General features: G+C 38.7%; 11 protein-coding genes across 31 annotated transcripts; 6 read left to right on the top strand and 5 right to left on the bottom strand.

Moving 5' to 3' along the window:
- The first annotated feature begins 15,529 nt into the window (after positions 1-15,529).
- SNX31 (sorting nexin 31) lies at positions 15,530-48,251 on the top strand. 4 transcript variants are annotated; one of them, XM_081951031.1, is made up of 14 exons: positions 15,530-15,660; positions 17,293-17,367; positions 19,188-19,302; positions 19,989-20,053; positions 32,079-32,189; positions 32,981-33,071; positions 34,096-34,183; positions 34,917-34,986; positions 35,171-35,263; positions 39,208-39,411; positions 42,690-42,788; positions 43,621-43,698; positions 46,028-46,081; positions 47,152-48,251. In XM_081951031.1, exons 1-14 carry the CDS (start codon positions 15,595-15,597, stop codon positions 47,248-47,250), a joined length of 1,308 nt encoding a protein of 435 aa, XP_081807157.1. In that variant the 5' UTR covers positions 15,530-15,594; the 3' UTR covers positions 47,251-48,251. The 4 variants fall into 4 exon arrangements, with proteins under 4 accessions (XP_081807157.1, XP_081807156.1, XP_081807159.1 ...); XM_081951030.1 differs by having other exon boundaries at positions 46,025-46,081; XM_081951033.1 differs by lacking the exon at positions 15,530-15,660 and adding an exon at positions 15,737-15,913 and having other exon boundaries at positions 46,025-46,081.
- Positions 48,252-53,594: 5,343 nt separating this feature from the next.
- On the top strand, positions 53,595-75,202 carry ANKRD46 (ankyrin repeat domain 46). 4 transcript variants are annotated; one of them, XM_081950157.1, is made up of 7 exons: positions 53,788-53,815; positions 58,202-58,272; positions 59,911-60,035; positions 61,112-61,452; positions 64,982-65,140; positions 65,282-65,380; positions 73,309-75,202. In XM_081950157.1, exons 4-7 carry the CDS (start codon positions 61,142-61,144, stop codon positions 73,523-73,525), a joined length of 786 nt encoding a protein of 261 aa, XP_081806283.1. In that variant the 5' UTR covers positions 53,788-53,815; positions 58,202-58,272; positions 59,911-60,035; positions 61,112-61,141; the 3' UTR covers positions 73,526-75,202. The 4 variants fall into 4 exon arrangements, with proteins under 4 accessions (XP_081806284.1, XP_081806282.1, XP_081806281.1 ...); XM_081950158.1 differs by lacking the exon at positions 59,911-60,035 and having other exon boundaries at positions 53,595-53,815; XM_081950155.1 differs by lacking the exon at positions 59,911-60,035 and having other exon boundaries at positions 53,667-53,912.
- Positions 75,203-135,900: 60,698 nt separating this feature from the next.
- Positions 135,901-176,818, top strand: RNF19A (ring finger protein 19A, RBR E3 ubiquitin protein ligase). 3 transcript variants are annotated; one of them, XM_081949851.1, is made up of 12 exons: positions 135,901-138,157; positions 138,765-138,863; positions 141,804-141,938; positions 159,047-159,827; positions 162,577-162,785; positions 164,311-164,455; positions 166,090-166,252; positions 168,136-168,250; positions 171,773-171,934; positions 173,011-173,221; positions 173,969-174,112; positions 174,693-176,818. In XM_081949851.1, the coding sequence occupies exons 4-12, from the start codon at positions 159,229-159,231 to the stop codon at positions 175,381-175,383; spliced, it is 2,439 nt and encodes an 812-aa protein (XP_081805977.1). In that variant the 5' UTR covers positions 135,901-138,157; positions 138,765-138,863; positions 141,804-141,938; positions 159,047-159,228; the 3' UTR covers positions 175,384-176,818. The 3 variants fall into 3 exon arrangements, with proteins under 3 accessions (XP_081805977.1, XP_081805976.1, XP_081805978.1); XM_081949850.1 differs by lacking the exon at positions 138,765-138,863; XM_081949852.1 differs by lacking the exons at positions 138,765-138,863; positions 141,804-141,938.
- A 12,023-nt stretch (positions 176,819-188,841) lies between these two features.
- SPAG1 (sperm associated antigen 1) lies at positions 188,842-220,361 on the bottom strand. Its single transcript, XM_081952581.1, has 19 exons — positions 220,196-220,361; positions 216,884-217,025; positions 216,184-216,343; positions 215,530-215,655; positions 214,919-214,983; positions 214,505-214,614; positions 213,702-213,807; positions 212,235-212,365; positions 210,071-210,177; positions 205,083-205,236; positions 203,530-203,949; positions 203,008-203,107; positions 200,474-200,626; positions 195,709-195,884; positions 194,935-195,076; positions 194,235-194,361; positions 192,807-192,971; positions 190,403-190,771; positions 188,842-190,298 (listed from the first exon to the last, which is right to left on the bottom strand). Exons 2-19 carry the CDS (start codon positions 217,006-217,008, stop codon positions 190,167-190,169), a joined length of 2,868 nt encoding a protein of 955 aa, XP_081808707.1. The 5' UTR covers positions 217,009-217,025; positions 220,196-220,361; the 3' UTR covers positions 188,842-190,166.
- Positions 220,362-222,188: 1,827 nt separating this feature from the next.
- POLR2K (RNA polymerase II, I and III subunit K) lies at positions 222,189-227,204 on the bottom strand. 5 transcript variants are annotated; one of them, XM_081951198.1, is made up of 4 exons: positions 227,123-227,204; positions 224,402-224,465; positions 223,824-223,916; positions 222,189-222,321 (listed from the first exon to the last, which is right to left on the bottom strand). In XM_081951198.1, the coding sequence occupies exons 2-4, from the start codon at positions 224,460-224,462 to the stop codon at positions 222,299-222,301; spliced, it is 177 nt and encodes a 58-aa protein (XP_081807324.1). In that variant the 5' UTR covers positions 224,463-224,465; positions 227,123-227,204; the 3' UTR covers positions 222,189-222,298. The 5 variants fall into 5 exon arrangements, with proteins under 5 accessions (XP_081807324.1, XP_081807323.1, XP_081807321.1 ...); XM_081951197.1 differs by lacking the exon at positions 227,123-227,204 and adding an exon at positions 226,936-227,039; XM_081951195.1 differs by lacking the exon at positions 227,123-227,204 and adding an exon at positions 226,231-226,924.
- On the top strand, positions 226,973-235,450 carry FBXO43 (F-box protein 43). Of its 3 annotated transcripts, XM_081951183.1 has the most exons (6): positions 226,973-227,104; positions 228,144-228,213; positions 230,855-232,350; positions 233,183-233,285; positions 234,375-234,560; positions 234,932-235,450. In XM_081951183.1, the coding sequence occupies exons 3-6, from the start codon at positions 230,879-230,881 to the stop codon at positions 235,178-235,180; spliced, it is 2,010 nt and encodes a 669-aa protein (XP_081807309.1). In that variant the 5' UTR covers positions 226,973-227,104; positions 228,144-228,213; positions 230,855-230,878; the 3' UTR covers positions 235,181-235,450. The 3 variants fall into 3 exon arrangements, with proteins under 3 accessions (XP_081807309.1, XP_081807308.1, XP_081807310.1); XM_081951182.1 differs by lacking the exon at positions 228,144-228,213 and having other exon boundaries at positions 226,975-227,104; XM_081951184.1 differs by lacking the exons at positions 226,973-227,104; positions 228,144-228,213 and adding an exon at positions 228,543-228,646.
- Positions 235,451-242,685: 7,235 nt separating this feature from the next.
- Positions 242,686-362,144, top strand: RGS22 (regulator of G protein signaling 22). Its single transcript, XM_081952679.1, has 28 exons — positions 242,686-242,733; positions 244,898-244,926; positions 256,774-256,836; positions 260,252-260,479; positions 262,737-262,822; positions 266,507-266,672; positions 268,442-268,586; positions 270,506-270,577; positions 274,102-274,795; positions 275,822-275,983; positions 277,212-277,392; positions 280,768-280,928; positions 296,697-296,802; positions 298,618-298,743; positions 304,265-304,366; positions 325,851-326,045; positions 329,701-329,793; positions 332,568-332,734; positions 337,422-337,584; positions 340,837-340,992; positions 342,058-342,126; positions 346,407-346,565; positions 354,560-354,739; positions 356,944-357,087; positions 359,397-359,507; positions 360,393-360,501; positions 360,823-360,945; positions 361,801-362,144. Exons 1-28 carry the CDS (start codon positions 242,709-242,711, stop codon positions 361,803-361,805), a joined length of 4,020 nt encoding a protein of 1,339 aa, XP_081808805.1. The 5' UTR covers positions 242,686-242,708; the 3' UTR covers positions 361,806-362,144.
- Positions 362,145-376,482: 14,338 nt separating this feature from the next.
- VPS13B (vacuolar protein sorting 13 homolog B) lies at positions 376,483-768,347 on the bottom strand. Of its 5 annotated transcripts, none has more exons than XM_081951024.1 (62): positions 768,326-768,347; positions 706,216-706,383; positions 704,698-704,841; positions 691,069-691,186; positions 689,785-689,952; positions 688,551-688,732; positions 687,181-687,355; positions 681,443-681,687; positions 677,643-677,738; positions 676,976-677,098; positions 674,960-675,097; positions 672,975-673,062; positions 669,794-669,985; positions 668,077-668,246; positions 667,657-667,851; positions 667,210-667,334; positions 663,482-663,663; positions 638,567-638,701; positions 637,319-637,492; positions 603,721-603,830; positions 586,632-586,773; positions 584,980-585,110; positions 580,542-580,776; positions 575,832-576,052; positions 572,312-572,518; positions 568,087-568,258; positions 567,207-567,321; positions 559,879-560,020; positions 555,689-556,097; positions 554,452-554,560; positions 532,345-532,548; positions 527,442-527,568; positions 525,450-525,593; positions 499,132-499,822; positions 494,769-494,906; positions 485,667-486,074; positions 462,724-462,926; positions 461,036-461,243; positions 460,629-460,813; positions 445,884-446,080; positions 444,729-444,910; positions 442,173-442,522; positions 436,273-436,434; positions 423,795-423,950; positions 421,623-421,886; positions 419,397-419,480; positions 419,064-419,239; positions 418,351-418,521; positions 414,730-414,931; positions 413,006-413,194; positions 412,126-412,272; positions 410,932-411,215; positions 407,000-407,127; positions 406,504-406,703; positions 399,407-399,522; positions 397,350-398,173; positions 392,807-392,983; positions 391,100-391,270; positions 383,341-383,517; positions 379,857-379,959; positions 379,021-379,270; positions 376,483-378,911 (listed from the first exon to the last, which is right to left on the bottom strand). In XM_081951024.1, the coding sequence occupies exons 2-62, from the start codon at positions 706,360-706,362 to the stop codon at positions 378,663-378,665; spliced, it is 12,057 nt and encodes a 4,018-aa protein (XP_081807150.1). In that variant the 5' UTR covers positions 706,363-706,383; positions 768,326-768,347; the 3' UTR covers positions 376,483-378,662. The 5 variants fall into 5 exon arrangements, with proteins under 5 accessions (XP_081807150.1, XP_081807152.1, XP_081807151.1 ...); XM_081951026.1 differs by lacking the exons at positions 559,879-560,020; positions 768,326-768,347 and adding exons at positions 560,574-560,640; positions 707,401-708,007; XM_081951025.1 differs by lacking the exon at positions 768,326-768,347 and adding an exon at positions 707,401-708,007 and having other exon boundaries at positions 414,730-414,928.
- Positions 768,348-771,676: 3,329 nt separating this feature from the next.
- Positions 771,677-782,784, bottom strand: OSR2 (odd-skipped related transciption factor 2). Of its 3 annotated transcripts, none has more exons than XM_081953103.1 (4): positions 782,402-782,784; positions 775,187-775,980; positions 773,819-773,918; positions 771,677-772,151 (listed from the first exon to the last, which is right to left on the bottom strand). In XM_081953103.1, exons 2-4 carry the CDS (start codon positions 775,900-775,902, stop codon positions 772,077-772,079), a joined length of 891 nt encoding a protein of 296 aa, XP_081809229.1. In that variant the 5' UTR covers positions 775,903-775,980; positions 782,402-782,784; the 3' UTR covers positions 771,677-772,076. The 3 variants fall into 3 exon arrangements, with proteins under 3 accessions (XP_081809229.1, XP_081809227.1, XP_081809228.1); XM_081953101.1 differs by having other exon boundaries at positions 771,677-772,233; positions 782,402-782,777; XM_081953102.1 differs by lacking the exon at positions 782,402-782,784 and adding an exon at positions 776,554-776,910 and having other exon boundaries at positions 771,677-772,233.
- Positions 782,785-806,142: 23,358 nt separating this feature from the next.
- STK3 (serine/threonine kinase 3) lies at positions 806,143-930,304 on the top strand. Its single transcript, XM_081950331.1, has 11 exons — positions 806,143-806,380; positions 813,367-813,447; positions 815,471-815,599; positions 824,636-824,750; positions 826,872-827,036; positions 828,207-828,374; positions 864,110-864,247; positions 866,110-866,235; positions 878,610-878,808; positions 882,164-882,339; positions 926,393-930,304. Exons 1-11 carry the CDS (start codon positions 806,358-806,360, stop codon positions 926,549-926,551), a joined length of 1,479 nt encoding a protein of 492 aa, XP_081806457.1. The 5' UTR covers positions 806,143-806,357; the 3' UTR covers positions 926,552-930,304.
- An 18,923-nt stretch (positions 930,305-949,227) lies between these two features.
- On the bottom strand, positions 949,228-953,487 carry KCNS2 (potassium voltage-gated channel modifier subfamily S member 2). The gene is made up of 2 exons (XM_081952637.1): positions 953,355-953,487; positions 949,228-952,598 (listed from the first exon to the last, which is right to left on the bottom strand). Exon 2 carries the CDS (start codon positions 952,559-952,561, stop codon positions 951,128-951,130), a length of 1,434 nt encoding a protein of 477 aa, XP_081808763.1. The 5' UTR covers positions 952,562-952,598; positions 953,355-953,487; the 3' UTR covers positions 949,228-951,127.
- Between the last annotated feature and the right edge of the window lie 916 nt (positions 953,488-954,403).

The following is a 954,403-nucleotide window of genomic DNA, read 5'->3' as shown; positions in this document are numbered from 1 at the left end:
CTTTTTTTCCCGTTGCCATAATTAATAATTCTTACAGCCGCCTCTAGCTGTCACCATTCAATTAACTTTCGTTTTCCTTAGGTATTCAGCTGTAAATTAATACTTGCAAATGTTTCTTTCTAAGTTGCTCGAAATTAAAACTTTGACATTTAAGTAGTTCAGGTTATGTAAACTGGCTTAAAGATTGTTAAATATTGCAGTGTTCTTGAGGCTGTTTGGTGTCTGGTATAAGGTAACATTTTCATAAAACAAAATTAGCGCTGATGTTGTTACCTACTTTGGTAATTACTGTCTGCAAGAAAGCAAGCAAGCTCAGACAACACCAAGGACCCCACAGGGAAAACTTTCTCAAGCTATTTAGGAAGATCAGAAACTGGAAAATACAAGGATTTACAGGTATTATGTAAAAGATGGAAGCAAAAAGGCTACTGAACAGCCCTACTTTGATCGCTTTCTGAGTTGCGATACAGTTTAAGTTACCTCAATGGATTGCATCTTACTTAGAATCTTAACTCACATATGGAGCATATTATACTGTAAGTAGGAATAGGTCTATATCAATGTTTTAAGCCTCTTCACTTTTCCCTACAAGACTTTTCAACAATCAAAAATCACTAATAAAGTTGTCAAATGTTATTTGCAAACTGTTCTGAGTTTACTAAAATGTTTTTTTTAACGCTATAACAGTAATACCTGGTCCATAGAAGATCCACCTGTTCTAAAGCCTGCTCATTTCTCAGCCAGAAGCCTCCAGCCAATCCTGAGGTTTCCAACACAGCTACCTAGCATCTCATTTACATACAGTGATCAGGAGTTTACTGGTTGGTAATTCACTAAATGAAGCAGGATAATAGGCCCACCTACTAGGAATGTCTTGGTTGGGTGGAAGTAGTAAGCTTTATGATCTATTGTAAGAGCAAAAAACTAGGCAAAACCTTCCTGAGTCCACTCCTTTAACTGTGTTATTTATTAAATACCACCATCTGACTCAGTTAGTGACCAATATCTTCCATATAAGAAATGTGGTGGCGCAGTGATTAGAGTGTAGTAGTGTAGCTAATTCTGCTGACTGCCGGCTGCCAGCAGGTTGAGTCTCACTGGCTCAAGGTTGACTCAAGCCTTCCATCCTTCTGAGGTGGGTACAAACACAGATTTTGGGGGGCAATATGCTGATTCTGTAAACCACTTAGAGAGGGCTGGAAAGCACTGTGAAGCGGTATATAAGTCTAAGGGCTATTGCTATTGCTATATGAGCAAGAAGTTGAACTTACTAATTTTAAAAGTGAAAGAAAATTTACCCACCCAACAATGCTCCATGAAATCAGAAAGAAATCTCATATGCTCTCTGAATGTCAATCCACTTTCTTCCTTTCCTGGGTATTTCTATAGAACTCAAAAATTGTTGCCTTTTACTCCACCTCAATAGCCCTTCAAGGTTGTCCAGACAAGCATATCAATGAATACTACTACTTTGTTTTATTGTAAATCACATTAATAGAATCTTGCAAGTTGGAAAGTATTCCTCTGCTTTCCTTTTACTCTGAAAAACTAGAGAAGGTCCCTTATGAAGGGCTTCCTATATTTCCTTTGGACTGAAGATACCTTTGTAATAGTGGCAAATACCTAAGATACCTTGTGCATTATGGTTTGTGGCTGTTGTATCCAAGTTCATTCCCACATAGTATTGCATTTTTTTTTCTTCAAAGGTTTATCTTTCAATCATTACAGCTTCTTCCCATAGAAGATTGTACAGTTTTCCCCCTATAATTGCTTTCAAAGTGGTTCTTCAAAGGACATTAGAAACTTTATCTTCTGTTCTTACTTCTGGCTACTTCTTAGAGCATTCTTTTACTTTTATGTTAAAGTATTTGAACCATTAACTGCAATTGATCTTTCCTTGTTGAAAATGTGTTTTTGATTAGTAACTTCTGATGAATTAGTGAATCTTTTTGAAGATCCGCCATACATTGTGTTCCTCTGGGATAAAATAGTGCTTTTATCTCACTTCCAGTTTCTTCCTAAAAATTTCCTTCTTTTAATATAAATCAGGAAAGTTGCTTTTTTTTCCTATTGAGTCATTCTCAAAAAATCCTTCACACTCCCTACAAAAATAGCAAGCTTTGGCTCTTTTTCCTGGCAGAGCTTTTTCTTTGTAATAAATGTCTCCTGATTTGTTATGGGCACTTGAAGATTGGTTTGGTCATCTTACACAATTGATAGCATGCTTGATTATTACTACTGTCTTCTTGACTGGCCTTTTTGACAAGCTTCTACCATTTTAAGTGTTGGGGCTCAATGAGTAGGATCCTCAGTGATTTATGCTGTAGCATTTTAGGATGTAGCACTTTTGAGATCTCTTGTGCTGCAACTTGATCACAGATTCTGACCTCCATAAGACACTATCTTCTGGAAACTGGCTTTTTGTCAGGCTTTCTTTTAAACATCTGAGACAAGAAACAATTCAAGGAACAATTCTGACAAAAAATGGTTGTCAGAAAAATGGTTGTTCTTAGAAGGAGGGATATGGTTATAAGGCAATTCCAGAGTGCTTTACTTTCTAATGAGATGTGTGTGTATGCATACAGTACACTTATTCATAAAAAATATAAATATAAAGGTTCCCTTCACACGTATGTGCTAGTCGTTACTGACTCTAGGGGGCAGTGCTCATCTCTGTTTCAAAGCCAAAGAGCCAGAGCTGTCCAAAGACATCTCAGTGGTCATGTGGTTGGCATGACTAAGCGTCAAAGGTGCATGGAATGCTGTTACCTTCCCACCAAAGGTGGTTCCTATTTTTCTACTTGCATTTTACATGCTTTCAAACTGCTAGGTGGGCAGAAGCTGGGACGAGTAACAGGAGCTCACTCCGTTATGCGACGCTAGGGATTCGAACTGCTAAACTGTCGACCTTTCTGATCAACAAGCTCAGCATCTTAGCCACACACAATTATGATGACAAAATCCTTGACATTTTCTAGTGGTGTTATGGTGGCTAGAAAGGAGAGGACACATGTTGCTTTTATAAGGAAAGGCAGCCTGACAATCTGCTTTTTGCTTTGATGATTGTCAGTTTCTTTGTCAGTCTGCAAGCTGATGTTTACACTAGATTTGGGCTGGCAGCGCTGTCATCGTTAATCTACTTGTTCTACCTCCAGTAATTACAGCTTGTTCTTCACCTATACATGAGAGGTACATAGATCACAGGCAGAGAACAAGATGCCATAACTGGTTCTTCAAGTGGTCATTTGTTAATTCACACACACACCTCCCATTTGCTAGTTTCTCTGTTGGTCTTAAGAAACTGAGGAAGATCACTGAGGGAGCTTGGGGCCAGCTAAGGATCATCCTATGCCAGAAGCTAGAAATTTCAAAGCAAATCACCAAGCTATCGTCAGTCTGCAATGATAAACCATAATATTATAATCTAATACCTATCCCTGATTTAAGATGCAAATGTAAGAGATTGAAAGAAAGGTAGATGTTAGACAAAACAACTAAGACATATTGGATAAGAATAAAACATGATACTTGGGAGAGTTTTGCATTGTCTTATACATGCAGTTGGATTTATTTGGTAAGAAACTAAGTTCTTACATAAGATTTTTTTGCTGTTCAGTTTTATGTCAGTCAAACGTTTTAATAGTAGAAGAAAAGGAAATGACATTTTATTTTTATCCTCCATGACCCACCATCCTTGTTCTACGCAATTCAGCTAATGATATATGAATATGAGCAGCAGTTTAATTCCCCTTCATTTGCTAGTTTACCTCATTTTTTTAAAGTAGCCACTTATTAGACTACTGCTTTAAAAGCAATTCCTCAGAGTTGGGTAATTTCCAATCCAGGCCAGTTTCCAATTTTCCATGGTTGGGCAAGAAAATGGACAAGGTGGCCAGCTTCATACTGTCATAAATAATTAGATTATGTAGATCATAAATGTCAAATCTTTTGGCTTGCTTAGATCTGTTTTTCAAACTTCAAGCTGTGTGAACTTCAGCTCCCTAGCTAGCATGTTCAACGGGGAATTGTAGGATTTGGAATTCTGATATCTTAAACTTGCCAAGTTTGAAAACACTGTCCCAGTTTTTCTGCAGCTTACGGTATTACTGTCCAAGGATCTTTTCTGCAGTGCTTGGCAGGTTTCACAACTGGGGGCCCTTTTTTGCAATTCTTTATGTTGGGATGGTTCTAGATGGAGATGGTGTGGCTAGCAACTCTGCCACAAAGTGGGACCTGTTATAGGAAGTCTCTCAAGGCACTATTTTGCCCCTGATGTTTTTAACGTACACAGAAAACTCTTGCAAGAGCATCAGGCAATAGGTTTATGGCATTCACATCTTTTTCTTTGTGACAGTGTCATCAGGTGACATTAAAGTTCCTTGAATACCTATAGACAGCACTGGATTGGATGAAAGAAAATAAATCAAAATAAGATGGAAACCCTTGATGTGAAAAGATAAATCAAGGTCTATGGTAGATCTGTCTATTATGAATGAGGTCATACACATCTTTCCTTTGTCTTTTAATCTCTCTTGTGAAAGATCTATGCTGCAAACCGTCCTGCTGCTCTTTACGTTGTGCTCAAAAGCAAATACCAGCATTTGTTTTCAGGCTATTAAGCCACTTACATTGTGATTCTGGTTCGTTTTCGCTCTGTACTTCCAGACAACTGAATTATATTTGCTTTTCTGGTGTTCTTGCATTATCTTGTAGATTGTGCATAAACAGACATCAGCTAAGGTGAAAGTCCAGAATATAATTCTAGCTACTGTTAGTTCTCTGTGTGGCCTCCACTGCCATCCATCATGTTATCCTTAAAGCCCCATTTTGAGAACTGAGAGCCAAAGGCCCTCTTCTGCATAGTAGTTCTAATCTTTCCTGAGTAGAGAGTACTCACTGTAGAACTGCTGCTGCTGCTCAAGAGACATCAGAGGATTCACCATCTCTATTATTAAATATGACCAATGAAGCCCCCCCCCGGAAGTCATTTGTCAGTTTGGGATACCACATCATCAGTATATTAGGGACACTCAATAATACCTCACCACTCTGGACTGGTCTGTAGTTAAAAGTCCTGACTCAAGATCTCGAGGCTATTCCAGAATTGGAATGGGAAGAAACAAGCTGGGATTGAATCTTGCAAGGGTGTGGCTTATTCGGAAAATATCTGGCAATTATTCTGCTCCAGTCATGTCTCCATATGGGGAGGCAGTTTTCCCAAAGAAGCAGGTTTGCAACTCAGCGTTCCTCCTGAACAGACTTTTGAGGCTATGGTTAGGGAGATTTCCCCCCCCCCCAGGGCATTTGGCATTCTTGTTGTAGTCCCTTCTGAAGCACTTTGCCAGGGCAAAGATTATTTATTATGCCCTCACTATCCTCCACATCAGCTACTGCAGTGCGCTTTACCTGGGTCTGCTTTAAAGAATACCCTGAAACTGGCACTGATGGAGAATGCAGCAGCTCGTCAGCTGGCAGGCAAAAGTTACTCCTTTTATATAAAGCCAGTGTTGCAGATGCTATCTTGGGTTTCAGTAGTTTCTGTCTAGTATTCAAGAGTGCTGCTTTTGACCTATGAAATTCTCTTTAGGTGTCCTTAAAGAGAGCCTTTGATACTACAACGACACGCTATCGCTTAACCCAAAGCCAGGATACTACTATACATTGTCTTTCATTGGCACAAAATCACCACTGGCATTATTGTGGGTGAGGCAAGCTTTCGAATAAAATCTGAGATTTTATTTTTTTTAAATATTTTTTTTAATTTTTTGAATAAACACAAACAGACAAAACACACAAAAAATCCCACAAAACCATCTTCCATTACAAATTGTAGAAAGTGTGTCGATTGGTTACAAAGACGTCCATGCATCCCTTCCACAGTCATCATCCACAATTCATATCAAATCATATCTTTTAAATCAAGTATATTTATATATATTGCTATCGTCATATCTCAACCTTCATTTGACTATAATTGTTTTTACGTCCTTTTATATAAAATATTCCAAATTTAAAGCAAAACCACATAATGGCATTCCATTAGCTCTTCCCAATATCATCCAGTAACATTACATCTTTATAACACGTTCTATATTAAAATTGGTTATATTTAATAACAGTTTCTAAACCCCCTTTCATAGTCACCATTTGCAATTTATATCAAATTTCCTCATATCAAACCATTATGCATTATTATCATTATCAATCAATTATTTAACTGTATCCATTATCACTTCATTTTATACATAATGCTTTAAATTTAACTAAATGTGACTTAATTACATTACATCTTTATAACATGTTCTAATTAAAAATTGGTTATATTTAATAACAGAGTTTCTAAACCTCCTTTCGTAGTCACCATTTGCAATTTATATCAAATTTCCTCATATCAAACCATTATGCATTATTATCATCAATCAATTATTTAACTGTATCCATTATCACTTCATTTTATACATAATGCTTTAAATTTAACTAAATGTGACTTAATTACATTACATCTTTATAACATGTTCTAATTAAAAATTGGTTATATTTAATAACAGAGTTTCTAAACCTCCTTTCGTAGTCACCATTTGCAATTTATATCTGCGAATGTCCGGTGGGCTTCTCATGGGGGGCCGGATCATGAAAGAGGCAGAGGCTGCTTTCTCGGGATGAGAGCCCAGATCTGACTCCATGGCTCTCTTTTATTGGTTTCAATAGGGTGGGTGGATACACATTCATGAACAAGAAAACTACGTAATGAAAAGATACAATTTCATGTGTGGAAAACTTCACATGTACATATATCATTGATTAGACAGTCAGAGATATCACCGTGACAGTAAGGGATGGAATGTTTATCTATGAGCCCCTTTTTTATGGGGGCCATAAATAAAAATGTTGTTTCGAGAAATTCCTTAGTGCCCTTGTTTACATCACACTCAGAAGTGTTAGACTTCATGGCACCAAATAAACAATTAATCCCACATAAATCAGAAGATCTGCAACATCACCTCTGTTTTTGTTTTTTTTTAAGATGGTCAAAATTCCTCTAAAGCTATGACATCCCCAGTGGATCCCCCCTCCGGGAGAGCCCTTAGGGAGCCAATACACCTTTCCAAAGGAATGCTTTCTGATTCGGAGTCCTCATCAGCCTCAGAGGCAAATTCTAAAAGAGGTTTTTTACATTCGTTTTCAACAGTGTGCTTCAGCAAGAGGACATCATCTCCAATACTGTTTAGTTGCTGTTTCAAAAATGCCAAAAGTCTCCCCATGACGCATGGGACAATTATACATGCAAGGAGCAATAAAATCAAAGGACCGGCTAGGGCCGAAAGGAGAGTAGTCAACCAGGGGGAGAGATTAAACATTCCTTGATACCATGTGTGAGATTGGGAGCGTTCTCTCTCTCTGTCTTTCAATCGGGTATTTAATTCTGCCATAGAGTCAAGCACGATGCCCGAACTGTCGGTATAAAAACAACATTCCTCTTTCAAAGCTACACACAGACCGCCCTGTTTTAAGAGTAGCAAATCCAAACCCCTTCTATTCTGTAAAACAACTTCAGATAGTGAAGTAAGAGAATTCTGGAGAGCAATCATAGATTGTTCAATGCGTTCGAGATCGGCATCAATTTCAACACTGAGCCTGCGGATGTTTTGGTCAGCCACAACCATTCCTGCGATGCCTGTTGCCGCACCGGTGGCTCCTAGGCCCAGGAGAAGGGTCAGAGTCATAGTAGTAACCATTTCACGTTTTGTTCGTAAGAGGTATTGGGGTGTTTCCATACGAGAAAGGAACTCATTATTAGAAAAAACAGACATTTTAGGGAGAAGATAAATCTGAATACAAAAAGCTTTTTGTGTATATAAAATGTCTCCACTGACACATGCAGTAGCGCCAGTGGAGCAGGCCCAAATAGAGCCATTGGAGGGGACAAAAAATTGACCTTTGTACCGACGGGAGAGATCGGCTGTGGGAAGGAGGGTGTGCATAGTAGTCCATCCACCTGTGGGAAGCCCTAGTCTTGCACCAGGCAACCACAATTGGCAAAGGTGATAAGCATCAGAAGAAGCATTAATACAAAAGTGAGAAAAGTTAGAGGGTACATACCCAAGGCAACAACCTTGACCTTCAATTGAGGACACTGTTATAGAAGAATTAGACCACCGGCAAGTGGTATCTGAGGTACTATTGGCAAAAGGTAAGGCAGAACCTATGGCTTCATAAAAAGGGGGTTGGGAAGACATACACAACCAACACCTAGTATCATTGCGAGGAAAAGTACGGGCTGCCTCGAGGGCATCACGCGCAGAGGAAACCAAAGTCACCAATGGATTATTGTTTTTTGTCAAGGGCTGTAAAAAGGGCGAACTAAGTTGCAGGTTTGGGCCTACAGGTGGAGATGTTTCTAAAGACATGGTAAGACGAATTGTGAAGATATTACCTGGGTGACTGTTTTTGGAGTTATCATTTGACCTTCCCCCCCATTTTTTCCCTGCAAACCATTCAGTAATTGGAAGATTCCTGCCATATGATGTAAAGGTAACAGTCATGGGGTTAAGGCGAACACCGCAGCAGGCCCAATTGGTACAGGAATTCCAAGGCAAATTGTTATCAGGGCCTAGTACTGCTTTGATATAGTCCAAGGTATAGGGAGCCGTTCACCAAATCTTTCCGGTTGACACACATTGCCAGGACTTACAATACCAATCAGGGGTGGTTCCACATTTATCCAGGTGGGAGAGTTCTGTAAGATGTCCTGGGCAAATATACAGGCCTGGGCCAGTGTTCCAGACCTGTCGAGGGGAAGGGTCACATTTAGTCTTATGTTTAAATCCATGAGCACCAACCAGCATTTCAGCAAAGTCAAAGGAAAGCACAGGAAACCAAGGCCACAGAGTTCGATTAGAAATGGAATAAAGGATGTTTCCTTGAAAGTCCAAAATAGTCCAGGTATAGTTTACGGGACGGTGCTGATTCCGTTGTGCATCAGACAAGGAGCGCCGCAAACGGGGAGCTGCAGGAGCAAAAACATGGGAAGAGGGCAAGGAGCGAAATACGCCAGGGGAAAAATGGATAGCGGAAAGAAGGGAAACTTTCATGACAAAAGATCTTTTTTGCTTTAGGAAGAACAGGGAACACACATAAGTGCCATAGTCCTCAGAGGAAACGTTAAGAATTAACAAGGAAGTAGAACAAGGAGAAGATATTATATAAGTGTTGTTAGAGGGATGGATCGGATCTCCATCCCTTAGCCATGTCCACTGAGCTGGATGCAGCAAGGGGTGGCGTTGTCTACAAATAAGCTCCGCACGACCCCCGGAAGGGGTTTGTACTCGACAATGTGGAACTCTAATGTAGGCACTCAAACGTTCAAAAAGTGTACATTTAGGGAGTGAGACACGTAGATCAGGAGGAATAGGAGACGCAGAGGAAAAAAGGTTAGAGACAGAAGAGACAAGAGAGATCAAAGACAGAATCAACAAAAGGATCATGTTGCTTTTTTAATTGGTCGAGATGGCAAGGACGAACGCAGCGAGCTGGAACCCACAGAACTCGATCTTGTAATTGTACTGCTGCGTAGCCTTTTCCCCAAGTGATCAATTGAACAGGACCTCTCCAAGCTGGATCAGGAAGGTGCCTATAATAAACAAGAGGACGAGAAGAGGGGAGGGGAGGAGTGGAGAAATGTCTAGAGGCGGCAGTAGAGGCTGGGGATCCGGTTAAATTAAGAAAATTCAAAGAATACAAACAAACATTTAATACATTTTGTAACGCCGGGAGTGACGGGGGGCTTACGCCTTTGGACCCCAAATGTCTGTCCAGGGCTTGTTTGAGGGTCGAATTTGCCCTTTCCACAATAGCCTGTCCCTGGCTATTGAATGGAATGCCAAATTAGCCAAATTGGGGTACACCATATTGTTAGGTACCCAAAATCCCTCCTTTTTTATTTGTTTGAGAAAACAGTCCTTAAAGGACAAATTAACACGTTCCACAATGGCTTAACCTGTGGAATTATAAGGAAAAAAAAAACCAAAAATTAAAACAATGTTCCAATTAATACAAAATTATAAAAAGCCAATAAAAAATAGGCCAGGCCATTATCAGTCTTTAAAAAGAAAAGATTGCCCAAGGCAGTAAAAGCTGAAAAAAGAAAAAAATAAATCAAATAAAGAACTTTAAGTAAACTGGCAGACGCAGACGGATGAACCCAGACAAAGGTTCCCCAATAGCTGCCATAAATTAATTAGCAAAATACCTCCGTGTGCATTTAAACAAAGAAAAAGTTGGAGCAAAAAAAATTGTAACATTTCATGCAGTTATTTTTACTGGAACAATCTGCAATTCATACAATACAATACAATACAATAACAGAGTTGGAAGGGACCCTGAAGGTCCTCCAGTCCAACCCCCTGCCTAGGCAGGAAACCTATACCGTTTCAGACAAATAACCATTCAACATCCTCTCAAAGACCTCCAGTGTTGGGCCATTCACAACCCCTGGAGGCAAGCCGTTCCATTGACCAACTGCTCATAGAGGCATTCACAGGTATCACTGGGGCGTTTCATACACACACTCATGGTAAAAATGAGCAGACACTCATTCTCCCAGCTTTTCCTGCTTCCCTCTAAAGAATGACCCAGAAGGAAGAGTGGGGGGGGGGAGGGGGAAATTCACACAGGCAATCACGTGGATCTCTGGATCCATTCACTTATCACTCCCTGGGGCATGGGGGACACATACTCACATTCATACTGCAATCAGACCTTCATGCTTGCTCATGCCAAACAATCATAGGTATTTCAGGAAGCCTTTTTTTTTTTCACAAGCCACCAAGCTTCATTTTCTTTTATTAGAGGATCTCACCCTCCCTTCAGGTTTGGAAATGATAACACACATGCATATATGTTCTATTTCCTTAAGCACTAGATTGTTAATACCTGTCTCTGCCCTGGGGTGTTCGTTTCTAATTTGGACCTGCCAGCTGTGCTGGCTAATTTTTAAAGATCCAAATTCTATCTTGATATCCCAGCACGCGCTGGCATTTTTAAATATCAAGATGTATAGAAACAATGTACAGAGATGTTTGTCCACACATTGTTTGCATTCAGCCAGGGTTCTAGGTTGGCGCTCCCAGCACATGCTGGCATATTTTTAAAGATCCAAACCCTATCTTGATCTCCCAGCAATTTCTGGCATAGTTTTAAAGACCAAGATGTATGGAGACTTTCATTAACACATCGTTTGCATCTGGGTGGGGCCCTTGATTCATTAGATGGTGGCCAGAAATCAGCAAATTTGTTGACAAAATCTAAATCAAAACTGCCTTCTGGAGGCCAGGTTTTTACTTTAGGACTAATAGAGTAGGTTGGTCAGAAAAATGCACAGAGGGTTTTTACTCAGGGTGAAGGCAAGCCTTTAGTAGGAATTTCCTTCATTTCATACATGCACACACAAGGCAACACCCTCCTCCTCCCCCCAAAAGGGAAAAACAAATCTATACTCACCTGAAGAGTACAATCTTCTAGGGCTGAAACACATGAGAACAAGGTTCCCTCCCCCACAGAAAAGGCATTGTTGGAGGATTAGAGGTAAGGGAGGGGCGTGGGGGGGGGATAGATAGCTTGCAGGCAGAGTTTGAAAAATAAAACCATTAGTTACTAAGCAGATAAACAGATAAACATTATGGGGATATCACAGATGAGAAATGGAGTCTGGATTCACATGCTTCAGGAAAGAAATGAACAGGTAAAATCATTTAGACACACAATAAATGCAAGGATGAAACTTTTCTTGCAAAGCAGGGTAAGGGAGGATAGAAAAAAAGCAATCCTTTAAACTAATTACTTCATGATCTTGTGGAATCAATTTAGGTGGAGAGGCAGAAAACATATGTTTATTCCCCTCCTCTGTTGCTAATTGTTCCTCTAATCGTGGAGAAGCAGAAAAATTAACAACTCCATGAGGAGTTAAGAGACCAATTGAAGATGATTTTGGAGAAAGAATTTTTAAGATAACACTTTTGCAGGGGTTCTTTGTGTCTTGTGGAAATAAATTCCCAATCTTTTCCACATAGACATTTTTACAGAGCCCTTTTCCGGATTTCCAAATATAAAAAGGCCAAATTAAATTTGCTTGGTTTTTGTAAATTTTTTCCATTATTCTTTTTAAAATAATAATTTAAACCTTGATTGGTTTACCAAGTTTTTGCAGGTCGCACCTGCTTCTTGGTTAACCTTCTTTCTTATACTCACGAGGGGATCCGTAGTCTTGCTTCAGACGGGATGTTATGCATAGCCTCTTCCAGGCAGTGAGCAAAGAAAGTTCAAGAGACGTACAGCCTAAGCCATCACGTCGGGGGACGTATAGTCTCAGAACTATCACGTCGGGGTCACCAGTTGCGAATGTCCGGTGGGCTTCTCATGGGGGGCCGGATCATGAAAGAGGCAGAGGCTGCTTTCTCGGGATGAGAGTCCAGATCTGACTCCGTGGCTCTCTTTTATTGGTTTCAATAGGGTGGGTGGATACACATTCATGAACAAGAAAACTACGTAATAAAAAGATACAATTTCATGTATGGAAAACTTCACATGTACATATATCATTGATTAGACAGTCAGAGATATCACCGTGACAGTAAGGGATGGAATGTTTATCTATGAGCCCCTTTTTTATGGGGGCCATAAATAAAAATGTTGTTTCGAGAAATTCCTTAGTGCCCTTGTTTACATCACACTCAGAAGTGTTAGACTTCATGGCACCAAATAAACAATTAATCCCACATAAATCAGAAGATCTGCAACAATATCAAATTTCCTCTTATCAATCCAATATATATATGCATTATTATCATTATCAATCAATTATTTAACTGTATCCATTATCACTTCATTTTATACATAATGCTCTAAATTTAACTAAATGCCATTTGTGGCATTAGTATTCTGGTTATTTCCTTAGTAAGTTTTGTATGGACTTCGCTTCACAACTTATTGCTTATTGCATATCTTGTATAAGCTCGCAACCCTCTATCTGCTTCTTCGATCACCTTATCTTTGGTTATCACTAGTGTTTCTGACAAAATTTCTCTCCTTAGTTCCATCAATTCTTCTCTCTTTTCTTCTTCTATACTTTGAGATCTGCGGTAGAGCTCCAGTCCATCTATCTCCCCTTTCCATATTCTACTCTTTTCATTTCCAACCACACTCAGTTCACTGTCAGTATCAACAATTTTCTTGTCTCTTTGTTTATTTTTTCCTTCAGTTTTTAGAACTCTGACCTCCATTTTCTTCATTTGATGAACATCCTCAATTTTCCATCAAATTTGGCTGTTCTAGGATCTATGTTCTCCAATATCTTCTCAATTCTCTCTGTTACTTTTAATAATTTTTGAATTTCAAACATAATCTTTTGCAATGTTAAGGTTTCTTTTTCATGTTGCGCCATTCTTTCAACTTGTAAACACTGCCACTCTGGCATTCAAAACTTTTTATTAAATTTAAAGCAAGTTCATTTATAATCTTTCAAGACAAGGCTTTGTTTTCACTCCACTCCAGCTGCCAATGAAGCTTCCGAAAAGCACCTGTATAAACATCCCATGCTCTTCTCACTGTCACTCTCTGTAAACAAGCTGAGGAACATTGAAATGCAAAGTCAAATGATCAAAGAGAAAAAAGAATAGACAATATTTCCATGCTTTCCAAGCCTCCAGCCTCCAAGTGGCAGTGTTACTTCCTTTCCCTCTGTTATTACAGCCTTCTTTGTATTCCTTTTATATCTTCTTTATATTCCAGGCTTAAAGAAAATAAAATTCTTAAATGGAGCAAAAAAAAAACCCAAAACCATCAAATCCAGCATTATAAAAATAAGGGAAAAGATTTTAATCCATAGGTATAAAAAAAAGAATATAAAAAGTAGCAGAAGAAAAACTGATCTGTTCAATTTAAAGAATAGGAAACATTAGCAAAAGTTCCATCCGTAAAAGAAAATTTTAAAAAAAGGATAAGACACTGTCTAATGTCAGTTTCACCGCTTATTCTCTTCTGTTTTCAAATTTAATTTAGCTTTAATTTTTTTTGGGTAGTCTTTTTTATAATAATAAGATTTCCTCACCAGATGGACACACTTTCTCTTTCTGTTTTCCTCCCATTCCAGAGCTGTCCCAACTTCAACAGCTTCAATAGCTGCACTTCTGTCGTGGGCAAAAAGAGATTCTCCTGGATCAATCAGGGACTTTGCAGTGTCCCTAAGATCAGCAGGACGTACTCTTCCCTATCACCATCTCTTCGGAATGGTTTAAGTCCAAAAGGACAGTCCAGCAGCAAAAGTATCGACTGCGATCTTGGAGCTCCAAGATCGCACGTCGTCTCATTGTGATGTCAGCTCCTCCTCTCATTCAAAATCTGAGATTTTATGAACTGAATGAAAGGTGGCCCTGGGTAACTACTGATTCTTTCATTGTATTATAATTTGTTAAAATATTCATGACTGGGAGAGACATGGGAACAAGGTCAGCCAATGAATAGGCATAGCAACTAAGTCAGCCAATGGCAGCTTAAACAGATCTGAGTCTGTGCAAAGAATTGAAACAGAAACTTAAGAAAGCAGTCTGCTGCTCTGAGAAGTAAACTAGCAGTCTGTCTGGGCTTGTCTGCTGATATGAAACTACCCGTAACTGCTTGTGTTTGCCTGTAACTATCCTGTCTTGTGTTTACTTGGAAGAACCACCTGTTGGTATTGTACATTTATTCATCTATTCTTATGTACATAAAGAAGTTAATCAATCCTGCTGCATCAGTTATATGTGTGTGTGCTCCTGAATTCGAATTCATGCAACAAACTCTGACATAATTCATTATTTTAGGAAACACAGGTTTTTGCAAGAGCAGAACCTGGAGCCACCATAAACACAGGAGTGTTGTTCAAGCAGCTGCCCTTAAAAATAATAATAGGACAAGAGTTGGAAGGGATCTTGTAGGTCATCTAGTCCAACCCCCCCCTCCCTGAAGCAGGAGACCCTGGCCTATACCATTTCTGACAGATGGCAGTCCAGTCTCTTCTTGAAAGCTTCCAGTAATGAAGCTCCCACAACTTCTGAGGGAAAGCTGTTCCATTGGTTGATTGCTCTCCCTGTCAGAAAATTTCTCCTTGTTTCTAGGTTGAATCTCTCCTTGTTGAGTTTCCATCGTTATTCCTTGTCTGGCCTTCGGGTGCTTTGGAAAATAGCTTGATCCCCCTTCCTTTCTGTGGCAGCCCCTCAAATATTGGAAGATTGTTATAATAATGGAATGCAAAGCGATTTCTCTTTATGTGACCCGTTAGCTTACTCGGGGCTCCGTCGCGGCTCCCCCCACCCCCTCTTCCCAAGGTAGCGCCTTAAGCGAGGCAACCCCGCTCTCCTCAGAGCCACCTCCACCTGCCGCCGCTCCGCCTCGCTCCTCGCCCGCCTCGCGCGCGCGCGCGTGGGGTGGGGGTGGGAGGCAACCGCGCCCCTCCTCCGTCACGTGGAGCAAACAAATCCTCCCGCGGCTGCCCTGCTCCACTTCCTCGGCCCGGGCCAGACGGCTCCATCGGCTCCCCTCTCCGGGCGGCCGGCAAGCGCCATGAAGATGCACTTCAGCATCCCTCTCTCCGAAGAGCTGCTGGAGAAGTTTGGCGGCCGCTACGTGGTGGAGTAGCTTCCCTTAAAGGGGAGGGAAGGAGGGGTGGATCCCCGACACGAGGGGAGGCGGGAAGGGCGAACTAGCCCGGCGGTGCCAGACCTTGCCAGGTTGCTCCAGCGAGAGCCAGGCATTGCTCCTCGGGCGCCCTGGCGATCTCCTCCGCGGGAGAACCGTGCCCTTCTGGCCCCCGGTTGCTTCATCCCGGCGAGACCCTTGTCGGGGGGTGGGGGCAAGGCGGAGGGAAGCGTAGTGCGGCGAGGTGGGGAGGCGCGGAGCGAAGAAGGGGGGCGGGGTTGGCATCCAGGCAGGTGGATTTGATGGCCGACGATCCCCGTTTAAAGGGGGTGGATAGGTGGGGGTCGGAGGATCAACAGTTGGGCAGCGGCGGGCGGCCTGGGTGGGATGAAAATTGGCGGCGATCCGGAGAGCCAGCGCGCCCCACCCATTCCTGTTACAACCCCGAAAGGAAAAGAAGAAAGGAGAGCAAAGATGGTTCTGTGAGGGGGGCGCGCGGGTGGGTTGGTGGGGGAGTGTCGCTAGTGCCCGTGGGCGAAGCGTGGGCTGGGGCGGCGTAGGAGTGTGGATGCCGAGGGTAAAGACTTCTCGGAGCGGGAGAGCGAGGCTCTCGGTCAAGGGCCAGTTGGCCTTGGATGCGCGTTTTTGCGCCAGAGGAGAGGAGAAGCGCCTGATGAGGGGCTTGAGATGAAGAAAAAAAAGGGGGGGGATCAGAAGGAGCTTCCGAGAGAGAACGGGGGGGGGGACGAGGCGAAGAAGGGGGAGGAAAAATGCTTTTGATTTGATTTGACTTGAAACTTCACCGACTTGGCCAGCGCTCAAAGCTGCTTGAGGAAATGACACCTATAAGCAAGTTTATGACAGAAATGGGAACGAGGCGCTCAAATAGGTACTAAAAATCGCAAGGGAAGTGTGGGAACAAAAAGAGAGAAAAGGCAAGTGTGCTGTTTGTTACTTGTAACGCTCCTTTCAGGTGATCTGTGAAAATTGGCAAGCTTCCTTTTCATTTGTTTTGGCAGGGTGGGATACGTTTTTAACGTTTATTTCTTTAAAATGTTCCAGACTGAAGGAATAGGTATCTTTTCTAGAATGGAACAGTCCAGTGTTTCCCTTGGCAACTTAAAACACTGGGTGGGGAATTGTGGGAATCGAAGTCCACCTGCCTGAAAGTCATTGAAGTTGAGAAGGTCTGACCTAGTCTCAAGGGCCAGTCCTCCTCAATAAAAAGATAGTCAAGCTGTACCAAATCTGTGTGCAAGGGTATTCATGGTGTGTGTGTGTGTGTGTGTGTGTGTGTGTGTGTGTGTGTGTGTGAGAGAGAGAGAGAGAGAGAGAGAGAGAGAGAGAGAGAGAGAGAGAGAGAGAGAGAGAGAGAGAGAGAGAGAGAGAGAGAGAGAGAGAGGGAGAGGAGTCAAGATGGTGGCCACAATGATGCAACCAAAGCTCCACCCTTTTATACACACCTTATACACACCTTGTGGCTTCCACTATGACTTTAAGACTCTTAGGAATGAGTTTCCCCTTTCTTGGCCAGTAGGAATGCAAGGTTGAACACAACTGATAGGAAGTGGTGAGTTCTTTTAACAATCCTGAAATGATTTATTTGGAGACTGTGTATTTCAGCTGTATTCTGTATATTTGGAGGGCTTCCTTTTCTGCAAGTTACGTTACAGTCAGTTGCACCGCTGGAATGAACAGGTAAGATGAAGACTTTGTTCCCTTTATTTTTTTCTCTCTCATCCAACCACTATTCTTGGGGGCGGGGGGTGGAGGTTTCACTGTCAAAGAGCCACAAAATGTTCTTCACAGCGGAATGGTGCTTGCATAAAATCGATAATTGGTTTCTTTGCATAGGGTCATTGGCACAGTTCAGACTTAAGTTTTGCAGCATGTCTCTAGCTTTGTACATAAAAGAAATGTTTACACATGAATAGTTTATTGTTGCATGAAACTTTGTATGTGTGCAGAGACATATACACATCAGTAGAGACACTCCCCTTTGCCTTTGGATAATAATCTCTCAGCATATTTTCAGACCTGGGGTTTCCCATGAAGTAAAGTGAGGACCATACATATCAAAGCTATGTTCAGAAAACAGGTCTTCAGTGAAAATAATATCAATGTCATTGAAGCTTTAATTATTCTAATGAAACTATGGAAGTAAGAATATAAGCTTTGTCCCTCTACCAAATTGTGTATCTATGAAGGAGATCAAAAAAGTCAAAATTGTAGTTGTGGGAATGCAACGAAAGACTCACTTTCTTTTCATAAATAAGCTACATGTAAAAGGGAGCCAGACTGTTGTATAGTGGTGGCCAATTTCTTGACTTCCTTGAACTTCCCCACCAAAGAAAATCTCTTAAAATTGAACAGTTGTGCAAGGGAAAGAGAGAGAGAATACAATTATATTATTCAGTGAGTGCACATAATACTTTATAGAGAATAACAAGAGAATAACAGAGTTGGAAGAGACTTTGGAGATCTCATAATCCAACACCCTGCTCAAGCAGGAAACTCTAAACCATTTGAGATACTGGCTATCCAGTCTCTTCTTAAAAGCTTCCAGTGGGATGGAACACCCACAACCTCTGGAAGCAAGTAGTTCCACTGGTTAATTGCTCTCATTGTTAGAAAATGTCTCTCAATTCTAACTTGCTTCTCTCCTTGATTAGTTTTCATTCATTGTTTTTTGTCTTGCCTTTTGGTACTTTGGGAAATAAGTTGACTCCCTCTTCTTTGGGGCAAGTCCCTGAAATATGAAAACACTACTTACACCACTACATGCATATAAGGACTATAGCAATATGGGTTTGCTCCAAAATTATTATTTTTCTAATAAAAAATAGTTTTACCTTTTCGTTTTATCTTTTTGTAAATTTTAATTGCTGTATCACACCTGATAGTATCCGTGACTCTTTTTATAAACTGAGACTTTTCTTAAATCTTGCACTCAGTTGATTTTATTCTGTTAACTCTATATACAGTACATTTTTAGGTTACATAGCCTATGTATGGTGTCACAAATAACATCTGTGCTTTTTCTTTTATGAACTACTAATTTATTTGCTACCAGAATGCATTCTGTCCCGCAATCAACATCCAGAGAATTAAAGGCAGGGATTGATGCGAGACAAACAATCTATCAGAAAAGAACACCCTAATCAAGGAATTAACAAGAAGAAAGCCATGCCCACACCACATCAGAGCAAGCTACTGCATATAACCATGGATCAAATTCCACACTCAGTAGCACTGATATTGTTACCTAGTTGGGTATTGAAATGTCTGCAAGCAAGCAACCTAGTTCAGAGAGTACCAAGGACTGCACAATTCAACACTGAGTTGCATATATTCTCTTCTATTGGTAACATAAGAGCAGTCCAATTCAGATCTCTTATGGATGCCAACATGCTTAAAGGAAGTAATCTTTGGGAATTTATTAATGAATATCTTCAAGTAATAAATATTTGATATTTGGTAACAGATTAGTACCATTTAAAGATTATTTATCTTTTCAGCTAAGACGAGTCTTTGGAAAAGGAATGCCTTCGTTTCCTCCAAAATATTTCCTTGCAATGACAAAGTCAATGGCTGATGAAAGGAGAACGCAGCTAGAACAGTATCTACAGAATGGTATACTGAATGCTACACTGGCAACTGACTTGTTAATGAGCTTTCAAGCAAATATTGAATTTGTGCATGCTATGATTTCATAGACCAGAAAGGGTTGAAAGGAATTGTGCAGAAAAAGATATTTTAGGTGACTGGGACTTTAAAGGAAGTTTATCATCAGATATAGCGGGGTGTTCTTAGTGCAGTTCTTAAGGAATTCTGCACCATAGCCTTCCTACTGGAGCTCACTGAGTTTTTTAAACAATATTTCATGAGGTTTTGGGACTCTTTCAAAATGCTGTGATAGAATGGGAAATCCAGTGATGTCTGGAGTAGACTTTCAATCTGCAGTATAGAAAAAAAAGAGCAGAGAACTCACCTCAAACAAGTATTCTAAACTGAATCTGATTTCTTGAGATTAAGCATTAATCTAAACATTTCATTTATGAAAATCGTAAACTTCCTTTGAGTTATATGCCTTTATCAGAAATTCAATTATTTCATTATTATGTGCCATTGTCATTTTCCACTCGTAGCCATCACATAGATTTTTCTCCATGATCATCAAGATTTTAGGATGTAGGCTATTTTTTTCTGATTCAATTTGATTAATAAATTGTGCATATTTTTTTTCTTGGTGTCTCTTGACCGTCTGTGGAATATTTTAAGATATATTTTATATTCTATTGCAATTTCTTCTATTGCAGTTTCCGTTGATCCAAGTGTTACAAACAGTGATGTCTTTATTAGTTTCTTTAGGAAATTACAGCAGGTAAGGTTTTTGTTTGTTTCAAAGTAAGATGTTAAGAGAAGGACAATTATCTGTGCTCCTGTCCTTATAGACTAAAAGCTGGTTTGCTGTTACTAAGAACTACAATAAAAAACCATGCTTTTCAAATTTTTACTGGATTATGACATCTTCAGCATAGACCCTAAGCCCCGACGACGAACTCTTTTAACACTCTATGTATTTAAGGTCAGACCTGATCCTACTGCGAGAGTCCCCCCTCTCGCAGGTGTGGCCCTCCGCCCTTTCGAGGGCCCACCTTGATGACGGATTTATTAATCCCGAGAGGTGGAGGAAGCGGAGACTTAGGGGGTTTTTAGTTAGTTGTTTTTTAAAAATTTGTAGGGGTGGGGGCTCAGGGGTTGTGGGGTGGGTGGGTCAGATCAGGAGCGATGTGAGAGCCGGGCCTCCAGGTGTGGTCGCGAGCAGAAGGAGCGGAAGGGAGGAGGAGGGGGAGGATATCATTCCTATACAGGGCTCTTTAATTCCAACGGTCGCAGGGAGGGGCAGATACGAGGACAGATTAAGAACTTACAGTCGGTTGGGAGACCGTGGTTGCTGGTTACACCCGGTCGCTTGTACCAACCCCTGCGTTCTAGGTGGTCAAGAGTTACAGACCCAAGGCCTGAGGCTGTTGTTATGCAATGCGAGGTCTGTTATTAACAAGGCCCCCCTCATTCACGATCTAATTTTAGAGGGGGAGCCGGACCTCGCGGGAATAACGGAGACCTGGTTGGGCCACGAGGGAGGTCTTCCCCTCGTAGAAATGTGCCCACCAGGCTACCGAGCATTTCACCAGCCCCGGGCCCAGGGAAGGGGCGGTGGGGTGGCAGTAATTATTCGGGAGGACTTAGAGCCGAGGGAGTCTACTGTGCCACAGACGTCCGGATGTGAATCCCTTGTTGTGAAATGGGGCCCTGGGAGACAGTTGGGCCTGCTGATACATGGCTCCTCGCTATACATCAGCGGCCCTGCCCGAACTCCTCGAGCTGATCGCATCGGTGACGGTTGAGACCCCCAAACTTTTAGTGATGGGGGATTTTAACCTGCCATCGATGGGAGAAGCATCAGAGGGGGTTCGGGAGTTCATGGCTTCCATGACAGCCATGGACCTGACTCAAATGATTCAGGGCCCGACACATGAGGGAGGACACACTCTGGACCTTGTTTTTGTCTCTGGCCAGTGGCTGAGTGATCTGGGAGGAGGGGACTTAACCATCACTCCCCTGTCATGGTCAGATCACTCACTCCTTCGTCTTGACTTCCCTGGTGCTACCTCCCGCTGCGGGGAGGCGGAACCGGAAAGTACCAGATGGTTCCGCCCCAGGCGCCTGATGGAACCTGATAGATTCCAGATGGAGCTTGGGCCACCTCCTGTAACCTTGACCCGCCCCCGGGTAGAGGACTTGGTGGTCGCGTGGAATAATGCGACTACCGGGGCCTTGAACCGGGTGGCGCCTTTGCGGCCTCTCCGGCGGCAACGATCCACCCTGGCCCCTTGGTTTACCGAGGAACTAAGGGTGATGAAATGCCACAAGAGACGTCTAGAGAGTCGTTGGAGATCCTCTCGCTCCGAATTTGATCGAACACAGGCACGAGCCCATTTAAGGACGTACCTTGTGGCATTGAGAGTGGCCAAACGCCAATATTGTGCCACTCTCATTGCATCCGCGGAGAACCGCCCTGCCGCCCTGTTTCGGGTGTCCCGCTCCCTCTTGTTTCAGAGGCCGCGGGGGGCCCCTCTACAGGGCAGGGCAGAGGAATTTGGTAAATATCTGCAGGATAAAATCGCTCAAATCCGGAGGGATTGGGTCCCTGTCAGTGGTCCAATGGAGACGTCCATGGCGAGTCTTGAGGAATCGATCTGGGAGGAGTTTGACTTGGTCGCCATCGAGGATTTGGACAGAATGCGTGGACGACTGCGACCCACCACATGTTTATTGGACCCGTGCCCCTCCTGGCTTGTACTGGCATCCTGGGAGGTTACACGAGACTGGCTCCTGGGCCTAGTGAATGCTTCGTTGAGCGAGGGGTCTCTCCCGGCCGCCTTGAAAGAGGCGGTGGTGAGACCCTTGCTCAAGAAGCCTTCCCTGGACCCTTTGGAGCTGGCCAATTATCGTCCTGTCTCCAACCTTCCCTTTTTGGCGAAGGTTGTAGAGAGTGTGGTGGCCTACCAGTTTCCACGTCATCTGGAGGAAAATGATTATCTAGACCCGCGCCAGTCTGGCTTCCGCCCCGGTCACAGCACGGAGACGGCCTTGGTCGCGTTGGTGGATGATCTCTGGAGGGCCAGAGATAGAGGTTGTTCCTCTATCCTGGTCCTATTAGACCTCTCGGCGGCTTTTGATACCATCGACCATGGTATCCTGCTGCGCCGGCTGGAGGGGTTGGGGGTCCGGGGCACTGTTTTGCGGTGGTTCGGCTCCTACCTTTCTGGCCGGACGCAGCGTGTGTTGGCAGGAGAAGAGAGGTCGACCCTACGCCCCCTTACTTGTGGGGTGCCACAGGGGTCGGTCCTCTCGCCACTCCTGTTCAACACATATATGAAGCCGCTGGGTGAGATCATCCGTGGTTTCGGGGTGGGATACCACCTGTACGCTGATGATACTCAACTGTACTTTTCCACCCCGAACCACCCCAACGAGGCCATCGAAGTGATGTCCCGGTGTATGGAAGCCGTACGGATCTGGATGGATGACAACCGACTCAAGCTCAACCCCTCCAAGACGGAGTGGCTGTGGGTACCAGCTCCCCGGTTCAGCCAATTAACTCCATCATTGGCCATTGGGGGCATTCAACTTGCCCCCGTTGAGCGGGCGCGCAATTTGGGCGTCCTCCTGGATGCCCGGCTGTCCATGGATGACCATGTGACAGCCGTGGCAAGGGGGGCGTTCCACCAGGTTCGCCTGGTGCGCCAATTGCGCCCCCTACTGGACCGGGACACCTTACGCACAGTCACTCATGCGCTGGTGACGTCTCGCTTGGACTACTGTAACGCTCTCTACATGGGGCTTCCCTTGAAATGCACCCGGAGGCTACAGTTGGTCCAGAACGCAGCCGCGCGGGTAATTATGGGGAGTACTAGGTACTCCCATGTGACACCGTTCCTGCGCGAGCTGCACTGGCTTCCTGTGGTCTATCGGGTGCGTTTCAAGGTTTTGATAACAATCTTTAAAGCGCTCCATGGCTCAGGACCTAGTTACTTGCGGGATCGTATTCTGCCCCATACATCCCTGCGACCAATCCGCTCGCACAGAGAGGGCCTCCTCCAGGTGCCGTCCACTAGACAGTGTCGGGGGGCGGCGCCTAGGAGTAGAGCCTTCTCTGTGGCGGGCCCAGCCCTGTGGAATGACCTCCCTCCGGATATTAGGAATACCTCTGACCTCCGCTCCTTTCGTATTAAGCTTAAGACCCACCTATTCCAAGTAGCTGGCCTGGCTCAACTTTGATCTAACCATATCGCTCCTGACGGGTTTTTAATTGGGTATTTTAATTATATTTAATTATTTAGGGGTTTTTTAATCACTGTATTCTAATTGTTTTTTATTCATCAGCCGACCTCCTCCTTGTGTATGTCTCTGTATATGTCTCTGTTATATGTTTGTTTTGTCCACATATTTATTTCATATGTTTCATTGTACGCCACCCCGAGTCCTTCGGGAGAGGGTGCGGCTAAGAAATAAATATTTATTTATTTATTATTTATTTATTTATAAAATATTTAAATATAGAGTACTGGCGTTCAGGATAGCAGGCAATCATTTTCTATTCCTCTGTTCTTTTTGCCCAACCTTTGGTCTCCATCCACAGCAACAATCAGCCAGCTTTTTGTGTGTATGTAGTCCTTAATTTATGACTGTAATTGATCCTGGAATTACAGTAATAAATCATGCTAATAAATAGTAATAAATTGTTAAGTGGGTCATCATCTGACCAATTTGATTTTGCCACATTTTTTGTAGTGGTCATTAAATGAATCACCAGGGTCATCTGTGGTTGCTAAGTGAATCCATTATTCACAGTGGATCTTGTTTTGCAAAAAAACAAAAATAAATTCTGGTTTCTAGCAAAAAATAATTAAGAGGTTGTGACCATGTTACTACAAGACACTGCAGATGGACGTAATCAGAGGTGGTATTCAGCCGTTTCGGGCCGGTTTGGGCAAACCAGTTGTGGCAACCTGTGGGCCTGTCCCCACCCACCTGCCACGGCTCTGTGCTGTCCTATTTAGCCATGTTTTCTAATCCCCATGCATGTGTGCAAGCCATGTGTGCAAGCATTTGCAGAAGGCCACATGGTCATGAAGTGAGTGGGCGCACGCGGGGCAAACCAGTGGTAAACATATGTGAACCCCACCTATGGTCGTAATTGTGGAACGGTTACTGAGTGCTCAAGATGTGATCACTTGACGGGGAGCTGGGGGAATGGAAACTTTTAACCTGTCATAAGTATCTTTTTGGAGTCTGTCATAGCTTCAAACAGTTGCTAAGTGACCAGTCGTAACTCAAGGACCACCCGTATGTTCAGCTGTGAGCTGTTCTTAATTACTTTCTTCTACGTACATGCCAGCTGTTGAGTTCAAACCGCTTTGTCTTTTGGAATTATTCTAGAAATTAACCATTTTAATCTTGTACCAAGCTAAAAATAGAATTATACATTCAATGGTGAATTGTTACTTTAAAAGCAACTCAAACACGGGGATTTTAAAAATAAACACTAACACGTGAGCTTTTCAGTTTAATAATGTTCTTTATTAGAATGTACCATGTTTTTTTCCTTGCATTCAGTTGACCGGAGGAAGGTTTTCCTCTAAAAGCCCTGATATCTTTTTGGTCCTTACAGGTTTCTCAGGAAACATTTTGAAAGGTTCATTAAAGTATGATAAGCCTCTTGAGATCCGGCATTAAGTAAATATTTTGGATTTGTGGCAGGACAAGAGGTGAGAGGTGTGTTGACATAAAAATGTCAACGTCCCCTTTATGTTACAAGAGTGGTGACACTTATCACTTGATGCATACTTGAAGGCATTGTTGTAGCATTTTTGTTTCTGAACTCTCCGTGGCTGAGAAGTTGAAAGAAGGGTGTCAACCTCTTTATGGGACATTCAGTAGTTTCCTTTCTGAGTTACAGAATTTGATGGAGGCCCCTCCTATGTAAAACAATACCCTGCTGGATTGGCCCCCTTTAGTCCAACACTCTGTTCTCAGAGTCACCAAAAACTGCACAAGAAAGTCTCCTACTGGTTGATCTTCAGAGGCCGTCATACCACCATCAAGGCTAATCACCAGTACTTCCAAGAATTACTCCAAATCTTTTAGTCCAAGTAGTCCAAGTCTACTCTGGTAATCAGTAGCACAACTAATAAATTCTAACACACACACACAGTCTATCCATTGTAGGATGAAGGCCTCTTCTGCATGTTTCCAACCTATATGGTTGTTATCAGAGTTTGCAGCAGCAATCACATCCAGAAAGCACACATAGGTAACTGATTCAACAGGATTCATTAACTTCTCTGTATATATAATAAAACACATGAAATAAGTATACAACAGTGGTCGGCAAGCCGCGGCTCGCAAGCCACATGCGGCTCTTTACACATTTTAATGCGGCTCTTCTGTGTGCCGGGCACCCCTCCCCTCCCTCCTCTCGGGCACTTCAAAACAAGTGCCCCTTTCCCTTTTTTCTTTTCGACCCACAATGATTAGGGAGGAAACTGAAGTCGGGTGGGGACGAGAAGCGAGGAGGCAGAAAAAGAAACGGAGGCAAAGGAGCTTCCCCCCGCCCCCTCCCAGCAAAAATCTAACCGGGGAGCCGGGTGGGCAGTAGCAAATTAGCCGATCACGCCGCGTGATCGGCTAATTTGCTACTGCCCACGCCGCGTGATCGGCTAATTTGCTACTGCCCGCCTGGCTCCCCGGTTAGATTTTTGCTGGGAGGGGGCGGGGGGAAAGCTCCTTGGCCTCCGTCTCTTTTTCTCCCTCCTTGCTTCTTGGGGCTCCACCAATGGGGGAGCAAGGCCCGCCCAGCGCCAGGCTTTGGGCTAACACAGAGGTCTGCAAAGTTTGCTGTTTTAAGACTGGTGGACTTCAATTCTCAGAATTCTGGGAGTTGAAGTCCACCAGTCTTAAGAGCCAATTTTGCAGATTCCTGGGCTAATATGATTGATGCCCTTGGTGGACTTCAATTCTCAGAATTCTGGGAGTTGAAGTCCACAAGTCTTAAAGCTGTCAGGTTTGAAGACCCCTGGGGTTTTTTTTCTAAAGGGTTAGGGGTGCAAGGGTCTTGTAACTTGACAGCTTTAAGACTTGCATGCTTCAATGCCAGAGTTTCTGAGCCAACATGACTGGAGGAGGAATTCTGGGAGTTGAAGTCCACAAGTCTTAAAGCTGTCAGGTTTGAAGACCCCTGGGGTTTTTTTTTCTAAAGGGTTAGGGATGCAAGGATCTTGTAACTTGACAGCTTTAAGACTTGCATGCTTCAATGCCAGAGTTCCTGAGCCAACATGACTGGAGGAGGAATTCTGGGAGTTGAAGTCCACAAGTCTTAAAGCTGTCAGGTTTGAAGACCCCTGGGTTTTTTTTTCTAAAGGGTTAGGGGTGCAAGGGTCTTGTAACTTGACAGCTTTAAGACTTGCATGCTTCAATGCCAGAGTTCCTGAGCCAACATGACTGGAGGAGGAATTCTGGGAGTTGAAGTCCACAAGTCTTAAAGCTGTCAGGTTTGAAGACCCCTAGGGTTTTTTTTTCTAAAGGGTTAGGGGTGCAAGGGTCTTGTAACTTGACAGCTTTAAGACTTGCATGCTTCAATGCCAGAGTTTCTGAGCCAACATGACTGGAGGAGGAATTCTGGGAGTTGAAGTCCACAAGTCTTAAAGCTGTCAGGTTTGAACACCCCTGGGGGTTTTTTCCTAAAGGGTTAGGGATGCAAGGATCTTGTAACTTGACAGCTTTAAGACTTGCGTGCTTCAAATGCCAGAGTTTATTGAAACTAAAAACAGTGTACCATCCTATGTATTTTCGGTTTTAAAAATGTGGCTCTCAAAATAAATTTCAATCGTGGTTTTGGCGAGATTTGGCTCAGTTGAAAAAAAAGGTTGCCCACCACTGAGCTAAGCCATGCCCAGGCTCTTTGCTGTCTCCTTGTTGCTTACACAGCAAATACTGTTTCAGTTTCCAAACAGCCCTCATTGGCTGACCCAGTTGCCATGTCTCTTCATTGGCTGACCTTGTTGCCATGTCTCTTCCAGTCATGAACTCTCAATACACCGACAGTCCCGACCTTTCTTTTCCCAATTGGTGTGTCTCTCTGTGTGTGTGTGTCAGTTAAAATATATACAAAATAATATATTAAAAAAATATAACCAACATAACTATATCAGGGCAAAAGGATATATATATACAGTGTATATCGGGGATATGCATCTGATGCATCATTGGAAATCCCAGTATCTTTGCTAGTTTCATCTGGATGGTTTGCCAGTTTGCCCACTAAAAAGATATGATTCAAATGGGACAATGATTCTGCCAGTACAGAAAAAACACATCTGCTCTTCTTGTGTATAAATCACATCCCATCCATAGCGAATCTTTAGAGTAAAGTTAATAGTGAAAATTTTTAAAAGGTCTTCTGCCAGTGAGCACTAGTTCATGCTTCTCTATCAGAGCCATAAAAGCATAATATTGCCAATGTCTTTTCCTACACTACCGATGTAGGGACTCAACCATTCAAAATTATGACGCACCTCTCCAGACCTACTTACAACCTGGTTTGCAAGTTCTGACAGACGCTTCTCCCTGCCTTGGTCACCTTTTGAGTGCTTAGCAACCAACCCACATGTACAACTCTTTGCAACATCTTGTCATGTGATCACAATTTACAATATGTATGTATGTATGTATGTATGTATGTATGTATGTATGTATGTATGTATGTATGTATGTATGTATTTATTTATTTGTGTTACAACCCCTCGTATGCCCAAATATGGGAGGGAGCTCACTACTCCCCCTTTCTGTCCTTCGGCTCATCACAGAGGACCATGCAGGCAGAAAACCATATTTTTATTTTTAATGTTGCCTTTTTATATTTGTGTTGTATTTGTGCTGATAAATAAATAAAGGGAGACTAGTATAGATCTATTTCAAGCTATTTAGCTCTCATCAATTACATTGGCCTAATATGCAATACAGCCCTTGTTCAATTCCCAGTAAGGGTATGGCTAGCTGATGAGAGCTAAATAGCTTGAAATAGATCTATACTAGTCTCCCTTTATTTATATATCAGCACAAATACAACACTATATATATATAGCCACAAACTGGCTTTTACTTCCAATTGGCTAAAATGCATTCACTTAACAACCATGATGTTTGCTTAGCGGTCCCTGCAAAAAAAAGGTCATCTAATTGGGCATGGTCACATCAAGTGACCTGCTTAACAAGTAGTATGATTGATGATTCTCATTTTGGGCTGAATGTCTATATCTGCCTGTATGGCTATCCATATTATGCATGCATACAAAAACTGTATACAGCCCATTTTCCTTCTCCCCCAATGAAGGTGTAGGTACCCTCTCTTGTGGCTGCTTATAGCGGAAACTCTTCATTTGTCAGAATAATCTCCTCCTTTTGTGCTTTCAAGGAGAGCTTCCTGCATTTTCTGTTGATTCTCTGTCGATTTCTTCCTAAGGAAATATTTATGTGCTCTGGTTTGCAGTGATTTCTCTTTCCTGTCTTCTGTGTTGTGTGCTCATTCCATCTGAGTTGAGAAGCATAAAAGGACTGCCTGTACATTTATAACCTGTACATCTATTGCCTGCCACGTGGGCATGTGGTTGGCATATCACTGGCATAATCTCTGATTAATAAGGTCTGGCTATCTTTTCTAGGGATATCGTCTTGCCACTTTCACCTCCTTTTAAACTGTTTCCCTTTAAAGCAGGGGTCTCCAACCTTGGCAAGTTTAAGACTTGTGGACTTCAACTCCCAGAATGCTGGTTGAGGAATTCTGGGAGTTGAGGTCCACAAATCTTAAACCCTGCTTTAAAGTCTTGATACATTTATAAATAATATAAGGAGTCTTCCAATAATTTAATGGAAGCCTCTCTTTCTCTTTTCCCCCAGAGCTCTGCATCATACTGTTGCTCTATAAAATAAGCATAGTAAGCATTCCTGATGCTGTAATTAGCCGACAGAACAATCAAATCGCTGGGATATCATGAATATGGAAAACAAATATTCTTATTCTATTGCAGTCTAAACAAATAAAATTAAACTATATATTTTGCCCTGGGAACTGGTCTGCAAATCATATAGTCTTCAACAATGCTAACTTTTAATTAAGCAGTTGGTGAATAGCCCAAGTATTGTTTTTAATTGTCAAATGCATTTGCTACTTTATCTCCCAAAAGCTTGGGCCTAGACTTGTCATTTAACATTTGCATATTTTCTTCTTGTGTATTGGTGAAATTGCGTGCTCAACCAGCATATTCTTTACAATATGTCTCTTGGCTAATTGAGACTGATGTGGACGTGCTACAGGTTGTTACTATGATTATGATTAGTCACACAGCCAGTCAGATATTTAGACCAGATTTGGGATTTGTGTCTGTCTATCAAGTCCTTCCGAAGGACCTGGGATAGGGAGATATTCTTTTGGACGGTGTTAAAGGTATCGTTGCAGAATATAAGCTGTTCCAAGTAAAGCTGCCTTTTACAATTGGCTAATGATGATTTTGGCATTTAATGGCATTCGAGTGATGTTCCGGATGTTTTATTTAGTTTTATTGCACCCAAGAGACCTAATACTATGGGTACTATTTTTGTTTTCTTTTGCCACTGTTTGTAGTTCTTAGTATTTTGTGGTTTTCTCCACAGTTCCTTTTCTTCTATTCTGCTTTTTCCAGGTACATCTATATCCACTATGCAGACTTTTTGTTGTCTTTCTTATCAACAGTTGTTAGCCTGAAATGTTTGGCAGGTGCTTGTTTGTTTGAACTCCAAAATCCTAGAGCAGTGATGGTGAACCTTTTTTGCCTCGCGTGCCATAAGTGGGGGGAGCGCAGGGGGGTCGTGTGCAGGCGTGCCATACCCATAATGCAATGCGTGACACACACACCCTGTGCACATGCGTGCACTACAGGCGCAACACCCTCATTTTTGCATGCTTTTTTCGCCCTCTCCAGGCTCCAGAGGCTTTATAGGAGCATGGGGAGGGTGAAAATAGCCTCCCCTGCCCCCCCCGGGAAGCCCTCCGGAGCTTCAGGGACCTTCAGGAGGCTTCCCTGAAGCCTCCGAAGCAGTCAAAACGACCCTCCGAGCAAACCGGAAGTCACTTCCAGTTTGCTCGGAGGTTCGTTTAAGTGCTCCGAAGGCTTCAGGGACCTTCTAGAGGCTTCCCTGAAGCCTTCGAAGCGCTCAAAACGACCCTCCGAGCAAACCGGAAGTACATTCCCGAACTTCCGGTTTGCCCGTAGGGCCGACTTTTTGCGCTCCGGAGGCTTCAGGGAAGCTCATGAAGCCTCCTGAGGGCCTCCAGGGGGCGGGGGGGGGGCTCTTTTCGCCCTCGAAAAATGGCTTTAAAAAGGGTGAACTCAGCTGGCCAGCGTGCGCATGCGCACTGGCCAGCTAACAGGGCAGCGCCTCGCGTGCCCTGACAAATGGCTCCGCGTGCCATCTGTGGCACGCGTGCCATAGGTTCCCCATCACTGTCCTAGAGCACTTTAGCTTCTTTGTTTCCCGTTACTAAGTCTATTTTGAGGTTTCTCCTTCCCACCCACCCCCACTAGTTCTTGCTTGCAGTCAAATGGTATTTAGGCTGTTGGCTTGAGCTCAGAGCTTGGCAATGTGGTTGCAAATGGGTTCATCACCTTTTGAGGAGACATCGTCAGTGTGTTTTGAGTAGTTAAAACGCACTGACGATGTCTCCTCAAATGGTGACGAAACGTTTGCAACCACATTGCCAACCTCGGAGCTCAAATCAACAGCCTAAATACCAACCTGAGCTGTTAATATTCAAACACATTGCAGTCAAATGGTATTTTCTGCAGATCTCCCAATGCATCACTGTTGCTAGTTTATCATTGTCACTCTGCTGTTTCTAGTCAGTCTCTGCAATCTTCTTGCAGCAGCTAACCTGGTGGTCCAATGTTTCTTTGTTATAGATTTGATTTGCATGGCTGCCCAATGCCCATGGCCACACATCTCACTCTGGGAAGCTCACCACAGGTTAAAAACAAACCAATTAAACCAATTTTTTTAAAAATCAATATACAGACATAAAAACTGTCCATAATCAATTTCAAAACAGAAAATCATGATCAGCAACAGCAACTCCATCCACACCAGCTCAGTGCAGCCATTGTAAAAGCTTCCTATGATGGCTGCATCCCCAGTTCCTGCAACAGAGTCTTATTTTTCAGGGCCTTTCTAAACATTGGGAGGGTCAGAGTCAATTTTGGGGGAAGCGGCTGACATTTCATAAGGCAGATGCACAGGATAAAAGATTATCTTCCCATAGATTTCTGCATATCATTTTTTCAATAGGAAAGCTGATTTATGGGAACAATGACAAATTTTATGAAAGCACAATTGCCATTTATGTACAGCAATCCACTGAAGGCCATTTAGTCCAATCTAATTACTTTGACATAGATAATATATGATAATATAATAATTATCAAATGAATGTAGTGGAAATGTTCTGACATCCCGGTATATTCTTTTATAAGGTATTTTATAGATTGTCTTGGAATTTTATGAGCAATAAATTGATGAACAAATTTATTACACCTTTTGCTCCCCTCTGTAAAATATCTCGTTTTTGCCAGAACATTATAACTTCAGAAAAATGTTTGGTTTCTTGAAAAAGGTGATATAACCTTAATGATTCCTTTACCTTCTCCCTAGTTTAGCACTAAAATACTTTTTCTTGAAATAAAACCGTGTTTTCAGCATACCGATGAGACCACCCATTAATGCCTTCAACCTTAAGCTTTCATGTTTTGCAGGAAACATTTAAAATCCAAACCCAACAAGCTTTTTTGGATGTTTATCTTCCCGATGGAAGGTATCTCAGGATTGATATTCAGACATCAGATACTGCTGAAAGAGTGCTAGAGGCAAGTAATATATACACATCGATCTGGCAGCATCTCATACGAAGTGTGTCCAAGCATAATTAGCAGCCTTCCCATTTTTGAAGTTTATTGTTACAGATGCCCCATAAAACAGCAAATGGGCTTGCACATCACACAAAGTGAGGGTTGCTTAATTGTGGTTTATTGGTTTATTGAGTAAGCCATACATCTTAAAACCCAGCCACGATGGTTTGCGCACTTGCGCAGCAAACTGTGGAATTGCTGTTCACAGCTATCTGCAGGGTATGGTTTAAAAAAATAATACAAAAACGGGTGGAGCTTCAGTGGCATTGTTGTGGCTGCCATCTTGTCTTTATAGACCATGCCCTGCAGACACCTTTGTTAATGTACACACCATAGTGATGGAGTGCTAAGACACAAGCCAATCCAGACTGGTCTAGGATTCAACTTATTTTTCTCATGTGTATTGTGAGATAAGCCAGGCAGCAAAGTGCTTATTTGTCATAACAATACTTGGGGTTTCATCAGAGAGCCCTTGGGAAGCGTTTTTTTTTTTAAAGAAAATATTTCATTTACTTAAAATATTTTATCTCACTTTTCTATCTGAAAAAGACTTGGGAGAGAGAAAAAAAGTTTTGTATTCATATTTCCTGTAGGACAGAATTTGCAAAGACACCTACACTCAGTCAGCAGAGGGGCAGGCAAGAGTTTCTATTTTTTTAAAACAAAATAGCTATGGGACTTAAAATAGTTAATTTGATAACTTCAACTCAACAGTTTAAGGAGAAAATGCATCTTTTGTTTTCCTCCAGGTGATAGCATACAAGATTGAACTTTCTAGGGAGCTAATACAATACTTTGGCTTATTTCTTAGTCAAGATCACAACAATGGACAAATATCTGGTAAGAAATCTTTTGTGCAGCACACATTACAGACCAGTGGTAGGTTTCAATTTATTTTACTTTTGGTTCGCTTGTGCGCTGCACATGAGCAGAAGCGTCCGGCTGGGTGGGCGGAGCCTCCCCTCTCCATCACTACAGGTTTACCCGATCCAGGGTGAATTTACAGAAACCCACCTCTGATACAGACAGTCCTTACTTAATAGCTGGTCAGTTAGCAATCTTTCAAAGTTACACAGACACCCCCCAAAAGGTACTTACAATCCAGATTCAACATTCCAATATCCCCCCCCCCCCCCCCCGTGGTCATGTCATTGCATTTGAGGCATTTGGTAACCAACTTGCATTTAGGGTAATTTGCAGTGTCTTGCCATCACAGGATCACAATTTACAATTTTTTAAAGTGGCATATTTAGTTACCAAAGACTAAACTATGTAAGTAAATACCTAATTCTACAAAAGACACAGCAAAACATCCATTTTTCAGAGAGTGGCAAATCGATTATGCTTAAGCCGGCTCAACCTGCAGAAAATTCATCTAGCATCTTTCAACCTACATATAGTGCAAGAGACAACCCAAATACATTCATTTTCCCCAATCCCACCACCCTGGAACAACAGACAAATAGGGAGTATGAAAAAATTTCAAGCTCCCTAATTCCAGTGCAACACCTATTGCTAACACTTATGGCTATGAAGACACATTTGAAAGTAAATGGGAAAAGTCTGCTAATATCTTAGAAGCTAGACGGGATAAGTGAATAAACACGAAATAAATGAATATACGAGTAAGTGAAAACCGTATTTAAATTGCTCCTTATTTCTTCTTCCTGTGATCATCACGTTTCATAATTTATAAAAGTCACAAAGTCAGCAACTTATGGCACATACGCAGTATACTTAGCACCTCCAATCGTGTGCTTAATTAGCACTACATTTAGATATAAATGAATCTCTTTTTAATAGAATTTTTAAAAATCAATATGTCTTCTTCCCCCGTTCTTCTTACCTGTCGTCCCCCTTTCAGTGTTGAAAAAACTAGCAGAATTTGAACTTCCTTATGTGAGTCTTCGGAGTGCAAAAGAATCGGCTTGTAAGATTGGGATCAGAAAATGGTGAGTGGGAAGCAGAAGTGAGATGAGCAAGAAATATTTAAAAAATACCAATGCGCTGGAGGGGAAAAGTCATAATATCAGTTCCATGTATGTTAAACTTGTGGGACAATCACCCATTTTTTTAATCTGGCACTTTCCAAATGCATTGGAAGCAGTACATTCAGAATTCCCAAAAATTCAGAGTGTTGTCACATCAGTCAATGTATTGGAAATATTATTGGACAGCATGTCTGAAGTAGAAATCAAATCCAAATTGTCCATTAGCATCTAATTTCCACCCTATGTTTGGATTTTCCATTAAAGTCCATTGTTGAAAAATCTAGTAAAGCCTTTTTTCATTGGAATTAACATTTAAGGATATGTGGCCAGTTACATTGTTTTCTCCAGAACCTTCCCCCTCCCCCCCTTATTCTGTAATCATAATATCATAATTGAATATAGAATAGATTCATCAGTCTGCTGAATAAAAACAAGAACAAAATAAGCTTGTTCTTTCCCATCTGTGGGGCTTTGGGCACATACATAAAGCCAAGAATACAAAATGATTTTAAGGAATATATCATACATGATATAGTTGTAGTATCAAGCATGATCATAAATAGCAATAAAAATGTGAACTAATTGCTTTAATTCAGTTTATGTTTTTTTTTAACCTACAATATTTTGGTAATATTTCTCTTTGCATGTATGTCTTGGGTTAATGGCTTCTCTTTCCTTGTACATTTCTGGGCAGGTATATGGATCCTTCTCTAGATAAAGTGTTGATGGACTGTAGAACTTCGGTGAACTTACTTTATATGCAGGTATGCTTAAAAAGAAGTGTGGTCTTTTAAACATTGTCAGGCAAATTTTGAGATGAATTAACCTATGATTTATTTAATTTTGTGAATTAACAAAGTTTCTCAACTCTATCCTGCTACTACCAGTAGTCTACAGAAAGTAAACATATGTATTCTAGTCTTGTTTTGCTTTGTTTTTCCAAAAAAGGTTGTACAGGAGCTAGAGATGAATTGGGTCAAACCTACTGAAGAACAGAGGCAGAAGCTTCTAATGCTGCAAAAAGCACCAAATAAATTGAAGGTAATGTGATTTTTAAATTATGATGGTCCTTTTCAGAATATATGTTATCACGTGAAGATACCAGATAATGGATCCTTCTTTAAAGGCCGGTCTTTTTGTTCAGTTTTATTTGAGGAATAATATCAACCTCCTGTCCGTGTGAGTTTTTCAGATTTTTAAAGTTCAAATTTAGCCATTTTGAACTGACAGTCAATATCACCATGTCTAAAATTCAGAAAATGCTTAACTTGACTCTGCTGGCATGACACACACACAACCCTGCTTGAACAAAAGCAAAACAATTCACAGTCTTCCCCACATCTGCCCTGCAGATTGTACCCTCTCCAGGCCTTGACCTCAGCCCTCTAGGGTCCCCATTGCCACTCAAAAAGGCCACTTTGTATCATTCCCCAAGGCTCATCAACCTTTCCTTAATTTGTTCCCATACCATGGCCCATGCAAGCTTTATGGAGAGGAAGCAGCCATTGAGAGCGGTGGTTATTTGCACCAAATCATCAGTGGCAGGTTTGAGCATGATGCTGATGATATTTATGGCTGTGTTTACTACATTTCTAGGTCACCTCATTCTTGATCTCCCTACTGAGACATTTGTTCAATAGAGTGAAACACTATCGTACAACAGCAGTTAGGATACTCATTGTAATGTATAGCCATCCGTGTTTTTGAAAGTGGATGCATAGCGATTTGGTTCACAGAAGCTGTGTATTTCTAGAATGTTACAGATAAAATTGCCATTCTATCCAAATTATTTAACTATTCTCAATTTAATGTTTTGTGTGTACAAGATTTAGCCAAGTTAAATGCATCTAATAAATATCACAATGAAGTTTACTAAGAAGAATGTTTCCATTGCATTTGTCAAGTTAGCCGTAACATTATCAAGTGCCCTTCTCTTATGGCAGAGAGATTTCCCCTTAATATCCCTACCCTCATATCCTGAATCCCCCACCATAGTTTCAGTGAAGTGGAGTGACTCGATCTTCTGTTATTGAAGCCCCCCACCAGATTTTCCCCCTCTCTTTCAGAAGTAATTAAACTGAAGACTTGTAAAAGATACTCAGCATGCAAATGCTTTTCCGTGAAGCTTCCTCACATTGCAAATGATCTGAAAACTGAAAAGAAGGCTATTTAAGAAAACACACACGTCCTTTGGGGTTGGAATAATTAGAGTATATTTGGAATAATTGGATTCATGTTTGGAAGCCGAGTTTTGTTTTCTTCTTGCAACTGGAATTTATATATTCATGCAGGGGTCTGGGCCAGAACTGCATTTAATTATATTGAAAGGATAGCTAGACTTTCATCCATCTTTACATCAGTGCCTTGATGTTCATAATTTATTTATAATTCATTCCCCCACTCAAATAAGCAAACATATACACTGAAATTTATGAGCATCTCTTTCCATTTTTTTTCTAATCAAAAGAAAGGGGAAATTGTAACTTACAAGAAATAAATTAGAGTGCAGAATGTATTCAAGCCATTCCTTTTTGATGTCTGTTAATTTTTATAAAATATCTAAGCCAGCGATGGTGAACCTTTTTTGGTGCATGTGCCATAAGGGGGGGAGCGCAGGGGGGTCATGTGCGGGCGTACCGCACCCATAATGCAACGTGCGACCATCTGAGTGTGCATGAGCGCATGAGAGGTGCTGCCCCCCATTTTCTGCATGCTTTTTTCACCCTCCCCAGGCTCCAGAGGATTTATAGGAACCTGGGGAGGGCGAAAACAGCCTCCACCCCCCGCCGCAGGCCCTCCGGAGGCTTCAGGGACCTTCAGGAGGCTTTCTTGAAGCCTCCAGAGGACTAAAAACGACCCTACGAGCAAACCGGAAATCACTTCCGGCTTGCTCCTAGGGCCGGTTTAAGCCCTCTTTGAGGAGGCTCTTTTCGCCCTCCCCAGGCTCCTATAAAGCCTCTGGATCCTGGGGAGGGCGAAAAATGGCTTTAAAAAAGGCTGAACTCAGATGGCCAATGCGTGCCTGCGCGCTTGCTAGCTGACAGGGCAACGCCTCACGTGCCCTGACAAATGGCTCCGTGTGCCACCTGTGGCAGGCGTGCCATAGGTTCGCCATGCCGGGCTTAGGCTAATAGTCAAAATGATAAATTATTCTATTAAAAATGGAAATCGATTCCAATAGATCTATTAGAAGCATTGCATTTTGGTCGTTGCTTGTATGGCAGCACCAGCTGGATTGTCTTTGTGTGTCATTATCCTGCCCTTGTTTTTGGAAGAGATGCAAAGTTCTATGTGCATACAAAGAGGCAGAGGAAAACAAGGTTGCTGGATGGGGGGATGGCTCCTGTGGAAAGATTGGAGTTTTCCCTTATGTAGTCTTGTATCAAACATGTGAATCCAGCCTTCTGATCAGCTTCCGTTCCCTATTTATGAATAGTGGTAGCCTCCCAATCCATTTCCTAGTACAGTGATGGCGAACCTATGGCACCCCTGCCAAAGGTGGCACACAGAACCCTCTCTATGGGCACGTGTGCCATCGCCAGCTGCTCTTCTGGGTTCCAGCACACGCATGCGTATCAGCTAGCCGGTCCGGCGCGCATGAGCACGGCAGCTGGCTGCAGTCCTCTGCGTTCCGGCACGCACATGTGCATCAGCCAGCTGGCCTTCCCAAAGACCAGCCAGCCGGCACGCATGCACATGATGGAACCCAGAAGAGAGCAGCTGGCCGGTGTGAATGCATGCTGGACCAGCTGGCTGGCGCACATGTGTGCGATAGAACCTGGAAGTGCAGTTGGCTGCTGTGTGCATGTGCACTGGCCAGCTGCTCTTCCAGGTTCTGGTGCTCCAGTGCGTGCATTCGCACATGTGCACACACGCTCCAGTTTCAGCACTTCATCACTGTCCTAGTATATACTCAAAAAACTCTCAAATGCTATAAAATAGGGAAGAGAAGCAGAATTTAGGTACTAGCTCAAGCAAAACTGGGAGTACACTTTTGGAAGGCATGGAATGTATCCAGCAAGGTTATAAATTGCAAATCATGTATTATAAGAAAATAAGATTTATTTTTTCAGACCTTTATAGAATATGTGGGTGAATTTCAGACATTTGGAACTGTTCCCCATGCTAACTATCGCTTTCTATAAACTGTAATATGTAAACAGTCAATGAGAATCCTTAACATCTGAAGATGTAGAAAGGAATGTCTGATGCGAGTTACCTACCCAGAGAATTAAGTATATATTGGTGGGCTGTTTCTGGAATGCACATTTTTCTCATCAATTAAACATTCCCATATAGCTTTTGGCATTTGTATTTTCATTAAATCACTGTATTGAATCCCGTCCCCTTCAGTTAGCTGGCACTTGGTCACGTGGTGTTATAACAAAGGGCTTTGGAGCCATCTGGACCAGCGGTGGGATTCAGCCAGTTTAACAACCGGTTCGTTGAACGCGTACTTCACGCACGCACCTGTTCTATGTGTACCCGCGCCTGACTCACACTCTGTTCGTGTGTGCAGTTTTAACAGGACTTACCTTCCATGTTACTTTTGGGGAGTAACACCGCTGAGGCCTGGCAATCCACTCTGCTGCGCGAATCAGCTGAGAGGATATAGATAAGTAAAGTGCAGGGGCTGGCAGGCAGGCCTAGCTGATCTTTGGAACTACCAGTTCACCCAAACCAGTCCGAACCAGCAGAATCCCACCCCTAATCTGGACTCTTGTGCACTGGTGGGATTAATTTACCTTTGCTACCAGTTCGCAAATGTGAGCATGCTTGCTATGCTCAGGTGCGCAGAAGGGTGTGCATTTTATCGGGGTGGGTGGTTGGGCAGAGCCTCCAGCAGCTGCCACTACTGGTTCGCCTGAACCAGTAAGAATCGGCAGAATACCACCACTCCACCACTTGTGGAGTTGGTTGTGTTGCACACCTTTACAGAAGTTATGTGTAACCGACTACTCTCCTCTCGTTGCCGTTTCTCTCAGTTTTTAGAGCTGGTGCGAGAGATCCAGCATTATGGATATATACAACTTGCTCCTTGTTCCTGTGACTATCCTGAAGTTGGTTGTACAGCTACTATTCATGTGGGAAATAATGAGATCAGCTGCTGCATAAAGTTGCCTAGCAATCAGATCAAAGAGGTCAATTTCAAAATCAACAGGATAAGGTGCTGGCAGGTCACATTTCTTGTAAGTACCTTTTGTATAAATTTTGTATCTGTCAAGTACTTCTTTTAAGGGTTATTTTATGAGGGGGTTGATTGTTGCTGCTGCTGCTGCTGTACCTCCTCCAGAAGTCCTCTTATGTGCACTAATATTCTTGCTTTATATAAATGAGACTGTGAGCAATAACACATAGCCAGTGGTGGGAGTCAAAGTGTTTTACTACCGGTTCTGTGGGCGTGGTTTTGTGGGCGTGGCAGGGGAAGGATACTGCAAAATCCCCATTCCCTCCCCACTCTCAAAATTTCCACTACCGGTTCTCCACAACCTGTCAGAACTGACTTAATACCACCTCTGCACATAGCCCATACATAGATTATGTGTCTGTATTTGCTGAACATCTGGTAAGAAGCTATTTCTGCAATCATTGCATGCCATCATTGACATTGACCTGATGTTAGGACAATCTGCATTGACCATATCTTAGGACAAAACTGATATTCTCCATGGGTGTTGAAATTGTAACTCTCCAAAAGCTTGGAAATTTGGCATTGTATTTCAAACACATTGAGACTACCAAGTTGGGAAAGACTATTAGGAAATGCCCTTTATAACCCAGCCCCCCAACCTGACCCCCCATGAGACTAATGCAACCTTTGAGCTACCTGTTGGCACTGGCTAGACTCCCTCTCATTAAAAAAAAATCTATTATTTCTCCCCCGTCCAAAAAATAAATAAATGGAAAACTGGCAAATGACTATCCTCAAGCATCTTTATTTCCAAGAATGCAGATAAGCCCTGTATAAACTGCCTAGGCATTCTTGGAAATAAAAGTCAGAAGGGATGCAATTTAGTGCTTGCTTTGGAAACACCCACAGCGGCCCTGAAAAGATGGAGGTAAGCTGAGGTACTAGAGGTTAGAGGATTCGGTGGGAAACCACTTCATCAGCTTGTTTTCAGGAGGCAGCCATTTTGTAACCTATTCTCAAAATACCAACATATTCATTGGTGCCAAAATGTTTTGAATCCCTGTTGTATGGGCTGCATGATAAGGGAACAAAAATATACAAGCATTTCAGTAGTTATTCCTGCTTCTAAATTAGAAGAATAAGATGGAAATGGGAGATTGAGATGTTTCTCCCAAGTGTTTTTTTTCTCTTCTGTTATGATTTCTGATACTCACATGGAGTAACAAGAGCTGGTATTGCTTGAAACATATAAACATCTCAGTGGCAGACATGAAGCTGTGCAGGTATCCTCAACTTATAGTCATTTGTTTAATGACCATTCGAAGTTACAATGGCAGGGAAAAAAGTGACTTACAATTGGTCACGCAACCATTGCAACATCCCTATGGTCACGTGATCAAAAATTGGGCTCTTGGCAACCAACACATTTTTTAACAAAAGGTCATGTGATCATATTTGCAACTTTCCCATCCACCTCCCAACCAACAAAGTCAACGGGGAAAGCTGGATTTGCTTAACAATTGCATAATTCACTGAACTGCAGTAATTTATTTAACAACAATGGCAAAAAAAGAGATCACAAAATCAGGTATGATTCACTTCATAACCATCTTTCTCCTCCTCCTCCTCCTCCTCTTCCTTCTCCTTCTCCTTCTCCTTCTCCTGCCATATCCATCATCAGACGTTGGCGATCATGTTGGCAATCCTGTTTTTGTCAACAGCTGCATGAAAACGTGCTGCTGAGTTTTGTCCCTTAGATTTTGAAGCCATGATGTTCTTCTTCTGCCTGGACCTCATTTGCCTTCAATTTTTCACTGGAGGATTAAGTGACGTATGCCATATTTTTCTGGGTGTCGCATCACATGTCCAAAATATTCTAACTTTCACCTTTTTAATGGCTTTGATGATTTTCCTTTGCTTTCCCAGGTGGCTTATCACCTCCTCATTTCTGATTTTGTCAACTCAACTTATACGTAACAGCCGCCTGTAAATCCACATTTCAAATGCTTCTAGTCTTTTCAAATGGTTTTCTGTCAGAGACCAACTCTCTACTCGTAGAGCAGGATAGAAAAGATGTAACATCTGACAAGCCTGATTTTCAGACTTAGGCTTATGTCGTGACTGCAGAAGACCTTTTTCATTTTGAAGAATGCTGTTGGAGCTTTCTCTATCCTTGCTTAGCAATCGATGTTCCATCTTGCTTAGCAATTGAAATTCTGGTCCCAATCGTGGTCATAAGTTGAGAACTACCTATATTCCAAAAAAGCTAGAGCCAGTGTGGTGAAATCTCCAGCCCACAAACCAGGTCTCCATCTGGCTCATGAATGCTTCCAAGGAATCTCCTTCCCTTCCTCAAAATTCCACTTCCAGGGCAGCAGAAAATCAGTCCCTCCAGGTCTCTGCAGAAGGAACTCCCCGAGGACAAGCCAGGGTGATTGGCCCCCGCCTTTTTTTATTACAGAAAGAAAAAGACTCCCAGGCAAGCATTAACAGTCTATTGTTGGTGACTGGCAGAATCTGATCCTTATCTTGCCCTTATCTTTTCATTAATCATTATTTTTTAATTGTTGGCTATAAATGCATGTCTATATATTTTATAAAAGGGTCTGAAAAAGGACATCGGTTTTTCAAAATTTTGCAGTTTATCTGCATTCTTTAAAATGTGTGCAAGATGGGAGTTATTGATAGAAACTTGTAGTATCACAAGCCTCTGAGCCAGGAAGACATTTTCTGTATTTGATATTTTATTCATACTTGGAGCTGCCTGGGGGTGGAAGGTAAATCTGAACCCTTCAAAATGGGAACATGGTCCTTCCAGTCCGTTTCTTCCAAAATATCCCTGTTAAATTCAAGAAAGGGCATTTTTCAGGATCACAATGCCCAGGTTTTAAACAGTCAGGAGCTGTTTTTTTATTGTTACGTTTTCCATTTTCTATCTGATACCTTATTATATACAGTATCTCTGTTGTACACAGCCTATGCAAGCCAGGTTCTTATTCTGTTTGCCTGCCTTAGCAGAAGTGATTTTCCCCTCTAAAAAGAAGTACGCAGTCTGGATGGAAGAATTTAGGACAGGGGTGTCCAAACTTGGGAACTTTAAGACTTGTGGACTTCAACTCCCAGAATTCCCCAGCCAGCCATGCTGGCTGGGGAATTCTGGGAGTTGAAGTCCACAAGTCTTAAAGTTCCCAAGTTTGGACACCATGCTGGCTGGGGAATTCTGGGAGTTGAAGTCCACAAGTCTTAAAGTTCCCAAGTTTGGACACCCCTGATTTAGGATATACTGTTATATGGCTTTTGTTGTTGTTGATATTCTTTTCCATTTTGACCATTTAGGGATCAGTTTTAGGCCACGGACTTGATCAATTCTTGGAACTGAGAATTGAGTACAATGAATCTGATAAGTGGAGATGGATTGTCTTCAATACAAAACAGGTTTGTTTGGGTTCATATCAAACATTATTATATGGTTCCATAAATATCAGGGTTACCAATCTTTTCCAGCCCAGGTACACATTCCTGTTAATATTGATACAAATAAGGTTTCAGCAGATCCTCTTTCCTAATTAACCAAATATTTTATACATAAAAATATGATTTGTCTCCGAGTTAGTTCTCTTCCCCCTTTTCCTAACTGGTTTTCCTAACAGGGTTCACTTCAGGATGAGTTTGGTAGGGTTCAGTTCATATGGTAGTTTAATGAATTGGGAGAGGAAAAAAAACACCATACTGTGTCATATTTAGCGGCCAATCCAGAACACATCAGTTGGGTTTTTTTTTAATAAGCAAATTACCTGTGGATTGAAATGATTCATATTACTGATGAACTGGAGGAGTAAGACATCCATTCATTGAAAAGAGAACTATGTGGAAAACAGGTGAATATGCAGTGTGTTTATTTGGGAAGAGATGCTTGCCCAGTGAATTTAAGAATATCATCTAAATAGGCTTTCATTTCTTTTCTTCTTTCCTGTATTTAATTTCCTGGCAAATCTACACTCTCTCTCTCCTGTGTTTTTGGATTTGGGCTTTTTTTGTGCTGCATAGGTAGGAAGGAAGAAAGATTGATTTTACCTGTAATTGGAAACTCTTGGTTCACAAGTTAGAAAGCTGGTTTTGTACCTTTTCTACAATGTTTATCATTTGGGGAGGTGTGTTTTCAATTCATTGCCACCTTCAGGTAAATCATAGGCTAAGACTAATATAAACCATAAAAGGGAATTCGTTAAGAAAGACTTTTAATGAAAACTTAATTCCATTTTTGTAGGCATTCCTTCTGAGCAGTTGCTTAAAAAAGATAATATCAGAGCAGCTGATGACAACAACCAAGAATGATCAAGAGATGGTGAGCAAAGTTGATAACCTTATTTCACCGAACATGGATGTTAAGTTGCTAGCAGTATCATTGTAATGCAGAGGGATGACCTACTGTGTGCATATTCGTGATTTTCTTGTGGCTTTCTTGCTATAGTATTCTGTTTCTAAGATGCAAGGTGGAGTAAAAAGAGGCATCCCCACATGTGGATTTTGAGCTTGTTCCAAATCTGCTGTGTACTTGTGTGATTATATAGGGCTGGATACTTTCAAGTGCTGAGATGATATTTTCCTGGCTCTGGGTTGGTTATTTGATATCAGAGCAAAACCGGCATTTTCTCTGCAGTGCTATGGCTTCCGGTTGGCTCTGTTCCCATGAACAGGATCCCATCACCTCTTTTCTCCTCATTCTCCCACCAGAATTAGAGGATTGCAAAATCATCAAGTTCTCCCTTTGTCCTCTGTTGTCTCAAATCCATTTGAGTGCTCAGCTCTCTTTGTGGTGAAATGAGGAAACAGGGCAGAGGTGGGTTGCTCCTGGTTTGGCCCAGATCGGACAAACAGGTAGTAGCAGCGGCGGGAGGCTCTGCCCACCTGCCCGGACGCTTCTATGTATGCGCGTGTGCCCCCAAACCAGTAGCAAAAAAATTGGCAACCCACCACTGAAATAGGGGAGAAGTAACACAGAAGTTTACTAAATCCTGGATATGGGGAGCAAGCAGGATGGGAGAGCAGTCAGTCTTCTTTTACAAGCCCCATGGTTCATATTGTCATATCAGGTACAGTGTGCCAGTCACTGAAGGCTCCTTTCTTCAGCGTGTAGGCCAGGAGTCTCCAACCTTGGCAACTTTAAGCCTGGAGGACTTCAATTCCCAGAATTCTTGGTGTTGAAGTTCTACAGGCTTAAAGTTGCCGAGTTTGGAATGGAGACCCTTGGTCTACGCTCAGTGTCTGAATCTTCTGGTGTTGCACCGGGGTGGTTTTTCGGGCTGACATCCAACCCGTCCCCATCCCCCCCAATTTGATGACGCTGTTTTTCTCAGTCCAGCGTTGACTGACTACAAGGAGAAAACAGTTGCTGTGTTAGAAGGGGAAAACATGGCGAGTCATAATAACTGCATTTTATTAATTTATTTGGCCTGATACTGTGAGTTTCTTTATTCTGCTCAACCCTTTTTAAAATGTGGTCCTAATATGATTGTGAAGCCCCCCCACCCCCAAAATATTTCATGGTATAAAGAATGTTGCATATTCTTGTGTAAGAATTTTTTAACTCAAAATAATTTTAGTCTTCTCTCTGACCCCCAGCAACCACTATCTTCTATCTGGTGGTAATAAAATGAAAGCAACATTTTAAAAAATGATTACATACACTTTTCATTAATTGCTACATGAATGCTGTTGCCGTAAGAAGTTCTTATAGCAATGATAGTTGTTATCAGTATAAAAGCAACCTTTATAGTTACTTCTTAAATCTCATTCAGTTAAAGGTAGCATATATCTCTCCGGATAATCCATGCACTATAGATTACTTCAGAACAGTGCTTTTGAACTTTTTTTTCCCTCCATATGGCCCCCTTCCAAGTTCATTTCTGTCCTGCTCTCCTCTCCCCTCTTGGTCTCGATCCCATTACCAGTAAAAAAGATTAGCATTTAACCATTTGGCCTGAAAATAGAATACATGTCTATTCTATTCTGACAGTATTTGCCATATAATACATTTTGCTTTTTGGTGATCCCCTTGGCACAGTCCATGGCCCTGTTACATTATTTATGCCTATGCTCCCCTTGAAATATCCAAAGCTCCCAGGTAGCCATATGGCCCTCAGCTAAAAACTGCTACTCTAGAGTAATGTATCACAACCTCAGCATATTTAAGATGTGTGGACTTTTCAATTCCTAGCCAGCGTCCACTCATTTTAAAGTTCCTGATCCCGAAGAACAGTATTTTAAAAAGGACGTATAATAGACCTTGATCTTCTCTATATAGTATCTTTTCAAATATCTCTCATTGGTAGAGGATCAAAATGCAACAAAACTTCAATTTAATGTATGCCGATTAGTGTACAATTAAAGTGACAATAAAGTTATTCTAAGTTGATCTGTTTTTATTTTTTCCCCTCAAAAACATTCTCAGCTCCTTCATTTCTGATCAGAGACTAAAACAAAGTCCTTTGGTCATTTTCATTCCCCTACTCAGACCCCGTTTTAATGTAATGATGCAGAGAACAGTACACAATGTGGAGTCAAAGTAAGAACTCCGCTCAAGGAAATAAATTGATTTAGCATTCTGGCTTCCCTGTGTTTCCTTTTTGTATAACTTTTTTCTTTCTTTTTCATTTAACCTATCTATTTAGCAGATTGAGCATCCAGAATTAGACACAGCTAAGAAAGTAAGCATCCGTCCAAGTCAGGTGTGTAAATTAAATTACATAATTTGGGTGGAAAAGACTGGGTTGAGTAGGGGGGATCTGAGATGACAATTATGCTTGGAAGTTTGAAGCTATTAGTGAACCTCATCATCTAATGCTATAAATTGCATCAACCCATGGCTAATTTTGATCATAGTTAGCTTAATAAATTACAGTTGCTGAGTTCATACATTATGCTAAGTCACAAACCAGAGTCCGTATAAACTAGCTGATGACAATGACTTAAAGCAAATATGGATATCCCAAGTTTATCAGTGGTTAGCTGGGCAAACCTCAATATTCCTGTTGGGCAGACTATGAACCATGGGCAAACCATGGAGAACAAGTCACAATTTTTCAATCTTGGTAACGCTTGCTGGTTGAGAATAGCAAGAGAGTTCTTTCCCATGGCTATTAGCAGTGGTGATATCTTCCCAAGAGTCAGTGGGGATAATGCAACAAAGAGGGAATATATTTAGTTGAAGTATCTAGTTGAAATATTTAGTATTTAGTTGAAGACTGAGGGAATGGGAACATTCAAAAATAGCCTACTGCAGATCATAATCCACTGGGCAGTCACAAAGGTTCTGTGGACACCAGTGCAATCCCCAAACTTAAAATATTTGCCTTTCAGGACTGCTGCAAATGGTCTGTGAGATTTCATTGGTAATGAATTTATTAGGGCGATTACTGATTCAAATCAAACAATTGCTACAAACATCTGGTAGCATGCTGAATTTTTGTTCCTCATCTACAATTCTTTCTTCTTTAGCTCTTAAATGCCCAAAGGGGATACTTGAAACACAACAACAAACAACACACTGTATATGGATATTGTTATCTTTTTTTTTAGTATGATATTGTTTGCCATGCTTAAAATCACTTGCTACAGTGATAGCCATACAGAATTTGCTGGATCAGACCCCTGAAAAATCTTTTTTCTTTGTTAGTTTAAACCTAAGCCCAATATGAATTTTTTTCTCTTAATCCTAAATTTGGTAGCACATTTTTCTCCTCCCCTCCCCCCAATGCTTTTATTTTGGTTAATGGCTCGTATTTTTTATTCTCTACAGATATTTCATTCCGGTTTTAAGTCAAGAAAATGGCTCCACAGTAGTAGATCGAATGAGGACGATTGTGTATTTGAGAAGATAAGCGAAGAAGATTTGTGATTAACACAGATGCAAAGAATATTCATTCTTGCTGCTTTTAAAATATCACTTAGCCAGGATCCTTACTGGCAAGTTGCATCATTTAGGGTCCCAGCCATTACAGGTAGTCCTTGACTTACGACCACAATTGAGCCCAGGATTTATATTGCTGTGAGACATTTGTTAAGTGAATTTTGCCCCATTTTATGACCTTTCTTGCCACAGTTGTTATGTGAATCACTGCAGTTGTTTAGTAACATGGTTGTTAAGTGAATCTGGCTTCCCCATTGACTGACTGTCAGAAATCCCACAAACTGTGACCCCCGCCCCAGGACACTGCATACGTCATAAAAATGAGTCAGTTGACATGCGTTTGAATTTTGATCATGTGACCATAGGGATGTTGCAACGGTCATAAGTGTGAAAAATGGTCAGAAGTCACTTTTTTCAGTGGCATGGTCACTTTGAACTGTTGTAAGTTGAGCCCTACCTGTACTACATCAAAATTACAAGAGGACAGGTTTTATATTGTTTTAATAACAGCCGATGCAAGAGAAGATGCAACAATCCTCAAGCACTGGAGATCCTGCTGTAGACAATTTGCTACAGTTAGGAGATTTGTAAATATTTTACCCACATGTTTGTTTTTGTATTTTTTTAAAAAAAAAGACCTTAAAATGAGAAATAGATCTTCGATCAAAATAACACCTATCATTCCCTGATATCGTGAGACAAAATATATTAAAATGTTTGGGCAATCAAATCCCCATCACTGTTCTTTTGAGATACAAACTTTCCCAGATGCTTTACTCAGATGATAAATTATGCAATGCACTGAATGATAGCAAGAATTTCCTATGCAGAAAGTGTAGTGTCTCAAAATCTCCTATTTCATCTAGGAATTCTTCACTGAAAAATCTACGTTGTTTTGATTACTCTTCCCCCTTTTCCTTCTTTGTACTGATAAGTGAAATAAACTGCCGTTTGGACTATTGGAATTATTCCAATGCATTAAATATTATCTAAGGAAGTATTTTCGTGAAGCGTTTTCAAATAGCAATGTTATATGGGAGGTACACTGTGATAACTATTCTGAAAATGTAAAATGTATTTTTTAAAAGAAGCACATTTCTAATATGCTGAATGCCTTCAAAATGGTCCAGAAATCACATTGTGTCTTAAGAAAATTGTGTTGTCTTAGAACAGCAGTCCCCAATCTTTCTGGCTTGGTGGACTGGCGGGGTGGAGTGGGGGGAGAGGGAATGATTCTGTGTCAGTGGTATGCGCATGCATCAGCACACACAACTCCATTTGCACAAGCAGCGGGCGTGCACACCCACCGCTCATGCAAATTGAGCTTCATGCACGAGTACGTGTGCTCACCACTCGAAGAAATGGAGCTGCGCACACACGCTTGGCCACCACTTTCATAGCTTGGTTCTGAATGGGCTGCGGCCCAGTAGTGTGTCCTGGCCCAGGGGTTGGGGACCCCTTCCTTAAAAGTTACATGAAATACTTCCAAGAGTATATATGGATTATAATAGATGTTTGCAGAGCATAGATTGCAATCATTCAAGTAAAGGGTTTTGTTCTGCTCTAGGTTTCCCCAAACCATGAAGCAGACTCTTATGTCGTGAAAAAAAACCACATTTTATTAAATTACTGTGAATTCCTCTCATTCACATCCAGCAAAGTCTTTCAAGGGTGAATTTACAGTCACAGACCTTATCTGGCTTGGAGAGCTGCCAGGCCGACATCTGCAAAATGTGGCAAGGAGTCTCGAAGAATCATGAAACAGTTAAGCAAACTAATTCTCTCCTGCAAACTCCACTCCCCTTTCGCTCCTCTTTTATTCCCTATGGGAGCGGCCATTCGCCGTCCACCTGTGGCTTTACTCCCAAGTCAACCCTTGTTCCTTAGCTATTCCCTTCACCTGGCAACTCTGCACATGCGCACACTGGGAACAGGCTCCAGCTGTTAGTCTGCCTCACTGATGTCTGACTTCAAAGGTAGCCGATAACTATCAGATGGCCCTGGCCCCATCTCTGCCTCCCACGCAGAGCCCTCATCAGAGCCTTCTCCAGACTCCAGGACTGGCCCATGTTCCTCCCCAACCTCCTCACTGTCCGAATCTGCTGCCAGCTCTGCTGGGCCACAACAGGTTCTACAGGGCAGGGAGAAACTGACCAAACGTGCTGCAATACAACCCTCTCTCACTCACTCTCTCATAGTCACTCCAAGCCCCACCATGCTTGCCCCATGGCTCCCCTGCCACTTGCGCACCTCTTTGTTCCCCCCCTCATCTGATACAACCATTTATTCCCTGCTTTGGTTGTTAAAATTGGCACTTTACAACCATGATCCTTGTTTAATGAGAGCAATGGGACTGCAGATATTGCGGTCATTAAACAATGTGATCGTGTTGCGCTTTGTAACTGCATAGCTTAGTGACAGAAACTCCAGTTCCAGTTGTCTTAAGGAACTCAAGGAATACTTTTTCCTGAGTCGCTCATGTAAGTAATTAAGCTCCCCGTTGGGAGAGTGAGTATGCAGAGAAGCGTAATGAGAGTGATATGGAATAACACGCACAAACCAGCATACAGAGACACTGAATAGTATAAAAATGTAGTTTACTATGTAGAAATATAGAGGTATTCAGAGTCCAGTTAACAGTCCACATCATACACGATTCAGTTATTAAAATAGTAACGCACAAAGTATAGCTAAACAGTAGTAAACCACAATACCTCAAAATACACCGATCAACGTCTAACAAAACAGAGAGCTAACAGCCATTCTGGCTCCCTCTTATGGCTGCTTGAGGTAATAAACCAATTACATCTCTTAAGCATTTAAAGTAACAGTACAGTAATCATAGCTTATATACATTGCCAAGCCAAGCCTAGGGCTACATCCCTAACAGCTCATCTGATAACTCTAGAGTTATCGTGTAACTGAACACACAAAGGAAGATACATGTCAGGGTTCCAAATAGCATCCTCCATAAAATAAAAGCCCAAGGCTAGAGGTTCCTCAAAATTCCAATTTATTAGAAGAGCCATGTTGGCACATCTGGGAAAACCCGAATCTGAAAGCTTCCAGGTTTTCCCCACCCAGTTGAAAGTTCAAGCCCTTGCTCCAGCACCCACATGTCCATCACAGGGTCCAATCAGTCACTGTCCCACAAAGAGATTCCTCCCAGCCACGCCCCTCCAGGTGCCAAGACAAAATGACCTTGACTTTCTGAGAAAGAATGTTATTTTGACTACACAGCTCTCATGCTCCATGCAATCCCCCCTCCCAGTTTCCCACACTAGAATATGTGACAGGCTTGGGGCCTACTGTAAAAGATGGCTTCCAAGCCTGACAAGACAGACAATCGGAAAGGAGGACAAATGGGGAGAAAAGAAGGATATGCTTGGCATTCACAACAACAAAAAAATACAGCAAAATCACTGCCAAAAAGGTGCTTCTTCAAGAGGCAACTGGACTTTCTGTTTTTCTTTGAAGATGTTTCGCTTCTCATCCAAGAAGCTTCTTCAGCTCTTCAGAAGCTGAGCAAGTTCTTGGATGAGAAGCGAAATGCCTTCAAAGAAAAAACAGAAAGTCCAGTTGCCTCTTGAAAAAGGACCTTTGGGACAACCATGACCTGGATGACCGAGAATCTCCATAGACATTTGCCAAAAGCATACTTAGGTCTACATGTACAGTATATGCATTTTTTTCAACATCCGAAAGACTTTTTTCCAGTCGCTTTTCAGTATTTTTCCTCAAAAAAAACCCTTTAATTTCAAGAACATATGCTAAGGTAACATAGAGACAAGATTTACACCATAGACTTTTAGGACAAGTGATTGATCCACCAACTCCAGTGGTAATAGATTTGAAGGGCTAAAATGAAGCTGACTGCTGGAATCAGGAAATAAATACAGCAACGTAAATCTCAGGTTTCAAGACTGTCAGCAGACATGGGAAAGCAGCAGTCACGCTATATAGAAGTCAATGTATAGAACAAAATGACAATTATTGTGTTGGAAGAGACACCCTTCTGGATTCAGTTCCAAGTGGGCCAAAAGACACTGGAAACATGGAGGCTGCTTGGAAAGATGGTTTAATGGCAGACAGGATTTCCTGGCTTGAGTTCCTGAACAGAAAAGGGGGATCACATGCTTCCAGATGTTGGGTGAAGAAGAGAGTAAAATGCTGAAAGTTCCTGGTTATGCCCTCTCTGGCCTTTGTCAGACTCCCACGGGGCCATGCAGGGGCAGCTCACTAGGCTGTGAGTCCACATTTGGTTGAGCATTGCTTCTGCCCAGGTGCCCTGTGGTGAGATGGGTAAAGGGCTAATACTATCATGCCTTAATCCCATTACCCTGGAGTAGAAGGGGGAGATCTTTGTTATGTAGAATAGACTGTCTCGGGCATTTTTAGTGGCCCATTGACAAAGGTGGGCGTTATTAAGAGTGAGTCTGTTTCCTACCTAAAAACATGTTTCGCCATTTCTGATCCAGGGAAATATAATATTCTGCCTTTTCAATATTTCCCAGGATATTTCATTCTTCTAGGAGAGGGGTGGGTGTTAAACTTCCTTCAACCTCATCACACACAAACATGCAAATACTGCAGGCTGTTCGTGCCATTTGTGTGCAGATGGATGCATGAAATATGGATGTCCCCACGGGGAATCCCCCACGGATTCATATGCCAAGGGGGCAAGGACCTGATACTTTAAAATCAGATTCCTTCCCAAGAGCTTCTTCCTTTGAGAACATCCAGGAGGCATTCAGATGTACATTCAAGTCACTTTATAGCCTAGCCTCCATCTTCGATTTGGGTTTTACAGCGTAGGAAGTCTTATTTAAAACGCCACCGGGCTCGTGGCTTCTCTGCCATCTAACGGCAGCAATTTCTTGCTTTAGTGCAGAATCTCGGTAGGTTCCCGTATCAAGCGACCTGCAGGTGGCGCCACTTGCATCGCCTCTTCGCTGCCTGGATAGAGCGCCGCAGAAGCCCAAAGGGGTTGAGGAGTGAGTGTTGGGAGGCACAGCAACGGTCCCTTGACGAAGCTCCATCAAGCCTTCGCTATTAAATGCCCAAGACTTGCCAGCGGGAGGGGAGGGGGAGCAAAAAAAAAAATAGTGGCTGAGAAATAAGCTGCTTTTTTCGGGGTTGCCTCTCTTTATAATAAGTCTTTTTCAAACATACAAACAAAAAAGAAAAGCAAATCTGGACCAAAAGAAGTCAATCCCACACCTCTTTTGGGGAGGCTGGGGTGGGAGCCTTTTTTTACACTTACTTTTTTACACACAGAATCCAGAGTTCTCAATTGAGCTCCCCAATAATCACCAGGCTCAAACGATCCTACTTCAGGCCCCTTATGTAAAGACCCAGCTATTTGGGGGAGGGGGGAGGCTCTAATGCTGGGAAAAACGTAGAAAGGAAGGAAACGGGATGATGATCAGCAGCAAGGTGGATGGACTCCTGGTGGAGATGAGTGCTCTTAGGGAAGACCATCACGGAGACAATCTCGTCTACTGCATGTGGTCGCCAGGAGTCGAAAACGGCTTGATGGCACACAAAGTCAACGCAATCAAAGTGTCAACACCGACGTGGAGTGGAGTGGAGTGGAGTGGAGTGGAGTGGAGTAGAGTAGAGTAGAGTAGGGTAGGGTAGGGTAGGGTAGGGTAGGGTAGGGTAGGGTAGGGTAGGGTAGGGGGGAGGGGAGGGGAGGAGTGGAGTGGAGTGGAGTGGAGTGGAGTGGAGTGGAGTGGAGTGGAGTAGAGTAGAGTAGAGTAGAGTAGAGTAGAGTAGAGTAGAATAGAATAGAATAGAATAGAATAATAGAATTCTTTATTAGCCAAGTGTGATTGGACAGACAAGGAATTTGTCTTTGGTGCAGATGCTCTCAGGGTGCATAAAAAGGCAAGATACATTCGTCAGGAATCATAAGGTACAACACTTAATGATAGCCATAGGGTACAAGTAAGCAATCAGGAAACAATATCAATATAGATCGTAAGGATACAAGCAACAAAGTTACAGTCCTGCAGTCATGAGTGGGAGGAGACGGGTGAGAGGAACGGTGAGAAGGTTAATAGTAACAGCAGTGCAGCCTTAGTGAATGGTTTGACGGTGGTGAGAGAATCATTTGTTTAGCAAAGTGATGGCGTTCGGTGTGGCGTTACGTCGGTGGCACCCAATCCGTTCATTATTGAATGTCCCTGCCATGAAACCTCTCGGCCCGTGATAGCTTCTTCAACAAGCCACGCAAACCACTACCCCATTTCCTTTCCCGCAACGAATCCGTGCGTTCCGACGCCCAGTTCCACGCTCTCCCGCCACTCACGCGCATGAAGGCTGCGACCAGGAACCGGAAGTGCCGGGTCGGGAGGTGCGGGGAAGCTTCGCATAGTCTGGCTTGGCTCTAAAGCGGGGCCTGGTTTTTCGGGAGCGCCGAAGCGACCGTCGCTGAGGAAAGTGGGGAGAGGCGCCGCGGAATCGCCTTCGTGGGGGGAAACAAGCCTTTGTCCGGTTTGGGGACTCGAGTTGGGCGACACGAGTCTTCCCCCTCCGCTGCGTTTGCCCGGTTAGATGCGGGTTTGCTCTGAGGAGGCGGACGGGGAAGAGGGAGTTCTTGGAGAGGGAGCCGGTGCTGGTGGTTTAGCGAGGCATGGGAACGCCAGGTAGAAAAACTCAGCCGCCATTTGGTTTCACAGCCTGCGAGACTGCCTGGATACGTTTTTCTGACAAGCGAGGGTCGTGCTTAGAACGAAATAATAATAATAATAATATCCTGCTTGCAGGTTGGAAATACTAATACTCCTTTCAGAAATGTTCTCGGCGACTCCCTCGCTCTTTTAACACCAAGAAATATATAAATATCAATATCGAACCGGGTTTAGCAATTGGTTACATTTCACTGGTTGGGGAGCTTCATGACCTTTCAATCAACGCCGAACTACAAATCCCAGCCTCGACCACCCACGCCCAAGTTGGCTGAGGCTGCTGGGAGTTGTAGTTCGGCAAGCTGTTTATAAAAATCCTCCCCCCCCCCCCCTTCATCATGAGCTTCAGGCGATCTTGTAAATAATCTCAGCTGGAGTTAGTAGATTCAAATGCATAATAATATTGCCGTCATAAAGACCCTGTTGATGAGAAATTGCTACAACTTACTTATTTTTGCTCATTCATTTAAAAAAGGATTCTCAGGAAAACTTCAGGGTGTGTGTGTGTGTTAAATGTGTTTGTTTACAAATGTGTTTGTATTTTTTTCTGTCTGCTTCAATTCGTATTTCACTGCTGTTATGTTTGATTATACTTTAAATAACTGCTCATTCAAACACAGGAATGTAGAAACTAAAGATAGATGTATATTTTCATTACTTTTACTGTGGATACCAATATTTATTGGGTTTCGTTTTACAACAATTGAACCCAAGTCCCAGTTAATACAACCTCCAGATGTATTAACATGGATTCCTCAAAATTCCCCTGTTAATTTGGGAAGTCTACAAAACTCGTTCTTATCTTACCAGAAGTTTTGTTAATCACTACATTTCTCTTGTTTATAAGTTCTCTAAAATATGTGACTTCTGCAACATTGAGTTATACAATCATAAATATCACTCAAGCAATATAAAGCCTCCATGCATTCAGGTAGAAATGACAAGAAAACTATAAATTTCTAATGTTCAAAACTGTGAAATCATCTAGAATATTTGGAGGTAGTAATTTTACTCTATTTGCACTTTCCCTAGCAACCATATTGGTTGAGTTAGGGTTATATTTAAATATACTATGCTAACATAGTAAAAGAGGCAAATAATTATTTTATTGACCATAAGCTCATCAGAGGAATATTTGTTGTGAACATAGAATATTCATTTGGATGGTTTGCAATATATCTTCTATATCCACCATAACGTCTTCCATTCTTCAGTAGCAATCCCTTCATTCATTGGGAGCTACATCTTATAATAACAACACAATGTTATGTTGAAATATGTAGAAATCATCAGCTATTTTGGTTAATGAATGTTTGATCTTTTTGAGTTCTGGGAGGGAGGAATGTGATGCACAGTAGAAGTAATAGTAAAATGGATTCACAAAATAAATACTAAACATACACCAGAAATCTTTCTTATTAGAGCTTTTTCTAAAACATCAGACAGGACAGCTAATTCTACTTTTGTCTTTAATCATTCTTATTTAAAATATTTTAGAACTACACAATTAATATTAATGTATTATTGAGACTTCAGTGGGAGAAGTAGGGACGTTCTCATGGAAATTTGCCCACTCAGGTTCTGGTGGGCGGGGGAAGAGGAGGCTAGCTGTTGGCAACCACAAAACTCTGTTGCTTTCTAGAGAGGCAAGACCAGAAATAGCCTGATTTGAGGTCTTATTTGTGCGGCTGGGCAAGTTGGGTGTTCTAGTTTATTGCTGCCTCAGACAGCAAGATGGGTGGCATATATATCTAATAAATAAGTAAATCATCCTGTTACACATGGCAGCCCTGCCAAGACTGTTTAACCTGATTGCCTAGTAGCAATGGCGTTTCCCAACTTATTAGTCCTGGAAGAATTCTACATGATTCGCCTTGACGAGGAGTTTGGAGCAACTCAGTTCACAGCAGCCATGACAATCATGGAGCAGATCCAACTTATTGTGAGCTCAGTGCATATGAAAATCACACACCAGATCTGTGTTTTGTGGAAGACAAGGTGTGATCTGAAAGTGGAGGATTGTATATTGTAATCTGCTTGTCCTGGACAGATTATTCTGATTGCTGTGGAATTTGGCATAGCACCCTACTCCACAGTAAGGGGGACCTAGTAAATTGGCCTCTCTCAAGTTTCTAATAGATTTAATGGGTTTTCAGAGATCTCTTGGCAGGACATTTGGCTGAATTTGTGGTTTGGAATAATTGGATATCCAAGGTTTTGGACTGGATTGCACTGGAGTGGCCTCCCTGTGTACTGATCTGCTCTAGTTAATGAAGTGGCGGAGAAAATGATTAGAGTACTGCTGGACAAAGATTAGTCTTGAGCCTGATTGGTATGAAGTCATCCTCAAGCTTACGTAATGGAGATTTGGGTTACAAAAAAAAAATGTTTTTTTGCTTATTATGTTGGCTGAATGCCACCCAGCAGCCCTATTTAAGGCAACCCTTTCCCTTTTAGCAAAGAGTAATCAGGATTATCTAAAGATCGCTGTGAGAAATTTTCACGATGTTAGTGGACAAAGCCGCTTACAATTGGTCAGAGTTAGACTCTAGTTAGAGAGTATCCATGAATTGGTTTTCTCTTGGGATATCATATGGGATTATTTTCAGTCTGTGAGACCTGAGGAAGTGGATAGGGTCCACTCTCCACTTATTTTTAACACTTATTTTATTTTTACATAAAATTCTGGGAGAGGTAATTTGTCAGTAAACAGTCTAATACCATCAATGTGTAGGGATGACATTCAGCAATGTGTCTCAGTGCTAAACGAGGGATGCAGTGGAACTGCTGATCCAGGGTATGGAGGATTATCAAGATCTGGAGATCTCACCCTTTTGGGCAGATCAAGGAACATCAAAGGTGACCTCTTTGCTTTGAAAGTTTTGTTAATTGCCAGTGAGTTTCCTGGTATAATTCAAGGTGCTGGCTATCACCTTTTAAGGCCCTACATGGCTCTGGTCCTGGTTACCTGAGAGAATACCTCTTCTCTGGCATTTACCTACCTCTCCAACCTACCTGTCATTGGGTCAATTCTCCCAAATCCCATCCCTGTGGGATTATTATCTGATGGGAACTTGGAGTTGTGTTTTTTCTACCACTGTCCTCATTTTTGAATTGCCTTGTCTTATCACTTCAGTTTGCTTCATCCTTCATGTGCTTTAGGAAACTTGAAAAATCTTTTTTCTTCCATCTTGCACAGAGGGAGGGTGTTTTTATATAATATGCAGGTGGGATCTGCAGCACATATGACTTATTTATAATTTTGTTTTTATATGTATTTGAAGGAAAGGGTTAAATTGTTTATTATAAGCCATCTACAGCTTTGGACAGCAGGCAGCATATAGATATTGAAAGTAAGTAAACAAATAAGCTTGTACCATCATGCAGAATTGTGCATTTGAAGCTTGCGAACCCAAAATGTCACCCAGACAAACACTCCCATTGTAATAGCTAGAAACCAAGATTGGCTATCAAGTAAGTGTAATGGGCAGATGTAGGGGAATAATGTTGAGTCCCTTCAATAAAATAATAATAAATATACCAGACAACTTGTGACTTATCAGTTAGCAGTTTATCTTATCTGACCTCCAGTTTCCAAAGGAGGGGCCTGTCTATCTGGCCCAGCAAACAATCTTGGATGCTTCAGTCTCCTTGTTATGTCTGGTCCTATGTAAATTGTTGTTCCATTTGGTTTTGAGCTGCAAATTACCCACAGGAGCTCTTTCCCACTGCTTCACCTTTTGAGGAAAGGTTAACAAGAACAGAGCAGCAAGAATAGAGAAATCACTTTCACAAGGCAGTGAAGTTAAAGAAAATAGAAGGAATCTAGATCCATCCATATGCTATTGCATTGAAACATGTGCTATTTATATTACAAGGGTGGCATTTGAAAGCATTGTATGATGAGAAAGGTGAATCGAAAATTGATTTGATCTTAGAATAATTTGAGCTTCTCCATTTTATTTATTTATTTAGCAAATGAATTATAGCTATCCATGTCAAACTAAATGATTAGTTCCTTATTACAAGTGGAATACTGCACTGATTGCAAGCTTCACAGTATTGCTTATGCAGACTTTACATAAGTAAAGTGAAAACTGATTTTTTTAGTTGATTGGTGACATACTGCTGCAAGCAACCTGGTTGAAGGGAATGAAAAAGTTGGTTGGTTTTTTAGTTAATTTAATACATTGCAATAGTATCAGAAAACTGAATATATTTAACAAGATTTTTCTTTTCTGTTATAGATGTGCACTGGACTGTAAAGTGGGTCAGAGCAGATTTAACAGTTTTTGACCATATTTTGCACCTGCTGAAGGCAAGATTTTAACATTTTTTACTGCAACCTGTAGCTTAATAAAGATTTTCCTACTTGACAATGGTTTTAAAGTGGTGATTTTAAAGTGATTAACAATTGTTGTTGTTTTTTGCAACCAGTGTGGATTTGTGAGCTCTGAAAGAGTGGCTGTTCCTCTTTAGATAATAGAAGCATTTGAAAGTTTAGTTTATAGTGGCTAGAAAAGCTGGGGTGACTTTTTCAGCTGTAACATATTGATGAGGATGATGAAAGAAGCCCAAGTTTCTTCCACTGAGATATTAGGTAACTCTACAGTTCACCAAAATTCCATAGTGGAAATTGGAAATTAAGGCAGTCTTTATTACCTTTTTATTGTTCTCTCATATTATATTAGTAGATGGAATTGACATGACAGCAATAAAGGCCTCTAGAGGGAGCTCAAGCTCTATAAATTTCTTAGGTCCTGTTAGTGCTACTTAACTTCTGTTAATGCTGTTAAAAAGAAGGTAGTTACATTAGATAAGGAATTGTTTCCAAATACAAATAGCAAAAATGAAAGTTGTGACGTATTTCAATTAATATATTCTAAAAATGTACTCACAGTTCTTCTTAGTTTAATGTCCTATGCAAAGTAGCTAATTCAAAAAGGTTGAGTTTATGTTGGTTTATGTTGGTACAAGATATGAAATGCAGAGCTCTGTGAAATTTTAAAAAGCTGGAATAGTGTTTAATCCAGAGGTGGGATTCAGCAGGTTATGACCAGTTTTAGAGAACCGGTAGTGGAAATTTTGAGTAGTTCAGAGAACCGGTAAATACCTATTCTGACTGCCCCCCCCCCCCTCTATTCTCTGCCTCCCAAGTCCCAGCTGATCGGGAGGAAATGGAAATTTTGAAGTAACTTTCCCCTGGAGTGGGGTGGGAATGGAGATTTTACATTATCCTTCCCCTGCCACGCTCACCAAGCCATGCCACACCCACCAAACCATGCCACGCCTACCAAGCCATGCCATGCCCACCAAGCCATGCCTACAGAACAGGTAGTTAAAAAATTTGAATCCCAACCACTGGTTTAATCGCTTTATTCTAATGTTAAGAAAAGTCATTTCTTCGCTTCAGTGGTAAGGTGCAGACAGAAAAGTTTTGAGTAGAGAAATGATATTCACTTAATGAATCAGGGTCACCAAATACTTTTAATTCTTATATAAATGGCAGCTTTTCTGCAAATTGCAGCTGTTTCTCCTGGTTGAAGAAATCATATTTTAAAGCTTCCCTAGACCAAGGTGTTGAAGCTTTTCCCCTTTTATCTGGCTGACCTAGAAAACCAGAACAATTAACATATATAGTTAAAAATCCTGGCAGGATTTTGCAGTTTTTGGCATCATTTTCAAACCAAGCCATAAATTATAGTAACTCCTTCATCCTCCAGCCCTTCTCCAAATAGCAGAAAAGATAGGCAAGGCATATCTTGGCGTTAGCTTTTGCTAGGCAAGGATAAAGACAAAGCTTTTATATCCAGCCACAACTAGGAAAAAAAAAAAAACCTCTTCAGGAAAAAGAAGCAGCATATTGACCTTAATCAGCATTCTCAGCACGGTCCTGGGCTTTCTGCTAGGCAACAACTAAATAAATACTCCGACCACGGTTTATTACCTCTCATAGGAATGAAAGATAACAATATGCAGGGTTCACTCTGATGATGGCGAAAGGCAAACAGCCATCCAATAATAGCACGAAATCTCCAAGAAAACTTGGGAACTTTATTGTGAAGCTCATAAACTCAGACGGTGGGTGTCCTTATCACACTGTAGTGCCAGGTTTCCTTTTACTTTAAACCGTATCTTCCTCAGCTGCTGTTTGCTTAAGAGAGATCATAAGTGCATCCTGCCAACCACAGCTGTTGCTAGTTTCTGCAGATTGTCACATAAGCTCCTTTTGAAAATGAAAGAGGAGGTGTAAATCAAATCTTAGATTTTTGCTTTTGTTTTCCTGATCACTCATTGGTTTTTTTAGTTGAATGAAATTATTTATGTAAATAAAAAATGTTCAATGGAAAATGCAGCAGCAGTTATTTTGGCAAGTCTGATGAGATGCATACCAAGACGACTTATCTTTTTAGCACCTGCTAATCAACTCCACTGCCTGAATTAACGATTTCTGATGTAAATAAGAAGCAATTCCCTGAGGTATTAATCCCATTAAGAATTGTGTTATTAATAGCAAATACACGCATTTCTCATTTGTATTATCATTAAGTTAACTTGAAACAGCCTGGTACAATGGTGCTTAAAAATTTGTGAACCCTTTTGAATTTTTAGTTATTCTGCATAACTATGACCTTAAGTATGATCTGTTCTTCACACAATTCCTAAAATTATATAAAAACCCAATTAAACATATAGATTAAAATTGTATATTTATTGAGGAAAATGATTAAAGAATTGTGCAGAAACATTGAACATTCAAAAGGGTTCACAAAATTTTGAGCACTGTACATAGTCTAATGTTTTTTGACAATTGAAGAAAAGTATATTTCTTCTCTCTTTTTTCAGGAATCTGTATATTATTTATAGTGTAAGCCTGGGGCTCAAAGTACAATATTCTGGAGAATGCCTTGCAATCATCACTATAGTGGCCAAAATTAAATTCCCAAAAATGAGAGAATCACAAATGTAATACCATCAAAAGTACAAAAAATATTTTCTGTTCCGAAAATAATGCGGAGCATCATATGTATACTATTCAACTTTTGGATCTTGCATTTAAACAATAGCTTTTCTTATTTTTTAAAAAAACAATTGTTTAAAACTTTGACATTATTCTTATTAACAAAAGCTCGCAATTTCTTCCATTTCATTTTCAGCTGCAGGTTGGCTACATTTCCCATTCAGTCATGTCTTACGTGTTTGTAAATGATTCTTCCCAAACAAATGTGCCTCTGCTACAAGCTTGCATTGATGGAGATTTTAACTATTCAAAAAGGCTATTGGAGAGCGGCTTTGACCCAAACATCCGGGACAACCGTGGCCGAACAGGTCTTCACTTAGCAGCAGCTCGAGGAAACGTTGATATTGCTCAGTTGTTGCACAAATTTGGGGGTGATCTTTTGGCCACAGATTACCAAGGTAACACAGCACTTCATCTGTGTGGACATGTTGATACCATTCAATTCCTCGTCTCCAATGGACTCAAGATAGATATTTGGTAAGGTTATCTCTCTACCGTATGCCTAAAAATCAGTCTTGTCTATTAACACTTTAAATCGCTCCTGAGAATATATTTCAGCTTTCTTAATCCTTATTCATCAAAGATTCAGGATTGTGGAAGCTTTTGACAAAAGCATCTTTGACCCACTCTACATGCTACTTTTACTATGAATAGAAAGACAAAATACGTTTGATGACTTTTCTGTTGTATTTTTGGGGTAGCACTTAACCACTATGATTCCTTCAGGTCGGGCGGGATACTGTCAGCATAGAAATTATTTGTAACTCTTCTTGAAAGTGTGTTCTTGTGACAAACATTCTATAAAAAAATGAGTTTATATCATGTTACACTGGAGCTATGAAAAAACCAGCAAGCAGTGAACATTTCCAGCACTATCCAGGCTGCTTCAATTACAGTATAGCTGCCAAACATTTAATCTTTTCAGTTTTATCCAGCATGGCCAATAGTGATGAGGATTGATGTTGCAGTCCAGCAACGTTTTGAGGACACTTGCGTTGGTTCCTCCAAAGCGAGTGCGTACATGACATTGTTCTGATGCCAACCCCTGACATGGAGATACCTCAAAATAATTGACCTCTTTTAATAACTTGAAATAAATGTGTATTTATTCCAGTTGTAAACAGAACTGGTTCAAGACGTCCTTTCTGTTTCATTATTTTTCAGTCCTCACCCAACCAGCTCTCAGAATGTATGAATCAATCTTTCTCTGAAATGTTGTATATTCACTCTACCAGGCTCCTAGCATCTGTCATATGCAGTTGTCCAGACAAAAGCACTTAGTGTACTGGATAAATAGCTGTTTGACAAACACAATTAACAATGATACCAGAATTGTTTGTTCTTTGACCTCTCTGTTCATATATCCTAGTGGTTTGAAACTTAACCATTGTTCTTAAATGATTGACGCTAAGCCTCTGTTCTTTATTTTTATATTTGAGTTACAGTATTTTGCTTGGAGGTGATGACTAAGTTGTGTCAAAAGAAGAGAAACTTATGAGATAGCATATGCTTATCTGAATTTTGCAATGGTTGTCATAATTAACTTGGGAATGACTTCTTGATAATGGAGCAGAAGTTTCAAAGAGGAATCAATGCTGCAACTGTTATCGCCATATGAAAAAAAAAATCCTGCTGGGACTGCCTTGTTTACCATCTAAATAGCAAATAAACATTGAAGAAGGTGGAAAGTACAAATGTTAAAGCTTGAATGTGATTTTACACTTGAATTTAAAATAAACCGATTACCGATTTTATTTAAGTGTAAATAAAGCCAGCCAATTTAGCTCTGAATAGTGCTTTCTTAAAAGTTGCTTTTATTTCCCCCTTTTCTTTCTGTTGTCTCAAATTCAAAAGAACAAAAATGCTTCAATAAGGAATGAAACTAAAAAGCCAACTATGCATCTTAATTATTCACTATAGTACAGGTAGTCTTCAGTTAAGAGTTGCAGCATCACTTGGTTGCCATTTGCAGCCTCTTGCTGACTTCCTTACTGAGTTGGCTTGTTGGAAGCCAACAAAGAAGATTGCAAATGGCGACCATTTGACTGCAGGAAGTGGCAGTGTTGTAATTGCGAGCCGGGTGCTGAGCACCTGGATCGTGACCACAGAGACACTGCAATGACTGGAACTCCAAGGACTGATCAAAAGTACCATTGGTTCAGCGCCAGGGCAAATTCAAACAGTTGGTGAGAGCGGTTATTAACCGAAGACTGCCTGTAGTGCTTTGTATATGTAAAAAAAAGCCTTAGCATTTCTATTTTAGAAACAAGCACCAAAGTTTTAAGAAAGAGTAGAAAGTTTAGTGACTACTTTGTAGAGTGACCATTTGCAGTTACGATGGTGATAAAAAATTTATGAGCCATGGTGGCGCAGTGGTTAGAATGCAGTATTGCAGGCTAATTCTGCCAACTGCCAGCAGTTCAGTTCTCACTGGCTCAAGTTTGACTCAGCCTTCCATCCTTCCGAGGTCAGTAAAATGAGGAGCCAGATTGTTCAGGGCAACACATTGACTCTGTAAACTGCTTAGAGAGAGCTGGAAAGCCCTGTGAAGTGTATTATAAGTCTTAGTGTTACTGCTATTTACAACCAATCCTTGTATTTAGGATCTTTGCAGATCGTAAAGCAAATTAAAGCTGAAGTAAATACAGTTCAGAGGTGGTATTCCGCTGGTTTGGACCGGTTCGCCTGAACCGTTAGCAGAAATTGTGTGTGGCCTCGCCCACCCGCCCTGGCTCTAAGGCATCTTATTTAGGCACATTTTTAGCCAAAGCACATGCACAGAAGGCTGAGCGCATGGGTGGTCACATTTGCGAACCGGTAAGGAAGGTAAGTGAATGCCACTTCTGGTACAGTTGTGTCTCAGGTATGGTTGCTAAGTCAAGACAGCCTATAATGGCAGAAGACTGACTTTAAAACTGCAATAATAGGTGGAACCTTAGTAGGCTGTCAAAGTGGCTTCCCTGTAGCAACTGTAACATAACATTGGCTTTTTCCTGCTTCAGTGAACAAGAATGGAAGTTATGCTAATATTGTAAAGGATTGTAAACAGAGCTATTTGGTTAATTATAATTTAAGGATCATGTTAAAAGAAATTATAGTTTTGGAATACCTGTAGGGTTTTTTAAAAAAGAAATAGCTATTTATAATGTCGATTCTGAGATTTCAGGGAAAATAGGGTGTGTTGACTGTTGACTGCCTTGACTTATTTGTAAAAATAATTAGACGTGATCAAATAAGGCAATATCTTCCAAATATCTGCTGTTTTTGAATTCTTAAACCATAATATAGAGAAAATAAAGTTCTAATTTCAGTTTCACAAGTTCTCTTTTGACCAATTCATGTACAAAGAATTAAGAAATTTCAGAAGTAAATTATATCATTCCAAATATTGTTGTATTTCTGGGTAGAGATTACCTGTTACTGTAATATAATAATCTACAAAATCTAATCATTTTACACATACTCTTGCCCTTTAAATCTGATGCAATTGAAACATATGTAAGATTCAGGTATTTCTACCTCTAGTTAATCAATTCTGCTTAATAGAATAGCTAGATTTATTTACATGTTTGTATTATTACTAGAGATCTTCAGCTTTTCATTGAAAGAAAGCAACTTCTATCAATTTGTGGGAGAGATCCAGCAATTTATCAGCAGCTTTCTTTTCAAAGGACTCTTAATTAAATTACCTTTTGTTTTAAAATCCAGAAGAATATAACATCCTTGTAACACAGGAAGTAAAGTCAGAGTAACTGTTAGATCAAAGTGCTTGACTTCAGGTATAATGCAATTTAATGCAAATTCAACCAGATTATTATCATGCTGTTATTGTCTGCAATTACGCCCCTATTACTTCAAGCACTTTCAGAGTTGTGGATGAAAAGTAATGAGGTACGGTTTCCAATAAACTAAGATAAACATTTCCCCCCCATACAATTGATATGCATATGTTTTTCAGATAGAAACTGTTCTGTTACTATTTTTTTCCTTTTTCCACTTTACATAGCAATCATCAAGGGGCAACACCTCTTGTCCTGGCAAAACGAAGAGGAGTAAATAAAGATGTGATTCGATTGCTTGAATCTTTGGAAGAGCAGGAAGTGAAAGGATTCAACCGAGGAGCACACTCAAAGCTGGAAACAATGCAGACCGCTGAAAGTGAAAGGTTTGCCCTCCCTCCCCCCATTGTTTTGTTTCTGTTTTACTGGCTAAACATCATTGGAAAAATTGTCTTATGTGGAGCTTATTCTGCATAGTGGAAAAGGTCAGGGCTTATTATGTGACATTTTTCTCCCAAATTTTGTAGTTGGAGATGTTTAGACTCTTCATTGGAAAGAGTTCTAAAGAAGTTGGACTGTCACATGGCCAATGAACTTCAGGACTCAGCTCAAATTGCATATTTGGAGTAAGTCATTGTCTTTGACTTGAAATATGACTCGACAGTCCTTTGTACAATTAATAAGTACTTACACATAGAAAACTCAACGCTGGAGGGAAGGTTCTAGTTTTTCTTTCTCCTTGAGATTATTTGAAATTGTAGATTGTTTGAAAAGAGAAGCCACTGAGCTCCAGTCTGCTTTCTGAAGTGCTCTAGCTCAAAATGCAACTTGGGGGCTAGTTTTTTCATACAAAAGCTATGGGTTTCCCAGAGTACATCACATGACTCATAAAAATCCTCTGCTATTTTAAAGGAAGCTATGCCTCTGCAAATACACTGTGAGACCTTGAGGAGTAGGTAGAAGTTGTACTTACAGCTTTCTGACAGCTGCATGCTATGTAGTTAAGCATTCTTAGATAGATAGCAAAGAAAAGAGCTGTTGCTTCTGGCACTTGAACTGAAAGTTCACAGCCCCATCTCCCTTGCTTTGGACATAGGTAGATATACCTATCTTAATGATTCCTATTTAAACAAAACAAGTTGGAACATACAAATGGTTGGATCTTCATTCTGAAAAAGATAAGACAGGGTGAAAACAAGGGCAAGATTGTTTTCAGTTTCTTTTCTCTTTCAGTATTGTTATTTTGGGAAGTTGGGGGACCTGGTTCAAGTTTACAAGTCTGTAGTTTCATTATTTTAGAATTTAGCATTATCCTATTATGAAACTTTTTTTTCTTTTTGCCTGGAAGGTTACCTCTTATTTTCTGTCTGAATTCTTGGGTGGCCAAGGCCTAGAGCAGTGTTTCTCAAACTTGGCGACTTTAAGTCCTGTGGACTTCAACTCCCAGAATTCCCCAGCCAGCTATGCTGGCTGGGGGATTCTGGGAGTTGAAGTCCACAGGACTTAAGTCCACAGGACTTAAAGTCGCCAAGTTTGAGAAACACTGGCCTAGAGTAATAAAAGACGGAAAATGTTTGTGGGTAGGATCAACATTTTCAAGGTCCCCTCCCCCTAGATTTTCAGGATTTTTTTTTAGGAGGGCTAAGCCTATATCAAAGCTTAAATTAATTCATTTTCTTTTCCACTAGAAATGGGAGGAAATTGCATGACTGTTTCTTGAATGTTTTGATGTTGAAATTCTGTAGGACTGCATGCAGGGACCTAGGAACCACAGCCTGTAGACTGCCCACCCTTGTAGTATACTAAGCGTTGTATTGCCAAATAAAATATTCAGGCAGATGATAAATCAAGATTGGTTTGGATGAATTCATTTTTTTGCATTAAGAATTAACTGTGATAAAACTACTGTCTTTGTAAATTTCTTTCTGTGTGGCTTAACCAGTCAGCATTTGTACTTACTTACAATTCCAGTTTGGGAGTTGATTCTGAGGGTTATAAATGTAACAAATAAATGCATACATATGTATATTTTTATTAAGCTTTTTTCTTTCTCTATTTGTCACTTCATTACAAGAAATGTTATGTTGCTTTGTGGAATGAGACAGTATTTTTAAGTCATTATTTAAGTCTTAGCCATTTCAATAAAACACAACCCGTTTCTTTTATTCTATAAAATAGCAACAGAGAATTATTGATGGGGTTTTCTTTTTCCTTAAGTTTTTTTCGTAAATCTTTTTTCAAAATTCTCTCAACTAGAAACTGAATGTAATTTCTTTTTCCCACACAAATAGTCTTCAACATATGACCGGTCATTCAATGACATTTGAAAGTACAATAGTTCTGAATGAAGGGATGTGTGCCCAAAGTTACAGCTGTGGTAGACTCTGTGTTCACAAGATTGTGATCTGGGCACTTGGCAATCTATTTGCACTTATGACTGGTTGCCAAGTGCCCCACGGTCATATGATTGCCATTTGCTTTCTTCCCTGCTGGCTTCCCCAGCAAGCTAATAGGGAAGCCAGCAGGGAAGATTGCGAGCTGCTGCTGCCTGCCAAAAAGACTTTAGACTTTAGTCTTTCTGGGGGCTGGCTAAAAAGACCCTTGCCAAAAACCAAACAGGGTTTTCAGTCACAAAGGATTTTCAACTTCAGAACACAGAGACTTGTGTCTCTTCTGAGAGGCTGAAAATCCTGCAGAAATGCCAGAATTCAGGAAGCGCAGAAAGACAGCCGGGTAAGGTAAGGGAGACCTAAGGGGTGTTATAGTCTCTGTGCTCTGAAGCTGAAAATTCACTCAAGGATTTTCAGCCCTTGAGTGGCAGAGAGATTTGTCCACAGCCCCTCCTCCAACTCGCAGGGGGAGACCCAAGGACTCTCTCACCCCCTTAAGTCATCCTACATTCTTTACCTGGATTTCTGTCCATTCGACGATTCATAAATACTGCAATTGGGAGTGCGGGGATTGCAGTTGTTGAGCAATCTCATGACGCCTCAATAAGTCACTTTATTCAACAACTGAGATTCTGGTCCCAATTGTGGTTGCAATTCTAATTGAATGTTTGCTTGTAAGTGGTGGTGCGGTAGTTAGAATACAGCATTGCAGGCTAGTTCTGCTGATTGCCGATTGCCAGCAGTTCGAATCTCAACCGGCTCAAGGTTGACTCAGCCTTCCATCCTTCCAAAGTCAGTAAAATGAGGACCTAGATTGTTGGGGGAAATCTGCTGACTCTGTAAACCACTTAGAGACAGCTATAAAACACTGTGAAGCGGTATATAAGTCTAAGTGCTACTGCTACTGCTAATAACATGTACCTAATGAAAGGCAAGCTCCCATTACCTGTCCCAGCTCCTGCCCACTTAGCAGTTCAAAAGCACACCCATGCGAGTAGATAAAAAGGTACCACTGGGAAAGGTTCCCACAGGTGGGAAAGATAAAAAGAGTTCTGTGTGCCTTGGCGTATAGTCCTGCTGGCCACATGATCATGAAAAATGTCTTCAGGCAATTCTGGCTCCCTCAGCTAAGAAATGGAGACGAGCACCATCCTCTAGAGCAGGGCTGTCAAACTGGCGGCTCATGGGCCAGACCGTCCCAGGCATGCCATGCCCACCCCAGCTCCTTGAAAGGAAAACATTGTGATACATCACGTGACAGCAATGTGATGCCGCGAGATTGACACCTGTGTCCTAGAGTCAGATTCAACTGGAGATGGGAAACCTTTACCTAATGAAAGTGTATTTTTTTTAAAAAAAATTGCCTGTAAAACTAAGCTTAGGTTTGCTATGTAACTTACCAGTGGAAAAATATCTTATTCTGCTGAAGGAATCTAAACAATAATGGTTTCCAATTTCCCTATAAATCAGGTTAAAGTATTTTAAGTATCTTTTTCTATAGAACCTTGTCAGTCAGCAGTTCTTGTATCTAAGAATCAGACAAATTTGTATGCTTCAGTTGAAGTTGTAATAAAAACAAATTCTTACAGGAGACCTTCTTTGCCTGATACTATTTTCCTCCCTATTTTTTTCTTCCTCCATCAAATTAAGTCCCTTTATTTCTCTAATTCAAATAATAGCTGTTGAAGCTTTGTGCCCAGTTGTTATTCTTGAAGATAGTTATATTTCAACCCTGAAGATGTTTTCTGCTTTTGTACATATCCTTGGAGAGGTCTGCAACTAAAAACAACATCTATGTTGGTAACATTAAAAAAAGAGGTTTTTCTTACCAGCAGAAAGACTATTAGAAATGTTTAGCCACTTCCATATGTTTTCAAAGTAGCTGATATTCCAGTCCTATTCCCTCCAAATAGTATTTGGAGGTCACTTCGGTTGCAACAATAATACAAGTAGTTTCTGCAACTCAGTTTTCCTTTTTTTTTTAAAAAAAAAAAAGAGCCCACTTTGTTTTCAACAGCCACATAACCTTTCCGCTTAGATTATATTATACCTTCATTTAACCTCTATAGTGGTTATAGATTAACTGTCTGAGTCTTAACCATTTTTTCTGTCATGCACCAATGGATACTTCTCTATTTTATATAAAAAAGCTCCCTCCTTATTTCTGTTCTCACAAGAATGAACAATGGGTTCTGCAGTTACAAACAGCTTTATAGGGAAGAAAATACTGTATTAAAAACTAAAGTAAGAAGTTTGGGAAATGGCATGTACTTTATGCATATTATCTCTGGTGATAACGCCTTCCAATTTATTTATTTTTAAAGCCTGCCTTTTATTTTTTTTTATAAATAACTCAAGGCAATTAATATACCTGCTATCCTTCCTCCTATTTTCCCCACAACAATAGTCCTATGAGAAGGGTTGGGATGAGTGGGAGTGACTTGCTCAAGGTCAGCTTTCACACTGGAGGTGGGAGTAGAATTTATTATGCTCTGCTGCAGACCCATTGCTGCATTCTCAGTTAATTTTTTGGGATCCTTCCCTAATGTTCAGGTGTCCTTTTAATTTTTTAAAAATAAATATTATTTAAATAAAAGACACAAAAGTAGCACTCTGCCAAATTGTTTAACAAGCAATAAATATATTCCTACACACCCACCCACCCACCCACCCACGCTGTATATCTCTGTCACAAAAAGTGACTCTTGCTGGCGTACATCCAAAATAAGAATTAAAACCATATTGCAATATAAATACATCAAACATAAATAACAACAAAGATAAAAGCATACGGAATAAAAGAGTAAAAACTTAAAAAGAACCTCAGAATGACCACCATCATTTAGTCTTATTGAAGTCTGAATGATGGTCATTCTGGGGTTCTTTTATATTTTTATTCATATAAAAACCAGGCCTGGGCAGATAATTCCCATTCAAATACAGAATTTTCAAGAGGCAGTGATTCCTGTCAGAACTAACAGAATAACAGAATTGGAAGGGACCTTGGAGGTCTTCTAGTCCAACCCCCTGCTGAAGCAGAAAACCCTATACCATTTCAGACAAACGTTTCTCCAGTCTCTTAAAAATCTCCAGTGTTGGAGCACCTACAACTTTTGGAGGCAAGTCGTTATCTGTACCTTTAAAAGTGGCTAATGAGGAAAGAGGTGATGCTTGTTGATCTTAGAAATGCAGAGATATGTACTGGTGGAGAACTAATCAAATTTGGGCAGTCTATTCTTAGGAAAGATTCTGGAGAGCATGAGAGAATGTTCAATCCATATCATTTTGGAAATTATTGATTATTGGAGAAACACCTTCCCTAGCTTTTAGCTTGGGAGCAGGATAGCTTTGTTAGGGATAACGTGGCCTCTCCTGATGGGCAATTTGCAGTAGCCTTTGATATTGATTATAGCAATGTTGATCTCACTGGATTGGGACTAAAAACACTACTAGCATTCATTGGGGTCATTTCTGGTCAGAAAAACTTAGTACAGATAACTTAGTGTTAGTTCAGGATTTGGGGGGTGACATTAGGGGTAGGCTGCTACGGGTTCGCCTGGGTTCAGGAGACTAACGTTATGGCCGGTTCAGTCCCACCCCTGGCTGGCCCCGCTCACCCAGCAACCGGGCAGAGAACCCATTGCTGAAATTTTTGAAGCCCACCCCTGGATGGCATATTTTGCCCCTGGACTATTTAACCTCTAGAATGCTGTTGCTAAAGAACCCTGAAGACAATGAATATATAAATGGTTCACAATTCTTGTTTTTGCCAAAGATCACAAATGTTTGGAGACAGTTTTAGAGTAGATGAAGATTAATTAATTGAAACTTAATCCAAATAAGACAAATTGATTAACTATTTGGTGGTGTACCGTCAACTTTGAATGGAGTTCCACTTTCCAATTTGTAACTTGGGGATAAGCCTGGACTTGATGCTGTTGGGAAAGCTACAGTAACAAGACTACCTTTTCTCAGTCTAGGGCAGTTGTGAGTCAATCTACGGATGAAAGATTTTACTTTAGTTGCTGTGCCTTGGAAACACTCAGGCTAGAGAATTATAATACATTCCATATGGATTTAATTTGAAAAAATGTTTGGACGTTTCTTGCTTTGCAAATTGTAGCTATCCAGATGCTTGCGGTAGCTTAGCATTCCTAACATGTCAATCCAATATTATATTAAATGAGCTGTGTGCCTTCTACAACCGAGCCCAGTTCAAAGTGCTCGTTTTGATCATTAAAGCCTAAAGTTGGATTATTTGATGGATTACTTCTGTTTACATATAGGGAGCTGTCAAAGCCCTATGCCAGTGATGGCGAACCTTTTCGTCACCAAGTGCCGAAAAGGGAGTGCATACGCGCATGCTCATCTGGGCAGCGACCAGGAAGAGGAGCTGCCCAGGGGGTATACACGCACCAGAAAAGGTACTTCCAGTTACTGCCACGCATGTTCACGCACCAATCAGCTGGCCGGCACGCATGCTTGCACCAGAAAACAGAAGACCAGCTCTTCTGGTTTCCGGCACTGCCCCATGCATAAAGGCCAGCTGATTGTCGCATATGCATGCGCAACAGAAACCCGGGAGAGGAACGGGCGACGCCACACATGCCAGGCGACAGGGCTCCACGTGCCACTTCAGGCATGCATGCCATAGGTTCACCATCACGGCCCTATGCGCAATTGGAGTGTGGCAGATACAATTTTATGGTCGGCAGTACAAGATATGGCTTGTTCAGTGGTGGCTCATTTATAGACATCAGTTCTACGCATACATGTTTTGTTCACATATATTTCTATTTTCTTTTACCTAGACCTGAAGACCCTTCCCCTCTTTTCTTTTTATGCATTAAAAGAGTATTAAGAATTGGGATGTTCCTTCATTTTGGAATTATTTTTTAATGGATTTGGGACTATAGCACTGGCTTTTTTCTGTTTTGTAGTTATTTTAGCTGTACAAACAGCCCAGAAACTTTTAAAATATATTAGTTATGTCTCCCTCCTAAGAGGCCAGTAAAGTACATTAGCCAGCTGGGGAATTCTGGGAGTTAACATGCACCTATTTTAAAGTTGCTAAGGTTGAAACACACTGGTCTATGTGATAGAGCAAAAAAACTGGGTATATGTTTGGGGTTTGTGGCATGGTGCAATTTGGAGTAGTCCAAATAACACCGTATTTTTTGGAGTATAAGATGCTCCGGAGTATAAGATGCTCCGAAGTATAAGACACACCTAGCTTTTGGGGAGGAAAACAAGGGGGAAAATCTGCTTCTGCCCCCCAGCAATTTGCCTCCTTGCAACAAACAGCAAACAGTACAGACAATATACACTGTTTGTAGTGTTACATTTCGGACTATAATTGTAGAAATGCTGTTAAAATTGATGTGCTTTCTGGAAGTATACTTATTCTCTGCTATTTAAAAGAAGATACAATAGCACTGGGCCTCTTCGGATCAAGCATTTATTTTAAAAAGCTTATTCATTTTGTTAAGCTGTCTAGATCATAACAAAGAAGTCTTTAAAAATAAGTCTAATAATTGAACATTCTATAGGCATTTATAGACTTACCTTCTTGCAGCAAACAGCCTGATTAGCACAAGAAAAAAAAATCTGCCTCTGTCTCCCAGCAATTTGCCTCTTGGAGCAAACAGCAAGTTTCACTTTCAGTTTAAGCCTCCTCCCGATCATCAGCTGTTTCAGGCTGCAGGGATTGCTATAGCCTATTGCAGCCTCCTCAAGCCCCATTTTCCCCGTTTGCTGCAAGGAGGTAAATTACTAGGAGGCAGAGGCCAAAGGGTGGGTGGGGTTACATTCAGTGTATAAGACACACCCAAATTCTCACCCTCTTTTAGGGGGGAAAAAGGTGTGTCTTATACTCTGAAAAAAACGGTAATGTATTTCTAGTTAAATAAACTGAATTCTTGTATAACATGCTTTACTGCTGGAAATAGCATTGAAACTTTTATAATGCTGGCAAAACACAGAAAAAAAGAGTTTTGAGGAAGCCTAGGTGTTCTAATCTTAATGGTAGCTCTATTATTTTCTTCTATTAGTATATAATGGTAGCCCTATTATCTTCTTCCTCTGTTTCTGCTATAAGTAGGTCAGGGTTAATGTTTGGTGTCCGAATTCTGCCTTCAGGGATCTTTTTACTTCTATTTTCACAGTGCCATGGAAAGCCACTCTCTCCTCAACCCCAACCTGCAACAAGGGGAAGGTGTTTTGTCCAGCTTCCGAACAACCTGGCAAGAATTCGTAGAGGACCTGGGCTTTTGGCGAGTGCTGCTTTTGCTTGTTGTCATTGCTTTGCTGTCTCTTGGAATTGCATACTATGTTAGTGGAGTGCTCCCTTTTGTGGAAAACCAGCCTGAGTTGCTGCATTAAAGGCAGTGTAAATTAATAGTGTCTTACTACTATTTGCAATGTCTTACTTTGTTCTCTGTGGGGCATACATTGGTAGCTGCATGCAAGGTTTAGACACATAATGCCGCCGCACCCCCCCCACCCCCCTCATTGTGAAGAACCCCTTACAAAAATAAGGATGCACTAGTCGTAGCTACATTACTGAGTTAAAGTACTCATCAACTGCATCTAACATTTCTTGGATTATCATTAGTTGTAGTCTCTGCTGATAAAATATGGCAATATAAAGAAGTGATTGAAAGCTTTTCCTTGATACGCAGATGTTTATGATCAGGAGACCAATTTGTTAGACTGTCTCTAAAAATTGTTATAAAATCAGGACTTACACTGTGGGTCTTTAAAAGTGGCCGTTTTCTATAATTACAAGGAATTTCCTGCAGAAAAAATAAACTAATTTATATTTCTTTGGTAAAGAAAGCATATATCATACTTTTCAAGAAGCAGCACTTGAGGATTTTTACACTTCCATAATTTCCACTTGAAATATTAAGAGTTTGTCATTTCTTTGGAACAAGACCAATATTTAGTTAATCCAAATGAATTGGGAAATATCAATACTTACAGTTTTAATAACTAAATAAAACATTTTAGGAATTTTTCTTTTGTTTGGGGAGAATTCTTTTCTTTAGAAGTAAGCAAAAATGATCTTAATGACTTGAAAATTTAAATAGAGGTATTGTGTAAACTTGTGGCATGATCATGGAAAGGTTTATTTTGCCCTGTTTATAAACCTATAAGCTAATTTTCCAAGTAATTGAATTGCAATGAATTCAGTGTCCTAATCTCTTAACATATGTATTGTTGTATATGTAAAATGAGACCTAACTTAAAACTCTACTTTGAAGTAAATTAATAATATACCTAAATATAGGATCTCGTTAATAACCTCGCTAAGATTATCTAACTAAGATTGATGGTTCAGGCACTTAGTGGTGCAGGAAGTAATGTCTGGTTTTTTGCTGAACTGAAAATTCTGAAAATGGATCCAGATGTGCTGGAGCATACACTGTCTCATCGAGTTCTATTTATATCCAAGCAAGAGAGAAAATGATTGCTGACCTCTCTTCTTATATATCCAAATAAGTAATTAATAAACCATGTTTAAAATTTAGAAATTGAAGCAAGGGATTGATTTGTTTATCTCACACTAAGTTCTTCATCCTCATTCTAATGAAATATAATTTTGTGGTAAGGTGTAGTCTTCTATGTAAAATGTTTTGTAATATATTTTGTAGTTCACTTAACATTGGAGGAAACATTGGAAATAGACTATTTGTACCCCAGTTTTAGAATCTTTTTTAATGTTAACAAAATATCCTAAACACAATCAAGCCAAAGTTTTAACTTTTTAAGGACATGTGGATTTTCAATTTAGCATTTCTTTTTTTGAAGTTCATAGGATTTTGTTTAAAATAATAAACAGCAAATTCAAGACTACAAACAAGAACAAATGAACTACTCAGAAGTGAATGCAGCAGAAATAAGATATAAACTATTAGAAGAATTATAGCCTTGGGGTGTCTTTTTGTAAAAAGTAAACTTTCATGTTATGTTATTTCTTTTCTATTTTACACTGCATAATTATTAATTGTATTCCAAGCATGCCAAGGTATTCCAAATAAACTTGTATAAACTACATGTATGTTTCTATTTATGATACAGTTTTAAATCAAGAAAACTCAAGAAAGCAAATAATAAAATCTAGTTCTTCATGGCCCCTTTTTTGTACAGATCCATTACAGATTTCTTATCTCTCAACATCAAATAACAGTAATTATGATTGCTTATTACGATTCATTTTAAGAAAACATAATTAAATATTAATATAGCCAGTTTCATTCAGAAGGAATGCATAGTAATTTCTCAATAATATTAATTTAACTTATTTGGTCCATATTATAAGCAAAACAAGACATAAAACAAAGATACCAGCAAATTCTAGGATTGCAGCTGATTTTTCCAATGAACCTGTTTTGGATATTTACAATGTATTTGAAAGAATTTGCTATAAAAGGATTATTCCTTTTGTATTTTGTTTACATTTTGGAGAGTTAGGCAGTCTTCCAGCATAAGGCAAATATTAGCCAAGAGTTGGAAGTAAATGCACAGAGGCATTTACTGTCTGCTAAGGAACTAGTTACTGAGCTGGTAACTATGTGGCTGGTGAAGTTTTCTGTTGCATCAGTTGCAGAGATGATTGCTTTCATTAGGCAGCAAGGCAAGTCCAAACATTTAGAGCAGGATTTCTTAAGTTGACCTCACTAGATACCACAAATCAGTTGGAGGACAAAGCAGGGGGAAGTCAAAAATCAAATATTTATAGTATCTTTAAGGATGTTTGTCACTTCTTTTTTGTTTTTCTTTCTAAATATTTATAAACAGTAACGTAGAGATTTTGTCATAATGTTCAAAAAAATCATTTATTTTTAGTATTACAAAAACAATTTGATGTACTTTGTTTTGTACTTTGAGCATCAGTTCTACCATCATAATTCCCTCTATAGAGTTTATAGTGTTTGTCTTTTTTGAAAATATATTTCTGCTTTAAGTAAAAAAAAAAGTTTCTCAATTAGGTAATGAAATCAAAAGGCTAAAGCTGAGCCATGATAGCAAGAGTATTCATGAGTAATCTGGACATGTTAAATTATCCCCTTTATGAAAAGAATCAGGGGAAAAGAAGGTGAGGGAATGACTTAAGGAAACATGAATTTAAAGCAATTTCTTCATTCTAAAACAAATAGCATACTAAACAATTTTCCTGTTATCGTAGAGACAGCAACCAGACTGGGTATGCTCCATACATTAACCAATCGGACTGAGTCTACACTTATGATGTCATTGGGCCCTTGTGGCTCATCCCCAGTTTCAGACTCAGTCCAACCTGAACTGACTGTGAGAATTGATCTCTCCTCCAAATTATTTAATTATATCTTTAATTGGTGATTTTTTCCCCAAAATTTTTTTTGTTCCTTTAAATTGATTCCTTAAATAATCCTTTATTCTACAAATTGGAGGGAAATTCGAAACTGATCTCTGGCTGCCTCTCCTTAGCCGTCTGATTGCCTGTGGCCACGAGTTCGCTCAGGAAGCCTGCCTTGCCATCAGATTGGCCAGCTCACGAGCTACGACTCCACCGCTGTTTCCCTGTGGCGCGCCTTGATTCTGGGCACTCAGAGGGACGCACGACCGGCCATTTCACACGCAGCTGTTCCAGGCGAGTCCGGTGGCCATTCTGCAGATCGCCTGACCACATTTAGTATTGGCGGCCATTTTGCAGTTTGGAAAAGCTCACGAAAATAGCGGTGGCCATTTTGAGGCTCGGAAAAGTTGGCCATTTTGGACACTTTAACTCTACAGCAGCCATTTGGAGTGCCCAGTGATGCAGGATCACTCCAGGTGGACTGGATCAGGAGCGCCTGGCCAGCAAACGGGTGAGACCGTTGCCTATCTTATTGGGGTATTGATTTATGTTTGGGGAAATGGCTGATCCAGCTATGGATACGAATGCAGGATTAGAGGAGGCAGGGCCATCAGGGGCAAAGAGCAGCAGGAAGAGGCAAACCAAAGTGGCCCCTTCCTCAGGAGTAAACCCTAAGGTCTTTAAAACGACTACTAGAGCAGAAGAGCGCAGGCAGAAGGCCCTTGAGAAAGAATGTCAGAGGGCCCAAAAACAACAACATATTCTAACTGCCCAGCCCTCTCTCCCTCCGAGGATCACCAAGTGGCGTCCCCAGCTCCATCTGTCTTGCCTCCCATGGGTCCTGACACCGCCCCCCCCCCCCGGCCTATTCAGAAGGTGAATTGTCTTCTTCGGAGTCCTTGTCTTCGATGGAACCTGACAACAGAGGCAATTTCTTTGATGTCCCTCTCAATAGGAAGCGCACCTTTGAGCAGGCTTCCCTCCCGGTTACACATGGTTTTGGGGCCTCCCAACCCATGTACACCTCTCCTGCTGATATGGCAACCATCATTACTGAAACCATTAAACAGGTCATGGCTGCTGGCCTACAACAGCACCCCCAACCTGCTCCATCACATGGCCATAAGCATAAATCTTCTGCTGAGGCGCAGCAACCTGATCCCTTTGCCTCTATTTCTCAGGCCTCAATTGGCGGGGAGCAAGATAACCTGCAGGACTCAGACCTGTCTGATGACGAGGTGGTCACCCCAGATACCCCTGCCTTTACCAGATTATTCAAAACTGATTGATTTAAGTCCCTTCTACTTAAGGCCATTAAAGCTGCTAACTTACCATCTTCTGCTTCAGCTTCTACCTCACAGGATAAACCGACAGAACCGGCTTCAACTGAGGGTCCCAGTACCCCATTCACCGAACCCACAGTGGAAAAAGAGGTGATCCCTGTTCCCAAGATATTCCTGAACATCATCCAGAAACTGTGGGAGTCTCCAGGCATGGGCCCACAGCCGACCAACCTTGACAAACGTCTCTGCAACATTGCACCGGACCTCATCAAGTTCTTCGAGACTCCCCCAGTGGATGCACCGGTTGCAGCCCTGTCTTTCCCTATTGGGGTCTCTGGAGCCCCTGAGGTGGTTCTCAAGCCTGAGGAGAAAAGGTCAGATCAAACCTTAGTCAAAAACTATCAGGCTGGGGCCTGGACTGTTAGGGCCTCTACGGCCACTTCTTTTTTCTCCAGGGTGGCCCTGGTTTGGTTTGAGCAGCTTCAGGAGTGCATCGCTCCTACTGACACTAGATCACATAGGGATTTCAACAAGATCAGGGCAGCGGTTGAATTTGTGGCTGATTCTTCTCTTAATGCTGCTAGATTCGCTTCTAAAGCCATGGCCTCTTCGGTCACAGCCAGGCGTCTGCTTTGGGTCAAGCCATGGCAGGCGGATGTCCATACCAAGTGGCGCCTAGCAGCCTCCCCATTCAGTGGCACCCAATTATTTGGTAATCCCTTAGACCCGTACCTCATGGAATCTAAAGACAAACGCAAGGTCCTTTCATCCAGCTACTAGAAACAGGACAGTCGGCCCGCTCCCTTCTATAGGAGGTTGCTCTTTCGACCGGCGGACAGAGGAACTTCCTTCTCCCGTCCACAATGCCAATCCTACACTCCCAGACAGGGATCTCACCAGGACAGGTCCAATAGAAACACACGGCGTTTCCCCTCCAAGAAATCTTACCGTGGAGGAGGCAACCACCATTTTTCACATAGGAAATGACTATCTGGACTCTTCTGATCGGAGGCCACCTGCCGTTCTTTGCCCACTGCTGGGAGGAGACCACAACAGACAATTGGGTACTCAAAACTGTCAAATTTGGTCTCTTGCTAGAATTCCTTTCCATCCCCCAGGAACACTTCATGCCATGCCCGGTCTCTCAGTGTCCTCACAAGAGGGCACTGATGGAACTGGCCATTCAGCACCTTTTGGAGATCCAGGCCATCCAACCTGTTCCTCCCCATCAGGAAGGGCAGGGTTTTTATTCCCGCCTGTTTGTAGTACCGAAGAAATCCGGGGGATGGAGAGCAATTTTAGATCTAAAAACATTGAATCACCACATTATCTATCGGCAGTTCAAAATGCATTCTCTGCACACCATCCTCCAGGCAGTCAGGAAAGGCGACTTCTTCACGTCGGTAGACTTGACCGAAGCTTACCTTCATATCCCCATCTTCATAGACCACCGAAAATATCTCCGCTTCTCCTATGGGGGGAGGCACTTCCAGTACCGAGCTCTTCAATTCGGTGTATCCTCTGCCCCCATGGTATTCACAAAGGTACTGGCAGCACTAGCTGCCCACATTAGGTCATCCCCAGTTCGGATTCTCTGTTAGCTGGACGACATCCTCTTGTTGTCCAGGTCTCCGGTTCAGACAGAAAGAGATCTCGCCCTCACCATTCACACCTTGTGGAATCACAGGTTCGGGGTGAATCTCAAAAAGAGTCACCTCATTCCCAGCACTCACCTTCTCCACCTCGGGGTCTTGATAGACACCATGGCGAGAGGGTGTTCCTATCCAACGACGGCATTCTCAGTCTGAGGAAACTTGTCAGGAAGGTGCTACATCTACGCAAGGCATCCCTTCTTCTCTCCCAAGTCTCGGGCAAGATGGTATCCTGCTTCAGGATTGTACCTTGGGCCAGGTTTCACAGCAGGAGACTTCAATGGTTCATGCTTTCACATCAAAAGGCCGACAGGAGCAGCTCTCCTCTCAGGGTCCCCCTTCCCAGACAGGTATTACACTCTCTCAGATGGTGGCAGTCCTCGGCAATTTTGCAAGGGACCTTGTTCAGAGAGCCGTGCCGTCTCACACTTATGACGGACGCAAGTCTGACAGGATGGGGGGCACACATGCAGGACCTAGTTGCTCAGGGTCAGTGGTCCCTCGAAGAGAGCCAAAACAGCATAAATTGGCTAGAATTGTGGGCAGTTCGCCTCGCCTTCAGACACTTCCACCACAGAGTTTAGGCCCGACACATATTAGTCTTCACGGACAATACCACGACCAAGGCACACATAAATTAGACAGGGGGAAACAAGTTCCTGGTCCCTGATGCAGGAGTCCAATCTGTTGTGCCAGTGGGTGGAATCTCACCTGTCATCTCTCAGGGAAGAACACATCTCGGGTCTCCAACGTCCAAGCAGACTGGCTGAGCTGGACAACGATAGATCAGGTGGAGTGGAGCATCCACCCGAACCTCTTCCATCGACTGACACTACGGTTCGGCCTCCCAGTCCTAGACCTGTTCTCAATGACAGACAACAACCAGGTACCCAGGTATTACTTGAGGTTCATGGACCCCATGGCAGAAGGAGTAGATGCTCTTAGTGGCCCAGGGGTCTCCTGTACACATTTCCTCCCCTTCCCCTCATTTAGAGGGTAATTCAAAAAATGCTGGAGCAGGAGGCAGAACAGTTGCTGCTAGCGCCGAATTGACCACGCCGGCCTTGGTATGCCAACCTAGTGACTCTGTCAATCTCCACCTCATGGCACATCCCACGGTCTCTCCTGTCTCTACACCAAGACTCAATTTGTCATCCTGACCCCCAGTGGCTGCAATTAACCGCATGGCGATTGAGCAGCAAGCCTTAACAGCCGATAACATCTCCCTCAACGTCATTACTACCATTCAGGCATCACGCAGAAGCTCTACTAACCACATTTATGATGCCATGTGGCGGACTTTTGCTCTGTGGTGTTCCAACCAGACTGTTGACCCACTTAGGGCATCCATTCTGCAGATATTGGACTTCCTGCAGAGGGGGCTTGATCAGGGGCTTACCCCTAACACGCTACGCCGATAGGTGGCCGCTCTGGCCTCTGTTCTGGACAGCCTGGCATCCAAACATCTACCTTCTCACCCCTTGATCCGGAGATTTCTCCGTGGAGCGTCCAACCTGCGTCCCCCTGCCATACATAGATATCCGATTTGGCACTTACCTCGTGTCCTAGAGGCTTTAACTTCCGTGTCCTTTGAACCTATGAGTTCTGCTTCTTTGAAACTGTTGTCCTTTAAAACGCTGTTTTTGGTGGCTGTAACCTCAGCCAGACGTATTTCTGATTTGGCTGCTCTTTCAGTCAGGCATGACTTGTGCGTGTTCCATCCAGACAGAGTTGTCTTAAGCCTGGACCCAACATTCATACCGAAGGTCAATAGCTGTTTCCACTGAGGTCAGGAGTTACCTTACCTGATTTCTGTCCGTCTCCCCGTCAGGAGAGGGAGCACAAGTGGCACACTCTTGACATATGTCGTGCCCTCAAGATCTACATCAACCGCACCGCCTCGTTCCGCCACTCTGAAGCTCTCTTCATCTCCTTTCGCCAGGCCTCCTTGGGTACCAAGGCTTCATCGTCTAGTCTAGGGTGCTGGGTAAGAGCCTGTATTAAACTGTCTTATGAACTTCAATCCATACAGGTCCCTGCAAACATTACAGCTCACTCTCCACACAGCGCTGCGACATCTGCGGCTTGGTCCACTCAAGCCACCTTGGAAGAAGTCTGCTGGGCGGCCACCTGGTCATCTCCCACAGTCTTCATACGTCATTACAAGTTGGACAAGTATGTGTTAGCTGACGCAGCTTTTGGCGCAGGTTGCTATAACAAGTGCTTGTGCCCTAACGAACCTTTTTTACAATTTCCCACCCTAGTGGACAGCCCAGTCTTTGGTACGTCCCAGTCTGGCTGCTGTCTCTATGATAACAGGAAAATGGGTGTTGGTTCTTACTTGATACGCTCATTTTCTGGTAGAGTAGAGACAGCAGCCAGCCCCGCCCTGGTATGGGTCACGCGAGGGAAGTCCTTGTGCGGAGGAGAGAGATACAGTGACTATAGACTCTCATCTTTTGCTCACAATTCTCACTTGAGTCTACAGTTTTCCTTCATCTGAAACTGGGGAGGAGCCACAAGGTCCCGATGACATCATAAGTGTAGACTCAGTCCAAATGGTTAATGGACGGAGCATACCTAGTCTGACTGCTGTCTCTACTCTACCAGAAAATGAGCGTATCAGATAAGAACCAACGCCCATTTTAACATCTGACTGAAAAGTAAAGTTTTTATCTCAACTAGCATATAGCATAGTAAAAGGATATAATTTCAAAGATTAAAATGTCTTTATCATCTGCTTTTCCAGAGTGAATTATGCCCTTAATCCACATCACATTTTCAAAATACTGTCCCAGCAGGAGGACGTTTCACAATAAATTAAACAAGAGGAAGACAAAATATCAGTATGCCTGATTTGTTATCTGACCCGCATAATTCTTAGAAGGGAAAAGCTAATGACAAACCTTTATAGTTAGTGACCATAATTCTGTTTGAAACTAAGATCGGACTTTCAGAAGAAGGATTTCCCGTAGGTTATAGTTTCCAGGGACCTCCTTCATTTCTCGTGCAAGAATTCAAGTCCAGCTATGTGCAAACCAATGTCACTATAATTGCATGACACCTGTGTTACAATCAGTGTAGTTGCCAGTAAATTTCCAGATACAATTCAAATGCTAGTTCTGACTTGTGAAGCCTCATATGATTGATGCTCAACTACTTACAAGATCACCTCTGCATAAAGGTGATCTGTCCAATTAATCCAGGGTGAATCTCTCACCATCACATTTTAATGAACTTGCAGGTGGGGACACTTGCTAACAATCTTGGTTGTGGACTCCATATTATGGGACATTCTCCCTCTTGAGATTAGATTGGCACCTTCGTTGCTTCTGGGAGCACATAAAATTGACTTGCTTTAGTTCCATTGGAGATTAAATTGTGACCATCACTGTTTTATGGTTAGTTTTTTATTGGCTTTTATATTTCTACATTGAAACTTGCCAGGAAGTATTTCTTGTTGAATCTGGGAATATATGAACACAAAGAATCAAAATATATAAAGACAGTACAGGCATCAGTTACATTAATTGTCACATGTATGACTTGCCACAAATCAAGTTGCTTGTTTAGCTTTTGCTTGGTGTTTAAGCAATTGAATTCTTGTTTTTAAACTATCATTTAATCCTATGTCAAAACTAGCTTACCACAATATGTAACCCCAGTTTTGCATTAACAGTCTTAGTACACTTCTAGTTCTGTTTTACTGCTATATGAAATCTCAACTAGAAGAAACTAGCTGCCAGGAATGCTAAAATTTAGCCGCTACTGTATATCTCATCTTCATAGCTATGTTTTAATCATTTCAATTAAGGTATTAAATGAGTATTTGTTACTATGGTAACCAAGGAATTAAATAGCCCAGTGATATATTAGGCTTTCATTTTTCCATTGAAGTAACAAACAGATCTATTAGTTTCAGCTGTAATTAAAAGGTGACTTTGCTTCATCCTTCACAGTTTTTATTATGCTGCTTCTTTTTCCTTGGATATTGTTGCCTGGCCTTTTGGCTTTGCAACCCCATTTTTGGATTCCTGAGCAATACATTTAATTCTTTGTTTATTGCACAACAATTTCCAAAGAAATTAGGATATAGCTACTTGCGGTGGGAAGTGACTTAAATTGAGAAAATAAGCAAGAGCTATTTGAGTCAGAAAAAAAAACATTGTTTCAACATCAATGGGTATTAAAGGACAAATTTCCAAAGGAAAAAAAATGCACACTATTTTTTACATTTTACTTGGAAGTGAACTATAATACAATATTTCCTGGTTAGTCTTACACAAAATGTGAGCACATCACATCTTAACCCTTCCTGCTCTGATTTATGAACTTCCTGATACCTCTTCCTGTATTCCAAACATCTATATGTCATATGAAATTATAGTGATGAGTGTTTTACTTCCAGTGTTATCATAACATTCATTCACGTTTCTAGCCTCCATTCTCTAAATGAATGTTTTTCAGTCTCAGCAATTTTAAGATGTGTAGGCTATTGGCTGGGGAATAATGAGAGTTGAAGTCCGCACATCTTAAAGTCATTGAGGCTGAAAGACACTGCCCTAAATCATAAAAGCACTGCCCTAAATCCAAAAATTTCCAGGAAGGTATTGACAAACTTTCAATTGTTTGAATTAAGAAAAGGTGAATCATGCAATTTTAAGCAATATTTGGGGAGGAGATACTGTAGGTCTAATTCATTCAAATAAATCATTTAAAAAGCTGGAGTTAATTCCGGAGGACTTTGTCCATGTAATTTTCTTTATAACAGTAGGAAAGTATTTTCCCTTGCCTTTTATCAGGATTTTTAAACGTCCCAGTGTAGCCTCACCAATGGAGTTTTGTGGTTTCTGTTCAAGTACCAGCCAGGTTAGTACTTAAGCTACCTACCTACAACCAGTTACTGTATGTACAAATGTATTCATTGAGAAAGATTTACTTGGAATTCAATCTCATTAAGCTCACTGAGACTTTATTCTGATAGAGCTAGAAAAACGACGTTTAGATTAGTTTAACCATTTAGTTCCACTAACACGTCTAAATTTTCTTTTGGAATCAGTTAAATAAATTAGTATAATATAATACAGGTGTAAGAACATAAAACATATTGTTGAATATGCATGTTTATTCAGGAGCAACTTTGTCTGCATCCAAAGCGGTTTGTTCTATAAATATATAATTGATTACAGTGTTATTTTAACATTGTTTGAAGACTACCGTGTTTCCCCAAAAATAAGACAGGGTCTTATTTTTTTTTTTACCCACAAAATATGGCTTGGGCCTTATTATGAGGGGAGGGTTTATTGTTTTGGGATTGCCGGGCGGCTGCTCACTTCTGAGCGGGCTCCCAAAGAGCCAGGCACAGCCTCAGGGGCGAACGGCTGTGTTGCGCTGTCGCAGCAGCGCAACACAGGAGCCATGAAACGACCAGGCTCACGAGCAGCCACCCGGCAAACCCCCTTTCTAGCTGGGCACAGCGCCATTCACTGACCTAGGGGTATCGCCAAGCCACGCGATCACCTTTGCCTCCCCCCTCCCCCGTTCCTGCAGCTTGGCACCTTCGGGGTACCGCTAGGTTGGTGAGCGGTGCTCTGCCTGCCTGTAGGTGGGGGGGTTGTCCAGCGGGCTTATTTGCGGGGGAGGGCTTATATTTTTGCCCACCAGAAAAATGTGGCATGGCCTTATTATCAGGACATGTCGTATTTTCGGGGAAACACGGTAGTATTTTTAATGTTCTAAATTAAAAATTAAATAGAATTGAGTAGCTCTAATTCATATTGTCAGAAAATATATGCTAGATATACGCTATATTATAGACCATTATAAAATCTTGAATTTAACCATTCCAATCATGAGATTCTTCACTTATGAAAGAAGACTTTATATAGAGATGTGCACAGAATCGGTAAATCAGAAACTTGAAACAAAACATTGCATTCTGGAAGATCTGTTTTCACATCTTAGGATGGCTTAGCAGAAACAAAACTAAATATTTGCCTGTACTATACGTAATTGTGGTGCATAAAAACCCCAAACAGTTTTAGATATTTTGACTACCAGAGATAATAGGGTTCAGAACAAGCCTCTTTGGACACAAAGATCTGAATGACCATTAGAAAGCAACCATAAGCTATAGAAAACTCTAGCTCTTCATTATCATCCTTTGGTCATTCAGATTTTTGCAGCTCCCATCTGGAACCTTAGTGCTTGCATTCTTTAAACATGCAGCAAACCGTTGTCATTGGTCTAAAGCTACAATATTCCATCCGAAAGGTATGTGAAAAGAGGCAGGCTGACTTCTCTGTCTGAAATCTTGTCTTTTGATCTCATACAAGACCCAGCCTATTCAGTCATACTCCAGGGCAGTATGGCCCAAAACATTACATTAATTCTAGTCATATCATTATGGGTTATTTTAAAAAGTATTTTTAAATTAACCTTTTCAAATTCTATATTGTCTACATATAACCTTAACCTTGCTGGCAAGCATGGATTGTGTCCCTCCACTCTAGAATTTGAACTGATTGTACCTCGTTCAAATATTGTACTAAGCCAACATTTACAGAACAAGCTACAATTGGCAGGGCTTTCATTTCAAGCTAAAGTAAATTCATACAATTGCAAAAAGTGCTTTCACACAAGCTCAGTGGTGGGATTCAAATTTTTTTACTACCTTGTTTGCCCGAAAATATTACCTGTCCTGAAACTAAAGCCCTGCCACATATTTCGGGTCGGCAAAAATATTAACCCCCCCCCTGAAAATAAGCCCCCTGGACAATCTCCTCCCCCTCCGGCCAGGCAGAGCACCGCTTGCCGATATAGCGGTATCCTGCCAAGCCGCGGGAACGAGGTGGGGGCAAAGGTGCTCGCGTTGCTTGGTGCTTTCGGGGTACCGCTAGGTCGGTCAGCGGACAACCATAGAGCGTACTCCCAGAGCGGTATTCTACCTCTGTGCTTTGGAAGCCACAACGGAGGACAGATGCCGCTCTGGGAGTACGCTCTATGGTTGTACGCTCTGCAGCCCACAACCATAGAGTGTACTCCCAGAGCGGCATCCGTCCTCCGTGCTTTGAAAGCCGTAAAAAAAAAAACAAGCAGCGGGCAGCACCAGCAGTGGAGATGCCCTGGCTCTGCAGGTACTGTAAAGTTAACCAAGGGCATCGTGAGCCTGCGAGTCGCATGAGCAGGGAGCGGAAGAGCCGCTCGCGCAACCTCCCTCTCCAGCCATTCAGAGCCCCATTCACTCACCTAGGGGCATTCCGAAGACGGCGAGCCGCGGGGGGCGGAGGGTGGCGAAAAGGCGCCCGCATTGCTTGGTGCCTTCCGGGTATCGCTAGATCGGTCAGCGGCGCTGTGCCCGGCTGGAAAGGGGGTTGCCGAGCAGCTGCTAGCGAGCATGGTCACCTCATGGCTGCTGTGTTGCTGCTGCGACAGCTCAACACAGCCATTCGACTCTGAGGCTGTGCCCGGCTCTTCGGGAGCCCGGTTGCAAGAGAGCAGCCGCCCAGCAACCCCAAAACAATAAGCCGTCCCCTTTAATAAGGCCAAGGCCATATTTTGTGGATCAAAAATATATAAGACCCTGTCGTATTTTCAGGGAAACATGGTACCGTTTCTATCGGCGTGGCTTGGTGGGCGTGGCAGGGGAAGGTTACTGTAAAATCTCCATCCCCCGCCCCTCCAGGGGAAGGTTACTGCAAAATCTCATTCCCTCCTGATCAGCTGGGCCTCGGGAGGCAGAGAATAGATGGGCCAGTCAGAGGTAGTATTTACCAGTTCTCCGAACTACTCAAAATTTCCCCTACCAGTTCTCCAGAACTGGTCATAATCTGCTGAATACCACCTCTGGTTAAACCACGAAAACTAACTATGCTTATAAATGTCTATATCCCATGTAAGAAGCGCTTCCTAGTCACCACTGTTCATTGCTCTGTGCTTCGGAAGGTTAATTGCTCTAATATTTTACAGCAGAGACTAAACTGTTTAAGGCAATAGTTCTCAAATTGCCAAAGTTGAGAAACACTGCTTTAAAAATGGTGTCACAAGATGTTGTTCTCTTAAGAGTTATTTCAACTCAAAAAGGCAGGAACAAAATGTCTGGATGGCTTTTGCGCAGTCAGTTTGCTATCCTCAGTGTGATATATTAATCATGGCTCTGTTTGCTAGTTATCACTGTCAGGTATTTTCAGAAGACAGACAAGGTGAGCGGAGACACAAATCTACACGTGCAAGCCCGTTGCTGGGTGCAGAGGGGGGGAAAAGAGAAAGCTTTTTTACACTATCCTAGAATGGGAAAAGACAAGGGAGAGAAACAGTTGGGCCACATTTTTTTGTTTGGGCCAGTTATCTTGCCAATCTCATTTCCCGTAGAGCTTTCTAAACCTTCTTCCATTTATGGTGTTTGGTATGAAGAAGCAGATGGGTGGCTGCATTTTTCAAAGGCTCCTTCATCTGGGTGAGGTTTTCTTTTTGAGCAAGAAGAAATATATACAGCTGGAACCCAAGGTTTATAAGGATACTTTTTAGATTTCATCCTCAAAATCTTTCAGAATGGTAGATGCCCACATTTTTATTTTAAAAATGTACCTTTAAAAACAGTCTGACTACTATTTATTTATTTACTCACTGGAGAAGAGCAGCGGTGGGTTGCCAATATTTTTACTACCGGTTTGGGCATGCTTCCGCGCACATGTGACACTTCTGTGATTGGAGCTTCCCACCACCACTACTACAGGTTCGGCCAAACCGGGAGCGACCCACCTCTGGAGAAGACCATAATGCTGGGAAAGATTGAGGGCAAAAGAAGAAGGGTACTGCTGTGGTCCACCAGCAGCCGGCGGAGCTGGCAGCAGAGTTGGACAGTGAGGAAGTTGGGGAGGAACATGGGCCAGTCTTGGAGTCTGGGGAAGGCTCGGATGAGGGCTCTACATCGGAGGCAGAGAGGGGGCCGATGCAATCTGGTAGTGATGTGCTGCCTCCGGAGCCTCTGGAGTCTGACATCAGCGAGGCAGAAGAACAGTGGGAGTCTGTTCCCAGTGTGCTCATACGCAGAGCTGCTAGAAGGCAAGAACAGTTAAGACAAAAAAGGCGACTCAGGGGTAAGGCTTGGAGATAATTGGCCCCTCCCATAAAACATAAAAGAGGAGCAAACGGACGTGAGTCTTCGCAATTAGTTCATCTAGTCGGCTCAAGCTCTGACTCTGACTGTTTGACTCTGTGCTACGTTTGGTCTTGCAAAACTTGGCTTTTCCTCTGTGTAATTAAGGAAAAAATTAGGTGAGGCCAGTTTTAGAGAGTTATTTGATATTTCTATTAACCCCAGATTTATTTTTTTAAAATGTTTTTACATCAACGTTTTACATATAAAATGCATGTATATAAAGAGTGGAGATCCTATTGTGATATGGCTGTGTTTCGTGGTTTTAATGAAAACTTCATTTGCTGTGGATATCCGACCATGAAAGCATCTTCTCTACCACTGAATTTTGCTTTTTCTCCATGCGTCAATTCAATACATTCTGTGTGATGCGGTTGTACAGAGCAGATGTCAAAGGTCCAGAGAGAAGGAGAGGTTAAGGAACAGCAGTCTCAGAACTGACCTTAATGCCATATGGCTGCTGGCCCCTTTCCTTCACCCCTGTCAAGCATGCAGCTGTGTTTTTGAGCACCAAAACAAAATTCAGGAAATAGGAATCAGGACCTGGTAAAAAATAGCAGAGCCTGCTTCTTCGGTTAGCATGACAAAAAGAGAAGCAAGATGGAGATATAAAGGGACTTTTGGTCAGATAGATACTAAAACGTGGATAGACAGATTACATTTCCCAGGCAACTAAACTCTGCTATCTAATAAGAATCCTAGTGCAGAAGATCAAAAGTTAGGATTAAAACAGGTGCATGTCACTGATAAGGCATTTTTCTTCATTTAGATTCATAGGTCACATTGAGCCATAAGTTAGTTTGTTTTATTTAGACCAGGGGTGTCAAACTCAAGGCCTGAAGGCCAGGATCCAGCCCATGGGGTGCTTAGATCTGCGGGGCTGCCCTAGAAACAGCAAAGGACCAGTCTGCAATGTCTCTGTCCCTGAGCTCCATTTTTGCTAGCAGAGGTTTGCAGGATGCCATCGCAGCCGAAAACTGAGCTCGCGAGGACCACAGGTGGCCCTCCTGAGCTCCATTTTTGCTTGTAGAAGGTTGCAGGAAGCTGTCGCAGTCGAAAACGGAGTTTGGGAGCCTGTTTTCACTGGCAGAGCTCTCGGGCCATCACAGGGCCCCCCAACATGGGTGATGTCAAGCTGGCCATGCCCGGCCTGGCCAAACCCACCCTAGACCCCATCAGGCCCTCAATGAAATCGAGTTTGACACCCCTGATTTAGACCAAGTATATTGTGCTAACTCAACTAATTTGTCTTATAAAGGTTTTTTCCTAGCACATGGTGCAAACTCAACCACTTTTAAGAGTAGGCATCTAATATACCTTAAGATCTAGGATGCCATGGCATCTTTGTGCAAAGAATCTGAATTATGTAACATGTACCTTAATTGATGTGAAGTACTTAGTTTACACCATTTGCATGACCATATGTGTCAACATCATACACATATATTTCTTGCCTTGTACAGAATTCCATGAGCTTGGTATTTTTTACCTTGTTTGAGCTGTACAAAGTACTTGAGCTTTACTTTGTTTGATGTCTGGTTCCTTTTGTAGGAAATCTCTCTTAAGGCCTCAATCAATAGATCTTTCAGGAAGGGATGTACAGTATAACTCCATTTAACATTCTTTCAACATTATCAACACGTGTGTGCAGTTAGAATGCCTCTGTTTTTGAGATGCAGTGCCAGTTTGTTTCTGGGCAAGATTCAAGGTGCCGGTCACTGCCATAAAGTCTCCAAGGCATAGAGCCTAGTTGCTTGATGGGCACCTGTCTCCCAAAGTGTCTGCCTGGTCAGTTTGATCTAGCAGGGCTGACAAACTCTGGGTTATATTGAAGCAATGCCATCTGTCTGGACCCTGGTAGGGCACATTCTCTGTAGCACCCCCTGCCCTCTGGAATGAGATTCTATCCTACTAGTATTTTGAAAGACTTTAAGGACTTGGAGAGGACATCTGATGCCTCTTCCTTCTCTTCTGTTCCCTGGATTTTTTTTACATTTTATTTTGGTCATCTTTTTTTGTGTGTCTTCTTTGTTTTAAAATATTTTAATAGTCATAAGCCACGCAGAATTTCTTGAGTCAGATGGCATATAAATTTAATAAAATTAACTAAATCAGAGGCAACATATCAGCCATCTTCAGGCATAGCCAGAGGTTCATTTGCAAGCTTTTTGTATCCAAGTAACAATAGTAACATTACAACAAAGCACTTTTCACTCGGTAAGACATTTTAAGCTTAACTTGAAAAAAATGTTCTCAAGGCAGCTTTGCATTAAAAGCCTGGATACATTTCATTTCTTTTTAATCATATAAATAATGCAACATTATAAACCAATTGAGATTTTCAGAAAGAACTCTTAAAGTCTAGGAACATTATGGTGAAACCTGAGCCACTTTGGAAGCTAACCAAAGACTCACATGGAGGGAGATATTAATAAAGCTCCCTTAGTTATATGCATCTATTTATTTCTTGCTAATATATGGGAAATTAAATGCATAACTTACCAGCAGTAGGGTGCAAGCATTACAACCTATTATGAGTTACTAGCACAAAGCATTCTTTGTGGAACAGAATATGAGGCTTTAATATTTTAGCAGTCTCCAGAATCAACTTGTATGATATTATAGCCACATATCTGGGATGGAAAGTGATCTGAAGAAACATTTTGAAAACCAGTTTGGCTCAGACAAATACAAGACTTTTTAAATATGATAGTGGTATCAGGGGAAGGAGATAAAAATAATCTGAACTGTGTTATAGGCGGACAGCAGAAGAAATGGCAGGAAATGATGGGCGAATGAAGGCAACTATTCACTGAAGAAGAAGAAGAATATTGTATGGTATGAAATATTGCTGGTATAGTGTAGTGTTCTTCCCTACCTGAATAAAACCTGCATTTTCCATACTTCCTGGGAAATTTGGAAACTATAATGTCAAAAACTGAGAGTATAGGATGAACGTGCGATAAAATGTTTAAGAAATTGGATTATATATTCCCTGAAGTTCTTCTTAACCTTTATCCATCAGTTAAGGGAATGCCATTGTACATAAAATAATAAAAAATGAATATATTAAATTATATTAATATGCATTAAATTATATTCCCTGCTAGCTAGGGAATTCTGAGAATAGAAGGTCACACATCTTAAAGTTGCTAAGTTGCAGAGATCCCCCAATCCCTGGTCCGTGGACCAGAACTGGGCCATGGAATGCCAGACACCCGGCCGTGCAAAGAAGCAAAGCCCCATCCACAAGATGCAGGCAGCACACGAAACCACGCCCTCTCTGATCCACAGGAAAAACTGTCTCTACAGAACCGGTCCCTGGTGTCCAAAAAGTTGGAGGCCACTGTATTAGGGTTAACCATTATTGGCTTTGTTTATAGAACTGTTATAGCAATTATAATTTGATAACATATCTGATATCCACAAAGAAGAGGGGGTCAAATTATTCTCCAAAGCACCAGAGGGCAGGACAAGAAACAATGGTTGGAAACTAACCAAAGAGAGAAGCAACCTGGAATTAAGGACAAATTTCCAAACAGTGAGTACAATTAATCAGTGAAAGAGCTTGCCTTCAGAAATCGTGGGCGCTCCATAACTGGATGTTTTTAAGAAGAATCTAGACAGTCACTTATCTGAAATAGTATAGGTCCGGGATGGCGAACCTATGGCACACGTGCCACAGGTGGCATGCGGAGCCATTTGTCAGGGCACGCGAGGCGGTTGTGACTTCCGGTTTGCTCGTAGGGTCGTTTTTCGTCTTCCGGAGCCTTCAGGGAAGCCTCTGGAAGGCCCCTGAAGGCTCTGGAGGGCTTAAACCAGCCCTACGAGCAAACCGGAAGTCCGGTCCCAAACTTCCGGTTTGCTCGTAGGCCCGTTTTTTTGTGCTCTGGAGGCTTCAGAGAAGCTCCTGAAGCCTCCGGAGGGCCTCTGGGGGGACGGGGGAGGCTGTTTTTGCCCTCCACAGGCTCCTAGAAAGTCTCTGGAGCCTGGGAAGGGCGAAAAAAGCATGCAAAAAATGGGGGGAGTGCCTGTCATGCGCGCATGCATGCTGGGGGGTCGTGTATTGCATTATGGGTGCGGCACGTCCGTGCATGACCCCCCTGCGCTCCCCCCGCTTATGGCACATGAGCCAAAAAAGGTTCACCATCACTGGTATGGGTTCTCCTGCTTGATCAGGAGCCTGGACTAGAAGACCTCAAGGTGCCTTCCAGCTCATTCATTCTACGTATATCCTTGAAATGACTGCATAAGTATAAACATTGTTTTTGATGATGTTGTGTAAAGATTTTCCCATGCTTAGATTTGTGATCAGTTGCCGAAACGTAAATCCCCTTGGCAACAGGATAATGCTTCCAAAATAGGTTTTTTTACTCCTGAAATGTGACGTGTCCTATGAAGAAGTACTCAGTAGAACTTCCTGTTTGGTAGACAGAAGATCTCCTGTCAAACAAGAAAGCGCAAATCCATTTGACTTGAGAGATACAATTTATATTTGGTGGTATGAATCGTATTTTATGAATTTGATGGTCATGTTTTATTAAGACTATAAGATAAGAACAAAAACAGCATATGATGTATTTGAATATAAATAAAATAAATAAGACAAAATTTGTACAGAATAGTTATGTAATTATATTAAAGAAAAACATATGAATGCCTGCTATTTACCGTATGTATTAAAGGTTACAATTCAGTAGAAACTCTTATAGGGACATATCAATGGTGGGATTCAATTTTTTTTTACTACCGGTTCTGTGGGCGTGGCATGGTGGGTATGTCATGGCTTGGTGGGCGTGGCAGGGGAAAGACACTGCAAAATCTCCACTCCAGGGGAAGGATACTGCAAAATCCCCATTTCTTCCCGATCAGCTGAGACTCGGGAGGCAGAGAATAGATGGGGGTGGGGCCAGCCAGAGGTGATATTTACCAGTTCTCCAAACTACTCAAACTTTCCGCTACCTGTTTTCCAGAGCTGGTCAGAACCTGCTGAAAAACCAATCAAAACTAGCTTTCCTACTAATTAATAATCATATTAATTACATCAATCACAGCTGGGCATATTCCAGGCCTGATTGTGATAGCAACCAGATGTTGAAATGTTCCAGGTTGTGACCACAGCAAAATAATAATAATTTTCTTTAGAAGAGAAAACATGATTGCAAAGTTGAAATAGCTAGGACAAGATAAACCTACCTCAGCTGGCAATGAGATGAAGGTAGCCCCATGAGGACATAATATAAAAAATGGTTATGGATCAGTGGTGGGATTCAAATTTTTTTGCTACCTGTTCTATGGGCGTGGCTTGGTGGGCGTGGCAGGGGAAGGGTACTGCAAAATCCCCATTTCCTCCCAATCAGCTGGGACTCGGGAGGCAGAGAATAGATGGGGGTGGGGCCAGTCAGAGGTGGTAGTTACTGGTTCTCCGAACTACTCAAAATTTCCATTACCAATTCTCCAGAACTGGTCAGAACCTGCTGAATACCGACTCTGGGACATATGCAGCCAAGGCTATAAGACATCTCCATATTTTGACAGTTTGATCCAAAAATTATACATAACTGAATATTCATTTATACACAAATTTCTGCTATCAGTACAATTTGCTAATTTGTTGCCTACTTTTATATATTTCTTAATAAAGTTGTCATCAGACAAATGAGGCATGGACACAAAATAAACAGATTTCATCTCTGTGTTTTGCATTTGATTTGCAAAAATCTTTCACTTACAATAGCTAAACAAAATAGTCTTGTAATACTATCCAGTCTGAATTACATCATGCCGAAATAAAGAAAATGTGGGGAACTGAAGTAATGTCTGTTCAGTTCTTATTTGCACAACACATTGGGTGACTCACAATATATGTTATGGACAGATTCTGACTGATGAATATCATTGTTCTACTGAAAAATCAGTGCAGATTCCTGGAGTCTGGCTGCCATTTAATTATTCTTTAGTTCCTTTAAATCAAAAGCAAGAGAGGACTGAGGGACCTTTGATAGCTCAATTTTATTTAGGTTTCTTGGGAGGGAAGCTCTTTGTTCAGTGGGATTTAGGTCAATATGCAAAGGCTTCAGAAATCTCAAATGAAGTAAAAGGACCATATCTGTCTTATTCATCAACATTCTAAGAAAAGGACAAATAAATTCCCACTCTCAGATGTTGGGTGGGAGTGGGAGACAGGTTTCACAGGCTTAGAACAATGTGAAATAGACTTGTCTCCAAGCTATGTTTTAAATAATAGAAGTAGGTCATCCAACAATAATTTGTGTTTGCTTCAAATTTACTTCTAATTTCCAAATATTTTTAGATGAAAACTTCCATTCTTTGGGCATGATGGCTTGCCTTTTCAAGCTATTCTCGTCCCTGAATGGAACAGCAATGTCAGATCAATACTATTTTCTGATTTCACAAAGCAGTGCTTATATCATGATAGAAACTACTGCAGTTTTCACTTCCAATAATCTGTCCTTATTACGTACTCAAACCCTACATACAGGGGTGAAATCCAGCAGGTTCTGACAGGTTCTGGAGAACTGGTAGCGAAAATTTTGGGTTGTTTGTAGAACCGGTAGCGGAAATTTTGAGTAGTTTGGAGAACCAGCAAATGCCACCTTTGGCTGGCCCAGAGTTGGGTGGGAATGAAGATTTTGCAGTATTTTCCCCCTGCCACGCCCACCAAGCCACACCACTCCTACCAAGCCATGCCCACAGAACTGGTAGTAAAAAAATTGAATTTCACCACTGCCTACATATCTAGCAAGATCAAGGAAGCAGGAGCCTCCTTGATCTTAGTAAAGCATTTTTAGTGCTAAGTTTGGTATAGATACAGCACAGAATCTTAGAAACTTCCCTTACAACAGTAATGCAGTCTGCCAATTACAATCATAAGTTGTGATAGTCATAAACCAGGCCATCTTGTGATTTTTTTTTTTGCAGTGGTCATTTATTGAATATTATCATCATTAAGCAAACAATCGTTCAATAGAGGCTTTGTTGCAAACTGAAAGCAAATGCTGGTTTTTGACGAAAATGTTATAAATCACAATAATGTGACTATGGGATGCTACAAACAGCTATTGGTTAAAGCTTGATTTAGAGTTGTCCATAACTGCATATGGGCATCACTGTGAAGTGGTTGATGGGTAAGCATAGGTTGCAGATGATTGCAGTTGGGCTAATGGGCACACCTCCCAAAGTCCAACTGTGCATTGTGAGGAGGTGTGCATCCTGTGTGCGGATTGGTTGAGCTGACTTCCTGTTCTGTGCTTTGCTGTTTAGCCAGAATGTTACATTTGCAGAAATATAAATGGAACACCTATGCAAACGTCCCTGAATCACAGATGCATATGTTCCCTGATGTACAGAAATGGAGGTATCTGTTCAACCCTTAAATTGGGTATTAATTGTTAAAAATACAGAAGGCAATGGCAAACCACTTCTATGTGATTGTCAAGAAAGCTACATGGAGATTTCTGTGAACCATCAGTACTTCAATTATATGCTGAAAACACGTTATTCTGTACTGAAGTACTTCATGAGAAAATGAATCTATTACCTTGCATGTTCTACTACAGTATTTGGAGGAAAAATAAAAATCAATTTTCTGTTGACAGCCTTTATGCATAGAGACGACAAGATCTAGGGAAAGAAGCTACCTCCACGGTGCCTACATGAAGATGCAGTATATGAAGTCAACAGGGGTGGATTCCGGCAGCTGCTACTGCCGCTTTGCTCTTGATCATGCTGTGCGCGTGCTTGCTTGATGCGCACTGTGCGTGCATATGCAGTACTATAAAAATGCTTCTGCCTTTTTGCAGAAGCCAAAAACAAGATGGTGGCGCCTACAGCATCCCTGGGAGAACCAGTTCGGGGGCGTAGCAGGCCTGGGTCGCTACCTGTTCCAGCGACCCAGACTGCCAAACCATTACCGGTTCAAGCGAACTGAGCCGAATCAGTAGGAACTCACCACTGGAAGACAACCTTCTTCAAACTAGAAATAAAATCGGGATGAGCTATTGGCTCACTCACAGCATATCTTGCTTGGATAAGGAAGTATGGGAAATGGGAAATATATGTAAGAGCAGCTTGGTTACTTCTAACTATTATATGCTAAAAAACAGAAACAGAAGAGGCGCCTAGTTTTTAGTAGTGTTTTCCTTCCATTGTTTCCTGAGACTGTACCAGACCTTAAAAGAGAGTCAAATTCCTTTCCTTTTCCATTGATTCACCTGGCTCCATGCCTGGGATAAGAGCAAATTCTGCTTGCTGAGTCATGCTTGTTTTGTCTTAAGAGACTCTGGGGAAAGGCTCAAATAGCTTATTTCTTGACCAAGAAAGCATTTTCTTTTCCTATCTAAAAATGCCAGGCTTCTCTGTTAATGCAAATGGAGTGTGACTAGTGTAACATAGCTGAACTGAAGCAAATGGTTTTTTTTAGGACACGCACACCTCACTGAATTTGAGGGATAACATTGGCAATCGAAGCTATTATTGGATGATGCCTTGACCAAGATGCCAGCTTGTGGCTAATTCTGAACACGAACTGTACCTCCAAAATGACATAAAACTGGTTTTTGAGCCAGTCTTCTCTGTGTCAATAGACTTTCCTTTGGGCTTAGGGAAAGATGATGGATAAAATGCTCTAGAATCTTCCAGAAACCTTATCACCCATTTTATAACAGGATTTGGCCAGGAGATGGATGGATGGATAGAAAAATAATACAATACAATACAATAGCAGAGTTGGAAGGGACCTTGGAGGTCTTCTAATCCAACCCCCTGCCTAGGCAGGAAACCCTATACTGTTTCAGACAAATGGCTATCCAACATCTTCTTAAAGACTTCCAGTGTTGGATAGCCATTTGTCTGAAATGGTATAGGGTTTCCTGCCTAGGCAGGGGGTTGGACTAGAAGACCTCCAAGGTCCCTTCAACCTTGAGCCTGGTAAGATTTGAACTGCCAAATTGCAGTCAGCAGAAGGAACCTGCAGTACTGCACTCTAACCACTGCACCACCGTGGCACAGTGGCATATCCCCTACCTTTGATTTGAAACAAGAAGGGACTGAATTTGTGAGGTGTGTTTAAGTACTGCATTCAGGATCAGAGTAGCTGAGATTTGCCAATAGCTGTTACTCATCATCATTGTCATCTAAAGTCTTGAGAATTTTCCTGGATTCTCATTTCCTTTAGATCAGTGTTTCTCAAACTTGGCGACTTTAAGTCCTGTGGACTTCAACTCCCAGAATTCTGGGAGTTGAAGTCCACAGGACTTAAAGTCGCCAAGTTTGAGAAACACTGCTCTAGATGCATCCATTGAATACAGTGGGGTACATTTTTCTACATCAGCTACAGTGTAACTGACTGAAGAAGCATTTAACCATGTGTCCTCCAGATATTTTCTGAAAAAGTTAAGTTTAAATATATATATAACATTTAATTTAATATTATCTTCCGGCTTTTGATTTTAATATTTTTATTTAACCATTTAGTATTTAATACCTGTAGCATAGCATATACAACTGCATTTTATATTTGATCACATGCCACATTTCATTCTTGAAGAATATCATTATGATATATTTACTAGTTTACATGCATTTAGAACATAATCTAAATTTGGCAGGTGTCCAAACCAAACTCATGTTGGACATCCGCTAAAGTGAAGCAATGTTTGGAAGCCCAAGGGACCTCAATCTGAAACGCATAGATACAAATTCACAATGTGAAGGTCAGGATTCTACTAACTTGAAAATATATGAAAGCATGGAATCTGCTTTGATAGATCCAGGGACAAAGACTTTTCACGCTGCTCACCATCACTTATGTTTTGCTACCTCCCAAGAGGACAACTATAACATGCTCTAGAGGAGGCTACCCTCAAAAGATCACTCAGGAGTTACAACTGGCCCAAAATGTACTGATGTAGCCAGTTATGGGCACACTTTGCTCTCCTCATATTACATACTTGGTTTGTGTACTGCCTTGGCTCCCAGTGGATTTCCAGGTCTAGTTGAAGGTCACCAGTAAATCCTTCCATAGTATGAGGTTATTAAGGGGACCTCCTCTTTCCACTCGTTTCTGCCCATCCCACTGGATCCAGTCCCATCTATTAAGCACTGCCATCTGGCAGGACCCAAGAAGTGTGCACCGTCTCTGTTGCAGCACCTTTCCTCTGGAGGCGCAATTCTGCTAGCATTTTGGAACTTCTGGAAGACTTAGACGTTCACTTGCTCACGGAGTCTGGAATGGATGGTGAGCCTATCATTGATAGTTTGTCTTTTAAGACTGAAGTTGAGTTGGGCCATCATTATTTTTCTTACCGTATTTTATTTTCTTTAACCTACGGGCACCACCCAGAGTTGCAATTGTGAGAAGAGTGACTATATAAATCAATTAAATAAATATTGTGCAATATCCAATAACAGTGGAACCAATTACTCTTAAGAAATGGTGAGGTTCTCTTTCAATGTGCCCATAAAAACTAAATAGCCATCTGTTCAAGATGCATTAATTTGAATTTCTGCTTGAGTAGGAAATTGGTCTTCATTGTTCTGTTCCATCTCTATGATTCTGTTCTTCTCATCATAAACCACAATCATCTGAGTTTGACCAATACACAACCATAAATCATGCTGTACAGTACAGACTACTATATTGAATTTACATACATTGTAAAGCAATACCAAACTACGGCATAATATACTGGACCACAGCCTGAAAGATGGACCAAGCTTTAGCATTAAGGTGCAAGCTTTCTTTGTTCATTATTTAATACAATACAATAGCAGAGTTGGAAGGGACCTTGGAGGTCTTCTAGTCCAACCCCCTGCCTAGGCAGGAAACCCTATCCATTTCAGACAAATGGTTATCCAATGTCTTCTTAAAGACTTCCAGTGTTTGGGGCATTCACAACTTCTGGAGGCAAGCTGTTCCACTGATTAATTGCTCTATTCTATTGAATCTTATTCCTAGAAAGCCATTTCACTCCTCCATTTTTTTGCTCCCTGGAACTGAAATTAATGGTAGCATTTTTATTTTCAGTGACTGAAATCTTTTCTCTCTGATAAATGTAACTGACACCATCCAGAGCTAGAAAAAAATATTTAGTGTAACTTGAGCTTTAATTCAATATAACTACATTTCAATTTTCCCCCCTATTCTATTTATTTTCATTTGGTTTTCTTCATGAACTTTCAGGATACAGCACATTCATTTTCAGTTCTAGTTTCTTTCACAGTTTGAACTATTGTTCCATAATGGGAGAGAATGATAAAGTTTGATTCTGTTTGGAAAGACTTAAGACATTTATTCTTCTTTTGTACATTCCAGGAAATGTCGAAGTACTTTTTTTTCCCAGCTAGGAAAAGAAGACGGTATCTGTCATGTTGATTGAAGAGGGAGTTAAAGAACTCAGCTCGGGAATTCCCTACATAGCTCTGCTGAAAACGTCTCTTTGGACTTTGAGTTGTGTGTTATTTAGCCCATTGTGTTCAGGAATGCTTTATAATTAAGTTTGTCTCCCCAAGGATAGTACGTTAAACTGCTTTCACTTGAGAATAAGAAGCACAGGAAAAAAATGTAAACACCCATTTCATGCCCTCTGAATCTGTTTCATAAGCATCTATTTATTCAAGTCCTGTCTTAAGAGTAAAAGAAGCATCGTGTTCTTCAATAGTGCTTATCTGTTCCAGTTGAATGGGTCAGTTGCAGAGTCTAAAAAATGAAATCTGCACTCTCGGCTCTGTTTCTATTTATCTTTGAGCCAAAACTGAGCCTCTAGTGCATTTTAAATAAACAAATGGGATTATTTCTCAAGCATTAACTTCTGAGAATATAAAGACCAAATAAAACACGTTTGTGGTTTCAATTCTAGGGGAAGCAGTCTTACCACATATGAAAGAGCAATTTTGTCAAATCCCAGAAATGCACTCTAAAAAGTCTTGGTCTCTGTGATGTTGTACATTATAAAAGGAAAGAATCCATTTGCTGCAAACTGCTTCTCAAATGAAACACTGCAGTGAAGTAATTTAGCCATAGCTGTAATAGAGGCAGAAATTACAGAATGCTTGCCCCACTCTGCTGAGGGGATATTGCCAAAAATAGCATCACTTTGGCAAGATCTCTATTCCCTACATTATAGCCTATCACAAAGCGGTGTGAAGCCATTCTTTTCCCCCAACTAAGGCCCTCAAAACATCCATGTGCTTTACTGCTTCTCTTGTCTCTGATGGGAAAGAAATGCAGGCCTGCTGCAACAAACCCACCATCCCCTCTGTTGATCGTGAAGTTGGAGGTAAGGGCGAAGAAACTCATGTGTCAATTGATCCACCACAGCTTCGTGGGAGATTCAAAATAGCCTAGCTTGGAACGTTTGCCATCATAGCTTCTCCTTTCCATGAGAAGAATCTTCCCAACATCTGGTCAAAATCTTCTCTATGGCCAGATCCGGTGGTGAGGAGTTGGCTTTCCTTGATGATTGACTGATTGATTGATTGAATTGACTGATAGATTGAATTTATATCTTGCTTCAGCACTACAATTTTCAATGGTTTATACAATATGCAGAGAGAAGAATTAAAATATCCACAACATGATAAACCAAATCATTGATTTACAATACAATAGCAGAGTTGGAAGGGACCTTGGAGATCTTCTAGTCCACCCCCCTGCCTAGGTAGGAAACCCTATATCGTTTCAGACAAATGGCTATCCAAGTTCTTAAAGACTTCCAGTGTTGGGGCATTCACAACTTCTGGAGGTAAGCTGTTCCACTGATTAATTGTTCTAACTGTCAGGAAGTTTCTCCTCAGTTCTAAGTTGCTTCTCTCCTTGATTAGTTTCCACCCATTGCTTCTTGTTCTACCCTCAGGTGCTTTGGAGAATAGTTTGACTCCCCCTTCTTTGTGGCAACCCCTGAGATATTGGAATACTGCTATCATGTCTCCCCTAGTCCTTCTTTCTCTTAAGCTAAACATACCCAGTTCCTGCAACCGTTCTTCATATGTTTTAGTCTCCAGTCCCCTAATCATCTTTGTTGCTCTTCTCTGCACTCTTTCTAGAGTCTCCACATCTTTTCTACATCGTGGCGACCAAAACTGAATGCAGAATTCCAAGTGTGGCCTTACCAAGGCATTATAATGTGGTATTAACACTTCACGTGATCTTGATTCTATCCCTCTGTTTATGCAGCCTAGAACTGTGTTGGCTTTTTTGGCAGCTGCTGCACACTGCTGGCTCATATTTAAATGGTTGTCCACTAGGATTCCAAGATCCCTCTCACAGTTACTACTATTAAGCAAGGTACCACCTATAATGTGCCTGTGCATTTCGTTTTTGTTGCCTAATTGTAGAACCTTACTTTTTTCACCATTGAATTTCATTTTGTTAGATAGTGCCCAATGTTCAAGTTTGTCAAGATCCTTCTGTATCTTAAGCCTATCTTCTGGAGTGTTGGCTATTCCTGTCAGCTTGGTGTCATCTGCAAATCTGATGAGTTCCCCATTTATTCCCTCTTTCAAATCATTGATGAAGATGTTGAAGAGTACTGGGCCTAAAACAGAGCCTTGGGGTACTCCACTGCATTCCTCCCTCCATGTAGATGCAGTTCCATTGAGGACTATACGTTGAGTGTGGCTGGTCAGCCAGTTACGAATCCATCTGGTGGTGATGCTGTCTAACCCACATTTTTCTACTTTATCTAGTAGTAGGCTATGGTCTACTTTATCAAATGCCTTGCTGAAGTCCAAGTAAATTATATTGACGGCATTCTTCTGGTCCACTAATTTTATCACTGTCAAAGAATGCAATAAGATTAGTCTGGCATGATCTGTTTTTGACAAACCCATGTTGGCTTTTGGCTATTACTTTGTTTACTTCTAGGTGTTCGCTAATTCGTTTCTTGATTATCTTTTCCAGAATCTTCCCTGGTATTGAGGTCAGGCTGATAGGTCTGTAGTTACCTGGATCTATTTTTTTTTCCTTTTTGAAGATGGGAACCATATCAGCTCTTTTTCAGTCCTCTGGCAATTCCCCGGTGCTCCAGGATCTCTGAAAGATATAGTTCAGTGGTTCTGAGATCTCATCTGCCAGTTCCTTCAGAACCCTGGTGTGTAATTCATCCGGTTCTGGTGATTTGAACTAGTCTAGGGTAGACAGGTGCTCACTTACCATTTTCTTCCCTATTTCAACTTGTGTTCCTAATCTGATTTTTGAGTTGCTATTTTTGGTAGATTGGACTGTTTTTTCCCTTTGTGTAAAGACAGATGCAAAAAATGAGTTAAATAGTTCTGCTTTCCCCCTGTTGCTTGTCATCTTCTTGCCATTTTCTCCCAGCAATGGACCAATTGTTTCCTTAACTTTTTTTCTTTTTTTTAACATGTTGGAAGAAGCTTTTAAAAAAAACTTTTGTGGCAAGCCTTTCTTCATTGTGAGCCTTAGCTTTCTTCACTTCATCTTTACAGTTTTGGGCTATTTGCTAATATTCTGCCTTAGTTATGCCCCCCTCTTTTCACTTTTTATATTTATCCTTTTTGTCTTTCAATTTGTCAGAGAGGTCTTTATGCAGCCATGCTGGTTTCTTTTGGGAGCTGTTATTTTTCTTCTTCATTGGTATTGTGCTAGACTGGGCTTTTATAATCTTATTTTTCAAAATTTCCCAAGCTTCTTGAGTTGTTTTTCCTTTGAGGATTCTCATCTATGGAATCCTTCCCAGGCTCTCTCCAAGTTTATTGAAATTAGCTCTCTTAAAATCCAAGACTCTAGTTTGACTTTTTTCTACTACTTGTGTTTGCATAATGTTGAATTCCAGTATTGCATGATCGCTTGCCCCCAAGGTTCCTGTAGCTTCAACACCTTCTATCATTTCCTTTCAGTTAGTGAGAATTAAGTTCAATATGGCCGATCCCCTTGTTCCCTTCTCTACCTTTTGGGAAACAAAATTGTCTGCTAGGTTTGTTACGAACCTGTTGGATCTTCCACTTGGTGTAGAGTTTGTTTCCCAGTTGATGTCAGGGTAGGTAAAATCCCCCATTATTATTGTGGTGTGCTTCCTACATACCTTAGTTAGCTGACTAGCAAAACGTTAATCTACTTCCTCTGCTTGGTTGGGTGGCCTGTAGTGTAGACCTATGGCATTGCCGTTCCCCTCCCCTTAATATTGACCCAAATGCATTCAAGATAGTTCTCATCATTGTTGTGCTCTATTTCTGTAGAGATGTAGTTATTTCTTATACATAGTGCAACTCCACCTCCTCTTTATTTGGTCTAGGGAGGGAGGGAAGGTCTGGAGTTACTAAACAGACAACCAAGCTAAGTGCCTGAAAGACCCCAGCCCATCAGCAAGCGCGAGTAATTGCTTCAGCAGGCCGTATCCGGTGCAGGGGCTGTAGTTTGAGGATCCCTGATTTAGTGCAATATTAAAAATGCAAAGATTTTTCTGCAGACCACCAACATTTTCTCACGGACCACCAGTTGGTGACAGCTGACCTAGACCAGCGCCTCTTACCTTTAGCTCCTTCCTAGAAGTCAGGAATAATGAGGGCTTTCTTCTTAATGCTCTAGTTAGGTCAGGCCAATACAGGTTGGAAGAGGCAGTATTTCAAGTACCAGAGGCCAAGCCATAAAGGGTTTTATAGGTTATGTAAATTGTACCCAGAATAGGGTTGGCAACATGCAAGGTGAACAGTATCAGTATAACAAGCCTTAAGTATCAGGAGCCATTAACACCCAGGATGCTATATTCTGGACCAGTTGTCGTCATTTCTGAGTAGTTTTTAAAGTCAGTAAAATGGATTGGAGTGGTCTATCCAAGTGATAATGAAGGCTGAGTTACTATAGTCAGGTTCTCCTGCTCTATGTAAGAGGGTCAGTGGTGCACCATCTTAAGCTGAACAAAGAGGCTTTCTCAAATTCCTGCTATCCAAACAGAGGGTGTGAGTCCAGAAGCCCTCCCTACAAAATAATAATAATTTTTAAAAACTCTGCATTTTCTCAGCATTTGCCCACTCTGAGATAACACTGGTCTTACAAGAGAACCTGATGTACAAACAGCAACTAAACAGAAGGTAAAATGTCAGCCTATTGTCTTCTATCTGTTCCCTTACAACCTCTTGGCACCAAGTCAGAATATTGACAGCATCTCCCCTACAACCAGGGGTGATCACGAATAGGAACTCATTAGCAATGGTGGGATTCAATTTTTTTTAGTACCGGTTCTGTGGGTGTGGCTTGGTGGGCATGGCATGGCTTGGTGGGCATAGCTTGGTGGGCATGGTAGGGGAAGGATACTGTAAATTCTCCATTCCCTCTACACCCCAGGGGAAGGTTACTGCAAAATCCCCATTTCCTCCCAATCAGCTAGGCCTCGAGAGGCAGAGAATAGATGGGGGAGGGACCAGTCATAGGTGGTGTTTACCGATTCTCTGAACTACTCAAAATTTCTGCTACTGCAGTGGTTCTCAACCTGTGGGTCGGGACCCCTTTGGGGGTCGAACGACCGTTTCACAGAGGTTGCCTAAGACCATCGGAAAATACATATTTTCGATGGTCTTAGGAACCGAGACACCAATTTTATGGTTGGGGGTCACCACAACATGAGGAACTGTATTAAAGGGTCGCGGCATTGGAAAGGTTGAGAACCACTGCGCTTCTGGTTCTCCAGATTGGTCAGAACCTGCTGAATATCACCTCTGGCTGTCCCCAGGAGTGGGGAGGGAATGGGTTTTTTTGCAGTATCCTTCCCCTGCCATGCCCACCAAGCCACACCCATAGAACCAGTAGTAAAAAAAATTGAATTTCACCACTGCTCTGGTCATTAGTATAATAATAATACTGCACCCCAAACTATTAGCTGACTTCATCTAATGGTTTCATACAGATGTTAACAAGTGAAAGAGGACCAAGCTGACTTCTAATTCACCACCATAGACTGGAACCAAGAACTGAGAAAGGAGCAAAACTACTATGCTTTCTATTCACAACCTCCATAGGAAGTCCAGCAAAATACCACAGCTGATTGTTTCAAAAGCTGTTAAAAGTATCATCAGATCAGCTATCGCCATCTTTAAATCCCAATAAATTGAAGTAATTCAGCAGTGCCAAGAACCATCCCAATCCTATACCTGGGTCTGAACCCTGATTGGAAAGGGTTCAAATATCATTAATTGTGTTTAGATGGTCTGTGTTTAGATCAAGGTCTGTGATCTAATCTGAATGCAATTTAAACCCAAGGATCTGGTTGCCTACAATCTTCTTCGGTGAAGACGTCTATCTATGATTTCTATCTCTATGTGGATAGAAGGGAAGACAGTGGATCCCAAACCTTGAGGAATCTCTACTCCCCAGTGTGTGAACATACACACAATTGCAGCTTCTGTTCAGTGGATGAAGACTTAGCTTTCTTCAGAAGAGGCTGGAGTTTATGACTCATCTTGTACCCAATGTCCAAATGCAACTCCCCTAGTGAGAGGGAAAGCAAGGCTTTGTCTAGAAGAATTAATTATTTACTTTTTAAAAAAGTGTTAATATCCTGCCACTCATCACAGCTTTCAATATATAATATATACTGGAACACACACATCCATATTACAAGTAGTCCTCACTTAACCATTGCTTGCTTGGCAACTGTTGAAAATTACAAAAGGCCCCCAAAAGATATCTAAGAACCCAATTTGAAGTTCCCCATTCCTGTGGTTGTATGATTCCAATTTGGGCGTTCAGCAGAAGTATTCAGCAGCTTTTGACCAGTTCTGGAAAACCGGTAGTGGAACTTTTGCTGGCCCCACCCCTATCTATTCTCTGCCTCCCGAGTCCCAGCTGATTGGGAGGGATTGGAGATTTTACAGTATCCTTCCCCTGCCATGCCCACCAAGCCACGCCCACCAAGCCATGCCACACTCACCAAGCCATGGCCACAGAACTGGTAGTAAAAAAAATTGAATCCCACCACTGGTGTTCAGCAACCAGCCCTCCTTTAGGGCCATTTGCAGCATCTCACAGTTCTATGACTGATATTCATGATTTCCAGCAAAAAACACTCCATGCAGACAATGGCTTTGCTTAATGACTTAATGCTCACTTAACGACTGCTACAAACGTTGTAAAATCAGGTAAGGCATGTAAATAACCTGTTTAAGGACCGGCATGATTTACAACCATAATTTCAAGTTTAATTATGGTTGTACGTCAATTATTATCTGTAGATAGAGTTGAAATATATTTAAGAACAAAGGCTCATTCCATTAACTTTACTCAGGCAAAGGAAAATTGACATTTGAAGCCTAAATGCTTTAAAAGTGTGCCATTGCTGTTCAAACATTCTCTTGTACCATATCATTTGTTCTATATTTGCTTTTCCCTAAACAAACCATCTTACTGAGTAAGAGTTTTCTACACTTTATTTTGCACATGCTATTATGCATGAGTACTTGAAAGGAGTTTTCTTCAATCAGCCCTATTTTATTTCTCTCTGATTATCAGTATTTTTGAAAATATCAAGCAAAAATCTCTAGTCTCAAGAAATATTTCAAGAAATAAATGGAATTTAACCAGGTGTATAGTGTATTTCAAAATAAATAATCATAATAGAGTATAGCAGAAATTAGGCTGTGGGATAAGCTGGCAGCCATCTCTTCCTGCAGGAGGCATGTTAAAATAGTTGTTTTATTTCTAATGCTAGGGATGAAATCAGATCCTGATTCTGCACTTCAGGCCTATGGCCAGAAACAAAAGGCTTCTAAAAAAGACTTTCCCAACTACAATTTGGCCAAGATCATATGGATTTAATGTCTTAGACTGAATGTCTCTTAGACTGAATGTAACTCAGACTTAAAGTAAAGCTGAACCAGTGGTGGGTTTCAAATTTTTTAGAACCTCTTCTGTAGATGTGGCCTGCTTTGTGGGAGTGGCTTGCTGGCCATGTGACCGGGTGGGAGTGGCTTGCCGGCCATGTGACTGGGTGGGAGAGGCTTGCCATCCATGTGACTGAGTGGGAGGGGCTTGGCAGCCATGTGAAGGGTGGCCGTGGCCAACTTGTAAAATGTGGTGAAACTCACTTAACAACGCTCTTGCTTAGCAACCAAAATGTTGGCTCAGAAACTCTGGCATTTGAAGCACGCAAGTCTTAAAGCTGTCAAGTTACAAGACCCTGGCACCCCTAACCCTTTAGAAAAAAACCCAGGGGTGTTCAAACTTAACAGCTTTAAGACTTGTGGACTTCAACTCCCAGAATTCCTCCTCCAGTCATGTTGGCTCAGGAACTCTGGCATTGAAGTGTGCAAGTCTATAAAGCTGTCAAGTTACAAGACCCTTGCACCCCTAACCCTTTAGGAAAAAAAACCAGGGGTGTTCAAACTTGACAGCTTTAAGACTTGTGGACTTCAACTCCTCTCGCTCTTCATCTTGATGATGTGCGGGCGGGCGGGGGGAGGCAGCTGGAACCGGTTCTAAACGGGACTGTAGATTTGTGGAACCTCTTCTATAGAAGAGGTTGGAACTGGCAGGGACCCACCCCTGAGCTGAACCCTAATCTCACAACTCCCCTTGCCAAATGCAATACACCTAATAGTGACACTGGCAAGGAATCCCACTTCTTTTTAATTTGGAGCCCCAAATTAAAACCAGAGAACGATCGATGGGGGGATTTGAAACAGGAGCAGACCCATTATTAATACTAGTGGGAACACAGTAGACCTCCAGATCCAATGTTCCCCAGCAACTCACACACATGCACCTTTTTTTTAAATCCAGGAAGGGAAAGCATGCAAAAAAAAAACAGCTTCTGGAACTCGTCTTACACCTCTTTTAACACTGGAAACAGGAGCCGTATGCATGTTCTTCTCTATAGTAACAAGTTGCATCAATACCGTTGTACGCATACTACTGCATACAGGTATGCAAATGTCATCTCTCTAAAGACTAATGGGGGGTGTTCATCCATATTGCTAATTAGAATGGGTACATAGGTGTGGTGCCTTGTACATGTGTTCCTGTGCTTCTCTCATGTTGCTTGGTGATGTGAATGTGTACACTGGAAAGGACAAAGCTGGATGCATGTTCTCTGCTAGGAGTCATGTGACTAGAATGGAGGCGGCTGAGTATGGAGAAATCAACAATTCTGAGCAATTATCCATCTGCCTCTCTCACAGGGATGGAGTGGGAGATTTATTTCTGATTACGGCATTTTCCCCCTCAGAAGTCCTCTGCCTCTTTTTAAGTTTTGTTTTCCCATTGTTTCCTCCTCCTCCTCTTCTTCTTCCTCCTCCTCCTCTTCCTCCTCCTCTTCCCCTTTATGTAATTTCTTTCCAGTGTTCTGCAATCCATTTGCTACTCCCCAGAAGGTCTAGTCTATTTTTCAACTGTATTTTTGCCTTGTTTTTAGCTGGCTTTGCTTGCCACTTTGAATCTTCTCCTATTCTGTGCTTTTCTTGGCGAGTTATCATGCTGACCGATTGACATGGATGGATAGACTGACAAAGTCCTGAGCCCTTGGGCATTTTTTGTTTCAAATTCTGTCCAGTTGTAAAGAATAAAACAGGATACCTGAATTAGAATGCATACAGTTTCAGATGCTCTGCATTACAAGTACTTCAGAATATATCAATATTTTCTGCAATAAAATGAAAATTATTCCTAAGCAAAATGTATAACTGTCTAGAGACTATTTGAATGTATTATCAAGCCTGCCAGCAATGTTGGTTGCCAATGTTTTTGGTATTAAAGCTCCATGTTTTTCTCATTTATTAATTATATTTATATATTGCCTTTTCATCCACAGGGGCCAAAGATAGCATATATAGCAGCACCTTCATTCATCTTCCATTTTACTTCATTAACAATCCTGCAAGATAAGCCAAACTAGGAAGGAGTGACTGATCCAGTTTTCTCTATGGCCGATTAAATCTGAATTGTCCTAGAGCCAGCCAACTCTTTAACCAACAGGCATTTGTGTTTTTCCTTGAAAGCTACACAATGCTTCATTAAAGTCCATTCTTTCAAATTGGTTGCAGAGGCTCAGATCCTTATTTCTAACTCATATCTAGATATGTACAGTGAATAATCTGAAAACAAATTGGATTTATCTGTCACCAGCCAGAAAGGAGTAGGCTTTAAAAAAAAAACCTAAACCACGGACAAAGACTGTCCTCCTATTTAGAAGCATCAGAAATGTAGCAGGTCAAAGAAAATATTGGTTTGGTGAATTCTCCTCCGTATAATGAACTGCTTTACAGTTGATAAAAGCTTAAGGAATGGCTATTTTTAATTAACACAATTCATCGTAACAGTACTCTATCCAGTTTACTTTCAGAGAATGGGAATTTAGGAAACGTCCCTGGAGAGAGGACTTAAAGTAGAGAGTGATTTAAGTTTCCAGAGAAAAGATTCCTATTGACGGAATAGCATAGTAGCAAAATACTACAGATGAAAATAATGTTCTATTAGGAAAAGAAAGAAACGAACAACAGACTCCAAGGTTGAAATGAGTGATGGACAAAACAATGCCCAAATTAAATCCACAACACAGTTTGCTTTAGCAAAGTTGTCTTGTTTCCTGTAAACGGTTTTCTCTTTGCTGATAAATTGACTATTCATCATAGACACACTTGAGTTGCTGGAACAGATGGCCATTGGAATAAGCAACCACAGAAGTTTGGGCCTGAAACAAAACGGCAAGCTTTATTTGAGGCCCCTTAAACAGGCATGGTATTATTAAGGAGGTTTACAACTGAATCACAGTCTTCTAGGAAACTCTATGCTGGCTCTTACACACCAATTACATGAGAGTGCTGGTGATTTAAGGTCTGAGTACAGAGACTGTGAATCCCGATGATCTGGCTGTGATGAATCCAATGCTTTAGCAGACTTCCTAAAAAGACTGTAATCCAATGGCAGTCTACCAAACAGCACAATTTTAGCTACCGTGGTTGCTGAGTCTCTATACAACAATACCTCCCACAAAAATGGACTTCAAACCAGAGGTGGTATTCAGCCGGTTTGGACCGGTTCACCTGAACCAGTAGCGGAAATGGGCCCACCCACCCCACCCACCTCGGCTGTATGCCATCCTATTTAGGCATGTTTTTGAGGGCGGGTGCATGCACGGAAGATGTGTGCCCGTGCGTGCGAGCAAAGCTCATGCACGGAAGGCTGGGCAGGTGCGCACGGGAAAAACCAGTGGTAACAAAATATGAAACCCACCGCTGCTTCAAACCATTAGGAATGTAATCACCATATTGAGTGTGACTGTATTCTCTGTTACTGTTAACGTTAACAAGAACATACATATGTGGTTGAGCAATTTATAAGGCACAGTACATATCTGAGGAACTAACTACAGCCCTGCATTCTACCACAAGCTGAGCCAGTTTCTCCAAGACACGGAACCTGTTCTACAACAATAAAGAGGATATTTACAATTAACTCTATAATATCTTGGCATCTTGTTGGAATAAATGGATGGGACACATGTTTTAATGTCATGATAAGAATTTTCATCTATAGTTAGAGGACATCACATTGAGAAAGGCTGGTCAACACTAAATCATATATTTAAGCCGTGATTTGTTTAGCTATGATTTGCTGAGTAACCTACAATCAGATGGGGTTACAAAACATGTTATGGCCTTTCCCGATATCACCTCTTCCATTATTATGGCCTATCACAACAATGACAGGAATGTCATCTTTTCACCTTCCCCTTCTCTATGGACATATTTCTGCTACTGATATTAACTAACACCAAGACATCAGTCATTGGAAAACAAAAGTGGCATGAAATCTGCAGTGATGGCTAACCTTTTTGGTGCCAATGCACAAAGCGTGCGCATGCACAAAGCGTGCACATGCACGCGTGCAACTCAAAGTGCAATGTGAGCGCCCCCCGCATGCGCCCCAAGCCCTGCATGTACCCCATCCCCTTGCATGTGTGTGTGCCCCTCATGCATGCGCCCCTCCCCCTTCACCCATTTTTGGCTTCCAGGTTGTTGCAGGAGGCTTTCCAGGCCCAAAATGGAGTGCGGGGTGTGCGCACGCATGCAAATCCCAAAAATGCAATGCGAGTGCCCCCGCACATGTGCCCTGCCCCCCTGTGCATGGATGCATGTGTCACCTACTTGCGCCCCACCCTATGCATATGCGGCAGAGACCAAAAGATCAGCTGGCCGGCAGAAGCATGCGCACTGGAGCTGGGCTGGGATGACGGCTGGTGTGCCCACAGAGAGGGCTCTGCGTGCCACCTGTGGCACGCGTGCCATAGGTTTGCCATCATGGGTCTAGAGACTCTGTTGTCAGGTATTAACAGATCCCTAAACTTCTAAGATTAGGTGATAAAACCAAACATATTATGCATATTTTGAGACAAGTCTTTGACTATGTCAGAATAAGATGGAAACATTTTAACATGGAAACAGTTAATTATGATAGCAGGCTGTCCTTCTCTTAGGTTGGGGATGAAGTGAAGGCAACTTCATGGAGACATGGCAGAAAAAAGATATTGCCATGATACAGTATATTGGGCCATGATGAGATGCAAGCATGGATAGGATGTTTCTTTAACCAAGCTTTTCTTAAGATCAGCAATTCATTTGCTCATTTGTGCCATTTATATGATTGGGAGAGCACAGAAGGAAGGAAGACAGATGTGCTACTGATTAATGGACCAATATCCAATGCGTACTCAGTGAGGTCAAAAGAGGCAAGATCTGACAGGAGAAGCTTTTTTTCAGTTCTCTGCAAAAGGCCCAAAAGGCGTTTTGAGTTTGCTGGTCAAAAATGACTGCTCAAAGCCGTGCTGAGCTCCAGGCTGGATTTACTTGCTGGATTGCTATGCTCTTTTTGGTTCGCCTAGTTGCCTTCCAATCCTACCTTCGTTCCAGTGTTAGATCAGATAATGGAAAGGCACACTCAGGCTTAGGCAGCAACAGTTCTTTATTGTAACAGAACAAGTACGTACAATCCAGCGAAGGTTCAGTCTGACAGCAGCCCTTTTATAGGGAGCTGCCAGACCCTTCGACCAATGAGATTGAATCTCTGTTCCCGTAGGAACAGAGGACCTTGGTGGAAACCACTATAACAGTTGCTAATATCTAACAGAAATAATAGTGAACTGTTTTTTTTTCCAACCAAACAAAAACAATAGCAGGAATTTTGACTGTTGGCCAGTTATTCATTCATTCATTCATTCATTCATTCATTCATTCATTCCATCCATCCATCCATCCATCCATCCATCCATCCATCTATCTCAACAGATCAGACAAGTGTATTTATGACTTTTCCCTTTTAGATACATTAAAAAGTGTTTACTTTATGTTAATATCTCTTCACCATATCTGTGTGTTTCCTTATGGATTTGTAATATCAACATCTGTTGCAGCACAATTATGTTTAAAGACTCAGCTGGGCTATAAAATCTGATTTAATGACTCCTTTATACCAGAATAGCCTGAATCCTTTTAAGTTGCTAAGTTCTTTTACCTAGATTGCCAGTTACAACTCTGACAACTGTGCACAATTCCCTTTCTCTTGAATTTTGCTTCCTTCTGCCCAATTTTTGCATTATGCTACCTCTACATCTTGGTAATTGTCACTGCTGGGTATAAAATATGTGAATTCACTTTGCAGTCTATTTTGAAACAAAACTCCCAACTCTCCTCGTCCTGTTATTTTCTACAAAATACTAGTATTTCACATAAGCTCTTGTCTTCAAAGGAGATATAGGCAAAATATTGCAAAATATTCCTTTTCTGTAGGCCACACATTAATGAGTTGTACCTAGTTTTGGTTTCAAGATATTTCACATACAGTAATTTCTCTTTGAGCAACAAAATAGCTTGGCAGAAGAGGAAGCTTTGAGTTTTGAACAGGAAGTAAAGTCAAAGATGGAGTTTCAAGAATGGGTATGGACACACACAAACAGACACGAAGGGTGGGATTCAGCCGTTTCGGACCAGTTCAGGCAAACCGGATGTTAATTTTAATCTAGTTTGCTCAACCTGTAGTTGAAAGGACTGGTTGATCTTGTCCACCCCTCCCCTCCCAGGAGTGTCTACGCAGCCCATTTTGGATGCCAGGTAAGTGCAGGACCTGCATGGAGGCTCTGGGACAGCGAAAAATGGGCCTCCGGAGGGTGTCCAGAGCCCGGGGGAGGCCATTTTGATCAGAATGGATGATTTCATTTAGTATTTGTTTAACTCTTTCCTAAATTATTGTAACAAAATTTTGATATAGTTTATAGGGCAGAAAACTGGTTGCTAAAATTTTTCAATCCCAATCTTGCACGCAAACGCCCTGACATGAATAATTCAATTGAATATGATTCATCGGACAATATCAGCTAAATACCCGAATCACTCTTTGCATTTGGCTCTTTTGTTTCCTTGTGAGGTAGTCCTTGACCTACAACAGTTCATTTAGTGACCGTTCAAAGTTACAATGGCACTGAAAAAAAGTGACATGATCGATTTTCACACTTACCACGGTTGCAACACCCCCCTGGTCACATGATCAAAATTCAGCCTCTTGGCATCTGGTTCATATTTATGATGGTTTCATGTGATCTCCTTTTGCAACCTTCGGACAAGCCAAGTCTACGGGGATGCCAGGTTCACTTTACACCTACGTTACTAACTTAACAATTGCAGTGATTCACTGAACAACTGTGGCAAGAAAAGTTGTATAATGGGGCAAACTCGCTTTACAAATGTTTAGCAATAAATTATGGGCTGAATTGTGATCGTAAATTGAGGACTACCTGTAGTAATCTTTGAAGGGTAGCTGAGAACTTTTTTTTAAGCATAGAACCAGTGGTGGGTTACGACCGGTATGCCCTGGTACGGACGTACAGGTGTCTGCCGGGAACATTGTGTACCGTTCTGGTACGGTGCTTGGGAGGGCCCACCCGCCTGCCCGCGCTCCTTACCAGTATTTGAGCTCTTCGGAGCTTCCGCTCACGGAGCATACGGTGCTTGCGCGATGCTCCCCTGAGCAGCTGGAGCATCGGGGAGCGTTGCAGGAGGTAAGGACGTCTGCGTTTGCTGCACGTGTGTGCGTGCGTGCTGCACGCATTCATGGGTGGACACCGGGTCCCGTTGCACCGTACCAGTTGCACCGGGATCTGGAACCCATTACTGCAGAGAACCCAGGGTATCAGATTCCATCAGGTTTCTTTCTGTCCCCAATTCTGAAGCTACAGGTGATTTCCTATCTCAGTGTTTTCTTCTTGCTTCAGAACCCAGTAAGACACAGGCAAATAATACAACAAAGCATGCTTATGAGGCAGAGAGATAATGAACAGTAATTTGTGGCTTGGGTATATAGCATATTGTCAGCATATTATTCTCCCCATTTTCATTTGTAGAATGACCAAAGGTAAGTGACTGCTGCTGGCTACATGATTTTGTTTATAGGTGCTTCTGCTGTGATTAATTAACATTATTATTCATTCATTTGGGACAAATTATGCAAGGAATAGCACGTGATCAGACAAACCTGCATTTTCATAGCTACCTTTTCCATGTTAGAACGGTTTCGATACACGGTCAAAGCCACTGTTAGTCTTTATTTTCATTTTTTCAAAATTCTAGGGATAGATTGATTTCAGCTGTGCCACATTTAATCTGCATTTTTATTTGCGCACCAGAATTTGATACCTAGAGCCAAGTGCAAAAGGCATCCGTAGAGGATTCTGTCCCACTCCAGAAGTGCATCAATTTGTCACCTTCTGCGTATCTACATGAAGCAGAAGGACTTTAAGAACTCAATAACAGTTGACCTTGTAAATGCTATAAAGTAAGAGGCTTAGTTTTCAAACCAGAGGAAAATGTGTGATACAGTTTGCAACACTTATGGAGGGGAGGGGGGAGGCTTCCCATTCCCAGGATCTCACACCTTTTTCTGTTTCTATAGTTTTCCTCTTCCTTCTCCCCCTTTTGGTTTCATTTTCCATAGCCTATCATTTTCCACCAAACGGAATGGAATGGAATAGAATTCTTTATTGGCCAAGTGTGATTGGACACACAGGAATTTGTCTCCAGTGCATAAGCTCTTAGTGTACATACAAGCAACTAGTTTGTTTGTTTGTTTGTTTGTTTGTTTGTATTTATATGCCGCCCTTCTCCAAAAGGACTCAGGGCGGCATACAACATTAAAAAAACACACATCCCAAAAGTTAAAAAAAAAATTAAATCCATATCCAAAAAAAAAAAAAAAAACCCCGAATTTAAAAGACAATACATTTAAAATAAGTTAAAATTAACAGGCCAGGCCGGCTTGCTGGAAAAGCCAACTTTTTAGGGCACGTCGGAAGGATCGGAGGTCAGGGATTATGCGAAGCTCCGGGGGCAGCTCATTCCAGAGGGAAGGCGCTCCCACAGAGAAGGCTCTCCCCCTGGGGATCACCAGCCGACACTGTCTGGCCGACAGCACCCTGAGAAGGCCAACTCTGTGGGATCGTACTGGATGGTGGGAGGCTACTGGTGGCAGTAGGTGGTCTCGCAGGTACCCTGGGCCTAAGCTATGGAGCGCTTTAAAGATCATAATTAATACCTTGAATTGCACCCGGAAAACAACCGGCAACCAGTGCAGGCCGCCTAAAAGGGGTGTAGCATGGGAGCACCTAGGTACCCCCATGACAACCCACGCGGCCGCATTCTGGACCAGCTGAAGCCTCCGGGTGCTCTTCAAGGGCAGCCCCATGTAGAGAGCATTGCAGTAGTCCAGGCGAGAACTAGTGATAAATCATGATCATAATCATCATAAAGAATTGATGATGATTTCATACTGTTGAGGGACGTAATATTCTTTCCTTCATGAAAAAGACCAGGTATAGGTATAGAGGCCACTCTTTATTTTTCATGCCCCACCCCCCTGTGAACCTGAACAGATTGAACCAGATTGAGGAGAAGAAGGTAAGGATGCCTGCCAAGTCCAATTCGCCAGTGAGAAATTGTGGCTTATCATTAAAATGGCAAAGCATCTTGGCAGCTACATGGAAGGTACCTCAATGTGTTTTCATATAGTACAGGTGAAACTCGAAAAATTAGAATATTGTGCAAAAGTTCATTTATTTCAGTAATGCAACTTAAAAGGTGAAACTAATATATGAGATAAGACTCATTACATGCAAAGCAAGATTTGTCATAATTGTGATGATTATGGCGTACAGTTCATGAAAACCCCAAATCCACCATCTCAGAAAATTAGAATATTACATGCAATCAATAAAACAAGGATTGTACATAGAACAATATCGGACCTCTGAAAAGTATAAGCATGCATATGTAGTCAGTACTTGGTTTGGGCCCGTTTTGCAGCAATTACTGCCTCAATGTGGCGTGGCATGGAAGCTATCAGCCTGTGGCACTGCTGAGGTGTTATGGAAGACCAGGATGCTTCAATAGCGGCCTTCAGCTCTTCTGCATTGTTTAGTCTCATGTCTCTCATCTTTCTCTTGGCAATGCCCCATGGATTCTCTATGGGGTTCAGGTCAGGTGAGTTTGCTGGCCAATCAAGCACAGTAATCCCAAGGTCATTGAACCAGGTTTTGGTGCTTTTGGCAGTGTGGGCAGCTGGAAAATGAAGTCAGCATCCCCATAAATCTCATCTGCAGAAGGAAGCATGAAGTGCTCCAAAATCTCCTGATAGACGGCTATGTTGATCCTGATCTTAATGAAGCACCGTGGTCCAAAGTCCTGCTGCTCAGTGGTCCAAAATCCTCTTTTCTGATGAGAGCAACTTTTGCATCTCATTTGGAAACCAAGGACCCAGAGTATGGAGGAAGAATGAAGAGGCCAATCAAGCACAGTAATCCCACGGTCATTGAACCAGTTTTTGGTGCTTTTGGCAGTGTGGGCAGCTGGAAAATGAAGTCAGCATCCCCATAAAGCTCCAAACCAAGTACTGAGTACATATGCATGCTTATACTTTTCAGAGGTCCGATATTGTTCTATGTACAATAATTTTTTTATTGATTGCATGTAATATTCTAATTTTTTGAGATGGTGGATTTGGGGTTTTCATGAGCTGTATGCCATAATCATCACAATTATGACAAATCACACCTTGAACTATCTTGCTTTGCATGTAATGAGTCTATCTCATAAATTACTTTCACCTTTAACTGAAATAAATGAACTTTTGCACAATATTCTAATTTTTCAAGTTTCACCTAAGACACGGTGGGAGCTAACTTTGAGTAAGTTAGATGGTCACCACGTTTTGGTTTTCTTTTAACATTTGCATTCCTTTTTTAAAAATACGCTGCAATTTGTAGTCAATGCAATTTTTTTGTGTGATTTATGATTCATCTCCTAGATATCTAAAGAGAGAAAGGTGGGAGGGTAGACTAGCCACAAAAATGTCTTATAAAGCAGGAATATTTTACCATTTTGGACAAGTCACTGCCCAATCTCTTCTTGAAAACCTCCAGTGATGAAGCACCCAGAACTTCTGAAGGCAACTTGTTCCATTGGTTAATTGTCCTCACTGTTAGGAAGTTTCTCCCCAGGTTGCTTCTCTCCTTGATTAGTTTCCGTCCATTGTTTCTTGTCCTGCCCTCTGCTGCTTTGGAAAATAAATGAACCCCCTTCTCTTTGTGGCAGTCTCTCAAATACTAGAATACTGTTGTTATGTCCACACTAGCCCTTCTTTTCTCTAGAGTAGAGTCTCGCCTTTCCCTGTGAACTGTTTTTAAATAGTGTACATTCCTGAAGTTGCTTTGATCTCCTCTTGAGTTTATTACAGGAAAAGATTATTAAACAGACAGTTTGTGAGCCTTTAGAAAAGAATGCATTCTTTGGCAGAAGCTAGCCTAACGTTAGGAAGAATAAATTTCCCCATAGAAGAGAATATATGTGACTCAGGCTTGAACGCTGGAGTTCCTCGATGCTCTCTGAGCTTGGTTGTTTCTTAGTTGTATATAAACAGAGAGCAAACCTCACACTCAGTAGAACTGGGGATATTACCTACTTGGGTAATGAAATGCATACAAGCAAACAACCAAACTTAGAGAACTTCCAAGACTCCACAAAATAAATCATGAGGAACTAGTTTTCTTCCTTAATAGAGCAATGACTTTCACCCACCACAGGAATGTGGTGGATGTAAACATCAGCAAAAGATTCAATCAAATCTTATATTAATTTTTGGTAGGAAAAATGGTAAGATAGAGGTTAGACTCTGCTACCACCATGAAAAGAGAACTATTGAAAAAATATATTCAATTAATTTATGTTGGTGGCTTTGTGTTAAACTGGAAGCAAAGGCTGAATGGTATACCACTCTCCATTCAGTGTTTTGTGCAGTTTAACACATTTATAATTGACTTTCCTGATAGATTAGAACAGGGGTCAGCGACCTGCAGCTCTGGAGCTGCATATGGCCCTTTCATCCCTCTGCTGCAGCTCCCTGTCACTGGTCAGCTCCACAATTGATAGGTCTTTTGGTTAGGACAAGTAGAAGAAAAAGGACGCCTCGCTACGAGGAGACTCTAAGGGGAGACTCTATGAGTTCAGCTCCAGAATTGAAGGGGGGGGGGCTTTGAGTGTTTAAGGTTGTCGACCCCTAGATTAGAAAATATAACATCACATTTGCAGATAACATAAACACAAAGGGGATAACAAACATCTCAGTGTGTCAAGATTTAAGAGTATCTTGACAAGCTCAGCAGAAACCAGTAAATGTAATGCAAAATCCTACATTTAGATTTAAAAAATTAATATAGGATTCTTCTCTAGATTGAATGCAGAAGCCAATGGTATGAAGCAGCTTCTGAAAACAAAATGCAATTTTAGGCTTCATCAGCAATTGTTGGAAGAAATGTCTTTCTGGTTCGGCTCCAAGTGGGGAAAAAGACACTGGAGACATGGAGGCTGCTTGGAAAGATGGTTTTAATGGTGGACAGGACCACATGGCTTGAGTCCTGAACAGAAAAGGTGATCACATGCTTCAATGTTGGTGGAGAAGAGAAGAGAAGGGAAGAGAAGGGAAGAGAAGAGAGGCTTGCAGGGCTTTTTATAATCTGTTCGGCCCCACCTATCTGTTTCCTGTTCCTGTGTAAGAAATGTATTCTGATTGGTTGTCAGACTCACATGGGCCCATGCAGAGGCAACTCTCTAGGCTGAGTTTTGAATCCAGGTTTGGTTGAGTTCAGATGCCATGTGGTCAGTTGAGTAAAGTGCCAATATTATCATGCCTTAATCCCATCCCCCTGGGGCTGAAGGGGATAACTCTTTATTATGTAAAGTGGACTAGCTTGGCCTTCTTAATGGCCCATTGACAAAGTGGGGATGGGCAGGAAGCTGCAGCAATTTACTTTGTGTTTAAAATGTGTTTCTCCCGTTCACAAACGACCACAGAAGCATTGCAACATTCACCCTGCCTATTACACCCCACTACCACCACTGGGTCTCTACAGGCACTAAGCCTGTGGTTACTCACCTTGCAAAGATGTTGTTACATCCTCAAACCACCAAAACATTAATGTTAAACTGTCTACCGTGGAGCTCACCCCATTCCGAAGAGGTCTGTAAGGGGGCGTGCATAAGTGCACCAGTATGCCTACCACCCCTGTCCCACTGTTTCCATTTATTTGTTCTCATTTCTTATGTATATACTTATTCCTGCTTATACTTATATGTTTATATGTAGTATTCATACTTGTACTTGTTTTCTCATACATGCTTGACAAACCAAATAAAATAAAATAAATAAAAATAAAATTTTAAAAATGTGTTTCTTCCTTTTTCACATCCAGGAAAATATAATATTCTGCCTTTTCAATATTTCGTAGGATATTTCATTTTTCTGGGAGAGGGCTAGGTGATAACTTCCTACAATCAGCAGAAGTGTACTGTCAAACTGAGAATAAGACATTGCTCCTCTATGTTCTACAACAGTCAAATGACAAATATTACAGGCAGTTGTAGGCACTGTGTTCAAGGGAAAACATCAAGAAACTCAAGAATGCCTGGAAGATATCAGTCAAGATGAGAAGAAAAAAGGAATGGTTGGAGGCACAGGCACTGGGTTTGTTTACCCTTGAGAAGATAAAACTGTGGGGAGGCAATAGCTGTCACCAAATATCTGAAGGACTGTCAGGCAGTAGATAAGGCATAACTATCCAGAAACTGTTTCAGGAGGCAGGACAAGGAATCATGGGTTTAAAGTTTAAGAAAATGGATTTTTGTTGGATATCAGGAAAAAAGTTCCTAATGGTAATGGTTGTTCAGTAATGGAACAAAGTGCCTTGGAAAGCGATGGACTTTTTTTTTCTTAAGAAGTTGCCGTCTGTTGAGTATGCGTTATTATAGGATTCCTACATTGACTGTTTTATTGGATGATCTTTAAAGTTCCTTCCAGCTGCAACATTTTAGGGTTTGATGATTCTGTGAATTACTAAGTTGTCTTCTCTAATTCTGTGCAGATCAATCATCCAGGTGAAATAAACAAGAGTTCTGTTTTTCTTGTTACCCCAAGTGAAGGAGATGTGGACGGGCCCGCAGGCAGCTGTCTACCCCAAACCCTGTTCCATCACACATTAAGGCATATAATTGGGGCAGTTTTTCCTACCAGTGTGACACTTGTTGGGTGGGGAAATACAGTTGGGGAATCCACTAATTACTTTCTTTAACTTATTCCATATGAAACTGCATGGACAGAACCACTTGCTGTTTTGTTATTGAGACAAGCAGTGCTTAGCATGCGGCTTCAAATCTTTGGAAAGTAATTCATGTATGCTGAATGGGTCCTGTGTATATGGCAGCCTTTCCCAAGTAACTTGGACTTCAATTACATATTGCAAAATATATGATTGAATAATTGACCTTGTAGATTCCACTTCACAAAGTAGTACTTGGATGAGGGAATAAATGGGGAACTCATCAGATTTGCAGATGACACCAAGCTGGCAGGAATAGCCAACACTCCAGAAGATAGGCTAAAGATACAGAAGGATCTTGACAAACTTGAACATTGGGCTCTATCTAACAAAATGAAATTCAATGGTGAAAAGAGTAAGGTTCTACATTTAGGCAACAAAAATGGAATGCACAGGTACAGTATAGGTCCGTGATGGCGAACCTATGGCACGCGTGCCACAAGTGGCACGCGGAGCCATTTGTCAGGGCACGCGAGGCGCTGCCCTGTCAGCTAGCCAGCGCGCATGCGCGCGCTGGCCAGCTGAGTTCACCTTTTTAAAAGCTATTTTTCGCCTTCCCCAGGCTCCAGAGGCTTTATAGGAGCCTGGGGAGGGCGAAAAGACCCTCCCCCGCCCCCTCCGGAGGCTTCAGGGAACGTCCGGAGGCTTCCCTGAAGCCTTCGGAACACTTAAAACCACCCTCCGAGCAACCTGGAAGTGACTTCCGGGTTGCTCGGATGGTCGTTTTAAGCGCTCTGAAGGCTTCAGGGAAGCCTCGGGACGGCCCCTGAACAGGCACGAGACGTGCGTCTCCATCGCCCGGGCCCGGATCGCCTCCGCCGTGCGGTGCCTCAGACTCGGCGTCCTTGCACCCGGCCTTCACATCGCTGCTGCCGCCGCTACCACCGCCGCTAGGACGGGCTCGGCCGAAGGGAAGTCCGTCAGGCCTCGGCCGCGCCGCCCTCGCCTCCTCCTCCTCCTCCTCCTCTAGCCGCGCCATCGGAAGGATTAAGGCGAAAGGGGGGGGACGGGGAAAGCGAAGAGGGCTTTGCATGATTTTTTCGCCTTCTCCAGGCTCCAGAGGCTTTATAGGAGCCTGGGGAGGGCGAAAAGAGCCTCCCCCGCCCCCCCCGAGGCTTCATGGAACGTCCGGAGGCTTCCCTTACTACATCGCAAGGATTAAGGCGAAAGGGGGTGGACGGGGAAAGCGAAGAGGGCTTTGCATGATTTTTTCGCCTTCCCCAGGCTCCAGAGGCTTTATAGGAGCCTGGGGAGGGCGAAAAGAGACTCCCCCGCCCCCCCCCGAGGCTTCATGGAACGTCCGGAGGCTTCCCTTACTACATCGCCTGCGGAGGGCGAAAAGAGCCTCCCCCGCCCCCCCGGAGGCTTCATGGAACGTCCGGAGGCTTCCCTTACTACATCGCAAGGATTAAGGCGAAACGGGGGGGACGGGGAAAGCGAAGGGGGCTTTGTTGTCCTCCTTCTCCTCCTTTCCCCCTCCAGCCCGAACGCGGCGCCGGCAGGCAGCGAACGAGTCGGAGCCTGCCGACTGGAGGAAGAGGGTGAGAGGCGGGTCCTGTGAACGGTGGCAGCAGCGGCGGCAAAAGTCGTAACTCGGCGGCGGGCCGCCCCGGCTGGGAGACAAAGGAGGGGAAAGGCGGCAGGCAGCCGAGTTGCGACTATTGTCGCCGCTGCTGCCGCCGTTCACAGGACCCGACTCTCACCCTCTTCCTCCAGTCGGCAGGCTCCGACTCGTTCGCTGCCTGCCGGGCCCCGGCGCCACGTTCGAGCCGGAGGGGGAAAGGAGGAGAAGGAGGACAACAACCCCCCCTTCGCTTTCCCCGTCCTCCCCCTTTCGCCTTAATCCTTGCGATGGCGCGGCTAGAGGAGGAGGAGGAGGAGGTGAGGGCGGCGCGGCCGAACCCTGACGGACTTCCCTTCGGCCGAGCCCGTCCTAGCGGCGGTGGCGGCGGCAGCGATGTGAAGCCTGAGGCGCCGCGCAGCGGAGGCAATCCGGGCCCGGGCGATGGAGACGCACGTCTCGTGCCTGTTCAGGGGCCGTCCCGAGGCTTCCCTGAAGCCTTCAGAGCGCTTAAAACGACCATCCGAGCAACCCGGAAGTCACTTCCGGGTTGCTCGGAGGGTGGTTTTAAGTGTTCCGAAGGCTTCAGGGAAGCCTCCGGATGTTCCCTGAAGCCTCCGGAGGGGGCGGAGGGGGCTCTTTTCGCCCTCCCCAGGCTCCTATAAAGCCTCTGGAGCCTGGGGAAGGCGAAAAAATCATGCAAAAATGGGCGCGTTGTGCGCGCATGCGCACTGGGGGCGCGTTGCATTATGGGTGCGGCACGCCCGCACACGACCCCCCCGCGCTCCCCCCACTTGTGGCACGCGAGCCAAAAAAGGTTCGCCATCGCTGGTATAGGTGGTACCTTCCTAGGCTTAAGATACAGAAGGATCTTGACAAACTTGAACATTGGGTACTATCTAACAAAATGAAATTCAATGGTGAAAAAAGTAAGGTTCTACAATTAGGCAAGAAAAACAAAATGCACAGGTACATTATAGGTGGTACCTTGCTTAAGAGTAGTAACTGTGAAAGGGATCTTGGAGTCCTAGTGGACAACCATTTAAATATGAGCCAGCAGTGTGCAGCAGCTGCCAAAAAAGCCAACACAGTTCTAGGCTGCATCAACAGAGGGATAGAATCAAGATCACGTGAAGTGTTAATACCACTTTATAATGCTTTGATAAGGCCACACTTGGAATTCTGCATTCAGTTTTGGTCACCACGATGTAGAAAAGATGTGGAGACTCTAGAAAGAGTGCAGAGAAGAGCAACAAAGATGATTAGGGGACTGGAGACTAAAATATATGAAGAACGGTTGCAGGAACTGGGTATGTTTAGCTTAAGAGAAAGAAGGACTAGGGGAGACATGATAGCAGTGTTCCAATATCTCAGGGGTTGCCACAAAGAAGAGGGAGTCAAACTATTCTCCAAGGCACCTGAGGATAGAACAAGAAGCAATGGGTGGAAACTAATCAAGGAGAGAAGCAACTTAGAACTGAGGAGAAATATCCTGACAGTTAGAACAATTAATCAGTGGAACAGCTTGCCTCCAGAAATTGTGAATGCCCCAACACTGGAAGTCTTTAAGAAGATGTTGGATAGCCATTTGTCTGAAACGGTATAGGGTTTCCTGCCTAGGCAGGGGGTTGGACTAGAAGACCTCCAAGGTCCATTCCAACTCTGCTATTGTGTTGTATTGTACTGTAAGAACTAAAAGCAACAATAATGTTTGTTGGAAGACAGGGTGAAATCCTACTGGTTCAGGCCGATTCACCCGAAATGGTAGTAAAAAATGCTTAACAAAGTAAAAAAAGTTCCAATGATCAGCTGTGCTGCGGGATGGTAGGAACTTTTTAAAAACTTTTTTTTAAGCATTTGGGATCCGTTTTTGCTCCCAGCAGGCTTCCCTGAGGCCTGCTAGGCCAAAAGGGGGGGGGTTGCTGTGAATGAAAAAAAGAAAGAAAGAAAGAAAAAGGAAGGAATGAAGGAGGGAAGGAGGGAAAAAGGCAAGGGAGGAAAGACCGCAAACCTGGCACTAGACGCAGCTTCAGAGGATACCTTAAAAGAGCACAGCAATCCAGGGCTGGAAGGAACCTGGAGGTCATCTAGTCAAACCCCCTGTTCCAGCAGGACATTGTTAACATTAGTTTCTGTCTTTTGACCCCCTCAGTCACATGACCCTTCCCCAAGTCACTCCCACAGAACCGATAGGAATTTTTTTTTACATTTAATCACTGGAAGAGAATTAAAACCTAGAGTCCCCCCCCCCCCCAATCCAGCAATCTATTGGAATAATTATTCTCCTTGAATGTTATATTCTGGCTGATGATAAACTCCCTCAAATTTTTCAGCTGCTGTGTGAAGGTTTAGCAGAATGGAGAAGGAATACATGTCTTTCAGGTAGAAAAAAGCAATAATGAAAACAGCTGTGAAAGTAGATTACAGAATACAGGTGCGTGTGTTCACACGTTCAAGACACACATACAGAATAACATAGTTTTTGTCTGCCTAAGTCTTTGCCCTTGATGAATGTTCCTTATAATTAAAGTTTTATTTTATTTACTATTATTTGCAAAATTTGAATCTCTTATTTTTGATGTTGGTCTGGCAGGTTGGGGGAAGAGAACTAGAAAAGCTCCTTTTTCTCTAATTTGCACTTGCTTTTAAATTAATTTTCAATGTTAACAGAGTTTATTGTACTGCATCATTTTAGAGCATTTGTTATTTTTATAAAGGAAATTCTTAGAGAATTGTATTGAAAACTTGCCAAATAGTGATGGGCCTCAGGTGTTCTTTTGAACTTTCTGAATCTGAAAGAAATAGCATGGATAAATGTTTTGTGACAGAAAAGTGAGGTAGAGTGGAAGATGAAATATATGTTGGATTAATATATTTCTTTACCCAGTTAACCTTTTCCTTAGATTTTTTTCATACCACTATTAACTTTCCAACAGTCACTATCAATTTCATTTTCCAAAGCTTGAATGCTTCCCAATGAAAAGTTAGTAAAATGCCTGGGGTTTTTTGCTCCAAATATTAAAACACTTACTACATTTGCCACTCTGATCTTCCAAGAAGCAGAACTGCATAAAAATAATAAAGTCTCTCTCTAACTTCTGATTACTGCATCTATTCAGTTTTCTTGGCATGCATATAGAACTGGGTTGCCACTGACTTTTTCTGGGGATTTCATTTTGACTTCCTAATCTGTCCTAGATCCTGAGATCTCAGGGTGATTCTCCATCCAAACACTAAGTTTGCTTGTCCCAAAGGTGCTTTTTCGGGAGGCAACTGAACTTTCTTGTTTTTTCTTTGAAGACGTTTCGCTTATCATCCAAGAAGCTTCTTCGGCTCTTACAGGATAGTGGGAAATTGGTTATTCCTATATTCTGGATGTAGACTTCCCTCAAGCTGCTGTTAGATCACTGCAGGAATCAGAAGCAGGATTAGATGGATTTAGTACTTGATCCAGTAAGGGTTCTCCCATGATCATGTGATCAAACTTCAGATGCTGGGCAATTATTTCATACTTATGACAGTTGTAGTGTCCCAGGGTCATGTGATTTCCTTTAGTGACCTTTTGACAAGCAAAGTCAATAGGGAAGCCATGGAGGGAAGATGTAATAGTACTACATCTACATGAAGGGAAGTAAGCAGTGGGGTACCACAAGGTTCTGTCCTAGGCCCGGTATTCTTCAATATCTTCATAAATGACTTAGATGAGGGAATAGAAGGGGAACAACAAATTTGCGGATGATACTAAACTGGCAGGAATAGCTAACCGGATGATAGGCTTCTGTAAATTGCATACTACAGGAACCAAGAGCATTACCCATGTGACTCTGAGGACACAGTCAATCCTCCAAGTGCTTCAACAACACTCTAAAAGGTTGCAAATGACCAGCTGTCTGCAAGGAATACAAAGCCTTCCTTCTCTCCTATTGCTATTCCATATCATGCCTTTGAAAGAAAGCAAAAACTACCAGTTTTTGTTTATTTATTTAATATCCCACGATCGTCCATTGAGAGGTGTACGTGTGTGTGTGTTTGTGTGTTTAAAAGTCCCTGCCATTCTAACTTCTGGGTACCTGTGGGATGGAAGTGCCCTTAATTGATGATGTACCCTAATGGTAGACAAAGAGCAGTAAATCTGGGAATTCCTTTGAATGCTCTCCATCAATTATTCCATCATTTTAAGTTGGTCTTGCACAACTTATTCTTGGAATCATTTGGGTGGCTTGGTTCTTCCCGAAACTCGGAATATGATGATAACTTCTAAAAGCTCCTCGATCTTGCCCACTTCTGAGAATTGTACTTTCAACATAGCTTGAGGCTTCCATGTAGGAGAAGGCTGAACTCCTTTCCCACACTAGGATTACAGTAGGCTTGCATATGGTTTGTTTCTTTTTGATTTAATATGAAGCAAACCATTGTGGATTGAAAGCCATCCTTTCTGACACCTGACCTAAAACCTATCTGCCACTTTGAGAAGTCTCGAAGGTTCCCACAAAATTTTAACTTTTAACGTGACAGAAGAAAAAAAAACATTAAAATGTGTATAATCTGCATTTAATACTTCAAACTGTATTTACACATACATGTAAATTAAATTAAATTGAATTTAGTTTTTTTACTTTATCCTTCCCACTTCTTTAGCATACCCTCATTTAATTTTTGGAATGTTGTCAGCTGCATATCGTTCAAAGATCAATTGCCTGCCATTCAGAGTTCCATGCGCTATATATATATCCATGCACTATGGATAAACAGGACACTGTGACAAGATTTTCACATAACACAATGCTATTTAAAATAAATTGCTTGCATTCATACATCACACTGAGACAAATATTGCTGATTAGTTTAACGTTTTGTTTTCAATTATTTGTATCAGCATGGGTTGGGCCCGAGCTTAGCTTAGATTTAGAAGGGCAGGAACAACTATATATGACAGGGGTGTCCAAACTTGGCAACTTTAAGACTTGTGGACTTCAACTCCAGAATTCCCCAGCCAGCGCTGGCTGGGGAATTCTGGGAATTGAAGACCACAAGTCTTAAAGTTGCCAAGTTTGGACACCCCTGATATATGATTATAGCTTTGCTCTTCAGACAATTTTTTTAAAATTATATGCCTTTTTGTTTGAGGCCATTTGATACATTTTGGGTCCTATTTTGAGTAGAGGACTCTGAGCCAAGACTCTTTTGGCTTATTATTTATTTACTGCACTTTGTTACATGTATATCTCTTGGCAAAAGCTAACATGGCACTTCCAGAAAACTTCCTGAAATCAGTGGTGCACTTAGTATGTAAGCAATGACAGCCAGGCCTCCCCAACACCTCTCAGAGGGCCAGAAGTGATTAGAACTCTGGAGTGATATGAACATGTTGGTGTTTTTAGGACATTTGCCTCAGAATCTTTCTTATTTATTTCTTTGTTTTGGTCAGAGACCAGCATAAAACTACTGTTATAACATTCACTGTGCAACAGAAGTAAAACAAAACAAAACCCCACATAGTTCAAATAAAATAAAAATAAAACTCTTAACACAGGGGTGTCCAAACTTGGGAACTTTAAGACTTGTGGACTTCAACTCCCAGAATTCCCCAGCCTGGCTGGGGAATTCTGGGAGTTGAAGTCCACAAGTCTTAAAGTTCCCAAGTTTGGACACCTCTGTCTTAACACAAAAATTACAAGGCACAGGGATAAAAAGGGGATTGTCAGATGCTACATCTTTTCTATCCTGCTCTACGGAGTGGAGTATTGGTCTCTGACAGAAAGCCACTTTGAAGAGACTAGAAGTATTTGAAATGTGGATTTACAGTCGGCCGTTGGGTTGACAAACCAGAAATGAGGGGGTGAGAAGCCACCTGGGAAAGCCAAGGGAAATCATCAAAACCATAAAAAAGTGAAAGTTAGAATATTTTGCACATATGATGTGGCACCTGGAAAAATACAGCGTACTTCACTTAATCCTCCAAGGAAAAATTGAAGGCAAATGAGGTCCAGGCAGAACAACATGGCTTCAAAATCGAAGGGACTGGTTTGGACAAAACTCAACAGCACTTTCTTGTGCGGCTGTTAATAAAAATAGGATTGTCACCATGATTGTCAACTTCCTATGACAGACATGGCACAAGAAGAAGAAGGGATTAAACCCTGTGAGAGATGTATAAAATTAAAATCAATAGTCTGAATGCTACCGATAACTGATAATTATAAAGCCATAGAAGTACTAGGATTTATAAAATACTATGACGATGTGAAGCTCTGCTAACTGACATTGAATCTAAAACTTGCTAAAGGCCTACTTTCTTATTTTAAAAGACACATTATAGCTATGAATTGACCTATTACTACATATAATGCATTTTATTGCTATTAGTTTTTTTAATGATTTTCTTCAAAACAAAGTGCTAATTTCCACTAAAATATGACTATTTAAATGAGGAATCTTTTTAGACTACCAAGAATTATTCATCAATACTGCTAACTGAGCCCTGCTCATACAATGCCCGTACATCTCTGACCTCGGTGACTGTTTCTCTCTCATCTATTTTCTCCTTGCCCATAATCATTTCCTTACTCATTCAGACCATGTATCTCTGAAGGGCTTATCTTTGGCCATCGTTAGACTCAATGCTGCCTGAACTCATTGTAAAGGAGACGATGCATGTAACCATCTATGTTCTACCATGGTTATCATACCTATGAATCAATCATCAGTTTTCCTATCACTTTAAACTGGGATTTGTTCAATCATATCATGATTGTCGTTATTCATCTCATGGGATGCCTTCTCTTTTATTATATCTGTCCTTTGGAGCAGCAGCATCCTGAAGTCCATATGTCATGATGGCAATGGTGGGATTCAATATTTTTTACTAACGGTTCTGTGGGTGTGGCTTGGTGGGCATGGCTTGGCGGGTGTGGCAGGGGAAGGATACTGTACAATCTTCATTCCCATCCCACTCCAGGAGAAGGTTACTGCAAAATCCCCATTCCCTCCCAATCAGCTGGGACTCGGGAGGCAGAGAACAGATGAGGGCAGAGCCAGTCAGAGGTGGTATTTACCGGTTCTCCGAACTACTCAAGATTTCCGCTACTCGTTCTCCAGAACCTGCTGAATATCACCTCTGCATGGTGGCCTTCAAGAGACCCTTAGAGACCTGACTGTTTCCACTGGCACTCAGCTGGAATGATCTGCCATTTAAGACTGCATCTATTTCTCCCTATGGCTCTTTTTAAAAAACAAACAAACCAACCGCTCATTGTTCTTATTTTATTTTTATTAATGTTTGCCTTCTGCAAGCCTCCTAGTGTCATAGGTGACATAACTGATATCATAAATAAATAAATAAATAAATAAATAAATAAATAAATAAATAAATGCTATTTTATTTATTAGTACACCTATATACTGCCTCTTTGAAAGACTCTAGTGGCTAGCACTAAAACATTAAACCACGAGAACATTCAAACATTCTCAAACAAAACACACTGACCTCTAAACGAAATGTAAAATGAGACTTCCTAGATGCATTTTCTTCCAGTGGTGTTTTTTTTTAAAAATTCTCCATCTCAAAGTCCCATTGGAACAGCATGGTCTTAACTGCTCTCTAAAATGTCAATAAGGAAAGGTCTGCTACTGAGCATGGTGTTTCTGCGTTCCCTCTCCCTTCAAATCTTGTGTGAGGGAATTCTCAGTCTTGCCCTCTTACCCAGCAAGGGCAGGAAGAATTTACTTGGGCCAGATGGTCCTGAAGATAACAAAGAATCTAAGTCATAAAGAGGTTTACTGTACTGTGTAATGATTAGCACTTTGAATTTGACATGGAGGTTTACCAGCATTCATTGTGGCCCCCATAATTGGGGTTATTCTGTGGTACTGGAATGATTGATCAGCCAGTGGGCAGCTCTATTTTGAATCATTTGTAGCTTCTGAGTTGACTTTAAAGACAACTCTGTTACATTTCAGCTGACTGCGTTCACACATAATGCTAATCCATAAATCAGTTTCTGAAACATCCCTTCCCTCGAATAATTAGGTAAATTCAACGTGTTAAGCCAAAACTAGCAGCAAAACCCAGAACATTTTTTTTGTAATATAATGTGTGTGGATCAAATTATGATATTTTTGCTGGCTGACAAGATTGTGGGCATCCTCCTCACACCCTGGGCTTTGGTGTCATGCATGCAGTAATAATCACATCAGTCTGGGATCAACTTGCCCATCACCACATATCCACTGCATAATTGTCTCATGATTTGGTGCAGAATATGGGGGCTGGCTCAGAGCTGGCTTTGAACTAGTACTTAACAGTGCCAACGTTTCAAAGCGGGTGCAGACACAGTATGATAGCACTAATCCATGTTACCCACAGCAAGTGTTACTGTGGAAAACAATCAAACCTGTCAGCAATCTCCCCCCACAACCCCCCTCATTTCCTGCAGAATTTTCTTCCCACACAAAGGACTTTATCCCTTTTCACTCTTAATTATAGCCCTCTAGCTAAATTTACGGATACATTTCTGGTTTCCTTCCCCCTCCTCCCCTTTACAAAACTATGTGCTTTATCTTTTCTAATGAGATTTGTTTTGGCATATTCTCATAATACTAGTGTACTGCTGGGTGTAAATATAAAAGCACAATTGATTTGATTGTTTATAGTGAAAGTGAGAGAATTAGTGCGAGATGTAAGGTTCTAAATATGGGGACAGGCCATTTTTTTGTTAGTGTCAAGAGAGGGTCTTAGCAGAAATAACTGGGATATGGAATAAGGGGGCAATTAAAAAAAAGAATAAAAATAAAATTTCTGGAGAAAAAGAAAGTACAAATCCTATGTGAAAATCCAGTAGAAGACAGATTAACCACCCAGTGGAATTAATGGAAAGTGGTCATAAAAAAAACTTCTTAAAGAATTGTGTTAGGGAATGCCATAGAAGTATGCAGATTTATATTAATGGAAAATATGAAAAAGGATGCTGTGTGGAATGAGAATTAAAGAGTGGCAATGAGAAAAAAAAATGCTGTAAGAGAGAGATTATTGCAAAATATGAGGATAAAAGGGAAAATATTGCATAAATTGTAGAGGAAGAGTTGCAAAGAATGAAATCAGTAAGAGCAAGAGACTTTTATTATTTTAAAAGGCAGTACAGAACAGTTTTGACTGAAATAAAAAAGTGTTTTTGTAAGTGGATAAACATGCCTTAATAAGGAGCTTCCAGCAACTCAAATGGAATTGAAAGTAAAAGAGATTAAATTATTTATGACGAAATTGAATGAACAAATGCTGGCGAAGTATTTTAGAAATTATAAGGGAATGATTGTGATATGTGAAAAGGTTGAAATTAATGCTAGAAATGTTGTCCAAAAATGGATGAAAAGAAAATTATAAATAATGATATAAGCTTAATTAGAAGATATTTGACAGAATTCTGATTGAAAAGGTACAAGAGTTAACAATCAGCCAATGTTAGAAAGTGCAACATGTATAGCAGGAGTACAGACCAGGTTTTTACTTTTCAAGCCACTGAGAAAGCTATGAATGTAAGATAGATTACTATTTGGTGATTTGCAGAAAAAACATAATGAAATGAGTAGGCAAGAAACATGATGGTTGTAATAGAATTATTTCCCAAAATAGCTCATAGCAACAAAGATTAACTTAGTTAATCATAGCAACAAAGATTAACCTAGTCCAGCAGTTGAACAGTCTTATGACTTTCACAGTGTAAAACCAACAATCCTTGTTATAGTTTAGTATGATATATGACTAAGCGAACTGTCTTTTGCACATTCGCAAACTAAACATGCTTTCAAAATTCATGGATAAATTTCATTCCTTTTGTTGGATATGTGAATGAATCACCCTTAGATTATTCCTCATGCCTTCTTTTTAATCACCACTAAGGCATATGAATGAATCTAAAAAATAAGCCACTTATTTTAGTTGTTTTGATATCTCGGGCAAAGAATATTCAAAAAGATGGACTTCAGGATAATGGATGACTTCACCTGCACATTCTATGGATTTATTTAAATTTTTGTTTATTACAAACTGCAATATAAACTTACGAGTCTGAATGGCAGAAATGATGTATTTTTTAAAAAATAAAGCACAAGACTTGATTGAAGTGAAATAAATGAGATCTTAGTTAACTGATGCAATGTTTTGAGACAATAGCAGTGGACCTTAAAATTAATTGTTTTTTTAAAATCAGATCATCATAGATACATATTTGTGTGTGATTATGGATAACCCACATGTAACCTGGAAGTTTGTTCTTACACAAGATTTGGCATGTAATTAGCTTTACTATCTTTTAGTTTTGAACAAACATTATGTGTCATCAACTCATTTTTGACTCCTAGTGACCAGATAGATATTTGAATAAGTGTTTCAATTTTTGGCTTTTACCCAAAGCAGAAGTGAATAAGTTTGTCCTTTATATACTGTATTTCTATTAATATTTGATTAATTTATACAATGGCCAATGCAATGTATTCACAAGTTAATGACAAGTTGAAGGATTTCCTGTGCCCTACCCATTTTTAATTAAATGCCTTACATTGGGCTTTTTCATGTATAATTTCCTCTTATTATATTGCTATGGAAAGGTGAATTCCAAGAAGATACATCTTGGAAAGGATATCTTTCCTTTTTCTAGATTCCTGCTAACATTTTTTCCTGTGAAATTACTCCAATTTAAGTAGTGTCTCACAGTAAAAACACAACACATGGTGCCTTATCCTTACTCTTATTTAGCTGCTGTGGAGGAATCAAGGGTTTATACTGTGGCAACTGAAACAAGGTGTTTTCCTTTTAAGGTTTTACATGTTTGTATGATATATTGAGTCATACTTTAATTGAGTCAGGAGAAAATGTCTTGCCCACTGCTGCCAGGGCTCCTAGGTTTGTTAGAATGAAATTATGTTAGTTGCTTTAAAGTCCCACTAATTTTGTAATAGCACTTTGGCTCACAATCCCCCCTCCCCACTTTTTTATTTTAATATTTTAAAAAATTATATAAAACTTATAAATGGTTTACTTCAGCAAATCTTACTTATTTGGTTATTGAAAAATGACCCATAAAAATGTTGTTCCAGCTATATCTTAATCTTTGCCAATAGCCTAAATGGTCAAGAAGTGATGGATGTGTGGGTAAAATCTGGCTGAACATGGAAACATGATTGTGATATAAACTCCTGTTAATATCATAACCCTAATAATACAACATAACGGCAATATTGTTCAAAATGTTATGTATTCGTCTTTTCTCTTTTAGCACTCAACTTTTTTTCCTTTTAACTAATTTGCAAAAATACTGAAATATTATGAATCCAACAAATTACTTCAATTGTGTAAGAAACCTATCACATTTTTCATTAAATCCTTGATTACTATGGCAGTCTTCTATTGTCTAAAATAGTGGATCTAACCAATGCCACTTTGTTCTCAATTGTTCCTATTACTTTTGGTTTGATGATACATAAGTATTTGCCAACTATGGCAATTTCTTTCCATGTAGCTCATAATGTACTTACTTGTTAAAAAAAACTTTTTGAAAATTATGAGATTACAATGGTTTTTATAATAAACTTTCTTGGACTTAATAACTGCTACTTTTGAGTAGACATATGGTAAAATTGCACTGCCACCATGCAGTCCTGTTATCCAGAAATAAGTTATATAATGGATGCTTGGTATTGCAAACAAATCTGTGAGGGCCTGTGTATTTTCATAAAACATGCCAATCTGATTACAAACATGAGTGAATGTTTACTTATTTTGCTATGTTTTATTTGTTTCTTTACAGCTTTTCTGCAATGCAGTTTAGGATTTTACTTTTTTCTTTCTCTTTAGAATGTTTTTTTTAAATGAATTTATATTGTTCTTGAGTTTCTAAAATATTGTTTGGCTTGTAATATCCTGTCTTTACACTATTGATTTGTCTTGATGATATTATTTGGGATTTCTTCTAAACCTTCTTTCATTCTTTACAAATACAAATTTGACTAACTGCTGATTTCTATTTCAAAGTGTGATCATGTATTCTGGATGATTTTTATATTATTTACTCAAAAGTCTCTTATCTTGCTATTTTCCCCTTCATGTACATCATCAGCTCTAAAACAGTACATATGGATGGAATCAGTTAATTCCTAGGCTTAACAACTCCTTTTAAGATACTTGCAATGAATCGAAAATTAAAATCCAACCATAATACATTAGTCCTGTAGTATTTTTCCCCATGTGTATGATTTTTCATGTATTAAGGAAAATAGTTCTCAATAGCATTTATTGAGAAATCTGATTTTTTTAAAATATTTGTTTGTTTGTTATTAAATCTGATTCTGTGGCCCAAGTAAAATCCTAAAAAAACAAACTTTCAGAACAATTCTGAAATATGTTTTGCTTATTTATGGAATAAAATTCAGAAGAATAAAAAGTGACTTATGACATGCAATCAAAAATTTAAAAATAGGGTTGGATAGTGTTGCAAGTAATTCAACTAACTTTTCTATATTTGTTTCTGCCCTCTGATGGTTGTCTGGATTAATGCAATCAGATGGAGGTGCCCTGAGTAAGAAATGTATTGCCTCACTGAAGTGCATCAATAATCAAGCCTACATTTCAGAGGACACACAGAGCCCATAGTCTCTGGTAATGTTGTGTTTTACAAAGAAGCTACATATGCAACATTTCTCAAAATCTACCAAAACAGCAGAAGGAGGGGTAAGGCACAATGGAGGAAAAGTTCCCTTTATTTTTAAATAGTTTGAAACAAGCTAGTATAGTAAGAACGAAAATACAGCCTTTGAGTTTTATATATTAATTCTAAGCTGGCTACACAAGATAGTTAGCCATCTTTAGAATCTCCTAAACTGCCTTTGCTGTTCTAGTGAAAGAAATATCTAATTACCTATATCATTTTATTCCATAAAAACAGCACCGACAACTAAATTTTGGGGGATTATCCAGATGACTCATTCACAATTACCGTAACTTTGAGCTTAATCACCATTTTAATTGAACTAGAGCCAAAATAGAAATTGCTTTGCCAAAGAAGAGGAAATTGGTTACCAAAAAAAGACACATATGTCCACATAGTTTGCAAATGTTTATTGTGTATAGATGCAAACTGAGAAATAAATATAACTTACATTTAATACATCTCACCGTTGTGGAGGGAGACAGTGACTGGATGATCTTGGTGCTTCCTTAGTCTTCTGCCTATGCTTTTAAATAGACTTCAGACAGGCCTCAAAATAGAAAATGCTGTCAAATAAAGAACAGTTCTCTAAAGACTCCTCTCAAGCAGAGGTGTGCCTTTAGGAAAGTAGAACATATGGCTGCCTCTGGAATGGTTGAAGGGCCAAGGCAATGAAAAATGAACAAAGGAATCTTGTAACTCCATCCTTTTCAGTAGGAATAAAAACAGAAAATTTGGCAGATAATTCTGCAAATCCTATTTGTTATGCAACAGATAGTTGAGGCAATATTAGAGTTGCTGGATATCAGATAAGAAACTGCTGATGTGCTACTTATGTTATTTTAATTAATTTATATGAAGAAATTTGATGCTACCCTCCCAATACAGAATTTGATAGGTTGGTTTACAAATTGGTCTACAAAGTCAGCACAAATCCTACTGAGACTTTATTTCCAGATAAAGAATCAGATGTTCACCCTATAAGGTCCTTTGTATAGTTGATTATTCATAAATCAGAGGATCCAAATGTGTTTTCAAATCTTCAGTTCCCAGTATTGGGAATTTAGACTTGAATAGTATTCATACTTTTGTTTTGAAAATTTCTATAACATGTCCCAAAATGGATGAATTACTAGTGTAACAGTATAGCTGATAATTAAATAAAATACAGCTATTTCAAGTGTTGAAGAGGTGGTTTATGGATTATAAGTAGATCATTTTTTTCTTGTTCTTGGGCGAGAACAATGATAAATAAAATCATTCAAGCTACAAGTGTTAACAAGTGATGAATAAAATAATCCATTCAAGCTGACTTGAAAGATAAGAAAGAAAAGATAATTATTTCAACTTTTAAGTTTTTACTAAGAGGCAAGATAGTCCTTGGTATTCAGGATATCCAATCACTATGTTAACTTGCAATTGTAAAGACACTGCAGGATTTGTTTATTTGTGAATACAATTATACAGGATCATACTATAAATATATTAACGTAATACAGATCAAGGCCAAAGTTGTGAGGGTATAAAGTGTGTGTGTGTGTGTGTGTGTGTGTAAATTAAAAAGATGAACAAATTCCAATGTAGGATAAGCAGACAGATATATTAGACTTCATCTCTACTTGCATTTCACCAGAAACTGGCCTGTCAAACTATTTTTCTGTCATTTCCCCATCATCTTGCCTTCCTCTGGTCCCAACCCATGAATTAAAGCAGTATCAGTTGAATTCTGGGACTTGAAGTCCGTCTATCTTAAAGTTGCTAGGGTTGAGAAACCCTGGATTAAAAGTAATATTTCCCACAGATGCCATCTATAAGGGCTGCCCTATGCTGCCTAACATCTTTTAGGTTTTGTCATTCCTTGGAAGAGCATCAGGCTACTACCAGCCCTTCCTGGGATCCAAGGAAATCAAAAAGGAAGCGCAAAGGGCCCAGCAAATTTCACGCTGCCAGGCGGTTCTTCCACCCTGGAGCAAATGTTACCACAACTTACTAGAGGGAAACGATCCCAAGGCCTCCGCTTCAGGGCCACCTGTTCCTTTGCGGCCCCTCTTCCTTTCCTGGGCCAAAGATTAAACGCACAAAACCTCTTTAGGCGTATTTATGGGAGCGGAGACAAGACCAGCCTCGGCCACTGGAAGGCATTTTCTTCCCTGGTCTTCGCAAGGGCGGCTTTGCTCTTGTCCAGCGGGACCCTCAGCCGATCGGGCAGCCAGAAGGCAAATGCAACCCGGCCGTCTTCTGCGAGGGAGTCTCTCTCCCCGAGTCCCCTTCCTCCGGGGGAGCAAAGCGGGCTGCCTGGATCCCGAAGTCCTCCCGAGAAGCCAAACTTTAAGAGAAAATGCCGCCCGCGCTGCCTCCCCTGCGCACCAGGCCTCCTCCTCCTCTTTCCTCCTCGCCGCCGGACAGACACCGGGTTCAACCCCCAGGCGGCCCCGCCTCGTCTGTGAGCTCAGCGGGGGAGCGAGGCGGAAATCTCCCTCTCTGCGGGCCAAGCCCAGCCCTTCCTTGCCTGGGGCCTGGCAGCCTCTCCTTTCCCCTCCTCTTCCTCCCCCTTCCCCGCCGCTCTAGTGGCTCGCTTTCTTCTCCCCCTCAGAGGCGCTTCCTGCGCGGCGCGGGTCGGCCGAGGAGGGCCCAGCCGCTTTGGGGTTTGCCTCCGCCGGAGTTCAAGGTACCGGGAAGGGCGGCGGGAGGGACTGTGGCGACGGCTTGGGGGGGGGAAGGGAAAGGGGGGGGACTCCAGCCGCCCGTGTCCGGGGCTGGCGGTGAAGGGAGGGGAGGGCGAGGAGTCCCGCGGAAGCCGCCTGGCAGGCAGCGAAGGCGGGAGGCTTGCTCGAGCCAACGGGCGGCGGCGGCTGGAAAGAAGGGACGTTTCGCTTTCGGGACTCCCGCTCGGCTCGGCTCCCGGGCGCGGAGAGGGCATAGGCGGTGGTGGTGGCGGCGGCGGCTCCTCACATTGCTGGGGAGTGAAGTCATCGTGGCCATTGTCTCCCCTGAGCTGCCCGCTGGGCGGCCAGAGGGGGGACCAGCCGCGAACCGTGGGGCCCGCCTTGTTCGCCGGGCAGATTCCGCCCCCCGCCCGACCGTCCCGACGTGGTTGGTTCCTCAGGCTGTGCCCCGACCCTCCCCCCAGAGCATGCGAGGGGTCTCTTCGGGGAAAGCCAGTAGTCCCCGCGTATCGCAGGAGCACCCCGATAAGTTTTCCGGGAAAAGAACTTCTCAGCAATCGACGCCCTCTTTCCCGGCCGAGTCTCTGAGGCACCTCTCGCTTGCAGGAGGAGGAGGAGGAGGAGGAGGGCGGCGTAAAGCAGCGCCACCTTAAACCGAAGCCTCTGAATAACTGGGAAAGAAAGCCGCGCTTCCTACAAAACAGAAAGGTAACCCAGGCCAAAGAAGGAAGTCCATTCCCAAGTGACAGGGGGAATGTTTTCCACATTCAGCCTCAATTGTTAATTGGGGGGAGCGGCGAGATACAATGATCATTTATGTTTAGAAAGGCCGCTTCTCTTCCTTCCCCTAAAAATATACAATTACTTGAAAGGAATTCAGAATTGGGGAAAAAAAAAACAACCGATGTATAACCGTCGTTGTAGTTCCTTTGGAAAACTAACCTGTCAGGGTCATGCTTAAGTAACAATATTTTCCTGGAATTGTACAGTCACGCTCTAATTGATAGTAAAGGAATACCAAATATTTAATTGGAAATATTTGGTATTCAAAAGACAGATTAGACCAACTCTTGAAATAGTTGACATTTTACCATGCTATTTGAATATTTTTTAAGAGGTTTGGGTGGTAACAGTGGTTTCAAATTGCCTTACAAGAGACAGGCTAGCAGTCTAGCATAAGTTGAAAAGGCAAAAGAGAGATATAAGTGGAAGCAATGTGGGAATTTTAATGCTACTATTTACACCTAATGTAAATGCTTTTTTAAAGCTTAGGTCAAATAAAAAAAGCTATTTCTGAAGTACACAGGATGTCAGCATAAAATAAGGTGGAATTTCCCTTTCCTTTTCATTAGTCAACAGCTGTTGACTGTTCTTAATGGAATTAGTGGTAGCTTCTGTGTTAGAAACCTAAGTTTAAGGAAGTACCTTCAATGATCTAGTTAGAATACTGCTGCTGTAGAAGCAAGAGTAAGTGAGAATATCCACATAATAGTATTGTATAGTATAATAACCTATTGTTGGCAGATCAGCATTACCACCTTAAAATGTAAGTTTTGGTCTATTACGTCAATTCCTCAACCCAGGTCATGCTGATAGTCACTGAGAAGACAGTAAAAAAGTGAGTAAAAAAGTCAAAGGTGGTTGTTCAGGACTAGCAGCATAGGAGTGATGGTTAATCTTAAATAGTTTTGTTTCTGTCGTTCTTTTTAAAACTGACATAAAGCATTGTTGAAAAAAAGAAATAGAAAGCCTGGCTCAAACCGATTTACTAATATGAATAGTTGATTGGGAAACTTGTGGTTGGTTTGGAGACAATCTTGCAATAATGATTGTTGCAAGATTGCTATACTAGAACTGAAGCCAAGTGCACCTCATTTCTTTATTCCAGTTCCCTGTAGAATTCATATGCTTATATAGTTTAAGAATACCCAGGAGTAAACATTCTATCATGCATAATTTCTGTCTCAAACTACAAACTAGTTATTTACACTTGTCCTAATATGACAATACAGTAATTAAATCAGATTTAGCATATTCATAGTATCAATTCTACATCTCAGAATCTGTGTTATTAGTGGCATGCATAGTTAGATGGATTTTTTAAAAACTATGTAAAAGAGGGGATACGTTGTTGACACAAATACCCTTGAAACTTATAAGAACAAAATGTTAACATTCTTGGGAAATTGGCTTTTTGTTCTTATGACAGTGATATTGATAGTGAGATTTAAGAAATAAAAGGTGGAGAAACACTGCCTTAAATACTTGGGATTTGTACCTAAGTCATTGTGGTCAGAATTCCGTACATAGCCTGGAAGGAAATGTAAGCAAGAAATTCTTAAGGTGGATGTTTCTGTGCTTTGTCTTTGAAACTACATTATCAAGAACTACAATACAAAACACTTCTGAAAAGAAATTAAAATATTGAAACTGTGATTGTTTAAGTTACATGTGCACTTACCTGAGCACATGTTATCTCTTTTTGGGGACATATCCATTTTATTTTAAATATGTATTATCTTCTACTTGCACAATAAATCTGCTTGCACATTTATTAATTTAAAGACTTTTCCTTTAAATTAGTGGTTATGGCTAACTGTGCAACATGACTGCCACTCCTTTAATGCTTATCTAAAAGACATGACAAAGTTAAATGAATGGGAAAGAAGGAGGGGGAAAAAAATGAAGCTCAGACACCAGTGTTTTTTCTGTCCACATATGGAAATAGTAGGTAGCTTGTTAGAATTACTGTCCATAGATAATAGCTTGTGGAGAACCAAAGCTGGCTGTTTGCAATATGGAGATGATGGATAGTCTTTCTCTTTTCCTTCATTTTGCAGCCTAATCAGGTGATTGGCAAATGTGAGAGGAAGTGCAGAAAGATACAGCACGTTTTCTTATCTTTTTCTGATGTGACACGTGATTGTACTGTTCACATCTGTGTATGACCTTCTTTCTCTGAATTGTTTAGCTTTCCATGGTTGTTTACAGGTATTTGCTTGGCTGGAGGAATATGGCCAACTTTGCAGAAAGTTAAAGATTATTTTTAGGCCTCATTTTCAAACTTCCATTCTTCAAAATATTGTGAGCACAATTGGTATTTTTATTAAATACCAAGAAAAAAAAAGAAAAGTTTTACTTAGTGTTTATTTGAATACCAGTCATTACTTTTCCATATTTCCAGTGTGCACTTGTCACCTTGTTTTTACTATATTGTCTGATAGAGAATTATTCAAAACTTGAATGCGTGAATGCCATTCAGTAAGCTTGAACTGGACTAATAAAGATCTTCAGTATTGCTTGGATTTTTTTCCTCATCTGAGTAGATATTTTCATTTTTTGTGCAACTTGTAGTCTGGGATTGGAAAATTAATAAGGTATATAATTAAAAAACCAAAATCTTGACAGATCCAGTAACTTGACAGTTTTTAATGTCTTAAAGCAGGGGTGTCCAACACATTATCAGGGCAGCGTCACGTGACGTATTGTGACTTTCCCCCCCTTTGCTAAACTGAGTGTGGGCGTGGCCAGCACGTGATGCATCCGGCCTGTAGGCTATGAGTTTGACAGCCCTGTCTTAAAGCAATCCAAACACTTTTGCATAATAATAGAGGGGAACTTCGTTTTATTTCTTTGTCTTCATTTCAGATTCAAGATTTGTTTTCATGTTAACTGGATAAGATATAGCCAACTAATTTATTACATGGATGCACTACAAATTTGAGCATGATCTTTGAGATTCTATTGCTGGCTGGCACATGGAGGATTATTTCATTCATTAAGGTAATGCCTTGATTTAATCATATTAATTACTCTTCATTTTCATGAATTTAGGAATCTGATACTTTCTGTTTTGAAATAAAGGATATATGTCAGGAGTGTCAAACTGGTGGCCCATGGACCGGATCTGTCATGCGTAGGCCATGCCCATCCCAGTTCCACGAAGGGAAAAAATATTGTGATACATCACGTGATGGCAACATGACACAGCGAGTTTGACACCCCTGATATGTTGAATAAACAAATTATATTTAACATGTAATTTTTCTAAAATGTGACACATTCTTGTTTAAAATCTCTGTGAAAGTTTTTTCTTCTGTTATTTTTAATTTTTCAAGGTCTTTTATAATTTACTAATTTATTATTATAGAATGGTATATAGGTTCTCCTGCTTGAGCAGGGGGTTGGACTAGAAGCCAAGTTCCCTTCCAGCTCTATTCCGATTGACTTATACATCTCTTGCAAATCCTATGCGGGCAGTTCTTGATTTGGGACTAGTTGTTTAACAATTGTTCAAAATTACAATGGCCACTGAAACAGATTGTGTAAAATGTTGTTCCACCAGCCTGCTATGACATGACATTTTGGGCACTTGGCAACTGGTTCATATCTGCAACCAATTCCCCAAAAATCCCACTTGCAATCATTTGATCACCATTTGCAATCTTCTCTGTTGGCTTTCCCAGAAAGTCAGTGGAGGGAACCTGAAATCTTTCTACAAGCTACAAAATGAGTTGAAATCTTGCATGAAGGGGAAATTCTTTGGTGGGCTGCAGGATCAAAGTTGAAGTTCTGAAGATTTCAGCTCGTTCCTGCAGCCCCAAGAAGGATTTACCCTCTGTGCAGAGTTGCAGGAACATTTCATGATGAAACCCTGTGACAGGCAGCAGTTTCCTGCCATCTTCTTCCCTGTCCAGGAGTCCTGGGATTGTGGTGGTTGAGCAAAGCAATGATGCTTAATGACTGTTTTGCTCAATGACTTAGATGCTGATCCCAATTATGTTGTTAAACAAGAACTACCTGTAATGCTATAACCAGGCTTGTTAAGATGTTGGTAGGACTGAAAACAGAAAACAGTAGATTGTCTTAACAGGTCTACTTCTTGGCTATAAATATGCTAAAACTGTTTCGCTTTGTGCTATAGATAGAATGCATGAAATGACCAAGCATGATTCTTGTGGGATATAAAGGAAAGTTTGAGTACAGGACTTCAGAATTAGAAGGGTGCTTGCTCAAAGCACCAGAGTTGCTTCTTAATCATTTAGCCTGTGAGTTGGAAATCTCCATTATGGTTCTACACAGAGTTTATGAGAACAATAAGTGGTTGGTAAAATTTTGTTAACAATTTTATTCTCTAAATTGTGTTAGATTTATTTCAAGTAGGTGGCTGTCCAGTCTTTTCTTAAAAACCTCCAGTAATGAAACACCTATAACCGTGATGGCGAACCTATGGCACATATGCCCAAAGTAGCATACAAGCTATGTTGTCTGGCATGCACGGTGTCACCTATTCCTCTTCTGCATTTCTGGCACGCATGCGCACTTGACGATCAGCTGGCATTTGTGTGTGCAGCAGTGCCAGAAACTGGAAGAGCTGGTCTTCTGTTTTCCAGTGTAAACATGCGCACCGGCCAGTTGATTGTCACATGTGTATGCATGCCAGTAACCCGAGCGTGGCCGAAACTGGAAGTTCATTTTACAGCACACGCATGTCCCCTCTTCCAAGTTGCGGTTCAGACATGCAATTCCCAAAAAGGTTTGCCATCACTTACCTATAACTTCTGAAAGCAAGCTGTTCCATTGGTTATTTGTTCTCACAGTTAGGAAGTTTCTTCTTAATTCCAGGTTGCTTCCCTCCTTGATTAGTTTCTGTTCATTGTTTCTTGTCTTGTCTTCTGACGCTTTAGAAAATAAGTTGACCCTTTCTTCTTCGTGGCAGCCCCTCAGATACTGGCATACTGCTATCATGTTACCACTAGTCCTTCTTTTCTATAGACTGGCAATATCGAATTCCTACTACCATTCTTCATATTTTTTGTCTTCAGGTCTTTAATAATCTTAGTTACTCTTTGCATTTTTTCCAAAGTCTCAACATCTTTTTTTGTAATGTGACCAAAACTGGATGCAAGTTTCCAGGTGTGCTCTTACTAAGGATTTATAAAGTGGTACTAATACTTCACGTGATTTTGATTCTGTGCCTTTATTTATACAATCAAGCATTGTGCTAGTTTTTTTTTGTTGCTGTTGCACACTGCTGGCTCATGTTTATGTGATCGTCCACCAGGACTCCCTCTCACAGTTACTGATTTTGAGCCAAGGTTCACCTAATCTATACTTGTACCTTTGGTTTTTCCTGCCTAGGTGTAAACATTGCTTTTCTCCACATTAAATTTCATTTTGTTGGGCAGAACCCATTGTTTAAGTCTGTCCAGATCTTTTTGGATCCTGAGCCTGTCTTCTGGGGTGTTGGCCATTCCTGCCAGCTTAGTTATCATCTGCAAGTTTGATGAGTTTCCCTTCTAAATCTCTCATCTAAATCATTTATGAAGATGCTGAAGAGTATTGGGCCTAAGATAGAATCTTGTGGTACAGCTCCCCCCCTTCTTCTTCCCTCCATGTTGATGTTGTACCATTAAAAACGACTCATTGAGTACGATAACAGCATCAGCATACTCAGTAATTTAGAAAGAAGGTAAAGCATATATTCTTATTTTTTTATATAAAATTAAGCCAGGGTTCAAATCCATCATAAAAGTAATAATATTCAACATTAAATAGTTTGGATTTTGTTAGAAATATTTTATTATTGCATATTTTATCAGTTGAATTCAGGCAGTCAACATTTTCTTTATATGTTGCTTTCCCGCAATTGTGCCCAAAGCAGGACAATCTATTACAATATTTAAATATTTGTATTGCAACAGCAGCTTAGCAAAAGTTAAGGCTGGGAGACCTACAAGTTGATCATAACACTACATTTTGATATAAATTTATAGTTTTACAACTAGAAATACTAATGACTGGGGTTGAATAGCCTTATAGTACCATCACTTTTGGAATAGTGGAGGGTAGGATAGTTTTAAATAAGAAATACTGACATTTTAATCTTTGCATTAGGAAACCATACAAATATAATAGATTAGGTTTTATTATTTTTAAAAAGGGATAAAAAAATGCAGAGAGTATCTTCTCAAAAATGGAATCTCTTAATAATGCTGGATAGGGATCCCAAAATTATTAAGAATTAAGCTTCTTAAGCATATTTCTTTAACTTTGTTATTGAAGGCTATAAGATAAAGACATTGTTGTAAAATAAGTTAAACGCTTAATCATTGATTTATTGTGGAAATTTGTAAACTGCCTACTCAACAAACAAATTAACCCATAGTTCTGATTTTTTTAAAATTTTGTTTTATAAATTTATAAGCCTGCCCATCTCTATAACTCTGGGCAGCACAATAATGAAAATAAATATGTGGCATAGTTAAAAAACACAAATGCCAGAAAGAGGGGAAAAACATTAAAACTAATCCAAGGCCTGCCATCCACTTTAACCCAAGGCCTTTGGAGAGAACCAGGTTTTCAGAGCTCTTTTGAACTTGGCCAAATAGGGGCCGGATGTATCTTGGAGGGAATGATGTTCTGAAGGACAGGTCCTTTAACAGAGAAGGCATCCTTCCTAGGCCCCTTAGGTGTTTCTGCTTAATGACTGGCACCTGAAGCATATTCATTCTGTCCATATAGAAAATGTAATAAAACAATTCCATATAAAATATTGTACTATCCAAATATCTTCCCCTACTGCTAGCAACTGAGAACCTTACATTCTAAAGCCCTAAAAAAGAACTGTTCTTGTCACATCTAAATGAAGTTAGCAGATACCTTGGCTTTAATGGGCAGACTGTGTGAGCATGAGCAGTAGAGATAATGAGAAAGCTGTCCTTTAGGTTCTTGTTTCCTTCATGTTTTGGGTAAGTACCCACAATCCCTTTTCTGGCTTAGACCATGTCAAGTTCACAGATTCCACTGATATGACATCTTTCAAAAAGGTAACAAAAACCCTAGTAATGTAAACCTGTATAGGTACCCTTTCCCCCGAAAATAAGACCTTCCCGGATAATAAGCCCATTCGAGTTTTTGAGTGTATGCACTAAAATAATCCCTCCCTGAAAATAGTAGCAGCCATGAGGTGTCCACGCTCACCGCCTCCTGCACCTCAAAAATAATAAGACCTCCCCCCAAATAAGCCCAAGCTCTTATTTCAGGGGTCAAAAGAAAATAAGGCCCTGTCTTATTTTCGTGGAAACACGGTAGCCAGCAACACCTTGAATAGGCTTTTTGGCGCAGTGGTTAGAATGCAGTATTGCAGCCTAAAACTACTTAGGGCTGTAAATCACTATGAAGCTGTATATAAATCTTAAAAGCTAGTGCTACTATGCTCCCTCCAAAGCAAGGATTATTCTACTGAATTGATTAATGCAAGCCAGTAGGTGAGTAGCTGCATTTTGTGCCATTTGCAATTTTTGGGTTATCTTCAAGGGCAGTCCCATATTGAATGAATTGCATTTATCTAGCTGACCCAATGGCATGAGTCACTGTCTGTTTCATGACAAGGAACTGAGTCACTGTCTCTGTCATCTTCTGCTCCAGGACAGATTTGAAATGGCTGAGCAACTGAAGCTGGTTTCCCTAGTTTCAGAACAATCCAAATGGAGCCATGATAGATAGTATCACATGCTGTTGAGAGATTTAGCAAATCTGCATGAGTTAGGGGTTCCCATCCAAGTTCTGCCCCTTAATCCATAAATATAACCAGTGTCTTTTCTATCTCATGTCTCAATCTATACCCTGAATAAAAAGGATGTAGATGGCCATCCAGGGCCTCTTCAGTTATTTAGGTTTATATCTAAAGTAGGTTCTCATCTACTATAGTCTGCTATTAACACCAGGTGTGATTACTACATAAAGGAAAGAGCAAGCTACAAATTCTGCATATACATCATAACAAAAGCTATTGAACTTGAGGCTGCCAGAGAAGTAAAAAAACTTCTGAAGTGTAATAATACTAACAAAGAAATAGGCATCTCAGAGGTTAAAAGAATACTTCAATGACAAAGATCAGGCTTCTCTGCTCCCATCTACTTTATTCTAGTTTTCAGATTATTCGTTTGTACTTCTAGTGAATCCCATTTTAAGCAACATTTCAAAATTGAAAGACAAAACAATCATTAGAAATTCTGTTCACAATTAACAGCGCTATATTATTTGTAAGGTATTTAAAAATGGCTGACCAGCCAGTTTCTACTCCTGGCAGCATAACAGCAGAAAAACAGGAAATGGCTCAGACTATAAACCTAAAACACATGGATTGGAAAGCATGTGATTCAGACATAAAAGGAAATTACTTTTATAAGGAAAGTGTTCATTATTAAAAAGAATATGGACAACTGATCTATGAGTTATTTACAGTCAAATGATGCTAAATCAATAATTAGAATATTTTCAAATAGCACTATAGATTTGTTTCAGTTTTGTCTTTAAACGCCTGCTCTAGAATTCTGCAGTGGGATTTTTTTTTAATTTCAGGTAAAAAGTGAGCAAGTTAGTGAAAGAACAATCTACCTCACCTTTGCAAATCCAATCAAATTCGTCACAGAAAAATAACATTCTCATCTAAGACAGAAGGTTATTGGTACCATTTCAGCTTCGTCAGCCCAAGCAACCTTTGTAGCATATATAGACGAAGGAGACTCACATATTTTATGATCAAACGAAAAATAAATGTGTTGTTGAAAGAAATGTCCTTCTGAGTTCAGTTCCAAATGGGAGGAAAGACACTGGAAACATGGCGGCTATTTGGAAAGATGGTTTTTAATGGTGGACAGGACCACATGGTTTGAGGTCCTAGGGGGAAAAAGGGAAGAGATGCTAAGAGTGCCCTGGTTTTATGCCCTCTCTGGGCTCCACCCCAGAGCTTCTCGTTCCTGTGCAAGAAATGCACTCTGATTGGTGGTCAGACTCTCGGGGCGGGGGTCTTAGCTAACTTTGTAGGCTGTCTGTCTTTTGCGTCCCAAGCTTGGTTGAGCTGTTGCTGGGGGATGATGTACTGAAAAGGCTTTAGAATTCCTATAATGGCTCTGCCTGAAGTAGGTAGATCTTTGTTATGCAGAATAGACTTGCTCAGGCCTTAATGGTCCATTGACAAGGGGGGGGGGCAGGGAGCTGCAGGGAGCTGCTTTGTCTTTAAAACATGCTTCTCCTTTTCTCATCCAAAGAAATATAATATTCTTTCTTTTTTTGAAAATGTTTATTTTTGCATAAACACAAACAAACACAACACAAAGAATCCTCTTTCTTTACACACTATAGAAAGTGTGTCAATTGGTTACAAAAAGCTTTTGTGCATCTCTTCCACAGTCATCACCTATAATACATATCAAATCATATATTTTAAATCAAATATATTTATAGATATTACTATCATCATACCTCAATTTTCATTTGACTATAATTGTTTTAACGTCCTTTTGCATAGAATATTCCAAAGTTTAAAACATAACCACATAATGGCATTTCATTAGCTATTTCCAATATCATCTAATAACATTAAATCCTTATGACCTATTCTAAATAAAAATCAATAATATTTAGTAACCAAGTTCCTAGTCCTCCTTTCCAAATCACTTTACAATTTATATCCAATTTCCTTTTATTAAGCCAATACATATGTATACTTTATTATCATTATCATTATCAATCATTTATTTGACTTATGTCCATTATCATAACATTTTTTGACCTAATATTCAAAGTTTAACTAGATTTAATTTAATTTTTTATTATTAGCTTTTATGTCAGAACAAAATTTCTAATCTTCCTTTCATAGTCACCATTTACCATTCATATCAAATTAATTCTTATCAAACCACTACATATGTATACATTATTATCACTGTCAATTATTTATTTAACCATATCCATTATCACTTCATTTTTTACATAATGCTCTAAATTTAACTAATTTTTTGTTATAAACTTTCATATATCAACCTGTGTCTTTCCAGTAATAATGCAATCTTATGTCTTTTGCCATTTGTGGAATTAATCTTCTGATTATTTCCTTGATAATATTTGTGCGGACTTCTCTTCGCAGCTCATTGCTTATTGCATCTCTTATATAATCTCGATACCCTCCATCTGTTTCTTTAATCAGCATCTTTGGTCATCAACAGTGCTTCTGGTAAGATTTCTCTCCTTAAATCCATCAATTCTTCTCTTTTTTCTTCTTCTATACCTTGCCATCTGGGGTAGAGTTCTTGCCCTTTCCATATTCCACTCTCTCCATTTCTAACCACACTCCATTCACCGTAGATGTCAACAAATTTCTTGTCTTTGTGCTTGTTTTTTTCTTCCATTTTTAGGACTCTAGCCTCCACTTTTTCCAATTGAAATTCTCCATCATATTTTGCTGTTATATGCTCTATGTTTTCCAGTTTCTCCTCAATTCTCTCTGATACTTCTAGTAATTTTTGAATTCCAAACATTATCTCTTGCAATATTAAAGTTTCTTTTTGATGTTAATATTGTGCCATTCTTTCAACTGGTAAACACTGCCACTCTGGCTTTCAAAGCTTTTTATTAGATTAACCACAAATTCATTTACAATCTCTCACAATAAGACCTTGTTTTCACTTTTCTCCAGCTGGCAATAAGATTCAAAAGAACACCTGCATAAACACTCCGTGCTCTTCTTATCACTCTCTGTAAACAAGCTGCAAGGTGTTAAAGCACAAAATTGAAATGATCAAAGAGAGAAGTGAAAGTACAATGTTTCCAAGACTCAAACCTCCCGCCTCCAAGTGGCAGTGTTGCTTCCTTTCCCCCTAATGTTACAAGCCTCTTTGTACTCCTTTTGTGTCTTTTTTGTATTCCAGGTTTAAAAGAAGTGAAATTCTTCAATGAGGCAAAATAGAAAAAAGGAAAAAAACTCATATAGAAATGAAAAAAAGAGTTTCAATCCATAGGTTACAAAAATAAAAAAAGTAGAAGAAAAACTAATCAGTTCACTTTAAAAAGCTTTGCGCAAATTCCATCCATAAAATAGCATTTAAAAAGAAAGATAACACACTGTCCAATGCAATCCAATGTAGCTTAATTTCGCCACTTATTTATTCTGTTCTCAAATTTAATTTAGCTTTAAGGTATTTTGGGGTGGGGGGCAGTCTCTTTTAAAACAGTAAAATTTCCTCACCAGCTGTACACACTTTCTCTTTCCGTTTCCTTCCGTTCCGGAGCTGTCCCAACTTCATCAGCTTGTGGCTGCACTTTTGTTGCCGGCTAGAAGAACTTCTCTTGGATCAATCAGGGACTTTGCAGGGTACCTGAGATCAGCAAGACGTATTCTTCCTGATCACCATCTCTGTGGGATGGTTTAGGTCCATATGGACCATCCAGCGGCAAAAGTATCGACTGCGATCTTGGGACTTGGAGATTGCAGGTCGTGTCGTTGCGACATCAGCTCCTCCTCTCCCCAATATTCTGCCTTTTTAATATTTCCTAAAATAATTCATTTTTCTAGGAATGGGGTGGATGCTAACTTCCTACATAGTGTAATCCCAATAATTTCTCACGATTGTCATACAATTAAAATGAATTCCTGTCAGTGGAGAAATGGTGGCTGTTGAGGCAGTCAATGGTAGTGTGGGTTCTATAAATAAATGTTGATAGCATAGCTGAAAATACAAGGCAGAAACCTTTATATTTAAACTTCCCTGGTCAAACTGTATGTTTCGATGAATCCCCAAGTAGCAGAAGTTGACACAACTTCTTCAGAGGTGGTAGCTGACCTGGGCCAGCTCTACAGAGCTTCCAGTGTTTTCAAAACAGAATATGCATCCCCCTACATATATAGAAAGGCAGAAGATTAGGCAGCCTCAAACAGGTAGCAAGCTTTTAGCACACAGATGTGCTGGGGAGGTTACAAGAAGACCATGTATAGCTTTTGCAAGAAGAATCCCATCAGATGGCATCAAATCAGTGTAGATCTAAATGAAGTGTGAAAGAAAGCCTAAACATGGGGATTTGAAGAACATACAAGGTCCTTGAAATTTATCAGAGCTTTCAGGACATGGGAGTGGCCCTCTAATGCTAAGTACCCTAGACTCATCATTAAGAAAACAGCAGGTACAGAGATAGAAACAACAGCCGGATGTAGGGCCTCCTAAGGATGTATTAAGACAAGTTCCAACAGTGAAACTAGGCAGCAGATCCCAACCAGATCTATTAACACAAGAGACTTCCACTAACAGAGGGAAGAATCATCCATTTCAAAGGACTAAAATCAAGTCTATTTATTTATTTATCAAATTAAGAGACCACTGATATCACTTACAGAGCAATTCAATTCCAAATCCACTGTGAAGTTAAAACAGCCGCTTAGCCTCACCTTCCATTTCTACCTCTAAATTTATTTATGATAATATAGTATTACAGGTTTCCTTAGTTCTAAATTTTAGGTTTGTAATATTCTACAAAGTATTTTATTTCCCACTTAGAGTCCCACTTTCTTTCTCTCCATTAACTGGTTATGGAAACAGCAGGTGTGGCATGTATCATTGACATTTGGATGAGGATGGAAAGGTTCCTCTCCCTAAAATCTTCATGGCAGGATTTCAGATAGATCATCATTCTCAACACCAAGGCAGGTGAGGAGAATGATATCTTGTAATGGGATCTTCGGCTCAGGAAATTAACCAGATATGAGATCTTATACATGCATGAAAATGGGTATTGTTGGTATCTCTTTCCTCCTTGGCAAACTCCCTTCCCAAGCTCCTCAACCCTAAAAGTTCAACTTGCCCTGATATTATTGGGATTAAAACCTGGCTACTTTAACAAGCCTTGAGGGAGATTATAACACAGTGATTTCTTTTATTTAAGAATGTATGTTTATACACAGTTGTTATTCCTCAGCATATACAATATATTACCTACATTGCTTATAGTTAAACATTTATTTTGATGCTTTTGTTTATGTATGATAGGACTGCAAACTGCTGAAATCAGTTGAATATTGAATGGGATACAATTGGGATATAATCTTAGAAAAATGGTGGTGGTGGTGGTGGTGATCATCATCATCATCATCAGGTTGGTAGTAGATTCCCACAGGCTTTGATTCTGGGGTATTTTGACCTTCCTATGCTGGGGATAGGATCTGATGTAGTGCAGGAATTTATAGCCACCGCGGGTTTCTCCTATTTGCAGCACAGGTATGATTCATAAAGAACACACAGATAACATCTTGTCTTTGCTTTAGAATAATTAGAAGGTTTAACTGATGCTGGAGCATTTTAATATTAGCCCTTTATCATAGTCTGATCATCCTAAATTTCATAGCCTCCACCAACCTTTATAAAGGGATGGATCAATTAAGAAGGCATGCTCCAGGCACATGGATAGAGAAAATGACAAATGCAAATTTGAAAAAGAGGGTTGATATTGTCAGTCTTGAAGGAGGTATACAGCTGTTCAGGAAATGATAAATCCCGCTATACTAAACAATTTTCAAATAGTTTTTAAAATAAAGTTTTTGAGGAACTCTTTGGATTATGCTTCTGAAAAATGCTCAGATTTTGGGGCAGTCAGGTGGCTTATAAATCATATAATTAACAACAACAGAAACCTAAATAACTGAAGAGGCCCTGGATGGCCATCTACATCCTTTTTATTCAGGGTATAGATTGAGGCATGAGATAGAAACGACACTGGTTATATTTATGGATTAAGGGGCAGAACTTGGATGGGAACCCCTAACTCTTGCAGATTTGCTAAATCTCTCAACAGCATGTGATACTATCTATCATGGCTCCATTTAGATTGTTCTGAAACTAGGGACTGGGGCAATATTCTGCTCTTTCTTGAGCTAATAGTTCCAATGGGAATTTATAAGAGAATTAAGCTCTTGGGCACTTCAGTGTGGAATCCCCAAGGGTGGAGATTTCTCCTTTATTCTATCTAACCTCTACATGAAGTTTCTGGGCGAGTTCATCTATTGTTTTGAGTTAGGTATTATCAATCTGTAAATAATGCAAGTAGTCCTTGTTTAGTGACTGCCTACAACAACCCTTTATAGTTACAGGAGTGATGAAAAATAAACTTTGTGACCAATGCCCACATGTACAACCTTCATAGGTCTCTAAAGTGAAGGAAAGCTGAATTAAAATCATAAGCACAGCTGTGGATTCACTTAGTGACTACTTTGCTTAACAACCAAGTTCCGGTCCCAATTGTGGTTGCTAAACAAGGATTATCTGTACTAGTATTACAACTCAATCTCAGTCTGAGCAAAAAATGCAATAGAAATCTTAAACCAGTGCCCTGGAAATTGTGAGGAACTGGCGGGTGGAATAGAATCATACAGAATTTCAGCAAAATAGATACGTTATTAAGAGAAAAGCCACCCAGCTGCATGGAAGTTCCATTTATTACTGTTAATAGGGCTGCACTCCTCTCGAAGAGAACATGACCATCTTCCACCTATTCTTTTTTATGCACAGAAAAGGTAAAAATATACTTTTACAGCAGTAACCTGTGTCATATAATAATTGAGCTACATTATTATTAATAAATCAGCAATTTCACAAGAACTAACAAATCAATACAAAAAGCATAAATAAAAACAAAACATTATTTAAACAAGCCAGAATAATAGCATCATGAAAAAGTAGGTTCTTTGACTATACAAGCCAGTGGAAGAGGCTATAGGTCAGTGATGGCTAATCTTTTTTGGCTCGCGTGCCATAAGGGGGGGGAGCGCTTCCCCCCATTTTTCCATGCTTTTTTTGCCCTTCCCAGGCTCCAGAGGATTCATAGGAGCCTGGGGAGGGCGAAAAGAGCCTCCCCCATCCCCCCCCCCCCGACGCCCTCCGGAGGCTTCAGGGACCTTCAGGAAGCTTCCCTGAAGCCTCCGGAGGACTAAATAGGACCCTACAAGCAAACTGGAAGTGACTCGGAGGGTGGTTTTTAGTCTTCTGGAGGCTTCAGGGAAGCTTCCTGAAGGTCCCTGAAGCCTCCGGAGGGCTTAAACCGACCTTACGAGCAAACCGGAAGTCAGTTCCTGAACTTCCTGTTTGCCCATAGGACCGGTTTTTGGGCTCCGGAGGCTTCAGGGAAGCTCCTGAAGCCTCTGGAGGGCCTCGGGGTGGGTGGGTGGGTGAGGCTCTTTTCGCCCTCCCCAGGCTCCTATAAAGCCTCTGGACCCTGGGGAGGGCGAAAAATGGTTTTTAAAAAGGCTGAACTCAGCTGGCCAGCTAACAAGACACCTCACGTGCCCTGACAAATGGCTCCACGTGCCACAGGTTTGCCATCCCGGCTATAGGGGAAAGTTCACTAGAGGTCTTCGAACAAGTTGGATGATAATCTCTCAGAGATGCTTAGTGTCTTATTCTCCAATCATGGGGTTAGATTAGATAGCCTCTAAGGAACATTCTAATTCTATAATTCTGTAAGACTAATATTATAATCAAAGATAGAATCAAGTTAGTAGGAATAGAGCAGCCCTGATTTCCCACACAAGAAAATTTCATAAATGAAATATTGCTTCATTCTTTAAAAAAAACTTGTTGCTTTGTAATAGGTGTGTGTTGAGGGTTTCTTAAATTGCAATTTAATAATCCAAATTTCTTTTTTTTAAATTAATACCTGGTAGAAGAGCTTGCAAAAGCATTCTAAATTTCTATGTTTTGTAATTCAAGGGTATTCCAATATCAAATAACTTGAGTTCATATTAGCCAAAGGATTATCACGTACTACTGAAATATGCTTAGCCTGAGAACTGTGTTTCTTTGGTCTATACCAGTGATGGCGAACCTTTTTTGGCTCACTTGCCAAAAGTGGGGGCAGTGCAGGGAGGTCATATGCAGGCGTGCCACACCCATAATGCAATGTGCACAACCCCAGCATGCATGTATGCATGACCAGCGCTTTCCCCCATTTTTGGCATGCTTTTTTTCGCTCTCCTCAGGCTCCATAGGCTTTATAGGAGCCTAGGGAGGGCGAAAACAGCCCCCCCCTTCCCCCCCGGAGGCGCTCCGGAGGCTTCAGGAGCTTCCCTGAAACCTTTGGAGTGCAAAAACCCGCCCTAGGGGCAAACCGGAAGTTCAGGAACAAAACGGCAGTTTTAGCCCTCTGGAGGCTTCCCTGAAGGCTCCGGAGGGCAAAAAAATGGCCCTATGAGCAAACCGGAAGTCCTTTCCCAAACGTCCGGTTTGCCCGTAGGGCCCGGGGTTTTGTGCTCCGGAGGCTTCAGGGAAGCTCCTGAAGCCCCCGAAGGGCCTCCGGGGGGCGGGGTGAGGAAGGCTGTTTTCACCCTCCCCAGGCTCCTATAAAGCCTCCAATCATTTAAAAGAATCTGCGGTATGTAAAAAATTTAAATATTCAAAGAGTTGCACAGAGTATAATTGTCTTAGAGTTTTAAGAGAAGGGATACCACAATTTTAAATTTTAAAATCACTTTAGCAAATATACTGAAGTAGAATATTGTAAAAAAGAATCATAGGTTAATTGCATTCTGTAAATCATACCCCCTGGCTGCAATTCAAAACATATTCTCAGTTTGGAACAAATTTGGATGATTTGGCAGGAGAGTAGGAAATTCTATTTGTGTGACGTTTGATTTGCCCACCATTTTGAAAGATAAACCTTTAGTTTGAGAAGAGTATTACATTGTATTATCTGTTTGAACTCAATAAATAGACGCATAATATCCAATTATTTTCTGCTTAATTTTTTTTCCTAAGGAAAAAAATTTTTTTTCTTAAAAAGAATATATGACATCACAGGGACATTATATTTCATAAGCTACAATCCATTGAACATAATTCTTATTGAACAGTTTTTATTAATGAACAAGCAGAGGTGGTATTCTGCCAGTTTGCATCAGTTTGGGCAAACCGGTAGTGGTGGTGGTATGAGGCTCCGCCTACACACCCAGATGTTATCATGGACCTTCTGTGCGCGCACTCCCGCTACCGAACCGTTATTGAAGAAAAGAGGATAACATTCCTGTGTTCAAGCATTTGTGTTATTTTAGTATCCACTGTTTTTGTGATTGTTGACCTTTTTATTTTTAAACTGAGTTGTATAATAGTTTGGAATCTTGTCATCTGTTCTTTTGCCTGTACTAATTTCTTAATATTTACATTGGTTTGAATTTATAGTCTCCTAACTGAAATAGGGACTCACTTATATTGACAAGATTCATGTTTTGTAACACTATTTAAAAATAAATATCTTAAAATTGTATCTGTCTTTTCTTTTTAGCGGTCCTAAGGTTTTGCTCTGATTCAGGCTTGTTTGTATTTATACAGTAAAATTATTCATATTTAATCACTGTATAAAATAGCAATAATAAACCTGCAGCAGATTCATTAACCCATCTTAACTATTTTAGCTCCTAAACTATTTTAGAAGTTTTTCTGCCAAAAAAAGCAGAATAACATTTTTTAAGTAAATAGACCTGGTTAATGTTTATCCTTTTTGCTTAGTATAGATACTAAATATCTTAACTATAGTTTAGAGGTTCCTATACCTCTCTTGCTTAAATTCTTCCACTTTCAATACAATTATTCTTTTTTCACAACAATAGTTTCATATCCCAGTTTAATTCTAGTTATTGTTTAGTTATTTGCGACTATAACATTATAATTAGCAGTAGAATAGAAGTAAACATGTTTGATTTTGACTTAATCTGATGTATTAACTGAGTTGTTGTGGTTTCTAAAGCTATTACTTAGTAATTGTTACAAATTACTGATTTTGAACAGTGCAGCTTCTGCTGCATTGAATGTGAACAGGAACATTAAAATGCAGATTCTTCTTAAAATTACACTTTGCATATTAAGAATCAGAATAATTCTGTCATCCCATTTCTTTGGAAACCTTTCTGATTTTGTTTCAAGGATTCTAAAATGCTGCATGTTAAGATATTAGTAATTAAATGTCAATATTAAATGCATTGTGTATGAAGGGATATTTTTAAATGCAATTTTGAATGGGGGGAAAATGGGGGAGGAAAAGTGCAATTTATTCCTGAAAATACAGGTGGTCCTTGACTTACGACCACAATTCAGTCCAAGATTTATGTTGCTAAACGAGACAGTTGTTAAGTGTGTTTTGCCCCATTTTAGGACCTTTCTTACCACAGTTAAGTGAATCACTAAAGTTGTTGAATTAGCAACATGGTTGTTAAGTGGAACCGGTTTCCCATTGACCTTGCTTGTCTGATGGTTGCAAAGGGGGATCACATGACCCGGGACACTACAACTGTCATTAATATGAGTCAGTTGCCAACTGTCTGAATTTTGATCACGTGACTATGAGGATGCTGCAGTGGTCACAAGTGTGAAAAATGGTCATATGTCACTTTTTCCGGTTACGTCATAACTTTGGATGGTCACTAAATGAACTGTTGTAAGTCAAAGACTACCTGTATAATAAGCCTCATGGCTTCCAGGCTTAAAATAAATGACCAATAGTCTTGTCTGTAATGGACATATTCTCGCATGTTGAATCTGGTTCCTTAATTAATTAACTGCACAATATATGATTGATCTACTATTACTTTTTTTCTTGGCTATAGTATAACTTACGAAGGATGTATTATGATAGTCTCTTCCCTTTATTTCTGAACTTCAATTACTACTACTGTAACAAATGACCTATTTGGAAATGTGACTTTCTTTAAGGAATTTATTAGTGTAGGGAAACATTTTCTGTCATTTTTAGTTGTAAGAAATAAAGGTTAATTACTGTTTTAGATTAGAAGCATATTGTGTCTTTCTCAGAATTTCTAAATTACTTTCCTTCCTCCATATGTAGACAATTAAACTAAGTGTTTATTCCTCACAAATTCATAGCTGTACATTTTTGGTTTTGTTTTGTTTTGGAAGGAGTAATAGAAGAAATCAGTAATTTAATTTTTTTCTCTATATGATAGACATTTTAGATGTCACTATTAAGTTGATTTCCTGTTCATCTCTTTTTCCTATATATAATATAAGTTGATTTCCTGTTCATCTCTTTTTCCTATATATATATATATATAATATAATTATAGCTTTGACCTGAAAAGCCACAAGCAGAAACTAAAAATGTACATATTAGTGTGTGTAAGTTTGTGGAAAATCTTTCAAGAAAGCAGCACCTAACATTATTATACTGTCAAAAAAACTACTCAGTTTAGGGCACAATTTCTGAATTCTTTCCATCCTCTTTATCAAATACACCTGCATTTTATTCTGTTACTGTGTTTGTGTCTCCATGTTTGTTTCTGGCTTCCTTTTGCATTGCAAGTGTTTGCTTATATGTGGGTACTGGTAAATGGAAGATAGGCTACGCTCTGCTTTTGCCCAAGTGATGGGTTAGGCAGGTTGTAGAGGGTTTCAATTGAAACAGCCACTAGTCTTCTGGTCCATTGTTCAACCCCCTGTCACATAACAACACGTAGGATTCTCCCCCCCCCCCCCCCCCAAAATCTTCATTTTCTGGCTTGCACCAAGCTTGGTCCCATTGTATTCAGTTTTGGAGAGAAAGCTGTGGCAATCCACTTTCATACTATTATCAAGAATAATGCATTGGTGCAGTTGCTCAGAACTGAAATCTTGAAAGGTATCTTTAACTTTAGACATATAACCAGAACACTAGATTTTTATTTTTTTATTTTAATTGATGCTGCAAATATTTCCCATTAGTAAAGTTTAAGAAACGTCTGTTTGGATTTTTTTTCTTTTGATAGTATCAATTTTAGGATTGGCAATTTACTGGTAAAAAATCTTGAAAAGGTGAGAACAGCCGTTTCTTGCAAAATAGAATAGCATCCACATATGTTGCCCCATGACGACGTTTTTTTTTTTCTTTTTAAATGACAACTGGGAATCTGGAAATTTCATTTACTTGCTCTCTTGCTAATTGACAGAAATGCAACAGGTGGATGAAGCAAACAAGGTGGGGTGGAGAATTAGGTAATTATAAAATGAATAAGCAGTCTAATACCAGCCCTTTGCAAATAACAATGGATCTCATTTTTTATGTCTTTCTTCTCTCTCTTCCAGAATTGCTGAGGAGCATTTTGGGGTGGATTATATATTGTGAAGAATTTGCTGAATGAACAAGATCTGATCATGCATAACAAGACTTAAGCTATCTTTCCTTCTGTGACTTAAATATGCTGCTTTTCAATAGTGCTTTGTCTTTAAAATGGTCATAGCTGCATATATTCTTTGATCCATTTCTGATGAATGTTGCAGCCATGAGTTTACATCGGCAAATGGGATCTGATAGGGACCTGCAATCTACTGCCTCCTCTGTAAGCTTGCCTTCCATTAAAAAGGCACCAAAGAAAAGAGGAATTTCACTGGGATCTCTTTTTAGAAGGAAAAGGGATACGAAACATAAAGCCAAGGATGTAAATGGTGGCGTCGATGGGATTGCAAGTATTGAAACTATACACTCAGAAATATGCCCAGACAAGAACTCTATTTTATCTGCCTATATGTCATCAGACAGTGGAACGGCCATCTGTAGTAGTAAGCAGACGGGAGACTTCATAGAATGTCCCTTGTGTCTTTTGCGGCACTCTAAGGAGAGGTTTCCGGAAATAATGACTTGTCACCATAGATCTTGTGTGGATTGCTTGCGTCAGTATCTCCGGATTGAAATCTCAGAGAGCAGAGTTAATATCAGCTGTCCAGAATGCTCTGAGCGATTTAATCCTCATGACATTCGATTAATTTTGAATGATGACATCTTGATGGAAAAATATGAAGAGTTTATGCTTAGACGGTGGCTTGTTGCAGACCCTGATTGTAGGTGGTGCCCTGCTCCAGACTGTGGGTAAGTGATGTGTTTTTGTATCCAGAGCTATATTTTATCCTTTCTTGCTTGTTAAATTGCTTGTATATAATGTTTTGTTTACCAGAATGTTTTTATTTTGTACTGTATTTCAGGTTTTTGTTTCTTCCTTTTGATATTCAAAAATAATTTGCTATTACTTTAATAGCAGAAAGATTAGAGAAATGAGAAACAGATTCCACTTCTCCTATCTTCTCAAATGCTAGCACTTCACGCTGTAGAATATTAAAGGGGTTGTCAAGTTTAATGCAGCCTCCAAAGTAGCTAGCTTTCCCCACAGATTATTAACTTGCTGCGTTCTGGAAGAAGGTCTTTGTACGTTAAGCACATAGATAGAGATTTCCCTCTCTTGTACTTCATATCCTGAGTAGGTGGCCCCACTCTTCTGTACCAACCAACCCTCTCATCTGCGTGGAATTGTAGCTTACCCTTAGTGCCTAAACATTTTTAACTTCATATTATTTTCTTTTTTAATAGCAAAGTTAAGAGTTTTGTGAAGATTTTTGTGAATGGTTGTGAGTTTTGTGAAAGTTGGTATAATTATAATTGGCAACAAAAAATTTCATATTACAAGAGCCAACTGTTAGATCGGAGTAAAATTTAAGAGAGCAAAATCCACTTTTTGCTTAATGTCAGAGGAATGTTTTTAAATATTAAACAAGTTTACATATTGTTGTAACTCTTTTAAATACTAAATGGCAAAGAAAATAATAAACAGTACATTTTGAGACTGAATTGGGCAATTAAATTTGGAAGTCTTTATGCATTCATATCCATGCTGCTTGTATTTTGTATAATACGTTTCTCTTCATATAATCTTATTTGTTTCAAAAAATAGCAGATAACTGCAATTACTTGTTTTTATCATTTATGTGTGGTTCTAAAACCACATGTGAATTTATTAATTCATAGAATTTCATTCACATGCACACAACTATAAAAGAACTTGTTAATTTGTTCTAAATATTGTGGTTCTTTAATACTTTAAAGTTCAAACAATAATACCAATTATGCCTGTGGGAGAGAGACAGCAAATTTATTTCTGAATTATCACTTTTTTATTTTATTTAGCATATGGCATCTACAAGAGGTCATGCAATCACTAATATACAAATATACTGGATTGTCAGTGACAAGGCTGAAGTTGATTGCAGACAGTCCTTGATTTATAATTGGATTTATAACTGCAACTGGAATCTGTTGCTTAGCAATCCATAAAATATGACCACATTGCTTAGCGATAACCATTCCTGAAGTCCTGGTTGCAGTTTTTCCCTGAATCCCCTGGTTATTAGATGAGGCAACTTCCAGCCAGCTTCCCACAATAATAACGAGGAAACCGGCAGCAAGTCCCAGGCCCACCAGTGGACAAATGGTGGCTGCTGAGTGAGGGAAGGAGCCTAGGGATGCAAGGAGCTGCACAAGTGAGGCAGCGCAATCAGGGAGGGGGTGAAAAGTGAGAGGAAGGGTCAGGGTGGTTGCGATGGGTACACAAGAGGTGCAGCTTGAGTTGGTAACCAGTGAGATGTGCAAGAGGCATGAGTCAATAAGGATATAAGTGGGTGAATGAGAGGTACCACGTGAGTTGGAGAAGGTGAATGCTTGTACGCAAAAGGCATGCATTGGTGAGAGGGTATGAGAAGCGCCACGTGAGTTGGTGAAGATGTGAGGAGTATGCAAGAGGTGCTGTGTAGGCCAGAGTGGGTGCAAGGGAGGTGCAGTGAGCATCAGAAGGGGTGTATGAAGGAGTGCTTGGCTAGGACAAGCAGAAGAGCTATGGGAGGGTATGTGGATGGTGAAGATTGTCCCAGTAACTTTATGGGGAAACCAGCAGATTGCTATCATAAGATTACAAAGCCCTTGTCAACTTGTCAACTGGTCAATTTGTCAACTGGTCACAAGTGCAAACAGATTATCAAGCACCCAGATTACAATCACGTGACTGGAAGGGTGTTTGGGGGTTGAAACTCCAAGGACTGATCGTGGCCACCATTCATTCACTACTTGTATCTTGGAATGGTGTTGACCATGGGTGTGTAACTTCAAGAACAGGTTGTAAGTTTTTTGGTGGCCCATCATAACTTTCAGTCGTTAAGCAAAGGCTATCTGTATTTCAATTTATTTTATTTGAAACAATTTCAGTCTTGCAGAACAGCACAATGATGTCGAAGTTTGCTGAATTCTACTATAGAGTCCAGATCTAAAATAGCAATAATAATAGCTCTTAGACTTATATACTGCTTCACAGTCCTTTACAGCCCTCCGCAAGCTGTTTACAGTGTCAGCATATTGCCCCCAACAATCTGGGACCCCAAAAATATATCCTATGAGATTAACTAGAGCTCGATAAATGTTATTGTGTTTCTACTTTTATAAAGGATGATGTTTCTTAATAGCAACTCAGCTATTTAAATTGACACTATGTAGAACTGAGAAAGTCGCAGCATATGACAGTACTTGATTGACAGGCTGTTTTCAGTAAAGTTAAAAAGAAAAAAAAGTTATTATTTTGATAAGAGACTACAAAAAAATTTTCGGGCTTACAGAAAACTAGGAATTTGGGGTGAGGTTGGGGGAATCTTAGAAGAAGGCAATCCCTGACTTTTTCTACATTGTTGCCAAGAAAACATGGATCTATCCACATAATTGCCAGATGTCTAAAATAATTTGAGGGAGGCTTTATCTTAGGACAGAGAATAAATGCTCTTCCATCTATTTTTGAATATTTAAGGTATGCAGTCATTGCTTTTGGCTGCGCAAGCTGTCCAAAACTTATGTGTGGGCGTGAAGGCTGTGGAACTGAATTTTGCTACCACTGTAAGCAGATTTGGCATCCTAACCAGACTTGTGATGCAGCTCGTCAGGAAAGAGCGCAAAGTCTACGTTTACGAACAATTCGTTCTTCATCCATTAGCTATAGTCAGGAATCTGGAGCTGCAGGTATTTATTGTTTCAAGCTAAATATTAGAAATATTTTTATATTACATCTTGTGTTGCTAGATTACTCATCAGTTACTGATACCGAAAAAGGGAAGATACGAATATTTTCTTCAGTATATTGATATTAGTGCAAAATTGTACAGTTGTGTAGAATGTATTGAAACAATGTGCTGCTTGTATTTGGCATGGTAGATATAATTAGCTTATGCAATCAATGAAAAGATCTGACTACTGATAGAACCTTTGGTGTGAAATGTCTAGTAACAGACCACACACTGGCTGAGTTCAGGTGTTAGGATAGAACATGTGTTTGCTTAGTTTTGACTCATCATGTTGCGTAGATCCAGCATGAAGGTTTATAAAACACACTTTCTGATTCGGAACAAGATTGCAAAGTTTATGTTGGCTCCCAAGCACTCCTAAATTTTGCACAGCATATTAGTAATCCTATTCAGAAGATGGGGCAAAGACAAAGATTCTACTTGAGAGAAGGTTTTGAGCCTTAAAATGTGTGCCTTAAATTTCTGGAAGGCTTAAGGCTTTGTCCTTCAAACTCTGCCAGAAGCTGAAAAGAAAGCTACTTTATAATGGAGGGATATGGATATCAGACCATTCTTTTTGCACTCTTCATTTATTATGTCATGTGAATCTAGAAAATTATGATTATCTTAATGTCCAAACTTAGGCTTTTGTTATGGGGGCATGAGTTGTTTAAACTACAAGAATATTGATTTAACTGGAATTTGAAGAGATAGAGTCTCTTATAGCTGAGATAGGGAACCACTGACATGCAGGCTTTTAATCTAGGCCCTTGATCTGTTTATAGTCCCACCTCTTGGAACATGAAAAGAGGGAGTAGTTACTTTGTATATAACTCAGCAAAAGTTCCTTATGAAGAAAAAGGAAATAAGCCATTGAGAGGATCTTTTGCTCTTTTCCCTATGAAGAAAATAAGTACTCTGAAAGATGAGTAATAACCTCAACTGAAAAGAATGCTCTTCCTTCTAAAATCACTATTAATTGATATCATATGGCCTGATTAAATATAGAATGGGAAGCCTTTTTAAAAATTGTTTTTAAAGAAGTTTTTTTTATCCTTGCACTATCATTTTGCAACTTGAACTATATTATCTATGACAGTGTTTCTCAACCTTGTCAACTTGAAGATGTCTGGACTTCAACTCCCAGAATTCCCCAGCCAGCATTTGCTGGCTGGGGAATTCTGGGAGTTGAAGTCCAGACATCTTCAAGTTGACAAGGTTGAGAAACACTGATCTATGATAGTATGCATTTTATATTTTTACTTTGGATATTGAAAAAAATCGCATTAGATTAATTTTGGATTAAATGATTGAGTATAATTTGAAAGCAGAATAATGTGTAAAGTTCTGTGTAATGTTTACATTAGAGTTTTACTTAATTATCTTTCTGTATAGGGTGTTTGTTGAATTTCAGATGTGATATACTTTTAATTTTTATTTTCCTTGGGAGCAATATTGCTATTGTACTTCTTTATTTTAAACAGCTGATGACATAAAGCCATGCCCCCGCTGTGCTGCTTATATCATAAAGATGAACGATGGAAGTTGCAATCACATGACATGTGCTGTCTGTGGTTGTGAATTCTGTTGGTTGTGTATGAAGGAGATCTCAGACTTGCATTACTTAAGGTATGTACGGGAAATTGTAGGAAATAAAAATATTTTTTTCCTTGTAACAGAAGTTTAACATGCTTTTTATTCCAATTTATAATAGAAGCCATGCTAGGCTAGTTCAAAAGTGCTATTTTTCTGAAGTTAGATCAAGCATTTATTTAGAAAACTCTTATGGCTCTCCATTTTAATACATAACTCCAGACAGCTAGCAATCAATTTATAGCTTCCCTCCCTGAGCAACCTGATTACTAAGGTTAAAATAATTCAATACCGAAGGAAAAAAAATAGAGGCAACACATTTATTTAAAACATTTGTATAGTTGTCTGTCTTAGATTGACAGAAAGATACATGTATATTGGGATCTTCTACTATCCTCTCCCTAATGCCTGGAGGGAAAAGCCAGGTTTTAACAGCCTACAGGAAAGTGCAAAAGGGCAGGGCCCTCTCAATCTCTTAATCTGTTTTGCATGGGCATTTAGTAAAATGAAACATGGTGGTTTTGAGGATTTTGTGTGTGTTGAAGGGCTGTATAGTATGATGAGCAAATGCAGAAAGACCCGTCTATTTATAGCAGAACATACGCAAACAACTTCCTGCAGGGGAATACTGTATGTCACAATACTTTCCCTTTGAATTCCTGTTCTGCATGTTCAGATAAATCTTTTGCAAATTAGTCATTTTTCTTGTTAACAGTCTATAGCAGGGGTAGTCAACCTTTTTATACCTACCGCCCACTTTTGTATCTCTTGTTAGTAGTAAAATTTTCTAACTGCCCACCGGTTCCACAGTAATGGTGACTTATAAAGTAGGGAAGTAACTTTATAAAATGTATATAGCAAGAGTTACAGCAAACCCCTACTGCCCACCATGAAAGCTGGAACGCCCACTAGTGGGCGGTAGGGACCAGGTTGACTATCACTAGTCTATAGCAATGCTGAGATCGTGGGGTACAGCCAGTTTGGTCTAGTGGCTGAGGCAGGGGAATAGAAGATGTGAGGATATGACCTATGTTTTTATCTTAGGCACAAAGCCAGCTGGATGACCTTGAGCCAGTCATTCATTCTCAACCCTAAGGAGAAGGCAATGACAAACCACTTCCAGAAATTGTACCTAAAAAACTGCAAGAACTAGTCCAGGCGACAGCCGGGAATAAACACTGACCCAGGGCCCTTTTCCTCACCCTAACTCATCCCCCAACAAGCAGTATTAGAAATCTTGAGGATTAGTTGAGAACATGCCACTTTGTTTAATTGGTTAACTTTTATTTAAAATATTTTTTTTTCTAAGAGTCAAATCTCAACGAAGTGTCCAGGTTTAAAGAGATTTTTATTTAGTTAGATTGGAAACCAGCCTGCCTAATATTGGGCAAGAGTGTTGTAAATTATAATCCCTGTGTCTTTGTGCACCAAATAGACGAAAGCTGATGAGACTAAGAAATGTATCTTTGGGCTGAATTTTGGAACTGGTGTACCTGACAAAAAGATATGATATGATGTCCCTATTTTAAAATGCTGTTTGCTGAGGCTGTATATATCAAGATGATATTGGATATTCACATGGTAGCATATATGTTAGTAATAGTCTAAGTTAAAGGATTTGTTTACTGAAGATTGTTCACTGGTTAATCTTATATATGGAAAATTTTCAGTCCATCAGGCTGTACATTCTGGGGGAAAAAACCATGGAGTCGGAAGAAGAAAATTCTTTGGCAACTTGGGACACTTGTAGGTGCACCTGTAGGAATTGCCTTAATAGCAGGCATTGCTATTCCAGCAATGATTATTGGAATTCCTGTATATGTGGGACGTAAGGTAAGATAACTGAATTGCTTTTGAAATTTACATATTTTTCAATGGGACTTGCTTGTTATTCCGCTATAGCATACTCTGTTTATTAAAGTATTTTTTTCAAATCAGTTCTTACTTGTTCTTCCTCTTCTTTTTTAAATATATCTTTCCTCTGGAGTATCAACCTGCTGGGGTTATAGCAGACGTTGAAGCAATACAAGGATGAGAGTTATTAACAATTCTAGCCAATTATTCTATAGCTGTCAATTCAATTTCCATGTCCAATTGAACGTTCTGATTTTGACTTTTGAAAATAAAAAAATAGTGATACAGTATTTTATTTTTTAAAAAAAACATTCATCCATTTATTCTATCTACTCAGTCTATCACTGAGATGGCAAATCTATGGCATGTGTGCCATAAATGGCACGTGGAGTCATATTTGCCAACACAGCAGCCCTCATGAGTTTCGTCCTTCAGGAAAGCCTCCGGAGACTGGGGAGGGTGAAAATTCCTCCCCTCTGCACGCAGGGGTCACTCATGCATGTGCTGTGGGGAGTCACTCATGGATGCGCAGGTGGGAAGGTCGCTCACGCACGTGGGTGGGTACTCACACACAGTTTTGGCACACCTTAGAAAAAGATAAGCCATCACTGGTCTATCATATCCAGATGAAATTTTATTGAGGCTCCCAACATTATGAAATATGAAAGGTACTTATCATGGATGAATTCTTTTTCAGTAGTGGTTCCAAACCTTGCTGTTACTTATCTAGGGAGGCTTATCATACCATCTCGTTGCCGTTCTGATAACATGCATTTTTTTATTTTATTTTAATGGGATTCACGTTATGACGATGCTGCAGTGGTGAGTTCCGGATTCCGTTCCAACTGGTACGGTTGGAACGGCCCCGGCATCACCCACGTGGAGCGCACATGCGTCATATTTGCCTATGACACTTCCGCAAGCCTCCGCGACGCTCCAGCTGCTCGGCGGAGCGTCACGCAGGTGCCGTATGCGCCATGCACGTGTGTGGAAGCATCAAAAGCTTAAAGATCAGGTAAGGAGTGTGGGTGGGCCCTCCGGAACACCGTACCGGAACGGTATCCGGTACTCCGGGCAGGATCCAGTACGCCCATACCGGGGCGTACCACCTGCAACCCGCCACTGCTAGGCTGTGACATAACTCCATAGCTTAGCATTAAAAAAAAGAGAAAAAATTATTGCAGTAAAAACTGTAAAATTCTTAACAATTGCAAACTTATCAATTTTCCTGGAAGACCAAGTGACTTCCTTAGCTGTAATTATAAAATGATTCCCATAAAGTTCTCTCTGGTTACAAAATGTTTTTAATCAGGGTATTCCTAGTCCTTTTCCCACAAAGAAAAGTGATTTCCCGAGAAATTAGTGATACAAATGGGATTTGAACCCAGATACCAACCATATAGTTGAACATGCAGGACATAGTGTTTCATAACTAAAATCAAAGAGGACCATTTACATCTATGAATTCAAATTTCTGGCTTGGGACAGGAATCCATATTAAAGGAATTTACCATCCATTTCTGACCAGTGATTCTAGTATTGTTGGGAAACTGCCAGCAGGCAAAGAGGAGAGATCAAGCAGGGAATGAGCCTTGAGTCAAGAGACCTAGAGAGAAGAGCCTGAAAGCCAAGATAGCAAAGGTTTAAACAGGAAAGGAAAAGAAATCCAAAACTTTTTTTTTACATTGCTTTGTTTACTCATCTTGTTTGATTATGCCAATGGAATCTTTAAATGCATTAATTTAAAATGGGAAGTAAATAGATAAAGATAATTTTGATCACTCCTGTATATAATTTCTTCTACCAGTTATTAAATGGAATTTTCTCTAAAATATCTTAATTTTTCTTCTTTTTTTATAAAGATTCATAATCGCTATGAAGGCAAAGACATGTCAAAGCATAAGAGGAACTTAGCCATTGCAGGTGGTGTAACCTTATCTGTAATTGTTTCACCAGTTGTAGCTGCTGTCACTGTGGGTAAGTATAGTTTATAGACAAAAACTAGGAATATTTTTTTTCTTGAGTACATTACATTTACATTAAAGCCATTATATTTTACTAAAAATTTACTAAAACAATATTATGGATGAGTAGTTCAGGACTAACAGTGAGACTATTTTTTAAAGTTTGGGTTGAATAGTTTGAAAAATGGAATTCTTCCTGCAAAGTTTGCTTGCTTATTTAATGGCATTTGCCAATCACCACTATCAGCAGACACTTTGAGTGGCTAAGAAACCAGCAATAAATACCAGCGTAAAAGCAGCATCCTAGCTATGGTCACTCATCATTAATAAGAAGAAAAGACACAGTAGAATAAAATGGTTCCTTGCAAAATGAAAGGGGTGAAGAACCCAATTATGGCTCTGCAGGAGGAAGATGTTCCAAAATTGTGGGGAATTCCAAAAAGGGTCCACATGGTTAATAGGCACTTAACAAGTTCTCCCCAGAAGTTCAGACCAGACAAGCAGAATTCATTTTAGGAAGATAATGTCTAATTGTATCCCAGTGCTCTGCTAAAAGTTACCCCATAATAGCAGGGTTGTTTTACTAGCATTCTGGTTTCTATAATAATATGCACTTCTAAAGGTAGCTTTCGTAATCTACCTGAATGGTGATTGGATATGAATTACCATTGCCAAGTCTTCTTGCTTTAGGTAGGGATGTAACTATTATGCCATCCAGAACAGGGCATCCGCTAAGCAATGCGGGCGGGTGGTGCCCAGGAGTAGGGCCTTCTCTGTGATGGGCCCAACCCTCTGGAACGACCTCCCCCCCGATATTAGAACTACTGTTGATCTCCGCTCCTTCTGTAAGAAACTCAAGACCCACTTGTTCAAATTAGCTGGCCTGGCCCAATTGTAATTGTAATCAGAAATATAGTATAATTTAATCCTGACCTTCCTGGATGGCATTTTAAATTTTTAAATTTTGGGTTTTTTAAATTGGTTTTAATTGGAACTATTTTTAACTATCGTTAGTTTGGTTATTGTACGGACTGTGTGTTTAAGTTGGTTTGTCTGGGTTTTGTGTTTTGCCCTGTTGTTCTATTGTATATTTATTGTCGGTACACCGCCCCGAGTCCCTTCGGGGAGAGGGGGCGGTTTATAAATTAAATAAAAAAAAAAAAAGTCCCTCTTGGCCACAGCGTCCATCTACATTTTAAGCAGTAGCTGCAAGTCCAAGAAAACTCAGATATGAATTATTTCTTTCAAGGAAATCATTAATCTTTCAAGAATAACTGCCAGTACCAAAGTTTTCAGGTGACCCACAGGAACTCCACCTTACCTCATCCTAACAGCTTCTAATTATTGATTTAGGATTTCTGTGGCATCTCCATCTGCATACTGACTATGCCTCACCCAAAATCGATGATCTGTTTTAGTACTTTCATACAGATATAAATAATTTAGGGTAGAACATATAATACCCCATACTTGATTGTTCAAGAACATTCTCCCCCATGACTGCCATTTGAAACTGTCCACATTGATAGGAGTGGAACCACTAAAAAATAGTACTCCACTCTTACAGGTGATCTGGAAGGAAACTAAATAGTGCTGAATGTTGCTGAAGAATCTGTTAGTAACATGGAGGAAGAGAGCATCCCTCATCAAGGTCCTAACAGAGATATTCTAATGTGACTGATACAATTTCTGTCTCATGCCTGGACTTGGACCTGGACCTGCGTGGAATAAATCTGTTTCCCCTAGAATCTTTTGTAATTGATTCCCCACCAGCTTGTCAAAAACCTTCCCTCAAAAGGAAAGTCTGGAGACAATGCAAGGCCTTCTCCAAGAGACAGTGCTACCAGGTAGTATATAGTATCTAAGTAGCACTAACTACCTCCTAAATCCAAAAAATCCAGAATTTTCTTGAGGGAGACGGTCAGTCACGAAAGCTTTAACAAACGAAGCTTTAACAGACCCTGCTTGGCCGCTTGAAGAAGCCAGGAGGGCCATAGATATTTCAGGACCCATTCTACAGGAAACTCTTCCACTTAATCATGTTCCACAAGATCAAATCCTAAGGAATTACTTTGCTCATCTTAGAGGACTCTGCCCAATGGGATCAAAACCAGAGAGGGTATAAGCTACTTCATCTGCAAGGAAATCTGTAAATTAATCTCAGGAGTCTTCAGGCATTTTGCTCCACCCATCCTTCCCAAAAAAGATCTGGGTAATTATGAATAAAATTGCTATGCAAGAATTTATGGCCATAATAAATATAGAAAAGAATCAATGCTTACCTCTGTCATCCCTGTCTAGGCTTGAATGTGAGTTCTTACCAGTACTTACCTGCTTGCACTTTAGATTGTGTTCAGTTGTTCTATCTAGTCAATCACTTTATTTCCCTCAGCAAATCATTAAAGTAAGGAACTGCTTAAAGTGGAAAATTGAACATATAAGTTCAATGTCATCTAGCAATGTGGGTGTCTATATTCCAGAAATTACCAGGCATGAGATAGAACTCCCCACTAAATTGTTAGGGAGATAATAAGTGTCCTTTGGAAACTTTCTAGATCCATTAATTGCCTGTGTTGGACCATTCTCATAAACCCATTGCCTTTGTTATGATTGACCAAGATGTCATCTGGCCATGGTAAAGGACATATTTTCAGTGTCCTTCATCTTTCCTGCTCTAACGTAAAAACAAATCAAGCACACACACACTTTTCCCATGTATGTTGGAACCATAAGCATTCATGACAAGGATATAGAAGCTATGAATTCACAAACTGCCCGAGGTTCTCATATTTAAGTCACCTAAGCCCGGGGAGCTCCAACGTCAGTCCCAGATGGCATGCCTATGTTATCTCTGCAGCATCGTTATTTATAACCAGTCACAATACTCCACCTAGAATTCACTGGAGGTGGGCGGCCACAATAAGTTTGAATAAAATAGAATCTTCCTCAACCTCAGCATTGTGACTGAGACCCAGAAGAGCACATGGTTGGGTAAACTGTGGCCAACCAGTTCTCACTATCACACACTAAGTCTGCATTTGATGGTCTCCATAGCATGGGGGCATGAGATGATTTTTTGCATAGATTTTATCAACAGCAGTCTAAGACCTAAGAGCCCATCTGTTTCTGCCACCAGAGCAGATGGTTTGGGGTAACTGGTCTAGAAGGAGGGTATACAAGTTTGGCAGAATCCTCTTTGGAAAACTAGAGTCTTGTAGTGTTTAAAATCTAAATATGTATCATTAATGTAATCCCAGAAGCCATGATAAAAGGTTGTGCATGCAGACCTTATTGCTCTTCAAATGAATACAGAACCAGAAGACCTCAGTGTAAAGATGAATTCTTGGGATAAATTTGTAGAATTTTGTTGACTGTCTTTTGTAGCCATGATGGAAATTATATATCTGTAATAAGAATTACCTTTTTGTTGTATTGTTCTATCTTTACTAAATGGTAGAGTTAAGAAATAGATAGTGATCACTAAAAAAAAAAGACAGGTGTGCTAATCTCAGTATTATACTTTGTTTCCCTATAGGTATTGGAGTCCCTATTATGCTGGCCTATGTGTATGGAGTAGTTCCCATTTCTCTCTGTCGAAGTGGAGGTTGTGGAGTGTCAGCTGGCAATGGGAAGGGTGTCAGAATAGAATTTGATGATGAAAACGATATAACTGTGAGTGGAACAAATGCAGCAGCAGGTAAGAAAGAAGACCTTTATTTAGTTATCATATTTGCCTGGCTACCTGTCTACAAAAGCATTTTGCAGAAGTGTAGAGGCCTTTTTGGAGAGATATAGGAAACATTTTGAATTGGAAATATTTCAATCTTAAAATAGATTTTTGATATCATAGGAAATATTCTTCTGCTGTTCTTATCCTAGCAAAAGTGAGCACACCTTGAAATGATGACTTTTAAATTTGAATATTTTGCATATTTCTGCTTTTGATAGATGCTGCCCTAGGATTAGCCAGTAACAAGTGTCTATCATAATCCACAGATAGCCAAGTTGTTTCATATATACATACACAGTTCAGAATATATTTGAATGAAGTAATATTAACTATTGGTCAAATATATTCAATATCCAGACATGTTTTTTATTTGCAGTGTGTGCTATGTTCTATAGTGATTTGCATAATCCCACACTTTCCAGAAAAAAATCAATTAGTAGCAGCCTTAAAGAATACCTTCCTTTATTGATGATATCTTAAACTCAAATTAAATTTATTAATTTATCAGTTAATAGATAAAATCATTTTTAGATACTGTTTCTTCTCTCAATGTTCTAATGCCATTGATTCAATATTAGTGTCACTTGCCATGCTGTGATTTTGATTTGGTAACTTTTGATTGAAAATGGGGGATAAAATAATGTTAACTAGTGAAATGTTACTTTCCTGACAGAAAATAGAATTGATCCATACTGTTATCTGGTTTTAGAGAACAACTTTATTATTTCCCAGTACCAATTCTGGAATAACAATCGAATTAGAAAATATTAAGGATCATTACGTTGTAGTTGGTGCTCTTCTTTTTCAAGAGAAAATCCGATTCTGTTTAGGAAATTATTTTATACAATTTCCTCATTACACTAGCCTAGGCCTGCAATCAAAAGATGACAGCATTTTCTCTTACTATCATAATTGTATCAATCTAAGACATCATCATCAGTTCTTGAAGAATTGAAAAAAAAACTACAGTTTTTATTACTGGAGCTTCCATAAAAGAAAAGCCTTCTATAATACAAAACTTTATATTCCCTTTTCCATTTTAGATACTACATCAGTAGCAGAGGCACGTCACAATCCTAGTATAGGGGAAGAAAGTGTTGGATTGACTGGAAGCTTAAGTGCAAGTGGCAGCCATATGGACAGAATAGGGGCCATTCGAGACAATCTGAGTGAGACAGCCAGCACCATGGCCTTGGCTGGAGCTAGCATAACAGGAAGTCTGTCAGGAAGTGCAATGGTCAACTGCTTCAACCGGTAAGATAAAGCATTCCAAGTGTTAAACTCTAATTGACTATTTGTTATATAAACTATAATAAGCAATGAAATAATACGTTTAAGCTGATTGTTGTAAATTCTAATATCTATCTTTTGAATACTTATGGACACATTCTGAAAACAGTGATTATATTTAGTTGGATTACAGAACAGCTCCAATTCCAATGATGGCAATATGTATGGAGAGATAGGAATTCTAGCATATATGGCTTTTATATTTAGTATTGGATTATGGTTTAAGGCAGAGTTCCCTAACCTTTTCAGCTTTGTGGACGGGCAGGGGATGGTTCCATGTGCGCAGTGGGCACACAAACCTACCGCGCATACATATTCTTGTTTGCTGCTTGCACATGTGTGCTTACCCGCCCCTTTGGTCCTGTCCTGAAAGGCTCAAGGCCTGGTAGCTGGCTGCGGCCTGGAGATCCCTGTTTTAGGGAAAACACTCTTGCATGAAAATGAGATTGTTGTAAATGGAAAAACTTGTGATATGTTACCACACTAGAAATTAACTGCTTATATTATTTGAAAGGAAACAATTTAATTCTGACTATTTCTTATATCTAATTTTTTTTAAAGATTTACTACTGTAATTTATTAAGGGATATTTTACTTAATTTGCTGTGAGAATTCTTCACTAGGTGGCTGGTAAACATTTAAAAGATTTCAATATGTATCACATTGAAAAATGCAAGTTACTTATTGAGCTAATACTGAATTTTCACTCAGGTTGGAAGTCCAAGCAGATGTACAGAAGGAGAGATGCAGTTTGAGTGGTGAATCTGGCACTGTTAGCTTAGGAACAGTGAGTGACAATGCTAGCACCAAAGCAATGGCTGGGTCCATTATAAATTCCTATGTTCCATTGGACAGGTGAGTTTGAACTATATTGGTAAAATCAGCATTTATATGCTGTGCAAGAAATCTCTGGCATGATTATTAATTGATTATGTGCTATCAAGTTGATGTTGACTCTTGGTGACCACAGATATATTGTTGTGATAAAAGTTATAAACACCTATGTCAAGTCCAGAGTATATTTTGTTTTTTAAAATTTAATTTAATTGATGAGCTTCTGGCATGTTTATATCTAGGTAGGCATTTTGCCTACTCTAATAGCATGCAGAAGTTTAGGTATCTCAGATGATATTGTATGCAGATTTCAATTGTGTCAACTTCTGAAGCCAAAGCATGATTTGAAAGTCAAAACTTCTCCTAGTTTTGCCTTGGTCTGATCAGATCTATAATATAGAATCCACATAGTTTCTGTAAAAGAAGTATTAAAAGTAATATTGATGAATCATCCTCTTAGCAAGATAGGACATCTTCTTTCAAACTTTGAATTAATTGTTGCATATGCGTTTTAAAATGCTGTTTATAATCGAATTTAACCTGGATGAGTTTGCAGATGCTCTACCGTAAAACAGAACTGTTATCCTTTTTTCTTACTTAGAGATGGTAGCAGCATGGAGGTACAAGTAGACATTGAATCGAAGCCTGCAAAATTCAGACACAACAGTGGGAGCAGCAGCGTGGATGATGGCTGTGCTGCAGGCCGCAGTAACGCCCTTAGTTCTTCCGCTTGTTTGTCTGATAACAAATCAAGTGTTCCCAAGTGGTCCAAAGAATCATCAGCAGGGAAGAAATGCAAAGGTAAACTCAGAAAAAAGAATAGCACGAAGATAAATGAAACCAGAGAGGACATGGATGCTCAGTTGTTGGAGCAGCAAAGCACCAACTCCAGTGAATTTGACTCTCCCTCTCTCAGTGATAGTGTCCCGTCCGTAGCTGACTCCCACTCAAGTCATTTTTCTGAGTTTAGTTGTTCTGATCTGGAGAGTATGAAAACTTCGTGCAGCCATGGTTCCAGTGATTATCACACCCGCTTTAATACTGTGAGCATTCTGCCAGAGGTCGAAAATGACCGCTTAGAAAACTCTCCTCACCAGGGGAGCAGTTTGCTGTTTACGCCAATTGTTCCAAACTCAGAGGTTCCCCAGCTGAGTTTCATTGCTGAAGAATGCACCTGCAAGGGGACTTCCAATAGTGCAAGTGTGAATATTGGTGAAACACTGAAAGAAAGAAACAACAACCATTCACCCCAGGTTACGGAGTTAAGCACTTCACTTCAGACGGAGATTTAAACCTGTTATGTGCTGCAGAAATGTATTTACCACTAAAGAGCCTTGCCAGGCTCCTTTAAGAAGCAAGGCTCCAATGCAATTTACCTTTGGATATATGTCTCTATTAAGGCTTGCGTGGAACTATGTGAAGTGACATGAAGATTATAACAAGTGCATTACAATAAAACATTATATTGATGTTTTGTATTTTTGCCATAACTTTGCTGAAAGTCTGTATTTGGTGAACTTGAATGGGGAAAATTGGCCACTTGTAGGCTTCATATAAAAACCTCAGTATGGATTTCAGGTGTACAGCAGAAAAACCAACCTCTGGTCAAAATGAGTTGCTGTAACCATACCAAAAAATAAGTTCTGATAATTTTATGTTGAAGAAGAATATCATTATGTTAAGTGATGTTGAAACACATTCTTTAAGCAAGGTTATGACATATAGCATAACTTTAAATTAAAAAGAAATTGGTACTTGATATACAATAAGTAGCAAAGTGACGTCTCCTTATCAGAAAGTGGGGGTAATTTAATTATATTTGCAATTGACAGCAAAATAGAAGGTTTACTATAAAAAGGTGTATAAAGTTTTTGTACAATGTAAGAGCAATTAATTTGTTATAGTAGAGAACCTGATACAGTCACCTTCACCAGGGGACTTCAGTTATGCTGTTTAATTCTTGGTGCCTTTGGAAAAGACTGGGTTTATAAGTGCCTGGTCTGATGATTTCACTGTTACGTTTTCCAGAATGTTGCCAGTTGCCACCTTCTTGGAATCTAGAGGAAAACAGCAGCGAATCAACTAACTGTGGTAGATTAATAGGATTCATAATACTGAAGTATTAGCCTACCAAAGATTCACTCAGGCTTTTAGCAGATAACTTTTCTGACATCATTTTGCAAATCACATGCACAGGAAAAAAAAAAAAAAAGCACAGTGCAGAGCTTGCACGTCTTTGAAAATGGGCTCTAAAAATGGCTGGCTTGCAGGGAGGGGTGTGTCACATATCCTGCTTACGGTTCAGCTGAACACGAGTTGCAGCCAACTCGCTTAAGCGCCTGCACTGTTAAATGTTTGCCGCACAAGTCATAATGAGGTCTGCTCTCTGCCCCTCCTACAAGAGGGAGAGAGAGAGAAAAAGAGATAAATTTGGATTTTGGCATAGAAGCCTTCAGTAATTTGGTTTTGTGTGTGTATGTGTGAATGAGGCATTTTTTTTTGGTAAGTATTGCCATTATGGTGCTACTGAAAATACATGAGAAGAAGGTTGTTATGGGCCGCAGCCATCTTCTCTGGCCTCCTTGATTATTTTCTTTAATCAGCTTATAACACTAGTGTCAGATACATTATTTGGTAATGCTTGTTATGATATTTGTATATTTGCTATTTTTTGTTTGCTCAATGGAGTGTGTAAACTACATACCTGAAATAAATGTCTCAGTACTATTTCACTGTCTTCTGTCCTTAGAACAAAGGGCTTTTTACAATGCATGGAACACTATTCGTTGCATTATTCTGAATGACATTCTCTCCTCCAGAGGTCTTTCACATCTGCTTTATTGGTTTTGGAGAAGCAGAACTTCTCTACAAGAACCGGGTTTCATACTGGGGAAGGACTGTACATCATACATAAGCTTTATAAAGTGAAAGAGTGCCAGATTCCAGTTCTTTCCAGTTAAAATTGGCCAGTGTTAATGATGTGAAGATGCCTTCTTAGATGTAATCTCTGCTCTGTTTGCCAAACTGAGTTGATCAATGCATCTACTTGTTATAAAGTATCTTCCTACGTGACTCTAAGAGGTGGAAATAATTGAATGTAGACTTGCCATTTTATGTACATCACCAGCCTTTTTTCCAGGGCGCTGCTCTGGAGAGTCCAAAGAAGGGTTAAACACAGCCAATCTGCCCAGAACTGAATTGAAAACTTTAAGCCACGCCTCTGGTGCCGACTCTCCTCAGATTTTTTCAATTCAGCTAGCCCAGTAGACGCGCTTTAAGATTTCTCCAGTTCTAAGATTGATTCCTTGGACTCTCCAGAGGAAGAATAATTTTTTAAAACAGCATATTTAAGGATTTTTAGAGCAGGCTGGTGAGTTTAAATTTAAGTTTGTTTTTTTCCCTTTTTAATTGGGTTTTTCTCACCCTTTCGGCTCTCCTGGAGTCCGGGGCTTTGCTCTGGCTCCTAGAAGCCACAGGCAGCTGTTGGGGGAAGCGCGTGGGTCGGAGTGCCGACGCCAGCGCTGTTGGGGCACCCCTACTGGGGGCCGATTCCCACTGGAAGCCCTCCGTTGCAATTTGTGCTTCTAGCAAGTCAAATTGCTGCGTGGGCTTCCAGGGCAGCCATTTTGGCTTCTTCCCTCTTTAAATTTGGCGCGCAAAAGCTCCGGTGAGTTCTGGCCGCCATTTTGGATTGCGCAGTCTTCCGGCTTTACTTTTAAAAGTTTTTGCCGCAGCTGCCTGGTGCCTGGCTCTTTGCAGGAGCCGTGTGGAGTCAGACTTGCCCGGTGTGACCGGCGACCTGGGCCCCAATCCAAGCAAGTGATAGCGGCGTGGGATCGTGGCCTGCTGGGTCGCCTCCTTTACTCTCCTGCAGGCGCTGGGAGCGAATTCTGCTCGCGCCTAAGAAATTCCAAGCTACTTCAGGCCTTGCAGTTTCTCTGTCTCCTCAGGAGCATCGTGCTGCGGTGGGCTTTCTGGAGGTGGTGAGTGGTGGTTTTCCCATCCCCCTACTGCCCCAACCAGTGATTGTTACCATGGCAGATCAGGCCCCTGAGACTTCTGAGGGTGTCTCTTCCAGAGCCCCTGTAAGACAGGCCGGGAAAGCTGCCAGGGAGGCCACTAGAGGGAGTAAGCCTTACTCCAGGCATGGCCCCAAGCAGGGCTCAGGCCTAGACAAAGATGCATTAAGGCGACAGAAGGCCTTAGAAAAACAGGTTTCCAAAGCCCAACAGCAGGCCCAATCTTCCCTTTCGGTGTCTCCTGGGGAGCCCTCCAGGGAAATTCCTCCAGCCCAGGGAGGCCCCATTTCTGATAGTGAAGAGGAAGGGGATTCCTTGGCCATGGCAACTTCTCCAGGCCATTCCATGGCTGATCAGGCTGATCTCTTTGCCTGTCCCTCTGATATGGATGAGGGACCAGCTCCAATGGGGCCCTTAGCCCCTCAACAGCCGATCCCCGGGCCCACTCAAAGGGTTCGCCCCATTGAGGACCAAGGGCCTAACCTATCCACTGAAATGCAGGAAATAATTAACGGCCATTTCCCAGGGCATTGAGGCAGGCATGCGAAAAGGTGGCAAGCGCACTCGCAAGACCCACCATTTGCAACCCCAGGAGGATTCCAGAGAGATGACTCCTAGCCTTCCACCTCCGTCCCTGCATTCTTCAGTGGCCTCCGATGAGTCAGACTGGGAGGAAGAAGAGGAATTTCTTCCTAGGCAGGAAGCTGAATTCTCTGGGGATGAGGCAAGCCCCGCCAAAAAGCCGGCCTTTTCAGGCTTATTTAATTTGGATAATTTCAAAACCATTTTAGATAAGGCTAAGATCTCAACTCACATGGGGTCCACCCCCCCAGCTCAGGTGGTTGTAGACCCTGATGATCTATCTGGGGATCTCTTTGAGGAACCCATTTCGGTCCAGGAAATAGTTCCTGTACCCAAGATGTTCCTCAATTTAGTTCAAAGACAGTGGGCGCAGCCAGCTACCATGGCTACCCCCAGCAGCCATGACAAGAAGCTATATACGGTGGATGCCAGCCTGGAGGAGCTGCTCAAGCTCCCTCCTATCGATCCCCCTGTAGCGGCTCTTACCTCCTCTTCTGTGCTCCCTCCTGACCTGTTGGAGGGGCTCAAGGCTGAGGACAAGAGAACCGAAACTGCTTGTCACAAGACCCATCAGGCAGCTGCATGGGCCATTAAGTCCTCCGCTTCAGCCTCATTTTTCTCCAGGGCGGCTCTCCTGTGGCTGAGGCAGTTGTTGAGGAAGATACCTGCCAAGGACGTTAAAGTCAGGCAGGATATCAATAAAATCATGGCAGCCACAGAGTACACTGCTGATGCCACTCTGAATGCTGCTAAGTTTGCCTCGCGTGCCCTAGCGTCTAATGTTACTTCCAGACGCCTCCTGTGGCTTAGGCACTGGAATGTGGATATGCGCTCCAAATGGAAGCTTGTTACTGCCCCCTTTAAAGGGGACAAGCTGTTTGGTGAGGTCCTTGATCCAGTCCTTGTGGAAAACAAGGACAAAAAGAAAGTGATGCCATCAGTCACCAAAAAGCCTGATCGTAAAGGTCCTGGCTCTTACAGGAGGCAGGCCTTTCGGAACAATGAGCCCTCCACCAGCTCCGCCCCCTATCATCGGGCGTATCCCCAGCAGGGTGAGCGGTCTCAGGACTGTCAGTCCTTTCGAGACAGAGGTCGCCAGCAGCCCTTCTCCAAGCGGCCATTTCGGGGGGGGGGCTCCGGCTCCCGACCCTTTAGGAGGTATAAATGACCATCACAGGTCAGCTCCCATAGGAGGGCGGTTGCAGTTGTTCCACGCCAAATGGGAGCAGACCACGTCGGACCAGTGGGTTCTTCAAACGGTCCGCATGGGTCTCACTTTAGAATTCTGGTCCCCCCCTCCCCGCCACTTCATCCGGTGTCCAGTTCCCTCAGGGTTAGTCAAAAGATCCCTCATGGAACAGGAGATAAGGCACCTCAAGGAGATCAGGGCCATAGAACCTGTCCCAGCAGGCCAGGAAGGAAGAGGGTTTTACTCCATCCTGTTTCTGGTCCCCAAAAACTCAGGAGGGTGGAGGGGGATATTAGATCTAAAGAGGTTCAATCACCACGTGACATATCGCAGGTTCAAGATGCAGTCCCTCCAGTCCATCTTGGGGTGCATCAGGCCAGGCGATATACTAACGTCCATAGACCTCAAAGAGGCCTACCTCCACCTCCCTATCCGCAAAGCCCACCGCAAGTTCCTGAGGTTCTCTTACGCGGGCCTCCATTACCAGTACCGGGCAATGCCATTCGGCCTGTCATTGGCGCCCAGGACATTCACAAAGGTTCTCGCAGCCGTGGCGGCTTTTCTACGGTCACGTCCGGTCAGACTCCACTGTTACCTAGACGATGTTCTCATTCTGTCATCATCGCATCAACAAGCTGTCAGCGACCTAGAACACACCATGCAGGCGCTCCGGGACCACGGGTTCACCATCAACCTGGAAAAAAGTCATCTCGTTCCCACGACCAGACTGAAGCATCTAGGGGCCATCATCGACACCACCTCGTGCACGGTATCCCTGTCCCCGGAAAGGGTGGCCAGCCTTCGGGAGATGGTCGTTCAGGTGCAGCAGTCACGTCTAGTCAAGGTGGTTCAGCTCTCACAGCTCCTCGGCAAGATGATCTCGTGCCTGTCAATCGTGCCTTGGGCGAGACTTCACTCCCGTCCCCTACAGTGGCTCCTGCTTCCATATCAAAGAACAAACGAAAGCAGCTCAACAAGACTGATTCCAGTTCCAGCAGAGGTACGTCGCTCTCTAAAGTGGTGGTTGTCTCCGGCCCTGTTAAAGGGGTCGCCATTCAAGGAGCCAGTCAGGCTCACCATCACAACGGATGCCAGCCTGTTCGGTTGGGGGGCCCACTGCCACAACCAGCTCGCACAGGGCAGGTGGTCCCCTTCCGAAGCCGCTCACAGCATCAACTGGCTGGAGCTGAGGGCAGTCAGGCTTGCGCTGAAGCGCTTCCAGAGCACCGTTCAGGGCCACCACGTGCGCATCATGACAGACAATGTCGCCACCATGGCGCACATCAATCGACGGGGGAACGCGCTCCAGATCCCTGATGAAGGAGGCGGAGCTCTTGGGTCGATGGGCGGAGAGGTATCTCCTTTCTCTTCAGGCGGAGCACATCTCGGGCACGAGCAACACCCAGGCGGACTGGCTGAGCAGATCCACAGTCGACCACTCGGAGTGGCGTCTACATCCGCTGCTGTTCCAGCAACTGTCCCAGAGGTTCGGCCTCCCGCTGGTGGACCTGTTCGCCACTGCGGCCAACGCGCATCTTCCGTGGTTCTTCACAAGGTTCCACGACCCGAGGGCGGAAAGAGTCAACGCGCTGCACAGCCCATGGCCGAAAGTTCTGCTTTACGCTTTTCCCCCGCTACCTCTTCTTCCCAGAGTCATCAGGAAGATCCTAGCAGAGGAGGCGGAGGTGCTGCTGGTAGCACCGTACTGGCCCAGGAGAACCTGGTTTGCAGACTTGGTGAGTCTTTCAATCACACCACCGTGGCGGATTCCTCCACAGGACATCTCTCTCAGCCAGGGGGCCCTTCAACATCCAGAACCCCAGTGGCTGCAGCTGGCCGTCTGGCACTTGAGAGGGATCTCCTAAGCAGAGGCAAGTTGTCAGACAAGGTGATTGGCACCATCCAAGCGTCACGACGGCAGTCCACGACGCGCATCTACGACGCCACTTGGAAATCCTTCGCCAGCTGGTGCACGGCTCATGGTACGTCTGCGCCCCTTGCTTCGGTTCCTGTCATCCTGGACTTCCTGCAGGAAGGTTTGGACAAGGGCCTGGCACCTAACACCCTGAGGCGCCAGGCGGCAGCCCTGTCAACCATCCTCTCAGTTGAGGGCTACGCATCTCTTGGCCGGAATCCGACCATCCGCAGTTTCCTCAGGGGAGCGACCAACCTGAGACCCCCAGTGGTCCACAGATACCCATCTTGGGATCTCAATGTAGTGTTGCGGTCCCTCATCGGGCCCCCGTTTGAGCCCATTAAGACGGCCAGTCTCAGATACCTCACATTCAAGACGGTTTTTCTGGTCGCTATCACGTCTGCTCGTCGCATATCGGAACTGGCTGCCTTGTCAGTCAGAGAGGACTTGTGTCTCATTCGTAACGACAGAGTAATCCTGAGGCTGGACCCTTCCTTCATTCCGAAGGTCAATTCCTGGTTTCATCGGGCGCAGGAGGTGGTCCTTCCGGATTTTTGCCCGCATCCTTGGCACCCGAGGGAAAAGCGCTGGCACATGCTGGATGTGCACAGGACTATTCGCAGATACATCAAGCGCACGGCCAGTTTTCGGAAATCTGAATCTCTATTCGTCTCCTTTCAGCCAGCTTCTCAAGGCAAGAAGGTCTCTTCATCTACCATCGGCGGATGGCTGCGAGCCTGCATTGCGCTTGCCCACGTTTTACAGTCCATTCCTGTGCCTCGCAATATCACAGCACATTCGACTAGAAGCGCCGCCACCACAGCTGCCTGGTCTACACAGGCACCGATTGAAGAGATCTGCAAGGCGGCCACCTGGACTTCTCTGTCTCCATTTGTCCGAAATTACAAACTGGACAGTTTTGCATCGGCGGAAGGGGCCTTTGGGAGACGTGTTCTTCAGGGCATCCATACCAGCGGAGCGACCCTGATGGCTGAGCCTTCCCGCCCTAGTGACAGTTAGCTTGGGCATGTCCCTTCTTTGGACTCTCCAGAGCAGCGCCCTGGAAAATGACCATTGTCTTACCTGAAGGGTCCTTTTCAGGGCGCTGCAACGGAGAGTCCACCCCGCCCTGGGGTCTATTCTCCGCTGGTGTTTGTGAAGTCACAGTGTTGTTTGTTGTTTCTGTTATTGTTGTTGGACTATTTTTGACTTGTTCCATATTAGACTTCCAGTTGAAGTTTCAGCGCGCAACTGTTCCACGTCTTCATTGAATAAATCTGAGGAGAGTCGGCACCAGAGGCGTGGCTTAAAGTTTTCAATTCAGTTCTGGGCAGATTGGCTGTGTTTAACCCTTCTTTGGACTCTCCGTTGCAGCGCCCTGAAAAGGACCCTTCAGGTAAGACAATGGTCATTCTTTATGTAATTGAATTGAAAATTGGGTGCAGGGAAGAGACGATCTTCACTAATTGACCATATTTCCAGATCCACTCTGTTGTAAAAAGTCCACTAGCCTTATTTTATGGCTTATATTTGGTTGTCTTGATTTGGACAGTAATATTTTTCAGAAGTTTCTTTGCTGTGATGAAAAGTTATCAGTCATATAATTTAATAGTATAAAATGATAAGTTTAACTTTTTAAATATCCTACTTAAATAAATTTCTGAAACATAACATTCATTTGAAAGAACACTATATTTTGCATCTCAAAATACTAGGCTGTTATTTTATGTTACATGTTATTTTATGCAGGTTTCATTTAGAATTCAGGCTTAATTATTATTTCTCTGTAACATCTCCCATATCCGAAGAAATAACTGAATCGAGTATTGAGAATTAAGAGCTATTTCAACAAGAAAACAAAGTAAGTTCCAGCTGTATATTTAATATCCTTTAATTTGCATATGGAAGTAATTTACTCCATGCAACTAATTTAAATCAAATTAAGAAACTGCAAAAGAAAGTACCATTGGAATCACTAGAGGATGGACAAAAGGGCATTATTTATCTCTCTACCTGGAAGGCAGGTATTCAAAATCCTTCGTATTCTAAGAAGGAAATCCCTTCCTTATATTCATGGGTACTGAGTTAAGCTAGGATAGATAGTCAAGATAGTCCTCGTTTAGTGAATCCCAATTGTGATTGGAACCTTAGTTGTTAAAGGAAGTGGGAGCTAAGTGAAACTGCATTTGTGCTTATGAACTTACTTCAGCTTTACAGATCTGCAAAGGATGTAAACGTGAGTGATCGCAAAATTACTTTTTCCTCAGTTTGTAACCAAATAGTTGCTAAATGAGGCAGTTGCTCAATGAAGATTACCCGTTGTTTAATTTTATTGTAAAAAATAACCAGAAAAAAAGCATCAGAAAAATAGGACGACAATATATAAAAATAATAAAACAGAAAGGATGAATAATGTGGATTTTTAATGTCTGCACTGATGAATTCTCTCTCCTTCTGCAGGATCAGACTGATAAGTATCATTGAGTGACCAGAATGGTATATCCTGGTAAGTTCTACTACTGTTTTCAATCACCAAAGATGGAATTGTCAGGAAAGGAATATTCTGCAATAGCACCCCTAGAGAGAGTCAGTATAGATTAATGATGCATCTCTAGTAGACTCGAAGGCATAAAACTTTCTTAGGAATCTTACACTAAAAAGGCTGATTTGCCTGCTTGCAAATTTCTAGGGAAATCAAGAAGCTCCAGCTGAATATATGACTCTCCTAATGCATCTAATTGGCTCCCAATCCAAATCTGAGATTTTATACAAGAAAATACAATTGCATCTTGCCATACCGCTGTGTAGTCCCTACTTCTATTATGGCTGTGGACAGCTCTGCACCAAGCCTCTCAGTTGATTTAATACAGATTTATAAATTATTTGGATGGAGGATTAAAAAATATAACACTTGCAGATGACACAAAAATAAAGATTCCAAACTTTCCTTAAAGAAACTCAAGATTCAAAAGAACTTTGACAAGCTGGAACAATGGGTAGAATCCAGCAAGATGAATTTCAAAAGGCAAAAAATATATATTTTGTGTTTGGAGAGAAAAAAAAGACAAGAATATGGAATGGCCGAAACCATACCAGGCAGCAGTATATAGTACGTAACAAGGGATCTCGATTTCCTGGTGGATCACAGGCTGAACATGAACTAATTGAGCGATGCAGTTTCCAAAAAGGGAAATGAAATCCAAACTTACCTCTTAGTGAAGTATAATATAAAGATCCAGAAAAGCCATTGTTCTTTTCAATTTGTGATACTCCCTGATTATAATAGTGAGGTGTTTAGAACACTGAAATTTAGAATGCTCATTAACAAACTAGAACATGTTCGAATTACAAGCAAACATATTTTGTATGGACATAAGGTTTTCTTTATGGATGATGGAATGGACTTTCTGGAAAGTGGTAGGTTGTTTCACTGGAAGCATTGAATGGAAGATGGATGATCTTATCTCTTCGACACATTGTAGTAGTGGATTCCTACCCAAGGAAGGACTTTGCACTCAATAATTATCTCCAAGATTCCTTCCAAACATTCTAGCATTAGTACAGTGATTGACGTAAAGGTACAGGTTGTGTGATCATCCTCTGTAAATGGATTTTTCTCTTAGTGTAAGCTTCATGAGGATTAGGTGTCTCTTGTGATTCCTTCCTTTTTTCCTCATTAAATACAAAGGCCGAGAGTGAAAAAGATTGCAGGTAGGCAAAGGTAGCAAAAGGGCAGGATTCACTTGAGTTTCTGGATATGACTTCCTTGCCTTTCTTCCTATGTGCTCTGGACATTCTTCCTATGTTCCCTGTTAAGTGGCTTAATATTGAGTATACTACTACTCTTGAAACTGAAGGTGAAATTTCCATGCTTTGTGTGAGTAGATGTGCCCAACAAGAACTTATTCGATGGAAGCCATCAAGGTGGATTGTATCTATATTCCAAAGGGGTCTCCCCAGCCCTGAGCAATTCTCATATTGCCATTCTGGTGGAGAGGAAGAAGCAGAATCCATCTCACAAACTTGCTATCCTATGCTGTTTTGTTAACCTCTGCAAAGAATCCTGTTGTCAGATGGCAGGCATTATTGATTTGACTCAATGTTAACCTGGTTGTTTGAGGGTCACCTCTATTGATGTTGCCCAGTTTCATACAGGTTGCTGGAAAGTCACTGCAGTTGATGCCAGCTGGTACCTTGACCGTTTTGCTTTTGTGTCCAGAAGCAGTTGCTGGAATGGTCAACTGGGGCTGTTCTGTTTTGGTTCATCTTGTATGCCACTTGCAACACCATTCAGGTGCTTGTGATTGACAGAGTCTGCATTCCTGGGCCTTCTGTAGTGCTGGTTCTTTGGCATTTACAGTATGTTTCTGCACATCTCCCACACATTTTACAAGTTGCCTGGGCTTCTGCAATTTTTCTGACTGCCCCAGTCAGTTATCTCCAGGAGATATCTATCTCCTGGATATGTACTTAAAATATATCCTGCTCCTTGGCCGCAGATTCCCCACCCCCACCCCCCCTCCTCAAATGCATGGCCAGGAAGAAAACTGTTGCTCCTTTTAGGAGGCAGAAATGGATATGCGGTAGAAAATAGGTATTTAATGCACAATCCAGCTTAAAAAGATGCCATTAATGCTTTCCCATTGGCTTCTTTTGGTGACCAAGAATTATTTGGTTACTAAGGCTTAGCGTGTAATTAGACACATCTTGCTTTGCACAGTGCCTCCTTGTGTTCAAGTAATATCCTGTCCTGATTGTGTAGGTTTACTTCATGGCAAACCTAAGAAGCCACAATTATTTGTGAACCAGAAGCAGGCAATATCTAATCTCTAGGAACACTCCCTCAAGATTGTAGTTAATTTAGCATCTATGGACTATAGATTCATGTTTGTGCTAAATGACTATTGTCACCCAGTTATACACTTCAAATGTTACTGTTAAGTACTGCTAAGGGAATTGATACGTAAACTTTTCATGCTTCATATAGCACATTCTTATCATTTTAAAAGTATTTAATATTTCTATGTGACAATCTGATATAATTTGAGAAAGCCTTTTAGGTACTAAGAAGAAAGTCTTATTTTGAATATATTGCAGATTGAAACTGGCCAATTGTATTACTTCCTTACCTTTCACCCAATTTCAACAAAATTCCTTCCTCAGAGATGTTCTACAACTTCCCTCTTCAATACCATACAAATACCTAGTCTTTTTTTAATCAGATAAGAAAGTCAATGCATCATTTGCAAAGTTTGGAAAACAGCCATGAATATTGGTAAAGAACTGGCTTCCTTTTGACAAATTTTGGCCCATTTGGTATTTATTAGGCTATTATTTATTCCTGGTTTTTGATCTCCAACTTGATATCATTAAATGTACATACCTTTATTTTTATTGAAACAAGCTTATACTTTTATGTGACTGCAGGATCCAAGCTAGGAAAGAAGCTGCTGCCATAATTGGAAAAAGCTTGTTCTTTGTTCTTACTCTACCTCTGATGAAATGGAAGGACACGTGACTTTCTCTAGAAAGCATTGATCCTGAACTTGTAGCTCTTGATGTGGATGTTTTACGCAGTTATTTCCATCCTATGCTTTTCAAAGCTATACATTAAAATTGCTGTTCTGAAAATATCTTGGAATGGTAAAGTCATGTTTTAGAACAAGTACAGGTTTGGCTGATAAACTTACTCTTGCTTCAATGCTGTATTTGAGCAGCCAGTATTTATATTTTATATTATCTAAAGAATCTTTAGTTTGGTTTGTGGTTGGGGTGTGCATTCTTTGAAAACAATTGGGAGGAGGGATCTCATGTGAGCACAGCAACATTCTGTGATTGATTAACAGAGTCCCTCTACTTTCCAGCTTCGGCAGCTATTTTGAGGAGTCACATCAACTGTAATGAATCAACTCCTTGAAGCACTGTTTCTCAACTTCAAGATGCAGGGAATCCAACTCAGAATTTGTCACCTAGCATACTGGGGAGAGTTCTGGGAGCTCGAATCCATGCAGCTTTGAAATGGTTGAGAAATACTGCATTTTTTTAAAATGTGAAATGCTAACATTTGGATATTCTGATATGTAAATGAGATGATTTGTACTGTAAACTCTACGGAAAATATTATTCTCTCCCCCCTTCTCTGGCATTCACAGAAAACAAGAACAGAGTTCTGTTCCAACCTATTAAAAATGCTATGATCATGTACCCAAAATAGTCCAGTAAATCAAGGAATGAGTAAAGAATTACATTGGATATTATTACTGCTAGCTGTTTCCAAAACCATTTTTCTCTGGGTTTTTGATACTCCACTGAACTCTGCCTGAAAGATTTAGAGATGCTGTTAAGGACAGAAACATTATTTTTCAAAGCAAATCAGGACTTGTTCAGTGAAATCTCTCCATGAAGAGTGGAGATGACAGCTGCAGCAAAGGCCAAAGAACCAGTGAGTAGACTGGTTTTTTGGAACCTCTCTGGATAAGGAAAATGAGATCGCCCAGATGTGCTCCTCCTCCCAGGAAACCTCAGGGCAGAGGTTTTCCATAGATTTGACCACCAGATGTTGGGGTCTTTGAAAGGATACTAAGTTTCTAACTTTGCTACTAATAAAAATTGCCTATTTAACTATCTTAACACCGTTATGCATCTTTGGAAAGAAAAGTTTCACAAGCCACAATGTTTAAATGTATGGAACATCAAAGATGCATTGATTTAGGAGAGGCTACTATAGCCAAGGCCAAGTTTGAATCTATCTTAATAGTCCATATTGTGTTTTTATACTAGATTATGATGGTTCCCCTAAAACGGAGGTGGGGAGCTATGGCCCCTTTATGATTTGTGGACTTCAACTCCCAGAAGTCCTGAGCCAGCATGACTGGGTCAAGAATTCTGGGAGTTGAAGTTCACAAATCCTAAAAGGGCCATAGCTCCCCATCCCTGCCCTAAAAGATAAACTCCAAATTGAACTGGTACTATCAAATTAAATTGAACACAGTTTTGTGAAGCAAAGTTATATTTTAATCCTTAAACACCAAAACCAGTTTCTATGTTAGAGACCAAATGTTCACCTCAGGAACTGAATAACCAGTATCCTATAAAAATATTTTGGGGCACTCTGGAAAACCAAGCTGTTAACAAATAATAAAAATATGCCCAATATCTTTCTTTTAAAATATTTATTCATTACAAGTATTTTTATATCAATCAGCTCAATACCTTATTACAAAAACTCTTCAAGGGAAACAATTCAAGTGGATAATCTCTTAACATTTTTTTTACAGTTTCTAATCCAAGAAAACATTTAATTCAAAATAGCAGAAATAGTACTTATGTACTATTTCCTGTAATATAATTTGGATTGCATACTATTAATAAATTAGTTTCCAGTTTAAAATATAATAACTCTATTGCTTCAAAACATTTTTACACATTTTGCTTCATCTTTGCTGTCCTGTACTAAATCACTAGCTCAGAGAAATCTCCCTTTGTATATTCAATGGAAGCAATTCAGAGGAGATTCAAACATCTCCTGTTGCAACCAGCTGCTAAAAGGTTCACACACCTGTACACATTCAGAACCCTCCAGCATGTTAATTCTGTAAGAGTAAGGCAAGAAATGACTTGGGGTTTTCTTAAAAGCCATACTCAACGTAAGCCAGATGAATTTGGAGCACCAAGTGAAAGCAAAACTGAAGTTGAAATATACTGTAGCTTGGTATGCATAGTGTCCATACTTTTCCCAGCTGCAAAAACAAAGTGCTATCATTGGGTTATACTTTCATAGTCTTTCAACACATGCCCACTTAAAATAAGACTCACAATTCCTTATTTAATGGGGCTTATTCAAAGACATTTTCATTGCAGTGTCAATCACCATTTTTGAACAGTGGTTTTTCTTTAGAAAAACCCCCTACGCTAGAAGAAAACGAAATAAAAACAGCTGCATATAACCATTTGAACACTTTCCATATAAGCATTATTTGTTTAACATCCCTTCATAAAAGGAACATTTTAGACTATTTCCTTAGCCTTCTGGGATTGCGTCCTTGTGGCTCACGGTTCTCTTCCTTAAGGAAATACAGAGCATTTTTCATTCTTTTTCTTTCCTATCTAAATGAGTCGTTCAAGCCCCAGTTCTCCTCCTAATCTATTTGTTGATATAAGTGCAGGTGCCAAAGAGTAGGGAACATTCCCATAAATAAAATAATTGTAGAATAAAACATATACAAGGTGAGGGAGCTGATTATCAAAGTGTATGTAAAATATGCAGCATATTAAATAATCCAGCTAAAACTATTTGTTCTGACTTCCCTTGGTGTAAGATGGACATACACACTATGCATATTTGCATGGAGTACTTAAAAAAGAAACTATTTACAGTTCAAAGGTTTTCTTAAGATTCTCAAGATCATTCGAAGAAAATGGTTGGTCTTGCACGTTGGAAAGAGAAGCCAGTAGCTGCTGAACCTGTTCTATTTCATTCTTACCAAGAAGTGTCTGCACCACCTGAGCAAAAACAAGTATGTGCACTTAATTAGTACTTAAAATGACATTTACCTAAATACCAGTGTTATTTGAAAAATAATTTAGCCTGAAGACAATCTGCTCACCTTAAATCTTTCAGCTTTACTTAGGTAGAAAAGATGTTGGTATACCAGATTAGGGTTTTGACTGAACACATCTGACTGCAGAGCTTGAATAATGATGAGGAAAATATCTCCTTCTAATTTGTTGCTTAGTAGTACTGGCAAATCTTTTGGCTCAATCATTGCTAAGAGCTCTGCACAAGCAGCAATGTCCTTACTGGCATTCACGATGTTGATTATCTGCCCAAATTCATAGGCATTTGATGGCTTAGAAATGGTTAGCTTTTCTGAGCTATTCAATGGCATGGTTGTTCCAAGCTCTTCTTTAGCATTGCAAGGGTTTATTGCTGTATTTGAAGAACACGTCTCTGTATCGTCCTCTTGTTCATTTACCTTCACAAAAAAATAATCATGCATTTGGTCAGCCTTAATAAATACACACAAAGTTAAAAAAAATCATAATTACAAAAACCAGGAGTCAAGCCATAAGAACTTTTGCAACCACTTAAAAGACATTTAAATGTGTCTTTGGAGAAGTTTATTCATAACGATCATATTTTCATTTACTCCTTTCTAGATTATCTTCCAAAATGTTCCTGCTCATATATATAAAACTTGCAGCTGATCACAGAGAGGCTGATTGAGTTGTTCTCTAGTGCCCAATTCTCAGGGGATTGCTAATTTCATGGGAAAGTTTCCTATGATTTGTCCAAAGTGATTTGATTAGTAATCCATTATTTATAGTTCACTTTTCTCCAAAAATGTCAATCAAGGGGGCTAACAGTAATAACAATAAAAATACACAAATTAATTGAAAGCACAACTAAACTTTAAATATATATTATAGCATCCATAAAATACCAAACCAGAAAATCAGCTCAGCAGTTTTGTTGCAAAGTCCTGCTCAGAGGAATAGACAGCATTAGCAGAGATCAAAGTCTGGGTGAAATCATCAGAGGCCATCTATTGTTTTTCTCTGAAATAGTTTCTGTAAGGAACAAAATAAAAACCCCACCCATTTCTAAGATGTGAAATCTTGGGCAGATTGGCAAGTTAGAATATGATATTTCCAAAGGTCAGGCTCCCAATTCATAAAAAGCACCATCAGCTTTGAATCATGCCAGATCAGAAACAAACTAGTGGCTATTTTCATCACAGAGTATAAGCTGTTAATAATTGGCTCTAGTTAGGAGTTGAGCCTGCATTATATATAAACTGAAGTTTCCCAAGGTCTTGCATGCAGTATGTTAAAATAGTACAACTGGGATGTAAGCAGAATCTCTATATTGTGACTGAATCTTACATGCTCAGGAACAAACACACTAGTTTTAGTGGTGGGTGGTGGTGGTGTCCTGAACCACATTAAAAATTGGGTGCCTGGCAGTGGTGGGTTTCGACTCCTGTTGCAACCGGTATGCTGCAACGGGAGCCAGGCATGTACCATGGGCACGCGCACTGCACACGCATTTGCACACACTGCCTGCGATGCTCCAGCTGCTCGGTGGAGCATCGCGCAGGCACCGTATGCTGCGCGTGTGTGCGCAGATGGCCCATTTCCTTCAAATACAGGTAAGGAACAAGGGAGGGTGGGTGGGCCCTCCAAAACACCGTTCCGGTACGGTGGCTGCTGCTTCCAGCAGGCACCAATACGCGCGTATCGGGGCATACCGCCTGCAACCCACCACTGGTGCCCAAATCACAGACTCCCTAAGTAGGAAAGAGGTTTCAAGAGAAATACAACTTCCTCCAATAGAGGTAGAATCCTTCATGACCAGCTACACACAAATTGCAGTCCTCTTGTCCATTATTAATCTCAGCTATTGCAGTAAAATTTAGAATAGCCTCATTAATGTCAGGAAAAAAACATGGAGGTGGTTGTTGCCTTCATATGGGGCATAGCAAATCCAAAATTTATCAGTTTAAATATACATTAAACAATATCAGGGAAACAAAAGCAATGTATTATCCTGAGAGACTTCAAAGACCAATGCCTAATGTATTGAAGCGATATCTTCCAGCTCCACTTTTCTGAAATCAACTTGAAGGAGGGCAGTTTCTAACTTACATCTTAACAAGGTCATGCGTCAATGATTAGTGTTTCCATCCAGGGATGCCTTCCAGCTCTGTCCAGCTTTCTATCACTGACAATTTATTTTGGGGTTATTTCTCTATTGAAAAGTTGTATATCCCTCGTGGGAACTTTATTTTGCAGTGGACAATTTTAATCTGGCGTGTGACCAAAGTGGGGAAGATTAAACTATAAAAGTGGAGTTCAAACTGACTTCTATATTTCATACTGCCTATGCCTACAAAAAATCTCCAAACTGCCAAATGTATTTGGAGAATGTATCAGCTACAAATAAAGCTACAAATAAAATCTAGCAATTTAATCTAAAGCTTTTAAGCCTCTGTGGTTTTTCTTAAATACCTCTTGGATTTCAATTTTTTTCCTTTGCTTTGGCTGATTGTTGGCTGTAAATTCACGTCTAATTTTAAATAGTTGAGTTGCTTCATCCAATTCCTTCTGTGCTTCACCAATACTGGAATCAATTAGAAGAACTTTATTCAGATCTTCAATACTAGCTTCATAGTTCTGAAAGTTAGAAAAAACAAGCATTGGCTTAAATAAGAAATTGTTGGAAAAGTTATAATATTTACTTATAGTCAGAAAAATAACCTGGATTCTTACTTTCATGTTTTCTATTTTTCCCCAACATTTTCTAAATGTTACTATATTTATAGCTATTTGCTGGACTAATCTTTAATCCAGCAGGGATATTCTTATGTTCTTAAGGAATCCATTACTGTGGTGAGTGATATAAGCTTTTGGTCATCAAGGAGGAAGCTATGTTATCTTTGTTACCAAGACATCATGTAATTTACAAAAACATATATCAGCAAATATATAAAAAAGATTCATTTTATTTAAGATAAGGTCTTAACAATCATTCCAAAAGCAATATAGTCCTTCACTTATGACTATTCACTTAACAATGGTTTGAATTAACAGAAGTCTGCAAGGAAAAAAAAGTCATTTATGAACTGAACTCAAACTTATGGCTGTTGCCCTGCCCCCTTGGTGACAATTGCAATTTGGGCACTTGGCAACTGGTATGCATTTATCACTGATTATAGCATCCTACTGTCATGTGATTATGATTTGCTTTTTTTTTTTTTTTTTGCTAGTTTTGCCAGGAAAAAGTGCCATTAGCTAAGCTGGATTTGTATTTACAACCACGTGACTCAACATACAACCATAACAACTTATAACACAAATTCCATTCCCAGTTGTAGTCATAAGTTGAGAACTACATGTAGAGCAACACCTAAACATGTGAAATTATAAACAATTATTTCTCCAACTATCCCGTCACTATGCTCTCTTTCTTTGGCTTTTACATCCTGAGAATTATTATCTAGCATGCCTCTGTTTACACTCTAGTAGTTTCCTATGAATTCCAGGTGCTACAGTTGCAGGAGTTCTTCATTTATAAATCAGCTAAATGTATCTACTGCATTTTAGTTTCTACTGAACTCTAGCAGTTGCACCTATAATGGCTGTGCCCTCTTAAATCTGCCCTGCCAATGAAAGGGCAAGTCCTGGAGGTATTCGATGTTACCGGCTTTCCAATACTTCCTTAAAAATGTCTGCCATCTGGTTTATATTAAAATGTTTTTTATTATTTGGTTTACTCCAATTCAGCATTTTTCATTTTGACATCCTTAAGCCTTCAAGTTATGTCTACTTATTATATAATAATGTATATTTCATGCATCATTTGTATTTTCGTAGCCATTACACACATCTGATGGGTAATAGCTACAGGTTAATAGATACAATAGTCTTTGATCTTACCTCTAAACCTTTGTATGCTAGAGCTCTTCTATATAAAGCCTTGATATTAGAGCCATCAATCTGAAGAACATAATCACAATCCTTCTTGGCTTCTTCATACTTAAGTAGTTTCAAGAAACAAAGAGCCCTAGAACAGTACAATCAGAGACAAGAAAGCGTAAGATCATGTTGCAACACTCAAAACAGTTTGGTGCTTATGTTCCTTTTTTTTAATAGTCATTTGCCCAGCTGTGTAGAGCAGGGGCCTCCAACCTTGGCAACTTTAAGACTTGTGGACTTCAAAGTTGGCTGAGGAACACTTGGAGACCCCTGCTGTAGAGTATCTCCAGCTGAACAATTGATGGACCCAAATGCCATAGTGGTATCAATATACAGAGCTATAGTAATATGAATATACACTATTGCAACAGTGCAATATAACAGTGTATTATGTGGAGAATGAAGTCCATTCAATGGCTTTGGGCTAATTATTATCTCTTACTTCACTGACCTTATAAGGGATATTAAAATGGTAAAATGAATATTACTTGGAGCTCTTGCAGGAAATATAAATACAGTATCTACAACATGGGAATTATATTTCATTTACAAAAATGTTGATTACTACAAACAGTTTTTCTCCACTAAAACTAATGATAACTGCCTAACAAACTGAACAAAGCTGGCTAGGATTTGGATGCTGTATTAGATATCTTGTTACCTGTTAGTGTAGATAGCCTTTTCCTGTGAATTTAGCTTTATGCACTCGTTGTATTTCATTAACGCTTCTTCATATTTACCCTTTTTCACAAATTCATTTCCTTGATTCTTAAATAGCTTGAACTTCTCTTCTGCATTGTCACCTATTTGTCAATAAAGATAGATGCCCATTCATTGCCAGAAGAATATACCTATTCAGAAAGCAAGTTCAAATACTCACAGAACATTCTTTTAGTTATTAATTAAGAGAGTTTCCACATGCTCTTATCAGTGTGGCTAACATGATCTCACAAGACTTCTTTGCCACAAAAAAGTCAAAACTAAGCACCACACTTTTAAGATATATAAAACAGATGCACATAGCCACTTGTCCCAATGCTGCATGAGGAATGTAAAACAAGATATGAACTGAAGAATAGTGTATGGTCAATCCTTGAGGACTGCAGTAGTAAAACATTTATTTCCAATGAAGGAGATATGAAGGTGATCCCGAAAAACTCTAAATGTTGTTGCATTCACCAGCTTGCTTAATGTCTACTTCTAACTACTACAGCACTGGATTTTGTCGGCTCCAGGACATAGTCTTATTTTCTGAGATGCTCTTTTGTAGCATGAGAAGTTGTAGGGAAAGGAAAGGCTTAGGAATCCCTTAGCATAAACAATGAAATACTGCATAAACATCTCAGTGGATATGGAACCAATATCTCAAATATAATGTTTCCCCGTAATAGTTCACTAATGATTCTACTGGTATACTAAAACAATATGCACATACTAGGAGTCTGTGACAGTTGATTTCTGCAAGTATTTGCAGTTTTCCTTTGTTTTGACTCTGAAGTAAAGCTTTCTCCATCCCACCAGTGCAACTGAGCAGAACCTGGGACAACAGGTATTGGTGGTAACTTCTCCCTCCAATTTGGGCCATCCAGATCTATTAAGGTTCTCGTTATCCTAAAATAAAACAAGTTTGATTATATATAACAATATTTTTATTTAAAATACTCACAGCACTCAGTGCTACCTCAGATCTATGCATGTACACATTTTTATTGTCCAACCTTTATTTTGTTCAGATCAGTATTGGCCACTATCCTTAAGACGCTTAGTGTCTTATTTCTCACTAGGTGTGAAAATGTTAATAGTAATCTTTAAGAAACTCTAAAAACATCATAGGGCACCAATTAAAAAATCAACACATTAAACATATTGAGATATCTAGGCCACTTCAATTTAATTTAATTCTGTTTAATAAAGTCCAGAAACAAATACTTAGCAAGCTGAAAAAAAGAATTACCAGCAGGAGGAAGAGGAAGAGAAGGAAGCAGCTGAAATAAGGAGATGGGTTGCCAGGAAGAAAAGAGTGATAAGCAGTGAAGGGAAAAGTATAAATAGGATCTAGAAAGGGGGGAAAAGTCATTGGGTTAAGTATGACAGACAGAAACATTTTTAAATAACAAGCCAGAAACCAGAAGTACACCCATTCTTCATTTAGCAACCACTATTTGTAAATATGACAGCAATGTAAAAAAAAAATCATTTTCTGACCAATGCAGATTATTTACAACAAATTTTGTGTGCCCGACAACACCACACACCAAAATGAGAATAACACTGGTGTAGTTGTAGGAAAATATCTGAATGATTTAGAGCAACCAATGATCTTCAGAGGGCATCTATTTATCACATGTTCACATAGCCACCATTTTGTTTAATAACCTGGTTGTTGGAATGGAACTCAGTCAATAAACGAGTAGTTAGGCTATTCTGGACAATTCTGAAAGCATGTATATTGAAATGTAAAAATGAAAAAACTTGGAAATTGTAATTCATGTTTTTCACATTGTTCAGGTTGTATCATAATGCTAGGAGGTCTTACAGTAAATACTAAATTAAGCATTTTCTCAGTTTAAAGTTCAGTCTGAAATATTTTCAAAAGGTGATAATGTAGTAGCTCTCTCTTCCTGTATGTAGTCAATCATCAATTGTTTCATCATATTTAAGTCAAATGGTGATTTTAGTTGTGCATCTCAAGGCACAAGAGGTTGTACTCACTGAACAACCAGAACTAAGCCCAGAATCTAAAGTTATTTCAATGTAAATTAATTATTGGTGTTTGGAAATGCTGACTGGCATATTTCTTTATCTACCTAATCCTTAATAGCAAGGTGTAGATATTTTAAGTTAAAAAAGACAGAAAGATATATATTGATCATGGAAACAGTGGAAGCCACGTTCTAGTCAATTAAATCCCAAACATTCAATATGTGGAAATAAGGAAAAAACAATAATGTTCTGGATTTGCTTATAAAAATTTATTTTAATTTTTGGGGATGTGATATAATTGTCAACTCTGAAGCGAACCTGGTTGAATCCATCTTGTGCTGCCTCATAGTTGCCACCAAGCCTGAGAGGGGGAAGGGAGGGGGGAAGTAGCCAGCCCGGCTACAATCATAATAAAAAGTTTTCTTGTGAGAACCAAGGTCATTGTAACAGGTGGCTGTTGAAGGAGGAGAAGAACCTGTCATCCATCTTCATTGGGCAATGGGACTGGTGACACCTGGGAGGGGGGATTTTTACTGTTTTAATTAGAGGAAAACCACAGGAGTTGGTTTTCACTGGCTGTGCCGATATGATGTATCCAATAAACATGTTCTTTGAGGAATCTACCTGCCTCGGAGTTCTGCTTTCAATGGGTGTCTTACTCGGAACGCTGACAATAATATCGATACAACTTCGTTGATTCGTGTATGGCAAAAAAAAAGTAATCTTCTATCTAGTGTGGCAAATGTAAATCCTTTAAATATGACTACTCACATTGAAATAATAATATATAATATCAATGTATTGATTATTTATGTTCTGCACATTATGCTAAAGGACAGGAATACTAATTCAACAAATAGAAAATTTACATATCAGTTAAATATGTAATAAATACATCAAATATAACTTGCCAGGCCATTCTTTTGCTTTGCTTCTCCTACCAAATAGCCATGCAAAAATAGTCTGCACACATCCCTTCCTCTCCTCCACCCAATATCACTTTGCATCTGTTATGAGTTATTCACATTGCCTTTAGGAGGAAAAATAGGGAATTGAGATCAGATGCCATAGGATAGCAAATATGATACTTCCCCCCCCCCTTGGTCTAAAAAGCAGATTGATGTTTGTTTGTAACAACAGAAAGCAAAACAAAAATCCAAGCGCTATCTGTCCACTTATTGTGGCCCAAGATTCAAAGGCTGGGAACCCAGGTGAGAAAAGCTTTCCACTCTACTAAGCAATAGTATCAGAATCACATGAATCCTGTTACAAAAAAAAATCAAATGTAAAAGTACTTTCACCCACATTTACATTACTAAGACAGCAAAAATAACACACCTAAAACATGAATTCAGGGGAAAAAAATCAGAATTCTGACTATTCACCAACTGATGTTTTCAAAAACCCCAGCAAAGGAGGTTACAATAATTCAATTGGATGTGATTAGCATTTGTCTAACACTGGATACACCCACATATTCCAGAAAGACTGGCTGGCACATCTACCTGAGCTGTTAAACATTTTAGCTGCAAGCACCTTGAGATATTTAAGAGTAATGCTGAGGAGCACTTCCCGGCTGTTTACAGGTTTGCTGAGAGAAGTGCCACCTCACACAAAGCAGGCATTTCATTACAGATTAGTTTTTCTACAGCTAGTATTCATTATCTTGTTTGGATTACGTTGCTACCAAATGGCAACAGATCAGGACTACTATAGTCTCTGCAGGTCCCTTATACGAATATGGAGAATGGATATCATTGGGATTTTGTGACACGCAGATCCAATTTGCTGGATGATTACTTCAGGCTGTTCTATAGTGATACTAAGTAAAATGGAGAATAACTTCATTAACCAATAATTGTGAAGCTGAAAAGCAGGCTACTGATACTATCTGCAGAATCTGTTTCAAGTGTTACTACACAATTGTTTTCCCATCCTATCTCAGCTAGACAGAACAATGTGATCATCAATAGTATCAAAAGTCACCTAGAGACTCCATAGAATCACTGGAGCCATGATCCCCTCTAGTTCCTAATGTAAGTCATCCACCAGGGAAAAGTAGACTATCTCTGACTCAGAATCAGACTGGAAATTAAAAGACTGAGATTATTTTATTTGATACTTAAGTCCTTAATAATACCGATTATCTGTATCACCCAGGAATACCTGGGTAATATATTCTTATATCAAACCTTTACTATTTGTGGTAAACTCACTTTAAGCCAAAAATGGTCCAAATTGGTAGTCTACAGATGGCCTTTAAGTAAAGTCTCAACGTAGTATTATGCTTTTCTACTTACTTTTTGATATATCTAACAAGCTTTTACACTTCTAGTTCTCTGAATTGGGAAGGACGGAAAAGACTGCCTTATATCTCTACATACTTTCTTAAACTGACATGAACTAAAAAAAATCTCAAGATATAAAGAGAATGATTCAGAAATTTCTGTAATTACAACATAATCCATCGAGGGTTTTATAAAACTACTATATTTTCATCTGCTTTTCCGAGTCAGAATGCTAGAATTCTCATCAGTTACAATAGCTCTACAGGTCAATACTACCATTGAGAAGACTGTGGTATAATGTGTTGCCATCCCAATCACTATAGACTATTACCATAAAAATGCTTCTCTGTCATATTATAGAATCTGTTTCATGAGAATATATAGCAATAGCACTTAGACTTACATAGCACTTCACAGTGCTTTACATCCTTCTCTACACGGTTTACAGAGTCAGCCTATTGCCCCTAACAATTGGGTCCTCATTTTATCCACCTTGGAAGGATGGAAAGCTGAGTCAACCTTGAGTCTGGTGAGATTTGAACTGCCAAATTGCAGGCAGCAGAAGTAGCTTGCAATACTACATTCCAACCACTGCGCCATCAAGGCTCTTACACTTAAGAGTCAAGATTACTGGTAGACATGGAATTTGATAAATAGCATCAGAGGCTACTGCAATTCTGATTGTCTATTCCCGAATACTAGATTACTATTGATGCCAAAGAGGATATTATAGCACACAAAATAAGATGCTAAATAACAAAAGCAATGTTCTCCCACTGGCTTGATGATACACAAATGTATATACATCACGATTATACAATATTTACTGATTCAACTGGCTACAACATTTCTCTTTTTATTACCAGATGTTCAGAAACTGCAAGTAATGCTCCTTGGCTAACCTTTTGCAGATCAAGATGCATTAATATGTCAGTATATAGATGGATAGGCATTCCCAGTTTTGTGTAAAATCAATTGCTAAGTACTTGAATAACAACATCTAATAGTATCATTGCCCAAGGTCACAGTATTTGAGTAGGCACCCTTATAAATTTCAAAAAAAAATGTAAAAGCAAAATATGTCAGGACAGCTATATTAAAAAGAAAGAAACCATATCATTATAGTGAGAGTAATTATTTTAAAAATGTGTGTATATAACATAGTCTAAAGTGCTCTGTACTGTTCTTTTAAATGTCATAAATATTTACCTGTTAACACTGTCATTTGCAACCTGGATTCCACTATCTATTTGCAATAAAGTTTTATAATCCACATATGCCTGTTGGTATCGTTCCATTGACTCATAGGCCATTGCTCGACGTAGAAGAGGCTTAATAGAATATGGATGAAGTTCCAAAGCACTAAAGAACAAATGTTGAAATTATTACATGCAAGGATAAAAAATAAAACATTTTGGAAAGATGCAGTTTAAACTTTTTTTAAACATTAATTTCATCTTAATGAAAAGATTCTAATGAAATAAATTTTAGGAGGGAGGATGGATAAACATAATGATTTACCAGTTTGTGTTATTACCATTTCACACTATATTCTTATTGAAATTTGTTGTGCTCTATTCACAAGACAAAAACTGTTCTATGCAGAACTGCCTATGCTCGTTTCAGTTATTAAAGTTCTGCAGCAACGATTTCTTCTTAAAATTAAAATTACCAATCAAGTCCATTAAAAAAGTTTGAAGAATGGGCTGTCTGTAGAAAGAAACAGCTTCAATATTGTAATAAACATCTTACAGAAAGTAAAGCTTAGGAATTCGAAGCAGATGAATTAACTCAAACCTCTATAGGATAAATGTTCTTTTAAAAGTATTTTGGCCAAGTCATTTAGATTTTCTAAAGTTAAATTCTTTATGATTATCACGTGACATGAAAATTATACTAATTGAAATTCTAGTCTGTGTTGGAAAGCACATAAAGAAGCTAACACCTTTGGTTGGAAATGCCCCTTTCTGGCCCCATTCTGGCTAAAAGTTAGAAAGACTGGACAATAGATGTTCAGCTTGTTAATGCTAATCTAGCTTTATTTCCTAGGACTTATTAAATGATACAACACAGGAAATTAATTCTTTATTGCTTGCTTCCAGAGTTTCTTATAATGATACATTGGAAAATTAAAGTAGGAAATTGCATGGCTGAAAAATTCACACTGCAGCAAAGAGCCTTTAAGAATCCTTTAATTAAAGATTTTGGATTCACACCTGTTTTTTCCTGTTTTAGTTACATCAGCAAAGTTGTTCTTAATAGATTACTTCACCTTTTTGGATATAACATGCCAAATATCTAAACTTACAAATATAACAAGATTACAAAAGTACTCTTTCCCAAATTATATTTTTCTTTTTCTTTTGTTTATTTTCCATCTTTTATATTTTCTTTTTTTTTTTGTTTCTTTATTTTCAACATTTTCTTAATTGCTGAATGATTAAATTAAATGTCCAATATATCCATAAGGGCATTAGCATATATTTTAAAATAAAGCATATGATCGGGATAACATTACTGTGACTGCATTTGCACAGCACAAACAAGAATTCACATATTCTAGTTCTATTACTCGGCTCTGTTTATGAATGATATAACAAAGCACTAAAAGTTTTCATCTTAGCAGGCCTGTTGCCCTTAATAATATATGATAGAGTGTATGTAGATGCATTACTAGGTATAAAAATATATTAGATCTAGACTTAGGCTTACTAAAGGAAAACTTATAGAAATGACTGGAATATAAATTATAGCCCCTTATTTGCAACTAACTGCAATGGATCCACTCTAAGAATGACTAAATTGGGATCCAATTTATAAAATGTTGCAATCTGCTTTAAAAAATTGATATATGGAACTCTGACATGACAAATCTGTTTTCAAATGATTTTTTTCTCTAAAGATCAGCCCAAACAGTTCAGCATCCAAATAATTATTTGTTTTGTTCCATGTAGAATTTTTGGGATCATATTGTAGCACAGTAAATCAGTATTAATCCCAAAACAATATCCTACCTTACATATTTTACTTTACTATATAATATTACTACATTACATTATCAGTTTCTTTATAGAATACCATAGTATTCTGTATGTAGTTTGTTGATTATACATCTTTTAAGTATGTATAACAATATTACACATTTGCCATCTAGTATTTTTGTAGCTAATCAAAAAACTGAATATTTTTGTCTTTTTTATGTATGTCTACCTCCTAGATCTGATTCATTAGGCAACAATTAAGAACACAAAAACGGAAGACTTTTTAAAAATAGCAGGAACATTGCAGGATATTCGACATAGAGGAAATGTTAATGGCAATATCTTTCAAAAACAGACTTCATGGTTGCGTTAGTGTGTCAAGAAACATTTCTACATAATTTGCAACTGTGTTGTAATTATGATACAACTCTTTGTAGATGCCCCGTACATGATTGCAGGTTTAAATATGAAACAGGAAATTCATGCATAAATACCCATCCAAATTCTATAATGAACTTCCTTTAACACTAAAACCTTTCAGGCATTGTGATGCAATTTGGAAGAAATATTAACTAGCTTATTCATCATCTTCTTTCCTTTGCCTTACAAAAAGTTAGATGCAATAAATTCCAATGGAATGTGTGATAGCATTAATCCAGGCTACACCTTTCAATTTATTAAAAAAATTATCAGAGTAAAAATCTAGTTCAAGTATGTTGTAATCGCAAGGTTTATTTTTCCCTGTTAACAACTGTTATTTACCTGTTACAATCCTGAATACAGTCAGCGCAATTCCCTTCTTTTAGGTAACACGCAGCTCTGTTTGAATACAAAATACTTAAATCCTCTGGAGCTTGGATCCCTAGAATTACAATTATACAGAAAATTAGTTACTGAAATGCAGCTGCTGTTACCATAAAAATATGCTTCATTAGGTTCCCAAGTTTCACTGCAGTAATACAGTTGTGCTGAAAATGCACAATTGCAGTAATTCAGTTGCTTCAAGGAAATGTATGTTTTATGCAGTTAATTTTAAATATGCAACCCTTAATTCAGCTTCTAGGAAATATACATTACAAAAGTTCAGTTATCTATTGAATTTAAATTCAGTTTTATAATTGGCTGTTACTGCAAAGGAACCTTTTAATCTGCTAGTTCCTGGAACAAAACAAAAAGAGGGAAAGATCGAAAAGCTTAGTGGCATTTTAAAATCATCTTTTGAAAAACGTTAATCATGGCATACAATATCTATATCTATATCTATATCTAAAATACATATTTCACCTGAACTGAGTACATTTTCAATTGCTCTGGAGTATTTCAGCATAGCTTCTCCAAATTGTCCATTCTTAAATAATTCATTTCCTTCAGTTTTCAGTTTTGCAGCATTAGCAGGTAGCAGAGTAGAATTGCTTTTTCCAGCTGCTGAGGATTCGACATCCTTTGGTTTTCCTTCCCCAATTTCATTTCCATTTATACAGTTGCTCAGGTGGCCATTGATTTCCTTTTTGTCATCTTGCAAAGATTCCCGTATCGTTTCTTCCAATCTGCCTTTCTTAACATTATTCTCTGAAGGGTCTCTGGGCTTCTGGGCTTCTTTATGGTCTGGTTTCCAGGCACCTCCTCGACTACTGAATTTCTTTTGTACATTGCCCATGTCGGCTGGCTCGCTTGTGCTCTCCCTTCCCACCAGCACTGCAGTTTCTACAAGGAAGTGAATCAGCTGGGTTAGAGTGTGCATCATCGGAAGGAACAATTGTCAGAACAAAGCAGGGGTGGACTGAAACGTTCATCAGAAAGTTCACAGGATATTTAGCTTGCTGAAAAGAACTGACCCCAAGATTTGTGTATCTTGTAAGTGATTATAAAAATCCACACAACTGCTATTGAAAGACATTTAAAACTGTCAAGTCTGCTGCTATTTCAAGACTAGTGGGACCCTGTTTTTGAATGACACACAGTTCAGCTGGAATTAACTATCTAAATCAGTGTTTCTCAAACTTGGCGACTTTAAGTCCTGTGGACTTCAACTCCCAGAATCCCCCAGCCAGCATAGCTGGCTGGGGAATTCTGGGAGTTGAAGTCCACAGGACTTAAAGTCGCCAAGTTTGAGAAACACTGATCTAAATACTGGGTATTCAGTGAAAAAACCCTCAGTAAATTATATGGAATTGGCAGTCATAACTATGTTAATAAACAGATTTACTGGGTGTCATTACTGAAATATATTAGATAGAAAAGACTATTTTAAAACATGTACTATTTTGTAAAATGAAGTTGTTTTTATTTCTATTGAAGAAAGTACCACTATGAATAAGTTGCTTGCTTTTAAAAGCTTTATAAAGGAAAAACATTTTAAATTTCTGAAGTATCACCTTCAAACATTATTTTGCAGAATACAATAAACTTGAATATATCAATATCATTGCTTTAAATTCTACATTTTTAGCTATTATTTAAATATGGCATTGTGAACAGAATACTTTGCCTTTAGCTTTAATTTATTTCCCACTTGGAAACTGTTACACATTAATTCCAAAGGTTATTCAGGCTTTTAATGTGAACAGCATAAAAGGAAAACTATTGATATCGAAACTGTAAAGAATTCAAAGAGATAACAGGCTGAAACTTAGTAAAGTAACAGAATAATATTTCACACATAGAAACATTCAGATTCAAGTCCCTGATATCATTAGGTAGGGTTTAAAGAAATTTTCTAAATCTTGGAGAGTTTTTAGTCTTTGTAAAAATCCTAAATTTGATTAACTGTCAGTGTTTTTAAAAAAACACAATGCAATCTACTCACTGTTTCTGAAATGAAACATTCAATAACTTACTTCTATCTCCAGAACCATTTACAAATTTTCCTTCATTTCCCTCTTGTTCGTCTGATTCTTCGATTTCTTCAATGAATATTCTTTTTCCCTTGCTTTGGGTCTGAGATATAGGTTCTGATTCTTTCAGATTCTTATCAATATCTAGTAGCTTTTTCTGTAGAATAATAGTAATGTTTTAGTTAAACAGTGTAAAATATTACAATTTGTATTTTCAACTGTACAAATCTCATTATGGACTGGATTTAAACTTAGTTATGCTTATAAACCCAGAGAAATCCAGGAGTTTGCATGAGTTGATATTAAAATACATCAATTTCTATTAATGGAGTTTCTTTAATCATAATTTAGATCCGGATCCAACTCTATGTCATTTAATCATGAAAGAATTGTTAGTACTCCTAACTAGTTTTTCAATTTCTACAGGGCACCTGTCCAACAATTCCTGTTTCTGTATAATCAATTTTGAATTCTCGTTTCACTTTGTCTGTCAGTCTCACGAGTTGAAGTGAGCTCTCTTTCACATTCACAAAGTTTATTTTGCAACCCAAAACCAATGCTTTGCCATCAGGAAAAGCGGTTGTCAGAGTAATTATCCAATGGAAATCAATGGAAGTGGGTATTAGCATTTATTTTTATTTATTTTTTACTTCTTGGTGGAGCAAAGGATGGAAAAGATTTTTTGTTACTCTACCATCTTATTAGTCAAAAATATCAAGAAGAAAATAAATAGAAAAATAAATAGAAAAACATCAAATTGAACTATGTCCTATAATGTTTAGCTACACCAGTGGTGGGCAACCTTTTTTTTCAACTGAGCCAAATCTCGCCAAAACCACAATTGAAATTTATTTTGAGAGCCACATTTTTAAAACCGAAAATACATAGGATGGTACACTGTTTTTAGTTTCAATAAACTCTGGCATTTGAAGCACGCAAGTCTTAAAGCTGTCAAGTTACAAGATCCTTGCATCCCTAACCCTTTAGGGAAAAAACCCCAAGGGGTCTTCAAACCTGACAGCTTGAAGACTTGTGGACTTCAACTCCCAGAATTCCTTCTCCAGTCATGTTGGCTCAGGAACTCTGGCATTGAAGCATGCAAGTCTTAAAGCTGTCAAGTTGCAAGACCCTTGCACCCCTAACCCTTTAGAAAAAAAAAACCCAGGGACTTCAAACCTGACAGCTTGAAGACTTGTGGACTTCAACTCCCAGAATTCTGAGAGTTGAAGTCCACCAAGGGCATCAATCATATTAGCCCAGGCAGGGATCTGCAAAATTGGCTCTTAAGACTGATGGACTTCAACTCCCAGAATTCTGAGAATTGAAGTCCACCAGTCTTAAAACAGCCAACTTTGCAGACCTCTGTGTTAGCCCAAAGCCTGGCGCTGGGCGGGCCTTGCTCCCCCATTGCTGGAGCCCCAAGAAGCGAGGAGGGAGAAAAAGAGACAGAGGCCAAGGAGCTTCTCCCCCCCCCCCGCAAAAATCTTATCAGGGAACCGGCGGGCAGTAGCAAATTAGCTGATCACGCGGCATACACGGAAAGCGAGGTTTGACCGGGTGGGGCAATGAAACTCCAGGGCTAATTCCCCATGAGAACTGTTGCCTCTGAAGCAATATTTTGCCCCAATATTTTGAAACTTTAAGCGCCCCTTTCCCTTTTTTCTTTTCAACCCACAATGATTAGGGAGGATCCTGAAGTCGGGCAGGGCTGAGAAGCGAGGAGGCAGAAAAAGAAACAGAGGCCAAGGAGCTTCCCCCCCGCCCCCTCCCAGCAAAAATCTAACCGGGGAGCCGGGCGAGCAGTAGCAAATTAGCCGATCACGCCGCGTGGGCAGTAGCAAATTAACTGATCATGATTTTTGCTGGGAGGGGGCGGGGGGGAAGCTCCTTAGCCTCCGTTTCTTTTTCTGCCTCCTTTCCCTTTTTTCTTTTCAAGCGCCCCTTTCCCTTTTTTCTTTTCGACCCACAATGATTAGGGAGGATCCTGAAGCGAGGAGGGAGAAAAAGAAACGGAGGCTAAGGAGCTTCCCTCCCGCCTCCTCCCAGCAAAAATCTAACCGGGGAGCCGGGCGGGCAGTAGCAAATTAGCCGATCACGCCGCGTGATCAGCCACATTAAAGTGTGTAAAGAGCTGCATGTGGCTCGCGAGCCGCGGCTTGCCGACCACTGAGCTACACGTACTCTGCCTAATAAGATATCATAGTTCCATTAATTGCTAGTATTTTACAAGAAAATATGGAGTTTCTATAATTTTTCTTACAGTATATAGCCATTTATTTCCTCCATAAATATTTTATAATTTGATTTAGTTTGCTTTGCCTCTTTCAAAAATTTTTAAAGTTTGTAACATATCCATAATAATAACACCCATTATTTATACAAAGCAAGATGTGCTTTGTACTTTTTGTCTTAAACCCATCATTCCCATTTAATTTAGGCAAAATTGCATTTGAAGGTTCCAAATGTTGTTGAAGTACAATTGTCAACATTAACTGGCAATGCTAGTAAGCATAAATCATCAATATCTGGAAGCCAGATACTGTTTTAATTAAATGACCAAATGGAGATCCAAATGACTTACGTTACTTTCTCCCAGTCTTTTTTCCAAATAAAAAAAAGTTGGAATATTGTCCTTTGTGGCAGTTTCTACCAGGTTACCACAGGGACAAATCTCATTGCTTTCTTATTTATTATATTTTACCTACCGTGTTTCCCCGAAAATACGACATGTCCTGAAACTAAGGCCATGCCAGATTTTCGCGGTGGGCAAAAATATAAACCCTCCCCCTAAAATAAGCCCTAGTGAAGGGGTGGGTTTAGCCAGTTAATTTGCTACTGCCCACGCGGCGTGATCGGCTAATTTGCTACTGCTCGCCCGGCTCCCCGGTTAGATTTTTGCTGGGAGGGGGCGGGGGGGGAAGCTCCTTGGCCTCTGTTTCTTTTTCTGCCTCCTCGCTTCTCAGCCCCGCCCGACTTCAGGATCCTCCCTAATCATTGTGGGTTGAAAAGAAAAAAGGGAAAGGGGCGCTTAAAGTTTCAAAATATTGGAGCAAAATATTGCTTCAGAGGCAACAGTTCTCATGGGGAATTAGCCCTGGAGTTTCATTGCCCCACCCGGTCAAACCTCGCTTTCCGTTTATGCCGCGTGATCAGCTAATTTGCTACTGCCCGCCGGTTCCCTGATAAGATTTTTGCGGGGGGGGGGAGAAGCTCCTTGGCCTCTGTCTCTTTTTCTCCCTCCTCGCTTCTTGGGGCTCCAGCAATGGGGGAGCAAGGCCCGCCCAGCGCCAGGCTTTGGGCTAACACAGAGGTCTGCAAACTTGGCTGTTTTAAGACTGGTGGACTTCAATTCTCAGAATTCTGGGAGTTGAAGTCCACCAGTCTTAAGAGCCAATTTTGCAGATCCCTGGAGAGCCCGGTCACATGACATGACATCATGCTTTGTGACCACATTTCTGACTAATAAAAATTCCAGTCCCACCCACGTTGTAATGTTAAATCATTTGGAGCAAATTAAAATCACTACTTTATAAACAAAAGGAAGGTGTTTTTTTTCCTCTTATTTGTTATGGTAGAGCCATTTTAACAATCTATTTAATTTGCAAGTAGTATGGAGTTTAGAAATTTTTTAGAATTAAAATCTTAACTACAATATAAGTACTTTAAAGTCATCCACACAGTTCACTTATTGAAACTTATTGAAACTAAAAACAGTGTACCATCCTATGTATTTTCGGTTTTAAAAATGTGGCTCTCAAAATAAATTTCAATCGTGGTTTTGGCAAGATTTGGCTCAGTTGAAAAAAAAGGTTGCCCACCACTGCCCTAGGCAATTTCATAAACTAAGTATTATTGTAGTTATTGGACCAATAGGCAAAAAAAGAAAAGAAAAGAAAAGTCTGCTTTTGTTCAAGGAACATTTAAAATATACTTATCTTCAAGAATTGAGATGAGTGGTGGAGAAAGTAAGAAAAAGGAAAAGAGAACTAATCACTGCCTATAGTTCGCAGCTAGATACAGAAGATAAACAAATGGCTAATCAGAAGATGAGGAAAATAATCTGGATTCCAAAGTTGAAATTAATCACAATAGCAAATACAGGTAGTCTTCTAGCCTCCAAAGAAGACATATTCTTGGATTTATGTGAGGTAGCTCAAGAAAAACATAATAGGGAACTTATTTGCTCATTCTATATCCTCAAGATAGGCTTTCTTAGATTATATCTCTTATGGCAAATTTGAGAAACTTCACAATCATTGGCTAAGTATTATAGATATAAGAAAAGGAGAGCAACAGGTGTTCCCAGTATCTAGCTGATAACCTTAAGTCAAGACCAACATTTAACATATTATTGCTATTATTAAGAGAAGGTACCTTCTCTTCACTGAAATTCCTATTACATCATTTAAAGCTGAAACTAACTTTCTAAATATATGGCTTTGACCAGAAGAGATTATGAGACTTTATTTAAGAAACAACAGAAGGGACAACAGATTTTATAAGATTTCTAACTGTGAGTTTCTATTCTTAGACACATCCAAACAAGTTCTTATAGCATTGACAATTATTTTGGTGTCCTTATATCACTGCTATATCACTAAAAAGACAAACATTACATATTTATCAATATGAGGCTGTCACCTTGAGGAAAAATGTGGCAGTATCTTCTCAGATGCCATTTCTATAATCAATTATGTGAAGAGAGTCGCCAGTTTTCCTTTCCAACGGAATCCTCAATTAAACAGTTATCAGGCTAATAGAATTTCAAGGAGTCCTTGGAATACACTTGTCCCTGTCTAACACATCTTGATCAGAAATCCCAGGTTCCACATTACAACAGAATTCTGTCAAATGCCACAGCCACTAAGTTAGCAGAATTCAAATAAAGGTTAGCACACTTGCTATGATCCTATGTCCAACTACAAACAACTGCAACACAAGTACCATTACATATTAATGCTACAATTCTCAAAATAAGTATTAATACTTACTTCAGCTATGGCATTTTTGGGATCAATATGTAATACTTTCCTCAAGCCTTCAGCAGCCATTTCAAAATTCTGTAGATTACTATAAACAGTGGAACGACGCATAAGAGCTACAGATTAATTAACAAATATAGTTATCACTTTCTTCTGAGTAACAAGATTGTAGTGCTGCATATATACTATAAATGTAAAGCAATTATGTAGTCATTACATATAATCAGCCTCATAACAAATGTTTTTTTAAAAAATCGCATTTGACATAATATTATGCGTAATCTGCAGACTATTCAGATTTCATTAAAATGACTGGGGTTTCCTTGTATTTAGGTTTGGAGAAAAGAGACTTGGGGATAAGTATATCACGACTACATCTCATCTACTAATGAGGATATCAGATAATAGATTTTTTTAAAAAAATTGCAATGACACATTTGAATTAAAGAAGTATGAAGGCTAATTTGCAATCTCACTATTAAATATTGGCATAAAGCTAAAGAAACCCATATTTCAATCTGGCCTCAATTACTGGATGACTTAAAAAAACTTTCTATACAGATAACCAAAATGAATTTCTGATGTACCATGTGAGTATTTCTTTTCCTTCCCTAGTTAGTATTGTTTCAGATCAGGCATAAAATAAACTTTTGAAGTGAACATAGAATAATGATAGGAAAATACTCAATATTTTATGCTTTCCCTGCTTTTCCTCATCAAATAAGTATGTGCAGATTATGCAACATCTTTGTAAATGCTTAAAATAATTTTCATTTAAAACTGTCTATAAATCTCATCTATTAAACAATTTTTTATTAATTCTAAATAAGAAGGCATGTAAGTTTTCTACTCTACACATTTATGTAATAAATTATTGGAATTAAAAATGTATTTTATTTGATTATAGGATTGTGCATATTCTAGATTGGAATGCAAAAGGTAATGTGGATCATTTGAGGAAGAGGCATGTAACAACTGTTGCACAATTACCGTATTTTTCAGAGTATAAGACGCACCAAGGTTTTGAAGAGGCATTTTTTTTAAAAGGTAGGTAGATAGAGGGATAGACAGAGAGAGAAAGAGAGAGAAATACAGTAGGTAGGTAGGGAGAGAGAGAGTAGCTAGGTAGTAGATAAAGGGAGAGAGAGAGAGATAGAGTGTAGGTAGAGGGATAGAGAGAAATAGAAAGAGATACGAGAGAAATACAGTAGATAGGTAGGGAGAGAGAGAGAGTAGGTAGGTTGGTAGGTAGAGGGATAGAGAGAGAGAGAAAAATAGAGATAAATACAGTAGGTAGGTAGGTAGATAAAGGGATAGAGAGAGAGAGAAATAGAGATAAATACAGTAGGTAGGTTGGTAGAGGGATAGAGAGAGAGAAATAGAGATAGAGAGAAATACAGTACATAGATAGGTGCTGGCACAGCACTTGATCTGCTGGCACAGCACTTGATCAATGTAATTCTCATCAATCAGTTAAAGAGCTTTTCAAAAGGAAAAAAAAAGTTTTTGCACTCTGCTAACCTCCCCAAAACGGCCCATTTTTCACGAAAACGGGCCCATTTTTTTTTAAAAAAAGGCATGGATAGCCTTGGGGGGGGCTTGCAGAGTGCTCCTGCGGGGGTGGGGAGTGGGCAAAAGCAAGCAAAAAACAGCCTGTTTTTCACAAAAACAGTCCCCTTTTTTTGTCAAAAAAAATGCATGCATAGCCTTATGGAGGCTTATAGAGTGCTGCTGGGGACTGGGTGGGGGGGCAATAAACGGCCCGTTTTTTCCTCATTTCTGCCCTCCCCAGCTCCCAGGAGTTCTCTGAAAGCCTCCATAAGGGTATGCACAGCCATTTTGGTGTAGGGGCGGGGCTTCAGGAGGCAAAAAATCTTGTATTCATTGTATAAGATGCACCCAGATTTTCAGCCCCCTTTTTTGAGGAAAAAAGGTACGTCTTATACTCAGAAAAATACGGTACATGAAAATGCATCTTTTTTTGAAAAATCACCTGATAGACCCAGTGTGGTTGCCCTTACCTTCCCAAATCTATTGGTAAAGGCTCAAAGAGAGACAATTCAAAAACAGTTTACACTTTGTTTAAAATTGCCACATATACTGCACTAGCCATATTTATAAGGCATTTGTTTCAGCACTTTAATGTGTTTAGAAATATATTAAATAATTCTACCTTTTATATTTTCTGGTTCCATTTTTAATACAGCCTCACAATCTTGAAGCGCATTGTGCCAGTTTTGGAGTTTGATTTCTGTCTGAGCTCTGTTATTGTATGCGGCCACAGTAGGGAGTGCAGATATGCTTCTTCAAAAAGCAAAATATATCAATCAGTCCAGACAATCAATCCAGACACTTCAATAAATAGTTATTAGCAACTTAATGCTTGATAATTCCTTTGTTGTGTCAAATGTTATGGCCAAAACTGAGTTTAGTAGATGTAAGCAACATTATTTAGAGTTTACAAATACTTACTTGAATTAGTAAGAATTAGATGAGTTGAAAAGAACTGTTACTGCATTCCAATATAGTTTAGAAATGCAAAAGAAAGGTTTAAGCATATTGCTTTGCCTAGCAATTCAAGGGCAAGATATAGTAGGAAAGAAACTAATGACACAATCAGAGCAGATGCAACCAACTCTTAAAAAATTGTAAGTATAATCTTTATTGTCATTGTACCTAAATACAACGAAATTGGTTAATAGGAAAAAGCAAACTGAAAAGGGAACAAAAAATCTGAAGATAGAAATGACTTTCTCTTGTGATAGTGACATCTCCAATACTGGGATTTTGAATAGAATAGAATTATTTATTGGCCAAGTGTGATTGGACCAGTGGTGGGTTGCAGGTGGTACACCCCGATACGGGCGTACTGGTGCCTGCCCGGAGCACCGGGTACCGTTCCGGTATGGTGCTCCGGAAGGCCCACCCGCCTGCCAGACCTCCTTAGCTGTATTTGAGCTCTTTGGCGCTTCCGCACACGGAGCGCACAGCTCCTGTGCGACGCTCCGCCGAGCAGCTGGAGTGTAGCGGAGCCTCGCGGAGGCGTCACAAGAGGTAACGACACATGCTCATGCTGTGCGCATTCATGTAGTGGAACCCATCACTGGATTGGACACTTGGTCTATCACAATTGGAAGGAATTTGTCTTTGGTACATATTCTCTCAGTGTACATAAAGAAAAATAAAATACATTCATCAAGAATCATAAGATACAACACTTATTGAAAGTCATAGGTTACTAATAAGCAATCAAATCATTCTAGGAAACAAAACAATATAAACTGTAAAGATACAAGCAACATGGCTATAGTCATAAGTGGGAAGAGATAAGAGATAATTGACTAGGCTTCATTGTTGTGTCCAACTTCAAGAGGAAAGCTGCTGCTGCTGCCACCTATTTTTGCACTTGGCACTTAGGAAAAAAAATACTGCCCTTTATTGAAACAATTCCCAAATCTCCCCTTAAACTTTACAGTGATTCTACCTATATATTGTGGTGTCTGTAGCCTTTATGGAACATACGAACTCTCATCTGTGAAACTGATTATTTTTAAAGCAAATTAAGGTTCCTGCCTTGTTCAAAGACAAAATAAAATTATTTTAATAAATCAGAAAGAAAATTCAAAGAACAGTAACTTACCGACTGTAGTAGGCAATCGCTTCTTTATAGTCACCTATGACAAATGCTTCATTACCTTTTTCTTTTTCACGATGAGCAGCAAATGTCTTTTCTTTTGTAGTCATCCCTAGAATAATTCTTATTGTAAATGAAAGGAATAACATTTGCAGGCAAAAACGCGTATATAAAAGTATTTTAACTTTCATAGCTATGGGTATCTTATAAAAAGTGCACTGATCTGGCAAACAGTAATCCTGCATTTCAATTACCCTATAGATTTCATATAGATTTCGATATAGATTTGCATTGGGGGGGGGGGGGAGTTCATAGATTTAATTCTCAGGATCCTCCAGTTAAAAGTAGCAAAGGTGGAACATATTTGTGCCTGAGACATTAGAGAACAGTGTTAACCAATGAACAACTGCAGATTAGAAGCCTATGAGCTCATTCAGTATATAAGGTTTGAGCCAATCAACTCTGCCTGGACTGAAATGTCAAGATTTGATGTTGTTCTTTGTAACCTTTTATTTATTTTTTTATCTATATAATTTGCTACATGGTAAAGATAATTTTTAAAATTTCATTTTCAAAATACCTGCCTTCTACTAGTAGTTTAATTACTTCAGTAGTAAAGATATACAATCAGAAACAACCTTTTCGTTTTGTTTTACAGAGGCAAAGCTGTATCTTCACAAAGCATAATAAAGTGGTAGGAACCTGTTTCAGAGAATGGGAATTTAAGCATCTGATATGTACAGTTGCCATTAAGATATACAATTAACCAAAGTTTCCCAAAAACTATACATTCCTTAGAGATTACTTACCTGTTGTGTCTATCTCTGCTTTTGGCAATTTTATATTATTGTTAATGCTGGTTTTAGAGTAGTCGTTTTCCTGGTCCTCAATTTTGGAACATTCTTTGTCAACATCAAACCTTAAATTCAAAATGATTTAGTGTATGTTTCGATTGCAGTAAGTTTTCATTACAATATGATTTAAGTGCAAAACAACATCCTTTACTTGAAAGCCAGTGTTCTATCACAACCCATGTTGTCAATCAATTAAAGCAATGATCCTCACAATCCTAGGCAGCTGTCTTTCCCAATGCAGATATTAGAAACTCTTATACCAGCAACATCAGGGATTGAATCTGGGCCTTAAAGTGAGTTTACAGTTATATCCAGATGAATAAAAGCATCTCTCCATGCCAAGTAATGAGTAAAAGGTATCCAACATACTTATCCCATTCTTTGTAGTCTCTTGGTATATTTTTCTTTTTTTGCTTTATTTTTACAGTTTCATTCTGTAACAGACATTATAAAAACATATTTTTTAAATTTATTTTTACTATTGTTCAGCACATCCACTCAACTTGAGCTCAACTCTCCTACTACATGGCCATGCTACCTTACACCTGTCAGTAATTCTTGATCCAAATTAACTTGCTTTAGTGTTTAGTGTATTGGTTGAACACTGGGTAAACACTGATTCAAGTTTACTCTCCCTTGGAAATCTTACTGAATAACTTTAAGTTAGTTGTTATCTCTTAGTTGTTAAGAAAAAAATTGGGAAGGATCCAGTGCCATATATCTTGCCTTGAACTTGTAAAGGAAAAGTAGAATATAAATCTAACCTAAATAAGCAAATATATTCAAGATACAATTCTGGGGAATCAATGAATTTGTTTTAACACTACTACTTAATACACATGTACCAAAGATACAATTTAAGAGTTTTTTTTTTAAAAAAAATTAGAAGTATATCACATATTCTAATGAAGAATGGCACTTTTACTCTTTCTCCCCTTTGCCCCAAGCAGTATAAAATTCACATATGGATATTGCATAACCTGACTTAGGGAAAGATGGTTCTCTGAACTACGAATTGGCGGTAAATTTTCCACATTTTCCTTGAAAACTTCAGTTGTAGCATATCGCGTTTTATACTCATCTTCTTTCATTTCTGTAATCCAGCTCTAAAACAAACAGATAACTTTGATTTGCTATAGGTAAGAACTGCAGCCTAAAAACTCTAGGTAACAGTACATTTTCACAGATTCATTAATGACTAATATTTTTACTGCAGTTTCAGCAAAAGAGAAAGTAAAAACGCAAACCAAGTCAATACTGTCCTTGTGTGCGCGCGTATATATAGTTGATATTCTCTATACACTTTTTATCTATTCTAGACTACAATTCTAATTACCCCCTGGCTAATATAGAATTTGCAATGTAAAACAGCTGGAGAGCTAATAAAAGAACATGCAACTTATTGCTATATCTCATAAGAAGCAGGATCTCAGACAAAGTGCTTTGTTTGACAATCTTAAAATTTAACATCAAGAATTATTTAAAATTGTGTAATTCACTAAGGGGATGAATTTAGTCTTTGGAAGGTAGCCAGCTAAGGAAAAGAAGGTGTGTGTGTGTGGGGGGATTCAACAGTGGACGAAATGAAACCCTAAATTAAAATTCTCACATTACAGATTGAAATTATGAATTACCGTCAAGTCATAATTAATTTTTTCCCATTCTTCAGTAGTAAAATCAGAAGCATTAGCTACCGGTTTTTCTTTTCGAAGAACTCTGCTATTTGGAGCCAAAGACTCAATGCGGTTTTCACAAAATAAAATAAGTTCAGGGAAAAACCCTTCTTCGCCTGACCTTAAGATAAACAGGATATTAGATAACCAACCGAACATATTATTATTCCAAGAATTAAAGCATAAATACCAATACCAGCATGAAATACTTATCCTTCCCTCCCAATCATTAATAAAAACCCTAAATTTGGAGAGTTTCTGTAACATCACCAGTCTTAACACACACAAACCTATCTAGTCAATTATGATTTGATTTATTATAATACATATTGCCAATTACTTTTGCTATAGTTCTTGTTTTGTACATTGTCTTTTACTTTTTTAACTTAATCATACTTCGAGCTTCCACCTACACTACATAAAAATAAGGCTTGTAGAAACCTAAATATTCTTACTACCACAAATGAGTTTAGCAAAAAATCTATGATTTTAGTGGCAAATACAAGTTTAATTATAAATTGTTATATCATTATATGTATGTATATAAACTGCAAAAATAAATAATGGTCTTTTAAAGGTAAAGTGTTCATTGCAAAGATCATCATTCATTTTATTCATCTATTTTTACTATGATAAAAATAAACATCATTTAAATGCTTACCTTAATATCTTGAGAATCTTTTCTAAATACTTAACATCAGTGCATTTTTCAATGTATTTGTAGTCCAGATGATCAATAGGAATTTGATATGTTTTTGTCGTTTCATGGCTCAACCAGGATGACATTTGACCAGCACTTATAGCTACAAAGATAAAATTTAATTATCTCCAATATAGTTTCTCAAAATTATCTATGAAACTGCCCAAGTTATAAAATAAAATGCTATAAACATAGTCAGATTTTTTTGGAAACTATTTTCAAATATAGAAGAAAGATGTATGTCTCAACCTTAATTTGGATCTGGATCAATTTACAACACTTGTATAATAACCCTTGGCATATGTAATTTCATCTAAATTTGAGACCATATTCTTGATTGTTTCGCTGCTATATAGATGTGATTAATAATCAATAACCATTTACCCAGTCAAGGAAAACAGGTGATACTGCCCCATAATCCATTCTAAATATTTTCTACTACTCCCAAATTATTCCCAGCTTTTGTTCTGGGCATGCTGCCAAGCAAAACTGCATATTTTATTCAAATATTTTCAAAGAAGACTATGTGGCTCTTAATGATACTGTAATAAACAGAATGCCAATTCCAGGTTCTTTTGCTTCATAGTACATTTTCTCATTTCTTTTTAATTAAAACAAAATTTAAATAAAATAACATGAGCAGGAAAAGAGAACACAGAGACACAAGACAAAATACTTTCAGATTTTCCTCATGGACCTCTTTTATACATGCTTTTATTTGAAGTCACTCATATGGAACCATTTCTGTTACTAGAGCTATATTGATTCATGTTCAGCACTTAATAGAAAGAATTCACACACAAACAAAACCAAGTAGAATGATAGATTATTTCTTACCAACTTGCCTCACTATTTCAAATAAGCCAGAATTAAATCAGGATATACTGTACTCTATTAAGGTAATATATGAAAATATTCTATGTTGATGCTAATAATCCGACTCTGATAGAATTAAACATAGCATGTTAGATTTTATTCAACAGAGACAATTAAACTATTGCTGATATTGAAGGGTTCTTTTTCCCGAATCTCCTAAATCTGATCTGAAGGGTCACTAATCTTCTTGAGTAGATTTATGAATGATCAGAAAAGAAATCTGTTCTATTGGCAACATCATACCTTTTCCAGATCATATTATACATGCTGTACAGATTTCATCTTATATAATGACATATATTTAGTAATTTTATCAATTATTTTTACTATTCTGCCTTAAGCTAAGCCCAAGAGACATTATCAAAGAAAAAACTGAAAGTGAAAAATGGCCTTTTAAAATAATTTTTGCTATTTACAGGTAAGTAGAGTAGCTATTATAATGAACAACATGTTGAATTTTAGGAGCTATGTAGATTATTTTAATGTTATTATTCTGCAAAACGTAGAGTGTTAAAAAGATCCAGTTGCTCTTTGGAATTTTGTCTTTGACTGAATGTAAGTTATTCATGCTTCTCTCTTTGCCTGAAGAAAAAAAATATTTTCCCTTCGCCCAAAGAAAAAAATCTTTGCAGAGATTTTTTACCCATAAGATAATTGCTCAGGTTTAATGGTGCACAAGAAATAAATTGTTTTAGGTTTTTATTATTTAAAGAAATGAAAAGGAAAGAAGTATGTGTATAGTTCTCATATAGCAAATACATTATGTTGAATGTATCATCAGTGTTCATGTTTCTAATTTTAATTGCATTGAGTAAAATGGTATAATGAGAAGTCTTTTTTCTTTGCCTACAAAGCTGATTTAATTAAAAGGAGTACTAATTCCTAGACTACATCTTTGTATATAATCCTATATATTTTGTAGCAGAACATCATGTTATAGTAGTTTTTGCCATATTAGGCAAACATGCTTATTCCTCTGTAAATAAGTATTTTCTGCTACAAATTTTTAAGTTTTGTAAATGGCTACCTTGGAAATTATTTTTGGTTTTCTTTGGAATTACAGTAAAACAGATGATAAAGTACAGATATATATATATATATACTGGCCCAAAACATACCCTTCACTCAGAAAGCAGCTAGATTGTTTCATTACAAATGACACAATAAAGAATTAATTGGAAACCAGTGAGATCTCCTCTTTGGAATCAACCAATTTTAAAATTCAGATTTCATGGATCTTGCTGGAATTCATTCTTCTATACAATAATTTACTCTATTTTATTTTTTTGTGCATGAACTCTAAAGACACACAAAGAAAACAGGAGAAATGTATGAAGAATAGGAGCAAAGCACCATTTTTTGTTAAGAAGGCAGTTCTTGTAAATGCCCTCTGTCGTTCAAAAATAATACAGCATCCTTTTTTCAAACGATTAGCAACTGTTGCTATGTACTAAACTGAAAAATATGGCTTCCTAGGATTTTGCAGCTTCAGTGTATCCGTAAACCTACTCCACTATTTCATAAAACGTGGATCTAAGATGCTTAGGGGTTCATCAAGACTGTGAAATTGAAATGTTTTTTCCAGAATTTAAATCCTATGAAACTACTATATTAAAACCCCATCAAATGATGTCAATTTTAATATGATATTGATAACATAACCCACATAAGCAGAAGTTTGTTGGAGGCCCTTTATCATTTTTGAAGTGGGAAAGTTCTGAGTAAACAAAAGATTAAGTAATGCTGATCTAACTTGTCAAAGCTGCACTAAGCTCTTTTGTCAAAGGAATTCTTTATTTGAGAGTGAATTCAGAAAATAAACTGATTTGGTACCCTATGCACAACAGGAGAATCACTTTTCTCCTGTGAAAGCCAGACTAAAATGTGTAGGAATCTGTCTAAAGCTGTGTCTTTTTAAATTGGGCAACTTTAAAATGGATGGACTTCAACTCCCAGAATTCCCCAGCTAGCACTGCATTGAATTATGCTGGCTGGAGAATTCTGGGAAATGAAGTCCACCCATTTCAAAGTTGCTGAGTTTGAAAACACTGCTGTATGGTTCTTTAAGATGAAGCCTCTTTGTTCCCCCCTCAATTACCACTCCCAACAATATCAAGAGATGCCGGGAGTTTTTTCAACTTACATCTTGGATCCAAGACACTGAAGAAATGTAGATGGAAATGAATGGACGGGTATTGCCACTCAGCCTTTCCCCACCTACCCTGCTCATTCCCAAACCAAACCCGTGTTTACTGCGTTCACGGGAAGCCCGTCCCCACGCCGGGCTATCCTCTAATTGTTCCCATTGATGTCCCCACCCCACCCCGAATCTTTCCCGCTCTCCCCAATACCTCTGCATCCCACCCCTTTTTCCTTTCTCGCTCCTTGGACGGTTACCTGTTTCAATGAAAGCGGAGCGCCTCCTCCGCTTCCCTCCACAGCTCCCCAACAGTCCCGTCCCACACAAGGGATGCTGCGAGGGTCCACCCGCCGTCAGTAGCCAACTAACGCAAGCGCTCGCACCTGGCAGAAGCGCTGCCGGTTACTCTGCTCGATTCCCTCGAGGCGCGTGAGATTCAGTACCTGAGGGAGCATGCGTGGAAACCCCCCGTCCCAGCCAGGAAACTCTCCATAGGAAGAGTGGGGAGTGGCGTCGTTGTACGGTCCCCATGGCGACACTGGGAAAGACGCCGCGTGGGAGAGAACCCGCTCCCCCCCATTTAAAACCACTGGAAGGGCATGATATCCGATACAGAAGGAATCGATTGAATATTTTACTGAGCTTGCATATTCTTTTCCGTTTCTCCTTCCACGCAAAGCAGCTTAGCAAAGGAACGGAACAAGAAAAAAATGGGCTCACCAGCAAATTGCGTGGTTCAGCACAACAGAACATAGCTTGGAATGGCCTTGTTATCCTTAGTAGATCCAAGAAAGATAACCAGGTTTCATATAAATGTAAAGCGGGTGGAAAATTAGATTCAGAATTCTTCCATCTCCTTAATGAAAAAGTATGATATAGTATCAGACCCAATTTCTTTCAACAAGTATTCTCTATGTCATCTCTTCACTTAGAACCGTAAGACTGATTGTCCATTTGAAACTAAAGTATGCAAATATTTCAAGCTTCAATAAAGTTAAACATAAGGGAAGAGGCTCTTTTATTGTAATTTTAAAAAAAAACATAAAAATCAAGCCAAATGTCTGCAAAGGAGTTTTCACTTATAAAATTCTTGTCATTTTAGCCTTCATTTTCCAAGAAATCAAAGATTTGGAATGTACACATATTAAACTGATATATTACTTTTTCTGTACTTTGCATATTGTTTTCCCAACACTGGAACATGGGGGGCAGGGAGTATTTGGCATATATTGTTATATTTTTAACTAGTCAGCGAGATAAAGCTAAAAGTAAATGATTGGGCATTTATTAGTGAGCTTAATGCTTAAAGCTAGAAGAGTGAACCATTGTTGTTTTTTTAAACAAAGTTTTATTGGTTTTTTAAAAATTAATAGGGAAAAAGGTAGAGGAATGGTTACAAATTTTGGCAGTTGCGAAGTGCGGTAGGTGCCCCCTCCCTCCATACTCATAAAATACATTTACACAAAATTCATTGCTAAATAGTAATATATAGTCAGCATATGAATTCAATTAATTTCGAACCATTTATGTCAAACAGATTTTCTTATTCATTTTTGTGATCTGAGTTTTCTTGGTATTGCCCCATCTCTCCCCCCCCCCGCCAGAGCTCCGGCCCCTCCCGTGTCCTGTATGTCTATTGTAGAATCATCTGGTTTTTCTAGGAGAGCTTTATTTTTTTCCATAAAGGCCTGCGTCTCTATGGGTGTATTAATTCTAACTCTAGTGTCCTCCCAGAATATTAGCATACCTTCAGGCATTAGCCATCTGAACCAGACCCCCTTCTGGTATAGTTTCTTCGCCAATTGCGAATAGCTTTTTCTTTTCTCCCTCACTTTCTTGGGGATCTGTTTCAGGATGGTTATTTCCCTATCTTGGTATTTCAAAGCTTGCCCCCTTTGTGCACTCAGAATTTCATCACTTGTACTTTTTCTGAGGAATTTAATGTGTACTTCCCTGGGTACGTTGTGTGTTCTAGCATAAGCTGAGTTCAAAGAGTGAACCATTGTTAAATAGGGAAGGTTTGGAGGAATGAAGTAGTTCGGGATTGGATCATTAACAAGAGTGAACCATTGTTAATGATCCAATCCCGAACTACTTCATTCCTCCAAACCTTCCCTATTTCATTCCAAACCAAAAATAATATGGTAATTTTAATTAGATAGAATAATTTACATTAAATAGTACAACAATCCTCTAACATGTAGGTTTAACTCTAATCAAATGTTGCTTCTATAAACAGAGTCAACAAAGTGCTTGAAATAAAATTTTATTGCAAGAACCAAAATTGGAGTATTTGCTTAAATAAAATCAACACAGAATGGACATGAATTCAGATCAATTAGATGCATCTTCTGTTCTCTTCATCGGGCATCAAATACAACTACTGTGACACAGTTAAGGAAACAATTGACTGGAAAATATGAAAAATGACAACTGTAATAAAAATTAGACAAATAATTTTATAATTTGCATTGTATAAATAAGAGTAGTTATCCTTAGCTGATCTTCTGTCACATATATATTTTCTCATAGTTCACAAACTTATTCCTAATGGAGGCCTACTCATGCATTCTTACTTATAATCCTTCCTATTGCTCTTTTTCACTAAGGGATAAAGCTGGCAAATAATCAAGTATTTTCTAAATCAGATCTAAAAACTATCAGTTTAGATTCTGCCCATGCAACCTATCTCAAAAAAGTTTCTGAAAGTTTCCATTACATGAGAAATACATAGGGCTTGGATGAGACAGTGGCCCAATGCTGTGAATTTGATTCCCCTGAAAGTATAAGTAGAAATTTCCTTCCTTGCATTCTGCAAAATAGTTAAAATAATTTTATTCTATTGTATTTTTGAACAAAGCAATTGTTGAGATCTATTGTGTATGTATTTATTAAGTTGTTTTAATCTGTAGTTTCTATTTTCTACAAGAATCTCACAACTATGCTATCTACAATTATTATGAATAAATAAAAGCCCAAGTCAACATCTATTAGAATTTTCAGGCACTGTAAGGAAAAATGGGTGTCCTGCGTGTAAAAACTCCCTGACCAGACTGTTTTGAATGTACTCCTCTCTTAGGTGGCTGGAAGCCTGAAGAGAAATGGATTTAAAAATGTTTTGAAAGGAAACATTAAATTGGGACAGCAAATGCTGGCACAATTAAGTGTGACAGATGCTGCTTTCACTAGTCACACTTACAATGTCACTTGAGAAAATAGGTTACGAAGTATGTTATATACTTTAAGCTGTGGCAAGCCTGCTTTAAAGTATTTCTAAATCAGATCAAATATCTGCATATCTAATAGTGTAATAGTAAATTCTGGGATTTCATTTTATAGATCATCTTAAGGAGCTTTTAATACTATCCCAATTTTATGCTTCATCTAACTAATATACAGGTAACCCTTGACTTACAGCAGTTTAATTAGTGACTGTTTAAAGTTACAGCAGCACTGAAAAAAGTGATTTATGATTGTTTTTTACACTAATGGCCCCTGCAGCAATCCATGATCAAAGAATCAGAATTTGGATTCTTGGCAGCTTACTTATATTTATGATGGTTGCACTGTCCCATGTTACCATCTTTTGTAAATTTCTGTGAAGCAAAGTCAAGGGGGAAGCCAGACACTAACCCTAACAACTGTGTTACTAAGTTAGCAATTACAGTGAACTGTGGCAAGTAAGGTCATAAAATGGTGCAAAACTCATTTAACAACTTTTAGCAACATAAATTTTGGGCACAATTATGGACTACCTGTATGGTACACCAGTATGAAATAAAACAGGCTCGTTGGCAAATCACTGTGTAAGTATAAAATGACATCACTGAATGAGATACTAGAAGAGATAAAAACACAAATTAAGATGCTCAACTATAAGGATACATCTTTTTGTTCTTTTCTTATACATTATTCTGTAACCACACTCTCTGCATCTGATAGGATCTCTTGCTTTTATCTCATTTTCTTTGTGACAATCTGAAAACAATGACAATCAATAAGAGGTAAAATAAGTGATAAAATAAAAAATTAAATTAAGCATTAGGACATAAACAAAACCACAGATTTTATTGGAAATAAATAAATTTTGCTAACTAACTTTTTGACTACTCTTCAGTGATATACATAAGAACTTCTCTCCCTAGTAAAAAAAATTATACTAGATTATCTCATATTCTTTTTCACAGAATAATTACAGGGAAGAAGCAAACCCATAGTAGCTATAACATCTAGTTTCTTTCCTCCTTCTTCAGAATGAAGAAGTTTAACTAGTGATTTTTAACTAACACACATTCTATTTAAATCTATAGCACTGTTCAGGGTCATGCTTTAAAAAAAACTTAGGACTCAAATCAATAGGAAAAATAACCGTAACATTTTTAATATGAAAGTCTTGTTAACAACCCCACCGCAACCCTATCCCTTTAACAGCTTTATTCTCTGTGTGCTATGACTTTACTTGCCTCCACAGATGTATACCATAGGTTGCTGCTTTGGAGGGGGAGCATCTTCTTCAGTTTCCATATCCTGTTGTAAAAGAAAGCCAGCACGTTGAGGTTACATAATTTCCCTCCATAAATCAATCTCAGTTGAGCTAAATTTAAAAGAAAATGATACAAAAGAGCTCGTTAAGGTATTGGAAACAACGCAAATGCAAATTACCCCATCCCACGACTTACCGGTCGTGGCTTGATCTATGAGGTTTTACTCGGAGCGTCAAAAGGAAATGTGAATTGAGGAAAAATATTGGTAAGGAATAAAAAAAATGGGGCTAGACTTGCTCAAGCGAAGCGGTTTCTTCAAAATAAACCTATGACGGCCTCTTCTCCTTACAGGATATATCTCTCACGCACGACTCTGTGGCGCACGTTGATGACGTAATTAAACCTCCGTCGCCTTTGTGAGAAAGCGATCTAGAGCTATAATGCAGGGGATTTCAGTTACATAAATTGAGTTATTCTTGATGTCATTGTATAATGTTTTATGAATTTACATATATTACTAGTCTAGTTTAATAAACGAGGGCGGGGAGAGATTTCTCTTTTTCAATATACAATGAAAACAAAATGTTTAAGGAGGTCCTGAAAGGACTTTAGGGAGCTGGAAGGTTCAGAATATATTTAGAACAGCTTCTAATGCCAACACCCATATCTGAATAGTATTTATTATAGCTACATGTTGGTTTCAAAAGAAAGGATCTGAAGATCTACAAAATGCTTTTCCTCACTGCTAAATAAAAAATATAGTATGGACAAGTCTCATCAAGTCACAGCACTGGACTGAGAGCACATTCATTGAACGCAATGGGACAAACTCATAAGTTTGAGTAGCCATATTTGAAAATACTGTGATTAAATTCACATATTAAAAACTCTTTGTTTAACCAAAGTTTATTTAAAAAATAGTTGGCCACAGTTTACAAGCCACAATGACTAGGTTCACATTATTTAACCTAAACCAAATTGTGTAACATGGAAGTTGTGCCTCCCTTGTTATAAGGAAAATTCTTTTTCTTTCTTTCAGTTTAATATATAATCCTTCCGAATGCTGTACAAGCTCCGAAGAATACCACAAACGTGTTTAGTAAATATCTGTAGTCCTGGGCTTCATAATGGCTAAATCCAACCACCATTCAGAGTAATAAGCATTCTATTCATAGAGGAAGGTGTTCTTACAGGTGTTTTTACATGACTTATTGAACTTTAGCTAACTACATTTTAGCCTAATAGGTTAGCAAACATACCCTTGTTCATTTATGATTCAATATGTCCTTGGCATTCAGAAAAGTGGGTGAATACACCATGAGTCAAGGGACTATAGTTAAGCATGTATTACGCATGCTAACGCACGCTACCTTTACAACCAGTCTGTACAATTAATCAATATAAATATTGATTCCCAGCGGGAGAAGGGAGACCGCATGGGACTTATCTTAAGTGTCTTAAATAAAAGCCGTGTGACAAGACCTTTCATTCTCGTATCAATTTCACACATTGCGAATTCTTTTGGAACATTGTGAAACGAGACCTTTTCCATACAGAGTGAATGAGAATTCCAATCGACTTCAGCGTGAATTGCGATGGCGAGGAGCAGGGACTCCGCTTCCCTACTTAAACATAAACAGATTTTTATACAGAGTTTAAAAAACAAACATACAAACAAAACACAGGAAGCGTCCTAACGGGAGCGGCTAAATAATGCATCCAGCAAAGCCCGGAGCAGAATTACGGTAGAGATGGACTTGGGCGGAGATGGAGAGAGAAGGGATGAAACCTGTCCAAAGGAAGCCAACCTTCATGCTGGTTTAACCGCCTTTCGCAAAAAGCCTCCCGCCGCAGCAGCTGCCTTGTTTTGCCCAGCCACTCAATCAGCCTTGTGCAGAAATAGTATATAGGGTTTCCTGCTTGTGCAGGGGTTGGACTAGAAGACCTCCAAGGTCCCTTCCAAGTCTGTCATTCTGTTTAAAGCTGCAGCGTCGCGCCCGCTCTTCCGCCTCCCTTTCGCCGAACCGCGACGCTCGTGCGCCTGAGGGTTATCCGAGCCTCCCTCCTTGGGAGCTGGCGGGGGGGAGCTACAACAGTTGGGAAAGGCGGGTAGTTCAAACCGAAGCGAGGGAAACCTCAGCTGATGCACGCGAGCAGCCGGCGGCTCCTTCCTCGGCGGTCTCAGGCAGAGAGAGAGAGAGGCAGACAGACAAGAGACACAGCTGACCCGGCTCTGAGCTGCCAAAGAGCGCTCCTCTAAATCTCCGGGGCGGCGCTCGCATTGCTTCCCCCAGTCTCCCTGGCTCTCCGTTGGTCATAGTCCGCTCCTCCTGCTTTCCTCGCCCACCTTGGCCGAAGGAGGATTGGGGGGGCTCTCTTTGCCCCTCACTCTCCGGGGAATAAATCCCGCGTCTCTTTCTGTCCCAGAGAAAATGGCAAGAGTGTAACCCCCCACCTGCAAAAGGTGGGGTGCAAAGTGGTAGGTTGAGCAGACCTGGACGTGAATTAGTTACCTGCCATTGAGGGCTTTAAGCATATTGCTGAGGGATACACTGGGGAAAAGGGTAGGGATTTCTCCTCCTCCCCCCTTGCCTTTCATCTCTCCTCCTCCTCCTCCTCCATTCCGAATTAAATATGCAGAAAACTTCACCTGAAGGAACTTTTGCCTTTCAGACTGACTAGGTAAGTGAGGTCTGTTACCTGGTCTGGTGGAGGAAATTTCAAACGGCCAACACCCAAGACATGAAATTGGGAATGAAATTGACTTTATACACTGGGAGGAGAGATGTTTGGAGTAATTTAGGATTGAGGTGCTCTACACACTAATCTGGAACTTGAGGGGAAAATAAGGGTGTTACATCTGAGTAGACATGCTTAAGATGGCTGCTGTTAATGTATCTGAGGTAAAATGTTGCAGGTGAACATAGATGCATCTGTATTAGAAATGTTCCTTATTCCACAGCTTATGCAAACATCCAGTGCAGGCAACATATATTAAATTAATTATTAATATTTAACTTGCCTTAAATATATTCCACAACTTCTACCAAGGGTTGTAGGGGACGATATGTTTTCAGTAGTGTATGCCATTCCCTGCTAAACTTTATTACTGATAGCTGTTCATTTCAAACTAGAACCAAGTAGAATATTAATTCTCGCCATTTTCTAAGCAATTGCAAAAAGATCAAAGATGTTACAGTCCTCCCTTCGTGATGATCATTTGTTGGGTTCTAATAGGAGACAGGTAGTCCTGAACCTATGATCACAATTGAACCTAAAATGTTATTTTGTGCAGTAAGACAGTTAAGTGAATTTTGCCCCGCTCTACGACCTTTCTTGTTGCAGTTGTTAAGTGAATCATGCAGGTGTTAAGTTAGTAATATGGTTGTTAAGTGAATCTGGCTTCCTCCATTGACTTTGCCTGTCTACTGTCAGAAGGTTGCAAAATGTCAGAAGGTTGCACAGTGATCACATGACTCCAGGACACGGTAACCATCATAAATATGAACCAGTTGCCAAGCATCTGAATTTTGATCATGTGACCATGGGGATGCTGCAATGGTCATAAGTGAAAACCGGTCTTAAGTCACTTTTTTCAGTGCTGTAACTTTGAATAGTCACTAAATGAACAGTTGTAAGTCGAGGCCTACCTGTATATGCTGCTGAAGTACTGAAATATCTTTGTTATATTTTGTAAATGTAAAATGTTTCTGTTCCTCAGCATCTTGGGTAATGCCTGCACAATTGTGGAATTTTTGTGTTACCCGCAGTCGCCTTGTGAATCCACCAGAGTAAGTACCGAATTTTTGAAGATCCATATGGATCTCCCTCCATGCAGACAATGTCCAGAAACTAAACTCTTTGGTGATTCTGTCTGAATGCTGTATTACAAACCACTTTTAAAACTGAGTAGATTTTGAACTGTCATGTTAGTCATCTGTTTAAATAAACAATTCTATTAGATATGCCGACATTTGAGAGACTGAAAATCTTGTTGATTTAAAATCAACAGCTTACATAAACCAATTGCTAAATGAAGTTTTCTGTTTTGAATGTACTATATTTATTTCCGAAAACAAAAACATGGATTTATAATTAAATAGTCCTCTCTTAGAATGGATGGATGGACTGAGAGAAAGAAAGAGAATGAGTTATGCTACAGAGTTATCATAGAATCTGAGAATTTGGAAGGGACCTCAAAGATAATCCAACCCTCTTTTTGGGGTAGGCCTACCTATCAAGCCTTTGTTTGAAGACTACCTTTCAAAGCAACGTATCACTTGAGGCAACTTATTTCACTGGCTGACAGCTCCTGTTGTTAAGCAATGCCTCTTAATAAATCTAATTCTTCTTTTCTATAATTGGTTTTAGCTCTGTTCTCCTCTGTCCTCCATTGTCTCTTTATATAACCATTGTATAACCATCTGAAGACTGCTATCAATTTTATTTCTGTCAATCTTGTCTTCTGCAGGCTAAATAAACATAGTTATTTTAACTGTTCCTCACAGGACTTGGTACCTATCACCATCTTGACAATCCTTCTCTCAACTCATTGTAGCTTGTCAATGTCCTTTTAAAAATAAAACTAGGCACAGTATTGAATGTCAGCCCTGACCAAGACAGAATGGGGCAGTTTTTTTTTTCTATACTCAGGACTCTAAGCTTCTGTTATATCAGTTCTTCAGGATAGACTAGATCTCGAAACACACTCTACATAAAGACTAGTATTATACTTTATTTAAATACAAACGAAGGCAAATATATATGTCTCAGGGTGTTGCATGATCCTATGTGTGTCAGTCACCAGTACCAGAAGTTTAGTCTTCTGAGCTTTTGGACTCATGCTGGAGTCCATCTTCAGGGAACTTCTCTCTCACCAGACTGTGTTTATTGAGATAGGCTATAATACAGGTAGTCTTTGAATTACAACCATTTGTTTAGTGACCAATTGAAAACAGCAACTTATTACCATTTTTCACACAACTGTTGTAGCATCCCCGTGATCACATGATCAAAAGTTGGATGCTTGGCAACTGGCATGCATTTATGACAGTTGCAATGTCCCGGGTTCATGCGGTCACCTTTTGTGACTTTTTGACAAGCAAAGACAATGGGGAAGTCAGATTCATTTAACAAGCATATCATTAACTAAAAACTGCAGTGATTCACTTAACAACTGTGGCAAGAAAGGTTGTAAAATTGGCCAAACAACTGTCTTGCTTATCAATGAAAATTTTGGGCTTAATTTTGTTCATAAATCAAGGACTACCTGCATCTCCCAGAACTTAAGGAATGTTTCTGTTTCTTTACCTATTAAGTTTCATCCTGTTCATTTCGCTCCAATGTTCAAGCTTGTCTGAATATTTTTGAATCTTCTCTTTATCCTCTGAGTTAGCTTCTTACAATTTTGTGTCAAAATAACTTTCCTTTCAGAAGAAACTAAAGATGCAATGTGTTAGAAAAGTTATAAGTACTCATAATTCAGTAACCAAGCAGGCTATAAATTACAACATTTTGGAATGTATAAATATGAATGGACCAGATTAATATAGTATATGAACCTGAGAATATTTAGAATCAAAGCTTCTTTGATACTTTAATAAAAACATTAAGTACAATATTATATTATTTTAAAAGCCAATGAAGGACAGTAGGGGATGATGGCAAGAAAGCCAACACTATTGAATCTACTGACAATAGAGTTCATTTGATGATTTGGACATAACACCTGGGAGAGCCCGTATGCTCCATCTTAAACTTCTAAAGAAAAAAGGGAAGAAAATGAAATTATAGCAACTTTATTTTAAAAAATACAAAAATATCCTTCAACATGTTACGTATAGCTTCTTTTACATAGAAATGCAACATTTAACTCAAGCATTTTAAAGTTATTTTTAATTAAAACGTTACTATGCGAATTTTACATATGGTAAGCTATTCCAAGGAATAAAACAAAACTGTTAAGATCTAATTTTGCTAAAGTTTGATCTTCACTTTTTATCAGCTTCCAATTTATTCATGGATACAAATCAGAAATTACCAAGTTATTCCAGAGTTATTAAGGATAGAAAACTGGATAGAAATTAATAAACAAAACATAGCATGGTGCTTTTTCAAATAATAACTGATAATACCAAATACAGAACACAAATATCTTAATATAATATAAAGCTGACACAAAGTGTGATGACTGAGTTCTTTGGTTAATGTATTTCCATGAATATACCAAAGAATATTAAATTCTTAAATAACAGAATAACAGAGATGGAAGGGACCTTGCAGGTCTTCTAGTCCAACCCTCTGCACAAGCAGGAAATTTTGTACCATTACAGACAAAAAGCCTCTTTTTAAAAGCCTTAAAAGATACATAAAATTATAAATAAAAATATGCTATTGATTTCTGATGTAAAATACTATTTTTTTATTTTGCAGAGGATAATCAGTTCCAAACACAAGATGTCAGAAACCCATTCAATTCTATCTAATATTTTTAAAAGGGGTAGACTGACCTCTCCTGGAAATAGTGCAAGATACTGCAGTTTTAAAGATGCATGCTCTCCTTCCATATTTCATGACAGTGGATACAATGAATCAATCAAGGACCCAAGTTTTTACTATGCTGATGCAGAATGCAAAGGAGAACAAAATGAAACAGAATATTCTAAATATTTGCATTCTAGTAGCTTGTGCACTTCAGTTTTGTCTCCCATTAAACATAATGCTATTTTATCAGAAGGAAAGGATGCTAATATACCTAGGAACTATTGTGAAACACCCAAAGTTGCTAAAAAAGACTCAACACTTCGCAGAAGGTTACTTGTGTCAAAAGCAGCATCTGTTGGTACATTGGGATGTTCTGAAAACCAACTATCATCTTCAGCGAATAATAACCAAAAAACATGTTTATCTCATTTCCTTAGTTTTGATGAAAGGATATCAAAGCATGCTTTGGATTCTCCAAAAGAGAAAAGCTATAAGCCTTTGGCTACTAGCACACTAAAAATTGAAGAATCTAATTCTGACTGTCAGAAACTGAGGTTTATATTCTCCCAGCAAAGGACTTCTACAATAGATGATTCAAAACCTAAAGGCAGCTTGTCAGAACCAGGTGGTTTATCACCAATCCAGTCCAAATCCTTTACAATCACTCCTAATGTTTTAACTGACAGTATGCATATATATATTAGTAATCAGAGTTCGGGGTTAATAAGAACTTCTCAACCTTCATTATCTACTGTAAGTGATGACAAATTTATCACACCCATCAACAATCTTGTTGAAAGATTTAACCTTAGTACATCTGAAACAAATACACCATCTGTTAAAGAAATAAGCGACTTGAGTTTGCTAACTCCTGATACCAGTAGCTATAATTCACTTGGGTCTAATAAATCAGAAGATTCCTTTTCAGATCATGAGGGATCCTTCCAAGAATTACTTCAAAATCATAATGAATCTTCCAGGAATCTAAATTCTAAAAGAAAGGTAAAAAAACTACAGCGCTCAAGAAGATTATCCACTCTTTCAGAACGTGGGTCACAATCAGAAAAAGAGGAAGATTACAATACCAACGCTAATTCAAACCCCACACAAAAATATGATTTTATCAATGAAGACAATGAATTGGTTTTTAAAGAAGATGAAAGTAAATGTGTGGCTCCAAATTTTGGAAATCTCTCAAATACCCCAGCTTTGCAAGTCATTCATGAGATCTTTACACAAACCAGAAATAAAAGAACAGACAAAAAAGATCTACTGAAGAAACTTGATGGTGATAATTTATCTGTGTTAAAATATATTGTTGCTCAACTAATTGGCAAGAAAATGGGAATAGAAAAATTAGATATCTTAACAGAATTAAAAGACAGAGACTTAAAACATATTCTTGCTACTGTTTTAGACATCTTGACTGTGGAAAGCTTATGCAGGTAAGAAATATATATTTGCAAAATTATAAACATTGGATGAATGTCCCCAATACGGTTTACTTTCTTATATAAACATAGCTACATTGAAATCACATAGACTAATAATAAACCTAGCTCTCTGAGTGCCTATGCTCATGTAGCCTAATTGCAGTATACAAAATAAATGTGCCCTGATTTGAAAATCTGCAAAATTTGTAGAAGCTAATAGCACCAACAAAACATTTAGAAAAAAAATTACAAAAATCAAATTTGAAGACATAGCTTGGTGTGGAATATTTGCTGCTATTGATTAAAAAACAGGTAGGTGTTCCACTATGGTAAATGGAAACCTGGATAAGAACACTCCACTTTTCAACATCTTGTGGTAGTTTTCACTTGTATTCCAACTTTTCTTTTTGCTTTGTGTTATGTAATTTCTGACATGGTAGTACTTTCATTAAATAAGTTTTGGAATTGGACAATTATGTATGGAAAAGTATTTTCCATGTGTTTCATGTTAGGCTGAGGAATGAAGAATGTCAATATCATATGTATTAATTGCACATATTAGGAATTGAATATTTAATACTAGCATTTGTTTCTCCATAGTAAATGGTGTGAATTGTTGCAAATGATTAAGCTATAAATATTTCAATAATTTGATGAACATATATTGTCTTGATTCAGTTTGTTCTTAATGATAACCTCCAGTGTAGTTCTGTCACTTGTCAGTATATTAGGAACAGTGTATACCTGAATTATACACTTATGCCTACAGTGTATTAGGAATGAAGCAATTCATTCAATTGTTGCATAATGTTGAAATGCTACTGATAACAAATCTTTCTTTCAGTATGTGGAAAGTAAGCAAAAACTGGCGGGAAATTGTTGTACATGATAAGCATGCAAATCGGAGGCGTAAGTTGTATATAAAACAGCTAAGAGCAGATGCTAAGGTAACTTACAAATTACACAGGAAAGTGAATTGAAAAGACATGGTTTGAACTTGAAGAAAAATTATAACATAACAAATATATATCAAGTGCATGTCAGTACATTGCTGAACCTCTGAGTTAGTGGGATGTTGGTAACAATAAACCAGTTTGGAAGCTTATATTAGAAATTGTAGTTTGAACAGAACAATATTAGTATTGGAATAAGTGGATTTTGGCTGCATCATCTGTTGCATACTGGCCAGTATTGTTCTTGTTGTTAGCATGTGGCATAAGTATGACTAAAAAAGGTAACCTAGTTTACCCCTTCTCTATTTTACTAAAAAGTGTTATATGAAGGCCTTGATTGCTATATGTATAAATTATGTCTACGGTTATGCCTAGTGTCAACCATATGATTTGATCATATGATTATATCTGTTTTGTTAGATATAATCTAACAAAATTAATCTTAAAATACATACATTTGGTATGATTAAACTCTAAACATCTAAGAAACATCTTTTTAAAAAATTATTAAGATGAACATTTCTATATTTTTCTGATCATAAAATTGTAAAATATTTTGATAAATGTATGCATTTCTAATTTATTTCTCTGTTGGAAGTGATTTTAAAAAAATTGCATTTAAACTGCACCCAGACATAGAATGCTACCATAGAAGATAACCTATCTGTTACACATAGGTTGAATGTGTTGAATTTGCTTTAGATTATGCCCCTATCTGAACTGGAAGATTGAACAGATAGACATTAACATAGGCCAATGTGAAGATCCAAAGGTCTCTTCCTCTATCAACTCTATAATCTAGAACAAACTTCTAAATGGTTGCCATCATGCTGAAATGCAAGGACAAATAATAAACATTTGGGCATGGAAAGTATTCAGTTCGGATATTAAATTTAAAGATCCCTACAGTATTGAAACTGAATGAATTAGAAAGTTTTTCATATAATTCTTACCTTATTATAACTTATCAGACAAACAACATACAGGATATTTAAATGCATGATTGACATAAAATGGTAAATTGCTAATTAATTTTGGTTTTTGTAAAAATAAATGATTTGTAGTATTGGGTCACTTTTAAAGGTTTGCCTATTGGACACAGAAAATGTTGCTAGTAAATTTATGGTGACTAGATTTGCACTACGACCAGTCCAGGCTCAAGCAAAATCTGTGGTATTACAAATGCACTCATCATGCAATGAATCTTTGACACCAATACGGTATAGCCCTAATCTTCAATCAAGGAGCAAGCGAGAAACATATATAAAGGTAGGTAACTGTAATTATCTACTTTAGAATAAAACGCAAACCAATCTCCACAATATAATTTGACATGGTCTCTGCTGAATTATGCAAGCAAAGATAAAAATATTTGTGGGTGTTGGAGAACATTAAGTGATGAACATTATTATTTAATGAACTTGAGACTATTGTTAAATATTACTGAAAAGGTAATAACTAGTTAATGCCATTAACTATGTCTCTTGCCCTAATATCTTTTCAAGTATAATGAAGTGTTTTTACTTTTTGTTTCGAAATATATTGAGCATTCTGCTCCTAAAATATATAATGTGGGAATAAATTAGTGGCTCTATGAAAATGCATGCATACAATACCTAAACTTTGTTTTCCTGATGTAGGTTGCGCAAACTCTTTTCAGCGATGAAGCTTTAAAACCCTGTCCAAGATGTCAGTGTCCTGCTAAATATCAGTCCTTAAAAAAACGTGGACTCTGTAGCCGGGAAGATTGTGCATTTGATTTTTGTGTTTTATGTCTATGTGCCTTCCATGGGTCTAGAGATTGTAGCAGTTTATCTTCTATGCGGCAAAGTAAAAAAGATGCTCTTCCGGGAAGTGCAAAAAGCAAGAGAAATTTAAAACGACTCTAAGTTTCTTGGAGTGAAGTGTGTCATCCCCTACCCCTAAATTTTCTATTTTATATATAGGTAACACTTTTTAATAATTATGTATTTTGAAAGTATTACTTTGACCATGAATCAAGTCAATAATTTAAATCTTTGTATCAATATTCTAAATATAAATTTTGATACATTTTTGGAAAAAAGATGTGAAAAAATTTTAAACTCTTGTATTGGTGTTTGCTACTTTGCCAGACACACTCATGAGATTTCAATAAAGTACTTTCAACATAATTTGAATACGTCTTGCAATCTTGCTTTGGAATTTTAAATTTAACTCTTGTCATTATAAAAAAAGAATTACTATCCTGATGTGTGTTATATTTTACATTTTAATAGCTATTTCTAAATATATTACAATGATAATACAACATTTAAGTCATAGCAAGTAGTAACTGATTAATTGAGACAACTAAGATGGATTGGACATTACATGCATGAGAGACCCCAGGAATTACAAGGACTGTACGCTACACTAAGGAGTTGAAAAAAAAAAAAAACCTTCTAAAAGAAAACAGTAGGTTTGCTATAGATATGTGGAATCAAGCTTCTATAGTAGTGATGGTTAACCTTTTTGTAGCTACGGGCCAAAGCGTGTGTGCATCCATAATGCAATGCACGTGCAACACCCCCCTGCCCCATGCATTCACGTGTGACTCCCATGTGCGCCCCGTGCACCCCGTGATCCCTGCACATATGTGCACAACCACCTGTGCTCCCACTGTGCATGTGAGTGCATCTACTGCATGCAGCGCCCAGCATGCATACCCAACAGAGACCCGAAAATCAGCTGGCCAGCAGGAGGAGTGCACGCATGCGCAGTGGAGCTGAGTTAGGGTGACAGCTTGCGTGCCTGCAGAGAGGCCTCTATGTGCCAACTGTGGCACACGTGCCATAGGTTCACCATCACAGTTCTATAGTATAGAAGTCGTATATTTTCAAACATTATATTCATTCCAAATATTATTATTTACTTTTATGGTATCTAATATTTTAAATGTGATACACAGCAATTGAAAAATAAGTTTATGTTTAGCAGACAGGATACAAAAATAAAAGGCAGAATAAAAAGAAAAAAAAGGAATTTCAGATACTAGAACCTGAAGTTACACACTCTTGCCAATCGTCTGAACTGAACAGGTGAGCCTCTCTGCCTTTGAGTATGTAAATAACTCAGCAGCCTTTAGTCCTCTGGCTGATGGATGAGGCCAGAGCATAACCTCTTTCATTTTGTAGTTTCAGGGCAACTGGAGCCAAGTGATCGAATCTCAGCAAATCAAACCCAAGGCAATCTGGAGAACATGCTAATATATTTCAAGATAATCACATAGAATAAACAAAATAATTCTTACCACTTTTTTCCCAATCTATGTTAATAACAAATGGCTCTTATAATAAGGAACAGAATTGTATATATCTCCTTTTTATTTTTATGGGTTCTAAAATATTGTGTTCTGTATATGAAAGATCCTGAGCAGAAAAATATATGGCAGCATGTAATAGATTTTGACTTCAAACATCATGTTTGGAAATACGGTAACTTGCATTGTATGCTGCTTAAATTCATAATTGAACATCTCCAATAGTTGAGATTGAGATCCTATATAGATTATATTTTCCATTTCTCTTCCTCTTACAGGGCCAGCTTAATTGTTTATTAAACAAATTTATGTAGCTGCCCAATTCACAAATAGGTGTCTCTGGGCAGCCTACAGTTGGAATTGTCCTTCCATGATAAGAGCCTTCTCTCACTCAATACTGCAAATGGAAAGAAACCATCGGCAGAACTCTGCTAAAGGTTTTATGTATATTTAATATATACAGTGTTTCAAATGCATGAGGAAACTTCAAAAACTTATATAGTGGTACCTTGGTACTCACTGTTAATTGGTTCCAAAGACACAATGAGTACCAAACAATTTTTCCCCACAAGGAACAATGTAGTGAGTCATAAGGCAGCTGATACCAACAACTTCTGGCTTGTGCATCGAGCACCAAACAAATGATGATATTGGGACAGAATTTCCACATTATTACTTTTCTTTTGAGTACCAAATTTGATGAGTTTCAAAGCAACTGAGTATCAAGGTACCACTGTATTTCTTATTACAAAAAAATTACCCCCAAAAGTAAGCATTCTAATTTTTCCTCAGGAATGGAGCATATAAACTGGATTAATATAGCAATTTCTTGGCTGCTTTATGATCCATGGTAATAGTTCTATTCAGGGACCATACATTATGTATTTTAATTGTTTTTAATTTTTGTTTTATGATGTACAGTACGCTGCCCCGAGTCACTTATTGAGATCCTATCAGACTGTACTAAAATAGTTTGTCATTGAATGTTTTACAATTATTGTCTTAACATGTGAATATTAAACCAAAATATGTTTTGATAGAATAGAAATTTAAAAATTAACTAAGTATATTACTTGGTTTATCATGTGATTGCACAAAAAACAGCAATTTGGGAGCAATTTGGAGCTAAAGCTGTTTATAGTGATAATACCTTCTCTGTGATTGCTGGAGCAGCAGCAAAATCTTAAGCCTCACAACAGGAGGCTTTCCTTATGATTTTGTCAGACCAATGTTCCAACATAAATTGCTCAGTAACGAATGCGTAGTATTTATCTTTGCATAGTCACGGGGCAGGGATGCAGTTTGAATTATTGAGGGCATGGTAATGAATGTTACAAGGCTTCTGTTTTTAAATGGGTTCTTCTGGCAACACCAACATGTCAAGTGAACTGTAAAATGTGATCTAATTTGTGGGGATGATTTGCCAGGCTTACATTTGGGTAATGGCCGGCATGTGCCAATGATGTTTTTGTAATGCTATCTGCCTTTTTCAAGCAGTGGAGGGACAGATGCTTGTGTTGTAAATATGTAACATCTCATGGGCTCAGCCAACTTTTACTAGATTCCAACTATATGCTTTTTTATGCCAGATAAGCATTCCAAGGGATATATGTAGAAAACATGATTGGCTTGGTTCAGATTTGTTGTTGTTGCATTATGTGTTCTACATGCCCCAAATCAACTCAGCATATTGTTCAAGCTAAACCATAAACATATGTTAGTAATTTTTAATGAAACTTCTGAATATAAATGTGACCCCAGTCTATTTCCTTAATGCTAACTTGCCCAATTGTTGTGTCTATAAAGTCGTCGTATTACAATTGACAGTATGCACTACATAGCCCTAACAAAACAAAGCACAGTATTTAATGTGCTAGTTGTATTTTTACCCATGTGCAACCGCTTCATCTTCTAGATCAAGCTAAGAATCTCGTAAACCATACGCTGTATGGATGTACATGTACCCATGACTTAGTGATAGGGCATTGCATGCTGAAGTTGCTAGTTTTAATTTGAATGACAACTCAGTTGTTAAGTAAAAGGGTTGCTAAATGAAAAATCCCATAACCATGTTTACGATTTTACCCAGGATAGTGTGTATTAACTGTCTGTGATGGCGAAAATGTGGCTGAGAGAGAGATGCTGTGAAGTTTGTAAATGTGGGCACTGGTCACAAAGCTATTTTTTCATCACTGTTATAACTGGGATTGGTTGGTAAATGATACAGTTGCTACCCTACCTTTGATTTATATCAACAATCGGATTGCAATATTCTAGATTAGTTGCACCTTGGATAGTTTAAGTGGCCCATGAAGAGCAGAAATGGTCCATTCCATATACAACTAAGCTCTGCTTCATCAAGACCCTTCATCAAGACCTTTTTCCAACTGGAAATCCACCAAAATGGCTCCATTTGGCATATTGAGCTGAGATATACAAATTCATCCCAGGCCATAGCTCAAATCTCAGCATTCAGGTTGAGGACAATCCAGGAGGACACCTAGAATGCATATCTGAATCTTGAAAGCTGAATCTTGAATTCCTAATCTGCCTGATTGACAAGTGGAGGATCTCTGTTTTATCTATGATTAAGCTTCAATTTGTTCACCCTCCTATAAGCAGGCTGGATACATGCAACAATCAAATTAATAATGAATAACATAAATATGGGATAAAAAGAACAAGCCAAATAAAGAATCCCTTCCAAAAAGGTTTTGTCACAGCATGGAAATATCTTGGTTCCAGTTGCTTGTGCTTTTCCATGACTAGAATGAAATTAATTATAACTGAATCCATGCCATGTGAATTCAAGTGATATAAACCAGACAACAAAACACCCACACTCTCCCTCCGAGTACTTTAAGCTGCTGCCAGAAGATTTTGTGAGAAACCGAGGGCATTTTATCATTGTTGAATTTGGATCTTCAGGGAAGTCTGTGCTGAGAGGCATGTAGGAGGGTTTGCAATAAATAGGCTCAGAGAACCAAATCTTTTACTCCCCTGATGTTTGATATCTGACACTACAGCACAGCCTTGTGAGTTTCTCTTTTGAGATACAGTATGCTGGATTTCACCAGTAGGGGACATCAAAGATTCATTTTCAGAAATATACCTATTTTTAATCTCCTAGTAAGGTCTATTCATGGCAATTGTAAACTCAGCATCATAGATTCATATTCCAGTTCTTCCTGCCAACTATATTCAGTGTGTATTTAATATTTAAAATATGTTTTCTTTGGCTATCAGTTACAACTTACTGCTCAGAGAAGTCTTGGTTTATTTCAATGAGATCATGTAAAGACCTGAAAGCAAGAGGATGGAAATTGGATGTTTAGGACTAGAATGACCTTGGTCTCTGTAACTGCCAAACATCTGTCTGAAACAAAAGGACCAGCATATATAGAAGGGCATTTGTTAGATATAAAAATATTCAACCAGGACTATGTTCTTGGCTTGTTTATGTTATGATCCTGGGAAGACTAGAATGGCTTGATCAGGGGTATTCCTACTTTAGTTTCCAGAACTCCATGAATCATATTCCCGAATTAGTAGCTGTTCTTCTCCAAGTAGTTCTCTATCTACCTACCTACCTACTTACCTACCTATCTGGAGAAGAAGAACCACTAATTCAGGGATATATATATATATATAATTAAATGTTACAATTATGTTACAATGCAGATGAAAACCAATAAAAGAAAAAAAGTGCTAAAAGAATAGAAAAAATAAAAAAGAAACAATAATGATATAGTAAAGAAAAAGAAAAGAAATATATAAAGAAGTAACTTCCCCTTCCTCACAATTATAAGCAATTGTAGTAATTTATTGCCTTCTCCTAAAATACAACACGTTTTCTTTTCCCCATAACTTATCTCTTTATCCATAAACAAAGCTGTAAAACATTATTATTTCAATCAGCAGAAGCCTATTAAGGTTTAGCAGAGGTAGCAACACATCTTTTTTAAACATGATCAAATAAAACAACTTTATAGTCCTTTACTTTTAACAATCTTAGTCTTTAATCCCTTCAAATGATGTCCAAGAACTTGATTTCTTTTCCTGTTTTTTCTTTGTCACTTCCTACAAATCAGTTTTTAGTTTACTTTTAACAAAACTAAATCAATATAGTCACTTTTCTGGCTTGTTATTTATGTTTTTTACAGGTAATTATTAAGACGTCTGCAGGTTTCATTTGTATATTCAATATATCCTCTTTTCCCAGATCATTCTTTTAGCCTGTGATTTGTAAATCCACATTCAAATCAATTTCAGTCTGGTAAAACCTCTTCCTCTTACACAACATCATTTATACACAGTCTATATTGGCAGACATTTTTAAAATTAATTTTTGAGTCTATTGTTCATAAATATCTTTCAATATGTCCAATGTAAAATATTGTGCTCCATTCTATGTTAGCAAATTGCGTTTAAGTACTTCTTTAATTATAATCTTCAGTTTCTTCCTGTTTCCTCTGATGTCCAACTTTGAAAATCTTATCCTATCATATTTCTCAGAATTCAAAACATCAGCCATTTGGAAGGAATCTTACAAATAATTTCAAAATCTTCTTTCAAATTGATATGGATCCTCAGGCAATTTCTAACTTTCTCAAAACAACACTATGCTCATCCTTTTTCGATTTATTCCCCGCAAAAAGATTTTTCTAAGTCCTTAAAATCTTACTTACAACTTTTTTGTCCCACCAATGTCTATATATGTACGCAACATATGATATATATTTCACAATATATAATTATATAAGTATATCCTACTCATTTTCCTTACTAACTGATGAGAAGCACAACCTCTCTACTACTGAAGGTAATGCATTGCATGACTAGCAATCATTTCTAGTTTTTTCTACCCGAATTGGTCTCATATTCTTTTAAAGCTACCAAAATCTGCCACTATGACTTCATTTCTCATTCTGTCATCATTGTCCGCCAAAAATCGCTGTAGAGGTCAGATGATATTTCCTGCAACTTAAATAATCATGCATACAGGAATCTCTCACAATGAAAAATCTGAAACTTCTAACTTGATGTTTGGAAAAAATGTCTATGTAGGTGTCCACTCCGTGTGTGTGTGTGTGTGTGTGTGTGTGTGTGTGTGTGTGTAAAACATACCAGTTGTATAGAACTTTAAATGGGAAATAATGAAAATAACAGAAGTGAAACAATTCATTCATAGAATAGAAGTGTATGACTGGCCCAAAGGTAGCCATTCATCTGAATCCCCTGGACTAACCTAAAAGGTTGTTGTTAAACATTGGTAGGAGGGAACCTTGCCAGATAAACGCAGGTTAAGAATTCCACCCAGTATAATTGTCACCAAGGTAGCTGCCTTAGCTATTGCCAAATGCATCACAATAGAAATGGCCTATGTTGAAAATAAGATTCATAGATTTCATTTCATCTTTGATCCGACTATCCAAATTGCACCTGGTGGGAACTACAAACACGTCGTTCAGTACTTCATGACTATCCGAGCTTCCGGAGAAACGAGGGGGCAGGGAAGGGCTACGCAAACTGTTAAAAGTGAATCGGTGCCTGGCCAATGTGGAGGAAGAAAGAGAGAGAGGGCATCAGCTTTGGCCGGCAGGGCGAAAGCAACTTTACTCGCCCGAGAACGCCGGAAGGGAAGGCGAGCATAAACCGCACCTTCCGTCCATTCTTAGCTTCTTGGAAAAACTACCAGCGGGGAGAAGTTCTCCTGATTGTTTCAAGTTGGCGATTGTCGCTTCTCTCCGCCTCGTTTCATCCGGCTGGTAGCGTGGTGGAAAAAAGCCTCTGCTCTGTCCCGCTAACGACCAATGGTCGTGTCCTTGGGGTCAACGACTGCCCTCGTCTCCCTCCCGCATTGTCACCCGCAGCTCCATAGCAACCTAGCTAACTTCGCTGTGAGACCGCACAAACCAGGCTGAGGGCCAAAGCGCAAACTCTTGGCAAGCCCTTTGCGCTCAAAATTCGGCTTGGAAGTTCGCCGCAGGCAGCCTCTTCAGCGGCCTCAGCGGAGGAGTGTTGTTCTTTCCCCTTTTCCCCCCGCGTCTGCCGGAGAAGAATGAGGCTTTAACTCGACCCGGGGGCGGGGGGAACAACAGGGCTTCTGCAGAAGAACCCGAGCGCGCGCCCGCACCATGCGAGAGAAGAAGCTCACTACTGGTAGGTGCCAGAACTGAGAAGCTGCCCGGGACTTGCTCATCGTGATCCAGAGAGGGTGGGAAAGAAGCGGACTCTGGAAAATGCCAGTTCTCTCTCCCCCCCGTTCCCCCCAGCGTTGTCCCACTGTTCTAAGGAAAGGCACGATCAGAAAGGAGAGTAGTCAGAAATATTTTCTGGACAACACCTATCATTTGTGAAGAGTGAAAACACAGAAGTCCTGATTTGCTCTTCCAAAAACACCGCTCAGATTAATCGGGGTTTCTTTCCACCTTTGCAATTCGTGTATAAAATTAAAAGTGACCCCTCCCTCCCCCTCAAATCATTCCTCTTTTCATGAATAATATTCAATTATTGCCAAATGGTAAGATCTCCAAATTAGGTGTGCTTGACCGAGCAGTTTTCTCAGCAGCTGTAAGGTTTGCCATTGGCTTTTTGCAAGAAGATTTTCCCCCCAAGATTTTTTCTCCCCAAGCCTATCAGCCTTGGGATCTTGTGTTGGTCTTCTGCTGAAGTAGTAACCCTGCTCAGCTTTGTCAGGGTCAGTTAAGATTGGCTACCGTGTTACCGTCTTATTTTCTTTTGACCCCCGAAATAAGCACTTGGCTTATTTTTGGGGAGGTCTTATTGTTTTTGAGGTACAGGAGGAAGTGAGCATGGTCACCTCATGGCTGCTGCTGTGTTGCAATATTTTCAGGGAGGGCTTATTTTCAGGGGAGGGCTTATTTTAGTGCATGCACTCAAAAGCCTGATTGGGCTTATTATCCGGAGAGATCTTATTTTCCGGGAAACAGGGTACTTGATGACCCAATGTTGGCAAATGGTTGTATAAATGCAGAATTGGGTTCTCAGCAAAAGATCCTAAGGAAACAAAAGAACACAATCTAACTAAGAATGAAGTAGCTCTCATTGAAATAAACGGAAGCTGAACTCTGGTTAATTTTCAGTTGGGCTGTTGCACCCAGATTATCTACTTTTTAACATGAATATGCCATTTTTATAAATGGGATTTGGTTTCCATTCTATATATATGGATCACTGAGCCATGACACAGGTCCCCATATTGACATAGGGATAAAAGTGAGGAATCTGCTTTCTTTCATTCCTGCTTTCTTCACATTAGCGATGTGATTATAAAGAATTATTATTCAGCAACCTATAGAAAACAGCAGATAATATCTCGTCACCAACCAAAGGTTTCTAGATCCAAGTTTGTTGTTTTTCTCTTCCGAATCATTTAATTCTCAGAAGTACTTCTGATATTTGCTTAGAAATTTAACTGAATGACCTAAAAATCTATTACTTTCAATGAAAGCTAATTCAGCAAGCCACGAGTCCCTTCGTGGAGAGGGAGCGGCTAACAAATCTAATAAATCTAATCTAAACCTCTATAATGAATGTTCATGGACACTTCATTCTGAAACACCAATTTAGTCTAACACAGTAGTAATTTCTCTGACATTTGTCTTACAAAACTAGAATTTAGAAAATGAGATATTTTTAAAATATTAAAACCTAATTATAGAATTGCCAGCAGACTCAGAGAAATAATCAGAATAGTTCTTGTTCTTCTTTCTACATATGTTAAGGCTTCTTATCATAATCTTTAAAATATGTAGAAATTGGTAGATGAAATGTTTTATTAACCCTGTAATAACTTGCTAAGAACTGCCCAACAAGCTTTTTTATGCAGGAAAGGAACCATTTAAAAATTGGCTTTCTTCTTGCTTAATGGCAAACATACACATTCTAAACATGTTGAAAATATCCTATATGTTGGCGTGAATATTTTAAAATGAATGGACCCCATAAAGAGATCTGTCTCCCAAAATTCTTCACTATTCTACTTGCTTGCATTTAAGCAAGTAAAATAGTGTTTTTACAAGGAAGGAACTATCTGCGTGTATGATTTATTTGGTTATTGCTGTTTCTAGTTGTGTGAACAGGAACTTATGATCGGTGTATTGATCTTGGGGGTGGGGGCTTACGATTTCTGTACAGCTTTTCTGCTTTTATTGATAACTGATTTTGCCATAACTGATAATTGGCTACTAATAAAACAACCAAGAATTTGTTTTTCTGAATAACTTTAATAACTTCATAATTGGTCCAGAGAACTTTCATTATTGGATCTACATTATTAATACTATTTTTGTTTATGTTTCAGTGCCTCCCTCCATAAGAGAGAATGAATTTGTAAGTAAACTGTTTTCCGTGTCTCATTGCAAATTGTTGAACATAGTAATTTAATTCTCTAGTATTTGACACATTTTCAGATAGAGCAGCTATGCTGATAATGTGTTTTCCCCAAAAATAAGACAGGATCTTATTTTCTTTTGACCACAAAAATAAGCACTTGGCCTTATTTTCGGGGAGGTCTTATTATTTTTGAGGTGTAGGAAGTGATGGGCTTGGTCACCTCATGGCTGCTGCTGTGTTGCAATATTTTCAGAGAGGGCTTATTTTCAGGGGAGAGCTTATTTTTTAGGGCATGCACTCAAAAGCCCGATTGGGCTTATTATCCAGGGAGATCCAAAGGAAACAGGGTAGAGTATAACTGACATTTAAATCTCCCCTGCCCTCTATTTATGTTTACCTAGTCATTTACAACAACCAATTCTTAGTATCTTACATGCATTTTTTTGCAGAGAGAAGAGTCTTAAATGTGATATGATCTTGATTCTATCTCTTTATTTATGCAACCATGTTATTATGCAACCATGTTATTGATGGCAGAACATTAAATATTTTGAATCAGAAATAAGTTCCATCGAATCAAATGCTTTTCATTCCACAGTAACTGTGAATATTATCGAAGACAGACATACGTAATAATTTGAAAAGGAATGCAATGGGAGCATTAATTTAGAAAGTTTAGCGCCCTCCCTCCAAAATCTTTCCTCTTACTTCAAACGTCCTTTGCAGGAGGAATGAGATACATGGAGCATTGATTCTCAATCTTGGCAACTTTAAGATGTGTTGACGTCAACCCTCAGAAGTCCCAATCCAGCAGGCTGGCTGGAGAATTCTGGGAAGTGGTCCACACATGTTAAAGATGTCAAGATTGAGAAACATTGATATGCCACCTCTTCTTCCATTGGTACGTTGCAGGACAAGGCATCATCTTCCTGCCTGAATGGCCATTTTCCATTTGCACCTTTCCAATTCTTTCACAGGTTCTGATAGAGGAAGAATAGGGAGGGCCAAGTTGGGCCTTTAAAGAAAGGAATAGCTTCAGAGAGGAACGTGGCTTTCCTTCCCTAAAGGTCTTGTCCTTTCCATAATTCAGCCTGCCAGATGCTCTAAAACCTCTGTTTAGAAGTCAAATTAAACAGGAAGTTATAAACAAAACAGGAAAGAATTAAGTGCATTGATATCTCAGGCCCTTTCCCCATTAAGCAGTGGATAGTGCTCTTTGCCCACTGTTGGGTCAATAAAAAGCTATACAATTGCTGATCCATAAACTTGTACTGCCTCTGTCACTTGTGTTCCTGGTCCCTGCCAGTCACCAGATTGGCCTTCACGGTACAAAGCCTAAAAGGTGTGACACAATTTGAGGCTACTCTCCGAATAGGAGGAAAAGCTCTGTTTTAATAACAGTACAGCTTAGGCCAGTGATGGTGAATCTTTTTGGCACTGAGTGCCAAAAAGGGAGTGTGCACCCCAGAAGAGAAGCTACCTAGTGGGCATGCGTGCACCGGGAAATGAACTTCCAATATCTGGTGCACGCATGCGCATTGGCAAGCTTGTCTTCTGGTTACTGGTGCACATGCATGCGAGCTGATCAACTGCCGGATGCTCATGTGCACAACGGAAACTGGAAGACCAGCTCTTCGGGTTTCTGGCATTGCCGAACACCCAAAAACAGCTGATTGTCGTGTGCACACGCGTGCCAGAAACCCGGAAGAGGAACGGGCGACACCACACGTGCCAGCCAACATGGCTCAACGTGCCACTTTGGGCATGCGTGCCATAGGTTTGCTCTCTCGGGCATAGGCCAACGTGAACTCAGCTCACTTTAAGGACAGAGAAAGGCAATGTCATAGGGCAGTGATGGCGAACCTATGGCACGCGTGCCACAGGTGGCACGGAGAGCCATTTGTCAGGGCACGCGAGGCGCTGCCCTGTCAGCTGAGTTCACCCTTTTTAAAAGGCTTTTTTCGCCCTCCCCAGGCTCTAGAGGCTTTATAGGAGCCTGGGGAGGGTGAAAAGAGCCTCCCTGCTCCTCTTGAGGCCCTCCGGAGGCTTCATGAGCTTCCGTGAAGCCTCCGGAGCGCAAAAAAACGCCCCTACGGGCAAACAGGAAGTTCGGGAATGGACTTCTGGTTTGCTCGGAGGGTCATTTTGACTGCTCCGGAAGCTTCAGGGAAGCATCCTGAAGCCTTCGGAATGCTTAAAACGACCCTCCGAGCAAACCGGAGACTTCCGGTTTGCTCAGAGGGTCATTTTGAGCACTCCAAAGGCATCAGAGAAGCCTCCTGACGGTCCCTGAAGCCTCCGGAGGGCGTCCGGGGGTCGGGGGTGGCTGTTTTTGCCCTCCCCAGGCCCCTATAAAGACTCTGGAGCCTGGGACGGGCGAAAAAAGCATGTAAAAATGGGGGGGTCGTGCCTGTAGTCCGCACATGTGCACTGTGGGGTTGCGCATTGCATTATGGGTGTGGCACGCCCGCACACGACCCCCCTGCACTTCCCCCACTTATGGCACGGGAGCCAAAAAAGGTTCACCATTGCTGTCATAGGGACACAGCAGAAAGACAGAGATGGTTTGATGCAGATGGGGATATTATTGTGGTGAAGCCAAAAGTGCCTTTTCAGAACTGAAGTATGGTCAGAGCTGAAGAAGCTTCTTGGATGAGAAGTCAAATGTCTTCAAAGAAAAAACAAAGTCCAGTTGCCTGTTGAAAAGGCACTTTTGGGACAACCACGGCCTGGATGACTAAGAATCTCCATTATATTTTGGTGAAACGCACCAATTGAAACTTCACTGCCTGCCCTATCATCTCATCCCCATCCAAGAATCTGCTTCTTTTTGCTCTGACAAAGTATACATTATATACTGTAGGACCAAATAATTTGACTCTATTTCTAGAACAATTTTAGTTCAGTTTGGCTCTGCCTAAGTGAGTCAATCTGGAATTGAAGAAAAAATGTGCTGAGTTGTCAAAGTAGGTGAATTACTTGATGATAAATCAGCACACAACTTTCTGGCAGAGATTTGTTTTCTAGCTGGCAGCCAAGTTAAGATTTATACATGATCATCAGGATACTAAGGGCGAGAAAATCAATTTTGTGGAATAACATATATTTGTTACTGTACAATATCATCCATCCCTTACAAGGAGTTAAGAACAAGAAAAGGCTGAATATATTTTACATCTAATTTTAAACATAAAAGTGGAAGGTTTTAGGCAGTAGTATTGCTGTAGTATCATATGGTCACCAAAAATATTGTTTTAATTATCTGAAGTTAAAATATACTCCTTTTATCTGTTCCAGTAAGTTAAAAATATATCAACAATTTTACTTAAACCAATAGTGCATCTTCTAAGAGCAGCTAGATTGCTATATACAAAATAGTAGGGAAACAGAAATAGTAAATAAGTGTTTCTCTGAATATTTGGGACAACAAACAGCTCTGCTAAATCTAATAATGTTCAAGAAAGCACAAGAATATTGAAAAACTGAGAAGTCTAATTGTAGTGCAACATACAGCCACATAAACAGATTATAGCCTAAGATTTATATGCACAAATAGATTACAGATAGTCCTTGATTTATGTCACAATTGGGTCCAAAATTTCTCTTGCTAAGCAAGACAATTGTTTAATGAGTTTGCCCCACATTACAACATTTCTTGCAACAGTTGTTAAGTGAATTAAGTGAATACAGTTCTTAATTTAGTAACATGGTTGTTAAGTGAATCTGGCTTCCCCATTGACTTCACTTGTCAGAAGTTTGCGAAAGCTGGTCATGTGACCCCAGGACACTGCAACCATTATAAATATATGCCAGTTGCCAAGCGTCTGAATTTTGATCATGTGGCTATGGCAATTGGGATGCGGTGGCTCAGTGGCTAAGACACTGAGCTTGTCGATCAGAAAGGTTATATATAATATAATATATATATATATATATATAAATTTGAATTTATTAGCCGCTCCCTTTCCAGGCAGGACTCGGGGCGGCGTACACTAGGACATATATAAACATACATATATACAAAGACATACATGCACGGAGGAGGTAATAGATTACAACATTTAGACAATTAAAACCATTAACATACCCCAATGATAAAAACCCAATATACAATAAAAGTTTAAAATTTAAAAAAGACAGTCAGGAGGATTATGAAAAATTACGGTTGAGCCAGGCCAGATAATTGAAACTGTACACGGAAGGAGCGAAGATCGGAAATAATCCTGATGTCACGGGGGAGGTCATTCCACAGGGCTGGGCCCATCACAGAGCAGGCTCTGCTCCTGGGTGTCGCCCCCCGACACTGTTTGGCGGACGGCACCCGGAGAAGTCCCTCTCTGTGTGAGCGAATTGGTCGTAGGGATGTGTGGGGCAGGATGCGATCCTGCATGTAACTAGGTCCTGTGCCATGAAGCGCTTTAAAGATCATAATCAAAACCTTGAAACGCACTCGGTAGACCACAGGAAGCCAGTGCAGCTCGCGCAGGAGAGGTGTTACAGGGGAGTATCTAGTCCTCCCCATAATCACCCGCGCGGCCGCGTTCTGGACCAACTGTAGTCTCCGAGTGCATCTCAAGGGAAGCCCCATGTAGAGAGCATTGCAGTAGTCCAGGCGAGACGTCACTAGCGCATGGGTGACTGTGCGTAGGGCATCCCGGTCCAATAAGGGGCGCAATTGGCGCATCAGGCGGACCTGATGGAACGCCCCCCTTGCCACGGCTGTTACATGGTCATCCATGGACAGCCGGGCATCTAGGAGGACGCCCAAATTGCGCACCTGTTCCATGGGGGCTAGTTGCACGCCCCCGATGGCCAGAGATGGAAACACCTGGTTGAACCGGGGGGCCGGAAGCCACAGCCACTCCGTCTTGGAAGGGTTGAGTTTTAGTCGGTTGCCATCCATCCAGACCCGTACGGCCTCCAAACACCGGGACATCATTTTGATGGCCTCATTGGGGTGGTTCGGGGTGGAAATGTATAGCTGAGTATCATCAGCATACAGATGATATCCCACCCCAAAACCACGGATGATCTCGCCCAGCGGTTTCATGTATGTGTTGAACAGGAGAGGCGAGAGCACCGATCCCTGTGGCACTCCACATGTGAGTGACCTCCGGGTCGAACTCTGCTCCCCTGCCAACACACGTTGCGTCCGGTCAGAGAGGTAGGAGCCAAACCACCGTAAGACGGTGCCCCTGACTCCCAGCCCCTCTAGCCGGTGCAACAAGATACCATGGTCGATGGTATCGAACGCCGCCGAGAGATCTAATAGGACCAGGATAGAGGAACAACCCCTATCTCTGGCCCTCCAGAGATCATCAACCAATGCGACCAAGGCCGTCTCCGTGCTGTGCCCGGGTCGGAAGCCGGACTGGCGCGGGTCTAGATAATCATTTTCCTCCAGGTGACGTGGGAACTGCTGTACCACCACACTCTCTACAACCTTCGCTAAAAAAGGAAGGTTGGAGACAGGACGATAATTGACTAGGTCCGTTGGGTCCAGGGAAGGCTTCTTGAGCAGGGGCCTCACCACCGCCTCTTTCAAGGCGGCCAGTAGAGACCCCTCACCCAACGAGGTGTTCACTAGGCCCAGGAGCCAGTCGCGCGTAACCTCCCAGGATGCCAGTACAAGCCAGGAGGGACACGGGTCCAATAAACATGTGGTGGGTCGCAGACGTCCACGCAACCTGTCCAAATCCTCGATGGCAACCGAGTCAAACTCCTCCCAAAGCGGTCCCTCAAGACTCGCCACGGGCGTCTCTACTGGACCACTGAAAGGGGCCCATCCCATCCGGATTTGAGCGACTTTGTCCTGTAGATATTTCCCAAACTCCTCTGCTCTGCCCTGTAAAGGGGCTTCCCGCGGTCTCTCAAACAAGAGGGAGCGAGTCACCCGAAACAGGGCGGCAGGGCGGTTATCTGCGGACGCAATAAGAGCGGCACAATGTTGACGTTTGGCCGCTCTTAATGCCACAAGGTACGTCCTCAAATAGGCTCGTGCCTGTGCTCGGTCAAATTCGGAACGGGAGGATCTCCAACGACTCTCTAGGCGTCTCTTGTGGCGTTTCATCACCCTTAGCTCCTCAGTAAACCAAGGGGCCAGGTTGGTTCGTCGCCGCAGGAGAGGCCGCAAAGGCGCCACCCGGTCTAGGGCCCCGGTAGTTGCACTATTCCATGCGTCAACCAGGTCCTCTACTCGGGGGCGGGTCAGATCCACAGGAGGTGGCCCAAGCTCCGTCTGGAACCTATCTGGTTCCATCAGGCGCTTGGGGCGGAACCATCTAATGCCTTCCGGTTCCGCCTCCTCGCGGCAGGGGGTAGCTCCAGGGAAGTCAAGCCGGAGAAGTGAGTGATCCGACCATGACAGGGGAATAATGGCTAGATCCCCTATTCCCAGATCACTTGTCCACTGGCCAGAGACAAAGACAAGGTCCAGCGTGTGGCCTCCCTCGTGAGTAGGGCCCTGAATTAACTGGGTCAGGTCCATGGCTGTCATGGAAGCCATGAACTCCCGAACCCCCTCAGACGCTTCTCCCATCGACGGCAGATTAAAATCCCCCATCACTAACAGTTTGGGGGTCTCAATCGCCACCGATGAGATCAGCTCGAGGAGTTCAGGCAGGGCCCCTGACGTATAGCGAGGAGCCAGGTATACTATCAGCAGGCCCAACTGCCTCCCTGGGCCCCATCTCACGACAAGGGACTCACACCCGGATGTCTGCGGCACAGTGAACTCTCTCGGTTCTAAGTCTTCCCGGATAATCACTGCTACCCCACCGCCCCTTCCCTGGGCCCGAGGCTGGTGAAATGCTCGATAACCTGGCGGGCACATTTCCACGAGGGGTAAACCACCCTCGTGGCCCAACCAGGTCTCGGTTATTCCTGCGAGGTCCGGCTCCCCCTCCAAAATTAGATCGTGGATGAGGGGGGCCTTATTGACAACGGACCTCGCGTTGCATAACATCAGTCTCAGGCCTTGGGTCTGTAGATCCTGACCACCTAGTATGCAGGGGTTGGTACAAACGACCGGGAATGACCAAAAACCCCGGTCTCCCAACCGACTACGCGCTCTTGATCTGTCCTCGCACCTGCCCCTCCCCACGACCGTTGGTATCAAGGAGCCCTGCACAGGAATGCTATCTTCCCTCTCCTCCCCCACTCCGCTCCCTCCTCCTTCGACCACACCTAGGTGCCTGGCTCTCCCGTCCCTCCTGACCTGATTCCCCCCCCCATCCCTGGAACCCCTTACAACTTTTAAAAAACAATTAATTAAAAAACCCCTCAGTGTGCGCTTCCTCCACCTCTCTGGGTTAATGAACCCGTCCTCGAGGTGGGCCCTTGAGAGGGCAGGAGGCCATAGCTGCGAGAGGGGGGACTCCCGCATTAAAATAAGGTCAGACCTCGTATACATAATAAATGATAAAAATAAATACATAAATACACCGGGCTTAAGATGGATACTGGGTGCTAAAGGTGTTAAATAAGTCTACCCGTTAAAAATCATGACAGAACGGCAACCAAGATTACAAGATGAGAGAGATGGATAAAGAAATAGGTAGAAGTGGTTAAAAAATAAGTAGGGCCTATAATCTACAATTCTCAATAGTAGGGGGTTAGGCAGTTCTTAAAAACCGTAAGAGAGTGAGCAGATAATCCATAGCGGGCGGGGGGGGGCTCAACAGCTCCCCACAATCCTTCCATGCCCCAGATGATAAGGGGTTGAGCCGTCCTCAAAGTTTGTACAAAGACAAGCGGATAATCCATAATGGGAGGGAGGTGGTGTCGGCGGCTCCCCGTGAGCCTTTCAAGCCCCAGCGTCGCCTAAGCGTCATTTCAGGCGGCCTCTGTTGTTCAATCCACACCTTCTGCCGGCCTCCGGCGCCCTCCAACAACTCCGGCGATTCCGATGTTTCAATGTTTCAATGTTACAATGTTTCAAGCCCAGCTCAAACCTCCCACGACCTCCACTGGGCTTCTGGTAGGCTCGGGCTCCCAGCAAGTCCAGCGGGTCGGGGACTGATGTTTAGAGCCCCCGATGATCTTCCGGGCCGCCTCTGCCACCAACACCTCCCTCCGCCTTCTCTCGAGTGAGGACGCCATCGTGTCCCCGTCGCTAGCCGCTCAGGGCGCTCAGGGCGCTCAGGGCGTCGCTGGTCTCACCTCAGGCTGTCGTAGCTGCCGTGGCTTGCAGTTAGCAGTTCAGTGGTTCGAATCCCTAGTGCTGCGTAACAGAGTGGGCTCCCATTACTTGTCCCAGCTTCTGCCAACCTAGCAGTTCGAAAGCACGGAAGTAGAAAAATAGGGACAATCTTTGGTGGGAAGGTAACAGCTTCCCATGCGCTTTCGCCGTTTAGTCATGCCGGCCACATGACCACGGAGATGTCTTTGGACAGCACCGGCTCTTCGGCTTTAAAATGGAGATGAGCACCACCCATTAGAGTTGGGAACGCCCAGCACATATGTGCGAGAGGAACCTTTACCTCTACCTATCGCAATACTGCAAAGGTTGTAAGTCTGAAAAGCGGTCATAAGTCACTTTTTTCAGTGCTGTTGTAACTTCAAGCAGTCACTCAATGAATAGTTGTTAAGTCAAGGACTGCCTGCAATTTAAATAATATTCTAGGTTGGATCCAAAGGACCACATGTATACGCATCTTTGTATTAACTGGGCATTAATGAAACAGAATACTTCCACAGCCAGCTTTGAAAACAAATTAGGGTTTTAAAAGATTTAAAACTAGAAGAGTTGACTATGAAATATGTCTCACACACTGGTTAAATAGGTATCTCCAGGATGCTGGTTGCAGAATTCTGGGAATTGAAGTCCACACAACCTACAGTTGCCAAGGTTGAGAACTATTGCCTAGTGGAATATGTCTTATAAGCAAGAAATATCTTTTCATAATCAAAAACTGTAGAGTGGAATCAATGCTTAGGTTGTGCTAATGTCTTACTTTAGATGTAAGTATGAAGAATACATAGGCTTTTTCCCTGAAGAGGAAAACTAAAGGACCTTGGGGTAGGTCCAGCAATGAAAATCATCTGCTCCTTGATTGCATTGAGTTCTCTACATGTATAATTGCTAAAGGGCCCCACATCTTTTTTCAGATTTCCCTCTCTTCACACATTCATACTGTCTGAACAACAGGATTTCTTTCTTTAATGGAAAAGGTATCTAACTCACCAAAACTGCTGTTGACACTACAACACATATGCATAGCACCAATAGGGACAGTTTGCACAGTCAGTAAAGCTGGGGAAGATCTCCTGCTGCAAAAATCCAAACATCCACTAGATGGCAGGAACTGGTTTATAATTTCTGTTTACCGCCATCTATTGATTATCTATGTTTTTGAAGCTCAGATCCCTATGTAATAAGTCTCCATTTTAAACAACATTCATTTTTCAGTGAATGTTGAATAGTCAATTATTATTCAATCAGGATTTTCATAAAGTTTAAAATGTTAAGAATAAATATTTGGTTGTTAGACATCTGTGGAGATTGTCAGTCATCCAGGTCATGATTGTCCCAAAGCTGCTTTTTCAAACAGGCAACTGGACTTTCTGATTTTTCATTTGAAGCAGTTTCGCTTCTCATCCAAGAAGCTTCTTCAGCTCAAGAGAAGCGAAACGTCTGGAAAGGAAAAATCAGAAAATCCAGTTGCCTCTTGAAAAAAGCACCTATGGGACATTTGGCTGCTCACTCATTGTGTTAAGTATGACATGTAGATGTTTTTTTCTGTCTTGAGATTTATCCTAACCCTTGAGATTTGCTTTCCTAAAATTTACATTATTCTGACGCTAGCACTATTACAAAGGGAATAATAAAAGTAAATATTAAATATTAAAATGGGAATGCGAATATAATTCTTGTAGAAATTATAAAGGTTTTTAAAAGATTAAAAATAAAATTACAAACCCCTTCTGAAAAAAATCTTGCCAAGAAAACTTCAGGAATTTTTCCAGGCACTTACCAGGAGTTAGTATTGACTCAAAGGCACATGCACACCCACACAGTTTTGAAAGTCATATGAATAATGTCATAAAATTGAAAAGGTTCACAGTTGGTATTTTCAATAACATCTGCATATTTTCTCCCACTTCAAATTCCCTAACTAATAAGGGATTTGTTTTCTATGGGTTTCTTGGGCCAGTAAAGCCATTAACATTCTTTTTTGTCATATCCCGTCATTTACACTGCTGTCACCAGCCCACTGTGACTGATGAAATGTGAAATAGGCTATAGGACACAGTAATCTGTTTTTAATAACATTTTTCACACAAAGTCTTCAAAACACTAAGTCAGTGGGAGGTTTCTAATTCATTTAAAGGGTGCTGCTGTACCCTCCCCATTAATTTGGGAGGTTTGCTAAGATTTGCCTTCTTCCACATCACTACCTAATGCAAAAGGACTTGATTTGCATTGGAGACGTTAGAGTCACGTTGAGGAAGGGTAGCTGTTGTATCTAAATCTAATCTTAAGTGTCCTTCAATTGATTACCAAATTGAAAATGGAAACCTGAACAGGTAGAGTTCATAAAGTTACAAAACCAATGTATCCCAAAACATAAAACTTATGGGGAATGTAGCTGAAGCTGCCAATAAAGGAGATGAATCCAAATATATTACCACTCCAGATGTTTTGATGTTCAGCTCCCTTCATTCCCCAGCCAACATAGTCAACCTGGGGGCACAGCTGGATATAATATAATGGAATAGAATCTTGCTATGACAAAGATTCCAATATCTTTAACTGGAAGAGTAATGATTTACTTTCACTGGAATTAGGCTGAAGGGTCTGGCTTGAGAATGATTCTTCTGCTTGTCCATTGGGAAACTACAATTGGTTTTGGTCACCACGATGTAGAAAAGATGTGGAGACTCTAGAAGGAGTGCAGAGAAGAGCAACAAAGATGATTAGGGGACTGGAGACTAAAACATATGAAGAACGGTTGCAGGAACTGGGTATGTCTAGTTTAATAGAAAGATGGACTAGGGGAGACATGATAGCAGTGTTCCAATATCTTAAGGGTTGCCACAAAGAAGAGGGAGTCAAAAGGAGAAAAGCAACTTAGAACTGAGGAGAAATTTCCTGACAGTTAGAACAGTTAATCAATGGAACAGCTTGCCTCCAGAAGTTGTGAATGCCCCAACACTGGAAGTCTTTAAGAAGATGTTGGATAGCCATTTGTCCGAAACGGTATAGGGTTTCCTGCCTAGGCAGGGGGTTGGACTAGAAGGCCTCCAAGGTCCCTTCCAATTCTGCTATTGTATTGTATTGTATTGTATTGTATTGTATTGTATTGTATTGTATTGTATTGGTTAGCGATGGTTATTTGTAAATGGATCAGGCAACAAATGATAGAGAAGACTTTGGCCTGAGGCTCCAGTCAGCTGAAGAATCTACCAATTTAGCTTGTATTATTAATTAGTCTGGTAATGCTCATATAGGTAGACCATAATCTGACCTGATATGGACCAGAATCTGACATGATGTGGACCAGAATCTGAGCCACGGTGGTACAGTAGTTAGAGTGCAATACTGCCTGCTACTTCTGCTGACTGCTGGCTGCCTGCAATTTGGCAGTTCAAATCTCACCAGACTCAAATTTGACTCAGCCTTCCATCCTTCCGAGGTGGGTAAAATGAGGACCCAAATTGTTGGAGGAAATATGCTGACTCTGTAAACTGCTTAGAGAGGGCTGTAAAGCACTGTAAAGCGGTATATAAGTCATATTGCCATTCTGCAGGAATGCTGGAAATTCTTAATCACTTCTATAATAAGAATAATTGTCCTTATTCTACCACATCACATTCCCCCCCCCCCTTTCTCTGTTCTCACAGGAAGATTATTTAGCAACTGACAATATACTTGTAGACTTCTTCAATGAATTTTTGGGTCTCCCAGTAAGTATGACACATATTGCTCCAACATTCCTTATAGTTAACCCAATAAAATTGATTGACTAGATTGTTACTATATAGACTTATACTGTATATACAATATATGACTCATGCAAGATATTCTGGCTTACTTACCCAATCCCTCTTGCTTCATCGCAAATCCTAAACTGTGTGTTCCCAAAGTAGTACATATATTTGAAGCTTTACAGAAAACTCCCTCAGGAGAATGTTGTAATTATCTCATGCTGGAAACCTCAGCAAATGTCTTAGTTAAGGCAACAGTGGTGCAATGAATGGAAAGGCCAAAAGAGAAAGAAACTGTTGTTCTTTTAAGAATATCTGCTGAGAATTCTTGACCTGTTCATCACTAGCTTTTCTCAGTTTGTTCTATTCAATTTTGTTATGGAGTGTCTGATATGTTCAGTTTTATTTTACTGCAGCTCTTCATAGAAATTATTCAGGGTAATGCTAATGGAAACCTGATTACAGTTTGGTTCTCAGACATAAAAAAATGGTATATGGGTAAATGGTTAAAGTAAACAAATATATGATGCTATTAATTGTTCACTTTACTACAAGAAAATATTTCAATAAAAGAAATGTTTTAAATGTATTACAACGTTGGAAATCATCTTGCCAATTGGCACTTTTGTTTCATGCAGCCAACCAATGGATGGTCTACTACTAAACTACAGAAGTAGCCCTTAAATAGTTCTTCGTTCTGAATTATAGCAAATGGATATAATGACTTGGATTCTTTTTTGAGAACTCCAATACAAACTGACCAAATCCACATATTTTTGGCTAATGTGCTGATTGGAACCATTACCACTGAGATTTCTCCACTCAAAAGTTATCATTTTCATTTTAATATATCCCCCATTCATTTTGGAAATGTGAATTTTGTCTGTGTGTGTCTGTGTCTGTGTGTATACATCTTAAATTATAAATATATATTTTAATATATGCATATAATTAGCAATAAAATGTCTTGATTACATGCTTCTTTAAAACGTGATGCAGATTAGTCCAGGCACTATATGGAAAGAAACATGGGTAAAACTGATGAGACAGAACAAACCTAATATAAATCATTTTGTGGTTGGATCAGATCACCATGTAAATAGCAGAGAGTAGATCTTTTCAGGGACTACACAATGATTCTATAATACAATACAAGTCTCTCTCCCCACCCCACCCCCGACAAAAAAAAAATATCTGGCCACCATGCTGTCTCAAAGAAGAATGGAATGTCCACTTGCTGATTTTCTAGTTCTTATCGAAATCAGAATTATTGGTCCTGTTCTTGATGGTTTTGTCCTTTTGTGTATCTCTCTGACCTCTCTCAAGAAGAAGAGCAGCATTGAAATAAATTAATGAATAGATAAATAGATAAGTAATATGAAATAATACCATAGCATGCTTTCTTCAGTCTACTGCCCTTCAGATGCCTAGGAATCTCACTTCCACAATCCATGATCATTGATCATTAGCTGCATTTAGTTGGGACTTCTTGTCAAAGCAATTGCAGGGACCCAAATTTGAAGAATGATCTTAGCATACCTCCAAGTGGGTTTAAAATGATTTTGCATTGCTATTTGATTAAATGTAATTTGACTCCTCATACACAGATTAGCGATAGAGGGGTCATTGCTCAAATAATGTACCCTAATTTTTAACTGCACCTCAGTAATTTTGTCGTTTTTGCACACTTTGCTTCTGCTTCTTAACAATCTTATTATTTACAAGTGGAATGAATCTGAATGAATCCTAATCACGACACATGTTGTGGTAGAGCTTTCAATATGTGTTCTAGCAAATATGTGCTGGGATCATGTTTGACTGAATCAGAAGACAGTTGGTAATTCATGATTTTGTATAGACGTTTATAATATATTGCTTATTTTATCCACTTGCATGAGGTACCACATGATTTTTTAAAATCATACTATAAGAGGTCTGTATATATAAGGAGTGGGTTTTACCAACAAAGATTTCCCTGCATCTTCCTATGGTGATTGCAGGTGATTGCAGTTTGCCTCCACTGTATTGAAGGGGAAGAACTGGATTTGACTGGTCAGCATATGTTCAGTGCTCTGAGATGTCAAATGTGACACCTCCCATGCTCCCAGCTTCTTTGAATATGTAGGATCCAGTTCAGAAAAGTGAAGTCACTTGTTGGATTGAGACATGTGCCTTTGATTAACTTAGTAGTTTGGCCTAAGCTTATTGGCGGAGACTATTAATTCTTTCATTCCATCCTCTTATATACATTATAATTGATTGGTAGTCAAGCATCCAAGATGACAATACAGTTTATATTTAAAACATTGTTACTGGCATCTGTTTTATTACATTAGAAGATCCAGATGTTTTCAATTTAATTAATTGGACTGCATTTTGGAAAATGGGTCTTTGGGCTCCATTGCCAGAGTTGAAATTAAAAATAGATACAAGTGATTAATTAATGTTATCCTTGGTTAGTTTTCTATATAAATAACACATAACTAAAATTATCTAGCATCTGTTAAAATAGTTCCAGATTGTAGAATTTACATGCTTTGTTCACATATTCTCATAAACTAGCATATCTCCAATGATTTGGAATTAAAAGTTTATTCTTTTTGTTATTTTAATTTGTATTCCCTCCAAATTAAATAAAAACAGAAACTTTGGCCTGTGTTAGTACATTGCATATCCCCCCCCCCAAGAAATGTTAGCAATCACAAATTTATGATACTTATGAATAATAACTTTGTTATCTCAAGGCCAATTCAACAAAGAAAGAAGGAGCTACTTCAGGCAGCTAATTTAAGCACTCAGGAAAAGGCAGGAAATTGATAGTTACTTCTTATCACTGTTTTATTTTCTTGCCAAGAAGAATCCATGAGCTTTTTTCTCTATCAGACAGCACAATGTTGTCGGTTAGCCTTGAATGCTCAGAGGATAGTGGTAAATTCTACCGGTTGGGGAAGTTTCATCAGTTTTTAAAATATACTTATAGGCACATTTTCTGTAAGCTCCAGGAATGCTAAAAGGTTACAGTCATATTTCCTCTTTTTATGAAAGAACACATCAATTACTGCAGAATGGGTTAAGTGGTAGGAGGTTGAATGGTCGTAAACTGTAAATATGCATTAATTTCTCTGTGCCTCTAATTCAGTACTGAATTAACTGATATGTTAATTTTTTTTATAGGCAGAAGTCGCTGTTCTAGAAAGTTAGAAAAACAAAGCCCTGGGCTATAAAAGTATAATCAAGAGGGGGGAACCCTCTAAAATTAAACTATCAGATAGTTTAAGAGGAATACAAGCAGAATTAGGGGCCATCAGTTTATTTATACAATGCATGGTTAGATTATATTCCTTCAGTGTTATGCTAATTCTGAATCCTAATCTTTCACTTTTCACGTTTATAGACATTTGCAGAACCGGTTCAATATAATCCTGATTTTGGAATATTTGAAGTTGCTAGTGATGTCCCACAGTGCATGGAAAACCAGCTAAAACAGATGCTTCGGGATCAGAAACCTCGAAATCCCATTTATGATGTTACAAGGCAGACAAAGATACAAACCCCTTTTTCTAAAGATAGTAACACTCGCCCTTCCCCGCCCTTCAGTTTTAATCTAAATTATTCAACCATGGTAAGAATAAATTGGTGTTATTATTGTGCCTTTAAGAAGCATTCGTGGAAATATGATATACAACCAACTCTGAAATCTTGTATGAATTGGGGTTCCACATTTAATCAATCAGATTAAATGTTAAAACCTTTTGATCCTGCAAGGATTCCTCTGGTTATACCAGGTGTTTAAAAAGTTGCTGAGTTTCAAAGGCATTGACTTTCCTAGAAGTATAGCTCCTTCAAAAGGAGTAATTAAAAGTTAATCCACATTCATAGTCACCCTGAGAAGAAAGTTGAATGGAATATCAGTGAATAAGGATCCATTTCCGTTTCCATCCCCACTTCTGTGAGTAAATCTGAAAGTCTGAGTTTATATGTGTGCCCTTAACATCTGATATAAACGTGATGATGTCATGTATTGTGATATTCTTGATGCAGATTATATATTTTGGGTAATTTGCACTATCCTGTTGTCGAATATGTGACATTGTCTGGTCCTATCTATCTATCTATCTATCTATCTATCTATCTATCTATCTATCTATCATCTATCTAATTGTATATTGTTTTTAAAGATCCCGTCATCCTTAGAATCTGCACTCATGTGGAGACACAGCCATTAATAAATGGTGTGCACAAAGTTAAATTCAACCATTTGGAATTCTAGCTTCAATTACTTTTAAAATATTTAGGGAAATATGTACGTGTGACATGAGCCATTTCAGACTCCAAATGGGACAGAGGTGGGTTGCTATTTTTTTTACTACCGGTTCGGGCATGCTTCTGCGAATGTTTGTGTGCAGGTGTGACTACTACTGGTTCACCCAATCTGGGCCAAACTGGCAGCAACCCACCTCTGAAATGGGATGGTGTGAAGACTGAAAACTGAAACCAAAACTTTTGTACATCATTGCCAAAAGACTATGTGTGGGGGTTGCGGGTGGGGTGGGGTTGTTCATGTGTGGAAGTAGAAAATAAATCCACTTATCATGACTTTCCTTCCCTCCGTTCAAACCTTCACACCTATATGAATTTCACTATCTAAACAAGAGTGGACTTCAACTCCCAGAATTTGCAGCCTGCAATACTGGCTGGGGAATTCTGCTAGTTGAAATCTACACTTCTGAAAGACCCCAATATTGAGCAACACTGAGCTAAATAATTATCACTGCCTTTTTTAGCTTTCGATGTCTTGGATCTGCAGTTCCCAGCATTCTCAGCTAATCTCGTCAAATCATTGCTAGACATTTTGAAAACTGTAGTTGCAATACATTTGACAACACAGATTTGGGAAGAGTGAACTATAACAGCAAAAATATTTATAGTGCAATCCTAAATGAAGAGTGACGAATACAATATAGGATTCCTTTAAAAAATTGACATCTTGGAAACTGTTTCCACTAATATGAGAAATATGACTTTGGCCTGTCTTATTTTCTCATGGATACGGAGACAAAAGCATGGAATTTGTTTTGAGCATAAATAATTACAAATTTATTTGATTACATCCAGAAATACTGGCTAAAGTAAAGAAGTCTTTCCAGAAACCATTATCAGTAAGCCACAAAAGGAGAGGCAACTTCTACCAAGAAAGGAACAATTTTATGCTACTCTATCAAAATGCATTTTATGGCAGTAGCAGAATGTGTATGTCACTGGATGCCAGAGGATATCATTCTAGTACAATTCCATAAAAACAAATTGTAAGAAATAGGTCTTTTTTTCTGATTTCATCCTTTCCTCAGGGAGCAGTATTTTGCTCAGGGAATGAATCCTGACAAGCAATCTTTCTTTCTGTGGGATTCTTGATGCTCTCTGACCTTGGTTATTTTCTTGCAGACATTTCATTACCCAACTAAGGAACATCATCAGTGCTAGATGGTTTTCCTTAATTGGGAAACTTCAGCAAGAAGAGGGCACCAAGCACCCCTGAGCTACAAATTTTCTCTTCTATAGGCACGTACATGGCTATCAAATGCTTCAGACAGCATACAAATGGGATGAATTTGCATTTAGGCAAGCTTCAGTCAAAGTATAAGTATTTTTTTCTGCAGGAATGCCTACCGCTGCACGCTCTGTCCACCAGTTTCAGAGACAAACCTCCAATAAACACAGCTTGATAAAAGTAGCACGGATGATGTTACGTAGTTGGGTAATGAAATACCTTGTGTGTATGTTTCTAGGATTCACTGAGCTCCTATAAAGTGTTTGGAAATTGTTGGATTATACAATTAATACAGCAAATAAAATTTAAAGAATATATTTTATTTTGTTAGAGTCTGAACCGAGAACAAGCTATTGAATGGATAAAAAAGAATAGATTTCCAGCATTTTTAGAGAGTGATTGCTACTTTGAATACAGGTAATTTGACTTCTAATTAGTTTATCTCAAAAACATCAACAAAAACTGGATTGCTTTGGCCGCACAATTTTTTTTTACCTAATTTGGTAAATGTATCAATCTTTCTGCTATTCTTAAAAGTGCAAATATTGGCAGCCTTTAAGGAAGACATAATATAATCCTTCTCTTACAGAAAAAACGTTATTGGCACCTTTGTGTCCCGTCCCCCACCCTGCACCAAAGATGCAATTTAGTGGTGAGAAAAAAAAGATCCTGCACTTAAGCAGGAAAAACCAAATGCATAGTTACAGAATAGGTGGTACTTGGCTCAATAGCAGTAACTGCGAGAGGGATCTGGGGTGTTCTTAAGTGAAGCACCATTTAATATGAACCAGCAGTGTACTGCAGCTACCCCCCCCAAAAAAAAAAACCCAGGGCAGTCATAGGCTGCATCAACCGAGGGATAACATCAAGAACACGAGAAATGATAATGCTACTTTATATCTCACTAGTGCAGTGATGCCGAACCTTTTTCGTCTCGGGTGCCCAAAGTATGTGTGTGCACACTAGCGTGCTGGCTCGCTAGTGCATGCGCTCACATGCCCACCCCCATAATTTAATGCCCCCCCGTGCTGTGCCTCCTCTGCATGTGTGCATGACCCCCCCCCCCCGCTGCTTGTGTATGCGCACATGGCTGTCTAGAATCCTGGGGAGGGTGAAAACGGCCTCCCTCATCCCCTCAAGGCCCTCTGGAAGCTGGAAACAGCCCATTTTCCGACTTCCGGTGGGCTCAGTAGGTCCGTTTTTTGCCCTCCCCAGGCACCAGAGACTTTCTAGGAGCCTGGGGAGGGCAAAAAATGGCCCAACATGCAAACTGGAAGCATCGCACTGGAGCTGATAGGACAACGCCTCGTGTGCCCTCAGGAACTTCTCCGCGTGCCACCTGTGGCATGTGTGCCATAGGTTCGCCGTCACAGCAGTAGTGAGACCACACATGGAATACTGCATATAGTTTTGGTCACCATGAAACAGAAAAAATGCTAAGATCCTAGAAAGTATGCAGAGAAAAGCAACAATGAAGATAAAGGCTCCAGAGACTAAATTGTATAATGAACAGTTGAGGGAGCAAGGTATGTCTAGCCAATCAAAGAGAGGGATTAGGGGACATAACTGTCTTCCAATACTTGAGAGATTATACAGAGAAGAGAGACTGTCTTATTCTCCAAAGCACCAGAGGGCAGGATAAGAAGTAATGGGTGGAAGCTTGATAAGGAGTCTATATTCTAGGGTTAGTCTTTATCGTGTTTAATTAAAGCAGTTGAAAATGAGAATCAGAGGAGTGGGTTAGCTTCAAATCCAAATTTTTCATACTATTGAAGACTTAGCATTATTAACTTTAGTCCTGGTTAAGGCAAGGAAGGTTAAAGTTAGAGATTTTGTACAAGAAATAAAAACAATAGGAAGCATTTTGCTCACAAGGTCATGTTTTGGTTAATAAGGGATTGAAAAATTCATAACTGGATAAATTTTAAGAATGTTTACATATCTGTTTGTTAAATTGTTTCATAACTCAAATTAGGATACAAGAAATAGGAAGCAATGCCCTGAAGCTAGGGAATTATCCATTGCCCTAAAACCCGCAGCCCACGGTGTTTCATGCTGGCCACGCCTATGTCCGGTTTAGCGAAGGGGGGAAAAGTCCCAATATTTCACATGATGTCACCGTGATGAAAATGAGTTCGACATCCCTGCCCCAAAGCTGTTCCTTTAGCCATCAGAAACAATGTTATGGGGCACTTTCACCTCTGGAAAAAACAAATGTTTTTCTGCTGACATAATTGAAAATCCAAAATAGTGAAAAATGGAACTAAATGTAAGGAGATAAGGTAACCAAGTAAAAGATATCATTTTTTAAAAAATGAGTGATTCAGCTGTGACACCATGTGAGGTTCAGAAGAACTAAGAACCGTAACTTCTTTTACATCAATTAAATGTAGTGTAGTGCACCCTAGCAATTCTGACCCTAGCAGTATAGACTAGCTTTAAGGGGTGAAGCTGATTAGGATCCAGTGTAGCTCAGGGCAGACAGAGAGACAGAGAGAGAGAGAGACAGAGAGAGAAAAAGAAAATATTTTGAGCAAGTGCACTACAATTTGACAAGGTCTGAAAAAGAATGGCAAAGAATACATTAATATGAAAAAGGAACAGGCTTAAGACTTAAACCTTGGACCTGAATGTATACTGTACTGGTAGTTCTCAATGTACAAGCTTTCTTTTAGTGACTATTCAGAGTTACAACAGTACTGAAATAAGTGACTTATGACTGTTTTTCAATACAATGCAATGCAATAGCAGAGTTGGAAGGGACCTTGGAGGTCTTCTAGTCCAACCCCCTGCCTAGGCAGGAAACTCTATACTGTTTCAGACAAATGGCTATCCAATATCTTCTTAAGGACTTCCAGTGTTGGGGCATTCAAAACTTCTGGAGGCAAGCTGTTCCACTGATTAATTGTTCTAACTGTCAGGAAATTTCTCCTCAGTTCTAAGTTGCTTCTCTCCTTGATTAGTTTCCACCCATTGCTTCTTGTTCTACCCTCAGGTGCTTTGGAGAATAGTTTGACTCCCTCTTCTTTGTGGCAACCCCTGAGATATTGGAACACTGCTATCATGTCTCCCCTAGTTCTTTTTTCTCTTAAGCTAAACATACCCAGTTCCTGCAACCGTTCTTCATATGTTTTAGTCTCCAGTCCCCTAATCATCTTTGTTGCTCTTCTCTGAACTCTTTCTAGAGTCTCCACATCTTTTCTACATTGTGGTGACCAAAACTGAATGCAGTATTCCAAGCGTGGCCTTACCAAGGCATTATAAAGTGGTATTAACACTTCACGTGATCTTGATTCTATCCCTCTGTTGATGCAGCCTAGAACTGTGTTGGCTTTTTTGGCAGCTGCTGCACACTGCTGGCTCATATTTAAATGGTTGTCCACTAGAACTCCAAGATCCCTCTCACAGTTACTACTACACAGTCACACTCGGTCCATATCCCCATGGTCACAGGATCCTGTGATCAAAATTCAGATGTTTGGCAATTGGTTCATATTTATAACAGTTATAGTGTACCAGGGTTTGTGATCATCTTTTGTGACCTTCTGACACGCAAAGTCAATGAGGAAGCCAGATTCACTTAACAACCGTGTTATTAATTTAACAACTGCAGCAATTAATAACTGTGGCAAGAAAGGTGGTAAAATGGAGCAAAGTTCATTTAACAAATGTCTCGCTTAGCAACAGAAACTTTGGGCTTGTAAGTTAAGGACCACCTGTATATAAGTTGGAATAGATTTCTATGTTCTGTGCCAGACTGATCTTATGAGTATAAATATAGGAAATCTATCTTGTCTGCATTAAAACAAATTATCTAAGAGTGCTTAAAACTGTCCCTAAGACTCTTGAAATTTCTACTGCTAGTTCCTAAATGCAGGAGTGACAGTCTTGACAGATTTCTAGATGAACTTGATCTGAAGTCTGCTGATACTCTTCAAACATTTAAAACTCTGAATATGATTAAATTATTATATTATATTATAATGAATTAAGATAATGTCTTTGAGCTTTTGGTTTCTTTAAAAGAACAGTAGTTTTGTTGATGTTAATATTATCTGGGTAACCTTACATTACTTTGTGCTATTTGTCCCTTCTCTGTAGATTAGCTAAACTTGTTTCACAGGTGGAATGGAGCAAAACTGGGATCAGTTTTGTTATAGACAAAACCTATTATCCTTGGTTCTCAAAAATTCCACCCATCATAGAAAGCCCTGAGGAAAATGAAGATGATTTGATTATGAAAAAGTTCTACGTTTCTCTTGGCCAGGTAAAATACAGTGAGTGTTGTAAATAAGAGTATTGTGTGGAGAATAAAATAAAAGTGGGAGGGTTTTTTACCTCTGGTTCAAGTTGATGTGTTACCCATCAGGATGACAACTAGAAGATATTACAGTCTCCCATATGAAAATCATACCTACATGTTCAAATCAGAGATGGCATTCTGCCAGTAGTGGTGGCGGTGGGAGGCTCCGCCCACCCGCCCAGATATCATCACGGACACTTTGCGCATGCAGAGCCAAACCGGTAGCAAAGATAAGAGGAAACCATTACTGGTTCAAACACAGTGGTTGATTCTGTTTTTCATGTCTTACTAAAACACCCACTTTCATCCACATTCATTATCAGAATTTATAACCCCAAATTATTCGTAACTTTAATTTCCCTCATCATTGAGGAGATCAGCATTTTCTTTTAAGTGACTAACGTTTGGATGTTCCAAGGGCGGGGGCAAACGTTCCTTCTTCTTGGATTTGGCTGACTTGGTTTTATGTCCTTTTTAATTTCATTGCTGTGTATGTTTTAATGTATGTTGCTTTGGTCTCAGATTGCAGAGCAGTAAATAAAATATTTTTAAGATAAAAGATTAAATGTAAAGGGGCATGGAATATTCCCATTTTCTCACTCGAATATTCCCATTTTCTCACTAGTTGATGGCTGCTGTTTATTTTATTTATGTTACCACCCTGAAGATGATAAGGAATGACTGACCTACCTTTACCTGGGGATTTCCTAGCTGAGTAGTGTTTTGCATGCAGCTTTCCTCAGTCTAGCACACTACTAAAGTAGAAAACTTAGAGGAACTACAAGTGTACTGCAGCCTGCCTTCCTCAACATATGACAAACTTTGAAAAAAAGTCTTAAGTTAATTTCTCATGACAGAAGGGTATTATAAGGAAGGCAGTTGGGGATCCAAGGATGGCCTTCTTTTCCTTAGCTGTCTTCTTCTTCTTCTTTACTTCCTGTTTTACCATTTTGGCCCTGGGCCATTCCCCTGCGGTGTCAACTGTTATTGCAAAAACTGAACCTCTTTTCTAACTTCAACACATCTAGAAGAAGAGAGGGAGAAAAAGGGGAGATGTGCAAAAGTGAGAAGGGGAGGCACAAAGAATGTGATGGATCAGCACAACTGTAGCCCGGTCCCTTTTGTCCTATTCACTAAAAACTATAGGTTCTCCAACCATGGAATATAGATACCATCCAGAAAGGACCATGTTCTTCAATTAAAAATAATTCATTCCTGCAATAACTCCAAAGTCAACTGGGTTTTACACTGTTAGAAAACACAGTTGCTCTTTTTCCTTTTGCTTGGACCCTGGACATTTCAATAACTACACAAAAAGAACATTTACCAATTAGATCAGATAGTTCTGGAGAAAAAAAAAGTATCAGCCTTCTTTCTGACTACAGTAAAGCTTTTGGGTTGAATATCAGTTTATGGTGTGCATAACAAGTGAGATAAAATTAATAAAAACATTTATACTGATAATAAACAATAGATGTATCAGTTTTTGCCTGATAGAAACCATGTCATAAATAGTATTAATTGGTAACTCTTTATTGTATTTATTTTTATTTGACTAGATTGGGATATAGTGTGCTTAAATGATTTCCTTACCTTATGTCACATATTCCTTTGGATTTTTGTATTGGGACATCTCAGATGTACAGACTTAACATTTCTCCTTTCAAATCTACCACTTGTCTTCTCCGCTTAATTTATAAGTAACTTAAACCACCAAATGTTTTATTTAATAGGCTACTGTTACTCAGACACAGGATTGGTTTACTCTAGCCAAACAAAGTCAGAACATGATCATTACTGATTCTATTACCCGTCCTGTGACATCGTCTCATGTTCGATTTTTATCTGATTCTTCAAAGTCATGGCCTACATATCAAGGTAATATTAATCATTGGAAATTATATGTGAGGGTAGTAGACATGGATGAGCAATTGGGCAGCCTTACAAACAAAATCAATCAACCAGTCTGTTAATGTTGTTTTTTCCCAACTTGTTCTATTTCATCTTTTTATAAAAACTTACATTATTTTTCTTCTGAGTCCTTCAACGTATTCCCTTTCTCCTTTTCACTACTTTGCAAAAAAAATTGTGTTGATCGCCTTTCATGAATTTTTACAGCAAGTGGGAAAAATACTGCTTAATCACAGCTATTATTTCTCTGGACCTCAAGGTTACTTAATGGAGAACCTTAATATAGGAAGAAGGCCATAATGTAGTAATTGCTTATATACTAAATGATGCAGTTGTTGTGTATAATTTACTGATCTTATTTGAGAAACCTCCATGGAAACAAGCCAGTAGGGATACAATGAGGACAGGATGAGATGAGTATGCAGATAGCATCAGGGAAATGTGATGTAACATCAGGTTTTGTTTTGTTTTTTAGTTTTATCATGGTTTGTTTTATGAGTGTGTGTGTGTGTGTGTGTGTGTGTGTGTGTGTGTGTAGTTTTGTTGGCTGTAAGCCACCCACTGTTGGTTTTAAGATAAGTGACTATACAAATGTTTTAAATAAATGAATAGATAAAACTAATAATTTTATAAATATAGAGATAAAGTCTTTTTTGAAATGAGTTTGTGCTAATGATTTCAACTTCACAGACTCTTTTATGTAATTTGGAGGTAGCAATATGGAAGTAATTTAGAAAATATAGTTTATTGCAACAATGGTCTATTTATTTAATTTATTTATTGGCTTTCTATGCCGTCCATCTCACTAAAACATGACATTGGGCAGCTTACAATATAATAAGGATTAAAAAGTGTGAAAAACTATTAAAATAGAATTAAAAAAATTAAAATTAAAAAGCAAAGATGATGGCCAGCCATCCCCAATGTAGTGTGTCCTTGTTTGGGTCCCAGGCCAAACAGCAGAGCCAAATGTTTAGGATCTTCCAAAAGGCCAGGAATGTGGGATCAGATCTCACCTCTGGTGGGAGAGCATTCCATAGTACGGAGGCCACAGCAGAAAATGCTCTTCTCCTTGACCCCACCAGCTGAAATTCTTTGACTGATGGGATCCAAAGTAGGCCCTTTCCACTGAAATGAGTGAGGTGGATTTATCCCAACAGGGTAAGGTGGTTCCTCAGACACCCTAGGCACATGCCATGAAGGGCTAAAGGCAACAATCACCTGAAAGTAGATCTGAAAACAAACTGGCAACCAGTACAGCTTGCATCTCAGTGGTGTCATATGTCTACAAAATTGTCTGTGCTGCTGTGTTCTGTACCAGTTGTAGCTGATGGATATTCTACAAGAGTAGCCCCATGCAGAGGGTGTTGCAGTAATCCAACTGGGAGATGACCAGGGCATGAGTGAATATGCACAGGGACTCATGAAAGGAACATAATACGGAGTTGCTCAAAAGCTCTCTTAGCCATGGCTGCCATCTGCTCCAAGCAGGATTTGTGAGTCCAGGAGAACCCCCAGATTGTATACTGAATCTGTCTGGGGTACTGCAACCCCATCCAGAATTAAGGATGATGAACAAATCCTGAAGCCGCTTGAACTCACAGCCCCTCCATCTCACCAGGGTTTAGCCAAAGCCTGTTGTCCCCCATCCAAATCCCTCCAGCCCCCAGGCATCATAAGAGGGAAGATACAGCATTAATTGGATCACAAGGGATGGAGATGTAAAGTTGGATATATTCGGCATGATAACACCTCATCCCATGGTTTTGGATGATCTTATCCAGCCCTTCCCCCCTGTAATGGACCTATTTCCTTCTCCCACCCAGCTTTTGTCCTCTTCTTCCCAATTCTTTCCTAACAATGTTATATTGTACATTTATCTGCAGATATAATGGCTCAAGAACTTTGCAAAACTACTTCATCCATTATTAGTGTTACTACTCGCAGTGATCACTTAGGTAAGTAGTATTTGTGGGCAAGTTGCATTTATAGCAGGAACGAACAAAATGTAAGGCATCAAGGAAAAAATTAGACTTGCAAAGGACCACACCAAGCATATCACTGAGAAGACAGAACCAACTGATTTTGCCCTTTTTTTGGTTATTAATTACACCTTAAAACTGCAAATGGAAACAAGATATTTCTAGAGACAATTTGCCAGCTTTAAATCCTCTCCTATGGAGCAACAAACGTTACTGAGATCACAATTGGGGAGAGGGAATTTTGGGCTGGGTTGATAGCAGTGGTGGGATTCAAATTTTTTACTACCGGTTCTGTGGACGTGGCGTGGCTTGGTGGTGGGGCTTGGTGGGCGTGGCAGGGGAAGGATACTGCAAAATTCCCATTTCCTCCCTATCAGCTGGGACTTGGGAGGCAGAGAATAGATGGGGGCGGGGCCAGTCAGAGGTGGTATTTACCGGTTCTCAAAATTTCCGCTCAAAATTTCCGTTACCGGTTCTCCAGAACTGGTGAGAACCTGCTGAATCCCACCTCTGGTTGAGCAGTGGTTGAGCACTGCACAAGAGCAGTGGTTTGCTTCTCAGAGGACACTACTTCCAGAGGTGGGTTCCTGCTAGTTTGGACTGTAGTGCTGCCTTCAAACTGAGACCAAACTGATTCTCTGTTTTTTTTAAAAAGTGGGCCTGCCCACCTGCCCCTGGGTTATACTTACCTTACCGAAGCCCAGCTGATCCAGGGCAGTATCTTGAATTGCCGTTCCTCAGCTGTTTTCCTTTTTTTCTGATTAATTTTTGTTCGATTGTGCATGCATGCGCAGCACTTGCTAAGCGAACCAGTAGTAAACCGGTTAGGAATCCACCACTGACGTGTTCCCATTTTTGAATGACAAAAAATAACCCAAAAAATGAAATAAAATTGTGCTGACCACAGTCATTTTGAAGTTGGAGGAGGTTGGGACTGGAACCAGGAGACTTCAGGGAGGAAAAACACCTTTCCCATTCTTAGTCCCAGTTTTTGAATTTTAAAAAGTTAAGAAATAGTGCCACCAAAATTTATCTATTTTGCAACCGTATTTAAATAGTATCATTTGGAATGGTGGGCAGCTGCAATAATGCTGGCTTCATTATTCCTGGTTTATAAATTCATGGCAGAAAAACTCTGCTTTTTATTGTACTTTCTCAAAAACAAATTAGGGTATTAGAAATGATATTTTTGCATTCTTGTATTCATGAGCTAAGGTGGCGCAGTGGTTAGAGTGCAGTACTGCAGGCTACTTCTGCTGCCTGCTGGTTGCCTGCAATTTAGCAGTTCCAATGTCACCAGGCTCAAGGTTGACTCAGCCTTCCATCAGAGGTGGATTGCTCCCGGTTCGGCCCAGATCGGGAGAACCAGTAGTAGCGGTGCTGGGAGGCTCCACCACCCGTCCGGACACTTCTGCTCATGCACAGAAAAATCACATGCACGAGCGAGCGCTTACGCATCCATGAGCGAACCAGTAGTAAAAAAAATTGGAAACCCACCACTGCCTTCCATCCTTCCAAGGTGGGTAAAATGAGGACCCAAATTGTTTGGGGCAATAGGCTGGCTCTGCAAACCACTTAGAGAGATCTGTAAAGCACTGTAAAGCAGTATATAAGTCTAAGTGCTATTGCTATTGCTTACAAAGTAGCCGAGCACTTCCATTTTAATGCCCTGGCTTTCCTTACATGTGTTTTTTAATTAAACACTAAGGAACATATATCCCAAAGGCCCTTTCATTGCGTTTATTCAGGAGCAGTATAATAATGTGAAGGGAAAACCTTGCAACTCTAATATAAGTACAGAATTGAAAAAAACCAAGTGCAAGAGGCTTAAAATGGAGGGGTTTTTTAAAAATATTTTTTCCTTTGAGAAGATATACAATGTTACAAATGTAAGACATTTATTTATTTTTATGGGCCACATGATTTTTGGTAAATATACAAGAGGAGCATAAAGTAAATAAGATGACACCTTGTCTCAACACAGAAGCACTGGCTTCAAACTAACATAATATGTCACATTTGGGTATTTTGGTCCCTATGGGTGCAAAATAGTACTTTTCCCTGTGCACAGAATGAAAAGGGACTGTTATGTTCCAGGCAAAATTTTATGCAGGATAAGTTATAACAAACCTAAGGATATTAGCAGAGGAGGGAGAAAGAGGGGAGGTATTGGGGATATTGGTTGGTTGGTTGGTTAGTTGGTAGAATATGCCAGGCTTTGAGATCAAAAGCAGCTGAGAAGTATGTGGGTGGGAAACTGCTGGAAATATTGTGGGAAAGAGCCCCTGTATGAAGGAAATGGGCAGTGGTGGGATTCAGCCGGTTCGCACCACTTTGGGAGAACCGGTTGTTAACTTTCTGAGCAGTTTGGTGAACTGGTTGTTGGAAGAAATCATTAGGACAGAGAACCGATTGTTAAACTATTTGAATCCACCACTGGAAATGGGCAAGAGGTGGTCTGCACATAATTTAACAACCGGTTTGCCTAGTGCAGAACTGAAAATGTGTGAGCCCACATGCATGCACGCTTTGCCCCTGCATGCACCTTCCGTGCTTGCGCACAGCTTCAAACACATGGCGATTTTATACGTGTGCCTTCCAGCACACTTCTCGGGCAGCCGCAGTGAGTAGAGCGGGCGAGGCACGGAAATCAGCTGCCCTGCATGGACAGGGCGAGCGAGACAGAGAGTGAGATATATAGGACCTGATAGCGCGGGGACGGGTCGGTGGGCTACCGGAACTACTGGTTCGCCTGAACCGGTCTGAACTGGCAGCAGCCCACCTCTGAAATGGGCAGTTAAGAGGTTTTGTATAAATAAATATAAATATAAATAAATAAAACTGTGAGCAGGAAGTATTACCGGTTTATTGTGGTGGACTTGCTTGGAGAATAGTGGAAACAACTGAACCCATCTAGACTTTGTTTTGTCTAAATAGTATATCAATAAAAGTGGTCCAGATTTTGACTCAGCTGAATTGCCTGGCCCAGAACTGTTTTGCAGAAACTCTGGACTATAATCATTTCTTCTGGGAGAAAATATTTCTAGGAGCCTGGGGAGGGCAAAAACGGCCTTCCCCACCCCCCAGAGGCCCACTGGAGGCTGAAAACAGTCTGTTTACCAAATTCTGGTGGGCCCAGAAGGCCCGAAAATCAGCTGGCCAGTGCACGCATGCGCGTCGGAGCTGAGCTCGCGTGCCCACTGACATGGCTCGCCATTACAGCCCTAGACACTCTTTTGTTTCATATTCAGGCTGAAAAATAAATTCAGACATACTGTATGTGACAGGAGACAAATGATGGTGACTTGGGGCAGTTCTTAGCTTTTTTTGGTAAAATAATATTAATTCAGCTACTCGAAGTTAGGTTCTGACTTACAGAAATGTCTGAGGAAAGAAGCCATTCCTGGAGAGTGAGATAGAACAATTTTTACATACTCGAATTCATGATTATGTTAGCATGTTGGTGGTCTTTGGACGATTAATGTGTGATTTTCATGCAGGTTATGAATCCAGAATTAAGAAGAAGCAGCCCGATTTAACTGATGTCCCATTTCTTCCAAAGCCAGAAGCCAGAAGAAGCATAGATGAAGGTTGTTCTTTGTCACTTCCTGATACTCCTTCAGGGACATTATTAAGAGCATATTTAGGACAAGACTGGGATCTTACTCCTAAGGAGGGAAAGAGTGAAAGTGTGAAAGATATTTTCCAATACCAAGAATTGGCATCTTTTCACACTATGGATGAGTTTTCTTTTGCCTTTGTTCAATACGTACTAAAAAATTCTGTTGCAGTAGTCACTGGCCATCCACCTGAACCCAGTCCTTATGACATCAATTTCAGTAAGACAACTAGAGTTTTTATATATGAGTTAGCAGGCAATGAAAAATCCATAGAGTCCCTCTTTGAAAAGTTGTCTTTTGCTGACGGAGCGGTTGATGGAGCGGTTGACAGAGCGGTTGATGGAGCGGTTGACAGAACGGATGTGAAGAGTGAAATTTCTGCAAAATCAGAAAAGGATAACACCGAAACCAGAGCTGCTTGGTGTGTTAGCCACAAGACGTATGACATTGGTAGCAGGCACGAATTTGAAAGATTTAAAAAATTCATCAAAGGAACTTTGGGAGAAAAATACTGGTGGCTTTGGATAGATATCGAACGGCTGAAGGTCATGAAGACTTTTAAAAGGCGGAAAAGGTATTTCCAGATTTTAATATAAAATGAGCCTTTGGCAATGAAGATATTGAATGAGTTTAGTTGCTGTTTTCATTTTGTTTTATGTTTATTTGTCAGATCTTCCTTCCGACAAGTTCATTTCCCATAACCACAGCAAATTAGTTTCCCATATTTGTGACAAAAAAGCTGGTAAAATCAGGCACAATTCAATTCACTTTATTGCCTTGCTTAGCAATGGAATTTCTGGTCCCAATTATAATCATAATTTAAGGACTACCTAGAAGCAGAAAAAGCAGGAGAAATATGAAGACTTAAGATATTCTTAAGTGTCAAGCTGGTTATAAATTATACAAGATTTCTCCCAGAATATATCTTATTTGATATTTTAGTAACTAAGGAGTAAGGTAGCATCCCCCAAACTAGTGAACCTGAAATATATTGGACCTACTTTCCTCTTTTTATGTTGGATATACAGATAGTTCTCGACTTATGACCACAATCGAGCCCAAAATTTCTGTTGTTAAGTGAGACTTTTTTTTTTGAGTTTTGCCCAATTTTACAACCTTCTTGCCACAGTTGTTAAGTGACCCATTGCAGTTGGTAATTGGTAACCCAGCTGTTAAGTAAATCTGGCTTCCCCATTGACTTTGCTTGTGAAAAGTGATCACATGACCTTGGGACAAAGCAACGGTCATGAATATGAACCAGCGTCTCGAATTTTGATCACATGAGCATGGAGATACTGCAAAGATGGTAACTCTGAAAAACGGTTCATAAATCACATTTTTCAGTGCCGTTGTAATTTTGAACGGTCACTAAGTGAACTATTGTAAGTCGAGGACTACGTGTCGTTGATCATTCCAACTCAGCTTTTTGGAAAGCACCGGGAGGAGAAGGTTATTGTGGCTAAATGTTCTAAATCCTGGCCTTTATTTTGTGAAGAAAGATGGAATTCCATTTAAAATGCAAAAGAGCTTTAGAGTTGAATGTCTTTTTCAGAATTATTTCCCTGTGCATATATTATGTTAATATTTTCCTTGATTCAAGACAGCTTGATCGGATGAAAAAATTATACCTGGCAAGCAATGGAGATTATTACCTGACTTTTGAAGTTCTGTTCAAACTCAACCTGGTGGATGGCGATCAATGGAATGTGTATAATTTAAAGGGCATCCAGTCTGAAGTAGTGAAACCTTTGCTTCTTTACTGGTAAAAGGATGAAATATTGGTACATTTAATTAAACCTGATTGCCTTTTCTGAACACTGGAGCTGTTGTGATTGGATGGAGGAGGAGTTGAAATTATACTCTGCAACCATTTTTCCTAAATGGACCCCTTAATCTGGGCAGAAAAGGATAATACCTTATGATGAGATAAAGAATCTATTCATGATAGTGGAGGCTTAACTGATACAGGCAAAGGAAAATGATTCAGGCAAAATCAATTAAGAGCAGGGGTAATTTAATTAAACATTCCTAAAGACAATGTTTATAGGATCACATAAAAACCATCTTTATTAAAAGAAATTTGTATCAGTGGTGGATTGCCATTTTTTTATTACTGGTTTGGGTGTGCTCGTGCGTGATGCTTCTATGTTTGCACAGAAGCGGGTGGGCGGAGTCTCCCGCCACTGCTACTACCGGTCGCCCGATCCAGGCCGAACTAGGAGCAACCTACCTCTGTTTTATATGATTTTTATGATCACATAAATGCAACCAAACAAGACAGATACAGACTTCAATGGATAATTAGAACTCAGAAAAACAATTGCTACCAACCTGCCTTCCATTGAGAACCTGTATATTGCTCAAGTCAAAAAGAGGGCTGTGAAAATATCTACAGACCCCTCGCATCCTGGACATAAATAGTTTCAACTTCTACCCCCAACACGACGCTTATAGGGCACTGCACACCAGAAGAACTAGACACAAGGACAGTTTTTCCCCGAATGCCATCACTTAGCAACTAATTCCCACAATCCTGTCAATAATTTACCAAGAATGTATTACTATTATTCTTCTCTTCCTTCCTAGTACCTATCTACAATTTTTATTGTTTTTATTGTTTCCTAGTCTGATTTGATAGCTTATTAGTAACATTGACTACCACTAAGTGTTGTATCTTTTTATTCTTGATGAATGTAATTTTATTCTCCTTATATACACTGAGAGCTTATGCACCAAAGACAAATTCCTTGTGTGTCCAATCACTCTTGGCCAATAAAGAATTCTATTCTATTCCTATACTATTCTATGCTGTTCTATTCTATGCTATTCTATTCTATGCTATTCTATGCTATGTTATACTATTCTATTCTATTCTTTTCTATGCTACTCTATTCTATTCTATTCTATTCTCTAGGGATCTGAATAAGAGAACAGAATAATAGCATAAATAAAGTTCAAGATCTAGCCATAACCAGTCTTTTTCTCCTCAGGGGTCCCCGGTTTTGTGTAACTCATAAAGCTGCCATTCAGGCCACAGTTGCCAAGCTGAAAATCTGGCACACTCGGCAACAGAAACCACGCATTGACGTGGATCCTTTCCCACAGATGGTGTCCCTGCTACCACTCAGGCCGAAATCTTGCATGCCAAAAATAGAAGTTCCATGTTATCAGGTATTGCTTGTTACATTAAACCTTGGCAAAAGTACTTTGGGTCTGTCTTACCACTGTAGAAGCATTGAAGGAAAGACTGTATGATAGGAAGGCTGGGCTTGCGGCTAAGAGTCATAATCAATGTAATCTGCTTAGCTATATAATTTTATCCGTGGGCTGTCAGACTCCTGAATGCGAAATAACATCATAACTGCGTAGTAAGATGGATTTGCAGGGCCGGCGCAACGTGTAACATGTTCACACTGGTGCAATAGGACTGGGTGTTTTTTAATATGATTTATTGGGTTAGGGAGTTTCTGTCTTCATTGTGAGTTCTATTGTGTTGGGGGGGGGTGCACTGAGGGAGCTCAATCAATCTCATTGTACATATGTTGTGCACTGATAAATAATAATTAAATTAAAGTAGTCTTGGAATACAGTCCTCGACCTATGCCCATAACTGAAACCACCATTTTGGTTGTAAGTCATGGGGGTCATTAAGTGGGCCACCATATGACCATGTCTGATTTTACAGCCTTTGTTGTGATGGTTGTTAATAGAACGCCAGAGTCATTAAGTGAACTCATTGTTCTCTATGGGGTATTTTTTTGCCAGAACCAGGAAGTAATCCTGAAAAAAAAATGACATAAACTGTGGTCATGTGACTGAGGGAACAGCTGTAAGTTCAAGCCAGTTACTTGGTGCCCAAAACGAAGTCATGAGACTATGGGGGAGGAGCTAGCCATCAGAACTTTGAATCTCTTTCAACTTTAAACGGTTGCTAGGTGATTGGTCATAAGTCAAGGACTACCTGTACCCATATCTAGACTGCAAAAATATGGATGACCACTAGGCATCACTATTTCCCTTTACAAGGGCACTGAAAAAAGTGACTTATGACCATTTTTCAGCCCTGTGACCATTACAATATTTCCTCCAAGTCATGTGATCAAAATTGGCAACTGGTTCAAACTTTTGACGGGATCACGTTATCGGTTTTCATGACCTTCTGAAAAGCAAAGTCAATAGGGAAACCAGATTCACTTAACAACCATATTACTAACTTAAGAACTGCAATGATTCATTTAACAACTGTGGCAAGAAAGGTCATAAAACGGGACAGAACTTGCTTAACAAATGTTTCACTTAGCAACATAAATTTTTGGCTCAATTGTGGTTGTAATTTGAGGACTATCTGTATATAGGTGAGGGTTTTTTTTGCTTCTGCATCCTGCATTCTATTAGAGGGTAACAAAAAGCATCTAAAGGACTTGAAATAAATCTTCAAGGGGAGAGAGAGAGAGAGCCCTTGTCTGTAATTTCATATAGCTGGTATTTCAAGGCAAACTGCTTCTGCAGATGGAAAAGCCACATCTCTGTCTTAACCATACCTATGCCGGCTTGCATATCTTTGTTGTTATACTTTGACTTTCCTCAAGGAATTCAAGGCAACCCGCATTGCACTCTCTCCTACAATTTTGTTCCCGGAACAATGAATGGGTAGAATAGTCAGAGTTACAGTGATTGACCCCAATGGTAAACTTCATGGCATAGCAATAGCACTTAGACTTATATACAGCTTCACAGTGCTTTACAGCCCTCTCTAAGCGGTTTTCAGAGTCAGCATATTACCCTCAACAATCTGGGTCCTCATTTTACCAACCATGGATAGATGGAAGGCTGAGTCAACTTTGAGCCTGGTGAGGTTCGATCTGCCAAATTGCAGTCAGCTGGCTGTCAGCAGAAGTAGCTTGCAGTGCTGCATTCTAACCACTGCGACACTGTGGCTCTTGAACATAGATTGTTCTTGAACATGGGCTTCAGAGGTGGTATTCAGCAGCTTCTGACCAGTTCTGTAGAACCGGTAGTGGAAATTTTGAGTAGTTTGGAGAACCAGTAAATACCACTGACTAGCCCGGTCCCCATCTATTCTCTGCTTCCCGAGTCCCAGCTGATGGGAAGGAAATGGGGATTTTGCAGTATCCTTCCCCTGGTGTGGAGAGGGAATGGAGATTTTTCAGTATTCTTCCCCTGACATGCCCACCAAGCCACACCCACCAAGCCATGCCCACGAAGCCACGCCACGCCACGCCACGCCCACAGAACCGGTAGTAAAAAAAATTGAATCCCACCACTGATGGGCTTCTGTTGTTTTAGTCCAACCTACACTTTTTAAAATGTAAATTCACCTGAGCTGGAAAAACACATTTTTTTTATTTTGGAATAACACTAAAATTACTCTTTAAATAAGTTTCTAAACCTCTGATTGGGCCGTTGGGCCATTTTTCGCCCTCCCCAGGCTTCAGGGAAACCTCCGTAGCCTAGAGAGGGTGAAAAACAGGATCAATGGGTCAGTGGTGGGATTCAAATAATTTAAGAACCGGTTCTCTGTCCTAATGACCAGGTGGGTAGGCGGGGCTTGGTGGTCATGTGACCGTGTGGGCGTGGCCAACTCAACATCACTCAGGTCGATGGGCGCTTTGCCTTAGCTGCTACAATGTAGTAAGGGTTAACCGGAGAGGCAGTTTCTGTAAGTAGGGCAATAAAGATTAAGCTAGAAACAACACCAGAATGTTTCCTTCCTGCCTTCCTTACAGGATTAGCCTTGTAAAGTGGAAAAAAACCAAAAGAAGATTTCTTCCAACAACTGGTTCTCCGAACCTCTTAAAAAGTTAAGAACCGGTTCTCCCGAATAGGTGCGAACTGGCTGAATCCCACCACTGCAATGGGTCAACCGGAAGTATGAACTTCTAATTGGCCCATTGGGCCTGTTTTTCGCCCTCCCCAGGCTCCAGAGGCTTTCCTGAGGCCTAGGGAGGGTGAAAACGGCCTCCCCCGGCCCCCTGGAGGCCTCCGGAGAGCTGTGGGAGGCTGTTTTTGCCCTCCCCAGGCTTCAGGAAAGCCTCCGGAGCCTAGAGAGGGCAAAAAACAGGATCAATGGGTCAACCGGAAGTATGAACTTCCAATAGGCCCATTGGGACTGTTTTTCACCCTCCCCAGGCTCCAGAGGCTTTTCTGAGGCCTAGGGAGAGTGAAAACGGCCTTCCCTGCCCCCCTGGAGGCCTCTGGAGAACTGTGAGAGGCCATTTTCGCCCTCCCCAAGCTTCAGGAAAGCCTCCGGAGTCTGAGGAGGCGAAAAGTCCCCCCCACATGGGGGTTGCTCACCCATGGCCAGTGGGGGTCACTCATGCATGCACAGGTCGGGGGGTCTCTCGTGCAGGTGGGTGGGCACACGCACATGTGCGATAGCGGGCACGCACACAGTTTTGGTACACCTTTAGAAAAAGGTTAGCTATCATTGATGTATATGATACAGAAGATATCAAATAAAAATAGACATGAAGAAGCAAGAATTATTTCTCAGATGCTTTCACTCCTTTCCATCCCTTTTATTAGAGAGGAGAAACTGGACTAACCCCAACTTTTTCAAAAGGAGCGGTGACGGATATCTGTCCCCAAAGGTCTATCAGGCTGTTATCTGCAATTCCACCTCAAGGTCAAACTGCTGTTCAGGAAGATCCTCATGACTTAATTAGGTTAGAAGATATTAGGAGAAGGTAAGTACTGAAATGTATCACACTACCTGCTAAGAGAAGGAGAGCATTCTTCTATGAACAGATTACAGATTAACAGAATTGGAAGGGACCTTGGAGGTCTTGTAGTCCAACCCCCCGCTCAGGCTGGAGACCCTACCCCATTTCTGACAAATGGCAGTCCAATCTCTTCTTGAAAACCTCCAGTGATGAAGCTCCCACAACTTCTGAAGGCAAGCTGATCCATTGGTTGATTATTCTCATTGACAGAAAATTTCTCCTTATTTCTAGGTTGAATCACTCCATGATCAGTTTCCATCCAGTATTCCTTATCTGGCCTTCAGGTGCTTTGGAAAATAGCTTGATCTCTTCCTCTCTGTGGCAACCCCTCATGTATTGGAGCACTGCTGGCATGTCTCCCCTGGTCCTTCTCCTAGACAGTTCCTGTAACCGTTCTTCATATGTTTTAGTTTCCAGTCCTCTAATCATCCTGGTTATACAATACAATACAATAATAGAGTTGGAAGGGACCTTGGAGCCCTTCTAGTCGAACCCCCTGCCTAGGCAGGAAACCCTATACCATTTCAGGCAAATGGCTATCCAACATCTTCTTAAAGACTTCCAGTGTTGGGGCATTCACAACTTCTGGAGGCAAGCTGTTCCACTGATTAATTGTTCTAACTGTCAGGAAATTTCTCCTCAGTTCTAAATTGCTTCTTTCCTTGATTAGTTTCCACCCATTGCTTCTTGTTCTACCCTCAGGTGCCTTGGAAAATAGTTTGACTCCCTCTTCTTTGTGGCAACCCCTGAGATATTGGAACACTGCTATCATCTCTCCCCTAGTCCTTCTTTCTATTAAACTAGACATACCCAGTTCCTGTAACCGTTCCTCATATGTTTTAGTCTCCAGTCCCCTAATCATCTTTGTTGCTCTTCTCTGCACTCTTTCCAGAGTCTCCACTTCTTTTTTACATCGTGGCGACCAGAACTGAATGCAGTATTCGAAGTGTGGCCTCACCAAGGCATTATAAAGCGGCATCAACACTTCACGTGATCTTGATTCTATCCCTCAGTTGATGCAGCCTAGGACTGCGTTGGCTTTTTTGGCAGCTGCTGCACACTGCTGGCTCATATTTAAATGGTTGTCCACTAGGACTCCAAGATCCCTTTCACAGTTACTACTACTGAGCAAGGTACCACCTATACTGTACCAGTGCATTCCATTTTTGTTGCCTAAATGTAGAACCTTACTCTTTTCACCATTGAATTTCATTTTATTAGATAGTGCCCAATGTTGCTCTTCTCTGCACTTTTTCTAGAATCTCAACATCTTTTTATAGTGTGGTAACCAAAACTGGATGCAGTAGTCTCCTAGATGATCCCGTGGGAGGAATCATTGATGGGATATTCTCAGACCCCATTTGCCTTGAGACTGAGGTTAAATTGAGGCCACTTCCCTCTGCCTCACTTCCTGGCTCCCAGTTAATCTCAGTCTTTCGGCCTAATAGGATACTTTTTTCTTGGCTCTTGACTTTATTCAATTTGGTGTGAGAATTTTCCATCCTTGCCTTCCCCACCTCCTCCCTTGTCTTCCCTGAGTAATTGTGGCTGCGTTGGGCAATAGCTGGGCTTTGCTGGAGCGCCTCAGGCTCCAAGACTGCTTGCAGTCTCTGGGGAGTCTCCGAAGCTGGCCTCCAGGAGATCAGAAAAGGAACTGCATTTCCACCCCATCGGTGGCTGCTGGAGCTCCTCCAGGCCTCTGGGTAGCGCTGTTGAGGCAGAGCTCCTGGAGGAATCAGGCTGCATGGTTGGCGGCCGCCATCTTGGATCTCTGCCAGCTTCCAGGAAGACGCACGTGGTCAGGGCAGCTATTAGAGCTCTGCAGAGGCCACGTGCAGAGGCACTCTCCCCGTGAATCGGGGAATCACCTCCAGTTGCTCCTTCCAGCGTTCCACGATTGAGCCACGGATCGGTGGCATGGGGCTACGTACACGGAGGCATGGGGCCCTTCAGAATCGCTGGCAGCATTTTTTTTCTTCTGTAAGGAGCGGAGGAGGCTACAGAGAGACTGGTGAGCCATTTGAGGAGCTATGAGTACCTGAGGCTTTTGGGGAAGCTGTTCTTAATGGAAGATGCCGCGAGGCGACCAGGGGAGGCAGCACTGGATTTCCCTGTGGATCCTGAGCCTGGTGAGGGGACCTCCAGAGGCCCCTCCACATCCAGAGAGAGGGCCTTGGGCAAGAGGCCCACATCTGCCACAGCAGGGGGCTCTCACAGGGGGCATGAGGAAGTTGCCACCAGGGCTTCCTCTCGAAGAGCCAGGGACTGCATTAGTCCTTCCCCCTCCAGGTCCCGTTCTCCCCTTGGGCTCATGCCTGTGGCTGTCCCGGGGATCTTCCAGGGGGGATTTTTCCATCCCCCCCTATCAATCACCCATGAGCACCCTGGGGCCCAGAGAGAGGATCCTTTCAGCAGACCTGTTGCTGGGCTGGGCAGACCTAGGCTAGCTCCTCAATCTGTTGAGGCAGAGCCGGTTTTGGGGCCTCCCACTCTTTCCCCAGCATTTCCTGAGCTTCCAGAGAGGTTTCAGCAGATTATTGCCCAGGTAATTTTTGAAGGTATTGCCACAGGCATGCAGAAAAAATCTAGATCCTCTAGGAGGAGTTCTTCTCGTGGGACACCGGGAAGTCATCCTCCCCCTCTACAGCTAGTGAGGATTCTGTGTTAGATGAAGAGGGTCAGAAGGAGGTTAGTTTCTCTGATGATGAAGAACCTGTTCCGGAGGCTTCTGTGTTCACTGGTTTAATCCCACCCCTTCCAATTTGGTGCCCTTCTGCGCAAGGCTAAGGCCATTGTGGATTTGGAGGTGGCTTCCACTGCTGGGGGCACTCTGACTACCCCGGCTCCAGGCACAAAAAAGGGGCCATTCCACAAGCCCCCAGTAGAAAAGGAGGAGATCCCTACTCCCCCTATGTTCATGGAGGTTCTCAAGTCCCAGTGGGCGAAGCCCATGGCCTTTCCTACCCCAGGTGGCAACGATCACCGGTTTTATAACCTTGATCCTAGTTTCTCTCAGGCTTTACAGATTCCAACAGTGGATCCACCTGTGGCGGCTTTGGCGTCCTCCTCTCTGGTGGCTGGCGACATCGCCAACAACCTTAAGGCGGAAGATAGGAGAGCTGAGCTGACTCTGCTCAAGAACCTCCAGGCGGCCATGTGGGCAATTAAAGCAACATCTGCGGTCTCCTCTTCAATTGGTCTACCCTTCTCTGGCTGACCCAGATGCAGGAGAGGGTTTCGGCTACGGAGGTGCGCCTCTTGCAGGACATCGCAAAGCTCACTGCTGCTGCCCAGTTCTCAGCGGATGCCACACTTGATACGGTCAAGTACGCATCCAAAGCGCTCGCCACGTTGGTGGCGTCCAGGAGACTGCTTTGGCTCCATAGTTGGCAGGTGGAGGCCCGGTCCAAGTAGACCTTAGCGACAGCAGAGTATTCCGGCGACAGGCTATCTGGACACACTGCTGGTGGAGGACAAGAACAAGTGTAAGATCCTTCCTTCTTCTTCCAAGCGGGCAGAACAAAGGTCTATGCCCTACCAGAGGAGGCCTGCATATCGGCCTCCAGATCAGGACTATCAGCAGCAACAGAGGTACCCTCCCCCTAAGTACCCTCACCAAGGGGATAGGCAATATTATAGAGATAGGAATCGATACCAACAGCCCAACAAGCAGCTTTTTCGAGGGGGGGGCACCGTTTCTACCACAGGAATAAATGATCCTGGCTTGGATCTTCCTATTGGCGGTCGCCTCGCTCACTTTGCAGACCGCTGGGACCTCATCAACTCTCATGAATGGGTCCTCCACACTGTTCGTTGTGGGTTGCATTTGGAGTTTTGTTCTCACCCCCCTTTTCATTTCTGGATCTCCTCCTCCTCTCGGAACCCAGTGAAGCACGAGCTTATGCGCAAGACCATCCAACACCTGCTGGACATTCATGCCGTGGAACTGGTTCCGGAGGAACAGAGAGGTTCTGGTTTCTATTCCAACCTTTTTGTAGTTCTGAAGAGTTCAGGGGGCTGGAGAGCCATCCTAGTTCTAAAGTTACTTAACTCCAGGCTGGTTTACCAGAAGTTTAAAATGGCTTCCTTGAAGTCTATCCTCGAAGGGACCTGGATTAGGGATTCCTGGCCTCCATCGATCTTACGGAGGCCTATCTCCATATCCTGATTGCACCGGACCATAGGAAGTTCCTTAGTTTTTCATATGGGGTTCCATTATCAGTACAGGACTCTTCCCTTTGGTCTGGCTTCGGACCCCAGGACCTTCACTAAGGTGCTGGCGGTGGTCACAGATTATCTCAGGTCTGTCCCAATTCGAATTCAAATTTTTTTTTCCAGAAAATTTTATTGGTTTTTTAAAACATTTATAAGGAAAAGGGTAGGTGGAATGGTATACAAATTTTGGCAGTTGCAAGTATGGCAGACGCCCCCTCCCTCCAAACTCATAAGATACATCTATGTATAAAACATTAATGCAAAATTGTATAAAATCAGCATATTAATTCTATAAAAAAAATTCAATCAGCTTATATATTATGATATACAGTCTAGATATAATTTCATTATTACTTTCGGTCTGTTTATAACAATGTGATTTTCTTATTCATTTTTGTGATCTGAGCTTTCTTAGTGTTGCCCCTTCTCCCCCCGCTGGCAGAGCTCCGGCCCCTCCCGTGTCCTGTGTGACCGTTGTAGAGTCTTCTGTTTTTTCTAGGTTCGCTTTATTTTTTTCCATAAAGGCCTGAGCCTCTATGGGTGTATTGATTCTGATTCTTGTCTCCTCCCAGAATATCAGCATCCCTTCAGGCATCAACCATCTAAACCACACCCCTTTCTGGTATAATTTATTCGCCAATTGCGAATAATTTTTCCTTTTCTCCCTAATTTTTTGGGGGATCTGCTTCAAGATGGTTATCTCCCTGTCGTGATATGTCAATGCTTGCCCCCTTTGTACACCCAGAATTATGTCTCTTGTGCTTTTCCTAAGAAATTTGATATGGACCTCCCTGGGTACATTGTGTGTTCTGGCATATGCTGAGTTCACTCTATAGACCAGGTCTATCTCCCATTCCATCTGTTGTTTATCTTTGTGTATATATTCAGCTAAAATATTAGTCATGATGTCCCTTATGTTTTCCCCATCTGCTTCTATAACATTTTGAAATCTAAGATAAAAGGACATTCTCTCAAATTCTGTTTTCATTTGTTGTATATCAAGTTCTTTGTTACCCTTCTGCAAAGCTTCTACCCCTCCCCCTCGCCTCCGCCACCCCACCCTCCACAAGGTCCAGTCTCTGTGAGTTCTTATAAATTTGGACTTGATTCTCTTTAATTTCTTCCTTCATTTCCTTTAATTGTTTCTTAATTTCTTCCTGGCCCTGTATGAGTTGCTGAAGCATTTGTTGCAAATCCATCTCTGTACTCTTAGGTTGCATCAGTTCTGTAATCTTTGACTGTGTGGCAGGACTGGATGTTGCAGATGTCGGTGCAGAGGTAGCAAAGCCAGGTTTTCCAGGTGGTGGTCTTTTTGGAGACATAGTTTATAAAGCAGAGAGATCAGTCAGTGTAGAGACTGGACAGGTGAAGAGGTAGAGCAGGCAGATGAGTTCAGGAGGCAGAAGATCCAAGCAGCTGGGAGTTTCTTTGGTCAGTCTAGCAATAGAGGAAAATTTTCTCTCCAGAGGGTTCAGGAAATAGCAATCCACAAGAGATTCTTCTGGGTGACACGGAGACAAAGACCGGAAGCCTGAATTTTAAAGGTGGAGTCAGGTTTCACAGTTCATGAAGACAACGGAAGTGTGCCATCTTGCCCTGCCAGCTTTGGGCTCAGAGGCATAATAAAATTTTAAAAGTTCAGAAAATTCTCAGTTCACCCATAAGTTCTGGAACTAAATCCAATGAAAGTCACTTTTACAGGGGTGAGGCATCATTAGTTGGCTCTCCCCCCTCCTCCTTCCCCTGGGGGCGAAAGCAAAATCTTCTCAAGCCGCTTGTCCAAGGGGGGGGAAATCCCCCTCCCTCTAGCCGCACCTCCAGCAAGAATCCGAAAGTTTAACTTTTTAAAAACGCTGAAAAGTCCATTATTTCAAAAGGAAGGGAATGAAGAAAGGAAGCCTCTCACCATACCGCTGCTGCTTCCTTCAGAAGTACGTTGTCCGCTCGGCATGGAGCGAGACGCATGCGCGCCCTCCAAAACTGCTCCCCGGTGCCTAGAGTGAAGCGGAGAAGCCCCCACCAGCCGCCGCCGATGCAGGGGCTCTCCGCGAGCCGCTCCCTCGGCAGGACGCCTCTTTGGGGTGTCCTGTGCCCCCCCAGAAGCGGGGGAAGCCCACCGGGAGAGCGGGAGCAGGCAAAGGCTTGCCTGTCGCCGTAGCCGCCGGAACCGGAAGTTGGAATTCAAATTTATTTAGATGATGACCTAGTTCAGGTGTGCAGTCCTGGGACTTCAAAGAAGGACCTTCAGTTCACCATTAGGACCTTGCAGTCTTTGGGCTTCTCCGTAATTTTCGAGAAGAGCCATTTACAGCCCTCTACACTCTTGTAACACTTGGGGGTGGTCATTGACACGGTAGAGAGTAGGGTGTACCTCTCACAAGATCGTAATAATAATAATAATAATAATTTTATTTGATTAGCCGCAACCCTCTCCCGAAGGACTCGGGGCGGCGTACAATCAAAACAGATAAAATACAGATAAAGATAAACATACATACATAAAGAACAAAGACATATACATGTGCATGGAGGAGGTAGACTCATAAGTGAAAGACAATTAAAAAACACAATTTAAAATCCCATTAAATAAAATTACTGAATTAAAAAACCCATCAGGAGCGTTATGAAGTTATGATTGAGCCAGGCCGGCTATTTGGAATAGGTGGGTCTTGAGCTTTACACGGAAGGAGTGGAGGTCAGTAGTGGTCCTAATATCCGGGGGGACGTCATTCCACAGGGCTGGGCCCGCCACAGAGAAGGCTCTGCTCCTAGGCGCCGCCCCATGGCACTGTCTGGTGGACGGCACCTGGAGAAGTCCCTCTCTGTGCGATCGGATGGGTCGTAGGGATGTATGGGGCAGAATACGATCCCGCAGGTAACTAGGTCCTGAGCCATGGAGCGCTTTAAAGATCGTAATCAAGACCTTGAAACGCACCCGATAGACCACAGGAAGCCAGTGCAGCTCGCGCAGGAGAGGTGTCACATTGGAGTACTTAGTACTCCCCATAATCACCCGCGCGGCCGCATTCTGGACCAACTGCAGTCTCCGAGTGCATTTCAAGGGAAGCCCCATGTAGAGAGCGTTACAGTAGTCCAGGCGAGACGTCACCAGCGCATGGGTGACTGTGCGTAGGGCGTCCCGGTCCAATAGGGGGCGCAATTGGCGCACCAGGCGAACCTGGTGGAACGCCCCCCTGGCCATAGCTGTCACATGGTCATCCATGGACAGCCTGGCATCCAGGAGGACGCCCAAATTGCGCGCCCGCTCCACGGGGGCGAGTTGAATGCCCCCAATGGCCAGAAATGGGATTAACTGGTTGAACCAGGGGGGCGGAACCCACAGCCACTCCGTCTTGGAAGGGTTGAGCTTGAGTCGGTTGTCATCCATCCAGACCCGTACGGCTTCCACACACCGGGACATCACTTCGACGGCCTCGTTGGGGTGGTTCGGGGTGGAAATGTACAGCTGAGTATCATCAGCGTACAGATGATATCCCACCCCAAAACCACGGATGATCTCACCCAGCGGCTTCATGTATGTGTTGAACAGGAGTGGCGAGAGGACCGACCCTTGTGGCACCCCACAAGTAAGGGGGCTTAGGGTCGACCTCTGCTCCCCTGCCAACACACGTTGTGTCCGGCCAGAGAGGTAGGAGCCGAACCACCACAAAACGGTGCCCCGGACCCCCAACCCCTCCAGTCGGTGCAACAGGATACCATGGTCGATGGTATCAAAAGCCGCCGAGAGGTCTAATAGGACCAGGATAGAGGAACAACCCCTATCTCTGGCCCTCCAGAGATCATCCACCAACGCGACCAAGGCCGTCTCTGTACTGTGCCCGGGGCGAAAGCCGGACTGGCGTGGGTCTAGATAATCATTCTCCTCCAGATGTCGTGGGAACTGAGAAGCCACCACACTCTCTACAACCTTCGCCAAAAAGGGAAGGTTGGAGACAGGACGATAATTGGCCAGCTCCGTAGGGTCCAGGGAAGGCTTCTTGAGCAAGGGTCTCACCACCGCCTCTTTCAAGGCGGCCGGAAGAGACCCCTCACCCAATGAAGCGTTCACTAGGCCCAGGAGCCAGTCGCGTGTAACCTCCCAGGATGCCAGTACAAGCCGGGAGGGACACGGGTCCAGTAAACATGTGGTAGGTCGCAGTCGTGCACGCAATCTGTCCAAATCCTTGATGACAACCAAGTCAAACTCCTCCCAGAAAGGTTTCTCAAGACTCGCCACTGGCGTCTCGACTGGGCCACTGAAGGGGACCCAATCCTTCCGGATTTGAGCGACTTTATCCTGCAGATATTTCCCAAATTCCTCTGCCCTACCCTGTAAAGGGGCCTCCCGCGGCCTCTGAAACAGAAGGGAGCGGGACACCCGAAACAGGGCGGCAGGGTGGTTCTCTGCGGATGCAATGAGAGCGGCACAATATTGGCGTTTGGCCGTTCTCAATGCCACTAGGTACGTCCTTAAATGGGCTCGTACCTGTGCTCGGTCAAATTCGGATCGGGAGGATCTCCAACGACTCTCTAGGCATCTCTTGCGGCGCTTCATCACCCTTAGCTCCTCGGTAAACCAAGGAGCCAGGGTGCATCGTTGCCGCCGGAGAGGCCGCAAAGGCGCCACCCGGTTCAAGGCCCCGGTAGTCGCATTATTCCACGCGGCCACCAGGTCCTCTACCCGAGGGCGGGTCAGGGCTGCAGGAGGTGGCCCAAGCTCCGTCTGGAACCTATCTGGTTCCATCAGGCGCCTGGGGCGGAACCATCTAGTGTTTTCCGGTTCCGCCTCCCCACAGCGAGGGGTAGCACCAGGGAAGTCAAGTCGGAGGAGTGAGTGATCTGACCATGACAGAGGAGTGATGGTTAAATTCACTCCTCCCAGATCACTCAACCACTGGCCAGAGACAAAAACAAGGTCCAAGGTGTGACCTCCCTCATGTGTCGGGCCCTGAATCATTTGAGTCAGGTCCATGGCTATCATGGAAGCCATGAACTCCCGAACCTCCTCTGATGCTTCTCCCACCTATGGCAGGTTAAAATCCCCCATCACTAGAAGTTTGGGGGTCTCAACCGCCACCGATGCAATCAGCTCGAGGAGCTCAGGCAGGGTCGCTGATGTATGGCGGGGAGCCAGGTATACTATCAGCAGGCCCAACTGCCTCCCAGGGCCCCATTTCACAACAAGGGATTCACATCCGGACGTCTGTGGCACAGTGGACTCCCTCGGCTCTAAGTCCTCCCGGATAATCACTGCTACCCCACCGCCCCTTCCCCGGGCCCGGGGCTGGAGAAATGCTTGGTAACCTGGTGGGCACATTTCCACGAGGGGTAAACCTCCCTCGTGGCCCAACCAGGTTTCCGTTATTCCCGCGAGGTCCGGCTCCCCCTCCAAAATTAGATCATGAATGAGGGGGGCCTTATTGACAATGGACCTCGCATTGCATAACAACAGCCTCAGGCCCTGGGCCTGCAGATCCTGACCACCTAGAACGCGGGGGTTGGTACAAGCGACCGGGTGTAACCAGCACCCACGGTCTCCCAACCGACTGCGAGTAGTTAATCTGTCCTCGTATCTGCCCCTCCCTACGACTGTTGGAATCAAAGAGCCCTGTATAGGAATGATATCCTCTCCCCCCTCCTCCTCTCCGCTCCTTCTGCTCGTGACCCCACCTGGTGACCTGGCTCTGTCATCGCTCCTGATCTGATCCACCCACCCCCCAACCCCTAAACCCCTAAAAGATTTTAAAAAACATTTAACTAAAACCCCCTGAGCCTCCGTTTCTTCCACCTTTCGGGGTCTATAAACCCGTCATCAAGGCGGGCCCTTGCAAGCGTCAAGGGCCATGCCTGCGAGAGGGGGGTCTCCCGCAGGCGGAGCAGGTCAAACCTCGAATAAATAATCTTAATCTTAGAATCTTAAAAAAAACACGATGGGGTCAGAATGTTATAGATGGTAAGTGGTCAGTCATAGAAAAAAAAAGGGGGGGAAGAGTTCTTAGATGACCAAATGGTGGTCTGGGTGGAGGAGAGATGGTCTAGGGTATAATCCAAATAGTCCCAATGTCCTAGTGATGTTACTGGCATCCATGACAGCTCTTTCAGCGGCTGCTGTTGAAACCAGCCTCTCACCTTCCAGTGTCCTTCCAACTCCTTCTTTTTCCTCTCTCTCCATTTTCCTCGGTTTCCTTCCAGTCTCTCCTTCTCTCCTTCCAAACCTCTCAGCTCACCAGCTCGCTCCTTCCAATCCTCTCGGTTCACCCATTCACCAGTCTCTTTCCTTCCAACCTCACATTCCTCCTTCCAGCCGTTCTCATCTTCTTCCTTCCTGTCGCTCTCTGCAAGACGTTCCAAAACGCTCCAAAAGGCTGTCACAAACGTCGCCATTTCCAGCTCACAACCTCTTTCCTCACCAGCGGGACAGCCTCTTCCCTTCCAGCCTCACGTTCCAAAACGCTCCAGCCTCCAGCCTCACGTTCCAAAACGCTCCAGCCTCCAGCCTCCAGCCTCACGTTCCAAAACGCTCCAGCCTCCAGCCTCACGTTTAGCCTCTTCCCTTCAAGCCTCACGTTCCAAAACACTCCAAAACGCAGTCACAAACGTCCAGCTCACCAGCCTCTTTCCAGCCTCAGCCTCTTTCCTTCCAGCCTCTCCTCACAATTCCTCTTTCTAAGCACTCTCTCCAAAACGCTCCACAACGCTCCAAAACGCTCCGAACGTTGCCATTTCCACTCACGCCGCCATTTCCGATGCCGGTCTCTCTCCCCCATTCCACAGATTGTTCGCTCTTTGTCCTTCCCTCCAGTCTTCTGATTCACCCTAGCGGACCCAAATGGGTCGAAAATGGGCCAGGGTGGTCATGCTAACTGACTTCCAACCCTCAGATGGAAATGAGGGTCGGAAATAACCTTTTCGCCCATCGCTGAGCTCCGTGGTATTCTGGAGCTTCAGGAGGCGACTGCCATCGCCGGAAGCTCCTCCTCCTCCTCAGGAGGGACAGTATCTGCCAACTGGTCCAGCAGATCCTCTGTCCCCATAGTGTTGCTCTCGCATCTGCTGGGGAAGTGCATCTCCTGCATAGCGATTGTCCCGTGGGCTTGACTTCATTCCAGAGAGCTGCAATGGTTCCTGCTTCCGTACCAGAGGGATGGTGCCAGTGACGCAAAGTTCCAGATTCCCGTTCCGCTCCAAGTCCGGCTGTCTCTGTGTTGGTGGATGTCTCCCGCCATGGACAAAGGGGCTCTATTCAGAGAGCCAGACAGGTTGGTGTTGATGACCGATGTGAGTCTCTCTGGTTGGGGGGCGCATCTCGACTCCCAGCTGGCCCAGAGACGTTGGTCGGCCTCTGACTTGCGTCAAAACATCAACTGGCTGGAGCACGTGATCCACCTAGCTTCCGTCATTTCAAGGAGAAGGTCAAGGGGAAGCATCTGCTGGTGCTGACAGACAACATCGCCGTGAAAGCGCATGTCAACAAGCAGGGGGGCATCCACTCAAAGGCCCTTCAGAACGAGGCTGCGAAGTTGAGGAATTGGGCAGAACATCATCTCCTGTCCCTGAGGGCACAGCATATCTCGGGGATGGACAACCTGCAAGCCAACTGGCTCAGCCGAGCAAAAGTGGACCACAGAGAATGGCAACTGCTTCCCAAGGTCTTCAACAGGATTTGCCAGAGGTTTGGCAGACCAGCTATGGATCTGTTCATCACGCCAGCCAACTCGCAGGTCCAGAGGTTCATCTCCCGGTACCCAGCTCGGGGTGCAGAGGATGTGGATGCCCTGTGGTGTCGTTGGCCGGAGGGCCTCCTGTATGCCTTTCCCCCTCTTCCCCTTATTCTCGGGGTCCTCAGGAAGTTGGTAGTGGAGGGGGCGGAGGTCATTCTAATGGCCTCTTATTGGCCCTGTCAGCCGTGGATTGTGGACCTGAGAGATCTGTCCGTGTCCCCCCACTGGAGGATTCCCTGGGAGGAGGTGGCTCTACGCCAGGGGACTCTGCATCATCCGGAGCCTCAGTGGCTCCAGTTGACCGTTTGGCACTTGAGAGGGAACAGTTGAGGGTGGCCCAGTTTTGAGCCAGTCATTACGACCATCGAGGCCTCCAGAAGAAAATCCTCTACCCACATCTACGACGCCACTTGGACTGCTTTTGTGTCTTGGTGCCGTTCCACACAGGTAAATCCAGCGCAAGCCTTGATACCTCAGGTGCTGGAGTTCCTGCAGGATGGGTTGGACAAGGGGCTTTCCCATAACACCCTCAAGAGGCAGGTTACAGCATTGGCAAGGTTCTTGGGGAGTTGGGTTCCCGTTCCCTAGCACAGGATCTGATCATTCTCTGGGGGGCGGCCAACCTTAGGACAAAGGGTGATGCATCGTTTCCCCATTTGGGATCTTCCAACAGTCCTGCAGGCGCTGACGGGGGCTCCCTTCGAGCCATTAAGGACGATGGACCTGCAGTTCTTCACCCTGAAGGTAGTGTTCTTGGTGGCCATCACGTCCGCCAGGCGCATTTCTGAGATCAATGCACTGTCCTCCAGGGAGGATCCGTGCACATTCCATGAGAACAGGGTGGTCCTCAGACTGGACCCTCAGACATTCTTCCCAAGGTCAATTCCCTGTTCCACAGGCACAGGAGATAGTCCTGGCGGATTTCTGTCCGGCACCATCCAGAAAGAGGGAACGCTTCAACTAGATGTGAGGAGGGCGTTGCGCATCTACCTTAAACGTATCTCTCCCCTCTGGAGGTCAGAGGCATTGTTTGTCTTCTTCGCCTTCCACCCTTGGGGCTAGGGTATACTCAGCTATCATTGGTAGAAGGATCAGGTCGGCTATTACTAGAGCCTACGAGGCTCACAGCTTTACGGTGCCGGCTGGAATTATGGCCCACTCCACCAGGAGCGTGGCCATGTTGGCAGCCTGGTCAACCCAGGCACCCATAGCGGATATTTTCAGGGCAGCAGCCTGGGCTTCCTCTTTGCCTTTCATCAGACATTACCGGGTGGACACTTACAGTTCGGCGGAGGCTTCATTCGGTAGGCGGGTTCTGCAGAGAGTATTTGCACCTCAAGAGGCTCAAGCTTCCGATTCCCTCCCTGGGACATCGAGTGTTGGTATGTCCCATCAATGATTCCTCCCATGGGATCACCTAGGAAACTGTCAGTTGGTCTTACCTGAACTGCGATCTCTAGGTTCCCACGGGAGGAGCACTTTCCATCCCAATTGGGCGCTGATGCAGGAAGTACCTGAGCGTTCTTGTTGTATTAGGTCGGTTCGGTTCTTGACTGGTTTGGTTGTTGTTCTTGTGTTCCGTTTGCTGTTCCTTACCATTCCTACCAGATTCCTCTTATACCGTTGACCTTCGATTAAACTGGGAGCCAGGAAGTGAGGCAGAGGAGAGTGGCCTCAATTTAACCTCAGTCTCAAGGCAAATGGGGTCTGAGAATATCCCACCAATGACTCCTCCCACGGGAACCTAGAGACCTGCAGTTCAGGTACGATCAACTGACATTCTAGGTGTGGTCTTACTAAGGCTTTATAGAGTGGTATTAATACCTCACTTGATCTTGATTGTATCCCTATGTTAATGTAACTTAGGATAGCATTTGCTTTTTTGGCTGCCGTTGCAAACTGCTGCCTCATATTTATGTAACTGGTTGTCCACTAAGACTTGAAGATCCCTCTCTCACAGCTGCTGCTAGTGTACTTCATCCTTAGCTAGACCAAGCAATGGCTTTGATGGGGCAGCATGCTTAACAAGGTCATGGGATATGGGAGAGGTTGTCAGGAACCGTGGTGTCACAAGGATCAGAAGGCAATATTGCAGGCTAACAGCTTCCAGGAGTTCAAGATAACCACTGCTACCTCTGTTGCATACCAAGGCTTGAACCCTTTCTGGTAGGAGATCAAATAATCTGCTTCTTTCAGGGTGCTGCAGTTTTAGTCCATCACCATTGTCTCAACAACCTTCCCCATAAAGGAGAGGTTGGAGATCAAATTATAGTAACTTAAATCAGTTGGATCCAGAAATGGCCTCCTCAGAAGGAATATACCATATTTTTGGCATATAAGACACACCTTTTCCCCCCCACAAAAACAGGGTGAAAATCTGTGTGGATCTTATACACTGAATGCTGCATTTTTGGCCTCCCGAACCCCTGCCACCTTCGCAAAAATGGAGGTGAAGAGGGTTTCGGAGGATTGAAAAGTGTTCTTGGGGGCTGGGGAGGGCAAAAATGAGCAAAAAACAGGCTATTTTTTGTGCATTTTTGCCCCCCCGAGCCCCAGGAGCACTCTACAAGCTTCCCAAAGCCTATGCATGCCCTGTTGTTTTTGGGAAAAACAGGCCTGTTTTCGTGAAAAATGGGGCATTTTTTTCTCATTTTTGACCCTCCAGCCCATTTGCAGGCCTCTCAAACTCTCTGCATGCCCCATTTTCCACAAAAAGTGAGGCATGCAGGGGGTTTGGGAGGCCTGCAGAGTGCAAAAAATGTTTTTAAATTTATCTCTTCAAAATCTTGGTGCGTCTTATACTCCGGTGCGTCTTATAGTCCAAAAAATATGGTACCTAGCTCTACAGAAGACTGCTAGTACATCTTCTTGCACAGAGAAGTATTCATAATCTCCTAGATTAGAGGTGTCAAACTGATGACCCATGGGCCAGATGCATCATATGCAGGCTATGCCCACCCCAGCTCTGTGAAGGGTAAGAATGTCATGAAACATCATGTGATGGCAACGTGATGCTTCGAGTTTGACACCCGTGTCCTAGAACCTAGCAGTTACCTGTCTACCTACAAGAGCCAGAATGTGCAGTGTTCCAAAGAACAAGTAGCAGGGAACACCTAGCGCCGTTACCTTTTTAGGCCAAAAGAACTGCTAGATAATACAGGTAGTCTTCAGCATATACAGTAACTAATAGCTTTGCAATTGTTTGTAGTTACAATAGAGCCTCCCCCCGCAAAAAGTACTCATGATCTGGTTCCAAAGTTCCAACAGCCAGCCCCCTTCCAGAGCCACATGACTGCTGAGCATCCAGCCTCCATTTATGGCCTTTTGCCATGTCCTAAAACACTCCATAGCAAATAATGGATTTGCTTACTGATTGCATTAGATTTATTTAACAGCGACTGTTGCAAGAAAAGATTGCAAAATGGAATTATGAATTCACTACACCTTCCTACTATTGGATAAGCTGCTGCGCTACTAATGCATATACATTATTATTTCCTAGTACTCAGCTTGCAAAAATCCATGCATAGGCAGATGCTGGTGTTATTTTCTATCCATTAAAAATAGAATAGTTTCTTCATTCATGAGACGCAGCCTCTCATCACAAAGAGGAGGCATACAAAAGGTTTAAGAACAAAAAAAGGAACTAAATCTTAATATATTTTCTTATTACCTTGAAGCAGTTAAAAGTGATGGTACTGATTATTTAGGTGTAAAATCAACAACACCAACCATGATTTAATTTCTCTGACTACCCTCAAGGTCCTTGTGTGCCTGTTTGTTTTTCATTGTGTAGGCCGGCAACAGCGTGCAGCACTGTGTCTCATATGACACTTAATGATAGAATGGATTACCTGAAACCACAACTCGATCGAAAATACACCTATGCAGAAATGATCCCTGTGAGTACCATTTGAGTACCAAGAACTGTGGCATTAAATCTCTTCTCTCTGAAGAGGCGGAATGTTTGTTTCTTTTTTTTAATTGTGGATGTCTAAATGAGAACTATTTTAGGTGATGGAGAACTGAATAGCCATTCTTCTGGGAAAACTCATGAACGTCAAGAGTTTACAGTTTCAAAAGGGCATATGAAAACTAATATGTTTATATATTTGGGGCAGCATCAAATAAAAACAAATGCAAAACTTATAGACGCTATGCAGGTGCACCTTCTTTATTCTTGTAGGTTCAAATCTCGTTAAAAGAATTAAATATAGAATGTGTAGTATGGAATACACCTACTGTATATTCCAAGAGTACCAATAAAAATGAAATTAGTTATTGGTTGATTTTAAACATTTATATATAATTGCCACATCTTATACTAAATTCTGGGAAACTCCCAATCAAGAATTAAAACAATATAAAAAATATGTAGTGCCTCCTACTGGTGTGCAGCTAATATAATAGCTAACTGCAAAATTTCTTGCCTTTTTATAAAAATGGCATAACAATGCTGAAATAATATTGCAATGGAGCATATTTGTGTGTATTCGTTAATCCTTTCCTTTTTCGATGAAGTAATCTTTTCCTGACAGATTTTTTTCTCAATTCATCTATGTTTGTGTCCAAAAGCTGAAAAAAAAATTGCCTTCAAGTTGAATATTGCTATCTAAAATTTAGTACCATGTCTCTGGTCTGAATCTGTCATCAGACTCAAATCTGGGATGAAAATTTGATTAAAATTTAGCAGGTCTATTAAGAACCAGCAGATATCAGAAATGCACCTAACTATCTATGGTTAGTTAACTGTTGCAGCTAAAACTACAATCAAGATATGTCCACTTGACATACGTCAAGAATGGTTAAAGAACAAGCGACACAAAATGAATCCCACGGCCAATTTTTGTTTGTATTTTTAAATGAGACTCAGCTGCTACCAGTCCCTTTTATCAAAACAGCAAACCTGATAAATTACAGAGACTTCCAGGGTCCCTTCATTATTAATTATTGCAAAGAAGTGAAAAAGATCAACAACTGTAACCATAGCACCAGTAGGATGTAAAAACTGCCATCACCTACATGGCGTTTTGTAGCCATTGAAAGGGGAAAATTGTTACTAAGAAGAAAACAGGGAGAAAGGAAGTGGGAGGCAGACAAATTTAACACCATATATAAGAAATTGAGGGCGGCCAGGGGGGGCTTCAAAAATTTAGCAAGGGGTTCTCTGCCCATTGCTAGGTGGGCATGGCCATGATGGACATGGCCTAGTCGGCCTCCTTCACTATGGCAGGAGGACGTTTTTGCCCATCCTGTGCTCTGGAAGCTTTCCTCAAGCCTCCAGGAGGGCAAAAACGGCCTCCCCAGGTTCTGGAGGCCCTCTGGAGGCTGGAAACAGCCTTATTTCCGGCCTTCCCAAACTTCCGGTAGGCCCGTTTTTCACCCTCCCCGAGTCTCCACTTGGATGTGTGGGGACTCCTGGGAGCGGCAGGGCGGGGTAGGCGGGGCCAGCCAGGAGTGGGATTTGAGGGTTCTCCGAACTGCACAGAATCTTAGCTAGAGGTTCTCCCGAACCCCTACGAACCCCCAGCAGCCCACCTCTGGGGGTGGGGGGAGGAGAAACCTATGAAGTTTGTAATAAAAACAGCAAAGCAAATTAGATATCTGATTGTGCTTTCTCTCTCTCTCAAATAAAAATAACAGCAGTTACAACGACAGTTTCACCCAAGACACAATGAAACTGCATTATCTTGATGAATTGTTGCTCTGTTATTCAGGGTAAAATCGCCCCAGATTTTTCCGAACTTGGAAGTTTTAAAATGGAAAGAATGCTGCAATCTCTTTTCTTGGAGAACAGAGCAGGCTACGTCTTCACTGACTTCTGTGAGAAATCAGACTGTATGGTAAGAAGAATTTCTTATTGGTGGATTTCTTGGTTGGATTTTCCCTGATAACTTGGGGTCTTCCCCACAGCTTTAAGGAGGAAAAGAGGCTTGTAAAAATCAAAAGAGTGTCTGGCCAAGGATCAGCAGTTTAGCTTGAAATTGAAGACTGATTTCAAAATCTACAGTTCTGCACATTTAGGCTAATTACATCTGAACATTAGTGTTTTTAATAAATATGCTGGCTGAAGTGGTTTTAGTCTAGCAAGTACAGTGTTAGTTTTCCATTGTGGGAATTTAAACATTTGAATAAGTGGAGCTGTCTTGCATTGGTTTAGTATCATCTCAGCTTCACTTGACTCTGGATGATCTGTTGCAGTCAACATATTTAATTCTTCCAAACAAAACTATTCTCTATTTCAAGAAAAGTTCTATTCGCAGTAGGTCATTGTACATTCATAGAGTTAAAGGTGGCTATTGTGGAATCACTTTTCTTCTTGAAAACTATGTAGTAAATTCTGTCTTAAGTGTGAACATATCTATTCAATTTTCACTAAAAATGGAAGAAAAATGTGTCACTGAAAAATCAAGATACATCAATCAATCAATCAATCAATCAATCTTGGAGTTCCGGTTCCGGCGGCGTCGGCGGCGGGCAGCTCTTTGCCCGCTCCGGCTCCCCGGTGGGCTTCCCCACTCCTTGGGGGGCACAGGACACCCCGCAGAGGGGTCCTGCCGGAGGGGCGGCATCGCAGGGGTCTCCTGCAGCGGCGGCGGCCGACGGGAGGTCTCTTGCGCGCCCAAGGCACCGGGGAGCAAGATCGGAGGGCGCTTCGCGTTTCTGCGCCTCGTGCCTCGCTAAAGCCGACCGGAGAATGCAACAATAGAAGGACGCAGCTGCGGTGCGGTGAGGTTGCTTCTCTCTTCACTCCCTATTCTGCACGAAGGATTATTCAGCTTTCTTTAAAACAACTTTCGGAGCAAGTTGGAGGCGCGGCTGGAGGGAGGGGGGTTTCCCCCCCCCTTGGACAAGCGGTGAGGAACAATTTTGCTCTCAGCCCCCGGGGGAGGAGGAGGGGGGAGAGCCAACGAATGAAGCCTCACCCAGGTTGAGATGATTTTCTTTTCAATTTAATTTTATATATTACTGTGATTTGAGGACTTCTGGAACTTTTTTAAAAACTTTGTTATGCCTCTGTGCCCAAAACTGGCAGGGCAAGATGGCACACTTCCGTTGTCTTTATGAACTGTGAAACCTGACTCCACCTTTAAAATTCAGGCTTCCGGTCTTTGTCTCCGTGTCTCCCAGAGGAAACTCTTGTGGATTGGTATTTTTTGATCTTTCTAGGGGAAACTTTTCATCTATTGCCAGACTTATTAGAGAGATTCTCTTCTGCCTGGTTCTCCTGCTCCCGGAATTCACCTGGCTACCCTTCTTTTCTAACTGTTTATCTTATATATGGACTGAACTTTTAACGTTATAAAGGATGGCATCCAAAAGACCACCTCCTGGAAAACCTGGCTTTGCCACGTCTGCTCCAACATCTGCAACATCCAGTCCAGCCACACAGTCAAAGATAACAGAACTGATGCAACCCAAGACTACAGAGATGGACTTTCAACAAATGCTTCAACAAATTTTACAGGGCCAGGAGGAAATCAAGAAACAGCTAAGGGAAATGAAAGATGAAATTAAAGAAAATCAAGCCCAAATTTATAAGAACTCACAAAGACTGAACCTTGTGGAAGGGGGGGTGGAGGAGGTGAAGGGGGTGGTAGAAGCTGTGCAGAAAGGGAACAAAGATCTTGACATCCAACAGATGAAATTAGAATTTGAGAGAATGTCCTATTATCTTAGATTTCAAAATGTTATAGAAGAAGATGGGGAAAACATAAGGGACATCATGACAAACATCCTGGCTGACTACACACACAAAGAAAAACAACAGATGGGGTGGGATATAGACCTGGTTTATAGAGTGAACTCAGCTTATGCTAGAACACACAATGTACCCAGGGAGGTTCACATTAAATTTCTTAGAAAAAGCACAAGAGATGAAATTCTAGGTGTACAAAGGGGGCAAGCATTGACATATCATGATATGGAGATAACCATTCTGAAGCAGATCCCTAAGAAGATTAGAGAAAAAAGGAAGAATTATTCGCAATTAGCGAATAAATTATACCAGAAAGGGGTGTGGTTTAGATGGTTGATGCCTGAAGGTATGCTGATATTCTGGGAGGAGACAAGAATCAGAATCAATTCACCCATAGAGGCGCAGGCCTTTATGGAAAAAAATAAAACACTCCTAGAGAAAACACCAGACATTACAACGGACACGCAGGACACGGGAGGGGCCAGAGCTCTGCCAGTGGAGGGAGATGGGGCAATAGCAAGAAGACTCAGATCACAAAAATAAACAAGAAAATCATATTATTATAAATTGACCGAAAGTGATAATGGAATTATACTTGGATTTTATACTGTAATGTTTAATCTGATTGAATTTAGTAATAGAACTAATATGCTGATTGTAATCAATTATATACCAATGCATTATATATAAATGTATACTATGGGTATGGAGGGAGGGGCGCCTTTCACATTTTGCAACTGCCAAAATTTGTAGACCTGTCCATTTACCCTTTTCCCTATAAATGTTGAAAACCCAATAAAATTTTATTATAAAAAAAAATCAATCAATCAATCTTTATTGATTAGCCCTTGGGCCATATCAAAGTACTAAGTTCCAGAGACAAAAACTCCAGTTTAAAATGAGATTGAAATAAACCACAATTTAAAATGTAAATGGAATAAAATTCAATTTAAAATATAAACAGAATAGAGTGCAATAATTTAAATTACAAATTAAATATGCTTAAAATTATATTACAATGTCACCCCTACATCTACCCCGTCAAGTGGTCTTTCCTACAATGTACCACGTTCTGCTGCACCAACTTTGTCCTTGTTTCCATCAACTTTACAGTAAATTTGACAATCCATTTCACCAACTGCAAATTAGCACCTAACAAACAATGTTGCAAAAAGCGCTCTTTGGATTTAGGAGTACTGGTATAAAAGATCCTACCCAACTGGTGTTCCCTCAAAGCTGAGTACAGTGGGCAATCAAAAATTACGTGGGACATTACGTCCCACATAAACAGACTCTTTCACTTGCAGGGATCCCCTTATACCTGCCCCAAAGCATGTTTGTTTGAAGTTGGTCCAATCTCAGTTTGGAAAAAAATCTTCTTATGATGGGAGATAAAGGTGAAGTTAAATATTTTTCTGTTTTAAAAATTTGTTTATTTACTGATAGCCAGGGGCAAACTTTTGCTGCTGTCACTTGTGCAATGTCTGATTGTGCACTTATGTCCATAAATCTCTGCAATCCAAGATCTGATCTGCCTAACATCGTACTGCTGCCAGTTTAAAGAAACACCAAAGCTTGATACCTGCTTCAAAATTCTTGATAACCAATTATTTTTATTACTTGAGCTAATCTGCTCCATTAGCGCTATCTTTACTAACCTCCCTTCCTCCATCTCGATTATTCTTAGCCAGTAATAAACAGTCTTGGCCTGTTTATTACTGCAAAATGTGAACATGGCCCTTGTGCCAATCACATGTACTCCCAATTCTGCCCTCACTACGCAAGATACATAAATGGATGTGCTTGTGCCTCAGAGGTGGGTTCTACTGGTTCGGCCCGGTTTGGCCGAATAGGTAGTAACTCAGCGGCCACACCCCCGAACCGGTTCTATCAGCAGCGCTCTATGTGTCGCCATTTTGTTTTTTGCTTCTGCGCATGCACAGAAGCATTTTTAACCTACTGTGAATGCGCACATGAAGTGTGCGCCTGAAGCACGTCCCTGAGCGAATTGACAGTAGAGGAAGCCAGAACCCACCCCTGCTGTGCCTTCAGATGAAAGATGCTTCAAGAAATATCAGTGTTTCTTTAGCAATTTCTGTTTGGGACTGCTGTCTATTTTAAAGTAGAGCCCATACTATTTCAATTCTAAACATAATTACTTGAAAGTGTAATTTCACTGGATCTTATTTCCAACAAAATATCTAGAAAATGTCAGTGATGCTTAACTTATCTATAGGTTCTCTTATCTATAGGTGTCATCAAATGATACCTATTGAAAATTATGGGACATTTACAGGTAAAAGATTTGTAATGATTTAACTCTGAGTATGCTTACTTGGAAACATAATTCATTAAAGCTGAATGTATTTCTCGCATACAAACGTAGTCCATACGTTTGTATACAAGAGGACAGAAGGTTTTAAATATAAAATTATATACTTTTAAAGCGATTAAGTACGTTTATTATTTGGAAGGCGCTGGCTGTTTGGCTTTGAAACGGAGATGAGCACCGCCCCCTAGAGTCGGGAACGACTAGCACATATGTGCGAGGGGAACCTTTACCTTACTGTATGCAAAGCGTACATTAAAATATACAGAATGTGTTTCAGTTACTATATACATTGCTGTCATTCTGCCAGGATCAAAAATACTACTCAAACTGTGCTGAATTAAATATGATTTATAATTGATCTCAAGGAACTGAATGTCCCTTGGTATTCTACCAGATCTCCTACTCTTTTGCTCTCAACCATCTGAATTTACTTTAAAACCCATCCAAGACTGATTTGGGTTCTTTGTTTAACTCTATCAGATTGGGTTTGGAGATCAGGACACAGTGAGAGACTGTGCATGGTTACTAGACAATAGAACTCCAATGAAGCTTGCCTCCAGCTACCCCTTCAAACTTATATATAAGCCAATGTTCATTTCCCATCTTCACAAAAAAAGACAGAGAATAAATTGCTAATGTTCTCTTATGATTCTGCACTCGTTCTAGTAGCAAATTTTCAATGCTTTCCCACCTTCTAATGATGCTGTTCTAGGTATTCAGCATTTGAGCTTCTTTTGCTTTACCAAGCCAACATGCTACTATGCACTGAAAGAAACATTCCCCTGCAATTTGCCTTCCCTCCTGGTCTTTTAAGCAGTTCACCATTTGTGAAGTGTTTCTGAAGCAAAATTTACTGCCTTAAAATATCAGACCCATCCATGGATACAATATAATTGGCAAGGATTCTATCCAAATTTTACTGGGGGTGGGTGGGGAGGAGAGAAATCATCACTGTGTTCTTTTGCCTAGAACAGGGGTGTCCAAACTTGACAACTTTAAGACTTGTGGACTTCAACTCCCAGAATTCCCCAGCCAGCAGAGCAGAGCTGGCTGGGGAATTCTGGGAGTTGAAGTCCACAAGTCTTAAAGTTGTCAAGTTTGGACACCCCTGGCCTAGAAGAACTCTTGAAAGTTAGGACACTAACCTAATGTTTCTTAACCTTGGCAACTTTAAGACATGTGGACTCCAACTCCCAGAATTCCCTGGCAGCCCTGGGTGGGGATGTCTGGGAGTTGAAGTTCATACATCTTAAAGTTGCCAAATTGAGCAAGACTGCACTAAGCAATAATAACTTGGTACTAATATCTTTCCTCCCATCTCTTCCATCTGTAGCTGTGGAAGAACAGCGCATATTTTTGGTTTGACCTACAGGATTATCATCAGCTTTTCTATCAAGAAACCCTCCATCCTTTGAAACTATGCAAGCAAGCACAAGTAAGTCATAACACAAGAGTTTTTCATAGATTCTCTCTACCCCCAAGGAAAATAGTTTGGGATCATAATTAACAAAATATGTATAAATGGGAGTAACCGAGTTTATCTAAACATCAACCAGGCATGGTTTTTGTTCAGAAATATCTCCCAGTTCCAAGCATTTCATGGATATATAATTCCTATGCAATTATTCTGTTTTCTGTCCAGCTAGTGTTTGGAATTTCTTTCTTTCTTTTGTTCTTTCTTCCTTCCTTTCTTTCTTCCCTCCCTTCTCTCCCGCCCTCTTTTCTTTCTTTCTTTCTTTCTTTCTTTCTTTCTTTCTTTCTTTCTTTCTTTCTTTCCTTCCTTCCTTCCTTCCTTCCTTCCTTCCTTCCTTCCTTCCTTCCTTCCTTCCTTCCTTCCTCCTTCCCTCCCACCTTCCCTCCCCCTCCCTCCCTCCCTCCTTTCTTCCTTCCTTCCTTCCTTCCTTCCTTCCTTCCTTCCTTCCTTCCTTCCTTCCTTCCTTCCTTCCTGATGGAGTGAATTGCTATTAAGTATGTACTATAGAAGTTTTGGAACTATTTGGAAATATTTGTGGGATGCTAAAATGAAAGAATCACTATGTATCCATCAACTGAAAATTCATTTTTGGGCATCTTGTTTACATAGACTTTATGTAAACCCTCCTAATTTAGCTCCTTTTTTGTATTTTGGATGCATAACAGGAAAGAAAATTTATTTCTGTCATAAATACAAACTTTCTGGCAATTAGTTTTGGAGGAGATTAAGCTGATGATTAGGGTGTTATCCAGTTCCTTGGTTATTATTTTTAGCTCGGCCCATGTTTGCTTTCCATCTTCTTACTTGTTTTCTTACTTGTCCGTCCACCTCATAACCTATCTAAATTTAGATAGCACATTGCTCGGGCAGGGACAATATGTGTCTCAGTCACAGATTTCAAGACTGAATAGTGAACAGCATTTATTTTCCATGCATATAACTGTGTAGTTCAGATTGTGAATGTGGGAAAACCCGGCATCTCTATGCACATGAGGAATCTATTCAGATTTTTGTTTTTCTGTTATATCCATCCATTCAGCCATTCTTCTGCTTTGTTCTATGTTCTCCTTGCTGAATTTTCTGTAACCATCAAAATTGCTTGTCCATTCATTCGTTCATTCATTCATGTCTATCTTGCTTATATATGCTTCCTAAATGCTTAGTCCATATTACATAACTTTTTCTCTACCAGAAAATGATTAAGAGCTAAATCCTGCAGGGGTATTTGAGAGCTCTTTTGTTTTTTACAATCAGGAACATTCAGGTTTTTTTTTAATCAGCCAAGACCACTACTTTGCCCTTGAATTGGGTGCAAGGAACTTCATTCTACAATATTGGTGCTGACTGAGCAAAAACCAAATTTGATTTCACTTATATTTAATTAATGAATGGGTAAATAAAATAAATGGCATTAATATTATTCTTCATGAATTTAATCATTTCCTAATCTGTAGTTTTTTGAGAGATTAAAAACTACATAATTCCTGATCCTACTTATTCCCTTCATCTACATCTGTGATGGCGAAACTATGGCACATGTGCCTGAAGTGGCATGCAGAGTCATGTCACCTGACATGCATGGTGTCGCCTGTTTCTCTTCCGGGTTTCTGGTGCACATACGCACACGACGATCAGCTGGCCTTTGTGTGTGTGGCAGTGCTGGAAACTGGAAGAGCTGATCTTCCATTTTCTGTTGTGAGCATGTGCACTGGCTCATGTGTGCATGTGTGGCAGTAAACAGAAGACTTTCTGGCTGGCGCATATGTGTGCGCCAGAAACCAGAAGTTCATTTTCTGCCACGTGCATGCCCCCTGGGCAGCTCCTCTTCCTGGTCGTGGCCCATACGAGCGCACGTAAAGTGTTCCCTTTTTGGCACTTGGTGCCACGCCCCCGCGCACGCTCCCTTTTCAGCCCTCAATGCTGAAAAGGTTCACCATCACTGATCTACATGAAAGAGTGGAAACTATTTTTTCTATTCAGAGCTATATTTTCTCAGAAATATTTTTTCAGGAGCAATGTTCTGCTGGTGAAAAAAACATGAAGCTATTTTTTTCTGTTTTCCTTCTACATTACTACAGTTCACTGTTATCAAAATTACATGTCTTTCTGGAGGAGCTTTGAAATAGGTTTTAGGTCAAAAGCATTCCTTTAGTGTTTGTGTATCACATTTTCATTTTTATAACATTTTAAAGAGCCAAAAACATTAATATATTAACAACGGTCCTCTGTGTTTTCTTACATGAATCCTGTTTCTGTGGAAATAAACATACCGGTAGTTAGCAAGAATTACTAGTTCATTGGTCGTTACTTCTTGAATTCATACTCTATCATGCTTCCAATCTAACTCTGCTTTGAGGGCATATCAAATTAAAATAGTTAAATATATCACTGAGCCATTTGTTATTCTTAAAAAAATCACAAGAACAAGAAATATATGAGAATAATATAAGCACAGCTGACTAACATGTATGTTTTAAAAGATTGGGAAAATATGTATTCATTGATAAGGAGAATAACATGGGGGGAGGGCAAAATAGATATATGCCACAGGACTACCATTATTTCTGGCTTCTTTGCATGTCCAGTATCCAAAACATATTTGCAAATTTATTTTTTATTTTCTATATGATTGGCATGGTGACCTAATGGTGAAGACACTTGCCTCCCACTCAGCAGGTTGAGAGTTCAAACCTAAGTAGCAGCAGAAATTTTCTTCTAGGGCTCAAAGAAACAATATCAGGAAAGTAAGGTTCTACATTTAGGCAAGAAAAACGAAATGCACAGGTGCAGTATAGGTGGTACCTTGCTCAATAGTAGTAACTGTGAGAGGGATCTTGGAGTCCTAGTGGACAACCATTTAAATATGAGCCAGCAGTGTGCAGCAGCTGCCAAAAAAGCCAACACAGTTCTAGGCTGCATAAACAGAGGGATAGAATCAAGATCACGTGAAGTGTTAATACCACTTTATAATGCCTTGGTAAGGCCACACTTGGAATACTGCATTCAGTTTTGGTCGCCACGATGTAGAAAAGATGTGGAGACTCTAGAAAGAGTGCAGAGAAGAGCAACAAAGATGATTAGGGGACTGGAGACTAAAACATATGAAGAATGGTTGCAGGAACTGGGTATGTTTAGCTTAAGAGAAAGAAGGACTAGGGGAGACATGATAGCATTGTTCCAATATCTCAGGGGTTGCCACAAAGAAGAGGGAGTCAAACTATTCTCCAAAGCACCTGAGGGTAGAACAAGAAGCAATGGGTGGAAACTAATGAAGGAGAGAAGCAACTTAGAACTGAGGAGAAATTTCCTGACAGTTAGAACAATTAATCAGTGGAACAGATTGCCTCCAGAAGTTGTGAATGCCCCAACACTGGAAGTCTTTAAGAAGATGTTGGATAGCCATTTGTCTGAAACGGTATAGGGTTTCCTGCCTAGGCAGGGGTTTGGACTAGAAGACCTCCAAGGTCCCTTCCAACTCTGCTATTGTAACAATATCTGCTCCGAATGTGGGTGATGTCAGGAAGGGCATTTGGCCAGTAAACACTCAGCTCCATCTAGTCCCCCCTGACTCTACCCCAAATAATTAAGGGATTGCAGGGTCATAAAAAGGGAGTTTATTTTTTTCTTTTTATATGTCGTACATTCACCGTAGCAGAACTGAAGTTACACAGGGATCTGTCCATGGACAGTATGAACCACTGTATGTATTTCTGGCTTTACGTGAATGAAGTCATAAAATTAAGAATGATATTAGTAGCTGGATCTCATCACTGTTCAGTAAACAATGGCAGAAAACGTGTTATTGTTATGCTAGATAACCATTGTTACCAAGGGGTTGGAAATCAATAGATGGAAAATTTCATCTTGTGAGTTGTAATTTAATTAGAGATTAAATTCTTTCAAATATACTATCGCTGCATTGTGAATGGTAGATTCTGAATCCACAATCCTAATTCAATTATATCATTGCATTATATTTCATATGATATGACTCTTTTTTTCTTTTATTTTTTTAAAAATATTTTAGAATAGAATTCTTGTGATTGGACACACAAGGAATTTGTCTCAGGTGCATAAACTCTGAGAGTACAGACAATCAACAAATGATAAATCATGATCATAATTGTAAATACAATCATCATGAATCATAAGATTCAACACTGAATGTCAGTCATAAGATGCCAAATAAAAACAATTATCATAAATCATAAGGCACAAACAATGAAGTGATAATCATAACTTGCTAAAGGAATAGGTGATAGGAAAGATGAGAAAGATAATTTTACATCTGTATATGCCTATTTTTCTCCCTGTCTCAGCATCCTTCTTACCAAGATGTACAGGTGAAACTCGAAAAATCAGAATATCATGCAAAAGTTCATTTATTTCAGTAACGCAACTTAAAAGGTGAAACTAATATATGAGATAGACTCATTACATGCAAAGCAAGATAGTTCAAGCCATGATGTGTCGTAATTGTAATGATTATGGCTTACAGCTCATGAAAACCCCAAATCCACAATCTCCGAAAATTAGAACATTGTGAAAAGGTGCAATATTTTAGGCTCAAAGTGTCCCACTCTAATCAGCTAATTAAGCCATAACACATGCAAAGGCTTCCTGAGCCTTTCAATGGTCTCTCAGTCTGGTTCAGTAGGAATCACAATCATGGGAAAGACTGCTGACCTGACAGTTGTGCAGAAAACCATCATTGACACCTCAAGGAGGGAAAGCCTCAAAAGGTAATTGCAAAAGAAGTTGGATGTTCCCAAAGTGCTTTATCAAAGCACATTAATAGAAGGTTATGTGGAAGGGGAAAGTGTGGAAGAAAAAGGTGCAAAAGCTAAGACACTGAGCTTGTCAATCAGAAAGGTTGGCAGTTCAGCAGTTCGAATCCTTAGTGCCATGTAACAGAATGAGTTCCCATTATTTGTTCCAGCTTCTGCTATCCTAGCAGTTCGAAAGCACATAAAAATACAATTTAAAAAGTAGGAGCCACCTTTGGTGGGAAGATAACAGCATTCCGTGCGCTTTTAGCATTTAGTTATGTCGACCAAATGACCACGGAGAAGTCTTTGGACAGCGCTGGATCTTCGGCTTTGAAACGGAGATGAGCATCGCCCCCTAGAGTTGGGAATGACTAGCACATATGTGCGAGGGGAACCTTTACCTTTAAAGCTGCAATGCAAACCAGTCAGAGGCTTGGATTTGGCTGGGTACTGAGCATATAGAACTGTTGAAGCAGTGTGTGGACACTAACTCCTATTTTCCAGGATCTGGCTGGGTCAGCTTAACTCTTCCAGTGAGATAAGTATTCCAGTCTGCCTCTTATGTGCCCAAAACCCAAATATGATCCATCTCAAAGTATTACTTTCCCCACATCAATATGGATGGTGCTGCTGGTAAGGTGGTAGGGTGGTAAGAAGTACAGGGGCATCTTAGGACAGGAAGAAATTGAAGAAAATCACATTTATCTTTAATCTAATTGGAAGCTACCACAGAGTGATACAACAGAGCTACAAGTCCATGATCAGTCCATGTACTAGGAAAAGTCTTAGATGCACGAGATCTGGCTTCTTTAGATAATCGTGTACGAGGAAGTCTGTTTTAGAAATGGTGAGGTCAGTAGTTTCCTGGCAATGTTGATCAGCAGTTTTTGGTTTTTTTTTCGTAGGAAACCTTGGCAGGTTCCAGGAATCATTATGCTGCCTGGAGAAAGTGATGTGAATGGTAGCAGCATATAAGGCTTGAAATTATGATATGTATGAGTAATAGAATAAACTGACTTATTATAGCTGCTCAGGCCAATTTTCTTCCTGGCAGTTTAGTATATAAGACCATCCCGTTCCCATTTCTATAGGAAAATTCAGAGAAGATGCCAAATAAACTTGGTTGCAGATGGTGAGCAGAAGAACATCTGTGCATTCAGAAATTGGCCTTGATTATAAGAATTTGCCATCTATGGTTGCCCTTCAAGGATACAAGGCTGATTTGCGTTCAGCATGAGATTATTTTGATGCCAAAATCTATTTGGATCTAAAGATGTATTGCAGAGCAAGACTAAATTTGAAGAATAGCAGAGAGGATGAAATCATGGAGCTCATCTTCAAAGATCTGAATCCTGTTTAATATTCTGATTTCTCCACCTGAGACCCAGACCTATGAGGAGGGCATTGAATCATATCCTGACAAATGATTTCAGGAGTGCTTGAATGCTCTGTGACAAACTGTCTCCCTTGTCTAGAAGTAAAACCCTTAAATTGCTATCTCATACAGGGGAAGCTTAGCAGGACAAGCTTAATCAAATTCTCCACAATATAGATACAGTTTTTATGGGGAGTAAAGATTGCACCTTAATCCTGACAAGACTAGGAGGGGGGGCAGTGGTTCAAAAAAAATCAATTTTTTTACTACCAGTTCTGTGGATGTGGCTTACAATAATACAATACAATAGTAGAGTTGGAAGGGACCTTGGAGGTCTTCTAGTCCAACCCCCTGCCTAGGCAGGAAACCCTATACCGTTTCAGACAAATAGCTATCCAACATCTTCTTAAAGACTTCCAGTGTTGGGGCATTCACAACTTCTGGAGGCAAGCTGTTCCACTGATTAATTGTTCTCACTGTCAGGAAATTTCTCCTCAGTTCTAAGTTGCTTCTCTCCTTGATTAGTTTCCACCCATTGCTTGATGGACATGGTGTGCCTTGGTGGCCGTGGCTTGGTGGGCGCGGCAGGGGAAGGATACTGCAAAATCTCCATTCCCACCCCACTCTGGGGCCAGCCAGAGGTGCATTTGTCAGTTCTCCAAATTTCCGCTACCGGTTCGCCGAACTACTCAAAATTTCTGCTACTGGTTCTCCAGAACCTGTCAGAACCTGCTGGATTTCACCCCTGGGGGTGGGGTATGAATTTCTGAATAGTCTGGAGTAGTGAGTCTTGATGGGGCAGTATAAACCCCAGACAAAACTGGTGTATAATCACCTGCTTGAAGAGCAGTTGGCAGCCATGGTCAGGAGGCTCTTTTGTGGATTTGTCTCATGTGCCACATGCATTCTGGACTGGAATGGCCGACTGGCTCGCAGTCACTCATACTTTAGTCATTTCCTAATTGGATTATTCCAATGCCCTCAATATGTGGGGGTGTCTTTGAAGCACACTCAGAAACATCAATTGGTTCAGAATGCAGAGTTTTGGGGGCGCCAAAAGTCACCATGCAACATTACTACTGTGTTTGCTGCATTGGCTTCTGGTATGCTTCCAGATACAATCCGAGGCGTTGGTTATCATCTTTAAAACTATATATGGCATGGGACTATCTAACTCCCAGGATTTCCACCTGTTTTACCAGATACAACAGCTGGGCATGCCCCAGATGCCTTCTCTCAAACAGTGCCACTTTTTACAACCAAGGAGGTATGCCTTCTCTGCCACACTGTCTGTCCTATGAAACATTGCCAGCCCCCCCCCCCCCCAATGTTCCTGGCCTTCTGGAAACTGTTAAAACCTGGCTTTCCCCCCTAATGTTAGGGCCAGAATATTAAGGCAGCCAGCTATATGTTTGTTTGTTGTATATTGTCATGCAGTTTGTTTGTTGTATATTGTTTGTTTGTTTGTTGTATATTGTCATGCAGTGCTCTGGATGCTTTTTTTAAATTATTATTATCTTGATACAATTGCCAGATCTCATTTGGCTGCCAACCCTTTGGATGGTTCATCAGTTTTCAACTTTGACAGAAAATTAGTTCTTTTGGTCTATTTGGTTTCAGAAAAGGAATCACTTTTTTTCAGTAACTCTGGTCAAAAAGCCAATTATAAATATATGCACAGGAACCATCTATGAAATAATATCCCATAATTAAAGAGGAGCATGGTTTTCATTAACAGGTGGTTGATAAATGCTGGGCTCATCATAGTTGTCAGACAAGGAGGAAAGGGACCATCACTGGAGAACAATATATTTTCTTAAAATCTATCTATCTATCTATCTATCTATCTATCTATCTATCTATCTATCTATCTATCTATCTATCTATCTATCTATCTATCTATCTATCCCATCTATCCATCCATCCATCCATCCATCCATCCATCCATCCATCCATCCATCCATCCATCTCTATCTATCTATCTATCTATCTATCTATCTATCTATCTATCTATCTATCTATCATGTATGTATGTATGTATGTATGTATGTATGTATGTATGTATGTATGTATGTGTGTGTGTGTGTTACAACCCCTGGTATGCCCAAATTTGGGAGGGAGCTCACTACTCCCCCTTTCTGTCCTTCGGCTCATTACAGAAGACCATCCAGGCAGAAAACCATATTTTTATTTTTAATGTTGCCTTTGCTATGTTTGTGTTGTATTTGTGCTGATAAATAAATAAAGGGGTAAGGGTATGGCTAGCTGATGAGAGCTAAATAGCTTGAAATAGATCTATACTAGTCTCCCTTTATTTATTTATCAGCACAAATACCACACACACACACACACACACACACACATATGGCTCTGTGTGTGTGTGTATTGTCCAGCATATCTCTGGAAGACCTTGAGCAATTTCAACCAAACTTGGTACACAGATGACTTACTCTCTGGAAAAAAATACTGTGGGGGTGAGACACCCCTAAGACCCCTTGGTGTGTATGTTCCGTTAGGATATGGCCTGTTGTGCCTTAAAATGGCTTCCATGTACGGCACACTGGAGTTCCCATGGTAACGGCTTCACAGTACTCCACAAGGAGGCTCCCTCTGGTAAGGGGGAAAATCTAACATTAGAAATTACATTTGGTCTGGACATTTTCAACAACATCAGGCTTTTCCTGTCTAATACAGGATTGGGATAAATAAATACCCGGGCAACGCCGGGTTATCAACTAGTAAAATAATAAAAGTAATTGTGACTATCATTTTCCATCTATCAAGGACTTGGAATAGGCAGATGTGGATGTTTTGTGGTGTTAGAGGTGTTGCTTCAGGATGTAAGCTGTTTCTGAGTAAAGATGCTTTTTGCAATTGACTGATGGTGAATTTATCAAAGCCAGTGGTGTACAAGTGGTGTTCCTGTTGTTTTTTGGGATTGTACCCAAGGTGCCTATGACTATTAGTATTTCTGATTCTAGATGTTGTTCTTTCCAGAACTAGTGCATTTGTTTCAAATATCCTCTTCTTGTTGGGTTATTTCTTTCTTTCAAATCAAGGTATATTTGCAACAGGTAAAACACCTTACCTTCCAGTAGTTCTGCGGCTGCTGGCTGTGGTTTCTCAGCCAATAATCCTGAGCCTTGTAGCCCATTTTTCAGTAGATATCTAGGAACTCCAACACATAGCATGGTTCTTGTTGACCTGGGCAACTACTGAGTTGGTACGAGTTTCATTTAACTTGAATAGAAAGCAGCATTGAAGTGGTCAGCAGGATACATTCTGGCATGTACACGTTGAGCTAAGGAATTTGATGCCAGGGTCAACTGGTCAATCTGGACCCCTTCTTGACTGTGATGCAGACCCAAGGTTCTCGGTTTTTTTTCCTGACTACATATTGTAATGGACTGAAGATCACTATTTTTTCTACAGGAGGAAACAATTGATGCTATGCTTTATTACTGCAATGCAACATTTTGGTCTCAGGCCCTTTACTTGTGACAGTCTACTCTCTCTAGAAGAGAGTCCTTTCGTCCAAACGTTTTTCCAATTAGTTTTTGTGCCTGAAAACTATGGACAAATTTACATTCTGGTAATTTTGCACGTGGTGGCTCAGTGGCTAAGATGCTGAGCTTGTCGATCAGAAAGGTCGGCAGTTCAGTGGTTCGAATCCCTAGTGCTGCGTAACAGAGGGAGCTCCTGTTACTTGTCCCAGCTTCTGCCAACCTAGCAATTTGAAAGCGTGTAAAAATGCAAGTAGAAAAATTAGCAACCAGCTTTGGAGGGAAGGTAACAGCGTTCTGTGCGCTTTTGGCATGACCACGGAGACATCTTTGGACAGCGCTGGCTCTTCGGCTTTGAAATGGAGGTGAGCACTGCCCCCTAGAGTCAGGAGCGACTAGCACATATGCATGAGGGGAACCTTTACCTTTTACCTTAATTTTTCTAATGCTTTTAAAAGGCAACACAAGTCTGATTTATCTATTTTGATGCGGAAGAAGAATTTAAGCACTGATTAGAGTCTGAACAATTAGGTTATTTTCAGGAAAAGAATGATTATTTTCTTCCTTTGGATGTCTCTCATGAATTTTATAAGGTTATGTGTTCATATCTGACTGGTGAAATGAAAGATTCATAATCAATGCTTGGAGTTTATGTAGGGATGACAATGTTTCTGCTAAGCACTACTCCCTGCCATTTATCTGTACCTTTTAAGCACAATGGGCTTATTATTTTTTCTCCATTTAATTTTATTTCCAGTCTGGCCTGGTGGTGACAGTAGAACATAGCATAAAGAGAATAACTAAAACATTGTGGAAAGCTAAATCCACATGATCATTACAAGCAAATTCATCAAAGCGCGATATCTGAAATTCTTCCACTAGCATAACTAACAGCTCAAATGTAATATAACAAATCAACACATGTGAGGCAGTTTTTGATAGTGCTCTTGAGCTTGCTTTTATGGTTTTGTTTTTTTAAATTCATTGTAACCCAGATGAGATTCAAGCTGTATTCAATCAAGACCAGAGTCAGCATATTGTGATTCTGTTCTTTCAAATTCTGTCCATCTTGTCGGTCGAGCAAAAAAATTGAAGTAGAATCCTAGAATCAATGTCTAAGGCAGCGGTGTCAAACTCAAGGCAGGCAGCCTGGATCCAGCCTGCAGGTTGCTTAGATCTAGCCCACGGGACCACCCTGGAAACAGCAAAGGACCGGCCTGCGGTGCTTCTGCTAGCGAAAACAGAGCTCAGAAGGGCTGTGTGCACCCCGCCACCCCCCCGGCTCTATTTTCGCTTGTAGAGGGTTAGCAAACAAACTGAAAACAAAACAAAAGGAGAAATGTTTTCCCTTTTGCATTTGTGCATGCAAGAAGGGACAGGAAAGGAGAAAGGCAAAGAGGAAAGGCAAAGAAAAAGAAAGGAAGACGGGAAGAGAGCAAGGAAGAAAAAAAGGAAAGAGGGGAAGGAAGAAGAAAGGAGAATGAAGAGGGAAAGAAAAAGAAGAAAACAAGGGAAGGAAGGAGATTATAATGGCAGTGAGGGAGGGTCTGAGGGACGTCCTGCCTCAGCACTTGGCCACCACAGGTGCCCCCGACACAAGTGATGTTGAGTTGGCCACGCCCACCCTGGCCACACCTCCAGTCCCTCCGCCCGAGGTCAAACATAACCCTGATGTAGCCCTCAATGAAATCGAGTTTGACACCCGTGGTCTAAGGCATATATCAAAATTTCCTGGGATTGCAAGCTTTCCTCAGAATTCTATTTGATCACCAGGAGACTAACCTCAGTCTAAAACAAGAACTGTATCTTGTCTAATTACCCCTGTTTTGTTTTAGATTCGAGTGTGTACATTCAGTCGCGGTAGCATGGCAGTTCATCTGTAAAAGTTTTTTTTTTTAAACCAGCAACTAGGGTTGTCCCGTCATTTCATAATTCCTGAAAAATAAGAGAAGGAGAATAATTCACACTGAGTGGGTGAATGTGAGAATGTGAATGTGAGAATGAAAATTAAAGAAATTAACACAAACCTCTCCTGCTGTCTAACACACACATCTACCACACACACACCCCCCAAATAAATTGTAAACAAACCATTTCAGAGGTGGTATTCAGCAGATTCTGACCAGTTCTGGAGAACAGGAAGTGGAAATTTTGAGTAGTTCGGAGAACCGGTAAATACCACCTCTGACTGGCACCACCCCCATCTATTCTCTGCCTCCTGAGTCCCAGCTGATCAGGGGGGGGAATGGGCATTTTGCAGTAACCTTCCCCTGCCACACCCACCAAGCCATGCCACGCCCACCAAGTTAGGCCCACAGAACCAGTAGTAAATTTTTTTGAATCCCATCACCGAACCATTTGCATTACCTTTGCTGAAGACCATAGACTGGAAACTATGAAATGCTACTTTACAAATGAATGTTCATTAAAGTCATCTCAATTTTGCTCTCTCTGTGACTAGGACTGTTCAAATAATATCACTGTATAGTGTAGACCAGGGGTGTCCAAACTTGGGAACTTTTAAGACTTGTGGACTTCAACTCCCAGCATGCCTTAAGTCTTAAAGTTCCCAAGTTTGGACACCCCTGGTGTAGACTGACTAAGAAATGGAATGCTCATTTTGTGGCAGAGATCCATATAAGTAGGACATTAGTTCAATTAGTATGTGTAGAAGAAACACTTTACTGAGCCATCAATCAATGGTAATGCTAAATATCTCTTGTTGAGTAGAAATTCCAGCATTGCAAGAGTTAGAATTTTAGGATAAAAATTAGATAGCTTGCTCCATCCTTACCTAATTAGGACAATCAGCTTCCTTATTTTCTCATTTCTTCGGCCATTCTGTTTTTCCATAAATCTCTTTTAAAAAGTTGAAATAACTGCATAATATTTTTGTTGATTAACTCTAAGAGCTATTTGAGTAGAAACATTCAGTGTCACTACAAGTTTTATACTCTTGAGTTTGTAATGGCTGATCTTCTGTTTTAATGCTGGTTTATTTTTGTTTGGCAGAAAGAGGATGTTTTTGCAAAGGGTAATTATTGAGTCTAATTTAATTATTTTATAATTTTTACCTCCCATTATCCAACTGGGGCATTTTACTTGGACAATTTCAGATATAAATATTTTTGAATGAAGGAATCAAAATGTTAAAAAGTAATGTTAAGGAAATCATTGGTGAGAGGCTACACAATAAATATTTCATCTTAATAATAACCATCATATAGAGAGAGATAAGGCAGCTCTTTTGTATTAGTGATGTAGTTTTTATGATGATTTTTCTGGATTTTACACTATATCGAATCAGTGCATACCAAAGCCAATACAAATGCTACATATAAATAAGCATGCATTTGTTCTGAAAGCTATCATGACTAGGGGAGACATGATAGCAGTGTTCCAATATCTCAGGGGCTGCCACAAAGAAGAGGGAGTCAAACTATTCTCCAAAGCACCGGCGGGCAGGATAAGAAGCAATCGGTGGAAACTAATCAAAGAAAGAAGCAACCTGGATCTAAGGAGAAATTTCCTGACAGTTCGAACAATTAATCAATGGAACAATTAATCAATGGAACAACTTGCCTCCAGAAGTTGTGAATGCTCCAACCCTGGAAGTTTATAAAAAGATGTTAGATAACCATTTCTCTGAAGTGGGGTAGGGTTTTCTGCCTAAGCAGAGGGTTGGACTAGAAGACCTCCAAGGGCCCTTCCACCTCTAGTTCTATTCTATTCTGTTCTTCCTTATTGTTAAGGCTGTAAAAAGCCCTCTTAACCCTCCATGAAAAAAAAATTGCATTCACTTTCTTTTGGAGTTGACTTATGTGGCTAGGATTGAGTTTCTAACAGATTCTCCATTTCTTCAATTTTTATATGAATGATTTATGTAACTTTCCTTGAACTCTGAGCATGGAGTGAATTTATTGTTTAAGTAATCAACACATATTCATAACAAGAAGAAATGACAATGGAATCCAGAGAGACCCCTGGGATATATGTGTCATAGAAATAAATAAGTGGGATATGCAAAACAATGGTCTAAATGTTTACACTATAAATCTTTTTGTTTAAACTTCCAGTCGTTAAGTCCAGTCATCTTCTATTGTATTCTCTTTCCATATTTTCCTTTTCACTCTTCCTAAACAAGAAGTTCCGTTTTCTTTAGCCAATGAAATCTTGATTTCACTATTTTGTGATTTTCCTCTGATATTTTTCTTCTAAAGCATTTTTCTATTTCTGTGAACTTGGGTTTATCAAGATTTCCAATTTCTGTTTCTTGTAATGTGGATGCTACAGCTTTGATTACATAAGAATAATTATTTGGAGAACTAATTTGTTATTGCTGTTTATAGGACTAGTACTTTAAATTGAGATAATCATTAAAATCTCTTTTGAGCCAAATTTGATTCTTGATGTCTTCAAGGAGAAATCCATGCTTTTTTTTTTTGACAACGGTATGGAGGTGGTTTGCTGTGAATGAATCGATAGAAGGATGGATGGATGGAGAGATAGACTGACTGAGTGATTTCCCAATGCAGCCTATATTCTTGGAATTCCTTGGTGGCGCTGAATCCAAATATTAACTAGGACCAATTCTGTTTGGCTTCTGAGCCAAAGTCAATCAAAAGCTACTACCTACTGAGGTTTTTCAGGGAGTTCTTCACATCACACAGACATTTCCAGATAAATTGTTCCCTGATATTTTTTTAAAATAGCTTTTTTGTATTTAGAGTAGTAATGTCACTTAAAACAAGTACTTAATTTGATTTCTATTAAGCCTTTTCATTTCTTTAATTTATATCTGTCTTAACATTGTGATATATTAAAGAAAAGACAATATATTCCAGAGAGAGAACCACTGTATGTATAATGAAAGGAATGCATGCGGTTATTTTGCTATAAGTACGTATAGTAAATTGCAAACTGAATTGGAAAAGGAAAACAACAAACATATGTGGGAATTGGCCCTGGGAAAAATGTTTAGAGGTAGAAAAATGAAAGACAGTTACGAGACATATAGCAAAGAGAGTTTATATAAAAACTATAATGCATTGTTCTGTAGATAGAAATTAAGCTGCCAGAAAATAATAAAGGTATTCTGAATTGTGTTTGAGTAGGATAGATCTAACTTTTTGACATTGTATGGCTCATCATATAGCTAAGCTCCTTATTTAACTCAAGAAGGATTAATGCTTGATTTGATTATAAAGTTCGAGTTTAAAAATTGAAACTTGAAGAAAAGTTATTATTTTATTAAATGAGTTAATCTATATCTACTTTCCTAGATTCAGGATTTTAAAAGCCTAAATGCTGCTCTGATTTTTTTGGGGGGTGGGGTGGGATGGGGAAGGGAGTGTGAGGAAGGGGCGTGGGGAAGGGGGAGCCGGATTTATTGTCTCCAGATTTTGCTCTTATAAATTACATAAAGATGCAAAACCCGAGCAGAATCCACATCTGGAATTTGCTTTAGGCCCATTTCTTAATACATTTTATATTATAGAGAAATATATAGAGGCAATATAGAATAAAACATTCTTCTTTTTCTGAAGTAAAAAAGAAATCACCAAATAAACGAAGCCTGATATTCTATCATATATACTGTGACTTTTGTATGAACTTTTCAAGCATTTATAGGCAACCATTTAAAACATACTTTTCATGTAATGGACTGTATCATACAATAATTGTTGGGAGTATTATCCTATACAAAGGCCATTTGAAAGTTTTAGTGTTCCAGAAAAAAAAAAAACCTGGAAAGCATAAAAAGAATGGAAATTGAACTTATAATAGAGGGCTCTCACAATTAAGAAAAGGAAAAAGTGCATTAAATGTTTTAGCACTCAGTCAACTAATGGCAAATAATGTGCTTTTTCATTGAGTTGCAATTGATCAGACCAAGTCCATCTCATCCAGCATTACTGTTCTATTAGACCTCTAAAATCAGTGAAGAGCTCTAAGCTTTAGGATCTGTCCTGAGTGACAAGTGACATCACAAGGTTCATAGTATCATTGCACAAATGTCACGAATGGTATAATTTATGTCAGATGCTAGAGCTCGCAAGATTACTCTATAAGTCGTTCGGTGATTACAATTGGCCTCAAAGAACTTCCCTCAACATGGGGCTCTTTAGATGTAGGCTTTTCCTACCGTTCTCGTAATTCTTAGTTTGCCAACCTTTGTCCATGCTGCCTTAGAATTCTGCACATTGCAACCGCACAGATTCAGAAGACACCATCTTGGAGAAGAATTTAAATTTCTCTTTGATCTGCAGTTTCAGCCTAGGGATAAGCTAAACCAGATAGCAATACAGCAGTGGAAAACCTTCCTGTCCTAGAAGTGATCAATTACACCTCCTAAAGTTTATACCACAAAAATATTTCTGAATTTCCTTTCTTCCTTGTTCCGCTAAATGCCACGGTCTGGATTTTACTTGTACAAGTGCTCAGTTCCCAATTTGCTCCTCGAAACACACAGTTATAATAAAGCAAATGTTACAGTTCCTTCACAGATATAAACGGCATATTTTCTTACAACTTTCCCAGATGGAGCGCAAAGGGTTTTTTGGCTACTATCTGCAGCCACACAAATTGTTAGACGCAGCTTCTGGAGCCTCTTAAAATAGTGGCCAAATTGTAATTTTTGGTACAACAGCACAGGACAATTATTAGATGCATAGGAGTAATTCTATTAGCTGCACTTAGTTAATTTAACTTACATGAAATGACACAGAAGAGAAATCAAATGTAAGTATTGCTCTGGTCGTGTCTACCTCACTGTCCTGCTAGCAAAAGATGCGCCTCTCAGAGATTCTGTATACACTGCTTGGCCCCAACAATTTCTACCAAAGAACTGACCCTCCAGGAGAAAATGACGTGATTCGTATGCTTGGTCATTCCTTTCCTTTGTGAAAGGTTCTTGATGCTGAGCTTGCTGTCTTGTTTGATTTTCCCAGATCAATCTTTGCATTGCTTTTTCTAGTTAATACAATAGCAGAGTTGGAAGGGACCTTGGAGGCCTTCTAGTCCAACCCCCTCCCTAGGCAGGAAACCTTATACCATTTCAGACAAATGGCTATGCAACATCTTCTTAAAGACTTCCAGTGTTGGGGCATTCACAACTTCTGGAGGCAAGCTGTTCCACTGATTAATTGTTCTAACTGTCAGGAAATTTCTCCTCAGTTCTAAGTTGCTTCTCTCCTTGATTAGTTTCCACCCATTGCTTTTTGTTCTACCCTCAGGTGCGTTGGAGAATATTTTGACTCCCTCTTCTTTGTGGCAGCACCTGAGATATTGGAACACTGCTATCATGTCTCCCCTAGTCCTTCTTTTCATTAAACTAGACATACCCAGTTCCTGCAACTGTTCTTCATATGTTTTAGTCTCCAGTCCCCTAATCATCTTTGATGCTTCAAAGCTTGTCTTGATTTTGGGAAGCAGATACGTATGAGCCGTGCTAGGTATATTGAGCTTAAAGAAGGGAAGGCTCAGGGGAAACATGATAACAGTCTTTATTTATTTATTTATTTGGTTTGGTTTGGTTTGGTTTGGTTTGGTTTGGTTTGTCAAACATGTACAAGATAACAGGTGTAAGTATAAACATGGGCATGAACCAGTGGTGGGTTCTAGATCCCGATGCAACCTACCTTCCAGCGGCGCCTCCTGCAACGCTCCAGCTGCTCAGCGGAGTGTCACGCAAGCGCTGTACGCACCATGCACAGAAGCGCTGAAGAGTTTAAATACAGGTAAGGACGACGGGTGGGCGGTTGGGCCCTCCAGAGCAGAATGGTACCCGGTGCTCCGGGCAGGCACCGGTATGCCTGTACCGGGGCGTACTGCCTGCAACCCACCACTGACATGAACAAAGGAAAGGAGTACAAATAAATGGGGACAGTAGGACAGGGACAGAAGGCATGCTGGTGCACTTATGCATGCCCACTTTACGGACCTCTTAGGAATGAGGTGAGGTCCACGGTAGACAGTTTGAGGTTGAAGCTGTGGGGTTTAGAGGATGTAACAACGGAGTCAGATAGAGCATTCCAGGCATTGACCACTCTGTTGCTGAAGTCGTATATTCTGCAATCGAGTTTGGAGCGGTTTACCTTGAGTTTGTATCTATTGTATTATTGAGGTTGAAGCTGAAGAAGTTGTTGACAGGCAGGACGTTGCAGCAGACAATTTTGTGTACTATGCTTAGGTCTTCTAATACTTTAAAGGGCTATGGCAAGGGGAAAAAATGCACACCTATACTCCGTAGTGCCCCAGGATAGGATAAGAACCAACAGATGGAAACTTTATAGAGAGAGATACAAACTCAAAATAAGAAGGAACTTCCTGACTGGGAGAGCTGTTAAGTAGAGAACACAACCTACTTCCTGGAATCACGGGTGCTTCATCACTGGAGATTTTCAAACAGATGTTGATCAGCCATTTGACTGGGGTCGACCTAGGATTCCTCCCTTGTACAGGAGTTAGAGTAGAAGACATCCAAGTTCCCTTTCAACCCTCCATTGCTATGGTTCTGTAATTCTATGCTTCCGAGGAACAGAATAAAGGCAATTTTTCAACATTTCCTCTGGAACCGTAGAATGATTTGGTGGGAAATCAAGTCTTGTCTATTAACTTCGGGAATTCTTCCAGCCTCCTTTAGGCAAGGCGTAATGGCCTCTTTTTAATATGCCTCCATCCTTCATTCCAAGGGGTAGTTTTGTATTTCCCCTCATGTTGCTGCTGCTATTGTTTTAGTCCCTTCCTCCCCCCCCCCCCCCGAACAAGAGCAAATATAGCAAGAGAAAAAAAGCAGTGGAAGAGTGCCAGCTACTCCCCCTCTTTGCATCTTCCCATTGGCCAGCTGGAAGAAATCCTGGCTGGGATACCAGTGCAACAACCCAAGATTAGTGCCAGGATTGTGACTGTGAGGAGGTTTTTCTTAATCTCTGTTTTAGAGTCCTGGGACAGTTAGTGGGAAATAGTTTGGATTGCTTGTTAAAAATCTGTTTGCTCCAAATTTAATATGTCTGTTCCCAAGAGCGCTATTATTCTGGACCCCGTCTAAGTCAGAAGAGTATTCACTAATTTAAAAAAGAGGGCTTCCTAATGATTGCACCCATATTATGGAACATCTTGACCCACAAAGTTAGCTGGTGTCCTGCGTGGCTGTTTTTTCATGTTGCTGGATATGAATATTGTTTATTCAAACAAGCATTTGTTATATCTGGTAGAAAATATTTGTTATGTTTTGGTTTTAAATATTGACTCTGCGTGCTGTTCTTGGTTGTTTTGTTAAAATTGTTTTTATGTAATTGTAAACAGGCCTCTGGGGTGTTTTTATTCAAAAGGATATAGATGCCTTGTTAAATAATGGTGCTGTGTAATGTTTCAGATCCAATTCTGCAAAATGCTTTGTAGCTGACAGGAGCATAACTGTTGCGCTGGGCTGCATCTCCACATTAAAGAAACTCCACGGCCTTAATAAATACAATACTGTAAAATCACCATATTTTTATTCCTCACTATATGTAGCCCCTGAAAGTATTCACATTTTGATATTGTGGTAATTTTAAAAAAAGTAACATAGCATTCCCTCTCTTTTTTAAAGTTCCATTGATTTCACATGAAAATAAAATAAAATAATTTCCACCAGGGACATGTGAAGTTTGATGTGGGAAATCAATTCAGACAATTCTTTGAAATTGACAGATTACATTGTTCAATAATCATAGCGCTAAATCAGTTATTCCAATTGGATCAGAACTAATCTATGCACCTTTAGTTCCTATCCAAACTAAATTAAATTTGACTTTCCCAGGCTTTAGAACATTTACTGTTATGCTCCAAGCATATTATATAGTCATGATGGCGAACCTATGGTACATGTGCCACAGGTGGCACGCAGAACCCTCTCTGCGGGCACGCAAGCTGTCACCCCAGCTCAGCTCCACCGTGCAGGCGCTCAGGCCTCCCACCAGCCCGCTGGTTTTTGGATCTTTGTTGTGAATGCATGGGGGACAGGGCACATGCAAGGGGTCACATGTGCATGCATAGGGGGAGCGTGGGGGGTCATGTGTGCATGCACAGGAGGGCGGGGGAAGAATGGGGGTTCCCATGCACATGCGTGGGGGGTCACACATGCATGTGTGGCAGGCAGGGTGCGCAGGGAGGGGCTTGTGTGCATTTTTGGCATGCGACAACAAAAGGGTTAGCCATCACTGTTATAGAGAGTAAGGGACAAAAATTAATTTCAGCATGCTGACTAAAACCAACTTTTATGTACCGATTTGTTCAAATCAGTCACTTTCATTGACCACTTCTTTTTTTAAACAAAAACCACCTGCAGCCTGGTAATTTCAATGTACTCTTCAAAGTTGCATGACATTTTTTCACGCTTATAACTCACAGAAGTTGAACTACATTGGGTCATCATTTGCGATTGAGTTCTCAAATGTTGTTTCACAGGGATGACGTGGGGGGAAAAATAATTGATTCAGGAATGTTGCCCACCGGTGTCTAAACAGTCTTGGTAATGTTGCTGAAGATCTTATTAGGGAAATGACTGATGGGGTTTTTCATCTGTTAGGCAATTGCTTGCTAAGAGTGATGTTGTTTTAGATAATGTGTACATGGAAAGAGAAATTACAGACTTGAGGAGGACAAGCTAAGAACATTTTGTGGTGCAGGTTGTTTTCTCTGATGTAGCAGCCCTGCGCTCGACCTGGATAGCTATAAATAAATGTCAGTATTTTTAAAACATTGGTAGGACTGATCTTCTTCCAAAGGAAACAAGACCAGCATAACTTTACCCTGGAACTTCTTACCAATCAAAAAATAAGTATAATAAGGTACATTGATGACTTATAGTTGCGGTCTAGATGGTCTGAAGGTGCTGCAGGATGAAATGGCAGAGAACTATGACGTTAAAGTGGATTTTACTACTAGACCACACACAGTGGCATTTTTCTAAAACCGCTTCTGTGTTTTTTTAAAACAGAAACTTTCCATGTAACTATAATATCTGACTGATTGTAATCTATCCTGCCCTATGCTACTGCTCCTTCTTTATACAAGACTTTGTTATATTCATTCAATTCAGAACAGTATAACTAAGACCTACTACTGCAGGATTTTGCTTTATGTATAGAGTATATAATGTGTCAAAGTGTCCTTGTTTAAAAAGCACTGTGTCCACAACAATATGTAGCATGTACTTATCTGGATCTCGTTCACAAATGCCCATAAAGCTATGAAAGATTGTGCATGAACCAGTCTTAGGATCAAGGAAAAATATATAGTTTTTGTTTGAGAGGAAAACAATATGGCTCAGTGGCTAAGACTGAGCTTGTTGATCAGAAAGGTCAGCAGTTTGGTGGTTCAAATCCCTAGTGCTGCGTAACGGAGTGAGGTCCCGTTACTTGTCCCAGCTTCTGCCAACCTAGCAGTTCGAAAGATGTAAATAGTAGAAAAATAGGGACCAGCTTTGGTGGGAAGGTAACAGCATTCCTTGCATCTTTGTGGTTTCGTCATGCTGCCCACATGACCACGGAGACATCTTCGGACAGTGCTGACTCTTCGGCTTTGAAACGGAGATGAGCACCGCCCCCTAGAGTCGGGAACGACCAGCATGCATGTACAAGGGGAACCTTTACCTTTAAATTTTGCAGTTATTAGTTACAGTACACAATTTAAAAAAAATTAAAGTAATTCAAATAACATTACAACAATGTTTTTGATCTTCATTTTAACAGAACTTTATTGTACTGGATAATTGTTGAGCAATTTACCTCTTTTTTTTTAAAAATCTAACACAGCTCCTTTATGCCAATTATATTGCTCCTTCTGCTGCTATGGATATTGGAATAGAACAGCCTACAAAAAATGAAATTTACAAAAGAATTGATCCGCCATTTGAAGATCTTTTTGACCCAGCAGAAGAATATATCCTCACCCTTCTTTTGGTTCCATGGATGAAGATGATAGAGGAAGACCGAGAAACATATGGGAAGGTAATCTATGAACATATACATGAACAGTGTGGCATCCGGGTATTGTTAGTTTTGATGCATAATAATAGTGGCAATCAGGGACGTGCGGTCAGGGGAGGGGGGGAGGCAGAGCCTCACCCCTCTCATCATGAAAAGAAAAAAAAAGGGAAAAGGGAAAAGGCAAACGTGGTCCGATTCCCTGCCTTCCTGAGTCAACATGAAGGGGACCGCGGAGTGCGCTCCGCTGGCTCGCGCTCCGCGGTCCCCTTCATGTTGACTCAGGAAGACGGGGAATGGGACCATGTGTGCAGGAGGAGCGCGCTCCGCGGTCCCGCGGTTCACATTCTGCGGTCCCCTTCATGTTGACTCAGGAAGGCAGGGAATGGGACCACGTGTGCAGGAGGCTGAGGCTGCCTCAGCCTCCTGCACACGTGGTCCCATTCCCCGCCTTCCTGATGACGTCACCAGCCTCACCAGCGATAAATCTCACCGCATGTCACTGGTGGCAATATTGATAATATTAGTTACATTAATAATACTCACATAATTATAATAATACTATAAATATTACCGTAAAACTGAAGTTATTAACATGTTAGTATTTGCTCCAACAGGTATATAATCCTTCCATATGAAGCCTGTCTTGATCTTCCTAACTATGACCTAACTTCCCTTTCAGCATCTCCTTTGTTTGACTTTACTCCATTCAGAGGTGGCATTCAGCCGGTTTGGACCGGTTTGCCTGAACTGGTAGTGGAAACTGCAGGTTGCCCGGCCCACCCGCCCCAGCTCTATGCTGTCCTATTTAGGCACATTTTCAAGCCAAAGTGCATGCGTGGAAGATCTAGTGCAGTGTTTCTCAAACTTGGCGACTTAAAGTCGCCAAGTTTGAGAAACACTGATCTAGTGCATGCATGGACGGAAGGGGCATGTGCATTCACATTTGCGAACCGGTAGGGAAAGTAAGCGAACCCCCCCACCCCACCCCCCCGATTCCATACCTCCCATCAGTCTGCATTTTTCATTCTCCCATATTCATGCCAAATCCTTTGCTCAAATATAAAAAGACTGCCCTTGGCAATTTTTAACTGAAGGCTTATTGCTATGCCAATTAAACAAAACCAAGTGATACAAGGTAATTTGTAGGCACATAGTTCTGCAAAACAAATCAATATTACCAGCTATCTGTATACTTTTCAGCTTGTACTTCGAATCAAGTATTTAGGATGCTTTTCCCCAGCAGCATTTCAAAGGAGGTGATATTAGCAATTACTTCTTCCTTTTTGCTGGCAAGAATAGCAGTTTCAATGAAAAAAATATTTTTCAATTGCTTAATTGCAACCCCTTGAACGTTAAGTTTTGGTAAATGTTGCAGAGTGTTCCTGTTTAGAGATCAGTCAGCCTTTCTGTCCAAGTTAGTAATCCATTCTTCTGTTTTCTTTTTCAATTCCATGACTGTTGAGCATAGTGCAAGTTTAAAAATTTTTTCTCCTTATGTTTTCAGTTTTAGTTAAGTTTCCCCTCCTTAAGCTTTTAGGATTTCCTTTGTAATTGAACAGACCTTAGCATTCTCTCTAACATGCTGATACCTATGCTATATTTTGGTGCTCCTGTTTTATTTGTTTATTATTTATCAACATTATTTGCAATTCAAATTTCTGGATTCAAATCCTGCCAAGGTAGCTTACAAATAATCTCAAAACTTGTTAATGTTTCAGTAAAGATTATTTGCCTGTAGTCCCAATAATCACTACCTATTCACCACTGGTGGGTTCCTCTCCCCGTCATTACCGGTACGCTGCGCACAGGGCCAGGAGTCCTGGTCGTGCATGCTTGTTGCACATGCATGCACACTCCACTGCCCCTGCGACACCCAGCTGTTTGTTGAAGGTTGCGCAGGTGGCGCACACTGTGTGCGCGTGCGAAATTGGCCGGTTGCCTTAAAAACAGGTATAGAACGCGGGCAGGTGAGTGAGCCAAATGAGCCACCATGCCAGTATGGTGGCCGCTGCTCCCAGCTATTACCAGTATGCCCGTACCAAGCCGTACCGGCCAGAACCCACCACTGCTATTCACTATCGGAAGTAGCAGTGTTCTTTTTAGTGCTTTTAGCATCTTTTTTATAACAAACAAATAAATAAATGCACTTGTTAGTCCATATTAAATAAACTGGTGAATTTATGTTAAATTTTGTTTTTCGTGCAAAACAAAAAATAAAACAAAACGTATCAATTAGTATGCAGACACCGCTAGTGACTTTGTCAGTTTTCTTTGAAAATGAGAGGATATTTCTCCCTACCTGAGATTCTGTGGTGGAATGTAGTCTGGATTCCCAGGAGGGAGGGAGGGGCTGCATTCCAGAGGGCATACTATGGAAGGTCTTAACAACTTCTAAAGTATATCTACAGTGATGCAACTAGTTTGGCAAGATTTCCGTCTATACCGTGTTTCCCCCCCCCAAAAAAAATACGACCTACGCCTAAAACAAGTTGTAGACCGATTTTTACTCCTGTGCCTAATATAAGTCCTACCCCAAAAATAAGCCCCAGTTAAGCCCCCCCCCCCATCTGGTTGTACAAGGTACATGTGTAAAAAATCAAGCTAGGGTGTTGGTGTGGGAGCTGAGCTGCCCCATGTGCCCCGCACCTGCTTACCTTCAGACCACCTCAGCCAGGCTGCCAATGTCCCAACACTTCTTGTGCAGCTGGCCAACTTCTGCTCCTGCTTGTGGCCACTCATGGCTGAACACCACATGATGCATTGTACCAGTGCTCCGCCCGTGGCAGGATGCTGTGTGATACGTTGCACTAGTGCTGCCCTTGCAGAAGAAATCAGGCAGCAGCGCGACAGGTGTCGGGGCGTGGGAGGCCTGGCTGCGGTGATACTAAGATAAGCAGATAAGACATGCCTCCAAAATAAGACTTGGTTCTTATTTTGGGGCCCAAAAGAAAATAAAACTGGGTTTTATTTTCAGGGAAACACAGTGTCAGCCCTGGAGCCATTTTCCCCCTTGGCACTTCAGGGCTGCCACAGCAAAGAAAGTTGAGCTGTGAAGTGGTGAGGAAGAGATAACTAGGGAATTTTACTTGTAATAAAATTCTTTCTCCTGAGAACCAAGAGTTTTCCCACCAGGTGCAAGGAGTTGGGGTCAGAGATAGTGACCGGTGGATTGTGACCTGATTGGACCATGTGGTGGACTGCCTGGTCAGGGGAGGGAAAACTACTTTGAATTAGGGGGAAACCCAAGGGAGGTTCAGAGTCGGGTTTCCCCAGATGTGCCAATATGACGTGCCTAATAAATCTATTTTTTTAAGGAACTTTCCTGCCTTGGAGTTTTGATTCTGTTGGGCCCTACTTGGAACCCTGACACATGGTAGATAAGGAACAATAAAGGAAACTACTCAGAAGCAACTCCACAAGTCTTCCTTGATTCTGGAGGGGCCAAATGGATGCACACAATATTTGTTGCTTTAGCTGTTTCGGCAAATATTCTCCTTGAATCATCTGGTCTGAAGGAAATGCAACATGCAGAGATATGTCTCCTAAACATTTGTCTTGTTCTTGGCAAGTGTGGTTCTTTGCTACCCACTGTCATTGGCAGCTTTCCTCTCCTACCCCTTCATCTTTCATTCTATGATGTGTGCAGGGTTGATGACAGAAATTATTATTTTATTAGGTGGAGCTGGTGGAAGAAATTCGACAGCTGGACTCCGTGTACTTTAAAAAGCTGAAGGCTTTGCATGCAGAGGGCATTTCCAAGAAGGATGAGGTAAAGGCAAGCACCTATTAACAAAAACAACACCCTTATTCTTGCCTCATACTGAGCGCTTAACCCTATGTGCTTCTCTGGGGCAGCAAATCTGTCTCTTGAGACATCGACGTTTTTACATGGTGCAGTTCTACATTATAAACATTCAATCTCCAACCATTTACTCCCTACCAACCAATTGCTGCGTGGCTTCAAAATTATAGGGTGTCATGAGAAAAGGCTTGCCATGCAAACCAACAATATTCATCCTATTTCTATTAATACTACTAATGCTACTACTACTATTTGATAGAGGGAAGAATATGAGACAATAAACTCCAATACAGGGGGAACTTTATCTGATTATTAAATGCAAACGAGTATTGTTTTCCTTCTATGAGCTTGGGGGAATTAATATTAATTATAAGCAGTTGATGACTCACGACAAAAGGAAAATCCTCCAGCTTTATATTAAAAGTACTATGAGAAATGAATTGTAGATCTCACTAGATTTTATTGTCATTTTAGTTGTATAGCCAAAATGCTACATTCATTGCTCTTTCTCACATATATACCGATATAGCAGTGATGGCAAACCTTTTCAGCACCGAGTGCCCAAATGAAAACATGTGTGCATGCGTGTGCATGTGCACTCACCAGTGTGCCGGAGACCTGAAGACCAGCTGGCCGGCACTCAACTGCCTGTTATTTGGCCATTTTTTGGCTGTTTTCAGGCTGTTTTGGGGGGCTGTTTTCAGGCCGTTTTTCAGACCATTTTTGCCCCCCCCCAAAAAATGGTCTGAAAATCGCCCAGAAAACTGCCCCCGAATGGTCTGTTTTTTGGTTGTTTTTCCGGCCATTTTCTGGCGCTCTGACACCCGCGAAAACCAGCTGGCGACGGTGCGTGTGCCCACAGAGAGTGCTCTACATGCCACCTCTGGCATGTGTGCCATAGTTTTGTCATCATAGTGATATAGCATCAACCAGTTAACAATATTTCATACAATAGATAGGTGATGTTGAACCTTTTCGGCATGAGTGCCCAAAGCGGAAGCCCCGTGCACATGTGAGTGTGCGCGTGCCGGAACACTGGAAATTGGAAGACCAGCTGGCCAATGCGTGCATGCCTGTTTATTTGGCCGTTTTTTGGGCCATTCTCAGGTAGTTTTTCAGGCCGTTTCCAGGTGGTTTTCCAGGCTGTTTTTAGGTCATTTTTGGCCTGAAAAATGGCCTGGAAATGACCTGGAAATGGCCAGGGAAACAGTCTGTTTGTTGGCCGTTTTTCAGGCCATTTTTCGGTGCTCTGATGCCTGCGAAGACCAGCTGGCCGGAAACCAGAAGAGCCCCTGCGATGGCACGCTTGCCCACAGAGAGGGCTCCGCATGCCACCTCTGACACACGTGCCATAGGTTCGCCATCACGACAATAGACCATAAAACACATGCTAGGCATATTCCTGAATAGTAGTATAGTATAATAGTATTTTTACCATAAAAAACCCATAGCTTTCTCCTTGCTCTAGCAATAAGGAAATAGTTATACTGTTAAATCATATCCTAAGGCAGACTTCTGGAAATTCTCAATGTGTTGAACTTCAACCTTCATAATTCCCAGCAAATGTAACCAAAGAAGCCCACTGCAGGAAGGACAGTGGAACAGAACATACCAGTTTCCTTTAAGAAAAGTGCTTTGAAAGCATGATGTTACAAAATGGCCCATTTTCAAAGCAACAATTTGGCTCTGACATAGTGCTATAGACAACATATGTGCAATATGCAGATCACCTTCTAGAAGTCATGTTCCCATTTTCTGGCTATAACTGCTATGGTGACCTAGATTCATATCTTGTGTTGAGAGAAACAATACATTATCTTCCATTGAGGACCTGTATACTGCATGAGTCAAAAAGAAGGCAGTGAAAATATTTACAGACCTCTCATATCCTGGACATAAATTGTTTCAACTCCTACCCTCAAAATGACGCTGTAGAGCACTGCAGACCAAGACAATTAGACACAAGAACAGATTTTCCCCAAACGCCATCACTCTGCTAAACAAATAATTTCCTTAACACTGTCAAGCTATTTACTAAGTCTGCATTACTATTAATCTTCTGTTCATCGTTCCTCAAACCCATCTCCTCCCACTTATGACTGTATAACTGTAACTTTGTTGCTTATATCCTTACGATTTATGTTGATTGTTTCCTAGTATGATTTGATTGCTTATTTGTACCCTATGACTATCATTAAGTGTTGTACCTTATGATTCATGATGAATGTATCTTGCCTTTTTACGTGCATATGCACCAAAGACAAATTCCTTGTCTGTCCAATCACACTTGGCCAATAAAGAATTCTATTCTATTCTATTCTATTCTATTCTATTCTATTCTATTCTATTCTATTCTATTCTATTCTATTCTATTCTATTGAGCCAAGGGACTACATACCTTTAAAATGCCAGCAATTGTCATGGTGCCAATGCTATATTAGATTGATGATACAAAAAAGGAATAATGACCTTTTTGTTTTTTTTTCTTATATTATACACAACTCTAGTTTTTGTAGTCAGCTGTCACTCCTACATAAAGCCATTAATTAGTGACAAGAGATGATATAGATATTATCTTTAATCAAATGCACCCAGTCACAGATCTGGATGAGCAGAGGTGTCGTTTAATCTTTGATTCTGAAATACAATGAAACTATATGAAACAAAAAAGAAATACATATATCTTTGTGGGCTAAGAAATCAGGAAATATGAGTATTATCTTGTACAAATTTTTCCTCAGGCTTTGGCAGTTGAAGAAGTTCTCCAGAGGTCTGAGTCTATTCGACTTGTAGACTCCATTGAACAAGACTATCTTGAAGGTTTCAAATCATACTCCATTACGCAATTGCTTAACAACAGGACAGATCTGGAACAATTCCGTATCTTTCTTGAGGAGCGATCAGCAAGGTATTTCTCCTGTTATTGCGTAGCTCTGTTGTGAACTCCCATTTCCCTAGTAATGTTTATAATTTCTATATCTTGCTTCATTGATATGACAATGAAATAACAAGACTCTTCACAGCTAACATCTTTAAAGAATGAGATGTGTATGAATGCCGTAATTCGTATATCCTGCACTCCAAATTCCATCTTTAAAAAAATGTTTTGGCTCCAGGCACATTTTAACCTACATTATATTCCAGCTTCCGTTCTTGTCATTTCCATCCACTGATTAAGGATATGATATCCATATCTGAAGATATACTTTCTTCTAGTTCCGTGATGGCGAACCTATGGCTTGCGTGCCACAGGTGACACATGGAGCCCTCTCTGCAGGCATGCCAGCCGTTGCCCCAGGCCAGCTCCACCATGCCTGCGCGCCTGTCTTTCACCGGCCAGCTAGTCTTCGAGTCTCTGCTGTGCATGCGTGGGGGACAGGACACATGCTGGGGACATGCGCACACTTGCATGGGGGGGAACATGCACGGGGGTGCTCGCATTGCATTTTGGGGTCTTGTGCAACGCGCCATTTTGATTTCCAGATTGGTGCAGGAGGCCTTCCAGGCCCAAAATGGGCTGCGGGGGCACTGTGCAAGGGCGGGGTGGGGTGGGGCGCATGTGTGGGGACAGTGGGGGTGGTCGCAGGGGGGGTTGCATGCACAGGGGCAGGGTGCACAGGGAGTGTCACGTGCACATTGAATTATGGGTGCGGGTAAGCACTTTCGGCATGGGACAACAAAAAGGTTAACCATCACTGTTCTAGTTCATTTGTCCAGGACCAAAGAATAAAGAGGAATATAAAACAAGTTAGATTAATGGAAGAAATTTTGTAATCTCACACATGCAGCATTCAGTGCAAAGCATCTCTCTTTTATTGAGATTTTACAAGAATTCTGGAAAGGTGTCATTTAGCGTGCTACAGGTGCAAAGCCTACATAAGCCAGGAGGGTTCCTATAGCAATCTAGGTCAGTGTTTCTCAACCGTGTTTTGTTTTGAAGGGCCCCTGCAATCAGACCAATCTAGCAGTGATGTTTATTAGGGTGTGGAAATTGATTCTTGCTCAGTTTGAATTTGTGATTCACTTAAATGTACCAATTTGATTCAATTTAAAAATTCAAATCAGTTTGGAAAAACTCCCAATTAAATGTAACATTTCAATTTATAGCATTGTTTTCAACTTGGTTTTCTCAAGCCTTTCTCTTCAAATCTGACCATTTGATTCCATTTTCTAAAGCAGTAGGAAAGATGCCTCAATTTAGAGATATGCTGAACCGAATCTGTGAATCAAAGTTTCACAAAGCTGTAACATGTGTGCAATTAAGGCACATGACTTTTTATAGATTAGATAAAGAGTTTCCAAGCTTAACTTAGTTGGGTTGAAGTAAAGAGTTGTAAAACCTGAATTCAGTTGGAATAGTAAATGGAGCATGTAAATGAGCCAATTACTTTGAAAGAAAGAAATCCCTGCTCTTTGTACTATGTAAGAAATACGTCCTCTCTACAGTATGCCGTGTAGAAACATAAAGGAAGGAAGACTTTTGGGTCTTATGGGCAATTGTAGTCTAGTGTACTTACTGTAGTTGTAGAGGCTACAAGCAGTCTGTTTCCATTTAAAGGTTTTGATTTTGTTATTTTTTTTTCCCTTTGTACTTTCTACTTCTCGTTGGTCATAATTGCTCGAAATATATTAATTGGAACAAACTTGCATACAGCCAAATTCGGGTATGTTTCCCTCCTGCTTTTCCAAGTTCTGGTTTATGGCAGTTGGTTAATTAAAATTTCCCACACAGGCAAGATTAGGTTATCAGTTGTCAGTAAGGAGATGGTACTTTTTTCTTGATCTTTCTCCCTTGTTGCATTCCAGCTCTCATTAATTGGAATTGCTTAAGATACGTTAATTAAAAGGCACTCAGACGAAGCAAATCTTCATGCTCCTAGACTCCTTTAAAAACAGAATCTTTTCAAGTCCAAAACCAAATTTAGAGTTTGTGTTTAAGTGGGTTTGTCACTTCTCTTCTTTCTTCTTTCTGTCCAAATTATTTCAAGCAAATGGCTCTCTTTGGGGCTAAGTGATTCAACCCTCCATTTTCCACTTCTTTCTTTTTGCAAAAATCCCGATCTGTCCATCAATATTATTTATGCTCTCAAGTTTCTTTGCCTTTTCCAAATTCTGATTTATTACTGTGAGTTAATAGATCTTACCAGGCTTTCATTTTGCCTCTGCATGCTCCTCTTCAGCTGCTTTGGCCTGGAGCCAGCTTTTTGTGCAGCCATGTTGCCATGCTGCCGCCACGGCTCCGAGTCAGAGGGCAAATCTCTGACCTACGAGGGACCTGTTGCACTCCCTCTGGGTCTGATGAGACACTTCCCCTTCTTCAACCCCCACAGGGGGGTTCTGATCCAAAAATGGATCTCAGAGACAAAGTTTGTCAGACAGGGTTCATGTGAGACTCTTCAGAGCTCACATCCCCCACGTCTGTCCAGCTGGAGAACTTCAGGTCGACTCCTGTTTCCATTTAAAGGTAAAGGTTCCCCTTGCACATATGTGCTAGTCGTCCCTACTCTATGAGGCAGTGCTCATCTCAGTTTCAAAGCCAAAGAGCCAGCGTTGTCCGAAGACACCGTCATGGTCATGTGGCCGGCATGACTAGATGCCAAAGGTGCACGGAAAGTTGTTACCTTCCCACCAAAGATGGTCCCTATTTTTCTACTTGCATTTTTACGTGCTTTCGAACTGCTAGGTTGGCAGAAGCTGGGACAAGTAACGGGAGCTCACCCCATTACGTGGCACTAGGGATTCGACCCGCTGAACTGCCAATCTTTCTAATCAAGAAGCTCAGCATCTTAGCCACTGAGCCACTACATCCCTTTCAATTTAGTTTCCATTTAGGAAGCTATTAATATATCCTTCTCTAACGTGGCACCTTCAAGATGTGTTTGGCCATGCAAGTTAGGAAATTCTTAGATCTGGAATACAATACATGAAGATTACAAGGTGGAAAGGTTGCTTTAATAAGACAACAGCTATTAAACAATATCAAAAGCTTTGTTAATTGCCATAGTAATAATTTTACATTTGTTGTTGCAATTAAATCAGTATCAACTCCATTACTTTTATTGCCCACAATATACAAGTGATTTGCTATTGGCTTCCTGCAGGACATTTTGCAATCCCCCAGTCTAACCTATGGTCCTCCTGGGTTTTCCTCATGGTCACCATCCAAGAATCAGCTACCCTCTTCCTACATTTTTATGAGTTCAGCAAAAATCAGGAAAATGCTGTCCCTGTTGTTTTTCATTCTCCTATAACTCCACTCCCTCAATATGTGGCAACAAACCAGCCTGTGGCAGACCTTGCAGAGGTTTGGAAGCTAAAGGGGAATCCCAGGTTAAATAATTGGATCAGAGAGTTGAAAATTGTCCCCGTAGAAGGTATGACAAATTCTTCCACATTATTGCCAAGGATACATAAATACATCCACAGTCAGTAGAGGTCAACTTCTGTTTTATTTTTTATTTTATTTATTTATTAGCTTGGTAAGTCCACCTTCCTCTAAGAATTCCAGGTAGCTTACATGGGGATTTCCTTTCATTTTATATAATACCATAAATTTGAATAAGTGGACAAGTTCATAGAAGCTGCTGACATCATCAATGATCTATTAGACAGCTTGTGGAGATTGCCAATTCACCTTTGTCAATCTTCATGGCTCCTGTAAGTATGTGGAAGAATTGCTTGCTCGGAGTGGCAAAGTGCCTGCTGCATACAACAATTGTTGTTGTTGGTTGTGAAGTTGTGTCTGACCCATTGCGACCTCATGGACAACATTCCTTCAGGCCTTCCTGTCTTCTACCATCCTCTGGAGTCCATTTAAGCTCACGCCTACTGCTTCCGTGGCTCCATCCAGCCACCTCATTCTCCATCGTCCCCTACTACTTTTGCCCTCAATCTTTCCCAACATTAGGCTCTTCTCCAGTGAGTCCTTCTCATTAGGTGGCCAAAATATTTGAGTTTCATCTTCAGGAACTGGCCTTCTAAAGAGCAGTCAGGGTTGATCTCTTCTAGGACTGACAAGTTCAATCGTCTTGTAGTCCAAGAGACTCGCAGGAGTCTTCTCCAGCACCATCGTTCAAAGGCCTCAATTCTTTGGCGCTCAGCCTTTCTTATGGTCCAACTTTCACAGCCATACATTGCAACTGGGGAAACCATAGCCTTGACTATACACACTTTTCTTGGCAGGGTGATGCCTCTGCTTTTTAGCATGCTATCTAGATTTGCCATAGCTTTCCTCCCCAGAAGCAAGCAATAACAACAATTACTCAGTACCATTCTATCCATGTTAATTTAGATTATAGAATTTCATTTGGATGTATGCCTGAAGAATTATGAATAAGGATATAACCCACTTAGGAGCATGGTGATTTCAGAGGATGGGGTAATTTAAGGTGAGGATAAGAACCATTCATTTGCTTGAGGCCTCCTGTACTGTTTCATCCTAAAACAGTAAAAAAAAAAAAGGGGGGGGGGTGGAATCTGCCCTTTCCGGTTATGTCAGTAGGTGTAGATAGTGACCATCTTCTCCAATCTTGCCCATCCTTGGCGTGAAGTGATATTGATGATACTGTGACAAAAACATACTGTTTATTTTGTAGCGTGGACCTCCTGTGCTGGATAGACATTGAGCAGTTCAGAAGAATGTTACACAAAAATAAAGTACAACGAGATGAAAAATCTAAGGACATTAAAAATAAATATCTAAACAAGAAATATTTCTTTGGACCGGACAGCCCAGCCACAAAAGAAGAACAAGAGCAGGTAATTGGCAGCATTTAAAATGTTAGCAGAAGTTGGTGCTGGTTCTGTTAGTTCTCACAACGTACGTTTGCCGAGTTGTGTGATTAGTGCTAAGCTATATTTTTCCTGGTGGTCAATATGCATTGTGTTTTCATTTGATCTGATGCCCTTTAAATAATACCAGGCTTCTATGTAGATTCTATTCTATTTCAAAATGCAGCAGCACAGAAGCAGGGAATAACACTCTTACAGATTAAGTAGATTGCAAAAGAACATACTGTTCCATATAAATGAATGTTTCCCTAAAGGTAAAGGTTCCCCTTTCACATATGTGCTAGTCCTTCCTGACTCTAGGGGGCGATGCTCATCTCTGTTTTAAAGCCGAAGAGCCAGCGCTGTCCAAAGACGTCTCCGTGGTCATAGGGCCTGTTTCCTCAGGATAAAACTAACATAATTTGGGCTGCAAAATCCAGATGACCACTAGATGGCAGCAGAATGAGTATTTGACTATAATGGCAATTTCAGCTATTGTGTCATCAAGTTGTTGTCGACTCATAGCAACCATATAGATACCGGTCTCCTAATCATTTTTGTTGCTCTTCTCTGCGCTCTTTCTAGAGTCTCCACATCTTTTCTACATTGTGGCGACAAAAACTAAACGCAGTATTCCAAGTGTGGCCTTACCAAGGCATTATAAAGTGGTATTAACACTTCACGTGATCTTGATTCTATCCCTCTGTTGATGCAGCCTAGAACTGTGTTGGCTTTTTTTTGGCAGCTGCTGCACACTGCTGGCTCATATTTAAATGGTTGTCCACTAGGACTCCAAGATCCCTCTCACAGTTACTACTGTTGAGCAAGGTACCACCTATACTGTACCTGTGCATTTCATTTTTCTTGCCTAAATGTAGAAACTTACTCTTTTCACCATTGAATTTCATTTTATTAGATAGTGCCCAATGTTTTCAAGTTTGTCAAGATCCTTCTGTATCTTAAGCCTATCTTCTGGAGTGTTGGCTATTCCTGCCAGCTTGGTGTCATCTGCAAATTTAATGAGTTCCCCATTTATTCCCTCATCCAAATCATTGATGAAGATGTTGAAGAGTACTGGGCCTAAAAGAGAGCCTTGGGGTACTCCACTGCATCCTTCCCTCCATGTGGAATGCAGTTCCATTGAGGACTACACGTTGAGTGTGGTTGGTCAGCCAGTTACGAATCCATCTGATGGTGATGCTGTCCAACCCACATTCTTCTACTTTATCTAGTAGTATGTTATGGTCTACCTTATCAAATGCCTTACTGAAGTCCAAGTAAACTATATCGACGGCATTCCTCTGGTTCACTAATTTTGTCACTTTGTCAAAGAATGCAATAAGATTAGGCTGGCATGATCTGTTTTTGACAAACCCATGTTGGCTTTTGGCTATTACTTTGTTTACTTCTAGGTGTTTGCTAATCCGTTGCTTGATTATCTTTTCCAGAATCTTTCCTGATATTGAGGTCAGGCTGATAGGTCTGTAGTTTCCTGGATCTATTTTTTTCCTTTTTTGAAGATGGGAACCACCTCAGCTCCTTTCCAGTCCTCTGGCAATTCCCCAGTGCTCCAGAATGTCTGAAAGATATAGTTCAGTGGTTCTGAGATCTCGTCTGCCAGTTCCTTCAGAACCCTGGGATATAATCCATCCGGTCCTGGTGATTTGAATTAGTCTAGGGTAGACAGGTGCTCACTTACTATTTTCTTCCCTATTTCAACTTAGCTTTCCTCACTTCATCTTTACAGGCTCGGGCTATTTGCTGACATTCTGCCTTAGTTATGTTCCCCTCTTTCCACTTTTTATACTTATCTTTTTTGTCTTTCAATGTGTCAGAGAGTTCTTTATGTAGCCATGCTGGTTTCTTTTGGGAGCTGTTATTTTTCTTCTTCATTGGTATTGTGCTAGACTGGGCTTTTGTAATCTGATTAAATGTATTAAATGTGTTTAATATTAGCTAGTATGTGGGCCAGGAGTTATATATGCTTATGTTTTGGAAATACAGGAAATGTGCATAAATGAATTGGTTTATTAAAATTATCTCACAGTACTTTGGCTTTGGGAGTCATTAGGAACTCGGTGGCATATAAACTTAATAAGTTACTATTATTGTTTTGGAAGAAATCAGGCCTCATAATGTATTTTAGAATCAGAGATCACTAACAATAAAGAAGATCTGAGGGGGGGGGGGGCTGCCAAAATATTATAGGATAGTAACCAAAGTTCAAATATCTCAGACATATAAAGTGTAATTCCTGCCCAAGTTTACCTTTTGAGTATCTTCTTATACATAATATTAACAAAAAATTCTTTTAGATGACCATTGATAGGCACCTGTGCATTTTATCAACGTAGGTTATGTTCATTTTAGTTGTAGGACGAAATAGCTGTTTTCCACCTAGTGGAAACTATGCTTCTATCATCTTTCCTACACTGAGTTGGATTACGCCCTCCATCATTTACATTCAGCATGGTTTAGGTGTGCCTGACATGATGGCTGGGGTAGACCAATTTATAAGGAAGACAACAAATGCAAATGTTGCCCTAGATTTGACAGATTACCTAGTAAGGAGTTCACGTTCCTTTATCTGCATATAATAGAAAGTAATTAAGGGATTATATGAAGAGTCTATTACAGTGGAAATTCTTTCCCTTAAAAAGCTGAAGTTGATTTATAGACACAGTAGCTCTGAAGAAGGACTTCTTTAATTCAAAACACCCTGGGCTATAAAATAAAGACATATGATGGATAAAATCATGTATAGTTTAGGACCGAGCTATTTACAGGACTGCCGCTCCTAAACATCCCCGTTATACTTCTGGATCATCTATGAGACAAGTTTGGTAGGTCCCGACAGAGATTTATTGAGCATCTCTGATTAATTTTGCTTTCTGCCTGAAAAGGGGAATGTCTCCCATTATTCCTGAAGCAATTCCCCTTTTCGTTACAATTTAGGAAGGAGCTCAACAAATATTTGTTTATCTAAGTTCCCTAAGTGTATCTGTTTTATTATTTAGCTGTTTTAAAAATAAGTGCTTTATTGTTTTAATGATCTATCTTTTACTTTCATTGGAATTTTTAATTTTTTCCCCTGAAAGCCACCCTGCGAAGGCAGCGCACAGCAAGCCTCAAATATCAATCAATCAATTTTAAATGAATTTTGGATTTTCCTCACTTGTTTTGCCTTGGCTCTGCTTCACTCTCGAACATTTTGTGGTTCCCCCTGGATGTCTTTACTAGGTTATGAAGTCACGTGGAGGCTGGGGGCAAGTACTTCATGAATTAGTTTCTCCCGTGATCTTGTTAGACGTTCAAAAGTATGCCCAGAGGAGATTAGAGACTAAGTGGTTGCCGCAGTTTTATGCCCGTCAAGACATGGAGACGAAACCATCAAAGGTAACATTTGAATAATTTATATGGCAGTCTAGTGACATGTAGTTTGAATTGTGATACCTCTAAGTACTTGATTATCTGAAAATCAATGATCGTAAGAAGATAGTACAGATGACTTGGTAGACAATTTTGCTTCTAATGGATTCCTTAGTAGGTATTCCTGTAAGCCACTGAAAATAAAAGTGACTCTTGAGGCTAGGCCTCTACATCTGGCAAGCATTCCAGAGTTTGCTGGCGGGAGGTAGAAACCTTGATCATTGCAAGATTCTTTCCATCATCCACAATCCCTCCCTCACTGAGACACAAATGCAATTCAGTCCATGTGGAAGCTCACAGAATAATGCCCGTTCTGAAGACAGCAGGCTGGCTCCTTCATGCTCAGGCTGTCTTTTTCTCACACTCCAGCTGTTGCTCATCTTCCCACCTAGGGCACTGCCTTCTATCAAGAACAGTATTGATCCTTTCTTCTGCACGATAGTAAAATAGATGGGAGTCCTTGCCTGGCTATCAGCCAGGCCTTTCATTGAGTGTAAGAAAGAATTATTGGCTCTACGGTGCAATGAATCTACTGGATAAGAAGGGGCTTTTAACTTGGTACCCCTCCAAAGAGGAAAACTGTTGAATCGGCAGAGTCCTCACTTCACTGATTTTATGGGTGTAGAGTTGGGAGATTAAGCCTGGCTTTGTTTTCTGTTCTTTTTCATTTCTTCAAAGTTTGTTCAGTGTATCAGATTGCTTTCCTGACTAGGGGAAATAATAGTTTTGGGGGGGGGGGGTATTAGTATATCTAAGGGCAGCTGTTCTTTTTCAGCAGTGGTCTATTTAGGCTCATGTCATTTCAGGAAGCAATCTGGATGCCTTTTCCTCATTAGCTTCAAATTTTAAGATAGCTAATGCGTTTGATTTTTGACCATCCAGATTGAAGAAAATATAACCTCGTTCTTTAAAGGAAGCTTAATCAATCTTGACCAGAGTTAGGATATCCTTCAAGGAATGAGGATACCCTCAACATCGGTATTAATATTTGTGCAAGTAATCAATATGCTGTTTTGTCATGTTTGCTTTCAGCTACATATGGGAGAGGCCGCAGAAGACATTTTAATTCAGGGACAGGAAAAGAAACAAGCACCATGGAAGGCAAGCTGTGTTTCTTTCTACTTGGGTCTTTGTGTAACGTGAACTTATCATCCTCTAAACCAGGGGTGTCAAACTCAAAGCCAGGGGTCCAGATCTGGCCCACGGAGTGCTTAGATCTGGCCGCATGGCTGCCCTGGAAACAGGGAAGGACTGGCTCATAGTGCCTCTGACAGCAAAAACGGAGCTCGGGAGGCCGCGTGCAGTACTCCCGAGCTCCGTTTTCACTGGCGGAGGGTTGCAGGAGGCTGTCGCAGACAAAAACTGAGCTTGGGAGCCCTGTTTTCTCTGGCAGAGCGCTCGGGCCACCACAGACACCGCCGACACGAGTGACGTTAAGCCACACCCACCCTGCCTCCCGAGGTCAAACACAACCCTGATGCTGCCCTCAATGAAATCCAGTTTGACACCACTGCTCTAAACTATGCAGTCTTTACATAAACAGGAGAGTAAGCCCAGCTGGTGTTAGGTAAGAGCAGTCATTTCAGTATTGCATTCATGATGCTACATCGGTAGTTTTGGCTCATGTTGTCGAATTAAAAAAATTAAGTTAATGCAAATGCCGCAGACGCTTTTAATGTTGGAATTGGTGCAATTGGAGTCTGAAACAAAAAAAAAATCTAAATGGAATTTTTTTTAAGGTTTGTTTTTTTATTTCTGTGGCTACAAGTGCAATTAACAAATGTATGAACAATACCTGAATCAAGATGCAAACCTTTGATATTTTACTTTTAATTGCTTGCCATGGCTTTACACTTTAATTTAATGTAGAAAATGCGTTTTCTTTATCCAGGAAACTGGAACAAAATATTGTTTTTTAAACATCTGGAAGATAATTTATTATTGAGAGTGATTAAATGCACTCATTAAAAAAGTATGAAATATGCAACGAAGTGAGCAGGATTAATCATATTGCATGGAGTCTGTTTCACTTTCAGCTATGTTTTCACATTATGATTGTATTGATTGTTAAATGTCTTAAAGCCTTGTGACATGACATATATCAGACCAGGCCTTTTCCTTTTTTTTTCTATCTCAAAGAACAGCAAACTCTATCTCTATCTCTATCTCTATCATCTCTATCTCTATCTCTATCTATCTCTACCTACCTACCTACCTACCTGCCTGCCTGCCTGCCTGCCTGCCTGCCTGCCTGCCTGCCTGCCTGCCTACCTACCTACATCTATCTATCTATCTATCTATCTATCTATCTATCTATCTATCTATCTATCTCTATCTATCTATCTATCTATCTATCTATCTATCTATCTATCTATCTATCTATCTATCTAGTGATTTGTCAAAGCACCTGGTATGCCCAAATATGGGAGGGAGCATACTGCTTCCCTTTTGCCTTTCAGCCCCACTCCAAGAGACTTCCAGGCAGAAAAACCATTTGTGTTGCATTTTTGCTGATAACTAAATGAAAGGAGACTAGTATAGATCTATTTCAAGCTATTTAGCTCTCATCAGCTAGCCATAAAAGGGGAGCAGTATGCCGCCTCCCATATTTGGGCATACCAGGTGCTTTGACAAAACACTTAAATCATTCCCCTGGCTTAGCTGATAAGGGAGGAGAGCTTGTGGCTTAGAGGTTAATATAAATGCCTAATATGTAAAAACAGCGCAAGTTCGAATCCCAGCAAGGGTATGGCTAGCTGAGGAGAGCTAAATAGCTTGCTCTATACACACACACACACACACACACACACCACTGAAAAAGTGACTTATGGTCATTATTCACACTTATCATCGTTGTAGCATCCCCATGTGATCAAAATTCAGATAGTTGGCAACTGATTCACATTTATGATGGTTGCAGTGTCCTGTGATCATCTTTTGTGATCGTCTGACAAGCAAAATCAATGGCTAAACCAATTCACTTAACATATAACTCACTTAACAACTGTGGCAAGAAAGGTTGTAAAAGGGGGGCAAACTCACTCAACAAATGTCTCATTTAGCAACATAAATTTTGGGCTCAATTGTGAATTTTGTCCCATTTTATGACCTTTCTTGCCTCAGTTGTTAAGTGAATCCCTGCAGTTGTCAGTAAGACAGTTGTTAAGTGAATCTGGCTTCCCCGTTGACTTTGCTTGTCAGAAGGTTGCAAAAGGTGATCACATAATTCTGGGATTCTGCATCTGTCATAAATATGAGTCAGTTGCCAGGCGTCTGAATTTTGATCATATGACCAACGGGGATGCTTGAATGGTTGTAAGTGTAAAAAATGGTCAGAGGTCCCTTTTTTCAGTACTGCGGCAATTTTGAACAATCACTAAATGAACGGTTGGAAGTTGAGGATTTACCTGCACTGATGACATTATATAGTTTGGTAATGAAATGTCTCCAAGGGAAACAACCAAGCTCAGAGACAGCAAGCACCTGGCACTAATGTTTTGGTTTTGCTTTTTCTCCCTGTAGTTCAGGGGTGCGATCCTACCGGTTTAGCAACCAGTTCACTGAGCGCACGCTTTGCGTCAGGCCCAACGTTCCTGACGCGCACTTTGCGCAGTTCACAGGAAAACAGCTGGGCTATTAGCTGGGCTAAAAAAAAAGGAAATAAGGTGAGTATAGCCGGGCAGCCAGGCGCCCAGGCCCACCTGAAAGTCACAGCAAACTGGTTCGGTCTCAGCTGATCTTCAGAGTGAAGCGGGCTGAACTGGTAGAATCCCAGCTCTGCTGTGGGATAGGGAGAGGTTAAGTAGGAAGGCAAGACTGAGTGCAGGAGGGGCATCTTGTATGCAGGGAATCTCTTCAAGAGTCCCCCCCCCTACTCCTAATGGTATCTTTCCTTTTCAAAGATGTCTCTCAAAAATCTTGGGAGAAGATAAGAGAAATGTATGAGATGTCATGTTTCAAATTTGTTTTCCCAAATGATTTCCTGATCTCTTGTGTCATTTAAAAACGACTCCTTCAACTGTGCTGGTTGGATCTGCAGCGGTACTTACATTTCCCCCCCCATTTCCTTTGATTTATTTCAGTTTCTTTTTAGTTTGCCTGTTCTTCCGTACTTAGTTTCCATGCTCCCCTATTTATTTATTTATTTAATTTATTTTATTGTAATTTGTCAACAAGCGCAAGGAAACAAGTAGGAAAAACAGGTGAAAAAAAATGGCACAAATAAATGGATAAAAACAAGCAAAATGTAGCCATAAACACATAAAAAGAGTACATCTAAATGGGACAGTAGGACAGGGACGGTAGGCATGCTGGTGTGCTTATGCACGCCCCTTTAGGGACCTCTTAAGAAACGTGTAAGGTCCCCGGGAGACACCTTAAGGCAGGGGTGTCCAAACTTGGCAACTTTAAGACTTGTGGACTTCAACTCCCAGAATTCCCCAGCCAGCTCTGCTGGCTGGGGAATTCTTGGAGTTGAAGTCCACAAGTCTTAAAGTTGCCAAGTTTGGACATCCCTGCCTTAAGGTAAAAGGTATGGGGCTTACAGGAACTAACAACAGGATCGAGTAAGGTGTTCCACACATTTACTACTCTATTGCTGAAATCATTTTTCCTGCAATCAAGATTAGAACCGATTACATTTAGGTTGTATCTATTGATAGCCCTTGTGTTATTGCAGCTGAAGTAAAAGTAGTCATTGACAGGTAGGACATTATGGCAGATTATCTCGTGCACTAAGCTCAGATCGGAATGTAGACGGTGCACTTTAAGGTTATCCAGGCCTAAAATTTCAAGCCTTGGTGGTATACGGAATTTTATTACGAGCAGAGGAGTTGAGTACTCTTCTTGGAAAATACCTCTGGACCCTCTCTAATGTTTTAATGTCTAAAATGCATTCTTGATGTGAAGGGTCACAAATGCCTTGGTGGCATTAATTCCAGAAACAACAAACTTTCAGTGTCTGTCTGTGTCCATGACAATTGATTGAAATGGCTTTTGTCCACGAGATGTCAAGGGCAGAGCAAGTTTTAAACTTGCACCTTCCACGATCTGTGATTACTCTTGCATGTTTCTAAACAATTTCAAACTTTTCCCCTTTCTATTCACAACTCATACCTTACAGCAGAGTCATATGTTCTAAATCATTATTAGTCACTTCCTTCCCCCCCCCCCGGTTGTCCCTTCCCAAAAAACTTTGCCCAAATCAAACAGAAGAGTGGGAGAGAGAGAGACAGTGGCTGCCAAATTCTACTGGCTCTATGCAGTGAACTACTGAACGTTGGGGTCAATGCAGAGATAAGCATCAGACAGCCTGCCTTAGTCTTGCTTGTTATTGCGTTGTAAAATGTGTGCTTTCTTTTCTCCATCCCTCCTTTCAACAGCATAAGAAGAATTGGGTGCTTTCGTCTAAGGAAATCATTACTTTCCGTAAAGCTCTGATGAATCCTATCACATCTCTTCATTTTCAACACTTTGTGTCCCTGAAAGGAGATTTATTGGGGAATGGAGTGATTTTCTGGCAGGAGGTACAGAAATACAAGGTACAGCACTTAAGGAATGGAAATAATGCAGTTACTCAGCAACCAGGAAATTTAATTCTAGCGCTATGGCCGTCATGGCGGACCTATGGCACGCCTGCTACAGGTGGCACGCGAAGCCATTTCTGAGGGCACGCGAGGCATTGCCCTGTCAGCTCCAGCACACATCCATGCGCTGGCCAGCTGATTTTCAGCCTTGATTTTCGGCTGTTTTTCGCCCTCCGCAGGCTTCACTGAAGCCTCTAGAGGGCGAAAACTGCCCAATGCGCAAACCGGAAGTTCCGGTTTGCGCGTTGGGCTGTTTTTCTCCCCCTGGAGGCTTCATGAGGCTTTCCTGAAGCCTGCAGAGGGCAAAAAATGGCTCAACGCGCCTCCCAGAAGCTTCAGTGAGGCCTGCACGTGGGGAGGGGGTTGTGCACGCATGCACAGGAGGGAGGGCATTGCATTATGGGTGTGGGCACACACACGACCCTCCCCCGCTCCCTCCGTTTTTGGCATGCCTCGACAAAAAGGTTAGCCATCACTGCACTATGGTATTACTTGGGAACTATTTCAGAATAGGCGATCTAAAAATACTGACTCCTGGACTCTTTGAGACTTCTCCTATTACTCAGCTAAATACTGAAATACAAACTTTGATGACCAAATACCTTCCCTTAGTCTACTTTTATACCTCTGGAATTTCTTGTTAGTCCTTCATAATCAGGTCTGATTCTGCTGCCCAATTTAGAAAGCAGTCTTTAGGCTACTTAACCATACTGTGGTTGTCATATTCAATCCAGGATAGGATATGGTGACTTTTACCAAATAAGATCAACAGTCTTGCAAGGAATCCTGATTCTGTAGCTCTAGGCCATAGTTGTGTGAATAGAGTAGAATAGAATAACAGAGTTGGAAGGGACTTTGGAGGTCTTCTAGTCCAACCCCCTACTTAGGCAGGAAGCCTACATCACTTCAGATCAATGTTATCCAACATCTTCTTAAAAACTTCCAGTGTTGGAGCATTCACAACTTCTGGAGGCAAATTGTTCCACCGATTAATTACAATATAATAGCAGAGTTGGAAGGGACCTTGGAGGTCTTCTAGTCCAACCCCCTGCCTAGGCAGGAAACCCTATACCATATCAGACAAATGGCTATCCAACATCTTCTTAAAGACTTCCAGTGTTGGGGCATTCACAACTTCCAGAGGCAAGCTGTTCCACTAATTAATTGTTCTAACTGTCAGGATATTTCTCCTCAGTTCTAAGTTGCTTCTCTCCTTGATTAGTTTCCACCCATTGCTTCTTTTCTACCCTCAGGTGCCTTGGAGAATATTTTGACTCCCTCTTCTTTGTGGCAATCCCTGAGATATTGGAACACTGCTATCATGTCTTCCCTACTTCTTTTCATTAAACTAGACATACCCAGTTCCTGCAATCGTTCTTCATATGCTTTAGTCTCTAGTCCCCTAATCATCTTTGTTGCTCTTCTCTGCACTCTTTCTAGAGTCTCCACATCTTTTCTACATCGTGGCGATCAAAACTGAATGCAGTATTCCAAGTGTGGCCTTACCAAGGCATTATAAAGTAGTATTAACACTTCACGTGATCTTGATTCTATCCCTCTGTTTATGCAGCCTAGAACTGTGTTGGCTTTTTTGGCAGCTGCTGCACACTGCTGGCTCATATTTAAATGGTTGTCCACTAGGACTCCAAGATCCCTCTCACAGTTACTACTATTGAGCAAGGTACCACCTATACTGTACCTGTGCATTTCGATTTTCTTGCCTAAATGTGGAACCTTACTCTTTTCACCACTGAATTTCATTTTATTAGATAGTGCCCAATGTTCAAGTTTGTCAAGATCCTTCTGTATCTTAAGCCTATCTTCTGGAGTGTTGGTTATTCCTGCCAGCTTGGTGTCATCTGCAAATTTGATGAGTTCCCCCATTTATTCCCTCATCCAAATCATTGATGAAGATGTTGAAGAGTACTGGGCCTAAAACAGAGCCTTGGGGTACTCCACTGCATACTTCCCTCCATGTAGATGCAGTTCCATTGAGGACTACACGTTGAGTGCGGTTGGTCAGCCAGTTACGAATCCATCTGGTAGTGATGCTGTCCAACCCACATTCTTCTACTTTATCTAGTAGTAGGTTATGGTCTACCTTATCAAATGCCTTACTGAAGTCCAAGTAAACTATATCGACGGCATTCCTCTGGTCCACTAATTTTGTCACTTTGTCAAAGAATGCAATAAGATTAGACTGGCATGATCTGTTTTTGACAAACCCATGTTGGCTTTTGGCTATTACTTTGTTTACTTTGTAATTGTTTTAAGTAATATCCAAACTGCAATTCCCAACGGTGGCTAGAAGATTTGGAATATACCTTCACCTGATCTCTCCTTCCTATGCTTTGAACTCCTCTTCCATCCAGGATTTGCTTTAACCTTGATATCATTTTATTAAAAGCATCTACATTGTGATGGCAAACTATGATAAAGCCTTGAACAAGAACTGATCTGAAATGGTTGCTAAGCATAAAATGAAATATTGGTTTCTTCTCTGCTGTTTGCTGTGCTCTTGACCTTCTACTCCACTGCATACCAACATACCTTCCAACTGCCCGCTTTGTTTATGCAGACTGTATGGCAATGTATAAACTTTCCATCTGGCATCTTCTGTGCTTAGTTAACATTTCGGTATGCTATGCAAGCTCAGAAAATTGAGTTAATTGTTCATTGTTAAGTTATCCATTAGTTAGTGAATCTTATGCACACATTCAAATCGTTTATTATGGAACATGGCTGCTATTAACATTTGGGATGTTGAAGTTGGCTAAAAGCAAGGAGTATATACACAATGCATGATGCAGTATGACAACAGTTCCAATTATCTGTATTTGCAGAGTTTTTATTCTCTGTCTGAAACACTAGAAAGAAAAGTGTGCTTCTCCCTCCCTTCTTCCCTCATTCATTCATTCAGTACAGATGCTACCTGAATTCAGATTGACTCTTGTAGTTCATCATGCAAGTTAATATAAAAATAACTATTTACCTAAAACTGCAAACAGATGGTGAATCTGGTCAACATCCAAAATAGATGCTATATGCCCCTCAGGGGGTCCATCCACCCTAGCCCAAAGCCTGGGAGAAGACCTAAGTCTTTAAGGTCCTTTGGAATGCCCTTAGGCAACACCCCCCCCCCCCATTTCAATGGGGAACTTTATTCTAGAGGGCATGGGCCATGTCAGAGAAGATATGTTTCCAGTCCTAAAAGCTGACACTGTTTAATTGAGTGTGCTCCCTCTATTGGTCCAAAGTGGTCAATCAGACACCACTGGAGACAATCAATCCATCAAATAACCGTCCCTATAACATGCACAGCTTTATTGATCTTCAAGGTAGTAATTGAGCTCTGCAGTGAGTACAGCATGAGTGAATGAAGGACCTGTCAATCTAGGAAAGACTCCAGTGGCATACCAGCTGAACATGTGCAAAGGCCCTTGTGGCCATAGCTGCTGAATCCCAACCTGAAATCTGACAGAAACGGGTTCTAGATAATCAGTTTCTGCAGGATTTTCATCAGCTGCTGTCTGACCATCTTTAGGTCCAGAACTTTGGTAGTAGGAAAAAAAACATATCTAAAATGGTTATGCTGCAAGATGGCTGCTTGAGGAGATGGCCCACCATCGCCTCCTTTACGAGTGGAGGAACAAATCATTCCTTCCCTCAAAGGGGTGAACACCATGGCATGGATCCAACTGGGAGGGACCCAGCCCAGTACATATGGTAGATGGCCAAACTAATAACACTGAGAAACCTGCTCACTTCCTCAAGAGTCACCAGTTCAAAATCATCCTGGTTCTAAAGTTTATAGCAAGGTTGGGTCTAAACTAGGAGGATCAATAGTCTTGTCAGAAGAACTGCATAGTAAATAATAAAAAGTATGACAATAATAATAATTATTATTATTAATAATTATTATTAATAATATAATAACAATAATAATATCTAATTGAGAATACAACAACAGATAACAAATGCCTCATTTGCAGTGAAGCTGAAGAAACAATAGATCACTTGATTAACTGCTGCAAAAAATATATATCATATAGTCTGACAACAAGTAGCAGCGTAGCAAAGTAGCAGCTATGGTACAATGGGATGTCTGCAAGAAATTCCACTTGCCTGATAGGACCATAAAGCAGGTGATAACAAAGACAAATAAGTCTGGATAGTGGACATGGCAGTACCTGGAGACAGCAGACTAGAAGAGAAAGAGCTGAACAAAATAACAAAATGCATTGACCTATAAATAGAAATAGAACGATTGTGGCAAAAGAAAACAAAGGTAGCGCCAACAATAATAGGCGCCTTGGGGGCAAAACCAAAACAACTGGAGCACCACTTGAACACCCTGAACACCATTGGCATTGACAAAATCACCATCAGTCAATTGCAAAAGGCTGCTTTACTTGGAGCAGCTTACATCCTGAGACAATACCTTTAATACCATCAAAAGACAGCATCTGTCTATCCCAGTTCCTTGGGAAGGACTTGATGAGCCAAATCGGGTGTAAATAGCTGGCTGAATGTCCGATGATTAAGGACTGAACCCCCAATTCCACCCAATTTTCAGTGAGGTAACTGGGACTGGTCTTCCTGATCGTAGGTGATATGGGGTGGGAGGGCAAAGAATAGCTGGGAATCCATCGACTGGTGCCCTGAAATTTCCCTATATTAAAATGTATGATTGCCAAGCTTCACTGCTAAGGCCAAATAATAGGAAGCCAAAGAGACAGTGCAATTTATGTTACTATGTTTTCAAGGATGAGAGAAAAGTAGACCAATGTAAGTACCATGCAGCAGAACCCAAAAATGGGTAGATAAAGAGTATGAATTCATCATGTTAGAGATGTCTTGATACTATTAAGTGTAACATTCAAACAGTTCATTAGTCGTGTACTGGAGTGGTGGCAAATTCACGTATCTATCACACACAGTTTGCAATATTTGTTATCATTTAACACAAGAACATGCTTGGCATAGAATCAAAATATATACGTAGTTAATGGTACAGTATGGCTAAATAATATGAAATGAGTAGACCAAAAAAAAACCCTCATTGGATGTTACTGAAGTACACATTGCCATCATCCTCATGGCTGATCATCTTTATTAGGACTGAGAGTTATAATTCATATAACATCTTAAAGGTCACCTATTGGCCATTGGCACCCTAAAAGGTCTTCTGAGAGTTAGATTTTTCTCTCTGTCCTTAACAATTATAGTTGCAGAGCCAGTCTAAAAGGAGTGAGATCTTCCCTTCTAAAATGAGCTTTTACAGAGGAGGGGCCGAAGTCGCGACGACACGACGTGCGATCTCAATGCTCTGAGATCGCAGTCAACACTTTTGCCACTGGGTGGTCCAAATGGACCTAAACTGTACGGCAGAGACAGTGAACAGGAAGAATACGTCTTGCTGATCCTAGGGACATCGCAAAGTCCCTGATCGATCCAAGAGAAAGTCTTCAAGCCGGTGACAAAAAATCCAGCCATTTGGCTGACGAAGTCAGGGCAGCTCCAAAACGGAAGGATATGGAAAGAGAAAGTGTTTCCAGCTGGTGAGGAATTTTTACCGTTTTAAAAGTGACTGCCTATAAAAAACTGAAAATAAATTCAAATTGGAGAACACAAGAAATAAGCAGCTGAATTAAATTTGGAATGGTTTTTGACAGTGGGTTATCCTTTTTTTTAAATGCTATCTTCACGGATGGAATTTATGTAAGACTTCTAAAACGAATGGATTAAGCCTTCTATTTTTCTTTTTTTTTCATTACTCTTTGTAACCTATGGTCTAAAATTCTCCTCTTTCATTACTGTGGGTGTTCTTCTAACTCATTTAAGAATTGGACTTTCTTTTCAAGTTGAAATACAAAAAATATATTTTAAAAAATGCAACATTGTAACAATAATACTGCTACTTTGGAGGCTAGAGTTTTGTGTATTGGAAATGAAACACTTTATTTTCTTTCACTGATTATCTTGACTTGGCACTTCAAAGTCTTACTGCTTATTTATGGAGAGTGATAAGAAGCACACAGATGTTCCTTTGAAGTATTTCTAACTAGAGAAAGGTGAAAATGAAATGATTGTTGTGAATCGATGCTTAATCTTTGTTAAAACCCTCTAAACTGGAATAGCAGTGCTTATTAGTTGAAGATAATGGCGCAATTTCAACAGGAGAAAGAAGTTTTAAGTCTGCAAAAGATATTCTCAGAAATACAAAAATTATCAAATACACGTGAGAGGATAGAGAAGAAGTTGGTGACTTAGTGCATTTAATAGCAAAATATGATGGAGAAGTTGAAGATGTTCATCAAATGGATAAAGTGGCGGTTAAAATCCAAAAAATTGAAGAGGAAAATGAATATAAATAAATTAAAATTGCTGATATTTATGGTGATTGGTTTGTCTCTGAAAATGGAAAGAGTGGAATACTGAAAGAGGAATTAAATGGAGGGGAAACCTACCCCAGATGGCAAGATACAGAAGAAGAAAAAATAAAAGAATTTATGGATTTAAAGAGAGAAATCTTATTAGCAATAGTTTTGATAACACCACCGACAATCAAAGATAAACTGATTAAGGAAACAGAAGAAGGGCATCATAATCACATGAGAGATTTTATAAGCAAAGAGTTGCTAAGAGGAGTCCATACAAAGTTGATTAAAGAGAAGATTAGAGGACTGATACTACAAATAGCAGAAGATATGAGACTGTTTTGCTACTGGAAAGACACAGGTTGATAGATGGAAGAGTATAATTTAAAACTAGTTAAACTTAGTGAAATTTAGTGATAACAGATATAGTTAAACAAATAATTGATAATGATAATAATGTATATAATGTGTAGTGTCATGATAAGCAATAATGGGATATGAATTTAAATGGTACCCATGAAAGGAAGATTAGAAATTCTTTTGGATTATATATAAAGATTAATAAAAAAAGAACTAAGTTAGATATAGTTAAATTTTAAATATTAGGGGGGAAATGTTATGATGCAGGATATAGTTAAATAAAGGAGGGATAATGATAATAACATATATGTAGGTATGGGTACAACATAAGGAAATTGGATGTAAATTGCAAATAACGATTTGGAAAGAAGGATTAGAAAATTTTGTTATTGAATATTATGGATGTTTAGCTAGAATAGCATATAAAGATTCAGTGCTATTGGGGGATTTTAGAAATAGTAAATGAAATGCCAGTATGTGGTTATGTATTAAATCTTGGTATATTCTATGATGAAGGATGTTTAAACAATTATAGTCAAATGAAAATGGAGGTATGATGATGGTAACATGTATAAATATCTGAGTTAAAATACTTGAGTTAATATGAAGTAATGTTTGTTCACTGCGGAAGAGATGCACGGAGGTTTTTTTGTAACAACTGATACACTTTCTACAGTATGTAAAGGAGGATATGTTGTGTTTGTCTTGAAAACAAAAAATAAAAAAAAACTTTTTATTAAAAAAATAAAATAAAATGAGCTTTTACCTCATTCCTTAAGAAACTTTGAACTTACTGAGATCTTTTTCTGAGAACTTCTTTAGGTTCTTGCCAAACTGAGGTAGGTGCTGATGACCAAAGAAGATTTTCACATACTGAAGCTCTGATTCTACATGGTTCCCGGGGAAATTTTTGTAACGCGAGTTGGCCTGAGAAATAGAACCTGAAGAGCAGCTAGGGAATTCTATTTTAGACATAAATCAAGCTAACTATCTAAATAATTTGCATCAGCTTTCTTTGACCTGTTGCTTTCCAGATATGTTGAGATGGCAGTTCCCAGAATTTCCCGCCAGCTGCTGGCCATAGAGATAGGGAATTATGATAGTTGCAATCCTAACACATCTGGAACTCATCAGGTTGAGGAGAACTGATTTACATGTTGACTATGTAATTGCATATATACTCTGAATGTTTCGTTTCTTCTTTTTCAGGACCTGTGCCATTCTCACTGCGATGAGTCAATTATCCAGAATAAGATCACAACCATTATCAACTGCTTTATCAATTCTGCCATTCCACCTGCTCTTCAGATCGACATACCTTACGAACAAGCCCAAAAGATCATTGAACACAGGAAAGAGCTAGGCCCCTATATATTTAGGGAAGCACAGGTACATGAATAAGCCGTGTGCGTAGTCATGTGTTTTGTGTAGTTTGATCATTGTTTCTATGAATGAACATGATGGGCACAAACCTGTCTCTATTATGGAATCTGGATTGGCATAGTTTGATATTAGGGCATGGAAAATAAAAATGAAAAATAAGATCCAAGATATGCATGGAGATTCCATCTGTGTGCAAGTTGTCCTCAAGGCCGGGCGCATAGTCGAACTGGTGGTAACAAAATGTGAAGCCCACCACTGCATGCAAAGTGTGATGGCTCTCATTGTATCCCCTCAGTTTGATCCTGGTGGGCAGGAGAGAGTTGTGTATTACATTTTTTTAAACAGCAACGGACAGGGATGCTAGGCAAGTAAAAAAGGAGAAAGATACCAGTAAACATACAAATCTCCTATATTTATCTTGTGTTAAAATTTTCCGGAAATCCATGCTGCGAATTTTTGAATCTCTGATTTTACAGGTAGTCCACAACTTGCAACTGTTCATTTAGTGGGTATTCAAAGTTACAATAGCACTGAAAAAAAGTAATTTATAACCAGTTCTTGCACTTATGACCATCACAGCCTTCCCATGTAATCAAAATTCAGGGGCTCCTCAATCTGCATTTATTTATGATGGTTGCAGCATCTCAGGGATCATTATTTGCAATCATCCAAGGGGGAAGCTGGATTCATTTAACAATCATGTGATTTACTTAATTGCAGCAATTTGCTTAGCAACCATGGCAAAAACAGTCCTAACATTGGGCACAACTCACTTAACAAGTGCCTTTCTTAGCAATGGAAATTCTTGTCCTGATTGGGTTCGTAAGTCCAGCACAGGGCTGTCAAACCCGTGGTCCATAGGCCAGATGCATCATGTGCTGGCCGTGCCCATGTCCGGTTTAACAAAGGGGGGGGAGTCACGATACATCATGTGACGATGCGAGTTTGACACCCCCTGGTCCAGCACGATCTGTACTTTCATATCTCTTTTGTGTCTGTAATGTAAAGGAAATAATCTCTCTTGCAAGGAGATTGTATCATTTCAAAAAACCTTACCAGCTCTGCAATGTTGTTTTAGAATTTTTCTAGAGGAAAAAAAACTTAACGTATTTTTCAGAGTATAAGACGCCCCAAAGTATAAGACGCCCCTAGATTTTGGGGAAGAAAACAAGGGAAAAATATCTCCTTCCAGCAATTTGCCTCCTTGCAACAAACAGTACAGACAATATACACTGTTTGTAGTGTTATATTTCAGACTATACTTGTACAGATGCTGTTAAAATTGATGTGCTTTCTGGAAGTATAGTTATTCTCTGCTATTTAAAAGAATAGCACTTTTTAAAACAATAGCATCGGGCCTCTTCAGATCAAGTATTTATTTTAAAAAGCTTCTTCACTTTGTTAAGTTGTCTAGAACAATAATAAAGCAGTCTTTAAAAAATAAGTCTAATAATTTGAACATTCTATAGGCATTTATAGTTGTTGACTTACCTCCTTGCAGCAAACAGCCTGATTAGCACAAGAAAAAAAAAATCTGCCTCCCAGCAATTTGCCATGTGGAGCAAACAGCAAGTTTCACTTTCTCCCGATCATCAGCTGTTAGAGGCTGCAGGGATTGCTATAGCTTATTGAAGCCTCTGCAAGCCCCGTTTGCTGCAAAGAGGTAAATTGCTGGGAGGCAGAGGCCAAAGGGTCGGGGCCAGTGGGTGGGGCTACATTCGGTGTATAAGACGCACCCAAATTTTCACCCTCTTTTAGGGGGGGGGGGAAAGGTACGTCTTATACGATAAATACGGTAAGTAAAGTTTCAAAAGAGGCACATGCATCTGTCAAAGTTGAATATTCTGGACAACAATTTGGATTTAAAAGTAGTTCTGATGTAATTTGTTTGGTTGGTTCTAGAAACCTCATATTAAAAACACAAACAATTCACCAGTTAATGTTTTTATTAATGCAAGACATTATAATTTTTTTAAGGAAAGACTTTGAAACTGTAGCTTAAGAAATTTTTCATCAGCCATAAACACATTTTGATGGGAAGCATGTGCCTGTCTGGAGTAAAATATTAAATGGCAATATGTACAATGCTGGGAGTTTATGCTATGCATTAGAAGTATTTATCATTGGCAAATATTCTAATTGTCTGTAGTAGTGTTTGTTTCTGTGGAGTATTGCATTTTAAGACATCCTTTTCTATTCCCCTCCTTCAGATGACTATTTTTGCACTTCTCTTTAAATTTTGGCCAATGTTTTGTGAATTTCGAGGTAATTTGATGGATGAGGCTATTTTGCCTTGCTTGGAAAGAGAAAAGAAGATGCAGAAATTAAAAAAAGCAAAAGAATTAGAAGTGAAGGTGAGAAGTCCAGATTAACAGCACACAATAATGTGAATCACTCAAAATAAGATAAATTCTTACCCAAAATAGCACAGCTATTTTGTATCTGATCCAAATCCCGCAGAAGTGAAATGAAAAAAAAATATGCCCACATTACAAATGAAATTTTCCCTATTTAGGACTGCTCGTTTATTATATTTGATTTCTGGTGCTGTAGGAGTTTAAGACAGAAAGCAATATTTTATAATGAAACATACTTTGAAAGTTTGCTGAACTATAACACTAATGAACTAATGAAAACATGCCTTTTGATGCCAGCTCTCCATAAATCTGATTTCTCTAAATGTGTGCCTTTCAGATGTGTGGGAATACAATTCACATCATATACGATGTTGTAATTCAGTCCGCACTGGGGAAAGCTGCTTTAGGAATCCTCATTTTTGTGAATTCTCCTAAGAATGTAATTCTATATTTGCAGAGAGTTGCTAAATACTCAGTGGTGGGATTCAGCCAGTTCGCATCACTTCAAGAGAACTGGTTGTTAACTTTCTGAGCAGTTTGGTGAACTGGTTGTTGGAAGAAATCATTAGGACAGAGAACCGGTTGTTAAATTATTTGAATCCCATCACTGTATTCTGTATACGTATGATCCATTAATCAAAATACTGCTAAAATATTATTAGCCAAGTAATCCCACTTCAAATGTTAGGAGGCGGCAGAGATAGGTAGAGGGCAGAGATAGGTAGATCACGGCCCAGAAAAATTATAAAACCTCTATTCATAATGGAAGGGAAGCCGGAAGAGAACAGTGCTTCGTATCGTATGTTGTGAAGTAACACTCCAAATGGAACATTTCCATCCCAACAAGCTTCTGCCTACTCATCTAACAAGCCTATTTGGGTTAGGTGAGGAATGAAACCATCCTGAAGGACATATATGGGGACCCCCAAGTAAATTGCTCAGACTGAAGAAGCTACTGAGATGAGCGAAATGTTTCTAACCAGCAGGAAAAGAAAATGAGTCCAATAACATGACTCAACTTCCAGAGACACCCTAATAAAAATTTTAACTTCCACCCTTGTGGGAAAATACTGAAGTGGGGAGGTGAAGAAACTCACTTTCCTCCACAACACTCAACAGAAAGCAGTATTTAAAGTAGGTGCAGCTATCAACCATGAACAAGGGGGAGAGTGTTAAATGATGATGGAACTGAATGTTGCTTGTTTCCCACAACCAACCTGACAAGCAACATCTCACCTATTTTGGATATTGCAAGCCAAATCTTCTCTTCTGTAAGAGAAACAATCTTTCATTTAAAACTCTGTTACTGAGCTCCGTGTTTCTCCTCATGGTCTTGGAGGACAAGGCTGAGGGTCATCACCTGAGGAGAAAGGAAAAAAGAACCTCAGTATAGGTAGTCCTTACCTACTGACCGCTGGTTCAGTGACCATTTGAACTTTTCACAATAATGAAAATAGAGACTTAGAAGCAGTCCTCGAAGTTGTAACTGTCACAGTGCCCCTGGGGTCATGTGATTACAACTGGCACAGATTTATGACAATTGCAGCATCCTGTGGTCACCATTTTAGACCTTCTCTGCCAGCTTTTGACAAGCAAAGTCAATGGGGAAGCTGGCAGGAAGTCATAAATTGTGGTCACAGTGCTTAATGCTATGCATGATTTGCTTAATGGCAATAACCTGAACCGGAGGTGAGTTTCTGTTGGTTTGGCCCGGATCGGGTGAACTGGTAGTTGCAGCGGTGGGAGGCTCCGCCCACTCACCCGGATGCTTCTGTGCATGCGCTTGATAGTAAAAAAAAATGGAAACCCACCACTGACCTGAACTGATGTTGCAAATTGGTATGGTCACACTTAATCACTGGCATCGCCTAGCGACAAAGTTGCCAGTCCCTATGGCAGTTGGTAAGTGAGGACTACCTTTAGATCTTGCTCGGATCAGGTTGAGAGGAACTGAGAGAAAGAGGTCTGAGATCCTATAGAAATCCCCTGTGGAACTGAGCAACTGGAAGAATCCATGAGAGTCCCACTGCAAGCCAAGTCTACAACCTCAGAGGTGTCTTGCTTGGCTTCCTTGATAATCTTTCTAACTACATCCCAAAATGCTTCCTTTATTTGTAATTATTTTGGAAATCTTTCTCAACAGGAGTCTCCTTATAAGAGAAAGCATTTATTCAAGAGAAGTCTGATTCCAAATCTCAAAACAAAAACAAAAAGGATATAAAGTAGATTCTTAAAAATATTCTGAAATATACTGCCCAGTAATTTATTTTACTTCAGAAATAATAGAACATTTATTTCATTGCTAGGGACAAAGGAAGAAAAGTTCTATTCCTGGGAAAACAGGTTCAGCGATTGATTCAAAACTGAGTATAGCTGAATTTTCGCCATCGGCAAGCTATTCTGGATTGGACCGAGAGGTAATTGAATCACGTTCTGTCAATCCTTCCTGAAGCACAGTGTGGTGATCTGGGATGATCCAGTGGATTTAGGAAACCGATTGAAAGCTGTTTCTGATGTGCTATCAGTTTCATTTTAAAGAAATTGCTATTGTTTAATTATGGGCAAATGAATTTGCTAGCATTCATTTGGATCCCTTCCCTTTAAAAAAAACAAACAACAACAGCAGGACACATCTGAAATTCATATCAATTTCACTTTGCATTAGTGTCCCTCATGACAGGGGCTGCATGTTGCTAAATGAGAATGGAAGCTTTTTTAAAAACAAAAAATGTAATTTAAAATGTTGAATGAACATGTTGAAGTTATTTTTATTAATCTAAAACAAGCCTTTCTTAAAATTGCAAAATGAATTAAGGAAATACCGGTTGTCTCTTAAAATAATGTGAAAATACTTATGAGAAGAGTCAAATAGCTCTGGCAAATATCTGAGCGTAGGTTTGATGCTGGCATAGTTAAGCTGTAAATGCAGATTAATTCAGTATCTTACCCACTACAGGCAGGATATAAATCCAAATAATTAAAGTACTGATTTGATATGAAATTCAGATATTTCACAACTGCCTTGGAGGAAATTGGCTCTTCAACCTCTTCAAATGTCTGTATTGAAAATTCTCTTCCTTATTACAAGTGACATTAGGAAACCACATGAATGATTACGTTGCCCCATGGATAAATAATGCCATACTAACTTCATTCTCTTTTATTAAAATTGCAGTTTTCTGAAAGCAAGAACTACTAACATTATCTTAGGATGTAAAAAAGGATTGCCCATTTATGGGCCCACTATCACATCCACCTAACTTGTTTGCTTGTTTGTTTGTTTTTAAATCTCCTTGTTGCAGTTTTTCTGGTCTTATTCAAAATACATAGAAGCTCTTGAACAAGAAAGGATTCTCCTACAGGTTCAAGAAGATTTAGAGAAAAAAGCAGTTGCAGCATCTGCTTATTCAGGTCAGCTTTTCATTAATGAGAAAGGTTTTTGTGAGCCCATTTAACATTCATTTCCTTACTAACTATGTGAAGCAGAACAATAGTATGTTCTCTAAGACAATGAGATTTATTATGGTTTTGATTTCTTTCTTTCTTTCTTTCTTTCTTTCTTTCTTTCTTTCTTTCTTCTTTCTTTCTCCTTCTTTCTTTCATTCTTTCTTTCATTCTCTCTCTCTCTGTCTGTCTCTCCCTCCCTCCCCTCTCTTTCTTTCTCTTTCTTTCTTTCCTCCCTCCTCCTCTCCCTCTCTTCCTCTTTAATTTCTTTCTTTTCCACCCCCCCAGGTCTCTCATCTTTCCTCGCTCTGAAAAGTGATATGGCCATAAGCTCCGAAAAATCTATTGCCCCAGCAAACTTCAACACAGCTTTTGTCAAGCAACGTTCATTCCTATCTAAAGATAATGCAAGTATGTCTCTAGAAACTCAATTAATTTTCCATGTTGATAACAGATATCATTTCATCAGATGCTCAGTTTGTATAATAATATAAAAATGAAATGTCTTGTGGATTCAGTCCAGGAGGAGTAGGCAAGTATAAGGAGCCCATCCTCCTAGATGTGCAAGTAATTTTTTTTTCAGCACTTCCTACTTGCCGTTTCTTTCCCTACATAGGCGATTTGCCCTCCCAAGCTGGCAGGGAAAGCTTTTCATCAGCTTGCCTAAAAATATTCTTGTTCTTTCCATCATCCCTGCCCTTTTGACTTCATCCTGTTGTCATTCTACCTGCAGTGGGCAAATGTTCCTCCTGCAGTAATTGCTTCCTCTTCTCCTTAGTCCATTTTCAAAAGAATGGTTGACACTGATATTTTTAGCTTAATTTATAGTTCACCATCTGCAGAGTGATGTCATATAAATAGTGCAAGATTCTAGTTCACAAATATTAGTATTCTTGCATCCTTCAGAGTTGTTCAACCAAATGTTAACTGTTTCAGGCCCCAGTTTTGGTGGGAAATAGTTAATCCTGTTCTTAATATGTTTATGGATTTTTTTTAAAGACATGATCTATTATGCCCCTAACTGTAACTAAATCACAGCAAACACAGAGGGATGGATATTGAACAATGGTACACTTAATTGTAATGGTGACGTAGAGGATCAGGCATATATGGGAAGCTGGTTTGTTTGTTTTTTTTAAGTACCAAAGGTTTTACAAAGAAGCGGATGTTATTTTTCTTTGAGCTACCCACATATGTGGGAATTAATCATTCACATTCCTATCGTTTACACATAATGATGGGACATATGAACATTCTTTATTCCAGATTAACTCCACAACCTCAGCACAATCTTTGGCGTTGAACCGTGCTTCTGATTTGAAAATGCACAGAAGCGCAACCACACCACCCGCCTGCAACTCTTTAAAGCCACTGCTGTCGTGCCTCTGTTCTTGAGATCACATGGCCAGTTTTGAAGGCAGGAAATGTTTCTGATAAACTCAGAGTTGGCTATGTAAACCCATGCTTCAGTTACCTCCAGATTGAATTTCTGCAACGTAAATTTCTTGGGGCTATCTTCAAAAAGAACCGTAGCCCCCAACCTTTGCGGTTTGGTGGCCTGGCTGGGAAGGGGGAGAGAGGAACTGGGCCACGTGAGCAGCGGGCCAGTGCACGCGCACACACAAGCATAGCTCAAGTTGAGTTATGTGCATGCAAATGTATGTCAGCCTGCCATTTGCGCAGCCCAGTTCTGCCAGCCTGCCATTCAGCCCAGGCATTAGGGACCTGTGATCTAGGAGGTATCTCTAAGAATAAGAATAATCAGATTCAGTGTACAGGTAGTCCTTGATTTACAACAGTTCATTTAGTGATTGTTCGAAGTTACAATGGCTCTGAAAAAAGTGGCATATGACCATTTTTCACACTTACTACTGTTGTAGCAGCTCCATAGTCACGTGATCAAAATTCAGATGCTTGGCAACTGACTCATATTTATGATGATTGCAGCATTCTAGGGTCATGTGATCACCTTTTGTGCCCTTCTAACAAGCGGAGTCAATGGAGAAGTCAGATTCACTTAACAACCGTGTTACTAACTTAGTAACTGCAGTGATTCACTTAACAACTGTCTTGATTAGCAATATAAATTTTGGGCTCAATTGTGTTTATACGTTGGGGACTACCTGTACAACAGTCCTACAAGGTCTGTGTTGATAGTTTGTTTCTTAGCACAATTCAGAGTGTTAGCTATTATTTTTAAAAATTTAAAGGGTTTTGATTCAGGATGTCTTGGCGGGGTGTCAGCCCATCCTTCATTGCTGTCTAATCTACTAGATCAGGGGTGTCCAAACTTGGCAACTTTAAGACTTGTGGACTTCAACTCCCAGAACTCCCAGCTCTGCTGGCTGGGGAATTCTGGGAGTTGAAGTCCACAAATCTTAAAGTTGCCAAGTTTGGACACCCCTGTACTAGATCTTATGGAAAAGCTCTTTTCTGTGACAGAGACATTTTTGACTGAGACAAGAGAAAATATTCTTTAATTAAGCTTTTGGAATCCAGTTTGGAAGGCTCTCTTGGCTTATTATTTGCTGGTATTTCACCAATAGGCCAAGAATTTTAGAAAATCTCTTGTCTCTTCTCTAATGGTTACCTTTCTGCATTTGCCTTTGTTAATACTTTTAGTTTTATCTTTGAGGTTATTTCTATTTAATATTTTCTACTTAAATTTATTACTGTTTTTAAATGGTATAAACTGTTCAGAGAGATAACGCATGTAACTAGAGAGGGATAGAAAATTTTATATTAAATAAATTGAACAATATATTCACAAATTTAGACGCAACTGTCAGCTGTTTTACCTATGAAAAGGCAAAATAACTTATTCCCCTAGATTTTTCTTTGGAACTGTAAGAATTGTGTTCATTTTCTATCTTATAATATTAATGCTTTGTGTATTTCCCTCCCAACTAGAACGATCAAAATTTTAAGGAAGCTGGTGAAGAAATTATGGGCTTGCATTCACAGTGGGACCACAATTTATCAGAAATAAATGAACGTTGCTCACTGGTTTGCCCTATTTTCAGAGATAAGTAATCAAGAGAAGAAACTAATTCTGGTGCATTCAGTGCCAGTGGGACTTTTTTGTTATATACTGTAGTATTATATCCTCCTACAATTTAACAGCTATGTTAGAATACAATTCCTATCATCTGGAGACAACAACTTTTCAGTGTCAGATTGGGAATCCTGTGCTATTATATTCTTGTTTTTAATGAAGGAAGAATTGTTGATTAATTTACTTACAAAATATTTGAGAGGTTTTCAGCTCATTGACAAGCCCATATACCATATTTTTCGGAGTATAAGATGCATCTTTTTCCCTCAAAGGAGGCTGAAAATCTGGGTGCATTGTCTACACTGAATACAGCATTTTTGCCTCCCAAACCCCTGCCCCCTTCACCAAAATGGCCGTGCGTAGCCTTTAGAAGGCTTCCAGAGTGCTCCTGGGGGTTGGGGAGGGAAGAATTTTTTGCTCAATTTTGTTCCCCTAACTCCCAGGGGCACTTTATAAGCTTCCTGAAGGCTATGCATGTCCTTTTTTTTAAACAAAAAATGAGGCTGTTTTTGCGAAAAACACCATTTTTTGCTTGTTTTTGCCCCCCACCCTCCAGGAGCACTCTACAAGCCTCCTAAAGCCTGTTCATGCCCTTTTTTTGAAAAAGAAATGGGCCCGTTTTCACGAAAAACCAGCCATTTTTGGGAGGTCTGCGGAGTGCTAAAACGTTTTTTTAAAATGTGCCTCTTCAAAATCTTGGTGCATCTTATACTCCGAAAAATACGGTACTTCACCAGGATTCTGAAATGCAACAGGTACGTCTTGGGGCTAACTCCAGGGCAGTTCCTCTTGACTTCTTCATTATAAAGAAGTCTCAGGAACAGGTGTAGAAAACAGTCCTGAGAATATCAGGGCTGGTGAACTGATAGAGCAATTTGTAGGACTTTGAAACAGCAATATCTGTGACACTCTATCTGCCATATTATTTCACAGCCACATCTGATTCGCACTATAAATTACAGTGGGAGCTTGAGCTGAGTTGTGGATGATTGCTGCTGAAGGATTCAAATACATTAGCTCTTTCTTCCTTTTGCAATGTTCATGTTAAACGATGAAGTATGTATCGAGAGGGGAAATATCTGTGGCCCATATGTGGTCTTTTTTTTTTTGATGGTTTCAACATTCTCCAAGAACATGTCATTCCAAAAGGGAAACATTGGGACCAAATCCTGCCCCTGGTCCCTCTGGGCATCAAAGAGGAGGAGGAGAAATAGGAGGAACCACAAGAAAAACAACAAATGAAGTCCTTCTGCAAAATGATTGCCTTCACCTGTTACAGATTATTTGCTTTAGATTCATGATACATCATTTTTTGGCCTTGTGTTGAAGTTCAGATTCACCATGCTAGAAATTTGTTTTCTTTGCCACATGTCAAACAACTGCACTCTGGATTGTTTCTTTTCTATAACAAGTATTTATGTCATATATTAAAAAGAAACTCCCATTTAGGTATTTAATTTTTTCTCCAGCCAAGTATAATATGAAACCAACAATGTGCCCATGTTTTAGATTTGGACTCTATTTGTATCCAATCCAAACATCAGCCCATTAATCCTTTATATGTCCCCCATGATACCTTCAAACACTTGATAACCAAACAACTTGTTTTCCCCTTCAGTAGCTCCATTCTGAATCAAATTTAGCAGACTTATTCTATAAAGGATATAATCCAGGCATATGTCAGGGAGAATAAACTTTGCTTGATTGATACTTGGTTTTGCAGAATTGTTTCCAGCCACTCAGCAAAACAATGGTTCCCTTGTGATTTTGATAGAAGTGGTGTAAAGTAGATGTCTTATTTGTCTGTCATAAGAAATATCATTGCTTGATAATCACACAGAATTTTGCATGACTGGCTATAATTCATCCCTTGAATTACCATCCCTCCATTTTCCAGAGTAGTTCACGATTTTATCCAATTTACACTCAGTCTTTCAAATCTTAACTGAAAGAGGGAAGAATATACATAGGACCTTCTTTGCAGTCTACTTTATTTTAAGGAGAGAGTGAAACACATATTCACATATTTTTATTTGAAAATCAGTGGTACTTAAAAAAAATTTTAAACTTTGGAGTGTGATGGTTTGCAGCGTCTAAAGATTAGCAGATTTATTGTGGTTTTCTAAAGAAAAGATATTACATTTTCAACATCATCTAATATAGTTGTAATTTAGGTATATTTAAAAGCATATTTAATCATAGCATATGTGTGAATTAGATTACCAAAACAAGGTTAATTGATATGCCCAGCAACAATTTTGCAGATGGCAACGTTTAATAAATATTATGTTTGGATTGTGACACTTTTAAGGCTCGCACAATTACAAAGGAATAATTTTTTCATAGTTTGACATCCATTTGATCAAATACAATAAAATTATCTTGAGATACATAATACAATACAGGATACATAGAAATGATTGCAGAAAAACAATTGTAAAGAATGAGGTTAGAAAAAGCGAAAAAAACAAAACAGTAAATACATGAAGTCATTCACTAATTTGTGGCTTTGTTGACAGCAAGTCATTTTTCACTGTTTTGTAACATTGTGGTTAATCTTAATAAACGTGTTAATAAAAGCAGTTTATAACTTTTCTCCCTGAATTGTTTTTGGTTTTTTCTCGTCATTTCTCCAGAGATGATTAATATGAAGCCAATCCCCAAATTATAATAGTTTATGAATAAGGACATTGCTAAATGATATTTTTCATTAATGGATATTGCATTTCTGGATAATTCAGTGTAGATGTTTAAAAAATCACATTGACAAGAATGTACATAATTTTAAAAACTTCATCTGGTTTAGATCCTGTATGAACAAAATATACACTTCAAACTATCTATTAAGCTGTTGTTAGCCTGCTATGGCATTGGGATAATTTGTCAAAGTAATCAATACATCCAGGAAACTATATTCCCTTTCCCACAAAAATCCTCTTAGAATGTATTGATAGTACCTCAATCACCACTATTTAAATGTTCACCTGTAAACATTCATAGAGAGGATGTCTGAGCCGACAGTAAATAGATTTCTAACATTCAGAAAATAGATTTTCACTTACAAAATTGGATTATCATCCCTTTTCACTGCCTGAGCTATGTGTCCTCCAACCTACGTTAAAATGTTCTTTTCTATTTTATGCACTTTTCATATTTTTTATTCTTTTAAATATATTTAGTTTGCATTAGTTTTTGCTGTTGTAAATTGTAATCTTTAATAAAATTACTATAAAAACAAAGGAAGACTAAAAGGATAGATCATGATGAAGAAATATCTATGTGGTTGCTAGACATTAGAAACAACATGATGGAATACAATGAATGAATCAATCAATCATATTTTAAAATATTTGAATGCTTCTCATATCAGGAAAATTTGTCATTTGATAAATAGGATCCAGACGGCAAGCTCAATTTCCCAGAAAAGAGTGTATGTGAACATTAGGAAGAATTTCCTGAGAATTTGATAATAATACAATTATAATCTAGACACAAAACAATGAGTCAGATCTAATCCAGAAACCAAAATTTGGTTGAAGTCAGCTCTCTATAAAGAACATCCAATCTTCACATTGTACCTTGTTTGACAACCAAAACTTCGTAATATACTGGCAAATGGAGGAAACGGCTTTTTTCTTGAAGAGATGACTTTCTGGAATAAATTGAGGTGTCAAAAGGATCACAAATTTGGCATAACTTCTGATAACAGGCAGATACTCAATACACAAACTAGAAAACAAAAAATAAGATTCCCAGAGATAGAATATTTTAAGCTGCAGCCTAATGACCAATGTTGGAACGTTTCCTACATTGACAGATGGCTTCAATAATATTTTGATCCCTTCCAATTCTGTGCTTTATTGGTTTATACATAGAATAGTGCTTAGTCCAGTTTCCTGAATCTAGATGTCCAAATGTGTGGTCATAAACTCCTAGCAATAGCCATGTTAACTGTAGAATTTTGAGAGTTGCAAATATCTGGAGAATGCTTAAGTAACACTTTGTATTTAAAGACCAGGTATGAGAAATTCACTTTTATTTATAGAATAAGAAAGTCTTGCTTTATCTTAAAAGGACTAAACGATTCTTTCAAAATTAGTTTTTATAGATTGCAGTCTATTTTTTCAGTTGAAACAAACTAATCATTGTTGGTCAAGCTCTCAAATAGTCTTGTTTATTTGGGCAACCCATTCTATGAAGTTTGGTACTTTTTGTCATTTTTTTAAAAGCAAAGGAAGGGAGCATTTGAAATTTCTCTTTTCTCCTCACCCTCAAAGCTTTTGCAAGCCAGTGATTAAAAATCCAACCTAATGACTAATGCTTTCAATAGTTGTGGCAATTACTGGTAACCATCAACATGTTGCTTCATCTTCATATGGTCCAAAAGTTAGAAAAACCATTCCTGCTTATTTGTTCTTTGCATTCATCATTGTAACATTACTCCAAAATAAAAGCATGCAGTACTTGAAAGAACTTCAAAAGCCGAATTTGCAGTTCCACTGGTTGAGCCTTTTTATTAGTTCATGTTTTCCATTTGCCTTCAACATCTTGCTTTGCTGATACCCTTCTAGAATTTCATTAAGTTCCAGTTCCAGTTGGCAAGTACTTAATTAATACCGGGATGGCAAATATGGGTTGAGATAAGTTCATACCTCCTGGTCAGAGGCAGGAAGTGGTAAAGAATGCCATTTTTTTAAATGGATATACTACATACTCTACATTCTACAGAGGAATTATTGAGTCTGTCATCTGCACCTCCATAACTGTCTGGTTTGGTTCTGTAATCCAACAAGACAGACGTAGACTTCAGAGGATAATTAGAACTGCAGAAAAAACAATAGCTACCAACCTTTCTTCCATTGAGGACCTGTACACTGCACATTAAAAAAAAGAGCTGTGAAAATATTTACAGAGCCCTCACATCCTGGATATAAATTGTTTCAACTCCTACCCTCAGAATGATGCTATAGTGCACTGCGCATCAGAACAACTAGACACAAGGACAGTTTCCCCATGAACACCATCACTCTGCTAAACAAATAAGTCCCTCAACACTATCAAACTATTCACTAAGTCTGCATTACTATTAATCTTCTCATCATTCCTATCACCCATTTCCTCCCACTTATGACTGTGTGACTGTAACTTTGTTGCTTGTATCCTTATGGTTTATGTTGATTGTATCCTTGTAATCAAATCCTATGATTTGATTGCTTATTTGTATCCTATGACTATTATTTAGTGTTGTACCTTATGATTCTTGATGAATGTATCTTTTCTTTTTATGTACACTGAGAGTATATGCACCAAAGACAAATTCCTTGTGTGTCCAATCACATTTGGTCAATAAAGATTTCCATTCCATTCTGTTCTATTTATACCACACAGAAGGTGCCCAAGTGTGCCATAGGAAAATAAATAAAAATCAATTTAATCTAAATATATACAAATTAGATTATTTAGGCCATCATGTAGCTCAGATATGTTAATATAATAAAACATGGGTTGCACTTTTTAATATAAGGTTATTTTCTAAGAAAAAATGTAGAAATAGCTAATTTTGCATTAAAAATAGTGCCAAGCCCAAACAGATGTAACTGAAACAGAAAATGGGAAGCCTACAATTTTACATATCACTCTGCAATAAACATTCTACAATTGCACTTAGAATTATCTAACGGCAAAAATTACATCACAAATATTCTTGAAGCTATATAACAGAAATTTAGTATACAGTAACTCATATCAGCAGAAAACAAAACTTGTCACAATATGGCAAAAATGATGTGTGATCAATTGGTCCCAATTTAATTTATACCACAGCAAAATGATTGTGCTGTGCCCAACCCAGCACAACAAATCCAAATAAAATGTCTGAAATTCTGATGTCTGTTTTAAATAACATCCACTTTAAAATACTAATTTTTAAACAATGCTATAATATATTTGGCATCCTGTCAGTTCTGAATCAACTGTTTGCCATGAATTCATTCCTGGCCCAGAAAAAAAGAGCAAATCTGATTTTGATTGTGGCACAAAAGACTTGTTTTTGCATTCGGTGTTCAACAATGCCAATTATATCTGACAGGCCAGCTGTTAGTCCAGTTTTCAGAAGTAACTCCAGCCCAGAACCACAAAAATGATGTCGATGGTGGTATCTGGCTAACCTTGCCTGGCCTCCAAAACTGCACAGCATCAGGTCCAGCTGGTACCTGGGCAGGAGGACCAGCAATGACTGGATGGGAATGCCACCCCACTCCCAGCCCCCAGGGCAGATGGCAAACCACATTTAGAATGATAGCCCTGAAATTGCAGGGGTTTGTCTGACCTGAACCCAGTTTGGTGGCGTTCTTATCTCCAGATGTTCTTGCAGGGCTTCTTCTGGGGTGGGAGAGAGAGAGGGGGAGAGAGAGAGAGAGAGAGTATAGAGCTCCTCATTGACAATCTGGAGTTGCAAGGAATTTGGAATTTAGCAATGCAAATCATAGGAATGGCCATGAACGCTCCATTAAAAGCTAGACGAAAATTAACCGTCCCGAACTTTAAGGAGCTGCCACAAAGAAGAGGGGGTCAAGCTATTCTCCAAGGGTAGGACAAGAAGCAATGGGTGGAAACGAATCAAGGAGAGAAGCAACTTAGAACTGAGGAGAAGTATCCTGACAGTTAGAACAATTAATCAGTGGAACAGCTTGCCTCCGACACTGGAAGTCTTTAAGAAGATGTTGGATAGCCATTTGTCTGAAGAGGTGTAGTTTTTAAGAAGGGATTGGACAACCATTCGTCTAAAATGATATATAGGGTCTCCTGCTTGAGCAGGGGGTTGGACTAGAAGATCTCTAAGGTCCAACTCTGTTTCTCTCTTATTCTGCTAACTTAACCCTGGCAGGCTCTGGGAGTCCCACCGCGGACATTCACGATTAGCGCATTGCTAATCAACTTTCAGCCCCGCCCCTCGCCTGGCAAAAGCCAGCCACCTTCGGCGCTGCCCTCCCCCCCCCACGCCACGCTCTCCGAGAAGCAGCTGCCGCGATGCAAGTTTGGCCTGAGTGCTTGCCGTAGTTACATCCCCGCGAGGCGCATGCGCAGGTCGGAGCCGTTAAGGACGGCCTTGGCTCCGTAGGGGTCAGAGAAGGAACTTCCTCCTGCTTTGGCGTCGGCCGTGAGTATCTGCGGGCGGCCTCCTGCGCGGTTCTCTCCTTCCCTGCCCTTTGGGGGGACGCCGGGCTTAGCTCGACACTGAGACGGTCCAGAAAGAACAGTCTAGGGACACCCCGGGGGAGGGGGGAGGCGGTGCAGTTGGGCGGGGGTGGGAGGAGGAGGAGGCTGGGTGCGTCCGTCTGTTTTGGGGTCCCCGCCAGATGCAGCAGAATCGCTCGGTGGGAGCTTGGACCGAAAGGATGAGATGATTTTTGGCTCGCGACTTGCTTTCCTCTCTCCGTTGCGGTCATTTGGACGTGAATTAGCGGCCCCAGGCGAAACCTGCAGAGGGCAGATGATTTGTAGACTGTGATTAAGGAAGCTGTGGGTTGTGTTGCGGGGAAGCGGGGAGAGACCATTTGCTGCATTTCGGATGAGTAGCGGAATGAAAATAATGCCAGCAGGTTGACACTGTACCTTGTCACGCTGGCAGTGAACATTAGATTCCCAAAGTGGAAGATTGAAATGCCATCAGCAGGTGTGGAAAGGAAGGATACCTTGTGCAGCATCCATATTAGGAGTTTGCAAAGCTTTGGAATCAGGCTTTTAAAAATGCAATCTATTAACCAATTATCACATTTTTAAATAGAGTTGCATTTGTGCCATAGAAACTGCTTTCATCTGTTTCTGCTGCATGCATGCATATAACAGAAAGGCAGCATTTTTATAGAACTCATTCTTTGGAAATTGTTTTATTTGTTAGAAATACATAATGTGTGATATAACTTAGGGCTCTATAAAGGTTTTGATGCATGTATGCATATAGCTTCTGGAACCTTGGACCTTAATTGTTTTAATTTGAAAAGTGACACTTTGTGGGCTTTGTCCTGGCTATCACTGAAAATCTCTTTTCAAAACCTTTATAGCGTCCTAGGTTATACCACACACAATGTATTTCTAACAAATAAAACAATTTCCAAATAATTAGTTCTATAAAAATGCTGCCTTTCTGTTATAGGGAATACTTTGTGGTTCAATTTTTGTTGTTCATATTGTGATCATAATAGCAAAGCCTTAATTTCCCTTTCTGTTTTAGGAGAAAGCTTCAACATGTCTTCTAATCTGTTGCCCAAGCCACGAATGAGAGATCTCCTGGGAAGATTTGCAAGACAGAATTTTCTGATAGGAGTTACTTTAGTAACAGGAAGCTTTTTTCTCTTGGAGGTGAGGATTTCTTGTGTTAAAACTCAGTGTAAACCAGATTTTTTTTATTCTTAATTCTTAAATATTTGCGCAAGTCCTGAAAAATTACAAATAACCCTTGTTTAATGACCATTTGCTCAGTGTCTGTTTGCAGTGATAATGCTGAACAAATGATAGTTACAGCTAGCACTTGTCTTGAAGCTATGGCTGTTGCAGTGCTCTCATGTCACATGATCAAAATTTGGGTGCTTAGCAGGCTGCCCAAACTTACAATTGTAGGGTGTGCTTCAACTCCCCCCACTGTCTTCCTCCCCACTCGCTGCTCTTCTGCTCGCTTCTCCTGCTGCTTCCAGGGTGACCTTTGTTATGCTCCTCGGTCAGGGGTGTGTGTGGTATCAGTAGAATTCACTGCTTCCTACTGGTTGCTAGCCATGGTAAAGGTATTGTAAAGCAACTACTTGCTCCAAGGGAGTAGGGCACCTCCCAGGAATCAAATGAGAACAAGGTGAACATAAAAGCTGTTGTATCTCAGAGCTTGAGGATCAGGTCCTTGCCGTGACCCTTCCGGAGGGTACCAAAACAGAGCTTTGATCTTCATGATTTAAGCCTTATTATCAGCCAGCAGCTCTTTCAGTCAGCCCTCAGAGATGAGAGGGAATCTTCGGCAAGTGGCAGCAGCCTGTAACCTTCCCTGCTGGCTTCCTCTTTGACTATCTGGGGAAACTGGCAGAGGAGATTGCAAATGGCAATACCATGATTGTAGGGCACCTGATGACCGATTGTATGTGTTAACAGGGATCCAGGTGCCCAACATGCATTTATGTGACTACAGAAGTTGGGGATGGTGATGTTTGATGTCAGTTGGAAGTTATTTATGGGTTATATAAATCACTTCTGTGGTGGCGCAGTGGTTAGAGTGCAGTACTGCAAGCTACTTCTGCTGACTGCCGGCTGCCAGAAGTTTAGCAATTCGAGTCTCACTGGTTGAAGGTTGACTCGGCCTCCTATCCTTCCGAGGTCGGTAAAATAAGCACCCAGATTGTTGGGGGCAAGATGCTGACTCTGTAAACTGCTTAGAGAAGCACTGTGAAGCAGTATATAAGTCTAAGGGCTATACAGCACCCTTTCTGAGGCCATAAGTATAAATGGTAAAAAGTCGACTAGCTGAACCAGAACTTCCATTTCTAAGCAGTGGTGTCAGGTGTTTCGTTTAAAGAGTGCTCCATTTAGCAAGGTGAATTCTGTTCCCAATTAGGGTCATTAAGCAAGTCCCAGGTAAATAGGTACAGGATTGTAGTGTTAACAGTGTACACCTTTTTCATCATTGCATCACTGTTTTCTCAACATTTTGTAAACAATTTAAGCTGCCCAGGAGCTGAGTGTTTTCATAGACATTGCTCTCATTTAAAAAAAAAATTGTTCAGTATTTAATCAAGTTGCGTGTGTTAAAGTCTTGTAATGGTAATTTTTTTCCTCCTTAGTATTATTTCATTCAAGCAAAGCAAAATAAGTACAGAGATTTCTATAAAACATTTGATTTTGCGAAAGACTTTGAGGACAAGAGAAAAGCAGGAGTGTTTCACAGTGTGAAGCCCTAATGACATCTGCTAATCAAGTAAGCAATCGTTCAACTTCTGCTTTAATAATTCAAGGGAATATTTCTTTTAAGCTAGCTTGGATAGTGTAGCATAGCAATTAAAGTGCTGACATTAAGTGTGAAGCCCGGGTTCGAGTTCTCCCTTATTAGAAGCCAGCTGGGTGATCTCGGGCCACACATTTTTTCTCCACCCTGACCCAGGAAATCAAAACGCTTTCCAGGAGAAGCCAATAGCAGACAACAGAATTGCTTTGTGGGTTGGGTGGCATAAATAAGACTGATTAAATCACTTTCACATTGCTAGCAAAGAAATGGCACAGATCTGGTACTGGTGCATATTGAAATACAGAATAAAAGTTAGTAATTCACTTAGAGCAAAGTAAAATAAAATAAAATGATTCATTTATTTTGTTTTAACTGAAGTCACTCCTATGATTTTTTTCCCCATTGATGATGTACTTTCTTAATTCTAATATTCATGTGCTTTCTTGGAAAAAATGTAGCCGGTTTCATTGCTGCTAATTTTTAGCAGTTTTCAAATCATCCTGTTAGAAGCTTTACTATTAAGTTGCTAATTATGTTTGCAGTGGCATTTCATCATATCATGAACTTGTTTTAGGATTATAACTGTTAGAGTCTTTGGGCTTCATAAAACAAATATTTTATAAACAGCTTACATAAAATGATGTTTTGCACATCTTTTTCAAAATGGGAGAATAAATTCCAGGTTCTTAATAACTTACTTTTTTTTGTTTTTCAGAGCTTCCTTTTGGAGATGAAATAATCGAATATTATTGTGATCAATAACGATCACCTTCAATGCTGGTACTGCTGTATTGTGTTCATTAAATGAAATCTATCTTGGAATGTGTCTTGGATTCTTTCAGTTGGTAGCAAGCAAAGCTCATGGAAAGCACTGCAGTATTTAATCTTCATCATCATCATAGTTGGAAAGGGACCTTGGATGTCTTCTAGCCCAACCCCCTGCTCCTTGGACAATGTGCCAGGCTGAAATATCCCTAGTAGCAGAAATCTTTTACGTTTTCTTTCTAAAATAAAACACTGAGAGGAGAGGGTATGTCAAGTTTAAGGGACAACAGGAAAAATCTTGATATTATCCATGGATCTTTTTAGCTTCCTTTTAGCAGCAGTTATGTGGCAGTTGGAAGCAATTTTTCTCTCTCCTTTTATAGCTTCTGCTTCACAGAGAAGTAGGCAAAAAGGAGAAATGAAGACATGGCTGTTTTCAGTGACCATCTGAAGGTGAAGTGTAGGGTATCCACATTTTACCTTTACCTTTATAATTTTTTCTCAGAACATTGAGTATCTTGCAGGTAGCACACTGTTGCGCAACAAACAGATTTTTTTTCTTTTGTGATAATATAAACGTAGTTATAAAAATTGCTGTTATTCACAAGAGTTCACTTTGTAACAGGTATTGTGGAAACGTGCCGCATAGCTGTGGGCAGGCAGATGCAAATGGCTGTTTTTGGCTTTTAAGAGCTGTACTGCAGTAGGATAGCAGCTTATCTAAGTTAGCATTAGTTCTACCGTGGTCCAGCTAAAAATTTAGGAACACACAGGTTTATTGATGAGATTAATGGCACCTTGCCCCTTCTTGGACGTTTCAAAGTTAGTAAAATGATGATGTTCAATTAATTGGTCACTAGGTTCCTGATTCAAAATCTGTTATTAGATATTGATGGATTTTTTTTCACCAAGTCTTTCATTTTTCAGTAGTTGTCTGCTGTTACTCTCCAATCTGCTAAAATTTTGGATTGCTCTTAGCAATATGCTGTCCCTTTAAGAGATTTTGCTGGCCATAAGAGGGAAAGAAAAAACTAGCAAGCAAGTGAACTTGTGACCAAAAAGGCTATGTTGATAATGCATCCAGGTAATTCTGTCAGACATCCACCTGGCTCAGAACTCTTGCTTTCTGACAAAATTATTAAGCATTTTATGACACATCAGATGTTATTAAAAAATTCCTGAGTTGAACATGGCTGCTTTAAGGCAGTTACATCTCTGAATCCTCACTGAATTTTAAAGAACATTTCAAGCACATTAGAAGTCTGCTATTGTTGAAGACATTGAGGAATCTGATAAGGATATACAGTATCTGAACTGGTGACCGAGTAGCACATGAGTTATCTAGTCCTTATGTAAACATTTGATTGAGCTGGGAACCTCTGGCCCCAGTCTGCTCTCCCTGACCAGCAAGGCCCTCTTAAGGACCATTTATGGTGGTGAACATTATATAGTGCGCAAAAATAGTGTAGAATCTAAGAATTATTTCATGCTTTCAGTGTTCAGACATCTACATTATTAGTTGCAATCCTTAGACTACTTTATAGTTAAATATAACTTCATATACTATATGTTAACTACAGTGGGAGGACTATAGATTGACAGTTGAGTTACCCAACAATGCAATATGTTTATGATTGAAGCACAATTTGTGTCTCAGGTTTCCTAACCCACAGCATAGTGCTTTTAGTGATGCCATAGGGATTCTAGTAGTCACCATCCCATGCATACCCTGCTATGAGCTGCATGGCATGGGATGGTCTCTAAAGATGCTCTTGCTTTTTGAGGTATTGCAGGTCAAGGACATTCTGTTTTGCTCCCAAGTCATACTATACTCTCAGTGTATACTCGACTTCCATTCTTCCTGCTTTGGTGACAAGATATTTTTCTTTAGCCAAGTGCTTGAATTAATTGAAATTGTTAACATTTTCAGATTGTAAATAATATTTTTTTAAATTGTTAGCTGCCCAAAATGTGTTCTGGGCAGGAAACTGGAATTTAATTCTTATAAATAAATATTCAAATATTATGATTAGCCATGCAATTTTATCTATAATCTATCCTGTTTGTCCTAGTTTATTATTTTGCCACTTTATTAATGCATTTCTTTTGAATCAAATTGCTACAACAGTACTGTGAACAGACAAAGTGGCAATATAACTCTTTATTTCTCATGAAAGATTCATATATAAAATACAATATTTTAAAGCAGTGTAAGTAAACAATGACTAACAAACAACTTAACCAACATTTAACAAAGGGTGTATCTAGTTTATACTTAGGATAAGCCCAGTTTTCAAAGGCTGAATATTTTAAAAATGGAACACATGGGATATGTGACAAAATCAAAAGAGCTTTCAAAATCTCTGCCAGAAATGTACTGGAAACAGCGACAACTGGCTGAAACAGTTTAAATTCAATACCTAGCTTCCACATAGTTTTGTAATGCAGATTGGCCTTGTACAGATTAATGTTGAGTTCTTGCCTTAAAAAGCTGAGCAGGGTATTAGAGTGGGGAGGAAAAGAGAAAAAGAAATGTTTAGGACCAAAAGTGTTAAATAAAAATAAATAGCTAAGAGCCCAGAGCAAACACACCTTTTGAAACTATAGCTTGCTGATCACAGTTCAATTTATATAAATCTAATAGCTATTTTATGCCGGTGATTCTTCTACAATTTGAAGTTGAAAACAGATGTTGAAAAATCTATGGAAAAAGTACATTTAAAAACATCCACTATTAACATACTAGAGGTCTCTGAAAAATTAGATTTACACAGGAAATGAGAAATCTGATAACTGATCCAGTAACACAGCTGAATGGTCTAAAATGATTTGGCCATACATCCATGAATTTTACTTTTTCTGGGTTGATGGTTTAGTGTAGAGTTCTATGTCACAAGTATATACTTTTTTAAAAAAAAGAATGTGCCATTTAACCTTCTGGTGCAAGTGTAATTACTGAATATTACAGCAGTAATGAAACCAGGCACTAGTTTATGGTTTACTGGGTCCTTTCCAGTGGATATAAGGGTTTAACTTCGGATGACAGTGGGTAATAGGGCTATATGAGAGCTGATGCTCTGGCTACTCACTTGTTCAGTTAAAAATTCAAATGCTTTTAGAGGAAACTACATCTCATAGTATTAAATAGCATTTTCAGTGATACACTGAATCTCTTATTTTATAGAAAACTGAGACAAATATGAGTTCGAGTTATGTCTATTTCTTGAACATGGCTATATAGGCTTCAAGTCAATCATTCATTTAGATGAGCTTTCCCTATGCTGGCACCTACCCAGAATTGCTGCAATTACCACTGCATGACTTGGAATTATGGAACCCAAATTGTGTTTGCTATGGTGCTCTAGTATGGATATGTTGATCAAAATGAAAATCTGTTAAAACAACCAATGTAGCAATTGTTATGTTGCTTGGATGTAACTTAATGGAACATACTTTGAGTAATGCATCTTGGATCAGCCGATGATTTAAATTATCTTCTCATTTTTGGTATCCTTGGCTAAACAAAAGTTGTAAAGCTTTATATAATGCAAGTTACTGGTCCCTCGTTAATAGTCCATGAGAACTCTTGCATAATTATACATTGTTAAAGAATTGCAATAGCACATACATTCAACAATCTTCAGAAAACATTGCTATCTTTTCTGGTAGACAAATATCTCATAAATTAGTGTTGTCACCAACTAGTTCTTCAAACTAAATAAAGGCACTAATTATATTAAGGACTGAAATTTGGCAAAATCTCAGTCAATGAAAATTAACAGAATGGTCCGGAACCCTAGATTATCACAGTTCACTTAGCACACCTACGTACTTCCAAACTGAATAGAAAGAATAATTTTGCTATAGGTTGGGCCAGTTGCAGTATAAATTTCAGCCCTGAGCAAGTCTTTAAAGCTAAGTTCTAAACCTTGCTTATATTACCTGGCACCTCTTTAGAAAATGAAGAGAAAGACAAGAACATTATAATGTTCTTTCTGTGCATTCTGTCAATCTTTTCATATTAGACTTCCAATTAAAAAGAAAATAAAAGATTTTCATTGTCATCTTATTAGGTTGCCAATTTCTGTTTACTGACAGCTTATTTTACAACATACATACAATATTTTGTCTCATAAAGCAGACTACAGAATTCATCTCAAATGTACTGAGTGCAAAATAGACTCTTCTTTTTAATGTGCTTGTTCAATATCCCAGCACACCTAAGTTTAAACTTATCTGTTTTCATGTGATGTGAAATGTAAAAGTTCTTATTAGGCAACTGCATAGATAGTACTTTAAATCTGGAAACATTTCAGCAGAGTGTTTTCAGTTAAATCCTCTACTCAAAGCTTTATTTTTTACCATTGTAAATTTGCTGATGAATACATGAGCAAAAATGGGATTAACCAGGTATTGATAAGTCTTTACTGTTGCTGGAACTGGTTCTGCAGCTATGAGAGGTGCTGTGTTTTGTACAGACACAGGGACAGTAACCAAGTGGTAGGATGCTTTTGTAATGTAGTCAACAAGTCTGTTGTACTGCTGTTCGGACAGTCTCTCTCGGTTTCCATCTGCCTGAAATCAGAGAACACAGATTTATGGAAATGGGCAGTGCATTGCTAATAAAGTTGAAAAAAAAAGCATGTTTTTAAAGACTACAAATAAAATAAATCTGGAGCTTTACCTCTTGATCACAAGACACTCCCTGCTGTTTGAGCTGCATCTTCAACAGATTGCTTTGTTCACCCTCTAGCAGGCATTCAATTTCTGTCACTGGGAATGCCTGTTGCTGTGTGTCTTCATCAATGCTAACCACAAAGAGCACTTCTGAAGTAAGGAGTAAACATCCTTCGTGTTCTTGGCCTGATCCACTCACAATTATCACATCCAGGGCCATGTAGACCTCTGGTCTCCCCAGTGACTGAAGCATTTTCCTATTTTAAAAAAAAAGGTTCAAGATGAAGAACATGCATTCACCTGATAGTCAAAATTTCTCAGCAAAAGTTCCTTTTCTCTCTCTAAAGAAGCGGTAGCATTAAACAGAAACTTTTTTTTTTGCAAAACTTGCTATGATTTTAAATCCCAAAGAGGCCTTGTTTATTTTGTAACACTCTCAAACCTCCATCTTCTGCAGCCAAGCTGACCTAATTGATGGTCAGAATCACATCTCTCTTGTCCAATTCATTTCTTCTTCCAGCCCTGAATCCACTCTAAGGGATTGGAACTGGAAACTGGAACCAAACTGAGAAGAAACTACTGTAGCAGTTATTTCTGGAGATGTCCAATATTTGGGCAAAGGCCACCGAGTAATATCTTTCATAAACAAAGACAGGCTCGCATCAATTTCCAAAGCTCAAAGGACAGCTGGCTTTCCGAAAGGGCCTCTGCTGAACTTTTATGTTTAGCATTCCTATATATTCTGCTGTAAGTCAGCCTTTTGCTCTGTTAGCTTGACCAGAAGCCAGAATCTATTAATCAACACTTGGGGCATAGAAATGATTCAGTATCCAGATAATTTACCAGACGTATTTGACGTGGCTGTTTGGTGCCTGATCAGCATGTTGATCGCTCGGAGGACAACGCTGTTTAGGATGCTGGGAAAGTCCAGCTCCATGCAAAATACCTGCGGTGATAAAAGTTAGGCTGTTTTGGGTTTTGTTTTTACAGGGTGGGAAAACAGAAACATGTTGCGATGATGTCATGTTCTTAAACAGTCCATAAAATTGTGCAGATCCAAAGTGATGTCACATCTTTGGACGCTCTAGTGGAGATAATTCATTCAATATTAGAACACAATAATCATGCACTTAACCATAATGGATTTTAGCATTAGCTTGAAATAAAAGACGGATCATCAGTCACATACTAGCAATTAGGGAAAATTAAATGCTCTTGAGGGCCATAGATTTAGAAAAGGGATTGGACAAGTTAGGTAAGAATGTAGGCATAGCAATTCAAGACCATGCTTAACTTTCTTGCTTAATATTCACATTCTTTCATGAGTATCTCACAATTAGCACACACCCGCAGGTAAATTTGCCCTAGATACTGCATTTCAAGGTAAATTACTTAATGCATCTGTTAAATATGAAACCCAAATGTTTATGAATTCTCTTGGGGCATCTGAAATTAGAAAGGTGTCTTCTTACACTACAGCAGAACTCTGTAAAGGTACTTCTCTTCCTGTCTGCCCTGATCAAGAGAAGGGGGTGTCTTAGCATGTTGCTTTCTGATGGCTGGTACAGGGCATGGCCCTTAAGCTGGGAAAGGACAGAGAGTCAATAACTGGATGGTTTACTTAAAACAGGGATGTCAAACACAAGGCCCAGGGGCCGGATTCGGCCTGTGGGATACTTAGATCTGGCCCAAGGGGCTGCCCTGGAAACAGCGAAGGACAGGCCTGCGGTGCTTCTGCCAGTGAAAATGGAGCTTGAGACGGCCGCATGTGGCCCATCCAAGCTCTATTTTCACCGGCAGAGAGTTGCAGGAGGCCATGGCAGTCAACAACGGAGCTCAGGAATTATGTCAAACTGGCCATACCCCTTCCCCTTCCCAAGGTTCAACACAATCCTGATGTGGTCCTCAATGAAATCGAGTTTAACACCCCTGACTTAAAAGATGTTTTATAACTGGGACTGAAACGGGTGTATCTTAGAGATTGGCAGAGTTTCTGGATAGGGAGAGAGCTGAGCATCAAACATTTCTCCATAGGGTAAAAATGTATAAAACAAATACCAAATTAAATAATGCACTGGTGTTGTTCAGAAATAATTCACTTTAATATTGAACATACACCAACTCCTGGTAATGCTCAAAAGATACATTCCAATTGTAATAATTAGCTGATTGAAATTTTTCAGCGTTATTGCGAATGAGATAGTCATTGGCAGATGGAAAAGTAGAACATGTGATTACTTCTGTGTGGTCTTGTTCCCCCCATAAGTCAGAAGCCCATTCGCCCATTAGTCACAAGCAAGATACTGCTCCATGCACTTCCATTTATTATGGAAAAGATTCAGTTCTCTCAGCCAATGGATACAAAAAAATAAAAATACAGCAGTCAGAATCTAGCAGACTCTGTCATTAATTATTTGCACTCAAATAATTGCATTGCAAACCCCTTTTCAAATGGAGGAAAAAAGAGAGTTGCAAAAGAACTTGACACATTTTTTTGGGGGGGGGAAGAGATTGTTATTCAACGAGCAACAACAACAACACAAACTGTCTTCTGAGTTCTGCAAAGTTGGTTCTGCTAAAGTTGCTCTCTGGTTTGAAGCCACTGTTTGCAGTAAAGTGCATCTTTCCATTATTTTGGGTCACATCAATTGCCAACATTTTTTAAAAATCTAAAATCTATGTAACATGGAACATCTCTTCCACCAACTTCCAACTTTTTTTTTCTCTAGTTTTCCTAGAATCGAAGTTTTATGTACAACAAACTTCCAATTGCTCAACAGGCTAAAAAACTGTACACATCTGACACACATGTTGGGTAAATAATTATGTGAGAAAGCCACACACAAGAGTTTCATCTTGTCCCTCAAAAACCTCTCCAGAGAATTAGGAAATTCTTGGAAAATCTTGGATATAGACTAGGAAGGGGGCCTATGTTGAATTTGAACAATTGTAGCTGGCTTTTTTTTTTTTGCTTCTTTTTATGCTTCTGAAGCTGATGAAGAATTTGGGGAAAACCTGTGAGAGGAACTTTTGGATGACGCCCCATTTCTTCAAAGGGTCTGCTTGAAACTTAGGCCTCTAATTTTATCATTTGTCCAAATAGGAGCTTTAGTTCCAAGGTATTTTGAAAAGCATGAAGGAGCAAACAGAGTGGTTACACTCTTCATTCTTTTGGGTGCAAAATAATGCCTCAACGTTTAGTTAATGGAAATAAAAAAAGCTGGCCAGTGTAAGCGGTTAGTGACTCATCTCAAGGAGGGAAATACTGAGCCAGTTAAAGAAAGATGCTACATGAGTAATCACATTATAGCAATGATATCTACAATGTTTGCAATTCTTGGATACAATCTAATATACCATTAGCGGAATATTGACACATCTGTGCCTGGCTTTGAGAAAGTGAGCATACTTTATACAGTGGTGTCATATGACCTGGTGGAAAAATTCAGAACACATCTTATTTTTTTTCCCAAGCAGTAAGCCGGGAAGCAGAAATAACAGCTGGCAACAGATTTGTATTATGGTTATCAAGACAAGAGGGTGATCTTGGTGTAAATAGGCACTTAGCTTCCATTAGTCGATAGCAAACTGTGTGAGATCACCTGAGCTTCGTAGAATTTCCTCACTGACTTAGGTAACAATTATGATTTATCAGGAATTTATGGCTTAAATTGGCTGTTTATATTTTAAGATGATTTTATCTGAAATAAATTCCTTTACTGAATTTGCTAGTTTTGCAATGCAAAATAAATACACAGACACAGACACACACAAACACACACACGGATGTGGTGGCTCAGTGGCTAAGACATTCAGCTTGTCAATCAGAAAGGTCGGCAGTTTGAATCTCTAGCGCTGCATAACAGATTGAGCTCCTGTTACTCGTCCCAGCTTCAGCCAACCTAGCAGTTCGAAAGCTTGTAAAAATGCAGGTAGAAAAATAGGAACCACCATTGGTGGGAAGGTAACAGCGTTCTTTGTGCCTTTGACGTTTAGTTATGCTGGCCACATGACCACGGAGATGTCTTCGGATAGCGCTGGCTCTTTGGCTTTGAAATGGAGATGAGCACCGCCCCCTAGTTGGGAACAACTAGCACATATGTGTGAGGGGAACCTTTATCTTACTTTTATATATGGCTAACATGGGCCAAGTATTTGAAATAGGAAAACAGTGTAATCTCATTTAAAAAAATGTGATGGTAGGAGGGAAATATATATTTTAAATAATATTTTAGTACTGTAGTATTATGTGTTACAATTAAAATAATACATGAAAAGTATCAATGAACATGCAACATGCTGAATTCATACATTCGCTCAAACCTACCATAGCCAGTCTGGGAGACTAACTCAGCTGCTCCTCCAATAGGCTTAGCAAAAACTCCCATGATTCCTTTTCCCACACCAGAGATCACACCTTTGGCTTTGTGTCCTGCTGAAGCCTGGGCTTCCGATGTTTTCTGGAAGTTCTGCATTGGCTGATCTACAATCCCAGCAATTGCACCTGTAATGAGTTTTCAAGTATGACAGTATGATTTAATCTCAGAGCCAGATGAAATGTTGATTTGTGAACACTTTTGCTTCATTTCATTTGAATATTATGCCTTTGTCTAACACAGCAATAAGGAACTATTGAGTCCCTTTAATTCAGGATAAGAAAATTTCTGCTAGTCCCATCTTCTATTTCACTTAAGAGAGCCCAACTTTTTGAGCTGCTTCACAGATTTGGATTACTGAGAGGATGTTATGGACCCTCACCCAAATTATTGCAATGATGGACGTACCCAATTACTAAACAGTTTACCAGAAAGAAAAAAACAGGAGTCCCAGGAACCATTCTAATGGTTCTGAATATCCCATATATCAACTCTTATTTCTGTCTTCTTTCTAGGTAGGTTGAACATACTTACAAAGAAATCCCTGAGCTGCTATGATATCTGCTGAGATTTCTACGGAATTTAAAACATGATTGTAAAGCTTACAAAGCTTGTTAAGCTTTGCAACATGCTGACTTCACATTTACTTCTTTACAAATATATAAAAAATATAAAACCAAATTAAGTGAGGCATAGGATGTGGAGCCTAAGAAGCCCCAAGGTAGATGTGTGTTGACCTTTTGGTTTACATTGGTACCATATTGTGGATTAGTAGATACACATTAAAACTTGGCTTCATTAGGTATCTTTTAAACTGCCACCATTTTTCTAACTTAAAGTTGTTGGATGGTAAAATTGAATATATATTGTATATATTTTCATTCTGGATTTTGTTCGTGAGAGGGGAAAAATGAAATTTTGACTTTTTGCTGATTTTGCTGATGAAATAGGGTTGTTGTTATAATAATGGCTAGTACACATTAGCAAGTAAAAGTAAAAAGTTATGAGTACAATGTTAGTACTTTATTTTACTGCGCTAAAAAGAGTCGGCAAAGTTTTTTCTTTCTTCCTTTCCCTTTTTCTTGCCCTATGCTTTTCCTCTTCCCCTTTTCCTCCCTTATTTTCATTTTCTTTTGCATTTTATATCCTGATAAAACTTAATAATTTATTTTTAAAAATAATATACTGTATATACAAGCATTTTTGATGAAGAGCAAATTTCTGCTAATATAGTGAGATTTTAGACCACTACTTAAAGTAAATCTCACAAACCCTTAAACTTTTCCCATGTCCACTACATCATTTTAACATGCCCTTATATTATAAAAATGTTCATAAACCAATACAATCTCTAATATATTACTAAGTTTAGTAGAATTAGGCCTGGATACTTTTCTTCCTGTTTTTGTGAATACAATCATATTTTATTTTAATGTGTACAGGTCAAACTTTTACAAGTGCCTTAATGACCCTCCAGCTTTTCATATCAACAGAGAACAGCAGTTTAAATCTTCCTAAATGTAAACAGGTATGTCAGGTGGGATCTTCCTTTGATCTTGAGTTTATTCAAGCCATGTACCTAGAGATGCCTCTAGCTGTTGTAACTTTGATGGATAATTTATTTGGATCTCACTAAAAGGAGAATGATTGAACAAGATGACAAGATGTTATATTAGGAATCTGAAGTGTTTATGCTGAAGGTCATCATTCAGTACAGAAAAGGCTGGCTGAAGCTTTCAGAACTCTTTGTAAGCCCTCCAAATATGGACAAGAGAATTTTTTTTCAGCCCATATGGGCAGCAATAACTATATTAGGGCCAATTGCTATTCATTTTGTGCACATAAACAACAACAACAATAAAAACCCGAATATTTTTGCATAAAACCATTAGGTGCTTTTGGAGACAACAAAAATAATTGATAAACAGAATTTTTAACCTCCATAAGACTCACAAAGTAGCCATTGCTCTCCGGTGGTTTCAGATTGTTCTTTGCATCCATTTTACAATCCACCCATGAGTCCAGAGATGAGATGGAAATGTTCAACTCACCCTTCAACTCCTGTATGACGTGCACCAGGCCTCCTAGGACAACCCCAATGGCCCTGAGGCATGCCACATTCTTTATCTGGCACTCTGTCCACTTAATGATTGCTTAAAGACCACAATCAGGAGTGCCAGGATTGCAGTCGTTGAGTGAAACCATCACATGACATTTCACTTAATGACTGCTTTGCTCAATGATCAAGATTCTGGTCCCAAAAGGTTTCAGAAGTCAAGCACTACCTATAGCTTATTGACATTTTAAAACTTTGCTAGGGTTAGAATTAATACAAGGTTTCTGGCAAATCACACTTAAACAATGTACTATGTACCTATGTATTTCAGATCCTTTGTAACTGCTACCAATTTCTGGACAAAAGAGTTTAGATAAAATCAGTGGTGGGATTCAAATAATTTAACAACCGGTTCTCTGCCCTAATGATTTCTTCCAACAACCAGTTCACCAAACTGCTCAGAAAGTTAACAACCAGTTCTCCCGAAGTGGTGCAAACTGGCTGAATCCCACCACTGAATAAAATGGGTGTGCCAATGCAACATGGCACCTGGGAAACAGATATGGTAGCATCTTATGCTTCTCCCCTACTCCATTTGAGTAAGGCTCTTCAAGGGTTCCTCTCCTTCAGTAACAGCTGAAAAAAATATTGTATTACCAAATTCAACATGTTTTATTTCTTCCCATCTATCACGATATTAGATAGAAAGAGATTTTAGAGATCCTAAAATTGCCTTGGTTTAAGAAATAACTCCAACAAACCTTACAATATGTAACTAGAACTTTTCAAGGCTATCGGACAAACTCATTTATGACATGGCAAAACCAATGAAATCTGGAAAGAGCCATGGAAAATACATTATTTGAAATCTCATACACCAGAGGAGACAGGTGAAAACAGAGATTACAAGGAGATATCAAATATTGATGGACACATTGTTTACAGAATTCAGAACTCAGGCTGGGTTTGTGTGGAATGCTATACTTTAAAATACTAACAGATGATACAGCGTGGTGCTCCTGAAAATATCTGCTTGTGTATTCATTACTCCTAGAACACAATTTAGAATCTTCAGATACTTATGTCACAAAGTGCTTGTAATTTATTTGGATAGTTAATTTTTCTTAGACTAAGAGTAGTGGGGATTATTTCAGCAACAAAGAATTTGTAAACAGAATCTCAACGCCAGTTTAAGTCTTTCATTCTGATTAAGCAAAACAGTGCAGGCAACACAGCCTAAGCCAAATTGTAAACTCGTCTATATCTTGAGTAAAGGCAGCAATTAAGAGCAAGAAGTAATCAGTTTGAGTGAAATACAACAGATTTCCATCGCAGTGTCTAAATCCCTGGAAGATCAAGAAGATTCTGTTGGTCCAGTCACAATTATTCATGTAATAACGAGAGCTTTCTAGAAAATCTTCACAGCTTGATAAATTCAACCAATCTTCTCTGTAGCTAATCAAAGAACCAAGAAGGTGGTGTGACTGCTGCAACTTTCACTATATTGAAGAACCTCAATAATTGACTGATCTGAAGAGCTTTTCTACAGAATTCTTCAGTAATTATGGCCTGGAGTACAGAGGCATAAGTAAACGGCGAACATGCTGGTATGTATTAATCATGCACTACAAATTTTCTTTTGGGGTGATTGCCCATGGCTGTCATAGCTAAAATACAAAATGTTTTTTTTAATATTCCTAGGACAGTAGTTTGTACGTGATGCTTTTACCAAGGATTCTGCTTATTAAGATTTCAAAGTGTAATGAAATAGTCTTTGTAGACATTTTCTTTTAAGATATATCTTTCTTGGCAGATAGGTTCTCTCTCTCTCTGTATACACACACATCTATATATCAGTGGTGGGTTCCAGATCCCATTGCAACTGGTATACTGCAATGGGGCCGGGCACCCACCATGTACATGTGCACAGCACATGCGCAGTGCACGCATGCGTCCCTATTGCCCATGATGCTCCAGCTGCTCGGCAGAGCGTTGCGCAGGTTCCGTATGCTCCGTGCGCAAATACCCCGATCGACTCAAATAGCGGTAAGGACAGCGGTCGGTCGTGTGGGCCCTCCGGAGCACCGTACCAGAATAGTACCTGGTGCTCCCAGCAGGCACCGGTATGCCCGTACTGGCGTACTGGTCATATCCCACCACTGCCATATATCTAACTATACACAAACACACATATGTACAAGCTTGCTGTAGGTTCTGTCATGCCATAACATAATTTTCTATAGTTTTTCTAACATTTGAAAAATTGAAAATTTCATGGACAAATTATTTCTAGGTAAGGTATATTGCTCTATTTCATATATGATGATCCAGAATTTTAACAATTGCATGCTTTGTTGAGTAAATTATATTAATCTTGTTCATAAATAAAACCCATTGAAAAATAACTAACCACAACATGATTTAATGTTATCTATGGACTATGCTACGAATTGCATTTACACATCAAGTATAGTTTATTTTGCTGAACTGAGAGCAAGTAAGCTGGTCTTTCTATTGAATAAAATTATGTTCGCTTATTTGAACAATTCCTGATTTATTTTCCTACTTATTTTAGTGGCTCTTAATTTGCACACTTTGAAGGCTAATTAGTATGAGACATGGGGAGAGCATAAAAATAAAACAAGCATAAGCTAATAAGGTACAAATTCTTATTTAAAAAATTGTTGTGTTCCATTTACACATCATTCTATATGAAGAAACAAATCATATTATGACATTGTCATGTGTTTAACAGGGGTGTTAAACTCAATTTCAAACACAAACTTAAGATTTAAAAAAAGGTGAAGTACCTCTACTGGACCCCTTCCTTATAATGTTAGTGCAATGTAAATAATATATAATATCATAAAAATGTCCTTCTAACTGCAGGGTAAAAGAAGAAGCCATGAAATTGTCCATCTTATGAAACAAGCCCCACCCTCCACCCCAGAAGTCAGATTATGTCCCTGTTGATATTCAGGAAGTCACGGCAGACCTGGTTATGTCACTAGGCTTGGGGTTCCCAAGGAATTGGCAACATTTTAAGGTAGCTCCCTTATTACGGATGATACATACTTGCAATATTTACTCTCTCTACTTGTGGTTTACGTACTTTACTTTTTAAGAAATATTTTAACTTTTAATAATGATTGCCGATTTTTACAATGATTGTTTTTATATTATTTATTTTATTTGATTGTTGAATGCTGCCCTGAGTCACTTTGGGTGATATGGACAGCTACATAAATTTAGTAAATTATTATAATCTAATCTAATCTAATCTAATCAATACACTACAGTTATATTATATTATATTATATTATATTATATTATTATATTTATTATATTATATTATATTATATTATATTATATTATATTATATTATATTATATTATATTATATTATATTATATTATATTATATTATATTATATTATATTATATTATATTATATTATATTATATTATATTATTATATTATATTATATTATTATTATAATATAATATTATTATTACAAGGGAAGGATTTTTTTAAGAAAGAGAAAAAATCTTTTCAAACAAGATTCTTCTGAACTTTTATGTTTGCTTATTTTTAGTCACTTTGATCTCACAGGGTGATAGTCTGGTCTCATAATCCCATGAAAGCATTTGACAAGCAATACATATTTGTGATTTTTTTGGCTAGTAAAAAATGTCTGTGTACATTCTTCTTTCACAATTCTAAATCCTACTTTCCTTTTAGAAATGTCTATATAGTGGTTAATTAAGTTGGCACAAATGTGTCATCCTCTTCTGAAGAAATATTTTTCATCCATGTTTATATGATATTTGAACTAGTGGTTTTCAAACAAAAACAAGCATCTAAGTTAACCTTCCGCAACTTGGTGCCCCCAGATGTTTTATAATCAAGCAAACTGAAGCACTGTGAAGCAATGGGAACATCAGAAAACAACACTATTACTTTTCGGTGAAAGAGAAAAAATATGGAACTCACGTGTCTTTGTACTATTTACAAGATATTAAGGGAAAGTAAGTTGCTTTGCATGAATGCACATGGCAAGACAGCCAGGAATGGTTCCCACAGCTGCTGCATATGTCCCCTACATCCCATCCCCACCCCCACCAACTCCTTTTAATGATTCAGATACAGGTGCTTTGGGCATGCTCTCAAGTGTTGCAAAGTCTTCTTTCGCGTGATTAAAAGATCCAAAAGATCTTGTCCACCAGCCTACTGCATAACACATGCAATTAAAACAATATAATGCAGGTTTAAGTATTACTCTTCTATAGCCTTTAGTTTGGGGCAGGTAGTTTCTGGTGGCTTTTGATGTTGATTTTTAAATGGGCATTCATCTCCGTTCACCATCAGTGGATTGTGTTAATAAACTTGCTTTGTTGCAGTGATACTGAACAGAGCATTCCTTGCCCAGGACAAGCTGTTTTGCTGGTTAACTAAGCAAGAGGCTCTAGTATGATCTACTCAGTCCATACGGGGAGCAACATGGGGGAGTAGTAACATGTTAAAGCCAGAGGCTGAACAAAATCCATTTCTATATAAACTCTCCAAAATTTGGAGTCTTGGCCTCTAGCAGTCATTGTTGTGAACCTGCTTTCCTTCTGAATTAGATTACTCTGTGATTCCCCCTTAAATAATCTGTTCCCCAAGTGCGTATAATTCACATGCCATTGCTGCTTACATATACAGCTCTGTGAAACGGAGCCTTCCTCTAGCATCGGTCTTACCAGATGGCTAAAACATCCTGTCTCTGCTCCCCTCCAAGGTTATAGAAACTCATAATTACAAGAAACCAGAGCTTTTTCTGAGCCCTCTTTTTTCTCAGATTAGATTAGGATGACGAGAAAGGGGGGGTGGGCAGTCATTCCTGCAAGTCCGATATGATTCAGGGAGAATTCCTTGCCAGGAATAATCAGCCTATCCAGGGCCTGGCTAGGGAAAGGAAATCAAATAATACAGGAAAATAATGTATGTGCTTCCTCCCATCCCAAAGCACACTCTGGGTCCCCCCCGGGAGGATCCCATCACAGTTGAGAACATAACTTACTGCTGTCCAAGGCAACAGCCTTACTTTCTAACTGCTTTGCTTGCCCAGCCTCGGTTCCTTCCACTTGGCAGTGGCTACCTCTGACACAAGCGCTCATTTCAAATGAATTTTCTTATCCCCACCGAGGTGGGAATATATAACTCGCTTTTGGTTAAATGGAAAAACTAGAGGAATTGAGAATAGTGGAGGAACTGTATTCTGCCAAGCCAAGATAGCACTGTCTACACCAGGGGTGTCCAAAGTTAGCAACTTTAAGACTTGTGGACTTCAACTCCCAGAATTCCCCAGCCAGCAGAGCTGGCTGGGGAATTCTGGGAATTGAAGTCCACAAGTCTTAAAGTTGCCAACTTTGGACACCCCTGGTCTACACTATGGGGCACACAGATCTTGCTTCTGCCAGTGATCCTCTCGTGCCCTACTTTTTTTGCCCTCACTTAAGGAAGAATCTGAAATTGGAAACTACACTCAAAAAAGTTTTACTCAAGTTGGCAAAAGGAAAAGACCCCAAAAAAACATATCCTCCACCCTGCAGATATTTCCAGATCCCATTTTCCCAAATGCTGAACACAGTGAAGACCAAAGAGGGCGTCTTACCCAAAAGGCTGATGCCCAACCGGGAAAGTCCTTGTCTTAGTCCTTCTCCCAGATTTTCTGGCAGCTGCCTTCTCCATTCTTCTTGCCGATTGTAATGCTCTTCGTCCAGGGAAAGCCTATCCATATTTCGTGCCAGGCTTGTTGCTAGGTTGGTAATGGATATTAGTGTACCTGAAGGCAAACGGATGAGTAAATGCCCAGTTAATTGGAAAGGGCAAGAGATGTTGTTGCAGGTAGTCCTTGACTTACAACAGTTCATTTAGTGTCCATTCAAAGTTACAAGGGCAGTGAAAAAAGTGATTTAAGAGTTTTTCACACTTACGACCATTGTGGCATCCCTATAGTCATGTGTTCAAAATTCGAATGCTTGGCAACTGACTCATATTTATGACGGTTGTGGTGTCCCAGGGTCACGTGGTCAGCTTTTGAGACCTTCTGACAAGCAAAGGCAATGGGGAAGCCAAATTCACTTAATAACCATATTACTAACTTAACAACTTCAGTGTTCACTTAACAACTGTGGCAAGATAGGTTGTAAAGCGGGGCAAAATTCATTTATCAAACGTCTCAGCATCAGAAATTTGGGGCCAACTGTGGTCACAAGTCAAGGAGTACCTGTACTTTGTTTAAAAATAATGGAAACTACTGCAATCAAGATCCGTAACGCATAAAAGTGGTATGTCACACTAATAGTAAATACTACGGTATTAATAAACATTACCAATAATAAATGTCCCCAATTCTTAATCCATTCAGTAGCTTTTATTATGAAGTCTGCTGTAAACTATGATACAATAAAACTTAAACTGGGATTGGCAACGTGGCGATCTCTAATGGATTCCAGCAGTGGTGAGATTTAGCCGGTTTGCACCACTTTGGGAGAACCGGTTGTTAACTTTCGGAGGAGTTTGGTGAGCTGGTTTTTGGGAGAAATAATTAGGGCAGAGAACCGGTTGTTAAATTATTTGAATCCCACCACTGGACTCCAGGGAACTAAGTAAAGTTCTTAGCTCCACCCCATCCCCCCGGTTTTCAAAAGAGAGAATTTCTATTTTCAAACATTTTTCCACATCCAGGCCATAGCAGGAATAAGCATGATTTTGTCAGGCTATGAAAAGGTTGCTTAAACTGCATCCTAAACCAAGAAGCAACCAGCTAGCGAAAGTTCAGCAAACAATAGTAGGACATGGAGATAATCTGACGGTGCTTTGAACTGCTGGCAAAGTAGCCGTTTTCCCGTCTTTGAATCTTTTTCTGTTTTCCAGCTGGCCCAAGGAAGCCACAAGATGGCGCTATGCCTGTACACAAATCCAGGGGAAGCCAGATGTGTGCTTGCTTTTACAAATGTGCTCAGCAATATTTAATAACGGTGTCTATTATTATCTTTTCAACTACATATGATGAGGCAATGTGGTGTAAGATTTCTGAAGCACTGCAGAACTTCTTGAACGTTTCTGCTCAGTTACTGCATTACAAAATGGTCATGTGGGAAAGCTTAAGTCACTAGTAGAAACAATAGCAGAATAGAAAAAGTTTGCCCCCCCCCGACACACACACACACACACACAGAGCAACCTATGCCTTTCATTGAGACGCAAGGAGCTTAAAGGAAGCTGAGGGTGAGTAGCAAGTTCATCTGAAAAGTTTGATGCCTTGATGACCCTCTGCTAATGAGAATGCATGGAATTAGAAGGAAAAGATAGATACCTTTGGATATGTGCTTTACAAATGATGTGGTCCCTCTGGAAACCCCACTAACGAAGGCGCCTGGGCCACGGGTGAGACCTTCATAAGGAAGCCTGAAGAAGTCTGCAATCCCATTTCCCACACTTCTCACCAAACTGGCAGGGCTGCCGAGAATTTCCAGAGATCCAACAACCCATCCTGCAAAAGAACGACGCACGGTTAAAAAAAGAAATAAAGTGTCGAGGCTCACACGAAATTCACAGAAGTTGCATTTAAGTAAAAAGAACAGGATGAAGGGGGAATAGAACCCCTAACTCTCGTCCCCTTGCCTCCTCCCCACTCTTTTTTTCTAACACTGAAAATTTATCACATCATAAACTTCCTTTGAGAAAAACACGGGAAATAGCTCACCCACTACAGATTCAGTCATGGCAATCTTTCATGCTTTCCAAATCAAAGAACTCTCTTTGGCAAAAACACAAATAACTTTCAAATGACTTCCTTCCATAAGCCTCCCGTATTTCTGCTAAAGCTACGTGCGGAGAGATGGGTACTGCAGTTAAGAGGACCGGGAGTAATAGGACCAGGGGCTTATTTTGCTTTGGAGGCTTTACATCTCCCAAAGCAACTTTGTTATTTCACGTCCACGCAGCAGAAGAGTCGTGACAGCTAGTTTATAGTGATACACTGTCCCGCCTTGGGGGGAGCGTGAAGGTCAGCTGCTTGATGGGGTGTTGGGAAAGGGAATGCAGGTTTTTGACAAGCACAGGGAATTATTTTAATCCACCCAACAGCTCTGTGCTGATCACTTTCCTGTGGAGTCTAGTTATGGCCAGATAAATGACTTCTTGCTCAACATCACTGTGTAAACAGAAATGGCATTTGCATGCTGATTAAATTACTCAGAGGGAGGATCCTTATAAGTTCCCCACAAGAGCTTGAGGGTGGAGGAATTTCCAAGATTTAGTTTCTTACACAAAGTTACGGTTGCTGGCAGGGAGCCTGACTGAGCACGTTCCAGCAATGTTAGCTCTGAAGGCAGGAGGACCAGAAGGCCACCAAGCCTAGGAGCCTTTCTGTGGCCAGGGCATTGCAGAGAGACTCCTGTCAAATTAGAAGAGCCTAAGTTTGTACCTGCCTGAAGGCATGGCTAGCTGTCCAGGCTTGTTATGATAAGCTAAGCAGCCACAATGGATGGACAATTTCTCAGGACAATTTCTCGTGCCATTTCTTTCAATTAATGCAACTTACGATAGAAAAACATTCCAGAGTGAGAGAGCAGGCTTTATCATACTGATCAACTTACAAGGTTATAGAAAAGTCTAGTAATTTGATATACCAGTTGACTTTCACGCCAATAAGGAAAAAAAAGTGTTTCGACTTTATGATTTTTCATTCTGTTATTTTTAATATAACTTAAAAATACTAATGATCACATAAGCTACAATAGTTAAGAGTCCAGTCTGACAAAAGCTGTTCCTTTGATTCTGCAGTAAGTGCTATGAAAGTAATTGTTTTGCATTTCCTCTCCTTTTCCAGTTCCTGATACATCAAGTGTGCTTCTTCCTGAAACTTTTCAGTGAGTCTCAATAATTGAATAAACCTATCCACAAAAGCATTGTTGTTAGTTGCGAAGTGTCCGACCCATTGCGACCCCATGGACAACGTTCTACCAGGCCTTCCTATCCTCTACCATCTTCTGGAGTCCATTCAAGCTCACTCCTACTGCTTTGGTGACTCCAGATAGCCACCTCATTCTCTGTCGTCCCCTTCTTCTTTTGCCCTCAATCTTTCCAAGCATGAGACTCTTCTCCAGGGAGTCCTTCCTTCTCATTAGGTGGCCAAAGTACTTGAGTTTCATCTTCAGGATCTGTCCTTCTAAAGAGCAGTCAGGGTTGATCTCCTCTAGGACTGACCGATTTGATTGCCTTGCAGTCCAAGGGACTTGCAGGAGTCTTCTCCAGCACCATAGTTCAAAGGCCTCAATTTTTTGGCACTCAGCCTTTCTTATAGTCCAACTTTCACAGCCATACAAAACGTTACACAAATAAAAAAGATAACTCGTTTGACCACCTTAGGGTGGTCCTGCATATTCCACTTCAATTATTTGCCCGTATCCAACAAGAAACAACCTCACAGTGTATCACGCCAGCAAAGTAAACACTTATTTAAACAATACTCCTAACCTTAACTTATTGCAAATACCCTCAGAATTCCAAATAAGCTATTGGGCTATCAATTATTATTCCAAATGGCTGTTTGCTACCAGGATATTATTTTCAGAAAATACATTGGATGTCTGTTCATACTCAAATTTGGATGGATATCAAACCACCTAACCCAGGGTCCTCCTTTCAGATCATTTCATTAATCATATTTCCATGCTGGCTCATTAAGTCAGACAGTACCTGCGTAGAATCTGAGGCTTTTATGGAACAGTACTATAGGCCAGGGACGATACATTCGTCCGGCCGCGCCCGGGAGCTGAGGAGGCAGAAATGTTGTCGGCGCTGCCGGATGACGTCATCTGGCAGTGCCGACATTTCTGCCTCCGCCCTCCGCAGCTCCCGGGCGCGGCCGGACGGAAGTAGCCAGAATGGCGCCGAGGCAGTCCAGCGGGCGAGTGAGCGCGTGGTCCCATTCCCCGCCTTCCTGATGACGTCACCAGCCTCACCAGCCATAACCCTCACCACACGTCACTGCTATAGACACTTATGCCGGGAGTGAGTATAACATTTTCAATGTTTTAAATGCTTATGTACTCGAGATAGCTTATACTGTTAGCTCACATTTGAGTGATGGTGTTGTCGCAAGGGAAGATTTCCCAAGGGATGGCAGAGCTGAATGAATTAACAGCTCTTTTGCCAAAAAAAACCTGCAGCAACACGTCCAGGCAGTCTAAGAATTGGACACAATTGAAAGGAAGAAAAATATCCATAGATTATTTGTTTATTTCTTTTCTTCAGTTCAACCACTGTCCTTCTGACTGGCATTTCAAGACCTCAGACAATCGACTTTCCCCACTCCTGCTGTCAATTCCTTCTGAACTAGAAATAATTCTGGGAGTCTATGCTTGCAAGACAGGTGTGAACAATGGGTCATTTCTATGGTTTGTTTGTCTACCAATTCAAAGAGAAAAATGTATGAGTTCATCTGTTCTTATAAACAGATAAACCTGTCACCAATAAAGGAGAGTATCTGGTACTCTCTATGCTTGGTTGTTTTCTTGCAGACATGTTATTACCCAAACTAGATATCCTAGTTTGGGTAACGAAATGTCTGCAAGAAAACAACCAAGCTCATAGAACACCAAGGACTCCTCAGAACAATCTGTATGTGTTCTGCAGCATTTACAGGGCCTTTGAATATGAAATTAGCTCTTCCATTGAAATCCATTCACATAGTGGTTGACAGGAGCACCCATTAGAATGATCTAAGCCATAACAATTGGAATGGAGAAAAGTAATTGTTTCAATGCATTGTATATTACTTGTATATAAAAATGCGCTGCAGGGATTGAGTCATTTTGTGAATGTGCAGGTATGGAAGCAAGACAAGCTATCCATTCATCTAAAAGATTGTTCATTACAGATCTTGGATGGCAAAGAATCAGCAAAACAAACCCACTCCTCAGATCAAAGGACAATAAACATCTGCATGCCAGTCTAGTGTGAGGATTCTGTGAAGAAAGACAGATTGCTAATCATAAACGGCAGCCAAAGAGAAACTGAACAAGAACACAAGTTTTCAATGGCCCAATGTGCTTCAAATGTAGAGAGATGAATTGGATAATGCCACGAAAGAAACTCCTTTTGTGAGATTGTGTTAAGAAATGGTTTGGAATTTAGAGTTGAGGGGCTGGCTAGCCCAGCAAAGAGACAATCAGAAGGTAGAATCATCCCTCTCTTTGTCTCAAGGTTTGTGACTATATCCCATAAAAGTCCAAATCATTTTTGCTGTTTAATATTACTAAATTTTCTTCTCATTTTCACATGAGGTTTTAAAGACAATAGTCTTTGAGACAGCATTGTTACTTTGCAGCTGCGGAGCAATAGCTATGCTGCCTACAATAAAAAGTAAAGTTTCCCAACTGAATATTATCTGAATAGATAATCCATTTTTTCTTAGCAACAACACAGAAAGTTTGATTGCCTCCCCCTTATTCCAGGATGTTTTCAATCTAGTCCACCTAATATTCAAAATAACATTTCCATGAGTAAGAATGGAAGTTAATTCTAAGTACTTTGTAGCCATAACTACACTCTCAGGAACCTCATAATGATGAAGCTATGGTCATTCCTCAGCTTATCTTGCATTTGGTGAAATGAGCTGCAGCTCATAAAAGCTTATGCCTTTGAATAAAACTTGCTAGTCGGAAAAGGTTCTGCCAGACTGATTCTTTCTCTGTTTCAAAGAAACAGGCATCGCTAAAAGACAACCTCATGGTTTTTGGTCATCAGTGCAGGGCAAAGCATAATGTCTACTGGGGTCTTTCAGAAATGCAGCCATACATTGTAAACCTAATCTAAAAAAAATGCGTACAACTATTAAAAAGACAACATACCTGCTCGAAATAATGCTCCTGCAGCATAATGCATGGCCAGGGCATGAATAAGCTGCCTGGCAGTTGTAAAAAGGGGTCCTCGTTCGAACACAGAAAAGGAGAGAGGAGTGTGATCTGAAGCAATATATATCTTCAGTGAAGCATGGATGCTCACCAAGACGTTTACTGGCTGGATGGCCAGCTTCCTTAACTTCACTGGGTTGACTAAAGCATCCGTGTGCTGCCTCACCTGTTCTGGCAGTGCCTGGCTAACAGTTAATGCTTTTGCGGAATGACAGACGCTTTTGCCGTCTGGAAGATAGGTCTCAAATAAAGTCTTAATGTAATACACAAACGTGTCTTCCACATACAACCTGGCTGGTTTCAGTTCAAAATTGAGGTCATTCGCATGAAATAATAAACTCTGCTCTTTTGACAAAGTGACACAAAGTTTTACAAATGCATTCTGGTTCCATTCTTCCAGGTCTTTACTGGGAAGTGTAAGGTTATGGGCTTTAGCCCACTGAATGTTTTCGTTTTTTTCTCCTTGGCACAACACCACTGGAAAATGAAAATTGGACTTGTTGTAAAGCTGATTGTCCAGCTGAAAGTCTCCACAGTAGATCTGGAGAGTATAAAACTGCTGAAGGTCACTTTTGGTCTCTTCTTGAAATTTGTGAAAGAGAGGTCTAAGGTAGCTAGCAACTGGAACCATATTAAGATAAATGTAGTCTATTGTGAATCTCAGAAGTTCTGATGATACTTTAGGGTTCGTGACGTCATCATATATGGTGAGGCTCAGCTGGTTAATAAGCAACTTAAAGACAAGGCTTTGCTCCTGGCTTCTGTATAAGAGAAAATAGCATCGTAAAGATTCCTCCAGTTTCAAGTAAAAAATAAAATGTATATCCAATTGTTATGAAGTGAACATGAGGATCTGGTTAACTCATGCAAACAGATATAATTATATGTGTCAAGCTATACCTTTCCTACCCATTTAATATAAATGAATATTTGAATTCTTAATGTAATGTTAGATTTAAACTTCCTTGCAACATTTTATGCACAGTAATTTTCAGCTGTATTTGTAATGTAGTGGCAAGTAAATCAATCAGTCGAAAATATCCCCACATCTTGTTATATCTTGGACTGTTTGATAAACTCCCAATCTACTAGGTATTTTCTTTTTGTTTTAGCTTTGTCTTTAGAGTTTTTAAAATAATTATTACATAACAGCTTTATGATTGTTTTATATATCTACTGTTTTATTGAATTGTTGTACACCATCCAGAGTCACTTTCCATGAAATGGGCAACCATATAAATTCGATTAATAAATCATAAATAAATATGGATAGTTTCTGTTATGGATCATTAATGTCACGTTATGGAAGCAGCATTTTCTCCTGTTAAATCACCATGGCTATTTTAAACTGATGATACGCTGGCTTGATTCATAGTCTTAGCTAATCTTTTGCCAAGCTTAACTGCAAGTGAGCCAGTAAATACTGATACTTCATGGTGATTCCTAATTATAGGATCCTTTAAAACTTCGCAAACCAAGCCTGAAATAACATTTCTGTGCTCTCTTGATGCTAAATAATAGAGCCAGCATGTTGGCAGATATAAATAGGTGATATTATAAACCTCACAACAGAGATTTTGGAGTTTGGGGGCACCAAGGCAGTGTAATAAAGATGATCAACTATAAAGTCTGTATTGGATCATTCTTCTGTCCTGCGTTGTGAATGAGAACTCCCACAGATCTCAATGGGAGTTATGTGCAAGAAAGGTTTGCTGATCTGGCCAATAAACTTGAAATGTGTGAGTCTTCCATGAGTTTTGTTTATTATAACAGGCACTTCATGTTTATCCTTTGGTGACATGACCTCAGATGTTAAATTGTCATGCCTTACAATGATATACAAAATGTTAACATGTGGTCTAAACATACGCCACACATATGCTGTGTGACACCAGACAAAACAAATAGTTGTGCTAGTTTTAGTAAGTCACTTCACACCTAGAGGGCTAAACAGCTACCCAGAACAATTTTCTTTCCGAACAGTTTTAACATACCTGATCAAACTGTCTTGGTGTCCTGGTTTTCCTTCAGGTGCTAAAGTGATTATTACTGTCCCGCACTGATGAGCAATGTCCACATAAAGGTAGCCAAACCCAGTTAAAAATACATTCTGCAAAAAATAAATAGTACTTAGAAATATAATAAAAGTGGTTCTGCCTTGATTCATTAAAAATCGACGATGTTTGGAATTATTTACTCCAGAGTGACATCTATACAACTATAATAGAAACCTTTCTCCAAAGTATAAAAGCATACGGTGTGCATGTTTTTTCCACAAAGAAGGGGAGTTTATATCTCTATTCCCCATTAACAAAAATATTACCAATTATCCCCGATGAGCACAACTCCTTGCTTGCATGCAGGCAATAACGGTGCTTCGTTCAGATGTATCTTCATTCATCATAGTCATTGACACATTTTTGTTTCATTTGCCCACAAAACACCACACTGAAAGAACATTTATTCCCTCAGGAATGTTCTGGCCGAGACAGCAAAAGGTAGTCCTCAACTTATGATAGTACCAAGAATGAAGGTCATAAGTCTGCCAATTGTGAATATAAATGTGCCTGATTTTATGACATTGTTATGGTGGTTATTAAATGAATATTATTAATTATTATTATTATCATCATCATCATCATCATCATCATCATCATCATCATCATCATTATTTATTTTTCCCAATACAACTCATGCAAAGGGTCATCCACAACTACATTACATTTTCCACACTCATATTTGTGATTCCTTATAACTTCTTTAAACTAAACATTTTTAGTACAAATCAACGCATTGACATATATATCACTAATGCAGTTTCCTATCTCTTCCATTGACATAATTAACACCTTATGTATTGAATACAAGTATATCAAGTATAGGTTAAACATGAATTGAATAACATCTAATTCAAATGTATAAGCTGTGAATTTATTATATAATCACAGACAAACATTGCACTTATGCCTAAGTCCTCTACCCACGCACATTATAAGACAGATAAAACTATCTTAGCTGGCTGTTGTAAATATTACTCTGCTAATTCAACAAGAAATGCTACTGCATGAATTCTTAACGCAGAACACAACTAAAAGTGATTTTAGCAATTTTCTTTCCAAGTTAATTGAAAATGTATATCCAAATGTTCCTCTTATTTTTTTCCCCAAGCACTAGGGAGGATTATATTCAAAACCAGACACTTTTGCTGTGTGTGTGTGTGTGTGTGTGTTTTCTTGCTTCTGGTCTCCAGAGTCAGAAGGGCCGGTTGGGACCCCCAGAGGTCATCTAGTCCCACCCCAGACAGCGCCTCCCCGCCCCACATTCCCCAGCCCCACCTCCTCTGGGAAGGCTCCGGTGGGAGGGGAATGCAGAGCCCCTGCAGAGAGCCCCTGCTGCTCTCCCTCACCCTTCACTCTTACTTCCTCCTTCTCTTCGCAGGCCGAGCGGCCGCAGCGTTACTGGGACGGTGATCATGGATGTGCTGTCGCCCCGGGGAGGGGAGGTCTGGCCGCCAGCAAAGGGCTTCCGCTGAGGCACCCCATGCAGGCAAAATAGCGAGCGAGCGAAGGAGGATCAGGCAGGGCACCGAGGCCCCTTCGCCTCCCACTTTGTCTTGATGAGGTCGCTGCAGCTGCGGACGGACGGAGGTAGCCAGAGTGGTGGGGAAGCCCAGGGGGCGGGCGAGCAATGTCGGATCAGGCAGCTCTCTCGCTCACTCGCTCGCCCGCCCCCCCAGGCTTCCCCACCACTCTGGCTACCTCCATCCGTCCGCGCCCGCAGCTGCAGCAACCTCATCAAGACAAAGTGGGAGCGAAAGGAGGCGAAATGGCCTCCCTTTGATTACTCGCTCCCCCCGCCTGTCCACACTATGCTAGCCCTGCGCTCACTGATTGGCTGGCTCACCAATCGTCCCGCCCACCTCTAAGAGCCCTATCTATAGAAAGCCAAGCAGAAAAAATGTTAACTGGGTTTAGATAGGGCTCTTAGAGGCGGGCGGGGCGATTGATAAGCAGCCAATCAGTGAGTGGGCAGGGCTAGCATAGTGCAGATGGGCGGGGGAAGCGAGCGATCGAGCAGCTTCTGGGTGGGCGGGGGTGAGTGAGCAAACTTGTTCTGAATAGCTCGCTAGAGGAGGCCACCTCCAGCACTCCTTTGCCGCCCCCCTTGCCTCTTACCGCCCCCCTGCCGCCCCCCTGACCTCTTACCGCCCCCCTAAGCCATCTCACCGCCCCCCAGGAGGCGGTAGCGCCCACTTTGGGAACCACTGCTTTAGGGGATCCATCGTAATTTTTATGTGATTGCTAAGCAACCGATGTAAGTCAAGGACTAACTATGTTAAAAGTTATGTATCTTACATCATAAAGAGAAAAAGTTCACTTGAACATTATTTATTTATTTGATTTTTATCCTATCTTTATTACTTTATAAGCAAATCAAGGTGGCAAAATACCTTCCTCCTCCTACTTTCCACACAACAACAACAACAACAATACTGAACGCACGTTGGGCTGAGAGAAAATAACTGGCCTAAAGTCACCCAGCTGGCTTTCATGCCTAAGGCGAGACTAGAACTCACAGTCTCCTAGTTTCTAGGGCAGCACCTTAACCAGTAGGACAAACTGGTTGTTCCATAGGCCAATTAATTAATACTTAATATTAATAAGTGTTAATCTTTCTTAAAAGGCTTCTTTCCTCAAAATGCTTGCTGACATGGCATATAATCTCCTGCAGGAGGGCATAACTTCTCTGAGTTGGAAGCATCCTGAGGGACATCCCTGGTTGAAAGATTCTTCTAGCTCTACTTGTTGGGAGTATCTGCCCCTCATTGCTCAGCTATGCAGCTCCTTACAACTCTGGCTGCTGACACATCATTACATTTGATTCCTCCCCACAGCAGGCCACCTTCTCCAATCCCACAAAATGAACATTGCTTCAGGTTATCAGATGTTCAAGTTTAGAATATGATCTAAAAATCTAAAAACATCTACAGAAGGAAGACAAAAAATAAAACCAAAAGAGATATCAAATGGGAGAATCCTATGTAACCACTTTAGTAAAAAAAAGAATACCGAGGAAGTGCTTTCTGAAATAGAAGAGACAATGATTGTTTCTAAGAAAATATGAATAACAGTTAGAGTTAATACAATAATACAATAGTAGAGTTGGAAGGGACCTTGGAGGTCTTCTAGTCCAACCCCCTGCCTAGGCAGGAAACCCTATACCGTTTCAGACAAATAGCTATCCAACATCTTCTTAAAGACTTCCAGTGTTGGGGCATTCACAACTTCTGGAGGCAAGCTGTTCCACTGATTAATTGTTCTCACTGTCAGGAAATTTCTCCTCGGTTCTAAGTTGCTTCTCTCCTTGATTAGTTTCCACCCATTGCTTCTTGTTCTACCCTCAGGTGCTTTGGAGAATAGTTTGACTCCCTCTTCTTTGTGGCAACCTCTGAGATATTGGAATAATGCTATCATGTCTCCCCTAGTCCTTCTTTCTCTTAAGCTAAACATACCCAGTTCCTGCAACCGTTCTTCATATGTTTTAGTCTCCAGTCCCCATAGGGTTCATAGGGTTCATCTTCCCTCCATAAGAATAATGGTGTACATTGGCTTTTTACTTCCAGCAAAGGCAGGGAATTTAGCTAAACATTTGCATGAAAGTATACTCAGCCATATTGAAAGACATGGTTCTATAGCCACTTGTAAGAATTGGAACACTGTGCCACCTAATGATCTGATACTATAATGTGTATAATATTATAATTTATTTCTTTCTCTGGTTCCAGAAGTTTTCCAGTTCAAATAATTCCAGTATGGATGCACAAGAATTTACCCAACTCAACAAAAAATATCATCCTTTGCTTTTTGAAAATTATATTATTAATTTTTAAATTCATAGATTTATGAAAATAAACATATCATTACATATATAAACTGAAAAGTGCTGATCTTAATTTGTCAAGAGCAAGGTCTGTGCTACTTATTTAACTATATCACCAAGCCTCTGGTCTATGCAGATATCTATAGTTCCACCAGTGTAGTTGTGAGATTCAATTTTTTTTTACTACTGTGTCTGTGGTTGTGGCTTTGTGGGTGTGGTGTGGCTTTGTGGGCATGGTGTGGCTTTGTGGGCATGGCTTTGTGGCCATGGCAGGGCAAAGATACTGCAAAATCTCCATTCCCTCCCCACTCCTGGGGGAAAGTTACTGCAAAATCCCCATTCCCCCCTCCCCCCGCCCACTAACCTGCTTTCCAGCTCCGTTCTCCTGTTCAGGGCAACAAAAGATCATCAGCTGGGAGGCAGCCGGGGCAGGGCCAGCCTATTTGCTGGTTCTCTGAACTACTCAAAATTTCCGGTACCGGTTCTCTAAAACCTGTCAGAACTGGCTGAATACCACCTCTGCACCAGTGACAAAACCTCATTGCTTCTGAGGCAGGTAAAAACCATGAAATGTGCTAACCTAACCAGGGGAAAGGGAAGCTTTTCTCAAATGTAGCCATGTTATTAAAAGCTTGATAAATTACTATTTTTGTTTCTAGGTTACACTTATCTTGGCTTACCAATGTTATTAGTGGACACAGCACTCTTCTGAAACATGAAATAACATCTTGCTGAATTATTTCTTTGAAGATTTCCTGATGGCAATTAATTCCTCAGGTCAAATAAACATAGCAGAGGAAGCCATACTATTTAGTTTCTTAGATTTACAGACATTTGTGTTCATTAAGTATGCTTTTAAACTTGCATTGTGAAAAGTTTTTTGGGCTTTTTTTTTTTTTTTTGCCCTTGCAACTCCTGCCTGTTTCTGAACGCTTTGGAATCTGAGCCAAAGTTGGCTTTGATAGCAAATGGCAGATGGGAATTTCAGTTAGTATCTTACTGAGTTTTCTTACAAGAAGAAAGAGCACTTAAATTAATGGCTCAACTGAAAGAGCAAACAGCTTGTGATCCTATGATATCGGAGTTGCTTTCATTTTTGTGCCAATATTGCAACCAGAACGAACCAATTCTAATGCAAAGGAATTGTAAGTTCTGCGTTTCTGAGAAATGATTATATACTTGATAGCACATTTTTTCGATATGCTGATTTTAAGATAGAGTTCCATTTGGCGAATAAGTTTTTAACTAATGTAACCAAAAACTCTTTGAACTTTAATACTTAACCAAGAAAATGAAACCTGCAGAAAAAGCAATGGGAGCCGATGCTCTCAGGATAAAAGCATCTACATCATAAAAAATGTGAACTTTCACTGGGGAAACCCAGACATAGACTGAAAGTGGCATCATCTCCCTGACTACAGGTTGCCATTGAGAAAATCCATTTCCCATCCAATCCCACACCACAATCCCAGGCAACGTGGAAGAAGACCAAGGGAAGAGATAATATTTGTTCTTTTGGTAGCAATTCTAAGATCCAAATGTTCTTGTACACTGACTTGTAAACTGCACAAATCAAAAAGAGAGACGTGAAAATATTTACAGACCTTTCGCATCCTGGACATAAATTGTTTCAACTCCTACCCTCAAAGCGACAATACAATATAAAGCACTGCACACCAAGACAATTAGACACAAGAACAGTTTTTTCCCCAAACGCCATCACTCTGCTAAACAAATAATTCCCTCAACACTGTCAAACTATTCACTAAGGCTGCATTACAACTGCTATTAGTCTTCTCTTTGTTCCTATAACCTATCTCCTCCCACTCACGACTGCATGATTATAACTTTGTTGCTTGTATCATTACGATTTATACTGATATTGATTGTTTCCTGATTGCTCATTTGTACCCTATGGCTATCATTAAGTGTTGTACCTTATGAATCTTGATGAATGAATCTTGTCTTTTTATGTACACTAAGAGCATATGCACCAAAGACAAATTCCTTATGTGTCCAATCACACTTGGTCAATAAAAAAATCTATTCTATTCTATTCTATTCTATTCTATTCTATTCTATTCTTTCAGCAATAAACAGTATTTGCTTATTGATTTTTATTTTTTAGCTTAACCTGGGGAAAATATAGCATTTGCTGGTAATAATCCCTGGTTAGAGTGGTGTTTATCATTCCTCTCACCTCCCTTTGAGTTTTCCTTATTATACTTTCTCATTCCTTTTATCTGTTCACTAGCAACATTTGGTTTGGAAAACCCTTGGCCAGGATTCCTTTCCTCTTTAAATCTATTGCTCTATAAACTTCATATATATTCATGGTGCAAGTCAATAATACAAGGTTTCAGCAAAGCAAGCTCTGCCACTGTTAAATGTTTAAAATGAAAGTAATCGCCAATGTGGGAGCTAATGTTTGCTCTTAAAAAGTTAAAATGATACTCTTATCCAGCCTTTATCTCTCCCCGACAGACTTTGGGTAGGAACATTGATTTGAGGCAGAAAAATGATACCATTCCACAATCTTTTGCTGTTTCTATTTTAAATATGGTTAAAAGGCACCAAAAAGCATGCATTTTTAATTGTTACAAAACAATCCCCAAAACAAAAAAACATTTCTGAACAATGGAAAGCACATGTTAATGGAAGAAATTGAAAAATGAAATGAAGAATAAAATGTAAAAAAAAATATTGAGTTTTTAAAAGCCAGAAAAATGTTGTAGTTTTATCCTTACAATGATAACACAACTGCCCACAAATCAATAATGTATAACAAAGTGATTCTGCTTTATCTTTGAAACTGAAGAAATATTTACATATATGATTCTGCTAAGATCGGGAATCACTAAACACAATAGAAAAAACAATTATTTAAGAAAGGATCATTTAGAATCTCTTGGGAGGATCAAAACATTACTCTCTCTCTTTTTCATAGTAGATATTTTTTGCTTTTTAAAAGTAAAGTAGAAGAATGTCACACAAAAGTAGCACACCTCTCTAGACTGAGCAAAAAAAGAACTTCCTGCTACATGGAAATGCATTCAGTTCCTTTATTTCTAGTTAACTCCTGTTTTTAACTTGTAAATGTTACTTGTTATTATTATGGATTTATAATCTGCTCTATGCAAATGTTATCTTTTATTGTTAAAATACTTCATGCTGCAATACAGTCAATTTAAAAGCCAACCAAACCACTAACCTGTGTTCCTTGGTTATTAATATCAACAGGATCACTCCATTCATTTGCCTGTTCCTCCAATGATACAACTTTTAAAAGAATGCTGGGGACCAATTCCTTGGTTTTGCAATCTGGATAGCTGGCAATCTGATGATAAAGCTCGTGATGTACTGCACTTTCAGCTGGAATAGGCTTGCAGTAAATAGCAAACTTTGGTGTATCTAGAATTTAAAGAAATATCAAACAGGCACTTTGAAGAATGTTCTCTGAATTTATGGTGTAATTCTATAATACCTCAATATGCACATTCAACTCTAGCTTGTAGAGTACTCTACCTGGCAGAGTATCAGTACGTACATTTATCCTCTTTACTTCCGTGCTTACGCATTCTAATGTTTGACTTAAATATGTTTCATTATGAATAAGTATACGGAAACAAAGAGTGAAGGGAAAAACAAGCACAAGCCTCTTCATTAAAACACTGAAGCATTACCCTGTAGCAACAAAAGTGACATACCTTTGATGTTTTCTTTCAAAAGCAGTGAGACAGGACACCTGTTGTGGATAATTATGCGAGGGCTAGGATCTTCTGATAGAGTTAAGTATGTCACCCCAAGATGTTCCTGGTAAGTCAGTGCTATAGCTCTAAACAAGAATGTAAATTACACAGTTCTTTTTTTAAAAAGTTCATCTGTAGTTAAAAATTGTACCTTCTTAGTAAGATACTAAAGAATAAATATTTGAAGTTTGTATACCTAAAATCAAAATCCTCCTATCTTACAAAAATATAATATCACCCTCATAAAAAACGTAAGAAAGAAAAACAAGACGGGAAGTTAGTTATAATACAAAAATGTTTTAGGTGAGAAAATATAATCATATGTACAAGATTTCGCCTAAAGATGTCCTTCATTTAAAAGGACAATTCTGTAATACGAATATAAATAATAAATGAAATCAGATTCTTATAATTTATATATAGAATATACAGATAAACATATTAATCAAATAGAATGATTTGAATGTTAATACTTACAGCCATGAATTTAAAACTTCCCTTCATATATTTTCACAACAATAGCAAATGAAGCAAACCAACTGGTTATATTATTATTTAAAAGAACCTCATAGTTGCTCAAGCAATGCTTTATCAGAGATTCCTTTCAGCAAAGTGTCTAAACAACTTTTTTCTGGAGTAACATAGAGTAGCAAAATGTAATATTATTCGTTTTTAGTACCCACATAAACAAAGTAATTGAAATATGAGATTATTGGCATAAATCTCATCCAGATAACAAAAACTAAAACTATAAGGTTTTGCTTAATCCCAGATAATTTGTTTTGGACTCAATTTAAGAATGTACACTTACACTTTTAACAACATTCCTTTTTATTAAATAATTTGTTGAACATTTCAAAAATATTTATTAGTATCCTATGAATATATTGAATGCCTGATTTTAAGTTCTGAATAGTTTTAAAAAGATCTAGTAAAAGAAAAACTTGGCCACAATTTTTGAACTTGAACCAAACAAATTGGTTTCTTTTTCTCTACTATAAATAATGTTTGACCTAACGTTGATCAAGAATGTTAGTCTCATTAAAAATACAATGATTTTATTCATTGTCATAGAAATTGATAATATTCTTCAACATGTAGATAAACTATCAAAGCAAATTTTAAAAATTATTTAGAATGTTTCTTGAACCAAATTCTTGTGGCATGCTGAAATCTTCTTACATATTTTCAGTGCTGGAAAAGTCAACTATTTTCTCTGCATGCTTTCCATGAATAAAATCCAAGGTTACTCTGGAAAAGCAAGCAGTAAAGAAAATGACCTGATGCAGTATTTGTCAAGCCTGGAAGTGGAAGCCATAGTTTGCATTGAGACTTCAGACCTGCCATATTTAATGCTATGGAAATTGGGAGAGGAGATAATATGGAGTGTGATAGATATAGTCAAAATAACATTATTTTCTCAGTGAGTCAAGGGCATCTTGCCCTGCACCTGGAGTGGTCTGACTGGGAGGCATCTCCAGTTGGGACAGAGCCTAATTGGACACCATGTGATGGACATGTGGGTGGTGGGTGGGGACTTGAACTTTTGTTTGGGTGGGGAAAACCTGGAAACGTTCAGATTTGGGTTTTCCCAGATGTGCCAATATGACATCTCTAATAAAATGGAACATTGAGGAACCTCAAGCCTCCAAGTCTTCTTTCGTTAGGGGTGTTACTTGGAACCTGACAGTATTATCAATTTCCTATGTTAATTTAACGGCCAGCTGTTTGAAACAATTAGCCAATATTATACTAGAACAACTATCCAGGATCTGTTTATATAATTGAGATCATTTTTAAAGCAAACTACATGCAAACACATATGAACACAGAAAAAAATGAAAATAGTGTTCAGTATGCAACTAGAAAAAAAGAAGACAATCTGTCTATTATTTAAGGAGAAATGAGCAAATAACAGAGCTCTCGTGTCTATCGAGCATATCTAGTATACACAGGCTTTTTATTGCAAAGCAGAGAATAAACTTAAGTGAATAAAAAATATATCAAGTTTGGAGCCGGGAATTTTTACTTTTTTTAGAACTTTGCTAGTGTGTCCTGCTGATGTCTGGTAGGATTACTGTGTTTTGTCAGCAGATTTTTTTTTCTAAGGTCTATTTTGGAATCTCTTGAAGCTCAGCCACACTATCCATAAATCATCCAGAGAAGTCACTGCTGAGTGATTGAAATGATATAAGGTATTCCCCTCCTCAGTGCTTGGGGATTGAAACTCATTGTCTTCAAAGCATCTCCCACATAGCTCACTCTAAAGGCAATACCATATGGTTGATTCTGATCTTACATTATATATCTTCTTATTTATATCTACAGCATATTCTAAGAACAAAATCAGTTTTGGGACAGGAAATAGAAATCAAGTTTTCTAATCAGCAATGGAATTTTTACTGTAAGGAGTGGCTCAGTTTCAAAGGGGAAGGCAACTTTGGATATAGGCTGCCTTTAAAACTTGGACACGTTCCTTCTATAGTCTCCAGATCATCACTTCCCTCATTAATTTCCTTCCATATTGTTCTAATTTGTCCTTTTTTCAAATAAACTGTGCAATAGCTGCAAATGGCTGTAAACAGCTCTTCAACTACTGCATCAGAAGAGATCAACCTCATCCAGTGGAAGAGGCTGGTAATGAAAATCTCACATAAATTCTCAAAATACCTGAAGCTTTGAGAACAAAATTATTTGCATCATTGATTGCTGTCATGTATAAGAAGTGAAAAGCAGAAATATGAAAGAAACAAAAGAGGACTCTTTCACGTAACAAGTACTTTACTACATTTCCCCACTATTCAACAGCAATTCCTCCATTCCTGCTGTTAATAGTTGCATCTCCTATGTGGCATGAGACTGCACATATCATAGGACTATATCATTTTTCGACGGAATTTACATCCAATTCTGACTGGCCCACACCAGAATTCCTAGTGCTCTCTCGGGTTACTAAGGCACTGACTTAAGTAAATCTCTGAAGAGAAAGCAAATTTTATAACTGAATGGTAGTTGGTAATGATAGTAATCAAGAATAACTTTCATTTTCTGAATAAGGTATTCTGATAGAAGTGTCCCATTTCTATGGTTTCAGACGATTTCATGAGGTTATGGATAAAATTTTTATTCATTTGATTAATTTGTATGCTGCCCAAATTCCAACATGTAGGAAGAGATATGTATTATGTCTATGGTGGCAAAGAATCAGAAGGAATCTGGAGATGTCTTTTCCAATTAACACATTTTATTAAAAGGCATCAACTTTTGTGAGCAGCAGCGCACTTCATCAGATATATAAGAAATCTCTAATCTGAGTTGTGGTATATTTTTGTATCAATTTCTTGACACTGTATTTTATTACTTCAGATTGGGCCTAATTAGAAGCACAGAAAAATAACATAGCTACCGTAGAGCTGCTTCTGCTACTTTCCTCCCTGATATATTTGTATACATGAAACAGCTTTTTGTTTTGCTCAGTGATTGAAAGAACTAAAATAAATAGCAAGATGGTCTGTGAGCTGCATCATAGGCCATAGTGGTGACAATGTAGCCTGCCAAAAGCTGAACTCCATGACATCCTAAGAGTGCCATGGACAGGTGTAGGACACTTGCATGTGTAACCACAAAGAAGAACATTCTTGTTTTGCAGAATTGTGGCATTCTCTGGTTCACATTAACATGTCAGAAAAGATCTGTCCAGTAAAATATTATACATTTCCTTTTTCCCTTTTCCTTTTCTTATTGGAAACACACAGTGAGCACATACTTGAGAAAAAATATATCTTTACTTTTTTCTAATAGTGTGAATATATGAAAAGCACAACTGAATTTATAATATCAAACACTGTTTCTGCTTAAATGAAAGCTTCATTCTCATACACTCTACATACCTGGTACGGAATCCCTTTTCATCGCTATTACCAACAGGTACAGCTATGCTCTGCCTTGGGAATTCCTGTCTAATGACAGCTGGTAAACTCCAGCATGGAGTATCAGGACCATTTGTGTTGTGTTGGAAGCTTAGCAACATGTACTTCTGAATGGGAAGCTCCTCAGAAACGAATTGGCTCATCTCAGGCATCAAGTCCCAGTAAAGCACAGAACAAGCTTTGGCAGCATCTGACTCTGTAGCAGAACCAACACTAAATATTCTGCTGTCTGGAGATGGTATAAACTAGGAAACAAAAGGTCAAGAAAAAATAAAATAAAAGGCGAAATAGCATATGTAACTGTTATTTGTTGGAATATTTGACAAATTGGGATTGCAAACTTCTGAAGAATTTGCTATTCTATGTGTAATAAAGACTTTGTCCTGATCCTTCAATATTCAAATGTCATTATTCTAATGAATAGAGAACTTGAGAGGGAAAGCAGAGCAATCACAATTTTCAGCAGTGGTTTGAGGCTCACAGAATGGTTTCATTGAAAAATATTATTTTGAATGAAATTGGGAGATGCACACCTTTATTTTTTGGTAAAAGAAAAGAACGGATATGTTCTGCACAATGGTACACTAGCAGGTGCTTCAACTTCAGTAAAAATCAAGACAAGTCGTATAAAGTACACCGAGGACTGCCACATGTTATTTGTTTGATTTCAAGGAGGATATTTAGGAAAGAGTGGCATTCTGCATCTTTAAGTGTATTTTGTGCACATGTTTTGTATTTAGAGCTTGGGAAATGCTGATAAAGTAACAGTTGCATTGAGGTGCTGCACACAGTTTCAAGCTGTCAGCAGATGTACCCATCTTATAATGAAATTGCTGTAACGTAATTCTGAGAACTGTTCAATGGTTTTTCCACACTCTGCTACTCCTGTTTCAGCACCTTAAAGTATCTAAAGAGAACCAGGTAGAACTAATACTATGACCTGGCAAACAATCATTTTCCATTTCCATGACTGACTGTATTGTGGCATCTACCTTTTAACTGGAATAACTTAAAGTGCCTACTTTTCTTATCCACTGATTTTTCTTCAGTTGAGAAAAATATTACTTCAGACTCAGATTCATCCAGCTGTAAATTCTTCCTGTTTAGAGAAACAGCTTGAATGTATATTTAAAAAATGTGCAATCAAAGTTGTACCTCTTCCCTGAGCTGGGAATTCAAAGCGGAGAACAGCGGCCAGCAACTGATTTGGAATGGGGTGTTATTGACAATTATACTCTTGTCTTCAATCTGCAGGATTTGAATACCACGTCGAACAATGGAAGAAATGCAGAACTGACACAACTGCAGAATAAAGTAATAGAAGGTTAAGCATATACAATGAATAATTTGTCTTCATGCTAGAAAGAAAGTAGAAAAACAGATTGTCTTGGAGAAAGATAGATAAAAATGCCCCTTTCTTCTAACACATAGATTTCTTCTGAAGTCTATTGAGCCCCCCCTTTTTAAGGCCTTCACTTCATTAAGTTCAGAGAAACAGACATGGGAGGTTTCCCTGACAGGAAGTTCTCCATCTCTATAACACAGGACTTCGCTGACAGTTCTCTATTTCTTCTTTACCTTCCACCACTTCATTTATTGTCCCTAAGCAGGAACATCTTTGCTTAGCCACAAGAAGGGGGAAAAAGTAGTAGTTCTCAAAACCATCCTTTGGGTCCGTTGCTCCCTATACAGAGAAGATAATGATAAAAGGTGGAGTTTTTGATACTGTCCTGTTTGCCCGATTAGTTGAGAAATGGGATCCAATCTGCAGACAGAATTATGTTCTCCATTTCCTGGCTGTACTAAATGGCAAAACTGAAATCCAAATTGTTTTCTTCTAAGTAATAGGCACAGGAGCAACAGTAATGGCTTCCAATTCAAGTGTAAAACCAGCTATTGCTTAATTACATAATATTTGGAATACATTTAATTAGCTATTTTTGAATGAGGGTATTTAAAAAAAAACTTAATGCTAGATACGTTTTTTTCTGTTTATTGCTTTTAAAGATTAGGATATAATTCTAATAGAACTAACCTTTTGATGACCTGGAAAAGCTCCAAGTCTGATCTCTGCTTCCACAAACCCTTCTTCATCCAAAGTTACCACCTCCTCATTGTCACCATCCTTCCATTTTGGAGATGTCATGTTGTGAACTAGCTTAATAGCGACTGACTTGTGCACAGTATTACTGTTTTCCCAATATATTCCAATTTGAAAAGCTTCCTGAAATAAAAATATTTGATTATCCTCAACACTTCCATTTCTCAATACTTCCACTTGATATATAGGCAGAGGGAGTTTCCAGACTTATATAATCCCAAATAAACTTTGGAACCTTTTTTTTACAGGACAGTATGTGAAGTTAAATATTTTATTTCTCCAGTCTTGCCTTTACTAGGCTAATCATACCCAACTCCTCTAACCATTCCTCATTAAGTTTTTATTTTAGGCCACTTAATTTGACCTTCTTTGGATATGATCTGATTTAATTTCCTAAATGCAATTGCAAAATGAAAGCAGTATTTCAGATATGTTCTTACCAACGCAGAATAGAAAGGAATGACGATTCTGACACTTACACTTTGTTCATGCAATTTATTTTGCTGCTTCCTTGTTGCCTCTTGTTCAGCTTCTGATCTACTAAGGTGCCCAGATCCCTTTCATGTTTACCACTATTTCCCTCCAATACTATTCACAGGGCTTTGATTTTCTTTCAGCCTTGATGGACTTTGTGAATTCCTATCAACATTCATACATCTGGTTTTGAAACCCAGAATGATATTGCTTTCAGAACTTCATTTTTTTTACCACACTATACAAAGCTTTGTACAATGATACCTTAGTACAATAAACACACCAATCTGTTTATATGTTGTAGGAGAGACATTCAAATAACCTCTACATCTCCTATTTAGATAACTGCATGATTCCAAGACTAATTCTGTACATCCAAATTTATGGCTTAAAATTCTAAATAGAGAAAGCATCAGAGAGCCATGCATTGAAAGTTACATGGAAGTATTTTAGATCAACAAATCAATCTGGCCTACACACATAGTTAGAGATAGTTAAGTTATATTAAAGGGTTTTAACCCTGTTTATTTAATGACCATAAAGGAATAAATATAAAAAATGTGCACACTTCAGAAATGATTCCTCAGAAAGACTTTGGAATTTGCCCAAATGCAGCACTTTTCTGGTACTAAAAAGTGTGAGGAAAAAGATTTTCTGTGAAAAATAGGGGGAGGGGAAGGGGGGGGGACATTATAACTCCTAATACTTTAAAAGTTACATTAACATTTATGAGGGAATTTATTGAACACAACACCTGGAAAAACTGGGCTACTCTGATAAAAACAGGAATGTGCCATGCTTATGTGAAGTTTGAAACAATTGTGAAACACTTTCAAAGCATTTACTAGCCAACGTAGTAGCCCTGTTGCTCAACTTCAAAACTCCCATAAAAACCCCTCACCTACACCTCAAATAATGGAACCTCTCGTTGATCTTAAGAAGAGACTTCTCACTGTTTGTCTCACATTATGAACAGAATTAACTGGATAGGTAGGCCAATTTTCAGCTGGAGAGTGGGCAGACAAATGTCTCCCAAGTGTTACATGATTCTCTAAGATGCATTGTGCCCTATGTCGTGGCTCAGCAAAACCTTGACTCCTGAGTTGTCTCATTTACATAAAATGAAAAGAAGTCAGAAACTTTTTCAAGAAAACAACACATATGTATTTCAATGGAAAGCCTGCCTGGAAGTTTGGCGGTATCATTGTTTTCCCAGTGGGGATCTGCAGAATAATCCTTTCTCCTTCAAATAGCCAAAGATCCCACTTGGACTGATTGATCAGCAGAGCCCATGGCAGGAGTTCTATCAGCAACGTTTTCACACATGGCTTCCACACCGAGAGCTTCACGCGCATTGGGCTATCCCACTGAGTGAGCTGTTCACTGCTGTTCCAAGGAACATATCAAAGGAGAGATAAAAGAAAATGGTTAATTCATTAGTAAGATTTGCAGTTTATCATCCTAGCCATTCATAAAGCTTTGGTTACACTGTGCCACTTCTGACAACAGGTATGATTCTGAAAGACAATCAAGGCAAATCTGCCCCTGATTTAGCTTCTCTGCTTTGATTGAAATAGACCTTTATTCAAGGATCAAAAAGCAACCGAGATTTGTAAGTAAGTGAATTAAAGTTTTTCCTGGGCAACACCTGGCAATGAGACTCTTGGCCAGTTTCTTATTCTTGAAATGGCGGTACATATGCTTTCTGCATATATGACTGTCATATTAAAAAAATAAATTTTAACCCTCATCTGTCTCCTGCTCCTATGTTGCCATGAGAAAAAATTACCCTCTGTCCTGGAATGCAGTTTAGGTGGGAAGTTGCAAAAGGAAAAAATTAGGGTCTCCTAGAGAAATAATATGCATGGGTTCAAGTAAGTCTTCTTGATGTTCCAGCTATTTATTTATATCATTAATACAGAGCTGAGTACATTTACATAGAGCCTAATGGCAAATCTCTCTATCCTCATTTACTTATTTTTTAAAAGAAAGACCTGGCTACAGTTATGCAACTCTCCTAATCATCTCTGAAAACTGTAGGTCTTAAAGAAGTATGCAGGTAGGGCATGTGTTTGTCATAAGGTGTGCCATAAAGGGGTTGTGGCATCGGCATTCTCCCTTTGTACCTCAAAATTATATTGCAACACTGACAAAAGGGAAGGAATTTGACTGATGGCACAACTGACATCTTGCCTTTTTAGGCTTCCCTCAGGCTGTCAGGCTTGGAAGCCATCATTGTATAGGGCCTCAAGCCTGCCACATATTCAAACATATTCTACTGTGGGAAACTGGGAGGGGGATTGTATGGAGCATGGGAGATATGTAGCCACAATAACATTCCTTCTCGGAAAATCAAGGTCACCTTGTCCCTGCACCTGGATGGATGTGGATGGGAGGAAGCTTCCTTCATAGCAATGGCTGATTGGGCCATGTGATAGACTTGTGGGTGTTAGGGCAGGGACTTGAACTTCCAACTGGGTGGGAAAACCTGGAAGCTTTCAGATTTGGGTTGTCCCAGATGTGCCAACATGGCTCTTTTAATAAATTGGAACTTTGAGGAATTTCTAGCCTCGGATTGTTATTTATTTGAGGATGCTATTTGGAACCCTGACACAGGCACTGCTGATGATAGACTGTGTTGAACATTTTTTTTAAAAAATAAACAAACATAAACAACAACTTAAACTAAACCAAATGCCCATTTAGGCAAATATTAAGTTTACAAGCACCTTTTGTCTGATTTAACTTTATTTTTGATTTCTCCTGATGTGTAGAGGTTTTTATATATTCATTCATGATTTCTGGTTATTATTACTACATTCGTACAATGATAATTGATGAATTGGTACCAAAATAACCTGCTCACTATTATTTGCTGAATTAGGACTCTGAAGCAAATATGCTAGTAAAAATACTGCATTCCGTTTCTGGTCTGGTCTACACTTAGGCCTTAAGGCTATCTTTCTTATCTTAGAATTAAATTATATATTCATATAATATATGCCTTTTTGGAACAATAGCAGTTACTTTGAAGAAGCAAGGGGGAGAGAATAGTCTGGATTGTAAAAGAGAGATTCTAGTATTTTGGAAAGAGAGCTTTCAAAACAACGCTATAGGGCACTGCACACCAGAACAACTAGACACAAGGACAGTTTTTCCCTGAATGCCATCACTTTGCTAAACAACTAATTCCCACAACACTGTCAATTCCTTCCTAGTATCTATGTCTCCCCACTTATGACTATAACCATGGTGCCTGTATCTTTCAATTAAATTGTTTTTGTTTCCTAGTATGATTTGATAGCTTATTAGTAACCTTGACTATCACTAAATGTTGTATCGTATTATTCTTGATCAGGGGTGGCGAACACGCGGCTCGCGAGCCGCATGCGGCTCCCGGCCAAAATAAATGAGGCTCTTTGCCTCTTGTCATTATTTACTATACTGTGGCTCGGATCGCGCGCTCCCTTTCGGAAGCTGGGGAGGTCCTTTGCAGGCAGCTAGAACGGGCCGCCTGCAAAGGACTTCCCCAGACTTGCTTTGAGGAGCACGGGGCGACTGAGGCTAGTTGTGAAGCCCCAAAGCCCCCACTGCCACCGGAAGAACTGCTGCCACCTCCTCCTCATCCTCCTCTAACAGGCAGCACTGCCGGATTTGCCGCCCGGCGCTGCGGCTGAGATGAAGCCGCCAAAGCTCCAGCATCTCCGCGCGTGGCAGCGGCGCCTCCCCTCCGCTCGGAGCAGCTGAGCTCAGTCAGCGCTGGGTTACCCCTGCCCCCTCCTCCTCCTCCGCCGTGCTTTTGAGGAGCCAGTAGGAAGGCGGGGGGGGAGCAGGGGAAAAAAAGCCTCATGGCTCATCAAAAGCACGGAGGAGGGGGAGGGGGCAGAGGTAACCCAGCGCTGAGCTCAGGAGCAAATCTGGTGATTCTGTTGGAGGAGGAGGAGGTAGCAGCAGTTATTCTGGTGGCAACTCGTACTCGTCGGCATCTTCAGCAGAAGCCCTGCCCACAATGAAGAAAGCAAAGATGGAGCAGATCCACGCAGATGACGTCGCTGCAACATGACTGGAGGAGGAATTCTGGGAGTTGAAGTCCACAAGTGTTAAAGCTGTCAGGTTTGAAGACCCCTGGGGGTTTTTTTCCCTAAAGGGTTAGGGGTGCAAGGGTCTTGTAACTTGACAGCTTTAAGAGTTGCGTGCTTCAAATGCCAGAGTTTCTGAGCCAACATTTTGGTTGCTAAGCAGGAGCATTGTTAAGTGATACTGATATTATATAACACTTTGAATTAAGCGGGTACCTTGAAGAAACATAACTTTGAGTTTCAAATAATACTGATTTCGTTGTTGACTTAGGTGACATCTGTGAAAAAAATTCGGGTGCTCAGGCATGAAAATGTGCCGCTCAAACACTATACTTTTCTGCTCACATCGAAAAAAAATTAGAGGGAACATTGCTTCCGGGTCTGTTTTGGCAGGTCACTGCGTGGTGTGGCTCTCTGACTCTCACAGTTTAAAATTTTGGCTCTTTTTGTCGAACTTGTTCGCCACCCCTGTTCTTGATGAATGTATTTTATTCTCCTTATGTACACTGAGACCATATGCACCAAAGGCAAATTCCTTGTGTGTCCAATCACATTTGGCCAATAAAGAATTCTATTCTCAACTCTGCCCTGGATATGCTAGTGAGAGAGAATGGGACATTTGACATCCAAGGCACATTTGTCCCCTTCTCTTATTTAGGAAAGAAAGCTAACCTGAAATATATAAAGTAGAATAACCCCAAAGAGAAATAATGAAAAGAATAATACCTGGCAAAATCCTTCTTTGTGTAAGGCCAGACAGATTGAGGCAAACTGCTGCACCCATAAAAATCATCAAGTATTTCATGTATGGTGCCATTTGTATTCGATTTGGTGGCTATCTGTTTAATAAGTGCTGTTGAGATAGGCACTGCACATTCTGAGGGATTATCTTCTTCCCTGCCATATGGATAAAAAAATACAAAAGGTGTGGCATTCATTGCATGAATTAATTAAGAAAGCAACTGTCAAACCTTTGGCAGTTACCTGAGTTCAAAACGATTCTTCCAAGTATGCCAAGGGTGCTCCTTAACAAATTTATTAAGATAAACATAGTAGTGTCGTTATTATAATTACTTATCTAGCACTTTATTCAGTGTCTGCAAAAAAAAATACAGGACTTTGGGGAGCACACTGATATTTGATTAGATTTGGTGATCTGTGTAAAATTCTGGGCATTACATCCTTCTAAATTAATTATTTTTATTTAATTTTAAAGTCCTGTGGGTGCGAGTTGGCAGGTATGGTACTATCAACTTTTAATTTATGTTAGGGTCTGAAAAGTTTCCAATAACAATTTGGTGTTCCTTATAAAGCAAGCATTTGGGAATTATTGATCTAAATTTCTATTTTTTATATGAAATTGGGAGAGTGCTGATGAAATTTTGTACGGACACAAAAGCAACCTTTAAATCTAACATATTTAGGAAAATATTTTTTACCTGGCTTGGAAAGTTAAGTGATGGATTAGATCTGGTTCTATATTTTGCAGAGTTTTTTCTTGTCCTTTTCCAGGAATTATCTGCATTTCACTCAGACCCAGGTTTCTTTTCTCTAAATGTATGATGATGGGATCTGGAAGATGGCTCCTTACGATAAAAAGAGGGCTGAAAACAATCTACAAAAGTAAAAGAGCAGAGCAATGTTGGATGCAGTGTTCCAGCTCAGCCTTCCAATTATAACAAACTGTCAATAAATCTCTGTTTTAGGGTCAAACTGACCGTATTCAGAACAGGAAGAGTAAGATCAATTTGCACAAGGGGGAAAGTACTTACAATTCGTTGCTGGACTTGTGACTGCGCCTCCAATGTCAAAACCATGCACCAGACATAAATAATAGAACTATTTGATGATGGCACCTGCAGTGAAGAAAAATATATTTATAGAGGTTAATATAGCCTCATGGAAGTAAGTAACCACAATCAAGCAGACTGCAGAGCAGAAAGATCATTTTCAGCAGAGATACAAATTGTTATTTGCAAATAATGCCTGTTTAGAGTCCAACTAACATTAGAGAAATGGAAGAGGCCATTTAGGCCTTCAACTGCAAGTTGAGTTCAGGAATCTAGACTAAAACATCTGTGGCTGATATCTCTTGAGCTTTGCTTCCAACACATCTGTTAGAGCAGGACCTTTCTTTCTTTCTTCAGTTGCAATGCATTGACAACTCATATTTAATTTATACAATAGTAGAGTTGGAAGGGACCTTGGAGGTCTTCTAGTCCAACCCCCTGCCTAGGCAGGAAACCCTATACTGTTTCAGACAAATGGCTATCCAACATCTTCCTAAAGACTTCCAGTGTTGGGGCAGTGTTGGGGCATTATAAACAATTATTATTTATAATCAATTATTGCTTTATTTTTTTTCTGTTACCAAGCCAAATATTTCCCATTCTATATCCAGATATTTAATTTCTGTTAACCCTAACCCTAAACGAATAAACCTATATTGGTTTGTTACAATTGTTCATTTTTGTCAGGTCATTTGACTACCGTATTTTTCAGAGTATAAGAAGCACCCACTTTTTTCAGCCTCAAAAAAGAGGCTGAAAATCTGGGTGCGTCTTATACACTGAATACAGCATTTTTTTTTGCCTCCTGAAACCCTGCCCCTTCACCAAAATGGCCGTGTATAGCCTTTAGGAGGCTTTCAGAGTGTTCTTGGGGGCTGGGAAGGGCAGAAATGAGAGAAAAATGGGCTGTTTTTTTGCTCAATTTTGCTCCCCCAGCAGCATTCTATAAGCCTCCTAAAGGCTAGTCATGCCCTTTAAAAAAAAAACGGACCCGTTTTCGCAAAAAGCAGGCCATTTTGGGGAGGTCTGCAGAGTGCAAAAACTTTTTTTCTTAATTTGCCTCTTCAAAATCTTGGTGCATCTTATATTCTGAAAAATATGGTAGCTTAAAAATTGTTTAAACCTTTTCTCTGTCTTTTAAGATATATCCCACCCAATTTTTTGTCTTTGAAAATTTGACAAATTTCTTCACCCCTTTATCCAAGTCAGTAATAAAATGTTGAATTGGATTTGAATCTTGTGCTGTATCATGCTCTACCTCATTCCCACTGGATAATGAATTGCTGATTATGTTTCTGGAGCAAAATATTTAAGCTGTTTATGTAGCACTTAATTGTCCTGCCATTCAGTGCACATCTTGCTAATAAAAATGTGCAGTCCTTTTCCAAATATGTAATCATAGTATATGATGTTTATATATTACCACAATATACTAAGACATTATCCTATGAAAAAAGAGATGGTAAGTCTTTTGAAGATTTGTTCTTGATAGGCCACGCTCCACTTTTTTTCCAAATTCCTTTTCTGTTGTATAATCTTTCCAGGTATAAACATCACCAATGGATTAGTTCATAATTCTTTGGATCTTTTCCCACCCTTTTTGATAATAGGGTTAGGATACTTGATCGTTTTTAATGCAAGAATAACATAATTCTTCCAATTATGTGGCGTTTCAATGGCTCTTCAGGATTTCTCAAAGACAATTCATTAAAAAGTTGCCAAATATCATCCTTTCAATTCAGGGTGGAATTCATCTGGCTCTGAAAATTTAAATTCACTGAAAGTAGGATGTTCCTTGACAAAATTTCTATCAATCTCAAGTTTCAGTCTAGTGTCTTTAATTCACAATTGTCTGAGGTAAAACAACCACTAGTTGGAAAAGACTAATCAACAAGAAGAGTTAATTTTCTCTGACTTTCCTCTGTTGCATTTTATTTTTTTCACTGAGAAAAAGAATTATTTTGTCTTTATTTTCGACGTAATAAAGGTTTTAATTGGCTTTCTTGAGGCAATCTCTACTTTTGTTCAGACCGAAAATGGCACCATGTACAAGTGAATAAGATTAAAAAAAACATATATAGGAATTAACCCATTTGGACTAGGATATTTATAGGTTTATATTTATAGGAGAGAAAGAAGGAAACATTAAGCAATTTGATTCTCAATTTGACTCTTTCAACCAACTCCTCCCCCCATTTGTTTCCATACCTGGATGACTGTGCTATAATCTGTCAGTTTTGACTCAAGTGATACATCTCTTGACCACTCTTCATCCCCTTTAGCTTTTACACTCAATTCTGTCAACTCATTATTTTCTAGAACATATGATGGTAGTTTCTGCTTGGGTTCCAGGCAATCGACGTGTTCTTTCACAACAGCCTGTCCATCATGCCCAATATAATGTTGAACAACTTTCAATTCAATGCTTTCAGATAGGTAACTACATACAATTTGTCTTCCACAAATAATTATCTAGATTAAAAACATAGAACAGTGTTACATATGAATCAGTTACAGACTGAAAGCTAAAATGCACCTTTGCACATACATTTTACATTAGAGCAGAGTTCCCCAACCTTTCCAGCTTTGCAGACCGATGGAGGGAGGGAGGGGATGGTTCCTTGTGAGCGAAGGGCAAGCGTGTGCAGTGCCATTTGTCCAAAGGGCAGGCAAGGGCGCTCGTCACTTGCACAAATGGAGCTGTGTGCATATGTGCCACATCCACGGTCTGGGTGTGAACGGGCTGTGGCCTGGTACTGAGCCACAGCTTGGAGGTTGGGGACCCATGCATTATAGAAAGATAGTTGTAGAAGACAAGAATACTCAGATGTGACTATCTTGGCCAGTAAACCAACGTTTATTACCCTGTACTGAAATCAGGCCTTTTATCCACTTCTTCTGATTGGATTTGAATTTTTCTTTTCCATGTTGAGCTTTGAGAAATACATAACATTTTCTTAAATAAGTTTCCTGTGTTATCCGCATTGGGATACTCTGTTTTAAGTATTGACTTTAAAATCAGGGTAAGTGAATACAGTTATCAGTGTAAAATTTAAAAAAAAGTACAGACTTGTTTTTAACAGTTCAAAACTGAAAAGAAAAGTCATGTAAAAGTAAACCAGCTTCTCTCCAGGCTGGCAATGGTTACTCATGCCTTGATTTCATCTTGTCTAGAATACTGCAATGTGCTCAGAAACGTGCTGCCCATAAAGGCTACCTATAGGTTTTAATCAATGCAAGTTGCTACCTGTGATGATATCATACAATGAAATTCCTACACTGGTTGGTCTGAATAGAAGCTGTTAGCCTTAATCTTCTAAACCATAAATTGCCTAGGCTATTACTATCAGAGAGGCTACTTACCATGTTATGAATTTGTTTTATATGCTCAGCAGGCACACAGTATGCAGACACTCATGCGCTGTTGCTGTGTTTTACTCAAAAGGAGGCTGGTGGTTTCCCTTCACCACACAATTTTACTAATGACTGTATTATATTTTAAACTAGCTGATATCCCGGTGCTGCCTGGGTATTCATTTCATCCCAACCCTCCTTCCATGAACATCGCCGCATTTCTAATGTTGGATTTTCCCCCTTACCAGAGGGAGTCCCCTTGTGGAGTACTGTGAAGCTGTTACCATGGCAACTCCACAGCGCTGTACAGTAGAAGCCATTTTAAGGTACAACAGTCTGTATCTTAACAGAACACATACGCCGAGGGGTGTTAAGGGTGACTTACCCCCACAGTATTTGCTTCCAGAGAGTAAGTAATCTGTGTACTAAGCTTGGTTGAAATTGCTCAAGGCATTCCAGAGTTATGCTGGAACACACACACACATCCATCTATATATGGATATGAATCAAAATTCAGATGCTTGGCAACTAATTTACATTTATGACAGTTGCATTATCTCGGGGTGATGTGATCACCTTTTGCAACCTTCTGACAAGCAAAGTCAATGGGGAATCCAGATTCACTTAGCAACTATGTTACTAACTTAACTGCAATAATTCACTTAACAAATGTCTCATTTAACAACAGAAATTTGGGGTTCAATTATGGTTGTAAGTCAAGAACTACCAGTAGTCATAATGTATAAAACTGAACTTGCCACAACTGATAGGTTTCCTATTGTTTAACAATGATTCTTGTTTTCAGAATTAATGCCTCTATTAGACCATCTACAGAAAAAGGAAAAGGCGTGGCAAGAGGGAAAGATGCTTTATGATTACGTCTGAACTGAAAGCATCAAAGCATCTGCTGCTATTGTGCTACTACTAAGCATAATTATGGCTAACAGCATCCCTAGATGATATGATGGGGGGAAAAATCCTATTTAGAAATGCTCACGCATGCAAACTTTTTTTTTTTTTACTTACTTGTTTTTGTATTCCACTGAGCTGTTGAATCTTGATAATAAGCGAGGCTGTCCTTCCCTTATACTGAATAGTTCTGATAAATGTTCCTGCATTATCTACACTAAATGGCTCAGACCACCGCCAGTTTCCCCAACCTTCAATACAAATATGTAGCAGCTGAAAAGAATAAAAAACAAACAAAGCAGAAATAAACAATAAACATGTTAACTGATGACCCATAATAACCAGTTAACTTTATGGCAAGAAACCAGTTTTATTGCTGAAAAGGTTCTCATTAAGAGAACTGAAAATGTCTATTACCTTTCATTGGAAAAATAAACAAGCTGCATGACCCATGTAATCTACCATTTGAGGACATCATAAGTTTTGATAATCATGTGTTTTATATTCCAGAAAGTAAATAAACTTCCAGTTTTGAAAAGAGAATTTCTAAGCATGTTAGCCTATTTTATCAGAGGCTAACTTTTACATGAGGGAAGCAGTCTGCCATATGGTTATTTATGATGATACCCCTTTCTCTAGCCCAAAGAAGGTTACCAAGCTGATGTGTTGTGAATACCAAAACCACAAATAAAACCAAGGCCCCAGAAGGAGATAACAACCCCTCTACTTGCAGACTGAGGGCAATGAATCAAGGCTAATGGAGCGAACATTTTGAAATTATGCTTTCCATCCAGTGAAGGATGACACTGACCTTTAAAAAGGAGGCACAATAGAAAATGTCTAAACGTTGCAACCCAGTAACTTGCTGGCAAATTTTAGTCCTTTCAGCACAAAACTGAACATAAAATAAACACGTCCAGTACGGTGGGTGGCTTTTGAATGACAAACGCTAGACCTTGATTACTAACACAAATATGCAAGATAATAAGTACCCTGAAGGTAAAAACAAAAACACCATTCTTGAAACAACTTTGATATTTAAATCTTAGAACCAAACAGAGAAATAGAATTGCTGTGGCCAAAACCAAAATAACGTATAAATAAAGTACAAGGAATAAGAGTTTGGAGAGAGAAAAGGTAGCTAGAAAAACAAAACAAAGTATGATCTATAAAAACTAATCTCAGTTATGGTGCAAATAAAATAAAAAAATAAAATGTTCTGAACTAAAATATATTGTTATCACAGGCATTGAGCTAAAATAGTTGGTGCCCCTTAAGTGTAGGGCATGTATAACACATTGACCAGTTTCTGCCATCTTGTTACTCTCACTGTTGTGTGCTTTATGTAGTTTTGTGTTTTATTTTTGTGCTGAGAACTTCCCAGAGGGCATTGCAATTGCATTGGCGTCCAATGCAATGCAATGCAATACAGTGCAGAATATACCTAGCCTGAATGTAGACGATTTGTGTCAGAGAATCCTTCCCACCTTGCATAAACAACTTTATATTTTTCAATTTTCATCAAAACGTTGCTATCTTTTCTAACTTTATGTGACAAAAATTATTTGCATCTGGCTTTCCATGAAAGTTGCAGTTGTGGCTTTGCATTGGAAAGAGTACTCAAATGAAGTGACACGGTCCTTGACAATGTTGAAATCTATGACAGATTAAGATGAAACTAATGGGGTTTGCTAAGATGTCTTCCATTAATTGTAAAAGTTAAAAGAAGCCCAGAGGTTAGTGAAAAAGTAGATGGTTTGAAATTAGGAAAGTTCAAGAAATTCATGAAAAAGGAATTTACTTTGAAAATGAAATGTATCAGTGGACAATGGAAAAAATAACTTGGTTAAAAAAAGAAGGCAGACGGACAGCTCTAGTAGATACACCAAGCAGAATGATAGACACAGCCAAAGAATAAAAAATTCAGATTAGTGCATCATTACAAATACTCTGCTCAATATTGTTGTGAATCTCAATTTCAACGGTCATGAAATTCTTCCTTGCATTAATTCTTTCAACCTAAACTGGAAGAGGCAATCCAATTACATCACAATTCGATAATCAGGAAAAACTTTATAATTGATGTATTTTCTCTTTAAAAGAGGATTGCTGTTTAGCTGCAAAATCTGAGATATGTAGCCCAAATCTCCAAACATTTGGATTCCATAGTACCATTATCTTTGGTCCTTTGCAACTTTAGCAAAGAAGAGTGGGAAACGTAATGGAGATAATTCCCAGAACAGCTTAAATGGTTGTCAGACTGCCATCCACTACATGAAAAAATAACCTTTTTAGATTGGATCACTAACTATTATGCTCATGCAATGTCAAGGAGTCCTTATTTTTGCTGTGCAGGTAAAAAAAAATCTGGTGGAAATATTTACAATAAACTTGCCAAATTGGGAGACATGTCACAAACAAATTCTACTTGTACTTTATTTTTGGCCTCTGTTATATAAAGAACTACAGTTTACCCCTATTAATTTAATTTGAATGATCTTTGAGGTTTCTATTCTAAACTACAAAATTGTTTATGGACTATTAGGAATCAAATATACTATTAACGGGAGCTAATTTTTCAATACAGAAAGAATGCAACTAAGGAACAGGGAGCAATTTGAAATGTTTCAAAAAAGGAGGCAAACTAATAGCACCAAATTAGGAATCCAGGGCATATATGTTAGGGTTAGGGTAAAATAAAGCATGATAATAAAAAGACATTCAGGATTCCATAGAATAGAAAAAATGAATAGGAAATATATAAAGCTAATAGTAATTTAATCAATACTGTGTTTAAAAAAAAGAGAACCTTAATAAAAGCAACCAATTTAGTATTGCTTAAACGTTTATGAATGCATTTAAATTTGTATTGTTTCCACACCCCCAAACAATGAACAAGTATAATGTTTTGAATTCATTTATTTAATCGGATTCCATTTATCTAGTTTTAAGACTTGTGTGGGGAACACATTATTATTATTCATGCTTCTAGACCGCCCCCTCTCCCAAAAGGGACTCGGGGCGGTGTACAGTCCATGCAAAATATATCAAAATACAATAAAAATTGAATATGTACAGTTGGAATGGAGGAGGTTAAAAATGGAATTAAAAGAACTGTACAAAGCAATATATATAAATATAGGATTTTGAACCCCTAAAACACACACAATAAGTTAAAAACAATACCCCTAAAATAACCAGTTAATACATTTGCCAGGAGGGACAGTTGTAATTATGCCAGGCCTGCTAATCGGAACAGGTGAGTCTTCAATTTTTGCCGGAAGGAGCGGAGGTCAGTAGTGGTTCTAATGTCGGGGGGGAGGTCATTCCAGAGGGTTGGGCCCATCACAGAGAAGGCCCTACTCCTTGGTGTCGCCCGTTGGCATTGCCTAGTGGACGGCACCAGGAGAAGTCCCTCTCTGTGTGAGCGAATTGGCCACAGGGATGTATGTGGGAGGATGCGATCCCGCAAGTAACTAGGTCCCGTGCCATGGAGCGCTTTAAAGATGGTAATCAGCACCTTGAAACGCACCCGAAAAACCACAGGTAGCCAGTGCAGCTCGCGCAGGAGAGGTGTTACGTGGGAGTACCTCGTACTCCCCATCACAGCCCGCGCGGCTGCGTTCTGAACTAACTGCAGTCTCCGGGCGCGTCCCAAGGGCAGCCCCATGTAGAGAGCGTTGCAGTAATCCAGGCGGGACGTCACCAACGCGTGAGTGACCGTGCGTAGGGCATCCCGGTCCAGTAGGGGGCGCAATTGGCGCACCAGGCGAACCTGGTGGAACGCCCCCCTCGCCACGGCTGCCACATGGTCATCCATTGACAGCCGGGCATCAAGGAGGACGCCCAAATTGCGCGCCCGTTCCACAGGGGGCAATTGTTCGCCCCCTATGGCCAGCGATGGAATCAGCTGGCTGAACCGAGGTGCCGGTAGCCACAGCCACTCAGTCTTGGAGGGGTTGAGTTTAAGTCTGTTGTCCCCCATCCAGACCCCGACGGCTTCCAAACACCGGGACATCACTTCGACAGCCTCGTTGGGGTGGTTTGGGGTTGAAATATACAGCTGGGTATCATCAGCGTAGAAGTGACACTCAACCCCAAAACCACGGATGATCTCACCCAGCGGCTTCACATATGTGTTGAACAGGAGAGGCGAGAGGACCGACCCCTGTGGCACTCCACAAGTGAGTGGCCTCGGGGTCGACCTCTGTCCCCCTGTCAACACACATTGCTTCCGGTCGGAGAGGTAGGAGCCGAACCACCGCAGAACGGTACCTCCGACTCCTATCCCCTCCAACCGGCGCAATAGGATACCATGGTCGATGGTATCAAAAGCCGCCGAGAGGTCTAATAGGACCAGGATAGAGGAACAACCTCTATCTCTGGCCCTCCAGAGATCATCGACCAACGCGACCAAGGCTGTCTCTGTGCTGTGCCCGGGTCGGAAGCCGGACTGGCGTGAGTCTAGATACTCGGATTCGTCAAGGTGTTGTGGAAACTGCTGCGCCACCACATTCTCGACAACCTTCGCTAAAAACGGAAGGTTGGAGACTGGACGATAGTTAGCTAGCTCCATTGGGTCGAGTGCAGGCCTCTTAAGTAAGGGTCTCACCACCGCCTCCTTCAAGGCGGCTGGTAAGGATCCCTCACCCAATGAGGCATTCACCAGGCCCAGAAGCCAGCCTCGGGTCACCTCCCAAGATGCCAGTACCAACCAGGAGGGACACGGGTCCATTAAACATGTGGTGGGTCGTAGCCATCCACGCAACCTATCCAAATCCTCGGGGGCAACAGAATCAAACTCCTCCCAGGATGGTTTCACAAGACTCGCTGTTGGCGGCCCGTCTGGTCCACTGAGGGGGGCCCATCCGCTCCGGATCTGAGCGACTTTATCCTGCAGATATTCCCCAAACTCCTCTGCTCTGCCCTGCAAGGGTGCCCCCTGCGTCCTCTGTGACAAGAGGGAGCGGGTCACCCTAAACAGGGCGGCAGGGCGGTTATCCGCGGACGCAATAAGAGCAGCGCAATATCTACGTTTGGCCGCCCTTAATGCCACAAGGTAGGTCCGTAAATAGGCTCTTACCTGTGTTCGATCAGATTCGGAGCGTGAGGACCTCCACCTGCTCTCTAGACGTCTCCTATGGCGCTTCATCACCCTCAGCTCCTCGGTATACCAAGGAGCCCGGGTGGGTCGCTGCCGCAGGAGAGGTCGCAAAGGCGCAACCCGGTCCAAGGCCCCAGCCGCCGCTCTATTCCAGGCGGCCGCTAGGTCCTCCGACCGAGCGCGGGTCAGGGCTACAGGTAATGGCCCAAGCTCCGTCTGGAACCTATCCGGCTCCATCAGGTGCTTGGGGCGGTACCAGCTTGGACCATCTGGTCCCGCCTCCTCGCGGTGGGGGGTAGCGCCAGGGAAGTCCAGCCGGAGACATGAGTGATCCGACCATGACAGGGGTGTAACAACAAAGTCCCCTATACCCAGATCACTCGTCCACTGCTCAGATACAAAAACAAGGTCCAATGTGTGGCCACCTTCGTGTGTGGGGCCCTGAATTAACTGGGTCAGGCCCATGGCTGTCATGGAAGCCATGAACTCCCGAGCCACCTCAGATGCTGCTCCCGTCGACGGCAGGTTGAAATCCCCCATAACCACAAGCCTGGGGATCTCAACCGCCGTCTCCGAGATCAGCTCGAGGAGCTCGGGCAGGGCCGCTGATGTATAGCGAGGAGCCAAGTATACAATCAGCAAACCCAACTGCCTCCCTGGGCCCCATTTCACACCAAGGGACTCACACCCGGATATCTGAGGAACAGTGAACTCCCTCGGCTCTAGACCTTCCCGTATAACTACCGCCACCCCACCACCCTTACCCAGGGCCCGAGGCTGATGGAATGCGCGGAAACCTGGTGGGCACATTTCCACGAGGGGTAAACCACCCTCGTGGCCCAACCAGGTCTCCGTTATCCCTGCAAGGTCCAGCTCCCCCTCAGAGATCAGCTCATTAATGAGGGGGGGCTTGTTGGTTACGGACCTTGCATTGCAAAGCATCAGCCGTAGGCCCGGGCTCTGTAGTTCCTGGCCACCTAGATTGCGGGGGTTGGTACAAACGACCGGGCGTAGCCAACAGCCACGGTCTCCCAACCGACCTTGTAATCTTCTTTTGTCCTCGCATCCCCCCCTCCCCGCGACCGTTGTAATCAAACAACCCTCTATTGGAATTACTTGTTCCCTCTCCCCCCCCACTCCGCTCACTTCCCTCCTGGACTCACCTGTTCGTCTGGCACTGGCTTCCCTCCTGGCCTGGTTATCCCCCCCTCCCTTCCCAGAACCCCCTAAAAACAATATAAAACATTTAGCTAAAAAGCCCCTCAGCTTCCTCTTCTTCCACCTCTCGGGGTTCACAAACATCACATTTTAGGTCATATTTATGCAGAAATATTGAAAATTTAAAAACGTTCACAAACTTTAAAGAACTGTATTTTTCGCACTATAAGACCCTCCAGAACATAAGATGCACCTAGCTTTTGGGGAGGGGAAAAAATCTGCCTCTGCCTCACAGCTATTTGCCTCCTTGCAACAAACAACAAACAGCCTGGTTAGCTTCAGTACAGCCTGATTTAGCACGAGCAGCTGATTGGTGGTTGAATTGGCCTTCTGGAATACTGCCTATTAGCTGTTCTAGGTTGCAGGGATTGCCGCTGCCCATCGCTACCTCTGCACGCCTCATTTTGGGCCTCCACACGTCCCATTTTGGGTCTCCATTCGGCAGCGATGGGTGGCGGCAGCAATCCGATGCCTGGAACAGGCCAAAAATGGGATGTGTGTAGGCTGAAAATGGGGTGTGCAGAGGCAGCTACGATCCCCGCAGCCTGGAACAGCTGATTGGTGGTATTCTGGAAGGCCAATCAAACAGCCAATCAGCTGCTCATGCTAAATCAGGCTGTTGAAGCTGACCAGACTGTTTGTGGTTTACTGCAAGGAGGCAAATTGCTGGGAGGCAGAGGCTGAAGGGTGGAGTAGGTGGAGCTTCAGCAACATTAGCTCTATAAGGCGCAAAGACATTTCCACCCACTTTTTTTTTGGGGGGGGGGAAGTGCATCTTATAGACAAAAAAATATGGTAATATTAATTGCTATAAAACTAGGAAGAAAAAGGGTTCAGAATAGTACCTGTTCCAATAAAACAGAGGCATACCTAAGAGAATTTCTGCAGAGGTCCATACCCCAAAGTTACTGACTATATCAAATAATTCAAAGTCTGCTTTCTGAAGCCTCCAGATGTATAGGATTTCAAACCCAGAATTCCCAGCCAATAATGGGCCCAATGATGTGGAATTTTGGGTGGGTGTAATTGGTGTATAATGTTTTGGAGGCTATTAGGATAGAAAAGTTGGTGGCATGCTTACATGCTGCCCATGAGCCATAGTGGCACAGTAATTCAAATATAGTATTGCTGGCTAACTCTGCCGACAGTTAAGAGTTTGATTCTGACCAGCTCAAGATTGACTCAGACTTCCATCCTTCCGAAGTCAATAAAATGGGATCCAAATTGTTGGGGCAACATGCTGACATTTGTAAACTGCTGAGAGAGTGCTGTAAAGCTCTATGGAGTAGTATATAAGTCTAAGTACTGTTGTTATTGCTCTTAACAGAATTACAATTTCCAGAGGCAAGAAGGCAGAATACGTTATAGTTTTATGCACCAGTTCCTAAGTATGAAGGTGAATAGAATCATGTACAGGTACTCCTCAACTTACAACTGTAATGAAGTCTAACCATTATAGTTATAAGTTGCGATAATAGTAAAACAGATAATCACACACCCTGCCCAGTTTTATGACCTTTTGTTTGCAGTGGCTGTTAACTGAGGTCATTGTTCACTTAACAGTGCAAGAAATCAGGAACCAGAGTTATTCAAGGAAGTACAAGTTTTTTCCATGATACCTCTAAACAAGAATCTGAACTACTAACAACTAAGGCAAACTGGTGGTAGATAAGAGTAAATGAAATTCAAGCTGGTCTGGTCTTAGATCTCTTGTGGGCATGAAAGGACTCCACACTGATGATTTGCTTGACCCCTTCCTTGGGCTCAACCTGGTCATCTCCTACAGTGCTTTTGCCAAACACCAGAAGTAAACTTTTTCCAGAAAATTTTTTGCAAATCAAAGTCATACGTCCATGGAGCACTATAAAGAGTTATAATTGTGGGCTGGTTGCTGAGTACCCAAAATGTGGTGATGTGACCATGGGGGGTGGATGGGGCTATTGGAACTGGGATGAAGGGGTCTGTCATAACTTTAAATGGTCACTAAGCAACTAGTCATAAGTCGAGGACTACCTAGACTCAAGCAACATCTTGAATATCAAGGACATCAGAACACGTGAGATGTCCACATGAACATGTCCACATTAACGCATGAAAGAAGTGTGGTAGATATATTATCTGCTAGAGAAGTACAGTTTGAATAAAAAGCAGTGAGATGTTTATAAGATAAGCATAAAAAGAATAAAGAATAAAGGCAAAACAATAATTCTGAGAATTATCTTTTTAACCATATGTACTCAATAAGATGTGCAGCTGTTTTCCAAAATATGGGAATGTAAAATTCTATCTTCTATTTATTGCTGTTTTAAGTAGCTATTAAATAAAGGGTTTACTTCCAAATCCCATAATTTGATTCTTTTACCAAATTTACATCTGAAACAAATATGTCTTGAGGTTTTAGCTGTATACCACTGAGGCAAAACCAAAGGAATTTTAAGCCTCTTTTTATTTATTTTTATTATGTACTTTAAATGGGCAATTACAATATTTCTTCTCAACTATAATCAGCAAAATAACAATTAAGTCTCTAAATGATGCAAATGTTAATGAAATCCAACTCTTTGAAAACTATTCATTTTCATTAAAAGAACTTCTTTGCCATACTTTAAAAAAACATTTTTGCAAGGTTAAATAAAATATTTTATGGCAATCGCGGCTGCTTAGTGCCTCTGTAACAAGAAACATGAGACACAGGTTTTCCTTCCCAATAAGGGAGTGTGGTATTTGAGACCTGATCCTAACTCATTTTATTCCCAAGTGTGAGTTGAACAAGTCAAATATGAACTAATGCCTAGAGGAACTTTTCTGACTCCAAAATATGGATTATTTCATATTTCACATTTATCTTAAAATCTGCTCCCAGAGTTCTTAAAATTCACTAACTTGGCAAGATGAGAATTATCATGAGGAATGAAAAAGCTTCAGAATGATGAAGTCATCTCACATTCCATTAAACTGACACTTGCATGGTTTGTCCACATTTGGGCACTATTCTGACCTCCAGAGAATACCGTATTTTTCGGAGTATAAGACACACTTTTTCTCTCAAAAATGAAGGTGAAAATCTGGGTGCATCTTATACACTGAATACAGCATTTTTGGCCTCCCAAAACCCCACCCCCTTTGCAAAAATGGCCGTGCATAGCCTTTAGGAGGCTTCCAGAGTGCTCCTGGGGGGTGGGGAGGGCAAGAACGAGTGAAAAATGGACCTACAAGCCTCCTATAGGCTACGCATGCCCCCCCCTTTTTTTTTTTTTACAAAAAACGGGCCCGTTTTTGCAAAACGTTTTTGGGAGGTCTCCAGAGTGCAAAAACTTTTTAAAAAAATTTGCCTCTTCAAAATCTTGGTGCACCTTATACTCCAGTGCGTCTTATACTCAGTAAGAAATACAGAAATACAGTAAGTTCCTCAAGAAGTCGACAGCAAGAGAGTTTGGAACATGCCACAATATAACATGCCCACGCCAAAGTCCCAATTAATTTGTATTAATCCTGGATACTTACAAACGAATGCTGTTGAAATATTAAGGCAGATTAAAAATTAAAGCAAGAACATTGCTCTTCTGGTCAAAATAGCCACACAAATTACATGATACAGGTGTAGCTTTAGAAGAAAAGAGAGGACCGTATTGAACCAAATTCCTATGTTTCCCAGTGGACCACTTCCACTTCTCAATTTTGGTGTGAAGGGAGAAGTAATAAAATATCAATAGAATTATAATAATATGGAATATTATAAAGCTCATTAATTTAATAATTACCAGAATATTGGGTTTTAGACAGCCAAGAATTTAGTGCTATTGATGATAGATAATGCTTCGCTGTTGTTTTGCTTTTCTTCCCTTTTGGCCTCAACAAAATATGTGCTACGAAAGAGTCCATGGGAGCCTCCCAAGGAAGAAATGCTCCCCAGAAAGAAGTTATATAAGGGGCTCTTACAATTTCCAGCTGGACCCCCCCACCCCGTTTTGTCCCTGTTCACTTTGCCTAGAAGAGAAAGGTAAGTGTATAGATACAGGAAGAGGAAAATCCATTTCAAAGTTATGAATGCCCTCTGGAGAACAGTACAGTTTCTCCCCTGCAATTATGTTATTTGTTTAGCAAGAAGTTTTCAACAAATTGGTCTTGTTTAGAGTACTTTAAAATACCCTCCGTCCTTTTCTTTTTGCCTCTGAAATCTTCTATTGTTTCATTTTATATCACCAACTTGTGCAGTTAACTTCTATTAGTGAGAAGTGGGCATCTCATAGTCACACAGGTAATAACAGCAATAAAACTCTAAAATAATATGCTATAATCCCTGAATACTCAGTGATGCTTCCAGACAAGGATACTTTAACTATGCCCAATCAGGGCTGTTCGTATTTCATTGCTTGTGGAAGACTTCAACTGTCCTTCCAGGTTTTTAACAAGCCAAATAACATTCTGCAGTTATCTGGGCAGTCTTTCTTCCTTTCTAAATGTTGGCAGAAAGACAAATGGAAAAAGTATGATTTTCACTATGTTGAGATAAAAAGGTTAAAAAGTCCTGATCATGATTGGCTCAGTTTTGCTGCAGTTTAAAAAGAGTCAGAAACAGCTATTTTAAAAAATGCTATTTCAAAGGGAAAAGATTAATGTGAAAACACTACTTCCACATAAGAAAAAAGTGTAGAGAAAAATAGAGATTTATCAATTATACTGGTCATAACTTGCCGATCATCTCCTCCCCCCCTCTTAAATTGTTTTCTGCAATGGATAAGCTATAGCAGAGTAAATTTTAAAGCTGCTCTTCTTTTGCTTTTTTAAAAAAATGTATGAACTCAGCATGGTTATTCTACAGTAAATACATACTAAGTCCAGTTTTCTGTGATTGACTTTAGCCACTCAATTAACCTGCACTCAATTTACAGATCATAGAGATCATTTTCTCTATGGTATGTTACATATCTTCTTGCTAAGGAAGACCTTTTCCTAAGGATGAGGAAGAAACTACAGATAATGGTTTCCCCAAAATTATTGTATTTTCTCACAAATTTTCCCCCCAAGTACAAGTACAACATATGGCGCTACCAAGTCTTCTTTCAAGAGTGCCCAGCCCAGATTATTCTGGAATATCAGCATGATCAACAGCAGTCAAGCAATATATGAAATTGTCCTTCAATCACCAGGCTGCTACTTTTCAGCTATGCCCTCAGCATTTTACAGTCAGAATCTAATTTTCCACAGTCCAATCCCTTTCTTGCTTATGTTCAACAACAAACAGCACACTGCAGGGATCTTCCTATTGATACATTTGCTATTTTTGCCTAAAGCATGTACACAAAAATAAATGATAGAAATGTTTGACATTTTTTAGAATCTCTTTTTATTACGGTTCTCACTGTAAAATCTAAAAAGCTTTTATGAAGAAACTAATCATGAAAAACATGATGGCTGTTTTCTCTGTTGAAACAACACGAGGTTCTTCACTGCATTCTGCAATTCTGTGCCTATATGCACTATGCATGTACCCCAATTCTGGGAAAGCATACACAGTTTAAGCATATATATATGTAGAGAGGAAAATTTCTCATCACAATTAGACGCTGATGATTATGGATGTCTATGAATTCCCTAAGAGTGGTGAAGTTGAGATTTTAATGTCAGTATGTTTGAGTATGCAACCAGCGGTTATCATCAAGGAGATCCTTCGCCAAGATCCATATTTCTGGTTCATTGCTCAGCTTTTGGACTGTCATTTTCAAATTGTCTTATTGTATTGTACTGTCAGTTGTATTGTCTTATGTCAACAGAAGGTTTGTGCTCACATTGTTAGGATTAACATCCCCAAAGCTGAAGACATTTGTTTTCTCTCAAGCCCAATGAATTATTTATATGCTCACATACAGAAGCCTGAAGTTCTTTTTAAAAAAAGAAAAGAAATTGGACTGTGTGTGTGAGTGCAGAGCAGTGTTACTCAGTCTTGGCAATGTTAAAATGTGTGGACCTTTAACTCACAGAATGCTGGCTGGGGAATTCTGGGAGTTGAAGTTTACACATCTTCAAGTTGCCAAGATTGAGAAACACTGCTGTACAGCTCCAAACCCGAATGAAATATAAACATTTCTGGGTTTGCTCATCCTTTTTGTTTATCTCTTCTGTCTTGCAGTTTAAGCATGGACCTTTGGCTGAAATCTGAAAAATTAAAGACAGGAGAATGCATGAATTTCCCCCCCCCTCCAAAAACTTAAATTGAATTATTTCAACACTTTCCATTTTTAACAACTATCGCAACTTGTATGGCATACATACCTGTGGGGACTTGTGAGAGCGCCAGCTATACTGGTGACTATGAAGACTCTCCAGCAAAACATTTTCATCTGTGTCTACCTGGCCAAACCGCAGTGTGTCCTGTGTGTCATTACAGATTACAAAGTGGCTAAAGACTATCTCTTCTGCCTCAGGGCATTGATTCTGAAAGAAAGAGAATAGAAAACCAAACAAGCTTCAGAATAATTCCAGGATGTTTGGCAACTATCTGCTCCATGGTGAAAATGTTTGTGTCTTCGCTAGCATAAGCTTTCCTGTAAAGCATTCTTTCCTCATAACAAAAATACCAGAATCAATGATGGATCCCAAAATGTATATCCATTTATATATCTTCAATTGCTAACATAGGCAAATAACAAAACAAGGGAACTGCAATTTTAAAAATATTTAATATATGTTATAGGCATGTGAACAAATGTTATTTTCATTCCATAGTTATACCAATACTGCCAATATTAGTGAAGATCCTATCAGGGATTTTAATATCTTAGGAAAAATACATCTTAGGTAATATTTTAAACTAATCAACCTTTCTCAACTGGTTTTAAACATTATTGTAGTATCCATTCAGAATTTTCGGAATGCTCAAACAATTCAGTTTTGTTTTGTACCAGGCTGTGTACACATTGGAAATAAAAGGACATTAACTTTTTATTGATAATAAAGTAGTTGCCATTCTCAAACTTATATAAGGGCTGGTTGACATTCTCTTCCATTGCAAGGCTACTATATTGCCAAATACTTTTTTTTGGGGGGGGGGTCATTATTTTCCTTTTAAAATACTAAATGTAGTATTTAATTGCATGAACAACTGTCGAAGAGTGAAGTCTGCCTTTATGCTTGAGGATAAATATATGAATGTTCAGTTACGGTACTTAGAAATGCTTCTGTACCTGGGAACATTCTTCTCCTCAAAATGCACGATATACTGCAGGTCACGAGGGTAATGTACTAATGCATAACATAAATTTCTGACATTCAAATTAGAGAAATTTGTTTCTTGTCTGTCTTCAATCAATTGTATTTGGCCTTGCTTCTGCTTTTAAAAGATTAGACTAGAACAACAGATATATTGGACATCTTTCCACACAATATGAACCATTGCCTTATTTGACAATGCATAAATTTTCAATTTCTCAAGGGTTTATTAATCCCTATAGTACACTATGTTACAAGAATGGTTTGAATGCAGAAGAGTAAGTGGCAATGCTACAAAGAGATCTTCAAGGCATTCTTCCTTTACATTTTGATCTTTACATTTTCTCACTCCATCAATCTGAAGCTGATTGCCAATTCTCAGTATTCTTCATTCAATAAGTAATATACAGTATTATGTTGTCCACTTCTTCTACTGGAGCCTACAGGACCACAATGGATTTCCTATTTTCAGTTCCATTTTCCTTATTATATTTCCATTATCTTTAGTTATATTGTTATGCTGATTATCAGTTTTACAGCTGGAATTATATCTGGGTGATTTTTTTTCTTCTTCTTCCGTAGAATCTTCTGCCATACCAGTGGGTAAATTCTTCCCTTGTTGCTTAGTTACTCATGGTTCTGTCAGTAATATCATGAAAGAATATAAAAGCGAGGAAGATATCCAGATTTCTCAACCAGCCAAGTCTTTCTTGGCCATCAGATTTCTAAAGAATGCACTTTAGAAAATGTAGTTGTCAACACTTCATTTAGACCAAAAACTTCTTTCTTAGGTGCACAAAGTATGTAACCCGTTATATTTGAAAGTTATGTAAAATCACCCATGATGATGTATGTACCTGTTCTTTGCAGAAATTGGTTTCTATGGTGACCACCGGCTTTAATGTGTATGCTTCATTTTACTGAATCTGTTTAAAAAATTCTTATATTCACCTAACATCTCTTCTTGGCAGGATTGAATTTCTGCATCCTTTCCACGGAGGCCATTTATATAATCCCTGCTTATTTCCTCTCCCCTTTTAAATGTATATGTAGATACCTATCCACTCTTAACTCCATTCAATTGTAGAAGTCAGAAAGAGGGCTCAAAATAATGGGGGCAGAGGCAACAAGGTCAAAAGGATTTGATATTACAGATTTAATGTTATATAGTTTATAATGTTATTAATTAGAAGCACTATAATTTAATTAAAATTTTAATAACAATTGAAGAAAACAATACTGTCATTCCTGGTGCTACATAAGAACATATTTTGTTTTGACATTCTTTAATGATACATCTCTGATTACCATTAGTCACAGACATGGATTTGCTTATTACCAGTTTATAAAGAGGTTTTCCTTAAAGAACGTTTTTTTAAAATCTGAAAATTGTGTGTTGGCCTCTGTAATATCTAATATTATACATGCTACATAAATGTATAGAGTGAAAAATTTTACTGGGCCAACATTTTGTTGGCAAAATAATCCAAACCTTGAATTTTTACCATAAATGATGGTAAATATATCATTTATATATCTTATTGTATTCAAATATAAGGAAAAATCTATCACACTTACTAATCTACATTAAGCATTTAGAATTACTGGATTATGTCCCTTAAATTTCCAGAACATTTTTTCCACTTAAATTATGGAATCCTATAGAAACTCAGATAAGTATTCTTATTAAGTTGAATAAAACGTGCTCCCAATTAAATTTTCAAGGCCCTGTAAACTTAAAAATTATAAAAGCAGTTGCTTTTAAAAGGAAAAAAAAAAGTTCTATCATCTTGGCATTTGAACAGATGACCTGGGACCATAAAAGCACACAGCCTGATGATGCCTCTAATGCCTTATTTCTATTGTTAAAACTTCCTTCATTATTTAAGAATAAAATTAGTTCACCTTTTGGTGAAAACAAATTCCAACAGAGGCTTCCGTTTATCTTGAACTCTTGACCTAAAGGTATAAGGCCAAATTACTTTATGCTTTCTATGTCAGCTCTTATCTGCAATGTGCATAAAATTAGTTGTTTCGGATACTTGGTTAGAAAATGTGAGGAATTCAATTAATGGTGGTGGCCTGGCAGGACACGGTGTCAGTTGTGAGCACTGAACATGACAAAATACTTACCAGTGGGAAGTTAATTTTCAGTATGTGGTAGAAGAGAACCCACTGAAGAAACATGTTGTTACCAATTAACATTAATATGTAGTTCAGAGCCCACCTCAATAACTAATGCAGCCTAATGTAAAAATAGGATGAGTTTTTAATCAAGGACACTCTCGGCTAGAGACTCACCCACCACATCAGAAGCTGGTGGCAAAAACGTCCGAAATGAGAGGAAACAAGGAAATTGCAACAACAATTACAGAGGCATATCCTCTGTGGGTCATTTGAGCATTGCCACCCTGCATATAAATCAGGTCTAACTATTCATAGAATGTACCTGCCTGGTACATCTTACAAGGCAACATATGGCTCTACTTATACAATCCTGTTGTTTCCAACTTAGGGTATTTCTTTAAAGGCTCCCTATAGATTAAGTCGGTCAATCATTTTCTGATGTGGTCTTACACATTTAAATATTTACACAATGCATTTTATTTGTACATATGTGATACCAGGGAGACTTTTTTCTCTGCACAAAGTAACGAAGGCCATTTTGCAGTAGTTACTCCTTCACCAGCTCATCCAAACAGTCCTCCTTCAAAATTGTTTGCTTGTTTTCTGTTAAGCACATTGCTCAAAATATGACAAAAAGCAGAAATTGGAGCTACAAAGACTCTTTTTTCACAGTGATATTTGAACCAGATGTAAAGATTTAAATCACACTAGCTCTTATTTTATGAATGTCCTTTTACAATAAGAAAATCCTGGAATGCCTTGAAAAAAGAAACCCTGATGTAAAACAGATGTTTTATCTTTTTTAGCTTTGCTATTGTAGTTTTGTGATGGGTAATTAATGCAGAAAACTTTGTATAGGTATGGAAATTGGTATAGAAAAATCCTGGGATGAGATTATTTGGATAATTGCCGAAAATATTATTTGGATATAATTTTATTAATTTGATCCATCAGTTTTATATGTATAGAACATCTTAACAGTCATAGCAAAAACCTTCATTAGAGTAACAGGGAAAATACGTGCCAGATATCAAATGTAATAGAATTCTTCTTTTTTTTTTCATTCAACAGGATAAACAAGAAATTAGGGAACAGTCTAATTTTAAACCATATCATTTGGAGGATTGGGTGAATATTCTATGTTCCCTGGTTATGCCTTTTATCTGAACTAAAAGAAAAGAATATTTTTCTATGCTATATGTAGATTTGGGTCTTAGTAGGTTGTTACTGCTTACTTGGTTATTATTATGTGAGAAATATTGACATTACAATTATTCAACAAATTATATTCCAATCTCATTTACCCAAAGTTAAATCCATCCAAATTAGTCCATGAAATCTTGATGTCTTTTCAATGGTACAGTCGTAAGAATTTTAGCGTAAAATACCCTTTCCTGCTATAATTGTTTAATTTATTATTGCCAAGATGGATAATAAAACTAACAGGATATACTTGCTGCAGCTTCTGCCAAGTACTTCTCAGAGGTTTTGGTCTGCCTAAGATAGGTGCTCTCTGTCAGGGCAAAACTCATTATTACAGCCCCTGCATCAATTATTCTGTGAATCAGCTTAGATACTGTATATCCTATTACGATAACTGCCAGAAAATAGTTGAGCCAGGGTATCTTCTGGCTCATTCAGACTTTAATTGAATTCAAAGAGGAAAAGAGAACTTTTGTTCTCAAGTGTTTTCCCACTGACAATTGACTATATCCCTGGCATTTGCTACATCTTATGTTCAGTTTGCATCCTTCCAGAGTCACTCAGTGACTTGCACACTCTGAAAATCGGCTCTCTTAATACGAACTCGTACATCTTTTCCTTATCTTTCCTCTCCTTGAATATGTACCTTCCATTTCAGTTAATTACTTCATGATGAGTACAAAATTGCATTACAAGGTTGGATCTGAACCTTCAAATTATGATTTTTGCTTCTGCTCCAACTGGAGAAGCCACATTCAGATCACTGCTTGGATTTCAAACCTAAACAAACCCCTAGTTATTGGCCTGGGTATAATGGCAAAACCCACATAATCTCTGGTGTCTGCTAAATGGGAAATAAGACTCCATCCATCGTGTCATAACATTCCTTTGGGGGAATATGTAAAAAACCAGACAAATAGATAATGCAAAATTTAATTTATGCAAACACCAATCAATGCACCGTATTTTTCGGAGTATAAGATGCACCTTCCCCCCACCCCCAAAAAAGTGGGTGAAAATTTAGGTGTGTCTGATGAATATGGGTGTTTTTCGCCAAAAATGGGCTCATTTTTGGGCTCCAAGCCCTCTGTGCGTTGCATTTTCACCCTCTCAGGCCCACAGAAGCATTCTGCAGGCCCAAAACAGGCCAGTTTTTGGTGAAAACGGGGTGTGTGGAGCAATGTAGAGTGCTTCTGGGGGCTGGGGAGAACAAAACCTGTTTTTTTCTTGTTTTCCTCCTGTAAATTTAGCTGTGTCTTATAGTCCGTTGCATCTTACAGTCTGAAAAATACGGTAACTCTTCATACCTTTCTATCTTTGCAAACCAGTCTTGTTTGTACTATATTTTTATATGAATTCATACATTTCCTTTTGTTCCTTAAACTTCTCTCTTTCTATTTGAGGACCTCATCAGCTCCATCTAACTACAAGTACTACTTCTAATCTTTCCTCCCAACCCATTCACGTTTCTTCATATATATCTTTTGCATCACACAACAAAAAGGACCTGAGGCTAGTTTACCATTCCAATTTCAATCCCTTCACCCTATAAAGCTTTTGATACTTCTTTGCTTTTAGGAATCCTGAGTTATGATATCTGGTTTAACCTTTTCATTTCAGGCCTATGTGCTTACCTCTTGCCAAGCCTGAAGCGTTTTATGCAGAGAGTGGATGGTATGTTGGCCAAAGCTGATGAATACAGGATCCAGTACCATACTTCCATCCAAAATCTTTTCCACGGAATTTCCAGAAACAGAAAGCTGCCCCAATACACCAAATGGTTTAGCAACAGTTTGCTTAGTTAGATTTCTACATTCCAAAAGTTTGCAGTCAATTCTAGTGGACAATTGCATGTCTCTGAAGACGGATCCATCACTCCATTGCCTGAAATAGGTATGAGGTTCTTCAAAAGAGATGATTGAATATTCTAATTCAGATGGCACATTTTTATCAGAGATAAATGGATATAGGAACTTCGGTGGCTCTGTAGAACAAAAGGTAAAATTAAATCACGAATACTTAATATAAAACTAGGAGTGAACATATGCAGAATAAAAATATGCACAGAATGACCAAGCTATATTTTTCTAGATCAAATCAATTTATTTTAAACAAAAATTCTAGATATTATTTGACCATAGTTAAGTAGTCACAGACATGAAATGTAAAATATTATAAAGCAATATTTTCTCCACTGAAAGTTTACTGCCATCAGCAACATTTTTACTTTAAAAAAATGTGCTTATATCCAAGTTCTGTAATCATACAATAAAACTTTAGGACTTTTTTTCATTCTAAGTTACAATAAGTAACCATTGCATGTGTCTTTTTTGCAAGGTTAACTGATCTCTATTTTCAAAAGCTTTCCCTGACCACTTGAGAGCCACTGAGATGCATGGGTTCAGTCCTAAGCAATTTGGACATTACTAAAAATTCTGAGAGTCCCTATTTGTGAAAGGTAAGGTTAGCTTTTGAAGTCCCAAGATAACACCTACAGTCATAAGAAAGAGCAGTCTTATAATATATAACCTGACCTTTCGTCAGATTTTGGATGAAAGAGAGACCCTTTCTGTGTCTCTTTGTGTTTACAAGTATGACATCAATAAATAAAAGATGTGGTCAGTGGTGAGATTCAAACAACGGGGTCTCTGTCCTAATGATTTCTTCCAACAACCAGTTCATCAAACTGCTCAGGAAGTTAACAACCGGTTGTCTTGAAGTGGTGTGAATTGGCTGAATTCTACCACTGGATGTGGTGTGTTGTGGAAAAGTTAATACGCTAAGGCCTATATTAAGTAGTATAAGGAATATAGTAGGAAGCATGGTAATCTCCAGACATAGGGTGTCATCTTTGCCCTCCAGTCACATGACCAGCAGCACTGGCTGGTATATTACAAGACTCTGGAAAGCATTAATTTGCCTGCCACTTCAGTGCACTAACCAGTAACTATAAGTTGCTATTGTGAGGTTGATATTGAGAGCAATAGCAATGCTAATAAAAAAAGTGAAACAATAAACAACCAGAGCTACCAAGAACTAAACAGCAAACATTCTTCAAATCAGAAAAGAAATCAAAATTGTCAAACACATTGGGAGAACATAGAGGATACTCATTCAGGACTGTATGTTCAGATACAGTGCTGATATGTAAGTTAAAATAAATGTAATTATTGATATGGGTAGAGATCAGCATCTGATAAACCCAAAAGTATTGAATTGAAAATATAGTCAATTATTAAAAAGATATAAAGAGCTATCAGAAGCATACATATAATCCTCTTGCAGATGTTTTTTTTAAAGGATACAGACAAATTTTAAAAGGATAATTACAGAATATATTACTTTGAATTTGCAGAAAATAATTATCCCAGAAAACAATTCGTGACATAGTCCATCTACAATAGTCCCAGTTGCATACATTTAATTGTTCCACTATGAATACGTTAGTAAAGAAAATAGCAATTAAGAATAATAGCTTAGTTTAAAAAAAAGATTCTAAAAAAGGAAAATAAATAAATCTTTTTAAGGACCTCTGCCCGATTCAGGCTTCTTTTGTTCTTTTCACTGTCATTTGAAGTGCTAAAAATGTTAATTAGTAATGGGAAAACTTAGAAATATTGAAGAAAATGTTAGTCATTCACCACTTTCAAAACCATCATTTAAGCAAGATGTCATGCTTTAGAAATTGCGGAGATATTTGCTCATTTCTCATGGAGAATATTATTTGAAATTACACAATATAATAATATGTATTGGAAATAAAACTGACAATAATGCAAGCACACATTACTGAATGAAACCAGGTGGATTGCATCTCTATTCCCAGTTTCCTTTTAAAACAGCAACTGAGTTTTGAGCCCTTGCTACTTCCTTTGGAATCTTTTTGTTCAACGGCACATATAAAGCGGGGCAGGTTTGCTGGCAAAAGTGAAAAGCAAAATTTATCCCATTAGCCTCACAACAAAGTGAAAGGAAAGGGGGAATTTGGGCCCACTACTGAAGCTTAAAAAATGAAGCACCTTCTGCAATTACTCCCTTCAAATACATCTGCTTTTTACACATTCCTGCTACTGATAAGTAGGTGTAAGCTATCTGAGCATATGGTCCAGTGGACAAAAGAACTGCAAATGTAAAGCAGGTAGGATGATGAGTAGATGGAAAAAGCAATAGCTACAATTTAAGATACATACCTCTGCCCAGCTGATCCAGATGGTGGCAAAGATGAAGTTCGGCATGAGCAAACTGAATTGAAACCCCCAGGGCAGGCACGTACCAGGGAGTGAAGCATGAATCTACCCTCATGCAGGCTGCTAGGGCAGTGGGAGTCACAAACTGATCAGAGGCACTCTGGGAACCCGATTCACTTTCTGAACTGGGGAAGGGACGTGAGAAAAAGAACAAAATAATGTTCTGCATTAAATTGTTTTCTAAAGGAGCAGCACCTTTGAGGATCAGAGCCGCAATAATGTGGTCATTATTAAACACTATTAATTTGGAATAATTATTTCAATAACAGCACCATAATAAGAATATATTGTATTCCATTTAAGTAAAATAAACTCTTATTAGACAATATTCTCCAAACCTGTGCCTGAATTGTTTTCTAACGCATAACACTAGTTATCTAATTTAAAAAGGTGAGAGGGTAAGGTATTCTTAAAAGATTGAACCAGAAAGGAAGGATTCTATTCTCACTTAGCCATGAAGTTTTTACAGATGAACTTGGATGAACCTGAATCAATTATTGTCTGCTTGATTGAATTAACTTTGTCAGATTGCTGAGGGGACACAATGAAACAGAAACAAATTCCTCACTTCGAACACAAACATAAATTTACAAAGATTCACTGCTATTTTATTATTTCAATTTGATATATTGTAGTCAATCTTGTTCATTCCTTTGAAACATGGCCAAGTAAATACAGTGAGCTATGTACTAGACTTAGCTCAACAAAACAGTTAAATATAACTGTCGTTTTGGATTCAGAGGTAATATTGTGATTTTTTTTTAAAAAAAGCTTTCAATCTCTTTGTGATCATGCCAGAGAAAGACAGGTGAGGACTTCTTGGATCCATGATTTACCTAGACTTCTTTATATCATGACCAACCAAGTTACCCGTGGAAGGCTTAGATAATCTTAGCACTCTTCCAGATCTAAAAATCTAGATCTGTGTAATGCGGTGTTTCAGTTATCTATTTCAGTGAGATTTCTTCCAGCAAATAATGAAATGTTTGACGAGTCATGTGTTTTTGTCTGTTTCAGTGTTTTAGCTTCTGGTTTAAAAAATAGCACGATCTGTCTCAGTGAACTAAATTACTGTTTCATAATCAATACTGTATTTACCTTTGGTCATCTCCTGAATTCTGGTTGCTGTTCAAAACAATTCTCCAAAGATCTGAAGCTACAAACTCTTTCAGATCAGTTATTAAGTTGATGCTTGGCAGGGTCAACTCACAAACTTTGCTTTCCGATAAGCTGAACTCTCTGAAAGCAACAAATGATTTCTGGAGCTCATCCCAGTATTCCAAACTGCAGGGGATCTGTAACAATTGCAAATCTTAGTTGTTTGGCATTTCTTGACAAAGTCAAAGACATTTATTTTCAGTATAATATACAATTGTGCTATTTGTCTGTTCCTCCCCATCAAGAGAGACAGAGATTTCTTCTGTCTATGCATGCATTGATAAATACATGCATACATAATGTCTATGTCAGTCTGTCCATCGATCCCACTGAAATCCCAAAGGACTCTTGGCAATTCACAGAAATAATGATAATAAGAAATAAACATAATAAATAAAGATACAATGACACAATCCGTAATCAAATTAAAATTGAAATATATGTTTCAGGATGTATAAACACAAGTCCCAACAAGAATCAGTCTATAAATCTTAGCCAAGATGACATCACAATCTAAATACCCTCTGGAAGAATTTTATTTTGAGCTGTTTCTGGAAAGCAATAAAGATGAAAGTCAACCATATCTCCATTGGGATGCCATTCCAAAGGACCGATGCTGCCATTCAGAAGCGGTACTTTGTCAGTTATCTTAATATATTTTAAAAGGTTTAATATTAATACAATTGATACCGATATTTATCTCACTGGGATTAGAGAATATTTCTTACCACACAAAGGGAATATTAACTACCATACAATGTATACACATTTCTCTAAATTATGCAAAGATATTACTATAATTATCAAAACAACAACAACCAAGAGAATGAATTATGTGTTTATATTTAGAGTACATTTACTTAGATTTTGATTAATTGGCTTTTTTAAAATGCCATGTTTACATATACCAAAAGCTAAGACAGAAATCAGTATTTCCCAGGGCACATCTGTAATAGATCAGGAAATATTTGGGAGAACAATTATCTTCTTGGAAGCTTTTCATGCAGGGTGTGACTCAGTTCAGGATAGGATATCCACCTCATCTCAGTCATAAGAAAAACCAACCATAAAAAAAAGGTTCTTATCTAGATCAGCTTGTTAACCCTTTATCCTCCAATTGCTGTATTTAGGTGGCAGGTCTGAATTGTCACTGCTGCTCCTTAAACTCCTGATAAAGAGAAATGATGTGTGACTCATACCACTGACAAAACTATGTGAAGAGACAAGTTTGGTTTTGCCTCCAGTTTTACACAACAATCTCCTAATCTGATGGAAAATATCTCCCAATATGGGATTTCAACCCAACTCTGAATATAGGTAGACTTTGAGGTACGACCACAATTGAACCCAACATTTATGTTGCTAACTGAAACATTTGTTAAGTAAGTTCCACCCCATTTTATGACTGTTCTCAGCAGGGTTGTTAAGTGAATCATTGCATTTGTTAAGTTAGTCACACAGTTGTTAAGTGAATCTGGCTTCCCCATTGACTTTGCTTGTCAGAAGGTCTCAAAAGGGAAGTGTGTAATCCCAGAACACTGTAACCATCATAAATATGAACCAATTGCCAAGCATATGAACCATGTCTTCAGGTCCCCTTGAAAAAGTATGAAGCTGGGGGCCTTCTTTCCATATATATATAGTATATATGTGCCCCAACAGAATCATTGTGTGCTAGAAATGATTTACCATAAGTGATTTCATTTGTAGGCAATGTCGTGATTTGGAATACCCTCTTAATCTCTTAAAGCCATTTTATTACGCACCAGGAACTGGCTATGTAATCACTGGCAAGTTTGAGTGAACTATTTAAAGATGCTTGTTTTTACATTAGTTAATAACAAGCTAGATAGCAAAAGAAAACAGGGTTTTTAGCTATAATCCTTCATTTTAATATATGCAATACCGAAAAGCCTGTTAATATCAACAAGCACACAGAATGCAGGAAAAACAGAATTCGTGTTAAAAAATACATACTGTTATGTTTATCACTGAGTAACTGCTTACAAAATGCTAGGTCTTGGTAAGCAAAAAAAATTAAGCTACCTAATATGAAATATTAAAAAGAAAATAATAATCCAGTACACAAATGCCTAGGAAGGGAGAAAGTCTTACCAAAATGCACAGGTTTATAGCAACAGAGGTCTTTATGAATTGAATTTGGGAATTTAAACTGATTTACATTATGTATTTCTATGGATACCACATTATTTATTATTTTGGGTGGATAGGTTATGACTAGTGGCCCAGCTTGATAATTTTAAAGGAAGACAAATGCTTTATGCAGTAGCAGCTGCCAAAAATAATAAGTCGAAAACTTGAATATCAAGTATATTATACAAAATGACTCACGGGCAGGGGAAGTGAGATTATTAGGTGCCATTGAGAGTCCCATAAAAAAATAAAATTGTATTCCTTTTGTCTTGAAAAATAAGATTAATAGTCTTCCTACATGACAAATAATACTTATTCCAGAAATATTGCTGCTGTTATTTCTGCAACATGAACATTGGTTTCAATTTTGCTGAAACTTCAAAAGAAGTCGTAACACAGCAGCTTTCTTCATTTGAATACCATGAGAATTGACTTGTTTGTTTATCCATATTTATTATTTTTTACAAATAACTTATGACAGCAAACATATCCATACACCTTTCTTCTCCTATTTTTCCCACAACAATCTGTAAAGTGGCTGAGAGAGAGTGTGACTGGACCAAGATCACCCATGCGGCTTTCATGGCTACAGCAGGATTAGAACTCACAGTCTCTCAGGCCTTCTAGCTTGGTGCCTTAACCACTAGACCAAACTGACTGTCTTCCAAGGGTGGCACAAGCTGAAAGTGACACAGGTTGAAGGGCAACTGTGGTAATAATTTGGACTTTATCTCAAGCAAACTAAATAATCATCCAACAGCATCAAAATATATATTTTCCAATTCTCCAACCCAGGAAACCTACACGAGAAATCCTTGATTTGCCCCAAGATAAGAGTTCTGATTAGAAAAATAGATTAGTTGTGGAGCATTCCCATCCCTTACAAAAACACAATGTTCAGAATAACATTTGGCTACCACAATAATTTTCAATGATCTGCTTTTTTTAAAAAAATCATATACCGGTAATTCCAACTCTCCCTGTAGTTTCTTTTTACAGTACTATTCTACTTTATCATAGTCTATGTTACCATCATCACTGTTGTCCACTCATTCTCTTCACCTCAACAATAAATATCATTATTTCACATAAGATTGATCCAAGGTGGCTCTTGGTTTGTCATGATTTTATGTAGCAATATTTGTACCCAATTTTAGCTTCTGCCAACTCAGCTGGAATGCTCACTTTTTTCTTTACCCCATTTCCTTCCTGGCTGTTCAGATATGCAGTTTACTATACCTGATAAAGCATCCACTGAACCCAAAATTTAGTTCTTTGTTGTATAAATCTGCCAATTCTTAATGCATTCCTTTTGGTGCTTTTTGGAATGTTCTTGGCTATCAAGCAAGGAGCTCGTAACTGGTGAGATACGATTCCATTTTTGCAATGAACACTGTTAGGAAACTTTAAATAAAGAGGAATTTCTGGACTGGGAAAGCTATTTAAAAAATGGAACAGTCTGCTTCCTGAGGTCATAGTTCTCCATCATTTTAAGTTTTCAAAAAAAAATTGGACAGTTATTTGTCTGGATGGTATGAAGTTACTGCAGCGGGCAAGGAGTTGATTAGATGACCTCTAAGGTCCCTGTTATTCTGTGTTGTACCTTTTATAAGTAAAATAATACATAGAAGTCATTTACCCAATTTATTTTGTTTACGTTTAGGGGTCCTTCATCCAGAATAAAAAGAAAATTACCACCTGGTCGTTCATTCAGGTCCTTGAGAGTATATCTGAGGATATTCTGATTATTTTTTGCAATGCTTTTGTAACCCTGCAGCATTTGACATTTCAGAGGACAACCTGAAGGTACTTACAATTTCAATTCCCTACAGACAATTGGAATTTTGTTTCTTCTTCATTTATTTCTTTTGTTCCTTTCAAGGTTTATCAATCTTTTCACATGTTCAACTCTCTCACTTTTCATCTGCAATAAAGTTTTCCTTGATCTGCATAGCTGACAAACCATGACATTTACCTTTTATGCTGCCATTGCAATTATTTTTTATTTTTCTGGTAAAATATTCAGAATTAAAATGTCCCCAAGGGATTATATAATTTAGTTGCTTTCTCTCTTTTTTTTAATTAAAATTTTCAATAAGTTTTACAATTATCACCCCTTCCCTCTTCCCGCCCTCCCTCCCCCCCCCCCCCGACCTCCCAGAGCAAAGTACAGGGTATAAACATTTAAAGTTGCTTTCTCTTTTGTACTCTGACCGATAAACTTACTTTTCAGAGGGGAATATTTTAATAGTTCTCCTTGGAAGCATACCCCCCCCTTTTGAAAAAAACATACTGTTTCTCCATGATTGCATTCTATGAACATCACAAGTTCAACAAGATATGAGTAATTCAAGGCAAAGCAGAACATATTTCAGACAGTAATTAATTTGTGAAACAAGAGGTGTTGGGTGCATGACTGCATGGAAATTAGCCCTTTAATTTGAAAGTTTTATACGGTAACCTTTAATATGTATGCTTCCAGGTTTGAAAAAAGGAGAAAGAAAAACCTGTACTTAATATATGAAAAATTCTCTTTCTAGGTCCTGATGGTAAATAGCTGGAAAAATGCTGGAATCCAATATAGGAACCACATGTAAAACTTGGCACTAACATGGATTATTTTGCTTTGGTTATAAAATGAATCCGTCCAATAAATGACATGGTTTAATTTTGCAGACTAGAGATATTTTGAATAAAGGCTGTACAGAGAATTACCTTGCTCAATGGCAGGTCATTTCAATACTTTATAATGGTATTTTAGTTTACCTTGACATTGAGACACAGCCTCAGTTAATTTTCAGAAGCCTTGGATAACTTCTCTATCTACTAGTGGGGGAACATGAATCAAGGTCTGGAAGCTTTTTATATTTTTATAGACTTACGAGAATGACATGCAGTAGACGGATGTAGAGGATTTTTATAGAAAGGCAATTTTGGGTAATTTTATAAATTCTTTATTATAAGTATTATGTTGTCACAAAGAGGAGGGGGGTCAACTTATTTTCCAAAGCACTATAGAGGACAGGACAAGAAACAATGGATGGAAACTAATCAAGGAGAGAAGCAACTTGGATTTAAGGAGAAATTAACCAGTGGAACAGCTTGCTGCCAGAAGTTGTGGGTGTTTCATCACTGGAGTTTTTTTTTAAAGAAGAGATTAGACAGTTACTTATATGAAATGGTATAGGGTCTCCTGCTTGAGCAGGGGGTTGGACCAGAAGACCACCAAGGTCTAGCTCTATTCTGATTGATGTGTGACTTTTTTTTATTTATAAATTCAGCTTTTCAGCTTCAAAAACTTTAGGGGCATCCACGTTTCATATGAGACCCTGTTTTCTGAATTAATGACTAAAACGCCGACCTGGAATATTAAAAATTAAGAGGCACTAGGTTTCGTATACTGGCTGAGGTAACAGGGTAGAAACCAAGAGATGATGAGATCTATTCCCACCCTAGGTATGAAAACCAACTGGGTGACTTTGGGTCAGTCACTCTCTTTCAGCCCAATTCACTTCACAGATAGTTGTTGTGGAGGGAAAATAGGTGGAGGAAGGAGTGAAACATACCTCCATTTGGAAGACACAGATTGTTTCTAATCTGACTCACTATGGGGGTCTCACCCTGTGTTAATTTATGCTGAATCCAGAAAAAGAAAGTATTTGATATGGATTGATGAAATGACAGATGTCAACTCTCCCATTATCATTATGGAGACATCAACACCAGTTTTAATGCCATCATTAAATTTTTCTGCTCTACGTAGAAGGAGGTTTACTTTGCCAAGTTTTTATACACTGTTCTCCAAGATACTGGAGGGGAGATTCAACAGCATTATCAGGAATCTTGATGTGTGTCTTCAGAATGAGTGACTGAAACTGTTACCTGTATTCTATTGTGTGGTCTTCTGTACCATGTCTGACAATTAAAGACAATCCCCCCCGCCCCCGCCGCCAACTATTAGGTGCTTGGCTGTAATTACAGATTATGTGTTACTTATTAAGAGATAAAAGTTCTATGAAAACCATGAAATGTCAAGCAGTCTAATTGCTCATTATCAGTCCTATCTTTTGTTAAATTGCTTTAATGTGGTCTGTGTTGGTTTTTATGTGGGTTTTCTTTTTGGCCTGCAACTGTAACATGTCCTTGGTGAAGGACCACTCATTCATGACTCTCCAAACTTGCATCAGGGCTGAATAAGTGGTACTTGGGGCTGGTCCTCAGAATTCCACTTGTCATGGTGTCCCTGCGATCCCAGGATCACAATCTGGGCATTTGGAGCCCAGTTTGCAATCACAACATTGCAGCTTCATCTGGTCACATGTTTGTCATTTGCAACTTTCTTTACCAGTTACTGACAAGCCAAGGTCAATAGGAAAGCTGGCAGGAGGCCAAATGGTGATCATATGACATGCTCACTTAATGATCCATTAAGATGATTTGCTTAATGGTGGTTACAGGGAGTATGGAAATTGCTCTTTCTAAACAGCACAATCACATGTCCTCATACTTTATTACCGTTGTGGTTAGTGATGGTGATTCTGGAGCCAACTGCTGTTGTTAACTGAAGCCCTCCATTATAACAAATAAATGAAATACATAAATTTCCAGAAAAATGTATGGAAGAAAAGATGGAAGAGCTGTAGTAAAAATAAATGGTCAAATTATGTGATTTTGTCAAGGGGAATGTAAAACGTAAATTTTACATTTGGAAGATTTGATGACAGAATGGTACCAAAATGTCATGGTTTACTTACCAGAAAGATTTAAGGTAGGTAAAAGATTTTTTAAAAACGGTTTACTATTCAGATGGAACAATGAGAGAATATGTAGTTGAAAGGGCTGAAATTTATATTATGTTATAATTTTAAGATAAATTTTATAAAATTAAATATTGTTGGCATATTTTACCAGAGAGCTGTCTAGAATGTAAAAGGTTATTCAAATTTATGTCGGAAATGGAAACAACAAGAAGGGACTTTTTACTGTGCTTGGGAGATGTGTAAAAAGTTTTGGATTCAAATACATACATTAATTCAGAAGATTTTAAGGATTAATATATACAGTTTAAACCAGAGGCTTTTTCTTTTGGGGCTGATTGATAAATAATTGGAAAAATATAATGGAATTTTGTTTTTATACATAGTAACTGTAGTGAAATTTTATATGCACAGAGGTGGAAAATCTGACATTACCCACAATGGAGAAATGGATGGTGTTGATGGAACTGAGATGACCAAATTGGCACTTTGGATTAGAGAAAAGATATTATCTAAGTTTGGTTGACCGGAGACACTTTGTGGAATTTTTGCATGAAACAGAAAAAGACAACTGTATGTGCTATGGTTTTGATGATTAAAAGAAAAACCAGAAGCTATTTCTTATAATTCCTTTTTTTTTGCTTTTCTTTAATTTCGACTTCGTTCCCTCTTTTTCTTCTCTTTTCTTTTTTGCTTACTCCCTACATTAGTTTCTTTTAATTTTTTTCTGTAACTCTTTTTAATAATATTATATAGAAAAGAAAGATGAAAAAACTGTGTAAAGCCTGTTGAATAAGAGCCTTTCATTTAAAGTACCCAAGTAAAGACGAGATTGATTCCGGTTATGAAAATTTACAAGAGGTTAGCCTATCTGGACTGATATCAGCCACCCACTGAACAGATCGTAGTGATGACAGATAGCTGGTAGTCCTTAAGCCATGTTGGAAGGTCTTACTGCTACTGCAACCAATATAGATAGGAAGAAAGGCTTTTTCATAAATTCCTTCTGCATCTCTCATATGATCATTGTTTGTGGAAGCAAAACACAATGTCCTTGGTTACAAGCTTTAGCTGAAAATTCCGAAGTATTTCTCTCCCCACATAAGAATCTGGAGACATTATGAATAAATAAATTATTTACTTCTTGGCAAACTTCTGTAACTTTACCACATATCTTGCAAAACTTTTTCTTTAGGCATTATACCAATTATAAATATTCAGAATACATACCTTTTAAAACAGTAAACTGAGACAAAAAAATAACCAACACCAGAAGTAATATACTCTCCATAGAGTTAGAGACACTGAAACTATAGGTAGTCTGACTTATAACCACAATGGAGCTCAACATTTCTCTTGCTAAGCAAGACAGTTGTTAAGTGAGTTGTGCATGATTTTATTATCTTTTTGCTGAGTTGTTAAGTAAATCATTGCAGTTGTTAAGGGAATCAAGCAGTCATTAAATTAATTTGGTTTCCCCCATTGACTATGATTGTCAGAAGCCAGCTAAGGAGATTACATATGGTGATCACATGACCCCAGGACAGTGCAACTGTCATAAATACATGCAAGTTGTCAAGCATCCAATGTTGATCATGATAAGTCATAAGTGTGAAAACCAATTATAAGGCACTTTTTTTCCAGTAGCACTGTAACTTTGAACAGTCCCTAAGTTAAGGACCACTTGTAACAGGATCAGTATCCATAGAACAAGTCCATTGGGCAACTCATAAGGTACACTAAAATACTAATACAACCACATACCTATTTGTTCAGCAGTTGAATAACACAAGTCTTTCACTAAATAATCACTAATCATTTCTGGGCCCAATCTAAAATTCTATTTCTGATTGCCAAAGCCCAATATGGCCTAGATGCTGCCTCTCTTAACAAATGGCTCCTCCTATTCTCCATTACATTATCAGCTGAAAAAGCTCTTTTCAAAGTGCCTCTACAATGGGAAATCACAGGCAGCCTTAATATTAGGGAAATGAAACAACTATTTGGCTCACCAGTCACACCTACAAGTCTAGTCTCAAAGCTGGAAGCAAGATAAGTAAATAATATTATAAACATTATTTGTATTTAATGTATTTATTGTGTCAATTTACCTATATGGCTACCTATCTTAAATCAAATCAAATCACATCACATTGGGCTGACAAACATAAAACAGGTAAATACAGAAAACAAGTAAATACAGAAAAAATGCAAACAGATGCCTGGCCAAAAAAGAACCTCAACCAACCAACCAATCAATCAATCAATCAATCAATCAGGAAACATAACATAGCACATTATCTTTATAAATTGTTAACCCATCTCTGCATTGTGGCATGTACTCAGTCAAAATTACTTTTCAGCATTGGTAACATCAGTGATTATTATTGCATCTCTATGCAGCTTGGTGTAATAAAGTAATTACCTCAAACTTTATTTGTGAAAGTAACTAGAGGGGTCTCTTCCAACCTGAGGATGTTATTAACTGATAACCAAAGTTGTTCCAACATTTCAGACATATCCATACAATTTTATGGGAAAGTCCAGCAGCTAATATATAGTATACACAGTTTACCAATACTTATACAGATATGATTTTTATTAAATAAAACCTATGGAATGCTCAGTTATATAGCCAAAATGTCAAGAAAATCCAAGTTTGCTTGAAAAAGAGCTTTTTTTTTTAAACGTATCTCTCTGCCTTTTAGATTACTTAAGAATGAGGCTCCTATACATCTTCAACTAATAGAAGCCATAAAAAAGCATTTGTAATATTGGAAGCAGTTGAGAAACCACAAGTATTCAAATGCAGGAAATCATGATTTTATAACATTTTAATGTGATCTCCTCTTGGGAAACAAAGTTAGCCAAGCCTTATTTCTGTACAGGAAATATTCACTGTATATTTGTGGTATGGGGCACAGCTGCACGTTTTTCACCTGTAATGCCCACTGGTATTGTGGCTTTATTGCATTGCATCAAGATTGCCTTCCTGTCCGGAAAGCCCTCTAAGTACAAACAAGATTCTGAGCTGAGGTTTTAGTTTCCCTTGGTATCAGAATATGGTAATCCAAGAGCCATGAGAAATAATGTTAACCTTTAGGAAGAAATACATAACATTCCTTTATTTTTAGAGAAAGCATGTGGCCAGCTTATCTTATCAATTCATCAAGCTACTAGGTTTAGAGCAAATGCAGGTGTGCTGAATAGATCTGTGAATTTAAAAATGTGCCACAAAACCTGCATCAAGTCTCAATAAAAGGGGGAAGGAAACTAAATGAGCAGCTAAACATACATTTAAAAGCAGTCTCACGAAACACGGAATCAAAGGGAAAAGAAAAATGCATTACACATAAAGTGCGTACATATATATGGAAATAAAGTCATATAAAACCAGTATCATTAGGAGAAAAGCCATTAGGTTTTGTGTTTTTTTTAAACTATGTGTGTCTATCCACAAGCTATCTTAAAACTTCAACAGCAACAACAGGGAAACAAGGAATACTTTCAAGAATTCTGGCTCTAATATTTATCTGGCTTTGCATTTTATTGCAGTAAAGCCACTATACCACTGTATACCAAACTACCCATGTGAATCAGAACATCAAGACATCTAGACCAATAGTTACCATTTTAATTCCCCACATTACTACCTGAGATTTATAATGGAGATGTGTACATGTCAACTACACACTTGACACTTGCAACTCAGTGAGCTTTAATTGTTGAGTTTTTCATTAAAAGAAAATTCAGTAACAACCAAAGATACTGAAAAGGTAAGTCCTCTGTGTGTGTGTGTGTGTGTGTGTGTGTGTGTGTGTGTGCGTCTGTGTGTAGAGAAAATATTCTGTCAATCACAAATTACCGTAGTGTGTGTGTGGGAGGGAGGGGAATCAAAACTTGTATCTTGACTACTCTTGTTTTTATATACACAGCCCACTTCCATTTTGTGGTTTCCTCTAGATGGCTTTAAAATATAAATATACAATCAAATCTTAGTAAAAAGAAATATTTTATTCCATACTTTATATTAAACAAGGAAGAGGCCACCCTTAATTTCAATGGGCAAATTGATTGACAGTTTAGCTTCCCTCACTGAAAAAGCAGAATTAGCCATTGATATATATATCTATGGTAGGATATTCAAAAGATACTCCAGGGAAGGTCAAAGAACATACGGTATCTTGGATATGTGAAGGTGATCCTTCATGTAGCCAAGTAATATAGACCCAAGCTTTGTAAGAACAAAACTAGAACCTTGATTTGAACCCAGAAAGAAGCATTTGCTGGAAATACCATTCATCTCCTCTACTACCACATTCTTAGCCAAGTGCAAATTTAGGACTGTCTTTAATTAATCAATCTGCTCAATTTCTCATGACTCAAGCCTGTCTCCACAAGCTACTATACAAAAAGGAAATGGCTAACAATCCAATTTTGAGCGTTCAAGTGTCACCACCACTACGTCTTCTACAGGAATAAGTGTACCTGGTTCATTGGGAGAAACTAATAACCCCCCCCCCCCAAAGGTATAGCATTAAGACTGACCTGATAATGAGGATAAAGTACGGGTTATATTTCCTTTATAATCTCACAGTTGTCACTCTTAACAGATATTAAAATAAAACATTTAAAAAATCAGGGGCATCCAGGGGTGGGCTGCAACTGGTTTAACAACCTGTTCAATGATTGTGCGCTTTGTGCGCATACTCGTGCTTTACATGCGTGCACAGCATTCAAAAACCGCCTATTTTAAGCTCTAAAACTTACCTTCTACTGCAGATTGGTGAGTAAAACAGCTGTGGCATGGCACTCTGTTGTGCCACATAAATCAGCTGAGCTGAAAACAGAGAAATATAGGACAGGATAGGGCAGGGCCAGGTGGGCGGGGCCAACTGCTCACTGGAACTACTGGTTCGCCTGAACCAGTCCAAACCGACGGAAGCCCACCACTGGTGGCATCTCTTTTTAATAAAACAAAATAAATCTCTACCTCCAATTATTATTATTTCCAGACAATTAGAACAAAATCATTGGAACAACTTGTCTCCATAAATTATCAATGTTTCAACACTGGAAGTTTTTAAAAAGAGATTAGGCAACCATTTGTTTGAAATAGTATAGGGTTTCCTGCCTGAGCAGGGGGTTGGACTAGAAAACCTCCAAGGTTCCTTCCAACTCGGTTATTCTGTATTTCTACATTATAGAATGATCCCCCAATTTAGCATTATTTTGCATGCATTGGAATTCTAGCATTCAATTGCTTCCTTATTTGTTTCTAAGCCAATTGTTCAGATAAACATTCAAACCTTGAATTTTTGTAGGAAACGTTTAGGGTCTACAGAACTTATTGCTAAATCCAGTGCAAAAGAATAAAAAGCTGTACTAATTCTAGTTCCCAATTAAAGTCAATGAGATTGGTTAAAAACTGAAGACTTTTAAACCAGGGAAGAATTCCTTCCTGATAACTGTGGTAGAATTTTTATGGTTTTCTTTGTTAATACCAAGAACTTAAATCATTGCATGTCATACACAAATTATTTGAATTTCCAAAATACTTGCTTCTGAAATGTGAGAAATGACTCAAACATCAGTAAAATGTGTGGTTTTCCAAAAAGCTCTTTTCCCAGGCTCTCAACTGCCAGCTCAACACTGTATTCTCAATGGGAAATGTAAAACAAAAAGTCACAAGTGAGCACAAAATGAAGTATTTTCTTTGAAAAGAAAAAAAAATATGAATGCCTCAGATGCGCTTCATAATTGTTTCCTCATGGATTGCGATGTCAAATCTTTCTTAAAGTTATGACTTGTGATTAATTTCAAGACGATTGCCCCAAAGCCTGTCTTTTATTTAGGCACTATTTTAGGGAGTGCTACAGAAAGCAGCAGTATATGTATATATATATTTTTGGGGAAAAATCTATTTATAGTTGAACATGGTGCTAGAAATAAATATCTAGCTCATATATTTTAGTTCAGAAATGTTTATTAGAAGTTAGAGACAAATCATGTAACTAGACAATACACACATATTATTTCCTTTTTTCATTTTCGTGACCATTGCACATTCATTTTCTAAACAAATGTAAAATATATTATATTGGCCTTAGAGCTATGGTGGTGCTTGCAAAAGATATGCAAGTGTACAAGGAGGTGTGACAATGATCTATAAGGGTGCATGGGGACGCATGAACGGACAGTGCATGAGTGAAGAAAAACAGGAGAAGGCTGCACTGATGGGGGAGACTTACCTCAGCAACTTGCAACCTTCCCTATTGGCTTCCCTATTTCTAGAGAAGCCAGCAGAGAAGGTCACAAACGGTCATCAGAGGATAGTGGGGTCCTGCAACTATTCATAAGTGCAAATTGGTTGCTAAGCACTCAGATTGCAATTGTGTGACTAGAAGGGCGCTGAGACAGCTTGAACTCTGATGACCAGTCATAAGCACCATTTATTCAGTGCTGTTGTTAACTTTAAATGGTTGATAAATGAATTGTCATAAGTTGAGTACCATCTATTATATTGTCCCCAAATCACATAAAGTACTGATTTTTGCAGAGATCCCAAAAGGGAAAAAAAAGTAGTAGCAAATACTTACTACTAGATATATTGTAAACAGGGAGGGAATAGAGTTTATAGATCATATATCGGAGTATTAAAAGTCTAAAAGAGTACAACTCCACAGACTTTTTAATGGGTTATCTGTTCATGCAACATCCAACATTGCAAAACATCTTTTTTCTCAAAAGGAACACCCTTCGGTATTTCCCTCTTTATTTCATCATGACGTATTTGAACAATCCAGGCCTTCTTCACTTGAAAACAAAACAGAATCATTCAGCTATTCTGACTAGTCATCTGAGAGCATAAAACAAATCAATTAAATGAGTGATTTCTGCACATGAAGCCTACAGTGGCTATTTGAACAAAGTTGAATTAAATAGGTAAAAACAAAATCAGAGTCTATTTCTATATGAGTAAAAATATGCAAATAATACATTTCATTGTATTATTTGTAATATATTTCATAAATTACAGGTGCTCCTCCCTTAATTCCAGTAATTCAAACCAGCAACCCTTTCACACTCGCTTACAATGGCAGTTGCAGCAGTTCCAGTGGCTGTTGTTAGACAAACCCCACATGGTCGCAGTGTCCTGTGATCACGGAAATGCCATTTGTGATTTCCTGCCAGCTTCCCCATTAACTTTGCTTGTTGGAAACCAGTAGTGAAAAACGCAAAAGGCAATTGTGACCACGGGATGCTGCAACCATCGTGATTGTGAATTGGCTGCCAAGCAACCAAATCAGGATGACATGTCTGTGAGAATGCTGCAACAGCCACGGTTTCAAGGAACAGTTGTTAAGTCCCCTTATTCAGCGCTGTCATAAACAGTGACTGCTGAATAGGGACTACCTGTAATTAGTTATTTCTGAGATTTCAATGTGGTTCCATTCCAGGTTAGCTCTAAATTACTTACAAGACAAAGCAACGCACTGCAAATATTACAAAAATATAGAAAAAAACAATATTATATTAAATAGTCATCGTCTTTCTAATATTACATACATTACATATATATATAAAGATTTACTGGAACCAAAGATTGGAAATTATTTGAAGTCTGGTGACATACAAATTTAATAAATAAACTCTAACTCATGAAGAGCCACTGTTTGTCTTTTATAATTCAGGGTTGTATTTCTATTTTTTAAACTAATTTCCCATTGGCATCCTGAAAGTTGTTTTCCAAATTAATAAAGATGCTACCAACCTGAAGTACATCTCCAAGATCTGCAGTGCTAATATCTGGATCTTCAGTGGTGTTAAAAGGAACTGGGGTGATTCTCACAAGGGTGAGTACTCTGGGCTCTGGATATCTCCATAACATCATTCCTGGATCATCTTCAGTTTCATTGTAAAACACAACTTCATAAACACCTGGTAGTTTTTGTGTATCTATGAAATGGAGGAAGAAGAATATTTTACACAAATAATGTCTATGAGAACAATCAAGTTAAAATAAATTAAAAGAAGAAAAAATAAAGTGAAATCCAAATTTTAAAAGCACCCACAAATTAAAAAAACAGAGTTTTTTTATCTGTTAAAACTTATCTAAATAAAAGTAATATTCAGTACTCCAGATTAGTACAAAATTATTCCATAACTGCTGTATAATACCTGTATCTTGTATATACTGAAATAGGCCTGTTCGTAGATCATCTGAAGTATGTTCCGTTTTAGAAATCTGGTTCTTCTCCATTGAAAACTGTACTGGATATATCTGACTGGCCATTTGTCCTTCTATCTTGTCGTCTTGAACAAGGTATGTTTGCAGAAGTTCATTAAGAAAAACTAAGCAGTTCAAATGTTCCTGTCCCCAAAAAACCTTGTAATGAGAAAAATCATAGTGAGCAACTTGAAAAAAATTAAATACCTTATATGCAATTCTTTCCGGTAACTTAATTGTTAGAAAGTTTATTCTAGGACCTTTTTAGATTTATCAGAGAAACGGGTTCATGCATCAAGAAGGCAGAACGTATTTATAGTAGGAAAAAAAAACCCTGCAAAAATCTTGAAGCAAGATTTATTTTAAATATAGTTAAAAAGTATAAGAGCTCTTAATAGAAATCTGTTTTTGTCTTTCCTTTCAATAAATAAATGATCAAGTATATTTTGACTCATTTGTTTAATTGTGTTCTCTTTATCTAGTTTTAGGATTTGTTTTAAATCATATTGATCAGAAATACTGAAAATTCAAGAGTTCAAAAACTTTAATGTACTACTGTAGATGATTAATTTTATGTCACCTATGTACTTCAGTATGTTCTTTCCCATCTTTCCCAAATAATATGTTTTCTACATATTATTTCAATTTCAACTCAGGTATCTCCATTCAGTCTAGGGATTTGACTGGAAGATTATGGGATTATGTACACTGTTAACAAAATTATGCATCTATTTCAAAAAGCAAACTAGGAAAGGAAAACATTGGAACTATCTATCAGAAAAACAAAATCGCCTAACAACAGTTCGTTTCCTCAAGTCTTCATTTCTCTCCCAAGACAGACTTCTCAAGTCATATGGCACAGAGTGTTTACATACAGCTATAGTTAAGTAATCCAATGGGTTTATATCTTTCAAATCAGCTAACCCCTGTCATTCTGCAGATAATTTTAGAGGAAGGAGCTGCAGACTGAATGTGTAATGAAATGTCAAAACCAGGTTCTGCTCTTCAGTGGAAAGGACCTTCTAGTAGGGTGGCACATTTACCAATAGTCGGTTTTGGAATTTGTAGAGAGAGAGAGAAAAATCTGGAATTGTGACTACAACATCAAACAGCAGTAGTAAGTATCTGCATTTACATTTAATATGTTCTTTTTTGTGCACTCCAATTGCAAACAATTTTAGGACTCCATCTTGGCTAAAAGTAGAATATAAACAGTCAACAGTAGAATATGCTACCAGTGTTGGTCATCTGCCATTTAACAATTTTCTGGTTTTATTTTCAAATGATCTGACGTTATTACGTATAAGGAATATAAAATTATATATAATAAGTAATACTGTGAAGTCATTTCCTTTGAATCTTTTCAAAACAGTTGAAATTCAGATTATAAGACTGAAATTTACTTAGAGCTGTAAGAAAAAAAATGATAGACATAATATAGTCTGCTCAGAAAAGGATCTTGTTAATAAGCCATAGAATATTTCTAAGCACATAGAAATCTATATGTCATTTCCACATATTAAGATAAAATACACCCGGTCTAAGATTTCCTTAAGAAGAATTTTCTTTAACTCAGCTAAACTTTCTATAGTCCACACTCATTCTGTCCACAATTTCAAATGATTTTCTACATACAGACCTGGATCAGTCCGCCTCTTATATCAATACAGACTTTTGGAGTAACCAGTTCGGGACCAGGATTCCCGCTATGTTTACACCATTTAGCTTCTATGGTGACAGAGCAGCACATAGGTCCAACCAGAGTCCTGCTTTTCTCCTGAAGACTCGTCTTTATAAGGAAATCACTGATGTCAAGGGTAAGTGATGATTTATTAATTATACCTAAGAAATAAAATATTTAGTTTTAAAGGAATAACTTACATAAGTATGTACAAATCATATATATTTAATGCCTTTACAACTAAAGTAAACTTTTGCCAGGCAATTATAATTTTTTTCACATAAGCATTAACTCGCGTATTAATATGTAAAAAGAAAGTGTTTTTAATAAATTCTATTTTTATACCAAAGAGATGTTCAAAGAATATAGCAAACAATTTGACAAAATGTGAATTAGTATTGTAATTAATAAATGAATTTAAATTGCCATATTGTCTATTAAGTTGTTACCATGTTAAACATAATTATTATCTGAGAAAATGAAAGTATCAACAATGAAATATGAAAAGGCAAATAAGAGGGAAGAAAGTAAAAGAATGAGAGATCACAAACACAGAAGAACAAAAAACACATTTTCTAATAATACTTAAATGTTTGAATGAGCTATGTTTGTTAAGAGAATTAACAGCAAGAATCCTATCTCCTTTTAGAATATTTAGTTTTCCAGAAAAAAAGAATAATATTGAACAGCAGAATACAAACATGGAGTCCTGGAGCTATTTGAGTAGAATAATTCAAAAGACTGACCAGATTAGAAGAAAATCAACAAGAAATGCCTTGATGAAACTAAGATAAAGGTATTTATTTATTTATTAAATGGGTTTTTAATGCCACTACAATCAGAATGATTCTTGTCACCTTATAACAAGGCAGAAGTCTTTCTTACTGAGAATAATATTGATTCTCATTCAAGCTTGCAAAAATCACTAGATTATCTTTCTAAAGAAATGTGTAGATGAGTCAAAAGTGGAAGTTTTCTCCTTCTAATTTCTTTTAGAAATTAGGGGAAATGGTCTGTTTCTTTATTGTAAATTTTGAAAAGTAGCTATTATGCCAAGAATAATTATTATAACAAATTGAATTAATGCTCTTTAAAAATAAGCTTTCTGTAACATAATGTGACAGCAAATTTTCCCAAGGTAGAAAGCAACAAGCCTAATAATTGATTAGTCAATTGCCAAAAACAAGAAATTGTTCAAACTATATCACCCATCCAAAAGGGGATAATTTATAGTCTTCGGCATTCTGAGTATGAGAAAAAGAAATATCAATATTTGAGTTCATTATAGAATCCACATTAAATATACCGCATATGCTGTATGTCTATAATATACAAAATAAATGTTATAGAATATAAAATGTCAATAAACAATGTAAAATTGCATAATGTCTTCATAATTATCAGCTTAAAAAGGAAACTGCTGTGTTTTAAAGCAATTGAACCAGCTATATAAATGAATAATTATATGAATTTGATAGACAATTTTATTTACCACTAAAGTATAATCTTATGTTTTTGTGCAAATAGGAAAAAATTGTGTCCTATGATCTCCACTGTACTGATATTTTAAGCTTTGTTATTATTAGCAAATGAACGTCTAACATTTTCAATAACAGTAATTATATTCTGGATCCTAATATTTAACACTGCTAAGGGACTTGGTTTAACTGTGATATATTTATTCTATAGCTCTGTACTACTTGCAGTTTCAAAGAGGAAGATTTAAAGATGGGATGTGGTGCGTGCAAAGATCAATTCCAGTTGTTTGTGTAGCATTTAATTACAGATAAACGTTTGCTCTAAAATGGGCAATTGTCTATCTTCCATTTGCTAGGTATACTTTGTGACTTCAACAATTTCTTCAGTCAACTGATTTATGTATCATACACTTACAGTAAAAAAAAAGAAATCCTTTTATAATTTATTTACAGTTTAAAACATTATGAACTTCACTGCTAGATTTGGTGGAAAATATTTATTTTGCGAAAAGTATTGTTTTAAAATTACAGACTCATAGTCCAGTTCGAAGTCTTTAAAAAAATCTTTAATTTCCTCTCTTATACTTACGACAATAAATTGAAATGAACTGGACTTCTCAGCCAGGGGTACTCCCCCCTATTCTAACTATGGTGCTCATATTTGGAATTGTCATTGTGAATATTGAATTTCACTATGCTTAATTTGCAATGCCTATGGTTTATTTTTCTAAAGAAATTTAATATTTATAAAAATGAACTAAAAAATACGTCCAGGGTCTACAATAGGCAGCTGTTTCATAGAACAGGATCTCCAAACCTGTGATTCAACTGCCCCAACTCCCCAATCCCTCTATACGTCAGAGCCCTATCCCGTGTGTGTAACATAAAAGAATTTGCATCAACTGTGTTGAGGGAGAAAAGCAGGAAGATTTACTTATTAATTTCTTTTAGAAATTATGGAAAATGGCCTGCTTCCTTATTGTAAATTAGCTATTATGCCAAGAATAATTTTTATAACAAATTGAATTAATGCTCTTTAAAAATAAGCTTTCTGTAACATAATAATGTTTATGAGTTCACAGAACAAATACTTGCTCAGTTCTTTCACTGAATTTGATAATAGTGGAAAAGTTTCAGAACTCAAGACAAGTGTTACCCAGATCCTGCTGTCAACTCAAAGCAACACATGTGCCCAAAAAACACATAGAAACTACTTCATAAACTATTGTGCACAACTAATCCAAACCTTAGAAAAGATATTTGTCAGTGGGGAAGAGTTTCCAAGTACACCAGAAGAAGGCACCTTATGTAAAGGTGGATTAATTTATAGCCTATTCTAAGTAGGTACCCAGACCGTTTGTCAGTGTCCCACCCGTTGCTTGTTTAAGTAATCAATCCCACTCTGCAAAGGTGAGGGAATGGAGAAAAGGAAAACATAGCCATGGTCATGTGATTTCTCATCTAGCAACCACCTTGCTTAACAACAAAGCTACTGGTTTCAACTGTGGTTGCTAAACAAGGTTCATGGAATAACTGCCTCTTTACACCCAATGGCCTCAAGGACTTCACTAGGCACATGATGTATTATACAATACAATACAATAGCAGAGTTGGAAGGGACCTTGGAGGTCTTCTAGTCCAATCCCCTGCCTAGGCAGAAAACCCTATACCGTTTCAGATAAATGGCTATCCAAAACCTTCTTAAAGACTTCCAGTGTTGGAGCATTCACAACTTCTGGAGGCAAGCTGTTCCACTGATTAATTGTTCTAACTGTCAGGAAATTTCTCCTCAATTCTAAGTTGCTTCTCTCCTTGATTAGTTTCCACCCATTGCTTCTTGTTCTACCCTCAGGTGCCTTGGAGAATAGTTTGGCTCCCTCTTCTTTGTGGCAACCCCTGAGATATTGGAACACTGCTATCATGTCTCCCCTAGTCCTTCTAAGGTTCTAAGGTTCTATCATGTCTCCCCTAGTCCTTCTAAGGTTCTAAGTTCTAAGGTTGTAAGGTTCTACATTTAGGCAACAAAAACGGAATGCACAGGTACAGTATAGGTCAGCGATGGCGAACCTTTTTTGGCTCGCGTGCCACAAGTGGGGGGAGCGCAGGGGGGGTCGTGTGCGGGTGTGCCGCACCCATAATGCAATGTGCGACCCCCCCAGTGCGCATGCGCGCACAACGCGCGACACCCCATTTTTACATGCTTTTTTCACCCTCCCCAGGCTCCAGAAGCTTTATAGGAGCCTGGGGAGGGCGAAAAGAGCCCCCCCGCCCCCCCCGGAGGCCCTCCGGAGGCTTCAGGGACCGTCCGGAGGCTTCCCTGAAGCCTTCGAAACGCTTAAAACCACCCTCCGAGCAAACCAGAAGTCACTTCCGGTTTGCTTGGAGGGTGGTTTTAAGCGTTCCGAAGGCTTCAGGGAAGCCTCCGGACGGTCCCTGAAGCCTCCGGGGGGGGGGGAGGCTCTTTTTGCCCTCCCCAGGCTCCTATAAAGCCTCTGGAGCCTGGGGAAGGCGAAAAATAGTTTTAAAAAGGTGAACTCAGCTGGCCAGCGTGCGCATGTGCGCTGGCCAGCTGACAGGGCAGCGCCTCGCGTGCCCTGACAAATGGCTCCGCGTGCCACTTGTGGCACGTGTGCCATAGATTCGCCATCACTGGTATAGGTGGTACCGTGGTCAATAGTAGTAACTGTGAGAGGGATCTTGGAGTTCTAGTGGACAACCATTTAAATATGAGCCAGCAGTGTGCAGCAGCTGCCAAAAAAGCCAACACAGTTCTAGGCTGCATAAACAGAGGGGTAGAATCAAGATCACGTGAAGTGTTAATACCACTTTATAATGCCTTGGTAAGGCCACACTTGGAATACTGCATTCAGTTCTGGTTGCCATGATGTAAAAAAGATGTGGAGACTCTAGAAAGAGTGCAGAGAAGAGCAACAAAGATGATTAGGGGACTGGAGACTAAAACATGTGAAGAACCGTTGCAGGAACTAGGTATGTCTAGCTTAAGAGAAAGAAGGACTAGAGGAGACATGATAGCAGTGTTCCAATATCTCAGGGGTTGCCACAAAGAAGAGGGAGTCAAGCTATTCTCCAAGGCACCTGTGGACAGAACAAGAAGCAATGGGTGGAAACTAATCAAGGAGAGAAGCAACTTAGAACTGAGGAGAAACTTCCTGACAATTAGAACAATTAATCAGTGGAACAGCTTGCCTCCAGAAGTTGTGAATGCCCCAACACTGGAAGTCTTTAAGAAGATGTTGGATAGCCATTTGTCTGGAACGGTATAGGGTTTCCTGCCTAGGCAGGGGGTTGGACTAGAAGACCTCCAAGGTCCCTTCCAACTCTACTATTGCATTGTATTATTGTATTCTTTCTATTAAACTAGACATACCCAGTTCTTGCAACCGTTCTTCATATCTTTTAGTCTTCAGTCCCCTAATCATCTTTGTTGCTCTTCTCTGCACTCTTTCTAGAGTCTCCATATCTTTTCTACATCGTGGCAACCAAAAACTGAATGCAGAATTCCAAGTGTGGTCTTACCAATGCATTATAAAGTGGTATTAACACTTCATGTGATCTTGATTCTATCCCTCTGTTTATGTAGCCTAGAACTGTGTTGGCTTTTTTGGCAGCTGCTGCACACTGCTGGCTCATATTTAAATGGTTGTCCACTAGGACTCTAAGATCCCTCTCACAGTTACTACTATTGAGCAAAGTACCACCTACACTGTACCTGTGCATTTCGTTTTTCTTGCATTTTGTGCTTTTTGTTTTCATTATATCCAATGAAATTTATTTTATTATATCCAATAACCAATTTTGTGGTCATGTGATCACATTTTGCAACAAAAGCCTTTTGAACAAACAAAGTCAATGGGCAAGCCCATTTCACTTAACAACCAGGTTTCTAACTTATCAGCTGCAGTGATTCACTTAACAATTGTGGCAAAAAAGGTCATAAAATGGGGAAAAACTCACTTAACAAATGTCTCACTTAATAACAGAAATTTTGGGCTCAATTGTGGTTGTAAGTCAAGGACTACCTGTATACCAAAGATGCACAATTTAAAAAGTATATTTTAATATTACTAAGAACCAAAATTCTTCAAGGCCATTATAGCTTTATTTTTCAGCTGTTCTGTTTTGCCTTTAGGATGAAACTTTGCCGTAGAAATCACATTGCACCTAATGAAAGGATTGGAAGTTGGACAGGGGCTGAGATGCATAGAAAACATGGCTTTACACACTACAGGAAATGGTGCTGAAACATGAATGGAAACTATCACCATACCCCAGAGGATAACTGTAGGATCTCTACACAACTGCATGAACTACACTGTACAAGACGAATTCCCATGGTTATTGTTAGCTAGAAAAAGTGAAAAAAAGTTTAAAGACATTTCCTTTCTCCCTACCAATATATAAAGCTTTGACACAGCTCTCCAAGGATACTCTGAGAAAAATGTATCGTAGAATATTAGTTTCTTTTGAAGCAATCTAATCATTTCTGTCATTGCCGTGCTAGCTCATAGAATCTATTTATTTATTCCCAAATCTGTTGCTATCCAATGCTTACAATTTTCTTCATGGATACCATGCAAGTCAACGTGTTGTTTTGCTGAGCAGTTGCATTTTGTTTTTTCAAGAGAAGAACAATTTGGTCAACTATTCTACAATAAAAAAAAAAACCCACCAGTCCTTCAGGAGACTAATAAAAATGGTTAGAGGAGGTTTATAAAATATTGCCAGCCCTTGCATTGTGAAGGTCTGCTTTGATCCTTTATAGAGCTTGGATGTATCAATGTGTTGATGGAGAAAAGGCAATCAGACTCCTTTAAAATGGGGCTTCTGTATGTCATTATAAAGTATGGGATGCCATATGCTAGAAAGAAATAAGTAGGTAGTCTTTATACAGCTGGAAGTGATCTAGGAATGCTTGACAAATGTGAAGGCATGTGATTGATACTAACCAGAAGCTGATTTGCATAGCAATTACTTGAAGCCAGAACTATTAACTTTTATAAACCACTATATAACTTATTTTGCTCAAAACATAATAGTGAAAGATATAGCACAATGACAATTGACAAGAGCAAATAAGTAAAGACAACTGTAAAAAAAATTCCCTCATTTCTGAGCAGCAAAATTCTAATGGTCCATATATTTTATGTTTTCCCCCAGGCTTTCTGAAGTGCTCCTGCAAGAAGAAAATCATTTTAAGCAGTCTTCTCCTTCCCATTTAGCTCTATTCTCTTAAATAATTATTTATAGCTGTATCCTGCTTCTTGGTTTATCTCCAACAGCTTCTTCTCTTGGACCAAAATGATATGTCAGCTTCGTTCTTCTGCCAATAGCTCCTTCTTTCTTGGAAACCTAGGAGTTGTTCTGTACAATTTCCAGCCAAACAGATCCAGTGTACTTATACATGTGTGGTTTGTGAATGAATGAACATGTGCATTTGCATTACCTTTAAGTAATTTGAATCAAAGTACATGAAGAAGCAAGAAAGCAAGATTACAGAAATTAATATAAGAACATCTTCCCACAATATTATCTTTTCTCATCCTCGGGTTAGTTTAAAAACCCATTAGTTATAAATGGAGAACTCTGGGTCATAATATTAAATATTTTAAATAGCAGATGTTTCTTCCATTGGGAATCACTGACAACTATTTAGTAAGTTATAATAAAATCTGAAAAATCGTATGTAAATCTGGTCATACAGTTCTTTCAAAAGCAAAACCCATTTTAGTTTCGTTAACTGAAGCAAGACAGATATTTTGGGTGCAACATTTAGGCAAATCTATTATAATTTCTATATTTGTTATTCTACCCTTTTGCCTCCATCCTCCAAACACCCAATTGAAAACTTAGTTGTCAGAAATCTTACTGGTTTAAGTTAAGACGCTTGAAGCTTAGGTGAGAATGACTGATTTAAACTTACACAACTAATGTTTTTAATATAGCTCTAGCATGATCTTATGGGTGTGTTTATATATATGCAAGAGGAAAGAGACAGAGAAAACTACCATGTGTATGAAAGAATTGTTTCCTCTGTTTTTTTTAACATTGTCTCTCCTGAAAACTCCTTGAAATCCTGTGTTTCTATTGAGATTTAATTGAAGGAGGTTTAATAGAGGTGAAGATCTCATGAGGGAATGTTTTACAATGGCGTTTTTTGGGGGGCAGTGGTTCTTTGTCATCGATGAAAGGATTGTTGCTTAAGAGAAATTTTGAGAAATTGTTCATCGAATTTCTTTTTCTGGTAATTTGACAGAGAATTTTAAAAGGCCATTTTGGCTCAGGTCTAATCAGAGTGAGATTAAAAAGGAACATCGTACATCTTTGGTGAGCTTCCTCTTGGACTTTTATTGGATTGTTATTATCCATCTGGTAATTACCATTCTCAGCCAGTTTTCTCATCTCCTGCTTCTACTGGCAATACTGAAGGTTGAGGAGGGATGAAAGAAGAATCGGTGTCAAAACAGCAGGGCTAATGAAAGAATCCTGATGTGTAGCCCACCACTGCTAATTTCCTTCGATTGCAAACTGCACAATTGAAACTAATTAGCATTGTCACAAAAGAAGATCACAAAGATCTACTTAATAAGATATTAAAGGAGCTTAAAGGATGGCATTTTTGGTAATAGCTGAAATGACCAGATTTACACCATCAGCAACAAAACAATCAGGTTATATGTAAAAATTAGTAGTGATCAAACACAATAGATTAGACTACTGGATTTCTCATTTGTGTGAAATCGAGTTTGGGGAGAATGAACGGTCACTAGAGTACCATACTTCAACACTGTCAATTAACCAATCTTCACTGAGACTTTTTAGCATTATATATGGCCTCATATGGGCTCTGTAAAAATACAAGATGTGTTATCAGTGATAAACAGATATTAATGACCTTGAACATATCAAATCCTTGAATGTATCCTTAATGTATGTTCCTCCTGCATTACAGCAGCCTTGGCAGTCTGAACATATATTTTGTTTGAGTTACATCAAACACTAAACATTCAGGGACTTATATTACTTTAATCCAGTGCAGGCAGTGCTTCATTTAATTTTATTGGCTGTGCTGGAGGTAGTGGATCTATTTGGGGGGCGGTGGGGTGGGGAACAAAGCTATTTTACGTATCTTTTCAAAAGGGCTTAATTATATTTTATAGTCTGGGCCAAGAGCCCTGCTTGTTTTCTGTCTAACAAGGTTCAAATGGAGTTCAGACAAGCGATGAATCAGAAGCAAAGTCAGAGATGGTTATCTTTATGAAATGAGCTCATCTCCATTTAGGAAAGGAGCAGGTACATCACAGTCAGTGCTAAACGTTAAATAATCTGGAAATCAGATGGTGATCCGATAGTTTTTGGTTAATTGTTTTGTATCTTCATTCAGAGCAAATATATCTAACCTAATTTTAAATAATATATTGTCTTTTTGATTAATTGCAGCTTTATGCTTAGAATACTTAGACAAATATTTAACCCTGTACCTTACCTGTAAAAATAGTTTATTAGTACTCCAAAACAAAGTAAAGAAGCAATTCAGAACTGTTAAGTTATTGTGTGAACCTAACATTTAAAACATTCTACTATGTTTAATGTGCAATAATCACGGAGTGTATTCCATTATTACTGTATCAATTGCATTTATGCAGAACATTGGGTAGGTCATTCCATCTGAATATAATCTTTGCTCACATTTCCCTGAATTAACTGGCAAATGAAATCCTGATTATAATGGAGTTTTATATTTGGGGCATTGTCTTTATCAAAATCAGCATGCTATATGATTAATTGTATTAGCGGGGAGATGATGGAAGAAGCCAGTTTATCAATAGCAACAATGAATTCTATTATGAAGTAACATTAGGACATCTGACCAGGATTAATAGTGATACTCAGTCCTGGGATTAGGTAGTATCTTATTTCAGGGATTTTAGGCCATCTGTTCCTCCCTCCTACATTTAGGTCTGCAAAACTATAAAAGCAGCTCTACCTTAGGGACTATAGGAAAGAATTAGGATTGTTCTGCTTTTCATTATCACAAGATTCAGTAACTCATTTCATTGTCAGGATAATCCTCTTTTACTCTTTCTTTTGCGCTTGCAGAGTATGCCAAAATGACAAATAAAATCCCAGATGTTACAGAGCTGATGAGGTCGCCACCTTTCCTTGAGTGTTGTGTTTAAGCTACTTGGGACACAGCATCAAAAGTGACAGGACCTTGATGCCCACACCCAATATTCATTATGATTCGTTAGTGATTTCGATAGATGTCTGCCAGCTGAACTTCCACTTCAACCCTCAGCGGCCATGAAAATGTTTTGCTTTTTCTCTAGCTTTTACTGACAAGGAATTAATTTCCTATTGTTTAAGCACTGGGATGGTTTATGATTATGATTTTTTTTAAAAAAAGTCTTATAGTACTTCTAAGAAGATTGTTACTCTGGCTTATTATTTTAAGTAGTCAGAATTAACTTTATGCTATATTTTTCCCAAGGTAAGTATTTTTAAGCATCAAAAGACATGACAACATTTTGGCAGACTTTTCCAATTAGATGCATGAATTTTGAAAACAAAATTATCAACTGTATTGGTTTCTGTAAAATCCTTTGTATTTGAGAGAATACAATGCATTGTATTTTGAAGCTTTTACCACTTCTAATTTTTATTTGTAGATGGTTTCTTTTAGCCAAATAATTTCAATGTAATAAAAAGAAATAATTTCTGAATACATAAAAAAGAACAAAGGAATATACTGATTATAGATCTATAGTTCACTGTGTTTCATTCTTCAGCTCAAAACTTGAAAAAATGATTTCTATTCTTCCCTCCAAAATTTATCTTTTCCCTACTACTCCATTCTGTTTTAGCTGTGAGATACAATAATACACTAGCAGAGTTGGAAGGGACCTTGGAGGTCTTCTAGTCCAACCCCCTGCATAGGCAGAAAACCCTATACTGTTTCAGACAAATGGCTATCCAATATCTTCTTAAAGACTTCCAGTGTTGGGGCATTCACATTAATTCCACTGATTAATTGAGATACCACAATCAGAATTACTGGACAAATTGCAAAAGTAACCTATATAAAATATGATTAGTAAGTTATTTTATGTAAAAACAAAATCCAACTTTACTGAAAATAACTACGAATGTCTTAATTCATTTTCTTCTACTATTCAAACTACTGTCCTAGGTTACTTCAGTGAATCGCAAACTGTGCTTGTAATAAACTCTGTGACCACTTAAAAATAAGAGAACACTGATTACTCTTGCAGACGAAATGATGATTTTATAATAGTAGATTTTATTTGTTCTTTTGTGTAACAGCAGCAAATACAGATCCAGCCAATTGATTTTACTCAAAGTTGTAAAATACAACCGATATGATCATCTTCTTCTGCTGGCCAGCATGATCTGGGAATACTTTGGAATATATTGGCTCTCAGAATTATTTCAGATGCACTGTACAAATAAAAACTGACTCTAAAAAAAATCTCACAATTTAGGCAATGCTGAATTGATGAATGCTGAACTGATTAACCAACAGGGACATTATAGTGAAGAAATACTTGGTTATTCTTGGAATACTTGGGGTTGTACAACTTAAATAAGGTGCCTTGCTTTTTCATTTAAAAGTTGCAATGAGCAATTGTACTAGAACTGATTATACAAATGCTTTAGTTCAAGGATCAAACATTAATCAGATGTACCGAGACCTGTCTCTCTTGCTCTGGATCCTGCTGGACTGAATGGCAAGACCTGAACAGTAATGGATGGAAGGAAGTCAGAACTGCCTTGAAGAAACACTACTTTATCAAGTTTCCTGACCATGTAGGGTTCCTCTCCTATTCAAGCTAAAACCCTTCACATCTTCCTGCTCAATATAAGGGTGTTTTGCCTGTGGTTGAAAACACTGCATCGTGCAACCCTACATTTGGGAACAGACTATAACTAACAGGGATATCACCCCATCACCTATCCAAAAGATCACATACTACTTGAGTCGCGGTGGCGCAGTGATTAGAGTGCAGTACCGCAGACTACTTCTGCTACCTGCAAATTGGCAGTTCAAATCTCACCAGGCTCAAGGTTGACTCAGCCTTGCATCCTTCCGAGGTGGGTAAAATGAGGACCCAAATTGTTGGAGGTAATATGCTGACTTTGTAAACTGCTTAGAGAGTGCTGTAAAGCACTGTGAAGCAGTATATAAGTCTAAGTGCTAGTGCTAAGTGCTACATGCATTATCACTGTAGAAGGTATAACTGAAAAGGCTGTTAAACAGCATTCAATCACTGACATTTCTGTCAAGTTTTTATAATTTTATGTCTGGAAAAAAAAAACACAAATGAGAACATCAGGATTTCAGAATAAACATAAACATTAAATAGAGCCATTTTGGAATAGTGTTTTTTTCCAGATGTTCCAAGAAGCTTGAATTATGATTAGTTTGTTGATTTATAAATTATGATGGACTACTTTTTAATTTTTTCCTCCAATGTACCAGAAAATTTGTGAAGTCTAATTACATCCCTCTGCTAATGTCCACTTTAAGAAAAGGAGAAAGGAGTAAAAGGATGAAGGAGAATCATAGTCACTAAAACACATGTTCAGAACCAGATGGCAGTACAGCTGGGTAAGGCAGGGTATTATTCTTAAATTCAGAGGCATTTCTAAATAGATGATCCCATACATGTGAAAAAAAGAAGTCAGATTATCTTATGTGCCTAGCAGATACCATTAAAGCTGGGGTTTTTTTTAACTAAGGAAATTAGTATTGTTTGACTATGATTTGTGTGTATAGTATTATATATTTTGTAAACTTTGTGTGCGTTACATTAAATCTTAATGTTTACATCTTAAGTTGTACATTTTAAAATGTGAGGACTATATTCCTTGTTTACTTGAGTTTCAATGTATGCGATTGTATATATTTATATTAAGCTTTTAAATACTAAAAGTATTTGTACACTAAAAGTAAAGATCATGTTGCACGTATTGTTTGTTACGCCCTGCTGAAAGATTGCTAAATATAGAAATGTGCATTAGGTTTGGGCACTAGAAGAAAGAAAACCCTCAAGTGAAGAGGTGAAAAGTACATTTTTATGCTGCAGAAATAATTCATTGGCTATGTTAAAGTAAACCGCACAGTATATTGTATACTGGCCTCTCAGGTTGTTTGTGTACTGAGATTGGATGAAACATTTAAATGATTGCTCTCAATATTTTCTACAGGAATTTTGAAATATTATCTCATAGTTTGGCTTTAGTTTGGCATGGATCACCATCCCACTTATTTTTGTGACTCAAAGAGTGAAAAAACAGGAGCTTGTATGAGTTCCTATTGTTTCCTACGGCAGAATACTCAAAATGTTTTCAGTTTTGTCTGTATAGATCAGGGGTGTCCAAACTTGGGAACTTTAAGACTTGTGGACTTCAACTCCCAGAATTCCCCAGCATGCTGGCTGGGGAATTCTGGGAGTTGGAGTCCACAAGTCTTAAAGTTCCCAAGTTTGGACACCCCTGGTATAGATCATGGAAGATTTGAAGCATTTGGAGTGTTATACTGTTGGCCATTTTGTGCTTAATGCAAAACAAAATCCTTTTTTTTTCTTTTATATATGCCCATACTAGTAAACTATAGAATGTCTGCTCCCATTCCCTTTAATCAAATCTGATTGTGCTGGATTATATGTTTTATGGTAGTTGATTTTTTTGTACATATATAAGAGAGAATAGAATACACTGTATAAGAAAAGAAATCTATATTGTAAGTTAGAATCTCATAATATTCACATTATATTAAAGTGGGGGATGGATGGATAACTAAGTGGCTGTTTTCTTTTTGGTTTGGAATCTTTAGATGTAAGTGAGGATTAGGAATAAGGATTAGGGGTGCTGCACTGAATTGAAACGAGAGGAAGAAGGAAGAGAAAGGACAAACAGGGGTGGGAATCAAACCAAGGAAAGAGCTGGACAGACCAAGACAGCTGGAGAACTGTAATGGTTGTGAATGCTGGGAGCAAACATAAAATGATGTATCAGGAGATAATCAGTGATTATACCAACAGAGACTGCAAATTACATGAAAGAATCTAGGACTCCTAGGACCTGAGCCCAGGGAAGAAAGCATCAGTGACTGGACAAGTCTATGCGGATAGAGGAATTGCAGGAAAAAAGAGCAAGCAAAACGTCCTTCATCATAATAGCCAACAGGCAAACAACCACAGTTAGAGATGAAAAATATAAAATATTAGAACAAAGATGTTTGTTCTAATATAATAAATTAGGTGAAGTGTAATTGTCTACCAGACAGGGAGTGGTAGGTAGTGTGGATTGGTTGTGATGCTGGAGACTGGATTGTGAAGAATGAATAATTAATGTAGATCATCCTTTGGGTGAGAGAAAAGGTGACAAAGGACTGTATGAATACAACTATTGGTATGGGCCATTCTCTGGTGGAGTGTCTATCAGTAGCAAGAATCCTAAGGAGCCTATTCCTGAGCAGAATGTTGGTCAACCCAAACAGATAAAAATATAGCTTGGGGAAAGAAGTGAAACATGGGTTAAAGGGAGTGCAAGATAATGTGTGGGATATGGGTAATTACAGTGAAAGTGGTGGAATGAAAGAGCAGCTATGGACTAAAGGCAAAAAGTGTGGTGGAAAGGAAGTTGGGACAAGAGAGGTGGGTGGGTGAGTTAATTGCCTTTAAGTCATCTGGTGGGAGAATGGAAAGGAACAATAAGGAGGAGGGAGCATCAACAGGAAAGTATAGTGGAAAATGGGAAGCTAGATGTGGTCTGCCCTCTCAGAAGAGGACTTGAAAGCTCAAGCCAATCCCCACTTTAATATTTCCACAACGTCATCTCATGTGTTGGGGCTTTAGAATACCCTGAATACTAGCTCATCTTGTGGAATATAGTTTTGCATGTAATAAATATTTCTTTATCCATGATTTGATCATGGATTATAGGGTAGACCTATATCAATGATACCTAGTTGAATGAGCAGGGGAGGTTCCTCTCTCAAAACCCAGTTGACTTTCAAGTGTTGCATCAGCAAAACTCAAAGTAGGGGAGCAGGTTTGGTGATTGTCATTTGGGAGATTTTGCAAATGACCAGAACATTGTTGTACAGCATGTAAAGTTCACATAAGAGGTTGGTCTTGAAGGACAAGTGGTTATTTTACTGTTCTCTGGCCTCCATGTCCATGTTACATACTTTGATCCCTGCTTGAATTTACCACAATTTATTTCTTGAAGAAGAAGAAACTGCTTGGTCATCATGTAGGGAATCAGGGAGAGGCTTGAGTCTTTTCCAAATACTATTTCATTTCCTGGGACTTAAGCAATGTTTCAGCTCTCTTTGCTTATATTACACTTTTTGCCTATTTTCCTCAACACCATCTTTAGTACAGTATAGCCTTTACTGTCATTGCACATCATGTATAGACTGAAATTTGTTAAAACATCTTCCTGATTCTCTATACCATGAGATTGTCCTGAGTGATCATGCGTTTGACCAGCATAATATCCATGTTAGATCTGGGTTTTTTTCCTCTAGAAATACTGAGAAGGATCGAGGAGGTATCATACTATGATCATTTCTAATTTCAATGATGTTAACTGGTGACACAAACATATGCAGGGAGAAGTGAGTGATCTCGCTGCCAATCTCTGATGGACAGTTTAGATTCAAAAAAGAGTGTGAGAAAGTAAGCTGCTCAAAGATAATGCTAGGCTCAAGAGACATCTAAGGCTGACATAACAGGAGACAAAAATTGGCCAGTGGCTGCATCTAGAACCTACACCCAGAGCTGGGTCCATAGCAAAACAGAAATCTACATGGCTCCTTGTATGGTTTCCACTATTGACTGTGCTTGGTGCAAACTCCCTGTAAGAGCCACCGCTGCCTAGCTGTTCTCTATTGGGAACAACATCTCAGCTTGCCAGTACTCTGCAAACCTGCTGTCTAAAAAATCTCTGCTTCTTGGAACTGTATGGCTGACAGTCCAACACTGCACTGATCTCCTGGATCTTGGACTGTGACCTTATAATGATCTCACATACTGCTTTGGAAATCATGCAAACAAGCTTACACCTTTTTCCCTACTGTACACACATCCTGGCTGCCACTGTCTGTATTATTTAAACTTTAGAATAAGACCTCTTAACAGTGTGTGAGAGTATTTGGCCTGGAAGAGGAGAAAGAGAACCTACATGTTTCCAAGAATGCCTGGGGAGTTTCCAAAGGCAGGCAGTTCTGTTGTGCGCTTTGTTCACCACTGGAATGAGAGGTTAGCAGTGGTGCTTGACAGGGTTGCTCCTAAACACCCAGTCCCTGAACTGCTGAGCCAACAGAACTCCTTGGTTTACTAAGGAGCTCTAAGAGATGAAGCTACGGAAGAGATGCCTGAGGCAATACTGGCATGCAGTGAAGAAGAACAAATGTAATCATACTGTGCTAGTAAGAGCAGTGAAGTGTGATTATCCTACTTTTATTGCATATGCAGATAGCCACACAGCAGCATTATTTAGAGTTACATATTCCCTGTTGGGGAAATCGGGGCTGGAAAAAGGACTGCTGGATCATTGCAAAGTATTCACTCAGCATCTGAAGGATAGAGTTTCTCACATTTTTCTCAAAGTTGAATGCTACTTGGCTAAATTCTTGTGAGATGATCTGGGATTAATTTGAGCCTGAGGATCCTGAGGAAGTGTCCAATGTTATCTGTGCTGTCAGCTGAGTATAGTGCAGAAATGGTTGCTGTTGCTTTCGCTGATAAACTCTGGCAAGATCAAAATAATAAGAGGAGAATAAATCTCCTGTTCCCAATGGATCTCTTAGCTGCATTCAATACTATTGACTACGGAATCATTTTTGGAGTGGTTGAAAAAGCTGGTGGTTTGAGCAATGTTTTTCAATGATTCTCCTCTTTCCTGAATGATTCATCCAATTTGGTTACGAGAGAGGTCATGTCCTCTGTTGTGGAGCATGGCAGGGCTGGTCCTTTTCTCTGTTTAGGCTCTACTTGAAGTCTTTGGGAAAGGTAATCCATCACCTAGGGTGAGGTATCATCAATCTGTGGATGATACTCAACTGCATGTCTTTGCCACAGGCTGAGAAGGAATTGTAATGTAGGTCCCGACCTAACACCTGGAGGCTATTAGGATTGGATGCAGAAGAAGAGACTTAAGCCAAATCCTAGCAAGATGGAGTAGCCAAATCCCAGCAAGATGGAGTAGCTGACTAATTCCAGAGATATTTCATCCTTAGTTCTGGATAAAGCTGGCCCATAATTTGAGTGTTCTCCTGAACTCACAGTTCCTGCTTCAACACAAAGTCGAAACTGTGGCCAGGACAGCCTTTGCACAATTATGCCTTATGTGTCAATTGAGGCCATTTCCAAAGCAGCAGTCTTTTGTTCATAGTACTTGGGCTCTCTCACTTTGCATCTACATTATTGGAATCACTGTAATATAGAGATACCCTTGAAAGCTATTAGGAGACTTCAGCTGGCTTTAGCATGAAGCAGCCTAGGACTTTATGGGAATACCAAGGTAACATTATTTGTAATTCGGGCTCCTGGATATCCCTGAGAACAGTCACCCACCAATCCACACAAACTAACAAATGCATTGCTCTGATAATTTTGATTACTGTTAAAAGCAATAATTCTGGGTAGAATTGTTTTTTTCCCCCAGCATTCAAAGTCAACTTTGGTCTCAATTCACATGCCAAAGAGCCGGTAATAAGAATATATTCTGTCTTACATTAAGATATAATATATTAGCTTGCCACACTACATCACTATTGTGTGCGTTTTCACAAAGGGAACAACATATCTCTGTTTATGTTTACCAATCCATATGAAACCTTGTTCATTTTCAGTGATATTCTGCATGTATTTCTATGCAAAGAAGCCAACAAGATCCCACAAAGCATTTATCAAACAGGGCCGAAGATTGCTCAATAGAAAAGAGGCAAGTGCAAGTAACAAACTCAAAATATGCATTTTTGATATTTCCTAAAATAGGAAGGAAACTAGCTATAAAAATTCCTGATGAATAATATCTGGAAAACATAATTTACTGTAAGGCTATCAGTTAATGAAGCCTGCTTTAAAATCATTAGGCACGGCCATAAGCTTTTTGTTTTGCTTCCATGAGGGAGAAAACATGCTTTTCACACATTCCCAACCGAAGCTTTTAAAAAATGGTTCTCAGCGCAAGAGGATTCCTCTTACATTACAAACCAACTTCCATCTCTTACACAAAGGCTCATCTGGAAAAGAGGCCGTTTACACTGTTTATAAAATACTGTCACATAAAATTTGTAAGGAAAAAAAAAAGCCATTCACTAAAAATAGCTTGCGTAAGTAAGGGATTAGAGTAGTTTCTGCTGCTATAATTGCTCCTTTGTAGTTTTTTTTTTTCCATGATGTTTCTGAACAGCGCCTTTTGACTATGTTTATTAAAGTCAGCACATCAAAAAGGATCAAAGCCACTGCTAGTGAGAACTTAAAAAAAGCCCCAAGTGTGTTGTGTTGTCTCATGGGAGAATTATGCAGATTCAAGTAAACAAGTGCAAATTGTTGAGGTTTTAATGAAAATTTTCTACAATTATTGAATCTGAAGTCATTGGTTATTGTAACATCTGTACAACAGATGGCCATTTTGTATAAAAGGCGAGCAAAGCTATTTTGTCTGTTTTAACAAGTACATCTGAGAGGACGGGTTTTTTTTTTTTTGTCATTGTATGCCATTTGCTTCAGCAAATAATTCGTAAAATGCAGCTGGTGCAGCTGGTCACCATGGTTATGTGATTGTAAAAAACTGGAAACACTGTGAAGTATTTACATATTAGTTTCATATGCCAAAATCAGCTTTATTCAGCTCAAAAACACTGCCATAAAATTGTTGAATATAAAAAGAGATTGGCTCTTACATAGACTTGAGCTTCTATGTTCATTTGAAATGAAGTTACTGCAATTCATCTTCAACTATGCTTAATTTGGGCTTAGAAATAAAATAGCCTCCTTTAGAATAAGCAATGATCTATTAAATGGAATGGAATGAAACTGTACTACTGATTTACCAGGATGTTTAAAAGAAGTTATTTAAAAAATAAATAAATAAATTTCCTGTCTAAATTATTGCATATGAGTTATCCTTGATTAACATATTCCTTTTACTATTGCTCTCGCTTCCCAAAGTTGATCTATCTGCCTCTATGCACCTGCATGTTTCCAAAAGACAAAACTAAGGAAGCAAAAGTGTGACATTAATTTGCTTTGCCTTTTGCATTCTCCATAGGAACTTTTTTCTTTTTAACAAATACTTTTCACATTCATGCATTTCATTGAAATAAATTATTGTACACCTGATCAAAAGGTATTTTCAAGAATACAGTTTTCATTTTTTAAAAAAAATAATGCATAGCCTTTTCATCTTAATGTCATGCAAAGGTAGAGGTTTTCACTCATTTCCCTTTACAGGGCTATCTCGCAAATAAAAATATGGCTTAAAAAGATATATATAAGGAAACATTTAAATCACATTTAATACAAAAATCATAAAAATATATAATATTTGCCTAATGAAATATTAGATAATAACACACTAAACCAATCGTAAGTGGAAATAATGCATTTTCAACATTTTTTAAAAAAATTGAGCAGATTGAGCAATTTAAATTTCTTGGAATGAGGAGTTTTAAAAATGGGGTTACCACAGAATAGGCCAAACCTCTCATATACAGCTGTTTATTCTTTATACTTGGACAAGAAACCTGCCTCAAATGTTGATGCAGAAGTGTAGCTGAACTTATAAGGTTGCAGTGGGCTTTTTAGATAACCTGATCTCAAATCATTTATGAATTTATTGGCTCTTATCTGTTATTCACTAAATTAAACTCTACGTAGACATAAATTAAAGCATAACACTAAGCCATAGGTAACATTGTGAGACTGAATCTCAGGAATATGTTTCCCCTGCTTCCTTGAGGGAAGTGAAAAGGTTAAGTGTGACCGACCGTGGGAGATGGGGGGAAGTAGAGAGAAAGGATGCTGCCTAAGGAATGATCAGATAAGAGAGGGTATGGCCTAAAACTGCATAATGGGCAGAGAAAGAGACTCAGAAAAAAATCTTCCCTAACTTCTCAGGCTGTAAAAAAAATGGAACAGACTTGCAAGATTCTGTAACGTAGCCTTAAATAATACAGTAGAATTAGCTCACATGGCATGTTTCCTTTCAGGTCTGCCTGGGAAAGTGGACAGGAAATAATAAGGCTCTTACTTTAGGGTCTGAATAAACCAGTTTCCAATCATTCATAAACTTGGAAAACGTGTTTATTCTAATGATAGTTCATTCAAACAAATCTGCATCTGCAACCACTTTTACATGGTTTGAACTGGTTAGTTTGTTTAAAATAACACAATATAATAGTTTCCAAATTTGGAAACATCAAAGGAAACCATAGGTTTTTTTCTCCACCAATGAAAGTGGAAGCTTTCAATTTGAAGGCTCAATATCACATACAGTATATTCAGATATGGGTTTCTTTTTCTTCATTCCCTATTTCTTCTTTTTCTTCTTCTTTCATTTATTTATTTTACTTACATAGTGGCTTTCCACAAATATTACCAATAGGGTGAACTATTTAAAATTAAGTAATTAGCAATCAAATATTAAAACATTAAAACCACTTTAAAACAATTTCTAGCATTTTAAAATCTAAAAATAATGAGATATATCTTAAATGTCAAGAAAATAGGAGCCAGGTTAAGCTTGGAAGGGAAACCATTTCACAATTTTGAGTGTAATTCTGGAGAACATGTTCTTCTATGCTTGACTAATGCAACTGAGGGTATAAGAGTATTTCCTGCAAATTTTAATTGGGAAGAGGGATAGAATCAAGATCACGTGAAGTGTTAATACCACTTTATAATGCCTTGGTAAGGCCACACTTGGAATACTGCATTCAGTTTTGGTCACCAAGATGTAGAAAAGATGTGGAGACTCTAGAAAGAGTGCAGAGAAGAGCAACAAAGATGATTAGGGGACTGGAGACTAAAACATATGAAGAACGGTTGCAGGAACTAGGTATGTCTAGCTTAAGAGAAAGAAGGACTAGGGGAGACATGATAGCAGTGTTCCAATATCTCAGGGGTTGCCACAAAGAAGAGGGAGTCAAACTATTCTCCAAGGCACCTGACGGTAGAAAAAGAAGCCATGGGTGGAAACTAATCAAGGAGAGAAGCAACTTAGAACTGAGGAGAAACTTCCTGACAGTTCTAACAATTAATCAGTGGAACAGCTTGCCTCCAGAAGTTGTGAATGCCCCAACACTGGAAGTCTTTAAGAAGATGTTGGATAGCCATTTGTCTGAAACAGTATAGGGTTTCCTGCCTATGCAGGGGTTTGGACTAGAAGACCTCCAAGGTCCCTTCCAACTCTGCTATTGTATTGTATTGTATTGTATTGTATTGTATTGTAATGGGCCAATATAATATCTGGATTCAAACCATTTCAAGTTTTCACATTAAGCCAAACCATTGACCTGGCTAGAAAAAAAAACACATTGGCAACCAATCCAGAGCAACAGGAAAAAATATGATTGTGACAAAACAGTTTGCTTTTTTGCTTACTGTTCCATTTTTAGAAGTGTATACAATATGTTGGGGACATAGTAACAAAATAGATGTGATGAAACCAAGGCTTGTGTAATTAATGCAACAAACAGATTTGGACAGTCATACCAAATGCACAAAAAATAGTTGGAAGGCCTACTGTACTTCTTATAATAGGTCCCTGAAGATATGATCAAAAATAGTGTAAGATCAAAGAGCACTCCTGTTCTTTCAAGATGAAAAGCAAACGCTTCTAGAGCATGATTGAATTGTATTCTCTAAATCAGGTATTCTAATTTTCTGGATTAGCCCATTCTAAACTGAAGCAATATTCAAAATGTTTCATTGATTATTTAGTTTTAGAAAACAAAGTGCTGTAGATCTTTGTGTCATGTGTGTATTGGTGGTTCCTTGCTCTAAAGCTCTGGAGCCATCCACATGTTTTTTTTTTTTTGGTATGTTCACTATTATACAGGCAAATTAAATTTTGTGGGGCACCATAGCTAATAGCTGTGACGCCAAACTATAATTTTTAAATACTAATTTTTGAACTCAAACCAACAGAAAAATGTTGGTTTAGTGCCTGCAAAAGTGCAACCCACCATGTCCAGAAGAAATAGGATCCAAAAGTGATGAGATTACCAAGTGAACAATAAAACATAATAGAAGCCATAGCCAAACCAAGACAAAAATATTGTTCCTCACATGCTTTGGGGAAACAAGTATGCTTCTTCATCAATATAATTTGTATTTGTCTCTGAAACTCCAAAGATATTTGCAGATCAACTCATTAAGACTTATCTAAAGGAAAAATTAGTCCAGCATACTCTACCTGCTTGAGAAGTACGACAGCCTAGAGTAGAGTCACATGAGCTTTCAAAAACCAGTGAGCATATTATTTGATAGATACATCTCAAAACACATAAAAAAATATCTTTGTTCAAAATAAAAAGGTCCTGTCTCCTTCTCCTCAGTTTCAGAAATATTTTTTCCCAATCAGGAGTCTCTCTAGATCAGGGGTGTCCAAACTTGGGAACTTTAAGACTTGTGGACTTCAACTCCCAGAATTCCCCAGCCAGCATTGGACACCCCTGATCTAGATATATAGCTTTCAATTTTCAGTACTGCTCTGTCAATATGTTTACTGCTAAAACTTGGGGGCATGTCCCAAACTTGGCGCCTTCCAGATGTAGGGACTTCTATTGTCATATATCTGGAGGACACCAATGTTTTTAAAAGTTCATTTTGGTTACTTCCATATGTTGAATGAAAACCTGAATGAAGTGGTCCCGAAGTAAAGCTATGTATCCATTCTTTAGGTTTATTAGTCATGTTATAACAATATGCTATATGTAAGGTTAATTATATATTAGTACAGATAGTCTTCAACTTACGATCATTCATTTAATGAACATTCGGATTTACAATGGTAACCTGTCCTTACACAACTGTTGCAGCATGTGATCAACATGTGGATGCTTGGCAACTGACTCGTATTTATTACAGCTGCAGTATCCAAGGGTCATGTCATCCCATTTGCAACCTTTCCAAGGGGCTTCCAACAAGCAAAGTCAATAAGAAAGCCATCTTTTCCTAATGACTGTAATGTTTCGTTTAATGACTATGGCAAAAACAATTGTAAAATCAGGCACAACTCACTTAATGACAACTTTACAAAGTGATGGAAGTTCCAATCCCATTTGTGGTTGTAAGTCGAGGACTACCTGTACTGTTGTCAGGATTCCATTTTCATAAGCAAAAATAACTTCAAAGTTCTTACCTTTAGTCTTACAGTTGACTTTGACATTCAAATTTCCATTGAGGTTGGATAAAGATACCAACAGGCGAGGTTTAAAGGGATTTGGGCAAGTTTCCACAGAAACCATAATCTGAGTGGTATGGATAGAAAATTGCTGACAACAGGAAATGCTCATCCATAGGTTTTCTTGTGGTGAAGCTTTTTCCCCTCCATAACTATGATCTTCAGAGTTGGAAATCTTATTTTTGCAACACTGGGATGTATATGTATCGTCCTGCTTTGGGATACCATCAGTTGCTGAAACATTTTCCTCCTGGGCCTCATAACCATTCCTTTGCCTTAGCTTTTTCAGAAATTGTTTTATTTGATCTAACTTGACAAAACTGATATTGGCTTTCAGAGGCTTTGATATATCCACATTTATGCTGGCTGCGGGAAAGAGAAAGAAAGAGAGAATACAGGTTTTTGCTTGTAAAAATAATCTAATCTCAAAAAGCTATGATGGTAATGTGAATGTTAATTTACAGATTTGTTAGGTAATTTATAACTGAGGTCTGTACTTTAGAGCACTGTAATTAGACATTTAAAAGTAAATACTTTTTATACTAATGCATAATTATTAATTATTAAAAAGCACAAGCCAACCACACACACAAAGAAGAGCTGGATGAAGACACATATTCCGCTTCATGAAGACCCTATGAGCCATAACACATTGCAACATATGGAATTACAGAAAACAGAAATAAATTCAAAGTGTATTTCAATGCAAGCAATATTTATATAATTTCATCAAAAAGTGCACTACAACCCACCAATATCCTTAAAAAAATACATGTATACTATTATAGGCAAGTCACCATGCTGGCTGGGGAATTCTGGGAGTTGAAGTCCACAAATCTTAAAAGTTTGAGTTTTGGAGACCCCTGCATTGTTACATCATAGGCATGTGTTTTTTTCCTTTGTATTTTACACTTTGATAAACTAATAAAAATGTTTTAATTTGGAAATAAACATGGAACACAAACCAACAAAATATACTAAGGAACCCCAAAAGCCAGGACCAAAGGAAGATAATACAGGACTAATTTACAAACAAAAATGCAATAAAGTATTAATAATATTATGAACACCACTCTGTAGAACAAACAGGCAGAAGACCAGCAAAACATATCCATGAACAAGCTGTCAGAAGACACAACACAACTTCACTAATCTCCTTGCATATAGATAATCTTCAGAAGAATTTCAACTGGAAAACAATGACAAACTTTAGAAAAAGTCAAATTGTAAAATACAAGCAAATTCTTAGAAGCATTATACTCTGACCGAATAGGGATTAATAAGAATATTGATTCAAATCCTGTTTTATGAAGATGTCAAAATATGTAATGAAAAATTCAGCATTACAAATCCAATCCGGTGATCAGCAAAGCAAACAACATTCCCCAACCACACAGCAATCAATCAACCCGTACATAAACTGGAACCATTTCATTATGAACCAAATAACCCAAACTGAACCACAATTCAACAAGCACTGCACAAAAAGAATACATCCCCCCACAACAAGCTATCCTAACATATAGTATTTTCCCTGATTACACAAGAAGCAGTCAACACACAGGTAAGACAGAATAATCACCTTATCAGACAAATAATCAAATAAGACCTCAATCTCTTATAAAATATCTGTCTACAGTTTACCATATTCAAGTGTGCGCAAAGCAGTAAAAACGAACAAATATATAATCCCATTTAATCACTGAACATCACTTCTCCAAAACTTACGTATTGGTAACATTCTCCAATAAACTAATGGAACATCTGCAATCCAAGAAGCACAAGGAACTCCAATAATGCATCAGACTGAGAAAAAACTCTTATTTGACCTACATTTCTAAAAGGTGGAGGGAGCAAAGCTTCAAGTCATTTACCTCTAATCAAATTGTCAGAGAAGGACTGCAAAAGTAAGGTGACCAACCGTCCTCCTTTAGGGAGGACAGTCCTTCTTTTGTAAGTTCTGTCCTCCCTCGAAAAGTGTCCTCCTACATGTCCTCCTTTTTGATATTTGAAGGCTAATCTGTTGCGCTTTATGTGACGTATTTTATTAAACAGTTTTTAATGGTGTTTTTTTTACTTCATCACAAGTATATTGAACAGATATTGAATCTTGTGTTGAATTTTTATCTAAAGAAATGCTAGACATTAAAATAGATGACAATTGTCTCTTTGAAGAAATTAGAAGAGTGAATGTATATTTAAATTCTGAAAAATTAATACAATCGGAAAATCAACATGGTGAAATTGATAAAAGATGGGTGGATATTTTCAGCCATTTCAAAAATGAACATATTCCATGTGAACATTTATTTATACTTGTTCAATTTACGTTGTGCTGCCCTGGAACTAATGCAGCAGTTTAAAGAGTTCTTTTCAATTGCCAATGATTTTTCTACAAGTGAGAAATCGAGATTGAATGTTGATACTCTAGCTGCAGCACTTGCCGTAAAATTCAATATGAAGGATATTTCTTGTTCAGATATTTCCAATATATTGTTAGAAGATGATACATTGACAAAAAATATTAATTCAATGGAAAAGTACTCATTTAAATAATAATTAACAGGCATGTAAGCATAATTACAATATAAAATGTTGCAAATGTTTTTATTATGCATATATCATATTTTAGTGTATTATTGTTGCAATGAATAAAATATTTCTTTTATTTACGATATATTTTTTCCAATTTATTTGTCCTCCTTTTCATTGTAAAAAAGTTGGTCACCTTAGCAAAAGGAATAAGACCCCCTGGCAGTTGTGGACAAAAAAAGGGCCAAACTTTTTATGGAAGTAAATTAACACATTTCTAAATGACTAACCATGAACAGAACATCATATTTGTTCATTTCTTTACTGTATTTATGTCCTGCCACAATCCAGGGCCTGATGCTGCCAGGGTTCTGGAAGAGTCTCCCAGAATCAGCCTAGATCTTTCCTCCTTCTTAAGTTTTCATGAAGATGGTAAAAAGAAAATGACTTTGGAGAGCATTAATGTTCATGCACTGCAACATCTTTTATTCCATTTTACTTTATTTTATTTTATGATGTATAGAGTCTTTTGGACTGGGGATTTATAGCTGTTATTTTATTAGTTTTATTGCATTAATCATACTGTAGATATAAGATTTATTTTTATATTAAATATGTGAGTGGATCTTGGATTAAATATTCTCTTCATGGTTAATCATTTGGAAATGTGCTAATTTACCTCCATAAATAGTTCAGCCTTCTCTTTGTCCACAAATAGCACTGTGTTCAGAGGATCTCACTCCCTCTGTAATCCTTGCCTGACAGTTTGATTAGAGGCAAATGCACACATTGATCCTACATCCATTTTGACATGTTAACATTTACCCTCCCCAATGACACAATTTACAAAATTGTATTTTCATTCTCTCTCCAATTTATTTATTTGTTTATATTTCTTCAATATTAGGGCTGTGCAAGTCCTTTGTAAAAGTTTACTGAAATCAATGGGAATAGATGAGAAGCAGCTCCCATTAAAGCAGCTGCATCTTTTCCTAGGCTTTTTGTGAGGTATTTTCAACTATCTCTTTAGTGATTTGATGTATAGTCGTTTTTCATTTTCCCCAATAAAATATAATCATTCCTAAGAATTGTGTTTAAAACCATTTTTTCTTTCCTCCTTTTAGCTAATGGAAATCCCTCACCACAAAGAATCAGATAACTTATAGAACTCTGAATTTACTTTGGAAAGTAGGATTAATTGTTATTTTCTTTAATTAGCAAAACATTTGGTTAATGGATAATGGATACCCCAAAGTCTTGTGCCAATTAGCCTGTCATATCTGTTAATATTATCAAACGCTTCCCTCTAGTAAGCTGATATTTAGCCTGCATCAAAAATATTCCAAGCATTCTTATTATGTGGGTCTTCTCATCAACACACCAAATGGTTTCTAAGCATTAGCAAGAAAAGTCTGAAAGTCTGGTAAAAGCTTAGTGTGTTCAATTTCCTTGTTGAATTGCATTGTTCTAGTTTAACTATTAACTTTAAAATCTCACATTTTTGTTATCATCTGGGGTACATACACTGAGAAGTGTAATTGATGGCAACAGAACTTGCTTCCAAATAAGATTTTTTTCAGGAGAAATTCTGCTTCTTCAGCTGATGTTGTCTGATAGAGGTGTTCCTTAATGACATTTTTAGATTTTTGCAATAGGAAAAGTTTTGTTAATTTCTCCTTTTCTTCTTGGCCCAAATGCGAAGGCTGAAGACCTTGCTAAATCTCTCCCTTCTTCTGGAAGTGCTTTTATAAAAGGAAGAATGTCAAGGTGTTTGGGAAGTTGGCAAGTAAAGACAGCTTATTTCCAGAGAACCAATTTGTTTTGGGCTTTCAAAAAAAATGGTTTCATCCTGCCTATGTCAGTATATATTACATGCATTTTCTAACTGGGAGTAAAACTAGACTTTGATTGAGTGTATAGTATCCAAATGTTTATGAATACTGTCCTTATCATTAATAGGGAATGCTACATGAGGTAGTGACTTAGTAAACCAGCCAAAGGACTAAACCATGATAGGCAGATGCCATATCTATGGGCTATTGACAAAATTATGGCATATGAAATATGTATGATTTGAATGTAAGAAGACTAAGTGGTAAAAAGCAAGAATGAGCTACTGACATGAAAGTAAGAGAAAACAAGATACAGATGCCAGGTCCATGAAACCAACAGAAGAAGGGAGATAGAGTTGAGCATCATTTAAAACCCACAATTCAGCAACATTTTTTCTAATATAAATAAAAAATAATTACAGATGGATAGGACTGAATATGAAAATAATATGAAATGCAAAAACAATATTATGTATTATAAACACCTTAGACTGATGAAAAAACATTCCCATTTGAAGCCCCAAAGATGCTGTTCCAAAAAGCAACTGGACTTCCTTGGGGTTTTTTTCCTTGAAAATGTTTCACTTCTCATTCAAGGAGCTTCTTCAGTTCTGACCGAAGAAGTCAGAACTGAAGAAGCTTCTCAGGTGAGAAGTGAAAAGTTTTCAAGGAAATATCAAGAAAGACAGTCTAGTTGCCTTTTGGAAAAGCACCTTTAGAACAACCATGACCCAAAAGGTTGAGAATCTCCATAGACATTCCCACCTGCAGATTTTCCTAGAACTGTCTTTTGCAATCAACTAAACCATATTTATTTGAATGAATATTTGCTCTTTGGCATAATTCACTTCCTCTAACAAAAGAATTCAGCTTTATAACTAGACAGTATCACTATCTCAAAAGATATTTCTAAAAAAAAGTAATGAAAAAATAACCATACCCAAGTACTGAAATGCTTTTGCAAATGACCCTAAGTTAATCAGAAAAGTATGTACTTCAGTCAGTTCCCTTCTCATATATTATCTCTCATTAAATTATATTTAAAAAAACTCATTTCAAAGTTAAGCAACACCATGGTTAACAAAACTGTTAAACTGGGATCAAATGAGCACATTCCTACATTTATATATGATGTCATATTAGACAGCCTATAATTGAACTCTCTGAGAAATACGCTTTTTCAAAAGAGTAACTATCTGATCTCATGCTACTTTTTCGCCCATAGACTGACTGTGATTGAAACAGGTGCTCCTGCTTTCAATTACAGAGGGCTAGCATGCCAGTGTGAGGCCTGGATTAGTTCACCTTCTCACAGGGAATTTGTCTCAGTTGGGAATGGATTTATTATGGCTTCACACATGGAACGGAGCTCATGTCAACTGAGGGCAATGACACATCGTATGATTCAAATTAACCTGCTGTGGACTGTTCTGCAGGGCTGAGATTGTATATTAAAATGACGACATTTTAAAGCAGTTTGAAAGAAACCAGGATTGTCCAAGTGCAATGGTTCCAATTTGTTCCAACTAATCTATCACCTGCTGGAGATATTATTGTATTGGGACATACTGGTAGCTGCTCCTTTCCAGTTTTCTCCAAACCACTGACCTTGCTAATGGGTACAATTGTTTCCTTTAGAGTAAAGAGGACAGAATCTGTACAAAGTGCTTTTTTATGGATGGCTGGATGTATGTTATTCATCACAAAATGCAAACAACAGAAGGGAGAGAAGGGAAACCCTAGACATGCAGAGCTCACTCAGCAACCTTTCAATTCTCATTCTTAATATATTTCTCAATTTGAACTGGCTAAAGGTCTATAGCAAATCACTTTAGACCCTTGAAATCCTAACTTTCAAGAAGCTTCATAATTTAATATATGAAAAACTTTCCCAGAAAATAACATGAACAAACAACTCTGGGACAGAACAGCTTGAAATTTTTTGGGACTTGTGATTAGATGTTAAATTTTATGAATTACTGACAGTTTTTGTAATATATTATGTCAAAAACTGTGATAAAGTGTGTTGAAAATTTCAATACTTCCTTATTCCATATATTATTCTATTGTATACTTAGAAATAGTACAAAAGTGTTAGTGATGGTTCACCAAAATTAAATGACCATTTGAATTTAATCAAAATTCATACTTAGTTGCAAATGATTCACCAGTATTACATAAAATATTCAGAAATTGCTAAGATAAATTAACTAATTGATTCGTATTCTAAAAAATAACGGGGTATTGAAGAAGTAATGCAGTTTGATTGATGACAGAAGTTTTCCTCATTTTCCCATAAAAAGCATTCTCTTACGTGAAGTGTTAATACCACTTTATAATGCCTTGGTAAGGCCACACTTGGAATACTGCATTCAGTTTTGGTCGCCACAATGTAAAAAAGATGTGGCACTCTGGAAAGAATGCAGAGAAGAGCAACAAAGATGATTAGGGGACTGCTAAAACATATGAAGAACTGTTGCAGGAACTGGGCATGGTTAGTTTAATGAAAAGAAGGACTAGGGGTGTCATGATAGCAGTGTTCCACTATTTTAGGGGCTGCCACAAAGAAGAGGGAGTCAAGCTATTCTCCAAAGCACCTGAGGGTAGGACAAGAACAAGCAACTGTGGAAATTAATCAAGGAGAGAAGCAACTTAGAACTGAGGAGAAATTTCCTGACAGCTAAAACAATTAATCAGTGGAACAACTTGCCTCTAGAAGTTGTGAATGCTCCAACACTGGAAGTTTTTAAGAAGTTGGATAACCATTTGTCTGAAATGGGATAGAGTTTACTGTCTAGGCAGGAGGTTGGACTAGAAGACCTCCAAGGTCCCTTCCAACTCTGTTATTCTGTTCTATTCCTACACTTGGCCTAACCATGAAATAAACTGCCAGTCTCAAATAGCAATGCCTCCTTTCCGCAGAGATGGGATTACTCAACCAACAGCATGCTGAATATAGATTAAGGGTTACATGTTCAAATAATCCAGGAGTTTGGCTATAGAGCCAGGATGTCTAGGAGAGAACTGAAGAATTGTGTCTGGTAAATCACCAATACGCAATGGGGAGTCATCAATGAAACAACTGTCACACATCTACTGGATCTACCACCACATCAAAATGATGAAAGTAGCATTGTTCCGTAAGTTCCACACCAAGCAACAATCTTGCCTTGCATGGGTACAATGGTGTTTTTATCATTTGCCCCTCTTCATGTAGACACTGTTGAAAGCTTGAGAGAACACACAATATGTGCACACACTATTTAGTATAACTTCAAGCAGGCAATGCAAAATTTCTATTTGCTTAGTTCACTTATTGTTGACTGTGGAGTACATGTCTCTTTAATGGCTAGTGCTTATTCATGTTTAAAGTTTTTGGTTTGAGCTATTAGAAGCATTCTCAAATATTGAAGTAATTATGCCCCATTTAAGACATATAATCTGGCCTTCCCATCTACAGAGATTTTGATACTGTGCTTTTGTCAAGAGTATCAATAAATGAAATAGCTGATATAATTACAGTACGCTATTCTCTGTATAAATAGCAAGGTATCATAATTGGAAGGAATGTTATAAAATATATGAGCTAACTAAAGTTTCTGAATTTGGGCAGAATACAATGGAGTACAGATAGTTCTTGGTTAACAACCACTCATTCAGCAACTGTTCAAAGTTATGATAATGCTGTACGAGTGGTACTTATGACTTTCTGGTCAGTATACCACTCTTGCAATCATATAGATGATCTGGGCACTTGGCAACTGCCTCACACTTATGATAGTTGCAGCAACTCATGGTCACATTATCACCATTAGTAAATCTTCTCTGCAGGCTTCCCACAAGTAAAGTTAGTGGCAAAGCCTATGGGTAATGTTGCAAGTCATTCCTGCCACTTTTTCACCCAAGGGACCTTGCATTCTGTGTCACATTCACATTGCACCACCCCCTTTGCAGCCCATATGCACTCACACAGCATCACAGCACCCTATCTGCATGCACTCATGCAGTGCTGCAGCAACCTCTCCTCAACTCTCATGTGGTATTACAGCAACATCTTCATAGTCCACACGCATACGAGTACCGCAACTCTTATCCCCAACTGCATCAATCCCTCTCCAGCTTTATGTGATCATATAACTCTTCAGCATTGCCTCCCCAGCCCACATATACTTGCCATAGCACATAGTTGTAAACACATCAGATTCTTGCTTTAAGGATCTGGAAATTTTGATTAAAGATGGCAATGAGAACTGCCAGGATTGCCCTTGCCATAAGTGATGCATCACATCAGTGGTGGGTTGCCATTTTTTTTTTACTACTGGTTCACTTGTGTGGGTGGGCGGAGCCTTCCACTGCCATTACTACTGGTTCGCCTGATCCGGGCCGAACCAGGAGCAATCCACCTCTGCATCACGTGATGTTATGCTTTACGACCACATTGTGTAACAATGGAAATTCCTGTCCCAATTACCATCGTTAAGCAACTACAGCCTGTAAATAAATTGAAGACGTCTTCATTCAGTGAATATCAACTGTTAACTCAAGTTTGTAAGTTGAGTTACTGTACATTATTTTTTTAAAATGATAATAATGGAGAAAAGAATCTCTACACTTATGATCTGTGCCTGTTGCTGCAAGAAACCTAATTAATAGGTTAAATTTAGAATATCAGTTGACAATTGTTGGTCATTCTTACCTGGGCCATTGAGGAAGTCTTTTATCTTCAATGTTAAGAGAGGAGGTGGAATACCACTTTTAGCATCTATTTCCCCTGCTACTGTCTGCAACCAGGTCTTACAGTAGTCAAGTGTTTCTGGGAGAGTTTTTCCAGGATCTACAAATGATAAGATGACCGTTTATGATATATTGTTGATTAAATCACTAGCAGTATTAAAATAAGCCAAACTTTATTCTGTACATAATACTGTATCTATTTCAGGGCAAATATAAATGCTGCATTGTGTTAATTACACATTATTAAAAAGTATTGATTGCCAAATATTATCAATGCCAAATGTTAAAGCCATCAGGAATGGACAAATAAGCTTAGTATATCTGAAATACCTCTAGTAATTGTGCATCTAATAAGGTCTATAATCTAAATTTTGTTTCTTCTAGCAATACATTTATATTTTCTTCAGATGTCTTTAAAAATGATTTGCCCCAAAATAAAAGAAACTATAGAGATCAGAAAGCCACATGGTTCGAGATGCAATAGAGTGCTTTTACTTATGGGTTATTTGATACAGTTTATAGTTTCACTGACACTTCAATCCCTTTTTACAGCCATACTTTTGAAGTTGACTTCAGTAGCTTTTCCTCTTAGTTCTCTTTAATGGGACCTCTTTGCTGAATTCTTAATATTCCCAATAGTGACTAAAAGTTCACATTTGGTACCTCTCAGCTCTATGCCTTTCTTCATGTACAGGACACCATATATGAGAAATCAAAACTGCATAAAAAACATTTATGAGGTTTTGGCTGCTCATTTCCTTTCCTTTGCTTTGTTTGTTTGTTTTTGTAAAGTTGATTAGAGCTGAACAATAAAAGAATATAAGTAAATCTCAGTTAGGACATATCAACTTCATGACACTTATTCCTCTTCTGTTAAATAATGGTGTTTACCCAAAAAAAATTTAAAAACCCTAACTGCGCTTTAGATAATTTAAGGATTTTGCCAACCTGGGTTATTCATCTTAACAGACTGTTCTTTTTTTAAGCACACAAGCTTCAAACTTTAGTACAACAGCTTCATAATTATAGCCAGCATATGGTAACACAGTATGAGTTTTAGCACATCAAGTCTCTCTTGGAATGTATTATTTAGTGTAATCATGGTTCAGAAAAGCTGGCAGGAATTGTTTTACATGAATGACAAAGGAATTTACGGATTTTCAGTCCTATCAGCAAAAGGAGAAATGGAATTTATTGTCTGGCAAATGAATGCACTCAATTTGACAATATAATTTTTTAAATTTTGGGTGAGTATTTCAGTGTGTAAAAGCAATCTAATGTGATCTACGCAGATTAATGCCACAGAATTAAAAAAAAAAAACCAAGTCCCAGTTTAATCAGAACCATTGTGAAAAACTAAAATTAATGGCTATGTAGAACATGGTGTTCTGAAAAATTGGAAATGCCTTCTGCTAAGCAAATTTTTGCTGAATCATTTTTTTTAAATGGGAGAGTTGGTATCAATGGAAATTGTCCATCCATAAAAAATGATCCTCCATAGCCAGTTAGTCAGAGACATTACTGATAAAGTATGTTTAAACAAAACTAGGCTTTTGCTTCTGTCTTTTGCAATTAAAGGAAATGGCAGCTTTGGGCAACTAGTAATTAATAGCTGCTTCTGGACACACTTGTTATTGAGAGGCGAGAACTTCACAGGTTCTGTTAACTGATTCTTAATATTGGAAATAATCGATCAATAGACTATTTGATCAGGTTTAGATAAGAGCATCCTTTAGGGGGGGGGAAATGAAATAATAACCTTCCCCCCATAACACTGGGAGAGGGAAAATAGTTAAGTGACTGTCCACATGGTAAAAAATCTAGGTTCAGTTTGGCATCTTCATTATGTGGGCAGCATTCAGCATCTTAACTATTATTTTTGCATCTTACACCTTAAAAAGAAAATGTCATTTATGGAAAGGAGAGAATTTCAGCATAATAGAATTTAGATAAGTTAAATGAATTCAAGTGTTCAAGGCCAGATCAAGCATGTTGCAAGGTACTGAAAGAATCTGAAAATGTGACCATAGAACCATTAACTACCAATCTCCGCTCTTTTCGCAAGAAACTTAAGACCCACCTGTTCCAATTAGCTGGCCTGGCCCAACCGTAGTTTTAATCTTCAATCCCTCTGGCCAGTATTTTAAATTTTGGGGGGTAGACCTTTTAAGCTGTTTTTTAATTTTTATTATTACTGTACAGGCTTTATATTTAATCTGTTTTTAAGGGGTATTTAATATTTTTTACTGTGTATATGGTTTTTTAACTGCTGTCTGTACACTGCCACGAGTCCCTTCGGGGAGAGGGGGCGGTCTATAAATACAATAAAATAAATAAAATAAATAAATTATCAATAAGTTTTGAAGATTAGTCAGATCCTTGAATACTGAATGAGAACAAATGTCATCCCCGTCTTCAGAAAGGGGAAGGAAGAAGACATAAGCAAGAACAATGCTGCAAATCTGGCATCTTTACTAGGTAAGGTTCTTGAACAGATTATGAAGCAGCATGTTTCTGAGCCCATGGATAGACATTTTACATTTAATCGGATCTAGGAGGGGTATATCATAAATAAATCATGCCATGCTAGCTCTGCAGTATCTCTTTCCTTCATAGAATTACTTGGTTAGTGGGCCAGGAATGCACAGATACATTATCACTGGTCTTCAGCAAACTATTCAACAGAGTACCTTCTGATACTCTTCATAAAATGGTAAAATATGGACCAAATGATGCTCCTGTTTTATGAAATTACAATCAGCTTAATTACCATACCCAAAGATAATCAATGTTTCTAACCTGAATGAAAGCATAATGTGAAGTCGAACAGACCTGTTTTGGGCCCTATGTTGTTCAACATTTTTTTTACCAATGACTGGGGTGAGAGAGTTGGAGAGACACTTAAAAAGTTTGTAGATGAGGCAAAACGAATCTTTTAGATGAACGATAGATCAAAAAGATCTAGGCAGGCTTGAGCAGTGGGCTGAAATGTATAGGATGGGATTTAATTAAAATGTGAAGTTCTGTATTTGTGTAGGAAAAAATAAAAGGCACAATTATAAAACAGAAGAGAGTTGGCTTGGCATCACCACAGTCACATGATCAAAATTCAGATGTTTGGCAACTGACTCAGTCATTTCTCAGATATGCCGTATAGAACCTACACTGAGCGGAGGATAAAACTAAATGACTTTCCAAATCTATAGCTCCATGAAATCAACATCAGATGGGCACCTCTAACTTGAATGGATAAGACTAGATAAGGGAAGCACAGGAAAAAGCTCTTAGAAACAGTACTTGAACAAACTCTCTGCTATCCTTTCCCAACTTATTCTGGCTGTTCATCATTTCAGAAGAGAAATGACTCCTTCAATATGCCAGTCACAGAACCTATGAATTTTTGCATACTAAATCATTTATAGCTTTTAAAAACATATATGATATTGTATACTTGTAAGTATATAAGTAATTAATATGAAAATTTAAGTAGAAATGAAAATTAACATTGCCTGTCTTATGAAGCTAAAGAGCTTTTGCCATACATTGCAAATTATGTTGCAAACCGCCCCCAAAAAAGTCAACCAATCTGCTTTGGAATTCCAACATATTCTGACTGATTTAACACATGAAACTACAGAAAACTTTTCAGAATGACAGGAATAATTCACTGAAAATTTCCAAAATTTGGTTTGGGTCACGAACAAATTGGTTTGCAACCAAAGTTATGGAACGAATTATGGTCATGACCAGAGGTTCTACTGTATACCCAATCCAAAACACACTCTGATTTACAAGAGTGTGTGTAATATTCAGCATAACTTTTCCAAGATCTTAACCAATTCCAGTACCTGAATAGGGCAACAAGAGAAAAAATACCAGACTTATTTTTCTTTGAATATTTTGAGTTGAACATAAAGGTTCTTCTTGTGTTTAAAAGCACCTGAAGCGGTCTAATTCCTTACAACAAGTAGAATTATAATAGTACACAGCCACAAATAGTGGAGTAATTCAGATGGTTAAAAGGTAACTTATCTTACCATGTATGAGCTAGTATTTGTGTGTAAGAGATTAGGGGAAGGGACAGGATACCAACAAGAAAATGTTAGAAGATTTTGAAAAACTGTAGAACAACTGTATTGTGTTGCCTTCTGGGTGTTTTTATGTTAGTGAATCCAATTAGGCAGCCAATAAAACCAGTTCAAACTACTGAATAAATTAGCTCACATTTATCTAGAATAAACTTTTCCCCCCCTTTTTGTTCACACCTGAACAAAAAAAAAAATAGGCAGTGAATCTATGACCTTAAGGATAGTAAATAATCTTACCTGTGCACTTGTAATCTGATGCGACACCTTTGAGGACAGCATCAAACACAGATATTTCCACTCTTTGTTTTCTATGATGACAGCTTAAGATAAAAGATGGTTGGGATACAACCAGGTGCAAAAATGGCTCTAACCGCAAGTCTCCAGTTCCTCTGCGACCAGGCTGCCGGACAATAGTTACTCCCAAGGCTTGTCTAGCAGATGATCTTGTAGAAGCATGAAGACTTTCCAGAGATATAAGACCTGATTTTTTCCCAGAGGGCAATGAATTGTTGCAGTTTAGAAGATCATCAGCTGTTACTGATGAAAAACCTGCTTTGTCAGATTTCTTGCAATCATCAACTGCTTCTGGAAGGTTTAATGAACTTTTGACGGTTTTTTCACCCTCTTTTTGATCTTCCTGTGATTTTGATTTAAGTAAAGTAGTACATGAATAAGTCATGAAGGAGAATCGGCTGGCAGTAATAAAAATGTCAAATGGAATAAAGTTCAGATTCTTCACTATGGAAGACTGTCGGGAAGGTTGGGCAATGCGATGTTGGCTGGTGCCACTATGTTGTTCTATTTGGACTATTCTGATTTTAACACTGTCACTGCCAATGCCACTGTCCTGCGCTCCACTATAACGTGAAGATGTTTCAGCTGTAACGCCATCAGATGTATCCATCCTCTTCTGTTCCTGTTTGAAAATCTGGAGAGGAAAACACTGTATCATAAAATTGCTCCTCCTCCCATTCCTACATTAAACAATTGCTATATAAACAACAACAAAAATCAAGTCAGATAAAGTTATGTAAAAAAAGAAAAGTTAAGTGCTAAGTTAACTTTTAAAACAGAAAATCACTGATGAAAACTTATCAAGTGTCTAGTCCAGAGAGAATGATGACTTATAATGACATGCTGGGAGAAAGATGTAGCATGAAGAAAATATTTCCAAGTTCAAATGATTTTTATTCAGATGCTATAAAGATACAATGTCAGACAACGTCCACGATAAAGTATTGAAAATCAAGTAACTGAAGAAATTAAACTGTTTTAAGCATTTAGAGTTAAATAAAACTAAAATGTTGCTATTGTATTTTCTTGCAATATTGAAAAAGGGCACAATATCAATTTCATAAGCCAAAGCTGGCACGATTTATTAGAAGGGAATATAAACCTCATAATTGTTTTCTGTTTCATTATTGTATTAGATACACAATAATTTATTTTTAAAATAAATCTGAACTTACAGATTTTGCGTTTGTGGAATAGAATCCTTTGCTAGAAACTCAAGGTCCTCTAACTAGATCCATATGCAAATGTATCTTTGTGAGGTGGAACATTGCAGATAGGTAACCCTTAAAAGTAGCCAGCATAGCTACAAAAAAAGAGTCTGTCCAATGAAAACAATTAATATAATATTTTTCAGGTCAGATACATTTAGACTAGAAGATAAAGAATTAGCACAGTGCTAGCCACTGTGCTACTTTAATGTTTGAAAACAGTTTTAAGTTCCTTAACATCTATGAATAACCTAATACAGTGATGGCGAACCTATGGCACGCGTACCACAGGTGGCACGCAGAGCCATTTGTCAGGGCATGAGAGGCGCTGAGTCAGCTGAGTTCACCGTTTTTAAAAGCCATTTTTCGCCCTCCCCAGGCTCCAGCGGCTTTATAGGAGCCTGGGGAGGGCGAAAAGAGCCCCCCGCCCCCCCGAAGGCCCTCCGGAGGCTTCAGGGACCGTCCGGAGGCTTCAGGGACTGTCCGGAGCTTCCGGTTTGCTTGGAGGGTCGTTTGAAGCGCTCCGAAGGCGCAAGGGAGGGCGAAAAAAGCATGTAAAAATGGGGGTCGTGCCTGTTGTGCGCGCATGCGCACTGGGGGGGTCGCGCATTGCATTACGGGTGCGGCACGCCCACACACGACCCCCCTGCACTTCCCCGACTTGTGGCATGCGAGCCAAAAAAGGTTCGCCATCGCTGACCTAATATTTGCTGAAAACCTAATTTTTAAAAATTAAATGCTGGATGATGGGTTGCTCTGCAGCAGAGGTGTCAAAGTCACATTGTCACGATGGTGTCACATGAGTATCAGGACTTTCCCCCTCCCCTTTGCTAAACTGGGCATGGATGTGGCCAGCGTGTGACTCATTGACAACCTTGCTCTATAGAAATCCCCATTAACATTCAATCTATCTAATTACATCAAATTTAAGCCTAAAAGTATAAATAGACAATTATGTACTATAAACTAATCAAGCTTCTTCACCAAGTACCATGTTTCCCCGAAAATATGACATGTCCTGATAATAAGGCCATGCCACATTTCTGGTGGGCAAAAATATAAGCCCTCCCCTGCAAATAAGCCCCCTGGAGAACCCCCCCTCCAGCCAGGCAGAGCGCCACTCACCAACCTAGCGGTATCCCAAAGGTGCCAAGCCACAGAAACTGGGGGGAGGGGACAAAGGTGATCACATTGCTTGGCGCCTTCGGGATACTGCTAGGTTGGTGAGCGGCACTATGCCCAGCTGGAGAGTGGGGTTGTCGGGTGGCTGCTCTCTTGCGAGCGGGCTCCCAAAAGCACGGTTTGCCGGGTGGCTGCTCGTGAGCGTGGTCGCTTCATGGCTGCTATGATGCGCTGCTGCGACAGCGCAACCTAGCCGTTCGCCCCTGAAGCTGTGCCCAGTTCTTTAGGAGCCCGCTCGCAAGAGAGCAGCCGCCCGGCAACCCCAAAACAATAAGTCCTCCCCTGATAATAAGGCCCGAACCATATTTTGTGAGTCAAAAGAAAATAAGACCCTGTCTTATTTTCAGGGAAATAGAGTAATCTAATAAGATTCTAGCTATAAAATAAGCCAGTTTCCGACTCAAATATTCAACCTTACATCAATACATAATCCTGCATCACATTTTTACAAAAATATGCTCAATATGCCCACCATTGTCTTCATCAATCTGAAAACAGCATCTGATACAATTGTAATTTAAATGTTTTACAGGAAATCAGCAGCAACCAAATCTTGCTTGAGTGATTATATTATTCTGTGATAATTTTTATTCTAATAAAATAGAACAATGCAATTTATATCTTATTCTTTGTTTCAATTAGGCGAGACTTTCAACAAAAAAAGGTTACAATTAATTATTCAAAAAGAAGGTGAACTATGAACATAAATGGTATCCATATGGAACAAGCCAAGTCATTTAAATAATGGTCCTTTAGTTGAAAGCAACACATTTGAGAACTTTCATCTTACAAACAGAGGCTTCAAATGTGCTTATTAGATGTGATAATCAATCAGGCTTCTGTTTCAGCAGTAGTTGAATTTCAGACCTAAGGCAATTTTACTTTTATTCAAGAGTGCATAAGTCTGTCTTTATCTCTCTATATAAAAGCCAAATACACTCACTCATCACAAAATCTCCACAACCGTAAAGACTACAAACTTGAAATTTGGCACGTATGTTCCTCTTGGCTTTTAGGTGCTTGCTAAGAAAGGATTTTTCTAAATGACCATCAGATCATTAGTATAGATCAGTGGTACCCAAAGTGGGCGGTGCTTAGGGCGGCAGTAAGAGGCAAGAGGGGCGGCAGAGGAGTGCTGGAGGTGGCCTCCTCTAACGAGCCATTCAGAACCAGTTTGTTCACCCCCGCGCATCCAGAAGCTGCTCGATCACTCGCTCCCCCCGCCCATCTGCACTATGCTAGCCCTGCCCACCACTCACTGATTGGCTGGCTCACCAATCACCCCGCCCGCCTCTAAGAGCCCTATCTAAACGCAGTTACCTTTTTTTCTGCTTGGCTTTCTATAGATAGGGCTCTTAGAGGCAGGCGGGATGATTGGTGAGCCAGCCAATCAGTGAGCGGTGGGCAGGGCTAGCATAGTGCGGATGGGCGAGGGGAGCGAGTGATCAAAGGGAGGCCACTTCACTTCCCTTCGCTCCCACTTTGTCTTGATAAAGTCACTGCAGCTGCCGAGCGTGGACGGACGGAGGTGGCCAGAGCAGCGGGGAAGCCCGGGTAGGAGGGCGGGTGAGCAAGCAAGAGAGCTGCCTGATCTTCCATTGCTTGCCCGCTTGCCCTCCTGGGCTGCTCTGGCTACCTCCGTCTGTCCGCGCCCGGCAGCTGCAGCGACCTCATCAAGACAAAGTGGGAGGCGAAGGGGCCTCGGTGCCCTGCCTGATCCTCCTTCACTCGCTCGGTATTTTGCCTGCATGGGGTGCTTCGGCGGAAGCCCTTTGCTGGCAACCAGACCTCCCCTCCCCGGGGTGACGGCACGTCCATGCTCACCGCCGAGGCCACCCGGCCTGCGAAGAGAGGGAGGGAGTAAGAGTGAAGAGTGGGGAAGAGCAGCAGAAGGGGTGGGGGCTCCACATTCCCCCCCACCAGAGCCTTCCCAGAGGAGGTGGGGCTGGGGAATGTGTGGCGGGGGGCGCTGTCTGGGGTGGGACTAGATGACCTCTGGGGCTCCCAACTGGCCCCTCTGACTCTGGAGATCAGAAGCAAGCAAGCAAAGACACACACACACACACACACACACACACACAGCAAAAGTGTCTGGTTTTGAATATAATCCTCCCTAGTGCTTGGAGAAAAAAAAATAAGAGGAACATTTGGATATACATTTTGAATTAACTTGGGAAGAAAATTGCTAAAATCACTTTTAGCTGTGTTCTGTATTAAGAATTCATGCAGTAGCATTTCCTGTTGAATTGGCAGAGTAATATTTACAACAGCCAGCTAAGATAGTTTTATCTGTCTTATAATATGCATGGGTCGAGGATTTAGACATAAGTGCAATGTTTGCCTGTGATTATATAATAAATTCACAGCTTATACATTTGAATTAGATGTTTTTCAATTCATGTTTAACCTATACTTGATATACTTGTATTCAATACATAAGGTGTTAATTATGTCAATGGAAGAGATAGGAAATTGCATTAGTGATATATATGTCAATGCGTTGATTTGTACTAAAAAAATTTAGTTTAAAGAAGTTATAAGGAATCACAAATATGACTGTGGAAAATGTAATGTAGTTGCGGATGACCCTTTGCGTGAGTTGTATTGGGAAATAATAATGATAATGATAATAATGATAATGATAAAGATAATAATAATAATAATAATAATAATAATAATAATAATAATAATAATAATAATAATAATAATTTTAAAAATGATTCCCCAAAGAGGTAAAAGGCTACATTTTGCTAGAGTTATTCTTTGCTTCCAAACTGTTGAGAAAGGGGATTGAACTCCATTGTCTATATTTCCCTTTCCATCCTCATGGTTCTTTAGTGAAAATTATAATCCAAGAACATATAGATCTGTTAAAATGTTCCCATTCTCACTTTCCATATTGGGAATCCCTAGGTACCATGCAATAATCTCATCAAATAATTCAAGCAAATATTGGTGACATTGAGCTGAAGCCAAAGTTCCAGAAATCGTACCAAGAGTTTTGGTTACAGAAAGAAATTTCTGATCGCTATCCTGCACTATGGACAGTGGTTTAAAAGCTCCTTGTTGCATTTCCAACATCATATTTGGTGGAACGTAGCTTCAGTGTGGTCATCCAACTTCTTTCCAAGCAAAGAAAATGACTCCAGATTACTGAATGTGGTGATTTAAGACTTCTGCTAAGTGACTTAAAACCAGACATTGGGAAACTGGTATCACTTCATCAAGCCCATCCATCACATTAAGAATTTATTGAACAGTGAAGTAGTTACTAAATTTTACTAAGTTTACTAAGTTTCTAGTTACTAAGGTTCTTGATAAATGACTATCAGGCTTTGAAAACCTGGTATCACTGGATCATGTTCAACAATTTTGTTGAATTAACTAACTACAAAGGTTTTTAAATTGGATTTTGAATAAATGTGCAATTAATTGTTACAGTTTTGAATTTTACTGTTACTATCTTTATTCCGTCATGCAAACCGCCCAGTCACATGGCTCCCCCAGCCACGCCCATCCAGCCATGCCCACAGAACCGGTCGTAAAAAAAATTGAATTCCACCACTGGGTGGGGGGCCCTGAGGATCAGTTTGTAGCACCAAGGGGTGGTGGACTGAAAAAGTTTGGGAACCACTGGTATAGATCTTATACTGTATGTATGTATGTATGTGTGTGTGTGTGTGTGTGTGCGTGTGTGTGTTCACACACACACACACACACACACACACTGATGCTAAGGAGTTAGACATTCTGCAGGCTGGGAGTTTAGACATTCTACTCCCCCTCCCCATCTGAAAAACACTGTGATGCTAAGGAGTTAGACTGAGGGAAAGAAGGGGATAAGACATTAGAGGCTTCTGTGAGGCAAGCCTGAGGGAGAGAAGGGTATAGGAGAGGATCACTGGGGCTAGCCTGAGGGAGAGAAGGCGAGAGGAGAGGAGAGGCCAATTGTAACTACTCATTAATTTTCAAGCTGTGTCAATTATCAAGCCTGATCACATAGTTTCATAGCAGAGCATGGGTATCCAGACAGTAAAGACATATTATCCTTCAATACAGTTCAATACAGATTCCCCAAACTTCTGAATTATCCCTAATGTCCCAAGACTATAAGGATCTTCTTCTCTAGCATATTATATCGTGTGAAAATCTGTCACCTGAGATTATGGCCCAATTCATCCTTGTAGACAAATTATTTAAGAAAAAAGTTACAACTAATGGTCTCCCCTGCTATAGTCTGTCAGCTTAAGTGCTAAAAGCAAAGGTTCTGAAAGATCTAAGCTTTAAGTTATGCCTTAGGGAGCTTTTATTGTAATTATTTCCTCATTTAAATGATTTTTTAAAGATTTCTCCCCCCCACCCTGTAAAACAAAAAGGTGTTCACACTAATGCTTTTTAATGGCCTACCCTCAAAGTAAGCCAAGAAGTAGTTTAATAACATCTCTTATTCAGTTCTTCATTACATAACATCAAAAGTAACCATCAAAAACAATAGCCACTGTCCGGTGGCATTGTCTAATATATCAAGTCTGGCAATCAACATTGATAGATCCGCTTCTTATTAAGGATAAGTTTGACTGAGACAAAGATTAAATAGGACCAACTAGCTGAAATGCCTATGAGGCTTTTGTCCAAATAAATAAAATAATTAAATAAATTTTGGTCCCTATAATTCAAATTATATTTAATATTGCTAGATTTCAAAAACTTAGCTGATTTTTTAAAAAATTAGACAGAAATCTATCAAGCAATACTAGTAGCTTCCTGATTTAATAGCCATAGCACTTAAGACTTATATACCACTTCATGCTTTATAGCACTCTCTAAGCGATTGTTACCCCCAATAATCTGTGACCTCATTTTACCAACATCAGAAGGATGTAAGGCTGAGTCAACCTTGAACTAGTCAGGATTGAACTCCTGGCTGTGTGGGCAGAGCAAGCCTGCAACACTGGATTCTAGCCATTGTATCACCACAGCTCCTTTAAATCGCATTAATAACCACCCAGGAAAATAAAATATGTTATACATTTTAACTCTCTTAAGAGTTAACTGTGAGTCACAACACTGAAAAACTCAGAGGACTTTGATCAACCCAATGAAAGATGAAAACCGTAGACTGGTCTTATAGAAGCAGAACTACAGAATGATTAGCTAGGCAATGTCTCACAAGATTTTAAAATTAGGGTAATATTTGTGAATAGCAACTCTCCAGCACTTTGTTGAATGTGGAAATTCTAGGAACTGTAATCCCAACACATCTGAAGGGCATCAATTTTGAAAAGACAGACATAAAAGGCACCAAAACCAAAAACGAAATAATCACCCCACCAGAATCCTTTTCCATTGTTGCTTTCAAGGAATCATAAGAAACAAATGATATTTCCAGAGAAGAATGCTTTTACTGAAGCACATCTAGGACAAAGATACATTTCAGAAATTATTTTAGTGATTTTTTTAAAAAAAAACATTTTCCAATTTGAATTTTATAGCTTCTAGAACTAATACACATTTAAAGCAACACAGTCAAAAAATTGGTTAGGTTCTGTAAAATCACTTAATAAAGAGATAACTGTTTTTGGCTCCAATGGCTATCTTCTATTTATACATTATTAAGATTTTAAAAATATTACTTAAATGCTGTAGTAATTTGATTAGCAGCTAATTCAGAAAGTCAGGTTGATTAAAAAAAACAGAATTTATAAACTCAAATATGAAAACATTAAGATCAATATAGAGATGCAACTGAAAAAACAACTTGGTAGAATTATTAGCCTAGACTAAAATTTTCCAAGACAACCAAACTTCAATGGGTTCCTAACAGGAAAATGTCCGATGGCTAAAACAACATTAACAATTTTCCTCTTGATGGTCTATCTTGGCACATAAAGGGTTTTTATTTTGCAAAGAATCTTCAGTAGATCATGGCGTCTATGGAAAGACACAGAGACCTTGAGACTTGCCATCAATGTTTCTTGGAGGATGTGCAACCATACACATTCCTCGAGATTTGAAGCTATTAATTTTAAAAAGCCAGCTTGATAATAAATCCAGAAATCAAGTGAATATCCTTTTACATTAGTGAACAATTCCAAATGTAAAAACTTTTAAAAACATCTCTTGCTTTGTTACAAAAGAAATGGCCCAATACTTTAAAGATGTCAAAAACACCAATATCGGCTTCCTGATAGCAAATGTAATGGTAACATTTATCATTGAACTGCATTTATATCAGTTCACTCACTCTTTACATAACCCATTTAAAATGAACAATAAACGTTTTCTTTAATTAGCTACTGGTGTGCATTAACATGATCATGATTAAACCATAAAAACCAACTGTACATTACTCAGGTCCGCTATCACATGTGTTTCAAATTATTTTAGCTGAAAATGTACTTTGAGTCTCTTTTAAAAGTTCAACCTTCTGCTTTCAGAGAATTAAATGCATATTACTGCAGTGGAGAAGATAATGTTTCAGACCTCCAGGCATATATGAAACACACTGGCAGCACATTAGACAAAATGCTTTACTTATTAGATACTTCCTATTCTAAACAGTGTCATCAAAGGCTAAAAACAAAATCCATATAAAAGCTGCACAATGCTTCCACACAGAACCTGTGCCAAAATCCCTGTACTTTCCAACTAATGAGGAAAGGATGTGCACTCTTAACATATGAATGTAAGATTTTCCAAGCATTTACTTTAGGAAACAGTACTATTGATTCCATATGGCTTATGTTAAATGAAACTGTATTGGTAAAATAACCTTTAAGATATCTGGCATGATAACCATAATTAAACAGTATTCAAAGGAGTAAAACAAAGGAGAATTTAGTTTCACAATGGCTAATTAAAATAAAATGAAAAAACACAGCATGTCCACTATCAAGATAAAATGGTTTTTTTATAAAAAAAAGTACTTAAAATACTGTTAAAATATACTTTAAAGATAAAATCTAAAATGCGGAGGGAAATATTCGTACTTTGGCGAAGAAAAATAGCATATGAGTTGGATTTTTTTTACTGGAAATAATAGTTTTAAATGTTTGAACAATAACCAGATGGGTCTTAAATCAGAGGAATTCTACAGTTTCTCTGTCAGAAGGAATTGCAATGTGAAAAAGTTTTCAACTGCTGAAAAATGTCAAGTTGATAGTTTACTTCTTAGATGGCTTCAGTGCGTTTTCCCCATTCTTTCACATCACAGTAGCCCAACAGAGAAGGCGATGAAAGCTATGCTGGTAGCTAGGGAATTCTAGCAAATTCCTCCTTGTCATGTGTTGAGATAAGTGACTTTATAGCTTAACCCCTTGAATTCAATAGCATTTAAAGAAGATAAAGAGATAAGGGCTATAATCTATATCCTCCTTTAGCACCCTAAAACATCAGTTCCAATAATTTCAAATAAAATGTTTTAAATAATTACTCCAGTCAAGATAGGATATTAATCATCCTTTCAGTTTAGGAGGACATGTTGCTCTAATTGGAATATTTTTGTTCAGATGTATGAATAGTATCTCATAAAAATAATTACGTTTTTCCAGATCTTAGAAAAAGAAAGGCATAGGCAGCCACTTAACACTATCACTTTACACCAGCAAATACATTTTTCGAAAGAGGAAAATTATACTACATTTAAATATGTTGTATAATGCTAAATTTACAAACAAGAAACGGAGGAAAGCTGCATACCCAGAAGGTATAATAGTGAAACTAAGAGGTATACAATTGTATATGATTTCTGTTAGTTCTTTAGTAAATTCATTCAGAAACATTTGGAGATTGCAGTATTTATATAAATTACAAAACTGTATCTCCTAATTAGATTTCATTTTCCTATGAGATCCTGCTTGTAACATACTGTATATTTTAAGAATTCAATAATTTTTAAGTGTTTTTTTCTTTGCGGAAATGACAGCTAATTTCAGATCTCCTAACATTTTATCACTTGGCTTTCAGCTTAATTAGAATCTATATAGCAGATAAGAACGAAGCTACACACAGTAGTTAATTGCCAACTATTAGTGCCAAGTTGAAAAAAGATCCCTAGATTAATGGTTTTTTGGCCCACTGCTTGGTGACTTTGAAGTAAAGCAGTTATGTTTATGCATTGGTCATCTCTGGTCTGGAAATCAATGATGTCTGCTTTGTTATTTTGCAATAGATTCTGTGAACAATTTAAAATGAATTCAGTATCTCAGAAATATAATTTAAATTGTATTTTAAATACAAGATGAGCACCTAAGAGGTCCGTAAAGTGGGCATGCATAAGCGCACCATCGTGTCTACCGTCCCTGTCCTACTGTCCCCATTTAGTTGCACTCATTTCCTTTGTTCATGTTCAAGTTTATATTTATATCTGTTATCTTGTACGTTTGACAAAACAAACAAACAAACATACAAACAAACAAACTGTTCTGAAAATACTGGCAAACTGGACCTTCACCACTATAATATCTCCATCTTGATGGAATGTAATCTGGATCCAATAGTCAATCATAAGAACTTGGAACAATGTATATAATTCCAGTTCAGAATCTGCCACAATGTGAAAAAGAAAGTATTCACTTTCTTGCAGCTGAAGCAGCAATGAACACAGCCAAAGAAAACTCTATCTTTGCAAATATTTCATTATAGCAGCCAAAAGGTTCTTCTCCATTGATGAGTTGAAGTACTATTCATTCATACGTTTAGCAGCAGAAAATGATAGTGGTAAAATCTTCTGTTAATTTCTTAATTAGTACCATTGTCAATTTCTAACTTGCCTGTTGCATGTGAATTGACACAATCCCTACTCATGCTCTTACAGGGTGCATTATGCAAACAAACTGGTTTAAACCACTAGTTTTTATATCCCTTCCCTCAGGAATGGCCACCTCCTCCCACCCCAAAATAACAGTGGTACAGAGTTTGAAATCTTTGAAATTCTTTGCCTTTCCTCTTGATAAATAATGAGGAGTGATTGGGAGAACAAAGAGAGCTAGTTATGCATGGAGACATCTTTATTTTTAACCTTAAAGTTTAGCAAAAAGACCATTTGATCACGCAACGCTCTTAAACTTAATAATACAAATCTAAATGACAAATAAACACTTTGCCACATAATGAGAAGGAAGGACTCACTGGAGAAGAGCCTAATGCTGGGAAAGATTGAGGGCAAAAGAAGAAGGAGACGACAGAGAATGAGATGGCTGGATGGAGTCATTGAAGCAGTAGGCGTGAGCTTAAATGGACTCCAGAGGATGGTAGAGGGCAGGAAGGCCTGAAGGAGCATTGTCCATGGGGTCACGATGGGTCAGACACAACAACAAATGATTGCAGTTTTCTTAGTTGAGCTTCACAAGATGAGAATCTTTGTTTTCTTTGATAGGGGACCCTACCACTTGGATGAGTAATTGTTCCAAATTGCCATATGTATTCTATCTTAAACATTCTATAACACCTTTCTACTAGTCAGTAACTAATCGAAACAGGTACTTGAGATACATAGCTCTCAGTGATTTGTCCTTTCCATGGGTGAAATGATCTTAATCACATAAATGTTTCTAATGTTTTGAGTCTATAAAAAGCAAGAATAATGGTGTATTCCTTAATAAGAGTATTAGTTTTTCAAATGATAAATAATAGTTAATTGCAATATTGGGCCAGAGTATTTTTTTTGCTGTTTATAAATATTATTGAAATATCTTAAAATATTATTATTTTAAGATTTGAATAAGATTTACTTTAAGGTTGTGAGAATGGAAAAAAGACAAGGCAAAAAATAAATCAGCTCTGAAATGTGGGATACTTCATACAATGCAGTTTCTTATTGCATTTTATTATGTTTCTGTAAGCCTCACTGGAAACATTGGCTGGCCTGCCAATTAATTAAACTACTAAGAGTGTGATGGTAATGAAGGAGGAGGAAAAGGGGGAGGTAATAGTTTTCTAGTTAAAAGAACATTTTCCTTGAAAATCTGAAATAGCACAAAAGTCCTATATACTGAAACATAAGCCATAAGAGAGGTGCTCTCTGAGTATGGTTGTGGGTTTGCAGACATTTCATTACCCAAACTAGTTAATATTATCATTGCTAGTGCTAACATCGCAAGGACTAGTACTAGGGTAATGAAACATCTGCAAGAAAACAGTCAGGCTCAGGGAGCACCAAGGACCCCTCATTTCAACCCAGAGTTACAAATATTTTCCTTTATTGGTACAAGCCACAAGGCCCTAACTAAAGAGGACATGCTGATGATTAAATAAAGAGAGAATTTGGGGCCATACCACTGCAATAGTTTGTACAGAAATCTTCCATTGGTACGATAAGAAGCAGTCCCAAGTTCTAATAATATGTGTAGAAGGGAAAATGAAGAAGGTGGTGTCTGTTTATGTGTATGTGCGCATGAGGTTGACAGCTGTACAGGTCAACAATTATACAAGCGGACATTAGCAGGTTTTTTTTAAATTTGATTCACCAAATCTTTTAAGTGCTGCATATCTATTTGGAGCTACCCATCAGCATAGTGGAAATATAACATACAACACTACTTTAAGATATAATGAAAACAGTATTTTGTCATTTCATGCAATTTAGAGAGGAACATCAACTTAAAAAAATAATTACACGTATATCCTATGTGGGAAAGTCACATTACCATCAAGTTTAAAAAAAACCCTAAATGTCAAACTCTCATTTCTTGTTCCAGACTATTGTTTTCAGTGAAACAAGACTGCAGAAACAACTAACTTTCTAGATTTGAAATGAAAGCATTTTAGTTGGATGATTTATTATGGGAAATATACAACTCTAAAGGTATTGACAGATTGTCGTAATTCCAAATCAAATGACATTCTAGAGGGAATACAGAATTTTATTTATTTATTTATATGTGTCTTCTCAGTCTTCTCAATTATCCTTCAGTCATACTCTTCAATAGAAATTGCTAGTCAAGCAATATGGTTCAACAAAAAAGTGAAAGTTATGGCTATGAATAAAAACCCATTATGTTGCAAGAAGCTATAATCATAAACATTTAGATTCCTTTAGCAGCTGGAAATTCTAAGTTCTGCATATATTTAAGACTTTAAACTAGAAGTTTCTGATTTTCCGTACTGTAAAATTTATTAAAACAAATAGTAGTTTTCAGATACTAGGCTTTAAACTCTTTCAGGTAACAACAAAAATCTGACAATTTTATAGATATCCAAGTTTTAATAATGACATTTCTCACCTTTCAAGATTTATTTCATGTATTAAGAGTTTGAAATTTATTCTCAGGTATTCAACTGTGGAATCATTCCCATCACTGCAGAAACAGATGCTTGAGAATCCTGGGATACATGTCTCTGCAGTTTATTCATTTCTTATTGGCTTATGTTTTCCTTCTGTTGTGATAAGGTTTCCCACCCATCCAAATAGGATATGTTTCTATATTATCCATTAAGCTTTTATTCAGTGTAACTTTAACTATCCAACAGCTGAACCAGATTAGTTCTTTGAATATAGTTTTATGTACATTGTTGTAGATGTTACACAAGCAGCAGTCCCTAGAAAGCCAAATAAAAAACAATTATAACTATGTTCGTCCATGGCGGGGTGGGTGGGGAGAGAAAGTGGGAAAGGAAGGGGGAAAGATGCCCCCAATTGAATTGGTCCAACCAATTTGATCTTGCCAGGAAAAGGGAAAGCAGCTGGACGCTCTCCACTCTAAGGAGGTGCAGGGCTCTGATTTATACAATACAATACAATTTCCTGTCCCCTGGAATGACTCCCACTGAATCTTATTTGCTCTACAGGATGTTTGGGACTTGACACCTGGATTTCAGTCTTTTTAGTATGTCTTTAAACTTTCATTATTGTTTTAGTAATAACGTCTATGAATGTTTTAGTACTTGCATATTCTTGCAAAACAATTGAGAGTCCAGGAGGATTGTGGAAGATAAAAAGACTTAGTATGAAGAAATATTCCTATCCTTGTGGACTATGGACGGTATAAAAATATTGAAAACAAACCTACAAACACCATGTAAATAACACCAAAGGCTAACCAGTCTTTTATCCACAAGGCTTCATCAAGGAAGATATAACAAAAAACAAGGGACTGAGAAGAAATCATTTCAAAAATTAAGATAGATGCTTTGCAACATTGGATGTATTGTAGAGCTCAACTCTCATCTCATCCTTGTTGCAATCCTGCAAAGATTTCACCTCTGAAGCTGCTATTTACAAGCCAAAAGAAAATGTTCTTAACTGCCAAAAGAAGCTTTGTTTGAAAGGCTGAGCAATGTCAGAAAGGCGACTTTATTGGAATGGTGACAAGGTCAGGTCAAGGTAAACTCCCAATTTCCATTCCTGAAGGTCTCAGCACTTTCTCATATTATCAGTATTCTGACACGTAGTAGATGTTACTATTTTCTCTACGAATAACATTGTATTTATTTATTTATCATTTGTAGGGCCACCCATCTCACAACAATGACTCTGGGTGGTGTATAAGAGAACTACTAAAACATCTGCATATAACCCATGACGTCCAAGGTTAAAGCAAAACAAAACAAAAACCAATCAGAAAAACCACATCAACAGCAGAGTTTGCCTTACCATCTGGCCCCAAAGCCTCAGGAAACAGTCTTCAAAGCCTTGAAAAAGGCTAACAGGGTTGAGGTTGTTTGGATTTCCTAGAGGAATGCTTATTCCACAGGGCTGCACTACCACAGATAAGACACAACTTCTGGGTCCAAGAAGATGATATTGTTTAATGGTAAGACTCAGAATATACTCTCCTAAATATGTAGATCTGGAGGTTGAGCAGTCAGTCCCAAGCTGTACATGGCAAAGGATGGGGTTATTTGTAGCGCTGCCTTCCCCCACAAACATCTGCCACCCCACAGAGTCTCAGAGGGAGGACGTGCTCCAGGTTTCCTATTTTAAATTTTGCCACCTCATGAGATTGAGGACACGTGCCTTTTTGGTGGTTACCCTTGAAATGCTCTGGAATGTTCTTCCCCGGAACATACAACAGCCCCCAACTCTGCTTTAGGAAAGCTTTTAAGACTTGGCATTTTCCCTAGGAATTTGGGTCAAGTTGAATGGATCTACTTTTTATTCTTTTACTTATTGGACTCAGTTGCCATTTTATATTTATATAATCTATTTCTTTATAGGATTTGGGTTTTTTCCTCCCAGTTTCTGGTTTGTTTTTCTGTTGCATGCTGCCTAGTGTCACAATGTTTGAGTTGGGTGGCTTTTTACATTTATTAAATTCTGGGTCAATTGCAGCTTCCAAATGTCTTTCAATGGTCACCCCAAGTACAGTGCATTACGGTAATTCAAACAAGAGATGGCTAAGGCTTGAATCACTATGAGAAAAGCTTCACTACGCAGGAACAGGCACAAGTGACTCACAAGACAAACCTGTACAAAAACCCTCTTAACCACAGCTGCCACCTGTTTTTTGAGCAAGACCTGCGAGTGCCAAAGCTAGCATCATGTCCACTTCATTTTGAGTGAGCAATTAAAGTTAATTAAGTGAGTGCTTGCCACTAAAAAATGTAGGCCAGGTTTGCTCACCATGGATTCATTTGATTTCATTTGTAAAACTCGTGATTTGCAATTGTTAGAACTCAACTCAATTTACAACTCAGGGCAGTGTACATAATACTTCAACCTCCTCTTTTTCCAACAACAGCTTGTGGCTGAAGGAGAGTGACTGAGTCAGTCATCCAACTGGCTTGTCTAAGAGAAGACTAGAATTTACAATGTTTAGACCAGCAATGTAACTCCTACAGCAAATGCGCTTTCTCATCAATAGCATATATCACTGACACTAGAGAATAATCTAAAACATGAAGACAAATTAAAATGTCATTTCTTCATTTTTTTTAAAAAAATGTATGTCTAATATTTTAGTATAAATACTGGCTACTTCCTTCTGTATATATTGTGCTTGACCAGTTTTCTAAATATATTATTTTTTTAACCTACCTTGCAGTAGGACAGGCAAGGGACATATCTAGACAGCTGCAAATCTTCTAGAGCTGGGTAAAGTAACTGCATTCTATGGAGGCAGCAAAACCTTTTAAAATTTTAATTTGTGAGATGCATTGCTTGCATTTGCTGCCATACACAATATCTACAATTTTAATACTAGTAATCATTTTCCTAAATCTAAAAATTACAATTTGAAGAGTTAAAGTAGATTACAAAATCCAGCTACTAAACTAGTCTTTTGAATTTTACAAACCTCTGCCACATTTTATGCAATAATCTGATAGACTTTGAAAGACACTGAGCAGAATGTTAGGCTACTATATTAAAGTTAGAGACAAAAGAAATACTATCCCCACAACAAAGAGCTGATTTCAGATAATCAAACAAAATCTGGACTGAGCCCAATCGTGCACTTAACACTCAGGTTAAAACTGCTTGATCCATATGGGCTAATTCTCAAACACATTGGAAAAATAAATAAAATAATTAGATTAAGTTTTTTAAAAAGCTAGAAAAATGTACTTTGGCTGAAGTACTTTATTTATCTTTTTAGATTTTTCATTACCTGGGTTTCCAACATTTTTCTAAGGGAAAATCATCCCCTTGGGGCAATTACTATCTTGGTCAGGAGCCAGTATGTGAGATTTTACAACCAAAAAGAGTAAATGTTAAGTCTTTATCAACAAAGAATTACATAACTTCTAGAAACAAATGATTATCTTGTGAAATAACATAAAAATGCAAGTTCACTCTGTGTGTGTGTGTGTGTGTGTGTGTGTGTGTGTGTGTGTGAGAGAGAGATTACATCTGAAAACTGTGAGCTAAGGATTTAGAGGCACTTTTGATTTTTACAAGAAAAAAGATAAAAACAGACTACCTTAAATTCCAGGGCTCACTCTGCCAACTAATAAGTGCTTAAAATGCTATCTGCTAGATATTTAAGAGAATAGAGATGGTTAGCTTACAAACCACTGAAGGCACCTCTATATTTTGATGGTGCTTCACGATTCCAGCTAATAAAGCTAACATCCATTCCTGTACTTTGGAGCCTCGACTGAGAAGGCTGTTCACCATGAAAAGACCCATTGTATGAATTACTGAATTTTTTTTTTGGGGGGGGGGACTTGGAATTTGGGGTTCCTCTCAAACTCAGATTTTGTCAGCCTTTCCAAGTAGGCTGGCTGAGAAACAAAACCAGATGAGCTAGTTCTACTTTATTGTAAGGCTACAATCTTGCAAGTGTGACAGTAAAAATCCCCAGCTTTTACAGCCTGACAAGTTAAGACGGTTAGTTTCTCAGTTTCTTTCTCTGCCTATGATGTAGCTGCAGAATGATTAACTTTGCCATCAACTATGCGTGTTACTTTATTCATATTCAACACAGAAATCAATGACAAATGCTTGTAAGCAGAGGTGGGTTGCTGCTGGTTCGGCCCGGATTGGCTATACCAGTAGTAGCGGAGGCAAGAGGCTCCGCCCACCCGCACGCTTCTGTGCATGCACAGAAGTGTTGAGTGTGCGCACAAGCGCACACAGGAGCGCACCCAAACCAGTAGTAAAGAAATTGACAACCCACCTCTGCTTGTAAGTGTCCTAAAGATTTCATATGTGACTGTATTGCTTGTCTTTCCTTGTCTAATGGAATAGTGCTTAGGCCTTAACAAGCTAAAGATGAACGCTCAATATACTGTCTCTCCTGGTTCAAGGATGGGCATTCAATACATCTCAAGTAAAAAAAAATTAACACTTGAAACACAGAACTGTATAGGAGAAGCTCCTACAGAATTACAGTATTTTATGACATCACATTCAATAACATCATGTTTGGTTTCACACTAAAACAACTTCTTCAGAGAGTGAGATGGTGGGAGACAATGATTCCAGCACGGGGTTGACTGGTGAAATTGCGCCAGTCATTCTCTCATAATTCAACCCAACTCACAGGTTGCTGCTGTGGGGAAAAAGGGAGGGAGCATTAGGTACGTCACCTGGAGTTGTATTAAAAAAAGGCAGGATATAAAAGAAAAAAAAATGTAAACAGTGAAGCAATGGTGTTATACAATACAATACAATAGTAGAGTTGGAAGGGACCTTGGAGGGCTTCTAGTCCAACCCCCTGCCTAGGCAGGAAACCCTATACCGTTCCAGACAAATGGCTATCCAACATCTTCTTAAATGAACATCTTCTTAAGTGTTAAATGAATAAGCAAGCAAGCCAGCCTGCTGTTGCATTTTAAAAACTAAGTGCTGCTTTCTCACCACATGGTTATTTCATGGGGGCTGCTTTTGTATGTGGTTATAACACATGATGGAGTGTTTCTGTGGACTGCTTCTCATGATATAGATTTTTCAAGTGGCTTCTTAAAACTGCTTCCACGGAACAGCACTTTGTGTGCATGCCAGCTTCTCATGAGAATGCGACCTTGCCACATGCTTTGCTATCCCCTCCCCAAAATGTTCTGTCTTTGAACTGATTCTGTATGCCAGCTGTTTCCCAGAGCAAACCATCTCATAATGGTTTGCTATGTAAGGCAATTATCAAGTAAAGACAATTTCAAACAGAGTTTTTGTGGTGACTCCAGCAGGTATGCTGAATATGATACTACATATGATGAGTAGTGACCCACAGCAGCCCCTCACCATGTTGTTTTTGTGCATGCAGTTTAAAGCAGCTTGTGACAATATGCAGACAAAACTAGGAAAGTTTGCTGCATAAAATGACTGCTTGTATATTATTTTCCTTCTGTTCAATCGTATCAGATTCTCAGAGACTGTCTGGACAAGTCTCGGCAAAATCTACATCAATAATGCAGAGAGAAAATTGCTAAGGCTCTGACTTCAAGAATTCAGAATAACTTTATGATATATCTATAATAAAGACCATAAGAAATCTGTATCTAGTCAATGAAAAATTTAAAGAACTACAAAAGATACCAAAACAGGGAACTCTACAGTATTATAGGTTTATTTTGGAATTGCGATATTACTTTCTTTTGCTCTGCAGAAATCATTGTCAAATAACTCAATCATTCTTGAACCTTGACTCAATAATATTTAAAATGAATTTGTCCACTTGTACTTATATTTCAGCAAATCTAGCTTTCTTGCATAAAGCCACAATCAGATGAGTGAGAAGGTACATTCACAAATCTGATTTTATATTGCTTTTTCATAGGGTTACAATTATGCTTTAATTGCATAACATCCATCACCATGGGAGCCATTGAAAGTGGGTATAAATTATTTAAGATTACTGAATTCTGGGAATGTAATCTAAACTGGAATATATTTATTTAATTTTATGGAGAAATGATAAGAAATATAATATATAACAATGTTCTTAGGAACAAATGTATATAGTTTATCCAGGAATAAGATTACTTGGCATTAAGTAATAATGATCTGAATATGTAATAGAGCCATGAGCCATCATAGATCAGTGACCAAAGAACACTCGTATCACTTAAAATCTATTTATCAATTCAGGTAGTTCACACATTTAGCACAAATTATAAACTACTACATCAAGGTTCCAACTAACAAACCCAAGCAAATTAGAATTCTGAGACTGGCATCTTCAGCAAAGGACTTCTTTATTGGGTACATCATATGGGCATGATTAAATGTACCCAATAAATAAGTTCCTTAAGGAAGATTCCAGCCTCAGAGATCTGATTTGCTTGGATTCGTTAGTCGGAACCTTGACATACTAGCTGATACACTTTTTATACTTTTTAATACCAGTGTTTAAAAAACTACACAGATTTGTACAAAATCCCAGTGAAACTAGCACAAAACCATTCTCTAACAATTTCTGAAACTCCTTAATTAAAAAAAAAATCTGTCATAAATCAAAGAAATGTCACTTTATAGGAGTCAAAAGAATTTATCAAAGAAACTTCCTTATATAAAAATAAGTCAGGAGCCCACTGAGTCTATGGAGCTCAAAGTGGCTTAAATTTCATACATGAATTTAGTAATATAATATACAGAAATTATAGTCTATAAGTTTTTTGTCAACTCGCAAAGCATTCCTAGCCTGCTCTTGAGTTGCCATAGGCAAGGGGATGGGCATCGGAAGGAACCCTACATTTACATGTTGCCCATCTTACTATCTAAAATAAATTACATCCATGTAATCTATAGTATCTACAATCTACAATGGAAATATTAGATTTCCAAGATCTTAAGTACAATTTACTTTAATCAACAAAATATGACTAGTCCTGATTATTTATCTATTTAACAATACGGAACTTGAATGGATCACTTGGGGTCAAGTGACATATAAATGTAATAATACTTTTTATTATGTCTATAACATTGTTGTACTTCAGAACAGCTTCCTAGACACTAGTTACAAACAGGCTAAGTAACTGATGCAAATTGGAGGAAGGAGGGAAGACATATAGGCAACCTTATCAAGGAACCCATTCTTAATCCTTCTAGTCAAATTTCACAATGGCCAGATAAATTTCCCCATCTTATTGCAACTAAATTTTGCCTTAACTCTCTCTCATTATTCTCCCCAATTCAAAAGACACAGAGAATCTATACTGCAACCAACAAGCATTATTTGAGTCAATTCTTGAACTCTTTTTTTAGTGAGCTAGAGGAAGAGTTGCTTTGCATATGGTTTTCTCCAACTGTTTTCAAGATTGCACAAATGAAGACAATCAAAGTTCAGTTTTTAAGTTAGGTAGTGGTATTTGCTAGATTAGTAGTTTTTACAAAGAGTACAAACTGCCACATGGAAATATTCTGTGATGAATATGAAAGCATTTGTAATGAGTAAAATATAAGCATTCACCATCCCTTAGCATACTGCTGTTGCTCTTAGCAAAACCACATACGCTTCCCAATTTATGGGAACTTTTGTTCAGATTAAAAAAAATGAGACTTTGGATTTGCAAACAAACGAATGGAAAAAATTCCCCCAAGGAGGTGTCAATTCTTGTATTCCAATAAACGTGCCTCCTGTAATAAAGCCCACTGACTCTCCCCCGAATGCAGAAGAGAAAAGGGACAGGAGAAGCTTATCTAGTGAGATCTGCATTTGGTTATAAATTAGTGTGTGGTCTCCTTTGTACTTGCAGACGGCTAGTGGTTCTACACCTGCTCCTCACAGAAGATATTGTAGAAATCTGATATTTGTGGATCATTATAGAACCAAGAAACGCCTGGTGTTATCAACTGCCCCTCTGTCTACTTCTGGAATAGGACACTGTTGCAACTGGTATATCATAGCTTCTGATCACAGCTGTTATATGCAATACAAAATTTAGAACAGTCTTCCTTCCTTTCTTCAGAACTTCAGCTTTAAACTTCCAGAAACTCAAACTCACATTCAGAAACTACAAACTTCAAGGACATGCTGCCAGTAGATATATTTGCTGTCATAACTGTTCAAAAAATCATCCTGCTACAAAACACAGAAATGTATACATATACGCTTCCATTTTAAAATTTAAGAGTTTTCTCCCAACTCTTAAATTACCATGCTTTTACCCATTATTTTTCCAGCCTTGATTCCCTGTCTGAGAAGAGCTATTTCCCAGCTCGCTAGTTTCAGTACTTACAAAATACAGCCTTTGCATAACTTTTTAGCATTTTATTTTGCTCTTAAATAAAAATTACAATAAAATATATGGATGAAAATTCATGGCTTTGCTTCTGAAAGTCAGCTGCAAGATTTGAGGATGCTACAGCAGCAGACAAAATCAGGCTTAGATTACAGGACCCATAAACCGGTGTTTTTCAACGCTGGCAACTTTAAAGATGTGTGGGCCTCAAATCCCAGAATTCCCCAGCCAGCCTGTCATAGACCATAAATTATTCACAAAAAATAGCTCATAATTTTTTATTCTGAATTGTTCTGAGAATTTGTAATTCTTTTACTGAATTATATTAACTTGCAATCTTTACGAACATTCTAACTTATCCTGAGATCTACTGATACGGTATTTTTAATAGGAATAAAGATAAAATAATAAGTAAACAGACAGTATAAAAGGGATTCATGGGTATGTCAAAATTAAGAAGAAACATGGCTATTATTCACTTGAGATTGTTTCTTTAACATGAAATGGAATATAGTCCCTGATCTATTAAAATAGGTAGAATACAGAACATAAATACATTTGCAAAAGCCTAGTAGCTGTACTACTACTGCCCTTGGTCTTCAATGCAATCCAGGATTCTTTCAGACAAGGTACAGCCAAATATAATGAAAGTTGCTCAACATTCCACTACTACTTTTTCAATTACAAAACCTTATACAATATTTTTGACTTGATAAAACTATTCTGATGAGCTTGTATACTTCAGTATAGGTACATACAGGAAGACCCAACAGCAAGAGAAAAGGATGATTGCTACAAAAGTGATTTATTTTCACCCACTAAATAAAAATGTACCATTCTGGAATTATAAATTTGTACCTTCAATAATGTACAAATATTTTTTCCCCAGAAGCTAGTATACAAAAATGTTTAACTCAATCCTGTATTACTTGCTTATGCATAAGTTAATGTTCGCATTTTAGCATAACAAAATTAAAATCTTTGCTATGTTAACTGAAACTAAACGATCCCACAGAAGTCTCTCGTTCTGCTTAAATACTTTAATCTCAATGACAGATAAACAAGCAAAAATAAACTCTAAAGGAATGACAATGTTAGAAAAGTAAGTCCAATCAAAATAAGACAACTGTACTAGAATAAAGATCTGAGAAATGTAATAGGAAGTACTGGAAAATTCAGAAATTTACATTTACATAAAATAACATTTGTCCTTTAGCACCTACATAGATCAAAGAAGAGCCATTTTTGGCCTTAATTATGTGGTTACTCTCTAACGTTCTACACAATATGTTTTTTATTTTGGTAAAATATAAACATTTAATTTACTCTATAACACTGGTTTAAAACGTATACATATACTATTTCTTACATATGGTCCTTTTGGAAGTGGGTTTAATATGATGATTACTGGATATTTGTGAACAAAGTAATTACTACTTCCAGATCAGTTAGCCAACTTTTAAAAACAAACTTGTTATTCAATTACTGTAATGTAGCTTCAGTCTTCAACTTTTATCCTTTTGTAATGTGTTGTACCACAAAATTTCTAAGTGATGTTTGAAATTCAGGTATGCAACATTATGTAGGATAATTAGTGATAAGGTTTGAGTTACTACAAACAACTGAACAGGAGTTGAGAAATAATTTGTAATTCAAACCATTAACTCCATCTGAAGAGTTCTTGGTCCCTGCACTATTTTACTTTGAATAGTAGTATCTGATTTCTAGTAATGATCTCTTACAAAGTCTCTTACAAAGTCCTAAAATGTCCCTTTTTTTGCTGATGTTTACATCATGGTGTTACATTTGCAGATTTATGTCCTCTTTTAGACTCTGCATTTCTTAGTCAAACTATATATATATATATATGATCATAAATCAGCCCAGTCCTCTGAGTAATTTTGTTGCTTTTCTTTGAACTTAGGATTGTAGAGGTCTCAGAAGACTATGTGTTGGAGGATATGTTTGCAGATGATAGAAGATGGTCTTCCTTTGCTGGAAAAGAAATGTGAAGGAGCTCCTAATGGGAGTTGAGAAATATATAGCAAAGGAAATATAATGTTGGCTTTATTTCTTTTCCTTCTTGATACTCATCGTTCAGAGAGTGTCTAAGTGGGGGAGTGAAAATGAAACAAAGGTTCTTTGCCATAAAATAAGTTATAATGGCTCAAGATAGGAGGAATTGCATGAATAGGCTCTATCGTAAAATGGAACTTGAAGAGCAGTTTTAGGTTACTTATATATTAAAACCATTAAAAGGGATAATCTTAAAAACTGCCAATGAGCAGAAATTATTTTGCTTCTTCCTTGCTGGGCTATAGTCACTGTAATCATTTCTAGTAAGAGAATGTTTTTGTGGAGTAGCATTGTTCACAGGCAATGATAGACTATTTTAGAAGTCCTGCTTATCAGAAATAAAGAAATAAGCCAGCAAATGTAATTATTTCTACTTATCGTTTATTCCCAGCAAGAAATGAAGGAGCCCCCAGCTGATTTGGTATAGCTTGCTGTTCCAAATATGATTATGGAAATATTGCCAATCCCTCTAGATCCCCAAGAAACTTTATGGTATCCAGTTTCCTTTTATTTTTATTTTTGCCTGAGCCGTTGGGCACACATTGAAATAATACTCTGGGCCAGTAACCATTTAAATGTTTCTAAGAGTGCTTTGGGATGCAGAGTCAAGCAAACACAAAGAGCCCTATGTATGTTTTGTTTAGCGTAATTTTAAGCACTAGGATACCTCGCCGGAACCTCTACAAACAAGCCTAAGTAGTAATGAAAAGGAAATTCAAGATTATGATTCTGGCTTATTTGAAAGGGGAAAAAGTAGATGGAATTTAGGATATTATTGTATAGAAATGTTCATTCTTAAAGTAATTTCTTAGGTTTGGATTTACAAGAGGAAAGAAAACTATGTTTAGAACACGATTAATCAGTTTGGCCTAGTGGAGTTTGACCTACTAGGAGATTGTGAATACTAGTTCCACCTTAGCCATGAAAGCTGGTTGGGTGATTTTGGGCCAGCCACTGTGTCTCAGCCCAACTCATCACACAGTGTTGTTTTTTGAGGGGGGAAATAGGATTTGGATTGATAGATATAAACCTCAACTCAACTATATTAAGTAGTGTTCTGAATTTGTTCCACAGAGCCTGGCTTTCTCTGATATCCCAATGAATGCTACAGAATTTATGCAGCTAATCATGACTATTCTGTATGTGATACACCTGAGACTAATGCTCCTTTTCAGGGCTTGTGCCATAGTTAGAATAGGAAAACAATTTCTGGTAACGCAATTCTATTGCTTCAATTGAGCCTCAGCTTGGAGAAAGGTTTAACTGTAGTTTAAACTACTAACTACTTGCTTGTTCCTCAATTGTACAAATGCACAGGTCAATTGGAATAATTTTACTATGGCCAATAGCTGAACAGAATGAAACCAAACTCTTCCTTTCCTATGATCAGGTAAACAAAATGTAGCCAAGAAAATACATTCAGAAGACAGGGTTCCTACATTGGTAGTCCTTAACTTACAACTGTTCGCTTAGCGACCGTTCAAAGTTACAACAGCATTGAAAAAAGTGACATGACCATTTTTCACACTTATGACCATGGGTTGCATTGTCCCAGGGCAATGTGATAATCTTTTGTGACCTTCTGACCAGCAAAGTAATCAGGAAAGCCAAATTTGTTACTAATTTAACAACTGCAGTTCACTTAATATCTGTGGCAAAAAAAAGTCGTAAAATAGGGCAAAACTCATTTAACAAATTTCTTACTTAGCAACATAAATTTTGGGCTCAATTGTGGCCAAGGACTACCTGTATATCCCAGTGGTGGATTCCGGATCCCGTTCCAACCGGTAGGGTTGGAACGTGCCCGGCAGCGTCCACATGGCGTGCGCAGTACACGCATGCGTCTTAGCACCTCCGTGAGCCTCTGTGACGCTCCATCTGCTTCACGGAGTGTCACACAGGTGCTGTATGTGCCATGCACGTGCACAGAAGCGTGGAAGCCTTAAAAGACAGGAAAGTAGCTCGGGCGGGCAAGTGGGCCCTCCGGAGCACCATACCAGAAAGGTATCCAGTGCTCCGGGCAGGCTCCGGTACGCCCGTACCGGGGCGTACCGCCTGCAACCCACCACTGGTACATCCCAAAGGGGATCACTATACTGAAGTACTTTCAGACATAATCATGATATGTGTTACACATATTTAGGAAGCATATACTATCAATAATAAAAATGTTAGAAATTGGATGATGAAGCATATAGTTGCTTCCAAAAGTCAACCGATAATGGAAGTTACCTCTGCAGCTTTATTGGAAGGCTCCAATCCAGACATATTATCCTGCAATAATTGTTGTAGGAGCTGTAATTGAGCAACACTGAGGAAGAAATCCAGACCTGTTGTCATATTCACTTCCAAAGAATGGCCACATACTAAAATTTCCTATGAAAGAAACAAGTTTGCAAAACAAATTCCATTGGTTAGCATCTTATTCTTGGCATTTATATAATTTTATTTTTAAGAAAGACAATATAAACTGTTTATATTCTCTAAATTGTTTATTAACATTTTCTCTATCTCTTTCAGCAGGAAAGCACAATGCCCCATCTGTAAAATAAAATCAAGTGGAGGAGTGATGGAACGTCGTACAGCTAAGGCTCCAGCAGGATATTTAACGATTAAGTTGCTTTCTCTTTGTTTCATGTATTTCATGTGTGAGGTCCTGTTTCTTTGTTGTATTAAATTCTGGGCTGTCAAGAGACCTTATTCATTTTCTTGGCAGAAAATTGTAATTCTCCTTTCTCACAGAGATGTATTTGAGTCTACCAGCACATCCTAGTTTATAATGAAACTGTATTTTGCAGTTCACAGATAGCTGGTTCAATTAATTTGTAGCTGTCTGCTAACATTTGGAGCATAGATAAATGACCATTGTCCCCTGGCTATTATAACCCCCACACAAAGAAAACAATCATGACCATGTTTTAGAAATTAATGAAAGGAGAAAATAAACAGATTTGCTTACTAAGCAGGAAGTCATATCTTCTTGTTATAAAAAAAATATGTGCATATTCATCCTTAGTAACCTGTGGTAGATCTCTCCCTTTCTTACTGAATATCCAAGGGAGTAGATTCAAGAAAAATTAAAACAGCTAAAGCATTTACATTCCTGAACAACAGGAACAGAAAAATAAATCTGTTACTATATACTATATGCTTTCCCTGTTCATCTAATTTTTTTTTCAAACTCTTTTTTTCAGCAGATATGCAACAACAGTGGAGATTGGGGCCAGGGGCAGCGGAATAAGGCAGGCTTCATATAGAGCCAGTGGTGGGATTGAATATTTTTTACTACAGGTTCTGTGGGCATGGTTTGGTGCCGTGGCATGTCTTGGTGGGTGTGGCTTGGTGACCGTGGCAGGGAAAGGATACTGTAAAATCTCTATTCCCTCCCCACTCCAGGGGAAGGTTATTGCAAAATCCCCATCCCTCCCGATCAGCTGGGACTCAGGAGGCAGAGAATAGATTGGGGTGGGGCCAGTCAAAGGTTCTCCAAACTACTCAAATTTTCCACTACCGGTTCTCCAGAACTGGTCAGAACCTGCTGAATACCACCTCTGTATAGAGCCCTTCAGTTCTATTCCTGGCCATCCCCAGATAGAAAATCAAGTACCACAGCTACAATCCTTTTCCAGAAAGGATGAGAGCCCCAAACCTCTGTGCAAAGTTTGAAATGAACTGACGGGAACTAAGGGGAACAAGCAGCTGGATGCCAAAAAGATAAGATCTCTTGATGAAAGTTTGAAAAAAAATTAAAGGGAAAATAATCTGCCTTGAAATTGTATTTCCCTTGGGTGATGTAAAATTACGCCTTAGCTTTCTTTTTTATAAAATAAATTATCATTTGGGGTCCTAAATGATCTGCTTTCCCAATGTTGACATTTAAGGATTCTTAGATTGATCTTCAGAAAAGATGCTCAGAAGCCTGATTTAAACACAATTTTGACCATGGAAAATAATATGGCATTCCTTGCGGTTGGCATCTCAACTTAAATCCAGTCAACTTTCAGTATGTGCTTCATTTAAAAGCAGAATTTATTATCCATTAGAGATCTAATGGATAATGACAATGTTGAAGGATTCAACAAACAATTCTGCCTGGACTTTTTGTTCTGGTCCAACAGGTGCATACTACACAGTATTTTTAACACAATTTCATGTATCATTTTAATAATTAACAAACGTGCAGATATAAAGCTCAGTGATAAACATCTCATATCCAGTACTGACCTCTGTGTGTAAATTCTCTGGAGAAATTACTTTTGTGAAAATGATGGCAGGAGCTGCAGTTACCCGTACAGTAAAGTCTGTTAAAATTGGAGTTAAAATAGCTCTTCGTTCTTGATGATGTTTTATGCTAAAAAATGAAATGAAATAAATGTGCACTAAATGATAAACTCTTATGGTTAGAAGATTGTTGCTTCATATCTGTAAATATTAATTTCTTAACCTAGCAACATTACAGAAAAATGTCTGCTGTGAACTATCAGAAATTAATACAATACTGTTACAATAATGGTCAGAGAACACACACACACACAACTGAACTGAGAAAATGCTCTAAGATTACTTTTTAATGCTATCAATGTCCAACATAAACATATAAATGCTATTCCATTAGAAAATATGTAATAAGTATATTTATAAACATGTATTTTAAATACTGTATACAATTTTAAATAGTTATGTTGACTGGTACAGTATCCAGAGAAAGAGCACTATTCAACATTCATTGCCTATTGGGGTCCTATTTCTGAATCAGCAAAATTAGCTTTGCAGGATATTTAAATGTTTCTCTGAGAAAAGAGGCTAAAGCAGGGATTGGAATTAATGCAACTGTTAAAATAAACTGAAGTTAAGACACTATCTTCAGATCTGAAGGTTTTTTCCAGTGGTTCTAAAGAGATAACAAGAAATAAACCCATGCTTTCTCTACTAATTTTCCTACATGGTACCACTCTTTAATGTTCCATTAATTTGATCATGTGAGTATCATCAGTGGGGAATGGTATAATGTAGTATGATCATCTAGGCACCTGTTACATGTTTATCTTTGAAACAGAAGGAACATTTCAGAAATATTAAAGTATATGACTCTTTTTTTATACATTCAGCTTTGAAAAAACATGTGTTTCAAGTATAGTACTGAGAAAACAAGTAAATAAATGCTTCAGAATATGTACCCACAAAATAAGTATTAGAGATACAAGTGACCATGTAAACCTTATAACAGAAAAGGAATAAAATGGTTCTTTCCCTTGTATTCTTGAGGGAAATACCAATTAAGTTATTAGGAGTCATGAATGAAATTAATGCTTTTCTGGCCTTAAAAAAAATAATCCATTTTTCTTTGTAGCTTATATCCATGCCCCTCTGCTAAATCAACAAAGCCTTGTACAATTAAACACACAGGTAAATTTTGCCAGAAATCTCAAGGCACAGAAATTGATAATATCTTTTTATCAGATCTCTCCTAGGATTTTCCAGCCATTTTATGTTGTTTCTACATGCTGCATATTCACAGTGGTTAAAAAAAGGGAGAAAAATATTCTGGAAACAGCTGCCTTAGAGGAATATTTAGACAGCTTCATTAGACATTTGGAATATTTCAGAATAAAGCCTTAATGTTACATGTATACTTTGACCCAAACCTCAAGCACATTTTATCCCAAATTTGCAAGGGCAGCAAGGATCAAGTCAAATCAAAAGAACAAAACATGAAAATACTAATCCACAGAAAAATACACTATTATTTTATTTTCTTATTACAATCGTCTTGATGATGTTTAAATGTTTATGTAGATTACTCACACATAACAATAATAATAAACCGTAATGATACATTTAATACCGTTGAATAACAATAGGGGTTCTGCACTTTTGGAAGGACTTTAGATGGATAAAAATGCCAAATAGAACCTAACCATCTGGTTGACTGTGTGACCAACCATAATAACAACAGCAGCTGAAATGCATTCTAGGTCATTTAAAATACTATCATTAGTCTATTCAAATCTAGATACCAAAGACTTTATACTACTGTGTTTCCCCGAAAATATGATATGTCCTGATAATAAGGCCATGCCACATTTTTCTGGTGGGCAAAAATATAAGCCCTCCCCCGCAAATAAGCCCCCTGGACAACCTTTCACCTCCGGCCAGGCAGAGCGCCACTCTCCAACCTAGCGGTATCCCGAAGGTGCCAAGCCACAGGAACTGGGGGGGGGGAAGGCAAAGGTGATCGCGTTGCTTGGCGCTTTCGGGATACCGCTAGGTTGGTGAGCAGCACTGTGCCCAGCTGAAAAGGGGGGTTGCTGGGTGGCTACTCTCTTGCAAGCGGGCTCCTAAAGAGCCGGGCACAGCCTCATGGGTGAATGGCTGTGTTGCACTGTCGCAGCAGCGCAATACAACAGCCATGAAGCGACCATGCTCACGAGCAGCCACCCGGCAAACCCCCTTTCCAGCCAGGCACAGTGCCATTCCTGACCTAGGGGTATCGCCAAGCCATGTGAGCACCTGTTCGCCGCTGCCCAGCTTCCGCGGCTTGGCGCCTTCGAAATGCCAGTGAAAGGCGCTCTGCACGGCTGGAGAGGGAGGTTGCTCGCGCACCTCCCAGCCTTATGATGCCCTGGCCCAGCTCTCCCCGCAGAGGCAGAGTACCTCCGCTGCCACTGCATGGCTTTTTCGGCGGCTTCCAAACCAAGTCTTCTGGCAGTGGCCGCTCTGGACGTACGCTCTATGGTTGTGGGCCAGCTGCCGGCCAAGCATACAACCATAGAATGTACGCCCAGAACGGCCACTGCCAGAAGATTCAATTTGGAAGCTGCCGAAAAAGCCATGCAGCGGTGGCAGCGGAGGTACTCTGCCTCTGCAGGGAGAGCTGGGCCAGGGCATTGTGAGACTGGGAAGCGCGCGAGCGGGAGCAGAACAGCCGCTCATACAACCCCCCTCTCCAGCCATGCAGAGTGCCTTTCACTGTTATTTTGAAGGTGCCAAGCCGTGGGACCTGGGCGGTGGCGAACAGGCGCTCACGTGGCTTAGCGATACCCCTAGGTCAGTGAATGGCACTGTGCCCAGCGGGAAAGGGGGTTTGCAGAGTGGCTCCTTGTGAGCGTGATTGCTTCATGGCTGTTGTGTTGCGCTGCTGTGACAGCGCAACACAGCCATTCGCCCATGAGACTGTGTCCAGCTCTTTGGAAGTCCACTTGCAAGAGAGCAGCTGCCTGGCAACCCCAAAACAATAAACCCTCCCTCATAATAAGGCCCAAGCCATATTATGTGGGTAAAAAGAAAATAAGACCCTGTCTTATTTTCGGGGAAACATGGTATATGTTTAATATGAAGAATTTCATATAGGAATATCAATATATTTCACTTCATCTAATTAATAAGTACAGTGAAGACTTTGCGAAACTTTTAAGACCATACACTTTTTGGGTTTTGATTCTTTTAAATCAGCATAAAAGTTAAAGGGACCGTGTGATCACAAGTAAAATACTATTATGCCACTTCCATTAAAAACAATTGATTTACAAATGGGCCTTAAATTGCTATTTATATGGATCGTATTTGGGAAGTGATGCTGAAACTAAAACTACAGCAGTGTTGAAACTAAAAAAAAATGTACGATAGATATATTTTACCAAAAAACCTGCTGTGGATGATTTTGCCTTTGCTGTGTTTGTAAACTTAACTGCACACAAAAAAGCTACATGAATAAAAAGAACCCTTTAGCAAAACCCGCCATGTGTATGCATATGTGTAACAAAATCCCACCAAACTCAACTTCTTGGAAAGTTATGGTGAACTCCGCATCTGTGAATTGAAAATAGCCTCGACTACAGCAAAGGCCAAAGAACTGATGAATAGGTTTCCTTGGAATCTCTTTGGATAAGGAGAGGATGGGACATTGCCCACATGTGCTCTGGATGACTGCTCCTCATGGGGAAACTCCAGGCTTGCATGCCGGGAGGCAAAGAGATTAGCAAACTTGTCCGGAACGGTGATAAGAGACTTTTAAAAGACACTAATTTCACAAACCTCACTTTCTAATCATAACTACCTCTAAGCTATTAGAGATCTTCAGAACAACCACTGAATAAACTGCATGAGTTTTCCTCCGTTCCTGAACAAAAGAAAATTTTAATCATAAACTTTAAAAAAATTTAAGAATCTGAATTAAATTGCAAAAAGCTAAATAACATTTTGATCTTAGAAAGTTTTTTTAAATATTAAGGGTGTTTTAAGGTTTTAGAGATGCTATATTAAGTTATTCTAAATGCAGCAAATAAACAACAAGAAACATGGAAAAAATGTACCCACTTGATTTGAAACCTTAGAAAAATGCTTTATGCTCCTGAACCGTAGCCTTTGCAGGTAATGTTTGGCTCCCCCCCCCCCTTTTACAATTATAAAATATTGCAGAACTGCATTGATACAGATTCTTTTCAACTTGCATTATTTTAATTGTGTCTTTTGCATTCACCGAAATGCATATGCTGGGTAGCATACCTTTAAAGGACTGTTGTGACCCTTGACTGAAAACAAAATCAAAGTCTATTGTAGCAATGTAATCAAAATGGAGAACTAAAAATGGAAGATATCAATGTAATATTTCTAACTAGATTTGAGTTGGAAGCCCTCTTTTGCATATCACAAATCAACAGAAATTTGTCATTTCAGAAACAGCAGCTGTTTTCATTTACAGAAGCACAGAAACTGGTTTCAGGCCAATTGGGGGAAAACATTTTTGTCATCTGTTGGCTTTAAAATGTCTAAACTAGTTCTGTTCAAACTTTTACAAAAGTACAAAAGGGATAATAATTCTGCTTTTCTAGACTAGTAATGGGAATGCCAGGTTTTGGCCCATGTTAAACTTTATGGCTATAATAAGCTATTACAAAAATATAGACATAACTGTATCTGTAGGATTATTGTACAACGATTCTATAAACAGTTTGAAATGCACTGTTCAGAATCCTAGCTCATGGAAAACGTGTTTGCAACGGAATGCAAACATAAACTTCTATGTATAAATAAATAAAAAAACCAATTAACTCAAATCTATGAGATGCTGTTACCATTATGCTTTTGCTTAGAATCCACAAAGCACCACTTCCAAGCAGATTCTTACCTACTGGCCATATTCCATTCAAGTGCTGGATTCTGAGAATTCCTTTCATTCTCTGGCACAGCCCTGCTTTTACCATTTTCCTTCTCTGGCTTTAGCTGCTCCCACTGAGCAGTACCAATGTTGATGGACTGGAGGTCTATTTGGTACTGTCTGTCTTCAACCTCTGAACCAGGATCTCGAAGAACTCCCAAATTCAGTGCTCTCCTAAGATGGGAGAAATCAAACAATGTCATTATTTTCTTCAAATCCAAAGCTAACTCAACAGTTTTAAGATAACAATAACATTAATTTAAAGTTATTATGAGATCCGATGCAGTCACTTACCCATTTATTCTGTTGGGAGACTAATATTTGAACAGTTTTTCATACAGCACCTGAATTTTCTGTAGTGATTCTATTTTCATTCTAATTTGTTTCCTTTCTTTTATTTCTTTTTCTACTATATCCAATCCCCCACTCCCAATTATTCTTCTTGGTACCAAATAATGGTCTATCTCATGTCATACCTTCGCACTGTTACATATTCTTAATTAATTTTCTTAAATTATAATTATAAAATAAACCACAATTTTAGATTTGTATCATTCTTTTGTTATGTGAACATATTAAAATACATATTCAAAAGAAACAGAACTTTTTTCTAAGTAGGTAATTCATTTTTCCATCATTTTTGGATCTCCAAATGGAGCAGAGTAGGTGAATTACACACAAAGAAATGAACGCTAGATCTATTTTATCCATCCCGTTTCTCTAACTTTCACATATTTATTTTATTTCATTTCATTTGTTAATTCGCATGTTTTACCATTTATGCTTCTTATACTCCAAGTCATAATCTTCCTTATGCTGTGGTCATTATCATCAAATGGACCCATAACTATTGATCTCTTAGGCACATATCAATTAAGAATTTCACTTGTAAACTAGAAGAAGCATAGACTAGTTTATCATTCTTAAATGGCAAGATTTAAGTTGGATAAAATGAATTATAAATTTGAAAAGCATAATACTGAATTTGATGTAAAGCTCTGTACTAATGATGATCGTATTATTGCTAAGATCTATAAACTTTATTGAAAAGGAAACAGGACAATAAAGTTAAAGATTGTTATAATAAAACAGGCAAAAAAATCAGATGTAATCTATAGTCGGGCCAATGGGAGAGTATATAGAAGAAAGGATTAAAATTTACATTGAATTATATAATGTTAAAGAGAATTTTCATAAAATGATGTATAGTTAGTACAACACCAGATAAATTGTTAAAAATTATTTTAAAAATTCAAATACTTGTTGGATATCTAATCAATCAAGGGAGCATTTTTTCATCTTTGGTGAACATGTAAATTAGATGGAAAATGTCAAGCATCTAATGCACCTAATCCATACATTTAGCATCAATAACTAAAATGTATCAAGATTGATGGCACAGAGGTCAGAGTGTGGCAATCAAGCTAGAGTAATTCCTTATATATAACCAATTTCGTTGTATTTAAGTACAATGACAATAAAGATTATACTTGTCACGATGTTAAAAGGTTTGCTAGGCCTGAACTGCCTAAACTGACACTCAAGAGTTAAACTAAGAAAGCTTTATTGCGCAGGTCATAAAACAAAAAAAGGTTCTTATCTGAAAGTGATTTATTGCGCACGCGTTACACATTCCAAAATTCCTCTCTTCTTTGTTCGGCAGCCAACTTTGGCAAAACGTAGCTTTCATTATCAAAATGTAACCAATTAGTTATTTCTGTTTCATCTACTTTTATTATTTTATTATTAAAGTTTGTTTATTAATTAGAATATTTTCTTAAAGACTATTTCTTTTCTAAATATCTCAAAAGATATGCAGAAGGGAATCAGCCACGGTTCATCGATCTCTAACAGGGTGTTTTTTTTTTTCCTTGTCAACTTGGTAGCAGAGGTTTGGCTGACAACTTGGTAGCAGAGTTTTTGGCTTTTGATGATACCAGCTGAGATGGTTACAATTTATGGCTGTATTTTCCCTTCATGCTATCTAAAGATAACCGACTAAGCCTAATTAGCAATGTCGGAGAAAAAGAAAAAAAAGAAAAAGAAAGATGGGGCGAACACAGATGAATCAGCTTCCTCTGACAAAGAGGCTCCCTCGGACACAGAGAAGCAAGATCAAAACGTATTCCAGGAGCAACAAGGTGCTGAGCCAGAAATGGGGGAAGGAGTTACAGAAGGCAAGATCTACGGACTGAGGTCAGTAAATGTCCCTCATTATCAAGATACAATTAATGAACGGCAAAAGTCTAAACGGCAACTGCCGGCAGAGGAAAATTCCTCCCACGCAGAAAGCAGATTTTATGAAATTCCCCCAGATGGTGAGCAAGAAATGCAAAGCTATCTATATCAAATAGAACGTTTAGAAAGATATGTTAAGGAGGCGAGAGTGTGTTTTGAGGAGATAAGGCGAAGTAGAAGAAGCTCCCCCACTCCCAAAATGTCTGAGGACGCCATCTTGTCTTCTTCAAAACAACAGCCTAAGACACACCCCACAGAGTTCATTGGTCAATTAGAACAAAGAGACATGTACACGTCACCGAGGTCACGTGGTCCCTTTGAGTCAACCGAGCTTCCGCATACGTATAAAAAGGAGAGGCAGCCAAAAAGTGAAGCTGCACTGCCATCTGCTGGCGGAGAAAAATTATTACAGCAAAAGATTAAGCAATTGGACCAGATTTTCAGAGATATGTCTATGAGTCCTTTAGAAGCCAAAACTTTGTCTCCAGAGGTTAAGTCTTCAACACCTCCTGGCGGTGTTGAATCCTCCCTAGATGGAAAAAGGCAAAGCCAAAGGCGAATTCGAGGAAGCCAATTTGATGTTGCCACGCAAAGGCCAATGATGCAACCCCAGCATCCCCTGGTTCAACAACCAGCTTTGCAACCAGAGCAACAAATTGTTCCTCAGCAGGTATTCACAGTCACCCCCTTGACTGGTGAGTCCAAATTAAAGGAGTCAGGAGAGAATTATAAAGCCTGGGTCAGTGAAATTGCGCTCTTGCTTCGAAGAGAAGGCACACATTCCATGGTTTTTAATCCTCCCCGTCAACCCTGGACACCTGCAATAAGAAACCTTGAAAACAGAGCTATCACGACTTTACTCATGTCAATGGAAATTGAAATCCAAGGTATCTTTCCACCTGATGCAACTGCCCAAGAAATATGGGCTATTTTGGAAGATTGCTACAGGCCCGTTTCAATTGAATCCTCATGTTTGCTCATGTCTGAGTTCCATGGTTCGAAGTTGAAACCTGGTGAACGAATTGGTGGACATTTGACCAAACTGAAAAGAATGAGAAGTGAATTGAGACAAAATGGCCATGTAATCGATGATATCCAAATGATTAGCATCATCATTAACTCATTGAATTATGAATGGAAAGATGCTGTTGCAAAGATTAACTACGTGCCTATTGCTCAACGCACAGTTAACCACGTTTGCAGACTTTTAGTGGAAGACGAAGCTATCAGGTTAGCTACCCCACATCTGCAACGACCTCCAACGTCAAAGGCTCCAGCCAGACGTCCCTTCCGAGGAAGAGGCTACGCTCCAAGGATGCCAAAATGCTACACCTGCAACCGTGTGGGACATGACACCCGGGATTGTCCCCAACGAGTTCCAGCTCCCGCCACGTACCAGCCCAGAGGAACAGATTCCAGAGGCAGAGGTAGAGGCGGAAGACAAGGTCGTCGTGGTCCAAGGCGTGATCCACAAGCTCCGCTTGCAACACTGGCCATAACCAACGTTCCACAACCTGATCCAAAGTTCGACAGACGTCTTTTGTGGACTTTAGATAGTGGAGCAGCTGTGCACGTTACCCACAGAAGGGAACTTTTCACAGAGATGGGCGAACCAGAGCCCGAGTATCGAGAACTGTATTCCTTCACCAACCACACTTGCAAGGTTATGGGAAAAGGAACTGTTTACATTGAAGAGCTCGATACACACATCCCTGATGTTTATTACATACCTTCAGCAACCAGTAATTTGCTTAGTCAAAGTCACTTGTCTAGAGAGTTAAAGTTCCAGGTTCACCACCTCGAAAAAGCAAGTTACTTAGTTAAAGATGGTGATATTGTTGCTGAAACCATGCTGATTGGTGGTGTTTATTACTTAAAGCCAAAGCCTAAAGGGCAAGCACAGGCAAGTATGCAAACTCCAAAAAGGCACAACGCAGACCCAGAGAGAGTTGTCCCAGAGAGAGAAAGCGTTACTGTGCCAAAGGCTCCTAAAGCCAACAAACAAAGAAAACAGAAACAGATTGCTCAAAGCAAGCCTGAGGGTCCTCATGAAACTGTTAATGTTGAGAATTCACTAACTGGTAAACCTTTGCATTCCAGGTGTATTCACAAGTGGCACAGAAGATTGGGGCATGCCAGTTTCCGTGTTCTTAGAAAGATGCCGGAGTTCGCAAAAGGTTTGGATCTAAAGGGGTGTAAGGTGTTTTTGGATTGTGCGGTTTGCAAAAAGGCTAAATCCAAGGCGGCTGCAATTCCCAAACACGCTACACGCCGGTCAACACGCATTTTTGATTTGGTACACACTGACATAGTGGGTCCTTTCCCACCAACACTTGGTGGCAGAAAGTATTTTTTAACAATTGTAGATAATCATTCTAGATATGGATTTGTATATCCTATGAGAGAGAAATCTGAGACCTTTCAGATCTTTAAAGACTTTGCAGCATTTGTTTCTACACAATACCAAGTTCGCATCGCCAGAATCCAGAGTGACCGTGGTGCAGAATTCATGTCTCAGCGTTTCCAGGACTGGATGCGTAAGAATGGAATTCTTCATCAGACATCTGCTCCATATACACCGGCTCATAACGGAGTCGTAGAAAGAAGACAAGGGGTTCTACAAACCATGATGCGTTGTCTTCTAGAAGATGCCAATCTCAGTAACGCATACTGGGGTGAAGCAATCAAATATGCAAATTACATTGTCAACCGTACTTGGAGCAGTGTAATCAATCAAACTCCTTTCTACATGCTATATGGCTACAAGCCTAATCTCAAGAACCTCCATATTTTTGGTTCATATGCTATGGTGAACACTCCCTTAAGTCAAAGAAGAAAGGGAGGTGCAGTAGCAAAGAGACTGAGATTTATGGGTATTGATGATAATTCAAAATGGTACAAATTCATTGATACTAAACATGTGATTGTCATTTCACAATCTGCTAATTTTGAGGAAGACATTGACTGGTCCAGGATTCATTCCAATGATCCTGAAGTTTATTTTCCTAGAGATGGTGTTCCAGATGCCACGCAGCCTGATGACAATTCGCAGGCAGATATTCCTTCTACCAGTTCTTCACAACCTGATGTTCCGTCTTCTCAAGCCGCGGATGCTGATGCTAGCGACGAACGTGAGGACGAGGATGATGATGATGAAGAAGAAGAAGACTGGTCTGTTGTTCCTAGACACTCCAAGAGGGCCGCAAAAGGAATCCCTCCACAACGTTATTCATGGCAACTGACAAAATCACCAGTACCTTTGATTTGCAACGTTACTCTTCCTCCAGAGACATTCACACAAATCAAACAGCTTCCTGATTCAGAACAAGACAAATGGTATGATGCAATGCAGGATGAAATGGACAGTTTAAAGAAACTTAATGTATTCACACCTGCAAAACCTCCAGCAAACAAGAAAGTCATTGGCACCCGATGGGTCTACAGAATCAAGAAGAAACCGAATGGTGAGTCTTTATACAAAGCCAGACTTGTAGCTCAGGGTTTCGCTCAACGTTATCCTGAGGACTACACAAACACTTACTCACCAACAGTCAGAACTGAAAGTGTAAAAATTGCTTTAACCACTGCAACTATTCTTGGTTTAGAAGTTTTTCAATTTGATGTGGACACAGCTTATCTACATGCAGACCTAGATGAAGAGATCTACGTGAGAAGCCCTCCAGGATTCCGAAAGCAAGAAGGGGATACCTGGTTCCTGAACAAAAGTCTTTATGGTCTGAAACAGTCAGGTTTAATGTGGTATTTATGTCTTACTGACAAACTAAATTCAATGGGCTTTATTAAGTCCGAAACTGATGAATGCGTGTTCACAAAAAGATCTAACAATGCATATGAGATAATTCTTGTTTATGTTGATGATATTGTTTATATTGGTCCAAATAAGAAAATGAGTGAGATTTTTGCCAAAAGTTTGCAGAGATACTTCACACTAAAATCTTTAGGACACATTAGCACTTATTTAGGTGTTCAAATTGAAAAGACACAGAAGGGGTTTAGTCTTTCACAAGAGGAGAAAATTGACCACATTCTACATCATTGCAACATGAAAGATGCTAGCACAACAAAGACACCCATGCAAACAGATTTTCACAACTTAACACATGAACCAAGTCCTGAGTTCGAGGATCAAACACTTTATCGTTCAGTCATTGGTTCACTATTATACATTAGTAGTTGGACCAGACCTGACATCGCACTTAGTGTTAATCTTTTATCACGACACGTAGGTAAGGCAACACAATTTCATTGGTCATGCATTAAGAAGTTGTTGAAATACCTAAAACACACTAAGCACATGAAGTTATTGCTAGAACCAACACACACTGATCAACCAAAGTTGATTTGTTTTGCCGACGCCGACTGGGCGAGCGACAAGAAGTCACGCAAAAGCACTTCTGGTTACATGATGTTCCTAAATGGTTGTCCTGTTTACTGGCAAGTGAGAAAACAGAGTTTTGTTTCATGTTCATCTACTGAAGCTGAATATGCTTGTGTTTCAGATGCTTGTAATTCTCTAACGTGGTTTGATGCTTTGATCACAGATATCTGGACACGTCCGATTCGACCAATCACCGTGATGGAAGATAATGTATCTGTTGTTTATATTTCTGAGTCACATTTTACAGGTTCTAGGTCCAGACACATTGACATTCGTTATCAAAACACAAAGCAATTAGTTAAGCAAGGTTTTGTTAAATTGCAATATGTTTCTACACATGATCAGATTGCAGACATGCTTAACAAACCACTTGCCGCAAATCAACACGAGTATCTGCGAAAGAAGATGTGCCTTAATTGATGATTTGATGACGTCAGCCCAGACTAGCAAAAGAAGGGGTGTCACGATGTTAAAAGGTTTGCTAGGCCTGAACTGCCTAAACTGACACTCAAGAGTTAAACTAAGAAAGCTTTATTGCGCAGGTCATAAAACAAAAAAAGGTTCTTATCTGAAAGTGATTTATTGCGCACGCGTTACACATTCCAAAATTCCTCTCTTCTTTGTTCGGCAGCCAACTTTGGCAAAACGTAGCTTTCATTATCAAAATGTAACCAATTAGTTATTTCTGTTTCATCTACTTTTATTATTTTATTATTAAAGTTTGTTTATTAATTAGAATATTTTCTTAAAGACTATTTCTTTTCTAAATATCTCAAAAGATATGCAGAAGGGAATCAGCCACGGTTCATCGATCTCTAACAGGGTGTTTTTTTTTCCCCTGACAATACTTATAGAATTCTCACCATTCAAATCAAACATTCTTACTTGGGCAGAACATAAATCCTATACAGACTTAGAGTAGTAGAAAATAAACATGTTTTAAATTTGGTTTCAGTGATGGGTTATACCAAATTCGTCACAGGTCAATAGTTGTTTTCTTACACCATTACTTTCGTTGCATCATATACCTTAATTCCAAAGAAAATCACAAAGCACTTATTATACTGGAAAATATACTGAGTAGCTGGGAAATAATGTGTCAAGTGAATTTAGCTAATTTCCAGGATATCACTCAGACTTCAGCAGAATTTCAGTTATGTCACAGATATCATTCAGTTTTAAAGCTATCCAGTTTCATCAGTCTTTGGAACACATATTTTAGTGACTGACCAAACACTCAGTATTGGAATATGTATTAGCACTATCATGTTTATTGCTATAAAGAAGGATCCAGTTTTTATCTCTTAGTATTTCCAGCTAGTAGTGGGTAAGACTGATACCACGGAGAACTGCAAGCAATCAGAGGTTGTCTCCTCTTGTGGAAATTGATCACTTAACAACTAGGTCAAAAATTATGCTTATATTTTATTTATTAAGGGACAGGTATAGAAGTTTCCTTATTTATTACCTTCCTTATAACAATCCTTTGTTTAATATCTTGGCACTTCACTAAACTTTAATGTCAGAGCCTAAAACAATCAGCTAAACTTTCAAACTTTAGCGAATTGCATTTTTGCATTAATATATAGTAACCGGTCAATAAATAAAATTTCTCTAAACTCTTTTTTTTTTTTGCCATCCTATAAGATCTCTGTCCTCTTCTTTGCAGGTGGCATCAAAGGATAAATTGGAAGTCTACTATAGTTGGTAAATAATACAGTAATGTAATACAGTCAAAGAAGACCTTAAGCATGTAACCGGAAACATAACTTTAATGTTTTCCTTTTTAAATTGATTTAGTCTGGGTCAGGCATTTTGTATGTTTATACAAGAAACAGCTCATGTTGAATCAGTTACTATTCATTGCTGAATAGGCAAAATTCAGAGGCTTATTGCAAGAAATTCAACATGTATTCTCTTACAGTCCACTGGAGAATTATAAAAGGCCATAGAAAGCAGGTAGAAAAAGCTCCCAAACAAAAATATTTTTAAATGTTATAAGTAATAGTACTATATGATATAATCGTATTTAATATAAAAACTTTTACACCTTTATCTACTTTACAAAACTAGATATTATATAGATGGTTATAACATTTAGCTCTCAGTATTATGCTTTGAAGTTTACATCTAGGGAAACAGTTTTTCTTGGCTTAACATGCTTTTTAAAGGTTTTTATAAAGATAAAATATCAACGTACTGTAAACTGCTCTTAACAAAGGATCCAAAGAGCAGGTGTTCACTTTCTGTGTGTTGAAGTATTTTGTGTGTTCATCTAGTCAAGGTATTAGGTGTAAGAAGTGTTCAAAAACAAAAAGCTTTTGGCATACATATTTTTCTTCCCATTTTCTCTTTCAGGTTTTATGTATAAGAGCCAAAACATTACTTCAACCTAGAGCACCTCTAAAAACGTATTTTGGCCTTTTAAAAATAACCTAGTTTAAGAAATATGGGAAAGACCACAAAACAATAAATAATTTTCTCTCCAACAAAGTAATGGATTCTGCCCTACGCAGATTTGTAATAATAGTAAGTTAAAGAGCAAGAGAAATTCATGGCTGGTCATGTCACCTAAAATATAAAATATGTCACATATTTTTAGGTGACATGACCAGTTGTGAATTTCTCGATTTGAATTGAGATCATTGTACTGCCAAGGGATTTTTAACTTCTCTTATTTTTTCCTTAATTAGTAATATTTATGTACATGTACATGTATGTATGTATGTATGTATGTGTATGTGTGTTTGTGTGTTTGTGTGTGTGTGTGTGTGTGTGTAGCTTTAAACTACTGTCCATTTAAGCAAAAGGTACAAATACCTAAATTTTATTCTTATGAAAAAATAATATATCACATAAGATGTGAAACAGAAAAAGTAAGGTACCCAAAGTTAATATGCCAAGAGACATACAACCCTTCATGTCCAATAGGATCCTTTATACAAAGCTAATTAATAAAAATGAGAACAGACATGGCTGTATGCAAAGTATAAGTCTCAAGCATTTCTATCCATAATCTTTCTTATAAAAAAATAATAAAAATAAAATCTAAAGAATCTCTTTAAAACATGTTTATTTGACTAGAAAAATCATTAAAGAAAACTGGAACTGCCTTGCATTGTTGAGGGTAGAAATGGTAACAGGTAGCAATGCAGTAGATATTTTGAAAGCACTTCTATCCTCATTGACAACCAACTTTATGAATTTGCACGCTTCCCCAAACAGCTGTTTTGCAAAGAACCCATAAAATACCCAACTTTTTAGTTTCCCCCACAACCCTAAATATCTGGACTCCCCAATCTAGAGATTAGACAATATGACAATGGGGAGCCTCAAATATTTTAATTATTAACAACTGAATTTAAACAAAAGAAAACAAGTCTACATGATATTTGTCACAGCTTATTAACATAAAAGGCAAATAGTTTACAAAATATAGGAAAACCCCATATGAAATCCAATACTGTCCTGTGATATGGTTGCCATAGACACCACAATCCATATTCTTCTACCAGTTGTTCAGGGATTTTTGCCACCAGTTGATTAATCTCTTTCATTTACGTTTCCAAGACACCATCATACCTTTTATATGACTATCTGTTAAATCAATATTATGAGTAAGCTTAGCCCACAAATCATTGCTAATAGTTGTAGTTGTTAAGGATAGTTTTTTGTTGTTCATTTTATTAATTATGTTTATTAATTAATTATTGAAATAAAGTTCTGTGTGTTTGTCAGACATGTGGATATTTTTAAGACGTAACACATTCAGTTTATAATAAGATAAAACTCATATTCTAAGCATTTATTGATGATACAGTTTTGGCCTGGAAATCACATGAAAAGCTCCACATAAAAACTAATTAATTCATTCATTAGCTAAGCAAATTCATGTCACCAATTAACTGAATCTTACAGTGGAAACCAATATGCATAATTGGTTAATATGTATAAAATGCCTAAAAACATGTAACAACCATCATACGTTGTTTCAAAAACTGATAAGTGGCAATTTTGCTCTGAAATAGCGTGAAAATAGCATAAAGATTCTTAATGCACAAAGAATCTTGGGAAAGTCTATCTTAAAATATTAAAATATGGTACTTTTAAGAATAATTCCAAACTTTTGCAAGTCATGTAAATACTAGCTACAGTGTCTAATTTAAATTATCAGATACTTCTAGTATTCCCTCCCAAAAATGAAATTATCTTTAAAAAACAAAGGAAACCTTCCCATAAAATTTAATAAAGCAATCAGCTTAAGGGCAAGACGATAGCCCTGTCATTATAACAGTGGCAGCTTAATACCACTTATAATGTTTGTTTTCCATTTAAGAGGGTCAGCATAATGAAATGGACCACAGCCTGGTCAAAACTGACTGTAGGAGATGGATCCTATGAAAGCCACTGAACACATGAAAGGAATTACAGTAGACCACACATCAAACGTTTGGGCCTTGGTGCTTCCTTCCTCTTATCCTAGTGGCAGGAAATGCACTACATATCCCGTGAGGTGACCAGACATTTAAAAGTAGTGCCTTGTTCCAAAAAGCTCTGTGTACAATAATTTACCACAAATAAGCAGAAGACTGTTTTCCACTGCAGTTGTCTTCTAGACTTGTAACTGGAGCACAATAGTGGGAACAAAGGTAAAGTACATTAACTATGCAATGTATTTTTAATCTATCTGAGGGGGAAATAAGAAAACCCTGTTTCTGAAAAGTTGTAGGTTTTTATTATGTGAATGTATATAACTTATCTGTTATTATTTGTAAAAGTGGCCTATGTCTTCTTTAAATACCTCAGTTAAAAGACTGGCATATTGTGTTATGTGTATTATTATTATTATTTTAAAGATTCTATGACAAAAAGTTTGATTTGCTTTTAAGCCTATTCTTACATGCATAACGTAATCTAAATCATTCTGTAAATGAGGAAGTGAATAATTCTAAATGCATGCAAAATGTTTGGATGACCAGCCAGGAATATAACTTTTCTAAACAGACTCAGAAACATGGACAGAGGAAATAGAGGTTAGCAGTTGTAACAGATTGTGCCAAAATAAAATGTAATGAAGTAATGCATTCTTTATGGATTTGCATTCTGTGTGAAAAATTTAGTTCAGAACACAACATTGCTTGCCAGTAATAGGAGACCAGGGTTTGGCTTTCCCAAACTTCATACAAACATTTGGCTTAGTGCAAAATTGAGTAAACAGACGCCTTCTGATTCTCTATTAATGTTAATCTGGTCATATGTGGTAGTCACAGGGTTGCTTCAGGTTGTTTGTTTAGTGGTACAATACCTCAGCCTTATCAGGTGCTGTATATATATTCACCTGGAAGTTCTGAGGTTAAGTTTCACTGAACATGAGCTTCGTGTTTACTGAGTAGTAATTATTTTTATATAGGATAAGACAGAACTTTCACAGTGTGTTTGATAAGTTGACATGGGACAGGAATTCTTTTTCATTGTTGTGTCAATTTGTCAAACCATATGTGGATATCAATCAAATCCTCTATTAAGCACAATTAATTAATTTCAAAAGCTAAAGAACATCTCATACGATAACTAGGATGCTCTCCACTTACATTAAATACACCATGTTGCTCTATTTTATTGCTGCATTGCTCAAATATTATATATTTAAATATTATAGAAGAAAAAAATCTCAGGTGGTTATTATTCAGCAGCTGCCTCCTGAAATGACAAAATTGCTGCTCCATTTAATAGATTTTTTAATGGAAGAAAATGTGGTGTATTTCATAAGCTATTTATTTAAATACATATTTGACAGCAATATACCTTAGAAATTGCATATTTCTACTATATATATAATATCTAACTATTAAAATAAGAGGATGTTTCATGTTTCATATTGATATATATATATAGTGTTACTTTGTGATAATAAAACAGGTTTTCTAAAAATGAATATAAAAAATATCTGTCCCACAGTATTCCTGTAAGTGTTTATCTTTATTTTTCACCCTATCACGAGAAACCTGTGGGGTCCTCACCTACAACAATCAAGTATTCTTGCCAAAGCTGAAATTCAAGACTGTTTTATTAATAGAATCAACATTTGATCTTTGTTTAAAGACAAGGTTCAACTAATGCTTATTCTACCGAATCAGTGAAATATTAACCAAGAACAACTATACTCAACACATTAATGGTAAATAAATGCTTTATTCTTACTTGCTTTAAAATATAAAGACTTTCTGTATTTATATGCTGGTCTTCTTTCCTAAGTTTGTATTCTGAGTATTTTAGATGTAAAGAGATTATCTAAACCAAAGTCCCAGCTTGAGGTCTTTCTCAAGTAAAATATTTGAGGAATACAAAGTGAATGTCTGCATTGATCCCTAACACTGGTTGCTCAGTTGAAATTTAATAGAATGAAGAGTTGATTATTTCCGACAGGTAAAGGCATCTGTAAAAATGGTAATTTATCTAAAGATGCTACTTAGATGTCAATGTCTATAAACTCATAACTGTTTCAGAAAAGTAAACTCTGTGTTTCTCACTGTTATATTTATTCTCTTTGATAATAAAATAAAAGTGCTATGAATTCATAGACAAAAGTCCTTTAAACAAAACTGGACATTGGAGACAAGAAATCTCCAGCTCAGATAAAAATAATTAAGTTAGTATAAAATAAAAGGGAAGGAAAAGGAAAGAACTAGAAATCAAGCATTAGGAAAAATGAATAATCAATTTTTTCTATATTTAACTGATAAAAAACTGTAGGGAACAAATCTTTGAATAAATTTTCTCTTACTTTTTTTTCTGTTCCACTAAATTCTGTAAGCTATTAAGAAATGAAAACATAGCAATAATTTCCTAGGGCCACATGGAAATTGATACTTTAAAAAAATTATATACTATTGTTTATATAAACCATTTGATCTTGATCTTTTTTAAAAAAGCATTATCATTCTAATGTTTCAGATATGGTCCATGGTTTCAAAGGGGAAATTATTTAAGCTAAATAAAAAAGCAAGAGTAATAACTGCTTTCAATTATTTAATGAGATCAGGCTAAGGTCTGTTAATATGTTTATTGTGTAAGGCAGAACTGTATCACTGAGAAAATTCATTGGAAAAATAATTTTCAAATTCATGCATATCTTTTAAAAAGTCCTATTAATTGAGCAATAGCTGTTTAAGAATTAAAAACATCATACGCACACATAAAAACAGGTATTAATTGGTGTGATTTTTAAAGAAAAACAACATTTCTATTCTTTCTCAGACGAAAAATCCTAAATCAGAATTGGTCAACCTGAAGCTCATGGGATGCATAAGTTCTCCATTTGCTGTTCCCAAGATCACATGTCCCAACATTGGGACTGAACATTTAGCCTCACCCACTCTGCTGATGTGGTTTTTCTGCTGATGTCATAAAATCAAAGGACATGTAACCCTCTCCCTAGGAGATCACCCTCCTCAACTGCTTAGAGGAGAATATTTGTCCAAAATTTGCTACCAAGAAAAAGACATACATACACATATATGTAACAAAAGAGTGGTTATGAGAGTCAGTATAAACCTGCTGATTCCAATTCATCAAAATAGGCCCTAAAACACAAGCTGCACCAAACTTGAGGCAACATTCTGAAAACAAGAACTCTTTGGCTGGCCAGAAAAATGAGCACCTTATCACTTTTCTTTTTATTTAGCAAAACCTCTGATGATGATTGGGGAATTTCTAGTACTGGACAGAACAATGTAGTTTGGGGGTGCTTCCAGAATTATTATTCTCATTGTAATTCTAACGTGGAACTAGTGATTTCTATATTACCTCTTTTTGCTGATATGTCAATTATGCCCTTTTTAACTACCGCAGTAGCCTGCAGGTATCACAGCAATGGATCCTTACCGTTGTAAGTTGTGACAGTTGTAAAGTGGGTCATCACATGACAATTTGATTTTGGACACTTTATTGCACTGGTAATTAAGCAAACACTGCAGTCATTAAGCAAAAGCTGTAGTCATTAAGCAAACCCATTTTTGGCTATGCAAAAAGTAAGTAAACACCACTTCCTGGTAAAAAAAAAAAAAACCAAACAAACACAGTAAACCACAGTCACATGATCATGGGATGCTGCAAATAAATGCAGGCTGGTTCACAAGAGCCCAAAATGCTGTCATGTGACTGGAAGGGTCACCAGAACTTTGAAACAGGGTCATAAATATCTTCTGGGTGTTCCATTGCAACGTGGCGGTCATAACACGATGGGCTACACTTGCTCTTGGTACAAATGTTGCAACAATCTATGACCCAAATATATGAGAGACTGCTGTTGATTGAAGATTATACTGCATATATTAAGATATGCAAGGTGTTACCTTCCTTTCATTTGTAGATAGGACTTTTTTATGGTAATGTTTCCACTCTAGCATATTCTGCCTTCCGAAATTTATGAAGAGCTTACTATAACTCCTGTTAAACACCTATTGAAAACTTACATTTTCATCTACATATTTTTCAAAGAAATACTGCATGATTTCTGTTTCATTCTTAGTCTCTCCTGCCCACATTGTAAAACAATTGTGCTATTTTATATTGTGTTCATACTACTGCTTGTTTTGTTTTTTAATTATTGCCTTGTAAATGGTTTTGAATGCACAATAAATAATTATTTATTTAATTACAGTGATAGCTGTTTATGGCCCTTTTTCCCCCTCAAATAAATGCATTGAGATCCCTAGCTGCACTTTGCAACAGGTATAGTTTAAGCAGAATTATGAAAATTGGCATTTTTATGGTTTTTCCTACACTAAAATACTTCCTTTATAAACCATTTATAATGTCTGAAATGTCTCCTAAAGAGATTAATTGAAATTACAATATAAAGTGACATATTTTAAATGAAGGTTATTACAGTCCACAAAAACATTGCACAACTCTGCTTTTCTCCCATCTTCTCTTACAATGAAGCAAGAAGCTAAGAATGAAGCTAATAACAGTCCCAGCCACAAGCCTGAATTTTCCATATGAAACTATCTAGGTCTTCTATAAATCAAACTAGCTATGTCACTTGCAAGTAACCCTATCAAACCCCATCACAATACAATTTTCTTCTTACAACTTTTCTCAATTGTGAAGATCCAGGTTGAACCCACCTGAAATGTATGTTCATTTCAGAACTCAATTGAGAATTTTTTCCGATACTTTTGTTTTTAGCTGTTGTCATATAATATCTTAATATCCTGGCTTGTAACACACTATTTTATGGATTTAACACAACGTGTTCTGCTGAAACAAATGCACCAATGGGCTTTCTATTAATTCCATGCAGATCTAAATCAGCCTGCATAAATGACAGAAAAAAAAAATTTGGGTAACTATCTGACTGCAATCACTGTCCCAGTCTTATTTTACTTGTTATTATTGTGTCCATTTAATACATTCCTTGCTAGAATTATCATTTCATTTTTGCCTTACAGGATCAGTCACAAGCTAAAAAAAAATCATACCTAAATCACAAAAAAATTTAACGTTTGTTTTTCTTGTTTACAAATAGTAACTGCAGTGATTAAAACACTGGATATGCTGTGAAGAATCTTGAGTAAATGTATCTATTATATTTTGTACATAGTAACACACACACACACACACACACACACAAACACACTAAAGAGATTATTGAAAAGACAATAAAGAATCCTCTTCTCCCTGATATTCATTAGGCAATATTTAGATAAGTTCAAACATGTGTGATTTCAGATTAATTCAAATTAATCTGTCTGCAGTGCAAATTGTATAATAATATTTGTAGCATATTTTAATAGCACAAGCCAAACTATAATGTATCCTAAGGTAATATAATATCCCAAAATAAAAGCACATCTGTCAGCTGAAAACCCCATGGAGAAAAATACATATACACATATGCATATATTAGCTGGCCAGAAAAGAACTTCACTGGAAAACTTTAGATTTATTGATATGTTTTATAGTCTAAAATATATACTGTAGTTGACTGAAATTTGGGGACAATTACATGGATGAATGGATTAAAATATATTTATTCTGTGTAAAAATAGATCTTATGTAGATACTAATTCATGAATATAGTTGAATAAAGAGAAAGATTTTCAATTTGATGGAATCAACAATGGGATACTACATTAATTAATAATCTACTTGTAGTAAGGTAAAAATAGTGAAGACAAAGAAACCCTAGAATGTGCAAAGATTTTAGAAAAAATGGGGAAGGAAGGAAGGGAGGGAGGGAGGGAGGGAGGGAGGGAGGGAGGGAGGAAGGAAGGAAGGAAGGAAGGAAGGAAGGAAGGAAGGAAGGAAGGATCATTCTTCCAGAGCATTTCAAGAGCTATAGTAAAAAAAAAAATCTCACAGATAAAACCCAATAGAGGTCATCAGAGAGCCCACAAGTATTGTTGGAATGAACCATAAGCTGTATATCTTCACATTATATTAAATTAAAAGTCTACCATAATTAAAAGAAATAAAATGTTTTAAACATTACTGTGAAATACTTTTTGAAATTTTTCTCGAACCAATATATTGCATAATTTGCAATTAAGTCATAAGATGCAGAGTTAAAAAAGGGAAACTAATTTTTCTGAAAGAATTCTTTTTCTAGTAATAGTATCTACTACAATTATTATTTTTAAATATTGTTTTTAAACATATGCATGTGAGCAAGATATCCTTTGAATGAAATGTTTAAAAGGGTATTTTTAAAATCAGCAAGAAATTTAAGAACCATTTAGTAGAAAGCCATCTAAATGTAAAGAATCTAATCTAAAGGAACAAATGTAAAGTTGTGCCATAATGGGATAAATTGGATACCAAATATACAATTTGATTGTGTGTGTGTGTGTGTGTGTGTGTGTGTGTGTGTGTGTGTGTACACGTACATATACATACCAATATAATATATTGTATGAGAAGATACTTCATTTTAAAAGACAGTCAAAGAAACATATGCTACATTTCCACACTGGATATATAGACAAAATACAAGAAATCATAATAGAGCCTACAAAAAAGGTAGGTCATTCAACAAAAAAAAGCATAATATAGATAAACACATATTTTTATAAGCACAGGAGTAGGTTAAAAGTTTTAATATTTAATTAATTAGTAAATGTAATTAATTAGTAAATGTACTATGTTGTTTCATGCTAAAAGAAACTCTTATTTCAGATAGAGCCTCTTTTTTGAAAGCACTTTTTTTTCTTTGTGTATCACAGCAACATCCAGTACTGGTTTCAACTGAATCTACACAATCTGCCCCAAGAGAGATAACTGCTTTAGTTCAGTTACATAATTATTGATTTATATAATTTTAAATGTATTTATTATGAAAGTCCTGAAATACAAGAAATTTGTAAAAAGCAAACATTGGGATACAAAGAAAGTAGATAAAAAAGGAGGAGGGGAACAAGTTAATGCCAAAAAAAGAAAAACCGTTAAATTTAAAAAAAAACATAATGAAAAATGGATTTCATCCTTTCCTTTCCTTCCATTTATATCTTCAGCCACAGCCATAGTTTATATATGTTAACTTTATAGCAAATATTGATATAAAGCAACAATTGTTAGTTTTTATTTTAAGTCCTAAAACCTGTATTTCAGATACTGAACTCTGTTTTGTGACTTACTGTATTCAAAGGAATGTTTCTTGAACTTAATTAAACCTCTCTAATGGATGTATACTATCAATTTTGCCATTGTGTTCTCCAATTTTAATCTCCCAGTTGTGATATTGCAGGCAAAACAAACTTTGATGCAAACGCATACTAAACAAAACTGTTCAGTTATTTGAATAAGGCAATATTCCAAGAACATATATTTTTGCCTTGTTCAATTAGATGTATTTATGATGTGAATCATGAATGTGAAGGTGAATGTATTTATGATGTGAAATTCACTATCTAACAAATTTCCAGTAATCCAATGAAACAATGACGTAATTTAAGGTTAAAGGACATAATTCTGCTTCCCAAACGCATCTGACTCACAGGATATTCTCCAAACCTAAAGGCAATTCCTGCCAACATACACATACACATCATTTTAGACATCACAGCCACATTATCTCAATATGACATCAAAACAGGGCAAAGCAAAAGATTATTCTTTTGTATTTTCTGTTAGTCGAATGTTGAAAGGTTGTTTCAAAGACAACATTTAGATTAACGTCAGGGTACATGTTAACTTAATTAATTTAAAATAATAAAACTGACTCCCAAACTCTTTCTAACCCAATTCAAGGTATTATACTGCGTAGTATCATCAAGGTTATGGTTCTATGTAATTGAAAGTCCCTTTCCCTTCAAATTAATTTAAATAAGAACATCCAGCCTGGGGGCTATTTCAAGGGGCTGGTGAAATCTTGAATTGACCCTTGATGATATAATTGCTTGTGTGTTTTATACTTTTTAATTTGACTCCTTTTGACATGTTTATTGTTTTTTATATATATTGCTGTACACCGCACAGAATCACTTCTTGTGAGATAGGCAGACATAGAAGTTTAACATACAAACAAACAAACCAATCTTCCTGGGAGAGTTTAACCCAACTCCTTCTGTCTTTGAAAAATAAGGTATGGATAAAGTGAAACCAACTGATTTTCCTTTGACACACATACCCCAATTCTGGAGTGCTTCCTTAGGGAGACTGCCACATCTCAAGGGCATTTTTGGAGCATAGATTAAGGGTAACCCAGTGGGGGAAAATATAGTAGTTCTGAACAAAACATTAGCATACATTAGCTGATTATAATATCAAAGGGAAAAATGTATGAATCCAGAATAGAATTAAATGTACTTTATGTTTACAATAGATTTTTTAAACGTAAAAAATGCTGTTGGCCCAAATGGAACAGCAATTCCTGCTTATTGAGATTTTATAAATATACTGTCATTCTAAAACTTACAACTGCCATCCATGTAAGCAATGTACTCTTCCACTCTTTCAACAAATTTGGCATAACAAACTAATAATCCCCACAAGAATCTATCAATACAGAGACATGAAAATTTGTTTTGAAAACTTCTGCAAATTGAAACACAATTCCTTCTTTTTTGGCAACATTTTTTCTTAACCTCTAGGATAACTTTCTCAAACATATTATGCCAGTAGTTGAACTGAAGCTCTACAGTTAATTCTTCCTATTTAATAAGGAATTTAGCGTTATCAGGGAGCCATTCTATATTATCATTCTACTTTATTTATTTGAGAAGAAAGCATTGTTTTTTTCAATATGTTTACTTGCTTGAGAAAAATGTTCCTGATTTAAATGGGACTCTGATTGGTGCATTTCAATTGCAGAGGATATGTGAGTATGAGACTAAGACCAACCCATCTTAAAGTGCATTCTGGGAAAGTCCCCCATCCCTACTTCTCAGATAAAAGATCAAAAGTTGTAAAGAATCTGTACAACGTAAGCCATTAGAATGTCTGAGCAAAAGTAGTATCTGTCATTTTTAAGGCTGTAAAATGTTTTACTGTTGGAGAAAGATTTTGAAGGTTCTGACTTACTTCTATTGAAGTGTACTTTTCAAACATATGCACACAGAAAAACATACACCACATCTGAGAAACAGACCAACAGGAAGCATAAGACACTTGTTCATCTGTATTTCTGTGACTTTTCTCACTTGGTATTATTTGCAACTATACTTTCATGTTTTCCAGCAATGCCAAATCTAGTAAAGATCATATATTATTTTATCAGGTTGATTACATATGTTCTCCAGTTTTTCTGCTTACTTATGATTAGTGTGGTTTTCACAAAGGCAGTGACATAATCCAGAGCAAGATATTCACACACAAAAATGTGTTTACTGTGAAACTTTGCCTTAGAACTTTGCTTTCTTTCACAGCTTTGATCCACATGACATCAATGGTCCAGCATTTTGCAAGTCTGCGAACCATTTAACATTATGAAAATCACTTTCACACTATTCAGCTACTGAAACAGATAGTATTTGCAAAAATATCTTTTGTGTAAGTGAACAATTTTCTGGGGATGAGGGAAAGCTTTTTCAAAGCTCAAAGTACTTTATTTTGATCATTGATTAGCCTGCTTTTTCACTTGTGTTCTTAGCCTGGTTTGCTTCCCAATGCACAAAAGTCCAATTATGTAGTTTTCTGAAGTGTTGAACTGAATTATTAAAGCATGCATAAAAAGTAACAATGAATATGGAAAATTTCATTACAAAGTAAATGCTCTAATAAGTACATTGTTTAGTTCCCCAGTATTATCACACAGTTACAATGTATGACTGTGAAAGTTGGACCGTAAGAAAGGCTGAGTGCCAAAGAATTGAGGCCTTTGAAGTATGGTGCTTGAGAAGACTCCTTTGAGTCCCTTGGACTGCAAGGTGATCAAACCGGTCAGTCCTAGAGGAGATCAACACTGACTGTTCTTTAGAAGCCAGATCCTGAAGATGAAACTCAAATATTTTGGCCACCTAATGAGAAGGAAGGGCTCACTGGAGAAGAGCCTAATGCTGGGAAAGATGAGGGCAAAAGAAGAAGGGGACAACAGACAATGAGGTGGCTGGATGGAGTCACTGAAGCAGTAGGCGTGAGCTTACATGGACTCCAGAGGATGGTAGAGGACAGGAAGGTCTGGAGGAACGTTGTCCCTGGGGTCATGATGGATTGGACACAACTTTGCAACTAACAACAACATTATCACATAGAGGCATCCATGAGCTATTATATGCTAATGACCCTGTTGTTCTTTACTTCTCCCAGGAAGGTTTCCAAACAAGCCTATAAGCACCAGCTAAGTCCTGTCACTTAAAAAACACTATAATTAACTCCAAGTGACAACAAAAATGGCAAAGTAACATGTTCCAATAAAGCAAACTATTTAAAGATTTTAAATAGTTTAAAAGTAGAATCTACCCTCTACTTTTTGTCTCCCTGAAATTAATATATCCATAGTCTCATGCACAGAAGATCACAAATGAGATAATTGGAGCTGTAAGTCATAAAGGTTACAATTTTGTTCCTCTGGCTATTAAAACTATTAAGAACCAAGATGATTCCACTTTGGCTCTATGGCAAGCTTTACACATTAGGAAAAGGGAGATAAGATTGCAAGAAATGCAGATTATTCCATGGCTTTTCTTTTAATTTTAGCTACATCACTTCAAAAATGACCCTGAAGGAATGGAGTAACAACAGTGATATGAACCAAATTTAGGCTGACTAATCCATATCTTTTTCCGATCACTTCTATGTTAGATGACTGAATACTGTTTAGGTGGAGACAAGAAGTACAATGATTTGCCCTCCAAGCATCCCATTGAAACCCTTTGTTGTTTCAATTTACTATATGCAAATAGACCCTCTATACAAGAATCAAAGTGCACTGGTATTACACCACTTTTGTGATATGCCTTGTACGCTTTGAGCTATATGAGTTAACTTTTAATACTTACTGATAAATGTCTTTCCTCAACACAACTCTACTAAGAGGATTGTCAGCCTGAGGAACCATTGATACAGAACCAATTTTCAGTACCAAAGTATCTTCCGTGTTTGTCTTATCTGCAATAGAAATGGAAGATAATCACCACACGTTATAAAAGTCAGCCATTAACAAAAGAACTTGGAGTGGATAAATATGATTTGAGGTCACTTTTGAACAACTAAGTTGTGAAATCATTACTAACAAAATAATACATTATTTATTGATACTAATTCACACAGAAAGGCAGTTTTCACAGCAAGTGCATGCATTGCATTAAGCCATAATAGGCTCTGGTTGGTTTTGGCTTAAATCAAAATCTCAATCCATCCACTGGGTTTTGTAACCACATATTATAATTCAGTATAGCTGTTTGCAATCTAAGGCTTGCACTCTCTGCGCTGCATTATACTGGAAGAAATGCTGCATCAGTCTAATATATAAAGAACTGACGTGTTTTAGTACAGCAATCAATCTACACACTACATTTGGGTAACTTTTTTTAAGCCTGTGAAGGATTTTATTATATTTTAGAAGCTGATATTGACATCTGATATATACATAAAGGCAAACCCAGTATTCTCCATGAGTCTATGTTTTGAGGATGGATGTAAGCTTTCAATTTCTCCATCTGTGGCCACCCAGTGAGTTATCCCAGGCTTGTTTTGAAAGTTTGAAAATTAAACTTTTAGCTACAAATGTTAAGTGTGGTGAGTGCTAAGTATTTCACTAAATAACATATTGCTTGATGTGGAAAGAACAAGCAAACTTCACATGCAGTTCAGAAGAATCAAGTGTGTGTGTGTGTGTGTGTGTGTGTGTGTGTAAGTAAACTGATTTAGGTATGCCACAGAAATGCACTAATGAATCACACAACCAGAGGCCATAATTAGCAATATGGACACACACATTAATGCAAAAGTCATGGCTCAAGCAAATCTATCAAATATTTATTTCACAAAAAGCTACCCTTTTTAAAAAAAAATCTTATTTTCAGAAAAAGATATTGTACCATAAATTAGTACAGTGGTTTCCCCCTTTAATTACTGAAATACACTAAAAATAATTAAAGAAAAACTGCATTAAAGACATGATACAATAAATCATTTGAGAAAACAAGATCCAAAGAATATTCATTATAGGCTCCCCAGAGGCTGGCGGGAGCAAAGTATGTGTTTTCTCAATAAGTACACAAACTTTAAAAATACCTTCTGTGTTACATGGTCCTTTCTCCATTTGGGGGAAGAAGATTCTGATTACCCCAGTATTGACATAAATAAGTGGCAAGTTGCGAGATGTGAGAATATGGGACCTCATAGGCTGGCCTGGAGATTTTATTTTCTCTTTTTGACTCTTTGGAAGATTTGTTTGGAAAATACTTGCAATTGCGTTGAGGAAAGGAAAACAAAAAACAACATCAAATGCCTGGGCTGAAAGGAGAATCTCATGAAGAAAATGAGGAGAACTATCTGTAAAACTTTCAGATAATTTCTGCAAAGTTCTTCGTTCATTTCTTGAGATCAATTTGTGACGGACATTTTTTGTGACTGCTTTTGTGTAAGTCAAAGAGAGAAATCCATGCTGTTGATGAGAACCATCCAAAAGTTTTGCAGTTGCCTGTGCCGAGAAACAGAAATATCCAGACGTAAGAAATCTGCATGCATTACGTAACGGTTATAAAACTGTTTCTGAGTCAATATTTTATTTTTTATTTCAAGTTATCCACTTTCTTGGCAGAAGAAAGTATTTCTGGGAATTAATGAAAAATAATAAATGCCCTGTCTCTTTGCAGAACTGACTGAAATTTGTTCATCTATAGAGGTGTTTTAAAATAGTGTTTCTCAACCTTGACAACTTTAAGCCATGTAAATGTAAACTCCCAGAATTCTGGGAGTTGAAGTCTACACATCTTAAAGTTGCCAAAGTTGAGAAACATGATTTAGCTTCAGATATAGAGTATGCTGATTGGTTCAGAGAAACAGAGGATAAGCCATAGCAAACTTCAGGCTCCTGATCGCTTCTTTATTTGATTCACATTTGCATACAAATGCAGGTAATATCTTTTCATTGTTAACTTTGATTAAACTGCAACTTCAACTTAATCAAAAGGTAAGAAACAGGGATTAATTGTAATCGTTTATCATTATCAAATCAGGATTTGAAACTATGGCCAGCCAGAGTCACCTTGTAGGGGTGATGGGTGGCACAACAATTTTATCAATCAATAAATTATAATACAGTTCTTAAGTTTGTTAATTGTGAACAGTTTTTGTTTCACCAATTAACTGAAAATCAACCCTGGATGCTTTAGATTCCATCCATCTGCATACTCTATGCATGTAAAGGATGCCAAGCCACAATTTTGCATCACATCCAAATGAGACCAATCCAGATGCATGTTGTGTGTGTATGTAGCCATATTTAGATGTGTTTCAAAACTATGGCTTATATGGGTAGTCCTCACTTAATGGCTCTCCTATTAAGCAACCATTCGAAGTTACAACGGTGCTGAAAAATTAACTCTATGACCAGTCTTCACATTTACAACTGTCATAGCATCCCCATGGTCACATGACTGAGATTGTGTGCTTTGCGACCAGTAGATATTTATGAAAATCACAGTGTTCCATGGTCACTTCCAACAAAGACAATGGAGGAGCCAGCAGTAAAATCGTAGGACAGTCAGATGTAATGTCTTATCTAATGATTGCCAATGATTTGTTTAATAATCACAGCAGGTCATAAGTCCATTGTGGTCATCTGATGCCTCACTTAAGAACTGTGTTGCTTAATAATGGAGTTGCCAGTCCCAATTGTGATCATTAAGTGAGGACTACCTGTTATTTGCTACTTCTATATTTGGAGAAATCCCTACATACCTCCCTCCCTCCTTCCCTTCCTTCTTTCCTTCCTTCTTACCAGGCTTACCTTGTTGTGAATAATATCTGAAATGTGGCTAAGATAGGAGTTCTGTACGTGAGGTGTACGTTGTAGTTTTTGTACATATACTGTATTGAACATTTTCTTTCTAATACTAACAAATTATTTTAAAAATTAATTATATTTCACTTTACATAATCTGAACAAGTATTTTTGCATGGTGAAAATGGACTATGGCAAATAGTAAATATTAGTAAATTAGCTTAATTCATGTTAGAACAAAATGATTGGACTAGATATAAACAATAATTTTGCATGAACAATAATTGTGTGTATTCCTGATAGGATAATAATTTAAAAAAACAGAACTTCCAGTAACACATTTTAAAGAATAAATTTATCTTATTGAATATATTAACTAACACTGACTATTCATTCATTACTGCCCATAGACAAAATCTCAACATGGTGAATCTCACTTTCTTCTCAGAGCAGAAAAAAAACAATGTGGGATTGAGACTACACTGTGCTTTTCTTATTGAGAAGTGTTCTGTTGCACATTAAAAACAAATGTACTCTAATAGAATCTTCTGCTGATCTTCTGTTAAACCTGATTTTATTTATCAGGTTTATAAAGTTATCCATCAACACTCTGGGTGGCTACAAGAATAATAAAAATAATAACCAAATAGATAGAATGATGGATATCCAGGAGAGCAACAAAGTTTCCAAACCTAACATATACAGCCCCATAAAAAGCCTGCCACCCATTTCGCCCAAGGACTGGGGTACATATTTAAAAGACTGTTTTCAAAAAGCCCCGATAGATTCTCTGGAGGATCCTGTTCAAAAGATGAGAATAAGATAAAAAGTCCATTTATTGGGTACTGGTGATACTGTTTAATTAATGAGACACGGAGCATGTTTCTGTCCAGTTGAAGAAACTGCCAGAGACAGATGATTACACCAGTGGTGAAAAATGTTCTATCATATGTATGTATGCATGTATGTATGAATGAATATATGTATGTAAATGACTGTTTGTGTTTGTGTTTGTGTTTGTGTCTGTGTCTGTGAGTGACTGTGTGTGTTCCAGCATAACCCCGGAACGCCTGGGCGCTGAAATGAAAAGGACTGAATTATATCTATAGTGTCAAGTCATAGTACTTTTGACAGTGATAGTGTGCATCTTGGATTCAAGTTCTGTTAAGATACAGCCTGTTGTGTCTTAAAATGGATTCAACTGTACAGCACAATGGAGTTGGCATAGTAACAGCTCCGCAGTATTCCACAAGAGGGCTCCCTCTAATACATTGGGATAAATACATACCAGGTTTATCAGCTAGTATGCAATAAAATCAATCTCTTGATTAATTCTCATGCAGTTACATCACAATCAAAATAGATCTTGGGTACCTACATACAAACTAAATAATATTCTGTTCATTAGATGAAGTGGGCTGATCAAGTTCTTTTAAAATTATTTTTTGTTGCAATAGACTTAAAGAATTACTCCTTGGGAAATTATACAAATTTTCAGTAGTGTGTTAGGAACATGAAAATAAAGAAAATTAGGTAATTGAATTTGTTATTCTTTTCCATGCTCAAAAAATAAAAAATCTATATGTAGAAGATGGGGTGTATATGTGTGTGTCCTAGAATGCATGAGATTTCTCCATGGAAAGTAACAAATGAATATATAAGGCAGTCTTAAAAATATTAATTTTGCCAAGTATAAAAAAGATGGTGTATACAAAGAGCAGCTAGTATAACAAAACAACAGTAAAGTTGATTTTAAAAAAGTATTCTAGCAGTCACTAAAATATATTTATAACAATTTAGAATATATATGAGATAGAGAAAAACAAATGGCAATTTTAGGATCCCTATATTGGCAAATATCTTTTTTTGAGTTTTATCCTGGAGAGGCTTTCATTTCCCCCTATATCTATATATTTCCATTTCTTCCATTGGTAACCCATTAAGCCTTGAATTCTAAAGCGTGTTAAAACTTGATCTCACTCACAAATCTTGGAAGTTTTTAGTTACTTTGAACAAAAATTAGCATTATCCTACTGTGGCTTTTGGGTTTTGGCAATGAGTTTGCTTTAAGTTTGCAAAAAATTATCTCAAATATTTTAATAGGCACTCAGTAATTTTGCTAACAGCCGTGGAGCAGCAAAACACTTGAACTTATCCTATAACTATTAACTTGTACAGCTGTAGCTTCTTAAACGGCCAAATATATGCATCATTCTTCACATAATTAAATTCAAATCCATAAGTTGTGAAGATAAATATTCTTCCTTTGCTACTCTAGCCAACTTACTTTGCATGTGAAAACACTAGCCAGAATACAACTGGGAAACAGAACATATTTTTTAAACATTAAAAAACAAAAATATGACTTTGACTAATGGATTCTTCGATGAACAGCTTTCTGCCTTCACCATCACCTCTCTGAAATACTGTTTGTTAGTGGAAGTTCTGTAACATACATATTGCACTGATTTCTTACAGAAGGAAAGAAGCCAGAGAAGTTACTGAAAGGGTCCTGCTTGCTGACCGGTCGAACCAGTAATGTACGTCTGTTCAGCTTGTCAGTACAGGAGAGGAAGACACCTCCACATTTCCCCAGAGACCAAGAATCTTCCCCAAAGCTTGAGGTGATATCGATAAAAAAAAAGCAGAAAAACAAACACTGAGCCTTAAGGGGGGGAAAAACTCACAGGCATTAAGAAAAATTAAGTCACATTCTGACATCTGGGTTCTCCTTGTGAGTCCTTCACTTCCAAAATCACAGATCAAATGATTTTAACAAAAAGAGAAATCACAAAATTGAAAAAGATGTCACTGTTTCATTATTTGGAAGCAACAGCTCAGCAGAACAGCAGCAGCAGCAACAACAAAAAGCAGGGCTCAAAGTAGAACATGGCTATTCAGGGATAATGTCACTCGATTTGCTTTTCAATTATGAACGAAAGAAGTTTCATTAAAATGGAAGGAGATGGATTAAAAGAGCTACAGAACTTGGACAGAAAACAAAACTCAACAGATTTTTCCCATCCACCTCTGCAAGAGCAAATTAACGACGTGATGACTTACATCATAATTGTTGCAATCATTCTTCTTGTAATGAAAATAAAGTCATATATTTAGATTTTAGGGTAATTATTTGGTTAAATGTATTATTCCACTACATAAAAAGCTCACCACAAGCTTTTCTTTGCATTGTAGAAATATCCCTTCAAAATGTCCAGATTGCCAGCCTTCTCCTGGTCTGGAAAACATAATGTTCACCTTATCTATTCTAAGTAGCTGTTCAGAATCCAAACATTTCAACTACATAAAAACATATACATTTTAGCGGTATTTAGTCATTGATTGATTGATTGATTGATTCAATTTCTATAGCCACCCATCTTGCTCAAACAATTCCAGGCATTAATCAGGAGGGCAGGGTGGGCGGGGTGGTGGGCTTCAACATAATCATAAATAACAATGCAAAACAAAAATGAAAATAAATAAATTTTAAAGTACATGCAGCTGTCATTCAATTTTACAAGCTAGCCTATCTGTACAGGTAGTCCTCAACTTACAACCACAATTGAGCCCAACATTTCTGTTGATAAGCAAGACAGTTGTTAAGTGACTTTTGCCCCATTTTAGAATATTTCTGGCCACAGTTGTTAAGTGAATCACTGCAGTTGTTAATAACATAGTTGTTAAGTGAATCTGGCTTCCTTATTGACTTTGCTTGTGAGAAGGTGATCACATGACCCTGGGACATTGCAACTGACATAAATATGAACCAGTGGTCAGGTATCTGAATTTTAATCATGTGACCATAGGATGCTGCAACAGTATGAAAAACAGTCATCAGTCACTTTTTTTCAATGATGTTGTAACTTTGAATGTCACTAAATGAATAGTTGAGGACTACCTGTATAACTGCACTAATATTAAAACATGTGTATAAGGTTAATTTCAATATTAGTTGTTTGTTTGTTTCAATAAACTGTTTCAATTCAAATGTTATAGGTGATATATAAAACAAGTCAAAATTACAGAAAAAATATTTTGGAGAAAAAAAATGAAGCAATAAAACAGCAATATTTGGTGCAACTTATTCTAGCTGTTTACTTCTAAAGATCTTCCAAAAAAGCCAGATGTTAACAGATCTCCAGAAGTTTGTGTGAACAGGCCATTCTTAAAAGGCCTATCTTTGTATCCCCTCTTTTAGTTCTGCATGACAGGAAAGAGTCATTAGTAGATATTATTTACATAGTTCAGGCAAGCAAAAGTTAATTCGGATAGGTGGTCACTAAACTAGTCAGTAAACTTCATTGTAATATTCATGCAATGAGTACTGGTGATGACCAGCACCTTGAATTACATTTGGAACAAGCTAACAATTATTGCCGCTCTCACAACAATATGATGGTTATTCTGTGGGCAAAGGGCAGGTATTATCTTCCACCAGCATAAGTTTTCAGGTTGACTTCAAGTGCAACTTCAGATAGAACACATTTCAGAAAGCTAATCAAGATTTGCATAGCTTGACCGTCCAGTGGCAAAAGTGTCAACGGCGGTCTCGGAGTATCAAGACCGCACGTTGTGTCATCACGATGTTGGCTCCTACTGGAAATATATAATGCCAAGGCATGCGAATATTATATGCAGAAATGAATGGAGGTATGCTAGCTGTTAAATAACGATAATACAATCAATTCTGAGGAACATGTGTAAAGAGTAGTCAAGCAGCAGACTAAATTTTGGGAAACTTGGGGAGCAGAAAAGGCAAGGTTCAGAAACTGCAGCACAGGGAGGGAACAACAGACATTGTTTCCAGGATCTGTATTCTGCCTAAAAGGTTTATGCAGAGATTATTTTAAAAATCCACTCATAATCAGACTCTGCTTTCTGTTTTTTAAAATAAAATAATCTAATCTACTGAGGAGAAATGGCAAACTCCTAAATAAGATGTTATTGAATTTAGCCTTGTAATCTCGAATTAGCTTTGTAATCTCCTATTGGCAGTAATCTCCCATTGTCTTCTGGGCAAGGGTATCTTCAGTGTCAGGTATCTAAATCCTGCCCAATAAACAATGTTCAGATCTAATATTTCAAGTCAGAGATCACATATAGATTTTTATTCTCATCAGTTCCTGGGATTAATTGGGATTCTCAATATGCCTGTAAACCAAAAAATAATAATTTTTGCACTGATAAATGCTTCAAAGGAAATCAATCTTGAAATTTTGAGTAAAGTCAACACTGTTTTCTCCCATTGGCATATTTTGTAGTAATAATTTACTTGCTCAGCTACCCAAGAGTAGGTCCTCTATTGACTGCTCTACTGTTAATGCTGGAAGATAGAGAATGTAATTTTGTAAAAATATATAATAAGTGCCTTTCATAATTGCATAGAACAAGGTAGAAGCATAGAGATTGGTTATGCGTTATTTTGTAGCAAATCAAGCAAATCAGCCTTTTTAATAGCCATATATTGATAGAGTTGATACACATATAAGATACACATATAAGATAGAGTTGATACACTCTGTCAATCAGGTTGAGAATGTCAAAAGTGTTTAGGAATTTAGCCGCATTCCCAAAACCTTGGGATGGTTTTTCCAGAACGGTGAACTGAAGTGATCATACATTCAAGCAATCCATGAAGTCTGAAGCCATTTCAAGAAGAGTTGCTTGATTTTATTAATGGCAATGGAATAAGCAATTCACAATAATGCATAGCCAAGGACAAAATGTGATAAGTTGAAGAATGCTATTATATTAGTGTGTCTTTGAGTGTTTGGAAGGTCTGTAATTAAATCCATATAAATTGCTTTTCTCAGATGCTTGGCTGGGTCCAGGCATGGGAAGATTCAAGGATTTCTCAGCCTTTCCTCACATTGGGCACGTCTCAATGTTGTCCTTAATTTCAATCAAAACCCAAGACCACTAGAAATCATGGGAAAGGTGGGAGTATTTTGCATAACCCAGGATGTTCTTCTGCTTGATGATTAGTAGACAATGTATTTTGTTCATGGTGTATGTATTTTATTTACGTCTTGTCTTTTTCCAGGAGCGTAAGTCCACTTACATGAGGATTTCCTTTCCTTTTATCAACACCTGATGATATGGAAAGCTAAATGAAACCCCAGTGCAGATGGTTTTTTTCCTAAAAATTGTGTGACATGTCTAACTCCAGTTCAAATAAGGTACAGAGTCAGAAAGATAGAATCTGTAGCCTGGAATTAAATGAATAGTATAGTCATAGATGGTGTACAGGCAGCTGGTTTGTTTCTTCTTCATGAAAACCAACATAACTCAGGTTCTTCTGATGTTGCAACAGCAGCACTATGCTCCAACAGCTGCAAATACCCTTGATATTTACTGGAGAAATATTCTGTTTTTCTGCAGAAACATTGCATTTCATAGAATCTTTCATAGTGAACTTAATGCTACAGGAAACAGGGATATTAGGTACTACATTTATCCCAATTATTGTAAACAACCATAGAAACAGAAGGAATATCAGCTGTATGCATCCAGACAAAAATGAATTTTCCAAGGCAATTCCATATTTGGGAAACACAAAATTCACAAAACTACTAGAAGAAATGTAATCGTGGCAAGGTCTCACTGGGATATTTAGGAGCACGATGAGTCACCCCTTCAAACTGATTACCTTTTTGGCCCTAGAGCAATTTGTTCCCATTTGCAAAGCATCTTTTTTTCAAAGATATTCATAGTAAATGTCCAGCCTGGTTTTATTTCCAGAAAGCTATGGTATAGTATAGCCCTTTCTGCTATGAAAATGCCATAGCAGCTGAGTACACTGGACTCATGGCACTTCAATATTTGTTATGCTGATGTTGACTGTATTAAGCTTCCAGTCATCCACTGATCTTAAACATATGCCAGGAGGCAATAATATATTCCAACACATCCAAATCTTTTCTGACAGTAATTCTGGATATTGGTATATCAGGCAGCCTATTCCAGGTAAAGTCTTATGCAGTAAACCAGAAGTTGCTGGACTAGGCAGCTAAATGTCTCTACTTTTTAATTCCCTTAAATATCTCCTACAAACAACAAAGTAGTGGGATTTACTACAACAGATGCAAACCTACCAATTAATCAAAAGGCCTGTCAGAGAATTGATTAAAAAATATACTTGCATATAGCATCCTGCAGCTGCATACCTAGTACAGCGAGCTGGAATTGGCTGAATTTTGCTAATTATTGCTCTACTGTTTGTATAATTCACCGCAATATTTTTTAATATATATATTTTCTCCACTGGTTATCTATTTTAGTTAAAATACTCTATTGCAGGGGTGTCGAACTCAATTTCATTGAGGGCCACATCAGGATTGTGTTTGACCTAGGGGCTGGGGTGGGCATGGTTGGGGTGGGGTGCACGTGGCCCCATTTTCAGCCGGGACTCCCTGAGCTCCATTTTCGCTGGCAGGGGGCTGCAGGAGATCATCCCGGCTGAAAACAGAAGCTCCATTTTTGCTAGCAGAGGCACCACAGGCCAGTCCTTTGCTGTTTTTAGGACAGCCCGTGGGCCAGATCTAAACATCCCGCAGCCCAGTTCTGGTCCCCGGGCCTCAAGTTTGACACCCCTGCTCTATTGATTGATTATTTATACATATGCATTATGCTTCTTTTTACTTTTATTAAGTACTGATTCATATTTTTATTATGTATGTGTAATTACTGTTAGATTCAGAGTTTAAGACTGGTGAAAGCATAATAATTCAAAACCTAATCAAGAATTAAGAATATTTAAGGTAGTGTCTAAGAATATAGGCAGTTCCAAGCAGGGTGGTGTTAAAATTAGGTGTTCAGATCTGATAATTCAATATTTCCAGATATCAAGGAAGTCCTTTAGCTATTGCTCTGAGAATTCCAATCATGATTAGTATAAGAACAGATTTCTTTGTCCATAAGCATTCAACTTTGATCTACAAGTCCAGGTATTTCATAAAGTTTTCCAATGGTTTTTCCTCAATTTGGAATAGTAGCATCAGTGAACCAGACTTTCTTCTTCTCAATAACTGTTACATCAGCCATGTTATGAATAAGATTGTTTTATCATCAATTCCCAGACCCATCTTTAATTGATGTAGATAACTAGATACTGTAATTGTTTTTTTTTACTCTTTAGACTTTAAATAATAACAATTCTTTTATATTCAGGAAATCCTCGAACTACATTCAGAATTGGGACTGGAACTTCCATTGGTAATTGATGAAGTCATTAAGTGAGTCACGCCTAATATTGCGACCTTCCTGTCATTATAACTAAGTAAATGACTGTGATTGTTAAGTGAACTGGGCTTCCACCTTTAACTTTGCCTGTCAGAAGCCCCCAGGGAAAATCACAAATTGCAATCACGTGATCCGGGGGCACTGCATCATAAATACATGCTGGTTGCTAAGCACCTGAATTTTGATCATTGGACCATGGGATGCTGCGATGGTTGTAACCACGAGGACCAGTTACACATTACTTTTTTCAGCACATTCATAATTTTAAATGAGGTTAATCCAAATGGCAATTCATATATTTTCATATTGCTGATTAGAAACCTTTAATTTTACTGAACTACTGTAATTGCTATTTCTTATGTATAAAATACATTTCAGCAACATATCACTATTACTCTCTGACACTTTTAATCTGAGCAACAAATTATTAGAACATAAGAGTTTTTTAATGGAACATAATGTTATGAATATTATACCACTATGGTATCAACTTTCTATAATTTCAGTTCATACAAATCATACACAAAAGGAAGGATATCTTTCTTTTCTATGGCGAGATTAAATTTTAATTTCATTTTTTATGATAAATTAACTATCTTAGTTAAGAATGTGACAGAACTTTTAATAAAGAAGAAAAAATGAAAGGAAGGAAAAGTATATAGTTAGCGCCAGAGATTATGATAGAAAAAGATAGATAAACAGTTTAGTAAGGAATGTATCTGCCTAACAGGTCAGTCCGCCGCCTTTGTAACCAATACTATCACAAAAATATGTCATGGCTTCTTCTATAACTTCCAGTCAAGGGGGAGCATTTCAAGTTAAATGTGAAGTACAGGGAAGTCATTGCTTAGCGACTACAATTCAGACCAGCAATTCAATCACTAAAACTGTGCTTACTAAGTGAAAAATCACATGAGTATCATGTGACCATGACTTGAAATTTCACTTCTGTGTTTTCCATTAATTCTGCCTGTTGGAAACTGATTGTGAAATTCATAAATGGCAATCATGTGACCATGGGATGCTGCAATGGCTGTTAGTGCAAGATTTTGTTGCAAAGCCTTTTTCCCCACCCAAACTGTTGTAACTTTGAATGGTCACTAAATGAGGCAGTCGGTAAGTAAGGACTACCTGTACAAGAAGCTGTTTCCTAGCTGTACTCCTTGATGAGGAGGAAGGCTTGTTCTAGGCTAAGCATTTAGCGTGGCTTAACATAGGACTAAGAGCTGTAAACAGTGAAACTCTAGATAGAATATGCTAACTCTCTGGTGCCAACTAACCGCCATCTGGGTTTTTACAACAAAGATTTGACTTACGTGGTGGTGAAATTTGTCATGTCAACAACTTCATTTAAAATGTTAGTGAGGAGGCATATTTGGACACAAATTAGATGAACTTCCAATTACAACCAAGAATGTAATATTGATATGTAAAATTATGACATAGCAATATAATTTCAAATATGTAACCTCAGTCCTTCAGATCAATAACTATTACCATTTAAACAATATAGTATGTTTCTATATGAATACTAATATAAAATAAACATAAAATTCTTACCTATTTCTGTAGTGGTCAATGTTGAAACTTTCTATTTTACACTTTACTTTAGTGTAGACATCTTGTACATCTACTGAGGCACTGAGATCTTCTAACTCACCAACCACACATATCTCTGCAGTATCCAACAAAATTAGCCAGTTCATCAATAAGTCACATGATTATTTTGTAGAAATGGAGAAGAAAATAGTTTGCCTTAATTTCAAACCAATATTATTAAGACAAATCTTAAACAACTAATAGTTCCCCCAGAAATGTGAACGGAAAGCTCGCATACAATTTGGTTTCTCCTACTCTTAATCTTATCTACCAATGGGCTTAGTATACAGATATTGTATTCATAAAGGAGAGAAACAGGGGTTAGATTCTGTTCCACAAACAAAGCCATGGACCTGACTAACGCTATATGCACATCTAGTTATATAATTTATAACTGCTATTATACAACCTATGCCTTTTAAAAGATAGATCAATCCTAAAGCAGCCATTAAAATCAGTACACAGTGCACATAATCACTTGCTCTATAGCCATACTTAAGATTCTGCTGACTGGGATGGGATGGCTGGAAGAACATCAATTGCAGCCTCAGTATTGATAAGGGATAATTGTTCTATTTATCCTACTACCTAACCTAAGGCTGGCAAACCGTTGGCTGTGGTCTCATGCAGCATGCATTTTATAGTCCTCAGACCCAACCAGAAATGTCACTCAAGTTTAGTGTCAAAACAGAGACAATGAACGAAGTGATTTGGTCTGTCTTCTTCCCTCAAACATGGAAACAGGATATGCTAAGCCTCCATTAGGACAGTGTATTTGAGCAAATATATAAGACGAATTCTGTTCCATGATGCATTTGCTTTTTAAAATTAAATGCAATACCTGTGCCTTTGCTTTCTGGATCTGGTGCAAATAACTTTACAGTAAGCTTCGGCAACATCCACTGCATCCATAAACTCACACGTCCGCTTGAGATGCCAATATTGCTTGTTGTTTGCTCTAAGGTAACAGAGTCTGAGAATGGAGAATCATCACAACCTTGGAGGGATTCACCCTGAGAGAGGGGGGGGAGGGAGGGAGGGAGAGAGAAAATAAAAAACAAATGTAAAAAAAATCTAAATTTAAAATATCAATCACTCCTACTCATGTTAATAAAAAATTTATATTTGAAAAAGAAATCCCAACATAGAAATTGTACAAGTAAATAAAATACTTTATAAGCTATGGCTTATTAAGTAAGCTCTATAATGTGAGAAAAGAGTCTGATGTACGTTGTTATGAACAATTTCTGCTCCTCTCTGAAAAATGTGCTGTTTCTAAACTGGTACCATTCTACAAGGATACAGGAAAATAGGACATAAAACACTCTTATCCATTTTTACATCTTTCACATATGCTGAGGATCCTTCTGCTGAGAATACTCTGATATATACAGTACATACATACATACACCCAACCCATTCATTTCTGATATCCACAGATTTACTAATTAAGTAATTAAGGAAAGCTGGAATATAATAGAAAACCATGGCAGATATTTTCATATACATCTAAATTCCTTACAGTGGTGCCTCCTATTTCTGTAATGTTGCCTTCTCCATCATAATCCACAGAGAATCAACTAGAAAATGTATTTTCTGCATAACTGAACCCCTGCCAATGCAATGTAAGTAGAAGTCAAAGAAAAAAGAAAGCCCTATTTAATTAAAATCAAAATATTCTCAGTGTTGATTAGAAGTGAAGTTCAAGAAAGTTTGTATTTCTCTGAATAGCTGAACATTTTATAAAAGAATTATTTTCTATGTACTTGAAAGCAGGATGCATCTTATTACACCATCTTAGCTGAATATGCCAAATTGTAATCAATAGACTACACATGAGAACACAGAGAAGTTGTGCCCTTCTCTCCATACAAATATATTGGTCTGTACTAATTTAATTAAATAAATGATTTTTCATGATAACAAATCTAACCTAACAATAATAAACAAAGATATCAACTGCATACAAAAATAACATATATGTCATGGGAAGATTCTTTAAAATGGCTTGCACTCAAGTGTTTTGATACTTAATCTAAACGCAAAATGTTCTTTCATAAAAATATGTTTGAGTTTAACATTTGGAAGCTACAAATACCAGTGTAATGTATGGTTTAAAATAATTATTGTGGGAAAATGCCCAAATTGAAATATTCTAAATACATTGATGATCAATTATGTTCTCTTTGTTAATTAAAAAAAGCAACAGCTTTTTCTATGAAAGCATTCGTTTAAATCCATCACGATTGCACTTAAAAAATGTCCTTATAATAGAGGAACAATGCATTTAACAGCGTATCACAGTTAATTTCAAAGGCTAAAATCTGTATCCTAATAAAGGCAGCACTCAATCTCATAGCAGTTCCAAGATCTCAGATGGTATGAGGTAAACACTGCATTTTATAATGAACTACTAAAATAGAGATAGGCAACTTTGACTTTAGGGCTTCACTTGGCTTTTGAATGGCAGGCCAAGGGCCACATCATAAAAAGGGGATGAACAAATGACAGCAATCAAGATAGAAATGAAATGAAATTTAATTTAATTTTAAAAACATTTGAAATAAATCTGAGAACTTCATGAAGGTTTGGAAGGGGAAACAGCTGTATACTTCTGTATCAGTGAGGTTGTCATAGATGAAATACAATATTTATCCACGTGGTATAAGCACAGATGTACTTTGTTGGTAACTGATAATTCAAATGATCTTTGAATTGTTCTTAAATTCAGGAGAATTTCCTTCACAAACGTAAGAGGAATTTAGGTTGGCAAGAACACAACAATGATTGCTACCATGATTATAATTTGCAGATGTTTCCCAAGAGCAGCTATTCTTTTTTGGAAGATGTGGCTTTTTCCTTTCACTTCACTATGGAGTCAAATATTCTTATGAAATAACAGGTTATAATAGGAATGTTTGATTATCAGTAGGTAAGTAGGTTGAAAATAATGCTAAACGTCTTGTAATTAAAAAAGCTAAATACGTAAGAATGTAGTCTACTTTATAAAACATAGCTGAATTTTAGTAGGGCAATTTATCCTTTTTGGTAGTTTCCATTTATTTTAATCATAATCTTGTACATTATTGCACCTTATTTTTCAGTGCTCCACTTTTCTCTAAAAATGAATACTTTATCATAATATTTCATTTTAAGTTTTATTTAAAAATGACTTATGCATTACTTTTCTATTTGTATTTAAATCCATAAAATAAAGCCAGAATAAAAGTAAACTATTTTTCCACCCTCCTCATACCAAGCTCTAAAATACACAAATTCACTCTTTGCCAATTCTTGCAAAATGAACCAAAATATCAAGTGTATTTTTCTTAGGAGAATTTATCTTTATTCATCTGGCAAAGCCAAACATATAAGGCCTTCATCCTTGATCTGCATTAAAGCTCAGGGATGATATAAGTCTGGAGCAAATTACTGTTCCCCAAGGACTAAACACTTCCTCAACTGTTTGTACTTAAGTAAACAGTAACAAGTGGCCAGTTGTAGTCTGTACTACCTTTACTCAAATGCAGAGGATGTTAAAAATGATTAAGTGTTTCTAAACTTTGGTTCTTAAGCCTCTTACTCAAGTTTTCATCTTCAGATTTATCCAGTTTGTAATTCAGGAATCCTAACAGTTTTAACTATATGGTGTAGCAGCACTCCTTATCAATCCGTCAAAATGAAAAGAATTATTCACAGCTGGATAATATAAATAAATACTTCATATGCTATTTAATATAAACAATTTTTGGAGTGAGCCATACCTCCTCACCTTTCCTCCACCGGTTCATTTATAGGAAGTCTTTTATTTGAAAGAGCTAAAGACACTTTCCAAATAATCATTCTGACCTCATGGAGAAGTATACTTTAACTGTGAAAAGTATGCAATTTTGAAGAAATGTACTTAGCGCACAGCATATTTCTTTTATAATATTCAAGTTTTTAAGTGTAAGGGATGTATAAACAAATTAAAGGGAAAAAGTCAAAGTGGCTCCTTGACAAATCTTTAATATGGATCTTTAATATGTTCAAATACTAAGTCTTAAACATAATCATAGATGTTATATTTTGATGCTGCTTCCTCATTCTAGTGGATCAGAATATATTCAAGGAAAATAGCAAATCCAAGGCAGGTTATCTCCACAAAAAAAGGATAAAATTGACAAATCGGATATTTCTATGACAAGATCATGATAATGGTTTTAGCAGCTGTAGTAGTTTTTACTGCAGCCTCTTCAGCAACCTGCAGTGACACAAAATGATGACTTGTACATGATCTTGTAAAATAATGATCATGATCATTTAGCAAACTTATAGGGCCACCCATAATCATCAGGATCATTTGCTCTTCTTTCTTTGGACTAACCAACTCACAAATGCAAACTGTGAGCCACTCAATTCACAAGTTTAACTGAGTTAAAAAAATAAAAAAGATACATGCATTCATATATTTGAATGACTTATTCTTTCATTACCATTTTAATTCCTTGTTCTAGCAGATAGAATAACAGAGTTGGAAGGGACCTTAGAGGTCTTCTATTCCAACCCCCTGCTTAGGCAGGAAACCCTACATCTCTTCAGACAAATGGTTATTTAATCTCTTCTTCCAGTGTTGGAGTATTTACAACTTCTGATGTTGGAGTATTTACAGTGTTGGAGTATTTACAACTTCCAGTGTTGGAGTATTTACAACTTCCAGTGTTGGAGTATTTACAACTTCTGGAGACAAGTTGTTCCATTGATTAATTGTTCTAACTCTCAGGAAATGTCTCCTTAGTTGTAAGTTGCTTCTCTCCTTGATTAGTTTCCACCCATTGCTTCTTGTCCTGCCCTCAGGTGCTTTGGAGAATAGCTTGACTCCCTCTTCTTTGTGGCAATCCCTGAGATACTGGAAAACTGTTATCATGTCACCCCTAGTCCTTCTTTTCATAAGATTAGACATATCCAGTAACTGTTCTTTAGATGTTTTATCCTCTAGTCCCCTAATCATCTTTGTTGCTTTTCTCTGCACTCTTTCTAGAGTCTCCACATCTTTTTTACATCGTGGCAATCACTTATTTCAGTACCTCTGTAGTTGTCCCAATGTCAGCTGATGGACTACATGTACTGGCATCCAGTGGAGCAGTCCCGATACTACTTTTAACAGGTGAAACAGGTGGCACAGGTCCTGAAACAGATTCTGTATGTGCCAGAGACTGATGGAAAATTCCCTTCTTATGAATCTTATTCCAAACTTTCTCCATCAAATCTGTTAGTTCATATAGCAGTTGCACCTGAAATAAATAAATACATAAACAAATATGTCAACATTTTCCACAAATATAACTTCATACAATATAAAAAGAATACGTTTGTGATGGCCTTATTGCAGCAGTATTTTCATTTGACACATATGGGAAAAATCTGCACAGAAAAAAAATCAAATAACAGTAGGTACGGCTGTAAGTTCTACATCACCATTTGTACAACTTAAGGTGTGGTTTTAATGAATGAACAGTTAATTTAGTTTCTGAATTATTTCATAGACTTTCATAGAAGCTGCTACTTCAAGTACAACTAAAACATCAGCAGCTCCAAAAACCAAATTTTATAGAATACAGAAGAATTCAACTTCTGTAGTAGGTGTGAAAATAGTCTCTAACCACAGAAAAAAAGAATCAGACTTTTTCAGAGCTATCTCCTGGGATATCACATCTATCTATTCAGAAAACATTCTGCATAATTTACTTACTGTATTGTTCAACTCAGATCTAAAGTATTTATGCAAAATGCTTCATAAATAAGCAATAATCATTTAACGTGCTATTTAGTATATTAAAAAATCCCATGGAAGTTGCACAATATATAACCATATCCACAGCTGGATGCCATACCCACTTGCCACTGTGGAAAAAAAATATTTTTTTCATATTTAATGAAGAGGTTTCAGCCTCAGGACACATCCAAAGAATGACGTTGGCTTCTAATGTGGGCAAAACAGATGCAGGGAAACATTGCTGTCTGTCTAGTTTTGATATAAAGCAGGACTTGATTTGTGGATATGAGAACATAATTTATCCTTACAGATCTTCCTTAGCTGCTTTTGTATTGATAGAGCATTGAAGAATTTCCTTACACTCTGCAAAATGTGCGTTAATATTTAAATGTTTTAATTTAATACTATCATTCATTCATTCATTCAATCATTCAATTTATGACTACCCATCTCAGACTAGGCTCCAGACTAGGGTATGGAAGAGCATTAGGAGGATGCAGAGATTCCATGCCAGGAGTGAATGGGCAAGAGGAGGAGAAGCCAAGTATATTGGAGACTGGCAGAGGAACAACCAGACAAACATCTGGCTGAAGAGGAGAAAGAAGAGACTGCTGCCTAGAAATGCAGATGACCAGAAGCACAGAGCGGAGAAGCGGTGTAGCTGCAGTCAGTCAGCAGAGATAAAGAGGAATTGCCTCCCTCAATGGATCTCAAGGTGCGTAGAACCAAGCGGAGGGAGGCGCAACAGAAGTCAGTGAGGTTACTCACAAGGCATCCTCACCCCTCCTAATGAGCGACACCAGGCACCTACTTAGCCCCAGGCATGGAGCAAAGCAGCGTTGGAAAAAACTAGTCACTTTTCTGTTGAATGTGTGTCCTGACTTTGTGTTTCCTTGATTCCGGACCTCTGCCTTATTTTCTGACCATGTGATTGGATCTTGGATTTTGTGCTTGGATTCTGGACTTGGACCTTGGCATTGGTTATTGTGCTTGGATTTTTGACTCGTACCTGGACTTTGGATTTCGTGTGTGGATTTGAAAACTTATGCCTTGGACTTTGTGTTGCCTATGACTTTGTGCCTCGGCTGTGTAGACTCAAACTCATTGGGCCCATGTGTTTAATGTAACTGGGCTCTGGGGAATAAAATTAGCGGTTTGCAGTGCCTCAATAAAGTATCTTAAACTCATTGATATGTGCGTGTGTGGACTGGGACAGGACAAAAGTATTTTTTTTATATTGGAAGTTTACTAACTAAGGTCCATCAAGGTCCACTAAAGAGTTAGAATGTTTTTCCTGGGTCTCTCCTTACTTTGATAATCTGAATATCAATAATCCAAGTGCAAAACAATGCAATGGCCATTCAAAGTTATGATGGACCTCCTGGGATTACTTACAACCTGCTTCCCAAATTATGTCCTCTCCTGTGATTACATCATGCCAAGTTCAACACTCAGCAACCAGCCCATGTGTACAGCCATTTGCAGCATCCCAATGGTTACATGACCACATTTTACTACAGTTTCACTGAAAACCGGCATTTACTTCCCGTTTCATAATATAGTAAAAAAACAGCCACCTATTGTTGTGAGGAAATATCTGAAAGGCCAGATGAGAGACAGAATGTCATGGAGAAATCTATGTGTTCATTAAAAATCAATTCTGACTTGATGACACATAATGAATAATCAATTAAAAAACCATATGAAATATCTTTTATTCCTAATTTCAACACTACAATTTAAATACTGTTAGCTTTATTAATTTATCATATAGCCTTGAGACTAGCAATGCAAAGATAGCCTCTATCCTAGTCAAATTTCATAGATTCCTTATGAATTGCACAAGTATTTGTTGCTGTAAATAAAATACAAATTCAGTAAAACTTCTCCAAGGGCCTGAAGAAATATATATTAACAAGTCATGACATCTTGCAACCCTATCAGTGTACCAAGTATACATCCATTGAATCAAGTTTCTGTAATATCTTTTTAAAAATCATTCAGAATTTGTTATAATATGTCTCACTTTTTCATTTTGAGGAATATTTCTCGCTTTTTCTTTGGGAATAATTACTACCTGAAGATATGGCAAATTTCAAGATTCAACAAATATTTTACAAAGGGAAATGATCCACAGAAAGCTAACATCATATGATAGTATTTATTCCTCTGTAATATTCAGCTGGCTGCCTGCTCCTTACCCTTTCAGATTCTGTGATCTCCGTGCTTTTAAATTGATTGATCTTGTATTTTGTCCTTATTTAAGGGACTGTTTCTACTTTTGCGCCATTTCTTTTTGTAATTACTAAGTGGCACTGATGTTTTATTTCTGTATATTCTATGCATTTTAAACTTGCTTTTATATTTGATTCATGGCTAACCACTTTGAGTGACTGCTTGGTTGGAAAAGAAGAAAGAAAATATTTATATAAATAAAGTCATGTTCTATTACCCTCATAAAGGGTTTCTTTACTTTAGTTGAAATAATTTGATGCTTAATGAGATCAGGTATGTGTGTTAATTTCTCCAAAGTGTACATTAATTCATTTCAACAAATGTATCCACTTTGACAGCAAAGCAGGGCCTCAACATTTAACAATACATCTGCAAGTGATTTCATTTCATCAAACCCAAGATGCACTTATGTGCTATAGCTATTACAGATGAATCTAAATTACAAAACATGAAAGAGCTTCAAAGCAAATCTTAATCTAAGTATCCTGATCTTGATGACTTGGTTTTTATAGGAAAGATACTTAAAAGGGGAAAAAAACATTTCTTATAGAATCCAGAACAATACTTAGATTAAGCAATAAATTAAATGCACGAACCTGAGGATTTGAGCATTTTACTTCAAGTGATTCAAGGTCAACATGAAGACATACAACAAATGAGTGCCTGGATTCTGATCCTGCAGTGGGCAACACTTGTGAAGTAACTGCCAGAGTAGAAGTGCAGCCAACAGGTTCTATGATATTTAGAGTCAACTGCTGCCCCAGAAGCGTATAGATGCTGAAATAATTAAGACTGATTGTCCAAGGAAAAGCATCTCCTGGTTAATCAAAAGGAAAGCAAAAACAAAAGTAAAATAGGTATATAAAGGAATCATTCCATTAGTTTTATTTTAAAACTAAAATATATCTGTATTATTCTTTTACAAAACTAATAAAAGTCTAGTTCTAGTACTTAGTGATACTATTTAAGAGCACATTCTGTTATGTAACACAGAGGTGCTACATTTTAATTTCTTTCTCAGTTATAATATATATCATACAATGCACACATCATAAATATGCACAATTATATTCTTTGCATCTAACTACACTGTATTGTTGGGTTTAATATTGCCAAAACTGAGCAATTTTAAATTATTTTTTCACTGGGAGACTTAAACCAATCTATGTAAAAGATTTAATATTAATTTGGCTTTTCTTGATCATGCCCTTTGATGTTTATTTTTTGCTAGAAGAGACAATGTTAATTACTGGGATTCAGAAACAGATAAAAATGTCTTAAATGAGTAATACTCATGTTGAGCAATATTTACTAAGGTAACAGTGTAGTCCATAGGTGGGTTTCAAATCCCAGCACTACCGCTCATGTTTGTATGCACGCTTGCGCTCGATTGTGCCTCTATTGCGCCTGCCCAGAAGCATCCAGGCAGGTGGGCGGAGCCTCCTGCCACCGCCAATACCGGTTTGGCCGATCTGGGAGCAACCCACCTCTGGAGTAGTCACCAACTTTCATGTAAAAGAAATAAAAGAAAATAATCTTCCATTTTCCTAATGCTCTTTTGTTTAACTATGGGAGGTGTTTACATAGGTGTATTTTAAGGACAGCAATTATATTCATAACACTCTAACAGGAAGCATGATATTCTGGGAGAAGGATAATTCAATTCTGATACAGGAGAGCCCTGATATGATGACTCTTGGTTGTATAAGTGGGAGCAAAAGATGCTTAGATAAAAGATGCTTTAAAAATGCATTTGGTTTTGAATACATTTCCCAGTTAGGAAATTGATGCAAATACAATAAACAAAACACTATGATTGTTATTATTGCTGTATCTCTATTACTAAATAAATTAATGAATGAAGCAGAACTAAATTCCTTTTCTGAATACTGAATACTGAAATTCTATATAGTAGAGATATCAATATCGAAGACACTTTCCATATTTACAAGAAGAACTAGTAATAGAAGTTGACATCAGAACAGCACTCCACTCATTACCAAATTGAAAAGTTACAGAAAATAATGGAGCATCTACAAAAATAAGGCAAGTAACAAAAAAATAATCAGTAAAGATAAATGTTTTTAACTGTCATGTTGGAGGAACACCATGGATGGTCAAAAAAATGAACAAATGGTTCATCACACAAACCCAGAGTTCTCAATGACTAGGCTTAAATTATCCTAATTTATATACATTTTGTGAAAACATAACTCTTCAAAGAAGACTATGAGGAAAGTAGGTGTCTATGAAGGAAAGATAGAAAAGGGGAAAGACAACTATTAGGCCCATAAAGTAGATAGGCTCAATTATAATATATATATGGATATGATGCTGGAAGATCTGAAAAACCAAATTGGGGGCAGATTGCCTGGGAGAAAATGCAGAGATGGTATTCAGCAGGTTCTGAGCAGTTCTGGAGAACCGGTAGTGGAAATTTTGAATAGCTTGGAGAACCGGTAAATACCACCTCTGACTGGCCCTTCCCCCATCTAGTCTTTGCCTCCTGAGTCACAGCTGATCGGGAAGAAATGGGGATTTTGCAATAACCTTCCCCTGGAGTGGGGAGGAAATGGAGATTTTACAGTATCCTTCCCCTGCCATGCCCATATAGCCATGCCACGCCCACCAAGCCACACCCACAAAACCGGTAGTAAACAATTTTGAATCCCACCACTGAAATGTATGTATGTGTTTGCTAAGAATTAAACTATCTGATGGCACATAATCCATAAATAGGGTCTTTAAACCTACTACTGAGAGTTAATTTACAGAGGTTTACAAGATTAGAACTTCTAAGACACAGGTGGGTACCAAAATTGTCGGTTTAGTATTTATTTAGCACAACAGCCCAACACAAACATGGCTAGGCAATATACTTTTTAAATTCAAACTGTAAATACAAATATAACAACAGTGGATAAACTCCTCTAAAATTAAGATTTAGTATTATAGAAAAATAGTTGTGAAAGGAATTGGACAAGACTTAGAATGCACCTGAAATAATATCAAAATCTTTAATAAGTCTAATTACTTAGTGATCCCAGAAATCTGAATGTGAAATTTCCTGAATCCTGGGGAATTATCACTTCATATAATCTGACATAATCTGTTTTCTCTTCTTTTCTCTAGGAAGTCTCTATGAGAATCAGTCTTAAAGGGCTGGTAAGTTAACCTCAGAAGGAGAAGGAAATTGTCTTTACATAATAATACAGGCGAATATTATTCTTTGGTTTCCTTACTAGAGGTAAAAGTATTAAGTTACATTTAACTAGGTATGCGTGGTTTTTAATCCCATGGGGATCACTGGGGTTTAGCTGGAGATGAAAACATTTGTTGCTCACAAATATAGTCAAATATGATCCATTCATAAAATATTAGGCTTAAAACTATGACTAGGAAAAAATACCATGTTGATGTCATAATGGTCACAGAGACTTACTCGTTTAATTACTAGGAATATTTCGTCTGAAATTCAGTCAGTGGCAAACACAGTTATTTTCCAACTGTTTTGTTATTTATTTATTGGATTTATAGCCCATCTTTCTTCTCAAGCAAATATTCAACATGGTTGATGACATTTTAAAAAGATATATTAGGACATGTTATGTGATATATTTTTGAATTTATAAAATGAGAAATTTGATTTTCTTCAACAACAATCCAACATATCAATCAGACTGAAAGGAATGCTTTCATTTGAATTTTCCTATGCAGGAATGGTTGGTGAAGATGATAGAACTTGATGGAATGGACAAATTAATTGATTATAGAAAAGACAGTATGCTTACTGCTGACTGGAAACCCCCTATGAACTTTTTGCATAAAACGGGGAAAATTGAACTTATGCTTTTAATGTTTTTTAGGATTGATTACAGAAAGAAGATACATTTTAAGATAAAGGTAAATTAAAATTATAACCGCTTTAAAGAAGAGTGGAAGCCACGTCTTTATATTGTTTCCTTTCTTTTCTACCTTTCCTACCTTTTCTCTTTTTGTACATTAGCTTCCTCTTTTATTTCTTCTTTTCAATTTTTTCCTTATTCTAGTTTGCATCCATTTTACTCTTGTTTTAAACTTTCAATAAAATTGCATTTTTAAAAAGAATACGTTAGAATATGTGATGTGATATGTTCAAGTGTATCCCAAAATTTTAAATTTACAAAATGAGGCACTATTAACAGTGTTTAGTCTAACCTCATTCACTGTAATATGGTCTTCCAAAACATTTCTGTAATGTAGTAATGTATCGTTAACACAATTTAGTTTCTGAGCAGAGTGGGTGAGTATGAAAAATATGAAATGTTTGGAATACTGCATTCAGTTCTGGTCGCCACGATGTAAAAAAGATGTGGAGACTCTAGAAAGAGTGCAGAGAAGAGCAACAAAGATGATTAGGGGACTGGAGGCTAAAACATATGAAGAATGGTTGCAGGAACTAGGTATGTCTAGCTTAAGAGAAAGAAGGACTAGGGGAGACATGATAGCAGTGTTCCAATATCTCAGGGGTTGCCACAAAGAAGAGGGAGTCAAGCTATTCTCCAAGGCACCTGAGGACAGAATAAGAAGCAATGGGTGGAAACTAATCAAGGAGAGAAGCAACTTAGAACTGAGGAGAAACTTCCTGACAGTTAGAACAATTAATCAGTGGAACAGCTTGCCTCCAGAAGTTGTGAATGCCCCAACACTGGAAGTCTTTAAGAAGATGTTGGATAGCCATTTGTCTGGAACGGTATAGGGTTTCCTGCCTAGGCAGGGGGTTGGACTAGAAGACCTCCAAGGTCCCTTCCAACTCTACTATTGTATTGTATTGTAAATATGCTAGTCAAAGTTCACCTCTGGTATAGTGCTACTGCAAGCGCATTAAAAGGAAGGCATTGATTGCATGGAGATATCTGGGTTTAATTCTTGGTGTGTATGGAGGGGGCGAGTTCCTTAGTGCACTCTGAGCATGGTTGTTTTCTTAGATGTTTCATTACCAAAGTGCTGAACACTGATGATGTTACCTAGTTTGGGTAATGAAACATCTGCAAGAAAACAACCAAGCTCAGAGAACACACATTTCAACCCCACGCTACAAATATTCTCTTTTATTTAATTCTTGTGTCACGCAAAGAGCATTATAAAAAATAAAAACAAAAATTGTTTAAAAAGCAAGCAATAAAAAAATAGTTGATCAAGCATTTAAAAAGAATGAAGCATTTTGAAAAGAGGAAAGAAGAATGTTGATATCAAGCTACATGATTCATCTTAGAAAATAGCACCTCTTTATAATACCCCTTCTCTTGGAATTTGTTATCTCTTACCTTCTTCAAGTATTGGTCTTGGCACAACAAAGGGAATCTCTTGGAGGGGTTCCATGTACTTGTGCCCTGCGCTCATAATCTTTAGAAGGGGTAAGCAAATGACAAGAGTTCCAGGCATGCTAGTCTGCCCATGATACCAACTACGGACAGTGCCAGGAATATCACCAGACACGATGGTACTGGGAGATGGCAGGCTGTCATTGGGAATGAACACGCAACATGACTGCACTTCCATCTGAAAGACAAAAACAGCCGTTTTTTAAAACAAAAATTCATAAGGATGAAAGGCAATATATTTACTGTGGTCCTAGATCTAAGCTTCATAGGAAAACAAGCATCAAAATTGGTTACTTGATTTTTTTAATGCTTAAATAAATAAATAAAGATAATAACACCATGTGATCTATATTTTGGTGTGTGTGTGTGTGTGTGTGTGTGTGTGTGTGTGTGTGTGTGATGGTGTGTGAGTCAATACCTAAGAAAAATCCTACTTTATTCAGGAAACTAGCAGAAAAACATGCTGCCTTTTCACACATTTTTTCCAAGTAAGATGATTAACTTGTAAAGTATATTCACAGAAAATATGACCAAAAAATCCATTTGTAGTTTATTAACTTCTGATAGCATAAACTGAGACTTCAGAACTGACTTTAATCTTGGTCAACTCTTGCTTCTTTTAGTGACAATGTTTCCATTTCTTTGAAGTTCACAGAGAATGACGTGTTTTATGAAGACTGCATCATTCTCAAGAAATGCAGCTGAAATACCACCTTTGTTACACTGCCAAATATTCTCATTATTGCCAAAACCACATACAGCTAGCACTGTTTGTATTCTGTAGCTATGTGCACATGGAATGTGATAACCAACATAATCTCCTGGGCAATTTAGCCTCATGTTTAGATTTAAAAAAAACAACACCCCCTAAAACCAGAAAGCTTCCAGCTTTCCTCTTAACAGAAGAAAGAACTGAAAGTATCTAGGAAATCAAACTTCAGAGAAGAAAATGTGCATGCCATCTTTAAAAATAATATTTCCATTCAGGAATTGACATTTCAACACATGTAGAATTCAAACAAAGTACCTGCTACAGACTTAACAATTGTTGATGAGATAGACAAAATTCATAAAGAGTAAGTTACAACACACTCCTCAAAACCTTCTCTTGTCCTCATAAAGCTGATATCCAAATATAAAGGGCTGAGCACGAAATAATTTAAGTATTTGATAAATATGATCTAGATAATTCTATTTCAGGTTTGTTTCTCAGGTTAATATATTACAGATAAGTAAAAATTGAATAAAGAATTATAGATAATTTATATTAATATTTTTAAAAAGAAAAGCTGGTAGTATTTTGAATAAGAGAGCTGTAAGTGAGACAGACCAAATTTTTTATCTTGACCCAAGTGCAAGGATTGATCTAGGGAATCGGAGGTGGTCAAAATCCATACTAGGCTTGACAAGGGGAATTTGTGGATACCTGATCTATAGCCAAAGTGTTCATAGTTTTTTAAAAGGAGCCTCCCTATTAAGTGGGTAATTTGGTTAGAAGCAAAAAAAAAATCCAATTCAACTGAGAATCCCCCACCCCTTAATTTTCTATATTAAGTTCTCTATAATTTTTAGCAATAAGGTTGCTTTGTTAGCTTTTCCTCAAGTGTACATACCAAAAACTGGGAGGTTTTATATATGACATAATAAGTTGGAATTTAAGATTAAATTGCATTAGATTGTGACATTTTTAGTAACACAAGTTCAGCTATAGCTAATGGATACTGCTCACTTCCTCCGATTTTACTTTTGTACATCCTAGCAACTTTGTAATTCTAATGTACGAAAATGCAGATGTTATGTCTTCACCCTCTTTTCCATTATATCATTAATATTGTTAGCCATACAGTAAGGAAAAATAATGGAGACATACTGAAATTCCCCCCAGTGCTGGGTGGGGAACTTGGTTTCCTTCAATAACCATCTATCAAATCAGTCACATTAAAAAAAAAGGATGTTTTCCTATGTTGCCACTGGCTGGAACTGACACCTGCATATGTTTGGGTTTTGTTATACTTCTCCAAGTAGAAAAGTTATAGAAATGTATTAGCTATGCTATCTGCATTTCCTTTAGTTATCCATAGGCTGCCATGGTCACAAACTCTATTTGCCTTATAAGAGAAGAAATAATTCTGAGCCAGATGGATTATGAGCTGCTCCTGTATAGCAATTCTTGCATTCACATTATTCCCTTTTCTTTGGACGTGGAGATAGGGATGAGGGTATTCCTGTTCTTCTTCTCAGGGTCTAATTCTATTTCTTATCTGAAAACAACTCAAGAGGAAACCATGAAAAGTAGGTATATATGTTCAGAAGACAACTATCCATAAAGCTGCTCACCTTGAGTATGTTTTAAATCCTTTGGTTAACTTAGATAAAAGTTTAAAATAAGAATAGTATTTCAACTAGATTTTACTTCTATATTCTTATGAAATTACTGTCTAAAGATGAACTAGTTGCATATGCAATCATCTAAAAGCATGAATATATACAATATTTATTGAGGTCACATATGATCCATTTTTTATGTACAGGACAATAACTTTGCTTACATATCTGCATGCGTGTATAAAAATGTACACAAAACTTTCCTTTTACCATCACCGAATGCAGGTGAACTTAGTTTTTGGCATATAATAGTAGCAGGGAGAAAAAATGCAACTAAAAATCTTATAAGTTGTTGCATTAAATAATGAGAAGGTGCCACTGATCTCTTAATTGATAGGTATAATGTTAAAAGATCTTCACATTCCTGTATCCTTAGACTTAAATTAATGTGGCATATGATATATTGTATTATTTTTACACTTTGAAACCCACTATTAAACTACATCTTTCATACTGTAAATTTAAGGTAGAATGTGACTATTATTTATATAACAATATAAATCTACAACAGTAATTCTTACATTAATGTAAAGAACTGACAAATAAAAGGAGAGAAAATGAAATAATTTCCCAGTAAGAAATCCTCAAGATGAAGGTCAGATCCTGTTCAAGGAAACCATCTGGTTGAGATCCTCTAAGCCATACCATATACAAATGATTTTTTTAAAAAAACTTCTATTCATTAATGTATCACAGCTGCACTAAGTGTTACTTTATTTTTCCATGGTAACATCTTTTCTGTTTCAAGGATTGAATTTCAGTTTTGGTAGCAACCTGTACTTTTGCCAATACTGAATATAATTCCTTGTTTTTAACATACAAGTGTTACAATTTCTTGAAATAGATTCTTCCCCTGTTTTGATTATGTAAAGATCATGCTCGCTATGCAACAATCTATAATGCAAGCCCAATAAATGAAAGCAAAATTTATCACAAAATGAAGGTAAAACATCTTTTATTTTGTCTTCTCATCAATAAGCACACTTCCTTAAAATTGCACCAACGGTGACATCAACAAAATTTTCTAAAAGAAAGAGCATTTGTAGCAGGGACGTGCGGTCAGGGGAGGCAGGGGAGGCAGAGCCTCACCGCTCTCATTATGAAAAGAAAAAAAGTGAAAAGGCACACGTGGTCCCATTCCCCGCCTTCCTGATGCCGTCACCAGCCTCACCAGCCATAAACCTCACCGCACGTCACTGATTTGTAGTAATAAGTAGACTACACTGACCTTGGAAACTGTAGTGTTAAGTTATATTATAGCTGGTTTGGAGAAGTTGTCAACCCTTGACTTAAGGAGAAAATTAGCAGTCCCTTGTATTTCCATGATCTTTAGGGCATCATAAGATTTTGAACTATACTTGGAAACTTATAGGCAGTCAACTACACAAACTAAAGTTCTCAAATGCTCTTCAAGGTAGCCCCAAATAACCTGCATTGCAGTGAATTAAATACAGTCTAATTGTGACTAATACAGGCTACTTCTGCTGACTTGGCTGCCCTGCAATTTGGCAGTTCAAATCTCACCAATCTCAAGGTTGACTCAGCCTTCCATCCTTCCAAGGTGGGTAAAATGAGGACTCAGGTTGTTGGGGACAATATGCTGCCTCCATAAACCGCTTAGAGAGGTAGAGAGGGCTGTAAAGCACTCTGAAGTGGTATATAAGTCTAAATGCTATTTATATTCTTCCATTAAACCAGACAAACTGCTAGATAATTTTAAAAGCTTTATTAAGGAAAGCTTGTACTCTAGCATTGTTTTTGTTACACCTGATTATATACAACAGAATACATAGGTATCTAACCATATGCTTACTTACCATGAAAAGCTTTATTAATTTGACTTCATCATTCTATGACAGTCTAATGAAATTTGGTTTCATTATTCCTCACATAAACTTAAAATGGAGATTTATTTCATAGAAATTTTAAATAATGGAAGATTCTAAAAGTACATCAACATATTCCTTTCTTTCATCTCCTATCCACAATTTCTTACCTGAAGGGTAAGGCACTTAACTGCATTCCATACCACACTAATAAATTCTTTCATTCTTTCTTCAGGACTTTGGCTGCACATTTCAGCTGAACTAAGCATGGCTTTTACAGGTACTGATAATGGTCGCGATTCTTTAAGAAAGAAGAAGAAAGAAAAACCAAATAACTTGCTAAATGGAGTACATGTTACTAGATACCTAAAAATCCCAGTAAAACCAAAATTAGTCCTAACTGAATCCTAGTTTTAGAGTTCGCCAGCACTAATAAGCTCCTTTGTGCTCCAAATTTAGAGCTTATAAATGTCCTTAAGTTCTAAAACTCTGTTCTCTTACTGATCTTTTGATCATGATTTGCTTGGCTCACAGCCCATTCCTCATAAACTTACTTCATGAATGGAACTTCTAAAAGGATATCTTTTTCTAGCCTCTAGAAGAAAAATAGACCGACAGCAGCAATTAAGACACAAAGGAAAAGAAAGGAAAATAGTTTACCTATCACTATTTAGATTTGTGGTTATCCCTGGAAAAGTCATTTCTTTAAGAAATAAAATTTAAAAAATGAAATTCATAAGTATTTCTTCCACACATTGTGTCTTATAATGCTGAGGTCTTTGTAGGTCTTAAGGAAGCAGAACTCCATTGTCCTTTACCAAAATTATTTTTCTGGTTATATCAAGGGAAGCTAGTACTGCATAGTTGAAATACATTATCATTTTAAAGAGTGCTTACTTCCTAATTATCTTCAATTTTGGATAGGTTGAACCCTGACAAAGATGTCAGGTAGACCAAACTAAGAAAACAGGCACTTTGAAGATATAAGCTACTTTTATTGGAACAACTAATAAATGCTAGCCAATAATAATGGAATCCTGCTACCTTTCCTCCCTCTCATCTGAGATCTTTTTGCTAATTATTTTCTTGGGCTCAAGTTCTGTTTATCTGATCATTGCCTTGATCATTATCTTTCCTCTGTCCTTCAAGGCAATCCTTTTTATCCATTATAAACTGTGATCTTCTCTAATGTTCCCTTGCCTTTTTCTATGGAGTTATTTTCCAGTAAGGATCTAGCAACATGTGTCATGTGCGAAGAAAAATATAACAGACAGTCTAAGGGAGGAAGCATGAGAAAAAGACTCAAAGCAACTCTGGCTTCTTTACATTAGATATACATTGAGTGAGAGAACTGCTTTGAGAGGCCTTCAAAGTTGATTGCAAGGCTGCCTATCTCAAGAAATCAGAACCACTTGGATTTTTAGAAAGATATTCATTATTGGTAGAATACAGGAGCAGAATTTTAAAAACCCATCAAAGCAATTTTCCAGATTAGTTTATATCTAGCTTAATTAAGATGGACTTGCTCTTAGTCTCTTTCACGTGCTTCTCTCCCTGGACTGAGGTATCACTTCAGCACTACCAACTTGATGTAACAATTAATGTATGTATTTTTTAAAAAGCTTAACTGATTAAAAAACTGGATGGTAATTAGAAAAAAACAGAAGTAATCTTCTAGTAAATTTAACCTGGACTGGTTGGAGCCAAGCAAATCATGATCAAAAGATCAGTAAGAGAAATTCTTATAATTTAAATCATAAAATTATATACAAAATCATAAAAATTATATACACAATTCCAAACTGAATTAAAGCAGACACACCTGTTACGGTTTTTGTTTTTATAGGGCTACTGGCATATTCAGAAGCCTGATTGGACTGATGCTTGATCAATGGTGTGCTCCCAACTGACATCTCATCATCTTTTTTCCTTGTGACGGGTGTCCCAAGAGAGACAGGTGCAGCCTATCAGAATTTTTTTTAAAAAGGAAAGAAAAAGAAACACAATGAGTAATTCAGAACTCAAAATCAGCATATAGGAAATGTGTTTTCATGTTACAGAAAGTAGTTAATTTATTATTATTTTTATTAATAAATGAGTAATAAAATTGTTTAATTATAAAAACTAAAAAAGCGTGCCAATCAATACATTATGCACTAGACCAATGCAGCACTAAACATATACGTACATTTTAGTATGTAATTGTTTCATTTTTTTTCTTGACTGAAACTGAAACGTTACTTAAAAATAAAAAGCAATAAAGTTTAAACCTTTAAAAAAAGGATTTGTGTTAGTTTTTCAGTATAATTGCAGTGCAAGCAAAATTAAATGAGCCCCCTCTTCCTCTTTTCACAGGGTTCATTGATAAATTACTAATGTTCCAATAATTTCCCATGCCTGGGAATTGGATCAAAAAAATGGAATGGGGCGTTAGTTCTTACTTGATACACCCCTTCTCTAGAAAGGTGGAGACAGCAGCCATGCATGGGTTAACTCAGCCAGAACCAATAGGACTGAGTCTGCTAAATTGATGTCATTGTCTCTGAGGTCTGTCCTCCTGCTTTCTTGACGAGGAGATAGATAGACTGCTGTGCGATAGTCGACTGTTCTCATCCCTCTATGTTCAGGTGAACCCCCAACAGTCCCTCCATGACCTAGGCCAGTCCCCAGAAGAGGGGGATGGCTGCTGTCTCCACTTGCCTAGAGAAGGGGCATATCAGGTAAGAAGCAACGCCCCATTCTCCAAAGTTGGTGGAGACAGCAGCCATGTGTGGGACGTACCAAAGCTGTGCCTGTCCCCGGGTGGGAATGTGAGTGGCCTAGGTGCTTGAGGAGGGGAGCACTTGCTGAAGCACACATCGTCTGAAGGCTGCATCAGCTGATGCGTATCTATCCACCTTGTAGTGGCGGATAAAGGGCGTCGGAGTAGTCCAAGTGGCCGTCCCGCAGATTTCCTCCACCGAGGCCTGCGTAGACCATACAGCCGACGTTGCAGCGCTGCACGTGGAATGTGCGGTAAAGTTGTCCGGAGGCATGAGATGATGTGTCAGATAAGCATGTGATATGGCTGACCTAATCCAGCACCCAACCATTGATGAATGTGTCTTAAGGCCTTTATTAGTAGGATGGAAAGAGACAAAAAGGGCCTCGGTGCATCTGAAACCGGCAGTCTTGTCCACATAGATTTTAAGGGCACGACGCACGTCTAGTGTGAGCCACTTGCATTCGAAGGCATGAGTTGGCCTGGGACAAAAATTTGGAAGGGTCAGATCTTGAGACCGATGGAAAGCCGAATTTACCTTGGGGATAAAGGTAGGGTCAATTTGAAGGACTACTCGGTCTGGATGGAACATGCACAAATCAGATCTGAGGGAAAGGACTGCCAATTCCGAAACTCTGCGAGCCAACGTGATGGCTACCAGAAAAACTGTCTTCAGTGTGAGATGGAGCAACGAGGCAGATCGGAGCAGTTCAAATGGTGGTTCTGTGAGAAATTCAAGGACTTTGGACAGATCCCACGAAGGGAAGCGATGGGTGACAGAGGTCTGAGATTAGATGCTCCTTTAATGAAGCGTCTGACATGAGGATGCAAGGAAAGAGGTTCCTCGCGATGTAGAGATAGAACTGAGGAAAGGGCCACCACCTGCCTCCGTAGGGTGTTAGGTGAAAGACCCTGTTGAGACCCTGCTGCAAGAACTCCAGGACTTGGGAGACCGAGGCCTCAAGACGGTAATAGTTCGAGAGAGGCACCAGGTTGCGAACGTTTGCCACGTTGACTCATAAATTCTATTACTGGACGGGCGCCGAGACGCCTGAATAGTCCGAATCGCCTTGTCAGAAAGGTTAGTCACGTTCAAAGCCGCCCGCTCAGCCTCCATGCGGTTAGGTGGAGCCATTGGAGGTCGGGATGATGAATGGAGCCTTGATGGAGAAGGGACTTGATCATAGGTAGCCACCAGGAGGGAGCCACTGAGAGATTGACTAGGTCCGCATATCAGGGTCGGCGAGGCCAATGAGGGGCGATTAGAATGATCTCCTCCTCCTCCTCTAGCATCTTGCGGATCACCCTCTGTATCAGGGGGAAAGGAGGGAACGCGTGCAGGAGACCGTGAGGCCACCTGCACCTTAGAGCGTCCGTCCCTTCCGCACCTGGTGTCGTGTAGCGAGAAAGGTACCTGAGCAGTTGCTTGTTGACTCCCGTTGTGAAGAGATCTAGAAGTAGAGTCCCATACCTCATGGACAACTGTCTGAAGATGCGGCGGTCGAGGCTCCATTCCGCTGATTCAATTGTTGTGCAGCTCAGCCAATCTGCCCAGGTGTTGTCAATGCCCAAAATGTGTTCGGCGTGAAGAGAGAGAAGGTGGGCCTCCGCCCAGGTTCCTAGGTGAAAGGCAGATTCCATGAGTGACACGGCCTTCGCCCTCCCTTGGCAGTTGACATGCGCCTTGGCCATCATGTTGTCCATTCGAATCAGCACATGGGAATTGCTTACCGGTGACTGGAAATGAAGGAGGGCCAGATAATTGCCCTCAATTCCAGTCAATTCATCCTGTGAGCAAGGTCAGAGTCGGACCACAGGCCCTGAGCCACCTGATCCTCCAGGTGAGCCCCCCACCCTGTCAGATTCGCGTCCATAGTGACTATGAGCTGTGGAGGTTCCCTGAATAGGGGCCCCTAAGAGATGGCCGGGAAGACCCACCAGTCCAGAGATTGGATCATGTCTGGTCAGCCTGACATTCACTAGGGAACAACTGCTGTTGGTCTTCTAGTACGGCAATAGAAACCACTGGAGGCAGCGGCTGTGAAGCTGTGCCCAGAGAATGATGGAGAAGCATGAGACCATTTTCCCCAGCAGCTGGGACAGTTGGAAAAGTGGAACCAGATGTTTCCTGCGCATTTCGTTGGCTAAATCCCTGAGGCTGACCTGATGCTCCTGAGACAGAAAGACCATCCCCTGAGAGGAATCTATGAGAGCTCCTAGGTGAACTAACCGGCGAGTGGGAACTAAGTGGCTCTTCTTGTGATTTATCGAGAAGCCCTGTTCCTGAAGCACCCGCAGGGTGGTCTGAAGATTCTGGAGAGCCTGACTGTGCGACCTGGACAGCAAGAGGATGCCGTCCAGGTAGCACAATATCCAAATGGGTCTGTCTCGAAGGTGGGCTGCTACCATAGCAAGCAGTTTGGTAAAAACCCTTGGGGCTGATGACAGCCCGAAGGGGAGGGCCCGATATTGGAAGTGACTGCCTGCATAGACGAACCTCAGGAAACGTCTGTGATGTTTGTGAATGGGGATGTGGAGCTAGGCCTCTGTGAGGTCCACCAAGGTGAGAAGATTGTCTGTGCGCACACTCTCTAGAATGGATAGGAGAGAGTGCATTTTGAATCTCTGGTATTTTATGAACCGGTTGAGAAATTTGAGATCAAGGATTGCTCTCCAGCCCCCCGAAGACTTTGGCATGATAAAGAGATGAGAATAAAACCCCTGCCCCACCTGGCCTGGAGGCACAGGTTGAATGGCCCGAATGTGAAGCAGATGATGAATGGCCTGTTCTACCAGGAGGATCCCTGGAGTTCAGGCACTTGACAAAGTGGTTCGGAGGGTTGGAGCGCAAGTCCAAGGTTAGGCCGAATCTGATGATGGACCTGACCCATGCGTCGTTGGTGATGTTGTCCCAACAATCCATGAAGGCCGCAAGATGTCCCCCGATAGGGAGATCATTCAGGCAGTCACTTCTGCCTCTTGAAGGACATTGGAAGAGTCCCTAAATGATTTCCTGGGGGTGAACCTCTGGTTATTTCTGTTGGATCGGTTGGAGAATGAGGGATCCTGTCTGGGAGGGGCCTGATGTTGCAGATGGGAGTTGGAGAAACCCCCGTCCTGTCCCCAAAAGGGCTGCCCACCGTAGAAGGAGTGTCCATGCCCCTCCTGCTTCTTAGTGGCAGCCTGGAGGACCTTCTGTTTATCCTTGGATTCCACTAAGAGGGGCTCTAGTGGGCGACCAAAGACGAGGGCAGAAGAATAGGCTGAGGAGGCAAGCCTCCACTTTGCACGGTCTTCCACCTGCCATTGCCTGAGCCAGAGAAGACGGCGAGACGAGACAGAGGAAGCAATGGATTTCGAAGCGAAACAGGCAGCATCTAAAGATGCATCCGCAGTGTATTCCAGGGCCGACTTAAGTTTGTTAATGTCTCTGTGAGCCCTGGAATCCCTGGGGGGGAATTCTCTCTTAAAGCTGTCTAAGCCATAGGAGGGCAGAGCAGCTAAAGAAGGAGGATGAAGTTGCAGCACGAACTGCCCAAGCTGCGGCCTGGTGTCCCTTAACAAGAGTCTGTTCAAGCCTTTTGTCCTCCGGGTGAAAAGCCTGCTCAGGAGCAGCTGAGGCCGCATTAGGCGAGGAAAAGGTCAAAACAGGCAAATCAATGGATGGTACCTCAAGAGCCTTGATGAAATCAGGACCAACATTGTACAGGCGCTTGTCCAAGATGGAAGGGAGAGGGCCTGTACCTGGAGACACCCACTGGTTCTGGACCATGTCTATGAAGAGTCTGGGTGAGGGAATCACCTCCTTTTCCACCTTGGGCTGGATGAAGAGGGGATCAGTGGTGTCCGTCTTGTCCGCCTCCGTGCCCTGAGAAGTCTTGGGTGGAGGGATGCCAGCAATCTTCTTCGCCTTAAAGAGGAGAGACCGGAAGATAGCAGGTTTAAACAGACCAATAAATGTAGGTGGATCTGGAGGGAACCCTCGTCCTCAGAAAGATCCGAGTCCCGGGCAGGATGTTCCTCCTCCCCAAAGACAGAAGGTTGGCTGGAGGTACCAGGGAGATCACGCGAGGAAGAAGCCAAAAGGTCACCATTCCTGCATCTGGAACTCGAAGAAGAAAAGGACCTGCGTGGGGTGGAATGTTTAGAGGACCTGTGTTTAAGACAGGTGTGCCCTCTCAATTGTATCAGATATGACATCAGCCATGTCAGGTGCGTAAGGTAAAGGCCTGAATGGAGGAGAGGCAGACCTGGTCGCCTATGGCCCTGGCCTCCTGCGGCTGCATAATAGAAGCTGCAGGGGATAAATGATCCTTTGAATCCGATGATAAGTCGGGAGGAGGACTGGGCTCCACAGGCCTTTGGGCCTGGAAAGGATGGGGCTCTATGTGCTTGGTTTTACTCCTGGCCTTCCTAGGAGGAGCTTGCATGGCATTATCCCCTCCGTCTGATGGGGCAGTAGAAGTAATAATAATAATAATAATAATAATGATAATAATAATAATAATAATAATAATAATAATAATAATAATAATAATAATAATAATAATAATAATAATAATAATAATAATAATTTATTTTTTAGCCACACCCTCTCCCGAAGGACTCGGGGCGGCGTACAATAAAACACATAAAAAACAATATGGACAGTACACACACAAAATAAACGAATACGTGTACATGGAGGAGGTGGGAAGATGAATAAAGACAGTTAAAACACAATTTAAAATCCCCTAATAAAATTCCAAAAGTCACAAAATTAAAAAACCCGTCAGGAGCAGTGTGAACGAACTATGGTTGAGCCAGGCCAGCTACTTGAAATAGGTGGGTCTTGAGCTTTATCCGGAAGGCGCGGAGGTCAGAGGTAGTCCTAATATCCGGGGGAAGGTCATTCCACAGGGCTGGGCCCGCAACAGAGAGGGCTCTACTCCTAGACGCCGCCCCCCGACATTGTCTGGTGGACGGCACCTGGAGGAGTCCCTCTCTGTGCGAGCGAATTGGTCGCAGGGATGTATGGGGCAGGATACGATCCCGCAAGTAGCTAGGTCCTGAGCCATGGAGCGCTTTAAAGATCATAATCAAGACCTTGAAACGCACCCGGTAGACCACAGGGAGCCAGTGCAGCTCGCGCAGGAGAGGTGTCACATGGGAGTACCTTGTACTCCCCATAATTACCCGCGCGCCCGCGTTCTGGACCAACTGTAGTCTACGAGTGCATTTCAAGGGAAGCCCCATGTAGAGAGCGTTACAGTAGTCCAGGCGAGACGTCACCAGCGCATGAGTGACTGTCACAAGTAGCCCTGTGAGTAGGCCTGGGAACCTTAGCAGCGGGCTCATTGAAGGAGCCATTGGGGTAGGCCGGCGCCTATGCGCAGCGGAAGCAGCAGCCCCAGTTGGAGGATTCTGGGCCTGGACAGGTGGAAGAACCTGCGGATCTTGAGCTGGAGAAGACGCCATAGCAGTACTTACAACCTTGCTGACAGAGGAGAAATCAAAATGGTCACTGGGAGGATTCGCGCCTAAACAAAATCGCCACTGAGGCTATGGGCCAGGCACCACGAGGCTGAGGAGACCACGGTGTTGAGGGGGAGCGATAACCGGTCCTTGGGAGGCTTCAGCGGCGCTTTCTGAGGTGGTGGTGGTGCTTGGGGTTTCGGTGGAAGTTGGCGGCAGTGTTTGTGGCGGTGGCAGCCCTTGGCAGCAATCGGCGGTGATGAAAGGAGCCCTCGCAATGGTGGCACAGGAAACTAGGTTGCTGGGGCAGCCGCGAATCCTCACAGTGTCTGCCCAAAAGCGGGGCCTCCAATGGCTTTTGCCAGGCAGCGCCAAGAGGAAGGAGCCTCTGAGTAGCAGCAGTGGAAAGCAAGGAGACTGCGAACCTCGGAAAGAGCTCTCGTGGCCGCACCTTCCGTTAGAGCCCTGAAGGGCTGTTTGAAAGCTTTCGTTCCCTGAGAAGCCATCCTTGACGATACCTGTCTGTTCTTTCTTTCTTTCTTTCTTTCTTTCTTTCTTTCTTTCTTTCTTTCTTTCTTTCTTTTTTTTTCTTTTTTGTAATTTTGTTTGAAAAAGGCAAATTAGAATAGTTTAAAAAGGGAATTTAGAGTAGTAAGTTGAGGAGAGAGCAGTTAGCACAGCCAGTCCTGATCGAACTGAGTCTAAAAAAGCAGGAGGACACTCCTCAGAGATGATGACATCAATGTAATAGACTCGGTCCTATTGGTTCTGGCTGAGTTAACCCACACATGGCTGCTGTCTCCACCAACTTTGGAGAAATGAGTATTTACTCAGCAAAATATTTCTATCAGCAGTACTCTTATCTGGTCAGATATTGCACCAAACCCACTTTTTCATACATGCAAAAACAGATCAAGACATAAAACAAATTAACATGGAAAAAGAAATTAATTTTTTCCTTAAAAAAATGAAGTATAGAATCAGATATAGCTTACAACAAAATGTTGCAGACATTTACTTACGCACTGTTCCAGTAAGTAAGTAATCTAGTGATAGCCTTCCAGACACTCCATTAAATTCATTATTGATTTATTTATTAAACTTGTATGCCCCCATCTCGCCACATTTTGGCTTTGAATTCTTCCCTTGGTTTCCTTTTTAAATTTATAGGTTTCAACCATAACCCATGTTAGATTTTGATTCATTTTTCCTCCAGTCTCATACATACATTCACTAAGGAGTAGTTTGTTTTACCAAATGTTAATCTGATTTTGAATTACCTTAGTCTTATATTCTAATTTAGCTCTTTTGTGTTACTTCAGGAGGCTTTCCTTGTGAAGTTCCATAAACACAGTCTATTTTCTTTTCCAGACGTAATCATTCAGACTATATTTTTCTTATTCCATAGTTTGTTTTACTTGCAATAGTCCTCTACCACATCTAATTCTGAATACATATAATCTATGAATGTCACTTCTTAGGTGAAGTGCATGATTTATGATCATTAATTTTGTTGTTTTACTGATCAAGATTGTCCAATTTGGCTTGGATCCAATCAATTACTCCTGCAGTATATTTAATTACAGTGACTGCCCAAGCGTTTATTGTTTTAGCAATATTTCCACAGTTTAGTTTAGTTTTTGTTAAAAAAATACTCAAATTGTTTGAAATAACTTAAACTATCTGTGTTTTAACTTGGCTGAGCAATTAATCAGAAGCTTCCATTAATTCCAAATATTTGTATCCTTCTTCAGGTGCCTGGTGTCTAATGACATTTCCATTCATTAGGTGCAACCCATTTTCTCCTACAATCTTACCTCCTTTCATTGCCAAATTGCACATTTATCCTGTCCAAACTTCGTTCTTGTACCTTTATTAAATATACAGACTATATCTAAGAGACTTAATTTTAGATTCTGATTCAATATAGTTTTAGGTAATCTCTATAAAGAAAATGGCTTATTTGGGGAGCTTTGTTTGTGAATTGTTTTTTACAATTGATTTTGTTCAGGATACTTGTAAGTAGAATCACTGCTTGCATAAAGAGCAATGATGACAATATGTTACTTTGAAATGGGCCTGGTTTTATTTTTGCTTCTCCCAAATTTCTCTCATATTCTGTAAGGATGCTTTCCAATGAAGCAAATTACATCCAAAAATCCTTTAATATTTCAGTTTATTCCAAGCATTTCCAAGTGTTTTTAAATCCAACTATGGGAAATGATTTATAAGCCTTTGTATAAAATATTTAGGCCATAAAAATTTTTTAAAAGCTTTTAATGATCATATTTTCATTAAGAAGCTGATCTTATGCCATGTGAATTTAGCAAGTCCCTTTTTGTTCTGCTGAAAAAAAATCATTTTTTTTCAAATTAGCACATATTACTCTTACTATAACTCCAGAAAACAACTTTAATGTTGTAGTAATCCTATGTGTTAGAGGTCCATAGTTCTCAGTTTCCCTTGTTTTTCCATAGTAAAAATATTCTTCAAGATGTCATCCAATATTACTATATTATATCATATATTAATAATAGTAACATTTTATATTATTATTATATAAACAAAAATGTGAAAGCTCTGTAGCGAAGGTTAGGCTTCATACGCATTCCGCTCTTCCTGAAAACCAAACGTATCGTAATCTATCAGGGTAGTAAGATGGAAACTTTTTCAATGTACAGATTTTGTAAAAGGCGCCTAAGAGTTTTTGGTATGGCACCCAGTATGGCAAAAAATATTGGAGCTACCATAACTGGTTTATTCCACAATATTTCAATTTTCAGATCTTGATCTTGACTTTGAGACAATTCTTTGTTTCTATTGTACTATGCCCTAGTATTGCCACATCAATAATTTACATTTTCTTCTTTTCAACCACAGTTAAATATGGTGCATTATGAGCCAAGACTTTTATGAGTTTATATTCGGAAATCCTACAATATTTTAACATACTCATTCTCAACTTTTTTTTCAATTCTATGTTCCCATAAAAAGTGAGAGTGTTATGTCATCGATTATTATCAGTTTGTGAAATCTTCTTAATTTTAATGGTGTAGTATTTTTTTCTACTTCTTTGACACAAGCTGCACTCTGAATCATTTGATGATTTTTCAATTATTATTATTATTTGAGGAATATCTGGATTAGAGGCAAAAGAGGGACTTTATCAACAAACAATTAGAAACTGATAGCTCTGTCTGTGCAAATGTACAAAATGCTACAGCAATTTAAATATAAAATACACTAAAATACAAATTCATCCTCTTCTTTTTATTTTCTTCCTAAATGCAGAATCCTTCTCAAATGCAGAATCCAGACCCCAGATGCCCCATCTGTTCTCAAGCAATCATTCATATTTTAAAAATGGTATTTTCATGATTCTGGAAGAGAAAGTGATCATGTTTCCAGAATCACAAAAGGAGAGGAAACTCAAGTCTCATTTTACATGTAATATTCCTTCATGCAATGATTGGAAAGAGATTTTGTGTCAAAAAGATTTCTCCCTGAAAAAGAAAATGTATAAATATAGAACACTCCTCTTATTTTAAAGAACAATATTATCATGACAGAGGCCAGATGGTTACAGTACATTAAATGCAGGCATACTATTTGTTTTTCCCTCCTTGTGTACAGTCCCAAAATTGTATAGAACACATAAAATGACACAGCTTTTGACCAAACCTTTTAAATGCATTACTACAAAAAACATAGAAAGCATTACGGAATATATTTCCAAACACTAGGAAAGAGCATTTATGTTTCCAGAAGTCAATGTTATTTATGTGGTTGCAATCTGATCAGCTTTTGGAAACATTAACTAATGTAGTAAATATTAAATTTAACCACCTCCGCTCATCAGATGATATGCAGTTAAGGGCTCCCATTTTGCCATTACCCACTGAAAAACATCAGTAGCTATTCTTAATCTTTAATTTTAAATGATTTCAATCTAAAATAATTAAAGATGTCCAATTATGTTTTAAAGAACACACGTTCATGTCACAGTAGCTTAACACAAGGCAAGCATACGGTGAATCAATTTAGGAATTAGAAAATCAGCACAGGATAATTCAGGATAAGATAACTCAAATACATAAGTCGCTTGATCACTTGGACAGCAGTTCTTAAACAAAGAAGTAATTTGGGAAAATCCTGGGAATAAGCAATTTCTCTCTCTCTCTCTCTCTCTCTCTCTCTCTCTCTCTCTCTCTCTCTCTCTCTCTCTCTCTCTTTCTCTCTCCCCTCTCCCTCCCTCTCCCACCCTCTCAAAATGTAATAAACCATATAATTTTTAAAGTTAAAGTGAATTGTATGCAGAGTTAGACATACACATATCAGATTAAAAGACCAAACTAATATTTTTAGTCATCTTAGAGATGAAACAGTCTAGATAAACAAAATATTAAAGGGAATATATATTTATTATTATTTATTTATTTATTTGTGCTTCTAGACCGCCCCCTCTCCCAGAAGGGACTCGGGGCGGTGTACAGTCCATAGAGAATATCACAAAATACAATAAAAAATTAAATAATTAAATATGTACAGTTTGGAGGAGGTTAAAATGCAATTAAAAGAACTGTACAAAGCTAAATAAATATAATTTTTTTAAAATCCCTAAAACAGACACAACAGATTAAAAAACCCTAAGATAACCAGATAATAATACATTTGCCAGGAGGGACAGTTGTAATTATGCCAGGCCTGCTAATCGGAACAGGTGAGTCTTCAATTTTTGCCGGAAGGAGCGGAGGTCAGAAGTGGTTCTAATGTCGGGGGGGAGGTCATTCCAGAGGGTTGGGCCCATCACAGAGAAGGCCCTACTCCTTGGTGTCGCCCATTGGCATTGCCTAGTGGACGGCACCAGGAGAAGTCCCTCCCTGTGTGAGCGAATTGGCCGCAGGGATGTATGTGGAAGGATGCGATCCCGCAAGTAACTAGGTCCCGTGCCATGGAGCGCTTTAAAGATGGTAATCAGCACCTTGAAACGCACCCGAAAAACCACAGGTAGCCAGTGCAGCTCGCGCAGGAGAGGTGTTACGTGGGAGTACCTCGTAAATATGCATCACTGACTTCTTTGGGGAAAAAGTGTCTGATATAAATTAAGTAAATATTTATTTATCATTTTTCATAATTTATTGTGTGGGTTGAGGGTCATTCCATGTCAAGTGGTCTGGGACTCCCTGCGCGACTATCACGGATTTCAATGAAATTTGGTATGAACATGCACACATGTCCCCAATTAACATTGGTAAAGTGTTATGTTTGCAGATGCAATACTTGCAGAGATATAGAATACTGTATAAGAACCTCCAAAACACAAAGAAAACAGGCAGGAAAAATGAAAGAAGTATCAGAGACTGATAGGAAATAGGTTAAGATGTAAAATATTCTCATTTGCTCCTTTTTTATGCTATCTTACTACAAAATAAATCTACTCTGAGGATTCAGTAGACCACCTATGAGATGGGAATGTCCCTGTGAAGCAGGGACCAAAAAAACCCTAACCCTCATTTTCCAAGTATCTACAATGAATTGATCAAGGCGCAACATCCAATATGTTCCTAAATCCCTTCCAGTTTTTCTAAAACAGCATATATATATTTTGTATTATCAAAGAAGCTTTCACTTACATTCCATATTTGCATTAGTTTTGCCAGTATTACTATGTAAGTCTCAAATTACATTTTCAAAACCTGGCTCTGCCGATTGGTTTGGGCAAGAGGTGGGTTCCTACCGGTTCAGACCGGTTCAGACGAGTAGGTAGTAACTCAGCTGGCCATGCCCCTAAACCGGTTCTATCGGCGGCACCATAGGTGCATGCATGCATCAAGCACATCAAGCGCACAGATGCGCCCAAAGTGCACACGTGCCTGAAATGCGCCCTGAGCGAACTGGCAGTAACAGAAGCCGAAACCCACCCCTGGTCTGGACCTTGATTGGGGTGTTCCACACTGGAGGTGGTTAGTGGACTAGGAATAGGATCCCAACTCCACTTCTTTAGTTCCTAGTTTATTTAATTTTTGTTAACTTTTAATATTTAAAGTTTTAATGACTGTAAAACTTGTATTTTTACTTTTATGATGATGTAAGCCATCCAGAGTCACCTGATCATTTATTAATTTATATGAGCAGCATATAAATTAATAAATATTTATCAGTAATCCTCTATAATTCTGAACAATAGAGCTTCTTTTAATAGCACCAGAGAAGGTTCAGTTTCTTATTGCAATAACATGATAAGAAGTACCATGTTCTCCGTTACCCAGCATTAATTATAGGATCTTAAACGATCCCATTTATTTTCATGATGAGAGATCATCTAAACGGCTTTCTCTACAGAAATGCCTTCCACATGATTCTTTGAAGAAAAGGGCATTGCTAATCTGTGAATAAATAAATAAAGAGTAACTAGGCCATTATACCACTATTTGTAGATTAGTATTATATATAACTCTAAGTTTCAGGATACTTTCTTAAAAAGGAAATAAATACCATATTTTACCACTACCCAACAAAGAGGGTCAGAAGACATTATGTAAATTTATGCAGGCATTCAAAAGTCTTGCCATGGGTTTTACATTGTTTTTCAGTGAATGTCAACATTGTTCACCATTCGAAATAAAAAGAAATGTTTAGACATATGCAGAAGCCAATTGCAAATATAAGAAAACATCCTCTTTTGCCCCTATAGCATTAACCACATAGTCACAACAGGAACTACATAGGTCTTTACTCAAATAAGTAACAGCCGCCATAACCCACCCTGGATTTTCTGTGTAGTGGGAAAAGCACAAATGCAGTGCATTAGGCTATGTTTTTAAAATCCATTTTAAATTCCCATTACATTAAAAATGCATAGCCAGACTTCTCCTTCAGAATTCCATATTTATTAACAAGCTTTGAGTAGGAGAAAAGCACTGCTATCTTTAACTTTACCAAATCTGTAAGAGTAAAGACATAGTTTAATAATATTATTTAAAACTTTAAATCTTATTGATAAAGAAAATAGCTATAACAGTAGTAGCAATTTTTAATTTATAAATGATCAAAAGTCCAACCCAAAATTATATATGCTATAATTCTCTTCCATAACTTTATAAGAATGTTTCTGGCAAATCTACCATAGACATGGAACATTTAAAGTACACGATACAGAAGGTAACTTTACTTTAAGCAATAAAAAATCTGATATTTTTAGAACTATTTTCAGGCAACTACGGTACCTACTTAACAGTTTGTTCCATGGATTTATTTTGGAACTACTTAAAGAAAATGCATCATCACAACCATATTCCACGAAATATATCTAACATACTAAAATTGAGAGTATTCTAGCCAGTTTTACAGGATTTACAAGCTTTTTACCATTTTCACCATTTTTGTACAGTATTATTTTCCAAACTTTCAGAGTTAAAAGGCTCTTGAGATATTTTACTAAAAAAAAGTAAGGTCTAGTTATTTGCTTCTATCTTCAATTATGGTTATCTTTCAATCAAAGACTATTATTCAAGTTATGTCTACTTATAACCAGCAAGTCAGTTCCCTACTTTTTAATACTATTGATGCTGACAAATCTGATGCTAGAATATATAAATCTGCTAGTTACGTAATTACTTAATAACTGAACCATTTTAGGAGCTCTGTATTTTAGATTTCTGGATTTTATCAATTTGATTATACTGTATATAATATCTCGATGCCAAAACTGAGATGATATTGGGAGGTTTCAGATGTCATTGCTTTTGGTTTCCTCTCATGTATACTTTCACTCATGTCTATTTCTCTCATCTATATATACTTCATGTATAAATGTTAATTGCCTTGGCATTGAGATATAAAGATATAAAAATATATCTTAGAAAGAACTCAAAAACACCAACTTTCAATATTATTTTATCATATATTTACAAAGCCTTACATTTGATTAACAGTTAATGCACTAAATTTAATTAATCTAAGAAACTCAAGAAGGATATAATGTTTTCACTTTCTCTATATTTTACTGCATTATATTTCATTGAATTATAGAAGCAAGCTTTGACAGCTGGCTACAAGAACCTTTCTCTAAAAAATCAATCTCTATTGTTTTAGAAATAACTATATCCCAAAGATAGAGAATACTGTGATCCATTTTGGGTTGTAGTTTTCTAACCAAAATATTCAAACATTTGTTGTTTCATTCACCTCTTCTTTGGGAATTCTTTTAATAGAAAATGGAATATCTATCTATCTATCATCTATCTATCTATCATCTATCTATCTATCTATCTATCATCTATCTATCTATCTATCTATCTATCTATCTATCTATCTATCATCTATCTATCTATCTATCTATCTATCTATCTATCATCTATCATCTATCTAATCTAATCTAAATATAGATGAGACAACGATCGGTCTCATACTTTTCTGAAACTATGCTTAAGGAAACACTGTGGCCATATGTATTCAAAAATATCAATATATAAATAATTTATTTTATAATATATCTGGTTGTTACACAAGCAATACAACCAGTATGTAGGTGTGTAAAATATGGCATAGAAACATAATAAATCAAGAACAAATAAACAAAAAGCACTCAGAACTCTTTTCCAGTATCTTAAGTAGACCAGTTTCTCTTCTCTTCTCTCGTTTGCCATTGTGAAGCACAATCAGAATTATTCTGTAGACCACTCAATACTCTGACCTGAATCCCATTCCACCCAGCCATTTACCGTATTTTTCAGAGTATAAGACGCACCCAGGTTTTGAAAAGGCATTTTTTTTTAAAAAAGTAGGTAGGTAGACAGAGGGATAGAGAGGGAGAGAAAAAGAGAGAAATACAGTAGGTAGGTAGGGAGAGAGTAGTTAGGTAGGTAGGTAGATAAAGGGATAGAGAGAGAGAGAAATAGAGAGAGAGAGAAATACAGTAGGTAGGTAGGGAGAGAGAGAGTGTGTGTGTGACCTGTAGCACCTAAAACTTTGTTTCTGCTGGCACAGCACTTGACCAATGTAATTCTAATCAATCCCTCTAACTAAACAGCTTTCTGAAAAGGAAAAAAAGTTTTTTCACTCTGCAAACCTCCCCCAAATGGCCCATTTTTCGTGAAAAAGGGCCCGGTTTTCCCCCCCAAAAAAGGCATGAAAAGCCTTGGGGGGGGGGGGGCTTGTAGAGTGCTCCTGGGGAGGTGAAGGGGCAAAAACAAGCAAAAAAAGGCCCGTTTTTTACGAAAACGGGCCATTTTTTGTCAAAAAAATTGCATGCATAGCCTTATAGAGGCTTATAGAGTGCTGCTGGGGGCTGGGGGGAGGGGGAAAGCGGGCTGTTTTTCGCTAATTTCTCCCCAGCCCCCAGGAGCACTCTGAAACCTTCCATAATGCTATGCATTGGTGAAGGGGGCGGGGCTTCAGGAAGCAAAAAATGCTGCATTAGGTGTATAAGACGCGCCCTGTTTTTCAGCCTCTTTTTAGAGGAAAAAAGGTGTGTCTTATACTCCGAAAAATACGGTATTTTCTGATAGAACTGTGTTCCATAGTGGAAAAGAGCTTCTAAAGTAGTTTTGCAAAGAAGACAAACTTAAATTGAGACAAAAATTATTTGTGATAACCTTTTCTCCAAAAGTATCAAAGATATACCTGTCTATTCTATTCCTTTTTTACCCATGCTTATAGCTAAGATTAAATTATAGGCAATGTTTCTAAACTTCTCCTTTTTTTAAAAAAATGTTTTTGTTAGCATCTTATTTGAAATCTCATATTCATTTAAGATTCAAGCAATATTACTTGTAAAATAAGTTGATTTAAATACTATCTTAAAGACTCCTAAAAACAATTAACAAGAAATTACAAAACAAATTCATTGTCAGATTAGATAAAACAGGAACAGGTTTTCAGAAAATATTATGTGTGTGTGTGTGTGTGTGTGTGTGTGTGTGTACCTACATATGCATGCACACATGCACACACACTTTATTGGAGAGATATGGGGGTTAGAGTAATTTATTTTCTTTCCATGTAAATGTTGTCAAATCGAACCTTTAAAAATTATATTGAAAAGGACATTACAAAAATAGACCGAATCCCTCTGCCTTTGCTCCTACAATTCAACCTATGAAATTATTTTACCTTCTTACAAAGTTTATGCAATGTGTCATATGAACATTATCTTCCAACTATGGAATGGACCTATTCCATTCGTTAGCTGGACCTATTAGCTTTACAGGTAATTCTCGACTTGTGATCAAAATTGCAGTTAGAATTTTGGATGTTAAGCGATATGGTCATTAAGTAAGTCATCACATGAGGGGGTCCTATTTTGACACCATTTTTGAATTATACACTTGTTAAGTAAATCTGTAAATGCTGGAAGCAGGTTGGGAAGGTCACAAATCGGCAAACATAAATGCGAGTCAGCGGGCAGGTGCCTGAATTATGATCACATGATCATTTCAATGGTGCGACAGGTACAATTTCAAGGATGGGTAATAAGATACTTTTTCCCATGCCAGCAGAACTTCAAACCATTATTAAATGAATGTCATACTTATGACAGAAATCAAATGCTTTCTACAATACGTTAAAGAAAAAGTGACAATGTGAGCATCTAATTTCTCTTAATCTATCTGATTTTTAATGTTTCAATACTGTGCCTCGCCTTTGTATTGCATGTTGCCTTGGCACCATAAATAAATATGAAGAGATCTCCTACCTGCTGCATCAATCTGCTGCTCCGTTTTGGAGGTTGGTACATGAGCCAAGTATATAAAACTGGATCAATATTAATGGTTAATCCCTGCATGCTGGCCAAAAGCACTGCTCCTACATAAGAACAAGTACAAAACAAAAGCAATGAGATTAACACAGCAATGCTGAAAACATTTGGAATATCTAATGTTATGTTTAGAGGTCCAGCCCAAACACAGCTACCTCTTTTGAATGCAGCCTGGTTGCGTAGGAAACTATATTACATGCTCTCAAGACAATCAGGCCTACACAATATCTGAAGTGATTGTTTATGTTTTCAAAATACATTAATGTATCTAGAAAAAAAGTGCTTCATAGAAATATAATATGAATCTAGAGCAGGGGTCACCAACCTTTCGGACCTCAGAGACCAATACATTAATAATTTTAAATCCCGTGGACCACTAATATGAATTTTTAAAAAAGATAAATAGTATTTAGTGCAATATAAAAAATGCAAATAATTTGTCTGCGGACCACCAAAATTTTCTCGCGGACCACCAGTTGGTGACCACTGATCTAGAGGGGAGGGGAGAGAAGGGAAGGGAATGCTACCCAAAGGTTTTACAAATGTATAAGCTGTTTCTGTTAGGTAATATTCAAACATAATAAAATAACAAACGGGATTAAGATCATCCTATTATTTTTTCAGCATTTACTTTCCTGTATTTTTAATTGTTGATATTGAAGTTCCATGATGGAGGGGCTGGCACATTTTAATTTATTTTAAGTTTTCAAAAAAGAGTATTTTAAACTTATTTTGACTTTTTGAAACTTTAACTTTTTTAAAATCTTAACCATTGCCCTATTTTTAAAGTTTTTGAATATTTTGCAAGAATAAAATGGAAATAAAAACATTAAGAATAAGAATTACATAAATAGGAATGATTTTAAAGTTTATTTCAGCACTTCTCAAAGCTGAAATGAAAAGCCAAGGTTTGGCACATCTCAACAGCGAAGACTACTCTAGAGACTCCTTCAGAACACCAAAGCCACTTCATTGCTTTCATCCATGAGTTATATAAAGTTTCTTTACTTAGCAACCTCTGTGTTTCAAAATCCAAACAAATCCAAGAGCTATCATCTCTGTAATGCTGCACAGTGACCTGGGGAGTATCCAATCCTATGGAGACTTCTGCAATGCCCTTTGATTGAACTAGATCTCTGCCAATCACAGTGAGCAGCAATACTCGGTTTGGTAGAATATATTAAGGTACAATAGATAATAAATTTCATTTTTATATTTTCGTAACTTTTTCAGAATTACGCCTTTTTCAGAAAATCCTTTTACAGCTTGAAAGAGAGATCCCTTTTTAAAACCGGTGATAGGATATAAATTCAGAATAGAATAATTGAGTTTAAACCATAGACGTTGTTTCCAACATTGCTAAATTAGCAAATTTCTTTTACTTAATCCTAGCTTCCAAAATATATAGTAAGGGCTCTCAGAAATGTTCATGTATATCAAAAGAGAAAAATATAAGTTCTAGATTTTAGTGACATGGTAGCAGAAGTGGTATACAGCAGGTTCTGACCAGTTCTAGAGAACTGGTAGCGGAAATTTTGAGTAGTTCGGAGAACCGGTAAATACCACCTCTGACTGGCCCCACCCCCATCTATTCTCTGCCTCCTGAATCCCAGCTGATTTTATAGCATCCTTTCCCTGGAATGGGATGGGAATGGAGATTTTACAGTATCCTTCCCCTACCACACCCACCATGTCACGCCCACCAAGCCACACCCACAGAACCTGTAGTAAAAAAAATTGAATCCCACCACTGCATAGTAGGTATAAGTGTTTATATTTTCTACTGCCATTGTTGTTTTGAGCAACAATATTTGTTAAGACCTTGGGATTTTTTTAAATGCAGATAAGTGGTTTTGTGAACATCTCTATTCATAGTTTCACATTCTTTCATATTGATATGATCCAGAAGAGGATAAAATACTAATCACATTGCCAGGCTTTCTAATCAAGAAAGCAAATTCCCAACACAAAGCAACATTTTAAAAGGTCTATGCTGGAAGAGAAAAGGCAGACAACACCAAAACTCATCTACCATATATCTTAAAACTTGCTTGTTGATACCGATACGGAAGTATAAAGCTAACGGATGATACCTTTTTTGGCACCATGTATTTTACAAACTCTGAGTTGTAAGCAACTTCATAAATTAGATGAACTCTGGAGACTCAAATAAATTATCACCTTGAGTTTAATGATTTTGCAATCTCACAATAAAATATTGTGGGATTTCTGATTCAAACTGATGAAGTCTTGGCTCATAACACACCAGATTTAACTGTGATTGAAAAGAAGAAAAAGTGGATAATTGATGGGGCAATACCAGGTGATAATAGAATCAGAGAAGACCACAATTGGCCACAGTAGACCTCATGGTTACCAGCACACTGAGTGCCTACCAAAAAATCTTGGATGCCACTTAGAAAATCTGTGCATTGACAAAAATTTCCATTGTGAACTAGAAATGGCCACACTAGTTGGATTCTCACATTACAACATCCTGGGTTCTTGGAAAGAACTTGATGCAGATGAAGGCCAATACCAGCTAAAGAAGTGATCACCAACCAGTAGTCCACGGAAAAATAATTTGCATTTTTATATTGCACTAAATACTATTTATCTTTTTTAAAAAATCATATTAGTGGTCCACAGGATTTAAAATTATGAATTTAGTAGTCCCGGAGGTCCGAAAGGTTGGTGAACTGGTAGCTGTGATTCCACATTTTTTTATATATAATAATTTATAGCTTTACTTACCTGTAGTTAACATTCTGCAACAATGCCTCTAATATTATTAAACAATAACTTCTGCCTATCCTAGGTCCTTGGGAAATATTCAATAGGATAAAAAATACCAAAGCCAATCTAAACATCTGACTAACTGAAAATTAAAAGTTGACTGGTATTTAATTATATTTAATTAAAAGTAAGGCACATGCAATAATGAACACATGTGTTCATTTTTTCTAGTACTAACATAACCATGCAACATCCTATGAAAAGTACTTTTTTTCTTACATGATACTATTGAAACAAATTTGTTCTACATTTAAGCATCCTGGTATCTAATGTATTTACTATCAGACGTTGAACTGAGAAACATTCAACCTTGTCTCATTTTCCTTTTTACAATAAAAGAAAGGACATTGTTTTGATTTTTTATCATCAAAATTTATTCTATTGATATATTATTAAGTTATCAAAGTATATTGTGATCATTTTCAGTTATAGCTTTAGCTGAATATACAAAATATTGATACAATGGCCCAAAATAACACCCATGGATCTTTTCCACCTTGAAAAAATTATATCAAAACTGGTTCTCCAGGTTCAAATTTCTGTTTCCATACATGCTAATATTTAATTACTGCACTCATATCTTACATTTAACTGTTGCAACTCATGGAACAACATACGTATGAGTTGTTCAAATGCATACGCATATGCCATTTTGTATTGCTGTCAGAAGAATATAGATGCAGCAATTATATTTTTTTAATATATGAAACAAGTTTATGTTAAACCTCAGCAGGGAGCAGATTCACCTTATAGCACCTGCCTAAATCCAATGAAGAAGTGTTTTTTCTTTCCTGCTCTGAGGGAAACAAACTGTTGCATTATTGTAACAGAATAGCCTATTTCCTTATATTGCTGTTAATTTTCCTCCAAAGATTACTCTCAAAGATTTCCTTGCAGAGGTGATAGTATCCCATATGTTTTAAATAAATACATGGATAAATTGCAAGCTTCGCTGCTCTTGGTGCTGGAGATAGCATTGGAAGCTGCAGTTCCTCTTGGAAGCAGAAAAGACACTGCTCCCTGCAGGAGGTTAACAGCTGAATAAAACAAATTATTTTTACTTGGGGGCTGCAAAGGAAAGAAAAAGTTCCAAACCCTGATGGAAAGATTGGGGTTTACACACTTAAGCAGTTCAGGATCAACAACAGGAATAAACATTCAACTTTCAGCAGATTCATATTTTGTTTAAAATACATTTTGGCAGGGTAAGTGAGTGAATAATAACATCAACAAAATATAGACTTTTAGGCTTCAGATAAAATACAAAAATTAAAGACGTGCCCAAGTTTCAACACCACAGAATATATGCATGCATAACAAACTTTTTTTTTCTGCTGAAGTGACCTGCAGCTGACATGATTTAGAGAACAGAGATGGAAAGAAGAAACAGGAGCATAATATTTTTGCAGAATCTATATGGATCAGACAATATAAAAATAAATATTACTGAAAAGTCACTAATAGACATGAATGGGAATTTCTCTCCTCACATGAAGAATACTATTCGCAATAGTTATTTGGAGATATACTAGAAGACACAATATATTTATTGCCTATAATACTAAGAAGGGAAACAGAGCAATAACTCAGATGTGTGTCTTCATATTACTCTTACGTTATCCTGAAATCTTCTAAACTTTACACCACACCAATAATCAGCAAATATTTAAATCTATTTTGTATTTTGAGAACCTAACTTTTAAAAAAAGCTTTCCTTACACTGTTGTATTCGGGTCTTTTCCCGTGTAAGGTTGAGATTGTCTTTGCAACGTTTCGGCAGGATCACACCTGCCATCTTCAAGCTGTGGGCTTAAAATGGGAACGGAGCTGCCGTCTTTCTGTAAGTCTTGGTGGGAGGGGATGGGGTGGTGGCTTTGTTTCAGTAAGTGGAATGATTGGTTGTGTGGTTGTATCATGATTGGTAGATTGGTGCTGATTGGTGCAGGTTGTGTGTGCATTGTTGTTTTGTATTTTAACGGCTTGGGTGGTGGGTGGTGTTCGTTTGTTGGCTAGGGCTGGTTTCCAGATGTTTGGTAGGCGGGAGGTATCATCACGTTTGTTCATGCTGTGGGGGTGTTTCTCTATTTCGATGGCTTCCATGATTATTCTCTTGTGGAGGTGTTCTGTTTTGGAGATTAACCTGGCTCCTTCAAAGTTGATTTCGTGTCCTGTAGCTTTAAGGTGCTGGAAAAGGGAAGAAGTTTTTTCTTTTTTTCTTACTGCATTTTTGTGTTCTGTGATGCGTGCATTTATTCTCCTGTTTGTTTGTCCTATGTATATTGCTGGGCAGATTTTGCATGGTATTTCGTAGACTCCTTGGTTTTCTAGCTGGATTTTGTCTTTGGGGTTTCTTAAGATGTTGGCTATTTTTTGGTCAGTGGTGAAGGCTGTCCTGATATTGTGCTTGTGGAGAATTTTGCTGATTTTATCTGTGGTGCCTTTGATGTAAGGGAGGAGGGCGATGCCATTTTCCTGTTCTGTATCTTGGTTTTTTGGGGGAGTCTCCTTTTGGATTAGGTTGGTGATTGTTTTTCTTTGGAATCCATTGGAGATTAATACATTTGTGAGTTTGTGTAATTCAGTTTTCAGGTGGTCTTTGTCGGCTAGGCGTTTGGTTCTGGAGATGAGGGTCTTGGCTACAGAACCAAACGCCTAGCCGACAAAGACCACCTGAAAACTGAATTACACAAACTCACAAATGTATTAATCTCCAATGGATTCCAAAGAAAAACAATCACCAACCTAATCCAAAAGGAGACTCCCCCAAAAAACCAAGATACAGAACAGGAAAATGGCATCGCCCTCCTCCCTTACATCAAAGGCACCACAGATAAAATCAGCAAAATTCTCCACAAGCACAATATCAGGACAGCCTTCACCACTGACCAAAAAATAGCCAACATCTTAAGAAACCCCAAAGACAAAATCCAGCTAGAAAACCAAGGAGTCTACGAAATACCATGCAAAATCTGCCCAGCAATATACATAGGACAAACAAACAGGAGAATAAATGCACGCATCACAGAACACAAAAATGCAGTAAGAAAAAAAGAAAAAACTTCTTCCCTTTTCCAGCATCTTAAAGCTACAGGACACGAAATCAACTTTGAAGGAGCCAGGTTAATCTCCAAAACAGAACACCTCCACAAGAGAATAATCATGGAAGCCATCGAAATAGAGAAACACCCCCACAGCATGAACAAACGTGATGATACCTCCCGCCTACCAAACATCTGGAAACCAGCCCTAGCCAACAAACGAACACCACCCACCACCCAAGCCGTTAAAATACAAAACAACAATGCATACACAACCTGCACCAATCAGCACCAATCTACCAATCATGATACAACCACACAACCAATCATTCCACTTACTGAAACAAAGCCACCACCCCATCCCCTCCCACCAAGACTTACAGAAAGACGGCAGCTCCGTTCACATTTTAAGCCCACAGCTTGAAGATGGCAGGTGTGATCCTGCCGAAACGTTGCAAAGACAATCTCAACCTTACACGGGAAAAGACCCGAATACAACAAAACCAGCATACCTACACCCGTGAAAATCTACGAAAACAAATATATATATATATTTATATATTATATATATATATATAAAATTCTTTATTGGTCAAGTGTGATTGGACACACAAGGGATTTGCCTCCAATGCATAAGCTCTAGTGTACATAGAAACAACGAAGTGATAAATCATAAGAATCAATCATAAAACACAAGATACAAACAGCAAAGTGATAAATCATAACATACCAATAGGAGAAGGTAATAAGAAAGATGAGAATGGTAATAGTAATACAGCACTATTACATGGGTAAAAGGGTAAATATTGCCCTACTATATGGGCAAATATAGCTCTACTACATAGGCAAATAGGTACCTGTTACGTGGGTAAATATCCTTAGGCATAAGACAGTGCTGTGGGAATTAGGTGTTTAGCAAAGTGATGGAATGGGGGAAAATCTATCTTTGTGTCTAGTTGTTTTAGCATGTCTATAGAGGCACTCTGAGGGGAGGAGTTGAAACAGTTTATGGAAGGGTTATGGAAATCGAAGTTATTACAGTGAGTCTACGCTGAATCAAAATTGTTAATATCTTAAACATTACTGAACATATTTTCTCTCTTGGATTTCCACTGTTTTAGTATTTAGCTATGGCCAATGTGATTTTGGGAATTTCGTTCTCATCACACCTGCAGAACACTGGATTCTCAAAAACCGACTAAAGCAAACCCAGATTATCTCAAGATGAATTGTGTAATTCAGTTGACAGAACTAAGGAAAGTGACAAAATGTGCCTAACATACACCCTGAATGGGAAGGCAAAACTTCATAGGCTTATAACCCTCTTTTAGGACAAGAAATCAATTTCCCAAATCAAATCTACTAGATGTGTCAGTTAGCTGACAGAAAGCACTTCTCAGAAAATAGAATTTAAAGTGTGGCATACGTGTTCTTAGAATCATATCAGTATTTGGACTATGTATTGCTTAGAATGCAAAGGCGAAAAAAGTGCTCTTAAACATGTAGGGGAACGTGCGTAGCTCTTCTATGTAACTCTTTAATCCAAGTGTGCTTTTTCCTAGGATTATAGAGCAGCTGGGTGATACTAGGAAAAGGAACAGCTGCTTTGCGGAGTGGCCAACAGGAGCTATGTTTGTGTCCCTACATACTCCATACTCCAAAGCACTATTTTGCTTTTGAATCCAAAGTGCTGGAGAACCCTAGTAATGTATACATGTCAGTGCATTTTATATAAAAACTGGAGGATAAGCAGATGTCCAAACAATGGAACAATTTTTGAACAGCAAAAATCCATCACCATTGAGGATCGTAAATGTAGAAACTGAATACAAACTATTCTTCAAGTTAAGGAAAGTGGATGTTAAAGATTATAGGTCTGATATATTGCGCATACAATTAAGAAGGGAGATTTTGCTCGGGAGAGAAAATGTGTATGTGTGTGGGGGGGGGTGTTCGTATGTATGTGTATGTATGTGTGTGTGTACACATACACACACACACACACATACACGCAGTTTCATTTTGTTAAGGCCATAGTGCTGTTTCTATGTTTGCGCCTGACTACAAAGACAAGTTGCAGATTAACAGACTTCAAAATACATTGTGCTTTTCCCCATTGAGACGGCATTTAGGAAGATGAAAGCAGCAAACTACTTGTCCTTATGAAACGAACTAGAGTTGAGAAGGCACAGTGTGTATAACTCTGCACTTATACTTGTAAACATCCTTTCCACACACTGCCCTCTGGGACAATCAGATAATTCAGTGAATTAACTACTTGGAATGAATAAAGAATGCCATTAACATCTTCTAACTGGTTAAAACTAAATGAAAGCTTTTCTTCCCATTCCCGTTTTTAAAATGCAGCAGCATATACTGTATGTCATTAATATTTTTATTTCTTACAATGTACATTCTATTTAAAGCCCATCCAATTTAAGCCTACAAATCAATCCAGTGAATTCCAAGAAATACTGGAAACTGTTCAACTTATGTTTCTTGTTCAGATAATTTCAATAGCCATCAGCACTTTTCTTCCCTAGAGGCAGCTTCAAATATTTCTGAATATAAGAATAGTGGGATTTTAGGATTGCAAAAGTTTAAAAAGCCATAATTAAATTAGCTTCAGATATCAGGAAAATAATACTGAATCTGTTGGATGACAAAGCTACATAAATATTATATTTAAATTTGTTTTTGAAAATACACCTTGACCCCAAGGTTTACTAAACTTCTCAGAAAAGAAAGATGACAAGACTGTTCAAGGGGATAAAGGAAGCAATTTCCAGGGACCAATTTTACCAGATTAAATTTGATTATGCTTTTCAAAATACATGCACATACACACGCTGAAGAAAACAAGCATGTTTTTAAATAGCCATAATTATTGTATATTATGTGGGAGGTTCAGTTTTAAGTATTATTTGATTCAATTATGTCTTGGTTGTGCAGCTATACTATGTCACTCTACTGTATTGCAGGCTCAAAAAAATTTGGTCTATGGTCCACTCTGCACAGATACCATGGATAGAGGAAGGTAACAGGATTTATAATTCCAAAATATCTGGAGAGTGTCTGAGAAGGGCTGCTATACAACAAGAATCTTTTGCTGTTCAAAATCCAGGCAAGGTTTATAAAATTATTTAACTTTAAAAATTGTTGCAAATGTTTGATTTTCAAGAGGTTTTCTTTAGACAAATGTATGGGGGGGGGGGGGAGGTAGATGCCCTATCAGATAATAGAGTAATCTTCAATTGTGAGAAAGGTTTTCCCAAATCCTTTTGGAAATAGAAAACAAATAGTTTGGACTTTCCCTTTTTTAGAAATTCCAGACTTGAAATCAAAATGGTTTTCATCCCAAGCAAAATAAACAATTTTAGAATATTCCTCATTGTGTCCATATGGGGGCAATACAGTTTAAGAAAAATAGTATACTACACAACAGTGGCCTTAATTATTTGTTCAAAAGGTCTTGCTTGGATATTTTGAATGAATAAAACATATACAGTTATTAATCAGAAATAAACAAATGTAAAACCTTCAGGTTATAGCTTTCTGAACAGCCCTCTTTTAAAATGCAACTGAAGAGTCATATTTAAGACCACCCGGTGTTCAGTTATGTTTCTGGAATATATAGAATTTTCCTCTCTATATTGGCAGTTTTAAATCACAGTTTCTAAGACTCAAGTTTTCTTTCAGTCTCGATAATATCCTTATGTTCCTGCTTTCCCCCCCACATTTCTCATTAAGCAATTCACAACTTCTAAAAACAACCCACCTAAAAGCAACAAGAACATTAAAGCATGTTTTTAAAAGTTCAACGTTTTTCTTATCTTCAATGTAACCAAAATTGGTCATGGAAATCTCACATGTCCATGTCTTATCTAAATATTATTTTGAGCAACAATATACTTATATACTGGACCCCAGTATATCAAAACCGATGGAGTGAATATAGCTCTCAATCAAAACAATCCAATCAATGTTTCAAATCAGGCTGACCAGATGTCGGTTAACAAGTAGAACAGAGACAACTCTGCAATGGTAGAATGAAGTCTGCAAAATTATTTTGCACTGATACACACACGCACACACACACACAGGTTTGGCAATCAGAATATGGGTATAAAAGAAGGAAAGATAAACTTGAAACATGCTAAAGCTACATTACATAATCCTGTAATCCTGAACATGCTGAAGCCACACTAACATAAATATGATGGCACTTCTTGGGATAAAAATATCCAATGATCAAATTTATTTGAGCCCAGAAAATTCAAATTTCTTCACTCTCAAGGGAAGAAGTAAAGAACTAGAACTCATCCACACAAATTGGCAAAAAAAACAGTTGGGCCAAAAATCTTGGCTTCTTTACAAGAAAAAAAAAAGAAACGATTTTTGCTCTGATTCACAGAAGCATACTGTGATGAAATCACCACCTCGCTTGGCCAAAGTTGGCATGGATTTCTAGGACAGAGAAAGAAAGGGCCTTTCTATGCCAGGTTGTTAGCTCAAAGAACATACACAGAGACGAGGAGGGTTAAATCTATGGAGCATATCTGTTGATTAAGCTGGTAGCTATCACACCAGCTGACTACCAGAAGGAACTGTAGCGTTCACTGCAGATGGAAGTAGATTAAAGACTGAAAAGAGATCAGTTTTCCTCATAATTTGGAACTAATAAGGAGTTTCCTCTATGGCAGATGGATTTTCTCTGCCTAGTGGAGTAGGACCTTAACAGTTGCAGTTAAATACCTGTTATAATCACAGAAAGAGAAAGCTGACAATTACCACAACTGCAACCGTGATACAACGTACTTAGAACAAAACAGCTAAGACAAATAACTCGAACATTTCCACTTCAAAGCAATTAGAAACTATTATTGTGAACATTTATTTAATTTGTTTACAATTATAAGTTGCATAAATTCAGTATAAATATATTTACCTATATATCATAATTCTTTTATATATCATATGCCTCCCATTTTCAAGGAGACAAAAGTGAAGCATAAATTTGTATGTTTATTCTTAAGTAAGATGTTTTACGGGGGGGAGGGGGGGACTCTTGAACTGAAGTGATGATTCAGTTTTTGTATTTATTGATAATAGTCCTGGGAGTAACTTTTTCTTCCTTTCTGAAAATTTCCACTGCCCTGTTCAACCGCTATGCCTTACAAATTTTTAGCTGTGTAAGAAAAAAAGCTGAGCCACAGCTGCTGCTCTACCCAGCTACCCTTGCTTAACTTTAAAACTGCAAGAAGACCTCCCTTACTGACTGCCTTGTTTAGCAACCATTCAAGATTATGATGGTTTCAAAAAACAACTTAATGACGAATTCTTGTATTTAAGACTGTTGCAGTGTCCCATGTTCATGCGATTGTCATTCAGGAGTTTTGCAACTGGCTTGTGACGAACAGACAATAGAGAACATGAAAGTAAAATCATAAATTATAGTCACATGATATTCTGCTTAACAACTGAAGCAGAAATGGGGTTGTAAGTTTGTCTTGGTCACATGATTTTCCACTTAACAACTGTGATGCTTAGTGATGGAGTTGCCAGTTCCAATTTTAATCACAAAACAAGGGCTAGTAAGAGACACTTTTCCTGTACAGAACCCTAAGACACTTGAAAAGTACAAATCCAATTAAGAAATAAAATTATTTGCTCAGAAATGAAAATGGATCTCTGCATTTTATATATAGTTGCGCTCTATTAATAATACAATGCCTTTTTACTCAAACATTCCATTAAGTTAAATTAAACTCATTGCTAAGTAAGGAAATTGAGGATTTTTTTCTTTTTAAAAACTATTTCCAAGAAGAGGTTCTTTAAAGTTTTATACCAAGGAAACATTATTAACAAGTTCAAGTCACTGTCTGTAAATCTAACGGAATTTCCTCTTGAAATATGCAAAGTTACATTGGTTACTGGATGTAATACTAATATGATTAAGTTTCTTAAGAAATTCTAATCTCCAGATGTATCATTACTCATAAATGATCAGGGCTGTGCTTTTGAACTTCAAGAGATTTTAAGGAAACAAAGATATCACTCAAAGATCTTCATAAATGGAGCACCAAGACACTCCTTTGATGTTATTACTTAAGTGAAATACATAGACAGTAAAAATGTTTATATATTGTTACATACACATGAATTAAAGGTTTAATTAAAATATATTTTTAATTAGTCCATAAAATCAATTAAATATTGCTAAAGCATCTTATTTCATTGATAGTTGCTTGCTTCACAAAAAAACTCTCCCTCCAAGCCAAAACCACTTGATTTTACAATTTTCAATATCCACAGCCCTATGGTATTTCAGAGGTTGGGCAACAGCCAAAGAACATACTTCCCACTGCTTTCTCTGCAGCTTCTGTGTAAACATGTTCCTCTTCTAATATGACCTTTTGTCTCTTCACCCAACCACAATTCACTACTAACTCTATTCAGCATCTATGCAAAACATCCTTGGCTGGTTTTGTGAGGCTCAACCACAAACATTTCCTTTATTTATTGTATCAAAGGCAGATGGTAAGTCAATAAATGCTGCATAATAAGCATTTTGTGGGTCTGTTCATTGATTTGTGAATAAGATATTGTAAAGTGAAACACTGATCTATAGTACTGTGTCCCTTTCTGATGCCTGCCTGCTCTTTTGCTATAATCTGCCTAGTGTCGGCCCAATCAATCAATCCTTTTAAAAGACACCTTATATGTAGCTTATACACTATGTCAATGGGACCTACTGGGAAACGTTAGTGGGGATTGTGGAGTTTCCCTTTTTTAAATATTGGAATTGCTACACTGTCTTTCCAAGCTACAATTTGTCTAGTGGCATTGATGTAATTCAACAAAGAGGCAAGCACAGGAGCCTGTCAATCAGGAAATGCCTTTAAAATGTCTGGTGATTACATATTCCTCTCCTGAGGCTTTGCCAGCTATCTGTTGTGAAATTATTCTTTTCACTTCTACAACAGTTAGTGAGGGTCCTTTCAGTCATTAATATTTTAATAAATCTGTACCCATTCTAAAATCATCAAATTTATTTTAAAAAATAAGCTATCCAAACTCCGGGTGAAATCTGTGCTTGTATTATTACTTTTATTTCTCTCTGGTCTTGGGAAATCCAGTTCCCAGAATTTTGTATCTTTATTTTGCAAACATGACAGTTTTCATTCTTGCCACTGACTTTTATAATAATCTTTTTACTCTTCCTTATCAGTGCTAGATATTTTCAGAATTTATCCTTCATTACATTTGCCCTGTCAAATGATTTTTCCTTCTTCATTTATCTGACTAGACCAGGCAGTGCATTTCTTTCATGTCTACATTTGTGATTAAAGCATAAAATTTTAGTTTCATTTATTTTCCTTTGCATGGTTTGCACATCAGAGGTTTAAGATTGCCAACCACATCTGCATATATAATATCTGAATTTTTTTTTTGAATAAGTGTAATCCTCTGCTGTAACATTGTTAGACTTCACAGCACAGATCTTACAGCTTTAGCCAAAGGGGAGATCCCTCCCACATACAATACTACTATATACTACAAAGATTCAATTCTGCTCTATGGTCATCCTGATTATTTTCTGGACCACACTAAGTTTTGTTGGAGAAAACTAAATCAAAATAAGAATTATTCTTTATTATTGTTAACATTTTGTAATATTGAAGGACCATTTGGTATAATGAACAATTTTGCTTCCTTTTATTTGAAACACATTTGAAGATCCATTTTTACCACAACTCACCATTCTTAGCATCCTTTAACAATCTCAGCTTAGTCTGAACTGTAACCTTTTTCACATCATCCATATAATCTTGTTCCTTGGCGATCTGTTTTCCTTACCATCTTCTACATATGTCATTTTGAAATTATCTCTTTTCAGGTCTTCACTAAGCTTTAAATGGAGTTACATTAGATTTATTCTCCTTGCAATGTTTACTTTTCATATTGCCTTTTTTATTTTAGGAACATCTATTTATGCCAAGGTGGCACAGTGAGTGCAGTACTGCAGGCTACTTCTGCTTACTGCTGGCTGGCTACAGTTTGGCAGTTCAAATCTTATTGGCTCAAGGTTGACTCAGCTTTCCATCCTTCCGAGGTGGGTAAAATGAGGACCCAGATTGTTGGGGACAATATGCTGACTCTGTAAACCGCTTGGAGAGGACTGTAAAAGCCCTATAAAGCGGTATATAAGTCTAAGTGTTATTGCTATGCGTGTTTCCTTTTTCCACTATATTCTTCTGCTATGGAATCCTACTTATCATTGATCTGATTTACTGAAATCTGCTTTATTAAAAGATATGCATGATAGAATATATGTATCAACTACATTCAGTTTCCATCAATATCAAAAATTCCAGCTTTACAGTGCATCTCTCCTAAAGTTACTGCTACTTCATCAACAAATCTCTTTGGATTAGTACCAAGTGAAGGATAGCTGATTCTCCAGTGTCCTCTTCCATCCACTGAAAGAAATAGTTGTCACTAAGCCAAATCAGCTGAGGCAGCAGCACAAAGCACCCTTCTGGCACAGGGAAGTAAATGTCTCAGCGTAGAGCTCAGAATTATTGATGGAGTAGAATAGAAGTTTAAGCCATGACGAATTCATATCAGATTGAGCTGGAAAACTACACTTCATATTTTTGCTGTTACAGATTTGTCTACAATCTGCCAATACATATTGTCTGTAAGGCAGTATAAATTATGTGTTATTAACTATAAGTAACCAGAAGACTATATATTATGGAGTTTAAGGCATTTAAGTGCTGTCAGAAAAACACTCAGACTAGCGAGTCCCAAGTTTCTCAGAAGATCAAAGGTAATCCATATTGTATTTAATCCATATTGTATTTAAACCAGATCCAGATTCACACTTTCGATTAGGTATTTGTGACGATCTCATGACTACTGCTCTTCCAGAGTAAAAATGCTTTGTTACTAATATTTGTTTAATTAGGATAATTAATTACAGCTTAACTGAAGATTTTTTTCATACTACAGACCTCACACAGATTTCAAAGCCAATGCTGTAAGTTAATCTTTTAAAATAAAAAATAAAAAAAAAACTGGCTTTAAGATGAAGTCAATAAATTTTCAATTAAAAACATGCTTACTTTGATGGCTGTTCAGTAATTCACTTTCTTACTAGTTCATAAATTTCTTTGTTCAACTTCTGGAATTTTGAGAAGAGTACTTTTGCCATGGGAAAATTTATCCTAAATCTGCTCTGCTGCCAATAAACCAGAAGAGCTAACTGGCTGATAATCCTCCCACACTACAATGTTTAGGTATCTGCAGTCAACCAGTGAAAGTTTAATTTGTTCCGCTAATGGCACAGAAAACTATTCAGAAAACTATTCACTATACGTCTAACTTCAGCTCCTTTCTATCATATGTACAAACTTTAAATCATTCTGAGCTTGTTAACTCAAGCTGTTTTATCTTTCTTTTTGATCCAAAGCATAACAATATAACAAGAGCTAAAGATAATCTGGATAGAATTGCATCTATGAGCAAGAAAAAAAACCCCAATAAAATATGCAAAACCCATAGGACAAAAATAATATTTATTTCGACCCTTAACATTCTTTATGTTTTTCATAGATTATTTTTAAATGTTGATCTTGAGCCAAACAAAATGTTAGCCATATCTTATAAGATCTAGGCATATTTAAATAAATGTGGATGGCAAGATTAAGAGTAAATTAAGCATATACTTTGAATGTGATTCTTACCATATCATCCAGTACAATCACTATATAATCATTGCTTCAACATTTTTACATGTCCAATTCACATTTTAAGGTTATTTCCTGTTGTTATTTATGTAATTTACCACTGGAAGTAACATTTGAAGAGATATAAATGATTCTTTTTTTTTAAAAAAAAAAGTCATATAGTTCATTTTTAAAGTAGTGCTGGCAATAAAAACACTAAATTTTTTAGCAAAGTTTGAACCACATATTGATTTGAAGCTGGTTATTTTCCTTGTGGAAAGCCAGCAAGCTTAATTAATAAACACATCAAAACCAAATTCACTTTTAGCATATGGATAATCCAGATGGCAGAATGAAAACTTTACCTTATGTGAGTCATCATTTGATTCTAGTTAAAGTAGAATGGGATTAATATAACTGATATATAAAACAACATATAAAATGAACATTAAAACATTAAATTTAAATTTTTTAGAATTTAAGATTACAATATTTAAAAATTTCAGAAAGAAAGAAAATTCAAAGATGGCCACTCTTGCAAGGTTACAGAGCCATGTTTTGACTCCTTTTCGGCAGGCCAGGAAAGTGGGGGCCCATCAGACCTCTGAGGACGGGATGTTCCATAATGTGGGGGCAGCAACAGTAAAGGTTCTTTTCCAAGAACGCGCCAGCTGAAATTCTTTGATAGATGGGTCTGCAACCTCCCCTGCTTGATTGAGTGGGAGGGGCTGATGGGACAGGGCAAACCCTGTTCCATAGGTAGCCTGGCCCCATGCAATGTAGGGTTTTATATTTTATTTTATTTATTTATTTTATTAAATTTATAGACCGCCCCCTCTCGCCAAAGGGACTCGGGGCAGTGTACAGACACCACATTAAAACCTAATATAAAATAGATACACTTAAAAACCAATTAAACTATAAGGCTGTACAGGGTAATAAAAGTTAAAAATTAGCTTAAAACAACCCCAAAAATTTAAAAGTACAGAATTGAGGGACTAGATCGGGATTAGGCCAGGCCCGCTAAACTAAACAGGTGGGTCTTGAGCATCTTACGGAAGGAGCAGAGATCGGTGATTGTTCTGATGTCACGGGGGAGGTCATTCCAGAGGGTCGGGCCCATCACAGAGAAGGCCCTACTCCTGGGCGTCGCCCGCTGGCACTGCCTCGTGGACGGCACCCGGAGGAGCCCCTCCCTGTGAGAGCGGATCGGTCGAAGGGATGTATGGGGCAGGATATGATCCCGCAAGTACCTTGGTCCTGTGCCATGGAGTGCTTTAAAGATGATAACCAGTACCTTGAAACGCACCCGAAAAGCCACAGGTAGCCAGTGTAGCCCGCGCAGGAGAGGTGTTACGTGGGAGTACCTCGAGACTCCCGCAACAACCCACGCGGCCGCATTCTGAACTAGCTGCAGCCTTCGAGTGCATCTCAGGGGGAGCCCCATGTAGAGAGCATTACAGTAGTCCAGCCGAGACGTCACAAGTGCATGGGTGACTGTGTGGAGGGCATCCCGGTCCAGTAGGGGACGCAATTGGCGCACCAGGCGAACCTGGTGAAACGCCCCCCTTGCCACTTATTATAGGTGATAAGTGACATATTGCTTTGGATCTGAAAGCAAACTGGCTTTCAGTCCAGTTCATGGAGAAGGGGCATTATATGTGCTCTTCTTTGGGCACCCAATATGGCTTACATGGCCACAGCTTTTCCCCATTGGATTGCTTTTTTTACTATATCCACAAGCAACCTATGAAAGTTTTCTTCTTTGCACCTATAAAATCTATGAAGCAACAATATACTTATTCTATTAGGCCAGAGAAGGTGAGTTGAATTTGACAGGGTCTTTGTAACAATTTCATTAACATCAAAGATAGTTTTAGCTCAAATTGGCACACATCTATTGGATTGCAGAATTGCACTTTTCTGACATACATGAAATTGCTCAAATGATTTGAATTTTTTAATTGGGGATTTTATTAATGTTGAGCATATTTTCCTCCCATATAAAATTATACACACCTCCTGAATATATGTATTAACAGCTGCACTGTCCTTCAATAGAACAGTGTAGTTCGTTTGCAACACATGTCTGCTGGGAGAGATGAGATCATACAAAACGCAAATTGAAAAAGGAAATAATAATGTTCGATATTAAACCAAACATCACAAAATGTCATAATTCTGACATTTTAATTCATGTCCAGGATTTAGTTTGTTTTCTTTGTTGTTTTCATTATAAGAGTAATCCAATGAAATATTGTAATGTTATTTTTCTAACAATACAAAAGTACCTAGAGAAAGATTTTAAAACTAAACTCAGTCACTATTTGGATAACTTCTATGGAATATTTTTCCTGGTTCTGGTTTTTCATTAGTACAGACTATGTTAACAGTATCTCTTGATGTCAAATGAAATTACACTGAGATTCTTGCTTAAATATTATTTGAATATTAATTATATTGTTTTGGTTAAATGAATTTATTTGCCAAATAATCTGAGAAGCTCATTGTTGCATTCATATTTAATTTTCTGTCCAAATGTGTTGTTCTGGGTATTATTCCGCATACATTTATCAAAAGTGACATCTGTCAGATTCATCTATAATTAGGTTCAAGTTAGTGAAGGAGTCACTTATACTTTTAGATAGTCACAAAGAAAGGGCAATGAAATTCACACATTGGAAATAATGAATTTAGTAAGTAATTAATCTGAGCACATCTTCCTGATGTTGAAAACTGCAGGCAACAGCTAGTAGCTGACTACCCACTGGAACATTTTCCAGCTGTTTCAAGCAAAGACTTTCAAAATGCATGCATACATCCTATTTTCCCAGGATTTCAAAGTCCACATGCAGGCTGCTGCTCAGCTATTATAAATGAGTAATTCAAGTAGGGCATGACTGTGTCTTGCATTAACTTGATAAAGATGTTTCACTCCAAATGCATCAACGTTTCTGCTACGCTAACCCTTTTGAAGAGGGCAATTGCCTCTCGTTATATTTTACTAATAGCTAAAAATTGTAGAGCAGTATTGACTGAAACTCCATTGTATACATTTTAGACATAAGATGTAAAGCTAATTCAGACTGTTTCTTGAATGAACTTTTAATGTTTCTAAGAAACCTGAATTTCTTTTGAAAGTGTTCAATTTTCTAAATATCAAATATTATTATTGTATGTATTAAGGCTCAGCTATTTTTAAAAACAAATTTGCATTTCATTCTAAAACATATATTTAACAAACGTTAACTATTAATAAGATATTAGCTTTGCATTAATTTTACAATATTTTAATGTGTTTTATATTTTTAATGATCACTATTTTTATATATTGTTTTACTCAATTGTTGTATGTCACACAAAATCACTTCTTGTGAAATAGGAGTACATATACATTTGATAGATAAATAAATATTAAGCAAATTATGTGTTTGTATATTAAAATATTTACTGGCTTTTAGATACACAGAACAGTTTCACATTTCCTTTCATTCATCCACTACCAAATGTTTAGAGCGAACGCATATACATTTTTTATCATTCCAACAGTTAGGCCAGAAAATTCCCTTGTTTTCTCTACAGAAATAATCAGGTATCTACCGTGTTTCTCCGAAAACACCCACCCCAATAATAAGCCCAACCCTAATTTTTTGGGGTGGTCCTAATATTACCCCTACCCTGAAAATAAGCCCGGGGGGATTGGCATGGCCAACACGAGTTGCGATATGGGCATGGTATGTGTGTGTGTAACCTGTCTGGCTGCGCGGCCCCTTGGGGCAGCGCAAATACCACTTCTCTTTCTGGATGCAGCAATTCTGGTTGTTGGGCTGCTTCCCCAAAGCCGGCAGCTCCGCAGCCAACTGTTTTGCTTTTTCCCTCTTTTTGGGAGGCTCGCAGGAGGGTTTTTTGTGAACTGGAGGAAAATGGGAAGCGGGATTTTCATGCCTATCATCCATTCCTCAAGTTCAGCACAGACTGAGGGAAGGATGACAAGCAGGAAAATCCCCCTCTCCTTTTCCTCCCATTTGCCAGGTTTGGAATGGAGGCAACGGTGCATCCATGGCGCATCCAGCTCACCGAGTCTGGCCTGCTGCACCTCAAAAAAAGTAAGACCGCCTTGAAAATAAGCCTAAGTGCTTATTTTCAATTCTAAAAGAAAATAAGACTCCGTCTTATTTTCCTTGAAACACGGTATCATTCTGTAACAGCTGGAAACCAAATAATAGCTGATACAACTCTTACTAAAACTGCTTAGATACCATTGTATGTATAAACATATACTAAACAGCAGTAGTACCCTTATTTTCTAACGATTATTATCAAGCAAAACGAGACCAGGGAATTTGATAGCAATTTCCTCAACCATCTTTCAAAAGTTTTTCTCTTGTGTATATTTTACTACACAGCCTTCTGAAGAGCTTAGAATAGAGCTGTCAAAATTGGTTGCAACTGGACTATGACTCATCACTACTGGCAAGATCCTGAAAGACTTTTTGCAACAGGATATCAGTTTTTTCTCAACCTTGGCAACTTTAAGATGGGTGGACTTCCACTCCCAGAATTCCCCGGCCAGCATGTTGGTTGCAAATAAAATGAATGTTAAAGATAATAATAAAATCAAGATAAAATAATTTCCGTTTTGAAAATACAGAGTTGAATTTGAGGCTCTACTCCATTTGAAGGAAGGGATGTGATCTATAAAGTTCTGTTTTCTTTTGCCCAGAGAAGTGGTCTTATCACACCCCTTAACCAAGGGATATTATACAGCATTTTGTTGTGCATAGCAAAGGATGGGGGAAGAATTCCAAGCCACACTGTTATCAGTTCCAGGACTGTACAACCCAGACATGATAAAACCATACCTCTCTAGAAAAAAGGTTTATTTTTTAATGTTGTTTTTCTTGTGCAATATCCGTCATTGGACATTGCACATGTCCAATGTCGGGCAATCATGTTAGTGATCCTATTTTTACTAACAGCCGCACAAAAAAGTGCTGCTGAGTTTTGTCCAAACCAGTCCCTTAGATTTTGAAGCCATGATGTTCTTCTTCTGCCTGGAGTTCATTTGCCTTCAATCTTTCCCTGTAGGATTAAGTGAATGTCCAAAATATTCTAACTTTTGCTTTTTAATGGTTTTGATGATTTCCCTTGGCTTTCCAAGGCAGCTTATCACCTTCTCATGTCTGATTTTGTCAACCCAGCTTACGTAACAGCCGTCTGTAAATCCATATTTCAAATGCTTCTGGTCTCTTCAAGTGGCTTTCTGTCAGAGTCCAACTTTGTACTCTGTAGAGCAGGACAGAAAAGATACAACATATGACAAGCCTGATTTTCAATCTTAGGCTTATGCAGAAGACCTTTTTCATTTTGAAGAATGCTGTTTGAGCCTATTCTTTCCTTGTCTTTACTTCAGTGGTCATGTCCTAGCTTTCTTGTAAATTAGAACCGAGGTACGTGATCCTTTCGATTTTTTCTAGTGGTATTCCTTCCGAATTTATTGGTGATAAATTAATGGGTTGTTTGCTGACAACCATGATCTTGGTTTTTGAGGTGTTACGCTTCAAGACGTATTTTTCAGATATTTCTGAGACTCTGTTGATGAAGAGTTGAAGGTCTTCATGCTTAATGGCAAGCAGAACTGTATCATCAACATATTTTAAATTGTTGATCCAAACATTGTTTACTTTGAGGCCAGTATCAAAGTTTTCCAGTGCTTCATTGAAAATTGACTCAGAGTAGATGTTTAATGTTACAATACAAAAATAGACTTTCTTCTGCAGTAAGCATTGGTTTCATATATTTTTTCTCCTATACATTTATTTTTTTAGTCTTATCTTACCTCTGTATCAACTTTTAACTGTTCCTGTTTTTAACCCTTAATCTAGCCTTTTCCCTTATACAATTATATTGATTCTATTATCTTTCCTTAGTTTTCTCCTACGTCAAAGACCCCCTCAAAAAATTTATTGCACTCTCTTTCATACTGAATGTGTCTTGTCTCTGTTTAATTCTAGCCTTCTCTCCCTCTCAATGCTGGCCCAAGCTCTAAAGACGTGGCCCTCTGACTTTGCTCCCTTGGCACATCAGAGCTCACAATCTTTGCTGCCAACAATCTCCAGGCATTTTTTGGCTCAAAAGGGAGTTAGGAGCTTCGATGATCCAAGTATACAAAAGTTATTTCTACCTTAGATGTACATTCCAGGAAGGATTGACCACTTTATTGGCATTATCAATGAAAAGAAAATATCTTTTCTCAAGCCTGTTATTTATGCTATGGAAAACTGTCCATAGCACTGCCGCAGCCTGATGGGCTATGTTCCAATGTCTCTGCACCTGGGCCATCTCATCATTTGTTTTCTCATGAAATAGCCTCTCTTCTCCAATATCAAGATTCTCAATTTAAAGGCTTGGATTTTTACTGAGATCCAACGAACATAACTACCATATTTTTCAGAGTAGAAGACTTACCTTTTCCTCCCAAAAAAGAAGGTGAAAATCTGGGTGCGTCTTATACACTGAACGCAGCATTTTTTTTTGCCTCCCAAAACCCCACCCCGTGCATCCCCTTTTTCACAAAAATGGACACACAGAGGGTTTGGGAGGTCTGCAAAGTGCTCCTGGAGGCTGGGGAGGCAAAAACGAGCAAAAAACAAGGGTGTTTTTGCCCTCCCCAGCCCCCAGGAGTACTCTGCAGGCCTTCCAAACTCTCTCCATACCCCATTTTTTGTCCTCCCCAGACCCCAGGAGCATTGTACAGGCCTCCCAAACTTTCTGCATGCCCCATTTTTCACAAAAAACAGGGCTGCAGAGAATTTCGGAGGCCTGCCGAGTGCTCCTGGGGGCCAATGAGGGCAAAAACTTTTTTTTAAATTTACCTCTTCAAAATCTTGGTGCATCTTATACTCTGGTGCGTCTTATAGTCCAAAAAATACGGTAATAGGCAACACAAATCTATCTCCTTGCCATGATTCTAGAGGCACAGTTGACACAGTACTACTTCTTGTTTGAATCTGGCTAATTCTAGTTCAATATAATTCTTGAAATGTCAGAGTTTTACAAATTTGTCCTATAGAAATCTCATATATTCCATATATAATTTCAGTTATAAACTTAACTAATTTAGGCAGCATCTCTTTCCTTTTTCTTTTTTTTAATTTTTTTTAAAATTTTTAAACAAGCACAAACGGACAGAACCAAAAACAAAAAACATTAAAACCATCTTCCATTACAAATTGTAGAAAGTGTCAGTTACAAAATTTCTATGCATCCCTTCCATAGTCATCACTTTCAATTCATATCAAATCGCATATTTTCAAATCAAATATATTTTTATATATTACTATTATTGTACCTCAACCTTCATTTGACTATGATTGTTTTTACATCCTTTTATAAGAAATATTCTAGATTTAAAGTAAAACTGTATAATGGCATTCCATTAAATCCTCCTAAAATCATCCAATAACATTACATCTTTATAACATATTATAAATAAAAATTGGTTATATTTATTATTAAAACTTTGTATGTATTTGTGTTACAACCCCTGGTATGCCTAAATATGGGAGGAAGGTCACTACTCCCTCTTTCTGTCCTTCGGCTCATCACAGAAGACCATGCAGGCAGAAAACCATATTTTTATTTTTAATGTTGCCTTTTTATATTTGTGTTGTATTTGTACTGATAAATAAATAAAGGGAGACTAGTATAGATCTATTTCGAGCTAATTAGCTCTCATCAGCTAGCCATACCCTTACTGGGATTTTAACCTGGGCTGTATTATATCTTAGGCAGGAGTCTTAGCCACTAAGGCACACCAGGGGTTGTAACACAAATACATACCTATTTCCCTGGCTCAACTGATATATATATATATATATATATATATATATATATATATATATATATATATATATATATATATATATATATATATATATATATATATATATATGTATTTATGTTACTTTAATTATTTATCAGTACAATTACAACACACACACACACACACACACACATATATATATGTGCATTGTTATCATTATTAATCATTTATTTGACTATAACTATTATCACTTCATATCATTTCAGTTTAACTTAATTTTTGTTATACGCTTTCATTACATCAGCCTGTATCGTTCCCAGTAATAGTGCAGTCTTATGTCTCTTGCCATTTGTAGCATTAATATTCTGATAACTTTCTTGGTAAGTCTTGTATGGACTTCTCTTCACAACTTGTTCATTTTGTATCTTATGAAAACTCGAAACCCTCCATCTGCTCCTTCTATCAGCTTGTCTTTGCTTATCACTGGTGCTTCTGTCAAGATTTCTCTCCTTACCTCCATCAATTTTTCTCTCTTTTCTTCTATACTTTGAAATCTGGGTTAGAATTCCAGTCCTCCTATCTCCCCTTTCCATTTTCCGTTCTTGCCAATTCCAACCACGCTCAGTTTGTTGTCAGGATCCACAATTTTCTTATCTCTTTGATCATTTTTTTCATCAATTTTTAGAACTCTGTCCTCCACTTTCTTCATTTGATAAACATCCTCAATTTTTCCATCAAATTTTTCTGTTTTGTGTTCTATATTCTCCAATCTCTTCTCAATTTTCTCTGTTACCTCTAATAATTTTTGAATTTCAAACATAATCATTTGCAATGTTAAAATTTCTTTTTCCTGTTGCTCCACTCTTCCAACTTGTAAACCCTGCCACTATAGCATTCAAGGCTTTTTGTTAGATTTCAAGCAAGTTCATTATAATCTTTCAAGTCAAGACTTTGTCTTCCCTCTAATCCAGCTGCTGATAAAACTCCCAAAGAACACCTGTGTAAACAACCTGTGTTCTTCCTATTATCACTCCCAGTAAACAAGCTGAAAAGCCTCGAAGTGTCAAATGATCAAAGAAAAGAAAGAAAAAACAATGTTTCCAAGCCTCCAGCCTCTAAGTGGCAGTGTTACTTCTTTTCCCTCTGTTGTTACAGCCCTCTTTGTATTCCTCTTTATATCTTCTTTATGTTCCAAACTTATAGAAAAAAGATTCTTAAATGGAGAGAAAAAACAATCTAATGAAGCATTATTTTTTAAAAAATTAATTAATTAATGGTAATGATGCCAAGCATCCAAATTAAAATTATGTGATTGATGATAGAAACTTCCAAGACCAGTTTTAAGTACCACTCATTCTACGCCAGGGGGGGGGGTCAAACTTGATTTCATTGAGGGCCGCATCAGGGTTGTGTTTGATCTGTGGTAACTAGGATAGGCATGGCCAGCTCGACACTTGTGTCGGGGGGCCCTGTGGCCCGAGTGCTCCGCCAGCAAAAATGGGCTTGCCAAGCTCTGTTTTCGGCTACAATGGTCTCCTGCAACTCTCTGCCAATGAAAACAGAGCTTGCAAGGGCCACATGTGGCCCTCCCAAGCTCTGTTTTCTCTAGCAGAGGCACTGTGGGCCGGTCCTTTGCTGCTTCCAAGGTGGCCCCGTGGGCCAGATCTAACCACCCTATGGGCCAGATCTGGCTCCCGGGCCTTGAGTTTGATACCCCCGTTCTACACCATCATCGCTTCCAATGGCAGCTGAATGAATGATTATTAACCAAGGTCTATTGAAACCTAGAACTTGTTCCTCCAATATACCATCCGATATCCTCTGAAAGGTATATTCCAACTTCCCAATCGACAGTGGCTTCATCAGGGAAGGAGAATGATATTGAAATTTCATAATCTTATCCAACAGACAAATGGAAGAGGAAGGACTAAATGCCAGTTCTTCTTGCAACTGGTCAGATTTGATGGGCAGATGTGATTTTGATGTAAAGAACCTGAGACTCTTGTTGAACTAAACACAAAATGTATTTGACTATAAAAATGGCTCTAGACAATGTGGCAATTAGGAGTCATAAAGGGGCACTGTTTTTGGAACAGACAATTCTAAAAAGAGGATCATTCATAATAGAATAACTACTAAATGCTGTTTATGATGGTGGGTAGGATGGAGAGCAATTACTACTTGTTCAGTCTCAAACATTATGAAAGACAAAGAGGATTGAATACTGCAAGCAACCTAATCTAGTTGCATCTGGATCGAGCCCAGGAGATTTAATATCCATATTCTGAACAGCAAGAGAGGATTTTTTTTTTGAGTGGAGTCCAATAGATTACTCCATGATATCCCCTTCTGAGGCAGTTATAAAGGTTTGGAAAGGTTAGTTAAAATCTATTATAAATCCTGTCCCACTAGAATTATCGGAAATATCTTTTTTGTTAGTAGGGTATCATAACAGACTCTTGAAAGCCTGCCAAAATAATTCTCTAGCTCAACTTATACTTAGGGTAATTAAATATAAGTGGAGTTACTATGGGTCTCTTTCTCATGTTTCCCCGCCTTCCCTAGCATCTGTAACATCTTGACATTTCTAGTGTCAAGGCTATTGAAATTGAGAATTGTTTAATGTTTGATTATATTAAGGCCAGTGCCAACTTAACTATTGTCATTTTCTGTAAGCCATTTCCAGAGTAAGGCTCTAAGGTGGGAAGATAAATTGTAGTCTGCTTGCTTTATAAAATCTGATGGTGCTGACATGGGTCACTAAATGATACGTATACAAACATTAGAGGCCAGTAGGCTGTTTGAGAGTGGAGGTTTATTGCTGCATTTGACACCTTTTCAAAAGGAGGTCTACAGAGCCGAGGGAGGAGGGGGTGGAGTAGCTTTCCACAGGGAATTTGCTTTTTTTTTAGATAGCAAAACAACCAAGAAAAAAAAAACTTCCCTAATAATAAAATCAATCTCATGAAGAAAACAAAAAACTAAGACTACCTAAATTACAAAAAGTTATAAATTATGTTTTACAATCCAAAACAGCTGGATTCATATATGATAAGCCAACAAACCACAATGTAGCTTACCCTAATATGTAAACCCAGTATAGGCATTAATCATGGGTTTAAATGATGTACTTAAGCGTGTCTCAATTATAGGAAATGAAACAGAAAATTCCAGCTCTGTGCCTCTACTTGCAGCTTTGGAAAGAAAAACACACAAGAATTTTGGACGCAACCTTACAATAGTATTTATTTGCACCTCAAATTAATATCTGCATGAAATGTGCAGGTGTGTTGCTTCCTGCGTCTTCTTTTTTTACTAAAGTTGCCCAATTTAACTAGATTCTATATGGACTAGTACTGTGGAAATTCAGAATAAGAACTCTGAATCTTGTACAAGCACAACTCTCTGTGATTCAGGGAAGACACCCTTACTTTCTACTTAAACCTGAAAATGTACAACCAACTTAGGAAGTCAAGTCACTAATGTGACTCACACTAAAGCAATGAACCATCGAAATCAGTGGTGAGTTGCAGGCGGTACGCCCCAGTACAGGCGTATTGGAGCCTGCCTGGAGCACCGGATACCGTTCTGGTACGGTGCTCCAGAGGGCCCACCCACCCAAGCTCCTTACCGGTCTTTTAAGTCTTCGGTGCTTCCGCGCATGTGCAGGGCACGTACAGCGCCTGCACGGTGCTCTTCTGAGCAGCTGGAGCGTCACGGAGGCTTACAGAGGTGCTAAGACACATGCACGTGCTGCACGTGCTACGTGCGTCCATGTGAATGCCGCCAAGCCCATTCCAACCGTATCGGTTGAAACAGGATCTGGAACCCACCACTGATCGAAATGCAAACAATACAAAACTGAAACAAGAAGGAACATACTACTTCAGACAAATGCTACATATCATAGGATTTTTAAAAAGTAGGGTCATTTTTCGTCCTTCGGAGCCTTCAGGAAAGCCTCCGGAAGGCCCCTGAAGGCTCCAGAGGGCTTAAACCGGCCCTACGAGCAAGCCGGAAGTCTGTTCCTAAGCTTCCGGTTTGCCTGTAGGGCCAGGTTTTTTGGGCTCCAGAGGCTTCAGGGAAGCTCCTGAAGCCTCCGGAGGGCCTCCGGAGGGGGAGGCTGTTTTCACCCTCCCCAGGCTCCTATAAAGCCTCTATGAAGCCTGGGGAGGGTGAAAAATGGCCTCAAAAAAAGGCTGACATTAGGTGGCCAGCGTGCGCATGCAAGCTGGCCAGCTAACAGGGCAACGCCTTGCGTGCCCTGACAAATGGCTCTGCGTGCCACCTGTGGCACGCGTGTCATAGGTTCGCCATCCCAGCTCTTGCTCCCTGGAGATCTATACTGCTCCGCCTTCACTGTATTTTTAAAATAATTTTTAACAACTTGATTGTTATCACAGATCTTGAGTTAAGATAATGATTGAGCTCCTTGGTTTGGGATCTTTTTTGGGGGTCTTCCTCTGTTATAGGGTCAATCTTGCTATTAACTGTATTCCCTTTCTTTGATACATGTTGTTTCTTTTTCACTCTCTTTAATTAATTAAGTCCTTATGGAACTAGCTTCAAAATTGAAACATTAAATTTAAATTAAAATCCAATTCCCTATTTGTATCTTTGAAAGAAGTCCATGTTATACAGACGTCTATATATAATATATTCTTATGAGTACAGAACACCAGAATAATGTATGCAGCACAGGAAAGGAATTGCTTTCTACTTGCTACAGGTACCTGCAAAACAATTCTAAAATAGTTATGGGATTTTCAAACCATGGAAATACAGGAGTCTGTCTATAATTGGCGGGAGAGTATTTACAGAAGCATCCAAAGCCCATTTACACAGTAGCAAAAAATTAATACCTCTAAAAACAACTACAAGAATATAAGAATTCCTTACATAAACCTTTTGAACAGTTATAATAGAAATCTTAAGTATGCTACTCTTTCTACGCTGGCAAGATTTTGTTTTTAAAGTATTGTACTAAATTTGGTCTCATTACTTCTGATACCCCAATTTAATCCTTATAAACTTAAAATGCTTAATCTGCTAAGCCACCATTTCCATAAGACAAAATATTGCATCATAAATATAGAGCTATGACTTCACCCATAAGATCTGGCAAGAGGAGAACCTGCACATAATAAAAGACACAGTTTCTTCTCCCTATAAACGTCTCTAATAGCAACTCCAAAATATACAGCCTAATTCAGTAACGTACCATGTCAGAACACATACATAATAATCCAAAAATAACAGTTTGAATGTTTTTGCTTAGAATTTTATGTTAAGAGATTTCAGGAATGTTTTCCTTTAAAAATTATAATTAAGCCCTGTCATCAGGAGTTGGTACCACATTATAGTTTAGAAAATTACTTCCCGAGCCAATTGAGGTAATAGTAAGGCATTTTTCCTCCAGAGTGTGACTAATTTTTTATATGCACATGTGTGAAAGTAACAAAATAATGGGTGCTCTTCCTAGTAGGAAGAAGATTCTTCAGGAAATATTATTACTGAGATATTGTAATTAACTCCTATTCATTACATCAGATCTCTGTATACAGTTAATGCTGTCATTACTATTTTTAAAGCTTTAGCATATTCACTTTGCATTATTACTAGAGTATTTGAGTATCAACTAGCTCTAGGAAATGCTTTATCAAAATCTTTTCACACCCTGACATTTGAATCAGTTTATAAACCTTCCTGAGATAGAAAAATAATTTAGAAGCTCACACTTTATTCCTGCAGAAGAATGACAATATACTCATCATATTATTATTATAACTAGCAGATTTTAATAATAATAATTTCAATGAATTTTAAATTTCCCTTCACATTGAAAAAATATATTAAACCCAGGTGATTTGGGGGCCAGGGAACAGATGAATCTGCTTGACTATTTAAATTTGATGGATCTTAAACATTTTTAATTTAGCATTTGACCATGTTCCTGGATAAATACAATTCAATATACGACAACATACAAAGTGCCAGATTATCCTTATTCTTTGATACCAGGCACTCAAAAATAAAATGATGTGAATAAGAAAGCGTTAGAATTATGGTATGCCATAATATAAGTATCATGATATCCATGTTTTGAAAGATATCATAATCCTTATAAAATTATCGATTAAGATTAAAGAGAACTTGGCTCCTCTATTCCCACAACTAGCTCATATGGAAAAGAGATCAACCTCCAACTTGTATATGTAACATCTTTAACATTTGCTCTCTTTCTGTGCTTGTGATTAAATGTAACATTTTAAAATCCCAAAGTTCTAAGAAAAGCATAAATCCTTGTCTCACAGCTGCTGTTTGACTCTGGAAGCTTAGGCAAGCCTTAACCATCAAGAAATCCCAACTGACTGAGCTGGAGAACACCTGTATCTCTTCATTTAGCTCCAATAACAAAGCATAAACGTCAGCATTACAAAAATAGAAGCCATGTTCAGCTGCAGCTACATTTTGCTCCTAATTCCCGTGAACAAAAATGCTAAGAGCATGAAATCATTGAAGCAAGTTCTGTCATCAGAGGGATAAGAATTTTTTTCTTTCTTTTTTGGGGGAGAAATCCAGTGGGAACATGATAGAAAACCAGCAACAATTACACATAAAGTATGAAGTGAAATCCTCAGGGAGAGAAGAGGAAGTGTAACAGGATAGATGAGTATAATTTCTATGCTTTATGCCCAAACCATAAATGTGAATTGTCTTTAAAAATTCTTCAAGATAAACTATTTTTAAAATTGCATGTGTGTTTGCTTGCGTATGCGTTATGTACTAGTGATATAAAATCATTCTTTTGCTGACCAAACTCTATTTGAATTAATTACATCTTTGACCAAAAGTTGAATAGAAAAAAATGACAATTTTATCCAAACTTCAATACTAAGGGAGAAAAAATTGAGGCAACCATCCTGAATTGTATGCCCATCTCTTCCTTTCCAATTAACCCCACTGAACAAAATTAACCTCTGCAACATATGGAGGTATCAAATAACATTGTTGCTGTTGTAATTTATGTTTCAGCAGATTTCAGTAAGAGTTGTCCTTTACTGGGTATAATGAAGGAAATATATAGTACTGTTCTTAAATCTATAATACTATAGATTTCACCCTATAGTCACTATTTTTATATATTCTATGCAATTTTATAGAGGTGCAAACAAATTTATATGACCCACGGATTAAAAAAAACATATAACCTTCATCATGAAAGAAGAATAAAATCATTTTTATAACAAGACCTCCTACTAGAATAGGCATCTTGTAATGTTCTAAATTTTACTTCTAAGCACACCTCAGCATTGGTCATGGTTGCTGGGGCGGCTGCCAGCAACATTTTGTTCCCTACAGCTGTCCTGGGCAGATTGGAGGGGGGGTTCTTTTTGAGGGATGAAAAATGGGATTGAGACGTTATAAAATGAGTCAGTAAGAAAAAAGGACATTCTTTGTAAAGTTTTCAATTTGTTTTTTTCTAATTGACTTATGCCTTTATTATAAAATTCTTTCTGGAGATGAAACATTTTTAAAAAATTTGTAGAATTTTGTTTATATCTTTTCTGGTTTTGAAAGAACAGAGGTCAAGCCAATTTTGAAATATGAATTATATAGGCAGTCCTTGAGTTATGACTTTGTTTAATGAAGGTCTAGAATTACAATGGCCTCAGCAAGGATGCTTTGTTGCCCATAAACATTTCCCACTGTCACAAAATAGTGCATCACACCACTGCAGTCACATGATCGTAACCTGGGTACTTGGCAACCTGTGGGCACTTACAAAGTCAATGGGGAAACAAGCAGGGAAGATTGCAAGCTGTTACCGCCTGCAGAGGGACTGTAACTTTGTTGCTTATATCCTTTATTTATACTGATATTGTTTCCTGATTGCTTATTTGTACCCTATGACTATCGTTAAGTGTTGAACCTTATAATTCTTGACGAATGTATCTTGTATTTTTAGGTACACTGAGAGCATATGCGCCAAAGACAAATTCCTTGTGTGTCCAATCACACTTGGCCAATAAAGAATTCTGTTCTGTTCTGTTCTATTCTCTGGGGACTAGCTGAGAGGACTGTCTCATGAGGAAAGCTAAACACAACCTGAACACCTTTGATAGGTAGTTATTTCAACCAGCCCCCACAAAGAACCGGAAGCGAAATCTAAGCAGAGAGCCAGCTCAGTAAGGTATAGAGTGCAGGGAGCCTTAATGGGTGGAGAAGGCCTTGCTAGGCCTGGTGCAGGTGGGCACATATGTGTCTCTTCGCTCAGAGGCTAAAAATCTTGCTTGGATTTTGGCAGAGAGGATTTTCAGCTCTTGACCAGATCCTTCCAGGGTCTCTCCCACCACTGAAGCATCCCATACTCCTTACCTGGGGATACATCCCCTTAAGAACTCTGGTGGTACAGTGGTTAGAATGCAGTATTGCAAGCAGAGGTGGTATTCAGCAGGTTCTGACTAGTACTGGGGCGGAAATTTTGAGTAGTTCGGAGAACCGGTAAATACCACCTCTGACTGGCCCCATCCCTATCTATTATCTGCTTCCCGAGTCCCAGCTGATTAGGAGTAATTGGAGATTTTACAGTATCCTTCCCCTGCCACGCCATGTCCACCAAGCCACGGCCACAGAACCGGTAGTAAAAAAATTTGAATCCCACCGATTGCAAGCCCACTCTGCTTATAGCCTGTAGTTAGATCCTGATGGGCCTTAAGGTTGACTCAACCTTCCACTCTTGTGAGGTCAGTAAAATGAGGACCCGGATTGTTGAGGGCAATATGCTGACATTATAAACTACCAAGAGAGTGTTGTAAAGCACTATGGAATGGTTAATGCTATAAGACTAAGTGCTATTGCTATTGATAACCCACATAATCACTTAGTGACAAATGGGAGTGAAGGATTACGGACACTGAGTGAAGCCCTCACATGTCTTGCTTAATGACTTCTTCATTCAGTGACCAGTATTCCAGTCCCAATTGTGTCATAAATCAAGGATTACCTGTAGAAGCATGTGGAATAAGTGTAAATGTCTTTAAACCACACCTGATGTTTAAATGAATTGACAAGAACCCAAATCTTTTTCTTGTATTTCTTCCCTGAACTGATAAATTGTTCCCTACAAAAATAGTGGAAACAGCTTTCAATATCCAATATTTGACAACATAACGAACTACAAACAAAATACATGTGGCCGTAGTTATCTGTGGTCCCATTACCCACTGTTTTGTGAGTTGGTGGTTAGTATATACAGAGCAGATCATTATCTATGGTAAAGGGTTTTGAATATCCATGAATTTTGGTGTAAGGTTCTGTTTGGAGGAGAATTTTTAAAATGTTTTTATATATTTTGCACACGAGCAAAATGGCAAACAGACCTTTGCATTATTTATGAAGTATATCTTTTCAACATCCCATTATCTATGGTTTCATTATCCATGATTGTTCAACTTTAACAAAACCCCAGCAAATAAGGAAAGCCACCTATATAATGAACATGAAACTTAGCTAAATTCTGATTTATTCCAGCAAACTAAAATTCTTATATTCCATCCATCATATTCTGCATTAGTTCAGTTCCAATATGAGTATTCTATGGCATTTTCTCTTTATGATATCATAAGGGAAAGGAGTCATCTGTTTCTTTAAATTCCCAATTTCTTAAAGTTTATGTCACCATAGTAACAGAGTGAGCAATCTTTTTCAAAATTTGTTCATCATTCTGAACATTCCAAAGAATATTTAATTCCTTTAAATCAGTGTTTTTCAAACTTGGCAACTCTTAAGATTTAATCAGCCAGCTGATTTAAGTTAACAAATTTTATGAAAACCAATTAAGTTTACATATCAGCCAACATATCATAAAGGGATACTTATTTCTGGTATATTCCATAGCAAAAATAATAATAGCAATAACAATCTATCATGGACTTAATAAATAAAGTAGCAGTGTTAGAAAGATGGATGCAATATCCACATGAAAATGTCTAAGTTGGTCAAATGAAAATAAACCCTCAACTTTTCCATTGAGATTGTAATGGATTTCGGTTTCTGAAAGACATCTGTTTTTCTTGAAGCGCTCTTACATGCTCAGAAAATTCTTCCATCTCCATTTTTTCCAAGAATTTGACACTTACCAGAACTGTAGCTGTAATCCTTACACTGAGGGATCTGAATGGTGAAAGCTAACCAATCTGGAGCAAAGAGTGACTCTGGCTTTCTGCTTTCCTTGAGCCATTTGCTGTTGTGTAGGTCTCTGGTATCGGATGGACCTTGTATTAAAGGGATACGTTTCTCCTTTCCACCTTCCCCTGGATAGATGTTTTAACAAATATTAGAGATGCATTAGAGATGCAAAGAAGAGATGTTGAACAGAATATAATAGCATCATGTATTACAATGTTAAAAATCAGATAGCATAACTTTTTTCTACTAGTAATACCGAAATAAAGCATTTGACATAAGAATTTGTTATGTGTTAAACATCTATGAAGATTCTCAGTCATCCAAGTCATGGTTGTCCCAAAGCTGCTTTTTCAAGAGGCAACAGGACTTTCTAGTTTTTCTTTGAAGACATTTCACTTCTCATCCAAGAAGGTTCTTCAGCTCTGACTGGATGGTGGCAAATGGAAGGATTTATACTCCTTGCAGACAGGTGGGCATTTGCATTATTTTAGAGAGTCATTGAGGCCACCTGGAGGTTTATCTGTGACATCAGGGTCACCTGAGTAGAGCAAATGGATGTGGAGCTTTCTTGGAACTGTTGAGAAGACCGTGTTTGTAGACTGGAGATAGATGAGGTCATATTCCTCCCCCTCTGTTGAGAGAGGACTGTTCAATTTTGACATAGCTGGCTTCTTTGATTCCTTTTTCAAGCCAGCGGTCCTCTCTGCCCAAAATGTATACTTTGTTATCTTCAAAAGAGTGGTCTTTGTCTTTTAAATGCTGAATAAGTATAATCTTTATTGTCATTGTACTTAAATACAACGAAAATGGTTTTGTCCTGATGGACTGCTGAATCGTGTCTTGATGGGTTTGGTCTTCTATGTTGTGCCATGTGTTTATGAAGTGGTTGTTTTGTTTCCCCAACTGAACTTGCAGCTGAAAGTAAGTTCATTGTAGATGTAATTTTATTTTTTTATGCTTAACTTTTGCACACTAAAAGTTTGTGTAACCACCGAGGTATAATTCATTAGCAGTGATAGAAGTATTCTGATTGCAATGCTTCATCATCCAAATTTATTTTCAAAAATAGAAATTAAGAAATAGATTTGATTCATAGGAAAAAAATACCACATTCTTGTTTCAATAATCCTCCTTGTGAAAAGCAAGACAAACTCTTCTAAATGGGGCCAACAACTTTTATATGGTCCAGCTGCACATACCTGGGGCTTTGGCACAAAGTTTTATTGATCCGATGGTTCCAGAGGCACATTTGACCAGGAATGTGCTGCAGTACTTCAATTCAACATTTTGGATTGAACCCTCAAGACTCGGCTGAGGATTCTTAGTTTTCACACCTAATAAAAAAGAAAAATGTAAATGTACTAACCTGTGAATTCAACGTATTTATATTTTTCATCAAGACACTTAAATATTACAATTGTTTGCTTTCAATACACTCAGTTAACACAATAAAATTCAAAACGTAGCACGGTAAGTTAGCTGGATACATATACTTGCAGTTAACTTTGCGCTAAGGTTAGAATTCTGTAAAGATTTGTTTCTATAGCTACATATGTGTATAATTTCCCAGAGTTAAATCAATTAAAATAATAGATTACTCCTTGAAACCATTCAAATCAGTTACAAAATATAAATTAAATGTATGCAGCTGGGTAGCACAGCATGTAACAGAAGTTGTCATCCTTTTACGAAAACAATGTTGAAATTACTTGAGGTCAAAAGTGAAAATAGGTTTGGTGGTCTCTTTTTTTCCTCCCTGCACGTCCAAGAAGCCATTTGCCACAAGTTTAAAACTTACTGGCAGCTATTCCTGAAGAGAGACCTGAACTGTAACAGTGGGAGGTGTAACAGGTCAGAAGCATGGAACTCTGGCACAGTTGTACAAGGAAAGATCCGTAAACACCCACCCACATTACATTGGGCTGTGGCCATTAGTATTATTTTATCTTTTCTATGTTCAAAATGACCCTTATTCACTGTTTTTGCAAAAAATAGTTTCAGCACCTGTTTTTAAAAAGTAAATAAATGTAAAAATAAATTAATGGACCCCAATTCTTAATTGGAAGGAAGATTTTTTTAAAGAAACGGTCAACTTTGAAACAGAACTTTCTTTGTTGCGTCTCATAGTTACAGTTGGTTCAGCAGTCTTCGGTATAAAATGCAGTTCCGCAAAGAAAAAAAAAGCCTAACCTTGTCATAATTATTATTCTAAGTAATTTTTATGATTCTTAGGATTCTCATGTTACTTTATTCAGTCTCACACAAGCATTTTTTTTAAATTTTCAGAAAATATATATTCCAAATAAAATTGGGAAGAAAAAAATTGCATTTACATACCTATATCTTCACTTATTCTTAAACATTGATAAAATTCATAAGAGTGCAATCTTATTTTCAAAGGTATGAATAAACATGAAAATTCTTTTTAAAACACTACTTTTCATGTTCTCTATATAAAACAGTTTTTTGCGTAACATTACTTTGAAAAAATAAGGGGACTTTCACATCTCAATGATACAATGAACTATACCAGTTTTTCTCCGCCTCCAACAACTTTAAGAAATATAAACTTCAACTCCCAGAATTCCCCAGCTGACATAGACAAGTACTTAGACTAAACACAATATGCTGAAGAAAATGGCACCCCACTCAAATATTCTGCCAAGCAAATAAATAGCCATTTACAACCAGAACAATGTCAACTTGATATTGGAAGATGAGCTCCTCCAGTTGGAAGAGGAAGAACAAAGGGTAAGAACGAACAGCATTTAGCTTTCTGCTGTGACTCAGGCAGGATGAGCATGCTTCAGATCCTGTTAGCAAAAAAATGCCATCCGAAGGGGCTTAGAAGACTTTGTTTATTGTTTGTTTGTTTGTTTATTTGGATTTATATGCCGCCCTTCTCCAAAAGGACTCAGGGCGGCGTACAACATTAAAAAACACACATCCCAAAAGTTTTTAAAAAATTAAATCCATATCCAAAAAAACAAACCGAATTTAAAGACAATACATTTAAAATAAGTTAAAATTAACAGGCCAGGCCGGCTTGCTGGAAAAGCCAACTTTTTAGGGCGCGTTGGAAGGACCGGAGGTCAGGGATTATGCGAAGCTCCGGGGGCAGCTCATTCCAGAGGGAAGGCACTCCCACAGAGAAGGCTCTCCCCCTGGGGGTCACCAGCCGACACTGTCTGGCCGACGGCACCCTGATGAGGCCAACTTTCTGCCATAACGCCCGCCTTCTGGAACATTCTCCCATGGGAGATCAGGATGGCACCAATCCTACTGGCTTTCATAAAGAGCTGGTTCTTTGCCTGGACCCAAGTAGGTGCAGGATACAGTTTAGCTGTTAATTTAGTCATTATGGTGGGTGCTTTATTCTCAGCTGCTGTGTATTTTAATGGTTCTATTATTTTAATTGTTTTATTTTTTTAAAAAAATGTTCACTGCCCAGAATTATTTTGTTGAGATGGGTGGACATAGAAATTAAATAAATAAATAAATCCCCCCCCCCAATTAAATAAATTGTTCTCATTTGTAAATAAACAAATAAATTGTTCCCAGCATCAGGAAGCAGTTAAGATATTCTGAACTAATTTTGGTGTAGTCTTTAAAGGTAGCTCCACATAAATTATTCTGCAGCAGTCTATGCAGGTGGTGGTGAGAGCATGAGTTACTATCCTAGGTTCTCTTGTAGCAGGTAAGATACAATTGATGCACCAGTTTGGGGTAGAGTATAGTCTCTAGATAGCATCCTATAAACCTTTGCGGAGTTCACAGGCCAAAAAGAATCCTAGATAATACAGCTAGATGATTCTCTGATGACCACTATAGACTCTATAGACCACTATAGAATCCAAGCAGAGTCAAGCTTGCAGAGAATTTACTTTTGAAAAACGACAATCTCTCCTAAAACAAATAGCATTAATTTTTAGTTCACAAAATAGCAGATGCCATGAGTACCTTTAAAAAAAATCTGGCATCTTCTTGATTCACCAATATCAATTAAATTATTTCATTAGTTAATTATCTCATTTTCTCTACAATTCTAGACAATGTATTAGTCATTGGGAACACAGTATGTTCTACTATCACCATAAGTATAAATAATTAATATGATACAATTCACTTCATGGAATTCCTTTTTCATTTTTTTACAAAAACTACTTAGTTTGGCTTTTAAATTTTCAGCTCCAATTACTATTGATAAAATATATAATAAAAGTCCTTCCAGATTAAAGATGTAATATGAGGCTCAAATGTATTTGTTCTATTTGTAAAAAAAAAAAAAACCTGAAGTTTTACTATACTACAAAATACTGCATAACAGATGTGGCTAGGAAGAATCACTTTATAACTTAACAAAACTATACTACTGCCAACTACATTTTAAACAAAAGGATGTACACTACCGATCTCTTTCCTTTCATCTTACCACCTGTTTCTGTAAATTTATTACATTCATTGTTTCCTATTTTAGCAAACCACATAATAGCACAAAGGAAAATATGTCAACCTTGGAATTATTTGCAGTTTTTCTGTCTAGCTCATGCAAGACCTGCAGTATGTTAAAAATACAGACTGGGTCTTTTTTGTCTGACAATCACCAAACTGCACAAATTACTCTCTTCCTATTCACCTGTTTGCAGCTGAATTGCCAAGCTGGAGCTGACTTCAGCAAGTCCTACAGGATTGATGACATATGCTGCTAATAAACCAAACAATATGAAGATATTACAGGCCAACATCTTTGAAAGATCTATGTGCCAGAGCCAAATTTCAACTATATACTGTAGGGGCGGTATGTAGAAAGTGTAACATGTTTGAAATGAAAAATCTTTCAGAAGTGCTAAATTTATCATTAAATAAATGACAGGCTGTAGCATAACTTCACAAAGGAGATCCAAACTTCTGTATAAATCAGGTATTTGAAAACTGTAAAGGCTCTTGGTCAAAAAAAAATAATGCTAAATAAATTTTAGCATCATTTTCTTACTTGATTTTATTTTAAAGGTAATCCTCAGTTACCAACTACTTTGTTCAGCAACTGTTATGATAATGTTGAAAAAAGAAATTTACAACCGGTCTTTGAACTTGTTTGTGGTTGTTGTAGCATACCTGCGGTCACTATTGTGATTTGGGTGTTTAGCAATCAATGTGCATCTATAACAGTGGTCACATGATCACCATTTACGACCTTTGCGGTCAATTTCCAACAAGCAAAGTCAATACAAAAGCTGGCAGGAGGTCATAAGTTGTAGTAGTTGATGTTTCACTAAAGGACCATGTATGATTCTCTTAACAACTGCAGCTGGAATTGATGTTGTAAGTCTGCTGCAGTCAAATCATGCTTTTCTTTAAGATCAAGTCACTTAGCAACAGAGTTGCCAGTACAAATTTGTGTTCAATAAGTGAGGCCTACCTCCACAAAATGTTGTGCATACTTGTGAAAAATTACCATGCATACACAACTGCAGACATTGTTGGAACGTATGCCAATTAATTGATACACAAGTCTGAGGGTAGAAGTAATGGGTGGAAACTAATCAAGGAGAGAAGCAACTTAGAACTGAGGAGAAACTTCCTGACAGTTAGAACAATTAATCAGTGGAACAGCTTGCCTCCAGAAGTTGTGAATGCCCCAACACTGGAAGTCTTTAAGAAGATGTTGGATAGCCATCTGTCTGAAACGGTATAGGGTTTCCTGCCTAGGCAGGGGGTTGGACTAGAAGACCTCTAAGGTCCCTTCCAACTCTACTATTGTATTGTATTGTAAGTCCAATAACACCAGAGTTGGGAAAACCTTTCAAAATTGTCATGACATTTCAGTAAGAAAGACTGAAAGAAATACTATACATAAGCATTAGCAGGTTACATAATATACCTATCCAAAGTTCTTTTTTATGAATATATCAATCTAATAATCATGTTCTGATTATGTCATGAAAATATGCATCCTTCAAAGCCCCACACTGAAATAAAATGTAAAGAATAAGAGCTCAGGAGTTGGAACAAGCATTAAACCACCTCAAATTTAATAAGTCGGCACATTTAATGTAGCAGAACACATTTTATTTCCCCCTTTTTATAGCTCATAAAATGAATTCAGCAAAGGATGCCGACTATAAGAAAAAGGTTGTATAAATAAAGTAAATAGGAAAAAAGCTATATACAAAAATAAATCCTTAAAATATTATTCACTTAATATATTAAAATATATTCATTAAAATATTTACTGTTCTCATTCAATATTTTTAAACTGATGTTTATTTTAAAAGATTTTAGTCATGAGAACTCTATAATTCCATAATGAGAACTTCATAATTCTGACAACAAGGATGTATACAAGATTTTCTTTTTATTTGGTATGAAGTCAGTTGGCAGTTTTACATCCATGCAATGCCACATAAACTCCAGCTGGCATCTCATGCTCTCAGAGATACAAACTTCAAACCTAGAAACATCCTTATTTGCAGCATTGCCAGGATAATTTTGTCTACCATTCACACCACTATTATTGTCAGGCAGTCTCTGCAGGTGTGCATGTACATAAATATACAGCTGTAACCAAGCAAGCCAAGTGAAATGCATAATGAAAACCTCAGCAGCTGTTTAAAATCCAGAGAAAACAATATGAGTTTTTGGAAAAGCAAGGATGGCAAATTTATGATTATCCTAGCCTTCCAAAATAGCTTCTGGGTTGTGTCATTTTTATGTCATGTCTATTTATTTAAAAAAAATCACACTTTTGAATACTAGGAAAATAGTGAATGTTTTGTAACACAAAAGTAGCTTCATATGTAAAATAAGTTTTATTACATGCAAAATGCTAAAGATTATTTCATGCTGGAGCAGATCATTATTTATCAAATTTATTGGCTGCCCCTCTTACCACAAGTAATTCATTAAGTGTACTGATTATAGCACCACAAATTATACATTGTTATCAAGCTTTGCTATGTTCATTGTAACATTTTTCTCTTTTCTGTATAGCTTCAAGTCAGCTACCTTAAACAACAAATTTGCACATTTTTGGTATAAATATGTAAAACCAAGACTTACAAATGGCAACTTTGCTTTCATAGCAGAAAGGCAAGAATTACCCTGAAATCTCCTATTTAATAATGCTAATTCCACTGGGACATATTCTCAATAGTCTGTGTTGGTTTCTTTTTTAATTGTGTTTTCAATTTTTCTAGGAAAGGTTTTTTTTTAAGGAATAGTATTTTTTCACCCTGTCAGCAGTAGGAATGAAGTCACCTACAAATAAATCCTAATTAAGAAGATCCAGCAAACAAATATGTACAAGGCTGACAGCCTTCCATTCCTCAGAAGGATGGAAGGCTGAGTCAACCTTAAACCTATCAGGATCAAACTCCAGACTGTGGGCAGAATTAGTCTGCAACACCGTATTCTAACCACTATGCCACCAGGGCTCATAAATCTAAATATGTAAATCTGCTTTCCTTATCTTAAAGGATCACAGTCCAATCAGACAACAAAGATACAATACAATTCCCTTCAGAGAGAATAGTAAGCCCACTGTATACTACACAACAGAGGTGGGTTGCTCCTGGTTCGGCCCGGATCGGGCGAACCAGTAGGGGCGGTGGCGGGCGGTTCTGCCCATCCACCCAGATGCTTCTACGCATGCCCAGAAGTGTCACGCACTTAGTAAAAAAAATGGAAACCTACCACTGCTACACACTATTTTATATCTTCCTATAACAGCACATCATCCTTCACCACCTAAGGGAGCTAGGCTGGTGTTGGGGTGCAGAATATCTAGACCTTTCTTTCAACAAAAGAAATGACAAGAGTTAAGATAAAAACTTATCTTTTTCTGGCCAGGATTCTATGATTAAGGCAACCGCTTTGTTCTGCCTAGTGTTCGGAAAAACTCATGTAGTATCACTCACACTTTTTTTTTTTACTTTCTTAAACATTTCCAAGGCAGAGTGCATATTCCAGCACATGCTATTTTATTTACTCAATTATGAAGTGACTGGATTTTCCCAACTCTCAGTTAAAGGCATTTTGTGCATAGCAGCAGTAGTTGGTGCAACCAACGTTCCTCTGGGTTGTCCAAGTATTACACTGCATTATACAATTCCACAGCAAAGTCAAAGTCAATTCAATCAAAACAACATTTTTAGTACTGTAGTAGAGCCATGCTACCACCAGCCACTTCTCACAAAACTGCCAAAGAGCAGCTGCCTAATTGACCACAGCCATGGATGTTTCTTTTCGTTTCTTTCCTAATACTTCTCATTAAAGGATATAACTATGACAAGGACATGATTGTTCATTGCCAATGTTGGTATCCATGTCTCATACCTTACTCTACTTTGGCATAGAGGCCTCAGGATAGAACTCTATGAGAGAAACACACATAGGTTGTCAGAGCTGGGGTTTCCTGCCTTTCTTCCATTTTTTGCCCCATCAGGTTCAGTAGGCTAGTACTGGGTAGATTTCCCTTGGAGAAACCAGATAGAGATGGTTGGACCATGTATTGAACAAAACTGTGTTCAAATAAGGATGTCCTTTTGAGGAAACTATTTGGAAGTTGATCAGATAGAGTGTCAGGGAAAAGGAAGTCAAAAGGATCAGATGGCTCTTGGAGACACTTAAATACATACTCTTGCAGTACTCCCATGCATTGGATAAGGAAGCATATTCCAACTGTGAAAGCCCCTAACACTTTTTGTGCAGAGGGCAAGGGAGAAATGAGCTGAGTTCCATTGACTGAGCCATTCTTCTACAATACTAATCACTACAATGTAAGTGGCTCTTCAGTATGAGATTTTCATTACAGCAAGTGGTGAATATCAAATAAATATCAAAGCTGCCCAGAGTGAGTGGTATCAAATGGAATATAAATTAAGTAAATAAATACTCCACAGTTTCTACTTCACATTTAATAGTCAAGTAGTTCAGTATAGTGCGGGTTCGTACAGTTTTCATATTTCTATTTCTTTGACATTATTTATTTATTTATTTGACACCCATTCTGCTGCAAAACTCATAGGATTTCAGTTGTTACGTGAACCACTTGACAACTGTCAGGTAAGAAAACTTGGTGGATGTTGCATCCAGTTTTTCGAGCTAAACAGACAAAACAACAGGCCTAGAAGATGAAAGGCAATAGTAATTGAGCATATCTATTTTACCCTCTAATAATGGTGCAGAGAAAAAGTGGAATCACTTTAAAGTTAACTCTTGCACTTATTCTTTTAGTTGAACGGTCTGGGAAACATTATAATTAAATCTCTCTCTCTAGTCACCATATCTATAATGACTATAAACAAAGTTCAAATGAAATCTTAAGCTTTAGAGGTTTGCAAACTAAAAACTAATGTTCATCAAGACAGCTGCAGAAGCAATCTCAAAAGTTAAGAAAGCCAGACCTCTTTCAGGCTTCACATATAATGTGCATGGCTGCTTCTGTTTCTATCATAACCTATTTTCATTCTGGGGGTCCCCCCCCCCTTAGTCATACTGAGCAATCATTTTATAGAGTCATTATAATAGTACGCCGTAATATTGCTGACTGTTGTGACAAACAGGCCCTTTTAATTCAGCTGCTTTGTACTTTAAGAAATGCATGTTAAAAAATTACTTCATAGAAACATAACATTTTCTAAACATGAAGCAATAAAATCAGGATTTTGGAAATTCTACAGTATTAACTTAATTACATCGGCAAGTGCATTACATGCTAGATTTTTCATTAGAGCAAAAAACATTTAAAGTCTATTTTCCAGACTTAGTGAATGTTGCTATGACACATTTGGTCAATAGAAATGGATGAAAAACAGCAAAGCTTTGAAGCAATAGCCCAAAAATACCACTGTGGTTTACCAAGAGTAGGATGCACAAAATATTAGACCACAGTTAATGAAATTAAGCCAATGTCTTAAGTTAGCAAAATGTGTGCTCTGTTACTTGTTTGGAACTTACACAACTAACTAATCTTTGAAAACTCCTTTGCCGCCAGAAAATACTATCTTCTGCATCTCTTTATAATTAAATCAGGGGACTACCACTGCTTTGAGTTTGCATTATTTTAATGCAAAGGAACAGTAAAAAAATGTAAACCTTTTTTGTTTCTACAGACTTATGTTACACATTCACGAATTTCCTTGAATGAATTCATGGGTATGGAGAAAAGGGCAACATGATAAAAATGAGATAAAGCAAATAATTTTATTAAGGTGGAAACAACAGAAACTAGTATTCGGCTTTATTTCACAGTTTGTTCTTTCAATGCATATTGCATTTGAATTTGCTTTCATTACTTTATTGAAAGTTGGCTAATGTCTGATGTCACTGAAAATGTTATCTTATATGCTACCTATATACAGATTCTCATGTATATATTCTGAATCATTAAAGATTAAACAGAACTATTTCAAACATTCTTACTTTTAAGATTTGCTAAATTAAAATGGTCTTTATGATTACGACCATAAAAGATAAACTTGCTGAAATCTAAAATTTGATTTAAACCATGCACACCTGTGCTTTCAAACATTCTAATGTATTATGAAAGAAGTAAAAGCTGAATATTTCATTCTTATTACAACCTTTGCAACTTCTTAGAAACCATTGAAAGTACTCAGATGACAACCGACTCAAGCTCAACCCCTCCAAGACGGAGTGGCTGTGGGTACCAGCTCCCCGGTTCAGCCAATTAATTCCATCATTAGCCATTGGGGGCATTCAACTTGCCCCCGTAGAGCGGGCGCGCAATTTGGGCGTCCTCCTGGATGCCCGGCTGTCCATGGATGACCATGTGACGGCCGTGGCAAGGGGGGCGTTCCACCAGGTTTGCCTGGTGCGCCAATTGCGCCCCCTACTGGACCGGGACGCCTTACGCACAGTCACTCATGCGCTGGTGACGTCTCGCTTGGACTACTGTAACACTCTCTACATGGGGCTTCCCTTGAAATGCACCCGGAGGCTACAGTTGGTCCAGAACGCAGCCGCGCGGGTAATTATGGGGAGTACTAGGTACTCCCATGTGACACCGTTCCTGCACGAGCTGCACTGGCTTCCTGTGGTCTATCGGGTGCGTTTCAAGGTTTTGATAACTATCTTTAAAGCGCTCCATGGCTTAGGACCTAGTTACTTGCGGGATCGTATTCTGCCCCATACATCCCTGCGACCAATTGGCTCGCACAGAGAGGGCCTCCTCCAGGTGCCGTCCACTAGACAGTATCGTGGGGCGGCGCCTAGGAGTAGAGCCTTCTCTGTGGCGGGCCCAGCCCTGTGGAATGACCTCCCTCCGGATATTAGGAATACTTCTGACCTCCGCTCCTTTCGTATTAAGCTGGCTCAACTTTGATCTAACCATATCGCTCCTGACGGGTTTTTAACTGGGTATTTTAATTATATTTAATTATCTAGGGGTTTTTAAATACTGTATTTTAATTGTTTTTATTTATCAGCCGACCTCCTCCTTGTGTGTGTCTCAGTATATGTCTCTGTTATATGTTTGTTTTGTCCACATATTTATTTCATATGTTTCATTGTACGCCGCCCCAAGTCCTTCGGGAGAGGGTGCGGCTAAGAAATAAATATATTATTATATTATTATTATTCAGCTTAGACTTTTAATTGGGGAGAATTGCACATACAAAATTAACATAATTATTGTCTTTCTTTAATCTTTTGGGAAGATGTTGTATCCATACTACTACATAGTACCCACCAGATATTAATAAAAAAGTGTTCTTGATCCAACAGAAGTTTAAGTACCAATAGAAAAATTAGGCTTTCTTCTTATATTCTATTGGACTTGCTGATCTGCAGAACTCTGCATAATATTTCCAATTTTTTTTGTTTAATATTATTATTTTTATCCCATCTTTTATTGTTTTATAAGTAACTCAAGGTGGAAAATATACATAATTCTTTTTTTTTCCCTATTTATTTTGCAATAAGAGGTAGGTTTGGCTCAGAATCAGTCACTGGTCCAAGATCACCTAACCAGTTTTCATGCCTACGGCAGTATTAGAACTCACGGTCTCCTGGTTTTTAGGACACTAACCACTATACCAAACTGGCTCAAGTAATTTGTTGTCATCATACTTCTTCCTATCTTGAACATACTACATAGCTGATTCTTACTTATTACTGCATTTCCAAACTGCAGATTCCTTTGATTTGTTCCTGGAGATAATGAGTTGGCACGTAAAGGGTATTTTTTCTTTTGCCTGATCTAATCAAGGGACATGAGCTGAACTGCTCAACTCAAGCAATGACACTTCATGAACATCTTGCTAGAAGTTGCTATTTAGAGCATAAAGAATCCATTCCACAGCTGCACACAAGAAAATTAACCTAATGTATTCTAGGCCATTTCATAAACATTTATAAAACCCAACCAAATTACATTCTAATGTGCCATAATGAAACACTATTTTAATTCAGTCTGGTCTATTTAGTCCATCCAAACAAAACAACAAAACGTTATGAACTTGATTTACACAATGATATTTTTAGCAGGCTTCTGAGAGAGAACTAGAGCTTCTATGAGGCATAACATTTAAAATATCTCGTCTTGCAAGAAAGAAACATCAGTACTCATTTCAAAGGAACGCCTGACATGACATATTTCAAAGGGAAAGAAAATTGAATCCATTTTATTCTTGCTACAAGCAAAGAAAAAAAAATTAAAGGAAGTGTGTCAAAATCAATCAACAATGGAACCTTCAATGCAATTTATTTCAAACTATATAGGGCAATATCCTGCTCAATAAAAACAAGAAAATATGTAACGATGGAAGAGATCATTACCCTTAAAACAAAACATTAATATCTCTATTAGCAGAGGTGTTGAATTACATGGGTCTTTAACAGAAGCTGTATTACATTCCAACTGAAAATACAGCTCAGAGCCCATACCCTTATTTCCATAATCATTTTCATATGCCAAGCATACATTAATGCAGTATTATCTTCAGAACAAGAAACAGACATTCCTTTAGAAATTAATTCAATATTGAAATGCATCACATTCAGTTTTTTTTTACCCACATTTCTCTTAGGAACACTTGCAATGCAACCACTACATAGAAAACTTGTAATATTCTTTCCAAGGACTCCATTATGTCTGACAGAAAACGTCCAAAGTATAAACTTACCATTACAAAAGCATGCAAGTTTGTCCTATTACAAAATTATTTCTGTGAGCAGAGCCTTTAATTAATTTAAACAATTAAACTAAAATAAAAATAAAATAAAAACAAGCAGCTATGCTTCAAAAACCTCATTAACTAATTCATTAGCTCTCATATTCAAGTTCATTATAGTCATCTTAGCAATGTTGGTAATGAAAAAATCAGTATACATAAGAATTTATGAGGGAAGAAACTAGCTGCATAAACCCATAGTCCAGTATTGCTCTCTAAGCCTTGCCCTGGTTTAAGTCTCAATACAGTGTTATTTAGGAAGCAGGCTATGGCAAACCAGTTCTTAAAACCTTCCCATGGAAAATGCTGGGACTTGTCCAGGTAGTCATTAGAAGTCAAGACTGACTCAAAAGCTCCAAAACAAAATGAATAGGAATCTGTTTATTAACAGAAAAGTGATTTCAACGTGAATACAAAAATACCAACCGATACAACTGTCTCAATATTACCCTTATGTGCTACTACTGTGCATGTTTATTACCCTTATGTGCTACTTATATTATATAAATAGCATATTATATAATATACTATAAGTATATTATATAATACTTATACTATACTACTTTACTATACTATACTTATACTTATACTTATACTATACTATAGTACAATACAATACAATACAATAGTAGAGTTGGAAGGGACCTTGGAGGTCTTCTAGTCCAACCCCCTGCCTAGGCAGGAAACCCTATACCGTTTCAGACAAATAGCTATCCAACATCTTCTTAAAGACTTCCAGTGTTGGGGCATTCACAACTTCTGGAGGCAAGCTGTTCCACTGATTAATTGTTCTCACTGTCAGGAAATTTCTCCTCAGTTCTAAGTTGCTTCTCTCCTTGATTAGTTTCCACCCATTGCTTCTTGTTCTACCCTCAGGTGCTATTCTCCAAAGCACCTGAGGGTAGAACAAGAAGCAATGGGTGGAAACTAATCAAGGAGAGAAGCAACTTAGAACTGAGGAACTATAGTATATTATAATATTACCCTTATGTGCTACTACTGTGCACAGCTACTACTGTGCATGTTTTCCCATTTAGAGAGGTGATGCTAGTATTATTAAAATAGCAAAGCAAAACAGGATTTTATTTTTGTACGAAGCATTATGAATTAGAGATATATTTATACTTTGAAAGCCAAAAATTTCTTCCAAGTGCATATGGGTGAGAAGGTAACATCTTCAACAAATTCTTAAAGCTGCAACATTTTGCCACAACATTACACATCTCTATTTTACAGCGGCCACACAACACTAAGATGCATACAGTCCTAGTGGACATTTATTTTTCTGGTGCCCAATTTTCATTCTATGCAATTAATGCAGAGGCCATGAAATTTACAGCTTGATCTAAATACCACTAAACAAGTGACAATAAATTGAGTATGATTTTTGAAAAACTAAATATTTATTCCTAACTCTTATTCTTTAGGATAGATATTTATAAAATGAACCTACAATTCTTTCAGTTTTTCAATTCCACTAATGTCAGTAATTCTATTAAATGATTCTTTTTTGCATAAAATGGCAATATAGGTGCTTTTTATATAACACATTGTTCCAAGCTATACAATCTAAATAAATTACTACATAAATTATCCACTGATCTATTTTAAAACACATGTGTTATCTATCCTTCCAAAGAAAAGGATTTAGAAGGAGATGATAAAAACAATGAGAAACCAGTTGCTCCTATTCCTTCTAGTGGACAAGAATCTCTGGGAACTAGGTAGCACATATATTTAATTAATTGTGGTTGGTTGCATAGTCCGCCAGATATTTAGATCTGATTTGGCATTTTTATCAACCTATCAAGTTCTTTCCAAAGATCTTGAATGGGCAGAGGTTGTTGGACGGTGTTAAAGTTATTGCCACAAAATGCAACCTGTTCCAAATAAAGTTGCCTTTTGCAATTGACTGATGGTGATATTGTCAATACCGATGATGTTCAAGTAGTGCTCTAGATGTTTTGGGGATTGCACAAAAAGGGCTTGTTGTTTTCAGCACTATTTTTGCTTTTTCTTTGTGACAGTCATTCTATATCTATTTGCAGGTCTTTTTATTTTTTGATTTTCTCTTATCATTACAACAATGTAAAACCACAGCTGCTAGTTCTTTAGCTGGTGTTGGCCTTGACATGCATTGAGCTCTTCCCAAGGATCTAGTATGTAGTATATGTGCAGATCCAAGCAATGTAGCCTTGGGTAATTGACAAGTGGAAATGTTGTCAATGCAGAGATTTTCTAAGTGGTTTCCAAGACTTTTTTAGTATGGCACCCAAAGTGCTGTTAACCAAAGTGAACCACCACGGCCAGTTTATGCCAAAATCTTTCAACTTTAATTTTCAGATCTTGATCATCTGTGATCTTCTCCAATACTTTGTCTTCTATTCTGCTATCCCCTGGTATTGCCACATCAATTATCCATACTTTCTTCTTTTCAAGCACAATTAAATCTGGTATACTATGATAAGTCAAGGCTTTATCAGCTTGTATTTGGAAAACCAATAATATTTTAATCTGCTCATTTTTTACTACTTTTTCCAACACTATATTTAACTGACACTTAAATACAGCCATATAAGACAATCCCCTGAAACAAGCTTGTAAAAAGCCACTATAATGGAAGTTTGTAGATGGCAAGAAACATCTCGACACACATAAATATTTGTAAATTGGATGATAATTTGTTCTCCTTTCCATTCTGGGCTTTCATGCATCAAACAGAAGCTACTCTGGCCAAGATTGTCTGATAAAAGTTTTTTATGTGAAAAAAATATGGAACATGCAAAATTATATACTAGATTCAGAATACAATAAATTGCTTCCATTTACTATCAAAGAAATAATTATCCATCTTTTATTTCTTCTGACAGGACAGCAGTTTTCTGCAGGTTTGAGTGCTGGGAAACAACTCTGGATTAACTCTGTTGCTTGCAACTGCAGACACTTTTAAAAGACACTAAATTCACAAACCTCATTTTCTAATCACAAAATTGCTGATTAACTACTTTTAAGCTATTCAAGAACTTTTTTCATGAATTGTTCATTAACTATTTCTAAGCTATTAGAGATCTTCAGAAGAAGATGTTTCAAAGCACCAGGTGAATCGGCTTTCAATTCAATCCTGAATAAAGAAAACTTTAATCATAAACTTAAGAATTTAAAGAATTTGAAATAAACAGTAAAAAGCTAAATAACATTTTGATTTTTAGAAAGTTATAAAAGGTACAGACAAAATTGGAATATATAACTATTTACAATAAGATTTTGGAATTAACTATAAATAACAGTTTGTTGTGGGAAATATTCTTTTTTGCATTTTTCAAGATAAGCAATTTCATCATTTCAAAAACTGGACACTAGAAGGGACTAAAGTGTTTGGGTACAGAAAAGCCTGTAAAATGTTACAAAGAATTATAACTAGATTTTTGAAAGCATAGAATCAGAAAATAGTAGCCACAATATCAACAATGTTTATAATGATGTCTGGAATCAATATCATTCTTCCAAACAGGAAATCAAATGATAAATTTTCCATAAAAGATTTATAGAATCCTGGTAGCCATTAACATGTACAATGGCAATTTGGTATATTCAGTGAAATTTACATATACATAAATGTTAACAAGATTACAGCACTCAAAAGAATCCTGCACATTGTCCAAAATGCCTATGCAGAAAAGTTTAACTAGGGTCAAGCATAGTCATTCCACCACATCATGACTCTTGACCTTAGCAGTAGACACACTGCTGCTATGCATTATAGCCAGAACATTTCTCTGTTCAAGTTATTAACCTTGCAACATTCAATGACTCTCTTATTCCACAAATGTCCAGATTACTAATTCTTTCTAGGCAAGTAAAATGTGTAAAGTAGAAAGGGTTTTGGAAATAGCAGATGTGGTACTTTTCATATCCATCCAATCCTTGTACTCTTTTTTTTCAACCTTTCATACAATTTAGGGAAGTTAAAACTTCATCCACCAGTGAGGCAGAATATTAAGCTTTAACAGGGGACTTTGTCTCAAATCACAGATATCAGAAGGGACAGTTAACCCTCAGGTAAATAGTTTGCTTGGCATGGGGAATGTTACTTTAGCCCCAAACAAACACAGTTTAAGGTTTAAATCTACCCCCTCGGGGTTAATTGGATGGATTAATTAGTTCAGGTTTGATGTTTGTGTGACATTATGACAATGTCTTGCCAGAATAGGAGCACAAAGTACACCACAATTCACTGTTAGAAGTTGGTAGCCTTTTCTTTGTGGAGGAAAAAGGCTCTAGATTTGCTTTACAGGACACCCAGACAAGAAAACTCTTGGCAATTTACCGGTAAACATAAAGCAATGATGCTAATGTTTGGTATTGTCTCCTTTTTTCTTTCAGCGTGATGCATTATACAATTAAACCTAAGTAACACAAAATAATCACTTGGCTTTTCATTGAAAAAGGTGACAGGTAATGAAAGCATGGGATTAAGAGTGGGGGCAACTTTTTTTCAAGAAGGGAGGGAGGACAACAGGCTGAGCCAGTTTACTTTAAAACTCAACTGCCAATATTTGCCACACCGCTCTTTGAAACTCTTTCAGCTGTCATCATACATCTGGGCTCAAGACTGCAGTGTTCATTTCTTGCACAGATTTGCATGAAAATTACTAGGCTGTTGAGGGGTTTTCAACTGATTAACTATATTATTTACATTTGACTTTCCTGAGACTTTTCTCTAGTCCTAGGTGTACAGATCCAATGACTAAAGTAGCTAATTTTCACTGGCAAGGGTCTAGAACCAAAGAAAGGCAATCAGATCTAAAGCTTACTGCTTTCAGACACAATTGAATTATCTATCAAGTTAACTAATGTACTCATGGCACAGCAACAGGTAAGAACAGCACTGAACTCATTAGTCCCTGAAATGATACATTCAACAATACTGCATGTAGTTTAAAACCTAACTCAGGGTGCTCAGAATAAGTGTCAGTTTTGGACATATCACGTGGAACACACATTTTCAACCCAGCAGATTGGAAGGAAATGATTAAAGCTCAACAACCTGCATTACGATTCAGTTCAGAAATGTGTCTGATGGGGAGGTTGGGGGGGGGGGGGAGAGAAAGAAAAGGATGGCGGAAGAACAGATTTCAGAGGCATTAAAACAGCAATTGCCTGTCTTTCCAATCTTCCTCTTAACTGGCTAAAGGCCTATGTAGCAAATCCAAAACTCTTTTTATATGCACACCTGGGAAGAATTCTGAGTTCTGTTACTTTCCTCAACATTACCCTGATGTGGTTTTGACCAGATGTTTAAATGTTACAACATGTACTTTTCTTCTTTTCTTCCAAGGAAAAAGGAAAATAAGAGGAATATTTGACTTCACTCCACAGGAGACCTATTTAATAGTTTGGTGGTTATGCAAGTAAAGGTAGCTTGGCTAAGTCAGTGTTGACGACACATAGAACGACATGATCCTAATGAGTTGGAAAATATTGGCTCTCCTGAGATTTAACCAGATGCTACTGCACTGAGAAAGCTACTGTATTATTGAATTTCATTTTTGTGAGGTAAAATTTATTATTCAACCATTACAGTATTCCACATGAAGTCTTCCATAAAATAGTTTTGCAGTTACTTTCTGGAAAATAGGTTTTATTCTCCTGTGCGCTGCTTGGACAGTCCAAGCATGGGTTAACACAGTCTAACTGCCCTAGGACTGAGTGAGATTTTTATTGTTGACCACGCCTCCCTTTGCCTCTGCAATTCAGTTTTAAAAACTCAGTCCGCCCGTTTGGACTGTTGCAGGGGAGTTCCTCAGTCTTATGACAGTTATACTGTACTCCCCAAAATTAATTAACGAGAAATCAAATAATAGAATAAATTCCTTTAAGGTTGACACACCAGGAGAATTTTAAAAAAGAAATCCAACAGCCGGAGTGACCGTCAGGAAACATTAGTAAGGAGCGCGGGGCTCTGTGAGCTGCCTGGCGGCTGCCGGCACTCAAGCTGTGGGGTGAAACTTCCCCATCGATCAGCTTGCCCCTTTTCGCGTTTCTGGGCTACCTGGGTGGAGCGCTGAGGCTCTCCAGTGTAGCGAAGGAATTTCCTTGACAAGTGGCTGCGGCGGCTACCTTAAGGGGTTCGCGCGCTTTTCGCCGCCTCCCCAACTAGCGCCGGCCATTTTAAGGCTTTCGCGCGCTTTCTTGCAGCTTGCCTGATTCAAAGCTTGCATTTGCAAGGTTTCGCGCACTTTTGGCCGCAAACCAGGCAATTTCAGGGCCGAATGCTGCGCGCGCAGCGGCGGCCATTTTCTTAGTGAAACGGCACTCCGAGGAGAACGGACACAACGACAAGACGTGTTTTCACCTCAGTGACGGATTCCAACAGCTTGAAGGCCGCGTCTGGGATTCCAGCTCGGCATACCTCATCTGGCTACAGGTTCCCGCCTAATCTACAGGCGGCACCGACAGGTTAGAGGGTATTGTCCCTCGGGCTTCCCTCCTAACTTTCTGTAAATCAATAGGCGTTCTCAGGCCAGCTGGCCACGCCTTGAGCCCTTCTCCACCTCCATCCCAGCCATCTCACCCTGCCTTGCCGCCTCCTACCATGGCAGACAAAGGGTCAGGGGAAATGCAGGCTGGGCCTTCCTCAAAGAGGAGCAAATTAGATCTAGCTCCTAGTGGGGGCAAAGGGGGCAGGAACGGTACCAGAAGGGCATCCCCAGATCCCCAGGGCTGTGGGGACAAGGGCAAAGAAAGCAGTCGTAAGAATAAGGCCCCTCAACCTCCTAGGCCTGATAGGTCTCCAAACCGAATGGAGCCTTCACCAGACCGATCCCCAAGACAAATTAGGGAGGAAAGACCTGCGTCCCCCCCAGGGGTCAGGTCACCCCCCTCCTCAGGGGAAATATCTAGGGACTCCTCTCCAGATGCTTCCTGGGGGTATCCCGACTCTCCCAGCTCCTCCATCAGAGAGGAATTGGGGCCAAGTCAGGCATTCCACACTGAAGGGGATTTTCACAATACCAGAAGGGGCAGGAAGCGTCCCGCTCCTACACCAGTCCGTCCCAGGGAGGACAAAGGGTCCCATCTGTCTGCTGAAATGAGAGAAATAATCTCTCAGGCCATCTCCCAAGGCATTGCTGAGGGCCTACAGCAGAGGGAAGCTCCCACTTCTAGTGGAGCCAAACCAAAAACCCCAGCAAGTCACAATAGGGAGGATAACCCCCCGTCTCCTGGCACCTCAGTGGCTACTGAGGAGTCAGGATGGGAAGAAGGTGAAATCGATGATTTTGAATTATCCGCAGATGAGGATCTTCCCCCTGATAAGCCAGCTTTCACAGGGTTGTTCAAACCCTCCTTGTTCAAATCCATCCTGCATAAAGCAAAGGCTGCAACTGAATTGGGGACTGCTCCAAAGAGTACCACCACTTCCTCTTCATCCTCTAAGGACCATAAAGAGGGACTATTTAACGAGCCAGCTCCCACTGTAGATGAAATCCCTGTGCCAGATCTATTTCTAGACGTGGTTCAGAGGCAGTGGATTCAACCAGGCACCCTCACTAATCCCAGCGGAGGTGACAAATCACTTTACGCTGTAGAGTCTAAGATGGAAGAGGTCTTAAAGTTACCTGAGGTAGATGCCCCGGTCATATCCCTGACCTCATCCCAAAATCTTCCAGCTGACTTGCTAGAGGGCCTCAAAGCAGAAGACAAGCACTCTGAAAAGGCATGTCATAAGACTCACCAGGCGGCTGCCTGGGCCATCAGAGCATCCACCTCTGCTTCCTTTTTTATCAGATCCTCTCTTCTCTGGCTCCGCCAGCTGAGATCCAGACCCCCTTCTGGGGGATCTCGCTGGAAACACGACATCAATAAAATCATCACGGCAGTAGAGTATTCTGCGGATGCCTCCTTGAACGCAGCAAAATTTGCGTCCAGGGCCTTGGCGTCCAATGTTACCTCCAGGTGCCTCCTGTGGCTTTGCCACTGGCAGGCGGACATGAAGGCGAAGTGGAAGCTCGCTTCCGCCCCCTTCAAAGGGGGACAACTCTTTGGGGAGGCTCTGGATAAGTTTACCATTGAGACCAAAGACAAACGGAAAATACTACCAGCCACCCTTAAGAAACATGACCGCAAGGGACCTGGTTCCTTCAGGAAACAGACCTTTAGATCTCAGGAGAATAACCAACCTTCCACTTCAGGCACCTACCAGAGAAACTTCTCTCAGACGGGGGATAGGGGTCAGGATAGGAACTCCTACAGCACCAGGGGCAGGCAACACCAGTCGCAGTCCTTTCGGAAGCCCTTTCGTGGCGGCTCCAACTCCCGCCAGTTTCGTAGAGGGAAATGACCACCAAGGGACACCTCCCATAGGGGGTCGGCTCCAGAGGTACGCCGACAGGTGGGAGGAGATCACATCAGACTCCTGGGTCCTGAGCACAATCAGGAAGGGCCTAGTACTAGAGTTCCTATCATTCCCACAACGGAAGTTCATCCGTTGCCCAATCCCCAAAAATCCCCAGAAAAGGATTCTCATGCAGATGGAAATCGACCATCTGCTCACAATAAAAGCCATAGAACCAGTTCCAAGGGATCAGGAGAGGCGGGGATTCTACTCCATCCTCTTCCTGGTTCCAAAGAACTCGGGGGGATGGAGGGCCATCTTGGATCTAAAGTGTCTAAATCAACACTTAGCATACAGAAGGTTCAAGATGCAGTCCCTCCAATCCATCTTAGAATGCACAAGGCAGGGAGATCTACTCACGTCAATAGATTTGAGGGAGGCTTACCCGCATGTCCCAATTCATTTGGCACACAGAAGGTTCCTGAGGTTCCACTACGACGGGAGGCATTATCAGTACAGGGCCCTGCCCTTCGGCCTCTCGTCTGCCCCCAGGACCTTCACAAAGATACTGGCAGTACTGGCAGCCCACCTCAGGAACAGACCGATTCGTCTAGAATGCTACCTAGACGACATCATTATCCACTCGTCCAGTCCTGCTCAGGCGCGGAGAGACCTTCAGACAACCATCCAGACGCTGGAGAAACACGGCTTCTCGGTGAACAGGGAGAAAAGCCATCTGGTGCCGACGACCCGCATCCAACATCTCGGCGCCGTCATAGACTCCAAGACGTGCCAGGTATTTCTGTCGCCAGACAGGATGAAGAACCTCCAAAACAAACTCTTGCTGTGCAAAAGGAAAAGGTCAGTGCCGATCTTGCATCTATCCCAGCTTCTGGGAATCATGATTTCGTGCATACAAGTGGTTCCCTGGGCCAGACTTCATGCCAGGGAATTGCAGTGGTTCCTCCTGCCAATGCAGAGGGCCAAAACCAGCAACTCACTACGAAAAGTAATCCTGCCACCCAAGGTGATCCGCTCCATTGCCTGGTGGAGAACAGCAACAGTGCAAAAAGGGTCTCCTTTCAAGGAACCCGAAAGGCTAGTAGTGACAACCGATGCAAGCCTGTTGGGCTGGGGAGCACATTGTCAGGGCCAACTTGCTCAGGGAACATGGACACTGAGGGAGGCGGGCCACAGCATAAACTGGCTAGAACTGAGAGCGGCCCGCCTTGCACTCCGTCAGTTTGCTCCTCACATTGTGGGCCATCATGTACTGTTACTAACAGACAATGTTGCTACAAAGGCTCACATCAATAAGCAAGGCGGCACTCACTCCAGAAGCCTCATGCGAGAGGCAGAGGCACTGGGCAGATGGGCGGAGAGGCATCTGTCGTCCATCAGATCGGACCACATAGCGGGAACGAGCAATCGGGAAGCGGATTGGCTGAGTCGGCAGACGATCGATCACTCCGAATGGCGACTGCATCCGGACATCTTCAATCAGATCGTGGAGAAATTCGGCGAACCGCAAGTAGACCTCTTTGCCACACACAACAACACACACCTACCCCGATTCTTCTCCCGCTATTACACTCCTCTAGCAGAGGGAACGGACGCCCTGAGGAGCCGTTGGCCCCCGGGCCTTCTGTATGCCTTTCCGCCGTTGCCTCTCATTCCACACGTAGTGTCAAAGCTGTTGACGGAAAAGGCAGAACTCCTGCTTGTGGCGCCTCACTGGCCCAGGAGACCCTGGTACGCCGACCTTGTCAGTCTCTCCATTCGCAACCCATGGAGAATACCTCAGGAGCAAATCTCCCTCAGCCAGGGACACATCAGTCATCCGGACCCCCAGTGGCTACAACTAGCCGTCTGGCACTTGAGGGGGATCTCCTGAGGAAACAAGACTTCTCTGACAAGGTCATCCAAACTATCCAGGCATCCAGGCGACCTTCCACCAACAGAATATATGAGGCTACGTGGAACGCATTTTCGGCCTGGTGCGGCAAGAATGGTGTTCAGGACGCTTCAGCTTCAATTCCTAACCTTCTCGATTTTCTGCAGGAAGGGTTGGACAAGGGCTTAGCGCCTAACACGCTCAGAAGGCAGGTGGCAGCTCTGTCCACCATCCTGTCATGTCATTCACGTTGGCCCTTGAGCCAACATCCTCAAGTGAAAAGTTTTCTGAAAGGTGCGGTGAACATCTGCCCTCAGGTGGTTCATCGTTACCCTTCCTGGAGTTTGCCCCTAGTATTAAAAGCACTTACCGGGGCTCCATTTGAACCGTTACGTAAGACTAGTCTCCGTCATTTGTCACTCAAGACGGTTTTTCTCATAGCCATCACGTCCGCACGCAGAATATCTGAACTGGCTGCGTTGTCAGTAAGGGAGGACCTTTGTATTGTTCATACAGACAGGGTCATTCTAAGGATTGATCCCACTTTCATTCCAAAGATGAATACGCACTTTCACAGATCACAAGAGGTGATCCTTCCCAATTTCTGCCCTAAAGCAGTTCATCCGACAGAAAAACTTTGGCATAAATTGGACGTGCGGAGGGCAGTGCGCATTTACATTAAAAGGACCAAGGAATTTCGCCATTCCGAATCCTTTTTTATTTCCTTCCTGCCTGGGTCGCTCGGTCGTAAGGTGTCTTCACACACGATTGGACGCTGGTTGAGGGCCTGCATCAAACTTGCCTATGAAGACCAAGGCAAGGCATCCCCTCGCAACGTGACAGCGCACTCAACAAGGAGCGCAGCGACTTCGGCGGCATGGGCGACCCAGGCTTCCATCCTTGATATCTGCAGAGCGGCCACGTGGGCTTCTCCCACAGCATTCATAAAAAACTATAAAATAGACACCTTTGCCTCGGCTGAAGCCTCCTTTGGACGAAGAGTCTTACAGAAGGTGGTTGAGGCTTCAGACTCGTTGGAATCTACCCGCCCTGGGACACAATAGCTTGGGTATGTCCCATGCTTGGACTGTCCAAGCAGCGCACAGGAGAAAGACCGTTGTCTTACCTGAACGGTCGTTCTCTGGGCGCTGCGGGACAGTCCAACCCCACCCAGGGTTGGTGCTGAAGACTGACATTGAGGAGCTACAGGCAACAGGTCTACGTTCCAAGTCTTCGTTTTTAAAACTGAATTGCAGAGGCAAAGGGAGGCGTGGTCAACAATAAAAATCTCACTCAGTCCTAGGGCAGTTAGACTGTGTTAACCCATGCTTGGACTGTCCCGCAGCGCCCAGAGAACGACCGTTCAGGTAAGACAACGGTCTTTTTCACTTTAATACATCATTTACATGAGGGTTCCAAATGCCTATTTGATCATTTTAAGCAGATAAATTAGAGGTCTGCAAGCAATTTTGTTTAAAACCCCCACACAGAGATTAATAGAATTGGACTGTCAACAAAATTACAAATTACTTAAATGCAGCAGGAAAAATGCACTCTCAAGGTTCAGTTTCTACATAAAATAAAACTATATGCAATGGCATTAATATTTTCCTGGCAACGCATCAGAATCCAAACTTCAAACTTACTACAAAGAATTACATTAGGAAAACTCTCAAAAAGGAGATAAACACAGCCTTCCATCAGTTTAGAAACAGATGGCGTCTAAATGGAATAAATTAATTAAATGAACATTATTACTGTAATTCTTCAATTACAGACTGGGATAGTATTGTCTCTTACTAACTTGAATTCTTGAACTGTATACTTCAGAAAAAAGGAGGGTATGATAAACAAAGATCTTTAAGCGTTTAAAGATCTTTGTTTATCACACCCTCCTTTTTTCTGAAGTATACAGTTCAAGAATTCAAGTTAGTAAGAGACAATACTATCCCATTTTAAATAATACGTTATTTATTTAGGTAAATGAGTGCATTCGGTTTTTTCAAATATATACAATACTTTTTATTGTACAGTTGAACAACTATAAAAGCAAGCTGTAGTTGGCTATGATAATGTCTTGTTGGAAAACCATAGGGGTTTTTTTGCTGACCAATATGTAAAGCAAGTTTTAAACTGATTCTATCCCAAGGCAGTAACTATATTGGATTCTATGGTATAGTGTAATATTAATGCAATGTAGGGTTTTCAATTTCAATTATATAACATGTGAAGGATGTGTGTTTGTGTTTTAATTTTTATAGTTATAGTGTATACTGAAGATGGCATTTAATTTTGTTATACGGTGTGCAATGACTATGAAATAAACTAAACTATTAGTTAAGATTTATTTTCAAGAACCTAAATGTCAATTTTGTAAATTATGACACAAGCACATTTATTAATGCCAATCAAAATACAATGGCTTGCCTGGAGGATTCTTCAGTTAATTTGTTTAAATAATACGTTATTTATTTAGGTAAATGAGTGCATTCGGTTTTTTCAAATATATACAATACTTTTTATTGTACAGTTTTTACATGTACAAACTTACTTAGATCACATCAGAATTTTTTAAAAAAACTATTTCAACTTTAAATATATGAATGAATGAATAAATGAATGAATGAATGAATGAATGAATGAATGAATGAATGAATGAATGACACACGATGCATACAAATGTTGTCATTACCTGATATTTGGAAGACTTCGTTCATTAAACTTTCATTCACTAATGATGAATTGGAATTTCCAATATAGGCCCAACTCTGCCAAATAGTTTGCATTAGAAAGTTCTGAGCTCTTGTAGCCTGAATTGTCAAATTTGGAAGTTCAAATATAAATTCGTTCACTGCAGTATTAGATCGCTTAGACCTAGGAAGTAAAAAAGGATGGGAGAAATATATATATACTATATACATAGTATTATTATTGGAACATATACACATACATACATAGGTACGTACATACATATATATACATACAGGTGTACATATACATACCGTATTTAGCAGAGTATAAGATGCACCTTTTTTCCTCAAAAAAGAGGCTGAAAATCTGGGTGCGTCTTATACATCGAATACAGCATTTTTTGCCATTCCTTTAAAATCAACAACCCTTCATGATTTAAAGAACATAGCAGTGAACAGCTGGCTGCACAGGATTATAGAATATCCCATAATGTAAGACTGGAATCTGCCAAGAATTTCGTAAAATTATTTTTATTACTCATATCCTGCATAGTAAAATAAGTTCATTTTTCCCAACATAAGACTAGTGGACCTGTTATTAGAAACTTGTGATTAAAAAATAGCTGGGGGAATCAGGCAGGGGGTCTATTTAAAACATCTAAAGAAAAGGCTAGATATAATCAAATTGGCTGTCATGCACTTCAACATGTTAATCTTAAAAAGAGAAATACTTGTCATATATTCATAGCATTGTCAATTATTGCAACTACTTAATTTAAGCAAATGATTAAAAGACACGAGATCCAAATAATCCAAATCGATCTGAATATGGTCACTTCCCAAAATTTTTGGAACTTCTGTTCATTATCATATTTAAACTAGCACAAATTAATTCCCAAAAGAATGCATATAAAACTATGTGTAAGCACATGCACATAAATGTTAACTGTATACTTTATGTTGTTACATGGAAATACAATAATTCTTCAACTCCCGTTGACAAATATAAATTATGAACTTTAAGACACAAAATATCTGTAGCAAAAAATTATAATTCAAATAAAAAATAAATGTTTTAGAAATAAAACCAATGAACAAGCTTGCTCACTGATAAGGGGGTGAATGAGAGATCACCCAAACCAGAGCTCCTGAAGATGGTCTTGGTAATAGCTATGAGTATATAAGAAAGGCCATTCCTTCAAATACAGTCATAACAAGCCCTGAAGAATGTTGTAGATCAGGGGTGTAAAACTCTATTTCATTGAGGGCCACATTAGGGTTGTGTTTGATCTTGGAGGGTGGGCGTGGCCATGGTGGGTGTGACACAGGATTTGTGTCAGAGGCACCTGTGGTGGCCAAGTAGTAAGGTAGGCTTTCCCTGACAACCACCCTCCCCCTCCTTTCCTTCCTTCCTTCCCTTCCATTCTTCTTTTTCCTTCCCTCTTCATTCTCCTTTCTTTTTTCTTCTTCTGTTTGCTTATTTTTCCTTCTTGCTCTCTTCGCATCTTCCCTTCTTTGCCTTTCTCCTTTCCTGTCCCTTCTTGCATGCTCCAAAGCAAAAGGGAAACCCCCTTTTGCATTTGAGCATGCAAGAAGAATAAAACAGGGTGCAGGGGGTCGCACACGGCTCTGTTGTTGTTGGCAGAGGCACCATGGGCCAGTCCTTTGCTGTTTCCAGAGTGGCCTCGTGGGCCAGATCTGAGCACCCCATGAGCCGGATCTTGCCCGCGAGCCTTGAGTTTGACACCCCTGTTGTACATCAATTCCAACATTCATACTACAGTTCCTCTATTTTCCATTTTGATTTGAAACAAATTAGAGTTTACTGCAGACCTATCTTAACTTTGTTTTAAAGTTGTACAAGTATGGCTTGTTCTAGGTACATTCGTTTTGTTCTTAAAACATATTTATTTCCTCAGAAGGATATATATGTATAAACCCAAACTAAAGGTACTGCATCAGGGAAAGAATAGGCATCATGGTCTTTCTCTACTTTCTCCCAACAAGCGAGCCAGATTTAAAGCATGCCTCAGAGTCACTACTATCTCACAGACCACACATGAGTACCACATCTATTTTTGTCATCTGAAGGGTTAAACAGGCTTAATGGATACTTCTGATGCAACACCAGAAACCTGGTATCATTTGCATACAACTGCACTGAACTCGCAGCCACCAGGCAAAATCAATATGTTGGAGTTTATTGACTTTCCACAAAGTCATGATTAAAACAATAAAGTAAAATAATAACACTTCTAATGCCCTTCCTAAGCATTACAATTTAAAGTTAACACTTTCTAAGTATTAAAATGTTAGTTGTAATGCTCTAATTAGAAAATATAAGATATAAGGCCAAGAAATAAGTAAACAAGTTACATATTTTGTTAAAATGGTTTCAAGCGGCAGTAACTTTAGAATTTTACCACACAATTTAATACAGATGTCCATGTATTACCCAGAATCCTCTGCTCTAGTCATGTAGCATCACAACCAACCAACCAAAAGTAGCATGCCTAGTAATAACCTTTTTGGCTACTAATTCCAAATAGGTTGTTTAATAGTGACAAATATTTTTAAAGGTGTTATTTCATCCAGGCAATGAAATATTCTAGTGCAACTGTTACAGTAATAATATATACTGCTACATAATGTTTCAAAATATTTTTAAATAAAAACAAAGAAAGCTACATTGCAGGTTTATCCAAGAAATAAAATTGAGATTTTCAATCATTATTCAAAAAAACATACAAGGGGAATTCTATAATCTTCATAAAATAGCTTTGTTTTTAAAAAATGATGGTCTGTTGGATATGTAGAACATGTGTATCATCCAATGTGTATACTTTAAGCAACACTGATGTGTAAAATCTCAAAACCCAGATAAAGCAGGTGGTATAATTTAAAAAAAACAAAGTGCACATGCAAGTTTAATCACATTACCAGGTTATTCTTCAGGACTAGTTACCATTCACTAAATGACTTTAATGAAGCTCTCAGTCTGCAGGCTGATTTGGATAAATCAGTTCAAATACCATTTGATGTATTTCATCTGGAGTTCTATTCATTGTAGACTACATTTAGCAATCTGGTTGTAATATTCATTTATTCCCACTCCATTACCACAGCTAGTCCTCAACAACCTTGTAAGCCATGGCCTGAAGTTAATTCAACCATGTGAATGGAAGTAATTTTCCAGCCTTTTTTACAGAGGTCATTAAGCAAATGCGGATGCTGCATTCATTAAGGGAATGCTGCAATTGCTAAGGAAACCCATTCATTTAAATGGACGTCTTTTGCCACTAACTGGCAAAAAAAAAGCAGAAATAAAACAAAATACACAATGAATCATGGTCACATGAGCATGGTGTACCACAACAAGTTGTAAAAGCTGACCTGTGTAACATGCAGTCCTTTGACACCAAGGATCAGAAGAATGCAAACATTTAGGATGGCCAGGGGAGCTTTAGGGACCATAAAGCACCTGTTTCGTGACAGGTTGTTAAGCAAGGACTACTTGTATCCTCTAATTTTTTTGCCGTAGTTTAAATTAATGTTGTTATTAAAATGGAAAAAAAAATGTTGAAAATTTAATCTAGCCAAATCATAGCCGGAGGCTGAAAAATACAGATTGATGTAAGGAATTTATTTAATAAATGTCCATGATCACAAAATTATGAATCCTGATTGACAGATTGCATTTATACATATACACACATTCTGAAATGCTTACCAGTATTTAGGTAGCTTAAGCATTTTGCCATATACAGCTGTGCTGAATGAAGGAACTATTGGAATTGGTAAACTATAAGATCCATTAATATCCAATGATGTCAATCCCGCCTGAAAACCAAATATCTTTAAAAAGAAATAACATAGTCAATAACAAAATATAAACATTGGGGGTTTTTTCATTCACATTTTTTTTCATTTCAATGCCATGAGATTCTTGCTTTTCTACATATTTTAGAAAGTCTAAGTAGAAAAATCATGCAAGGAAGACAGCATGATTTACTATATCTTGGAACCAATAGCCCATAATATCATAAAATTTACTATATCTTGGAACCAATGGCCCATAATATCATAAAACAGTTATATGTCCCTGTTGCATTACTAAGAAGATACCAGTGGGATGTCCTACATTATTTACTGAACAGAAAAAAAGAATAAAACAAACCTTAAGATAGCAGTGCGTATAGCAATAGTGAAGTAAATTATCAGATGGTTGATTGAGGCTGCTGACATATTGCACAAGTTGATCGGCATACATTGGTACTGAATGTTCCAGGATCATTTTATCTACTAATATTCGAAGACAAGGCAGAGGCCGTAGCAACTGAAGATTTGTTGTAGTTAAGAAGCTGCTTGAACTCTTCAGGATATAGGACGCAAAATACATGGATAAAGTTATATTTAAAACTTGGAAGTTTTAAACTATGTAATTCCAAAGATAGTTTATATATAACTCAAGCTCATCTACTTTATTATAAATTTAGCATGTGTACAAATGCACACAAATTATGTTAAGAGTACATGAAAATAATATCTACCCTAAAGCACAGATATTAGTTATAAATAGTTCGTAAATTTGTAGCACCTTTTGACCCATGATGACAGGCAATAAATGGGCAAGCAGGTTGAATTCAGCCTTAGGAATAGTGACAGTGCATTTCAAAATGGTAAAGGTTGTGATCCGAGTTGGAATATATTCCTCTAAGGCAGCAGCTTCTTCTGTGTTTGGCAAAACTTTGGCTCCTTCTATAAAATCTATAATAATAAGACTTGGTTAAATTTAACATAATGACCAAAATAAATGTCTATAGCAGGGGTTGTCAAATTTGTGGCCCATGGACCAGATGCGTCATGCACTGGCCCTGCCCACCCCCATTTTAGAGAAGGGGGAAGTCACAATATGTTGCGTGATGATGTGACAACACAAGTTTGACACCCCTGATCTATAGTATCACCAATATTTCATTTTATCAATTTGTCTTAATTTAGACGTAACAAGTCAGATCATGATTTAGCTTGCTTTGGACTCTTGAATCCTTGTAAAATAGCAGATGAAAGAGATGGTGCTCCAATTAACCAGGATAACAACAGGCAACAGGTACACAATCTAATAATCATGTATTTAGACTGCTAGAACACACACTATGTGGGGCTACTTTTACAACTAGTAAAAAACACACCAAGTAGAATGCAGATAAGGTTATACAGCTAGTACAGAATGAATAACCCCTGCTTTGAATCTTGGCACTGGTTATCAGTATGCTTCCTGGCCCAATTGAAAGTGCTGTCCCTCACCTTTAAAGCTGTTAATGGCAGAATGCTGGGATATATCAGGGAATACATTGCCAAAATAGAATCTGCCTGTTGGATGACAAACATCTGGGGAAAGTATTTGAGGGTAACCACCACCACCATTACCACCAGTACCACCACCAGATCCAGAAAAGCAATTAAAATAGTACCATTTCAGCAAGCTATCAACTTGTAGCCCTCAGTCACAAGAGCCAGGATAGAGTTCAAAAGTATTGGGAGTTATGCAGCCTGTACAAGAATCTGATCTACTAACAGTCAAGGTAAATTGGTAAGAGATAATATTCAATGGAGTTCAAGGAGGGGTAGGCTTAGGTCTCTTGGGGGGCAGAGGGGCTCCATCCAAAATACTGATGATGCATTTGACCCTGTTCTCAAGCTCAGACTGGTTATCACAGTAGCTCTGTTTGGACAATCATATTTATTATTTTGTTTATAATTGTATCATACGCTGAACTACTCTATAGGGATTCATGTACCTGTATTGTTAAATAAATCAATAAATAATGCATGCCATGAACAGAAAAATGTTCATATATCTGCTTGAAAGACTTATAGCTTAAACATACCATCATTATGATTTCAGCAATACTGTGAGCATATTCTTCCCTTGTTTTTCTTCTCTCCTTACTAAATCAATTTTATTCTTTGTAAAGTGACATGCTTTTACTTAAACAATAATTTTGAAGATATGCCTGAGTGGACATGTTTCCTATTATGCGGGATCTTTAAAAAAATTACCATTTTAAAGTATACTTTAAAGTAATATATAGTGTATTACAATATATCACAATACTTTTCAATTCTCAAAAGGCTCAGCAAATCAATTCCTTCAGCAGATAATAAAATGGACTAACTGTAGGACAACAGTAGGAAACACTCAGCTGAAATCTCACAGAAGTTAGTTTTCCACATGCATGTTTATCCTTAATATTTTTTCAGTGAAAACTCAGCTACCTTGTTTTTAAAAGTTCAAAATTCACAAAACATACCTAATTTAGACTTGCTATAAGGTTCGTATTCATGTTCCAGAGCACAAACAATCATTTTAATAATTCTGTGCACTGCACTGCTATCAAGTCGAAGACTGAGAGGTCCTAAAATAAGACTTTTTGTAGACATCTCCTGAACACCACTCAAGTCTTCAATCTTCACAGAAGTCACATCTGGCTGATTTCCAGACCCTGAAATATATGTTGGTCGGTTTTAGAGCGTTAATATATAATAAGAAAATGTAAGTGAAGGTATTTTATTAGACAACAAATATCATAGGTTAGCATTTGCACCAATGTATGGACACATGGCATATAACATACCAAAGCACTTCTTTTCTCTTTAAAGATCCAGTTATGCAAAGATAAGGAAGCTGCTGTCCCAAAATTTTGAAGTTTGGAAATAGTCAATTTATATAAACAATAATGGCACGATGAGGTAATTAAACATTTCTCTATATCGTTTTACAAAATACTGTGTGCCTCCGTAGCTTCTTTCAAACTTTATCAGAAAACAAGAAAAGAACAGCATGTAAATCAAATTTACAGGGCGTTTAAGTTTGCTTCTCCCACTGTTAGCCCAAGGAAACTGGCCAGTTCAAAATTAAATTCAGCTAAAGAAGTAGTATTTTAGACAGATTTAATTAGGTATGTTTATCTCAAAGAATAAATTTTACTGCATCTATAATTCACAGGGAATCCCAATTTCCTTATACCAATATAACTCTGGTAACAGTTATGAGAAAGGGGTGGATAAATGGTAATATAAAGGAGATATCTGATTCTAGGAAGCAATTCATTTCCATCCTCCCCTCAAAAAAAGGGGCCCCCAAAGAATACAGCCAAAATTCACAATACATGTACTGCGTCCACAGTGAAACTACATTCTCCAGAGATCCAATTCAATTCTATTTGCTTTATTTCAATCCCACTACAGCTATGACTTCTGTTCTTTTCTCTGAAAACACCAGGAATGACGCAAATTAAATCTAAAGTGTGAAAAGGAATTATGTTGCTGACAGAGATGTAAAAAACTAATTAGTTTAATGTAGACATAAATAGATCTAAAACTGGTTTATTTCATCCAATAAGACATTTTCAAGTTCAGATAATGCACTAAATGAGAGACAAATGATAATGAAGCAAAAGCTTCTAACTTTCTTAAAGTCACACCAGCCTCTAATCAAAAAGCAATGAGGCATGAAGCCACAACTAGCATTAAAACTCACCAGTGTAGCAGAAAATATTAATGTTGTATTCCACACTGTAAGGGTGAACAATGCGAACAATGTCTAATTGAAATGCAAACAATGTTGAACTTTCAAACAAATGAAATATCCCACACCAAGGCATGATTCTTTTAATACCTTTGGAAACTTCATTTTAGAAAAATTATTAAACTTAAATCCTTCTCCACCCAGGAGATTACTCCCAGGGCGCAAGGAAAGGAGTCTGTAACCCCAATGACCCTGACAGTAATGATGATGGATGGATGAGCTTCTGGAAATGGCATCCTGATTGATAAGATGAAAAAGGAATAGGGGGTTGGTATCAGACCTTCAAGTTAGTGCAGGCCCAGAACCAGACAAACAGGGATTCCTTTATTACTTATTCTTACGGTTTTTATTGTTATAGGGCAAAATAGCTAAATTTGGAAGCCGGACTAGGTTTCTGTCAATCCCATCCTAGATCAAATAAAATCAAGATGGAGTTATTTTGAGTTTTCAGGGTCCTTGATGCTCTCTGAGCTTGACTTTTTGCTTGCAGACCTTCCATTATCCAACTAGGCAACATCATCAGTGCAAGTGAGTGTGGGGTTTGCTCCCTGTTTATATCAAGTAGCTTGCCCTGCCAGTGTTGGTAAGTTGTTTTTTCTCTTAGGATTGAGTAATTTTTTTGGTGAAAATGCCCCCTTAACAGTCACCCCATCCTTTTCTGTTTCCAAGGCCAGGTCCACATTTCTTACAGTGGGGAAGGTGAAAGTGGTGAGGGCAGATGGGGTTTGCAGGTTTAAAGGTAGCCATCACCACTAGGAGAAGGTTTAGAAATCCAAGAAATAAATAAAATAAAATCAATCTTGAAAGAAGGGCTAATAGTAAGTCAGTTGTTCAAAAAAAATACCCCAAAACAACAAGAAAAAACTACAGACATGCAGCCTTTTAGTTACTGATGAAACATATATTTATTTATAACAAGATCAGAAGAATGTGACATCACCAGACCAAAGCTACAAAGACTAAAGCCACAATTTATAAAAGGATGTCATAAGGTTAAGAACTATTATTTATATGACATTGATACATTACTGTTACCAGTCAGTTTTTTATTATATATCACAATGAATTAAATATTTAGATAATGCTTGTAACTATTAATATTAAAATTGTTGCTCTGTGGAGAATAAACAGAGTTGTTTATTAATGTGTTGATTATACAGTCAGGGAGATGTTTTGACTGAGTTTCCCATTTTTATCTCTTTATTGAGTTCTAAAAGACCTGGGATAGGTAGAAATTGTTTGATTGTGTTAAAGGTATTGTTGTAGGTAGTAAGCTGTTCCTAGTAAAACTGCCTTTTATAACTGATTGATGGTGATTTCATCAATGCCAATGGGCAATAAGGAGTGGCCTCATTCATTCAACACAATCTGACGCAACTAACCCGGGAATAAGAACCACTGAAAAAAAAATTTTCTTCCAAAGGGCTCAAAACTACCAAGAAAATCAGATTTGATTAAACTGGAAAGTGCATCAGAAAGCACTTCCTAATGCATAGTTTCCTGAAACAAATTGCCTCAATGTTTGATGGATTCTTCTTTTTAGAAGCTTTTACCCATGCTGAATTACATCTTTTAAGTAAATAATAATTGGTTTTTCACTTCCCCTTTGCCTCTGGAAGCTATTCTTGTAACTCAGCATTCCTCAAAGTGGAGATCTGAACCCAGGTTTCCTCAGTCTAAATTAAGATATCACTATATTTTTATGCACATTATTTTATTCTGAAATCTCTGAACAAAAAACAAGGGTGGGTGATAGACAAACAGGCATTAAAGAAATTAGGCCAGATTTAAGTTAGGCTTTAAAAAGGTAAACCTAAGGACAGTCGGTCAAGGACTGTCAGGTGCCTCTGAATAAGCTTTTGTTTCTGTTATTCAAAGAGAAAGCAAACAAAGAAATTAAGTACCTTTGCCACTGGTGCTCTCCATTGTGTACAGATAATCCATGTAGAAAGCCCCAAACCTCTGCATTCCTGTTATCTCTGTGTACATCTCCTACCAACAAAGCAAAGTACATACAACTAATGTTCTCTTAAGAAAGAATCTTGAGATTATAACCCAATGGTATCAGAGCCATATAGAAGTACTAAAGATATATTCTTGTTTGGGTTTGTGCATGAATACATGGTAAAGCTTATCAACACAAAGGACAGAGGTTAGTCAAAGAATTCATCCTTCAAACAGCTAATGCAACTTCCATACCAGGCTACACAAAAGGGCATCTATAAGCCTCCTGGATCTTTTGTTCAGTTTTACCAACAGAAGCTAGTTAATTAGTATCTTAAATTGAGTGAATTATCTCAATCTGACCTCTCACTTCCTAGTAAACCAGGTGACTAAAAATCTAACATTTGCAATTTACAAAACATTTAGGAAATGTATGTAGTCTGAATCAATTAGGTTTATTTGAACTCAGTAGGAATTGTTTGTTCATTGTCTAGAGGAAGCAATGAACCTTAAATAACATTCTAATCATGTCATTAGACTTGAAGGTGATATTAGCTAAGGAAAAGCTATATACTACTAATAAAGGAATACTTTAAGCTTTAGCAAAGTAAGTTTATCAGTCAGATCAGACTGAGAATTGACAGAAAGTTCACCATATAAACTAAGACTTCTCAGGAAAAAAGGAAGGAAGGAAGCAAAGAGCCTTCCAAGAATCATACATCTATGGTTACTTTTTAAGATGTTTATAAATGGTTTGAAGTGAGTAGTAAACAATAAGTAAAGATAAAAACAAAATGGATTGAGAAAAGCTCCAAAGAGTTCTACACTGTATGAAAAAAAATGAAAAATGCAATTCAACGTAAGTTTCTATTTTCACACCTTACTGAAAATAATTGAAACATGGGGGGGGGGATGAATAATGAAATTATATGTATAATACAGTGGTACCTTGGTATAAATTGCTTCAAACTTTATAGAATTTGATACTCGACGCTTTTTCATACAAAAGTTTCATCCCTGTACTCGTACTTTTTCCTAATACTTGACATGCAAGGTAGGACTTGATGGCATCAGCTGCCTTGTGACTCGCTACTCCTAAAGGGTCATGTGGTAGATATTTGTTTGTTTTTAGTACTCATTGCACCTCACAGAAAGAATCCCGGACAAGTGTCGAGGTACCACTGTATTGCAATTAACCTCTAAAGATGCTGACTCAAAAATGTTATCAAGTTTCTTCCACTTCTCTATCCCAACTTTAGTTGTCATGCATTGCACTGTACTCTAATTAGGCAATCTCAAAAATTCTTCGGAAAAAAACAAAATCCTGGACACTTCAATTCAGACTGTATTGCTTTAAAGAATCCGAATGTGAATATTGTTAGAAAATTAGCCTACCACTTATGAATATTGCGGTGGCAACTTTTGCCTTTTAAGAATTGTAATTGAGTACCAAAAGTTAACAAGTTTAATGGATATACTAACTTTCATTTCTCACATTTACTTTTGACAGTCTTTGGCCTCGCTTAAGGGAACATATTACGTTTATCTTATTTTAATAAGCACAAAATCTTTTTAAGGTTATGCTGCAAGATAGTAGCCTACCCACAACTAATTAATAATTTCATTACATAAAGGGGTTTAAACTGAATCTCTTTCTAATCCCTACTGAAAATTCTATCCAATTAAAAAGGGCTAATTTATTCTTTTACACCACTAGAAGTAACACACTTGGTCACCTCATGTTGATTTTAGCCTCTGAATGGTAAAGAAAAATATGTATTCCAAGAATTAGTGGATATAACACTCATGTACCTTTCTTAGCACAAAAATTAAGGCCAGCAAAGTAATACAATATTTTAAGAAATTGCATAACACAAATTTTATAAAGTGCATAAAGGCAGAAAATCTGACCATTAAGCAAACTCAAATTAGGGATGAAAAAGACCTTATGGGCAGCTGCATCCAAAATAAATTCCGCACGGACACCATTGTTTTCGGGACTTCTATAATCAAATAGTGAATTGGTAAGATATGTCATTCCTTTTGTACTGAGATTTTCTCCACAGTGGAAAAAGCATGCTTCCTGGTATAAAAAGGGGAAAAATTAAAATATGTAAAAATATAAAGAAATTGCAGCGTAGAACTTAAATAAACCTATTTTTCACAAATGCAGATTGCTTCCAATACTGTACATAATAACTGGTGTGAGTGGCTCACTCTAACCCTAATTCAGGGGTGTCCAAACTTGGGAACTTTAAGACTTGTGGACTTCAACTCCCAGAATTCCCCAGCCAGCATAGCATAGCTGGCTGGGGAATTCTGGGAATTGAAGTCCACAAGTCTTAAAGTTCCCAAGTTTGGACACCCCTGCCCTAATTCAACAGACATAATGTCTTTACAGGTAATCTTTGACTTATGACCATTTCTTTAATGACCATTCAAAGTTGCAATGAACTTTAAAAAGCTACTTATGATCCATTCTCAAAGTTCTGACTGCTACTCCCCCTGTGATCACATGATCACATTTTAGGAGTTGGCAAGTGGTTCACATTTACATTTGGCTGTAGTATTCAGCAAACATGTGTAGCAGATTGCTACATTTTTTGCCAGTTGCTGGCAAAAAAAATCCAGCATTCAAGAGAATGGCTTTGTTTAATAACTACGTGACTAATTTAACAACTATGTGATTCAGTGATTTGCTTTCGTAAAAATGATCCTAATCAAGTATGGTCATGTGCTATCTCGACATATGACAGCAACAACTCATGGCCAAAATTCTGGGCTCCATTGTGGTCGTAAGTGGAGGAGTACCTGTATTTTCTTTTAAATTTCATAAAATATCTCACTAGGATCACCACAAAATACCATGCAGCAAGTAAGATTTGGATGTGACCCTCATTATTTGCAAATTAAACCAACTCTGCCCTAAATTTTGTATAAATATATAGTTGCTTCATTATACTGTATATGCTACCTCATCTATGTCAGGCATAAACAACAAGACCCACACCTCAAGAGTTCAACTAGCTGGTTTTTTGTTCATAGGAATCTTTTCAGACTGATGGTGCAGCAGGGTGAGACTAAATAAACTTTAATGGCATTCAGGGAAGGTCAGTCTTTAACTTCTTGCGCCCATATAGGGACACCAGACTTATTCCATGTTTGACTCCTCCCTCTGGTCAGCCAATCCATCTCCTACATTAGATCACACTCAGCTAGAGCTTTTACTTTAATAGCATTTATTAATTATATAATTTCAGTATTTTGATCACAGTTATCAAGACCCAATCATTGTGGTATGTGTATATACACAGGCTATATCTAATATTTATATATATCTATATTTATATATATCTATATTTATACCTATATCTATCAATCTATATTCTTCCCCCCTCTCTATCTCTCTTTACACACACACACACACACATACCAGAATGGCACTTTTTATCCCACCTCCAGAGGTGGTATTCAGCAGGTTATCTCCGGTTTGAGCGAACCGGTAGCGGCGGCTGCAGAAAGTTCCACTCACCTGCCTCAGCGTAATGCGCAAGCACTGTGCATGCTCAGAAGGCGGTGTGCATGCGCAGATGATGTGTGTGCGAGTGAAGCGAACATGCATGTGCGCGCGCACTCACATTTGAAAACCAGTAGAGAAGGTAAGTTTTATCCCACCGCTGGTCCTACCCATTTCTTTTTTTAACCTGGGACCTAAAAAAGTACTTCAGATGTGTTCATGAGCTGAACATATATACAATATTGGGATTTTTGTTCTCACTAATACTTAAATCACTAAGGCACTAATTTTAAAAAGATTTTAAATTACTTTCTATTACTTAAAAAGCACTACTTAAATTCTCTTTTGACTTTCAGAATAAGACGTGGCACTCTGGATCTAAGTCAGGATCTTTTACAAATTTCTAAAACTGTTTCCAGGCTATAAAATATAAATTATACTCACTGATTCACTTCTATTCTTGTTGTCTTCAAAATCTTTAACTCCCATGATTCCTTTAAGGCAAAAAGCTTGGCAACCAACAAATCCTATCTGGCAATTGAAGAAAGGTTCTCCTCTCATAAGGGCCTGGGGAAAAAAATTAATGTGGTATAAAAACAATGGGCAATGGTTAATATTCAAACTACAGTGGGATCCTGCACCTAGGTATGCATACATAAATAAAACAAGAAAATAAAGACACACAAAGAGTTCAACTTCTGGTGAAAATTAGGCAAAATTATTCAGTTTTCTTGAAAGCAGAATATACATGATTTGCCATTGCATTTTTCTGGAATGTTTTTGACTTCCAGTTAATTTACAGTCCTGGATACTACAGTGAAATTAATAGCTCTATGGATTATCTTATACATAGGCTCATCATATTTAATTTAAAAAAAAATAAATCAAATAAAAGAATACTTGTAATGGAAAGACATGAAAATACTTATTTCTGGAGTATAGCTATAATCTTAAAAATGGATTTCTTTCAATAATTACAACTGTCCAATAAGAGAGAAATATAAAAACAATACTGTAACTGCCAGCTGAAAATAATAATACTGATGAAAAACTACTGTTGCCAAGATTTCTACTATAAATTAACACTATACAAAAATAGTGGAAAAATTACCTCAACTGTAGTTCCTTCTTGTTGCCAGCAAATTATTTCTTTGGATTTTACTTTCTGTGGACTGTAATAACTACTTTCAGCTTGCATTTCAGTGAGCTATGTAGCAATATGAGGAAATTTACCATTAGTCAACATTAGAATTAAATACATGCAAGATCTCATTATTCTATGAGAAAAAATGACGACAGAGTTTAGTTTTGATGAATATGATAATGCAGGAAACAGGTACACTAAAACAGCTATAATGCATTGTCCACACAGAAAATAACTTGGACATAAATACACTAGTTTAACCTACATACTGCTACAAATGAAAAAAAAAATTGAAATACTTTTACTTTCTCCAGTCATAAAAAATGAAGAAAATAAATAAATTATCCTCTGTGCAGGTGTAACATGGTCTATGAATAAAACCAAATGTTATGAAGCAGACTGCAATAACACGGGAAGTAATTTAAAAGATGGAAGCATTCAGTTGACCCTTATGAACTTTAAATCATAAGAAAATACTTCAACTTTACACACACACACACACACACGTTAAAAAGTTTAGCATTATTCACTAAAATGGGTAGATTAATATTTTGCTTGTTCCCAGCACTCTATTCATCTTTAACTGCCAAAATAATTTCTTTAAATTTTCTCATAAAACAAAATTTCTAGATGTTCTCATTTACTTTGTCATTTCCGACTGGGTAATACACATGGTTGACATTTTGAAGCACAGTTGCAAACATTCAAGTAAAACAGGAAAAAATCTTCAGCTGTATGCAATTATTGCAGAGGAAAAGCAATTAATTGATTAAAAGAACTCAAACATTGCCAGAACAATTTCTGACATTATTAGGAAAATGCTACATTTAATTTGGTATGATTTTTTTTTAGCTGGAATAGTATCAGCTACTCAGAATGCTAATGCAGAAACCTGACCTTATTTTTGACCAAAATATGAACCACAAATTAATTCCATACATTTTTAGCATTCAAGCAGAACAATAGATTCTAATGTTTGCCTTCTAAATGCCATCATAATACCTTTATATATTCCAATTTATAATGTAGAAATGTAATATTAACAATTTTGCAATATTGTTAAATTATTTTAATGCAGGGAAATGTACAAGAATAGCTAAAACGGTCAATCTTAAGGAGTTGTAGTTGACTTATTATCATTCGTTCACTAGCTGTTTGAAGTCAAAGCAACACTGAATAAAGGACTTGCACCCAGTTCCCAAAGATACATCATTGCAGCACCCACATGGTTACAAGAATTCAGATTCTTTGCAATCCGCCCATATTTACTACTGCTGGAGCACTCCCCCCCCCCACATACACACATCCCCTCATATCTGCCTTTCTGAGTGCCCTGCACTCTACCACATACTATATCCCTGATATCCCCTTGCTACAGCTGCCTCCAGTTGACCTTCACCCGATTTTGGCCCAGGATCCAGGCAGTTGGAGGGTGCAGCACTGAGATGTATACAGTGAACAGTGGATGATGGAGCTTTACCTGATGGAGCTTGCCACGCCCAGCTGGGGAGTAGCTAGCAGGACAGTGAGGCACAATGCTGTGTGAAGTAGGGGAGAGTGGCAGTTCGTGAGATAAAGGTGGAAGTTGTTGGGAGACACCATCTGGGGTGGTGGCAGAACTGGAAGAAGTGTAAGGAGTTGCAAGGACTGTAGGCTTCAGCACATTGGAAGCTGCTGGCCATTTATGAGGCTTTGCAGGAGGAAAGCTGGGCTGAGAGCAAGTAGAGGACCTGTGGGTAAGTTCTGTCAGAGCTGGGCTCACCTCTACTCCTTGCTGAAGCCCCGCTGATCAGTTCTCCTGGTATACTTCTGACACACACTATGAAGTGTATGTTGGAAGCTGCTGGCCATTTGTGAGCCTTTGCAAGAAGACTGGGGAAAAAGCAAGCAGAGGACCAATGGGTAGGCATTTTTATTTGTTTGTAAAAATGTACTGGCTGCCCATCTTACCACAGATGAACTGTTAGTGCTGAGCTCGCCTCTACTCCTTGCTGAAACCTCTGGTTTTCCAGGAGTGTTCCAACACGAGCTGCATAGTGCACACTGCATATCTGAGAAGCCTGCATCACTATGCTTCTTCCAGTTCTGCTGCTATTCCAAAGAGCACCTCCCACACAGTCTCCACCTTCACCCTGGGTGAAGGTGGAGACTGTGGCACCTGCTCTGCCAATGTTTCATAGATAATATCATCCATGCTCACTTATGATGGATGATACCTGGGCCCTGATAATTTTAGGCACTGATGATGTTATCTAGTTGGCAAGTGAAATGCTTGCAAGTAAACAACTAAGCTCAGAGATCACTAAGTACTCCATGACTTTTATTTCGTAACAGAGAAAATAATTGATAACATAGATGTTATAGATCCGTGATGGCGAGCCTATGCCACGTGGGCCACAGCTTGCATGCAGAGCCCTCTCTGTGGGCAAGTGAGTCATCGCCCCAGCTTAGCTCCACTGTGCATGTGCGCGCGGCTCCTGCCGGCCAGCTGGTTTTTGGGTCTCTGCTGCACAAGTGCAGGGGGTGGGGCACATGTGGGAGACACACATGCATGCATGGGATGCACATGTGCAAGGGCCATGTGTGCATGCATGGGGGTGGGGCACGTGCGGGGAGTCGTGCATGCATTTGAGGGGTGGGGCACATGCGGGGGTGGGGAAGCACAGGGGGATCGCGTGTGCATGCGGGGGGGTTCACACAGGGGGTCTCACACACACATTGCATTCAGCACACAGCAACAAATAGGTTAGCCATCACTCTTACAGATCAGATGTAGTAATAACAATTTTGCGCCAACAAATCCTAGGTTCAGATCTTCATTTAGCACTGTGATTTAATAGATAATTTGCGGCTATTTGACTAATTCTGTCAGAGGATTACTAACAGAGAAAACAAAGAAGCATGTGTAATGTCATAAATGTTCAGGAAGCAATAAATAACTAACTAAAACTACAGAAAATTAAAGCTCTCCCTGCCTCCCAAAGTGCTTACATTCCTTTCTTCATTTATTATATCTCAGTTGTTTGATCCTGTTTTGGGGTCTTTGTCATAGGTTAGTGCAATGAACCTTATCAATTTTTATAGGGTGGACACTTGTTGCACACCTCCCTATCCTGTTGCCTCCTCCTCGGCTAGCCTGGCAAGCTCCTTTTGGCAGGTGAGGCTCTGCAACCCCGTCATACTCATTGCACATTGCACACTTCCCAGGGCCGCATCGTCACCCAGCACCTGTATACTAGGCCAGCACCAGAAGGAAAAAGATGGTGAAGGTCATTTATGGATAGTAGAGGGCAGCAGGGTAGTCAGCAAAATGCAGCACACTAAAAGAGCAGAGATGGGAGGAGATAGACAGGTTGGGAGAGATGAAGAGGGCAGAACTGTGACTTCCCCACCTGATGACAGTGTGATGGGCTAACAACTACAACAACCAAATTTAGAGAGCATCAATAACCCCCCCAGTTCAACCCTAAGCTACATAAACTCTCTTCAATTGAAATAAAAATCAAATACCATGTATTCAGCACTATTTTCTTACACAGGAGTACCTCTCCCTGAATTTTATGGAGTTAAATTTGAATGGATGCATACAGGTTGCATGCTACATACACTACAGAAGGATTGCTATAGTATTCATCTAAAAATACATTTTATATACATTTTATACCAGTATTAGAATTTGTGTGATATTGTTTGTATTTACTGTGCTTGATTCATCACTCAATTAAATACAATTGAAAATATACTTGTATTAAAAATGAAATACTTGCTTTGAAAGTGATTGTTGCCTTTGTGCAATAAAACCCTATGGAAACAATGGGATCCTTAATGATTGGACTTTTCTGTTGGTTCATCGTTCCATCATCCTCTCCAACATCATCTCTATCTTCATCATCAGTGCCCACAATAGCTGGTACAAACGACCAGGCCCAGGACACCCACCCTTGCTGTTCATCATCATCTTGTGGGATATAAAATTCTGGAGAAATGTCTTTGCCTATTTCATCTTCTGCACCTTAAAGCAAAAAGAAACAAAGCTAGCTAACAATGCAATTTTAGCCAATTTGTATTTATCTCTAGAAGAAAAGACATTTTTTCTTGCCTGAATATATTAAACGTCTTGTCATAATTAACATGAAGAGAAGATTTAATTTTATTGTTTGCTGAACATACTCATAAAATCTCCATTTCCAAATGCATTGTACAATTAAGGATTGCAGTTTATGGATTTTATATAATTAAAATATATATTCATATATATTTAAAATGGCTTTTGTTGTTCATATATAACACTTTTGTTATATATGAGCAACATCAATTTAAATTTAAAAAGCTATCTATAAAAACTGTTTAAAGATAAGAATTTGAATGGGCATGAAGATTAGATGGAACCAATCTACTTATTTAAACCCGGAATAGTGAGTTTGCAGATAGTAATACTAATATTGCTATCATGAACTGGCAATTTGGGCCCTGATTAGTTTGAAAAAGAAATGCCTCCCCCTCCTAAAAAAAAAACCTCTCACTTTTTTTTCAAACTTACTTCCTAACTTCAAGGAAATATGTAACACTTGTATTGTTAAACAGCTGAAAACATTATCCTAAAGTAGATGCTATTTTAAAACTGCATTGCAATGGAAAGGTTTCTTAAGGAGACTCAAATTAGGAATTTTCCTTTACTAGGAATTTACAACTTTCCAACTTCCTAAAACAATAATAATCTCATTTTCAGTATTATCATTTTATATGCCATAAATTGTAACTATTTGAAAGTCCCCTTAGCAAATGAGGTGCTTTGTTGCCACATTCACACCTATATCCCCAATGTCCTTGGATAGAGTTAAAGCAATATACCACTTAAGTTACAATACTTACATTATAAGCATCTGAACATGTGTCTGTAGATTGCATTTAACTCCTAATTTGTATGATGTTGACTGGCTAAGAAAATAAGACTTTAGTTCAGATGTTTTACATAAGGTGGATTGCATAGAGTAAAATAAGACTGGTTGTCTTTGGGTATATTGGCCCAATCTGTCCTGCACTATCTTTACTAAAAGCAAGAAATGTGTCTAAGACACGTTTAAGGCCACTCAGACAACTTCCATTTTAATTTCTCTAAAGCCATGAAGACAGCAGATATCAGTTTTAGAGGCATGGTGGCTCAGTGGCTTAATACGCTGGAAATGGTCTCTGCTCCAGCAGTTCAAGTCCTAGAACTGCCTGGCAGAGTGAGCTCCTGTCACTTGTCTCAGCTTCTATCCACATAACAGTTTGAAAGCATGTTACATGTAGGTAGATAAATAGGTACTACTTCGGTAGGAAGGAGAGCTGGTGCTCCGTGCAGACAGTCAGATTTCTGCCAGCTCTGAACCTTCCCAGTTGCAACGCCCATTCGTGAGGTGGCTCTGGGGAGGGAGGGAGCTTTGGATGCTGCTGCTGGAAGAGCCGCTCATCTTTCTTTCTGATGCAACGCCAGCTCACCCTCCTGTGGCACACCTTGGGAAGCATACAAGTGTTTCCTACAATATAACTGGCAAATTGGCAGCCGAGCTACTGTTCTGCAATAGCATTGTGGTCTCCTGGTAACAATGCCATGCACTACCAACAACAGCAGCAACAATACCAGGTAATAGTTATCTATGGGCCCACATGGTGTCTTCTATGAGGTATTAAAAAGCAGGACTTGAGTTATAGATTACAAAAAGGACATGTGGTTGTCTAGGTTGTATGGATAGGTATGGATATGACTGAATAGATTTTTTGAAACGATGAAATAATTTGAGATGAAATTGAAGTGAGGAGTTATTGGAAGATATATTTTAAAGATTGATATGGGAATGATAATATCATCTCTAGAACGTCTTCTCCTCAGGCGGCCACAGGACTACCCTGCTTGCATTTAGAAAACAAGTACAGTATTGTTTGAGTAGGTCTTGGGTTCTGGTTTATTATTGTTTGCTATAATTACATAATTGTTTCTTTTATTTTTCTTGGCTGTATATAATTTATTTGTAAGCATGCCCAGAGTAATTGTAGATTTGGGTGAATCATAAATATTGTAAATAAAATTAAATATAATTCAAAGTGGAATTGAAACAAATGCTATGAATGTTAGCATTTATTTGAGGAAACATGATGAAAAGGAATGCCTAAATATTGCCAGAATGTTCAAAAACGGTAGGGCTGCATGTAGAGATAGCATAATTGGAGAAATGTTATAATCTGAATTGAGTTTATTTACAAAATGGTCATGAGAATTGTTTAACATGGCATAAAGATTGACTCTGGGCTAGACAATTTTAAGAATAGCAACAATATTTTCCTATACAAACGAAGAGTAAAAAGAGTAAGTGCAAAATTAGTTTTGAATTAGTTTGTTAAATATATCTAGGAAGATACTTGACAGAACTGAAGTGACAATGGGCAAAATATGAAAAGCACACTTCAACTTTTTGCTTCAGGGGAGATATGCAAACTAGATTTTTGCTCTTTAGCAAATCACTGAGAAATGAATGAAAGTGAGAAAGTGATGGTACATTACTTAATTCATAGAAATCCTATCACAAAGCGAATACTTGAATTACAGAATGTTTGGGTGAATATGAAGCTGGTTGTTAAATGTGATGGGTTCTTGGAGTTTTTAGCACATTTTTATGGATTGCTGAGCCACCTAGATTCATTATGTGAGACAGGCAGCCATATTTGTCCTGTGAGTGAGTGAATCAATCAGTCAGTCAGTCAGTCAATCAATCAATCTACGTGATGAAAATAAAATACATATGAAAATAAATGAGCCACTTTATTTATTTAGCATGCACTTTGGTCATTTAATGTACACTATATTGCCAAAAGTATTCGCCCACAACTGAGTCTGATTATGTGGATGGGTGAGTGAATACTTTTGGCAATATACTGTATTTACAGATAAACCTCTCTTGTAAGGAATGAGTTCTTTTCCATCAGATGTCAAAATCGGTGTGTTCTTCTACTGACTGACTGACTGTCTGTCTATTTATCTATCTTTGTGTACTGCCATATTCTCAAAACTCCCAGTTTACTACATAGGAAATAACAATACAGAATCATAAAATATTAAAACTCCCAATGTCTTTGGCTCTCATTACAAGTACAATATGCTGTGGGTGAGGAATGCTTGATAATACACAAGTATTCCCGGTCACTGCATGCTGCACCTACTGCAGTTTCTGGATATCTTCAAAAGCAGCCTTACATAAGAGAAACATAAAAGCTAAATGTAGTAGTCATAGAGTACTGAAGTAGTACATGTGAAAAAGAAGAGAAGGGTCAAGAACAAATATATATGAATACGAACTGAATACAAAATGAATGATCAGTAAGGAAAAGTAAACAATTTCTATAGAGAGAATTAATGTTTTGGGATAAAGGAAGGGTAAATGGATTTTATATTTGATCAAGCCCATTTTATAACCTCATGTTTAATTGTGCTAACTACTACTCTATATTAATAGAATCAGGCAAGAATATGTAACTACAATCCTTCAAAGTCAGTGCTCCACGCTCTGTTTTTCCAAGGATGAGAAGTTCATTATAAAGTGTAATAACACAAAGAGCTCAATGAGAAAGTTTTGTATCTGTGTGTGTGTTATTATAATAAACTTCCTTATTAAAGAGATGTTTAATTTATGTTTAATTTTTCATTTAAATAATAGAAGAAACAACGAATAGCTTTGTAGGTGGTATGTTCTGAGGCTGTCATATAAATCCAATAAAAATAATGGAAACAAATCCACATGGACCCAACACAGAGTTTATCATTCTTTTCGTCCAAATCACTACAATAAAAGCTCTGCTTCCTACAGTAATCTAATGAAAGCCACACAACAGCTAAAGTGGTTAAACTTGGCTACTCAATGAAATAAGTTTCACTTTCCCTGTAAATAGGCTCAGATGTTTGCATAAAAGTACGCAATTACTTTTAAGGGGCAGAAATGACATAACTTTGACACCTATTCTCAATTTATACTGCACTGCACTCTAAAATGCTCTTTAATGATTATTACCTATCTACAGTTATATTTTAAAAAATCAAAAGTTAAAAAAAATAAGATCATTAAACTCAGACATCAGTAACTTTGCTACACAGATACTTCAACAGCATTTCTCAGATATACTTGCCAGTTTCATTATATTGTCTCTTTTCAACCCACATCCATTTTAATGTTATTTCGATGTTATCTAACCTAAAAAAAACCTTCTTTCTCTAATCTCAAATAAATCCAACATTTACTAATTGTTTTGTAATATAGGTACACATACTGTACCTGAATTAAATTGTAAATGTCTTTTTCTACATCTATCACAGATGCAATAAAGGAGAATATCTGTAGCTCAGAGTTGAAATGCGGAGTTCCTTGGCGCTCTCTGAGTTTGTTTGTTTTCTTGCAGATGTTTCAATATTCAAACTAGGTAACATCATCAGTGCTAAGGTACCGGGTACTGAAACATCTGCAAGAAAACAAGCAAGCTCAGGGAGCACTAAGGGCTCTTAGAGATGGCTAGTTAAAGCAAGTTATTAATGTTAGTATGCTTTCACATCGCCTTTTGTATCATTACACATGATTGAGAAATAAAGTAAATAATCTAAAGTGTATTCAGATTAAGAAGGAAATTCTATTAATGCTAACATACATTAAATAAAGCTACCAAATATAGTAGTAAATATAGTTTAAGGTAATTTCTTCTCAATTGATTATTACTGAATTATATAATAAGAGAATCTAAATCACCTGAATAGATTTATTCTACACATACTCTTTTTGTATCTTATTATAAAATATTAATGTGACTCTTTAAACCAGCCTAAGATCTGTGGAAGACTCAATAAGGTAGCGATCAGTTTTAAATATACTTTCATTGCCTCAGTAAGGTTTCCTGAAAAGATGCATATCTCATAGAAAATGCATTTCCACTAATTGCTTTTAGAAGATAAAATTGCTTTTAATAAAAATGTTTCTGTGCAAGATTTCATGAAACAGATTTTGCTGTAAATCAAGTCAAGTTATTGCTTAATATTTAAATCCTAATAAATAAAGGTAAATGTGAAGGTTCCCCTCGCGCATATGTGCTAGTCATTCCCGACAGTAGGCGGTGGTGCTCATCTCCGTTTCAAAGCCGAAGAGCCAGGGCTGTCCAAAGACATCTCCGTAGTGATGTGGCCAGCATGACTAAACAACGAAGGTGCACGGAACGCTGTTTCCTTCCCACCAAAGGTGGTTCCTATTTTTTCTAATTGCATTTTTTACATGCTTTAGAACTGCTAGGTTGGCAGAAGCTGGGACAAGTAACGGGAGCTCACTCCATTACTAGAGCATTAGGGATTCGAATTGCCAAACTGCCGACCTTTCTGATCGACAAGTTCAGCATCTTAGCCACTGCTTATGGAACAGTCCACCTTAAAAATAGGCTCTTTGGAGTTTTATAGAAGTGAACACTCTGTTTTCAAAGTCAGATTCTTTCTTATTACCTGAGATATTACCCAAGATGTCCTTGGTGTGACAAACAGGGTCTTCACTTTCTCCATCTTTAAAGTTACCAATTTCTCCATAGTACAGTGAAATTACAAGCTGCATTATACGGATAAACATAGGAAGCTGTTGATCAGTAATAGAAAGCTTCAGACTTTCAACTAAAGTATGAACCTGCAAGTACAGAGAAGAGCACATAATAAAACTGATCAGATTCTAACACTCATGCTTAAGAAGCATCTGAAGACTGACAGACATAGATAGCATAGGAGAGAAAAATTAAAGATACAGTGGGGTTGTCTTGGGTAAGTCTCTATCTTCTCATACAAAACAACTTTGGAACCAAACGAACATAAACTTTTATTTTTAGTAAAATAGACATAACCAATTCAATTATGAAAGAAAATACTTTATCTTTAATAGTTCTAACAAAAAATTATTAAAGTTAGCACTAGTTCAAAAAATTAAAGTCCATGATCTAACCAATACCTTTAATACTCTGTTCTGAAACATTTTGGATAATAAAGTACACATTCTAAATTGGAAAAGCTACTTTGAGAGAATAAAGCTCAGAATTCCATAGGAAATGGCCACTACCTAAAAAATAATAATTTGTTGATAGTGATCCAATATTTCTGAATATTAATCTTCAGTTCTGGAGTCAAGCCTGTTTGAAATTTGTTATAGCTAATAAATTGAAGTTACACTGAACAGCTTTAAATGTCCTTTATGTTGAATTGGTAGCCTGCATTAGACTGAGTTTCAAGACTGAAACCACATGCTACTGGATAAATTATGCACAAAACAACTGCTTATTACAGCATGTGGCATCAATAATACTAGTAAAATTAACTGCACATAGGGATAGATGAATTACAAAACACAAGTCCACATCTGGAAACAACTTCAATATAGATAAAGTTACGGAGCTTCCTCAGTTTTATGTCAGAAATAGGATAAATTTCCAAACATATATGGTGCTATTGACTCTTGGATTTAGCTGATGATACTGGTCCCAAGATACATATTAAGATATGTCACCTTGACATAAGATTAAAATAAAATACTTCAGAAAAATATTCTGAACTGCAAACTATGTGATTTTCCCCCTTTAGTTATATTTTTTCTATTAACCATAGTCATGCCAATATCAAGAAAGAAATAAAGCGTCCAGAATTTCATAGAGTAACATCATTGTACAACATGGATAAAGTTAATACTTAATACAGAAATTACTGAAACTTAAGTTCTAGTCATGGATCAGAACACAATTCTCTTTTTTTTTTTTGTTTCAGCATAAAAAAAACTTCAATTATCTGTTTTGAGATTTTCAAGAATATATGACTCAATTATCAGGAAATCTACTTACTTTAATAATGGATGGCATTTTAGAATTAAGATTATCATAAGTGAAGTGCAAGCGAGTTCTAAACGAACACTTGTATAGCAGAGGATCTTGATAAAATTCAATTTTGCCACTAGCATTCCTCTTGTCTAGACAAACTGTACAATCAGAAAAGTTTATCACTTTCCTTAGTACCAAATCAGTTGCTATGAAAAGAAAGAAAAATATTGTTCCATTTTAATAGCAAGACAAAACAAATATTGTATGATTATTTATATTCTGCTTAGTAGGGAAAGAACCATACATGGCAAGACTGAATACGCTTTTTTGAAAATAACACCCAACCGTTGATTGGGACATTGGAAATAATGCTTCAAAACGGGAGGGGCATGGGACAAAAAACACACAATGGATAGTACCAGTATGAAAACTACACTTGCATTATCTTTCTTTTAAAATAAATGTGCAAATACTCTTGATGTATGAAATAACTCTCCTCTTTTCACATTAAAAATAACAACACACATTCACTTTTGGAAAGGTAACAGCAACCACACAGATTATGTATGCTTCTTTGATATATAACAGAATAACAGAGTTGGAAGGGACCTTGGAGGTCTTCTAGTCTAACCCCCTGCTCACGCAGGAAACCCTATACCATTTCAGACAAATGGTTGTCCAATCTCTTTGTAAAAACTTCAAGTGTTGGCGCATCCACAACTTCCGGAGGCAAGTCTTTCCACTGATTAATTGTTCTGTTAGGTGTGGCAGCCCTTAGATATTGGAGCACTGCTATCATGCCACCCCTTGTCCTTTTTTTCACTAGACTAGACAAACCCAATTCCAGCAACAGTTCCTTATATCCCAGAATTTGTTTAACATACATATAAAAAATAACACCGGGGAGACTAAACTTATGATGAGTTCCCAACTACACCCTGCTGCTTGGTATCCATTTCAATAAGTAACTGTAGAATCTGGAAGGCTCAGCTCCCCTACTCCCTCAAAAAGCTGTGTTTCTTGTTCTAAGGACAAAATAAGGAAACACAAAAGGTTATCTTATCCACAAAACTAGCTGGTCTGATGTTTCCTATGTCCAGTCAGGACTAATCATCTCTCTGCTAAGTTTCACAGAGCCCACTTACCTGTCATGGTTCCCTTATTAGTCAATAGAACAAACATTCCCCAGTGTCCTTAATTGAAGACTGTGAGCTGTTTTTTTTTTAAGTCTGGCAGAAAGTTATGACTTACAGATTACCTGATATATCCATAAAGGCTCGATCCCAAAATTCATCTACTGTGTAACATTCCGCAGAAGTAATATTAACAGAAAGAACAATGTCATCCTCCACATATTTGAGTATGAGGTTGTTAATGACGATGTTGACGTTGTTTATAACCCGCCAAATCAAACTTTGTACATAACCTAAGAAGGAAACATGAAGGCGGTCAGTTTTTTTTTAAATTTGGGAACTCCATCGGCGAGCTGCTTAAAACAAAATAACTTTGTTTAAATTTGACAATCCAAAGAAAAGCTTTTAAATAAAAGAAATGCTGTCAACTTTTCTCCTCTTTAATCTTCAGCAATTATAAATATCAAATAAAATGGGCATTCCCCCCAAATCAGTAGATAATTGTTATCTAGTGAAAGTTAGTTTAAATATCACAAATGAATGCATAAGGGGCAAGAACTGGTCTACTGATGTTTTACATAAGAAAAAACATAGACCTGCATGTCAATCTCCATTTCCAAGAAATACTTCTTACATACATCTTCCTCTGTGCACCCCAACTCATGCACCCTCTAATGCTACAGAAAGAATGTTGAGACACTGCGCTAGTGCCTTATTAGCGATTTATAGCAATTACTGCATTATCAAAGTACAATTGTGCCAATATAACAATGAGGATAGGCTTTATATTGCTACAACAATGGCTCAGTAATTTGTAGGAGATGCTACAAAACTCTAGTGAGGAAGTGGGCCTAGATTGCCATTTAGACAATTAACACCCTAAAAAACTGAGAGTTTTTTTAAAAACAAGTCTTTGCAATAGGTTGATGCCTTAAAATGGCTTCATAAGTCCTCATTTAACAACTGCTTTGTTTAGTGACCATTCACAATTACAACGGGGATAGAAAAGCCGTTTTACAACCAATCCTGGCACTTGCAACCTTCACAGGCCTGCAAAACAAAACAAAAAGCTGAAGTAAGATCATAAGTGCAGTTGCAGTTTCACCGCTTTGCTGAGTAACAGAGTTGCAAGTTCCAATTGTGGTTGTGAAACAAGGGCTACTTGTACTATTTGTAGTCAATGCCCAACAAAAATAGATCAACCACTGATTTTTCAAGTTTATTTCTACTTAATTTTAATAACAAAGCAGAAATTCCAAGGCAGTGACAAATGTCCCCACAAAAACTTTCTATTCAAATTTGGGAAGCGGTGTGGTAACTCAAAAGGCCTACTACAAACCTTATATCTCCTACCTTTTTTCCCCAATAGTTATTAAGTGCCCAAATACAATATTTATATGGCAAATCACCTGGTGGCAAATCAGGGTCAGGAGAAGTGTGTTGAATTTTTCTTGGTTTCACTGTCATTTTTGAACCTTCTGTAGTACTACGATTTGTTGAACTGGAACCACAACTTTCATGGTCATCCTAAAATATTTGTTAAATTATTTGTTAAAAATCAGCAAAGTAGGTGTAAACATTAGGTCATTTTTGTATCTTTTTAAATTGGAATTAGTGATTTATTTGATTTAAATCTCAGCTTTCAACTCAATGAGTACTTAAGACAGATTAATACAGAATAAGCTTAAAAATAAATCAATACTAAAATACATTAACATTTAAAACCTGGCAAAGGAAAAATACCTGGTCTACTCTTCTAAATGCAAAGAAAGTAGGAACTAAATGAACTCCAAACCCAGCATCCCGCAGAATAGAAATGATGCAGGGAGAGGTCTCCAAACAAATGCCAGAAAATAAATCTATGACAGTTGGGACATCTTCAAAAGGTCTTCTGCTTGGAGAGCACAACTGGCAGTTAGGTTCATAAAACTAAGCAGTTCTTGAAATAGGTTGGACTCTAAAACAGTGTTTCTCAACCTTGGCAACATTAAGTTGTATGGACTGAAAATTCTGGGAGTTGAAGCCACATCTTAGAGTTGCCAAGGTTGAAAAACATTGGTCTAAACCAGTGTTTCTCAAACTTGGCGACTTTAAGTCCTGTGGACTTCAACTCCCAGAATCCCCCAGCCAGCATAGCTGGCTGGGGAATTCTGGGAGTTGAAGTCCACAGGACTTAAAGTCGCCAAGTTTGAGAAACACTGGTCTAAACCATTTAGGCTCAGGCCAACATTAAATTGTGTTCAGTAAGCAATGGGCAACTGACGCACAGTTCAGTTCAGGCAGTAGTTAACAGCCCAGATGGCATACAGTATTTTGTAACAATTGCAACTTCCAAATATTTTCAAGTGTAGTCCCTTAACGTAATCAAAACTAGATGAAACCGAAGTATGGACAAATTTGACTGACTTAAGAATTATTGCACTGGTAACTTTAAATGTATTTCTTGCCTGAACATCCTCTGTAAACGTATTGATAGCTGAAGAACAAGAAACACTTTTAGATCATGACTTATCAATTAAAAGTAGCATAAAATCATGTAAAATAATGTAGAAATAAACTTGAGGAAAGAATGGACAAGCTCTTAAGGGAAAGATACAGTAACTCACTCCTGAAAAATGTGAAAAACACACCCAAAATAACCTCTCACATCTGGTTGATATAGGTGAGGATATAAAGAACTCTGCAGCCTTTCAAGATTCTGTTGCTATATTCAAAACAGTAAAATAGAATTGCTGTAATCCTTGTGATGTCTCTTTCCTAACTTGGCCTACCTCCAAACCAGGGGTGTCAAACTCATGTCATCATCACGTAACGTATCAGGACTCCCCTCCCCTTTGCTAAAATGGGCACGACGCATCCAGCCTGCGGCCCGGGAATTTGACAGCCCTGCTCTAAATCAACCCAAATTGGCTGAACCTAAATCCCAACTAGTTTCCTACTGACAGCAGCACCTCTGTTTCTGCTCTTTGTAATCTGGTCCATTAACAAATCTAAGTAATACTTGGTAGTAGTGACTACTCCCTTACAATTTGATCCAAAGAGCAGTTAAACCTTTGTCATCCACATATAAATAACATCCGATTCTAAAGGCTCACATGACTTCCTCAGCAATTTCCTATAGATGCTGAACAGCACAGGTGCTGTAAAAGTTGGTTCCCAGACTGATAAAGTTTCAAGAGACAGTTACGTGAACAACCAGCTGCTAATTTCCCCAATACCACTGAAGAAACCTGACTGTTTACTAGTTTGTGGAAAAGCTGCATAGAGGAATCAAGACAATTTTCACCTAAATATACACGGAGCTGTAGTGGTACCAAACTGAGAACTGTTCAACTGTTGAAATTCTTATTTTCCTATTCCTTGCACTTTAATAAATCTTGCTAAAGAAAACTCAATGAGAATCATGTTTGAAAAAGAAATAAGCTAAAGATACAGAAAGAATTATCTGCCAAAGCCCAAAGTTAACTATAGCTGATGTTTTTACCTTAAGTTACCTTGAGAACAGAGGGTTTTAAATACAAATGATAGAATTTGAAATGTTTATACAGGACCAAGACTGACATATCTGCAAATTACTATTAAATACTATTTAATCTAATTACTATTAAAATAATAGCAAACTAAAAGAAGTAAAAGGTTTTATGATAAAGTAGATGCAGATTTTTAAAGAAATGATTACTATACATTACAATAATGGAAAGACATGGGGAAAAATCAATACAATTTACCCCAGCCTATAATTTAAGAAAATTGATAGAAAATGTTTACATATGATAGTTCTTTCGCCTTCCATTTAATCATGTCTAATTCTTGGATATTGCCTGAAAAAGTCCCTGCAGTTTTCTTGCCAAGGATTTTCAAAAATGGTTTGCCATTGCTGCCTTCCTAGAGCGGAGAAAAAGTGACTGGACCACAGTCATCTAGCTGGCTTTCTGCCTAAGGTAAGACTAGAACTCATGGTGTTCCAGTTTCTAGCCTGATGCTTAACCACTATCCCATACTGGTACAAATCTCAAAAATTGATAAATCATAGAATAATACATGTTGGAAACATTACAATACCAAAGCAACCTGTTATTCTATGTGGTAGTCGTTAAAAACATTCAAAAGTACTGTAAAGGAATACACAGCATTATTCAAAGAAATTTAAAAATAAAATTGAAACCTCCGTTTTTCTCTCTAGGAATCTTTCCAGAACAAATCATGTTTTTTTAAAAAAATCACAATTTATCAAGGTATGTGTTGACAGCTACAAAGAGTAGTTTGAGCCAACTTGGGGGGAAGGAGGGCTTGGGACAAGAACAGGTGGGCTAAGGAAAGAAGGTACAGAGAGCATGCATCTGTGCAGGCAAGAAAGTGCCAGGCACACGCGAGCATGCAATGTGTGCAAGTAGGAAGGAGAATGCGGGTGTAGGTGAACACAGGGGGGAAAGAGGTGTGGTGCGTGCTAGTGAAGAAATGTCAGGATAAGTGGGGGATATTACTTGCAACTTTCCCTGCAGGCTTTCCCATTGACTTTGCTAGCAAGAAAGATCACAAATGGTAATCACATGACTATGGATTGCTGCAACTGGTCATATGTTTGAGCTGGTTGCTAACTGGTCAAATTGTGTTCATGTGAGCACTGCAAAAACCCAAAGGCAAACCCTTTAAGGACCGGTCATTGCTTGGTCATCACCATTGTAACTTTGAATGATTGCTGAACAAATGAAAGATAGTAAGTTGAGGACTATCTATAAGTCACTGACAGCCAGTTTGGTGCCATGGCTAAGGGATTAGAAAGGCTTAGAAACCAGACAACCATGAGTTTAGTCCTGCCTTGGACACAAAACAAACGCTCACCTTAGGAAGAAGGCAATGACAAAATTCTTCTGAAAAATGTTGCCATGGACTTTTACCAAAATTGACTCAACAGCAACAAACAAAATCCTAATGGTGGTTACTTAGGAAGGTGATTCTGTAAAAAAAAAATGATGATGTAACTAATGTTCTTGGTTTAGTGATAAACTCATATTGCAGGGAGAAAAGAAAATTATTTGAGAAAAATCCTGAAGCGACTTGTGCTATTGAGCATTATTTTTAAGTCTTGGAATATTACCTTCTTGGCCAAGATTCTCAAATAAAAGATGGAACCCAAGGATTAAGAATGGTTATTCTAAAAAGAACATACATCTTATAACTGAAGGCATAAAAATATTGTAAGGTATTTACATTGATCCTTCCATTTGAGTAAGCTATTCCATTTCCTAAAATAGTTGACACTACACTTAAATCTATAATGACTAAAATGGTCCTAAGTTAATTCTATTGTATTGAGTGCGGTTTTTTACAGAGAAAATACATTTTTGATTATAACTTGAAATCTGATTTTAAAACCGTAAGATTTCAAATCTAAATAGTTTTAACAATGTAGTTTGTTTTATTCTGTAGAAATATTTCTTCCTAAAAAGTAAAGCCTACCTAGATTTTAGCTCAGGTCCTAGTGGCCTCAAAGACTATCCATGTGGTTTTCTTGGCAACACTACATAAGCTGTTTGCCAATGACTTCTGGGATGTTTTTTCAACTTCCCAGACTACAGCTCTGACACTGCTTTGAGGTCCCCTATCCAAATTCTAATTAGAACCAATCTAGTTTAGCTTCCAAGCCTAGCCAAGGTCAGCCAGGTGCTGCCACCTGCTGTTACATGTTTACTTTATTTCAATTATTTAACTAAGATTAGGCTGCTTTCCAGTTACAGTTAGAAACTGATCCTGTTAGTGCTGAGACTGAGCATATTTTACTAGAATCCTTATTTAGCAAAGTTGATCATAAATGTATTGCCCTATGCTGTACTTTAATATGTCTGTTACACAAAAAAATTACACACACTAATTAGGATCCAATACATCTGTAACTACATCCCCATGACCCAACAAGACAGCTGCACCCTTGTGGGACAACGACATTTAGGAATTCCTGACAAATGCATGAGATCCGGAGCTAAAGCATTATGGGTTGAGGGGATCTAGCTACAGAATGTGCTCCCTCAGGAATGCAAGTGCCTGGAATTCAAGCAATGTTAAGACATATGGCAAAATCTACCTCTTTTATAAATTTTTCTCCATCAAGAGAAACAAATTTAAATTTGCAAAAATCTTTTACATCCTTTTCCAAAAGTGACTTCTTAAAATCAACAAAAGGCAACATGGACAAAACCTGTCATGTAAGTAAATATGTAGAAAAGAAAATGACAGTTTTCTCTACAAAGAACTGTGTGAAATTATAGTTGAATACGTTGGGAGAAAACTAAGTCATCAAATCAAGGACAGTTTACTTGCCATTCTTTTTTTAAATAGCCTTGGTATTTTTCAACTGCACATTGGGCCATACACTAATCTATACAGATAAGCAAAACATTTGATTTTGCAATGAAAATTCATTTAAAAAATAATTTATTTGGGAATTCCTAGTATTCTGATGTTTACATTACATCAGCATGATCTATGGCCCAGCAAAAATGATGTTGGGATTAAGAATTGCATACTAATTATTCCCCAAAACACTAGAATTATCCAACTAAGGAGACATGCATTAAATGCAACACCATTAGGGCTTCCTTATCAAAAGGGAAATAAAGAAAATATATTTCATTACACAGTGAAGACACTGGTGGAATACAGTCTGCTTCCATTACTTCTCTTCTGAAGCATGAATTTCCTTCCCACCAGCTTTAATCAGTTAACTGTTAAGTCAGCAGCATTAAGCTTGCTTAGCTATAATTCAGCAATATGAATTGCTAAGATGGACCAGGATCCTTTTTGTGATTCTGCTTTAAAAATGGTTTTAGATTCAGCATTCAGTGAAAGCCTAAAATGTAGCTTACCTTTTTAAAATACAGAAATGAAAGCAGTGACAGATTTTATTTTCTTGGGTTCCAAGATCACTGCAGATGGCGACTGCAGCCATGAAATTAAAAAAGCCACTTGCTCCTTGGAAGGAAAGCTATGGCAAACCTAGACAGCGTATTAAAAAGTAAATACATCATCTTGCCAACAAAGGTCTGTATTGTTAAAGCTACGGTTTTCCCAACAGTAAAGTATGGCTGTGAGAGTTGAACTATGCGCAAGGCTAAGCACAGAAGAATTGAATTGCTTTCAAACTGTTGTTGGAGAATATTCTTGAGAGTCCTTGGACTGCAAGGAGATCAAATCAGTCAATCCTAAAGGAAATCAATCCTGACTGTCCTTTGGAAGGACAGATACTGAAGCTAAAAGTCAAAAAGTTTTGGCCACCAAATGAGAAGACAGAAGTCACTGGAAAAGACCTTGATGCTGGGAAGATCGAAGGCAAAAGAAGAAGGGGACAGCAGAGGATAAGATGGTTAGATAGTGTCATCGATGCAGTGGGTGTAGATTTGGGCAGATTTCCATAGACAGTGGATGACGGGGGGGCTGGCATGCTATGGGGTCACAGAGAGTTGGACACGACTTAGCGACTGAACAACAAATGGCAAATCACTAGTGAGATTAGCAGCTCAAATATAATTATCAAAATATTTAAAAGCAATTCAAATAATTTTAGATAATGAGATTAACATTTCTGGAGTTTAGAGGCCATTAATTACTTGGCTGCTTACATTCATTATTGAACGAAAGCCTACATTTTAGTTAGCATTTACTGAAAGTAAAATTCAGTTTTTTTCCCTATCCAAATACATGGACCCCTGAAATCTATTCATAGACTCCAGGTTAAGAAGCCCTGCTATAAATGATGCTCCTGACAGTAAGGAATAGAGAAACTTTATTGAGCCACTTGTTGTTGGATCATGGATGAGCAATCTTCAGAATTTTAATGAGCCAAAACAAAGGGAAGCAAAGAAACAACACACAATTCACCACAGGGGAACTAATTATATGCCTACAATACTAAAATTGTATTTTAGTTCACCATATTTTTAACCTAATAAAAAGATAAAAACAGAATAATTGGCTTTGAAATTCCTCTTGTGATTGCCACATTTAAAAGGAAGATATTTACAGTATATGCATGACTACGTTTCCATTAGTACAGGTATCACAGCAGTATAATCTTTGTTTACTAGGCTAAACAAGTAATTTAAATCAGATCATACCAAATATGATAAGGCATAAGACTTGTTTAAAAATTAACATAACCAAAATATATTGTTCCAAGAGTCCAGAAGACTTTCTTTTATCTGCTTTCACACTGCTCTTAAGATATGTAATTTCCTCACTTTTAAAAGTGAAGTCATATTCCTGCAAAATTTAATTTTCACATGTGTTTCAAATTTTGTTTCTAGAGACCTAAGCATATAATTATACTTTGAATTGGTTTTTTTTCCCTTTTTCCTCCTTTAATTTTGTTTGGTTTCTGCTGCTGATTTTGTTTGTTTTCTTTTCTTGGATCATATTTTATGCCATTTTTAGTTGTCTACTGTAAATCTACTCTAAAAGACAATCTTTTTCTTCTATAGAATGTTCTGCACATTCTTAATACGTATCTGAGTAATCCTTTTCTTTCATCAGAAAACATTATCCAACTATAATGTTTGGATCATTGTTATCTTCAAAATTCAATTTTACTGGCTTACAGGTTCTGTGAATACCTAGAAATGGACAACATATGTACAGTTTTTCCTGCTTTTTAAATGTTTTTAGAAAAATTAATGTTTTATATAACTCTGTCATTCATTCAGAAAATTTTGGTTATTGGACAGAGTAGAGTAAATTAATATCACTAAATAATTCTCACAATAATGGAAATACTGGAGACATATATAGGGCCTTGTAAAATACTAAAAGACCCAGTGGCAGAAAAGACTTTCTTTCTGTGTCCCACCAGGTGGCATTCTCTATATTATTCATTCTTACATTTATCCATATTTTTTTGCCATCAAAGTACACAATCAGGAAACTACGATAAGCTTCTAACCAAAAGATGCATCAAATTAATTTTGGATTACAAAATAATTTAAAATATTTTTATTTTATTTTAAAGATTTGTTTCAATTCTTCAATATTCTTTTCTGAAACACACATTTCAAAATGAAAATAGTTAAAATGTTTTTATTTGTGACAGTATATATTGTTATTCTGTCTCAAAGCAATTCCTTTTAAGGTGTTTGTATTTTTTTTAGATATATGTCCTCTTAGTAACAGAAATTAGTGCATATAGGAGGATGGGCCTTTTTTTTCTACAGTACACTACAAAAACTACTTGATTATTATTTTTATTGGATTTAAAGTGGAGGCTTTTTTCCTTTTATTCTTTAATAATTTCCTATTATAAAATTGTCACATTGTATAATGAAAAACTATACATGTAGAAAAAATTTATAAATATATTCATCCTACTTTTGCAACATCTACTTATTATTTTTAACTTGTTTCTCAATGCAATACTTCTAACCAAGATAAAATACAAGAATTAAAAAATGTAAGAGTTTATAGATTAAAAAAAACCCTAATCAGATATATAATCCACAATAACTAACATCAGTACAGATTTGATCAGATGGCAAATTCTCTCAGGGCAAGGAGCTATACATCATCTAAATGCACAAATTACTTTAAAATGTATAATCTACAGTATTAATAGGATTTTTTTTTTTAAAAAAGGCTCTTAAGGATATATATGGAGCATTTTAGAGGGAAAGGTTGGAAGCTAATTACCTAAATTCCTTAAGCTTCTAAATATAGGCATAGAAAAGGGAAAAAAAACGATTGCAAAAAATATAAATGAAAGAAGCAAAGATATCATTGGCACAAGTCCAAATGTTACTCTCCAAAAGTCCACATGCTATGGAATAATTTGTCCAAATGTCAGTTGTAATTTTCAAAATGCCTTTCTCGCCATAGATTCTTAAACATCTGTAACAAATACTTGTTTTGAGAGTGCTTTACATTTGTGACATTTGACCTTTTGCTATATGCCCCACAAAATTCAAGTTTCAAATACCACGCAAGCAGGAAACCTGATCATTCCAGCAGTAGCCATCTGCATGGTCCAATATCAAATATTAGTTCTGGGTTGCACAATGTCATGTGTTACAAATCTGTTTCTGCAGCTTCCATAATTAGTTGTAATTTGCTGCTTCTAAAATGTGTTTCTTATGGGACATCTGGCCTCAAAGCTTCTACCTTAGCACTGAAAAAAAAATACTTAAGAGTTCTGGACTTTTTATTTTTTTTAAAATATAAAGCAGTACATGGGTGGCATAACTAGGACCGGGCTTTTTTAAAAAATATATCAACGTTCTCATTATAGTATATATTTTTAAAATGCAAATATTAAAAACAATCAATATCATATTAAGAAGAGCAACGCTGCACTTCTGCATGTTTTACCTTGAGAAAATCCTTATTTTTCAATCAACATAGATCATACTGCAAAGCATTCTATGCAGAGATTCGGTTTCTCTTGTACATTTTACAAGATGATCGTAGAAATGCAACAAGCATGATTACTGAAGGAAAATAAATAGGCTTAAAATATGGGTTATCACTCTCAGGAGCCAATGCTTAAATAACCCCTACAAGTGACAAATAAACATAAACCATCTAAAAGAGAAAGAACAAACTACATTTGTAAAAACTAGATACATATATGTCAATCACTCTATTCTCTTTGGGTATATGTTTTGCTTCCATCACTTCATTCCCCACTTCATATATTGCCTGTCATTATTTAATCTTCTTAAATCTTGTTCCAGCTGTATTTTTCTCAATATTCCCTTTCTTCTCAACCTTTCATTATAGTAGAATAATTCAAACCTCATTTATTGTCTCTATATGACCAAATCATGTCAACCTACTCCTTTCTTATTGATCAGTCAACTGTATTCAATTCATGTTTATTCCACACCGATTCTTTCTTGACTTTTAACTATTCTTGTTGTACTACACACAATTTTTAGTAACTTATTCCCATTGAATTCAATTTACTTTTACATTTCTTCTGTCATCTCCAACCATTGCTCCCATATAACAAGATGCCAATTATCACCTATAAACTTGTCCATGGCCAGGGCCAAGTTACTTGTAGGATAAGTATACCTCCAAGAGATATTATCATTGCATGACACTGTTATCTGATGGCACTTCAAAGGTGTGTTTTCTCTGTCGTAACATTCATGCTTTGGAACAGCATTAATTACCCAACAAGATTCAGATGGCCCCAATCTCCAGTAAGACCTTGGCTTTTCCCAAGCAATGATCCAAGCTACTGTAAAGACTGGAAACTGAATGACTGTGACTTGTTTGTATTATTATTTTCTTTATGTTGTCTTTATATTTTTGATTTAGGGGCTTTGGTTTTAATCCTGCTTAACCACCAGAGTTACAATGTGCAAGTTGTGTAGTCAAATAAATAACCAACAGTACAGAAGCATATTCTTATGCTTCTCCTTAGTATTATTTCTTCACACTACTCTCCTATCTGCATTTGTAGATGTTACGTCTGTATTCATTTTCTTACATTTAGAGAATATTCCACCAAGGCATACAAAATCTACTTCCTCCAGTTTTGTGCTATTTAGGTATAATTTGCAATCCTTCTTCTCTATTGAACACAACCATTTCCCTCTTTAAAATATTAATTTTCAGACCCATTCATTGCATCCTACAATCTGTTTAACATTTATTAGAAATCATGGGTCCTTAGCCAAGCCAAGATTCACCTGCATATGAAAGTACACATGCATTCATAATTAGCAACTTCTCATTAGTCAAAACTTATTAGTTGACACAAGCCAATTAACAAAACTCATTGTCAATACAAGCTTGCTTTATATATTAAATATAAATATATTAAATAACCAAGGGAAATATTAAGATTGGATAGTAGTTCTCTCTTTTTTTAACATGATAACAGAGATCCCTGAGGTACACATATCAGGCATAGACGAGAGCAACAAAATAATTTCCAAATCAGAAAATGCTGTTGGCAAAAAACTAATACATCAGTAGTGGGTTCCTACCGATTTGGACCAGTTCAGCCGAACTGGTAGTGGTTTGGCGGCCTGGGTCACTGGAACCGGCAGCGACCCAGACTTGCTACTCCCCTGAACCGGTTGTCCATCCTGTTTTTTGCTTCTGTGCATGCACGGAACAATTTTTATTGCACTGTGCATGCACACACAGGGCGCACCCACGAGCGAACCGGCAGTAGTGCCTGACAGAACCTACTCCTGCAATGCTTTAGAGAAACCCTAGAGTTTTGATGAGAGAGATATTAAGATGGCCTTCCACAAAGAGGGTTCATATATACATAATACCTTACCTGTACTTATACTACATACAGACACCAGGTTCCTCTGGTTAAAGGAAACAGAAAAAAATCTAACACATTCTCTTGTGATGCCCCTCTTCGCTCACAACCATGTAAAATCAGAGGAAACTATCTGTTTTCTTCTAGCTGACTGATCACCAAATATCTCCAGTAAAGTCACTAAATGTGATGAAAATGCTACTGCTAATAGATTTTCAGTTATCTAATATACTTAATAATCTGTCCATGCTCAAGTTGATTTACATCCTATGTATATTCTACTTATTCGTTTTTACTGTTTTAATGTGTGTGCTTCTTTTGGTTGGGCTTTTGACCTGTTGTTATTGTTGCAATACTACTATTTTAACAACAATATTGTTAAAATTGTTATACTTCCTCAGTACAATTAAAGTCTGTGTTATGCTTTTAACAGATTTCTTGTATACTTTTATAACTGTCCCACAGCTCCCGTCCTTTCATTAGTAGAATTTGTCCATTAAACAGCCATGGAAATGTCTACTCTACAATCCACCTAACAATAGTAATAATAACAATTTTTTTCAATTGATCGCTATTGAAATTCTTGCTCTAACCATCTTTGCCATCTTATGTTTTACTGTTTTATATCAATGTCTACTATCTACACAGAATTCCCTTATAATGGAGGAAACCCCTTCTTTCTAAACATTAATTTTGTTATTTTTTTCTTGAGAATACACTACATGAAGAGGGGGGGAAAAGATCTAACAAATTAGTAATTAAAAGAAAAGTATATGTGATAGAGAGGAATGATAATCCAGAGTTCAATTGTTGATTTAGAATATTACAAAATATGTAGCAGGATAGAACAAGGTCAAACTTGGATGAAGTTTTTTTCTCTCCCCAATAGTGGCCAGGGACTGGATCACAACAAAGCATGAAAGTTATGGCTTTTTTAGCCCAGCATCTGGATTTAAGTTTTATACTGCACTGAAACATCTTGCTCAAATGTGAAAACAAAGAACTGACTCTTTGTCCAGCAAGCTGCAGAGGCAAACCAGTAATAGAAGTATCATCGATAGATTAAACAAAATTCTTATAAAAGCAGTTTGCCTTTAGTAAATTTTGCAGCAATGCAGTAAATTCCATTTAGTTAGTTGCACATTTTTCATTAATTTACTCCCTTCAGTTTCTGCAAATATGATGGGTGTGGGCAGGGAACCAGAAGATTATTCAGAATATGCTCTTAAAATAAATGTTGGACCAGGAATGGCAAATCTGGAAAATTAAGTGCTGGTAGTCCTTGACCTGTGACTGGTCACTTAGCCACATCCCCCCACCTCATGGTCACATGATCCCATTTGGGGCATTCAGCAACCTGCCCACATTTATGACAGTTTGCACCATCCCGTGGTCCTATGACAATTTATAATGATCTTTGTCAGAAACCAGTGTTTACATCCAGTTCTTGCAAACAAACAAAACGGCCATTGGCTAAAAAGGGTTCTCTTAACAACCATTGCATTCACTTAATGGCCATTGCATAAAAGGTCATAAAATTAGGCACAGTCAAATGATGACCCAGTTAACAACCAGCACAATTTACAACCATAATTCTGGATGCAATTATGGTTGTAATTCAAGGATTACCTGTAATGTATTTGACATTTAGGCCCCATTTCACCATTTATTCAATTTGGGTAAATGAGGCTTCCTTTTTTTTAGAACCTGGTTCTTAATTATAGTAAATTAGGTACATACATTAATAAATTTCAAATACATTAATGCTAATGTATATATTTACCTCCTTAGTATGATAAACCTGGAAGAGTCATCTACATTTACTACTGGAAATAATTCATAACTGCAAAATTCCATTATTTCACAGGTGTAAAGACAAATTCTTACAATGTCAAAAACAAGCAATTTAAACCCAGACTAGTCCATTAGGCACAAAAGGCAAGTGGCAAGTCACACTCTCTCAACTCACAGGGTTATTGTTGTGTTGTTTATAAAAATAATAAAAGCAGGATAATATAAAATAATAAATAAGGGACATGCAGAGACTATCCCTCCCACCAGAAGAAAGTAGATTAAAACAGATTGCATCACAAAAGCAGGAAAAAAATGGTTCAGGAATTTGAAACGCTATTTCACTATAAGTAGAGCTTAATCTGATCTATGGCAATTGCTGAAATTCTTTCATAATGAATTCAGTTTTGCAATAAATTTATCAGCAATTGAATCTTTAAATCTCTGCATGTGGCATTTCCAATTGTGATGTTAGCCAAGAAAACCTTGACAACTCAAGTTTCATATGCTTCCCAACCACTGAGTATGTTCAACCTCAAATCAGAATATCCAGTTACTAGACTATAAAGATAAAATCCAAGTCAAGAAGATTTGCATGGAATTCAAGCAATGGTACAGAAGGATCAAATGATATTAAGTCAAAGATGCTACTTCTATATCTGTTCCTAACAAATAGAGAGATCCAGAGCACTAGCTGGTTGAAAAAGAAAAAAGAAAACTGAAGGAATTTGACTGCTTATATCATTCTCAATCCCAAATCTATCGCCAGTTCAGCAAAAAAGCAGTACCAACTGCTTTGAGGGAAAACATAATTTCCCTAAACTTTCAATCATAATTTCACAAAAATTATAAAGCGTTTTCCGAAATTCTACACATAACATTATTAACACAAAATACTTTTAATAATAACTAACAATGTTAAGATGTCGTATGACTCAGTTCACATTGTCTTATTTTATTTAGGCTTGCCAGTTGTTACCTGGAGTCCATCCTTTAACTTCAAGATGCATTCCATTGTATTGATCGTAATCACAACTGGTTCCGAACCAAGTTTTGTCCATGGTACATGAATACGCAATTCGTGAATGTGTCCACTTAAAAAGGTAAACGGCAATTTCAGCTCCTGGAAAGTAAAGTACATGAAATGACTGAGTTAGCTATTAAAACCTAATTTAAATGAAATGAGTTGCCTCAACACCTACTTACCATTATTAAAACTTAGTTCAGCTTATTTCTTTTTTTAATAGCTAACAATATTCGCACACGAACAATAATTTGCTGGAACATGTTTTCCTATTCAAAATAACTGGATTTCAGAGAATTCACAATTCCACGAATTATTTGGATTTTATAACTGATACTTGAAGATTCGACAGTAAAAATGCATAGCTTACAAAATATGAAATATATTAACCATGTAAAGCCATGATTTCTGCCGATGAATGGTTTCTAAAATACTGCTTACAGCATCTTTCAGGAAACAATCCCATTTAATGTAACCGTTCAAGAAGTTATATAAGCTAGACCTTCTATATGGGCACAAGAAACTACAAATCACAACTTATGTCTCAATATATGAAATTTGCTCTAAAGCAGAAATTCACTTGAATCATATATCTATGGATCTGCATTATTTGCTGGACTGAGAGACTAAATAAACAAGACATAGGAAAGCACAATGTCTGTCTTATTGATACCGTCCCTATGAGAAATGAGATTTCTACATGAGAGCTAAACTTTTAGAAGTATAATATATACTTATAAAGCAAAGTGGTGGGTGAATGTATATGTCAAAGAAGAGAATACAGTTACTAAAATAACTGAAGAAAAAACTACCATCTCTCAGTATTAATAATAATTAAACATGAAATAGTAACTATAATGGAGCACTTAAAGCTGACAACCCAGACAATAACAGTATATTTGTAATTGCAATTTTAATCTACAATTATGTGAGATGTTTATGCTCTTTTTGCTGACTTATGAGAACTTCTTAATATCAATTGCTTGATAATCGCCATTGATTCAAATGTAAGCTTTAACAATAACCAGTTCACATGTCAACAATGAAAAATAAATATTGATAGCTATAAGTACTTTACACTATAGCTTTAAGACTTCAATGTACAAAATGTTAATTTAGAACATTTTAACAGAATTAGATTTTTTAAAATGTTCTTGCTACATAGTATCTGTTATTAAGTATCAAAGAAAACTTATTTATTCATATAATAGAAACCATAGGCCTATTTCAATATTTTGATAATTGCTTAATTTAATTGAAATCCTTCCAAAATTATTACATATATTATATATAAGTGTTTAGACACATACAGTATTTATCAACATAACAAGGACACATGACATATTAATCAATTATATCATATAATTATAATATATAATACATATTGTAATATACTATTCTCAGTTATCATTAAGAATAACTTTAGGATAAAGTTTTATTTAAGATTTAATCAAAATAATTACAATAACATACCTGTTCAAGAACATCGAGTTTTAGCTCAAGTTTGCTGAGAACTACATCTCCTCCCCAGAGTGACAACTGTAAATCAGAGGGCTTCAAATTCTTGATGTAACGATTCACATAACTCATTAGAATAGGAGTTACATAGGATTCCAGCATTGTGCCTCTATTCACAAGAGCCTTTTAAGAAAACATATTGTAACTTTAGTATACATAATAATTTAGGATTACCTGTGGTTCACAAGTATTAAACAAAAACTCATGGATTTAAAATGCTATACTGTATTCTAACACTTTCGATCAATGTATATTTACTTGAAAATTTAATGCAATATATAAGTAGGTATTAAAAAGTAGAAGTAAATCCAGTGGAATCTGTGGCTTTTATTATCAGCTAAATGATAGTAAAGATATTGCTATTATAAGTATATATCCAGCAAACTAAATTTAGTACAACAAAACCTCCTTCCCTTTGGAAACCCCACCACCACCACCGTCCATTACATGCATGTCTGTTTGTTTATGTATACATACACAATCATATCCATCAAACAATGACTTTTATGAAATGAGCCTGCAATTAACAGGATTGCAACCCACATGACGTCTTCTTCCAAACATCATGCTAAGCCAAAACTAAATTTCTGCATTTGGGCTTCATGTTTTTTAACTCATTCAATGATTTAACTCTATAATCTTACATTGGACTGAAACCTACAGCAAATTAAATGTTCGTATATTCTGTAACCGATTTGCTCTTAGGCAATAATAAGTGTTCTTTAAGTGCAAAATACAATTAGGGCATTAATACTGATGTACGGTACTTTGAATAAATGTGTGTTCTACCCATACATGATCTTCTTGTCTGAATTCAAGCAAGCAAATTTTAAATGTTAAAAAATACTGTAAAATATCTAACTTTACCACATAACACTACTGCCCCAGTTGTGTCTCTCAAAAAAAAAAAAAGTTTCCACTATGTGCATCGTCTATTTCACTTGTCGCAATGTCATAACATGACTTAGCATACTTTTCAACTCAGTTAACCGCAGCTTCTTAAGAAACCTCCTACTCACACTTCATCGCCCATAATTTATATTTTTACGGTCCACGACAACAGAACATTCCTCATTAAAGCGGCACTATATACTCAAAAGTTCCCAGGGCACAGAAGAAAACATGCAAACCACCATGTACCTTTCAAGGACGGGCTTTCCACGCGAACCCCGAAATTCGGCGTCGCCCCCCGAAGCAGGTCCCAGAGGCTGCAGCTTCGTGCCTCTGGTGCTGAGCCCCCTCCCTTCTTTCCCGTTGAATCCCCCACCCTCCGCTGCCTTCGAGCCTGACACGCGTCCAGATGCGTGTTCCCGCTTGCCGTCTTCGCATCTGTCTCCTGAGTAAGTCTCTGGCCAAGCAGCCTCCGGCTCTTCTCCTGCCCGCCAAGTCCGTTTTCGCATCAGACCCCCCCCCCCAACCTAAGGTCAAAAGCCGCTCTTCCCAGGCGCCGCCTCACAAACCGCGGAGCTCCGGCCCACCCGCCGCCGCCGCCGGCGGGACCCTCATTTTCAGGGTCAGCCCAACAGAAAGGGACCGCCGAGGGTCAAAGGGGCTGCGCTCTTCACGCCCGCCGGGACACTTCCGGGTTCCACGACAACTGGTGTTCCCCTTAAAACCGCCCCTCGCGGTCTCGGAGACAGGTTTCGCGGTGACACCATCCGGCGGAAGGCATCGCGGAGGGCGAAAAGAGGGAAAGTGGTACGGGGGTTGATTGCGCGCGTAGTTCCAGAGCCTCGCGGGGAGCCCCTCGCTTTCTATTTTTGCAGCGACTTCAGACGACACTACGGACTTTGGAGCCTCCGGTCATTTTTGGAGCAGAATTTCCCTGGGAAGTAACAGGCCAATTTTTTTCTTCCCTTGCGGTGGTTCTGACCCCGGCGTTCTTCGTGAAGGTTGCAGCGGAGCAGGAGAGTCCAAGTCCGGGAGGGAGGGAGAGGTTTGGACCGGGATCCAGGGAAAGGGATCTCTCCTGGTGACCTGCATTTTAAAGCACCTCCGGCTCAATAACTGAATGCGTGTTCCACGTGTTGTGAGGACGCAAAGGATTGGGGTCAGTGACGACGTGGATGCTGGTCTGGGCAGCATGGACCCAACCACAGCTTCGCTTCTATGTTTGACGTGGAGAGATGGAAGAAGACTAAGGATTTCTCTGCTGCTGAAGTGCTACTGTCTTCACCTCTCCTTCACCTGGCATGAAATATAATACCTACCTGGACAATTTAGCTTGCTTTTGTTTTGACTCATTCCTGAAGGGGGTCCCAAAAGTGCTTTTTTTTTTTCAGGAGGCAACTGGACTTCCTTGTTTTTTTCTTTTGAAGACGTTTTACTTCTCATCCAAGAAGCTTCTTTAGCTCTGGCAGGATAGTGGGGAATGGAAGGATTTGTATTTCTTGCAGGCAGCTGGTCATTTGCATCCTTTTACAGCAGTGATGACTAGCCTTTTTTGTCACCGCATGCCAACCTGCGCGCCGGAAATTCACGCAAAACCATCCCGCAAGGAACGTGCAAGTCTTGCAGGTGTTCACGCAGGCGGGAGAGTCAAAACCTGGAAGACCACGTCTGAACTTCTGGTTTCCGGCATGGGTGCATGCCAGACAAACAGCTAGCTGTCAGGCATGCACGCAACAGAAACAAGGAAGTTTGCGTTCCAATGCATGCATGCGCGCCAGAATGCTGGTCTTCCAGGTTTTGGCGCTCCCGCACATGCGAAGGCCAACTGCCCAGCACATGTGTGTGCACAGAAATGTGGAAGAGGAGCCAGCAAGGCCGTGCATCCCACGTGGGATGTCTCTCTGTGCCGTTTCCGGCACGTGTGCCATAGGTTCGCCACCACATTTTAGAGGGTAGTTAAAGCAGCTGTCTACAAGGAATATGAATCCTTCCATTCCCGCTGTCCTGTCAGAGCTGAAGAAGCTTCTTCGATGAGAAGCGAAACATCTTCAAAAGAAAAAACAAGAAAGTCCAATTGCCTCCTGAAAAATGCACCTTTGGAACAACCAGGACCTGGATGACTAAGAATATCTACAGACTTGGCTGAAGGGTGCTGTCCTGATTCTGTAGGGCAGCCAGTATAGTTGGTTAATTCCAGCACCTGATAGTTCCTCTTTGGGTACATCATTACTTAGCAAAAGAAACAGTCCCCAGTCTCATTACATCCTGCAGAAGGAATGGGCTAGGTCTGACTGTAGGATTCCCTTGCCATTTCTTAAGACTCCATCCTGTTGTAACCTACAGTCAAATAAAGCTTAAAAGAACCAAAGTCACAAAGGAGAATGAGTCACAAGCACTACTTTTATTTAGAATTGTCCATTTAGAAACTGGGCAAAGTTGGCAATATATGCTGATTGGGGAATTCTGGAAGTTGAAGTCCACATATCTTAAAAGTTGCATAATAAAAAAAACACACTGATTTAGAATTTTTTTCCATTCTTGCACTTGCAACTTGTACTGCTTTCAAGATTCCTCAGTTTTCTTTGAGAGAAGCTGGAAGTGGTAGATCCTGCCCTTTCATCAAGTTTTGCCATTAGACATCTTCAGTCTATTTCAAGCCCCAGTGACTATTGTTGTTGCCACTTTGTCCAGTTTTAGAAAGAATGAAAGCAAGGAAGGCTGACTTGAAAATAAGGGGGGAAATAAAGCATATAATGAAATGTGTATCATGATAGAAATCTTGCAACATACTTACTTGCATCAGACATTGGGATGCAATGCAAGTATGTATTTGGCAGTATGATACCTCTGAACGGATGTTACTTTTGCGTCACTGTGGCTTTCTGTGGGCACAGCCACAATTGAATGGACATAGGTAATGGGGGAGGAGTGGAGGCGGTGAAAATACCATAATTTCAAATGTAAGGATTGGTTCATATAATATGGTAAACCAAAATGTAGTATCTTTGGTTTTGGCTTGCCATATTATGCAAACCAAGTCATGGCTTGGCTATATTGTATGAATGCAGCCTAAATATTTGTTAAAATGTTACTTTTACCATATTTTATACAACATTGCAGTATGAAATGGTACTTCATACTGCAATGTTGTATAAAATATGGTTTTCTGTGACCGTGTAAATATTTCAGATGCAAACAGCCAAGGTCTAAAAAATCTTGTTGCAAAAAAGAAAACACTTTCTAAAGGCATTTCCAATGAATAGAGAAAAATTATATTAATTTGACAAAACTCCCAGAAGAAGTTTTCTAACAATAAATATGAAGAACTTCCTGACTTCTAAATTTTAAATCTTTAAGTTTAGATGTCTCAGCCTCAGCAATTTTAAGATGTACGGACGTTAACTCCCATGCTATCTGGGGATTTCTGGGAGTTGAAGTCCACACATCTTAAAGTTGATGAGGCCGAGAAAAATAGGTTAGACTAAAGCATATTTACTTACCAGAGCAAAATATACTAGAAGGAATTATAATAAATTAGTATCAAGCAAGAATTTAAATCTGTTTTCCCAGTATAAATTTATTTATATTTTATATTTCTAAACCGTCCATCTGCTTCAAAGAGGGGCTCTGGACAGTGATAGCTTACTCTTATTTCTTTACCTTAATAGTAAGCATTTAGAAAATGTTGCTTAGATTAAGTGGTTTTATTCATTGATATATTTTTTCTACATTTTTATAATTCAGGACAACAATTGGTTATTGTTATCATAGAACCAAGAGCATCACAGCCTAAAAATCTCCAAAATGACTTGCATTTGAGATCCTAATCTATTTTGCTATTTTTCATGGTAAAGTCTATTTCAGAACGTAACTTCAGAAAAACATAATTATCCTTCAACAGACATTTTGTGGCATATTATTAGTGGAATTCAAAAATCATTTGTCTTATTCAATAATTTATAAATCGACTGACTTCTCACATACCCCATGAAAAAGTTATAATGGTTGGGTTCACACAACATCCTAAATAATAAATCAGGAATAGGCAATATAGTATCTGGAATCCTGGATGAGAATTTTGGAATCTCATCTTGTCCAAAATTCTATGTCATATTCATAATTTGATTCTCCATAAATCTCACTTGTCCCTTTTTAAAACCATTGAAGTTGTCTGCTATGAGCAAAATCTGACTGTCAGTTCTATAATTTTCTCTATATAAAGCCTATTCGTCATTCTCTAAATCCTGAATATCCTGAATTAATTTCATAAGAGTATCTGAGGTTCTTTTATTGCAAGAAAGGCAGAAATTATTTTCTATCTAATTGATTAATTTATTGGACTTGCAGCCTCAAAACCCTTGGTGGTTTATAGTAATCATTCTGTTCTATGCAAAACTAAAATAGTCCTCAATTTATGACATTAATTCAGCCTGGAATTATGGTCATAAATTGTGCCAGATGTTAAACAGATCATTTATATGACTGACCCGATTTTACAACATTTCCCCCCAGCAGTTATATATGCTGTAGTTGTTAAGGAAACATTGCAGTCATTAATCAAATGCTGAGATTGTTAAGCAAACCTTCTGTTCTGGCACTTTCTACCAAAAACTCAAAGTAAATGCTGGTTTTTGACAATACACAATCACATGACCAAGAAAGATTACAAATAACTGTAAATGCAAACCAGTTGCCGAGCATTTAAACTGAAATTATGTGACCGCAGGGAAGGGGCAGCTATCAAAACTTCAAATCCAAGTCTTTAGTACCTTTTGGGGGGGGGGGGGGCTTCCTGTGGTAACTTCAAACAGTCACTAAGCAACTGATTGTTAAGTAAGAACTACCTGTAATGCTATCTCATTACTCCTTTGTTCCAGAGCCTCAACAGCTGCAGTTTTTCATGAGCACTACGGAATAAGCAGGTAACCTTCCATTCTGGGAAGATAAAATGGTTTAGTCTCAGAAACACTGATTTTCGGTAACAACCTCTGTCTTGTGAAATAATAGCTATGTTAAAACTAGGAACAGTGTTCCATACGCCTTCAGCATTTAGTCATGCCGGCCACATGTCCACGGAGACGTCTTTGGACAATGCTGACTCTTCGGCTTTAAAACGGAGATGAGCACCGCCCCCTAGAGTTGGGGACAACTAGCATATATGTGCAAGGGGAATCTATGACTATACCTATATAAAACTAGGTTTATATTTATCCTGATAGCTTGCCAGAAATTGATTAAAAGTGACTTTTTGTTGGGAAATATTGGAAAATTATGGAGCTTGGTGCCATCTATAGTTGTTGTAAGTTGATTGTTGTCTATAGTATGTTTTACTGTGGATAATTTACTATGATTATTACTTCCATCCTTGTATACCATGTCTCTATTACATTGATGTACCAGTGAATTCACTGTATTTTGTTCTTTATAAAGTCTGTCTCATTAAACATTCCTCTTCTTTATATACACTCTTTTTAAATTGCAGTTTCTATAAATGTCCTTTATAACTTCTTCAACTATTTTATGTTTTGCTATTTTGGGAATATAAGACATGAAATTAGCTGATTATGCTCCAGCAAGAAATATTATGCTTCTCATAATTATCTATATATCATTCAACTTTCAGAGCTTCATTAATCGCAATCTACTACGAATATTTTGAGTCCGAAAGGCTAGCTGTAACTGAACCCAAAGGACCAATGTAATCTGAGTTTACATATGCACCATGAAGTTATTTGGCTTTCTGCCCAACCTCCCCCGAACAAGTGGAGCAATAAGAATGCAACCTATTGACCAGTCAGCATCTTCCAAAACATCCTGTCAATAGCCTTGGAGATTTCTTTTCCAGGAGCACAGATGAGCCTTCATAACATTCCATGGAAAATTTTGAAAATTTAAATGTTAAGCCGAGGAAGTCAAGATCAAGTGGGCAATGATTCATGAAGGGCCACATGGGACAGAACTTGAAGGCAATCCTTCCAGAAAGCAAAGGCCACATGTGAACCAACAGAGAGAATGAAATTTCTTTCTGCGGAACTCAGAAGTCGGCTTTATAGTGGATTCAAGAATCACCCTTGAATACCCAAAAGGTCTTTGAATAAAATGCACTCTGTAAACCAGCCTGAAAGCAAAAGACAGAGAGAGGCTGGGACTGAAATCAAAACATTCTAGAGTGAATCTTCAGAGAATGAGTACACTCAAATTGACCTCCCTGTGGCCAGCTGCAATGAGAAATTAGATCTGTGTGTTTCCAGACGTTGCAAGAACGGAGAATAGAGAACAGATGTGCTTTCTTTTTCCTCTTTCAATGGACTTCAGATACTAGCAGTTTGCTCACTCCTTAGTAGGGGAGGAACTTTTAATTTTGTTACAATACAGATCTCTAAGAAGGATGCATTTAATTGAGTGATTTGCGTTCACACATCAAGCTAAGCCTTAAGGTGGTTATTAGATTTAGCTGTTTAGATAGGTGTTACTTCAGTTGAAAACACGTGTTATGTAGAACACAGACAAACATGTGAAAAATATTTTAGCAATAATACAAAATTATGCAGAGCATGGATCTAGACCAATTCTAAAAAGCCCCAAGTTGGGTACACTTTGAAAGTAGCTCGAAACATTTCATTTATATATTTATCAAGATTTATAAGGAAGCCTGGTTCTGGGCATAAATACACAACATAAATATACAACAATAATTTTTAAAACTAACAACTGATAACAGATACAAAAGCTAATAGCCACAATGTAAAATGCAACCAAATACAGAACAAAACAAACTTCAGAGGGGAAGCCCCACTCAAAACATGTAAAATATACAGATAAATACTTCACTGTCTGGTCATAAATTCTCAATAGTTGAGATTTATCATTTTGTACCCCTTTACTAGGGACGCGATGGCTCAGTAGCTAAGACGCTGAGCTTGTCGATCAGAAAGGTCGGCAGTTCAGCGGTTCGAATCCATAGCACCGCATAACGGAGTGAGCACCTGTTACTTGTCCCAGCTTTTGCCAACCTAGCAGTTCGAATGCATGTAAAAATGCAAGTAGAAAAATGAGAACCACCTTTGGTAGGAAGGTAACAGCGTTCCATGCGCCTTCAGCGTTTAGTCATGCTGGCCACCTGACCATGGAGACATCTTCGGACAGCACTGGCTCTTCGGCTTTGAAATGGAGATGAGCACCGCCCCCTAGAGCCCCAAACGACTAGCACATATGTGCAAGGGGAACCTTTATCTTTTTACCTCTTTACTAGTATAAATTAAGTTTGGGAGGGGGAATTTAAAATACACTAATAAACTGTACTACTACACTTGTCTTCGAACAATTGTTTTTGAGCTTTCGGTTTCTGAACTAAGAATCTCAAAACACTACAGAGACATGAACATTAAAATGTCCTTATGAAATGAAACAATATAGGTAAAAGACCAATTGTAAAAACCATTTTGGGTCAATTGTTGCAAAGATACATGCCAACCAGAAGAGGGAGCATAAGCCAGTTTAGAGTTCTGCTGCTGATAAATTCAGCCATTTTGTTCAAAGAGAAAGTTGGAGAAGATTAGCCTTCTAAGCTAAAATAATTTAAGCAAAACACTCATATTTCTGAGATACAGCATAATTGCAAGACTCTGGACCTAACACAAACAGATTCTGACACTTTGGATACAAAATTGCTTCCATACATGGATGAAATGTTGGATTCTAAACCCCAGCTCTAGATTTTATACCTAAAAGATTCCTCTCCTCTCAGGTTAATAGTTTCTCTGCAAAATTCTGGGTTAAGAAATTATGTGATAGGAGGCCAGGTTTTTTATTTTTTTAATGTGCTTAGTTTTATGTTGTTTTTACTTTGATTGCTCGGAATTTGTTATAAGACGGGCAGCTATATCAATGTCTTAAATAAATAAAACATTGTGGCCTTTTGTTCTTATGTGTGAGGTGTGCATTCCTGAGGACTATCTGAGATTACCAATTTTCTAATCTACCTATCAGTTAATCACTTCAATTAAGACAAAGAAGGATTTCATTTATTTGTTCTTTAAATGTACATATTCAGCTTAAAATTCATTGGGAGTACAAGCTTGTTCAACGTTCCCTTAAAAAATAAAACTGGAAATTTTAATCTTCTGAATTATTTTGTAAGTGAGAATAGCATAGTAAAAGCATTGAGCGTTACGAATGCCTACACTGGAAAAACATTTAACTTTTCATCAGTTTTATAGCATGTGCCATTTGACACTTACCAACTATGCTTATTGGGGATAGAAAAAATAGAATGCATTTTCCACACAGCAAACCCTTTTTCACCATGTCTGAATTTCTTTAAATCTGACGGGAAGAATTCATATTGCAAGACGGTTCTTCTCATTTTGTCTTTTTATAGTCCAATACTGATACTGAATTCTAACATCTATTTAAACCTTATCATTTCTGAAGGTTGTTTTCATGTACTGTATGAGTTTATATTATTTCTCACTTTCAGTGTGCCCTTTAATAAACAATAAAACACAAGTACTTTGCTTTAGAAATTTATATATCGTAGGCAGCCTAATGAAAAACAAAACTGAGAAAGCTTTCACTATTTATTTTAAAAGATTTGTATAGTTGCCCATGTTAAAAACCACTTTGGGCGGCTTGTTATAATTGTTTCTGGAAAGACCTAAAAGAATATAAATTATACCTAGTTCTCTTGCAGACATCTGCTGGAAAACAACCAAACAACCTAGCTCAAAGAGTACCAAGGACACCTCAATTAACTCTCTATGTTAGAACAAGAAAAGTTAAGTTACATCTACTAGTATAATATTTGCTTACTTTCTTTTGCTCTTTCTCTTTTTTCATTCTCTTGTCCCTCTTATTCTGTCTCAGAATGCCTCCCTTCAATCAAATCAACTTTCTAAAATAGATTTATCTTGAGCAAAGCACAGAGCCAATGATGACTGACATCTCTGAGGTGTACTTTGTAACTTATTGGTTTAGTGTCAGTTATTGACAGCTCCAGTTGGGAAAAATTCTAATCGTATCAGCATCAAAAGCAATTCAATTTTATATAGCTCCTTTCACATCAAAACCTATCATAAACTGCACTGCCATCAGTTTGTTGATAAAAGAAGAGGTCATGCCTGAAGATGAGAAGGAGGGTGTGTATGAGAAATTGATGCCTTAAAATAGAAAGTTCTTCTGAAGAAAATGTCCCTTTATGCAGCCATATGAAATCACGTAACATTTTGTAAATTAGTAAGGCACCTATTCTCACATCTTTTAAATTTCTGCGAGGTATCATTCTCTTCATCCAAACATTCCCTGTATGAATTCAGTAGGGATGGGTCTTGTTTCACTTTTTGTTTTTCTTCTGCCAGCTACTTTTTATTTCCTTTTAAAGTTTCAATTTACCTTATTTCATCATTGTATTCTTAAATTATTCCAGTTTTATTTACTGTATATAGATAAGGGCATACAGCAAGAAGAGGAAAATAAATTCTTCCTTTTTGCTGTTTGAGATTTGCTAAAACACCAGTATAACTTCGCCTCACTTTAGATCTTATGAAAACAAAGCTGCTGTTGGTCTAATACCACATTAGTCATATTACATCGGAGGCCGAAGTTCTCGTTCTGTACCGCACACAAAGAGTAAATAAAGGTAACGAATGCTCCCTCTGAAGTGGGAAGAATATAAAAAATGCATTCATTTGCGTGAGATATAAAAATGTATGTTCACACTTCTGAAATGTATGGCTGCTCCGTTCACACTTTGAGCCAAAGGCAAACAAGCATAATTCTAATTGGCAGCTGGGTGACATTCCAAACAGGCACCACAATAATTTACTCACTCCAGTCAGATTTCCCATGCAACCTGCACAGCACGCAGCCAGGAAATCTGACGATAAATCCTGTGTCTCCGTACAAAATAAACTCCAAAAATCCCTATACAATGAAGTGTGGCAGCCAGGGAATTACTCTTGTTTAACACTAGTAGCAAGTAAGATTCTTGCTTGCTTTCATTCACTGCTTCTGTTTGAGATCTGAAGCACATTTCTGATCATAAGGAAAATGTTTTCCGGTTTATTTTTCTTCATTGTGTGGAGAAGGAAACTCAGTGAAAAGAGTCTCTTTTGTTGTAATGCTTGGAACAGTTTTGCCTGTCATTATTGACTTCTGATTATCTGAGCGTAAGATTAAGATAGATTTATGGCAGACCAGGAAGAGAAATGGGGTCAAGACAGAGGCAAACATCACTAGGGGAGAATTCTCTCAAACCAAACTTCAACTTTCCTTCCAGTGAGTTGATAGCAGCAGCAGAAGCAAGAACCCTGAAAGGCGATCTTCATATGGGAATTTCTTTTACATGAGAATGAATGGGGCCACTCCAAGTGGAAAAAACAATGTTTTTCCAATTCCTGAATTAGCAGCTGAATGTATCTATGTATCTCCTGGACTGAGTTGACCTGTAATGACATGCTTCTGGTAGGACTGCTGATCTTGGGGAAACGTACATACAGCACTACATCTGAACTGTTTCATTTACTTTGCTGTGTTTCTAAGACTCGTTTCTTTGATAGTTTTTTCTAATTTGGCACCTTCCCTTATATGCTGGGACTCCAATCTCAAGCGTTCGCTTTCTAACAAAGTTACTTCTGTTTAAAAGAAATTTCTAGCCGTGGAAGGACCATTAATAATTTTGCCTGATTTGTACTGGCTGTTTAACTATTACAAGTTTCGCGATAGTGATAATTCAGTCACTATCAGGGGCAATCAACAGATTAATTTAGTGGATATTCATTTATGAATATACTTAAAGAAAAGGTTAGAATTAAAGAATTTCTTTATTCTTTTCTTAATCTATATTTATTCCTAATTTATTCAAATATGACCTTTTTTTTAGAAAAGGCTACATATTTTTACACTTCCACTTCTTTATATATTGATGTAATTCTCTTCATGTTGCTTTTACTGCAGATTACAATTTTTGAATTTGTGGGAAACTGTGTTTTCTCAATCATCTTTTTATTTGTGAGAAATAGATGCACTTCAAATTCAAATAGGACAGCATTGTTGCTGTTCTCAGGATATGAAGAACTTGTGAGTATTATATTTGGCGTATTGTGCAACAAAGTATCAGATTAAAACAATATAAAGATCCATGAGATAAAAGGCATTTGTCCTTCTAGGAAAATTATATAATTGATCTGTAAATTTATAAATATATTTTGAAGCGACGAGGGCTTACTGTAAAGTTGTATACAACTTAAAGTTCTTTTTCCCTTATACATTAAATGCACATTACCAGTACTGCAGCAACAACCTTATGAGCTTGGGTAATTAATCTTATTGTAGGCAAAAACTGAACCAGCATGAAATAACCTCCTATATTGGGCCAGAATTTGCTTTTCACATTTTTTTTTTATTTTTGGCATACTGGTTAAAATTACCAATCTCTTGCTTTTGATGGCAGGACATGGATATTTACATGAAATTATGTTCTGATCCATTACGTAAACGATATTATTTTCAGATTTATGTCATCTTCAGAATTAATATCCCATTATACTAAAGCCAAATGAGGAAAGAGCAATAAAATAGCTTGTTTTGCTTAAGCATTATTGCATTGGTAGCACAAGAACTACAAGTGCAGTGCTGGAAGAAGGTCAGAAGGGAGAAGTTGCATGTACTTTAACACAGTAAATTAGGAATTCTTACTAGAATTGAAGCCTTCAACACTCAGCACTCAAAACTCTGTATCCCACTTCTGAACAGCTGCCTCTGCCTGTTCTGAATCCCCAAAGGCAATAATGATGGAATCATTGCACACTCTAGCTTAGTTAGCATGACAGAAATACTGTTTTCCTTCTATTTCATTCCCATCATCATTTGAAACATTTCTCTGTTAAATCAATGTGTTCTCAGCTGCTTACATTGCATTCAGAAATGCAGTCAGGACTAGCATGTTCCAAAGGGACTAACCAGCTCAGCACAGATCAATATCAATGTTTTTCTTCTATAGAAGTCATATTCCATCAGGAATTGTAAATGTTTAACAATTGCACTGAGATTTAGAGGGCTTTTACAAGAACTCTGAAGGAGGGGAGCAGCTCTCTGGCACGCAATTCTTATTACAAAATCCATGTACAGTGTGGAAACACAAAAAGGAATGGCATGCTTCCCAATTCCCAAGGGATTTTATATTCATGCACATTTCCTCTGCCTTGGGATACTTGGATTGTAAAGAAAATGAAGTGAACTTGTGGGGCAGGGGCAGTTCACAGAATCCACAGAAAAACAAGTGAAAAACAAGGAGGAATCTGGTAGCAGGTTTTCTGACCAAGATTCATTAAAAGCTCACCAAAACTTTTGCCTTTTAATAAAAGGTGCAGATTCCTCCTGATTGTGTACTATCATAAACTAACAAGGCACTCTTATGATGTCCAGAATTGGGATAACCCTTCTCTTCAACTATTATAAAAAACAGATTTAACCATTTTACTGAGAGATAATAGGATTCCCAAAGTGGATGATTAGGACATTTTTTGCCTTCAAATTTAGATTTTAATTTTAATGCACCCAGAGTTCAGGAGAATGTTTTAATGAAAAATATTAATACATACAATTCTCTGAATCCTGAAGGGGTGTAATATCAAGCCAGTCTTTACCCTTTTGTTCTACTAATTGTGCATGAGTTTCATATATATATATACAATAATTTTGACATAATATTAAATGTTCTGTTGTTATTGCCAGTGCTCATAGGAATAAAAACATCATACTTCCAAAGATTAACTAAACTAAGTGACAAATGAATAAAACTAAAAAAGGAAAAAAGTAATTTCAGACATTTTCCCAATTACCAGTAATAGGGTATTTTTCTCCAAGCACTGACACTGAAAATAATTTTTAAAATGAAAAAATCATAATATTTATATTTAGAAGAGACATCTGCTCCAGAAGAAAGTCTGCCTCATCTCATGAATTTGCACCAAAAATTTAAAACAAAGTAATTGTTAGTCCATACTTGAAATTTTTGGAAAAGAAACTTGTTCTCAATTTCCAGCTTACTATAAACTGATGATGCTTCCACTGAAACTGTTCGATTGACAGATTTGCCAGAGCATTTGGGGTTAAGCCCATCTATGCAATTAAGATGGCAGCTATCATGGCACGATTTCATTTCATAGAATAAAAATGGGCTGATCGAGATTGGAATGTGATAAATAACTATGATATATTGGATGCTATTTACCTACTGTTATAAAACAATTAATACAAGCAAAGATTAAGCTTAGACTCCAACCCTAGCTTCTCAGCAGTAGTAGTTTACTCAGTAGTATTTTAAGTATGACTTAAATACTTCTGAAATTACCAGTTTGGGAAATGATCTTCTTATGCAAACAGAACACTGAAGTGTGCTATATTCATGAAATAGTGTAAAGATCCGCTGTAGATTTTCAAAAGAAATTATCTCATCTCAGTGTTAGAATTTACAATAAGGGGAGTTGAAAGACATTATACAAGTGTGTACTATAAACTTAGCAAGTTAAATTATTACATTGGTGTTTATTCCCAAATAGATTAGCACAAAATTTTGAGACAGTGTTCAAGTTGAATAATACGAATAAGAATATATTCACTTACTGAGAGTATATCTTATTGTATGCTACATGATTTACTTCCAAGTAGACATACATGTTACATTTTTAGGCAAGAATCAGAAGCCACTTAAGTAAAGTTATATGGTGAAACATAATTTGTCAAAGGATCCCTTGGTCATATTACTCTGTTTACATGTTTGAAGTTCACAGAATAAAGGATAGAAACTTAGGCCCTTTGCATAGCCAAAGTTTTGCCATATGTAGCTGTAACCTGCCATGCATTTAAACATTTCTCATCAGCAAAGTGGAAACAGACTTTTCTTAACTAAGTGCTTTCAGTTAAATCTAAAAATACTATCTTTGTCAAAGGTTAAACTGTTGCTTGATTTACTCTTGTAAGCATTTTAAGCAAGCTGCTTTATATAGCATAAATATGAACTACAGGAGAAAAAGAAAACATGAACTCAAAATATACAAAAGAAAATGAGGGAAAAATGTGAAAGGCACGATTTGCTATGTGCTTGAACTAGTTTCAAATTAATGCCGCAGGTGGTTGGCAAATAACCTAGAATAATGCATAATGCATTCTGTTTACATTAAACCTGTGAAAATGTATTTTATATGTACACTTAAAAGGCCAAAATTCTATTTATAGAACATACTTAAACAAGATGACCTGACACCTGAGAAGCCAGTGTAGAGACTGAAATTTCATTAGTATTAAAACCTGAAACTGCTGTGTATCAATAAATAATTATATGTAAATAACTGTGTTATGGTTAACAGCTGAATAATCCGGTACTGGCATCCTTCAAGGCATCTATATGATCTTGAAATGTATCCAGCAATTCAATTTTCTCTCTTTGCAGGATTCTTAGAAGCTTGTCCAGTCTCCAGAGGGTTGAAGAAAACACTCTAGTGCTTATTGTCAGTTTTGCTGAGAAAAGTTAAATTGAGAAGTCGTTTAGAAAGGAAAAACCTTGCACAGAAGCTTTACAAGCCAATTAAAATCTGTTATATTATTATTTTAGTGGTAAAAGGGAACAGGCTGCCAAAGAGCACAGCAGCTGGACACCATCAAAGCTGACACCAGCCAGAGCATAGAAAAATCAAAGAAGTAATGCAAGATTGGAAAATGTGGGGAGACCTAGCCCATAGAATCACCAAGAGTCGGACACACCTGAATGGATAATATCATCATCATTATCATCATTTCATTATCCCTTTTGTTTATGTTTATATTGGTGATGTTCACGTAGTATATGAAGTTATAATTGGCTGAGTTCCTATAAGGTTATAATAGATTGGATTAATGCAGCACACTAAGCCAGAAATCAGAGATGTCCCAAGACCACAGGTACCCCTTAAAAAACTTGGGTGCAGTCATAAAGACTTACAACAGTCTGTAGTTGTTCCAAACAGAAACAATTAATTTGACTTAAAAATAATTATTAAATATATGTCTGAAGAGTAATCATATCAACTTTCTTTCATCTTAATTGCATACTAAACCATTAATGAAATCAGATTTAGTTTTTTGCTAGACTTAGCATTATTCTTTGGATTGTGGATCCCTGCATGGCCACAGTTGATACTTAGCCTGTAAGAATGTGTATCTTTGAGCATAAACAATTATTTACATATCACTCTATTGAGTTCTTATAATACTAAGCATTGCATTTGTTCTAACATATTGTTTATTCTTAGCCATTGAATTACTGAAAGTATCTTGTTTTACAGAAGAATGATAGGCAGCATATCTAACATCACCTAAAGCCTCTGGAAAAACAAAAATGACAAATAAGTGGCAGCGTTGTTTTGTCATTCAATTCATTCAAACAGGAAAAAATAGGGCTGCCTAATAAATATGTGTGTAGTGGGAAGAAGAAATATGAATAGGTGGGTGACTGATGAGGTGGGTCCTATCTTAAGTAGGGAGAAAGTAAGGAAATTGGATGTAAGGAAATTGGATGAGTGAAGGTTACAATGGAATTAGGAAGGTGAGAATGGAGTACCATAACATACATGCAAGATTCTTGCCCCTTCATTTAGCAGTGCCACAAACTTCTCATTGTCATGTGTCTTTAGAATTTAGAAAAACTACAGTTATGAAAAAATGGGATAAATAGAATCATCTTTTACAGTATCAGTCATAAGCAGAACAGTTCTAGGAATGTAGCACAGTGTTAATATGTCTTCAGTTAGAATTCCAAGAGGTACCCCATCATGGAGCTCATAATATTCCCATATGTGTTTGACTTTGCATGTAGACAGACAGACTTTGGAATAAAGAGTCTTTTTTATTTTATTTATTAAATTTATGTGCTACTATCTCACTATCCAAAGTGACTCTGGGAATCTTTTCACCATATACATAGTAGACTTGTACACAGTGCTTTCATAGGTAGGGAATAATTAGCGGGATATACCATATTTTTCGGACTATAAAACACTCCGGAGTATAAGACGTGCCTTAATTTTTTGGGGGGAAAATAGGGGAGGGAATTCTGCCTCTGCCTACCAGGTATTCATCTGGCTAGTGTCCTTAGCTTGGTCAGCTTCAGCACATTAGTTTGCTGGTTGTGAGTGAGTGTGCGCACCTTGTTGGGGCTGATAAACATGCTTCTAAAGCACAGCTGATTGTCACAGGGAGCTCCGGTTAGTAAATCAGGCGAAGTACGGAAGCGGTAAGACAAGGAAGCAGCTGTTCTGGGTGGCCATTTTGGGTTCCATGCCTTGCGTTTTCAGCCTCCAAATACTCTGTTTGAGGCCCATTCAAAGCTGCGGGGATTACCAAAGTGGAGGCATGGAGCCCACAACCGCAAGCCATTGTCTGTGGCAATCTCTGCAGCCAGGAAGAAGATGCGCGGAGACCGAAGGGTAGGGGCCAGTAGGTGGGCGGAGTTACATTCAGAGTATAAGACAAACACAAATGTTCAGGCTCTTTTAGGGGGGGGAGTGTGTCTTATATTCTAAAAACATTGTAATTATCTCAAGACATCAAAGTCAACATTGTAAACTTCCTTTTAACATGTAGACACACATACACACAAATGCCTAAAACCTATTCCTCAGCAAGTTGTTTCTACTAACCCTAATTTGAGTCACCATTAACATTTCTCAAATAAGAAATGGAAGGTGACACACTGGAAGTGACAGTCAAAGTATGGCTTCATTCAAAACAACTGATGGAAGTGGTACGGTGGAAAGTAGATAAAAAGATTAATGGAGGGGGAAAAATATACATGCAAGTGAGATAAAGAAAACAGAGGAATGGAGAGGGGAGGCATAAAAGAAATAAGGGAGGGATAAAAAATAATTTCACCAGAGTTTTATTATCTTTGTCTCCAAAGGATAGAGGACAGGCTCAGCTGTAGCAAAAATGAAGCCTAACTAGCACTTCTTTTTCTCCAGATGGGAAAAAATCTTCTTTCAAAATGCACAAAATAAACTGGTGCCATTTTTGCTTTGCCTCCCCCCCCCCTTTTTTTTCTTTCAAAGCTAGAACGTTGCACATTCTCACAGCAGCACTGGACTTCTTTCAGAAGTTCATTCTCTTTTATAATATTTTTGGAATAATTGTGTAGCCATTTATCAGTTGTAATAGAAGATGCAATTTCCAAAAGATGCAAAAAAGAAACAATTTCTCAGGAATGCCTGATATTCTGTAAATGCTTATGCCATTTGTGCTATGAAAAGAAGGAAAAGCTGAGAATCGTGGCCATTTTGTACATTTTCCAAAATAAACTCCTTCTACTACAAGCTGACCAGAGAAAATAAACAAAAATCTGTCCTGTAGAGCAGAAAATAAAATAGTTTGTATTTACATCCACTTCTTCAATTCTAATGCATCACAGTGTATTTTTACCCCATCCTTAGCGAAATATAAAATTGCTTGGGCATGACCTGGATGATATATTAAAGCCGGCTTGCAGTACAAAATGAATAAACGTAGACTCTGGTGATAAATTCACACAGTGTATACTGTACACTTTGTTATGTGTCATGGTAAAAATATCTAGTTGGAACCTGAAGGTTTTATGATTGACTGGTGAATATTCTACTGAAGAAGATCTAAGTGAAGATAACATTTTTCAAAGAGGTGAGATTGTTGGACCTTGAGTAGTAAGAAGAAAGATAATGAGATTCTGTAAAAGACATATTTGCATTCACGTCAATCAACTAAATTGGTGCTTGAAACATCACTATTTGTATAAAATATTGTCCCGTTCTATCAGCACTTCTAAATGGACCATATTTACTTTGAATCAACTTGTAAAACATACACATAACCTAAAAGTCACTTCTTTTTTTTTTTTTTGCTAAGCATGCACAATGAATGTTGTGCAACAATCAAGCTGAGAGAACATAGACTTACATGCAGCTAAAGTTGACATGTTTGGGATTGCTCAATTATTAATGTTTTCTTCCTGATGACAAACATAGTCCTTGAGCTATGTTTAACAAAAAAAAAAAAACCAAAAATCATAATACTCTTTTTAAAGTGAATTACATTTGGCTAGCCATCAATAATAACAATTAGGTTCTTTCCATTTTAGGATTTACTTTTCCAAAGAGTTATGTCTGTGTGATACAATACATTATAAAGTACTGTAGTCAACATTAAAGCCTTTCATATGGCACTGTGCTTTTATAAGTTTACAGATTTTAGAGCTTCTGTTATTTTGGATTAGTTGCTAATGACATTGAATACCTTTGAAAAAAGTTACATTGCAATTTGTCTTGAAGTTATATACACAACAATGAAGTCAGAATTCTGAAAGCTGGATAAAGCCTTCCCTAGGCATTTATGTATGTCTTGAATGGGTTAGGAGACAGATTATGGATCTGCCCTTATTCATCCCAATCAATGAATTGTTGTGTTGATCGATGATACTTGAGGCTAGAAAAGCAAATTTGAACTTTGGTCTGGGATTTCAACCCTCGTGCCCATCCCATCATAAATATCTGTTTTGAGAGACATCAAAAATGTATCTAACTAGGAAATCCAAATTGCTACTTTCACAACGGAGCCATTTTTTAAATTCTGCAACTCTGCAATCTGTGTAAAAATTATTTAATTCTTATCTTTGTTCATGGGTATTATTCATAACCCAAGTAACTGCTCAAAACTTCACAAAGTTAAAAATACGTTTAAAATATCTAAAATAAAAGTCTTGAAAAGTCTGTGAGATCTTGAAAAGTCTGTGAGATCTTGAAAGATTATGGTGACATATGAAATATCACAATATATTAAAACACTAAAGTCTGATGCAAAATCTCTTTCAATTTCAGTATTAGGGTTTTGAAAAACTAGCTTTAGCCTCAAGCCTGGGACTGATGTTTATTCAGTGGCCCCTGTTTTATTCTGTTGGTTTTGTTGTTTATTAGATTATTTTAGTCTGGGTTGTCTATTTGATCTAATATTGTTCCCTATTGTTATGTTTTTTCTAGTTTAGTATCCTGCATAGAGCCACTGAAATTGGCCTGCCAATAAATTTAAATGAATACATAAATAAAATATCCTAATAATGTAAAGATCAGATCTCTAAAATCTCATGAGATCTCATGAAATTAGGGGCAAGTGGTTGGAAACAGATTGCCATAGTGATGCTTACCGTTGAAAAAAGTTTTTCTTTATATTATTGATAATATGAATAATGATGATAAAATGAGACGGAAGGAAAACAAGGAAAAAAGGAAGGAACTTGAATATGTAAAAACACATTCCTTCTCTTCTTGTCACTCAGCTTCCTTTCAGATATTTTGAGAATGATGAGATGACCTATCTCCATGATGCCGAACCTATGTGGAGCAATATCTGCTGGCATGCAAGGCATCAGCTCCAGCGCATACCGGCCAGCTGATTTTCGGCCTTCCGGCGGCCTGGGGAAGATCATTTTTGCCCGCCTAGTTTTCAGGAAAGCCTCTGGAGCCTGGGAAGGGTGAAAAATGGGCCCAACGGGCCTACCGGAAATTCAGAAACAAATCTATATTGTATCTTGATACTCTACCTATGTTTTATCCAGAGGTGGGTGTCACATACTATACCAACCAGTTCGCCCAGAACGCGAGAATGTGAGCTTGTGCATGCGCCTTCCCCACATGCGCGTGGCAGCAAACACACAGCAATTATATAGGACAGGATAGCGCTGGGGCAGGTGGGCAGGCCCAGCCACTGGTCGGAACTACCAGTTCACTTTGAACCAATCCGAACTGGCATCAGCCCACCTCTGGTTTTGCCTGATATTCATGATATTGATGATTACAGGCACAACAAGGGAAATGATGGGACTTGTGACTTTTTTGTTTTGCTTTTTTTCAAAGTACCATAGCAGAGATAAAAATAGTCTCAAGGTCATAGTTGAAATTCCACAAGATACCTCAATGCGTAATATGGTATGTAAACTTTATTCTAGTCATTGATCGATTCAAAAAAACCAAACAAACAAAAAATACAAACTGTGAGTCAGCAAGCAAAAACCACAATAAAATCCAAACTAGTGTAGCCAGAGTATGGAGTATTTCCAAATAGAAAACAAAATTTAGCCATGTTCCTGAAAATAAAAATAAAATTTTCAGAGACATTTCATAACACAGGGGTTATTAGAAACCTGGAATAAATTCAAGAGGAAAATGTACAGCAAGGTTCCGATTTGGCTATCAACATTAGAAGCGGTAGTGCACCCAAATGTTATCAACCAGGGAAAACAGCTTACCTATAAAGATATAATAGACAAAGAAGGGAGATTAAGATCGAGGAAAGAGCTAAAAGAGCAAGGGATAGAGTTGGAATGGTGGTTCTATCTTCAAATCCAATCATGTTACTCGAAAGATATGAAAGAGTGGGGCATTAATAGGGAGTTGTTGGCAATAGATAAGATCCTTTTGGGGACAAGTGATAAATTGGTAAAGAAGATTTACAAAATTTTATTGGTATATAAGATGGAAGAAGAGCAGGTTAAGGAGACACTGGTAGCATGGGCAATAAACTTTGGCTATAATATACATCTGGATAAATGGCAAGGACTATGCGAAAGGAATAGGAAAATAACATTGCCAATACCGTATAAAGAAAACATATATAAAATGTTTTATAGGTGGCATCTCCCACCCATGGTAATAGCCAAAAATTTAAGATATTTAGCACCAAATTGTTGGAAATGTGATCCTGAATCAGACACCATATGTGGTGTTTGTGCCAAAAAACAAAAGAATATTGGCGGAAAATTCAAAGGTGGCTGATAGAGATAACCGAAGAGGAAATACAATTTACACCAGAACTATTTCTTTTGGGAATCATAAACAATAAATATAACAAGAGGATAATTTACTTAACAATACATATTATTGCGGCAGCAAGAATGGTTTTTGCCCCAAACTGGAAAAAACAGGGAAATTCCACAAGAAGAGGAAGTAATTAGGAAAATTCTGACTTGTGCTGAAATGGATAATTGACATGGGAATTGAAGAATAAAGACGAATTAGAATAGTATAAGATCTGGGACAAATTTTATTGATGGTGGAACAAAAAAGAAAAGACCCAAAATAAGCAATGACTAAGATTTATAGAATGGACATTAGAATTATGTATTATGAAACTATAACAGTGAAAATGTATAAGATAAAAAAAAGGAAACATGGTTTGAATTACGATATTTTTATATTTGTAAATACTGAATAGTCCAAATGTAAATAAGCATGTTGGTTATAATTTTATAACTTTATATCTTAGTATGTATGGCAAAGATTTTGCCAGGACAGTTACACTGTGTCCAATGTTTTAATTTGTGTTCAATAAAAAACTTTATTAAAAAAAAAAGAAAATTACACTGATTAGTTACAACTCTAAATAAAATGACTCCAGGTAAATTTGGGCTTTGACTAGATGTGGAATTTATTCATTTATTAAATTTATAAATAAATAAATACAGCTGTTCAGATAATGATTAGTTGTCCCATTGTTATATGGGAACAGTATACCAAAACACAGCTTAATGTTTCAGAAACCCCCAAGGGGCAAAGTCTTTGTTCAAATGGGATGCCCTGTAATTTTCTGTTGAAAGGGCATTAAATCCTGCGAGGACTCTTCTGATAACTACCATGTTACCAGGTCTTATTTTCTTTTGACCCCCGAAATAAGCACTTGGCCTTATTTTCGGGAAGATCTTATTATTTTTGAGCGGTAGGAGGCGGCGAGTGTGGTCACCTCATGGTTGTTGCTGTGTTGCAATATTTTGGGGGAGCGCTTATTTTTTTGGGAGGGATTATTTTAGCGCATGTGCTCAAAAGCCCATTGGGCTTATTATCCAGGGAGGTCTTATTTTGGGGAAAACAGGGTAGTATTTCACTTTGATATCTAACCTAAGAGCCGCGATGACGCAGTGGTTAGAGTGTAGTACTGCAAGCTACTTCTGCTGATCACTGGCTGCCAGCAGTTTGGCAGATTGAATCTCACAGGCTCAAGGTTGACTCAGCCTTTACCCTTCCGAAGTGGGTAAAATGAGGACCCAGATTGTTGGGGGCAATATGCTGACTCTATAAACTGCCTAGAGAGGGCTGTAAAGCACTATGAAGTCTATCCAAGAACACATATTTGGATATAACAGCCAGGTCAGATTGGGCTTCCAGATTTTTTGGCATAATTATTGATTCCATAAGTCAAATTCTGAACTATTTTCAGGGAGGTGCATTCTCCAGACAAAGTGAGTATGGATATATAAAATTTGAATATTCTAATATAGATTTTAAAAATAATTATTATTTTGCTAGTTAGGTTTTTATCCCTCTCTGTTTCCTCCAAGAGATCATAATGGCATAAACTGTATTCTCTATTCTAATTTGATTCAGTGATGGAAATTGGGCTGAAAGAATAGGACTATGAAGTTACCCAATGGCTTCCAAGATCAAATATGGATTTGAATGCTGGTCCAATTCCTCCAATATTGCATCACAACATCTGTATAAGATGCAACAAATCTCACTGTATTAGAGAAAACAGTGACCTGCTCAGTCCAGGAGCTTCTGAAGGACTAAGACTCCACCCTTCTCCTCAGGGGATTTTTGATGTTTGAACTGAACTTGGGCTGTTTAGTCCTTAAACATACATAAAAGAAAAGGTCACATAGCTTGCTTCTCCTCTTTTTATGATGCTAAATCAACTAAAATACATAGTGAATGTGTAATAATATGAATGTAATAATCGTAAACTATTACTACTTATGTCAGTGTTTGTCTGCAACACCAAATTCTTTTGTAGGGAAGGGAATTGTGTATTTGAAAAGTGTGTGTTTGGGTAGTGGTTCAGAATGCATTTATAGCTGACAGGAATGCTGTTGTATGGTATAAATAGAAAGGTTTTCATTACCTTACAGAGAAGGGTAAAAATAATGTCTTGTTTTCAAACAGTTTCAATCCAATTGCCTCATTCATTTCCCTTTTTTGTCTATGTGTTCTTTTAAAGCATCGGTTCGATGCTTTAAAAGAACACATAGACAAAAAAGGGAAATGAATGAGGCAATTGGATTCTACAAAGACGAATATCTGTGACAGGTTATGATTTATAACAGCTTTACAATTATGCCGATAGCATAGGAGTATTATGTATTTCTACAATAAAAGAGATGACTAATACACTATTGGATCTTAAATACTGTTGTGAAGTGATGAAAAGCTGAGGGAAAGGGATTCATGAGAAGTGTAAATACAAGTATGGAATGGTTAGCTTGATTTATGAGACAAGTTGAATGATTGATGAGGTATTATTTGAATTAAGAAAAAATGATGACTAAAAAAGAAAAGAAATATCTAATATCATGCTATGCCAAGTTTAATAATGCATCTTGAGAGGGTTGTGCAAGCATCATTAATTCATTTTGCTCCCCAGTTTCCACTGAACAAACCAGGAAAAACAAACAAAAGCAGAGTTTGTGTTTTAAAGGCAGAACATGAAAGATCAGGTCTAACTTTTGCAGGCTACCTGAGGGTTACGGGAATTGAAATCTAATATACCTGGAAACTCCAGATTGGAAATGTCTGTCAGACTTCACCAAGCATGACAATAGATTCAACCCAAATATAATAACAAGAGAAGCTCTATTGCCATGACTAAGTACATTGCTCTATTTTGGCAAAAAAGACATCATTCATGCACAGAAAATCTACCTACTGCTGAACACAGAAAATTAAGCTATATTTTTCAGTACCAGGGTATAATCATATGCCTTCTCCTCCCACTCCCAATGGTCTTTTGGCCCTTCTTTTTCCTCCTGAGAATGATTGATTTGTGTACCACAAACCTCAAGCCTTACATTGCTTCATATATTAACCTCTTGGGTTTTTTTACATCATCTGCAGCCCCTAAAACCAGAGTGAGCCATAACCTGAAAAGAGCAAGGAGAGGGATGGTTCCTTCTAACAATCATTTGGGCCATAACCAAGGAACTAGTAAGAGTCAATATTTGAGTTGATGGTGTGTGGATGTCGCAAATTCACTGGGATCTATAATCAGCTCTAAAACACCTTGAACAGAAAAGTAGCCAAGGTTTTCATGCTGTTTGTTTCAGCCTCAGATCACTGCAATGGATGGCATTTGTAGAGCAGAATTTTAGGTCCTACGTGCATACATGCGTGTAGTATTTGGAAGCTTATGTAGAGTTAGTACAATAGATGTGCTGAACTTATTTAACTACTTTTTAGATATAACACAAAGAATCATGCTACTAATTTGGCAGCCTGCCACTGAGATTTCATCAGCAGACTAAAATGAGCAGAAATGAATGATTCCCATTTGAGAGGATTGGTGTGAACATATTCCGTGATCAAGCTTCCTTTGGTAAGCCCTTAAAAATATTAAACAATTCCAATCATCTTCAGTGTGACATAAGTTACATTTAAACATTTGACGTCTGGCTATATAAATTACCTGTATAAATATTATGCCTTTTTAATTTTTTAAATTTTTATAACTTACTTTTCCTATCATCCCATACCTCCCCTGACTTTTTCCCCAGTAAGTCCATTTTCTGCTAATGACCAATAGAATTTTCATCAATCAGCCATCAGAAGTGTTATAAAGTATATAAATATATTAAATAATTAAAGTGAACTTGTTTTCATTCCTATTATTTTGGCATAATAACAGCTGACTTGAGAATATGGGAAAAAGGTGTAAGATAAAGAGATTCAGAAAGTCAGGTAATCATTTTTTTTGCTTTGTGGCCTTCTTTAAATTAGTTTTATTATACATATAAATAAAAATTAAAATAATTACTAACATATAAGGAAGTTGGAATAACTTAGTAGCTGGTGTAGACTTAATTCACTTTATAGAAGCTGGTTGTATGTTTACATGAACTGGACTTTAAAATGACCAAATTTAAAAATGTCTTTGTCTAGAAAGCCTATGATGAAGAAGATCTTCATCCTGCATCAAATGTTCCATCATAAAATAATTTCATATAAAATTGTGATTTCTTGAAATATAATGATACGCTATCATTCTCCAGTCTTTCTTTTTATTAATTTTTGTTCCTTCCCAAGGAATTGAATTTTAGCATAGTTAAATACCAATGTATCAAGAGGACCAGCTGGTCTAAAAGTTTGGTTTAAAACTTAAATTATATGATAGATTTTTGTATTGTCTGGAAGCGATAATAAAATATTCTGGCTAGTTTCGGTTTACGCCAGTAAATGCCAAATGAAAACTAGATTAAAAGTACAGGAGCAGAAGAATAGAAGCAGAAGAATGATTATATCTTTTGGTAGAAACCCAGTTTCTACCAAATAGTTGGGCTGCTATTCTCCCTGCCCCACCTCATTTTAATTTTAATTATTCCTTTTAATTAAAACCAAAATCAGTGAGAAGCTGCCATGGTGCGGGGGAGAAAAAAAGCTGTAGCCGCTGGTATCATCTCAATCCATGTGAAATTTTCAAATAGGTTTCATTATACATTCTTAGCAAAGAAGAAGAATGAATAGTCGCACCCCAATTCTTTTTAAGAAGTAGGTCCACCTCCTGATTAAAGATAAGGTGGGGTGCCAAAGAACATCCTGAGGAGAGAAGGTGACAGGGAGAAACCTACTAGTTTAACTCTTTCTAAAGACGGAAAACACTTTTTTGTGGCCAGAAGCCAGCAAGCCTTTTGGAGTTTTGGCAACTGGCCAGGACAACCATTTTATGAATAAGCAAATCCTCATATAATAGCCATTTTGTAAAGCCCCTATAATGTGCTCTCAAAATTCCAGAGATGGCTACTGGCCAAAAAATTATTGCCTTTCCCATAGCTATGGATATGCAGGTGTATAGATGTGTGTCTCTCTATTTCTTCTCTGTAGCACAGATGAGTAGAACAGCTCAACCCAAGTTGAAGCCATAAATAGGAAGATTTCTTATAGCAATGGTTTTCCCAAGAAGTGGTGAAATTATTATTGACCCTAGATTGGCCATGGGCATTCTGAAATGGCTTCCTAGAGTAGTAGTCATAAGGAAGAAAAGAATATGCTGTCCTTTGATCACTGTCTTTAGAAGACTGAACTGGACAAATTAAAAGTCTCAAGGTTCAACCTTGAGTAGCATTTTGAGTCTATGCTGAGAGTTTTTCAAGAGCTGTTCCTGAATTGGGTTTGAGAAATCTGATAAGCCCTTTGACTATAAAGAATACAGGGTTTGGATCTGTAGTTTCTCTGATCTTCATCTAATTTTGGATAAGTTACAGCAGCATTTGCAAGAGAGGGATAAACTCTGCAAAATGGCGGATATTGTGGCCACAATGAAGTGGCAACCATTTTGAATGTGCATCCGGAGCTAGCAAAAAACCGCAATAAACCAGAGTCATTAGGAGGCTAGAAAAGTTAGGGGCTTCAGGGCTTAAAACAAATATAGGCAAAAGAAGTCCTAATACAAATGTATAAAATTGTGCTAGGCACAATAGTGTGAGTAGAGATACACTTTTCCTCCCACTCACACAATGTTTAAACTCAAGGTCATCTACTAAAATTGAATACAAAAAGATTCAGGACGCAAAGGAGGAAATACTTTTTGTAAAGATAAAGTTTCCCCTCGCACATATATCCTAGTCATTCCTAACTCTAGGGGGCAGTGCTCATTTCTGTTTCAAAGCCGAAGAGCCATGCTGTCCAAAGACAGAGAACGCTGTTACCTTCCCACCAAAGGTGGTTCCTATTTTTCTACTTGCATTTTTATGTGCTTTCAAACTGCTAGGTTGGCAGAAGCTGGGACAAGTAACGGGAGCTCGCTCTGTTACGCAACTCTAGGAATTTGAACTGTCAAACTGCTGAACCTTTCTGATCGACAAGCTCAGCGTCTTAGCCACTGAGCCACCATGTCCCACTTTTTATATATAATGTTAAATTGTGGGATTGGTTGCTAACAGCTGCAGTAAGCTCATCCAGTTTGGGTGACTTTAAAAGGGGACTGCATAGGTTCATGGAGAAACAATCGCTATTATTTTGTTGGTTGCTTTTAGGGAGTTTTCACTCTGAGAAAGGAGAAAGAAATGCCTTGGATCTTGCACCAGCACAGCATGTTTGATATTCCTTAAAGTAATATGACTTTTGGAAGCCAGGAAAGTGTCAAAATTCACGCAAAAACTGTCTTAACAGAATAACAGAGTTGGAAGGTGGTCTTCTCATTAATTGTTCTAACTGAAATTTCTCCTTAGTTCTCTTCTTGATTGGTTTCCATCCATTCGTTCTGTCTTCCCTAATCTGACATTTTCCAGATGATTGAGATCAGAAGTGGGTTCCTACTAGCTCAGACCAGTTCGGCCGAACCGGTAGTGGTTTGCCGGCCTGGGTCGCCCGAACCCGCAAAGACCCAGGCTGCCGTGCCTCAAAAACCGGTTTCCCAGTTGGCACAGCATGTTTTTTTTTTTTTAATGTTCTGCACATGCACAGACCTATTTATGGGCAACTGCACATGTGTGAGCGAAGCGAGTGTGCAAGAGCAAAATTCAGTGGTGGGTTTCTGCCGCGTGATCCGGTTGGTCAATGAACCCGGAAGTAATTTCCTGCCCCACCCACTTGGCGTTTTTTGCATCGGGGCTGACTCCCCGCCGCCACCGCTGTGCTACCTCATGTTCCTTGTCGTCTGGCCGTGGCACCACTCCGTGGAAAACATAGGCGCAATTACAGCCTGGAGCAAGAGCAAAGCCCCTTTCCCAACTGGCCCTTCCTCCCTCGGAAGGCTTCGGAGGGAAGCTTCTGCAGAATCCCGGGCGAGTGACAACATGTTCCCGCCGTTACAAAGTCTCGGAGGCTGTAATTTTGAGTTGTTCGCCACGCCTGTTTTCCACGGCGTGGAGCAGCGGCGAGGTTCTGCGTGGCCGGCAATGACTCCGGAGGCCATCCGGAAAGACGAGGAACGCGAGGGGGGACCGTTGATGGCCTCCGGACAGGTAAAATTTAGAGGATAATCTAGACAAGAGGTATCAAACACAAGGCCTGGGGGCTGGATCTAGCCCACAGGGTACTTAGATCTGGCCTCTGGGACCGCCTTGGAAATAGCGAAGGACCACATGCAGTGCTTCTACCAGTGAAAACTGGCTCCTAAGCTCCCTTTACAGCTGCCAGAGCCTCCTGCAACCCCCTGCCAGTGAAAACGGAGCTCGGAATGGCTGCATGCAGCCCTTCTGAGCTTCGTTTTCACTGGCAGACTGTTGCAGGAGGCTGCGGCAGCCAAAAACAGAGTTTGGGAGCCCGTTTGCGCTGGCAGAGTCTCAGGCTACCACAGGTGCCAGTGACAGGAGTGACATCAAGCTAGCAACACACACCCTGGCCACTCACACCCCAGCCCCCCCCCCCAAGTCAAACAGAATCCTGATGCAGCTCTCAATGAAATCGAGTTTGTCACCCCTGATCTAGACCAATATTTCTCAATTTGGCAAGTTTAGGAATTCAATTCTCAGAATTCTCCAGTCAGACATGCTTGACTGAGATTGAGAAACACTAGTCTAGACCTTGGATTTTACACATTCTACAGGTTTTAAACACATTCCATTAAAAAAAAAGCTACAGTCTAGTGCAAGGGTGTTGCAAGAATTATTTTTCATCCAGAAAGGTTTGTTTTGGAGTGCAGTTGACAAGTTGGTTTCTCCCTCTCCCTTTCAGACCCTGAAGGTGTCATCCATGTTTATTCAAAAGAAAGAATCCCAGATCCTGGAATCTACAGAGAAGAATATGTCAGAAGATAGAGTGTGAGACTGCAATTATGATGATTGAATCGCCTGAGGTTAAGCCCTGTATGAACTAGATGCATTCCACTGTTTCCAAACAATGTACAGTCTGTTCATGTCTTAAAGTGTTTGTTTTGTCTGGGTATTGATCATTTCTCAGGTTATGGATAAACCGTTCCAAAATGCAATGGACACACCTGGTATGTTAGTTAGCCTAATGCAGGTAGTACTCAACTTACAACCACTCGTTTAGTGACCTTCTGAAGTTACAATGGAACTGGCAAATATGACATGACTGGTTTTCACTCTTACAACCGTTGTAGCATGCCCGTGGTCAGGTGATCAAAATTTCAGTGCTTGGCAACTGGCATGTATTTACAACAGTTGCACTGAACTGCTGGGTCATGTGATCACAATTTGTAACCTTCCCAGACAGCTTTGGACAAGCAAAAGGGGGAAAGCCAAATTTGTTTAATGACTGCATGATTCACTTAACAACTGCAGTGATTTGCTTAACAATTGTGGCAAAAAGGTCATAAAATAAGACAAAACTCATTTAACAACTGTCGTGCTTAGCAATGGAAATTTGGGACTCAGTGGTGATTGTAAGTAGAGGACTATCTGTAGACCGAAAGTTGTCCCTAAGTTGGTTCTAGAACCTTCAGTCTATGAGTCTTGAGTTATCCTACTACTTTCTATAAAATGGTAACCGCCAACTAGGGAATTTTTAAAGTTGAAGTTCATACATCTTAAAATTATCAAGTTTGGAAAACACTGTTTTAGGTACACTAAATCATGTCTACAATACACAAAAGGAAGCATCACCACATATCACATGTATCATCTTCTGCCAAACATTAATTCCTACACTTCATGCATTTTGCTCAACGATTATATAACTAGTATGGGAAAATGCAATTAATATATATCTTAACAATGTGCATATCCCAAAAATGTGACTCAGAAAACCCTTTAAACGTGACTGGAGCCTCAAAAATTAAAGAAGAGAGTGAAGATATAGAAGATAAAGACAAGATAACAGATGAACCTAATAATGGAGCACCTATGAGTGAAAGTGGAAAGGAGGGAACATGGAAAAGTGAATCTGATTATTATTACATACTTGATGATCTGGAGCTCTACCCCTCCTGTCAAGATATGGATTTGATGATGGAATTAAGAAGAGAAACAGCGTTAGAAAGTCATCTGATAATCAAAGACATGTTAATTTTAATACCAGTTCAAGGGCAGCAAGACTATATGAGAGATCTTTCAAGCAAAAAAGTGCGGAGAGAAGTTTTCAAAAACTTTATAAAGAAGTTTATAAGAGAATTGACGCAACAAGTGGCTAAAAAGATAAGACTGTTTTGTTACTGGAAAGACACAGGCTGATAATGAACGTTGATAACTCAAAACATAGCTAATCTTTGGTGATTAATAGGTAGGATTTCTCAGACACTTTTAGAATGTTTTCTTTAAAATGTTTATTCGTTAATTAATAAATCATTATGAAAAATAATTTGGATATAAACTGTAAATTGGGACCTGGGGAAAAGATTTATCAATTTCACTAATATATTTTTGTTTAGATTTTACTATAAAGATGTAATTTCTCTTGGGCACTTATAAATTTTACTAACAAACTTTTGTTTAGATTTTATTATAAAGATGTAATTTTTCTTAGGTCGGAGGGGAGGAGATGTGATATAAATGACAAATTTTTTTTTCTTTTTTTTTCTTTACATAACTATAATAACAATAAGGAAATGTTAATGGATAATGTTTAATGATTTTTATATGTCTTGGCATTGGTATGCTATAAAAGGGTAATTATTGGAGGATTATAGGAATAGCTAATGAATGCCAGTAGGTGGTTGTGTCTTTAAATAAAAGCATGTTTTATTTAGATAAAAGCATGTTTAAATAATTATAACTAAACGAGAATGATGGTATATTGATGGTAAAATACATAAAGATTTTCGATTTTAAAATGTAAATTAAAAATATGAAAGATGCACGAAATTTATTTGTAACCAATCGACATGCTTTCTACAAGATGTAATGAAGAATGGTTTTTTTTGTGTTTTTGTTTAATTAAAACAATAAGAAAATTTCTATTAAAAAAAAGAAAACCCTTTAAATTATGTGAAGCCTTAGGTTTTATTTGATTTTTCAAATCTTCCAAATTATTTTGAATATTGTAGAGAAAGTACTGAAAATATATAATACATATATCTATGGATACTATTTTTATTAAAGGCTTAGGAAATCTGTAAATCCTATGAGCATTTTGAAAGCATTGAAAATGAAGATTCTGCAATTAACTGTTCTTTTTCTTCCTGCTGAAATAAAACATGCACATTTAACAAAATAATATTTGCAAGCTATGAAAGTTATCTAATTTTCAAATCTAGCTCTATTATTATATTTTGGACCTATAATTTATGGAAGTTTTAATGTTTGTATGTTTCTATAAAATTAAAGTACTGTTTTCTATTTCTCCCTATATGGCATGAGATATTTTGTTCCTCTTAATAGTGCCTATCTAAATGTTAAACCTCTTAACATCTCAGTTTGTTGCTGATATATGCCAGTCTCTTCCCGGCTCCAGATTCCAAGCAAAGGTGCTGGAGAAATCTTCCTTATTCTACATCCATAAGGCACATCTGTAGTTAAATTGCCATGTTGTTGCTAGAAAATACGCTGAGAAGATTGCTTAAGATTTTCTTATGCATCAAGAGCTTCTTTGACTGTAGATATAAAAGTATACGAGCTCTGAAGCAACAGCATTTTCCTTCTTCAAGAATAACATGGAGTAAGAAATGTAGGTTTTGAAAGAAATGCTGATAAGTAGAAAATGAAGGATTTCCCCATAAATTAGGCCATAGACAGGAAGATTGAAAAGAACCATTATCTATTTACTAAGAGCAAAATTACAAATTAGTAGCAGAAATCCTGTTTTCGCTGGCATTTTATTTGCTCTATTTGTTTTTGAGATTCAAAATGAAAGGAAGTATAAGTAAAAAAAGCATATGGATACAAAAAAAATCAAAAAGTACCCTAGAATTTTTTTTAAGCTCCAATTATTTTTTTAAAAAAACCCTACATTTTAACTGTAAGGACTCATTTCTTTCCATTAGGTTGACAGCCAATTTATCAGTGGAGCTTAAACAAATACCATCAATCTACAGTAATGGTATCTTTGCATAGTAACAAAAGAACCTTTCTAACCACAGCAATTGTTTGGTAAATGTACAGCTTTTCATATTTTATGAACTTCCAAATGGCAGGGAACTATAATTAAATATGGCCCTTCCAAAATCTATATTGGATATTAAACCACAAAGGACAAGACCATATTATAAATTTAAGTGTTCCCACTAACCTTTTCATTTCCAACACAAAGATGCTGATAGGTAGATTTTTCTTAAAACATTTTTTTCCAGCGTATATTTTTTAAAAAAAATATTTTGTTGAATTTGTCTTATTTTAAGATCATATTCTCAATATTTTCAAAAATCCTGTGAGATCAAAAGATATTTCAGTTGAATATATATGGCCATTCTGCTTTTTTTTAAAAAAGAAAAAGAATTATAATCTAAAAGTGGCTCAAATGGTTTAAAAATAGCTGAATAATAAGCTGTTCTAAAATATTAATACCCTTCCTTGCCCTAAATATGAAGGGAAAAAAAGATTTACCATACATGCGGTGTTCAAACTGGGATTATTCCACAGGAAATCATGAGAGTAGAGGTCAAAGAAGGAATCCTGACCATTATTGCAAAGACTATGCAAAAAGCAAAGGGATAATGCTCTAATCCTGTGGTGTGACATCCTGCACACTAAGAAGGAGAGAAATATTCCAGCTCCCAGCACATAGGCTGGTTTGTCTATTTATCCTCAGAAGATTGAACAATCTTTGAAGAGCCATCAAGAGAAAGTAGTGGATTCATCTCCATCCCCAGTCTTAGTATGGCCAAATTAATGGACTTCAACTCCCAGAATTCTCGATAATGGCCATATTGTTTAGGAATTTTAATGGCTGAAACACTCATAAGTTGAGAAATGGTGTAATAAGGTAAAAATAAGGTGTATTGTTTACTTGATTTATGGCCACCCAACTCCTTAACTGGATTCCCTATTCTATGAAGGAATTTAACTATTTGTTTAAGGACCTAGGAGAGTTCCAGTGGAAAGTAGATGTCTCTTCTGCACTAAGGAGGCAATGAAGCTTTTAAACCATATTGTTCAATTAACAAATCTAAAGTGAATGGGCAATAGGTCTCACTTCAGTTAAAAATAAGAAGATTGTAGAAGAGGATATTCCAGTATTTCATGCAGGAGTGCCACATTATTTCTTAGTGGGACTTGCTGTGACAACTCCTACATAGTTAGTGAAGTGTTGAAACTGCAAATTTGGATTCTTGAGAATTTCAAGCAGGAAATCATTCTCCAGAATTAGAAGTTATTTCTTTCTGACTTCTGCTGGAGTCATCCTAAGGAGTGTGTATAAGCTACTGATGTTTTAAAGGAACTTAGATAGCAATAGCAATAACATTTAGACTTACATACCACTTCACAGTGCTTTACAGAGCAGTTTACAGAGTCAGCATATTACTCCAAACAGTCTGCGTGCTCATTTTACCCACCTTGGAAGGATGGAAGGCTGAGTCAACCTTAGATAAATTCATGGCTTGTGATATTAGCTGTGATAGCAATACGGAATCTCCAGAAGTAATATCTTTCTAAATACGATTAAGTTACAGAAGAGAAGAAAAGACGTAGCTGTTATAAAAGGTGAAGTCAATGAAAATCAGGGATGTCAAACTCGCAATGACACATTGTTGTCACGTGACATGTTGCAACTTCCCCTCTTTCATAAACTGGGAGTAGGCGTGGCCGGCGCATTTGACACCCCTGGTGTAGATTCATACAAGAACAGATGGTGATTTATTACTTAAGTCTGTAAAAATCATATTTTTTTTGGAGCCAGTGACAACTCTAACTGTCATACTTTGGACCCAACTGTAGCTTCTGAAAGTTCTTTAAAAGCAATCCCACACAGAGGATGTCACAATAACCTAACCAAAACTGTCAAATGTCTGGGACATTCTGGCAAGGTTAGCACCATTCAGAAACAGTCACAGCTGGCACTTCAACAACTTTATTATTTAAATAACATACCATTCATCAGAACTAACCATTCTGCTAAAGTGACTCACTTGGGAAAAAAAAGTTTTTAAAGAGCACAATATAATAAAATCATTAAAGTCTTTCAATCCAGTCATTTGCAGTACAAAAACATAGTACTTTATAACACAAACTATTCTAATAGCAGTTAAATACATTAAACCAACCAATTTCATACGCAAAGAAGAGAGACGTTTAAATACAATTCTTTATATGAAAACATTCTACAGTTGAGGGGTCTCTCCTAAAATGACTCTTGTCTTTTGCCCCACACCATAATTGCATAGATGAAAAACCAAGGCTCAGTCAAGTTTATGTGACAGCTATCCTTCACCCTATATAATTTGAAACCATTTTAGAGCTTGAAAATTCAGTAGTAATAAACTTGCTTTGGTCTGAAAACATTAGTCAGTCAGTATAATTGTTCCAAAGTCGGGGTGATATGGTTAACACTCTTCATAATTTGGCAACACAATTAAGGTGATTCAACCTACTATATAGGTTCACACGATATTTTGAACCATAAACTAGCTGAATGAACTGTGCTTATACTAGATATTACAGATAATCCTCAAATTACAAACATTCATTTAGCCACCATTTGAAGTTATAATAGTGCTGGTGGGAAAAAGACTTACAACTGGTCCTCACCACTATGACCATCATTATGTTCCCACAATCATGTGATCAAAAGCCGGGTGTTTGGCAACCAGCATTTATTATATTGTATTACATTGCCAACAAAAGTGTGTATAGTCAAGGCTATGGTTTTCCCAGTTGCCATGTATGGCTGTGAAGGTTGGACCATAAGGAAGGCTGAGCACCAAAGAATTGAGGCCTTTGAACTATGGTGCTGGAGAAGACTCCTGAGATTCCCTTGGACTGCAAGGCGATCAAACCGGTCAGTCCTAGAGGAGATCAACCCTGACTGCTCTTTAAAAGGCCAGATCCTGAAGATGAAACTCCAATACTTTGGCCACCTAATGAGAAGGAAGGACTCACTAGAGAAGAGCCTAATGCTGGGAAAGATTGAGGGCAAAAGAAGAAAGGGACGACAGAGAATGAGGTGGCTGGACAGAGTCAGTGAAGCAGTCAGCATGAGCTTAAATGGACTCCAGAAGATGGTAGAGGACAGGAAGGCCTGGAGAGACGTTGTCCATGGGGTCGCGATGGGTCAGACATGACTTTGCAACTAGCAACAACAACATGTATTATAACAGCTGCACCATCCTGATCACCATTGCAACCTTACCAGCCACCAAAGTTAGTGGGGAAAGCGAGATTCTCTTAACAACCATGGTAAAATAGATCATAAAAGCAGGCAGGATCCACTTAATAACCACCTTCCTTAGTGATAGAGTTCCAGTTATGGTTGTAAATTGAGGACTACCTCTAATCTACACTACCAGAACAAAAATTAAAACAACATATTCTGGCGCTATTTTTTTATTCGGACTGGTTAAATATATTGTCGAATCCATCCATTTAGCCATAATCTGCTTTTTTTAGATTTTAGCTTTGTGTCGTGCAAAGTCAGTTTTAGCCACAATGTATGGGTAGCATAAGGGATGTGGTGGCTCAGTGGCTAAGACGCTGAGCTTGTCAATCAGAAAGGTTGGCAGTTCGGCAGTTCAAATCCCTAGCGCCACGTAACGGAGTGAGCTCCCATTACTTCTCCCGGCATCTGCTAACATAGCAGTTCGAAAGCATGTAAAAAATGTAAGTAGAAAAATAGGAACCACCTTTGGTGGGAAGGTAACAGCGTTCGGTGCGCCTTTGGTGTTTAGTCATGCCGGCCACATGACCACGGGGATGTCTTTGGACAGTGCTGACTCTTCGACTTTGAAACAGAGATGAGCAGTGCCCCCTAGAGTTGGGGATGACTAGCACATATGTGCAAGGGGAACCTTTACCTTATGGATAGCATGATGTAAAAAGCAGTAACCATGGGCTTCATCAACAAACCATAGCTTGACAGGTGCACCATGTTAGCATTCACAACCTTCCTGGCTGCCTTCTAAAGCTGCTTCTCTCTCTTGTGAGGGAAATCAAAGTAAATCAACGATGCCCTTGGAGTGACCTTATCCTTGTCTCCGCTTGAATCAGTCCAGTAGCTGACATCTCCAAGCATCAATACAGCAAGTGATTGTTTGCATGTAGATGCTTGTTTCTTAGATGTTTCCCCCACAATGGAAGAAAGATCTTAGAAATACTATCTGCCTTTTGATATTACACCCTGTAGCATCTTATTAGAATGGGACAGTGAATCTAAGGAATGGCTTGTCAAAAATCATGAAAATTAGCATCTCTTTGAAATGTGAGACCGGTTGCATTGAGAGCTTTCAGAAAGGGACCTGGCTGTCTTCCCCCACTTGCTTTTCTCCCTAGAACTTCTTGTGACAATACTGCCTGTTAGTGCCTATGATAACATATAACAGCATTTAAATAACAGCATTTATTACCAGGTGCAAACAGAAAGCTTGAAGGATCTTGAAAATAAGACAAAACCACAAACCCCTAACAAATGCAGACATTAAAAAAAAAACCAGCTGTACTAGCAATTAGCTACCAGACTGTGCACCGGTAAAATTATCAATTGTCAATAAACAGGAATGGGGAGCTCTGTTTTGCAAAATCAGTTCAGAAACTGAGGTGAAAAAAATCTTAAGAGTCTGCCAGCTGAGATGCATGTATTTCTTCATAAAGTTTATGCCCTAGATTTCATTCAGGAGCTTGAGGCAATGTATATTGTGCTTCCTCTTCCCATTTTTCCGTAGAAAAACTGGTCTGGACTGAGAGAGAGAAAAAAGTCCAAATTCACCGAGTGAGCTTCCATGTCTCAGAGTGAACTAGAACTGGGTCTCCCTATTCTTAGCTCAATATCTTAATTATTGCACCACATTGACTCTCAGTTATCACTGATAAGCAATCCAATGTTTCAGTGCTGTTGAAAAATCTGGAACTTCGATGAGAGTGTAATGCTCTACCTCAGGGGCGTTCTGTCCAGGCCCAAAACAGGGCACGGGGTGTGTGGTGCCCCCCTCCATGTCCCGTTTTGGCTGGCAGAGGGCTATCAAAACTAGAAACAAAACACAAGGATGAATGTTTCGCCTTTTCCATTTGAGCATGCAAGAAGGGGCAGGAAAGGAGAAAGGGAAAGACAAAGAAGAAAAGATGGGAAGAGAACAAGGAAGGAAAAATGAGGAAAGAGGGAAAGGAAGAAAAAATTAGAATGAATAGGGAAGAAAAAAGAAGAGAAGGAGGGAGGGAGGGAGAAAGGGAGGAAGGAAGGAAGGTGGGTGTCAGGGTTCCAAGTATTATAATGAGAGTAAGGGAGGATCTCAGGGAAGCCCTGCCTTAGCACTTGCCACCACAAGTGCCCCCCCTGACACGAGTCCCGTCACGTCCACCATGCCCATGACCACCATCCCCAAGCCCATCCGGACCTCCAAGATCAAACACAACACTGATGCAGCCCCAATGAAATCAAGTTTGAAACCCTTGCTCTACATTTATCTCTGATATATTAGCAGGGGGCAACCTAGAAATAGGAGGAAAGGAGGGAGGAGCAAGCTGATTATAGGGGTGTCAGATCTACTCAGCTTTTCCACTGACTTCCATATTTCTGACTGAATACCCAATAATCTAATGGAAGTCGGACTGCAAAAGACTGGCCCAGGGTATCAGTCTACAAAATAAAATGTTCCTCAACTATTTAGCCACATTCTGCCAGGTAACCTTTCCCATCTCATGCGAATGTTTTTTTTTTACATGGAATAACAGCCCAAATTGTGTCAACTTTGTTAATATAAAGACTTCCCTGGGGATATTTGTGCATCTCAATTGGATATAAATAATTTAGATTTTAATACTAGAATCTAAGAATGCATAAACATTTGCTTGCTGCTGCTTCTCAAAATGTTTTCGGATAGTCTTTTTGCAACTGAACACTTCTCTGTACCCAACAAGAATCAGTTACATTTTTAAAGACTTTCTGTCATTCCAGGGGTGGGTTCCTGTGGGTTTGCTCGTGTGTGCGCATGCGCAGTGCAATTAAAATTGCAATTAAAATCAAGATGGCGGTGCCTATAGCGCCGGCTGGAGAACCATTTCGGGGGCGTGGCAGGCCTGGGTCGCTGGGGTTCCAGCGACTCAGGCCGCCAAACCGCTACCCGTTCGGCCGAACCAGTCCGAACCGGTAGGAATCCACTACTGTGTCATTCCATGTCAGGTATAACTGCAATACCAGCATCTTCTTCCCTCCTCCATTTTTTAAAAATTAACCATCTGATGTGGAGTTCTTGAAATTCAAAAGCCTGCAACGATTTGATATAACTTGGGTAAGCCTTATGAAAATAGTGGGGCCTTTTATTTATGTAAAAAAAAAACCTCACTGTCATTAAAACATCAACAGAACAAACTTGATCTCCGATCCCCTCCTTAAAAAGACAAAAACAGTATGAGAGAATTTTACTGAGCGAAAAACAAGCAGCTTTTCCCAAGCTTCCGTTTTTTTCCAAAAGGCCTTGACATAATGGGTCAACCCTTTCTATCCATCATGAGGCCCTCTGCCAATAAGCATTCAATCATCCAGATATAAGCTTATGAGAATCTAAAGATTCCACCTGTCCCAGGATGTTTTGTATTACTTGTAGTAAACCAGATACCTCACACTTCCCAAGAGACTTATAGTTGACAACCCCTAGCATTAGCCGATGCTAATTTTAGGCAGAATTGAAGACGCTCCAAGTTTTTCTTCCCTCTAATTCCCATTCCTGGGGTCAGGACGGAATTATTACCCAGGTCAGACCGTGCTCTATTTTTTCCCCCTCTGAATCAAAATAAAATTATATTTTAAACATAGAATCTCTAACATCATCTGGAACTACCATATTGTGGCTATGATCATTCAATGAGAACAAAAAGATACAGAAAACTAACTCTTTGCTACCATTGATGGTCATTTAGCCTCAGTATAAATGCCCAAGTCCTAATATTCATTTCTGTTTAACATTTAAGATATTGACTGTGTTCAATCAGAAAATTTAGTCAGGAATTGTTCAATTCTATTTAGTTAGTTAGTTAGTTAGTTAATTAGTTAGTTAGTTAGTTAAATAAAGTAAGGCTCAATTCCCATATTGTACATTTATACTCTTGTAAATGTTAGCTTAAATGTGAACCATCCATGGTGGACATAGATCTGTACAGTATTTATAGAGTAGTATGTGCACAGGACTTAACTATGGTCATTACAGCCGTAGCTATGGAAAATGTGTGAGCTCCTCATTATCTTCAAAGATGGGAATTTCAGTATCTCCTTTAGGGAGGGAGAATGCCTTTCTCCCCAAAAGTGCGTGTCTTGAGTCAGTTGATGGATTGCAAAAATGATACAGAAATTGCTCAAAGCAAGAATAGGTAAAGCTGAAGTTTTCTTTGTTTTAGTACATCTTTAAATGTTGATCAACATCAGCATAATCATACTATCATCAGTGAAAAGGAGATCTCCCCTTGCCCCGAGTTAGGTCATTCCTGAAATTACAGTCTTTCCATGGATTTTGTAATACAAAGACCATATTGCAGAATTTGAGAGTATTGAAGCATTCCATCGTTTTTTTTTCTAAAAGGGGATCATTAAAAGTATAATTGTTCACTGGAGTTGTGCACATGGACACTGTGGAATATGACAAGGAAAACATTTATATCTTAAACATTAATAGAAAAAAAATGCTTAAACCTTCATGTTATTATGAGGTCAGATTCAATGGAACTCAAATATTCAATCAAAAAATAGATTAAAAAATACAAGTCCTGAAGAAATAATTCCTGCATGTTGAAACATATGCATGTCACACCCCATTTATCTTTCATATTTTAAAATAAAAGAGCTGTCCTACAGCAATTATTATACAACATGCTCTTTATTTTAAAAATGCAAGAACTTTGGCACAAAGAACAAAAAAAAGAGAAGGAACTGATGAAAAGCATTTATGTCATGGTTTAAATTAAGATCTCTGTAATGCAAAAACGATATCAGCAGGAAGCTAACTTAATGAAAATAAGACAATGGTTTTTTTAAAAAAACCATGCAAATTTAAATCCTCCCTGCTCACTAAAGAAGACAGTAAAAATGTGGACCTAAAATATGTAAAATGAAAAAAAAGTAGTGCCATATTATGTACATGTTTAGGAAACAGAAGGAAAGGGAGGATTTGGGAGGGTAAATTGTGGTGAGTAACAATTCTATCCAGGAGCATCTGAAGAGGGTTGAGTGGTGATAAACAAAATTTGATCAAAACCTGGATCTTTTTTACATGTATTGCAATCCTTGTAAAATGGGGTGACTGTGATTGAACAATCACAATTGCCACCTTGACTTTTTTGGCCTATCCTGTAGATGCCCCTGGTCTTATTACATTTATGTTGATTTACAGTCCTTCATAATGGGAAGACAAGCCTCTAACATTGTATCACATATTTCCAAATATTTTAAAAGACAGGACGTGTCACCACAACTCACATGAGAATAATCCAAAAGGACTCATGTCATTTTGTAAATTTTACAAAGTTGTAAACTTTACAAACAGCTCAATTTCTCAAGATTAAATGCATAAATACCAATGGTTAATAACAATTAACAATAATTAATATTAATATCAAAGTTTAGAGGTTAGAATGCACTGAGACCTCATCCAGTTTTTCTATATAACCTTTGAATTGCAATGATAGAAGAGAACACTTTTAGAACAATGAAATGATTTTGATCCGCAGAGGCTATATAGAGATGAAAAGAGCAATCCAATGTTATATTTTCCCCTCCAAGGTAGGATGTACTTGGGCTCCAATCTTGAGAAAGTTGTCTTTGAGACCCTCCATGCCTCAAGAACCATAGGGCTGTCCCTAAACACCATATTTAGATTACCGTGGAATTTATAACACCATTATTTTACACCATGTTTTATATTGCATTGAAGAACTGTTGAAGGAGTTATATAAACCAAAGCAATGATTAAATTAATAGTAGTTCAGTTTTTCTTATTGATATCCCCATGATGATTTTTTGTTCTATTTCTCTATTGCATTTTTCATGTTTCCTTCCAAATGTTTGGGTCAAATAGTATCAATTTTTTGCAAATACAGTTTCTTGAAATAGAAACAAGAAAAAATGAATGAATGTGGGTCTAAAAGTTTTAAAAGAATCATATGGGTTAAGAGCTTTTGAGAATGGCTTGATTCTGGTTTTGGTAGACCCTTTAAAGGGAATTGCATTTTTAATAAATAACCTAAAAGAATTTGGGTCATTAGCAGGTTTCACAATTAATAGAAGTCAAAGATGTTAACAAAAAATATGAAGATATAAAATCAAAGAGAATTGATGAATAAAATGGATTTTAAGATTGAAAACAAACTATGACAAATATGAATTATACATTATTTCAGAATAACTATGTTAAGACATAGAATGAAGTTAAATAGGATATGTCAAGATGGGACAAATTACAATTGTCATTGTTGAGTAGAATTTGTGTGACTAAGATGAACATTTACCTAGAATGTTATTTTTTGTTTCAGACAATACTTTTTTTAACAATTGATGTGCCATTTAAACAATAATAGAACAATATATAGTTAAGTTTGTAGGATTGAGGACAAAAACATGAGTTAAATATAAAATTGTCTAAGATGAAAAGGGAAATGGAAGATTGGGTCTACCAGATTTGAAATTATATTTTGCGGTCTGTTGTTTAATTTGGATGGAAGCGTGGGTGCTGTTAAGAAGAGAAAATTTGTGAAATTGGAAAGACCTGATCAGAGATTTGGATGCATAGATATTTATGGTATGGCAAAGCTAAGATGAATGTAGAATTCAAAAGTAATTATGTCAGGAGGCATTTCTTACAGTATAGAATAAATACAAATGTAAGTTTTACCCGAAAATACTTTTGTGACTTTCAGCACAAGAAGAATTTTATAAACAAGAAAATATAAGTAAATATAAATGGCTAACTTTATTATATTATTGGACAAGGTAAAATCAATAGGAAGGCAATGCAGAATGGAGAACTATAAAGACTAAACGTGAAAGCCGATACAGAAGGCTGTAAATTACTTTATACTATGTATGGTTTTTTTTTGTTTTTTCTTGTTGTGTTTTTCTTTCTGTTTTTAAAGATTAAAATGTTTAATAAAAACTAAAAAAAAATGGCGAACTTATTGTGTTGTACTAGAATTTTCTCAAGGAGATTGCAAAATAAAATCAAAAGATTTGACAATGGGAAAATATTTTTGTCAATAGTTTTCTTATGCACAATTACCGTAAAAATTTAAAGGGAATAAATGATGCTTTTGATTAATATAAGATTGAGTTTGAAACAGAATTGTGTACTAATGGTAATATGTTACTGCTAAAATGTATTAACTTTTGTTGAAATATGAGACAGAAAAACAAGTGAAACAATGTAAGACAGAATAGAATAAAAAACTGCTTACAACGTAAAGTTGGAGCAATGGGAAAATACATGGCTGAAAAAACATTTACATTATGGTGTAACCTTAAAGAGAGTGTCTATAAAATGATATATTGTTGGCATTTGTCAGAGAAATTGCAGGATCCAATCTGAATCGGTCACTAGGATCAGAGGTTTAGTCTTCCGAGCTTCCGACTCACCCCAGGCCCATCCTCAGGGAACTTCTCTCTTCTCTCTATCTCTTCTTCCCCCCCCCTCCTTGAGGATGGGCTCCAGTAATCTTCTGGTCCTCATGATTGAGTCTGACCCAGATTGGATTCTTCAACATTATCCTGGGACACGTATATTTGCCCTCATTCGTGACAAAACCAAATGTCTAGAATGTATAAATGTGTTTTGAATCTTTGCTGGAAATTTGAACAACATGAAAAGACATTTTATCATGTTTGGCCGATATATAAAAAAGCTAGGGGGAAAAATGGATACAAATGCATACATTAATTCTGAAGATCTTAGAGATTAAAGTACAACTAAATCCAGAGGCTTTTCTTGTGGCACTAATGGCAGGCACCTAGGAAAAAAGTCATGCAACTTTGTTTTTATATATGACAACTACAGCAAGACTGGAAAATGGAAAGGTTGGTAATGGAACATTAGCCACAGTGGAGGAAGGGTTGGTGAAAATATAGAGTTTGCATGGATGGCTACATTAACTTCCTTGATCAGAGAAAACACAATATCTATATTTATGGTTGACTGGAAGCCGCGTAAAGAGTTTTTTGCACGAAAGAGGGGGAAATGCACTTATGACCTGTGGTTTTGATGATTAGGGAAAAAATATATAGATAATACCGGTAGAAGAAGCTGAGCTTTTTGTAATCATAGAATAAGATATAATGTTGTAATCATACTTGTATTTGCTATAGAAGAAATCAGAAGCTTCTATTTCTTTTTATTCTTTCTAACAGCACTGTTTTTTTTATTTTCCCCCCTCTTTCTTTCTTTTCTCTGATTTGTATTTATTTGCGTTCATTCTTATGTCCTCTTTAAAACTTTGAATAAAATCTATTTTTAAAAGTTCTTCAAATACAATTTTTGAAATACAAGCATACATAAAACCTGAGACAATTGAATCCTAGAGAATTTGTATAAAATGAAATAAAAGCAAAGAAATAAGCAAATATTTTAACCTTTTTACTCTTCCTGAAATGTTGTCATCAGCACCCGATCAGACTCCCATTAGAAAATAAAGCAATGCTTGCATGCTTTGCCAAACTTTTAAAAAAAATTCCCTAAAACATAAACCATGAACAACTTTGCCTACAGTCTTGGCAAGGTAGAGATTACACATCACAAGAATGCATTTATTTTCCACACGATTATAAAAGGAATGTGAGGAATGCAGAGCTTCAACAATCAGGCCCAGTCAATTCAATTATTTTTTAACATTTTAATTGTATTATTATTCCAATCATTACAGTATTCTATATTCATCCATTTGGAATTCGCCTGCTTCTCTAAGTGTTAATGTTTTTACTGATGTGCATGCTGATACAAATGTGTGTAGGAGATGTGTCTTTCTCACGCCACTATCCCTGATCGTTGGACTTGGACGGTTGGACTTGAGTCGTAAGAAAAAAGTGGACAAATGTTATACTGTCTTAGTTCTGTTTCAGGTGTGGGGACTATTCCATGGGCATCTCTCCTTCCACTAAACAATTACTTTTGTTTTTATTAAGGCTTGATCTACACCATGAAAATATTTTAACATAGACTTTATGAATTAATTTTATTTGCCTCAGCAGATAAATATCACTTAACTGACCATGAAACAGCTAACTAAGATCAGTTCTAGTTTAGATTTGGTTGGGAGATCATCCCCAAATCCTAGGCTAGACTGTGATATAGAAAACACAATCCAGAAAAACACAACGGGCAAACACTTCCACAAGGACGCTGGGAAAAAGACATGATTTCTTAGCAGGAGTCAGGTTCAAGTTTATCTTTGATCAGTTTTATTTTCACCGGGACCGCAACTTGCAAATATTTGAACAAGGATCCCATCTCCTGCTCTTTTAATGTTTACAAATGCATGGCATGGTTCTAATTGCATGCTCAGCTGGGCCTTTTGTGAACCCACATCTGCCCATCATTGCATTGCCTACTTTGTGAGTAAGCAGTTTCTTTGATTTAATTATTCTTGTCAGCAAAATGGATTGCATAGCCAGGTGTTTGAACATGGAACCCATGCAACTGCCCATTAGCTCTCAACAGCTAATGATTGAGAAACTGCGGCCCAACTGCTTTTTCCAGAATAGCAAAAGACCAAGCCTAGAAATATTAAGTGGACAGATGCTTTCTCTTGATACCCTTTCATGGGTAATAAAACCTATGATAAATAAAATCTCCAGGCAGATGGATATCAAAATGACTTCAAACGGAGAGCCGGTCTGAGTCAACTTATTTTCCTCACCCCGTCAGGAAAGTTTTATTTTTTTTATTAAATATGTATTTATGAAGCTATTTATTCTGCTGAAAAAAACCAAGATTCTTGCAAGCGTACAGATTGAAAGATAGATAGTTGTATCAGGTTGACGTGGAACTTAACTTCCACACATGAAGTAAGACTATCAAAAAGGCAGGAAAAATAGAGCCAAATGATGTACGATGGGCAATTCCAGAATTTTGGGAAGTCCACGACAATCTGTTGTGTTATTTGATGCAGATTGCTCTGGCACCTGAATTGTTGTTGTATTTCTTCTGGGTTTTAAGTTTATCATATTGTTTTTCTATGTTGTTAGCCACTCAGAGTCACCATGGCGAGATGGGCAGCTATAGTAAACAAACAAACAAACAGTTTTTTTAATTAAAAGCATTTGAGAGGTATTGAAATGTGAGTAAGAGATGAGAATTTAACTTTTCCCTACTTTTTAAAGCAATTCCAGGCTATTTTCCTACCCATCCAGGGGTAACCCTTGAACATTTTTGGAATCCATTGAAAGAACAGAGCTCAGAAAGGGTTATTTTCAAAGGCCAGATGACTGGAGAGTTATCTTGTGCTACTCCCCTCTCCAATCTTTTATGTTTCTTTTCATTTTCCTATGACTATGGAAATGCTTGACACACACAATTTGACCAGCAGCTATAAAGAAAAATTGGATACGGAAATCTGCCTGTTACTTCTCTTTCACACATTTTTTTTCATCCATTGCATGGAACTCATATTATTTACAGCTCTCATGCCTGGGCTGAAAAATCCAGATTTTACCCAAAGTGACAGCAAAGCTGTACATTTTTCTGTATCTCTTTGCAGCCACGTATTCCTTGTCTAGATCAGTGTTTTTCAAACTTGGCTGGCTAGCTGGGAAATTCTGGGATTTGAAGTCCACACATTTTCAATTGCCAAATTTGAAAAACACTGATCTAGAATTTTGCAGCCTACATCTGGTTGTCTGGTTTTATTTCCTAGAAAAAGTATACAATTTTCAAATAAAGTTTTAACACAGAACACTGCCTTATTAGTTGGCGTTTACATTCAGTAGATCCTAAATCAAAATTCCAAATTTCCAACTCGATAGGAATTTTGGGATAATGACCCATTTTAATCAGTAGGAGCTCTCCAAAATCAAAGTAGACGCAGTATTGAAATTTATCTTTCTATTAAATGTAATTTTTTGAAAAAATGTAAATAGGGAGATGCCAGCTAATAGAATGAAAACAGGCATGAAGAAACAATTTAATCCTTCCCTTCTTTTCTTTAATCCTGAAGAAATAACAATACTTGAGAGACCAAATTACCTAAGATTTTGATCTGCAACAAAGCTTCATTCAGTAATACTTTTTCTCACTCTCCCTGTTCTTTCCAAATGCTTCTTTCAAGTCTGTATCCCATGCAACTGGTTAAAATATGTGAAAGGTTGAGTAATAACATGATCAATCATTATTCTAAAATGTTACAGAACTCTTTGTCTTTTGGCTCCATGAGATTCACATACCTACTTTTTAAGAACAGGTACAAAATATTTTATCTGCCATACATTCTCAATGATTTTCCCTATAACTCATTAAACCTAGCTGCCCAGGAAGAAATGCTAAGAAAGAATACAGAATTTGGGCTAAACCTACTTTTGAAAAACACACAGAACATAATTCTTGGAAGTGAACTTTGCTGAGTTGAGCGGGATTTGTGTTACACAATTCCATTGAAATAAGTTCCACCAGAAACAATGGACTTACCGTACTTCCAAGTAGACATGATTTGATTTGTACTACCTATTAATCTCATCATGTGCATATTTGATTTCATCAGTATCTTCTGAAAATTTAATTTATACTGATGTTTACAGAGATAATAACTGAGAAAGAGAGATGAGTAAGAGACGGTAGATAGAATCATGCTGCTGCTTGAAATTTAGGACGTTTGATCAAAGCCGATTGACATGTACATGTAGAAAAACAATAGGTAAAAAGGTGAGCATGGAAGCATAAGGCAAGGTTTCACCCACCTGCAGCAAGTGTTCGACAGAGGAGTCAACCATCAGGTTGACTTGTAGCTGCCTCAAGACACATTGCTCAGAGCAACCAGCCCCCATCTCTCTGACCTCTTTGCAAACTGTGTTGGATTAGAGTAAAGACTGCTATGCAGAGATCATGTCACAAAAATATCAAGGCTCCCAAATCAACCTCCAGATTGTAATAGGAGAGCCAAGTCTATTTTGCCCCCACAGTTACACCAACAGTAACATCATTAGGCTTCAACAATGTTACACACAAGATCAGAAATGCCTTCACATGCTTCTCCTCCGATGTGATATCGTCCAGAAATGTCCCTCTGAATTCAAATTTTGCACTAAAGAATTAAAAGACACAGATTTGACATTGGGACTCAAAACAAAGACAAAGTAATCTCAGAACATTTGTGACCTCTCAGGGCACTTCATTACAGATTTCAAAGAACAATTTTGGAATAAAATTTTTAACCAACACAATTGAGCAAAACACTGATGAATTTACAGACATCAAAAATTTTTAAACTATCTCAAAAGCTCAAGAAACATAATGGGCCTTTATCATGATACATTAACTAACTTGTATTCCTTTCCTTTTTCTGCAGCCTCATCCCAATTCAAATTCTACACTGGTTTAGTCATGCTAAACATTTAATAAAATAAGCTTAGTTCACAAAGGTTTGTGTCTTTACATATTGTAAAAATACAGTCAAATTACATAATTAGGTCTGCCAATGATTATTTGCACCCCAAGCCTGTCAATGTTGCAAGAATCCATATGTCCATTAGTTGATAACAAACTCATTGTTCTCACCGGCTCAAGGTTGACTCAGCCTTCCATCCTTCTGAGGTTGGTAAAACGAGGACCTAGATTGTTGGGGGCAATATGCTGACTCTGTAAACCACTTAGAGAGGGCTGTAAAGCACTGTGAAGCGATATATAAGTCTAAGTGCTATCTACAGAGCATCCATATTTTTGCACTCTAAATAACATGTGCCCTATGCCCATTATACCTTAGTGTTATGTGTGAATCCAGTCATTCCAAATTACTCAACAAATCATGAATGAGAAAATATGGCTTAGTGTGACCAAATCTTTATTACTGTGCTAAATTTTAGTATGAGACAGATTAGAAAATAACAGGGTTAGAGATATATGAAGATTATATATCCATAACTGAAGTAAATCTCAATAGATTAATTGGTGCTTTTTCTCAATTAAATCTACATAGAATTGTAGCCAATATAAACATCTATTTTAGGGCATATGCCAGTTAATAATGGCAAAGCCAAAGAATCTGTCTGATTCTGCAATAATCCTGTTTTAATATACATTTGTCGTTTCATTTTGATGATGTATTAGTACACATTAAACTTTACTAAGTGACCTATATGTATTGTCAGAGAAATGAAATATTAAACATGTTAGATTGGGTAAAGGAAAGGCACACTCAGGCTAAAGGCAACAACAGCTCTTTATTGCAACAGAACAACTATGTACAATCCAGCAAAGGTTCAGTCTGACAGCAGCCCTTTTATAGGGAGCTGTCAGACCCTTCGACCAATGAGACTGAACCTCTGTTCCCGCCGGAACAGAGGACCTTGGTGGAAACCACTATAACAGTTGCTAATATCTAACAAAACATATAATTAGTATCCACAGATTTTAAAAAATGTGATTGTGGAACTTGAAAGTATCATCTCCTGACATTTCCTCTTCTTAATTTTATTATTTATACTTTTGGAGTTTTTAATATTATTACAAAGGATCATTAAACATTCCTAGATGGAATGGTAGTCTAGAAATATTATATATACATATATGTACAATACTTTTTATATACATTTCTAGGCATAGAAATTCAAGCCATAAATCTCAAAATGTCTTACAGAGCAGTAATTCATTAAAGTCAAATTGTTTCAATACACAAGGAACAGTAGAGACAGTAGCAACCAATAAATTTTTAAAAGTAATTCAGAAATAAAAGACTCAAAGAAAGGAAGTCTGGTAAAATGAAAGTAGCCAAACTAGCATTCTTGTAGAGGAAAATCCTCCAAATAAATCACTCAAAAATGAAATTGAGTTTTGCTCAGTATTTGATGTTGCTAAAGAAGGATCCATATTGAACTGGATAACAATCAATTAACTCTTAAAGGAATCACAGAATGGTGATCGTTGACTGACTCCCCATAAATCAGTTTTGTATAGACGGGGCTTTATTTATCTATTTATTGGATTTTTATCTCATCTTTATTGTTTTTTATAAATAACTCAAAGTGAATATACCTAATACTCCTCCCTTCTCCTATTTTCTACAAAACAACCCTAAGACATGAGTTGGGCTGAAAGAGTGATTGGCCCAAAGTCACCCAGCAGGTTTTTCCATACCTAAGGTGGGACTATAACTCACAAACTCCTGGTTTCTAGGCCAGCACCTTAACCACTGGACCACACTGGCTCTTAGATCTGGAGTGAAAAATCTGGATGACTTCTAAGTGGCAGCCAATAATTCATTTTCTGCATTTATTTTCTATCACTTTAGCTCTATTCTGATTTTTCAATCAGAGCTGTAGACCTACTATAATTATAGAACCTAGGGCTGCTAAAGGGAAAGAAGAGCTAAGTTACACAACTGTCTTCTGCATGGCTGATGCAAACATATTCTGATATCACATATATTGAAAGGATCATAAGATCGTGCTAAAATAGGTTTGTATGGATATGCTTCCTTTTTCCCATTAACGTGTGGGGGCTCAAAGGCCCTCCAGGGCAATATCCATAAAACTAATTTGTCATAGACCTCTGTGAATATGAGTGGCAGTCATATGAATGCCTTTGTCCATTTAGCTGAGATGATCATATGATTCAGCCAAGTCCCCATGGAATTTAACTAATACAGCTCTGAAATAGGCAGATCATGATGAGGTGGTCCACTGGCTTCAATGTCTGCTTAGAAATAAGCCAACCTGACTGCCAATCCCCCTCTATGAAGCAACCAAGCAAGTAACGTCTTTAACATTACCTAATTTCTCCAAACCACTGGGTAGTTTGAAAAAAACAGGATACAAAAAGGATAAATAAAGTATATGCTGAATATCTGAACTGGAGCCAATTTTTACCATTTTTTATATTACTTAAACTTCTGCTCATGTTCAAAACTTCTGAGCAGCTTATAATTAGAATCATTGTATAACTAAAAACCAACCCTAGAAAAATGTTATATGAACTGTATGTAATATACATAAAACCAGCAGCAGTACCATTCCTCCAAGTATACAAAATCAATGGCAATCAATACAGGTCCTCTAGCAGCATAACTGGAAACACCCACCATTCAGGAGTGAAATTCAGCAGGTTCTGACAGGTTCTGGAGAACCGGTAGCGGATATTTTGAGTAGCTGGAAGAACCGGCAAATATCACCTCTTGCTGGCCCCAGAATGGGGTGGGAATGGAGATTTTGCAGTATCCTTCCCCTGGGGTAGGAATGGAGATTTTGCAGTATCCTTCCCCTGGAGTGGAGTGGGAATGGAGATTTTGCAGTATCCTTCCCCTGGAGTGGAGTGGGAATGGAGATTTTGCAGTATCCTTCCTCTTGAGTGGGGTGGGAATGGAGATTTTGCAGTATCCTTCCCCTGGAGTGGGGTGGGAATGGAGATTTTGCAGTATCCTTCCCCTGGAGTGGGGTAGGAATGGAGATTTTGCAGTATCCTTCCCCTGGAGTTCAGTGGGAATGGAGATTTTGCAGTATCCTTCCCCTGGAGTGGGGTAGGAATGAAGATTTTGCAGTATCCTTCCTCTGGAGTTGAGTGGGAATGGAGATTTTGCAGTATCCTTCCCCTGGAGTGGGGTAGGAATGGAGATTTTGCAGTATCCTTCCCCTGTAGTGGGGTGGGAATGGAGATTTTGCAGTAGCCTTCTCCTGGAGTGGAGTGGGAATGGAGATTTTGCAGTATCCTTCCCCTGGACAGAGTGGGAATGGAGATTTTGCAGTATCCATCCCCTGGAGTGGGGTGGGAATGGAGATTTTGCAGTATGCTTCTCCTGGAGTCAAGTGGGAATGAGATTTTGCAGTATCTTTCCTCTGTAGTGGGGTGGAAATGGAGATTTTGCAGTATCCTTCCCCTGGAGTTGAGTGGGAATGGAGATTTTGCAGCAGTGTTGGGTTGCAGGTGGTACGCCCCGGTACGGGCGTACTGGTGCTTGCCGGGATCGTTGGGTACCGTTCTGGTATTGTGCTCCGGAGGGTCCACCTGCCCCCTGAGTTCATTATCTGTAATTGAGCTGTTTGTCACTTCCACTCACGGAGTGTACGATGTCTGTGCGACGCTCCACCAAGCAGCTGAAGTGTCACAGAGATGTCGCAGAGGTAAGGATGCATGTGTGTGTGCGCGCATATGCTGTGCACGTGTGTGCATGAATGCCGGGCCCCATTGCACCTTACCAGTTGCAACAGGATCCGGAACCCAGCACTGTTTTGCAGTATCCTTCCCCTGGAGTGGAGTGGGAATGGAGATTTTGCAGTATCCTTCCCCTGCCATGCCCATCAAGCCACGTCCACAGAACCAGTAGTTAAATAATTTTAATTTACCACTGCCATCATCCCTAGGCTACCTTATTTTGCACCTGCAAGAAGGAAGTCCCATATAGTGTATGTTAAAGCCCTCCTGCCACAATTGCTACCTGCTCCTTCAGCAGAAGCTACAGTCCATAAGAGATCCCAAATTTGCAGACCACCTCTGATTAGGGAAGTACAATCCTATTCAAAACCCAAGATGGCACTATCTTTAAATATTTTGACTTCCAGACCAAAGTCATTCCATTTTAAAAGGATTCAATCTGGATCTATCTACACCATCCAGACTCTGACAGCCTCCAGGCATTGGGTCAGTGCTTCTATTGCATTACCTGTTCGACTTGAGGCCAATATATATGTAGCTGGATATCATCAAGTTGTTCTTCTACTTTATTTCCCTGGGTTTGTTCTGTTGCAATCTAGTCAAATAGCATAGCTGCCCCATATTGAGATTGGGATCTCAAATGAACTGCCCATCAGATACTTCAGAAACTCCTCCCAATTTGGAAGGTGAATCCACGGGGAAAATCCAGTGATCTCTCCACATCAGGGGAAAAATGTGTCAGTGACTTCTACTTTCAGACTGTGTTGCATCTGCTATGAGATAAAAATAAGATTTAGCATGTGACCACTTTTATGTATTGACTCCTCAATAAGTTGAGTTGGGTCCATGATTGTCACAGCACCCATGAACTTCTGGGTCACTCCAGGCCCCTCAAGAAGGCAACAAGGGAAGATTAAAGTTCCCCCAGAATCACAAGTCTATGGAATTCCAACATAATTCAACAATCAGGTTGAGCAACCCTGATAGGCATTCACTGTCCAGCAGGGAGAAAGTCTCACATCCAGTTGACTGTGAAATAGCACATCCCGATGCCAACAGAGTTTCCTAATTAACAATGATTACCTTACCCATCCTTTGCTGGGACTGTCTCTGATGCCAGCCCTGAGACCCAGCTGGGAAGAACCCAGAATAGGGAAACCTGCTCCTCCACCAGCCAAGTGGTGGTAATATAAACCACATTTATGAAGATGTTTTTATTACAGGTTTATTAAAGCCCGGCATTTAGCAGCTGCAGATAAAGTCCCAGTGTTCCAAAGATCTAGCACTACCTGTTGGGATGAAGATTTAGAGCAAGAAGGAAGCATAAGTCAGAGATATCAATCTCCATTTGTCTAGTCCCATGATGGAGAACCTATGGCACGCATGCCACAGGTGGCATGCCGAGCTCTCTCTGTGGACATGCAAGCCATCGCCAAGCTCAGCTCCACCACATATGCACGCACACCTTCTGCCAGCCAGCTGATTTTTGGGTCTCTGCCGCACATGCGGGAGAGGCACATGCATGGAGGGGAGCAGGGGGGGTCACATGTGCATGCATGGGGGACAGCAAAGACCACGGGGGAGTGTGGTGCCCCCCTCCCATTGCCCATTTTTGCTCCCAGGAGGCTTCAGGGAGGCCTTTCGGTACACAAGGACATAAAGGTTAGCCATCAGTGGTCTAGTGTCTAGTGCAACCTAGTCTCAGCCTACCATCATATCTTCTCTTGCTCATCAAGATTGTAATCCTGTTTCTCCAAGACGCCCCTCTATCCTCACCCCCTATCCAGAGTGCTCTGCCAACTCATTCCAGACTCAATCAACCTGAATGACTCTTGAGCTATTAAACTCCTCACTCACCTCATTCCACCTCATTCCACCCACATGCTTAACCTACCCTCCCACTCTATTTTTATTAAAAAAAGGCGTGTGGCTAACAAAAGTGAGGACCATGGCATCCAATACAACTTCCTAAGACCTAAACTCCAAATCCAGTGACAACCTCCTGATGGACTTGTGTGAAGACCAAACACAGAAGAACTCACACAGAGTTTAATTTTATAACTCCAATCTAATGGCAAAAAGTCCACGCATTAGGGAGCCACTTTTTACCCCAAATGTGTGTAAAGGAGGCAATGATTAAGAGCATCCCTGGAGCTGAAGTAGACAGACAATTCATGCTCCAAGGCCAATCCCACACTGGCAGCCACAAGTCCTAACTTCCTTGGAGACTCCATCTGCTTCCACTGTCAGCTGTCTACAAACATGCAGTGATCACTGCAACTAAGGAAGTTAAAGGAGATAAGGCCACCACAAGCAACAATGTGGCCCCAGGTTTGTGGTTGTCTAAACCTGGTGACAAGCGGTTCCCCAGTGCCTGAGAAAACAATTTATGACCTGGATGCTGTTCCCAGTCTAATCCATAGCACTTCACTTCTCTCCAGACAGATCATCATTGACCTCCATTGAGGTTCAGTGGCCTCCTCGTTCACCCTGCAGTCCATCATTACAATCCTTTAACATGTAAACAACTGTTGTTTTACTTCCACACCCATCACAATCTCCTCAAAAGGGAATCAAGCATTCCTCAACACCATTCATCGCATTCCAGCAACCATGCAATTCTCCATTCTTCCACAATCACAGCAATAATAGTGCTGTGATTTAAAAAAAAAGAAACTTAGCTACCTAATTGCTAGTGTGAGGTCCTGTCCCACTTGCACTTTAATCCTTCAGAGACACACCCTTTTGACACCAATTTTCCCCCGGCCGGCCACGTGACATTTCCTGCATGGAGATAAACTAGTTTTAATATGATGGACAGAAGCAATTGCATTCTTCTTTACCAATGATCCATAAATAAAAGGTCACCAAGAGATTTAGAAACTGTACTTTTTAATCCATTCCAAGGAGACCCAACACAGACACGTCTTATGGCTGACACATCTTCAAGCATCCTTAGACACCTTGGGCAACAGTTTATGCTCTTTTTGTATAATTGAAATGATGCTATATAAGAACATCAATTTGGGCCTTCAGACTTTTTATTGTGAAATAAAATATTTTGCTACTTCTTCATTTTAGGAAAATCAGACATATATGCAAACTGGCAAATGGCTTTTAACTCATAAAGGTTTGCAAATGCTTAAGAGAAAAGTCATTTTTCAAAATGATTGCAATAGGAATATTGCCAATCCAACATGAAATGTCCAAAGTATTATTCCAGGACTCATTTTGCACATCACACAGTAAGCCATGATTTGATTCACTATGATGTATTGAATAAACTACAGTTGTTGGTTGTTATTGTATACTGTTGAAAATTGGTAGTGTTTGGTAGTGTTTCAAACACAAAATATAAATAAATACTGTATATATTCATCAAGACTTAAGAGCTGAGGTTAATTGCTGTTAATTGCAGTTGCTGCTAATGCCAGGAGCTGTCTAATAAGGTTCACTCTAGCCAGGATCTAATATGGGATGACCTATCATGCTTTACTGGCTGGGCATGGAGAGGAAGGATCCAATCTTTAAAATGTGCTCATTCTAGGTTTTGAGTGTGGCACTAGCCATAACCCCAAAGAGGTTATGAGAATCCCAACTATGATTATCCAAGATAATGTGGATATTTTCAGGGATGTTGCTATTCAGATATCCAGGTGTGAGACCCTACCTGTGAGATTGAGATTTAGGAATTAATCTATTGGGATTGCTGATACTATATCATCCTCCATGTTGTTATCAGCTTTCCTGTCTTACATTGCTGAGTGCTATATTTGGATAGTTGGTGAATTTCCCTGGGCTTTTGGTGCTGTGAACTTCAACCTTTGCCCACACTCTGAAAAATTCAAGGCTTGCCTGGCAACTCTGGGCCTGATCCAATTTATTGAGGACCTAGTTCACTGTGGGGAAGGGGCGCAGATGTTAGACTTTTTCTTGGGGCAATGGTGATGTGATCTGGCGTTGCAGGATATTACTATCGGTCCCTTGCTTTGGATGAAATACTACCTGATAATCCTGAAAGGTACTGTTCTCTATTGCAAGGAGGTAAGAACTATTTAAGTGGTTCACCTCAGGTGAACCCCAGGTAACTGATGGACCCAGTAGGCTTTCAGAAGGAACTTGGGATTCAGAGGGAATCCATGTTTTGATGCATGATTCAACTGTGCATGGACAGACTGGCTCCAGGTACAACTCAAGATGCTGGATTTCTTTTATAAAATCCTACTTGGCACAGAACTGGATTATTTGGAGGATTACCTGACCCCAGTGGTACCCATCCAACCCATGCATTCTAATAGAGATACTTTGGATTCTTTCATTGAAGTAATATTATTTGGTGGGATTCGGGAAGCATGTCTTTTTTGTTGCAACATCTGCCTGATGGAATGACCCTCTCCTTCAATATACAGTTATCCCTGACTTTAGAAGGGCTCCAAAACTCTGATTTGTTTCTCAGGCATTGGAGCCAAGTTGACTGGAGTTTCTGTTTAAAGGTAGAATACTGAATCATCTATCCCTGTTTGTTTTAGTTTTAGAATGTTTATTTGTTGTTTCATGGTTGTACATCTTGTCATCCAAAGATGCAATTGACTTGGGCAGCCATAAACATTTATTAAGTATTCTATGTCATAGAAAAAGTGGACTATAAAATTATTTTGTTTCTTATTAAAAAGTGTTGATTAAGTTTCACAGTGTCCTCAACATCTTTTAACCAAAATGAATAAATGGTGTGCGCACTGCCACCAGAGATAGTGATGTGTACTCTTTCTATTACAACTCCTCCAACCCTTTTTGGATTAGAAAGCAAAATGGAAAAGAATGGAGTTGTCCCATTTTTGTAAGGCTGTTCTAGGACCCTGAGTCAGCAGCAGAGACAGAAGACTAATCCTTTATTAACTCTCTGGGTCATGTTTGCATAGGGCAGTTGATCAGAGGAAGTTAGTTTAACCAATAACAATGGTGCCATTTCAAGCCAAAACATCTTCAGTCTAACCCCAATCTGAAGGGGTATTGATGTTCACAAGACAATAACCCACTCTTGCCCCAGTTATGCCTCACATGAAGACAGTCAGGTTCTCTTTGCGTGCTGACTGAACCGCAAATTAACCGACCGCATTTTAACCTACCTCTTGGGCAAACCCAGCGGATAGGATTTGCTATGCAATGCAAGCTCAGAAAAATGGGTTGAGTAAACAATGGTTAAGTTAGTCATGGATAAATATGTAATGCAAACAGAACCACTTAAAAGCATGCAAAACAACCCCTCCTCCTACAATGGGGAGAGACTGAGCCAAACAAGGCCCAAGGAGTTTGAACAGTTTTTATCCTGCCAATTGGATGCTGTCTGTTGCATAAGACAGTTGAATTGCCTAGACCAGCCTTTCCTGACCTGTCCAACTTAGTTAGAACTTCAATCCTCATGATGTTGGGAGTGCCAGTTCTGGAATGCCACTTCAAAAAAAGGCTGTTTTGGGAAACAGCATACAACTCACTCTGGAGCAGAGGCTGGTTCAGGTCCCAAAAGTTGAATAATTCTCTGAGTGCTTGATCTACTGCTGGAATAGGCAAAGAAGCCCAGAGGGAACAGAAGTTTCCATCTGGTTGCAAGAAGCTATGAGTGCTTTTGCTGCCAGAATAAACCATCTACAGGCTGACCTTGATCCATTAACTAGACCAGTGTTTCTCAAATCTGGCAACTTTAAAATGTGGACTTCTGCTCCCAGAATTCCCCAGCCAGAGTTGAAGTCCATAAATCGTAAAGTTGCTGAGTTTGACAAACACTAGACACTGAAAACCACCATTCTAGCAAAAGCATGTCACTTCTATGGCCACCATCTGAGAAGGCATCTAAAGTGGCATCATGCTGAGTAAGCAACTGGACTTCTTACATAGCCTCCATTGTCCTCCAGTGTGTTGTATAACACATTTGGTCTGGGTACATGTGATGGAATCAAAGGGGAAAACAAGTACGACAGTAAGGAAGTTTGACTATACTGTGTTAGTCCAAAGCACTGATGCTAAATGTAAAAAAAATGAAATTTGGACTTTGGCAAAGAGGGAAATTTAGTGAACCAACTAAATACCAAAAAATTGCTCTGTGGTATAGATGTTTTTCAAACGAACCCTTCTATCTAGCTCTACTCGGTTTGGTTTGAATATTGTCCTTTATTTATTTATTTATTTAATGCAGGGGTGTCAAACCCATGGCCTGTGGGCCTTATGTTTCACGTGCTGACCACCCCACCCCAGTGGTGGGATTCAAATAAATTAACAACCAGTTCTCTGCCCGAATGATTTCTTCCAACAACCAGTTCACCAAACTGCTCAGAAGGCTAACAACCGGTTCTCCCAAAGTGGTGCGAATTGGTTGAATCCCACCACTACCCCACTCCCATTTAAGCGAAGGGGATGAAGTCACGCTATGTCACGTGACGACGAGGTGAGTTTGACATCTCTGATTTAATGTATGGCAAAAATGTTAAAAAGCACAACACAACTGCATTCTCAATGAGCAAATATGACACTAGTTACCCTATTTACAAATTCAAAGGTAGACTATTTATGTAGTTAATACACACGGGAGTTGCACAAATAAAATCTCTGGAGTTTCTGAATATTTTCTAAAGTACTGAACTTGTAATTAAAATTCTATTTCCAGATTTTCACACACACACACACTCACAAAATGTATGTGTGTATGCACCATAGAGTACATCACACAGATTCTAAACCAACAGGATGATACATATTGCATACATTTCATTTACAGACAAAATTAAGAATAAAGGTGGCATGGTGAAAAGCAGCAATAGTAAAAAAGGAGAAAGGCTGCAAAAATGAAAATCCATATATAAAACGTCTCAAAAATACAACTTTACATAACCAATAAATTTTTAATCAGGAATTCTTCCATTTTTAAAAACTAGATCTTATTTTTGTGATGGTTGTGACAGGAATGGAAGAAATAAACAGTATTTAATAGATTCTGGAACTGAGCACAGAAGTATTTTTCATACCAGAACTCAGTGATGGAATATAATACATAATACTTCACAAAAGGAGTCATATAAACATGCGTGACATGCAATTGCTATCAACACTGAGTAAACCCAGTTCATCTCAATGTTAAATACTAAAGGAAAATATTCTTTGATCAAATTAAATCCCATCCCAGGAAAACCATCCCAATATCTTTGACATCAGAAACATGCAATTCTACCTCCTTCCATATAGTAAAAAATATACACATTTTAATTAAAGAGCTGACAGCTACATGTCCTTTAATTGCACCCCAAATCCTCTACATGAAGAGACCTGTCTCCCTTGCCTAATGGCATTTTCACATTGATTACTGGTACTAATTGGCTTTTAATCAGCACTTGAATCTAATATACTTTGTCTTGTTGTTGTTGTTTAATCTTGGGAAAAGTGTGATTCAGCTGTCATGATTGCTAATCATTTTTTTCTCTTTCAAATTCAAAATACAGATCAATGAACATGTCTGTTTGTAGTTCTCTGAGTGAATCACTCCATGCCCCTGATGTTGGCATTCACATCTCACTGTGTTATGGCTTGTCTTTTTTAAGAAGATTGTTTCTTTTGCCTGTAGAAAAAGTTTGAATCTGAAAATGCCAGAGAAAGGGAGGGGGGGGAACTATTGAAATGTTTCACAAATTCTTCATCTCCAGATGTGGAAAGCATTTCCATATGCAGACTATAGCTCTCATCATCCCTGATCATTCACCCTATTGACTTCAGCTGATATAATTTGCAGTCACCTTTGAGCTGGATTGTCTCCCCATAGATGTCATAGTTTGTGATGTATGCATTAATTTTTTGATACTCAAGCAACATGTTTTCATGGTATGCAAGGCAGTGAATAACAAGAATAACACACACATATATATTGCATTTTTGCTGATAAATAAATGAAGGGAGACTAGTATAGATCTATTTCAAGCTATTTAGCTCTCATCAGCTAACCATACCTTTGCTGGGATTTGAACTAGGGCTGTTTTTACATATTAGGCAGTTATATTAACCTCTTAGCTCTCCTTCCTTATCAGCTGAGTCAGGGGAATGATTAAGTGTTTTTCTTTTGTCAAAACACCTGGTATGCCCAAATATGGGAGGGAAAAAGGCAAAAGGGAAGCAGTATGCTCCCTCCCATATTTGGGCATACCAGGTGCTTTGACAAAAAAAAACCCACTATCTATATCTATCTAGCTCTATCTCATTTCTATCTATCTCTTTCTCTATCTCTATCTATCTATATACATACACATACATACATACACACACGCAGAGTATATGTATATGTATATGTGTATGTATAATAAACTATCACACACACACCACACACACACATGCACACACACACATTAGTTGGGGATTTCTGTTTTGTAATGGCTGCTAAAAGGTGAAGCAACAATAGCAGCTGTTCTAATGGCCACAACGCAGTGTAAATTACACATTTAGAATTTTTTTAAAAGGGAAGAAGTCATATTTCATGAAGCAATATTCAGGACCTTTTCTTCAGAAACAGGACAAAAGTCATGCTTCATCTCTTCTTCTGACACTAATTGAGACCACACATTAACAAACCACAGTGGCTGAAACCACTCATATTATTAAGCAATAAATACAGCAGCTTGGCTCATATAACTCTTTCACGTCAAAAGAAAACACTGTTTTTGAAACTTAGATTATTGCCTCCCCCAATCAGAGAAGGTCATACATGTTGATACAAACCTTATTGACATCAAATGCATCATGACAGTGTTACACAAATGACACAAATGTCTCTTGGCCATGATGCTGGATGAGCCTCTCTTCCAATGATTGAGAGTGTGTGGATATGAATTGGAGCCTCCTTTTTAATTATTATTTTTACTGGGTGGTTAATCTTTCATTCTTTTTAATCCTATGTTAGCTGTCCAGAATTTTTAAGTTGGGCAAATAGACAAGTTGATAAAATGAATAAATGTGCAATTTGTGTGATGACATCATGATAGATATGACTTCCTTCCCCCCCATCCCGGTTCTCCCTTGAAAACCATGAGGATAACACAAAATTTGGACTTGCCCTCTGCCCTTGGGGGATCTGAAAGAATGCCCTACTTCCTACATCCTTCAGTGGCATGAGACTGTGATTAAAAAGTCATGGCAGCTGGATGGACAGACCATATTTTTGAATTACAAACTCTATGAAGAAATCTTTGGAAACAAACAGGCCACACTCTGTACTACATGACTCTGTTACTTCCAGCTGCCTGGATATTTTTAGCATGAGCTTTTGCATTGTCTTATGTTGGTTTCAAATTTTACATTGGTGTATTAGCACATGTTCTGCAAGCATAACTGTAATAAATGACCTAGCAAAGTGTCTGGAAAAATAGGTCTACTCCATTTGCACTTGTAACATAAATAGAAATCTTGAAAATCATTTTCAGCCATATTAATATAATCTGAATCAAGAAGGCCAAATGTATTTTCTTGCAATATTTAAAGATTGCAAAATGTGGATTATGTATATATGTTTATTTATGCATATATATATTGGACCAGTCTACCCAACACAATAAGTAACATTGTGAGTTCTTTTAATTTTACTTGTAATATGCCCTTTGCATGCAAACAAAACCATGGTTAAACAAACCTAGCTTAAATTGCATTTCATACGTTTTTTCAAAAAGCCAAAACCTGATCTCTTTTTCACTTACCATGTTAGCTAGGACAGCAAATTGTTTCTCAATTAACCTTGGTTAAGCAAACTACTTCTTAGCATAACATAAAAATATGTTAGGAGGAATATGTCACACTTGGACTTTTTTCTTACTTTATATCAAGTTAAGAAAAGGGAGAACGGAATTCCTTGGCTTTCTTCTTCTCTTCCCCAACATCACTGGGAATTGCCTGGAGGAAGCACACAAGGAAGATGCCCAGGAAGATCTGTTCTTGGCAAAAGAAGATGAGCAGGCTGGGAAAGGCCTCCTCAGTCTTGCCAGGATCACTTTGGGCAGCACTAAGAAGCGCATGGATTTAAAGGAGCTCTTGCTGTAAGTACTGTGCACCCAGAAGAGAGCTCTGGCTGATTCCAGCAGCTTGGTAAAGGTCACCCACGTCTGAGCAAAGCAGGACCATGAAAGCAGGCCTTCAAAGATTCTCATCCCTCCCATCCCATCACCCTAGCATTGAAAAGTCCACCATTTGAAAGTTGGTGGCTTGCCCAACATGCTTGTCCCATCTCAGAATTAAAAGCAGAGGTCTTCAAACTTAGCAATTTTAAGACTTGTGGACTTTAACTTCTAGAATTCACCAGCCGGCTGTTGGCTGGAGAATTCTGGAAGTTAAAGTCCACAAGTCTTAAAGTTGCCAAGTTTGGGGACCCCGATTAAAAGTAATTGTACCTTTGGTTTGCCATGCTGTACTTGCAGCCAATGTTTGGAGGGTCACAAAAAATTACCATTTGCAATACGGATGATAAGATGGCACATTCACCTACCACATTTCAGAGGCTTACTGACACATTTTGATTTATTGTGACTACCAAATTTGGGCTGGAAAGATCCGAAGAAGGAATGAATGGCACCAAGGCTTTGAGTTTCCCAAATATCCTTGCTCTCTTTTTAAAAGCTGTCCAATCTTTGCAGACTACCTCGGTTAACCCTAATCTAGTTTTAGGTGCTGGAGAAGGTGCTGGATTAGGTGCTGGAGAAGACTCCCTTGGACTGCAAGGCGATCAAACCGGTCAGTCCTAGAGGAGATCAACCCTGACTGCTCTTTAGAAGGCCAGATCCTGAAGACGAAACTCAACTTTGGCTACTTAATGAGAAGGAAGGACTCACTGGAGAAGAGCCTAATGCTGGGAAAGATTGAGGGCAAAAGAAGAAGGGGATGGCAGAGAATGAGGTGGCTAGATGGAGTCATCAAAGCAGTAGGCGTGAACTTAAATGGACTCCAGAGGATGGTAGAGGACAGGAAGGCCTGGAGGAACATTGTCCATGGGGACACGATGGGTTGGACATGACTTTGCAACTAACAAGTTATAACTCCAGCTTATGTGATGTTTAATATAGGGAAGCAGGTGAACTGTTGTGTTCTGGGATGTTTGGAACTACAATTGGCACCATCACAGGCTGTCCTGGCAGGGGCTTATGGGACCTGTAGTAGTCAGTAAGGCCAGGTTGCTCCTCCTGAGAAACTTCTACATGAAAACCCACGTAGCCATGCATGAATTGAGCCGCCATCGGTTATTTGGCTACTTCGTTTCCTTCGAAGAAGAAACCTGAGGTGTCACCATTTCAAAACTGGATCGCGACAATTATGAGCCCCGCCCACCCGGGATTTGGCGCGGAAAGTGTTGGGCTGCCTGCGCTTGTTCGCTGGGCTGTCTGTCGCCTCCGAGCGACCCCTCCTTCCCTTCCGCCCGGCCAAGCTCTCGCCCCCTCTTCCCCTCCGCGAGGCTCCCCAGCGAGAGGCGCCGCAAGGAGCTGCGGGCGTCCTGGGGAGGCTCCCTCAGGGCCAAGGCGAGCCTCACAGCCGTCGGAGAGAACATCTCCAGCACCGCGGGACTTTCCGCCCCTTCCTCCCGGGACTGCGGCCCGCACAGTTTTTAGTGTTCCTGGTGCTGCTTTGGGCGGCGCCGAGGCAGAAGCTGCCCCCAAACGCCCGAGATGAAGTGGCAATGGAGCTTGGGCGCTTCCGGGGCTCGCGGAGCCTTCGCGATTTGGATGAAGTCGCCCCAACGCGGCTCCCCTGGGAAGCCCTTCGTCCCAAGCGGCCACCGCCCCACCGGCAGCTTTATTGAAGCCGCTCTGTTTGCTTTCCAGAGCTTCCCGGCCGGGCTCGTCTTGGGCGGTGTAAAGTCCCTGTCTCTAAGCTGCAGCCGCCTGCGTTCAAAGTCTAAAAAGGAGGCAATCGCTCGGGAAGAGCTGGCCTGATTGCCAATAAGTAACTAATAAATCCTTTTAGGCTTTAGGGAGGATTTGAAGGCATTTCCCAGCCCTGCCTCCCGTTTGCCTTTCTTTCAATCATTATATGCCGGCTGAATCCTGGAGGGAAAGCAGAGACCCAGAGGTTGAGTTCATCCCAAACGCGAATGTTTCGACCATAGGGTGCAAGCCCCCGTGACTGTGCTTCGTAAGCAGCCAATGTAGTACGTTAGCCATGATTGATGGTTTAAGCCTACTGAAGGAAGTAATCCAGAGGAGCAGAAGACTATAACCTGAATGTGTTTACAGAGTACAACTGTATGAATTTGGTGTGATTTATTTCAGAGTAAATCCCACAGAATTATGAAGGTAGATTCCATAATGGATCCAGTGAAGAGGCAGGGTTGGATTACACAAAAATGAGCAGAGTCTACACGGGGATCCATCCCGTAGAGTTCCTTTTCTACTATAAGCATTCCTATCTAGTTATCTGCAAGTAAGTCCCATTCAACTCTATTACACATCAGTAAATGCAATACATTAAGTTCAGTCCAATATTAACAGGAGTTCTTCCACATAAGGCTTTGAGTGCATAAATTGCCTTTGTCATCAATTTTGGAGGATACCCAACCATTGTCATTACAATCCTTCTGTGTTCTTATCTAGCCCAAACATTAAAAAGAGCTTTTAAAATTAGCTATTTATCATGTCACAGGAACAGCCTGCTCCTCTCCCCTTCTCACCCCTGGCCAGTGAATGCTTCCCCATGAGGTTAGCCTTGTGTTCTCCCTGGCTTGGCTCAACTGCTTCTTAGGATGGCTCATGACTGCCCTTCCATTGCATCAGGGGAGACAACAAAAGACAGAATAGCTGCCAGATCTGTTTTGACTGGCATGGCATAGCCCTCCATCCAGAGGCACTCAAGATCAAGTTTTGATTCAATGTGCACAGATATCCTCTTCTCAAAACCAGGGGACTATGAGATCATGAAGCCAGTGAGGTGACTCCGGATCAGTCAGTTTCTCTCAGCTCTCTCTCAGGAAGGGGCTGTGGGAAACCACTTCAAAAAAAAAAAAACCCACCCTGCCATAAAAATTGCAGACTAGATCCCTCCCCCAATAAATACATGCACACACATCTCTCATAAAATGTCCCCTCCGCCCTCCAAAGAACAGTTTCAGCTCTTGTTACTTTATCAGAAAGGGAGAGAAGAAATAAATTATGTCACTTATTGAAACTCAAAATGAGAATTATATTTGGAGAGAAAGTGTTTATTTGGAAATACAATTTGAAAAAAAAGTATTTTCACTCCTAGGTTTTGCTGTTGGTACCAATGTGCATTTGGTAAGACAATAGAAAGCCAACATATTGCTGTGCAGAGCTCGAAAATGAGCTGCTCTGTTACTATATACAAGAAACCAGCTGGCCCTCTCGGTGGACGGAGAATGCTTGGAACAGGTATCAGCCCCGCCACCACAACAGAAAGAGGACCGGCTGGCACTGGGGGACATGGAATCAAGCCCCCCCTAGATGCACCTGTCCACATCACCCATGTGGACATAGAGATTACGCTACAGTTCAAGTCCTTGAGCCAGAATTAGCTCCCCCGAGGGAGGGGTTCTCGGCTGTTCTAGAAGTCTTGCCGCGGGGTGTGAGTTAGACTGTGCCTCCGCAGATCACAGTTGCGCCTGAACACTTTGCCGCACTGCTCACAGTTGTAGGGCTTGATGTCTGTATGGGTGAGAAGGTGAGTTTTCAGGTTACTTCTTTGATTAAAGGTTCTTCCACATGTGGGGCATTTGTGTGGAGATTCCTGTTCAGATTTGAAGCAAGCAAAGGATTAAACCCTTGACAAACTACTTGGATTATTGAGCTTTTCAAAGTTCACTCAGCATTTCCACCACCTCCACACCCCCACCCCCACCCCCAGGTCTCATTTTTGGCCTCATTACATTGCTGTAGGAGAAGAAGAACATGGCAAGGCAAAATAAATTTGCAATCTAAGCAGACAGAAACAGACAGAAAAACCAATGGAATTCTGTGCAAATGTAAATTGACAGTAATAGGCAACAATGAAGGCTTCAGACTAAAGTGCATAGGACTGCACTGTGCACGCATTTATGGTTTGGTTTTATGCACATTTACTTTAAAGCCTCTCCAATAGGATTCAGTAAGGATTGCTCCCAAATAAGTGCACATATATTTTCAGATTTAGAATCTGAGATTCATACCCTTCTGTGTTTACGGATGGACAATCCCAAATACATTTAAAGAAAATCTGCATACACTTCAATGACTAAGACTTCTGCAACCATCATTTATGTGCATCCAAACATGCACTTGTGATTTCACATTTTTATTTACCCGATTGATCAATTTTCTTTGAAACTGATATCAGAATCACAGCTTTACTTTCATATTAACAGCGGTTTTAGCTGCAAGCACAAGTATTTCCAGAAAATGCATCTGGAACCCAGAAGCAAGTCTACTGATTTACTCTTAGTCCCTTGTAAGTGTGTTTAAGATTATAGTCTTAATTGCACAGACATATCTTCCTGCCTGTCAAGGCCAGTCCTACTTGCTTTGCATTTCCTAGTTCCTGGAATTTAAAGGAAAAATTCTCCTGCTAATCCATTGGGGCTTCCAAAGGAGACTTGGTTCATCTCTCTAAGTGAGAAATCTTCCACAAAGCAAGTATTTTTAATCTGGGCTTTTCCATCAAAGAACGCATCTCATTTAACCATTGATAGGTTGCTTCCAAAAGGTCTGGCTAGTTAAAGAGTTTTTTTCAAGTGTTAGAACATGGAAATCTTGAATGAGTGAAGTCAACCTTAGCCAGGCTATCTTTCCTGAAATGTAAATCCTGCTTAATTCAATGGAATATACTCTTAAGTAAATGTACATAAACAACCAGTCTCTAGGAAATGTTACTAATTTAATTTTTTTGATTTATTTTACTGGTATCCCACTTTTCTCCTAGAATATGCGTGCTTTTTTTAGAAGAAACGTAGGGCAAATGCAGTGAATTGCAATTATTATACATCAAAATGATGCCATGTAGGCAGGGATGTCTTAACACGAATGCTATTACATATTTGCATCTGATGCAAGTAAGTGAGTCACAGCACTGGCATGTTGCTATCATTTTGCACATTTCATCATTTGCCCCCTTGTCCTCGCCATCTAAATGTCCAAAATGTTACAAACCTCACATATATTAAATATGGATTTGTTGTTCTCTACATATCAGCATTTGAGACAAATAGCACAAAAGATTTCAGATTAAGAAGCACATCTCTATTTCTTATTTTGCATCTAGAAAATAATTACTGTGTATAATTATTCACAATCAATTACAATCAAAATAGAATGTGTAAAATAATTGAGCTTGATCTTACCTGCATATGTAAAGTTTTATGAACAGCTAGGGTCCTGGATTGGCAAAATCCTTTCCCACACTCTTGGCACTTGAAGGGTTTTTCTTTGGAGTGGATATATCTGGAAATCAACCAAAGTGTTTGGCGTCAGTATCTCTATACACACAACAAATGCTGTAACAGCCCAACTTTTTAAAACCAAAATTATATGCTGCCTAGTTGCTCATCCCCAAAGTCCCTTTTAAGATGGTCATACACTATGAAATAATTATTCACAGTTCTTCATTGCCTTCTTAGGAATAAGCCTCTTTAAATAGGAAACGCATATTTCTGGGTAAATATGCATACATTTGAGTAAACATGTTTAGCAAGGGTGTAATCCCATGTAAATGTTCATGGGTCTAAGCCCAATTTACTACTTTGGCAGGTAATTCCAGGTGAAGTTAATCAAAATTACCCTTTGATTAATGTCAGCTTGAATGTTTGTGTTGAAGTTTATAAATCTGACAGGAGAATGTAGGGGTTTTGTTAAATAAAGAGACCAACATTCTTTGGCTTCTCAAAATGAGCCACAAAAGAGTCTCTTTGTAGAGATTTGTATATCCTTACAAACCCATAAATATTTTTGTACTCTTACTGCCAAGTCTTTAGTGATAGTTATATTATAGCCCAAAGGCAAAAAAGAAAGAAAGAAAGCAGAGGCAAGAAACATGATCAAGAACATCAGAGGACCTTCAAGTGAGAGAGAATTCTAAACTGAGATTCCGTTTCATTGAAGACAACAAGACTAAAGTCAATCATTTTTCCTCAAGGCGATAGGAATTCTGCTTCCCGCTCCAACCAGATCAAGTAGTTTAGCCCCACCGTCTTAAAAACCTCTTGGCTTTAAAATCAGCCATGTCCCTTCAGATCAAGGGTTGAAGGCAAATCAACAGAATGACTACATCCTTGGCTCCAACTTCATTTTCTTGGAAATAAATCCTACTGACCTGTTCAGAGGGATAACAAGAACACCTCTTGTTTAGATTGTGGATAGGATAGCCGTGTTCCTACATCATGCTAAATCATGATTTGTTTGAAGTAGGATTTACTGAACAGGTCATAAGCCATCGTGAAGCAATGGCTTCCTAGCAAACAATCAACATATATTAGCTTAGCGTTGTATTTGAATTCAGCTTCTGATTAGTTCAAGCCGCTATAAGCCTTGGTTTATTTGAACTATGGTTTTTGGAAGGAAACACTCGGCAACCTTCGAGGTATAAGCCAGGCTCTTCATAAACCGATTAAGCCCAGTTGAGTAAAACCTCCGTGCGGGCCTCCAGACCCGCCATCTGATTGAGGAGGCCTAGTTGGGTCTCCTTGGCTGGCCTAGCGAAGCCAGGGGCTGACCTGTGGTCGCGAAGGTGATCTTGCCTCCGGAAGGCCTTGTGGCAGATGTCGCAGGTGTAAGGCCGCTCGTCGGTGTGGGTCCTCTCGTGGATGAGCAGGTTGTAGGACTTGGTGAAGTGTCTCCCGCAGAACTTGCAGATGAACTCCTTCTTGGTCTTGGAGGGCAGCCGGCCCCGCGCGGGCTTCCGGCTCTCGGGGGAGAGCTTGCCCAGCGCCGCCGACAGAGGCCCGCCCAGCTTGGCCAGCTCGCCCTGAGCTTGCGCCGCCGCCACCGCGTGCGCCTTGGGCGGATCCTCCTGAGTGGCGGCCGCCGCCAGGTTGGCAAAGTCAAAGCGGGGCCGCTCCTTGCGCAGCGCCGGCAAGACGTGCGCGATGGCGGCGGCCTGCTTGGGGTGGAACAGGTGCGTGGCGAAAGGCAGGCCCGGGAAGGGGAAGCGCTCCACCAGGCCTTGCGCCGCCGCCATTTCGCTCAGCGCAGAGCAGCGGCTGATCTCGGCCGGGCCGTTGCCGCCGCCCGAGGCACTGGCAGCGGCGGCCGCGTAACAGCCCAGCGTCCAGTGGTTCATGTGCATGGTGTGGACGGCGCTCAGGCCGTAGAGGCCCTGCAGGTGGTCCACGGCGGCCGGGAACGTATTGACGGCTTGCAAGAAGGAATAGTTGGTCAGCTGCAGCGAAGGGTGCAGTGGGATCGGCGCCGGCAGGGCCTTGCTCCCCATCGTGCCGGCCCGGGCCTTGCCTTGCTTTGGTTGAACCCGGCGGTCGGAAAGCGCGCCTCCTTCTCCGGTGTTCGGATCCTAAGCAGAAACAGGAACACGAGAGGGAGGGAGTAGAAAAGATTGCGGGTTATTCGAGGAGAGGCACTAAGCGGCCCTTTCCTCCCCTGCTGTTTCTTTCGCCCCTAAACCGCCAGCCATGTGGCCCCTGTGCTTCCCACCCTCCCTCTCCCCCAGGGCCAGATGTTAATCCGTTTCATGCCCACCGCTGACGGGACGCGCTGCAACGAAGGGAGAAGTGGGGAGGGGGACCAAAAAAGGTAATTTTTCAAGGCAGCCGACTCAGAGGATTAGTGACCGCGGGTGACCAGGGATACGGCCTGGGTAGGACAGAAGCAGGGCTGGCAAGCCTTGGAGCAAACCCAGGGTGATTCCCGAACTGGCAACACAGACCTCGGCCTGCGAGGCGCGAAGACTGCGGGTGGGCAGGGCAATCCGGACATCCCAATTTATGGTGGCCAGTTCTTCCTGCCAACCTGCCAGCGCTGGTGGATGACTTCAGCTCCATCGCAGCCAAGGTCGGAGGGAAGCGCTTTGAAAAGAGGCCAGGTCCTGCGGAGCAGCGAGAAGGGATAATAATAATGCAAGCGATACCTTGGAGCTTATTGGGGCGTGAGTCAGGCCACCCGAACTGGCAGGAGAGCACCACCAACGCGGTGCAGAGTTACGCACTTGGCGAGGGGGATCAGTCAGAGGCCACTGAACCGAAGACGCCGCGCCACGCTTGGCCGAGGCGCTCAAGGTAAAGGGCCAAGCAAACGCCGGCGTGCCAGGAAGCGCAGGTGCCCTGACACCCAGCCGACCTAACGCCGATTTTTCTCGCCTCCTGTTAGGTTGATGGTTAACTGCTCCCTCCTGCCCTACCCAGAAGCGGGTGAAATGGAAATAAAATCACGACCTCCACGGACACTTGAGAGCGAGAAACTTTTTATTAGGATGAAGAGGAACCTGATTCGGGAAGCGAAGAGCAGCTGCGTTCTACCTCTCAGCAAACTGCGACCCCCCCTTTTTTTAAAGGGGATCTTCCCTTGGCGCCTGTTCTGTTCTGCAAGGCGGGCAGGGAAGGCTGGGATGGGCCCCAGTGAGCAGAGGGGCAAAGGGCTGCCCTCCGAACACGCTGATTGGCTTAGTCACAAGATTGTGTTGGCCACAGGGCTTATTCCGGAGCAGTTCTAGGTAGGCCAATCCCTGGAAACGCTAAAGTGCGCTGCGGCCTAGGAAAAAGTTATAAAGTACCCGCACGCACACGTGCACTCTTCCCGGTAAAGGGGAATGTGCGGTCTCTTCGCATGGCTTGTAAGCGCGGGTCATTAACCAGCGAGAAAGAGGAGAAGCCTCACTAAGCAGGGGGCAGCATTGCACGACCCGTAAAGTGGGAACCGGCGGTGCCGTGGATTCCAATTCAGATTTCCTGTTTTTATAAGCTTCCCGCTACGTGATCTGGGAAGAACGTTCAGAGAACCCTAAATGCAGCAAGTCGATACCTTAACTACGCGCCCAGCGCTGAACCCGTGGCAGTCGGTATAATTCCTTAGCCCAGAGAAAAATACACTGCGATCCTAGGAGATCTGTCGTAGGATTCCCTCCTCCCTACTTGAAATAAAACCCTCCTGTAACCCAATCGTAGATTCGTGTGAGTTCGGGGGGGGGGGGGTTGTTGCATGAATCAGTCTTTCGACCGAAGTGACTTGCGAATAGAAGTGCGCGGAGCCTGGAACCAAATCGTTTTGCTTCTTCAGGACAGATAATTTCACTTGCAAAGGGAGGAGGCGGAACAAGAAGGGAGTGGGAAAAAAGACCAGCCAGACCTCTCCTTTGGCGTAAGCTTGGAAAGGAGTCGGTCGGTTCCTCTGAGCCTGTTCTCTCTCTACCTTTTATGCTTGTCTCAGCTTCTAGGCCTTGGCACCCAGGGTCCCGATCCTGGCGCTGAACCCAAGGCTCTGCCTTGGAAAAAAAAAGTCCAGCCTAGATGCTAAGCCTGAAAAGGCACAGGGTCGCTATCCTGAAGTCCAGCCGCTGCCTCGTTCGGAAACGACGGACCTCAAGGCCTACTACAACACTTGCATCTGGAAAGCGCGGGGGGGGGGGAGGAGGAGGTGGGGAAACGTCAAGGCTCAGAATCTGAGTCGCCCCACTATAGGAAGCGAGAATTCTGGACGGTGTGTGGAGAGAGTTTTCCCAGGCACTGGCCTTTTCCGGGCTTCCAAAGTAGCCGGCTGAGGTTGGCCGTGGTTGAACGCTGTTGCAAAGGGGGGCACGGAGTGGGATCCGTGGCCGCTTCTGCTCTTCGCCCGCCCGCCTGCAGCGCGGTGCTTATTTTTCTTCCTTCAGCAGCAAGTCGTCGATCAAGATAAGCGACTGGGCGAAAAGCAAACGCCCGGCTCGCGCGCGCTTCTAAAGAAAACGGCCCGGAGTCCTCCCAGCTGGCTTTGGCCTGCTGCGTTTTTACGCTGGCCGAAGCGGCAGCCCCCGCGGATTTCGGGAACGGGCGATCTAGCTTGGGCCGATTCGGTGGTGGGTTTCGGACTGCGGGCAAGAAACAGGAGCGATGCGGGTGGGAGGAGGAGAAAGGGGGGGGATTGGTCTCAACAAACCCCAAAGGAGCAGGTGAGGCTCCTCTGCCTTTCTTCCCCCCCCCCCTCGCCGCCCGCTTTCCTCCTCTCTCATATTGTCGCCTTATGGCCATCGGCCTGCAGTAGGAATTCGGCTGTTCCCGGCTCCGCGTTCTTGCTACATTTGGAACCTGTTACCGGAGTTGTGGAAAGTGTGGGAAATGTGATATTGCTTAGGAAAAGAAAGAGGCACCAAAACCTAATCGGGAGTTGCAAGGCTCACACGAGTCCCTTCGGCTGGCTCCCTCTCCCTCCCCCTCTCTCTCTCGCATGCAGCGCAGAGTCCAAAATGCCTTCAGATGGGGGCCACTTTATATTCCGAACTAGAAATACTGCTGTATTTTAAAGAATCCAAGTTGGACGCTGTGCTTACTCATTTAGCCCCCCACCCCACCCCCAGCTTGCTCAAGTGTCAGCGGCGATCTTCGCCAGTGGTGGAGCTTTAAATGTGTCCCACGCCAAATTTAACTCCGGGGGGGGGGGGAGAGAAAGAGAATTGACTTGCTTAAACGTGGCTATCTATTTGTATTTTTTCCCTTTATTAAAAAAAAGGTATAATTTCATGTTGTGAATCGATAATTAATTTAGCCCAACCTTGACTTCCAAATATGCTGGACTACAAATCCCATCGCCTCAACGAGCGAAGAATGACGGGGCTTGTCACTCAGCGTGGGAAAAGACCTGTAACAGAGTCACTCAGCAGCAGCGGCTGCGTCGCCTCATTCTTGTGCTGGCTTTCCTGCGGCCTTTGGCCTTGGCAGAAGCCAAAGGGCAGCCGAAGCCCTCAGTCTGGGCCCTGGGTGACTTTTCTCCTTCCCTTCGTGCCCTTCTTTGAAGTGCGCCAATTCTCACCTCCCCCCTCCCGCATATAAACGAGCGAGCTCCAAACCTTCCTTTCTTGCGGCCTGGGATCCCAGCGTGCAGGGGAGGGAATTGATGGGAGGTGTGTGATGGAAGAAGCCCCCGTTTAGCTCAGCCCCTTTAACCGAAACTACAAGCTGCAGCTTCTCCCCTCCTTTCTCTCAGCTTCTATTTCCCCTCTGAAATTGGCAGGTTGAGGGCCCGCCGCCTCTTAGTAGCAGTAGCTAGTCTCTCTCTCGGACCTGTCCACAGCACGGACAACAGAACCTCCTCGGGTTGGGAGACAGGCCACGCTCGGGTGAGAAGTGGGGGGGGGGAGGAGAACCTCTCCAGGACGGTACTAAACCTGGATCACTTGACTTTTCAACAGAAGTTTCCATTCTACTGGAAAAGGTGTTAAATGATTTCCTCCTTCAAAGGACTCTCTCTAAGAAGGCGAGTCTGCGGATCTGGAGTGGAGTTTTTTATTTATATAAAACATTATGCAGCATTCCCTCATCTCCGCCTCCTCGGCTGTTCAAGAAGAGAAGTGAGAATGCTTTAGAAAGATTGGAAAGCTTCCCCCTCAAAAAAAAAAGCTTTTAAACGATTGTCCTTTATTAAATTAGTTACACTGTGAAGCATCGCAGCAATTAGGTCTATTTCCCCTAGAGATAAGACAGGTTTTCCTCCTCTCCCTTCCCGATAACATGTCCCTCGTGCCTATTTACCGAGTAGAAAGTTGCACTGCTTTCAATGGCGCTTGCTTCCAAATTAATGTTTTCCAAACTGGGAATAATTCTAATACTATCTGACATGTTCCATCTAAATGGCGTAAATAGCTTGGTTTATCTTAGAAATGTCTCCCACGTAGACACCATAACAAATAGACAAACACATTCATCAAAATATTAACTGAATTCATTCAACCAGATTTACTTATGGCCCGCAGGTGTATGCCTTCCTGTTGAATCCTATGCATGCTTTATCCTTTTAAATTCGTCTGAGTAAGCTAAGCTAGGATTATGCTCAGCAAACTTACATGAGATTGTGCTATTAGTAAAAGAAAACTCTATTAAAATCGGTGGAAATTGATTTCAAGGTAAACTCATTTAGGACTTGCAGGCAGGAAAAACTACAATTTATTTTAATAAATACTAAAGGTGAGTTTTTAAAATATGGATTATATTATTTTTCTATTAACATCAGGGTGCAATAAAAAGAATTTCAAATGTGTGAGAATACATTTGCTTAAAATACAAGCACATTTAAACAAATACTATGCATGCTTAAATTCAAAGGGAGCTTAACTTACTAGTACTTATTTACGAGTAGAAATGTCTACATTTCCCCACTATAATAGGCCAATTCTCACACATGTTTACTCAGAAGTAGGTCGCATTGATCTTAATAGTGCTTATTAAGTGAGCTTATTAAGTTTATTATCATTATTAAGCTTATTAAGTATTGCTTATTAAGTTTAATAGTGCTTAGTAAGTAAACTTGGTAAGATCCCTTGATACTTAACGAATAAAGCTTTAAGCAAAAGTAGTGAGGTTGTTTAGGATCACATTTTACAAATGTTCCTAAATCCAAATGTTTAGAGGTGTGCCTATTTGACACAAGGAGACACAGATTTCATCTTTCTTGGTTATTTCAGTAATACATCTTTTGCTTAAAATAGATTAAAATGGTTTTGAGGTTATTTCAGTTAAACGGTTTTTCAGTTGTCTCAGAAAATAAGCACAAGGTAACAAAAAGATCTTTGTTTCAAGATACAGCAACTATCTACATGTTGTACACTGATTAATGCAGATTTTCCATTGGATAAGGTTAATACTTCCATGAAATCAAGCTGGAGATAGCAATAAAACTCTTCTCACACAGCACACAGCACTACTCTCGTTCTCTTTCTTGGAAAGCCCTAAAGTACCGATTAAGCTATGAATGGGACTGTACGCGGCAGCCATTGAAACCAGAACCACGTAAAATAAATAGGTCCAGGTGCCAAGCTGACAAATCGGAAATCGCCTGCAGAGAACGGCCGGAAAACGGTACCTTTTGACTTGGAGACGACGCTGCTAGTCAGGCGCGAACCAAACGCGGGTGTGATTTGGAAGCCCTGTCACTTTCCTTCCCGATCGGAACCCCAAATTTAATTAAAACCGGCGTCTAGAGCACGATTTTTCTCCCCCGAAATGCCATCTCGCTGCGAAGGGCTTTTCTTTCTCAGCGCTTCCCAAGATCAGGGCTGGCGGATACTTTCGCAGTGGCCTCGACTTTGGTGTGAGAGTGAAACCACCAACTGTGCTCTAGAAAGGAGGGGGGAGGCAAGCAGGGCCTAAGAATAGAGTTTGATGCTCCCCAGCTATCAGGTATACAAACATTGGTGGGATGGAGGGGGCGGCAGGGGCGAAGAATCCATCCCTGGTTAAATCACCCGGCATTTATTTTAATAGGGTGAACTTGATTTCGGCTCCACAGGAGGGTCCCCGCGTGGGTCCTTCCGCTCGGGCAGGTCTAACCCAGGCGAGAAAAGCTCGTTTCCACAGGATCGCCTGTCTGCGTGCGGCGATGTGGCTAACGGGATCCTCCGGGAGCGCAAAACAGCGCCGGGTTCTTCGTGCGCCCAGGCCCGCCTTCCGCGACTAAGGCAAGCGGTCAAACCGAAAGTAAACGCGCGATCCCCTCGGAGTCCACTCGGGGCTGACGAAGCGCCTCCTTCCCCCCGAGCCCCGCTTCCCCCAAAGCAAAGCCACCCGAAGTCCAATCGGGACTGACTCTCGGGCAGGCGGCTGGCAGCTTTCCCAGGTTTCCCTCCGTGATCGGGACGCGTCTCTTTCCCTTCCTACTGGCGGGGGGCATTTGGGAAATCTTGGCTGCCCGGGGCGCGCTTGCCTAGATGCTGCCACCCTCCCCTGAAACCGGGAGGCTTCTCTCCAGCGCGGGTCTGGCGGGGGAGCGCGGACGCGCGAACGGGAGCCGCTTACCTGCCTTCTCCCCGGAGCCTCCTTCCGCCTGGCCTCTGGGGAGCCCCGCGTCAGCCCACCGGCACTTAACGCCCGAGCCGTCTCATTTAGATCCACGCGGAGAGGGAGGGAAACTCCAGCAGCTCTTTCATGTTCTCGTCTCGGGAGGGCTTCCCAAAGCCGGCGAAGGTGGCTTCGGGAGGCGGGGGGCGCCCGGCCGCTTCCTCCCGCCTTCAGAGTCTCCCTAGCGGCTGGTAGGGGGCAGGCAAAAGACCCCGCATAGGTTTTCTCTTTTTTTCTGCCCCGACCGCGCGTCTCTTCCAGCGCCTCGCTTTCGACTCCGGCGAAGTTTGATACAAGTCTGAAACTCCCCCTCTCGGGTCCATCACATTTCAGCAGTTCCAGCGGCGAGGAGTTCTGTCCCCGCCCGCGGTCCCACCCCGAGCCGCTCGCGAGTCGAATGTTCACGGCTTGAACGTTCTGACCACGCCCAGCGCCGAACGTTCAGCGGGCTGTAAACTTGGGAGACCGCCCCTCAAAATCCCGCCTCCACTTTCTTTTCTACCACTCTGTTTACTTGTGTTTGGATAGCAACTTGGCTTTAAAGGGACAGAGATCTTTTTTCCCCTCTCTCTCTGTCCCCCACCCCTTCTTACACATTACCTAAGGTGACTTTTTCTTAGAGAAAACAGGGTCAGGTCGTAAATCAAACCTTTCTTTCTTAGACTCCTGCGTCCCGATCTCTGTCAGCCGCAGGAACTTCGGTAGTTATATCAAAGCAACCCCAACCTCCCGACTTAACATATCCAGAAAAATCAGCGATAGACACATTAAATATTCTAATTGTGTTTGATGTTACTAAGCGGGCCGTATTTTCTAAGCCTTTATATTCTACTTGCCCCATATGTATAAAACAAAGCACTATTGAATCAATTGTTTTCCGAAGTTCTAATCCTTATTTTTTTATCCGTTTAACTAATATTCTTTATTGGACTGCAAAGTTTGGGAAATCTGATGTTTAAATAAGAATTTATGGTGTCATTTATTATTATGGTTGGTCATACTGACAGCTAGATATTTAGATTGATTTGGGATTTTTATCCACTTATCGAGTCCCTCCTAAGGACCTGGAATTATTATTATGGCTAGTCGCTCAGTCACCCTGCTGTTCAGTCTGGATTTGATATTTTTTTAATCCACCTGGCGATTATTATTATTATTATCATCATCCTCATACCTAGAGTAGATTTTCCTGCGGAATTTTCACGGTATATTTTCTTCTAGCTAAAACAAGTGGATCCAAAGATAGAATCAATAAGCCGAAGCAACTTTTCTACATCGCAGAAAGGGAGTGATGAAAACGAATTCAAAACTTCTCCGAACTCACACTACAAAATTCTGAAGCGCCTCTGCCGCTCTGCTTCAGAAATTCCCTTTAGACTTATCCTCAGCTGTAAGAACTAGGCAGAAATTCACAGACCTGAGATCTGTTTGCTAGTACTTTTTCTCCATTCCAACCCAAGACAGTATTTTGTTCTTGCCTTTTTTCCTCATCCCAAGTGACCAATCACAAGTTCTTTAACTTGAGCCCCGGGATAAATAGAAACAGATTACTGAAGTTCTGAAAGTGTGGTCGTGCATTGCATCTTAGGCGAATATTACTTAACTGCAGTATTCATTCATGGAACGGGGTAGCAAGAAAGGTTGATTATGCTCCCCAGGCGGAATTTTACAGGGCCGACAGGCTCCCTGAAACCTAACACGACCCACCGAGTGGAATGACGTTGAAAAGCAGGTTCCCCACCCTGGCGGGTCTCGGAACAAGACCTGCTCAGTGAGATTTTGAGAGGGAAGGAGAGAGATCAGGAGCAAAATGGGCCAGATGCGAAAGACTTTGGTTTCAAATAACGAGCGAACTACAATCAACCAAGAGTCCAGAAATTGGAAAACATTGAAAAAATTAAGTTACTGGATGGGGGCAATGAAAAAAAATCCGCTTTTCATTGCAAAAGACCCACACACACACACACACACTCAAAAACAATGGATATTCAATCATTCTCGCGTCCCTCCTCGCTCGGGAAGTATTATTTATACTTTTCCCTATATGGGAAAGAAAATCGGGATCGTCTTGAAAGGGAGAAAAACCATGTCCTCCAAACTAAAGGAGGTCCTTGCTGAAGCGGGGCTGAGAAAAGGCAATTCCAAGAACTTGGAAGTGTTGATTCAGAGGTAAACCAAGCCACCAGAACAGGTGAATGTGGTTCCCCTCTCAACCCAATACACACCTCTAGGATTCATGCTAGAATGGAAACTGAGCCTCCCCCTCGGATTCTAGGAACAGCTTTCCAAGGGAGGCTCCAGTCACTTATGGGACACTCTGGCAGACTCTGATCCTAAATCATGTTGGGGGTGAGCACAGGATTACTCTTGTAGGATACTTATTTGTAAGTAAACACCTGGAAGGCAGCAGGGATTTGTTTCAAATTAAGCACGATTAAACATCAACGGCTCCTTTTTACGTTGACATTATCCTGCCTTTTCTCCCTGACGTTTTCTCTTCCAATGATCGCCCCAACAGGAACCCTGTGAGATAGACACGAGTGGGAGAGAGTGAGTGGCACAAAGTCATTCCGTGAATTTCCTTGGCTGGACTTCATCTTAGTTTTCCCCCTCACCTAATCCACTGCGGTGGCCTGAAAGGAAAAACCCTCACCTGGCATATTCTGCACTCACCTCCATCGTTTGTTCTCTGCCTTGAATGTGTTCATGTTCCGAACACATTCAAACAAGTCTTCCCTCTTGCCCCTTTCATTAGTTGGCATTTTCTGGGAGAGTAGCAGATACTAATGAAGCATCTCCAAAAATAACTCCTTCTGCCTCCTGTCATATTGACTCCCTTCACCATTTCAAAGAAGAACAAATGCTAGGGGTATCAATATTCCAGTAAGAAAGAAAGAAACGGGACATCCGATGGCAGTGCTTCCTGAACGATTACCGTGAGTGTTCTCAGATTTAATATTCTAAAATTTTTAAAGGACCAAACTTTAAAAAGTAACCTATGCAGATTTTGCATAAAGTATTGGCGAGGGAATGAGAGTAAGAGGTAAATAGATATCTAAATAAAATCACGGAGTGGTTTTGTTGCTATTCTTGCTTATTAACTTCCTACTTCTATTACTATTATCTTTTATTTATTAAACATGAAACTCAGTCAACTGAACATTTAAAAATGTATCACAAATATCATTGTATTATTATTATTATTATTATTATTATTATTATTATTATTAATTATTAATTATTATTATTAATTATTATTGTTGTTATTATTTATTATTTATACAGTTGGTTGAACAGCCTGATAGATATATAGATAGGATTAGACATTTCTATCCACCACTGGAGTCCCTCTCAAGGATAAGCAGAAATTGTTGTTTGAAGGTGTTAACGATATAGTGGCAGGATGTAAACTGTTCCCAGTAAAGCTGCCTTTTGTAATTGACTGATGGTGTTTTATCAATGCCAATGATGTTCACGTGATACTCCAGAAGTTTTGGGTTTACACCTAAAAAGGCAGATTACTATTGGTACTATCTTTGCTTTCTTTATTATTATGGTTCTTCGCAGTGTCAGCCAATGTTAAGACCTCTTTGATATTTTTTACACACACACACACCCTTTTTTTTTTTGAGGAAGAGAAGGTCCTTCCCAAAGACCTGCGATTGGCGCATGTTGTTTGAGGGTGTTAAAGGTACCGCGGCAGGACATAAACTGGTCCAAGCAAAGCTTTATTATGAACTTTATTATTTAATCTTCAATTCGATTCAGTCTGGGACTGGTAAAAAACACAACAGCTCTTAGGTCCTAACCAAGGACTTAAGAGCTGTTAACGCAACGCAACGTCTAAACCTTCCATCCTTCTAAGGTGGGTAAAATGAGGACCCCGATTGTTGGAGGCAATATAAACCACTTAAAGAGGGCTGCGAAGCACTGTGAAGCGGTATGTAAGTCTAAGTGCTATTGTTATATAGGCAGTTCCGAGTAGAGTGGGGTGGTGTGTGGGTTGTTGTTTTTTTTGCAAAGTCAGAATCTTCAGGTCTCTGAAGTTCAAGATTTCCATGGATCTAGGTAGCCCTTGGGTGCTGCTCCAAGGGCTCCTATTACTACTGTTGGTACAACCATGGATTTCTTCCTCCACAATTATTCAGCGACCGAAGTCACAGTTGACAGGGGTAGAGCAGATAAAGACATCTCCTCTTTTGGGATCGGTGAGACTTCCTCGAAGGTCCTTCCCCAGAGGAGCTAAAAGGAAGACTTGGAGTCCTGAACCTTAAAAGAAAGTTAGGGAAGGCCAAACAGGTGTAACTTTCCAGCCAACTCGAACTGACTGTTACAGAGGCTTGAGTCGGATGGAAATCAGCGGTCCCTGGTCCATTTGGTTCCGTCCTCCTGAAGAAGCGGGTCTGATCCCAACTCTCCCCCCCCCCCAACCACCACACCTTTACATCCCAGGTTTCCCCGTCTGGTTGGCGTGAGCAGCTGCCCTTCCTTGGGAGGTCAGCGTGGCGGAGGCTTCCTGCCAAGGAAACCTACACAGTGTGGTAACTGCACCTCCCTAAATGCCGTCCTGTCCCTCCAAATACAAGTTCGTATCCGGACGTTTTCTCCCTTAAAAAAAAAACTTAGGAAGAGGAGTGGGGTGAAGGCAACAGAAGACCTGCAAAAGAAATAAAAGCAGATTTTTCTGAGTCAGAATGAACATATGCCAAGCAGGTAGGATGGCAGGACAGACGGCTTGGGGTGTGGGGGTGGGAGAGCAGGCGGGAAATATTGGCCAAACATCTGCCTCCCCCCCCCCAAATGCTGCAATTTTCTCTCTGCCCTCCCCCTTTCCTCCCTCCCGCTCACGTTTCTTCGAGAAATCTGCTTTTCAAAAAATAAAATAAAAATAAACCTTGGCACGTCAGGGAATGCCAGGCAGCCCTGGCGAGCTCCCCCATCTCCCGCTGGCACCGCCGAGCAGCCGGCGGGAAAAGGGAAGACCGGTCTCTGACTGCCAATTAGCAACCAGAAACACAGGCTGGCATCGGCTTCTCGGCTCCCACACTGTTGGGGCAACTTTCTACCCACTGTCTTCCTCTGGGTCCTCCTCTCTAGAACCTTCCCCCCCAATCTGGAGTGAGCTTTCTGGGGGGGGGGGTTTAATTAAACGAAGGGAGGAGGCATTGAGCTTATACCCCCCTCTTTTCTCAATTGAATGGAAGCGGCCTCTCTCCATTTGCGGGCCCAGAGGGAACTTCGAAGCCGCCGTGCGCTGGTGGAAGCTTTGAGCCTCCTCCTGCTGCTGCTGCCGCCTCTCTCCTTCGATCTTGCCGGGGGTCTGGAAGGGAAAGGAGGGGGGTGGCGGGTGGGAAAGATCTCCGAGATGTCTGAAGCGCATTGCACCAGCATATTTTCACTCCTCCTCCTCCTCCTCCTCCTCCTCCTCCTCCTCCTCCTCCTCCTCCTCCTCCTCCTCCAGAAAACCTCAGAGGAATTCAAGGGCAGGCTCCCCTCCATTCCGCCTCATTCTGCAAACGTTGCGCGTATCCCGAAGGCAATCGGCCATCGGGAGGCGAGGGGGTGGGGGCTGCTTTCCAAGGAGAGGAAGAACGGCTTTCCACATCTGTTCATCTCCCCCTTTTTTTCATTTAGACCTCCTCTATCCGAATAAACGCCCTCTGCACATGCTCGGAAGCGTCCCCGCCGCGAACCTTCTCCCTGGAACAAACGCCTCCTGCCTTTAGGTGCCTTAGAAGCCGCCTTCTCCCTCAGCCGGGTGAGTGGTTGGCCGGCTCATCCAGAGGGCACCCGGGTGGGGAAAGCCAAGGCCAGGAACCTTTTCTTCGCTGGAAGCCAAGGGGCTGCTGGCAGTTCCCGGAGCAGCCGCTGCCCCAGACAGGTGCAGGTTTCCCGCGCTGCTCTTTCCCTCCGGGAACTCCGTGCGCTGGGCAAACGCTGCTGGTGATGGAGCGGACTGTTGCTCCCCGGCATTTATTCGCCGAGCGCCCATCGCCCTTCACGAGGCCCATACGAGACGGGACGGGCCATCCCTAAGTACGCGCGACCCGGGTGGACCCGGAAAGGCGCTCATTGGGAAGAAGCGGGTTAGAAAGCGGGTCCGAAGGCAGTTGCTGCAGACACTTAGCAGCAGGCAACTAAGGCCTCCGGCGCCCCCTGGAGTCATCCCGCAGAGTTGCGGGGGGAAAAGGGAAGGAAAGGAAGGAGAGAGGGAGGGAGGGAGGGAGGGAAGGAAGGAAGGAGAAGGAGACGACAACACTGTAAGTCCCCCCCTCCCCGAATAGCCTGAAACTTAGTTCAGTCCCCCAAAGTTTGAGCATTACGGTCTCGTGAAGAAGAGTGTATGTAACCATGTGCAGAATGCTTTCTTTATTCGGTAAAAACAGCTGTTACTCAGACACCAGGATCCATAGAAGAATGTTAGAGTAATTAATTAATCCTGGCACTACGTTCCATTCTGAAAGAACCATTGCAGTGCAGATTCATACTTGTCCAGAAAATCCCTTTAGTCAAATGCAATTTTGCATCTCTAAAAAAAAATCCATTCCACTGAATTTACAACGGATTATTATTGCTAGATAATGAGTCATAGGATTGCTTTTTTAAAATCCTCAAATCCAAATCAGGATGAAAGCAGTCTTTTGAAGCCCTGTACTAGTCTATTGCGTACAGCGTGGATCATGTGCAACATAATCCTAATCATAAAACACAGCACTGGCCAGAAGAACAGCAATGGGCAATACTCTTAACAATAAGGGTTCAAATAGAATAGAATAAAATATAGAATAGAATAGAATAGAATAGAATAGAATATAGAAAATAGAATAGAATATAGAATAGAATAGAATAGAATAGAATATAGAATAAAATATAGAAAATAGAATAGAATATAGAAAATAGAGTAGAATAGAATAGAAATGTAGAAAATAGAATATAGAATAGAATAGAATATAGAAAATAGAATAGAATATAGAAAATAGAAAAGAATAGAATATAGAAAATAGAGTAGAATAAAACAGAATAGAATAGAATGTAGAAAATAGAATAGAATAGAATAGAATGTAGAAAATAGAATATAGAAAATACAATTGAATAGGAGAGAATAGAATGGAATGTAGAAAATAGGATATAAAATAGCATAGCATAGCATAGAATAATGGAATGGAATGAAATGGAATAGAATGTAGAAAATAGAAAATGGAATATAGAAAATAAAATTGAATAGAATAGAATTTCTGGCTCCTTTAAAATAAACCCTAATGCGTTGTCCGCTTCCTCCTAGTATCGTAGGAAGTAGGACTATGCAAACCGAGCTGCTTCAATACGTGAGACGTCCGTGGGTGAGCTCGGAAGACATTTCGCTGGCAGGAGAAACGGCCCAGAGGGAAACAGGTGGACTGTAGCTCCAGCCAGCCCACACGGAGCGTTTATTTACGGGCCAAAGCTCCGCGGATTCCCAGATGCCTTTCTGCCTGGGAGGTTCGGTTTCAGGTCTGCGCAGGTGGAGCCGAGGAAGCCTCTCTCCAGTTCAGGCCGAGTAGCTCAGGTGGCGCTTCCGGCTCCAGACTGATTGCCAGCTTCGGCTAAAAAGCAACCCGGAGCTCCCCGGCCCAAGAAGAGCTTTGTTCGTTCGAGCAGCATGATTGACGGGCTGCGTTCTAGAACGCACCCCCCCTCGAGGAAGAGGGGGGCATCCCTGCTCACGAGGCGGAGGCGTGGCTTCAGCAAGCCCCCACCTCACCCCCTAGGGGAGCATCTGAAGGTGGACGAGGCTGGGGCCCGATGAAGCTCCGCGCCACGAGGCTTGCAGGACGCTGAAAGAGCCCCGAGCGGAACTGCCGCCTGCCGACTCTTTCGGGGTAGTTTGGCTTGGCTTGAAGGGAGGATTTCTCACGTTGCCTGGGAAATTCGGGGGAAATGCTTTAGCCAGAGTCGGCTGCTGCTTAGGAAGGAATCTGTTCTTTTGTCTCTAGCCAAGGATTCGGGGGTTTGATAGCCTCTGGGACACATGGCAGGCAAATGGCTTGCCCGGCTCCTGCAATGTGCGTGTCAGGCGCGAACTGCGCCAGCTGTGGGGCAGAAACCGCTGGAGCTGAAGCTGGAAGCGTCGCAGTCCAACTTCCAGAGAGGAGGAGGAGGAGGAGGACTTGTCGTTTGGCTGGCCTTGGAAGATCACACCGAAAGTTTGAGGGGCGCCAGGCTGGGGAAATTGCCCCCTCCCCAAAGGGACATGCAGTGTACAGTATATTAAATCCGGTGCCAGCCTTTTTAAAACAAGTGTTTTCCCCTCACAATAAACTCTTCCATTCATAACTGAATCATATACACAACTTTCTCCAAAGGAAGTCGCCTTCAATTATTAAATGGTGGTAGAGGATTGTAAGAAAGGGGGGAGAGAGGAATTAGAGTTCTCTGTCTCCTGGGTCAAGAAAGGCAGCTTGGGAAACCCCTGCTGCCTCCCCAGTCTGCAACAGTGGCAGGAGGGCGAAAGAAGCTTCAGGACCAAGGGAAGAGAACTGGCAGCCATGGGGGCCTCGGAGACTCATTGTTTTCCAGAGACAGTTATTCCCTTCTTACTCAGCTCCTATCCCCACTCCAGCTCACATGGCCCCTCCTCACTTCAACCAGGTTTATTGAAGAGGTGGACCAAGGCAGTGGCGGATTAAGGCTCACTGGTGCGCTAAGCACTGACAATTCTTGGTGCCTCCCCTCCTTTGTACATCTTCATTGTTTTTCTTTCTCAACTTTGTGGTGCTCCCTTTGCACCTGGTGCCCTAAGCACATGTTTAGTCTGCTTAATGGTTAATACACCACTGGGCCCAGGAGTGGGTAGAGAGGCAGGGGCCCTAGGAACTCCTTTCCCCCTACACTCGGTGTGCCTTTGAGTAGAACATACCACTCAATTTAACTGAATTTAATACGGTCTGACTAGAGGCCCGAAGTTGTAAAAGCAAACCCAGGTTACTCCGAGGCGCCTAGAAACGAACGGGGGCCAAAACTAGCCAAGGAATGGGAAGCTAAGTGGTTCAGGGTCTGGTGCGATTTACAGGAGAGAAGAAATCTGAGCCCGGTTGTTACTGCTCTGGGCCTCTGGCCACAAATACCTGACAGGAGTCCAGGCAGAGTAAAGGGATCGTTTCCTGAAATAAAAGATCACCTAAAGATCAGGATTCCGTCCATTAGGTCAACTGGCTCCCTTTCCCCGTCTAAGATGGCAGATCTTTTGTTCCTGTTGGTTTTGTAACTCACTCCTGAAACAAATGCATTTGAATTTTACAACTTCTTTTCGCACTCTCCAATCGTGACTGTAGTGACTTAGTAATAAATAAAGGCAGACTTTCTATAGAAACAACTGGATTGGCCCACGCAGGTAACTCACAGCGCTGTGGGAATGACTCTTCAAACACTTTGGAGCAGTGGTGGGATTCAATTTTTTTCGGTGGGCGTGGCTTGGTGGGCGTGGCAGGGGAAGGATATTGCAAAATCCCCATTCTCTCCTCACCCCACTAACTTACTTTCCAGCTCCGTTCTCCTGTTCAGGGCAACAAAAGAATATCAGCTGGGAGGAGGGGTGGGGGCTATTTGCTGGTTCTCCGGACTACTCAAAATTTCTGCTACCGGTTCTCCAGAACCTGCCAGAACTGGCTGAATACCACTTCTGCTCTGGAGTCCTGCTAATGCCATCACCTTTATGCTTCTCAGCACACCGGCTTGAACCATCCCTTGAGCCAAATAATGGTTTGTTTGAGCTTGGCATGGCTAATAAACCACAATGGCTGGGTTCAGCCTACACACTTAAACCCAAATGAAACCAACCCCATATCTGAAGCCAGCTATTGATTTAGCTCTCCCTTCCACTATAATTGGCTTTCCCTCAGATTTAGATTCAAATTCTTCCCCAAAGAGTTGATGTCTGCCAGCAACTTAAAAGAGAGACTCAAAGAAAGACTCTGGGTTGTTCCTTTACCTCACCTAAGAATATTTTTCTCAGCTGCTCCTGCCTCTCCCCAACCCTGCTTGTCTTCTGGGGTCTGAGGATATAGTGGCCAGGGACCCGCCACGGGAGTGAGTTTGCACACCTTCCAGGCGGGGTTGGCTGCTTTGTGGCTCGGCGTGTTGGGCCACCTGGCAGACACGCATCTGAATCACCTGAAGGGTGCGCAGGTGAGGCAAAGCGGACCGGCTAGAAGATTTTCATTGCCCCCTCTTGTCTCCCTTTGAATCCCCTTCTCCTCACCCGGAGTTACTTCGAGTAGCAACTTTATTGTGGTTACTTACTGGAACCTCAGATGAGTTGGTTGAAGTCAACTCGTTGGTTCCGTTCAACCGAATTGCGTGGATTTCAGAGGAGTCGCGGTCACGTCTTTCGACCCAAATCCAAGTCTTTGGGCCTTTTTCAGCACAAAGCGGATTAGTCTGCGAGAGAGTTTCGTTACCGTTAATTGGATTTATCGAGTTTTCAAAACAACGTTTTTATAATCTCTGGACCTCGTCCCAGAAGCATGAAAAACTGTTCAAGTTTATTTATTCCTATTGGGAAAGGAAGAAATGGAGGGAGTTGGTTTATTTTATTGTGAGCCGTACATATGAAGCACATATCTCTTCACCCCGACTCTCATTTTCACTCGCAAAAGATACAACAGGGATCCCTGGATTTGATTAACACCCCACCGTGTTCCTAAATCCTACACTAACAATGCGGATATTTGTGTACTGTTCGGCATTCTTCACGTGCCATTCGGACCAAGATCGCCCATATGCCCACTCCCAAGTTTGTTTCTTGTCTTTCTCGTTTAAACAAAATTCAGCCGGCTTTATTTCCAACCCTACCGCAACCTCCCCAAGTAAGTTCAGCTGGGCGTGACCTTCCCGTGCTTTGGGTCTAAGGCTGCATCGGGAATCCTTCCTGGCCCAGGGGAAAAGACGGGTGTGTGTGTGTGTGTGATGGGCTGCTTTGGACAAGTCGGTTTTCAGAATTCAGTGCCTTCCTAATTTTTCAACAAGTCCTTAAGAAGCCAGTGGGATTCCTTTTCACTAGCGTCGTTTTAGGGCTGGGGAGAGATTACCGTGTGGTTTTAAAATCACGCCCGTGGGTTTAATGGTGAGTGCGAGTCGAGACATGGGCGGGGGGGGGGGAATGAAGAGGGAAAGATCCCTTTGATCAGAAGTCTTCAAACTTGGCAACTTTAAGACTTGTGGACGTCAACTCCCAGAATTCTCCAGCCAGATGGAGAATTCTGCGAGTTGAAGTCCACAAGTCTTAAAGTTGCCAAGTTTGAGGACCTTTTGCCTTTGACTGTCAAAATCCAGGACTGATGGGCTTTTAGAAGACATCCGCCTTCTGGCCTTTCTCGGATCCGAACTTCAGAAAGGGACAGGCTGCAATCAGGGAGCCCTAAGACAGAGGACCAGGGCATCTCTTGGCAAAGGAATCCGTCCCGGGGATACCCCACCCCCACCCCAGGATTAGCCGTGCCATTACATCGCCCTTCTCCTTCAGCCTCTCCTAAGAGGGAAGCGATGGAACAGCTTGAGTGCAGGGAGCGAAGCAGGGATGTTAGGATCCTGCAGGATAACTCGATTCCTGGCTGTGGGCCAGCGCTTTTTCTTGGCAGAGTTCCAGAAGTAGGTTGCCCCTCCTCCAAGGAGTTGGGGCTTACAGCCGGGGAACTTCTTGGTGGTCTCCTATCCAAGAAGAAATCTCATTTGGTTTGGGAGCCCTAGCAAGGGAGGCCAGACGCCCAATAGCAATCCACAAACCAATGCCAGAAGATTAATTGGAGCTGAGCATATTTACAGCTGTGATGGTTTGTAACATAGGACGAAGATTAAAAAAAGACGAGTTTTTTTATTTTTAATCCTCCTAGACCCGGTCCAAAATCTAAGTCGTTGCCATCATCTTCATAAATCTATTATGGAGATGATAGATAGATAGATAGATAGATAGATAGATAGATAGATAGATAGATAGATAGATAGATGATAGATTCAGACAGAAAAATAGTGGTGAAATTTTAATTTTTTTTGTAAAAAGTTTTAAAAGTTTGTTAGATTTGTAAAACAAATTATCTTTCCAGTCTACCCAATAACAACGTTTAGTAGATTTTAGAGCTGGGTTTTAATGGGGAAGTGATTATTTGTACCCTATGACTATCATTAAGTGTTGTACCTTATGATTCGTGACGAATGTATCTTTTCTTTTATGTACACTGAGAGCATATGCACCAAAGACAAATTCCCTGTGACCACTCACACTTGGCCAATAAAGAATTCTTCCGTCCGTCCGTCCGTCCGTCCGTCCGTCCATCCATCCATCCATCCATCCATCTATCTAACTATCTACTATATATTATTACACACATATGTTATTTATTATGCTGATAATGAGTATATACCATTCAGCAAAGCAGATTGTAGTTTATAGCCTAATCTTAGTGCTACCCCCCTTAAGATTCTGTCTTCCCAAAAAACCTCGATGATTTTCCAAATCGGGGACTCTTTATTTGACGAGCCTCCGGGAATAAATCGGGAGCGCGTTGGTATCCGGAAAACGCAGGCAACGAAATCCTAAAATCTCTAACGCTGTTCCGACGAAACCGGTACTTCGGGCTAAGAGTGAACCTTCCCATTAACCAGCCCCCTTTTAAAAATCTCATCCTTTAATTTACTTGATAACCAAACTCACTCTGTTGTTGTTGTTGTTGTTGTTGTTGTTGTTGTTGTTGTTATTATTATTATTATTATTATTTAAAAAAGCACCCCATTAGCCGCTCAGAGCGAGGCTTTTCCTCTCGAGCTACGTTTTGCTCGATCGCTGCTTTTTTTAAAAAAAATACTTGCAAAGAATCCTATCAATCTGCGTTATTCGCCGACGGATTCCTAAAGGGAGTGGAGAATAAGGAGGAGTGGGGAGCAGGGTTTCGGTTCAGAATGGTAATTTCGGGACAAGAAGAGACCAGCCGGGATCACTTTTAATGTGGTGGCCGTGGTGGTGGGGAACTCACCCACCCCACACCGCCCATAAACCAGACTTTCTTTGCAATCCCGGAGCGATCCAGCGCAGCCTCCCGCCGCCGATGGATGCAACCATGGATGCGTGACTGTCTAGGGAGATTCTGAGTCATCCAGGTGTACTAAAGGTGCTTTTTTTTCAAGAGGCAAGTGGACTTTCTGTTTGTTATTTTTTCTTTGAGGACGTTTCGCTTCTCATCCAAAAAGCTTCTTCAGCTCTGATGGATGGTGACGCATGGGATGCATAGAAAGAGACTGACAACCAATCAGGCGAGAAGTCTCGAGGGCGACGACATTGGTGTCCGTGGGCATCTCGGTCTTTTAGAACAGGGGTCTCCAACCTTGGCAACTTTACGCCTTGTGGACTTCAACTCCCAGAATTCCTCAGCCAGGCTGAGGAATTCTGGGAGTTGAAGTCCACAAGGCGTAAAGTTGCCAAGGTTGGAGACCCCTGCTTTAGAACACAAAGCAGCAGCTCACTCGAGGAGCTCTACTGGAGTGGGCTCGACATTCAACAGCCAGTGCCCCTCACTGTAAGAAGACCAGGGAGCTGGCAAGACGTGGCTTTCCTAATCCCACCTTTGTGGATTCTTCAAAACTCAACTCTTCAAGTCTTATGTTCTAATGCAGGAGTGGGCAACTATGGCAACTTTACAGACCTGAATTCCTGGAATTCTAGGAATTGAAGTCCACAGGTCTGTAAATTTGCCACAGTTGCCTACCCTTGTTCTAATGCAGGGGTGTCCAAACTTGGGAACTTTAAGACTTGTGGACTTCAACTCCCAGAATTCCCCAGCCAGCATGGCTGGCTGGGGAATTCTGGGAGTTGAAGTCCACAAGTCTTAAAGTTCCCAAGTTTGGATACCCCTGTTCTAATGCAACATTTTCCGAACATGGCAACTTTACCATGTGCTGACTTCAATCCCCAGAATTCCCTAGCCCCCAATTCTGAAAAGTGAAATCTACACATCTTCAAGTCTGAAAAACATTGTTCTTGACACACTTCCTTCACACATCTTCTGTTACATCTTTCTTGTCTTTTTCTGGTTGTTTGAAAGGTATGGGGAGTAAAGCACTGACCAGAAATTACTTGCAGTTTAAATTAAAGCAAGATAAAAGAACCATAATTTTTGAGTGAGCCTGCATTTATGCTTTCCCTTAAATTTAGCCTGTACAGCAGAGTTTCTCAACTTTGACTACTTGAAGATGTGTGAACTTCAACTCCCAGACAACATGAGTTGACATTCATGCTGGCTTCCCCCCCCCCCCCCCCTTCAGGCTGTGCAAAGAAAGCTAATGGTTGTTGGGTCCTTTGTGTTCTGTAGCTCCCTTCTCTTCCAGGGTAGGTAACATGAGCAGCATGTCATCATGGTGGAAGAGAAGCTCAGAAAGCATCAAGAACCCAACATCTCAACTCTGAACTACATGCATTCTCCACTACGACAGGGTAGTTTTTCTTGGAGAAATCATAGAGGACCGGAGGGTAGTATTAGACAAGATGCTTCGGTTTCTTTTTCCAAATGTGTACAGTAATGCTTGAAGGTTTTACGGTCTCCCTTTCAATTATATTTCTGAACTTCGTTGTTCATTTATACCAGGTGTGTCAAACTTTGAGGGCCACATCAGGGTTGTGTTTGACCTTGGTGGGCCAGGGTGGGCGTGGACATCATTTGTGTTGGATGTGGGTGTGCATGCCTGTGGTGGCCTGAGTACTCTGCTGGTGAAAACAGACTCTCAAGTTCCATTTTCAGCTGCGATAGCCTCCTGCAACCCTCTGCCGGTGAAAACGGAGCAGAGGGGGGACGTTCCCAAGCTCTGTTTTCACTGGCAGAGGGTTGCAGAAGGCCGTTGCAGCTGAAAATGGAGTTCGGGAGCCCAATTTTGCTGGCAGAGGCACCGCAGGCCAATCCTTCGCTGTTTCTAGGGCCCTGCGGGCCAGATCTAAACACCCTGGGGGCCGTATTTGGCTCACGGGCCTTGAGTTTGACATCCTTGATTTATACCTTTCTGTTTCATTCAGGAAATGCAGGACATCTTCAGGACATATTGCTAGACAGTATTGCCAGAGAGAAATACATGCACACAATTCCCCATACTAATATAATAATTCTTAGAAAAAGTAATTAAAATTGTCATGGTTTTCTACAATTCTAGTAATGTTGTTAAGCAGTTGTGGATTTGGTTCTCTGTGTTTTTATGGGGCTGGATGATGAGGGACTTTGGATGAAAATGGCTACACTTCACAATGTGACAGGTGAGCCCCATTCTTCTAAGTTCAAGTAGTCCTTGAATTACAGCTGGCCATAATTGAGCTTGGCAATTATGACTGGAAGTCATGAAGGTTGTAAAATAGGTCACCATGTGATTCGATCTGATTTTATGATCTTTTTTTGTGGCAGACATTAAACAAATGCAGTTGTTAAGTGAATGCAGTGGTTGTTAAGTGAACCTATTGTTCACGGTGGGATGGATTTTGCCTGAAACTGGAAGTAAATATCGGTTTCTGGCAAAAACATAAATCGTAATCACATGATTATGGCTCACTGCAAACAGCCATAAATGTGGCCCAGTTGCCAAGTTCCCCAAATGTAGTCACGTGACCACAGCGGAAGGAGGTTAATGTTGAAACTTCAAAACTGGGCTGTAAATAGCTTTTGTAACTTTGAATGGTCATTAAGAGACTAGTTGTAAGTTAAGGACTACCTGTAGGACCTTCAGTTCTAGGTAAAATGCATATTCTGGCAGCAGTGCTTAAATCTGGGAATGAATAAACTTGTAATGATAGTTTGTTGGTGTCAATATATTGTCCTTTAATTTATAGTGTTGTTGCAATAGCTGTCAAAATCCAGTAATAGTCTTTAAAAAGTGATTACTAATATAACGATGTTTAAGCCACTGCTACGTTATGAAGTTGATCTAAGATTTTTGTTTTCAAAAAATATGTTTATTCAGAATACAGAAACCAGGATTTTTATATATGTAAAATGTATTTTGGAACAGCGGCCTTTTCATTCAATATGACCCTGGTAGAGATTTGAATACTGATGCCTGAATCACTTACCAACCTGGCTTGAACTGACCCAGCAGATACAATCATCATTATTTTAATGAATTAAAATGCCATTTGCTCCCCAGGGGGTGGGTGGGATGGGAAACGAGCAGGCTTCTTTTTTCATTATTCCAGCAATTTTTGAAAGAGTCTTTGGTGAAACATAACACCACTTCTGCAGATGATAGGATTAATTTGCTTGTCTGCAGTTGATGCTCATATTACATCAAAGACTTTACTAGAGCAGAGCCATGGTTTGAACAAATGACTACATGCTCTCTTTTTCTTCCCCTTTAATTTTCTTTAAACCATCTTGTCTGGTGAAAAGTTCAAGAAAATCAAATGCTTGCACATTAATCTGAAACCCTAAGCTGAAAAATGTTATTGCTTTAATGTGGATTTTGGATTTTTCTCCTCACAGCCTAAATAATTATGCCTTTTGTGTTTAAAGGAGGAAGAAGACTGGTATATACTGGTAACTCACCTGGTCCCAAACAACTCTCATGGAATTTTAAAGCACAGAGCAATGCTCAAAGAATAAATACCCTGAAGAAAATCCTACCTAAGTCGCTACTGCTGTCTATGTTTTCATCTGCAGTTAGCAACTTTTGAAAATTGGCTCGTTTGAAGTCAACCATTCATTTTCCATATTGCTAGAACTTTTTATGTCTCATTCAATATCTGTGATTCATTTCTGGATAATGCATATTTATTTATGTATTTGGTAAATTACCTCCCATCTCACATATGTGGATGGTGAAAAAAGTTTAAAAAAGAACAGTACAATAAGTAAAAAAACACAACAAAAGGCATTCAAAACATTAAAAGCACTAAAACCATTAAAGCTGTAAAGTGCAATTTGTGGATATTATATAAGAATAGGGGTTGTCCTAAACATGTGACCAAAATTGAGTACAACATTTATGTTGCTAAGTGAGGCCGTTAATTAAGTTTTGCCCCAATTTATGACTTTTCTTGCCTCAGTTGTTAAGTGAATCACTGCAGTTGTTAAGCTAGTAACATGGTTGTTAAGTGAACCTGACTTTCCCATTGACTTTGCTTGTCAGAAGGTCGCAAAAGGGGATCATGTGACCCTGGGATACTGCAACCGTCATAAATACGAATCAGTTGCCAAGCATCTGAATTTTGATCACATGACCAAGGGGAAGCTGCAGCAGTCCTGAGTGTAAAAAATGGTGATAAGTAATTTTTTCCAGTGTGTTGTAACTTCGAATGGTTATTAAACGAACTGTTGTAAACTGAGGACTACCTGTATCAGGGGTGAAATGCTACTGGTTCAGACTGGTTTACCTGAATTGGTAGTAAAAAGGCTACCCATCCACCTAAACCAGTAGTAAAAAAAATGCTACTGGTTCTGGCAAACCGGTTTTTCCAACGATCAGCTGTGCTGCGTGATTCATATTGGCTAGAAAGCAGGAGTTCCTGCTTTCTAGCTAATCTAAACCGCATGGCACAGTAGATTCCCCCCCTCGCCGTTCACTTACCGTTGCAGGTATGCTCTGCGCATGCGCGGAAGGTCCTGCGCATGCACGGAGGTGGCACGGGCGAGAGAAGTGAGCATGCAGGAGTGCTCACATTGCTACCGAACCGGTGGATTTCACCCCTGACCTGTACAACTACTTAAGAGCCGAGGTGGTGCAGTGGTTAGAATGTAGTACTGCAGACTACTTCTGCTGACTGCCGGCTGCCTGAAATCTGGCAGTTCAAATCTCACCAAGCTCAAGGTTGACTCAGCCTTCCATCCTTCTGAGGTGGGTAAAATGAGGACCCAGATTGTTGGGGACAATAGGCTGACTCTGTAAACCACTTTGAGAGGGCTGTAAAGCACTGTGAAGTGGCATATAGGTCTAAGTGCTATTGCTACTTTACAGGAACCATGGCCACATTACTAGGTTCCCCAGGCCAGATGACAGAACCATGTTTTCAGCCCTTCCGGAGGGCCAGCAAGGGCTAGGGCAATATGACCTCCAGAGAAATAATGTTCCAAAGGGAAAGTACCAGCTCAGAAATCCCTGCCATTGCTTCTCTCTCCTCTCAATTTCTTTGTGCCCCTTGATTTCATCTGGTGTGATTATTCAGTATCTACAAGCAAGATCAGCAATCCACCTACTGGAGGGGAGTACAGCCCTAGAGGTTTGTTTTGAGAAGAAGACCTAGCCAAGGACATGAGATCTGCTCAGGGAGGTAAAGTTCTCTACTAATTATCTTCCTAATTCTCTTCACCTTTAGCCCAGAGTATGTCACATTTCCATATCTTAGTGTTGCAACTGCAAATTAGCGACACTAACCTTATGTTCAAAATAATAATAAGAAGAACCGTAAACAACAATGTCTGCTTACCCCAGGTCCTTGGGAAGTATTCAATAGGTGGTCAAAAATGTCAAATCCAGTCTAAACATCTGACTGACTGTGCAATGAATCATAATAACAATAATAAATACCATCAAGGCAATTAACAACTGAGCAATTCCAGTCATTAGATACACAGCTGGAATAGTGGACTGGCCTTAAGCAGAACTAAAAGCCCTGGGATAGGAAGACCAGAAAAGTAATGACAATGAATCACTCCTTCAACTAGGCAAGGATGTTGGCAGAATATTTACCAAGGCAAATAGGTGGGTGTGGAATGTTGCAAGCGCGCCAGACAGCTGAAGAAGAAAAAGGGGGCATTGGAAAAAAATATCTAATGGACATTGAAGCAAAGCTAGTACACCATGAAGTCTTACTGAGTACCTGGGAAACCAAACTGGCTTATAAGAAATACTGAAAGAAGAATAGAAAAGAGACATGGCAAGGCAAAATATTACATGGCCAGTACATTAAAGTAAAAAAGAAACAAGAAACCAGGCAAAACAGATAACAAGAAGACCCGAGAATGGCTATGAAAAGGAAAATTAAGAAAAAGACAGAGGAACTAATTCTGGCTGTACAAGATCAAGCCTTAAGAACAAATGCATACAAAGCAAGAATTGAGAAGATAGTGACAGACAGCAAATGCCATCTCCGCAAAGAAGCTGAAGAAACAGTAGACCACCCAGTTAGCTGCTACAAGAAGATTGTACAGACAGACTGTAAACAATAGTATGACAAAGTAGCAACAATGGTACAAAGATCTATATGAAGATCTAATACTATTAGGTGGAAGAAATACTATTTGCTTCCAAGCAAGAACTGATGGGATCACGAAAGACAAAATAATAGAAAATGAAGACATTAAAGTCCTCTGGAACTTTAGAAATCAAGCACCTGCCACATAACACCCCATACTTTAACAAGTGTTACTAAGAAGGACAAAAGAGTCCAGAGACTGGATGCTGCATTTCCTGGTGACAGCGAAATAGAAAAGAAAGAACTGGATAAAATTGCAAAATACCAAGACCTACAATACAAATAAAACAACTGTGGTAAAAGAAAGCAAAGATAGCACCAATAGTAAAGGTGCTTTGGGAGCAATCTTAAAACATCTGGACACCACTCAAACATTGGCAATTTCAAAAGGCAGCTTTACTTGGACCAGTAAACTGACAAGCAAAGTCAATGGGGAAGCTGATTCACTTAACAACCGTGTTACTAATTTAATGACTGCAGTGATTCGCTTCATAAATGTGACAAGAAAAGTCGTAGAATGGGACAAAACTCACTTTGACAAACTTCTTGTTTAGCAACATATGTTCTGGGCTCAATTTTGGTCGTAAGGTCAAGGACTACCTGTAATCGATTCTGCTTTTCAGGTGAAACTTGCAATCTTTTAGCCTGACGTAGAGTACCTTGAGCTCATAGAAATAAAATGAAGAGTGTGGCTGTACAAGATCAAGCCTTAAGAACAGATGCAAATGGGGTCGGGGGGGGGGGAGTGGGGCAACAGGATCAGAAGACATACTTAAATTTACATTGTAGGCATTGGAGAATGTCAAGCTGAAAGACATCAGGTCATTGTGGCAGCTCCCTCCTCTTTGTTACAGAAACCCAGTTATTCCATGTCTCCTGCCAGTAGGTAAGGCTTTTAGGGGGAAGGAGAAGGACAACAACAGAGGCAGGCAAGGGATGGGTCTGTTGGCTATTGGCCTATTGAAATCAAGGAAGTGGAGACAAATTAATGATGACTAATGTAAATCCCATTTATTATTTAAATCCCAGCTCTAAGCACAATAATAACACCAGACATATTTCTGGAAGGCAAAACCACAAAATTCTGCCTTATTTATTTCAGTCATATCATGCACTCAAACTGACGGGAAAAAGGAGTTACGCTTGGAACGGTCAGCAATAAAAGGAAACAAGGATATTAAAAAATGGTGGCTAGGCACTATCAAAGCCAACACCAGCCAGAGCATAAAACAACTGCAAGAAGCCCTATAAGATCATAAAATATGGAGCGACTTGATTAAAAAAAGGAAGAAAACTGGGCCTGATTAAATGGATAGCAACATCAACCACAAGAATATTTTATCTAGCCTGCTAGATGGTTCCAGATATTCCCCCCATCATGGAATAAAGTAGTTATGGCTTAATATCGGACGAATGCGTGGGATTGTAGAAACATTTTGTAATCAGAATAAACAAAGCTCTGTTTGCTTACTTTAGTTGCTTATTTTATTGTGCTTATAAGCTATTCCAATCATAAACAATTCTGTGCTGGATACAGGCATCCAAGCGAATGTTATCCATTTGCTATTGCTGCTAAGGATAAAAATGCCGATCTCCTTGACATGTGAAAATCTGATGAAAAATTGATCATTCCAGCCCTGCTCCCTCTCTAGATTTATAAAGGGCTTGATTTCATGACAGGGCAACAATGCCTGGGAATCTGCTACAAGGTGGCTGAATGAAAAAGCAGATGACTCAGCATTCTGAGTTAGCAGAAGTGACACCTCAGGGACAGGTTGGACAAGGCTCCTTTCCCAAGCTGCTTAAGGCAAAATCACAAAATGTTGCCTTACTTATCTCAGTCATGTCAGGCGCTCAAACTCACTAGAAAAGGCAGTTATGCTCTAAGTGGCTGGCGGTAAAAGGAAATGAGGCCGCCAGAAACCCCAGTGGCTGGATACCATACAAAGCTGAGCATAAGTAACTGAAAGAAGCCATACAAGATCAAACAGTGTGGAGAGATTTTAATGTCAGAAAGGGCTGTGCACATGATAAGAAACTCAGAAGTGATCAAGGTCAAAATCTAGGACAAAGTCCTAGATTGGTGTCCATAGGGATTACCAAACAACCCTAGTCTTTTCAACATGTGGAAAGCCAGGCCAGCCATGCCTCACCACATTATCAAACTACACCACTGCAACAGAAAGGCTTTAGTTGTGCGCATTATGGATAAGAATATTAGTGGAAGGCAGCATGTTTCTCCATAGCATATTAGAAAGCTCTTTATCTATCCACCACAATCGATTTAGATATTCCCCATTTTTCTTTCTAGTGGGAATTGTTTGTATTTGCACCTTCACTATCTCATTTCATAGGATTTCCCATCACTTCTAGCAGTGGTGGGATTCATTTTTTTTACTACTGTTTCTGTGGGTGTGGCTTGGTGGGCGTGGCATGGCTTGGTGGGTGTGGCAGGGGAAAGATACTGTAAAGTCTCCATTCCCTCCCCACTCCAGGGGAAGGTTACTATAAAATCCCCATTTCCTCCCGATCAGCTGGGACTTGGGAGGCAGAGAATAGATGGGGACAGAGCCAATCAGAGATGGTATTTACAGGTTCTCCAAACTACTCAAATTTCCGCTACCGGTTCTCCAGAACTGGACAGAACCTGCTGAATATCACCTCTGCCTTCTAGACACACTTTTCCTCCAGGATTTCAAAATCTACTATACAAACCTGACTGTTCTCTATTTTTCCTCATTTTGACATGATGAATTCAAGGATAACATGAGCACTTTTTCTGAAGATTCCATTTACCTTTATTCAACCAATTTCTTCCTGTTGTAAAAAGTGGGCGTAGGACTACTGATCCCATGGTTCCTTCTTCCATCTTCTGTGAAATCAAATCAGTGAGGAGGACTTTAGCTCTCCAACTCTTTGGTGAATTAGATTTGCAACATATGTCAAGGCAGTTAATTATCCCATTCTTATGAAACTTCCATGTTGCTCAAGTATTCTGACTGATGCAAGCAAAGAATTTTGATAATTCTAATTAGAATAGAATGTGCCATTTGGCAGATTCATAAGAGTAATTCATTTCTGTGTCATCAGCTGCTTTTAAAGGGAAATATCTGCACACTTAAAACAACTGGCTGTCCTATAGTTTTGTTCTGTGGTCTTCCTAAGAATGACCAGAGATTGTGCACAGTCCTACCAACATTACATCTGCTTAACACTTGTTGCTGTAAGAGCTGTCCTTTGCAGTTCCTCTCTACCACTGTATGCTTTAGATTGCTTGTTATAGTACCTACAGACATTCTGAAAACATTTACTTGCACATACAGGAAATTCTTCCTTTTGGGACAGTAAATATTTTGCTAGTGTCTATCCAAACCTCAGTGAGAGTGAGTGAGGACGAGAAGAGCCAAATATGGGATAAAACAGGGTGTGTGTGGGAGAAACAATGCTCCCGAAACTAGGAAATAGATGAAAAGGTTAGCTGTGCAGTTTTTGCTTAAAATTTGCAAATCTGCAAAGATTTGGTACATGACAGCTTATATTGTTGAAATACATTGTTCTTTCAGGTTTTCTTCAACACACAGGATCAAACCAAAAGGATTTGTGATTTTGACTTGGTTTTAAATAACACTCCAGGGCAGTGTTTTTCTCAACTGTGGCAACTTTAAGCTGGCTGAGAAATTCTGGGAGTTGAAACTCACACATATTAAATTTGCTAAGGTTGAGAAACATAGACCTAGGTTAAAACACTTAATACACTTATGATTATAACCATGTTGCTTGTATCTTTCAATTTATATTGTTTATATTTGTTTCCTAGTACAATTTGATAGCTTATTAGTAACCTTGACTATCACTAAGTGTTGTATTTTTTAAATTCTTGATGAATGTTTTATTCTCATGAACACTGAGAGCATATGCACCAAATACAAATTCCTTGTGTGTCCACTCACACTTGGCCAATAAAGAATTCTATTCTATTCTATTCTATTCTATTCTATATGCCGTTGGCTATTTTGAGTTCAGTGGGTCGTGTGAATGAATCTAGATATCTGGATGAATTCAGGGAAGCATGGTTCAGTAAGCCAAGGGTTACTGTGTTGTGCAAACACGCCACCTACTCAGAATAAATACTACGCTGCAAAGGATTCAATTGCTCATAATGACAACTAAACGCCCTAAACCTGCGCAGAGTAATAAAAACTACACCACCCAAGATGCATCCTTCTGCAAAAGCCACTCATCGGCGCGGCGCATGACGGGGCAAAGAAGACCTTTCTCCTCCGCGTTCCTCGCCCATGACGTCACGCCAAACTCCCGTGCCGGCCGCTATAGCATCTGCACCAACGCAGTTTCGCTCGGCCCGAAGCAACTTTCTTTTCCGTCTTCTCCGGAGTTCTGGCTGGCACTTGGAAAGACCAATGCGCGTTTTGGATCCGCGCGTTTTCCGCCAATTGGAGGGCTGGGGGGGCGGTGTTTCTGGAGTGGCCCACCCAGCGCTCAGCTGAGCATTGGAGTCCGGCAACGGCCCCCTGGGAGAGGAGGCGTGCTTGGGTTTTTTTAAAGGGCCAGTAGCGGAAGAAAGTTGCGGGCAGAGTTTCCTTGAGGAGGGGGGGGGGGCGTTTCTTCGGGCTCCCTGATTGGTCCTTGTCCGGCCCCTTCAGGGTTGGCAAGCAGAGCGCCGCGCCTTGGTTGGGGCCGACCGTCTGGGAAGCCTCTGGCCGCAGAATGGAGCAGGCAGCGCCTAAAAGGTAACGGTCAGGGCCTCCCTCGTTCCCGGGAGACTCAGGCGGCGGCAGCGAGATTTACTTTGGGCGGAAGGAAAGAGGCCGGTGTAGGCCGCGTACCCCGCAGTTCGCCGCTCCTGGAAGCCTTCGACTCCCCGTCACCGGGCAGGCCTCCCAGCTTAAGGTGCCCCCTCGCCTTGGCTTCACCCCTCTGCGCTTGTCGGGCGTGAGGGGCCTATTTCTGGATGGCACCGGAAAGAGGCTTTCTCGCAGCCTTTCTCAGCGGGATGCCTCCCACGGGCTGGCTAGAGGAGATGGGAGATGTAGTCCTGTAGGTTGGAGGGCATTCTGGGCTGGCTAGAGGAGATGGGAGTTGTAGTCCCATAGATTGGAGGGCATTCTGGGCTGGCTAGAGGAGATGGGAGTTGTATTCCCATAGGTTGGAGGGCATTCTGGGCTGGCTAGAGGAGATGGGAGATGTAGTCCTGTAGGTTGGAGGGAATTCTGGGCTGGCTAGAGGAGATGGGAGATGTAGTCCTGTAGGTTGGAGGGCATTCTGGGCTGGCTAGAGGAGATGGGAGTTGTATTCCCATAGGTTGGAGGGCATTCTGGGCTGGCTAGAGGAGATGGGAGATGTAGTCCTGTAGGTTGGAGGGAATTCTGGGCTGGCTAGAGGAGATGGGAGATGTAGTCCTGTAGGTTGGAGGGCATTCTGGGCTGGCTAGAGGAGATGGGAGATGTAGTCCTGTAGGTTGGAGGGAATTCTGGGCTGGCTAGAGGAGTTGGGAGTTGTATTCCAGTAGATTGGAGAGAAATCTGGGCTGGCTAGAGGAGATGGAAATTGTAGTATCATAGGTTGGAGGGCATTCTGGACTGCCTAGAGGAGATGGGAGTTGTAGTCCCATAGGTTGGAGGGCATCACTCCTGGAATACGGATGCTTTACGTGTAAAGAAGCCCTCAATGCACAATACCCATAGAGAAATGGGCTTTTCTTGTTCCCATGCATGTTTTTAAATACACAGGTAGCATAATTCCTGCCTACAAACAATTGCCTGGCCTGTGAGACTCACCTGTCTGCTTTCCTAGGAAAATACTGTAACCTACTCACTTAGCATTCCTTAATCATTCACTTCTTGGTATGGCAGTATGATTATATTGATTAGGTGCCATCAAGTCTCTTTGACACCTTGTAACCTCATAGGTAGCTTTTCCCATAACCTATCCATATCCCTAGTGGCTCTTATGTCTCCCAATGATGTGCTCTCATTGCCTTGTAACTGAATCCATCCATCTTTGTTGCTGGTTGTCCTCTTTTTTTTCTTTCATCTTTCCCAGCCGTACATCTTTCCTGAGAGGTGGGTTTTTGCATCATATGTCCCAAATAAGGTAATTTGAGCTTGGCCCTTTGTATGCCAGTAGAATTATATGGAAGCTTCAACATACGTTTAATGTGTCCTTGGTGTGTACTGTGTGGTGCTTAATCCCACGCAGTAATAAAGACCTCCCATCTAGCCCTAAGCCTGGTTCGGGTAGTAATGGGGCAAGAAATTAATCTCTCATGAAAATATATATTCATACCGCCCACTTAAGACCTCCTTGGTGATGCCTCCCTGGGGCAGAGAATATGTTCCCAATGCTTCTCTGGTAAATGACCCCCAGAGAGGCATTTGACCGTCTTCATGAAAGTGTATGAAAATGGAAACTTGGGAAATCTTTGCGTGTTGGTATTACCACAATGAGTTTTGAAAATATGTGCTTGAAATGGGCAATGGCAGAAGACTGTGGCTTATTTTTAAACTGTGTTTTTGTTCACATTAAATTGTTACAATACATTTGCATGGGCTCTGGATGAGAAGTTGCTCAGTCCTGAAATATTGAACTTTTGAAAATGGAAACATTTTTTTGGAAGCAGTATTCTACTTATACATAAACATTGCATTTACAAAATATTTTCAGAAAAAAAGTATTTTAAATCACCTTTATTGTAATATCAACGTAATATAGTCATCTCCTTGAAAGGAGTAAGTCAGTGATTGGAGGCACACGTACAGTAGGGGAATTCAAAACTAATCCAGGTAGAACATGGGGGTAAATCATTAAAGATTAAGATTTTTTAAATCATAAATAACAAATAATGCCTGTAAACATATAAACAATCCTCTTGAAATGGTAAACTATTTATTTCTATCATAGTGGGAGGTAGGCTCTTTGATAGAATGACTGGTGGCATTTAAGAAAATTATTTATATATTGAGTTTCCATATTGTTATGCAACTACCCTAAAAGGGAAGTTGATGTTAGTGGGTGTGCTTAATGTTTTTTTTCTGTTCTGCTTAGGTTAATGAGTATAAGCTGGCCATGATTAAGCACCCGCAGCTGTTTTTTTTCTGTCATTTTAGATCTAGATTAAATTCCAATTTCCTCACCTCCAGAAACTGTCATCCTGTTTATTTTTCCGTTTGTAAATTATTTGAGCCCTGACTATAGTTATTGGAACTTTTCTTTGGAATCTTTCTGATGCAGCCTGTCTTTTACAGTACCACCTATTTCACTTAAAACTGCTTGAAAACATTATGGGGCAAAATTCACTACTCTGGATAGCCATCATCTTTTTCTTTCTCTTCTTTCTTTACCTGGATGCTTTTGCTGTTCCTGGTAAGAATTAAGGGCTTCTACCTTCAATTGAGCCTTGTAATTGAGCTGCAGCTTAGTTGGCCAGAAATTCTATGCAGGTGGGTGAATGAACTTCAATACCAAGGACCTGCTAGAAAGAAACTAAGACCATTTTATTTGTGTTCAACATAATGCTATAATACAACTATTTATTTCCTACTGTGGTAGCTTTCAGTAATTTGGTAGAATCTCTGTGGGTTCTTTCTTTAGGTTATCTTTTCCTTTCAACTGTACTGGTATGCTTCTGAATGGAAGTTGTAGGATACCTAGTGTTTGTTTTATGATATAGGTGACTATATCAAGTATTTGTTGCTATTTAATTAGAGAAAAGATGAGCTAACGAGCAAAATATGAGAATTTTTGACCCTAAAATTATATGCTGTTTTAGTACATTCAATCACACCCTTGTGCACACATACACTACACTAAAAATAGGAATAGCATTGTTAAACCTAAACCAAAGTAGCACATAAAGTTTACTATTAACATGAATCCTTATAACCATGTATGGTATCTGACTTCATATAAATATTCTCAAGAAAAAAAGGGAAGTTCACATGCGGAGGTATTTGTAGTTTCTTTTTTTAAAGCTGTTTTATCGGAGTAAATTTGAACATTATCTTGGTTACAAATTGGAAAAAAGTATAAAGGCTTATAAAATATAAGCATTGATTAGGAACCAGCAGTCTTTGAAATGTTGGAAATATAATTAAGTAGTGATGAACTTTTGGGATGAATGGCTGTGGTATAGTTTTATTTTGTCTTGATATTCTGCCAGCAACTGTGTGACATTTTCAGGGGCGGAAGGAGCTGCTTGTGATGTACCTCTGGGCAGTTCACAGCAGCTGATCTGGGCTGATGAGCTCTTGGTTAGGACTTATCAACTGATATCTGATTGATCCATGTCACAGGCATCCAAAGAAGTTGGTTCCTGATTGATTCCTCATCTTTAATGTATAGTGATTATTCCAGAGAAGTAACAAGTCAGACTTCCGTCTTATATGTCATAATAGTAAGATAAATCCAGATCATGTTGATAAATTTAAATAACATCTGTCCAACTCATACATCTCTAAAATCTTAATAAGTATTATTTCAAACTATGGAGCTTGCAACAATAACTGGAATTTTTTTAATTTACATTTCTAACTTCAAAAATGTGAATAATATTGTTCAATAATTTTTCTATGCTAAGAAAAAAAAATACTTGAAAATTCCCTGAAAATGTCCACATATATATTGTCCTCCTTCTCTCCCCCCCATTATGTAATGTGTCTTGGGTATCTGCACAGGAGGAGTAGAAAAGTAAATTGTTTTTTTAATTTGCAATATAGATGGTTTCAGACATTACAATAAAGGACAGCTATGTATGCCTATTCAAAAATGTAGGATGTATTCTTAGTAAGTATGATTTTTGCAAAGGTTTTTGCTTATGGAGCAAGGAACTCAAAACAATTACTGCTTTATAGGCTGGGTGACTGAGTCAGTTGCTTTCATTCAGTTCTAGGAAGACGGCTACGGTAAGCCATTTCTGAAAATGCTATCAAGAAAACTTCAAAGAGTTGTCTGTGCATGCATGTACGTATGCACACAAAACAAAACAAAACAAAACAAATAGAACATATGATAATTTGAATTTCCTTTTCCCCTATCTGGTCAATTACTATAGCATCTGCACTACAGAAAATTTTAACAGATCTGGAATTTCAGATAGAATTCATCTATTGGACTTCTTGCAAACTAAATGCAAAGTTAAATTGGAGAGATATTAGAATAGTGTATTTTAAGTGGTGATTCAGAGGCACAGTATTTCTTCTAGTTCGTGGATTTTATAACAAACAATCACAAATGCTACTTTGTATAATTCTTGAAGTTTATCACGTTGGTCATAATTTATCCCTTTTATGTTTTGTGGCAAATATTCTTATCAGTAACTTCAAGGACTGCTTCCTCTCTCCCCATTTCAATATACTGCCTTGGTTAGTTAGTTTACTTTATTGTCATTGCACTTAGTTCAAAAAAAGGGTGCCCAGGATGAGATGGGATGTTTAAGAATGTTTTTCACTTTCTTAAGGCAGCAGGAGCTATAAAGCTCTTCCAAAAAGGGGAGAGGGCAACCAATGATCCTTTGGTCAATGATGTTAACCTTCTGGAGTGCTGTCCTATCTGCAACTGTGTAATTGGCAAACCATACACAGGTGCAGTAAGTTAAAATATTCTCTATGGTGCAGCCGTAAAAGGTCATCAGTTTTTCATTCAGTTGTTGTTTCCTGAGAAGTCTCAAGTAGTATAATCTTTGTTGGGCTCTTTTGACCAGTGCTGCAATGTGAACACCCAGGTCAGTTCCTCTTTTATGATAATACCCAGAACCTAAAACTGGCCACTTGCTTTACTTGGTCTCCATTGATAAGCAAGGGCTGGATGTCTGATCTATTCCTTCTATAGTCCACTATAAGCTCATTGGTCTTATTTGTGTTAAGGACCAAGTTATTGTCTCCACACCACGAAAGCAACCGGTCCACCTCATCTCGATAGGCAGACTCATCCCCACCACTGTTGTATCATCTGCAAATTTAATAATAGTATTACTGGCGTGAGTGGGAATGCAGTCGTGCACATAAAGAGTATAGAGCAGCGATGGCGAACCTTTTTTGGCTCGCGTGCCATAAGTGGGGGGAGCGCAGGGGGGTCGTTTGCGGGCGTGCTGCACCCATAATGCAATGCGCAACCCCCAGTACGCATGCGCACACTACAGGCACTCCCCCTCCCATTTTACATGCTTTTTTCGTCCTCCCCAGGCTCCAGAGGCTTTATAGGAGCCTGGGGAGGGCAAAAACAGCCTCCCCCACCCCCCCGGATGCCCTCCAGAGCCGTCAGCGAAGCCTCCGGACGGTCTCTGAAGCCTTCGGAGCGCTCAAAACGACCCTCCGAGCAAACCGGAGTTTGCTTGGAGGGTCGTTTTAAGTATTCCGAAGGCTTCAGGGAAGCCCCCGGACGGTCCCTGAAGCCTTCGGAGTGCTCAAAACGACCCTCCGAGCAAACCGGAAGTGACTTCCGGTTTGCTCGGAGGATCGTTTTGAGCGCTCCGAAGGCTTCAGGGACTGTCCAGAGGCTTCCCTGACGCCTCCAGAGGGCTTCGGGGGGGGGCAGGGGAGGCTGTTTTCGCCCTCCCCAGGCTCCTATAAAGCCTCTGGAGCCTGGGGAGGGCGAAAAATGGCTTTAAAAAAGGGTGAACTCAGCTGGCCAGCGCACGCATGCGCGCTGGCCAGCTGACAGGGCAGTGCCTCGCTGCCCTGACAAATGGCTCTGCGTGCCACCTGTGGCACGCGTGCCATAGGTTCGCCATCACTGGTATAGAGTAAGGGACTCAACACACAACCCTGTGGTGTACTTGTGTTAAGAATAAGCACTGAAAAGAAGTGATTATCTAATCTGACCCTCTGAGAGCGGTCAGACAGGAAATCCATAATCCAAAGGAAGATTGAATGGGATTTATTTTGTCTTGTTTATGTAAGATCAAACAGCTTTTCAAAGTCTTACAGAGAGCTTACAGAGAGCTCTTAGAGATGTACAATTTCTAACAAATGACAAATAAATACAAATTTTAATTGTTATGAATGATGATGTATTATATTGGACTAATTTCTGTGCTAGAATTTGTAGCATATATATGGAAAAGGACACCATTTAATTTCAGTTTAGTTTATATTGTGCTCTAATCCACTTGGGATTCTGAGCATCTTGCATTATGATAGATGTTGATAAATAATATCAATGAGAAAACAAAAAAGCAAAAGCAATAATGTGTTATGGGACAAGCAACAACTTTCCAATCTATAACAGACATGTACCCCTCATCCCTTTCCTGAGGCTGTCTGGAATAGCCAGGTTTGATGGCTTTCAAAAAAAACCTGAATAAAGTGGCAGTCAGTTGCACAACTGTTGATTTGGTTTCTCTTTGTACAGATTTTCTCCTCCCCAAGCTATGATTTGCTTGATTCTATCTTTCCCTCTTTGTGTGCTTAGTTGTCCATTAAACCTGCTTTCAAGTGGGAAACTGATTACTTCCGAATGGGATGCCCTTCTGTTTAAGAATTGTAATTTTGACATTAACATATTAAAATCTTAATTTATGTTTTGAGAATAATTACTTATAGATAAATACAATATTAGAAGTTACCTTAGTCTTTTTTTAGAAGATATGTGGTACACATTGAAACTGCAGCTTTCTATTTATTCTTAACAAAATAGAAGAATATATCTAGTAATTACAGATAAAAGTAAATTGCAAATTACTAATTGTAGACTATTTCAAATGTTTTTATATTTTTATTAGCAAGCTTAAAAAGCTCAGTGAAGACAGTTTGACTAAACAGCCTGAAGAAGTATTTGATGTCTTGGAGAAGCTTGGTGAAGGGTATGTACAATTTTATATAAGTAGAGATGTATGGATGGCTATGGAAATTTAATATATGTAACATGCAAACATAGTGGAAGGTAGTGAGCTTGATTGTGAGTTGAACAATCTTCCATATTTGGACTGGTGCCTACATCCAGCTAGCCTAGTGAGATTGTGTACAGGTGGCTCTTGCTTAACTATGATAATTGGAACCGGAAATTTTCATCATTAAGCGATGTGGTTGTAAGTCAAAACATCATGTGATTGCGAGTATTTGTTGGCAGTTCTGATAGTCTCAATTGCCATCATTAAGCAAGGATCTTTACATGACTGCAACTTGAACTTCTTGCCGGCTCCTCTCTTGACTATGCTTGTCAGAAGTCAGCAGAGAAGGTTGTAAATTGTAGTCATATGACTTCGAGTGCTGCAGTGTTGTTCATATAGTGAAAAATCACATTACAGACTAAATATATAGAGAAGAGAAAGGGAAAGGCCAAACATCATGGTTGGAAGAAATTGATGAGGTCCTCCAAAAGAGAAGAGGTGGGAAGTTTAAAGAATAAAAGAAATGAAGTAATATATGGTCAAAATGAGAGGAGTTGCAAGATTAGAAAGACAGAAGACTGGTATAGGAAATTGTATTGATTCAAACTAGATTTAGCCATACATCGTCCTCTTTTTTTGCCCTTATTGTTTTAAGTTAAAAATTATTTATTCCTTTTCTGTGTTTAATGTATTACCCTAAAGGAATGGCATGCTGGCCAGATAGTTACAAAATGCATATATTGGTGGAAAGTATATAAAAAGCCTAAATGAAAGCTAAAAGTTAAGAAAAAATGTGTGCACTCTTCTAATCCTCTTGATTTTGCATATTAATTGTGTGATTGCTTATGTGCCATCACGTCAGTGTCAACTCTTTGCAATCACATGCAGGTAGTCTTCAACTTACAACCATTCATTTAGGAATTGTTTACATTTACAACGGTGCTGAAAAAAGTGACTTACAGTAGTTTTCCCCACTTATGATCAGGGCAGCATCCCCATGGTGATGTGATCAAAATTTGGCTGCTTGGCAATTGGCATGTATTTATGATGGTTACCCTTTCCCAGGATCATGTGATCACCATTTGTAACCACCTCAGCTGGCTTCTGACAAGTCAAGGGGGGGGGGCGGGAAGCCAGATGCAAGAGTAGAAAGACAACTAAATCAGGGGTGTCAAACTCGTGGGCCGTGAGCCGGATGCCCATGTGTTGGCCCTGCCCCCGCCTGGTTTAGTGAAGGGGAAAAGAATCCCAATGTGTCACATGACACTGCTGTGACGCTGCGAGTTTGACACCCCTGAACTAAATCATTCACTTAACTGCTGCAGTGATTTGCTTAACAGCTGTGGCAAAAAGGGTGATAAAATGGGGCAAAGCTCACTTAATAATTGCCTTGCTTAGCAATGGAAATTATCAGTCAAGGACTAAAAAGATAGACCTTTTGCAGGATGAATTGTGTACATGCATGCTAACAGTGGGTTTGTTCTCCAAATGTCCAGTGCATTTCTGTCTAAAACGTCAGTGCCCCTGCTTAAAAGGGAGGCACTATCAATTTTTTTAGAAAACAGTAATTTTAATATGATTGCTGGGAATGCATTGGGATATCCGAACTCATCCTCTTTGCAATTCTGAAAAGGTAATATCTAAGCTTTATAGAGTGCTGGTTTCTTCCTGCCATTAGTAACTTAAAGAGGAAAGACATTGTTTTCCATTGTTTTGCTGAACAGGCACTGACAGGAAAAATAAACAGGCAGCTAATGCAAAATGAAAGTAATTAAGAAATAAAGTATATGTACAATTATGTAACAACATACAATGGTTAAGTAATGACATGCCACATTGAATTGTGATGCAAGCTCATTTATTCTTCCTCTTGTACTACATAACTCTGGAGTTAATGTTGTGTAAAAGCAATAAACATTTTTATTGCAGAAACGTTTGCAATCAGTGGCTTGAGTGGGCATGGTACTAATAGCATAAATTAATATTTCCCTTTCAGGTCTTATGGCAGTGTTTTTAAAGCTATTCATAAGGAATCGGGACAAGTCGTAGCAATTAAACAAGTCCCTGTTGAATCAGATCTACAGGAAATAATTAAAGAAATTTCCATAATGCAACAATGTGACAGGTATGGATCAATTTATAATATAAATTCTGCCATTTAAAAAAAAATAGATAGTGATGTGTTAAAACCGCAAGCAGAGCCTGAAGGCCACTTGATTTTTTAAAATAAGGTGATAAAAATTTAGATGCTTTATTTGCTTTTCTATTTTCCTGCTTGCTGGTTGTAAATGAATGGATAAAATGAATTGATGAAGGTAACAGTGTGAAAACACAACTGTTGCAAGATTTCTTGGTTTTATGAAAAGTTGTAAATGTTTAATTCTGGCAAATGCTATGCATATGATAAAGAATTATGGAATTCAAAGGGGCAATTTAGGTCTTTGAGACCAATTCTCTGTTCAGTGCAAGAGTACAGAATTAAAATATTTGTGCCAGATGCAGTAGCTGTTTGAAAAACCAGTTAAGGGAGACTGTTAGATTCTTAGGTAATTGGTTCTATTTGTATCCATCTTAAAATGTGCAACTTTTTACTGATCATTCTTAAAATCAGGTTTAAAAAAAAGCGAAGATCCCTGCAGATTTTACTCCACTAGTCATTGCGGTGCTCACCTCTGTTTTAAGGCCAAAGAGCCAGCGATGTCTGAATACATTTCCATTGTTATTTGGCCAGCATGACATCACAGAATGCTGTTACTTTCCTACCAAAGTGGTACATTTGTGTGCTTTCAAACTGCTAAGTTGGAAAGAGCTGGGGCACTTTGCTTCTCAAACCTGGACTACTGGCTTTCCAGCCAACAAGCCCAGCATCTTAATCGCATTGACTCCTTAAAATCAGGAGGACGATAATTATTGAAATGAAATAAGCAGTAGAAGAAATGTGTGTGCATAAATAAAAAGCTGTTTTCTAATGAAATATACTATTATGTAAGGTGAGATTATGTAACGTGAGATGAACTGACTTAATCAGAAGATAGGTGTATGCATGCTTGGCAATGATTTGGAAGAATTTTTAGGGCTTCATGTGAGCACAGTATTTGCCTCTTCTATTTACATCGTTTTTTCTGATCACAATCTGTACCTGAAAACAAAGTGGCTGTTTTAAGAGTCAGATTAATTTTAATGATTCCTTAAAGCATCTGCAGCTTTTTACGTGTCACATATAGCTTGAAAAATAATTGCCTGATTTAATGGGTAAAAGATATTGTGCTCACACTTTTTATAAAACCATTTTTAAATGGGTACAACTGTCCCATTTAGTATGCTCCATATACAATTGCTCTCAATTTAATGTTATTTATGTTCAATGTGTTTATATCAATTGAAAACCTTGAAAATTTTACTGTATTTTTGGTAAATATGATTTTTTCCAGGGCGCTGCTCTGGAGAGTCCAAAGAAGGGTTAAACACAGCCAATCTGCCCAGAACTGAATTGAAACTTTAAGCCACGCCTCTGGTGCCGACTCTCCTCAGATTTTTTCAATTCAGCTAGCCCAGTGGACGCTTTAAGATTTTCTCCAGTTCTAAGATTGATTCCTTGGACTCTCCAGAGGAAGAATAATTTTTAAAACAGCATATTTAAGGATTTTTAGAGCAGGCTGGTGAGTTTAAATTTAAGTTTGTTTTTTTCCCTTTTTAATTGGGTTTTTCTCACCCTTTCGGCTCTCCTGGAGTCCGGGGCTTTGCTCTGGCTCCTAGAAGCCGCAGGCAGCTGTTGGGGGAAGCGCGTGGGTCGGAGTGCCGACGCCAGCGCTGTTGGGGCACCCCTACTGGGGGCCGATTCCCGCTGGAAGCCCTCCGTTGCAATTTGTGCTTCTAGCAAGTCAAATTGCTGCGTGGGCTTCCAGGGCAGCCATTTTGGCTTCTTCCCTCTTTAAATTTGGCGCGAAAAGCTCCGGTGAGTTCCGGCCGCCATTTTGGATTGCGCAATCTTCCGGCTTTACTTTTAAAAGTTTTTTGCCACAGCTGCCTGGTGCCTGGCTCTTTGCAGGAGCCGCGTGGAGTCAGACTTGCCCGGTGTGACCGGCGACCTGGGCCCCAATCCAAGCAAGTGATAGCGGCGTGGGATCGTGGCCTGCTGGGTCGCCTCCTTTACTCTCCTGCAGGTGCTGGGAGCGAATTCTGATCGCGCCTAAGAAATTCCAAGCTACTTCAGGCCTTGCAGTTTCTCTGTCTCCTCAGGAGCATCGTGCTGCGGTGGGCTTTCTGGAGGTGGTGAGTGGTGGTTTTCCCATCCCCCTACTGCCCCAACCAGTGATTGTTACCATGGCAGATCAGGCCCCTGAGACTTCTGAGGGTGTCTCTTCCAGAGCCCCTGTAAGACAGGCCGGGAAAGCTGCCAGGGAGGCCATTAGAGGGAATAAGCCTTACTCCAGGCATGGCCCCAAGCAGGGCTCAGGCCTAGACAAAGATGCATTAAGGCGACAGAAGGCCTTAGAAAAACAGTCTTCCAAAGCCCAACAGCAGGCCCAATCTTCCCTTTCGGTGTCTCCTGGGGAGCCCTCCAGGGAAATTCCTCCAGCCCAGGGAGGCCCCATTTCTGATAGTGAAGAGGAAGGGGATTCCTTGGCCATGGCAACTTCTCCAGGCCATTCCATGGCTGATCAGGCTGATCTCTTTGCCTGTCCCTCTGATATGGAGGAGGGACCAGCTCCAATGGGGCCCTTAGCCCCTCAACAGCCGATCCCCGGGCCCACTCAAAGGGTTCGCCCCATTGAGGACCAAGGGCCTAACCTATCCACTGAAATGCAGGAAATAATTAACAGGGCCATTTCCCAGGGCATTGAGGCAGGCATGCGAAAAGGTGGCAAGCGCACTCGCAAGACCCACCATTTGCAACCCCAGGAGGATTCCAGAGAGATGACTCCTAGCCTTCCACCTCCATCCCTGCATTCTTCAGTGGCCTCCGATGAGTCAGACTGGGAGGAAGAAGAGGATTTTCTTCCTAGGCAGGAAGCTGAATTCTCTGGGGATGAGGCAAGCCCCGCCAAAAAGCCGGCCTTTTCAGGCTTATTTAATTTGGATAATTTCAAAACCATTTTAGATAAGGCTAAGATCTCAACTCACATGGGGTCCACCCCCCCAGCTCAGGTGGTTGTAGACCCTGATGATCTATCTGGGGATCTCTTTGAGGAATCCATTTCGGTCCAGGAAATAGTTCCTGTACCCAAGATGTTCCTCAATTTAGTTCAAAGACAGTGGGCGCAGCCAGCTACCATGGCTACCCCCAGCAGCCATGACAAGAAGCTATATACGGTGGATGCCAGCCTGGAGGAGCTGCTCAAGCTCCCTCCTATCGATCCCCCTGTAGCGGCTCTTACCTCCTCTTCTGTGCTCCCTCCTGACCTGTTGGAGGGGCTCAAGGCTGAGGACAAGAGAACCGAAACTGCTTGTCACAAGACCCATCAGGCAGCTGCATGGGCCATTAAGTCCTCCGCTTCAGCCTCATTTTTCTCCAGGGCGGCTCTCCTGTGGCTGAGGCAGTTGTTGAGGAAGATACCTGCCAAGGACGTTAAAGTCAGGCAGGATATCAATAAAATCATGGCAGCCACAGAGTACACTGCTGATGCCACTCTGAATGCTGCTAAGTTTGCCTCGCGTGCCCTAGCGTCTAATGTTACTTCCAGACGCCTCCTGTGGCTTAGGCACTGGAATGTGGATATGCGCTCCAAATGGAAGCTTGTTACTGCCCCCTTTAAAGGGGACAAGCTGTTTGGTGAGGTCCTTGATCCAGTCCTTGTGGAAAACAAGGACAAAAAGAAAGTGATGCCATCAGTCACCAAAAAGCCTGATCGTAAAGGTCCTGGCTCTTACAGGAGGCAGGCCTTTCGGAACAATGAGCCCTCCACCAGCTCCGCCCCCTATCATCGGGCGTATCCCCAGCAGGGTGAGCGGTCTCAGGACCGTCAGTCCTTTCGAGACAGAGGTCGCCAGCAGCCCTTCTCCAAACGGCCATTTCGGGGGGGCTCCGGCTCCCGACCCTTTAGGAGGTATAAATGACCATCACAGGTCAGCTTCCATAGGAGGGCGGTTGCAGTTGTTCCACGCCAAATGGGAGCAGACCACGTCGGACCAGTGGGTTCTTCAAACGGTCCGCATGGGTCTCACTTTAGAATTCTGGTCCCCCCCTCCCCGCCACTTCATCCGGTGTCCAGTTCCCTCAGGGTTAGTCAAAAGATCCCTCATGGAACAGGAGATAAGGCACCTCAAGGAGATCAGGGCCATAGAACCTGTCCCAGCAGGCCAGGAAGGAAGAGGGTTTTACTCCATCCTGTTTCTGGTCCCCAAAAACTCAGGAGGGTGGAGGGGGATATTAGATCTAAAGAGGTTCAATCACCACGTGACATATCGCAGGTTCAAGATGCAGTCCCTCCAGTCCATCTTGGGGTGCATCAGGCCAGGCGATATACTAACGTCCATAGACCTCAAAGAGGCCTACCTCCACATCCCTATCCGCAAAGCCCACCACAAGTTCCTGAGGTTCTCTTACGCGGGCCTCCATTACCAGTACCGGGCAATGCCATTCGGCCTGTCATCGGCGCCCAGGACATTCACAAAGGTTCTCGCAGCCGTGGCGGCTTTTCTACGGTCACGTCCGGTCAGACTCCACTGTTACCTAGACGATGTTCTCATTCTGTCATCATCGCATCAACAAGCTGTCAGCGACCTAGAACACACCATGCAGGCGCTCCGGGACCACGGGTTCACCATCAACCTGGAAAAAAGTCATCTCGTTCCCACGACCAGACTGAAGCATCTAGGGGCCGTCATCGACACCACCTCGTGCACGGTATCCCTGTCTCCGGAAAGGGTGGCCAGCCTTCGGGAGATGGTCGTTCAGGTGCAGCAGTCACGTCTAGTCAAGGTGGTTCAGCTCTCACAGCTCCTCGGCAAGATGATCTCGTGCCTGTCAATCGTGCCTTGGGCGAGACTTCACTCCCGTCCCCTTCAGTGGCTCCTGCTTCCATATCAAAGAACAAACGAAAGCAGCTCAACAAGACTGATTCCAGTTCCAGCAGAGGTACGTCGCTCTCTAAAGTGGTGGTTGTCTCCGGCCCTGTTAAAGGGGTCGCCATTCAAGGAGCCAGTCAGGCTCACCATCACAACGGATGCCAGCCTGTTCGGTTGGGGGGCCCACTGCCACAACCAGCTCGCACAGGGCAGGTGGTCCCCTTCCGAAGCCGCTCACAGCATCAACTGGCTGGAGCTGAGGGCAGTCAGGCTTGCGCTGAAGCGCTTCCAGAGCACCGTTCAGGGCCACCACGTGCGCATCATGACAGACAATGTCGCCACCAAGGCGCACATCAATCGACAGGGGGGAACGCGCTCCAGATCCCTGATGAAGGAGGCGGAGCTCTTGGGTCGATGGGCGGAGAGGTATCTTCTTTCTCTTCAGGCGGAGCACATCTCGGGCACGAGCAACACCCAGGCGGACTGGCTGAGCAGATCCACAGTCGACCACTCGGAGTGGCGTCTACATCTGCTGCTGTTCCAGCAACTGTCCCAGAGGTTCGGCCTTCCGCTGGTGGACCTGTTCGCCACCGCGGCCAACGCGCATCTTCCGTGGTTCTTCACAAGGTTCCACGACCCGAGGGCGGAAGGAGTTAACGCGCTGCACGGCCCGTGGCCGAAAGGTCTGCTTTACGCTTTTCCCCCGCTACCTCTTCTTCCCAGAGTCATCAGGAAGATCCTAGCAGAGGAGGTGGAGGTGCTGCTGGTAGCACCGTACTGGCCCAGGAGAACCTGGTTTGCAGACTTGGTGAGTCTTTCGATCACACCACCGTGGCGGATTCCTCCACAGGACATCTCTCTCAGCCAGGGGGCCCTTCAACATCCAGAACCCCAGTGGCTGCAGCTGGTCGTCTGGCACTTGAGAGGGATCTCCTAAGCAGAGGCAAGTTGTCAGACAAGGTGATTGGCACCATCCAAGCGTCACGACGGCAGTCCACGACGCGCATCTACGACGCCACTTGGAAATCCTTCGCCAGCTGGTGCACGGCTCATGGTACGTCTGCGCCCCTTGCTTCGGTTCCTCTCATCCTGGACTTCCTGCAGGAAGGTTTGGACAAGGGCCTGGCACCTAACACCCTGAGGCGCCAGGCGGCAGCCCTGTCAACCATCCTCTCAGTTGAGGGCTACGCATCTCTTGGCCGGAATCCGACCATCCGCAGTTTCCTCAGGGGAGCAACCAACCTGAGACCCCCAGTGGTCCACAGATACCCATCTTGGGATCTCAATGTAGTGTTGCGGTCCCTCATCGGGCCCCCGTTTGAGCCCATTAAGACGGCCAGTCTCAGACACCTCACATTCAAGACGGTTTTTCTGGTCGCTATCACGTCTGCTCGTCGCATATCGGAACTGGCTGCCTTGTCAGTCAGAGAGGACTTGTGTCTCATTCGTAACGACAGAGTAATCCTGAGGCTGGACCCTTCCTTCATTCCGAAGGTCAATTCCTGGTTTCATCGGGCGCAGGAGGTGGTCCTTCCGGATTTTTGTCCGCATCCTCGGCACCCGAGGGAAAAGCGCTGGCACATGCTGGATGTGCGCAGGACTATTCGCAGATACATCAAGCGCACGGCCAGTTTTCGGAAATCCGAATCTCTATTCGTCTCCTTTCAACCAGCTTCTCAAGGCAAGAAGGTCTCTTCATCTACCATCGGCGGATGGCTGCGAGCCTGCATTGCGCTTGCCCACGTTTTACAGTCCGTTCCTGTGCCTCGCAATATCACAGCACATTCGACTAGAAGCGCCGCCACCACAGCTGCCTGGTCTACACAGGCACCGATTGAAGAGATCTGCAAGGCGGCCACCTGGACTTCTCTGTCTCCATTTGTCCAAAATTACAAACTGGACAGTTTTGCATCGGCGGAAGGGGCCTTTGGGAGGCGTGTTCTTCAGGGCATCCATACCAGCGGAGCGACCCTGATGGCTTAGCCTTCCCGCCCTAGTGACAGTTAGCTTGGGCATGTCCCTTCTTTGGACTCTCCAGAGCAGCGCCCTGGAAAATGACCATTGTCTTACCTGAAGGGTCCTTTTCAGGGCGCTGCAACGGAGAGTCCACCCCGCCCTGGGGTCTATTCTCCGCTGGTGTTTGTGAAGTGACAGTGTTGTTTGTTGTTTCTGTTATTGTTGTTGGACTATTTTTGACTTGTTCCATATTAGACTTCCAGTTGAAGTTTCAGCGCGCAACTGTTCCACGTCTTCATTGAATAAATCTGAGGAGAGTCGGCACCAGAGGCGTGGCTTAAAGTTTCAATTCAGTTCTGGGCAGATTGGCTGTGTTTAACCCTTCTTTGGACTCTCCGTTGCAGCGCCCTGAAAAGGACTCTTCAGGTAAGACAATGGTCAGTTTCAAATAAATGCTTATATTTTTTATTAACTGAGACAAATTCTGAGGATAATAAATCAAAGAGAAAAAAGCCAAGATACTAACATGCAGAAGTTTCTTACATCATAGCAGTGTTATTTGTGTAAGAGTAACATTGGAGCTTTATTAATGGTTCTTCAGATAGATTGCAAAGGTAGATAGTACAAAGGATTAAGTGGGGTTTCTTTACATGCCAAAGTTGACAGTGATTTATAGGTGATGAACAAAGATAAGGGTGTGCCCTTAGTAAAATATTGGTGAATCGCTCCCTTGTAAAATATTTGCAGGGACAAAAAAACTCTTTCTCTTTTGAGGTTTGTATTATATCAGTAAAGATCTTTATGGACAAATTACAAATGCTCAAAAACACACAGTAGTTAAAGTAAGACTAACATAACCTGACTTACAAATTTGGAAGAAAACTACTTGACTCTAAATTTTCAAATATCATATACTTCGGCAGTTCTTTAATCACTCTCTTTATTGCAGGTTGTTAATTTTTAGGGTAAGGTTGTCAGAATTTGTTATGGTGATGGTCCCAAAGTATGGTATTTTAGGAATAACACAGTTGTAAGGTGGAAGGTTTAAAGTCTACTATATATCTCTGATAAGAATGTTAGGGTACTTTTATTTAAAGTTAGGTATTTTATTTAGTTAGATCAGATGGCTGTTGATGATCGTTTAACAGTGTTGAGAAGTCATGATAATATTAGTATGAGATAGTAATAGGTGTACATAACCTGATAGTAAAATTAAAAAAAGGTTCCCTCTAACTTGAAAGCTCCTAGGTTCAGGAGGTTGAAAGCTTTAAATTCTGCCATTATCCAGTATTTATTGTCTGATAGCTTTAAACACTGAAGCGATGGACTCACTTCTGTTGAGTTGGATTACGGTCTACCTAGACAGAAACTGTTAACATTGACCAGCTGGTATTCTGCAGAGCTTCAGGCATGGTTTGTTTTTGCCCCCCAAATCTACTTGGAGATTGAAATAATAATCTTAGGGTCCTCTGCATATAAACCAGGTGTTCTCACTCAAGATAACTTATACCTTAGGGAGCATTTTGAACAAAGTCAGTTAATTGTGAATTGTGGACAGACATGCATCTGGAACACCCTTGCTGGTTGGAAATTGGAAACCACAAAGGGTGTTTCATAAGGTTTCCTTGGTATCAGTGTGATGTTTGGGGCAGTTGATCAGCAGTTGTACTAGAAGCTATAGGCAGAAGCATTCAGTCAGTAGACTCAATATATTGCCTGGATTGCAAACCTCATGCAAAATTCTGAATTACTTTCTGACTTTTTTTTTTGTAAAAACTCAAAAGCTTGTAAAATCATTTGGGTCATCCTAATGAGGAAATTGGCTCTCTCTTTGCTAAACAAATATACAGATTTTTGGATAGTGGTAATCATATTTTATCTTCCAGAAAAAACCCCACCTATTTTTCAAATTGCACTTACTTGCGTGTATAGATACTTTTCAGTTGAGAATATTTCCCTTACTCTTGTCTTATACAAATATTTGAAAAGACGGTGTTCTTATACAAATTGGTGAGTAATATGTGTTAAGGGCTTTATCATTCTCAGGTGCTCAGTAAGTATGTTTTGTTCTTTGAAGATTAATGCATCTTACAACATTTAAAAATGGGGCACCTACTCAGGGAAAAAATATTGAACTGCTTCCTAATATCTTTAAAGATTAACTTCAATATGTTGACAGCCATGTTTTTATGTTTAGTCCTTATGTTGTCAAGTACTATGGCAGCTATTTTAAGAACACAGACCTCTGGATTGTTATGGAGTACTGTGGAGCTGGTTCTGTCTCTGACATAATTAGATTACGAAATAAAACGGTAAGTTATATTTTATAAAAGATTATATCTGAAATTTTTGCTCTAGGAATTTGTTTATATAGGTCCCTTGAACTAATAACATATAGTTCCTTTAAATTCTTCAAGAAATGTTGATGTCTTGTAAAGAGCATTAGTAGAGAAGGGGATGATGTTAATTTTGCCAGTACTTTGTCAGATTTTGATAAGGCTATTTCGAAAAGGGATTTAGATTTTCTCATGCCATTTTAAATTCATTGGCTCACAAATAAGATTAGACTCAGATTTTGAATGTACAAATTGGATAATTTAACTGAAAATTGAATAACTGAAACGAGACTATATCCCTTCAGTATATCTTATCTCACATTCATTAACATTAACATTAAAAACTCTTTGATTTTTCCTTAAGAAACACTCTGTTAAAAATATCTCTGCTTTTAAAAAAATTCTACTCTTTGTTCTGACTGGTATCTCTATATACATTGCTCTATTGAAGTCACTTCAGTATTATTTTTAGTATCTTAATATTATTTTTACCTTCTTGAATTTACTTTTGAGTACTTTATTTATTGCCACATCAAATTGTTCTTCAAATTTGGAATGTATCTTGAAGGGACAAACATGAAACACTTAAACCACTTAAAACATGAATCTTGAAATCAGAGATGGCTGGTTAAGAAACAACTTCTCTGAAAAATGACTTATTTCTATTGTAGTGACACAAGGATTTTGGATGGTATTGGCAAGTTATATTTATGCAATGTTATTTCATTTCATTTGATATAATTTTAATTGAGTTCAGTACAAAAATAAAAAAGCACATATATACCACAAACTTACACATATATTTATCAACGTGTACAAGGTAACAAGTATTAGTATAGACACGGACATTTTCACATGAGATTGGTACAAATAGATGGATATCAATAAGTATAACATGGCCATGAACACATAAAATGAGTACCATATTTTTGAAGAGGCAAATTAAAAAAAAAAAGTTTTTGCACTCTGCAGACCTCCCAAAATGGCCCGTTTTTTGCAAAAATGGGCCCGTTTTTTTTTTTCCAAAAAAGGGCATTAATAGCCTTTTGGAGGCTTGTAGAGTGCTCCTGGGGGGTGGAGCCTCCCCAAAACCATTTGCAAAAATGTGCCTGTTTTTTGTCAAAAAAAAGGGCATGCATAGCCTTTAGGAGGCTTGTGGAGTGCTCCTGGGTGCGGGGGGCAAAATTAAGCAAAAAAGGCCAATTTCTTTGCTCATTTCTGCCCTCCCCAGCCCCCAGGAGCTCTCTGAAAGCCTCCTAAAGGCTATGCACGGCCATTTTGGTGAAGGGGGCAGGGTTTCGGGAGGCAAAAGATGCTGTATTCAGTGTATAAGACGCACCCAGATTTTCAGCCTCTTTTGGGGGGGAAAGTGCATCTTATACTCTGAAAAATACGGTACATATCAATTGGGACAGTAGGACAGGGACAGTAGGCATGCTGGTGCGCTTATGCACACCCTCTTGAGGACCTCTTAGGAAATTTGGGCTTTAGTAAAGCCCAAATTTAAAGCAGAAATAGAATAAACATTTAGAAAGAATAAACATGTTGAATAAACATTATTTTAGAAAATTTTGAGTGAGCTTCATCTTAAGAAAAATAATTAGATAACTTCATATCTATGAAATGGGGCTCTAATTGTGATATATCATATTGACATTTATGTTTCCTGTGTTGGTGTAGCTCTATATCCCAAAGATAGTATCTGAAGAGTTTTCACCCTAAACTTACTTAATTTCATTTCGAATATATAGAAAATTGAGTTCAATTCAAAATCCAGACATAAATTCTTACAATCTCTTTGGCATTTCTTCTTAGATAATTGTTTAGGTTTTAATCTGTAATGTTTGTTGTTAATACTTATTTCTCCTTCCTGAACTTGTTGACTGATTCACAATTTTATGTAGTCTCAAAGAATCCAGATGGCATGAATGGATCCTTGATAAAGCCTTACTACAATTTAAAAAATATTTTGTACAGTATTTGTATGCCACATAAGTAATTTTGGGTTGTAGTTTGATTCACTGAGTTTGTATAAATGTGCAATCACTTGGAATGTGAGTATACCAAAGAGCAATCTTGGTACTTTTTTTTTAACAGCTTACAGAAGATGAAATTGCAACCATTCTTAAATCTACCCTTAAAGGACTTGAATATTTGCACTTCATGAGAAAAATACATAGAGATATAAAGGCTGGGAACATTCTCTTGAATACTGAAGGACATGCCAAGTTAGCTGATTTTGGAGTGGCTGGACAGTTAACTGTAAGTGTAAAAAATAAGATATATTTTATATGTTAGTACACTCAACAAATAAATATTGCATTTGCTATTTTTCAGTAATAAGATATCAGAGGCTTTTGAAAGATAACATGTCTTTAAGTAGTGAGGTCATATAAGTGTTTTTCCAATTAAAATCAGTTTGACATCAGTTTCATGGGATTATTTACAGTTCATATGTGGTGTATACTGGTAGAGGCAGCTTTGTCCAATGAGCTATTGAATTGCAGCATTAAATAGGATAATTCTAAAGAAGGTTTAGGTTCATTGTTTCTTAAGTCTTTTTCTGTAATGTAGAAGGATTTGAAGATTAAGGTTCTTGGTTAGGTACAGTTGTTGCATTAGTTGTTTAGGGGCATTTTCAATGTTCGTCCAAACAGGGATTTCCTGTATAAATTTTGAATAAAGTGCAACTTACTATATATATTTTATAATGCTCTGAAAGATAATGGTAGAGGAGCTGTGGTGGTACAGTGGTTAGAATGCAGTACTGCAGGCTAATTCTGCCCAAAGCCAAAAGTTTGATCATGACTAACTTAAGGTTGACTCAGCTTTCCATCCTTCAGAGAGCAGTAAAAAAAGGATCCAGATTGATGGGGGCAATATGTTGACATTGTAAACTGCTCAGAGAATGCTGTAAAACATTATGGAGTGGTATGTACCATGTTTGCCCCAAAATAAGGCAGGGCCTTATTTTCTTTTGACCCCCCCCCCCCCGAAATAAGCACTTGGCCTTATTTTTGGGGAGGTCTTATTATTTTTGAGATGCAAGAGGTGGCAAGCTGTGTTGCAATATTTTCAGGGAAGGGCTTATTTTACCACAAGTGCTCAAAAGCCCGATTGGGCTTATTATCCGGGGAGGTCATATTTTTGGAGAAAAAGGGTAAATCTAAATGCTATTGCTAATGATCGTAATGTAAACAGTTTAGTGCAGGATTCTATTGAACAAATTGATTTTAACATTTGAGTGATAAACTAGTAAAGAAAAACCTTTGACTGATGGTTGTTGCTGTTAAGTGTAAGTTCAGAGGTTTGGGGATGCTTGATGATTACAGAGGCTGATATGATTGCCTTTTCATGCATGTGAGCGTGTTGAGCTATCGTCAGTCCAAAAATGCTGCATACTTTGTATTAAGTTAAATAATTGTTTTACAGGATACAATGGCAAAACGCAATACCGTCATAGGTACTCCATTTTGGATGGCTCCAGAAGTAATACAAGAAATTGGTTATAACTGTGTGGCAGACATCTGGTCCCTTGGTATTACTTCAATAGAAATGGCTGAAGGAAAGCCACCATATGCTGATATTCATCCAATGAGGGTAAGAAACAGAAATTGTGAGTTTTTGTATAATAGCTTTGTAAGCTGTTTTCATTGAAAAGTAGAAGCAGTACTTGGCTAAGCTGCATTTTATGCAATTGTTACAGTGACAGAGGGTGTTAAAGTATTTTATGCTATGCTTATGCTTATGATATTTAAAGGAAAGTTTTCAAACGGTTTAGGAAAAATAATTGCTGCTTTAAATTGTGTAATACATTTTAAGTGTGCAACTATTTTTAAAAATGCCATCTTTATTGTTACGATTCCTTTTTGACATTTGATTATGTGTTAGCTAATTTTAGCATTTAGGAGTTGTCACTTTGGTACAAGTACAGCTGGCATTCATAAGGGACAATAATTTTACCCATTCAGCACAGTTTTTAAATATCATAGCTGATAAATAATTGTGGTTTTTAAAAGGTTAGGGATGGAGGTGATAGTGGCAAGTTCTTTTTTCTTGAGCTAATAGGCAATATTATTTGATTCATAATTTGAAAGGAGACTAATTGCCAGTAGTCTCAGATATTAAACTGCAGCTACTTTCTCAAGCCAGAGCACATCCTTTAGATGTCATTATGTTTCACTCAAGGATGTTGAAACAGTGGATATCAGAGCATAATGAGAAAGAGAGAAAAGAACTTTATATATTTTTAAATTCTAAACTCAAGACTTCAGATTTTTCAGTCGGGCTATTATTTCCTCCAAAATCATTTGTGTAAGTCTCATCACATTTTTAAAGGTACTTCCTGAGGGAGCATGGTTTCCTTGCTAGTATAATGAGAAAAACCCTTCAGAATTAAACACCTACTGTTTTAGCATTGGGGGAAAAGTTTTAAATCTATACTTGGGCTGTTAAATATATTATTTTTAACATTTAGTTTCTGTTCTTGTGTCCTACTAGTAAGGAAAATGCTTGATTGCAATAGTAGGAACAGACTGTATAGTATGAAACTAGCAGCTGTGATTTGTAAATCATAGTTTATTGCTCAGTGCAATGTCTAAACTAGTGGACCAATATAAACCAACAATTCATAATAAGACATATTAGAAAAAGAGACATCCACAATAATGCTAGATATTGTCTGTAATAGTTAAACAACACTTCCATTTAATAAAAACATTTTATAAAGTATTGCAATTGTAGTTGCTTCTATATTCATCTTTTTACTGTTTGTAAGCTATGCAGAGGGACGCTCAGTGGCCAAGCTTGTCAATCAGAAAGGTCGGCAGTTCGACATTTCGAATCCTTAGTGTTGCGTAACAGAGTGAGCTCCCGTTTCTTGTCCCAGCTTCTGCGAAACTAGCAGTTCGAAAGCATGTAAAAAATGCAAGTAGAAAAATAGGGACCACCTTTGATGGGAAGGTAACAGCATTCTGTGCGCCTTTCATGTTTAGTCATGCCAGCCACATGACCACAGAGATGTCTTCAGACAGTCGGGAACAACTAGCACACTAGCAAGGGGAACCTTTACCTTTACCTTAAGCTACACAGAGTCGCCTTGTTTGTGGGAAGGGTGGCTTATAAATTAAATAAATAAAATATTTTCTTGAGAATATCTGGAATAATTGTAACATAATTGTTTATAATTTTAACATAATTGCTTATAATTTTAACATAATTGCTTATAAAAGGCACTAAATGAAAAGAATTATATTAAAAGTATTTCTTTTAGTATGAAATAGCTACTTTTAACTAAAGGGTCTATTTTTCAAACTGACAGCTTTTTAATCCTTGTAATCAAATGTATTAAAGGACAAAACCGTTTTCTTAAAAAATGTTTTACATGGAACACATGTTCTTGTTAATAATTTGTGTTCTGGTCTTTAAGGGCTTGTATGCAGTTAATATTCTTTTGTATATTTGATATCCCATAGTTCTTCTTAATTTTTATTAGAGAGTTGTTACAGTGGTTAAGAAGAAATACACAGATTTCGGTTGTGATAGTTTTCCCAGTGTTATATGATCCAACTTCATAAGATTCCTGGACATATGTAGATGCTTTTCTATTTTGTTTTAGTTAAGACATTCAATTGATACAGGCAAGCATGAAAGCTTGGGCAAACTTTCATTGCTTTTTCTGGATCTTGCTTAGATTCTGTGGTATTTATGTAAAACACTATTTTGTTACTTGGGAATGCATGCTGAAGTTATTCTGTATGCTATTTTGCTGTAGGCTGGTTGGCGCTGCCACAAAGGTAGTGCTTTGTCAGTAGGCCATTTCCTTGTCAATTGCATTTACAGTCTAATAGAGATATTACATGACTTTTTAAACAAGTGTTTTGGCAGGGGCGGAAATAGCAGATTCCATGCAAACAAGCATAGCTTCCTCTTTCTAACCACACACTAGCTACTCAAGGAGTTGTGCTAAAATTTGTGCAAAGGTAAGGAAAGGATTTTGGATTGAAAGACACTATTAAAAGAACTGTAGGGCTATCGGTCTGGGAATATATATCAGTTCTTTATATAAAATGAACATATTCTGATGGCTGGAAAGGTAGTGGCAATCAGAGTGCTGTAAACTGATTGTAAAACTTCTTCATATTTCTGCAAATGTTTGCTTTGTAATAGATTTTAAAGATTAATTTATATATATATTCTATTTTTCCTTCTATAGCTCAAAGTAGGCATACATAGTAAGCTATCCCTTTTCTTTCTCTTTGTGGCGAGAATTATATAAATGTTATTAGTATGTAAAGTGGTGATTGATCCAAAGTCACCTTGTGAGCTACTGTCGCTGTGGGTAGCTCACAAACCTGGGCCCTCTTCATGCTACTCTAAAATCTTAACCACTGCACTCTGCTAGTTTGGTGGAGATTACGGTACCATGTTCTAAATTAAAACAAACTTCAGGGCTCAGGCAGATGTAATGACAGCTGCTTAAATATGGATTATGTTTAACATATTTAAACCAAGACTGGACTGGGTATTTTTGTCTTGAACAACATTTGCATGACTAATGAAAGCTGAAATTCTTTCCACTTGCACTTTCTTTTCCCCAAGCAATTTTCTGCTCAAACTATGTTGCTTACCTTTGCAATTATATTGGGAGAAAAGTGTTTGAAGAGAAATGCTAGGGAGGTCTAAATTCGGACAGGGAATCATCTATTTGACCATTTTTCTGACTGTAAGGCAGAAAATATTAAGGTTATCTGATATTAAGGTTAATGACCTCATACACTTAACATTTCAGTGGTCATGTTAATAGACAAATTTGATAGTAAAAACACATTCTACTTCAAAATGCTCTTAAGCATATGTATATGTGTGCGTGTGTATTTATGTGTGCATATACACACAAAAACATTCCATTCATATAGTTCCCGCATGGATAATTCTGGAAAACCCAAAATGGCAAAGTATACTTTGATGAATGAATTTCATATATGCATTGTGTCTGGATATAAAACATTCATACATGTTCTATACCAAGAATTAAGAGATATAGGATCCCTATCAATCTTGCAAGTATTTAGCATAGCAAAAAATAGAGGGGAGGCCTCTGAAGCCCAGTTGGAACCTAACTCTGGGATAACTTTTAATGTTCCTTCCTTTATCCTTTAAATTACACCCACATAAGCTTTCCAAAAAGGCTTCAACCCTGGTGGTGCTCCAAGAAAAGATTGCCAGCCTTTTGTATAAGCAAGCTAGCATTGCAAATTTGCCCCCTCCCCTAATTTATGCTTTTTTTGTCTTGAGAGAAGCTTGTAATGCAATATCTTGAAAATATATCCAGCATTTGCCTTTTATTGTATTCTGTGCTGAAATTGTTGGTAATGGACATGTGGACATCATATGTTCCACAGAATACCGTAGGAAGCCAATTTGAAATGTTTCCATTTGCCTGAAGTCCAATCATGATATTTATTTTTCCATGGCACTTACCCAGATTATCCATACCTCCTGCTTAGCTTGTGTCACTGCCACCATGGACTAATCTGCTTGTGATCACTAGTTTCTTTCCAGTGTATCTTACAAGCAGCTGCCTTTCTTCAGAGTTCTTGATGTTGTTTATATTGCCTTATAGCTTTATCCTAGATCGCGGCTTTCCATTGGAAACTGGTATCCTAATAAAAAGTGCAGGAAAAACAATGTTATCTTTGAATACTTTTGGCTGTAGTTTTCTAACATCCCCCCCTCCTTTTTATGATTGGAGTAATATTCGGCAACTGGATATTCTTCCAAATTCCCAAGATAATGCTGAGTAATATATAACATGATTGGTAATTAAAACATAAGAAAGGTATATTCTTACCTTTGTTCTACAAAGACCATTGCACCTGAAATTGTAGTTTCCTATAAAGCTGCCACTGCAGATTGTTTACTCACATTATAACTCCTCCATTGATCCACCCCTGATTCCTCTAGGGAGGTTAATTGCTTTTGAAGAGGCTACTGCAAAGCATGCTTGGAGTTAATGTTTATGGAAAAAGACATACATTCCACTTTTCAATCAATTCAAAACAATAAAGCATGATCAACAGTATACATTGAAATTTTTATTGATCACCTTATGAGGTCTAAATCACAAAATCCAATAAACATGGCAAAGTTTAACTTTGAGGATGCATTTATTATTTTAAAAATATGTTAAACTTATTCTGATTAGAACTGAGTAATAACCTTAGAAATTTTTTTAAAAGTACAGTAGAACTTTAAAATGATTTATTAGTAATTGGGGCTACCATTTAACTTCATGCTTTGCTCCACTATGCATTCCTTTAGTGCTTGCATCCAAAATGAAAATATTATAACATGTCTTTTTGCACAGATCTGTACAAACTGCATTTAACATCCATAGTGTACTTTCATCTAGAGTCCTTTCCTAGATTTAGACAGGAAGATTTTTTTTTTTAAAAAAAAGAAGCATCCTTCACAGATGCCTTTGGAGCATGGGAACCTGACTCCAGTCCAATACACTGGAGAAACACTTAAGTTTGGCAAATACCATACTTTGTTCTAATGAAAGAATAAAGACACTCCTGTCTTTTCATATGATGTTATAGAGAAGGTTGAGTGATGAGAAAGGAATCCCCCCCTTCTTTCCTAAAGTTGTTGGTGTTTGAAACTGATTTTGCCCAGAGCACAATCGTTTTCCAGATTGGCTGGGGCTTTGTCTTTCTTCCTCTGTCCTGTTTTAAATGGGAAAATGCATGCCAGTCTGAAAAGAAATATAATTGACTAGGCAGGAATTTTTCATTGAGTTTACAAACCTGAGCCTTGGCCCAGGTTTCTGCAATTCTGGGAAACAGTCTTAATTGTGGGACTTAAAATGTATATTGTTAACTAAATCTAGACAAAAATATTTGAAATCTTTTATGTAGTTGTGTGTATAACTAGGAAAACATAATTGGGAATGTGTAATAGAGTAGCAGAAGGAAAGAATATATGAAATCTGGACTACAACTCAAGTCTAATTGAAACCTAAATAGAAAACATTTATTTCAAACTTCTAAATGAGGATTTAATTAAAACAAAATTAGCTCATCTTTTTAGTTTTATCCTTGAATAGGAAATTTGAAACATACTTGACTTGATGGTTGGCTTTCTCTGACTTTGATTAATCACTTTCAAAGTAAGCAGAGGATCAGAACAATAATTTCATAATTACACGCCAGCGACTTAACTTGAAACCCTAACTAAAATAACTGTAAAGGAAGTATAATGATGGTAAATTTCATGTAATGCTGTATATTTTTGTTACATATTTCAAATACTTACAAGTGCTAATCTGAAAAAAGAACAGTTCCATGGTTCTATTCATTTATTTTCAGGATGTTTAATAGGAAAATGTTTAAGCTGGGGCTATTAATTTCAAAGACACCCTAGCAATAGTTAAGAGCTTATTCATTCTTTGATGTCAATAAAGTTCTCCTTTTGTATTGTTGTATACTTTGGATTGAAACCTGACATTTTTAAGCTTTGTTGAAGATATATTTGATGCAACAATCTTTGTGGTTAAATTGCTCAATAAACCTTGCTTAATGCTAATTATTATTGTGTGGTAATAAGCCAGCTTGCTTTTTCTAAAAGAAAAGTTTGAAATAAAAGTATGAAGTACATCAAATAGTTTAAGGTTGCTCTGCATACATGCATAGTTAGGTTGTAACAGACTAAAATCTCTAGATGGGACAAACTGCAAGGAAAAAATATTTTGCAGTATGAACTGCAAAAGTTCAAAATTGAGCTGACCACAGGGAGATAATAAACAATTTGTACTTTGACTTCAATAAAATGTCCAACAAAATTTCCTCTGATATCCTAATAGAAATGGTGAGAAAAAGTGAGTTGGACTATGGACATTATATGGTTGAATAACTCAACAAAAATCAGTAGCTGCATGTTAAGCTGGATATAAATGTTGAGTTAGAGCTTCAGGTCTTCTAGGATGTGTCCTGTCGCCTTATTTATGAGTGAAGTGGATGAGATTAGAAAATATGAATATCAAATTTGCTGACAAGACCAGATGTTTAGAATTGTTCCAGAAGATAGGACAATAAACAATGAACTTAATAGGAAATATGTTTTGGTTAGGTACAGGGAAAATTAATGGTAACAGCATTCCTCATTCACAGGAGGTATTTTAACACAAACTGGAAGGCCATCTATTGGGATGCGATAGTCATGGATTGAACAAGATTATTTTAAAGGTCCTGATGAACTCCTGCATTCCATAATTTTATCATTCTGAAGCTCCTGCTAATTATATATTTTTATTTATCATAAATAAATAAGTAATATTTTTTTAAAAAATTATCAAATTTATTATTGCGGTTCAGGTGAAATCAGGTCCTAAATAATATATCTATATTGATGTATCACAGTATATGTTTCATATGGTTATTTCTAAGGCAGGGGTGTCCAAACTTGGCAACTTTAAGACTTGTGGACTTCAACTTCCAGAATTCCCCAGCCAGCACTGGCTGGGGAATTCTGGAAGTTGAAGTCCACAAGTCTTAAAGTTGCCAAGTTTGGACACCCCTGTTCTAAGGCATGGTTTGGGCTACTGTAACTCATACTTGCTGCTGGTGTTGGAAAAACCTGCTTACCCTGGGGTTGTAAGCCAAAGTGTGTGGTGTTTTATTTGTTCCTTGGAACTGAAATGCATTTTACTTGCCTTTTTTTTTTGCAGATAGAGCCTCTCTCTCTTGTGTTATAAATTCAGTTCAGACAAAAGTCATGTTATCTACATTGGTTGGAACATAGTATTGTGTAATGGCATTCTTTAAATCAGGGGTGTCCAAACTTGGGAACTTTAAGACTTGTGGACTTCAACTCCCAGAATTCCCCAGCCAGCCTGGCTGGGGAATTCTGGGAGTTGAAGTCCACAAGTCTTAAAGTTCCCAAGTTTGGACACCCCTGATTTAAATTATAGTAAAGCTTAGGCTGATTGATAACAAAAAGCTAAGCAAAAAGCTAAGCTTAAAGTTCTTGGAAGACATGCCATTCAGGAGATCCCAGGACTCTGGAATTAGATTGGAAATAAAAAAAATCTTGGTGCTAATCCTCCCCTATATTATTGCCAAGAAAATTTCTTGGATGTCTTCATGTTTATCATAAACTTGACTTTCGTTTTTCATCTGCAAGGTACGTTCTATATATTTGGGAGGTAGTCCTTGCTTCTTTCTGTTCTTAATTCTGGACTGTGCTGTTTTTTTATTTTGGTTACCAATGCAAGCTTAGAGGCCAAGGGAATAGTATTTTAGGTTGTTTAGGTGCTTTGGGGCCAGTTACTCCCTCTCGGCCCTAGGAAGAATTAAGTGGTAAACTACTTCTGAAAACTTTGCCAAGAAAATTGCACAAAGTCCATAGAGTTGCCAGGAGTTGACTGATTTGAGGCACAATATGTATACATCTAAAGAATATGCAACAATTTTAATTGAATTATTATTATTCAATTAATTTCAAATTTGCCAGGTATTTTCTGTAAATGCAGTTGAATATTAGATTATCTATTAATGGACATGTGACATTGACTTCTGTGATTGTCTATAAAAACAAATATTAACAGTCATTTACAGACTTACATTAATATGAACATACATCAGTTTTTTTTTTAAATATTTCTAACAGAAAACTGATTGATAAAATCACAAGTAGAAATTTGGTCAGCAAACATCCATGTTTGTAATATATTATGCTTTAAAATGCAGGGGGTTTTGGGAGGGAGGGGGGGAAGATTATTTTCAAAGTTTTAATCACAAAGTGGGATAAAACCTTACAGTCTGGACAATATTAAGTTTCTATCTTGCTCTTCTTTTTACAAGTCCAATGCAGTGATTGACTGCTGAAATAAAAACATTATTTAGATTAGAATATAGTTTAAAATGTAAAATTAAATTTAAATCTGGTAAAACCTTTATGCAATGCCTTTACTTTAGCTTAGTCAAAGAAGCATAATACCAATATATACTGTATTTTGGTGAATATGATGTATATTTATAACAGTCTTATTTATAAAGAATAGGTGCCAATCAATTTAAATTTGTTGCAGGTAGAATTTGATGGTCTATGGATAACTTATAATTCCTTTCTTGTTATAAAATAGTCAATTTTTGTAGTAGTATCAGTTAAAAAGTTTATGGAAACTTAGTTTAAGATTGTTTAAAAAAGCACAAAATCTTTAACTTGAATTTGATGGCACCTGGTTTCATTTTTGTTCCCACAGCAACACCAATGGTACCAAAAGTTACCAATAGACCACCCTGATTTAAGAATTAAATCACTCTGGCCTTCTCTTTTTAGCCCTTTAGTTTGCTGACTAAATATTTAAACAGAGGTAAAACACATCTGTTATAGTTTGTGACATAGCTGTAGAGCAAAACTTCATGGTGCATAATTTGCAATTTTAAAACAAAAATTCTGGATTACTTTTAAATTTGTCTTTATGTTCAGGGCTCTGAATGAAAACAGAGTTAAACTATGGTTTATGTTTTACAAAGCAATAATTAAGGATGTGTATTTTAAATGAAGAGTAGCTCCCTTCTTGAGAAATAGACCTAAAAAAGTATATATTTTTAGCTTGCATGGTCCATTTTTAACATTGCTTAAATCCAAGGTTGTTTCCAGATGTGAGTTAGTTTTCATTATTGACATTCCCATGGGAGAGTAAGAGAGCCAATATAAATGTTACCTCCAGATTTTTACCCTTGTGTCTTTTTGACAGTGTCAGTAAGTTTACATGGACTGTGAACATTTGTTAAAATGCATAAAGATACTGTATGTATGGGCTTTTAAGCATCATGCTCCTCCTCTTCTTTTTCCTTTCTCTTTTCGCATGGTAAATTAGAAACTTAGTAAGTTTTGCTGCCATTCCTAAAACCAGAAAGGTTTGAAGAATACTTTTTTGCAATTATATACAAATGCATTGGAAAATGCAAGTGTCTTGAAAGTCACATGGATTCCTTCCTTCCACACAAATGGAATAATTATTTTGGACCCTGGTGGCCGAAGGGAAATTGGATAGGGAATTGTTTTTTTTTTAAAGTGGTAGCTATTCTTCTGCACTTAAAAAATAATCAGAGTTGTCCCTTCAAAATAGCAGTCGTGGGTCAACTGATCTCTTCTGTAGCATGTATTATTTTTTCTTCTCCTGGTTCTCCTTTGGGAGGAATAGTTCTCTGCTAACATAATTTGCTATTTTCCTGAATCAGCCAAGTTTGCTACTCCCTTGCTCGGCCTGGAACGGATCTGCTCTAATTCCATCATGTGTAAAACGCTTGCTTCTTTTGGCTGTGTACCATTTTTCTCCTTCAGTTTGTCCCACTTATCTAGCACTTTCAGACGAACATTTTGAGATACTACATGCCAATATTTTCAGTATTGAATTTAAATTCCCAATCTAGTTATTTCTGCATATCAAAGGGTGCTTATCTTGTCCTTTACTTCAGGCCATAAACTTTCAGCCAGCTGTGACTTGAGCTGTGTCCTGAATAAAATGCTAAGATAAAGACGGTTTCTGTTACATGGCTCTTCAGAAATCATGGATATCATTTTGTTCTCTTTAGACATTTATGTAAGGCTATATTGAAATGAGACTTGTTTATGTGCATGTTGAGAAAACCTGCTAATTATCTGCCATCTTAACTGAAAATTTTGCATTCTAGCATTGGTAACGGGCAAGCTGGCTTTGACAGATGGAAAGTAATCATTTGGAATGTTCCACGGGCTCTTATTTACTCAGTATCACAATTCTTTCTTGATCCATTATCTGCTCCCTGGACACAATCCACAAAGCTTTGAAATTCAGGAAATAGCTGTAGTTAGAAAGGATAATTTCATGATTGCCTTTGACTGATTTAGAATCATCCACTTATTCTTAGAAAGTGAGTTTATATTACAAAATAGCTAATAAGAATAGAGTCATGTATTATGATAGAAAACGTATGTTGTAAGACAAATATGTACAAAACATCTCTAGGACAACGCAATGTTTTAGATTCATTATAAATGCTTTAGAACAGGGGTGTCAAACTCGATTTCATTGAGGGCCGCATAGGGTTGTGTTTGACCTTGGGGCCCAGGGTGGGCATGGCCAGCTTGACATCATGTGTGTTGGGGGTGTCAGTATTGACCCGAGCGCTCTGCCAGAGAAAACGGGCTCCTAAGCTCTGTTTTTGGCTGGGACATCCTCCTGCAACCCTCTGCCAGCGAAAACAGAGCTCTATCTTCACTGGCAGAGGCACCGCGGGCTGGTCCTTTGCTGTTTCAGCGTGGCCCCGCAGGCTGAATCTGGCCCACGGGCCTTGGGATTGATATCCCTGCTTTAGAAAATGTGGGACTGAGAAGGCAAGAGAAGTTTGTACTATTTAGAATGAATTATAGGCACCGTACTATTTAGAATGAAAAGAAAGATAAACATTTATCTGCATATGTAGAATTTCTTGGGCAGGAAATATGAAATGCTTTCATGATATGAATATACCATATATTATAGGGAACTTTAAAAATATGTGAGATTATTTTTTGTATTCATTCTGGCTATTTTGTTCCATTTTTCTGCTGCAAAAATGTAGAAGAAAAATATTATTAAAATTCTTAATCATGCAACTTTTGCAGCTTTGTTTACTTCCTTCTTTAATACAAATAGAATGTATAACATTATAAGAGTTGAATGCACAACCTGTGAATGAGGCCATATATTATGACAGTGGCTCCATAACTTATTACCTCTGCTAAAGCAGAGTTCTGGCTTTGTTCCCAACTGGCACAAACAGAGAGGAGTTTTAGACACTTGGAATTTTTGAAGCTCTCATCCAACGCCCTGAGACTATAATGTTGGCAATATAAGAATACAATACATTTTCTCCCATTGATTTTGTGAAGCCTTGACAGTTGAAATTTGTGGTCCCCCCCCCACAAAGAATATTTGTAATATTCTTCCAAATGTCTGCATGTCTATAGGCGCCCAGTTGTAAAAGAACAGGATTGACAATAAAGTCTGAAAAATAAAAGGCCTTCATTTTAATCATATTTTGCCAGAATAGGAGAAATGCCATGCTCTGCATATTTCTGAGCATATTTCCTATAATAGAAGTGTTGAAGCCTGTCTATTTTCATTTGAAAATAGTTTTCATTTGAAAACTTACCTGAATTTCTGAGAGGAAACATTTCTGAGAGAAATGTTAATAAGGAACCGAAGTTCCATACATTTAAAATAAGTCCTAAACTATTGCATGCCCTTCATCTCCTTGAATCTTAAGAATCTCCTTTTCTAAAACCGCAAAGGATGCTGCAAATTAGAACATGTTTTTGTAGAACTTTTTAAATATGTGATCAAACTTAAATATGAGAATGTGTATCCCAAACTACACTTAACACTGTATGTTTTCTATGATATGCTTAATGCTCAGGTCTGGCCCAGTATTTTGTTTGGATGCCAAATACTGTCAAATGCTGTGGGCTCATGCCAATATGAGTAGGAATCTAGCACTGAAGTTTTAGACCACTGCAAATTGCAGATATAATTACTGATATCACATTGGTATGCATGACAGTGGCTTCTCTCCAAGAGCAGTACTGGACCAGGTGATGCTTGACTACCTCAGGAGTAGTCTGCAGGAAGTTTGGGAGGATGTGTGCTTATGGTATGGCCAGAAGGTTAGTTTTGGGAATATCCTGCTTCAAAAACATTGAATATATTTATCATACATTTAAATAAATAATCTAGTCATTTTTAATGCCTCACGGTTAGTCTTTCTTTTTTTTTGAAGAATATTTATATAAGAATCTGTAATTTTTACTGATACTGCATGCGCAGCTCTGATTCAAATTTGCAAAAACAGAATTGATATTCTTGGAGAAATACTGGACAAAAAAAGTTTTAAAATAGTGAACACGATAAAACAAGAAATAGTGAACAAGATAAAACGAAGTTTAATAAGGCTAAACTTTCAAAACCAAGAACAAAGGCAGTTTGCAAAATAAATTGCCAGTGTGGGAACAGTTGCATTGGGCCAAGTGGACCTAAGACACCGAGGGTCGAAATAAAGAACATGAAAAGAACATTGGACTGAAAAACATAGGTTACCATCTACAAGAACCAAATCACAAAATGACAACAGCATCCTGTCATGCCATAAATGATAAAGAACTTATGTTTATATATGTCTGTGCTTTACTTTTTCCTTATTTTTTTTAAGTAGGACAGAATTATTTTTATTACAGGACAGTTTTTCCTGCCATTTACTATCTTCTCCTAAAAAGCTGTTTTTTTTTCCTATGAAGAATACATTTAGTAATCTTTCTAGATTCTTAGCACAACTTTAATGTACAGTATCTGTTTCTGTATTGGTTAGGTGTCATCAATTTGGTATCAAATCTTAGTGACCACATAGATACCTTCTCCAGCAAGTCCATCCACCATGCTTCTGTTTGTTCTTACTGTTTTTTCTTTCATCTTTACCAGCATTATAGATTTCTCAAAAGAGCTGGATGTTTAACCATTTGAGTTTATGAGTCATTTACATGTCAAATGAGAACTTTGGATTTGTACAGTAATTAGCTATCCATAGTATGCTCAGAAGTTTTCTCCAACACCTATATTTAAAAGTATCAATACTCTTTCTAGTCTCTGCTTCTGTAAATGTCACAGAGAAAACCATTGCTTCCACTATTAGATTTATGAATATAATCCCCTCCCGGCATCTGAATATATTTTCCAAAGTCTTCATTGTTACTGTACCAAGTCTTTTACTTACTTTACTTTATTTCAAACTTTTATACCGCCCCCTCTTCCAAAAGGGACTCGGGGCGGTGTACAGTCAGATTAAAACACATAAATACATGAGAATAAATACAAACATAAATAAATACTAAATACTTAAAAGAGGAGGCTGTAAAAACTGTACCTAAAGTAAAGCAATTAAAACAATGTTTAAAATAACCCCTAAAAATACCCAATTAAAAATATCTGCCAGGAGGTAAGATAAGACTATGAATGGGCCAAGCCGGCTAAGCGAAACAGGTGAGTCTTCAGTTTTTGTCGGAAGGAGCAGAAGTCGGTGGTGATTCTGATATCGGGGGGGAGGTCAAGTCCTGGTTTGCAGTGTATTTCTTCAACTGTTGGTTCCTTCAGTGTTGGTAGGAGATCTTAAAAGCAAAAGATACAATTTCAGTATCTTTACTGTCAGTTCTGAGGCTAGTTGCTGTACCTGTTGTCATTAGTTTAGGGTTCTTTGCTTAATCTTAGTCCCATTTTTTTACTGTCCTCCTTGACTCATTACTAGAGAGTGCAGGCTATCTGAGCAGCATCATTAGCATAATGCAGGATATTGACGTTTCTTCCTCCCATCTGATAGTTGCGATCATGTTTTTCCAATCCAGCTTCCTGCAATGTATATTCAGCACACATGTTAAATAAATGAGTTAGTATCAACTGTTACAAGTAGTCCTCAGTTTAAGACCACAGTTGAGCCCAAAATTTCTGTTGCTAAGCAATACAGTTGTAAGTGAATTTTGCCCCATTTTATGACCTTGCTTGTCATAGTTATTAAGTGAATCTCAGCTGTTAAGTTAGTAAAATAATTGCATGACCCTGGGACATTGCAACCATCGTAAATACTGAATCAGTTGCCAAGCATTTTAATTTTGATCACATGACCTTGAGGATGATGAATTGGTCATAAGTGAAAAACAATCATGTTACTTTTTTCAATGCTGTTGCAACTTTGAACAGTCACTAAATGAAATAAGTTGAAGACTTACCTGTATTCCTTTGCCAACCTGGGGCCCATCTATTCTGTCTGGACTGTTGCTTTTTGTCATGGTTTTGGTGACCATGAGATAGTCTGGAATTTTCATTTTCCTAATGTCATTCAACAGCTTGATGTAGTTGAAATAATCAACAACCTTTTCATAATAAGCAAAGCACACACTCAGGGTTCGTTTAGGATTTTTTGTACTCTTGGTTATCCTTGTGCATCAGCACTACCGTGGCACTGTTGTAGCTTCTTTATAACACAGCTTGAACATCTGACATTTCTCTTTCCAGGTATGTGATTAAATTATGCTAAACTATTTTGCCTGCTCTTTTAAGTCTCCTTCGATTGGTTTTGGTATGTAGACCAAAGTCTTCCAATCTATTGGCGACTATGTCATTGTTCAGATATGCTGTCATAAAAATACGACAGCAAAAAACCTTAGAACCTTACCGATCCTTCTTCTATTACTGTCATATTTCTGTAGATATTCCATCAATTCCTGAAATCGTTCAATGATTAGAGTTCTGATCTAACTTTACCTTCTAGTACTAGAGAATCTTGAAAATAAATATATTCTAAGATAAGGATTTTGACCTCTCTGTTATACCAGTTTACAATTTTCAATATATTCATTTTCAATATTTTCATTTTTGTTTAATCTCCCTTGAATCAGTTGTTTCTGTTCATTGGCTATTCTTTAGCAAACCAATTTGAAATTAAAACCTTCTTCTGACTTTAGATAATTTTGGATGATTTTTGTTTTTTTCCACATCAGTTTATGTGTCTTTAGTGTCTTTATGGATATTCCTGGAATACTTCTCCTCATCTCTTCTAATAGCTCTCGGAAATTCTTTGCTAAGTTCCTTCCTGAGATTTTTGTCTTTCTTGGCTTCAGCTTCTCTGTTTTTGGCAATTTGACATCTACATTCATCTACAACTTGTTTGATATCATTCCATATTTCCCCTGGTTCCCTATCAGTGAGATTCAGGACTCGAAAATGATTCCTGATGTTCTTGAAATTGGTAAGCATATGCTCAAATTATATCATGGAAAATAATTAGCTTTACTCCTCCTCTTTAGCTTGACTTACAGATTTGTAAGTTAACAGTGTGGCAGGTTGAAGTTCCTTACCAAGGAATGTGGTTGAGTCTGAGCCAAGGTAATTTTTTTTAGGAAGGCAGATGAGTCGGCACAATACCACAAGCCTATAGGTAAAAAGGGAGAAATGTTGCAAGGTGCCTATAGAATGGCAGATATAGATCCAGGACAGGGAATATAAAAAGAGGCAGGAAAATCAGAGGAGGGGTGGGTGTTATATTGCAGATGCCGCTGGAGATGATGCTGGAGAGGACGTCACCTGGTAAACATGAAGTGGCGCCTGCAAGTCCAGAGATTCTGGCCTTGAGATGAGAAGAAAGAGCAGGAAGAAAATCCCGGAGTAGCTTGTGAACATATGGAGAGCAGGCTGTGTTGTGTTCAGATACTGGACAGTGGAATTGTATGCGTTAAAGGCTTTATTTGGCAGTAAGACAGCACGGAGAACTCACAGGCATTCCATTATCAGCCATTAAGATAAAGAGAGAAAAAGAAGCTGGAAGACAGCACAAGCAAAAATGAGGGAAATAGAGTTTGGGTGGATGAGCATTAAGGAGATGCACAGACTTAAGTTTTGTAGGTTATAAATTATATTTTCACTTGTATATATTAAATGAAACTCCCTCATTTGTTTCAGTGGTTCCAAGTATGTGCCTTTTTCAGCTCCTGTTCTGAGCCACACTCTGACAAGCAGTTCCTGATTTATTCTACAGTCAGCCCCTGGCCATGTCTTTTCTGTAATAACGGAGCTCTTCCACCTCCTTGTATCAATAATACACTACAGCCAGTTTAATTTATTTGTATCTGTCTGGCAATACTTGTGTATATCACCTTTATCTGGGTTGTTTAAATGCAGTGGCAGCAATGGAGACACCGCTAGATTGGCAGAAATTTGTAAGTTGTTTGCTGCTGTCTAAGATGTTAATATGTAGTCAGTTCATTTCATCTTCCACTATGTTGAGCTTTCCTGTGTTCTTATATTCCATATTCCAGTGTAATTCTCTTTTTGCAACTAAAGGTTTTTTCGCTGCATGGCAACATCAACAACCAGCTGTCTCAAAGATTTTAATCTAACCGTGTCATAGATACCGTTACCATTCCAAAAGAGTTTTGGCTTGTTTATAGTAGCATTTTGAATACCATCTGACTTAGGGTTTTCCATCAGTCACCGTATCATATTGATCTATGTGATTTTTCCTTGCAAACTACATGAGTGATTTACTATTGTCTTCTCCTGTACAGTATGAAGTGATGTCTTTGTTGTTGCTACTAAAATGTTCTGCCCCCAGCATCTTCTTGTATCACAGCCTTCTGGGTAGGGGTTTGTGCTTGCTGTAGCTGGCCATATGGGGTGCCCCTCATGCTTGAGTGACCCTGTGTGGAAGTATATATTCTTAGCCTATACTTTGATGATCTTTGATCATCCCACCCAGGAAATCCTTGCCCCTTGCTACAGTGAGGCAGCTTAGCAGGGCTTGATGGGTGGTTATTTATATGAAACCAGTAAAATTAAGTGTAACTAATTTACTGCAGATGCCATGTTCATTGAAATTGTTTGGGGCTGTTTTATACCTTTGCCTACAAAGCACCTAATACTATTGCAGCATTTTCAATAATATACTGGCATTCTAGTTTTTGTATTTGTTAATTATTTACTTTTCAAGTGTCTTAATGCATATTAACCATCTATTAATGTTGATATATCAGTCTGATGTTTATGCAAGTTGGGTTCTCATTGAATTTTTTGACTGATTTTCAGCTTTATCTTACTGATTAGATTTGTGAGACTACTAAAATATAAATGTACAAATTGTGTTGCTAATATTTAATGTTACATAATAAGCTGTTTTGCAAGCATTTTTTTGTATTTCAAAGGTTTTTGTCAGTTGGATATTTGTTTCAGACATACAGAAGCGATCCAATCTCAATGTTTTCTCAATGTTTTTAACTCGCTGCTCCAAGTTAATAGTCCGCTTTACATTAATACTCCAAACTGTGATTATAAGTTTATTGAAAATTTCTTGACACAATAAATAGTAAATGTTCATGTTGTCTGACTAACTATGGCTGAAATTGTGGATAAGAAAATTAACTACAACATGTGACCATAGTTTGTTTTGTGTTTGTAGACCTTCACCAGGGCATTTTTATTACAAATCTATTTTGGGAAATAACTAATAATTAATACCATCCAGTATCCAAAAATGGAATTGTATGATAAGAAGGGTCACTCCTGTGGTAATGTTTATACTCTTTCATCTGTCCTTATAGGAACATGGCCATTTTTCATATAAACAGAAATTCTGGATGAGCCATTAACCTCATTATTCTTCCCCCAAATGGTAACTGTATACTTGAATTCTAGGCAAAACAATAAAAATGTTGATTGGTTGGCCATTACAAGGTAGCTGAGATGAACTATCATTTGGAACATACAAAGCTTATGCAGTACATAGGTGTAGCAATGTAGAATTTGTTGTCTCCTCCCTTAGTACAATGAATATTACAGATTTTTTATTGGTTTTCAGAATACTTTTAAGCATTTAAATGCTTCAGTGAAAGTCCATAGTTTAGCATCTGGATGACCAAATAAAGATGATAAGAAATAAAGGCAATTTGGTTCACAGTTGACTCCCTTTGCCTTTGAATTTCAATCAGGGATGGTTTGGATTATGACACCAAGTGCTTTGCCTTAAGGCTTGTGACTTTGTGAAGTAACTTTTTTCAGATGCATCAGCTATGCATTGCCTAATTTGTTATGAAAGTGAAAAAACATTCAATAATTGTAGCTAAATTGTGCTGCTAACATATGTTCCTGATGAAATTATTGGTAATATGATAGAATTGAAATAACTATGTGATTGCTTAGTTTTAAATAACATTTTCAATGACAGTCTATCAAAGATGGCTTTTCCTTCCTTTTTTGAAGATTATTTATGAGGCATTATTAATTCCAAATGGCAGAGATCCAATTCTGTAAGATATATTGAAATTTAGCCAGCAGAGTTGTAAACTTAGTGCTCCTTGAATTTAGCATTAAGATTTTAGCTATGTTTTTACTTTATAATTTAACATAATTTTACAGAACTAGTCCAGCTAATTCAGAGGTCTCCAAACTCTTCATTTCCTTGACGCGTTTCTGAAGATTCTTCATCAACCTCCACATATTTATTATATGAAAATAATTTAATAAATACTACTTTTATACTACAGTTAGTCCCCAACATATGACCACAATTAAGCCCAAAATTTCTGTCCTTAAGTGAGACATTTGTTAAGTGAGTTCCCCTCCTCCATTTTACGACATTTCTTGCCACAATTGTTAAGTGAATCACTGCAGTTGATAAATCAGAAAGCTTTGGGGAAGCCAAAGTCAATCTGGCTTCCCCATTGACTTTGCTTTTCAGAAGGTTGAAAAAGGTGATCACATGACCCTGGGACACTACAACAGTCATAAATATGAACCAGTTGCCAAGCATCTGAATTTTGATCATGTGATCATGGGGTTGCTGGAATAGTTATAACTGAAAAACAGTCATAAGTCACTTCTTTCAGTGCAGTTGAACAGTCACTGAACTGTCGTAAATTGAGGACTATCTGTACTACTACTGCTGCTGCTATGACTACTACTACTACTACTACTACTACTACTACGACACTATTATAGCTAATATTGTGGACCTTGTGGTTAGTCTGATTGATCCTTGTGGACATCAATATTGGCCACTTGGGAACCCTGAGTTAATCCCAGTTAGAGCTCTTCTGCCCAAGATAAAGATCTGTGATGGGTGGATATATAGTGTGTGTGTGCCTTTGGATGTGTGTACCTTTGAATCTTGACTCATAATAACTATGTGGATGAGCCTGTACAGCTTTCTTGGCAACACTTTTAAAAATGATTTGCAATTGCTTTCATCAGCTGATAAAGGCTGTCCAAAGACATCAAGCTAGTTTCATGTTTTAGGCAGAACGAGAACTTATACTACATATTATAACTGGTGCCATTAACCACTATTCTAAATTAACTCTCTATAAAATATAATATACATAAAATATTTATTATGTTATGTTTGATAATGAAAAAAGATATTCAAATCTGTATAGTTTCAGGGTGTCATTATGTTTTTATGTATGTATCATTAGGTCATACCGTGTTTCCCTGAAAATACGACCTGTCCTGAAACTAAAGCCTTGCCACATTTTTCACGTGGGCAAAAATATAAGCCCACCCCCGAAAATAAACCCCCTGGACAACCCCCCCTCCAGCCAGGCAGAGCACCGCTCACTGACTTAGCGTTATCCCGAAAGTGCCAAATCGCAGGAGCCGGGGGGGGGAGCGCTCACGTTGCTTGTCGCCTTCGGGATACCGCTAGATTGGGGAGTGGTGTTCTGCCTGGCCGGAGGGGAGTGTTGCCGGGCGGCCTCTCCCTTGTGAACTGGCTCCCGAAGAGCCAGGCACAGCCTCAGGGGCGAAGCAGCCATTAGGTAACCACGCTCACGAGCAGCTGCCCAGCAAATCCCCTCTCTAGCCGGACAGAGCGCCATTCACTGACCTAGGGGGTATCCCTATGGTGCCAAGCCATGTGGCGCTCTGCCCGCCCCCCAGCTCCTGTGGCTTGGCACATTCGGTATACCCCCTAGGTCAGTGCATGGAGCTCTGCCCGGCTGGAGAGGGGAGCTGCGCGAGTGCCTGTTCTGCCCACAGCCTCACCAAGCTGTTGCGCAGCTCCCAGTCCACCGCCGCTGGCCGTTCCTGCCCGCCACCGCCCGCTGCCATCCGCTGCCGCCCTGCTCCGAGCATAACTTCCAAACTCCAAAACTCGAGGCCGAGTCTTCCAGCATCAGCCACTCTAGGAGTGCTCTCTATGGTGGGCCAGCTGCTGGAAGACTCTCTGTCCGGAAGACTCTCTGTCTGACAGCCGGCCCTCCATAGAGAGCACTCCTAGAGCTGCCGATGCTAGAAGACTCGGCCCTGAGTTTTGGAGTTTGGAAGTTATGCTTGGAGCGGGGCAGCATCGGGCAGCAGCGGCCAGCGGCGGTGGCCTGGGAGAACGGCGCAAGGGCTTGGTGAGGCTGTGGGCAGAATAGGCGCTCACGCAGCTCCCCTCTCCAGCAGGGCAGAGCTCCATTCACTGACCTAGGGGGTATCCCAAATGTGCTAAGCCGCGGGAGCTGGGGGGCGGGCAGAGCACCACATGGCTTGGCACCTTAGGGATACCCCCTAGGTCAGTGAATGGTGCTCTGCCCGGCTGGAGAGGGGATTTGCCAGGTGGCTGCTCGTGAGCATGGTTACCTCATGGCTGCTTCGCCCCTGAGGCTGTGCCCGGCTCTTCGGGAGCCAGTTCACAAGGGAGCAGCTGCCTGGCAGCCCCAGAACAATAAGCCCTCCCTGATAATAAGCCCAAGGCCATATTTCGTGGGGCAAAAAAAATAAGCCCCTGTCATATTTTCGGGAAAACACAGTAACACTAGATGTACATAAAAATATAAAATAACACCTTTTCCACTTCTTTACCATTTTAGGTGAGATGCTCAACTCTGAGGCTATCACTTTCAAAGAAGCCATGATTTACAAGATCTAGGCAATCATTCTGATTAAAAATAAAGATGCCTTTTATAAATTGTAATCTATTTGAACAAAGTCCAGTATTTAAAATTGTTTAATGATGTACAATATGAAGAAAATAAATGAAGGATCCAATCTGGCTCCAGCATGAGTCCAAAAGCTCAGAAAACTAATCCTCTGGTCCCGGTGACCGAATTAGATTGGATCCTGCAACATTACCTTGGGAGGCATATATTTGCTGTCATTTGTTAAATGAAGAACAGTTTCAGTGGTGAGTGGAAACTTACACAGATTCTTTGTGTCAAGAGAATTTAATAATATCTTCTTACCTCACCTGTGGGAATAGAAAGCTTAAGTCTATGAAAGCCCAGCAGAGTTTATTTCACACTTGAAGGCAAGTAACAGGTAGCCTCTGAGTCTGTTTTCCAAGACTAATATGCTCCCCTATGTCAGACGTGAAACCACGCATGAAGATTCAATTAAGCTAATTTATTAGTAAGAGCCTATGCACAGGAATCTTCTCAACATGGTCAACACCTGATTATAATAATAATGCATTGAAGAAGAATTGGACTTAAGTTTGCTTGTGCTTGTGTGTAGGGATTCTAAACGAATCCCTCTTTTTCACTCTGTCCCCCACTCCCTGTTTTTGCCATTTCTTCTCCTTCATCTGGTCAGACATGTTTAAGAGTACTTTTGACCAAATTTGATAGGCTCACTATTAGAAACAGTAGATTGGTACTATGTTCATGGAAATTGTAATTAGTGTAGAAAATAGTTAGGTTGACATTGGCTGCCAGTATATATCTGTATATTGAGTTCAGGGTGTTAATAATAACAACTAAAGCTATGGTTATTGGAATAACATTACTTAAGGCAGTACTGCATTGCTATCTGATTGCCAAGGAAGTGTATTCAATATTCCATTTTGGGGGATTTTACTTTATGTAAAAATGCAGAAAGAGCCTTATCTTTGGCAACAACTGTGCAATACCATTCCACCAAAGATCATTATTGGTGCCAGCTTTAATTTCATTTAAATTTAAGGTTAAGGCCTGTTAGTTAGCAAAAATCTATGACTTTTATTCATACTTGGTATAGTTTGCTTTATCAGCTGCTTTGCATTGAGCTTTAATTACTAATTTATTCCAATAGAGCCTTGGTGGTTAGAGTGCAGTACTGCAGGCTCCTTCTGCTGACTCCCAGCGGCCTGCAATTTGGCAGTTCAAATCCCACCAGGCTCAAAGTTGACTCAGCCTTCCATCCTTCCGAGGTGGGTAAAATGAGGACCCAGATTGTTGGGGGCAATATGCTGACTCTGTAAACCACTTAGAGAGGACTGTAAAGCAATATATAAGTCTAAGTTCTATTGCTATTGCTAATATAACAGTTATGAAATACAGTAGATAAGAAATAATTAATAGTCCATATAATGTTCTGGTTTTTGTCCCATGTCTGCTACATTTACTCAGAATGGTTTATCAAAAACTTATATTGATATTATATCACGGATGTCAAACTCGTGGCATGTGACATCATATGACATAATGTGACGTTTTTTGCCTTTGTGGAGCCGGATTGGGCATGGCCTGCATGTGATGCATCCGTCCCAGAGGCTGCCAGTTTGACACCCTTCTATATTATAGTTATAGATTACTTCATCACAAATTGTTTACCCTTTTAAAGAATTCCAAAAATACATTTAGGAATACCATCACTTTAAAAGAGCACATATTTATTTTACAATTCAGATCCTATTCATTCTCTGCATCTGAGCAAACCCTCTCAACATACTTACTTCATACTTACTTCATGTATTCAATTCACATTCAAGCTGATTCATTATTGACCTATTGTCTTTTAAATTGTCCATTTTTGCTGCATTTAGCCCGGTCTCATGTTATGCAAGAAACTCAAGTGCTTGCACATCTTCAAATTTCTTGTGTTTTAAAAAACAAAAAAAAAGAAATTACCATTATATTGGTTTTATACTGGCCAAATTTAATAGGGGAGTTCAGTATTGGTAAAATTGATTTCATTAATCAAAACATAGTTAAATTAGGATATTTGCTACTGATATATAGGATAGACAAGTTCAGTTTAGGTGATTAAACAAATTCAAAATAAAAGGGCTATTAATCATTATTAGATTTGACTAATAAAAACTAGTTCACAATCAAAGGCAACACCTTAAAATATAGCTGCTGGGAGATAATTATTGAAAGAAGGCTGCTATTTCCAGGATATTTCTGGTTGTATGTAATGTCATACAGTATGCTAGAGTGGAGAAACAACTGAGAAGCCATCCAGCACCTCTTAAGATAAATTTGTAGCTATGTTATATCACCCTTTCCATTTGTACTGGAAAGATAAATAAAGATCATATCATTGTCAAAATTTCATTTGAGGTTTTTGTCTTTCAAATTGGAAACCAATGATGACCAACCAGTGCATAATTGTTTAATTCATGTTGACTTAAAAGTATAAATACTGTTGAAGAAGCAGGGCAAGTTTAGGCCATTGCTGGTTTGGATAGTAAATCAGTAATGATCTTTGTGTTTCCCTTTTGTGAAATAGCTTCAGATCATCCGACAAGAAAAAAAGAAGCCAGCTGACATTTAAATAGAAGTACCGTATTTTTCAGAGTATAAGACACACTAGAGTATAAGACGCACCAAGATTTTGAGGAGGCAAATTAAAAAAAAAAGTTGTACTCTGCAAACCTCCCCAAAACGGCCTGTTTTTCGCAAAAACAGGCCCGTTTTTCTTTTTCAAAAAAAGGGCATGAATAGCCTTTAGGCGGCTTGTGCTCCTGGGGAGTGGGGGTGGCCAAAACGAGCAAAAAATGGACATGGATAACCTTTAGGAGGCGTATAGAGTGTTCCTGGGGGCTGGAGGGGGAGCAAAATTGAGCAAAAAACAGCCCATTTTTTTGCTCATTTCTGCCCCAGGAGCACTCTGAAAGCCTCCTAAAAGCTATGCACTGCCACTTTGGTGAAGGGGGCAGGGTTTCTGGAGGCAAAAAATGCTGTATTCAGTGTATAAGACGCACCCACATTTTCAGCCTCTTTTTTGAGGGAAAAAGGTGCTTCTTATACTCCGAAAAATACAGTACATGTTGCATTATTTTTATATCCAGAGAACCAACAATGCATTTTAAGCTAAGGTGTAGAAAAGAAAAATAGGAATATGACCTTTAATGTAGTTTTAGTTTAAATGCCATTTTAAGCTTAGGGGAAATAGAAATAATGTAAAATGTTAGTTGCTTCTAACTTCTGTTTTGGGGTTAATCAAAACAATCATACCTTATAGCCACTGTATGACCTATCCAATGACAATCAGAATACTTGCTTTTTAAAACCAATTGTTCCATGTTTAGTTTAGTAAATGTCATCTGGACTCAGTAAAAAGTAAATGACCTGCATTGAATTAGTGTAATTGAAATACAAACAAAATATCACATAGTTGAGGACTCATACAGGAAAAGAGAAAGTTGGGAAAAATTCTCTGTATGATAAATAAGAATATAAAGCAGGTTTAGTCATCTGTTTTGGTTATGATCTCTTTAAACTTATTGTATTGAGTTTGTAACATTTGTTCTTCACTACTAGAATATGGTCCTCCATCATCAAGGGATAAGGATAGTGTGAAATTTTAACTTCTTTTGGACTAAAAATTCCTTAATAGTTTGCTCATATCTTAACTGTTTTGTGGTAATAGCATATTTGTAATTTGCCAAGAGCTTAAAGTTTTCCTTGTGAAAACCTTTCTGATTCTTAGCTTCACTTTTATACACAGGATGACCCTATAAATATTTAAAAGCTTTTCAAAAGTCCACAAAATTATGTCATGATCTATTCCAAACCTCTTTACTGTGTATAAAATGCTACATGATTATTTTCCAGCTCAAAAACTTATTTTTTAATGAAAACTTAAATGTCTTGCAAAAGAAATGTGATATACTTTGTTGGCTAGGTATTTTGCTGAATCGGTATGGAGTTTTTAAAATTATCCAGATTTTACCCAGGATATATTTTTCTTTAAATGCCCTTGTTTCCTCAGTATAAACTGAAAGTTGTGATGTGAGAACAGCTGATGTTTCTAAGGTTAAGTTTGTAGCTTATGCAAGAAACCTAATCTCACTAATAATGATAGGAAAGCAATTTGATCATTGAATTAGCAATTTAAGAGGTAGGAAGATCAAGGAGGTACAGATAAGATAAGGAAAAGTATGAAAGTGTACAGTAGTGGAATTTGGGGAAGGTCAAGAGGGTGTTAACTGTTCTGTTGTAAGCCAGTTAAAAGTCCTTGTAAATAATTATTTAAGCTGATACCTGGAAAAACAACATGTGTAATAAAAGTATCCCTTTTCCATGAATATTATGGACCCAAACCTGATTTTCCCCTCTGCAGCATAGTTTTAAATTTTACTTCGGTATAAATGAAATATATTTATTATTGACTTTTTAGTTCTGTATTTATTTTTTTTCTTTGGCTTCAGTTAAAAAAAATATGCCAGGTTTAATAACAGGAAGCAATGTGGCTGGCATATAGTCTGTAGAAAATGAAGTATGCTAGTTTCTGTGGAAAACAGAAGTGTCAGATACAACCGGACAGGGAAAATCTTTACCTTTCTTTTAATATCTATGCAGATTCTCAGTCATCCCAGCTATCCCAAAGATCCTTTTTCAAAAGGCAACTGTACTTTGTTTTCGTTCTTCAGAAGCTTCTTGGATGAGAAGCGAAACATTTTCAAGGAAAAACAATGTCCAGTTGCCTTTTGAAAAAGCACCTTTGGAACTTATCTTTAATACCACTTTAATGGGACATTTATGCAGTAGTCTGCAATCTTATTGGTTTGGCATTTTATTAATTATACTTTTTATTCCTAAAGTCTCCAAAATTACGAACATATCTCAAATGCAGCACATCTAGCTTTGATAATCAGCTCCCTTTTCTTTATATATTTACTGCTTTAATTATTTTAGTCCCCAGAATACAGGAAGAATTTTCTCCCAGCCTCATTAAATCTTGTTTTAAAACGGGAATCCTCTGATTGTATTCTGCAGACTTGCGTCATTCTAAAACAGTGATGGCTTTTAAATAGTTTATCAACCTTTGGAGTTTACATCAGAATGGATTTTATAGCGAGTAAGCAAACAAAGGAGGGTAATGGAACAAGCTAATTCCAGCTACATAGCACTCTTTTACTGATCAAATGCAAGTATAGACATTCCAATGATGGACAAATTTTTTTCCATTATTTATTTTTTCTATGGATTCTCAGATTTATAATTTTGAAAATGTAAAGCGTCCTTTAAAAAGAAAAGAAACAAATCCGGAGATTCTGAAAATACAAATAACATGCATTGTAGTGGTGGGTTGCCAAATTTTTTACTACTGGTTCAGGCATGCGCAGAAGCGTCCGGGCAGGAGGGCGGAGCCTCCCTCTGCCACTATTACCGGGAGCAACCCACCTCTGATGCATTGGCCTGTTTTGCAGTATGTTTGTGATTCTTTGTGTTGCTTTTCATGAAAAGCACATCTTGTCAGACAGATCTACTTTATTTAAGAATAGAGCATGGTTGAGGTAAATGTTCTATAACTGAAATTATTTTGCAGTGGACAAAACTGGGATTTATGCAAGACATACCAGATTGCATCTCTATTATACTCTCATCTGTTTATGCATTCAAAGTAAATGTTGCTTACCTTTCACATGCATTTTGATTGCAGGTTGCATATAGGAACCTTCATTTATGTGCATATCTATTACATCAAGTTTCTTTTAAGGATCTGAGTGTAAAAACTGTTCAGAACTCCTTTTTCACTCATTTGTACCCTTTGTATTGCTATCACAATGTGAGTGAAATTGCAAAATAATCTTGCAGCTGAACATAGAATGCCTATCTCAGTAACTCATCATTATTCGTAATCATATGGCAATTGTTCCCTTATCTTTTCCTCCCTCTTTGTCAGGTATTACTGCACCAATTTAAGTGCACCACACTTTGCATGAAATAATATCCAAAGGTCATCATTTTAAGGGAGTACACTGTTCATAAATACAGATTTATAGATAACCTGGCACAAGATAGAAAAGCAAAACATTCTAGTTAAATTCCATGCCATATTAACAGCAACTTAAACAGAAAACTGTAGATGCTCTTTATGACTCTTTCTTTATGGGAACACATACTTTTTAAAATTCAAATTAAGTTTCCTTAATTGATACTTTAAATGCAAGTCCTATAATTTATCTTTTCCCCCTGTACTATTATCTTTCTATAAGAAAATACTATTGCACGATTGAAGGGAGGCAAAACTCAATTAAGTTAGCTTTTCAGAAGTGTTAATAGCATTGCATTCTTTTTCTCCCTCTACCATTGTGTCATTGAATGTGAATGATATCTAATGGATAAAGCGATAACAATGGGACAAGTTGCAGTGCGCTTTGTTGGATATATTTTTGTATGGCCATAAAATTAGATACAGGTAGTCCTCGACTTATAACAGTTCATCTAGTAACTGTTTGAAGTTACAACAGCACTGAGAAAAGTGCTTTATGACCATTTTTCACATGGCCGTTGCAGCATCCCCATGGTTACATGAACAAAATTCTGATGCTTGGCAATTGACTCATATTTATGACAGTTGCAGTGTCCCAGGGTTATGTGACCATCTTTGGCCACCTTCTGAGAAAGTCAATGGGGAACAAGATTTACTTAATAACCATGCTACTTACTTAAGAATTGCAGTGATTTCCTTAACTGTAAACAAGAAAGATTGTAAAATGGTGCAAAAGTCACTTAAAAATTGTCTCACTTAGCAACAGAAATTTTGGGCTCAATTGTCATATGTCAAGAACTACCTGTATTGTGTCATGTAATGGTTTTAGATGGATAATCCAACATTTTCAGTTATAAATATTTGTTTTAGACAAAATATTTTAAACCAGTGTCTGCTAAAGAGAACTTGGATTACAGTGATAGTCAATTATCCTTTGAAGGAAGTCATAATACCTCATCTTATGGGAGCATAAGTGAAATGCTTAGAAAAAAAAACTAATGTTAAGCCTCTTGACTTTAGACAAATATAATAAAGTGACAAATTTCCTTTGTTCCATGTAATTTGTGGAAAACAGATCTATTCCAGTTCAAACATAGTCTAAAATTATCTTGGTTATTGTAGGGAATTTGTTGCTTGCATCGGGTAATTGATTGATATTTCTTACTTTATTGGTTACATTTAATACTACCAGTAATGAAATTACCTGATCAGTGGGCCAGATTAGAGACACGGTCGGTTCTTATGCTATCTAAATGGTCACTATTAGAAGTTTATGTTGAATTTCTTTTCACGTGTAGGTTGTTCTTGGGTTACAAGATAAGAGATGTGGGTAGTTCCTGTGAGAAGGGGCTATGGAGTGCAGTGGGTGTGCAGCAGTGGTTGGTTTCCATTTTTTGCACTACCTGTTCGCTTCTGCACATGCGCGCGCTTCTGTGCATGTGCAGAAGTGTCTGGGCAGGTGGGCGGAGCCTCCCACTGCTCCCAGTACCGGTTCACCCAATCTGGGCTCAACCGGCAGAAACCCACCTCTGGTGTGCAGGTGCCACAGGTGGGAGCTGTAGGAAGGCATTAAGAGTGTGGATTGGTAGGTGAGTATGCCTTCAATTTTCTTTTTTGCTGTCTTTAGAAATTTATGTACTGACAAAGTCCAAGTATTCTTTTTATCCTGAAAAGAAATATTTAAATTAATTTGAATAATCAAGTCAGCAAGAAAGAGAAAAAGGAATAGATTCTTAGATAATAAATTGCTTAAATAAATAGATTCTTAAGCAGTAAGAGAGATAGTATTTAGGAACATTATAACTGACTATGCTATGCGATAATTAAAAAGTAATTGCCTGGGATGGACAATATATAGACAAACCATTCTGAAATATCTTTTTGAAGGTCAGCATCAAAGCCAAAATATCTTATTGGTTCACTCAAGCTCAAGTTAGACAAAGAAATGGGTTCATAATCTATAATATTTAAGGAATAGTTCAATCTCTTTTGTTCAGGATAATGAAAAACTAGCTACTGGAATCTAGTTACAAGAACACTGAGGGTACTTACAGTTACCTTTATCCAGAATTTAAGGTAATTTCATGTCTGTATTTATAAAGAAATTTAGGAACTCAACACACTAGTCACGTTCATATCTAGCTCCTTCTATGCATTTTATGTTGGATGACCTTTGAATTGTTCAGAAGTTGCAACTAGTACAGTGTTGCAGGCAAGCATTAGAGAACTATAAAATACATGAGCAGTGTGATTCCTATAGTAAAATTTTGGTAATAAGTATCTAGACTACAAAAATCTGGGTAACCTCTAAATGGCAGTAAAAATCTTCACTGTAGTAACTACAGATTTGTGCAGTTCAAATATGATAGTGCTATCTAAACAACCTTTCAGTTTAAAACTGCCTTCCACTGAACCTGTAATTTTCTCCTGTGGTAAAGACATTTTTTTGTTCCTTATGCTTTCTGTTGGAGTTGCCTTTTATGCATGTCTTTATACACAGTACTGCGTCATGAAGATGTAGTTCAGAAAAGCAACTTAAAATGTATTTTGAGAAATCCCACAATATTATTTGACTGTATTGTTGAATTATTACAGGTTTTGTTTAGTAATACGGTACAATGTGTTGAATGTGCTGCTTTTCTATGCAGATTACTGATTCAACCTAAAAAGTTGATGTGCCATATTGTTTATCAAACTTCCAGGTGCTGAAAGTATTAAATTTGGATGTATAAAGCTGGACTGGAAACATTAAGAGTGGTGGTAGTTGTGATTAATTCTGTGGTGACCAATTACTATGCAGGAACGGGAGGAGGGTGGGAAGACTCATACTATTGTCTTCTTGTTGCATTAACTGATAAGACGATTTGCCAGGTAGCAGTATGAAATCAGTGAATAAAATGACTTTTTGATTACAGCTATAGTATTATTGATGTATAGCAAGGGGTATGCCATTATAATAGCTCACTCCATTATTACTAGATTAGTAGTTGGGTTGAATCTGGTTCTTTAAGAAGTCTTGTTGAAGAGTAGACCATATACACACATTAAGTGTTTGTTATTTTGTCCTAAAAAGTAATAGTATTATCCTGAGCATGGCATAGGGAAGAAGCTCAAACCATGCCAGATAATAAGGTCTGAAGCTATTGAAAGGCAAATTCAGAGTAAATACTAGAAGAAAGTTTCTAACAGTAACATTAGAAACAGAGATTTATTAGTGATGCTCTCACTTGGATCTCTGCACTGAGCAGATCGTAAATTGAGTAGTTTAAATTATATTTTCCAACAATATTATACAATACAATACAATACAATACAATAGTAGAGTTGGAAGGGACCTTGGAGGTCTTCTAGTCCAACCCCCTGCCTAGGCAGGAAACCCTATACCGTTTCAGACAAATAGCTATCCAACATCTTCTTAAAGACTTCCAGTGTTGGGGCATTCACAACTTCTGGAGGCAAGCTGTTCCACTGATTAATTGTTCTCACTGTCAGGAAATTTCTCCTCAGTTCTAAGTTGCTTCTCTCCTTGATTAGTTTCCACCCATTGCTTCTTGTTCTACCCTCAGGTGCTTTGGAGAATAGTTTGACTCCCTCTTCTTTGTGGCAACCTCTGAGATATTGGAATAATGCTATCATGTCTCCCCTAGTCCTTCTTTCTCTTAAGCTAAACATACCCAGTTCCTGCAACCGTTCTTCATATGTTTTAGTCTCCAGTCCCCTAATCATCTTTGTTGCTCTTCTCTGCACTCTTTCTAGAGTCTCCACATCTTTTTTACATCGTGGCGACCAGAACTGAATGCAGTATTCCAAGTGTGGCCTTACCAAGGCATTATAAAGTGGTATTAACACTTCACGTGATCTTGATTCTATCCCTCTGTTGATGCAGCCTAGAACTGTGTTGGCTTTTTTGGCAGCTGCTGCACACTGCTGGCTCATATTTAAATGGGACTCCAAGATCCCTTTCACAGTTACTACTACTGAGTAAGGTATCACCTATACTGTACCTGTGCATTCCGTTTTTGTTGCCTAAATGTAGAACCTTACTCTTTTCACCATTGAATTTCATTTTATTAGATAGTGCCCAATGTTCAAGTTTGTCAAGATCCTTCTGTATCTTAAGCCTATCTTCTGGAGTGTTGGCTATTCCTGCCAGCTAGGTATCATCTGCAAATTTGATGAGTTCCCCATTTATTCCCTCATCCAAATCATTGATGAAGATGTTGAAGAGTACTGGGCCTAAAACAGAGCCTTGGGGTACTCCACTGCATACTTCCCTCCATGTAGATGCAGTTCCATTGAGAACTACACGTTGAGTGCGGTTGGTCAGCCAGTTACCAATCCATCTGGTGGTGATGCTGTCTAACCCACATTCTTCTACTTTATCTAGTAGTAGGTTATAGTCTACCTTATCAAAAGCCTTACTGAAGTCCAAGTAAACTATATCAACGGCATTCCTCTGGTCCACTAATTTTGTCACATTATCAAAGAATGCAATAAGATTAGTCTGGCATGATCTGTTTTTGACAAATCCATGTTGGCTTTTGGCTATTACTTTGTTTGCTTCTAGGTGTTCGCAAATTCGTTGCTTGATTATTTTTTCCAGAATCTTTCCTGGTATTGAGGTTAGGCTGATAGGTCTGTAGTTTCCTGGATCTAATTTTTTCCTTTTTTGAAGATGGGAACCACATCAGCTCTTTTCCAGTCCTCTGGTAGTTCCCTGGTGTTCCAGGATCTCTGAAAGATATAATTCAGTGGTTCTGAGATCTCGTCTGCTAGTTCCTTCAGAACTCTGGGGTGTAATCCATCCGGTCCTGGTGATTTGAACTCATCTAGGGTAGACAGGTGCTCACTTACCATTTTCTTCCCTATTTCAATTTGTGTTCCTAATTTTGTGGTGCTGCTTTTGATAGGTTGGACTGTTTTATCCCTTTGTGTAAAGACAGATGCAAAACATGAGTTAAATAGTTCTGCTTTCTCCCTGTTGCTTGTCACCTTCTTGCCACTTTCTCCTAGCAATGGACCAATTGTTTCCTTAACTTTTTTCTTGTTTTTAACATGTTGGAAGAAGCTTTTTTTGTTAATTTTTACTTTTGTGGCAAGCCTTTCTTCATTGTGAGCCTTAGCTTTCCTCACTTCATCTTTACAGGCTCGGGCTATTTGCTGATATTCTGCCTTAGTTATGTCCCCCTCCTTCCACTTTTTATACTTACTTTTTTTGTCTTTCATTGTCAGATAGTTGTTTATGCAGCCATGCTGGTTTCTTTTGGGAGCTGTTGTTTTTCTTCTTCATTGGTATTGTGTTAGACTGGGCTTTTCTAATCTCATTTTTCAAAATTTCCCAAGCTTCTTGAGTTGTTTTCCCCTCGAGGATTCTCATCCATGGAATTTTTCCCAAGCTCTCTCTAAGTTTATTGAAATTAGCTTTCTTAAAGTCCAAGACTCTAGTTTGACTTTGTTCTACTACTTGTGTTTGGATAATGTTGAATTCCAATATTGCATGGTCACTTGCCCCCAGGGTTCCTATGACTTCAACACCTTCTATCATTTCCTCTCTGTTAGTGAGAATTAAGTCCAGTATGGCTGATCCCCTTGTTTCCTTCTCTACTTTTTGGAAAACAAAGTTGTCTGCTAGGTTTGTTAGGAACCTGTTGGATCTTCCACTTGGTGCAGAGTTTGTTTCCCAGTTGATGTCAGGGTAGTTAAAATCTCCCATTACTATTGTGGTGTGCTTCCTACATACCTTAGTTAGCTGACTAGCAAAAAGTTCATCTTCTTCCTCTGCTTGGTTGGGTGGCCTGTAGTATAGACCTATGGCAATGTCATTTCCCCCACAACCTTTAATATTGACCCAAATGCATTCAAGATAGTTCTCATTATTGTTGTGCTCTATTTCTGTAGAGACATAGTTATTTCTTATATATAGTGCAACTCCACCTCCTCTTTTATTTGGTCTATTTCTTTTAAATAATTTAAATCCTTCTAGCTGTATGTTCCATTTGTCAGTTTCATCCCACCAAGTTTCTGTAATGGCAATAATATCATATCTGCCCTCTTTTACTTGAATTTCTAATTCTCCCTGTTTATTCCTCATGCTCTGTGCATTGGTATATAGACATTTGAGTCCATTTTGATTGACCTTGTGTTTACTGTCTACATAACCTGTATTATGCCTGACTGCCCCTATTTTCTTGCCACTTGTGTGATTCGTGCACATGGTATGACAATCACTATTACATGCTTGGTTTTGCTTGACAGCAGGAGTGATAATCTTACCCACACACACATCTATGTTACATGCATTTATAACCCTATGAATTTTAGTTTGCTGGGGACAGAGATGTTCTGTATCTATTAATTCTCTGTCCCCGCTCTTCAGTTTAAATGTTTATCAAGAAAATCTGTGAATTTAATGCCAAGTAACTCAGTTCCTTTCTTGGATGGGTGCAACCCATCTCTTTTGTACAGTTTTTCATTGGACCAGCTACAGGCTTCATGACTAATAAAACCAAAGCCTTCCCTTTTACACCACTCCTTTAGCCAAACATTAAACTCTGCTACACGCTGGCCCTTCCCTTTTTGTTCCTTATATACAGGTAAAACCTCTGAAAAGATAAGCCTACAACCTATACTATTAAGTTCATACCCCAAGTTCTGGAAATCATTCTGCACAGAAAGTACATCTTTCTGGGATAGATCATTAGTGCCAAGATGTATAATAGCATCAACGTCACAGTCCTTACTTGCATTCTTGACTATCTTAAGAATACGCCTCTTGTCTCTGCTGGCAGTAGCACCTGGCAGACACCTGACCTCTTTTAAAACCTCCGTATCCTCTCCTAAATTAACATCTCTTACGATTGAATCACCAACCAGAAGGTGACTTCTCTTTTTACATACCTTGATCTTCTTCTGCGACTGATGTGTGATACCTGGTTCCCCTTTTCGCCTTTCCGAAGAAAGTTCTTCGTTTTGGACCACGATCCCCTGCTTATTTGAGTCATCATTATCACAACTGCCTTGACCTATCTCTTTAGTGTCCCCATTAAGGCCAGCAAGGGCACTATATCTGTTTTGCTGGGTCACAGCAAAAGCTTTGGGTTTATGGTTCACAGCTCTCAACCTGCCAGATCCCACAGTTGTCCAGACAGCTCTTCTCCTGCAAGATCTTTGTGGTAGAGGGGGCTGATAGTGTGGCTTCACCATAGAGTGGAATGGCTGACGTAGACACCTAGTTTCTGCTTGGAGAGCACAGATTACAGATTCTAGATAGGTAATCTGCCTATGTAGACTCGTAATTTGTTTACAAAGGGGACAGTATCCAAATTTGAAAAGAGTACTGCGAAAGACAGGTGCAAAACAGCTATTACATTGAACTAAGCCAGTCATTTTGAAATAAATAAAATCACAATCTCAAACACACTAATCCAGAATGTATTATTGCTATTTTGGTTTATAGATATATGATTCGCGCGCCGTTAGGCGCGCGGGCCCCCACCTCAGTGTCTTTGTCTTGTGACTCACCCCCTCCTTCTCTCCAGCAGCTCCAATCCTAGCTTCAGGAAGATTCAAATGATATGGAGTTTAAGGGCCCCCACCTCAGTGTCTTTGTCTTGTGACTCACCCCCTCCTTCTCTCCAGCAGCTCCAATCCTAGCTTCAGGAAGATTCAAAATCTCGAATTTATTCTCGAATCCCCTCAGAATATCTTGAAAGGCTGCAGTCTTTTTAAAATATATATGTATTTCATAGATTATGTGACAAAATTTATGCTGAGTCAGTGTGGCATAGATCAGTGTTAATTATTAAATAGACCAAGCTTATTTTGTGATGACAATGCTATAAAAACAGTAGTTAAGACAACTTTTTCTTACTGACTTTTGAAAGCTATTACAAGTTTGCTTTGTTAAGTTGAAGATAATGTGGTGATTTACTGAATTTGAATTGAATGGTGATTGTCAAGCTAAGAAACAAAATCATATAGAATTCTTTATTGGCCAAGTATGATTAGGCACACCAAGAAATTGTTTCCTGTGTAAGCTCTCAATGTACATACAACAATAGTGATAAACAACAAAGTTATAGTCATAAGAAGATAAAAAGATAGATAATAGGGAAGATGAGAATAATGATGGTAATGCTGTCTTTTTAGATAGTTTGACAGTGTTATGGGAATTAGTTTAGCGGAGTGATGGCAATTGGGGGGGATGTCCTTGTGTCTAGTTGTTCTGACATGCAGTGCCCTATAGCATTTTGAGGGTAGGAAACTGTTTATGTCCAGGTTGCAAGGGGTCTGTAGATATTTTCACAGCCCTCTTTAGATATCATCATCATTCTTCAACTTAGACCATAAATAATTAATTTGGAGATATAACCTCTAAAGAGAATAAATGTATTGTATCATTTTTGCTTAAATCAATATATCATCCTGTATAACTGTAAAAAGAAAAGTTATAGCAGAGATTAATCCTTTTACATGTGACGAAGGACTTAGTTGCCAGCTTTCCCTCAAGGTAAATAGTTTCTATGGCATATTCAAGAAAACTAAATATTAGAATATTTGAATTGACTTTAGGAAATGATATGACACACAGTGTAATTTTGATGTGTAAAAAGTGAATGGATGCTTTTTTTATTTGCAAAAATATAGTTCTCACCATTTTCCATAATTCTAGTGAGATCTAGTGTTGTACTAGTTGCATTGAACATAGTAATGGAAGCTTGGACCTGAAGCACTTCTTACTTCTATTATAGAAATAGTGACTTGCTTATTTATTTAATAAATACGTATATCCCTCCCCCCTTTCCAGGCAATATTTATGATTCCCACAAACCCCCCACCAACATTCCGGAAGCCAGAGCTTTGGTCTGATGAATTCACCGACTTTGTGAAGAAATGTTTGGTGAAGAATCCTGAGCAGAGAGCTACCGCAACTCACCTTTTGCAGGTCAGTGCTGTATGCAGCTTTTTTTTCCCCAAGAAGCCAAGGAAAGTTTGCATGTGTGCTTAGTCAGATGAAAATCTCCTGTTCACCCCCACTGAATTACTTTTTGTCTACTTAATAGCTGACAGAAAATTCTCCAGTGTTTCCACAGTGAGTAATAGGGGCTCACTGTAATTTCTTGAACTGCTTGGTAAGCAAGAAAAGAAAGATCTCTCAGCAAATGACCGATTCTTTTAGAAAAGCAGATCTGAGGAATCCTTTTGATTTGCTGAGAGTTCTCCACTTTTATGATGTTTAAACATTATTTTGAACATGTTACATTTAGAATAATGCTATCTCTGCAGTTAGCATTACTGCAGTCAGTAGTTAGTGCTGTTTCGTGACCAAACAGTAATTTTTTGAACAATTTTCACTAGCCAGAACATTTGAATATGAATTATCTAACCCTTTTCATTCTCATTATTTCTTCTCTTCATCCTTCTTTTTTGCCTATGTCACCCTTTCTTTTTAATTTATACTTTTTTATATTCCATAATAAACTCATCTATTTGTTCTTGGTGCTAAATTATTATCTCTATATTTTATGTAATTATAATCCTTTTAAGAATTTGCTCTGTAATCATTTTCTTTTGGGAAAGTCAAGAGAAGCGATTTCAAAAGCCCCCTCACTTTTTAGTTAATTAACCAAAATATTGTAAGTCCAATATTCCTTCATTGGCTTGATAGATTAAGTATAGCACCGGTAGCAATTATAATGTTACAGAAGAATATGATTGTTATACAGAAATGTTATCTATATAACAATTCATTATAACGGATGTGCGCATTGAGTGGGGAAAAAAAGATTTAGAAAAAGAAAGAAAAAACAGTCTCTGGACAGTACAGGAACAAAAAGGGCATAATTTGTACTGTTGTTAAATTTGAGCAAGTTCATTTTTTCTAAGTGATGTCATAGCCCATAATACACAGCAACATTTGATTGGGCAATCACAAAATACTGGCTATATAATATGAGAGAAAAAGGCCATATTTTATATCCACAACTGAAACTGTATCTCTGGAACTCAGGCACAGCCTTGTGGGAAGGTATCAGTGCTGTGTGCAGGAAATGAGTAATGATTTTTAGGGTAGGCATCCTGTGAAACTCCAGATGTTTCTGAGCTCCAGTTCTCAACATCCTTCACCACTAACTGCTCCTAGGGATATGCACTAATAAGGGCCAAATTCACAGCACTGAAAAAGAGGATGGAGATTTTTTTCCTTTTTTAAAAAAAACCAGGATTATAAGTTGTCTTTAAATAAATCTGTTTTTGTTGTATTTCAACTGCCCATCCTGATGATTTAAATTTTGCTTCATATATATATTTCATCATTGCCAATAACTCAGTGATTTGTGTTCTGTTAGAATACAGGTTTCTCATGCTATAGTGGCTGCTCTGCTTATGACTGCTAATTTGCATTGTCAGCTTGTTAAAATGAATTAAAATGATATAACTGACTGAATTATAAAGTTTATTTTTCTCTGTCAGGCTATCTTCTATTTGTTTATTTACCACTTAATTCACATTTCCTTTGGACAATTATATCCTTAACTGTAAAGCAGTTGTGTTTTGTTGTAACATTCTTCTCATGGTTGCTGTTTACCTAAACAAACAAAAAGGAAAATCCTATTTAGTTGTAAAGCAGTTAAACAGATCATATGCTCTCTTATTCCAGATTTTAATTGCTGTCCAAAGGGAAATGTTCTCTCCTGCTGGTCTGTGAAGTTGATTGGCATGTTGTTCTAACATGTTACTTTATTTATACTGCGAATACAGATTGTCTGTAGGCTCCATGTTGTATAACTCTATGGCTTTATTTTCTAGCATCCTTTTATTAAAAATGCCAAGCAAGTCTCAATTTTGAGAGACCTGATTATTGAAGCTATGGAAATTAAGACCAAAAAGCATGAAGAACAGCAGAGGGAACTGGAAGAAGAGGATGAAAACTCGGTGTGTGAAAATTTAATCAAGTTTTCAAATTACTTTTGGCCTGTTAAATTGTCAACATATTTAAGTCATATAGTTCTGACTGAGAGGGTTGCTGTCACTTAATTTTTTGCTGAGTTTCCTTCCTTCTTGACAATCCCCAGTTCAAAAAGCAGTTTGTAAAAAAAATATTTTCTTGGTTTTTAAAATTGATTTGTGGGTGCTTGTGTATGTAGTATTTGAATGGCACATGAACAATTTTCAGTTCCTTTTTAAAAACAATGTTACCGATTTCTTAACTGATCTTTAACGTATGGGAGAATAAATAGCTTTCATGGGAGCATCTGCTAAAAAGAGTTGAATGAATGCAAAGATCCAAAGTCCCCTATCTTTAAATATGGCTACGTTTTGCCACATGTCAAATTATGCAGTTCTGTTTCCATAGTATTCATTTATGTAGCGCAATAATGATTGGAAGTAGTATTCCAGGGCTCTGCAGGACTCTTTCATGAAATAATTAGGGAGAAGAGTATTAGTTCCCGACTTAAGACCACAATTGGCACCAGAATTTCTGTTAAGCTTGTCAAGCCTGATTTTGCAAACCTTCCCTGCCCCCCTACCCCCAGTTTTGATCACATAACTATGGGGATGCTGAGACATTTGTAAGTGTAAGATCTGATGATAAGTCACCTATTTTCAGTGCCATTGTAATTCTGAATGGTTTCTATATGAAGGGTTGTAAGTCCAATATTCCTTCATTGGCTTGAAAGATTGAGTATTAGAAAGATTAGGACTACAGTTTCTAGGAAAATAATTAAAGTGTATAAATTTTAATAACTGCCGTATTTTTTTGGGCGTATAAGATGCACTGGAGTATAAGACGCACCAAGATTTTGAAGAGGCAAATTTAAAAAAAAAGGTTTTGCACTCTGCAGACCTCCAAAAACGACTCGTTTTTCCCAAAAACGGGCCATTTTCTGTCCTAAAAAAGGGCACACATGGCCTTTAGGAGCTTATAGAGTGCTCCTGGGGACGGGGGGGGGGGGGCAGGAATTGGCTTGTTTTTGGCTCATTTTTCCCTCCCCAGCCCCCAGCAGCACTCATTAGCCTCCTAAAGACTATGCATGGCCATTTTGGTGAATGGGGCGGGGTTTCAGGAGGCAAAAAATGCTGTATTCAGTATATAAGACGCACCCAGATTTTCAGCCTCTTTTTTGAGGGAAAAAGGTGCATCCTATACTCAGAAAAATACGGTAGTTAGACATTCTAATAATTCTGGTAGGGATGATTTTGTGTATGTTCTTTCTGGGTTTTTTTAAAAGGCTATTGTACTTTTTTGGAATATGTTAGAAACAAAACAGCATTGTCAGATGCAAGTATCAGGTTGAATATACGTTAGGTGTAATAGAATATATCAGCAATTTATATCTGGTGGCTTAACAAAGGTTTTTTTGCTATGTATTTTACAATGAGATGCTAGTTTAGCAAGATGTGACTCAAAATACTTGCATTAGAAAATTAGTTTAATTTTGCTATCTACATAGAGAGCACTAACAACCTTCCTTTCTACCTGATGACGATTTCTCAATAATATGAAAAGCCGTGTAATTATCAAAAGTGAAAAGTGTGGCATTATGTCGGCCTGCATGTATTGAGAAAATAAAAATTCTTATTCTGGTCTCTCTCACTATAGACATGCTAAAAGAAACAAAGACAAGAAGTTGTAACTTTTACAAACTGGATAGAAAGTAAGAATAGTTTTGACTTAAATACTTTTAGAGACACAAATATAACACCCCCCTCCCCATTAATATTATTTTTTTGTTCCTTGGACTTCCTAAAAACACAGCACCTCTGTTACTAATTAAAGCAGGCTTCTGTTTGTGCCTCAAAGGAGATGCTCTTGATTTAAGGAGTGGATTAATCAAAAATGATTCTTAAAGTCTAAGAGTCTAAGTGACTCTTAAAGACTCTTAAACATGGCACAGGGCATGATTTCTTGAGCGACTATCTATCTCCTATAATATCTCTCTCCAGTTCAATCTGACAGGGTTGATATGTTCTGAATTCCTTCAAGTAAGCAATGCCATCTATTGGGATCCTGATAGCATGTCTCCACTGTTGTGGCTGCTGCTGTCTGGAATGAAGTTCCCTCTGAAGTCCAAATGGTCCCCACCCTGTTGGGGTTTCAGAAGGGCGTGAAGATTTGGCTTTTTGCCCAGGTCTTTGGTGAGGATAAATGAAGCCGCCCTAGGTTATTTTCTTTTGTTTCCACCCAATTTGGTATTCTCCCATCTTTGTCTTTTCCATGTTTCTTGTTGTCTTTATTGGTCTTGTTTTTAATATTTTAAGTCATTTATAAGTTGTTTAGGGTTGCTGTCAGGTGCTATATATAATTTAGGATAGTTAATTTACTTTAATTATTTTCTTAAAAATTCTTATAAGGCATTTTTGAAGTGTAGATGTTTATTAAAATAAAATGGCTATGATAATGAAACATGATAGTTTTGAAAACTTGAATGAGATTCTTGTAGTGTTTGTATCTCTCATAATCAAGTATGTCTCTTTTCTTTTTAAAGCTAACTTGATTTCATTTAAAAAAAGCTTACGGCTTAGTTTAGGCATGTTACCAAAATAACTGGTCTGATGAGGATATGTTCTGGAAAATTGATAAATTTTAATAGGTGCTGTGGTAATTTATAGATTTAAAAAAAATACACAAGAAGTGCAAGCTGCAAACTTACAGAAGGTCACCATTGAAGTTAAATGTTAGTTTAAACTTTATTATACATATTACTAAAATCTATTTTTTGTGCGTTTGTCAAGTGTGATGAAAATTTGATTCTGATGCTGGGCAGCTGTATTAATGGAAATATAAAGGAATTTGTTGCCTGGCAGCCTCCAAAAACACGTCAAAATAGTTGTTTTTATGGATCATTTAAGAAATGAACAATAATAAAAATGTACTGGATCACATAAATAATTTTATGTAAATTATCAGAGTATTACTTTCTCAAGTTTATAAATTCAGGTTATACATTTTAATAATATTTGACAAGAAAGAAAAAAACGACAGTGATCTTTTCAGTATAGCACACTTTCTGCCATGTGAGTGATTTCTACAACTTTATATCCTTACATAGCAAACACTGTTTAAAAGAAACAACAATAGAGGGAGTTTAAAAAAGAGAGAACTTGAAAAAATTGAGTGTTTCCTCTGTAACAATAGAAATGCACCTAACATATAAAATAGCTGATACATGATCCTTAGTGTAATTTTATGGAAATAATGTATGTGTTACTGAAATAGTCAATAATTGGATCCTTTTAGAGTTGTAGATATGTTTGTGTGTGTGTATGTATATGTATATATGTGTATGTATGCATGTATGTATATATATTCATATAGCTACCAATGACGTTTATTGAAATGCTGTAGGTACTACAATTGCATTATTTTTTAATGACAGTGATTTGTGTTAAACAAGGTTTTATTCTTATACTGTACAAGTTTCAAAAGTTGAATAATGCAATCTACTCAACTGTCTTTGCTGCCCTCTAGTGCACAGTTTCTCTCAGTTTTCATAATTGTTAGGTTCCAAGATGTATCTCATATACTTACTGGTTTATGGGTATAAATCATACTTTTGTTAAACTTGACAAGGATACAAAGAAATACTTAAATTTCTCTGAGAGTTGTTCAGAAAAGGCTTGCTCTGTTTCAATGAAATGTATCTAGTAGAAATGGTACCCTGGAAGGTGAATTGCATTAAATAGTGTAACTTTAAAAATAAAAAACCAAAACAAATAAATTAAGAGAGAAAAAAAACATCATTTATAAAATTGAGAATTAAATTATAGATTTTTTTTAAAGAGCTCCCAAGAAGAACAAAATTTATTCAATTTCCATATCTGCCTATCTCAAACAAGTGACTCTGGGCAGTGAACAATCATAAAACAATGAAAAACAGTTTAAACGTAGTATAAAATTAAATATGTAAGGTGACAAAACATGTCATCATAGATGCTGACATACCCAGGAAACAAAATCTTTCATGCACATGGAACCTCAGGCCTTCAAGTAATATACAAGCTGCACTTCTTCATCAAGTAAGAAAAGGCTAAAAGGCTTGGGGTCATCCTGAATTCTAAGGAGCAACTCTACCAGGGATAGGGGATAGGGTAGAGAAGGCTTGTAGTCCCTGCCAGCTGACATTCCTTGGCCATAGCACGCCCAATCTACTGGACCAAATTGGACAGGTAGAGACCACTTAAACTAAATAAAGATGAAGCCAATCTCATTCCGTAAAGAGAATGTTTCATAATCCATGTAATTCCACAGGATAATTTCTGTACCAAACTAATTTTCCCTTGGTGCAGAATTTATGTAGCTGTAGCTAAACACTCTTCTAAGTTTAATAGGAAAGAAATAATATTTTTATTTGTCCTTAGAAAGAAATTAGAAACCAGGGTGGTTAGTGAAAAATAGAGAGTGCTTACCTGTTTAAAATTACTCTCAGTCTCTAAGCCCTCTTAAAGGCACAATTTTCTTATGAAGTACATTGCAGTATTGTACATGGGAATTAGTAAAGGCCTGGATCTTACTTCCTTGATGAAGAAGTGCAGCTAGTATGTTTCTGATAGGCCTTGCTTACCAACTGCCTCATTTAGCAATCGTTCAAAGTTATGTCAGTTAAACAGTTGTGACTAATTCTCGCATTTATGAATGTTGCAGTGCCTCACAATAATGTGATTTCCCCATCTTGATGCTTCAGAAATGATGCACAATTATAACTGGTGTGCAGCCGTGTGATTGTCATTTGCATCCTTCCCAACTGGCTTCTGACAAGCAGAATTAATGGAGTACACTAAAGCACTATCACAAGTTGTAGTTACATGATGACCTCACAACAGCTGCAGTGATTCATTTAATGACTGGGAAGTGATGTTATATGCACATTGCAGTCATATCAAGTACATGTGCAGCAATAACATTGCTGGTCCCAATTGTGGTTGCTAATAAAGATTACCTATAATGAAGATTGAGAGATGGTGGTCCTAACTATTCTGCTATCTAATTTTCCTGTAACAGTGTTTGAACCATAAATGAGCAAACTGTTACAGATCAGTCCTGGTATCATTTCAGCAGCAAGAATTCATTTTTGCATGGATTGAGATTTAGCTTCTTCCCTGGGGTCATGCAGGTTTCTGCTGCCTTCATCAAATTGAAAGAAGTATTGCATTGTCATCACCACCAAACTCCCTCTTTATTTGTGATATAATAATGCAAATACAAAAAAAGAGAGAAGTATTTACCTTGCAGTACTGCTTTCATCAGACATTTCATATGATCTCACTGTGTGCTGCTGCCTGGATAAATTTCTTTCTTATGTCTAGACAGTGATTGAAGACTTCTGGTTAAAAAATGAAATATCGTATTGTCTTTAAACATTTCTTTAAAAAAACCTGTAAATCAAATGTCGCCACCTCTTCCCAAGTAGATGTTAAAAGATGTAAAGAAGATACTAAACAATTTAGAAATTCTCTAGGTCAAGAGTATGCCAGTACCATTTGGTTGCAATTATGTACCACTTGTTCTTTGAATGTCAAGTTGGGGACTGCACAGTAAAGGGGTTCATTTTAAAACATTAAAATGGGAATGAAAATTATTAAATGCAAATTAAATTAAAGTAATTAAAAGTTTCTATTAAAAATACATTTTAGTCTATGCTCCCACACAAAGATACTATCAGTCCTTCATACTGCAATTAACCTGAAACTTTAAAATGGATTTGATACATTACAGAAGGGAAGTATATTGTGAGAGAGAGAGAGAGAGAGAGAGAGAGAGAGAGAGAGAGAGAGAGAGAGAGAGAGAGAGAGAGAGAAGAGAAAGAGAAAGAGAAAGAGAGAGACCCCTAGAGACAGAGACAGAGAGACCAGATGCGGGGAATGGGGAAGATACAGTATAAGAGGCTGCAGCTGACCAACAAGAGATATTTAACTCCTGGGCTGCAAGATCTATGCATATGTTGTGGACCAAGAGACAAGACACAGTTTTCCAAAATTAGAAGTCTTAATGGAATTAAGACAACTTTCAAAACAGTGAAGGAAAAAGTTAATGTGATAAGATATAGATAAATGGATTTAAAACACCAGGTATTTTATCTAGTACCCTCAGATACAGACATTTGTAGAAGTTATTTATGTTTGAGATCCTGCCCACCATATATTATTTATATTTTTTCCACAGAGGAAAGCTTTTTAGTATCCAAATGTATTGGAACTAAAACATTAGCTACAGAATGTTCAAAGCATAGTGTCTGCAGATCATTAAAGTTATATTGCTAATATCATTTGGGCTATTCCTTGAAACTATGAAGCTATCATGGTTGCATTCACTCAAAAATTTTATGCAAGTAACCTTCTGGGCACCCCGAAGTCATGTGTGTGGGTACTTAAAAGTTGCCTCTGCTATCTTAGTGAAACTGTTTTCCGGACAGGCATATAAAGAAGTTCTCAGGAGGCTTTGAATCAGTTCCCTTTCAAGCATCTGGTTCTGCCTCTTGGTTTCAGTGAGATCTGGAGAAGAAAATGAAACCTCCTTTGCACAAGCTTCATAAAGAATGTCATATTAAGGATAAACACTCAAATATATGATAGGAACACGGCTTCTTTTAAATGCAGTTTTACGTCTATAGATAACAGGATTTAGCAAATGTATCTGATAATAAAGATTAGACAATAGGGTAATTTTTGAAACAAGTGATACATAGATTATGCTATCTGTTGTCTATCACTGAATGTATGTATAACATTGATATGTTGCTAATTGGATTGCCATTTGCTATTTAAAAGTATCCAGTATATTCTTATACATGCATAAAACAAAACTTTGTTTTACTGAGCAACCTATTGTTCCTTTGTTTGGATATTTTAATAGCCCAAAAAACATAAATCTGGAGTTTGCCATGTTCTGAAAAGACTTATTAAATGCAGTGCATTAAACTTCCTAAATATTAAATAGAATTTTATTTGTAAAATTTAAACATTGTCTTTCTCACTCTCAATTAATTACTGAATTAATTGGCATAGTTATAGCTCTTAAGGTTTTGCTCTAAAATGAAAATCATGGTTGTACTCATGTGAGTATATTCTTCAGTAAATCAGAGAGCCTTTCATTTACTCCGCAAAAGCTTGGAATATAATCTACGATGTTTGAGGGAGGGAAATCTATTGCAGTTAAATAGCAATACTTCATTACAATTTTATCCCTAAATTAATTTAGCGGAAGTTTAAGGAAGTATGTTAATGTTTTATGAATTTCCTACAAACTAGAGGAGGCTTCTCAGAATCTCACAATTCCAGTTTTATTACAGCTTTTGTTTATGAAGTATTTTGGATTTTAATCACTTTCTTCATTTCTTGTTGAAAAAGGTACAGTGGAATTGTACCATTGAATCAAAATCCAATTAATTATATAAACTAAACATTTATGATAATAGTTTAACATATTTAAGTATGACATTTTATAAAAGAATTATAAAAGGAAATGTTCCATAGAGACAGTGGGTGACATGCAATATTATAGCAATGAGGTTTGGAAATGAGGATTAAAATTAGAAAAGAGAATGAACAGAAAATGTGGATTAAAAAAAAACATTCAGAAGAGAAATAGCAAACACAGAAAAACCATAACTTTTTATTTTAGGAAAAAATGAAGGCAGAAAAAATTAGCAAAAAACAGAAGAAATGTATAGATATTTGGAATACTGAAGAAGATGTAAACTGTATATTATTGACTTCAAATAGCTGGAGTCTCAAGTGACGATTTTTAATATGTAGATAAAAAAATTACCTCAGTAAAATTTGAGATGATTTGAGAAATTTTATTTTACTGAGGGAATGAAAATGATTTCTTCATTAACAGATTGCCAGTGTTCAAATTATATATGAATTCAAATTGATTTCATCTTTGAGGGCAGTGGCTGACATTCAAAAGGAACTAAATTGTTAATGCAATTTCAGGATTAGAATTTTAAGATTATATGCAACTAACATCATATTATAAACAAACTAGAAATGTTTTTCAGGAATGCTTCCATTCATTAAAAATGACTATTTTGTCAGCGCAAATATTTTATACAAATGCAATTATGATCCGGAGTTTTAGATTATATTAATTAAATAACTATAAATATAAATGAGGTAAAATGTTCTTGATACATTCAGTGTGAAAAATGATTTCGGCTAATAAGTATGCTTGTACACACATATAGATAGACATCACATCTCTATGTGTAAAATGGAAATTAACTGCTTCATAAGTACATCATGCATAGAATTGCTGTTCTAGTTGTCTGTTTTAAAACAAGCAACATTCATTATGTGTTATTTGGTTTATCTCTTATTTTAAAATTCAGTAATTTTATGACTCCCTCTAAGGCACTTGGATTATTTATTGGATTGTATCCAGTTGAAACTTTACATAGAAAAATCTTCTGCTCTTGTGAAGTAAAGCATCCAGTTTTTGCTGCTTTAACTTGCTTATTATGACAGAACAATACACTCTTCAAACATAGTTCCCAGTGCTTGAAAGCAGCTCTTTGGAAACTGTTGCGTTATGTAGACAGAATTCTTTGAAATAAATATCTACTCTTACATAGGTATGTTTACTGCCACCACAAAGTTATCGCTGGATATAATCCAATGTATGAAAATAAAAGCATTATTTATATCACATTAGGATAGGGAAAAAGAATAAGAAGCAGGACATAAGATGGAAAACTGTGTTGAAGAGGGAAAAAAATCTGTAAAAGACCAATATCATTAAGCAGAATTTGTCTTATCCTCATAAGTGATAATTTAAAATGTTCTATGGATATCATCTGACATAATTTCCTAAAATGATTCCTCCCTGCCTTCAAGAACTGAAAAAATGTTCCTCATGATAGGATGCATGGCATTCATTAGTGATATTTGATTCTTTTCTATTAGTTATTGAAACATGTAGGGCCATTTTGTAAACTTGCTGATGTCAGAATTAGATTTTGGAAGCATACTTGGTTGATTTCATTTGGCCCCCGAAGCAAACTGAAGTTAGGAATTTTCTTTTTATTTGAATCATCTAAAATTAGATACTTAATTAAAAGGTTTTATAGAAGCAGCTCTACATTCTGATGGGGCTTTTTTGTGGACAGTAGAATGTGCCCTTGTAAAAGCACTTAAGGCATAGAACAGCATATTAGTTCTTAAATAGCTTGGATTTTGTGCACATCCTCTACATCTGACTTCAGAAAGAGAGTAGGATTTCCTAATAATGTTTTCAAATGCTTCTATTCCATATGGGTTTTATGATTCATGATCTGGATTATCATCAGTTCTCTGTTTTACATTCCTGGCACATTGCTGCCACTGATTGGAAATGCTTTTGTATTCTTTGCTGGAATTAACTCTTTTCCACAGTCCTGAAGCATCTGCTGAGCAGATACTTTTCTACAAAGCATCAGCAGGTTTTCTTCTTGCCCCTTTTATCATGATTTTAACAAACACTTTGTATACAAATGAGAGAAGTTGGCCTTGCCAGTTGAGATGGATTTCTGAAAAAAAAAGTTTTAGATTTACTAAATACTTGTCCGTTATAATCTTATGGCTATTCCACAGGGGACAAAAGAAAAGGGGAAAAAAAGAAATTGTACTTTTGGAATAAGCAATCTTCATGGAGAAAGTTCCAGATTCAGTCCTTAATAGTGTTTGGTTCAAAGAGTCTTAAGCAGAAGAACTAGAAAATATAGTTGTCTGAAGTCCTGGAACGTTATTAAATGGAATCACACTAGTGACCCCATAACAGATTTGTATATCAGCTTTCTGTGTTTATAATTTTTCTTTTATGATACCTTTTCAAAATGTGTTTGACTTTCTGCTACGATTTTGTAGAAATAGTATGCTTTGCTGTTACTAAAGGATGTTTCCAAAGATATTTTGGATTAATTTGGTACAGTGAGCAATAAAATGAGCACCGGCCTGGACTCAGTCTTAGTAGTATTGTCCCATTAAAATAAATGAGAGAATAATTTCATACAGTATTAGCAAGTATTAATTGATTCTGGTAGATCTTTATGCATGACTAAAAATGATTCAATCCCAAAGTAAAATTCCCTTTTTGGTAGGGAAAAATCAAGTCTTTGTTATCCTTATTATATGCAACTCCTGGAAGCTTACAAGCAAAATGAAATACAATAAAATATCTGCCCAGACAAAAAATACATTCATCTCATCAAACCTTCATGAGAAATAAATGGAACCCCCTCAAACAATTAACATTTATTTTATAACTTTCATAACATCAGGGCTAACTCCAAACAAAAATTCCAAATCAACTCTAAGAATGAAAATTAAATAGAAGCAAAAGTTAATTTTTAAAAGTTGTATCACAAAAGTATTTTAAAAACTTCAACCTTTGCTAGTGTACAAAAGTGGCCTAGTTTAACTACTAGACAGATCCTAGAAGAATAGGTATCATGCTGGAAAAATAATGTTTTTAGCCAACTCTACCCCAAACTCATGATAATATTACTAAAATTCTGAGCATTTTCAGCTCTTTGTGTAACTTTTATCTGAGTTTGCCTAATGTACAAATAGTGAACAAGATGCTTTTGAGTCAGATGACCTACAGCCACTTCAAAATACCATATTTAAATATAGACATATATAAATATTATGCTAAACATTTCAATGGTTGTAAGGTAGGGAATGGGGAAAGAGGAGAAAATTTGAATTAGAGTAATAATTTAAGTTTAAATTGGTCGTAACTGGCTGACCAACCCACTCAACGTGTAGTCCTCAATGGAACTGCATCTACATGGAGGGAAGTATGCAATGGAGTACCCCAAGGCTCTGTTTTAGGCCCAGTACTCTTCAACATCTTCATCAATGATTTGGATGAAGGAATAAATGGGGAACTCATCAAATTTGAGATGACATCAAGTTGGCAGGAATAGCCAACACTCCAGAAGATAGGCTAAAGAGACAGAAGGATCTTGACAAACTTGAACATTGGACACTATCTAATAAAATGAAATTCAATGGTGAAAAGTGTAAGGTTCTACATTTAGGCAAGAAAAACGAAATGCACAGGTACAGTATAGGTGGTACCTTGCTCAATAGTAGTAACTGTGAGAGAGATCTTGGAGTCCTAGTGGACAACCATTTAAATATGAGCCAGCAGTGTGCAGCAGCTGCCAAAAAAGCCAACACAGTTCTAGGCTACATAAACAGAGGGATAGAATCAAGATCATGTGAAGTGTTAATACCACTTTATAATGCCTTGGTAAGGCCACACTTGGAATACTGCATTCAGTTTTGGTTGCCACGATGTAGAAAAGATGTGGAGACTCTAGAAAGAGTGCAGAGAAGAGCAACAAAGATGATTAGGGGACTGGAGACTAAAACATATGAAGAACGGTTGCAAGAACTGGGTATGTCTAGTTTAATGAAAAGAAGGACTAGGGGAGACATGATAGCAGTGTTCCAATATCTCAGGGGTTGGTACAAAGAAGAGGGAGTCAAACTATTCTCCAGGGCACCTGTAGAACAAGAAGCAATGGGTGGAAACTAATCAAGGAGAGAAGTAACTTAGAACTGAGGAGAAATTTCCTGACAGAACAATTAATTAGTGGAACAGCTTGCCTCCAGAAGTTGTGCATGCCCCAACACTGGAAGTCTTTAAGAAGATGTTGGATAGCCATTTGTCTGAAACGGTATAGAATTTCCTGCCTAGTCAGGGGGTTGGACTAGAAGACCTCCAAGATCCCTTCCAACTCTGCTATTGTATTGTAAGTCTTAGACGTATCAGTATGTTATATTCAATGAGATTTGTTACTTTTTTAATTTTTATTACTATTTAATGAAAAATAAAAAGTAACATATTACTCTTCAGTTTCTAAGACTGCCCCACTCATCAAGCAACTCTGCATAGTTTACAAGATCAAAAACATAAGAAAGAACACCTCCCCCTTTCACAGTTTACAAGGAATAGAATCTTTAACCATTTATTCCAGTATATTACAATGAAAGGTGTGTGTGGGCGGGGGGGGGGGGGGAAGTGGGAGGCTTGCCAAGTGTCTTCATCTGAACAATACATTCCTCCCCAAAGCATTTGGGGATCTGTGGCCTGTAGAGAGGCTTTATGTGGCTGTTTTTGAGAAAAGGACACATCTTGGGGAAATTTCTTGAACATCTGGTGCTGTCCCTTCTGGGGAATGTCACTACTGGTTTTAGGTATGTTTTGCTTGCACTAATATGTTTTATAAAGTAATCTTTCAAATGCTTTGAAGTGCATCAGTGTTCTCAGCATTTTTTTAAAGGTAATCCCCCCCCCCTTTTTTTTTTGTTTGCAGGATGAAGATGAGCTGGATTCCCACACCATGGTGAAGACTACATCTGATACTGCTGGTACAATAAGGGCTACAAGTACAATGAGTGACAGTGCTCAGACCATGATTGAACATAACAGCACCATGCTAGAATCTGATTTGGGGACCATGGTAATAAATAGTGATGATGATGATGAAGAAGATGAAGATGGAACCATGAAAAGTATGTTTCATTTTTCTTTGTAAAAGAAACATTCTAGATGCTTTTTATTTCAGCCCTGTAATCAGTGAATACTCACTTTAATTCAATTAAATGTTAGAATCAAGACCATTATATTTTTGGCTAAAATATAATTGGCTACTAGCTACATTTATGTGGTTTGTGCAAGTTGAAATCAATCTGCATATTACATATTTAAAATTTTCCCTGGCAGCTGCTTTCCAATGGTTTGTTCAGTTGACATAAAATATGAACCATAAAAAACACTCTGATATGTGGATTTCTTCTGTAAGGCAGGTTCAAGATCCCCGAATTTCCATCTTTGGAATTGTAATTCCATTGCATGCTTTATGCTATGTTATGGAAATCTATGTTTTTAAATATTAGTGTTTTATTCAAGCTGGCAATGCAACAATTTTGTGTAGAATAAACGGAAAAATGACAACATATGTTACAGTTATAGAATGTTTTAAATTAAGGTCATTTTAAATGAATACATACAATGTGGTATGTCATTCAAATATGATCCCATTTTGGATAAATTTAACAACACATAATTTTAAAACCAAAAGTTATAGTTCAATAATGATAAGTATGTTAAAAAACATTCTCGAATATTACCTTTTAGTTGTTTGAATTGATTTAATTCTCTGCAGGATTCTATTTTTTGTTAAACATGCTGCTTGCCTTCAGTCTACCTGAATACACATTATCTTCAATTATTCATTGAAAAATTTCTGAATGAATTTGCTTGCCCTTAGGTTAAAAGAAGATTAGAAGATTTTAGGTTCTGAATTAAGCAATAATTTCTTGCGACACATTTCATTCTTTTGATTAATGTGTGGAGCATCAATCTGCTGGAATTCAGGTGGAAATGGGTGGTCTGATTCTCAAAAGTATAAATTGCAGCAGAATTATCCCATCTGATGGTTATCTTGCCATATGTCTGATGACGCACATATGATAAAATTGTTCCTATGTAAACTGTTAGGATAAACTCATTAAGTTTTATATACAATATTAAAATTAGGTAAGTTTAAAACTTTTCAAAACATATGTTTTGTGAAGTGCATAATGGTAGATGGCAACTAGATCCACAGCTGTATTAATTTTTTACAGTGTGTCAGGGATTTTTAACTTCATTAGAAAGATAATACATGCAGTCCTTGATTTAACAACAAATGGTCACTAAGCCCCTGCACAGTACCCTTACTTGTGCCATTCCCCACCCCATACCCACATAGCATCTCTTGCATGCCCCATGTACAGTTTTCAATTTGCGCTGTCCCTATGTGCATACTTTGACCAGTGTGGCACCTCTGGTGCACTCACACACATCCCACCTACCCTGCGTGCCTTTCCCAACCCATGCAGTACATCTTGGGCATCCCCATTCACTCTTCCCAACCCATGCTATCCCTCTGTGCACTGCCCCTGACCTGCATGGCACTTCAACTGGCATGGCCAGCACTACTCACATACCTATGATCCCCATGCATTCTTCTTGCCCCCCCCAGTGTACTTATGCAACACTTCTTGTGTACTCCCATGTACCATTCTTGATTTGCATCACCACTGTCTTGCTCCCTCCCACCCTCCCACCCCAGCAACAATCACTTACCTGCCTTCTGACTTTGGACCTCTTACTGGCTTCCCCAACTTTCTTCCTGTAAGCCTCCCACAAGCCTCTCCCCTTCGGGGAGAGGGGGCGGTCTATAAATTTAATAAAATAAAATAAATAATAAATAAATAATAAAATTGGGAAGTTTGAAATCACTCCTGTTCCCATTGCTTTTTTGCCCACCCATGGTTATTCTTAGTATTACTGTAATTCTACCTTAAGACATTTATTAAAAGAAGTTGGCTTGTTTGATTTATTGTAATTTTTTACTTTGAAGGCAGGGATTCTTAATATTTCTCTTGCTATTATTGTAATAGGATTATAAATGTTTGATCTTTTTCTTCCAAAATGTACGTTGCTTGAAGATGACTTTTGAGTTGGGAATTAATTCTGATAATATATTATTCATAATATATTTTTCTCCAATATTCAGCCAAAGTAGTAATGAGTGAATTCTGAAAATGACTATGACACTTCGAAAGTCAGACATCATTGTTTAATGTGAAACTTAAAACAATTATGAACATTTAATTAAATGATTTCTTGCACTTCTATTGTATAGTATTGTAATGAAAAAAAAAGAATTTCAAGAATTGGCATTGTTTCCTCTTCCTTTAGCAAATTTGTGTTTAATCATCAGTAATAGATTTGAAAAATTGAGAAATAATATGCACCTGCTATTTCTACAAGAACATGATTATTTTTTCCTTATGAGGCAAAATGTATTTGGAATCACAGTTTTTCCTTCAGTACCTTGATATATAATTGGATGATTTTAAGAAACTTTACCTTAAATAGCCAGATAAGTTATTATTTTCCTTTGGACAATTACATAATTATTAATTTTTAAACCATGAATTATATGCATTTTTAATGAAAAATTAATTTAGCATTATTCATAAGTAAATTCTTTCTTGAGTTCAGATCTGGTGATTTCATGAAGTCATTGGTCTAGTTTTTTTCACCAAAATATGAAAGTATTTCTTTTATATATATATATATATATATATTTTGCAATGTAATCTCTTTTTCTTTCTTGCTTCTCTCTTGCTCTTGAAGGTCTCCCATTTCAGCAACTAGGATAAGTTACTAGTTTAGCTGACTATCAAATCAACCAAACGGTGTCACTTGCTAAATATAAAGGAATTACATTTCAGTCTAACTTCAGTGCATACATTGGTTATAGATTTGTAAAGTAAAGGTAATGGTTCCCATCACACATATGTGCTAGTCGTCCCCGACTCTAGGGGGCAGTGCTCATCTCTGTTTTAAAGCCGAAGAGCCAGTGCTTTCTGAAGATGTCTCCTTGGTCATGACTAAACAGCGAAAACGCATGAAATGATGTTGCCTTCCCACCAAAGTGGGCCTTCCCTATTTTTCTACTTGCATTTTTATATGCTTTCGAACTGCTAGGTTAGCAGAAGCTGGGACAAGTAACGAGCTCACTCAGTTACACAGCGCTAGGGATTTGAACCTCCGAACTGCTGATCTTTTTGATCGACAAGCTCAGCATCTTAGCCACGTCCCTAACTTATTTGTATACTGCTTTAATTATAATATTTTGTGTGATTTCATTGTACTTGTATTTGGTTGTACTGTCACTATAACATCTTACCTTAATTTCTAGTAAAAGCAAGCATTAATACTTTTAAAATTTGTTAACTTTCAGACAGCTCAATCACTTCGAGCTCCTTGGTTTTTCTTCATATTTTGACTATTTTCTTACTTTCAAAACAGGAAACGCTACATCACCACAGGCTCAACGACCTTCGTTTATGGACTATTTTGATAAACAGGATTCCAAAAATAAGGCCCATGAAAACTGCAACCAGAATATACATGAATCTTATCACATAGCGAAGAATATTTTCCCTGATAACTGGAAAGTTCCCCAGGATGGTGACTTTGATTTTGTAAGTTCTTTTGTACAGTTTGCTTTCCAAATGTTGATGGATTTTATGTGGATATTGCTGATTTAATATTTCTACATGATATAAGTATATACTTACATATTTTTCTTTCTGGCTGGGAATTAACTGAACATAGTGTATATCTTCAGCACATATTACATTATGCACTGTGTTAAACATACAGCAATAGCATACGGATAGCATCCATATTCATAAGGAATATTTCTTTATGTAATCGGAGACTAAAATCTTCAAATAGAAGCAGCCTGCTCATTCTCTTTGGTTTCCTGTCTCAAAATTGATAATCTCATACATTTTGGACTAAGTGTAATACTTTATTCCCATATTCTCTAAAATACAGTTCCTCTGTATGTATATTTAGAATCATTTCTTCCTACACTGGAGGAAAGCCTGTTTCAGTCCAAAGATTTTAAAACTTGGAATCAGGAAACAATTTTTGAATTACTATGAAACATTAGAAAGTCCTTGAAAATATTACATGTGCAGAAAACAGAAGAAAGAAATGTTTGGAGATCCCTTTCCCTCAGAACCTTCATTGTAATTATCTTATTTTATCCTCTACTTATTGTAGGACTTCTGGAGAAGTATTGAAGTTGTACTGCAAAATAAATTGTCTCTTTTTTAAAGAAAAAGTTTCCACTTCTAAAAGCTTTTCCTGAGTTAAACAGCTTTATAATGTTGAAAGGCACAATTGGATACAGTCTGTTGTTTAACATGCCACTCTAAACTGGAAAATAAAGTTGACAAATAATTAAAATTTACAGTACAATTTTTCAACTACCCATTATAGTATTATTTCTTCTCCTTATGGCCTAGCTCTGGGATGGCAAACCTATGGCACGCGTGCCACAGGTGGCCCTCGAGGTGAGTTCAGCCGTTTTTAAAGCCATTTTTCACCCTCCCCAGGCTCCAGAGGCTTTATAGGAGCCTGGGGAGGGCAAAAACAGCCTTCCCCACCCCACCCCCGGAGGACAAAGAACGACCCAACGGACAAACCGGAAGTCACTTCCGGTTTGTTCATAGGGATGTTTTTAGTCCTCCGGAGGAAGCCTCCTGAAGGCCCCTGAAGCTCTGGAGCGCAAAAAACCAGACCTACGGGCAAACCAGAAGTTTGGGAACGGACTTCTGGTTTGCTTGTAGGGCCGGTTTAAGCTCTCTGGAGCCTTCAGGGGCCTTCAGGAGGCTTCCTCCAGAGGACTAAAAACAGTCCTACGAGCAAATTGGAAGTGACTTCTGGTTTGTTCGTTGGGTCATTTTTTGTCTTCTGGAGCATTCAGGGAAGCCTCCGGAAGGCCCCTGAAGGCTCCGGAGGACTTAACTGGCCCTATGAGAAAACCGGAAGTCCGTTCTCGAATTTCCGGTTTGCCCATAGGGCCGGGTTTTTGTGCTCCGGAGGCTTCAGGGAAGCTCCTGAAACCTCTGGAGGGCCTTCAAGGGGGCGGGGGAGGCTGTTTTTGCCCTCCCCAGGCTCCTATAAAGCCTATGGAGCCTGCGGAGGGCAAAAAAAGCATGCAAAAAATGGGGAGCTCCTATCATGCATGCATGCGCGCTGGGGTGTGTGTCACACATTGCATTATGGGTGCGGCACCCCCCCTGCGCTCCCCATGCTTATGGCACGCGAGCCAAAAACCGGTCGCCATTGCTGGGCTAGCTGTTCCTTTCTTTCCATAACTGAAGAAATTAATGCATCTAACTTCTCATTAGGAGGTTAGGATATTTGTGAATATTCATTATTGTCAATGTCTTTAGATTTTTACAGAGAAATTAATAGACATTTTTATAAGTATTTTCTGTGTATTCTCAATCTTGTATAAAAGTTCAGGCTACTCATAAGATTTCCACTTTACTGCAGAAAGGGTAGCTTTTACTAAAACTATTACTTTATGTATAGCAACATTTATTCATGTTTATAAAATACTTGATAGGTTTTTTTTTATTAGTGAATATATTTTGAAAAATATGAGTAACTTTTTTTGCTTTTTTCCCCTTCAAATGTACATGACTTTAGATTAATTTTCCAAATTAAAATACCTTAGATGGTCTGTATGTTATTAGCAATTGTGAATAACTTAACATTTGCTGAGGAATAGAGAACAGTGGAGCAAATATTTTATACTTGTTTAAAAATATATTTTAAAAAATTGCTGGCATACCTTTACGCAGTTCATAAAAAATACAAGACTTCTGCCTTTCCTTTTTTGTCAATTTTGTCCCCCAAAGAGATGTGATTAATGTGTTTTTTATCAGTAAATATAATCAAAAACATTTAATAGATATTTGAAAATGGAATAGCAATTTAAATTCGAAACTGGAAAAGTAGACTAATATTCAGGATCATTCTAAAGTGATTAATTTGTATCAGTCTCATAAGAAAGAAAGGGAGAAGGTTGTTTCTGTTTGCCAGTAGTCACTTCATGTTCAGTAAAATGCAAGCAAAATAAAACAAAACCCATTAAAATTATGTCAGATATAATCAACCCTTACATAAATTAAATAACTGTAAACTACACTGAAATCTTGCATGAACTTAATATGGTCAGAATATACATAAACTTAAATATTTAAGTCTCCTTCCTGCAGAGGATTGTGTTTCTCATCAGCAATCCCTTCTGATCATGATAGCAAATTTGAACAGTTTCTTTTTATTAAAAGCTATTCATTTTAACACTCAGCAAATATAGCATTTTTTCCTGTTGAGATTTTCCAATAATGCAACCTCCCATGTTATATTGAACTATGTCAAAAATAAGTAATTGAAATAATTGAATCTCAAGGACCCGAGGATAAGCCTTATTGTAATTTTGTATCTTCTAACCATGACATTGAATTAATCTTTCTAGTAAAAGTCATTTTGTATATATGATTATGTAGAACTTAAAAGCATCTTGACAGAATGGAAGGAACCCAAGAGAATTTTCAATAAAGTATAACTTGCTCTGAGATAGTAATATTTATTCTTTTCTTTTAGCACCATAGATCTACATGGAAAAGGTAAAATATAGAATAGAATAGAATTCTTTATTGGCCAAGTGTGATTGGACACACAAGGAATTTGTCTTTGGTGCATATGCTCTCAGTGTACATAAAAAGAAAAGAACAAAAAAATCATCAAGAATCAAAAGATACAACACTTAGTGATAGTCATAGGTTACTAAATAAGCAATCAAATCATGCTAAAAACAAATAAAACAATATTAATTGTAGAGATACAAGGTTATAGTCATAAATGGGAGGAGATAGGTAACAGGAAGGATGAGAAGAATAATAGTAATACAGTCTTAGTAAATATTTTGACTCGGTGCCGAGAAGGTTTGCCATCACTGCCTTATAACATTGCTTTTGAGGGTAGAAGTTGAAACAATTCATGTCCAGGATGTGAGGGGTCTGTCGATATTTTCACAGCCCTCTTTTTGACTCGTGCAGATATGAGACTCTGAAATGCATTAGTGACCTTTAGAATCTTTACAAATATTTCTCAATCAGTACTTAAACAATAATTTGAGTGTATATTGTCTATCTCTTAATTGTACAGAGATTAGAGAAAACTCACTTAGCAATTGTCTCACTTAGCAACAGAAAATTTGAGCTCTGTTGTGGTCATAGATAACCTATTTAATGGTTTTTTCTTATATATTCTAAAGCTGAAGCAATCATGTTCTGTAAAATCAGTTTAGTGTATGTTGTTTTCTTTGAATGTGGGTTTTTGAGTATTTTTTAAAGTATATATCCTATGGAAAATTTATTGTTTGTATTTCTATTATTGTTTTGACAATAGAGCTTAGATAGTTGTAAAAGAGGCATTAGCTAGAAAATGATGTAATAATGCAAGTTATTCATATTTGCATTATTATTTTAACAATGGATCTAAAACATAAAACAGGCATTAATTAGAAGTGAACTAGCTATTTAAAGCCTCATCAGCACTAATGTAATTAATTGTCTTAACTGTATCTATGCAAGGTGTTGTTGTTTTTGTCTGGTTAGGATAAGTGAAAAGTTAGACAAGGCAAATGTATTTTACATTAGTGCTTTTGGGAGAATTTTTTTTTTGCTAAAGTCCATATAGATATGATCCCAGATTGGTTCATATTAAATAACGAGCATGTAGATCATGTGTTGCCATTATACTATTGAAATAGATATATTTTGGTGGATCATTTTTTCTATTTTTGTTAGAAAGTAATCTATTAAAAGAGATAAAATTCTGGAGAGACTTCCAAGTGCAGCAAACATATTAAAATACAATTACTGTAAAATGATGACATTGTTAATAGGAAGTGCTTATCTGCATTAGCAAGATAAAGCTAACTAGTGATTATATAATAGAGTAACAGATTAGGTATGTGTGAAATAACTACTGTTTTCCAGACATAAAAGAATTGGTGAAAGGTTCTCTTCTTTTCACAGCTTTATAAGATGTATGTTTATGTTATTGTAAGCCATAGTTAGCATTACATCTAAAATAGCTATAAAAGAAGCTGAGAAGTTGTAATTGGGATTTAAAGTGTCAGAGCCACTTCAATATTAAAGGAGGCTGCCTTTTTCCTCAACAATTGCCCTCCTTATCTAGAGGGTATTAGGAATGATGAGGAAAAAGAAGAAAATGATGAGGAAGAATTTCCTAAGCTTGCTGGTTCATGCGTTTATACAATCAAATACAGAGTGTGCTATCTTGTGCTAGATCTTTCCAGGATTATTTTAAGATGTCAGACTACGACTTTAAAAAAAAACATATTGTCTTCATTATAATTAGCCCATAAAACCAGCTACAATGCATTTTGTAACTATTTGGCAGCTTTGAGGGTCAGTAAGGTTATAGAAACTGGTTGCCAGCATTCCTACTTCTATTTAATTATAGGATTATTATTTCTGAATAATTTGAAAACAGTAATGAAAGTAGAAGAAAATGATGAGAATAACGAAATAAAAGCAGCTCAGTTAATATTTGTCACTGTTGCCTTAGTAACTAATTGTTCATATTAATATCTCATGCACTTCTCTGTAGTTTCTTGAATTTTCAGATAGCTTTGAAAAACCTTCAGCTTGATTAAAAACATGAAGATGTTTTCCAAAGATAACTGACCTTTGAGATTCAAAATTCCACTTGTCTAATATGATTCTACTAATGGAGGAGGAAACTTTCCATCCCGTATAAACCTGTTATTCCATCCAACTCTGAACTTTGCAATACCCCTTGAGGTTGTTGTCTGAAAGGCTATTAATATGATTATATTCATTTTGTATAATTTTCAGATTTAATACTGTTCTATATCTTTAAATACATATATCCAGAACATGAATGCTTGTGAAACACTTATACTGTATTTCATTAAGTGAACATTACATTCCAGTCCTAAACATATATTGTAAGTTGCTAAATTCTGGATAAAACCAGTAGTCAAATAATTATAAGTACATAATCCTGACATTGTTAAAAAGTTAAATTTCCCTCATAAGAAACATTGGAATAATTATGGCATAATCTGCTGCTATTACTTCAGATTATTAGTTTTGTATATGAGTTGATTATATTTCAGATTAGCATATTGATTGGGATAACCATTTTAGTTCAATAATAATTGCAATCCTTGCTCTACAAAATATTGCAGGTGGGAATGGCAGTAAAAACCTTTCCAGTGTTTTGTATTTATAAATTAGAAGCTATGTACAGGCATTCTATATTTTATTACTGCTCCCCTTCTTTCCAGATTTTCTTTAAAAAGTGTTGGTAGAAAATAGTCAGCATTAGTGTACATTTCTTCTCCAAACTAATGCAGGAAGAAGGTGATTAGCAAATAAAATTTAGATGTTGCATCATCAACACAGGAAGCAATAGGTAAAGCATCCAAGACTGTCACTATAATTATATCCTGAAATTACATGAATTATTTTATGGAGGGATAGTATCAAGGTCATGGGAAGTGTTAGTACTGCTTTATACTATTTGGTAAGACCATACTTGGAATAATGCATCCAGTTTTGGTCACCACGAAACAAAATATGTTGAGATTCTACAAAGGGTGCAGAGAAGAGCAACAAAGATGGATTATGGGGCTGTGGTTAAAACATGATGCATGGTTTCAGGAACTGGGTAAGTCTAATCTAAGAAGAGAAAGACTATGAGTTACATGAGAGCAGTCTTCCAATATTTGAAGGGCTATTAACAGAGAAGACAGGGGTCAATTTATTCTCCAAAGCACCTGAGGGCAGGACAAGAAGTAATGTATGGAAACGTATCAAGAAGAAATCCAATTTATAACTTAAAGAGAAGTTTCCTGATCGTTAGAACAATTAATCAGTGGAAGAGCTTGCATCCAGTAGTTGGGGTGCTCTATCAGTGGGGGATTTTAAGAAGAGATTGGACTTCCATTTGTCTGGAATGGCACAGTGTCTCCTGCTTGAGCAGGGGTTGGACTAGAAGACGTCCCAGGTCTCTTCCAACTTTGTTGTTCTGTATTCTGTAAGTTAGAATTGGATAGCCATCCATCTCAATCCAGTTGTCTCTGGGCAGCAAGCAATATTGCAATTATGAAAACCAGAAAAACGTGGAAACTTTAGCTGATTTAGGGTTTGGCAGTCCCAAAGATAGGCTCTGATTCCATATTCATCAGATAGAGATAGAGAGGGATGATAACCTGTTGCTTCATGAATTGTAGCTGAGAATCTGCTAGCTTTTCCTCTTTACTTTCAGAGCCAGAGGAAGCATTCCAATGAAAAGAGAAATCCTGAATGAATGTCTTTTCCATTATACCATGAACATTCATGCCATCATACTTCAGATAACTTTACAGTTATATTAGAAATACATATTGGCAATAAAAGAGTACAAACAAAATGTGAAAAATGAATGTGGGAGAGTTAATGGAGGATATCAGATATGTAGGCAGTTGCCCTCTCTTCACAGTTGTTCTTTCCACTCGTTTCATCAGCTGCTATGGCAACAGTCTGCTGGTGATCTTAAACAAGTTGGTTAGTGTAAAACTAGTGAGAGAAATTGTGGATAGTTCTAGGAATTGGACTTGTTTTCTGTGATTAGAGAATTGTTGCCATAGGAACTGCAGCAGAGAACAGAATTACAGTTTTAAGTTTTCATTGGCTTCACGGAGTCAAGCAAATTGGCCCTTTAATGGGTATGTGTTCCAGATTTTTTCCCCTTGTCTGCCTTGTTCATATGGATCATTTGCTGCTTCTACAGTAATCAAGCTGGATTGAACGCTCTCCCTCCTGTGTACATTTTTTTTAGGGTTTAATCATTCCTCTGCAAAAGTTGAGGGTGGCAAGAAATATCAGTGAAGTTTGAATAGCAGATGAAATTAAAGGGCTTTTGGGTGAGGCGTTACCTTTGAAAATGAGGTAATGGAGAGACTTTTTGAAAAAGCAACAGATTGGCTACCCTAAGAAGCATTTATTTTGAACTTTATCCAGAATTCAGAGGTCATCCTGCCAAGCTGCTCATCGCAATCAAAACATCACTTCTACTTTTTTCATGTTAAAAATAAAAACAAGGAAAATACAGTGACACATCTATTTTAGCTTTGAAGACCATTTTTTTTCCAATTTTTATCCTCCCTCTTTCCCTCAAAAGATGAATCCAGTTTTCATAGGATACTTCCAGTCCCCTTAGATCAAAAATATGAAAAGCAATGGAACTATGACTTACATTTGTTTTATTGGGGAGGGAGAATTATTAACCTACAGGTTTAATCAAACCTACCAGGCTTCTTCATGTTGTTACGGGCATTCCCTTTTTGTGCACAACCACAGCACAGAAATGCCCTACCAACATTTTTTCAGTCAAGTTGAGGACCACCTGGGATTTTTTTGTTTTTCCAAATCTTATTTATGCATATAAACTTATATATGTTATAATATTGTTTAAAACATTATTACACACACACACACACACACACACACACACACACACACACACACACACACACCAAGAAAGAAATGTGTATGTGGAAAAAGACTTCCTGGAGGAAAATGGAAAGTAGGGACAGGACAAAGGACTAAGCAGGCTAAAGGTAGAATTTGAGGTGACCTGTCATAATAGGAAAATCTATTCTGCCTCACAGACAGTTCATCTTCAAACTGAGTTTAAGGTTTTTAATTAGTCCAGATGGTTTTATTTTCTTGTCTTGTTGAATATTGTCCAGGCATAATACATATTTTCAATATATTTTCAGGTAGCTCTGGTTTCCTGCAGGAGTCTTGAGTGTAACAATAATCAGCTATAGCAGCTGCCTTAAACTGGATGTCTTAATCCACAGTTCCTATAATTCTCAATTAGCCTGTTTAATGATAGTTTTAGCCTAATATACCTGGAAAGGACCCAGTTAGGAAAGGTTGAACTATAGTTATCCCTATTCTGGCTAAGCTCAACAAAAAGCTAAGCAATACCACAGGCCAAGAATTTAAAGAACATTAGTTAAAAAGTTATGAAAGTTTAAGGATTTTTCCTTGTGCTTTTTTTTGGGTGGCTTTTTGCTGTTTTACAATTGTCAGAACATTTCTGAATATATTAATTGAAGATCTAGAATTAAAAGCTTTTTTCCCCTCAGATTGAAATCCTTTTTTCAGTGTCTAGCAATCAGGATGGATAGAAATTGCTGATATTTTTCAAAAAATATTTTTTTTGAAATTTAAATCGGATTTTTAAATTTTTTATTAAATTTATTTTTTTTAAAAATGCTTTTGGAGTAAAAATCTATCTAAAGATAGTTTTCTATTTAGGATGCATTAATAATTTAATTTATTCAGCATAAAGCGGAGCTTAGTTATGTAGCATGAGGCTGTATATTCTGCAATATTTATATTTTTTGTAAACTCATTCAATGAATCCAAGCTCTGCAAGCTAGATAAGAATCCTTCATTTTGTTTGCAAATAATAATGTTAAAGATTCTAACTACCAGCAAGAATGAGTCCTTACATTTAAAGACCACCTGTCATTTCAGATCCATCATGGCAGCGCCTGTTAGAGGGCATCTACTGGCCTGCCACATCCCTCATCTTGTTGTGTCATTGCCACATCACCAGCCATCCCATTAAAGTGAGTGGGACTGTCGGTGAGTCAACAGTGGGTCAGAGCAGGAGCCGCAGCAGGACAGAGATGACAGTTGCTCTTTAAAAATTATGATTTAAATTGAGTGTCAGATTTAAATCAAGCCTTTTAACTAGTGGTTTAAATCATGATTTAAATCAAATCCACCCTGCTACAAATTGATGTGGAAAGTACTTTTCCATTGCCTCCTTCCTAGGGTTGACTGGTCCAAGGTCACCAGCTAGTTTTGTGTCTAAAAGAGTACTAGAACTCATGATCTCTGGTGCTATTTGTAGGCAACATTTGTAGGCGCCAGGCTAGAAACAGAGATCGCGAGTTCTAGTACTCCCTTAGACACAAAGCCAGCTGGTGACCTTGGGCCAGTCAGCCCTAGAAAAGAGACAATGACAAAGTACTTTTAAAATCTTTCCAAGAAAACTGCAGGGACTTGTCTGACTCGAAGACACCAAAACAAAATAAACACCCAACAATCCCAAACTGTCATAACGTTTTAAGTTCTCCCTTTTATTTCGTCTACCTTTTCAGAATTGCTGTTGCAACACATCTTACAGCACCGTTTTCGTCTTTTTAATTATTTACTCGTGATGAGATTATTAAAGCAAAAATACTTAATTAGGTAATTTTTCTTTTTGAATTGCTATAATTGGAGGGGGATATTTTTATAGAAACATATGTTACATTTCACACATAGATGGTAACCTAAGATCCTCTATATAAAACATCAAGAGTTTTTTTAAATTCAAATGCTCTGATTTTCACACATAAGCTTGTTTGAAGTTGCTGATCATCCATGCCTACTCAGGCAGAATGTGCCGTCTTACAAAATAGTTATTTGCATATTTTTTTCTAATTGAAAAGCAGACTTAATTTCTGAGTTACCAAGGATGAGAAATATGTACATTTTAGGTAGTGTACTTTTATTAGGTTAATAAACAGCTTCTCTCGATTCCTTTTTACTAATACTCTGCATCAAATTCAGTTGAAGATTTTTTTAAAGCCAGTGATTGAAATTTATGGTATAGGTGCCATTTCAGAACGCTTGCTTTCATTGCTAGCGTTTTAACTTTTGAAACGAAATTGTACTGGTTTTTTCTCAATCTGTCAGTACTTAAGAAGGTCATTTTCCTGGGCATACCAGGTTCTAAGTCAGCCCAGGAAATTCATGTGGTATTGCTACCTGGAGGCAGTCCTTTTGTTTGCACTGAGGTTAAAACAATTTGGACTTAAAGTTTTGGCATTTACATATTGAGCGAAATACCTCAACCAAACAAATAAACTGAGCAAAAAAATGAGTAAAAACCAAACAAAAGCTAAGGGGCCTATTTGGTGTATTGATTAAGGTTCTTGGCTAGGAACTGGGAATACTGAAGTTCTAGTCTTGCCTTAGGTTAGTCACACACTCAGTGCAACTCACCTCATGGGTTGTTGTGGTTGAAGTAGGAGAAAGGAGTATTATGTACATTTGTGGCCTTGAGTTACTAATAAAGTAATAAAAGTGGGATACAATTCTAAAAATTCACACCACACCAATAAAATGAAAACCTGATACTCTCATCTGTTCGTGCCATTAATAAATTCATTACAAAGTATTTCATAAAATATAGTACATTATATAATCTCTACAGAAAGGGTATTAAAATGGCAAAATACTGCTAGCCTTTTGCATAATTGGCAGTGAATCAGTGAACTAATCTCTTTGTACAGAATTGAAAGATTTTACCAGAACATAAAAAGTGCAATATATTTAATAAGATTCTTAATTTTTAAATAGTATGGCTGATTCAACTGTCTTCTTCCATAATGTACATGTCAAATACATTTACAAGTACAGCTGCACCCCAAATTTATACTTTTTCTTCCCTGTAAATGTAAAGCTATTTTAACATGATACATTAGCTTTCTAATCAAGAACCAGATGGTTTACTTTTAAACCAGTGTGTAGAGTCTGTATTTATGTTTGTAATAAAACATTCCCTTAAAATACTTAACTTAATTTGATAAAAACAAATTTGGGGGGTAGTTTGCTAGTATATGAAAAATCCACATATTATGTATATTACTATACTTAAGTGCCTGCAGGAATTCACCACCACTACCACCATCAGAATATTCTACTCTTTGACAGTTAATTAACTGCTATTAGGGTTGAATAATCACTTGCCAAAAATATCCTGTTCAAATCTGTCAAGCTGATTACAGTTAGAAAAGGAAGCTAATCATATGATATTTGCAACGTTCATTAAAATACCAATGGCATTCTCCTTTTTTGTCATATTTTTGAATATATTATGCAGATTTTTTTGGGGAAAAAAACCCTTTAAACATTTAAAGACCTTTTAGCATTTTGAGGATGTATAGTTGCTTCAAAATTTGTCTTACATATTATTTTATATAAGGATACATGGATAGAAAGTTTATCTCTTTGTACATTTGTATATGCTTGCACTTGTGCAATGCTGATTTTGCTAATATTCCAGTATGTCCCCATCCATCCTAATCACCCTCAGAGTTTGGTTGTGTTAAATCAGAGCTGTCAAACTCGTGGTCCGCAGGTTGGATGTGTCATGCGCTGGCCATGCGATTTAGCAAAGGGGGGAGAAAGTCCTCATACGTCATGTGATGACATGAGTTTGACACCCCTGTGCTAAATGCTAGATAAATATGTAAGTTAAAATAATATTAGTTAGTATCTGATACTATTTAACACCTTTATCCATATTATCCAGACATATTTCATATGTATTAGAATTTTTGAAGGAGATTTGTGGGAAAAATTATATTACTAGCATTCATTGAATTTATGACATATGTACTATTGCAGTCATTCTAATAGAGTGCTTTTAGTGCTGGACTTGAACCTAGGAAACTTAAGTTCAATTTCTGTTCTAGGAAAATGGCTGAGTGTATTTTTGTAATTGTTCCCTCTCTGCCTTAACCTCATAGGCTACATTTTGGGGAAAGTTAGCATAGTCTTTGTATTGCCTTGAGCCCATGAAAAAGCATCAAGCTAAAAAGTTAAAAATATACTAGTTTTTAATTTTATATTTGCATATGCTAAGGCAAGCATATGCCAAGCAGATATACTCCATATGTGAAATCCCAAACTTTAAAATAAAATTGAATCTATAAAGAACATAGTTTATAGTATATTGCAGTAGATAATGCTTTTGCAGATCATCTAACATAGATTAGAGCATATGGAAAAAGAGAAGCCAGATGTTTAAGCTGGCTTTAGAATAGGCCAAGGAACATGAGACATTTCTGATTTATGCTGGATAACTGAGAAAACAAGGAATAGTAAAAAGATGTCATTTGGCACTTCATTGATTACAGAAAGACCTTTGATTGTGTGGATTACACGAAGCTTGGAATGTGCTTAGAAAAAAACGCCAATCCTAGAACATTTTGTTGTCCTCATGCTAAACCTATACACTGACCAGGAATCCATAGAATCAATTGAACATGGTGAAATAGTGCCTTCAGGTTGGCAAAGAAGTGGAAAAGGGCTGCATGCTGCTTCCTTATTTATTCAACTGATCATTTGATATGCTGAATATATACATATACATATACATATACACATACATATACATACATACACACACACACACACATATATATATATATATATATATATATACATATACATATACATACATACATACACACACACACACACACACACACATATTATATGTTATATTTGTACTGATAAATTAATAAAGGGAGACTGGCATAGATCTATTTCGAGCTAATTAGCTCTCATATATATATATATATATATATATATATATATATATATATATATATATATATATATATATATATATATATATATATATATATATATATATATATATATATATATATATATATATAATGTAAGCTGTATTGGAAAATGAGTATGGTTCTAAAGTTGGAAGAAGAAACGTCAAAACGTGTTATATGATGACATTATGCTGATAGCTGAAAATACAAAAGAACTTTTGGTATATTGGTATAGTGGTAAAGATAATGAAAAAATGGACTAGAATTAAAATTGAATATACAGAAGACCAAACTAATGACAACTATTACAAATACTACTTTATTTATTTATATCACACCTTTATTATTTTTATAAGCAACTCAAGGCAGCAGACGTATCCAACACATCTTTCTCTTTTTCCCTACAACAACCCTGTGGAGTGGGTTGGGTTGAGAGAGAATGGCCAGTCCAAGATCATTCAGCTGGCTTTCATGGCTAAGGTGAGACTGTAACTCATAGTCTTCCATTTTCTAGATGGGTGCCTTCACCACTAGACCAAACTGGCTCTCAGACAAGCCTTAGAATTGACAATGAAGATATCAAAAAATAGATAGGTTCTCTGAATACTAAAGAAACAAGTAGTCAAGAATTATGCTGTTTTGCTGGAGCAGTCATGAAAACCATGAAAAAAATATTCTGATGCTATAGCAATTAGAATAGTGCAACCAGTGGTATTCCCCATGACACTGTAAAGAAGTAAAAATTGTCTTCAAAGAAGCAGACTAGAAAGAATATTGATGCTTTTTAACTTTGTTGTTGGACAAGACTTCTGAAAATACTATGGACAGCCAAAAAAACTAAGCAAATGGATAATTGAACAAATCAACCAGCTCATTCTGGGCCAAAATGATAAGGCTCAAATGACCCTACTCCAGACACATTATGCAAAAACCTACACCTCTGGAGAAAGCTTTAATGCTGGAAAAGATGGAAGGAAAGAGAAGAAGATGTCCAGCAGCAGCTATATGGATGGGTTAATTTCCAGATGTGCATTTTAGAACATTTCTCAAAGGCCTGCACTTGATTTGATTGTACTGCCTTTTTAGAGTTTCCCCATTACAGTATTTGGCCTATGGTCTTTTTGGGGCCAGTATGGGTCTGGGAGAGCAGAACTTCATAATAGCTGTTAACTAGATAATTGTTATATTATTCTCTGCCAAGTTGGAAAAGATGATGGTAAAAGGTTATTAATCTTGGCAACTACAGGATTGATGTAATAATTATGGTACCAAACTGTATCCCTGCTGAACGGTTGATAAGGATCTCCTTAGTATAATGGCCTTGGAAGTTGCATCTGACCTTTATAGTTGTCATATAATTTATAGATATGCAGAAGAAGCCTTTAGTCTATGGCTGAATTTTTCTGATAGTGTGCCGAGGCAATGATAGGGCAGTAGTTGGTTACCTTTCTTGCAAATAGGAACTATTAGGACATGGCCTCAATCTTTGGGAATGATTGTTGTTCAATCAAAAGTATGTAAACAGGAAGACTAATACTGGAATCCCCCTGAATAATAGTTCTGAACTTTTATCTTAATCCACTGCAATTTGTATGAAGCGTTTTTATACTTCCTGCTGTGAATTATTTAAGTTTTATTTAAAGAAATAGTATGTTCAGAGACTGGTTCAGCTCACTATAAGTCCAATTAATAATAAATTATTCCAATTAATAATTTAAAAATATTTAGAAGTTATTCAGTTTTTTTCTTCACTGTCCAAAGCACTAATGATAGGATATAAGGAAGAAAAATATCTATTAGTTGACCTGCAACTCCACAGGTTGTTTGACCAATATTACCTCCACAATATTGTCTTTTTTCCAGGAAATGGAGACCCTGTGTCTTGTAATGATAGGATACATACCTGGATTTATCTTAGCATTTTTCCAAACTAGCAAGAGTATCTGTTTAATGTTATTAAATATTAGGATAGATAGAATGTCATTAAAGTGATGGTGCTGATAGCAGTTTGCCACTGTTGAAAGAACAGCTGGTTCTTGGGGGTTCCAAGTAATACCCCCAACAAAAGAAGGGCCCCAAGATGGCTTCCAGGCCTGACACAGATTCTATAAAAGAAATTGAGGGCAAAGCAGTTTGGTCAAACTGCATCAGATGTAGAAGATTGTTGTCCTTTCATAATAAAATATTTAGATAGTAACTAACAGGTTAGCATAGCAGTATGTGTCTCTTGTGTTGTTGTTTTTTCATAAAAATAACTCTGAAGTCAGAGAGTACTACCAATCCAATTGGGTAGTTAGTTATAAGCTTATAAAAATCTGGTTGTTGTCTATTGACTATCCTACATTGTATTGTACCATGGCTAATTAAACCTTGGCTATATTATAAATACAATTATATGCCAGCAACTGGGTAGAAATAATTTACAATGACTTTCCATGGCATTTTTGAGCTATTTTTAAAAGTGTAAGCATTGATGAAATGAAATAGCTTTTATATAAATACTGTATTTGTCTGTGGAAAGGTAAGCTCCTTATTTTGCCATAACACTATTTAGAATAATTATCCTAAGGTTCCTTAGCTCTTTGTGTTTTTCATTGTCTACATTTCACACCTAAAGCTTTCAGTAGAGTTCTGTTTTATTGCTTTGGAATGAAATGATACACATGTACTGTATGTATGCTGATTGAATTAATTTCCAAAATAATTTGGTGATCATTTTTAGTTTTTAAAATAACTTAAGAAAAACAGGTTTCCTAGAAGAATGATACCACTATGATCACGAGGAAGTTATTTTGTTTTTAAAGTTATTTGAGGAGCCATCAACACTACTCATTTTCTGTTGTTTAATTAATGTGAGTGTGATTATGAATTTGTGCTTATCAATTACATAGAAGTCTATTAAAATCTAAATAATTATAAAAAACTATTGAAGATTCAATGTTTCAAAAAGACTGTACAACTATTCCTTAAATATACTAAAACTGCTTTAAAAATGTCTGAGCACATAATGAAAATTGTTCTTGTATATCTTGGCAGTTTGTTAAAACCTGCTAACTTTTAAAGCTAGCTGTTGTTTTGATAGATTACACTCAAGGTCACCCTCTTGTTTAAATGAGGTTTTGTTTGGTGTAATTAAGCCATGCCAGGTGTATTGGAAACAGAAGGTTTGGATAATTCAGAGTAAATGAGAACAAAATACAAGGCCATTATTTGTCTCTAGTGAGCTTCCAAGTGAATGTTGTATATAGAACTATTTATAATACATTTTACATGGTCAAGGATTGCTTGAAGTTGCTGCTTGCGGCATTTAAATTAAATCACTCACAGATTTTTACATACCAATTACAACTATATTCTTATATCTGTCCCTAAACTTTAAGTGCATAACATTTAGTGTCTAGTCATGAAACTAAGCGAATATAAGTTATAATTATAGTGGTCTTGATAAAGAGGTGCTATAATCCCGCATTTCAACATACTTTTAATATTTGTCTGCTTTCAGTAATGAAATCCCATGTACTAGGCAGCTTTGAAATATTATTTCATTAATCTTAATATGAGTGAATTATTTTAAATAGTACTATAATAAAGGACCAAAGTACAAGTCCAATTTAACTACCAGAAATTAAAGTTAAATCTATCTTTTTTCAGGGGAATGGTCTCGGAAGTATATATAAAATATGCTAATAACTTTCATTTCCTCACTTAAAGTTTAAATTCAGAAAAATATGTGCTAACAAAACTTATTTAAAAATATTCAAATTGAACACATTGCAATTAGAAGGTTGAATTTGCATAAAAATAACATTTATCAATTATTTCTTCGTTTTTAAAATTATTGCTACATACAAGAAAAAACTTCATGTATTGATACATTAAGATGACTTGGTTTATTGAGTTTAATTATAAGTCAGATTAACATTCTAACTTTGATATCACCCAATTTGAGACCGTAGCATGTTTTCTGAAACAATCCTTCCCATGTAGCATGGATCTATATGAACAGTAATTAAATTGAAAATACAGTTTACAAATCAATTTAGTCTGCACAATCTTAACTAAGTAATGTCATAGTTAAAGTGTTTGATTTGGATTGGGAAGACTGAGGTTCAAGCCCACCTTTATGCCAGTTACATTCTCATAGCCCAACTTACCTCAAAGTGTTGCTGTGGGGATGAAAAGAATAAATATCTCTAAGTTTGTTTAAGCCAGTGGTAGTCAACCTGGTCCCTACCGCCCACTAGTGGGCGTTTCAGCTTTCATGGTGGGCGGTAGGCGTTTGCTGTAACTCTGCTTTATAAATTTTATGAAGTAAAGTTACTTCCCTACTTTATAAATCACCATTACTGTGGAACCGGTGGGTGGTTAGAAAATTTTACTACTAACAGAGATACAAAAGTGGGTGGTAGGTATAAAAAGGTTAACTACCCCTGGTTTAAGCTCTTGAAGTTATGGCAAGATACAAATGATTGTCAGTAAATACCTGGGATGTGAAGGTTGAAGTACAGATGTCCAACACTGTCAGAATCTCTTTTTAAACTATTGCAAATAGAATAGAGATTGCCTTCCCTGTATCACTCTCATCCCCAACCTTGTATAGCATATTGTTGTTTGTGCCATCACAACAATTTGGGGTAAAAGTTCACTTCAGAGAGTATATCTAGAAAGATATTGATAAGAAAAGGTTCAGAAGAAGGTAACAAAGGAGATACAGGGACTTTGACAATAAACTTTTATGAACACTAGCTGACGGAGTTTGGGATGTTCAGTCTAAAGAAGAAAAGATAAATTTGCCTTCCCTGAGATTTCTCTTCTTCAGACTGAACATTCCAAATTCCTTCAGCTAATTCTCATAAAGGTTTATTGAATAAAAGTGTACCTTACAGAAGATGGATAAGAATTAATTTTCATTGCTACAAGAAACTAGGTTCAGAAATAACGCTGCTTTCTATATTTTATTTAAAGATTAAAAAATCCTTATGGTAAGATCTATACAACTTCTGTTTCACTTATGAAAGTTGTGGGTTTTAAAAAGAAGCCGGGCAGCTTTTCTCAAGTATGACTTAATTTGCTTCCTTTAAATTAGTTGTTTTTGTGGACCCTTCCTGCTTCATAATTAGATGATTGTCTGTAAGAGGGGATGAAAACTTGAAGGGGGCCTGGCTGACCTTGTGCGTCTTGTAATGAAGGCTTCAAGTATAAAATAAAAACTTAATGATTTTTGATGAAAAACGATATTAAAAGCTTCGTAAGATGATCATAACACCAAGAGTAATATGCTCCAGGTCCCCTGTATTAAATAAAAGTCTTAAGAACAAATGCATACAAAGCCAGAATTGAGATGACCGTAACAGACAGCACATTCTTCTTGCAAAGAAGCTGAAGAAACAACAGACCTCTTAATTATTTGCTGCAAGAAAACCACACAGATGGAATATAAACAATGGCATGACAAAGTAGCAACAGTAGTGCTTTGTAATATCTGCAAAAAATGCCATTGCTTGCAAGCAAGAACTTGTGGGACCACAAAAAAACAAAAACAAAATAATACCGTGTTTCCCCGAAAATAAGGCAGGGCCTTGTTTTCTTTTAACCTCCGAAATAAGCACTTGGCCTTATTTTCGAGGATATCTTATTATTTTTGAGGTGCAGGCGAACGTGGTTACCTCATGGCTGCTGTGTGTTGCAATATTTTCATGGAGAGCTTATTTTGAGGGGAGGGCTTATTTTAGCGCATACACTCAAAAGCCCAATTGGGTTTATTATCCGGGGAGGTCTTATTTTCAGGGAAACAGGATAGAAACCAAGGTAAAGAGCTCTAGGTTTTCTAAGTAGAAGACTTTAGAAATATTCAAGTAGACAATCACTGGCCACATAACACTCAGACTTAGCAATTGCTAAAAAAAAAGATGAAAAAGTCTAGATTGTGGATATTTCAATATCTGGATAGTCAAATAGAAGAGAAAGGACTCTAGAAAATCACAAAATGTACTTGTATGTATTTCAAACTAGGCATTTTAATGTTTTTTTAAAAATTTTGTAATGCTTTTTTATTGTTTTATTGCTTTCATTGTTTTAAACTGTTTTTTAAATTTTAATTGTAATATATGTTTTGAATTGTGAGTCATTTGCTGACATTGACGGATATAGAAATTGATTGATTGAATGAATGAATGAATGAATGAATGAATGAATGAATGGCATTGACAAAATCATCATCAGTCAATTGCAAAAGGCAGCTTTACTGGAAACAGTTTACCTTCTACAACAATACCTTTAACACTACCAAACAATATCTGCCTATCACAGGTCCTTGGAAAGGCCTTGTTAGGTGGATAAAAATGCCAAATTCAAAACATCTGCAAAAATTATCATGTGCCAGTAATGAAAAATTAGTGGAAACACAGAGTTGAAAAGGTAGTAAAAATAAGCAGGTTAAGATATTGTGGGATTTCCGAATACAAACTGATAAAATCTTGGCTCATAATGTACCGGATTTAACTGTGGTTGAAAAGAAGAAAGTGTGGAAATTGATGTTGGCAATACCAGAAAATACAGAAGACAAAGAATTGGAGAGGATCATAAAATATGAAGTCTTGAAAACATAAATTGAAGGACCATGGTATAAACTAACCATGGTGGTCCCAGTGATTATCAGCACAGTGGATGCCGTACCAAAAACTCCTGGACAGCACTCAGAAAATCTGAACATTGACAAAATTTCTGTCTGTCAATTACAAATCTGTTTGGATTCGCTGATACATTACAACATCCTAGGTTTTTGGGAACAAGTTGATGTGTATGAAGGCCAACATCAGCTAAAGAACTGCCAGTTGTGATTTCACAGTTTTGTGAATGCAATAATAATGCATTATTTAAAGCCAAAGAGGGCCTAGCTCATTCATTTAAAATAATGCAATAAAATTTTCCATTGGGATTATATAGTACAAAAGCATGCTTGCATGAAGAATGAAAGACTGATAGGGATGCTTTCATCTCTAGGGAAATCTTAGGTATTGGGCTCGAAATAAATATCCTACCTTTCCTTTGAAAGCGATTGAAAGAGCCGTAGTGATGAATTGGTTAGAATGCACTATTGCAAGCTGCTTCTGCTGACTGCCAGCAGTTTGGCAGTTCGAATCTCACTGGCTCAAGGTTGACTCAGCCTTCTATCCTTTCAAGGTCGGTAAAATGAGAAGCCAGAATGTTAGGGGCAACATACTGACTCTGTAATCTGCTTAGAGAGGCCATTGTAAAGCAGTGTGAAGCAGTATATATGTCTAAGTGCTATTGCTATTGGGAAGTTATTTAGATTTCATATAAGAAGGTCACCTCCTTGCTATTCATTAAAGTAGCCTGTCTTGAAGGCTCCTGTTCAAGTCTGAAAAAGATGAGCTGCTTTAAAGAGTCAGATCATTGAAGTTAATGCAACTCTACTTTTCCTCTTCTGAGACTTTACAAAAATTATTTGTTTTAATGTGATGTACTTTGTTGCAAACACAAAGTGCTTTGAGTTTTCTTTTTATCAATCACTTGGCATGAACAATTAGAAATGGAAATAATAATTAAATGTTAAGAGACTATATCTAGTAGCATTTTATTAAGATGCCATTAACATGTATATTAATAATTCCAGTAGAAATAATTTAAAATGTATTATTTATTGAACTGAGGCTTTTAATGCCTATTAAGGCATTTTTTTACCCTAATGTATTTTTTATAAACTGACTTAAATTTAGGAATGAGAGTTGGACGTAAGCCATTGTCAAAGACCCCAAGAGACATTTCATTTTGCACAGAGTGATAATACGTTTTGTTTCACTCCTTTTTTATTTGGAAAACATTTACACTGCTTGAAACTTTCCTGTTTATGATCATGACAGAACCATGAGTTTTGGGAGTTTTATTGTGCGACGGTGCAATAAAAGTGTTTTTAAAAATGTAGAAAGAGGAAGATGCAGCACAAAACATAACATCTCCAGAACTTTAGTGGTGTTATTAACTAAGGGTAGTATTGTTTTGTTACAAACGTTATGCTACCAATGTTTGAGCTGTGGAATTTTTTTTTCCTAATTAAAGGAAGAATTATGGTTTCTGCGTGTGCTATTAATCCTGTTTTGAAGTGTTTTTCCTTGCTTTTCTTTCTCAAAGCTCTAGCATTATTTTTCTAATTCTGAAAAAGGATGTACATTTGCATAACTTGATAAAGTAATAAAGTGGGCTTGAAGAAACTGGGGGAAATGTATCACTTTTTCTGGAACACCTATTCCGAAATGACTTTTTCTGATATTATCATTCAGATCAAATAAACCAAAACTTAATCTCATAGGCAAATTTCATAGTTGTATATCTTCCGAATAATGCTTTTTTAATGTGACATTATTATTATTATTATTATTATTATTATTATTATTATTATTATTATTATTATTATTATTATTATTATTATTATTATTATTATTATTATTATTATTATTATTAATAATAATAATAATAATAATAATAATAATAATAATAATAATAATAATAATAATAATAATAATAATAATAATACTTTAATTTATAGACCGCACCCTTTCCTAAACAGGACTCGGGGCGGTGTACAGTCATATTAAAAACAATGTGGATACAAAAATATAGATATACATAGATACATAGATAGACGGAGGAGGTAGGATATGCACTGTACAATAATACATTAAAATTCAAATAAAAATTAAAAATTACCCTTAAAAACTACCCAAAATAAGATGTTTGCCAGGAGGTTGAAAGTGGGACTATGAATCAGCTAAGCCAGCTAATTGGAACTATGAATCAGCTAAGCCAGCTAATATTCTTATTTTAAAAAATATTGCTAAGTTTCGAGAGCTTATCTGCTGCTTTTAAAGTAACGGTAATGCTGCACACCCAAATACATGCGTACACATACATTTTGTTTATTTTTGCCTGTGAATTAGCTTGTGTTTACTAACTTCTGATTACTTGTTTATAACTCAGCGTGTAGCTTAGATTTGGAGAGATAAATCCCTGTCAGCTTTTTGCCAAGCTTTTGAGGAAATATTTGATATGATTAATGCTCTTATGATTATACTGCATGAAATCAATTTTGTTCATTTTGTATTGTGCAAGCGTGACTGCTTGTTATGGCCTATTTTGGAGAGACTATGCTCATTTTTAAAATCCAAGATGATATATTCAGTATTGCCATGGATTTTCCTGGCAACATTCATTGCATTGATGTTTGCAGTTTATAAACAAAAATTAGCATGTTTTGCTAAGAGAATTTCATGCTGTTCAAAGGTCAGAAGATAATTTTTACAGGATTTGAATAGAGACTTAATTTTCATCTAACTTTTCAACTGAAAGAAGCCTGAAAGTGACAGATGGATTAATAGTTTACAATTAGTTTATTATGACTTCTGTGTCCTGAAGTTATGCCTCCCCTTGAAAAGTATTGTCAGAGGACGAGAAAGAAATGCACACATGTCACTGGCCATGATTGTATTAGTAACAGAAAAACTTGGGAAACCTAAGTCCAAATTTGGAGAACCCGAGAAAGAAGGATTTTCACTTGACTAAAAAAGAAAGATAGAAGGCTCTTCGAGGATGTATCCGCAGGTTTGGAGCTAAGGATGCAGGGCATATCTAAAAATTAAGTTCTCTTTAGAAGCAAGAGCTTATTTCATTGTTAGAATCTCAGGACAAGTTTTATACTATAATAGTTGACAAACCAAGGCATAGGAAGTTAGCTTTCTAAGCCCTCAGTGCAGGAAACAAGGTTTCACAATTGCTTTCTACATTTGCATAGTGCGCTTGAATTTGTATGCTACATAGACAGCCTCCATAGCATTCCATACACACATACCACAAACACACACACACACACACACACACACACAAATCCATTGATGTAGGCTTTGATTTTCCTGAGGAGAAATAGGTAATCTGAACTAAACTAAATTAAGCCACATGGAGTTGCTTTATCAGTGAGATAGGCAGCATATAAATTTAACAACTAATATAAAATTTCATGGCTGAAAAGGACTTGAACCAGAATCTGTCCAGTCCTTGATCACTTAACCGCTATAGTACGTCTGATTCTGGAAAACTCCATTTTTAAATTCTGTTTGATTTATGACTCTTTATGTGGTTACATGGTTTTTGACTTGCTTATTCAAAAATCAACATTTCAGTCAGTGATTCATTTAGTATTTACCTTTTAGTGATACCCATTGCTGACAATTTATACTACATGTTTTACTCCACCAAAGGTTCAGACATTTTTTTCTTTTATTTAAATTATATTATCATAGATCATTAAATATGTAGGAAATAACTTCTTTAATTTATTATACTTCTCCTACAATTATGGCTTCCAGATTGTTTTTTATTCTTAGTTGGCTTTTCAGTGATTGCTTCAATAAGTTAGCCATTCTTAATATGATGTGATCCAGCACAGATGCGTGTGGAAGAAGGCACTGATAAAACACTTCTGTATTTTATCAAGAAAACTACATGGTTAAATAAAGTTTACTGATGACATAATGCTGGGTGATGGGCTCATTGTGGCATTCAACATCTATTGAGTGAACCAAGGTTCCTTTGAAGTATTACTGTTGCTTATGATATGGCTAGATTAAATCTTTCAGAAGATCTAGTTACTATTAAATCTGAAACTGAAGAAATTGAATTACAATAGAAACATGGAATTCAAGATGTATGAAAATGTGAAAGCTTAAAATACTGGAAAATGAAATGCATTGTCTAAGCATTGATATTTTAGTATAGGCATCAGCAACTGGAAATGGACATACTTTCAGTGAGAAAGTAAATGAAATGGACATACTTTCAGTGAGAAAACCATATTGTTCACTTTTTTGGACAGTGATGGCGAACCTTTTTTGGCTCGCGTGCCATAAGCGGGGGGAGCGCAGGGGGGTCATGTGCGGGCACATTAGGTGGCATAATGCAATGCACGACCCCCCAGTGTCCTTGTGCGCATGACAGGTGCGACCCCCCCATTTTTTGGATGATTTTTTCGCCCTCCCCAGGCTCCAGAGGCTTTATAGGAACCTGAAGAGGGTGAAAACAGCCTCCCCTGCCCCTCCGGAGCGCAAAAAACCAGCCCTATGGGCAAACAGGAAGTTCGGGAATGGACTTCCGATTTGCTCGTAGGGCTGGTTTAAGCCATCTGGAGACTTCAGGGGCCTTCCGGAGGCTTCCCTGAAGGCTCCGGAGGACGAAAAACAACCCAACGGATAAACCTGAAGTCACTTCCCGTTTGCCATCCCGGACTTAGGACTTTAAAAGCAAGAAAAGAATGGTGTTGCAAAGGGTATAAAAAAGACAATTCATGGGTATAATGCAGTCAGTGCCCAAATAAAATCAATTAGATTTTGTGGACAACTCTTTAATATGATGGTAATGTAAGCTTATGTTTGGATGAAGAAGAGGTTGGCAGGATTTATGGTCAAGTTCAATGTGAAATTGATAGAACATGCAAGTAAAATATACTGCTTCTATTCAGAGACTAATTCCCCAGTTGAAATAGCAAGGAGGAAAACATAATTGGACGTATGGTTTAGGAAACCAAAATGAAGGAGAACAACTTACATATTTTTGCCAAACCAGATTTGCTCATTGCTAATGTTATCTTCAACAATCAAATGATTGGTATATACATGGACATCATGAGATAGAATGCATAGAAATCAAATTAACTATATTATTGATACAAGTAAGAGCTTAGCATATATTTAGTGACAAAAATATATCACAGATTAGCAGTTGATAGATTAGAATATCAGACTTTCCTATACTTGTTTTCTAATATTATCTTTATTCATAAAGGTGGCCAAACCACTTTAATATATTACTAATTAACTTGTTATTCCCTTTTGCATTCAGTTCATATTCATTCAAGATCCATTTATTCTTGACCTTGTCTCTTGTTGTTTTACATTCCCACTACTTAAGCACCCATGCCATCTGCATTCCCCTTTGATGTTTCTCCAGCCATGCCCAACTCTCCTTTCTATATACCAAGTGGGCAGAAGCATATTCTTATACAGATATTTCTTTTCCTTTCTTTTGAGAAACTATAGTCTTCAGAGTAGACCATATATTTGTAATTACCTTTGTACCAGTATTTGTGCATCTTAAAAATTTCTTCATTTATGAATAATCTGTCTTTTATAAAAGGGGCAGAAATTAAACTATTTTCACTAGTTGTATTGCCATTATTTTTCTATCAAACACAATTATCCTTGTTTTTCCTGTTCTGGTTTTCAGACCTATGCTCTTGGTTGTGTTGGAATGCTTTACTAATGTAATATTTAGGAGTCAACCTTCAGCTCCATATTCACATAAATAAATCCTTGAGTTTAAGCCTATTCATTTTATCATATGCTTTCAGTAAATTAACTCACTTTCTTACATTTATCCATTTCTCAATGACCAATTAAAAACTAAAAGCTGATCCTATTTTTGCCTGGCATAAAGCCACATTGGTTTCTCACTTTTTTTTGGGGGGGTGGTGGTGTCTATTATATTATCTGAATGAAATTCTGCCATTTTTGTTCCCAGGCACATTAACAAAGAAATCCCTCTCTGGTTTTTGCTTTCACTCTTTCTACTTTCCCCTTTGAATAGGGAAACAATAATGGCATTCTTCCAATTATCATACACATATGCAATCATCACATACCGTTCTACAGACATTTCATGTTAAGTTCATCATTTTTTAAATATTTCTCTGTTACGCCATCCTGCAACTTTACCATTTTTCCACATTCCTATAGCATTATAAGAATACTTGCTTTCCATCTTTTTTCCTGTATACAGTAGTAACGTTTAAAGCATTCATTTTAATTCTGCTTTTCAAAGGGCCCATACAAATCTCTGAAATTCTCCTACCATAGTCTGTCACTTCAGGGTACTAACAATATGGTATGTTATTTTATGTTACGTTATGTTGTTATGTTATTTATTTTTCATATATCTGAACTGCCCATCCACCTCAGAGGGATGTGGCCAATGTACAATAAATTGTTAAAATATAAAAGTTACGTATAAAAGTTAAAAATTAGAAGGAGGAAAGGGTGATTAAATGCTATTAAAATTAGATAAAAGGTGAAGGGAGAGCTTTCAGAGGACTAACCAGCCCTATGACTGCACACTTCTCTGAGCCGCAGAGCCATGTGCTAATTCCTTTTTGGAAGGTTAGGAGAGTGGGGGCCTACCTCAACTCCAGGGGGAGATTTCATAGGGTAGGGGCAACAGCAGGGAATATTCTTTCTCTAAACCTTGCCAATCAGAGTTCTTGAATCGACAGGGTCTGCAATATACTCCCTGGCTGACTGGGTGAGATGGGATGATGTAATGGGACAAATATGTTTCTGTAGGTAGCCTGGCTAATGCCATGTAGGACTTTATAAGTCACAACCAATAACTTTTGAATTGGACCCACAAGCAAATTGGCACCCAATGTAGTTCACAGAAGAGAGGCATTACATGTACTTTTCTTTAAATGCCTAAAATTTCCCCTGTGGCTACATTTTGGACCAGCTGAAGCTGCTGGATACTTTTCAAGGGTAGCGTTGTGTGGGGCACGGGTTTCCAAGAGTTCTGGAGTTGAGGTCCACATGTCTTAAAGTCGCCAAGGTTGGAACCCCTGGTGTAGAGTGCATTGCAATAGTCCAAATGGGAGTTAACTCCATCAAAATGGCATGACCCAAAGAGAGCAATTTATACAAGGCAGCCCCATAACAACAATGAGTTGAGAGATATCATAAAGTGGAATAGGCTGAAGGACCTCTACACCGATACACAGGTTTGATCAAAAGGTACAGTACAGGGAACATTTGGCTGAAGTCATAGCTGTTAAGGTAGGTGACACCAATTTCCAGTGTTGCCTTTTCCAGCAATGATTGTGAATCTTGGCTCAATATGTTCAGTACAGCTATGACATAGTTTTTGTATTGTTTAATTTCTTTATTATTAAGACTGAGATGAAGTTCCTATTACATAGTAAGTCCCAGCATTGTAGGAATAGGAATAGCGGTAATAGGTTCACAAACTGCTATCTTTTCACTGTAGTGTGAAACCAGGTTTTTGTGTTCATCTTGTTAAAAGACTGCTGATCTTTGATATAAGCAGATACTCAACAAATGGTGCTAATTGGATAATTAAACTTGACCACCAGCAACTTTGCCAAATTAGAAATCCAGCCTATAATATAATAGGACAATTTTTACTATTGCCACTAATGCTGACTTTATGATCATGGATACAGTATATGTCAGAACTCTGGACACCCATTTCTTTTCTTTACTAAATTCTGAATGTCAATAAAATTAAATTTTGAATTAATTCTGCAGCGCGCGCACACATACCTAAATATGATTCAAAATTGTATGCACATATTTCATCTAATCATAGCAAAAAGTTAATTTTGTTCTTAATGTACTATTGTCCAATTGCATTTATTTTTATTTCTGGAGAGATTAATGCATTAAAGGTGTTTAGCTGGTGGGTAAGGATGTAATATTATCCTGCCTGCATGAGTCATGTGCTTTAAAAAAATAATAATCTGGCTGCAGGTTATTTTTCTAAAGGTCATTGGAAAGGTGAATAGCAGAGATTAAATGATATCATTTTTATGTTTACCTTTATTATACTGTGCAGAAGTAGGGCAACCTGGAGAAATTACTTCATTTGGATTTCCTCATAACTTCCTAAGTCACTTGTTGGTTCATTCAGCTGGAGGGAATTGCACAGAACTATTAAGAACTTGACAATTGCTGTACTGTGCCGAGTGCCTTTATCATGCTGAAACAAAGGCAATATTATTAAAGAGAGAGGTGTGCTGTTGAATTTATAAACAAAGGTAAACAAATGTATAAAAAAGCTTAATTCTTGTCTTGGTTTTCAGCTGTAAAAACCATACTATAATTGCAGATCCTTCAGCAATGTGGTTGACTAGAGACTGATTTATGCTAGTGAAAGCAAACTTAGGGATCAAATGAAATTATGTCCTGTCGAATAATATAATACTGTATCATTTATCCAGAGTTGGGATGGGGACCTTTGTTGCCAAAGTTTTATCAAATGCCAAGTTGCTTGTACCATATTATGATGATTTAGTCATTCTTGAAACTCATTAGCTCTTTTTCTGTTAATTTTTGAAGCAGAGATGTTCTTTAAATATGCTATAAAGAATGTCACTTGTAACTATATGAGAAAGATGACTTGAATGTTTACCAGGACAAAATTATTTGATGCAAACTGGAAATCAACAGTGAAAGGAGAACTATAATAAAAATGTTACCGTGATTGGGTCAGATCCATTACATGTAAACAAGAATTGATACATACTTTGCTTGGAATTGATTTCTTGTGGCAGATTTTCATATTTCAATACATCATATACAACTTTGTATGTGTTGCAAACCATCTATCCTGGTTTTCAGGAAAATGAAGGCAACATAGCACATATGTATGTATGTATGTGTATGTATGTATGTATATATGTATGTATGTATATATATGTGCGCACACACACACACGCATATTAGCAAAGGAAACTAAGAGAGGCTCTATTCAAGCATTTGAAAACAGTACCTCTGGCTCAAAGTTGAAGCAAATATGGCATCTTTGAATAGAAGTGAAATGAGAAGGGGGAGAAGGACAGATGGTATAACATGAAACATTAATCCTATGCCAAATTCAATTGCAGAGAGAAAAATTCAGCTAGGCAGTGTCTACTCTCAAAGCAGGACTGTGACCTGCCTCCAAACCCAGCCTCAATTCATTTCCTCTTAAGCCAGATCTGCATGCATGATTCTGCTGTTGTGTCTTCTACTAAGGCTGAACATGTCAGTGTAGTGAGCTTACCAGAATCACAATTGGCTAATGAACCTACAGGTTTTGAGTTGTCCACAGTTTCTGATTTTTGAAGTATCTCATCGAATGTGAGTGTCTACAAATGCACTTGTGAGTGCCCTTGACAAACAATGTCAGGGGATGAAGTTTTGAATAAGATTTGGGCTTCTCTTATCTTAAGTTCCATCCCCCGGATATTACTCAGCTCCTAAACTGGTGCAAACTTAATCCACTTGCAAGACTAGATCGTGTTCTCCATCTCTGCCATGTCTGATGATTGGCAGCGGATTTCTGTAACATATGCCACCTGATCTTTTTAACAGGAAATATCCAGAATCCGGAACAAAAAGTTTTTCTCTATGCCATTCTTATGCTCTTAACAGATTAATGGAATAACAGAGTTGGAAGGGACCTTGGACGTACCATTAATCAATAGGACATGGTTAGTCTGTAGGAAATTATGAAACCTGCTTTTTAAATTAATTAAAAACAATAGGTTCTTCATTTTAAAAAGGTTCTAGAGTTGTATGTGATGGATTAATATTTTTACTTTGAATTGTAATACTAATATTTTTCCCCAGACTTTTTTCTCTATAGCCTTTAGGTATCAAAAGAGAAATAATTGGTACCTGCACCTTTTTGTCTCTAATATGACAGCTGTTTTAATTTGTATATGTGTATGGATTTCAGACATAAATAAATACAATTCCCACATGTGGTGAGATTGAGAGTGGTTTTATCACATACTTCACAGTTCTTCTCCAAAGAGGAATTAGAAGAGGAATCAGTATTGACCTTGTTAGCATGTAATATAGTATAGGAGCATATGGGATTTAAATAAATCTGGAACCACAATTTTTAATGTTTATAAATAAAAAGTGGAAGATTTATAAGTCTGATAGTCACACACGTACTTTCCTTGAGACTGTTCCTATAGTCAGTATAAATAAATATCTATTATGAACACAGATGAAGAAAATATATAAATTGAATACAACATATAACAATGTTAATGCATCAGTAACATACGTAATTATCAGTAGAGTAGATAAAAAATAATATTGTTCATACTATTTTAATTAAAGTTTATTCAAAAAGCAGGTGTCAAGACTTATATGAACAGCATATAGAACAACAAACTTGAATGGAAAAAATGGTTGTGAGGGTCAGCTCTCTTGTGAAACTATAAGAAACACAATGTGCCCAGATAGACTGAAGTAGGACAAGGGTTGTTGTTCTTGTCGTCGTTGTCTACAATGACATTCAGCAGAAGATGCTAGTGCGTTCTGCCCCAAACCTCATTCTCATAGCATTCATTGCTTTTATTTTTTATCTGTTTTCTTTGAAATCCAGTGATATTAGTTACATGATTCGTGATTCATATTCTTCCGTCATCCATATTGCAGGGTAGTTTATGGAGGAGGAATTTGGTTTTTCTGTAGGATTAAATAGCTCTACCGTTATCAATAAGAATCATGCACATTGCATTTTCTTTCTCATGATACAGTCCTACCACTGACAGCTTAAATGGTGTCAGTACTTTACCCTAGTATCTATTATAGATATCCTAGTATCTATTACCCTAGTAAAGTACTTGGGATGCCTGGCTTAAATAAAAATGTGACCTGAAGTACAAAAATATGTTACAGCCTGCTTTCTGCTTTGATTTATGTAACATTCTCTGACACTCAACTATATTTCTTGATTTTGCATATCTCTTTTTAAATTTTCTAGTCTGTGACATGCTTTTGCCCAAACTAGTTTTGAGGATATAAAAAACCTCTTCATTCATCTTTTGGACAAATACTTGTAATTGCGTTTCATTTTGTTCTATTATTTCATAGACAACTGACTTTATTTGTCACAACCAGAAATACCATGTTACATCAATTTATATCCCTTCTATGTTTAGGCTGGTAGAAGATGCTCAGTTGATGAATAAATTGTACTTTATAATCTGTGGAATTAAAATAATAATGAGCATGAGAATCCAGGAGAAAAGGTGTACATTTGAGTTTGCTTTAGCTTGTTATTGTTATCTTTTCAGTGTTAGTGAACATTTCAAAGCAAATGGGTAGGCAGGAAATTTAATCCATTTAAACCACAAATTTCAGTGGTACAGTCTGTTGCAGAACAGGGATTGAAAATCTTTTGATTTAAAATTTAATTGGTGTACCATATGCGTTAGAACACATGATAAAATGACTCAAAACTGGCATGCATATTGCTTATCATTATTGTGTCTCCTCCTGTAGAAGACATGTTTGCGATTATTTGGGAAGATTGATGATAATGAAAAGTCTCTTGTGATTGTGCTATGTTTGATAATTTAGTCGTCCACTTGTAACAGATAAATGACATGGACGCAAATGAACTCACTGAAGTAGAAAAATTTTGAGTGGATGGGTTGGAGTCTAATTTAATCATGCTTAAGACTAAACCTGCTGCTTTTGAGGGTTTACCCTTCTGTAGTTAGTATCACCAAAAATTCTATCCAGAATACTTCTGCCTACAGAAATCTTTCCTCCCTCAAGCACCACCTCATTTTTTTAGAGGGTTCAAAGGGGAAGGGAATTGCATTATAACTGAAATGGGGAAAAGTAAACAGAATAGTAATTTGAAACAACTAAAACACTGGTCAAGAAAAGCATTACCCACTGGTGGTAATAAAGAGGCTGTTTTATACTCTTGAACTATATCAACTTTCCTCCATCCATGAGGGGGAAATCCTTTAGCCGGAGGCAGGAATGAAGTTGAAACCCTGAAGACTTCAGCATTGTTCTTGATGAGTTTTCCCTCCCCACCATGCATGAAGGGAAATTCCTTTGGAGGATTTCTCCTACCTGCGATGCATGAACATATACAGAGTGGATTTTTTCTGCATGTGCCATGGAGAGCGAATGTCTTAGTGGCTTTTGTTAACCAGCAAAACAACTAGCAGAATCAGCGCTGGGTACTAGACCAGAGTTGGCACGATCTCTCCTGAATAAAGGAAAGATCATTGATATTACCCATGCGCTCTGGACAGCAGCTCCTTGTGAGTAAACTGAAACTATCATTTTTTTACATTGGCTTATGACTGAGTTACTTGTCCCAGCTTCTGCCAACGTAGCAGTTCAAAAGCATGTAAAAATGTAAGTAGAAAAAATAGGAACCACCTTTGGTGGAAAGGTAACAGCATTCTGTGCGCCGTCAGCATTTAGTCATGCCGGCCTTGTGACCATGGAGACATCTTCGGACAGCGCTAGCTTTTTGTCTTTGAAACGGAGATGAGCACGGCCCCCTAGAATCAGGAACGACTAGCACATATGGGTGAGGAGAAGCTTTACCTTTATGACTGAGTTGGGATTTTTACATCAAGCTCCAGTTTGCAAAGCAGCCTTTATAGGCACTGTGCTTGACAAACTTTATATCTTAATCATTTTTTAAATTATTTTCTTTATTCTTTGCATGTAATGGAGAGATTAAGACCTATTGGACTGGCAGACTTCTACTGTATTGATCAAATGAATTTCCCTCGCTTTAGAAGATAATAGGATAAATTTGATTTTGAAGAATTTCAAAATATATGTTTTTTTGGACTATGCGGCAAAAGGGGACAGATGGATTTCGAATTATCGCTTTTAATTATTTAAATGATATTTAAATTATTTCACATTATTTAAATGGTAAAACATATTGTTTTGGGGGGATTTGTAAGACCTTGAAGGCTGGACACTGGAGCCAGAGGATAAAGAAAATGGAGCAGAAATTCTTATTGCAATCTTTTGAAAACTTTTCAACTAAGTTTTGGACTGAGTGGCAGAGGTTGTCTTATGAAGTTGTAAAAGAAGAACGAGTTGTAGTGGATGTTTATAAAATTAATTTGAAGAGGGACTTAAATGTAATACAAATGGATCTGATAGATGACTTCTTCCTCACAAGAGATAAACAGACATTAAATCAGGAAATTGGTTTGGATAATTTTTTTTCTCTGGATGCACAAATGAGTTCTTCTAAGATTTGGAAGAACTTTTTTTAGATGTGACAAACAGGATAAAGTTTAGTTACTAAAGTATTTTCACTTTGTAATATGGATGAGCAATAAATTTCCTAAGATCTGTTTTTAAGGGTTAAAGAATTTGAAACTAGAAAATATTTATAATAATAAATCCAAATCCAAATCCATTTATGGGATTGTCTAATTTGATCGGGTTTAAAAAAAGAAAATAGTTATATCTGGTTTCTATCACTGGACGTAGCATTTTGATTTTGTTTTCCTTACTTAAGAGAATAAGCTTTGGGTAGAAGAGAAATTATGTTTTATTTGGAGATGGTAATAAGCTATTAAAATTTTTACCTGCTGGGATGAAGCAGGAAGCTATTTCTTTTTTTCCCCTCTTTTCCTTTTTTCTTTTCCTTTTTTACACATACAGACACACAATCACACTGTGCATTTTTTGTAGTTTGTATTGACTTTTATCATGTATAATTCTTAATACCTTCTTACTCTTACACATCTTACTCTTTCTGTTTTCTCCACATCAGCAACCCTGTAAGGTGGGTTGGGCTGAGAGAGAATGACTGGCCAGCTGGTTTTTATGGCTAAGGCAATTCAGTTTTAAAACTCTGCTTTCTAGCCAGTGCTTTAACCACTAGACCAAATTGGCTATATTATAATATATATAAGGCGACGTGGTGGCACAATGGTTAGAGTGCTTCTGCTACCTGCTGCCTGCCTGCAATTTAGCAGTTCAAATCTCACCAGTCTCAAGGTTGACTCAGCCTTCCATCCTTCCAAGGTGGGTAAAATGAGGACCCAAGTTGTTGGGGGCAATATGCTGACTCTGTAAACCACTTCAAACTCATGTCATCATGGCATCATCACGTGACATATCGTGAATTTCTCCTCTTTGTTAAACCAGGCATGGGTGTGGCCAGCATGTGACGCATCTCACTGCGGGCCGCAAGTTTGATACCCCTGGCTTAGAGAGAGCTTTAAAGCATTGTAAAGCAGTATATAAGTCTAAGTGCTATTGCTATTTATATACAATCTTCATTGATTGTATTTTGGGAAGCAGATGTAAACTGAAACACTCATAATGTTTTTTTTTAGCCTCAGTACTGCAGATTTAAAGTGAAAATAACAGTTCAATTTATATATTCAGTTGAATATTTTATTTTTATTATTTTATTTTATTCAGTAGACTGTAATATATGAAGAGATTTTTTTTTGGGGGGGGGGGGAAGCAAATATACCATATAAAAATACACTGAGAATGATTCCTTTGTAATAATACCATCATAAAAATGGTGTTGATTTAGCTTGTAAGTCAATGTACTCAATTTTGGTCATCTTTGTTTTTTAAATTTTTTTGCTGCTTTCTGTATTAATCCATATTGAATTTTTATCGTAAAATTACATTCTTTATCTTCATCATTTTCCATTTGCTGGGATTGTGTAAGGTTTACTTTGTTATAAACTTAATGACTGTTGCGTTTATTAGCAGTTAAACCCATTTCACATTCTTCCCTTGTTTCAATGACATTTAGTAAGGTTGATGTATACATTAAAGGGGTTTCAGCAAAAAATACACAAAAGATACTGTCTGCAGATTTCCACTATTAGATCTGACACTTTCGCCTACAGTATATAGAATTCTCAACATAGGTATGTAACTTACATACTGAAGAAACAAACAGGTAAACCTTAAAAGAGAGAGCTAAGAAGATCCTCTTCCGTTTTTTCCACATTTAAGAATATTTAAAACTACAGCGATAGAATCTCAGTTTGAATATGTACTTCATATCAGGACAGGATGTTAGAAAGACCAACATGCAAGGTCAAAAATTAAAGTAGGGTGTCTTAACCTCTTCCACCTAGACCCCAGAATGCATTTGAGAGCCAGCTTTGAAATTCATGATTCAGTTTTAAATTAATAATCTATCTTCTATTTAACTGGCTCTTGTCTACACAAATTAGCATTTTCTTCCATTGAGGTAGGGTCGTCATCGTCGTCCCTAGTCATTTTTAAGCCAGAAATTGGTTGAGACTGAAATTTCTATGGGATCTTCAGTTTAGCTACATTGTTAATTCATCTGTACGTTGAACTATTCTGACACTGGGATTTCAAATAATCAGCCGATTACCTCCTCTTTGTCTCTTTTACATACTTTCCAAAATTCAATCAGAACAATACATAAAAATAGATTGAGCACTTGGGAAAGTGAGCCCTTTATACTGTGATGCAGAATTTTCTTAGCAAAATCACCTTTAGTAGAGAGAGTGGATGCTGAGAGAGCAGATGGAATGAGGAGGGCTCTTGAAATCAGAAGATATCATCTGTTCATTCAAGGTAAAATTCTCCCTGTGATGCATAGCACAGTCAAATAAGCTCATTTCAGTGATCACCCTTCTTCCTAAAAATACTTGTGCAGAAGGAAATTCAAATTTATCAATACAGTACAATAGCCCATGTGAAAAGATATAATACATAATTTTGGGGTGAGCTCAAAAGCAAGGTTTCCTTAAAAAAATTAATGTCTTGATCAGAAAAGGGACCAATAAACTTTGGCCAAATATATGCTAAATCTAAAAGAAAAAAAATTACAATTTGAGGAGCACATGGGAAAGAATAAGAATACAACATTTCTTGTAGGAAGGCTGTAGGGAAGGCTGTAAATGAACTGACCCAAAGTAGCCTTATACATTCTTATTCCCTCTTTTCTCCTTTACTTGTGCCATCCAACTATGCATATTTACAAAATCATTGATATTCGTCTTTCATCTAGCAAAGTGGACATAATCCATGAAAATTTGTATGTAAAAAGAATCATGTAGGTGAGATGGATGTGTGTACATTTGATAAATAAGTAAATAATAACATTGGCTGATCCTTAAGCTATGTATTTGTTTAACACTAATACTTTGTTTCTCTGATATCAGTTGACTATTGTGTAAAAACTTATAAAAATATCTGTTGCTAAATGAGACCAGGTAATGCTATCAAAGAGTAGCTTTTGGCTGTAGATTGTGGACCTCAGATAAATAAACTGGCTAACTTTTAGCATACTTGTTCTTATTTCAGGCACAGCTTTCAACAAAATGAGCTCCTTGATGGACTAAATTTCATAAAATAAAACCATATTCTTGCAGGCAGTAAAGGAATGGATTAGAAAATGTGGAATAGAAGAAACAGTGTCTGTTACTTGAATCTATTAACAACTCAAAACAATCTGAGGCATGCACTAGTTAAATCTTAGAAAGTGCTACAGGCAAGCCACCATTGCAATTGCCATAGAAAATTATTGTTAGTCGTTAATGTTGATAGTTTATATTGTAGGAATTACTAGCAGATGGAAGAACAGATGACTCAGAAATACAGTATTAGCAATCCATATTTTTTTAATAAAAAACTCTAATAAGGATTATAGCATCTGCTAGATTTATTTAAATAGTTGCTAGGAAGAAGAACAACTTGTTTTCGAAGTAAACAACTTGTTTCAAATTTATAGCACATTTTGTGAGTAAATATCTGTTTTATTTACAATTTTAAATAATTTCAGTCATTAGGGGATTACTAGGTTGGAAGGGTCATTCTTCTGGTCCAATTCCTTGTCCAGAACAGAAATCCTCAATACCATCCCAGACAAGTGACTCTCCAGTCTTTGCTTGAATATTTCCAGTGACAGAGCATCCATAACTCCAAATAAGTTATTATTTTGAGTTTGAATCTCTCTCTAAAGGATTCATCTCTCTCTTCTTTAAGCTAAAGATACTTCTTTTAATCATTCTTGATAGAATTTAGTCTTCAAACCCCTTACAGTCTTTGCATATTTTGCAGTTTCTCATTATTCTCCCTGTACTTTGGCAGCTAGAAGTGGACACAGGATCCCAGATGTTGTCTGAGTGTCTTGAGATTGTACTCAGTGAATGCAGCTTATGAATACAGCTCATAATTGCATTTGCTCTTTTGGCAACACACTGCTATATGTGGTGGTAAATCCACATGGTGGATTTATTAGGCTACCCAGATTTTCTCCCATATCAGTAAATCTGTTTTTTCCTACCTAAGTGCAAAACAAATTTCTTACCATGGGGGAGATCTGATGGATTCCGTTTATATAATTAATAGTATATATGTGATCTAATATGACACCTACCATATTATTAATTTTGTTGAAATAGTCTCTGGGTATCTCTGAAGAGAAATCTGCCAGTGTTGTTTAAATAATTATTTATTAGACTGCATACTTGGGAACCAAGTTACATTTATAATTCCAAGTGATAATTAACAGTTCCATTATAAGTTTATAGAAGTCAAGACCAAAACATTTAAGGAATTTAAAACTTCCAAGTTTATCTATTAGTTTGCTAGGTTCAGTTCAATAGATTTCCAGCTGAAAAGACTGCTATAGACTCATTGATAAGACCAAAAAGGGGAAAAAAGGATTAAAAAAAAGACAAACAAAGAAGAAGGCGCTTTTTAAAAAATGACTTTTAAGTCATTTTTATAATACCCTGCTATGGTGGACACCAGATGGGGACAGAAAGAACAATCTGATATTCCTGTCTGATGGTGTAGCCTTCACTGCAGTCTGTTGCAGTGGCTATTGCCAGGTGTCTGTTGCCAGTAAGGGAAGGAAGAACTGATGCAGCTAATCTTTCAGAAGAACCAGAAGAGCTCAAATATTTCATTCTTCCCCACCCCCCAAGCAGACGTGTTTATGGGGTGGGAGGTGTCAAAAATGTTGACATGTTGGCTCCTTGTGCATGCATGTAAAAAAGTGGGAGGTTATTTTGATCACAGGGTCATAGCTGCCATCTTGATTCCCATATCTCCTCCCGTGGCCGCTGTTGCCCTCCAAGTATATTTGTGTTAAGATATTACACAATAATTTAAAGATCATACTGCACACCGACAGACAATTGTTTTTTCTCTCTCACTACTGGCTCTGTAATGAGTTTTGAAACACGCTTTTTAAGGTATTCTGGAAATGAGACCTTGCTGTCTATTTTAGAAGTGCCCTACGGGGTAAATAAGAGTTTCAAATTCTATTCTGAAATACAGATTTTCAGCCAGGTTTTCTACTGCAGAATGTTTTCTTTCAGTAACACGCATTATTTATTTAAAAATTTAAAAGCTTATGCTCATTAAAACTTGTTGGGAAGAAAGGTATCATAGTATTTGGCAAGTACCTTTGTGAAGTTTCTCGGGAATTCTTGGGACATCCAAGAAGAATTTTGATCAATTGCTCCTGCTTGGAAGGTAACATTTTGAAACAATATTTCCAACAGTCTGCTCTTGGCTTTAGAGCGCTGTGTTTGCTTTCAAAATCCAGTGCTGCTGTTCACAAAACAGTTTCTCTGTGTGTACCACCATATGACTCTTTTAAATCCAAATATTGGTTCTGGGTTCCTATTTGGCACTTGAATGTTACAACTGTTGTTTCAAAGGGTTTCTGAAAATATTCCATGATTGTTCCAAGCTGCAAAGTGCTTAATTCCAACAGTTCTGCATCTTTTAAAGAAGTAGTTGCTTCTAAAACGTACTATTTATACTTTGAATGTGCCTGTGTGTTTGTATGCAATTGCCTTCAAGTCAGAGTAGACTACTAGCAACTGTCTGGACTAGTCCCTGAAGTTTTCTTGGCAAGATTTTTGGAATAGGTTTGCCATTGCCTCCTTCCTGGCTGAGACTGGCTTAGATATGAAACACAGCTTGCTCAGTAGTAGTAACTGTGAAAGGGATCTTGGAGTCCTAGTGGACAACCATTTAAATATGAGCCAGCAGTGTGCAGCAGCTGCCAAAAAAGCCAACACAGTTCTAGGCTGCATCAACAGAGGGATAGAATCAAGATCATGTGAAGTGTTAATACCACTTTATAATGCCTTGGTAAGGCCACACTTGGAATACTGCATTCAGTTCTGGTCACCACGATGTAGAAAAGATTTGAAGACTCTAGAAAGAGTGCAGAGAAGAGCAACAAAGATGATTAGGGGACTGGAGACTAAAACATATGAAGAACGGTTGCAGGAACTGGGTATGTTTAGCTTAAGAGAAAGAAGGACTAGGGGAGACACGATAGCAGTGTTCCAATATCTCAGAGGTTGCCACAAAGAAGAGGGAGTCAAACTATTCTCCAAGGCACCTGAGGGTAGAACAAGAAGCAATGGGTGGAAACTAATGAAGGAGAGAAGCAACTTAGAACTGAGGGGAAATTTCCTGACAGTTAGAACAATTAATCAGTGGAACAGCTTGCCTCCAGAAGTTGTGAATGCCCCAACACTGGAAGTCTTTAAGAAGATGTTGGATAGCCATTTGTCTGAAACGGTATAGGGTTTCCTGCCTAGGCAGGGGGTTGGACTAGAAGACCTCCAAGGTCCCTTCCAACTCTACTATTGTATTGTATTGTATTGTAACAGCTGGTTTCATACCTAAGGCATAATTAGAACTCACAGTCTCTTGGTTGCCACTACACCAAACCAGCTCTCACTATTTGTATTAGTTACCTTATAAATGATTGGGTTCCAAAGACAAGTCCAATTTAAGTATTTTGAGTATTTCAGTTAGTGCTGTATAGTATTCTACTAACTTAAATACTTTAATCATTTTCCTATCCTTTTATGCAGAAAACAGAAAAATTATAGCATTGCATATTCTACTTCGCTTTCTAGTTTTACTATTGTAACATGAAATAAAACTTAAATTTTTGCTAAAGCCAAGGTCAGAAACATCAAAGAAGAGACTCCAGGTCCCAAAGCTGATTTTTCAAGAGGCAACTGGACTTTCTTGTTTTTTCTTTTGAAGACATTTCACTTCTCAACCAAGAAGCTTCTTCAGTTCCTTGGCGGGGAACGGGATTTATGCTCCTTGCAGACAGCTGGTCATTTGCATCCTTTTAGAGCGTTGTTGAGCCACTTGGAGGTTCATTTGTGTCCTCAGGATCACCTGTGTAATGCAAATGGGTGTGGAGCCTTCTTGGCTGCAGGATGTTTTTTGCCCTGTGTTCCTTCATTGTTGAAGACAGGCACAAGCTGTTGGGGATGATTTTGTGTTGTCTACATCTCAAACTGAAGTACAAATTGTTCCTCTAGTCTACAATTTTTCTGGAAATCCATTCATACTCCCACACCAATCGAAGGGTGGTCATCCCAAAGTGGATAGCTAAAAGTCTTAACGGAGATTCTCAGTCATCCAGGTTGTGTTTGTCCCAAAGGTGCTTTTTCAGGAGGCAACTGGACTTTCTGGTATTTTCTTTGGAGACTCCAGGGTTTATCTGTATGAAGAAAAAGAAATCAATTTTGAAAAAAAAAATAGGAGCATGGGCCAACATCACTATAATATATTTGATTTTTCTGCAGTTTTCCAAAAAGGATGATAAAAAATATAGATGCAACGCGTACATAACACAAGTGAATTTAACTACCCACTGCATAGACTATCTAGTTCAGGGGTGTCAAACCCACGCCCTGAGGGCTGGGTGTGTCATGTGCTGGCCCCGCCCCCTCCCAGTTTAGCAAAGGGACAAAAAGTCCCAATATGTCCCGTGATGCCGCCATGACACCGTTTGACACCCCCTAATCTAGTTGGCCAGATAAACGTGGTTAATTCTGGTGCTATGATACAAAGAATTTGATCTGCATCTGTAGAATGTCTGCATACTGTTTCAGTGTGCTGGGTGTAGTAACATCTAGGAAAGTCTGTTGAGATTGGGACAGAAATTTGTAAGACCTCTTTACATTTGAGCTGAATATTTGTACATCTGAGCATTCCATTTGCAGAATGCAAGTGGCCCTTGTTATTGTCAGTGGTTCATTTCCAGCATCACACTAGTACAACTCCTTATAGCTAAGAGAATGATTGTTCTGCTTGATTCAGAATTTTTTTAAAAAAGTTAAAGACCTTGCCCATTTTCTCGCAGCTGGCACATTAGAATGTACCATGACCTCTTTTTCACACACAATATAGGTTGGTTGTCATAGGAGATTCTCAGTAGTACAGTCATTGTGTTTCAACCACTATTTTATAAAAACAAGTGGGATGTTTTTGCATTACATATTTTTTCTGCTATATAGTTTACGGTATAATATTCAGTTTTGTAGACAAAATGATGTTTTTGGACCACAGAATAGCTTCACCGGGAAATTGTTTTTATCTGATGAAGCAATGGTGTGTATTCATGCCAGAGTTTTCTTCCACAGGAAATAAAAGTTTCTGTTTAAGTCTAAGTAATCATGATGGAAATAATCAAATTGATAGCTTTAAACTGCCCTCTCTGAGCTGAACTGAGTAGATTATGTATTTTTATTCTCAGTTTTTACTTAATTGTGTTGCTAAATCATTTCCTCTTTACTCCTGTTATTCATAGTTTCAATGAATTCTTGTTCATTTTTGATGTAAAAGCTTTTTGTAGGAAAGAGTTACTATAGTGGTGTTGGAAGAACTGTCCAACTGGGCTCAGTTCCAAGTGGGGAGAAAGACACCGGAAACAGGGAGGCTGCTTGGAAGGAGAGTTTAATGGTGGACAGGACCACATGGGTGGGCAGCTGACCACATGGAGTGGAGAGTGAATGTTATTTATACCCTCTCTTGGGCTTTGATCTTGAGCTTCCTGTTCCTATGGCAAGGGCATGTATCCTATTGGTTGCAGACTCCCATGTGGAGTCATGTTTGTCTAAATCGAGTTTGGTTGAACCTTGCTGGGTGATGTAATGAAGTGGCTTGGTTGTGCCATGTGGTGAGCTAGTTATTATGTCCTGGAGGGTCATGTCTTAATCCCATCACCCTGGAGCTGAGGTCTCTTGTTTGTAGATAGACTGGCCCAGTCTTAATGTGCACCAAATATCTGCTGGGGTCAGGGAGCTGCTCTTTGTCTTTAAAAACCTGTTTCTCCTTTTCTCATCCAGGGAAATATAATATTCTGCCTTCTTAATATTTCCCAAAATATTTCATTCTTCTAAGGATGCTAACTTTCTTCAGTGGTGAGTTGCATTTCATGCCTAGTACATTATTCTGTGCACATATACATGTGCAAGCACATTTTATGCAGCATTTCTAATATTAGAGTTAGCATATCTGAGCTGTAGAAATCTGGACAACCACTAGATAGTAGCAGATAGTTTTCGGTATCTCTTTGTTCCCACCTGGTGATTGATTGGATATTTGCAGCCTAGGGAAGGCACTATACTGGAAAAAAAGGGAAATGTTGATGATTTTAAAAGAAAAGTATATCTTATAGCTATCCATATTTTCTATTTTTAGTTATTCATTTTTCTATTTCAATCCACTTCTTAGGCACAGAAAAAATCATGACAATTCTTAGTAATAAAAATTAAAATATATACTAAAATCCAGTTGAGAAATGCAGTTAAACATAGTTAGGTAAACATACTCATTTCAGTCCTGAGCTATAGATATTCTTCTTTATTGGTAAACATATTAAGGAATATCTTTCATTTCAAATAATCTCCTGTTGTCATATTCTTTAAGAAAGTTTTTTCTGGAGTGAATTCTCATTTGGAATTTTGTTGTTACATTAACATTCTTATTAATACTTGCTAATAGTTATCCCAAAATACTTTCAAACAAGTAGCGTTTAATCTTATAACTAATTCTGTTTTAAATCAGTTTGATGACAACCTTACATTTTTAATCTTTAATTTGATCCTTTTCTCAACTGTCAACATTTTCCCTAATATTTAGAATCAATGCTTTTGGAAATACTGAGTATCAATTAACCTTGAGTCCAAATAATAAAATGTTAGTGTTGATTGGTTAAACTAATTTTAAAAAAAATAACAACATGGGAATATAATTAGTATGTGTGCATGTATGCATACATACACAGACTCTCAGGATGGTGTAATAAATATCAATTTCACTCTTGTGTTTTCCATTCTGAAACTGAATTATTCCTGCAAGTGCAGATGAAGAGTCCCAGGCTCCAGTATCATCAGATTATTGCAGGTGTCTTATTATTAAAAGTCTTATTATCATCATCATCATCATCATCATCATCATCATCATCATCATTGCAGGGACCCCTTATTATTTTTGTAAAATTCCTGAGGATGTTAGGAATACTTGGAAAATTGCTAATGTAATATTCTGATAGAGAGAGAAAGCCACCTTCTTTTACTTAATTTGGACCATTTTTCAGGTGGATTTTATCTTCCTAAATTAATTTGCCTTGAAATAAGCGTGGGTGTAATCCAGTGAAGTATCTACACAGGAGGGGGGGGCGGGGGGAGCTTTGCGAGTCTTGTTAGCATCGCCAGTTCTGTACAGTCATGAGTTTGCAAGATACTACAAGTAAGCATATGAGAAAACAAATTAAGAAGAAGGCGGACGATAATAATAGTTTTTCACTACATCACATCACACTTTTTGTCTTTTTTATACATGAAGAGAAGTGGAGCTTTGAATAAGCTTTATTTAAAGCTTTCCTCCTATTCCTCATTCTGAGTCAATCTTCTCCCTACCAACTTCAATTATTATTAGCTTCCTGGAATAAAGCAGGATAACAGTAAAATAGCAATAGCAATTGTTTAACCTTATATTGAGTTTACCAATACTCCTAGCTATTGTAAGGAAGAGGTACACTCTAAGGCTAAGCCCATGATGGCGAACCTGTGGCACAGGTGGAATGCAGAGCCCTATCTGCAGGCACACAAGCCATCACCCCATCTCTGCTGTGCATGTGCGTGCGCCTCCCACCGGTCAGCTGGCTTTTGGGTGTCTGCCACGCACGCATGGGGGGCAGGGCACATGCAGGAGATGTGCATGCAGGGGCAGGGTGCATACAGGAGATGCATGCACATGTGCAGGGGCCATGCACGCATGTGCAGGGGCAGGGGGTACAAGGGTGTCACATGTGCATTGCATTATGGATGTATGCGCGCTTGTGCTTTCGGCATTAAGCGCTGAAAAGGTTAGTCATCTCTGCTCTAAGCAGTCAATGTATACTAGTGCTCCAATTGTCATTTTGTCAGTGATGGTCATTTTGAGAGCTGTTATCAATATATTGTCATATATACATATATACATAATCATTTTTTTTAAATAAGTGATTCAGAACAGCATATCCTCTCATAATTTATGTCTCATAATTTTGAAGATTGTCTGTCCTGCAGTTAAATGCACACTTAATTAAATGTAATCTGCAGGTTGATAATAAATATTTCCTGCACAGTCCATTGGATGAGATTAATTCACTGTTTGATACCTTATATTATATAAGAGACTATGAGATGAGTAGATGGTTATGCATTCATGTGCAACTTCTACTATGAGTGAAAATATTTTTATTAATGAAAAATGTTTTTATTCTTACCCGAACAGTTAAAAAACCTAAGTTTGGAAGAGCTGCAGATGAGATTAAAAGCTTTAGATCCAATGATGGAGCGTGAAATTGAAGAGCTTCGTCAAAGATATACTGCTAAAAGACAACCAATTCTGGATGCTATGGATGCAAAAAAAAGAAGGCAACAAAACTTCTGATTTTCTGAAGAAGATAATGATACGAGTTGATCTGGACACTGGGAGAGTCTTCATAACTACAGTTTTTGAAAGGCGAGTCGTTTGAGCTTTGCAACAACTCAAGCAGAAGGACAAAAGGAAAGCACGCTAAATGTCCTTGAGCCCAAGTGAAAAATATGTTCTGTTTTTCATGTTTTGATACAATAGATGTTTCACATTCCTGATCTCTTTCAGCAGTGTTTCAGTAATGCTGGGTGTTATGCAGTAATGACTTGGGGTCCTAGTAAGACTTCAAGCTATTTCAAATTTTCCAATTAATGCAGAGCTTTAAGTGGCAATGTATGCGCCTATCATTTAAAGGCATATTTATTCCACATGCTTTGGTGATTTATTTATTTTTATGCTTGATGCTTCTTAACTATAAATGGTGCTTGCAGTTAGTGGAAGCCAGGGCAGAGTAAGTGAAGTAAGTGTATGTTAATGGTCACACTCTAAATGGAATGTATTGCTGTATTAAGGGCTGACTCAGGTAGAGTATTAGCTCCAGCTGGTTTGTAAGCACACACGTGGGTCTCATGGGGTTTTGATTCAGGAGCTTGATGTTGAGTGTAGAGAAATACTTACATAAGGATGAGCATGCAGCCTACTCCTCTACTCTCTCGGGCATCTCTCTTTGAAAATAACAGGGTTCTGCAGTCTTAAGCAACTCCTTTTTCCAGGGAAATTACACTGGAGAAATTCCAAGTGGATTTTGTCTTAAGTCTGTTCCTTTCACATACAATAGGCAGGATCTTACAATGTAAGAAACAAGTGCCTATATACTGAGTTTTCTGTCTCTCCTTCCCCCCTCCCTCCCTCCCTCCCTCCCTCCTCCTTTTCTTTTTAATATAGAAAAATGCAGATCACTGAGTTTATGGTGCATATTTCTATCTATCACTCTTTTTCATTTTGCATAATTTTCGGAAATTCCTTTGGCTTCACAATAAAGGCTATTTTGTAATCTGCTTACCTATTTACTCCACTTACCCTTTCCCCTTATTTTATTGAAATTTGGAAATGTTTTCCTATTACAAACACACTCTGAGAAGCACTAATTGAAAAGCCAAAGAAAATTACTCTGATTCCAGCATTCTTTCATGTTTTCTCTTTGTTTTCTTTATTTTTTTTCCTGATAGTTTCCCCTTCAGCAGCTCTTCTTTGTAATCATTTCCATGGTAATAAGTTCGTTCCTGTAGGTATCCCAGTACTGTTGTGTAGATATTTTCATCTGTTATCTTATGTGCTTTCCTGGAAATATGCTCTTTAAATTTAATTTCCTCAATATGCTATAGCATTCCCCCATTTTTCATTTATTCTGTCTAATATGTGAAATGTATTGTATTGTCTATATTAATAGCTACTTTTGTATGCTTATGGAATCTATTTTGTAAGTCATATTACAATTATGCTAAGAGGGCCACAGATTTATTTTGTCCTTACCTTCCCCCTTGCCACTAATTTGCATGTTAAGATTCTGGATTTTAGTGAATTGTTTATTTTATTATGTGTTTCAGTCATTGTGAGCCACTAAAATTATGCACTGAAAACTGGAAGACCACAGTGTATTCTGAAAAGCCTTAAAATATTTGAAATAAATTACCATCCTTTATATTTCAGCTGAGAACAATTTTACCATGTGTATGAATACACATGCATAAATTGAAACCCAAAATATAAATTGAAAATCACAACCTTTTATAGCCTAAATGAGCTGCTATAAACCATAATTTTTAATAGAAATGAAATATAAAAAGTTATGGTGTAAACCTCACTGGGGCTAATGTCTCCTACTGTTTTTCATATCAGATTGATTGCAATTTACTGTGAATTATTTTTTTTTAGGAAGGCATCTAAATTGTTTTGCTAAATAGCAAATAGATGTATAGATAATTATAAGTGATTCTAATGTAACTTATAAAGCATTCTTCCCAATATACTCTATAATAATATATGATATTTAAAAAAAATCAATCATAATTGGTATTATGGGAGCCCCCTATTTGAAGCAATTGAAATGCAAACAGAATTGTGTGTAATAATAGCTACAAAAAGAGTCTGAAGAGTGCAAATGGAATAGAACTGAATAGTTAAGAATGATTCCTATCTGTAATTCTTGGCCAGTACTGTATATGACTCCATAGTCATTGGCTTAGTAGTGGAAAGACCAACATTCACAGCTATTGCCGAGAAGTTCAGAATCCCATAGTTTCATAGAGAGCTAGGAATGAATATGTTTAGTCTAACGAGGTTAGTCATTTAGATTAGTCTCTAGTAAGATTTGTCCATCTAGAAACTTCCTTTAATGTCCTCAGTTTTGCAGAGCATTCTAAAATCTTGTACATTAAAAAAATGAATGTCTCAATATTCTTTTTTCTGATCTGTGAAAAATACCAAAAAAAGATTAATCAGGTCATCAGCCTTGGCTTTTCCTGGTGTGCCTTATGCAATTTAACCAATTAAAAATTACTTGATTCTTTCTTTTGGTATTGCTTTGATTATTATTATTAGTAGTATTATTAACACAGTGAAATCCAGAAAGACAATACTAAAGCCAACTGCCAGGCTAAGACATATACACAGCACTTGGAAAGATCTCTGCTCAGATACTAACATAAATTTGACATGTACATTTTGGTATAAGATATGCACAAACTTCACTCTTTCCTCCTACTGTCCTTCTTGACTTGCCAAGGTTACCCAGGAAGTTTTCAGTAACTATCACCATAGTTTTTGCATTGCATCCAGATAACAAATTAAGGTTCAGAACAAGCCAGAAATTTAAAAACAGTTGCAAACTGTCATTTCAGAGTCTGTCTTGCTCTGAACCTATGTTTCCAGGTACAAACATAATCAAAAACCCATGATTATGTGAAGACTTTCTGAGTTAATTGCAATATATCAAGACAGGAAGAAACAAAGTCAGGACTGAAACCATGGGCACAAATATATTTTTTTTATTTCCATTTTTTTTGTGATGCTTTGCTTTAGCCTCTGCTGCTTATAATTGATTGGTGTTTTAAATGATAATTGTTGATAATTTTATTGTGTTTCAAATTTGATTTCTATAGACAATTTGTGCTTTTATTGTAAGTTAAGTGGAGAGATGTTAACTAGAGGAAGAGTGATCATTCTTAGGATAAAATGAAATAAACTTTATATATCTTTGCTTCAGAAGCTACAAATGTTACAGCCTGATAGGGCCAGTGAATATCACACTTTCCCTCTCATTCTAGAAAAATGGGACTCTAATAAATACTATAGATTAAAGCTATATTCTAAAGGAAACGAGATTGTGAAAAGTAGCAGACAAAATATAATATTAGGAATTCCCTGAATTTCTCTACAGTTATTGTATTAATATAGTCAGGGTGAGCAGATAATTTGATTTTATTACAGTTAACCGATCAAGGCAAAAAAGTTGTATAATAATGAAATTTAGGGATAGGAGTTATATGCAGTTGACCTTTTTATTATTTCATATTTATTAATGTTTACTGAAACATACCTTACTTGTGCTCACAACCACTTTTATTTCTACTAAAAATATACATTTTTGTAAAATACTTTTTTAATTAAAACTTGCAATAATTCTAGTATAGACCTTGTGAAATTTTAACTCAGAGTGATTTATGCTTTGTTTCCTGTCTCGTATATAAAAGTTTTACTGTTCTAAACTACAATTTCCCCAAACCCTGAAAGATAAATGTTTGTTACCATTTTGAATAAAAAAACTATTTTCCATCAATGTCTGATGTTGTGTCATTCAACTAGCTTTTTTAAACTGAAGAGTATAGGTAGTCCTCGACTTACGACCACAATTGAGCCCAAAATGTATGTTGTTAAGTAAGAATTTTTAAGTGAGTTTCTTGCTACAGTTAAGTGAATCACTGCAGTTGATAAGTTAGTAAGTAACCCGGTTGGTAAGTGAATCTGGCTTCCCCATTGACTTTGCTTGTCAGAAGGTCGCAAAAAATGGTCAAATGACCCCAGGATGCTACAACAGTCATAAGTATGAACTAGTTGTCAAGCAGCTGAAATTTTGATCAGATGACCATGGGGATGCTGCAAAGTTTGTAACTAAAAAACAATCATGTCACTTTTTTCACTGCTGTTGTAACTTTGAACACTCACTAAATGAACTGCTATAAGTTGAGGACTACCTGTAGTAAACACTTACTTGAGAATGTTCAATTGAACTTGAAGGGATTTACTTTTGAATAAATATGCCTGGAATTCTCAGTTAGGTACAGCCTTTGATGTGCTTTCTTCAGAGAAAATTCCATTGAAATTGAACTAATTGTAGATGTGCATGTCTTAGAACTAACACAAAGCTTGTCAGCTTTGCTTAGAAATATGGTTTGTTTTAATGGTAACTCTATGCATTAAAGTTATCTCTAGAAGACACTAATGGAAATTATGTTTAGTCTGCTGTTTGAAAATCAGAGAGTAGTATCCCAGAAGCTGTGTTAAATAAAGAGATTGTGTACAAAATACATGGATTCTTTTAAGGAAGTCAGTAGTAAACCAACTTTCAACTAGAAATGTTTCTTACATGCAGTGGAATTGGCACCAATTCAACTCCCTTCTAATAGAGAAATATTTTATTGGGGGAAGTTTCATTCTACTGTCATCTCTCAGCAGTTAACACCTTACTCAAAGCCAGTGAAAAAGGTGAAGAGGGAGTTGGATAGGTCTGGGGACTATTCTAACCCAGCCTTAGCAGAAAAGAGAAACAGACTCCTTGTGCCCTCTTCATTTATCTCCGGATTACCGTATTTTTCAGAGTATAAAACACACCTTTTTCCCTCAAAAAAGAGGGTGAAAATCTGGGTGTGTCTTATACACTGAATACAGCATTTTTTGCCTCCCGAAACCCCACCCCTTCACCAAAATGGCCGTACAGAGCCTGTAGAAGGCTTTCAGAAAGCATGTAGGGGCTGGGGAAGGCAGAAATGAGTGAAAAACGGACTGCTTTTTGCTCAATTTTGCCCCCTCCCCGCCCCCAGGAGTACCTATAAGCCTCCTGAAGGCTATGCATGCAAAACATTTTTGACAAAAATGGGCCCGTTTTTGTGAAAAACAGGCCATTTTTGGAAGGTTTGCAGAGTGCAAAAACTTTTTTTTTTAAAAATTGCCTCTTCCAAACCTTGGTGCATCTTATATTCTGGTGTGTCTTATACTCCGGAAAATACGGTAATCGCATTCACACACCGAGAAGGCAATAGTCCTTCAAAGAGTTAACTGCAGTAACAGACCTTATCAGTTCCTTGTGATAATTGCCAGGCCCTGAGCTCCCAGCTGTAAAACTGCAAATTAAGTACTGGCGAGCAATCTCTGAGGCATGAAACACGAAGAGCCAAATCTTCAGAAATCCGAACGGTTGTCTCCTACAACCACCAGTCCCCTTTCCTTCTATTTATTCCCCAGCCAGGGAGGAGCCATTCAGCATCTACGTATGTCTTTCTTCCCAAATCGACTTCTTGTCCTCAGTTGTTCTCCTCTCCTAACAACTCTGCGCATACGCGCATCTGGAACAGGCCCAGCTGCTCTTCGTCCTCACTTATCTCGGCCTCCAAAGTCAGCTGCCTCTCCAGTGGCTGGGAAATGTCGGATGGCCCTGGCTCTATCTCTGTGTCCGATGCAGGGCATCCATCAAGAGCCTTCCCCAGACTCCAGAACTGGCCCAAGTTCCTCCCCAATCTCCTCATTGTCCGAGTCTGCCACCAGCTCTGCTGGCAGCTGACAGGTCACAATAGGAACTTTGGCTATAAACAGCTGTGGGTGCCAACATTAGCCCCTCCCTCCGCCCTGAGTACTATAGTCACTTTCACTATTTGCTTGATAAGAGAGCTTGGGAGAGAGTTTCATGGCAATAGTCTTCCTCCCATTCCTTCCTACTTCACAGAAATGGTTCACTGCTACCTTCAATAGGTTGGAATAGAGAATATTGCTGGGACAATGCTTCTCATGTTTCCCCCCTTAAAATAACAACATTCCCAAAAGATTGAAACTATGACATTTGCCAAGCTATCCATCCATATTGATGTCGATAACGTGATTACTTAATAAATAGGTGAAACAGCAATAGCAATAACCCTTAGACTTATATATTGCGTCTTAGTGCTTTACAGCACTCTAAGCAGTTTATAGAGTCAGCATATTGTGCCCAACAATCTGGAAAACATGTCCAGAGTAAGGCTGACTTGATTATCAATTGAAAAAGCACTTCATAGAAGGCAAACACAATGCTATGCTATGGATCATCTGATAAAATCGTTCTACCTATTTAAAACTCTTTCCAAAAGAATTCATTAACCAAGTAAAGGTGTCTTGGAATCAAACTGGATTCCAGGTGACTACATGAACATAGTACCTGTTTTAATAGCACAATTTTCTTGGTAGTGATACAAAAGAGCTCTGCCATTTGCCTCTTTTGAAATATTTTTTTTAAACTTCCCAATCTTACAAAGAAAAGTTCAGCTAAACATTTCCTTTTAAGGAAGTAATTCAGAGTAGTACATAGCTTTTACCCAGTAATATTTAATCTCATCAATGTATATCAAAGCCTAACTACATCCTGCAATCTGTAGTTCATCTTTAAATATTATCTAGCCTTCCTCATCTCGAGGTCTGAGATACAGAATGTATCAAATGTATGGAGAATTCTAATGTCGGGGCCAAAATCTGACTCACTTAAAGCAACCAAATCACTTTGAAGCTACAGCAAAGAAAGTATTAAATGTGCAAACAAGTACAGCGTACACCAGGCTTTCAACAAAACGTTAGCAACTTGTTGAGCTGAGGAGCAAAAGCAAAACCACTAGTTACCTAGCTTACTGCCTTTCAAAGGTAGAGACAAAGATGAGATGGGAAAAAAACAAACAATGTAAATTGCAGCATGATGTTTGAATGTTCATGGAATATCCATCTGGATGACATTGCTATTTACATATTGTTTGTCAGTTTGCTTCCAGATCCAATTCAAGGTGTTGGTTATGGCTTTTAAAGCCCTTCATGGCATAAAGGTAAAGGTTCCCCTCACGCATATGTGCTAGACTCTAGGGGGCGGTGCTCATCTCCGTTTCAAAGCCGAAGAGCCAGCGCTGTCCGAAGATGTCCCTGGGGTCATGTGGCTGGCATGGCTAAATGCCGAAGGTGCACGGAACGCTGTTACCGTCCCACCAAAGGTGGTTCCTATTTTTCTACTTGCATTTTTACATGCTTTGAATTGCTAGGTTGGCAGAAGCTGGGACAAGTAATGGGAGCTCACTCTGTTACATGGTGCTAGGGATTCGAACCACCAAACTACCAACCTTTTGGATCGACAAGGTCAGCATCTTAGCCACTGAACCACCATGTCTCTTTCTTCATGGCATAGGACCAGGTTATCTGAAGAACCATCTTGCCCCAATTACGTCAACCTGTTCCATGTTCCATGTTCCAGGGAGAGCATATTGCAGATCCCATTGGTTAAATAATTCCAACTAGTGGGATCTAGGAAGAGAACCTTCTCTATCATTGCCCCTAATGTTTGGAATATCTTACTCCCAGAGATGAGATGCCCCCACTCTTCTGGAGTAATACACTGCCCTGGGCGGGTGGCATGAAAACACTTCCTCTGCTGTTTTAATATTTTCTAACCTTAATTCTTAACATTACTCTTAATTTTATCTTAACACTTTCTGCTTTTCACATTATTGTATGTTTCTGTTTGCAAACAACCAAGGTGGTATAGAAATGTGACAAATAAATATTATTTATCACTTTTCACTAGGTCAGCATGCTAGCAAAACTCTCTATGAGATCTAGTCAATTAATAGGAACAGTTTGGGTTATTGATCTTTGTCTGATCAAACTCAGCTGTTATCTATAAGATCGTGCTTGGAAGCCTTTAACCCAGTGAGGGCAAACCTTTTCAGCACAAAGTGCCCAAACTGAAACACCAAAAACCCAAAGACCAGCTGGCCAGTGCTCGTGTGCGCATCGGCCAGGTGGTCTTTGCGTGCAGTGGAGTGCCAGAAACTCGAAGACCAGCTGGCTGAGGCGCATGCGCCCATTGGAAACCAAAAGACCAGCCGGTGATGGCGCATGTGCCCACAGAGAGGGCTCTGCATGCCACCTCTGGCATGCGTGCCATAGGTTCGCCATCACAGCTATAGCTTGCTTATATGTGAATTATATACATATATAGCACTATTTCATGAGCTGCAGTGGCGCAGTGGTTAGAGTGCAGTACTGCAGGCTACTTCTGCTGACAACCGGCTGACTGCAATTTGGCAGTTGAAATCTCACCAGGCTCAAGGTTGACTCAGCCTTTCGTCCTACAGAGGTAAACCACTGTAAAGCGGTATATAAATAATAGTATTTAGACTTATATAAAGTCTAAATGCTTTTGCTATTGCTATTTTTAAATAAACACTAGGGATAATATTGGTTTTTTCAAGCTCTGATCAGACTCAAACATTTTACTTTCAGCATAATATGCACAATAATCCAATGTAATGCATAAAAAAAGAAAGAGCATCTTTATAGTTTTGTATGGTTTAGCAGGAAACAAAATTCTCTTTCAGGATATCCTATATATTTTGTTTTGAATAGTTATTACTAGACTTAATTATACGTATTTCAATGTTGTAAGCTGCTCAGAGTCACCATGCAGTGAGATGGATGGCAAATAAATTTAAATCTTTTTCTTTTAATGACTCTATAATCCCTTGCATTAGGGAGGAATTGAGGCCACTGAAAGAAACTGAGCATTTACTGGCTGGATGCCCTTCCTGATGCCTATGAGGAATTCACAGCAGATATTTTCTCTTTGTGGCAAGAAATTTCTACCGCTACATAGGATCGAACTCACAGCCTTCTGATTGTGAGATAAGAGCATCACCTCTAGGTCACTACACCACTCTAAATAAATGTAATAAATAAATAAATTGTGGGTCTCGGCAGATAAGAATAGTATTATTAGCAAATCTGAACAAAGTCAGTTCCACATAAATTTGATATGAACTCTTTAAAAAGTTGTGGTTTTATATCTTTAAAATTAGATACATGCAATATTTTTTGTACATTATTCCAACCTACAATTGTACATTATATTTTATAGTTGTGTTTGTGTTTTGGTCTTAAAAGCTTTTAATGCATATTAAAAGAAAAAATGGATATTTGAAAAGTTTGAAAAAGAAACAGCTTTTTTAATAAAAACCTATCATACATCAATGTCAGATCTCCTTCTGGGTGAGATTGGAGAGCCAGTTTGGTCTAGTGGTTAAGGCATTAGACTTCAAGTAATCCCCGGGTTAGGAGCATTCCCTTAGTGAACGTTCGAAGTGCCCTCTAGTGTTTATGAACAAGTCCCAAAACTATTAATCTTGCAGCACCACGACAATTGTTCACCCTTACAAACAACTGCAGAGGCCTTCATCTGCAACATTTGTCCTGCACTTTTCTGGCCAAAATGGAGGTTCGAAGAGATAGGGTGGCCCCTCTGATGCTCCGTTTAGGCCTCCCCAGGCCTCAGCCATCACATTGCAGGCCAAAATGGAGGTTCGGGAGGGTGGGCCTGCCCCTCCAATGTTCCGTTTAGGCCTACAGTATGCCAGACGAGGCCTGCATAGGCCTAAACGGAGAATTGGAGGGGTGGACCTGCCCCTCCGGACCTTCATTTTGGCCTGCAATGTGCCAGCCAAAGCCTGCGCAGGTCTAAATGCAGCTCCATTTGGCCGGAAAAATGCCAGCCAAGGCCTGCAGAAGCCTAAATGAAGTGTCAGAGGGGCATGTGCAGTTGAGAGGTTGGAGAAGAGACAGCTTGCTAGATCTTCGCATGGTAAGTGACCCAACATGGCAGATCGGGTCGGGGGAAAGCAATTGTGGGGAGCATGAGGTATTTCAGTGGGTCTGGAAAGCCTTGGGTGGTGTGTTCCATCACTAGCCCCCCCTCAATAGTCTTCCCTGCCCTGCAATACCTCATGTGCATTTAACGAGCCACACATTCAATTAACGAATGTATGGGCAGAAGGAGGGAGTGATTGTGTTCAAGGTATGAGATTCACTCCCATAAATCCTCAGGAATGGGCAGGCTCCATTGCCTTCATAACAGTGGTGGCTTTCAAAAATTTTTAGAACCTCTTCTGTAGGTGTGGCCTGCTTTGTGGGAGTGGCTCGCTGGCCATGTGACTGGGTGGGAGTGGCTTGCCAGCCATGTGACCAAGTAGGAGTGGCTTGGCAGTCATGTAACTGGGTGGGCATGGCCAACTTGTAAAATGTGGTGAAACTCACTTAACAATGCTCTTGCTTAGCAACCAAAATATTGGCTCAGAAACTATGGCATTTGAAGCATGCTAGTCTTAAAGCTATCAAGTTACAAGACCCTTGCACCCCTAACCCTTTAGAAAAAAAAGAGTTTAAGACTTGTGGACTTCAACTCCCAGAATTCCTCCTCCAGTCATGTTGGCTCGGGAAATCTGGCATTGAAGTGTGCAAGTCTTAAAGCTATCAAGTTACAAGACCTTTGCAGCCCTAACCCTTTAGGAAAAAACCCCAGGGATGTTAAAACTTGACAGCTTTAAGACTTTAAGGTTAGATAGGACTCTTAGAGGCGAGTGGGGGGATTGGTGAGCCAGCCAATCAGTGAGCGGTGAGCAGGGCAAGCGTGGTGCTGACGGGTGGGGGGAGGGAGCTGGAACCGGTTCTAAATGGCACAGTAGATTTCTCTTCTATAGAAGAGTTTAGAACTGGCAGGAACCCACCCCTGCTTCGTAACTCGAGGATTACACTGAGGCAAAACATTAGCTAGGTGACCTTGCGTTAGTCAATTTCTCTTAGTTCTAAAAATGAGGCCATGGCAAACCACTTCTGAAAACCTTTCTTAGAAAACAACAGGGTCTTTTCCAGGTTTACAATAGCCAAATCAGCTAATTAATTCTATGCTCTTTAGGAGTAGGTTCTGATGTTTATTTCCAAATCCTTGTAATGTTTCAAACTATATAAGTTTTCAGGCAAGAACACAAATATATCTCAAGATTTAGCAGTCTTAGGAGACTTCTGCCATTTTTAAAAACAACACTTTGGTTTTTTTTAATTTAATGTTGGGACTCCTGTCCCACCAACTCAGTAGTCAAGAATGCTGAAGTATCAGTGGTACTAAAATGTTGTCTCTTTTTGACTTATATAATAATTTGCAGTAGTTTGGGATGACAATCCATATGCAGCAAAAGGTTGAAAATTGGTGCTCTGAGTAGCAAGATGCATAAATAAAAAGAAAAAATGTGTCTGGAAAGTGTTATCGGTAGCCTGATGCATTTTGGAAGACAACATTATCAAAAGGGTTAGATATTTTTTTTTAAATGAGCTATTTGGTTATCCAGATTTTATATTGCACAACAAATCATGGAATGTGTTCAAAATAAAGGCATTCTAAACAATATATATAGTTCTTAAAGGGCAGCACTATTACAATCTAACATTTTTGTTAAAACATACTTATTATTCTAAATGAGAAATAAATTTACTTTGTATTACGCATAAGATCAAATCAAGATCAAATCAACTGCTAAAAAGCTATACATAAAAAACACATGCAAAAAAATTACTGCAACCCATATTTTTCTGTACCCTTATTACTGGTCCCATCTGCCTGAAAATAATATTCCTAGGCTAAGCAAGGAAAACAACCTGTTCATGTTTAAAAAGTAATGTGTTCTTCAAAACAAAACTATTCTGAAATAAATATTTTGGGTCTTGATTGCTGGATATATACTTTTTTCGCTTACAATGACCAAATCAGCTCATTAATTCTACGGTACATTCTTTAACTAATTAGAAGTAGGTTCATGTGTTTATTGCCAAATGCTTGTACTGTTTTAATTTTGAAAGGATTATCTCTGAGATGGAAAAAGAAAGGGTAGTTAGGAGGGGAACGCAAATGATTTCTAGGATGCCATTTATTTAATCTCTCCTGTTACTGTTTGCATGTCCCATACAAGACAAGTATAAGTGAAACTTCCCATCACACTGTCAGTGGAGATTCTCAGTCATCCAGGTTACGGCTGTCCCAGAGGTACTTTTTCAAGAGGCAACTTAACTTTCTGGTTTTTCTTTGGACATTTTGCTTCTCATCCAAGAAGCTTCTTCAGCTCTGACTGGATGGTGGGGAATGGAAAGATTTATAGTCTTTGCAGACAGCTGGATATTTGCATTCTTTTAGATAGTCGATAAGGCTACTTGGTGGTTTATTTGTGTTGTCAGGGTCACAGGGTGTGAAGCCTTCTTGGAACTGCTGAAAGGACAGTGTGGTAGACTTGGGGATAGATGATGTCGTATCCCTCTCCCTGTGGTCAATTTTGACATAGATGGCCTCTTTCCCATCACACTGCCTACACCAGGGGTGTCCAAACTTGGGAACTTTAAGACTTGTGGACTTCAACTCCCAGAATTCCCCAGCCAGCCATGCTGGCTGGGGAATTCTGGGAGTTGAAGTCCACAAGTCTTAAAGTTCCCAAGTTTAGACACCCCTGGCCTACACCATATACTGTAACTGGAAACTATCCTTTTTTTCCCTTGCTCTGCATCCCTCTACCTTTGCCCCTCCTTCCATGCTGTTCACACCTTTTTCACCAATTAGGAGAGCAGTACATCTTGGACATTGCGGAGAAGATAGTTATTGGCAAGAAAAGTCAAGGAACCTGTAAAAAGGAGAACAAGCAGAGAATTTCACTATTGAGAAGCACCTTTGTCCAGAAAGATAACAGTCCTTGGAGAAAAACTACGATTTTCTCAGAATGTGAAATACACGTGGTCCTTGGTTTACAAGCATTCATTTAATGAAACTTCGAAATTACTATCTTCTGACAAATAAAGTCAACGGAGAAGCCAGATTCCATAAACAAGTGTTACTAACATGCATGCGCTCGTCTGGGATGCAACCTGGAAGAGAAGCTACCTAGGGGGCATATGCATGCCAGAAAATGAACTTCTGGTTTCCGGCATGTGCATGCAGAGCGGCAAGCTAGTTTTTTTATTACTGGTGTGCATGCGCGTGACGATCAGCTGGCCGGCACGCATGCTCACGCTGGAAAATGGAAGACCAGCTCTTCCAGTTTCTGGTACAAAAGCCAGCTGATCATTGTGTGTGCATGTGCGCCAGAAACCCGGAACAGGAACAGGCGATGCCGCACATGCCAGATGACAGGGCTTCGCGTGCCACTTCAGGCACACGTGCCATAGGTTCTCCACCACGGTTCTAGAGTATTATTTATGCCTTCCAAACATGTATGCTAGCTCACCCATTCTTCTAAAAACATACTTGTACTAAAAGTACAATAATGACAAGGGGTAATTTGTCAAGTGCTTTGACTTGTGAAGGGAAAGGTTAAAGGAAATGACCCAAGCAATTAAACAAGATCGCTCCGCCAGGACTTGTTCTTGACAAAACATATGATTCTCTAGTTATTACGGCATTATTTTCAAATTGATCTTTTTAGATCTATTTTAGAATCTTTCCAGATATTATTGGTTGTTGTTTTTTCTCTCTCCATACCTCCTTTCCCCCTTTTTCAATTATCTAGTATTTGGCCCATTCTTAAAGATTTCTCAATGAAAATGAACTGCAAGACAATTCTAAAACTCCTGATAGGATCCAATCTGGAGATTATAAATCTTTCAAGGTTAGTAAATATTCCTTGTATTTCTATCAAGTTCAACCATGAGTCCTGTTTTACTTTAACTTTCTTTTTTATAATTGCCTGATGGAAAAGACAGAACCAAATAGGAATTGAGTTATTCTGCCTTTTCTTGGTTAAACCTTACTCTTTTGACATTTTACTAAACAGCTAAATAATATATGGTTTCTTTTCCATTCGTCTTGAGCTTATCTGAAAAATCTCTTTATGTCATTCTTAGTCTTCCCTAATTTTAGCTCATATTGAACTTTAGCTTTTCTGACATCATTTCTGCAAATCAGGCCTGCATCTCTACTTCTACGTGACATCTCAGCTATCTGGAAGAAATTGCTTTGAGTCAGAAAAGATTGCTCACACCTCATTAAACACCATTTTAAAAAGAAAATAAGTACATTTTGTTATTGCATTAAGCAAAGAAAATATAAAGCAATGTGTAATGCCATAATGTAAAACAATCCCCCTTCTCCAAATATTTTTTTTTCAAAAATATATTCTCAGCAACTGCAGTTTGCATTTTCCTGATGATAAAATAATATACCAGACTATTATTTATTTGAATCCTAAACTAAATAATTAATGAAAACATTCTGTGTCAAGTAACAGAGAAAGTGAAATGGGCAAACTACCACATGAAGTTCACATCAGAAAGCCATGATTATTCATCATTAAAGTGACATTTGTAAAGTTCATCATTATCTTCATTGTACATGCCTTTTGTGTGCCTAAAGAGATTTTACTTTTTTTTTTTTTTTTGCCATTCAATCATGTCTGATTCTTGGAGGCTATCTGGACAAATCCCTGCTGTTTTGTTGATAAATATTTTTCCCCCCGAAGTGGTTTACTATTTCCTCCTTCCTTGGGTTGAGAGAAATGGTTGGCCCAAGGTCACCCAGCTGACTTGTGCCTAAGGTGGGAATAGAACTCATAATCTCCCAATTTCTAAAAGTAGCGGTGGTGCAGTGGTTAAAGTACAGTATTGCAAGCTGGTTCTGCCGACTGCTAGCCGTTCGATTCTCACTGGCTCAAGGTTGACTCAGCCTTCCATCCTTCCAAGGTTGGTAAAATGAGGATCCAGATTATGCTGACTCTATAAATAGCTATGAAAATTGGTATATAAGTCTAAATGCTATTGCTATTCTAGCCGGATGCCTTAACCACTACATCAATCTGGCTTTCAGAGAGAAACAAATCAGACTGAAATTGAATCATACCAGACCTACTTCCAGATCCCAGATGTATAGCATTATTCTTTCTGAGTTGGTGGCATTTAGCAGAAGAAATAAGACACAATTTATGCCAAGTTATTTTCTTATGGATTGTTACAGCCAGTCAATTTTTTTTGGGGGGGGGGGAGGTTTACATTGGAAAAGTGTTGTTTTGTTTGTTTTAATCTTTTAAGTTAAATATGCCATAACAGATTTTATTCCTAGGAAGATTATTGGGTTGACAGATACATTAATGCCTGCTTTTTTCTTGATTCCATTGCTTGTATTGCCTCTGCTCAGTTTATTCTTCAAGACTTGTTAAGATGGAGTCATCAATATAAGAGACACACTAAAAGGAAATGGAAGAAATGTCTTTGATATTAAGTATTTTACAACCAGAAAAGAGTTATGTCATTTAAAAAAAAACCAGGATCCCAAGGATTACTAAATTTATGAATTCCTCCCAAAATATTAGAATTCCCCCCTCCCAGCCCTGTCATTAGCAAGGTATTTAAACCATGCAGAATGCTTTCAGTTCATTCCCACCCCCCACCCCCCAATTTCTATTCATTTAATCTATCCCAGCTTTTATGCATGTAAGAAAACGATGCAAGTAAAGATGTGGATAATTGTTTGTTTGTTACTTTTTTTGGTTACTTGTTACCCATGCAAGTTTTAATCTAACTTGCATTTCTATAAAACTTTCTCTTTTCTCCCTTGTATTTTAGCAAGGCATGCTGAATTGGTTATTTCTACAGTATTAGAAATAACTGGGCTGAATATATCCTTCTCATGTTAGCTTTATTGGGCCAGGGAACTGAGACAACAATATCTTAATTGTTCTTCCCTCGTTGCATTTGCAAAGAATCGTTATGAATGCAAAACGTGGTGCTTGGCTGCACAATTTTCTCATACAATCCTTGCTCAGAATCTACTGTGCCAGCCAAAAGAAGTGAAAAGTGAGCATTTGGCTATAGCTAAAAGCTTTCATTTGTCCCTGAGCATGGGAAATTTCTACCATGTTGGTAGAAAAGCCTCCAAAACAGCAGAAACAGTTTAAGTGTGACCACTGTGGTTGTATACATTTTATACAAATTGCTGATTGAACATAACCATAGGCTGTTTTCATAGTGGTCCTTTATATTAGTCAAGGATATTGAAGGCTGATTGCTCTACTTTCAGGAAAATGCAATGGCATCCAGGTTTGTTTATCTTCCATAATGCAATAATCCTTAAGTTACTGGTAGCTACCCAACAGCACTATGCGGGGTATAGTAAACCTAAACCTTGTTCAGTTGCTAACCATAGTGATCAGTTCTGTTTATATACTCAAAGCTGTCAGGTGTTCCTTTGTCAAAGGCGGAGGGGAAGGAAGAAAAAAAACACCCTGGAATGCTAGAAGGCAGGTTAGTTATAGGAATGTTTGTACGATAGGTAGGAAGGATATTATGCCAGTTTAAAATTACCAGTTTGAAACTGTTATTTGGGGGTTGTGCAAATTTAGGATGGTTGATATCTATTCCCAATAGCAATAGCACTTAGACTAATATACCACTTCATAGTACTTTGCAGCCCTCTCTAAGTGATTTACAGAGTCAGCATATTGCCCACAACAAACAGGGTCCTCATTTCACTGACCTCAGAAGGATGGAAGGCTGAGTCAACCTTGAGCCTGGTGGGATTTGAACTGCAGGCAGCCAGTAATCAGCAGAAGTAGCCTGCAATACTGCATTCTAACCACTGCATCACCATGGCTCAATCATCAGAATTTAACACAAATGTTTCTCCAATGAAACCTTTGAGTTTATAAGTATATTAAAGCAAGTCAATAATGCATTATGCTTATTAACACAGAGCTTCCCCTGAAGTTACTACTAATGTCTAATGCAAAATATTGACAGAAAGAAAATAATTAAATACAGGTAGTCCTTGACTTATGATCACAACAGAGTCCATTTCCGTTGCTAAGCCGGACAGTTGCTGAGTGAGTTTTGCTCCAATTTACAATCTTTTGGTCAAGGTTAAGCAAAGGTTAAAGATATTAAGCCATGCCAATGCAGTTATTAAGCGAATCTTGGCTTCCTCCGTTGACTTTGCTTGTCGGAAGCCGGTTTGGAAAGTTACAAATGGTCATCACATGACTCTTGGATAGTGCAACTGTCATAAATACCTGCCAGTTGCCAAGTTCCTGAATTTTGATCATGTGACCATTGAGACGCTGTAATTGTTGAACGTGTCAAAACTGGTCAAAAAGACACTTTTTTCAGTGTAACTGTAATTTCAAATAGTCACTAAATAAATGGTTGTAAGTCAAGGACTACCTGTACATGCAGAGTAATCATCTTAGCTCTAATTTAGTTTAAATTTAGTTTAAAATACAAACCAGCCAGGGTTCAAATGCTACCAGTTGGATAGCTTCATCCGAACTGGTAGTAAAAATGCTACTGGTTCGCCTGAACTGATAGTAAAATAAATGAAACCGGTTCGAGTGACCTGGTTTTTCTGATGATCAGCTGTGATGCACAATTTCCTGCTTTCTAGCGAACATAAATCATGTGGCACAGCTGATTTCCCCCCCCTTGCTTTTTGATGCTCTGTGCAAGCGCGGGAGGTCCTGTGCATGCACGGAGGTGACATGCAAGCAAATCAAACACATGCAAACATGCGTAATCACATTGCTGCCATACCGATAGCAAAGGTAAGTAGATTTCACCCCTGAAACCAGCTTTATCTTTCCTTTCAATTCCAATTTTGCTTAAAAACGAGACTGGTTCGAAATGAGGGAGAAGTAAAGAACTTGAGATGTATTCTGTGATATCTTGTTTGTATTTAATAAATACATTAGATTTTTGATGTGTTGTGCTAAACAATAATGTCAGGTATTGGAGTTTGACTTAATATATTGTGTGAACACTCCCATTTTGATTCATAAACTATGGTACAAAACTGAGCACATTGTATAAAACCAGACAGTTGTGGTTTATTATTGAATCATAATTAAACAAATAATTGTTTTCTTGTTTCCCACAAGGAATTTGATTTATCGTTAAAAGATGTGGATTTGTTCAGCACAATAAACACCCTTTCTTTGTGTAGTTTCTTATATATTGTCTCCCGTTTCACTGGAACAGATTCCTTCTCTGTTAGGGTTGTAGGTATCTGAAGATACTTCTAAAAATCTGCGGGTGTCATTATAACTTCAGGTCACAGCAAGAAAATGGAATTACTTCCCCGACCTCATCCTAGATAAATTCCAATTTAGTCCAGGAAAGAGAGAAATGACAATACTGTAAGAGGTGATTTTCTCCCAAAGAACCGAAATGGTGAGAACAAGATGAATGTTTTTCACATTTAACGTTAAGAGATATTTGGAAAGCTTTTAAAAATATTGCATTTGGAAGTAAAGAAGAGAATAAAGGATCTAGAGTTTAGAAAGCATTTCATGAGCATCAATTGCATAGCTGAGGCCCCAGGGGAGAAGGCTCATCATGAAGGAGCCAAAAGGTCAATGTATATTGATTTAGCACCTCTGGGAATTACCGAAGCTTTGCCAAACCTCCAGCCTACCAAAAAGAAAAGGGGACCCTGGTGTCCTCTATTTATTGGCAAAAGGAAGGAGAGGCTGTTTTTCATTAATATTCTGCTTAATAAAATAGGAATGAAATATAATCTCTCCTCCTCCACAAATCTCTTCTGTCCCAGAGGGTAGAATTAGCTCTAATGAGCAGAACCTATGGAAGATTCAATTTTCTCTAACATCAACATTTCACATGGCATAAACAGTTTGACAATGAAGCAGGTAGTCCTCAACGATACGGCCATTTGCTTAACAACCATTCAAAGTTACAACAGCACTGAAAAAGTGACTGACAACCCGGTCCTCACATTTACAACTCTTTCAGAGTCCCCGAATTTAGGTGATCAAAATTCGGGCACTTGGCAACCGACCTGTATTTACAATGGTTGCAGCATCCCAGGCGGGGGGGGGGGGGGGGAATTCAGCCAGTTTGGACCAGTTTGGGCTAACCGGTAGTTCCAGTGAGCAGTTGGCCCCACCCACCCTCCTGCCCTTTCCTATCCTATATTCCCCTGTTTTTTGGTTCAGCTAAGTTTTTAAGCTTAAAATGGGTGGTTTTTGAATGCTGCACATGAGCACAAACTACACGATAGATGCGTGCAAAGTGCACATGCATGCACTCGCTGAAGTGGGTTCCCAGAGTTATGTGATGACCGTTTGTAACCTTCCCAGGAAGCTTGTAACAAAGAAAGTCAATGGAGGAAGACTGATTTGCTTAACAACTACATAATTCAATTAACAATCGTGATAAAAAGTCATAAAATTGGGTGCAACTCACTTAATGACCATTTAGTGACAGATGTTCCAGTTTCAGTTGTAGTCATAAATAGAGGACTACCCATATAAGGTCTTCAAGCAGAGCGATGGGTTGAACATTTGTGCTAAATTGCAAAAGGGAACCTACCGTCCTTGAGATGTTGGGAGCTTCAGCATCCAGGATTCCTCACCAATTGCCATGCTGGCTAAAAAGGCTGGACATTACAGTTTAGCGTTATCTGAAGTACCGTTTTTGCGCCCTCTTGTAGCTCTAAATTCCTTGCAACAAGCAAAAAGTCAACAGAAGTTATTTTAAAACTTCCTTTTTTGTGGGACTTTTTAAAGACAAGGGTTACCGAATTAAAAGATGGAGGAAAGAGACCATTGAGCAAGGAATAACATTAAAGAAGGATATGGCTGAAGGATCTGACCTCCCGTATATTACTTGGAGGACCCTGAAATAGGTTGAGAGTTGGAGTGCCTAAATGTAAAACCAATATGCTCAAGTGAAGACTCTTAGTGGATAACAATACACTGTGAGTGTGGAGAGACATAGAGCACAGCTCTTCTGTTGGTATCTCAGCTACTACCAGAAATATGTACTGATAATGACTTATTTTTGGCCAACAGCAACGCCAAGTAGGTGGCTTCATTCTGGCAACTTAAAGTTTGATCTAAACATGGAAAAAGAAGGAGGAGGAGGAGGATAAGGGTTGCTTCCTAAGACCCTTCACAAGTCTCCCTCATGAAAAATTCACTGGTTCTATGTTGCAAAAGTCTTTAAAGTAGCTTCATAACAATGGGGACCACATAGAGGGTAATTACATTTCTTTATTGGGATGGCAGCATTTGGGAAAGAAAAGTCTCTTTCCTCTCAGATAACTTTCTTGAAAAGTTTCCTTCACTTCATGGCAATCTTGGCTTTAAAACAGGTTCAAGGGCAGGAGGCTCTAAACTTAATAAGCTGAGGAGAAGGGAGGATATGTGAATTCATCTACAGTCACCAAGAAAGCTACATAATATGTCCATGCTACATAATATGTTCATAGGTATTAGACTTGGCTTGAGGATATCTTACCTTTTCTGCTGTGTTCAAGTTCATTGAAGCCAATGCTGAGTTCCTCAGCTATTCCTTCCATGTAGGACAATACTGGAAGTCAATACCCTCTGTCTTATCATACATGGCATTTGCCTGTATTACAGGGGTGGGATTCAACCGGTTCGGACCGATTTGGGCAAACCGGATGCTAATTTTACATCTGGTTCGCCTAACCGGCAGTTGAAAGGACTGGCTGGCCCTGCCCATCATGCTCCGCCCATCCCAGGAGTCTCCACATGGCCCATTTTGGATGCAAGGTAAGTGCAAGGCCCATGTGGAGGCTCTGGGAGGGCAAAAAATGGGCCTCCCAGAAGTTCAGGAAGTCTGGAAGCAGGCCCGTTTCTGACCTCCGGAGGGCCTCCAGATCCTGGGGCAGGCAATATTTGCCCTCCTGGAGGCACCAGGAAAGCTTCCAGAGCCTGGGGAGGGTGAAAACTCCCCCCTGCCGCCGTGGTGCAGGAAGCCGAGTAAGCCATGCCCACCATGGCTACAACCATCCAGCAACCAGGCAGAGAACCAGTTGCTGGAATTTTTCAATCCCACCCCTGCCTGTCTATATCTTTCCCCATATATATTTCCAGGAGGATATAAGCTAAGTTCATGAACAGAACCATCCCGTGCTTCCTCAAAGGCAAAGGACAAGAATCAAGACGGGCACTCCAAGAGTAGACATCTAAAGAAAGTGAAGAAAGCTCAGAGAAGGTTGCTCAGTCAAGGCCTTTGCACAAAAAGGTTGGCTTGATAGCCTCCATAGGAGCATAAAGCAGAGGGAACTTTCCCATTTCTGGATTTGAGAGAAGCCATTCGAAAGGTCTGCGTTCCAAATTTCCCAGAAGCCATACTATAGCATAGAATGGAACTCTTACATTTCTTGGTCAATTAATCAGTGAATACATCTTTTTAATTCTTCTGACATATGCAATTAGCAAGCAATATAATAAATGTTGACTCTAACTAAACCTGAGTTAATATTAATTGCTTCATTGCAAATGGTAAAACAATTCATTGGCTCTTAGTGGATGTATGACATATTAATCTTTCATTGCTACTTAATATTCAAAGCTTCAATTCTATAACAAATGGTATTATTTTTAACACAACAGACCGCCCATTTTTTTGGGTGGGGGGAAGCACTTTTAAACATTTCTGTGTGAAATAGCCTCAATGCACTCAGTATTGCCTTTGATGTCAGGTATGTGTCCTTTACACAGTGTACAGAGATAAAACACCTGGTCTATGTACCAATGAACATACTGGTGATTGTACAGTTATGTACAAACAATTTGAAAAGTCTCAGCAAATTACATATAGTGAACAGGCAAAGGTTTCCAAAGTATAATTGCATGAACCTTGGCAATATTATACGGAGAGAGTATCTCAAGAGATTTGTGAAACTGGTCCAACCTGCAATTTGGACTCTGGATGTAGGAATAAAAAATAGTGGGTGCTTGAGGTGAGGTTTGGTTTACTCACTCCATAATGTGAGAAGTCAGTCTTGTTGTCTTTTTGGGGGGTGGAGGGGTGTGTGGTTATCCTACTTTTTCTGCCGAAGGAGGCTTGCATTTTTGCACTAATGTTCTATCTTGGTAATTCTATCTATTTTTCTGCATCTTTCGTTTTGTGAAAATACAGATTAGCCTTCCCTTCTGAACAGTAAGGCAGGATACAAATTCAACAGGGATAATAACTATGTTTCAGATGGTACTAGAATTCAGTCTATGAGCTCTACGTGCTACGTCACAGATAGGTTGCCTCTGTGATGTCCCACAAATGCTTGGAAATCTTAGAGATAAGCTGTTTTTAAATTTCTTCTAGAGTTTAACATGTTCTCCCTTCCCCCTTCTTAATATTCCTGTGAACTGTTGCATGGTCTCAATGAAGAAAAGTCCAGAGCTGAGGTCCAGAGTTTTGCCCATTATGTTAAAAGTAAGAACCATTTTCAGTACCGAAAAAATAACTACAATAGTTATTTTAATGTGATAATGGCAGTGGCCTTCCATATAACAACCAATTAATAGTTCTTATTCTGAAAGCTGGAATATTTTTTGTAGATATTCTATCAGAACAAGCAGTATTGTTGGACTTTAATTTCCATAATTCCAAGGGCTTGCCTTCCTGTACTGGATTCCAGTTCCTATTGTCCAGCCTCAGCAAGTTGATGGAGAGGAATAATCCAACCTTGTAGAGGTTTAAAACAAGGATGTAGATGTGTCCATAAAAATGAAGTCATCTAGGACTCCTCAACGTCCTGAGTCCTCCTGAAGAGAAAGCAAAGTCCTTTGTGTGCTCCATTGTATGCGTGAGGCCAAACACCATGTGGGATAGGCCCATAGACTTGGGGATGTAAAGTTTCAAACACTCTTCGGTGATCATTGAAATCTCCAGGACAGAAAGTTTAGGATAATTCAATGCTTGACTTGAGATTACCTGTTTAGGTAATTTGGGCAGAGGGATGGACACTGTACTAAAAGTTATCTCGACGTTATCCTGGACACCCACATGCATCAAAAGTGTATCTCCTATTTTCCATCTACACACAACAAGTATACATACTTAAATGGTGTCTCTGGGTGTGGTATGATAAAATAACAAATAGTTCTATCTTTACCTTGAAGAAAATGTACCTAGGAATGTTAGTGTTTAATTGACTACAACCTTAATGGAACACGATCTGGTTGGGCATTAGTTTTCCTCAATGGCCTCAGCCAATCATTATGATAGACCTGGACAGTATTCTATAAATTAATATGACCATTGTAACTATTTTTTTACCATTTCATAATTTTCAGTTTGGGTATGGTTGACCCTACATTGCTGAATTTGGTATATTTCTTTTCAATAGCCAGCTGCATGAGTATCTTAGGTAGAAAACTATACTGCTCACTTAGCTCAGACATTTTAAGTTAATTTTATTCTGGAAATTTTAGCCTAATAGACTCTCCCAGCTTTATAGGTGGTAGCAGTCAATGCTATCTAGGTATTTCCTCGGGTAGGTTTGGAAAATATTTGAGAAAACTTAATTTTGAAAAATATCCTTTTGAGAGGATGACCTAAGAATGCATATTTCACTAGTAGCAGCAGCAACAGCAGAAATATCTTTCAACTTCCATCATTATAGGCCTCAATCTCCATTCTTTGGCGTGATAGAGTTTAATCAATGAATCCCAGAGAAAGAAAAAAATCTATATGTTAATAGTGCATGGTCTTGAATAATATACTCAGCATGCTTTACATCTACTTGAAAGTCAGTCCTTAGCATTCGGTCATACTCTGTCAATGTTATTCACACTATAAGGTCAACAACAAACAGAGCCAGAATGGATTTCTCTCTCTCTATATATATATATAAGAACACTCTTCATCAGAACTTGGTGGCAGGATTTAGTATTGGTTAGGTTTTGAAAAACCAGAATTGATCCTGTCTCTTAACCACCCATGGTGATCACTTCCCATAACTTTTTACATCCAAGCTGGCACATTTTTGTTACTTATAAAATATCTTACAAATGATATGCAGTGTCAAGTTCTTAAGAACAATCAAGCTCAATTAAAATTGCACAAATATGTTACAACAGCATTACTTGTTATAAGGGGCAGTTTTAACTCCCAAATGTATGGAAAAGTAATTTCTGAAATGCAATATTAATTGTGTATATAGATCTTTGAGATGGTTTCTAAAATTAAAGAGGAATTAGGAAATGTTCGCACTATACCTCAAAGATCGTGAAATCAGATTAATCATATTGGAGGTGACTTTTGTTTGTTTTTGTGGTCAGAGGAACTCTCAAAACAAATTATATATGTGACAAGGAAGCACAGTACTATCAACACTAATGTTATAGAGACTACAGTACTCAACACAAAGGACAGGAGGCTATTTCTAATAGCTAGATGAAAATGTACTAGGAGCCAACCTGCAACTAAACTTCATTCTGTATGGAATTCAAAGGTTCCACGATAGCGTGTCCATTTCCCCATATCACTTTATGATGAATTCAATGTGTGTTCCAATTGCAAGGCAATCAAACTTGAGCTAACTTCAAAACACACATTGTTCCTAAATTTGATGCATGATGAATCATTCACAATGCTCAAGTAAATGTGAATTATTATCAAAATTAATAGCTTATATGGATCTTCTTATTTCAATGTGCATCAGCATTAGAAGCTCAATGAGAGAAACAACTAATATAAACACAGTTCTTGGTTTTTCATCATGCAATCAGGCCTTTGAACCATAGATTAGTGTAAGGAATCATTTAGACTTAATTCACTGGGGGTGCTTCTGCTCATGTTTGTGAGACTGGCCATAAGGGATTTAACTTTGTAGGCATAGTAGTTCCTTAAATTGACAGAAGGAACTACTTTCATTCCATCCCCAAAATCACAGCTCCTCATGGCACTTTCCAGCTGTTTTTGCCGCTTATAAAAATGAGAAAACTTATTGAATATAAGTGTAATAGGAAGGACTACAACTAAGATGCCAGCTAAGATGCACGCAGAAGCTGTTAGCCTGCCTGCTATGGTCAATGGGACAACATCGCCATAACCAACTGTAGTCATGCTAACTGTAGCCCACCACCAGCAGGCAGGGATAGTTTCCAGGGCTCTGTTTTCTTCTTTTTCTATTGTGTAAGCCACTACTGAGAATATAGAGATTCCAACTGAGAGGTAAAGGAGAAGAAGCCCTACTTCTCTGTAGCTATATTTGAGGGTGGCTCCAAGAGATCTAAGGCCTGTTGAATGCCGAGCAAGTTTTAAAATACGGAATATTCTCATCAGTCTCAGGACTTGAGCTACTCTACCCAAATTGGCTAATGCAGGACTACTTTCCACCACCAGGTTAACTATTAAAGTGATATAGAATGGAAGGATGGACATGAGGTCAATCAGATTGAGTGCATGCTTAAAAAACTGAAGGAAATCTGGGGCAACTGCAAACCTGGCCACCAGCTCAAAAGTAAACCATGCAATACCAAAATGTTCCACAATTTCAAATCTAGGGTCTTCCTCTGAATTCCCATAGCTGTTAATAATCTGGAAGTCTGAAAGGCTGTTGAGGCACATGGTTACTATTGATCCAAGAACAACCATAATAGAAAGAACACTGAATATTCGGCTCAAGACAGAATAGCCAGGATTGTCTAAAGCTAACCATAGCTGCCGCCTCACTTTCCCAAACTGTTGCTGGTCAAATTTAGCGGCATCATTGTAGAAGGCCAAGATCTCATCGAAGGAGGAAGAGGTACTTTCTTGGTCACTGTGATCTTCCCATTTTTCTTGATCTGGTTCCATTTTTCTCCCATGGTAGCTATAACTGCAGCACGAATCAATAAAGAATTCATTGATTCCCCAGTATTCAATTTCTTGGCTGAAGGAAAAGACACAGAGCTCACCCATCACATGTAACTTTCCAGTATCATAAAAATGGAGCACATAAGGAAAAAGTTCAGGATTTCTATCAAAGTAGAATTCATTCTTAGTGTCATCATAGTCATCACAAAGCTCTAAAATTGACTCCTTTGAATTGCAGCTCAGCAGCTTACCCAGTCTTGTTTCGGGGAATCTCAATAGTGTATTGTATCTCATCTTTTTTTTAAAGCCTCCAACATTGAGACTGATCTCATTGTCTTCAAAATACGTATCAGACAAACCCCTTAGATTCAACCCGGTCATTGTGAGTATTTCCAAGATCTAAATGGAGAGAGTACACCTATGGAATAATAAAGACAAGGCAAGCCATGTTAGCCAATAGAACAGAAGGAGAATTCTCCATTACTCCTTTTTATGTTATACTTGGATCAAATACAGTCATATATTCCATCACCCACCTTTTGAGTTTCCCACACCATCAGCTTCTTTCTGTGAGATGCAGCTTTTTTTTACTTAACTGGAGATAAGATGGTAATTAATGCTCACCCACGAATCAATATGTTATATTTGATTGCCCCCTTCCCTTTTCCTCTACTCCCTTTGGCAATACAGTAACTGATACAATAACACATGCAGCTTTTGGTCGTCATCTCCCCTACTCAATCACTGAAAATAGGGCACAGCTTTCAATAGTTGGATGGGGAGACCAGGCAGATCTGAGGCACCAGGTGCAACCTTTCCCTAAATTGTAGCTCGGGTGAGTGGAGCAAAGGTGAATCCCTGTGCACTTTTCCTTTCACCCTGTTTGGCTATTGAGTAAGTATGTCTGCACCATCACAAAATAACTAGGAAAGCCAGTGATTTTTGACGATGAAATTGGTAGAGTAGCCCTAACGGCAAGCAATCCTCCCCCTTCCCCACCGCCCCCAACAGCTCCAGACCCATTTTTCACTGTGAAACTTCCCCTAGCCGCCCGCTACCATTGCTGGGCGGGGTCCTTCTTCTAAGGGTTAGTTGCCTTGGCTCCCAGACTCAACACATAACCTTTGCACGATGGACCGCGTTGCCTAGAAAAGATAAGTCGGCAAAGACTTACATCCTGGACTAGCCGCCCCGAGAATAGAACCACCACCCAAGGCGAAACCGTCGCGCCGTGGTGCTGAATGGACAGCTCCGTTCCAGCCGCGCCTCCCGACTCAGCTCCAGGCAGCGGCAGCGGCTGCTGCAGCAGTCATGGCGACCACCGACAGCCCCCCGCGTTTTCCAGCCAAGCCCTGCCCGAGGATTGGACGCGCCTCTTTTCCCCCCACCCCCGCTCCCCAGGTGGGCGCCGCCTTTTTTTTTTCTTTTGCCGACGGTTCAGATGCTGCAGCGGAGCGAGGCACCTGAGAGACGCTGGAAGCGAAGAAGGAAGGTGCCCACGATCGGAGGGGGCTGAAGGCTGTCTAGGGAATTCCCCACCATCGTGCACGGTCTGTTTCCTGCCACCACGCTGGTTTCAGTGCAAGCTGAAGTGATGGTATACGACGCTCCTCATTCTTTCCCAGCAGAGTTAGATACCTTCTGCCTGTTTATTTCGACTGGTTTGCATCTTTTCTTTATTGCACCAAAGGCAAATTCCTTGTGTGTCCAATCACACTTGGCCAACAAAGAATTCTATTCCATTCTATTTCAAGATCGAAATTCATAATCCATTGTTTTTTTTCCCCTTCTTCTTCACCAAGAAGTCTTCTCCAAAGTGGTGGTCTCCACGTACGTTTTCAAGATGCGAATGACGAGTGAATGATGGGAAATGTTCCACACAACTAATGGGCAACAGCTTGGAGAAGACAGGTTAAAAACACACGATGCATATGCTCTGTTATCAGGCTGAACATAAATAGAAAATGGGTCAGATATGATCCATTGTCTTCAGAAGTTAATATAAGAAATAAAATTTCATCCAAATATTTTCCCCATATGTAGCTAGGTAGGCAACCTATTATGAACACAGTCACCTATAATGGTCTGCTCAACTAACCCAATAGTCTGATTTTCATGGCACACCAAACCATAAACTAATGGCATGGGTTGATTCTGCAAACTAAAATGTGATTGCGTGGTTTACATTCACTGTGTTGTATGAACCCAACCGGTTCTGGGGCA

Source organism: Natrix helvetica (genome assembly GCF_964273705.1).
Source record: "Natrix helvetica genome assembly, chromosome: 4".
Lineage (NCBI taxonomy): Eukaryota > Metazoa > Chordata > Lepidosauria > Squamata > Natricidae > Natrix > Natrix helvetica.
The sequence above is the reverse complement of the archived record's forward strand: the minus strand, read 5'-3'. Positions and strand labels throughout refer to the sequence as shown.

Bases quoted from the DNA above. Each gene is read 5' to 3' on its own strand.
- SNX31 (XM_081951030.1), top strand. From the start codon at position 15,595: ATGAAGATGCACTTCAGCATCCCTCTCTCCGAAGAGCTGCTGGAGAAG. The intron at 33,072-34,095 runs GTAAGAAATCTT...TCCCCCTTTCAG, and splicing joins CAACAATGGACAAATATCTG to TGTTGAAAAAACTAGCAGAA. The intron at 43,699-46,024 runs GTGAGCAAAGTT...CTATCTATTTAG, and splicing joins CCAAGAATGATCAAGAGATG to CAGATTGAGCATCCAGAATT.
- ANKRD46 (XM_081950155.1), top strand. The intron at 58,273-61,111 runs GCAAGATTTTAA...TTTCATTTTCAG, and splicing joins ATATTTTGCACCTGCTGAAG to CTGCAGGTTGGCTACATTTC. The intron at 61,453-64,981 runs GTAAGGTTATCT...CACTTTACATAG, and splicing joins GGACTCAAGATAGATATTTG to CAATCATCAAGGGGCAACAC.
- RNF19A (XM_081949852.1), top strand. From the start codon at position 159,229: ATGAATGTTGCAGCCATGAGTTTACATCGGCAAATGGGATCTGATAGG. The intron at 159,828-162,576 runs GTAAGTGATGTG...TGAATATTTAAG, and splicing joins TGCCCTGCTCCAGACTGTGG to GTATGCAGTCATTGCTTTTG. The intron at 164,456-166,089 runs GTATGTACGGGA...GAAAATTTTCAG, and splicing joins TCAGACTTGCATTACTTAAG to TCCATCAGGCTGTACATTCT.
- SPAG1 (XM_081952581.1), bottom strand. From the start codon at position 217,008: ATGTCATCCTGGTTGAGCCATGAAACGACAAAAACATATCAAATTCCT. The intron at 215,656-216,183 runs GTAATTCATAAT...TGTTTGTTTTAG, and splicing joins AAATTAATTATGACTTGACG to AGCTGGATTACAGAAATGAA. The intron at 214,615-214,918 runs GTATGTTGGATA...TTTGAATTTAAG, and splicing joins GACTACAAAGAATGGGATAA to GTTTGATGTTGACAAAGAAT.
- POLR2K (XM_081951195.1), bottom strand. The intron at 223,917-224,401 runs GCAAGTAAAGTC...CATTGTTTTCAG, and splicing joins TATGGTATACATCTGTGGAG to ATTGTCACAAAGAAAATGAG. The intron at 222,322-223,823 runs GTATCCTTATAG...ACTGTGTCACAG, and splicing joins TAAGAAAAGAACAAAAAGAT to TAGTTGTATTTGATGCCCGA.
- FBXO43 (XM_081951183.1), top strand. From the start codon at position 230,879: ATGTCAGAAACCCATTCAATTCTATCTAATATTTTTAAAAGGGGTAGA. The intron at 232,351-233,182 runs GTAAGAAATATA...TCTTTCTTTCAG, and splicing joins ACTGTGGAAAGCTTATGCAG to TATGTGGAAAGTAAGCAAAA. The intron at 234,561-234,931 runs GTAGGTAACTGT...TTCCTGATGTAG, and splicing joins AGCGAGAAACATATATAAAG to GTTGCGCAAACTCTTTTCAG.
- RGS22 (XM_081952679.1), top strand. From the start codon at position 242,709: ATGCGAGAGAAGAAGCTCACTACTG. The intron at 277,393-280,767 runs GTATTGCTTGTT...CCCTTTTATTAG, and splicing joins TAGAAGTTCCATGTTATCAG to AGAGGAGAAACTGGACTAAC. The intron at 332,735-337,421 runs GTATTTCTCCTG...TTTATTTTGTAG, and splicing joins CTTGAGGAGCGATCAGCAAG to CGTGGACCTCCTGTGCTGGA.
- VPS13B (XM_081951024.1), bottom strand. From the start codon at position 706,362: ATGCTGGAATCCTATGTAACTCCTATTCTAATGAGTTATGTGAATCGT. The intron at 667,335-667,656 runs GTTTGTTTTATT...TTCTTTTTAAAG, and splicing joins ATACGCACTGCTATCTTAAG to ATATTTGGTTTTCAGGCGGG. The intron at 585,111-586,631 runs GTGTGTCTGCTT...TCTTTCTTAAAG, and splicing joins AAAAACAAAAACCGTAACAG to AATCGCGACCATTATCAGTA.
- OSR2 (XM_081953101.1), bottom strand. From the start codon at position 775,902: ATGGGGAGCAAGGCCCTGCCGGCGCCGATCCCACTGCACCCTTCGCTG. The intron at 773,919-775,186 runs GTCAGCCCCTGG...GTTGATTTCCAG, and splicing joins GATCACCTTCGCGACCACAG to ATATATCCACTCCAAAGAAA. The intron at 772,234-773,818 runs GTAAGATCAAGC...AAATCTGAACAG, and splicing joins ATAAAACTTTACATATGCAG to GAATCTCCACACAAATGCCC.
- STK3 (XM_081950331.1), top strand. From the start codon at position 806,358: ATGGAGCAGGCAGCGCCTAAAAG. The intron at 864,248-866,109 runs GTCAGTGCTGTA...TTTATTTTCTAG, and splicing joins CCGCAACTCACCTTTTGCAG to CATCCTTTTATTAAAAATGC. The intron at 878,809-882,163 runs GTATGTTTCATT...CTTTCAAAACAG, and splicing joins TGAAGATGGAACCATGAAAA to GAAACGCTACATCACCACAG.
- KCNS2 (XM_081952637.1), bottom strand. From the start codon at position 952,561: ATGACCGGGTTGAATCTAAGGGGTTTGTCTGATACGTATTTTGAAGAC.